At 40.6% G+C, this 1153433-nt stretch overlaps 7 protein-coding genes, 1 long non-coding RNA gene, 4 other non-coding genes and 1 pseudogene across 23 annotated transcripts; 5 read left to right on the top strand and 8 right to left on the bottom strand.

Moving 5' to 3' along the window:
- The first annotated feature begins 86157 nt into the window (after positions 1-86157).
- Positions 86158-232930, top strand: HMGA2 (high mobility group AT-hook 2). The gene is made up of 5 exons (XM_019960872.2): positions 86158-87167; positions 89769-89855; positions 100205-100255; positions 219655-219687; positions 232783-232930. The coding sequence occupies exons 1-5, from the start codon at positions 87057-87059 to the stop codon at positions 232828-232830; spliced, it is 330 nt and encodes a 109-aa protein (XP_019816431.1). The 5' UTR covers positions 86158-87056; the 3' UTR covers positions 232831-232930.
- A 20877-nt stretch (positions 232931-253807) lies between these two features.
- Positions 253808-254573, top strand: LOC109558404 (large ribosomal subunit protein uL30 pseudogene; annotated as a pseudogene).
- Positions 254574-289763: 35190 nt separating this feature from the next.
- Positions 289764-289836, bottom strand: TRNAS-GGA (transfer RNA serine (anticodon GGA)). Its single transcript has one exon. It is a non-coding gene; the product is annotated as a tRNA-Ser (tRNA).
- An 89662-nt stretch (positions 289837-379498) lies between these two features.
- LLPH (LLP homolog, long-term synaptic facilitation factor) lies at positions 379499-385279 on the bottom strand. Its single transcript, XM_019960871.2, has 3 exons — positions 385136-385279; positions 383059-383270; positions 379499-379860 (listed from the first exon to the last, which is right to left on the bottom strand). Exons 2-3 carry the CDS (start codon positions 383261-383263, stop codon positions 379682-379684), a joined length of 384 nt encoding a protein of 127 aa, XP_019816430.2. The 5' UTR covers positions 383264-383270; positions 385136-385279; the 3' UTR covers positions 379499-379681.
- A 6976-nt stretch (positions 385280-392255) lies between these two features.
- TMBIM4 (transmembrane BAX inhibitor motif containing 4) lies at positions 392256-407153 on the bottom strand. The gene is made up of 7 exons (XM_019960870.2): positions 406965-407153; positions 400633-400741; positions 399566-399671; positions 397322-397355; positions 395290-395407; positions 393042-393087; positions 392256-392523 (listed from the first exon to the last, which is right to left on the bottom strand). The coding sequence occupies exons 1-7, from the start codon at positions 407059-407061 to the stop codon at positions 392317-392319; spliced, it is 717 nt and encodes a 238-aa protein (XP_019816429.1). The 5' UTR covers positions 407062-407153; the 3' UTR covers positions 392256-392316.
- A 7561-nt stretch (positions 407154-414714) lies between these two features.
- LOC109559259 (uncharacterized) lies at positions 414715-426466 on the bottom strand. Its single transcript, XR_002180741.2, has 2 exons — positions 426007-426466; positions 414715-417476 (listed from the first exon to the last, which is right to left on the bottom strand). It is a non-coding gene; the product is annotated as an uncharacterized lncRNA (long non-coding RNA).
- Positions 426467-427560: 1094 nt separating this feature from the next.
- IRAK3 (interleukin 1 receptor associated kinase 3) lies at positions 427561-494083 on the top strand. The gene is made up of 12 exons (XM_070789356.1): positions 427561-427849; positions 445162-445344; positions 455102-455166; positions 455938-455992; positions 457447-457598; positions 460923-460987; positions 467061-467175; positions 467997-468115; positions 482859-483057; positions 484376-484438; positions 484533-484697; positions 487103-494083. Exons 1-12 carry the CDS (start codon positions 427699-427701, stop codon positions 487616-487618), a joined length of 1848 nt encoding a protein of 615 aa, XP_070645457.1. The 5' UTR covers positions 427561-427698; the 3' UTR covers positions 487619-494083.
- Positions 471682-471754, top strand: TRNAK-CUU (transfer RNA lysine (anticodon CUU)). Its single transcript has one exon. It is a non-coding gene; the product is annotated as a tRNA-Lys (tRNA).
- A 39831-nt stretch (positions 494084-533914) lies between the features above and the next one.
- On the top strand, positions 533915-577843 carry HELB (DNA helicase B). 3 transcript variants are annotated; one of them, XM_070789353.1, is made up of 14 exons: positions 534160-534284; positions 536202-536284; positions 536787-537194; positions 538218-538387; positions 540481-541359; positions 544165-544342; positions 545740-545881; positions 549895-550049; positions 557052-557133; positions 557610-557669; positions 559189-559417; positions 560236-560379; positions 563338-563832; positions 571066-577843. In XM_070789353.1, the coding sequence occupies exons 3-14, from the start codon at positions 536942-536944 to the stop codon at positions 571168-571170; spliced, it is 2892 nt and encodes a 963-aa protein (XP_070645454.1). In that variant the 5' UTR covers positions 534160-534284; positions 536202-536284; positions 536787-536941; the 3' UTR covers positions 571171-577843. The 3 variants fall into 3 exon arrangements, with proteins under 3 accessions (XP_019816425.2, XP_070645454.1, XP_070645455.1); XM_019960866.2 differs by lacking the exon at positions 536202-536284 and having other exon boundaries at positions 533915-534284; XM_070789354.1 differs by lacking the exons at positions 534160-534284; positions 536202-536284 and adding an exon at positions 534291-534516.
- On the bottom strand, positions 548278-548767 carry LOC109559255 (ubiquitin-like FUBI-ribosomal protein eS30 fusion protein). The gene has a single exon (XM_070789355.1). It carries the CDS (start codon positions 548712-548714, stop codon positions 548322-548324), a length of 393 nt encoding a protein of 130 aa, XP_070645456.1. The 5' UTR covers positions 548715-548767; the 3' UTR covers positions 548278-548321.
- A 321-nt stretch (positions 577844-578164) lies between the features above and the next one.
- GRIP1 (glutamate receptor interacting protein 1) lies at positions 578165-1080281 on the bottom strand. 10 transcript variants are annotated; one of them, XM_070789346.1, is made up of 25 exons: positions 1035942-1080281; positions 793962-794042; positions 748263-748398; positions 745092-745237; positions 737510-737593; positions 730232-730307; positions 727742-727887; positions 696063-696210; positions 694089-694258; positions 685300-685455; positions 684449-684604; positions 675937-676123; positions 675117-675262; positions 662667-662747; positions 650278-650347; positions 648513-648658; positions 633195-633339; positions 630636-630775; positions 630276-630467; positions 610439-610595; positions 608780-608891; positions 608622-608666; positions 603942-604175; positions 581483-581629; positions 578165-579423 (listed from the first exon to the last, which is right to left on the bottom strand). In XM_070789346.1, exons 1-25 carry the CDS (start codon positions 1036072-1036074, stop codon positions 579196-579198), a joined length of 3462 nt encoding a protein of 1153 aa, XP_070645447.1. In that variant the 5' UTR covers positions 1036075-1080281; the 3' UTR covers positions 578165-579195. The 10 variants fall into 10 exon arrangements, with proteins under 10 accessions (XP_070645447.1, XP_070645446.1, XP_070645450.1 ...); XM_070789345.1 differs by having other exon boundaries at positions 608780-608894; positions 1035942-1080280; XM_070789349.1 differs by lacking the exon at positions 685300-685455 and having other exon boundaries at positions 1035942-1080280.
- LOC139183377 (U1 spliceosomal RNA) lies at positions 678656-678820 on the bottom strand. The gene has a single exon (XR_011566969.1). It is a non-coding gene; the product is annotated as a U1 spliceosomal RNA (small nuclear RNA).
- On the bottom strand, positions 847220-847291 carry TRNAC-GCA (transfer RNA cysteine (anticodon GCA)). Its single transcript has one exon. It is a non-coding gene; the product is annotated as a tRNA-Cys (tRNA).
- Positions 1080282-1153433: the final 73152 nt, after the last annotated feature.

Raw genomic sequence — 1153433 nt, 5'->3', positions numbered from 1 at the left:
CCATTTGGTTTATTTATTTAGCAGGGAGTATTGTTTAACATGTCAGTCCCGAGAAACAGAAACAGCCATGAAGAGGCTTAACATTACTAATAAAACAATCAGTATCAAAATATTTTGTGTAACAATTTGTCCGTGTTCATATAATAATCTGTCAACCCTATGATTTGCTGATTATGTGAATTAACTCCGTAATCGCTCTGAGATTGGATTCAGTGACACCGTTTAACAGCTCCCGACTCGGGGGCTTTTACTCAATATTTTTAGGGAAGGAGCTGTCAGGCTAATCTGAGGATATTTGGAGAAAGCCAATAAACTGTCACAAACTCGTAACCATTTATATTTTTCGTGGTTTGGTAGAGATTTTAACACTTCTCCCCTCCTACCCTCCACTTTCACTCCAGCCCCTCCTTCTTGGAAACGCTTTAAAAAATTAAAAAAATAACAATAATTTTAAATCCTTGTGCTGGCTCAAAACTTGTCCCTAATTGGTGAAAGTCAAAGCGCCCTGCACCGGGATGTGGCTGAACAGAACACGGGGACCAGACGCCACCGAGGAGGCAGAAATGGAAAACCCCTCTTTCCTCCTCGGTCGTGGGCACTTGCTCGCCGCAGACCCGGGAGCCGCCGCCACCACCGCAGAGACCCCTAGGTGGGCGCCCAGGGCGCATCTCTGGGGAGCAGCCGCCCCTGTGCTCGACTCTAGTCCCCCTGCGGGCAGAGGAGGTGTCTGCGGGTTTCCCGCGCCGCCCTCGGTTTGGAAATCTGATTGCTCCCCAGCGCAACTTTCGTGCCCCAGGCAGCGGGGTTCCCGGCGGGTCTGTGGGCCAGAGGTACCCCGAAGCCGGCAGTGGCCGAGACCTCGCAGGCGGAGGGGCGCGGGCGGCGCGTCCCGAACCCTGGCGGCAGCGAGCGCGCGAGGGGCGGCCGGGTGGCCCAGGGGAGAGCGGGCTCGGCTTTCCCGGCAGCGCAGCAGCCTGGCCAGCTACCCAGAGGAGTGGGTTGGGGGCGGCGGGTAGCCGCTGCAAACCGCTACTGAGTGCGAGGGCGGTGGGTGAAGGGCGAGGGGAATGCCACCCCAAAGCTATTTGAAGTACAAAAGCCAAGCCATGGGTCATTCAGGACACCTAAGGAACAGTAATGAACCACAGCCTCCACCCACCCACAAACATAATATTATGCATATGTGCTTGCCCCACGTTGGCTTGTCAGATTTTCCTTTATTAATTCATCCCTCTGCCCTCCTTCACTGGCAAGAATTCAGCCACTAGATTTTCTTTTTCTTTCCTCATCCACCACACCCACCCCACCCCCACCTTCGGACTAGAAGTTGGCTAACATCTCTTTATAGCAGATTTCTATTTAGTATTTTTTTTTTAAAAATCATGTTTGGTAGGAAACTCACAAATACATACTCATACAAATTCGTTTTTCAGCAGCATCTTCTAGGAAAGTATTCCAAAGTCTGTCAGATGACATCACAGGAGACAAATAAGCCTAATAATTTTGGAAAATGAAATTAATGATCAGGATAATTTGGGGAAGGAATAGAAAGGACCAACTGAGACTCATTTCCACTTACTTATCAGAAACCTTATGATTGACCATCACTGGAGAGCAAAGCAATGCCAGGAATGTCACATGCTTCTTAGATCTTGGTATCCTGTCTGGGCAAAGATCCAGTGTTCAACACTACAGAGAGAGGGACAAACCTGTGCAGCCAGAAGTGAGTAACACAGGCAGAGCAACCTTTGAAAGGACATTATTTCACTCAATGAACAGTTGGACAAACCTCTTCTGGTAGGATGAGTTAAGAAAGAATTGGGAAAAGGATAAAATAGGAATAAATGTGGGCTCTTATCCTCACAGATCATTCAGTCTAGTGACAGGAAGAAAGTTTAGATGGTAACAAGGGGTAGAAAGTGTAAAGACCTCTAAGATTGGCTCTAATTAAGTACTAGGGAATTCAGTGGAGGCAGGATTACTCCCAGCTAAAAGATGGTCTTTTATTAAACTGAGTCCGGCCAAACTTCATCTCGTCTTGGGCTCCAAGTAAATGAAGGAATTCACTAAATGTAATTTCCCTGTAAGAATGTCTCTGATAATGGATACAGGATTGCCTCTTCTAGAACCTTCACTGTGTTTCCTTCTACCAGCTTTAAGCCATCACCTTCATCCCTTTCTCTGTTTCTTAAGCATTCATTTTGAGGGTCAGTTCCTATAAATTGAGGCTGAGCTGAGGTGACACAATCAAGGGGGTTAAAAATTTATGAGCTAAGTATGTTTTACTTATTCTTTCTTTCCAAAAAGAATCTGGGTGGTCTACAACTCAAAACACCACATTTCAAATAAATTGGTAAAATCAAAATAGAAAACCAGAAAAGAAAAAACTGGAAACTTGAAATAAGGCAACCCTCAGAGTGAACGTAGGGTTGCCTTGATTTTAGTAATCAAGTTTCAGATTTGGTTGAGCTTCTTAGCAGCCAAGGTAAAGAGAGAAAAACCTGGATAGCGATCTTGCTTAAAAGTGCAAAAAATGCCTATTTTCAAATAAAACTAAATTTTAAAAGAAATTTATTCTGCAGAGTATCATAAAAGGCACCAAGGGATGTAACAGGCAGTGGCCTAACAGCACTTTTATAGGAAAGAAAAGAGGCTATCACAAGCCCTTTTGCTTGTAATAATCTTCCACAAAAATCAAGACATGAATGAAGCGGAGTCTTTGCAGACTAAGCTAGTATATTAAGACTTCAGTACTGGGGGTTCACTTTAAATCACTAAATAACATACCCCTTGGGCAGCCTTCCCCATGTATCACTTTTCTCAGCGGAGCCAAACAGCTTAAAATTAGGATTCTTCTCTTTGGTCAGAGCCCAGAGTGTTGGTATTATTAATACTTCGGGATCATAGAGTACAGATTCACAGGATTTGGAAAACAATTGAACAAATGCTACATTTGTCATCCTTCTACTAACGCTACAGAAGCAAATCAGTGTGTTCACACAAAGACCACCCCAGGTTTCCTCAGAGGTAGACTGCAGGGGCATCTCAAGGGTGAGCCAACATTTTCCTTAGGAAGTTGCTTTGAATGTGCTCCAGCACTTGAACAAATGTTTAATTGAGTCCCTGGAGCTCCATACTGTTTTGGCATGGAAAAAATGTCAAAGCTGGTGTTTCCTAATCACCCACAGTGGCTGGAGGAAAACATCAGTACCTATGAGTGAATGACAAGGCTTTCTGATGGGACTCCAGTATGAGTTCATTGCAAAATGAAATTGAATGAGTCGAGAATAGCTCCCACAAACCAGGATTTTAATTTTATTATAGTTGGTTAGGCCATTATTTTCAATGGGTGTTATATACAACAGCTACTTTTTTCTTTTTTTTTGGTGAGGCCATTTTTGGTTCATGGTAATAAAACAATGTCATCAGACATGAGGAAAATGTTCCTCTTCCAACTTACTATGACAGGGAAACTTTTAAACAAGGGAGATCACCCTGTTTCATACCCTCAAAGGATTGGTCTCTGATCTGTCAGGAGACTGTTCCTTCTTGTCTTAAGTTTTATAGGGGATGAAGAAATGAGAGTTTTCTGAATTTTTTAAATTGTGGTAAAATATATATACTATCAAATTTATCATTTAACCATTTTTAAGTTTCCAGTTCAGTGTTGTGCAACCGTTACCACTATCCATTGTCAGAAGTTTTCCGTCTTCTGCACCTGAGATTCTGTTTCATTAAACTCTGACTTCCCATTCCTCTCTTCCCCAGTCCCTGGTAATCACCATTTTACTTTCTGACTCTATGAATTTGACTGTTCTGTTCCTCATATAAGTGGAATCACATAGTATCTGTACTTTTGTGACTGATTTATGTCATGTAATATAATGTTTTTAAGAACTTTTTAAAAAGACTGTGAATAATCAATGTTTAAATCATGCCTTTTGACTGATAACCAGTTCTTATCCACAAAATGAAGAGTCAGTGAAACCTGCAAACCATCTTACATTGTCCTAAGAATCTAGGCAACTTTCTCACCAAGGAGTTAGGCAATGTATCATTGAACATTAAGGAAGAGTGGTTGCATTGGTAACCTACTGGTTCGTTAGGTAAATTGTCAGCCTGAGAGCTTCAGAAATATAGAAAACTGGAAAAAATTGGGGGGGAATTATGCAAAAATGCAGTTGTATTTATAACTAGTAAGATAAAGAGAGTTGCTGATGGATCATTATAAGTGTAAACAGGATCCTCCCAGAGGAGTTGTCTGAAATACTCTGGTAAAGACTAGCACACATCAGTCAGAACAGTCTGATCCTGTTTCAGCTGTTGTTACTGTGAACAAATAAACCCCAAACACAATAGCTTAGAACTGCCATTTTATTTTGCTCACTATTTTGTGGATCAGGAATTTGGGGATGGCTCAGTTGGCCCTGGGGTTTCTCCTGTTCTTGCACTGACATGTCAGCTGGAACATCCAACATGGGTGGGCAGATGTTAGCTCTTGACTAAAAGCTTGACTGGGGCTACCAATCGAGTGATTACATGTGGCTTCTCCAGCACAACACTCTCAGATATTCAGACTTCTTACATAGTAACTGGCTTCACCTACAGCAAATCTGGGAGAGCCAGAGGGACACTCCATGGCCTTCTATGATCTAGCTTTGGAAGTTACAGAGCATCACTTCTGCCATACTCTATTGGCCAAAATAAGGTTGCCCAGATTTGCATTAAGTGGGCATGCACCTCACTTCCCAATGAGAAGAGTAGCAAAGTATCTAAAGCAACTTTTTAAATAAACACTTCTCCAGGGGATCTTCCCGACCCAGGGATCAAACCCCGATCTCCTACATTGGAGGCAGATGCTTTAACCTCTGAGCCACCAGGGAAGCCAAATAAACACTACACATAGCAAAATGTTCTAACTCAATTATAATCAATATTAATCAGCTGAGCTTTGGCAAGAGGCGCATGAAGAACCTAGCCCAAGAGGCATCAAGAATCTATAATACTTTGGAACAAAATTGGAATAAAAATGTAAAAGGAATCACTGATGGGTGTGAAGCTACCACACTAGCCTTTGACTGCTTTAGCAAGAGAAAAAACTTCTGTCATGATTTGGCTAATGCTATTTCTAGTCTCTGACATTAGCAGCTGAAGATAATTCCTAAATGCTACACTTTCTAAATTCTCTAACTAGACAATTAAGTTATGGCTCTAAAGAGACTTAGGAGCAACGAAGCTGAAGATTAGGCTGCTAAAGAAATTGTAATTTCTAATGTGATATTCATCCATCTCAAGTATAGTGTAAATCAAAACTGGACTCTTAAGTATCTAAAATATTCAATAGTCATTGATTGAATACTTACTGTGTGGATGAAAAACAAGTACATAAATAATTGCAACATGGAGCCATAACGCAAAAACAGAGACAGTGTAAAGTATTTTGGAGTCAGACGCGCTACCGTTGCGCCACGAGGTCCTAGTGTAAAGTATTTTGGTTGGACAGCTAATGAAATGATTCATTCAGATTGACGGATCAGTGAAGTTTAAGAGGTAGTGACTTCTGGCCTGGGTCTTAAAAGATGAGTAGGAGCTTACAAGGTGAATAAGGAAGAAAAGAAAGAACATTGTTGGTAGATGGATTAGCATATTCCAAAGCACAGAGGTGTGAAATAGCCCATTGTGTTTTAAGCCCAGAGTCCCTTGTGTTTCTGGAATAAAGAAGCAGGAAAATATAGCTTTGAAGAGTTTGGATGCTTGAAGTCAGTCACGGCCAGATTTGATTTGTTGCTATTGTTTTTGTTCCCCCACCCATGGCATGTGGGATCTTACTTCCCCAAGGGATGAAATTTGCTTCCCCTGCATTGGGAGCCCAGAGTCTTAACCACTGGACCACCAGGGAGGTCCTAGATTTGAATCGCAGCTCTGCCACTTGACAGCTGGGTGGCCTTGTGCGACAGTTATGCGATTCATGCTAAGGAGATTGGATCTCATGGTGTAGATGGAGGGTGCCCCTGAAAGGACAGACGCAGATTTGGATTTGCAGACCACTCTGATGGCAGCTCAGAGGATGAATGAAACAAAGAAGTCAGAGAGACAAGCTAGAATTGTTATTGGAAAAACATTCACTGAGTCCTTACTATGTCCACACACAGAGGCACTGGGCAAACAAACAAAATTACCACCCACCTTTGGGGGAGTTTATATTTTACCAGGGAAAACAAACAAAAAAGCACGGAAATATATAATGTAAATGCAAAGACCACTACCCTGACCTGCAGCTTTCTAAGGCCAAAGATTTCAGCTCTGAATTGGCCATAGAAAGCAGAGATCTCTAGGAATCCCTATTGAGATTGAAGAATACAGATGCTATTTTTTAAGTGTCTATTATCTATTTTGTATTCTCCCTCGTTCTCGCGTTCCCACGTTCCATCTTTTTGGTTTCGCTGGTCAAATTTTTTTCTGTGCAGTATTTCCATCTCAAAAGCTTTCCTTAACCACTAAATGTTAGGAATTCCAAACGCCCTCGCAACCCAAAGTTCTACCTTGCACGTTGAGACTACAGTATTTAAAAATAAGAATGGGGGAGAGTGGGGATTTGAACTGGTTGTTATTTAAGACCTCTTCACATCCTCCCATTGTGTTCATTTTGGCGGGTGGGTGGGGTGCCCCTTCCAACAGTACATTTGCACACATACACACACCCTCTCTGATGTAACTCTCACTCTAGTTCAACAAATATTTTAATAGGACCCTTTGAACAGATGTGACCTGTGGATTTATCCGATGACCCCCATCGGAAATAATCTGAAGTCGGGGGAGAAGACTGCCTTCCTCTCCAGGAGAGCTTTTATTGTGTACTCTAGTTAATGAACCTCTTTTCAGCCTCAAACTGGGCGCGTCATTATCCATGTCGGCAAGGCAGGAGGAAGAGGTAAGAAACAAGTCTCTCGGGCCCCCGGGGCCATCAGCCCTAGTTTCCTCTTGGCCCGAAGGCAGACCGACAAAAATCCAACCGGTTTTTCTCGGGTTCCCAGCCGGACCATAGAGCGGAGAAAAGTAATCGATTTTGTCTGGGGCTGCGGCGCGCCTAACACTTCCTGCGGTGATTTGCAGCCGGGGCTGGAGGTCGAGAGCTTCCCATTGGCTCGCGGGCCGACGCCGAGCAGTCTGGGTGGGCGGGGCCGGGGCGAAGGGGCGTGGCCGAGGGCGTGGCCAGGAGCACTCGGAAACTTAACTCCACAGAGCGGAGCAGGGCGGGACAGAGCTGGGTGGAGGGGGGGTGGGGCGGCCACGCCCCCAGCGCTCCCTCCTAGGGGTCCCTTGGCTCGCGGAGTTTTTTCTTTTAAGAATGAGCGGATGCCAGTGACAAGTTAATAGCTCTCCCAGCGCTCCTAGGTTAAACGGAACCTCATTCCTGCTCGAGTCTCCTTCCACCGACCTGCCCCTGGCCGCCGGGGCGAGGGCAGGGGCAGGGAAGGCGTTTGCCACCCAGCCGAGGGGCCTTGTGCTCACAGTCCTTCGCTGCCTCCCAGTAGGGCTTCGGCCCCGCCCACGGTCCCGGTTGATGACCCGGAGCCCCAGGCCCCGCGTTCACCAGGCCTCCTACTCCTCACACTCTCACCCCCGCCTCCTCTCCCCCGGCAGGTCCCGCCCGCACACGTGTGTGCACTCACTCCGCGTCCCACACTAGAACCAACCCGCACCCGGCATCTGCCCCTCACACTGGCCGATCGATCGTGGGAATCGAGCAGAGGCCCTCCCCCCGTGTCTGTCCCCCCCATGTCATCCATCTCCCGTCCCGTCAGCCACCAAGGCTTCAAAGGCGACCTGGCCGCTGGAGGTCCTTCTCCGAGCGATGCAGATCGCGGGCGGCCCGGGCGCGGGGGCTCAGCCAGGCCGCAGCCGCTAGAGCCCCGCGGCGGGAGCCTGCTTCCTCCGCGGGTGGGAACTTTCCGACGAAGGCGGATGCTTGGTGCCTGACCCTGTCTCTTGAGAGAGTCTCCCTCGGAGCTTAAGCCCTATTTCCTTCCTTCTTTCCTCTCTCCAATTCGGTCACCCCTCATTGATAGGCTCTAATCCTCTGATCTGAACTGCTTCTGCCTGGAAGATTTGGCCGCCTTTTCCTTTGCTCCCTGCGTTCGCGAAAAGCCGATTCGTTCTGAGCGGCATTGATGGCAGGGGATGGGGGGAGGAGGGCTGCTTCCAACTCTGGCACCACCTGGGTGGTCGCCGCGACCGAGTGATTCCCTTTACAGCCATTCTTCTCCTCGACTCTATAAAGGCCGTTTTGCACAGAAGACCCTGAAGTAGTCTTATTTTGACATTGATCTTGCAGGGATACAGTGACTAGTTTATATTGATCTGTATTCAACTAGACTATGAGATTTTTTTTTAGGGTAAAGTGTGTTACTCAGTTGGATCACTTCAGACCCTAGTACAGGGCCTAGTAAATAAATAGTAGCTGTGCCTTCAGTCATGCTGAAGGAACCATCTTTTTAACTGAGGCTTACCTAACACTTTATCAGATACACTTAAAATGTTATATACAGCTTTCCAAGAAGAGAAAGAAGTCAAGAACGAAAAGGAGGAGGGGGTGCAGAATCCCAGAATAATTTCAGATCCATTAAAAAAACAGGTTAGATTTGCATCTTCAGAGCTAAACCAAATAGATCCTGCACATCTAAATGATATCACAGAAGCGCTCAAACCATCATTAAACACCTCAAGTTCGTATTGTTTTCCAGGCTAACAGTGCCAACCTTCCTTAATATGTAACGTTCTCCAACTTTGCATTGTGTTATTTTTTCTGACCCACATTCAAGCTCTATATAAATGCTGAGTTGAGAACACAAGACTTAGCTGGATAGAGATTGTTCAAATCTGGAAAATGGCAACCTATTTTTTTTTTTCCAGTGAGAGAGCTTTTATGCTATTTAAAGAAAAGTCAAGGGTTCACATAACAAGATTATTAATAGCTTTTTAGAAAACATGGTGGCTGTATAGAGGCAGTATGCAGGATATGCCAGGGAATTAATAAACACAGTATACCCTCCTCTATATTGTTTACAACATAGACAAAACTGTTCAATCAACAGTAAGTTTTTGAGATATATTCATTTTGAGACACATAGATCTTTAACTATTGCATAGTTTTCTACTAAATGAATATTCTAGAATTTACTTATCCATTCTCACGAAATGGATATTTAGGATCCCTTTTTTCCTTTTTTTGCTGTTAGAAAGAATGCTACAGTGATGTCTTCATACTGGGTGGTCTGCTTGTTTGCTCATGAGAATGCTTCTCTCACTTCTATCCCTAAAAATTAAATTGCTGGGTTGTAGGGTTACATAGCTTCATCTTTACTGCTGCTGCTGCTAAGTCGCTTCAGTCGTGTCCGACTCTGTGCGACCCCATAGACAGCAGCCCACCAGGCTCCTCCGTCCATGGGTTTCTCCAGGCAAGAGTACTGGAGTGGGGTGCCATTGCCTTAGATAGTGCCAAATTGTTCTTCAAAGTTCTCATAACCGTCTGCTGGCTTGTTAACAGTGTGTCAGACCCCCACTTTCTGACATCCCTAACAACACTTAGCATTATCAAACTTTCCATTTTCCCCCAATCTCATGATATATAATGTCATTTGAATTTACATTTCCCTGATTCCTCATCGAAGACTTGTAAAACTTTTAACCAGCATTGTTGAATAGAACTTTCTGTGATGATGGCAATGTTCTCCCTTTCATGGATTTCTCTTCACTTTATTTGTGGTGTGTGTGTGTGTGTGTGTGTGTGTGTGTGCATGCATGCACATGCATGCTCAGTCATGTCTGACTCTTTGCAATCCCATGGATTGTTGCCTGCCAGGCTCCTCTGATAATCTAAACTGTCCAGCTTATTCTGAAAATTTACTGAGCATTCAAAGTGTGCAAAGAAGTGGGAAAATGTGACTTATAGTCAAAGTAAACAAGCAATCAATAGAAATAGATACTGAGATTCCTCATACGATGGAATTAGGTGACAAGGACTTTAAAGCAGTGATAATAAGTATGTCCAAGAACTTAGGAAATGATATGTCTAAAAGAGCAAATAGATCAGAATTATTAGTAGAGACTTGATAACAAAAAGAAGAAATAAACAGAAATTCTAGAACTGAAAAGTATTAATACAATATCTATTATGAAGTACTCATTGAATGGGCTTAACAGCACATTGGAGTCTGCAGAAAAAAGGCCAGTAAACCTAAGTACAGATCAATAGAAATTATTTAATCCACAGAACAAAGAGGAAAACACTTTTAAGTGGTAGCAAAACATCAAGCAGCCTAATGTATGTGTTGAGTCTCAGAAAAAGGAGAGAAAGAATGGAGCAGACAAAAAATATTTGAGGAAGTATTTCCCAAATTTGGTTTTAAAAAGCCATATAAACAAACAAAAAATTGACCTCCAAATCCAAGAAGCTCTGCAAACCCCAAATAAGATAAATACAAGGAAAACCACATTCCAGCACATCTTAGTCAAACTGCTGAAAACCAAAAACAAAGGGAAAAACAGCCAGAGAAATAAAGAAAACAAATCATATTCAGAGGAATGATGACAAAAAAGAAGGCTGACCTCTCACTAGAAACAATGGAGAGATGCAATGAGTATATGAATATTACTTTTATAATATTGAGGGGAGAGGAGGAGACCAATGAGGAAGAGGAAGAAAAGAATAACAGTGCGGCAGCCAAACAGAAGAAATTGCTTGATGCTAGAAGCGGACTTGAAGGTGCCTTGTTGAAGCAGCTGGACCGCACTACCTAATCTAGAAAATATTAAGGAAGTAACATGCATGAAACCTACCCTCAAGGACCTAACAGTGTCGCTGACAGTGTTTGATTAGCTGTAATAAGATCAAAGGAGAGACAGAAGTGATCTAGCGTGGCTGTGGAAGCTGGGAAGGGACAGGTGGGAGGAGAGATTAAACAGTGCTTGAAGAATGCAGTCCGATTTGGATAAAGATGGAACTCAGCATACAGGACCAGCGCTTGAGTACATGTGGAGGACTGGGAGAGCTGCCCTCAGGAGTCTCACCTAGATGGAAGTGGGTGGAGAGAGTGAACATGTAGGGATGATCATGCTTTATATTTTTTCATACCTTTGTTGGTTGTCTGTACAGGGCTACAGGTAGAGTATATGCACACTCAGTCATGTCCAACTCTTTGCGGCCCCATGGACTGTAGCCCACCAAGCTCTTCTGTCCATGGGATTTTTCCAGGCAAGAATTCTGGAGTGGATTTTGCCATTTTCTACTCTGGGGAATCTTTATGACCCAGGGATCAAACCCATGTCTCCGGTGTCTCCTGCACTGGCAGGCAGATTCTTTACCGCTGTGCCATCTGGGAAGCCACAGGTAGTATAGGCTAGGGATGAAATGTTGAGGGTCTAAAGTCAGACTGCCTGGGTTCAAATCATTTCTTTGACACTAATAAACCAGCTACCAAAGCAAGTTACTTAACCCCTTGGATTTTTCTATTTCTTCACCTGTAAATGGATAATAAAACTATACAATAGGGATGTCACAAGGATTGAAGGCAAATATATATAAAGCTCTTAGAGCAATGCCTGGAATATAGTAAATGTTCAGTAATGTTTACTGGTCTTATTAAATTGGGTTCCCAATATATATATTTGTTAGAGGAATTGGTGGTATTAACAGAAGCAAAAGTATATTTAAGTCAGCTGGGATATAAGCAATGTAAGAAGTCAACCACAAAAATGGAAGCTATATCTAAAGTGACCTTGTTACGTGTAAGTCACGAGCTGCTTTGGGTGGTGTGAATGAGGCACTCCGCAAAGCAATGGCATCTCACTGAAGATGGAGAAGGAGAGGTGGAAGACTTTGATCTCAGGAGAGAAAATCTTTAAAGACAGGACACCTTAAACTTGGCTTGAGTCAAGTTATATAATTTTTAAACATCACTTGAAGAACACCTAATAAACCTAGATTTATTGCCTACCAAGTCACCTCTAAGCAAGAAAGTAAAGTCTTATCACCTTCGCAAATAAAAATTATAAAGCAAAAATTGACCAATTACTACAGTCAGATTGACCAATTACTATAAAAAGTTGCTTGTTCACCACAGAGGTATGACCAATACAGAGAAAACTGGCCATTTTCACTTCATACTCATTTGTGGAAGATGACAAGTATCCCCCTTGAATGAATACTTTCTAACCTGAAACTGCATGTGAGAGTCCTAGTGGAAACCTTGGAAATATTTTCAAGTTCCACATTGTTGGTAGTACTGTTTCCAAAGAAGCTGTCTTAAGGCTATTGTGTGTCTTTAGCAAAGAGCCCTAGCTCATGGCATCCACCATCCAAAGGCCAACAGAGAGGGCTTACTTTGCAGATTCCCACCACAATATAGGATTAGCTTGTACTTTGAGCTGCCATATGTCTAGCCAACTGCTATCCATCTAGCCATAAGAGACTTTATCTATTTTTCAAATATATTTCATTCCATATAGCAATTACCCATTGGATGATATCAGAATTTGTGGTAGTTTCTATAAGTGCCACAATTGACTTAAGATGAAATGTGAATTAAAATGTGAGGTTCTGGGACTCCATGGAGTCTGGAGTGAATATAAAACCATGAGTCTAAAGATTTAACTCTCATCCTGTTAGCTGAATGAGCATTTAAGTCATTCCAAGGCTTTGAGAACTGATTTTATGTTTAGGCCCCAAGTAAGTGGTCAGTTTTATACTGAATCATAAATTCAACTTATTTGTGGAAATGTTTAGAGACAAAAGGAATAAATATACAAAAATCAAACCATTAATTTCTACAAGACTTTGAAGATAGACAAGGTACCTTTTGCAGATTAAAAAACTAGTCCTGTCTAAGGGAAACCTATTACCATTGACTCTCAAGCCTCTTCCACCAGAACCATGTGGCAATGTGAAATTCTTTAAGATATAGGAGAGAGATAGCAACCAACATACATGCTCTTGCAATAGATGCAATGACTTTGGTCAGGACTACTTTCCTTAGCTTGCTTTATGTAGCTTCCCAAAGCTACATAGATTGAATAATTCTGTCCAAAAGCATCCACATGATCTAGAAAAAAACTAGCAAGATTCTGGTGAAACACACTACAAGAGAAATTCCATGTTATCATGAGTTGAACAGAGAAAGACAAATATATGATATCACTTGTATGTAGATTCCAAAAAGATGACAGAAATGAACTTATTTACAAAACAAATAGATACATAGGTCTAGAAAACGTGGTTGTTGTTGTTCGCTAAGTCGCGTCCGACTCTTCACAACCGCATGGACTGCAGCAAACCTGGCTCCTGTGTCTTCCACTATCTTCTGGAGTTTGCTCAAATTCATGTCCATTGAGTTGGTGATGCTATCTAATCATCTCATCCTCTGCCGCCTCCTTCTCCTTTTGCCTTCAATCTTTCCCAGCATCAGGGTCTTTTCCAATGACTTGGCTCTTTGTATTAGGTGGCCAAAATATTGGAGCTTCAGCATCAGTCCTTCCAACTGAATCACTTTGCTGTCCACCTGAAACACTGTGAATCAACTATACTTCAATTTTAAAAAAAGAGCTGAACGTATTCTTGTCTTGGATTGTAAAGTGAAATTTTCTGAAACTGAAGCTTGTTACTGTCTTGGCAAACATGAGTTCTCCTCTATTCCTGAGGCATCCTCTGGGACCAGCTGGTCCCCAAAGCCTTTGAGATCATACCCCCCGGAGAGCACCACTGAAAAGAACAAGTCTTGGCACTGTACCATTTCCCAAATCTCTTCCATCCCCTACTTTCTCTTGCACTTAGGAGACTTGGCAGTGTTACATCCTCTATAGTGTCCACACAGAAGCCTCTTACAACGGTGCCGTTCCAGGTATTCTGTTATGATTCTTGCAGTCACCAATGCCACAGAACCCATCATCAGTGAGAAGGACATTTAGGGCCACTGTTACTGAGAAACAAAACAACCTCTAGCAGTCCATCCCACTAACATATGAGACATCAATATCGTGCTTGCCTTTGAACATTGGAAGACATGTAACTTCTATTTTGCTGCAAAATTTGGTGCTCATGGACATCTAAACTGCTTATTTTGGAGAGGGGGAGCAATGTCACAGTCTCTGTGCCCTAGATATGGAAAGTTTTGTTTCTTTCTGAACTCTTCATGCTTTTTTGTATTGATAATTCCTTGACTCTGATCAATAGTCAGATTTCCAGAAATGAACCAAAGCAACGGCCCTTCTTCTCTCCTACTACATGTACAACCTTTTCTTTATTGAGGAGCCTCATCTCCACCTTCTTACACAGGCACAATTCTCACTTCCAGTGCTCGTGGAAAACACAGGGTATTTAGGGTATTTGTCTTTACGTAAAATGATGTCAGGCATCCAAGCCTCCAGTGGATTTTGAGACTCTGGATCCTTGGAGGTGGGGGGGAGGCGGGGGTTTGCAGAGGTGGGGGTTAGGCTGTGAAATCATGTTTTGAATCCTAGAGGTAAGAATTTTAATGAGAAACAACTGTTGAAGAAGTCTCATTTTCTGCATGTGTACCACAATTTTATTTTGAAAAATGAGTTTTTGGTAAAACTGGCCAGTTTAATCAGAGTCGGGGAGAGAGGGGCTGTTTCAAGCGGCTGAGCAGAACTGAAAAATAAGTGAACACTCTTAAAGAGAAAGGACATGCTCTCTGTGGTGAAGAAACAGGAGAACTTTCAGTCGTCCCACTAGGCCCGTGTTTTCCCGGCTCTGCAGCACTCTTGTAAATTTGTAAATTTGCCACAGCTCACTTGTAAATTTGCCAGGGTGGCAGGGACACATGACTCTTAGCTGGGAGGCCTGCCAGCCATCAGAAGCCCCCAACTCTTAGGAGGGAGTCGGGGGCGGGTGCCCAGAGACCACCCTGGGTTATATTTATTTGGGGGGATACTTGCTGGTTCTGATAGCAAATCTCCCTAGACAGATGCAGCCCACATTGGAATGTCTCGGACAGAATTCCACCAACTCCCCAGTATCAGACCTAGCACCTTATAAAATAAATCTTTACACTATACCAAAGGTAAGGACAGACGTCCCTATGTAGCCCGAGATGTCACCTGATCTTTCAGGTTCTTCTGCGCCTGAGTCCATCTCAGCAGAAACCCCTTGTGTATTCTCCATAGGCAGAAACCCGTAATTCTTACTCGTTTTATCGATTCTCCCTCTGTTCACAAACCTCCCTTTATTCCTCCTCGTTCCTGGTTACCTCATTGTCCCTTGGCCTCCAAAGAATCATCTCACACCCGCAAGCCAGACAGATTAATGTCTCTATTTCCCAAGGTGTGTGTTTGGTCTGACTCCAGCTGACCACTGGGATTCTGAAGCCACGATCCTACCCTGAGGGGAAGCGCCTTCCCTTTTCATACCAAATGTATGCATATTCCTGATTCTCAGTTTCAGCCTGAAAAAAAAAAATGTAACTTCTCAAACATTTCTGAGAGGAAACTTAACACTCTCTTATCATACACAAACCTCCCTTGAACCTTTGAACCCTGAAAGAAAGACAGGCCCTCTTAGCAGTCTGGAATGATTCACATTATGGTCTAATTTTGAATCAGTATCTCTCAACTTGGGCGATTTAACCAGGGGGGGTTGCTGAACTCAGGCACTGATGAGATGAGCTGGCCTGCTCATCCCCGCTGAACTCACCACCTAGGATCTGCCCTTACAGGAACTCAGAAGCATGCCCTTCGCATCGATGCCTGGAAGACGGGCCTAGGGACGCAGGGACCTCAAGAAGTGCTACGTCCTCTTGAAGAAAGGAGGGGAGAAAGAGAAAACCTTCTAGAACAGTCTACTAGCACAACTTTTACTTTAGAGATGCCGCTCCAACTATCATAGTTTTATTGGCTTATTTCGCCACAGTTTTTGAAGAAGCAGAGTTATGTGCTTCTTGCTTACAAAAAAATTACTTTTGGTCATTATAGTTTTTAAGAATTCAGTATAGTTTTCAGAGAGAAAGTTGAATGAACATATTCTATGTTAGTTTTGTTGACTTTTGTGCTGCAGAATTGCATTCGTGTCATGATAATCACACATTTGTGACTTTTACTCAGAGAAATACCAGAAATGAACAGCAGCAATATGTCCATGTAGGGAGAGTTCAGTGCTAAGAAACACAGAGCAGTGCCCCGCTTCCATGTCCCCTTGTTCTCCACTCCTCTGCTTTCTCCTTTCCTTACCACACTCAACACATGGTCATTTATCTAAAAGCCTCGAAATGTAAAATTAAAAAAAAAAAAAAAAGGCATTTAGTCCCTGATAGATCCTTTCAAAGCTTTGTAACTATTGTCCATTTATATTCATACATCTACATATGCGGGTTCCCTGATGGCTCAGCAGTAAAGAATCCTGCCTGCAGTGCAGGAAACGCAGGAGATGTGGGCTCAATCCCTGGATCAGGAAGATCCCCTGGAGGAGGAAATGGCAACCCATTCCAGTATTCTTGCCTGGAAAATCCCATGGACAAAGGAGCCTGGTGGGCTACAGTCCACGGGGTCACAAAAAGTCGGCAACGATTGATCAGAGCAGAGCAGAGACAGCATGCACATATATATACATTGCAAGGAGCCCAGTCGTTCAAAGCTGTGATGCCCTTCAAAACAGTGTTTAGATGCTTTAATTAGATGGTAAGTTCTTGGTTTGGTTTGCTTTTCATATTTTGTTGGCTGGGTAGTTTAGGGTGTGGCACTGAAAGCAATGCAATGACTAGAAATTCTACTCCTAATGGTAGAAAGGAGCTTTAGGGGACCAGAAGAAGTAGAAAAAAACCAGTCTGAATTTTCTTTTCTGGCATCCCCTGTGCTAACTGACACAAGAAATTGTGGCCTGCTTGCTCTGCTAAGGATGAGTACAAACCACCAGCCTATGCCCAACAATCTCCACACACGGAAGAAGAAGAGGTCTTCTCCAAGACTAGTGTTCAGGGACTTCCCTGGTGGTCCACGGGTTAAGAACCCACCTTCCAAAGCGGGGACTGCAGGTTCAATCCCTAGTTGGGAAACTAAGATCCCACATGCCTCGCAGAAACTAAGTCTGCACCACAACTAGAGAGCCCAAGTACAGCAATGAAGACACAGCACAGCTAAAAAAAAAAAAAGTTATTCTTCAAAAAAAGAAAAAGACTATTATTGACAGTGATGATGTCATCTAATGTAATCATGTAGTCACCTTGAACTGTTCATCAAATTGATGGCTGAACGTAGCTTTACTCAAATTCAGACACCTACCTTGACTGTCTTTGTATCTGCTTAATAAAGTAGCCATGTCATCTTAAAAAAACCTATAGATTTTTGAAACCCTGCATTCAAAGGTAATGTCAAAGTAAAGAAGCAAAGAATGAAGCATATGCAATTTTTCCTAACATACTGGAGGATGCAAAAAATCAAACTGAGCAGGTTTCAGGTCTTCTTGTTTCCAAATGACTCATTTATTTCCTGGCAGGCTGTACTTCCCAAGATGGTGGATCTTGGTGGATCAGTAAGATCTCCCATTACACGTGGGCTCCTTACAACCTGAGCTGGACATTTCTCTGACAGAGGAGTAGAGTTTGTGTCCACTCCTCTCAAATAGGAGAGGCCTGTGACTATGGCAGAGGTGACACTATGTGACTTCTAAAGGCTATGCCATAAAAGTGGATCCAGTTTCTATCTAGTTCTCTTGATCCACTTGCTCTTGGAACCCTGCCACAGCGCTGTGAAGAAGCCAGGCAGCAGCAGAGACAGGCCACATGTATGTGTTCTGGCTGACAACTCAGTTGGGGTCCCACCTGTCAGCTGTGTGTGAACAAGTCTTCAGATGACTCCGGCCCCCAGAAGCCAACCCCAGAATTTGAGCCACCCCAGCTCACGCTTCGTGGAGCTGTCCTTGAAGAGTCCTGCTCAAATTGCAGGTCTGTGAGCAGATAAAGGGGCTTCCCAGGTGGCACTAGTGGTAAAGAACCTGCCTACCAATGCAGGAGACCTAAGAGATATGGGTTCGAACCCTGAGTCAGGAAGACCCCCTGGAGGAGGGCATGGCAATCCACTCCAGTATCCCTGTCTGGAGAATCCCATGAGCAGAGGAACCTGGAGGGCTACAGTCCATAGGCTCAAAAAGAGTTGGACACAACTGAAGTGACTTAGCACAGGCAAATAAAAAAGACTTGTTTTAAGCCACTAAGTTAGGCGTTTTTCTTATGAACCAATAGGTAACTCCAACCCTGAACTTTCCCCTCCTTCTGGGAGTTTGTTGTTGGTCCTATAAATATCACAACATATAAATATCCACATGTAACGAAGTCATGTAACCCAGGATCTTAAGTTCCTAAGACTTAACCCAAGGAAAAAGTGAAAGCTCTATGCAAAATGAGTTACCATGGTTTAAGAAAAAGAAGTTTAAGAGTCAATGCAGCCATCACTAAGAATGCAGTAATGATGACCATTCCTGGGCACCTAGGATTCATCATCCATTATATTGCAGCAGAGATGAACTGAGAAATGCTTCTTGAAAGAGATGGTTGGTTTCAAAAGATCAGAAAAAGAGGAATCTGAAGAAAGGATGGACAGGCTAGCAGAAGGGAACATGAGTTAAGCATGTACTTGGGATGAATCTGATCTTTGTATCACAGAATTTCAAAATCTCAAGATTACTTGAGGCTAACTCGACTTGGTCTAATTCATTACTCTTGTCAAATCTCTGAGTCCAATCTGTAATATACTGAAAAGTTATCATCTAGTTTCTGATTAAATATCTTTGATGCCAGAAAGAGCTCTCTTAACTTCCTAAAGAAGTTAGCTATTAGAGACCTTTTCCTTTGGCTAAACTAAAATCATCTTGCTGAAGTTTTTAACTTGTGGTTCTGTTGTGAAGTTGCATATTTTTCGGGGAGTTTGGTTTTAAAGTAAACACATGGCAACAATTGCATATAGCTAAACTCGGTCTTGAACGTTCCTCTGGAAAGTACCCCAATAGTCATCAGTCTGAGTCCTCAGCCACAATTTCCTCCAGTGTTGGAACTGATTCCTGGTTTTTTCTTTTTATACATTTATTTGCTGTGGCGGGTCTTAGTTGTGGCACTTGGGATCTTTTAGTTGAGGCTTATGGGATCTAGCTTCCTGACAAGGATTGAACCTGGGCTCCCTGCATTAGGAGCACAGAGTCTTAGCCACTGAACCACCAGGGAAGTCCTGATCACTCTTTCATTGAGAACCAAGGAAAGTATATAGTTGATTTGCATATAGGACATATATGGATTTTAAAAAAATGTATCAATACCTTTCAAGGCTAGAGGTACACTCTGGGGAGATGTTCATGCTCTGAGAAGCAAAATGGTCCTGAGATGGGGGGTTCACACCTTTTGTCTCCTGCACACATGCACTCATTAAGTGGATAGCTGGAGGAGCCTGCCACACTGCTTAGACTGTGTTATTCCCTTTAAAATATGATTATTTTTGCAGAGCCATGTAATTGAATTTGCATCCTTTAAACAATACACGGGGCTTCCCTGGTGGCTCAGATGGTAAAGAATCCACCTACAATTCGAGGAGACCTGGGTTTGATCCCTGGGTAGGGAAGATCCCCTGGAGGAGGGCATGGCAACCCACTCCAATATTCTTGCCTGGAGAATCCCATGGACGGAGGAGCCTGGTGGGCCGTGGGCCATGGGGTCAAAAAGAGTCAGACACGACTGAGCAACTAAGCACAGCACAAACACATACATGACATATTACTGTAGCCTTTTAAAGCTACATGAAGTGAAGTGAAGTGAAAGTCACTCAGTGGGGTCCGACTCTTTGCGACCCCATGGACTACACAGCCCATGGAATTCTCCAGGCCAGAATACTGGAGTGGGTAGCCTTTCTTTTCTCCAGAGGATCTTCCCAACCCAGGGATCAAACCCAATTCTCTCACATTGCAGGTGGATTCTTTACCAGCTGAGCCACAAGGGAAGCCCATATCTGTTTAATGAAAGCCTTTGAAGACAGTTATTAGGACTCTTTAAACTGCTCCACATGAAACATCATCTTCCTTTAAATGTTTCTCATAGAACATGGTTTTGAGCCCCTCATTCTTTTGTATTTCTCCTCTGAACAGATCTGAGCATGTGTTCTTTTAAGTATAAGCCCCTAGTATCGATTAGGTTGTCCACGTGTAATCAGGTCAGCATAGAATAGAAGAGACAGACACAATTTACTGTTTTCAATATGGACTTTTGTTACTCTAGCTGAAAATTGCATTTGAGTTTTTGGCAATTATGTCCAATTGTTGAATTATAGTTACCAGAGTCCTGTGTTTTTTAAAATCATGAAATATTGAAAGATGTAGAAAATAAAACAGATACCCACAAAGTCATCACCAAGATCAACAGATGTTCAGTTCAGTTCAGTTCAGTCGCTCAGTCATGTCCGACTCTTTGCAACCCCACGAATCACAGCACACCAGGCCTCCTTGTCCATCACCAACTCCTGGAGTTCACTCAGAGTCACATCCATCAAGTCAGTGATGCCATCCAGCCATCTCATCCTCTGTCGTCCCCTTCTCCTCCTGCCTCCAATCCCTCCCAGCATCAGAGGCTTTGCCAATGAGTCAACTCTTCACATGAGGTGGCCAAAGCACTGGAGTTTCAGCTTTAGCATCAGTCATTCCAAAGAAATCCCAGGGCTGATCTCCTTCAGAATGGACTGGTTGGATCTCCTTGCAGTTCAAGGAACTCTCAAGAGTCTTCTCCAACACCACAGTTCAAAAGCATCAATTCTTCTGCAGTCAGCTTTCTTCACAGTCCAACTCTCACATCCATACATGATGTTGCTGCTAAGTCGCTTCAGTCGTGTCTGACTCTGTGCGATCCCAGAGATGGCAGCCCACCAGGCTCCCCCGTCCCTGGGATTCTGCAGGCAAGAACACTGGAGTGGGTTGCCATTTCCTTCTCCAATATACATGATGTTAGTTTGCGTTATTTATCTTTTTCTTTCTGTGTGTTTATTTTAATATTTATTTATTTGTGTATTTGGCTGTGCTAGGTCTTAGTAGCAGCATGCTATATCTTTGATCTTTATTGCTGCGTGCAAGATATTTAGTTGTGGCACGTGAACTCTTAGTTGCAGCATGTGGGATTTAGTTCCCTGACCAAGGATTGAACCCAGGCCCCCTGCGCTGGGAGTATCAAGTCTTAACCACTGGGCCACCAGTAAAGTCCCTATGTCTGTTGTATTTATCTTCATCTCCCACATACTCTAGCTCTGCAGCCACATTAACCACACCATCAAAAATTACTGTTTCACAATTATTTATTAAATCCCTACTGTGTCATTTTGGGGGTATTAATACTCGAATACACACATGCTATTCGAGTGTATTATATATTATCTCAGCTTCACATTATTCACAAATTTGATTGGGGGTGCTTCATATGCATTTATTACAATACTAAATGGGATAGGGTTGATGACAGAGACCTGGGACCCACACTAGGGACAATCCTCTAGAATGGCTGAAGCATTATTGTGTTTCTATGACTGCATGCCTTTGTTTATACTGTTCCTCCTGCCTGGAATTGCTTCTTCCTTCCTTCTTCCATCTGACTAACTTATATAATTGACCCTTTAAGACCCAGTGTCCCCTACTCTAGAAACTTCGCATCATTACTGCTAAGTTAGGTGCCCCACCTTTGCACATTTCTCTACTAGAACACCTTGCTCCACTGCAATCATTGGCAATTTGTCCATCTTCCCTCTCATTTATTATTTTTTTTTTTGGCCACATTGCTGGTTTGTGGGATCTTTGCCCCCTGACTAGGGGTTGAACCTGGACCACGGCAGTAAAAACACCAAGTCCTAACCACTGGACCAGCATGGAACTCCCTATTTTCCCCATGCCCCTCATCTTTTAAGTCTTTCAATGGCAAAATGTTCTCATATCTATCTTTGCATTCTTAGTCTTTATCAGTGTGCCAGAACTTAAAAACTGCTAGTTCACATTAGGTGCTCAAAAGTGCTAGTTAAATAAAGATGTAAGAATAAAACAATTCAGTCAAATCTTCCTTCCTTTCATTACAGAAACACTTTCCACAACACCTCTAATAGATCATCACTTCTAACCACAGAGATTTGCTACCCCACAGGACAACCCATTACTTATATGAATGGTTCTGGATTTTGAAAGACTTTTCTCATATTAAGCCCCAAGTCAGTTTCCTGTACCAACACTATAAGTTCTCATTATGAATAAATCGAGTCTCTTCTCTGCATGTCAAGGATTCTTTTATGGCACTCACTTGGGTAACTAAACAGTTATTAGTGAATATGTTATACATGCAGCTAGCAGAGCTGAAGAAATTATTTCAGTGCTCAGAATTGAGGCACTTTCTGAGGCATCCCATTAAGGATTTCTACCCTGAATTCTTTCCAGAAGCTAATTGGGTCTGTGAAGACCACAGAGCACAGGTGTTCCATGTTCTATACAGCTCACATTCCTATGTAAACACGCTGCCACTTTCTTGAGCATTGCAAGCTCCTGGGTGGTCTTCTGGCCGCCTTCAAAGGGAAACAAGTTGGATTTTCTCTCCTTGCTAATCATTTGAGGACCTGGTTAGCACAGAGCTAGACTGTATTCTGGAATCTATTTCTTGAGTCCCTACATTCACACCTAAGGAGAAACCTCAGTGATTCAATCTGGCCCCAAACTTGTCTGAATAACCAAAGAGTGACAGGGAAAATACAACTGGAAGAAACCGGTAACTTCCGAGCAAAGTTCAATGCCTTTCTATCAGTTCTGGATCATAATTGTCACTTAGTATGGTTGGAGCAATTGACATTTGCCCCTGAAAAATATGAAAGAAAAACATTTCCTTAAAATTTAGGCTTTCATCCTGCCAGTGGTAGATATTTTCAAAATGGTGATCAGTTGGCAATATTTCATAACAGCTCATTCTTTATTCTCTCAGTATAAAATAAAGTTCTTCTTGTGAGTCAGGCAATGTGCTAGGAATGTCACAGACCTTACCTGATGGAAGCCTTGTGACTAGACTGAAAAATAAATACTATTATCCCCATTTTATAGATGAGGCGGCTGCTGCTGCTGCTGCTAATTGCTTCATTTGTGTCTGACTCTGTGCGACCCCATAGACGGCAGCCCACCAGGCTCCCCCATCCCTGGGATTCTCCAGGCAAGAACACTGGAGTGGGTTGCCATTTCCTTCTCCAATACATGAAAGTGAAAAGTGAAAGTGAAGTTGCTCAGTCGTGTCCGACTCTTAGCGACCCCATGGACTGTAGCCCACCAGGCTCCTCCGTCCATGGGATTTTCCAGGCAAGAGTACTGGAGTGGGGTGCCATTGCCTTCTCCATAGATGAGGCACTGGAGGCTTAAAAATTATGAAGTATGTCCAGTGGTAATGTCTTAAGGTCCAGAATTACTAAGTTGCAGAAACAATTCAAATCCAGATGGTTCTGACTCAAAAGCCCATAGGCTTTATATCAGGCCATGCAGGCTTTCATTTTGAATAAGCTTCCCTGCACAATCTTCCATTGGCAGTTGAGCTGTGCTCACTTCCTGATCCAGTGTTCCTGAATCAACCCTTTCATCTGCATGTGGGTGCACCCCATCAAAGTGATAACATCCTTGGATTAACAACCAGAGTATATCTAATTTTGTTTTTAAATAATGTTACTCTTAAGAATATCCAGGCTATATGAAGGTGACTTCGTGAATGTCTGCTGGCTTCTCTCATCTACCTCAACTCTGAGCTGGCAAGATGGAAGGGGTAGAAGGAGGTGATCCTTACTCAAGAGGGCCCAATAGAAGTATTTAGTAAGAAGATCAATTTCTTTTAAAAGTTTTGAGTCATCTGGACTGCGAATTCAGGGGAGAGCTTTTGTTAGTATTCATCATGGATATTTTATTCATGTTATTTAGGCTTTTTTTTTTTTTCATCCATCGCCATGCTCCATGCTTCACAGCAAATTATTTAGATGAGGGCCTGACCAAATCTGACCCACTGCCTGTTTTGTAAATAGAGTTTTAATGGAATACAGCCACGCTCACTCGCTTACATATTGTCTGTGGCTGTTTTTGCACTACAAAGGCAGAGGGAAGTGGTTGCAGCAGAGACTGCGTGGCCCACAAAACCGAAAATATTTACTTTCTGGCCCTTTACAGAAACAATTTGCCTACCCCTGCTTTAGGCAGAACAAAAATGTATGGATGTTGCAGTCCAGTAAGGAATCTCGGTGTCTAGACTAGAATGTGGAGGAATTTGGACTTGGATGGCTGGACTACAGCATCTTTAAAGGCTCTTCCAAACCTGCACTTTGAGGCTTTAAAAATTCAGCCATATATACATGTGTATCTATAAAATATTTTCTCACAAAGTATATAAAGTAGGACCAAGATAGCAGATGTAGACTTGGAGGACAATAAGTATGTTAAAAACAGGCATTTCAATTTTGCTAATTCTTACCATGCTGATACTCCAGCAAACTATGTATCCAGCACATTAGTTAAACCTTGAAGAGTCTCTAAAGACAGTTAAGGCTGAAGTGAGCCATGTCTGATTACACTGACATCAAGTATCTGGGAGAAAGCCATCTACATAATTGTACCATTTTGCTTGTCGGTATTTGTAAAATGTTATTTGTATCTTCGATGAAAACTCCCTCCAGTCATGGAAGCTTGTAATTATGAGGATGTTTTATTAGTTTATTTATTGACCAGGAACCTTATATATACTGCTACATGAAACAACAGAGGAAATGCAGCCTCTGCCCTGGGACAGACAGCACTGCTCAATCCTTGGACTCTCTTCTCATGCCTTAGGACCTGTTATAATGTTTTGGTTATTTTTTAAGATAGTGCCAAATAAGACGCATGTCTGAAAAATTATGTATAATGTCAGAGGCCCAAATCCTTGGGACCTAATGCGACTAGATGTCTTTTTGCATCCCTGGGAACTTTGGGTGTATTTTCATCAGAAAACCCATCTTTTGAAATTACAGGTTTTTTTAAGGCTCCTGTATTCTCTGTAGCTCATCATTTGACTCACTAGTTAGTCACCTGGTCCTTTAAGCTGTGCCAAACTTTCTCTGCCTGTGAGAAGGATGTCAAAAGTAGATTTTTACAGACACCTGATCACTGATGTGCAGCTTCAAATCATTATGCACAACTATCTTAAAAAAATATTATCTTGGTCTATTTTCAAGAGTCTATACTTGGAAATATAAAGACTGAAGTCAATTTCTTTCCATTGAATTTAAAATCAAGACAGATTTATGTGAGTAAAACAGCAGACAATGTGAAAATACCTATTGAGTTTCGAATGATTTGCATGGGGAAAAAATATCTTAGGATTTGAAAATTGGAAAGAGGTCCTATCTTGGGTGGAAAAAAGATATCCTGCCAGAGGAAAGACGATTTCTTTTCAAGTGTGGACATTGGGGATTGTGGGCATGACCCAGCAACAGGTCAGAGCTGTCTTCACATTACTCTTGTACAGTGCCATTGTGAACTCGTTGATAGGATATTTTGTAATTGTTCTCAAGTCAGCCAATATATGAAGCTTTTGTCTTCTGAGTCAGTAAGGAACAGCATTTTCATCACCTATTTCTTTAGTATTTCCTCTCTTTTCTTCACCTGTAAGTGTCTAATAAAATATTCTATGTTAGGTACTTAAAAAGTATTTATTGATGAATGTCTTCACTGTTTCAATCAGCTCATCGGCATATCTACTGAGAATCAAAAAAACTGCACAAACTTAGGCTCAAAAGCCAAAAAAATTCTGGAGAGAAAATTTATAGCTTCTAGAAATGTTTAAAAGAGAATTTCTATAATGTGCTACATGAATCATTAACATTTCTTTCACATAATAACAATTTGTCAAAAAATCAGTTGGTCCCAGTAATCAATCTGTCCACTTAATGATTCATAATTTTTTAACAAGTAATAAAGCAACAGGGGTGTGTGTTTCCGTCAGGCTGCTCAATATACAGCTTACTTTAGGAAGAGACAATTTCTCAGGTCTTTAAAAATTCTGGTATCAGGCAAGATGCTGTCAGCAATCTCAATGATACCTCAAAATTGTATGGTGAGTTTTTAACCTTCCAATATATTTTCAACCGATTCTATTGCTTTTCCTACTCATCATAACTTACAGATTTTCTTTCTTGACTGAGAGAGGAAGGAGTTGAATGACAAGCAATTCACTGGGAATGTTTTTATACATGGATGGGGAGGGATCCTTGGGTGTATGTGATCGCAGGTGTATGCACTGATATAAGGCAAGTGGGAAGACACCAGTGTGAAGATACCCAACGGTTAAGTTTGGAATTTTTTCAAGCAATTATGCTAATAACTCTAAAGCAACACATTCTTGATGAGTCAATAACATTGAAAAAATGGTCTTTTGGCGAACTAGTTCTTTGATGGATTGATAGTCAATGACTTACTTATTTGATTGATTTTCTGCACACTGGTCTACTTCTTATAAAATCATCTCTCTCCCAAGAGAGACCCACTTGTGCGGATTGCCAAAAACAGTCTCATCTAGAAGCGGGTGGAGGAAGCTTCTGCCATATTTTCCAGCCATATAGCTTTAGAAAAATAAATCACTGCACTCCAGGTAAAGGAAACATTCTCATCAAGTGTCTTTAGTTATTGAACATTTCAATGTGATAGCATTAGAAATAAGATTGCCTTTTAATCATAAAAATGGCTTTGTCACAACTTCCAGTGGAGGTATGGGCTAGGAAGTGAAAGAGAGGAAAACTTGGATACACATAACAAGAAGGGATAGAGAAGTAGACTATTTGTAGAAAAAAGAGTAACAATGCTTAAGGCTGTCAGGAACAGAGGAAATATGCCTGAGGAAACAAAATGGTACACAGCCATCAGACTTTGGTGGGTGCTTCCATACATAGGTGTTGAGTCCTAGTATGAGACAAAGAAGGTTATATGTATTGAAGATAGAAGATTCATCCTCCCCCAAATAGTCAACCTTCCCAAAACACTCGGCAACAAACAGTTGGTAACAGATGTAAGCAATTTCCAGGCTTGCTTTGTGGGCTTCATGTTGTCCATATACCTTAGCAACTGAAATGGGGATCCAAGGACTATGAAACAGTACGTGGATTCTGACCATTGGACAAACCACTCCACTGATGTTTCCAGTGGTGACAGCCAGAGACTGATGGCGAAAAGGTACTAGAATTGACTGCTTGAATAATGAAAGGTACTAGGTGTCATTGTTGAAAGACTGATCTACATTCTTTTCTCTGTTATTCGGATACTGGCATCCATGGGAAAAAAGGTCTGCAGAAAAGAACTCAAATATTACATTACCAAGTTTCCCATTGCATCATGTGTGAGGTGTCTAGGATTTTTAATACAGATCTCTATTCTTTACATATAAAAGTGTTAGCTTTCTTATTTCGGATATCAGTGCAGAATCCGGATTTCTCACCAACCTGTCTTCCCATACAAAGAAACTAAACTTGAGATCCCTGGAAATTCTTGGTATGAGTCTTTGTCTTTCCATTTCTTTTTTTCTTTTGCCTCCTCTTGCTTTCACTGGATGGAATTTATGTCTTTCTTCACTGAAAAAGGAGCTGCATCGAGCATAGGGGATCAGGAAGAGGTTTTTTTCATCTCCATGATTTAGGTAGCAATGCAGACATCTGGCAGCAAGGAGTTACAGAAAACTTCTCTCTCCTTTTTTTTCTTCTTTTTAAGGGAGCCATTACTTCAGGTAGAGGATATCAGCTAACATATTTCTGCAGGCATTGGCTCTTTCAAGACCTCTATTGGTGATCAAACCAAATATTTAAAAGGACATTTGTGTAAACAAAAGCACGGTCTGCATTCACAAACCATTTTCAATAAGATCTCTTTTCAGTCAAGACTCGGACCATCTGCTTGCCATCTTATATTTTTTAATATTATTCTGTCAAATATATGCTCTGTCAACGCAGGTAAAGGAATACTTGAAAAATCTGAACGTACACAAATCAGGGAGTCCAGATGACATGAATACTGAAGTCTGGAGGGAATTAGCTAATGTAGCCTTGCAAATAAGTACCCCCAAACAGAGCAGCTTCACAGTAATACTTTATCATACCGCCCTCCCTCAGGAAGTACACAGGTAGTAACATAAATACAATCAACTTTGCCTTAGACTCCCCTGGCATAAATTGCTACCTTGGACAAGTTACCATTTACAAGGCCACACATATGAGCTTACTTGATCACTAGAAGGAAAAATAAAAAAGGAGCATGTCACCAAGAAAGAATGAAAAACAAAAAGAATGGTATTTTTCTAAAGATTATAGAAATTAAAATGAATCAATTTATATTAAAAAATAAAGATTATAGAGGAAATCTGCAGTTTATTATCTCCTAAGGGTGGCTTTTTAAGATCTAGAAAAGGATAAATCATATATGAGATGTAGCTGGGGTCCTAACCAGGACTGGAAACCAGAATGACCCTGATTCTGATGAGATTGATCATGTGGCTGTGTAACCTCAGCCATGAACCTCAGATGGGCCAAAGGTAGGGATCTGACTATCTCATTGTTGAATACTGTGGTAAATTAAAAAGTGACTTCAAATTCTTTGACATCCCTCTCACTGGATGTTGGGGTTTATTTCCCCTCCTTTTGGGTCTGGCTGGCCTATAACTGCCCTGACCAACAGAGTCTGGCAGAACACTATATATACCAGTTCAAGCCTAGCCCTTAAGGTTTCCATCTTGGCTTCTTGACAGCCTTGACAAGTTGAATTGCTCTAAGGCTGCCCATGTTGTATGGAAGCCCAAGCTCCTGACCCACAGAACCATGAGCTTAAGAGAAGGGTTGTTACTTCACATCACCCACTAAGGATGCTTTGTGACATAGCAAGAGACAGAACTAGCAGCTCCCCCTTTCTACTTCAGGAAGCTTTACTCTTTTCCCTTTCTATGTTTCTTCCTTTTTGCTCTTTCCTTTTTTCTCCCCCTATTCCTCACTGTTTTCTTACAGCCCACTACATGAAGATAATTAGAGACATTTTTATGTTTGTTTGCTTGTAAATGAACTCCGATTTTGGTACTGTTTTTCCTCCTTGTTCATTATTTTAGAAGAAGGTGAGCTATACGTAAAACTCTCTCAAAAAACAAGGTGATTATTATTTCAATGTAGGCATCAATGAATTCTTTCCAGTGGCCCAGAACCTTTAAAAAAAAAAGTTAATTGTAGGTATTTCTCTGCAGTCCAGTGGCTGGGACTGCACAGTCCCGATGTGGAGGGCCCAGGTTCCATCTCTGGTCAGGAAGCTGGATCCCGCATGCAGCAACTGAAAGTTTGCATGCTGCAGCTAGGACCCAGCACAGCCAAATAAATAAATAAGCATTTTAAAAAAATATATAATTATATAGTAACATATTACTAAAAAATCTTGTTAATTATAAATATGAACAATTGGAAAGAACTCAAATGTCTAACAAAATGGTTAAATACTATGCAACTAACTTAAAAAAATGCTCTTCTGATTATATCAGAATTTCCAGGGCTATCTTTGCCTCATTTCTGAATACTCTTATCTTGCTGACCCTGATCTAATTACCAAGGCCCTGATACTGTTCCTCAAAATTATCATGTACGCTCACACATCAGAGCTTTTGCATGTGCTATTCCTTCTTCCTAGAAAATTTCAAAAAATGCCCACAACACGCGCTCTCTCTTATTTCAAGCTCCGCTTATCAATGTAACCTTACCTGACTATTATATGTATAACATAGGACTCTTTCCTTCTTGACACTCCCTATCCCCCTCATCCAGCTATATTTTTCTCCTTAATATTTATCTCCATCTGATCTATTGTGTTCTTACTTTGACTACTGTCAGACGACTGACAACACACACATCATCAAGAGAAAAGAACGGGTCATGAAATGGTATGGGGAGTTTATACACATGCTTTCAAAAGGTGTAATAGCCTCAACTCAATGCATAATAACTAGGAGAGATGAAGGGTCTCATTTTGCCAGTCAGATGTAAAATTCGAGGAAGGCTTGGTGCTCCAACCTGGGTGAACGAACAGCACAGGAGGTACCAAGAGAATGGAAGGATGATTCAGGAAAGGCACAGGAGGCAGAACATGGGGTGAGCCAGAACTGAAGAAAGCACTAGCCTGCCCACGCAGCACTTACAGCTTCCCCTTCCTTACCAACAAAACCTTGATTTTTTAAATTAATTAATAAATTACATTTTAATTGGAGTATAATTGCTTTACAATGTTCTGTTAGTTTGTCTCAGAATCAGCTATCAGTATACATATATCCCCTCTCTCTTAGCCGTCCTCCCACCCTCCCCTCAGCCAACCCCTCTAGGTCATCACAGAACATCAAGCTGAGCTTCCTGTGTTATACAGCAGCTTCCCACTGCTGCTGCTGCTGCTGCTAAGTCGCTTCAGTCGTGTCCGACTCTGTGCGACCCCATAGATGGCAGCCCACCAGGCTCCCCTGTCCCTGGGATTCTCCAGGCAAGAACACTGGAGTGGGTTGCCATTTCCTTCTCCGCAGCTTTATTTTACACATGGTAGGGTACATATGTCAACGCTACTCTCTCAATTCATTCCACCCTCTCCTTCCCTGCCCTGTGTCCACAAATCCATTCTATACCTCTGCATCCCTATTCCTGCCCCACAAATAGGTACAATCTGTACGATTCTTCTAGATTCCATATATATATGTCAATATACAATATTTGTTTTTCTCTTTCTGTCTTACTTCACTCTATATGACAGACTCTAGGTAATCCACATCATTACAAATGACCCAATTTCATTCCTTTTTATGGCTGAGAAATATTCCATTATAGATATGAACTACAAGTTCTTTGTCTATTCATCTGTCAGTGGACATCTAGGTTGCTTCCATGTCCTGGCTATCGTAAATAGTGCTGCAATAAACACTGCAGTACATGTGTCTTTTTGAATTATGATTTTCTCAGGGTATATGCATGGTAGCTGGATGGCTGGGTCATATGGTAGTTCATTTGGGGAAACCTTGGGACCAACCTAAAATACTCACTGTCTTGAATTTCCCTGCAGTTAGGAGACTACTACATGAAATGTACTGCCCAATGAGAACTGAACTGAGAATTTCTAAAAAGCTTTTATTTTTCTTATATAGGTAGTGACCTTTCTTGCTTTCCCTTCTCTTTGCCTCAGAAGGATATGAGACTTAGAGCCACAGCAGCCATCTTGTAGCCATGAGGTACCAGATATGAGGCAAACACTTTTATGATAAGCATGGTGAAATAGAAGGGCAGAAAGAGTCTGATTCCTAAAGGAATCTGGTAGCTGTGGTTCTATCTCAAAAGTGCTTTCTCTGGACTTCTAATTTTTGCAGCCAAATGTGATTTAGAATTTTTAGGAGTTTTATACTTTTTTTATTGAAACATAGTTAATTTACAAAGTTGTGCCAATCTCCGCTGTACAAAGTGACTCAATTATACGCATATATACATTCTTTTTTAATATTCTTTTCCATTTTGGTTTATCCCATAAGGGAAAATTGGAGATTGGATATAGTTCCCTGTGCTATACAGCAGGACCTTGGTGTTTACTTATTCTATATATAACAGTTTGCATCTACCAATCCCAAATTCCCAGTGCATTCTTCTCCCACCCCCTTGGTAACCACAAGTCTGATTTCTAAGCAGTTTTTACTTTCTTCTTTCAATTTACCATTTTTTTACAATAAACATATGCTATTTATATAATTAGAAAAAAGCAATATGTATATGTATGTGTGTGTATATACTTGAGAATGGCTATGGAGAAAATATGTACTCTAAACGTGAAACAGAAATTGCTTTTTGTTCCCTGGTCCACTTACCCAACGAAGAAGAACCAGATCCTGAATTCCTGCACCTTCCTTTATGTCACCTTGTAGCACACACAGAGGCAGCTCCAAATATTTGGTCAGCAGTTAGTGCTGCAATCTCAGGGGGACCTTGGACCCAAACGGGGGCCAGTCTGAAAGTCCCCTGCCCCGCTTATGCCTGAGCAAAACGCTGAGCCTCACTGCTGCTTGTCTTAAGGGAGGTCCTCAGACAGAATTCATCCCTCCAAAACAGAAGAGTTTCTGACAACAGCATAGTCTGCATAGCTCTCTGCTCCTCCCACTGATATTTCTCTTGCCAGCATCGCAGCTCGGAGAAGACAATGGCACCCAACTCCAGTACTCTTGCCTGGAAAATCCCATGGACGGAGGAGCCTGGTGGGCCGTGGTCCATGGGGTCAAAAAGAGTCAGACATGACTGAGTGACTTCCCTTTCACTTTTCACTTCCATGCATTGGAGAGGGAAATGGCAACCCACTCCAGTGTTGTTGCCTGGAGAATCCCAGGGACAGGGGAGCCTGGTGGGTTGCCGTCTATGGGGTCACAGAGTCGGACACGACTGAAGTGACTTAGCAGCAGCAGCAGCAGCATCACAGCTCAGTTGTGTGGCTCCAAATTCTTCTGCTTGTGGTCCTTAAGCTATTACATCTCCTGGGCCCCCCTTCCTCTTCATATTCACCTGGTTGAAATTTAAGGGGGTCTAAGGAACAATAGATCTGCTTTCTTTCTCTCACTTGAATTCCGGACCAAGTCAGAAACAAGTCAAAAGAGCAAGGCAGAAAAGAATACAAAATGTACTTTTACAGATAAAGCTGGTGTTGGTGAATGTTTCCTCTATCAGCAAGTTAGCTTCCAGAATGAGACAGATTTGCCAACCCAGTCACGGTTTGCATCTGGCAATCCTAACTCCTCCCTCAAGAGGGGCCCTGCTCTTGTAAAACTATAACATGAAAAAGTAAAGCTGTATTCTCATAGATAGGTGGCTCCCAAAAATAAAACGAAGAGGAAAGGCTGGCCAAGGCATGCTCAGCTTCTCTTTCCAAACTCATCAAGGAGACCAAGGTCCTCTTTCTCCTGTTCAAGGAGCTTGCTTAGCTCACTCCTTCTCTCTCACACTCCACCAAGGGCAAGGTCAGTGTGCTCCCTTCTTCCCCCACCTCATCAATAGACAACGTCACCCCCACACGTCTAGCTCCTGCTCCCTACAGGAAGTTCACCCAAAAGTGGTGTCTGGTTAGGGTGTCAGATACTCTAACTCTCCTTCCCACTCTTCCTTGGGCAGAGGTTTAATCTCTTCCAGCTTTACCCATTCATCTATATACTCTTTGCATCATTTGGGTCTCCATCTGAAGATCTGACTCTGGAGAAATACTCTCTGGATTAGGAACATATGAAAACACATATGGAGTCCCTTCAGCCAGCTCTGACTTTCAGAATCACAGAGGAAAAAAATCAGTCTTGTTCTATCGTTTTGGAAACAGAAATTTACTTTCAGCTTTGGGGAAACACCAGAGTTTTCAATCTGGTTTTGCCATTTTCTTGCTCTGAGACCTCAACTCTTTAGCGTAACCTAAGACCTGGTTTCTTTGTCTGTAAGATTGGAGTGTTAGTCATAGCATGGCTACCTTGTGTGCAAGTGCGCTAAGTCACTTCAGTCACATCTGACTCTGCAACTCCATGGACTGTAGCATGCCAGCCTCCTCTGTCCATGGGATTCTCCAGGCAAGAATACTAGAATGGGTTACCATGCCCTCCTCCAGGAGGTCTTCCTGACCCAGGAATCAAACCCTTGTCTCTTACATTTCCTGCATTGGCAGGTGGGTCCTTTACCACCAGCATCACTTGGAAGCCCCAGCATAGCTGCCTTACAGAATACTTTTTGTAAATTTTTTCAGGAATGATATACCAAACACATAGGAGGTAATCAAGAAGTAATGGTTTCTTTGTACACCTGAAACTAATAAAATATCATACAACAATATAAAAAACTATACTTCAACTACAAAAGAGAAATAATGGTTGTCATTTCCTGTCTCTAATGTAAGGGAAGTTTCTCTCAGAGAGCTTTATGGTAGTCTTTTGGTCCATCTAGCTTTTGGATAAATCTTTCCTTTCCTCTCTAAAGAAATCACACATCCTAAGTTTAAAAAAAGAAAAAGCTATTCCTTGTTTTCCCTTCACAGAGCACTACTGAAGCTAGTGAGTGAAAGTTGCTCAGTCGTGTCTGACTCTGTAATCCCAGCCTATGGGATTTCCCAGGCAAGGATCCTGGAGTGGGTTCCCACTTCCCTTCTCCAGGGGATCTTCCCAACTCAGGGATCAAACTCAGGTCTCCCACATTGTGAGCGCATTCTTCACCAGCTGAGCCACAAGGGAAGCCCGCATAACCCAAAGACCAAAACTGTCTCAAAGCCAATAGTCAATATGGCTGCTGTAGAAGACAATGGAAGTCCTTAGGGGCGATGATTGTTATTCCAAGCCCCATCTGCTGACCTTGATATAACCTGGTGGGAACTAGTGGACCATACATCAATTCACTCTGTTCTCAAAGAACAAGAAGCAGCTTATGCCGTAACTTCTCTCTGTAAAGCTAAACCATTATGAGTACTTGTCTGTGAATGGACAACATGCAGGTACCTCTATGGCTTATTCTTTAAAGGAATAGCAGCTAGCCTAGGGCAGGGAGCAGTGGTCTTTAAGTAATTGTGGCTCAGTGGTAAAGAATCTGCCTGCAAGGCAGGAGACTTGTAGGAGACATGGGGTCAATCCCTAGGTCGGGAAGATCCCCTGGAGAAGGAAATGGCCATGCACTCCAGTATTCTTGCCTTGAAAATCTCATGAATGGAGGGGCCTGGCACAGTTCATGGGGTTGCAAAGAGTCAGTTATGACTGAACGACTAAACAACAAACAAAAACATTCAGTGAACGAATGATCCAGGACCAAACATTTCATTCAAAGGGCTCCTATATAAAATGCATCAGTGAAAACACAGTGTCATTATTGTGATCATTCTCTGCAAGTCCATTTCATTTTAAGTAATAATTCCCCCAATACAACATAGGGAGAACTCTCTTTGTACAACACTTCTGTGTGTCATAGACCTTTGTTATTTGCCGGACTCCAAGGATATCTAATCAATCCTATTACAATGAATGCCCTAATCACAGGGATTTGCCAATTGGATTCGTGTCCTTAAAATAGCATTTTTCCTTTGGTTTGCATTATAATCTCAGGGAGAATTTACTTTTATTATAATGATGTGGCTTTAGTTTTAATATATGTGTCATTCTCTTAAGAAGATACATTTAGACTCTTTTTGTAATGCAAATTCTCAACCCCTAATTTATATGTTGTCAAGTTGGGGTTCTAGTATACTGTACTTGAATTTCTTAAAGCATGGCACACCTGAATTAGCTTTGGGGATAAAAGGAATACAGAGAAAATTGTAAGCAAAACATCTGATACAGTTTTACTTGCAAAGTTTAAATTTTCTGAATGGGATCAAGATGGCAAGGCTTGAAATGTGGCTGAAGGGAATAAAAGAACTATGGTAAATGTCTACATATCTGAGAGTGGTAGTGGCGAAGGTCTTATACCGTATTTCCTGGTGTATTTCTCCTTAGATATATCCACATACGTACACACACATTGGAGAGACCTAGTGGAGAATTTCCCTGTCTCTTCCCTAGAATCATTACTGTCCCATACATTCTTCTGTTATGTGATAATGGCCACTCTTGCCAGCATTCCCTTTTTAAAGTAGATTTTGCTTTAACTTTACCAAACAAGAAAAAGGATTGAATTTAAAAAGCAGTGTAAGTCTGCTGGCTACTGGGAGAGGGCCTGTCCTCAAATCTCACCCCTTTGGTCCTACAGAGGCCTCTCATTCCACCATTCAGGTTTGCTTTGTCTTCTGGCCCACAGAGCAAACCTTTATCCAGCACCCACAAGAGGCTGGGGTAGGGGGTACTGTGGCCAGTCTGAGTGGGGGAGGGGGATGCTGTCCCTGCCCTCACTGAGCTTACAGTCCAAGGAATGTTTGATTAAATGAACCACTCAGATAATAGAGCCCATGACAGGATCCAGGTCAGAGGCTTTGGACTCCTCTGTCTTTGGACTCCAGACCCACCAGGCTCCTCTGTCCATGAGATTCCCCTATCCTTGTCCATGGCAAGAATACTGGAGTCGGTTGTCATTTCCTCCTTCAGAGGATCTTCCCAACCCAAGGATCGAACTCATGCCTTCTGCATTAGCAGGCATAATCTTTACCCACTGAACCATTGGGGAAGCCTCAATTTGTCCTATATTTTATCCATATTTGTCTTCCTAGAGTTTTCTTTGTTAAAGCCACACCAAATAAGGCTTAAGCCTCTTCTGCAAGAAGTTGCAGGTTTTTTAAAAACAGCCACCTTCTCCTTCTGAGTGATCTCTCCTTTAGGCTAAACAGACTCAGCTCTTTCAACCCCCTGACATGAATATGAATTCCCCAAGCCTTTGTACTATAAGGCGATGGTACAAATGACTAAGAACCTAACCAATAATGGTTTAGACAAGATGTATGGTTTTCTGTCTAAAATTTCAGGGAGGTGAGCTATGACTAGTATGGCCCTGTACAACACCACAGATTTCCATCTTGTTCTTTTTGTACATGGCTTACATCTCAAGGTCTGAGTGTTAGCATCCAAGTTCTAAGCAACAGGACAGGGGAGGGGCAGAAAGATCTGAGTGTGCCTATGTGCTGTCCCTTAGCAAGGACATCCAGAAATTGCCAATCTTGACTATACTTCGTTGATTCAAATTTAGTTGCATGCCTGCACATCTAAGGAAGAGAGGCTGGGAAATGCAATGTTTTCTAGGGAGCCATATGCCCTGCTAAACCTTGGAGGTACTGCTGCTTTAGGAAAGGGGGTAATGGGTACTGGGGATAACCAGTTGTATTTAGCATACCATCTCTTTGTTTCCTGTTATTCATGAAGTACAAAGCTGGCAGAGTCAAGCATTTCTGCCTTTATTATCCAAGCATATTCTTTGATTTCCTCACTTCTGGATCAGGCCAGCATCATATCCCTACCAGGGGCGTTCAGGAAAATAATATTTGCCTTGTTTGGTGGGCTTGTGGTAGAAGGAAATTGAGGCATCAATTTTTGTTGCTGATGTTCTGTTGTTGTCTTGCTTTTGTAGCCTTGTTGTCATTTTTCAGTCACCCAGTCATGTCTAACTCTTTGCTATCCCATGGACTGCAGCACACGAGGCCTCCCTGTCCCTTACCAGCTCCCGAAGTTTGCCCAAGTTCATGTTCTTCTTCAATGAACATAGTCTTGATGAACCCAGGCACAAAATACGAACGCAGTCTTAGATCATCGGGACCATTTTCATAATCACATTGAACTACTAACCAGTATCAGGAATTGAGATTCTCTGCTAGTAGCAGATATCCAAGTGGCACGATAACTAATTAAGGGTTTATTCTTTCACATAAAGGGAGTTGAGAGGTCATATACTTCAGAGCTGACATAAAGGTTCCAAAATGCCATCAGGAACTCAGTGCTACCTTGTTGTTTTTCTCTGAAACTCTTACTTGTGTCCATCATCAATGACACAATGTGGCTGCTAGAGCTCCAGCCATTATATCTATATTCTAGGCAGGAGGAAAGGGAAGAGCACGAGGCAAAAAAGATATCCATCCTACATGAATCAATACCTTTAAATAGCTATCTTAAAAAACATTTGCAAAGATTCCCATTTATATCTCATTGGACAAAACTTTTTTTAGGGGGCAGGCTGGAAAATAAGTCCTAGCTAGGTACTGTGTTGCTCCAAATAAAATTAAAGTTTTATTATTAAGGAAGAGGAGAAAATAGAAATGGGTAATCAACACATAGTCTCTGCATGTTACTGCTAACTCATGTATCTGTTCTGTCTCATACCTACAGTTAGATATTTGGACCCAAGCAGAGGACCCTAAACCTTATCTTACTAAAAAGTGCTCGTTTCAGCCTATGAAAATCTTTAGATCCAATATACTCATTATTCTTCAAAACTAAATCATCTTTAAAGAAAGTTAAGTGAGCCAGCTGTTGAAATGTTCTTTCTGACTTTATACCAGTTGGTGAAATGATGAAGAGATGGTAATAATCTATCTCCCAAAATTTTTCTCTGATGCCTCAGCTTCAAAGACTTCCATCTCTATTCCAGAACTCTGAGATCTTTTTGAACAATTTTGCTTTTTCTTTTTGCAGAAACTTTTTATTGCTAGGGAGATGTAATTATTATTTCAAAGAAAACTTTTTTTAGTTCATCTTTCCCTTCTTTCATTTTACCAAATGTAGATCGCTACGTTATTAAAGTGTTACCAGCATCGACCTCAGTACTGCTCTGTTCTTACCACTCCACCACCCCACCTTTTCAGAAAACTTTTAAACTAAAGCAAGAACTATTTTTGCAGCATAAACTTTGCCTGGTCAATGATCAAGTTTCTGCTCCTTTTTGAGAGCTTTGGCATAATCTAAATGAGTATATCTTTTTTTTTTTTTTAATTAGAAATTTTAGTTCAGTAAATAATCCTCTGGGTAGAAAGTTGTTTCTTTTTTATTTTTTCCCTTTTTAAATGAGAGTTAATAATTATGTAATTGATCTTGTTTCATATTTTGAGGCTTTTCTAAGAAATAGAAATAATGACACTGTAACAACAACAAAACCAAATGGATTATTTTGAACCTTATAAACAGCACCAAACAGTAGGAAAAACACTGCAATCACTAATTCCAGACCCTCTCTCTTGAGTCCTTATTTCCAAAATATTCTTTCAGCTCCTTTCCTCTCACAATAGGAACTGATGGCCCTTTGCAACCTTTGAAAATCTGTGTACTCTCTGTTGAGGGTAAAGGGGCCCAGCCTTCTCCCTGAGGGGAGGGGAAATTCTTTGCATTCCTTCCTGATGAATCACACACACACACACACACACACACACACACACACAGCATGGTTTCTCAGTGGCCCTTTGGTGGGATACCCTGTTACAGGCTGAGACCTCCAGTCACGAACTCTGCCACTTATTCACTGTGTCACTGGGGCGCACAGGAAAACATTCTGGGCTTTAGTTTCCTTGCCTGTTCAATGGGGATGGCGATACCTACTGAGCAGGGTTCTTGTGGTTAATGAGATAACACAGGAAGCCTCTAAAATAAAATAATAAAAGATGAGCTAGTCCTCTTTTTTTTTTTTTTTTTTCCTTTCCATGTTCCATTGTCAGTGCACCAGGTTGAACACTGTAGTCTGCAACACACTGCTTTTTACCTATTAGAACATGAGAAATACAGAGTTGACATGGTGTACCTGCCTGTGCTGCGCATGCACTGGCCAGAGGCAGAAAGAGCAGCAGACAGCTTTCACTGAATGAGCTTCATCTCAAACACTGTCTAGACAGTTAACTTCTCTCAACAATATAAGAGTGGTTGTCACTGTCATTTAGTCGCTAAGTTGCATCCGACACTTTTGCGACACCATGGACCATAGCCCACCAGGCTCCTCTGTCCACGGGATTCTTCAGGCAAGAATACTGGAACAGGTTGCCATTTCCTTCTCCAGGGGATCTTCCACGTCTCCTGCTTGGCACACAGATTCTTTACCACTGAGCCACCAAGGCTGTATATTGTCACCCTGCTTATTTAACTTATATGCAGAGTACATCATGAGAAACACTGGGCTGGAAGAAGCACAAGCTGGAATCAAGATTGCCAGGAGAAATATCAATAACCTCAGATATGCAGATGACACCACCCTTATGGCAGAGAGTGAAGAAGAACTAAAAAGCCTCTTGATGAAAGTGAAAGAGGAGAGTGAAAAAGTTGGCTTAAAGCTCAACATTCAGAAAATGAAGATCGTGGCATCTGGTCCCATCACTTCATGGCAAATAGATGGGGAAACAGTGGAAACAGTGTCAGACTTTATTTTTGGGGGCTCCAAAATCACTGCAGATGGTGACTGCAGCCATGAAATTAAAAGACGCTTACTCCTTGGAAGGAAAGTTATGACCAACCTAGATAGAATATTCAAAAGCAGAGACATTACTTTGCCAACAAAGGTCCGTCTAGTCAATGTTATGGTTTTTCCAGTGGTCGTGTATGGATGCGAGAGTTGGACTGTGAAGAAAGCTGAGCACGAAGAAGTGATGCTTTTGAACTGTGGTGTTGGAGAAGACTCTTGAGAGTCCCTTGGACTGCAAGGAGATTCAACCAGTCCATTCTAAAGGAGATCGGTCCTGGGTGTTCCTTGGAAGGACTGATGCTAAAGCTGAAACTCCAGAACTTTGGCCACCTCATGCGAAGAGTTGACTCATTGGAAAAGACTCTGATGCTGGGAGGGATTGGGGGCAAGAGGAGAAGGGGATGACAGAGGATGAGATGGCTGGATGGCATCACCGACTTGATGGATGTGAGTTCGAGTGAATTCCGGGAGATGGTGATGGACAGGGAGGCCTGGTGTGCTGTGATTCATGGGGTCGCAAAGAGTTGGACATGATGAGCGACTCAACTGAACTGAACTGAGCCACCAAGAAAGCCCAATCGATGAGTTAGCATTGCCCTAATTTTGAGGAACAAGAGACTCTGAGAACTTAAGTCACAAAGTTGGTTAGTACAGAGTTGACAGTAAATGTCCTCTTTGTGTGTCAGAGACTCATGCCTTGTGTTAGGCAGATTTCTAAGAAGGCCCCAAATTTCACTCCTCTGTCATCCATATTTCATATAATCCCCTCCCCTAGAGTCTGGGTGGGACTGTGAGTCAGAGGGGAGAGTCGATGCTGTGATTACAACTATAGCCTTTAAGACTCCATCTTGGCAGAAGTCAGGAAGATTCTCCTGATGACTTTGAAGAAGTAGGCAGCCATGTCATGAGGGGGCAGTAGGTTAAGACCTGACGGCAATCTTCAGGAGCATTTTTAGCTGGCTCCCTTCTCCTTGCCAACATCTACCAAGAAAAGGAATTTCAGTCCTACAACCTGCGTTACTGAGTTTTGCCAACAATCTGAACAAGCTTGGAAGAGGGTCCAGATGAGAAGTGCAGTGCTGACAACACCTTGACTCCCACCTGTGAGACAGACACACCAAGTAGGGAAGCCAGACCTTCCACATCAGCACTTCTGACGTACAGAAACCAAGTGAACCCAAGTTCATGGGACTCTGTTACACGGCAACAGAAGATGAACACACACTCTTTCTACTAGGCTCGGCCAGACCCACAGTCAGGAGATAGAAGTTTTAGATTCTACCTGCACCTTCTTTGCCTACCAGCCCAGAGAGCTAGGAGCTTCCCAGATGGCATTAGTGGTAAAGAACTCACCTGCCAACACAGGAGACATAAGAGATGCAGATTGATAGCAGAGACTGTTCTTTCTGCCTGGGGTCTCCTCCCTGCCTCTCAGCTTCCCTGCTTCACTTCTCTTATCCTTTTAAAATTCAGCCCAAGGGACACCTCCTACATCCTAGATGCCAAAAAATGTTTATTGACTGTGATATGGTAAAAATTCATTGCATTACAAATCAGAAGGTCTTAGAGTAAAACTCTTTCCTCAAAATCCCCCTCAAATTTTTTTTTCTGTATCTCTCACGTTTTATTTTGATGTATCTACTCTTTCTTTCTTATTATCATGTAAGAGCTCCCCATGGCTCAAATTCTATGTGATTTATATTTGTATTCAACTATATATGATTTAATAATAAATAATAAGTACATTAATTTTAAAAAGAGAGAGAGAGAGATACAGATTCGATCCCTGGGTTGGGAAGATCCCCTGTTGAAGGAAATGGCAACCCACTTGCCATTTCAAGTATTCTTGACTGGAAAATCCCAAGGACAGAGGAACTTGGTGGGTTACAGTCCATGGGGTCACAAAGAATTGGACATGACTGAAGAAACTTAACACTTAGCACCAGATAGCTAGGTCATTTCATTTTTTAAAGAGGAGCCCAATCATACTTGTCTTTTCTCCTTGATAGAGTGGCTGTGAAGCTTATCTAAAAAGGTGGACTTTAATGTTCTTGGGGGGATATAGAGGGCTACCTTAAGTGATATTTGAAATGTTTAACAACCAGTCAGAAAGGATGCTGGCCGGAAGCAATAGACTCACACTTGTACATGCTGGGAAACATATCTCAGAGGGCAGGTGGGAAAGGTATCTCCAGGTTCAGATATTGATGTGTGGGAGCCCAGGACAATGTCACCAGGAGGGAATTTGAGCTCATAAAGGAGAGATCTAGGACTTCCCTGGTGGTCCAGTGATTAAGACTCCGCACTTTCATTACAGGGGGCACAGGTTCCATCCCTGGTCAGGGAACTAAGATCCCACAAGCCACAGGAGTGAGTCAAAATCACTCGTGTCCAACTTTTTGTAACCCTGTGGATTGTAGCCCACCAGGCTCCTCTGTCCATGGAAGTCTCCAGGCAAGAATACTGGAGTGGGTTGCCATTCCCTTCTCCAGGGGATCTTCCTGAAGCAGGGACTGAACCCAGGTCTCCTGAATTGTGGGCATATTCTTTACCGTGTGAGCCACAAGGAAGCCATGGGGCACAGCCAAAAAAATAGAGAGACAGAGAGGGAGAGACCTCCATTCAGAAACTCTCTGTTCTGGGTGTCTCATAGTTTGGCTTTCCCATTATTTTCTTTAAAGTTTCTCATATTTTCAACAACTATCATGTCAACATATTCTTTCTAAAATAGACTCCGCTATTAGAGAATGAGCATCCTTCATCCTCTCCATACTTCTGAGAAACAGTGGTGTCATTAGCTCTTCCCTGAGTCTGCTCAAGCAGAACAAAATGGAAAGATTATTTAATGCTCAGATGTATACTATTGAATGAGAAATGAGAGGTTGCTTCTTTACAGTGTCATTCACATTTATTCAATTTGACTGTGTTGATGCAAATTTTGATCTCTAAGTTCCACCTTTTCCCTGTAGATACTTTGCTTTTTTTCCTGCAGGTATTTTTGTCTTCTTTCCTAGGCTCAAGATTCCCAAAGTATCTCAGTTGTTTTAGTGGCCTAATTGTGCAGTGGCATATTTAAAAGTCATTATTTTCATCATCTATTAAATGCAGCCCAGAACAGTTTAAAAAATTGGGTGAGGCATTTTTGCAAAAGCATTTATGATGTGGGCTGCCAAGGAATGTGCAGCTGCAGGAGCTTCTTTCTCTAATCTCAGACTTTTACTTGAAAATGTATTAAGGGTGGATACCTGTGAAGAGGAACCAATTTGATCTCCCAAGAGCTAAAAGCACTGGCGAGAAAGACACACTTTGCCTGAACATGCTGAATCTACTGATCCTAGGAAGTGTTAGCACTTAAAAAGCAGTCTTTTTATATAGAAATGAGCTGCCTTAACTAGGACTGCACCTGCTATCTTACCAGTTACCCCCACTAAGAATGGTAATGGGCATCTGAGTTAAATTCACCCATTCCAGTCCATTTTAGTTCACTGATTCCTAAAATGTCAATGTTCACTCTTGCCATCTCCTGTTTGACCACTTCCAATTCACCTTGATTCACGGACCTAACATTCCAGGTTCCTGTGCAATATTGTTCTTTACAGCATCAGACTTTACTTTCATCACCAGTCACATCCACAACGGGGTGTTGTTTTTGCTTTGGCTCCGTCTCTGCATTCTTTCTGGAGTTATTTCTCCACTGATCTCCAGTAGCATATTGGGCACCTACCGTCCTGGGGAGTTCATCTTTCAGTGTCCCATCTTTTTGCCTTTTCATACTGTTCATGGGGTTCTCAAGGCAAGAATACTGAAGTGGTCGGCCATTCCCTTCTCCAGTGGACCACATTTTGTCAGAACTCTCCACTATGACCCATGGTCTTGAGTGGCCCTACAATGCATGGCTCATAGTTTCATTGAGTTAGACCAAGTTGTGATGCATGTGATCAGTTTGATCAGTTTTCAGTGATTGTGGCTTTCATTCTGTCTGCTCTCTGATGGATAAAGATAAGAGGCTTATGGAAGCTTTCTGATGGGAGAGATTGACTGAGGGGGAAACTGGGTCTTGTTCTGATGCTGCAGGGCCACGCTCAGCATATCTTTAATCCAATTTTCTGTTGATGGGTGGGACTGTGTTCCCTCCCTGTTGTTTGACCTGAGGCCAAACTATGGTAGAGGAAGTGAAGATAATGGCGACCTCCTTCAAAAGCTCCTGTGCACACACTGCCACATTCAGTGCCCCTGACCCTATAGCAGGCAAGCTATGACCAACCTAGACAGCATATTAAAAAGCAGAGACATTACTTTGCAAACAAAGGTCCGTCTAGTCAAAGCGATGGTTTTTCCAGTACTCATGTATGGATGTGAGAGTTGGACTATAAAGAAATCTGAGTGCCAAAGAATTGATGCTTTTGAGCTGTGGTGTTGGAGGAGACTCTTGAGAGTTCCTTGGACTGCAAGGAGATCCAACCAGTCCATCCTAAAGGAAATCAGTCATGAATATCCATTGGAAGGACTGATGCTGACACTGAAGCTCCGATACTCTGGCCACCTGATAAGAAGAACTGACTCACTGGAAAACACATTGATGCTGGGAAAGATTGAAGGCAGGAGAAGGGGACGATGGAGGGTGAGATGGTTGGATGGCATCACCAACTCAATGGACATGGGTTTGAGTAAGCTCCAGGAGTTGGTCATGGACAGGGAAGCTTGGTGTGCTGCAGTCCAGAGGGTCACAAAGAGCTGGACACAACTGAGCGAATGAACTGAACTGAAGTGAAGAACGGTAAGGCTATGGTGGTGGACACACTGCTGTGTCTGGTCACAGAATAAGGAGGGCTGCAATGGGACAAACTTCAAATGATGCTGGCAAATAGTGAGTGTCTCCTGGAGCTCAGATGTGGACCATGTAAAAGGGAGCCAACCTGGAACTGCCTTAGAAGGGGTCCTCCCCAGATAGGTAAGAGGAGTGGAAGAACAAAGCTAGTTTAGTTTCTCCTTATAACCTATATATGTGACATCAGTCTGTCAACCAATTACAGCTATATTTTTGAAGATTTTTAAAAATATGTTAATGTGATACTATAAACAATTGCTACTTAACAGAATGACAAGTTAAGTCACATTTGTTGGTATGGAGCCTTTTTGAGAACAGAAAATAAAAAAAGTTGAGTAACTTTTGAAATTAAACACTGAAGTAATTCACAAAAATGGGTGTTTATCATCCTCAATTCTAATTGGTAAATCATAATCCCAAAAGGATAATAGGAAAAGATAAACTGCATTATAAAAATTGGAGTACATATAATTTTCCATAAATTGTCTAAACACTACAAAGAGTTAAAAAGTGAAAATAAAAATTATTTTCCATTACAGAACACTAAATAACTAATTCCTTCTGAATTGCCTAGATTACAATTTCTTTGGGAATGTACAGAATACACAGCCAGAAAATTCTTGCTAAAAGGAATTTCAACGTTTATTTACTCAACCTCATGAATGTAAATGTCATTTTAGGATAAAAGAGTTATTTGGGGGGGATGGGCTGGGAGCAAACATATAAGCTCCCAGGTTCCATGAAACAGTCTTATGTCTGTTCCACTCACCAGCAGGAATTATATTTGCAACAATGACTAAACCCAGAAACTTCTGTGAGGTTACTGGGCACAGAGGCCACACACATGATCTTCCCAGGAGAGATGTGTTCCCAGGTGAAAGCTTTCATTCAGGCCCTGCTGTCTAAAGAAGGAAGCAGGTTGGTAGTAACAATTGAATAGTGACAGAAGACAAAAGTGGAAGGAGAAAAAGTGATAATAACAACACTCTAAGGTCCCTTTCAATTTGCAAATTGATGGGTCCGCAAACTGAAATGCCTACAGGGACTAGGAACATTAAGAGAAAGAAAAGCAAGCAGCTCTGAGAAAAGACAACAGGACAAATGCTGCAGAAAATGGCAACTGACACTCTGCTTCAGGAGCAAGGGCAGGAAGGAGCAGAGACAAGTGTTGGGAACTGGAGACTCCACGGCAGGGGGACACGTGGTGACTGAGCCTTCGGAGAAAGTGGATCCAACAGCCAAGACACTCAATGCCCCTGACTGCAATGCCCTGAATTTTTTCAATATTACCAATCAGTTTTTTTAAAGTTGAAAATACTGTTGAGCAGATAAAAAAGGGATGTTCTATGATCCATGGTATGTGATCAAAATATTTTTTTGAAAATAATAATTTGGTGTTATTCAGATTCTAGTAGAGTGCTTACTAGTGCCTAGAACTGTGCTTCACACACATTAATCTTTTTCATTCAAATTAATATATAGCACCACACAAGTAACAAAAGTGTCAAATGTAAATGTCATGGTTTTGTTTTTCATATGCAAAAATAATTGACGCATAAATAATTCTAAATAACTGCTCTTGATTATTGCTAATCATATCCTTAACCATGTGAGGAGGCACCTGGAATGGAGAGTAGGTCAAACAGTGCATGGTCTACCCTGATAAGATGAATTTAGAGAACTGGAGAACATTTATGAAAATATTGCAGAAATCAGACCTATTTATTAGCTGTCAGAACCGTGTGCCTTTCATCACCTTCTACCAAACACTATATTTGTTGTAGGAAGCACATAGGGATAGAAGAAAGATACAATCTGTAATTTCTGAGAATCTTTTTAAATGCAGTATTGCTATCTTGGTATGTGAAACAAAAACTCTAAGGAACCAAGTTTACTCTTGTAGAAAAGATCTATGGAGGCTACTTCACTGAAATATCAAAAATCTGTATCCAGTGATGACTGAATTGTCCTAGAAAGTCATTTTTCCTTAAATTGTGCCCATTTAAAAGACTGGTTCCAAAAAGGTACGTCAAGGCTGTATATTGTCACCCTGCTTATTTAACTTATATGCAGAGTTCATCATAAGAAACGCAAATCTGGAAGAAGCACAAGCTGGAATCAAGATTGCCAGGAGAAATATCAATAACCTCAGATATGCAGATGACACCACCCTTATGGCACAAAGTGAAGAGGAACTAAAAAGCCTCTTGATGAAAGTGAAAGAGGAGAGTGAAAGAGTTGGCTTAAAGCTCAACATTCAGAAAATGAAGATCATGGCATCTGGTCCCATCATTTCATGGCAAATAGATGGGGAAACAATGGAAACAGTGTCAGACTTTATTTTTGGGGCTCCAAAATCACTGCAGATGGTGATTGCAGCCATGAAATTAAAAGGCGCCTATTCCTTGGAAGGAAAGTTATGACCAACCTAGATAGCATATTCAAAAGCAGAGACATTACTTTGCCAACAAAGGTCTGTCTAGTCAAGGCTATGGTTTTTTCAGTGGTCATGTATGGATGCGAGAGTTGAACTGTGAAGAAAGCTGAGCGCCAAAGAATTGGTGCTTTTGAACTGTGGTGTTGGAGAAGACTCTTGAGAGTCCCTTGGACTGCAAGTAAGTCCAATCAGTCCATCCTAAAGGAGATCAGTCCTGGGTGTTCTTTGTAAGGACTGATGCTGAAGCTGAAACTCCAATACTTTGGCCACCTCATGCGAAGAGTTGACTCATTGGAAAAGACCCTGATGCTGGGAGCGATTGGGGGCAGGAGGAGAAGGGGAAGACAAAGGATGAGATGGCTGGATGGCATCACTGACTCGATGGACATGAGTTTGAGTAGACTCTCGGAGTTGGTGATGGACAGGGAGGCCTGGCGTGCTGTGATTCATGGGGTTGCAAAGAGCTGGACATGACTGAGCAACTGAACTGAACTGAAAACTTTTTAAATAATAACAATGAAAAAAAGTAAATTTTCTTTGAAAGAGTATATCAAATGCTGAATATTATACTATGGTCTCAGTTTTTTTAATTCTCTGAGATATTTAAAACATTCACATAAAGTTAGTGAAAGCAAGTTATTCTGAGAAAAGGAAAAGGCTGAAGAAGTGAAGAAGAGAAAGAGAAGGGTGAAGATCGAAAATACGTATTTTACTATTTCTGGAAAGTCAACCTTAAGGTTTCATATTTTAGGAACTGAGGTTATTATGGGTCAAAAAATGAATAAACACACATAAAGATATAATGAAAATAGTTTTCTTTTTTTTTAATGAAAAGCTTTAGGGACCTCCCTCCTGGTCCAGTGGCTAAGACTCTATGTTCCCAATGCAGGGGGCCTGGGTTTTATCCTTGATCAGGGAACTAGATCCCACATGCCCCAACTAAAGAATCTGCATGCAGCTGCTGCTGCTGCTAAGTTGGTCAGTCGTGTCTGACTCTGTGCGACCCCATAGATGGCAGCCCACCAGGCTCCCCCATCCCTGGAATTCTCCAGGCAAGAACACTGGAGTGGGTTGCCATTTCCTTCTCCAATGCATGCAAGTGAAAAGTGAAAGTGAAGTCGCTCAGTCATGTCCGACTCTTCGTGATCCCATGGACTGCAGCCTATCAGGCTCCTCTGTCCATGGGATTTTCCAGGCAAGAATATTGGAGTTGGGGTGCCATCGCCTTCTCTGAGACTTGATGCAGCCAAATAAATAAGTTTTTTTTTTTTAAAAAAGCTTTTGTTTCCCAGCAAACAATTTTAGAACTCTTTAACTGAATGTGCTTTTTAAGGGTACCTACAGAGACAGCACATAGAGGCAAGATTTCATTTTAAAAGTTTCTGTAGATTTTCCAAATCATTTAGTTATAATGGAATTGGGTTATAATGGCTAAAGTGAAATCATCACTAGAAATAACTGTTTTCAATTTCAAGGCTTTGGAGATGAATTAGACTCGATATCCAATTCCTGAAGTGAGATAGCTGGGAAGTGTATTGATCTCAGTAGGAAACATACAGTGAATTCAAACATTCTTGCCCTCTCTAATTTCTGTCATTTCTCCAGGATGCAATATTGCTTTTGATTTACTGTTTTGGCTGGGGAGAGGGGCACTTTCAGAGACTTCTACTTGGCCTTTCTCTGGATTTTGATAGCTCTGACCACACCAGCCAACGCAGAAATTAGTCAGCTATCAAGTTATCTAGTTCAGCTATATTTGGGGACCAGGAAATGACCACTGGAAGGGTCCACAGTCCCAGTGGGCTCACCGCTGAGTGGCCAGGACTCCATCTATTACCTGGCCCCTCTGTGACCACATGCTAACAGTAAGCTAAGGTACGCTTTGGTCCCAGGGTATCAGTGTTCCTTTTCCCTAGTAATCGGTCACAGATTTCTTTAGGGAGGGATGGGGGAATCATTACTGTGTTCATTTCCTATAGTATTGTAGGGTTCTTCTTCCTAGGGACCCAGCCTCTTTAACTACTGGGTTCCAGGTTCGAAAACTGGCTCAGGTTCAGAAACCTTTTATTGGGATGACTGCCCTTAGCTTCCTGATCATCCCCGCTTGAGTGCTTTTGACTTCATGGATTGAGTAGTATCCTCCTTTAAAAATTTTTTTTTAAGTAATTAACTTTTTTATTTATTTTTGACTGCTCTGGGTCTTCATTGCTGTGAGCGGGCTTTCTTTAGCTGCAGCAAGCGGGGGCTCCTCTCTAGTTGTGGTACACAGGCTTCTCATTGCAGTGGCTTCTCTTGAGTGGAACACAGCCTCAGTAATTAAGGGTGGAGGGCTCACAGGCTTAATTGCTGCTCGGCATGTGGGATCTTCTTGGACCAGGGATCTACCTCGTGTCCCTTGCATTGGCAAGTGGATTCTTAACCACTGGACCACCAGGGAAGTCTGAGTAGCATCTTCCTTGGCTGCCCATCTATTTTGCCCTTAGAGATACTGTATTCTAATAGTGTACATAATACACTGAGCATAGACCATTCTGTCTGCCTTTATGACTTTGCCTCTCATTAGGGTAACTGTGTTTATTTAGGGGTTCTATCACCCCCACTGCTACCAGAAATGGCCTCTCCTGCCATCCCGCCCAGCATTCAGGCGACAAGCACCACTGAACTTCTTAGCAGGGTTGGTGAATGGCCCCTCTCACCATCATATCCCTGTTGCTTGGCAAATGATGCTCCTCCCTTGTTGCTGTAGAAGAAAGGCTTGTCGTGGCTTCCTGGTCTTATACCACACACCCACTGCAGGAGAAAGAGTTTCTCCTCCCATCACAACAATTCTGGCGCAACTACCTCACTTATTGTGATGCACTGCCTTTTCCAGGAGGCATCTTGGTACTGTGCTTGTACGGGGGCCTGCATCCTAGATCCTGGATAAACACTCTCTTATTCAACTTTCCACTACCCTTCATCAAGCGCTCACAGCATCCAGACACGCCCACCTGCTTCGGCCCCTGCCTATCCATCTGCCTTGGGAGATCTAGTTCCTTCTCTCCCTCATCAGGTCCGATATGTCCTTGGCTGGGTTACGTTGGGACTGAATTCTAGTTACTGACCTTGTTAGCAAGCCAGGGGAAGGGCTACTCTTAAAGAAGGGTGGGCCCTTGTGCAGGCAGGCTCAGTGGGTTCAGGGGGAATCTGGGAATTCATGATTCTCATGAACACCAATCCAGATGTCCTGTCCATGTGCCAAGGTCACTCCCCTCCTTCCTCCTCCATCCAGGACTCTGACCTTGGCATAACAGATCTGTCTTGTTTGGGAGCAAAACCTCCTTTTGAGCTCTGCTACTGTCATGATTAAGTCCTCTGGTCCTCAGCTTTCTCTGCTCTCCCTCCAAAAGATGAGAGCCTCTTTATGTAGCCAAGGAGGCGGTCTCTGGCTTTCAGTCTTAGCTTTTAAATTTAAAGAATTGGTGTTTTTGTCCTAATTGTATTTTTGAGAGTGCCCAGTGAGTTTGGGTATAGCCAACCAATTCCACCATCCTCATAGTTAACCCCTTCTCACACATTTCTCAAATTCCTGCAGCACCACACCAATTAGTGATTTTTGTCCCACGGGTCACCAGCATATGAACCCAGTTCACCACTGTCAAAGGTGTTAACAACTGCACTGCTGCCTTGACCAGCGGTTACCTGGGCAACCCCACTCATGGAATTCAAATTGCCGGCCAAGAGTTCCAAAATTCCATCCCAGCATCTGCTTTCTCAACCATTCCCGGTACTCCTAGTGGGGTTCCCCAGGAGGCAGACTCTGAGGTGGAGATTAGAGCTGGAGAGTTTTATAGTATTACGGAGCCTCATGGGATCACTTCCCACAGAAAAGGAGAGATGAAAGCAGGCCTGAGCAGAGACATAAGTCAAGCTGTGTTGCAGTTTCAACCAAGTCTGCAACCGACTCTATAGGGCTCTCTAAGGCTAGGATGCCCTTTCTATGTTGTCTTGAGTTGGGGAAAAGGCCAGCCTTTATACCCAACACTGATCAGTCATTGCATGCAGGCATCCCAAAAGGGTCATGACCCTGGGTGAGGCAGCTGTCTTCAGCCCATGCAATCCCCACAGAGGGCTGACCATGGAGGGCTCCCTGCTGGAGGAACTCCCAGTATCTGGGAGAGTTAAGTCCTTCATCCCTGAAAGGGGTTCTGGGTGGTGCATCCAAGTGTCCACCACACCCCATATTTGAGTCTATCTTAGACAGATATTCCTGGCTCAGTGGATCACTCTTTGCAAAGGTGGCTATTCATTTTAAACATCTGCAGAGAGAAGCCAAATAACACTGTGGCTCTGAATTTTACTTTCCAGGTAACTGCCATTCACTTCACAGCTTCATGTACCAGAATCCTCTATCATCCATGTGCTCTTAATTCACACCAGCATTCTCTAAACCCACAATTCCGGGTCAGAACTCCATGCCTTTGGGGACACTAGGTACTAAGGCTGAAACTGTCTTTCTTCTTTCTCCATCTGTTTACTCTTTAAGACCTAGTTCAAATGTTACCTCCATGGTGACACTTTCCTCTAGTCCCCTACACTAGAGCCATTTGCAATCTTCTTTTCTTCTCTACAAGTGCGTGGTAGTATAGTACTTAGCAGGCCATATTCATAATCCAAAGAGCTAAACTTGACCTAAGTCCTAGCTCTGATATTTAATAGCTGTGTAACACTGAGTAAGTTATTTACCTTTCCCTGTCTCAGTTTTCTCATCTGTAAAAGAGGGCTCTACCTGATAGGGTTGGGCTTTCCAGGTGGCTCTAGTGGTAAAGAACCTACCTGTCAGTGCACGAGATGTAAGAGACTCAAGTTCAATCCCTGGGTCTTGGAGATCCCCTGGAGGAGGACGTGGCAGTCCACTCCAGTGCTCTTGCCTGGAGAATCTCACAGACAGAGAAGCCTGGCGGGCTACAGCCCATAGGGTCGCAGAGTTAGACATGACTGAAGTGACTTAGCCATACTCATGCACCCGATAGGGTTATTGTGGAGTTGAATGAGGTATATGCCCAAAGCACATAGGACTTTGCAAGGCACATAATTAATTCTTTATGTCTCTGCTATTACCTCATTGTAACTATTCTAGATTGTGCTTCATTTATTGGCTCATCGGGGCTCACTACCATTTATTTGCCCTTTAGTAGCCAATAGAAGCAGAAGATATTAAGAAGAGGTGGCAAGAATACACAGGAGAACTGTACAAAAAAGACCTTCATGACCAAGATAATCACGATGGTGTGATCACTCACCTAGAGCCAGACATCCTGGAATGTGAAGTCAAGTGGGCCTTAGAAAGCCTCACTACGAACAAAGCTAGTGGAGATGATGGGATTCCAGTTGAACTATTTCAAATCCTAAAAGATGATGCTGTGCAAGTGCTGCACTCAATATGCCAACAAATTTGGAAAACTCAGCAGTGGCCACAGGACTGGAAAAGGTCTGTTTTCATTCCAATCCCAAAGAAAGGCAATGCCAAAGAATGCTCAAACTACTGCACAATTGCACTCATCTCACACGCTAGTAAAGTAATGCTCAAAATTCTCCAAGCCAGGCTTCAGCAATACGTAAACCATGAAATTCCAGATGTTCAAGCTGGTTTTAGAAAAGGAAGAGGAACCAGAGATCAAATTGCCAACATCCGCTGGATCGTTGAAAAAGCAAGAGAGTTCCGGAAAAACGTCTATTTTTGCTTTATTGACTATGCCAAAGCCTTTGACTGTGTGGATCACAATAAACTGTGGAAAATTCCGAAAGAGATGGGAATACCAGACCACTTGACCTGCCTCTTGAGAAACCTATATGCAAGTCAGGAAGCAACAGTTAGAATTGGACATGGAACAACAGACTGCTTCCAAATAGGAAAAGGAGTACGTCAAGGCTGTATATTATCACTCTGCTTATTTAACTTATACACTGAGTACATCATGAGAAATGGTGGGCTGGAAGAAGCACAAGCTGGAATCAAGATTGCCGGGAGAAATATCAATAACCTCAGATATGCAGATGACACTACTCTTACTCTTGTTGAAAGTGAAAGAGGAGAGTGAAAAAGTTGACTTAAAGCTCAACATTCAGAAAATGAAGATCATGGCATCCGGTCCCATCACTTCATGGGAAATAGATGGGGAAACAGTGGAAACAGTGTCAGACTTTATTTTTTTGGGCTCCAAAATCACTGCAGATGGTGACTGAAGCCATGAAATTAAAAGACGCTTACTCCTTGGAAGGAAAGTCATGACCAACCTAGACAGCATATTAAAAAGCAGAGACATTACTTTGTCAACAAAGGTCTGTCTAGTCAAGGCTGTGGTTTTTCCAGTGGTCATGTATGGATGTGAGAGTTGGACTGTGAAGAAAGCTGAGCACCAAAGAATGGATGCCTTTGAACTGTGGTGTTGGAGAAGACTCTTGAGAGTTCCTTGGACTGCAAGGAGATCCAACCAGTCCATTCTAAAGGAGATCAGTCCTAGGTGTTCATTGGAAGGACTGATGCTAAAGCTGAAACTCCAATACTTTGGCCACCTCATGCGAAGAGTTGACTCATTGGAAAAGACCCTGATGCTGGGAGAGATTGGGGGCAGGAAGAGAAGGGGAGGACAGAGGATGAGATGGCTGGATGGCATCACCGAGTCGATGGACATGAGTCTGAGTAGACTCTGGGAGTTGGTGATGGACAGGGAGGCCTGGCGTGCTGTGGTTCATGGGGTTTCAAAGAGTCGGACACGACTGAGCGACTGAACTGAACTGAACTGAGCCAACTATTAGATAGTGCCTGGCACATGCAGAAGATAGCAATAAACACTTGCTGACTACAGCTATTACTGTAACGCCTAGAAATCTGTATCTAGCACCAGGATGATAATGAATTCCCATTATGAAAAGCTAACAATACCATACGTTGCAATCTTAAAGAAATATATACATTCTCCCTTGTGATGGCAGTATTAAAGCAGTGTTTCCTAAAGTGTCTTTAATGAAACACCAGTCCTGCAAAATAATTTACAAAAAATGAATCCCAGAGCAAATAAGCTTGGGAAATGGTACACACACAGTTGGATTTACATCAGAGTATTAAAGACTCTGAAAAGTTCTATAGAGATGTGGAGTTTAATAGCTAGGCACAAGTTCTTTGGTACCTCTCCTTTTAAGAATTAGGGTTTAGTTCCCTTCATGCTGCATGAAGATTGAACTGAGTGACCAAATTCTAATGAGCAGATTACAGAAGTGACCTAGGCCTAAGATGTGGTCATAAAAGGTTTTGCCATCTCCTCCTTGTTTTCTCTCTTGGGTCAGTTACTCTGGGAGAAGCCAGTGGCTGTGTGTCAAAGAAAAGCCCATGCAGCAAGGAAGGAATGCCTCTCTCCACAGCCACATGAGTGAGCCTTATTGAAGTGAGTTTTCCAGCCCCAGTCAATCCTTCAGATGACTGCAGCCCCGGGCTGCATCTGGACTACAATCTGTGAGATACTCTGAGCCAGAACCACCCAGTAAAGCTGCTAAATTTGGTGGAAGTTTGTTATGCAGCAATAGAAAACTAAAGGATAATAAAACTTGTTTCACTGTATACAATCCAGTGTTTGACCCTGGACTCTGTTCCATGCAGTACTCATCAACACTGCAGCCCATACTCTTATTAGAATGTGAAAAATCGCTTTACAATTATATACTGTCAAGTTTCTCTGAAGCTGGTTTTAAATCTTTTAGAAATAAACTTTCTTTCCCTTTTTCAATTATCCTACAATTGATAACTTTTAAAAACTCCACTGTCAGGACTTCCCTGCTTGTCCCGAGGTTAAGAATCTACCTGCTAATGCAGAGGACAAGGATTCGATCTCTAGTTTGGGAAGATGCCACATGCTGCAGGGCAACTAAGCCTGTGCACCACAACCATTGAGGCGGAGCTCTAGAGCCCACATGCCACAGTGGCTGAAGCCCATGCACCCTAGAGTCCATGCTCCGCAACAAGAGGCACCAACGCAGTGCCAAGCCCACGACACGACAACTAGGGAGCAGTCCCCACTCACCACAGCTAGAGAAAGCCCGTGCACAGCAACAAAGACCCAGTGCAGCCAAAAATAAATACATCAATTTTAAAAATCCATACTCACGCTATTCTCTCTGGGTTTTTTAAAGGTCAGTCTTAACATCTTTGCTTTGCTAACATGCCACCTTTTCCTTATAAGAATAGTCTATTTTCATTAACCATAAATTCATGTGTGGCTTTAAAAATACATTGCAAGTTTTATTACTGAAGTGTGTATTGAAGTTTGAATGTGCCTTACTTAAATTATTTTAATGTGTCTTACTTAAATTATTTTCTACCAGATTCAAATTAAGTATTAACTATTTTATCTAAAGAAAAGAATCCAAGCATTTCCTAGAAGTGTTGCTGCTGTTGTTTAGTCACCAAGTCATGTCCGACTCTTTGGACCCCATGAACTGTAGCCTGCCAGGCTCCTCTGTCCATGGGATTCTCCAGGCAAGAATATTGGAATGGCTTGCCATTTCCTTCTCCAAGGGATCTTCCATACCCAGGGATTGAACCCGTGTCTCCTGCATTGGCAGGTGGATTCTCTACCACTGAGTCATCCTAGGAGTAATTCCTTCTCAAAAACAAACCAAAAAATCTTTCCAGTTTAATGTTGTTACTATATCAGCTTTTTAGATGTTCACATAAAAAAGAATTAATACCTCTAAATAAATAATACAATTAACAGTGCAGGTTTCCTTTCAGTATATTCAGATCTATGTCTCATAAATATTCAAAGGACCCTGAGGTTAATCAGTATTGTCCTTGGGTGGTTTATCAAAGTTTTAGGTTCTCCATATAAACTTGCTTTCAAGTTCAATGAAGTCAGTGTGGCATTTGCTTAATTATAGCTTTTTAGACATTTCAATTTCCTCTACTTACTTTGCATGAAGAGAAGCCCTTGAAGCTCAAATACTTAGCCACCTCCCTACTTTACAAAAAAATTTTGAAAAAGCACAGATTGTCACCCATTAAGGGAAAGCAGACATTTTCTGCCATTGCAGTAAGGGAATAGCTGGATAGAGAGGCTGAGTAGGGAGACCAAGCATCTTTCTCTGTGCCTGAACCACGTCTCAATTCATCTTCATTGTTTTCTTTGAAGTGAATCTCTAGAACACCAGACGCATTGGTTTTCAAATGTAATAACCAAACACATTCCAAAGCTAAATGTAAACACTTTTTAGTTTTACTACCTAATCTCTGATCTTGTTTTATATTAACTTAATCTCTGATCTTCCCAAATAGTCTGAATACTTGAGAGGATCCAAAGGTGGCGCTGGTGGAAAAGAACTCTCCTGCCAGTGCGAGACATTAGAGACGTGGGTTCAGTCCCTGGGTTGAGAAGATCCCCTGGCGAAGGAAATGGCAACCCACTCCAGCATTCCTGTCTGGAAAATACCATGGACAGAGGAGCCTGGAGGACTATGGCCCATAGAGTCGCAAAGAGTTGGACACGACTGAAGTGACTTCAGATCAGATCAGATCAGTCGCTCAGTCGTGTCCGACTCTTTGCGACCCCATGAATCACAGCACGCCAGGCCTCCCTGTCCATCACCAACTCCTGGAGTTCACTCAAACTCATGTCCATCGAGTCAGTGATGCCATCCAGCCATCTCATCCTCTGTCATCCCCTTCTCCTCTTGCCCCCAATCCCTCCCAGCATCAGAGTCTTTTCCAATGAGTCAACTCTTCGCATGAGGTGGCCAAAGTACTGGAGTTTCAGCTTTAGCATCATTCCTTCCAAAGAAACCCCAGGGCTGATCTCCTTCAGAATGGACTGGTTGGATCTCCTTGCAGTCCAAGGGACTCTCAAGAGTCTTCTCCAACACCACAGTTCAAAAGCATCAAGTGACTTAGCATGCGTGTAAATGACAGTTAAAGGGTACAATTTCTTCATAGTTGGTTAACTATATTGAGCTACTCTTCTTCAGTTCCACGGTGAAACTAATGACAATATGTATTTCTATTATCTATGGCCATGGGCTTTAGAATTGTATGGATTCTCAGTGGGGAGAGATAAACTGGGAACTGGGGATTAATGGATACACACTATATATAAAATGGCTTCTGAGATGGAGCTAGCGTTAAAAGAACCACCTGCTAATGCAGGAGACATAAGAGACACGGGTTCGATCCATGGGTTGGGAAGGTCCTCTGGAGGAGGGCATGGCAACCCACTCCAGTATTCTTGCCTGGAAAATCCCCATGGACAGAGGAGCCTGGCAGTCTATGTCCATAAGGTCACAAAGAGTCGGACACAACTGAAGCAACTTAGCACACATGCACTTATATAAAATAGATAAACAACAGACACCTACTGTATAGCACAGGGAGCTATAATATCTTATAGCATCACTGACTCAATGGACATGAATTTGAGCAAACTCCGGAAGATAGAGGACAGGGAAGCCTGGCATGCTGCAGTCCATGAGGTCACACAGAGCTGGACACGACTTAGTGACTAAACAACAAGAATAACCTATAATGGAAAAGAATCTGAAAAAGAATATAAGTACATAACCGAATCACTTTGCGGTACATCTGAAACACTGTAAATCAACGATTTGCTCAGTTGCCTACTTGTATCTGATTCTTTGTGATCCCATGGACTATAGCTCACCAGGCTATGGAATTTTCCAGGCTAGAATACTGGAATGGGTTGCCATTTCATACTCCAAGGGATCTTCCCAACCCAGGGATGGAATCCACGTCTCTTGCATCTCTTGCAGTGGAAGGTGGATTCTTTACCGCTGTACCACCTGGTAAGCCTGTGAGATGTTGGGCAAGTTATAATATATGTGATTTTATCATCTGCAAAGTGGGGGAAATAGCAGCGCTGATCCTACAGAATTACGGTGAGAATTACATTAGTTAATATACACAAAGCAAATGAGCTAATAAATGTAAAGCATTTAGAACAGTCCTTGCACAAGTCACATGTCTCTGTAAGTTTTGACTCTTACTGTTCATATTAGTACGATTATTGAGGAATAAGGAAAATGGAATGATAGTGGAGTCAATGTAAGAATCAAATATTTCAATTAAAAAAATAAACTGGGAGACTGGGATTGGCATATACACACTGTTATATATATTTTTTATATCTGGTATAAATAAGAACATTACTGTGTAGCACAGAATGGTGCTATTAATAAACGGCAATGAGGGACTTCCCTGTTTGTCCAGTGGCTAAGACTTCAAGCTCCCAATGCCGGGGGCCGGAGTTCAATCCCTGATCAGGGAACTAGATCCCACATGCCTCAACTAAAAGGAAAAAAAAAAAGTTCCATATGGCACAGCTAAGACCTGGCTCAGCCAAATAAATATTTTAAAAAACAGAAAGCAGTGAGTTAAGCACTGTGTTAGACCATTTACATATATCATGTCTTTATCCTCATTACAGTCCTAGGAAATGAGAGATATTTCTAGTTCTGTTTTACAGGAAAAAACAGGCTCAGAGAAGTAGACTGCATCACAGCTTATAGTTAAAAATAGGTTTATCTTGACATCGAAATCACAAATAACTATAGGAACTATTATTTTAACTTTGTTACAATAATTCTTGTCCCTTAAATTTAAAAAGAATCTGTTTATAGGATATCTTTTAATCCAACTGTTACCTATAATCACAGACTCCAATATAAAGGCAGAAGGTGCAGTTGGCATTAAAGATTGTATCTGTTTTCCCGTTATACCCTTAAGCATGTCAGGTATATCAGTTCTACAATCAACTGTGATAACTAGAGAAACAACAAATGTCCCAGAGGGAGCATTTTCTAGTGATTATATCATAGATACATAATAATATCTTTATAAGCTAAGCAGGAAAACATTCTCAGAAGCATATTGTTCAGGTCAGTGATTTTAAAAGAATTCCATAGGATGAATAGCCCCTCTGTCAGAATAAAAGTTGTGGAGCAAATTCCATTATAATTCTCTTTTCTCAGTCACTTGGAACTTTCTCAAAAAGTCTCTTTCCAAGTGAAACTGTCCCTGGTGGCTGCCTCCCAAATGTGATTTTTTTTTTTTTTTAAGTTAAAGGAAAATTTGTTTCTCCATCCAAGAAGGAAATAGTTATTCAACCACTTTTTTCAAAGGTTTTTAAGTATAAATACCTCAAAACTCAAACTTTTAAATACTTAAGATTTTCTGTAAAATTAGGTAGCACTCAATTATTCTTTTTGGTATTAATAAACACATGAAAAATTAGGGACAAAATTCACTGAGAATTTTACAAAGTTTGATGTTATTTGCTATATCAAATCTGGAGTAAAAGCAGGACTGGTTTTAAAGAGCTACAGTTGGATTGAAGTTGACTAAACATTTGACTGAAATTTCATTCACAGTGTTTTATCTATACAAAGTCATGGAGCCAAGATAATGCTTCACAGCCTGTGTGTGTGTGTTAGTTGTTCAGTCGTGTCTGACTCTTCGCCACCCCACGGACTGTAGCCTGCCAGGCTTCTCTGTCCATGGAATTCTCCAGTGTCCATGGGATTCTCCAGGCAAGAATACTGGAATGGGTTGCCATTCCCTTCTCCAGAAGATCTTCCCAACCCAGGGACCGAACCCTGGTCTCCTGTGTTGCAGGCAGATTCTTTACCGTTTGAGCTACAGGGAAGTCCTGTTCAAATGCCATTAAGGCCTGTGACAAGGCTGGCAAAGCTACTTCTGTAGTATTTCCTTCTGCCTTTGGCGATTTGCCTCTATTGAGTAAGAAGAGTCTTTTAAAGGTGAGTTCAGCAGCTGCCTAGGAACTCAGATGTCAAGGTCTCCTTCGGGTCTTCTGCTTCACCAGTGAAACCCACCTACCTAACCAGGGAGTGCAGAACACTAGGCCTCTACATGTGAATTAATTCCCAAATAGCATTTCAGAAAACTCTGTAAGGTAAGTGCACACATGCAGTTATTTCAAAAAGCATGTCACCTGCAAATTCTGTTGAACTGTACATTGTCAGCTATTATTCAGAACAAAGTTAAAAAAAACCAAACAACTCACTTTGTAATATGTAAAATAAAAGAGGTGTTAACCAGCCAGCAAATTTGCAAATAATCAGAACTCAGCAAAGTCCTGATCACCTGAGCTGTTTGTTGGTGCCTGCTATCAGAACTCTAAAACTAAGCTGAGCTGCCATTGTTGTGACATCTTATAAGCAGTAAATAACAAATGGGACTGTGAATGGTATGTTATTTTAGATAGATTGGTTTAGCAGCAAGTTACCCTCCAAATAGGAAAAGGAGTACGTCAAGGCTGTATATTGTCACCCTGCTTATTTAACTTATATGCAGAGTACATCATGAGAAACACTGGGCTGGAGGAAGCACAAGCTGGAATCAAGATTGCCAGGAGAAATATCAATAACCTCAGATATGCAGATGACACCACCCTTATGGCAGAAAATGAAGAAGAACAAAAGAGCCTCTTGAGGAAAGTGAAAAAGGAGAGTGAAAAAGTTGGCTTAAAGCTCAACACTCAGAAAACGAAGATCATGGCATCTGGTCCCATCATTTCATGGGAAATAGATGGGGAAACAGTGTCAGACTTTATTTTTTTGGGGCTCCAAAATCACTGCAGATGGTGATTGCAGCCATGAAATTAAAAGACACCTACTCCTTGGAAGGAAAGTTATGACCAACCTAGACAGCATATTCAAAAGCAGAGACATTACTTTGCCAACAAAGGTCCGTCTAGTCAGGGCTATTGTTTTTCCAGTGGTCATGTATGGATGTGAGAGTTGGACTGTGAAGAAAGCTGAGTGCCGAAGAATTGATGCTTTTGAACTGTGGTATTGGAGAAGACTCGAGAGTCCCTTGGACTGCAAGGAGGGATCCAACCAGTCCATCCTAAGGGAGATCAGTCCTGGGTGTTCAGTGGAAGGACTGATATTGAAGCTAAAGCTCCAATACTTTGGCCACCTGATGCAAAGAGCTGACTCATTTGAAAAGACCCTGATGCTGGGAAAGATTGAGGGCAGGAGGAGAAGGGGAAGACAGAGGAGGAGATGGTTGGATGGCATCACTGGCTCAATGGGTTTGGGTGGACTCCGGGAGCTGGTGATGGACAGGGAGGCCTGGAATGCTGCGGTTCCGCAAGGAGTCGGACACGACTGAGTGACTGAACTAAACTGAACCCTCCAAAAGTGGATTAAACAAGGTAGAAATATTTCTCTGTGGTTAAAAAGTCTCAAGACAACTGATCTTGGTTGGAATGGCATTCCCCAGTGACAGGGACTCCTTCCGGGTGGTTGCCTGGTTATGTGAAGCTTCCATTCCAAGATTAGTTCATGTTCAAAGATGGTGGCTGAAGCTTCAGACATCATATCTCCATTTCAGTCTACGGAAGAAAGAATGAGGAAGGTACATGCACTGTCTCCTTTCTTCCACTTAAAACACACAGGCTAGAATTCACATGGTCTCGCCTGATTGCAAGGGAAGCTAAGAAATGTAGCTCTTATTCTAGAAAGATACGTGTCCAACTAAGACTCAGGACTTCCCTTTGTGAGAAGAAGGGAAGCATGCGTATTTGAAGTAAAACTGTGATTAATTGATAAAAGAGTAAGTTATTTTGCTGTTTTCCAGTCACTAAGCTGTGCCCAACTCTTTGCGATCCCATGGACTGCAGCATGCCAGGCTTCCCTGTCCTCCAGTCTCCCAGAGTTTGCTCAAATGTGTGTCCATTGAGTCATAGTGATTACAAAAAATGAGAAGGAGCGGTGGACTGAGATATTCAAATTGCATTAAGTCAGAACACAAAAAAACCTATGATTGTGGGCTATTTCCTTTTATCTGTTTCTTTTTCAAGGTCTTAGAGGTTGAATTGTCTTGAAAGTTAAGATCTAACTTAAAGATCTGCACGTTCCAAAGCAAAGTGGATATTTGTCAATTAATGAGAAATTCAGATTACGTAGTTTGCAATCTCAGGGTTTGGAAAATTCCATATTAAATCAAGAATTGTCCTGGTTGCTACTCTATGGTATGTTTATGCTTAAAGATTTATGATCTCTCAGAAAGATCTTATTGCTAAGAAAGTATGTCATGTCATTCTCACTATTTAGTACCTGGCTTCAGTGTACATTGTTCAGATATTTTAAGAAACTAATATTCTCACTTCGCATTCAAACTGGAGAGAAAGTCATTTTGTTCAATGAAATATAAAAAATAGAGTACATATTATTTAAGAATGCAAGTGATCTCCTTGGGAAATGCATAGTGAATAACTTGAATCATCTTTAGATGGCTATGAATAAGAGTGCAGATTCTTCCACTTACTAAAGATGTGATGTTGGGTAAGCTAACTTCTCTGAGTCTCAGGCTTGTTTGTTTGAAATGTAGAAGATAACTATTTCAAAGGATTTTCATGAGGATTAATGAGCTTATGTATGTATACTTGGCATACACCAAGAAGTCAATAAAATTTAAGGATATATTACACACTGGTGTTGTCTGTTTCAATCCAGCTACTTACAATTTTATGCCCATGCTCCATTTTTCCTTTCAAAAATTTCCAAGAAGTTGATTTATTAAGAGTTTCCCAACTAGGCTTATCTTTTTAAATTTGTTTAATATTTATGAAATATTACATAGATAATTACATATAAAAGCATACATTCACATACTCTAGTGTCAAAGTAAACAAGTAGAAGTTAGAGATATGTGATTATGTGAAGTGAGCTCTATCATTCCCAAAATCATTAAAACACAAAAAGTCAAATCAATATTCCTTTTTCTTCTAACAAGAACTGAACTTTTTAGAATTATGCTTTTTTTTTTTTTAATTTATAATTTTCTCTTTGCTGAGAAGGATGTTCTCTTCAAAGATATTTTAGTAGTTAGGGCACTGAAATTTACATCCATGTATTTTAAAGGTTTTTGTCACTTGTATGGAAATTATGTCTTTTAATAACTTATCAGTGGTCCAAGACCTACCAAAAGAGCCTTGTTCAAGATATAATAAACACATGTACCAAAATTGCTTTAGCTTCCAGTTCCTAAGCCCAAGCTGTACCACATTTGCTATAATGGAGCAATATATTATCTTGAAATGAACTGTGGAAGCACTTTTTTTTTGTTGCACTAACATAAAATTTTAGAGAATAAATATATCACAGTGAAAAACTGGAAAATGTGAAACATTGCATCATTTGTTTGCATTTTATATAAACATCAATATTGCTTTTTCCAAAGAAAATATGGAAGAATATTAATTCTGATAAAAAATAAGTATTGCTAATGAGCCAAGCACATGAGATATTTGTCTTACAGTTTTATTAAATAAAAACCCCTACTAATAGAAGAATATCATGTTACCTTTGGTTCCTATTCTACAGATTTTTACATAGGCAAAACCTCCTCTGCTTTCCTGGGAACATGTTTCAATTAAGCACGATGAGCATATTTCAATTAAGGTTTATATTTCATACATATTTTTACAGGTGTTAATGCCTACCACCATAAATATACTCAAGAGTCACACAACTGTAAAAGAGGGTCCCATTCTTTGTTTCTGATGGTGCGTATATGTAACCCCAAATGTCTACAGAGCCAGCAGTTACAATGGACAAGTATTTCTTGTTGAAGTCATGTCAAGATAATGCCAAACTACTATATGTTCTTGTCAAACTGCTGCCAAGTTCTCCAGTCCAAAAATCTAATAATCTGCCTCAACTTAAAAGTCACCTTTACATAAGAATTGACATTAAAAATCCATTCCTGGGCATATATCCAGAGAAAACTATAATCTGAAAAGATACATGCACCCCAATATTCACAGTAGCACCATTTACAATAGCCAAGACACGGAAACAATCAAAACGTCCCTCAACAGAGGAATGGATAAAGAAGATGTGGTACGTATATACAATACAATACTACTCAGGCATAAAAAAGAATGAAATGCCACTTGCAACAACACGGATGGACTAAGTGAACCAAATCCGAAAGACAAATATCATATGATGTCACTTATATGTGGAGTCTCAAATGTGATACAAATGAACTTATTTACAAAACAGAACCAGACTTACAGATTAGAAAACAAACATGGTTACCGAAGGGAAAGTGGAGGAGCAATAAACAAGGACCTACAATAAAGCACGGGGAACTATATTCAGTAACTTGTAATAGCCTATAATGAAAAACTATACGAAAAAAAGTTCATATGTGTGTGTGTGTGTGTGTGTGTGTGTGCTTGGTCGCTTAGTCGTGTCTGACTCTTTGTGACCCATGGGCTGTAACCTGCAAAGCTCCTCTATCCATGGGATTGTCCAGGCAAGAATACTGGAATGGGTTGCCATTTCCTTCTACAGGGGATCTTCCCGACCCAGGGATCAAACCTGGGTCTCCTGCATTGCAGGCAGACATTTACCATCTGAGCTGCCATGGAAGCCCCATATATACTTATATATATGTATATGTATATGTATATGTATATATATATATATATATATATATATATATATATATATATATATATATAACGGGATCACTTTGCTGTATACCAGAAATTAACATAACACTATAAAGCAACTACATGGCAATTTAAAAAAGAACTAACACTATAGCATCGATTTAACCATTTTCTGGTTAATAACTGCAGGTCGAAATGCTCCTAGAACTAAATGCAGAGAGAGAGAAAATCAGCTCTTAATGACCCACTTTGTTGGAGAGACACAGAGGTATGGGCTGTCCCAAACGACAGAGAGTGGGAAAACCACTTCCCCCGTAGCAGGATTTGTTGTTGTCATATTTGAATATGGACTCTAAGAATTAAATTCCAAGTTAAGGTTCTAATAATACTACTTGGCCCAGGAACTTGAGTTAGTTGCCCAAAGTCCCCAAGTTTTAGTCTTCTGTTCACTCAATCAAATTCCTTAAGTATTTGCTTTTCAAAGGACTTCTTTGCATGCAAAGTCAATAGATGACAAAAATACTGGGAGGTAGGTGTGAGTTTTCACTTGAAAGTAGCACATGTGTTTCACTGGGTGAGTGAACAGAAATGTCAACACAACAGAGAAGTATGCAAAGACAGAGTTATCCAGTCAGAAGAGGGTGCTGGCTGGTCTGTCCACAGAAATGTTTAATCTACTAGTGCTACTGGATTATTTTTTTTTTCTTACTCTAAGGCAGGGGGATTGCATGATCATAATATTAGAAGCATGAAAAACTTATGGTAGCAAAGGATTGACTAAAACCTACCATGTGAATTTATTTTAGGATTAAAACAATAAAGTTGACAGGGTTGTTTTGTTTTTTTTTATTCAAATTGACCATCTGACTTTTGTGTATTAAAACAGCTAAATTGATGTAATCAGTAATATTCTTGACTTTCCTCTGAATGGTGTCTCCTGAGAGATCAAGCCTCAGCTAATGGAACACAGTTCTTAACCCCAAGATAATCTTTAGTGAAGCCACCCACATGGTTTCTCTCCTTGCCGTCATTTTTAATTTTATTTTTTTAGTAAAACTTTTGGAAGTGACACAGCAACCTTGTTTTCTTTTATTTGGTTTCTGAAATGATTGTAAACTTGACATCAGTGTTTAGGGAGAACACCCTTTACAAAACTCAGTGGAAATCCTCCTAGACAAAAAAATTTTTCTTTTGTTCAGTAACGAGTCTCAGATTAATCCTGAAGCTCAAAGATCCTTTTCTACTGACTTAAATGTTGATTTGGTTTGTGGTATCTTTGATATTTTTGTTTTAAGGTACCAGTGTGTTCTTAAAGAGATGGGAATACCAGACCACCTGACCTGCCTCCTGAGAAATCTGTATGCATGTCAGGAAGCAACAGTTAGAACTGGACATGGAACAACAGACTGCTTCCAAATCAGGAAAGGAGTACGTCAAGGCTGTATACTGTCACCCTGCTTATTTAACTTATATGCAGAGAACATCGTGAGAAATGCTGGGCTGCATGAAGCACAAGCTGGAATCAAGATTGCCAGGAGAAATATCAATAACCTCAGATATGCAGATGACAACACCCTTATGGCAGAAAGCAAAGAAGAACTAAAGAGACTCTTGATGAAAGCTAAAGAGGAGAGTAAAAAAGTTGGCTTAAAGCTCAACATTCAGAAAATTAAGATCATGGCATCTGGTCCGATCACTTTATGGCAAATAAATGGGGAAGCAATGGAAACAGTAACAGGCTTTATTTTGGGAGGCTCTAAAATCACTGCATGGTGATGAAATGCATGGTTGCAGATGGTGACCGCAGCCATGAAATTAAAGATGCTTGCTCCTTGGAAGAAAAGTTATGACCAACCTAGACAGCATATTAAAAAGCAGAAACATTACTTTGCGAACAAAGGTCCGTCTAGTTAAGGCTATTGTTTTTCCAGTAGTCATGTATGGATGTGAGAGTTGAACTATAAAGAAAGCTGAGTGCGGAAGAATTGATGCTTTTGAACTGTGGTGTTGGAGAAGACTCTTGAGAGTCCCTTGGACAACAAAGAGATACAACCAGTCCATCCTAAAGGAAATCAGTCTTTTATTATTTCCTTGATTTCCATTCAAATGAATGACTATTCATTCGAAGGATTGATGCTGAAGCTGAAACTCCAATACTTTGGCCACCTGATGAAAAGAACTGACTCACTGGAAAAGACCCTGATGCTGGGAAAGATTGAGGACGGGAGAAAGGGATGACAGAAGATGAGATGGTTGGATGGCATCACCCATCAACTCAATGGACAAGAGTCTGAGTAAACTCCGGGAGTTGGTGTTGGACAGGGAGGCCTGGCGTGCTGCAGTCCATAGGGTCGCAAAGAGTCGGACACAACTGAGCGACTGAACTGAACTGAACCAGTTCACTGTGGGGGCTTCCACAGTGGCTCAGTGGTAAAGAATCAGGCTGTAATGCAGGAGGTGCAGGAGATGCTGGTTCAATCCCTGGGTTGGGAAGATACCCTGGAGAAAGGCATGGCATCCCACTCCAGTATTGTTGCCTGGAGAATCCCTTGGACAGAGGAGTTTGGTGGGCTACAGTCACAGGGTTGCAAAGAGTCAGACACAACCTAGCACACACACACCAGTGTGTAGTGGGTTGAATGTCCCCAAAACGATAGTTCCGGGGACTTCCCTGGCAGTCCAATGGTTAAGAATCCACCTTCCAATGCAGGGTACATGGGTTTGATTCCTGGTTGGTGAACTGAGATCCCACATGCGACAGAGCAACTAAGCCTGCAAGTGGCAACTACTGAAGACTGTGTGCCTTGATCTGTGCTCAGTCTACAGCAAGAGAAGCCACGGCAGTGAGAAGCCCACCCAACGAAATGAAGGGTAACCTCCATTCACAGCAACTAGATAAAAGCCTGGGTGCAGATACAAAGATCCAGTGCAAACAAAAAAAAAACACTTTTTTTAAAAATCACATTGCCTTGAATATGTTGTTAAACCAAACCTCTGCTGTCTTCTTAGTTGACTGCAGAATGAATTGGTACAGTTGGCCAATGCAAGATACAAAAGCCCCTAAGACAGCATTGGCGAGGGAGGCCGGCAGCCCAGCCTCTTAAAAGCAGCAGCAAGTCATCCCAGGCTTTAACTCAGACTCAGTCCTGGGTAGCAAGGCAGGTGGGCCCCTTCCATCAGCACATTAGGCTGAGATTTAGTGCCATCACAAAGTGCTTAAACGTGCTGCTGAAATTCACGCAGTCTATATTTCTCATTGTATAGAAGTGAACTAGTGCCAGCGACTACACTGAAAGCTTCTGGCTAATCTGAAATTGTCTTTGTAGTGGTATTTACACTAACATATTTTTCTTTTATTTTTGGATGAGGTCTTTAGTAAAACAGAACTTCCTCTGCCTTTTTCCTCCTTTCCCTCCACGCCGCCCCCTTCCCTCTTAATCTCATGAGTGGGGGAAGGGTAAGCACAGGACAGGATATCTGGCTTTATGCCACTGTGTCCTGCAATTGAACAGTCAGCAGATGAGTCCAGTGGTGGTATTTAAGAACAAACAAAAGGAAAATATAAATCCTTTAGGCAGCAGATATGTGTAATTTACTCTAGTTTTCTGTTTCAACTTTTTAAAGAATGCAAGATCTTAGACAATAGCGACTCAGAAATAGGCCAGTTACAGCACTAAATCTCCCTCAATTAGGGTCATAACAAAAACACTATTTATAAACATATGGTGCAACTTGATAGGATTAAAAGAATGGTGGATCCAATTTGTCATCTCCATCCACAATGTCCCAGGAGTGGTGAAAACCCTGTTCCTTATAGAGCGAGCCATTGAAGCATTTTCAGAAAAATGTTTAGAATCCCTGGTTCCACAGAGGGTCTAAATTTGTGGCTATTAACCTGGGCTTCAGGCTCCCTCTCCTCGTTCTCTGTCAGCCCCAAAATTTACATAAGCAAGAATGTAAGGTAGTGGCGCACCAACATTGGTGAAAACTGTAGGTTAGCTAAGGAAAATGAAATATCTGACACAACGTCATCAATTATAGTGCCTCTGATTTGTAAGCATTTGTGTTCCATTCTGAACAGATCTGCAAGATGAACCCCCCCCCCAAATTAACCCCCCCCCCCAAGACTGGATCCTTTGAGTCTCCACACGTAACCTTAGGCTTTTGTCAACCATTAAATGCTCAGGTGTGGTCCAGTCTAGGTCTCTGCCCTCACCTGCCACCGCTCCTTTTCGGAGAGCCTTCTAGATGAAGAATGCAGATCAAACATAGGCACCATGCTTCCCCACATTCCCCTTTGATGAACCATTCCTTATTTGGCCTAGGCATCTTCTCTCTCCCTGCCCCATGTTGAGTCTCTTTCTATTATTTTTTTAGAGTTATTTGTACGTTGGATCTGCTCCTAATCAACTGAAAGCCCTTGAGTGGAGGGAACTTACTCACTTTTGTTCCCTTCTTACATCCTGATCAGCCCCTGGTACACTGCTTGCACATAGCAGACACTCCACAGTTAATTTTTGACTGCATAGACGAGCAAATAAATGATGAGTAGATTAAAAGTCAGAAGCCAAATATTAAATAATTGAAATAATGATCTGGAAAAATGAACAGGGAAAAATAAATTCGAATCATAAGTAGTTAGTTCTTCATGAGAAAAATACTTGTCCTGTGAATCATTCTATATCTTTATCCTGCATTAAAATTTAAACTGGAATGTTCCCACTTAAAATGTCTGTGTACATTACATGTTCCAAGAGAAGTCAAATTCATAATCATGACTGTACTGTATTCATAAAAGGATGTTTTGCCATATCAGTATTAATGTCATTTTTTTGGTCTTTCTTGGAGAAATGTACATTTTAAGGCTAAGACTTCGCCACAAAAGAAATTCTATCCTAAACTTCTGATGCCAAGCCACTAAAAATTCAGTTGTCTATACTGTGAAGCCATCCAAACACCTCAATGAATTTTTTATCCCCTTGTACTACATGGCTGCTCATCTGAACAAAGAGGAAGACTTACACATTATAAATACTTGATGGGAAGATTGATCGGAAACAGAAGATACAGAATAAAGTGTAAAATAGTGTAATATAGAGTCCTTGGTAAATGACTGGATTAAGAGAATGAGTGAACAGGACTTCCCTGGCGGTCCAGTGGTTATGACTCTGGGCTTTCACTGCAGGGACTGTGGGTTTGGTCCCTGGCCGAGGAACTAAGATCCCACATGCCATGCAGCATGGCCAAAAAGTAAAATAATAATAATAATTCAAGTTAAAAAAATTTTTTTTAATAAAAGGAAAAGTGATCTGCCTTTCTACTAGATGTCTTTTCAGGGAGTATGGGAGCCCTTGCATGCTTTCCCAGATAGTGTGGTAAAACATGAAGTTAACTTTTGATGCTTCTTTGTTTATTAAAAACAAAGGCTTTGGAGTATCATGATTCTAGGTACCAAGAGGGAAGAGGGATAAATTAACTTGAGTACAAGACAAAGAGATCCAGCTTAAACAAGCACAGAAAGCATTCTCATCACCTTCCAGAGTTTCTCTCTCTGATTCTAAACTCTGCATCCCCAAACCACTTCATGTTTTGAGAAGGGAGAGAAGATGAGAAAGACAAAATGATGAGGGGGAGGACAGGAAAATGGGAACAAAGTGGAGGTGAGGAAGTAGTGGGACTACTAAAGAGCATTTAGAGTTACACAGAAATGGGGAATGGAATAAAAGCTGCAGTGAGCCCAGAGACAAACAAGATAAACTGAAGATTTCTGAATCATGCACGACAGACTATGCCTAATAATTCTGCAACCATAATCTAGTGGATGCCATGTACAGGCATGATCCTAAGCATTTTACCTATACTAAATCAGGGGTCCCCAGCCCCCAGGCCATGGACCAGCACTGGTCTGTGGCCTGTTAGGAATCGGGCTGCACAGTAGGAGGTGAGTGGTGGGTGAGTGAGCAAAGTTTCACTTGTATTTACAGCCGCTCCCCATCGCTTGCATTATTGCCTGAGCTCCGCCTCCTGTCAGATCTGTGGTGGAATATAAGTACTATACCCTCGAATCATCCTGAAATCCCCACCCCACACCTTGTCTGTGGAAAAACTGTCTTCCATGAAACCAGTCCCTGGTGGCAAAAATGCTAGGAACCACTGTATTAAATCATTTAAGCTCATGACAGACCTACAGGGTGAAAAGCATAGAAAGCCTGACCTAAACCATCTCAAACAAAACAGGAAATATATTGGGTTGTACAAATGAACATTCAGCTGTTATCCAAGGCTCAAAAAATGTGTTCCTCTCTCCATTTCTTCACTCTGTTGCCATTTTATTGACCTCAGGTCCTAGCAGGCTGTCCCTTTCTAATCCTCAAAAAGCTGCCTATAGCTGTGAGTTGAGGTACTTATTTCTTGCTCAATTCAGGGTGGGGGAAATACAGTTGGAACAAAAGTCCCAGACAAAAGTTCCAGAATTTGTTGTCCTGATTTGCCAGGTTTTGTCTTGTGATTATCCCATGAACCAAACTCAGTTCTGAGGAATTTGCTGACTGTTTTAAGCCAAGTATAGATTAACCCTGAAACTTAGGTGGGGGGTGCAATTCCACCCAAACTAGATTGATGAGAAACTCAAGGAACCATTAGAAAGGGGGCAAGAATGAAATCTTTATAAAGGTAGACTGCAGAGATGGTAAAAATGAACATAAAAATAAATAAGTAGCTATTAAATAAAGCAAAGACTCCAAATGTAAAATATTTTTATGATTCAATTTTTGTTAAAAGCTTCCCTGGTGGCTCAGAGGGTAAAGAATCTGCCTGCAGTGCAGGGGACCCGGGTTCAATCTCTGGGTCAGGAAGATCCCCAGGAGGGGGGCCATGGCGACCCACTCCAGTATTCTTGCCTGGAGAATTCCATGGACAGAGGAGCCTGGTGAGCTATAGTCCACTCGGTTAGTCACTGAGTGACTAACACTTTACATGTATTTTAACATATGTATATATGCATGTGCCTGTATCTATCTGTACTGAATTGCAGCAAGAGAAGCCATTCCAGGATGATTCAGGCGGAAAGGAAAAATATTTTAAAAAGGTTTTTACTGGTTTGGAATCTCCAGGAAGTTGGCTATCTTGTGTCAGACTGCTAAAAAGAGGACCCTGAAAGATTTGTACACTAGTGACTTATTAAATGATGCCGGGAGATGCCTGCTAGGCAGTGGGGGAAGCAGGACTGGGAAGAGGAGAAAGCCCAGCAAAGGTGCGGTCTCCAGTGATGGTCCCCAGGGTAGCTACAGCCTGATTCCACAAACACCGTAGCAGAAGTTACACCTCAGTATGGCCCCAACCCAAGGTCTAGGGGCTGGCCTTTCCAACTCTGCACCTCCAAGTAACTGGATAAGGGCTGTTACCCAGGAAGGCAACTTCGGAGGACTTCTAGCTTTCTGTGCCCCTTGGCAAAAGCTAATCCAGGAGCCATGTGGGATGTAGGTGTTGCTTTCAGAATGAAAGCACCTTAAGATGCTGGGAAAATGAAGCACACGAAACAGTAAAAGGGGATCTGGTGAGATCTGGGCAAGGCACAAACACGATGCACTCATTTAGCAGAACCAGCTTTGAACTACGGGGCCCAGTTAAACACAGTGACCACACTGTGCAGCTGCCCTGGGAAATCCTGAGTGGGGCTGGTGTCCATGAACTCAGTGCCACTTCCCACTGCTGACTGTGGCCACCACCACTGCCCTCATCAGCGGGGATTCCTTGTGGTTCTTGCTCTTTGAGTCCCTAATTTCTAAAGTCTAGAAACTGGGCTTTCCTGGTGACTCAGATGGGAAAGGATCCTCCTGCAATGCGGGAGACCCGGGTTCACTCCCTGGGTTGGGAAGATCCCCTGGAGGAGAGCATGGCAACCCACTCCAATATTCTTGTCTGGAGAATCCCCATGGATAGAGAAGCCTGGCATGCTACATCCAGGGGTTCAAGGACACGACTGAGTGACTAAGTACAGCACAGCCCACAGGGGACTAGGTGATGGAGGTGAGAATGTGTGTTTATACTTCTGCTGTAAGAGATGCCAGAAAAAAAGAATATCTGGCATTTTTAGCTTCTATATTAAGAGGCAAGCTGTGCATCATTAAGTATTAAGTGGGGATTCCCAAAGCACTGGGAGAGGATGCTCACCTTGTGTGGCCAAGAAGGGCAAGAGATGTTCTTGACACATACTCACAAATACATAAAACATTTAAGAATTATCCAGACACTACTAACAGACATTACCTCTGGAGAGTGGAATTTTATATCTTTCTGTAGTATTTGAGAATTTTATAAGGGGCTTATTTTTTTTAATGTTGAAGAACTGGTTTACTTCTTAAAAGATCTGTGCCTTTATTAAGAACAGCTTTTAGGAGGTCAGAATGTTTTAATTAAATTATGTACTTTCTCCTTTCAGATTTGGTGGTGATCAAGCATTTTTTTCATTCATTTATTGAACATGTATTGAATCTTGTGCAAGGGCCACACAATGTAAAAAGACACAGCTTCCGCTCTCAATGAGGTTATGACAAGGATTGGGAATAAGATGCTTTTGAATTTGTGGGTTTTACTTTATTTTGCTTTCTCAAATACCAGCCAGACTTTAGCTTCAGAGAGTAAGTGCCTCAACTAGGCAGCTTTAACTAGCTCTCCTTTTCTTCCCTATAAAATGGAATTGAAGACTGTAAGTTGTAGATCTTCCTGATGATTTCCAAGCTAAATGACGTTGGTGTATTTGAAAGGAAGTTGCTATGAAAGTATTGTATGCTCTTGAATTTCATTTTTTAAAGATTTCATTAGAATTAGGTAACATTACCTCGTGTTTTGTGTCGGACTGCAAAAGACTTATTGCTATCCAGATGTATTCCTTTAGCTGATGGTAATATAAGCATTCTCAAAGCTCATATTTCTAAGCCTGGGATTTAACACAAAACCATAGGTAATAAAGATGTATAAAATCTAGCGTCTGAATCATCCCATCTTCCTGACATCTCATTTTGATTTATGAAACATTTAATGATATGGTCAAGCCAAGTTGTAGCTTGAAAGGAGTTACTTTATTCTACCACTCACCCTCAACTCCCCAAAGGTCCATATAGTCAAAGCTATGGTTTTTCCAGTAGTCATGTATGGACGTGAGAGTTGGACCATAAAGAAGGCTGTACACTGAAGAATTGATGCTTTTGAACTTTGGTGTTGGAGACGACTCTTGAGGGTCCATTGGACTTCACGGAGATCAAACCAGTCAATCCTAAAGGAAATCAGTCCTGAATATTCATTAGAAGGACTGATGTTGAAGCTGAAGCTCCAATATTTTGGCCACCTGATGCAAAGAGCAGACTCATTAGAAAAGACACTGATGCTGGGACAGATTGAAGGCAGGAAGAGAAGGGGACGACAGAGAACGGGATGGTTGGATGGCATCAACTCACTCAATGGACATGGGTTTGAGCAAGCTCTGGGAGACAGTGAAGGACAGGGGAGCCTGTGTGCTGCCGTCCATGGGGTTGCAGAGTTGGACACAACTGAGTGACTGAACAATACCCTCAGCTCCCCAAAGCCACCCTAGGGAAGCAGCTTGCAATGTGAATTCAGCAGCAGGAGCCAGCTACTTTTACCAACCAGCATATCTCCCCCAAGTCTCTCCTCTCTAGAAACTCTGAAACTCCACTGCTTTTAAAAGTCATCCTGGTTGACAATGGTCCAGTTGGCTGACATAAAATCATACACTACTCTTATAGGTAGCTAACACTCTTTTGATTTGGAATTAACTCATTATAAAAAGAATCACATTTGAAATCCACCCTTACATTCTGAAATATTATATTTCAACTCAGTAGACCAAAGTAACTGTTTGCAATCTGTTGTCTGTGGAACCCTAGGGTTCCATGAAGGTGCCTTCGGGCAGAGAAAGTCAGAGACTGAGAGTGAGGCTGAGGGGTGAAAGATTCAGAGTGCTGCTTTCCTGCCCAAGATCAACCCATTCTCTCTCCTAACTTTCTACATACTGGGCTTCCATGTAAAGGCTTATTTGGAAAAAAAGTTTCTGTTAATTTTTTTCAAAGTGACTTGAAATTTAAAATGTGTATTCTCTTCAACTCAGAAATGTAACTTAAAAAAAAAATTACACTGCAGAAAAAAAAATTGAACTCATAATCAAGATTTATATATCAAGAACTCTGTTATCATTACTTTGTAACAGCAGTACATTGGGAACAACCTAACACTAACAACCTAACACTTTCCAATAGGGGAATAGATAATCAAGCTAGGGTATAGTCATTCTATATAGAAAAATACTATACAGCTGATCAAAATGCATGGAAAGATCTTTAGGACACATTTAAGTTTTTTAAAAGAAAATTTCAGTAAAATGTGCTTAGTATGGTCCTATTTATGAAAAAATAAGGCTATACACTTGCCTACTGCTGTTTTTGTTTAATCGTTAAATCAAGTCTGACACTTTGTGACCTCATGGACTGTAGCCCACCAAGCTGCTCTGTCCATGGGATTATCCAGGCAAGAACACTGGAATGGCCTGCCATTTCCTTTTCCAGGGGATCACCCAGCCCAGGGATCAAACCTGTGTCTCCTGCATTGGGAGGCAGATTTGTTAGCACTGAGTCACTAGGGAAGTGCATACTTACCTATATATTTAATAAATGCTTAGAACAAGGGACTAGAAAGGTATAGTATATCAACTGTTTCTAGGGCTTACCTCTAGGAGGAGAGCATGTAAGGTTGGTAGGCTGGTAAAGAAGGACTGTCACACTTTCACATTTTCTTCCAAATCTTCCTGAGTTGTTTGAATGTTCTACACTCAGATTTTATCCAATTATAGCTTATGCACATTATTATAGAAAATATTTTTTACAGAGCTTGAGATCATGATGGTGCTAATGAAACCATGAATATCTGCTTTTTCCCTACATTATCAAGTTAGTGCCACAGATGGAGTATCTCTGTTTTTCTGGAAAAGACTGAACCTACTAATCCCAGACCAGTCTTCTCAACCACAGATACCACTGTTACAGTCAGATCAGGTGAGAGAGTGTCACTGGTTTGTGGTTTTCAGCTCAGCATGCGTCTTATTGGCAGGTTTGTGGCTCTGCTCTTTGTTCTTTGTTTTAAACCATATTATACAATTCATCCATTAACAGTACCCAATTCAGCACTATTTAGTATGTTCAGAGTCGCAAAACCATCATCACAGTTGATTTTAGAGTATTTTTATCACTCCCAGAAGATAGCCCTTACCCATTAGCAGTCATTCCTCATGCTCCTCCCCATCCTCTACAATCCACAGATCTATTTTCCGTCTCAATAGATTTACCTATTCTGGAAGTTTAATATAAATGAACTTATACAACATGTGACCTTTTGGCTCTAGCTTCTTTCAGTGAACAAAATTTTTTCAAGGATACCATTGCATGTATCAGTATGTCATTCATTTTTATTGCTAAGTAATATTCCTTTAGATGGATATACCACATTTTATTTATCCATTTATTAGCTGATGGACATTTGTGCTGTTTCTGCTTTTTGGTTTGTGAATAATGTTGCTCTCCACATTTGCACATAAGTTTTCGTATGTACCTACGTTTTCCTTTCTCCTGGTAATATATCTAGGAGTGGAATTACTAGGTCATATGATAATACTACTTTTTAACATTTTGAGGAATTGCCAGGCTTTTCCAATGAGGTTCTACCTATTTACATCCCAAGCAATGTATGAGTGCCTATATCCTTGCCAAAACTCGTTTTGTCTGTCTTTTTGATCATGGTCTTAGGAAAGAAGCAGCAGTTCCCATTATGTTCTTGTGTATTTGAGAATGACTACATGTATTAGTTAGGCTTCTACTACAATAGCATCACATAATAAAAACAACCTCAAACTTCTGTGGCTTTAACTACAAGCATCTATTTCTCCCTTTAACATGTGTGCATTGACTGTGGCTCCGTTGGGCTTGGCTGGGCATTGGTTCTGATCCATTTCATGTGTCCTTATCCTAGGACCAGGGAATTCTCTTCTCATAAGGGAGCTCAGAATCTCAAGCAGCAAACAGAAATACCCTGTGACCTAAAACAGGCACAAGTCACTTCTCTCAAACCATTATCAAAAAAATTCATGTCTCCAAACCCAACTTTAGTGGAGCTGGTGAGTAAACTTGCTTGCAATGGCAAAAGGTACAAGTGTCTAAGTTTACTAAGTATAGAAGTAAAAAGCTGGGAACAATAATCCAGTCTACCCTACCACTCAATTCTCTATCTCCAGTTCTATCCTCTTTCTTGTTTTCTAACATGGCTTAGCTATTACGTGTAATATGTTGCTGTCATTAAATTTTACTATGTCTCAAATCGAAGAAACCCTTTTTGTTAACCAAATAACTGCTCCTCCCAACCTCTCCATCTAGACAACAACACCCAAATAGGAATTACCAGAAGCTCAAATAATTACGAATTAGAGCGTCCATCTGCCATCATGCTTTCTTCTCTTTTGTATCAAATGCTGCTAGCTTCCACCCAATATTTCTTCTTAGAAAAGGAAAAAAAAACTGATTTGATTCAGAGTAGCAATGTGCTTTTTCCCCAGCCTCTCTCATTTTGTAGCTGAGGTTCACCCTGGGATAAAAGTCTACTGTGAATTTCTGGAAAACTTTGGTTTCTTTGTCATTTTCTTCTCATTGCTGTTACCTAGGACAAGGATGTGAGACTAGAGGTGAAATGGCTATATTTTAACCATGTATAGATGAAAGCCACTTGCTGAGACTCGGGGCGCAGAATGGAGGGAGGAACATGGAACACTGATACCATCATGAAGTTTGGCCCCACCTGGCCTGCCCGCTTCTGGAATATTATGTCACCCTCTGATAATCAGGCATCAGTGTCCACATGGACTGCCAAATAATTTAGAAATTTTTTAATGTGGTAATTGAAAGTGAAAGTGAAGTCTCTCAATCGTGTCCGATTCTTTGTGACCCCATGGACTGTAGCCTACCAGGCTCCTCCGTCCGTCCATGGGATTTTCCAGGCAAGAGTACTGGAGTGGGTTGCCATTTCCTTCTCCAGGGGGATCTTCCTGATCCAGGGATCGAACCGGGTCTCCCGCATTGTAGGCAGATGCTTTTACCGTCTGAGCCAATGTGGTAATGAAGATATCCTAAATTTGGGGGGGGCTCCAAAATCACTGCAGATGGTGATTGCAGCCATGAAATTAAAAGACGCTTACTCCTTGGAAGGAAAGTTATGACCAACCTAAACAGCATATTCAAAAGCAGAGACACTACTTTGCCAACAAAGGTCCGTTTAGTCAAGGCTATGGTTTTTCCAGTAGTCATGTATGGATGTGAGTGTTGGAATGTGAAGAAAGCTGAGTGCCGAAAAATTGATGCTTTTGAACTGTGGTGTTGGAGAAGACTCTTGAGAGTCCCTTGGACTGCAAGGAGATCTAACCAGTCCATTCTAAAGGAGATCAGTCCTGGGTGTTCTTTGGAAGGAATGATGCTAAAGCTGAAACTCCAGCACTTTGGCCACCTCATGTGAAGAACTGATTCATTGGAAAAGACTGATGCTGGGAGGGAATGGGGGCAGGAGGAAAAGGGGACGACAGAGGATGAGATGGCTGGCTGGCATCACCGACTCAACGGACTTGAGTTTCAGTAGACTCCGGGAGTTGGTGATGGACAGGGAGGCCTGGCATGCTGCAATTCACGGGGTCCCAAAGAACTGGACACGACTGAGCGACTGAACTGAACTGAAATGCTCTATAAACTTCTAATCTTTCATCTCAGTTTCATCTCATCTCAACTACCTATGCACCCAGTTTCCATTCTTTGTCCTTCTCAGCTGTTTGTGTCCCACCTACCTGGAAGCTGATGTTGGTGACTTGTCATCCCGGGTCCCTTGCTTGTTGGCTTTTTGTTGAGTTTGGCCATGGAGGCACTGGCATAAGCAGAGCAGAAGGAAAAAGAAGTCAGGGTATTTCTTCCTGTCCACTCTCTGCTTTAGTGCTTCTTCTCTGGCAGTGGTCACAAGCTTCCCAACCTCAGCTCCCATGGGATAGCCTTCTCCCAGGGCTCCAGCTCTCTGTAGGGTCTTTAATGCTACTTCCTCGGGTGATAATGGCTCCCGAACATTGTTGGTGTCTGGCAGCCTCAGCATTCCTTGTCTGCTCCTATAACTCTGCCCAGTCTCTATATGTGGCCCCTGCAGTCCAGTGCCTTCAAATAAACCATCTGCAATGAATTGTTTCCAGCTGGCCCCTGACTAATGCAGTAAAACCTCTCTTGGTATACATGCTTCAGGTTTGCATTTCAGTTACATTTCTCATAATCTTCCCTTTGCTTGAAATCCCTTTCCTCCCACTTCTGTGTCTAGCTGTCCTTCCAAGCCCTCTCAAACACCCCTGCTTCTAAGTAGCCTCCCTTAATTCCCACACCATGGAAATCTCGTCTTCCCTGAAACTTACTCAGCACATACTTGAGAGTTATTATCTTTATTTTGCTTTAAATTATAGTGACTTACGTACATGTAACTCTGGCCAGTTTGTAAATTCTTTGAAGTCTGAATGTACACCTACGTCTGATTTGTTTTTCTCTCTCTCCTTAATATTCCTCCTTGAACTCTACCTCCCTCCCCAAAGCACCTGAAATAAAGCTTGGTGCCAAATGGGTGTTCTATCCCTCATTTTTGTTACCATTTATTACTACTGATTACTATTATAACAGACACCAGTTACTAATTTAATTGTACACTTTATAAAAATTTATGAAAGTGATGGCATAGACTAAAATTTCCCTTTGGTGATAACATGGTTGTTACATTTAAAATATGCAAATTCGTCTATATAATATGCATGTATGATAAATGCATATGAAAATATGCAATTCATATATGATACATATATAATAGGGGACTTTGTTTTTATTTAAAAGTTTTCTGATGGTTAAGTCTTGTTTTCTCCCAATACTTTTTCTTGGGTATCAAAGACACAAATCCTGCATGGGCAAATATTCATTTGTAACAGGTTTTTTAACATTATGAGTTGGAATAGAAGTGACAGTTATCTTCTAAGCCAGTATTTTAAAGCTGTGTCCTGGGGAGTGCTATCCAGTCTTGCCAGGAATGGGGATATACTGAAAAGCCCTCAGTAGGCTTTTACTTGAAGAAGGGTTCTGATCTTCAGAAGGCGTAAAAACAATTTCTCTAATCTCACCTCCTACTCCAAACACCATTACAGTGTCTCTGCTTAGCTGCTAAGTCTCTTGCCTAAATATCTCCATATCTGGAAATTCACTGACTATGCAATAAGATTAAACAATGTGTTTTTAAACTCTAAGTTTACAAAGTTCTATATTATATTTGGCTGAAACCTGATGACCCATCTTTCTTCCGCTTGAAGTAGTAAGGAATATATCTAAAGTTACTTCCTGAAAATGGTTGATTTTTTTCCTCCTTTTGAAACTAATTCCCCCGTATGAATACTTCATATTCATTGTCTTAAATCATAGTATGGCTTTTTGCGTTGGTTTTCTATCTTAATTTGGGCATTAACAGGATTAACTATTCCTTCTACCTTTAATGTATCTGAAAATTTGTGTATTATGCCAGAATGCTCATAGAAGAGACCACCTTTGAAGTTGATGTCAGCACAAAAGAATGCACAACATTCAAGCCACATTTCTCCATCTTTTCACAAAGATGTCATAAAAATTTTTTATTAATCGCTTATTTAATTCCAAGTGTTCTAATTCCACTGTATTTCCATGGTATGCTGCTGCTACTGCTACTAAGTCGCTCAGTTGTGTCCGACTCTCTGCGACCCCATAGACAGCAGCCCACCAGGCTCCCCCGTCCCTGGGATTCTCCAGGCAAGAACACTGGAGTGGGTTGCCATTTCCTTCTCTAATGCATGAAAGTGAAAAGTGGAAGTGAAGTCTCTCAGTCGTGTCCGACTCTTCGTGACCCCATGGACTGTAGCCCACCAGGCTCCTCCGTCCATGGGATTTGCCAGGCAAGAGTACTGGAGTGGGGTGCCATTGCCTTCTCCATGTCCTATATATACTGTTGTTCTACAAGACCATGTAGGACATCCTATTGACATGAAAAAAATATTCATATTATTTACATAAAAATAGGTTATGAAACAGAATGTGCAGTATGAACCTATAGTAGTTCATTTAAAGTTCATTTAAGGTCTAGAAGGCTTCAGATGTTACAGGGTTATCTGTGAGTGATGGGACAATTGGTAAATTTTTTTCTTTGCTTTTCTGTCCCAGGCATTTTCTACAATGCATTTTCTAGTGTAATAAATATAACTGATCCCAAAAAGGAACAAATTCTTCTGGAAGCATTGTAGAGAAAGGATTTTCAAAATGTAAGGTAGAACTGGACAGACTTGGTGATCACTTGATGTGGGAAGAGGAGGGATTAGAGTGATCCCCAACTAAAGAGTGATTTCTAGCTAAGAAAATCACTCATTTGAGCTTATTAATTGGTTAACTAAAAAAATCAGCTTTGGAGGAAAATATGATGGGCTACTTTCTATGGTTACGTAACCAACCACCTCAAAATTTAGTGGCTTAAAAATAAAAACATTTTTCTTATACTCATAAAAGTGCATCTGGGGCAGTGCTCAGCAGAGGTCTCTCCTCTCTGATTTGCTCTCATTAGTTTGGGGAGTTTTAGGGCCGGGCTTGCAGGGATCAGGTATTATATGAATGTATGACCTCTCCCCATGTCTCACCAGTACGGTGGCTTCAGGAATTCCAAGGTACTGAGACTGAGGTGGGGGCAGGGGAGGCAGAGAGAGGGCAAGAAGAAAGGATGGCAAGCAGCACAGATCATGTGGTTCCATGCTAGCCCTTGCTTCACTACAAGCCCAAAGACGTACAGCATGTGGTTGGGTGGCTTGGTAGGTGTGTTGCAACTACTTGGGTTGTGGTCTCCAGACAACTGTATGAGTAATTGTGTGTTTTTTGAAGCAATCCATGGGATGGAGGAAGGAAAGGGACGTTTACCTGACCTGATCCCTCCTATATTGGTTTTCTGTTACTGCACAATAATTCACCACGAACTTAATGATCATTAAAATACCCACTTATTTGCTCATAGTTTTATAGGTCAGAAAGCAGGTAGAGCTAGGTTATCTGCTGGGGGGCGGGTATCACAAGGATGGAACCAAGGTGACCCCTGAGTTTTCACTGAAGGCTCTGGAGAAGATTCACTTCCAAGCTCATTCTTGCTGGCAGAATTCAGCTCCTAGTGGTTTTACAAAGGAGGTCTCCGTTTCTTGGCTGGCTGTTAGCTTGAGGCTGCCCTCAGCTCTTAGAGATCCCCTGCTTGTCTTGTGATGTGTCCTCTCCATATGTGAACAGGTAATGGACAGTCAAATCATTCTTGAGCTCTAAATCTCTAACTTCCTTTCCTAAAATTAGCTAGAGAACATGCTCTGCTTTGAAAGTACACATACAATAAGGTCATGCTCATTAGGATAATTTATATATTTTTTTAAATTGCAGGACAATTGCTTTACAATATTGTTAGTTTCTGTCATCTATCAACATGAATCAGCCATAGGAATACATGTATCCTCTCCCTCTTTAATCTCCCTCCCATTTTACACCATATCCCACCCTTCTATCTAAGCTGTCACTGAGCACTAGATTTGAACTCCCTGCCTCATACAGCAAATTCCCACTGGTCAACTGTACCATCTAACAAAATCTAATCTTGGGAGTAAAAGCCATCAAATTATACATCAATTATACACAGCACATTTACCAGGGTCCAACTCTTTGTGACCCTATGGACTGTAACCCACCAGGCTCCTCTATGCATGTGATCTTCCCAGCAAGAATCCTGGAATGGGTTGCCATTTCCTCCTCCGGTGGATTTTCCCAACCCAGCGACTGAAGCCGCATCTCCTGCACCTCCAGCATTGCAGACAGATTCTTTATGGCTAAGCCACTGGGAAAGCCCACCCCAGGGTGGTAAACATTCCTATATCTGATTTAAGAGCTGCTGGATAGTATACCAAGACCAAGACTGGGGCTGACGCTATAATGTTAACAGATGAGCCATGGAAATGAAACTATGCCACCTCTGTTCCACTTCTATGACTTTTGACAAAAAGAATGCTCTGAGAATCCTCACACTTTTAGGTATTCAATAAATGTTTGTTGAAGGACCTATGTATTGGACAGAAGAGAATAAGTATTTATAACAGTAAATGAGAGACTCACCAACAGGTAAATAGATTTTAAATGAGCACCTAGCTGTTTTCAAAGTGTCTCTCCAGTTCTGAATGAATTACATTCCTGGGTCCTGAGAGAATAAGAGGTAAGATTACTGCCAAACCAATTCAACATATATTTGTTAAGTGAACGAGGAAACAAGTTAATTTTGTTCGGTGATCCTCTGTCTACAGGACTTGAAAGCCTATCCAAACCACCACCTCACCCACCCCATCAAAATGCTAACTTAGTAGTGTATATTCTTTCTTGGTGATACTGTAGGAAAACTCTTAGAGATTATCATTCTTACATTTCATTAAATACTAAACATCTTTTAAAAGGCACCATCACTAAAATTCAAACTGTGAGTTTGAGCAGTGCAAATAAGTTCATGTTAAAACACTGGGAGTGTTTTTCAGAAATATGTGTTTGTGGAGAAGGAAATGGCAAGCCACTCCAGTATTCTTGCCTGGAAAAGTCCATGGACAGAGGAGCCTGGCGGGCTGCAGCCCATGGGGTTACATGACTGAGCATGTGTGCATGAGCTAAAAAAAAAGAAAGAAAGAAATATGTGTTTGCCCTGTGCTATACTGATCTTCTATATACTGAACATATGTATATGTGTGTGTATATATATGTGTGTGCATGTATGTGTGTGAATATATGCTATACATCATATTCAATAAATATTAATTACAATTTTTTCTGTGACCCTAAATAGATTTACTTCCAAAGTATCTTGCTTTAATAAATCTCTGGTTAATTATGTACAAAATACACACAGGATTAATTCAATCAGTTATAATCTGAGAAAATCCTTTAATCATTCTTTAACTTATGAATATGTTAAAGGATAAATATTTGATAAAGTACAATGTGAGAACTTCAATACCTTCATCACAGATGCACTTTCTTTTAATCAGAATAATTTTGAAGATATTTTAATATATGCAATGCTTTTCTCATTCTGTGGTACATTTGTAAAACAGTAAATTAGTATGTCTATTATAAACAAAAGTCTATTATGAACTAAATACTACCTACATACAAATGGTGGAAAAAACAGGTGTTAGACATACCACCAATCCCCATGAAATTTACTTCCAATTTACAGACAAGACACAATTAAAGAACAAGATATGATGCATTTAAAAAGTCTATTAGAGTTGGAAGAACCCTCAGAGATTTTATCCTAAAATCTCAGATTTATCCTAAAATCTTCTCAGTTGAGAATTGAGTACAGAAAACATATAGAAACTGGAAAAAAGATAAGTATAGCTTCCAGGAATGAAAATATATAAAACGGCTACATGCAATATTTGTTTCCTATCCTTCTGATTATAAATTCAAAAAGGGTCAAACAATCTGATAGTAAAGCGACAATGATCCAAAAATAAGTGGTTCTCACCCCCATTTTTTTTCTGTGCTGTTCTTAGAGTCAAGGATTAATGCAAAAATAAAATTCTGGAATCCCTTCCTTGCCCGCTCTGTTTATTTATTTATTTTTTAATTCAAGAATATGATGTACCCAACTTTATACCTGGCTGGCTCAAATCTTCGGTGATTTCTCCTACATTCATCCTCAGAATTTTCTCTCTAGTGCAAGCAAAAAAACCCCAGAAGCCCATTTTGTATGAGTATGTAAACTGCACACCACTGTGTAAATGTGATCACATTAAAATACGTGCAAACTTGGCAGTTAGGAAATGTCACTGCAATCGTTAGGACGTGAAATTTCAATCTCTTTGATGAAGATACCATCTTTCAGCCAAGCCCTGGCAGAAAATCTTAGGTTCCTGTTAGACCCCTCCCTCCCCAGTCAGCTGCCGGGCTCCATCCGGAGGGATGGGGGCTCTCCTTTTCCATCACAGTTAAGCGTTCCCAGACTCAGGAGAAACCTTGGGTTTCTGCAGGGCACTCAATATGCAGCTAAGTGTCCCAGCTCTGTAAAGGGCAGCTGGAAATGGATTTAAAATGGCAACGCGGACCAATCAGCGCCGCCGCGCCAGAAGCAGACATTTACACGCGCCTCCTCCACAGGCACAGAGGAACCTGGCGGTGCCTAACTCCCTACTTAGGGCTGTAAAGTAGGCGTTTTTTAATTCCACGGTGGTCTGTATTTGAGGGAAAGAAAAAAATCTTCCTTGAGTAAAAGTTTTTATTTTGGAATTGGCCCAAAATAATTTTGGGTGTGATGTGTGAAAATCTGAACCTAATTTTTTCAGAGTTTTTGTTATTCAAGGATGAAAAGAGGTACATTTTAAAATGTACTCCACCTTTTTCAAAACGGACTGGGGTCATTATGGTGTTCACATAACTCAGAAACAGCCCAGGCTATAAAATTAGGACTTGGCAGAAAGGGAGTTCCTAGGGAGAAGGTTAAATCGAGGTAAACTGAAGGGAGAGTTGGACAGTTGGCGCAATTGTGGAGTTAGGAAGCATGAGGTCCCCTCGTTAGGCAACTCTTCTACCCTGCGAGCGCTGGAAGCCGGATGCATAGAGCCAGTCGAAGGGAGGTTTCGCTCGCCTTTAGCCCTACCCGGAGAAAAACGCTCAGTGAAGGCTGGTGCGCTCGTGTGCCTGTGTGCACATTGTTTGCAAGTGTGCATGTGTGCGAATGTGCATGTGTTTCTGCGTGCATGTGTGCATACAAGTGCGCGCCTGTTTGTTTACATGTGTTTATGCCTGCATGTGTCTGTGGGAGTGTGCACGTGTATCTAAGTGCACGTGTGTGGATTTGCGAGCAAGTCTGTGTGTGTGTGTGTGTGTGTGTGTGTGTGTGTGTGTGTGTGTACGCGCGCGCGTTCTCGATGGGTCGTGCAATCTGCCAGGAGGGTATTCCGACACAGAGCAGGACTGTGGGGGCTTGTTCCTACTCCCCTTCATTTGATCCCACTCCCAGGAAACTAGAACTCTGCCGCGCGTGCAGCCAGACGCTTCCTGCAGAGTGTTGGCTCCGCATCGTAGAGGTGCAGGTAAAGGCCAAGCCCCTAAACGCGGCTCCGGGGCAGCCACATTCCCGCGCCTTTCTAGGACAGCCGCCCAGGAGCGACCTCGGGCGGCGGGCGGGGCTAGGCCGGCGGCAAGCCGGCCCGGGATTCCCGGCCTGTCCCTTTAACCCCGCCGTGAGGCGGGAGCACGTGAGCGGGGCTCCGGGTGGCACCCGGGCGCCGCCGCCGCGGAGGCAGTTGTATTTCGAACACTGCCTCTGGCCCGCGGCCAGGCGCCTTGGCTCGGCGGTCTGCCTGGCCTCCCTCCTCCTCATACTTTTCCTCCAGCGCAGCCCCCTCCCCTTTATCCGCCCACGATTAGAGGTGGGCACTCCCCCCATCTCGCCGCCCCCTCCCCAAGCACACACACACTCAACGCGCTCGAATTCTGGGGTAGAAACTCAGAAAACTTCCAGCCTGGGCAGCGCGCGCTTGGTGCAGGACGCAGGAGTAATCAGCCCGTCCCCCTCCAACTCTCCGGTGCCGCTGCCGCCCGCTCCCGCCACCCGAGAAGGAACGGTGCCACCCACCGCTCCGTCCCCTGCCTGCGCCCAGTGCCCGACCGGATCCCCGCAGAATCTCCCCATCCTCCCTTCGCTTTCCGACTGCCCAAGGCGTTATTTGTTTTCTCTCTCTTTCTCTTTCTTGCTCTGCGAGCGCGGAGCGGGGGGGAAGAGGAGGAGGAATTCTTTCCCCGCCTAACATTTCAAGGGACACAATTCACTCCAAGTCTCTTCCCTTTCCAAGCCGCTTCCGAAGTGCTCCCGGTGACCGCAACTTCTGATCCCAAACTGAGAGGGGAGCCTCCCAACTTCAGTTCCTCTTTTCCTTCTCCTTCGCTTTCCTCCTCCTCTCACTACCTCCACCTCCACCGCCACCTCCACCTCCGGCACCCACCCACCGCTGCCGCCGCCACCAGCAGCGCCTCCTTCTCTCCTCCTCCTCCTCCCCTCTTCTCTCTTTTTGGCAGCCGCTGGACGTCCGGTGTTGATGGTGGCAGCGGCGGCAGCCTAAGCAGCAGCAGCCCTCGCCGCACGCCAGCTCTCGCCCACCCCGCCTCATTCTCCAGCCCTACCTCGCAATCTCCCGAAAGGTGCCGGGCTGATTCCGGGCGGCAGAGGCGAAGCGGCTGCAGCGGCGGTAGGAGCGGCGGCGGCAGCGGTAGCGGCGGCGGGAGGCAGGATGAGCGCACGCGGTGAAGGCGCCGGGCAGCCGTCCACTTCAGCCCAGGGACAACCTGCCGCCCCGGCGCCTCAGAAGAGAGGACGCGGCCGACCCAGGAAGCAGCAGCAAGTCAGTACGCGGGCGGGGTGGGGGCAGTAGCCCACCTCCGCCACCTCCGCGAGGGCCCCGAGACGCGCGGCCACCCTAGCGCGGGAGTCCAGGCGCCGCGGCCGCCGCACGCCGCCGCGGGGGCGGGCTGCGGAGTCCGCGGCGCGAGTGCGCGGCTGAGCCCCGCTCCGCTCCAGGCCGGGAGGTGGGAGCAGCGGCGGCCGGCCGGGTGCGAGCAGGAGGTGGGGTCGGGCGAAGCGTCCTCGGACTTTCGCTATTGTGCCCGGCCCGAGTGGCGCGTTGTCTCCTGGTGACGGGAAACGGCCGGGTCCGACAAACCGGGACTCGACAAGCACTTTCCTAGTCGCTTCACAGTGGCCCAGGAGGCAGGGGTCCTCTGGCGGTTCAGGGTTGGAGGGGCTGAAGTCTTGGGGACCCGGAGGCTCTTTCTCCCGCCAACCCGGGCTGCTCGCTGGCCGGGAACTGGCGCGCCGCAGCCGCCCCCTTGGCGCCCTCCCCAAGTTCTCGGTGGCCTGAGACTCGCGCCCTCCCGACAAAGAACTCGTGGGCCCGCCCGGTTCTGTTAGGGCTCTTTAAATGCGGCGCGGCGTCCGATTTGCGGCCGCCGCTGCTGAGGGTGTCCCAGGAAAGGGGCTGCAGGAGATCCTGCGTCCCCACGGGACAAGATTAACTAGTTTGGCTAAGGGCGCAGTGGAAAGTAGTGTCCAAGAGGGTGCACGGTAGCTAGGGTCACTTCCTCGCCAGGCGCCCAGTCCCCCTTTTGCCTCCGGATCCCGCGCCTCAGCGCTACAGACATTAAATGTACCCTTCCAGAACGAGTGGCTGGGGTCTGGGAGGGGACGATCGAGGGGCGCCCGGGACCCCGCCGAGTGGAGGGTTTTGTCTGCGGATGCAACCAATTAAGCGTGCAGCAGGCGCTTGCAGAGCTGCGCGCAGCGCCCAGGGCGGAGGGGTTTTGTTCGCGGCAATTTCCAAGCCTTCGCGGGTAGGGCTCGAGCGGGACTTGTCTATTGAGAACATTTAAACTCCGCTTCCGCGGGCTTTAAAACTACTTCTGCGTTCTTTAGCTTTAAAGCGCTTCTTTCAGGGCAAATAGGCCGAGTAGAAAATAATCCTGGAGTCCCAAAGCTACCTAGAGCAAGGTGGGGAAACCGAACAATGTTTGCTTGCCATTGCGTTTGTTGTACCTTTTTGAAATCATCAAAGGAAACAAGCCAATCTGGAGGCCCCAGAGTTTTCCCGCTCTGCCCGAGCGACACTTTACACCGCGTTAGGATCCTGTTTTACACCTCCCAGGAAGTCACTGCCCTTCCCCCCGCCCTTGTTTCCCACCCGCCACCCAGCTTTCTCAAACTCTGCTAATTGCCCCCCACCTCCGAAAAATAATCCAAATAAAATTGCAGCGGGGTCTGGAGGTGATTGAAGGTTTTACCTTTGAGTTAAGGCAGAGTTCACAAAGAAAGAAAAATGTGTCTCCGATGTTTCTCCGGATGTGCCCACTGGCGCTAGTGGTCCCACAGAAGCTTGCAGGAAACCTTTCCCAGATTGTCTAAATAGAATGCGAATTTTCATTGAAGACTTTAATGCATTTTAAGCTAATTAGTCTCATTTAATCACTGAATCTGAATGAAATGTAAATTGATGATTCACTGGATAAATATTTAGGATCTGGAATATTAATCATCGCATTCTCTTAACCACTTGAGTATTTACTACTTGGCATAGAAGCCATTTAAAGTTTTGCTAAACCTATTGATAGTTTCAATTTCTCCATCCCAGACTCTTGCATTCCTTCTCACTACCACCCGCCCCACCTCTACCCCTTTTAGTTTCCTTCGGTCCACCCCCATAAGGGTTTTCCCAAAAGAAAGTTTTGGAAAAAGTGCTTATTTTTATCAAAAGATATTTAAATGTAGACTGGAGACCATGCCTGCATCTCCAAAGGGAAGTGAAGAATTGAAGCAATTATCTAGATAATTCAAGCAAAGCCTTCCAAAACGGAGTTACCCTAATTATTTGGAAATTTTAGGAAGAATGGAGTTATTTTAAGTTGAAGAAGTTGGATAATTGTTCCAATATTTTACTCAATGTGTTGATTGAGTCATAATTGACTTACAATGCAGATATACAGAATGATCAAAAGCCACCTTTTCAATATGGGAGATTGTTGAAATATTTATGATGTTAGCTTCATATTTCTGTTGTTTAAAATGGTAGTACAGTGGAGAGTAGTATTTGTGTACAATGCTTATTATTTCTCTCAGTTGCCAAATACACAACCTTGCATATTTTGCACTTTAAGGATATACAACTTTCTTTCTGGAACATGCAACCTTGTCAGCCTTTGTTACCTTTCTCTGGTTGAAATAGAATCTAGTTTTCATATGCAAAATAGAATTTCCTCTTTTAATCCCTGGATTAAAAGTCTAGTTATTTCCCCTTTCTGTAAACTCTGTACCAGCATCATCCATTTGTGCTTGAACTGAATGTGTTCCAACGGTTCTGTTGAGCAGCACAGGCAGAAAATGTATCTATAGAGTCAGGGTCAATTTCTTTCAGACATTCTTGCCACAACAGAATTTTTTTTTCCCTCGAAACTAGGAGCCAACCGGTGAGCCCTCTCCTAAGAGACCAAGGGGAAGACCCAAAGGCAGCAAAAACAAGAGTCCCTCCAAAGCAGCTCAAAAGGTGAGAGATTTCTTAAGTCTTCCCAACTTTCTCAACACCCACAGGAACCTCCCTGTAATTTTCCCATTCTAGATCCACACCTAAGGATTTCTCCCAAGTGGGCAACCCAAGACTCATTTCCTACATTTACTATTGGTGAGATTTCCAAGCATATACTTAGAATAAAAAGTTCATGAAGCTGCTTGGGGTTGTTTTCAAACAATCACCAAATAATAAGAAACTTAAAGCAGAGATGGGGATTGGGGGGAGGTAAGCGAGTAGAGAATAAACAAATAAGATTTGCACCAAAAAAAAAAAAAGATTTGCACCAGTTGTGAAATAGTTAAAAAAAAAAAAAAAAAAAAGAATAGATTTTGTTTGGCAGTGAAGTTTTTGCAGTTTCCTTAAAAAATAATAAAGATTAATTTACTTTGTGCTTATTTACATGATTACTGGAAAACCAAATCCCACTCTTCAAGTTAAGGACTTTGCCAAATAGGTGATAATTAGAAGTAAATTCAATTATAGGATTCTGGGGGAAAAAATTCACGAATTTTACAGCTTTAAATGTGCTGATAAAGTATTTTGCTTGTTTGCCATCAACCTGCAATATAATACATCATCGTCTCTCAAAAGCCTTTCCATCTCAGGTGATACAGAAATGTTCTGAATAGGACAATGAGAAAGTTTTAAAACAAATGTTTGACTCATTTATTGTACATTTTGGGGCAGAATAGAACCCAACCAAGTGTAACTTCCAGTGTTTTTCTTTATAAATTTTAAATTGCAGTTTAAAAACTTCATGTTTGATGGTATTTGAACTCGCAAAGAAGAAATATCTCAGGATCAGTGCATACACAGAGAAGTGAAGGTGAAGACAAAAATCACAGTTTTTAAGCTTTACAAATAAATCAGAAAAACGTTTCTGTATTTTATTTGTAGGTTTGTATACTCGTTAAAAACAAAGGTTCAAAATTCAGAAGTCAAGTTTGATGTATCTTTACAGTAGATTTGAGTATACTATGTACAGTGTTTGTTAAGAATAACTATATGCTCATCTTTGGGGAATTAATGTTTTGTGTGGTTTTCTCTATGACTGTGAGCACTAACCATATTATATTTGATAGTTTTCAGTGTTGTAAACTACCATAGCAACCAGGGATACATATAAAGTTATTTAGGGAGCAACTATGAGTTCTTGTCTGTTTTAAGTCTTGAACAGAGCTGAAAGAGCAGATTTCTAATATACTTAAATGTAATTGCTTCTCAGAGTGAAGATTTAATCATACTTATATTTAATCAATACACTTTGAAGTAGTTCTAAATTATCTTGTCATTTAAAAATGACAATATGTAATCTGGTATTACTAACATGAATACCTTTTTTTTTTAACCTGCTTTATTAAATTAAATAAAAAGGGCTAATTTACCAAAGAAGTTTTTTTGTTGTTGTTGCGGAAGTTAATTTTATCTTAATTTGACTCTAATGAAATGCCAAAGGAATATCTTGGTAGCTAGCTGACAGACATTTAAACTATGATGTAATTGCCCTGAAAAATGCATCATTATAACATTTGCCAGGAAAAAAAATCTGTAAATCTCATCATAAATTATTTAAAATTTAATACAAAAGAGGGAAAATTATCTCTCAGATTTAACTGTATTACATTTTCTGAATGAGTTCAAGATATGCTTCTATCACCTTTTCTTCATTTTGAAAAGTTTGCCACTAACAAAATCTTATGTTGACAAAAGGAAAGATGAGACTTGTACCTAATTTACCACTTAAAGCAAAATAACAGAAAGTTGGTCTCTTCCCAAGTAAGGTGTAACTTATTTTTAGTTACTTTGGTGATAGGTGTTTATAAATGACCCTTAGGCTACTCATCTTTCTGATAATTCTTCATGTGTGTGCACATAACATTACAACTTCCAAACGAGAAGTAGGCTTTCTTTTTCCCAAGCAAAGTTTTCTCTGAAATCTTCCATTCTTCCAGACAAAATTATTTCACACACTTCTGTTATAAAAGTTCCCTTTCTAATAAAACTGGATAAATATTTTTGCTCAGAACATGACTGTTATAGTTCTTCAGTTTTATAAATTACGCTTCATTTGGAAAAGATAATACTTCACAAAATAATGAATGACATTGATGAATTATTCATGGCATGAGTAAACTTAAGGTATTTTCAGTTTCAGATCAGTATTTATTGAGTTTGCTTTTACCTTATATAAACATGATTATCAAACATATTTTTTGTCAAACATATATTGTATTCTAACAAAGCATATTTTTGTTAGGACTTTGAAAAGCAATTTTTTTGGAAAAAGTTACATTGTTCATATCATGTAAGATAAACATACCCTGCTAGACTGACCAGGGTAGGGATGAGAAGTCTTCTGTGATTAATAAATTGGGAATTCTCCTGCAAACCAAAGCTCATCATAATGGAAAATATATAACAAAAACTGGTAAGTATATAAGAGAACAGAGCTCTAAAATTAGAGAAGATGCAATGTACATGGGATCCTGATGATGCTGTATGTTTAAATTTTCTTGCTGCTCAAAATTTCTTTACTTACAAAGAAAAGTAAGTGTTTGGACTCAGTAACTGGCCTTGGGGCATTTGAAAACAAAACTGCTTGTTGGAAAATTAGCAATGTGAAACTTGACAATGCGTGTGGAAAGTTGAAAGACCAAATGGAGGACTACTAAATTAGCTATCACTTTAATTTCAGGCCACATTCAATATAAAATTGATTTGTGTAATACAAAAAACAAACATTTATGAAAACACAATTTGTTATGCTTGGAACTTTTGGAAGAGAATGTAACTATTCTTGACTTTGCTTCTAGTCCATTATGACAAGTTCTCATGGATAACCATTATGTAGAAATTCTAGTTATTCCCAAGAGCACCAGTCTGAGTGCTCAAAATTCATCCCTGAACCAGAGTCATATTGTTATCTTAATAAAAGATCAGAAGTTAATGTTTTCCTGAATAAATAATTTATTCATGTTGAGTATGCATATGTGTGTGTCTTGACCTTTTTATTTATGTGTTAGTTTGAGATATACCTGTGACCAGTTGCCTCTTAATTTCCTTTTTGTTTTATTTTGTTTTCCTCTCCTGTTTGTGCTGGATGAAAATATTTTGTATTTTCATATTTCTCATGTTTGGAAAGTAGAAAGATATAATCTTTAGGGTTTTTGTTGTGGCTTTTTAATCATAAAAGAACACTGGCAGGGTTTCTTAGAAGTCAAAGTCATCTGTAAGTCTCAAGCCAATTGTCTTTCAGGTACTTTTAGGAAAAAAAAAATTCTGGGATTGAATTAAATTTAATTGAAAGAACTGCACATAAAATAGATCTCAGGTGTGAGATAGCCTTCCTTCATATCATAGACGTTCCTAAACTTCCTTTGGACTTTAGGTGTAGTAAAGAGAAAAGGCACAAAATAAAAATAGGGTTTAGGTAAAGTGTACTTCAAATAATGTATTCAGACAAACACTTGATTTATATTTTCCATTTGCCTATACAAAGAAAACCTGATATGAATTGGATACTGTAAAGAAATAAAGAAATTGTTCCTTTTCTAATCATGTTCCTTCCTCGAAAAGTGGTTGATTTTTCACAAATGATTAATAACACTATGCACAGATATTTTAGGAGGAAAGAATGGGGTTTCCTCATCATTTCAGACAAATGTTCAAGCACAGATGCTGAGTGAGGGCATGATTTTTTTGCAGGATATAGTAGGTCCAACTGAAGACAGGAACCAAAAGCATCATTATAGGTAAGTCAGGGAAAGATTGTATTGGAAGTTGTGGTACAATTCCAGCTTATAGCTTCTATGTTACTAATATGACTTAGTTTGAACTCCTTTGTGTTTTTATAGGCAAGCAATTTCCACTGGGACTCAGGGCTCAAGGATACAGATGAGTCCAGTCAGGTGGAGTTACATAAAGCCCAGTTGTTTCTCCATTATCTTGGTATTTTAGGCTGTTCTACCTAAACAGTTGCCTCCTTTTTTTTTCACTTCTCTTTGCCAGAGAGGACGGAGCCTTAATGTATCAGTAAATTCTCTTTCACAATGCCTTTGAGTCATCGTAGATTATGATCCAAATATGGAAGATTGAAATGCATTTGAGTTATTTTCTGAAGTCCCTTTACTTTAGGGGACCCAGAAATCTCTTTCTTTGGCAGTTATCATTCTGAACTTTTTCATCGAAAGCCTCTCATTACTTTGACTGACCTCCAACTCTGGCTCATTTTTATCTCAAGGTCTCAACAGATCATTTTGCTCAAGAGAACACTCCAGATTGGTATTCTGTTTCCTTTTCAGTTCTTTTTAAAGACTAGATGGGTGCTGAAGAACATTTTATGTTAGTTAAATCATTCAGACCTATCTTATCTTGTTACCTGAATTTCTGCAGTTTCCAGAACTCACTTGGGAACCATATAGTTTGGCACAAGGGTAGAACAATGAATTTTACTATCCTTAATTCTGAAATTTTCAGCTCTTGAGTTTTTGTTCTGCCAACCAGGAGAAAAAGGTAAATGGAGAACAGATTCCATTTTAGGCTGCTGCTTTATTATTCGATATTGCTTTAATCTACTGAACATTGCTGAATGGCATCTTCTAATTGATTCAGCAAGGAGCAGTCACAGCCATTTTTTTTTCTCCAGGATAACGTAGGGAACAGTTTGCTTGGAAGGTCACCCCTGTGAACTCTCATATCGTTGCTATTGATTTCTCTGATTACAAAAGAGAAAGAAAGAACCATTTAAAGAGGAGAATCCTAAACTTTGAAAATAGCTTTTCCTGTCATTTTGGCCTTGGCTTTAATTTTGTATTTGTATAAGTGAAGACAGGCATGTGTAAATAATGACATGGGAGTTGACAACAAGGACTTCCTTGGGGAAAATGAGCATGAACTACAATGGATGATAGAATTCACTTTTATTTCCTCTTCGAAAATATGTCCTGATGGAAAGATTGTAATTTTTTTTAAAGACTGAAAATGGTTGCACGTACAGTTTGGAAACTCATCGAACTAGATTAGCATAAAAGTTAAGTGAGAATTACTTATCATTTAGTGTGACAGTCAGTTCAGTGGATTTTGATTACCAAGCACATTGATTTACACTGTGTTTTTGAAAGAACTACGAAAAGAAATAAATGTGACTTTCTATACTTCTTTAGGTGGCTCCATTTGCTCTTAAGTCTGTAGGTCTTAGTCATATATACATATATTTGTAAAAATACATGAAAACAAAGCAGGGTACCACTAAGCTGATCGTTTCTCTGGCTCTTTTGTGTGTTTGTGTATAGACTCGCTGACTGATTTAGAGTAGGGGCATTTTGACTTCCATGCATTTATCACAGTATGCTGTGAGCATTTAGAATAACAAAAAGATTAATAGCTATCTAAATTTGACCCAGAAGTCAGAAGTAGATATTGCTCTTGGTTCCCAGTCTCAGCTTTTGCCTATGTCTTTATAGGAAACTCAGAAATATTTTAGTCTTAACTACTCATTTGATTTTCACCCTGGACGTTTGTTTTTTTTTTTAATACAATTTCCCCCAGGGATCAAACCTGGGTCCTCCTGCATTGCAGACAGATTCTTTACCATCTGAGCCACCAGGAAAGCCCTACATTTCCCCATGGCTACTTTATATGGGACTGTCTCCCAGAAGAACAGACCTTTTATTGCCTTAAAATCAGATGAGGTCTCAATTCCACCACTTAAACACATGGATAGATTGCTTAATCGCCAGGTTGGGGGGTTAGTAATAGCTGCCCTACATAAGTAAGACAATGCTCAGAAAATCACTCATTTCTTTGAAAACTTACAGAATTGGGAGGGTGGTTTTGTTGTTGTTGTTGTTTTCTACTTTTTGGCCTTTCATTTGGGTGTGTGAGATCTTGATCTTAGTTCCTCACCAAAAATTGAACCTGTGCTCCCTGCAGTTGGAGCACAGGGTCTTAAAACTGGACCCCCAGGGAGGTATTTTTTTTAAGAGTAACATTTTAAAATATGGAGGGAATTAAGAAATTACACTGGTTTACCTACTCTAGTATTCTTGCCTGGAGAATCCCATGATAGAGGAGCCTGGCAGCTACAGTCCACAGGGTCGCAGCGTTGGACACGACTGAGCAACTCACACTTTTCTACCTAGTGCTTTAACTTTTATCAGCCTTATCTTACATGTACCTTAGCTCTGTTAATCTTCTGATGGTAGGCTTTGTGGTCTTCATTCCACAAATGAGAAAACTGATTCAGAGACGTGGACTGTGACATGTCTAACGTTCAGCTGTCCTAAATGGGAGCATCTGGATTTGAGTTCAAATCCAGTTCTTAAAACTTAGGATCGTTCCATATTATGTGCTGTCAAATACCTTGTGAAATATTTGCTACAAGGTAGATTATGTTTTCTCCAATAACCAGAAAGAGAGGTTGGAAGTTAGGTTTTGAGAAACCTTTGCTGGGCAGTTCTATACAAGCTTATAAAGGGATTGGAAGTGTGGGCCCACTGCAACCCATCCTCACAAATTTCTGGCCCCCAAGTAAACCAGAAGGCTGTACCTTTGAAGATCATGGCACAGCCAGAAGTTTTTTTATTTGTTAAATGAAGGGGCTGGATGAAATGTCTTCTAAAGCCCTCCCAAGCTGTAGATTCTGATGGCAAGAGGGAAACGACACACAGGTGATATAAATACCAGAGTGATTTTCCGTCCTTCCTTCATGCAATAAATATGGAGTGAGCACATCTTATGCACCAAACACTAATGCTATAACCCTTTCCAAGTTCAAGAGTTCTATTTGCTAGATGAGTTTCCTTTCTTAATTAATTTTTTAGTGCTAATACATTTAAGAGCCTGGAGTACCAGAACTTCTTAGGGGCAGAAATAATTACATTTCCTACTTAAAATTCTTCCCAACCCTCATGAATCTACAGTTCTGAATCTGAACTTCTTTAAAAAGGCAAAAATATGAATGAAGACAAGTCAAGACCGAATAACGTTTCTAAAATAATGACAGTTGCAAATGTTAATGTAACGGTGCTGATAATAGTCTGAAATTCAGTTCTTACAAATGCAGAATTCCCACCGTCTCTCCCTACTCACCCACCCTGAGATAAGCAGTTAAGTATTTAGAGTAAGTTATTGTCTGAATTATACATGGGTTTGTAGCGTGGAACCAAATTCCAGTCTGGCAAAGGAAAACCAAATATACGCTTCCACAGTATTGCATATGTTGTTATATTAAAAACAAAACAGGCCTCCGAAATGTTTTGTTTGTTTTCTATTGAAAAATAATATCCTGAAGAGCATTAAACACAGGAAAAAAAATGTTAAAGCCAGTGTTTTCCAATATGTAAAATTCCTGGATCTATGCTGGTTTACAAATGAAAATCCTAACTGGTTTTACAGGCTTTGTGAAGTTTGATCAGAATGATTAAATAATGTGGGTTTTAAGGAACAATGAAAACCTCCCAGATCGCCGCCACACAGCACAGCTAATGTGCTTCTTCTAGATGTCGTCTCAGAAGAGGGTTTCAGCTTACATGTAATACTGGCCCCAAGACCAAGGAGCAAGTTCACTTTTAACAAGTTCAAGTGATAATCAGGATACTTTGCCCTTCAGTTAATGGTGCAAATTTTATTTTTGAAGAGACTTTTTGTAAATGGGAAGCTCGGTTTAAAGTCTTCTCCTTTGCTGGGCTTTCTCGCTCTATGAGAGATTTGCTTTCTCTAACTCTGAAATGTAGTGAAACAACCCTCTTTTAGAAAACAGCCCTCTTCAACAGATTTTAGGTACTCCCGATCACATCATGGATCTGGGAGCATAACCACCATACAGAAAAGCCTAGCATAGACGTGCCATTAGCCTTTAAGATCTCAAGCAGACTCCTGTTCTCAACCACACCTACCATCCCCAGGCCCATTAAAAAGGATTTCTATCTTCCATGTTTGTATAATTTACTACTGAGTAAACTGTGCAATCTTACAGTCACTCCTAAAGATTAAATCAGACACTGCTTCTGTATTAGGGAATTTTGTACTCCTATAACTCACAATGTACCAACCAGAGGGTTTCTTAAAAGCTTCATTCTTAAGGTGACAGATGGGTGTAATGGAATATTTGCGTTGACTGAACCTTCTATGAGATTGGACTAACTTGAAGGGAAACTTTCCCTTTAAGAGTTCGATTGCATTAGAAGTGAAAGAACATTTATTGAACACCTCCTTTATGGCGGCCACATCACTTCTCACTGGAGGCATTATCTCCATTTCACACCTGAACCCAAATTAAGGTTTTCAGGGACCTGCCCAAAGTCGTAAAGCCAACATGGCAGAGCAGAGATTTGAGCCTTAGCTTTCCAGAGTGTGGTCTGTGTTCCTCTCTCTCTCTTGGAGACAACACTCAGAAAGAAGATGTGATTTGCTGGGCACTTCTAGTTTTCACTTAACTCATGCCCTTCTGACTGAAGGTTAAGACAAGGCTACCAATCCCTGAGAAGAAATGATTCCTTTGTGGAACCATTCAAAGTAGTAACCCCTACTACTGTGATTCAGAGTGCCCAAATCTGATGCTTAGCTGGAGCTGAATCAGTGATAATTTCAGTTAACTAAGATGTCTTTTTATAGTAGCAAATATATGAATGCTAAAGGAAGGTAGCATTGTTAGGAGAATAAGAGTCTGGACTTTAGAGTCCAGCAGAACTGGGTTCAAATCTGCTTCGTGTGCAAACTGGATTATTCACCTTGTCTATTTAAGACTTAATTGCTTATTGCAAAATAAGAAAAATAACAATAGCTGCCTACACAGCTGTTGTAAAGATTAAAGTAACACATGCGAATGACTTGGCCCAGTGCCTAGGGTACTTAAAATACTTGATAAATATGCACTAGGATTATAATCAGACGAAGTTTCGGATAATTCACGGAACCTGTTAGATTAATGCCAGGTCAAGACGATTTGGTGAAAAATCTTGTGATGTAGAAGTCTTACTTTGCCTATGTATCTGTGGATCTTTGTATCTATCATCTACCTCCATCTGTTTTTACCAGGCTGATTGAGGAGAGAGTCATCCGACAGTGTAGACAGATACTATACAATAGGAAATTGTAGTATCATTGTACCAAATACACTGTCTGCTGACGCAGGTGACAGAAGTAAAATGTAAAACAAGTTATCCTGGCTCAGGTTCCCTGTATTTTGGTGTTTATAGAGCCTTGAGAAGATTCTCATACACAGAAGAGTATGTACTAAGTTTTTTTTGCTCTGGAAATGAAAATTGTAAACGTATTTTTATAGGAGTGTATGATGGTGTGTGTTGGTGAATTTGGGGATTACAGTAGGGGGTGATAAACAGAGAAATTACTTTATGGTATTAAAATCTTACTCAAAGGGAAGAAATAGCTGTGATACCAGAAAAATCTTCTGTGAAGCAAAGCAATGAAACAAACTCTCAAGGGAGTTAGAAATATATTCATGTCAGGTCTATGTTGAGTATGAAATTGTTAATAATATACATTCTTTATTAATTATTATTTTTAGCATCCCTAGTTTCTATCTCAGAGATAAACATTGATGATTTCTGCCAGCTTATTTTGCTTTCTCGGCTTTGGGTGAACTGATAGGTGATTGTTTGAGGCAAAGAATAGGAAATGAACTATGTAGAGGTGTGCTAATATTTGTTTCTTTGATTTGGAAGCCTATATATTTTCACTCACATTTAGATTTGCTTCTGATTAACAGTGCACTTTGTAAATTGTGCAGTAATATATAGTGCTAATTTTCATAATTTTAGTTTGGCTATGGAAAGAAAATCATTTAAGAAACATTTTTTAAAAATCTTACTTTACATAATTATGGATATATGGGAATTCCTGTTTTTATTACAGTCAGAAATAAGGATAAAATGGCTTTCTTTGGGGGGGGGGGGGGGGCGGGGCCTGCACCATGCAACTTATGGGATCTCTGTCTTGTTCCATCCTTGTTCTCTTGATCTTTTGTTGTGTCTTACCAGGGATTGAACCCAGGCCCAGGCAGTGAAAGCCTGGAGTCCCAACCACTAGACCACCAGGAAACTACTGCAAAATGGCCTTTTAAAAGCATTTTCATGCATTTCAGAGATCATTCCAGGAGTCTATTAGGGTGAGGGTTGCCTAGATCTCTCTTTGCATCATGGAATGAAAAATGAAGAAGATGAGCCTTCAGGAAGACTGAGATTGTTAAAGCAATGTCAATTCCTCGTCTGCAAACCAGAACATTCTTACTTGGAATGGGTCCTTGGTGCAGCACTTACAAGAAATGTCAGGTAGGAAATGATATGACTTCCTTTTTCATTTTGCAGAAAGCAGAAGCCACTGGAGAAAAACGGCCAAGAGGCAGACCTAGGAAATGGGTGAGTAATAAGATAAAATTCGTGTCCTTTTTTTGTAATGAAAAATTTCTGGGTTTTTGTTGTTGTTGTTGTTGTTAATTTATTTATTTTCAATTGGAGAATAATTGCTTTATAATATTGTGTTGATTTCTACCATAACATGAATCAACCTTATCTATATACATGTTCCCTCCCTCCTGAAGCTCCCTCCCACCTCCCACCCCATCCCACCCCTCTAGGTTATCACAGAGCACCAGATTTGAGCTCCCTGCATTGTACAGTAAATTTTATTTTATCAATTACATTAATTTCTAACTTCTGGTTTGATGAATCTTTGAAAGGGTTAAGGCAGATTACCACCATTCCTTACCCTCAGGCTCCAGGAGTTTACTCAAAACACTTTTCTTTCCTGGGAGTGTCTCCTTTTTCTACCTCTTATCAACATGAAAAGAGTCTCCACTCTTCCTTCAAATGCGGTAACAATGAGATGACTTGTTCCGTGGGTTGAGTAACTAAGGTTAAAGGGTTTTATGAAATGTTGGAAGTTGATTACAAATGGTGATAAAATTCAGATGAAATGTGTGTCTGAGATAACTTTTTACCTCTTTCTTTTCATTTCTTATTGTTACTATTTCCTGGATGACTTGGCTTTGGACATATCTCATTTTCTAGGTGGTTTGTGTTTTCCTTTTCACATTGCCTTTGTTAGGAAACCAGGTTTTAATCTCCAGATTTTCTTGCTTCCCTTAGTGGTCATTTTTACATACTGACAGTGGCTTCCATGCAAGCTTACTTGACTGCATAGGCACACAGATCCTGACTCTTTCTGAAGTCAGAAATTCACTGGTTGCTGAAAGTGCATGCTCAGTCGCTAAGCTGTGTTCAATGCTTTGCGACTCCATGGACTATAACTCGCCAGGCTCCTCTGTTCATGGGATTTTAGATAGAACCCAGGTCTCCTGCATTCTTTACTGTTGAGCCACCAGGGAAGCCCTCGTTTGGAGTGATGTCATTCTAAATGACAACTCTGTTCTTGACCCAGGGGTTGAAATCGTGTCTCCTGCATTAGCAGGCAGATTCTTTACTGGTTAAGCCACATGGGATGGCTTTGCTAATTTTACCACTTGAAACTTGTTGTTTATACTGCTACATTACCATGCTCTTCTGGTCTGTCTTTCCCAGTGACAGAGGAGACAAGTCTCAAAATGAATAAAACCATTTCTCAAGAAAGATGAAGGCATCTTCCCTACCCAGGATCATCTATGATGGGATCTTTAGCCTTCCTTTTCTCTCTTCTGTGGTTCCGTCTTCATGCTTCATCTTTTTCCAAAGTTCCTTTGCTGCTCTGCTGGATTGCATTTTCCTATTAGTTTGCCATTCCTCTCCCATCAAGAATTCTGCATCCCTTTCTATTTATACTTTGGTATTGCCTTTCATTCAGTTTATTCATCTTCTTGTATTTTTTTCCCCTCTGCTCAACATGTATTAGGATTAGATTTCTTAGCACAAGGAAATGGGGATGATCTTTAGATTAAAAACATCTCAGTGTTGCAGGGTAGACTTAAAGTAAGAGCATTTCATTCAAAACCTTCTGGTCCAGATATGAATTCTCTCCAAACCAACCCACCAGGTGGTGATCATCTAGACTCTGCTTGATTACTTTTTATGTTAAGAAACTCATGTCCTCTTAAGGCTGCCTCTTCTTTCCTGGAAAGCTCTGGACATTAGAAAATACTTCCATCTGACTCCCTGTAACTTCCATTCACTCTTGCTAGGCCTCCCTCCTAGGAATATACAGAGTAATTGTTGTTACTTTTACTTGTGATTGCTCCTCAGATAGTTGAAGGCAATTAACATATATACTCTTTGTTCTCTTTCCTGGTTTGAATATCTCTAAACCTTTTAGCTCTTCCCCATAAAGAAACATTCTTATTCTCCTCTGAGTGTGCTTGTTTTCTTTGTCTCTTGTAATATGTCACCCAGAACTTAGTATCATATTCCAGGTGTGGGCTCCATAACCAGTGGGTTTATTACCTCTCTTGTTAGACATATGGTTCCAGTTACCTATTACTGTTTCATCAACCACCCCAAAACTTAATAATGTAGAAAGGAAAAAAAACAAAACTCTCATGGATTCTTTGTGTCAGGAATATGGATAGGGCACAACAGAAACAGAAAGGCTTGTTTCTAATTCAGGATGTCTGGGGCTTCAGCTGGGAGGATTCAAGAGACTCTGGATGTGTGTGTGGGGCAGGCGGGGGTACCTTTCATGCTTGGGGCAGAATCTGGAAGTATCTTCACTCACAGGGCTGGTGCTTTTGCAGGATTGGCTTAAAGTCTGGATGCGTCTGAGAGTGTCCTCTGGAGCATCCACACACATAGCCTTTGCACCTTGGTGGTCTCAGGGTAGGTAGTCAATCTTCTAGCATGCACTCTGGCCTTCCATGTTCTCCCCAGTGAGGAGAAAGCTGCAAGCAAGGCCTCTTTTTTCCTTTTAAGATTTTTTTTTTTTTTTTTGGATATGGACCATTTTTAGAGTCTTACTGAATTTGTAACAATATTGCTTCTGTTTTTAAGTTTTGGTTTTTTGGCCACAAGGCATGTGGGATCTTAGTTTCCCATCTAGGGATCGAACCCACACCCCCTGCATTGGAAGGCAAAGTCTTTACCACCAGACCACCCAGGAAATCCCAAGCCTTTTTTTACCTAGATGTCAAAAAGTGCTATTCCATTACACTAGTGAGCACACTATTGAGTAAGCTGGTGTTGGCATACACACCAAATATAGATCTGCTGTTTTATTTTTTATTTTTTCTTTCATTCAACAAGTATTCACTGACTTTCTTCCAGGGGATGCAATGGTAAGAACAACAGACTCTGTCCCTGATGGAGGAAGATGTGATTAGTTGAAAAGTTATGCACACAACTGTAACTTTCCCATCTGTGTTCAGTGCTGGGAAGGAGCAAGAAGGGTGCTCTCAGGGCTTGCAGTGACGATGTGATCGCTATCAGGGAGACCAGTAAACACTTTTCTGAGGTGATCCTTGGCTGTGGTCTTGGGGATCTGTAGTGACTAACCAGCTGAAATATACCTTAGACAAAAGAAGTAATACTTGCAAAGGCCCTGTGGCTGGAGGGAATACATTGAATAGGGATGAAAAGCCAGTGTGACTGGGTCAGAGGGATCAAAGGGTGCAGGTGGGAGATGAGACTGGACAGGTAGATGGAAACTTTGCTCACCAAGTTAAGGAAGGGTTTAAAAAATCATATACATTTTATTTATTTGCTTGAATGATTTTGCTCATGGAGGTGAAATGACCAGATTGTGTTTCAAAAAGATGCCTTGGCTATAGCAAGGAGAATATAGGTTTCTCCTTTTTCTAAGCATCAGAACTAAAATGGCATCAATGGAATATATCCGATTGAACTCATCAGTAAGGAAAACCTGTATAAACTTTCTTATAGGCAACAAGATAGGAAATAGATAAGTTGTTTGAAATAATGAGATTAATGTTGCTAAAATGAAATGAAATGCCGCTGCTGCTAAGTCACTTCAGTCGTGTATGACTCTGTGCGACCCCATAGGCGGCAGCCCACCAGGCTCCTCCGTCCATGGGACTTTCCAGGCAAGAGCACTGGAGTGGGTTGCCATTGCCTTCTCCCGAAATGAAATGCATTGTAAGCAAATACAACAAGCTTCTATCTAAATAAAGCCCTAACCCAGCTTTATTTAGATATAATTGATGCTTTCAAACTGTGGTGCTGGAAAAGACTCTTGAGAATCCTATGGACAGAAAGGAGATCAAACCAGTCAATCCTAAGTGAAATCAACCCTGAATATTTATTGGAAGGACTGGTGCTAAAGCTGAATCTCCAATACTTTGGCCACCTGATGCAAAGAGGTAACTCATTAGAAAAGACCCTGATGCTGGGAGAGATTGAAGGCAGGAGGAAATGGGGACCACAGAGGATTATGAGATATTTGGATGGCATCACAGACTCAATGGACATGAGTTTGAGCAGACTCCAAGAGATATATAAAATATGGTACAGGAATAAACAAAACATATTTTATGGAATAAAATATGTACAGGACAGGGAAGCAAGCCTGGTGTGCTGCTGTTTATGGGGTAGCAAAGAGTCAGACAAGACTGAGCAACTGAACAACAACAATTGACACTTGACCTTTTGTAAGTTTAAGGAATACAGCATGTTAATTTGACTTATCTTTTGCAAAATAATTACCCCAGTGGCATTAGTTAACACCTCCATCCTCTTACATAATTACCATTTCTTTTTTTGTGGTAAGAACGTCTAAGATCTATTCTCTTAGCAACTTTCAAGTATATAATACTATATTGTCATTGTTGTTATTTAGTTGCTCAGTCTTATCTGACTCTTTTCTCACCTCATGGACAGTAGCCCTCCAGGCTCCTCTGTCCATGGGGATTCTCCAGGCAAGAATACTGGAGTGGGTTGCCATTTCCTTCTCCAGGGGATCTTCCCAACCCAGGGGTCGAACCAGCATCTCCTGCATTAGCAGGTGGGTTCTTTCTCATTGAGCCACCAGGGAAGCCCATAATACTGTACTGTGAACTCTAATCACAACGCTAAATCTCCTGAACTTATTACTGGATGTTTGCACCCTTTGACCAATATTTCCTCATTACCCCTGTACCTTCTCCCAGCCCCTGGCAACCACTGTTCTGCTGCCTTTGATAAATTTAGCATTTTTGGATTCCACACAAACAATATCAGACTTTCTTCACTTAGCATTAATGTATTCAAGGTCCATCCATACAGATAGCAGGACTTCTTTCTCTGGCTGAATAATATTCCATTGTCTGTGTCTACCACGTCTCCTTCAGGCACTCATCTGTCGATGGACTCTTAAGTTCCATATCCTGCCTCTTGAGTGGCCTTCCTACCTTTTCTACCTTCGGCTCTCCTGTGTTTTCCAGTTAACCTGCATAGGGTATACTCACATCACTGATCTTCATGGAAACTCCCCCTGGATCCAGAGCTGGCCACTGAACTGATTACAACCTTCCCTAGCTCTTTGAAGTCCCCACAGTCTATACCCACCTCCCTTTATGCCTTTATTTCCCACTACTCATTCTCACACAGCCAGTGTTTCAGCCAAGCTGGAATAAAATATGTAATAATTAAAGGACCTACATGTTTTTATTTTCTCAATGGATTCTTGCTTATTTGAGGGAGATCTGGATTCCAGGCACCTGATATTCAGGCTGGATAAGGACCCCATGTGAAGTGCCCACCACAAAAGCCCCTGCCTTTCTGGGAATAATTGGGCCATCCTCATTGACCCTTCCTGGTTTCTGATTTTTACTGGCTGTGAGAATGGAAAATATTGTGTAGTGAATTGTTACAAGACCCTGATTTGTTCCCCAAAGAAGAGTTGTTCTACTTAGAAAAGGAAATAGAAGGAAATTGTGTATTTTTTTTTCTTGACAGCGTGTTTCCTCTTTGCTCATATATATTCTGTTGGGTAGAGTGTGCATGGCCGGTCACAGCAAGGCATTGAGTTCAAGGGCATTCTTTACTGGAGAGCTTGTACTAAAGAAATAAATTATTGCATTTTCCATAGGAAATAAGCCTTGTACTTTATAGTAAGCTCAATTTTTTCCAACAGTGTCATTCACTGATTTCCCTGTATTAGAGCTATGTTTTTGAACTGACAGGATTTACTAGGTACAGGACCTAAAAGACAAATTGCTCCCCTTTTATTCTCCTCATTTGTTTTGTTTTAAAAGTTCTTTTGCTTTTAAAAAGAAATCTTGTACATTTTATAGTGTCCTGTAACAGGCCTGGAAGAAGATATGTACAGTGTAACCCTCTCATCCAATATGATTGGAATCAGTACTTGGTAGGTTACTCCAAAGTCGATTAACCGAAAGTACGTGGCTGTAGAAGCAGAATTTGTGCCAGTCTTGGCTCTTTAGGGGATGGAGTGTTGACTAATCCAGTGACAACTAGCTAGACTTTGTTTAAGCTCACTTATTCTGTTTATTTTATTCCCCTTTGCCTTCTTTTTTTTTTTTGTAAGTTTGAATCAGATTTCAGATCCATTATTCTGATGAGCTGTTTCGGACTTTCACATCTTTTGGGTATGGAGGAAGTGAGAGGTAAAGGAAGGAGAGAGAAGTGGGACCTGACTTTTCTACTGGTCTCTTGAGCCAGGAGCTCAGGATTTGGATTCAGGTGGCTTGGGTTCAAATTCTGGTCCATCACTTGATTCACTGGAATTTGGAGCAAATTACATGACCTTTTAAAAAACACTTTAAAGATTATTTTAAATATGTGATTAACTAATCTTCTAATTTAAAAGATTATTTAATTTTAGGTCATTGTTTCAGGTATATAACATGCTGATTCACAATTTTTAAAGATTATATTTCACTTACAGTTATCATAAAATATTGGCTGTATTCCCTATGTTGTACTGTCTATCTCTGTAGGTTGTTTTAGTCACAGTATTTTGTACCTCTTAATCACCTACCTTTCTTTTGCCCCTCCCGCATACCTTCTCCCCACTAGGAGCCCCTATTCTCTATGTGTATTGGTCTAATTCTTTTTTGTTACAAGCACTAGTTTTATTTTTTAGATTCCACGTGTAAGTGATATCATACAGTGTTTGTCTTTTGTCTCTTTCCCTATTCCACTTAATGCAATAACCTGCAAAATTTTCTTTCTATTTTAGGGCTGAGTAATATTCCATCATTTTATATATATCACACATCTTAATCCATTTGTCTGTTGATGGGCACTTAGGTTGCTTCCATATCTTGACTATTATAAATAATGCTGCTGTGAACATTGGGGTACATGTATCTTTTTGAATTAGTGTTTTCATTTATTTTTTATATTTTTGAAAAATACCCAGGAGTGGGATTGCTGGGTCATATAGTAGTTCTGTTTTCAGTTTGAAAGGTCCAGTTTCCTCCTCTTTAAAAAGATTGCAAGAGTGGTACATTTCTTATAGAGTTGTGTGAGGATTAAATAGGGTCTTGATGTAAAGGGCTTAATAGAAGGTCTGGCATATAGTAAGTACTCAATAAATGTTCAACATTATAATTAATTCCACTCTACACTTTCATGTAGATATTACAGACAGCCTAAACCCTAATTACTTATAGCTGCCTATAGTTACACATGGACTGAGGTGACAATTATGTATCAAACTCACCAGGGACCCTTTGTGGTGTCTTTAATATAGCTGCTGAATATCATCAAGTTTAAGAATAGCTTATAAATAATACTAAATTACATTTTAAATCTACTTATAGTTAGGGAAAATAATTTAAATTGCAGCTTATAAGCCTGCTAATCTAGAGGTTTGATGTCATATGTTGTTCATCAATTCAGAAAGTAGAATTTCTGCTGTTTGCCTCAATAGGCACATGCAGAGCTGTTCTGGCTTCTTAGAACCTATTTAGGTATCTGTTAGTCAATCCTTTTGCCAGGTGAAACTAGGCATTTCGTGTTTATTTGTATTTCTTCATTTTGGCCTTAGAAAGGAGCCCATCACACAATTGATTTACTGATGGAAAATATTCGGCAAAAGTTTTAGAGAGTGGAGCTAAGGCTCAAGAATACATGGCAATAATAAAGATGTTAACCTTGTGTATGAAATGCTCCATCCAGATGTTGCTTTGTGAAGCAGCTAGTGCTTCTGGAGGAAAAGAAGCAAGGACAAGATAATAAAGAATAAATCAGTGGGAACCAGGGATGTTTTTAGGTGTTTTGTTTTCAGAGTATCTTTATGAGAAAGGAAATTAACAACGGGAGGGAAATACTCCCCAATATGAATTAATGGTTTGTAAAGGGAAAAAAAAAATCATTCTGGAGATACTGAAATTGACCTAGAAATTGACCCAAGTACCAGATGCTGAAGCTTAACTTCAATTGGTCACTAGAAAGTTACTAACAAACCCCAGCTGTTTTCTCAGATTGCTGATTCTCTTCTTTTGGTAATGGGGTGTGCGGTATGTTGATTTAAAAATATGCATTTCCATTCCATCTCTTTTGAGAGACAGTTGTCTTTCTTTTATAAAAGAACTTGTAATCACGAGAAAGTGATGTAATTTCATTTGTTAGTCAAACATTCTAGATAGGTGGCAAGAGCTTTTGTTTTTCTGAGTTTGTAGAAATCTAGAAACTTAAATTATGATTTTAAAATCAAGTGGGAGGAACTAAATCAGAGTAAAACCTATTACAACTAGACTGATTGAAACTCTTTGGGTTTCTTCTAAATATTCCAAGCATTGATGTATTGAAGAACCTGGAAATCTACTGTTGAAAACATTGGGTTTTCATTTCCATTATTTTTTCCCTCCAGATGTTTCTTACTTTTTTTTAAACTTTTAGCCACTTGTAATTTAATACTTGCTTGTTTAAACTGAAAATATTTCTTCTATGATTAGAAAGAAATATCCAATAATGCATATTGCAAATAATTGTAACATTTTACTGAGGGAAAGAAATGACTTTGATAGAACATCAAAAACCATCTATTAATGGAGTACGTGAAGATAAAACCATTTTTCATTTGAACATGTAAAAACAACATGCTTTAAAAACCTAGAGATGCTTCCTCTAAAACACATGAGTTTTTGACATATGCTCAATAATTATAATACAAATTTTCTGATGCTTATAAGGTGTTCAGTATTGGTAAACTATATTTTCTGAAACTACCTTCTTTGCAGTATTTTGTAATAAAATTGGAGTTTAGTTTTTTTTGGCAAACCATAACAGAACTCTGTGGGGCAAAGTGATTTAAATTAACTTTCTTTTTTTGTTTGTTTGTTTTTTTTTTTTTTTTCTAATTTTATTTTATTTTTAAACTTTACATAATTGTATTAGTTTTGCCAAATATCAAAATGAATCCGCCACAGGTATACATGTGTTCCCCATCCCGAACCGTCCTCCCTCCTCCCTCCCCATACCATCCCTCTGGGCCGTCCCAGTGCACCAGCCCCAAGCATCCAGCATCGTGCATCGAACCTGGACTGGCAACTCGTTTCCTACATGATATTTTACATGTTTCATTGCCATTCTCCCAAATCTTCCTACCCTCTCCCTCTCCCACAGAGTCCATAAGACCGTTCTATACATCAGTGTCTCCCTTGCTGTCTCGTACACCGGGTTATTGTTACCATCTTTCTAAATTCCATATATATGCGTTAGTATACTGTATTTATGTTTTTCCTTCTGGCTTACTTCACTCTGTATAATAGGCTCCAGTTTCATCCACCTCATTAGAACTGATTCAAATGTATTCTTTTTAATGGCTGAGTAATACTCCATTGTGTATATAACTTTCTTTTTAAATAACTTATTGCAAAATTCCCTAAAATGCTTATTTTAAATTACAAGATTAAATAATGAAAACACTAATAAATAAATCATGCTCAGAATGGAAGAATTGGATTTGATCATTAGTATTCTGATCCAGTCTCTTTTTTGCTTGTTTCAGTATTGAAGTCCTGTTCTTAATTTTTCAGTTAATGATATTTTTAACAAAGAGATTGATAACTAGCTCTTCTTGGTCATCCAGTTCATTTTGGCATGACTGGCTTCTACCAGATGCTGACCATTCAGGATTATTCAGACATTGACCTTCGGGTCCACTGCTCAAATGATTCTACCACAGTGGCCATGTGGTTTTTTATGAATGAAGTCGCTCAGTCGTGTCCGACTCTTTGCGACCCCATGGACGGTAGCCTACCAGGCTCTTCTGTCCATGGGATTTTCCAGGCAATGGTACTGGAGTGGATTGCCATTTCCTTCTCCAGAAATAATGAAAACACTAATAAATAAATCATGCTCAGAATGGAAGAATTGGATTTGATCATTAGTATTCTGATCCAGTCTCTTTTTTGCTTGTTTCAGTACTGAAGTCCTGTTCTTAATTTTTCAGTTAATGATATTTTTAACAAAGAGATTGATAACTAGCTCTTCTTGGTCATCCAGTTCATTTTGGCATGACTGGCTTCTACCAGCTGCTGACCATTCAGGATTATTCAGACATTGACCTTTGGGTCCACTGCTCAAATGATTCTACCACAGCGGTCATGCGGTTTTATTAAACTATGATCCAGGAAGAATATGTTATCCACTTGTGGCTGAGTGGCAGATTATAGACAGGAGGCAGTTAAAATAAATGTCCCATTTCTCCACCCAAATAATCAGATCAGTGAAATCTTGGCCAAGGTAGTTATCTCAGTTTCACTCTAATTAAATGGCAGGTGCTATGAAATTCAGTGATCATTTTATATGACAGTAAATGTATTAAAGACTTTATCTCTACTATCATACACTTATTTACTTATGTTTCCCCAAATCTGAGTTTTTATGGATGGCAGTAAATATTTCTAAAACACTGGAAACCCTCCTGTCATGTATAAATGACACTAACATGCCATATATATATTTTCAACAAGGTAAGATATAGGTAAAAATATTACTCCATATGTCAAGAGAATGTTTTTGTTCTCTGTTAAAGAGTGGAATCTGTTTTTCAGGGTTGGTTTTTTTTTTTTTTTAACCAAGGAGTTCTTGATTCTAAACTCTTCCATACTTGACACAAATATTTCACTATTTTTGGCAAAATGTCAGTCTAGTGGTATTTAATCAAACCTACTGTTTCTTTTCTGGACATAGGTAAAGATGGTTTTCATGAGCTATGTACCTTTGGGCAGGTTGCTCAATGTACTCAATCCTTTTTCTCCCATTTAACTAGGAATGGTCTATCCATAATTAATGACTGTCAAGCATTTTGAGTTGCAAAATATAAAAACCTTTATTACTACTACCAGCACTATTATCCAGGGACTGATTGTTGATTTTGTAGAAGGTTCAGCCTCCTGTTCCCTTTTTTGGGGTGTTTTTTCCTGCTCCCCTCTGCTGCCTGCCCTTTGGCCATTTCACTGCTCATTAGCGCCTCCACCAGATGCAGGGCAGGCCTGGGAACAGGGTTCAACTCTGGTAAAAGGCTTGGAGGGAAGGAGGCTGGGAGTAATGACAGACATAGGGTTTTCAGATTACCTGTCGATTTGATACATCCAAGCCACCCCCAAACCCTGTCCTCAGGGGTAAATTCAGTGCAGCTATGACATTGAAATTTATTTTTTATTCATTATTCATTCTTATAATACATTTATAAAACTTTGTAATTTTCGTTCTTATAATTTTCGAAGTAAAATATCTTTTTCAGAATGCTGTTGGAAGTGAAGTCTCTTTTTTTGTTTTTCCTTAGTACTGATGAGTGGCTGCAGATCAGGCTTGGTTTAGCAAGGCTTTGTCCCTGTTCAAAGACAGAGGAATTGCACTGTCTACTCTTGGATTTTGCGACCATATGGACTGAATCCCGCCAGGCTCCTCTCTCCATGGGGTTTCTCAGACAAGAATACTGGAGCGGGTTGCCATTTCCTTCTCCAGGGGATCTTCCCGACTCAGGAATCGAACCTGTGTCTGTTACGTCTCTTGCATTGGCAGGCAGGTTCTTTACCACTAGCACCACCTGCTGAGTGCAGTCTTGGATTAGAGGCAGGTTGGGAAATGACAGTTGTTTAAATTCTGGCAAATGGAGACTGCCTTATGAAGCAGCAGGCACCCTGTTGGGGTGTTAGAAGATCATAGAGCTCACCCTACCTCTATGACCAGGGGAAGCCATGTCGTCACATTGTGCTGTGGTTTCACTGTATTAAGCAAAAAAATGCACTTCGAGTGTCTCTTTGAACATAATATTGTGCAGAAGGCTCAGCATGTAAGACAAACAGTGTGAATAGAGAAGAAACTTAAGCACTTTGGTTCACTTGTTTGTTTGCTTTTGTCTTTCTTGGCTTGACCATTTAAACTCTAGGGCTTCAGTTCTGAGACCTGTTGACTTTATGACTTTCCATTTGTCTAACAAAGTCTTCTGGCAATATTATGGATCAGGGCTTGTGCTAGGTCCTGGGAATGTAGAGGCTAACAAAATCGGTGGAGGCTGCCTTTGGGGTGCTCGCAACCAAATAGGAAACCTGATGCCAGCTCATTAGATCACTGCTCTGTGCTTCAGATGTCGTGCGGGTAAATGAAAGCCCAGGTTTCAAATATTTTGAGCTCTTTCGAATTAAAGAGACCTTCCATAGAAGTGATTATGTTGCTTTGAATTTAACTATATATATATATATATATAATTTGTGAATTAGTTGTACTGGTGGGCTCAGAGTTATATTCTCATTATCACCACAGCACATATCCAGGCTAATGTCAGATGTATGATTTATTAAAATAGTTCAATTATACTTAGTTACATGTGTGCTCAGTCATGTCTGACTGTTTACGACCCCTTGGACTGTAGTCTCCAGGCTCCTCTGTCCATGGGATTTTCCAGAAAAGAATACTGGAGTGGGATTAGCTGAGAAGCTAATAGCTGAGAAGCCTATATGTAGTTAAGTTAGACTTAAAATAATTAGGTGGGCTTCCCTGGTGGCTCAGTGGTAAAGAATTCACGTGCTATTGCAAGGAGACTCGGGTTCAGTCTGTGGGTTGGGAGGATTCCCTGGAAAAGAAAATGACAGCCCACTTCAGTATTCTTGCCTGGGAAATCCCATGGACAGAGGAGCCTGGCAGGCTTCAGTCCATGGGGTCGCAAAAAAGTCAGACACGACTTACAAACTAAACAACAACAATAAAAAGATAGGTATTAAATAGTCAGATACAGGCTCCGAAAAGAAAAGGAGAAAGGGAAACAGAAAGACCAGAGTAATCCTCTTGAGCTGCCATTCTAGCATACATTCATCTAGTTTTCTCTCTTTGTTCTTGCAAAAAGAATTTAATTTATATTTATCAAATAATTTAAAGATCACTAGGTGGTAAAAGACTTGATTATATATTTTAATGTTTCAGAATCGTGCTACCATTTGTATTTAAAAATTAGCTCTGGGAGGGTAGCGAGCACATTGTAGTTATCTTTTTACCCTCAGCACCTAGGACATAGGAAGGAATTCAGCAAAGTGATTAAGAGCTCAGACTGCCTGGTTCCCTTATCAGCTTATCAAGGCAAGTTGCTCATTGTCACCAGCCCAGTCTCCCTGGGTGCAAAACAGAGGTTAATAATAGTTCTCATCCCTTAGGATTGTTTCGTAAGAATTAAATGAGAAGCCTTCAAAAATTTGTATTCGTCAAGAGACAAGCACTCAATAGATCATAAGCATAGATGTTAGTATAGTTTCAGGTCCATAGCAAGACTGAATAAATGTCTGGTGAACAGAATGATAGTATTTCATTAGTGTGCATAAAGCATGGCCTTTCAGTTTTTGTTTCCAGTAATAAGTGTGGATCTGAATTGAGTTCCTTCTTTAATCAGAGGATTTGTATTTTTGGAGAGCCCACACAAGGGTTAAAAGTACAACCTGTAGGCATCAAAGCAGTGTTTATCATGATTTTGAATTCCAGCCTATGCCTTTCCACTTAAGAAGTACGCTGTGAGCCACTATCAGCCAGGCCCAATGCAGACTTTGAACGCCTTGCTCTATATTAATGTTTCCATTCGCTCACCCCTGGAAATAGCATTCTGCTTTCCAAAATAGACTCTGGCACTCTACCTTAAAAGAATTTTTTGTCACAGCTTTGGATCATCAGAAAAACAGAAAAGAGCTTTATTGGCAAAACGTCACAAGATAATTTTCAAAGATAGTTTCGGATTTTTTTTCTACATGAACTCATTTTCATTGTCTGTCTCCCATTTCCTTCCCTCCTGATTTTTAGTAGTAACCTGCAAATAAAGATGAGGAGAATCAGTTGATAACTGTTTCTTTGAATTCTTTTAAGGCTGTTTTGAAGCACTTAAAGTGACACATATAGCAGTGGTGTTTATAGCTAGGGATTCACTGGGGGGAAATCTAATGCCCTAGGTTTACATCACCGTGGGCATAAGGACTTCACAGTTGGAATAACATAGGTAGCAATATCACATAACTTAGAAGTTTAAGCATTAACATTACCAATAAAGGAAGTGCAGGTCGGCCAAGTTTCTAGACAATCCAAATATTTTCAGTCTTGAGGGAGCACCCTATTGCAGGAAGCACCAACACCCAGGGAGGTATGGAGGAGCAGGGAATTGTAAAGATTATAGCTGATACTATTCTATATCAAATACCATTTGTTTTGCAGTCTTTTATCATTCTCTGTTTCAAATGATTCTGACATCAGAGAAGACGTATATCCCCCAGTGTGTGTCTGAAGTTGATCCCAGAATCTAATTTCTTCATTACAGAATCTCAGTAAGAAAATACATTTTCTTTCCTGCCATTGTCCTCTCAGATGGCCCAACTTTAATGGTCTTTAAATTCCCTAATGGACTTCCCAGGTGGCATAGTAGTAAAGAATCCACCCACCAATACAGGGGACAGAAGAAACTTAGGTTCCATCCCTGGGTCGGGAAGATACCCTGGAGTAGAAAATGGTAACCCACTCCACTATCTTGCCTAGGAAATCCCATGGAAAGAGGAGCCTGGTGAGCTACAGTCTGCAGGGTTGCAAAGAATCAGACACAGCTGAGCACACACACACAAATTCCCTAATGCATTTTGATGAAGCATAATTTGCAGACCTGGCTCACTCTCAGTTGGTAGATCTGGGGTGGAACTGCAAGTACAAATGACCATCTCTGTGGCCCCCCCATTCTCTTGAGAGACTGGCATTTGGTGAGTAGTGCTTCTCATACCACTGGACTCTTCGTACCACTTATGAAATCCCATAACATTTCATTCTCCTGCGCTCTTACTCAACTTTCCGTTTCTCTTCTAGGAGTAGGTTATGTTTAATTTTTACATCCTTCCATGTCCTTTCTTATCTTTGGACCATATATTTCCCATATGGATTGGATGAAAATGAACTCATTCCCTACCCTAATTCACATCCCTATAATTCTTTTCAGAGAAGTGGTATAGAGTTTACTGACTTTCCATTTGGATTTGCCATTTAGAGTGCTCATTTCCAGGCTATCAAACCAAAACAATGATTTATTAAGTCTGTATTTTTATTTGGTCATGCTCTTCCTCCAGTGGTAATCTACTTCTTTTGTAGGCATTAAAATTGACCAATGAATCAGCCAGGCTTAGGATTTTGTGTATTGTTTGCATGATATTCAGGCAGCTGATGAGCTACACAGAATTGTTTGAACTCTATAATATTATAAGCAGAAAAATGGCAACTTTGTCTAATGCATAACCAGTCTGCTTTGCTGTTAAATCCCTAATCTCAGTGTTGATCAATTGGGACCCTTTTTAGAAATTATAGAAACAAAATATCTCTGTTACCTTACTTGCATTGTCAAAACCTCTCAAGGATTCCTTAGTATTCACAGAGAACTCATTCATATCATACTCTTTGGCAACACATGGTTTCCTATTAATTGCATACATCATATTAATATATAGATTGTATAGTGTGAGAGAACTTGGCCATACATGGTCACAGTATGAAGAATTCCCTTGTGACTGACAGTTTTTTTTTTTTAATGAATAAAGAATTTTCTGCCTGAGATTATTAAAATATGGTGTGTATTCAGCACTATTTGCTATTGTTTTAAGTAATATGTTATGATAAGATTTTAGACCCCCATGTGAGAAGCTGACGTTTTATATCCATAAGGCAAACACAGCTTTTTGAATCTGCGTGAAAATTTAGGTGTCCTATTTTATGGTTTTATCTTCTCATGAATTTTTTGAGAAAATGTTTAGACTGATTTCCTTACAGTCATGAAAGTCTCTTTGGGAGAACTTACGTATGTGAAAAAGCCATCTAGAAAGGAGATTTCTTGAGGACCCTTGGTAATGGCGTGCAAGTTTAATCACTCCGCCTGTGACAGGAAGGTCTTAAGACGTTCAACCTAAATTTCTCCTTATACGGTTTTCAGTTCATTTCCTCTTGTCTTGTTCCTAATGGTGATAGAGAACATCTGGTATGTCCTTTTTCAAAATAAACCTTCCTACTTGGAGTAGCAGAAAGTGTGCACACGTTGGGTCCTAACAGATTTGGGTTTGAGTCTGGGTCTTATCTCTTACTAACCTTAGGCCGTTGTTACCTCTCTGATCCTGAATTTCTTCTTTTGTAAAGTGAGGCTGATCATCCTTCTCTTGCAGTTTTAGCTAACATGTCCGATTCCTGGTAAAGCCTCAAAATGTGGTATCTTGTATTGTTATTGTTAAAATCTATAAAATTTTATTGTCAGCTTTTTCATTTTGCGTAATAACATTCCCGGGTCTTTCTGACAGTGTTCTTTTTTCCAACCCATTGATCATGGTTCTGGTGATCAGGTGGCTTGGTGGTAAAGAATCTGCCTGCCAATGCAAGAGACACAGGAGTGGGGGCTTTGATGCCTTGTTGGGAAGATGCTCTGGAGGAGGTAATGGCAACCCCTCCAGTATTTCTTGCCTGAAAAATTCCATGGACAGAGAAGCCTGGCAGGCTGTAGACCTTGGGGTCACAAAGAGATAGACATGGGCAGACATGACTAAGCATGCACACACACAACCATGGTTCTAAACAAGACTTCAGATGGTATGGTAGTAGAGCAAGGTCTGCAATGAAAAGCCTCTCAGACTTCTTTTCCAACTTAATGAATTTCTAGCTGTATGACCTTGGACAAGTCACTTAACATCCTTGAGTCCATTTGCCCATATGTAAGATGGGGATGATAATTCTATCTTCTCTACCTTCCTCACTGGATTGGAGTGAGGATTAAAAAAGTCATTTATGAGTCACCAAGCACCACACAATCATAAAATGATAGCCGTAAGTGTAATCAGCAAGTGAGAAATTTAATACTTTACAATAGGGTGAAAGAAATTGGTCTTGTTACTTATGTAACTTTTAAAACATAGGTCTCTGAACTCAGCCTCACCCTTATCCTGCAGAGCAATTACAGGACATTTACTCTTTTTCTGTTTCCACTTTCATCAGCTCTTAGGGTTGGAAGGCTAAAACTGACAACTTTCAAAGATGTATGACAGACACATATTAAAACAGTTCCAACATTACAGGGCTTGAGTTTGTGTACAGAGAGGCTGAATCAATAAGCAGAGTTAGGTGCATAAAGACAGGGCCAGGTGTAATAAAGAGATGACATGACCCAGGAGGGGGGAAATGAGCAGCAGAGATCTCTGCAGCGATGGACAATTATGGAGAGGATTCTGAGACTTAAGATAGCCACTTCGAAGCTCCGAATGGAAGAACAGTGTGGTCAAACACATCTGAGTAAGAAGAGAACTTTAGGACTTCTGGGACTGCTCAGAATCTAAGTGACCTTGGAAGTTAGAGGGAACCTGGGCAGTAGAGGAGATAGCCACATTTAAGTAAATATTTACATGTTTTGTTGGTTTCATTGTTTAAATCTATCGAATATACAGTTAAGAGTTTGTAGTTAATCAAAAGCTTTTCCCCAGATTTGTATTTGGATTCATCTTTTTGTTTTGTTACCTCAATTCAATTTGGTGTCAGGTTTAATTATGGAACGGAATGTGCTTAAGTTTGGGTACTAGAGAGTGGAATTTGGTTAAATATCCCTGTTGATTACTTAAATGACTCGAGAGTCTAAGAAAACTAGCCACAGTGATCCAGCTGTCCTTTTCGGATTTGTACATGCTGCCTTCCTGGAGTCCTTTCTCCCATGGCTGTCTGTGACCTTAGCCATTGAATCATGTAATCGTTTCTGGCCTCCAAAGTCAGAGATTCTGAGTGGGCAGAGTGGTGGTGTGATGTCATGTCTGGGGCATGAGCCTGTACCCTCACCACACACAGGTCCCACCCTTCCTGGTCTCGGCAGCTCAATACACAGTGCTTGGCACATCGTGAGCGCTCAATAAATTTAGCTACTTTTCCTGTCTCTCCCTGGTTCTCAAATAGGAATATCCAAATTTGAGAACACCACCATAGCATCTGACTCCCCAGTTAAAATCCATGGAGAAAGCTGAGGCAGTCGTGAGGGAATGTAAGTCTAAGAAGATGGCTGCACTGGTTTACAGCACGGCTTCTCATGAATCATAAAAAGACCTCTTACGGGATTAATGAGTTTTAGCTTAATGCAAAATTGATAAACTATGTATAATATTGTGACATTTGAAAGCATTCAGAATGAAAAATAGCTGATGGGGGTACATGTTTTGAGACTCTTGGTGTTCCACATTTTACTGACCTCACTCTGTGCCCCCCAAAAAAAGATCAGAAGGAAGGCCCCCCTCATTTGCTTCCAAATTTCTAAATAGGGAAAATATCAAACTGGAAAGGAAGCTTTTGACAGCTTTACACATTTACAGATATTTTTAAAATAAAAAATTTCTTTCTTGCTCTTTCTCTGGGTAGAAAAATTAGACCCCTTTTCTTCTTTTTTTCCTCCTTAACCTTAAATTTTAGAAAATATATTCTTATTTTTCTTTTTAACTTTTTAATTTCAGATTCACATGCAGTTACAAGAAATTATACAGAAAAATTCCTTTCTCAGGTTGTCGCATTTCCCCCTCAACAGTGGCATTTTGTGAAACTGTAGTACAATGTCCCAGCTAGGATATTGTATGAGTACATTCCCCCCAGATTCCTCCAGCTCTGTGTGAACACAGTTGTGTGTGTATGTGTGTGTTTTCAGCTTTGTACAGTTTTACCACCTGTGCGGATTCCTGTATCCACCACCAGAGGTATTCTTTCTGAAGACTGTCAGTTGCTTGAGAGTTTTCAGCACATCCGGTGATGACAGACATGGAGATGTGTCTTCTCTCCTAAACACACAGGAACTCTGTGTGACTGTAGGGAGGTGGAGAGTGGAAATCTGGCCCGTGGCTCCTGTCTGTGGCTGTGTAGTTACTCTTTCACATTCCCTCATTAGAAAGGGCTGGCTGGCCCAGACAGAATCATAGGTGGGCTTGGCACACAGCTAACTACTTGCCTGGAGTAACTTACGCTTTTGTACTGTATTAAGAGTTCTGCCAATTTCAGAGGCCAGGAAGCAAAGAGTTGGCCTAGGAGTGTAACACACCTGCTTTTCCCCAGGCCACAAACAACAGGCTGACGTGAGTACCTGTTTGCCCTAGTAAGTTATACTGAAACATGTCTCCAGAGACCTGAGGTTGTGGATAAATACTTCCCCCCACCCACCCCCAGAACCTTGCTTCACACAGATATTCACTGGGGGAGATGTCCTGTTAATTGCACTTTGCCTATCTGGCCCAGTCTCCACAATGAACTATAGTAGAATCCCATTATCGTGAGACCTGTAGGAATATATACACTTGAGAATGCCACAATAAGGTGTGTATGTGTGTGTGCGCTTGTGTGCTCAGTCATGTCCAACTGCTTGTGACCCCACGGATAGCCCACCAGGCTCCTCTGTCCATGGAATTCTCCAAGCAAGAATACTGGAGTGGGTAGCTCTTTCCTTCTCCAGGGGATCTTCCCAACCCAGGGATCGAACCCGGGTCTTTTGCATTGCAGGCAGATTCTTTACCACTGTGCCCACCTAAGAAGCCTCACAATAGCATTACATTCCCTAATTCTAAAACAGATTGGACCTGTCACACACACACACACAGAGCAAAGCTAAACTGAGATGCAAACAGTAGGCAGATGGACAGGATGCCTCACCAGCTAAGTATCCTATACTCCAATCTGAGAAAAACTGGATTTGTAAATAGCTCCAACTGTAAATATGAAAATTTCTGAATGATGAAGGTCTGTTATGTTACACTAGTCACTCCTGGAATCTGAGTGTTTGATTAGATGACCAGAATTTATGGTGATGATGCTGATGTTTGGACATGAAAACCAATGAGCAAAAAGCTGTAAATCTGATCACTATGGCAACCATTTAGAGAACACATGTACTATATTTATTGCCACTGTCCTATTGGATCCTAAATCCCAACTAAGTCACAGCATATAAAGTGCTTGTTTTCTTCTCTGGATGAGTACTTTTCCTATTGGCAAAGTGAAATTAAAAAATCATGGTTTGCAAGTGACATCCTTTATTTTGGGTGGTAACAATCATCTTGTCTAAACACAGGCTTACTTTTGAATCAGATGGAGACATTTTGAAAATCTTGGACAGGCAGAAAAACTATGTATTAAAAAGAAAGTGCTATAAAAGAGTATCAGGACAGGCTACTATTACCTCCATAGCAAAGTTCTTTGGACCTGACTTGAACCAAATAAATGTGGTAGAAACCGCTGGTGTGACCATGGAAGTGGCAAACGAGAGCCAGCGGTCCTGTGTCCTGTTGTCTGTCACTGAGACCTTGTCAAAGCAATGCCCGAAGAGTGATTTTTGTAAGTATGAAAATGTTGGTCTGTCTGCTGCTTTATCTGCGCGTCAGTAACCCTAGACTTCGAGATTAAATAATTGAATTCTCTCATGTTCTGCAGGTGACAGTATGAAAGCTGAGAACAATTAAGTGTCCAGCTCAGGGTCACACAACCTCGTTAGCTGGGACGAGAACCAGGTTTCCTGATTCCTAGTCCATTGCTTTTTCACTGCAGGGAGCAGCTTCCTGTCACCCCACCAGTCTTGTCTTGGTTTTCCATTTGTAGTGTTGACAGTCCTGTGGCGCCACCTCTTCCTTCAGGTCCTGTGTTCGTTTCCTAGGGCTGCCGTGACAAAGGAGCGTGAACCTCGGTGCCTTAACACAACACAGATTTATTCTCTAATGGTTCTGGCAACCAAACGTCCAAAAAAAGTAGAGCCATGCTCTATCTGAAGGCTCTAGGAGACACTGTGTTCCATGCCATTTCCTTGGCTTCTGGTGCTACTGGGAACTCTTGATGTTCTTGACTTCTAGCTGCATCGCTCCAGTCTCTCCTTCTGTTGTCTTCCTGTGTGTTCTCATGTCTCTTCTCTTGAAGGAACACCAGTCATCTTTGATTGTGTTGTGTTTAAGTTGCTTCAGCCATGTCCAACTCTTTGCAGCCCTAGGGACTGTAGCCCGCCAGACTCCTCTGTCCATGGGATTCTCCGGGCAAGAATACTGAAGTGGGTTGCCATACCCTCCTCCAGGGAATCTTCCCAACCCAGGGATCGAACCCAAGTCTGTTAGGTCTCCTGCATTGGCAGGTGGTTTCTTTACCACTACAAATGAAAAGGCGCCACTGGGGGAGCCCCATCTTTGATTACGGCCCACCCTAATGACCCCAGCTTAACTTGATCACATATACAAAGACCCTGTTTCCCCATAGATGCACAAAGAGTTAGAACTTCAGCATCTTTGAAGGGGATCACAGTTCAATCCATAATAGGTCTACTTAGCTTCCAAACCATATTTAGAACTAGGCGGGCTTTGTAACACACCATGAGAACTGTAGTGAGTTTCATTAAGTGTAAAGCATCATATCCAATATTTGTAGTTTGTTACAATAACACATTAAAAAGATTTATAGACTGTTTTGGGTGTGATCATTGGATTAATTCCCCACTTTGAAACCATTTGTTGGGTCCTGTTTATTTAAAGGAGGGAATGAATAGACCTGAAAACACCTAATTTTCAGTTTAGCCTGGAAGCCAATAAAAGTTTTTTGTAAAGAATTGAAAACTGTGTCACAGAACATTAGCACTGTATTTGTGTAGTACTTTAGTCTTACCTTCAGTTGTTAGATGCTTGTTTGCATGTGCTAAAGCCTCTAGCTAAGATTTAAAAAAATAAAAACAAAAAACAAATTTTTCAAAAATTATTTTGTGGTAATAAATCTAGAACAGAATGTATGCTCAAAATATTTCATGGTGTGTGTACAATTTTTAAGTAGAAATTAAAAAGAAAGAAATCCTACCTGCAGTCAGCACTCTCCACTGTTTGCATTCCCCTGAACTTCCCTTGTTGAATACAGTCATTTGTGTTCATAAACATTCTTCCTGACCTCATTCTCTAGCACTATTTGATCGATCTTGGAGGAAATGTCCATATAACCTTAATTTGTACATTTTTTTTAAAAGTCTTTTTTAAAGCAAGTAATGGGAATGTATGCTGTTTTTTATGCTGTGTCTTTTATTAACTTTTATATATGTGATTCCAAATCTCTCTTTAAATTAATGTCTTTTAGCTTCAAATTGACTTCTTCCCATAAGGCTAGTCCCCATTTCCTATAATCTTACAGACCTAGGAGAACAACATTTTCCCTTCTGTCGTTTTGATAATTACGTCCTCTGTGCTCAGTGGTGGCCTATTAACTAACATGAATACCATGGGCTTGCAAAATAGCCTCAAATTTCCATATATTAGAACTGTGAGAATTTTCTATAATGGTGCTTTAGCAATAATGATGGAGGTGCAGGCATTTCCTGAGGATTAATGACCAGCTGGGAGGAACCAGTGGCCCTTGGCTCTGCCTCCCAGCCAGCCATTAATTCCGAGGAAATGTCTTTTGCTGAGGTCGTTACTGCTATTACAAGCTTAAAATGGAAAAACATAATAGGCGTATGAGTTACTTTTATGGGTTGATGCAGTTTCCAATGGTATGTACTAATTCGAGAAAATGACTGTGTATACATACAATTGTAAGTCAGACTGTTTGAATCATCCTTTAGTATTCCATATGTTTTATAACTGGAGTTACACAGTTCTCTACCTTTCCTGCTCAAAAAAAAAAAATTGACTCATTAATTTCTACGTTGGTTCAAGCCTTCAAAGTATTGTGTTCCACTGACATATTTGAAAACATCAGTTTCTGTTATCAACCTCGAATAATATTCAGGTTTCACACATGGGCTGAAAGGAAAAAAAAATAAGAGTTCATTTTCCATTTTTGTGATAATACTTTTTCTTTTAGAATGAAACACTGAAAGAAAACATTTTAAGCCCTGTAATAAATTGCTGTGCTGCTTTGGTTTTTTTTTTTTTTTTACTGTCATTTGTATAAGAGACAGGCTTATATTTATACTTTTCCATAGTGAATCCATGAGACAACAATGCACAACTTAGTTTTTCAGCACTGCAGGGTTTTTAAAAAATCTATATTAAATATTGCAACTATGGGAAACCCTTTAATACAAAAAACACACAAAAAACTCTTAAAAATGAAGCCAAAGTGTCGCCGCTTTCCATGCTCCTTTCTCTTTTTAAAAAGTAGCCTTTTTTTGTATTTTTCCTTCTGATCTTAATCATCTGGCACTGTTTTTCATCTCAGTTATTAGCAGAGCCAACCTAGAAACATTCTTAAAAGTTATAAAAGGGAGAACCTGAACAATCCTGGAATATTGCCATCCTTGCCCTGATGGAGAAATGTGGTCAGCATCATGCAGGCGTGAGCCTGTGGGCCGTTTTTACCTGTCTCACCTGTTAGTGACTCTCTGTGTTTGTCAAACCTCCGATGTAGGCCAGACTCAGTGGGGAATTTGAAATATTGCAGGACACAGATGTGCACTAAAAGCAATAGGAATCAAGCTAAGAAGTCCTGTCCTATTTGGCCCACAATTTCCTGTCCCACTTCTTCAAATTTGCTTGTAGCCTACAAGTCATTGTTCATGTTGGTAGACTCATTTGTGCTCAGATTTTCTTGAGCCTACTTTGTCAGAGGTCTTTACATCTCCCCATTCTGCTTCTCTCTCCATCTCCTCAACTTTTGCCATCTACAGAAAGCATAGATGCCGCTTTGCCTCTTTGACTATTCCTTTGCTTTCTTTCACTTTTGTTGAAGGTGCTAGGATTCTCCCAGTTCTTCTGGAGCAGCAATGCCAAATAGAATATTCTGCGTTGATGGAACTGTTAATGTTCTGTATCTGTGCCATCCAATATGGAAGTCACTAGCCACATGTGGCTGCTTGAACAATTGAAATGTAGCTGGTGCATTTGAAGAACTAAATATTTGGTTTTATTTCATTTTAACTAATTGAAGTTTAGATAGCTTCACATGGCTAGTGACTACTGTATTGGTCAGTGCAGTCATCTTGGATCCATTATATCTTTGCCTTGCCTCCATTATCTGTCCTTTTTACCTTTAGTGCAGTTTAGTTCAGTTGCTCAGTCATGTCCAACTTTTTGCGACTCCATGGACTGCAGCACACCAGGCTTCCCTGTCCATCACCAACTCCCAGAGCTTACTCAAACTCATGCTCATTGAGTTGGTGATGCCATCCAACCATCTCATCCTCTGTCATCCCCTTCTCCTCCCACCTTCAGTCTTTCGCAGCATCAGGGTCTTTTCCAATGAGTCAGTTCTTTACATCAGATGGCCAGAGTATTGGAGCTTTAGCTTCAGTATCTGTCCTTCCAATGAATATTCGGGATTGATTTCCTTTAGGATGGACTGGTTGGATCTCCTTGCAGTCTGAGGGACTCTCAAGAGTCTTCTCCAACACCTCAGTTCAAAAGCATCAATTCGTCAGCACTCAGCTTTCTTTGTAGTCCAACTCTCACATCCATATGTGACTACTGGAAAAACCATAGCTTTGACTAGACAGACCTTTGTTGGCAAAGTAATGTCTCTACTTTTTAATATGCTGTCTAGGTTGGTCATAACATTTCTTCCAAGGAAGAAGCATCTTTTAATTTCATGGCTGCAGTTACCATCTACAGTGATTTTGGAGCCCCCCAAAATAAAATCTGTCACTGTTTCCATTGTTTCCCCATCTGTTTGCCATGAAGTCATGGGATCAGATGCCATGATCTTAGTTTTCTGAATGTTGAGCTTCAAGCCAACTTTTTCACTCTTCTCTTTCACTTTCATCAAGAGACTCTTTAGTTCATCTTCACTTTCTGCCATAAGGGTGGTGTCATCTGCATATCTGAGGTTATTGGTATTTCTCCCAGCAATCTTGATTCCAGCTTGTGCTTCATCCAGTCCATCGTTTCTCATGATGTACTCTGCATATCAATTCTGTTGTGTCTTTTTCCCCTGGAGGGGACCTTAATGCCCTCCAACCTCAACTTTGCCATATTCTGCCTTTGGTCTCTTGCCTAGTTCGATATGACAAAATCGAGAGGCCTCTGTGCATAGACCTGGAGAAAGTATAGAGACCAAGAAAGCGTAGTCCTGGGACTTCCTTGATTGTACAGTGGCTGAGACACTACTCTTCCACTATAAGCGGTGCTGGTTCAATCCCTGGTTGAAGAACTAAGATCCCACATGCCTTGTGGTGCAGCCAAACATTTTTTAAAAAAAGAGAACAGTCCATTTCATCTCCTCTAAGGGCTTACAGAGTAGAAAGAACCAGAGTTTTCTGTGTTATAGGGAACAGACCGCTCACGATCCAGCATTAACCAGGAGTAAGCCATTTACGGATTTTCCTGAAGGACTTTATGGCTTTGAGATGGGAGGTATTACAAAAGAGTGTGATTTTATTTAGAAAAGGGTTGGAAACTTTCAAACTGTTTTAAATGGGGTAGTTTATAAGGTATAACACCATTACCTCTTAAAATACCACACTAGTGCCTCAGAATTAAGGTGATTGTATGTCATGGTTTTTTTCAGTACAGTTTCAGTTTATGCTGCCTGTTCCAGTGTAACTACCAGTAGGACCCCTGCCAGTCTCCAAGGTGTCCAGCTTGGGAGGGTAAATCCTATAATCCCCTTGCCTACAGTCTGCCTAAATTTTATACACACACACACACACACACACACACACACGCAGTTTGTGCCTCTCCTAATCTTGTTGCATTTGTGCTCTTCAGTTACTTCCAGATTTTTCTTTCATGTCACTTCTCTATCGGGTCATTCCTCTGTTTGGGAACTGCCAATAGCTCCTGAATCAATTATAAATTTTTCAAGTCTCATAAATAGAACTATTGAGCTCTGTTTTTTTCCTCACATACATGTAGCCAAGTGAATAAGCTTCCTATTCCACGAACAAGGCAGACACTTTCTCACCTTCACTTTGACTGGAATCTCTTTCTCGCATGTCCAGCTGCTGAAAATCTTCTCCAGCCTTCCACGTCCAGTCTAGACACGACTCTTTTATGAAGTAACCCCTGACTCTCCTGGTCAAAAGTGGGCTGTCTCACCCCTGAATATGAACATACATTGTTAGTGCCTTGCTTAAAGCATGATCCATTTTCCTTTGTACTGAGACTTTTTGAATAGTTCCCATCTCTGTTTAGCAGTTTTATACTCTTTGAGAAGAGCTACCACGTGTTTTGCATTTTCTTTAAAACCCAGGACAGGGGTATACAGTAGTTGCTTAATACATATTTGTTGAATAAAATTTAAAATGCCTATGGCTGGGCAACTTAGGTCATTCCCCAAAGATGATTTCTTAAAACTGTGTAATTGGAAGCTTTTTTTTCCCAAGTATTTCCACAGTTTATGCCATTAATTATAGTACTCAGAGGAATTACCGCTGCTATTAATCTCTTGGATCCAATACTTAGAGACATAAATATAAGTGACATTAGCTCCACCACTACATTCAGTGAGATTACAAAATAGAGAGTAGACTTAGAAGCAGATGTCAGAAAAATACCTGCAAAGATAACAAAATGTAGAAAATCTTGCTAAGTTTATAAGTTTAGTTCAGGGACACAGTCTAAGATGAAACTGCCAAACAAGATTGATAACATGGTAGCCTACTCTTCTGCACTTCTGGAGAGAGCTGTGTCTGTTTGGGGGAATTTTCCTCCAAATAAAAACCCAAAAAAATGTGTTTGAGTGACTTTTAAAAGATCATTTAAAGAAGTAACACTTGTTGATTGGGATGGACAAAAGAAAGTTGCATGTGGCAAAATTTATATGTGAATATACTTATTGTTTTTAATCCTTTTTCTGTGTATATATGGTACACTGAATTTAGAAAATAAATTAGTTTTCTTTTTAAAAATTATATTCTAATTTTAAAAGGTACAACTGACATATAACATTATATTAGTTTCAGGTGTATTGCATAATGATTCAGTGTTGGTGTATATTGCAAAAGGATCACCATAATAAATCTAGTTAACATCTATCATTAACTATAATTGCTATGCTGTAAGTACATGCTCATGACTTATCACTGGAAGTTTGTACCTTTTGACTGTCTTCTAGATTTCTGTATATTTGATTTAAGCATCTTATATGTCCATGGTAAACAAAATGGTAAAATCTTAAGAGTAAATTCAGTAAAGAAATATTGCAACTATTTTCTGAATAGACAATTCTTTAAAATTTAATTAATTGACATTTAAAAATTTTGCATGGGCATGTTCCTCACTGCACAATGAGACTTTAGATTGTAAAGGGTGGTAACAAAAGAATAAGCATTGGATATGTTTACTTTTTCTCAGACTCTTGCAAGAAACTTACCAAAACACATATGCACACCCTATACAACTTCAAACAACAGAAAATAGCTTTTTCTCTACCCACTTCTCTCCCTGCTTCCCACAATCCCTATCATGACCATGTGGTATCCAAGTTGGTCATGTCCAACTCTTTACAACCCCATGGTCTGTAGCCTGCCAGGCTCCTCTGTCCATGGAATTTTCCAGGCAAGATTACTGGGGCAGGTTGCCATTTCCTACTCCAGGGGATCTTCCTGACTCAGGGATTGAACTTGCATCTCTTGCATTGGCAGGCAAATTCTTTACCACTGGGCCACCTGGGGAGCCCACCACCACCATGACTACCAATAGGCTTAAGTATTTGAAGTACTTTCACATTTTTATGTTACATAAGAAGTGAAGAAAAACTATTCCTGAAAGTGCATTTAAAATACTGTTTTCAAATAGTTAATCTTCTGGTTGTACAAAACAGAAGCCGGTTGTTAGAAATCTCATGTGCTTCAAACATTTAGAAGGCGGTAAGTGTAAAGGACTAGAAGCATGAGTCTAGTGCTTCTTGGAGGGTGGCCATATGCCCATAGCTAAGAGACAAAAAACCCAGGAAGGAGAAGAGTGGGTTTAGATAAGTTCCAAGTAGAGATGAAATAATCATATCCTTGTCATGTATGGATGACGTTTGAGAAAGGAAGCTGAGCCACAGATAAAGATACGAGGGCTATTTGTGGTAGTAAGTGAAGCCATGGCTGTGGATAAAGATCACTAGAAAACGTGGAAAAAGAAAAGTGATGGAAAAAAAGGAGGTGGTGCAGAAAGTGGAGAAGAAAGGGAATATGGGAGCATTACACACAAAGGAGATGAAATAGGCTGCTAGGGATGGTTTATGGCCCAGTGGTTGCACCATGAACAGGACGTCTGTATGACTCCCTGGCCCCTTCCTCACCCAAGCTCAGCTCATGGTCTTTAAGTTCTCCACAGACTCACTGAAATAAGCACACCGCAGACAGCAGTGAGCCCTGCATCCTGGTGATACCATCAGCACTCAAAGACAGCAAGGGAATGAGACCAAGGAGAATCCTTTTGGAGGCCAGATCATTAACTCCTATCTATGACATCCCTTTTTCCATCTGGAAAAGTTAAATTCTCTTGTGCAATTAGCTTTGCAGAATGGAGCAGTTTTGTTGGTTTACTGATACTGGTGAGCAAAATGGGCACAAGTGCAAGTCCTGGCGCCAGCAGTTGATTGCACCTTCCTTTCTGAGGCAGATGTGAATGTAAAGAAGAGAGAAATGTCCCTGGGGTGTTGTTGATTAAACTGACAGCCTTAGCTTTCAGGATCATTAGATTTCAAAGACAAAAAAAAAAAGGGCCCGCCAAGATGATATCCTTTGCACGGATCAGATGATGAGGAACTGAGTTGTAATTTGGGACTCATTCACAAGAAAAGGTCTGAAGGGTTTTCACATGAATAGGATCATAAGGGTCAGAATGCCAGGATCTGTGCCCACCACAGTCTCTCTGACCTGTAGTAGACTTCGCATCTAAGACTGGCTGAACAGTTTCAGTAATGCAACAGAAAGGCTCTATTCTGTAGAGCTAATTGCAAAACAAAACTCACTTCTCCAGATGGAAAATGGGATACTCAAATCCACTGAAGGAAAGAAACACGGTTTCCCCCACCACAGCTCTGCAGTCTTAGTTCCATGGGTCTTATGTATGCGCAGTAAACATTTATGACCATATTTAGGTCCAGGCAGCATGTGGGATTTTGTGCTAGTGGTTGCTGATGAATACCTCCAATAGGAATCCTTTATGTCTGAGGTATCCATGGTAACTAAGTCGAGCCCATTTCCATTGTGCTGTTAGCTGGCCATACTTTGACTCTTTGGGCTCCAGGATTCCTAATTCTTATAACAACCCAGAGAGGTAGGTAAGTGCTTTTCAGAAAAGCAACCTTAAGCAAGGGATTTGAGATTTGAAGAATACCACATAGCTACCAAGATGATAATTTTTGACTCACGGGTTAATTTAATTGAGGAGTGCTCCAAAGTCAACAATTCCATAGCTAGCAACAGAATTATGATTATTAGGAAAATAATAGCTTTTTCTCTCACCTCTGAAATTTTCTGCGATGTTATGGACTTCATCGTTGGTTGTATATTTTGTAGGTAGCTCGTGTTCACCCTGCACTTGGCAGAGATCGCTAGATTTGTTACCTTAATAGCAATGTTCATTTTTTTAAGTACAGGGAAATATTTGACATACTGGAAAAATGCTTTAAAATAATGACATTAATATTATAATGTTGTATATCCTTTTTTTCCCCTAGGATACCCTGCAAATGTTCTATGGTGTCTGCATTTAACACACGTAGTAGATGTGCTTTTGTTCGCATGTGCACTGGCCACTTGAGCCCCAGCATACAATTGCCAGTGGCCTTTATTTCCTAGCTCATTTAACTGGGATCAGAAATAGTGGGATGTATTTTACTCACTTCAGTTTTTTTGAACATTAGTGTATTTTTGCTTGATTTTCTGATGGTGAACTTTTTTTTTTTTTTCATGGAAAGGCATTTTATTTTAAATATAGCAGTGTGTACATGTCAATTTATTTCATACTAAACATTTATAAGTAGAAATGAAAGCACTGTATATAAATGAAGTGTGAATGCACTGAAAATATTATAGCTGCTGTTTTAAAATAGTTATATTAAATTTAAATCTAAGTTAGTCCTCAGACTTTCTAAAGTTTTCCTATTTGAATGGAAATACAATGTGGAATGCACCAGAGTGACATTTTTCCCTTTCCCCATTGCCAAGATGGGAAGACACTTGCACTAAGCATCTGAATCCACATCTTTTTCACTAATATTCAAACTGTCATTATGGCTAAGATGATGGAGCATCAAATGTGTGAATTCTAGGGAATCACATCAGATTTACTTATAATTGATTTGTGTGCAAGGAGGGCAGGCCTCTATGTTGGAGAGAAAAAAAGTTCTGAAATGTGTAAGAAAGAATGGAAACCAAGAATCATCCCTAAGGAGAGCTATTTGCTCATTCAGCTCACCTTTCTCCTATCAGTGCTAATCCTGGGCACCGACCAGATATTGAGGATACACTGGTGAGCACTTCAAGGCCCCTGCTCTCATGGATCTTACATTCTAAAGAGGGACTATGAACAGCGGCCTAGTTACTCAAGAATAAAGATGATCATTTCTTGCCGTGATGAGAGCTGTGGATAGAGGTGAACCATGTTCATGTAATAGAGGAGTCGGGGAGGCTGCTTTAGATAGGGCAATCTGGGTGGGCATCGTGGAGGAGGTGCCATGTGAACTGAGAGCCCCGAGTGAGACTAAGCCAGCCTCATAGCTGGTAGATCTGGTGGTCTGGCTGACATTAACAGCAGATGGGGACGAGGGGTGGGGGGTTAGAAGGGGCTTGCTGAGCATTCAGCTTTATTTTTCTTATCCCTTGGATTATGAAGAATGCAATAGTCAGAATACCCAAGGATTTGTTGGAGATATTATAAGAGGCAGGAAAAAGGTGACAGGATTCACTCTGTCTATTCTTGTGATACCTATGTGAGTGTTTGTAAGCTTTAAAATATAATAAAGGTTACCTCTCCCACCTTAGCCCACCTTTTATTTTTCAGCACAGATTTAAGAAAGTGATCAAAGCAGTCATTATTAAAAATAGTCATTCTTCTTAGCAGTGCTAACTCAGAAAATAAAATCACTGGCACTTAGCTGAGATGTAGACCACATGTATCAGCACTGCTTGGCCTTGTGCCCCTTAAACCCATCTGAGTCAGATTGTTCTTTCTGCTGCTGTTTTTCCTGTAGAAATGAGAGAGACAGAAAGTATGTGTGTAGGGATGGGAAAGGAGAACTCACTTCTGGTTTTCCGGTTTCTACGCACTGCAAAAGTGCATAGTAGAGGGGGAAACAGAATATGTGAAGAAAGAGGTAGAATGCGGTGCAGCAGATTCCTTAGTTGTGGGTTGAATTACCAGCTCATATAACAACAACAAAATGTGGACACTGTGGATTAGGACCTGCTGTTGTTCTTAGCTGGTGCTCATGAGGTAGTGGATGGCATGAACTGTGAAGAAGTGACTTGTCCTGTTTTGATGATAAACAGAGGTCTAGCCCCCAAGGCACTGAATTCTTTTCCAACTTCTTCCTCTGAGATCTTCCTTTGACATCTTCTGTGATGTTATGGACTTCATCGTTGGTTGTATATTTTGTAGGTTGAGAACATGTTCCTCTGTTGGGAAACAAAGGTAGCATGAAAACCTTGAGATCTTCTCAGGAAGAGGAACCTCTAGGAACTTATTCTTCTGGGGAGAGCCAGGACTCAGAACACTTGGAATGGTATCTGAGCAGGAGGAGTTGGAATTGGCTGGCCAGTGAGTGTTTATTATGCTTAAGCTACAGAGCTAATTACTGTGAGCAGACACAAAGGAAAGAGAAGACCAAAACCCTATCCTCGTGATACTGACAAATCAGTTGGCCTGAGCACACAGGAATTAACCAAAGAACACTTCTGCCAAGTTCCAGTTGTGTAAAAGGGGAGGATATGAGTCTTGTAGGGAACACAGAGTTGAGGCATGAGTAATTGGTCAGTAAGGCTGCCTGCAGGAGAATTTGGGGCGGAGTTTTGGAGGAAGTGAGGACAAGACTGGAGTTAACATACGTAAAACTTGTCACCTGAAGAAGACTGGAACCACCTGGAGGTTGAGAATGCAGTATCTCTTTCTTATATGTTCCCTGAGGTCCCTTGTTACTCTATAGCAGTGTTTACCAAGAGCTGGAATGAGGGACTTGGGCGCCATGTTGCTACATCCATGAAAGACTGGCCTTCTACTCTGCCACCGGCCACAGCTCAAAATGGAAACAAGTGTCACAGGTACCTGTAGTCCTGTCCCTTTTGTCTTCCTATGTCCACTCGCTTTCGAGCTCTTTCTCCGTCCAACATTGCTCACAAAGGAATCTCTGAGTCTGAGAAAGAACAAATATCCAGTAACCTTCTGCCGCTGGCCTCACTGAAAGGGGAGAGAATTCTGTTGAATGCCATTGGAAATGTAAGGATCTCTTGTGACAGTCAAGTCTCAGGAGGAAACTAGTGGTTAAATTGCTAAGTTCTTTGAGGCACTTGCAGTGCAGATAAGTGCCTGACCTCTCAGTATCATGTTTCTGACTTCTTTGCTCTGGCTTCGTTTTTTTTTTTTTTCAAAATGCCATTTTCATTTGTTCTTAGAGTGAAGAACACGTCAAAGAGCCTTTCTAGCAGTAGGTGGTTTTACAGAGCACATGAAGAATGAAAACTAAATTATCATCCTGGAAGCAGTCCACTAGCATCAGGGAGGTGTCAGATTACGTTCCAGGCTTGGCTGTGTCAGAATGTGAAACAGGAAAGGGAGGACGGAGGCAATGTTGCATCAATTGGGCCCAAAGCCCCCTTTACCTTGAATATGGAGAAAAATCGAGGCAAGAATTTTTTTTTTTAACTATTTTCTCCATGGTTCTTATCTAATTCAGTACATCTTAAATGATAGTTTATAGAATGCTGATACATCAGGAAAAAACCCCAGGTTGTACTGGTCTTGCATGTTCTCACCTAGCTCTTTTACCTGAATCCTCATTACAATCTATGGGAATGTTAGCATCATTCCCATAGATTAGTTTTAATTAATCTATATTAGTCTTAATGCTATCAGCTAGGTGATTCGTGGGTTTTATTGGTTATTCTTTTTTTTTAATTTGACCGCACCATGAGGCATGTGGGCTCTTAGTTCCCCACTCCTGCATTGGAAGCACAGAGTCTTAACCACTGGACCGCCAGGGAAGTCCCCCTTTTTTGGTTATTCTTGATAAACTAATGGAATCGTGGCATTTGGAAATTAAAAATTAACTCAAGAATTTGTGCCAAAACTCAAATTACAGATACTATTGTATTTTAAGTGCCAGTGCTGTCCCAAACCACCAACACATTGTGTACCAGTTAGTCTAATAGATTACCATTGATTTCCTGTTCCATATATTTTAAGAGATTGACGTTAGTAAGCTGCTTTATTGTTGTTGTTGTTTAGTTGCTAAGTCGTATCCGACTTTTGTGACCCTGTGGACTGTAGTCCACCAGGTTCCTCTGTACATGGGATTTCCCAGGCAAGAGTACCTGAGTGGGTTGCCATTTCCTTCTCCAGGGGATTTTCCCGACCCAGGGATCGAACCCTCATCTCCTGCACTGGCAGGTGGATTCTTTACCACTGAACCACCAGGGAAGCCCAGTAAGCTGCTACACTTCCTTAATCAAAGAGGCAGGAACCTTTGCAAAACACTCAGCTGATGAAATGGCTCACTAAAATGAGTCTAGAAAACTGTTAACTGTTTTCTAACACTCCTGCTGAACTCAACTCACTACCAAGTAGACTTTGATTCATTTGTGTATAGAGTTCCCTAGGCCAGGTTAGCTTGGCTATATATATATATTTATCAGTTGAAATAGGGTACTGCTGCTATTGTCATCATGTATCTATACATAAATCAGAGCAAGGCCAGAGGAGGAACATGGTAGATCACAGAGCAACTGAGAAAGATGACAGCAGTGACTAGAAAATAAAACATAATGGTTGTATTTCAGGGACCCTACCCAACAGATGGTAGTTATCATAGCTTTTGAAGTTTCATCTGATTACTTTGCCAACAAAGGTCCATCTAGTCAAGGCTATGGTGTTTCCAGTGGTCATGTATGGATGTGAGAGTTGGACTATAAAGAAAGCTGAGCACAGAAGAATTGATGCTTTTGAACTGTGGTGTTGGAGAAGATTCTTGAGAGTCCCTTGAACTGCAAGGAGATCCAACCAGTCCATCCTAAAGGAGATCAGTCCTGGGTGTTCATTAGAAGGACTGATGTTGAAGCTGAACCTCCAATACCTTGGCCACCTGATGCGAAGAGCTGACTCATTTGAAAAGACCCTGATGCTGGGAAAGATTGAGGGCAGGAGGAGAAGGGGATGACAGAGGATGAGATGGTTGGATGGCATCACCGACTCAATGGACATGGGTTTGGGTGGACTCTGGGAGTTGGTGATGGACAGGGAGGCCTGGCGTGCTGCAGTTCAAAGAGTTGGACATGACTGAGTGACTGAACTGAACTGAACTGATAGGTTGATTGATCCTCAAGTCTAACCTGACATTGTAGTCCACACTCCTCTCTTGCTATCTGCTGACATAATTGGGGAGAAGTTGAAGTTACCTTCTGTCAATGGGGTAACTCCTCAGCAAACATAGTAAACTACCCTCCATTGTACCACTCCTCCCTATAAAATGGGCTAGAGATTCCTGTTCCATTTCTGTATTTAAGAAAGAATGATCAAACTCTTTTATTTCGAAAGGATACACATACCCCCAATGTTTATAGCAGCACTACTTACAATAACCAAGACATGGAAGCAACCTAAATGTTCATTTACAGACAAATGGATAAAGAAGATGTGGTGTGTATATACAATGGGATGTTAGCCATTCAGCCATGAAAAAAAATGAAATGATGCCATCTGTAGCAATATGGATGGACCTAGAGATTATCATGGGCTTCCCTGGTGGCTCAGACGGTAAAGAGTCTGCCCACAATGCGGTAGACCTGGGTTTGATCCCTGGGTTGGGAAGATTCCCTGGAGAAGAGAAAGGCTATCCACGTCAGTATTCTTGCCTGGATAATCCCATGGACAAAGGAGCCTGGCAGGCTACAAGTCCATGGGGGTCACGAGGAGTCGGATACAATCGAGCAATTTTCACTAGAGAATATCATATGAAGTGAAGTAAGTCAGAGAAGGAAAGACAAATACCATATGATATCACTTATATGCGGAATCTAAAATATGATACAAATGAACTTGTTTACAAAATAGGAACAGACTCATAGACATAACAACATACTTATGGTTACTAAAGGGGAAAGGGGTCAGAGTGGGATAAATTAGGTGTTTGGGATTAGCAGATACAAGCTACTATATAGAAAACAGATAAACAACAAGGCCCTACTGTATAGCACAGGGAACTATATTCAGTGTCCTGTAATACACCATAATGGAAAAGAACATGGAAATGAATTTTCATATATATGAATATATATGAAATACATTTATTATTTTATATATGCATATACATCGTATATTATATATATATATATATATATATAATTCTGCTGTACACCAGAAACTAACAACTTCGTGAATCAACTATAATTCAATTTAAAAACAAGAATGGTCAAGAAATACAGTGCACATTTCATTCTGGTATATACTATTTGAGCGTCTTTTCTCAATGTAAGTAATGTAAATGGGGCATCTAAACATAGTCCCACTTAATATTCATAATCAATACTTATTAAGTGACTCCCAAATATCAGGGTATATTCTAGAAGCCTCAGAATAAACCTTTAAAGGGTACCTTATTGACATAATTTTATAAATGAAACTGAGTTTCGGAAAACTGAAGTAATTTGTACAAATACACAGTTCAGTTCTGTCGCTCAGTCGTGTCCAACTCTTTGCAACCCATGGACTGCAGCACGCCAGGCCTTCCCTGTCCATCACCAATTCCCGGAGCTTGCTCAAACTCATGTCCATTGAGTCAGTGATGCCATCCAACCATCTCATCCTCTGTTGTCCCCTTCTCCTCCTGCCCTCAATCTTTCCCAGCATCAGGGTCTTTTCTAAGGAGTCAGCTCTTCACGTCAGGTGGCCGAAGTATTGGAGTTTTAGCTTCAGCATCAGTCCTTCCAATGAACATTCAGACTGATCTCCTTTAGGATGGACTGACTGGATCTCCTGGCAGTCCAAGGGACACTCAAGAGTCTTCTCCAACATCACAGTTCAAAAGCATCTATTCTTCGGCTCTCAGCTTTCTTTAAGGTCCAACTCTCACATCCATACATGACTACTAGAAAAACCATAGCTTTAACTAGACAGACCTTTGTCAGCAAAGTAATGTGTTTGCTTTTTAATATAAAGAGAAGGTTGGAGAAGGAAATGGCAACCCACTCCAGTACTCTTGCCTGGAAAGCCCATGGACAGAGAAGCCTAGTAGGCTACAGTCCATGGGGTTACAAAGAGTTGGACACAACTGAGTGACTTCACTTTATTTACTTTACTTTTTAGGTTGGTCATAGCTTTTCTTCTAAGGAGCAAGCATCTTTGAATTTCATGGCTGCAGTCACCATCTGCAGTGATTTTGGAGCCCAGGAAAATAAAGTCTGTCACTGTTTCTATCGTTTCCCCATCTGTTTGCCATGAAGTGATGGTACCGGAGGCCATGATCTTGGTTTTTTGAATGTTGAGTTTTTAAGCCAGCTTTTTCACTTTCCTCTTTTAGGTTCATCAAGAGGCTCTTTAGTTCCTCTTCACTTTCTGCCACAAGGGTGGTGTCATCTGCATATCTGAGGTTATTGATATTTCTCCCAGCAATCTTGATTTCACCTTGTGCTTCATCCAACCTGACATTTTGCATGATGTACTCTGCATATAATGGAGAAGGAAATGGCAACCCACTTCAGTATCCTTGCCTGGAGAATTCCATGGACAGAGGAGCCTGGTGGGCTACAATCCATGGGGTCGCAAAGAGTTGGACAACACTGACTAACACTACACTCTGCATATAAATTACATAAGCAGGGTGACGATATATAGTCTTGATGTACTCCTTTCCGGATTTGGAACCAGTCCATTGTTCCATGTCCTATTCTAAGTGTTGCTTCTTGACCTGCATATAGGTTTCTCAGGAGGCAGGTAAGGTGGTCTGGTATTCCCGTCTCTTTAAGAATTTCCCACAGTTTGTTGTGATCCACACAGTCAAAGGCTTTGGCATAGTCAATAAAGCAGAAGTAGATAGTTTTCTGGAATTCTCTTGCTTTTTCTGTGATCCAATGAATGTTGGCAAAAGTTAGGGAGTAACAAAATAAGTCTAGAGTCCAGATCTATCATACTCACAAACCCATGATTTTTCAATACTATGTGGCCAATCCAATTAGAAAAATCTGAAAATCTTATACTTTTCAGTCTTTCTTGTACTTGGCTTTCAGATTAAAAGTATTGGTTATACTTTGCAAAAATGTGGTGCTCAATATTCCAATTAGATTTAATAAACATTTATTGAGCACTTAATAGGTTCGTAAGTAAATAAAATATGGTTCTTAGCATTAAGAACTTAAAATCTAAGGGTAGATATGCATACACTTGAAACTTCTATTTGGAACTCCAGTTATGAGCCAGGAGCTATGCTAGGTGCATTGCAAACATTATCTTGCTTTACTATTATATCTTTCTAAGAGTCTTATAAAGTAGGTATTTTATAAATATTTTTGCCAAGATGTAAATCGTAAACAAAGATCAATTAGGCCAGTATTCCAACTAGGTAAAATAAGGAAAGTTTTATCAAGAAGATAAATGGCACTTCAAGCTGAGCCCTAAAGAGTATCTGGGATTTAAATAGGATGGCTGGAAGATGAAGTTCCTGGAGAAAGCCTTCCATGCTATGTGAAAAGAAGGAACAAATCAATGAGGGCAAGGAAGTGTAGGGCGTGTTCAAGTGAGAACAGATAGTTTGTATGGGATAGTATAAATTAGGCCCATAGTGTGGGAAGGAAGTGATAATATAGGTCATGAAGACCATGCCCTGCATGCTCACAGAGATCAGGCATCATAGGAAATGGGAAGCTATTAAAGACTTTGTCATAACAGAATGATACATCTGATTTGATTCAGAAAAAAAGTCAGTCAGAAGCCTATATCAATAACCATAGATTGTCTCATGACCAATGCATTAGAATTATTTGCTATAATCATTTCCTTTAAAACATCATTTTTAAAAAGAAGTATTTAAAATACAGGTAATTAACATTTTATAAGGGCTTCCCTGGTGGATCAGATGGTAAAGAATCCACCTGCAATGCAGGAGACCTGGGTTTGATCCCTGAGTTGGGAAGATCCCTTGGAGGAGGGCATGGCAACCCACTCCAGTATTCTTGCCTGGAGAATCCCCATGGACAGAGGAGCCTGGCAGGCTATAGTCCATGGGGTCGCAAAGAGTTGGACACGACTGAACGACTAAGCACACACACAGCATTTTATAAGATGATTTGTATAGTTTTCTAATGCCAAGAGCTGGTAATCACATGCTTTGACTATCTTGAAAGGATTTTCCTCCTTCTAGCCGTCTGGTCTAAGTATTAGCAATGAGTCCTCTCCCTTTACTTCTTGTAAACTTGATAGAATTTATTGTATCACTGTTTTGATACATGAGTCTATTGTCACCAATAGATGTAGACTTTGGAGGATTTGGACTGCGGTTTTTGCTTTCTTTAATATCTCCCAAGCTCTGCATAAACCATTATTACTTCATGAATACTTGGTGGATGGATGAAGAATTGAATGGAGAGCCCCTAGCTTCACTGTAATTTGCACTCAGCATCAAGGTGAATGCTTAACCCAGGGCCACAATGAGAAAGCCTTTGGGACTTCTGAAAACCAGGTTTCTGTAAATTGTCAAATAGATAAATTCCATGGTATCTACAGATCAGTGGGTTCCACACACATAAATTTGAATTCACTAAATCTAGGCTGATGGAAGAGGTTGACCTGGATGAGGGTTTTCTAGCACAGGAGTCAACAGTGAATCACGGTCCAGATCCAGCCCATTGCCTGTTTTTGCATGACCTGCAGTCTAAGACTGGTTTAAGACTCCCCTGGTGGTCCAGTTGCTAAGTTCCCAAGCTCCCAGTGCAGGGGGCCCAGGTTCGATCCCTAGTCTGGAAACTAGACCCCACACACAGCACCTAAGACCCATTTTCTCAGTCTCTCAGTCGTGTCCGACTCTTTGCAACACCATGGAGTATAGCCCACCAGTCTTCTCTATCCATGGCATTTCCCAGGCAATAATACTGGAGCAGGTTGTCATTTCCATCCCCAGGGGAGCTTCCCAACCCAAAGATTGAACCCATGTCTCTTGCGTCTCCTGCACTGACAGTCAGATTCTATACCACAAGTGCCACCTGGGAAGCCCTAAGACCCGGTGTGGTCAAATTAATTTTTTTTAAAGAATGGTTTATATATTTTTAAATAATTGAAAAAAGGAATAATAGTAATATGTTGAGATGTGAAAATCAAGTAAGATGCAGAAACCAAGTTTCATTATGCAGAAACCAAGTTTTACTGGGATACAGTTACTCTTACTTGTTCACATCCTGTGTCCTGTCTGACTACTTTCTCACTACGGTGGCAGAGTTCAACAGTTGTTGCAGAGACCACCTGGCCTACAAAGTCTAAAATATTTATTCTCTGGCCCTTCACGAAAAAGTTTGCTCACCCTGGCTGGACTGTGTCTTTCTGGCCTTCTTAATCCATTTATATGGCTTTCTTCCTTTTCTGTGCAAATGGAAAATGAGTTTAACTTCATTAGAAGCAAGAAACTTGTAGCTTTGCCTTCAGGTTTTTTTCCCCCTCCTTCTCTTGAGAATCTTGAATGTTCTATATATATCTAGATTTGCAAAGCTAAAGAATAATGAGGTAGAATATGTTTTATCCATTAGTATATCCCTTTTCTATGGGGATCCTGCAAGTATGGTTTTCTCTTTAGGTTAAAGAGCCGCATTCCTTTTCTAATCATATCCCATTTTTAGTTCACACTCAGGCTGTCAGTTCCACAGAACAATGTCAAATGAGCTTAGGATCTCTTTGTTTTTAATTTTTATTTTTTGGCTCTACTGGGTCTTTGTTGCTGCACGAGCTTTTCTCTAGTTGCAGGAAGCGGGGGCTACTCTCTAGTAACGGTGTGCTGGCTTCTCACTGCGGTGGCCTCTTTGGTTGTAGAGCATAGGCTCTAGGGCACACAGGCTTCAGTAGTTAGAGCACATGGACTTAGTAGTCGCGGCTTGCGGGCTCTCGAGCACAGGCTCAATAGTTGTGACACACGGGCTTAGTCGCTCCGCAGCATGTGGGATCTTCCCAGATCAGGGATCAAACCCATGTCTCCTGCGTGGGCAGGCAAATTCTTTACCACTGAACCACTGGGGAAGCCCTTTAGGATCTCTTGAAAACCTCTTCCAGCAGCCTCTGCCAGTGTCTTACCCGGGGAGTTTTCTTCAAAAAGGCTCAGGGATAGTGGAATAACCTTGGATGATGATCAGTATATTTCACCTTCCTGTTTGGTGTGTTAATGCCATCTGTGCACTGAGGGTTTGTTTGCACTTCTCAGCATCATCACTTTCGGAGCTTTCAGGGCCTAAAGCTGCAGCCATTCTGAAATATCAAGGAGGCAACAGGACCCAAAGTGAAAAATATTCCCACCTCGTCAGGTTTGTGATTCACCCCTGAGGCAAATGTGATCTGGCTTCCATCCCCTTCATCCCACGGAAAGCACTCGACTTCATCAGGAACTTGCTGGCTGCCAAATCCTAGGGACGCGTCTCGGTCCTCATCCTGATGTCTTTTTTGAAGAATTATTCAAACAGGAAACCATTCTTCCCTGTTTCACTCTCTCTCTCTCCTTGGTTCCCAGAACAAAATCTAGTCCTGACATTTGCTCTCTTTTTTCCCGAAAGCTCCTCGGAGCTGCTAGGTGCTTCTCTTTTCACCTGCCCTTCCCACATATCTTGTCTCCAGGGAGACAAGTGGAACCCACTATGTTTCACTAGATGTGTCCGTTCTGAGTAGACTCCTGACATCTGTGTTTCGGCTGTTATCTCCATTTCGAGCACTGTACCCATAGCTATCGTGAGTGTGCCGTCACTCATCCGATCACCCTGAACTCCCTTCTTTCCGCATTTTCAACACGCACAGAGTCCTGTCATTTATTTACTGTACCGTATGTTTTGAGTTTTCTTTTCCTCCGTTCTCACTGCTGCTTCCTTTGTTCAGGCCCTCATCATCCCTCCCTTGAACTCTTTGCACTGGTCTCCTGCTAGTTTCCCCCGCTGACTCTAGTCCTCTGTCTCCAACCACCCTCAATACTCCTGCAAGCGCGGTCTCCAAGACCAAATGCCTCCAATGGCTTCCATTCACCCAAGGGCAGAAGTCTACATTTCTTATGTCGCTTCTGGCATTAGGCTTAGTTTCGCATCTTGCCTCTTATCGTCTTCTGGTTGTAATCTTCGCTCCATTAGCACGGAAAGCCTAGTCTTTCTGAAACCTCTATTGGTTATTTCACGCCTCCGCTCTGATTGTTGTATTCTTGACCTTCGTCTCCATCTGGACAAATCTCGCACACCTCCCAAACCCCAGTTCAAATATGGGTCTCCGTCTCCCGAAATGACCACCCCCTCCTCTTTGCCATCATTGGAGTTTTGCACACTCCCTGAGGAGAACACAGTTCACAGTGTACTATAATTGTTTGTTTACCCTTTTTCACACAGAGGACTCTGTCTCCTCCCTCACTGTATTTTCAGTTCATAGCACACAGTCTATCTCAGGAAAAGCATCCAAGAAACGAATGTGTCCAACCTGCATGTCAGTATCTACACCATGTCCTCTGGGTGCAGTTATGTTGCCAGGCATGTTAGAAATGAATGGCGCTAGGAAATCCAAGTAGGCCAGTTATCAGCAGAAAAGGTTTATTTCCTTCTCTTAATATTTAATTTGTGTTGAATCTAGGCTGAGTGTATGTGTCTATATATAGTCACTCTAGAAGTCAGGTGTGGGAAGATTGGTATTTATTTTAATAGACCAGAGTGAAAGAGAAAAAGAGAGACTTCTAATGTAGTTATTAGTGAGTCACATACATTAAAGTTTAATTTCTCGTACTGATAAAGAGAGAGCTTGGTAGAAAGCTTAGTGTCTAATTAGTCATATAAAGTATGTGAATATGTGTAATATTAAATATATGTATATGTACATATATATTTAAATGTCAGCTTTAAAACATTACTAAGTTGATGGTAAAGCATCTGTCTACAGTGTGGGAGACCCAGGTTCTATCCCTGGGTGGGGAAGATCTCCTGGAGAAGGAAATGGCAACCCACTCCAGTATTCTTGCCTGGAAAAATCTCATGGACAGAAGAGCCTGGTGGGCTACAGTCCATGGGGTTGCAAAGAGTCGGACATGACTGAGCAACTTCACATAAGTTATAATTTATTATCGTCATCCTCAGGAAATTATCATTGTAAGCCCCATAATAAACACAGGGGACTTTAGGGGCTTCCCTAGTGGTCCAGTGGTTAAGATTCTGAGCTCTCAGTGTAGGGAGGACGGGTTCAATCCCTGGTCAGGGGACTAAGATCCCACATGCCAAGCAGGGCAGCCAAAAACAGGAACAAAAAAAAGACAAGGGACTTCATGGGGTTAACCTGTGGGGTTAAATATATCGTCCCTGCTTTATAGAACTCAAAAATCATATACATAAAAAGATAAGTAATAAAGCTGTTTAAAGTAAGCCAATTAATGGCAAATAATAAATGAGATTCCATTTTGTATCCTGGAGGAGGAAATGCCAACCCACTCCAGTATTCTTGCCTGGGGAAATTCCATGGCCAGAGGAGCCTGACAAGCTATAGTCCATGGGTTCTCAACAGAGCCACACACAACTTAGTGACTAAACACCAATAACACCTTACTATAGCTCTGTGCACACAGTGGGTGTTTAATAAGTATTTGCTTAGTGAATGAAGTGACAATGGGACAGACCAAATTTGTAATAATTTTTCAATTGTCCTTCCTTCACTTTTTGCATTTACCTGGAGTTGGGTCTTGCTCTATTTTTGACACTAGCTAATTGTGCATAAGAGTAAGAATTTATCCTTAATACTTTTCATAGATCTCAGATAAAGCTTATTTTTGTTTTACAAGTTAGAAATCAAAATTAATAAATATATAATGTGAATAGTAAGTGTATACATAAAGCATAAAAGTAACAAATATATAAAAATATATATAATTTAAAGCTCTGTAAAGTCTGCTGCTTCACTGAAGGCTTTGTCAGTTTTGCTGAGACACTTTGGGTGAACGTGTAAAGTCTTTAATGACCTGAGGCAAATATTCAGGAAATTTTAACTGTTGTCTTTTCAATGGGAGCAAATTGTTTCAGACAACAAATTGTAGGTTTCCAATAGGAAGGAAACCAACTAAACATATGGTTCCTTCTAGAAGTTGTTTTAGTCTTTTTCAGAAAGAGGTTTGGGGTGATTCCAGGTGCCTCACCAGCTTCATTGGAGTGGAATACAGGTAACCTGTGTACACTCGATCTTTGCCAATTTGTGAAACCTACCAGGCAGCCCAGATTTACCCATGGAACCTCCTTATGGCTTAGCAAAGTATCTTAAAAAAAAAGAATGGATGGTCATGTTCTAATTCATCTATTTTTCTGTATCTGTATAGAAAGGTTAATATTTTCATGTGCATGCATGCTAAGTCCCCTCAGTCATTTCGGACTCTTTGCAACCCCGTAGTCTATAGACCACCAGGCTCCTCTGTCCATGGGATTCTCCAGGCAAGAACTGTGGAGTGGATTGCCATTTCCTCCAACAGGGGATCTTCTCAACCCAGGGATTGAACCCCAGTCCTTACATCTCCTGCATTGGCAGGCAGGTTCATTACTACTGATGCCACCTGGGAAGCCCCTAATATTTTCACAAGTATGCTTAACTATTAGGGATTTCAAATGGTCATCCCCAAGGCCCTCTTCTTCGCCGTTTCCAGTTTGGAACTCCATCTTATGGAAATAGCCACGTTTTGAAGCAGGTGTAGCTCTTCCTGCAAGTTTCTCCAGTGCAAGCAAATTGGAATCTCACAGGTCTGCATGTACTCCTGTCTTCTCTTCCCTCTTTACTCAACCAGAAAGAAGATTTTCCCCAGTAATAGTCTTGTAGAAGTACCATCTTGGAGCTTGATGCTATTGCCATAGTGAATTTCACTTTTCAAAACTATACATGTGTAAAAATAAAAAGGAACAGTTATATCTTATTAGGGTTCATGCAGCAGGTAATTATTCCAAAGTAGCTCCAAACTGAATTTTCACTTCTCCATTCTCATCTTGGAAGACACATTGACAGTGGCTCAGCCCATGCTTTCTTTGGTTATCTTATTGACAGTAATATCAGATGGACCTTATTTAATTGAGTACCTGTATGTTCTTAAATAAGTAAATAGTATTATTCCAAGTTGACCTATTGACATAATCTCGAAGACCATGTCATTTATAACACCTCAGTTTATTATTTCAACCATCACACTGGCTTGCAGAGAATTCCTTATTTAAATCACTGTACATTTTATTTTTTTTTTTAATTCCAAGGCTTATTTCAGTCACAAGTCCATTCTCTATGAGGTGGAACTACCAATGTGATAGCAGTGACTTTCCTTTTTTAAATTTGCTTTTCGTTTGAATTATCTTCACTGTCTTAAGAAACGAGCAAGGTTAGTCAGTAGAGAAAGAGCTCATCGCCACTCCAGCTATTTTTAAAGACTTTGATTTTTTAAAAATGGTTAGATGGAAACAATAGAACTATGATTCAACTAGGCTGCCCCTGGCCTCTGTTTATTCTTTTATTGTTGCTTCATGTTTTTCAATAACACTGTTTCTTTAGAAAATCTTTCTTTTTTCCCTAAACTACTTGCTATATAAGAATGTAGCAACTAGAGATCATTTTAATACATGTTTATAAATAATTACCTTAGCTGAGCTGGTCTGTTGATTAAGTATGTATTAAAGACACTTTTTCCCCCTATAAAACAGCAGTTCTGTATAATGTTTTTCATAGAATGAATTCTAATTTCCTCAAAATTCATAAAATATTGCATTTCAATATTTTCAGGAGATGTGCCTTGCTGTGCTTAGTCGCTCAGCTGTGTCCAATTCTTTTCGACCCATGGGCTGTAGCCCGCCAGCCTCCTCTTTCCATGGGGATTCTCTAGGCAAAATAGTGGAGTGGATCGCCATGCCCTCCTCCAGGGGATATTCCCAACCCAGGGATTGAACCCAGGTCTCCCACTGCATTACAGGCAGATTCTTTACAGTCTGAGCCACCAGGGAAGCCCATTATTACACTCACTCCCAAATCATGGTGTCAAATATAAATCAGATATGTTTAAAAAGTGATGGAAAATATCTTCTTTGATAATTCTTTATTTGCCAATAAGTTACTTTGCAGAAGGCAATGTAAAATAGTCCCATTCGTCTCCTAATTTTGACCTGTATACAACTATACATCTAGTTTTTCTTTCAAGAAAGCCACATCCTAGGAACCCAGAAAAGGATTCTATCTGGGTAATTCTCAATTTCTCTTTGTATCATTTACAAAGCAGGCAAAACCACTCCTGACATTTGATTTTTGAAAACCATAAAATCATTTCACCACCAAAGCCCAAACTTTCTAAATCAAATTTTGACTGAAGAACAAATACTTTTGTCATTTATAAACCTTTGAAGTTGGGGGTTCACGTCGAACTTTCCAGACAGCCATCAACAAAGCCATATCAACCCATGTCTCTGAAGCACATTAAATTATACAGTGCTCCCCATGTACGAGCTGTGTTGGCCACTGAAGGAAAAGAACTTAACTCTTGCGTAGGCCAGTTTGTTGGTGTGGGGGTGACAGGTGTGCTCCAGCGAGGCCACTGGGAGAGGTGGAGTGTGGGGTGCCTGTTGGAGGGTGCAGGGAGTTGGCCCTTTGCACTCCACTTGCAAGGCTCGTTCTTTGTAGCTCTGGTTTGTGATGTGATTTATGGGAGCTGCAGCTCACGGGCCATACATCACCTTCCTGGTCGGCTTTGTTGACACCTTGTCACATTCTTGTGGGCTTGAGGAATTCATTGTTCTTGTTTGAACCGATAAGAACCCAAAAAAAAAGAAAATGAATAAAAAAAATTTTCTCACTGAGACCTTGGGAAAGGCCGAGGGGGTGGAACGTTGACGTGGAGCAGCGAGGCTGTACTTTCCCAAGCAGAGCAGCTTCGCCACCTTCTCCTGCCCCAGGAAGCCTCACCCTGAGGTGTGCAGCTCTGGGTGCACCCCGGAAGTCGTTTTCTGGTTGTGAGGTGTCTCTTTTTTGCTGAGATGGGACGGGAGAGGGGCTTCAGGAGGAGTAAAGAAGAGGAGGGAGTTTTCCTTCCAGAAATGGGAGCTAGACTGGCTAAGAAGAGCTGCCAGTGGAAGGTAAAATGACCCTGGGCACTGGGGAATGTAAAGCACGCGGTGACTTTTGATGTGAGCCGGTCTGTTCGAAGTTCATCCTTTGTAGAGCGTGCTCTTCGGGCATGCTGCCATGCTGACCTCTCCCCTTTGATGTGTAGCGCCCCATGCCTCACTTAGTATTTTGGCAGCCTACACAGGCTGCCATCTGAGGCCAGCACTTGAAGAGAGTAGAACTTTTCAGAATAGCAACTCATAGAGCCACTGATGTATACAGAGGATATTACCTCCTGTTTCCACAGAGCAAATGCATGATCTGCCTGCTGCTTTTTTTATTTTTTTTAAAGATCTTTGCAGAATAATCTCTCTGATAACTTTGCTTCAGAAAACAGAATGGATTAAACTTCTTTTTATCCAAGAAAAGTAACAGGTCAGATCATATAAACCACCTCATGGGATCCTTAGTGCTCATACTTCCTGTGTGAAAACAAGAGGTTTTCTTTGAGAGCAGCTTAGCACAAACACAGTCCATTCACTAATATTCTCTGTCATCAGCTTTTGTTGATTGGAAGGAGAAGAACCGATTCGCACCCCAGCCAAGGGCTGGTGTCCAGGGAGTTTAGCATTTTTGTGTTGTACTGTTAACAAGTTCATGTGTCCTGTCGTAAATCCCTTCACCTGGAAGCATCATTCACACATCCCCGCTAGGAACCTCATGTTGAACTGGAGCCACAGCTTCTTAAAACGGCTCTTGCAACCACGTTTCCTGTAGAATGCATGTGTACAAACTCCTTCTGGCACTTGATTTGCCAAGCAGTTACTGTGCTGCGAACAAGGAATGCTGGAAGAACTGCCAAGGTAGGTGGTCGGAGAATAAGACTGAAGAGTTGACATTGTGATAATATTGAATGCAAATGAAAGTGACCTAATATATGTATGATAATACAGTGATTGCATGATTAAAGTGAGAGACTAGTTTTGGAAGGCATATACTTTGTGTGTGGGTCATCTGTCTTGCTCTGAACTGCTGTTTTTTGACTAATATTTAAATGTCTAAATATATGCAATGCTGTCCGCATCGGCATCAAACCTCTAACACACATCCAGCTTTGAAAATCTACAAGCCCAGATCCTCCCATTCCTTACAATGCTGATGAGCCTGCCAGTTCTGCTTCTGCCTTTTCTCTTAGCTCAGAAGCTACTCTGGCTTCCAGAATTAAGTTTATTGACAGTGTTTCACTGCTCTCTGCTGGAGAAGCCCAAAGCTAGGCCTGGCTTCCAGGGCTCAAATCGTTTGCAAGGAATGCAGGTAAGATGGCTCAGCTGATAAACTCCCCACCTCTGAAATTCACCTTAACACAAGACTTACCCGTCCTTGTCATAGATCACAGTTGAAAAGCTGTGGTGTGCAGACTAGGAACGGGTTTCTCAGAGAAGAAGATGGGTAAGATGAAAATAGATCGCTGCCCAACCTCCAATTTGTTACCTCCAAAGTTGTCCCATATAAAGCTAATCCATGTGGTGGTACAGAGAAATGTGCACCACTCTCAAGTTAACTCCCATCCTTCCATTTTGACACACAGATATATACCTTATTCTGCTACATACGTCTGAGATGATCATCCCCCAGCCCCTCAAAAAAGAAAAGAAAGCTCTCTTGGCCAAGCTATTTCTTCTAAACTCTTTCTTTAGTATGTGTGTGTCTGGAGAAAAGACATCAAAAGTATTTAATCAAATAAACCAAGAGTGTGTTAGGGACATTTTTTCCTAAAATATTTTCTAGGCAGGAATAAATATTAATTTCCACCTTCATTTTCATGAACACAAATCCATACCTTCACTGAAATGTTACACTTCTCAAGCATGAAACAAAAGTACAAGTGCAGAAAGAAAAACAGCCAACGCTTTTGATGAATATTGTTTTTCATATCCATTTTGAGTATGTGTATACACATCAATTTATGCATGTGTGCATGTGTGATTATCGCGTATATTGTACATATGTATGTTTTGAAGGGATAAGCCTAGTACATCTCCAGAGTGGACTATGCTCTTTTAGGCTCTTTTCAGTCTGGCATCTTTTAACTTAAAAACAGCTTGATGAATAGAAATCATAAAAAGCCATGTTAGAACAGCATTAAAGTGCTCTTCTATTCTACAGCATTCCAAGTGAATTATTGCTGTGCTGTCAAAGAAAACAAAAACATTTGGGAAGGACTGTTTATTTTACAGTGGTTGACCAAAAGTATGCAAGTGGTTATAAAAAAATGTAGACAGCTAACGATGGGAGGTGCCACTTGCACATTCTGAAATCCATTCACAAACCTTTGACACTGACTCCCGATCACGATCACGGGAGATAATATTAGAGGCAAACACATTTTCCATGGGGAAGATACTAGCGCTTTCAGAGCCTTGCTCATTCAGAGTAAACAAATAAAACAACTATCTTCTATCCTGTATCACTGGCATCTTATCACAGAGCCTGCTGGCATGATATGTTTTTCTTCCAAGAAGAGCAAGGAAATTTTTGCAAAAATATTTCTCTAGGAGGTTATGGCAACATGGTCTATTTTTGTGCTGTGCAGCCTTTGTATTTAAAGGTTAAAATAAAAACTGCCGTTGACAGTGTTAATAGTCTTTCATTAAACAAATACATGATTTTTAAGCTAGATAAGAAATTAAAAATCCTTAACACAGTCCCTTTGTATTAAAGATAATAAAATGTATAATCAGAGAAGATAAATTACTTGTTTTAAAGTTGCATTGGGTAGGCAGTGTGGAGGGATGAGAGTTAGAAATAGGAGGTTGCTGTTTCTGAGATGGCTCAGTGGTGAAGAATCCTCCTGCCAATGCAAGAGACGCAGCAGATGTGGATTGATCCTTGGGTCAGAAAGACCCACTGGAGTAGGAAATGGTAACCCACTCCAGGATTCTTCCCTGGAAAATGCCATGGTCAGTGGAGCCTGGTGGGCTTCAGTCCATGGAGGTCACAAAAAATCTAATGTGACTGAGCATGCTCGCACACACAGACTATACAGAGTGAAGACCTCATTAATACTTCCTGGGAAATGCTTATTTTAATGTTTAAGGATTTCTCATTAGTGAAGGGACCAAGGAATCTAGGTCCCAGGGTTTAAGTTTCTTTTAAAAAAATTCACTGATAAATCAGCATCCACTTAACCTTCTGGTAGATTGATCACCAGATATATTTTTGAGAAATGAGAATGGTCATAACCAGCTCTAATTATCTTTATCACAGGGTGAAAGATAAGATATGAAAAGCTCTTTGATAGTTCCTAGCATGATTCTTTCACATCAAGCCACTCCATAAACATTAATTGAAAGAATTCCTTCCTGTCTACGCCATTGCAGCTTGTTTTCTGGGTGGTGTGCGTTGTAGGAAGACCCCACGTCATAAGAGTATCCTTGTGAAAAACGGACAGACAGCTTACCACCATTCACACGTATTAGACGCTTTGGGCATCCAGCTTTCCTAACACTGTGCCCCCAGAGTGGAGAGAGTGAAAGAAAAAGAGAGGAATTGGAATCAGAATCACGTGCATCTGAGCCCCTACCTCAGCAGCTCCTTCTGGTCCCTGAGGGTCTCCAGGCTCGGAGAGTTTTGTGTAGTGTTGGCCCGAGAGACGGTTGTCCTTTGGACAGCTCAGCTGTGTCTGTCTCCTCACCGAAACAGCATCCGATTTTATTCAGATGTAGCATTTGCCTTCCCTCCGTGACATCCTTGGGTTAATCACGTGCTTGCTGGCCAGGATATGTAAATAAAACTTGGCTACAAAACACTTAAAGGATTATGAAGCAATCTTGCTTAATAGTAGTGAAACAAAACAAAACACCACTCCAGCAAATCCTCGTGTGTGCTACTAAGTCATGGAAAGATCCAGTTATGACTGGAACTGTCCTGGCCTGAGTATTGTCCTAGACTCAGAAAGAGAGAGAGAGAGGGAGAGAGAGTGGGGGAGGATGACAGGGAGAGGAGAAACTGTGCTGCAGACAGCCCCAGCATGCGATCCCTGCAGGCAATTGCTAATGAGGACGCGGAGCCGGTGGAGGGAGCCTGCTAATTCGGGGAACCCGCCTTTCCCACCCATACTGGAATGACTGAGTCACCGCCGCTTACACATCCTTGAACTGCACACCTTTTCCTGTGTGCTCAGAGGTGGCCTGGACCCAGGGAGGACCTCCCCAGGAGGTTGCAGTCTGCAGAAAGAGAGATTCAGATGTGTGTGCCTGTGGCAGGGGGGTGTTCCTGTGTGGCTTTGCAGTTAAAGCTGTCCATCTCCTGTCCCTGGCCGGTTGCTAGCACGGGACCACGAAGCATCCCCCTCCAAGTTGTCTATCAGCAGAGCTGTCTACTCTGACCGGAGGGAAACGAGCGTGGAAACCCCAGGTGGCTCTGCGTGCCAAGAGCAACCTTAGTCAATGAGAAAGCTCAGCAGATGGCGGGGTCCTGCGTGCCGACCTTTCTGCTGCTCGTAGGAGAATCATGTGCTGCTATTTCTGTGGCTTCTGCCAGTTGGCCCCTGCCCACCTTTTCTGTTCATACTAAAGCGGCCAGGAACTGAGCGAAAGAGGAAGCCTCCTCGGCTGTGCTCCGGGCTGCTCTGCCAGGAGTGCGTCTGTAGTAGGTCCAGCAGCAAAAACAAAACAGGGCAGAGCCGGGGGAGGCCCCGGCCAGAGCAGCTGAGCGTGGAAACAAAGAAGCCCGCCAGCAGCAGCAGCAGGCTGTGGAATGTCAGGCTAAAAGGGAACTTTCAGAGTGGCCACATCGTCTCCAAGAAGGGAAACTGAGGCCAGAGAGAAAGTAGCAATATCTGGGCAGTGGCTGAACCAGGTCTGCTGAGGACCTATCCACACTGCTGTTGGATTTTAATAGCTCTGGGGTTGACAGTGCAGCCCTGGACAACTTAGTCTTCCGGACCTCAGTCATCTCATCTATAAAATGGGGATCAGACTAGATCCTCCCTCCTCCTCCGAGTTGCTCTGAAAATTAAATGAGGAAGTGTAAGCAAAAGCACTTGGTGGCGTGCCTGGCCGTTAGGAAGTGCTCGGTACACGTTGGCTGGTATCCTATGATCAGGGACTTGAGATGCCACTGAAGCAAGAAAGAGAGATAGGGAATTGTTCCTACATATCTGATCTGTGAAACGTTTTCTAATTTTGAAGGCCTTTCCCAAGGAGAGGTAAGCACATTTGATTAAGACCAGGCTGATTTTGTGATTTTGCTCAGTGTTGATGTGATTGGAATGTTTAATCAAGCAGCAGACTCCCCCTTCCAGGAAGAGCCCAACTGTAATAACGAGGAGGAAGCCGGTAATGTGAGAGCCCTGGAATTGTTGCCGGTCAGACTTCCTGAATGCAGGGTTTATCCCCTTTGTGAAAGCCAATTCTGAACCTTCCTGACTGAGAGTTTAGAATAGTCGGCTTCGAAGTTACATTCTGACTGAAAAATGCTTCCTACAAGCTGAGGAATTGCTCTAGGGGTAAAAGAAGGGAGGAAGTGGTGAATAATACTGCATTTTGCAGAAAAGGCTAATGATAGATGATTTTGCCCTCTTAGGCCCAGGTGTAAGGAAGGAATTAGGAACCAGCTTCCCTTCACTTCACTTCTAACACTTAATTCCCAAAGTGCTTTACATCAAGTTCTGACACCAGCTGGTTGGGAATCAGTTAGAGATCACAATACAAGAACAGTGACCATGTACTGAGCCCTCATTGGAGTCTCAGGTATTGTGCAAAAGCACAGTGTATTTGTAATCCCACTTCATTTCTACAACAGCCCCATGAAATATTTCCCTGTTTTGCGATGAGAAAAGTGAAGCTTGAAGAAGTTAAATAACTCACCCAAGATCATGCAGCTAGTAGACACTCCTGTGCTCTTACCTTAGCCAGTGTGCCATGCCCTGCTTTCCTCTTAATGGTAACCTTTCTTCTAACCTGAATCTCTGTGGCCCGCCCTTTTTTTTTTTCCCCTGTAAATTTAAGACTGCGCTACATTCTTGCCAAGGCTACTTTTTTCAAAATTCTAAATGTTTCCAGAAAGAGGTACAGTTTATAATAAGGAATCTTACTTTCCAAATAAATTCTACCCTATTAAAATCAAAGGACCAGTTGCCTTTCTTTTTTTTCCCTCTTTTTTGGTATGTATGTGTCATTCAAGTTACAGAATTCAGAAAGGGATTAAAAACTGGGAAAAACCATCATGTGGTATTTTGATATATGTGCAAGCCCAATGACTCTAATGAAAAAGGAACATTTTTACTAAATTACGCCTGCCCAGTTGATCCTAATAAGTTTAATTGTTTAATCCTGATAAGTATATGAATGCACAGGTGTATCTCCTTTTGTTGTCAGAAGCAAACAGTAAACTTTATTTGTGCTGGCCTTTATTTCAAGAAAGACTGTGTGTTCATGCATATTATAATAATTTATATCCCCAAGGTAAGCCATCTAGATATCTCAGCATTATTACTTTACTAAGGGAAATTTCTCTATCAAAAATTTTTATGTTCTAGTGGAATTATGCCTCTAAGTTCTCAATATTTATCAGTGTCTTTGAAATTTTGTTAGTTAGCCAATGGCACCCCACTCTACTACTGTTGCCTGGAAAATCCCATGGGCGGAGGAGCCTGGAGGGCTGCAGTCCATGGGGTCGCTAAGAGTCAGACATGACTGAGCGACTTCCCTTTCACTTTTCACTTTCATGCCTTGGAGAAGGAAATGGCAACCCACTCCAGTGTTCTTGCCTGGAGAATCCCAGGGACGGGGGAGCCTGGTGGGCTTCCGTCTATGGGGTCGCACAGAGTCGGACACGACTGAAGCGACTTAGCAGCAGCAGCAGCATCCTCATCAAGATTACTGTGTGCTAATAATCACTAGCTGTGTGGCCTTGGACAATTTTCTTAAGCTCTCTGAGCCTTAGTTACTTCAGCCACAAAATGGGATTTATAATGGGATCATCATATTATTATAAAGGATTGTTAAGAGCATTAAATGAGTTAATTTTGTAAAGTGCTCCAGATTGTTCCTGACACACAGTATTAACTAATATTTTTAATCACTGATGGTTTTCAAACAAATTTGCTAAGAATTGTATCCATTAAGTTTTCAGTCATAATGAGCCTTCAGCTTATTCTGTTTTTATTGGTATTCAGCGTTATAAAGTTTGCTTTTTTCATTTCTCACTGATGTCTATAAATTGCATTTACTTAGGCTCTTAAGAAACTTTCATATTTCTTTTACTTCATCATTTCTTTTACTTTAGTAAGTGGTGACTTACTGTTTATTTTATCCTTCGAATTTTATCTAGAGCAGCTTTTGACTTTAAACTGTGACATATAATGCATCAAATTACACTCATTGAATTGATTTACTCTGAACTGCAGATTATTGTAGGTAGAATTTGCCCTCATTTTTTTTCTTGGTGTCCAAGTTTCAAAGAAACATGTTTTTGGTCCTACTCATGGTAAATAGTGGGTTTTTAAATGACATCTTGAGATACATATTTCTCAGATACAAAAGTTTGTTGTTATGTTCTTTTGGCCAGAAAAGACTCCTCTTCCTGGGAAATGTAGCCACAGAATGCTGGGTTTGAGTTTTATTAATATCCTTGTAGATTGAAAACAAAATGTTTTCCCTCCCCGTTTTTGTTCTTTTCCATTTGGCAAACCCGGTGATTTGCCACATGAGCCAATGTGTGTCTCATTTGCTTATTTTCTTGTGCACTAGCAGCCCTGGTGATGTCATCTGGAATGTGCACAGTCCCTGGGAATAAATAACATGTTGGAACAAAGTTTTCTTTGAGGCAGCAGAAGCATTCATGCACCTTACAGTACACTCTGGGCTTCCCAGGTGGCTCAGTGGTAGAGAATCCTCCTGCCAGCAGAGGAGATGTAGGTTCAATCCCTGAGTCCGGAAGGTCCCCTGAAGGAGGAAATGGCAACCCACTCCAGTATTCTTGCCTGGAAAGATCCTATGGACAGAGGAGCCTGATGGGCTACAGTCCATGGAGTCACAAAGAGTCAGACACGACTGAGCATGCACGTACACAGGTGCGCACGCGAGCACACACACACACACACACACACACACACACACACAGTACACTTTAAATAACCCAATTTCCTTGTTAAAAAGTAATGTCAAGGCCACCGCCTCTCCATATTTCTTGCTTCAAATAATAATAATCACGACAATGATATGTAAAGATTTTTATTATAACTATTGATTATAAACTGAGAGCCACATTTTCAAAATTATCTTAAAATTTGACCTGATGATATCAAGTATCTATACTATGAAAATGTCTTGTAAAAAAAACGAATTACTAGGTTAAAAGATCAGACAACTTAAACTTGGCTTATGTAAATATCTTTGTTACTCTGTTGTTACCATTCTTAAAAATGATTCATTGACTAGAACGAGTGCCGTTTTTTATGAGTTACAGTGCTGCAAGGAATTCAAACTGTTTTCAAGCTGATGGTTCACTGAAGGTTAAAGATTCTCTGGCATCCTTAGTCCCTGTTTCCTCCTCCTGATGGGGGGTTACGTTTGAGTCATCATTCTTGCAGGGAATTACTGAGAAGTTCGTTGGCTAGAAGACAACACAGAGGTATTTGGGGAAGGAGGCAGATATCCAACCAGGGCATACCATTGAATTCTAGTGATATTTCCAGACAAAGCTTCTCAGTTTGCCAACCAAAAGCCAACTGGCAGTGGTCACTTTCACTCTCTGCCTTATCTGGAGCACACTCTCGCTTTTTGAAGGCACAGTCCATTGAATTCCTCATTTCCTGTTTCATGCACTGCCTTCCTCTTGTACCCCTTAATAAGTAAGCAAAGACTCTCTTGACCAAAAGGTTAGATTATGCAATTCTTGTGATTTTTAATGACTTTGAGCTCATTTAGAAAGTAATGCCTGTTTCTCATGGCCCAGAATTATAGAAGGCCAATTACCTCACGCTATTTATTTGGCGATTTAAGTGATGCCTTTTCTATAAAGAGCTCATTACACAAATGGTCCCTATGCAATCAGTGTTATTTTAGTGGGGAGTTCCAAAGACGGAAGTTTGATCTTCTAAGGCCAGCTCGATGAAAGCAATGAAAATTTTAACTTTTCTTTTTAAAGGTGGCATTCCAGTGAATCACCCTATGGAAGAATATTAAGAAAGGTATTTTATACTTGGACTCTGTTCAGTTCTAAAAGTTTTAAAGAACCATAGTCAGATCTTAACTTTTATAATTAAAATAATTGAACAGTGAAGATTTCCTGGAGTTTAATCCCTAGGACCTCTATGGTAAGATATCTGTACACAGTACAACCTGACACAGATAAGCTTTAAAAAAAATTTTTTTTAATTTATTATTTTAATTGTGCCTTCTTTGCATTTGACCCCCACAAGGCATTTTTTGACTTTTGGATGGCTGCTTCTTGATCTCTCCCACTTACACAGACACATGCACACACCCCTTCACAAAGACTGCTAGAAACAGTAGTTGTTTTTTCTGAGGTCATTAATAACCTTTTCCGTAGTGGTTTAGGGGCATAAGATGTCATGTGTGAGTAAGGGAGGCACAGATTATTTTCATCAAAAGAAAACACTGAATAATATGTTGTTTACATCTTTCACTTACTGATTCCTTCGCTAGTATATATACAGTGTCTCAGAGCACTAGACATTTTGATCAAATTATCTTGCACAATTTTTAGCAAAGATGACTCAAGGAACCACGGACCAACATCCCTTTAGAGCTGCACTCAGCCCAGCTTATCTGACTTCAGAGTCTGTGTTCTTTCTACCAGTGGTGAGCTGCCCTCCACGTGCAAGGACAACACACCTGATATCTTGTTTTATTATACTACTGAATTCTATGGGCACCCTACTCTAGTCTACACCAAAATAGCAAAGTATTAAACATTTCTTAAAAAAAATATTAAATGTGCCCATTTTAATCTCCTGAACTTTTATTATTCTTGTTATATAAACTCCAGGATCTCAATTAGATATTTAAGGCTTCTTTAATTTGGATTTTGGTAAGATTTATTGTTGTAATTAATACAGTATCACCATTGTTTTTTTCTTTTCCCCCTCAAGTTCCAAGAAAGAAAAAGGGCTTTTCTTTCAACAGATCAAACAATCCTCAGTGTACTACAAGCTGCCTTGTTAACTGGCATTTTTTTCCTTCTCTTTCCCAACACAATAATCTTAGATGCACTATAGATGGTCAGACAACCTGATCTATACCTATTGGGTTGGCCAAAAAGTTTGTTTGGGTTTTTTCATAAGCTGTAACTTTTCACCAACCCAAAACATGAGTAGTAAATAACTATCAATACACACAGATAAAAAGAGATGAATACTATAAAGAGTTTCCATTCCAAGAACGCTACCTTAAAACCCAGTACACAAAGCCAAAAAAGTGTAGGACAGGATATTTTAGCTTTGCAGAATGGTAGGACTTTAAATAGGTAGATAGGTAGGTGATTGTGTGTGTGTGTGCTTAGTCACTCAGGCATGTCTGACTTTGCAACCCCATGGACTATATAGCCTGCCAGACTCCTTTGTTCATGGGATTCTACTGGAGTGGGTAGCCTCTCCCTTCTCCAAGGGATCTTCCCGACCTAGGATCAAACCTGTGTCTCCTGCATTGCAAGCAGATACTTTACCCTATGAACCACCATCTGTTCAGATAATAGTACAATTCAATGAAGTGGTACTCTTATCATCCCCTTTTTGCTGATGAAGAAATCAAGGCACAGATTGGTAAAGTAACCTACTGGAGAATTCAACAGTTGAATAAGTGATAGAGCCAGGCAAAACAGGATGGCTTCAGAGCTGTCCTATTTGATCACCTATTTTCTTCTATCACTCTGAAAAATTCTTCTGTCTTCTCCACTGGAGAAAATCCAGGCTCTTTCTCCCCAATTCTTACTCATTTTATTTCTTCCACAATTACTATGAAAGTGGATCCATACAACAACATTACCAACTCATAGAGTAATTAGCACAAAATCATACAAATTCCTCTAGGTTAATTTTATCGGCAAAAACACTAAGCAAGGTGAGAGTCGGCCAGATCTTGGAAATTATCATGCTGTGAAGTTAGTAGTTCCTAAGTACAGGCCTCTGTTGAAGTGTAGCACTTAACACATTGTATTATTCCACTCTGTTCAACTCCAGTAGGACAGAGAGCATGTTTATTTTATCTTTGTATGTCCAGGCCTTAACACAATGCCTGAGACATAATATCTACATAATTAATTAATAGTAAATAAGGAATGGACTGATTAATAGGTCTTGGTTTGGAGTCCTTTAAAATTCCTACTTAATCTTTCATTAATAGATTCTTGGAATTTGGCCAGTGCCACAAAGAGTAAGACTGTCACCTGGCATTATTCTAAATATTATATTTCTTAAGATGAAAATCTTTCTTTAACAGCCTTATTATACTACCTACTCAAGCTAGCTAGCTAGTTGGGCCACTCCCACTGTTCTTTCGGGTAGACCGTAACTCCAGGGAGGGCTGTCCCTTCTTGGATTAGGATGAGATTGAAAGGACCACTTTCTGCTTCTCCTGTAGACTCTTGGATGTGAATTGGGCCTTTCTCTCCTTCCTCTGCTGCTTCTTCCATGTCTTCCTCTTCCCAGCCATTGGGACAAATTTGTCTTTAATGCAAAGCATAGAAACTTCTTCCAACCCTGTTTTGTTTCGTTTAGTAGTTAGTTTTCAATGTTGTCAGTTTCTGCTGTACAGTGAAGCCAATCAGCCATATATATATATATATATATATATATACCCCCTCACTCCTGGACCTTCCACTCAACCCCCAATCCCACCCATCTAGGTCATCACAGCACTGAGCTGCTCACCCTTACACCTAATAGCCTATTTAGAAGCCCTGTTACAGCAGGGAGTTTCCTGGTTTCACAATCTGTTTCTGCCTCTTAGAGGCCAAGCCTTGCTGGGTTCGTGGGAGATTTAGCCAGAAAACTGGCAAGGCAATTAATCTGTAGTTAACCACAACAATGAATGAACACAAAGAAATGCAGATGTAAGTAGGGGATAAACTTTAGGTGGTTCCATCAGTAGTGATTCATGATGTTGAACTATAATAATGTTTTTCTCCATGTTCTCTCCCAGTTCCCTCTGTGACCCTAGAACAGAATTTGGAGATGACTGTTGGGCTTGAGGGGGTGGTGGTTCTGTGGCCATAGCTGTGAAGGTTGGTTCAGTGGATGTTAATCTGGCTGATGCATACTTTAATAAACATGGGGTTGAAAGTGGCACTGTGTTTATTTAGGGAACAGTGGTAGACTACAGTCTATGGGGTCACAAAGAGTCGGACACAACTGAGCAACTAACACTATAGAAACTAGGGACTGTATAGTTAAGAGAGTGGCTTAAACATTAAAAAGCCCAAGACGACAGAAGAGTAGTTTCTGGCTCCTCCACGTTTGGGCTGCAGAATCAGAGTAGAGAGGGAAGACCGCTAGGCTGGGCTCCAGCCTAAGCATGACCTTCCTTGGCTATGAAACCCTGGAAGCCACTTCTCTGATCCCCGTGGGTCTCTTGCTTCCTCACCCCTGATAACGGGCAGTCCTATCTCAGGAGTATTCCTTGAGAGCGTGAATTTAAAGTGCCCAGCCCCACACCTGGCACAGAGGCTGTACTCTTGAGGCATCCGTTCTCTCCAGCTTCTTCGCTTTGTGTCCCTTTGCTGACTTTTGTACCCTCCTGCCCACTCGTTCCATTCAGCAATCCCGAGTTGTACAAGAATGTGCCTCCTTGTGTCCTGGTTGCAGAGTAGAGTGCCCTGGCTCTCCATCGGCTCTCGCCCTGATGCTCTTGGCCGGGAGACAGGGGCTGCTGGCAGGAGCCTGAGAGGGAACGCACCGTGGTAGCAGCAGGAAAGAATTTGGCAAGGAGGTGCTCGCCACATGATTGTGATTCATACTGTACTCGCGAAGTGTGGCAAGAGGGCTAGGAGAGGCTTTTAATGCCAGCGTACAGAGAGCAGAGACACTCATTTTCAAACATCGCATTCTTTTTATAGTACAGGCATGCCTCATAGGGAAAATATTGAACTTGGCCTGCCAGCACCACGAGAGTCGTCCCAACTGTGATTTTATTACTTGAGTCACTCCCTGAATCAGATACTGGCTGCAGGGAGGAAGTCTTCTATTAAGGATGCTTTGAAATTGTGTTTTTAATTAATTAACACCAACTCCGGGCTGGTTTTTAATTTACTTCTAGCTCTCTCTTTTTTTTTTTCCCCCTCTTTTTCTTGCCGGAAACTTTTTTTTTTTTTTTAAGACATTTCCTGAAGGTCTCCGCTGGATCATTTCTGAGTATGTTGGTGAAAGAGTCATCTGTGTCAGCTGAACAATGGGAGGGAACTCTTCAAAGTAGAGTTCATCATCTCTGAATGAATCTGATACATGGGAACAGCGTAGTCAGGGCAGGGGGGTTGTGGTGGGGAAGGGTCTTTAAGGAAAAAAAAAGGTCTGGCATAATGCTTTTTGATCCCTTCAGCTGTCCTCAATTCATTCATCCTGTTGTTAAAACTTAAAACTGGAGCTGGCCAGCTGTTGGGAAAAGTCCTCCGTTTTATTTCAACCAAATGCTGCTGCCTCCTGGGGCTGGAAGGGGGCTGACTCCAAGCACAATTATAAATGTGTAGCTTTTTCAGGCGGCGGAAACCTACAAAATGGCCTTGATTCACAGGGCCCCTTTGGCTCAAAGGCTTTCTGCTTCCCGTGTGCCATAAATCTGTATCTGCATCAAAAAGTGTGAAGGCTGCAGTGTATGGAAGTCCCTCTTCCTCTGCGAGTGTGTCTATGACAGATTTATACTGATGGCTACCCCGCTGTAGTCACAGATCCCTATTATAGTCATGCCCCACTAACTTGGCCCCCATTTCCTGGAGACAGAGAGACAAGGTCCAATGTGAAGGAAGGAGGGCTGAAATTACAGCTTCACTTTCTAATTGCTGTTAGTACAGGAGGACCTTTAAGGGCTGCATTCTCTTCATAGCCCCATCCACCATCTCTTCCCGCCCTGTGTGGTTAAGCCTGAGAGCCCAGGCATTTACTCTCACCATGAGATCTGCCAGGACAGGGCACTTCAGAACCTCACGTTGTCTGAGGACTGGCCAGACGTACCTTTGCAAAGAAGAAATAACCTCTTCTGTTATCATTTTTTAATATCTCCGACGTGACGTTTTCTTCCAGAGAGCACGTGTTAAGTGTGAAAGAAAAAGAGGAGGATTGAGTCCACTTAGGTTCTGTATATTAGTATTTACAAACAGATACAGAACAGAATTTGTTTTTGCAACTACCTCCTTCTCTGAGCTGTTTGTCCTTTGAACATTGTAGATCTCAGAGCAACGGCTTGTTAGAACCCGCTTCTGTTCTATCTGCACCTTCATGGTTTACAGCTTAACGACAGTCCCTGCTGACAAAGAACTGAACCAGAGCTATGATTTCAAGTGTTAAGCAACTAAGTGGCAGACAGTTTAATTGGTTGGATTTCGGTGGGGGGACTGGGATCAATAGGGAAAGATGTTAGAACGGTTTGAGCCTTCTAAGCAAGAAATCTAAAAAGCAAGACTGATTGATGTCTGTCTTTCTGACTCCATTTAGAGTCTAGAGTGCCCTTCCTCAGCATTGTGTTATTGTTTTTGCCCAGAGTACTCAAATACACCACTCGCTGAAGTTGAAAGTTGCTACAGATATTTTTATTTTACTTTTTAAAAATTTTATTTATGTTTTACCGTGCTGGGTCTTCGTTGCTCTAGTTGCGGTACTCCGGCTTCGTACTGCACTGGCTCCTCTTGTTGTGGAACATGGGCTCTGGGCATGTGGGCTCAGTAGCTGTGGTGCATGACAAGCCTAATTGCTCCCGGCATGTGGGATCTTCCTGGATCAGGGATCGAACCTGTGTCTCCTGCATTGGCAGGCGGATTCTGTACCACTGAGCCACCAGGGAAGTCCTTTAATTCACTTTTTTAAAAAATTGTAATACCATAAAGAAATGATATAGAAGAGTATAAAGTTACAGAGCCAACAATTGTGATGTTTTTGAACTTCCAGATCTTATTCATTTTGCTTCTTTGCCTTTGGCCAACTTAACGTGAGCATAGTTATGTGCTCCTGGTGTTTGTATTATATCCACTGCATTTTTTTTTAACATACTGAAGATTATGGTTTAAATAGAAAGTCAGATTGCCTTTTGAAAAACTGAGTTTTAGCACTCCACCATCTGCTAGATTTGTGAAAGAGGATCTGGTAAATGAAAATTGTGTGTGTATGTGTGTGGTTTATTTTATAGGCACTGCATACTTCTTTGATGATCTATTTTCCAAGCTCATTCTTATCTTTTAGAAGATGTTTCCAGGATTTATGCATTTGGCAAGATTTCAGAGAACTCTACGATGGTGCAGAGGTACACCGCATTTATAGGGAATCCTGAATCAGGGTCGTTGAGAGAGTTTATCTGGTTCTGTGCTTAAATTTATTTCTGCTCTGGATATTTCTTCAAATGGATCTTTTTTTTTCTTTATTGGCGAGATGAAGCATTGTATTCATAAGAACTCTAATAATAGAGCTTTTTCAGTCCAGACGTAGGAGGAAATTTGCAAAATGTATCAGGAGAGTATGCCAGTTGTTTTTCAAGCTATCATGTACATTGAGAAATTATTGTATTCATTAGTGCTTGCAAAACTATATATTTAATGATGCAAAAGTAAAATTGACCTCTCCCCTTTGGTGCACAGATGTATAAACTTTATGGGAGTACACCCTAAGGTAGAGACTTTTTGGAGTAACTCTTAGAAAGCACAGAGTTGGTCATAAACAGTGATGCAATAATCCTACAATTATGTATGCTCAATTATTTGGAGGGGAAGTCTGGGGAAAGTGTTTTATATGGTTACATAGACAAACAGAAGTGAGGATGGAAAACCACAATCCAAAGGCTCGGATTTGTTGTGTCTACACCAAATAGCATCCTGATACAAGCTTTATAATGCAAATCCACTGGTACCAGTAAAATGGCATTTAAAACAAATAATAAAATGAATAACATTTGCAAAGCAATAAAGATACCACCTTTGCAACCACTTTACTACAGTTTTGAAAAATGTTAGTAAATGGCTCTCTAAAGATGCAAATAAATAATATTTTATTAGATCTCAGCCCAGGAGAAAGGGGAGGAAAACCTTCAACTAGAATTACATGATTATTACTTTGCTCCTCCCTCAACCCAGAAAATGTTAAAATGGAGCATAAAATAAGTCCATAACAAGATTTATGAGGAAAGGTATTACACTTAGGGGCACATTGTGCAGAAAAGTCATTAAAATTGTTTGGGCCTGAAGAAGCAGAGGAAAAACCGTCTTAGAAAAATGAGAAATTCAGCTGCACCAAATGCCTGCCTGATGCCTACCTCAAGTGTACCTAAGGTTCAGGTCCATTTTCTGTTAGGCCAGCTTCCTTGCACCAAACAAAACCCTAAGATTCTGTTTTCCTCAGGAAAATTTGCTCAGAGAAGTATTGTTGGCTTTGCGTTCCTTCTGTCCGCTCTGGTAGATCCAGGCTATTGAAGAGTAGCAACAACGTAAGGCTGTAATTTTTGTATCCTTTAGTTCATTAGGAGGTTTTCAGTAAAATGTTGCCGCTGTGTACAGAGTAAAGGAGAATTACTGATGTCCGGGTACTCGTGCCTTGGTGTCCCTTCTTCATCCTGTTTAGCCTTCCTGGTGGATTTTCTTTCTGGTTGGTTGTCCGCATGTTTTGATAATCGTGATAACTCAGCATTATCCTGTATGTTTTGCTGCGGTCTGAGTTTGGTTAATACCCTTGATTCAGTATTCTGTGTTCTCCTCTTTCCTTGCCCAGTGCTTTTATGTTATGCTAAATCTCAGTGGATTCTGTCAGTCAATTTGAGGGGGAGTGAGGGAATGTGTGTGTTTTCTTATCTGTCAAGTTTTAACTCGGACTTACTGTTTAACCAGGAAACTCAGCAGGACAAAGGAGATCTAACGAAAACACTATTCCTGTTGAGAATCTCCAAGGTTATGCAATCCTATAAAATGGTGGTTTGGGAAGAAGTTCTGTAGTTCATCTTTATCAGAGTGATAGTTTGAGGGTGTTTTTTTTTTAAAGGAATGTTTCAAGGAGGTCTTTGAAAAACATTTTCTTCAAATGTTCATTGCATCTAAGGTCCCATTTTTGTCCTTTTATTTGCTCCAGAATACCGCCAGACTGCCAACAAAGGAAGGCCTGTACTCCCAGGAATTTTCTGCATTCCTCCCTGGAGTAGGCATTTTTCTCAGCTACAAAGGCCCTTTGGCGAATTCCCTCTAATCATTGGATTTACCCTGGGCTCTGATAGGTGCCATTCATGGACTTGATCTGCTGTTTGATGGGGCTGAGGCATTAATGGGATCTTTTCATGATAAACAAAACTGGGTAACATTACCAGAGGGGTCACAAAGCCGCTCTTGTCGGAGGTGTACTGCTTTCTCCCTCGTTCTCTTTCTATTTTTTTCCTCCTTCCTCTCGGTCTTTTCCTTTCCTTTCTTTTTATGAATGTACATTTCTGTCTGTGTGCAGCAGGGCCATTTCCAGAAGCAGATCTTCTGACCTTCGCCGTTGCTCACCAGTCAGTGGCCAGCTACAGGTCTTTGTTGGATGTAAGATGGTTCTATAAACTGATCTGCAGTAGCCCCGCAGCCTGCGGGGAGGTCTGTGTTTTCCTAATTGATAAAACATTGGAGGAACACTGCATGAAGAATATGGTTTAGAGATCTTTCTTACGTGCTGGCATTTAAGTCCTGGGATTTGTGATGAATGAGGCTATGGGAACCAACACTTAGAGTGAGAATCTGACTCCATGTGGCTGCTCTGCCTGATACACGTTATACCTCTAACCTGTTGTCAGTGTCATGCTTTTTAGGGCAGTTCCTGTTTGCTTCTGAGAGGAATGTAGAACTGGTTTGCCGAAACCTGATCCTTGCAATAGTACAGAAGTGAAAAGCGCGGATCAGATTTGTTTTAGGTGACACGACACTGGTTTTTGATGAAAAGAGACTGACATCATGAGCTAGAGAACGTGCAGTGATGTTATCTACATCATTTTATAAGCTTTCGGGAAAAAAAAAACTGTCTTATTTTGAATGGGAATCTTTGTGATATAACTCAGGAATAAGTAGAATTTTAGGCATCCTAATAGAGATATCTTGTTTATTTTCAACACATTGTCTTATATTCTGGCTTCATACTGGGGCCCAGGAAAAAGGACCAAAAAAGAATAAGAAGTGCATTGAACAGTGTTTTAAAATTCAGAAGGAGAGATGTAGTCCACTAGTTATGACTCTGCACTACCCCTGCAGGGGGCCTGGGTTCAATCCCTGGTCGGGGAACTAAGATTCTCCATGCCATGTGATAAGGCCAAAAAAATAAAATTAAAAAGGGAAGTTAGGACCTGGTTTGGTAGGTAAGGAACGATGCTTACCACTTCTCCTAAAGAAATAAGAAAGTTAAATGATTCATCCATAGAAAAGAACAGCACAGTGGTTACATGTTTCCACAAGCCATTTGTGTCAATTCTTTAATTTTGATGTGTCCTGGTTAACTGGGTGTTCCATTATGAACCTCAGTTCCTACTAGGAAACAAACATATTAGGCTGCTTTCTAACTAAGATATGGTCATGCTGTTTCATAGCCCCCAAAGATCCCTCCCTTAGTAAGCTTTTTAATATACAGGTGCTGTAGTTCATAGAGAAGGCAATGGCACCCTACTCCAGTACCCTTGCCTAGAAAATCCCATGGACGGAGGAGCCTGGTGTGCTGCCGTCTATGGGGTCGTGAAGAGTCAGACACGACTGAAGTGACTTAGCAGCAGCAGCAGCTGTAGTTCAAGTGGGGAAAGTTTGCTAGCCTGCACAACAGGATGGAGAATCATTATCTGTGGTAGATCAGTGTTTTATTCATTTTCTTTCAGGTTTTGTTTTTTAAGTACCGCTATTTGGGCTTCTCAAGTGGCGTAGTGTTAAAGGATCCACCTGCCAATGCAGGCCAGGAGACACAGGTTTGATCCCTGGGTTGGGAAGATCTCCTGCAGAAGGATATGGCAGCCCACTCCAGTATTCTTGCCTGGAGAATCCCGTGGACAGAGGAGTCTGGCGGGCTGCAGTCCATGGGGTTGCAAAGAGTCGGACACAACTGAGCATGCATGTATTTGTTACAATCAGTTCAATATAATCTATGGAAATCATAAACCAGTGTTCAAATCTGTTTTCAATGACTTTTGCAACTGTTCCAAAGTGGAGCTTCCAAGTTTCAATAGAAACCTACAGTGGCTGGTGTTGCCTGCTGAGCCCCATCACACCAGTTCCCAAAAGGCTAACTTGGAGTTTTCATTTTTTTCCATAAGGAAAGCTTCATGAGAGGCTTCTTTCACAGTCCAGTAGTTAAGACTGCGCACTTCCACTGCATGGGGCACAGGTTCAATCCCTGGTCGAGGAACTAAGATCCAGCATGCCATATGGTATAGCCAAAAAGTTGTTGTTTTGTTTTGTTTTTAAAAGGACTTCCCTGGTGGCTCAGATAAAGCATCTGTCTACAATGCAGGAGACCTGGGTTCTATCCCTGGGTCGGGAAGATTCCCTGGAGAAGGAAATGGCAACCCACTCTAGTACTCTTGCCTAGAAAATCCCATGGACGGAGGAGCCTGGTGCAGGCTACTGTCCATGGGGTTGCAAAGAGTCGGACACGACTGAATGACTTCACTTTCACTTTTTTATCTTATTTAATATTCTGTGGTTTTACATATATGGTTATTGAATATATTCAATGTACTTTAAGGGCATAAATTTCATTTATATCTACTAGGGTCCCAGCCATAATGGCTATATTTTGAGCACCAACTGTGTCAAGCACTTGCTTCACATTATCCTTAATCCTCTGAGTCCCACTTTACAGGTGAGGAACCTGAGGCTGAGTGTGGCAACAGTGTTAGAGGGTAATGGAGCCAGATTCCAACTACCTCAGGCAAACTGCAGTGGCTATATTCTTCCCCGTCTGCCCTCTTGTCCATTCATTTATAACTCATGCTTCCAAACAGATGAAAACCTAACAATTTGGTCAAATATCCAAATGTTTCCAAATATCTGTGTTTCATAGATTTTAGTTTATGACACGTTGGGGAGCAAGTCCTTTTCAATGTTTATTTATTCTCTATAGCACCTACATTTAACTGTCCCCTCCCCCAACTAATGGCTCATATCCTTTTTTCCCCTGCTTCAGAATTCACCCCATTACTTCATTGGCTTTCTTCCTTATCATCACAAGACATGCACACTTGGGAAAATCTGCCTTATGATGTGATAATCGCAAGATATTTTCTGAATTGCAAAAGGTTTAAGTAGAGGGGGGTGAGGGCTTGAATCAACTTTATCTCTGGATGAGAAGAATTCTGGTCTGGGGAATTAAATGAAAGCGTTCTGGCCAAGTTTTGAATGCTTATTGAGGAAAAGCCTAATTCACTATCTATAGCAAATTCTCTACATTCTAGACATTTTACCACGGTCTGTAGCCTTTAGGATTCTGTAATTCTGGGGAGGAAAGTGATTATTTCCCAGATCGTGTTATTTTTATGATGAGAATTGGAGACTTTTTAATCTCTGGATAGTTTTCATTGTAATTTATAAACACCTCACTGAATCTTAGGAAAGCTGGCATTTCTAGTTCCATCATGAATGATCACATCTCCCTTCAACATTTCTGCCATCAAAGTAGCTCATTTCCTGATACTTGGGTTTTTCAGCTTCTCACAAAGTCAGACATTGAGGCAGCTATGTGGGGACTTCAATAAAATGATAAATATATAAGATTACAATCCAAGGAAAGGGGAAAACGTTTGTCTCAGTCATCTGGCTATTTTGAGTTTTTCAAAACTCCAACTTACAAAATAATTATTTCACCATTGTAGATTTTGTTGTATATGCAATTTAGATTATTTTACTAATTCCTGGTAGCAAATCAGGTCATACTTGCTCTATTGACAATGAAAATAATTTGAATTGAATTCCCTTTGGATTATTTCAGTCATTGCTACCTCTGAATATGATAGGAAGAACGGTAAATGTCAGTCTCTACATTCTTTAGTAGAGCTTTACTGTATTCCACATTTTATATAGTGAGATTTTGCTGTGAAAATACTAGATCTTCGGATGTGAAATGGCTTAGCATTTCTCACACTGCGATTCCAGGGATTCATTTCTGTGCCCAAGATAGGCTCCAGTTCTTCTCCTCAAGATTCCTTCTCAGGGTGTTATCAAACTGGATAGAATCTGTTCCTTATTCAGAGCATAGCCAAGCACTGGAAATCAGAGCTTATCAGACAAGAATCTCATGCAGGGTTCAGGTAGGAACCAGATGCATGGCATTAACGCTACCGCAGTGAAATCACATCAGCTGCCAGTCAAGGGCCAGCAGGTCAAAGGAGACTGACGACTCTGTGAACTGTAGTGAGTGCCCAGAGCAGGCCATAGAGAACATGGCCACGATTTTGTGGCTTTCAAAATCCGCCCCATTTTTGTATCAGAAGCTCCAGTCATTTCTGGAGACTCACTAAATTCCACGGGCTCACAGATAAAGCTGGATAAATCCACACACTAGCCAGAGCAATTAAGGGAGATTTTGTGATGTGCTCAGTTGAACCAGATTATTAAATTATCGGGAATTTTGTGAGCTGGTTGTTACACACAACAGTTATTAAAAAGTTAAGGTATGCACACATATAATGAAATATATTAAAAAGAAAGTTAATACACAAAGATCATTATTTCCAAGTTTTTACTGGACTTTACTATTATTTATGCGCTTGAGGTTATTTATGTTTATTGTGTTCATCAGGAGAAAACAGTATGTAACGCATGCTTTTCTTCCAGCCCTACATTAAGTGATGACACAGTGTGGTAGCTTGAAACTGACCACAGTGGGAACATTTATGTTACAGAAACTGAAAAATGCTACAAATAGAGCTTGACATATTGTTTTGATGATTGTCCAGATTTCAGATATGATCACTGACAACGTTTTAACAGTTCAGGTTAAATTTAAGCATGCTGTGTCTGTAGTCTTCATTGTAAATAGAGAAAAAAAAAATGAGGAAATGTTCTTCAACTCTTCAGAAACTATTATGTAATTCAGCAAAGAAATTACTCACATTATTGATGACTGAGCGAAGTTCATTATTTCACTTTGGTCTTACTTGTTAGTATAAATGAAAATATCAACCTATATTTGTATTGGAACTGCATTTGTTAACAGCATGGCGCTTTCTTCGCTAAATTGAATAGGAATCAAGCATGCCTTTGTAGCCTGATTTTGTGACACTATATTTGGTGATAGAATTATTAAAAGTGATTATGAATTTTGTAAGAAATAGCAAGTCAAACCACAGTTACAGATGTTTAGAATTAACAAATAGAGTATTATATGTCTCATTATTATTATTTGAGATTGTTTGCCATACATTTTTCATATCACAAAATTTACAGTCAACTTGTGTAAATGTAAAAGTGCACAGTTTTTTCACCTGGAGGGCCTGGTGTTAACCATTTACTAGATAATGGAAGACAATAGAAGCTTTATGACGCGAATCCATAAATCCTCCACAAATTTCTCTTGAGTCCTATTTTTAGGTCCTTGTCATTTCGAGGACGCCTGTGGAACTTTCAAATGGAATGAAAAGTCACATACGCACACACACACATACACTCACGCACACTTGCACCTTGGAATAAAGCTATTACCATGAACCTATTTAATCTTTGAAAATCTAATCAATACTTATATCTGAAATGCACTTAACTATTTCAGAAAACTAAGTCTTTTATGTTAGGCCCATAGAAGAGTGTTTCAAGAATAGTAAAAATTAATGATTATATGAACTTTTTTTTAAATTTCAGTTTCTTTTTTGAGAATCAATTAAGTGCCAGACTCTGTCCACGGAGACTTGGTCCTTGTTCTCTAGGTCAGGCTCAAATGTGTGTTCACAATACGGATCATCCCACTTGAAAGATATTTCTTCCATTCCAAATACATAGGAAAATTAAAAAACCAGTCTCAGTGTCTTAAGGAGAATTGATGTGAATTTGTGAAGGCTGATGTTCATCTGAATTTGTTTTCCATAGACTGGTAACACTAAGTCAACACTATTGACCATTGGTTTTGTGTGGTATTCTGTAGCAGGCACATTCCTCAAAACTAATATTTTAATAAATTCTATGATCTAGGTTTTGATATCTCCATTTTACACCAAAATGAGACATTTTACACAAGCGTCTGCCTGCAATGCGGGAGACCTGGGTTTGATCCCTGGGTTGGGAAGATCCCCTGGAGAAGGAAATGGCAACCCACTCCAGTACTCTTGCCTGGAAAATTCCATGGACAGAGGAGCCTTGTAGGCTACAGGGTCGCAAAGAGTCAGACACAACTGAGCGACTTCACTTCGCTTTTGCTGGAGATGGGATTTGAGTTCGGGTCTTCCTGATACAAAAATTCTCTATCTTTTCTGAAAAGGTTTTTACCCTGAGGCCCTCAGAAATAACACAAAACAAATACAAAATATATTCTTTCTTACACCATTCCTGAACACCCACAGAGCCTGGGGAAATGCTTTTCGACAAGTGAGAGGATAAAACCAAGTGACTTCTGGATGACCAGATCCATTTTCTGCCTTAGATAGCACAGCATGAGAAAACAGCCTCCCAGGAATGAGAGCATGGAACAGGAGACAGAGTCTGGAGATCTCTTTTTGGTGGAGAGGAAAGTGGGGAACCATATTTTGATCTTGCTGTTTATTGCTGATAACAACCAAGTGTTTGCCCCACTGATGCCACAGGATACAGTCACTCCCCTCACAGTATGGTCTAATGCAGTTTCTCCTCCGCTCACTCTCCATCAATGTGCTACTTACCAAGCATTAACCCAGTATTTTATATCTCAGTTGTTTAAAGTAAAATGATCAGATAAACCAGGTTGTGTAGTTAGAAAATACACCACACTGAGGTGTGATATAAAAGAATAGAGAATATGTTATTTATAAATACCGATTCAAGATATATATATATATATTTTTTTTTTTTTTTTTAAAGAAATAAACATCAGGACATGCGATGTCACTGGAAATACTGTCTCCCTGTAGTTGCTTTATATCTCCCTGTATATTGGTCTGGATTTTTTTCTTTATATCTTTTCCACAAAACACACAATTTGGAACCGTGGCTTTGCTGATGAGAAAGGCTGAAACTTGGGACACTTCACTAAAGAAATGCCTGGGAAACTGTTGAATGTAGAAATAGTGTACCCTAGGAAATGAAACAGTAGGATTGTTGGTCTTTTAAATTATGATTATTAATTGATTTAAGTCATCAGTTGGAGGTGATATAAATTACAGTCTATTCAGAAACTTTGGAGAAATACTGAAGAACACAGAAAAGTAATCTGTATGGGTGGGAAAGGATTCTTTCTGGTGAAAGTTGGAAAGCCTGCGGTCACAGGAGCAGATTGAGACATGGGGTGGGGGTGGGGGGGGTCGGAGCAGTCCCTGTAAAAAGGAGCGAATAGAACAGGTTCGAAGTGTCACAGTGAATATTTATATAGGTCAAATGTTAGCAAAATGTTTCTGACAGCCCTGTCAAACACTGCATTGGTGGGCCAAGAGAGGCTGTTTGTGTTCCGAGCACAGTGCTTCTTCACCTTGAAAATGACTAGGGATTAAATCACAGAATTTTCTGAACCCAAAGTTCAGCCACATCCTCTGGCTGCTAGATTGGTGCGATGCGGACTTCTGTGCATAATTAGCAGAAAACAGATAACATTCATTTCTATGGCTGGAGTGAGACAAAACGCACGCTGACAAACTGACATTCACAATAACTGCTTGATTTCCTGGTAGAAGAAAAGGGAACATGTTTCACTTGAGGGAGGTGGTGTTAGATTTGCCAGGAAGAGTAAATAACAAAACCAAACATATCCCATTGTGATTATCATGAGTAGTAATTATAATATCTTGAATGTGTCGGGTAATTTGCAAAGCACTGCTTAATCCAACAGATAAATCACTCGTTTCATGTTATAGGGAACTCTGGGCTGGGGAGGTTGGGGAGATTTTTTCCAAGGTCACTGTCTGGGACTAGAATCTGGATTTACTGCTTCCACGCATTACTGTCCTTTGGCTGAGTGATCAAAGCTTTGGAATCACTATATCTGCTTCTAGATTATAAACTTACCTAACAGTTGCAAGCTGCAGAGCAATTCATTTTAAAACTGCTTCTGATATCAAGCATGGTACAATTATCAGGTAATCTCTTTCAAATAATTGTGGCATATCCTATTTTTCCACAGTAGAAAGCATCCCAAATTAAGATGACAGTGCAAGCCACTCCTGACCCTCAGTTCCTTAACAATAGTTCCTTCACTGCATTTTTTGTTGCGGTCTTGCAGGTAAAGTTTTGCTATTTTGTAAATGAATAAAGCAAGGTGCACAGAGAATGATCCCTATATGCCCAAGAATCATTGGTTTGTCTGATGATTCAGAATAATATTGGTTATTAATCAGTTCAAACAATTGTTTGGATATTTGGGGGATTACATTGCCTGCTAGTTTGACTACTTACTTTAAAACTCTTAAGCATGTACTGTATGTATAATTCTATAGCTTAGTGAGTTTTTGATTAGGCAAACTGAGGAGTGAGACAGCATTTTTTACAAAAATTAAAATTTGCAGTTAAATAGAAAATCATTTACATCAGATTCTACAGCGCATGTCCTCTTTTTCTTCTTAGAGTTTTGGCTTTCTGATTAGTTGGGGAGGTTCTAACAAATTGACTTTATCTCTTAAATACATACGTGTGTTTTTATGACTGGGGAATAAGGATAAATACTAAAAGAGTATTTATTATTATGTAGGATTAGTGATGTTGATATTTTCAGTTAAGCCAAATGAAACTGATGTTTTCATAAGACAAAAATGGTTGGATATTTTCTGTTTCTTCAGCTTCAGCCCACTGATTCTTTATCAGGCTTTTTATCAAGCTTATTCTGTGTCCTTTCACTAGCTTTTGAAACTAATTCCTTTTCAGTGGAAAAGAAAAAGAAAAATCTTACCACTCGTCTATCACTTTGCTTGTTCATCATTACTTTTTTCTAGGTTGAGGAATAGAAGAAAAATTAACAAAAAAAGTAAATAAAATACTTCATATCAAAACTTGTCCTGCACCTGGATGCTGCTGTTATCACAGTCGGATGAGTCCTCAACTGCACTTGCTCTGAAAATAGCCACACAAAGCAATAATGTGCATGTAAATGCTTGTCTCTGTACATGTCACTGTTTTTTGCATGTTTCTTCTTACATAAGGAATATTTTTCTTTAAACATGTATTTTGAACACATATATTCTTTTTTCTGTTTAAAGTAGCATTTTTTTAAGAAATTTTGGATAATTCATAAAAGTACAAGAAATCAAATAAAAATTGCCCTTAATCTTAACTCTCCAGAGGCAGTCAGCATTAATATTTTGGTATAATTCTTCCAGAGACAAAGGAAAGAATTGTTTTTTAAAAACCAAATGTAATATGGAGACAATCTCACTTAGAAAATTTGGATAATACTTTACCTATAATTTGTATTCAGCTTTTTACACTTCACAGTATACTGTGAGCATTTCCCACGTCATTAAATACTCTTCAGAGTAACCAGAGTAGATCAGCAATAGTTCATGTAAAACAAGTGAGCAGGCTGCATTAAGAGCCAGCCAGAGCCTTACTAAAGAGCTGATGCTATGAATACCAATCATAGCTTAGTTGCTGTTCCATATGTTAATTTAATTTGACAGAGTAAGAGTCTTTGAAGTCCTAATTCTCTTTTGCATCCAATAAACCAGTTTTTATAGTGCCTGAACTTTTAGACATCAGCCTACAGCTAAACTCTTGTCGGGAAGTTGCCACGAGGTCACATGGAACAATGGCCGGAGGGGGAGGTTCTCTGGAAGTCTTGTGAGAGAGGTGAGGGGGACTGGGAGGGGTCACTGGGGGGGGGGTCAGTGCCTGTGCGCCAGCATCTTGTAGGCATACAGATGTGTTGCCATTTTACACGAGAGCCCTTGAAGGGTGATATCTACAGAAATGGATTCAGTAGCCCAGCAATATTCATTAATAAGTGTTTAAGTACATCTTTGTGTTTCTCTGTGGGCTCCATGGCTTTAAGAGGGAAAAGCTAAGCAGAAGCCTCAGTGGTACGTGGTTTTTGCTTCCCCTCAGATCAGATCAGATTAGTCGCTCAGTTGTGTCCAACTCTTTGCGACCCCATGAATCACAGCACGCCAGGCTTCCCTGTCACTCACCAACTCCCAGAGTTCACTCAGACTCAGGTCCATCGAGTCAGTGATGCCATCCAGCCATCTCTGTCGTCCTCTGTCGTCCCCTTCTCCTCCTGCCCCCAATCCCTCCCAGCATCAGAGGCTTTTCCAATGAGTCAACTCTTCATATGAGGTGGCCAAAGTACTGGAGTTTCAGCTTTAGCATCATTCCTTCCAAAGAAATCCCAGGGCTGATCTCCTTCAGAATGGACTGGTTGGATCTCCTTGCAGTCCAAGGGACTCTCAAGAGTCTTTTCCAACACCACAGTTCAAAAGCATCAATTCTTCGGCACTCAGCCTTCTTCACAGTCCAACTCTCACATCCATACATGACCACAGGAAAAACCATAGCCTTGACTAGACGGACCTTTGTTGGCAAAGTAATGTCTCTGCTTTTGAATATGCTATCTAGGTTGGTCATAACTTTCCTTCCAAGGAGTAAGTGTCTTTTAATTTCATGGCTGCAGTCACCATCTGCAGTGATTTTGGAGCCCACAAAAATAAAGTTTGACACTGTTTCCACTGTTTCCCATCTATTTCCCATGAAGTGGTGGGACTGGATGCCATGATCTTCGTTTTCTGAATGTTGAGCTTTAAGCCAACTTTTTCACTCTCCACTTTCACTTTCATCAAGAGGCTTTTGAGTTCCTCTTCACTTTCTGCCATAAGGGTGGTGTCATCTGCATATCTGAGGTTATTGATATTTCTCCCAGCAATCTTGATTCCAGCTTGTGTTTCTTCCAGTCCAGCGTTTCTCATGATGTACTCTGCATAGAAGTTAAATAAGCAGGGTGACAATATACAGCCTTGACGAACTCCTTTTCCTATTTGGAACCAGTCTGTTGTTCCATGTCCAGTTCTAACTGTTGCTTCCTGACCCACATACAAATTTCTCAAGAGGCAGGTCAGGTGGTCTGGTATTCCCATCTCTTTCAGAATTTTCCACAGTTTATTGTGATCCACACATTCAAAGGCTTTGGCATAGTCAATAAAGCAGAAATAGATGTTTTTCTGGAACTCTCTTGCTTTTTCCATGATCCAGTGGATGTTGGCAATTTGATCTCTGGTTCCTCTGCCTTTTTTAAAACCAGCTTGAACATTAGGAAGTTCACAGTTCACATATTGCTGAAGCCTGGCTTGGAGAATTTTGGGCATTACTTTACTAGCATGTGAGATGAGTGCAATTGTGCAGTAGTTTGAGCATTCTTTGGTATTGCCTTTCTTTGGGATTGGAATGAAAACTGACCTTTTCCAGTCCTGTGGCCACTGCTGAGTTTTCCAAATTTGCTGGCATATTTTGTGCAGCACTTTGACAGCATCATCTTTCAGGATTTCGAATAGCTCAAAAAGGAGATTCTGGAGTCTTCCCCACCCTCAACATTTAGAATTCAAACTGTCGCAGAATGTTGGGGGCGGGGATATCTTTGTTTTCACGCTGATCAGAATTGGTGGTACTGGTCAGAGCGGTGGAGGCCATTAAAGAGGAGGATCCAAATGAAAGAGGTTAAGAATAAATGATGCTGAACACTAAGTCCTATGGGGGAAGGATTTTGAGTTTTCTTTTGTTATTCTTTAGATTGTAAGTTCTTTGAGGGCAGAATAGCATGCCTATAAGGTTTTATATGCTTAGGAGCTGCTGTGAGAGTCTTAGTAGTCATTCTAGTCATGCTCGTTCTCAGTTGCTAAATCATCTCCAACTCTTTTTGCCCCCATGGACTGTAGCCCACCAGACTCCTCGGCCCATGGGATTTCCCAGGCAAGAACACTGGAGTGGGTTGCCATTTCCTTCTCCAGTGGATCTTCCTGACCCAAGGGTCAAACATGGGTCTCTTGCATTGCTGGCGAATTCTTTACCACTGAGAGCCACCGGGAAGCCCTAGTCATACTAGAGGCTCACCATTAAATATAGTGATATAATTGCTACAAGCATTAAAGATCAGTACCTTTTTAAGCTGGGTTTCATTCACAATTACTGCTCATCTACAACGTGCCACACCCATGCCACGTAAGCAACTTGTTCCCGTATTGAATGGGCAGTCTCTGAGGCTGAAGACGATGGAAACCAAGCATGTGAACTGTTCACTTCAATGAAGTCCTCTGGTGGAGTCTTGTGCTGAGTGTTCTGGGCCTCTCAGCATTTGTGTAATGTTAGATCACTCAACGATTAACGAGCAGGAGGGAAAATGATGGAGAGATTCAAAGAGGAGTCTGTGCCCCTCTTTGGAAGCACCTGGAAGGCCTGTCCTTTGGGGAGTTCTTGGTTAATGACAGCAGTTTGGGAATAGGGAGCTGAAAGATAGAGTGGCCCCTGGGGAGATACACAAGCCAACATTTAGGGAAATTGGTCATTAACGGGAAATTATTGGACAAGCGCTTAATTTTTCCAGTAGGGATGTTTCTAGGTAACAATCCTGTTGTGGCTAAGTGGTTCTGGGACGTGGTAGACATGGGATTAGGCAGCTGCACTGGAGAGCCATGATGTCATTGGGTTTCCGACATCATTTCCAGCCCTCCTACTGCGCCTGAGTGGTATGGACTACCGCTGTGACCTAAGTTCCATTTTGGCATTCCCTTGCAGCTTCTACCACGGCTTGTCAGTCTTTACAAATGTAGCTTGACTGCCTCTTGACACTAAATTTCTCAGTTTTTACTCCTTTAAATTAAATGGACACTGTGTCTGTCTTAATCCTGTTTGTACTGATACGACACAGTCCCACAGACTGGGTCGATTATAAACATCAGACATTTCTTTCTCACAGATCCAGAGGTTGGAAGTCTCAGATCAGGGTGCCAGTGTGGTTGGGTGAGAGCCCTCTGTGTATTCCCGTGGTGGAAGAGGCAAGCCAAATCTGGGGCCTCTTTTATTTTTTATTGATTTACATTTTAAATTTATTTGACTGTGTCACATCTTAGTTGCAGCACACAGAATCTTCGGTGCAGTGCACCAACTCTCTAGTTGCAGCTCCCAGGTTCTCTACTTGTGGTGCTCAGGCTTAGTTGCTTCATAGCCAATCGGATCTTAGTTCCCCAATCAGGGATTGAACCCACATCCTGCATTTCAAGGTGGATTCTTAACCACTGGACCACCAGGCAAGTCCCTGGGGCCTCTAAGCACTAATTCCTGAGGGCTCTGCTCGTGACCTACTCACCTCACAAAGGCCTCCCTCCTAAAACCATTACTCTGAGGGTTAGGATTTCAGTATATGTATTTGGGGACACACATTCAGACCATAGCGATAACTATATAGTCTTAAGATTAAGCATTTAGAAGAAACTACATTCTCTCCTTGTGGAGGAGAAAGGTCAATTAGACAATCAAGTTGACCAAGAATTTGACTAAGACTTGGTATAAATACATTGTGAGATCTTACCTGATTTTTATGATGAATTATGGTCCGGTATAAAAGGCACTCTGACTTGCTCATGCCTGACTTTGAAACAGTCTTTGCATACCAATGACAGCTATATATGACCTGGCCTTCCTCACCCTGCTCAAGAACAGGCCCAGAAAACTGTTGGCCTGGGCTATGAACTCATCCTCTCAACTTGGGTTATCTCACACATCATTGTAGTATTGTTCTTAAGTCTGTTCTATTCTGTGTAACTTCTTGCTCATATATTCCTATACTTATCTTGTTAAAGTCTTATTCTCTTGGCTTCTACATATTTCCCTACTCCACATCTCTTCTTTCCTGTCCATTGTCCTCTACTCTTTCCCTCTTTGCATTTGCACTGTGAGGTGACTCTGATCTCCATTGTTTCTGGGAAGTGGCATTAGATGGTCTTCTCTTGGCTCATCCACAGCTTTTCCTACAGCTCAGGGTCACTACATGCAGTTGTTTGATTATGCATCTGTCTCTGCCTTGAAGAGACTTTCATCTTTAGCAGTTCCCTTGGCATCTTATGGGAACTTAATAAATGCTCCCGTTTTTACCCACCATAATTTCAGTAAGAAAGTTTATTCTGCTTTCCAGATAGTCGATTTACAAACAGACTTTTGAAACTCAACTGTTGTGTAGGTTGAGGACTTCCTGCATTGTGGTCAAACTACAGCAAAAGGCTTTTTGTTACAGAACTGTAATCTTGATGTACTTTGGCCCCACCTGAATTCCACTGTAATTGCCTTTACAACATATATCCTGCCATCATCTTAAAAAGGTTTAGTTCTGAACACATCCGCTGGCAGAGGATTTGTTTTGCTTTTCTTTTCTAGGAAACTGTAGCTTAGCAAACTATTAGACTGTCTGACTTTAATTTTTCTTACTTTTAACCATTGATTAATTTTTTTTAAATGTGAATAGATTAGCTTTGTTTGTGTATTGTAGTCAATAATTACATGTTAGCAGTTTAATAATTTTAATAGCAGAGAGTACATCTAAGTCTCCTAGTATTTGTTTGCATGTAAACCCTGTACCTAAGAGCTGCACTACTTTCAAAAGAGCACATCAAAGTAATTGTTTTGCCTGGCGCCTGTACAAATTTCTGCTGGGACCTGTCCCATTTAATATAAATTATATTACCTGTGGAATTTAAGAGGATGTAAGGTGTAACATGCCCAGCAGGCAAGAAATTTAAACTATGGATTGCCTTAAAAAAAAAACAAAAACTTTTGTTTGTTCCTGTAATATGGGATACTTAGCATCCCTAATTTCTGTTTAATCTTTTTATAAGTATATCTTGAATTTTACATTCATGTGGAAAACAAGTTCAAAAATCCTTTTATTTTCTCAGGTTAACTTGAAAATGATAACTGTCTAAAGCGCTCGCACTGAAGCTGTGCCTGACTTGGTGATCTAGGGAAGAGATGCCGTTATCTGAATACGCCTATTTAGAAACAGCCCCTGCCCTACCAAAAAAATGAATAATGATGAAATTAGGAGCCCTAGACCTAACTTAACCAAATCACCATGCTTCAAGCCTGATGTCATGTCTCTATTTTGCCTACATAGACATGAATTTAGGAGTAGAACATCCATGGGCAGGGTTATGGAAACATAAACCCCATATTCATAAATCCATTGCATATAATTTTATACTCTGCTTACAGGACCAAGATGTTAGACTACACCACGTGGCAGGAACATGTACCCACCCAGATATGCCAGTAGAGCGCTCTGCCCTTCCTGTTACATTCACATCTTCAGTGACTCCCTGACTGGCCTCTCTGGTGTCCTGTGGTCAGCCCTGTGGGACCATTTGGTCCTAATATGTGAGGCTGTGTGCATGTGTGCTAAGTCACTTCAGTCCTGTCCTAATCTCTGCAACTGCATGGACTGTAGCTTACCAGATTTCTCTGTCTATGGGATTTTTAAGGCAAGAATACTGGAGTGGACTGCCATTTTCCTCCTTCAGGGGATCTTCCCAACCCAGAGATCGAACCCATGTCTCTTATGCCCCCTGCGTTGGCAGGTGGGTTCTTTACCACGAGCACGACCTGGGAAGCCCAGGATGTGAGATTGCTGTATGCATATTGTCTTGGATGTTGAATATGTAGAAGAAACACTTTCACTAGAACAAAAAAAGAAGAGATGGGTTAAAGTTAATAGTACAAAAGAGGATATACCGAGAAGATGTAGAGAGGCAGAAAGGAGAGAGAAAAACAGAGAAAGAAGGAGGAAGAGAAGATTAGAGAAGCTAAGAGCAAAGCTCTAAAGATTGGCTCCTAGCGCCCCAGATGGTTCTTACATTCAGTCATACTCAGCTCACAGTCTGGCCTTGAGCACTTATCCGTGGGATACCACAGCTGAAAAAATGCTCCTTTCCTGCCCCCAGGGGGAGGAGGGGGCTCTGTGTAATCTCTTACTTCAGTCATTGTCTTACCATTCACATAAAACGGATCTCCATTACTAGGAAGAGCTACTTTCTTCCAATCTTTTTCTTTTTTGTCCAGTAATCCACGTATTCTTTCTAGATGTCAGATATTACAATTATGAACAATAGTTACCACTTACTTAAGTACTGTGTAAAATCTTTTATATCTTACTTAACAATCTTGATATCTTACTCAGTCTTTACTCCTGTAAAATAGATACTGTCATTGCAACTTAAATGATTACTCAGTAAGATAGGCATGGATATAAACACGTGTATTGATAATTCTACATAAAGCCTGTTGTTTTTCCTTTGTAGCTATATGCTTCTCTCTCTGCCCCTCTTCTGCAGACACTGATTTTCCATGGCTGTCTTCAGATAGGAACATGGGGTGCTGGATCCTGGGACACTTTTTTACAGTTCCCTCCTTTTTTCCTTTTTACAGTAGTTCCTTATGAGTTCTCAGAACACTTTCCAACTCAAACAGAAATGCACACCTCCATTTCTTTTGATTTTCTTACATGCTTCCCCTTTCCTTAACAAAAAAAAACTAAGTGCCCTTTGTTCCATGAGTTGACTGAATTCAGAAGGCAAAATCAATTCAAGTTTTGAACTGTATAGACTTGAACAACTAGCAATTAGTAGTCACTGAACGTCACTGGTTAAGAGATCTGATTTTCCGTCTTTTGTTTATCCCACTGAAGTTTATTCCGTACGATCCCCCCGCCAGACTCTGCAACCATGGATCCTTATGAATAATAACCTTATAAATAATAGCATCAAGAAACAAGGCTTCAGAAGTATGCAGATATTGTGTACTTAGTCACTCAGTTGTGTCGGACTCTTTGCAACCCCATGGACTGTAGCCCGCCAGGCTCCTCTGTCCATGGGTTTCTCCAGGCAAGAATACTGGAGCGGGTTGTCATGCCCTCCTCCAGGGGATCATCTCCAACCAGGGATCAAACCCAGGTCTCCCACATTGCAGACAGATTCTTCACCATCTGAGCCACCAGGGAATGACACCAATTACAGACATTGGCTGGTCCTAAAAGCTGATGTATATCTAATAGAAACTCAACTCTTTATTTCAACATAAGACTCTACGATCTTGGAAGACTCCAGACCACTTGGAATACTATGATAAGTTATATTAACAAGTTTAAGGCATGAGCAAGTTTAGAAAATGCCTCTGTGCTCAAATGTTGAGTCTGGGAAAGAGCTGGGTTTTGTTGTTCGAAAAACGGATATTCAAAGCTTGGAATAGCAGACACACTATCACTTGACTCTAAAGTCAGTTTTAGATGAAAGGAGAGCTTAATAATGGGGCTGGCTGTTGGGAGGATCAGGCTTCTGAAAACTTTAATATGCTTTCAGCCTTTCCCGGAAGCAGGTGACTGAGTAGTTACTGTCCACATCGTCTGCTCCGCAGAGCAGCTTCTCTATTGGCACACTGCTTGGCAGAGCTCCAAGGAAAGCTGTGTGATGACAGTGAGATTAGGACGCAGGAAGCAGGGCTGGGTGAGAGGCTCTAAGTTGTCTCTTTCTCTGTAGCATGGTCAGTTCCACCAGCACATCTTATGCCTAATGCTGAACCTCCTAATGAGCACTGGGTCATTTGAATTTTCATGATATCAGACGGTTTCACTTGAGACCTTTTCCGTCTGTCATACTTGTAGTATGTGGATCCCTTATGCTGTAGCTTCTCCGTCTTCCTTAAAACCCAGGGCATCTTTATAGAAATAACACCGTACATGGTGAAGGCTCCGTCTTGCTAAATATCCAAGACATGGGATCACATTGAGCTCTTTATTTATCAGTGATTTCATGCTTGAAATTGTTTTACAAGCATGTCCCAATGGGAATGAGGCTATATTATGGTAGCATCTCTATGCCAAATTCTGTTCTCTGTGGATCTGGGTATATTTCCAGTAATAGATACTATGTTATATGAAGTATCTAGTATAAATCAGGGCTTCAGACCATGCTTCCTGACTTAGAAACCATAGCTCTCTTCAAATTCATTATCTATAACTATATTTTCTTCCCATTAGCTTTCCTGTTTATCTTCTCTTTATAATCTCAAAACAATAATTGCAATTCTTATTAGCACATTTCCCAAAATAATTCTTAAATAATAAATATTTTTAAATTTCTTTAAATTTCTCCATATTATTTTGGTAACTAAACAATGAAAACCTTTCTAAATGTTAACGTGAACTTGACGTATTTTTTATATTTTGTTATTTACTTCTCCAGAGAACATACTATGAAATTTTTCAGAGCTGCGATAAAACAAAAATGATGACCTCCTCTGTTTTAATTTTGAATAAATGGGTGAATAAACACATGGAAAGAATGTTCTCTGGGTTCCAACTTCAGGTTGGACTTCCAACAACATAGAGAACAAAAGCTTAGGGACTACCTTGGCAGTCCAGTAGATAAGACTCCGAGCTTCCAGTGTCGGGGCACAGGTTGGATCCTTGGTTGTGGAACTAGGATCCCACATACCACGCAGTGTATGGTGGGATTCCTTTCTCCTTTTCAAAGGAAAAAAAAGAGAAGAACAAAACCTTAATGCTTCCCTTTCTCTAGAACCATGAGGAATCTGGTTTCCTCAACATGTCTGTAGAAGGACGTGGGTATCCAAGACACATGAGTCCTTTTTATTGTTCTCTGAATTTGACACTTAAAACACTTTGCAGCAATTCTCCTGCCACCCTTGCAAGCAATCTCTAGAGTTTACAAGTGATTTCCATCAAAGTTAAGGGAACAGCCTGAGGTGGTATAGTTGACAGCCAGCCCTCAGAATGTGGTTGAAAATGCAGGTTAAGATTCTGGAAAGAATCCCGGATCGGGGGTTCATTCAGAGACTTTAAGTCGAGTCTTAGCTCTGTCGGTTATAAACTAGATAAGTCCCTTAACCCTCTGGGCCACAGTTTTCACAACTCTAAAAATAAAAATTGTCATAGAATGATAAAGCCTAATAGACTTGAATTTGAAAAGTAAGTGGAGCATTCTATTTTCTAAAATGAGATTACTATTGCGTGTGTGCTAAGTCCCTTCTGCTGCTGCTGCTGCTAAGTCGCTTCAGTCCTGTCCGACTCTGTGCGACCCCATAGACCGTAGCTCACCAGGCTCCCCAGGCCCTGGGATTCTCCAGGCAAGAACACTGGAGTGGGTTGCCATTTCCTTCTCCAATGCATGAAAGTAAAAAGTGAAAGTGAAGTCGCTCAGTCGTGTCCAACTCTTAGCGACCCCATGGACTGCAGCCTACCAGGCTCCTCCGTCCATGGGATTTTCCAGGCAAGAGTACTGAAGCGGGGTGCCATTGCCAGTCCCTTCAGTTGTGTCCAACTCTGTGCAACCCTATGGACTGTAGCCCTCCAGGCTCTTCTGTCCATGGGATTCTCCAGGCAAGAATACTAGAGTGGGTTGCTATTTCCTCCTCCAGGGGATCTTCGCAACCCTGAAATCGAAACCTTGTCTTTTACATCTCTTACATTGGCAGGGGGGTTCTTTACCACTAGCACCGCCACTGAGTGAGTGAAGTCGCTCAGTCGTGTCCAACTCTTTGTGACCCCATGGACTGTAGCCTGCCAGGCTCCTCCATCCATGGGATTCTCCAGACAAGAATACTGGAGTGGGTTGCCATTTCCTTCTCCAGGAGATCTTCCCGACCCAGGGATTGAACCGGGATCTCCCGCGTTGTAGGCAGATGTTTTACCATCTGAGCCACCAGGTAAGTCCCATTAGATCCATATAAATATAAGGTTAAAAAAAAAAAAAAAGAATAAGCTGCTTTGAGGATTGCCAAAGCCCCTAATGTGGTCATTTAGCACTTATGTATTTCTACTCTGAGGCAGGACCACACTTAAATTCTTCCATTCACATTAAAACCTATATTGCTTGAAACACTTTCAGAGAAGGGGAGGCTATAGGACATGGTTCCACAAAGACCTTATTGAAACTAAAGTGTTTTCACTATTTGTCAGCATGATTGTTTTGTTTTCTGTTTGTTCTACATCCAACATTTCTTCCTCCATTCCTTCTACCATTTTGTGCTGTTTTGTAGCATGCTAAAGTTGGCTTAAAGCTCAACATTCAGAAAACTAAGATCATGGCATCTGGTCCCATCATTTCATGGGAAATAGATGGGGAAACAGGGAAACAGTGTCAGACTTTATTTTTGGGGGGCTCCAAAATCACTGCAGATGGTGATTGCAGCCATGAAATTAAAAGACGCTTACTCCTTGGAAGGAAAGTTATGACCAACCTAGATAGCATATTCAAAAGCAGAGACATTACTTTGCCAACAAAGGTCCATCTAGTCAAGGCTATGGTTTTTCCAATGGTCATGTATGGATGTGAGAGTTGGACTGTGAAGAAGGCTGAGCGCCAAAGAATTGATGCTTTTGAACTGTGGTGTTGGAGAAGACTCTTGAGACTCCCTTGGACTGCAAGGAGATCCAACCAGTCCATCCTAAAAGAGATCAGTTCTGGGTGTTCATTGGAAGGACTGATGCTAAAGCTGAAACTCCAGTACTTTGGCCACCTCATGAGAAGAGTTGACTGACTCATTGGAAAAGACCCTGATGCTGGGAGGGATTGGGGGCAGGAGGAGAAGGGGACGACAGAGGATAAGATGGCTGGATGGCATCACTGGCTCGATGGACATGAGTTTGAGTGAACTCTGGGAGTTGGTGATGGACAGGGAGGCCTGGCGTGCTGTGATTCATGGGGTCGCAAAGAGTCGGACACGACTTAGCAACTGAACTGAACTGAACTGATTCAGTGGCAGCTTTTCTTCTCTTCCTTCTCCCTGGTGAGTTCCTTCAATGGTTTCCTTTATTTTAAGCAAACCTCACTTTTCATCTTCTCCCTGGAGTCAGTCATCTTGACTTCTGCACAGGAAGAAGATTCCACAGTGTTCCTTAGCCACTAAACTCCATTACATGCAACCATCTGAGAAGGAAACTTTCCTTTGTGTTGCAGTGGAAGCCCATTTCCTATTCTTATTTCTTCAGAGTAAGTTTCAAAGGAGCTGACTACCATCCTTTAGGTCCACCCTTCCTAGACGTTACTTCAGTAAAGTGATCTCACTTTTCAGTGTTTTTTGTCAAGCATGAGTTCTAGAGCTTCCTTTCACTTTTTCTCATCAGGTATATTGTTCAGCCTTTTAGTAAGTATCATGGTGTGATTGAAAGAATATGGGCTTTGGGGCTTCCCTGGTGGTCCAGAGGTTAAGAGTCTTGCCTTGCAATGCAGGAGATGTGGGCTCCGTCCCTGGTCAGGGACCTCAGATCCTACATGCCACAGGGCAACTAAGCCCACGTGCCACAACTAAGACCCAATGCAGCCAAATAAATGTTTAAAAAGAAGAGAAAGAATATGGGCTTTGTAGTTAGACCTGGGTTTGAATCTGGGCCGTGTGACTTGGAGCGCCTACCTTGTCTGAACTGCAGTTTTCTCATTTATCAAGAGGGTTAACGGGCCTGTGTTACACAATGCCTGTCAGAATTGATGATGCAAATAATGTTTCTAGTGTATAATCAGTCCTCTGATAAATATGAGTTCCCTTTCCCTGTGACTCTCCTCTATATCAGTACACTTATTTCCTGCTACTTTGGAGCCTGGGATTAAATAGAATTCGAAATAATTCTACTTATTCATCCCCCACGACATTCATTTTCCTCCCATTATACTGTTTCATCACTAGATTTCCTCCGAGGTATTCATGCCATTTCCATATGCCCTTTGATACTGTGTCCACATGGACAATTACATCCAAGAATCAGCTCTGAAAAGAGAACATCCCAAGGAAACAATACCCTCAAAAGTGACTGAATTGGCATTTTTGTCATTCAGTTGCTCAGTCGTGTCCAACTCTGCGACCTCATGGATTGCAGCACGCCAGGCTTCCCTGTCCTTCGCCATCTCCCGGAGCTTGCACAAACTTACCTCCATTGAGTCGGTGATGCCATCCAACCTTCCTGTCCTCTGTCATCCCCTTCTCCTCCTGCCTTTAATCTGTTGGAGGAGTCTAGGATAGCTCTTGACTTCATTTCACCTTGAAGAGTTTCCCAGGTTGGCTCTATGTGGCTTCTTGGCAGCCCTCTCCAACACAGGGCCTGTCAGATGTCCTTCAGCTCGTTTCAGAACTGAGTTACTCATTCCTGGGTTTCCACCTGAGGTCTGGATGAATCCCAGGATGCAGTTTCACGGCTGATCCGTGTGGTCCTTGTGCAGATTATGAAAAGGCATCCGTTCTCAGCAGGTGCAACAACGCCATGCCTGGAAGCATGGCCTGAGGGGTGGAGGGCGGACTGAACTTTGGGCACACTAGTACAGATTTAACCTTTTTGTCGAAACCAGAGTGCTGGCTCTCGTGTGGCTTAGTGTCAGAGGGCAGATGCTCACGACATACTGGCTTTGTCTCTTTGACGTCATCCAACATTAACCTTCCTTTCTCATTCCATTGGCCTTCCTCTTTTCCTATAGCTATTATTCTTGATAAAGTGTATAATAACATTTCATTCCCTGCTTCATATTTGCCCCAGTTACTTCTACTGGTTCTAGCTGCTTCTTTACATGCACTTTTGAATACCTGCGCGGCCTTTACTTCATGTGGAGTTACTCTTTGTGTTTAAATCATAGGCAGTTTGGGATTAAGCCAAATAGATGTTCCTAACATTTTCAACACTCTATTCATCAGTTCAGTTCAGTTCAGTTGCTCAGTCGTGTCCGACTCTTTGCGACCCCATGAATCGCAGCACGCCAGGCCTCCCTGTCCATCACCAACTCCCAGAGTTCACTCAGACTCACGTCCATTGAGTCAGTGATGCCATCCAGCCATCTCATCCTCTGTCGTCCCCTTCTCCTCCTGCCCCCAATCCCTCCCAGCATCAGGGTCTTTTCCAATGAGTCAACTCTTCGCATGATTCTTTTTAAAAGCAAATTGGTGAAATCAATATAGTTCATTCCTTTCAGTGTTGCTTCTGCCTCTTCTCCATTCCTCTTCTGGAGAGGACTGTTATGAGCATCTAAAATGGCCTAAACCAAATTAATGGGAAGGCAAAGAGGAGGGCTCACCAAGAGACTTCATAATCCACACACTGGTAACTTTCACAGGAATGGGAGTTCAGAGGTTCTGAGAGGAGTCCTCTGTTCTCTCCCTTAGCAGGAAAGAAGATCCTTTTCCGTCAAGTTTACACCTTTGTGTAAGTGCTGCATAGAACAGTAAGGAGATGCAGTAAACGATTAAATTTTCCAAAGTTTACTCAAACCAGTTCTGGTGAAGTTATAAGTCTCAGCCAGCTTGTTCTCATATCCAGTAACTATTGGTTCTTTTTAAATTCATCTCAAGAAGGTAGAAGAAAACTTTAGTTTTCTTCAAAAAGGGGGGGATCAAATTAAGAAATGAGAAACCAGAGACACACTTTCCTGACAGCTTGATGTACTGTACTGCAGATAAGTCCTGTGATGGATATGCTGGGGAATGCCATTATTAAATTTGCCTTGCCTTCATCTTTCTTCATTTATTTCTAACATGCCTGTTTGGCCAGTGCTTGCCTGGGAACATAACAATAAAACCACCATTAAGTTAAGTAAATAGAAAAATCTAATAGATATTTATATACCTTCAGCTGGAAGCATTTCTGTCATGCTCTGTAAATCACCAGAAAACATGGGATAGAAACCATTCCTGATCTGTTTTAGGCTGTACAGAGTACCCTGAGAAGTTTGCCTGTTTATTACTTCTCCAAGTGTGTTAATACATACATATTTTTACTTTGAGATAGTTAAGGTCTGGAATAGTTCTTTGGTGGGGAAAATGGTGAGAGATGGGATCTGAGGAAATACTACAGAAAAAGAGTTAGTAGCACTCAGTAGAAGACTTGAGGGAAGAGAGCTGGGCAGAGGAGACCATGAATGCAGAGCAGGCTGGTGGAAGACAGATCTGAGGAGCTGGGGACACCACTGCTTTTCTTGCTGATGGGAAGGTGGCCAGCAGCCAGGCTTTGGGAAAAGAGATCATGCAGTCTGGTTTTTACATGTTGGCTTTAGATAGCCATGAACTATCTAGTCTGTGTATTTTGTATTCATTGGGAAATAAGGGACTAAAGAGAAAGTGAAAGGTGAGGGCCAGAGATGGAGATCTGGGGCTCCTCTGAGTATAGGTCCTAATTGCAGCCATGTGGGTGCTCAAGGGAGTGAGCAGAGAAGAAAGAGAAGACCCAGGAACCCTGGGGCTGAACTCTGGGGGCACTAAGTAATTCTGGGTAGAGGGAGGAGGTGGGAGTCAGGGAAGAAAGAAGAAGCAAGTGGAGATATTTGAGAGTCCCATGGCCTGGATCCTATGCTGCTGACTCCACGAGGAGGTTGGGAAGTCTACTCTGGAAGTTGACTAGTTGACTGGACCCCTAGAACTGGGACACTGGTAAGAAGCTCAGTCAAGTGCCTCGGTGTTTGATGGCTCATAAATGGGATGAACAAAAGCTCAGACTGCTGGAAGAGGCAAACTTGGGGCAGAATCTGAGTCTGATCATCTTGAGTGAATAAGGGAGTGAGTGAACAAATGAATCAGTCAAAGAAACAGATACAAGTAATCATGGGTTTTTCCCCATAAAAGAAGATAATAGCATAGTACTCAACAGTGCCTATAAAGTCACTGACAGGCCTAACACATAGACAGGCAGAAGGGAGGAGAGGAGTTGAGAAAAGAGAGGTATCACCGAGGAGAAGAGAAGACATGGGTGGTGAGCAGAGACGACCAGGGGATTCCTGGAGTGTGAAGTTGGAGAGGTCAACAACTTAAATGTAGGGATTTGGCCTTTAATTTTTATCTCTAGCTGTTTCCCAAACATTCATCTTGTCCCTCGGATGGAAATTTAAGCCTCTTGGCAGAGATAGAAACTTCTTTTGTCTATCTGTCTGGTACCTAATACAGTATATTTATTCTACACTTAATGACGGATTGAAAGAAAGGCACATTTTCAGTCATTCCTACAAGTGTGTAATTATTGAGAAATTTAATCAAGGGAAACCCTTTTTTGAAGTATAGTTGATTTACAATGTTGTGTTTCAGGTGTACAGCAAAGTGATTTAGTTTTATGTATGTGTGTGTATATATATATTGGAGAAGGCAATGGCACCCCACTCCAGCACTCTTGCCTGGAAAATCCCACGGATGGAGGAGCCTGGTGGGCCACAGTCCATGGGGTCACTAAGAGTCAGACACGACTGAGCTTTTTTTTTTTTTTTCTCTCTCTCTCTTTTTCACATTCTTTTCCTTTGTGTTAAGTCACTTCAGTCATGTCTGACTCTTTGTGACTCTATAAACCATAGCTGGCCAGGTTCTTCTGTCCATGGGATTCTCCAGGCAAGAATACTGGAGTGGGTTGCTGTGCCTCCTTCAGGGGATCTTCCCGACCCAGAGATTGAACTCACGTCTCTTATGTCTCTTGCATTGGTGGACAGGTTCTTTACCACTAATGCCACCTGGGAAGCCCCTTTTCCCTTGTAGGTTATGATGAAATATTGAGTATAGTTGTCTGTGCTATACACTAGGTCTTTGTCTGTTATCTATTTTACACATGAAACCTCCAATTCTGATAAACTAAAACGCCCCTTCTCCATTCACAGTTGACTTTTTAACTTGGATTTTCTAAACCATTTACTCCAACTTCTTCCTCTAAAAGAATGTACATTGCTTGTGAAATGACCTTCCGAGCCCACCATACAAGCTTCCTTCTGAATCTTAGAAAAATGGGGACACACCTGCCTAAAGGATTTGAAATATGCTTCTCTCCTCCCTCATTCCAGTTTTTGTTCTGTTTCCATAAGAATAACTCTAAGCATTTGCAGATGAATTTTAAAGACTGTGTTGTTCTGGAGGGAAATGAAGTGTCCATGTAAGTCTGTGATAGGAAGACTTACAAAGAGAGCTCAGGCATGTTGAGGTGGAGTGTACACGTGGGAAACATAAGCAGGGGCTGGTGAGAAAATTCGGTGGAGGTGGTTAATTAATTTTGAACCTGGGAAATGCCTCCGTAGTTAGTCGACAAGATCTCCTTTAAAGAATCCCAACACCTGGAAAACATCAGCTTTTTAATTTTCTACCAATTTGTGTGCAGCAAGGATCTGAATGAGAAAGTGGGTTTGAAAGCATCAAAAATGTGGTTTTCTTGTCATTCAAAAATATCTGCATATATTTTTCTCAAACTTAAAAAAAAAAAGAAATAAAATTTGCCTTTTGGTGGAGATCAAGATGAAAGTGTTGACAAATATCAGAAGGCTGGAGAGTCTAGAAATAGTCTTGGGAATGGCATCTGTATGTAACTTGAGAGTGCTGTATCACCAGTGCTCCTATAAGGCCAAAGAAGAGACTGTTGAAAAATGCTCTGATGTTACATTTTTTATTAAATCTGTAAGGGTTGTTGGCACTTATTTCCTGGAAGTCATTCTGGCTTTTTGGGGTGATGTCGGTGATACTGTGGAGCAAGAAATACCAGTGGGTCAACCGTAACAAAGTGCCTCTAGATGTAAAAAAGGGGAGAACTACTGTATGACCCAGCAATTCCACTTCTGAGGATATATCTGGAAAAAATGAAAACACTGCTTTGAAAAGATACATGCACCCCAGTGTTCATAGGAGCACTTACAATAGCCAAAATATGGAAGCAATCCGAGTGCCTATCAACAGAGGAATGGATAAAGAAGATGTGATGTATATATAGAGATACACACACACACACACACACACACACACACACACACAGTGGAATACTATTCAACCATTAAAAAGAATGAAAATTTGTCATTTGAAGCAACGTAGATGGACATGGAGGGTATTATGCTAAGTGAAATAAATCAGACAGACAAAGACACATGGTATCACTTACATGTGGAATCTAAAAAATACAACAAGCTAGTGAATAAAACAAAAAAGAGTTAAACTCAAAGATATGGAGAAGAAACTGATGGTTACCAGTGAAGACGGGAGAGGAGAGATGCAAGGTAGGGGTAGGGGTTTTTTTAAAGGGTTATTATGGGATTGTATGAAATCATGTGTGAAACTTTTGAAAATTATGAGTACCTCAGAATTTAAAGAATCTTTCACTTTAAAAAAATGTGTCTGTAGCAGGGAAGGGGTACTGCTCTGGTAAATCTCTCAGGCTAAGAAAGAAAAAGGAGGTCTAGACAGTCTTGGTTCATCTGATAGAACGTTCCCACAGAAAATGGATGAATATCAGATAAGAACGTTTATCAAACCTCATGAATTTTACAGTCCACGTCTCTGTGGGAACAGCATGCAGTGCAGACTTGCTAAATCCCAAACATGGAAGACAGACAGCACTATAAAAATATAGACTGGTGCCCTGAGAAGAACAATAGCCAGTCTTCGTTAGTCACAAAGATATGAACACTCGGGGTTGTGGTATGCTTGTTAAGTGACACGTAAGACAGTATGACTAATGAAAGTACAGTAGTAGCCCGTGGACTCCTCGCCCCAAAGGAAGTTCAGGTAAATTAGGCTAGATATCAGATAAGAAGATGGTAGTGGTCCACATATTGGAAAGCCAAATATGTGCCGATCCGATTTTCTATTTCCACTTTTGTCAGACTTTCTTAAGACTGTGGAGGAGTCTTGAGCTGCACTGCAAGAGACAGGTGCCTATAGTCAGTTAATTCCCAGCTTTGGAAGCAAGAGGAAGTTGACAGCTCTGGAGGTGCTTTCATGGATAAGGGCAGGCATCTTGAGTGCAGAACTTTGCAGGTGAAATAAAATGTACAAAACAGAAACTAAACATGATATCAAAAGCTAATGCAATAATTCTTCCACATTTATGTGAATTCGCTGTTTTCCCAATCCTGGAAAGACAGAGACCAATGTGGAAAGGTGTGACATGTTTTACTACTTTACATTAAATTGATGAGAATTAAAATGTCTGAGACTTCATCAACACCAGTGAAAGACATGCCGTAAAATCAAATAAGTGCTGGAATATGTATATAAATGACAACATAGGACCAAACATTTTCATCAGGTGGTGTTCAGATCTGCTCTGTTTATCTTATTTAACATGACCCTGTTTTACTTCAATCAGCTGTAAAAGGAACACGATGGACCTCAGACAACCTGAGTTTTCTGTGACCAGAGATGGTCTGTGAGATCCATGATTCTGAGTGGTTTGCCATTTTTCTTAGGCACAGAGTTAAAGTCTGGCTCCTGGAAGCTGGTGTTTGGGAGAAAACCACTCAGTTTATGGATGAAGGGAGCCAATACATCGCCAACAGCTCCATGGCAATGCAACCTGGTTATTCCCTAATTGGGGTTTATGTAGTCATTCTCTTTTAAAGTGTTAGTTGTTCAGTCACGTTCAGCTCTTTGTGACTCCGTGGACTGTGGCCCGCCAGGCTTCTCTGTCCATGGAATTCTCCAGACAAGAATACTGGAATGGGTTGCCATTCCCTTCTCCTAGGGATCTTCTTGACTCTGGGATCGAACCCAGGTCTCCTGCATTGTAGGCATATTCATTACCATCTGAGCCACAAAGGAAGCCTGGTCATTCTCTTTAGGAAGACTAAGAAACTGTTTGTTTCTTTGAGAAAATAACCATCATGTGAGGGATTACTCCTGGGTAAAAGTTAGAAAGGGAGTTCACCTCTCCCACAGGAAAGGCTTGCCTCTCAATAGGAATCCAGATTTAGGAGCAATCTCCAAACCTGAACACAATATTTCCTGGATTCCCAAATTTAGAGACTGAATTTGGGGGTTTGCCAAATCCTCAAAAACATCAAGGGTCTACTAAAATATAATAGGAAATGATAGAGAAAAGGGAAAAACACAAGCAAAATGTAAAAGATTTTGCAAAATGTGTATTTTAGATCCAGTGCCCCTCTTGCTAACCACGTGGGCTTGGGAAAGGTCTGACCATAGCTATAGATCAAAAGGAAACTGCTCCTCCTCAGTAACTGGTGTGCCCTGAAGAAGGGTGGCTTGCTCCTCTGGCTGACTTAATTATAAATCTGGATCCAGTAAAAAAGAAGGAAAAATTCCCTACAGCCATATTTATAGGAAAGCTCGGGGAATAAGAGGACAAGATTCTGGGTGCTTTCTCCACAACCAGAGCGCCTCTGTCCTTATCATTTATACAGACTGATGTTCCAAGACTGTGTGTGGGACGAAGGATTCTTTGATAAAGGAAAACTTGTCACCCACAATGGGCTTCCCTGTATTAGACAGGTCACCCTCAGTTCCTTGCTTTCAAGGAATAAGCTGGCACCATGGTGGGCTCCCGGTGCCCGCTCCTAGCCCTGTACTAGGCAAACAAGATGTGTTACCATACTGAAGACTGTGTGACTTATCACTAGTGAATAACTTAAGCTCCGTAGGTTCCCAGAGCCAGGGAGAACTGAGAATAAGTGTGTTACGACACCAATAGAAGTGCCGTTTTATGGCATCAAATGGGAGCTCTGGAGGCTGTCTGATCAAAGATGCCAAACTTTCACACCCCTAAGAAATCTTTCCCGCGTGGCAACCTCAGCCTGCCTGGGAACGTACTACTCGATAGTAACTAAAATTTCTCCTGTTTCTTTTGTCATGGTTTATTTGGGGAAAAGCTTTGCCTACTTCCTACTCTCCTGAGTGTTACTGAAGCGAGGCTTTAGATCCTTCACTTCAAATCAAATAAAATTATTTTCATACTTCATCTAACCTGATTCTGAACTCATTGTTCTCTTTGTTGTCTCTGAAGATACTCTCCAACTTCTCCAACATGTTAATTTCTGGGCTGTAGATTGGATGTAAGGCAGGGACTCAAATTTTGTAAATGGCTTGTGGTTACAGATCCCAGTTGTTCTCTGTCTTGGTTCAGCCTCCCAAAACACACACACACACACACACACACACACACACACACACACACACACGTACCCCTTGAAGGTCACTCGAAGTAACAATATCTGTGAGGTCTCCTGAAGAGGACTTTGCTGTGCACTGGAATAATGTGGGGTTCAGAGGTTCTTCACATCTCAAGATAATGTCCTCATATATATTTTTTCATGCACACAAGTAATCAATTTACTTTCCCTTTTCTTCTCTCTTCCACCTCTTCCAAGTTCTTTCAAAGGATGCCTTCCCACTTTCTCCCGTGTCTCTTCTACCATTTTGTCATATGGCTAGAGTGGCCCAGGCAATACATGTATCAAAGAAGAAAGAGAGAGCAACCATATGTTTTGAGGTAAAATTTAATAGAATAAAGAAAGAATGCCATTAATCTCCAACCCTTGAAAATGCCTAGAAGCTCCCATTCAGACCCTCCTCAAAAGTTTCCATCCACTGTCTTTTATTAAAGTCTGGTATTCCTCGAATGTCAGGTTCCAAGACGAATTTCAGAATTCTTTCTTAGGAACTGTTGCTTAACTCTTTCAATTAATTATGAATAGCTCAAACGTATTTCTTTCTATCATTTCTATTACAAATCTGCTACATGCTAGGTTGTAGACTTCTGTTGCCCAAGTGATAGCCTGAGAGTCTTACCACCACTTAATACCTTTTTTCACTGAAGGGGAAACATCTTCCAAATATGAAAAAAATTTGACATGCAACTCAGCTGTTGGACTGCTTCTATCCTAATGAGGATTTGATTGGCTCAAATGAGCAGGAAGAAATAGTCCTCTAGCTTATGAAGTACAGGTAAGGAAAACATCGCAGGTAGAGCAAGGAAATTTCATTTCTGAGACCTTGGAAAGTAGTCCGACTCACAATTAGGGGTGTGATTAGGATGGAGAATCAGCTTTCTGGATGCCGGAGTTCTGTTCCTTGGGCCGTCTTTATCTCTAGGGAACTGTATGGCTTGCAGCTCATCTTATTTCCTGGCCTTTGAGTCCCGCACAAGGCTTCATAGTTGAGCACTTAGTAATTGCTCCTTGAACTGAATTTCATCCGAAGCTGATAAACGGTTCTTCACCATCAGATTTGGAGCAAAAAAGTGAAATTAAATCAAAAGCATTTGAAAGTTCTCAGGTTAAATCACCTCAAATAATGATTTAAATTTTCAGTGAGTGGGAGGATGCAGATCTTGGGGGCATTCTCGGTGGCATGTTCAGGGATGAAAGTGTATTATATCCACCCATGCATCCTTACATAGCAGAAGGAAGGAAGTTGTGAAAGGGGAGAAAATAGAGCTATTGACTGAAGAGCCATAAAGCTGTTTTTAGAATGACTGCTTCTGTTGTATTGGGGAACGCTTCCTTGAGAAGCGGTTATATTATGCATCCTCTTTCCATTAAGTCTATTTTGGGAAGAAATTACAGAGGATAATATATTACCAGCTCCCAGGGTTCTCTTATCAACACTGCCTCTCTTCTCATTACACACCTGCTTAGAGCAAAATAAATGAAAGCGTCTGCTCTCAGGGACACAGACCCAAGACAATCAGAATTTCCACCACATCACTGTATTTATTAGGGATGCCACTGATTTTTGAAAAAGTGTGAACTCCACCCCTAAAAGCCATGTGTGAAAACAAGCACAGTGGTGCCTGTGGTGGTTTGAGCCTTCAGTCAGTTTCAACAGTGACAAAAGGAGGAATTGTTCTCTAAACAGTCAGTGTGGGGCTTCTACTCCGGGTGAAGATATATCTGTATCTGGCAACTACTCTCAGTTACTGAGCAATCAGAAGTGTACTTCTCAATAGTTTTACAAATTATGTGTTGAACTTTGTCTCTGTGGAATTAATTCCTGGGAGGAGGAGGGGTGGAGCAGAGGGTTTCAAGGCCGGTTTACAAAGTTGAGTTTTTAAAGTAATATTTTCCCCCTGAGCACAGCAGTGCAGTGAAGTTCTATTTCAGCCTGAACGCCGTGTACATCAACATGTATGTTGATTTAAACATGAAAATAAAACAACTTCGGTGTTCAGCAATTTTCTTTTAAAATCCTGTGTTCTTTCACTTTTTTTTTTTTTCGATCATTAGACAACTACCATTTTCTTTTGCCCTTTAAACCTGCATTCAATCAGTTCAGAAGCCAGTTTACAGTCTCGTTAACTGCTGAGATCATGAAGGCAAGGTTAGCAGGATCACCAGCAGCAGCAGGAAGCTCTGAAATGCCCCCCTTGTCCCACGAAACATTCAGTAAGAGGCTCCCCTTCAGCTGTTTCCCAACACACATGCAGCTCCCAGGGAGCTGTGTGGCAAGAAAAATACAGCCTCCAATTCTAGAAATCCCTGTGTTCATTCAACAAAAGAAAAAAAAGAGTGTTCTTATATTTAATCTTCTTCCTGGCTCTGTGGATCATGGTTAACTGTGAGTTACACAGGGTTCTTCTTGCTGCTGAAGTGTCTAAGGGGAGAGTGTGCTATGGCATCCTTCTAGGCAAAGGCCTAGTTTTCCTTCTCCTTCTTTTTTGGTAAAGGGAAGAGTTACAGTGTTTTGTAGCCTTCTTTCAACACATGGGAGTTTTATCACTCATTTTAAAGGCACAACTTAACACCATTTTCAAACTAGCCTGAGTTTCAGCCCTGCATGCTTTGCTCAAAATGGCCCCTTTCTTTCTCCAAGCAGGATGGTCACAGGTGCCTATTAATCGCTTTACTTGTAGGAACTGAGTGTTTTCCCTTTGTGATAGGCAAACCAAGAGCGTTTTCTGAAATGTAATTCTCTGAGCTGCAATCCGCAATCACGCCGGGCTCTAAGAAGAAATCACAACTTTCTGAAAAGATGAATTGCTCCTTCACCAGAAACCATCTGCCTTTTGACTTCTCATTCTACCTCTGTTGGGGGTTCCTTTTTGCTGCCAAATGTATTAACCACGCTGGAAAAGACATTCCTTCACTTTTAAGTGCCGGGGTTATAGACCAACATGGTCATTATTTCAGCTTCAAAGAAGGCAAAGACACGAGCAGTTCTTTGTTTTATAGAATTGTGACATTTGGCATTTAAGATGGAGACAGTGGAAATCTAGGACGTTCAAGAGACTGATCCAAGATCTTATAGCCAGTTAGAAGTTAGAAGCCAGTATTTCCTGGTTTGCGCTCACGGAAGAGAGAGACTTATTTGTCCCTATCCTGTGTACGCATCCCCAAGACAACATCCTCATCCCCTTCGAACTAAACAATCCAGTTTTCTTTTTTTCATTTCCTTTGAGAGTTCCATTTTATATATAACCTTTTCACCATTTTATCACAGTCTGTGCACAACAGACTCTCAGATTCAGAACTAAAATATTCAAGGAATTGACCAAGGTTTTGTATAGGTGTTTGGATATTGTATCTATGTTCATGTAAGTGAATTCTGCCTTTCTCTGCTCTCAAAACCACTTCTTAGATAAAGACTAGGTATCCTTTCAGCCAGTGTGTTGAACCATTTCTCTCAACAGCAAAACATTCTTATATTGCAGCTTTGTATCTTTAACACATGTGATTTTTTGAGCTGTATGCATTGTGACCACACAATTTAAATAATTTCATTTCTGAAGATCAAAGGAAGCTCTTGCTAATTTTAAAGACCTCTATAAGCTCACCTTTGCTTTAAAAGTTTAAAAAAACTTAACAACTTGATCTTTTCTGAAGATATACATATTTAAGTAGTTAATTTTCACAGGTAGACAACCCAATAAACCTTACATCAGTTCTTCAAGTACCATACATCAGTAACTTCAAAGAATACCCCTTTACTCAATTTTAACTAAATTCAACTGAAAATAATTGTACTTTAAAGAGGATAGTAAACTCAGTGGGGAAAAACAATTGATCAAGCCAGTTTCTTGCCCTTGCCCAGATCCAATCACTGATGATCCATTTAACAAATTTGTCTAATGCATCAAGATACAGTTTTCTTTAACTACCATAAACATAAGTATGGGGTATACGGCAGGGAATAGCAGGATTTTGTAAATGATGATAAGAACCATATAGGGAGGGAAGCCGTAAAAGATACAAAAGAATGAGAAGGAAGAGGAAAGAAATGATAACCTCAAGAAAAGCTGAAAAGTTATGAAGTACTTTCAGAGTAAAATATATTGGACACCTCAATATATTTGAATGCTTTTAAGTGGAGATGCTTTTGAGACTTCCCTGGCGGTCCAGTGGTTAGGACTCGGTGCTTCCAGTGCAGGGGACGAAGGTTCGATCCCTGGTCGGGGAACTAGGTTCCTATATGCCTCACAGTGTGACCAATAAATTAAGGGGAGATACTTTCTGCAGTGTCTTTGTTCTGTAATGCATATCATGTACCTAAGCAAAATGCTTTTTCTCTCTGAGCTGGACAGTAGGAAGTAATCTATCTTCAACCTTGTTTGGCTTGTAAATAACACGGTAGAAAAGGTCTGTTGCACTTTGAAAAGACCTTCTCCATGTGCTCCCTCTCACTCTCAGAGGCCATTTAAAGGGCACAGCCATGACCACCACCTTATTCCTTCAAGAATTGTTTACAGAAGACTGAAAAATGTGCCCAGGGCCCATCCCCTCCCCCTCTGCAGAACTAGCCTCATTCAAGTGGGCTGGCAAAGCAAGCCTGGCTTTAATAGAAACAGAAGAGAGAGTTTGGGTGGGCCTGACATCTTTCAACACATGCTTTTTGCTTTCGCCTACTGAATTTTTAATTTCCATAGAGAGTCAGTGGGAAAAGGGACACTGGACTTGTTCCTTTTTGTCTGCCGCTTTGCAGGGATGGGAGACTGTGCTTTGGGAGACCATGAACCGCCTGGGAGACCATGAAGTAGGTTGTCATTTCCTCCCCTAAATAATACATTACAAAGTGGAAATGCAAATTTCCTATGGAAGCTCTAAGTAGCAGGTGGTATTTCCTTAATATATTGTTTTTGACCTTCAGGGAAATTGGTATTATGTGCTGACTTTGGAAAATTAAAATAGCATCGAAGTCCTCCATTTTAAATAAAACAGCATCTTAGTTAATTTGAAAACATGAGACTGGAATAATTCACCAGGAAAAGGCATAACGTGTTTCACTTTTATGGGTTATTTTAAGGTTTGAATTCATGGAGGACAAGAGAAGGGCTATGGCAGAGCTGAATTTACTAACTCATTGAGATTTTTTTTTTAAGAAGGGAAAATATGTGCTTTTAAGTTTTGCTTTAAACCTTTGCTGTTAACTAACGCTGTGATACATTTAGTCAGTACAAAGAGTTAGGCGTGGAACTGTTCCGATGACGAATCTGAGTTGAACTGAAGGTAAAGACATCTGTATTTTTCATTCATTTGCTCAGCAGCACTAAATTTCAAGCTTGTGTTTTGTTCAGCATCAAAGACAAAGTTGTTTTATGGTTATTGGATTTTTTTTAACTCACATATTTCATGAAAGGGATTCAAGTCACTAGATCTTTATATTCCTTTTAGTTATTTTGCTGCCCAGCAGCCCTTCTGTGTCCCATCTTGTAGAATAAGGAAAACTTAATTTTATTTTTTTTTCTTTGCCTTTGAAGAAAAAAATTTAAGAGGTTTAAATACCATTCACATTTTGGAATTTCCTTCTTTACTCCCTCCTGAAACCATCATCTTACAACCACGTAAAGCGATCCAATGTTGAAAGACTTAAGAGGTTCTCGCTCCTATAAATATCCTTTATATGGTTATAACTTCTTTGTTTATCAAGCACAAAAGAATGAAATCCAGGAGCTAACAAAGTTTATAGATACATGTATGTATGTGCACACATGTGTGTAGGCAGACTGATACATATACAAAGCTTTGTGTGTCCAAATATGCACGGTAGTTTCCGCATATATATTGCTGATCAGGCATTTGTATTCTTTTCCTCCTAAAAATTCTGAATGGTGGACCTGTTGGTGACTAGAGGCCAAATCACTGCAACCAATGGAGGACTGGGATATTTATCAAGTCCAAGACATTGGAGTTGTTTGAATAGCTTAAACTAATAAATTTAGCTGGCTTAAGTAGTTATCTCTGTCCTTCAGTTTGTGGCACAGTTTGGCTTCATGGTCCAGGTTTTTGACTGCCAGAAATCTCTGTTTTCTTCCTAAGAAGTGTGAAGCAAGAGACTTATTAAATTTCATTGACGGTTCACATTCATTGTTACTGCCCGACTGTTTCCCAGAAGAAAGAAGTGAGAGCTACAGTCAGAACCAGAGACAATAAAAGTTCAGCTAATCTTTGGACTCTCAGAAAGTGTTAATTCTCCAGACAGTTGAATATTAACACCTTTAAATTTTTAACTTGAAATTTTGATAATGTCGTGTATGAAAATCTGGCTATTGGATATGGTGTATGTGTCTCTGGCTACATGTATAAATGCAGTGGATGAAATTCCAGGTGTTTCTTGATGCCATTAAGTTATTGTCATAAGCATCACTAGACTTGTTAAGTGGCAAAGATCATGTTCTTTCATCCTTTCTTCCTTTCTCATTTCTTGAGTATGAAACAAACTCTGTGCCACCCTAGTCCTAGAAGGCACTCAGTGAATGTGTGTTGAAGGAACGAAAAGAAAGGATGAGTAAACAAGCTCAGTAGGTAGTTAGAAGGGTAGATTCAGTTCAGCAAACATCACTGTGGGTGTAGGACCAACACAGTGTTCGCTGAGACTGGGGATAGTTATATGACGGTAGAGAAGAGTGGGATGCAGGAGTGGTTGTGTTCCCCACCAGACTGATGGCGCCCTGTTCCATGTTTGCAAAGTACTCCGAACATGAAAGCAACCACTTTCTCATGAAATCGGAAGAAATCTGTGCATCCACCAGACTCTGAGCACTGTGACAAGGCTACTGACTGTAGAATCCTCAAGTTTCTACAACTCCTCCAACGGTTTCCTCACTTCTTAAAAAACAGTTGTTGTAACAGCTACAGTCAATAATGAACTTTTCTTTGCCACCGCCCTTCAAAACATCTGGGGTTTTGGCATCCTCAGCACACATCTCAGACACCAACATGCCGGGTTATTCCCTGTGCTTCTGTCCCCTGTGGGCTAAGTCTGCTCTCGGGATGTGACAGAGGAACATTCCTCACCACTTTGAGAATTGGGGCCAGGATATTTTGGGAAATGAATTCTATTTGTACAAATACTTTGTCATCATTACACTCCTACACTATATAACCTGGAGGCAAAGTGTGCCTTTTGGAACAGAATAGCATAGATTTCAGTGTCTGTTTCATCCATTATTAGCTGCGTGGGTTACCTTGGGGACCCAAGGTCCACTGGTCAGTCCTCATAAACATAGTGATATATAGGAAACATCTTTGCAGAGCTCCACAGAATCTCGTTCCTTTATTATTATCACCTGTATCAGAAGATGATAAACACCTGACCAGACACAATACCGGGCTAGACATCTTTTTTAAAGTTTCCTTAATGTTTGTCCTTTAAGCATAATTAGTACTGTAGAATTCCGCTTTCATTTACCCCTGTCCCCACAGCTAGAAGTGGAGGCTTGACTGCTGGCTAGTAGCAGGGACCTCTCAAGAGTGTGCACAGCTTAGCATCCTGAAGATACTGTAGTTGTTGAGTCTTTGAGGGGAAAAATGTTAGGAAAATTAGATTGTGCACATGGCCACACTTTCACATCAGCTCTGCATTCTGTTGATGTCAAACAGTGGGTTGGAAACTTATCTTGATTTTAATATTATATTTATACAGGGAATATTATCAATTATTAGAACCGTTAAAAGCATTGCTGAGGAGTCAACATGTAGTCGAACGTCATCTTTTGGATCCTTGCTTAACAGTTGTTTGAGAATAGTCTGGTAGTCATCATAGCCCAAAGTAGAAAGTGAAAGTCGCTCAGTCATGTCTCTTTGCATCCCCATGGACTATACAGTTCATGGAATTCTCCAGGCCAGAACACTGGAGTGGTTGGCCTTTCCTTTCTCCAGGGGATCTTCCCAACCCAGCGATCGAACCCAGGTTTCCCACATTATAGGCAGATTTTTTACCAGCTGAGCCACAAGGGAAGCCCAAGAATACTGGAGTGGGTAGCCTTTCCCTTCTCCTGGGGATCTTCCTGACCCAGGAATAGCTTAGCTCAAAGTAAGCTACTTGAAATTTTGTTGAATAAAGGAAATCTCTTTCATAGAAATAACTGCATAACAGCAATGTGAGATACATGATCATTATAGCCTAAGGGCATCTGATTGATTTGGGTTTTTTTCTGACTGCAACACTCATGCAGACATAATGTGAATAAATGCTGTTGTATCTTAAAGAGAAGTCTGTCTCCTGACTCTTTAACAGCCTAAGCATTCTAGATGGAGGTTGCAAGCAACATGTAACTTTGAAAAAGGAGAATTAAGCTTGCTTTTATTGAAATTCTAACTTCATAACTTGCTGAAAGTTATTATTAGAGGGAGGTAATTTTTGAAGAAAATACTTTTTTTTTTTTTTTTAATCCTGCAGCCTAATTGGTTCAGTTCAGTTCAGTTCAGTTTAGTCACTCAGTCATGTCCAACTCTTTGCAATCCCATGGACTGCAGCACACCAGGCCTCCCAGTCCATCACCAACTCCTGGAGTTCACCCAAATTTATGTCCATTCAGTCGGTGATATCATCCAACCATCTCATCCTCTGTTGTCCCTTTCTCCTCCTGCCCTCAGTCTTTCCCAGCATCAGGTCTTTTCAAATAAGTCAGCTCTTCTCATCAGGTGGCCAAAGTATTGGAGTTTCAGCTTCAACATCAGTCCTTCCAATGAACACCCAGGACTGATCTCCTTTAGGATGGACTGATTGGATCTCCTTGCAGTCCAAGGGACTCTCAAGAGTCTTCTCCAACACCACAGTTCAAAAGCATCAATTCGTCGGCACTCAGCTTTTTTTATAGTCCAACTCTCACATCCATACATGACTACTGGAAAAACCATAGCCTTGACTAGACGGACCTTTGTTGGCAAAGTAATGTCTCTGCTTTTTAATATGCTGTCTAGGTTGGTCATAACTTTCCTTCCAAGGAGTAAGCGTCTTTTAATTTCATCACTGTAATCACCATCTGCAGGGATTTTGGACCCCAAAAAATATAAAGTCTGCCACTATTTCCACTGTTTCCCCATCTATTTCCCATGAAGTGATGGGACCAGATGCCATGATCTTAGTTTTCTGAATGTTGAGCTTTAAGCCAACTTTTTCACTCTCCTCTTTTACTTTCATCAAGAGGCTCTTTAGTTCTTCTTCACTTTCTGCCATAAGGTTGGTGTCATCTGCATATCTGAGGTTATTGATATTTCTCCTGGCTATCTTGATTCCAGCTTGTGCTTCTTCCACCCCAGCGTGTCTCATGATGTACTCTGCATAGAAGTTAAATAAGCAGGGTGACAATATACAGCCTTGACGTACTCCTTTTCTTATTTGGAACCAGTCTGTTGTTCCATGTCCAGTTCTAACTGTTACTTCCTGACGTGCATACAGATTTCTCAGGAGGCAGGTCAGGTGGTCTGGTATTCCCATCTCTTTCAGAATTTTCCACAGTTTGTTGTGATCCACACAGTCAAAGGCTTTGGCATAGTCAATAAAGCAGAAATAGATGTTTTTCTGGAACTCTCTTGCTTTTTTGATGATCCAATTGATGTTGGCAGTTTGATCTCTGGTTCCTCTGCCTTTTCTAAAACCAGCTGAACATCTGGAAGTTCACGGTTCATGTATTGCTGAAGCCTGGCTTGGAGAATTTTGAGCGTTACTTTACTAGCATGTGAGATGAGTACAATTGTGCAGTAGTTTAAGCATTCTTTGGCATTGGAATGAAAACTGACCTTTTCTAGTTCCGTGACCACTGCTGAGTTTTCCAAATTTGGTGGCATATTGAGTGCAGCACTTTCACAGCAACATCTTTTAGGATTTGAAATAACTCAACTGGAATTCCATCACCTCCACTAGCTTTGTTCGTAGAGATGCTTCCTAAGGCCCACCTGACTTCACATTCCAGGATGTCTGTCTCTAGGTGAGTGATTACATCATCATGATTATCTGGGTCGTGAAGATCTTTTTTGTACAGTTCTTCTGTGTATTCTTGCCACCTCTTCTTAGTATCTTCTGCTTCTGTTAGGTCCATACCATTTCTGTCCTTTATCGAGCCCATCTTTGCATGAAATGTTCCTTGCTATCTCTAATTTTCTTGAAGAGATCTCTAGTCTTTCCCATTCTATTATTTTCCTCTGTTTCTTTGCACTGATCGCTGAGGAAGGCTTTCTTATCTCTCCTTGCTATTCTTTGGAACTCTGCATTCAAATGGGTATATCTTTCCTTTTCTCCTTTGCTTTTCATTTTATTTTCACAGCTATTGGTAAGGCCTCCTCAGACAGCCATTTTGCTTTTTTGCATTTCTCTTTCTTGGGGAAATGCTTCCTGTCTCCTGTACAATGTCATGAACCTCTATCCGTAATTCTTCAGGCACTCTATCAGATCTAGTCCCTTAAATCTGTTTCTCACTTCTGCTGTATAATCATAAGGGATTTTATTTAGGTCATACCTGAATGTTCTAGTGGTCTTTCCCCACTTTCTCCAAGTTTGAATTTGTCAGTAAGGAGTTCATGATCTGAGCCATAGCCAGCTCCCAGTCTTGTTTTTGCTACCTGTTTAGAACTTCTCCGTCTTTGGCTGCAAAGAAAAAGAATATAATCAATCTGATTTCAGCGTTGGCCATCTGGTGATATCCATGTGTAGAGTCTTCTCTTGTGTTGTTGGAAGAGGGTGTTTGCTTTCACCAGTGCGTTCTCATGGCAAAACTGTATTAGCTTTTGCCCTGCTTCATTGGTAGTCATTAATCAAATTTAATAAAATATAGGTTCCTCTCAAAAGAAATCTCTGACAATAGTACATTTTAAAGCCTAGCTCTCTTTCCCAGCAGCCCAGGGTGTTTTGAAGACAGGCAAACAAGGGAAGTACTTTAAGCTGTGACATCTTGCAGGGGTGCAGTTAAGTGCTTTAGGCACTGCATTCTTGATGCAGCGTCATATTACAGTAATATTATGAAAAAAAAGCTACAGGGAATTCTCATACATGCCTAACACATGTAGCTTTAATGTCCATATAGCTGGATCCATTCAACAAACGGGATCTGGGGATCAGATGCAACTTGCAAGCCACTATTATTAAGCTGTTTTACCATTAAGTAATGGTTACTAGTTAATATTGTGACTACATGTGTTCTTTGCTGCTCTCTGTAAATCTTTTGTTCCATTCTTTTTTTTTTTTTGGCTTTATAAGAATGTCGGGGGAGGACATCTCTATCCACAAATCAAGTGCTTTAAATAGCCAGGAGAGAGCTGAACGAAGGAAATCGGGCTAGATAACATCTTTGTAAAATGTATGCCAATGAACTTTGCATCACACAATACAAAGGAAATTGCCATTGTCCTGTGCAAGTTCGGTGAACAAAGCACATAAAAAATCCTATTCTGGTTGCCATGCATACTCCTGTGCCGCTGAAACCGGAATCTTGAAGGCCACAGAAGTGACACATTGGCAAATCAGAGATGAGGGGTTTTAAATTTATATCGCAGAGAATCCGGTAATCATTCACCAGAGTGAAACCCAGTTCTTTGATGTTGAACAATTCGAAACACAGCCAGGAGGGCTGCTACTGCTGCTGCCTTTGCTGTTACTACTACTCCACCCTTACCGGCCTAGTGCTATTAAATAATGTTTATGAAGTTTTTACAGCCAGCAATTGTGCCATGCATTTTAGAGACGTTAATCAGTTTTAATCACCGCAGCAACCCAGTGGAGGTATCCACATTAGACAAATTAGGAAATTGAGGTTTAAATTGCTACCAAGTCACAGGGGTTGTGCATGACTGGTCTAGACCTGATTTCAAAGGTCTTTGTGGTGCTAAATTTTCTTCTCCACCACTGCCTTAAACTTCCTTTGCATGCATGTGTCTGTGAGTGAGTGTGTGTGTGTGTGTGTGTGTGTGTGTGTATAGGGACTAAAACTCTGTAGGGTACCAAGACGTCACCTCCAAACCTTGACAAAGTAAATAGAGTTCCCTGGGGGAGAATTTCTCAAGGCCAAAGAGCTGCCTCTGGAGTATTCCAAAGCAGCTTCCACATCCTGAAAACAGCAACTACAATCAAAGATAGCACCTTACGAACATACTTCCTTTATTTAAAAAAAAAAAAAGCTACTACCACCAACAGTCCCTCCTAAGATCAGAGATACACACACGGATCTGGCAATAAGCCCAGACGTATCAAAACATGTATTGTCTAGAGCCAAGACCTGAATCCCACTGTCCGACAGAGAGAGAAGCATTTATAGAGACAACTCATTCCCCGAATAGGTACACTCCCCTGCTGAAGTGACAGGGAGCTGGAAGAGCAGCATACAACAAAGAGTAGTTACAGGCAGGCAGCCGAAGGCCCCCAGCACACCCACCAGAGCACCAGCCCATGTCCTGCTCCCTTCAGTTCAGCCGGGCAGTACTCCGGTTGACTCTCGTTAAAAGTCCACATTTAGTCAGCTTCCAGAATATGGGCAGAAGCTCCTGTGAGTTATTTCCTCCCCATCTCTGGAATCCCTTTTGGACATGACCAATGAGTTGCAGCTGGTTTTTAGGCAGCGCGGCATACTCATTAATTGGCCGTCAGGAACAGCTTACACCCTTCGATCCACAATGAAATGAACTCAGATCTGGATTCGCCAAACACAAATTCCAAACAGGCTGGGAAAGCAAAAACCACCTATGACCGTCTTTATAATAATCGTAAAACTGCAATGTGTACAGTCTACAAAGAGGCCTGTTCTTCTATCTCCTGTGAAAAGGCTTGACAAAGACAAAAGCTTTTTATGCACTAGAGTAGGACAAACAGGGCAAAGAAAACTCTTGTGCAACTGATTTCGGAGTTAAGAGGGCACTTCTTGCCAGCGCTCAGAGACAGAGCAAAAAGCACGGGGAAGAGTAAAATACTCAAAGCCAACTGATTGCTGTTATAGATCCAGTCCCTCTTTTCCTTTGTTCACAGTGACCCTTTCCTTGCTCAGGGGTAAGTCTGATTTGTCAGAGCTTGTGGGCAATTCCATTCCTCTGGCAGGAGGAGAGAAGAGCAGTCTGCTTGGGACCATAGGAAAGAGACTGTCTCTCCTCCTGGAGACATTGACTTTCCTGCAAGTGCCACCAGGAGCAGTCATACTGGTCTTGTAACTCTGGGGGAGATACACTGAGAACAAACATAAGGTGGCAGAGCAGAAGGTTAGAAAGAACCTGATGGCCCAAGGATTTTACCAACTGAATTTAACCTGCTAAATTAACCAGTTCTGAAGAGGCATCATCTCCAGGCTTTCTGTTCATCATCATAACATCCTTGGGACTTCCCTGGTGGTCCAGCGGTTAAGACTTCACCTTCCAATGCAGGGGACACGGGTTCAATCCCTGATCAGGGAGCTAGGATCCCCCAAGCCTCAGGGCCAAGATAGCAAAGTGTAAAAGCAGAAGAAATATTGCAACAAATTTAATAAAGACTTTAAAACTGGTGCTCCTCAAAAATTTTTTTTAATCCTTAAAAAGACAGTTGAGTTAATTCAGCAGGTTAATCCCCTATTGTATTCTAAAGCATGTCCCTCTCCTCCTTTTCCTTGGATCCGTGAAAAAAAAACCTCTCTCATGTCAACTACCTTGTAGGAGCCTTGTTGGAGGGAAGCATTGTAGTTTAACCATTGTTTTCCTATGATGATATTTCTCAGAGTACCAGCCAGAGGACCATGTTGCTTATTTACGAAACAGGTTACTGAATCTGTCCTGAATCTAGGAGTGGAGTCAGGAATCTGCATTTCTCTAGCATTCTTTTATGAGATCTATGAAAGGTTATTACCACCACCTGAGGAAGAGAAGCTAGAAGAGGAGGAGGACCTCCTCCAGGCAAAGAGAAGGCGTAGAAGTCAGTCGAAAACCTTTGTTGAAGGTTTACTCCATGCAGAAGACAGGAAGTATGCTAGGAGCTGAGTCAGGTGGGTGGGCAATTTCCCTGGGAATTTTCCATTGGTGGCGTGATCTGCTTAGCGTTTGCGGATACACATCTCAGGTTGGAGCATGGATGGTCACCATAGCTTTGACTAGTAATTGTGCCTTAATGTAAATATATATAAATATTATACATTTATATGCGGCTTTAAATGGAGTGTTTTAAATGACTCCTTCTGTATGGCAATGTGTATTTACATATATCATGGGTAAAAAATTCATGCCACGGGTGGTCACATTCCAAAGAAATGAACACATGCACAAAATCACCCACCAGTGAATGCAGAGACCATACAGGACAGGGGATTAAAGGGAGATTTCTTGAGCAGAAAGCCACAGGGAGGAGGTTCAAGAGAGAAGAGACATACATATACCTATGGCTGATTCATGTTGCTGTATGGCAGAAACACAATATTGAAAGCAATTATACTCCAATTAAATAAATGTAAATATTAAAAAGAGAAAGAAGGCCACAAGGAATGAGGAGAGCTGTCTGATGATATAGATGAGAAGCTGGATGGAAGGACCTAGCATCTGATGAGAACCAGGCATCTTTATTCTTCCTCACATTTTGCTCACAGACAATAATACATGAAGTTGTTAACACCATAGAGACAGGAACTGTGTCTATTATTTCCTATATCGTAGACACCATGGAATTTATAGCTAATGTTTTTAACACCATCACATAATAGAGCATGTGATAAATGGGGTAAAAAAGCAATTTATTAGCATTTATCACAGGAATCTTAGCTTTCACAGTTCTGCCTGAAATTTTTTTCCATAAACTTTTCAAAGAGAATAAAGGAAATAAAAGGGTAAAGGAAAGTGTGTGTATATATACATATATAGGTATATATATTTATGTACACACACACACACACACATATATATATATATATAGCAGGGCAGGATTTCAACTTTTATAGAAATCTAGTGAAAAACAAGCTGCTATTTATATTTCTAAAACATATTGAGACTTTTAACAAAACTTTTCAGAACTGAAAGTAGTTTTCTGATACTGACTTCTCCTTTAAGAACATTAGAAGCCTTCTTTTGAACTAAGATCTTTTAATATTGTTACATTAAAATTCAGTTTTTCCTCTTGTTTGACCATTTTTCTTCTCAGTGAAGTCATAGCCCCAGAAAGCTAGGTCTTTATGATCTTTTTAAATGTGTGCTCTTTTTATGGATGATGGTTGCTTATAGCACTAATTTTTAATAAGAAAAGAAGCACAGAATAAGCAGATTGCTGCAGCAGTGTGGGATGATAGAAAGAGCAAAAGATCTGGAACCACGTGACCTGCCTTACAGTTGTGGCTTCGTTATGTACTGGCTTTGTAATCCTTTGTAAGTCACTGAGTGTCTTTAGGGTTCTACTTCCTCATGTATAAATCTGAACAGGGGCACTTTTCCGCAGATGGCTGTTGTGGAGTACATCAGAAAGTACACATTAAATCACTTTGTAAAATGTATTATTTTTGTTATTGTTCCTCTGTGATCAACCAAAATAGAAAGTGCAGCATCAAATCACCTTACCCTGAATTGTAATGAAAGAAAGTTTGATTCAGTGGGTATGATCATGAAGTAAAGTTCGGAGAGACATTTCTGGAATGGTCAAAACAAATACATAGTTTTTAGAATGAATATACCGATGCTAGGGTCATCCGTTGTAGAGCAGTTGGGCTGAGTTAGGTAGTTTAGGGGGTCGGTTGCCTGAAACTCCCTTAAGTTTCAAATAGAGACTTTGGAGACAAGCCCAATGAAATGTGAGGTTTTTCTGAAGAAGGAAGGGAGACATTTTAATTTACAGATTCTGAAGAAAGGAACATTAATCCAGAGAAAACCTCCAGGGAGGATCCAGGAAGAAGGTATTCTCTGGAAAGACGGGTGTGCTGGGTACACTCTGGAAGTGTGAGAATGTGAAAGAAAGAGAGCTCACTTCTACAACTGTTTAAAACGTTAAAGGATTTAAGCTAATGTTCGGGAATAGTTAACATTTCTCGGACTGAATATGAAACTTCCTCCAAGGAAAACAACTCAACTGCTAAAGTCAGCCCCAGGCTAATGCCAAGAAAATACTGCTAAATTAGGGTTCTAGGAGAGATATGACTCAGTTAAGTATCGTAGAGCTCTCAACCCATAAACTATCCCTTTGTAGTCCTTGAGAGCATAAGAGATTACAAATAAATTTACTGACTCTTTCCTTAAAGAAAGGAAATGCCTAAAATCATGATTCAGCTTTTTAAATTCGGTTTCCATGTGTAAGTAGTATAGCTGCTGGGAAATGCTGGCTCCTCAAATCATTTTGTAAAACCATTTAAAAAAAATTTTATTGGAGTGTGGTTGATTTACAATGTTGTGTCAGTTTCTGCTGTACAGCAAAGTGAATCAGTTATGCATAGACATATATCCAGTGTTTTGTAGATTCTTTTCCCATATAGGTCATCACAGAATATTGAGAAGAGTTCCCTGTGCCACATAGTAGGTCCTTATTAGTTACCTATTTTATGTATAGTAGTGGTAAACCATTTTTAAATGTTTTATCCTACAATCCCAACAGATGTTCTCAGTATCAAAGAAGGTTTCTGAGTATTGATTCTAAATCTCGCTCATTAAAATAAAAGTAATTAGAACTACTTAAAAGTCACATGATTTCTATCCTATGCTGCTGCTGCTGCTGCTGCGTCACATCTGTCGTGTCCGACTCCGTGCGACCCCACAGACAGCAGCCCACCAGGCTCCTCTGTCCCTGGGATTCTCCAGGCGAGAATACTGGAGTGGGTTGCCATTTCCTTCTCCATTCTGTCCTGTGCACATGGACAAACACACAAGAAAAGGTATTACATGTGATATGAAAAATTGTGTCTCTAGTTCATCAAGTCCAAATCCAATTTCATGTAATCAGACTGAATAATCTGTCAAATGTTAAGAAGACGTTGTGTCTTAAGTAGACTTTCAAGTATGTCTCCAACAGATTGGGAGTATTGATTATTGATCATCTCCTCGCGAGGAGTCAGACATGACTGAGCAACTAACACAAACACACAATAGAATCCTATAGTATACAGTTTAATTTCCATTATCTCATAGATGTCTACGTTATCCATTATTGAACATTAGTCTTGAACTGTCAGGATAAAGTTGACATTAACTAAAGTTTGAATTTAGTCCATAGCATCTACGCACATGTGTTTGATTTGTCAAAACCCAACAGCATAATGTTTCACATATTTATTCATTCTCCTTTGTTGCTGTTAGCCATGTGTGCATTTGCAAAATGAACTAGCTTTGTGAATGGTTATAGAGAGAAAACAAGAAATATGTAAAGAGAATAAATAAATAATTTGCATCTTTAAAAAATACGTAGTTAGTGTTTCTGTCTAAAAATATTGTGTGATGAAGAAATAGATCCGAAACAAGAGTAATTCTTTTCCCATGAAGCAACACTAACCTTGCAATTTTTACTCAGCTCCTTTGCGTAAGGATGAATTCTTCCCCCCAAATCTTGGAGAATTGTAAAAATGGAAATGAAAAGTTGACTCTTGAGACGATGTATTCCTTTACCCCACCTGTGTGTAACTGTCTACTTCAGAATGCTTTATATCCCCAAAGTGCAGCCATCTTCTCTAAGATAACAGTGCTTGTTAAATGCTGCAACTTAGGAGCATACCAAAGTATCATTTAAAAATTAGTCATAATTTTAACAACACTCCTGCCATTGCTGCATTTTGTTTTGTTTTCTGATTTTTTAAAACTTAATTCTAATCTTTACCTTTCCAAACTGAAAGCAAAGAAAATTTACTTCTATCTGTATTTTTTTGTGATAGAGATGAATGATATTTTAACTCTACATCAAGTCTTCAAATTTCTTGTGTTTTCTTTTCTTCAGTGAACTTACCTCTGCTTTCTCATGTTCCCCATTAGAAGGGAAAATAGCTCTTCTTTCTTATAATTATCCTTTTTTGTAATGTGATGAACATGCTTCTCTATGTTTGATTGCATTGAACATAGGAGAAAATTAACCTAAAATGCACATTATACTCTTAATATCTATTTCCTCATTTGTCTCCCAGTTAGACTCTAGGATTCTTGAGACTAGGAAACATTTCTTATTTATTTTGTACACCCAGTCCCCATCTGATGTATACTTTATCATATATCAATTCAAATTTGATAGCCAGTGAATAACTTCATCAGGTCAAATTGTAAAAGGTTGGCTTTTACAACTAATCAGGACACTGAGGTTTTTAAAGAATTCCTCATTGATCTTTCTCCTCCATTCTGAGGGTACCAGAAAGGTACCAGAAGTCAGAAAGGTACCAAAAACTCCACAGTATTAGCTCCCAAATCTGTTTTCATGAGAACTGCAGTGGCTCATTGCCATACACACACAGGCTGATGTTAATAAACACTAACTAGAGCAGATTGTGACTGTTCTCATCCTTGAACAGATTAAACAAGGCCAGCTGCAGTGAGGGCACTTTGCTATAATAATCCAATAAATACTTTTGAAATGATGCTTACTTTTGTCTTTTGCATTAAGTCCAAGAGTAAAGCCAAGTAGAGTGGAAAATAAAGAACACCTCCCCTTCCCCCCAATACCAAGCAAAAATTCCAGAGATTTTGCCAAAACTCCCCATAGATTTATCACTTGTTAGGAGACTTTGTACAGAGAACTACAAAATCTCCTTTACGTTCTAAGGGCCAGATGTTACTGTCAAATTGTAACCATTCGGGGCTACATGTGTATACACGTTGCACCGTCATCTCTGAGTGCACATGGGAGGAACAGGACATAGAAGTTGTGATCCAACCTAGGCTTTTTCTGAGCTGAAGAAAAATTGACATTAACTACTGAATTATGGTGGATATTTTCTCCTTTACAAAGGCCTCCCACCACTAGGAGGCAGGATCCTTCTCAGCTTGAAGAAGCTGTTAATACAGAAAGACTCTCAGCCTAATAAGAGTGGTATATGCAATAGGCAGGACTTCCCCGGAGGTTCAGATGGTAAAGAACCTACCTGCAATGCAGGTAGACCAAGGTTCAATCCCTGGGTCGGGAAGATCCATCCCCTGGAGAAGGGAATGGCAACGCACTCTAGTATTCTTACCTGGAGAATTCCATGAACAGAGGAGCCTAGTAGGCTCCATTGGGTCACAAAGGCTTGGACACAACCGAGCGGCTAACACATTCATTAGGTGAGGGATTTGCATAGCCACAGCTGAGTTTCATCCTCACATTGTTGAACCAACATTTGATCTGAAATTCTTCAAACTTCAGACACATCATCCTATCTAATTAACAGAAACATTCCTTGAGTGCTTAGTCTCTCTGCCGTGTTTGACTCTTTGTGACCCCGTGGACTGTAGCCCGCCAGGCTCCTCTGTCCATGGGGATTCTCCAGGCAAGAATACAGGAATGGGTTGCCATGTCCTCCTCCAGGGGATCTTCCCAACCCAGGGATCAAACCCAGGTCTCCCACATTGCAGGCAGATTCTTTACCGTTTGAGCCACCAGGGAAGCCCAAGGTGATTCCTTAGGTAAATCAAATAACTTTTTGACCACTTGGTGTTAGAGAATACTCTGAACTCAACTTCCCTATAGAGATGTCACTGAGAGTTGACTATTCATTTTTAAATTTGTTTTTATTTACTTATTTATTTTTGGCCATGCCATTCAGAATATTAGTTCCCCAACCAGAGATTGAGCTCATGCCCCCTACCATGAAAGTGCAGAGTCTTAACCATTGGACCGCCAGGGAAGTCCTGACCACCTGTGGCGGATTCATTTTGATATTTGGCAAAACTAATACAATTTGTAAAGTTTAAAAATAAAATAAAAATTAGAAAATAAATAAATAAATAAAAATAAATTGAACTAGAAGCCACCATGGGCTTCCCCGGCAGCTCATTGGTAAAGAAAATAACCTGCCAATGCAGAAGACACGGGTTTGATCTTTGGGTCGTAAAGACCCCCTGGAGAAGGAAATGGCAATTCACTCCAGTATTTTTGCCTGGGAAATCCCATGGACAGAAGAGCTGGGCAGGGGGTGGGGGGTTGGGGTGGAGGTTACAGTCCTTGGGGCTCAAAAGAATTGGACTTCTTAGTGATGAAAAACAACAATAAGAAGTCACCTCAGGCAGAAAATGAATCTGATTGCACTTGTGTGGTTACAAACATAATCATAAGCTCCTCTGTTTCAATTAAGCCATAAAGGACTCTTTGGGAAGTTTAAAAACAAATGTCTTTTTTAGCGGGATACCATATTTAATTAAAAATTTTAAATAACTGAGCTTATCCTGTGAGCTGTTATTTTGTGAGATGTGAAAGGCCCCTAAAATGTAACTTTCATTTAGAAATGAAAAATGAGAGTTAATATTTTAGGGGCCTTTCATGTCTCACAAAAGAAATGAGGGTTTTAAAATTCTTTTTTAGTACACAGCTAGGGGATGCATCTGTCTTGCCCTGTACTGCTATGAGAATGAAAGAAGGGTCAACTTGGAAAAAAAAAAAAAAGTATGTGCTAGGGAACAGAAGTACCTCTTAACTGAACAATGGTCTTATGATTTTAAAAGCCAGTGGGCAAAACCATCTATTGCTAGCTGGCAATAAAACAAAGAATATAATCAGATTAAAAGTTTGCTACTTACATAAAACCAAAAGACCCATCTGCATGGAGATCCAGTAAAGGACTGTTTTCTTCCAAGGGTCAACTTAAAACCCTTTGCATAAAGATCATCCTTACTTTACTAAACATTGTACCTCATTTTTTAAAACATCAAGATGTTAAGCCCAGTTCAAGCTTCTTTTCATTTAATGTTTAGGTTAGTATTGAGATGAACTACTAATGTTCAGGTTCTTTATTATGAAGGATTTTCTTTCAATACCTACTAGAAGGGGTGGCCTTAGCAGCCTAGGCATCAGCTTTAAAATACCTAGACTCCCTGGAACCATAGGCTGGATTCACAGGAGGACCTGGGAGCCCCTTAATTATGCTGAAATAAATTTCCTATACCAGTGTCTTTTAACAAAATGTTAAAAGCCAAAATACTCTATGGACATTAAGAATTCAATCATTTTTCCCCTTTCATTTGGAGAAATACTGGTTTGCTGTATGATCTCAGAAATCCAAAAATAGGTTCTTTCCTTTTTCACATTCTTTGCACAATCTAGTTTAGCATGCTGTCTCCTAAGCTATTTACAGACTTTAACAATACTATTTATTTGCTTAAAGGTTGTACTTTCAATTTGGCTGCGCTAGTCAGATTTAAGGTTTAATCTGCAGAAAACTGCATATTGACGTACCAGTGGTTAGAGAGGGCCTTGCTTAATCTTTTTATGATTCATTCAGTCGATGGGTTTTTTAATTGTCTTCACAGTTTTATTTAACATTAACTTAATTCAAAGCATTTCTTCAAAGTCCTTTGTTGTTGATATTCTTTTGTTCTGGGAGGAAGCTCTCTTCCACCAATTGTATTTCAGAAGTTAAAATGCCACTGTGGAATGAGAGAGTTTCATTACTAGCCATTTGAAAGGTGTAACCATCTTATAAGGAACTCAGAATCTCAGTGCAAGGCGCGGTTGACATGCCAGGTCTGCAGAGCGCCTAAACCATGTAAACTTCCCCCCATGGACAGACTTAACTAGAAGTGGAACCATCAGAACTGTCTAAATCAGCAACTTGGAGGGCTTTGCTATCTGTTCAATAGCACACGCCTATAAGAGAGAAGTCCTCAGACCCTCCACAGTAGGTAATGATGGAAGAATCTCCAAGTGGGGAGGGGGAGCAGCTGGACCTTGTGGGACTGAGTCTTCCCCAGGGTTCACTCTCCATCAGTAGCCTAGGAGAGTCAGAGCTGGCCCTGCTGACAAAACCAGGGGCCTTCCCAGCTGTGGTGGCGTGTGGAATCCCGAGAGATCCCAAAGAGCAGAGTGAATCTGGAGGTGGGAACCAAAGTCGTCAAATAATAGCTTCTCCTCCAGGGTTGAATCAGATTTGACTTTTCTTTTTTTAAAGAAAAGGTTGAGAACAAGTTTCCTCAGAGCATTATATAGGGGATTAAGAGAATTAGGAAACCCCGGTTGTTGTAGCTTTAGAAGATGATCTCAGGGGAGTTAATTAAATTCCCTCTGCCTTAGTTTCCCTCTAAGCAAATGAAAATAACAAGTCCTGGGACCTTCCAGTCACAATGATGCTGATGTTTAAAACAGGATTTTAGTTGCTATACAGGAAATGCACGTGCAAAATATTACTCACTTATTAAGGTGCAGGGAAATATACTGCCAACCACACTCCAGGTCCGTGTGCTCAGTTGATATTAGTCAGTTTTTATTAAAATATAGTGGTCGACTGTGGTTTCAATGACAAGAACCCTAAGGGGCAACTGGTTTCTAGGTATTTAAGCTAGTAGGAAGATAAGAGATTTGCAGTTTGTTTGGTGTCCCCGAAGATTTCCAGACAGCAGTTTGTTTCCTCTCACTTTTTATGAATGGCCGTAGTATTGTGCTTCCGTCTGCATTTTCTACCAAAGCCATTCATAAAAATAAAAAACAAAACAAAATAACAACAACGGAAAACGTCGTCGGCGCAGTCTGGAGCCACTGGGTGCCAGAGGCTGGGCAGACATCCCGGCAGCCATAGCCCCAACCACCATTGAAAGTCCTCAAGGGTCTGTTTGTTTGGTGGTCTGAAAAGTATGAAGTGCTGTGTGGAAGGGCAGCTGGAAGAAGTTCTGTGACACAGACTAGGCCGGGAGCCAGGGCTGGCAGGGTTTCAGACATTGTCTTTCCCCTCATTGAAGTGTCAGGACCTAATTCATGGAAAATTGGGCGAGCTGGCAGCCCTTTCAGAGGATTTCATTGAGCCCCACAGTGTGCAGGAGTCACATGAATGCGGGCTCCTCAGCCAAAAAGGGAGGGGGACTTCTGAGCAGGAGGAACCAGTCAGCCTGGAAGAATGTGTGGGGATTTGAAACGATTTGGGAGTAAACATGTGTACAGGTGTAATCGGCAGGGAAAAAAAAGGGGGAGGAAGAAAAGTGGTCTGTTCTTACAAATGACTCTTTTGAAATGAATACTCTCTGAGCGCTCAGAGTATTCTTGAATCCTAAGAGGCAAAGAAGTCCTAATCATTCTCAGTTGGATTCCACCTGGAGAAAACATCATCTCAGAGCCTGGGCCTTTATGATGTCATCTCTACTGTGATTTAAAGTCAGAGGGAAGAACTTTTGGTGGGTTTTTTTTCGGTTTTTTTTTCAGTAAACAAAAGTATTTTGCCTTTCTTTTGTTTTTATCTTGTTCATCTACAAAAATAAAAGCTCTGATTTTTTTTTTTAATAAAACATGTCTACTACAGCAGCAGTAAGACATCACACCATCACTGAAGGGAAGGAGAATGAATAGAAGTTCTACCCCTTCACGATAAGAGTGAATTTACCTTAACTTCTGTTATCTGGGAGAACTGTAGCAAGTTTCTTTCTTTCATTTGTACCACAAAAGCATGTCATTGCCCACATCAGGGTGGTGGTTCAGTTGTATTTGCAAATCTCAATGATGTGTGTGTGTGCATGCCAAGTCGCTTCAGTCATGTCCTACTCTTTGAGACCCTGTGGACTGAAGCCTGCCAGGCTCCTCTGTCCATGGGATTCTCCAAGCAAGAATACTGGAGTGGGTTGCCATGCCCTCCTCCAGGGGATCTTCCTGACCTAGGGATGGAACCCACATCTCTTATGTCTTCTACAATGGCAGGCGAGTTCTTTACCACTAGCACCACCTGGGAAGTCTAGATAAAATAAATAAATAAGGCTTATATTCAAACATGAGAGTGAGTACTGGAAGTAATTCATTAAAAATTTGCGGCTTTATGGGACTTCCCTGGTGTTGCAGTGGTTCAGACTCCATGTTCTCAATGCAGGGGGCACAGGTTCAATCCCTGGTCAGAGAACTAAGATCCTGCATGCTCCAAGGTGCACCCCACAAGAAAACTGGGCTTCAGATCCACCTTTTATAGCAACAAAGAATAGCTTAATTGTTTTTCTAATATGCTAAATATTGGACAGCTAACTCAGGCTGGACAGAAAACAGTTTGCTCAGATAGTTCACTCAAAAAGGGGGACTTTGCATTATATCCAGAATTAAATAGAGATGATAGAGATATGCAGATACAGATATGACAAAATATTCTGCAAATGGTACCATCAAGAAAGCGAATGAACCCACAGAATGGGAAAAAAAAATTGCACATCAGATTCTGATAAGGAATTTGCATCCAGAACATATAAAGAACTCTTATAACTCAATAATGAATAGACAAATACAGTTTTTAAAGATTCGAATAGCCACCCCATGGACTGCAGCCCACCAGGCTCCTCCATCCATGGGATTTCCCAGGCAAGAGTACTGGAGTGGGGTGCCATTGCCTTCTCCGAAAGAAGATATACAAATGGCCAAAAGGTACATGAAAAGATGGTCAACATTATCAGCCATTTGGAATATTCAAATCAGAACCACAATGACATTCGCCTTCACACCAGCAGGATGTAAAAAGACAGTAGCAAGTGTGGGCATGTTGGGGAGCAATTGGAATCCTCCTACATTGCTGGTGAGACTATAAAATAATGAGGCCGCTTTGGAAAACTATCTGACAGCTCTTTAAAAAGTTTAACAGTTAACCTCTATGACCCAGAAATGCCACTCCTAGCTGTATACCTAAGCAAAATTTCGTGTACACACGAAAACTCATACATGAATGTTCATAGTAGCATCATTCATGATAGCCAAAAGTTGGAAACAACCCAGATGTCCATGAAATGATGGATGTGTAAACAAAATATATCCATACAAGGGAATATTATTTGTCAATAAAAAGAAATGAATTACTGGGGCTTCCCTGGTGGACCAGTGGTTAAGACTCCGTGATTCTAATGCAGGGGGCACAGGTTCACTCCCTGGTCAGGGAACTAAGATCCCACATGCTACACCACCAAAAGATAGGTAAATAAATAAAATTATTTAAAAGGAATGCATTACTGATACATGCTATAGCATGAATAATCCTAGAAAACATTTTAAATGAAAGAAGACCATATATTGTATGATTACAAAAGATACAAAAGACTGTATATTTACGTGACATGTCCAGAATAGGCAAAGTTACAGGTGGCACTAATGATAAAGAATCCGCCTGCCAGTGCAGAGATGCAGGTTCCTTCCCTGGGTCAGGAAGATGTCCTGGAGAAGGAAATGGCAACCTACTCCTGTATTCTTGCCTGGGAAATCCCATGGACAGAAGAGCCTGGTGGGCTACAGTCCATAGGGTTGCAGCAAGAGTCAGACGTGACTGAACACAACACACATGTAGAGACAGAAAGTAGATTAGTAATTGATTGGGGACTGGAGGTTGGCTAAAGAGGGAAGAGGGGATGGGAGTGGGTGATAATGGACAGGTTTCTTTCCCAAGAGGTGAAATCTTCTAAAATTGGATAGTGGTGATATTTATACTACCTTCAGACTATACTGAAAAGCTTAGATGTATACACTTCATATGGGTGACTTTTATGGTATATAAATTATATCTCAATAAAGCTGAGTTTTTTTAAACAAAATTGTAACAAATTAAGCCCTTTCACTTCCTAAGTTTTGTGATACGCTAGTTAAAACAAAGTGAATAGAATAGCAAGTTTATTTAGATGTAACTGCTATGGATTACAGACCTTAGTTGGGAATTGTTTTAAACATCCTTTAACCTGAAAGAAACCATTTGAACTTTGAAGAAACTTTCGTCTTCGCAAACAAGTATCAATATTTAAAACATGTATACTTAATTATTCTCATTGTGTGTGTTTCTTTTTAAATTATAACAATTTTTTTTTTTTTCTTTCTCAGCCACAACAAGTTGTTCAGAAGAAGCCTGCTCAGGTAAGAGACAGTCATTGTGATTTTTTCTCCCAATTAATGTAAAAAGTAAGACAAAAAAATTATGACCCCAAATAACCTTTATTTAGTCTTTCTCTAGTTTTGATTATGTCAGCATTGTAGTGTTCTTGAAAACTGGTTGTATCCTTCAGACATAGTCAAGAATAAATAGTCTGAGGTTTTCAAAAATTCTGAAAGACGTCAAGACCTAAAGTATACAAAGCAAATAAAAATACTTCTAAAAATAAACCCTTTTAGTGCCTCATATAAAACAAATGCTTAATCTTCTGAGGTGTTTCGCCCATACTTAAACATCAAATTTTGTCATTTCCTTCTAACGATCCACATCCCATTGACTCAATACAGGACTTAATAGCTGCAAAGTATATCATGATCCATGACTAGAAACATATTTGTTCATTGACTTATTCCCCCCAAAGAAGAATTGGAAATTGAAAACTTTTTATACTAATTTTGCTATTGATGAACCCTCCGATCTTAGCTGAATGAGTCTCTGAAGTCTTTGGCAACATCAAAATTAGGAACCGTCTTTATGGTTCCTCTTGTTCCAATTATAATCTGTACTTAGAAGCATAAGAATCATGTTTATTGAGAAAGTATGTCTTGAATAATAAAATATAAAAATGTCTTGCTGTTCTCCCTTTTGGGGTTGAAAGAGATGCACAGGAGACCTAGGTGTATCATGCAAAACCTACCGAAGTAAATTATTAAGCAGTATCACAGGTTACCAAGTTCTTTGTTGATCTTTCATATAATTTATCTGTAGGATCTTTTCCCTAGAGTTCTCTAAAACTGTACCTCTCACCCTGTTCTCTTGAGACAGTGTTGGTTTGCACGGGAAAGACAATCTCCTGTATCTACTATTCTTTGCAAATGCAGCTTGAAAGAGAATTGAAGCTTCTAATCAAACATAAACATACAGGAAAAATGTATCTGAATAATTACACACGTGCTTTAAAATAAAAACAGAGTTTCCGTGAAAAAAAAATCGTAATCATAGCTCTTCCCTTTCCTAAAAGCCAAGAGTGGTAGGGGACACTAAAAATAAGCACACGATGTTTCTAAGCAATATTAAACAGAGCAAAATATAAACAAAAACTTGACATTTTTAAGTAGGAGATCCCAAATATATTATCCTCTCATCCTTCATTAGTAGGGAAATCAAGAGAAAATGAATTTATAATTCTGTGCATTGGGGTCAAAGTATATTGCAGTGTTCACTGTTACATCATGGGCTGTGAATGACAGGTTCATCATCTTAGGTGGTCTGTTAAAGCTTTGATTCAGTCTCTATTCTTGGGGTTGTAGGGAAGATAAGGCAAACAAAAACACAGTCACTGCATATGAGAAATGTGTAATCTAGTTCAGAGGTTCTTAGCCTTGGCTGCATATTGGAATCAACTGCAGATACTATTAATATAATTATGTATATCCAGTTGTATATATTAATATATACAGTTGACCCTTGAACAACATGGGTTTTAACTGTGATGGTCAACTTAAATGGGGATTTTTTTTTCACTAACTACTACAGTACCACAGGATCCATAGTTGGTTTAATTGGTGGATGCAAAATCACAGATCTGGAGTGAGGACCAACTATAGGACTTGAGTATCTAAGGCAAATCCTGGAATCAGCCCACCTCGGATACTGAAAAACAGACAACTATAAATGTGTGTACATCCTGAACCCTACCCAGTGCTGTATGCTGGAGCCAGCCCTTGTGAGGCAGTTGTATCTCTTCCAGACTCTATATTTAGTGATGTCAAGTAGGTGACTTGAAATCCATTTTGGTGGGAGTAGTTACACCATGAAAATTGATATATACTACAAGTCAGGACTTTATTTTATGGGAGAGGCAAGTTGTTGAACTTTTACCTGCATACCACTGGCCCCCACCCTTCAGTGATACTGATTATTTGGTCTGGAAACACACGCATTAGTATTTTATGAACTCCTCAAGTGAGTAACGTAGAGCCATGGATGAAGATACCCAGTGAACACATTTGAGAAGACATTTGAATATTTGTTGAGCAAATGAATGTGCAATGAGAGTCTATATGAGGCACAGCGTGATACAGATGAATGAGTGGGATGCCCTGTGTCGCCTAAGGGGGATGATCCTCGGAAGAATTTTGATCTTGTTATTGTTGAGTTGCAGAAGGGAAAATGAAGACATAGATTATTCTTTAGGGAAAGAATAGAAGATGTTTTAGATGAGATGAATGGCATATTCAAAAGTAAAGAGGCAGAGACAGGTAAATCACTGGTGGAGGTTATCCACATGGCTGAAACTGATTACAAATTGGGCAATAATACACCAAGAAATGATGTAAGTGACATCAGACATTTTTGTCCCAAGAGAATCAGGAATATCAAAGAAATCACAGATGGATTGGGTTGGTCCTCACTGATCAGTCTTGCTGTCTTACAGACCATGTTCCAGATTTGCCCTTGAAAAGAGAGTTTAGACTCAGAAAAAAAGAACATGGGCTCACTGGGCTTCCTAATCTGTATTGTCTTAAGGACACAGTGATGAATTATATAAACATGGGGACTACACAGAAGTTTGTGGAGGATAATGTAAATTTTACAGCACATTCAAAAGAATCTCTTTCTTTTCCATCTGTTTCTGTCAAAATACCCTCCTGGATGGCTTTAACATGTGGCAGTCTGGATTAACTCAGGCTTGTATCCTTTCTATCCACACTACTTTGAGGGGTTACATTCAGATCCTGTTTTGAGGTCACAAAAATTTTAGGACAATTAAATATTTTACATCCAAGAAAAGAACTCAGCAGTGTATAAGGTGGCCTAGGTTTTGCTTTCTGGCCCTGTCAATGGATGAATTAATCTCTCTAGTCCCTATATATCCATCTATGAACTGGGAAAATAACAGTGCATCTTCATGTACTCCAAAAGACATTTTAAGAGTTGTATAAATTCCAGGGAATATTATTACATTCTGACTTATTTTTGGATGCTTGGCTTTTCATTTCTAGAGATTTGTATTCTCAAAAATATCCAAGGTCTAATTAGTTCAAAACTACTATCTTTTTTTACCTTAAGTGTTTTCACTGCATCTTTTTAAAATAAAGGATTTTTTTAACAAAGGGAAAATTTTATGGTGATTTCTACATATTATCATTAGGACTAAAGCACTTGCCTTGAATGTAATTCCATGTGTATGGAGTTACAAAGACTGTCATCTATAGTATCTAATGCCATCAAATGCTTGTTGTCATTGTTCAGTCACTAAGTCATGTCCAAGTCTTTGCGACCCCATGGACTGCAGCACGGCAGGCTTCCCTGTCCTTCACTATCTCCTGGAGTTTGCTCAAACTCAAGTGCATTGAGTTGGTGATGCCATCCAACCATCTCATCTGCTGTCACCCCCTTCTCCTCCTGCCCTCACTTTTTCCCAACATCAGGGTCCTTTCCAATGAGTCAGCCCTTCACATTAGGTAGCCAAAGCATTGGAGCTTCAGCTTCAGTCCTTCCAATGAATATTCGGGGTTGATTTCTTTTAGGATTGAGTGGTTTGATCTTCTTTCAGTCTAAGGGACTCTCAAGAGTCTTCTCAAGCCACAGTTCAAAAGCATCAATTCTTCGGCGCTCAGCCTTCCTCATGGTCTGACTCTCACATACGTGCGTGACTAGTGGAAAAACCATGGCTTTGACTAGAGGGACCTTTGGTGGAAAAATGATGTCTCTGTTTTTTAATATGCTGACTAGGTTTGTCATAGCTTTTCTTCCAAAGAGCAAACGTCTTTTAATTTCCTGGCTGCAATTACCATCCGCAGTGAGTTTGGAGCCCAAGAAACAAATGTCACTGTTTCTACTTTTTCCTATCTATTTGCCATGAAGTGATGGGACCAGATGCCATGACTTAGTTTTTTTCATGTTGAGTTTTAAGCTTTTTCACTCTCCTCTTTCACTGTCATCAAGACGCTCTTTAGTTCGTCTTCGCTTTCTACCATTAGAGTAGTATTATCTGCATATCTGAGATTGTTGATTTTTTTCCTGGCAATCTTGATTCTAGCTTGTTATTCATCGAGCCCGGCATTTCACATGATGTACTCTGTGTTTCAAGTTAAATAAACAGGCTGACAATATACAGCCTTGTCGTACTCCTTCCCAATTTTGAACCAGTCCGTTGTTTGTGTCCGATTCTAACTGTTGCTTCTTCTTAAATTTCCTCAGAACTTTGGGGATGCAACTTTTTGAAAATGGATTAAAGAAAGTCATAATTCATTCCAAGAAGCCAAATTCAGAATTAGGCTAAATCTCAGAATTTAGATGTGCATATGTGTATATAAGTACATACATCAAGAGAGGAATAAAAATTTAAGGAAAACCATTCTGCAGAGGTGTGCTTGGGAAGTCCACCAGGTGCCATCAGCTGCAAACCTCAATGTGTGTCACGTAACCCTGATGGGAAAGTTAATAACCTTAAAAATCTAAAGGGGAAAATCTCTAATATTTAACATTAAATTTATAAGTTCCAAAACCAGTGAAAACTAAGCTTACTAGAGAATTCTATATTTTCATTTAAAGTGATAAAGTAAGAAGTTAGCTAATTTCCTAGTTTTTTAGCCATTGATTGCTAAAAAAGCAGTTGATTTCTCAGCCACACAGATTACATTCTCAATTTGAGTAGGAAATTGGTACATTTTGTTGCTGCTGTTGTTCTTTTTATAAAAGAAACCTTATAAGATATAGGGTTATTATTATTGATAGAGGGGGCTTTGCTTCTCAAGTGTTAATTTTCATAAGAAGAAAAATCTCACTCCATCTCAGAGTTCTAAAAAGATTTTGTTGATTTATTAGCTATCTTATTGTTTCTTGATTTCCGCCTTTTAAAATTTTAAACTGAAATTAGAAGTGAGTCCTTATATATAATTCAGATTTTTTTTTTTCTCACGTGAGCCCTACTCAGAAGGTAAAAACAGCTTTAAACAATCCTAAGTTCTCCTTCCTTTCAACCCAGTTTCCTCATTGTTGTAGCGCCCTGGCAAGCTACACCTCTAGCAATTAAGACAGGTAGAAACCTGCTCCTTTTCAGCTTCCCGGTGAGAGAACTGGAAAGTTTTCAGTTTCTAAGAGACTGGAAACAAAGCTTTCTGTTTCGAAACAGAGCTTTTACCTGCAAGTAACATCATTTGTGGGTGGTGTGTGTTGGGGCAAAGAAATCTAAGCCTTGGTTATCATGGGATTTTCCCCCCCTTAAAAAAAAAAAAAGAAGTTGAATGCTTTTACAGAGACTTCAAGGGCAGTTTTAAGGATGTTTATATTTCAGACAACCTAAACATTGTTTGGAGCAAAATGAGAGATTTCACTTTGGGACAAGCAGGTTGATGAATTGCAGTCAGCATCTTGTTCTCAAAGAAGGCATTTTTACTGGGGGCTTTTAGTCTAGACATACAAAGGAGGAAGGAGGAAAAAGGGAGAGTTCTCTAACACTCATCTTTTACGTGGTATCTTGGCCAGTGCAGTAAATAGTTCATCATAAATCAGACTTGCAAAAAAGAGTCACTCTCTACTCACTCAGGGAGAATAGTGATTTATGCTGCTTAAGTCATAAAGAGTACTGATTTATTTGTTTTCCAACTTATGCTCTTTCAAGCTGGTGAAACAGTTTGTGGGCCAGTAAATGTTTGGTACAGACTGGCAAAACATAAAGAATTATATCAAAGCCCACCTCGAGTGGGACTGTTTTGTGTATAGGAAATACATTTTTTATTTAACCTCTGACCTCTGACATTGCAAAGGTCAAGGAAAAAGAAGAGATCCAAGTAGAAGGCAGCATTTAACTCTTATAATAAAGTAGCTCAAGGAGATACAGCACATGGGTAGGGCAGAGGAAGCATATCAAAATGATCATCAACTGTAAACATATGAAGTCATTAGCTTAGTTTTAATAAAGGAATATTGGCGAGATGAAGTCAGCTGTTTCTTGGCATGGGATGTCTTACAGAGATGACATAAACATCTAACAGAAGTGAAAGAACATTACTCAGTTTGGGGCACAACATAAAACTCCAAAAGGCAAAATATAGTGTTTCTGAACTTGACAGATTTCCTATAAGAGTTTTTTTGTTTTTTTTTTTAATATGATTGCCTTTAACTGTGTGGTAAAGCCTGTGGATTAGGCTAAAATTAAATGGCCATGTCTGTCTGCTTTCCTTTGCATATTGCAGTGCTTTTCCTATGCATTTTGATGTGAGTCATATAAAAAGCTATTATTTATTCAATATGTAAGATTTCTTCTTACTATCCAAACCCAAATTAATATGAATAAATAATGACTGGCTTTAAAACACTGTCTTTCTAAGAAAATCCTTAATGTTTGAATAGAAGTATGTTGGTTTGTCCAAGAAACTTTTTTAACTTTGAGGGAATGTTTGCTGGACACGGAAATGTTTCTATTGAAGAATTATTTAACTTACTGTTATTATTGATATTTTAATAATCATCTTCAAAAGTCCTTGTCTCAGGATAATAAACAATGTTTGGTGCAATAATGATTAAAACTCAGAAATGTTGTTTCCTGGCAACAAATACAAATTATGAACAATTTTATATACATAGAAAACAAAGAGAAAATGTTTCTGCTAATCTGAGCCATCAATAAACACATCCTGAATAAAACCATTAAGCAGCCTTTAATCTATCCATTTTAAAACTACTTTGTAAAAAGAAGAACATTCCTCAATAGTTTTGGAAATGTTGAAATGAATTTCCTTTTCCTGAGTGGTTCCTTCATATAAAAATCTTTTTGCTGCATCTTTAACTATTTTTTAAACATGATATTCCTTCAGTAAGAATTAGAAACTGCCGGACACAGGAGCCTGGAAGGCTGCAGTCCGTAGGGGCGCAAAGAGCCAGGCACAACTGAAGCAACTTGGGAGGTATGCGTGGAAAACTGATGAAGTTTGTGATCCTCAGAAATCATGACTTGCAGGATCCTGAAATCTGCAGTTAATGAGTGTGAAAGTCGCTCAGTCGTATCCGACTCTTGCAATTCCATGGACTATACAGTCCGTGGAATTCTCTAGGCCAGAATACTGGAGTGGGTAGCCTTTCCCTTCTCCAGGGGATCTTCCCGACCCAGGACTCAAACCGGGGTCTCCTCCATTGCAGGCAGATTTTTACCAGCTGAGCCACAAAGGAAGCCCCCCAAATTTGCATTTAGTTTATATATAAAATGAATTGTCTATCTGAAAAATGTGATTCCCTTCTGAAGATATTTTTAAATAGTCTTCCATCCCAGAAAAGAATTTGTAGTATCCCAGAGATGAATGTTACCTCTCTTTGCAGTATTTTCAGGGATGAAACTCTGATCAGAGGCATGCCCAAGACAAACAGCAGTGTGTTAAAATCTAAGATGTCATATTTTGTTTTCTTCGGGAGGCATTCTTTAGTAACAGGGTTTTTTCCCTTTCTTTCACAGCTATCTATCATTGAACTACAGATAAAGAAATAAACACAAAATGAGTGGCTATAATGACTCATCATAGCTCCACACTGTAGTCTTACAGAATTTTTACTCTTTTTTCAAAGTTTTCCCATTTCGTTGTCACATTTTTTTCTCACACCCTGCTGATGGGTATTATCATTATTGTGTGACACAGTGAGAACCAGGCACAAGTTATACACACATTAATGCTAGGGCTGGTGCCCGTGTTCATTGATCTCTAGGATCAACCTTCTTTACCTCAAACATCCTCCAGTAAGACCTTAAAAGGCTCCCCTGGTGGCTCAGTGGTAAAGAATCCACCTGCAATGCAGGAGACGGGTCAATCCGTGAGTCAGGAAGATTCCCTGGAGAAGGAAATGACAACCCACTCCAGTATCTTGCCTGAGAAACCCAATGGACAGAGGAGCCTGGGGGGCTACAGTCCATAGTGTTGAAAAGAGGCAGACACGACTGAGCACCTGAACACACAATAAGATCTTAAAACTGACTTTTATTAAGTTGATGGTAACACATGCAAGGTAGACGCTTGTATATTTTTACATACATAAGACTAAAATTAATAAAAAGATAAGGTACCATAAATATCCCAACTTCTAAAGCATCCTTTTGAAAAACATTTCCACCAGAATGCCTTGCACTTGCCAGATCATAGGGTTTATATAGGTTCCATTGAACATGTTTTTTAAAAATGTGATATAAAGTTTTCCTAGTTGAAGGAAAGAATCACTTTCCATGAAGTTAAACAGCCCCAATCCATTTTAAATTAAAATATCTGACCAAGAGATAGAAAATGTCCGATTTGTGGTCTCATGGGTCACTTAGCTGCAGATGGAACTTGAAAACTTGGTTTCTGGTCTCTGCTGCAGAGGAGGGGAACCCATAATTTTTGTTCTAGCAGGACTGGCTTGAGATATTCACGAACATGAAAAACTCTTGAGTGTGTCATTCCAAGTCCTTAAGGAACTGAACATACTAAGATGACAAAAAGAATGTCACTAAACCATAACTACTCTCTCTAGAAGACTAGGTATTGTTTGGTTTACTAGCAACATAGCTTAAATTACAGATGCATTTGTAGCCTGTAGCGCTTTCTAATGAGAGAGTCACAGAATTCTTTGCAACCATGGGGAAAACAAATAAGGGTTTATTAGGCGACATGGACTTCTGTGACTAGCCCTCCTTACTACACACAAAGAGGGGCATGATGATGACAGCACCCCTATAATTTGCAGGGAGAGTATTTCCATTTCTCAGTTCCATTGAAAATTCGCTGGCCTCCTTTCCACTGCAGATCTTCTGTTTAGTCTGCATCTGAAAATTAAACCCAGAGCTTCGGCTCTTGCCTTAAACCTTCCTCCAGTGCACACCCTCACCCTTGCCTGTGGTGGTAAGACCTATGGTTAAACGCCTAAGACATTGAAAAATTCCATCCAGCATGAGGGGATCAGGATGTATATTGGGATGTCTTCTTCCTCCTTTTGAATCAGTGAGCAAAAGTGCATCCAAGGGTATATGCCAAATGCATCATGCTGAACAAAATCAAAAGAATGGGGAGAGGTGAGAACTGTCTTTCTAGGTTTTAGTGGGTTTTTTCCCCCAAGTGTAATGAAAGCAATGAAAGAGTTACACTTATTAAATTCCTTTCGGGGGGAACAAAAGAAAAACTTTAGGCAAAATGAGTGCAATTTTTCCAGCAGTCATAATAAAAATATAGTTCTCCAACTCTGCCTACTTTCTTCTCCCTCTCTTCGGTTTTCTGCCAAAAAAAATCCACGTGTTTCACCCCGTGTGGTGCAGCCTCAGTGGTCTTTGTAAGGTAACTGAGTGGATGGCTGGGGGCTGTTCAGTGTTTAGAGGCCTTAGTGGCTGGTGCTCATAAAAATGTCACTGTGCACTTTCACTTTGAAAAGTCCTTTTATCCTACATTCCTGAAGCGCCATTCCAACAGTAAGCCTCCTTGACCAGACTGCGGCTGCCTGGCTTTCCCACCTCGCCAACTAGCCCCTAATGAGATGTGGAGAGTGCTTGGCGACAGTCTTTCAACGACTCAGTATTGCCTCAGAGCTGCCGTTGGGGGGCTACCCAAGCTCAAAGATCCTTTGGCCATATGTAGCGAACATAATACCTCAAGTTCCAATCTATTGCCTACAGCAAATGACAGTGTCTTTTAAGTTACTTAGGATTGAATCTCAGGGGTTCCTACCAGCTACTCTGCTGTGAAAATAAGATTCCTGGGGGATGTCAGGACCAGATGCATCTTCCTTTCATCACTGGTTCCTGTCTGTCCACTCTTTGCACCACAGAAGGGCCCTGTGTTAAGTCTGGTCAGCAGCTGAACATGGATTTTCTGACCCCATCCTTTTTTTTTTGGCTATACTGGGTGTCCATTGCTTAGCTCAGGCTTTCTCTACTTGTGGCAAGCATGGGCTCCTCTAGTTGCAGTGTGAGGGCTTCTCATTGTGGCAGCTTCTCTTGTTGCAGAACACTGGCTCTGAGACACACAGGCTTCAGTAGTTATGACACACAGGCTCAGGAGTTGTGAGTCTAGAGCTTGGGCTCAGTAGTTGCTCCGAAGCATGTGGAATCTCCCTGGACTAGGGATTGAACCCATGTACCCTGTATTGGCAGGCGGATTCTTATCCACTGTGCCACCGGGGAAGTCTTCTGACTCTATCATCATGCATCCACGACCCAGATGGTTCTTGAGAAGGAAAGCAAGAACTCTTCTCTCCCAGCCTTACTTTGCAATCTGCTATTGAATCACCTGCCCCAATTCAGTCAATGAACTGTGGAACCAAAAAGAAAAAAAAAATTGAAGATTTTTCTTCTCTTAATTACACACATACTTTCTGTCACAGCAAAAGGCCAGGTTACTGGAAGGGTGAGAACTGGGGTTTGCAGAAGTGAGAGCTGCCACCTTTCACGTGCACCTCCAACATGATCCCCTTGACAGCCGTGTCATCCTTTAGAGGTTGGCCAGTCAGGGCTATGCCAAGAAGAGAGAACTCTCCACAGACCAAACACTTGTGAAAACCTTCATCCTGAGCATGTGAGAGCTACATGACCTCCCAAGGTTTGACCCAGTGAGGCTCCCGCCCTCTGGCATCCTGGTTAGAAAGCCAGTACTAGCAGAGGCATTTCAGTGTCCATGGAAATAAAACAACTCTCCATCTTGTGTTAAGAACCATTAAGTAAAGGAAACAATATGAGGATGAGGGACTGTCATTTTCGGCTGAATTGTGTCTAAGGGATCTAAATAAACCACTTCCATATCAGGAGCTACAAGAGCTCAAATCAAGCAACATTTCTGGGAATGTTTTGAAAAGCTGATCACATCCCATCTACTGCAAGATCTTTGTAAGTTCATGGCCTAAAAATTCAATGTCCTTCTGGATTTGGAAGACCTTTTTCCAGATAGTCTAGAAAAATTGAGCAGTTAGGAATGGAATAATTACAGGTTGATCTGGGGCCCCAGGGGCCTTCCAACTTGACAGCCTTCTGTTAATTTGTTAACCAGGGGAAGAAGCAATCAAATCTATCTGCCAGCTTGTATGCCGTAGTCTGTTTCAGGGTAGTCACCTAAGTCCATACCTCCTGTCCTAATGAGAAATGAGTCCTTTGGGGATGGTTGAAGAGTGTATCTGCCGAACAACTTAAGTGACTTTCTGGAATTTAAATATTAAATGTAAAGACAAGGTCAAAGGGCGGCTGAACATTGGCTCAACTCTTGCGTCCGTCCCCTCCCATCCTCCTTTGTGGCCAGGACTCCATACATGGAGAATCTCAGGATCCTGGCCTGTTGCCTATCAAGAGGTATAAACCTACTGCTTAAATATGTGAAGCCCAGTTTGGGCGTTGGGAGCAGAGGGGAGGTGGCTGCGAACGTTCCACGTTTCCTATATAACCCAAAGCAGACTAAACAAAACCAGTGTGAAATCTCATGACTTGATGCTGCAGTGGTTATATTTTTTAAGCTGTAATCCATTCATTTGTATGTGTGTTTATTCGCAGGATTTACAGCTCCCTCAGTCTTGGGTAGAGGGAAGAGAATGTTTGAAACCTTTGGCAAAGGGTTTGCAATAAGCAGTGGCCTATTAAAGCTCAGGATACAGTGTGTGAGTGCGTGTGCATTCATGTGAGCCTGTGAGTGCCCGTTCATGTGGGCTTTTTTTTCCCCCTCCCTTTTGCTGCTTTTACGCAAAAGCGTCACACATGGTAGCATTTAGGAGTTCCTTCACAGCTGAAGTGCTTCAAACACTAATGAATGGAAGTTTGGTCATATAATGCAGACAAGCTTTAAGGCATGCGTTACTGAATGGTGTACTGTAGTGACCTGGGAAAGGAAGAGAGGTATAAATTGTGTCAGTTAGCCACCCAGACAAAATGAAGCCATGTGGAAAATCAAATCTATTAAAGTATGAAGACTGTTATAAGCTGTTTGAAGCTGGCCGTTCCTAAAGTTTGCTGCAGGAGTAAATGTTTGCTTCTTCTCCCAGATCTTTTTCACATGCCGTCTTATGAGACAGTGTACAGCATTTGATAAAAATCATCCTGTCACTAAGGACGCTTTTATCAGAAATGTTTATTGTCTCCGCTTTACCACCCATGTCCTGAAAGGTACTGCACATTTGTTAAATAAGCAAAAGGAAAGAGAACTTTACAGCTCAAGCCGGCTTGCAGAAACTCCAACAAATTCCAGAGCCATAAGGAATCAAAAAAGGGAAAGAGAAGGGAGAATTAGATTTATGAAGAGAAGGCCCTGCAAAAACATATATATTAGATTTTCTCTGTTTGGTCAGCCCACCATTAAATGTTTGGTTGGTGTGGATTTAGTACTGAGATTGAGCTGTTAATGGCAGACTGTGGTCATTGTCTTACAATGTGCTTTAATAAATACAAGGAGGAAATCCATTTGGAAAGGAAGTGAGTCCTCAGCTCTTGCAGCCCTTTCTCAGGCTCTGCCTTCATGCTGCCTCCCTCATGGTGGTGGTGGCATCTTGGTCACACAGGAGTGCCAACACCCATCTGACTCTGCCCAAAGCCTGGCTGTCCTGGCCCTGCAGCTTTGGGTATATGAGTTCTTGTGCCTTGATTTTCTCACCTGTAGAATGGGAATAATACCAGCCAGTCCCTAAAAGCATCAAGTAAGCACCCTAAGAGCATCAGCTATGATTTCCAATATCTGCAGGACATGTTTCCTTTGTGCCCCAGGAATGGATCCCCTCCACTTGATTTGCTAGTTTTTAAAACTGATGACTGGTGAGCCATCGGGAAAAAATTTATCCATGTCTTTTTTCCCTCTCGTTGGTGAGTAAGCTCACACGGGCCTGACATTCTCTGGATGGCAGACAATTGAATCTGCTGAGCAGCCGCCATGATGTCAAGCCTTAAGTCAACAGTGGCTAATGACGGCTCTGGGAAAAAACAACACCTTGATTCCTCAATTATGGTTTAAGAAGCCCTGGGAACGAGGGGCTTGCCAGTCATCCGCATCCTCTTTTGAAGCCAGCATAATGTGCTGTAGAAACAGGTCACTTCTGAACCATTTGTCAGAGCAGCCACACAATGTAACGGTTGCGCCCTTTGTGTGTTCCAGGAGGAGACTGAAGAGACATCCTCACAAGAGTCTGCGGAAGAGGATTAGGGGGCACCAACATTCAATTTCTACCTCAGCAGCAGTTGAATCTTTTGAAGGGAGAAGACACTGCAGTGACCACTTACTCTCTATCGCCATGGTCTTTCCACTTTCATCTGGGGTCGGGGGTGAGGGGGTGGGGCGGGGGCGGGGCGGGGGTGGGGGCGGGAGAAGTCACGTAACCTTAAAAAGGACTATATTAATCACCTTCTTTGTAATCCCTTCACAGTCCCAGGTTTAGTGAGAAACTGCTGTAAACACAGGGGACACAGTTTTAACAATGCAACTTTTAATTACTGTTTTCTTTTTCCTTAACCTACTAATAGTTTGTGGATCTGATAAGCAGGAGTGGGTGGATGAGAAAAAAACCTCTGAATCGGGTTTAGTCAATCACTGCACTGCATCCAAACCAGAAACGTGTCACCCACGTGACACTGGGCATTCCTCCAGGCCAGGCGTGGTGGGAAACACTGGCCACCTCAGACGCCACCCAGCCCGCTCAGTAGTGAAGCTTCTGTGTAGAACACCAAAGATAGGACTAGCTACTACTTCTCTCTTTTTCATATAACCTTGTAGACACTTACTTGATGATTTTTTTTTTAATTTTTACTTTTATTTCTAAATGAGACGAAATGCTGATGTATCCGTTCATCGAGCTTAACAAACCAGAAAAGGTGATGTTCACTTTTCAAAAAGGGAAGTACGCAAACTCTGATTGCCAACTCCTTTATTTATGGATGCCACCGCATATCTGCAGGAGTAATAAATTTACTCACAGCCCTTGTTTTTTTATTTTCAGGAACCCTCATCCGGGTAGAATCTACTTCCTACAGAGCCAAATGCCATTTAGCAATAAATCACACTTGTCAGCCTCAAAGCATTTTTAAGGAACCTAGACAAGTAAAATTATCCTCTTTGTAATTTAATGAAAAGGTACAACAGAATAATGCATGAAGAATTTAACCTGGATTATGAGGTGGGAGGAGCGAAATCCAAATTTCTTTTGCTATAGTTTATACTACAATTTAAAGGACAGAAAAAAAAAGCAGGCTCTCTCTCTCCTCTTTCTCTCTCTTCATTGTTTATCAGTTTCCGTGAAAGACCTAAATACCACTTACCTCAAATGAAGCTTATGTGTTACGTCAAGTAATACGTTTTGACATAGGATGGTTGGATGAGGTGCTTGACCTCAGCTCACCATCTCTTCATTCAAACTGCACTTTTAGCCAGAGATGCAATACAAACCCACTGCTCAATACTACCTCTGAATGTTACAATTAATTTACAGTTTAGTACTTATTACATGCTGCTATACACAAGCAATGCAAGAAAAGAAAACGCCATGGGTAGATGATACAAATCATCTACGGTTCTTTTTTGTCCACTTATTTACAGTTAAAGAAGCAGTCTCCTTACTGTGTTTCAGCATGGCTATGTATTTTTCTATGGGATTTTTTTTTTATTAAAATTTTACAAATACTTGTTTCAGCTTCTCTGCTAGATTTTCTACAGTAACTTGAATTTTTGTTTTTAACCAAGTCGCTCCTAGGTTCTTAAGGATAATTTTCCTCCATCACACTACACATCACACAAAATTTGACTGTAATGTTTAAATATTACCTTCCAAGTTTGTACCTCACATGAATTGTTTAAGGAAATGGACTAATTGACTTGCAAAGACCTACCTCCAGACTTCAAAAGGAATGAACTTGTTACTTGCAGCCTTCATTTTTGTCAATGTTTGAAATATTTCAGACTGCAGCTAACCCTCATCAAAACTATTTTTGTAAAAGGCTTTTTTGATAGAAAGAAACACGTTTTTACATACTTTTTGCAAATAAAATAAAGCCAACCTTCAAAGAAACTTGAAGCTTTGTAGGTGAGATGCAACAAGCTCAGCTTTTGCATGATGCAATCAAAAATATGTTTTGAAGATTAGTTGACTATGAAAAAATGCTTGACAGATATTTTCATGTATTTTACACAAATGTGATTTTTGTAATATGTCTCAACCAGATTTATTTTAAACGCTTCTTATGTAGAGTTTGTATTCCTTTCTCTCCTAGTGAGTGTGCTGACTTTTTAACATGGTATTATCAACTGGGCCAAGAGGTAGCTTCTCATGACGGCTTGTGTCAGTCTGGCTTTTAGCACTGATGCCAAATGAAATTCAAAACCATCTCTCTTCCAGCCGCTTCAGGGAGGTCGTTTCAAAGACCACGTACCTCTCTGAGACGGGCTCACTGTTGTGAATCACCAAAGGAGCTGTGGAGAGAATTAAAACCCAACAGTACTGTTAACTATGCATTTAATAAGCAAATAAACAGTGGCTCATAAAAATGAAAGTCCCACTCCTTATCTTGGGTTGGGTCTTTTGAAACCTCACTGGCCAGCAACTGAAGCAGTTGCTCATGTTGGCCAAACTCAGAACACACAGCAATTTCCATCTCTGATGAAGTTACTCTCTTATTTCCTATACGTTGTACAATCAAAACACACTACTACCTCTTAAGCCCCAGTATACCTCATTTTTCATACTGAAAAAAAGCTTGTGGCCAATGGAACAGTAAGAACATCATAAAATTTTTATATATATAGTTTATTTTTGTGGGAGATAAATTTTATAGGACTGTTCTTTGCTGTTGTTGGTCTCAGGCTAAATAAGACTGGACATTTAACTTTTCTACCATTTCTGAAGTTAGGTATGTTTCCAGGAGAAAAGTATCAAGACGTTGAACTGCAGTTGACTTTCTTCCTGTTTCTATGAGTGTCTTCTAACTTTGTTCTTCATGTAGAGTTGCTGTCTATGATTGTACTTTGAATCGCTTGCTTGTTGAAAATATTTCTCTAGTGGATTATCACTGTCTGTTCTGCACAATAAACATAACAGCCTCTGTGATCCCCCTGTGTTTTGATTCCTCCTCTTTGTCATGACTCCATTAAATGAGTAATAAAGTTTGGTCAAAACAGGTGAAGGAGAGAGACAGTCACAAGTCATTTTGTTGCACCTCCTACACACTGTGCACCCACACCTCTGCACACACCAGTGTAAAGTTTTCAAGCACAGCTCTCCGAGGGTTCCCAATCACAGATTCAACCAACCACGGATTCCCTAGAGCCGACTGCATAAAGTGATTTTGTATAAGGAACTTGAGCATTCTTGGATTTTGGTATTGGGGCTTTCTTGGTAACTCAGCTGGTAAAGAATCTTGCAATGCAAGAGACCCAGTTTCAAGTCCTGGGTCGGGAAGATCCCTTGGAGAAGGGATAGGCTACCCACTCCAGTGTTCATGGGCTTTCCTGGTGGCTCAGATGGTACAGAATCTGCCTGCAGTGCAAGAGACCTGGATTCAATCCCCGGATTGAGAAAATCCCCTGGAGGAGGGCATGGCAGCCCACTCCAGTATTCTGGCCTGGAGAATCCCCATGGACAGAGGAGCCTGGCAGGCTACAGTCCATGGGGTTGCAAAGAGTCAGACATGACTGAGCCACTAAGCACAGCACAGGGATCAAACCCGTGCCCCCAGGATTCTGAGGGAAGGCTATGTCAAACTTCTTGAATCAGTTGTCCTAAATTTACATTTCATAATCTGACATTTAACTCCACAAAGACAATCTTCAAAGAAATGTAAAGGAAGAATAATCATAGTTTAAAACCAGAGGGTTTTCACTGAAGGCTTGCGTCTGCAAAGTTTGTAACTGATCTGTCAGTTCTCTTTGAATTGGTATCTGTAGAGGTCCAACAGTTTGGTGAAAAGAATAAAAAATTGCAAGTCACAGAGTGTCTGCTGAACAGGAATCTTTTTATTCTGTAACACCCATAAGCAGTGAACACCCATGAACTTATTCCACCAAGTTCATCTTTACACCTCTGTTGCCTTTTAGAAGTAAATCCAACAGTTTTTTAAAAGCTAAGTCCTCTGGGTTGTGCTGCCCCCGTTGTCACTACAGCCCTCTTTGCTTAGCTTTTTAGGAAGCGCTTGCTCAGTTTAAGAAACCTATCAGGAAATGTATTGTCAAACTTACTACTTCATTCCTTCATTTATTTATTTTCACAGCCTATATTTTGTGAGTGCCTATTTTGTGCTTAAATCCCAGACCAAGAGGCCTTTCAAAATATTATTTCCTTGGAAAAAAAAATTATGCAGGTGCAGAAATGACAGGCAGCATGCAAAAAGACCCAAGTAAATTGCTTAGGCAACAAGTTGCAAGAATTTAGAGGAGGGAAAGCTGTTTCCTGCTGGAGTGGATCATTAATTAAACCTAATAATAGGACAAATGTATTTAATGAACCCATATTTAGTCTCGTTTTTATTAATATAGAAAAGCAGATAAGAAAAAATTAATTCTTGAAAACAAAAATAAGCCAAGAGAGAATCTTTGACTTTAAAAAGGAAGACTAAAAAAGGACATATCATGTCCAGAATAGGATAAGTAGAAAAACGAGATAAAAAAATTTCCCGTATTTTAGAGATGATGTTCGTTAATGATCTCTTATTTAGATTTCTTGCTAGAAAAGTTTAAAGTATTGCATTTACAAAATAAGTTAAAAAAAAAATAAGTTGTACTCCTGTGAAAGCTCATAAGTTTAAATAGAAGTTCAAGGAGGGTATCCAAAAATATCAACGTATTCAAACATCAGAGGAGCATCTAGTATGTGAAAGTGTTTGTCACACAAGCGTGTCCGACTCTCTGCGACCTATGGGCTGTAGCCTGCCAGGCTCCTCTGACTATGGGATTCTCCAGGCAAGAATACTCGAGTGGGTGGCCATTTCCTTCTCCAGGAGATCTTCCAAGAATCGAATCCGTGTTTCCTGCACTGGCAGGCAGATTCTTTACCACTGAGCCACCTGGGAAGCCCCATTCCTGCCTACAAAGAGTCAAAACTTCTCATGAGGGGGCTAGACTCAGGGAGAGCTGTGTAAATAGAACCTTACTAAGTTACCCTGAAAGTGGCTGGAAGCATCTTGAACTTGCTGCCAATGTTAGGGACAAATCGTAGGTCCTCCCACAAAAGGGCTGTAGCGCCACCATTAGAGACGGATCCCGGGACTTCACGGACAGTGAGTCTCAGCTGGGGTAGCATTTCATAAACAGGGGGAGGGGAATGTTCTAACAGGTCTGGGTGTGCTCCACTCTGGTGATTTCGGGGATGGTAAGTGGTTTAGGTTTTCTTTTTTTTAAGAAAAATATAGTTGCTCAGTCGTGTCTGACACTTTGCGACCCCATGGACTGGAGCTCACCAGGCTCCTCTGCCCATGAAATTCTCCAGGCAAGGATACTGGAGTGGGTTGCTATTCCCTTCTCCAGGGGATCTTCCTGACTCAGAGATCCTGGGTCTCTTGCACTGCAGACAGATTCTTTACTGTCTGAGCTGCCTGGGAAGCAATAAAAACAGTACTACAGAATAAGTAACAATCTGGTCAGTGGGATGTGATGCAAGCTGAGACTATAGGTTAGTGAATGAAGCTTCAGAAAAGGGAAGCCCAAGAGAGGAGACCAGGGCAGCATGAATGTGCTCCTTATCAAGTTTTATTTATGTATGATTAATTTTTTTCTTGAACAGGAGTAATTCTTAAAGTTAGTCAAGGTCATCCGTGAGCAGTTACTCTCAGATTTAAGAGATCTGGTCTAAAAGGGGAAGAGAAATTGAAAAATCAAAACTACTTGTGAAATAGGAAACACACATGGCCAACGACCACAATCAAAAGGCAACAACAGAGGTAGTTTCGCTATCTATAATACTTTGCTCTCTGCTCTCTTCCTCAAGGAGGTGGGAAATGGCTGAGGTAAAATCCCCTGTCCCCACACCCTTCATTCTGTACATTCGGGACTCCATTCACACTAAGGCAGCCAAGTCCCAGTAGAGCCTATGGAAAAACCCCCATGTCAGTAAACAGCATCTCCGGTTTACAATAGGTGATTCGTGTCCTCTGCCTCCAGGCCTGAGTCACAACCTTAATAACCGCCTCCACCCCAGTCATCCAGGAGTCGTCCCTGCCTCACTCCTGCAAGCCTCCCAGCACCCCAATCCTCCCACTGTACTTGAACCAACCCCTTGTGATCTGTTAATCCCATCTTTCCTTCTCTCATCTGATTAATTATTTTCTCACTTTTGGATTCCACCTGTATTGTGGCTGCCCCAACCCTAGATTAGGCATATATTCTGAGAAACATGGAGCAACGACATTTGAAAATGCTTCCATGTCAGAACCTGGCTGCGGGGAGAGGCGGGTAAATACATACAAAGAGACTTTCTATAGGAGGAAAAATAGTAGATGCAGATCTAGCCCTAGAGGTCTGCTTCCTCTGAGAATCTGGAGAGATAGAGCAAAGAAGAGCCCTGTGACACAGCCACAACGTCTCCCTGAATATTCCAAATCCCGGAAGCTCCAGTGACCTCCCGAGCCATGGCACTGACTGGCATTTGCTGGTCTGCAGGCCATGTCAGCTATGTCATAGAGGAATCTAGGGAAGGGAGTTGCCATTTAGACAGCACCACTCCAAAAGAGGGCTTCCCTGGTGGCTCAGACTGTAAGGATTCTGCCCGAAGTGCAGGAGACCCAGGTTCGATCCTTGGGTCAGGAAGATCCCCTAGAGAAGGGAATGGCAACCCACTCCAGTATTCTTGCCTGGAGAATTCCATGGACAAAGGAGCCTGGTGGGCTAGAATCCATGGGGTCACAAAGAGTCAGACACAACTGAGCGACTAACACTTTAACTCCAAAAGATGCAGGTAGTTCAACCCACTTGCAAAGGTGGTGCTGACCAGGGACACAGGACAAGACATCCCGTTGCCCCATATGAGGCAAGAGCTGCAGACTCTGGAGCTAGACTGCCTGGGTTTGAATCCTGTCTCTGTCACTAATTTGCAAGTCACATAACTATTTGGGGATCAATTTTTTCATTTTTAAACAGAAATAGTAACAGCATACATCTAAAAACATTTGTTGGGGAAGTTCCCTGATGCCCTGGTTAGGACTTGGTGCTTTCATTGCCGTGGCCTGGGTTCAGTCCCTGATTGGGGAACAGAGATCTCACAAGCTATGCAGCATGGTCAAAAAAAAAAAAAAAAAAAGAGGCATCATTGTAAGGATTAAATAAGCCAATACAGGTGAAATGCTGAACAGCACTCAGCACATAAAAGATGCTATACAGGATTGGTTCTTATTTCTGTTACCCAGCCTCTGGCTGCAGGGTGGGCATAATACTAGCATGTTTTCCTCCAGAACTTAGAGGAAAACAAACAGGATATCTTGTCATCCTGTGTCCCTGGTCATCACCACCTTTGCAAGGGGGCTATTTGATCTTTGCACACAAGAATATCCACAGACATTGTCCAAAATATATCAAAGTCTTCAACCCCATTTTGGTTGTATATTCCATGCATAGAAATCATTAATATAACTACAGACTCCTTTTTCCCCATTGCAATTTGCATTGTATTTGATCTCAATGGATTTGGTTACTTAAAGGAATCATCCCCTGAAAAATCAGCAAGATGCAAATTGGCTGCATTACAGCAATGGTCTTAGGGCTACCCTTGTGGATCAGCTGGTAAAGAATACACCTGCAATGCAAGAGACCTGGGTTTGATTCCTGGCTTGGGAAGATGCCCTGGAGAAGGGAATGGCTACTCACTCCAGTATTCTGGCCTAGAGAATCCCATGGACTGTATAGTCCACGGGGTCACAAAGAATCGGACACAAATGAGCAACTTTCACTTTCACTTTAGGGGTCCCTGATGCCCTGCAGCTTCATTGGCTCATGGGGTTACTCACTTTCTGCCATTCAGTCCAGCCCTCAGGCCTGGCTGCTCCAGACTCCTGACATTGTTCTTGGTTGGAAGGATCACAGTGTTGGAGGAGGTACTTTTGTGGGGGTCTTCCTCCTTCAAGATCTTAGCACCCAACTCCAGTTATTCCTCCAGATCCCAGCCTCCAGCTGTAGCTCCCTGCTTAATGTTGTTCAGCCGCTCAGTCATGTCTGACGCTGCAACGCCATGGACTGCAGCATGCCAGGCTTCCCTGTCCTTCACTATCTCCCAGGGTTTGCTCAAACTCACGTTCAGTGAGTTGGTGATGCCATCCAACCATCTCACCCTCTGTCGTTCCCTTCTCCTCTTGCCCTCAGTCTCTCACAAAATCAGGGTCTTTTCCAGTGAGCTGGCTCTTCCCATCAGGTGGCCAAAATATTGGAGCTTCAGCTTCTTCATCAGTCCTGCTGCTGCTGCTGCTAAGTTGCTTCAGTCGTGTCTGACTGTGCGACCCCAGAGACAGCAACCCACCAGGCTCCCCCATCCCTGGGATTCTCCAGGCAAGAACACTGGAGTGGGTTGCCATTTCCTTCTCCAGTGCATGAAAGGGAAAAGTGAAAGTGAAGTCGCTCAGTCATGTCTGACTCCTAGCAACCCCAGGGACTGCAGCCTACCAGGCTCCTCCGTCCATGGGATTTTCCAGGCAAGAGTACTGGAGTGGGGTGCCATTGCCTTCTCCAGCATCAGTCCTTCCAGTGAATTTTCAGGATGGATTTCCTTTAGGACTGCCTACTTAATGAGACTACACTAAATGCACTTCTGCAGCCGGTCTTTGCCCCTTGCCTGCTCATCTGCATTCTTCGGGCCACCTCACTGTGTTCCTCTGCCCAGTCCTCTTCCACAGACCTCTGTCTCCACTTAGATTCCCCTTTGCCTGAGGATACTATTCTCCTTGTCCAGTTGAGAATAACTGACGGCTTAGTGGAATACTAGAAGAGAGAAAGAGGAAACAAGGAGATTTCCCTTGTTTGCAATTTTCCCTGATGACTGAACTGTAGGTGGTAGTGAGAAGAGCCAGCCCCATGTGAAATATGAAATTTGTGATGGCCCAAAGAAAAGTCCAAATGAACTTCCAGAAGGGAAAACAGATCCAGGAGAGGGGAAAACAGCAGCTGCTTGTTTCCGTGGTACAGCCAGCAGTGCTCACTGAAAAACCAGAAAGTGAGGTGAGGTCAATGTGAGTAAAGGTCTCTGAAGTCTCATACTTTATTATCAGCATGAATGGAAGAGAGATACCCTTAGAGTTGCCAGTCAGGCGGTGGGTTTTGCCAGAAGGAACAAGAAAGAAAACTTGTTTCAAGGCACTGAGATATTGCTATTTCTGATCACGCCTTAGTTTGACCTACCTTGTGGCTCAACTGGTAAAGAATCCGCCTGCAATGCAGCAGACCTGGGTTCAATCCCTGGGTTGGGAAGATCCTCTGAAGGAGGGCATAGCAGCCCACTCCAGGATTCTTGCCTGGAGAATCCCGATGGACAAAAGAGCTTGGCAGGCTACAGTCCATGTGGTCACAAAGAATTGGACATGACTGAGCATTGAAGATTATCTGAACTTAACTATTCATCCCATCCATCAATCCAAGAATATAGTTCTGGGGTCTATGTATATGAACTCTAACAGATTTCAAGGATTTTCTAAACTGTAGTAAGCAAGCTGGCTGTGAGACCCAGGACATTCTGTGGGGCCACCAGAGTTTAAAGTCCCATTCCTTTATCTTTGGTCACCAAATCTGTAGACTCAAAGAATTTTCCTGTGGCCTTGTACTCTTAAATCAGGCAGTTGGCAGGCTGATGTATAGTCATTATTTATTACAATGGGATACATTTGGCCATAAAACAATTATATTCAGCCCAATCCCCAGCCAATTTAATACTGTCATGGAAAATAAAACCTGCAATTCAACCAGCTAATGAAAATCTAAAACTTTCACAAATCCACAGGTATATTGCACTGCCTGTCCAACAACTGCTGAAGAAACCTTGCTAGTACAAAAAAATTCAAATACCTCTTTTGTTTTTTGACGATGACTTGTGGCTTGAGGGATCTTAATTCCTACCAGGGATTGAACCCAGGCCTTCACAGTGAAAGTGCAGAATTGTCACTGCAGTCATGTTTGACTCTGTGACCCTGTGACTGCAGCCCAGCAGGCTCCTCTGTCCATGGGGATTCCCTAGGCAAGAATACTGGAGTGGGTTTCCACGTCCTCCTCCAGGGGATCTTCCTGACTTCTGCATTGTAGGCAGGTTCTTTACCGCTGAGACACGAGGGAAGAAGCCCCTTACCACTAGACCACCAGGGAAGTCCCTCAAATACATCTTAAATGTGTCTGCTTTCTCTCCATCTCTGTTGCCACTTCTACTGTCCAAGCCCTGAACCCCTTTTTATGCTCTGTGTAGTCTCACTGCCTGCCTCAATTCTTTTCCATCCTCAGTAAGTGTGATCTTTCTAAAAACACAAATCTCGTCACAAATCTAATGCTTGCAGCTAAAATTCAAAGTCTCTCTCCAATGGACAGAATCAAGTGACATGGTCTGGCTCCTGCTTCCTTCCCCAGCCTGAGCTCTCACCAGCTTTCCCCACCTAGTGCCCCCATCCCCACTCCACCAGCCTTCCTAGGAGGCTTGGGATGCACCATTCTCTTTTCTATCACTTTGAGACCCCTCTCACAGGCTCCGGTATCCTCTGCCTGGAATTCTTTTCTCCTGGACCCTCTTCCACCCTGACGAACCTCCTCCTTGTTCTTCAAGTCTCAGTTTATTGATTTATTTTTATTTTTTGGAGTATAGTTCCTTTACAATGTTATGGTAGTTTCTGCTATATAGCAAAGTGAATTAGCCCAAGTCTCAGTTGAAATATTATTCTAGCGGCCTTTCTCCCTGCCCACATTCTCTACTCAGTCAGGTCTTCTGTATATTCTCTTGGAACACTCTGGACTTCTCCCCGGTAGCAATTCCTGCAACTGTCAGTAAGCTTTGTGTAACTTGCCCCAGGCGGAGGGTGAGGGAAGGTCTGTCTCAGCATATTTGCATGCTAGCCCCTGGCACAGCAGCCCCTCCCACTGATTTGCATGATGAATCAGCCACAGGGTGTCTCCACTGGGCATCTGTTCCGTGAGTAGAACTGACTCTGAGCAGACAACTCAGTAGAGACCCACAGCTCCCTCAGAGCCTTTCCCGGCTCTCTCCTGTCCTCTGGGCCACTGCTGACCTTCATTCAGACCTCATTTTCCTCCCCTACCCAGGGTTCTGCACCCCATGCCCCTCCCCTGTGGTCTCCCCATCTCTTCCTCAACACATCCAATATAGTCTTTCCTCCACTCCATTTCTGTCAGCTCAACTTTGGGCCAGTGTGTTCATTTTGAAAACACCAACTGGTAAGCAAGTGAATTAACAACGGCTGCTTCCCAAACACCAAACACCATGTCTCAGACACAGGACGAACTTGAAGCAGACAGGGGTTGCTTAAACTACTCAGTCTCTATTTTACTTTCCTCTGGCAACAAGACTCTATTTTTTATTTATTTTTAAATTTGAGGGGAGGAAATTCCTCTCTTTCACTCTCAGCCTCTGAGATTCCCCTGGTGGCAGGGGAGAGCATGTGACTTAGGCTAGGCCAGTTGATATATTTTGACCCTCTGATTGGTGCAGACACATGATCCAAGGCAAACCCATGAGATTTCATGTCAACACTTTTCTGAGACTAACTAGTAAAATGAGTCTCTTTCTCTGGTGGGATTAAAGCTGGTAGGATGCATGCCTGTAACTTCTAAGGACAGGGTGGGGAGCAGGAAGGCATGTTGCCGCAGCATGGGATGGGCTTGTCTGAGGATGAAACCCATGCAGAGGACACCAGAGGCCAGATCTGGAGGAAGTTCAAGTGTGGAAGACATCATTTGAGCCTAGTTGTGCCTAAAGGCTAATAAAGTTTCTTCTTTACTTGAAGAATATCAGATTTGGTTTTTTCTCACTTTTACCCAGGAGAATCCTGACTATGACATAAACTAAAGAGTAAAGAAATGGTAAAGCAATTATACTACAATAATGTGTGTGTGTGTATATATATATGTATATAATTAAAAAATGAAGAAATGAATGAACACAGTGAAAGTCAGCAGACATGACCTGCAGAAGGCCTTGATTCTTGTGGTTCTACCACCCTCAGAGTGTGAAACCTTGGACGAAATTCTGAATTTCAGTTTCTTTATCTACAGACTGAAGAAGCTGGTTGGACTAGATCTTTAATATTCTTTCTAAGTTTAAAATTCTAGGATTCTGTGATAGCAAGATGTCCATAGAATCTAAACGCAAAATAATTAGTTCCAAGTGCTGAGAATTGGGAATAAGAGCCCGTAAAGAGAACAGTGCGGGATCAGGACAGACTCTTCCTGGTCCTCCCGCGGTTCATGTGTGCACGGCTTCCTGCTATGCTTCCAGGTTAGAGAAACAAGGAACTTCCTGTACTGATAACAGAACCTACTAGAGTCTGAAGCCAATAAATAGGAAAATAGCAACCTCATAGCGGTGGAGAGTCGTGAGATAGCTTCTTTATTTCACAGTCACTGCAGGTGTGTGTGTATGTATAACATACATACATAAATAATATACATAAATATACATTTAAGTTAAACATTGTGGGAGATATGTCCTTCCTTAAATTTAAGATAATATAAAAATAAAGTCATTCATAATTAAACATAAATAATAATAATAATATACAATTCCTATTAGGGTCTAGTAAACAAAATAGAAGGCCTTCCCTGATAGCTCAGCTGGTAAAGAATCTGCTTGCCATCCAGGAGACCCTGGTTCGATTCCTGGATTGGGAAGATCCTCCGGAGAAGGGGTAGGCTACCCACTCCAGTATCCTGGCCTGGAGAATTCCATGGACTGTACAGTCCATGGGGTTATAGTCCATGGGGTCGCAAAGAGTCGGACACAACTGAGCAGCTTTCACTTCATTTCAAACAAAGTAGAGCGAGCAAAGAAAGTAAATGAAACATCACTTATTATCACCCAGAGATGAATGAAAGATAATGTGGCTATTATTCTGATTATAGATTTGGAAAAAATTGTGTTTTAACTTGTAACTAAATATGTCTCTGGAACACCATTCAAGTCAAAGATATACTCTGTTTAACAAAAGCACTTTTCTTACAAAAGAAACAATTGCTATGTGAAAAGAGAAACTGAGCCAGAGGCTAATCTCATATAAATCAATGAAAATTCTCCCATAAGTATTATTAATAGTATCTTAATTTATCATTTCCCCTCAGAGTTACATAAACTGAAAATCTAGCATCGCAGATAAAACACATAAGCCATCAAAGTAGAAAAATTTTGGTCTTCTGTTTTTCTCTTTGATTTGATATTTCTTTACCCATCACATACTGGAACTAAAAAATGAAATCTTGTCTAATTTCTCAATAGATAATGATCTTAAACAATTATCTTTCAAATAGCCTTAGATTAAAATTTTAGAACCACCTTTAAAGTTCCTTTCAACTTTTTCCTGTCATTTGAAAGGGCATTCCACACATATTAGGTCTGGTCCAGTAAAGAGCCATAGAAAAGGCATGATGTAACTATGATGCCTCTAGAGGATCTTAAGCTCAGATGAGGAGATGAGAGAATATGAGTGGGATGGGACTGTATTGAAGACATTTTCACGTCAAATAATTCAGAAACAGGTCTCATGAGTGATAAGGTAAGTTCAATTTTCAATGTGATCTTTGTTAACTATTATTCAAAGCCTCTGAAGAAACAGGAAAAAAGAACAACCGTCTCTCATCTATTTGTCAAGCCATAAATAAGAGGCTAGGTTATAGCGTGTAGCACAAACCATTTTGAAAGTTTTTTACTTTTTTTTCTTTCATGGGGCTATAAAATTATATAGTGCATTCTCAACTTCGGAACTTGCTAGAGGAAAAGAGCTTAGGAAATATTCATTTCCTACAGAACACAGGAAATATGCACAGGCTTCTCGCTATCTCTTGTTCCCTTAACTTCTGGATTTGGGCCAAGATTATTTAACTCGTTAGCCTTTGACTCAGTAATTGTTAAGCCCAGCTGTGTAGTTGTTTTGGTTATTATTTTTCATACATAAACAGTATGTGCAAACTAAAGTGGAACTGTACGCAGTGACAGTGGCTTTCATCCCTTCATTTACTCTTACATTCATCAAGCGGTTATTGAGCACCTTCTGTGTACCAGGGCACTGCACCGTGTGGCGGGGCTGGCAAGACAGAGTTCAGTCTCTGTGTCTAGGGACCTGAGGGCCACCAGTGGAGACTGAAAGTAAATGACAGCAACAATGCAATCTATGAAGTCAAAGTCAGAGGGATCCTCCAGGATCCACGGGAGGTATAGGATCCCCATTGGGTGGGGTCACTATTGAGACAGGCTTCTCCAGGGGCACCACTCAAATGAAGCCTGAGAGGTGGAAGGGAGTTTAGCCAAGCAAAAAAGGGAAAGGGTGGGAGGGGGCTGCTCCCACAAGATCCAGGAGCCACCAAGGAAGCCCTCAAAAGATCCAGAGCACAGTCTAAACACCAGAAACAGCCAAATGACAGCACCGTGCTAAAATAGTCTTTGTTAAACAACTACCAAAGTTTCGATTTCACATCTGGAATGATGAAGCATGATTTGCAGAGGTGACGGCTCTGTGTGTTCCTGAGCTAGTGATGGATGGCATCACAGCAGAATATCGGGCACAGATGGGAGGAAGCAGATCGCAGCTGAGGCCCAGAAATGACTCTGTCAGAAGCCATTTCATGTTGCGAAAATCTCATAAATTTCCTGAAACAAAGCTCACTTACATTTCAGATGAACAGACTGAAAGAGAAATGAGGAATGGAAAGAAGGGTGGAGGGAAAGCCAGCAGATAATACAGACAGATGTCTCTAAAAGAGCTTATGCACAATTTTTCTTTCAATTTCTACAGTTCCTGTTGACAGGTGCTTTTTTAGTTCTACAAGGATTTCCTACTAAATAAAAACTTTTAAAAATTATTGCATGATGCTTTTTTCTTGCATTTTAAAGACATGAGGCATATCAAATTCATGTCTTTGTTATGAAGATTGAGAAGCAGAATTTATTCGATTGAGATTAGGTTACTAAATATTTATATTTGGGAACTGAGGGGTTTTTTTTCTATTTTTATGTTGAATCCAGATGTTTTCAGTTTGCATAAAATGACAACAGATATGTGTAATGCCTTCTTCAATAATTCATATAAATCTCTGCACAATGCCTAGCATATAATAAGCGCTCAATAAATGTAGCTATTATTAGTGTTGATATATGTTTACAGTAAATAAATAAAAAAATATTTCCTAAGATATATACACTCTTTTAAAAAACAAACAGTACAGACACATGGTGAGAAAAGCAAATAATTTTCAAAAACTTGTAATGAAGATCAACAAAGATTTGCCTCTTCTCCTTCTTGCTCTCCCATCCTTTCTTCAGATGCAGTTGAGTGCCTTTAATTCTTTTAGTTACTGCTTCAGATGGCTGTCTCATATTAGTAAATTATAGGCTTACCTATCATTTTATTGTGAAACCAGTTTGAGGCGTTATTAACTAACTTCTTTCCACAAGGAGGACTTAAATCGAGTTGGTGATGTGTCCAGGCCTGGTGTGCTGCAATACATGGGGTCGCAAAGAGTCAGACACGACTCTGAACTGATCCTCTTATTCATTCACTCAAGAAATAATTATTGAAAAAAAGAAAAAGAAAGAAAGAATTATTGAATACTGACTGTATGCCAAACACTGAGTAGGCACGTGCCGAGGGTGCCACTGTGAACAAAACATCTTCCCTGTGGGTAGCTTACATTCTAAGAGAAGAGACACTGAACAAACAATTAAATATATTGTATGCCAGGTGGTTAAAAATTCAAAGGAGAATAGTTAAGTAAGGTAGGGCTAAGTGGAGGGGCTACAGTTTTAAACAGTTGGTCCAGGAATGCCTCACTGAAGAACTGTGTATGCACAGGCATGCGTTCTCAGTCACTCAGTCGTGTCCAACTTTTCTGAGACTCAATGGACTGTGTAGCTCGCCAGGCTTCTCTGTCCATGGGATTCTCCAGCCAATAATACTGGCGCAGGTTGCCATTTCCTCCTCCAGGGGATTTTTCCTGACCCAGGGATCGAACCTGCCTCTCTAGCACAGATCCTTTACCACTAGCACCACTTGGGAAGCCCAAGAAGTTGATTATTTGACTCTAATCCTTGGAAAATTTTCTTATATTGTTGACACGCTCTTCACCTTTGTTTTCTCTATTCTTTACTTTTGGATGCCCTATTGATCACATGTTGGTCCTACAGGTTTAATTCTGTACACTGCTTGGATATTTTAAATGTATTTTTTAAAGGTTTTGTTTTCTGGGAGATTTTCTTGATTTTATCTTTTTAACTCTTCATACTGCAGATATATGGTATATATATATATATATCTTTTTTTGAGACTCCTGAGGTCTCCTGGGAAGTCATCTCTGACTTCCAGCCTCAGTATAGAAACTAAATTGCTGACATTTTATGCCCAAACAAGTGGATGACAGTCCACTGACCCACACAATCACCCTGTTTTCAGCCCTAAGCCTAAATACCACCCACTGCTCTACTGGGAATTCGAGAATCCTAAGTCTTTCTGGATTCCTCTGAGCAAATCTGATTTTTCTTGTCTATATGGCCCTCTGTGTTCAGTGAGAGGCTGCTTCTTCTGTTCTGTTAAATTTGCTAAATCTGTATTCCAGAAATGTGTGGAAACCTAATTTTTTACTGACTCCAATCATTCTTTTTGTCCTCATGGATGTATAGGTTTCACATGCTTTTACTATGATTCTGGTGGAATCTAGGGAAGAAGATAATATTAATGTATTGTCTAACCTGTTGTCTATAATTGGATATCCATGTACTATTTTTAAAAGTATTTATTGATTGCTAATTTACATCATATACATGCATACATTTATGTACAGTTTCCATAAATTTATCCCAAATATACATTATATATGGCTGTGTATACACAAATGTATGTACATATGTGTGTATATATGTACGTGTATTTGTGTGTGTTAATCTTTTTTCCATCATTCCAGTGTTTCAGAGTTGAGATACATAAACTTAAGAAATATCTTCTATCTCAAAGACGTAAAATCCTATACATTATGTTTCAAGGTGAATAGCATAGCATATTTGAGGACCTGCAAGAATGGCTAGAGTGTATGTTTATTTTCAGAAGAGGGAAATGATCACAGAAGACTCTGGAGAGAATTTTTTTTAAAATAGAGCCAGAAGAGCCATGTAAGCAAAGTTAAGAAGTCTGAAGTTTATTCTGTGACTGATAGAGAACCACTGAATGAGCAGAGCATGATGTAATCAGATTTATACTTTAGAAAAATTACTGGCTATAGCAGAAATAATTGAGTAGGGGGCAAAATGGAGATGAAGATCAGCTTACAGGTGGTTGCAATGATTGAGTGATAAAGGCTTGAACAAAGTCAGTGGCAGCAGAGACAGAAAGAATTTGACCAATTTGAGAGATACTTCGAAAGGAGAGTTGATGACTCTTGGTGTTGGTTAGAAATAAGAGTGGAAACGGGAAGAGGAGTCAGGGATAATTGCCAGTTCTGACCAAGGCAGAGGATGCTGGTGCCATTTGCTAAGATCGGAAGCACAGATGGAGCAGCAGGTGAAGAAGAAGGTGATGTGGGAAGAGAGAAGAGAGTAGGATCCAGAAGCCAGCTCTATCCACTGAGGCAGACCACAGCCAACCACATGGAGAGGGAGACTCAGTCTACCCTAAATACAGACTGAAGCACTAACTGATATCTCCTGCTGGTCACTGATCAGAGACGGTGATCTGGGGACCAGAGCAAGAACAGGACTGTCTATTACGTCACAGTTCACTGAAAAGACACCACCATTTCCACAATTTATCTCCAGGGACAGAGAAAGTTACTCCTACCATAAACCTTTAAAATTGTATCTTTGTTACAGGCCTCACATGGCAGATTCAACATGCTAATTACAGCTACATGCAACTGTACTCCCCAAATTGAAGATACACATTCTAGTCAAGCACACGTACAACACTTATCCAAATCAATCCCACACTAGTCACAAAAGACAGCACAGAATTTTTCAAAAATGTGATGCCTTAGAGATTACATTTTAACCACATCATTACTAAATTAGACAATGACAATAATCATATAGAAAAGGAGAAATATTACATTGTGATTGGAAGCACCTCCAAACAATTCATGAATTGAAATGGAAATGATGATGGAAATTACAAAATATTTAGACATGAACAACCATCAAAGTATCAGAATATATGGTGGTTCTTAGATATCAATTTATAGCTTCAAATATTTCTTTAAAAGTATTGAAATGAATAAGCATTTCCTTCAAGGAAGTGCATAAAATCACTCAAAAAAATTAGGCACCAAAGTAAGATCTCATCTTTCTTTAATACAAAACATTATTAGGTATATTTTACTAGAATAAAAAGTGGGGTGGGGGACAGAGGAACATTATTGGGTAAATAAACAAACACTTATTTTCCCAAGTAAAATTTTTATCAACCAAGTAATAAAAATGCTAATTTCATTCAATCTGCCCTCTTTGCTTTTTTATATCTATACTGATCAAAAACATCAATGGGTTAGTATTAACAGATATTCAGCTTTGTCATAAAAATTATGTGTATATAATATCTATATGTATATGCAATATGATTGTATGTATATATCACAGTCTAATTTGACATTTTGCCTCTAAATAGAAAACAGCTCTGAGAGAAGCAGGATGAAGGAATGAATACAGACATGGTCCCAGGGTCAGACAGCATTGAATTCTGTCTCCACTTTAACCTTGTATTACCTGAGCGACTTTGGCAAATTTCTGAAAACTTCAATTTCCTTCTCTGTAGACTAGAATTACTGTGACGCTGGTGCCAGCCACAAATGACAGCTACAAGTTACTGAACACACAGTGCTGGCATTGGGTAGAGACACTCGTCTTTGTTTCGTCATTCTAATAGTGACATTGAGTTTTACCAAGAGACTGCTATAGACTGAAGGTTGTATGAGTTCCTTCTGAAGGCTTAGGGAAAAATCTGTTCCCTTGGGTTTTTTCTGGTTTCTTGAGGCTGCCCATGTTCCTTGGTGTGTGACCTGTGAGAAATAAATTGCTGTTTACAAGCTAGGCGTTATTGGTAAAGAGCCTGCCTGCCAATGCAGGAGACATAAGAGACACGGATTTGATCCCTGGGTCAGGAAGATCCTCTGGAGGAGGGCATGGCACCCCACTCCAGTATTCTTGCCTGGGGAATCCCATGGACAGAGAAGCCTGGTGGGTTACAGTCCATAGGTTTGCAAAGAGCTGGACAAGACTGAAGTTACTTAGCATAGCACTGTCCGTGGTATTAAGTTATAATGGACCGTGAACCAAGACAGAGATGTTATTTATGATAAAAACTCAAGCATTCCTTATCCAGACAAACAGCTGTTCCAGTGGACAAAGGAAGTATAAACAAATCCCTAATCAATAACTTGGCTATTTTTTTCTTTCTTATCCAACTGAGTGTATTGCTGAAATATAGTTATGACACAGACAGACACACAAGTAAATCTCACACTTTTGTTATTTTTCCCCTTTTGGACTATCATGGAAGAGTTTCTTCTAGGACTTGAGGAATGGTGTGTACTTTTTCACACTTTTCCAAAGAGGAATAAGCAGACTTGTAAGGTTTAATAGACAGAATAATAACTCCCAAAGAAGCCCATGTCATAATCTACTGGACCTGTGGATAAGTTACAATATGTCAGGTTTCACTGCAATGGGGATTTAATGTAAATGGAATTAAAGTTGCTGATCAGCAAGTCCTGAGATGGGGACAGTATCCTTGATTATCCCAGTAAGCCCACTGTAATCATAAAACATCTCTAGAAATAAATGTGAGAGAGAGAAGACTCAGTGTCAGAGTGATGCAGCCTGAGAAAATCTCCACCTACCATTTGCTGGCTTTGAAGAAGGAAGCAGGTTACACACCAAGGAATGTGGGCAACCTCGAGAAACCAGAAAAAAAAAAGGGAACAGATTTTCTCCTAAGCCTTCAGAAGGAACTCAAGTCTTGCCACTGCCCTCATTTTAGTGAGACCAATTATAGACTTCTGACCTCCAGAAACTTAAGCAAATAAGTTTGTATTGTTTTAAGCCACTGAGTTTGAGATAATTGGTTGCAACGGTAGTAGGAAATGAGTACATAAGAGTTCCTTACAAGGAAAGAAAGAGACGGTGGCCACTCACTAGATACATTTCTGAAAGGCCTTTCTCCCCTTTCATCCACAAAATCCTGACTACGTTTGTGATCCCTGCGTTGGTGACAGTTTCTCAGGATTCAGCCTTGGGACATCTCATTCCTGTGTGTTCTGACTCTATAACTTCATCCACATTCGTGGCTTTCGATGCTGTTTTTATACAGGGCTGATCCACAAGGTTGTGTCTCTCACTCAGCCCTCCTTGCAGAGCTCCAGGCCAGAATATCTCTGTTTGGGATCTCACAAGGATCTCAAGCTTCGTGGGTCCAACACTGAGTTTTTTCTTTTTCTATTCTCCACTCCCCATCCTCACATCCCCAGCCCACTTTTCCCTAGATTTCCCCAATTGCTCATGATAGAAACTCATCAAAAAACATTTGACACCTTTTCTCAACCTTGCAAAGAATCAGACACAACTGAGCACGCACGCACACACACTCAGCCTCTGATTACCACGTCTCATCAAGCCTGTCTTCAAATACGTCTCTAATTCATCCAATTCTTGCCACTGTTTGTCACCACCCTAGTCCAAGCTATCATCATATCTTCCCTGAACTACTGTATCAGCCTCCTAAAACCCCTGCTTCCCTCTTCCCTCAGAGAATTCTCCATACGGCAGCCCAAAGTGACTTTTTTTTTTTTCTGCACTGCACAGCTTGAGCCGCTTGTGGGATCTTATTTCCCCATCCAGGGATCAAACCCAGGTCCTCAGCAGTGAAAGCTCAGAGTCCTAACCACTGGACTGCCAGGGAACTCCCCAGAGTGATCTTCTAAAATATGAATGAGACAATCCATGCCTCTGCTTAAGATCTTTTTATGGCTCATGCAAGAGTATCAAAACATGTTCTTTTCTGGCTGGAATCATGGAGAAAAAGGAGAGAAGAAAAAGAAGGTTCCTGCTATACTAGAAACCCATAAGAAAAAGCAAAGGAAATTCACAGAACTGAAGACCAAGAGCCTGGGAAAGAAGTTTGTGCAAAACATGCTTTGAAAAGCAAGTAGAAAATTTATCAATGATAAAGCTAAGCACTATTACAAGGCGTATAGGCAGATGTACAGAAGTAAAATTTTTAGGATGGCAGGAAAGGCTGGTGACTTCTACATTCCTATGTGCCAATCCAAATTGGCACTTGTCATTAGGATCAAAGGTAGCAGTGGTGTGAGCTCAAAGGTCCGAAGAAACTGCAGCTTCTTCACCTCCTCCCGATCTTCATTGGCACTTTTGTGAAGTTCAGGGAGGCTTTAGTCAACATGCTGAGGACTGTGGAACCCAGAATGCACGGGGGTACCCAAGCCTGAAGTCAGCAAATGAACTGATCTACCAGCTTGCCTATGGCAAAATCAACAGAAAGTGAATTGCCCTGACGGGTAACACGTGGATCACTCAATTTCTTGGTAAATGTGGCATCGTCTGCATGGAGGATCTGATTCATGAGATCTATTCTGTTGAAAAATATTTCAAAGAAGCAAACAACTTCCCATGACCCTTCAAATTATCTTCTCCACAAGGTGGAATGAAGAAAAAGACCACCCATTCTCTTGAAGATGGAGATGCTTGCACAAGATCAATAGGCTTATTGAAATTAGTTTGTAATCTGGCCTGTTAATAAACAGATACTTCTTGCAAACTGAAAGACAAAGGAAAATCCAAACCCTGAGCATGGCTTAAAAGGCCCTACGTGATCTTCCCCCATTTTTCAAAATTTATCTTATGCCACTACCCCATGGAGCCACACTGACCTTCTTCTAATTCCTTGAATCTTCCAACCCCGCCACCCACCTCCAACCTCAGGGCCTTCATACAAGCTGTTCCTTCTGTCTGGAGCATGTCTCCCAACCTTCCACATGACTCTTCAGCCTTCAGGTTGCATCTTATCAGAGAGATCTCCTCCTACTTGAAGAAGTTCTCATAACATCTGTTATTTTCTTCCATTGTTCTGAGCAAAATCATTAATTATACATACACTTAACTATTTAATTCCGGTAACCCCTACTGGTCTAGACGTTCCCCAGATCATGTCTACTGTGCTCATCTCTGCCTGACTCACCCCAGGCACAGTGTCTCACACATAGTAAGTGCTCAGTTCAGTTCAGTTCACTCGCTCAGTCGTGTTCAACTCTTTGCAACCCCATGGACTGCAGCACACCAGGTTTCCCTGTCCATTACCAGCTCCCCGAGCCTGCTCAAACGAATGTCCATCGCATTGGTGATGCCATCCAACCACCACATCCTCTGTCGTCCCCGTCTCCTCCTGCCTTCAATCTTTTCCAGCATCAGGGTCTTTTCCAATGAGTTGGTTCTTCGCATCAAATGGCCAAAGTATTGGAGTTTCAGCTTCAGCATCAGTCCTTCCAATGAATATTCAGGACTGATTTCCTTTAGGATTGACTGGTTGGATCTCCTTGCACAGTAATGTTTGATAAAAGAATAAATGAATGAATGAAGGATGAACTTGGATGAAGTTGACAGAGTTTTTAAACTCTCGTATCCTGGTACTTCCTTAGTGGTCCAGTGGTTAAGAATCTGCCTTGCGATGCAAGGGACGCGGGTTCAATGCCTGGTTGGGGAATTAAGATCCCACATACTGTAGAACAAGGAAGCTCCTGCGTCACAACTGCTGAGCCTGCGCACCACAGCGAAGTCCCAGTGCAGCCAAAAGGAAAAAAGAAAAAAACCTCTTCTGTCATCTTCTAGAAATTATTTCTTCCTCTGTCCCCCATTAGATTCTCTTTGCCACTTCCTCCTCCCTTCCCTAGCCAGTGCTCCTAAATCTTCCTGCAGCATCAAAATACGTCTATCCTGTCACATTCCCACAGGGACTCTGCCCTCTTCTGGCCAATATGGGAACTGACTCCATTTCAATGGCGCTTGAGGATTTATTTTCCTTCTCAGGTATTTTTATCTTAATCAGCAACCTCTGGAACACCAAGAGCTTGACGCAAAATAAAGACCCCAAATCCATTTCTATTTAATAATGGGTATAAATTCAAGTCTGTTATCAAATTCGTGAATGATGAATTCCTAAATATAACCATAGCAAATGTCATCTATCAGTTCAACACTTATTTATTAACTATCTACACTGGCTGTGAAACTTAGAACTCTTCAAGGAGCCTCGGACCCAACAGTGGAGAAAGATACTGTAAGTAAATTAATGAAACTGTCCCTTCTGTAGATCATCCCCATCTCATTTCCTCCAGGGGAGGAGGATGAGCCTGGGTTAAAATTTTCATCAGCTCCTATACACTACGGCACGTGTATGTGTGATGTTAGTTGCTCAGTCATGTCCAACTCTCTGCGACCCCATGGACTGTAGCCAGCCAGGCTCCTCTGTCCATGGAATTTTCCAGGCAAGAATACTGGAGAGGGTAGCCATTTCCTTCTCCAGGGGATCTTCCTGATCCAGGGATCGAAACTGTCTCCTACATTACTGGCAGGAGCCACATTGGCATGGGCTTCCCCAATAGTAAAGAATCCACCTTCAATGCAAGAAACCCAGGTTTGATCCTCGAGTCGGGAAGATCTCCTGGAGAAGGGAATGGCAACCCACTCCAGTATTCCTGCCTGGAGAATTCCATGGACAGAAGAGTCTGACAGGCTACAGTCCAAAGTCAGACATGACTAAGCACCCAGGCACATACCCATTACGGCACATAAAAGACCTTTTCATATTTCCATCACGCCTGAAAGAGGGGCATTTCTAATAAAGATTAGAGGTAGGATCAAGAAAAAGAGCTAAGAGTACTCTACGTTTTCAGGGAAATGTTTTAAAAACCATATCTATCTTGGAGGCCTAGATGACACTACCTTTGAGAATCGTCAGTGCTTGTACATGTGTGATTGACAGTTAATCGTGAGGCCAAAGGAAACACTTGCTGGACAGAGTATCTACCACTCACCCTAACAGGGAGACCTGAAAAGTAGTCAGGGTTTGGAACACTCGCATCTACCCTGGGCTACTCTGAGGCACTCAGAATGCCAGAGGCCACTCGCGTTGACCTGCTTAGGCCACCTCTTCCCACCACCATTCCTCATTCCACTCTCACTCCTGCGTATTTTAAGAGGCTGAAAAACTCAGACTTGGGGAAATGTAATGCTAGGGAAGAGGGATGGACCCAGGAATAAAACCGAATCCTGTGCCATATTTTCTCATTTTCCTTGTCATGGCTTCTTTAGATACACCTATCCTTTAAAAGTGGATATTTAATTTCAAATACATGGGGTTTTGAAAGTATCTTGGATATTACTTTCTCATTTCGATATTAATTTCTCATTTAAATGCTTTCTTCTCTGCAATCACCGTTTGTGTTTTTTCAGTCTTCTAACTTGACTGAAGCTTTCAATGCCTAAGTCATAGATCTCTCTTGGTAAATGTCATATTGCACTTGAAAATATGTGGGCTACTTTCAAATATCTCTTGATAGTGATTTCTGACATAATTCCATGGTGATAAGAGAGCAGACTCTGTAGGATTTCAATACCTTTAGACCATGAAATTCTTGCACCTTGTTTTTATGCCCCTGGATATGTTCCAATATCTCCTAGTTTACACTCTATGGGAACTTGAATAGAATTTGTATCCTATTATTGTGTGAAAATTGTATAAATCTTAATTATGTTGAATTGGTTCATGGTGTTTTTCAGGTCTACTATATCCTTCTACTTTTCTGTATATCCATTCTATTAATTTTTGAGAGTCTGATATTGAAACTCCAATTAAAAATCTTAGCTTATCTACTTAAAAAATAATTGTAATATATAGTATAACCATATGTAATTTTGTTCTGTGTTTTCTAAGTCTCCTGTAAATGTGTAATCATATTTCTATAATTTAAAAAATAAAAAAGAATGAGAAAAAAATTTTTTTAATCCTGTGTGTAAGGGTAAGATTTCCCAAAAGGTAGATGGAGTTTCTTTCGTGGGAGTTTAAAAAGAAGAGGCATTTTCTAGGAGAAAGGATATGGAACATTCATAAGGAAACACCCTGTAAATTGTTCAACTTCTTGGATTATTTTCTCTTAGACTGTTGGAAATGCTGTATTTAGTGTACAACATTTAGATAATTTACTTTTATATTATATACTATTATTATGTTATAGACTATTTATTATTATGCTATATCATTACTATATAACTGGTATGTTATATTAACATAATAATATTAATACGCTATATAATATTAGTACTATAACCCTCCATATGGTAATTCTTCTTAGATACACCAAACCTCCAATAAAATCTGATGTACCCATAAATCATTGTATGAGAATGTTAAGGTAAATATAGATGTAATGCAGTATAATTATATTCATCAGAATCTTTTGGTGGCTGCAGATCCAATTGGCTCAAGTGAAAAGATGAACTCATTGGATTATTGAACTGAAAATCCAGGTGCTCAAACTAAACATTCAAGAAACTCTCTTTCCTTCTTGTAAGTGCAATTTCTTCTGTGTTGTCTTTTTATTTTCAAGCAGGTGCTCCCATCGATGGGTGAAATGGCTACTAGAAGCTTCAACTTAACAAATCCGACAGAATCAGAGCTTCTATCTCCAAAATGTTTCGTAAACAGTATTAAGCAGATACCTTTTGCTCCTCTTGTAAAATCTCAAACCAGTCATTGTGGATGCGAATGGACAAACCTGGGTAAAATGCCCATCTCCAGAGGGAGGAAAGTCAGGTCCTCGGACCACATAAACCAAATCTGAAATGACAAATCTGGATGAAAGACACATAGCATTTAAAAATAGATATGTACTGATAAGTCCTCTAAATAAAACCTTATATTTTAAATTTATTTTCTAAGTAAATATATAGCAAAGTGAAAGAATAGAGGAGTGATCCAGCAATCTCCCTCCTGGGCCTATATCCAGATAAAACTCTAATTCACAAAGATACATGCACCCCGTGTTCATAACAGCACTATTCACAATAGCCAAGACATGGAAACAACCTAAATGTTTGCTGAGAGATGAATGGTTAAAGAAGATGTGGTGCATATACACAATGGAATACTACTCAGGCATAAAAAGGAACAAAATACTGCCATTTGTAGCAACATGGATACAACTAGAGATTATCATACCAAGTTATGTGAGTCAGAAAGACAAATACTACATATATGCTGGCACTTACATGTATGTCACATACATACATACAAATCCTACATATATGCTGGCACTTATATGTGGAATCTAAACTATGACATAAATGGATCTATAGACAAAACAGAAGCACAGATGTACAGGACAGGCAAGTGGTTGCCAAGGTAAGGAAGGTTGGGGAGGGATGAACTGGGAAGCTGGGCTTAGCAGATGCGGTCACTTATATAGAGAATGGATAAATAACACGGTCCTACTGTATAGCGCAGAGGACCATCCTCGATATCTTATGATAAACCATAATAGAAAAGAATAAAAAAGTGTGTATATATGTATAATTGAATTGCTTTGCTGTATACCAGTAATTAACCCAACATTGTAAATCAGCTATACTTCAAGTTTTTAACAAATCACTGAAGCATAAAAATAGAGGAAGAAAAAGTTTGCTTCTTAGAAAGGGTCAGCAGGGAGTGAGGTCAGGGCTAGTAGTTGACTCTGGCGTAGAGGGTTCCAGGTGTGGGCAAAGAGAAGGGCAAAAGCTGCAAGGGGTGACAAGTGCTGGGAGGATCTGACAGACAGGGAAGGGCCCCTGTGGCTGGAATACAGCAAGCAAGGAGTGAATGGTAGGCACTGAAGGAAGAGAGGTAGAGAGGAAGCAAATGGAGACTGCCTTGTAGATCACGACAAAGACCATAGCCTTTACTCTAAATACAATAGGAAGGCATTGAAGTAATTTGAGCCCAGGATCACCATGCTGTTACTTTCACTTTAAGAGGATGACTGCCTATTGTTACAGACTTTAGGAGGAATCAGGGGAGGGGAGAGAGGAACCAGATGAGCGAGGAGGCACAAAGCGTCAACACAAGATGAAAGATAACAGCGACTTGTGTTACAATGGTGGTGGTAGAAGTTGCATACATGGTCATATTCAAGAACTATCTTTGAAGTCAATGCCAATAGTATTAGGAGATGGATTTGATAGAGGATGTGCGAGAAAGAAAGGGATCCAGGATGAATTCAAAGTTTCTTGCTGGAGAAAGCAAGAGTTCCATGGAGGTAACAATATGTAAAGAATACTGGCAGCATGTCCCAACATCACACACACACACACACACACACACGTTTTATTGAAGAGCTAATGAACTCTGTTACTTACAATCTGGCATTCAATGCCTGCACATGTCTGGCAATCCCAAACACTGCTCTCAAGGCTAACATACTTCAGGCCCACAGGGAAACACCTCTTGCCTCCTATACTTGAACTACAAGCATATGACTGTCCTGATGTGTACAGGTTATGCTATTACCAATGCTTGGGGTAAAAATACTGCTGTGAGTGAGAAGAGGATTGGAACAGTGCAAGTTCTCAGGTAAGAGAGACAAAAGACATTGTCACATCTTTCCTCTTACATAAATAGCATCATTTCCCAGCAGTCCTGAACATCAATTTTCTTGCTTCTCTTGATATTCCAACTTGGGAGATACCTATCAACTATCTTTATTTGAAACCGTTGCATATAATTTCTGGAAAAGAAAATATGCAACATTTTAAAAATTAATATTACTCTTAAATTTACATGTATAGACCTAGAGATAACTAATGCATGAACTATAATACTGGTTGTTTATACTAGTAATTAGATGAACATTAAAGCTTAGATTTGCAAATGATTTTACTTTTATGAAAATAATGAAATTTAACTTTTTAAAAAATTTAAATATATGTAAATTAGGCACAGGGTCTTGCGGAGGTAAGCCATGAACTTCAGCTCTGTAAAGTGATCAGCTGTATTTCTTTATCCACAGTCAACCTGCCATGGATATCCCAGCACCAATCCATTGGTATGAGCATTTTTTGAAAATGGACTAAGTTTGATTTAAAATTTTGATATGCACTGTTAATAATTATCCCATGTATTTTTCCCTTCAAATCTTGCAGACAATTTCAACTGTTTAGAAGAAATAACTTTCTTGAAAACACAGAAATGAAGGATATCTACAAACTCTTGGTTCTCACACCAACCCTTTGACATAGATGGAGATACTGAAGCATAACAGCATGAAATAACCTGCCCTGATATAGCTAATAAGCAATAGATCTGATGTTCAAATCTAGGTCTGCCTGGATCTAGAGAGAGCTAGAAGGTGTCCTTTACATATATACATACACACATATACACACGGAACACTATTTATTTTGGGATTTAAAATAATCCAAAGAACTATGCGTGTGTGTTCAGTCACTTCAGTTGCGTCTAACTCTTTGCGACTCCATGAACTATAGCCCACTAGGTTCCTCTGTCAATGGGATTCTCTAGAAAAGAATACTGGAGTGGGTTGCCATGCCCTTCTCCAGGGGATCTTGCTGACCCAGGGATTGAACCCGCAGCGCCTGTGTCTCTTGCATTGCAGGCAGAGTCTTTAACCACTGAGCCACCTGGGAAAGAACTGTGATCAACCTCAAAATGTGCCTCCTTGTGGTTTTTTCTCTCCTGGCAATTTTACAGGATTTGGACAATGGCCACATCTGTATAACGAACAGATGGAATCTGGACTCTTTCCATTTGGCCCATCTCTAAAACACACTCATCTCAATGGATTGGTGCTGGGGTTTCTGTGGTGAGTTAAGGGACTCTTCAGCCAATAGGGAAACACAGTTGCTCAACTGACAGAGCTAAGAGATAAGGGTTTCCTTCTGTAGAGTTCTTAAGTCTTGTTAGTGTGAGTCTATTTGCCCCACCAAGAAATCAGTTGAGAGACAGAATTTTTTTTTCCCCCAAATTAGAAGCATTTGCTTCTATTAAAAGTGTTTGGCTCAAAATGGATTAAAGACCTAAATGTAAGATCAGAAACTATAAAACTCTTAGAGGAAAACATAGGCAGAACACTCGATGACATAAATCAAAGCAAGATCTCCTATAACCCATCTCCTAGAGTAATGGAAATAAAAACAAAAGTAAACAAGTGGGACCTGATTAAACTTTAAAGCTTTTGCACAGCAAAGGAAACTATAAGCAAGGTGAAAAGACAACCCTCAGAATGGGAAAAAATAATAGCAAATGAAACAATTGACAAAGGATTAATTTCCAAAATATACAAGAAGCTCATACAACTCAATACCAGAAAAACAAACAACCCAATGAAAAAGTGGGAAAAAGACCTAAACAGACATTTCTCCAAAGAAGACATACAGATGGCTAACAAACACATGAAAAGATGCTCAACATCACTCATTATTAGAGAAATGCAAATCAAAACTTCAATGAGATATCACCTTACACCAGTCAGAATGGCCATCATCAAAAAGTCTACACACGATAAATGCTGGAGAGGGTATGGAGAAAAGGGAACGCTCTTGTACTGTTGGTGGGAATGTAAATTGATACAGCCACTATGGAAGACGGTATGGAGATTCCTTAAAAAACTATAAATAAAACCACCGTATGACCCAGCAATCCCACTCCTAGGCATATACACTGAGGAAACCAAAATTGAAAAAGACACATGCATCCCATTGTTCATTGCAGCACAATTTACAATAGCTAGAACATGGAAGCAACCTAGATGTCCATTAACAGATAAATGGATAAAGAAGTTGTGGTACATATACACAATGAAATATTACTCAGCCATAAAAAGGAATGCCTTTGAGTCAGTTCTAATGAGGTGGATGAACCTAGAACCTATTATACAGAGTGAAGTAAGTCAGAAAGAGAAAGATAAATATCATATTCTAATGCATATATATGGAATCTAGAAAAATGGTACTGAAGAATTTACTTACAGGGCAGCAATGGAGAAACAAACATAGAGAATAGATTTTTGGACATGGTGAGAGGGGAGGTAGTGTGAGATGTATGGAGAGAGTAACATGGAAACTTACATTACCATATGTAAAATAGATCAGATCAGATCAGATCAGGTCGCTCAGTCGTGTCCGACTCTTTGCGACCCCATGAATAACAGCACGCCAGGCCTCCCTGTCCATCACCAACTCCCTGTCCATCACAACTCACAACTTCACTCAGACTCACATCCATAGAGTCAGTGATGCCATCCAGCCATCTCATCCTCTGTCGTCCCCTTCTCCTCTTGCCCCCAATCCCTCCCAGCATCAGAGTCTTTTCCAATGAGTCAACTCTTCGCGTGAGGTGGCCAAAGTACTGGAGTTTCAGCTTCAGCATCATTCCTTCCAAAGAAATCCCAGGGCTGATCTCCTTCAGAATGGACTGGTTGGATCTCCTTGCAGTCCAAGGGACTCTCAAGAGTCTTCTCCAACACCACAGTTCAAAAGCATCAATTCTTCGGCGCTCAGCCTTCTTCACAGTCCAACTCTCACATTCATACATGACCACAGGAAAAATCATAGCCTTGACTAGATGAACCTTTGTTGGCAAAGTAATGTCTTTGCTTTTGAATATACTATCTAGGTTGGTCATAACTTTCCTTCCAAGGAGTAAGCATCTTTTAATTTCATGGCTGCAGTCACCATCTTCAGTGATTTTGGAGCCCAGAAAAATAAAGTCTGACACTGTTTCCACTGTTTCCCCATCTATTTCCCATGAAGTGGTGGGACCGGATGCCATGATCTTTGTTTTCTGAATGTTGAGCTTTAAGCCAACTTTTTCACTCTCCACTTTCACTTTCATCAAGAGGCTTTTGAGTTCCTCTTCACTTTCTGCCATAAGGGTGGTGTCATCTGCATATCTGAGGTGATTGATATTTCTCCCGGCAATCTTGATTCCAGCTTGTGTTTCTTCCAGTCCAGCGTTTCTCATGATGTACTCTGCATAGAAGTTAAATAAGCAGGGTGACAATATACAGCCTTGACGTACTCCTTTTCCTATTTGGAACCAGTCTGTTGTTCCATGTCGTTCTAACTGTTGCTTCCTGACCTGCATACAAATTTCTCAAGAGGCAGATCAGGTGGTCTGGTATTCCCATCTCTTTCAGGATTTTCCACAGTTTATTGTGATCCACACAGTCAAAGGCTTTGGCATAGTCAATAAAGCAGAAATAGATGCTTTTCTGGAACTCTCTTGCTTTTTCCATGATCCAGTGGATGTTGGCAATTTGATCTCTGGTTCCTCTGCCTTTTCTAAAACCAGCTTGAACATCAGGAAGTTCACGGTTCACATAGATAGCCAACGGGAATTTGCTGTATGGCTAAGGAAACTCAAACAGGGGCTCTGTATCAACCTAGAGAGGTGGGAGGGAGATGGGAGAGAAGTTCAAAAGGGAGGGGATGTATGTATACCTATGGCTGATTCATGCTGAGGTTTGACAGAAAACAACAAAATCCTGTAAAGCAATTATCCTTCAATAAAAAAATTAATTAATTAAAAAATGTGTTTGGAAGAATGTAAATATTCAGAGAAGGGAAAGAATCACTTCCCAGCCTACAAAAACTTAATAAAGAGATTTCTCCACTGATGATTCTTAGTCACTGAGCACCGGAAGATGATGAGAGAGTTTGCTGAGGAAAGTTGAAGGAGCTAGGCCACCATGCATAGCTGTCCAGGTTGTTCATTGCAAAAGTACACAGCTGAGGTGGCAAGTGAGACTAAAATCAAGCGAGCACTCTGCCTGCCAAATCATGCACAGTGGTACCGGATTGTGTCTGCTCAGAAGAAAGGGAAATTTACTTGCATCTACAGAGTCGGACACGACTGAAGTGACTTAGCAGCAGCAGCAGCATATATATTCTCTAAATGTACTTGTGGTAGTCCTGCCCTAGGCTCCCCCAACTTTAAGGATGCTAGTGGTGACGTTGGATGTTCACCTGCACTCTTCTGAGCTCTCCTACAATCCAGAGCATTTGAGAGGCAGGTGAGTATCCCAGCATTCCAAAGAACAGGCAGAAGTGGGTGCCAGATTGAGCTGCAGAAAGACCTGGCAAAGGACCTTACCTTTGAGCATCATCATCATTTTTCGGAAATCCTGCCTTTGTTTCCAAGAAGCCTGCTAACAGTAAGGCACCATTCTTGCCACGATGTCTGGTGCCACCTGCCCACATCATACTCCAACGATGAGGTGCTCAGACCAAGATGCAGACCAACTCCCTCCCCCAGGGTCTTCTTCGGCGCTTATTCATAGGTATGTGTTTCCATCAGCACTACTCTTCTTACCATCAACAGACTGCTCTTTCAGGAAAATAGAAAGGAACAAGCGAAGCTTGCCCAGCTCATCCACAACCACAGCACTCTCTGCTCGGCTCACATTCAGCTTTTACTCAGGCAGGTGAAAGTAGGAGGAAACATTCATATTTTCCATTTTTGAAAAGGCCTCCAAAAGTTTTCTGTCTTGGTCTAGACATGCTTCCTGGTGTGTACATTTACAATGTTTTTATTCATAAATTAGAAAACTAGGACAGATGTGTTCCCGTGAATGCTCAGCTTCTGAACAAGACTGTCTGTCTGCTCCCTCCACGTTTCTGCAGAGTTAACACCCAATATCCAGGAGTGGGAACAAGTGGGAACTTGAGTCAGTTACCTGTGTCACACACATCACTTTTCTCTCAGTCACAGCCTCAGATGCCTCAAGTAGTTTGTTCAGTTCACTGTCCCTTCCAGGCTTGTCCCTGGAAAGCCACAACTGCAGAGTTTCCCACAATAAAGATCTGTACTCAAAATGAACTGATAAAGAGGATAGCAATTTTTTTTTTAAGTCAGTATCTGCTGACTGGATCTACACTCAGACAGCCAGGTGACATTCTAAGTTCTAAAATTTTCTAATCCAAATAAGAGAGAATTGTGTGAAACTGTGTATTTTGAGGGGGACAAGTGGCTTCAGATAAAAGACAGGTAGCATATATAATTTATTTTAAGAAATCTGGACTCAATTGACCCCCTCAATCTTTGAGGGTTCTGGAATTATCTAATACAGGGGCCTAGTCAAAAGGGTTCTGCCTGTTCCTCCATCTGTCTCTCCCTTCATTTTCCCAATCTGTTTCTCCTATACTGTCAAATAAAAATATTTTATTTGGGGGTTCTGATAAAACAGAGTGGCACGGCCTTAAGCCATAGGTTGTTTTCCCCTCAGAAACTGTTTAATGAATGTTTAACAGGTCCGAGACACTGTCCAGAAATCAAAGGATATACAAAGATGCAGGAACCTTGAATGTGTCCTCACGGAGTTTCAGCCAAGAGTAGGAACTTAGAAGGGTATTAATCATTGAACAAATATTTATTAAGTGCTTACTAGATGCCAAGTAAGTCCTCAGTGTCGGGAAAACCGGAGGGAACAAAGTAAAGACATTGCTATCATGCTTATATTCTGGAGGAGGGAGATGGACAAGGAAGAAAGAACTCTTCAATGCGTCTGTTATTATGGTACCAAGGATACTATTTCTCAGATATTGTTGGTTGTCTGCCTGCTGTGCGCACTGTGACAACAAACTTGCCTTCCCTTTTTGGACTGAGGTGTGGTCATATGACTTGGGGCTTCCCCGGTGGCTTGGTGGTAAAGAATCTGCCTGCCAACTCAGGAGATGAGTGTTCGATTCCTGGGTCGGGAAGATCGCCTACAGAAGCGAATGGCAATCCACTCCATTATTCTCGCCCGGGAAATCCCAAGGACAGAGGAGCCTGGCGGGCTACACTCTGCAAAGAGTCGGACACGACTGAAGCAACTAAACACAACAACAATATGACTTGTTACTGCCAGCAGTGACACAGGAGCAGTAATTATTTGTGTCACTTGCCGGCAGAAGCTTCAGGAGTCCAGGCACAAACACAGCACATTCCCTTACCACTGCTGCGGTCATTGTGGTAGCAACACGGTATACGAAGCCTCATCTTTCTGACACCCTGCGTGATTGGCACAAGTGGAGCCCCCTGCTGGTCTGCAGTGAACATGTTGCCTGAGTCAGATGCGTGTTTAGACGATTACGTTTGGGAATGTTCATTACCAGAGAATAATCAGAAATTTTCAGGGAAAAGGAAGTGGCTAAGTATTCTGTGGAAAAATCAAGCACAATTAAGAGTATTTTTAAAATTATATGGGAGGAAATGGTTTCTCTTTTAGATCGAGTCATACAGGAGTCTTTTCTGATCGATTGATATTTGGTCAGACACCTGAAAGAAATCAGAGTGCCAGCCATGAGAATATCTGGGTGCAGAGCATTACAGGCAGGCAGAACAGGTACGTGCAAAGTCCTGAGACAGGAGCATGCTTGGAGTGTCTGCTGTGGCCGGTGTGGCCGAAGCACAGTGAGCAAGGGGAGAGTGGTAGGAAGTGAGCTTAGAAAGTTTACTGGAGGTTGCAGGTGAGGAAGACTTTGTGGTCCACGTGGATTATACGTAAACGTTAGGTGCAAAGGAAGATGACAGCAGATGGATGAATGGCACTTGATCCAGTCATCTTTGACTCTTATCTCCACCTCACTTCGTATCTAACTCATGATCAACTCAATTGCATCTTGGATCTGTTCTCCATGCCCAACACTAACCCCACAGTCGACACTGTGGTTCCAGCTTTCTTAGCCTTGACGTGAACCACTGCAGCAGCTTTCTAACCAGCTAAGTCTTTTCATTGTTATAGCCAAAATGAATATTCTATGCTTCAGCCTCCAGAAATTTATTCTTGAAAAACTCAAAAAAGATGAAGTCACACAGGCTGGTTAAAACACATCAGAGGCAACTCCTCAGCATGGATTTGAAGCCCTCCATCGTTATGCCAGCCCATAGGTCCTCCTTTCCAGTCTTGATGCTTACCCTCGCCCTCTCTTCCTCCCCTCCAGAATGACCTCACTCCTTAGGGCTCTCCACGCACCGTGCTGTTTCAAACCTCAGTGTCTTTACACAGCCATTCTCATGCCTTCCCCACATCCTTATTGTCAAAATCCTAACAAAACCCCAAAATCCTGCTTAAACATTACCTCCTCTGCAAAACTCTCTACGACACTGCACCTACCATGGACCAATGAGGGTCCTTTCTATTTTAACATCTGGGAGATTATATCCACAATGCCCCTAGAATGTTGGGTAGGTTTATCTGTTTATGTGACTGTCTCTTCTTCTGGGATGGTTCCTTCTTTGAGGATGAATCTTGGGATTCACTCCTCTGATTAGGGCTGGACCATGTACAGCTCTGTCCGCACCAAGGGGTCTCCTTCCTGGAATTTTTGCAGGCTTCGTTTCCTATACCTTTTCTGGACCCAGCCGCTCATTCTGCTTCCAACTCTTGGTTTTATTCTTTGTGATCTGCTTTGGGCTTAATGGTTTATTGTAATTCACATTGCCAGCTCCAGACTTTGCTTTGAACACCAAAAACTTACAGCCTTAGGCCTGCTTGGGTCAATCCTGGTGCTTGGATAACCACTAAATCCAGGGTCCTACCCCTAGTTCAGCCAGCAAGTGGGCATCGCTTACCTCTCTACACAACAGCAGTTCCATGCAGGGTGGCTGAATGAGCTGACCTCTCCTTGCAGAAGGGGATACACCTCCCTTCTTCTTCACTGTGTACCCCTTACCCCAGCCAACCTCTACCTCAATAGGAGCAAAATTTCAAAAGATTAGTGAGGTGAGTGGCAGCAGCTTCCCTCAATAGTTTGGGTGGCCCCGCTGGAGCCCACCGGCTTTATCTAACCCACTCCCCCTTCTTTCTTGTCTCCTTTCTCTCTCAAGTTGCTGGAAATGCCTCCGGAGCCATCACTAAGCAATAGCGTTAGTAGAATTTGTCCAAGCCTGTCTGAGATGGGGGTACAAAAACCACAAGAATGAAGTTGTGTGCTTTTTTTATTGAATACTTGGCAATTCTTCTTAAACATGCATCCCGATTTGAGTGAGGGGTCGGAATGAGTTACACTCCTTGTCAGACTTTGTTATATTAGCGTGAATCTCCTCCTGGGGCCATTTTGCCTCAGAGAGTGTGTTTTGAATCTTCTCTGTCTTGGAAAAACCCACAGGAGCTATGAGTAAGGATGGCGGCACGCAGAGCCCTGGGTGTGGGCTGGGTCGGCTCTGGCCTGCCAGCTCCAGAGTTTCTGGGAAAGCGTAATTGTGGTAGGAAGAATTTCTAGGCAATACTGATTTCAGGGAATAAAGGTGGAAGTGAAGAGAAAACAAAGTTGAGAAATGAGAATGAAGGATCAAGGGATGCTCCTTTTCAATGGCCCGATTAAGGCTATTACTTACCGTTTGTTGCGAAGAAGATCCAGTGTAGGGCTTTTGAGCTGTGCTGTCCATGGTGGCTTCATACCTAGATGGTAAAAGGAGCTCTCGGGTCCCCGGATGGAAGGAAGGGCACCTAAGCAGATCAGAGATGGCACGTCTAGGTCTAAATCTCACAGAAGGAAGGGGAGGCCTGGCTGTGTCCACGCAGGTCTCTTCAATTAGATGCCTGACGGTGGCCGAAAAAAAATCAACAAAGAGCCTTCAAACGTCAATGACCTAGCACCTGACATCCTCTTTACTTCCTCATTTTGGCATGGATTAATGGCTCATGATATTGTTTGACAGGGCTTTATTAAAACCAGAACAAGTTTCCCTTGAATTTTTGCTATGGGTGAGGCTTATTCAGACACCACTGGGAAGATTCAGTTGGAAAGGTGGACAAGCTTGTGTTCACATAGAGCCCTGTTGCTCTCAGTGTTTGAAATAAGGTCCTAACCTCACAGGAAGGGTAATTTCCAGGTCACCCCAGTAAGCACTGGGGAAGCAGGAGAAACCCAGGGGACAATCCCTCTGAGAACTGGTCGGAAGGCTAGGCCTGTGTTTCTCAACGCACTGAGATAATTTGGATGTTTTTAAGTTCCCAGAGAAGGAAGATAAGTCCAAGAAATGCTAAATGGAAAACTAGAGTACAATTGTCAGAGTAGCTGCAGTACAGTTGCTGCCTCAACCTTGAGATAAAAGGGAAAGATCAAACATCAAGCCTTACTCTACATTCATTTAATATAAGAAATACAGTCCATTAATAACTGCATATTAGTATATCACTATTAACATTTTGTTTTAATAATTATGCTAAATCATTATTTGCATTAATTGCTATAATATAATCTTTATATTAAGTATGTATTAATTTAATAATTATTAACATTAAATTTACCAAACATATGTTTAATATATATTAAAGTATTGGTTCAGATATCACCAAACTTTCTTAGATCATATAACAACAGCTCTAAAAGATGAAAAAAAGGATAAGCGCCCCAATTTCTTTTAAGAAACTGGCAAAAATTTGATATTAAAATGCCACATGGACAATATACAATGAGGCAAATTGTATGCTAAACATAGCTATGAACATAGTTGTACAAGCATTTGGTAAAATTGAACATTTTCTCATTAACTTTTTTTACAAGGAAAAGTAAGGAAGAGAAGGAGAGAGAGGAGGAAGAGAAAAAAAGAGAGAAGGGAGGGAAAGAAAAAAGACAAAAAATGATTATAAATGTGAACTAAAAAGAAATGTTCTTAACCTGATACAGTTACCTGCCAATCATCTAAAGCAAATATCAAACTAAATTGGAAACATTAGAGGCATGTTTCAATTTTTTTTTAATTGAGATGCAATTGACATGTAACATTGTAAAAGTTTCAAGTGTACAACATCACAGGAACATTATCTTTAAAGTCAGGGACAGGGGAAGGATGCTCACCATTACCATTTGTATTCAGGATGGAATCCAGAACAGAAAAAGAGAGAGAGAAAGAGGAACTGGAAAAGTGAAACAGGATGGTCCATGTGAGCCAATGATATGAAACTGAAGATAATCCATAATTGGTTTAATAAAATCAGTAAGAGTTCATCAGTTGCTAGATCGAGAAGCAATATATAAAACTAGTAACTTCATTATACCTAATAAACCACCATTTAGAAAATGTAACTAAGAATCCCATTCACAGTGACAGCAAAAAAAGACATAAGGCAGACAATGAATTTAACCAAAGATGCACATTTCTTAATGGAAATAGTAAAATGTACTTAAGGACCAATTATAAAACCAATAAATGGAGATGTACAGACTGTCAGTAGATGGAAAGACTCATGTTGTAAGAATGTTTAGTTCAGTTCAGTCGCTCAGTCATGTCTGATTCTTTTTGACCCCATGGATTGCAGCACACCAGGCTTCCCTGTCCATCACCAATTCCCGGAGCTTGCTCAAACTCATGTCCATTGAGTCGGTGATGCCATCCAACCACCTCATCCTCTGTCATCCCCTTCTCCTCTCACCTTCAATCTTTCCCAGGGTCTTTTCCAGTGAGTCAGTTCTTCACATCAAGTGGCCAAAGTATTGGAGTTTCAGCTTCAGCATGAGTCCTTTCAATGAATATTCAGGACTGATCTCCTTTAAGATGGACTGGTTGAATCTCCTTGCAGTCCAAGGGACTCTCAACAGTCTTCTCTAACACCACAGTTCAAAAGCATCAATTCTTCGACGCTCAGCTTTCTTTATAGTCTAACTCTCACATCTATACATTTTCCCCAAATTAATTTATAAATTTATTGCCATTCTAATCTCACTCTTAACAGGGTTTTGGACTAAATTTGACAAGCTAATCCTAAAATACATATGGAAGAATAAAGTACCAAAAGTAATCAAGAAGATTTTGAAAAATAAAAATAAGGAGGGGGACATCTTGTCTTTCCAAATATCAAGATTTCTTATAGAGCTTGGGTCCTTAAAACAGTGTGATATTAGCTGGAGGACAAATAGACTAATACAATAGGATAGAAAATCACAAAACAGACACTCACATGTTGGGAACTCAGTATATTTATTTCTGGGGTCAGGGGGCCCCTGAAAGTGACACAATAAATAGTGGGGAAAGAATGGGCTATCTAATAAATGAAGCTGAGAAAATTGACTCTCTATGTTTAAAAGTTTATTCCACATATAAAAATGAATTCAAGGCTTATTAAAAGTCTCACTATGAAATGCAAAACTTTAAAATCATGAGAAGATAATGTGGAGAGTATCAATATATATAGAAATATCTTTATGACCTTGTAATATGCAAGAGAAATTTTCTTAAATAAAACACAAAATTTGCCTCATGAAAGCAACTGAAATTTCTGTATGACAAAGATCATCTAAAATACAAAGACATGCTACTGTAGGAAGATGTTGATGATACAATCAAGAAAATACTAATATACAGAATGTACATTTTAAAAATCTCTAAATTAATAAGGAAAAAATCATCAAATATAATGGTGGGTAAACTATCTCAAAAAGCAGTGTACAATAAAAGGAAACCAACTGGCAAATAATTGCACAGAAAGATTTTCAACTTCCTTGGTAATTAGGAAAATGCAAATTAAAAGAAAGTAGAAAGAGTTAAACCTAAGAGTTCTCATCACAAAGAAAAATATTTATTTTCTTTTTCTTTCATTTGTATCTATGTGAGACAATGGATGTTCACTAAACTTATTGTGATAATACATTTAATGATATATATAAATCAAATCATTATGCTGTACATTTTACAGCTTACACAATGCTGTACATAACCTATATCTCAATAAAACTAGAAAAAAAAGAAAGTGAGATAGCACTTTATGCTAAGTAATTTGGCAAAAATTAAGAAGTCCGACAACACATGTCATATAAGCTCTGATCAGGCATGAGTTGTAATGTTGTCATGAGCTCAACGTTGGTGATTCACTATCACCAATATACCTTAAATAAGATGTGTTTAAACAGAAACAAATAAGACAGGTTATGTGTTGATCAGTTGATAGAAATGTTGTGACCAGAGGCTCACAAGAACTTAACCCTATATTTCTTCTAGGAGTAATGGTTCAATATTCACTATCAGTGTTTCCAGGAATTTTATAGAGCATGTGAAAAGTGAAAGTGTTTGTCGCATGACTCTTTGTGACCCCATGGACTGTAGCTTGCAAGGTTCCTCTGTCCATGGAATTCTCCAGGCAAGAATACTTGAGTGGGTTGCCATTCCCTTCTCCAGGGGATCTTCCCGGCCTAAGGATTGAACCCGGCTCTCCTGCAATGCAGGCAAATTCTTTACCATTTGAACCACCAGGGAAGCCCAGGAACTTTATAGAGCATAACTACCGTGAACAATGAGAACTAACTGTGTATTTTAAATCTGAGTTATGGGTATGTGAACATACTTTTAAAACAGTTTATGAAAAGCACATGACTTTCTCTGTGTGTTAGAAATAGTTCACAGTTGTAAAGCATTAAAAAAAAAATGTCAGTGAGGCTCAAACAGTGAATTACAGAGAGGCTGAAGGAGGCAGGCGGGAGTGTGGTTATAAAGGAGCTTGAGTCAAAAGAAATTTGTTTGAATTTCACTGAGAACTAGAATAAGTAACTAGTACTAGCAAAAGATTTTGCAAGGTCATTTGTTCTTTTTTCTTCATCCTTTCTTCATCCTGTTTCTTGCAACTTTCCCACCCAGCTCTCAAGAGGTCCAAACAGCTGAAATATCATCTTCAATAGGACTTCCCAAAGATATCTTATTTTAATAAGGATTCTGACTCCATTTTTCAGCTTAACTGCTGACAGCTTGTAAGCTTCACATCTCTCTTTCCCTTTGCCTCACGTCTGGACAAGATGATAAAATCTGGGTGTTTGCTGCGTTAGCACTGGTGGGAGTTCAAGACACACAAGTCTCCACTCATAGGCAAGAACCCTCAGCCTGGACTCTCCCTTAAGCACCATTAAAACCCCAGGTCTGTCTCCTTTCCTTGCTCTCTCAAGCCATTTTCAGACCTGCTTAGGGTTTCTGCCCTGACTTCTCTGGAAAATCCTCAGTTTGGTAAATAATAAACCTTTTCATACCCTCTTGGTGTGTTTCTATATTGGAACCAAATTGTGGTTGGGTGGGGGGCCATCTTATTTTTCAGAATGGCTATGGCACTTTCAATTTAGAAAAATTATTTCAGGATTAAAAAGGAATTAATATGATTGATGGGCCTTGGGGAAATAAATATGTTGAGAAACTAACAAGACTAAGCATAAGTTTTAGAATAACTAAAGCATGTTGCTGTTGTTCAGTTGCTAACTCATGTCTGACTCTTTGCAACCCCATGACTGTAGCAGTCCAGGCTTCCCTGAACTTCACTATCTCCCAGAGTTTGCTCAACTAAAGCATCAGTGATGTGCAAACAAAAAGACTCATTTGTATTTTGGTATAATTAAATGCATTGCACTTTAACCTGAGCAATGTCTCATTCTTCTGCGGTGGCTAAAGAGAAATGGGAGCTTAAACTATTTCTTGTTTGGTGCTATAACTTTCCTTGCTCATTGCAGAGTTCCACAGTTGTGGATGGAAAGACAAACACCAATCCGTGAAGAGTTCTCTTACTTCCTTGCGCTTCCTAGGCTTTCCATACTCCACAGCAAGGGCTCATGTCAATCAGACAGGAATATAGGACCTTCCTCTCTAATGGATAAGTGGATAAGTGTTAGTCGCTCAGCGTGTCTGACTCTTTGCGACCCCATGAACTGTAACCCTCCAGGTTTCTCTGTCTATGGAATTCTCCAAGGAAGAATACTGAAGTATCTGCCATTCCCTTCTCCAGAGGATCTTCCTGAACCAGGGATTGAACTAGGGTCTCCTGCATTGCAGGCAGATTTTTTACCGTTTGAGCTACAGGGAAGTCCTTATCCTCTCTAATGGGAGAGGCTGAAATTGACATTTCTGCCATATAACCCTGTCTTTTGCTACCACAGAAGAGGTGGTCAGCTAAAGGCCTGTCACTCTGCGTTTAAGCTAGAAAATACTTGTCTATCTTCCCTCAAAATGGAAAATGCAGCTGTAATAAAGGACTTATCATTAGAAAAAGCCATTAGCTAAATGTGTTATAACAATTTACTTGTGGGTTAACAACAGCTACCATATTCTGAGCATCTACCAAGTCCAGAATCACTTCCTCTATCCTCCTTAGGTGGCATTATCCATGCCCTCTTCCTCAGCTACAATAACGAAATGAATTCCAAAGAATATGATTTCACAAGGGACAGAGATAAATATAAAATGTTTAATATTTACAAAATATTATTCATTTTGTACTTTCCAAAATTCAAAGAGCCAGAACAGATATATCTGACTGCAAAGCTTGTCCTTCTTTACAACTTATAGACTCTACCAGGCACAGTTAGTCACCCATTTAACAGCTAGTCCTCACATTTTTATTTGCTAGTAATAGAATCCTGATTTTGCTCAGCTATCAGGTGGCCATCTGCTTCAGAAGAATTTGTCCCCTTCCCAGACCAAAGGTGAATCTTGATGTTATATCAAACACAGTAGTCCCATTCTTTTTCTAGCAACTAATTGAGCAATAGGCATGTGATCCAATCCTGTTAAATAAGACATATAGTGACATTGCTCAGCCGTATCCGACTCTTTGCAACCCCATGGACTGTAGCCTGCCAGGCTTCTCCATCCATGGGATTTTTCAGGCAACAGTACTGGAGTGGGATGCCATTTCCTTCTCCAGGGGATCTTCCCAACCCAGGGATCAAACCCAGGTTTCCTGCATTGTAAGCAGATGCTTTACCCTCTGAGCCACCAGGGAAGCCCAAATAAGACATATAGGAAGTCTTAATGGGAATCTTCCTGGGATAATTTTCTTTCTCTGAACAACTAATAATACAAAAAGGCTATTGATTTTATGTATAGTTTTATGTAGTTTTTTTTTTTTTCTTCTTTGGTAACTTTGGTGACCATCTTGGGACACTGGAGGAAGTTACCCTAAAAGGACACAGCAGTATCCTGAGAATAGCAGAGGAGAAAAGAGAAAGACCCTAGAACCCTAATAAAATTATTGACCTGACTTAACTAAACCTTTTATCTCAGTTTTTCTCTTCAAATGAGATAATAAATACTTTCTGGTTTCAATATTTGAAGTTGGATTTTCTGTTACTGATACTTGAGGTTCAAGATGACCTGATTGACATTTGGCCAATAATATGAGATTTGCCCATAGATGGTTTGAACACCAAGAAATGAACTCTTTAATAAGTCAATAAACAGGGTTTCAGGTTTCACTATGGGGTATGGGAAACAGGAAAGAACATCACCCCACACTCACAACCCCCCCAAAAAGCTAGATAACTTAGGAAATTACAACTTTTCTTGACTCTGTCACAGAGATAGGGTCACAGGTTAAACAACAGAACTTAAGAACAACAGATGCCTCCAAGAAGAGCACTTAGCTGCAGCAAACACCAAATGTTATATGCACTGGTAAGAAAAAAATTGACTTAAATATTTAACAAATCCTTAAAAGACAAGTGTAGAGTATAGGGTATAGAGTTTAGAGTGAGCATTTAGAATTACTGAGAGTCACAGGTGTAGAAGAATTCACACCTGTTTACAACAGAGACCTCACTGAGTGTGCCTAAGAAAACTGGAGACAGAATAAGAGTCTAGAGAAGCATCCTTTATGGTGAAGACCTGGGGAAAGGAAGAGAAACCACTGAGGTGAAGGTATGAAGATCTGCCCATTCCTTCTCTTCTATATTTCCTACAGAACAAAAGCCTTATCCCACTGGAGAAAAGACATTAAACCTTGTCACCCTCAGAGTACAGATGAAGATATATTGCAGGTGGGTGCAGGAACAGAAATATCCTCTGACAAAGGTCAGGAATACTTCCAAGACCCAGAATATAAGAGATCTCCTATTGCTGAGCAAGCAGAAGAACCACTGAGAAGGCTCCACCTGTAAGACCTGGGGTTGAAGCACCTATTTAAGACTGGGACTGAAGCAGAACAATGGAAAACACCTCCATTCCACTCCCCAACATCAGGCTAGCAAACTCAAAAAACAAGCAACAGCAGTCTTTAAAAGAATGGAGAGGACTTTCATGATGGCCCAGTGGATTGAATCCAGCTGCCAATGCAGAAGACATGGGTTTGATCCCTGATCCAGGAAGATTCCACATGCCACGGGGCAACTAAAGCCCCTGGGCCACAACTACTGAAGCCCATGCACCTAGAGCCTGCGCTCTGCAACAAGAAAAGCCACCAAATAAGAAGGCCAAGCACCTCAACAAAGAGTAGCCCCCACTTGCTGCACAGCAATGAAGAGCCAGCACAACCAAAAATAAATAATAAATAAATAAATAAATAAATTTTTAAAAATTTTATTTTATTTTTAAACTTTACAATATTGTATTAGTTTTGCCAAATATCGAAATGAATCCGCCACAGGTATACCCGTGTTCCCCATCCTGAACCCTCCTCCCTCCTCCCTCCCCATACCCTCCCTCTGGGGAGATTCCTTAAAAAACTGGAAATAGAACTGCCTTATGATCCAGCAATCCCACTGCTGGGCATACACACTGAGGAAACCAGAAGGGAAAGAGACACATGTACCCCAATGTTCATCGCAGCACCGTTTATAATAGCCAGGACATGGAAGCAACCTAGATGCCCATCAGCAGATGAATGGATAAGAAAGCTGTGGTACATATACACAATGGAGTATTACTCAGCCATTAAAAAGAATACATTTGAATCAGTTCTAATGAGATGGATGAAACTGGAACCTATTATACAGAGTGAAGTAAGCCAGAAAGAAAAACACCAATACAGTATACTAATGCATATATATGGAGTTTAGAAAGATGGTAACAATAACCCTGTACGAGACAGCAAAAGAGACACTGATGTATAGATCAGTCTTATGGACTCTGTGGGAGAGGGAGGGGGTGGGGAGATTTGGGAGAATGGCATTGAAACATGTATAATATCATATAGGAAACGAGTCGCCAGTCCAGGTTCGATGCACGATACTGGATAATAATTATTTTTTTAAAAGTATGGCGAGATAAGTTTCTGAAGTGTAGGCAAAAAAGGGAAGACCTAAACCTGAGAGTGAAGTAGACATTGAGGAAAACCTTCTAGCAGACCATTCCCGACCCTAAACACAAGGTAATGCTAGAAGCTGGAACTCTGTGCTACAATGAAGGCGATCACAGCAAGAAAATAACCCAACCCAGCCCCACCCTTTAGGATGACAACCCCAGACACTAGCAAAAGTAGGAGACATGCCCATTATCAAGAATAAATAGTTACCTTGGTCTATATTGCTGTACATAAGATGTCCAGGGCAAGACATACCAAGCAGTAAATTAAATTAGTACATTATTTTAAAAGACAAAACAATCAACAGAATCACAAATAATAGAGAGATATTGGGACTATTAGACAGGGACTTTAAGCTCCCTCAGGAAGACATAGGTAACCTGACTAGTCCCATATGTTTTTAAAAAAATTTAATTTCTAATTTAAAATCTTCTTAAAAAAATAAAGGAAAAGAAAAGAAAATTCCAGGCCCAGAGGACTTCAAGACAAATTCTACTAACTATTTAAGAAAGAAGTAATAACAACACTGTACAAACTCTTTCAAAATATAAAAGAGATGACAAAAATTCCCAGCTCATTTTTCTGATACCAAAACCAAAGATGTTGTGAGTAAAGTACAGACCAATACGCCTCTGAAAGTAAAGATGAAAAGAAATATCCTCAACAAAAATAGAAAACTATGAATAACAAGGAACATCTACAATCTGACACAGGATATTTATCAAAAACTTAACAGCTTATAGCATAACTAACGGTAAGAAATTGGATCCGTTTGGAAGATTTCCCCATAAGATCGGAAACAAGGCGATCTTATTTAACACCATAAGAAATTCTTTGGGCTTCCCTGATAGCTCAGTTGGTAAAGAATCCACCTGCAATGCAGGAGACCCTAGGTTGGGAAGATCCTCTGGAGAAGGCATAGGCTACCCACTCCAGTATTCTTGGGCTTCCCTTGTAGCTCAGCTGGTAAAGAATCTGCTTGGATTGCGGGATACTTGGGTTGATCCCTGGGTTGGGAAGATCCCCTGGATAAAGGAAAGGCTACCCACTCCAGTATTCTGGCCTGGAGATTTCCACGGACTGTATATAGTCCATTGGGTTGCAAAGAGTCAGACACGACTGAGCAACTTTCAGTTTCACTTAGAAATCCTAGCCAATGCAATAAGGCAAAAATAGAGAGAGAGAGAGAGAGATGAAATGGATTGGAAAGGAAGAAATAAACTGGTTGAGAGACATATAAAGGGTTTGAAATTTTATGCTACTTGCAAAATAACAAGTTAGCCTGCCCCCGTTCATAGATGCTGGCAGAGGCACAAGATTCCTGGGTCAGAGAAAAGGACTTAATTACTTACAACAATAGCAGTCACCAAAATATCAATATTTTCTTGTGCTAGTACCTCTAACCCCAGTTCTCACAGGGCAGCCTGATGAGGGCTGGAGGATATCTGTAAATGGTTAGGAAACCTAAATATTTTATACTGGTTGTCACTGATTTCCAGAAACTGAGGTTGAAGGGAGAATTTGATTTCAAGGAGGCACAGAAAATTTTCTGGTGTGGTGGAAATGTTCTATGTTTTGAAGAATTGTGAGAGTCACTTGGACTGCAAGGAGATCAAATCAATCGATCCTAAAGGAAATCAACCCTGAATATTCATTGTAAGAACTGTTGCTGAAGCTGAAACTTCAATACTTTGGCTACCTGATGCAAAGAGCTGACCCATTTCCTGATGCTAGGAATGAGTGAAGGCAAAAGAAGAAGGAGGAGGCAGAGGATGAGATGGTTAGATAGCATCACCAACTCAGTGGACATAAATTTCAGCAAATTTCAGGAAATAGTGGAGGACAGAGGAGCTGGTGTGCTACAGTCCTTGGGTTCACAAAGAGCTGGACACTACTTAGTAACTGAACAACAACAGCAATTATATCGCTGATACAACTCATAGATCTTTACACTAAAAAAAAGTAAATTTGGTCCTATCTAAACTACACTAACTTTTTTAATGAAAGAATTACGAAGAGCGACATAGATAAAAATGTTATCTAAAAAAGTAAAGATCCCATTTCCAGAAGTTGTTCAATTTTTCACCAAACTGCCAGGCTAGAGGAGAAATCAGGAGTTGGAGTAAGATTACAAGGCTAGGTATACAAAGATGAAAAATCTGAGACAAGGCAGACACAGCCAACAGGAAGCAAGGAAGGCCAACAGCTTTGGGAGTTTAACCAGGCTTTCAAGCCATGGAGGGAACACACTAGAGGTCAAAGGGGACACCCAGAGAAAATTCAATCCTTTAGACTTTCTAGCTGAGAAAGGATGGGGTCAAGGAGGCCAAATGCCAGGTGAGGAGAGAGCCTGAGGCTGAAAACCCAGTTTAACTTGGGGTATCTCATGCCCTTTCTGGTCCAGGTTCACAGATTAACTCTTTTGTGCTTACTTTACACACCATGTCCTCCCACCCCGAAAGATCCAGAACTGATTAGTCAGCTCAGCCTCACAGTTGATTTTGTGGAATTAGAAAGCCAAATCTGTTGATTGAATTGATGATACCAGCAACTGAAAAGGTGTTTTGGTGTCTTTTGGACAGGGCCTATACATGGGTAACATTGTTGGTATTTCAGAGTAATCTTATGCTACAGTGACATGGTTAAAGAGTGGGGAAAATGATCAAAATTTAAACTGTCTCTATAAAATGTGCATTCACTACTATTTCCAGTTTGCTGGAGAAAATGCCAATGTGGTCAGACTTTATTTTTTTCAAGATAAACTGAAATCTGAGTCTTTACCTGAAAGTATTAATAAGTGAATTTTCCAAATAAAATTCCTTAGCAGTACTGGTTCTGTCCAGGAGATGTCATTTTGCAACTCCCGTGGAGCTTTAGGAGACCCCATTTATATTTAATTTTTTTAAACTTTTAATTTTGTATTGGAGTATAGCCAATTATCAAACCATGTTGTGATCGTTTCATGTGAACAGCAAGGGACTTAGCCACACATATACATGGATCCATTCTCCCCCAAATTCCCTTCCCATCCAGGCTGCCACATAACATTGAGTGAAGTTCCCTGTGTTATACAGTAGGACCTTATTGGTTACCCATTTTAAATACAGCAATGTGTATGTACGTGTCCATCCCAAACTCCCTAACCATCCTTTCCACCCACCATCCCTTGCCTCCCACCCTTCATCCCCTGCCAAGAACTATAAGTTCCTTCTCTAAATCTGTGAGTCTCTGTTCTGAAAGTTACGTTCATTCGTATCATTTCTTTCTAGATTCCACATATAAGGGATGTCATATAATATTTCTGGGTTTTCCTGTTGGCTCAGCGGTAAAAAATCTGCCAGCCAACACAGAAGAAGCGAGTTCAGTCCCTGAGTTGGGCAGATTCCCTTGGAGGAGGAACTGGTAACACACTCTAGCAGTATTCTTGCCTGGGAAATCCCATGGACAGAGGAGCCTGGTGGGCTACAGTCCATGGGGTCGCAAACAGTCTGACAGGACTTAGTGACTAAACAATGGCAACAACACGGTATTTCTAGGAGACTCCATTTTTAAAAAGCAGTAGCAGAAATAATCTTTAACCCTCTCTCACTTCTATACTGAAGATACTTTGAGAAATGCCAAAGATTGCTAACTTTGTTAGTATGTTTTTTTCTGACTCAACAGTTGTTATCCCACATCTAAGAGTGTAGAGCTCAGCTGGTAGATCCCAAAACTAATCGAGAAGCTATAGCAAGGCTGGAGTAAGGAGGGATTACAGAGAATAGGGGACTTTCACCTTCTGGGCTTCTGGCCTGTTTCACTAGAGCACCACCACAGGCAGGTACTGGTGGCAGAGGCAGCTTTTGCATTCTCCCGGCGTGGCTGCAGCGAGAACGCACATCTGTGAAGCGTTTGCCAGCATGTCAAGAGTAACAGGACTCTTGAAGCTGTTTCAAACGTCATGCCAATCCTTGTGCATAACATGTTTAAAAAGATTGTTGCTTTAGAGATCTTAATATTTAAAAAAAAATGAAATGCAATACTTTTAGCCACTTAAAAGTGGAGTTCCTTTTCACTAAGCAAAGTTGAACTTTTTAAACTTCTTTTTTACCAAACAAGTCCCCTCCCCCCCTTTTTTTTCCCGCTAGGGAGCAAATAAGTTAGCATGAGGGTCCTAAGTGCTCTTAAAATCATTTTGCTATAGATCTGTGCACTGTTTATAATTCTTGAATAAAGCTAAAAGTAAAGAAAGGCTTTCTCTGAAGGTTTATGAGCATTTTTCCATGAAGCAGAAGTCAAACAGATCAAAGAGATCTAACAAAATGCTTCAAACCTGGGATAGGGTGGGCTGAAGGCCCGTGAATCGAAACCAACCTCTCCAGATAGTTTGGGAGATATCTCTTGTTATTTCAAAATAAAAGCAAAACTAAAACATGATAGTTTGACTGTATCAAACTGACATTTTTGAACAGAGTTGTTAAAAGCATCAGTCTTTGATATTTTACCCACAGCATTAAAGACATTTTAAAAGAGGTTAGATAACTGTTTTACCAAGTGGCAAAAATGAACACAATCAGGTGAATTTCCTAACTCTCTTTTCCTAATAGCCATTCTTCTCTGGGCTTCTCTGAGTCTTCCTACAAAAGGCAGAGTTTTCTAGGTTCACGAAGAATTAATATACAGGCTTAAATTATCTCAAGCAGTAAAATGTATTCTGTGTATTTTGAATGCTCATTAATTGAAGCTTTCGCTTTTGATACACTACCAATTTAAATGCCTACTAACCATTTACTTTAAAATAGAAAAATAAAAACAAAAGAAATCAAATGAATATATTTGCTGGAAAGGCATGAATCTGTCTAGCCATGATTAAACCCTCAATAAATCTGCTTCTAATCATCCATTGGTATTTAAATATATAATAACTACTCTATTAAACTTAATTCTCTCTATTTAATGACAGTTATTCTAAATTTAATGACAGTTATTTGAAATATATACCCACAGATTATTAACAACATTTTAACAAGATTTTTAAACCAAGGAACGTGAGTATGAATCCATCAAATGTCAATAAATCAATTACTAGTTAATGTAGAATGCCTGAATTGTTAAATGGAAGCATACCCAAGTGAGAACGCTTTGAAAACATTTCAATGAAAAATAATTTGCCGGGGGGGAAAAATCCATCTGTGAACTGCTGGTACTATTTCAGCATAAAATTAAGGCTATATAACTTTAAAATATATTTATTTTGTATGAAAATATGCATTTGGTGAAGTGCATTAAATTTTCTTGATTGGGAGTTGACTTTAACCAGAGTACCATTTTAACATTATAAGTCAAGTGGTTTTAATTTTTCTGTTGCCAATTAAATATGTGCTAAAAATACTACATACTATTTTATTCTGGGGATTCACAACCAGGTTCGTACAAAAATTCCTTTATATAGAATATGAGAAAAAGCTTTTTGCAAGTTATGGTGCCCACCAAGTCACCATCCCTCAAACAAAATGAAGCCCTTAATTCAAATAATTCTGTTTCTTCCTTGCTGGCAGGGTGTGCTTCCAGAAGGACTCTGGCTGCCATATCTTTCTGATGAGTATGCCCTGACTGCATGGCCGCGCCCTTCCAGCCATCCTCTTCCACAGCCTGGGACGTTTATTGGGATCAGAAACATAGACTGGCAAGTTTGTGTGATGTAAGAATCCCAACCTATAAAGCACATCAGTAGACACTTTGTAGCATGTGCCGTTTATTAGGGTTTCCATTAAAAGTATTATGTTTCTATACTTTACAACCATAAAAGAGTAAATAATTTCAAAGGATTGCTTGATAGAAGACTTCTGTTTTAAATGGAACTTGGAAATATCTGGGAAATCACTGGAATAAATGAACTTAATAGACCCAATGCTGTGAAGTTCTTTTTAACTGTTTTCTTAAGCACATAAAAAGATATACCATTTCCTCCAACATTTTTTGAAATAGGTTTTGGTTTGGGGTTTTTCTCTGTACATTTGACTTATAAATATTTCTTACAATGCTTCCATTGTTCCCTTTCTTTCTTTCAGTCTTTCTTTCTTCTTTCTTTCTTCTAGTGCTGAGGCTGACTTCTTAACACCAGCCGATTCCACCCCCACTCACTGTTCTAACCTATAGGATAAATCAGAACTTTAAACCAGAAAGTAACATTACATGCCACTCAAGAAAACCTGCTGCACCACTTGATAAGTTGGAAAATGTATAACAAATGCCCCTATTGAGATATTCCCTTTTTTTTAAGAGGAAACAAATTCCATTCATGGGACTAAGCAAATATTTCATCAATCTGGTTCATGTGGGAAACCAATACACCATTCACTGCCTGGAAAAGATTAGATCAGGTCGGTTTCAGAATACAGACATTTAAAAAAAATATTGATCATATCAAACATTTAAAGAAAAGTTAGTCATTCAGTTGTGTCCAACTCTTTGTGACCCGTGGACTGTAGCCTGCCAGGCTCCTCTGTCCATGAAATTCTCTAGGCAAGTAATACTGGAGTGGGTAGCCATTCCCTTCTCCAGGGGATCTTCCCATCCTAGGGATTGAACCTGGGTCTCCCACATTTTGGGCAGATCTTTTTTATTGTCTGAGCCACCAGGGAAGTCCAAAGAAAAGTGAAGTTGTCTATAAAATATTAACATGTTATAATTCAAGTGGAATAATCCAGTTTGTCTCCACAGTCTTGTTCTCTGGAAATTACATGAACTCCTGCTGGGTTTTGTCTGTGTAGACAGTGCATTAGATGGAACACCTCCTTTTTTCAGGGTTGTTATTTAAAGGATGAAGTGAAACATTTCTGAGCACCAGCAATACTAACCGTCAGAGGTGAGCTGATGAACATATAACCCCGAGGGTGAAAGTCATTTGACTATCTAACTGTACAAAGGAGGTCTCAAAAAAGTGGAGACCAACTTTTTTAAACCTCAACATGTACACCTTCTAAAACAACCCTGGGAACTAAGAAAGAGAGGGAGCATAGCATTCTCGGGTGTGTTCCCTAGACTTGGTAAAGAGGGCACTAGTCATTGAGAGTGGCAACTCCCAGACTGGCATGCCAGCCTCTACACTGAATTTTTGGCCCATATTACCTCTTTTAATTCTTATCACCCTTTCTCATCTTCATTTGACAGATAAGAAAACTGAGGCTCAGAGAGGTTGAGTAACTTGCCTAAGCTCACAGAGTTAGTCATGTAGCTGGGATTTTAATCCAAGTCTGACCAAATCCAAAGTTTATGGCCTTTATTGCCATGCCTAATTTTTCTCCTGCTTCCGAGTTAGGTATGGCCAGAGGACAGAAAGCAGAGCCCTATCTAGAGAGACGCCTGACTCTTAGGAGGTAAGAATGCCCCAGAGTCAAGATGGAAATCACTCCATAGTCGTTCACAGGGACAAGGCCTCCTGCTGTAGAGCAGGTCTGCTTGGCAGGGAAGAATAAATGGGTGATGGATTCATGAACAGCCCCTTGAATCCCCTCACAGGACTTAATTTCTGCAGTTGATCACATGGAAGATGAATCAAAGCTACCAACCTCCTCTGGCACTGAGCCTGGGGGGTGGAGGGCTGGTGGATTGATTGAGCGAGGGGAGGCCAGTGAAGAGGAATGAAGTCTGGGAATGACAACCCAGGGCAGTCTTAATATGACCAGGGCCTTGTCTTTCCCATCAAAGCTATGCAGCCTTACTGGCGAGGCTGGGAAAGGGAATAGCAGAAGAGGAATCCAAGGCAATTAATCACCTTGCTTGCTGAGGAGGGGCAACTCAGAAACCAAAGGGAAAAACAGGGCTCACTTCCACACAGCACTCAATCTCCTGAAAGAAACAGCATAAATAGAGTCATATTTGCCAATGAAGGTTTCTAAATGTTTAAACTAGCCAGTAATGCCACCCAGATGGAGAAACTAACGCTTGCGGAAGTTCCATGATTTGTACCATAGTCCCTCAGTGAGTTGGAGATACAGCAGATGTGAACCCCCAATCTCTTGATTCCCAGATTTGCACATAAACCATCAAAAATACAAACCTTCTAGCCCTGAAATCTACATAGCCCTTTGTCTGCTGTGTGGTCCTCTGTCAAGAGCCAGCATTGCACTACGCAGAAGGGGTTTCTTTCCCCTTACACAATCTGTAAGTCTTAGTGAGCTGGGCCTTCAAGTTTTTCTTTTATCCTTTCATTCATCTGACAAATATTTACTGAGTGCTTACTGTGATTCAGGCAATGTTCTAGATGGAGGAATGCAGTCGTGAACAAGACAAAGAGCTTGTTTCCCGGAATGCAGATCTTAGGAGGGGCAGGCAACAAACAAAATATCAAGAGTGAACGTGCCACACAGAAAATAAAGTTGCACGATGGGATGAAAAGTGACAGAGGGAAACACCTTAGACTGGGGATTCAGGGAAGGCCTCCTAGATGAGAAGACTTTGGCGCCAAGACATGAATGATAGGAAAAAGCCACCCATGTGAAAACAGGAGGAAAGCATAATTTTCAACCCCAAATTTCTCCTAGAGAACCCCCAAGTTATGCTTTTCTTTAGCTTACTTGTTTCTTCTACCCAAAATAACTTATCAAATTGCAAGTAGGAACTCCCTGGTGATCCAGTGGTTAGGACTCTGTCCTTCCAATTCAGGGACACGAGTTCAATCCCTGGTCAGGGAACTAAGATCCCACAAATTGTGCAGTGTGGCCAAAAAAAATTTTTTTTTAAATCAAAACAAAAAAACAAAACTCTCCTCTTGAAAAAAAATGCAAGTAATTGCAAGTGTCATCCTACTAAGAATAAAGCAAAATATTTTATTTTGAATTTTTAAGTTTCATTAGCAAGCTTTGATATTTTGACTATTAATGTTCATTTTGATGAGCATGGAATTCCCTACATGTTTACAACAGATTAAGCCACAGCAGTATTTTGTATCAAAGAGACTGATGCACAAAAGAATTGAGAGGTTCACAGAAGAGTTCAGTGGAAGGACAAATGTCATAGTGAGTGAGTGAAGTCACTCAGTCGTGTCTGACTCTTTGCAACCCCATGGACTGTAGCCTACCAGGCTCCTCCATCCTTGGGAGTGGGTTGCCATTTCCTTCTCCAGGAGATCTTCCTGAGCCAGGGATTGAACCCAGGTCTCCCGCATTGTAGGCAGATGCTATACTGTCTGAGCCACTAGGGAAGTCCTTTGTCATAGTCATATTATTCTCAAATTCACCTGCACAGTAGATCCTACACCTGGTTCTCCACTCACCATCTCTCATCATTTTATGTGGCAGCCTTCTAACTGAACTCCCAGCTTCTCAGCCACCAAGGTGATCCTCTCAAAAAGAAAATCTAATCACATTCCTCCACTCCTCACCTCATTCTGACAACTTTCTGTGATTGTTACGGACTGAATTGTGTCCCACCCAAATTCATATGTGGGCTTCCCTGGTGGCTCAGTGGTGAAGAATCTGCCTGCCAATGCAGGAAACACGGTTAGATCCCTGGGTCAGAAAGATCACTTGGAGAAGGAAATGGCAACCCACTCCAGCATTCTTGCCTGGGAAATCCCTTGGACAGAGAAGCCTGGAGGGCTACAGTCAGTGGGGTCGCAAAGAGTCAGACACGACTTAGCAACCAGACAACAAATTCGTATATTGAAGCCCTAATCCCCAGTGTGACTGCAGTTGGCAATAGATCCTTTAAGGAGATAATTAAGGTTAAATGAGGTTATAGGTTAAAGTACAAAAGACACTATATCTTCAGATTTGAGAGTGAAAATCACTAAGCTGTGTCTGACTCTTTGCAACCTCATGGACTGCAGTCATTCTAGTCGTGCTCATGCCCCGTTGATAAATCGTCTCCGGCTTTTTTTGCCTCCATGGACTGTAGTCCACCAGGCTTCTCTGTCCATGGAATTCTCCAAGCAAGAATACTGGAGTGGGTAGCCATTCCCTTCTCCAGGGGATCTTCTTGACCCAGGGATCAAACCCAGGTCTCCTGCATTGCAGACAGATTCTTTACTACCTGGGAACTACCTGTCTGAACTACCAGGGAAGCCCATGTTTCGGGCTAAGAAAACTCAGTATCTTATGTGATTAGAGAGGAAAACATTACCACAATATGTAGTAATAGCAGTCCACAAGTCATACAAGACACACAAAGTACATCTACCAAAAACTTTGTTCTAAAACAACTTTTTAAGTGAAAAAATTTACCTAAAATTTATGGGTTTTTTTCCAGTTTTATTGAGTGAACTATTTTTTAATGCAATAGAAAAGATTACTGAGTTTAACATAAAGAAAAGAAGATTAGGGAAGAGCTTTGGCTAAAACAAAAACTCTACCTGCAAATAACCATCCCTTAATTAATCCTTGAGACTGGGGAAGATTTCTTTTGGTGACTTATTTTGTTGTCATTGTCATCTTATGCAGGTGATTTTTTAATTGAGATAAACATATAACATTGTATTAGTTTTAGACGCACAATGTAATAACCTGAGATAGATAGATAGATATATAAGAATTGATGTTTTTGAACTGTGGTATTGGAGAAGACTCTTGAGAGTCCCTTGGACTGCAGGGAGATCCAACAGTCCATCCTAACAGAAATCAGTCCTGAATGTTCATTGGAAGGACTGATGCTGAAGCTGAAACTCCAATACTTTGGCCACCTGATGCAAAGAGCTGACTCATTTGAAAAGACCCTGACACTGGGAAAGATTGAAGGCAGGAGGAGAAGGGGATGACAGAGGATGAGATGGTTGGATGACATCACCGACACAATGGACATGAGTTTGAGTAAAATCCAGGAGTTGGTGATGGACAGGGAGATCTGGCGTGCTGCAGTCCATAGGGTCGCAAAGAGTCAGACATGACTGACTGAACTGAACTGAACCGATACTGCAAATTGATCACCACAACAAGTTAACTTAACAGCCATCACCATAATAGCTATAAATGTGTGTGTGTGTAATGAGAACTTTTAAGATCTACTTTCTTAGCAATCAAATGTAAAATACAGTACTGTTACCTGAAACTAACACATTATAAATCAATTATTATTTTATTTTGAATTTTATTATTAAATTATTTTAAACTTCAATTTAAAATAACTGCCAGGAGCAAAAAGAAAAAAGTAAAAATCAGCTTAATGTAAATAATAATAATAGAATATAATTGTTAACTCTGGCCATCAAGCTGTACGTCATATCCCTGGGACTTCTTTATAACTGGAAGTTTGTACCCTTTGACAACCTTCACCCATTTTGCCCATCCCCCACCTCTGACAACCTCTAATCTTTTTCCTGTACCTATGAGTCAGTTTGGGTTTGTTTACAATTCCACATATAGTTTTTTTAAGACTACACAGTTTTGCCTTTCTTATCTGACATATTTCATTAAGTATAAGGCCCTCAAAGTCCCTGCAATTGTCACAAATGATATCTTTCCATTGTATGGCTGAGTAATTGTCCATTCCACATTTTATTTATCCATTCATCCATTGATAGATAGTTAGCTGTTTCTCTTGTCTTGGTTTTCATAAATAATGCTGCAATGAATATGGGAGTGCAGCTATCTTTTCACGTTAGTAATTACTTTTCCTTCAGATATATACCCAGAAGTGGAGTTGCTAGATCATATGGTAGTTCTATTTGAATTTTTTGAGGAGCCTTCTTAGTGGTTTCCATAGTAGCTGCATCAATTTACATCCTAACAGTGTACAAATATTTCCTTTTCTCCACATCCTTACCCACACTTGTTATTTTTTGCCTCTTTGATAAGTGAAAGTGAAAGTGAAGTTGCTCAGTCCTGTCTGACTCTTTGCAACCCCATGGACTGTAGCCTACCAGGCTCCTCCCTCCATGCAATTCTCCAGGCAAGAATACTGGAGTGGGTTGCCATTTCCTTCTCCAGGGGATCTTCCCTGACCCAGGGATCGAACCCAGGTCTCCTGCATTCCAAGCAGACGCTTTAACCTCTGAGCCACCAGGGAGCCCCAACTGCCATTCTAATAGATGTGAAATACACCTTAAGTGATTTTCTTTAGAGTAGAGACTTTAACATTGGAGTTGGCTTTGTGGGATACATCATAGTCAGCTTGCCGGTAATTGCTCATCTGTTGGTTTAGGGGTTTCCATTCTCTCCACACCTATCTGCAAACCCTATGCATTGCCAACTTCGAGTATGTTCCTGAGTGTCTCACTGGAGAGTGATGCAACAGGTCACCACAAGTCCAGGTAAGTAAAAAGTATAGAGACTGGCAGTCAAAAATGCTGACCAGAAATTTCGTGCTCTGATATTTTTCTGTGGATTACCATGAGCCTGGAACCCTAACCCATTGAGCTGGATAATTGAGTCATATTATTATACACATCTTTGCAGAAGGTAGAGTGTTTTCTCAGTATATCTAGTAGAATTATATGACAAATATAACAATTTTATATTTTTTTACTTTGGGAGTTTGAAGGTTTAGATAGTAATATGTTTCTTGTTTTGTTCATGGTTTAAGCAAAATCAACAAACTGATTTTGTCGATTAGGTATTGGACTTTTTATTTGCTCCAGAAGCATTTACTCAGTGATCTGTTAATATTGTTGTTGTTGTTCGGTAACTAAGTCATGTCCAACTCTTTGTGACATCATGAACTGCAGCACACCAGTCTTCTCTGTCCTTCACTATCTCCCTGAGTTTTCTCAAACTCACCTCCATTGAGTCAGTGATGCCATCCAATCATCTCATCCTCTGTTGCCCCCTTCTCCTCTTGCCCTCAATCTTTCCTGGCATCAGGATCTTTTTCAATGAGTCAACTCTTTGTATCAGGTGAACAAAGTATTGGAGCTTCAGCTTCAGGATCAGTCCTTCCAGTGAATATTCAGGGTTCATTTCCTTTAGGATTGACTGGTTGATCTCCTTGTAGTTCAAGGGACTCTCAAGTCTTCCCCAGCACCACATTTCCAAAGTGTCAATTCTTTAGCACTCAACCTTCTTCATAGTCCCACTCTCACATCCATACATGACTACTGGAAGACACAGTTTTGACTATATGGACTTTTGTCAGCAAAGTGATGTCTCTGCTTTTTAATACACTGTCTAGGTTTGTCCCAGCTATTTTTCTAAGAAGCAAGTGTCTTTTAATTTCGTGGCTGCAGTCACCATCCACATAGATTTTGGAGCCTAAGAGAATGAAATCGGACACTCTTCCCGCATTTTCCCCATCTATTTGACATGAAGTGATAGGACCAAATGCCATGGTCTTGGTTTTTTGAATGTTGAGTTTTAAGCCAGCTTTTTCACTTTTTCATTTTTGTAATGTTAATATTAAAACATTATAAAACCAAAATAACAATATATAAACACTCCACCTTGAGACATTACTTTCAAGTAATAGGAAAAGCCAACTTCCACACTTAAAAGCAGAGAAATGAAGAAAAGAAGTAACAGAAAAATGAGCATGGATGGAGGCCACTTGAGGGCACCTATACATTTTATGCTAGAGAAGTGGTGGAAGTTAAAAAGCTGGCCTGTCTCTGAAGACCAGAAAACCATATGAATAGAGGAGGCATCTTATATATCTGTCAGAGTTCATTCTGGAATTTTTTTTACATCCTTCTGATAACAGTTTAGAAAGAGATCAAAGTTAAAACTAAGTAAGTAATTAAGCCAAGAAGTTATAAAATATCAGATCCAAATTATTAAAAATCGAAATACAGAGCTTAAAAAGAAAAGAGATACAATATACAATGAGATTATATGAATCTTCAGATCCCCCATGTCTGCAAATAGCTTCCCAAATATTCATAAATCTAAGTAACTTCCTAGCAGGACATCTCCCAAACAAAGTATGACTGAAAACAGAAAGCTGAAATACATAAAAAAAAGAAAAACAGGCTTTGGGTATTTGCTTTGTCTGGAATTTATTAAGAGGCGGAAATGCCACCAAAATGGAAATTGCACACAGGGAAAAAATCCCACCATGTTTTTATCCAGATAGGTTGGAAGTGATGTAATAAAGGCACCGTAATTTATGTATGTAAATGTGTGGGCAACTCATTCAGGGAGTGACAAATGGTGAATTCTAGTGGGAAAAAAAACAGTGGACATCAAAGAAATTTGATTGGCTGCCAACAATCATTAATCTCTTCAAGACCCTTTTAATACAAAGATGCCAAATAGAGCTTGTCATTTTATTCCATCCTCAAAGCAATACATTCTTATTTAAGAAGTTATGAGCGAGTATAACATTATATCTCATTTGATACACCCACAAAAGGTATGGTAACCTTGAGAAGATTTCATTCTTAAAAATGAGGACATTGATAAATCGACAGCCATACACCTCAAGGATAATGATTTAAGTCTGACCATAGTCCTCAGCTTGATGTGACTGTGATCTTCATTCATCTTGCCATGGCCAGCAAACCACATCACAGAAACCACTATATATGATAACATGTCACCAACAGCCAGCTCGCTAACCAGGAGAGACTTCAAATAAAGATAGAACTGAATTGTTTCAGATGCAGAGGCGTGAGAAAAACCTTAAGAATTATGATAGAAGAAGCTAAATATCACACTAAAAGGAAACATTTGTGCAGCTGTCTAGAAAACCTAGGGGTCGTTGGCTGCAGCTATCGCAGAATTACAGCATTCCGTGTGCTAACACTGTTCAGTGACAAACCTCACCAATGACGTGGCTTTACCAGAAATCACTTAGTACTCTTCAAACTCAGAGCTTGATACATTTCCATGGACAGCCTCCCTTAAAGACCCTTCCTTCTTTAGATTTCTATAATTCTATGTCTTACACACCTCAGCAGTAAAACACAATGTGTTGCTTATTACTTCTTCTGAAATGAGTACCCAATGTTTCCACCTTGAAACTTTACTTCAACAAAGTCTACACCAAATTATTTCTGCTTCTCTGGACATAAATGGAAGAGGTCTCAAAAAAAAATAATTTAATATTCACTCAAGTAATGGGATAGCTATATTACTCTTCCTCCGACTGCAACCTCAATAAATAATTAGAAGAAGTGTGTATGGGTAGATGTGTGTGAGAAAGAAAACAGAGAGAGACAGAGAGACAGGCAAAATCAAGATTTTGCCCACTAGGGGAAGTTCTGTTGAGTTCTTTGATCAAGGTCCCTAGATGTTGACTTATAAATGCTAATACAATAAAATAGTAAAAAACTACCTACCTGAAAGAGTTCACAATGCAACGAAAATATATTACTCCCCAGCACCTGCCAGAGGGCCTTCCACAAAATAAAGACTCGATAAAAAACAGGAATGGATTTATAATTATTTTTCCTATTCTCTAAGTTGTCTTTTCACATTCTTGTTAATGTCCCTTGGATACACAGAAGTTTTTCACTTTTATGAAGTCCAGTGTATCTTATTTTTCTTCTGTTGCTTGTGCTTTTGGTATCAAATATAAGAATCTACTACCAAATCCAAGGTCATGAAGATTTATCTCTATGTTTGCATCTAATAATTTGAATAGCTTTAGGTCTTATATTTAAGACCATTTTGAGTTAATTTCTTTTTTTAGTATTTATGTATTTGGCTGCACAGAGTCTCGGTTGAGGCACAAGGGATCTTCCCTGTGGCCCACCAGCTTCTCTAGTTGTGGGCTTAGGTGCCCCACACTATGTGGGAACTTAATTCACTGACCAGGGATCGAGCCTCAGTCCCCTGAGTTGGAACCACTAGACGGACCACCAGAGAGGTCTCTTGAGTTAATATTCATACATGAAGTAAGGGAGGAGATCCAACTTCATTCCTTAGCGTGGTGTTATTCAGTTGTCCCAGTCCCATTTGTTGAAGAGACAGTTCTTTATCCATTGAATGGTTTTAGAATTCTTGTTGAAAATGAGCTGGAATCCCTGTTGAAAATCCTTGTCAAAACCTTAGGTGTTTCAGTTTATTTTTGGCCTCTCAAATAAGTGGATTGTACAGCTTCACTAGTAAAGGATTATTTAGGTTTCCCATTTTTGCCATTATGATTTTTCAGTAAATGACCATGTGCCATTTTGCACAATGTATCTCATTTGTTTTATTTTTTGTTTTATTTTTTCTCATTTACTATTTTTATTTAAATTTATTTATTTTTAACTTAGTAGCTTCATTTGTTTTATTTTTTTCTCATTTACTATTTTTATTTAAATTTATTTATTTTTAATTGGAGGATAATTGCTTTATAATAGTGTATTTGTTTTTTGCCAGTTTCATTTGTTTTATAAGTAAATCTTTAAATCTCTGATTCTTTTGGTGCTATTATTGATTTTTTTGTTGTTGTTACTTTTTAAAATATCAAGTTTATACTGAGTCTTACTGAGGTGGCGCTAGTAGTAAAGAATCTGCCTGTAATGAGATTCTCCAGGAGACACAGGAGATGCAGATTTGATTCCTGGTTTGGGAAGATCCCCCAGAGAAGGAAATGGCAACCCACTCTGGTATTCCTGCCTGAAGAATCCCATGGACAGAGGTGCCTGGTGGGCTATAGTCCATAGGGTTGCAAAGAGTCGGACATGACTGAAGTGATTTAGCACACAAAGAACGGGGTATAAATTATAAGCAGTAAAAATGAACCCTTTTGAGTAATACTGTTTGGTGTCATAATACCAAGTTTTTCACATTGTCCCGTTTGAGGCAGTCCCCTCTCGTCTCCCTCTAGTAAGGGTTTAACATCCAGAACACATAACATACTCATACAACTCAACAACAAAACACAGATAACCCAATTTTTAAAAGGGCAATGGACTTGAATAGACATCTTTCCCAAGAAGATACAGAAGTGGCCAATAAGTACATGAAGAGATAACCAACACCATTTGTTGTTAAGGGAATACAAATCAAAACCACAGTGAGATACCACTTCACATCCACTTTACATCCACAGGCCATTTTAAGGCAATGGCCTTAAAAAAGAAGAAAGAAAAAACGTGTTAGAGGGGATATGGAGAAATAACAATGTTGTTGGTGGGAGTGTAAAATGGTACAGTCAGTGCAGAAAACAATTTGGCAGTTCCTTAAGAAGTTAAACAGAATTATCACATGATGCAGCCATTCTACTCCTAGGTCTAGACCCAAAGAACCAAAAACCAGTATTCAAACAAATACTTGTTCACAGATGTTCATAACAGCAATATTCCCTATAGCTGAAAGGTGGAACTAATCCAAATGTCCATCAACAAATGAAGAGATGAACAAACTGTGGTAAATCCATATAATGGATTATCATTCAGCCATAAAAAGCACCGAAGTACTGATACCTTTTATAACTTGGATGAACCTTGAAAACATTATGCTAAACAAAAGAAGAAAGACACAAAGGCCACATTCTATGTAATTCCTTGTATATGAAACATCTGAAATAGGCAAACCCGTAGAGACAAGACAGATTAGTGATTGCCAAGGGATGGGAGGAGGAGGAATAGGGAGATTTTTAAATGGTATGTATGGGTGTTCTGGACAGATGAAAAAAATTTAGAGGTAGTGGTTGCACATTGTGAATGCACTAAATGTCACTGGATTGTACAGTTTAAAATGATAAACTGTATGTTATATGATTTTCATCTAATAAAAAGAAAAAAATGCATTGGTCTATGCAATGACATATCTATTCATAAAAAAGAATGAAGCCATTGTGTATTGATATAAGAAGATTACAAAAGTAAGTTTTTAAGTTAAAAAAAAGCTGTAGAGTATATACAGTAGGGGAGAATTGATAAATATGTGCTTATTTACTTGGATTTACGTAATACAAGTGAAACTGGTAGGATTAGTTGCCTTTGCAGAGCAAAATGTGAATCCTTGGGTGGCTAGGGATAGAGGAGGAAGCTATTTTCAATATAAGCAGTTGTATCTTTTGAATTTTGAACCATTTAAATGTACTAATACTCAAAAAATTAAAAGAGAAAACTTAAAGTTAGTATGGAAAAGCAAAAAAGAAAACCAAAACTTTATGAATGAGCTTCCCTAGTGGCTCAGTGGTAAAGAATCAGCCTGCCAATGCAGGAGACATGGGTTTGATCCCTGGTCCAAGAAGATTCCACATGCCCGGCAGCAACTAGGCCCATGTGCCAAAACTATTGAGCCTGTGCTCTGGAGCCCGGGAGCCACAGCTACCGAACCCACATACTACAAGTACTGAAGCCCGTGTGCTGTAGAGTCTGTGCTCTGCAAAAGGGAAGCCACTGCATGAGAAGCCCTCATACCGCAACCAGAGAGTAGCCCCCGCTCACCGCAGCTAGAGAAAAGCCCATGCAGCAGCGAAGACCCAGCACAACCAAAAGTAAATAAGAAAATAAATAAAGTTTTTAAAAAAGACCTGGCTCACATTAAAAAAATAACTTTATGAACCGACTGGTCCATGCTCTTAATCTAGCAACCTCTCTTCCTTCAACTACTATCCTCTGATTATGGAAAAGCTTTTCATCATCTGGAAACTTCACAGATTGAGCAGAGCAAGGTCTTGTGTGCTGACATCAGCCTGCTTATAGCAAACACCCCTGCTGGCCTTGAAAAACTAATTTCCCCGCAAAAGGGTTCCCAAACGATGTTACTTAATACCTTGTAAGAAAGTTACAAAGACAAATAATGAGCCCTATTCTTTGTGTTTTCATTTTGGAAAACAGACTAGGGTGTAGAATCAGCTTGATTCCAAGCCTCCTAAAACACCCTAATATTGGGTCTGCAGGGAAGAGGACTCACAGTCATCCTTCTGGTTCAGCTAGGCTGGAGCCTCAATAGACTCTCAGTGGTCACTTTGTAGGTGTGTATTTTCCAGTATGCAAGAGGAAAACGAAGCCAACAAAACCAGGGTTGCCTACCAATTACTCAGGACTAGTCCTTGCTTACAGACTTCCCTGTAGCTCAAATGGTAAAGAATCTGCCTGTAAGGCAGGAGACCAGGGTTCAATCCCTGGGTTGGAAAGTTCCTCTGCAAAAGGGAATGGCAATCCACTCCAGTATTCCTGCCTGGAGAATTCCATGGACACAGAAGCCTGGCAGGCTACAGTCTGTGGGGTCGCAAAGAGTTGGACATGACTGAGTGACTAACACAGTCCTTGCTCTTTTTCTCGTATTTAGTGGCTATTTTTGACCGTTCCTAAAACCAAAGCAGTCAATGTCATCACTGGGGATATAAGATAAAAACTGACAATCCAAAAGCAGCCAGATGGATGGACCTAGAGATTATCATACTAAGAGAAGTAAGTCAGAAAGAGACAAATACCATATGATATTACTTACTTGTGGAATCCAAAATATGACACAAAAGAACATATCTATGAAACAGAATCAGACTCATAGACATAGAGAACAGACTTGTGGCTGCCAAGGAGGGGAGGAGTGAAAGTTTGGGATCAGCAGAAGCAAACTAGTATATACAGGCTGGGTAAACAGCGAGGCCCTGCTATGTACAGGGAACTATATTCAATAGAGTTGAATGGAATGGAAAAGAATAATATATATATTAATATATTTTATGTAATATATATATATATATATTCCAGGTTATATATGTGTATATATATACACATATAACTAAGTCACTTGGCTGTATAGCACAAATTAACATTGTCAATAACTATACTTCAATAAAATTAAAAATAAAAAAATATTCATTACACACAAAAAAGCAATCAGCTGGAGACTATATATTAGCAAGCACAAAGGACAGAAGACAGAAACCCAGAATGGGCCAATAGATGGCAAATCATGCCCTGGGGTCAAAAATGGATCTAAGCACATGGGCTGAGAGAATGATGGTCTTCTCTTGGAGACATCCTCTCTCAGAACACAGGGTCCCTCAGATTCTCATATGTGTTTTGACAAAACTGGATGATTCCTGCCATTGAGAGCACTGGAAGGGTCCCCTGTGGGAGCCATACACCTTACAATGGGCAGATTTTAAGTGGTTTCAGCACTCTGAGGTATCCAAAGTGCAGTCAACAGTTGCCCCCCAAATCTTGGTGCACCTGGACCCACAAAGGCCCCCACCCAAGTTAGGACACTGTCCTCACTTCTAATTCAGCCTTCGGACAGCCGGCTCGCCTCACTGGCCACAACAAAGACAGTCGGTGTCAATTTGTTGTCTTTAAGTGGATTTTAGTTCCATGTTTAAGTTATATATTTATGTGAACTCTCTTAATGCTCACCACCCAAAATTTACTTACTCAGTAATTTCTTTAGACCCGAGACTTAGAGACCGTTGAATTCACATGGTTCAATTACTGAGTAATTCTTAAAATCTTATTACTAGAGTGTGATATATATATAAAATTAAATCTACAAAGGAAAAAAAAAAGATGTAGCGGTAATAAACTACTATTGAAATGGAATCGTAAAGCTGAATGTCAAACACTAGGGTATTGTAAATGATACCCTCCCAAAAAGGTTCTCTGATAGCCACAGCTAAGGAAAACATATGATAACAATAAATATGATTTCCACAACGCCGCAGTCCTTTCACCACTTGGTCCATGTGGGGATGATAAGCAATAGTTCTGCTCTGCATTTTTTGTTAAAAAAGAAATTCTTCTTCGCAAATAATAAATTTATAGCAAGAGAATGTCTTTGCGACTCAAGCTTCCATTTCTTTAATTTACTGCTTTTATAGACGTAAATTCTATTAGCCTACGCGTGGAAAGTTCGTTAGGGCAACTTGGGATCGGTGGGAATTGTTAAGTTTCTTACAGTTTAAGAGGAAAACACACAATTCACTTTAGAGTCTTTTCAGCTTTCACAATATTCCTGGCCATTTCAACCCAATCTGTGAATTAACACTACTTCAGTCAACACTGGATTAGGCAATGGTTCACAGTAATTCACTATATTTGGGTAAAGAAAGATCAATTTAAAAAAATGGCATACATGAATGTGTATATTTTATCAGCTCTATATGTAGTTCAGAATACTATGCCCTTATTTACATTTCAGAAACTGTTTCATTCTTAAAACAATTTCAGTGTTAAAACAGATTCATTCTTCCAGTGTTTGAATAAACTGGATCCATATGATACCAGTGATATTCCATGTATATAGTTTATTTTACTTAAGCAAATACCTCAGTGATTTTTATAAATCAACAGTGCTCAGGCAATAAAATGTTTTCTTTTGAAAGAAAAGAATACATAATTACACAGTGAGACTAAATTATTTGAAAAATACCAGAATCATTCCCTGCCTATATTTCAAGGGTATGTTAATGACTCTGAACTAAAACAACCTAAGCCGTTACCCATTTACTTTTCTACCTCTGCATAGAGAACAGCTAGACTGGTGCTACCTCCGAGACAGACAGTATTGGCCCCTGAGCTGATTGTCATCACACTATGAGTGAAGCACAGAAATCAAGAGGAAGCATTTAGATATTAGTACTTCTAGAGTTGGAGAAGGAAATCGCAACCCACTCCAGCATTCTTGCCTGGAGAATCGCATGGACAGAAGAGCCTGGTGGGCTATAGTCTATAGTGTCACAAAGAGCCAGACACGACTGAAGCGACTTAGCACGCATGCACACACTCTAGAGTAGTTGCACAGGTAATTTTTTTTACCTATTAAATCTGACACAGACATTAGAGGCTTGCATTTCGCTGTCTTTTGGAATATTTTTTAATTCAGTTTTTCTTGTAATTCATTTTTGCTATATTTTACAAAAATATCAGTCATGACTGGCTGGAAATTCTCAAACTGGATCTTTGCCACAGGTAGTTGGAAAAGCATTGGTTTAAACTACAAAGTGATCTGCATAGTCAGGTAACTGCCTTATGAGTTAAATGTACAGTTTTCATATAGTATATGCATATACATATATGTTTAAATGTGTATATACACAGGTTTTATCTACATGACAGAACAATCAACTCAGCAAAAACAAAGCTCAAAACTCTGTGAACTCATTTCCTCAGTCTTTCCAGATGTGCCACAGCTGAGTACATTGTTCAGAAATAGGATGGTTTGACTAGATGATGAAAACAACTAGATTTGTGATGCCTTGATTCTTTTTCTTTCTTCCTTCCTCCCTCCTTCCCTCCCTTCTTTCTTTTCTACGTAGGGTCAGTATCATCATGGTCTCTCTCTTTAAAGAGTGAAATCAAGAGCCTGTGTTCCTATACGTCAATAAAGTACGTCAATAACGTATGTCAATAACATTCACTGAGGTGGGAGAAGGAGGAAAAGACTGACTGTAGGGACATACGAAGAAACAGAACTACGTGTGGGAAACACGGGTACGTTAGGATCTAGAGAAAAGCATATACAACAAACAAAAGAAGCATTCCTCCATGAATCCCCCAGAGACTTTTCTTTTCTGAATTAAGTCACTTTTTACTAATATGTTTTAATGGTCTAGAAAAGAGATTTTCAATCTGAATTTTTTAAGAACTCTTCTTGGGCGTTCACCCGTGAAAATCCAAAGAAATCTCTTTTAAGTCATTAAGAGCCATTCCTTTAGACTTTCTTGGGAAGAGAACTGGGGAAGCCATTCCCTCTGCAGCTCTCGCACCCCCACTCTGCACCCTAGCTGAACTGCTGCAGACCACAGAATTTTTATTGGACCTGTGTCATTTCTCCTAGTTTCTGAGATATTGATGGTTAAAAACAGGACACCAAAACAACCACACTTCCTCCCATCACACTGCCCCTTTCTATGTACTCAAGACAATGCAGATTTATTCTGCCTCACCTGTGTCTAATGTTAGACACATGCACAAGAATCTCCGACAACTTTTGTGTTTCATTTCACAGTCAAGGAAATGTACCGGCCAGGCTCATGAGAGAACACAGAGAAATGAATCTAGATCCCTTAAGCTTTGCAATTCATTTTTCTTCTTTGCCTGTTCTGAAAACTGAATTCCCTGGGTTGGAGTTTTATACTACAGTTTTGTCTTCTGCCCTTTTCTCTATTTTCCCCCGCCACCCCCAACATGGGGTCTTTGGCTCCAAATCAAAACAGCTTTCAAGTGGCCAGAACCAAGTTCCAAAGCTCCTATGTTTCCTAGAGATTTTCCTTCTTTCCCAGATTTTCCTCAGCCCCAGTCTTTGTAGGAGGGCATAACTCCAGGTGGGGCTCTGACTGTAAGTATTGTGCCTGGGCCCCCACCCTGACTGCAGAAGTTTATTTGAAGTATGTTCTCTTTGCCTGCTTCTTAACTTGAGGCCTGATAGTCTTACAATGTCATTTTTTTCCCCTCTACTGTAATTCAAGAGACAGCTGTCTTTGGAATAAATTCCAAATAGTTGGTCTGGAAATGAACTTCGCCGTGGGTCCCTCCTCCATTCTGGCTGACATTTCCCCATTAATTTCTTTTTCTCTTTCATCCATTCATTGGCTGATGAGTCTATAAATACACCTCATCTGCTTTTACTTTGCTTTTTTAGAATAAACTGATACCAAACACACTGTCTTAATTACATCCACAGGCAAAAGCATAACAAGTTTAAATGTTGTCACAGTATAGTTTAAAAACTTGACATTGTTAATTATGCCAGCTGTGATATAACTGGCAAATGAAAATTCTCATTGGAATGTGTAAATGAGTAATTCATCTGAAAAGGCATTTGTGACATTCATAAATGAAAATACCCAGAAACCTACTAAGCAAAAGAAGAGAACTGAACAGGAAACGGTAAATGGATGGGTAAGGAAGCAGAAAAACATGGCCCCCATGTCTCTGGGTCACCACACTTCTGAAATTAGGCAAATCAGTCCTCCCAAATTCAAGTCAGACCTGAGAAAACATGGTCTCTGTTCCTTTAAGTGTCCACATTATAAGGTGGCTCCTCATTCCTGAGTATCTGAATTCTAGCAGCACATCAGGAAGGCAGGCCCAGGACAGATCTGATTCATCCCTAGGAGACAGTACATTTTGAGATGCAGACAAAATTAAAAAAAAAAAAAAAAAAAAAAAGATAAGATGAAAATCTTGGGAAGGTATTCCCAGAGGATCTGCCCTTTACCCAAGCCAGTGTCCCAAGACATCTCCTTTGTGTGGTTATATTTCTTTCCTTTTCTTTGTTGTTTGTTCAATTGCCTTCTATAAATTCACCTATGAAATTAGTATCTCTTTTTCTCTTCACCAGATGCAGAAAGGGGAGAAGGTCTCACCACCAGTCCAGAAGGAAAACTACTAATCTTTGATCTGGTTAAATAATTGTGGCTTATTGTATGAATTAACTATTTTTCACTCAAGTCAAATACCTTTCAAATTATTGAACTCATCAGAATTTACTTCTTTTTAAAGTGTTCTGATATAAATAATGATCATAATAGCAAGAATCACTCATGTGTTGTTGATAGAAAATACCGGTTATGCTGGTATGGCTGATAATTTTCAGATAACAGTAGCTCACTGCAAGAAATCTTTGTTTTCCTGATGTATTCTCACATAATATACATTCTTATTTTTGATAAAGAGTTTTGAGGAAATAAACATCCATTTTTGAATGGGAAATTTAAGTCCACGGAAAATTTCTCAGATATGAAATTATTATAATGCACCATTTTTCACACACAAAAAGACACAAGAAAATGGCAGTTAATATCCTTTCAGTCACATGTGAAAACTAGCAGACATATCATAAAAGTTTTAAGTGAACCTAAAGAAGAAAAGACCTACAAATGGCCGAATGGCCTTGACATTGATGCAGAAGTACAGGAAGAGTGATCATCAGATGTTACACTCTCCCTGAGGACAATTTAAAATGAATATGAGGAAACTGTAGAAAAATCAAGTTTGGAAAAATCAACCTATAAGATATTTCAGAGTAGCTGGAACCCATTCATCACAATCTCTAAAAAAGATTGTGAGAGAATCTATTTTCTTTGAAATGAATATGTCCCTTCCTTAGGAGGAGGGGCGCAGTGGAAAAAGATATCTGAACTGGTAGTTCTCAAACTTCATTGCATCAGAATTACCTAGAAGTATTTGTAAAAACACAGGTTGTCGGCCCCACCCCAACTTTATGAGTCAGTAGGTCTGAAGCGAAATCCAGTATTTCTGCCAATTTCCAAGGTGATGCCAGTGATGCTGGTCTGGGTTCCTTACTGTGAGAAACACAGTCAGTGCTAACTTGGTGCCATATGCTGTCACTTAACTCTCTCCCAAACTCTTTGCAACTACTCCAAAGTAGATGTAACTCTGAGAGGTAGACATACAGATATTCCACAATGTTCATAGATTCAGCTCTCATATGTCATGCACAAATGGTTATAAACTACCAACTATATACCCAAACCACCCTCTTGTACATCAGTTGATAAACAAACTTTTTGAGAGACGCCCTGCCTGCTATAATTCAGTTTGGTTTAGCAATGCTGCCAGGCAGAAACACTGTGATGGGTTCACCAAACCATTCTGCTTCTCTCCTGGGCAAAGCGGGAAATGACATCTCTCATTCCTGTTGCATCTAGATAGGATCTCATGACAATTTATGGCCAATGGGATATGAGCAGATGTGATGTACATACTTACAGCCCTTAAAAAGACCCTTGAGATGCTCCTTATTCTTACTCTTTGCTTATCAGTTGGCTGAATAGAACGGATTCAGCAGAGGCCTCCCAAGGAGGCCCTAATGGGTAACAGAGCCACCTAGGGAAGATGCCAGGACCTTTGAGTCCCATCTTAGAGAAGAATTGCTCAAGCAAGATCAACCCCATTCGATTCTATGTAAGTAAAAAAAAAAAAAAAGAACCAAGCCACGAGATTTGGAAGTTCTTTGTAGCAACAGTTAACAGTAACCAACTATCCCAACAAGTAACTTCTGTGGATGGAGCAGTCCATAATTCAATATTTTTGCAGTTATTTGAATGGTTTTTTTTCAATTTATCATTATTTTCTATTAAGATGGTGAAAAAATAGAAAAATAAATATAATACTAGTATAGATACTAGATACTAGTAACTAATAGGAATATCACAAACTCAATACAATACAGAAAAGGATGAAAAATTACTCAGCATGTTAAAAAGGATCACTTTCCAACCTCAGCCAGATTCTCACTTAAACAGATGAACGACTTGTGCAGTTGCAAAGTAAAACAGAATCAAAGAATCTAGGTGAGATGTGATGTGAGAATTTAAATCATTAAAATATTGTGTGTAAGAAGTAAAACTTATGTGGAAACAGGATCCCTCTATATTAAATCCATTGTTTCACTATCTTACCATCAACTTGCATTCATGTTTTGAGAATCAAAAGTACAAAAGCACCTATTTCCTCATTTTTTAATATGAGAAAATTAAAAATCAGAGAGCTTGAAAAATTCCTTCAAAGTCATGTTAATAAGTAATAAAACTAAAATCCATTCCAATATTTGGATCAGCCTACAGCCTAACTTTTTTCATTATACCTTGCTGCCTCTCATCTCTGTAAAAATTTGGATGTCTGCCTATCTTTGAAGAAAATACATAAAATGACCTTACAGTGCCTCCTTTGAGCATTTTGATTCTATGATAAAGATATTCCCATAACTTCCTAATCTTGCTAATGTAAGAACTCTGTGAAAATGTCCCTCTGCTACTCAGGTGGATAAGTGCCCAGAGATATGGCTCTGGTTGGCTATGCCAGACTGTCTCTATAAAACAACATTATTTCTATGAAGTGTTTATGCTCATTTGAAGTGGAAAACAAAGTTATGACAACATCAATGGGTATCCTACAGTTTCATGCTCTACACTGCTGGCAGAAAACTTGGCTTCTGTCCCAGTATTCTGCCTCAACCACATCTCAGGAGGAAAGAATTCCTCCCATCACTCCTCAGCAGCCCCTTCTGCTTAACTCAGACCCCTACAGATGGCTGGTCAGGAAGACAAAAGGCTTACAAAGACAGAACTGGCAAACAAAAAGCTTGGAGACACCTTAGCTCTTGAAAAGAAGAAAATTAATTATTTATTATTATCATAATGGTGCTTTAAAGAATGTCATAAAAAGTGTCTTTTGTCACCAGTGCCATATCAAAGCAAATGTGAATGAAATACCTTAGCTGAAAAAAATCATTTTTATTGACCATTCAACAACTTTGATTCACATAATATTTTGAGAGCCCACTTTTACAATAAATCAGTTCCACAGTGTCTTGGACACAATAAAATGTGTACATACTGGTTAGACTTTTGCTTGTGAGTGGTACTGATGCAAAAATAAGCTTTAATAAAGTTACTAGCATCCATGTACCTTTGTATCCATAACTGCTTCCATACCTCTAGCTCTGCCAAGATTCTTGCTTCAGAGATATTTCCTGTAGGGTTCCCCTGCCCTCCCATGCACAGCACTTCCCTATGACCTGCCCAGGGGCGAAAACAGGCACTGGGAGAACTTATTAGTTAGGTGGCCCTACAGAGTCACTCAGAAGTTGGGGCCATATATTGTTCAAGGAATGAATGCCACAGGTAAGCCCAATGCCGCCCCTCACCCGACTTCTCACAAGCCCCCTGGCCCACCTTGTTCACATCTTTGAGATGAGTCCAAGAGTGGAAAATGAAGCATGATGGTGGATAGGAATAAGGGAGAGTTCTTGGAGTGAGAATTTATATCAACACAATGGAAATCGACAGGCAAAAATCTTGCTGCTCAAATAACTCCTGATGAGCAAGTTGGATGCACCAAGAAGTGTGCTGGAGCTTTCAGCCACAGAAATCACAGGCACTATCAGGAAGTGTGTACCCAACAGGAAGTGGTGTCAATGTAGACCAGTATTTCCCAAACTTTAACGTGCATCAAGTCACCTGGGATCATACTAAAATGCAGGTTCTGACTCAGCGGGTCTGGGGTGAGACCCAAGATGCTACCTTTCTACCAGACCTGAAGGTGATGATGCTTTGAGCAGCAAGGCTACAACAAGTGAGAACACAAAGTCCAATTTCAGAACATATTAGCTATGAAACCTTGGGCTTCAGTCTTCTTATGTGTGAAAGGGAGATTATTGTGAGCATTAAATGACATGATATCATCTACCTGGCATATATGAGGACTCAGTGCATTGACTACCATCAATATTTTATTTTTACTCCTCTGAGTATTGGGACAACTTCCAAGAAATGATGTTCATGTCAACTTGTTTTTTTAATGGTGAGACCAAAACGTGCAGGGTGAGATGAAATGTATACGTGTAGGGAGACTGGGTTGGTAGGTGGAGAAGGTGGGCTAAAAAGAAACCCTAGAGAGGAATAAAATGAGATATTTTATTCCTGCATTTTATTTCTGTACCTGCATTCATGCTTAGATAGAAACTAACCCAGTAACAGGGGCTGCCCAGGTGGCACTATTGGTAAAGAACCTGCCTGCCTATGCAAGAGACATAAGAGACTCGGGTTTGATCCCTGGGTCAGGAAGATCTCCTAGAAGAGGGCACAGCAACCCACTCCATGTCCTGGAAAATTCCATGGACAGAGGAGCCTAGCAGGCTACAGTCCACAGGGTTGCAAAGAGTTGGTTGGACATGACTGAAGTGACTGAGCATGATTTGCCAGTAGCAAATGCATCTCTATGAAATTACTTTAGGAGATGTATTCTTGGAGAAGATGAGGAAGAAGCTTTGTGGTTTGTGTTTTTTATCCTAAAAGTAAAGGCTATGAAGTAAGACTACAGCTACCAAAATGCAAAATTGCTTTAATCTTCATATTTGTGTTTCTCACAGAACATTTCCACCATAAGGGTAGCATAGCCTTCTCAATTGAATGAAACAAAGTAAGCCAAATTATTTTGATGCACAATCACCTGGAGGAGGGAACAGCAACCCACTCCAGTATTGTTGCCATAAAAATCCCATGGACAGGGGATGCTGCAGGGATGCTGCAGCCTTCCCGGCTCCTCCGTCCATGGGAGTTTCCAGGCAAGAGTACTGGAGTGGGGTGCCATTGCCTTCTCTGAGTATGAGCTCATCTGTAGAAAAAAAAAATATATCAAAATGACCTCCAATTTAATTAGTATTTGGGAAGTGCTTCTTATGCCAGACTATGCACTAATCACTTGAAATATAAAAATAAATAAGACATGGTTCTTTCCCATAAACAGTTTTAATCTAGCTGCACATACATATATCAACAAAAGACATATACATATATATATATACACATACACACATATACATATCAACAAAAAAATTATAATACATTTTAGTAAGGATTATGAGAGCACAAGTGAAGGATATATAATATTGTAGTTGTATTCTGGTGGTCCAAATCCAAATATAGCCCATGAGTATAATATATTGAGGCTTTTCAGCTTTGGTTGAGTTTGATTAGTTGACTACATTAAAATAAAGGAAAGGTTGTACTCAATTTCCTCCCAACAAAAATCAGCCAAGCTGAGTAATAGATGTTCCTTTTAGATGAAACATACATTCTTGAGTTAATCACTACCCCCACTGTTTCCTACAATCATACACAGGCTTCCCTCACTTCCCTAATCAATCTGGCTCATATAGTGTGTTGAGTTTGACATATGAAGGGTTGGTAAAGAAGTATAGGGTTTCTTCCTAGAAGGATGGATAGGTGTGAAAAAGATGAAAATGAGGCAAGAAAATACCTTTTAAAAAATATTTACCCACATATTTATCATTTGGATCGCTCTTTACCTTTCTCTGCAGATCCAAATTCCCATCTGGTATCATTTTCTTCTGCTCAAAGAAAAAGGGCATGTTTTAACATTTCTTATAGCGAAAGTCTCTTACCTTTTATTGACCTGAAAAGATTTTTATTTTGCCTTCGTTTAAAAAAAAGTCTTTGCTGGGTATAGAATTCTAGGTTGGCAGTTTATTCTTCCAGCACTTAAAAAAATAACAGTCCATTGCCTTTATGCCTGCATGGTTTATGATGAGAAGTCTGCTATGGTTATTATTTTTATTCCTCTCTACATAACATGTCTTTTTTCCAGCTAGTTGCTATTTAGATGTTCTCTTTAGCGTTGGTTTCAGAAATTTAATTATGATGTGCTTGAGTGTGGCTTTCTTTATGCTCCTTCTGTTTGGAGTTTGTTGAGGCTCTTGAATCTGTGGGTTTATATTTTTCATAAAATTTGGATAATTTTCAGCCATCACTTCTTTTTTAAACCTTTTTATTTTATATTGGAATTGTTGTTCAGTCACCAAATCGTGTCTGACTCTTTGCTACCCCATGAACTGCAGCACACCAGGCTCTTCTGTCCTCCCCTCTCTCTCAGTGTTTTGTCAGATTCCTGTCCATTGAGTCCGTGAAGTGATCTAAACATCTCATCCTCTAGTTGATTAACAATGTTGTCTTAGTTTCAGATGTGCAGCAAAGTGATTCAGTTATACATGTACATGTATCCATTCTTTATCAGATTCAGCCATTATTTCTTCATATAGTGTTTCCATTACCCCAACTGCCTCCAAGTAGTAAGCTGTGGCAATTGTCAGGTTCACCTTAGTTTTCTCCTTTGTAAAACAAGACCTTTTAAACCAGTTCTTAACCATTTTTAAGGCAAAGTTTTCATAACTGAGTTTAGTGGAGGTGGAGGACAGTTCAGGCCAAACTCTTTAAAGAATATAGACTATTAACAAATTGTGTTTATTGATCACCTACCACATGCCAAGATTTCTGCTCAGAGTTTTAAATACATTATCTTTAATCCTTGCAACAATTCCATCTCACAGATGAAAAAAAAGAAAAAAAAAAAAAAGAGGTTAATAGCTTGTCAAATGTTATATACCTAAAACTGGTGGAGACAATCTGAACCCAAGTTTGGATAACTACATTTTGTTGGACCAAAGGTCTTTGAAGTTTTGCCTTTAAAGCTCCTTGGGTGATTGTAATGTGCATCCAGGGCCAAGAGCCATCTATTAGCACAGTTAAAAGCAGGTTTGAGATATCTACCTTAATAACAAGTAGCACCTTCCATTATGTTTCCCCTCCTCTGTTACACCAATTCAGACCCACTGTGATTTTCCTTATACTACACCCAACCCTGTAAGGGGATAGGAGGTAGGCAGAAGAGTAAAGCTTTAATTTTTTGGAAGAGGATGCATTCAAGTGGCAACATCTTCATGGATCCTCATAGTCCAGTAAATGGTCAATTGTAGTATATAGTCTTCTTGGTGTTTTTTGAAACAACACAGATTGACTGAAAATATATTATTTATTAATGTTGGAGTAAATTGACTTCACATTTTATGCAATTTAATTTTGGAGCATACTGATGGCATAAGGCAAGATTTTTACTATATTCATAGCAAACAACTGAAACCTTCTTAGGAAGGAACCTAAGAAACCTTCTTAGGTTCTAGGAACCATGCTAAGCACCTCACTTGCATTACCTTGGTTAATTCTCACAATAATCTCATGAGGTAGGTACAGTGATCATTCCCACTTTACAGGAAACTGAGGCTCATAGTTAAACAGTGGATTACTCAGAAATAAGGCCAAGCACTCTGGCTCCAGAGGGACATATCTCAGACCTGCATCAGGCTACTTCTTTCCTCACAATGGTGACCAGTGGGAGATGTTCCTTATTTCTTTTTCAGCTGTAAATAGCGAAAGTGTTTAAAAAAAAAAACACTTTCCTACTGTCCTTTTAAAATGGGGACTAGAACAGAAAAGGAAACTGTTGATACCCTGAGCCCAGACTCTTACGTTCTTCCATCTATTGTAGGTAAAACCTCATTTTTGGCACATGGGTCACCGCTCAAAAGCAATGTGCGCCTTTATCTTTTTGATCTGTGTGTGGTCTTGGTAGTGTACGTGTGTTATGGGCCGTGCCACAAATCTGGCTCTCTCTGCATTGGCAAGGATTTTACTACACAGACCACGTTAACAAAGAAAACTTGAAACAAAGAGGAACTTTCACTAGCAGCATTGTGTTCACAACTAAATGGGCGACATGATGTATCACCCATTGACAAGAAAACCATTATAAAACATTTTCTTTCAGTATGGGAATCACCAGCATCTACCTCAGAGATGAGTGCTTAAAAGATCTAGGGAGGCAGGAAGCTGATAAGCACAAGTATGTGTCCAAATGAAGTTCTTCAATATGAAGCAAAATGTTTTCTGTAAAGCAGTTTTATCTGAGACACTCTTGATTATCCAGCAGGGCACAGGCTTCTGTGAACTTCCCCAAAGGACAAATAGGCATTTTTCCACCAGCATGTGAAATGACTTTCCATACTTCTAGAAGAAAAAAATAGGGGAAGGAGCTGCTTTCCTACTAATCATAGCTTTCCCCTCTCCCCCAGCATGATTGGCAGTGAAAACATTAAGCATAAGAAAAATGAATAGATGACAGTGTTATTTAATTTAGGTATAGTTCAACTTCCCTCCGGAGAAGGCAATGGCAACCCACTCCAGTACTTTTGTTTGGAAAATCCCATGGACGGAGGAGCCTGGTAGGCTGAAGTCCATGGGGTCTCGAAGAGTCGGACATGACTAAGCGACTTCACTTCCACTTTTCACTTTCATGCACTGGAGAAGGAAATGGCAACCCACTCCAGTGTTCTTGCCTGGAGAATCCCAGGGACGGTGGAGCCTGGTGGCTGCCATCTATGGGGTCGCACAGAGTCGGACACGACTGAAGTGACTTAGCAGCAGCAGCAGCAACTTCCCTCAAACAAACAGAACTCTTTGATCAAGCTTATTTCAAAATAGAAAAATCCACGTATTGTTCAACATGTACCCCAGCACCATCTGGAGGAGCTAACAAAACCAGAAGAAAGGGAACCCAGATCCAGCATAAGACCAAATCAGATATTAACCAAGAATAGTAGATGATCAGCCTAATATTTCTCTCATTTTTTTATTTAAGGAGGCTTCAACCCAGTGTAAAGATTTTTTAGTCTCTCAAACCCCAAAAGTAGTTCCTGCTCTGTCCCTGAGCATATTCAGTGTCAGGATTATAGAAGGGATTTCCCCATTGGGCAGGAGAGTGGACTCAGTGATGCCAGATATTGAACAGCATATGTTGAATTTGCTGATAATAAGACCCATCCAAGGACAGAGGGAAGCCTGGAGAGAGAGCTGCTGAAATACCTTGACACAGTCTCCCTGTGGCCACTGGAGATAGGCTAGTTCCTTCTGAAGTACAAATATCCTGCAGCCCCAGGGTACATGCCACTGAACATGTGCTACATGGAAGAGCTGGCGGGGATGGGGTTTAAATACCCCAGAGACTGTAGTGCAGCTTCTTTTATTGCTCTCTGTGGTCTGCTGGCAAAGGCCAAGTTCCTGGACTCCACTGATGCAACAACCCCTCCAGTAACACAGACCTCTAAGTCCTGGTTTCCCACTCAACAACTGGGAGGTCTTTTCTGGGTCTCTGTTCTATGGAGTCTGAGGCAAAGCAGTGTCCGCCTCCAGGAGAACACCGTGATGCTGCAGGCCCCAGAGAAGATGTCTCCACAGATGCTAGGCAGGACCCTACCTGCCTGCACCATTTTAACATCAGGGATATCCATGGCACTGTTTCCCACTTCCGACTGGAGATCAGGGCTTCCCCTGGTGGCTCAGTGGTAAAGAATCTGTCTGCTAATGCAGGAGATGTGGGTTTGATCCCTGGTGTGGGAAGATCCCCTGGAGAAGGAAATGGCAACCCACTCCAGTATTCTTTCCTGGAGAATTCCATGGACAGAGGAGCCTGGTGGGCTACAGTCTGTGGGGTCGCAAAGAGTCGGATCCAACTTTGCAAATGAGCATGAGCATAACTGGAGATCTGAGGAGACTGCTATCAGGATCAAATCAATTCAGCTTTCCCAGTTTAAAATTTGCCAACCCCTTAATACAGTCATGCAAATATTTTCTTTTGGCCCTAAGTTTTTATAAACTCAAAATCATTACTAAAAGTAAAAGCCTAATAAGTGCTCTATTCCTCTAAACTGGAAGCTTGAGTTTTACAATTCACTCTATTATGAATGCAGGCTCTCCAAATCCTACCTGATCTCTAACTCTGATCTGCAGAGAGCCTAGGACTTTGCTGCCACCAGAGCACGGCTGGCAGCTGCAAGTACAAGAGGACACAATTTATTCTCCTTTCCCTGTGCAGACAACATGCAGGACTGCAAGAAAAAGCAGTATGTGTCCAAGCCGATGATGAGAGCTTTCCTGTGCGTTTCATCAAAACTGAAGCCAAGTCCAAAGGGTTATGTCAAGGAAATCACTTTAGACAGTGCCCTTTCAACATCTAAATGCCTGCGCCTTTAAAACACTGAATAGAATTGATGATTTTTCCCCCCCGAAGCTATTTGTTCTAAATTCATAAGGAACACCAGAAAAACCATCTCTTTCCTCTTGTTTGTAAGAGGCGTTGGATGCAAAGGAAAGGCAAGAATCAGTAGAGGGAACGCACTGCTAGCAGACCAAATTGAGACAGCACAAAACTAAATATGTTATGCTACTCTTTATTTCTGGCTGTCAGTGGTAGCAATTGGAAATAATAAAAATAAAATAAATACAGTTGGTGGTGGTGAGAGTGGCTGGGGGCGGAGTGTGGAAGGAATTCTCTTTCGGATACTTTTTGATTGCTGAACAGAAACTGCTCAGAACACTGCTTCTGCCTGTCCTGGCCACCTCCTCTCTTATAGAGGCAGGAGAGCGAGATGGCTAAGGGAAAAGTCACTTCAGGCTTCAGAGAGACCTGAGTTCTAGGCTCGGCTCTGCTATCAGAGCTATTCATAGTTGTGCTTAAAACCTTGGACAGTAATAAAAATGTTAATACAAAACATTTCGGGAGGCTTCCCTGGTGGCTCAGTGGTAAAGAGTACACCTGTCAATGGAGGAGACACAGGTTCGATCCCTGGTCCAGGAAGATCCTACATGCAGCAGAGCAACTGGGCCCATGTGCCATGAGTACTGAGCCTGTGCTCTAGATCCCAGGAACTGCAACTACTGAGCCCTTGCACTGCAACTACTGAAGCCTGAGCAACCTAGAGCCTGTGCTGCAAACAAGAGAAGCCACCGAAGTGAGAAGCTCTCGCACCACAAGAAAGGGTAGCCCCCTGCTCTCCGCAACTAGAGAAAAGCCTACACAGCAATGAAGACCCAGCACAGGCAAATATAAATACATAAAATTCTTAAAAAAAAAAAAAAAAAACCTTTAGGGAATTCCCTGGTGGTCCAGTGGTTAGGACTCCACATTCCCACTTCAGGGGTCACAGGTTTGATCGCTAGTCGGGGAATTAAGATCCCATGTGCTGCACAGTGCCGCAAAAAATAAATAAAATAAGATTTAAAAATAAATTTAAAGTGTTTTTTAAAATGTAGACCATAAACTTCTACATGGATGGCGTTAGTTAAATGAGATATTGTAAATACTAATTTACGTAAGGAATCACCTCGGGCTTCCTTAGTGGCTCAGATGGTAAAGAATCCGCCTGCAGTGCAGGAGACCTGGGTTCGATCCCTGGGTTGGGAAGATCCCCTGAAGGAAAGCATGGCAACCCACTCCAGTATTCTTGCCTGGAGAATCCCCATGGACAGAGGAGCCTGGCAGGCTACAGTCCATGGGGTTGCAAAGATCTGGACGTGACTGAGTGACTGAGCACATAGCACAACCACAGGCCTATGTTATAATAAGCAATCAAAAATGCCAGTTTTTATTTTTTGCTTTTCTTTTCTTCTTTTATCCCAGAGCCAAGAAGGTGGGACCAACAGAGAGGACTTCAAGACATCATGTGAGTTTCTAGAAAAGAAACTCTCCATCCAGGGAGTCCTGTGTCTATTTACTATTGTGCTACCTTAACCAGTACTCACAGGCATAATAATGAGGTCATTGGGTACAACGAACATGTGGGATATTACATAAAACCCATCCTTCTACAAAACCTGCTTGCTTCCAAACCTGTTCATTCTCTCCTGAGCGGGTTTAAGATTACTAGCAATATATCCATTGCAAACCCTTTTAGTCAACAGGTTCTGCTGCTGTGTCTTTAGGGTTTCGTCTCTGCAAGAGTACAAGACTCTTTTATTTCAGCTACAAGGGTGTTTGGGTAGCAGCCAGAGTTTGTAATATTTGGGGTCTTTAAGCCTTTGTGCTCTGTTGTTTGGACATCACAACTGACTGCATTGACTTGGTTGAAATTACAACTCAATTTACACCCTATATTTTCCCTTTACTTATTCCACATCATACTAGTCTTGAGATTTAACAGTATTTTCTTGCCTTTCTGGCCTTCTCTCAAGACTTTATTTAATTTCTACAAGCCATATAACGGGGTCCTCGGCAGCCAAAAATAAGTCTTCAGTTGGACACTGTAACCAGGTTCTTTTCCTTGGCAAGAAGCTCTAGCAGCCTCCTCTTCTGTCCTGCAGGTAAAGAGAGACAGCTCCATTTTTAGAGTGAGGCAAAGGTGAGCTCAACAGGTGAAAGAAAGTCTACTTTCATCAAAGTGGGAACGGCAGTCCCTGCAAGAGAAAACTACTCCTGTAGGAACTTGATTCCTTAGGAAGCAATTAAGGCCAAGGTAATTGGCATCGAGTGTAGTTCCTGATGCTCACTTGTCACTTGATTTAAGGCAAGCCTGTTTGGGACTCAGTTTTCACATCTGTAGAATAATATTCTCTGACATCCTTACCACAGAGCTTAAAGCAGTTTACCATATGTTACGTCTTTACTTCTCCTGTAGTCAGGCACAGAAACTCTGCTTCAGGACCTGAGAGGAAACAGAGGAGCAAAACCCTGTGGGGATCTGCCCACATGGGATGGAGCTGGGACAGGAATTCACATTGTTTGTCTTAATGCTTAAGTGCTATTGTTTCTAGAAATGACTTTGCCACAAAATGGAATTCTTAACATAGAAATAAATCACCCTGCTTGAAAGTCACTTGAATTGAGGATTTAAATAAACTTAGGGGATTTGAAAACTCAATTTAATAGAAAACACTAACGCTCAGCCAGGAAAAAAAAAAAAAAAAAGTCCAACAGAGTTTCACACTGTAGAAATATTTCAATACTTGGGTCTACCACCTTGAAACACTGACTACTTAATCCTCACAGTTACCTTGTGAAATACATTATTAGTCATTATTAGTTCCATTTTACAGCTGGAGGAACTAAGGAAGAGTGTTCAAATGGCTTCTCTGGGGCCTCAGAGGAAGTCAGTCCTGTCCAGGAGATATTCTTGTATTCGCTCTTTCTCTCTCTTTCTCGTCCTCACGCAAATAGAGAAAACAGGCTGTCTGGAGAAGTCCTCACAGCTCAAATTGTTCCTTCAAACTAGAGGCACATTCACATCACACCAGCTTTTGGGTTACAGTAGCAGCTATAGGATTTCACAAACAGAAAAAAGAAATAAACATAAGCTCCATATTGGGAAAGCATCCCTGAAGCTGTTCCTTTAATTGGAGTCACTGGGCTGCCAAATACAGCCAGGAATTTGGGGGTATCCTCAGTCATTCGCAAACTAAGACACTTAGTCTCTTATTCATGAATTAACTATGTATTTGTTAATTCAATTAAAAGCAGATACCTTCTTATGAGTTTCTTAACCCAAAATATTGCCAGACTTCCCATCAGTTTTTAAGATGTGGGGTATTTATGTGTGGCGGTGAAGAGTGTGTGTGTGTGTGTGTGTGTGTGTGTGTGTGTGTGTGTGTGTATGAGAGAGAGCATGTCAAGAAAAGTGTCTACTTGTTGGAAGATAGAAATAAAAATATTCCCTGAGGAATTCAAATTTTAGGTAAGGAAACAAAACACAATAAAGTAGGCTCTGATAAAACTTGAAGTTTAAATACCCATTATTTTTAATTTTCGGAGAAGGCAATGGCACCCCACTCCAGTACTCTTCCCTGGAAAATCCCATGGACGGAGGAGCCTGGTGGGCTACAGTCCTTGGGGTCGCATAGAGTCGGACATGACTGAATGACTTCACTTTCACTTTTCACTTTCATGCATTGGAGAAGGAAATGGCAACCCACTCCAGTGTTCTTGCCTGGAGAATCCCAGGGACGGGGGAGCCTGGTGGGCTGCCATCTATGGGGTCGCACAGATTTGGACACTACTGAAGCGACTTAGCAGCAGCAGCATTTTTAATTTTGCTGAACCCCACATTTCAACTTTTTGAATCCCAAGAAAACTTTTTTCAAGAAGCGCCTCATAATGACCCTCTATGTCATTCTTTCACATTTGAAAATTAATTTTTTAATCTTCCAATCAGCGTTCAGCTTTAGAATTTCCTACAGGGTTATTCATTGTACTTGAGCTCTCCTATAAAGCAATGATATTAAAATGCAAATACAAATGGCTTTGTTTACATTTGTATTCCATTATTTTAAGGTACAATTTAGGGGCTTTCAATGTGCCAGGCACTATGCTGTGCATTGAACATAAAGGAATCCAACACAAGCTAGACTTGAGAGTACAGTGGGACAGAGGTAGGTAAACCGCTGATCACAGCTATAGTGAGGTGGATGTTGGTTGACAACACACAATATACGACCGCGCCTGGAGATCAGCCACACTGCCACGTGGGGTGCGTTGGGGCATGCTGGGGGAAGGGGGGCTTTATGGAGGAAGTGATGTGTGAGCAGCAAGTCCTCTAGAGGAGGATGAGGACTTTTCCAGGCAAAAGGAGAAGCATACGCAAAGGCGAAATGGCATGATTTGGGAGTCTCCTGGGGGTCTACTGATCAAGAGAAAACCTCCTGAGAAGGTTGAGAAGTGGGGCAGCATCTGTAGGGGGCTTTGCACAGCGAGCTGTCAGACACCAGACTGCTGCAGCTAACGACATCTGCTGCCAGCATCTTCGCCTCCCCGCCGAACTTCACAGCTCGCAGTCTCCCAGACACCCCTAACTGCTCTCCTGTCTCCCCTTCTTTTCCTGTCAAATAATGTTAGTGTCTGCTTCTAAATTCTCAGGCACGTGATGGAAGACCTGAGCAACACCAGTGGGAAGACCAGATAAACAGCCGTAAGTTGGGTCCCCATCTTTGTCAGTCTCACAGCAAAGAGCTTCCTCACACAACCATTTATAGTTTAAATCCCAAAGCCTAGTTGCTTAATGGGTATAAGCCGTATTTTCATTAATTCTTCCTCTGTTGTCTACCATTTGGCTATTCTCACTGTTTGCTCACATTTATGCCCACAATGGGTTGTGTGTGATTCCACTCTTTCAGCTACTGTTACTTCTTTTTTTATCCATTAGTGAATTTATAAGATCCCAACAGCATAGCTTCAAAATGTATTATGTAAAAACCAATAAAACTACAGGGAGAAACTGACAAACATACAATCATAGTAGAAAACACTAATACATTCTTTTAGGACTAATAATTAACGGGTTAATAAGACTAAAAACGTTATGACAAGTAACAAGTCTAACATAAAACTCTAACCTTCATACAAAGAATGTTCAGTATTTTGACCCAAAAGAATGCCTCAACAAATACTTTTTTTTTAATAAAGTCATTTACTTTTAAATATATATGTATTTACTTACTTATATTGGCCATGCTGGGTCTCAGTTGTGGCACACAGGGTCTTTAGCTGCAGCTTGTAAACTCTTAGCTGTGGCATGTGGGATCTAGTTCCCTGACCAGGAACTGAACCCAGACCCCCTGCATTGGGAGTGCAGAGTACACCACTGGACCACCAGGAACTCCCTCAGCAAATTCTGAGACAATCATACTATACAAATAATTTTCATGGACCACAATGCAATAAAATAAGAAGTCAATCCAAAAAAAAAAAACTGGCCAAACCTTCCATTTTGTCTCCTCATAGTACTGAAGATTTACTTTATAAATACTTATATAACACTACATGCCATCAGCTTCTGTTACTTCTTAGGGTGATAAAGTTCCAATGGAGCACTGCAATAAAATTAGAAAATAATCTATGGACTTTCTGGTTTTGGTTTGGTTTATTTCACAGAAAATCAAGACACTTGTTTTATTTTTATGAAAAAAAATATAACCATCAAAATGCTCTTTTTGGTGAACAATACTTTTAGCTAGTCTCCAAAATTGTTGGACAACTATAATCCTGCTGAATTTCTTGAGCACTTAGGGCAAGTCCCTATAGCAAGCATAGGGTTTTGAGTTTATTAGCAAGGGAGAGCACTGTCTAAAGATAATTATGTTGTGACTAAAGACTTATCTTAGGCTAAAATCTTTAAACAAATAAGAGTCATAAGTATCTTTGTTAGAAGTTTTGTGGTGAAATAATCATTGGAAACTTATGTAGCTATGCCTTGATTGATACCTGTCTTAAAAATATTTTTAAAAGGCTAGGCATTTGCTAGATAATGCAAAGTACATCTTAAAAATTCCATATTGGCTAAGGTTATATATATTCACTCAGCAAATGTTTGCTGAATTGTTTCATTTGTACAGACACTGTCAGCTATACACGCTTGACAAGTCACTTTTTTAAAAAGTAATGGTTTTAATTATTCAGGCAGAACTTACAGTGACTACCGTGGGCAAGGACAAAATCATAATATTATATTACTACGTTCTGAGCGTTCCTGGTAGCTCAGCTGGTAAAGAATCCGCCTGCAATGCAGGAGACCCCAGTTCGATTCCTGGGTCGAGAAGTTCCCCTGGAGAAGGGATAGGCTACCCAGTCCAGTTTTCTTGGGCTTCTCCGGTGGCTCAGACAGTAAAGATCCACCTGCAATGTGGGAGACCTGGGTTCAATGCCTGGGTTGGAAAGATTCCCTGGAGGAAGGGCATGGTAACCCACTCCAGTACTCCTGCCTGGAGAAGCATAGCACATGTACTGAGCAATTACTAAGTGCCAGGCACTATACTAAGTGTTCAATGGAAATATCACATTTAATCCTCTTGGTAACCCTTTGGGGTAAGATTATTATCACCCCTTTTACAGGGAGAAATCTGAGGGAGAGATCAAGAAAATTTGTCAATGTTTATTAGAGCTGACAACACACAGAGCCAAGTTTTGAACCCAGGGATGTCTAAATTCAAACACTGGTCTCTTAACCACCATCTCCCCATTGCCTTAGGTAATAAACATGCTAACTGGAGAGCTACTTATAGCAGATACTCATCCTGTTTGGTAATATGGTAACATATCAGCTTACAGTTTGTTTTTACATATGTTAGAATTTGTAATCTAACAACAACATTTGAGGTAGGCGTTATCAATTACTCTTTTTAAGAGCTGAGTACACTGAGGCAATGGCATCCCACTCCAGTACTCTTGCCTGGAAAATCCCATGGACGGAGGAGCCTGGTAGGCTGCAGTCCATGGGGTCGCTAGGAGTTGGACATGACTGAGCGACTTCACTTTCACTTTTCACTTCCACGCATTGGAGAAGGAAATGGCAACTCACTCCAGTGTTCTTGCCTGGAGAATCCCAGGGACGGGGGAGCCTGGTGGGCTGCCGTCTATGGGGTCGCACAGAGTCGGACATGACTGAAGCGACTTAGCAGCAGCAGCAGCAGCACACTGAGGCTCAAATAATTAAGGGACTTGCCTAAAGTCATTTAACCACTAAAAGGAAGAATGAAGACTGAAAAGCAGGTCTTCCTTTTGGTTTTAAATCCTATTATGCTCTGCTATAATAGGTAGGGAGAAGGCAATGGCACCCCACTCCAGTACTCTTGCCTGGAAAATCCCATGGATGAAGGAGCTTGGTGGGCTGCAGTCCATGGAGTCTCAAAGAGTCAGACACGATTGAGCGACTTCACTTTCACTTTTCACTTTCATGCATTGGAGAAGGAAATGGCAACCCACTCCAGTGTTCTTGCCTGGAGAATCCCAGGGACGGGGGAGCCTGGTGGGCTGCCGTCTATGGGCTCGCACGGAGTCGGACACAACTGAAGTGACTTAGCAGCATAATAGAGAAGTGATGGAAATTTTGCTCTACACAGAGATATGTGCACATACACTCAACAGATGAGGTATTACTATATCTTTTTGCACTGCTAAAATGGTCACTTGAATTAAAACTCATCAATTTTAATTTTTTTACAAAAACAGTAGCAATTGAAACTGTTGTTGTGTGTGTGTCACTAAGTTGTGTCCAACCCTTTGCGGCTCCGTGGACTGTAGCCCGCCAGACTCCTTTGCCCACGGAATTTTCCAGGCAAGAATACTGGAGTGAGATGCCGTTTCCTACTCCGGGGGAATCTTCTTGACCCAGGAATCCAAACCCGTGTCTCCAATGTCTCCTGCATTGGCAGAAAGATTCTTTACTACCAGTGCCACCTTATATCTTATTGTGCTGCTAAAATGATCAAAACACATCATTGTTTTTTTTTTTTACAGAGACTTAGTAAGTTGAAACTTTTAACAAGCCTAATAATAAAGGCCAAAAGCATCAAGTATTTATCAATTCTAATGAAAAGTTAAGCTTTCACTGATTATACGATGGACTTTTCTTAGTTTGTTTATCTAATAACCTTTTGAAAACCAGAGACTTCTTTAAATTATAGATAATGATTTTAAATCTTCTTAATTGCAGGCAAAAAGCAACACCAACAAAAAAGGAGGAACTCTATCTACTTGTTTTAATCAGAAAGTGTGTGTGTTGGGGGAGGATTTCTTCTAAAATGAATTGCTAATGAAAACTCCAAACAGATAATGAGCCAGGAGACCTTTAGTTAGTTCTTGAAGTTGAAATTTTTATACTTAAAATGGAGAAGAAAGAGTAAAAATTTAGTCCTCCAAAGGATGCTTAGAGGATAATATCATTCAAAAAGTTGGTGCCAACAACAATTTATACACAGCATGAAGAGCAACAAATTCTGCTTCTGTGGTTTATATCTGGAGAGCAAAACAAGTCAAAAGGAAAAATTCCAAAGAAGGTTCAAATTTATTCTCCAACCTCAGAGCCTAGTTCAGGTTTGCCTGTGTGGTTTTATTGCTTAGTTCACACACACAAATTAGCACTGGAGATCCTAAAAGCCAGCTTAAAAAAAAAAAAAAGAAAGAAAATCTTTGGCTTCTGGTGTTGATGAAAGAAAACACTCTTTCTTAAAAATGTGATTATTTGGTTCCTCACAGTTCAAAATGTGTGAAAAGAGAGAGGGGAGTTTCTTTAAAAGAACTTCCTTATACCACATCTTAAAGTGTTGCTCTTTCCTCAGTGATGGGCAATCAGGAGCTTCTAAAAGCAAAGAAACATAATGGTATCTTTCAAATTAGTCAATAGGGAGCCTAGTGTCAAATTATGTATATAACCAAAATACTGTGAGGTTGCTTTCTGTAGTTACCTTTTTATAGGAGAAAAAATAATACAATAATTTACAATTTAAATCATTGGAATTTGAGTGACCTTTACTACAGTAAAATCTCATTGAAAAAAAATCTTGCTACAACATTCCCTCAAGAATAAATTTTTATAGTTACAGCCAGATAAAATATGATTTGCTTGTAAGATGAAAGCTACTACTATGCCCTACCACCTGCATTATATATTACTGTGAGCTTATATTGAACTTCTATTGCAATAAGTATCAGAATAAGATCCATTGTCTAACCAAAGAAAACATTGACACATCTAACGGTTTAAAAAAGGATATGAGAAATATGTTACAAAATGTGTATTTTGCTAAAGTCATATAACACACTGATCAGGGACGGGTGTGCAAATTGCCTACAAGTCTAGGAGCTCAGTGTTCTGTGTTCAGCTCTGAGATGGGCAGAGTCTTTCTGTTCTGGCATAAGCATGTGGTCACTTGTGAACACACCAAGTGTATTAGTGTTTGAACTTTATCTAATACCTTTCAACACTTCAGAGGCCACTGCCAATCAAGCTAGTTGTTAAAAATACTTATTGACTCTTTTTTCTCAGTCAGCTTGGTAAAGATCTTTTGTTGCTGCTGTTTTGGCTTGGCTAATTTTGCACTTGGGGACATCCATGATGTTGCCTGAGTTTGAGACAGAAAATTTTAGAACTCATTTGTTTACTCCTTAAAAGAGTTGTTCAGTTCTTACTGTTTTATCTTAGCCTCCTTTTACATTTTGTAGATGAAAATTTTCCTCTTGACTTAACATTGTCAAATGATAGAACTTCTGTTATATATGAGGATTTTGAAGCTGTCTCCTAAATTTTAAAGTATGATTTACATCCCTAAGAATGTACATTCTGAGCGTTTTTTTAAAAATTAAAAAGCTAAAAAAAAAAAAAAAAAAACAACCCCGCAAGATGCACCAATATGCCCATTTGAAGTCTTTTGAATAAATCCACTTTTTAGATGATTAAAATACCAAATCAAGTCCCTCTGGCTGAACCTTGTATGACCACCTACTCTGGGTAGATGTAATGAACTTGAGGTATTGGGGTACGACATCTGGCAAGGACTTGTGAATTACAATTTTCTTTTACAACTGAAAACCATATCCTGGTCAGGTCTCAGTGGGGTTTAATGCTTGTGTCAGAGCATGCAAGGTTTGTTTTGATCTGTTATGGGGTAACACACATAGCTTTCAGTTCACACTAATAACATCCCCGTGTCTGGTATACACCGATCCAGAGGCTACTAATTAAAGGCTGGAATTAACCAAGCACAGTTTCACTACAAAACATGTGAAACTGATTAAAACTTAAAAGTGACTGCTGATTCTCAATACAGGCAGAACTAAAGAATGTGGGGGTCTTGTGAGGTTACTTCAGCAAAAATTTTAAAGCACATTCAAGATGCTTTGGGTCTGCGTATTCAGCACACAGTGTGTTAACACAATAGAAAAATGTGCTAAACGTTGAAATTACTGAAACCAAGGCATGAAAAGGATTCAGCAGGGAAACAGACTGTTTCCCTCACCAGGGTGAACCCCTACTCTGAGTCTTTGGTCTAACAAACAATTCTATATGCAGTTGTTGGAATAATTACCTTACCATTTTCTCATCAAAGAACTGTTTGCTGATTTGGAAATGAAAGGGGGAGGAGGAACCAGAGGATGGTGACAGAGAGGAGGCGAGTAGCTAAGCTACATAAATCAGTATTAAAGACAGCAGCTTTATTTTGTTAAATATGGCTAATATACATACAGGAAAGTGCATATTTCGTGAGTGTACACTTTCTGAGTTTTCACACACTGGATTTATCCACATAGCAAGTACTCAGGTCAAGAAACCGAACATTCTCGGCACCCATACAGAGGGTTTTAAACTGAGCAATGCACCTTCACCCACAGCGGCACTTAAGTCTTTCTCTTTATCATGATTTGAAAGAACAGTGAATCCCTGAAGCTGGAAAGCAATAGGGAATGACAGTAGCCAGTGCTGAGTTCCCTCTGCTTGTGGTTTTAACAGGGTTCCTGGGTCCCACCATGGGATGTGTGATACTAATTGCTCAAGCTGGATCCAACGAAGGCATGGAAGAGGAGGGAGACACTTCAGTTAAAGCTCTTTCTTTACGCATGCGCGTGTGCTCGGTTACTCAGTCACGTCCGGTTCTCTGTGACCTCCTGGACTGTAGCCTGCCAGGTTTCTCTGTCCATGGGATTCTTCAGGCAAGAATACTGGAGTGGGTTGCCATTGCCTTCGCCACGGGATCTTCCCAACCCAGGAATCAAACTGATGTCACCTGCATTGGCCGGCGGATTCTTCACCACTCAACCATCTGGGAAGCACCTTTTCTTATGAAGCGCTCTCAGAACTGAGGTTTATAAAAGCTGGGAAAGCACTGTGGTTTAGGAGCTGAGGTCCCAGATTCTGAAATCAGAGATACCATCTCAGCTTACTTGAAGAAAGACCCAGTCCAAGTTATTTAATCTCTCTAAACCTCAGGGGCCTGATCAATAAAACAAAAATGTGCCTATGGCACTGAGTTTTTTTTTGTTTTTTACTTTTTGGCTGCATTCCAAGGCAAGTGGGATCTTAGTTGTCCGACCAGGGATGGAACCTGCACCCCCTGCATTAGAAGCTCGGAGTCTTAACCACTGAACCGCCAGGGAAGTCCCACTCTGAGTTATTGAGAGGACCAATTGAGAATCTCTACAGTTGCATGTGGACAGGCCTGAATGCAAAGAAGTAATCAAAAGATGGCACTCATCATTCTTATTATTACAATGCCTGAAAAACTGATCTATCCATTGGAGAAGAGACGTCCTGACTTTCCCCTCTGTTGGGGATCAGTTCACCCTCTGCATGTGGCTTTTGTTATCTCTTAGCCTGTTAGAACCAAATTCAAGACTAAAGAGTGAGTGACCCCTATTGGTAAAAGAACCAGTGTATTTCATTCCATCCTTTCCTGTCTGGACTTGCTAAATCTTTAAACAAATACCTCTTATACTGGGTTTTCAAATTCTGGTATGCATAAACGTCACTGGATTTCTGGGACACCATACCTAAATATTCTCTTTCAGTGGATCTGGGCAGGGCCCAGGAATCTGCATGTTAATCAGTATCCAGGCAATTCTGACATAGGTGGTCTCTGGGCCACCCTTTCAGAAACACAGCCCCTCTGAGTCTCAGGACCCCAGAGATTATAAAGAGCATCTGTTGAAGCAGAGGAACTTTCACTGATTCTATTTTCTACGCTGAGTAGACAGTATCCACAGTTGACACTCTCCAAACATTAAAGGAATTTTCCAAGGAATAAAAAGAAAATCTCCAAGTATGTGGGTTTCTGGCTTTCATTTCAGATAGATCATTTGCATATCATTAAAAGTTCTAAGCAGAAATGGGATGCTAATGCAATTTGTTGAGTCAAATCAATACAACTTTTAAAATTCATGGAAGCAAAAATAAGATTCCTGCTAATGTATAAATGTAACATTTTTCTCATTAAGTTTTTTTTTTATTCTTGAGCATATTTCTTGGCATCTGACAGTCTATTTTTTGGCATCTTCAATTCCTCTTCTTTTTTCTAAAAATAAGTCTATCGGCACCATAGCTTGAGACATTTTTATTAAAAATTTCATTTTTACCTATACACTTGAATAGTGAAGTTGCTCAGTCGTGTCCCACTCTTTGCGACCCTGTGGACTGTAGCCTACCAGGCTTCTCCGTCCATGGGATTCTCCAGGCAAGAATACTGGAGTGGGTTATCATTTCCTTCTCCAGGGGATCTTCCCGACCGAGGGATCGAACCCGGGTCTCCTGCATTGGAGGCAGACGCTTTAACCTCTGAGCCACCAGGGAAGCCCACATGATTTAATGTACACTGGATGAAGTGATGATGATGGTATACATCTCTCTCTTTCTCTCTCTCACACATATACACTTAGAGATGAAAACAATTTGATATTCTTAAGTCAGATTGCAGTCCAGATTAGAAATTTTGTTTTCTTTAGTTGCATTCAATAAGCATTTATATAGAACCTACCATGTGCCCAGTTCTATTAGGCAGGTTTGGTTATTTTCACAAGTTGATAGGGGAATGAAAAACCCATCATGGCAGAGTACAAGTTGGAATAAGGACAAGGTACCACTTTTCTCCACCAAAGAAGCCCTGGAGCACAGATCCTTCGACCCCAAAACATTTGACTTTGCTTTTATGGATCAGATCATTTTCATTTCCCTTCCTCCACACTCCACCCACAAATTCCTGCCCAGAGAGCACAGTTGTTGGAAAGTCTTCCCTCATACAGTTCTAGTCTACCCAACCCTGGCCCAGGTTGTCTAACACTGTCAAATTTGCCTGCCTTTCTAAGAGGATCTGAGCCAATTCATTTCTAATGAAGCATCTGGTGATGTGAAAAATGAAAGATGTGGGGCTAGATGAAAATATACCGACACCAGTACTTGTCCTCAGGAGAAGCAAGGATCATTCAGAGTGCCTTTTTGTGTGTGTGTGTGTTATCCCAATTTTCCAGAATCAAGGTACTATTTTCATAATTGGAAAAAGGAACTTAGAAATAGAATAAGGAAAGTGTATCTTAAACTGGGCTGTCCCACCATCAGAAAGTAGCATGGAGAGCTATTGTTACTGATGCTATTATGAGATATGCTCATCTGTATTTTAGATTCAAATACATATTTAGTTCAAAATGTAGTCACTTTGAAAAAGGACCCTCAACAGCATACACAATTGGCCTTTTTCTTGGATGTCAAGATTTCGGGCATGGGGAAGATTGAAGATGGTTTTGCTTTCTTCTTATTCCCCTCAAGTTCTGTAAAATAAGCATGAATGACTTTTGTAATTAGAAACATACCAATAAATGTTATTATTTTGAAAGACGATTTTAGATTTGCTGAAGCCCATGGATATTTGCATGCATGCTAAGTCGCTTCAGTCATGTCCAACTCTTTGCAACTCTATGGATTGGAGCTTGCCAGGCTCCTCTGCCCATGGGATTCTCCAGGCAAGAATACTGGAGTGGGTTACCATGCCCTCCTCTAGAGGCTCTTTCCAACCCAGGGATCGAACCCTCATCTCTTGAGTCTCCTGCGTTGGTAAGTGGGTTCTTTACCACTAGCGCCACCTGGTGTATTTAGGCTTTGACCAAATTTATTTCTACATGGGGGGAATTTGCTTAACTGCTTCCAGTGTGGTGGACAATTACTTAACATTCAATGAATTCATTTGCTTTAATGATTTTATAATCAGATATCTTATAAATATTGTTAATTGTTCTGCTGTGGGTATGAATTGAATCTAGGAAACTCCATAATTAAACAAAATTCAATCTCCTTTCAATATGGCCTTTTAAATAGGGAAGCATCAGATTTACAATGTGGGACTTGTGAAAATGTCTCATTACCTGGGATTATCATAATCCTGGAAATGACAAATTTTAAAATTTGTAGATTCATTTTAAGACCACAGAGAAGGCTGAAAGAAGGAGCCTATATTTATTGTGACCAGGTGTTCCTGGCCCTCTATCTTTAATAGCCGAGACCACATTGCTCTCTCCCCAGAGCACTGTTCAGGAAGGCATAAAAGATATGAACGTTGAAGAGGGCCTGGTAAACTCTTCACCCTAACTGCTCAAAGTGTACCTCGTTCTTGGGGTAGAACTTAGCAGCTTCCAACTAAAGGTGAGAAGTGCTGAGATTTCTGAAAACAGATGTTGCAGTCAGTAAACTCAGTGTATGTCTAAAACATCATCCCACTGGACCAGACAGGAGTATAAGAAATTGAATTCATTTGAACAAACAAATACGAGAAGGCAAACACAGAAGACAAATGACGGAATTGGCTTCTCCTACCCTCAGTCTGAGTGGACTCATCGTGGAAATCGTTTTTATTCTCATGTTTCCTCTTAGAGGCAATATTTAATATTGAAAAACAAGATTTAAGACATCTAATACTTTAAAATAAAACCAATCAGAGAAAGGAGAAAGATGCACACATCTGTCTGGTTTCATTTACAGGGTCCATGTTCGAAAGCCAAAAAAAGAGATTATATGCTTTAAATACAACCAAGGATGATTTTCTTCAGTGGAGCCATCACTGAAAAGAAAGCTTTCCTATTATTTTATCCTGGAAGCAACTTTTTTTTTTTTCCCATAAAGATTGAACTGATCTTTGGAAGTAATTATTTTAAGCATCAAAGCAATGAAATGTCCTCTAGTGAACAGCACATGGGCAGACCGTTCTCCAGCACTGAAACCCAGAGACCACAGTTGCCTTGCAAGGGTCTCCCATAAGTTGCACAGTCCTTTGAGCTAGGTAGGCCCTCTCTATGGTTCGGTTTGCACAGACTAGTACTTGAGTAGAAGTGGAACGTAGTAGTTAAGGGTTGGCATCACTGTGGAGCCAGATACTTGGGCTCTGATCCCAGCTCCCCTATTTACTCTCTCATGACCTTGGGTGGTTTATTTCAATTCTTTCTGCCTCTGATTCCCTGTCTGTAGATAAGGATAATAATATTACTCTATCATAATACTATTGTAAGGTGTCAATAAAGTTATTCCCCAGAAAGTTCTTAGAGCAATGCCTGCTGCTGCTGCTAAGTTGCTTCAGTCGTGTCCGACTCTGTGCGACCGCATAGACGGCCACCTAGCAGGCTCCCCTGTCCCTGGGATTCTCCAGGCAAGAACACTGGAGTGGGTTGCCATTTCCTTCTCCAATGCATGAAAGTGAAAAGTGAAAGTGAAGTCGCTCAGTCGCTCAGTCGTGTCCAACTCTTAGCGACCTCATGGACTGCAGCCCACCAGGTTCCTCTGTCCATGGGATTTTCCAGGCAAGAGTACTGGAGTGGGGTGCCATTAACACACTGAATTGGAAGTATTAACTGGATTCCCAAATACAGTCAGTGTGAAACTACTCTATAAGAGAGAAGTCAAGAAGGGAGAAAGAAGAATTGCCAAATAGTATTGTCAGCATTGTTTTTGAAAAATTAGAAACTATATGCAAGTGCTTTCATGGTTCTGAGTTATGCTACAGTTGGGTGTTTCTTTTCTCTTACGTCTGGGTGAAAGTCTCCAGGAAATATGAGGGGAGACTACTATATTATCATCTAAACTTTGCCATAAACAAAAACCAGTCTCCCACAAGACTGAGATTGAGTTTTTAACGAAACGGCAGTCACTTGTGAAACATTTTCACCTATAAAAGTAATGGTCCAAACCTGTTCTCAGTTTCACTTAGAACCCATTGTGTTAAGAAGTGAATCTCTTGGGGGAGCAAACATCAATTGCATGCTTGTAGAACAAGCATTTTTTAATCACACACAGCCAGTGGAAAATGGTACAGAAGAATGAGGAAGTTATCTAATGAACGGGAAGCACAATGACGAATCCAATTCAACAGATTTCTCAAAGGCCTTTCCAGCAGCTCTCACAGCAGCCAAATGAAGGGGAAGGTAACAGTGGATTATTACCTTTCACTCAACACTTCTCTCTCTGCCAAGAATTTTTTAAATGTCACAGGAATATAATTCACATGCTTCACAGATTGTGAACAATTTTCTCTAAACCTCCACCATGTATGTATCCAGCAGCACCCAAACTCCACATCATCTGAGCATGACAGCAAATGGCCAGCACACCAACAGTCTCACCATTCAAATGCACTGGGGGTCTGGAGGAGAGGGCTCCAGGTGGCTCTTGCCCACAGAGGAAGTAAACCCAACACTGCTGGGGATGAGGCACGGCGAGCATAAAGGCAGCTCTGCAAAAATATTTGAAAAGCTGGGAGCCATAACAGAGAGACTCCCACTGATGCTCATTTTACCAGCTTCACTGGTTGTAGATAAGGAATGGTACTCTCAGGCATCACAGTGCCCATCATTCACAAGCTATGAACTCGTGAGAGTCAGGACCACCTCTTTTTAATCTTAAAACCCTGGATGGCCAGAGTTGAGTTTGACATGGCTCCTGACACATCAAAATAAAGAAGATCCCTAACGTGGCTACAAATATTCATGAAGCAGCTATTGTATGTCAGGCCTGGAAGCATCAACAAAGACTTCACTGTCAGGGTTTTAAACTGAGATCTGAATAGAAACTATGGAATATGAATGGAAATTTCCCTGGAGATGGGGATTGGAGAGGTAATAGGTAAAAATGTTCCCAGCCACGGAACAGCACTTGACAGCAAGCGTAAATGCCATGAGGCAGGAAGGAGCTGGATATGGTAGGGGTATTTGTTTTAATTATTAAATAATCAAGACATCATGGGTTGGCAACAGAGGAGTATCTTTCTAGAAACTGCCATATACATTGAGCGCTAGAAAATGGGATACTGCAAGACAGATCAAGAAAAGTATTCAAACCCTAAACCATCACACCACTCACCATGGTGTAGGCAATTCTTTGAAACTATTTGGTCTGGGAGCACCTCCTGCAGAATTTGTGAGTCTACCAAGAACAGCCTATTGCTTCTCTCAGGCACTGCCCCATCTCCCACCACACAGAATGAAAGAGAGAGTCCTACAGAAGAGCGTCTTCCAAAACCTTCATCTGATGCTCATTCAGGTCTCCCAGCAAAGCAAAGCAGGGTGGCAGCCGGCCCCACCGCATTTCCATTTTCTTCCCCCACACACTTCCTTCCCTAACTGCCTCCACCCACATCTCACTTAGACTTATGCAACTGCCAAAGCAAACAGAGATGCCTTAGAGAGAAAAAAAAAAAAAAAAAAAAGAAGAGGAAGAATAAGAAGGGGGAAAATAAATCCCTTCAGGATTTTTTGCACTTTGGGATTCACACAGCAAAACTATCTGAATGCCAACCTGACTCCTGTAGCTTTTCAAAGCACACAACAACCCGGTCACCCAGCTTAAGTGGTATAAAAAGTAGACCCACCAACTGATTGCATTCACAGTGTGTGGTCCAGAAAACCAATCCATTTGGAGGACAAAGCCCACACCTCTTCTCTGCAAGTTCATTAGGTTTCCTCACTTATTGTTTTCTCCAGGTAATGCCTGCAACCTAAGTAGGATCAGTAAAGTAAGTAGCCCCTGATAAAGTACAGGAAACATGGATGGGAGGGAGAAGATGGAGAGAGATGGGGTGGCAGGGAACTGGGGGAGGGGGAACCTCCTTGATCCTAGGACCCAAGGGAAAGTGTGATCAGAGCCTTCAGATGCGAGTCCTCTCAATGGTATGGATAGCAGAGAGCCAAAAGTGACCAAATTGTTACACATAAATTAATAGAAAACTCAATCTCAGGTTACTCAACACTCTTCATTTTGAACCCATAGAGGCTTCCGACTAAAACACTCCCAATCTAATATGGAAATAGGGTAAGTGCCACCCAGCACACATGGGTTTTCCAATAATCTCAAATCTATTTCTAGAGGCTGGGCGGGTATTTCATCTTGCCCACTTCTCTGCACAGAATCACTCAGTGTTTATGACTGGCTTTTAAAGGGAAATTCAGAACAAGCTATGCACTGTTTAAGCTTAGCCTTAGTTCTGTTTTGAGTTTCAAAGCAATCTCATTGTTCTTACCAAACAAAAAAGTTTTGACTTGAGCAAAATAAATAAGGGTTACCTGAAAGGAAAAATAGATACCAGCTACAGAGCAAATTTTCTTCAGAAGATGTCCTTTCTGTCCATAGTTCTTTTTTTATTATTATTATTTATTTGACTGCACAGGGTCTTAGTTGCAGCATGTGGGCTCTAGTTCCCTGTCCAGGGATCCAACCCAGGCCCCCTGCAGTGAGAGCTCAGAATCTTAACCACTGGACAACAAGGGAAGTCCCTGTGTGTAGTTGTTAAAGGAGGAAAAGGCAAAGCCTGTTGGGTAACGGTTCCTTTTTGTTTCATCCTCTCCTGAGTTTCCACAAGAGATAGAGCCAAGTTGCTGGGTTGTCCAACTTCAGAGCACCTAGTTTTTGTAAACCGCAGTGTGGATGGCACAATGTGGAAGAGCTGTCCCAAAGGTCTATCAAGGCGAGGGGTTGCAGAACATTCTAGAACATTAGCTGGATATGCCTAGGCTTCCACACTTAACCAGTGCTTCTCCTCACCCCTCTCCAAAATCATTTTTTCTGTTACCGTTCCACGTGGGGAAGATCCTCTGGAGAAGGAAATGGCAACCCACTCCAGTATTCTTGCCTGGGAAATCCCATGGACAGAAGAGCCTGGTGAGCGACAGTCCATGGGGTAGCAAAGAGCCAGACACGACTGAGCAACTAAACAAGGTAAACAAGGTATGTGGGGGAGGAAAATGGGGGACTAGGAGAAGCAGGGCCAAGTGAAAAATGGGTTCATTAGAAACACACATTCAGCTAACCTGCTGAGCCACGATGGCCCTGGAGAAGCCTAAAATCCATTCCTTCTTTGCCTCTCCTTCAAATGAAGAATTTCCCTCGGAGTGCCATTTCAGCCACCCTCCCTGTGAACATTCCGTAAAGATTCACATGACCCTCAGAGCAGGTAGCTTGTTTCACAGTTGAGACCTTGAGTTTCTAGTGTCAACGGGTTGGCCAAAAACTTCATTTGGGTTTCTCCAAAAGGCGTTATGGAATAGTTTCCTATCTCTCCTAAGTTTTTGCTCTTCAAAGAGGGACATCTCTAGGCAGCAGCTCAACTTCTACTGATAAGGTTAACCTGACCTTAGTAATACAGGGGAAAAGTGAAAGTGAAGTCCTTCAGTCGTGTCCGACTCTTTGCAACCCCATGGACTGTAGCCCACCAGGCTCCTCCATCCATGGAATTTTCCAGGCAAGAGTACTGGAGTGGGTTGCCATTTCCTTCTCCAGAGGATCTTCCTGACCCAGGGATCGAACCCTGGTCTCCCCAAATTGCAGGCAGATGCTTTACCATCTGAGCCACCAGGGAAGTCTGATATAGGGGGAATTGAACTTAAAGAGTTCAAACTAAACAGGATAAGGTAAGGTGCTTGGAAAGCTAATGGCTTGGCTTTTGGATGTTTAGTTCTCAGGCTATCCTCCCAGGAGTATCAGACTTCCAGGACACTTAATATGCTAGTGAAGGCCCACTGCCTTGGCAATGGGCTGTTTACTGTACAGGGAACCAGAGAAAAACAATTTTCCCCGGAAGCATCGAAGGATGCAAAGATGCATTTAATAATGATATTCGATGGAGGTGGAGAAAGAGCTTTTTTTTTTTTTTTTTTTCCCTAGGAGAACTTTCTTCAGCACTACAAAATTAAAGGATTTTCTAACCCTGTCTTCTTTTCGTCTTTCCCAGAGGAGGAAATTGTAAAGGCTGGCCCTTAAAAATAATATAGTAAAATCTAACTTTATTCCCCTAATCTCTTAATAATGCTGCAGCTGGCCATGATCTATTTAGCATAACACAAAAATAATGTATTTGTACCAAGCAATTTTGAAATGCTTTAAAACAGTGAAAGCTATTTGTTTGATTGATTAAGTTAAAGTGTTTACATAAAAGTGTCATATAGATATTTTGACATCAGTCATACAACACCACATCTGGTACTCCTAATTAAATTGTGTGAGAAAAGACGATATTTTTTATTCAGTCACAACAATATGGCTAACGGGAAGTACAACTGTATTCGTCATGCCCAGAGTCTGGGATCTGCAGTATGGCATGTGGCTGCGAAAAGCCCCAGATTTGGATTTTGCAAAGCTTTCCTAGCCTCCAACACATGTTTTGCCTGAACAAAGACTAAGAAACTGGGCCCCACCTCTGTGAGTCAACGGTTATTATTTTTTCTCCTTTGATTTAAACCTCTCCAGGCACCATCAGTGAACTAAAATGTAATGAGAATTAGAATAAAGTTATCTTAAGGAATTGGTGCTCAGAGCCCAGGTAAGGCGCTTTGTTTTGTTAAGCTTTATTCCTGCTGATTAGGAAATAAACCCAAGAAACTTTAATGGGGGGACAGGGGAGCGAAACCCTATTATTCATTTAGAGCAGGAGTTCATTTGTATCTATGCTGAAGGGTGGAACCTGTACCTACCTTAAAAATGGTCTGCGCCTTACTGAAGCACTTGATTTAAACCACTGATATTTTTCTTCCTTCCAAAATTAAGATGAAATATTTTAAATATAACAAATAAAAGACAAAATGGCTTGGCTTGTTAAAGCATGCTTACTTTACTTTTAATATACAAATAATACTTCAAATCCTCTTCTTATTTTTTTAAGTTAAATTATGTCCACCCCATGTGCAGATTCAATTTACTGACTAAGTATACAACCAAATCTAGCCTCCCTGGGAACCATCCATTTGCTTAAGAAGGTAGAGGAGACACTGCTGTATTTTCTTAAAGAGATTCCTGGCATTTTTTTCCTCCTTCGTTTCGCCTTAAAGACTACCTTGAGAAATGTTGCCCAGCAGTAAAAGGAAAATGAGTTCAAGCTTCAAAATCAGGAAATTTGGGTAGTAAAAATGTAAGTTATAAAGTCAACATTGATCGGAAAATAAATCGAGCTCTTTTAAATAAGTTAAGTGTCAGCCCTAAGAAGTAAGCCCATCCGACTTCCTATAGAATTATTCATCCTTCCTCAGGCAAACGCCGCCTCCAAAAGGCTCTTAAGCTGCAAAAGGAGACATTGGGCCAAGATGGTAAAGTATTTGAATACGCATATGGGATATGCACTTATTTACCATGTACCATGTTCAATTAAAAAAAAATAAACGTGAAGGCAGGAGCCATGAACAAATAGAAGGCACGGTTTCCTGTAATTGCAAGGAGGCTTAGGTAATGCTCTATGCGGTGTTTGATTTAAAATGTTAAAATATTAACAGAAGTTTTCTATAGCAGAGTGTTCCTATCACAGTGAAATGACTCATAAGAATGCTAAATTCAAACCAGATGGGCACAAACATTAACTAAAAAAAAAAAAAAAAAAAAAACTCAGATTTTTTTAGGGGTCAGCATGGGTCTTCATAAAAATGAAGACCTTGTCTGGGTTAGTGAAAAATGAACTTTCAGTGATAAAAAAGAAAACAAGGGAAAATATTAGTGACTTTATTTTAATTAAACAAGCCACCGTCAATTAGAAGAACTAACATTTACAAAACTTTACATTGCCATTTTAATTTGAAAAAGATGACTATGGTTAATCATGAGACTTCAGATAAACAGGGACTTTAATGTCTCCTGTAGAGCCCAAGTCAGGGACACATGAGTTCAGCTGTGTGCCATGCTAATACCGGACAAAAATCTCTCTGCTTCCCACCAAGAAGTCACCCTCATTGAAGATTTGTGTGGTATAGAAACCTCCAACCGTCTGCCCACGGCATGATGCCAACCTGTGCTCTTCTTTCAGCAGACCACAAAGGAAAATTCTCATTGCCGGGTCAGACACCCCACCAAACCTCTTCTGCTCTCTTGTTGAAAAATATGTTCCCTTGCATTTCTTCCTTTTTGTTTTTTTCCTCCAGAGCTTTTTACCATTTGCAGATTGTCTGCAACATGTGCTATGTTTAAATGTGTACATACCCTACAAGAAGAAAAATATGTGGGCTCAGAATTAATATTGTTTTTGACTTATAGGGAAATTCCAGTTGTGTTTAACTTGGACTGTGGGATCCAGGAACTTTACTGAGAGGAGAAACGAATGTGTTTTGAGCAAAAAAATGTGTATGGGGAGTTCCCTACTGTTTTGTTGCTGGAATCTTGGACAACACAGGGAAAAATGACAAGCACATAATTTAGTCTGGCAGCCATACCACTTTGTGCTGGGAGCCTGTCAGTTCTTACTAGCTGAGTAAGGGCTGGGCTGCTTTGGTGCAAGGATGAGAGACCTCCCAGGAACAAGTAGGTACTTCAGGAAATGGTGTTTCTCATTCAGTAGGTGGCCTTTCCTCTCCGGGTCTGTGTGAATCGATGCCCCGCGTGGTGTTGGGGGCACTGTGCTACACTGAGCTGTTTACCCTTTGGATGAAACCTAAAACCACAGACCTAACCATTTGTGGTCACCAGAGATCTTATGGCAGACTTTCTAAGAGCAGTTGTGTTAACTCTGGAATCCTGGCTGCAGTCCAACTAAAGTAATTACATTCTGCCTCCCGAAAATTCCCCCTGCAGTTTCAATTGAATATGATAGTCTCAACCCTCCACCTCCACGGCGTGGCTGGGCATGGTGGTTAGCATTCTGGGGAGGTGCAGCCTGTAATTCCCTGCTGGAAGAAGTGATTCCCAGGTCCTCACCAAGGTGTGATGACGCTTAATGAATTAGCGCTCATAAAAGCATGTGGAGAACCTAGTGTAAAAGTGATTCTAATACGCAAAGGGGCAGGAATGGTCACGTGCCCATTTGTCTGTAAGAGCTAGCGGTCAGTGCGCTATTAGACTCCTTTAATGGACATGGTTTGGGTGGACTCCGGGAGTTGGTGATGGACAGGGAGGCCTGGCGTGCTGCGCTTCATGGGGTTGCAAAGAGTCGGACATGACTGAGCGACTGAACTGAACTGAATGGAAGTACAAATTCAGGACAGGAGCGACAGAGTCCCCCTGCCCTCTGACCTAAAAATATCATAACTGGGCCAGTATATTCAACTCTGGAGATGCATATAAGAGAGGCACCTTATCTAAGTGTAGCAAGTCTTCAGAGGCCACCAGAATGAAGGGTCTAGAAATGATATTGCAATGTACCTAAAAGAATAGGAGATGTTTAACCAAACCAAAAAAAAAAAAAAAAGAGGGAGAATGGAAGGGAGAGAGGAAGGAACGGAGGGATAAAGGTAGAATTGATATTCAAAGTGCAAAAGGCACTTCCCTGGTAGCTTGCGCAGTAAAGAATCTGCCTTTGATGCAGGAGGCCGGGGTTCCATTCCTGGGTCAGGAAGATCCCCTGGAGAAGGGAATGGCAATCCACTCCAGTATTCTTGCCTGGAGAATCCCATGGACGGAGAAGCATGGTGGGCTACAGTCCAGGCAGTCGCAAAGAGTTGGACACGACTGAATGACTAACACATACACATGGCCCCACAGAACAGAACCAGGGCCAGTGGCTTCTCACAGAGAAGCGGAAAAAAGCCTTTCCTCCCAGCCCGAGCCTAGAATATCTTTTCCCACTACCTGTGGGCATCAATTCATCTCTTACTCATTCAACAACACTAAATATATAGATCTGTTGCCAGATGAAATTCATTCCACCAAAAATTCATCGAACACCAAATTCACTCAGTACTTAGAATCTGTAGTACTAATTTGGCCCTTATCATGGGCTTTCAATGGATGTCTTATTCATTCTAACTATCTTTCCTCATCAGTGTGTCTCTTATTCATTCTAACTATCTTTCCTCATCATTGTGTCTCTTATTCATTCTAACTATCTTTCCTCATCAGTGTGTCTCTAAGATTAATCACAGCAAGAAGCTTGGGGTCAGTATATTTCTCCAATCTATAGCAGTGGTAAACGAAGTACATTCAGCCTAGTTCTTCACAATAGCTACTTATTATGAGACTATGACATGTGTACTAGGTATATATACAGGGATGAATAAGCAAACCAACCATCAAGGGTGAACTCCAACTGTATGACATAAATGATTTTTTAAATAAAGAAAGAAAAGAAAGAAAAAACATCGACTGGAAGGTTCAGGAAAGGTTTTCAGGACGAGGTGGACTTTGATATAGCCCTTGACAAAAAGATGCCTTTTTAATAGGCCAAAGTGTCAGAGGGAAGTTTGTCAGACATTTTAACAGGGAAACTACCTTAAAAGCAAGGACCAGAAGTGAGAAAACATGGGTTGGTTTCCTGGAACTAAGATGTTTCTTGAAACAGGATGTGAGTGAAGGGAGAAGCAGGAAACAAAAGGAAAGGCTAGTTGGAAGCATATTTTGGATCCATCCATCCAGTGCTCAGTCGTGTCCAACTTTTGCAACCTCATGGGCTGTAACTCAGCAGGCTTCTCTGTCCATGGGATTTTTCAGGCAAGAACAACCCTCCTCCAAAGAATCTTCCTAATCCAGGGATTGAACCTGTGTCTCCTGCATTGCAGGTGGATTCTTTACCACTTGAGCCATCAGGGAAGCCTCTGTATTTTGGAACACCATAAGAAATTATTCAGCTCAGTAAATAACATTGGGCTATTGAGGATTTTAACTTTGTTTTCATGGGGGAAATATTAAGATGAGACTTATGCTTTAAGGTATTGATATGATAGAGCTGTGTGAGATGGATTTCAGGGCTGAAGGCTGAAGTCTAAGCCAAGGTAATTACAGACCTAAGTGGGCTATGGTGTAGAAGGTGTGGGGTAGGGGAGGAGCAAAGGAGATGAAGAAGATTGATTTCACAGAACTTTAACAAGCTTGCTATGCAGATATGAAAGGAGATCTCTAGGTTTGAAATTAGATGTTTGCTTTTTACAACAGAAATAAAGAAATCAGAAGGACCTGATTTGCATAGGGAAATGATTAGTTTTCCACATATTAAGTTCAAGAACCTATACTGAATTCAGGTGAAGATTCCTAGCATGTAGTTGAAAAGGCAATACTAAGCCCAAAGGAAAATGGCACAGTGAGACAGATAGACAGACAAACAGAAATAAAGATATGGCCTCTATCCACATGCAGGAGTGGCCAAGTCACAGACTTACAGAAAAGAAGAATCCTCAAAAATGAGAGATGATCAGCCAGGTCAATACTGAGGTCAGATATGAAAACATGGCATATGACTTGATGATTAGAAGGTCACCAGTGACCTTTAAGAGTAGATTTCAGAGATAAGTGAAAGTGCAACATTTCAGGAGAAAGTAGAAATGTCTTTGGGGCTTATATGGGGAGTTGTCTTCCCTGGTGGCTCAGACAGTAAAGAATCCACCTGCAATGCAGGAAACCTGGGTTCGATCCCTGGGTCAGGAAGAACCCCTCGAGGAAGGCATGGCAATGCACTCCAGTATGCTTGCCTGGAGAATCCCATGGACAGAGGAGCCTGGTGGGCTCCAGTCCAAAGGGTTGAAAAGAGTGGGACACGACTGAAGTGGCATAGCATGCATGCACCATAAAGCATATGATAAAAGTGATCAACAAGAGATGGATTTTAAAATCCTGAGCATAGTGAGTGGCCTTTGGAAGTTATCCAAAAGACACTGGACCTACCAAAAACAAAACAAAACACAAATGTAAAACACTGGCTAATGGTTTTCTTAGCAGTGCACTTCATCCTGTTAGTTCACTGAGAAGACAAGTAAGGGTTGATCTAGGTGTGGATCTGGTTATCTGGGAACCAAGAAGTACTGGTTGATAGCAGGTGCAATGTGAAATTAACTCCCAAGGATGGAATCTAACGAGGCTGGTGGTGAGTCTGGTCACATGATCAAGTTAAGTAGCATTAAGAAGAGGAAATCAGCAGACACATTCTCAGACATCTGCCCAGCACCCTGGGAACCAGTAGGGGTACAGACATGGAGATGCATATATCTCTGAGGGAGTGTTCCAAGTGGAAGAGCGGCAAACACTTGCACTGAGGATTATGTACAAGAACGATGATCAAACTCAGACTCCACCACTTATTAGCCATGTCATCCTTAGTGAGTAACTCAACTTACTAGTTATATTATTCTAAACAAGTAGCTTAACTTCTAAGCCTCAGTTTCCTAATCTGTAAAATGGGAGTGGCAACTTACCTCACAGGGTTGTTATGAGAATATCCATGTGCTTGGCTTAGAGTAAGTACCAAATGAAATTAATTTCATCAACTTGCCATGTTCTTTTTAACTTGCTCCAGTTTCAGCACCCTTCTGATCTATCCCTTCCCCTCGGTTCTAGGTGACTCCATGGTGACTTACCAACCTCACCCTCTGTGAAGTCCACTCCCATCTCTAACAAGCTAATGGTGTGATGCATCCTGGGGAATACATTAAGGATTATGAACCTCAGACCTACCAATTCTTGTTGAATTTCCCAGCCCTTTATCTCTGTCCCTCCAACCCCAGCAGAAGCTCAGATTAACAGCTGAGGGACCATACCTAAACTGGGATGGGGGAAGTGGATTTTCTCTCTAGTCGCTGGGCTTGGCTCCAAGATTTCTCTTTCCTCAGTGGAACACCTTAGGTATGAATCATTGCTCAGGACCATTTCCTCAGGGAAGTTGGTGAGGAAAGAACATGAGTAGCAAGCCCCTTAGAGCTGGCTACTGCCTAAGAATGGGAGAGGAGGAAGAGATCCATGTGTGGCAAGGGATCTGGGTCCCTCCACTTTATGCTTCTCCTGGGCTCAGAGACTTTTCCTTTGCAAACAGTGCCATCTACACATCGGGAGGGTAAGAATTTAGCTCACTACTTTATTTGAGGAGACCACGGTGTATTTTGCCTTAAGGATAAGTTCCCTATTTTGTCAACTTCACAATCTCTGCTTCACTTTCAATGCCAGTTTTTTTCATTATCAAATGAAAAAAATTTTTTTAATTGAATGAAATCAAACTTTTCTATTTTTTAGCATCAATCATAACTTGTCCCAATGATTTGGCAAATTATTCTCTCTAAATTCTAGGAAATTGTCTTTTTTTCTGGAGATTATAGATAGCCCAAAGATACAACAATGTTTTATCAAGAGAAGACAGGGTGGTTGATGTAGAATAAAGGTCCTTCAAAGACGGTTCAAGGCCAGGAAGAAAGATAACCCAAAGTTGCATTCTTTCTTATACCTATGCTTAAACAAGGCCAGCAGTAAACTTCCTCTTAGAGAGACGTGGGCAGGCTGGAAGGTCCCCTTATACTAACACCTTCACTTCACAGGCGAGAAGCATTAAAACTGAAATAAATTTTCTTAAGCTTCTTTATTAAAAATAGATATGTAGGGAAAGATTAGATATAAGACAACTTGTGTCATCCTAAGGGTTTACTTCATTGAACCTGTGTTTTGTTGATCTACTAACTACAAATACAAACACAAGAAGGACCAGTATACACTGAGTCCTTGAACATGCAAAAGTATTTAATGACAATGAAAGGAGGATCTATCGCAAACTCGTTTCATGTGTCATATCTCATTTCAGCCTCTTAGTATCCCTCTGAGAACAGTATGATCATTTATTTGCCTACAGTCATAAACTTAAAATGTTAAGTGAAATATATCTGGCTTCTAACTAAGCCCAATGTTTGTTTGTTTGTTGCTTTCCCATCAGTCCTGGCTTTACATGTTAAAATTCCATTTATAATTTCATTTTAGGAATAGCTCACACCTTGAACCATGTAAGGGTATTCACATGGCTTATCGTCAAAGAGCCATTACTTTTAACTTTTCTCATCTCTTCCCATCTGGGTACCACCAAATCATTCCCCAAAGGGATCTACAAATCAGATCCAGGAGTGAGGAAAAGTGGACAGAGGGGAACTCCCTCAATCTCACATTCCCCTACCAGACCAGGGTTCTACCTTTACCTAGTTGGCCAAGGCAAAGATCATTTATCCTACTCCAAAAGAAGGTGAAACTTTTCATTCAAAAACCAGCTAAGTGTATCTTCTGGTATCTTTGAAAAAGAAGCTCAACCCAGAAATTGTCTAAGGTTTTCAGCTTCATTGGAGGCTGTCTTTTTAGTTGAGAGCACAAAAGCAATGACAAAGAATGTCTTCTTCAAGGTGGCACAAATTGTTTTTAATGAAAATATACATCACAATATCCTCTGTAATTAGTACTTACTCATTCTTCAACAAATACTTCTTGAGTACTGTTTATGGATTAGACCCTATCAAACTTGCAATTTTGTCTCATAATTGAGATCTGAAATAAGCCACGATGTAAGAATTCATCCCTCTCTAACTAGAAATGTAATCCTAGCATTAAGGTGTATGTTTTCATCCAGTATAGCAAATCGTTAGTCAGCCTTTTCATAAAAAAAGAAAAAAGGGATAAATTTTATTGTGGAAGTTGCTGCTGCTGCTAAGTCGCTTCAGTCGTGTCCGACTCTGTGCGACCCCATAGATGGCAGCCCACCAGGCTCCCCCATCCCTGGGATTCTCCAGGCAAGAACACTGGAGTGGGTTGCCATTTCCTTCTCCAATGCATGAAAGTGAAAATTGAAAGTGAAGTCGCTCAGTTGTGTCCAACTCCTAGCTACATGTGTTGATACTAGTTGAAGGAAGAGCATAAACTTCTAACGAGATAACAATGTTCCAAGCATTTCTTGCTTCCCACATAAACATATATCTGGCCTCAAATATACAAACATGATCCTCCCACAGATTTCTGGCTTTTCAGAGAAGGAAGCATGAAACAAGAAGGTCTCACCTCATGGTCTCTTTGTTTCCCAGCTAACATTCGGTAATGGGATCCTTTCTGATTTATTTTATTGGAAGCCCAATCAACTGCCCTCTAATGACGTATATCTTTAAAACATAAAATACAAAAAATATTTTCATATTACTGCCTTAGATATAAAGAGCATCTTTCTTAGAAAAAGTAAGGGGTTTCTGACAGAGAAAGTGAAACTCCAACTATTAATTATTAATTAATTCACCCAATAGGACAGATGGTTTCTAAAAGACAAAAGTAAAAATCAGACACTGTTGTTGGAACTGTTACAACTATTTTGAAAGTGAAAGTGTTAGTCGCTCAGTTGTGTCTGACTCTGCAACCCCATGGACTGTTGAAGCCCACCAGGCTTCTCTGTTCATGGAATTCTCAAGGCAAGAATACTGGAGTGGGTTGCCATTCCCTTCTCTGGGACGACTATTTTGGTTCACAGCAATTGTGATCATACAAATGTGCAAAGTACAAATACCAGAATGTTCATTGGTGTTAGAGATAAGCTAGAAATGAGAAACTGTCTGAGTGCGTTTTCACAGGGAAGTGGTTAAATAAATTAGGATACATCTACAAAGTGGAAAATCAAGAGTTGCTTTAAAAAGAATGATTTAGGTCAAGGTGGGCTGATATGGAATGACCGACCATAATACATAAGCTCCTTCCATTACAAGTTTAGTGTGCAGTATACCAGGCTGCCCATGTCAGTAAGGGTTTGACTTCAGGAAAGCAGAAGCCATGCTACGTATTTTAAGAGAAAGGGCTTTCATAGAGTGAAATGGAGGCTTACACAACTGTTGGAGGGGCTAGGGCATGGGTCAGGGAGGCTATCACTGAAGATCTCAGTGTGCAGCATTATTGGTGACCTCAGCCAGCACTAAAGCAAATGCTTTTCCAAAAGCCACTCCAACTGCATCAACGCTTAGAGTCCCAAAGCACACAATACGCAGGGGCTCACCTCGGAGCCGCTGTGAACCATTCATGTGTCCTCTGCGCCCAGGTTTGCCTGAAACTACCTGTGGAGAGTAATGGCCTTTCCCGCCTGTCTCCCTTCCAGACCTCACCCGTGGGGCTCACACTGACAGACTCAAGTCTAGAACAAATGGAGAAAGGAGTTCTGGAAAATGTGTACAGAGCAGACCAGGGAGGAGACGGCAAAGATGTGGGTTTGACTGTAGACAGCCCTTCATTCCGCCTTTTACAATAGGAGCTGGCATACAAATCCTTTGACTAGTGGTCACAGGCATAACTGAAATACAATGTTACAACAAAAAAAGTTAATTTATATACAGTTTCTCTGAAACAATATCTTTAGGACATGTACCCAGTTTTCTCATGAAGGGAGATGTCACATCTCATAGTCAGAATTGAGAAGTCCAGAAAAACTTCTGAGTTTCAAAAACTTTCATAACCTTTTCCAGAGTCCTAACAGTAGATAGAAGAATCTATAGAAAAGTCAAACTTGCTGTATAGATATGGAAATAAAACCTGTCCATTGCTCATTTGGGCAAGAATCTGCCTGCAAAGCAGAAGACCCGGGTTCAGTCTCTGGGCTGGGAAGATCCCCTGGAGAAGGGAATGGCAACCCACTCCAGTATTCTTGCCTGAAGAATTCCATGGACAGAGGAGCTTGGCTACAGTCCATGGGGTCGCAAAGAGTCGGACACGACTGGATGACTAACATTTCACTTCACTTTACGAACGATGTTTTCCTGCCATCGTCTAGTCCGTAAGGTAAGTGGTATTAGCCTCATTTCACAGACGGGGAAAATCAAGGGTGAGAACTTCCTCTACATCACACTACAGCTATTTTACAGAGCCTAGAACTGAACTCTGACACATCCTGAAATCCATGCTCTAAACCATTCTTTCTGAAGGGGAAAAATAATGTAAATCAAAAACTCTAAAAATTATGTTTTTTATGAAACGATTTAGGGAGCTGGGGCAGAGGGAGAAAAATGCCTCTTACTTGAGTTGAGGCACATATTTAATAATTCCTGGGTTTAAAGTAAAATATTTTATGCTTTTAAAAGTTTTCTAAGATATCTGAGCTATTGTTATTTAGGTGTCTATATTGCCATGAAGGAGATAAGCCCTGGGATTTCTTTGGAAGGAATGATGCTAAAGCTGAAACTCCAGTACTTTGGCCACCTCATGCGAAGAGTTGACTCATTGGAAAAGACTCTGATGCTGGGAGGGTTTGGGGGCAGGAGGAGAAGGGGACGACAGAGGATGAGATGGCTGGATGGCATCACTGACTCGATGGACGTGAGTTTGAGTGAACTCCGGGAGTTGGTGATGGATAGGGAGGCCTGGCGTGCTGCGATTCATGGGGTCGCAAAGAGTCGGACACGAATGAGCAACTGAACTGAACTGAACTGATTACCAGTGGCAGCTAGTCACCCCATAAAAGACAGACAGAATTCATAGTGCAGAAGAATTAAACTAATTTTTTCCTTAGCAACAAAGAAACAGAACTTCTCTAAATGCTTAAGCAATTATAAATAACAATTATAAATGTGGGCTCTGAAATTTCAAAAACAATCACAAACATGGACATTAAAGTCACTCAATTAAATATGATCATGCTGATAAGATTAAATTGTATAACAGAATAGTCCCTAGATGAGAAAAGGCTTTCACTTACTGTACAGATTTGACTTACCCATTGAAACAATGACTTTATCTCTGCCCTGAGACAGTAAATTTATACTCAGTGGGGGACTTGCCTGGCCATCCAGTGGTTAAGACTCTGCACTTCCATTACAGGAAACACCAGTTTGATCCCTGGTCAGGGAACTAAGATCCCACAAGCCGTAGGCATAGCAAAAAAAGAAAAAGTTGGGTAAAATCTTTAAATTAAAAAAAAATACTGACTTAAAAAATAGTAATAATAATAAAAACCCAGTGGAATGAACAAGAAGGAAGAGAAGAGAAGCCCTTGGGAAGAGAGAGGTAGAGGGGCTTCTAAGCAGAGTATAACCGTGTAAATTATTAAGGAAAAAAAATAGATGAGGATGAGATGGTTGGATGACATCACTGACTCACGTCAATGGACATGAGTTTGAGTAAAAGCCGGGAGTTGGTGATGGACAGGGAGACCTGGCATGCTGCGGTCCATGGGGTTGCAAAGCGTTGGACACGACTAAGTGACTGAACTGAACTGAGCATCTTTTTGCCCATCACCGTCCCTGAGAGAGAAATCTGTATTACATCTCTTAGTCACCTGACCTTATAATACTGACTCCCCAACACCACTACCACTAGCCTTCACTCCGACTGGGGAGTAGGTAGGAGTTTCTATAGATAATTCACACTGAAGATTAAACTGGGTAGCTCTCGGGGTGAACCTGATGGAGCTGAGACCTTAGGGGAGTCGGAATTTCTCTGAGACTGTAGAAGAGATGCAGGACAAAGTGACAGAGGCAATAGCTTCCCTTTATATAGAAGGATGGCTATGAGATGCTGAGTCTGTGGTTCGGGGGTAGGGGGGATTACTGGCAGAAGTAAGTAATGCTGTAAGCCTGGCCAGAGCATCATGGTTGAAGAGAGAGAAGGCAAAGCCTAGAACAAGACACCTGCATTGGACAACAGAGTGACAGTAAAGATGAAGTGCTCCCAGACTGCTTCCTGTTCTCATTTTTTGTTATTGCTTAAAACCAGGGTTCTGGCCTAATAATACAGCATGAAGGAAGAGACCTCCTAAATGAGCACAAATTTATGGCCAGTCAAACTCGTTATGGGTTGAAGCAGAATAAATTTCTTAAAAAAAAAAAAAGGCAAAAAATTCATTTATTTGGCTGCTTCAGATCTTAGTTGTGGCACTCAAGCTTAGTTGTTCCACAGCATATAGGATCCTAGTTCCCTGATCAGGGATGGAACCTGCGTCCCCTGCATTGCAAGGTGGACTTTCAACTCCCAGGACTTCCCTGGGAACCACCAGGAAAGTCCCCAGAATAAGTTTCATATAGAAAATAAAGTAGGCTTCTGGTTAAAGATATTGTTGTTCAGTCACTAAGTCGTGTCAAACTCTGCCGCCCCATGGACTGCAGATGGCAGTCCTTCACTATCCTTCACTATCTCCCAGAGTTTGCTCAAATTCATGTCCACAGAGTCCGTGATTGTATCTAACCATCTCAGTCTCTGCTGCCTTCTTCTCCTATTGCTTTCAATCTGGTTACAGAGAGCTTCTGGTTAAGATAGCAATGGCCATCTAAGGTCCAAGATGGTGGGGTAGGGAGACCCTGAACCCACCTCCTCCCATGGACACACCAAGTCTACAGCTACATAAGGATCGTTTCCCTTTGAAAAAGATCTGAAAACTAGGTGAACTGCTTCTTTACAACAAAGGATAGAAGGACCACAGTGAGATGGGTAGGAAAAGCAGAGACTCAGTCTCAGCGAATATTGCATTCCCAGCATGGCATGGCAATATGCATAGGGAGGGAATCATATCAGTCTGGTGCTTCTCCCAAAAAACAGAAGAGCTAGTGCCCCATCAGGGACCCCAGTCCCTGGGATCTGCACTAGAGAGACAAGCCCCCAAAATGTGTGGCTTAGAAAGCCACCAGGACTGATGTCCAGGGACCCAAGATGACACAAGAAACTGAGATTCCCTTCCTACGGGGCTCATGAACACTCTCACTTGTCCCAAGACCCAGTTAAAAAAAAAAAAAGCAGAAGTTTGAAAAGTGTCCAGAGACTACTATGTGAAGGAAATTGACTTGCTAATCTAAAAGCATATGCTGGAGGAGCAGAGGACAGGAGAAACTCTTCCTGGAGATGGAGTTATTGCTGGACAATACTACTGCACTTCCCCGCTGCCCTGCTAGCACCAAAGTGCATGTGGAGAAGCTCTTTAGAGCTTTGTCCCCTTACCATCAGTAACGGCTTTAAGAAAACTTAGAAATAAGTTCATTGAATTTTAGTACTTGAAAGTACGGCTTTGTATCACCAAATCTGTACCCAATACTCATAAATTTGTAATCACCACTACCTCATAGCATCTGGCAGTTAATTGAAATATTTATTTATGCAGATTAGATTATTTTTCAAATGTCTCCCCACTCCATTGGACACATGACTGCTTCGGTCAGTGGAATGTGGGCTGCATGACAAGGCAACAGTTCCCAGCATAGGCTTTATAAGGCATCTCTAGTTTCCACACCCCCCACCCCCTGCCCCGACAGGAGCATCTGACTTCTGCCATGGGAAGAACATGTCTCCAATAGTAGACAAACACAAGGAACCATCTGTATCAGATGCAAGACAGACTGTGGTACTACCTTCTTCCAGGTGAATATCTTTCTTCAGCAATAATTCTTGGAACCAAGATAATTTATTTCATTCTTCTATTACTAATATACTATTACTGGTACACAGCTAGGGCCAATGAGAAAAAACTGCCTATGCAGAACAGGGAATGTTCTCTGTTGAGTAGCAGAACTTTACATTACTTTTGTTTGAATTCCTCTCTCTGTCTCAACTAATTAATTATTTCTGTTGCCTAGAGTAGAAAGCCCAGTCCATACCACTGGCCTATTCTGGTTGGAGGCAGTGGTTGGCAAAGGTTGAACCCCCAATTTAAGAAGTTCCATCATAGGATGGGGCTTCCCTGGTGGCTCAGACAGTAAAGAACCTGCCTGAAATTCAGGAGACCCAGGTTTGATCCCTGGAGAAGGGAATGGCTACCCACTCCAGTACTCTTGTCTGGAGTTTTCCATGGACAGAGGAGCCTGGTGGGCTGCAGTCCAAGGGGTTGCAAAGAGTCAGACACAACTGAGCAACTAACACTTTCACTTTCTATCAAAGGATGTTGAGCCAAAGTCTCTGCTAACAACCTGAAGTCTATAAAGTATTTTATTTTAGAATGTAGCAGAAGTGGGTCTAGAAGAAATTTAGAAAGAATAACAATGAAAACACACAAGGGAAATCCAACAGTACATCTTTCCTTTCTTTCTATTTAAAATAATAACAACTATCTTTACTGTGCTTTTGCTGAGGCAAGAATAAGCTCTGTGTTCAGCAGACTTTGCAAATTAGCTTTTGCACATTGCCTTTCTCAGTCTTTAGGGGAAAGAGGTTCTCCCCCATGACACAAAATTCTGAACTCATACCTAGGCCATAAATAATTATGGAAAAATGTAAACCGATGAGTTATACTTAGAATATAGTAGGTATTCAATAAATATCTATTAATATGAATGATAGTATTTCTAGATTCATTACTAACATACTTTTATTTAATCTTTGCAGTAGATATGACTGGTGAACTAATAAGGCTCAGAGAAATTAAGCAGCTTCTTGAAAATCACACACTATTTGTTGCAGCATCAACTCAAAGCCAGATCTGATGCCAAAGCTAGCACTACACAATGATACTTCTTTGTTGAATGAACTGAATAAACTCCCAGACTCTCCAACACCTCCAGCTCCCCTGTGAAGTTGGAGAGAATCACTTAGTTTGTTTTAGCCATTTAGAAGCAATTAAGTACATTTTCTCTCTGCACTTTCTCCCCTTAAAAGTCTTAAACATTCCTGTGGACACTACAACAATATTGCTCTCATGATTAACTGTTTGCTAGAACAATAGCCTGGTCCCTTTTTGTGTGTTTCAGGCCATTCCTCGATGGTCTTCATATTACTTTTTATGGTTTACCATTTGAAATATCTTGGAAGACTGAAAATAAAACTGCTATTCCCACAGACTAGTTTCTGTTTCCACTTGGTAAACTCTAACACTCCTTTCTCTTCATATTTTGAATTCAAGTGAAGTTAACATGACTTTGCTTTGGGCCTCTATTTTCATTCTATGCATCAAGATCAATGAGCTTCTGAAAACCTGCCCGCCTCCGGGAAGAGTGATACAAAGACTCCTAAAGCCAACTATGCTTGAATCTGTTTCAAATGCCACATGCAAAATTATTTCCCCCCAACAGGTCCTGGTGACACTTGAGACCTCTGTCACTGCAAACATCAGGTCTGGGGCATAATGCCTTTGACTAGGATTTCTCCTCTCCTGCAGTTCCTACCTGTCTTTCTCTCCACTCAACTTTCTGACGTATTAGTTGCTCAGTTGCATCCAACTCTTGCAAATCCATGGACTGTAGACAACCAATCTCCTCTATCCATGGAATTCTCCAGGCAAGAATACTGGAGTGGGTATCCATTCCCTTCTCCAAGGGCTGTTCCCAACCCAGGGATCAAATCTGAGTCTCCTGTATTACAGGCAGACTCTTTACTGTCTGAATCATCAACTTCCAGAAGGCTTTCCCCAAACCACCTTGCAAACCAAATGATAGAACTTCTTGTAGAAACCCAACACCAGCTCACCCTCTAGGACATCCCCAGGACTCCTCCTCCCCTTCTATCCAGGGTGCCTCCAAGAATCATTAATTTTTGCAAGATACAACTCTGTGTCAATGCTAGAAGTTAAGTAGGCTCTAAAATAATGATTGAACTCAATATTTGTGATTAAGAAGTCAATGTCTATCAGATACTGTATGCAAAAGAAGAAAAAAAGTGTCATTTAAGAAGAGCAAAGAGGCATCCTTGAAGGCAGATCTTGCATCTTCAGTTCAGTTCAGTTCAGTTTAGTCGCTCAGTCGTGTCCGACTCTTTGCGACCCCATGAATCGCAGCACACCAGGCCTCCCTGTCCATCACCAACTCCCAGAGTTCACTCAAACTCACATCCATCAAGTCGGTGATGCCATCCAGCCATCTCATCCTCTGTCGTCCCCTTTTCCTCCTGCCCCCAAACCCTCCCTGCATCAGAGTCTTTTCCAATGAGTCAACTCTTCTCATGAGGTGGCCAAAGTACTGGAGTTTCAGCCTTAGCATCATTCCTTCCAAAGAACACCCAGGACCAATCTCCTTTAGAATGGACTGGTTGGATCTCCTTGCAGTCCATGGGACTCTCAAGAGTCTTCTCCAACACCACAGTTTAAAAGCATCAATTCTTCCACACTCAGCTTTCTTCACAGTCCAACTGTCACATCCATACATGACTACTGGAAAAACCATAGCCTTGACTAGACGGACCTTTGTTGGCAAAGTAATGTCTCTGCTTTTGAATATGCTACCTAGGTTGGTCATAACTTTCCTTCCAAGGAGTAAGCATCTTTTAATTTCATGGCTGCAGTCACCATCTGCAGTGATTTTGGAGCCCAGAAAAATAAAGTCTGACACTGTTTCCACTCTTTCCCATCTATTTCCCATGAAGTGGTGGGACCAGATGCCATGATCTTTGTTTTCTGAATGTTGAGCTTTAAGCCAACTTTTTCACTCTCCTCTTTCGCTTTCATCAAGAGGCTTTTTAGTTCCTCTTCACTTTCTGCCATAAGGGTGGTGTCATCTGCATATCTGAAGTTATTGATATTTCTCCCGGCAATCTTGATTCCAGCTTGTGCTTCTTCCAGCCCAGCGTTTCTCATGATGTACTCTGCATAGAAGTTAAATAAGCAGGGTGACAATATACAGCCTTGACGTACTCCTTTTCCTATTTGGAACCAGTCTGTTGTTCCATGTCCAGTTCTAACTGTTGCTTCCTGACCTGCATATAGGTTTCTCAAGAGGCAGGTCAGGTAGTCTGGTATGCCCATCTCTTTCAGAATTTTCCAGTTTATTGTGATTCACACAGTCAAAGGCTTTGGCATAGTCAATAAAGCATCTTCAAATAGAACAAAATTACAAGCAGGCAATATTGATCCCAGAAGCTAATCCTGTAATCCTGCTCACAAGTTCTAGTCACCACGTGTGCACCTTTCACCTTGAGTATTGAATATTCCCTGTTACTCTTTTGACATGTGCCTCTCGAACTTTGGTGTCTCTTATAAATACCCTTCTGATCATTGACCCCAACTTTGCTTCTGTTCCAAATACAGTTTGGGCATTTGACTTCAATCTGCCCTATAGTCTTTGTCTGTCTCCATGCTTTGTCTGAGTGCTTACCAACAAGGAGAATACCTGAGAAGAGAGAGTTGAAGGTTTTGTTCAGACTTCTGCTCAAGGCAATGGTTTGTTTAGTTAAGGCATAATGTCTCTTCCAAATGTGATGCCTACAACTAAATTCTAAGAATCATCTCCTACTCTGAAACCTTCAGGTTTGGGGGTGGAATGGAGTCTGAGATGTACATGACATTCTGATTCTAAACCATATCCATCTATTTCTTTTTAAAATTTTTTATTGAAGTATAGTTGATTTACAATGTTGTGCCAATCTCTGATGTACAGCAAAGTGACTCAGTTATACACATACAGACATTCTTTTATTTCTTAATTTTGATCAAGTCATATATGTTTTTGTGCATATCTTTATTATAGGTGCATTCATTGGAATACAAACATTTACTTATGTCACTTAAAAAAACACTATGTGTCACACTGCATTTCTATGAATGAGTTTCTTTTACAAAGATATTAAATCACGAAAAATATTCTCCTGAGTTTTACTGAGCAAAAGTATGACACATAACCACTAAACCTCATACTAAGAAAAAGTTAGCTTAAATAAGAAATTGAAAAATCTGCCTGCAAATAATACTGTAAAAGTTTACAGTCCATCCTAACCATCAAGGATACTTTCCATAACTTTAGGGTTTGATAGTAAAATATATACACACACATACGTATGTTTCTAATAACAAAGCACTAAAGTAAAATAAACCTGCTTGTCCAAATACGGTTGCGTTTCAGTCAAAGTTTTGCTTAATATTTTGAGAAGAGCTTTCAGAAGGTAAATATTCTCAGCCTTGGATCTGATAGCAGATGTTCATGGTGCCATCTACCGGCCATTTGACTGAGAGACCTGGATTTGGCAAGTAGCAGTTTCCATAGCATAAAACAACCTTCTTATATGCACAGCACCAACATGGTAGCCCGATTTTACTTAAAATGCCCAGCTGTGCGGATTTCCTTTTTCACAAAAAAGACACCCAAATTGTTGAGTGTCACCAGAATGGTTAGGTAGCTCATTTTTGAATAGCAGTGTTTCTAGCAAAACAAAGTTTAAGCTGACTTCTGCACTGGAACCATAGATGACCGTCTATGCCTTGCGCGGCCTGAGCACCGTCATAAGGAAGGGGAGTTGACCTAGCCAAGTGTGTCTTCATGGAAACACCCTCTCAGGAACACAGAATGTTCCCAGTAGAGTGAAGCTGATGAGAAAAGTGGAAGTAGTGGGTGTAAGTGCTAAAATGATCATCTCTCTGTAAAGAGAGAGCAGCGGACAGACCTTGGTCCTCCCTTCAGAGGTCATGAGATTACCGCAGGCAGCAGGGGATGACTCATCTTTGCCAGTGACTTTCTGAGCAAATTCACTCTTGAGGGCCAGTCCTGGAGGGCAGGTCCAACGTTTTCTTCCTTTGTCATCTCCCCCACTGCGTGCCTGCTCTTCTCGTGGCCTCTCTCTACTTTATACTCTTCAGAAGCTAAGTTTGTCCTCCTCTTTCATGTTTTCTGTGTCTCAGCTGCAGAAGGCCTTGGTGGATGATCCACACATCACTAATGAGCCCAATTATCATCCTGCCTGGCCCCCAGTGGAGCTGCTCTGAGTTTGAAGCTCCCAGAGGCCTGGATGCTATCGAATGTAAGCCCATGGCAGCCACAGCAGGCAGGCTTCAGAGCCTTCCCAGCTGTTCAGTAAGCCTGGGACTGAGCAGCCATGGTCCTTTCACACAAATCAGGAAGTATCCTGTAGGTCTCTGCACGGAGACCACCTAATCAGACTCCTGAAGTCTTTTTTTTTTTGTTAAAGAATCTATGAAGAAAGTGCTTTCCAGAAATTAAATTAAATTCCAAACCTGATGTATATTTTGAGGCTAGAATTCAAGATTCTGAGAGGAGGATAGGGTCCCTCTTGAGCCAAATGTCAACTTGCCCCCTTTTAAACGCTATGCTTCCCAGGTGGCGCTAGTGGTAAAGAACCTGCCTGCCAATGCAGGAGACAGAAGAGCCGCGGGTTTGATCCCTGGGTTGGGAAGATGCCCTGGAGGAGGGCATGGCAACCCACCCTCATAGTCTTTCCTGGAGAATCCCATGGACAGAGGAGCCTGGTGGTCTACAATCCACAGAGTTGAAAAGAGTTGTACGTGACTAAAGCAACTTAGCACAAATGCTATGGCTATCTGAGGTCTCTAAACGAGACGATGTGGAAAGTTTGGTAGAAATTAGGAATCAAAGACAATTTCTTCATCCTTTCACATCAAACACAGGTCTACCTGCTTGTCCTAAAAATACTGAAAAGAGTTAACACAATAATATTGGATGCATATTGATGATTTTAGCAATCACCTCCTCCTGAGAAACAAAAATGGAAACTTGAATGGATCTAAGTGTTTATAAGAGCACAAAGTATTAAATCCCAGACTACGACAAGAGTTTAAAACAACAGGTTCTACAAGCATGAGTGACTTTTAAAATAAAGTTTGTACCCAAACATTGTTTTATTTTCAAAGGCTAGTCTCACTTCATCTGGCACACTAAAGGAGCTTGGAAATAAAATGGTTGTTTTTGAAAGAAAATCTAAAGACATTCTTCTACAATCCAACTGATACTCAGAAGATAAATGTAATGTTCAGGAGATAAATGGAAGATTTATTACTGGAAAGAAAACAGTCATTTTTCTACCTACGATATCTGGGTTATACATACAAGAAATCTTTTGGAAAGGGATAAGTCTTCAATAATTTAACTAGAAATGGTGGGATACTTCCCTGGCAGTCCAGTGGTTAGGACTCTGCACTTTCATTGCAGTGGGCAAGGGCTCAGTTCTTGGTTGGGGAACTAAGATCCTGCATGCTGCATGGCATGGCCAAAAAAAAATTTTTTTTTAATGGAAGTATACAAAATAGATTTGTGGTGCACAGAGAAAGAAAACAAGATAAAATAGTGACATCATTGACACTGTCCATTTGTTAGGGAAGCACACCGAAACTGCCCTCCCTGGCCAGGCACCATAGTAGCTATTGGCATGAGGTGTTTAACACAGGAGGTCCTAGTAAGGGAAATGGAACGAATAAGCCACCACCAACCAGAAGAGTTCAGGAAAGATCAAAAGGAGACACCACTGTGTCTGACCACATCCCAGAATCCCTCTCACTGGGATCCATCTTGGCTGAGCACTGTGCGCACCACCAAGAAGGACACTTGAGTCAGAATGACTGGCCAAAGGCTATCTGGAAATTAATCCCATCACCAGAAAACCCAAGACTGCGAGCCATGCTGCAGAGCAGTTCTGGGCTCCCGTACCCTACTGCTCTCTACCCGGGCACCCTTTCCCAATAAAAGCTCTTGCTTTGTCAGCTCATTGTCTCCTCAGACAATTCACTTCCAAGTGCTAGACAAGAGCCCACTTTCAGGCCCTGGAAGGGGTCCCCTTCCTGCAACACATTCAGAGCCCAAATCCAGCTGATATAATTTGCAAGTTTTCAATTTGATTTATTTGCAGAGAGATGATCTCTGGGTTTTTTGAGGATCAGTCTCTTGTTTCAAGTTTTCTAAATAAAACTACCAACTTGAAAGTGCTATTTTTACTATAGAAAGGAACCTGGATTATTCTAGAAGAGCACCCAAAACATAGTACACCCAAGAAAAACAGTCTCTGTTGAATTAGAATCTCAATCATACTTGCAAAGACAATGGTGAGATTATCTAGCACCACAGAGAAACTGAGGTCATGTATTTTCAGCACATAAACTCCTAACTATCCCAAGGATTGTGCCTCTCTTTTTTGAAAGAAATGTACCACGCATTTTGAATTTCCTTTGATCAATCCTGTTATTTTCCAAGGATCTACCCATATTTCAACAGATACAAACATGGTGTGTTGAATTCAAAGGAAGAAAGAAAAAGAAGGGTGAGGAAGAGAGGGAGAGAAGAGAACATTCAGAGAAAAGAGAGAGGGAGAAGGAGAAAGAGAGAGAGATCAGAGGGGCCAGAGGAGGAGGCAGAGGATAAGACAGTCATGGGGCAGAGATACGAAATCCAAAGAGGGAGGAGGGAAAGGTGGGGGAAGCAGGAAGGACAGAGTACAGCACAAGAAAGGTGAGAAACGTAAAAGAAAAAAAAAGAAAGGGTAGAAAAAGAGACAGGGAGAAAAAATTACCCTGGAATAGAGGGGAATGAGGGATTCCCTGGTGGCTCAGAGACCAACTGCCAATGCAGGAGACACAGGAGAAGGAGACGAGAGTTTGATCCCTGGGTTGGAAAGATTCCCTGGAGAAGAGAATGGCAACCCACTCCAATATTCTTGCCTGGAGAATTCCATGAACAGAGGAGCCTGGTGGGCTACAGTCTGAGGACTTGGACACGACTGAAAACACGAGCACATACACACACACATACACACACTCTCTCTCTCTCTTTGAATGAGAGAGTCAAAGAAAGGTAGTAACGGATGGATCCCTGGAGAGGCTGAGGAACAAAGGTAATGACCTGGTTACCCAGCTGTTTAGAATCTCAGCAGGTCCGAAATGGAAGGAATATTATAGAACATCTCGTCCAACCCTTCAGAGTACACATTCTGAAATAGAGCGCAGGGGAAGTTAAATTACTAAACGTAAGTCACATACCTAGATATCATTGTTGAAAATAAGTCACAGAAACAAAACAAACAGGCACCGCAGCTTTTGGATCATCATATATAAGCGCTTGAGCAGCCTCCTTGAGCTTCAGACGGCTGTTGGATTAGTCTGAGATATGGGACCGAGCACCCGCATCGGAGGGTGGTCCGCGAGCCGAGAGGATGCAGAGGCAATCGTGATCCAGCCTCCTCTGAGGTCATCACTCGGCTCGAAGTGAATTCCCAGCGCAACCGACAGCTCCATAATCAAATAGAAGTATCAGAAACCAAGAGCAATAATAACAAAACTCTAATCCCTCTGGTATTTAGAGGAGGATAGGAGCTTGAACTCTAAGGTCAGACTGCCTCCGTGTGAATCCTCACTGAGCCGCTGTCCTGTGACCTTAGCGAACATTTTCTTTACCTCAGTTCCCTAGCCGGAAAATTGAGGTAATCACAGTATTGCCAGCTCAGTGCTGCTGTGAGGATTAATTAAAACAATCCGTGGACCGTGTTGACGACAATTGACGACAATACCTGGCGCACCAAACACAAATGGTTTGGGATTCTTGTTGGACCGTTTCAGCTTCAGCGCCACCCAGCTGTATTTAAAGTATGGAACTGACTACTTCATTTTTGTAAAATACCTGATTATGAAAACGCCTTTGGCATTTATTTTGAATGAATGAGGAGGGCGAGTACTAAGCTGGCATCAAGCCACTTTAAACCTCTTTCTTAGAAGACCTCTGAGGTGAGATTTTCCAAGCACTAGTTACCTAGTTTTGAGACTTCAATGTCCAATGTTATTAGTTATGAAGGATAAACCTAATTCGGCATTTGACTTGATTGGCTGCAGACCTGCTGAAGGTGATTTGCTTTGAAAGGAAAATGGAAACAAAGCCAAGACTTCTTAATTTACAAACATTAATGTTGATCTGTTGCTTTTACTATTAAAATAGCCTTCTATCCATTTCAGCTGAGGTGCTGATCCCTTGGTGACCACCTCCACATCTTTAATGTCACTTCTGAGTGCTCTTTTATTACAGGAAGTGGGGCAAATCAGTGGGGAGGCTGATTAGAATCCCCTTTAGAGGCAAGTGGATAAAAATGAGATTAGGGAATGTGAGCGCATCTCTAAATCACTGCACTTGCCCAAACCAATTACATTTAAATGTGCCTTCTCCTCCAGTCCAAAGAGTGAGCAGTGATTCAGGAAAGAAGAGACCCAAACTCTGAGGTAAGCTATTGTCAGTCACTTCACACACACACACACACACACACACACAGTATGCGTGACTTTCCTCAGATGAAGTGGTATTTTCCCTTTGCAACTTCTTCAGATGTTCTAGCTTTCCAATAACAATACTTCCTATTTATGGTGCACAGTTTCGGGTACTGGGCTGAGGTTTAAATGTGTAATTTCATTTAAGCATCATAACAAACCTGTGATACGGATAGTGTTGCCCCTTTAAAGATGAGGAAACGAAAGCTCCGAGGATAAAAATATTAATAATAATAGTTACTTTTTAAAACACTAACATGTGCTAGATGGTTTTACACACACTGCTTCATCTAATCTTTAATGATTTTGTGAGATAGATTTTTGTCCCTGTTTTAAAGGTGAGGAGAATGTAGCTTATGATTATTTATAATAGTTACGATTTATTACATACTAATTATGTACTGTATGTACTGTGATAATCACTGTATCACATTTTATATATATATATTATCTTTTTAAAATTTATTTATTTATTATTTTGGCTGCACTGGGTCTTCACTGCTGCTTGTGAGATTTCTCTAGTTGTCGTGAGTGGGGGCTACTCTTCTTGTTGCGGTGTCTTCTCTGGCTGTGGAGAATAGACTCTAGAGCTTGAGGCCCCAGTAGCTGTGGCGCACAGGCTTAGTTGCCCCAAGGCATGTGGGATCTTTCCGGACCCGAAATGGAACCTGTGTCCCCTGCATTGGCAGGCAGATTCTTAACCACTGGACCACCACCAGGGAAGTTCCCACAGTATCTTTTTAATTCTTACAACCTAGTAATGTAAATCTTATCATCAGTTCAGTTCAGTTGCTCAGTCATGTCCAACTCTTTGCAACCCCATGGACTGCAGCATGCTAGACTAAATGACGGTACAGCAAGAAGATGATTTGCTCAATATCGTTCAACTAAGACAAGCTGAAGCCAGGATTTTAACCAAGATTTAGGTAATTCCAAAGCCTAAATTCCATACTTAACCTGTACCATGCACTATCCCTATTTCATTGCTTTTCTAACTTTGCGCTTATTTTTCCCCTTATTTCCATTTAATGTAATGTAAATGGCATTATAAAAGAAACTTCAGATCTGGAAAACATGAATTCAAAACCAGTTTGAAGGGGCTCCCACTGTCTAAATCTGGGACAATTTGAGCATCAAAATAAAAAATGACTGTAATGGATTATGATCCTTTTGATAAGAATTCATGAGTCCACGCTGATATGAATAAATGAAGAGGAAGTTCTTCCTCAAAGTAGAAAAACTGTCAATAAATACAGAAAGAATGATGTAATTAGAAAACCACCATAGTGGCAATCACCACAGTAATAATTAACTCTCGTGAGAAACATCGGTGGATGTCAAAACTAGTGGGTGGAAGTGGAGTGAGGAATATAGTCTCAAAGTATCTCCCCACAAAGCATTTATTAATACAAGAGGGAAAATACTTTTACAATAGAGACACAAGGCAGACACCATAGTCTTAATCAAGAGGTCAAAGCTAATACCGCCAGTCACAGGACAGACACCACATGCCTCTCAATAAAATACAATAAAGAGAATACAGCATCCATGATATCATAGCCAAAAATGCATCCTGGGGCCTAATCATGAGAAAACATCAGAAAAACACAAATAGAGGGACAGTTTACAAAATGACAAATGTATAATTTTTTAAAATGTCAAGATCATGGAAAGATTGATGACGTGTTCCAGAACAAAGAGACTGAAAACACAACTGAGTATAACATGTGGCCCTGGATTAGAGTCTTTGTTATTCAAGGCATCACTGGGAAAACTGGCAACATTTAAATGGGGTTTTAGGTGAAGAATATACATTTCTTTTTACCTTTCTTGCAAATTTTCTCTAAGTTTGAAATCTGTCAAATAAAAGGTATTCTTTAAAAAATTCAGCCACTCTCCATGTGACCTTGGGCAAGTCAATGAACTTCCCTGAGTTTGTTTTTTGTTCTGTAAAAGTGGGAAATAATTCAATAGTTTCATTGAGGCCACAAGTGAGATGGTATATGAAAAATATTGGGCATTTATCAAAGGAATCTATAAACACTTGTTCCCTTTTTTGGCCTGTTTACCTAATACTTTGAACTTGACCTTTTAGGGGTGAGGGTTGAGAAGAAGAGCATGACTTATGCTTTGTTTTACAAGGTGAACAAGTCACAGCATTAGACACATTCCAGAAGTTCCAAGTCTGATGCTCTACCTTGGGTGACCTTGTCTGCTTGGAAACTATCATTCCATTGGGCAGTGCTTCCAAAATTGGGGTCCTTATTTTATTCTTTTTTTATCCTTTTATTCCTTTTTATTCTGGGAGACCCAGAGAGTTTTTTGGAGTAAATTTTGTGTTTTCATTTAAATTAATGTAAACTAATTAATTAAAATTAATGTAATCTTATCAGCATGAGCTGATCATAGTTAATTAAGTGACTTTCAGTGCCCACGTTTGCAATTGTCTTTCAAACTCCAAGCCCACATTTACAACAGTGCTTACAACTGTTTAGAAACCAAAGAGTCCCACTTTTGTTATCACAGGCTAGTGAGAAAAAGAAGTGGATTCTATCGGCAATTTATGAATTCACACCAAGTGAAGGCTGCTGCTAGCAAATACAAAGCACTGTGTGACTACCAAAGAGATGTTCCTTCCTTAAGACATCTTATTTCCATCTATCCAACAAACTGTTCTCCTATAAACAATAAACATAACAAATTAGTAGATATGCTGCTAGAAAGTGATGTGTTATCGAAAAAGAAAAAATAGAGCAAACTGAAGAGCATCAGAAATACTGGCTCAGGATCAGGAAGCAGTACCAGGTTCAGTATTACATTTATTGGCCTGGTACTTCCCCGGTGGTCCAGTGGCTAAGACTCCACACTTCCAGTGCAGGAGGCCTAGGTTCAATCCCTGGTCAAGGAACTAGATCCCACATGCCACAACTAAGACCAAACAAAACCAAATAACCCTGGGGTCATCAAAAGAGACCCTAAGAGAGGTAAGAAGTGGCAAGATTCTGGGTTTCTTTAGAAGGTAGAACCAACTGAATTTGCTTAGAGATTGGAAAGGGATGTGAGAGAAAGATAAGACTTATTGATGACTCCGAGGTTATCAACCTGAAAGATAGATTTTCCAATCACTGAAAAAGACAAGGCTGAGAGTAGAGCAGTTTTAGAAAGGCATACTGAGTTTCAGATGTCTGTTAGTTATCCCAAGGGATATATGAATATGGAGCTCAGGACTGGCCAGCAATGAAAGTGGGCTGCCTTGGTATAGAGAGCCCTAAGTCTACAAAGTGATGAAAAGGGAATATAAACAAATAAAGAATACAAAAGAATGAGCCTGGGAATCTACTGTTGAGTGCTGGGGAGAGAAGGATCTACAAAAGAAACTTAGAAGGAATACTCAGGGCCGTGCCATGCTCAGTCGCTCAGTTGTTCAACTCTTTTGCAACGCCAGGGACTGTAGCCCACCAGGCTCCTCTGTCCAAGGAATTTTCAGTCAAGAATACTGGAGTTGGCTGTCATTTCCTACTCCAGGAGATCTTCCTGACCCAGGGATTGAACCCGCGTCTCTTGCGTCTTCTTCACTGGCAGGCAGATTCTTTACCATTGTGCTACCTAGGAAGGCCAATATGCAGTGAGGCAAGCAAATAATCATAAGATGTCTTGGAAGGCAGATGAAGACAAAGATTATTGATCCGGTTCTTCACTCACCTGTAAGAGGACTATACCCCCATACCATTTGCCATGTAGCTTTATAATGCCTGCCCACTGCAGGTGAGGGTACTTCCCACCTCCACTGGGCCTGGGTACATGACTCATTTCCAGTGGGTGTGAATGAAGCAGAGGCTTGAAGTGCACTTGCATGATTTGCTCTATGTCTTGCATTCCTGGCATTTCCCATGAGATGAACATGTTCTAGGTGGCTGCTGGTTGAACGAAAATGAAAGACTGGTGGAGCACACTTGAACCCAACCTGTACCCCAGATCTGCTCTATCTAACTTGCAGGCCTGTGAGCACAGGAAATAAATGTACTCTTGCAAGCCACTGACTTTGTGATACATCACTGAAGTGATCACTGACTATCATAACCACAGAGAAGTCCCCAGGAACACTTATACAAGCCAAAGAGATTAGTATGATTTAGATAAATGATGTGACGTTTCTTGCACCTGCATGATATGGTGTAAATTCACTCCTGCCAGTGTGTGTGATTGCGTGTGTGTGTGTGTGTTCTAATATTTCTCAGTTGATGTTCATGGCCAGGCCCAGGAACTGCTACACTAGGTAACCTCCAAGGTGTTTTCCAAATTCTCAAACTTCATGATTCAACACGATCCAGCTTGTGCCATTTATTCACTGTGTTACATGTAGCCCCTCCATTCTGACAGCTTCTGCTTTAAGTCAGGCAGAGGTCACCGTGTGCCCCTATGCTTTGGTGCCATTACTTCTGAGATCCTTGGCAATCAGCAAATTCAAGAGGCCCCCAACTTTTTAGAGGCTTATGCACAGACTTTAGGTGATGGGGAAGGAGGTGCATACAAAGATGGAAGCGGGTGTGGCATGAGTTACCGCAGGATTCAGGGAGGAGCAGAGAAGATGGTTCGGAGAAGGCAATGGCACCCCACTCCAGTACTCTTGCCTGGAAAATCCCATGGACGGAGGAGCCTGGTAGGCTCCAGTCCACGGGGTCGCTAAGACTCGGGCACAACTGAGCGACTTCACTCACTTTTCACTTTCAGGCATTGGAGAGGGAAACGGCAACCCACTCCAGTATTCTTGCCTGGAGAATCCCAGGGACAGAGGAGCCTAGTGGGCTGCCGTCTATGGGGTCGCACAGAGTCGGACATGACTGAAGCGACTTAGCAGCAGCAGCAGCAGCAGAGAAGATGGTTGGCACTGCACAATCCTGGGTTTCCAGGTCAAATGACTGCTTGTAATAAATTGGGAAGGGGGAAATAGGTCAAATTTTGATTAATAGTACCAACGTGGAAAATAAAAGTTCCATACTGGGAATATTGGATAGACATTAGGGACTCCCCTGGCTGTCCAGAGATTAGGACTCCGTGCTTCCAGTGCAGGAGACATGGGTTCAATTCATGGTCAGGGAACTAAGATCCTGCGTGCTGAGTGGCGTGGCCAAAAATAAGTGCCGTCCCAAAGGTCATACAGTGGTCTGTACTCTGCATTGTGGATAGATATGATCACTTAAGAGATACTTGGTTGATTTGTCACTTGAATAGAAGACCTAAGATAGAGGAAAAATGAAACTAGGTGGAATATTTGAAAGTCTCACCATCACAGATATTCCATTGATGTACTGGAAATTCCTAGACAGGGCCTGACCTTAAATGTAGATAGATATTGGGAAAATAACTGCTGTGATATCTGTCTCTTTCTTTTGAAACAAGCTCCCTGTAACTTTTGGAGAGCAGATGAAGTTAGTGGGAGATAAATTCCACCTTTTGGGAAACTCTTAAGCACTTTTAAAGTTGCAGTTCATCTTAATAAGGCATCAATATAGAAAGGCAACCAGTACTCACATGAGCCTGGAAAGAATTCTTCCTATCTAAAGAGACTGAAGTTAGATTGTATTAGAAAGGCATTTCCCTCTTTATCTTTAGAGATTTTTTAGAATTCCTTCTTTTATTATTATTTCCTTCTCTTTCTCTCCTGGAAGGCTCATCTCTTCCTACTTTTTTACTGATCCATCTCAGCCTACTCCAAAGCAAGACAGCTTAGGTTTAGATAGATCACAGACTGAATTTCATTGTTCAACGACTGTAAGACAGGCATAAGGATCCTAGAAGCACTCTAACTTTTCTTAAACATTTTAGTATCTTTCTTAGGTAACCTTTAATTGTAATTCAGGTGGTATCTGGGTGTGCATGTGTGTGTGTGTGCATGTGTGTAGGTACATGTGGAACTAAAAATATTACATGTATATATTCATTTTTATTTTTTGGCTGAACTGTAAGGCTTGTGGGATCTTAGTTCCCTGACCAGGGATTGAACTTGAGCCCCCCTGCAGTGGAAACTCAGAGTCTTAACCACTGGACCACCAGGGAAGTCCCAGTGACAACATATTTTTAAAACATAAAACAACTTTCTTCAAAAATATACCTGCTATTAAGTGACCCTAGGAGGCCATATGAGTATTTCAGCTTTGAGGTATTTGTTCATCAAAATATTTCTAAAGGCTGGTTACACTGACAGGAATATAGTCATTTGACAATATAATCTCTGTTGGGTTCATCAATCTCAGTTAAATAAACCAATTTAAGCTAAATAAAATTACGGTGCAAACATACAATGGAAAGTATTCCTGACTCAGCCGCTGTTAAAAAGAATTATTTAGCTCACCTCCAGGATACATTAATAAGTGAAAAAAGACAGATGCAACAGTGTGCAGTGTGCTACCATTTATATGAGAGGAAAAAAGAATATATATGTATATGTTTATAAAAGCACAAAATATTTCTGAAAGAACACATAGGAAACTTTGACTGTGGTGGGTAGAGAGAGTGTGGCCGGGGGAGGAGGAATGGAAGGATAGAAACCTAAGCGTGCCTGTCTTTGAATTTATCATGCATATGACATCCACTCCACAAAAAAGCAAAATAATCAGAAAGAAGTCTCCTGGGTCCCCTTTTGAGTTGTCATGTGGTAGAGTGCTCCATGGGTGGCTCTAGTGGTAAAGAATCCACCTGCCAATGCAGGAGATACAGGTTCAATCCCAGGGTAGGGAAGTTCCCTTGGAGAAGGAATGGCAACTCCAGTCTTCTTGCCTGGAGAATCCCATGGACAGAGGAGCCTGGCGGGCTACAGCCCATGGGGGTACAAGGAGTTGGACATGACTGAGCAACTGAGCACCATGGGAGCACAAAGGGCTCTGCTGACACAAGGTCACACTTTGGGGTGAACCAGGTTAAGGTTTGAATCCACATGTTAACTGAGAGGCTTTCTGTGGGTCCCTTAACTTCCCTGAAGCTCTCTCCTCTGTGAAATGGCGGAAATGATAACTACTGTAGGGAAGGAATGGAAAAACACAGCAGGCACTCAGAAAACCCTAACTCCGATTCCCTCCTAGCATGTAGGAAGGGACTTGCTTTGGTTATATGATGTCCTTAATAATTTTTAAAGAGTTAATTGATTGCAGGCTGTCCCTTTTCATCTCTGCCTCATTCAAAGGTTGTAAAATAGTCTTTAATGAGGAATGCCTCCCTATGCCACAGGGAACAGACCTTGGTGCCTCAAAATCAAGATCCCAATTGAGACATTACCATGAGAGAAAAGGTGGGTTTGAAGGCAAAAGAGGGAAAGAAACTTTTACTACTTGTCTTGGTACATGAAATTTCACCATTAAACTTCTCTTTTATATCCCAGTGGCTAGTAAATCCCTAGCAGCCTTGGTATAGATGATACTTAAACCTCATCTGCTAACACTTTGTAGGGAATTAGTTTAAGCAATTAAAATCTTTCCCTTCCCCAAACACCACCACCCATAAAACAGAGGACCAGTGAAAGGGGTGGCCAAGAAGCCCCTAGCCCAGCACCAACTGCAAGTTAATTTTAAAAGTACCTTGCCTCAAGACCCTTTACTGCCATCTGCTGGAAAACTGTAGGTATGAACTATCCAGGTTCATTGGAGACAATGGCCCTCTGGGAATTGGGAGCCACAAAGCCTGCACAAATGGAAGCTCAAATAGTAAAGAATCTGCCTGCGAGGCAGGAAACCAGGGTTCGATCCCTGGGTTGGAAAGTTCCTCTGGAGAAGGGAATGGCAATCCACTTCAGTATTCTTGCCTGGAGAATTCTATGGACAGAGAAGCCTGGCGGGCTACAGTCCAGTCCGTGGGGGTCACAAAGAGTCAGACACGACTGAGAGACTAACAACAGTCCACAAACCTGCACGACTGTGAGCAACACCTCAAAACAAGCTTCACAGTTTTGCCAAGGCACAACTCTTGCAGCATACACAATTGATGAGTGGCTGTCACCTTTAGGTATGGGTCTTGCATGAATTCTTTGCAAGGACTCTCCTTGTGCACTGATGGTACTGGATTAAACACTGCTCCCTTTTCCCAGAACCTTTAGACTGAGAATATCATTTTAAAGAGCCTTCATCAGTCCATGACCTTCCCAGGTGAAAAAGTTTTTAAGGAGTGTGAATTCATCTTTCCATCATTGTTTGAGGCAGCACCATAAATTGTGACAGTCAAGCGAAGGCCAATGGAATGCAAGCTCTGTGGATGGGAAACAGATCTGTCTAGGTGCCATCAAAGCATGGAACTGGCCATTAGTAACTCTGCTGAGGTCTCGGGTGCTGGGGAGCAGGAGGAGGAGAAGAGGGGGAAGAAGTCCTATGGGGCTCACATAGCCAGCCAGCTCCTCATCTCAAAGACAGAAATGAGGTTTGGCTTCATTTCAGCCCACTGATTGCTTTATTTCAAATTACCCTAACTACTTAGCATGGTAAATTAAGTTGAAACCCCCAAAAGTTTGCAGAGGATGTCATCTAATCTGATTAAAAGGAATATTCCCGTCACAAGCGAGGGAGGAAATGGAAATTACGCTGAGTGCACTGCTATTAAATAATTTGCATAGACTTGCATATGCTATACATCAGAAAAGCATATGCTCTTTAGATTTAATGAAATAATTTTTCTTCTCTAAAGACTGTTATAGTCTCTGTCCTTCCCTATCTGTCTTTTTCTTTTCTCATCTGTCTCTTCTTGAATGTTAAAATTATTTCATGGGAAGAGTACATGGTTATGCACAAATTACATGAAATATGCTAATAACCTTCCTGCTGGCAGGGCTGGGAGGTCTTGAAACTCCACTCTCAAACTTCCCATGTACCCTCCCCATTTCCCCAACTCCATCCTATCCCCTCATATAATTAAAGGCTCCCTTTACAGCCCTTAAAAGGTTGACTTAATTCATTTGGGGCTTCCATTGATGGGGGAGGGTGGTCAAAACCAAACCTTTGACTCTACTCCAAACCTTTGACTCTACTTTTCAAGTCATGTTTTCCTAACCCTTAAGGAACAGCACCTAAATCAAAATGAAAAGGAAAGGAAAAATCTCCAACATGCTCATGTCATCTCTATCTGTTGAGTCTATGACGCTGCCATTGTGGTTGTAAGTGTACAATAATCAGCCTTGAAAGATTCTGTACCTGCTCCGCTTTTCCAGGTTCAAAGCCCTTGAACGCTGGCTGCTGTTAAAGGGTCACCCCCATTTTTATCAGTGGAGACAAGGAAGCCCAGATAGGTGAACACGATGCCTTAGTGGTGGTGGGGGGTGGGGGACAGGGGATGAAATCTATCTATTTTTGTATTCTCCGTGGATAGTCACTAGTTTGGGGTAATATTTTAGCAGATCTCATGTTCAGTTGTAATGTAGCCAACAGAGGAATTCTAGTGAATTCCCCAACAAAATTACATTAGGATCAAATGTGATCATTATAAACACTATCCAGATGTTGAGGATGGACTGGATATAACTCTTTAAGCCCCAAATTACAGTATAATAAATGCAAGCATGGGGATCTGCCAATACATCTGAATTTCGTGTCGGAAACCAGGTCTGACCTTAATTTAACTCTATAAGGAACTAAGAGTTTCCCCACTTGGATAGTCAGGATGAATCCAAAGATCTCCAAGTGCTATATTGTCACAAGTTTTATCACTTACTTGAAGAATGACTGTATCAGATTCTGGAGTCAAGCCAATCTTAGTGCAAGCGTTTTATTAACACATTTAGAAAGGAAACAGAATTGCAAATATAGAAATAACCATTGAGGTTATGAAGCAAACCTGTGAAATGAAATACAATGTAATATTAAAAATACATTTGTCCTTGGTAAATCTCACAGAGTTAAGATACTATAATAAGCACTAAAATATTTTATTATATAAACCAGGGTTGCAAACTAGCAGGGCTCACAGAGAAAGATAAAATTTAGCAAGGAAAAACTTCATCCTTTGTCCCTGAATTTTTTTTCCTTATATTCAGGGCTGATATAAATGGATAACTTTGTATTGTAGCTCAACATCAGCACTGAATGTATCCTAATTAGAATGTTGGTGGTTATAATGGAAGGTGACTATTTTAAATATTCTAATGTTGATATTTTTTAAAAGCAGGCACTCTGGAAAGCTAGAATTCATAGACTAACCAAGCTGTTAAGCAGTAAACTATAGCATACTTACTAGCTGCATAATGTTGTGCTGATGTTGCTGAAAGAAATAGAAAGTATTGGGCTGGCCAAAAAGTTCATTCATGGTTTTCCCTTAAGCTGTAACAAAATACCCAAGTGAACTTTTTGGCAAACCCATTTAAAAAACAAAAATGATTTAGGGAGTGCCAAGTATGCATCAAGTTCTTAAAGAAATGTTTTTTGTCTGGATATATCAAACCATAGAATGGTCTCCTCCCTGCAGAAACTTAAAATATAGTGCCAAAGACATGAGATTTGCAGCCCCCTAAATTCAGAAGTCAAATCCCAAACAAAATACTAGATGAGACAAGTAGAGTACAGCACTGAGGGGCACTGGGTGGCTCCTACCACCAGCTTGCCAAACAACAACACGAAAGCTATTTGTAGCAGTCAAAACGTATTGATAAACACATGAAATCAGCTACCAAAAAAAAACATGTGAAACCTGCATTATAATTGTTAAACATAAGAGTATTTTTTTAAATCACATATTTGTTTGCAAAAAGAAATTAAAGATCTGTGGTAAAGAATCTGCCTGCAGTGTGGGAGACCTGGGTTCTATCCCTGGGTTGGGAAGATCCCCTGGAGAAGGGAACAGCAACCCACTCCAGTATTCTGGCCTGGAGAATCCCATGGACAGAGGAGCCTGGTAAGCTACAGTCCATGGGGTTGAAGAGAGTTGGACATGACTGAGTGACTTTAACTTTCACCATCATATTTATATGGTCCATGACCTCCCCCTCTGCTCCTTCTCAACCTTTGTCCTCAACAATTTTCTCACTCAGTATATGACTCTGAGGCAGACAAAGTGTACAAAGGCATTTCAAGAATGGAAGGGTGTCTGAGAAAGAAGGACTTGGATGGGCCAGCACCATGGGCTTCAAAATATTCTCAACAGAACCATCTAAGTGTCCATAGATAGATGAATAGATAAACAATTTGTGGTATATCCATACAATAGAATATTATTCAGCCCTTAAAATCAAAGTCTGACACATGCCACAACCTGGAAAACATTATGCTAAGTGAAAGAAGCCAGTCACGGAAGAATGAACACTGTATAATTCCATGTGTATGGGGTATACTTAGAACAAGCAAATTCGTAGAGACAGAAAGTCAAATAATGGTTACTGGAGGCTGAGAGGAGGGTGGAATGGGGAGTTTTTGTTTATGGGGACAGAGTTGCTGTTTCGGATGGTGGAAAAGCTTCTGGAAATGGATTGTGGTAATGGTAGCACCACATCTTGAATGTACTTAAGACCAACTGAACTGTACACTAAAAAATGGATTAATTGGTAAATTTTATATTATGTATATTCACCATTAAAGAAAAGATAGTCTCAGGGAAAAGACAATGGAAGCCAAGGTGCCTGGCAGAGGTGTCTGGAGTACACAAGGGAAAGATGAGTGAGTGCTGGTAGAACAGGATTGCAGAAAATAGACTTCCTCCCAGGGTCAGGTAACTGTAGAAAATGGGAGGGCGGAGGGAATTTACAAGTGTCTGACCCGCCTAAAGGCAATATTCAATTAAAAAGCAAAGCAAACACTGCACAAAGCATCTTCTGGGCAAGGATACCAGTTTTTCAGTCCTGTCATCAGCCATCAATGTGATGTTAGAACTAAAATAAATATTTACTGTGGGGTTTCTATTTCTAAGCATATGCTACCAGAAACTGGAGCTAGAACTTGGGGAGTAAAGGAGAGAGAAGAGGAGATATGTAACAACGAAACAACTACCACCATTTATAGTAAACTTACTGCGTCCTACATAGGCACTGGAAGTGTTTTACATGTATTTTCTTATTTAATCCTCTCAAGCACCTGTGAGGTAGGAATTATATTTATCCCCATGTTACAGATGCAGAAACAGAGGTATAAAGAGGTTAGGTCTCTGGCAGGTAGACAAGTGGAAGAGCCAGCTGGCCATCTGGTTCCAATTTAGGGTCTCTGCTCTCAAGGCATAAAAAAGGGTAGACCAGTAATCCTCAAACTGGAACTCTTTTTCAAACATACAGGGTTAAGAGAGACATAAAGCTGTGAAAGTAAACGAGGATACGGTAAAAAAAACCTCATCTTATATGCATATTTGAGTGGAAAATGAAGGAAGAGCATGCAATGGGGCCTGAGGATTTGTTAGAGATGAAGGAAAATACCAAGAGTGTGAATGGCACCAAGTCAAAGGAAAAGAAGGTTTCAAGAATTTCAGTAACATCAAAGGCTACAGAGAAAGATGGAACAAGATTAGGCTCCTACCACTAGTGAGAGTGCTGTCGCAATCCACACCAAACCTCAGGCTTTAGAAAACAAAGCTTTGCTCAAGATACATGGCCCTCACTGGGTGGCTGGAATTCCTCTCCACACTGATGTTCTTTCTCCAGGACCTGGTAGTCACCATCTGAAGCACTGCCCTTTGCATGGGAGAGAGAATAGGAGGGTGGCTGACTAAGGCCTAGCTCATAAAAGATTTCACATATAAATGCACATGTTACTTCTGCTCATATCTCACTGCCGGAAGCCAGCCATGTGGCCAAATCCAAATGCAGGGGATGGGGAAGTGAAATTTTACCATGAGCCTAAAAGAGATCAGAAATATTTGGTGGACAGCTCTGCTAACTACCCATGAGGAGTCTCAATTACAATACACCCCCAAATGTTTACATTGCTCTCCAGATTAAAAACTTACCTCCATTATCTCACAGATCAGATCAGTCGCTCAGTTGTGTCCAACTCTTTGTGACCCCATGAATCGCAGCACGCCAGGCCTCCCTGTCCATCACCAACTCCCGGAGTTCACTCAGACTCACGTCCATCGAGTCAGTGATGCCATCCAGCCATCTCATCCTCTGTCGTCCCCTTCTCCTCTTGCCCCCAATCCCTCCCAGCATCAGAGTCTTTTCCAATGAGTCAACTCTTTGCATGAGGTGGCTTTGCATGAGGTGGCCAAAGTACTGGAGTTTCAGCTTTAGCATCATTCCTTCCAAAGAAATCCCAGGACTGATCCCCTTCAGAATGGACTGGTTGGATCTCCTTGCAGTCCAAGGGACTCTCAAGAGTCTTCTCCAACACCACAGTTCAAAAGCATCAATTCTTCGGCGCTCAGCCTTCTTCACAGTCCAACTCTCACATCCATACATGACCACAAGAAAAACCATAGCCTTGACTAGACGGACCTTTGTTGGCAAAGTAATGTCTCTGCTTTTGAACATGCTATCTAGGTTGGTCATAACTTTCCTTCCAAGGAGTAAGCGTCTTTTAATTTCATGGCTGCAGTCACCATCTCACAGGAGACCCACAAATCAAGGTATGTTTTATTATTTCCATTTTAAAGCCAAGGAAACAAGCTTAAAGAAATTAAGTTACTTAATTGCCAATGTCACATACTACTAAGTGGCTCCTCTGTCCTTGGGATTCTCCAGGCAAGCATACTGGAGTGGGTTGCCATTTCCTCCTCAGGGGATCTTCCTGACCCAGGGATCGAAACTGAGTCTTCTGCATCTCCTGCACTGGCAGGCAAATTCTTTATCACTGTGCCACCTGGAAAGCCCTTACGACCGAGTAGCAAGGCTTGGAATTGAACTCTAGTTTCCTGACACTTGGTCCAGTCTAGGGCTATTTCCTGGATGCCTCCAGGCACATGGATGAGGGCAGATGTCAGATTCTGGTGGTTGAGAAATTAGTTGGAAGTAAAGAAATGGAAGCATGTACACACTAAGATGCTTAGATTTGATTTTGCAGCCATGGGAAGTTTCCTAGCTGGAGAGTGACATATTGAAAGGAATGTTTTAAAAGCTTAATTTACAGCCCTTCCAGTATAACCCAGACAGGCAGTCACACGCTCCAGGAAGGATTATTAATTGTTTCAGACTTTCAGGAAAGTGAGTTGGCAATATAGATCAGGAATCTTTTTAAGAAAAGTTCATTCTCTTCTAAAACTCTTCTATAAGAATATATCAGATAAGGATTAGTAAGTCCATTATTATTACAGATAAGTATTTTAATCACACACACACAAAAATATTTCGGAAAAAATTTAAACACCCAAACATAGGCAAGTAAGAAAATGTAGTTAACCCACAAGATAGAATATGAGGCTACCTTTGAAAACATTGTTTGGTGTAGGGAAAATCCCCATGATGTAAAGTTAAAAAAACAGAATATAAAACTGTACAGTGTTGAGACAGTTATGAAGATATAGACACATATATTCTTTGGGTAGTTGGATTATGGATGACTATATTTCATGTAGACCTTACTGGGTTTTCTAATTTTCTACAATACTTGAGTTACTTTTATGAGAAAAAAATAAGAAATTGATAACTACACAGGGTGATTAGAAGAGAGTAGAAACAGCAAAAAATCTAGCCTTTTATGGGGGCACAGGGCAAGAGGAGAAGTTTGTTATTGTGCTGTTTTAACTGAAAGATGTAACACTGCCTATGAGGCCAAGAGGCACCACTGGAAAGCCTAGTTATTAACCACAGCAGGAACAGAGCTGCAGGAAAGACAACTTAATTACATACCATGGCTTCATCTAGCTGCCCCTCTTCTTTTAACTTTTTACTTTATGTTGGAGTATAACTAATTAACAATGTTGTGACAGTTTTGGGTGGACAGCAAAGGGACTCAGCCATACATATACATGGATCTGTTTTCCCCAAAACTTTCCTCCACCCATGCTTTAGCAGTCCCTCTTTTTATACAGAGGAAAAGAATATTATTAATCTTGACCTTAGTCAGAATGCTACATTTGTGTGGCCAGTTGTCACTCCCCTACAGTTTAGAAAAAGATTGTTTTGAGAAGAGACCTGGGCTCTGAACTGAGTCATGAACTCCTAATACCTAGGGATCTCAAAGGTTTCCTCATTTGTTAACAAGTGCAGGGTTAAAACAGACGATTTTTAAAACATTTTTCAGCTTTAAGTCTTAAGACTATTTTAGTCCATATTAATTCATGTTAGTGAAATCAACCTATAAGAATATTTGTGTGAAACATTTTCAGATAGACCATCCACCAAATAAAACTGAAATGCTTTTTTATATGTGCCAGTATTCTAGGTGCCATATTAAATTTAAGAGTAATTTCTCCATCATCTAACATTTCCAAAAATGGTTCATAAACTTAAAAGTTAGCTGTGAGACTTTTGAAAAGCTTTACAATGGAATTATCCTCTGTTTCCCTCCAAGATAAAGTGTGAAGTGAAAGTCATTCAGTCATGTCTGACTCTTTGAGTCCCCCTGGACTATACAGTCCATGGACTTCTCCAGACCAGAATACTGGAGTGGGTAGCATTTCCCTTCTCCAGTGTATCTTCCCAACCCAGGAATCGAATTGGGAAAAGAGCCCAACTAGAGGTGAAAGATGTGGAAGACTTCTTAACACACAGACAAGAACAGACCATAAAGGATATTTTTGGTATTACCTACTTTGCTTTGATAGACAGTTAGCTTGTATTTTTCTTTTAGACACCAATACCATTAACTGAGAAATTTGGGGGAAATTTGAAAACATAAAACACAACTCAATTTCACTAAGGAGGGAGACATAAGGGCTTCCCTGGTGGCTCAGATGGTAAAGAATCCACCTGCAATGCTGGAGACCTGGGTTCGATCCCTGGATTGGGAAGATCCCCTGGAGGGCATGGCAACCCACTCCAGTATTCTTGCCTGGAGAATCCCATGGACAGAGGAGAATGGTGGGCTACAGTTCATGGGGTAACAAAGAGTTGGACATGACTGAGTGATTAACACAGCATAGCACAGGGAGACACAAAATAGACCCAACTCATCTTAATTTCCAGAAAAAGACATAAGCCTTCATTTAGTAAGTACAGAAAATATTTTAAAGCAAGATTCAGCAAACTTTTTCTTAAAAGGCCAGATAGTAAATAATTTGGGATTTTCAGGTTAGAGACGGGTCTCATTCATAAATATTCAATTCTGCCTCTTACAAAAGCTTCCACAGAAAATAATGTACATGAATGAGTGGGTGTGGCTATGTTCCAGTAAAACTTAATTTGTAAAAACAGATGGCCAGCCAATTGGCTTGACCCTGCTGTAAAGCACATCTTCTCTTTATGCATCCAGTTAAGCTTAAAAGATGAGGGTAAAAAGGAAGAGGAAGAAAAATATAGTAAGCAGAAAAACTGAGATGAAAAGGGAAGAGCCAAGTGGAGAGGCAGAGAGAGAATGCAAGATGAGTAGTGATTTGAGCCTAAGGAGGAAATTAAAATAATATCCATACAGAAAAAGAGGTCAGTGTAGAAAACAACAACAACAACAAAACATTTTTAAGAGGAAAAAGGAAGAGAGAAAGACAAAGTGAAAAAGATAAGAAAAACAGCACAGAAGTAGGAAATCTATTTCAACTATTGTCAGTGGACAAATTTTCCACAAAGAAAAAATGCCAGGAGTCATTTATAAACAAAAACACAACTAAACTTGATGGGATTTTTTTCCCATAAGAAGTAAAGAATGTTTCACTCAGAGCTTTAAGTTTTTATTAATAAAAAAAATGTTTTTACATTATATGCAAGAAAACCAGACTGAAGGAATACAGAGAAAAGGGAGATGCAAAAGTGTATCAAATGAGGACAGGACAGGGTGGTGACAGTCAGGAAAAAAAAAAAGTGTAAACTTTCCCTGTCCTCTCAGTCTCTGCTCTCTGTAATTTAAAGTGCCAAATTTGATCTGCAACCCTCTGATCTTGCTGGAGATTTCCTGGAAAAAAAATCTTGCTGGCACATGCCCAGCACAGCCCCTTCACTCATCCTAAACCCAAGCGGTTCCAGCCTACCACCCACTTGCCTTTCCAGAAACAGCTCAATGTCAAATTCCTTCCTGGCACTATGAACTCAGAGTGTACACTGGTCTTTAATGACAAGGGTGGAAAATCAACCCTGGGTTAATTTCCTCATCCACTGGTCACACCTTAGCATTTCCTTTCAGTTAAGAATCACACCAAAATGACCTCCAGACCTAGGGGTCCTCTGGCTCTTTAGTTCTAATGACTAGAGTATACGCTTCAAGTCTGACCTTTCAAACTTCAAAACCTGAGAGGTATGTGTGAGAAAAGAGAATAAAGAACTCATAACCACTGGGCAGAATTACACTTAAACCATCTTGATTAAGTGAGGGGCCTCCCACTCTCATACTCCCACTCTTCGCCCCCTTCTATTCCTTTCTCTAGCCTGGTGGGCTGCAGTCCATGGGGTCGCTAAGAGTCGGACACGACCGAGCGACTTCACCTTCACTTTTCACTTTCATGCATTGGAGAAGGAAATGGCAACCCACTCCACTGTTCTTGCCTGGAGAATCCCAGGGACGGGGGAGCCTGGTGGGCTGCCGTCTATGGGGTCGCACAGAGTCAGACACGACTGGAGCGACCTAGCAGCAGCAGCAGCAGCAGCACTCTCTTTCTCTCTCCTCAAGAGAGACAATTCAACAGCCTCTTCTCAATCCAAACCTGGCTTTAAATAACACTCACATTCAGGAAGTTCTTCTTTACATTTAACCCAAATTCCTTCTGCTACAGTTAAAACCCATTTCGTCAGTGGAGATTCAGAACAGCTGGTTCCCATTCTCTTTACGGTGATTCTTCTTAAAGATTCATAGGCTTATAAAGGACGACCATACCAATTTCACCCAAGGCGTACAGCTTCCCTGAGTATTTTCCATGAATATTTCATTATATTTATCAATAACCAATTGCCCAGACGTGGAGAGGTTACTCACTGAGCAAATTTCTGCAGATGAATAAACACAACAGCCCCTATCCAATTACTCAAGGGACTCCTGCATTAGTAAGTATCTACGCTTTTGTGAAGACGATACTAGTTTGAAGACAGACGGAACAAAGAGTAAACCCAGAGTGAGTGCTTATGTCTGCACAGGGAAGCATATAGGAATGACCAATCTTTGGCCAATTGCCTACCGCTCTGCTCAAGAATATCACCTCTTTGTGTGAGCAAGATGAAGTATTTAAGAATTTTGAAAAATAGTACCCAATGTTGGTCTCCCACTGTAATTTTATCTCCCTGCCTCTCATCACATAGTATAGTTTCTTCTCTAAAGGATTAAAAAACAAAAAAATTAAAAAATAAAAACAAACATAAAAATAAAACCCTGGAGCAATACAAAAGATCTTCAGCTGACTTTTAGGAGCAAACGACATATGTTCTTGAACATCTGTGTTCTTCCTAAGCTATTTTTTTTCCCATTATTGTCAAGAGAAAAGAAGTTTAGTGGAATGTTTCTCCACAGAGGCACAAGTCTGTAATACTCCCTGTTGATTACATATAAAAGACACAAAATATTAGTTTATTAAAAGCAGCTTCAACCATTGCTGTACAAAGCAGTTCTCTGATGGAACAGATTTATGAAGTAACAGCTGAAAGGTATGCAGATCACAAGATACATGACAAATGTACTTTATTACACGGATCAGAAATACCATATGTACTAGCCGTTACTGTACAGTGATACACAACACCCAACTAAGACTATTTAAAGGTTTTGCTGATATTGAGAACTATAAAGACACAATGTGAGAGTGAGAAAGTGTTTCATAAGATAGCATAATGCCAAGACAAGTCATCGCTTTAGGAAATTAAATATATACTCTGCATATTATAAACTTAATGTATTATAAAACAAGGCCATTCTTTAAATTAAAATGCGAAGGACTTCACCCTATTCATTGTTTAAAGCAGATGTTTATAACGTTTTTCCATACTTTAAAGCGGAACTTGGAATGAATACCAGACTTAACGACATTAACAAATTTAAGATTTCAGATTTTGTTATTTCCGCCAAAAAGATACTTAAGTCTGCAATCATGGGGCGCCAAAAAACTAAAAAAAGGCTAAATAAGTACAGCACATTTCAAAGTGAACAACTTCCTGCAAGGCACTCCTTGGCTGGAAGACTTACCCAGCTTTCCACTGAAATTCCAAGTACAATATTTGGGTCCATTCTGCCACATTCCAACCACGTGGCTATCCAGCATTACCTCGATAGAACAGTCCTCCCAAGGCTACTTGTTTAATTTCCCAACAAACATCTTAGTTAGAAGGCTCTTCCTTAAGACTGAATAGAAACCAGTCTCTGAAGCATACCATCAGAGACATCCATTCTACACACCAGAGAGCCTTGACCACAGTTTAATAGTTGCATAGCTTTGGGCAAGTTTACTTACCTCTCCAAAGTTGGTTCCTGCTCTGCAAACAGGGATTATAAGAGCATTGATCTCACAGTATTGTCTTAGGGATTAAGTGAAATAGTATATATAGGTAAAGAATTTAACACATTAAGTGAAAGTGAAGTCACTCAGTCGTGTCTGACTCTTTGCGACCCCATGGACTGTAGCCTACCAGGCTCCTCTGTCCATGGGATTTTCCAGGCAATAGTACTGGAGGGGATTGCCATTTCCTTCTCCAGGGGATCTTCCCGACCCAGGGATCGAACCTGGGTCTCCTGCATTGTAGACAGACACGTTACTGTCTGAGCCACCAGGGAAGTCCATTAAGCAATCTCTAAATGTTGGCTGTTATTACTAATATCCTAGGAAATTAGGCTTCCCAGGTGGTTCATGGGTAAGAATCTTCCTGCCAATGTAGGAGATGCCCGTTTGATCCCTGGGTCAGGAAGATGCCTAGGAGGAGGCAATGGCAACCCACTCCAGTGGGAAATCCCATGGACAGAGGAGCCTGGTGGGCTACAGTCCATGGGGTTGCAGAGTCGGACACAACTAAGCACACACGCACCTTTTTTTCCTGCTCTAAAATGTGCAGGAGACTCCTGGCATTCAACTGTGTAAACTTTAGGGGGCTTTGTAAGCAGGCACAAAGCTGGCCTTGGCCTTCCTGCTACCTGATGGGACCCCACGAACAACAGAGTGGCCTTAAACTGGCACGAGGATTTAACAGTTCCCTAATACCCCTCATGGACAGAAGAGTTTGGCAGGTTCCAGTCCATGGGGTCTCAAAAGAATCAGACATAATTTAGTGACTAAACAACAATCCCCCTAAACATTTTCTTGTTAAACTGGTATGCACCTAACGCAATGGAGTTTTTATATTCTGGCAAATACAGAGGATACAAATACAAAGCATGATATTTTGTGTCTGGCATGAATGTGAATGTGAATTACTCTGCCAAGTGGCATCAGAAGTCAGTCTCTCAGCTCGTAAGCTTAGTCAACAACCCACCATCTGCATCCCAGTTTAGTATTTAAATATGTGGGAATTCCCTAAAGTCTCTTTAGATTCCTCCTATTTGTTCTATTTGTGGCTACCACTTCACTTCACTACTCCTACACACTACCCTTCACCATCAACACACTCCAGATATTTAACACACATTTCAGATATTTAAAACAAGTCATTTATAGCCCATTACTGCTTTCTCTAACTCCTAAAAATCATATCCCAGATATATTGAGCCAAATTTTGAAAATATCCAATCTCCTCATAAGCAAATATATTCTGCTACCTATTTATTCTAGGCAGCATGTGAACTATTAACAGGAAATTTATATAAAATGACACTAGAGGAAGAGATGTAGTCAAAACCACTTGATTCTTAGAGCTTCAACTGCAGTTTACATTTCTTCTCTGATTAGCAGCTTGAGTACCAATGAATGTGTGCTATACCATTAGGATGGGGTCAACCCATTCTAAGGGTGTGCTACTAAAGGAATGCCAGTCTGGTTTAGGCCTGGAGATTTGAGATTTGAGAAGAGGTCTATACATCATTTCTCTATTGAAATCTGCTCTTTATCTGATCTTGAGTATCCCAAATGGACTGAACCAAAAGTATTCTATCCTAAAACTACTTTTTTTCTTAGCAAGTTTGCACACCCTTAACAGGCAGAATGGCATTATAAGAGGATAGGCTCTGGTGCTTAACTGTCTGAATTTGAGTCCCAGCTATATGGCCTGTCTGCTTCAGTTTCCACTGGTGTATATAGAGATAATAGGATTGCTCTTATCATTGTTACTATTATTGCTCATAGGATTGCTGAGAAGATTAAATGAGTTAATACTTGAAAGATTTTTAGGACTAAATGACTAAGGCCTGATATGCAATCGATAAATGAAAGCAATTTTTATTGTCCTTAGATAATATTTTAATTTTAAACTTCATTTTTTAAAAAACAAAAATAAAATGTCACATTAAATCCCTAATGTGATTTAGCCCACTCAATCTCATTCCAAAAAAAGGTTTGGTGCTTAGCTTGAGCTCCATCTGGTGGTTTTACAGAATTCTCTAAAGACATCAGTCAGAGATGACAAAAAGCTAGGCTAAATCATTTAAGGGATTAGAGGACTTTGCTATACTTCCTAATTTACAACCGTCAGGAAAAAGGCAATAAAGAAGTGATCATACGCTGTACTTATTTCTGAATGCTACAGTTCCCACCAAAATTAGGTAGCAAAAATCCTGCAGACCACACAGTTCAGGAACTCAGTGACCTTAGAGGCACCCATCACAAACTCTGCCAGTTTTTGATAGCCAACTTGTCAGAGGACATAGGACTCTTGAAAACATATTTCTCAAATACATCTTTATACTATTTTGATTCTGTTAACCTTTATGTTAAATCCTGACTGTATAAACTTCATGAGTAGACAAACGTTAAGTGAATAGCCTAACATCACTCAAAGGCCCTGGATGGAAAAAAAGCTACTCCTTTGGGAGTCAAACTGGAGATTATCAGTCTCAAAATACATTAACAAATACTTAGCACTGGCCTCTAACCTCCAACTTAAAGAAAATCTGGCAGTAACACCTGACAATGCTGCTGAATTTTAAATAAACACCAAGTGTGTAACATCCCTGACGTAGACAATTCCTATGATGGTGAAGAGTAAACAACTTAGCTGGTATATTTATGCTGGTATTGTCATGGCTTAAATAGACAATATTAGCGACTTTTTATTTCATGAATTAACATTTATGTATTTCCTGTTACTCACAAACTCTATTGTTCAAAATTACACCAAAAGGCAAAAAAAGGCCATGAACTTTTTTGAACTTTTCAACTCACATCTTCTATTAGCTTAAGTATTTAAAAATAATCCACTTTTTGGTGAACTAACCACTAAGTAGATTGAGAAGTTTATTATATAAAATAATTCTAAGACTTTACTAGCATTAAATTTCAGCTTCACATCTCCTGAAAGATTTGGGTTGTCCTTTTTATTTCTATATTGTGTCCCAGCCTAGCAACATGCCCAGTACCACATTTGTGTCCTTATGATTAAGTGACTATTCTAATAGGTCTCACTTTTAACTTGGTTTTCCTGAGAAGCTAACAGCCTCTTCTGAGTTCACCCATGAGGGTGAACACCTTGCCTTGTTCCCTGGGTCCCTAACACCTGGAAGTCTGCTAGATTTCTACACTACCACATAGGCAGACCTCATTTTATTGTGCTCTGCATAGAACTTTTTTTTTTTTTTAACAAACTGAAGGTTTGTGGCAACCCTCTGTCAAATAAGCCTATCAGTGCCATTTTCCCAACAGCATTATTTTTTTAAGTTATAGACATATATTTTAACATAAAAGGCTGCTGCAAAATAGTATAAACATAATTTTTATATGCACTAGCAAACCGAACAACTCCTGTGGTTCCCTTTATTGTGGTGGTTTGGAACACTGTGCAGCATCTCCAAGATATGCTGTCCTAAGCTAATATTTTCTTTGAATCTTCAAGAATGTAGCACTTCCGAAACTGATGTGACCATGTAATGTATTTTTTTCACAACACATCCAGAAAATCTGAGAACTATACTCTGAGAATAATATAAAAACTGAAGAACATTAACCTAGTTCCCAGGATTTTAAATCTTCTGAAAAGATAGAACACATTAACTTGTACATGTTAATATTCTACCTAAAAGTTTAAGATTTTTTAAAAATTGAAGAATCTGGTCTTCTCTACTACTAGGAAACCTTAAGGATATATGAAAGAACAGTTCTTTAGGATCTAGATGTATCTTTTATTCTGAATTATACAAAATCAAAACTCCAAATAAGTATATTTTTCAAGTGAGACAACAATTTACTTTAAATCTGAGTTATCTCAAATTTGTCAGTATGATGTCATATTTTACTTTTTCTAAAACTGAACGATTACAACTGCATTAACACTTGAGAGAATTCTGATGTCTGATAATCCCCACATACAGGACAACATTCAGTGGAAATATCAGTGTACTTTCACTCATCAAATAAAATATTTTATTCAAGTTACCAAGTTTGAGGAGTTATATTGGGCTTGAAGAAAAAGGCCAAGTTAAAAAATGGAAATAAACTTTTCATTTGGTGGAAGCTGAAATCCATGTATACATTCTAATCAAAGATTTGTCTCATGTTGCATTTTTCAAGTTTTTAGAGTCTACCAGGTCAAACCCTTTGCTGCCTTCATGGCTTTTACTTTGCTTTTTCCCTTCTTTCTCTCTCGCTTTGCTTTCAGCCTTTTCCTTTGCCTCTGGTTCATCCATATGGGGTACTGCCCATGCTGGTCTAGAAGAGTCTTTTTGTTTCTCTTAATATCAGTCTCCATTTTCATGTCATCTGAATAAAAAATGGAAAAACTATTAATACTCACAAAGGAAGAAACAGCCCCATGATAAAGCACATTAATGTAATGAGGACGGTAAATTTAAAAGTGGCATGCAACTACAAAAGCAAAAAAAAATACACATCCTTTATTTGTGCGATGCTCTTTGACTAATAATCAAAACACTCCTTATAGCACATTCAGGAGAATCACACACATGCCATGTGTTCCTACAACCATGAAAGATATAGAAACTATCTCTGAGAAACTAGAAACATCATCTATTTAATCACTAAGAAACTTTCTAAAGAAGGTTGGTATGCAATCCAATCAAAAAAAAGGCAAAGTCTGAAAGGGACATTTTTCCAAAGAAATACACATGGCCAATAAGCACATGAAAAGGTGTTCACATCGCTAATTATTAGAGAAATGCAGATCAAAACTACAGTGAGGTACCACCTCACAGTGGTCAGAATGGTCATCATTAAAAAGTCTACAAATAACAATGCTGGAGGGAGTGTGGAGAAAAGGGAGCCCTCCTACACTGGTGGTAGGAATTGGAGCAGCCACTGTGGAAAACAGTATGGAGGTTCCTCAGAAAACTAAAAATAGAATTACCATATAATCCAGCAATCCACTCCTGGGCATGTGTCCAGACAAAACTATTAATTGAAAAAGATACAAGCACCTCTATGTTTGCAGCAGCACTATTTACAATAGCAAAGACATGGAAAGAACCTAAATGTCCATCAACAGATGAATGGATAAAGAAGATGTGGTACATATATACAATTGAAAACTATTCAGCCATAAAAAAAGAATGAAATAATGCCATTTGCAGCAATATGGATAAAACCAGAGATTATCATACTAAGTGAAGTAAGTCAGATGGAGAAAGACATATAACATGATATCACTCAGGAGTGAACTCTAAAATAAGACAAAAATGAATCTATCTATAAAACTGAAACAGAATCAGGGCTATTGAGAAGAAACTGGTGGTTGCCAAGGGGGAAGGCAATGGGAGAGGGCTAGATTGGGAGTTTGGGATTAGCAGATACAAACACATATATATATAGAATGGATAACCAACAAGGTCCTACTGTATAGCATAGGGAATTATAGTCAACATCCTGTGATAAACCACAAAAGAAAAGAATATGAATAAGAATGTGTGTGTATATATATATATATATATATATATAAAACACTTTTGCTATATAGCAGTAATTAACATAACATTGTAATTAAACTATACTTCAACTATACTTCAATAAAATATAAATTAAAAAAAGAGAACACTTACGATTGTCCTTACGATAGTAACAGTTAAATAGGAAACATTTAGGAAATACGGATTTGAATTACTGCATTAGGGGTTACGTATATGGTTCTGAAAATGTGAGTTAAAAGAACACTTCTCAGATTAGTTGCTTTCTTGAGCTAACTAAAATAGTTGCATCAGTAAGAAGTACACTCACCCTTCTAACAGACAGGCCTTAAGAAGAAAATAAACTATTAGGAATGACTGGTCACTTTCAATGAGGCGTACCTGGAAGAGGTACAGCAGCAAGCAGCAAGCTTTTGATGACAGAGCAGACCTGATACCCTGGGGCTGCCACACTTCTTTATCCAGGTCACACTCAAGGTATCCAGCTCTTCTAACAGGAAGATCAGCACAGCAATGCTGTGGTCCATCTATCACCAACCTTATCTATTGTGGAGGACATGTCCAGAATGTCCTCCTCTGGGAACTCACCAGAGTTCTGTGAACTCTGCTACCTGACATTACATTAGTTCATTTGTCTGGTTTACTGTCTGTCTCCTCCAATGTGATGTGAATCCCATTAGGATGGAGACCATTTCTGTTATTCATCATTGTTGCCTCAGGACCTAGAACAGTGCCTGATATACATAAGCCATTCAATAACTGGTCAGTGAATGTTTATTCTGGGTGCTGTTCTAGGTTCTAGGGATACAATGGTCCAAATAAGCTTTGCCCTCATGGACTTCTCAATGGTCTGTTGAGGGGAGAATAACAAAGCCTGTGGTTAGAGCCTTTTCAAAGAGAAGTATTGAAATGAGATTAACTAGGACCAGGCAGGCTGTGGTAAACACATGGAAAGATAATGAGGTGATTTAAGCATGGGAGTGACATAATTGATTTATATCCTGAAAAGATCATACTGGGTGATGTGACAAAAATGAATCAGAAATGAGAAAAAGCTGAGACAGAAGTAAAATGGCTACTACTGTGGTTCAGGCAAGAGATAACTGTCATTAAAGTAAAAGCGTGAAAGCAGAAGAAAAATGGATAGATTCCTAATGTATTTTGGAGATAGTCAAGATGTGCTGATGGCTTACAGGTGGGTGATAAAGGAAAGAGAGACCAGGGATAATGACTACTATATAGAGACATTATATACACATATCATACATAATATACATATAATACATATATAATATATATATTACGTATAAGACATATACATATTATATAATGACACATATACAGCCTCCAACTTCAGACTATATTAAAACACAGAGCACCCAGAATCTGTCAAAATCTAATACAGGGCAACAGATCCTTAAGGTAGTAAGGACAGAGGACTCTCAGAATGGAAGCTAGATCATGCAAAGGGTAAAATGAGGAGACCTCCTTCTATCCTGCCTAGTTCTTGATGCCTGTGTACCCTTCCAACAAGCGTGTGTCTAGGTTTGTCTATTCCCATAGTACTGTCTATTTCTGAGACGCTCAGGCTATTGTAATGGCTTCCCTAGTGGCTCAGACAGTAAAGCGTCTGCCCACAATGCGGGTAGACCTGGGTTCGATACCTGGGTTAGATTCCTGGGTTGGGAAGATCCCCTGAAGAAGGAAATGGCAACCCATTCCAGTACCTTGGCCTGGAAAATCCCATGGACGGGAGAGCCATGGGGTCACAAAGAGTCGGACCTGACTAAGCGACTTCACTTCACCTAGGCTGTTGTATAAGCACCAAAGGCTCTGAATAATCCAAAACATGCTTATTCACATGAACTGGCTTTAAAATAGCTTAGCATAGAATCTCCAGTAGCACCTACAAAGAATTATGTGGTATGGCAGGTTTGTAGAGAAGCAAGTGTGAGAAAGAATGGAAGATAGTTGAAAAGGAAAAAGTCACAAAGGGAAGTTTGATATAATTAAAAAAAATTTTTTTTAAACATAATCTCACCTGTTTCATCCTTCACCACACACTGCGTTTTCTCTTGACAATGTTTGGGTTCCACCACAGTTGCTATCTCTTGAACGTCTTTCATTAAAACATCACCATCTATTTTAAGAATACTTTTAAGTCTGCTGAGCTCCTTTGGGGCATTCTTTTTTCTCTTTTCAGCACGCATCTTCCTTTTCCACTTACTCCGTAAACTTTTAGCCATATTTTACCTGGAAAGTTCACAAAACAACATTTTCAAAAGCAACTATTTACTAAAAAAAAAGGCAAATCTTTGGAAAACCAAGTCAAAAGGTATCTCTGCAACACATGAACAATTGGAAAGTAAACTCTTCACTTTGTTCATGGATTATGATGGCATAATGTGCAAATTACGTGAGGATCAATTAGGCATATACAGCCACTAAATAACAATTAAAAACACCAAATCTGACAGCCACTAAATAACACAAATACCAAACCAAACTCCCTGTGGCCACTGGCACACTGTACTGTATGTCAGCCAATTCTGAAAGCTCCTATAGCTTCCATACGAGATGCAGAAATATAACCATATATGATGTAGAAATTTAATTTCCTCCAAAACACGAAGAGCACTGTCTCCTTACATTCATGTAACAACTTATATTTTATAAATCTTTTAACTGCATCTTGATTTCTCCCAAACCTACAAGTGATCTTACCCACCCCAATTTTCCTCATTATCCACCCTTTTAAGTCAATCTAGGTATTTCAAGGGCTTCCCTTGTATCTCAGCTGATAAAGAGTCTGCCTGCAATGCAGGAGACACGGGTTTGATCCCTGGGTCAGGAAGATCCCCTGAGAAGGAAATGGCAACCCATAATATTCTTGCCTGGAGAATCCCAAGGACAGAGGAGCCTGGCAGTCTACAGTCCATGGGGTCGCAAGAGTAGGACATGACTTAGTGACTAAACCAGCAGGTATTTCAAACTTGTATGTTTCTATTCTTGATTTCTCTCCACCCTTTAGTCCCAGCCTGTCCCCCACAGAGTAGTCAATGTGAGTTTTTAAAAACTTGAAGGGTATATACAGTCTTTCTTGAAATTAACAATTTTCCACCTCACATATTCAAGATCTACAAGGTTACTTATGATCTGGCTCCTGCCTCCTTCAACTCCTATCTTCTATGCTCCACCCCTCCACAATTTCATCTGAGAATAGCCCAATCAAAGACAACCAAGGGACAGTGTGGGAATGTGATGAGGGCTGGGAAGAGATTGCAGGGATTATTGAGTTTAGAGGGAAACTTGTAGGTATGACTTATAACCTCATCTTAATTGTGCCTTGTGTGTATATATATTTCAAAATATTCTATACACTTTAAATATGTGCAGTTTGTTGTGCTAATTACACATCAATAAAGCAGTTAAATAAATGACATTTTGGGGGGAAAAAAAAGAGAAATGTCCAAATGACGTTGAGTTCAGTATCTTTACATTTGCCCTTCTTTTGCCTAGGAACTAATCCTTCAGTACCTCGGAAAGGGTTTTTCTGACCTCTGTAAGCTCGCCTCCTTTTATTCTCTGTATCATTCTTTTCTTTCCTTCTTAACACGTTTTACAATCTAAAATTAAGTTTATTTTCTGTCATTCCCGGTGGTCTGTGGGCTCCACGAAGGCAGTGGATAAATAGATCTTGTTCACTGCTGGATCCCCCAGTGCCTAGCGCTGTGCACACAGTATAGCTTAAGTAAACACTCGTTGAACGGATGACTGGCGGAGTTATCATTTCTGGACGCCAGCAATCACAAACTAACTCTGTCTTCTTATGTACAACTCAAGCCCTGCGAGGGGTAGGAAGAAAAAGGTTACGGAACACAACTCTGAGGGCCGCGGTTAACCCGAGCTGGGCTGAAGAAGGAATCCACTTCCCACAGAGCACTGGGAAGCCCGACCAGAGCCGCCAAGACGACGCGAGACCCTAGGAGAGGCCTGCTTTTCTGGACAGGGCTCAAGCTTGCCCAGAGAGGGACAAGGTTTGAGAGGAACGCTCCATTAGCGGCGGAATCAAGTACCACGGCACACCCGTCACTGAAGCCATGCGATAAAGAACCCACCTGCGAAAACCCAGGAATTCAAATAACGCACGATGCTCAAGCCGCGTGAATTCTCTGCACTTCCGCCTTCCGGCCAACCCGCTCCTCTGGCCCGCCCCTCCCGGGTGGCGCGCTGCTTGCCGGAAGCCAAAATGTCCCGGATGTCGTAGAGAGGTGGGGTCCTCTGGAGTCCCAAGCTGACGCACTTCCTGATTTTTGGATAAGTTGCGTACCTGGAGCTGGGCTCCTCCCAGATAGATTCTGAAGTTGGTTGTGGAGAGTGCAACGGAGTGCCCGAGTCAAGGGTTCTTGACACGAGCTAGGCCTGCGTCCTGAGCATGAGCGGGATAGCCCTGACACTAACCCACGGAGGGATAACCGCCAGACGACTTTGCCCGTCAGTTAGAGAGCTCAGAGCTGACCTTTAGGTTTCCTGTCACGCCTCCCCGTTCGCAGGACCTTCACCACTGTCACCTGTTCTTCTAGATGCCAAATTAAGATCATCTTTATTTGCAGCCTTAAACTTCCCCATCCCAGCTGATGGCTTCATCGTTGTACACATGTCAAAACTTGTCAAACTATATCTTTAAATACGAGCAATTCATTGTATGTCAGTTATACTTCAAAGCTGTTACCAAAAACCCCCTTTTCATCCCAAATAAAAGTTCAAAGGGTAAAATGATCAAACTAATTCAGTTCAACTCACTTTTACCTGACTCATCACTTACCGTATACCAGACACAGTGCTTAGCCTAGGACACTTGGCATAGGTGGTGGTCACATTGATCACAACCACTTTTTTATGATTGCTTTACATGTGTTTCTGATAGTATTGGCTTTGGAACCGTACAGGTTTGTGGTATTTATGGTTCTAACACTTTTTGTGAATGACATGAGTATCTCAGAGCCTGGACTTCCTTATCTATAGAATGAAGCTAATACAACCTAATAATCCAAGGTAGGGGATATAAGAGTTCAGCAAATGGCCACTCTTATCATTTTTACATAATAAATTCAAACATGCACAGGACTATTTGCAAACAGTATTTTCTAGAGATTTACAACATATACCTAAAACTAGGAAATAAATTCTATAATCATAGCCTAGTAAACTCCTGTCAGGTTACTTGTAAGAGTTCTAAGAATTTATGGGTACCTTTTTTCTTTAAATTTGCACCCTTGAAGAAACTGTGCATCATATGGAAGTTACTAAACTCCATATGAATACAGCAAGCTTTTTTTTTTTTTTTTAATGGAACAGAAGCTGGAAAAAGCTCATGACATGGTATTAAAAAAAAAAAAAAAACCTTGAAAAACTTGATTTCTTTAGAGATTAAATTCCTTTACAGCAACTGAATTTCTATTATAAAGTTAACTATATATTAGATCTTAGCCACCTCTCCCAAAAATAATGTTCACATTGCATTTTAAATTAGAGCTCACTTTCAGACAGTCCAAATTGACACCACCTTGCTTAACATACCTGGCCAAGACTTTTGAATAGATACTTGGCACAAAAAAGATTTTTTAAAAACCCTATCTTATGAAAATGTCATGGTGTTAAATATATGCCATAATTCTGCACAATTGGTTCTTTAAAAGGTTGAATCCTAGATTGCATTGGGCTTCCCTGGTGGCTCAGCTGGTAAAGAATCCGCCTGCAATGTGAGAGACCTGGGTTTAATCCCTGGGTTGGGAAGATTCACTGGAAAAGGGAATGGCTACCGGCTTCAGTATTCTGGTCTTGAAAATTCCATGGATTATCCACGGGGTCACAGAGTCCGACACGACTGAACGACTTTCACTTTCACTTGACTGCATTATTGAGGGCAAAAAAATTTTTTAACATGTTCCTCATCAGTTCATATAAAAGCAGTTCCAACAGAAGAGTTAAATGGCCTTGGTATACTTAAAAATCCTTAATTCATTCCCTCATTCAGACATTTGAGTATGCATTCTGTGACAGGCACTGTGCTGGCTATATGAAGATGCTGCTGCTGCTGCTAAGTCTCTTCAGTTGTGTCCGACTCTGTGCGACCCCATAGATGGCAGCCCACTAGGCTCCTCTGTCCCTGGGATTCTCCAGGCAAGAACACTGGAGTGGGTTGCCATTTCCTTCTCCAATGCATGAAAGTGAAAAGTGAAAGTGAAGTCGCTCTAGCAACCCCATGGACTGCAGCCCACCAGGCTCCTCTATGGAATTTTCCAGACAAGAGTACTGGAGTGGGTTGCCATTGCCTTCTCTGATACAATGACGGGAACCAAACTACTGTCTTTAGGAAACTTTAACCTCTGATGTGATAATGCTTAAGGATCAAACTGGACATTGCTTCAGCTCCATTACAGAGCCAGAAGGAGCCTATGGGATGGATGGGAGGCACTTGAATACCTGGCAAGCAAAATGGTTTCCCATCTTAAAGCCATGCTACACCACCAGCTAATGGTGCCTCTACAGTCAGACATTACCCACGGAACTCCTGCTCTGGCTGTCATACCTGGATAAAAGCCAGGTGTGAGATCTGCAGAAATGAAATGAACGTGGGCAAAAGGGCCTATTGCACTTTTTCCCCCCAAATTATACGCAATAAAAAGTTCTCAGATACTGCTCTTTCCTATTTTCCTCCTACTTCCCCGCTGTACTTTGTACATTCAGGTACTTGTCACTTGGTCAAAGTCCTGCTAATTCGATTTTCTTATTCTTTGTGCAGTCTGCATATTTTCACCTTTATTACACTAATAAACTGAGGTTGCATATGCCCTTTTATCCAACAATTCTACTGCTAGGTATATTCCCTACCTAGGCAAACTCTCATATCTATGTACATTGGGGGAAATACAGGGATGTACATGGCAATACTGATTGTGATAGTAAAAACGGAGGAGCCATATAAAGTTCATTGATGCAATAAATGATAGAGTGCCTGATGAACTATGAATGGAGGTATGTGACACTGTACAGGAGACAGGAATCAAGACCATCCTCAAGAAAAAGAAATGGAAAAAAGCAAACTGGCTGGCTGAGGAGGCCTTACAAGTAGCTGTGAAAAGAAGGGAAGCGAAAAGCAAAGGAGAAAAGGAAAGATATACCCATTTGAATGCAGAGTTCCAAAGAATAGCAAGGAGAGATAATAAAGCCTTCCTCAGCGATCAATGCACAGAAATAGAGGAAAACAATAGAATGGGAAAGACTAGAGATCACATCAAGAAAACTAGAGACACCAAGGGAACATTTCATGCAAAGATGAGCTCGATAAAGGACAGAAAGGGTATGGACCTAACAGAAGCAGAAGATATTAAGAAGAGGTGGCAAAAATACACAGAACTGTACAAAAAAGATCTTCACGACCCAGATAATCACGATGGTGTGATCACTAACCTAGAGCCAGACATCCTGGAATGTGAAGTCAAGTGGGCCTTAGAAAGCATCACTACGAACAAAGCTAGTGGAGATGATGGAATTCCAGATGAGCTATTTCAAATCCTGAAAGATGACCCTGTGAAAGTGCTGCAATATGCCAGCAAATTTGTAAAACTCAGCAGTGGCCACAGGACTGGAAAAGGTCAGTTTTTATTCCAATCCCAAAGAATGCTCAAACTACCACACAGTTGCACTCATCTCACACGCTAGAAGGCGATGGCACCCCACTCCAGGACTCTTACCTGAAAAATCCCATGGACAGAGGAGCCTGCTAGGCTACAGTGCATGGGGCTGCTAAGAGTCGGACACAACTGAGTGACTTCACTTTCACTTTCATGCATTGGAGAAGGAAATGGCAACCCACTCCAGTGTTCTTGCCTGGAGAATCCCAGGGACAGAGTAGCCTGGTTGGCTTCCGTCTATGGGGTCACATAGAGTCGGACACGACTGACACGACTTAGCAGCAGCAGCACACGCTAATAAAGTAATGCTTAAAATTCTCCAAGCCAAGCTTCAGCAATACGTGAACCGTGAAATTCCAAACGTTCAAGCTGGTTTTAGAAAAGGCAGAGGAACCAGAGATCAAATTGCCAACATCCACTGGATCATGGAAAAAGTGAAGAGTTCCAGAAACTCTATTTCTGCTTTATTGACTATGCCAAAGTCTTTTGACTGTGTGGATCACAATAAACTGTGGAAAATTCTGAAAGAGATGGGCATACCAGACCACCTGACCTGCCTCTTGAGAAACCTGTATGCAGGTCAGGAAGCAACAGTTAGAACTGGACATGGAACAGACTGGTTCCAAATAGGAAAAGGAGTACGTCAGGGCTGTATATTGTCACCCTGCTTATTTAACTTCTATGCAGAGTACATCATGAGAAACGCTGGACTGGAAGAAGCACAAGCTGGAATCAAGAATGCCGGGAGTAATATCAGTAACCTCAGATATGCAGATGACACCACCCTTAATGCAGAAAGTGAAGAACTAAAGAGCCTCTTGCTGAAAGTGAAAGAGGAGAGTGAAAAACTTGGCTTAAAACTCATCATTCAGAAAACTAAGATCATGGCATCTGGTCCCATCACTTCATGGCATATAGATGGGGAAACAGTGGAAACAGTGGCTGACTTTATTTTTCTGGGCTCCAAAATCACTGCAGATGTTAATTCCAGCCATGAAATTAAAAGATGCTTACTCCTTGGAAGGAAAGTTACGACCAACCTGGATAGCATATTAAAAAGCAGAGACATTACTTTGTCAACAAAGGTCCATCTAGTCAAGGCTATGGTTTTTCCAGTGGTCATGTGTGGATGTGAGAGTTGGACTGTGAAGAAAGCTGAGCACCGAAGAATTGATGCTTTTGAACTGTGGTGTTGGAGTAGACTCTTGAGAGTCCCTTGGACTGCAAGGAGATCCAACCAGTCCATCCTAAAGGAGGTCAGTCCTGGGTGTTCATTGGAAGGACTGATGTTGAAGCTGAAACTCCAATAAGAGCTGAATCATTTGAAAAGACCCTAATGCTGGGAAGGATTGAGGGCAGGAGGAGAAGGGGACAACAGAGGATGAGATGGCTGGATGGCATCACTGACTCGATGGACATGGGTTTGGGTGGACTCCAGGAGTTGGTGATGGACAGGAAGGCCTGATGTGCTGCAGTTCATGGGGTCGAAAAGAGTTGGACACGACTGAGCGACTGAACTGAATGGATGGTTGTTTTTACAAAATATAAAACTACACCAGTGGTTAAAAACTATATTTCCCAAACCAAACAATGATTTGCTGGGTAAAAAGAAAAAAAAAATGACCTTGTTACAGAGTGAAGTAAGTCAGAAAGAGAAAAACAAGTATCATATTTTAATACATATATATGCAATCTATACGGTTCTATAGTACTGCTGAACCTATCTGCAGGGCAGGAACAGAGATGCAGACATGGAGAATGGACTTGTGAAAACAATGGGGAAAGAGAGGGTGGGATGAATTGAGAGTAGTGCTGACATACACACTACCACGTGTAAAAGAGATAGCTAGTAGGAAGCTGCTGTGTAACACGGAGAGCTCAGCTCAGTGCTCTGTGATGAGCTACAGGGGTGGGAAGGAGGCCAAGAGGGAGGGGAGAGATATATATAGTTATAGAAACCAACACAAATTGTAAAACAATTATCCTCCGATTAAAAATAAATTTAAAAAAACGGTATTGTTTTACATTTTTTAAATGTCGTTTTTATCTGCATTTGCTTATTTATTATCTTTAGTCACAATTCAGTACATTCTCCCTTTTGACCAACAATAATAACATTAATAACAGCAGCTGACATTAATAAACACTTAGTTTATATGATATACTCATCTCACTTAATCCTTATAACAATCAGTAAAGAAGGTGGTGTTATTCCTATTATAAAGATGAGGTAAAAGACCTAAGGAAGGAAGGATAAGTAACGTGCCAAAGGTCAAATCACCAGTTGGTTACACAGCAAGGATTCCAATTTAGATTCTCTTACCTACGATGCTATGTTAACGTGAGTATAGCATTATGCAACTGGATATTCAATAATTAATTGATAGTGATGGGGTCAAATTTACATCTAAAACTCACCAAAGGCTGTATCTATATACTACTAATTTATTTCAGTTTAATAGCTGGGAAACAATGCTTAGTGAGTGTTACAGGCTGAGTTGTACCCCCTGAAAATTCATATAATGAAGTCTGTCTTAATCTATTTGGGCAGCCAAAACAACACACTATAGAGACTGGGTGGTTTATAAACAACAAAAATTTACTTCTCACAGTTCTAGAGGCTGGGAAGTCCAAGATCAAGGTGCAGGCATATTCAGTGTCTAGTTTAAAGGTCCTCTTCCTGGTTCATAGACTGTCTTTTCATCATCAGCTCATGTGGCAGAAAGGGTAAGCGGTGTCTGTGGGCTCTCTTTTAAAAAAAGAGCACTAATCCCACTCGTGAGAACTCCATCCTCATGACCTAAGCACATCCCCAAAGCCCTACCTCCTCATAGCATCACAGGGGGCATTAGGTATCAACAAATTATTTAGTGAATGCAAACATTAGGACCAGTGCAAAGTCCCAATTCCTGGTACCTCAGAATGTGACTGTATTTGGAGACAGAATCTTTATAAAGAAGTAATTAGAGTAAAATGAAGTCATCAGGGTGGGCCCTAGTCCAATATGACTGGTATCCTTATAAGAGGAAATTTGAATACAGACAAGTACAGAGAGAAGTCCACGTGAAGACACAGGGAAATGACCATCATTCAGGCAAGAGAGGGAACTCAGAAGAAATCAACCCTACCTTGACCTCACACTTCCAATCTCCAGAACTTTAGAAAAGAAAGTAAATTTCTGTTTAAGCCATGCGATCGGTGGTACTTTGTTATGGCACCTTAGCAAATGAATGCTGTCAGGAATTTGCTAAAGTTTTATTGGTCACTGGTATACTGCTATAATTTTTAAATGAAACTTGTACTTTAAAAACTAAGAATGTTAACTTCTATGTCAAAATAACTGACTTAAGCACACTTTTAATTTTTAATGCATCATAATGTAATGAAATGTCATTAACATTTTAATATAATTTTATTGTAATACTGAATAATTCCCTGTAATTTATCTTTAATACTTTTTCCTTTCTAAATAAGATTAAAATCTAGTCAAAGGAGATTTATACTTTATAATACACAGCATACAAATAAGATCTTAAAAGTATTTAACAATTATATCTCAAACTTTATTACTTAAGGAATCAGTTTCTATATACTGCTTTCAATCACTTTTTATTAGCTGCTTCCAAAACCCGTAACAGGTGCAAGAAGAGATTGATGATATCCAAGTAGAGGTTGATGGCAGCTAATACATACTCTTCAGGTGACAGCCTGTGCATCAGTGAGTGTGTGTCATAGATGATGAATCCGCAGAAAAGAAGGGCTCCCCCAGCAGCCAAGACCAACTCCACTGTCTCACTGTAAAAAAACAACTAAAGGCAAGAGATTATTGTAATAGTTTTATATTTAAGAACAGCATTAAGAATACTTAAGTTACTTATACTCTACATACATATTTAATAATTCTGTACAACTTTGAATACAAATGTTAAAAGTAGAAAAAGGCAGGGCAGGTCCACTTGTGTTGGATGAATGGGTGAAGGGAGGAACCAATGAATATTCTCCTTTCTATTAAATTACCCACCTGACTTTGAACAGTAACATTCCAAACATAAATTATTTAAAATCTATTTCTTACTCAGAATTACATGTGCCACTTGAAGATTAGCAATTGCAAGTGAGGACCTCTTTCTATTTCATTTAACTCATTTGTTCATCTTTCTTTCAACCAATATTATTAACATAAGACCTTGATTTTTAAAATATCATTTTAAAATCATTCTACATACAAATGTTCCAGATAATTATAACCAAGTGTCCTACAGTAACATGTCTCTTACAGCTTTTTGAGATTATTTGTATTTCAAGTTATCATTCTAAAACAACTTACCCTCAAGATTCCTGACAAACACAAAATCCACAAACCAGCAAACAGTCTATAAAAACAAAAATTTTAATAATTTAGAATATTGTTCCTAACCAAAAACCTTTGTAAACTCATTCAGCATTTTCTGAATAAATAAATCCATCCTGATATTTGGCAAAGAATCACTGAAATGTAAGAATTCTTAAACCTACAATGAATATTACAGAATACCCAGAAATTGAAAGAACAGCTATCTATTCAACATTTGTTTTTATGGTGTATAAGACTAATTAAGAGTATAATTTTTAAAGTTTCAATTGGAATATAAAGAAAATACTGACATAAGCAAAATATCATTAGAAATATCATTTAATTCAGAGAGCTATAAAACTTCTTAAAAATATATAAATTTACCAATGAAGCATAATTTCATTTTTAACCAAATAACAAATGATTCTGTGAACACGCATATCCATTAGAGTTCCCAATGTACACTCTGTTTTATTCTGATGTATTAAAGAACTTAATTTATGCACATAAATTTGCCACTGCTATAATTTTATGAGTTATCATTCATTATATATAAAATAAAATTATATATTATATATGTAAGATATAATTATATGACAAGGACATCTAGGAAGTCAGTCCTATTATCTTATGAGACTTGGAAGCCTGAATATACATCTGCTGCCTCAGGCCACAAGTACACTGACCAAATTTATGCTCCCTCCTTAAATAAAAATGAGACAAAATATACGAAACAACAGTTTTCAAACAATAAGCAGCACAGGACAATGAGTCCTGAGATAAGGGAAACAAAGAAGGTGAGCTCTACAAATGACCCAGCTAGAGTTCCCAGGCCACAGTGCAGGGACAGGAATCCATATGCAGCTTTGTGGTTTCCTTGAGTTGAAGAGACGAGAATTCAGAGGTTAGAGAAGCTAAAGTGGTAGACTTTGAAGATCCAAGTTCTAGAGAAAAAAAGGGTTATACAGAGATTTCTGGTGGCATGCAGAGGGTTCTCCTCCAGTCTTTAGCTAAGTACTTATCAATGCATATTTGTGAGGAAGTACCAAAGTCTGGAGAAACCACCACCAGAGAGAACCAGGCAGAAAAATCCTCAGACGCAATAAAGCCAGAAATAGTTTTGATTCACACCAGCTAGAGTGAAAAGACCTGAGACATGGGGCTTTGAGTAATCCTCAGAAGGATACTATCTCAAGAGTGGGGCCAAATTAGCCCTGAACTAAAAGCTGTTCTGGATCCAGCTAACAGAGCTTAAAAACAAGCCTCAAAAGATTCAGACCATTTCCAAAGAACTTAATTGCTTCCTAGAAGAACAGAACCTAACACATATGCAAAACAGGAAGCAAAAAAAAAAATTATATATATATATATAGCTTCTCCTTAAATCATACTCCATTCTAATACAACTGTTTATGCATCCTGCACAATTGTCAGTGTTGGCTGACCAATTAATATTTTATCCCAGTAGAGACTTCTGATAATCTGGTTGTTGTTCAGTTGCTAAGTTGTGTCCAACTCCTTGTGACCCCATGGACTGCAGCACACCAGACTTCCCAGTCCCTTCACTATCTCCACTATCTGGAGTACCAGGAAAAAAGGGGGAGGAAAGAAAGTTTTGCAAGACTAGACTACTTGTAAATTTTTAGTGCTTTAACAGGAAAAAAGAGCAGAAAACGTTTGGGTGATTATGTGCCAAAAGAAAGCCATTGTGAGCTTAGGAAAGATTCTATGCATTCTTACCAAGGTGAGGGCAACACAGTACCATTATCCTAATATAAAAAGGATCATTCCTTATATTAGTTTGAAGAAGGATACAGGTTACTTAAGATGGATCAAAAAATTTAAAGTTCACGCAGACTTCCTTAGCACCTGGGTCACAATTACCTTGCTTTTGCCACAAAGATGTGGATGGTAACATTTCCCACAGTTAATGTTAAGATCTAAATAATTCAGGTAAATTTCATACCATTTATAAAGCATGCAAGCCTATAGCCTCTCTAGAAAGCTTAAATTTCAGGGCATTCACTTCCCTTTCAATATAGAGGTGAAGCAAAAAACTCAAAGCTACTTTCCATCTCCTATCATGTATGCTCCAGGAGAGTAGGGCCCTAGTACCCAAAGGGATGACTTCTCATTACCTCCATTTTTAAAGTATCCAATGCTAACAGTACAGCACCTCTCTCAAAACGAGGTAGTAGTGAAGATATCTATCTATCATAGCCATGATAAATATATCACTTACCCTGCTCCAAATTTGCTGAAATCTCTCTTAGACTGTAAAGTATATACAGTCAAACCAAGAAATACTGCACAAGTCAGTATGAAAGCTTGCAGGACAACATACACATCATAGAAAGTAACTGTAAAATTACAAAACATTGATTAAAAATACATATAAACCATATAAAAGCTTTTTTTCTGTCATATAATAGAAATGCCTTATTTTGTCCTATACTACTTGCCAATAAAAACAATTATGAAAAGATTCCTTATTCAGTCTTCAACTCTTGTATGGTAAAACCACACCCATAGTGCAATAAGCAGGCTCCAAAATATACAACATAAGGAGATCACATCATTATGAAGTTAAAGAAATGGCTAGAAGATAATACACAGCCAGCTGGTTTAGGAGTTTAGGGAATATGGTGAAATGATTTTCACCCATTTCTATCCCAGCTGCAGTTCATCACCATTTGTGGTGACTATCAACTATGGCTTAAACCATCAATAGTGATGGTTCTGGGTCCTGTGGCTGGCTGGGAATTCCTAGGCAAGAAAAATATTGGGGCTGTCTGGGGTTGTCTGCCATTTACCAGCACTGTAGGCAATAGAAACCAACCACGAATTGCTTTATATCCAAGTCTGCATTATCCTGGAGAACATTATTGGGGTTTACTGGATATATATCGAATTTACTCCAGAAATTTTAGAATGACCATCTAGACTGACTATAGCAATTGTAATAAAACTGCTCAACATTTTACAGAATACTGAATTATAACCTCTTTAAAGGTAATTGAGTGTTTTGAACTCAAATCCATTTAAGTAATTTTTAATCTGAGAGGGATAAATTATCCAAGTTCCTTCTGTTTCTAAGTAGTTGACTTTATTTATCCCACACAGGGTTAAGAAGATGAATATGCAGAAAAGATAAAACATGAAATCACTTTTGCTTCTTCTCAGAAATTTCAGTAAGTTCGGGTGGATTCCATCTCTCTCCAACATCCCTTACAAATGGTGGATGCCAGAGGACAGAGATAGACTTAATAACATAGTAGTAAGTAATAGATAATAACACTGATAATAAGTTAAGTATTAATAATACTTCCTTTCCATGTTGAGAAATTTCAACCCTATTTAGTTTGGTGGTTATTATTTATTTATATTCTGATTCTTTTATAAAAAGAAGAGATGAATTACCAAAAAACATAGAGACAAAACCTAGCATGAAAAAGTTAAAAACAGTAATGACAAAATAAGAAGAGAAAAATACATTAACAATATGGATCCACAATTTATTGCTATTGACAGTAACAGTACATTCTGATCTTTTTTGGTATCCCAGATAAATAATTTTGAAACAATCAGAATTTTTATTGTTAATCACAAAATTTTTTACTTGAGATATTATTATATAGGGTACATCAAATAATTATAACAGATACTTCCTTTTAAATATTATATATATTTAACACAAAATACAAGACAGAAATGACTATTGTTTCTTGTAGTGCCCTCTGATGAAATATGAGGATGTAATAAGGTACAGTTCAGTGCAGGCAATTTGAGATACTGAGCTCATGTGATGAAAGAGCATGGTTCCAAACATGTTATTAGTTCTTTTAAGATCCCTTTAAACAAGAAAAAAGATTAGCTATAGTTGTCTTTTTTTTATTTTTGGCTGCGCTATGCAGCATGTGAGATTTTTAGTTCCCTGACCAGGGATTGAACCCATATCCTCTGCAGTGGAAGGGCGGAGTGATTAACCACTGGATTGCCAGGGAAGTATCTGATGTTGTCTTGTTGGATAAACAAAATGAATATTGTTCTCTGTTCCTATTGTTTTCCTAATTCTTTTCGACTTCCTCTAAACTCAGCTAAAACAATATAAACATTTATTTTTTGCTTATATTTTAGGAATTCTTCATTCTATGCCACATTTTTTAATATGACATTACATGATGTTAAGCTTTAGCCCCAAACACTTTTTTACCCAAAAGATTTATCCACTTTAAAAAGTTACTGTAATATACAGAAGCACAATTATGGCTTACCAACGAAGGCCACGGTCAGAGATTCCAACAGTGTCTAAGAAAAAGAGACTGAAATTACATAGATGCATGTAAAATTTATACTGTTAAGTACATGTTCTGATTTCCAGGAATTCAAGGTGATTTCATACCCATGATCTCATTTTAGTTTCAGAGCAGCCTTTTGAAGTATATGGGACATATAATAAGCCCACCATAATAAAAATGAGACCTCAATGTATTAAATGAAAATATTTAGATTCTTTTCTTTTTTTGACTGTGCTGCACAGTTTGTGGTATCTTAGTTCCCCAACCACAGCAGTAAAAGCAATGAGTCCCAACCACAGGACAACCAGGGTATTTCCATGAGAACAGATTCCAATTGTTATACCATTATTCCTTAAACTCAACTAGATTTTTCATATCTGCAACAGGGAGATTCTAGAAGTAATATAGAAAATTCTATTTTTCTCACTCTTTATGATGTAAATAAAGTTGAAACTGCAAATCACATGCACATTTAAAAAACCTCACTACCTCACACAAACAAACACGGAAAGAATATAATATTTAGATAGTACTTTGGTGTGGCAGGACTGGTCTCCTTTAGGATGGACTGATTGGATCTCCTTGCAGTCCAAGGGACTCTCAAGAGTCTTCTCCAACACCACACTTCAAAAGCATCAATTCTTCGGTGCTCAGCTTTCTTCACAGTCCAACTCTCACATCCATACATGACCACAGGAAAAACCACAGCCTTGACTAGACAGACCTTTGTTGGCAAAGTAATGTCTCTGCTTTTCAATATGGTGTCTAGGTTGGTCATAACTTTCCTTCCAAGGAGTAAGCGTCTGTTAATTTCATGGCTGCAGTCACCATCTGCAGTGATTTTGGAGCCCAGAAAAATAAAGTCTGACACTGTTTCCACTGTTTCCCCATCTATTTCCCATAAAGTGATGGGACCAGATGCCATGATCTTCTTTTTCTGAATGTTGAGCTTTAAGCCAACCTTTTCACTCTCCTCTTTCACTTTCATCAAGAGGCTTTTTAGTTCCTCTTCACTTTCTGCCATAAGGGTGGTGTCATCTGCATATCTGAGGTTATTGATATTTCTCCCGGCAATCTTGATTCCAGCTTGTGCTTCTTCCAGCCCAGCATTTCTCATGATGTACTCTGCATCTAAGTTAAACAAGTAGGGTGACAATATACAGCCTTGATGTACTCCTTTTCCTATTTGGAACCAGTCTGTTGTTCCATGTCCAGTTCTACCAGTCCTGGGTGTTCACTGGAAGGACTGATGCTGAGGCTGAAACTCCAGTACTTTGGCCACCTCATGCGAAGAGCTGACTCATTGGAAAACACCCTGATGCTGGGAAGGATTGGGGCAGGAGGAGAAGGGGACGACAGAGGATGAGATGGCTGGATGGCATCACCAACTCAATGGACATGAGTTTGAGTAAACTCTGGGAGTTGGTGATGGACAGGGAGGCCTGGCATGCTGCGATTCATGGGATCGCAAAGAGTTGGACATGACTGAGTGACTGAACTGAACTTGGTGTGGCAGAGTATTGAAACTGTCCCCCAATATTCTTTTTTTCTTTCTTGGTAACAGAATTTTGCCTAAACATATACCCATTCAGATTAAGCATTATGTTTTCAGCTTCCCTGGCAGCTAGATCTGCAAGAATCTAGATCTAAAAGCTAGAATATAGTGTGACTATATTCTAGTCAATAGAATGTGAATAGAGAGACATACAACCCCGAGGAGCAAAGAGGTTTGCTCTCTCCTTTCTCTTTTCATTTTTTAAATAGATAGAATGCAGGTATGGTAGTAAGCTATCTTATTCGATGCAACTTTATTTATTTATTTTATTTTATTTTTTCCAATGCAACTTTAGAAATGTCTAAACTATAGCAGTGTCTGGGCCCCTGACAACTTCACTAAACAGTCATTCAGATTTTTATATGAAAGAGACATAAGCTATCTTGTTTAAGCCATGTCAAAAGTAGCTGAACTCATATCCTAAATAAGAACTAGGGATACTGAGCTTCATCCTCAAGCTTCTTTCCCCTTAATTATATCTTTGTTTTAATTGTTTATTCTAGTTAGATTTTATCTGATAGACAATTATCATAAAGGAAATGCCTTGATTTTTTAAAAAACTCATTAATTTGGTTCTGCTACTGTTACATATATATATGCATTCAAATAAATAAATTTGAAATTCAGGAATAAATGTTAAGGAAACACATTGTCAAAGTACTTACAAATCCAAAAAGCAGGTATAGGTTAAGGGGATGCTTATGTCTGTTTACAGTCAAGGCTAAAATCAAACCCAAGGATCCAAGGGCCAACACCAAAATTAAGGCAGGACTGAAAGACAAAAAATTAAAAGCATTCTCAACTTAAAAAAATACCATAAATAACATCCAATTTAATAATAAAATTTCTCTATGTGTTCATGAAAGTACAGGAAAAAAAAATTTGGAAGGATCTAAACCAAACTGACCAAAGAAATTATTTTTCCATGGGGAAAATTTGAGACTGTGAGATGGGAAGGAGCAGGAAGACAAAGAATCTTTCCCACTACGAATGTGGAAAATGTAACCCTTTTACGTCATGAATTTCTATTATATTGAATAATTTTTTCAATTAGCATACTGCCTTTTTTAAAAACTAAAACTCAATAAAGAAAAACTATTAAATAATAAGCAAATTTTATACCTAACTACTTTTTTAGGGCATTTACTATATAGCTGTAACTTAAAGAACTTACTCCAAATAGCAAACTAATAGTTCAAGATTCCCCTTTTGTAAAGGAAGGATAGAAATTATCTACTTTTAAGAAAATATTCATTCTTTACTTTTCTTTAATATAAAGTCTATATTACTCTTACCCATGGAAATAATTATTTTGGAGGTCAAATCTTAAACAAATTAGGGAAGAACCATATGGAACTCCTCTGAAAGGATTTCAGTGAAATTTTCCTAGCTGTGAACTGACACTAAGGTAAATTTAACTTTTCAAGCACTGTCTTGGGCTTTGGGGACAGGGCATAAGTCTAATAAAGACACACTCAAAAAATTACATTCAATAAAAATTCTTAATGGAGATGAGGGGTTAACTCTATGAAACCAAGCTAAAAATGTTGGCGGTAAATACCATATTGTAGATTATTTTTCTTGCAAAAATTTATTCACAAGAGTTAATCAATCCTTTTTACATTCTAACCTCAAAAGTTAATAGAAAAAAACCCCACTACCTTGCTCATCTTATGCCCTTTGAGTCACATGCAGTGGCTGAAAATGATTCTGAATCATGTCATTACCTTACCTTTCATGTACAAATGTCCGTATAGAATCAAAGTATAAAAAAAATGCCAATGTCACTGTAGTTAAGAGAACTTGGAGAGAAAGGATGCTGTAGACTTTTCTTAGAAAGGCTGAAAAGAGAAAAAAGTTACACATGACTATTTTCTTAAGCATTTATCAGAGTACAGCAAGATCAGGTTTCTTCTTAGACACATTAAATTACTATGTAAATTCTTTCTTAAATCTTAATCCAAATATCACAACTGTAACTAAAACTTAAAAAAAAAAAGCCTCCCAGAAAATAAAAAATTTTGTTAACTATACTCCAGGAAGCATGAGCTTAAAAAATTAAGTTAATGGGCCAGAATACAAATGTTTCCATCAAAATAAAACGAAACCATCAAATCCATATTTGTGCAACATACAACAAAGCAAAGGATTAAAACCAGAACATGTTTTAAATAACGAAGTTATCTTGCAAGTGAAAAGCAGGAATAAAAAGCATATGGTTAGATATAAAATTTAAAAAGAAATCTTAATTTCCAAGCGGTGCAAATGTTTCCCTAAAATGAAGCTTCTCCATAAAAGGCAAATAATATATAAACTTACTTTCACTCACCTATTTTTATTTCTCACTTCTAGTACCTTTGCTTCTAGTTTCTATATAAGAAATTCTGACTTTCAAAATACGTTATTACCAACATCCTTATTACCAACATCCATAAATCAACTCCAAAGCGCAATGATCTAAAAATATTTATAAAAGTCTTCTGATACATAGAAGACTTCCCAGGTGGCGCTAGTGTAAAGAACACACCTGCTAATGCAGAAGATAAAAGAGACATGGGTTCGATCCCTGAGTCAGGAAGATCTCCTGCAGAAGGGCACTGCAATCACTCCAGTATTCTTGCCTTCAGAATCCCAGAGAGAGGAGGCTGGTGGGCTACAGTCCACAGGGTCACAAAGAGTTCCTCGTATTCCTGAAGGACCCTAAACAGACTTCTAAATGCTTTATTTTATAGTGATGTCTACTTGTCTTTCACTATTAGACTATGAAGACTAAAGAGCTCCCTAATAATAGGATATTAATATTCATTTTAAGTTTCCCATTTTAGGACACGACTCAGCATGAGTTCCTACCACTCTGCCAGGGATGGCACAGAATATTGTTTAATCGTTAACTCTGGTCCAACTCTCTGTGACCCTGTGGACTACAGCCCGCCAGGCCCCTCTGTCTGTGGGATTTTCCAAGCAAGAATACTGGAGTGGGTTGCCATTTCCTTCTCTAGGGGATTGTCCCAACCCAGGGATCGAACTCACATCTCATGCATCTCCTGCATTGGCAGGTAGATTCTTTTCCTCTGAGCCATCTGGGAAGCCCTTGGCACAGAATAAATACTCCTTAAATTTTATTTGCTTTTAAATAAACTTATATTGAATTAATGAAAAGTAAATTTTGCCAGAGAAAAGGTGTTATTCTGACACAATAATGGAGCCACATAATTTCTTAGGCAAGAACAACACTGTGGAATGATTTTTACCCAACAAAAGATATGGTACTGTCTCTTGACTCTCATGACAATATGCATGCGATAAATGTTCTCTTTGAAAAAAATTCCTACTAAAGACCTCATTCCTCAAGGAATGATGAAGTGCTTTGATGGCATGTCTGCCAAATATCAAGCAGTAAAATAAATATAAGAATAAGAGAATGTTCATAAATAATAAAGATTTAATCCTTAAAGGCCCTCCCATTACATCTTTTTTAAAATATAAGAGTATTTATTTATTTTTTGATTGTGCTGGGTGTACACTGCTGCAAGGGCTTTTCTCTGTTTGCAGTGAGTGGGGGCTACTCTAGTTGCATGGGCTTCTCACTGCGGTGGCTACTCTCTAGGGCACACGGGCTTCAGTAGCTGCGGCCCCTGGGCTCTAGAACACAGGCTCAATAGTTGTGGCGCACAGGCTTTAGTTGCTCCTTGGCATGTGGAATCTTCCCGGATCAGGATCAAACTGGTGTCCCCTGCATTTCAACATGGACTTTGAACCACTGGATGCCCAGGGAAGTCCTCTATACTCTTTTAAAAATAGAACTTAAATCAAATCCCACAAAAAGTAACATTTGACACCCATTTTGAATAACTAATATAAAAAGTGGCAAAAGATATACATACACACCCAGAGAAAAAAATAAAAGATCTGATAAGAAAACAAGTCAAACTGCAATCTTTCAGTTGTGGTTTTTTTTTTTTTTTTTGAGTCCTATTTCTGCCTTTCTACTTTTCGGCTTTCTACTTCCACTTCTTCCCTTTCTACTCAAACTTGACAGGCTGAAACATGAACTTTTCATTTCTACCCAATCTGTAACCAGCACCAACCTCCCCCAAGCCGAAAATGTAGGAGTCACCTCTGATTTCCCTCTTTTCCCAATCCATCAACAACTACTGTAGCTTCTACTTGCAAAGTGAAAGTCATCCACCTCTTTGGTCTCCTTTGCTACATTTCCAGTCAGTCTTATGATCTCGCACCTGCACGGTTATAGTAGCCTTCTATTTGGTCTGCATGCTTTCACTGGTCCCACCTATAGTCCCACAGCTGTTGACAGCTATCTTTTTGTAGAGTAATCTGTATCATGTGACTGCCTGCTTAAGTACTTGTAATGCTTTCCCTTCTGCTTACAATAAAATGTTAAAGTTTTTATGGGGCCTAAGAGTCGGACACGACTTCTTTCACTTTTCACTTTCATGCACTGGAGAAGAAAATGGTAGCCCACTCCAGTGTTCTTGCCTGGAGAATCCCAGGGACGGGGGAGCCTGGTGAGCTGCCGTCTATGGGGTTGCACAGTCGGACACAACTGAAGCGACTTAGCAGCAGCAGCAACAAGCCCTACATGACATATGCATGCATGCTCAGTCTTGTCCGCCTCTTTGTGACCCCATAGACTGCAGCCCACCAGGTTCCTCTGTCTGTTGGCTTTCTCAGAACAGAATTCTGGAGTGGGTTGCCATTTCCTTCTCCAGAGGATCCTTTGGACCCAGGGCTTGAACCTGTACCTCCTGTATCTCCTGCATTGGCAGAGGGATTCTTTACCACTGAGCCAACTGGGAAGCCCGTGATTATCATAACTAGGTCATAAAAGACACGGTAGCTTCCTTAATGGTCTCTCCTGGGTTGCATGCTCTTGACAAGTCAGCTACCACGCCATGATGCTCAAGCAGCCAATGGAGAAGGTCACATGGCAAGGAATTAACACCTTGTATCAACATCTGCATGAGTGGGGTTTCCAGGAAGCAGATCTTCAACCCAGTGAAGTCTTCAGATGACTGCAGTCTCAGCCCACATCTTGAGTGGACTCTCCTAAGACACCCTGAGCCAGAACCACCTAGCTACGCCTATCCCATATTTCTGATTCTCAGAAACTGTGTTAAGTAATAACTGTTGTTTTAAGCTTCTAAAATTTGGAATAAATTTTAATAAAGCAATAGATAACAAATACAACCTAGCTAGCTTCTTCTCAACAACACAACTGCCATCTCCTTTAAAAGTTCTTTCCCTGACCATTCCTTAACTAAAATAGCTACTAAGCTACTATTCTAGGCTCTAGTGTCTATTTCATCACTGTTTCTTTTCTTTAGAGAGTTTAACACTGCTAGTAGTCTATTTATTTGCTTAACTCTTTAGGGCCTATCTCCCTTACTACTCCACACAAATAATAAATCTAGAGGACTCAAATATTATCTGGTTACTGCTATATCCTTAATATCAGCAGGGAGCCCAATAAAGTTGTATAAACAAAAGAAAAATGCTCACCTTCACTCACCTGGCTAAAAAAATGTAGATTAAAACAAGATTACATTTTTTTTTACCCACAACAAGAGGCAGTAAACTATGGCTAAGGGCCAAACCCAGCACATCACCTGATTTTATAAGAAAGTTTTCCTGGGCACTGCTGCTGCTAAGTCACTTCAGTCGTGTCCGACTCTGTGCGACCCCATGGACTGCAGCCCACCAGGCTCCCCCATCCCTGGGATTCTCCAGGCAAGAACACTGGAGTGGGTTGCCATTTCCTTCTCCAATGTGTGAAAGTGAAAAGTGAAAGTGAAGTCGCTCAGTCCTGTCCGACTTCTAGCAACCCCATGGACTGCAGCCTACCAGGCTCCTCCATCCATGGGATTTTCCAGGCAAGAGTACTGGAGTGGGGTGCCATTGCCTTCTCTGTTCCTGGGCACAATCACAGCCATTTCTGTGTCCTCTATAGCTTCTTTTTTTGCCTGGATAATTCCATGGACAGAGGGGCCTGGCAAGCTACAATCCATGGGGTTGCAGAGTCAGACACAACTGAGTGACTAATTGTAATTGTATAGCTTCTTTTGCATGACAATGGCAGTATTTTGTAACTGTGCCACAGAGTCCTTTATTATGACTCCACAAAGCTGAAAATATTTACTATCTGGCCCTTTGGAGAAAATGTTTGCTAATCCCTGATCTACCAGATTGCCAGATACTAAGAAGTTTGATGATCTCAGTGCTGGTGAGAGTGCAGTAGAAAGTACCCTCATGTATTGTTTGCTGGAGAGTCAACAGGTGCAATCTCTTTGGGTAGTTGACGACATCAAATTTTAAATGCACATATTCTTTGGACCTATAATTTCACTGCTAAAAATTTATAGAACAATAATTGGAGAAATTCACAACCATATGGAAGAATGGCCCCTAAAGCTCTATTTGAAGGAATAAAAAGAATGAAAAGTAACAATCTAAATACCCATCAAGAAAGGATGATTAAATAAATTATGGAACATACATATTATAGATGATCACCATAGTTAAAAATATGATAAAGCTATAAATATATGTACTGCTATTTTTCAATATGATAACATTAAATAAAAATACAAAGTTGCAGAAATGTAAGAATCATAACATTGTGCTTCTTAGTATAAAACAGTATGTCTTAGTGTTTCAAAAATACAAATATAGTAGACTGCTAAAACAGATTAGTTTAATAGACTATGTATATTACATATGTAACAACTAATTATATAAACTTAACTTAATGGTACTATAAAAGTGCTCAAGGTAGAGATTGTACTCAGCTTTCATTCTCACATCATTTTTCTGTAGCTTCATAATTTGTTGTTTTCTACCAATAAGCCTTGGCTATTTAAATATATAATATTCCAAAAGTATTTTCCAGAAGATGTACGTATTACATTTTCAAAACAACCCCATTTTCCTTCATGTAAAGGTAGTGAGGAAAGAAGTTTTGAAGTCACAGTTGCTCACCTTAAGACACTAGTTAGATCAGCCAGATTAATTTGCTTAAAAAATAGAGGGAGGCATTTCTGTTTTACCTTTAAATTCATAAAAAATTTTGACAGACCAGATACCATTTTAAACTACAGATGCAGTCAGCTTAGTCACAGGTCCAATGACCATGACACAGGGTTCCTTACTGGTAATTTCCTGATAGGAGTGAGATCACACTGGGTGAATTCCTGGATGAGAGCTGTTACCAAGAAAGGAGCCATGATTATCATTTTCTAAACATATGTCTAAAGCTTAGAATTTTCAGCCCCACACCCGTTTCTCCTGAGAAGAGAGAAGGGCTGAAAATGGAGGTAATTAATCATGCTTTCGTGAGGAAGCCACCATTAAACCCCAATAGTACGGGGTATGCAGGGCTTCCAGATGGGTGAACACAGCCTCATACCAGGACATAGAAACTGCAAAGACAGACGAGGACACAGAATCAGCCCTTATATCAAAAACATAGCCTGCAATGCAGGAGACCTGGGTTCGATCCCTGGGTCAGGAAAATCCCCTGGAGAAGGAAATGGCAACCCACTCCAGTACTCTTGCCTGGAAAATCCCATGGTCAGAGAAGCCTGGTAGACTACAGTCCATGGGATCGCAGAGTCGGACACGACTGAGCGACTTCACTTTCATTTTCCATTCAGATATACGTCACAATGATCATATAATAAACTTACTTTCACGGAAAAAAATAACCCAAGTTTCTCTTAACTGAAAGATGCCAAATTCAAGCTAGTGAGGTTTTCAACCCCTTTTCCACCGAAGATGATAGGATGGACTCAGTTTCAGGTCTCTGGGCGTACAGCTGGGGAGCCACCTCACCTCTCCCTCTCAGCCCCTGCGGAGGGAGAAAACCCTTCTTCCCAGCCAGGGGACCGGAAGGAGGAGGGAAGGCTGTCCTCTGAACCCAAGAGATCGGCGGTATCCCCAGGGCCTGGTCGCGGAGGATGCTCGCCTCAGAAGCCGGAAACCAGCCCCCAGAGGCCGGCGACGCCAGGGGACCGACAAGGCGCGGCCGGGAGGGACCCGGCGACGTACCCATTCGGATGTGCACGCTGGCGGAGGCCACGCAGCTGCCATAGTTGAAGTCGTCCTCGATAGAAGAGCAGGGGTAGCGGGGGTCAAAGTCCGCCATGTCCGCACAGCACCCCCCCCCAACCCCAGGGCCCCCGCGGAGCTAAATTGACGACGCCACCACAACGGCCTCAGGCCTTCCACTTCCTGAGGAAGCGATCCAGCCCCAACTAGCCGAGAGGCCGCGCCCGAGCCAAGCCCCAACCAATCGATGAGGTAGCCTCGAACATTCAGTTAGTTCAGTTCCCTTCAGTCGCTCAGTCGTGTCCGACTCTTTGCGACCCCATGGACTGCAGCACGCCAGGCCTCCCTGTCCATCACCAACTCCCGGAGTTTATCCAAACCCATATCCATTGAGCCTCCTGCCCTCAATTTTCCCCAGCATCAGGGTCTTTTCCAACGAATCAGTTCTTTGCATCAGGTGGCCAAAGTATTGGAGTTTCAGCTTCAACATCAGGCCTTCAATGAATATTCAGGACTGATTTCCTTTAGGATGGACTGGTTGGATCTCCTTGCAGTCCAAAGGACTCTCAAGAGTCCAACACCACAGTTCGAAAGCATCAATTCTTCAGAGCTCGGCTTTCTTTGTAGTCCAACTCTTACATCCATACATGACCACTGGAAAAACCATAGCCTTGACTAGACGGACCTTTGTTGGCAAAGTAATGTCTCTGCTTTTTAAAATGCTTCAGTTAGGCTGGAAAAAGGAGTTTGCTTCATGTTAGGGCGGGAGAGAAAATGAGTTACATTTTCAGTGTCATCTGAAGTGAAGGTTTTCTCAGATTTTCCTCCACAAGTTTCTTAAATCCTCTGACCAAGAGAAGTTGCTAAAAGTGATAAAAATGAAGTCCCCTTTCATCCTTCCGTTCAACAAATACCCATTCTCATTCTTTCTTGTTGTTGTTTAGTTGCTCTTCGCGACCCCATGGACTGTAGCCCGCCAGGCTCCTCTGTCCATGGGATTTCCCAGGCAAGAATACCGGAGTGGGGTGCCATTTCCTTCTCCAGGGGATCTTCCCGACCCAGGAATGGCTCAAACCCGTGTCTCCTGCATAGGCAGGTTGTTTCTTTACCATTGAACCACCAGGGAAGCCCCCATCTCATTCATTTACTGCCGCAATAATCACACTGAGGAGATACTTTTCATTAAATTATTATTTAAAAAAAATATTTATTTATTTGGCAGCACCGGGTCCTAGTTGCGGCATGTGAACTTGTGGTTTCAGCATGTGAGAGCTAGTTCCCTAACCAGGGATCAAACCTAAGCCCTCTGCATTGAAGTTCAGAATCTTAACCACTGGACCACCAGGTAAGTCCCTACGTTATTTTTATTGAAGTACAGTTGGTTTTAATTATACTACTTTCAATGATGGGCTTCCCTTGTGGCTCAGCTGGTAAAGAATCTGCCTGCAATATGGGACACCTGGGTTCAATCCCTGGGTTGGGAAGATCCCCTGGAGAAGGGAAAGGCTACCCACTCCGGTATTAGGACCTGGAGAATGCCTATGGACTATACAGTCACAAAGAGTTGGATACGACTGAGTGACCTTCACTTCACTTTCAATAATAATCCCTAAAATTATTGATCACTTTCTAAAAACCCAGCTTTCTGAATGAGATAATGCTTAATGCTGGCAGACATGAGCAGAGCCAACCAGAGAAGAGTGGAGTAATATAGGTAGGTTCTCAAGGGGCCAACATCTGCAAAGCAGTAAGGGCACAAGGGGCAAAGCTCAGGTGGAGTAAGGGCACAGATTGCAAAGAATGAGGCACAATAAAGGCCAGATCACTATATGCCAAATGTAGACTTTTGGAGAGAGTCATGACCACAGGCAGGGAAGAGGATGTTGCGCTCTACTAATGAAAGAAATGATGGTGGCAAACACGATGGATCAAAGTGAATATTCATGGTATTGCTGTTATTCCACTACAAAGACAACCTGTAGATATACTCAGAGTAATATCTCAGGGTCCCCTGGATTTTTTTTTAACAAATTTACTTTGATCCCACGGACAGAGGAGCCTGGCGAGCTATAGTCCATGGGGTTGCAAAAGAGTCGGACACGACTGAGCGACTAACACTTTACTTTGATCCACCTACATTTGCCATCCTCACTTTAACCATAACACTCAAAAGACTTAGCAAGTAGAACTCAGAATAGTTGTGGAATTGTCTATTCTGAAATTAAATTCTTAAATTTGACTTTATTGGAAGCTTTTGTCTAAAGAACTAACCTCTTTTTCATAATGACAAGCAAAAAACTTATCTTTTTATGATTTTACAAACATTTCAAAAACACATTACTCATTTTACTATCAAGTCATAATAGGATTTAGTATATAGAACTAACCAGATTGGACTGGGAACCCACTGTCTTATTGACTAAAAGTAGCATTAGCCAAGTTTGATCTCCTACCTCGTACCAATTACAAAAAAAGGAAATTTCAGATGGATCTGGGACATAAATGTGAAAGACAAAACAATAAAGCTTTGAGAAGATGATATATAGGAGAATATCTTTATGATCTGAGTAAAGAAAAGATTTCTGAAACCATGTATAAACTAGCTGATGCTGCTAAGTCACGTCAGTCGTGTCCGACTCTGTGCGACCCCGTAGATGGCAGCCCACCAGGCTCTGCCGTCCCTGGGATTCTCCAGGTAAGAACACTGGAGTGGGTTGCCATTTCCTTCTCCAATGAATGAAAGTGAAAAGTGAAAGTGAAAGTGAAGTCGTATCAGACTCTTAGCGACCCCATGGACTGCAGCCTACCAGGCTCCTCTGTCCATGGGATTCTCCAGGCAAGAGTACTGGAGTGGGGTGCCATCGCCTTCTCCAGTATAAACTAGCAGTTAACCCCAAAGGAGAAGATTGACAAACTATATTAAAATGAAGAACTTTATAGTAAAGTACACAATAAGAGAATAAAAAGGAAGTCATAGAATGGGAGAAGATATTTACTACCCATGGAATGTACATAATGCTCCTTTCCAGAATATAAAAACAATTGTTACAAATCAAGAAATAAAAGAGAGACAGGCAGTCAATAGAAAAATAGACACACACACACACACACAATGACTAATAAACGTATAAAGATGCTTATCCTCACAACCATAATTTTTTTTCCTTTCAGTCCATCCTTATCCATAAGCAGAAGGTAGAGAGTGAAATACATAAGCATGTTCAGTTCAGTTCAGTCGCTCAGTCGTGTCCAACTCTTTGTGACCCCATGAACACGCCAGGCCTCCCTGTCCATCACCAACTCCCGGAGTCTACCCAAACCCATGTCCATCGAGTCAGTGATGCCATCCAACCATCTCATCCTCTGTCGACCCCTTCTCCTCTTGCCCTCAGTCTTTCCCAGCATTGGGGTCTTTTCAAATGAGTCAGTTCTTCGCATCAGGTGGCCAAAGTATTTCAGCTTCAACATCAGTCCTTCCAATGAACACCCAGGACTGATCTCCTTTAGGATGGACTGGTTGGATCTCCTTGCAGTCCAAGGGATTCTCAAGAGTCTTCTCCAATACCACAGTTCAAAAGCATCAATTCTTCGGTACTCAGCTTGCTTTATAGTCCAACTCTAACATCTATACATGACTACTGGAAAAACCATAGCCTTGACTAGATGGACCTTTGTTGGCAAAGTAATGTCTCTGCTTTTGAATATGCTATCTAGGTTGGTCATAACTTTTCTTCCAAGGAGTAAGCGTCTTTTAATTTCATGGCTGCAATCACCATCTGCAGTGATTTTGGAGCCCAGAAAGACAAAGTCAGTTATTGTTTCCACTGGTTCCCCATCTATTTGCCATGAAGTGATGGGACCAGATGCCACGATCTTAGTTTTCTGAATGTTGAGCTTTAAGCCAACTTTTTCATTCTCCTCTTTAACTTTCATCAAGAGGCTCTTTAGTTCTTCTTCACTTTCTGCCATAAGGATGGTGTCATCTGCATGTTCAAGCTATGAAATACAAATTATGTAATTTAGGTCATTTCTTACATCAGTTTGCATTTAAAACTGGCATTGCACAATATAAAAATTAGTGGTAGGGACTTCCCTGGTGGTCCAGTGGTTAAGAACCTGCCTGCCAATGTAGGAGACACAGGTTCAAGAGGCAAGTAAGCCCCTGTGTGCCACAACAGCTGAAGCCCATACCCTATATCCCTTGTTTGGCAACAAGAGAAGCCACTGCAACGAGAGGCCCAAGCTCCCACACAGCAACTAGAGAGTAGCCCCTGCTCACCAAAACGGAAAAAGCCTGCTCACAGCCACGAAGACCTCATGCAGCCAAAAATAAATAAATAATCATCATAAAATTTCTTTTAAAAAAATGATCAAATGTAAAATTTATGCTAATAACTTTAAATGATATCTTTACTTAAAATGGCATTAAATAGCAAGTTAAAAAATCATGGCAAGTCAAGAAACTGCAAAAGAAATGAAAAAGCTTTGTGTTTTAGCACTTTTAATGGGACTTCTCCCTGCATTTGAAACAAGGGGCCCCACATGTTTATTCTGCACTGGGCCCCGCATATTATGTCGCTGGCTTTGCGAGTGCCACTGTAACAGAGAAACCACTTTGGAAAACTGCCAGTGTTTACCAAAGCTGAACATACACAACAAGGTCTATGACTCAGCACTTAGAAGGACTTCTGGAATTCTGATAATATTCTACTTTCTGGCTGATTACACATGTTTTCTTGTGATAATAGCAAGCTGCTTATACTAAGGGTTTGTGTACTGCTCTGTGTAATATACTAAAATTTTAAGTTGTATTTTAAAAAGTGGAAAAAAGTTATTTGCTACCTCTCAGTCTAAATAAGATAATATTCTACTTTCTGGCTGATTACACTTGTTTTCTTGTGATAATAGCAAGCTGCTTATACTAAGGGTTTGTATACTGCTCTGTGTATTATACTAGATAAGATAGTTATGATAATAAAGCATTTACTTACAGATACGAAATCCAATAACTCAGGATCCTTTATTTCTTTAAAGCTGCAATTTTAAGAGAAGTACTTTGTAATAAAGTCACTAAAGAAGTTTCAGTGGTTTTATTCAGAATTGAAAGAGACACGTGTACCCCAATGTTCATTGCAGCACTGTTTATAACAGCCAGGACATGGAAGCAACCTAGATGTCCATCGGCAGACGAATGGATAAGAAAGCTGTGGTACATATACACAATGGAATACTACTCAGCTATTAAAAAGAATGCATTTGAATCAGTTCTAATGAGGTGGATGAAACTGGAGCCTATTATATAGAGTGAAGTAAGTCAGAAAGACAAACACCAATACAGTATATTAATGCATATATATGGAATTTAGAAAGATGGTAACAATGACCCTATATGTGAGACAGCAAAAGAGACACAGATGTAAAGAACAGACTTTTGGACTCTGTGGGAGAAGGCGAGGGTAGGATGATTTGAGAGAATAGCATTGAATCATGTATATTATCATATGTGAAACAGATCGCCAGTCCAAGTTCGATGCATGAGACAGGGTGCTGAGGGTCGGTACACTGGGATGACCCTGAGGGATGGGATGGGGAGGGAGGTGGGAGGGGGGTTCAGGATGAGGAACACATGTACACCCATGGCTGATTCATGTCAATGTGTGGCAAAAACCACTACAATATTGTAAAGTAATTAGCCTCCAATTAAATAAATTTTAAAAAGTAAACAAATAATAAAATTTAAAAAAAAGAAATTTCAGTGGTTTTAAAGACCTATCTGCATCTCTCCTCTTCTCGCATCTTTGCTCTTCTTTCTATTCATTTTTCTCCCCTCCTTTTCATCTCTTTGTTCTATCAACTCCAAGCTAAAATCTCTTCTAGATTATTCCCTGTAATAATTCTATCGTTATTCCTAGATTGAGAACATTTTTTTCTTTTTTTGGTTTCTAAATAATCTTTGGCAATTGGCATTGAAGGAAGTAGGGACTTATACTACTACTATCTTCAATTTTTTTTTTTTTATAGAGTTTTATCTTTGACTCAAGTTTAGGGGCCAGAACAGTAGAGGTTCACAAATTTCAGGAATTACAGAAAAAGAGCATGGGCTTTTAGAGCTAAATAAATTTGAGTCTGAATCCTAGCTCACTCACTCACTAACTTTCAAGCAACCCAAACTTACATCTCCAGGCACAGAGTTTTTCTGCCATTAAGCTAAGAATTAGAACACTTAAACTGTGTTGCTGGAGTATTAACATATGTCAAGTTGGAGACAACATAGAGAAAGCATTCAGCTCTGTGATAGCAGGTGCTCTACTGCCCCTCCCTCACTGAAGCGAAATAGGTAGGATCTGATAACTACTGAGGAATGGGGAGAATGTCAGGAGGCAGGAACAGCAAGCACTAAGAATGGCCCGAGGTAAAAATAAACACAACCACCCTGAAACAGACTTTAAGAAGCTTTAAGTCACTAAGGAAGTAATGTGATGAAATCTCTGTTTAAGGGAGATTAATTTGGAAATAAACTGGATTGGGAGAAAGCTGGGCTAGAGGCAGCACAGCTTTGAGGTTAAGTCTCAGATTCCTCATCTGTAAGGTGCAGATGGCATTGATACCTACTTTAAGGAGTCTTTGTCTGAATACTTATTGTGCTAGTGCTTAGTCACTCAGTCCTGTCCTATTCTTTGTGACCTCATGGACTGGACCCAGTCAGGCTCCTCTGTCAATGGGATTGTCCAGGCAAGAACACTGGAGTGGGTTGCCATTTTCCTCCTCCAGAGGATCTTCCTGACCCAGGAATTGAACCCTCAACATCTCATGTGTCTCCCGCACTGCAGGCAGATTCTTTACCAGCCCATATATGTGTGTGTAGTATAATAAAAAATGCATTTTGTTTTTGTTAACGGTTCTTGGCACAGAGTTTCAAGAAACCTTGGAATTTCTGATCAGAGTATCTGTTGTTATTCACAGATACCCCATTTCCTCCATATCTGAATGTATGCTAATTCACAAGGTGGCTTACAATGGGCCTTGAGATAGTTACAAGGAAGGGGCTGGCCATTCCGGAAAGACCTAGCATGTGATTAGAGACTTGGAACTTTCAGCCACACCCTCATAGATCTTGAATTCAACCAAGTGGTTGATGATTTAACCAATCATGCTTATGTGACAAAACCCTAGATATAAACTCTGAAGCAGTGAGGCTCTGGGAGCTTGCTGGTTGATGAAAGGACCCATGTAGCTGGGAGGATGGTACACCTGGAGGCAGCAAGGAAGATCTTGTCATGCTATTCACCTCTTGATCTTACTATTCATTTGCTCCCTTTATAATAAAATGGTCATCATAAGGATAGTACTTTCCTGACTTCTGTGAGTCATTCTAGTGAATTATCAAATTGGGACAAAGCGTGGATTCTGGGAATCCTCAAGTACATAGCAAAATAGGCAGAAGAACAGGCAGCTTGGGGATACCTGAGACTTGCAACTGGCATCTGAAGTCATGCAGGACTGAGCCCTTAACTTAAAGGACCTATATTAACTCTGGGTAATTAGTGTCAGAAATGAAGGCCTTTGACCTTAACTTGTGGGGTCCACGCTAACTCTAGCAGTGAGTGTTAGAATTAGACTGAACAGTAAGACACTCAGTTGGGATAAGCATGTTGTAGTTGGAACACCGATGTAAATTACTGACATGGTGCCCAATACAGGCTATTGGTGCCCAATAAATGATAGCGGTAATTATTGGCAAGAGGCAAGGTCACTTTTTTAATTCATTAGGCATTTATTAAGCAGTATGCAAAGTGTAAAGTACCCAGGATGACTAGAACTGCCCCACTACACCCCAACCCTCAAGAAGCCCACAGGGAAATAACAACAACAAAAAAACATGATGATGGAAATAAGTGCTGAGTGTTATGGAACCAAAAAAGAACTGATTAACTTTAGGGAGATTATAAATGGCTTCACAGAGTATCTTAGTTTGCTAGGGCTGCTGTAACAAATTACCACAAACTGGGGCTTAAAACAGTAGAAGTTTCTTTTCTCACAGTTCTGGAGGTCAATCAAGGTGTGCTCAGGGTTAGTTCCTCTAGAGCAGGGGTCCCCAACCCCTGGGGCTATGGACCAGTACTGGTTCATGGTCTGTTAGGAACGGGGCCACACAGCAGGAAGTGAATGGTGGGCAGGCAAGTGAGTGAAGTTTCATCTGTATTTACAGCTGCTCCCCATCACTCGCAGCACCAGATTCTCATAGGATCACGGACCCTACTGTGAACTGTGCGTGTGAGTGAGTGAGATTGCAAGCTCCTTATGAGAATCATTTTGACACCACCCCCTGCCACCCTAGTCCGTGGAAAAAATTGTTTTTCATGAAACTGGTCCCTGGTACCAAAAAGACTGGGGATCACTGCTCTAGAGGTTCTTAAAGAGAAATCTGTTCTGTGCCTCTTCATTGGTCCCTGGTATGTACCAACAACCTTTGGATTTTCTTGGCTTGTGGCTGTATCATTTCAGTCTCTGCCTTCATTGTCACTAGGGCCTCTACTTTCTGTATCTCCATGTCTAAATCTCCCTCTTTTGATAAGACACCAATCACTGGATTAAGGCCCACCCTCATCTGGTAGGACCCTGTCTTGACTGCATCTGCAAAGACTTTATTTCCAATTACAGTCACATTTAGAGGTATCAAGGTTTAAGATTTAAACACATATTTTGGGGTTACACAAGTCAATTCACAACACAGAAGTGGTGACTTTTCAGTTGGTCTTATTGGATAAGTAGGGGTTCACCTGGCAGGAGATACTAAAAAACTAAAAACATACAAGCACGAAATAACTGGTAAAGACAAACTGAAAACAACACAGACACTTATGGGTGACATTATAGAAGCATAAGATTTGAATATAGGCACAAAGCACGATGTCTGACACAGTAGATGCTGAGAAAATTTTTCTGAATAAATCAATCTAAATTATTAAGAGTTCTGTTGGCCTATTTCACCAGAAACAAGGAAATTGATTTTTCAGGAAGTGATCAGTTTGGGACACGCTGATTTGAGATGAAAGCCAAAAAAAAAAAAAAAACTGAAATGAAATAAACACTGGAGACAGGAGTGAGAAAGGAGTCTGCACGGTGGACTAGGACTGAAGACATAAATATGAGTGTTGTCCACAAAGAGATAATAGATGAAAATGAGATTATATGAAATCTCTAAGACCTGGAACAAAAAGATCCAAGAATTCAGCCGGTGGGTGCATATTACAGGCTAGAGAAGTGTCAGTTAGGAAAACAGAAGAAACCATCAGGAATATACAAAGAAAATACCAAGCATCATCATAGAGGGGAAAAAAGGCCAAAATTCAAGAAAGATGCTCTGATAAGGGACTGATGCTATGAAACTGTCAGAATAAGCACAGAAGCCATTTTATCTGGAAAATTACATATGACCCAAATATGCTGGGTATTTTCATATACAGACTTGTTATTGCTTTCATTATCAAGGCACCAGATTAAAATCCAAGCTTTTATTTTTCTTTCAGAAGTTCAGAACAATAAAATAAAGTCATAACAAAAGGAACTATGACCACTATGAAAGGCTAGGTGATGTGGATAACTAATTAACGAAGTGTTGTTAGGGTGTGTACTCTGGAACCTGGATGACATGATGTCATTTCTTACGTGAATTTATGTACAGAGAGTTTATTATGAACTGAAGTCTGTGTCATTCCCCCTACCCCAATTTATATGTTGAAGACCAAACCCCCAGTTTGGCTGAGTTCAGAGAAGGAGTTTCTAAGGAAGTAATTAAGCTTAAATGAGGTCTTAGGTGTGTTGGAGAATGGAGGAGATGAAAAGTATCCACTGAGCTGAGAAGGCATCTTGAGACTGAAAAGTGAGTCAGGCAGCATCATATAGTCGATGGATGTTTATTACAGGGTAACTCACCCACAGGGTGGGATCAGTTGGACAACAATCTGAAAGTATTCAAAGCTGCACTCCACACAGCTGAGACGCCATTGAGACAGTTTTATAGGGCATGGGGGTAGATGCTTGGAAACAGCACGTGAACTCATAAATCAAGATTTATAAACAGGTAACTAGCCTTGTGGGCACAGAAAATAAGTCAGCAACAGTCCTCATCATTGTTTGGAGACCAGCAGAACATAGAGGCCTTCTGGACCTAATGATCACTAAACAATATCTATTAACTACAAAACTCTTGATGGCAGAAAAGAGATTCACTACACAGTACAGCCCTAGGTAGGGTCAGTGGAAGGACAGGAGGAACTGAACAGGCCCAAGATGGCCCAGTTATACTAACAGTCATATAGGGTGGGCCCTGATCAGATAGATTAGTGTCTTTCTAAGAAGTGACACCAGAATGTCATCTCTTTCTCTTTTCCTCTTCCTCTCTGTGTATAAGCAAGAGGCCAGCAAAGGCTATCTATAAGCCAGGAGGAGCTCTCTTACCAGAAACTGAATCTCTCGGACACCTCGATCTTGAACTTGTAGCCTGTGTAGCTGTGAGAAAATAAAATTTCTGTTATTTAAGTGACACAGTCTGTGGTACTAAATGCCAGCTCAAACAGACTTCATAAAGGGATTCACTGAGGGGACAGTGAGGAAAAGGGAGCCAACTCCTAGAATGGGAAAAATAAACAAGACTTATGCTGTAACTTGACAAGGAAATTTTGGAAATCTTGAATGAGGCTGGGGAGGAGGGCAGGGATTTTTTCAACAAATAGCCTCCAGGGTTCTTACACCCAGCAGCTGTTGTGCCATCTGCAAAGTGCAGGACTTGGGTTAGGATTTCTAAGCCCTTTTCCAGTCTCAAATTGCAAACAATCTGAGCAGATATTTTACTGCAAGTGAAAAAATTTTGCCATGACCTCAGATTTATTTCACGCTTGAGGTTCTTCTAAGGATAAATAAATGTTTCAGAAACAGAACAGTCAATCTAATCACACTAGGACCACAGCCTTGTCTAACTCAATGAAACTAAGCCATGCCCGTGGGGCAACCCAAGACGGGCGTGTCATGGGGGAGAGATTTGACAGAATGTGGTCCACTGGAGAAGGGAATGGCAAACCACTTCAGTATTCTTGCCTTGAGAACCCCATGAACAGTATGAAAAGGCAAAATGATAGGATACTGAAAGAGAAACTCCTCAGGTCAATAGGTGCCCAATATGCTACTGGAGATCAGTGGAGAAATAACTCCAGAAAGAATGAAGGGATGGAGCCAAAGCAAAAAGAATACCCAGCTGTGGATGTGACTGGTGATAGAAGCAAGGTCCGATGCTGTAAAGAGCAATATTGCATAGGAACCTGGAATGTCAGGTCCATGAATCAAGGCAAATTGGAAGTGGTCAAACAAGAGATGGCAAGAGTGAATGTCGACATTCTAGGAATCAGCGAACTCAAATGGACTGGAATGGGTGAATTTAACTCAGATGACCATTATATCTACTACTGCGGGCAGGAATCCCTCAGAAGAAATGGAGTGGCCATCGTGGTCAACAAAAGAGTGCGAAATGCAGTACTTGGATGCAATCTCAAAAACGACAGAATGATCTCTGTTCGTTTCCAAGGCAAACCATTCAATATCACAGTAATCCAAGTTTATGCCCCCACCAGTAACGCTGAAGAAGCTGAAGTTGAACGGTTCTATGAAGACCTACAAGACCTTTTAGAACTAACACCCCCAAAAAATGTCCTTTTCATTATAGGGAACTGGAATGCAAAAGTAGGAAGTCAAGAAACACCTGGAGTAACAGGCAAATTTGGCCTTGGAATACGGAATGAAGCAGGGCAAAGGCTGATAGAGTTTTGCCAAGAAAATGCACTGGTCATAACAAACACCCTCTTCCAACAACACAAGAGAAGACTCTATACATGGACATCACCAGATGGTCAACACCGAAATCAGATTGATTATATTCTTTACAGCCAAAGATGGAGAAGCTCTATACAGTCAGCAAAAACAAGACCAGGAGCTGACTGTGGCTCAGACCATGAACTCCTTATTGCCAAATTCAGACTTAAATTGAAGAAAGTAGGGAAAACCACTAGACCATTTAGGTATGACCTAAATCAAATCCCTTATGATTATACAGTGGAAGTGAGAAATAGATTTAAGGGCCTAGATCTGATAGATGGAGTGCCTGATGAACTATGGAATGAGGTTTGTGACACTGTACAGGAGACAGGGATCAAGATCATTCCCATAGAAAAGAAATGCAAAAAAGCAAAATGGCTGTCTGGGGAGGCCTTACAAATAGCTGTGAAAAGAAGAGAAGCGAAAAGCAAAGGAGAAAAGGAAAGATATAAACATCTGAATGCAGAGTTCCAAAGAATAGCAAGAAGAGATAAGAAAGCCTTCTTCAGCGATCAATGCAAAGAAATAGAGGAAAACAACAGGATGGGAAAGACTAGAGATCTCTTCACGAAAATCAGAGATATCAAAGGAACATTTCATGCAAAGATGAGCTCGATAAAGGACAGAAATGGTATGGACCTAACAGAAGCAGAAGATATTAAAAAGAGATGGCAAGAATACACAGAAGAATTTTACAAAAAAGATCTTCACGACCCAGATAATCACGATGGTGTGATCACTGACCTAGAGCCAGACATCCTGGAATGTGAAGTCAAGTGGGCCTTAGAAAGCATCACTACGAACAAAGCTAGTGGAGGTGATGGAATTCCAGTTGAGCTATTCCAAATCCTGAAAGATGATGTTGTGAAGTGCTGCACTCAATACGCCAGCAAATTTGGAAAACTCAGCAGTGGCCACAGGACTGGAAAAGGTCAGTTTTCATTCCAATCCCAAAGAAAGGCAATGCCAAAGGATGCTCAAACTACCGCACAATTGTACTCATCTCACACGCTAGTAAAGTAATGCTCAAAATTCTCCAAGCCAGGCTTCAGCAATACGTGAACGGTGAACTTTCTGATGTTCAAGCTGGTTTTAGAAAAGGCAGAGGAACCAGAGATCAAATTGCCAACATCCACTGGATCATAGAAAATGCAAGAGAGTTCCAGAAAAACATCTATTTCTGCTTTATTGACTATGCCAAAGCCTTTGACTGTGTGGATCACAATAAAGTGTGGAAAATTCTGAAAGAGATGGGAATACCAGACCACCTGACCTGCCTCTTGAGAAATTTGTATGCAGGTCAGGAAGCAACAGTTAGAACTGGATATGGAACAACAGACTGGTTCCAAATAGGAAAAGGAGTTCGTCAAGGCTGTATATTGTCACCCTGTTTACTTAACTTATATGCAGAGTACATCATGAGAAACGCTGGACTGGAAGAAACACAAGCTGGAATCAAGATTGCCGGGTGAAATATCAATCACCTCAGATATGCAGATGTCACCACCCTTATGGCAGAAAGTGAAGAGGAACTAAAAAGCCTCTTGATGAAAGTGAAAGTGGAGAGTGAAAAAGTCGGCATAAAGCTCAACATTCAGAAAACAAAGATCATGGCATCCGGTCCCATCACTTCATGGGAAATAGATGGGGAAACAGTGGAAACAGTGTCAGACTTTATTTTTCTGGGCTCCAAAATCACTGCAGATGGTGACTGCAGCCATAAAATTAAAAGACGCTTACTCCTTGGAAGGAAAGTTATGACCAACCTAGATAGCATGTTCAAAAGCAGAGACATTACTTTGCCAACAAAGGTCCGTCTAGTCAAGGCTATGGTTTTTCCTGTGGTCATGTATGGGTGTGAGAGTTGGACTATAAAAAAGGCTGAGTGCGGAAGAATTGATGCTTTTGAACTGTGGTGTTGGAGAAGACTCTTGAGAGTCCCTTGGACTTCAAGGAGATCCAACCAGTCCATTCTGAAGATCAGCCCTGGGATTTCTTTGGAAGGAGTGATGCTAAAGCTGAAACTCCAGTACTTTGGCCACCTCTTGCAAAGAGTTGACTTGTTGGAAAAGACTCTGATGCTGGGAGGGATTGGGGGCAGGAGGAGAAGGGGACGACAGAGGATGAGATGGCTGGATGGCATCACTGACTCGATGGACGTGAGTCTGAGTGAACTCCGGGAGTCGGTGATGGACAGGGAGGCCTGGCGTGCTGCAATTCATGGGATCGCAAAGAGTCGGACACGACTGAGCGACTGATGTGATCTGAATATTGAAATTACCATTAAAATCCCTTGACTAAAAACTATTCAATTATAAAAATCAGACTTTTAGAAGTCAGTGGTGACTAGGCAAAAGTTATTACAGAAATATATTCTGGGATGAAAACTACTATGAAAGTGATTTTAAAATCAAATAGTCAAATAGGATGAATCATAAAAGTATTGGAAGAGGGACTTCCCTCCGTGGGTTCAGTGGCTAAGACTCTGTACTTCCAATGCAGGTGGTCTGGCTTTGGTCCCTGGTCAGGGAACTAAATCCCATATGCTGCAACTAAAGATTACTCATACCACAACTAAGACCCAGTGCAGCCAAATAAATAAACAAATAAATATTTTTTTAAGTGCTGGAAGAAATTATTTTCTATAGTTGAGGGTCTTCTAATCACAGAAATAATACCTGTCAACTTTAGTAAGTCTGGAAAACACAATGTAAGAGAATAAAATCCCCCAAATCCTATCAACCCTAAAAAGGATAATTGTTAAAATTTTAGTGTATATCATGTTGTGAAATAATAGATTTATAGAAAAATGTTTTGATACTTTTTGAAAAGGCTGAGTTACATGACAATGTAAGCCTAATGTTCTTTAAAAATAGAGAGAGAGAAAAAGAAAGCTGGGGGAATAATTATTGCATGTTATTTTCACAAGGTCATTTTGATGAAAGCCCAAGAAACCACTGAACTTTCACTTTTTAAAATTATCAAGTTAATGTGCACTACAAACATTTCCACCCCATTACTGATCTTTACCCTATTCCTGAACCCTGGGGCACCTATGACCCTCTAGGATAAGGCTCAGGGATGGGATGCAGCTCAAACGTGGGACAGATTAGTGATCTTTGTCTTAAAGTTCTGAAACCAGAAAATCCCCCATAACCCACAAGCCTGGGTGTCCTTTGAACATTCAGCCCTACAGACACTGAGCAAATAGCTGTCGCCAAGGTAGTTGTCTCACACATATGAAGCGCTACTATCTGCCTCACTTACTTTCTCTCTCACCTGTTTTTAGATTTCTGAGGTTTTGATGCCTGTGCTCACCTGGGGCTTCACCACTGATAACACCATGTATCTGTGCCACTGTCACTCTGGCCTTCAGGGTTTCCCTAGCTTCTCTGTCTGTTCATCTTTGCAGTTCATTACTCTCTTACCTCCAGCTGCAGTGTAAACACTTTCTTCTAATGTCCAAAACTTGAGGGAGAGGGTGGAGTTGGAGAGCATTCTATGGCGAAGGGCTAGGTCACAGTGTGAAGCAGTTCAGAGGTTTCACCACAGCCCTCTCTTCACTAGAAAGCATGTATGCTGGTGGTGGGTCTGGGTCTGCCTGGACGTCACATGCACGTCTAGGACTTCACATTACTTCCACCCCCACTGCCAGAATCATTCTTCATTCTCCACTAACATTCACTTTCTCTCAGGGGCTCAGTTGTCTCTCTCTGCAATCCAGTTTCATGCTCGTCTCACATTCCACAGATACAGCTGCATATGTCCATTTGAGCTCCAGTTTTGCATAGAGGTTAGAGGTTTTACAGGCCTTCAGCAAAATCAGGGAGCATTACCAAATGTCTGTTCAGTGAATCAATTAGGATACATTTAGTTGCAAATGACAAGGTCCTTGGTGTAAAAAGTGATCTAATAAGGGAATTTATGTCATATAAGTCCATGAGCAGGACATTCTCCAGGCATAGAACAAATGAGCTGGTTAATGACCTTATTAAGGTCATTCTCTCACCAGACCATCCCTAGGACTGACGTCACTCTCTCTCTGTGTGGTTGCAAAATGGTTCCAGAGACAGCCAGAGCTGTCACTTGTTCTTATTTCAGATCGAGAGAAGTCGAGAGAGAGATATCTGAATGAGATTTCGGTCCCCCAAGCCATAAATTGTTGCCAGTTCCAGTCACATGCCAGCCTAAATCTGAGTACAAGGACCAAAGTAATTTTAAATATGGAGGTCAGGGTAGACCAGAAGAATATGGGAAGAGTATACCAGGCAAGAGAATAGAAAGTACAAAGGGCTCTAATGTGGGGTTCTGCCTGCTGTGTTCAAGGACCAGCCAAGAATCAGTGTGGCTATGTAGAATGAACAAGGACACATGATCACAGGGTAAGAGGGTTGAGGGGGAGTGGGAGAGAGAATGTAGCTCATAGGAAGAATCTGACTTTTCTTCTCACTGAAATTAGAAGCCATTGTTGGCTTCTGAACAGAGGAGAGACATAATCAGATTTGATTTAAAAGGATCAGGCTGGCTGCAGTGTTGAGGAAAGCCTGCAGGAAGCGATAGTGAAAACTACTTTTAGGAGACAACTACAGTGATCTGGACAAGACATCATGATGGCTCAAACCAGGGTGGTAGTTGAGAAAGTGGAAAAAATATATATTCTGAATTGAGTGGATCAGGATTTGCTGGTGGACTGAACATGGGCTGTGAAGAAACAGAGGAGCCAAGGATGACACTATAGTTTTTGGTTTAAGCAACTGGAAGGATGGTGTAATCTAGATGAGGAACAGTATCGAAAGGTAGGTTCAGAAGGCATGATCGAGGGTTCAGTTTTGGACCTGAGTCTGAAGTTCAAGAGAGAGGTCTAGGCTAAACAAGTACATTTGGCAGACCTGGGTAGACAGTTGGTATTTAAAGCCTCCAAACTGGCTGAGCTCACCAAGGGAGTGGGTGTCAATACAGAGAACTATGGACTGAGCCCTGGGTGCTCTGACATTAAGAGTTAAGAGAACATGGAAGCAACCAAGATGTCCATCAACAGATGAATCGATAAAGAATTGGTACATAATATATACAATGGATAAAGAAGTTGTGGTACATATAAACAATGGATAGGTCTTCCCTGGTAGCTCAGCTGGTAAAGAATATGCCTGCAATGCAGGAGATCCTGTTTTAATTCCTGGGTCAGGAAGATCCCCTGAAGAAGGGATAGGCTACCCACTCCAGTATTCTTGGGCTTCCCTGGTGGCTCAGAAGGTAAAGGATCCACCTGCAATGCAGGAGATCTGGGTTTGATTCCTGGGTTGGAAAGATCCTCTGAAGGAGGGCATGGCAAGCCACTCCAGGACTCTTGCCTGGAGAATCCCCATGGACAGAGGAGCTTGGCAGGCGTCAGTCTATAGGGTTGCACAGAGTTGGACATGACTGAGCAACTAAGCACAAGCACAGAGCTGATCCAGTAAACAGTGAGAAATTGCTGATTTTGTAGATCATGAGAACAGCTGTCTTTAATGCCTAGGAGTACAGGAGAGGAGATAGGATCTATTGCCCAAGTGAAGGGATTAGATTTAGGAGCCTAGATAATTAATCCATGAAAAAGGTTGGGGAGAGGGGAGTGTATATTGCTACAGATGCTGGTAGGTAGGTAGGTATGTGGTAATGAGATTCTGCTTCTGTGGAAGTTTTCTCCTGATGCATCAGTGCTCTCAAGCTCATTAGATGAGCATGAGGATGGGAGAGAAGGTGATGGGATTGAGAAGAGAGATGGCATAAACCAGTTGCCAAGGAGTTCATAAGAGTAAAATAAAAGCACAGATGTGACTGCCTGGCAGCATAAAGAACCCACATGAGGGCCAAGTCTTTGATTTTAAATTGTGTCCAACTAATAGAACTCATGCGAAGAGTTGACTCATTGGAAAAGACTCTGATGCTCGGAGGGATTGGGGGCAGGAGGAAAAGGGGACGACAGAGGATGAGATGGCTGGATGGCATCACTGACTTGATGGACGTGAGTTTGAGTAAACTCTGGGAGTTGGTGATGGACAGGGAGGCCTGGCATGCTGCGATTCATGGGGTCGCAAAGAGTCAGACACGACTGAGTGATTGAACTGAACTGAATAGGGTTTTTATTGCCCCTCCCCCTTCCAGCTACATTCAGGTGTATGCTGCTGCTGCTGCTAAGTCGCTTCAGTTGTGTCCGACTCTCGGCAACCCCATAGATGGCAGCCCACCAGGCTCCCCTATCCCTGGGATTCTCCGGGCAAGAACACTGGAGTGGGTTGCCATTTCCTTCTCCAATGCAGGAAAGTGAAAAGTGAAAGTGAAGTTGCTCAGTTGTGTCTGACTCTTAGCGACCCCATGGACTGCAGCCTACCAGGCTCCTCCGTCCGTGGGATTTTCCAGCCAAGAGTGCTGGAGTGGGGTGCCATTGTCTTTTCCATCAGGTGTATGGGTAGAGCCCCAAATTGGAAAATTGGGAGTCAATCGGGATGCTAGATTTGCCAAGGGAGTTCAACAAAGTGACAGGGGAGCAAGAGTAGAGAGAGCATGTGCAAGGGAGGGACTATAATAATTGAACGTGAACTTTATGGATAAAGAGAAAGGTGAGAACATCAAGAGGGTTGTGCCAGAGAAGAGGTGGCAAGATTTTGGATTTGGTATTCTGGTGAGGGTAGGGATTGTTGGGGTCAGAGTACTACAGGATAGGAGATGTGATCAGAGAACAGATTCTTGAAGTAGAATTTACAGACACAGTGCAGTTATTGATAACAACAAGTTCTGGGGATGAGTAAGTGGCTGAAAAAGCGTGAAGGAGAAAATTACTGATGGAGAAGACATATCAAGGAACTGAGAGTCCAGGGTACTAGAGATTATCATCTATTCTACATATATTTTAAATCACCAAGGATTAAGCAGAAATTAGCATTGGAAAAAAACTACAGTAAGCAGGAGCTATCTAGTTGAAAAAAGAGGAGGAGAAATTGAGGAGGGGGAGAGCCGTGGATGATAGCAACAGCGAAGAGTAGTAGTCATACAACCTGATGAAATAAAATTCAAAAGTCAAAGGCAGTTTTAAGGAATAGGGAAGGAGCATGGTCTGATACTAACTGCCAATACTGAAAATAAAAGACATTTCACATAATCTATATCGATTTCCCATAATCCCGCTTTCACGTACAATTCTTGATTTTCTGTAAATCAGACGCTCTGGCAAAGCAGGCCTCGCAGACTGCTTCACTGAGCCACAGCAAATTCCTGGCTCCTTGGCGTATTTAAATTTGGCTCTTCGGTTCCAGCAATTCAAGAACTACTAGATACTTGACCGCCTCTACTAGCCACTGTTGCTAAGCTTATTCAGGTAGTCCCTTCGAGGAATATAGGGCTTCTTAAATGTGTGCAGATTGACAGGAAAACTTTAGCCATTTGAACACTGGAAAAAGGGGTACAGAAACCCTTGCCCAAACGATAATATATATAACCAATTTTCAAGTATATTTTGTGGAATACTTTAGCTGAGAACGACTTTGAAATTGAGGCAGCTACCAAACGATGGTGCATTATCACTGTTGACCCCTAGAGGGCGTCATTCCCAAAGAGACCAAATCAGAAAGGTTGCAAACAGATGCTGATCTTTTTCAATGGCGGCTTCCGTGGAGGTTCAGTGGTAAAGAAATTCTTGGCCAGTGCAGGGAAGATCGCCTGAAGAAGGACATTGCGACCCACTCCAGTATTCTTGCCTGGGAAATCCAATGGACAGAGGAGACTGGCGGGCTACAGTTCATCGGGTCGCAGAGAATCGGACACGACTTAGCGACTAAACAACAAGAACAAAATTTTCAATGGCCATCGTCCACTCTTCAGTCCTTCAGGCTGGGATTTTTCTCACCATGTTCCAATGTTCCATGCTCTTTTTTTTTTTTTTGGCAGTAGCATTCGTATCAAGTCCATAGGGTCGCAAAGAGTGGGACACGACTGAGCGACTAAGCACAGCATTCATATCATGCCTGCGGTGGGATATTATAACAAAAATGGTAGAAGACTTCATGCGATTTTACTTAAACTCCTTGTTGAAAGCTAGAGGAAAATTCTGCGAAGCATTTTGAGGAAGGAAAAAGTGGTCGAACAATATTTCATCAGGAAAATCCATGGACAAAAGACTGTAGTAAAACCAAATAGTTTGGAGAATGGACAACTTCATGAAGAAGACGGCCACAATTTTATCCCACTTCGTTCTGTCTTTTGTTTTTCTGTTGTCTTTATCCAGGTTCGTCTTTTCCAATAATCATTTCAGACATGCCCATTTATCTAACTTTGGTAAAAGGTCGGAGGAAAATGTGCCAAGCGTTTAGAGTGGTTGGTTGTCCTCAGCTGAGTGGGCCTATGAGTGATTATTTTCCTCTTTCAATTTTTCCGGGTTTTTCCAAGTGTTTCCTCAAATAAGAGGATCAAAAGATATAACTTGGTAAAAAGTCAGTACAGATCATCTCCCATCCATCCAGGCCAGGTCGAGGGGATGGCGGACTCTCCATCAGTTCTGCGCTTCTGGTCTTTCTCACCCCTCCCTTTTTTCTTGGCCTCTTCAGTCTCGTCTCAAAGCCGGAGGAACCGAAAGCCAACCAGCAAGGGAGAAGCCGGGACCTGGTGAGCCGCTCACCAGACCGGGGCGGCCGCTGGGGCCTCTCCGGGGAGCCGCGCTGTGCGTCACGGGGGGCCCGCCCTCGGCGCGGCCCGGGCTCCGGGCGGGCGGCCTCCTTGGCCGTCGTCGTGCTAGCAGGATTTCCGCGGTTGTGTAACGGCACCGCGCGGCCGCGGAGAGCCCTGGGCTCCGCATCCCTCCCAGGCGCGGTCCCTGGTCCCCCGCAGCGCAGCCATGGCCTGGACGGCGGGGGCGGCGCGGAGCGGTGGGACCCGCAGGGCGCTCTCGTCTCACACTCTCCTCTTCGACCTGCCGCCCGCGCTGCTGGGCGAGTTCTGCGCGGTCCTGGACAGCTGCGACGGCGCCCTCGGCTGGCGCGGCCTCGGTGAGCGCGGCGGGGGCGACGGGGCGGCGGCGCGGCGGGGCGGCGGGGCGGCGAGGCGGCGGGGCGGCGGGGCGGCGAGGCGGCGGGGCGGCGAGGCGGCGGCGCGCGCGCTCGGTCAGACGTGCTGCCCGCGCAGCGGGCAGGCCCTGGGTGCTTGGGGACCGCGAGGCCTCCCAGGCTCTGTTACGGACTTGCCCTTTACTCATTCGCCCTGGGAGGGACGCAGATACTCCCGAGACCCACCCCAGAGCTCCCCCTTCGTCACAAAAACTTGGGGTGAGATTAAATGAGCGGAGCCCGTGGGGGAAACCAGCCACCCGCGTGAAACCATCTAATGATTCGCCACGATTCCTGCCTTGCCTCGTTCGGAATATTTTAAAAAAGAAACGCCTGTGAAATGTCTCTTGTCATGTAAAGTGACCCCCAGGGTATAATTTTCGTATGAAGATGTGCTTATACCTTTAAAATGTTTATCAAGTGTTGTTTTCAGTGCACTCCCCTTAATTACATTTCAGGTGAAATGCTAGAGTAAAAAATTATTTGTAATTAACGTGGCTTCCAGTATTCTTCATTAAATGTACCTTTATTATTTACTTAATCTGGTGGAATGAAGGTTTAGGTTAGAGAATGGTTCTTGACTTTAGTAAGTTGCCTCCAAGACTCCATTTTATGCAGACTTTGGAAAGTTAAGCCATGGCCTATTGGAAGTGTTGAGTGTGATCAACAGAAATAATTCAGACAAAAATCTGTAAACACCTACGTTTATGGTTCTTTTTGATATTGCATGATGTCACATTTAATATTAGTTGAAAATACACACAAATATGTCAAACCAGTATAGCCTTAATTCTCTGAAATAGCTATTATTCTTACCCAAAATAGCAGAACACAAAAGAGGAAAAAAGTTTAATTTGTTGTTGATGAATAATATGGTCACACTTTATGAAATGTGGCATTATTGAGTTTCTAGTTGTATAAAGATTTTCTAGGTATTATAAGCTCTATAATTTTATATTATAGCCCTGCAGTAAAAAATCAGAAAACTCTGGTTTCTGGAGACCATGGACATTTCCAGTATGCATTTGAGAGTTAAGATCCCTCCCACACCATATCTTTTTGACATGGATGATGGCATGGCAGTTTTTGCATCCCTTTGTTTCCTAGAGTTACCAAATTTGGAAGAGAAAAATGTCATTAGTTCAGTCCATGGTTAAAGAATGTTAGGGCTGAGCAGGTATCATAAATGAGGGAAGTGGGTTGGTGTAGACCCACTTGAAACCCAAGGGAAGAACATGTCTCATCTAAAAGGGGCAGTTAGTACTCAGCCCCAGGCCACCGCTCATTTTCAGGAAGTTCAGCTCAATGTTGCTGAATCTTGTCTCTCCCACTCCCCTCTCTCTTTCTCTCCCTCCCCATGAAATTCAGATATTCATTCATTATCTGGGTTGTCTCATAAACTCTTCCAATATCCTTGTCAGGCAGGTGCTATCATCATCAGTGTTTGAACAACTGAGGAAACTGGTGCAAGTTGGTTAAGTAACTGGTCCAAGCCAATAAAGTAAAAAGTCCAAAGCCGGAAAGTGCAAACAAGAATTTGAAGCAGAGTTAACAGAAAGGATCGGAGAAGGCAATGGCACCCCACTCCAGTACTCTTGCTTGGAAAATCCCATGGACAGAGGAGCCTGTTAGGCTGCGGTCCATGGGGTCGCTAAGAGTCGGACACGACTGAGCAACTTCACTTTCACTTTTCACTTTCATGCATTGGAGAAGGAAATGGCAGCCCACTCCAGTGTTCTTGCCTAGAGAATCCCAGGGACGGGGGAGCCTGGTGGGCTGCCGTCTATGGGGTTGCACAGAGTCGGACACGACTGAAGTGACTTAGCATAGCATAGCATAGCATACAGAAAGGATAAAGTGTATGAGGACTCTTTATACTCTCTTCTGAATTTTTCTGTAAATTTAAAACTGTTTTAAACAATAAGGTCTATTTGAAATTAAAAAGAAAAAAGACATGTAGACCTTGGAGTTTGATAGCCTACAACTTCCCTCTATGACTTCCTCAGGGTCACAAATATTGCTGTGTTCTTTCAGCTGCATCTCACAGCCTCCCTAAAGTACAGCCACTTCTGCCATGAAAGAACCATTCAGTGAGCCATTTCAAACACATAGCCCTATTTTCCTAGTAGTGGAAATCAATGAAGACCACCCAAATGAGAACAAGCAAAGGCTATTTATTCAAAGCAAGGGAGTCAGCCCCCATCGCTTGCATTTGACCGAGAGGCAAAGGCAAGCAGAGAAGTGGAAGTACTATAGCTCAAAAAGAGAAGGCTTCAGGTATGCCCCGAATGGAGGCTGTTGGCACGGGGAAGCTGCACACAGGCCACTAGAAGTGGGACATTGTGTGTGATAAGGGCTTCCCTGGTGGCTCAGACGGTAAAGCGTATACCTACAATGCGGGAGCCCCAGGTTCGATCCCTGGGTCAGGAAGGTCCCCTGGAGAAGGAAACGGCAACCCACTCCAGTATTCATGCCTGGAAAATCCCATGGACTGAAGAGCCTGGTGGGCTATAATCCATGGGGTCGCAAAGAGTCGGACACGACTGAGCGACTTCTGTGTGTGTATGTGTGATAAGGGTACCTATTTGGCTTTCTCCAGTTGACTGTAACTTGGAATTAGGGGCAAAAATTAGGAAAGCTGTCAGCTATTAATGAAGCCTTGGCCATTTGGGGTCAATTGCTGTAAGGGTTATTGTTTGGTTTCCTGGACTAGTTGCTACCGATAGTAGTTTGACCTCTCAGACTGGTTACTCTAGATAGAACATTAGCTTCCTGGGCTAGCTGATGCACGTTGTGGGTCAGGGTTCTGTTTTATAGGTAGCCTAACCATTGTTCCTTTGTAAATTTCTTCTCTCATAGGGGGAGACTGTAAGCTGTTTACTCCTTCATACTCTAGCTATAATTCACTGTGCAGGGGGTTGTGCCCCTGACTGCTTGGACCATATTCTGAAATGAGACCAGGCATGGACCGGCTACTTCATGAATTGTTGGCTCAGCAGAAAAGGAAGGCTGGATTGGTTCCTGGCTGTTGAGGGAAACTGCCTGTGTTAAGTAGACCAAGTTTCCCCACTGGCACAGTGAAAGTAAGAAGGAAGGAAAGAGGTGCAGGGAGGGGAAACTTGACTTTAGAGGGCAGAGGGGAGAATGTTGGAGGACTGAATCAAGGAGATAGTTTCTTTTATATATATGTCATTTTATTTTTTTTATTTATTTTTGGCTATGCAGAATCTTCGTTGCTGCACAGGCTTTTCTCTAGTTGCGGCAAGCGGGAGGCTACTCTCTAGTTGGGGTGTGCTGGTTTCTCTTGTTGCAGATGACAGGCTCAACAAATCATGGGCTTCAGTAGGTGCTGTGCATAGCTCAGTAGTTGTCGCGCATAGCTCAGTAGTTGTGGCTCCCACGCTCCTGGATAAGGGATTGAACCCGTGTCTCCTGCATTGGCAGGCAGATTCTCTACCACCAAGCCTCCAGGGAAGCCCCGAGGAGATAGTATATTTTATGCTCAGGACAGCTGAAAGCCTGAGGATGCAGAGGGTCCAAAATTCCATATAGAAAACAACTGTAATGGGAGTTGGTGGTGGACAGGGAGGCCTGGTGTGCTGTGATTCATGGGGTCGCAAAGAGTCGGACATGACTGAGCGACTGAACTGAACTGAAGAGAAGAGAAAAGCAAAAGGGAAGATTAACTGAACTAAGTGTTGGTTCTCACTTGAACTGATCATGTTTGTTGATGATGGTGAATATCAAGCTGTGTTTACAAAGGCAGTTCTGACAAAGGCAGATCTTATGGTGGCCTATATGATGTGATCAGTGTATACTGATAAGGTAGACTGGACATTGACAAATGGGAATCACCTGCAAAGTCTTTTAAAGCTGCAGGTGCCCAGGTTCCACCCCTGCATAGGTACAGCTTCTTTCTGTTTTCTGCCAAGCCCCAGGGTGAATCTGATGCACAGTCTGGTTTGGGAGGCATGTGCTTAGGCCAAATTCTCTTCTTTAATAGTATCTTAATATAGCAGTTATTTTACTGTAGTCTTTCACTACTCCACTTAATTCTTTCCATTTTTAAACACATCCTACACATTAATCTTTAAATCACTTTTACTTCATTGTTATTAAAATAGTGTATTCACAAGATAATTTATTCTCTGGTTGATGTTGATGATGTTATGGCTTTGTAATGAAAGTAGGAACCCAATTTAGAAAATGCAAAAAAAAAATCCATTTATCTTATACTACTCAAAGACATAATAACATATATGCAGAGCCTCTGGTGACAACTGATTTCATTACATTACATGGAACTAGTGTTTAAATTGTTTGGAGGAGCTTACTTTGTAAAACCTCTCAACACTTATGGTACAATGAGAGAAACCCTTCTTACAGATACTATGTGATAGGTTATATCTGACTTTCTTCCTCTCAAAAAAGGAAAGAAAATTCCCATAGAAATGATTATTAATCTGTTTAAAACAAATTAGATGAAAAATCACATTAAATGTGCATTTGAATATTTAGTAAAGATTTAAAGCAATAATAATGATACTAATAGTTGCCACCATCTACTGAGTGCTTGTGCATGCGTACTGAGTCACTCAGTCATGTTCGACTCTTTGTGACCCCGTGGACTATAGCCCGCCAGGCTCCTCTGTCCATGGGACTTTTCCAGGCAAGAATACTAAGAGTGGGTTGCCATTTCCTACTCTAGAGGCACTTCCTGACTCAGGTATTCTTTTCCGCTGAGCCACCTGGGAAGCCCCTGTTGAGTGCTTACTATTTGCCAGAGATTCTGTGCTAAGCACTTTACCTGATTATTTCATTATTTATCACAAAAGCTCTCAGGTACTCGTATCTGAGAGGTATCACCCAGGTACTTGTCCTATTTCCATTTTATAGATAGGAAAACTGACTCAGAGAATTTAGGTAATTTACCTCAAATCAGGGATTTCCCATGTGGCACTAGTGGTTAAAAAAAAAAAAAACAACCCTCCTGCCAATGCAAAAGATGTAAGAGACGCGAATTCAGTCCCTGGGTTCGAAAGATCCCCTGGAGAGGGAAACGGCAACCCACTCCAGTATTCTTGCCTGGAAAATCTCGTGGACAGAGGGCCCTGGTGGGCAATAGTCCATGCGGTCCGCAAAGAGTCAGACATCTCTGAAACGACTTAGCATGTACCTCAAATCATAGTTTAATAAGTTGCAGACTAGGATTCTAACCAGATGGTCAGATTCCAGAGTTTATGTTGTTGTTTTTATTTAATTTTAAATAGACTTTATTGCTTAGAACAATTCTGAGTTTACAGAAAAGTTTAGAAGATAGGACAAAGAGTCCTCATATACTCCGTCTTTCCCGTATACTCTGCACTCAGTTTCCCCTGTTATTAGCACCTGACGTTAGTAAGGTACGTTTGTTCCACTATTGATACACTATTATTCAATTGCATTCATACTTTTTTCATATTTCCTTCGTTTTTACCTAAAGTCTCTTCTGTTTTCCAGAATCCCACCCAGTATATCACATTTCATTTGGTTATCGTGTATCCTTTGGAGGCTTTTGGCAGTGATAATTTTTCATACTTTTCTAGTTTTTGATGACCTTGACAGTTTTGAGGAGTACTGGTCACTACTGATCAGGGCTGGTCTACTGTTTTGAAGAGTGTCCCTCAACTAAGATTTGTCTGATATTGTTCTCATGACTAGACTGAGATTGTGGATTTCGGGGGAGAGCAGACCACAAGAGGCAGAGTGCCATTTTTATTACATCATATCAGGGGAACACACTGTTTACAGGACTGATCACTGTGGATGTTAACCATGGCTGGAGTAGAGTCTGTCAGGTTTCGACACTGTGAAATCACCCTGCCGCACCCCCTTTCCATGTTATGCTCTTGGGAAGGAAGTCACTGTGTGGCCCAACTTAAGACATAGAGTTAAGCTTCCCCTCCCTGAAGGTGGAGTAGAACCCATGTTCTTTGTCCATTATATCATTTCTCACATCTTACAGGGTTCTGTCTAAATCCGACTTTTAAGTTGCCACCTCTTTCTCTGTTCGCCTTTATGGTAAAATTCCTCAAAAGGGCTCTTTATACTCCAGTTTCTCCATCCTCCTTTAAACCTGTTCCAATCAGGTCTTCACCGCCCTACCCTACTGCTGCATTGACATTTCCCTTGTCCAAGGTCACTGTGGCTAAATCCAACGGTCAGTTCTCATTCTTCATCTTACTTGACACATTTGATCATTCCTTGCTTCTGAAAGCTTTACTTTACTTCTAGAACACTACACTCTCTTCCTTCTCTTCTTACCTCGTATGCTCTGTCCTGATCTCTTAGAATACCACTGGGATCAGTCCATGGGCCTCTTCTCTGCTGTTTATCTATCCTACCCACTGTCTTTGTCAGTACCATCTATGTGCTGATAGCTCCCAGATCTCTCGCCGGGGTCTCTATCTTGAACTCAGCACCATCCATCCATTTGGCTACTTGACAGTCTTCTCCACCATAACAGTCCAGAAGTGTTCCACTCCTTCAGAGTTTCTCCCCATCTCAATGGCAACCCCATCCTTCTTTGTTCTGGCCAAAAGTTTAGTCTCCTGTGACTTCTTGCTTTCTCTCACAAACCACTTCCTGTCTCTCAGTAAATGCCATTGACTGTGCCTTCAGGATCTATCTAATAATCTGACCGCTTCTTATTATCTCTGCCACCACAGCCATCCTGGGGCAAACCACCATCAGATCTCACCTGGATAATTCAGCAGTTTCCTAGTTGGGCTCCTAGTCAGTCACCCTGCCTCACCTCGAGTTTCTTTCTTTGTTTCTTTTAAAAAATCAACTAATTATTTACTTATTTTTGGCTGTGCTACGTTTCTAGAGTTGCGGCAAGTGGGAACTGCTCTTTGCTGTGGTGCGCTGGCTTCTCATTGTGGTAGCCTCTTTTGTTGCGGAGTACAGGTTCTGCCTGGGCTTCAGTCATTGCAGCTTGCGAGCTCAGTAGTCGCAGCTCAGCTCATGGACTGTGGAACACAGGCTTCAATAGTTGTGGCATGTGGGCTTAGCTGCTCCAAGGTATGTGGAATCTTTCCAGATCAGGGATCAAACCCAAGTCCCCTGCATTGGCAGGTGGATTCTTATCCACTGTGCCACCAGGGAAGCCCCTTGAGTTTCTTTTCAACATGGCAGCCAGTAAGCCTGTTAAAAGTGTGAACTGTCTTATGTGTGTGTGTGTGTGTGTATGTGTGCGCGCGCGCTAAGTCACTTCAGTCATGACTGACTTTTTATGACCCTATGGACTGTAGCCCACCAGGCTCCTCTGTCCATGGGGATTCTCCAGGCAAGAATACTGGAGTGGGTTGCCATGCCCTCCTCCAGGGAATCTTCCTGACCCAGGGATGGAACCTGCATATCCTATGGCTCCTGCACTGCAGGTGGATTCTTTACCGCTGAGCCACCAGGGAAGCCCAAAGTGTCTTATACCATTATCTTATTAAGAACCCTCCAGTAGCTTCCCATCTCATGCTAGGCTTGCCTTAGCATGCATGCATGCTAAGTTGCTTTAGTGGTGTCCAACTCTGTGCGACCCTATGGACTGTAGCCTGCTAGGCTTCCCTGTCCATGGGATTTTCCAGGCAAGAATACTGGAGTGGGTTGCCATGCCCTCCTCCAAGGGTTCTTCCCAACCCAGGGACTGAATCCACATCTCGAATGTCTCCTCCATTGGCAGGCAAGTTCTTTACCACTAGTGCCACCTGGGAAGTCCCATCTCACAGTAAACACCAAAGCCCTACATTGCTTTTCTCATTTCCTTCTTCTTAATCGCTCAACTCCAGATTAATTGGCCTCCATGGACATTCAAGAATTTTTTTCCTATAGGTAGCCTTGAGTCTTCCTTCTTCACATCCTTCATGGATTTTGATGACTTATTATGTACCCTGACTATGCTTTTAAAATTCATACATGCTCCCTTATGCTCCTTTACTGCTCTGTTTTTCTCTATATCACTTATCATTCCTTGTATACTTTATATATATGCATATACATACATACATTTCTTTGTTTACTGTCCATCTAGAAATAAGCTTTATGAGGGCAGGGATTTTTTGTTTGCTTTGTTTCCTGCTTACTTCTGGAGCATCTAATATTGTACCTGGTATAGAGAAGACATTTCAGTAAATACCTGTTGATTGAATGAATTAAAGAATGTCTGTTAAACATCCAAAACCTTGTTGGGCAGAATCTTAAAAAAAGCATTATACTAGATACAATGCCATGGTCCCTGCTTGTAAGGATTTTCAAATTTAACATAGACAACAGACCAACATAGATCTATAAATTTTAACAAGAAGGAAGTATAGAAAAATTGTACTGATCATTACCTGAGTGTGGAAGGACACAGCTTCTGAGTTCCAGACAGAAACACTGCTGTTGAAGGTGAAATGTTCTTCAGTTATCTCCCTGAAGTCACTAATGTTAGATCCTTCCCTGGGTCAGGGATTGAGAGATCAAGACAGATGGAAGGCTCCCTCATGCATAGGCCTTCCCATTTATGAAATATGAGTCCTACTCAGGTAGGGAATAAAAAGTACACATAAGCTTAAGTATGGACAAGTATTGTTTCTTGTAAAATGTATGAGTTAGTGGGTGTTAATGCTATGGTCTGGTAAGGGGAATCGAGCTCACTTAACGCTTTTGAGTTTTGTTTTGCTTTTTGGGGGAATTAAAAATATTTCAATCTTAAAGGTTTTTTTTTTTTTTTGCCTAATTTGTTTGTGTGCTAGTGGGAAAAAAACAAAAAAGACATCTTTTCCTTTTCCCATTTTGTTATCTCAAAACAAACTTTGCAAGAATGTAGATAATTTCCTAGGGGTTTTGGCATGTGGTTATATGCAAATACAAAGATTCCAAATAGGGTATGTTGCGTTATTCTAAAAAACCCCTTCAGAGACAAATTTGCATGTGGAGAGTGATTTCTGCAGCTGAATTCCCCAGCGGTTAGCACTCCTAGATAGTTCTGCCCTCTCAAAACAGAGCCCCGGCGACCTTTGAGCACTGAATAATTAAGCTATCAGTATTTTCAGATTAATTTCTTTCTGGACTTCTCAGGTACTTTTTGGCTTATATTATGCCAAGATGACTTTCAACCAAAAAAAAAAAAATGCCTTCCAAAAAATGATTTAAAACAGTGTTTAACTACAGCATATTTTTCCAAATATATCTTTTCATTTAGAATGCTTTTCACTGTCACAACACTATGGTCATTGAGAAACTCACTCTTTGTTTAGGACTGTTTAAATAAATAAATTTCTATGTTCTGGAACAAGTAAGGAAGGACTAGAGAAGACTTTGCATATTGAAGAACATAATAGGAATCAAGAATTTGTATTCTTGGGTACATGTATATGTATGTCTGAGTCCCTTCGCTTTTTACCTGAAACTATTACAACATCATTAATAGGCTATGAAAAAGTGTAGTTGTTTAGTTGTCCGACTCTTTGAGACCCCATGGACTGTAGCCTGACAGGCTCCTCTGTCCATGAAATTCTCGAGCCAAGAATACCAGAGTGGGTTGCCATTCCCTTCTCCAGGTAATCTTCCCCACCCACAGATTGAATTTAGGTTGCCTGCATTGCAGGCAGATTCTTTGCCACCTCAGCCACCATGGAGTCAGTCCCCTATACAAAATAAAAAGGTTTTTAAAAAATTAATTAATTAAAAAAAAGAATTTGTATTCCTGTCACATCAAATTAATGTTGTCTTGCAGAATTTGATTTAAATGAATTATGCATTTTATGGACGCTAATAATATTCTTTTAGTAGTGTTTCTATTCCCAATGTGTCATCACTGGAGAAAAGCTATTAAGGTCATGCCATGAATCACCAGTTACAGAAAGAGAATACATTTCATTTCCAGTCCTGGAAGCTACACATGCTTTCAGGATCCATTTTCACTGAGCTGAGTCAGTTTCAACACTGTCAACTATTTACTGTTAGAAAAACACCTTTAGCTTTCCCTAGACTTAATGCAAACTCAGAAACCTTTGCCCCAGGTCAGGGTTAGGGAACTGTAAGAACCTCAGCACATTTGGCATCTGTTCATTCACCCTCCAGCTAAATCTCAAGGGAATCATGGCCTCTTGGACTTTTAAAAAGTAAATTCAGAAATTAACAGAAAGAAAAATGGATAATAGAATTATGTGGGAAAGCTGACATGCCCTGGAACTTGAAAAGTTAACTCCAGATTTCCTTAATAGTTATAAACTGTTGCTTTCCTACTGTGAGAATTGTGAGCTATAAAAAGTTTATACCTTTTTATGTGCAAATACTGTCTATGACACCATATGGGCTTCCCTGGTGGCTCAGACAGTAAAGCGTCTGCCCGCAGTGCAGGAGACCCGGGTTCGATCCCTGGGTTGGGAAGACCCCCTGGAGAAGGAAATGGCAACCCACTCCAGGATTCTTGCCTGGAAAATTCCATGGACTGAGGAGCCTGGTAGGCTACAGCCCATGGGGTCACGAAGAGTTGGACATGACTGAGCAACTTCACTTTCACTGTCTATAAGACTCCTGCTGCTATTGCTACCAGATGGGTCTTCTGAAAACTAAAGGTTTCATCTCCTCATCACCTCCTCAGGAATCTTAGATTTGTCCCATTTACTTTCAGGATAAAGTTTTAAGTTAGGCTGACACTCAGGGCCTCTGTCTGTCATTCAGCAAATATGCCCTGGATGTGGACTATGTGCTAACCACATTCCTACGAAGGTAACATGGACTTCATTGAGCTTGCTCACCCTCTCTTTAACGTGAATCCTCTCCTGCAAGCATACTGGTCTCCTCTTGGCCCCTCACGTCCTTTTCTTCATTTCTGGAACAGTTCTCCATCTGAGAGGCCTTAACCCCCCAACTGTTGCAAAGTGAGCTGATGTCCCATGGCCTCTTGCTTCCTTCCCTGGCTGTGGCAACCAACACGGGCATCTTCTTTCTTCACCCTTGAGAAGTTATGTGTGGGTCTTATCTCACACAGTTGAAGTGGAAAGAGAACTGTTTTATTAAGGAAAAATAAAGTCCTGCTGTATGGTATATAAATATTGTTAATTTTTATGGTACCTTAGAGGCTTCCCTGGTGGCTCAGTCAGTAAGGAGACTGCCTACAATGCAGCAGACCTGGGCTCGATCCCTGGGTCAGGAAGATCTCCTGGAAAAGAAAATGGCAACCCATTCCAGTATTCTTGCCTGGAGAGTCCCGTGGACAGAGGAGCCTGGTGGACTGCAGTCCATGGGGGTCATAAGAGTCAGATAGTGACAGAGACTAAACCACACTTGGTGCATTATGCCTAATTCCTATGAATGTTAGCTGGTTGATTTACTAATAGACAAAGTGGAAATCTAAACTTTCCTTTTGCTGAAATTTGATATTTAGCATTCCCTTTTTGGAATGTTAATTTTGAGACTGGGAAATGTTTTAAAGACTGAAAGTGTTTTAAAGTCCGTACTTATATAAGGCAGGCCAGGGACTTCCCTGGTGGTCCAGAGGCTAAGTTACCATGCTCCCAAAGCAGAGGACCTGGGTTTGATCCCTGGCCAGGGAACTAGATCCCCTGTGCCACAACTAAGAGTTTGCATCCCACATGCAGCGAAGACTGAAGATCCTGCTACAGTTAAGATTACGTGTAGCTAAATGAATACATAAAAATAATTTTTAAAAATCAGCAGGCCAGTGAAGGGCAACCAAATGTGGTATCTGTTTTTGGGAGGGACTGTTTGTCAAAGGATATTAACTGATGAGAAATTTGAGATTGCTCAATGAGACTGTGACTTGTCTGGAGTTGAACTGTAGGTTGGTGGCAGATCCGTCACTAAACCCACGTGTTCCTACATATATTCACTGGGCCACAATGATGTCTGGACTGGTGACTTTTCTCGTGAAAAGAGGGTATAGACCATGGGGCTCAGAGATCATTCTTTTGTCTTGTTTTCAAATTGGAACTTGAGTGATTTTTTTTTTTTTTTCTCTCCAGAGTAGTATACTCTATCCAGTTATTCCTTAGGAATTGGCGTCTCTTTAGAAACACTCAAAGTTTTGATTTTGACTCAGGCTCTGGAAAGCACTCCTCAAGGGAGCCCACGATGCCCCATCTTTAGTTAGGGACCTGTCTTCACGCTCCACTCACACTTGCTATGTGCAGTTACTGCATTGCTAACAGTCAGTAGATGCTCATCAGATGTTTGAATGACACTGATTTGTGGTATTACTTCTAGGAACTTTTAGAAAGAGTTGGAGTGTTCATGTGATGAGTGAGTTGTGAGATGTGAGAGTTGGACCATAAAGAAGGCTGAGCACCAAAGAATCAATGCTTTCTAATTGTGATACTGGAGAAGACTGTTGAGAGTCCCTTGGACAGTGAGGAGATCAAACCAGTCAGTCCTATATGAAATCAACCTGAATATTCACTGGAAAGACTGATGCTGAAGCTCCAGTACTTTGGCCACCTGATGAACTGACTCATTGGAAAAGACCCTAATGCTGGAAGGATTGAGGGCAAGAAGAGAGGGGGCTACAGAGGATGAGATGGCTGGTTGGCATCACTGACTCAATGGACATGAGTTTGAGCAAACTCCAGGAGACAGTGAAGCACAGGGAAGCCTGGTGTGCTGCAGTCCATGGGGTTACAGTTGGACATGACTTAGTGACTGAACCACAAATGTTCATAAAATTGTGTCTCAATCAAATAGACAAATGACATCATCTAAAAATACATTAAAATAGAATTAGCATATCTTACCAAATATTTTGCTTTGAAGGTACCTTTCTATTTTTTTTTTTAGTGATATTTTGTCTCAAACATATATTGGCATTTGGTTAGTCCTTGCTTCTTCATGAGACATCATCTGTTCAAAGAGACGTGAAATGAAGATGTTACTGCCAGAACCTAAAATATGGAAGAAGGGCAAGACGTTCTAACTAAATGAATGATGTTAGATATTTTGTAGTAACTCTTCCCCTCCCACCCCACCACTTAAGCCAAAGCATGCATGCATTCAGATTGAATGTTTCAACGTTATCTTCCCTTGTTTGATGTACTCACTTCCTGTACTCACTTCCTTTCACTAATTTCGGGTATAAGATGTAACTGAAATAAAACATTCAAGATAAGAACTTTGTATGTATTAGTTGGGTTAGTCTAAATTATACTGCAGTTAAAAAAAAAAAAAGCACAGCAGCTAAATCTCAGTGGTTAACCTAACCTTAGAGAAACTTCCTGTTTGCTTGTGGGAGGAGCACTGAGAGTCCAGGACAGCCAGTGTCCATTGTGGTGGTGCGGCATCTCTGGGCACTCCTTTCTTGACATGTGCTTCTACTGTTGCTGTGGCAGGGATGGGAGCCTGGAGAATTGCACCCTGGCTCATCGGTGTTTCTGGCTGGAAGAGACACATAGGCATAACCACCAACCTACAGCAGGAAAATCTTACCCTCTGATGAGATTGAAGCTGGAAGTACTGGTGGGTACTAGGACTATCTACCAAATCTGCTTTGTTTTCTCAGGAAGAGGGATAGCAGTGGTATCATTTAGGGCTTCCCACGTGGCACTAGTGGTAACAAACCCGCCTGCCAGCGCAGGAGGCATAAGAGACGCTGGGTCAGGAGGATCCCCTGGAGGAGCAGGTGGCAACCCACTCTAGTATTCTTGCCTGGAGAATCTCGTGGACAGAAAAGCCTGGTGGGCTACAGTCCATGGGGTCCCAAGGAGTCAGACACAACTGAAGTGACTTAGCACAGCACAGTGGTATCATATTGTGATCTCTTTCAACTTTCAGGATTTACTTATAATCTCAGCAGAAACATAAAACTGAAGGAAATTAATAGTCCTGCAAACCCGTGTCAGACTGAAAACATGGGGGGAGGGATGCCATAGTAAACAGAAGATATTTACCTTTCTGATGTCTTGATTCAAATACTGTAACTGGTGCTCAGTCGGTTCATTTCAGTCGCTCAGTCGTGTCCAACTCTTTGCGACCCCATAGTTCCTTAAGAAAATGTTAAAACCTGTGGAGTCTGAAGCAGACTGAACAAAAAGATAGTCACCTTAGGCTTATTGCTCTGGTCAGAGCTGAGAGCCTGTTCACCTTTTAAAAGGACATTAGCCTTTGGAGAACGTCTTTGGTGGCTAAGTGAGTCCTTAAGTGAGGTTGCCTCTGTTACTACTGGAGGGCAGCTTCCAAATTTGTGTGTGTCAGAGGGAGAGGGGGCTGATTCCCACAGCCAGTCATGGTGAGGTGTTGGGGTTCCCCATGACGACTTTCAGGTGGCAGCTGGATTTTGACCTATAGACCTGTATCTGACTTCCTGGAGTTTTAAGACTCTCTGGAGGATAAAGGTATGAAGGGTTGCTGCTATTACCATCACTGGCCCTAAAACACATCATTCATTTTAGTACTCAAGATGGTTGGACTAACCTGTGAGTACCGTCCCAGGGATGAGAAAGCTACCTTTCCATCTGTAATTTGCTTGATTTCCCCACTCCTTTGCCTTAAAATACACTTTAAAATTTGGAATTTATGTGGAAAGGTTGTATAATTTTTTACTCAAAGAATCCTCTTATCTCACAGTGCCATAAAAAGTCATACTAAATCAACTATACTCTAATAAAACTTTTTTTTTTAAATCATATACTTTCATTTAAGATATTTATAGGGGACCCTAAAAAAGTCATAGAGACTGTTTTAGAGTAATTTAAATCCTATTATCCAGCAGAACATATTTCCCTGACCCTACTCAGACCCTACCCAGATAACTTTTAATTGTTCAAACATGTTCAGCAAGACAATCTAGAATAAAAATTTAAAACAGCATTTCATAAAAGTTTCAACAAATGAACCGAACTAGTAATATATTATCAGTGACCACACTGAAGAAAATGAGAAAGAAAAGAACTAACCTAAGTAACCTTGGAAAACAAGCTCTTCCCAGAATACTCAGGCTGAGGACAAAAACAAGTGTACACAAATGCTGTAATTTGGTTAGCTAGTCTGTTCCTCACAGGGATTTGGGTTAGCCATTCTGAAAGTACTTCATATACATGGTAGAAGGAAACAAACAGTAAATATATTGTAGATAATGAGAGCAGTTTCTCACTGTGTGAGAATGAAACTATACATGAGACAGGACTAAAATGTGCCATATGGTACTGAGTTGGATCAAGGGAATCAGTAGAAAATCGTGGCTTTTCATACGTGTACCTATAGAAAAATACAGATGTATGGGTGAGAGAACCTACATGTATGTGTTTCCCAGCTCTGTCTGCTTGGAGGACCTCAGTTCAGTTCAGTTCAGTCACTCAGTCGTGTCTGACTCTTTGCGACCCCATGAACTGCGGCATGCCAGGCCTCCCTGTCCATCACCAACTCCTGGATTCCACCCAAACCCATGTCCATTGAGTCGGTGATGCCATCCAGCCATCTTATCCTCTGTCGTCCCCTTTCTCCTCCTGCCCTCAATCTTTCCCAGCATCAGGGTCTTTTCCAATGAGTCAGCTCTTTGCATCAGGTGGCCAAAGTATTGGAGTTTCAGCTTCAACATCAGTCCTTCCAATGAACACCCAGGACTGATCTCCTTTAGGATGGACTGGTTGGATCCCCTTGCAGTCCAAAGGACTCTCAAGAGTCTTCTCCAACACCACAGTTCAAAACCATCAATTCTTCGGCACTCAACTTTCTTTAGAGTCCAACTCTCACATCCATACATGACCACTGGAAAAACCATAGCCCTGACTAGACGGACCTTTGTTGACAAAGTAATGTCTCTGCTTTTTAATATGCTGTCTAGGTTGGTCATAACTTTCCTAGCAACAGGGAATACCTCTAGCATCTAGTTCTTGCTTTCTAAGCACCATTATTCAAGAAAAGGAACCGGGACTCTTGGGAAAAGTAATTATATTGAAGACGAGGAGAAAAAATGCAGAATGAACCTGGAGCAACTTGTATAGCCAGAAAATAAGGAACTGTTCCAAAAATGACAGGGCTTGTCAGAAGAATACAGAAGCCAAACTGAATGGACAAAGCTGGAGCAATTGTAGCAGCAAAATAAATAATGATAGTATTGGATTTTAACTTGTAGAATAAAATAAATATTCATGAGGCCACATTGATAAATTAATTACCTAAACAAATGGAGAAGAAGAAACAACACTGTCTTACAGAATTACCAGTTAATGAACATAGATGGAAAAGAGTGAAATAGAAGAAGACCATTAAGCAAATCCTGCAGTAATGATTATGATTAATAAGAACCACTGTAGTTGCAAATATTTGTAGGCAAAATCTGAGAAGCAAGATATTTCCATAGTCTCCAGTATCTCCCCCAACATAGTTATTAGTTTAAAATAATTAATAATAATTTTATAGTGGAGAAACCTGCAGACACTACCTTAGCCAGGGGATCAAGATTAATATAGGCAGTAATAAGACATGGGCATCACGAACCTCTTGATATTATGCACAGAGAAGGATACAAGGATTTCACTGTCTGAAAAACAAGGAAAGATTGAGGAACATCAGATTAGTGGAAGTTAAGGAGAAGTGAAGTGAAGTGAAGTCACTCAGTCATGTCCGACTCTTTGTGACCCCATGGACTGTAGCCTACCAGGCTCCTCCGTCCATGGGATTCTCCAGGCAAGAGTACTGGAGTGGGTTACCATTTCCTTCCCCCGGGGATCTTCCCTACCCAGGGATCAAACCCGGGTCTCCCCCATTGGAGGCAGACGCTTTAACCTCTGAGCCACCAGGGAAGCCAGGGAGAAATAACGAGTAATTGAAATGTGAGAAACTGGATAGGATCTTAGAACAGAAAAAACACATCAATAAAAAAATGGGTGAAAATAGAATGAGGTTTGCAGCTTAGGCTTCCCTTGTGGCTCAGCTGGTAAAGAATCTGCTGCAATGCACAAGACCTGGGATCGATCCCTGGGTTGGGACGATCCCCTGGAGAAGGGAAAGGCTACCCACTCCAGTATTCTGGCCTGGAGAATTCCATGGACTGTATAGTCCATGGGGTCGCAAAGAACTGGACATGATTGAGTGACTTTTCACTTGCACTTGCAGCTTAGTAACCACTGGGTCTGACTGTGGTTATGTAAGGTCTTAACATTAGGGGAAGTTAAAGGAGTACGTGCTAAAATTAGTTCAAAACATAAATGTAAATAAAAGGTAATAAAACATACCAATGAAAGTAAATTATTCTTTGGTTCTTCCTATTACAATTTCCACAGCGGAGCGGCTTTCAAGCAGCTGGCTGGATGTTCGTCACATTGAAAAATATGTAGACCAAGGTAAAAGTGGAACAAGAGAATTGCTTTGGTCCTGGGCTCAGAAAAACAAGACCATCGGTGACCTTTTACAGATCCTCCAGGAGATGGGGCATCATCGAGCTATCCATTTAATTGCAAATTATGGTAAGCATTTATTCAAATGATATTGCTCTTGATTCATTTTATATAAATCGTAACTTGTAAATATTGTATTTTATCCAAGACATTGACTAGTCATGTTGTATGTCAGTGATTACTTACCTACGGCTTTTACCTGAAGGGGAGTTTGCAGCTTCATATTTTTGTGACACTTTCTTTTCTTATTGCCTAACTTATACAACAGATTCCTTTCCACCACTTTATAGTTGCTTTTTAAAATTTATTTACAAGTTATACTTCTTAAAATGTTCTTACTTAGTTAAGAGAATCAGCTCTCTTTCCAAGAATCTGGAACTGAGTCATAAACATGATCAGAACCACAATATGAGTAAAATGAAAATAATGCTGTAATTTATTTTACCCTATAATAACAAATTAAAAATAATTGAATTTCCCCTGTGTATTTTAGGGCTTTCTTGGTGGCTCAGTGATAAAGAATTCTCCTGCCAATGCAGGACACATGGGTTTGATCCCTGGGTCGGGAAGCTTTCCTGGAGGAGGAAATGGCAACCCACTCTAGTAGTCTTGCCTGGAGAATCCCATGGGCAGAGGAGCCTGGTGGGCTACAGTCCATGGGGTCGCAAAAAGTTGGACATGACTTAGCAGCTAAACAACAGCAACCATCTGTGTATTTTGGTGCAAATGATAACCTCCAGAATAACCCTGGAATTTCTCTGTTATCGTCACTGTTGAGTTTATGCCATGGCTTCTAACTTTGCTTTACCTGTTTACATCTATTTCACCATGTCCTGCTTCTTCCCTCTCTTTGTCTTCTGTTTCTGACGCTGTGTCATTCCTTACATTTAGAGTTACCTGGAAAGTAAAGCATGTACAGTCTTTGTAAATAAAATAATCTCCTAATGTACCTTGTTCTGTTTATTCCACTTTGGATTCATTGATATTGACAAGAATGATCTTGAGTTATCTTAGGTCTTAGGTTATGGACGCAGGACTCTTAGGTGGGAAAGTCCTTTAGATCAGCAGCCTTATTCTTTGAATCTTTCATCTAGGCATATTTGTAGTTCTGTGTATTTGCACACATGCTGTTTGATAATATATTTAGTCCAGGCAAGCCACTGTCTCATCACTTAAAGAAGCTTTACACACATGAGAAGAAATCCTGAGAGATTTGTACCAGAAAACTGTAGCTTCAGAGTGACTTTTATTTTGTAGGGTTTTCACATGAACTAGGTATTAGACTGGAGAAGGCAGTGGCACCCCACTCCAGTACTCTTGCCTGGAAAATCCCATGAACGGAGGAGCCTGATAGGCTGCAGTCCATGGGGTCACTAGGAGTCGGACACGACTGAGTGACTTCACTTTCACTTTTCACTTTCGTGCATTGGAGAAGGAAATGGCAGCCCACTCCAGTGTTCTTGCCTGGAGAATCCCAGGGACGGGGTAGCCTGGTGGGCTGCAGTCTATGGGGTCACCCAGAGTCGGACATGACTGAAGCGACTTAGCAGCAGCAGCAGCAGGTATTAGACAGTTCCCATAGGTTTCTAGCATGATATTATCCTATTAGTGATATATATATAACTTGGCTAATACATTGTGTCTGTTGCACACTATTTCTTCACTGAGTTTTATACAGCAGAATGCTTCACTATGCCACTGACTGATCTAGTAAAGTGCCATTGAGTCTCTGGGAGCTGTAAAGTAATGCTTTTTCATTATTTGAGCCTTGTCCAGCCACCTTCACCACCCATGCAACTGGTTGTTCACAGTATAGACTCACACCAATATATTTTATACTTCAGTATATTTTATACTTCGGTTTTCTGGAATTGATTGCAGAGCATCTTGTCACGCTCCATGTTGTTTGTTTATGCAATGGGGAATTATGTGGACAAAAATTCCACATCTTTGGTTTGACTCCAAGGCTGTGGCACATGCAAAATTTCATTTTTTTTTTCCTGAGTATTTTTTTGATTCCTCCCTTCCTTTTGTTTATTTAGTTTTGGCTGTGCTGGATCTCTGTTGCTGTATTCGGGCTGTCTCTAGTTGCAGTGAACAGGGGCTGCTCTCTGGTTTTGGCTCACGGGCTTCTCGTTTTGGTGGCTTCTTTTGTACGGCCTCTTGCACAGGCTCTAAGTGCACAAGCGTCAGGAGTTGCAGCATGTGGACTCAGTAGTTGTGACTTGTGGGCGCTAGAGCATGGGCTCAGTGCTTGTGGTGCATGGGCCCGGTTTCTCCAAGGCATGTGGGATCCCCCCAGACCAGGGGTCAGACCTGTGTTCCCTGCACTGGCGGGTGGACTCCCATCCACTGTGCCACCAGGGAAATCCCTTCGTTTTTTAAAATGTGGGATTAGTTGATTGGTGGAAAGACAATATACTGCCCTAATACCAGAAGATAGATAAATTTGACGTGAAAAGGAGTGTTTTGTTCTGAATCCTTTGCTAGGGAAAATAGCATTATTTAGTTGGAATTTATTGAGTAAATGCTTTGAATTTTAATCTTATAAACATTAATTATATAGCTTATTAAAAGCAGCCAGGTGATGACTCCTTGGAAACATTTATTTTTGGCCATATCAGGTCTTGGTCGAGGCATGTGGACTCTGTAATTGCAACACGTGGGCTTAGTTACCCCCTGGGCATATGGGGTCTCAGTGCCTTGACCAGGGATTGAATCCAAGTCTCCTGCACTGGAAAGTGGATTTGTAACTACTGGATTACCAGGAAAGTCCCACATTGGAAACATTTCAGTGTAATTTGCTACACTTGTGTTTCCTATGACATCAACTCACTGAGTCAGGAGTTGGAGCTCCTAACTGAAAGACTAAAAAGTTAGTCTTTCTTTCTTGTTACCATGAACAGAGTTATCAATTATCCAAATAATCTATTTTTGTCTACTTTTCCTTAAAATTGTTTCATTTGGGGGAGTGATTTTCATGTTAGAGGGTTTTGTGGCATGTCATATTCCAATCTCCAGAGATCACTTTCTAGATTTGGAAGTTCTTTTGAGTAGTAAATCCCCTACATACCAAAGAGTTTCTTCCATTCCCAGAGTGCATTTGTAAATCCAATTTGTTTGTAAGTCCAATAAAGTTGGCCTAGGTACCCAACTCACACTATCAGCTAAAAAGTATTGTACTTAATAGGTTTATAATACTTTTCACACAAATAAAACATAAAAAGCAAACAAACACAAAAAATAAAGTATGTTTAATCTTATAGTACAGGACCTTGAAAGGTACAGTGGTCTAGTACAGCAGCTGGCATTCAGGGCCTGGCAGTGAGTGAACAGGCAAGAAGAGTCACTGACTGGAAGAGAGAGAGGAGGTAGGAGATGGTAGAGCTGAAGGATTGTTAGCAACAGGAAATGGACGGCAAGCTGCAATTAACACCTGACATTGAGGGAACACGTTTGCATCTTTGAAAGTTCTCAGTTTGAAGGCTCATATGTAGAGGACTTGACTGTGTTACAGAGAAAGGCCTTGTATTTCTTCCCAGGCATTTTTCCTGCAATTCAGGTGGCTGCCCCTAGGTGGTGTCTTCACATCCAGGAAACATGCCCTCAGATCTCAGGGCATAACCAAGTTGTTCAAGAAACTAGAATTTTTACTTGCTGTCATTATATTTCTGGCATGCATATCCTTACATAGGCTTCCCCTGTGGCTCAGCGGTAAAGAATCCACTGCAGTGCGGGAGACACAAGAGATGTGTGTTCGATCCCTGGGTCAGGAAGATTCCCTGGAGGAGGACATGACGAACCACTCTAGTATTCTTACCTGGAGAATCCCATGGACAGAGGAGCCTGGCGGGCTACAGTCCATAGGGTCCCAAAGAGTCAGACATGACTGAAGTGACTTAGCATGCATGCATATGTCCTTACATATCACATTGTGCATGTAAATCTCAATGGTCAGTGGTTGTCTTTTAATTTTCCTTTTTATAATTCTGTTTATTTTTTTATGGTTGTGCTGGGTCTTGGTTGCTATGCGGGCTTTTCTCTAGTTGAGCGGGGGCTACTCTAGTTGCTGTGCACAGGCTTCTCACTGCAATGGCTTCCCCTGTTGTGGAGCATGGACTCTAGGCACGTGGGTTTCAGCACATAGGACTAGTGATTGTGGTACACAGGCTTAGTGGGATCTTTCTGGACCAGAGATGGAACCAGTATCCCCTGCATTGGCAGGCGGACTCTACCTCTGAGCCACCAGCGAAGCCCGGTCTTTTAGTTTGGACATGAAATCCGCAGCTTTCTGCTGGCTTCTTAGGAGAGCCATTTTGAATCTTCCATTTTATCCAACAATGAAGCCTTGTCTATTTATATGCAACAACAGGATAATAGCTTTTAGTCTCCTTGCAACCTGAAAACTTCAAATTTTATTCTATACAGCAATACCTTTCTCAGAATGTTTGTTGTTTATTTTTCTTGCCTAATTGTCCTGCCAGAAGCCTTTAGTATAACATTGAATAAAAGTGGTAAGACTAGACCTTCTTTCTTGTTCCTGATCTAAGGGAAAAACATTTTCTTTCACTATTATGTATGATGTTCACTGCAGGTTTTTCACAGATGCCCATTATCAAATTAAGGAATTTTTTTTCTCCCTAGAGTTTTATCATGATAGCTTATTGAATTTTATGAATTTTGTTCATTTTACTAATGTGTGTTACATTGATTGGTTTTCAAATATTAAGCTAACCCTGGATTCCTGGGATGAATCCCACTTGGTCATAGTATCTCATCTTTCTTGTTTCTGGATTTAATTTGCTAATATTTTGGTGAGCACTTTTGCATCTACATTTATAAGGGTTATTGGTCTATAGTTTTCTTGTGCTGTTTTGTGTGGCATTGATATAAGAATAATATTAGCCTCAAAGAGATTTGGGAATTGTTTCCTCCTCTTCTGTTTTGGAAAAATTGGTGAAGAACTGGTCTTAAGTCTTCTTTAAATGCTTGGTAGAGTTCACTTGTGAAGCCATTTGGACCTGGGCTTTTCCTTATGAGAAGTGTTAAAATATTAGTTAAATTTCTTCCCTTGTTACAGATCCATTCAGATTGCTTATTTCTTTTTGACTTAGTTTTGGTAGTCTGTGTCTTTCTAGGAATCTGTCCATATCATTTATCTAGTTTTTGGACAAATAGTTGTTTACAGTATTCCCTTATAATTCATTTTATTTCTGTAAGGTCAGTAGTTATGTCTTTTGTTCTTAATTATGATAATTTGAGTCTTCTTTTTTTCTCTTTTGGTCAGTCTAACTAAGGGATTGTCAACTGTGTTTATATTTTCAAAGAACCAACTTTGATTTCATTGATTTTTCTCTTTTGTTTTTCTATTCTGTTCTTCTGTTTCATTTATTTCCACTCCAATCTTAATTCTTCCTTCTTTTTGCTTCCTTTGGTTTAGTTTTCTCTTCTTTTTTATTCCCCAATGCAAAAGTTTAGGCTATTTATTTGGTATCTTTCCTCTTTTTAAAGGAGAGCATTAACAGCAAAAAAATTTCCCTTTAAGCACTGCTTTTGCTGCATGCCATAAATCTTGGCATGTTGTGTTTTTGTTTTCATTTATCATAAAGTTTTTTCTAGTTTCCCTTGTGACTTCTTGACTCATTCATTATTTATGAATTTGGTGTTTAACGTTCATGTGTTAGTCAATTTCAAAAACTTCCTTTTGTTATTGATTTCTACTTTAATTCCAGGTGGTCAGAGAATATACTTTGTATGATTTCATCCTTCCAAGTTTATTAAGGCTCATTTTACTGCCTAACACATGATCTGTTCTGAAGAATGTTCAGTGTACAATTGCAAAGTATGAGTATATTGTGTTTTGGATGGGATGTTCTATAAAAGTCTGTTTGATCTAATTGGTTTGTAGTTTTGTTCAAGGTTTGTTATTGTGTTTGTTGCTAGTCTTCTAAGCAAAACAATCTAAGAAACACTAGAATACAATCTAAAACTAGAAAATGAAATAAAACTTTTCTAAAGTCTGAATCAAAACATCAGAAGTAACTGCAAAGTAACTGCAGCTTAAATTTTTTGTAGGAAGCCACCACAGACTTCCTTAGTTCAGGCAGAACCATAACAGACAGAAGTAATAGTCCAGCTGGGGAGAGTGTGGGCGTTTGTGGTTGGTCTCTCTCTCACACACACATACCCACACACACACCCCTCTAATACCTTATGGTGCAAGATAGGATAACAAGTAAACTAAGCCAGAGGGATATAATCCCATAATTGTAAAAGTTTTAAATATATGTGCAGAAAACTGATAACAGTGTTGCTTTCTTCTTGTCAATTCTCACCTTCATACTTTAGTATTTTTGATGTTATCTAAGAATAGTTTTAGTTTGCTGATTCCTAGAATGTCGACGTTCACTCTTGCCATCTCTTGTTTGACCACTTCCAGTTTGCCTTGACTCATGGACCTGACATTCCAGGTTCCTATGCAATATTGCTGTTTACAGCATTGGACCTTGCTTCTATCACCAGCAAGGTGATGGGTGAATTTAACTCAGATGAACATTATATCTACTACTGCAGGCAGGAATCCCTCAGAAGAAATGGAGTAGCCATCATGGTCAACAAAAGAGTCCGAAATGCAGTACTTAGATGCAATCTCAAAAACGAAAGAATGATCTCTGTTCATTTCCAAGGCACACCATTCAGTATCACAGTAATCCAAGTCTATGCCCCAACCAGTAAGGCTAAAGAAACTGAGGTTGAATGGTTTTATGAAGACCTATGAGACCTTTTAGAACTAACACCCCCAAAAGATGTCCTTTTCATTATAGGGGACTGGAATGCAAAAGTAGGAAGCCAAGAAACGCATGGAGTAACAGGCAAATTTGGCCTTGGAATATGGAATGAAGCAGGACAAAGACTAATAGAGTTTTGCCAAGAGAACACTCTGGTCATAGCAAACACCCTCTTCCAACAACACAAGAGAAGACTCTACACATGGACGTCACCATATGGTCAACACCAAAATCAGACTGATTATGTTCTTTGCAGTCAAAGATGGAGAAGCTCTATACAGTCAACAAAAACAACACCAGGAGCTGACTGTGGCTCAGATCATGAACTCCTTATTGAGAAATTCAGACTTAAATTGAAGAAAGTAGGAAAAACCACTAGACCATTCAGGTATGACCTAAATCAAATCCCTTATGATTATACAGTAAGAATATAGTGAGAAATATAGTGAGAAATAGATTTAAGGGACTAGATCTGATAGAGTGCCTGATGAACTATGGACTGAGGTGCGTGACATTGTACAGGAGACAGGGATCAAGACCATCCCCATGGAAAAGAAATGCAAAAAAGCAAAATGGCTGTCTGGGGAGGCCTTACAAATAGGTGTGAAAATAAGAGAAATGAAAAGCAAAGGAGAAAAGGAAAGATATAAGCATCTGAATGCAGAATTCCAAAGAATAGCAAGAAGAGATAGGAAAGCCTTCCTCAGCAATCAATGCAAAGAAATAGAGGAAAACAACAGAATTGGAAAGACTAGAGATCTCTTCAAGAAAATTAGAGATACCAAGGGAACATTTCATGCAAAGATGGGCTCAGTAAAGGACAGAAAGGGTATGGACCTAACAGAAGCAGAAGATATTAAGAAGAGGTGGCAAGAATACACAGAAGAACTGTACAAAAAAGATCTTCACGACCAAGATAATCACAATGGTGTGATCACTCACCTAAAGCCAGACATCCTGGAATGTGAAGTCAAGTGGGCCTTAGAAAGCATCACTACGAGCAAAGCTAGTGGAGGTGACGGATTTCCAGTTGAGCTATTTGAAATCCTGAAAGATGATGCTGTGAAAGTGCTGCACTCAATACGCCAGCAAATTTGGAAAACTCAGCAGTGGCCACAGAACTGGAAAAGGTCAGTTTTCATTCCAATCCCAAAGAAAGGCAATGCCAAAGGATGCTCAAACTACTGCAGAATTGCACTCATCTCTGAGCGACTTCACTTTCACTTTTCACTTTCATGCATTGGAGAAGGAAATGGCAAGCCACTCCAGTGTTCTTGCCTGGAGAATCCCAGGGATGGGGGAGCCTGGTGGGCTGCCGTCTCTGGGGTCGCACAGAGTCGGACACGACTGAAGCAACTTAGCAGCAGCAGCAGCAGCACACGCTAGTAAAGTAATGCTCAAGATTCTCCAAGCCAGGCTTCAGCAATACGTGAACTGTGAACTTCCAGATGTTCAAGCTGGTTTTAGAAAAGGCAGAGGAACCAGAGATCAAATTGCCAACATCTGCTGGATCATGGAAGAAGCAAGACAGTTCCAGAAAAACATCTATTTCTGCTTTATTGACTATGCCAAAGCCTTTGACTGTGTGGATCACAATAAACTGTGGAAAATTCTGAAAGAGATGGGAATACCAGACCACCTGACCTGCCTCTTGAGAAACCTGTATGCAGGTCAGGAAGCAACAGTTAGAACTGGACATGAAACAACAGACTGGTTCCAAATAGGAAAAGGAGTACGTCAAGGCTGTATATTGTCACCCTGCTTATTTAACTTCTATGCAGAGTACGTCATGAGAAACGCTGGACTGGAAGAAACACAAGCTGGAATCAAGATTGCCAGGAGAAATATCAATAACCTCAGATATGCAGATGACACCATGCTTATGGCAGAAAGTGAAGAGGAACTGAAAAGCCTCTTGATGAAAGTGAAAGTGGAGAGTGAAAAAGTTGGCTTAAAGCTCAACATTCAGAAAACGAAGATCATGGCATCCAGTCCCATCACTTCATGGCAAATAGATGGGGAAACAGTGGAAACCGTGGCTGACTTTATTTTTCTGGGCTCCAAAATCACTGCAGATGGTGACTGCAGCCATGAAATTAAAATATGCTTAGTCCTTGGAAGGAAAGTTATGACCAACCTAGATAGCATGTTCAAAATCAGAGACATTACTTTGCCAACAAAGGTCCGTCTAGTCAAGGCTATGGTTTTTCCAGTGGTCATGTATGGATGTGAGAGTTGGACTGTGAAGAAAGCTGAACTCTCTTCTGAGCTTTTGAACTTTGAACTTTTGAACTGTGGTGTTGGAGAAGACTTTTGAGAGTCCCATGGACTGCAAGGAGATCCAACCAGTCCATTCTGAAGGAGATCAGCCCTGGGATTTCTTTGGAAGGAATGATGCTAAAGCTGAAACTCCAATACTTTGGCCACCTGATGCGAAGAGTTGACTCATTGGAAAAGACTCTGATGCTGGGAGGGATTGGGGGCAGGAGGAGAAGGGGACGACAGAGGATGAGATGGCTGGATAGCATCACTGACTCGATGGACATGAGTCTGAGTGAACTCCGGGAGTTGGTGATGGACAGGGAGGCCTTGCATGCTGTGATTCATGTGGTCACAAAGAGTCAGACACAAGTGAGCAACTGAACTGAACTGAAGAATAATTTAAGATAGGTGCTGATGGACTTCCCTGGCAGTCCAGTGTTGAGACTCCACACTTCTATTGCAAGGGGGCATGGGTTCCATCCCTGGTCAGGGAACTAAGATCCTGCATGCCACATGTTTTTTGTTAAAAAAAATAAAAAATACAAACAAAAAGATAGGTGCTTATGTTCTAAGTGAACAAAAGTATGTTTTTATATTTGATCATTAGAAAGCTCTTTCACGTATGGACATTTGTAACCATTCAATGGGAATGAAACTGAGCTTTAGAAATGAACCTTACTAGCAAGGTATTTATTTCACAATGTAATAAAGAAAAAAGAAGTGTTTGTTAAGAACGTAACAGTTATTATACCTAACTTCCCTCATTTCTCTTTCAGGAGCAACCTTGAATCCTATAGAGCAGAGTCATCGGGAGAAAGAATTTCCAAACATGTTACAAAAGGTAGAATGTGTGTGCGTAGATAATGACCCTTGAACTCTGTTGCATCTATAATCGAGTGTAAGGAGTGAAGTTATGAGGCAGAAAAATGCTGTTATTTGCAGCTACTTTTTTAAAGCCAGGAAAGCTTTCGTTCTCATTCTTCTTCACTTATTTGGGAATTCAGGAGATTGTGTGTTAGTCACCCAGTCATGTCTGACTCTTTGCAACCCCAGGGACTGTAGCCCGCCCGACTCCTCTGTCCATGGGATTCTCCAGAATACTGGAGTGGATTGCCATTTTTTGGTAACTGTTTGAAGAGTTGAGGGCTTTCTCCTCTCAGTGATCTGTCAGAGATGAGTCATAGAACATTTAAGAGTACTGTGAGTTATGTATTTGTCTTAACTCAATTTTTAGTTTTCCTGTTCTAGTTGACATTTTGCATGTTATTGTTAGTTTTTATTAAAGCAAATTAGAGATAATCAGTTTTATAGGACTAGAAGTCATTTAAAATTGACTATAACTGACTGTGACATTGATACTTGATTTTTTAGCATTAGTGTGGAGTCCTGCATTGGTGTGGAAGCCTGCGTTGGTGTGGAAGCCTTAAATATATATGGCAGTGAATACTGTTGAATAAAATAAAATAACTGTGCATTCTACTAGCTTTCTTCTAAATTATATTCCACTTTCTTGCACTGTATAGTCCCAGGGGTAGCTTTGGATTTCTGTTGAGGTTCTGTTCTTTCTAGACTTATGAAATTGAATTACTTTAATATGTATTTCTTCTTTTAGGAAACAGCCAATGTCACAGTGGATAATGTTCTTATTCCTGAACGTAATGAAAAAGGTAAAAAAAACAAACAAACCAACTTTCCTTTAAATCATGCTTTCCTTTAAGTGAATTCATGAATTCCTTTAAGTGACATTTAGACATATCCAATAAACATGGTAACCATTAATATGCAGGTTCAGGATAAATTTTTCATAGATATCAAAATAGTCTCAATTTTGACTAATCCATTGTTCTGATGGATGATATGTTGCTATTATTTTACAAGTTCATTGTCCAATAAAGAGCATAATTGTGGTCTCACTTATAATTTCATGACATTTGCTATTTTTATGTGTCATAGGAAGACATTTAAAAATTATGTTGAGTTTTGTATACTTTCAGAAATTTTCATTGCACTTGTAGAGAAATATTTAGCAGTTATTGTAAAGCGGTGCTGGTGGTCACTATGAAAAACAATTATTTGCCACATCAACTTTCGTATTCTATCAGCTGAGAGAATAGTTTCCTTCTATCTGGAAATCAGCCTGATAAACTTTAGTGGCTGTTTAAGGCTGCTTTGCCTAATCTTCGCCACCAGATCTGATGCTTCTTTGGTTCAAAAGAGAATTTAAAAAGTTAGATAAGGTTATGGTCTTTTGAAAGTGAAAGTGTTAGTTGCTCAGTTGTATCCAACTACTTGCCACCCCATGGTCCAGTAGCCTGTTAGGGTCCTCTGTTGGTGGAATTTTCCAGGCAGGAATATGGGAGTGAGATGACATTCCCTTCTCCAGGGGCTCCCCCAGGGGTCAAACCTGGGTCTCCTGCATTGCAGGCAGATTCATCTGAACCACCCATGGTCTTTTAAGATTTTGCAAAAAGGTCCAAATGAAACAGGAAATGTGTTAAGTATAGCCAGAATTGGTCTCTGCAGGATTTATTTAGGCTTTTCCCTTTGAATTTGCATTTGGTTACCTCTGAAATGTTTCCTCCCATTCTCTGCTTGAGATGATTTTCTTAAAGAGCTGAAGCATCTTCCCAATTTACTCTGGGGAAGTAAGTTGGATTTGGCTCATGAGAAATATTTCTACCAGTCATGCTTAGCGAATATTATTTAGTCATAGTAAGATTTCAACTTCAATATATATATATATATATTTTTTTTTTTTTTTACTAGTTTGGGGTTCATCATGGGTCACCAGTAATCTGTTGATCTAATGACAAGGAAATAACCTTAGGAAAATTACCCCAACTAAGTTGTCTGGCTAATCTCTTTGGAAAGGTGATAGAATCACAGTGTTATTGTTTGAGTATCTAAGAAGCTATTTGCTCTGTGGGATGGTGGGAGCCAGACCCAAATGAGAGTCAAGAAAGCTCACGATAGGCTTTGGTGTTGGCTCCTGGGATGTCTCTACTGACTTTTCACTGGACTCTGATTTGTTTCTAATAGGGAGGTCTTGTTTCTTTATAATGATGGCTGATTCTTAAAAAGCAGAAAGATAACTTATCTTCTCCCTACTTTCCTTCCTAAGGAATATTGCTAAAATCCTCCATCAGCTTTCACAGCATCGTAGAAGGAACCAAAAATTTCCACCAAGACTTTTTAATCGGAGAAGGGGAAATTTTTGAGGTATACAGAGTGGAAATCCAAAACCGAACATATGCCATTAAATTATTTAAACAGGTATGGAAAGAATTACTATCACAGGATATCGATTCCATTTATTTGCTCATATTTCATATTAAAATGTGTCATTTTTCATCAGCATTGAAAGGAGGTGTACTGGAGAATAAAATTTCATAAATGGAAATAAGATATATGACCTCAGGTGACTGGAGAAATGACTAAGAAATGAATGCCTGTCTTGCAGGAATGTGGGAGTTAAATCCTTCCCCTCCCCAGGTGTATGGCCTGAGAAAGACTTTTCTGAGAAGCCTTTTAGGGCCACTGGGAGTTTGCTTAAGATGGTCAGATTGTGTCGGTCTGCTCCAGTTTTTCCTGCCCTCTCCAGGCTGCTTCACAGGTTAAACCATAGGCTGGTATTTGGTGCTACTAAATTGTCTTCAGTTACAGTCCAGGAGAGCAGGAAAGAGGAGGCTTCAAGGGCAGCAAGGCAACCATCAGAGCAGGAGGTTGGAACACAGCCGAGAACAGCCAGGAAAGCATAGTTGTATCCTCTAGGAGTTCGCGGTCTTGTGGGGGAAACAGGTGAAGAAAAGATTAAGTTGTAGCGTGACAAGTACCTGAGCAGAGATTTGCCCTAAAGGTCATGGGAGCACATAGAAGACAGCCAGAGGAGAGGCTGGTGCCTCCAGCACCCGAAGAGTGCCCGGCACAGAGTAACTACTCAATAAATGTGTCTGCAGTAATCAAATGGAAAAATGGATACAAGAAAGTGACCTCTCAGCTTGATTTTGAAAGACAAAGAGACTTTTGCCAGGCAGGGAGGGAAGATGGAAGATATAGCAGGTGCCAAGATCTACGGGGGCATGCATGGGAGCATATGTCTTTTCACAAATACCAGACTGGTAGAGCAGAATTTAGTGTGGGAGCGTTTAGTGTGAACGTAGTGGCAGCAGGTGATACTGGAAAGAGGTCAAGTCCATAGGTGCTTTCTAAGTAGGAGAGTGAAAGGACTAGATTTGTGTTTTGAAATATCACTTTGATTACAGGTTGGATGATGAACTGGAAATTGGAGGAAAGACAGCAGGAATTAGACTAGAGGTGGAAAGACCTGGCAGAGGGTATTTCAGACGTGTAAACTGAAGTGGATAGGGCTGAAACCTGTATTCTCCAGTCTAATGTTAGAATCACCAGGAAGGTTTTTTGTTTTTTAAAAAGGAATATAATTGCTTTACAATGTTGTGTTAGTTTCTGCTATACAACGGAGTGAATCAGCTGTATGTATATCAGCTGTGTGTGTGCTAAGTCACTTCCGTCGTGTCTGACTCTTTGTGACCCCATGTACTGTAGCCCGCCAGGCTTCCCTGTCCATGGGGTTCTCCAGGCAAGAATGCTGGAGTGGGTTGCCATGCCCTCCTGCAGGGAATCTTCTTGACCCCGGGATCAAACCTGCGACTCCTGCATTGCAGGCAGATTCTTTACCACTGAGCCACTGGGGAAGCCCCTCCTTGTAGCCACAGCAAAATAGCACTATCTCTTAGTATCATCTTCTTTATCTGCCTTTCCCAGCGGACTGGATGGTTTTCTTTAGAGAGCTCTTATGTATGTTTGTATCTCAGTGCCTTATTACAGGGCCTGGCCTATAGTAGTTGTTCAATAAATGTTTGTTAGGGGAATTGAAAGAAGCACATATGCTGTCTTTATGAATTTAGTTGCAATTCACTATTAGTAAAAAGATAGAAGGTAGCAAAGTTACCCAAGATCTAGAAGTTGAGCAAAGTCCTATACACACATCAGGAAAAAAAATGAGATAATTTCATGAAGCTTTAGTCACAGAGCCTTTTTTTTTTTTTTAATAAGAAATGGAGTTTTGTAACAGTTGGGACCTTAACTTCAGTAACCTTTCTTAGAGGGCCTGAGGCTGGGCGATGTACTAGATGTGTTAGATTCATCCAAATCACCTGGGATCTTACAGCACAGATTGTGATTCAGTGGGTTCATGTAGTGACCTGAGACTCAGCATTTCCCACCAGCTCCCGGAGAAGCTGGTGTTCCTCCTGCACAGGACACACTTTGAAGCAGCAAGACTGGTAGGGTAGCATGAACACAAAAGCTGACCCTTCACATTTTCAGGCTAAGAAAACGCGGACCCCAGGGAGGTTCAGTGACAATAAGTCACAAATAGTGAGTGTTAGAGGTGGGCCTGTGGAGAAGGCAATGGCACCCCACTCCAGTACTCTTGCCTGGAAAATCCCATGGATGGAGGAGCCTGGTAGGCTGCAGTCCATGGGGTCGATAAGAATCGGACACGACTGAGCGACTTCATTTTCACTTTTCACTTTCCTGCATTGGAGAAGGAAATGGCAACCCACTCCAGCGTTCTTGCCTGGAGAATCCCAGGGACGGCGGAGCCTGGGGGGCTGCTGTCTACGGGGTCACACAGAGTCAGACACGACTGAAGTGACTTAGCATAGCATAGCATAGCATAGAGGTGGGCCTGAGACCCAGTCCACTTGGTTCTCAGTACCGTGGTTTTTTTTAAATATAAATTCCCATAATGTGGTCCTTGAAAATGATTTGTTGGCTGAGTTTATTGCTTCTGACTTCTTGGGTTAACTTAGAAAATAGCTTCCAGGATTCCTGTTGGCTTTCTCTCCCTTTGTTCCTAAGCACAGAGAACTCTAAAAACTCTGCCCTTTCTAGCAATTTACATATGGTAACTGGAACACACTTTAACCCTTTCATGGGAGAAGTTAGGCATTTGAGATTCAGAGACATGCAACGCTGTAAGATGTAGGAAGCCATCAAAGACAGTACCAGGTACAGAAGAAGTCCTCCAGATAATATTATTGAATTCATTAATTTGTCCATATGTCAGGCACTGGGCTAGCTTCTGAAGCTTTTTTGAAGTAAAGAGTTAAGTTTTTCATTTTCCTAGTGCACCTATTTTTTTCAAAATTAATACAAAGGTAAACTTAAACCAACAGCCAAGTGACCCAAGTCATGAATGCCCAATTATTGAAATCACTTCTAAGTAGGATCACAATCTGGATTCTTTGAGATCAAGTGGGGAGTTTCTGTCATGAGATTTTCTTCGACTACATAAAATATTTTCGAATTTATGTAAGTGTATACAAAATACAGTGAAAAGGTTTAAATATAAAATGCAGCAATCTGATACATTTCATGAAAAACTTTTAATTCAGAAGCAGCGGTTCTAAATCTGTTTTGGCTTTAATGGGTTTTTGAAAGCTAAGGATTTTCTCCCCAGAAAAACGTTCATATGCATTTATACCAAAAAGTGTCTGATTTCATAGACCCTAGGTTAAGAGTACCAGAAATAGATCCTTTCCTTATTTTTTTTCCTTGTTTTTCTGTATTTAGGGGGGAAAGATGCAATGTAAGAAACAATGGAAGAGGTTTTTGTCTGAGCTTGAAGTTTTGCTACTGTGAGTATATTGCTTGAAATTTCTCCCCTTGTGCCTGGTTTTCATCTCTGTTCATCTTTGATTCTACAGCACAGAGCTTGGCATGGTTGGCATTTAATAAATGTGGGTTGGAGGTTAGAACACTGGGTAAATTTTTGACATCTGCTTTGGTATATTCTTTGGAATACATTTAAAAATATACTATTTACATAATTCACTTGAGCCTATTTTAACAAGAAACTGTCACAAGGAAGTGGATTAAATCATGTGTGGCTAACATGACTGAATGTAAAATGATTCTTAGAACATTAGAATTGTATATATTTTACCATTGCTCCTCTTTCTTAAGAGACATTCCAGTCAAGAAACTGTTTCATCAATATAAACCTCTTCTGGAAGAGAGTTTAGACAAAGAAATCAAGTGCTTTTGATGTGCATATTATTTTCTGGGAATTCATTCATGAGCCTGAAAGTCCTTGGAGACAAACTAAAATGACTTCATTTTCATATATATTCATATCTGCAGCTGTGCAGCCTGCTTCATCGAAGGCCCCTAACCCTATAGAGTTCAGTCATCACCCTTTACAAATAGAAAATGTTCTTTTCAGATGTTTCCTAAACCAATATGTGAATTCGGGGGAGGGAGGTATTATCCTAAATCGTTCTCCTTTTATACCCAAGATCAGAAATCAAAATGTTAGAGGCTAAGCATAAAAACTTAATACATCATTTAGTCAACAAAAAAACTAAAACCAAAATTGTAATAAGAAAGTTTTTATATTTAAGCTTTATTTTTTTGCTTATGAATAAATAATAAATTCAGACACTCCAGAATTCCAAAAGGGCAGAAGAGTAAGCCAAGAAGAGATTTTCTTCCATGTTCTCATCCAGCCACCCAGCCACTTTTCCCAAAGGCAACAGTGTTATCAGTTTCCTATATGTCTTTCCAGAAATATTTTATTTGTAAGCATATGTGTATTTTGTTTTCTTACTTTCCTCTTCGCACACAAGAGACAGCATACACACATTGTTCACTTTGCTTATTTTAGTATTCCATTGTGTGCTGTGGCTTCCCTGATAGCTCAGTTGGTAAAAAATCCGCCTGCAATGCTGGAGACTCCAGTTTAACTCCTGGGTTGGGAAGATCCCCCGGAGAAGGGATAGGCTACCCACTCCAGTATTTTGGGGCTTCCCTTGTGGCTCATCTGGTAAAGAATCCGCCTGCAATACGGGAGACCTAGGTTTGATCCCTGGGTTGGGAAGATCCCCTGGAGAAGGAAAAGGCTACCCACTCCAGTATTCTGTCCTGGAGAATTCCATGGACTGTTTAGTCCGTGGGGTCGCAAAAACTCAGACATGACTGAGCGACTTTCACGTACACTTTTGTGTGCCTGTGTTATAATGTAATTTACCATTTTCCCATCAATGGATTTTTAGATTTTCCTAATCTTTTACATGAAATTAAAAGATGCTTACTCCTTGGAAGAAAAGTTATGACCAACCTAGATAGCATGTTCAAAAGCAGAGACATTACTTTGCCAACAAAGGTCCATCTAGTCAAGGCTATGGTTTTTCCAGTGTTCATGTATGGATGTGAGAGTTGGACTGTGAAGAAAGCTGAGCGCCGAAGAATTGATGCTTTTGAAGTGTGATGTTGGAGAAGACTCTTGAGAGTCCCTTGGACTGCAAGGAGATCCAACCAGTCCATTCTGAAGGAGAACAGCCCTGGGATTTCTTTGGAAGGAATGATGCTAAAGCTGAAACTCCAGTACTTTGGCCACCTCATGCGAAGGGTTGACTCATTGGAAAAGACTCTGATGCTGGGAGGGATTGGGGGCAGGAGGAAGAGGGGACGACAGAGGATGAGATGGCTGGATGGCGTTACTGACTCGATGGACGTGAGTTTGAGTGAACTCTGGGAGTTGGTGATGGACAGGTAGGCCTGGCGTGCTGCGATTCACAGGGTCGCAAAGAGTCGGATATGACTGAGCGACTGAATTGAACTGAACTCAATTGAATCTTTTACTTAAAATAGTGCTACAATGAGAAAACTTTATATATTGTTATTTTGTAACTCCAGAAGTTGGTGATGGACAGGGAGGCCTGGCGTGCTGCGATTCATGGGGTAGCAAAGAGTCAGACACGACTGATCGACTGATCTGATCTGATCTGATGTGTTAAAGTATATCTAAGAAAACTTCATATAAATAAATTTATAGGGTCATGTTCCATGCCACCAAATTGTCCTTCAGTAGAAACTATACTAGTTTACACTTAACACCAGTCATATATAAGAGTGCCTGGTTCCCCATATTCTTGCCAATATAGCATTTATTCTTTTATCAGTTTTTTCTGATCTGCTAAGTGGATATGGTTTTTCAGTGTAGTTTAAATTTCTTTTTCTATGATGAATGAATCTTTTTACATATAAAGAGATTTATTTCCTTTTCTGTGAAATATCTGTTAATGTTCTTTGCCCATTTTTTATTAGACTGTTGGATCTTTTCTGTTTTTGATTGGAGGATAATTGCTTTACAATATTGTGTTGGTTTCTGCCATACATCAACATTAATCAGCCATGCATATACATATGTCCCTTCCCTCTTGAACTTCCCTCCCACCTCCCACCCCATCTGACCCCTCTAGGTTGTAACTAGAGGGAGGTCGAGCTCCCCGCGCCATACAGCAAATTCCCGCTGGCTATCTATTTTAATATGGTAACGTGTATGTCTCCCTGCTGCTCTCTCAGTTTACCCCATCCTCTCCTTCCCCCACTGTGCCCACAGTCTGTTCTCTATGTCTGCATCTCTATTACTGCCCTACACATAGGTTCATCAGTACCATTTTTCTAGACACCCTTCACTTTCATATATGTGTTAATATACGATATTTGTGTTTATCTTTCTGACTTACTTCACTCTGTATAACAGGCTCTAGGTTCATCCACCTCACTGCAACCGACTCGAGTTCATTCCATTTTATGGCTGGGTAATATTCCATTGTATATATGTACCACAACTTCTTCTTTGTTTTTTTTGGTACCACAACTTCTTTATTCATTCATCTAGATTGCTTCCATGTCCTGGCTATTGTAAATAGTGCTGCAGTGAATATTGGAGTACATGTGTCTTTTAGAATTGGGGTTTGCTCAGGGTATATGCCCATTAGTGGGACTGCTGGGTCATATGGTAGTTTTATTCCTAGTTTTTAAATAAATCTCCATATTGTTCTCCATAGAAACTGTATCAATTTATATTCCCACTAACCAGACTGTTGGGTATTTTTCTTAATAGTTTGTCAGAGCATTTCATATAGTAGAGAAAATTAGCCTTATTTTTATGTTTTAAGATACAAATAATTATTTTTACCCCATTTTCATTTGTCATTGCTTATTCTAGTTTTGTACCATTTGGAGATGGTTCTCATGTAGTTGAATTTAATCTATATTTTCTTTTATGGATTCTAGGTTTTATGTTATAGTTTACAGATCTCTCCAACTGAGAGGTTTTAAAATAATTTTGCCATTTTTTTCAAGTACCTTTATATTTTCACTTATATACCTGATCCATTTGGATTTATTCTTCTGAGGCATTTACATATTACTTTAGAATTAACAACATTATGGCATTGGATGTTTCTGGTATGCCATCGTTATCATTTATGTTGCTAATATTTCTTTAGCTTTAACGCTATTCCAAGTGCTTCATGTGTATTCATTCTTTAATCCTCACAACAGGCCTGAGCTGGTCCTGTGACTATCCTCATTTTGTAGATGAGGAAGCTGAGGTAGATGCTACTTTTTTTTTTTTTGTGCAAGATCCAACCTATTTCCTAAGTCATACTCACCCTTTCTCTTCTTAGACTTTTACTGGTGAATAAGTCAGAGGCATTAGAACATACTGTCTGGAGTGGAATTAGGAGAGAACTGCACAAACAACAGATAGTTTCAGTAAGTTAAATAATAAGCAGGTGCAGAGTGCTGAGGACTTCCCTGGTGGCTCAGTGGTAGAAAAATCTGCCTGCAATGCAGGAGACATAGACTCAATCCCTGTTAGGGATTGGGAAAATCCCCTGGAGAAGGAAGTGGCAACCTAATCCAGTATTCTTGCCTGGGAAATGCCATGGACAGAGGAGCCTGGTGGGCTATAGTTAGTGGGATCACAACAGAGCTGGACATGACCGAACATGCTCACACATACACAGAGTGCTGAGGGAAGAGGAAATGCTAATTTGCGGGAGGGGTGGGTGGCAGAGTAGACATCTTGGAAAAAGTAAAATCTAAGCTGAGACCTGAGCATGAGTTTTTTTTTGGTTATAAAATTAAGGGAACTACTTAATGTATTGCGTATGTGTTTATGTACACACACACACACACACACACACACGTACACACATACATACACCCACACTCCCTTTCTTGACGTAGGAACAGAGGGACTCAGAAGGGATGTATGTGTGCTTAGTCGCTCAGTCATGTGGCACCCCACTCCAGTACTCTTGCCTGGAAAATCCCATGGACGGCGGAGCCTGGTAGGCTGCAGTCCATGGGGTCGCTAAGAGTCAGACACGACTGAGTGACTTCACTTTCACTTTTCACTTTCATGCATTGGAGAAGGAAATGGCAACCCACTCCAGTATTCTTGCCTGGAGAATCCCAGGGATGGGGGAGCCTTGTGGGCGGCCGTCTATGGGGTCGGAATTCTCCAGGCAAGGATACTGGAGTGGGTTGCTATGCCCTCCTTCAGGGGATCTTCCCAACCCAGGGATCAAACCCAGGTCGCCTGCATTGCAGGCAGATTCTTTACTGTCTGAGTCACCAGGAAAGCCCAAGAATATATATGTATGTATTATATAGATGTGTGTGTATACACATACGTTTCATAGGTAAGCTTTACAACTGAAGAAATGAGTAATAGGACTTTATATATAGCACCATTTTTTTTTTTTGTAAAAAATAGCTTTATTTGTTTTAATATCCCCAAATGTGCCTTGAAGAGCCTGGTGGACTACAGTTCATGGGGTTGCAAAAGAGTCAGACACAACTTAGCAACTAAACAACAACAATTAAGCTTGCCTAAGACATAAAAGGTGTTCAGTAAATAATTGTTGAACTGAGTTCACAGTATGTGTGACTTTCACATGCTTTGTATTTCATAGCTGTTACAAGGGTTACATTGGATTTCACTGCGATGACACATGCCCTCAAGAAATAGTTTAAAAAGGAACCTGAAAAATGTATACAATACGGACATAGAATTCTGTGATTTAAAAATCAGTGGTGTGTTTTTCAACATCAGATTTTACTAGTCACATGGATCTTAGGTAACGATACAAACTTCATGAAGCCATTGGATGTCTCTTAATTGTGTGACTTGGTGCCTAGTACTTTAGTCCCCGACACAGTAGCATTCAGTAAATGGATAAATGAAAACAGTCTTCTGTACTCTTCTCTTTTGGTGATTTTACTTGCACATGTATATCAAAAGCAATGAAATGGATCATTTCAGTTGCATTATATTTATTTATGTAAAAAATAAGTTATATTGGGTTTTATGTTGATAAAAAATAAGGTAATATTGAATATTGTTTTCTATATTATAAAGCTCCCAACACCCCACATCTTAAGAACTCTCATTTCTGAACATTTCTGTCCTATTTGGATATTAGCTGGTATTTGTTAGAATGTGTGCATGTGTGTGTGGTGTCACTTCAGTCGTATCCAACTCTTTGCACTCAATAGACTGTAGCCCACCAGGCTACTCCGTCCATGGGATTCTCCAGGCAAGAGTACTGGAGTGGGCTGCTGTGCCCTCCTTCAGGGGATCTCCCTGAACCCATGTCTCTTCTGTCTCCTGTACTGGCAAATGGGTTCTTAACCACTAGCACCACCTGGGAAGCCCATTTGTTAGAATACTTTAAGCCAATTTGGAAGGAAAACTGTCACGTGTCCAGTGAAATTCCCTCTCCCTTGACCAGATTTATATTCCGCTTTATGCCTGTTCCACAGCCCACCTAACCACCCCGCAAACAGGGTGTTGTTCATTTCCTGTTTGAATAACCAGTTTGATAGATTTAAAAAATCTTTTGTTTCAAGGTTCCGTCATCCGAACATACTGGAGTTGGCTGCATATTTTACAGAGAGTGAAAAGTTTTGCCTGGTTTATCCATATATGAGAAATGGATCACTCTTTGACAGATTACAGTGTGTAGTAAGTCATATCCATCACTCTGCCTGATATTCTGACCCTCTAAGCCCTGAGGGAGCTGCTGAAACCTTCTGAGAGAACCAGGAGGCCAACATGTGTTCATGTGAAGGGATGCCAACAGTGGGTTTCCCAAGAAAGTAGAGGACTTCCCCATGAATTAATTTCTTACTCTTAGAAGGTTGCATAAATACCCGAGTTGTTGTGTGTTGTGCAAAATGGTGGCCAAAAGAGTTGCTGGGTCCTCACTCCTCATTGGTACCATGTCTCAAATGAGTTTATGTCAACTACCATTATTGAGCAGGTAATTTTTATTTGCATAACTTTATGCAAAGTACCATTCAATATGGAGGGTAGACATAAAAGTGATACCTATATCACTTAAAAAGAAGGAGGCTGAATAAATGCCATGGTTTCTCTTGTGATGTTTTTGAAAGATAAGTTAAAAAATAGATTCCAAATTTGTAAAATTGCAGTTAAGATGAGAATAAAAACAGATTATTCTCAATTACCCACACTGTTGTGCCACAAATAATCTAAAAATCTTATACAGTGAAATTTTAAGCATAGTTATCTTATTAGCCATATTTCAATGTATGCGACATTAAAATTATTGGGTATTTTCATTGCCTATAAAGGGACCCAGAACCAGCATGGGTAGTAGAGGAAAACCCATCTTGAATTAAAAATAGGTTATGGTTAACTAAAATATTGATTCACCCACCTCTTTATCATTAGAGTTTATTCTAGCATACACCGAGGTAGTGAATACAAACATGGTTTTTACTCAGAAAATACAACGAAACCAACCACTGTTGTCTTTTCAGGGTGACACAGCCCCACTGTCTTGGCACATTCGAATCGGTGTATTAATAGGAACATCTAAAGCCATCCAGTACTTGCACAACACGGAACTCTGCTCCGTCATCTGTGGCAGTATATCCAGGTAAATTATCCCAGGGCTCTAGGTTACACTGAAGGCTCCTTTCATCATCACTGGTAAGTCAGACTTCACCCTATTTTCTATCTGCAGTTTCCCTGGTATATATCTCTATGTGTTAAGAATTCTCATGAACGTACTTAAAATCTTAGCTTTTTAATGAAAACATGTCTATCGAATTTTAAAAGCTACATTTGTATTGCCAATGGAAGAGTTTATATTATTTTTAGGAATTATTGATGAGCAGTGTAGGATAGACAGTTTTGTGTGTTTTATTAACTACTTTGCATAGCAAACTGTGAAACAATCTTCTGTATTCATTGCACTTAAAAAACAAACAAACTGAAGTCTAAGAAAAGATTAAGCAGCTTATACAGGGATTCTTCACAGATTAACAGTAGTCATCGGCAATTTAAGTTCTTTGTCCTTGAGTCTCCAGTGTCTTGCGTTGCCACTGCTGCCTCCTAGCTGTACATATTCCCCGTGAGAAGCCGAGCAGCACTCCCAGTGTTCCTTCTTGATCCATGAGAAGATGAGAAACAACATCTTCCATCTTTTTCCCTCGTCAGCAGACATGAATCTTTCAGACAGAGAGTAGATACCCTCCAAACCTCCACCCACTGTGAATTTTTCCTGTGTGCCCTTCATGATGGACTTGTCCCAAAATGAATATACCTTTGCTGAATGGCAGGGAAGACTGGATTTAAAAGGCTCTGCCTCTTCTGAGCCATCATCTAGTGTCTTTGAAAAAGCTTTTAGTGTGCTTTTGAGCAGAAGAGGAACTGATTGCTTACTTTGTTTTGCTGGTGAAGTGAACTTCATATAAAAAGCCTCTAGATTTTACTTCATCCTGGGGGAGTGGCAGGGGTGGGGTGGGGCACAACCACTAGGTTCTCCTGTTGGGAAGATGAAACTGTTAGTCATCAGTCGTGTCCCACTCTTTGCAGACCCAAGGATGTAGCCCGGCAGGCTCCTCTGTCCATGGGATTTTCCAGGCAAGAATACTGGAGTGGGTAGCCATTGCCTTCTCCAGGGGATCTTCCTGGCCCAGGGATTGGACCTGGGTCTCCCACATTGCAGGCAGATTCTTTTATCATCTGAGCCACAAGGGAATCCCCACTTTCCCCTGCTGCTGCTGCTGCTGCTAAGTCGCTTCAGTCGTGTCCGACTCTGTGCGACCCCATAGCAATTCATCAACTGCCAGTGACCTTATAGAATCACCTTAAAATTGGTGTAGCCTCAGGGGACCTGGGACACAGATGGATGGTGAAAGTCTCAGAGGTCAGTGGAATCAACCACTGAGGTTGGTTCTGGAGGGCTAAGGTGGCCACCTGCAGCCTAAAACAATCCCTCTTCTACCCAGCTCGTAGCCCACTGAGCACTATAATATATGTTCTCAAATATATGTTCAAACTGAGTTGCTGTTGTTCAGTCACTAAGTTGTGCCCAGCTCTTTGTGACCCCATGGACTGCAGCATGCCAGGCTTCTCTGACCTTCTTCAGTTCAGTTCAGTTTGGTTGCTCAGTCGTGTCTGACTCTTTGTGACCCCATGAATTGCAGCATGCCATGCCTCCCTGTCCATCACGAACTCCCGGAGTTCACACAAACTCATGTGCATTGAGTCGGTGATGCCATCCAGCCATCTCATCCTCTGTCGTCCCCTCTTCCTCCTGCCCCCAATCCCTCCCAGCATCAGAGTCTTTTCCAATGAGTCAACTCTTTGCATAAGGTGGCCAAAATACTGGAGTTTCAGCTTTAGCATCAGTCCTTCCAAAGAACATCCAGGACTGATCTCCTTTAGAATGAACTGGTTGGATCTCCTTGCAGTCCAAGGGACTCTCAAGAATCTTCTCCAACACCACAGTTGAGAAGCATCAATTCTTCGGTGCTCAGCTTTCTTCATAGTCCAACTCTCACATCCATACATGACCACTGGAAAAACCATAGCCTTGACTAGACGGACCTTTGTTGGCAAAGTAATGTCTCTGCTTTTCAATATGCTGTCTAGGTTGGTCCTAACTTTCCTTCCAAGGAGTAAGCGTCTTTTAATTTCATGGCTGCAATCACCATCTGCAGTGATTTTGGAGCCCAAAAAAAATAAAGTCTGACACTGTTTCTACTGTTTCCCATCTATTTGCCATGAAGTGATGGGACAAGATGCCATGATCTTCGTTTTCTGAATGTTGAGCTTTAAGCCAACTTTTTCACTCTCCTCTTTCGCTTTCATCAAGAGGCTTTTTAATTCCTCTTCACTTTCTGCCGTAAGGGTGGTGTCATCTGCATATCTGAGGTTATTGATATTTCTCCCGGCAATCTTGATTCCAGCTTGTGCTTCTTCCAGCCCACCGTTTCTCATGATGTACTCTGCATAGAAGTTAAATAAGCAGGGTGACAGTATACAGCCTTGACGAACTCCTTTTCCTATTTGGAACCAGTCTGTTGTTCCATGTCCAGTTCTAACTGTTGCTTCCTGACCTGCATATAGGTTTCTCTTACTGGGTAGATAAATAAATAAGTGGAATTTCTTCTTTTGTTTTAATTTCTTCATTTGGTGCTTGATGGGAGAAGGGGATAGGGAAGTCCACCGATCAGAGCCCAAGGGAACATTAGGGTGAAGGACCCAGATTCGAGCTCTGCCTGAGTCACAGGGCTTCCCCAGGGACACTGGGCCGGAAGATGTGCATGCACTCTTCCAGCATCCCTCTAAGCACATCCGTCTAAGCACAGGCTGTGACCCCGACTGCTGCTTTCTCAGGATTGGCTAGTGTCTTTACGCAATTCCCAGGAAATAGGTGCAGTGGTAGAGATGTGCATGCAGGGGAATTTTTTAAGTGCTCTCAGGAATAATAAAAGTAAGAGAAGAAGACAGAATTGGAGAGTTGGAGATGCTGAGCTGGGGTATTATATTTCTAGAAGAGGCCAGGAAGATCCCCTGGAGGAGGGCATGGCATCCGACTTCAGTATTTTTGCCTGGGAAATCCCCTGGATAGAGGAGCCTGGCGGGCTACAGTCCATGGGGTTGCAAAAGTCAGACACGACTGAGTGACTAAACCACCACCACCACCAGAGGCCTTGGCCGATGCCGTGGGGACTGCTGAATCTGGGGTGGCCCTTCAAAGCTGTCCCTAGATGAGGCAAGGCACAGATTTTTGCACCCCTGTACCCTACCAGCCATGAGTGGGGCTGTACAGGGGATGAGGCAACTCCCTTCTGCCACTGGTGGTTCCCAGGTGGGGGCTTAGCTGGGAGCCATCAGCAGCCACCCCTCCCTCACAGCAAGTGTGTGCCTTCCTGGATCCTCAGGGAGGGTTGGGCCCATGGCCCTGCAGCCACTACAGTTCGGAAGAGCTGGCTGGATGATGTTTTGCAAAACATCTCTAAATGATTTTCTTTTGCATGTACTTTCCTCCCACTTCTTCCCATCCTTTCCTCTTTGTTCAGTATCCACCATTGTTTAAATCAGACAGATCTGTTTTAAGAAGCCGACTTTTCACATAAAAATGTGATTCTGACCCAGTTGCTTGCCTCTTTTAAGCCTCAGCTTGCTTCCTCTGCAAATGCTAATGAAAGAGCCTGGCTGACTCAGTTGGTAGAGCATGAGACTCTTAATCTCAGGGTTGTGGGTTCGAGCCCCACATTGGATGATCTCTTTTCTTGGGCTTCCCTGCTAGCTCAGTGGTAAAGATTCCTCCAATGCAAGAGACTTAAGAGATCCAGGTTTGATCCCTGAGTTGGGACGATCCCCTGGAGGTGGGTATGGCAACTCACTCCAGTGTTCTTGCCAGGAGAATTCCACGGACAGAGGAGCCTGGTGGGCTACAGTCCAGAGGGTCGCAAAGAGTCGAACATGACTGAGCACAGCAGCTTCCAACTCTTAAGGTTAAATGGCATAAAGTATACATGATACTTAGCAAAGAGGATGTACTCACTAAATGCTGGCTGGCTCCTGTTAACAGTAGCAGGAAGTGGTAGGAGAAGCAGAGGCTGAGACGCGTCGGCCAGCTAGCTTTTTTACTTATCACTCGTTTACTTATTGTCTGAGTCCATTTGGACTGCTCTGACAGAAATGCTGTAAACTGAGCGGCTTGTAAGCGTTACCTGTTTATTTCTCACAGCTCCAGAGGCTGGGAAGTCCAAGACCATGGTATTGGCCAGTTCTCTCTCCCAGGCAAGCTCCCTTTCTGGTTCACAGGTGGCTATCTTTTCTCTGGTGGAAGGTGTGAGGACTCTGGAGTCTCTTTTATGAGAGCACTAATCCCATCCATTAGGATCCTTATGACCTAATTAACTTCCAAAGGCCCAACATCCTAACCCTATCACAATGGGGGTTAGGATTTCAATATATGAATTTAGGGGGACACAAGCTGAAATCAAGATTGCTGGGAGAAATATCAACAACCTCAGATATGCAGATGATACCACTCCAATGGCAGAAAGCAAAGAGGAATTAAAGAGCCTCTTGATGAGGGTGAAAGAGGAGGGTGAAAAAGCTGGCTTAAAACTCAACATTTAGAAAACTAAGATCATGGCATCCAGTCCCATCACTTCACAGCAAATAGATGAGGAAACAATGGAAACAGTGAGAGACTTTATTTTCTTGGGGCCCAAAATCACTGCAGATGGTGGCTGTAGTCATGAAATTAAAAGATGCTTACTTCTTGGAAGGAAAGCTATGACAAACCTAGACAGTGTAATGAAAAGCAAAGATATCACTTTGCTGACGAAAGTCCATACAGTCAAAGCTATGGTCTTTCCAGTGGTCATGTATAGATGTGAGAGTTTGACCTTAAAGAAGGCTGAGCACCGAAGAATTGATGCTTTTGAACTGTGGTGTTGGAGAAAACTCTTGAGAGTCCCTTGGACTACAAGGAGATCCAACTAGTCAATCCTAAAGGACATTGACCCTGAATATTCATTGGAAGGACTGATGCTGAAGCTGATGCGTCAGCACTTTGACCACCTGATGCAAAGAGCCGACTCAGAAAAGACTCTGATGCTGGGGAAGATTGAAGGCAAAAGAAGAGGGCAACAGAGGATGAAATGGTTGGATGGCATCACCGATTCAGTGGACACAAACTTGGGCAAACTCCAGTTGATGGTGAGGGACAGGGAGGCCTGGCATTCTGCAGTTCATGGGGCTGCAAAGAGTTGGACATGACTTGACGACTGAACAACAACAAGCATTCAGCCCATAGCACTTACCTCTATCATCAATTTATTGTGTTTGAAAAGTGGACCCACAAACTAGCTCTATTTTAGTAAAAATCATTTCTGTATTAGCATATGTTTATTGAACATTTTGAAAATCACTTTTCTTTTAGTTCACAAATATTTATGGAACATCTGCCATGTACAAAGCATTGACTTGCACCACAGTGGGGGAAAACATTGGTAATCATAGTCTTGAATTGAAAGCTTCAACTTGGTGATCAGATAAGATAATAAAAACACAGAGAATATAATACATGGTATGACACTAAATATTCCCAATGTGTGTTTGGTCTGAGAAGGCTAATGCTAATTAGATAGTTCTAAGCCAACTGTTTGAGGAGATGGGTTATGACAGTGGGTTGGTTGAAAGAAGCGACAAGAATATTCCTGGTGGAAGGCAGTAATTTGTTCAGGGAAATGGAGTGAAGAATTGCAGGGTGTATAATGAAAGCAAGAAGGGTTGGTTGGACAAGAGAGGAAGAGATTGGAGAATAAGGAAAGAAGAGTGGATAAAAATAAGGCAGTGATGGGATGAGGATTGGATAATACTTTGAATACTTAATAGGTGGACGACCTGGGTTTGATAAGCTAAGCTCTTACAATGGACTCTGAGGCTTCTTCTCTCTGGGGTCTAAATGGGAACAGAAAATTTCTGAAGTTTCTTAGGTGGTATCACAGTTTAAAAGGAGGCTATTTCTTCCAGAACAGTATCTCAAGTATTTGTCTAGACGTACCAAGCTATGTGCGTGCGTGTGTGTGTGTGCGCACGCACGCTCAGTCATTTCAGTCATGTCTGACTCTTTATGACCCCATGGGCAGTAACCCACCCAACTCTTCTGTCCATGGGATTTTTCCCTGCAAGAATACTGGAATGAGTTGCCATGCCCTCCTCCAGGGCTTCTTCCCCACCCAGAGACCAAACCCATATCTCCTCCATTGCTGGCAGATACTTTACCACTGAACCACCAGGGAAGCCGTGCCAAGCTATAATATCACTTAAATAACACTGTTAGACAGAGTGCCTACCAGGTAATGTAGATATGAGTACCAAAAGAGATCTGATCAGAGAAAGAGCGAATTTCATGGATGGAGCAGGATTTGAACTGAAAGTGCAGCTAGCAGTGTATTTTATTTTATTTTTTTGTTGGTAAAGGAGCTGCTGCTGATTGTCTCCTTTCTGGGTTTTCCAAAGGGGTCGAGGACTCAAATGTAACCATCTTTAGATCACACCCACCCAGGCATGTGTCAGGGTGTGGGGTGCGAAGGCTGTGGGCACTGATGTGAGAACGGTGGTTTCACAAGGGCTCATCAGAGTGTCCCTCTCTGCTCCAGGGCCAGTCAGCCCCCTCCACAGCCTCTGAACTCTTGGCCTTTCTGCCGAGCCTGCCAGGGAAGATGTTAATGAGTGCCAACTATAACAGTTGACTTTCCCTCTTTTCTTTGGTGATGTACACACCTGTTCTTTAGAAACTGGAATGAGACCAACTCATTTCATTCAGGGCACTGAACATCTGTCAGATGGTAATGCATTCAGTTCCCAGCAGCCTTGGCCAAACGTGAATTGGCTGAGCTGGATGACCCTCCTGAATCTCTTAAATGAATCCTTCACTTGGCTCTAACCTCGAGCCTCCCTGATTTTCAGTCCCTCTGTGTATAGCCATGTGCTTTCAGGAAGGTCTGAAATCCCTGCCTTTCTGACTTCATCATATTCATTTTCTCACTCTTTGCAAGGAAAGGCAGCTTCTAGGACAGATGTCATTTTATTGTACAGCCTGATAACTGGCTCAGAAAAGGACATCTCGAACTGTGTTAAACAGTGACCTTTTCTGTGGGTAAGTCGGGGCTCTGTTTTTGTTGAAGTGAGACATGAAAAATACTGTTACCTTTGTTTTCTTTTCTGTATTTGGGCCTCAGACCAATGAGTCACAGAAGAGTTACCATACATTACTTGACATTTTAAGCATTGCTTTTAATTGTATAAAGTAACATACAGTATACATAAAGTGACAGTAAGTGAAAAAAGACACATTGAAATAGTAAACAATATACAGTTATAACTTTGTAAAATTACAAATTCAGGAATGAAAAGATTAAAAGTGAAACAGACCAAAATATAAATAAAACTTTCATTAGATGGAGAGACCGTGGCTTTTCATTTAATGGCTTAGTTTTTTTTTTTTTTACTTCTGCTAAGTCACTTCAGTCGTGTCCGACTCTGTGTGATCCCATACATGGTAGCCCACCAGGCTCCCCCGTCCCTGGGATTCTCTAGGCAAGAACACTGGAGTAGGTTGCCATTTCCTTCTCCAATGCATGAAAGTCAAAAGTGAAAGTGAAGTCGCTCAGTCGTGTCTGACTCTTAGCGACCCCATGGACTGCAGCCCACCAGGCTCCTCCGTCCATGGGATTTTCCAGGCAAGAGTACTGGAGTGGGGTGCCATTTTTACTTCTACTTGATGTTAAATTCTTATTTAAGGATTATATCTTCTTTTATAATAAAAATGAAATTTATTAGGGAAAAAAATAACATCAGATCTTTCTATCTCGAACTGGGGAATGAGAAATTTCAAGGAGTCTTTAGTTAGTGGATAATACCCCAAAGTTTCATTTTAGTCACTCGATCTACAGAGAAGCTTGATAATCTCATACCTTGGTAGTTTTAAAAATAGTTTGAAAAACGAAGATTGTAAGGAAGATCATCCTTCAGCAGCCTGGTGCCCAAAGTGTGAGCAGCACATTTTGTCTGAGCAAAATGAAATGCCGTCATGGGGGATGACCTGGGAAGAGCACCAGAAATCCGTGTTCCCGCCCAGGTCCTGCCTCCCTCTCTTAGACCACGGTTTCCTCACTTGTGCAGCAGAGCCAGCCGAGATCATCTCAAGTTGGACCTCTTCTTGATTTCAAATTCTGTACAGCTACACCTGCTTGTTTTTGTCCCATGCTCTAAGGCTCACATATCTAGGGGTTATGGCAGGAGAAGGACATGACCCCATGTTTTTTTAAATCTTGACCAAGCCTTACTTACCCAGGCCAACTTGGAGCGAGGATGAGCTCAGACAGGTTTCAGGAGGCACCTTCTGACAGCTGCTCATCCTGGAGCAGGTCAGGCAAAGTCCTGACACGCCCATTCTCCAGAAACACCCCCAGTCCTGCCCCTGCCCTGCCCCTGTCCTGCTCCTGTCCTGCCCCTGCCCTGCCCCCATCCTGCCCCCTCTCCAGCAGCCACCCCAGTGACTTCATTGCTGCTCCAGTCTCTTGTCACTGGTTGAGGGTGTGGCCTTCGGGTTCTCCCAGATCTGAGTACAAAGGCCAGCGTTACCACTTTCCAGCAGTGTGATCTTGGGTAAATCACTCAGTTCCTTGGGGCACAGTCTCCTTATCTGGAACTGGAACCTCTGCTCTTCTTCCCAGGGCTGTGAGAATGAAATGAGCTCATTTCTGTGAAGCACAGCCCAGGAGTTGGCAGTAAATATTGTTCCTCTCACCTGATGGGGACTCAGGTATCTCATCTGACCTGTCCTTGGACCCTGGCACAGCACCTTGTTAGAGCTCTATTTGGGTGCAGCTCTGATTGTTAGAACTTCCTCTGTATTGAGCTAAAATCTGTCTTCCAATGACTCACCCATTTGCCATTGTTTTGGCACTAGAATTACCTACCTACAACTCAAGGGAAGAAGAGAAAATTCACTTCATTTCTGCCTTATAATCAACAGTTTCTTAATCTTTTATGAATAGCTGAATAAAAAGATGTTTCTTTCGGTTAACTACAAGCTGAAAGTGCACTGAACAGAGATGTAGGAGTGCTAGGCTTTAGCATAAGCTATTTTGCATAGAATGAGTGATTTCAACCAGCTGGGCCTCATTTGCCTCATCTGAAAAAAAAAGCAATTGTGCTTATAGAAGCGATGACAAATCAGTTTCGTCTCACATTCCATCTTGGATTGGTTGGTAATGAGTTCCCATGGGCAGAGTTGAAAGGGAATCTGGGGTGGGTACTCTCTGAAGTCAATTAGTGATGTCTGCCAAGAATGTGGGAGGATGTCTTGGCAGCGTTTGGGTCACATATTTGCCATATGCCGAGTGGTCCAAGGGTACGTATGGTTTCAGATTCTTTTCATTTACAAACTGATTATATCATCAGATGTTTATTTAGTATCTTCTATAGATTCAGCATTATGCTTATGCAAACAGAAGCTGGCCTCTCTGGGAGTGCCACGTGAAAGAGTACAGGCTGTACAGTAGGAACTTGGGAGAAAAGAGGGCCACTGGAATTCAGATTAGTGAAAACTTTCTGGAGGGAATTAATCAAGCTGCATAGAGGAATTGGATAACAGTAAGTGGGAGGGGAGTACTTTCCAGGTAAGGGGAACACAAAGAAAGCCCCCAGTATAGCAGTAACCACAGTCTATCTGGGGCTTCCAAGGAGGTGCTAGAGGTCAAGAACCTGCCTGCCAGTGCAGGAGACCCTGGTTCGATTCCTGGGTTGGGAAGTTCCCCTGGAGAAGGGATAGCCTACCCACCCTAGTATTCTTGGGCTTCCCTGCTGGTGACTCAGACGTAAAGAATCTGTCAGCAATGCAGGAGACCTGGGTTCGATTCCTGGGTTGGGAATATCCCCTGGAGAAGGGCATGGCAACCCACTCAAGTATTCTTGCCTGGAGAATCCCCATGGACAGGAGGCTGGGGGACTACAGTCCACAGGGTCGCACAGAGTCAGACATGACTGAAGCAACTTAGCAAGCACACACACATCCTGACCGCATTGATGAGTGTTAGTAGATTCCTTGTGACTGATAGGCTGCAGAGACGTATTAGGGAACTCAGTGAAAGCCAGTGGACTGAGTTTACATATCATTGGTGTTATCATTGGTTTGACAGAGAAGAAAGCTGAGATTTACAGAGGTTAGTAACCTGCCTTGGTCACATGCCGATAGATGGAGGAGAGGAGATGGGGTTCCATGCTTGTGTGGGTCGAACAGCATGCTCATATTAGGTCACTAAGCCGAGACTCCTGGGAGCATGTTGGTTTCAACAGCAGAGACAGGGAAATGGGGCAGAAGAGGAGAACGTAATTAGTATGTGCAAATTTGGAAACGTGGACGTTGGGCTTCTAGTGAGAACTGCTGCAGGCAGCAGACTTTGCGGGGGGTGGGGAGGTAGGGCCTGGTGGTCTGCATTTGGAATCTTCACCTTGTGCAACCAGAGAGTGAATAGCCTTCGAAGGAATACGCTATCAGGGACACAGCCGCAGAACACCCAAGGAGGAAGCCAAGCCCACATTTCAAAGCTATTTTCAAGAAGTCTGCTGGTTTAGTTAGCCCAAAAATGTCTTAGTAATTCGAACTCTTCAAAGAGCGTGTTATAAAAACAAAATTCATTTCCAGATGGTGGAATTTGAGGAGGAAAAGGATTTAAAGAAAAGAATCTTGAAGAGTTGAAGTCTTTATTCTTGGCAAAAGACGCTCACATTTTTATTGGGGGAAACAAAGATGTTTTTGAATTACGGGATCACATAAAAGCATCTGAAAGCAGTAAACCTTCTTATTTCCATCGTATCCCTCAGCGAGCTTAATTGTTTTCACATTTATGAACGATTCTAAATTGAAATGCGTTTTATCCCTGGCATTTTTCATCCCAGACATTCATTCTTGTTCATGTTGCCAAAGCGAGGAGATAATCTCGGGGAACATTTCTAATGTTTCCTACAAGATCATTTTGTCTTATGCTATGGCCTTGGGTCTCCTGCCAAGTGAAACAAATTCTCTTACTAGGGAGGTGGTCTCAGAAAAAAAGGAAGGAAGTGGCCATTTGCTTAAAAATGAATTTTTTTTTTAAATGGAAATTGATCAGAGATGTATGGGCGTAGTAAGTGCATGGGGAATTTCCTTTGTGAGGGACCAGAAAGACTGAGTGGTTGGGAAGGGGCTGGGGTACCGCAGAGGGACTCCTTCCTGTGAACATGTCACCCTTGCTGGAGGACCCAAGCTACTGCCTTCACTCCCAAGACCTGATGTGTGTGGTGAGGCTGCTGGGCTCCAGCTCAGTGTTTAGCAGGGATAGAAAGCCTGCAGGGAATGCAAATGTTTATTTGACTGGTGGTTTAATTAACCATCAGTCTCCTCCCTCTCCATTTTCCCCTACCCTGCAAGAAAACTACTTTTGTTTTTAAAAAACATTTTAGATACAGCAATTCTTTTCCTTAGATTTTTTTCTATTTTCCTTCTAGTGCCTGCCTTCTTCTAAAAATCCATATATGTTCATTTTTTCCTAAGGGATGCCAAAACAAATGTTACGTAAATTAAAGTTCCCCCTAGTAATTTTATTTACCGCTACTGTCTCTAAGCTCTAGTGTATACTTATATACATGGATACATACATGCCTGCATACACACATACCAAACAATATGTATATGTTTATCCCCATGGTCTTAAAATATCTGAGAATATTAGTTTAGTCAGGTTCTTCCAACACTTCTCTAGAACTATTTTGAAATACAGATGATACATTGAAACTGATTAACCCAAGGATGTTCAGAGCTCCAGGTTTATCCTGCAGCCCCTTTGTTACATCAAATTGGTGTCCTTAAACTTCTAGAGTTACCCGGCCAGGTCCAGGGGGGTTTTCAGGTAAAGAGACAAGTATAGGATGGACAGTGGGCAGCCTATATCCTCAGAACAAATTTCAAGGCTCTCCCTGTGCATCAGACACTCTGCTTAGGTTTTCTCATTTAACCCTCACAACAACCCTGTGAGGTCTGCATTATCAGATCTTTTTACCTACAAGAAAATCAAGGCTTAGGGAAGTTGCGCTAGTTTGATCAGAGATGAAATTTCACATTGAAAGGTTTACCCCTTCTTGACTAAGCCTTTACTCAAGAGAGCCTAGGACTCATTAGGTACCAATAAAACAAAAACAAGCCATAATACTAAGTGCTGTCTAGGTCAATAAGAAAGATCGAGAAGGCTGTTTATGCCAAAAGGGAGTAAGGGTTTCAGTTTTGTATCATTTATGCTGGATATACTGCATACTGATGTTGGCGGTGGGAGGATGTGTATGCTTTTTCCCAGTAATCTGCAGGTTCATACAGAAACTGTGTCTTGTTACATCTGGTGAGGGAAGGTAAGATATCTGGTGAGGGGTGTCTTAGTGCTTCAAACAGCAGTGACACAGACAGCAAGCCATCCTATTGCCTCAGGCTGTCATTTAGAACCCAGTGGGGTGCTCTTTATCTCTGAACCCAATTAAGTGAAGTCTGGACTTTTCTGGAGTATTGCAAAGTACTCAGGGACTGGGCTACTAAGCACTAATAACTCTTCCTAAAATTAAAAATATATATCTTTATAAACCAATCATGCGCTTACATGTCAAACATAAAATTTGCACTTAGATTCAGATCCTGCATTATAATCTAGGTGTATCATCTTGCTTTATATTTAAGGCCCAAGAACTTCAACTTTAAATTAGGAGACAAATGTAAGCAAAGAAAGCAATTCTCATAACTTTGGAAGGGCTTAGGTACCCAAAAAGAATTGTTCTAGAGACCCCTAGCTACATAGAGATGAACTAACATCCCCAGATTCAGAATACAAACTCACCACTTTGTGTGAGACTTTTCCCATCACCTTACTGAACCATGACTAGTCCTTCTGCCAGAAGAGTTGTCTAGAGAGCTGATGGTCTCTCTGCTACAGAAAGTAGCTTGTGGGAAAGACTAGAAGAAATAGGTTGTAGAAACACTAAATCGAAGGTGTGGGCCATTGGGTGTTTCTTACCTATTCCCTGGTGGCTCAGATGGTAAAGAATCCACCAGCAATGCCAGAGATCTGGGTTTGATTCCTGGGTTGGGAAGATCGCCTGGAGGAGGGCATGACAACCCATTTCAGTATTCTTGCCTGGAGAATCCCCAGGGACAGAGGAGCCTGGCAGGCTACAGTCCATGGGGTTGCAAAGAGTTGGACATGACTGCGTGCTGTGATTCATGGGGTTGCAAAGAGTCGGACACGACTGAGCGACTGAACTGAACTGAACTGAGTGACTAAGCATAGCTTGCGCAGCACCTGTTTGTTGCAGTATATTGTTACATGATTTTAGTTACTTTATGTTGTCTTTATTTTGTTAGTCTGTTTTTACTCCCATAGAAAGAATGTATTCAGTTGACCTGCAAGGTAGCTGAAGGCACTTTATGTCTGAATATTCTATCTGAGGTTGAAGCAGGAGAAAGAGTTTGAGTAGAATTGATTGTTGAAGGGCCTTTTGGAATTCCCACTTTCCTAAAACAGAACATCCTTCTTCCTCAGCTGCCATTAACCTTTATTTAGAACAGAGTAACTGAACTTAAAATTTATGTTATACACTAAAGTCTGCTGGTAAACAACTTTCTTTTCACCAAATACCATTATTCAAAGTGTGAATGCAGTGCCCTGGAACAATTTCGCATTCTTATTGATGGCCTTTCACTGACCCAAAGTCATCTGTGGGTTTTATTGTGTAACATGCTGTGGTTACTCAGCTCCCCTCTGCCTAACTCTTAACAGAAGTATGAGTCACCAGCTGCTGCAAACTTCCCCAGTTTTTCTGAGGATCAAATAAATGGATTAGATTATGAGTGTTGTTGCTGCTTCTTTCCCCTTTTGTACTTGGAAAAGACCTGTTCTTTAGGGATTCTAAGTGTTTCACAAATTCAGCTTTTTGCATTCTCTTTTAAGTTATGGTTTAAGTTTAGGTTCTTTAAAGCTGGGTTGGAAGAAGAAGGGAGGATGAGATGCTTGACATTGAAAATCTGGCACTCAGATCTTTGCATTCCTCCTCTTATTGCTGAAATAAAGTGGGGGGCAGTGGTAGGGCAGGGGTGCAGAAGAGAACCAGACTCTCAGAGTGGCAGAAGCTGGAGGGATAGAAGCTTGGGTCCTGATAATGCGGGTTAATGAACCTCTCTGCCCACCTCACCTCCTGGCACATGTGGCAGACTCCTGCATTAGGTACCCAATGATCAGGGCATCTCCAGAAGCCCCAGCTTTGATCTGAATAAGTGAAGTGTACATCTGGGGAAGAAGTCATTAAGAACTACATGTCTGTCCTAATCTAGAGCTAGAGCAAAGGCAGGATCTGGCTCTAATGTATTGGCTGAGTGGTTCTAAGGCAAGCATTCCACAGCACAGCCCTGTGCATATCAGATACTTAATTACTATCTGATTAAAACTCATTTAATGTTCTTATTACATGTAAGTAGAACACAAGGAAAGCTGCTTTGGTTAACTTTAGTTTCTCCTATTGACAAAGCATCAACTTCATCCACCAACTCCATATATAGGCCTGTAAATTTGAAATGCCTGCTGTTCCTATGTCAGGTTTTTGTTTTAGGTTTTATATAATGCTTGGATTTATACTTTGAGAAAATCTCCTCTAAAAAGTTCATGGAAAGTAATGTATGACTTTATTTGGAATTGACCAAATATGAAAGCGAGCTTGTCCTGTTGTTTTCCACCGGAATACCATTATGATGTTTTTGTCTTGTTTGCCCATGATCACAATTCCAGTGCAAACATACTTCTGGATGATCAGTTTCAACCCAAACTAACTGATTTTGCCATGGCACACTTCCGACCTCACCTAGAACCTCAAAGCTCTGCCATAAGCATGACCAGCAGCAGCAGTAAGCATGTGTGGTACATGCCAGAAGAGTATATCAGACAAGGCAAACTTTCCATTAAAACAGACATCTACAGCTTTGGAATTGTAAGTACCAACTACCAGTTAATGAAGGAGAAGAGTTTATCACCAAGAATGCTCTAAATTCTAAGAACTGTTTTAAAGACTTTAACTTTTAGACCTATTGATTTCCTGTTACTCATTGTCTTATATCAATACATTAATTTTATGTAATCAAACAGTAAAACATAAAGTGATTAATTAGAATGAACTATACTCAGTATTGAGGTTAACTGAAAAAAGACACATGTACCCAGTGTTCAACAGCACTATTTACAGTAGCTAGGACATGTAAGCAACCTAGGTGTCCGTTGACAAATGAATGGCTAAAGATGTGGTATGTATGGAATGTTAGTGTAAGGGAATATTACTCAGCAATAAAGAAGAATATATTTGAGTCAGTTCTAATGAGGTGGATGAACCTAGAGCCTATTATACAGAGTGAAGTAAGTCAGAAAGAGAAAAACAAACATATATTAATGCATATATATGAAATCTAGAAAGATGGTTCTGATGAACCTATTTGCAGGGCAGCGAAGGTGACACATAGAGAACAGACTTTTGGACACAGTAGGGGAAGGAAGGATGATATGATTTAAGAGAATAACATTGAAACGTACACATTACCATATGTAAAATAGGTGTGTGTGTGTGTGTGTGTGTGTGTGTTAGTCACTCAGTCATGTCCAACTCTTTATGACCACATGGACTGTAGCCTGCCAGGCTCCTCTGTCCATAGAATTCTCCAGGCAAGAATACTGGAGTGGGTTGCCATTCCCTTCTTCAGGATGCAAAATAGCCAGTGGGAATTTGCTGTATGACTCAGGGAACACAAATCCGATGCTCTGTGACAACCTATAGGGGTGGGATGGGATGGGAGGTAGGAGGGGGGTTCAAGAGGGAGAGGACTTATGTGTATGACTTATGTGTATGGCTGATACACATACTTATGTGTATAACTTATGTACTTATGGCTGATTCATATTGATATATGGCAGAAACCAACACAATATTGTAGTTATGCCTCAATTAAAATTTTTTCAAAAGAGCCACAACTAACTATGAGTATGGCTCAGATGGTAAAGCATCTGCCTACAATGTGGGAGACCTGGGTTCAATCCTTGGGTCGGGAAGATCTGGAGAAGGAGATGGCAACCCACTCCAGTATTCTTGCCTGGAAAATCCCATGGATGGAGGAGCCTATAGGCTACAGCCCATGGGGTCGCAAAGAGTTGGACACGACTGAGTAATTTCACTTTCACTTTTAAAAATATTTATAATAATATAATAATTATTGTGTATATTATTAATATTATGTAGCTAACTTTCTATATATTCCTTGTAGGTAATAATGGAAGTTCTGACAGGTTGTAAAGTGGTGTTAGATGAGCCAAAGCATATCCAGCTGGTAAGAGTTGTCTCCACCTCTGCCCCTATCTCTTGGTCACTTTTCTGATCGTTTCTGAGTTCTAAATGATGAGCTTGTCTTCTTTTCTTCCTAGCGGGATCTTCTTATAGAATTGATGGAGAAAAGAGGCCTCGATTCATGTATCTCCTTTCTAGATAAGAAAGTACCTCCCTGTCCACAGAATTTTTCTGCCAAGCTGTTCTCTTTGGCAGGCCGGTGTGCTGCAACACGGGCGAAATTAAGACCATCGATGGATGAAGTGCGTATACATGTGATTTTGTTAAAAACAGTCTGTTGAACCATGGAAAATCTAAACTGGATAAATTGTGTATCTAAGTGAATATCAGTGTGACAAATGCAGTCCCCAACAGTCTTCTCACCTAACAGATAGCTTTTCTAAATCAGAAAGTTTGGTACTCTGAAAAAGGGCATCATTGGATAGAACCAGGGCAACCAAAAAAAAATTGATGAAAAGACATAAGTGAATAATTTGGAGAGAATATTTTATTCAACATTCCTTAAGAGATCTGGCCCAATAAAATGGGAATTCCCTGGTGGTTCAATGGTTAGGATTCAGGCACATTCACTGCCAGGGCCTGGGTTCAGTCCCTGGTTGGGGAACTAAGATCCTACATGCCACATGGTGTGGCCAAATTTTTTTTAAAATGCAGCATGTATTTCTCTTGCTGATTTTTAAGCTTATTCATCTGCCCATAAATTTAATCATCTAGGTATTTGTTTATAATAAACAAATATTTATTTAGTACCTGCTTTTGTGTGCCAGACTTTGGACTAGATGCTGGTGCTGCAACAGTGATCAGGATACTGAATTGCTGCTCTCAGCTCACAGTCCAAACGGAGAGTCAGACGGATAAACATGGAATTTCGATGCAAGAAGATAAGCATCATGATAGATGAGAACACAGGCCAGTATGGGAGCATAGAGTCAGAATATGTCCCAGCAAAGAAGTTTCTTGATGGAGGTGATAACTGAGCTATAATCTGAAGAATAGGTTGGATTTAGGTGGCCTTAGGATGGAGGGATATTCCAGGCAGAGAGACTGTATGCCTGCAAAGGCTCAGAGGTGCAGTGGATTCCCTGGCACCAAGACTGCAGATAATCCTGCATCATGGAAGTACGAGGACAGAGAGGGAAATGCTGGACTGTTTTAAAATAATAGGAGGTTCCAGGTGATCGAGGGGCATGAATTCCATTCTAGGAATTTGGATTCCATCCTGAATCTGTTGTCAGCCATGGAAAAGTTTTTAAACAAGGAGTTGACATAATCAGAATATGAAGACCATTGGCCTGGGAATCAGGAGAGCTGTGTTCTAGACCTGACACTGCCAGTGAGAGCTATGTAACTAGCAGTTTTGAGCTCTGAATACATAGTGGAGAGAACATGAAATTGGGAGCCAGGAGACATGGGGTTAAGCCGCAGGTCTGCTCCTTCTGGCTTATGATAGTGATTTCCTTTTCTGAAAGGGACTCAACCTTATCATCTATAAAGTGAGGCTAATAATGTTTGTGCAGATTAAATGAGGTCATATGTGGGAAAACACTTTGTAAATTATAAAGCTCTTTGTATGTATTTTTAAAATTACATGTATATGTGAAGGTATGTTATTTTATATCAGGTTAATGGTTCTCAATTTAGCTGCATATCCAAATCAACTGGGAAGCTTTAAAAATACAGATTCCTGGGCTCCTATCTCCATATTTTTTTGAATGAGCATCTTTAGGTCAGTCTAAGGGATCTGTAAGAGAGACTTTTTAAGGTATTTTAAGAGAGCTTCCCTAGGTAGTTCTAGTATTTGAGAACTATGGATTGGGTTCACTATTCCCTGACCCCTTCCAATCTTTCACATACTAAGGTTGAAATAAAAAATAATCAGAGATTTGTCCAAGGTCACAAAGTAGTTAGTGGCAAATCTTGGCCTAAAGTCAGTTCTCTTCTTTTTAAAAAAAATTTTTATTTATTTACTTGTTTATCATTTTTGGCTGCACTGGGTCTTCATTTCTGCCCTTGGGCTTTCTCTAGTTTCAGCAAGCAGGGGCTACTCTCTAGTCGCGGTGCTCAGGTTTCTCACTGTGGTGGCTTCTCTTGTTGCAGAGCATAGGCTCTAGAGTGTGCAGGCTTCAATAGTTGTGGTACACAGGCTTAGTTGCCCCGCAGCATGTTATGTCTTCTTGGACCAGGGATCAAACCCGTTTCCCCCTCATTGGCCGGCAGACTCCTAACCACTGGACCAGCAAGACACTCCAGATCTCTTGATGTTGAATTCAGTTCAGTGGCTTTTCTACTTTGCTTTAAGTCACTTAATTTAGTTATTAACATGAAGAATTTTAGCTAATCTTTAATTCCTTCTCATTTCAAATTCTATAAAGACAATGTGTTAGTTGCTAAGTTGTGTCCGACTCTTTGCAACCCCATGGACTGTAGACCCTATCTATGCGATTCTCCAGGCAAGAATACTGGAGTGGGTTGCCATTCCCTTCTCCAGGGGATCTTCCCAACTTAGGGATAAAATCCAGGTCTCCCACATTAGTTAAACTTATTTCATGAAAAAAGAGAATATTCCTTAATAGGTAGACAGAAAAAAAGGTTAAAGGAGAGGTTATTGAGACTTCATTCAGTGTGTGTTTGTTTCTTGGTTATTCAGGTCCTAAATATTCTTGAAAGTACTCAAGCCAGCTTGTATTTTGCGGAAGATCCTCCCACATCCCTCAAGTCCTTCAGGAGTCCTTCTCCTCTGTTCTTCGATAATGTTCCGAGCATTCCAGTGGAAGATGACGAAAACCAGAATAATCCATCGCCGCCTCATGATCAAAGTTTGAGAAAAGATAGAATGACTCAGAAGACTCCCTTTGAATGCAGCCAGTCTGAGGTCACATTCCTGGGCTTTGACAAAAAGACGGGTAGTAGGGGGAATGAGGACTCTTCCAGTAGGTCCGGGTCTCCTTGTGAGGAAAGCTGGTCTCCAAAGTGTGCAACTCCATCCCTGGACTTGAGGGCCCCCAGTGTGCATACGGACACTTCTGCAGAAGCTCCAGGCCATTCCTATAGGAGCAGGCCAGTGGAGACTAGCTGTTCCTCCATATTTTCATGGAATGAATGCAAACTGTACAAAAAGGCATCGGTTTCTGATGAGGATAAAGAAGAAAGCAAGAATTGCTGAGGCACTGAGTAAGGTCTCATCTGGGGAAGCCACTGTCTTCATCAGTAGTGCTGGAGGATAAGGGATGATACATTTGGCTGATGCCCATCAACAGTGTGACCAATCCCATTCCATTCCTTCCCTTCCAACTTGTAGAACAGAGTGGCTTAAAAGTTTGTTTTAGTAGGATCATTGCCTCATGATCCAGCCTGGGCTAAATTAAAACCATTCAGAATTGTTTAAGATTGTGGACTCTGACTTCAGACAGAGCAGTCAAAACCTACTAGAAAGGATCTGGATTACAGTGTCTTCTCTGTCACATCCATGTGAGTCCTTAGAGCCTCCAATCTGCTTCCAAGTATGTTCAGTTCAGTTGGGTTCCATTGTTTTGGTTTAGCCTGCCTGCAGAGGTTGCAGGAAATGTCTGATTTGTAAATGTTAATAGAAATCTTTTTAAAGAATTGCCTTTTTGCTTATTTCGATTGACTCTTAGTATGTTTCTTTTATCCCTGTCAAGTCTGCATATGTGAAAATGAGCCAGTTTCACCCTTGGTCATTACATGCCCAAGATCTGTATTTCTGTATTTAAATCTTAGATTATTTCATATAATATAGTTGTTATATGACTAGTATTATAATTTTTTACATACTTAGAGACTATTATATCCTGAGTAGATGATGAAATTTTAATCAAATAATTCTTGTTCCTAAGAAACTGGCTGGTCATAAAGGCCTCGGTCAGCTTTTTGTTTGATTCCAACTCTATGCCTTTACTCCTAGTGTTTACCAGATCTCTCCCTTTTGAAATTCTAGCCAGTCTTTCAGGGCCCACCATAATTGCCTCCTCCAGGAAGCTTTCCTAATCTTTCCAGCCAATATTACTTACTTTATCAGCATTTCCATAGCAATTTCTCTTTTTTTTTTCCCATTTGTAAAGTTTTTTTTATTGAAGTATTGTTGATTTACAGTGTTAGCTTCTGATGTACAGCAAAATGATTCAGTTATACGTGTGTATATGTATACATATACCTGTATATATATACACATATTCTTTTTTATATTCTTTCCCATTGTGGTTTACTACAAGATACCGAATATGGTTCCCTGTGCCATACAGTAGGTGCTTGTGTGCTAAGTTGCTTCAGTCCTGTCTGACTCTTTGCGACCCCATGGACCACAGCCTGCCATGGTCCTCCGTCCATGGGATTCTCCAGGCAAGAATACTGGAGTGGGTTGTCATGCCCTCCTCCAGGGCTATATAGTAGGACCTTATTGTTTATGTTTTATATATCATGGTTTGTATCTACTAATCCCAAACTCCTAAACCTCCTTTCCTGTTTAATAAGTTTGTTTTCTGTGTCTGCGAGTCTGTTTATATCTTGTAAATAAGTTTATTTGTATCATCTGTAACAGTTTCTTTGCATTTCTCGTTTATACCTGTCACTTTCTGAATCATATCCAAGTTACCTATGATATCTTTTATCTCTTACTAGATGATAAACTCCCTGTATTAGTTTCCTACTGCTATCACAACAGTAGGTTAGTGGGTTAAAGCAACATAAATTAATTATTATACAGCTCTGGAGGTCAGAAGTCCTTGGCATTCCTTCTGGAGGATCTAGGGGAGAGTTCGTTCCTTTGCCTTTTCTAGCTTCAAAATGCTATTTGCATTCTTTGGTTCATGCCTTCTTCTTCCATCCTCAAAGCCAGTATCTGTCACATCTTTAAATCTAGATCTCTCTTTCTGTCTCTCTGAGCTCTTCTTCATCACCTCTTCCTCTTCCTTTGGCTCTCCAAAAGATCCTTGTGATGGCATTGGGCCCACTCAGGTAATCCAGGAAAATCTCTGTATCTTAAGATCCTTTGTTTAATCACAGCCACAGTGTCCCATTTCTCCTATAAAGTCGTGTATTCAGGATTAGGACATGGACATCTTTGGGACCATTACTCTGTTTATCATACTCCCTGACTGTGTAGGGTCCATCTCTTCTAGGCCTAGCATGTTATCCTATACAGAGCAGGTGTTTCCTTATAAGTTAAATTGAGTGACATTATCTCTGTGAACCCACATAATAAAAAAGTCAGCTATAGTAAACATTCCTGAGTAAGTTAACCAAGTAGGGATAATGACTGTCTTTATGATGATAGACAGAAACACTCATGAAAACCATTTCCAGAGGATTTACAGAATCTCCCTCTCCAGGATGTTTACTATATAAGGGCAGACCTCTAGTTTTCTCTGTATCAAAGGAATAGGCCCATTTTTTGGTAAGTTTTTATTTTATTCTTTTGGTGAATCTGTACAGTTGAGTTAATGATCGTCAGATTGGAGTCCAGATTCAAGAGCAATTATTCAAAGAAGGAAATCATCAGAAATCAGGGTCAGGTTAACAGACCAAGGTCTAAAACATGGAGCTATGGTTCTGAGAAAAAGGATCTTACGGCAGGAAGTGAGATTCAAAACACAGTAAGCTGTAGCCTGATTGACAAGTCAAATAAAAGCCCCAGGCAAGCAGCTGGGAGAGGCCATCTCCGAGGGCTGGTCTGACACATTCTGACTGCCCATTGCTGTCTTCCCCATCTGAGCATGAAGCATGTTCACAATGCTCCCAAACTGCCCCTATGTTGAGACTGTCGGGGGAAGGGGTTGCACTAGACTTCATTGATCTTGCTTCTTGTGATGACCTGGCCTAGTTTGAAAACTCTTTTGATTATACCCAACTCTTGATTCCTTGTTAATCACAGGAAGCTGTGAAAGTCTTTGACATTTGGCTTTATAAATAGCTAGCCATTCTGAGGTCGATTTAGCTTGTTTCATGTAGGCTGAATGTATTTTGGCTGAATCGGGCAAATAAGCTTGGAATCGGATGAAGTTGCCACTAATAATTCAAATGAGGTAATCAAGATAATAAAGAACTGACTCTTTGTTAAACTGCTTTTCACTTTGAATCTGAATCTCGCAGTACCTTCAAAGGGAAATCATTAGGAAGTTCTCATTGACACCAGGCCCACACCATTATTCAGCACATGTGTAATCTGTTGGTATGATGTTGATTGGAATTTGCTTAATTGACTTGAAGCAGCGTTTGTCAAACTTTAGCATGCAACAAAATGACATGGAAGGCTTGTTAAAAACACAGATTGCTAGCTCCCAAACTATTGCATAGGAGTTTGCTTAGCATTGAGTAGAAGGTCTAGAAATACTATTCATCAATGAGTTTTTTTTAACTAGATCACCTTGCTTGGGTGTGACTATTTTGGACATCTTAAAAACCAAGTCAGATTAACTGGCAATAACCTAATTAACGATATGGTAAGCAGATACTACTGTGGTTAGAAATAACCAGAATTTACTATTGAGTGACCCAGTACTCCTTACCAGATTTGCCTTCTAGTGGGTTTGTTGATAAGTGTTAACTGATAGGAATTAAATCTCCCATCCTGCTATAGGCAGTAAGAGGATACTTTAGTGGCCTCATGATATAAAGACTAAGACACATGAAGAAACCAAGAGGCCCCAAGTGTTTCCTATGATCAGTAAAGATAAATTAGTAAAGAATTTCATTCACCTTCATCTTTGTAATGTACCGTGGGCTATCCTCCAGGTAGATCCTATTTACTTGATAGATTTTTGTCCCATTTTATAGCCCCCAAAACATGAAGAAAGTGTTTTGTTGTTTTGGAAGTCAGCTATGGGATTTCTAGCATAGTCAATTTTATTGGCTTCTGGAGAATTGTAATGATCTGTGACCCACTGCGTCATTGTGGAGTTTCATGGGATGATAGAACAGCTTGTGTAAAACAGCTTTTATGACCTGAGATAGAGTGAGTCTAGGAAGTGAAAGTTACATGAGAAGCATTTGTGAGGCATCTGCCAGAATCAAGGTACTATGTTAGCTACTAGAGTACCAGGTAAGAAGCAAACATTTTATTAAGGATGAAAAGGCATCTGCCCAAGTTAACTGTTCTATTACAACATCTGTTATTTGAGCCACAAACTTTTGGAACCGAAAGTAAGGGCTGAAAGAGTAAGGAGGAGGCAAAGATTACTAGGACTGATGCCATCTTCAGCAGGCTTCCAGTAAGGAATCTGAAGCGTCTACACATGCCTCACCACACCATCACCCCACACTGGAACTGCCTGTTGACTTCTCTCTCCTCATAAAACTGAAACTTCCCTGGGGGTAGAGGCTATATCCTGCTCTTTTTGGTATCCTTAATGGCTAGCACAGTACCTGACACATAATATGGCCCACCAAGTGAATGACTGAATCGGATAATCCTTCAAACCTCTTCAGAATCATTGGTATCTAGTATCTCAACACTGTCATTTAGTTTGCTCCCAAGTCTGTCTTTCTAATATCTAGACTGTCATCAATCATTTGTTTAAATAGTTCCACTTCATCATTCTTGGTTGAAAGTCTAATTTCAAATATTAATATCTGAGGCATTGTTGAAAAGAATTAAAAATTGTGTACACGGCTTATAAATTTGCCTCATGGTGAAAAACATTCCCAAATCATGTGTAGGCAATGATAAGCCAACATTTTGAATTTTGACAGAGAAGCTGATGTTTCTTGTATTTTGCGTCCATCTTTATGTCCCAAGTTATTTAGGTATATTAATGGTCCACTGGATTGCAAGTATTTTCTTGGGAAGCACTTTTATTCTGAAGATGCCTCCCAAACCTTCATTGCTCACCAAACTTTCACTTAAGAACCTTCTTATTGATGTCATCTGCCTTACTGCAATTTTTTATGGTCATCTCTATAAATATAATCATTTGAACATCTCCATTGTTTTTCAGTGACTCCTTAATTTTGAAATTTTCTTACAGACTAATGTAAATTGGGATGGAATATAAGAAGGTAGGAAGAGTGTACTTGAAGGAGGGTCAGACTCAGTTAATATTTGGGTGTTCGAGCTGCAGTCACACATCATCTAAACTACTGATCTGTGTTCTGTTACCATAAGATCAAGGGAAATGAGGTTCAAAGAAGTTGACTCTCATCCTAAGTAACACTGATGATGGACTGGGGATACAAAGTGAAAATTATTTAAGCCCAGGACATATCTGCTCTGAAGAGGAATAACTTATATTCAGTTCAGTTCAGTTCAGTTCAGTTGTTCAGTCATGTCCGACTCTGCGACCCCGTGAATTGCAGCACACCAGGCCTCCCTGTCCGTCACCAACTCCCGGAGTTCACTCAAACTCATGTCCACCGAGTCGGTGATGCCATCCAGCCATCTCATCCTCTGTCGTCCCCTTCTCCTCCTGCCCGCAATCCCTCCCAGCATCAAAGTCTTTTCCAATGAGTCAACTCTTCGCATGAGGTGGCCAAAGTACTGGAGTTTCAGCTTCAGCGTCAGTCCTTCCAAAGAACACCCAAGGCTGATCTCCTTCAGAATGGACTGATTGGATCTCCTTGCAGTCCAAGGGACTCTCAAGAGTCTTCTCCAACACCACAGTTCAAAAGCATCAATTCTTCTGAGCTCAGCTTTCTTCACAGCCCAACTCTCACATCCATACATGACCACTGGAAAAACCATGGCCTTGACCAGACGGACCTTTGTTGGCAAAGTAATGTCTCTGCTTTTCAATATGCTATCTAGGTTGGTCATAACTTTTCTTCCAAGGAGTAAGCGTCTTTTTAATTTCATGCAGAGAAATGCAAATCAAAACTACAATGATATACCACCTCATACCAGTCAGAATGACTATCATCAAAAAATCCACAGACAACAAATGCTGGAGAGGGTATGGAGGAAAAGGAACCCTCCTACACTGTTCATGCAAGTGGAAATTGGTACAGCTTGCCCACTCCAGTGTTCTTGCCTGGAGAATCCCATGGACAGAGGAGCCTGGTGGGCCACAGTCCACAGGGTCACAAAGAGTCGGACACGATGGAGCGACTACACACACTTCTAGAAGGCAGTATGTATCAAAACTTTAAATGGTTCTGTTTACCCATTGCTTTTACCCAGAAATTTGTTTAGGAATTCATCGTAATGAATAAAAACTTCACAAGTGTGTACACATGAGGGCAAATAGGTACTTTTTAATGTTTATGATATTAAAATACTGGAAACAGCGTACATATCCTTCAATAGAAGACAGGTTAAATAAATTATAGCACAAGTCTATAATTGAGTTATACACATCTGCCTAATTTAAAATTGTTTAGATCTATGTTTACTGCTATGGAAAATTTGTCCTTGAAATGTTAGTGAATGAAAAAGCAGACCACAGAATAGCGTGTTTAATATGAGCCCATTTATAATACTGGATATTTTTAAATAATATATGTTTCATAGAGAAATCTTTGCTAAAAAGTTAGTAATGGTTTCTTTCTGGGCTGTGGTATTTGGGTGATCATTACTTTTGTTAGACTTTTATGTATTTGAAATTTTTATAATGAGCATGTATCACTTTTATTATCAGAAAATAATAAAGCTATTTTTATTTTGGAGAAAATATTCTCTACATTTCTACCTTGGTCTGATTCTTTGCTCAGCTGTGTCCTTGATAGCACCTGGCAACTTGTAATCTTGCTTTTATTCCAATGCCCTTTATTTTTTTTGTCTTCCAACCTCCATGAAATGGACACTTCCATACAGATTTGTCTGGTATCCTTGGAGTAACAAGTTTTTAGAGGCAAAAGGCAGCCCAAGAAGCAAAAACCAGATGAGCAGAAGTACAGAAGAATGGAGAAGAGATCACAGTACACAACTGAGAATATCTGTAATCAAATTTTAGTTGATTTTGGTAAAATCTTTAAAAGTTACTTTTAACATCTATGCTTACTTCAAGAAACAACCTACAGTTAAAGATCTTTGGGGAGGTAAATTTTTCACCCTAAGGTATCCATATCCTAGTCTGGTGCCCCACTATCCATGCTGAACTTAGTAGACTCTAATTGTAGTTACCAACTGAAAATAAAACTTGCAAGTGTGCAGAGAAAGAATGACTGAACACAGAGCTTTGCTCCAGCAGGTAGACATGGAGGTTATGAAACAAGTCTAATGGGATCCACAGTAATGTGTTCATCATAAAGGGAGAAAGCAAAATATACTCCAGGGTAAAATACCAACTCTAATGATTTCTGTTTGGGATAGTTGTGGACATAAGGAAGTTACAGAGTATAGGAATATGATAAAAACACTTCCTTAGTAAATCTAGCTATAAGATAAATGAGTGTTGACTTCTTAAGAGCATAACACAGCCACAAATTTTGGTCTTTTATACCAAATTAATGTGTTGGTGCTATTCTTGTGTTTCCTAGGAGAGAAATGCCAGGTCACATCAATGGTGCCATCACTACAAAAATTTCAACAAAGAAAAGGAAACCAATACCTAAATACAATGTAAAATGGAATCATTCTGAACAGCACAGTAGAGTGAGGTATAAATTTCTGGCGGTCTTCTTAGTCCCATTATTTACTGATGATAATTTCATGTCCTTCTGAAAGTGTACAGGTGAATTATAATGTACTTGCAGGACCATTAAACACTGGATCTTGTGGGGTTTTTGAATGTTTATATCATATGACTTTTAAAAAGGCTGCAGTGACTTCAGCCAAGGGCACATATTAATCAATGACCTTTTATTGTTTGTATTTTATATACCTGGAGAAAAATGCGTGCTTATTTTCCAGTATGCTGACAAACCCAGATACGCATGTTTATGTTAACTCACTGCCTGCAGCTCTGAGGCTCTTGCTTGCTGTGGTAGGCAGAGCAATCTCTGACATTTTCATTATGCATTTGTCTGGCAGTTTGAAGAAGGAGTGATAATTCATGTGATTATCAGTATCCTGTTTTGGCCATTAAAATGTATTTCCTTAATAAAAAATTATCACCATATTTTAGGAGGCATGGTCTGACATGTGTTCATCTTTCTTCCCATTTCGTATCCTGGCATTTTTTGCTCTTGATTTCTATGGTCATGTGAGTGAACGAGGCAGCATTGCTGCATCACAGTTAAAAGAGCTCATGGATTAGACTGAAGCCACACTTAAACTCCCCTTCAGCCACTATTCCCAAGGCCACACGCTGGACCCTATAACCCCCTGAAGCTGCCAGGCACCAGAGAATCAGAGTATGTTGTCCTTGAGCTCATAGACTTTATCTGATCTCTCCATGTTGCCCTACCTGTCCGTGACCATCTCTTCCTCTTCCAATTGACTCCATGTTTTTTCTTTGCATAGGCTGGGCCATGGGTTCATCTGTAATCAGTGACTGTGCTTATGGAAAAATAGAATCTCTACTTTTTACCCACCACACTGAGCGTATTACATTTAACTGTTTATACATTTTCCTTTTTTTTCTCTTTCATCTGTAAGAGTGAGAATGGCTTCCCGTAGTATTACTCGCCTACTAGCTATTTCAAACAGATGGAATTTAATATTGGGAATTGGCGATCAAAGGGTTGGAAAGGCTAGAAGTGCAGAGAAAAATGCAAAGTTATCCAGAGAGTAATACTACAGGAAGCCATTCTCACTCTTACAGATGAAAGAGAAAAAAAAAGGAAAATGTGTAATTAAGAGCTCATGACCACTGACCTCTGAGGCTGCTGAGAACTTGCTACTAATGCTTCTGGAATAGTGTTGCCAAGGAGAGAAGCAGGAACTTGGACACGACCCTTGGCTATTGCCACTGCCAGGGGCCTGGTAAGAAGCAGGGAAGGAAAAAGTTTCTCCATTTCTTCCACATCCCGTAATGAGAAGTTAGCTGCCAAGGGCATCTAGGATGTACAGTTTCGTCTGAACTATAGTGGAAAGCACAGAAGGACAAGCATGGAGCTGAAAGCCAACAGACAAATCCTATTCTTCAGTCATTCAGCATTTTATCCTCACCTTCGTACCCTATGTTTAACTTCGCAGGGACAATGACAGTATCATACAAATAACACTTAAATAATTCAAGATGCTGTTGTTCTGCCCAAAGAGGAGACCCAAGTTCTCATCAGTCATCATTTCTGTCTCTGCTGCTGCTGCTGCTAAGTCGCTTCAGTCGTGTCTGACTCTGTGCGACCCCATAGACGGCAGCCCACCAGGCTCCCCTGTCCCTGGGATTCTCCAGGCAAGAACACTGGAGTGGGTTGCCTTTTCCTTCTCCAATGCATGAAAGTGAAAAGTGAAAGTGAAGTCGCTCAGTCGTATCCGACTCTTTGCGACCCCATGGTCTGCAGCCTTCCAGGCTCCTCCGTCCATGGGATTTTCCAGGCAAGAGTACTGGAGTGGGGTGCCATTGCCTTCTCCGTTTCTGTCTCTAGGTGATCTTAATGTTTCTTCCACCTGGATTTTCTAACTATACAGGCAATCATCCCCAACATTTCTTATATAGGAGAAAAGAGAGGAAAAATAAAAATTGGTAAATAATACACAGATAAATACAAAACCAAGGAAATATGCTTGGCTGCTATGGTTTTTGTTTCTATTATTTGTCACAAGTCTGCAATTTGCGTGTATAATATGCTTTTTTTCTAAGTCTCCTTCCAGGCTCCCTTTGCCCTCAGCCGGCACCCTGGTGATCTGGGTTTCCTTCCTTGAGGGTGTGCAGTAAACCTTCATTGCTGGAACGTGTGTCTCCGCTGGCCCTGCCTTTATTAGTGTGTGACGACTGCACGTGTACTTTTACTCCTGGATGGGGGTACACACACAGCTTCCTGGATTCCCAACTCAGACCTCCCTGCCCTTGCTGTGCTCACCAATCTGATTCCCCTTGATAACTGCAATCAATACGCAGAAACAGTATAATAATCTACTTCTTTCTTCTTGGTTCAGTGGAAGAAAGAGCCCCAAAAGCCAGTCCCTCAAATTCCAATTCAGTGAAACCATGGTTGTGTCCACATGGGATCATTTCTCACTTGAGATCTAGGACCTTTAAATTAGCAGAGCTCAGAGTCTTGGAAGAATGGATGGAAAGCCAAAAACATATGTGAGTGGGTATTTTTATTTTTCACAGCATCCTGGTCCTGGAAAAAAATGTAATCGTCAATAACTCATAAAATGTATCATCAAGTTAAATGTAATACTTTCAATGTGGTGGGTAAAAAGAATATTAGTTTATTCTGTCATTTAATTTGGGTATGCACTGTTCATTTTGTCTAACGTTGTGCTGTTGTTGTTTAGTCAATAAGTCATGTCTAATTCTCTTGCAACCCCATGTGAAAAACACCTCACGGCCGCGGTAGATCCACAAGCTCAGTAAGAGCCGTATAAAATGAATTTGAGACACACACACGCGCCCCACAAACAAGCACATACACGTGCATATGTGCATGCATTTACTCACACTTAACACAACTTTCAGTGGTAAAGACTCCACTTGCCAGGCCTCTCTGTCCATGGGATTTCCCAGGCAAGAATACTGAAGTGGGTTGCCATTTCCTTCTCCAGGGGATCTTCCTGATCCAGGGACCAAACCTGCCTCTCCTGTATTGGCAGGCAGATTCTTTACCACTGAAAGCTGTGTTAAGCGTAGGTAAATGCGTGCACATACACATCTGTATATGTGCTTGTTGCTGGAGAATGTGTGTGTGTGTGTGTCTCAAATTCATCATTTTATACTAGCTCTCACTGAGCTTGTGGATCTATGAAGGCCTTGACGTGTTTTTCACATAAACTGCTGACAGCACACCTCTCCTTCATCCTTTCCCTGTGTAATTGATTTCTATGAAATAAAACCCAGAGTGTATTACATTTGTATTTTATAACACTCTCCAACCATTTTTAAATGACTTCATAGCGTCGTGCTTCAGTGCCATCTTGCTTGTTTTGATTTATTGATTTCACCTTTTGAAGAAGCTCCTGACTAACCTTCCATTTCTTCCCACTCAGTTCTCATCACGCCCCCTTTCAGCATCGACTCCAGCCTTTCTAGCCTTTTTGCGCGCAAGGCTCATTCCCCTGCAGGACTTTTACCCTAGTAGTTCCCGCCTGGAACTCTCGCCCCAGAATTCCTCCCTCTGTAATTACTTTCTACTACCTTTTATGTTGTGTCTGTTTTCTTCATTTGTCAGTGCATGACACTGTATTATATATTTATTTGTTTATCATCAGGTTTCTCTAGAGTATAAAATCCAGAAAGTCAAGGACTTTCACTTGTTCACACCTAGATTCCTACCAACTTAGAAAATTTCCTATAACATTGCAGATGCTCCATAAACATTTTTTAAATACAAGAACTAGTCTTTAAAGAAATTGATTGATTTACAATATTGTGTTTCAGGTATACAGCAAAGGGACTCAGTTTAATAATATATGTGTATATATATATACACACACACACAGATTCTTTTCCATTATAGTTTATGTCAAGATATTGACTATAGTTTCTAGTGCTATACAGCAGGACCTTGTTGTTTATGCTATATATAGTAATCTGTATTTGCTAATCCCAAACCACTAATTTGTTCCTACCTCCATTGGTAGCCACAGGTTTGTTTTTTTATGTCTGTGAGTCTGCTTTTATTTTGTAAATAAAATCATTTGTATTATTTCTTCAGTTCAATTCAGTTCAGTTGCTCAGTCGTGTCCTACTCTTTGCAACCCCATGAACTGCAGCATGCCAGGCCTCCCTGTCCATCACCAACTCCCAGAGTCCACCAAAGCCATGTCCATTGTGTCGGTGATGCCATCCAGCCATCTGATCCTCTGTTGTCCCCTTCTCCTCCTGCCCTCAATCTTTCCCAGCATCACCGTCTTTTCAAATGAGTCAGCTGTCTGCATCAGGTAGCCAAAATATTGGAGTTTCAGCTTCAACATCAGTCCCTCCAATGAACACCCAGGACTGATCTCCTTTAGGATGGACTGGTTGGATCTCCTTGCAGTCCAAGGGACTCTCAAGAGTCTTCTCCAACACCACAGTTCAAAAGCATCAATTCTTCGGCACTCAGCTTTCTTTATAGTCCAACTCTCACATCCATACATGACCATTGGAAAAACCATAGCCTTAACTAGATGGACCTTTGTTGGCAAAATAATGTCTCTGCTTTTCAATATGCTATCTAGGTTGGTCATAACTTTCCTTCCAAGGAGTAAGCATCTTTTCATTTCATGGCTGCAATCACCATCCACAGTGATTTTGGAGCTCAGAAAAATAAAGTCAGCCATGGTTTCCACTGTTTCCCCATCTATTTCCCATGAAGTGATGGGACAAGATGCCATGATCTTAGTTCTCTGAATGTTGAGCTGTAAGCCAACTATTTTACTCTCCTCTTTCACTTTCATCAAGAGGCTCTTTAGTTCTTCTTCACTTTCTGCCATAAGTGTGGTGTCATCTGCATATCTGAGGTTATTGATACTTCTCCCAGCAATCTTGATTCCAGGTGGTGCTTCTTCCAGCTCTGCGTTTCTCATGATGTACTCTGCATATAAGTTAAATAAGCAGGGTGACAATATACAGCCTTGACGTACTCCTTTTCCTATTTGGAACCAGTCTGTTGTTCCCTATCCAGTTCTAACTGTTGCTTCCTGACCTGCATACAGGTTTCTCAAGAGGCAGGTCAGGTGGTCTGGTATTCCCATCTCTTTCAGAATTTTCCACAGTTTATTGTGATCCACACAGTCAAAGGCTTTGGCATAGTCAATAAAGCAGAAATAGATGTTTTTCTGGAACTCTCTTGCTTTTTCCATGAACCAAGGGATGTTGGAAATTTGATCTCTGGTTCCTCTGCCTTTTCTAAAACCAGCTTGAACATCTGGAAGTTCACGGTTCACGTATTGCTGAGCCTGGCTTGAAGAATTTTGAGCATTACTTTACTAGCGTGTGAGATGAGTGCAATTGTGTGGTAGTTTGAGAATTCTTTGGCATTGCCTTTCTTTGGGATTGGAATGAAAACTGACCTTTTCCAGTCCTGTGGCCACTGCTGAGTTTTCCAAATTTGCTGACATATTGAGTGCAGCACTTTCACAGCATCATCTTTTAGAATTTGAAATAGCTCAACTGGAATTCCATCACCTCCACTAGCATTGTTCATAGTGATGCTTGCTAAGGCCCACTGGACTTCACATTCCAGGATGTCTGGCTCTAGATGAGTGGGAATGATCACATCTTCGTGATTATCTGGACCGTGAAGATCTTTTTTGTACAGTTCTTCTGTGTATTCTTGCCACCTCTTCTTAATATCTTCTGCTTCTGTTAGGTCCATACCATTTCTGTCCTTTATTGAGCCCATCTTTGCATGAAATGTTCCCTTGGTATCTCTGATTTTCTTGAAGAGATTTCTAGTCTTTCCCATTGTATTGTTTTCCTCTATTTCTTTGTATTGATCACTGAGGAAGATTCCACATGATAGTTGTCTTATAATTTTTAGTTTGATTATCCAACCTTTAAGTTCCTTTCTGACCTGTATCATTGGCCAGTTTGATGAGATTGCTTTCTCTTTTCAAAAATTGTTGATAAAAAGTGCTCTACAGGATAAGGCCAATTTCAGGACCATGTGGCACTCCACCAAGTACTTTCTTTGAGGTTAATGGCTTAAAACTCAACATCCAAAAAAATCATGGCATCTGGTCCCATCACTTCATGGCAAATAGATGGGGAAACAATGCAAACAGTGACAGACTTCATTTTCTTGGGCTCCAAAATCACTGCAGATGGTTACTGAAGCCATGAAATTAAAAGATACTTGCTCATTGGAAGAAAAGCTATGACAAACCTAGTGTGTTAGTCACTTAGTCGTGTCTGACTCTTTGTGACCCCATGGACTATAGCCTGCCAGGCTCCTCTGTCCATGGAATTCTCCAGACAAGAATACTGGAGTGGGTTGCCATTCCCTTCCCCAGGTGATATTCCCAACCCCAGAATCGAACTGGTGTCTCTTGCATTGGCTGGCAAATTCTTCATCACTTAGCTACCTGGGGAGTGTCTCCTTCATTGCTGGCAGATTCTTTACTGTCTGAACCACCAAATCTAGACAGTGTATTAAAAAGCAGTGACATTACTTTGCTGACAAAGGTCTGTAGAGTCAAAGCTATGGTTTTTCCAGTAGTCGTGTACGGATGTGAGAGTTGGACCATAAAGAAGGCTGAGTGCCGAAGAATTGATGCTTTTTAACAGTGGTCTTTGAGAAGACTGTTTAGAGTCACTTGGACTACAAGGAGATCAAACCAGTCAATCCTAAAGGAAATCAACCCTAAATAGTCATTGGAGGGACTGATGTGGAAGCTGAAGCTCCAATTCTTTGGCCACCTGATGCCAAGAGTTGACTCATTAAAAAGATCATGATGCTGGGAAAAGATTGAGGGCAGGAGGAGAAGGGAATGACAGAGCATGAGATGGCTGGATGGCATCACTGACTCGATGGACGTGAGTTTGAGCAAGCTCTGGGAGATGGTGAAGGACAGGGAAGCCTAGGGTGCTGAGACTCAGACACGACTGAACAACAACAAATGTCTTTCCAGTATTTTTTTTGGCCACACCACATGGCAAGCAGAACTTCTCTGACCTGAGATCAAATCCATGCTCCATGCAGTGGAAGCATGGGGTCTTAAACACTGGACCACCAGGGAAGTCCATCTGTCCATAATTTTTAAAAATTAGGAATAAAGTCAACCAACTCTGATTTCATGTCATATTTAAAAATATACTTCTCCATCTTGAATGCAAGATATGATCCAAAGTTCTTCAAATAGAACAAGAGGAACTTACAAACTTGTCCCAAACTGTTTTTCCATCATTTATATTTCATCACTACCTGCTTCCTGTCACCTTTATATAGACTCTGTATCTTTTGTTCTGCTGCTGCTGCTGCTAAGTCACTTCAGTCGTATCCGACTCTGTGCGACCCCATAGACGGCAGCCCCCTGGCTCCCCTGTCCCTGGGATTCTCCAGGCAAGAACACTGGAGTGGGTTGCCATTTCCTTCTTCAATGCATGAAAGTGAAAAGTGGAAGTGAAGTCGCTCAGTCGTGTCCGACTCTTAGCAACCCCATGGACTGCAGCCCACCAGGCTCCTCCGTCCATGGGATTTTCCAGGCAAGAGTACTGGAGTGGGGTGCCGTTGCCTTCTCCATCTTGTTCTAGTCCCAGTAAATTTGTTATGATTCCTGAAGCATACCACATCCCTTCTCATCTCCATGTCTGAGCACATGCATTCCAGCTATCTGGAAGGCCCTCCTCTCTCCACCCCACCTCCAGGTTGGTGCATCTTTATATACCATTCATAACCTCCCTAAATCACTTTCCCATGAATTGTTCTCAAACTGTCCTGAGTGATTACTCACCTACTCCTCTGCTCTCCTTCAGTAATTTAGATTTTTCCACTTTCATCTTTTGTTTATTGTTTGTAATCATAGCCATGTTATTTATGTCTCTTTCAGTGTTAAGATGGTGACCTCCTCCAGGTATGAAGTTAGATGCTCATTGCTGTTTACTGAATAAATTTAAAACATAATGAAATATTTAGCTCAGTATTTGTTGCAGTTTAAAGAAAGCAGGTCACCCTCAAAAGGACTGACTTCATCAAGGTTGGCACTGACCATGGTGTTTTTGGGGATTTATCTTAGCCTTGACGTCTCAGAGACCTGAATTCATCAATCTCTTTGGAGTGGGCTTACTCTCAGTGGCAGAACTGCATTGACCAGGTTCATGGAGGTTTATAGAAATCAGCATAATCCTTCTCTACTTTCTAATGAAAAAATATAACTGTACAGAGAACTGAAATTCTCAAGGCAGCCTATTAGTGCATTGTCCCCCTGCAGGCGAATTATATTTGCAGCAATATGATATGGCCCAGGGGAATTTGTTGATCTAAGCAAGCTTGAGACTGTCTCATGCACTAGAGAAATAGTCTCGCCAATGAAACTTCATGCTTAACCAAGACTGCTACCCCCTGGGCAGGACCTGGGTGACCCCCTTCAACTTGTCTGCTAACTCTTATTTCCTGTGCAGCTGTGGTCAACCAACATTTCTTGGCCCAGACAGGTCTTAAAGAAATTTCATTAAATGTCTGATGATAAGGTTCTGTTTGTATTTGAGTTCCCATTCTTCCCATTTATATAATCATCGGTGCTTTCTTGGTTTGTTCCTGTTCATATTTATTGTATACAGAATTAACTGATCTAACTCTAAGGACAACTATATTTTCACCTCATTGGCAACCCTGTTTAATGACAGCAAGACCTAAAAAGGCTGAGTGACTAATAAAGGTCTCAGAACTTGTCAGTGGATGAGGCAGACATTCATCCCTGGTCTTGTGGCTCTAATCTTTATGCTTTCTATTATTCTTTTCATGTGGAAATTCCCAGTAACTATGCAAGCAGGCCCTTTTTTACCTGATTAAACATACAGTTTTTTGAAAGGCTTAAAAACTCTGACACATGATTGACACTTCTGTGATTTCTCTGGAAATCATATCCCATGGAGGTGCAAGAATTATAGCTAGAAGGATGTTCATTGCCACGTGGTTTACAATAGTAAGTAGCTGTAAAGAACCTAAATGTTCAATGACAGGAAATTTGTGAAATAAATTATAAAAGACCCTGATGCTGGAAAAAATTGAAGGCAGGCAGAGAAGGGGACGACAGAGGATGAGATGGTTGGATGGCATCACCAACTCAATGGAGGTGAGTTTGAGCCAGCTCCGGGAGATGATGATGGACAGGGAGGCCTGGGGTTCTGCAGTTCATGGGGTCGCAAAGAGTCAGACGTGACTGAGCAACTGAGCAACAATAGTTATTAACATTTTTATAAAGAATGTTCATTTTACAATGTTAAGTGGGAAAAGGCAGATTACTCAATACTATGTAAAACAGGATCCTACTTTTTTTTTTTTTTTTTTTTGTAAATGTTTTGACTGTGCCCTGCAGCATGTGGGCTCTTAGGGATTGAACCCATACCCCCTGCACTGGAAGCATGGACTCCTAACCACTGGACTGTCAGGGAAGTCTCAGGATCCTATTTTTTGCAAAAAGAAACTATATGGATACATAATGGGAGAAAAAGGACTAGAAGAAAACTAACAAAAGTACTAAAAGAACGTGGGTAGGGTTATAATGATGGCTCTCCTTTTTAAAATTTTTTCTACAATGCATATGTATTACTTTTTCAAATGATTGCCGTTATTAAGTAGTTGAAAATTAATTTTTATAATCTTATTTGATGGGATTTGAACAGAAAAGAAAACCATACACAACAATATATCAATATTTTTATTGTGTAGCTTTCTGTGTAAGAAAGCTGTTTTTATCTTTCTACTTCACATGTTGTTAATTTCCTGTAGTGATATTCCACTGGAGGAGCTCTTTAAACTTATTAATTGCCTGTATTTCTATCTGTATAAATGCAGACAAGTCTTTTGTTGTTGTTGTTCTCTAGGAGAAACTATTAAAAGATAGTGAGGATAATGACCCCCAGGCAAATAGTCAAGGGACTCAGCTGAATTTGTTACAATACTACAGTGATGTGATAACAATTTTGTTTCTAATGTGGAGATAGTAGATTGTCTATGAAAGCTGCAGAATGTTCTTCTTCCTAGACCATCCCCCGCAAATATTGCTTGATTGGAAGGGAGCCCACAGGAGAACACAGGATAGACCAGCATGAAATATCCTCCCACTGATCCATCAGTCATGCTCTGTTTGTAGGTGAAGTGCAGCAGCAGTTGGATCAAGGAATGTTAATATTTTATCATAATTCAATTAAAATTTAATTCAATTTCTGAATTCAGAGGATTTAAAACCAGCATAATTAAAAGTAATAAAATGTAAAGTCCTCTGATTCTGTTCTCTCTCATCCTCCTATACTCATCTTCCCTCCAGGGTTTCTTTGCTCACTGCCCACCTCCCTTCCAGACAGCCCCACTTCTTTCTGATGGAATGTTCATTTGCTTGCAAAGAAACATCTTTTTATTCTCAGCCTGCTCAAGATATTGTCACCCTTCCCATTATCTTCACAAAACCTGGCTCTCACAATGAATACTGCTATGCTTCTTTTACAGTTAGGTCCAGGGAAGGGTGCTCGTTCTTCCATGAACCTGAGAGTTCCAGGGCTGGGAGGAGGAGGTCCTGTCCTTCCAGCTGCTCACTGCAGCTCCCAGCCCAAGAAGTCTTCATAGCTTTGTGTGCAATATGATCAGACTGGGCCCCTGTGCACAGGAATGTCCCAGGCTTGGGGGTTAATGCGCTGCAGCAGTCATCTTGAAATTCTTCACAATTGTTACGAGTGAATTATACTTCCCTCCAATTTATATTTTGAAATCCTAATCCTTAGTATCTCAACAATGTGCCTGTGTTTGAAAATAGGACCCTTTAATGAGGTCATTGGGGTAGGCCCTAATCCAGTATGATTGGCAAGAAAAGGAGATTCCTAATCTTATAAGATTCATTATAAGAAGACGAGATAAGGACACAGACACAAAGACTTCATAAAGACACAGGGAGAAAATGGCCATCTCCAAGCCAAGAAGAGGGGCCTCAAGATAAACTAAACCTACCCGTATCTTGATCTCAAACATCTAGCCCCCAGAAACATAATATGTCAGTTGTTCAAGCCATTCAGTCTATAATTCACCGTTATAGCAACCTTAGCAAACTAACATAACAGTTTCACCTTTTAATTTGTATTTTGTAAGTGAGGTCTGATGGAACAGGGGAGCCTATATCAGGGGCTCGGAACCTTGGCTCACATGGGGTTTCACCTTCCACTGCCTCTACACCTTCCCTGGTTAGCTTCTTGCCTCCCAGTCTCCCCTTCCGTGACTCCCAGCACCCGGGATCCACCTTCCCCTTTCTGTCCTCTCCCCAGGACAGTGACCGGGTCATGTCAGCAGAACAAACCCACCTGTGCCCCGCTGCTGCCCTCTGCCCATGGTGAGGGACAGGATGCAGGCGCAGGCAGGGTGGGGCTGGGGGAACATTGCCTTGTGCTATCTTCAAGGAGGATGGAAACACACCTCCTCTCTAGACTGGCGGGGCCACAGTGTGTGTTTGAATCTCTTGCCCATACAAACCCAGGCACCAAGGTGGGGTGGTGGGCTGAGGGAAAGTGAAAGTGTTAGTCCCTCAATCGTGTCCCACTCTTTGTAGCTCCATGGACTGTAGCCCACCGCAGTCAAGAAGATCCCCTGGAGAAGGAAATGGCTAACGGCACTTGTTAGAAGCTTTTTCTCCAAGCTCCCCTCCAGTATCTTGCCTGGAGAATCCCGTGGACAGGGGGCTGAGGGAAGGGGAGACCGATTTTTTTGGCCTCCAGCTGGAATGCAGCATCTCAAGTGGAATTCCAAAGCTAGTGGACCATGCCCTGAGTCATGGGACAGAGCAGCCACTGGGCATCTGTGAGGGTCTGCACCCACTCTGCAGGCATTCCCTGTGGCCAAGGGAGCAAGGCATGAAATAGTAAATAAAAGCAACATGACAGGTCAAGAGAGAGCGACTACAGAAAGAAGGAGAGAGTTTTTAATATTTCTGTACTCTTAACATCACTGTATTTGAACAAAAGCTCCTACATTTTCATTTTGTACTGGCCCCTACAAATTACATAGCCCTGCTGAGCTGCATACAAAATGATCAGCACTTTTAGGGCTCGTACAGTCTGCTATTTCACCCTTTCTCTTCAATACTCTGGCTTTTATTCACACAATTTGCTTCCTTGTCTAGCTTCTTTATCCCCACTCCTAGCCATCATGGTGTGGCAATCCATTACTAATGTGTGGACCCATCTACATGCCTAAGTCCGGTCTAGGAGAGGGATTTGCTCCTGCAGTCCATCCTCCTTTGTATTATCCAACTGCTCCCCGTCTCAACCTTGGGGTCCTGATTTAATCCATAAACTCTGGGGCAGATCAATCAGCTGCATGACATTGAACAAGTTAGCTGCTGTATTTGAGCCCCAGGGGCCCCACCTGTAAAATAAGGAGAGTGCTATTAATTTCATAGTTTTGCTGTAAGGTTAAATTAAAATAACATACAAGATGCACTATGCATGGTGCCTGGGACATGGGTGTTCACATGGAATGGCTAGCACCTTCCTCTGGGATCACACCTTCCTATCCTTCTGGCTCTCATCCATCAAACTGGCCTCCAACACTAAGAATTCCTGACTCTCAACTTCTCCCTTTTCTGTCAAGTTTCTTATGATACCTGCGCTCATCCCCAGGCTTCACTTCCCTTAAACATCTTGGCAGCATTTCATTCTTTTCTGCCATACTTGATCTGCAAAGTGTCTGGTCTGTGACACGCTGCCCAGCTCCTCAGCAGTTCCCTGTGATGGGCTTTCTCCGCACCTGTACCCAGGTGAGCAGGGGAAGGTCCAGGGCAGCACCGCGCAGGCGTGGGCTTGCGCGCACGCCGCCTCCGCTCCCCGCTCCTTGCTGTACCTCCGCCCGGTTTCGGAGTCTCAGGTCGGCCTAACAGCACTTGTTAGAAGGCTTTTCTCCAAGCTCCCTTTCCTTTCTATCCTCTGACTCCGAGCTACTGTCCTCAGTTCCTGCTTCAGAAGGAAAAAGCCGACAGTGGGCTACCTCGGCCTCCGTCTGACGGACAGCCCGCGTACCCTCTGCTCTTCATGGATCTTCTTGGCCTTTTCTTTGTGTGCCCTAGACCTCCTGTCTCTCCTGCATTTGGTCAGCTAGTCTTCGGACTTTACCATGAGGCTCTTATTTCCCATGTCTGCTTCTCCTCAACATAGAAACATGATTATGTAGATTTCCCCCTTGTTTAGGAGGGAAACCCCTTCTTTATCATGTCTTATCTAACTTCCTACTTTTCTCAGCCAGGCTCTTTAATAAAGCAGATAGCACTGGCTCACTCCCTTCCTTTACTTCCTGTTTGTTGCTCAGATCCTTGAAGAAAGGGTTTGCCCTCCATTCCATGAAAATTTCTCTGAGACAGTTACCTTCTAAGGGCAATCAACAGTTGGTCTTCACCACACCTCTGATTCCTCTGCAGCGTCTGACATTGCAAAATTCTACTTCCTTCTAGTAGGGCTCACTCTCTCACTTCTCTCTCTGTCTCTCTCCCCTTCTCTCCTGGTTATATTTCTACCATTTTGACTCATCCCTCTCTTTCCTTTCTTCTTCTCTTTCCCCTTCCTCCCTACTTCAGAAGGAAAAATAAAAAGACACCCTCCTTTCCCTCAGGTTTCCCATTCTCTGGGCTTCCACCTCCACCCTTCTTTTCTCCTGTCACAGCCTCCCTTGATGAATTCACTTGCTCTCCTGGCTGTAACCACTCTCCATTTTCTGATGAGCCCACAGTGCCAGGCTCCAGGCCCACTGCACCGAAGTAGCACAGCAAATTCAACATTGATCAGCCACTCCTCGGACCAGCTGAATGGACTGGGAGCAAATTGGTTAACCTCTGTAAGTCTCAGCTTCCTCATTTGTATGATAAGGTGAGTAATAGATTTCTTTAAGGGCTTATTGTGAGGATTCAAATAATGCAGAAACAGCACAGTTCCTGGCACATATAAATGACTCAATAAATGCCAGTGATGCTGCTGTTGTTAATGGTGATGCTATTTAAGGGTAACTGTTATTCAAGCCTTGCTGGGTGTTTGTAAGATTCACCCACACCTGCTCTCTCCCATTGAAGAGACCGTGGACACTTTTTTTGCCCAATGGCACCTCTTTTTGTCCATAATCACAACATCTGGAGCTGCTGCCTGCTCTCTGCTTCTTCTCATGTCTAACCCACAAAGAGAGGGGTGCTCTATCTTGACTTCCTGACTTGAATAATCTTCTGTCTGACTTGGTCTTTCTTTGGGCTGCAAAGTTTAAAAAGCCTGTCTTCAAAACCCCGTAGTCTCCCATACTATGTAAGGCCTAGTTAATACTGATATTCTTGATGTTTTTGGTACGTTATTTGTTACTGCTCTGTTTGTACCCATCAAGCACAGTGTGGGGGACCCTATCCAACAGGATAAAGGCCTGGTCCTGGCCTACTTTTCTACTTTATCCACTCTGCTATAAGAGCTCATGCTTCACCAAATGGAACCACTGACAGTTTCCAGAAGCTACCATACTGCTCCAGCTTCTCCATTCAAGTAGCCTGTCTCCATTTCTGCACTCCTCTACGACCACCCCTGACTCTCTGCCCAGCCCCTTGCCAAATTAGCTGTTTCCACTTTGTCTATCTGGACGCAGCTCTGGTTGGTTCTAGAAATGTCGCCTCTCTCAGCCACGCTGAACTTCACTTTCAGTCATGTTTTTTCCCTGGAGCCTAGCTTGATGCCCGGCACACAGCAGCATGGCATCTATGCTGTGTTATGCTTAGTTGCTCCGTCGTGTCTGACCCTTTGTGACCCCATGGACTGTAGCTTGCCAGGCTCTTCTGTCCATGGGGATTCTCCAGGCAAGAATACTGGAGTGGATTGCCCTGCCCTCCTCCAGGGGATCTTCCCAATCCAGGGATTGAACTCAGGTCTCCCCCATTGCAGATGGATTCTTTACCGTCTGAGTATACAGAGATCAAAGAGATCCATGAAAAACATTGGAGAAATGCTTCCTCAGAATCCCACTAGAGGTCACTTTCTGTACGTTTTAGGAAGAAACGGGGCAGGCACTTACTAAATCAATTCTCTATGAAAAATTCAGCGTTGTGTTTAAATTTTAAAAGTCATTTGTTGTTTATTTAATGGAAACTGAAACTCTGCCATGTACAAGCCTTGAAGCACTGTAAGAAGGCCAGCTCTTTCTGGTTGTATGGATAATGTCAATATTCATGTTTGTATAAAAAACAAAATTGAACGTGGCATTTAATTTTGCATATTAAAAATTCAGATCACTGAATTTACATGAGAGTTTCTTCCATATTTTTAGGTTCATATCCTTGGATAAGGTTAATATTTAGATAGTTCATTTCAAATATGTTTTTTTATAGATTATCTCAAAGCCTGTTCTTCTAAACCTTTATTTCTTTACCAGACTTATTCTCATCTGATCTCAGTTGCAAAATTAATGGCATACTCCTACTGATTATCTTGGTCTGCTTCATACCACAGAGATTTTAATAAGGGAAACAAAAGAGGGAGAAACTGATTTTACTAGCAGTTAAGAGCCACTTAAGTACAGTGCAAATACACTTATCATAGATGTAATGCTTTAATATTTTAGTTACTCTCAAATATATTAATATTATACTTGACTGGCCTCCAAAAGAGCCCTGGTATCAAGATTTTGTTCTTAAGGGAAAATATTGTTCTTAGCAACTCTGCAAATGTAATATCACAGCTCTTGGAACATTGAATTTATATTGACTGTCAACCTTCTAGTACACAGAAGCATCAACAAATGATTACCATGAGGTGCTTGTATTGACCACAAGCACTGATGGATCACAGGGGAGGAATTAGCGGAAGGATGGTTGCTTGATATAATAGGAAGGACTGCAAGGAGTATTTCTGGTTAGCCTGGGGAAATTTCATGACATGTCTCCATCCGCTAACAGAAGTTTCCTTCTCTAATGACTACATATGGATGTGGGTTATTTCTCCATACTATGTCAGGGAACCTATCCACTCAATACATTAAGTAAACATAACATGTGTATAAGTACATTTCATAGGGTGTGCTTATTTCGGGAATGGTCATATCAATTTGTTTATATATATATATATACACACACACACATATATACACATACAGTTTCTTTCATTTATTTCTTTTTGGCTGTGTGCTGGGTCTTCGTTACTACGCAGGCTTTTCTCTAGTTGTGGCAAGCAGGGACTACTCTTGGTTGCAGTTCACAGACTTCTCATTGTGGTGGCTTCTCTTATTGTGGAGCACAGCCTCTAGGTGCCCGGACTTCAGTAGTTGCAGCACGTGGGCTCAGGAGTTGCATTTTCTGGGCTCTAGAGCACAGGTTCAGTAGTTGTGGTGCACGGGCTCCGCCGCTCCGCTGGCACGTGGGATCTTCCCAGACCCCATGTCTCCTGCATTGGCGGGCAGATTCCTTACTGCTGAACCACCAGGGAAGTCCAGTCATGAGCTGATTTTGGAAAGAATTCTTGTAGTACCCTGACCTGCATGAATGCTTCTGGCCAGCTCTACTCCAGTTCCCCAATGCATGTGTTTTCTGAAATAATGGGAAGACATTGCTGTGTCCTCTGCCTGGAACGCCCTACCTGCTCACAATGAAAAGAACTCTTCTTCTTCTGGACATTAACAGAAGGGTTGACCCCTTGGATTAGGTCCGACTTCTGTTTTCAAATGTTCTCTGTTAGCTCTAAATACTCTTTTGCAGTCCTTATCACTGTTGAAGTTTTGCATTACTTTCCTCATGTTCAAAGATAAACTGAGTCATATTAAACATTTTAAGAGTTTCCTCAAGGAAAAATTGGTTAGAATCAGGCAGCCATAAACTGGAAGTGGCTAGAAGAGCTCCACCTACAGGAGGTAGAGATTTTTAAAGAGGAAAGGTGGAAGCAAAGTATGGAAGTTATTGATTGGCTATAGCGTAAGGCCTAGTTGGCTATTTGTGTTGGTTTGTCATTATGTTTCAGTTTTGTAATACTGAGGCATTTCTAGCTTAGATTTTTGTTTTTGTAGTCTGCCATGGCTCCAGCACTCTTGCCTGGAAAATCCCATGGACGGAGGAGCCTGGTGGGCTGCCAGCCCATGGGGTTGCTAAGAGTTGGACAAGACTGAGCGACTTCACTTTCACTTTTCACTTTCACGCACTGGAGAAGGAAATGGCAACCCACTCCAGTGTTCTTGCCTGGAGAATCCCAGGGATGGGGGAGCCTGGTGGGCTGCCGTCTATGGGGTCACACAGAGTCGGACACGACTGAAGCGACTTAGCAGCAGCAGCATCGTGGCATGAGAATCCCCTTAATCTAATGTTTTCCTTGTTTAACTAAACACTGGTAATTATTTGATTGATCACTGACTTTCAGACTCAGCTGGAGCTCCAGGTATAACTTTACTCACCATTATCCAGCCATGTCTGGTGCAAAATAAGCATTCAATAAATATTTGTTGAGTAAACAAATGTACTTCATTTTAATTTGGCTACACAACCCCAGATTTCTATTTCTAAGACCCTATGAGCCTAGCACTGTTGTCTGCAACTTCCTTTATTAAGGACTGGAAGGATATAGAGCAGATTTACTCAGCAAAATAAAAGACTTTAGGTTCAGAAAACTAGACATTTCCTTCATACTGTTGGCCCTACTGGTGCACCTCCAAGGCCTTGCCAGCTGCCATATTGCTAACTGTGCTCTCACGTACAATGCATCTCCCATCTCTTCCCCATTCTTTAGGAACCCAATGCTTTGTTCCCAGCCCCTTTCCAAACCACTTATCCAAAGAAAGCCTCCAAGGATGATGCCCTTTTCCATTTGATCTACAGCAGTTTTATCTACTTATGTTTAATATTTCTCATTCTTGCTAAGCTTTGCTTAGCCAAGAATTTCCCCAAAGCTGTTCACTTTCCCAGATGAAGTCTGCTACACTTTTCAAACAGTAAAAAATTTCCTTCCTACTGTCTACATTCTATTCTGATGAGAAAACAGAAGCCTCCAAATCCTTAGTGAATTCAGAGTTGCATAGCTTGTCAGTGATAGATTTTAAATCAGATTTTTTTTCTTTTTTGAGACTTCTGACTTTGAATCCAGTACACTCTCTGTACAGATCTCTTTCATCTTCTAGCCTGGGAGTTCCTTGGGGGTGTGGAATTGTTACCTAGCTTAGCACACTACCTGGAATAAAGTAATATTGTGCTCCATGACTGTTTGCTGAATGAACAAGCTGATCCACTGTCCCTCAGCCTTCTTTTAGACCTAAGCCACTTGGCTTATCCCTCTGGTGCCAGTGACCAACTGTGACCATTAGAGGTACAAAAAGCACCCCAGAAGAGATGGTTGAAGTGTTGCAACCAAGTCAAAGTCAGAAACCTCAGAAACAGAAATGTTAAGGAGTACAAAGTGCAGGGTTGTTAGATTTAGCAAATAAAAATACAGGACCTCTGAGAATACTTATATTTTAAAACTATTCATTGTTCATGTGAAATTCAGTTTATCTGGGTGTTCTGCATTTCATCTGGCAACTCTGTTAAGTGCCATTGTATGTGAACTAAATTGATGCTCAAGAAATGACCTTGTTCCTTAGTAGGTATCTTTTGGGAGGAATTGGATGGGAAAAGTGTTGGTGAGCTTACCAAGATCAAATAGACATGCTCATCACATGGGGATTGGCTAATTCAAGGTCAGCCAATATTAAAAAAAGACTTTGTACCTGGAGTGATCAGGGTGACAGGCCTTTCCTCTGTCCCTGCCTGCTTTGTGATGGAAACAGATGGTAACAGTTGAAAGAGGATGTGCAACATCTTCATTTGTGGGCACAGACTGAGTAGTAATTGTTTAACCCCACACAGTGTGACCGTTGTAACTTGTATCCATTCGCCTTCCCTTTTTGACCTTGTGGTCTCTTACCTTGCATAACTATCCCATTCTCTTATATTTCAGAATCTGCCATTTTCCACATATTCTTTCCTATGACATTTCCTCTCCCTTAAGACTCATTTTCTTTTTTTGACCTCTCCTGAAATTTGACTTCTTAAGTGTATCTTTCTCTAATTAAAGTGGGGACATCCATTCTTAATCCAACTGTTAAAATGAAAACATTGAATAATTCAAGACATTCATTTCAATACACATTTATTGAGAGCTTACTGTGTAGGAAAAGGTTCATCATTAAGAACCTCATAATCTAGTTAATGAAATATAACATTAGAAACCAGAGGGGAAACCCTCACTCTGAGAAGTGATTGATCCAGGTTGCCAGAGAACAACTGGCCCCTTTGAAAATCACTGTTCCCATGTTCCTATGAATTTACTTTTGGAAGTGTAACCTCAGAGTAAGAGAATTCATGAGTATGTTACAAGTGATCCATGAAATTGGGCAAGTTAACAGTAGGGTCTTCTTTAAGTTCCTTCATTTCTCAGAGAGCACTTGTTTGCTGCTTCTTTTGATGTAGGAAGAACTGACAAAATCTAGCCTTAGTTATTATTCTGGATATAGAAGTGACATAATACATCCCCTGCCCCCCCCCCTGCCCCCCAACACACACACACTGCTGCATGGTTTCAGGAAGAATGGGCAATAGTGATAACCCGCTGGAGGAGGCAGCCTTTAAGAATCCTAGGATGTTAGTATTTCAAAGGGATCAATCATGTGATCCAACCTTCTTACTTACAAATATGGTACCCAAGGCCCAGAGTTTAAAGATTTGTATAAGATGGTACACTAAACTTGTGCCAGGGTTGGGATGTGAGTCCAAGTCTCCTGGGTATGTTTAAGATTAGGTTCTGAAGGACTAGATATGATGCTCTGAGATGTTTCACTAGTAACGACATTTTTCCTAGGAGACTCTTGTAGGTCTTGTCTTCTGTGACCATTTCCCCCCTAGACTGTCTCCTCCCTTTCCTGATGCTCCTCCTCTGCTGCTGCTAAGTCGCTTCAGTCGTGTCCGACTCTGTGTGACCCCATAGACGGCAGCCCACCAGGCTCCCCCATCCCTGGGATTTTCCAGGCAAGAACACTGGAGTGGGTGGCCATTTCCTTCTCCAGTGCGTGAAAGTAAAAAGTGAAAGTGAAGTCGCTCAGTAGTGTCTGACTCTTAGTGACCCCATGGACTGTAGCCCACCAGGCTCCTCCATCCATGGGATTTTCCAGGCAAGAGTACTGGAGTGGGGTGCCATTGCCTTCTCCAAAAAGGAATGTTCCTGAGAGTTCACTCCCTCACCTTCCCTCCCTGAACAGTCTATCAACTACCAGTGTTGTGGTTACCTTAAAAACCACGTCTTTGATTCACAAATATTTATCTTTAGTTCTGATCGTTTTCCTGGAATCTGTATTTTCAGCTGTTATCTGAGTATCTTTTCCCAGATGGTCTACAGATAATTAGTCCAAAACTGAAACCTCATCTCTTCCATCATTCCCCCACAAACTGGGTTCTCTCTTCCTGTGTTTCATGTCTTAGGTGGTGACATCATCATACTTACCAGTCTCCTGGTCCCTCTCCCCCTCACTAATTGGTCACCAAGCCCTCTCATATCTGCCCCCTGGACATTTCTTTACTCATCACATCCTCTCAGCCTTAGTCTAGACCAGGAGACATAGGTTAAAATGTCTCCAGGAGAGAAGCAGATGAGATAGGACACATGCCAGTCACAGGACAGTGAGGACTGGGATCAGGCCTGGAGACAACAGGCCTCATTTAAAGAGGACTACAGAATACTTAGTCTAAGCAGATTTTCACCACAAGGGAATACAGCCCCAGTGTTGACATATATTCCCAATTTAGGAGAGGTCAACACGTGTAAATGAAATATTCTGATTTTTTAATTGGAGCAAATAACTTAATTTTTTTAAAAAAACCCAAATATTGGATGGAAAACAAGCACACCGTGTCCCCCACCCTCATCCTCTATGCATGTAGCATGGTTCCTGACACACAGCAGGTGATCAGCTGTTACTTAAGTGAGTGAAAATGGACAGTGTGGTCGTAGTAAGCAAGGTATTACTGAGTGGTTTGCAGTTTAAATTTTTTCATTGTAATTACTGAATTGTTATGTGCCCATTTTATTGAATGAAAGAATGTGGAAATGTCTCAAGAAAAGGTCAGTTTTTTTCCTGCTCCATTCCTATATCCTTTAGGTAACTGATGTTAACAGCTTCATGTGTATTCAGCTACACTTTTCCCATGGTCTTAAAGCATTACTTAGATTTTTGTTTCTGTTTTTCAAAAACGTAGTAATTCTTTACATGTTACTCTGCAACATGCTGCTTTGGCTTAATTATGCAGCATTGCCATCCTTCAGCTTAGTAACAATGTATCTAACTTCTTTCTTTTTAATAGCTGCATAATGTTCTTTAATATGATTTACCATAATTAATTCAACCATTTTTCTATTGATGAGCAATTAGATTGCTCCAGCTGCTTTTTAGCCTATGAAAAATGGTGCAATAACTATCCTTATAAATGGATACTTACACAGTGGTGCTTCTGTGCTTTCTGTTTCAATGGGAGAGATTCTCCCAGTGGAATGGCTGTACTAAAGGATGCAGCTATAGATTTTAATAGACACTCTGCAGCTACTTTCAATTCACATTCCCATGAAAGGCCTCTGGCAGGGTGGACAGGGAAAGTCCCATTGAGAAGATGTTAAATGAGCAAAAACTTAAAGATGGTAAAGGAATTTGTCACACAGATCCCTGGGAAAGACAACTCCAGACAGAGAGAAGAGACAGTTCAAGGACTCTAAGGCTAAAACTCATTTGATGTGTTCAAGGAACAAGAAAGAGGTCAATGCAGCTGAAGCAGAATGATCAGAGGGGAGCCTAAGAGAAGAGAATGTTAGCAAGATTGATGGGCAGGGCATGGAGGAACTTAGAGGGTTTCACTCTCATCATGAGGGTGACGTGGAGCCATTGCAGGTTTTTAAGCAAAGGAGTGATACACCAAGACCTTTTATAAAAGGATCACTGTGGCTGCTGTGTTGAGAAAAGCCTACAGGGAGGAAAACTGGAAGCAGGAGACTAGTTAGAGGGGTTTGCAATAAGCTTGGACAGAAAACGAGGGCAGAGATGGGAGCAAGATGAAAGCTGTGGCGACGTGCTGGATTTTAGGTGTGTGTTGTAAGTGGAGCCAATGGGATTTGCTGATGGGTGGGGTGTGGGATGGAGACAGAGAGGAGTTGGAGATGAATCCAAAGAGTTTGGCTAGAGCAACCAAAAGATGCAGCTGCCAACAACCAAGGTGGGAAAGTCTGAAGGTGGAACAGATTCAAGCAGGGAGAAAGATCAGGAATTCACATTTGGCCATGTTAAGTTACAAATGTCCATTAGAGACTAAATGGAGGTGCTGAGATTTAATCACAGCATATAGATGATATTTAAAGACTTGGATGGAGTCTAAACAGAGAGAAGACCAAAGATCAAGTGGTCAGGGAGAATGGGGGAGACCAGCCAGGGAGACAACTCAAAAGCAGCAGCCACAACAGAGGGACACACTCAGGAGGTTGTGATGTCCCCAGAACCAAAGGACAAAAATTTATCAAGGCAGGAGAGATCAAGTGCATCTAATAGGTCAGGTGAAAAGGCAACTGAGAACTGAGCAGAAAAGCCCCTGATGCTGGGAAAGATTGAAGCCAGGAGGAGAAGGGGACAACAGAGGATGAGATGGATGGCATCACTGACTCAATGGACATGAGTTTGAGTAAACTCTGGGAGATAGTGGTGGACAAGGAAGCCTGGTGTGCTGCCGTCCATGGGGTCACACAGAGTCAGACACAACTTAGCAACTAAACAACAAGAAGACTGAGAAATAGCACCGTCACCACACCCCACCCCCACCTCCCTGTAAAGATATTCACATCCTAATCCCAGAACCCTGAATATGTTACCTTACATGGCACAAAAGACTTTGTTGATGTGATTTTGTTAAGGACCTTGAAATGGAAAGATGGGCTTAATGTAAGCATAGTGTCCTTATAAAAGGAGGCAAAGGGTCAGAAGTAGAGGCAGAGAAGCATACATGATGATGGAGACAAAGGTTGGAGTGATGTGTAAGAAATGAGCTGTCCCCTCGAGTCTCCCAAAGGAAATCAGTCCTGATCACCCATTTTGGACTTCAGTTCAGTTGCTCAGTTGTATTCGACTCTGTGACTCCATGGACTGCCCAAGCCAGGCTTCCCTGTCCATCACCGACTTCAGGAGCTTGCTCAAACTCATGTCCATTGAGTCGGTGATGCCATCCAACCATCTCATCCTCTGTTGTCCCCTTCTCCTCCTGCCTTCAATCTTTTCCAGCATCGGGGTCTTTTCCAATGAATCACTTTTTCACATCGGGTGGCCAGAGCATTGGAGCTTGAGCTGAAATGAGTGAGACTAAATTGTGCTGTTTTTAAGCCTCTAGTTTTGTGCTTACCCCCATCATTTCACAGTTGTATGGTTTAGCAAAGAAATAACAGGTGGAGATTTTTGAAGACCATTGTGCGAGATATAAGAAAGTCGTTTTTCTCAAAATGTGAGGTCATGGTCAACTATTATGGGGAAGGTGTCAGCCAACAATGATCTCTCCAAAACAAAGCTATCCAGGAAAGCAGTAAGGAGCATTTGTTTCTCCCACATGTACTATTAATCTTAGACCCCTGAGTATAGAGTTCTTACAGCTTAATCCAGTAGCTATGTGAAAAATAAGTAACCTCCATGCAGTTTGAATTATTTGTCACTTATCGATGACATCAGGCTGTAGGTATCTATTATAAAGTTTTAAATCTGTGAAATCTCAGAGAAGTATGTGTACATTTTACAAATCTCAAACAAACAAAAGAGAGGCAACAAATCAAGGAGTTTTATCCTGCTGCAGGGTGAGTCTGCATACAATCCCAGAGCATCCTGGGCACATGCGCAGAAGTTGAGAACCCAGAGCTGTGCCTGAATACGTAGCAGCAAAGAGCGTGAGCGCTAGAGTTCTTGGGTTCAATTCAATCCAACCTTGGCCACTTTTGACTTTAGTCAAGTCATTTCACCTCTCAGTAGCACTTTCCTCATAATTAATATGGGCATTTCATTTATTATTATTATTGAAATATTTGAGATTTTTAATGCAAGATTTTAAATCCTAATACAACTACAAAATGAAATGGACATTTTCATGTTACCACTTCATAGGGCTGTCGTGAAGAATAAATGAGTTAATTCACAAAGAGCACTTTGTGGTTGACACATCATAGACGCTCAGGATTAGCCATTATTATTATCATTAAAGAAAGATAAAATACATAAGTGTTTTTTAAGTTTGAAAGAATTTTCTTTACGTTCTCCACATTCTCTCTTTTTTTCCATCAAAAGTGGACTTTTGGAGATTTTATATCCTTTATGAAATCTGCCATTGAGAAAATGAGGTGGTATTACAATACTATGACTTGTTCTGTTTTCTAAAATTAATAATTTTTGGCTGCGCTGAGTCTTTATTGCCATGTGTAGGCTTTCTCTAGTTTCAGCGAGTGGGGACTACTCTTCGTTGCAGTGCTTGGGCTTCTCATTGTTGGTTTCTCTTTTTGCGGAGCATGAGCTCTATAGCACCCAGCCTTCAGTAGCCATGGTGCACAGGCTTAGTTGCCCCAGGGCATGGGGGATCTTAGTTCCTCAGCTGGGAATCAAACCAGTGTCTCTTGTATTGGCAGGCAGTTTATAACAACTGGACCACTAGGGAAGTCCCCATGACTTGTTCTTAAAGGAGAATTTGAAAATTCTTTTCTTTCCTGTTCTGCATCTGCTTCCTTCATCCTGAGTTTGGTCTGTCTAGTCAAAGTTATGGTTTTTCCAGTTGTCATGTATGGATGTGAGAGTTGGACTGTAAAGAAAGCTGAGTGCCAAAGAATTGATACTTTTGAACTGTGGTGTTGGAGAAGACTCTTGAGAGTCCCTGGGGCTGCAAGGAGATCAAACCAGTCAATCTTAAAGGAAATCTGTCCTGAATATTCATTGGAAGGACTGATGTTGAAGCTGAAACTCCAATACTTTGGCCACCTGATGTGAAGAACTGACTTATTGGAAAAGACCCTGGTGTTGGGAAAGATTGAAGGCAGGAGGAGAAGGGAAAGACAGAGGATGAGATGGTTAGATGGCATCACTGACTCGATGGACATGAGTTTGAGCAAGCTCTGGGAGTTGGTGATGGACAGGGAAGCCTAGCTTGCTGCAGTCCATGGGGTTGCAAAGTGTTGGACATGACTGAGCAACTGAACTGAATTCCCTTTCTGCATCTTACTCCTTGTCTGTCTTTCAGACATTCCTTCCTTTTTTGTGCCTTATCATTGCAACCTAGTTCTTTATATCTTACTTTTCTCTTGTGCTTTATAAGCTTATGGGTTTTCTGTCCTTGGGCAGAAGTACATGTTGTATGTGAATTCACCTCACAAATTGAGGAAATTTTCCAGCCATTTAAAATAAACCCAGGAAAATACACCTGCTAATCTGAAGGCAGCTTGATTTCTTAAACAAGGTGGCACCTATGGAATATTCAAATATATTTCTGTCCTGTGAAGTCAGTCTTCTATTGCTGATTATGAATTGCATGGGCATAGTGCTTTTTACTTGTTCCCTGATTTGCTTTCATTTTGTTCCATAATTCATCCCATAGCCAATATAACACTGTCTTATCAATGTCAATTTAATATTTCTGCCTCTTATTTCTGTCAATGCATGTCTGAAACAACAAGCCTCCACTCTAATATTTATTTATCTATTTGGCTGTGCTGGGCCTTAGATGTAGCATGTGGGACCTTCAGTTGCACCATATGGGATCTAGTTCCCAGACTAGGAATTGAACCCAGGCCTTCTGCATTGGGAGCATGTAGCCTTAGCCACCAGGGAAGCACCACTCTAGACATTCTCTATCCTCTTACTCTGATTTTGCTCCTAGTTCTCATCATCTCTTAATATTCATATTCACTTACTCTTGGACTATCTCCCCTCACTAGAATATACAGAGGCTTGGTCTGTTTTGTTCACTGTTCTTCTCTAGTACCCAGAACAGTGCATGTGTGCATGCTCAGTTGCATCTGACTCTTTGTCAGACCCCATGGACTGTAGCCCACCTGGCTCCTCTATCCATGAAATTCTCCAGGCAGGAATACTAGAATGGGTTGCCATGCCCTCCTCCAGGGGATCTTCCTGACCTAGCGATCGAACCTGCATCTCCGCATTGGCAGGTGGATTCTTTACACTGAATCACCTGGGGAGCCCACCCAGAACAATAACTGTCCTGAAATCTATATTTACTGAATAAATGACTTGTAATCTTTTTACAAATACTTCCCAAAATTTGCTTTTTATTTCACTTATTGTACAAGATTAGATCCATAATTTTCATAAAAAGGCTCACAAATGAAGACCAATATAGCTGGCTAGGGCTGGACTCCCAGCAGCATCTCCCTGTGGTAACAGAGCTGAACGCTTTTGCTTTGGTGTTTACCTTACTCAGTGTGTGTTTGTTTGGAAAGGAGCATCTAAGGAGGCAATAACTTTTAATCAACATTTTATCCTACAACTTAAAATCTCATATACTGAAACAGATATAGAAGGGCATAGATTTAGCCCTACAAATATTTTAGCTTCAGCAAAAGCTTATGTAATAATACAAACAAAATTGAATTGCAATTGGGGTGACTGGGGCCATTTCTTTGTAGAGCTTAGAGACAAGGGTTTAATGTCAAATTCAGTTAATTTCATCAGCATTTCTGCTGAAATGCCCATATGGCAAAGAAGAGGGTTTAGATGCCTTATGGGATCTTGAGGTACTATACAATCTGTCCCCCAAAAGGTGACATTACTCTTTAGTTTTATCTTTTACCTCAAAAATTGATGCCAAATTTTCATTCTATATAGGGCATCATTACTTTTTAAAAATATTAGAACAGTGTATCAGATAATATATTGTGAGACAACTGGACATGTCAAAAAGACTTTCTTCCCCCAGAGCTTTTTCTCTTGAGTCTTTTTGTCCATTTCTGGCATATCACCACTTACCTACCAGGAGTCTGGATTTCTGATTAGAGACCTATGGAACTAGATGTCAGCTCATTGTGAGTAAGTCTTTTTGTCTCTTGTTTATTAAAGTGTAGCTGATTTACAATGTTGTGGTTGTTTCAAGTGTACAGAAAAGTGATTCATACACACACACATGGGCTTCCTTGATGGCTCAGAGGGTAAAGAATCTACCTGCAAAGCAGGAGACACAGGTTCAATCCCTAGGTTGGGAAGATCCCCTGGAGGAGGAAAATGGAAACCCACTCCAGTATTCTTACCTGAAAAATCCTACAGAGGAGTCTGGTGGGCAGCAGTCTGTAGGGTTGCAAAGAATTGGACATGACTGAGTGACTAAGCATGCATGTGTGCACGCACACACACACACACTTTTTCATATTCTTTTCCCTTATAGGTTATTATAAAATATTGAGTATGATTTCCCTTTTTGCTTCTTTAAATCCATTTTGGGACTGCACAATACTATCACAATGCTTCAGCTTTCAAAACTCCTTTGAATCCGTCTCCCAAAATGGTGTTCCAGCTCTGTGTCCCATTAACTGCAAATCTGCATACCTGAATTAAATAATAGAAACTTTTGGTAAGGACCATTATTATTTTCTTATGACTCTTGCTGTACTCACCAAACACATCATCTAGTCTGTGATGGGTATCATGTCAGGAAGGATAGGCTAGGTTCTGCTGACTTAAGAAAGAGCTCCACTGTCTTAGTGGATTAACACAACAAAGATTTCTTCTCATTTATTCAGGCCCTACAGCAGGTCCATGGAACTGTCCAGAGTAGCTGTCCATTAGATAATGGCTCTTTGTTGCACTTCACACCCTCATGATCACCAAAGCAAGGAGAGTTGAGACCTAAAGTTAAATGCTTCCACCCTAAAGTGCTGCGTTGCTATCATTTTATTGGTCAAAGCAAGTTAGATGGTTTCAATCAACTCCAAATAGGTGAAGTACAGCCCTGCCGAGTGCCTGGAAAGAGAGGGGAATGAGGTATCAGTGGACAGTAATACTTCCTGCCACACAGATATATTTCTCGTTTTGTTTTGTTTTGGCTGCACCCAGAAGCTTGCAGGATCTTAGTTTCCCAAGCAGGGATTGAACCCACACCCTTGGCATTGAAAGTACAGAGTCCTAACCATTGGACCGCCAGGGAGTTCCCTGCATATCTCTTGACTGAATGAAATCTAGCGCATTTTAAATTAGGATTTCTGCTCTGTATATAATTGTCAATCTCTTTGGTAATCCTATTATTTAATTCATTTCTTAATTCTGCTCTTCCCCTTTGGGCCCCAGTTTAATAAACAAAACAGACAAAATGCTAATTTAAGCATTCACCTGGATAAATTAATTTGAAGTGCTTTCCCATAACTGCGAAACCATCGTTATCATGACTACACCTTAACCGCATGCTTTACCTCATCACGTTAATTAAACAGGTCACTAAACCTTATTCCCTCCCTACTCTCCTAGTAAAATGTTTAGGTTTTATTAATGACAACTTCACAGTGTGTTAGCTGCCTTAATACCATCCAGGCACACTAAAACAAATGGATTTCCAATGTAACCAGAAAACACATCCTGGATAAAGGAAAAAAGCCTTGCACGTGAGAAGCAATATGAATCAGATGCTGAAATCCTTTGCTTCATGATGCAGGTTAATTGATTTATATAACAAGTATTGCCTGGATTTCAAGGGGATATTGAAATGAGAGCTCGGTTTTTGTGAGACGAGTAGCCATGTTTTCAGAAGAAAATGGTTAAACTTCGCACTATGGCCTCCCAAAGTGCTGTAAGTCCTAGCTCCAGCCCAGCTCTCTCTGGCCTCATCTCCTACCCTCTCCCTCTACTCTTGACTTCAGCTACCAGCCCATGTTAATCCTGGATCCATCTAGCTCTTTCCTGCCCCCTTTCCACTGATTTTTTTGAAAATCCAGGTCAGTTGTCTTGTAAAATGTCCCAAATGCCAGATTGAGTGTGTGCATGTTATGGCCTATTGTTGTGCAGCCCTAGAGCTAAGAATAGTTTTTACATTTAAAAAGGGTTTTTAAAGAAGAAAATAAAAAAGGAAGGGGAGGGGATGAGAAGGAAGGAGGGGAAAAGAGGAACTATGTGATGGAGACGCTGTGTGCCTTTGAAAAGCTGATGCCTGACAGAATGAAAATCACAATCACAGAAAACTAACCAGTTTGATCATATGGATCACAGACTTGTCTAACTCAGTGAAGCTATGAGCCATACCATGTAGGGCCACCCAAGACAGACAGGTCATGGTGGAGAGTTCTGACAAAACATGGTCCACTGGAGAAGGGAACAGCAAACCACTTTAGTGTTCTTGCCTTGAGAACCCCATGAACAGTATAAAAAGGCAAAAAGATGAACAAAAAAGATAGGACACTGAAAGATGAACTCTCCAGGTCAGTGGGTGCCCAATATGCTACTGGAGAACAGTGGAGAAATAACTCCAGAAAGAATGAAGAGACGGAGCCAAAGCAAAAACAACACCCAGTTGTGGATGTGACTGGTGATGGAAGTAAAGTCTGATGCAATATTATAAAAAGCAATATTGCAAAGGAACCTGGAATGTTAGGTCCATGAATGAAGGCAAATTGGAAGTGGCCAAACAGGAGATGAAAAGAGTGAACGTTGACATTTTAGGAATCAGCAAACTAAAATGGACAGGAATGGGTGAATTTAACTCAGATGACCATTGTAGGCTGCAGTCCATGGGGTCTCTAAGAGTCGGACATGACTGAGCGACTTCAGTTTCGTTTTCACTTTCATGCACTGGAGAAGGCAATGGCAACCCACTCCAGTGTTCTTGCTTGGAGAATCCCAGGGACGGGGGAGCCTGGTGGGCTGCCGTCTTTGGGGTCACACAGAGTCGGACACGACTGAAGCGACTTAGCAGCAGCAGCAGTGGGCAAGAATCTCTTAGAAGAAATGGAATAGCCCTCATAGTCAACCAAAGAGTCCGAAACATAGTACTTGGATGCAACCTCAAAAATGACAGAATGATCTCTGTTTCCAAGGCAAGCCATTCAATATCACAGTAATCCAAGTCTATGCTCCAACCAGGAATGGTTCTATGAAGACCTCCTAGAACTATCACCCCAAAAAGATGTCCTTTTCATTATAGGAGAGTGGAATGCAAAAGTAGGAAGTCAAGAGATACCTGGAGTAATAGGCAAATTTGACCTTGTAGTACAAAATGAAGCAGGTCAAAGGCTAACAGAGTTTTGCCAAGAGAATGCTTTGGTCACAGCAAACACTGTCTTCTAACAACACAAGAGAAGATTCTACACATGGACATCACCAGATGGTCAATACTGAAATCAGATTGGTTATATTCTTTGCAGCCAAAGATGGAAAGGCTCTATACAGTCAGCAAAAACAAGACTGGGAGCTGACTGTGGCTCAGATCATGAATTCCTTATTGCCAAATTCAGACTTAAATTGAAGAAAGTAGGGAAAGCCACTAGACCATTCAGGTATGACCTAAATCAAATCCCTTATGATTATTCAGGGGAAGTGAGAACTAGATTCAAGGGATTAGTTCTGATAGAGGGCCCAATGAACTATGGACGGAGTTTCATAACATTGTACAGAAGGCCGTGATCAAGACCATCCCAAAGAAAATGAAATGTCAAAAGGCAAAATGGCTGTCTGAGGAGGCCTTACAAACAGCTATGAAAATAAGAAGCTAAAGGCAAAGGAGAAAATGAAAGATATACCCATTTGAATGCAGAGTTCCAAAGACTAGCAAGGAGAGATAAGAAAGCCTTCCTCAGTGATCAATGCAAAGAAATAGAGGAAAAGAATATAATGAGAAAGACTAGAGATCTCTTCAAGAAAATTAGAGATACCAAGGAAACATTTCATGCAAAGATGGGCACAATAAAGGACAAAAATGGTATGGACCTAATGGAAGCAGAAGATATTAAGAGGTGGCAAGAATACACAAAAGAGCTATACAAAAAAGATCTTCATGATCCAGATAATCATGATGGTGTGATCACTCACCTAGAGATAGACATCCTGGAATGTGAAGTCAAGTGGGCCTTAGGAAGCATCACTATGAACAAAGCTACTGGAGGCAATGGAATTCCAGTTGAGCTATTTCAAATCCTGAAAGATGATGCTGTGAAAGTGCTGCACTCAATATGCCAGCAAATTTGGAAAACTCAGCAGTGGCCACAGGACTGGAAAAGGTCAGTTTTTATTCCAGTCCCAAAGAAAGGCAATGCCAAAGAATGCTCAAACTACTGCACAATTGCACTCATCTCACATGGTAGCAAAGTAGTGCTAAAAATTCTCCAAGCCAGACTTCAACAGTACATGAAGTGTGAACTTCCAAATGTTCAAGCTGGATTTAGAAAAGGCAGAGGAACGAGAGATCAAATTGCCAACATATGTTGGATCATTGAAAAAGCAAGAGAGTTCCAGAAAAACATCTGCTTTATTGACTATGCCAAAGCCTTTGACTGTGTGGGTCACAACAAACTGTGGAAAATTCTGAAAGAGATGGGAATACCAGACCACCTGACCTGTCTCCTGAGAAATCTGTATGCAGGTCAAGAAGCAACAATTAGAACTGGACATGGAACAACAGACTGGTTCCAAATTGGGAAAAGAGTATGTCAAGGCTGTATATTGTCACCCTGCTTATTTAACTTATATGCAGAGTACATCATGAGAAATGCTGGACTGGATGAAGCACCACCTGGAATCAAGATTGCCGGGAGAAATATCAATAACCTCAGATATGCAGATAACACCACAGTTATGGCAGAAAGCTAAGAAGAACTAAAGAGCCTCTTGATGAAATTGAAAGAGGAATGTGAAAAAGTTGACTTAAAAGTCAACATTCAGAAAACTAACCTCATGGCATGTGGTCCCATCACCTCATGGGAAATAGATGGGGAAACAATGGAAACAGTAACAGACTTTATTTTGGGGGGCTCCAAAATCACTGCAGATGGTGACTGCAGGCATGAAATTAAAAGATGCTTGCTCCTTGGAAAAAAAGTTATGACCAACCCAGACAGCATATTAAAAAGTAGAGACATTACTTTGCCAACAAAGGTGCATCTAGTCTAAGCTATGGTTTTTCCAGTGGACATGTATGGATGTCAGAGTTGGACTATAAAGAAAGCTGAGCGCCAAAGAATCAATGCTTCTCAACTGTGGTGTTGGAGAAGACTCTTGAGAGTTCCTTGGACTGCAAGGAGATCCAACCAGTCCATCTAAAGGAAATCAGTCCTGAATATTCATTGTAAGGACTGATGCTGAAGCTGAAAGTCCAATACTTTGGCCACCTGATGGGAAGAACTGACTCACTGGAAAAGACCCTGATGCTGGGGAAGATTGAAGGCAGGAGGAGAAGGGGATGACAGAGGATGATGGTTGGATGGTGTCACCTACTCAATGGACATGAGTTTGAGTAAACCCTGGGAGTGGGTGATGGATGGGGAGGCCAGGCGTGCTGCAGTCCATCGGGTCACAAAGAATCGGACACAACTGAGTGACTGAACTGAACTGAACTAAGAGGTATTTACTTTCTCGCCTTTGTTCTAGAACTTCTTGTTTCCACCTGGTATTATTCATTTTGTACCTCAGTTCCTTGGATTTAGGGTAAATGGAAAATTATGTCTTGAACTGTGCTGTCCAGTATGACAGTTGCCATCCACATGTGGCTGTTGAGCACTTGAAATGTGGCTCTGTTAAACTGAGGTGTGCTCTAAGGGTAAAATACATGTCACATTTCAAGGATTTGTGATAAACAATGTGAAATATTTCATTAATGATTTTTATGTTGATTGCCACATTGAAATAATAATATTCCAGGTATATTGGATTAGATACAATGCATCAGTAAAATTAATATCACCTATTTCTTTTTTTAATGTGGCCACCGAAAACTCTTACATTGCCTATGTGCTTCGCGTTATATTTCCATTGGAGAGTGCTGGTCTAGAAACTTGATTAAAGTAAGGTTAAGTATTTTTGACAACTTACAGCTGATCTTACGTACATCATATTGCATCACAGCATGAGACACACACAGTTTGTCCCAGTATTATTGACACTAAGTTTGATAACTTGATTAAGGGGTGACTGACAAGTATCTCCACTGTAAAGGTCCATTTTCCCCTTCACAATTTGTAATTTCTTACAGCTATTGGGCGATCAGTTTCCTAGTGGATTTGCACATAGTGGTTTTAGTATCCTTGGGTGATCTTTGCTTGAGTTAGTTATTACAGTAAAGATTGCAACATCATGTTTTGTATTTTTGGAATTTCATCTTACATTTATTTTTTATTACTTTTTCAAAAAGATTTTTTACTGAAGTATGGTTGTCTTAGTTTCTGGTGTACAGCAGAGTGATTCATATATATATGTGTATATATATATATTCTTTTTCAAAGTCTTTTCTATTATAGGTTATTATAAGATATTGAATATTCTTCCCTGTGCCATACAGTACATCCTTCTTGTTTATTTTTTTTATTTTATATATAATAGTGTGTATCTGTTTCCGAACTCCTAGTTTATCCCTCCCCCTCCCCTTTCCCCTTTGGAAACCATAAGTTTGTTTTCTATGTCTATAAGTATATTTCTATTTTTTAAAAAGTTCCTTTGTATCATTTTTAAAAGGTTCTATATATAAATGATATCATACGGTATTTGTTTTTCTCTATCTGACTTACTTCACTTAGAATGCTAATGTCTAGGTTCATCATGTTGCTGCAAATGTCATTATTTCATTCTTTTTCATGGTGGAGTAATATTCCATCCATATGGAGAAGATGTCCATATATATGGCTATATATATCTGTGTATATATATACACACACACACACATCGCATCTTCTCTGTCCATTCATCTGTTGATGGACATTTAGGTTGGCTACTGTAAATAGTGCTCCTCTGAACTGTGGGGTGCATGTATCTTTTCAAATTATAGTTTTGTCTGGTTTTATACCCAGAAGTGGGGTTGCTGGATCATATGGTAACTCTATTTTTAGTTTTTTAAGGACTCTCCGTACTGTTCCTTATTTAATGTCAGTTAAATTTCTTAACTGACATTCTTTCCTTTATTCCCTTAAAAGAATTATCTTTTAGTGAGTATCACAATGGGCACATCAGTTTTCATTTACTCAGTGTGTTGCAATCAAGTGCAGGCATTATTCTGTTTGATATTCAGATCTCTCTAAAGTTGGCTAGTGGAATGCCCTTCAAGCTGGCTCCTGAATCCTCTCATCACAACCAGGTTAGTTTTTGAGTGCTTCCTTGCCTTCTGGTGCAGGAAATACTAGGGCCACCTTGTACTTCCCTGTCTCAGAGGTGGAATCTGTCACTTCTCAAGAAGCCTTCACTTCTTTTAATAGGAAATGGTATTCCAAAATCAAGATGAAGGTGGTAGATGTGATCAGAGTCACTGAGGTGACATTACTTTCAGACCCTTTCAGAAGACAGAGCTAGGAAATACATGTGAAGAATCACAAGGTCATATTGATATTTCCAGTTCAGGTATAATGCTGTAGTTTTCTTAACTATTTTTATTCTATGTTTCTACTTTTCATGTACGCTAAAAACCTTCATTTGATAACACACGAAGACATTTACTTGTTTGCTTTATCGTACAATGCATACTGTATATTAAAAACAATATTAAAATTAACTACAGTGTGTGGTTAAGTTTTATGTTACTTTGCAGGTCTTTTGCCCTCAGAACATAACCTACTATGGGAATATAGTCATGATAACTTAAAGTATTTATTCCAAGTATTCAAAAGTATATATTCTTGAAGTAACTTTTTCGCTGAGAGGTTATGTTTACAATTGATAGTTTCCTTTGTTTCTGTTTGTGCTCAGTTTTTTTAATTCAAAAAATGAACAATTGATTTTGTTTATTTTTGAATATGTGAGACATTTACATGATTCAGAAGTCAAAACCATTATAAAAAGTTAGAGATCTTGTTCCCATCTTTTTCTCCTTTACCCTGTTTCCACTCTATCTATGGGTAACTATTTTCATTAAATTCTGGCTTATGTTTCCTGTCTTTGTTTGCTTGTTTTTGCAAAAACAAGTCTATGCAAATACAGAAAACTATTTACCTTGTTTTATGTCTTGTTTTTTTCTTACTGAACATAATATCCTGGGAAATCTCCCTATCAGTTCAAAAAGGTATTCCTCATTCTTTTGTGATATTCCTCATTTCTTTTGTGATATTACTAAAGAATACTCCATTGTGTGGATGTACCATAGTTTATTCATAGGTCTCTTACTGATGCACATTTCTGCTGTTTCCTGTCCTTTGCTGCTACAGAAGTTATAAAGTGAATAACCTTATGCCTATATTGTCTTATATTTGGGGAAATGTAGCTTCATGGTATATTCAGGAGTCATTATTGTAGAAACATCCCAAGTGATTCTGATACACAGACAGGTTTAAGTATTGTTACTTACTGTATACTGTAAAAATGGTATCCAGGAGTCTAGAATTGTTAACAGTTTAAAAATGAGGAATCAACAGGTAAAGAAGTCTTGACTTTAAAAAAAAAAAAAAAGCACAACATGAGAGTAGCAAGTTTAGTTTTATTTGGGGCAAAATGAGGACTGCAGCCCAGGAGACAGCACCTCAAATAGCTCTGAGAAACTGCTCCAAAGAGGCAGGGGAGAAGGTCAGTATATGTGTGATTATGGTGAAGGGGGAGTATATGCAAACAAGCACATATTTTTCCAGAAGGTTTCTCTTAGTCTTGTGAAGCTTTCTGCTAGTCACGATGAATAGTTGTCACCATGAAGGATTTAGTACTTTCCTAGATATGAGGAGATACAAGAATTGGGCTCATAAAATCAGCTCCTGATAATATCTAACCAGCTGAAGACTTGGCTGCCAGTTTTCCCCTGAACCCACGTCTCCTGCACTGGTAAGAGGATTCTTTAATGAATGAGCCGTCAGGGAAGCCCACTTAAGACCTGTTTTGCCAGTTTTTCCCTGAGCACAGAGTGCCTCATTTTTGCTCTAACTCCTTTCATGGGGAGTTGAAAATCAGCAGCTGCAGATTGTAGCTTGTAGAGGTAGATGCTGCTGCTGCTGCTGCTAAGTCCCTTCAGTCGTGTCCGACTCTGTGCAACCGCATAGATGGCAGCCCACCAGGCTCCCCTGTCCCTGGGATTCTCAAGGCAAGAACACTGGAGTGGGTTGCCATTTCCTTCTCCAGTGCATGAAAGTGAAAAGTGAAAGTGAAGTGACTCAGTTGTGTCTGACCCTCAGCGACCCCATGGACTGCAGCCTTCCAAGCTCCTCCATCCATGGGATTTTCCAGGCAAGACTATTGGAAGGGGTGCCATTGCCTTCTCCCTACACTGCCTAATAGAATGCAATTGAGTTATAGAAACAGAAGTTTAGTATCTGGAGTCTTGTGCCCAAATCATTGTGTTGGTAAAAAGGTTATCTTATGAATACACACATATGTGACCCACATTTGGGCAGTGGATACCTTTCAGTTTGGATACCTGAGTCAGAGGAGCTAAGGGGCATCCAATCCTGGCATCTAATAGGCAGTTGTTTGCACAGGTTTGAAGATTAGACTAGGGGTTATTAGCATGTAGGTGACAGAGGAGGTGAAATATGACTGAGGGAAGGATTACAGAGTGAGAAGGTGCTTAGGATGGAACCCTGGGGAACACAGTTACTTTAGAAGCCAGTAGAGGAACCCAAAGAAGCTATAAATGGCCAGAGAGATAGGAAAACCTGAGAAAATGAGTTACAAAAGCCTAGGAAGCAAAGTGTTACAAGAAGAAAATAGTTAAAAAGAAAAATTATCTATGTTAAATACTGTTGAGAAATGGGGAAAGACAAAGGCAGAACTGTATCCACTGGATTTAGTAACAAAGAGATGAGTGGTAAAATATTAGTCAGGACAGATTCCACGTTGTGGTGTAGCTATCCTGAGTGTTAAGGCATTTAGCCTCATACAGACATCCTTGGAAACATTGATGCAACAGAGTGTGTTTCTAAAAGCAACAAAAGTTGACATTTGTACCCAAAGGAAAAGAAAATCAATTCTAGCATTTTTTCCATAAGGTTTTTTTAAAGAACAAAGTAACTTTATTGAAGTATAAAGTATATTTGATTTACAAAGCTGTGTTAGTTTCATGTGTATGGTCCTATAAATTAAAAACTTTGGTGGGGGCTGTTATTTATATTAGAATCTATACAATAAGATGCTTTTGGATTTAGCAAATACTGTATGCTTATTTTAGGTTTCAGTTGAGTTCAGTCGCTCAGTTGTGTCCGACTCTTTGCAACCCCATGAATTGCAGCACCCTAGGCCTCTTCCATCACCAACTCCTGGAGTTCACTCAAACTCATGTCCATCAAGTCAGTGATGCCATCCAGCCATCTCATCCTCTGTCGTCCCCTTCTCCTCCTGCCCCCAATCCCTCCCAGCATCAGGGTCTTTTCCAATGAGTCAACTCTTCTCATGAGGTGGCCAAAGTACTAGAGTTTCAGCTTCAGCATCATTCCTTCCAAAGAAATCCCAGGGCTGATCTCCGTCAGAATGGACTGGTTGGATCTCCTTGCAGTCCAAGGGACTCTCGGGAGTCTTCTCCAACACCACAGTTCAAAAGCATCAATTCTTCGGCGCTTAGCTTTCTTCACAGTCCAACTGTCACATCCATACATGACCACTGGAAAAACCATATTATTGAGTAATTTCATAATAGTATCAAAATAGTAATGTCATATATTTTATGCTGTTCCTCAAAAAGTACCATGACTTTCAAACATATTGGAGCCATGGCTCCAGAATAACTTTTAAATCACTTCTTTCTCTTCTGCTTGCCTTCCCCCATTCTTGTCTATACTCTGGGCTATAACTAGACTTCTTTTGCCCCACTGTGGGGCTTCCCTGGTGGCTCAGCGGTAAAGAATCCGCCTGCAATGCAGGTTCGATTCTTGGGTCAGGAAGATCCCCTGGAGGCGGGCATGGCAGTCCACTCCAGTATTCTTGCCTGGAGTACAGTCCTTAGGGTCGCACAGAGTCGACACCACTGAAGCCACTTAGCACGCACTAGCAGATGGCAGTTCAGCCTAAAGTTTGGGCGGCCAGGGTATACTCACAGAGGAAATGAGGAGCATTGTGAAAGTTATTGAATGCACTGCTTTCCAAATCTGGCTGAGCATCAAAACGAACGTGCATTAAAAAGAATCCTGGGTCCCAGCCCTAGATCCCGATACAATTTGTATGGAATGAGGCCTACAGATCTGTTCCTTGAATAAAGTGCCTTTGATCTTACAAATTCAACTTCTGAATAAAAAACAAGAGGCCCAAAGCAGTCACGCCTAGGCGGGTCTCCTGGCTAGAGATTCGCGGCTTTGAGCTTTGGGTGTTGGAGGAAGGGTATTTGGATTTTTGTTTTGGAGTCGTTGGGAGGGCTTGCTTTTCCTAGCTCTTTAGGTTCAGTATATTGACCTTCCCTCGAGTTTCTCTCTAGGTGGAGACGCGGTGGGTTAGCAGCTCTGCAGGTGCTATTTATGCCGCGGCCCAGCCAGCTAGTTTCCTCCCAGCCCCTGGAGAAGCCTGGAGTTTGTGCAGCGTGGGCAGGAGTGCGCCCCGCCCCTGCCCCGCCCCACCCCCCGAATCTCTGCGTTCCATCCTATCCCGGCCCTCCGCTGGGAACTTGAGGCGGAGCTCCGCGCAAACTAGCTTCCGGGGGAGGAGGTAAGTTTGTGAAAGTGGATGGCCTTTACCTTTTAAAACAAGTTTCTGGCGTACAGCCTTATAGCTCAATGTCTGTGTATACTAAAGCATGAGCATCACCACAAGTTTAGTTGCCATCCGTCTCCATACGGTTAACTCAAGTCACACATTTCGCCCACCCCCTGGAAGCCGAAGGTCCTACAGTCGCGGAGCTGATTGGCTGTTCATGGGCGTCTACGCAGCCCGGGGTTTTCCGGAATTGGGGTTGAGCTCGGGACAATGGACTATGGCCTCGTCGAGTCAGCCCTTGCTGCAGCTGCAGGGACCTCTACTCCCACCCAAGGACCTGGTGGAGGAGGAAGACGAGTATTTAAGGGAGGATGCGGAGGAGGACGAAGACACGGTGTTTCTTGACGCAGAGGAGCTTTGCAGTGGGGGCGTAAATGCTGGTAGCCTCCCTGGGCTGCTCCGTGGTGAGGAAATGACTCGCCCTTCGGGGGTGGGATCGGCGGATTACTGAATTGTTTCTATTATGGCCTCCTCCAAAGTACGGCGTTCCATCGCTGCTAACAGACTTCCTTTGGAATCGCCTAAGTGCTTCGTCCTGTTTAGAATAAAATAACAATAATACCAGAGACTTGAGCAAATACTGTATGTTAAGCTTGGGCTTCACGTGTATCTCATTAATGTTCACAACTTTTTGAGGTAATTTTATAAACAAGGAAACAGTGGGTGTCCAGCCAGTATTAACACCCCGAATCAGGGCTTTTAACTATTTCCCTGTCTGTCCTGGAGTCGAATATGTGGTTGCTGTTCAGCTACTTAAACACACGTACACGTGAAACACCACAAGCACTGTTGACTCATTAACCCGTTAATCTTGTGATCTGTATTTATCTTGTCTAGTTTCCTGTCCTAAGAATTAGACCTATTGTGTGTTCTGGTGACTGATGTTTAAGAATGTTTGAATGTTCAGACCAGTTGCTGTCCAGTAGAATTTTCTGTGACGATGGCATTGCTGTATGTGTTCACTGTCCTGTATAATAGCTACTAGCCATGTGTGGTTACTGAGAACTTCAAATGCAGCTAGTGTACCAGAGGAGCTGAATCTAAAGTTTTCATTTTAATTAAATTTAAATAGTCACAGGTGAGTAGGCAGCACAAGTTTAGACAGAAAATGTTTAAGTATTTGTGGAGGGTTTAGTTTTTTATCCTACAAGTGTTAGCGACTGGCTACTGTGTTCCAAGCAAGATATGTTTGTTGCTGGGATACCCTGGAGAGACTAGATGATGAGGTTGCTCTCTTAATGGAGCTTCCCCCCTACATGCCTTAAACAGACAGTCTACAAATAATCACAGGTGTTTGCGCTATGTATGCTAAGTCGCTTCAGTCATGTCCTACTCTTTGCAACCCTATGGATTATAGCCCACCAGGTTCCTCTGTCCATGGGATTCTCCAGGCAAGAATACTGGAGTGGGTTGCCACGCCGTCCCCCAGGGGATCTTCCCCACGATCCAGGGATCGAACCATCGTCTCTTGTCTCTTGTGTCTCTTGCTTCGGCAGGCAGGTTCTTTACCACTCGCGCCACCTGGGATGTAACTGTACTATCAGTGCTTACTAGAAATAGTATGAAGTGCCATGAGGTTATATTTATGAGATTCAGGGAAGGTTTTCTCAGGAAGTGACAGTTAATCTGAGTTTGGTAGTGAATAGGGTAAACAGTAAGGAAGAAAATATTTAAGGCAGGTGTGTGGTAAGAGGGACCTTGACTTTTTTTTAAATTAAAGGATAATTGCTGTACAGTTTTTGTGGTTTTCTGTCATACATCAACAAGAATCAGCCATAGGTACACCCATATCTCCTCCCTCCCAAACCTCCCTCTCATCTCCCTCTGGATCTCACCCTTTTAGATTGTCACAGAGCTGCCGTTTGAGGCACACAGCAAATTCCCACTGGCTGTCTATTTTACATATGGTATTGTAAGTTTCCATGTTACTCTCTCCGTACATCTCACCCTCTTCCTCCTCCCCTCCCCCCATGTCCATAGGTCTGTTCTCTATGTCTGGTTCTCCATTGCTGCCCTGAAAATAAATTTATGAGTACCATCTTTTTAGATTCCACATATACGCATCAGTATATGATATTTATTTTTCTCTTTCTGACTTCACCCTGGAAAATAGGCTCTAACTTCGTCCATCTCATTAGAACTGACTCAAATGTGTTCCTTTTTATGGCTGAGTAGTATTCCATTTATATATGTACCACAGCTTCGTTATCCATTCATCTGTTGATGGACATCTAGGTTGCTTCCATGTTCTAGCTATTGTAAATAATGCTGCAGTGAACATTGGGGTACATGTGTCTTTTTGACCCTGACATTTTTTTTAGATACTCCTTGGAGGTCAGTATTGGCTGAGATCAGAGTAGCAGAGAGGGAACTGCTTTTAGGAGAGGAACAGCAGACTTGCCAGGTACTATGCCTCCCTCCTGGAATACAAAGACAAATAAGACATCATCTTATTCTAGAAAGCTTACAATGTAGTAGCTGCTGCTGCTAAGTCGCTTCAGTTGTGTCTGACTCTGTGGGACCCCACAGACGGCAGCCCACAAGGCTCCTCCATCCCTGGGATTCTCCAGGCAAGAACACTGGAGTGGGTTGCCATTTCCTTCTCCAATGCATGCATGCTAAGTAGCTTCAGTCGAGTCCAACTCTGTGCGACCCCATGAACAACAGCCCATTAGGCTCCTCTGTTCACAGGATTCTCTAGGCAAGAATCCTGGAGTGGGTTGCCATGTCCTCCGACAGTGTAGTAGAGGGAGACAGATAAACAGGTAAGTGGAATATAGACACTGCGATAGACATCTGTGCAGGGCACTGTCCCGGGATTAAAGAGAGTAGTGGAGTTGACAAAACATTGGGAAAGATTTTAAATTATCCTAAATTAACATTTCCTTTTTTTTTTTTTTTTTAAGTTTCTGTGTTTGATGAAAACACTCAGCAGAAATGTGACGTGCTTGGACGTTTTCCATTAACTGATGCTTGGTGGCGAGTGAAGGTACAGGTAAAGCCTGTAGGATCAGGGAGCTATCAGGTTCAAGGATTTCCATCTTACTTTTTACAGTCAGATATGTCACCACCAAATCAAATCCACATCTGTTCCCTCTTTCTTAAAGAGTGTAGTGTCTCCAGTGAGCAAAGAATTAAGTTTTTTACATGGTTAAATAATAAATCAAGGTATAAAGACCTCAATTTTGAAAATCTTATGGAAAATTTAAGAACTTGGCAAGAGGAAATTGAAGGGAATAGTCAAAAACAGTCTATGCAGAAAACACAAGAGTCACCACCAGATCGTGAGATGCCGCTTCCTCTGGAATTCACGTGTAAGTGATTTTCTCATGGAGTTTTAGTGTAATTGAGGTACTGGATGACTAGTGTGTTTAAAATATCACCACTACAGTATCTTAGTATAGTATTCTTTTTTAAGATCGGGTTTGATAAAAATGTGTTTGTATTGCTTTTGGAGTATGTCATTAACATTGTGGGTTTCTCATCTATAATGTGAAGATTTGGGGTGAGATGGGAGAAGGAAATGGCAACCCACTCTAGTATTCTTGCCTGGAGAATTCATGGGCAGAGGATCCTGGTGGGCTACAGTCCATGGGATCACAAAAAGTTGGACACGACTGAGTGACTAACTTGGGGTTAGATGATCTTTAAATACCTTTCAGTTCCTGACCTGCTCTAAAAGTATGATTCTAGGTCTCTCTCTAACTTTTGTATCCATAGGATTACCTTGAGTTGTTAAGAAGAAGTTCGGTTGTCAATTATTCTGTTTAAGAAGGCAGAGAAGAAAAGCAGGAAAAGAACAATACATTTTGGAAAGATTTCAGTTCAAAATGATTTAAAATAACTTTTAAATATGGTTTGTTATCTGGACATTCACATATATGGAATGTTTTATTTCTTAATTCTATCAAATGAATTTGGCAGTAAGTAGTAAGTACATCATTGAATGACTTCCATGATGAAAGAATCATGACTATAATAAGAAAAAAGATTATAAAGTTTAATATGTAAATGGTTTTTAATGCTTAGCTTTGAATGTATATATCATTTAGTCGGAAATTTTATTCTGTTGCAAGTAGGAGGAAACAAAAGTCTAAGAGGTAGTTATCTAAGCATTTGAAGAACATAAATTTTGATGTTAAACACAATGAAAGCCGTCTTGGTACAAAAACAATTGTTATAATACAATCAGTTTTCTCCTGCTTAAAGTAAATGTGTTACTCTCTCTTTGATTGGAATTTCTTTAACTAGTTGTGCTAAATGAGAAAGTCCATCAAATCAGTTGTTTTATGAGCTCATTTGTTAGCTTGGATTTGTTCTTTTCTGATATCCTGTAGTTCCATTTATAACGGTGATGAGAGCTTTGCAGTTTCCAAAAATAATGGAATTCCTTCCAGTTCTTCTGCCCCGACACTTCAAACAGCTCATAACCTCAAATTCTATAGAGGTGTTGGAAGAGATAGAAGAGATTTTAGGTACACAGCCATGGAAACTTGGATTTCATAAAGTAAGTAAGACCTTTGCTTAGCTTTTTGTAATCTTATACAAGGCAGGATATCTCAAAATTTACAATTTTGCATCTTTTTCAAAGGAAAGAAATTTGTATGACCTCAATGTTGATTTATTCTCCTTTCAGTGTTACAACTAAATATAAACTTCTAATACCTATCCTCTTATACAATAAATTTACAAAGGAAAACAAAATAACAAAATAAATGATATTCATATCATCAGTACTTTAGTTACATAATTTAATTTCATGACTTTTTTTGTAACTAAATTGCTGTTGCACCTTGAGTATAGATCTCACTGAAGACACAAGTTCTTAAGAGTTTGGCAAGTCCATTCTGCTATGTAGCACAATTCCTCACTTTCTTATTTGAACTTTCAAAAGCCTTCATTATTCATACGGTACATCGTGATGTCATTTGATTTTTTTTCTTTGGCACAATAATGTCATTTTCAATTTCTTTGGCACTTCTGTTTTTGTTATTAGATGCCAGGAGTAGTAAAGCGATACTGTGAGGCTCCAGAGGTGTTGAAAACCAAATGTGGCACTTAAATCAGTACTTGGTTATAAGTGGTTTTCCAAATGAAAATACAGTTTAAAGATTCTGATATATTTCGTGGGTTCCCCAAGAATGTTTACAGATTCCCTCCCTCTTGAGAAATACTGGAATAATGAATTTATTCCCTCTGTAAAAGGACTATGATTTCAATATGCTCGGGAAAAAAAAAAAAGACTCTGGAGCACTATTATCTATATTTATTCAGTAGGACAGAGAGGCAGAGCAGTGAACCTTCTGGGATTCAAGTGGGAAAAGGAGGCTTGGAGTCCCCTGTTCAGCATGTAAACCACCACCCAGAGTAAAGATTTTTATTGAGGTTTTATGTTCGTTTGCTAGGACTGCTGTAACAAATAGCATAGACTGGGTGGTGTAAACCACAGAACTTTTATTTTCTCACAGTTCTTGAGTCTATAAATCCAAATCCAATCAAGATGTTAGCAGGGTTGGTTTCTTCTGAGGCCTCTTTCCTTAGCTTATGAGGAGCTGTCTTCCTGTGTCTTCACACCATCTTCCCTCTGTGCTTGTCTGGGTCCTAAAGTCTTCTTATAAAGACACCTGTCATCTTGGATTAGGGCCTATCCCACATCTCATTTTAACTTAATTATCTTTTTAAAGACCCTGTCTCCAAATATGGTCACATTCAGGGTTCTGGGTGTTAGAATTTCAGCATATGAATTTTGTGGGGTACACATTTCAGCTCATAAGTTGTATAGAGGGTTCCAGGGGTGATGTCTCCATGGAAAAAAAAAAAATGGAGCTAGTAGGTGACCTACTGAGTGGGTCATGATGAAGGAAGTTCTATACCTTTTCAGTAGAGTTTGGGCAGAATTGTTGACAGGCACGTGGAGAACTAAACAAGTCAAGAAAACGAGTCAGTCATTAACTCCACAGTACACACAAGAGTTCAATACAAAATTTATGTAATCACAGCATATTATGTCACTCAATTGTGGATCCCATTTATACTGATTTAACCAAAATCAATTTTCAAAATGGTACTGTAACTTTTTCAAAGATGGGAGACGTATGTCTTTAGGTGATAGTATAAAAGAGAGCAAGTTCCATGAAGAAAGTCTTTCCAAAGTAAGGAGTTAACACTAATTATCTAATTTTTTTTTTTAATTAAAGAATAGTATAAACAATACTTAGAAATGTGGAGATAAATTCTGGAAGAAATAGCTAAAAGTGTTGGAGGTGTTGCCTTTAGAAATCATGGAAAGGGTAAGTCAGGGATTCATATATTTTGTGATAAGGCTCTTAGTGTTACTTGACTTTTAAAACTGCGTATGTATTGCTTTGAGAAAATATAATTTTAATTAGAGCATTATGTAGATCTCTAATCACAGTAAAATTAATTAAAAAAATAGTGATGTTTTAGGTACATAGTTTTTCTCCTCCAAATTTCATTGAAACACATGTGTTCTGGAACTTAAAAATTATTAATAAATGCCATAGTTTTCACTGCAATTCTCGTAATAGTTATCAGTCTTTATCACTCTTATAAAACAACATGAACTTTATTTTCTTAAAGATAACCTACAGAGAACTGAAGCTTTTGCGATGTGAAGCAAGTTGGACGTCATTTCGTCAATGCAAGTCTCTTTTCCAGTTGATGACAGATTTGGAAAAGAATGCATTAATAATATATTCTCAACTGAAGCAGATATGTAGAGAGCAGGGGCACACATGTGTTGAAGAAGCTGACTTAACTTTTCAACTGTCAGACCTCATGTCTTTTCACGACGCTTGGCAGTCTTTGAAGTTCTTGAAGGATATTGGCGTGGTGACGTATGAGAAGGGCTGTGTCTTTCTTTATGACCTTTACCAGGCTGAGAGAGGCATTGCCTCTTCAGTCTGTGACTTGATGACCAGGCCTCCATGGCAACTACAGGTTGATGTCAAAAAGGTGCTTGCGTCTATTTGCACCACAAGACCTGAGAATTCAGGAAGTGGTGATACACTGAATAAAAGTAAACCTGATGAAATAAGATTAGAAGATCTTGTGGATATTTTGGACACGCAAGACAGCAGTGACCATATTTGGGATGATGGTGAAAAGGAAGTGAATGCAGAAATGAGTGAGGGTCAACTGGATCAGGACCAGATGACTGCTCTGGACATGATTTGCTCCAATGCTGTGACAGTCATAAGTGGGAAAGGTGGTTGTGGGAAGACCACAATTGTTAGCCAGCTTTTTAAGCACATAGAGTTGTTGGAAGAAAAAGAAGTGAAAAAAGCTTGTGAAGATTTTGAACAAGACTGGAATGTACCAGAAGAATGGATCACCTTCGCCGAGCAAAGTCAGCAGAAACTGGACAAGGCTATAGAAGTTTTACTTACGGCACCTACAGGGAAAGCAGCTGGCTTACTGAGACAGAAAACTGGTTTTAATGCTTATACACTTTGTCAGGTAAAACCTCTTACATTTTTTCTCTGTGTAAAACAGTTAAAGATGGACTTAATGATTTTATTTTTCATTTCTTCCTGACAACAATTAGTGGGCATTTATTGAATGTTTTCTAGACCCTTGCCTTGTGGTAGCTAATCATTTAGATCAGAGATTCCCCAGCTTCCAGGCCATGGACTGGTGCCTCCTATCTGATCAGCCGCAGCATTCGATTAGAAATAAAGTGTGCGGTAAATGTAATGCCCTTGAATCTTGAATCATCTTGAAACCATCACACCCTCCTCCTGCCCCCATCTGTCCATGAAAAAATTGTCTTCCACGAAAACAGTCCCTGGTGCCAAAAAGGGTGGAGACAGCTGATTTAATTCAATGCGACTCAAAACAGCCAGTCTATAAACTGTTACTGTTTACAGGGAAATAGGTGCTCATGCTATCACTGTGCTGCTTCCTTCTTTAAGACAGTCTTATTATGATAAAAAAAAGTCAACTAAAGTGTATGCTTAATGCTGTAGTTCGGAGAAGGCAATGGCACCGCACTCCAGTACTCTTGCCTGGAAAATCCCATGGACCGAGGAGCCTGGTGGGCTGAAGTCCATGGGGTCGCTAGAGTCGGACACGACTGAGCGACTTCACTTTCACTTTTCACTTTCATGCAGTGGAGAAGCAAATGGCAACCCGCTCCAGCGTTCTTGCCTGGAGAATCCCAGGGATGGGGGAGCCTGGTGGGCTGCCATCTATGGGGTCACACAGAGTCGGACACGACTGAAGCGACTTAGCAGCAGCAGCAATGCTGTAGTTTTGATTCTGGCATATGGCCCTGTTCTCATTGCGACTGGTTACAAACATGTCAGAGTCCACATTCTGTGGAATGAAAGCTCCGTGAAAGTGAAAACTTGGGTCATCTGGTTTAGTGCTTTATCTTCTCTGCCTACAACAGTGCCTGGCAAATAGTGGTTGCATAATAAGCATTTCAAATGAATTAAGATGCTTAAAAAAAATAGCTGTGGCTGTAGTTGAGAGTTATGAAGTTTCGAACTTATAAAAGAGTTGGAGAGTTTCCTTTAGCTCTGACCTGCCATTTTATAGATCAAGGAACTTAGTCCTTGAAAGATTTCTGAAGGAAAAAATAATTGGAGTCTAATGGATGGTGAAGCTCAGGTAAAAGAATGTTTTATTTAAGGGAAAGGCCTTCCCAGAGGCATTGAGGAAAATCTTCAAGAGGGTGTAGAGATTTTGAGGGGACTTTGTTGAATGGAATGAAGTGTGTGTAAAATAATGGAGATTGCACTTGGTTTAGACTGGGAATTTGAGCTTTAAAGTTTGCATTTTCCTGTTTCATAAAGTCGTTGACAGAGGAGTGAAGTGGGAAAATTATGTTATCTGCATTTTACAGAAGAGCCAGTAGAAATTTGAGGGTGTTAAATAGTTGGCCCCAAACTTAACCAAGGGCAGAGCTTGCCCTGGGCTTCATGTTTGTAACCTCCCAGCTTGCTGCTCTTTCCACCGTGCCACGATTCCCTTATTTACTACAGACTTTGAACACCTAACAAACAAGCCTGGACTTGATTACTGGGGAGTCATTTAGGTTCCCAGGCAAAAGAGTGAAATGGAGAAAGCAGCTCTGAGGAAGGCTGCCTAGAATCATGGGATTCCCTGGTGGCTCAGGTGGTAAAGAATCCACCTGCAATGCAGGAGACCCAGTTTTGATCCCTGGGTCGAGAAGATCCCTTCATAGACCCACGAGCCATCTCAGAAATTACTTTTGCGTTACATTTATCACACGAGTGAGCATAGTGCTAGAGAAGTTCAATGTAGCTCATTGGTGGGGGAATCTTCTTATCAGTGTATGATTTTGTCCATTATGCCTTCATGTCTGGTTAGTCTGAAGGACTGAATTAGAAGAGGAGAGGCCAGCGAAGGATCATTACTGATTTTCATCTTATGTTCCAACTCTGATCAATTAGTAGTATCTTAATATTGGGTTGGAATGCTGGGAGGACATTTCTGAAGCTATGTTTAGGCTCAGGAGAGCCCTGAGGTGGTTGTTATATCATTTATTTATCATTCTTGGGCTAGGGATACCAGCAGATAATGCAGATAATTTTTTAGTGACAATGAGCATACACACACACACACACACACACACACTGCACATATATATATAAACAACATAGAAACATTTTTTGAATGATATACACCAAAAATATTTAACATTGTCTGGTTGTAAATTTAATAGTAAATATTTTTACCTCTGTAATAGGGTTTTTTTTTTTTTTTTAGTTGTCTTGTTGGTTGTAGTGGTGGTAGTTTTTCAGTGTTGGGGAAGTACTTGAAGAAAAAATAATATTTTTATAGTTAGTTCAGGCAGGCAGCCCTTTATTTCCAGAATGGAGTATTCTAGTTGCGAGAAGAGTGAGGCTTAAGTGTTTGGGCTATCTCAGAAGGCCAAGAGAAGGTTTAATTGCAGTTGGAAAGAACAGGGAGCTCACTCTGCTTACCACTCAGGAGTGGTAAGCAAACGGTTAGGATTCTGGTGGTGGAAGAGTGTTGTTTGTTGAATTAAACACATTAAGTACTCACTAGGAAGCAATTTTTTGAACTATTTCCTCTATTTTTCCATTCTATAACTTTTGTGTTCTCTATTTCTTTCATCTTTTCCCCCATGTTATTGTACCTATATCCTCCCCGTCCCTTCCCCATTTAAGAGTTTTATTTTAAAAGAACATGTTGTTAAATTTTTTTGATTTTTTTTTTTTTTTTTTGGTGAATTTTTAACCTGAATTTAGAAATGTCATACTTTGCTTGTAGGTCAATTATAGTTTCTATTTATGGAAGGAAAAAAAAAAGACCAAGAACAGGCCATGGAAATTTTCTTCGGTTAGAGTTCTGGTTGTGGATGAAGGGAGTTTGGTATCTGTAGCAATCTTCAAGTCGGTTTTAAATTTATTGTGTGAGCACTCCAAACTTTCTAAACTTATTATCCTTGGTAAGTTAAAATATTATTGGAATCCTAATTGTTTGGTTCAAATCACTGTGATTAGTAGGTTGTTTTGGGGTTTTCCAGGTGGTTCATTGGTAAAGAATCCACCTGCCAGTGCAGGAGTCTCACCAGAGACATGGGTTCAATCCCTTGGTTGGGAAGATCCCCGGGAGAAGGAAATGGCAACCCACTCTGGTATTCTTGCCTGGAAAATCCCATAGACAGAGGAGTCTGGCAGGCTACTGTCCATAGGGTCTCAAAGAGTCAGACATGACTGAGCACGCATACACACACCCACACACACACACACACTAGCTTGTTTATACCATTTCAGTGTTTTAATATCCATATCCTACAGGCGAGAAAGCATTTCTCAGAGCCCACACTAAAGCACACTGAGTTCAATTTGACCACCTGTATCAGCTCAGTGGCTTTTTGTTTTGGTTAATTATTAGCAAGCTAGGTTGTGAATGAAATAGGCTTGTGAGGGGTTACAGTAATTACCTAAATGATGACTATTAAAATAGGAGAATTGTCACAGACTCAGAGTAAATCAGGATGTAGATCATTTGGAAATAATAAAAAGTCTGAACGATAGACCACTTAAAAGTAGTTTTATGATTTTAAGCTAATAGTGCACATGAAACCTCACTAGCTTAAGTCCGTTCCAATTTTGGTGAGATTTAGTTAGATTCTATTGGGTAGTACTGACGTGTAGACTATATGATTTAATGGAGGAGAAAATAAAATTGCAATGAGAGAATCAATATATTTATAAATTATTGTTTTAGGTATTTGAGAATATTGTATAAGCAGTTGATTCTTTTAATAGTTAAGCATTCTCTCAGTTTCCCAGAAAATAGTTTCTCTTTTCTCTAGGATTTGCTTGTTTGTTTAAAGTAAAAAGATGTGTAATAGAGCAGAACATTATCATTACATTACTGAAATTTATCTGTTATTAAATGCACTGGATTTATTTCACATTTTAATGTTAATTTTATTTATTTGAGGCCATAGATTTTTCCATGTTTAGTAAGACATTGAGCAGGATTGAATAAATGACTAAATTACCTAAGACCTATTTTTGTCTTTACATGTTGGTGAAAATATATGCCCCAACACATATCTGTAAACATATGAAAAAAGTTCAATTCACATTTTACCTTACCATGTTATCACTGTTTTTATACTTTATATTGTTTAATTGGAATGCTTTTGTTGTTGAATATTTTTGAAGACTTAATGTTCTTAAATAATTTTAAACAAAGATTTTTTTTTCTTTCTTTCTCAGAGTAAGTCTTTATAATTATAGCATTTATCAGAAGGGAGAAATAAAAATAATTTCTCAATTTTAAGATCCTAGTTACTTAAAACCTACTGTATCTGCTTTTCCCGCTTTTCAGGTGATGTTAGACAGTTACCTAGCATTGAGCCTGGTAACTTGCTGAAAGATCTTTTTGAAACTCTTAAATCAAGAAATTGTGCTATTGAACTAAAGACAAACCATAGAGCAGAATCTGAACTAATTGTGGACAATGCTACAAGGTATATTATGACTAAAATTCTGTGTTTTCTTTCTGTTGTATTGGAAATAAAGGGAAAATACAGGCTTTTGAATTAAGGTGATTCAGTGCAGTGTGCTTACTATACTCTTTTAGCAAAACTTTTCTGTCCTTCAGTATATGTATATTTTTTGTCCCATAGTTAGAAAAGAAAAGTTAATATTTTTCATTATTGGCCCAACATAAATTGTTGTTGACACCACCCTTATGGCAGAAAGTGAAGAGGAACTAAAAAGCCTCTTGATGAAAGTCAAAGAGGAGAGTGAAAAAGTTGGCTTAAAGCTCAACATTCAGAAAACGAAGATCATGGCATCTGTTCCCATCACTTCATGGGAAATAGATGGGGAAACAGTGGAACAGTGTCAGACTGTATTTTTTGGGGGTCCAAAATCACTGCAGATGGTGACTGCAGCCATGAAATTAAAAGACACTTACTCCTTGGAAGGAAAGTTATGACCAACCTAGATAGCATATTGAAAAGCAGAGACATTATTTTGCCAACAAAGGTCCGTTTAGTCAAGGTTATGGTTTTTCCTGTGGTCATGTATGGATGTGAGAGTTGGACTGTGAAGAAAGCTGAGTGCCGAAGAATTGATGCTTTTGAACTGTGGTTTCGGAGAAGACTCTTGAGATTGGATTGCAAGGAGATCCAACCAGTCCATTCTGAAGGAGATCAGCCCTGGGTTCTCTTTGGAGAAGACTCTTGAGAGTCCCTTGGATTGCAAGGAGATCCAACCAGTCCATTCTGAAGGAGATCAGCCCTGGGTTTTCTTTGGAAGGAATGATGCTAAAGCTGAAACTTCAGTACTTTGGCCACCTCATACGAAGAGTTGACTCATTGGAAAAGACTCTGATGCTGGGAGGGATTGGGGGCAGGAGGAAAAGGGGACGACAGAGGATGAGATGGCTGGATGGCATCACTGACTCAATGGACGTGAGTTTGAGTGAACTCCAGGAGCTGGTGATGGACAGGGAGGCCTGGCATGCTGTGATTCATGGGGTCGCAAAGAGTCGAACACGACTGAGTGACTGAACTGAACTGAAATTGTTGAAGTTTAAGAATAAATATGTTTTCTACATTTTAAAAGTATATTTGTGAAATAAAGTTGCATCAAGCTTAGACACCAGAATAAACCCAAGGGGAACAGAGAATTGGAAATGAGTTCATTAGAATTCAAGGGCCAAGTGGGGAATACGTTCCCTGTAATTTTTATAAGGGGAGAACCCAAAGCATAAAAAGATGTTTTACTCCTCGATGAATCCTGGTGGTACCTGTGGCATATGACTTTAAGAGTAGGAAAGAATCCTTCTGTTCCCGTAATCTTTGCATAAGCCTTTAGAGTAATCCTCTGTAATAGATATAATGGGGCTACAGAATATTAAGAAACTGTTTTATTCTGTGGACCACAATTTATCTTTGTTTCCAACTCTTACAAGTTGCTATTTTTTTCTATTTTTTTTTTTTTCTGGTTTCATTTTCCTTTTATTGGCTGTAGTGCGTCCTTTATTTCTGTATCTGCATGGCATTATTTTTGGTTCATTGGCTGTAGTGCATCGTTTATTTCTGTATCTGCATGGCATTACTTTTGGTTCTACTTTATCACTAGCCGTTGCTTAGGGAATTCTTGGGATCATGGGGCAATCAACTGAATGGCAGAGGATTATAGTTGATTGGCGTAAAAATACAATAGGGGTCCTGAACTGTTGCTATGATCACAAATTTAGCATGAAACTTCATTTCATGCTAGAAGTCACCAAAGAAATCTTAGGTCTTCTTTGCACAACATTTTTTGTACCTCTGTCCTGCCATTGGACCTGGTATGTATCCATCTGGGGCTTAGAATCTGGAACTAGATTTTTGACTGTACTTGAGGACCAAAAATGACTTACTAATTAATGTCAAATTAAATTGAAAGGTAGATTTTGCTCAAAGAAGTACTTTTTTTTTTTAAGAGTACTTTCTTTATGATGATTTGTTTTCTGTCAGAAGAGTTCCTATTTCTTTAATGATAGATGGGAAACTTGATAGCTTATATGGAGGTCTTTGCAGTAGCTATCTGGTTCAGATATTCAGCAGGACAGGATATTGCATTAGACCACAAGATGCTGTTTTTGTTGTCTAAACATTTTCTTGTTTGGATGTCAGCAAAAACTATCTCCCTGTCCCTGTCTACCCTGGAGAGAACAGAGAGGTAGAGAAAGAATGGATAGGAATAGTGTAGATGATACAGATTCATATTGAGACAGTAAGAAAAATAATGTAGTTGATGTGTAATATTCTTCACCTGTAACTCTTCTGCCCCTACATAAAGGCAACCTCGGTTTTGGAATATTGGTAGATGATTGGTCATTTTATTTATTTATTTATTTTTTTATGACTGGGTTGAGTGGCTTTATTAGAGAAAGCCAAGATTACAGAGGACTTAGGAGTTAGCATTAGGGCCCTTCTTCTTGCCAAAGGTGGGCACAACATTGACAAAGCGCCGGTTGTACTGCATACGCCTCTTGGCCCTGCCCGTCTTCTTCTCTTGCTTGGCCACCTTGGGAGTCTGACCTCTCACTTTCCCAGCACGGGCCAGAGAACCATGGACTTTACCTCTAAGCATGCGGCCGGCTACTTCCACAGTGCTCAGAGCCTCCACCCCACACTGGCCCAGAGTAGCCTCATCCTCTAGGGGCGTGCCAGCCAGGAGCAGGACTTGATCTTCTGGAGCGATGCCCTCCAACGAAGCTACATGAGCCTTGATTTGGGCGACCGTCTCCTGGCCGGTCACCTCGAGAGTGTGTAGCACCTGGGTGCGGACAAAAAGCTGCATGTTGGCGACTAGATCGCGGACACCGCTGCCACTACCGCGAAGATGGAGTCGAGAAAGAGTGATTGGTCATTTTAAAGTCTAGAAATCTTTGGAAGAATATGAAGCACATTAGATGTCTTAGAACTCAATTTTCTCTGAAACTTAGGAATTCCTTTTAGTAACTTTTTCAGTATCTTTTGAGCTGTGCTCCTTTCATCATTTCTTCTTGGTCATCATCACCAAGTGATTAATGACAGATGAGTCCCAGTGATACCATGAACAGAGATAGAAGTGTTACATGTCCTGGGTCAGAAGCAGAACAGGAAATCCATGGTGATTCTCAGCACCCCAAGTTAAACCTGGGATAGTTCAGCAGGGCCAGCCTTCTCCTCTCTCCTTCCTTCTCTTCCCACCATTTTGGGAAGGGTTGAAGATGACACACAGGAGGGTTAGACCTTTGATAGCTAGGCTGAGGTTGGTCTTTATGGGGAGTCAGTTTTCTAACAAATAGCCAAGGAGGGACTCTAGTGTGATCATGCCACTGGCCCTTACTATGTTTTCTGTTACGGCTTGCTAATCTTGGGGTGTACAAGAATAAAAAATGATTGAGAAGGGGATAGAAGCAAAGAGAAGATGCTAATACTTGGTTCAGTTGAGAAGATGAGCCCATAGATATGATATATAATAGAAGAAAGGAGAAAAGAAAGAGTGTAATGTATATGTATGGAAAAGCCCCCAGAGAGTCTAAATTAATTTAAATAGAAAGAAATATGGAGCCCATTGGGTCCAAATTTCCATCCGAGCTCTTCTGCTTTCCACCTCTGTGATCTTGGACATCCCCACTGTAGTTAACTAAGCATCATGCTGCTTCATCTATGAAATGAGGATAATACCTACCTTGTGTGGTTCTTTTGTGGTTTGGAGAAAAGTAGATCAAGTTCTCAGAATGTTGCTTGGTAAATTTTTTCTAATACTTTAAATGTGCTAGGAGTAGGGGACTGATGGATAAATGTAGCATTGTGGTCTTGGCTAAGTCTGTTTTGAAACTCATTTAGTATTTATAATGCATGTATGGGTGGCCTTTTCACCCTGTTTATAACCTATTCACAGATACTGTTATAATGACATTATCTCTGCTCGAATGTGAAGACATATTTTTGGATGCTAATGTTCTTGGTGTATTATTTTATCCTTGTTTAAGAATCTCAAGACGCCAGTTTCCAACATTTGATGCAGAGTTGAATATCTCTGATAATCTGACATTCCCTGTCTCAGTACAAGATAAATCATTTATTTTTGTCAGACTCCCAGAAGAAGATGCCAGTTCTCAGTCCTCAAAAAGTGATCATCAGTCTTGTAAGTATAAACTTTTATGTTATATAGGGTTAAATATTTCAGTTTTATAATTCAGTTATTAAATAACTACTTGTAATTTTATTCGACAGTAATATAAATATTGCTAGTAAAACATTAGGCACTGAAAATAAATTAATGTATTAATTTAATAAATTTATTAATCATCAAAAGCAGATTACTTTCAAATTTTGTAAAGAAGTAAGCTCATGCATACTAAAGGACTTAGTAAATATTTGTTGAGTAAATAAGTGGATGTAGATGATTAGATTGCTGTGCTGTGCTCAGTTGCTCAGTTATGTCTGACTCTTTGTGACCCCCATGGACTGTAGCCTGCCAGGCTTCCTCTGCCCATGGGATTCTCTAGGCAAGAATACTGGAGTGGGTTGCCATTTCCTCCTCCAGGGGATCTTCCTGACCCCAGGGCCGAAGATGATTAGTTTACAATAAAGCAAAAGCCCCAGTAATCCCAAGTTTATTCTTAGTGAATGAAGCTTTTTTTTTTTTTACAGCAATTGGAAACATTTGTTGTTTTGAGGACATTTGTGAAACAAAAGTAATGGCTGTCAAACTGTTGCTAAGCTGAGTTCCTAACAGTTCAGTTTCTAATAAAATGGACAAACATCACTTCTAATTAGTATTAGGGTAACAGTGTGATAGGATTGAGAAAATGCATGGGACAAGGGACTCTTCTCCCTGTGTGTATGACTCGTGTCTCATCACTCCACCATTGGTAAAATGGGGGTCACAGCGACAGCATGGAACAGTTGTGAAGGTTGAGGGAATTTGTCAGTTTTGGGGAGCTATGTAAATGTTATTTTTTTTTGTAAATCAGTTCAGTCCGACTCTTTGTATCTGACTCTTGTTGACCCCATGGACTGCAGCACGCCAGGCCTCCCTGTCCATCACCAACTCCCGGAGTTTACTCAAACTCATGTCCATTGAGTCGGTGATGCCATCCAACCTTCTTATCCTCTGTCGTCCCCTTCTTCTCCTGCCCTCAATCTTTCCCAGCATCAGGGTCTTTTCAAACGAGTCAGCTCTTCACATCAGGTGGCCAATGTATTGGAGTTTCAGCTTCAACATCAGTCCTTCCAATGAAGACCCAGGACTGATCTCCTTTAGAATGGACTGGTTGAGTCATGTAAATGTTATTTTTTTGTAAATAATAGATATTAAATTATTACTCCAAATGAATTTATTTAAATAGATTATACCTTTGAATCTTTATATTATAAACTTGCTTAGCAAGCTTTTAAAAATAGTGTAGTGGTTTAGTCAAAATTGAATTGGCGAAGATTTAAATGGTTATTATTGAGAATTTATTGTAGTTGCCACAGTTCTTCAAATTATGTGCTTATTACTTGGCAGCTTTCACTCGGCTTGTGACATTCATTGACATCCAACTTTATCTGTAAGCCTTTCCTCCTCTGTGTGTGTCCCATCTCAGTTCCCTTGGGTTAGTGTTCATTCACACGTTACAATATTCTTTTTTTAAATGAGATCGTGTAATAATCGGATTCTATAAATGTGTTCTTGGTGGTGTTTTTTTTTTAATTATAGAAATCATTTATATTCCTTAACAGAAGTCAAATGGTACAGAAGCGTTTGAAATAAAAATTAATATTTCCTTTAATCATTCCCACTCCTCTTCCCCTGAGTCAACTCCCATAAAAGTTACATCCTTAGGAAGAACTTGGTGTTTATCTTTATAAAACTTAATTAGATCCATGTGTATATGCTAAGTCACTTCAGTCGTGTCCGACTCTGTGCAACCCTATGGACTGTAGCCTGCCAGGCTGCCCTGTCCGTGGGATTCTCCTGGCAAGAATAGTGGAGTGGGTTGCCATGCATACACAGACCAATTTAATTTTATATAAATTGGATTATAAGCTGTGTATTGTTTTTTGGCTTGTTTTTTATTCCACATTTTGTGAATAATTTAGATAATGTTTATCCTCACCACAGCTTAGTTCATATTAGATATCAGTACAATTGAAGAAAATGAGACAGCTATGGTTAAGAAACTTTCTTTCTCTGCTATTCCATTTAGATCTACTTGAAATAAGTTTAGTTTTATTTCTGGCACTCATTCTTTACATTAATGAGAATGTTCTTTAAAAAAAAGTTTCAGAATGGTAGCAGAGCTTAGCTGATGCTGTTTCTCTATCTTAATTATAAACTTCAGCTGGAAAATGAATCTCTTTAAGAGAATTGAATAAATACTCATTAGAGAGGCATATAGTACTTTTTCATGAATAATTAAGTATTATTACTTAACACTTAAGTAATAAGTATTTCTTAATAAATTACCCAGTTATTCCTATTATTGCAAGATACAAAGCCCTGAGACAGGCTTCGTAGCTGGGCTGGAATTCCAGTGATGTTAAAATGTGAGAAAAAATGCATATCTTAGAATCAAGGAAATACAGTGTGTATATTGATCTGGAAGATGTAGGGAGAGTGAACAAATCAAGGAGCAGAACAGCATGATCCTGTATGTGTGAAAGAAAACAGGGCTCTGGGAGACCTTTGCAAGCAGGGCTTGGCTGGAGGTAAGCTGAGTGTTGGCCATGTTTTACTGATAACCCTTTCTTCATCTGAAAAATGAAGGGCTCCATGAGCAATTAATTCAGTCTTCCTAGAGCAAGGCTTACAAGTACTGGGCTTTTTCATTCCCTTTTGATTTATCTATGAGGGAAAGACCTAAAAGCCCCAAATATTTTTTCCCCAATTTTTATATCTTCTTTCTTGAGAAATGTTCCCTGATTTGTAACATTGCTAAGAGAGATGAGAGGAAGCCAGCTTCTCAGGCTGTGAGGAAGGACAAGTTGTAAGTGGACATTATCACTGTCAGTGATCTGAGCGCTATAAGAGGGAGGCTGGCCACCCTACCCTGCTGGAAAACTTCTTTTACTTCCAAGGGCCTCAGTTTCACTTTCGTAGCAAGGATGTAGTCAGTGGTGAGAGTTAAACTATTTAATAGCTGGCAGAGTCTGGTCACTATTGGAATAGATGCCCTTCCTGTGTCAGGGTTAACCTATTAGCTGTTGAATCATGGGGAGATCTAGGGATTCTGGAGGAGGGAACCACATGGTTGGGGTGTGAGGGAGGGTTTTGTGGTGTTTGGGGAGTAGCTATTCTCTAGTCTAGATACTATAGAAATATCTCCCTATTTTATACAGGTCTGTATCAGCTAAATGTCAGCTCTGGGTATAATAATACGTGCATTATATGCATATTGTGATGATTGAATTAAAGATCAAATCACAGATGCAAAGCGTATAAGATTCTCAAACTATAACTGGTGACCACTAGTGCCACCAGAGCTTAAAACAGAAGTCATACATTAATAATTCGGTTACATATTTTGTCCTCTTGCTCATACTTTAAATTTAGCATTCACAAACCATCGATAAATATTCAGTGATAATACTACAAATTAGGAGCTGTCTGGGCTAGTGGTTAAGAAAGAATGTCTGGAACACTGCCTTCATTCTGTTTTCTTTTGTTCTGGCTGATGAAGCAAATAAGGTTGATGCTCCCATGGTGAACCTGTATCCCGTTTGATGAGACCCCTCAGCAGGAATTCTGAATGAGTTTGCCCTCAGTCTCTCCCATCAGGAAGCTTCCACAAGCCTGTTATTCGTATCCACCAGAGGGCAGACAGAATGAAAACCACAATCGTAGAAAACTAATCAAACTGATCACATGGACCACAGCCTTGTCTAACTCACTGAAACTGTGAGCCATGCCATGTGGGGCAGCCCAAGACGGACAAGGGTGGAGAGTTCTGACAAAAAGTGGTCCACTGGAGAAGGGAATGGCAAACCACTTCAGTATTCTTGCCTGGAGAACCCATTGAAGAGTATGAAAAGTCAAAAAGATAGGACACTGACAGATGAACTCCCCAGGTCAGTAGGTGCCCAATATGCTACTGGAGATCAGTGGAGAAATAACTCCAGAAAGAATGAAAGGATGGAACCAAAGCAAAAACACCTAGTTGTGGATGTGACTGCTGATAGAAGTAAAGTCCAGTGCTGTAAAGAGCAATATTGCATAGGACTCTGGAATGTTAGGTTCATGAATCAAAGCAAATTGGAAGTGATTAAACAGGATATGGCAAAAGTGAACATTCACATTTTAGAAATCAGCGAACTAAAATAGACTGGGATGTGAATTTAAGTCAGATGACCATTATATCTACTGCTGTAGGCAGGAATCCCTTAGAAGAAATGGAATAGCCCTCATAGTCAACCAAAGAGTCTGAAATATAGTACTTGGACGCAGTCTCAAAAACGACAGAATGATCTCTGTTCATTTCCAAGGCAAGCCATTCAATATCAAAGTAATCCAAGTCTATGCTCCAACCAGGAATTGTTCTATGAAGACCTCCTAGAACTAACACCCAAAAAAGATGTCCTTTTCATTATAGGAGAGTGGAATGCAAAAGTAGGAAGTCAAGAGATACCTGGAGTAACAGGCAAATTTGACCTTGTAGTGCAAAATGAAGCAGGTCAAAGGCAAACAGAGTTTTGCCTAGAGAACACTCTGGTCATAGCAAACACCATCTTCCAACAACACAAGTGAAGATTCTACACATAGACATCACCAGATGGTCAATAGTGAAATCAGATTGGTTATCTACTTTGCAGCCAAAGATGGAGAAGCTCTATACAGTCAGCAAAAACAAGACTGGGAGCTAACTGTGGCTCAGATCATGAATTCCTTATTGCCAAATTCAGACTTAAACCACTAGACGGTTCAGGTATGACCTAAATCAAATCCCTTACAATTATACAGTGGAAGTGAGAACTAGATTCAAGGGATTAGATCTGATAGAGTGCCTGAAGAACTACAGACAGAGGTTTGTGACATTGTACAGGAGGCAGTGATCAAAACCATCCCCAAGAAAAAGAAATGCCAAAAGGCAAAATGGTTGTCTGAGAGGGCCTTACAAATAGCTGAGAAAAGAAGAGAAGCAAAAGGCAAAGGAGAAAAGGAAAGATATACCCATTTGAATGCAGCATTCCAAAGAATTGCAAAGAGAGATAAGAAAGCCTTCCTCAGTGATCAGTGCAAAGAAATAGAGGAAAACAATAGAATGGGAAAGACTAGAGATCTCTTCAAGAAAATTAGAGATACCAAGGGAACATTTCATGCAAAGATGGGCACAATAAAGGACTGAAATGGTATGGACCTAACAGAAGCAGAAGATATTAACAAGAGGTGGAAAGAACACACAGAAGAACTGTACAAAAAAGATCTTCATGACCCAGATAACCATGATGGTGTGATCACTCACCTAGAGCCAGACATCCTGGAATGTGAAGTCAAGTGGGCCTTAGGAAGGGTCACTACTAACAAAGCTAGTGGAGGCAATGGAATTCCAGTTGAGCTGTTTCAAATCCTAAAACATGATGCTGTGAAAGTGCTGCACTCAATATGCCAGCAAATTTGGAAAACTCAGCAGTGGCCACAAGACTGAAAAAGGTCAGTTTTCATTCCAGTCCCAAAGAAGGACAATGCCAAAAAATGTTCAAACTACTGCACAATTGCACTCATCTCACACACTAGCAAAGCAATGCTCAAAATTCTCCAAGCTAGCTTCAACAGTATGTGAACTGTGAATTTCCAGATGTTTAAGCTGGATTTAGTAAAGGCAGAGGAACCAGAGATCAAATTGCCAACATCCACTGGATCATCAAAAAGCAAGAGAGTTCCAGAAAAACATCTACTTCTGCTTTATTGACTATGCCAAAGCTCTTGACTGTGTTCAGTTCAGTTCAGTCACTCAGTCGTGTCCGACTCTTTGTGACCCCATGAATCGCAGCATGCCAGGGCTCCCTGTCCATCACCAACTCCCAGAGTTCACCCAAACCCATGTCCATTGAGTCAGTGATGCCATCCAACCTGACAACAAATTATGGAAGATTTTTAAAGAGATGGGAATACCAGACCACCTAACCTGCCTCCTGAGAAATCTGTATGCAGGTCAAGAAATAAAGGTTAGAAATGGACATGGAACAACAGGATGGTTCCAAATAGGAAAAGGAGTACATCAAGGCTATATATTGTCACCTTGTTTATTTAACTTATATGCAGAGTACATCATTCGAAATGTGGGCTGGATGAAGCACAAGCTAGAATCAAGATTCCCAGGAGAAATATCAATAACCTCATATATGCAGATGACACTACCCTTATGGCAGAAAGCAAAGAAGAGCTAAAGAGCCTCTTGATGAAAGTGAAAGAGGAGAGAGAGAAAGTTGGATTAAAACTCAACATTCAGAAAACTAAGATCATGGCATCTGGTCCCATCACTTCATGGCAAATAGATGGGGAAACACTGGAAACAGTGAGATTTTATTTTCTTGGGCTCCAAAATCACTGCAGATGGTGACTGCAGTCATGAAATTCTTGGAAGAAACTCCTTGGAAGAAACGTTATGACCAACCTAGACAGCATATTAAAAAGCAGAGACTTTACTTTGCCAACAAAGGTCCGTCTAGTCAAGGCTATGGTTTTTCCAGTGGTCATGTATGGATGTGAGAATTGGACTATAAAGAAAGCTGAGTGATGAAGAATTGATGCTTTTGAACTGTGGTGTTGGAGAAGACTGTTGAGAGTCCCTTGGACTGCAAGGAGATCCAACCAGTCCATCTAAAGGAAATCAGTCCTGAATATTCATTGTAAGGACTGATGCTGAAGCTGAAACTCCAGTACTTTGGCCACCTGATGGGAAGAACTGACTCATTGGAAAAGACCCTTATGCTGGGAAAGATTGAAGGTGGGAGGAGAAGCGGACGACAGAGGATAAGATGGTTGGATTGTATTACTGACTCAATGGACATGAGTTTGAGTAAGCTCCAGGAGTTGGTGATGGACAGGGAAGCCTGATGTGCTGCAGTCCATGGGGTCACAGAGAGTCAGACTGAACTGATTGATTGAAACAATGTTATAATTCAGTGCTTTTCTGTGTTAACCTTTTTCTCGAATTATCAGATTTATATTCTGCAGTTAGTACTTTACTCAAAGAAAAGGACCTAGAAGACGTGAAAACATCACAATTTATTGCATTTAGAAGGTAAAGCCTTTACAATATTTTATTGTTTTTAAAAGTGCAGCTTTTAAATTTCATACCTTGTTAATCTAGATGCTATTGAAATGGGAGACTCTAGTAGTTCATTACTGTGAATCCTCTCTTATTTTGAGGTATTCACATGTTCATTCATTTATTGGTCACGCTGCACAATTTGCGGGATATTAAATCCCTGACTAGGGATAGAACCAGGCCCATGGCAGTGAGAGTACTGAGTCCCAACCACTGGACCACCAGAGAATTCCTGAGAGAGGGCTCTTTCTACCAAATATTATATTTGGTAACTAATAGAAAATCTGAATGGAAGAAATACTTACATTTAAATCAAAATTACTAAATACCTTTTCCTGAGGAAAGTTCTGGAAACTTTTGATAGAACCCATATATCATAATTGTTGGTAGTAGAAATCTATGCAAAAGAGATTCCATTAAAGTGACCCTTGCATTTTCCTGTGTTGCAGGCAGGACTGTGACGTGATCAACGCCTGCTGTTGCAAGCACTACACAGGACATCTAATCAAGTGAGGACAGTGCTTCCTGAATTCATTGTACTTTCGTTTGTTTATCATTGTAGTTTATCATTGACATTTTTCATTGTAGTTGCATATTTAAAAATCTTTTTTCTCCATTGTGAAGTCAGCTGATCTCTTCAATTAAGTATGATATAGAGCCTTAGGAATTTTTGGTAATCAGTGTAATGAGAAAAATAAGGAATAAAATTGTCCTTGTGGCTTCCTACCTCTAGCCTCTGCAGATTGAGCTTTGAGAATTTATGGCAGTTTTTCAAATTAGATATGTGTGAAATGTATTCAAGAACCTTAGCAACAGGATGCCTGCAGAGAGCACCTTAGGTGAACATCTGTCGGGGAAATAAATGAATAGAAAAGCCATGCTGTTCACACATAGGACAGGCTACATAACTTCTCTTGCATTTATCAATAGGGCTTCCCTTGTGGCTCAGCTGGTAGAGAATCCACCTGCAATTCAGGAGACCCCAGTTTGATTCCTGGGTTGGGAAGATCCCCTGGAGAAGGGAAAGGCTACCCACTCCAGTATTCTGGCCTCGAGAATTCCATGGATTGTATTAGTCCTGCTGCTGCTGCTAAGTTGCTTCAGTCGTGTCTGACTCTTTGCGACCCCATAGACGGCAGCTCACTAGGTTCCCCTGTCCCTGGGATTCTCCAGGCAAGAACAGTGGAGTGGGTTGCTATTTCCTTCTCCAGTGTGTGAAAGTGAAAAGTAAAAGTGAAGTTGCTTAGTCGTGTCCGACACGTAGCGACCCCATGGGATCACAAAGAGTTGGATACAACTGAGTGACTTTCACTTAATAATAATAATACCATTTATTAAGTGCAGAGATCCCGGAAATGTTTAAGTTACTAGAGGATCTCCTTGTCTATTGAGGAAAGACACAAAAAACCATGATAGGTACCCCCAATAAAGGGTTAAAAAGCACATGATTGGGGCCATCAAGTCCGGGTCTCAGTCTTGAGCAGGTAATTTCACCTTTCCATGTAAGTAAGAGAGCATACTTACTCAGAATCTCCCTCGTAAAGTTGTAGTAAAGGTGAAATGAAATAACATACCTAAAGCACTTACAATTTGCTGCTATTCTGATACAGTGTCATAATTATTATAATAGAAATATGTACAAATGTGTGAAACGTGAATTGGAGTAGTGATAACAGAGATTGGAGAGGAGAGGATGAATTTAAAAGGAAGAGTCAATAAGAGTTTTGGTAACTTTTGGAATGTGAAGGGAAAGTCAGACATCAGCCTTTATGCCAAAATTTCTGGCTTGGGAAAAAGTCAGCTGGGAAATGTCATTGAGTTTGAGGTGCTTCAGTGAGTGTAGGTAATCAGACCACAACTGTGGGAGCCTCCTGATTTCTTGGTGACCTTTGGAGACCAAAAGTGATGTAAAGAGTCTGTGGAAATTATTTTGAGAACTGGATCAGATCTGAGTGGGAGTCAGTGCATAAAGAAAATGAAATTAAGGTTTTCCAAACTCTCATACTGTATTCTTATTTTCTATCCCAGAAACCATCAGAATAGACTTGAATTTGGAGTTGGTGATAAAATTTGTTGTACCAAGAATGCATATCTCTCAGAGTTACTCCCTGAAAATACCTTCAACAGTCCACGAAATAATGAATTAAAAGCTGGTGGTAAAGACTTTAATGGTGGTACTCCTGGTTTTGCTAAAAATAAGCATGACTTTGAAAGTGGTACTCGACTCTGCAACGGAGAAATATTTTTTATAACAGCGGTAGGTGATAACAAAAAAATAGTACCTTTTTACCTCAGGGATAGATTTGGTTTTCTTTTTATTGCCTGAGGATTGATTCAGAATCTAATCATATGAGAGCTGACAGTTTGCTTCCATAATTTTTTGTTAAGAATTTTTGGCTTTGTATCCATGAGGAATCTTGATTTGTAGTTTGCCAGTGACATCTTTTCTGATTTTATGAGGCCAATTAATGCTGGCCTCATAAAATTAGTTGGGAAATGTTCCTTTCTCTTACATTTTCTGGGAGACTTTATGAAAAAACAAATTTTTAATAAGTTTGAAGTGCTCAAGTAACAAAACCAAGGGACAAGTGACATTATATTATGTTTTACAAAGCAACATTTCCGTGGTTGCTGCTTAAATATAGAAGCTGTAGAAGTGGTCTCCTTGAATTTGCCCTCATTGTATAAACACCTTTGTAAAGTTAAAGTTTATTCTTTAAAATTTGTAAAGAAAAGTGAACTCTTTGCCAAAAATATATGCAGACTTATACAATCACTGCAAGAAGTAAAATGCATAGTCTTCAGAGTAAGAACAGCAACACAGACTGTTCTCCGAAGAGTCAAATTAAGGTTAAATTTCAATGACCAAAAACTTTCACTTATGTTTATTAAAGTATTTGGGTGTGTCTGTATTCAATTGGTGCTCAAGCGTAGATTTTAAGCTTTTTGAAATTCTTAACAATGATTCATGCTATTTTATTCATAAGGTGCTTGCATTTTATGTTCAATCCCAAATAGACCTTTGCAGAGTATGTATTAGAAAACATAAAGAGCAGTTATTTGTTTTGGTGACAGGATAAAACTGATGTAACTGTTGGAAAGAAAAGATTTTTGACCATTAATAATATGGCTGGCCTGGAAGTAACTGTGGATTTTGGGAAACTAATGCAATATTGTCACATAAAACATGCATGGGCAAGAACGATTCATACTTTTCAGGTAAGAGAGGACTTTTATAAAATGATTTAAATAGCTTGCCAAGATGGAGTACATTGCATTATTTTCTTCCTAATTTTTATTGCTTTTATTATTTTTTTAAATTAGTAAACAAAATACACAATAGCACAGAAACTACTGTACAGACACTAACGTTTTGCTCGTTCTGCTTCAGAGCTCTCTATATTTTCCAGATCTAAGACACTGTAGTTAAAGCCTCATTCTGCAGGTCGTCTTCCTCTGTCTCCCGGGAGAGGGATCAGGACCAGGAGGACTAAATTTCCCTCTTGCTCTGTCTCCAGTGTCACTTGGCATGGCACTTTTACTTCAGTTCAGTTCAGTTCAGTCGCTCAGTCGTGTCCAACTCTTTGCGACCCTGTGAATCGAGCACACTAGGCCTCCCTGTCCATCACCAACTCCTGGAGTTCACTCAAACTCATGTCCATCAAGTCGGTGATGCCATCCAGCCATCTCATCCTTTGTCGTCCCCTTTTCCTCCTGTCCCCAATCCTTCCCAGCATCAGGGTCTTTTCCAGTGAGTCAACTCTTCGTATGAGGTGGCCAAAGTATTGGAGTTTCAGCTTCAGCATCAGTCCTTCCAATGAACACCCAGGACTGATCTCCTTTAAAATGGTCTGGTTGGATCTCCTTGCAGTCCAAGGGACTCTCAAGAGTCTTCTCCAACACCACAGTTCAAAAGCATCGATTCTTTGGCGCTCAGCTTTCTTCACAGTCCAACTCTCACATCCATACATGACCACTGGAAAAACCATAGCCTTGACTAGACGGACCTTTGTTGCCAAAGTAATGTCTCTGCTTTTTAATATGCTGTCTAGGTTGGTCATAACTTGCCTTCCAAGGAGTAAGCGTCTTTTAATTTCATGGCTACAGTCACCATCTGCAGTGATTTTGGAGCCTAGAAAAACAGTCATATACTGTTTCCACTGTTTCCCCATCTATCTGCCATGAAGTGATGGGACCGGATGCCATGATCTTAGTTTTCTGAATGTTGAGCTTTAAGCCAACTTTTCACTCTCCTCTTTCACTTTCATCAAGAGGCTCTTTAGTTCTTCTTCACTTTTCTGCCATAAGGGTGGTGTCATCTGCATATCTGAGGTTATTGATATTTCTCCCGGCAATCTTGATTCCAGCTGGTGCTTCTTCCAGCCCAGCGTTTCTCATGAAGTTAAATAAGCAGGGTGACAATATACAGCCTTGACGTATTCCTTTTCCTATTTGGAACCAATCTGTTGTTCCATGTCCAGTTCTAACTGTTGCTTCCTGACCTGCATACAGGTTTCTCAAGAGGCAGGTCAGGTGGTCTGGTATTCCCATCTCTTTCAGAATTTTCCACAGTTTATTGTGATCCACACAGTCAAAGGCTTTGGCATAGTCATTAAAGCAGAAATAGATGTTTATCTGGAACTCTCTTGCTTTTTCGATGATCCATCGGATGTTGGCAATTTGATCTGTGGTTCCTCTGCCTTTTCTAAAACCAGCTTGAACATCTGGAAGTTCTGTAGGAGCCATATAAAGGAGTTAGGACTTCTTTGAGAGCCCAGGGAGCCATTAATGGGTTTTAAGCAAAATCTGATGTGGCTGGATTTGCATTTAACAGATGTGGCTGCTTGGAGGACAGTGTATTGCAGTAATGTGGGTACGGGGAGACTGATTACGAAGCTGTTAAATTTTTCTCAGTGAGACTTATAGGATACTTAAGAACTCAGCTAAGTTTAGGTAGACATTTACCTGTTTAGGAAAACACAATATAAAGTACAAGGGCAGGGTGTTGGTGCTGTATGTCTGGCAAATGTATTTAGCTTTTGTAGAAATAAGTGTCATTTAAATTCATTTCTGAGATTCAGCAGCATTAGAAGGAAATGTTTATCAAACTTTTATGATCTGAAGTGTTGATTCAAACTCTCTATGTCCAGGAAGGTGGAAGTGTTTGGTGTGTATGGGGTTTGTTTTTAAGTGCAAATCTGTATTTTCTACATGCTTCATCTTGTTCTTTGTCTCTCCACAATTCCCCTTTCAGCAGAGGAATGTGGGAGCATTGGGAGAGAGAATGGTTCTAACCCTTTCTTAGTCTACATTGGCACTGAAAACATAGGTGTTAAGGATAGCCACAGTTTGATATTGTTTTCTTGAAATTGTTTTCTCACAGTTACTTGGTGACATTGGGCATTTTTCTGGCCTATACAGTACTTGGTTGGCTAAACTCCAAAATCAAAGGTTTATCGTTCCATTTTTTTATCTTGATAAACGTATCAATAATAAATGGTTCAACATTGGAAAAATGTGGAAAGTGGAAGAAAAAAAATCATCCATAGGTTTAACAGACTGGTTAAATTTTTGGTAGAATTTCCTTCCTGTTTTATTTATCTTGTTTTTGTTACATATTTATGTTCACTTTGTATTTTTTAGATCAGAATAATTTTATTTTGTGTTACATGGTTGTGATCATTTTTATACATATGTCTCCAGTTTTTAAAAATTTTGTTATATTGTAAAGCATCTTTGATATTGCAACATATATAGATACTTGATGTAGAAAAATAAATATGTTCACCTGTATTTGTCTATCTGTTGTCCTGTTCCTGGATATTTCAGGTGTGTGCTTTTGTTATATAAGTAACATACATAAAGCCCATACAGCCATTTCAAATCCTTTTATTAGGGAAGCTTTAGCACTGCATGCACTTTGAAGTCTATTGCTGGGTTTCTATAAACCAGTTGTGGGTCTCTGACACCTAAACTTAGCAGCATAGTTAGAAAGTGGGAATTCTGGGATAATTAATAAAATGGAACACCTCAGGGGGATTCATCTGAGTACTCTGGCCGGGTTGAATGCGCTTGAGAGCACTTGGAGGACTTGTCTCCTTTCTACCTTTGTAGACTGTCCGGGAAGTGAACCCCTTACGCGGTAGTAAGACTGCCCCATGCATTCTTTCCTCTCAGGGGTCGGAGGAGAAGACAGTCGTGTACGTGGTGGGGAAGGCGGGCCGCCAGCACTGGCAGCACGTGTACACCGCCGTGACCCGGGGCCGCTGCCGGGTGTACGTCATCGCAGAAGAGTCTCAGCTTCGGAGTGCCATCACGAGAAAGAGCGTTCCTAGGAAAACGCGTTTAAAACATTTTCTGCAAAACAAACTTTCCAGGAGCTGTACATCTCCAGCAGAGTTTGCTTCCTCATCAAAGAACCTTGAAGACAGCAGGAGACCCGGCACACAGCCGTCAGCATCTCCACTCTCTACGGTCACAGCTGACACGGTGACAAATGACAGCCCCAGAAGCGGGGACTCTGTGGCCGATGACATGCTGCTTGCCTTTGCTGAAGGATGGGAGTTATCTTCACATGATGAAGTGGATGCAACTGAGGATCCGTCACAACTGAGAGGCTCCAAAAGAACATGTGGCTCGAATGATGCTGAAAGTCCAAGCAAAATTCTTATGGTAGGACCGATATTCAGGTTTTATTTAAATATTGCTGGCCTCAGTGTGCTTATAAATGACTGTGTATTTTTATTACGGCTACATAGTGCTGCAGGACTTAAAAAACAACTGTTCCTCTCACGCCTGTCAGATTTCCATTCTACTTCTATATCCGGTTGAATCTTGGTTTGATCTTGGTTGGATGATTCTCCCTCTGCTTGAGGCTGGCACTCTGGATCGTGTTGATGGATTGATGAGTGGGGCTGGCATGCCAGGAGGCTCTTCCTAACCTTCCATCACCTTCTTTGCTCATCTTCCTCATCACCTTCCCCCCCCTTCCATAGGTGTGATCTCACTTTGTTCCTCACAGCTCCATTGAAGTGGCTGGTCCCAGTCATCTTCTTGCCAACTTCAGAGGTCTTTTCTTAGGTCTCATTCTGGACTTTTCCCCCTGACAGTCAATATTTTTAACTGCAATTGCTATTTCCATGTTTCCTTCTCTTGGTTTCAGTGTTCTCTGATTTAATACTTCCCCTCTGTCTCTGGCTCATCTTCCCTTCATTTCTTCACTCCATTTCTTCTTCTTCTTGGACCAGAGACATCTTTCCAAGGTTCAGTTCTTTTTTCCCTTGAGAACTGATCTTGTTCTCAATTTTAGCTGTAATCTTTGCGTTAGTGATTTGTTCAGCAAATAGTTTTCAGCTGTCAACTACATTCCAGGTACTGGGAATTCATGCCTAGGTGGCCTGTGGTGGAGATGGACAGGCTGTGTAAGAAATTTGGTATTTCAGTAAATGTTTCACCAAGCTGAGTGTTTCACTGAATACTGTTAATGCTGAAGAGGAGGTAATGAACCACCCTCCTAAACCCTGCCCCCCGACCCCAAATCTATGTATTTGTTCCTGGAGATTGACTTTCTGGAGCCACAGCCCAGTCTCTTACTCTCTTTTCTAATTTCTCCATTTAAAACATTTATCCGTTTTCCCAGTTGAAATCTTGGAGTCTGTTTAGATTTGCATTGTTTTCACCCTTTACCTCCAGATAGTTGCTGGGTTTATTGCAAAATATGTCTCTTGGGGATTTCTTCCATCTCATTAAGTCTGCGCTGTTTTAGATCTTGACCTTTAGATTGCTGACCTGGCTGCCTTCCCGTCTCTTGTTCCCATTCTGCTGATGTACCCTATACCCTGTTACCAGATTCACCGCCTAAGTGCTGAGCTCATCGCTTTGTTCAGAAGCCTTCAGTGGCTCCTTAGGACCTGCTGCGTAAATTCCAGGTGTTGTAGCTCAGCATTTGAGGCTTTTCTCTGTGTGATTCCATCTTTCCCAACATCATTTCTTTCCCCACTATTCCCTTTTTTTTTGTTTGTTTTTTTGCTTTTGTCTTTGTCACTCTAATCTCCACCACATTTAACCAAACGTATTCATGTCTCTTCCTTTTGGTTTTTGTTCTGCAACTTGGCTTGGAAGCCTCCTTCTCTCTGCATCCCCTCATTCAGCATTTAGAAAAAAAAAAAAGGTAGCTCTTCTGTTGGTCACTGATCTAAGTGGTCTAGAGGGAAAAAAACAGGTTCCTGGCTTCATGGCCATTGCGTTGTACCATTTGTTCAAAGGCAACCCATACCAGAGAAAATAAAATTCCCAGATTAAGAAAGGTCCTATAAAGAAAATACAGGTGATGAGGTAGGCAGTGGTCAGTAGGGGTTAAAGGGGCAGGAGGTGGTCCTGGGCCATGAAGGTCTGCTAAGTCCTCTCTGAGGAGGTGATGTTTGAGCTGAGCACTAAAGGACGCAAATAAGCCAGCCAGGTGGGGCTCCGAGGAAGAGTGTCCTAGGCAGAGGGTGTAGAAGATGCAAGGCCTGAAAAGGAATGACTTCATTAGAAGAGGAAGAGAGACTTGTGTGCCTAGTGAGTGAGAAAGAGAGAATATGTGATGTTAAAGAGATAGGTAGAACCACGGAAGGCAGCTAGGATTTTATTCTACTTGCAGTGGGAATCCATTGCTGGGCTTTTAGCAAAGGTATAATACCATCTAATGTATGCTTGACAACCATCCCTCCAGCTGCTGTGGAGAGTGACCTGGGGAAAGGAAGGTGGAAGGAAGACCAGTGATCCCAGGGAGAGCAGTGAAAGAGCAGGGAAGGGGATGGAAAGTGGTTGGATTCTTTTTTTCCTTTAATTTGGCTGCACCGTACAGTATGTGGGATCTCAGCTCCCACAGGGAGCAGGGAACAGACCCGTGGTCCCTGCATTGGAAGTGCTGAGTCTTAACCACTGGACTGCTCGGGAAGTCCCCAGTGGTTGGAGTCTTGATACCCATTGAAGATGGGGTCTGTCTGACTTGTTGATTGGGTGTGAGGGGGTAAAACAAACAGTAACCCTGGATTTCTGCGTGAAGCAACTTGGTGAATTGTATTGCCGTTTCTTGAGATAGTAGACATGAGGAGAACTGGGTTTGGGGAAATGAAGAGATCTCTTTTGACATGTTGTGTTCAGGTTATCAATTAGATGTATATGTGGATTTATTGAGAAAGGCAGTGGTTGGTAGAGAAGTTTAGAGCCTCAGGGTAGGTTAGGAAGTTGTTCAGTCATTAAGTCATGTCTGACTCTTTTGCAACTCCATAGACTGTAGCCCGCCAGGCTCCTCTGTCCATGGGATTTCCCAGGCAAGAATGCTGGAGTGGGTTGCTGTTTCCTTCTCCAGGCAACCTTTCTGACCCAGGGCTCGAACCCATGTCTCCTGCATTGGCAGGTGGATTCTTGACCACTGAGCCACCAGGAAGGCCCAAAATGTCCAGTTAGGAGTCATTAGCATATAATGGTGGACTAGTTTGAGGAGACACCACAGGTAGAAGAGGAGACCTTAAGACTTTTTTTGGTTGGATACTCCGAACTTTCAGAGATCTGGCAGAGAAGGAGGAACTGGCAAAGGAGACTGAAAAGAAGTATGAGTGAGAGAGAAGGGAGACTGAAGTGGTGGGGAGGGGACGAAAGCCTGCCTAGAGTGGCTTGGTCAGGGACTAGGAGGTGAGGGAGTAACGGGAAAAGTAGAGCCAGGGCTCTAGAAGAAGGTTTCTATGAAAAGAAGCAGAGAGAGTTATATGTGGATGGAGGACTCATGGTCAAGGAAAGCTTTATTGGTTTAATTATTTTTGGAGGATCCTGGAATATTAATGGAATGGTTCAATGGAAAACAAGAAATTCATGATTGAGAGAGAGGGGATCATTGCAGGAATGGAGTCCTGAAGTGGGTGAGATGCGGACAGTCCAGAGCGTGAGCAGATAGGATTGGGAACAGGGGCTCCTTCTTCCACTGCACTTGAAGGGAAGGAGTGCAGTGTGTTGTTGGGCTGTGTGGAGGGAAGATGAAGCAGTTCTTGTCGGGTTGCCTTCTCCCGTCCTTTCTCTTTCCCTCGCAGAGTCCAGCTCAGTTTCTGGTTTGTTCCTAAAGTGGTTGGGCGGCACAGTACGCCCCCTGTGCTGCACTTGGAGCCGCTGTCTGCTTGACTCTTGAGGACAGCGTTTGTATCACATGACTGCTCATCACATGATAACACTTTAAAAATGCACAGCGATTAAAATGTAAACTGAGTATGGCAGGGAAGCCTCTTTTAAAAAAAAGAAATCAGACCTCCAGCGTATTCTTTTAGGTTCATGCTCAAAGTCCTACTTGTTCTTGTAGTGCTCCCTCCTTGCTTTAAGAATTCCTTTGAGAATCACTTTTAGAGACAGTAAAAGATCCTTTTGAATGTTTATAAGGGAAGCAAACTTCTACTGAGACCTCTTTTGGTTTTTAGAAATAATCCAAAATCATTTGTTTCCTAGTTTTAGAAGTTAGACGATCCAAGTCAGTGATGCTGTTTTGTGTAAAAAAGATGGGATTGTAAAGTACCTCCAAATGTAGTTCTTACACAAGCTTAAGAATTGCTTTATGTGCCAGCAGCAGACTTGTTAAGGGGAGTCTTTAGGCTTCCAACATGGTGACAAGAAGGGGCTGCTGTGGGAACTCAGAGGAGAAAGTGTTAATGTAACCTGCCTTTACCAGGCTGAGCTCTAAAGGAAACTTCTCTACTTCTGAGCCTGCATGGATGTGAGATCTTCAAAAATTCTCGAACAGGGTGCCCCACAAAAGGCTCTCTAAGGCATATTAGAGAACAACAGGTATGGAATAGCGTGGGTGGAACACGGCATACAAATGAGAAGTTGAGCTGAGGACACTTGGGAAAGAGACCAAGGCTCTTCTAAAGAGATTGTATATTCTACTGATTGCAGTGGAGAGCACTGGAAGCATTTTAAAAGCTCTGTCAATTGAAATTTATGAAGCTGACTTTGCAGTTCAGTGGATATGGTTAGGGAGAGACTAGGGACTGAGTTCCCAGCAAAAAGATCATTTCAATAGGTTGGGCAAAATGACTAGGTTCTAAAGAGGTAGCAGAGATGCTAAGGGATAGAGTCAGTGGGCATAATGGACAGTTGTAGGTAAGGTTGAACCCGAGGATGATTCCTAGGCTTCTGCCTTGGACATCCGGGTGGCTCCAAATAACATTAACCAGAATTGGGAAAAGAGGTGGTTCCAAGTAACGTTAACCAGAATTGGGAAAAGAGGCCAAAGGACAGGTTTTATGTGGAAAGTGATGAAAGTGGACATGGCAGAAAAAAGATTTTTTTTTTCTTCTTCAAAGCAGTAAGATCACTGCTGATATGGTTTCATTCGGTGTGCATGCTCAGTCGCTAAGTTGTGTCCAACTCTTCGCGACCCCATGGACTGTATCCTGCCAGGCTCCTGTGTCCTTGGGATTTTCCAGGCAAGAATACTGGAGTGGGTTGCCATTTCCTTTTCCAGGGAGTCTTCCTGACCCAGGGATCAAACCCAAGTCTCCTGGATCTCCTGCTTTGGCAGGTGGATTCATTACCACTGAGCCACCTGGGAAGCCTCTGTTTCATTCTGTACTGGAGATCGACTGGCTGAGATTGAATTTTCATCTCAGCTAAAAATACTTAAAAAAAAAAAAAAATTAACTGTGTTACCTCTTACAGAGACCCTGGGATAAATAAAGCTTTTGACCTGGAGCAGAAAACAGGCAATTCCTAGGAAAGAAAGAATCTTTTTCTAAAAGTTTCTGCTTTTTCTTTCTTAGCACCAATGTTGGAGGGAGGAATCACGGTTTGTATGATGGTGCAGAGAGAAATTGGCAGCACTGTTTATCTTCAGTTTTGAGCTTGCCAAGGCTGTTAAGCTGAGGGGGAGGCTAGCGTCACAAAAGGTGTGTGAGCACAAAGAGTAACGGCAGGGGCTGCCAGCACTGGCTGTTAGCGCTGCATGGTGGCCGCAGCACCAGCAAAGCTGTCTGCCTGAAAAGGATCCGTGTCTCACATGCCTTGCCAGAAGTATGTGGCATTTGCAAGAATCCCTAGAAACAAGGAAACTAGAATTCAAGCATCAGGACTGATAAGTTAAGGACTTCTCATGTTTTGTAATAATACACTTCCAGGTGCATCGAGATGTGTCATTTGTAAAAGATCAAATTCAATGACAAGGGCTGCCCGCATTCTCCTCCTTCATATTCACATTGCTGCCTGAGAGCCAAGTCTTTAAATTCGACACATACCAATGACTGAAATGCCCAAGCCTGTCCCTCCTAGATGAAAACTTTTGCTTTTTCATCAATTCATAGCTCTGAGTTTTTAAAAGAATCTTCAAAGAAAATGTTGACCTGTTTTTTTCTTCTTCTTCTTTTGCCTAGCCTCCCACCAGGGAACAAAAAAAGCGGGGGTGGGGGGGAGGGGACAAAAACAAACCTTAAAATAAAAACATATATGTAAAATACTGCTAAATTTTATCTATTTAAAGCATTGATTTCCAGAATTTTTTGAAAGCAAGTGACACTTTCACTTAAAAGTTAGGAAAGATGTCATATAGTCCCTGAATAAAGATAGTCCTTGTATTACCCAGCATTCCTTAGAGACACAGAACCAATAGGGTGTGTGTCTGTATCTGTCTATCTAATCTGTCTAATCTATCTTTTGGGATTTATTTTAAGGAGTTGGCTCATGCCATTGTGAGGGCTGGTGATGGTAGAGTCCAAAATGTGCAGGTAGGCTGGCCGAGAGGTCACTCAGAGAAGAGTTCATTTCATGGTGCTCTACTGCAGAAATCCTTCTTCCTTGGGGGAGATCAATTTTTTCTGTTTAGGCTTTGATTGGATAAAGCCCACCTATGTACACTTCGGAGGGTAACCCATTTTACTTAGTCTACTCATTTAACTGTTAGTCTCAAGTAAAAAATACTTCCCCAGAAACATGTAGAACAGTATTTGGCCAAATATTAGGGTACTGTGGCTTAGCCACATTGACGCATAAAATTAACTATCACAGTTGTCTAAACTGAACAGATTTAGCAAGATGAATGATGAATTGAATTTTATTCTTCTCTGTCTCTGTGGTGGTGAATCTTTTCCGTGACTGTACTGGTCCACTGACTAGTGCTTGGGAATACTAATAGTACCAAGAGTGCACTTACGTAGTTGCAGTGTTTCAGCTTAACCACACCTATGGCTGGCATCATGGACGGGCATCCTGGGCAGTCGGTCAGACAGGGCTTCCTGCTTAGAAGGAACCCTATGCTTGCAATGTTCTCTGCTTGTCATCTTGAAATTCCTAATTTTTGGACAAGGGACCCACATTTCAATTTTTTTTGATTATGTATTTATTAGGCCGTGTCAGGTCTTTGCTGCTGTGTGCGCGCTCTCTCTGGTTGTGGCGAGCGGGCGCTACTCCGTGTTGCCGTGCTTGGGCTTCTCGTGTTCTCTTGTTGCAGACCGCAGGCTCTAGGCACGTGGGCTTCCGCAGTTGTGGCTCACAGGCGTAGTTGCCCTGTGGCATCTTCCCAGACCATAGATTGAACCCGTGTCCTCTGCACTGGCAGGTGGATTCCCACCCACTATACTACCAGGGAAGTCCGCCCACATTCTTTTACTTCTGCACTGCCAAAGTATGTGGTGGACCCTGTCCACACTTTTCGAAGTTAGACACATGTACTTATTCAGCAAATAGTCACTTCTGCATGCCAGTCCTGGAGGTGGGGACTGGTGTTTTCACAATAAGCCTAAGCAGAATGACAACTGATTGTTCTGGTGTGCTCAAGAAGTGAGAAAATGTATGAAGTTCCTGAGAAGCAGTCAGAGGGAATAGAAGTACATAGGGTAGACCAACTACATTTCTATAAAACTAACGTTATTTTTATTGTTCCAACAGGTGGAAGAATCATCTCCACAAGTGTCTTCTAAGCTTCAGAATCTGAGACTAAATAGTTTAACCCCCAAGCAACTTTTCAAATCCACAAATAATCAAGAAACTTAGTTTTATTTCAGATTGCTCAAAATAATTGTCTGTTTTTTCCATGCAATACAAAATGAAATCATGGCTCAAAGGATTAAGACAAAAGAGGACATCTGTTAACGAGTTCTATTTTAAGGTATTTGTAGTAGCAACTGTTTTCAATTTATTCGTCAAAGAAAATCTTAATGATATTGACATCTGTCATCAGGAGAACTGGTAGCACTGGTCATATATGATGGAAAAATATGTTATATATGTATTTTTAAAAACTCTGTACTTTTCATGTTCAGTTGCTCAGTTGTGTCTGACTCTTTGCGGCCCCATGGACTGTATATCCTGCTAGGCTCTTCTGCCCATGGAATTTTAAAAGTGTTTTAAAATTGTTTTATTTTTAGAATAATGCCTTATTAACTTCCATCATCATTGTGGGTGATCTTTGCTAATGGGTTGAAGCAATGGTAAAGATAAACTAATTATATCTCTTAAATTATTAACACAGATTCTAGGGTATTTTTATGTACTTTAAACTGGTCACGTCACAAGGTTGCCATTTGCTCCATCACTGCTGCCTGGGTCTTCTAGGTACACTTTCCTAGAAATTCCTTCTGAGCAGGAATTTCATTGGTTTTTGTATAATTTAAGATATAATGTGCATCGTGTTGGTTTAATACTTCTATATTGCAATATTACCACTGTAGCATTAACATATCTATCATGTCACACTATTATCATTTCTTATTGTTTTAAAAATATTACACTTTGAAGATATTTTTTCTCTCAGAGTGATTCGATTTTTTTTTTTTTTGAGAGTTTTCTATATTTCCCTTCTCCAATGGAATCATACAATATATGGTCCCTTGTTACTGACTTCTTTGACTTAGAATAATGTTTTCATACTTCATCCACATTGTAACATGTAACAGTGATTCATCTCTCTCTCAAGATTAAAAAAAATGATGTGCAAAGAACTAGCATTATTTCTTTTATTGGCTATATATGTCTTGAATAATTCATTTAAGAAGTATCACTCCATCCAACTTGATGAAGCCTATATCCCTGACCATGCTGGTTTGAGCTGATGTTGTGAGATCAGGAACCATGGCTGAATTTTTGCAAGTGGCTCTAGGAGAGCTGCTAATAACCCTTCTTGCTTTCAGTAGTGCGTGAGGCAAATCCCTTCATTTCTTTCTATTACCAAATATTCCATTGTTTGGATGTGGTACATTGAATTTATCCATTCATTAGTGGTTGTTTCCTCTATTTGGCTATCATAAATAACGCTGTGTACAAGGTTTCGTACAGGTATATATGCTCATTTCTTTTAAGTATATACCTTGATGTGGAATTGCTGGGTCATATGGTAACTCTGTTTAGCTTTGAGGAACTGCTAGACTTTTCAAGGCAGCTGTCCCATTTTATGTTGACACCAGCAGGGTGTGAGGGCTCCAGTTTCTTCATTCTCTCTAACATTCATTATTACCTGACTTTTTAACTGGAGCCGTCCTAGTGGATATGAAGTGACATATCACTATGGCTTTGATTTGCATTTCCCTGTGACTAATGATGTTGATCATCTTTTCATGTGCTCACTGGCCATGTGTATGTCTTCTTTAGGGATGTGTCTGTTCAGATCCTTTGTCCACTTACAAATTGGGTTATTTTTCATTATCTAGTATGAGTTCTTTATATAGTCTGTATACCAGTCTTACTAGAAACATTATTTGCAAAAAATTCCCCATTTTGTAGATCTTATTTTCACTTTATGGTATCCTCTGAAACACAAGTTTCTAACTGTGATAATGTCCAATGTATGTATTTTTGTTATTATTATTGTACTTTTGGTGCTATATCTGAGAAACCATTGCTTATCCATTATGAAGACTTCTGTTTTTTCTTCTAAGAGTTAAATAGTTCTAGGTCTTCCATTTAACTCTGATTCATTTTGAGTTAATTTTTTTATATGGTGGAGTAAGAGCCCACCATAAGAAAAATGTGTCTCTTGTAAAAGTCTTTTTTAAAAGTCTGTTTTGTCTGATACAAGTGTTGCTACTCTGACTTTTTCTTCCTTTTTCCATTTGCATGGCATGTCTTTTTCCACCCTCTCACTTCTAGTCTCTCTCTGACTCTTGATCTAAAGTGAGTCTCTTGTAGGCATCATATATACAGGTCTTATTTTTGTAACCATTCAGGCAGTCTGTGTCTTCTGATGGAGCATTTAGTCCCATTACACTTAAGATAAGCATTGATGTGTATGTTTTGTTGCTGTTTTGTTAGTTGGTTCAGAAGGTCTGTTTCTCCTCCTTTTGTTTTCTTATGATTTAATGACTATTTTTAGTGTTCTTTTGGACTGCTTTTTTTTGCATGTATATCTAGTATCGAGTTTTGGTTTGCTGTTACCCTAAGATTTTCATATAGCAGTCTGTATATAAATGTGATTGTTTTAAGTGGCTGATCTCTTCATTTCAAATGCATTTTAAATACTCCTCCTTGCATTTGTACTCTCCTCCCCTCATGATTACTGTTTTTGATACCATATTTTACATCTAATTGTTTTTTGTGTCCTTTAACTGCTTATTATTGATTCAGGTGATATTACTGTTTTTATCTTTTAATATCTCTACTAGCTTTGTATGTGGATAATCTCCTACCTTTACTGTGTATTTATTTGCCTTTACTGGTAGATTGTTTCCCTCCATAATTTTCTTGTTTCTGGTTCTGGCCTTTTCTTTCTTGCCTAGAGAAGTTCCATTAACATTTGTAGTGAAGCTAGTTTTGTTGGTGCTGAATTCTTTTATCTTTTGCTTGTCTGTGAAGTTTTTGATTTGTCCATCAAATCTCGATGAGAACCTTGCTGGGTAGGATATTCTTGGTTGTAGATTCTTTTATCACTTTCCATATATTCTACTACTCCCTTCCAGCCTGTAGTTTCTGCTGAAAAATCAGCATACAGGCTTATGGGAATTCCCCTGTATATTATTTGTTGCTTTTCCCTTGCTGCTTTTAGTATTCACTCTTTAATTTTTGGCATTTTGAGTACAGTGTGTCTTGGTGGGTTTGGTTCTCTTTGGGTTAATCCTGTATGAAGCTTTGTGTTCCCTGGATATGGGTTGACTGTTTCCTTCCCCAGGTTAGGAACGTTTTCAGCTTTTCTCTCTTCAAATATTTTCTTCAAGTCCTTTCTCTCTTCTCCTTCTGGCACCCCTATAATGTGAATATTATTGTGTTTAATGTTGTCCCAGAGCTGTCTTAAACTGTCCTTGCTTTTTTTCTTTCTTTTTTCTGATCAGCAGCAGTTACTACTGTCTTCCAGCTCTCTGAAACACTCTTCTGTATCATTTAGCCTATTATTGATTCTTTCTAGTGTGTTTTTCATGTTAGTTGTTATATTCATCTCTGGTTGTTCATTATATTTTCTAATTCTTAGTTAAAAAGTAACTTCTTGCTCTGTGCATCCATTCTTCTCCCAAGTTCTTCAATCATCTTTACACAATTGTTACTCTTCACTGTTTCTTGAGTAGATCACCTATCTCCACCTAGCTCTTATTCTGGAGTTTTATCTTGTTACTTTGTCTTGAACATAGTCCTCTGAGGCCTTGTTTTGTCTGTTGCTATTTATATTTTTATGCACGTGGTAGGTTCTTGGAGAAGTGGCATGTGTAGATGTCCTGTGTGTCCCAGCAGTGCACTCCCTTGTCACTGAAGCTGTATTCTCTTGGGGCTCCTTTAGAGGGTTGCATGAATCTTTCTTTTGTGGCTGGCTACGTGGGTGGTATGGTAGGCTTGGTTGGCTCCTAGTCTGGTTGTTTGCCTGGCCTTGCCTTGTGTGTATGCTGCTGGCTGCTCTTTAGCTGGGCTTGGTCACAGAGTGGCTGGTCTCGGAACCCTAGGGGGCCCCGAGGCTAGTGCTGGCTCACTGGTGGGCTGAGTCAGGATCCCAAAGACTCTGGGGCTATAGATGCCCACTGACAGGTGAAGCCAGATCCTGGGAGTAGTGCCAAGCTATTAGCAGTTAAGGGATGTTTTCTGGAGTTTGGCTGCAGGGCCCAGAGATCCTAGAATGCATTTTAGATTGTTGTTGGCGGGCCCATTCCTGACTGTTGATCATGGGGTCCAGACTGTCTGGAAGGTTGCATTTGCCTGCTAGTGAGCAGGACGAGGGCCCAGCTAGTCCCAGGGTGGAGTCTGGCCTGTGTTGCAGGATCATAGTTGTCTTCTTTCTGGTGTCTGCACCCTGGTGGGTGAGGCTGGTCTAGAGCACCAGTTTGTGGCCTATTAGGAATCGGGCCACACAGCAGGAGGTGAGTGGTGGGTGAGCGAGCAAAGCTTCCCCTGTATTTATAGCTGCTCCCCATCAGTTGAATTACTGCCTGGGCTCCACTTCCAGTCAGATCAGCAGCAGCATAATAAATGTAATGTGCGTGAGTCATCTCAAACCCGCCCCCGTCTGTGAAAAAATTGTCTTCCGTGAAACCTGTCCCTGGTGAGAGAAAGACTGGGGAGCGCTGGTCTAGAGGCTTGTGTGGGCTTCCTGTCAGGAAGGGCTGATGCCTGCCCACTGGTGTATGGAGGCCACTACTGGCCCTTGGTGTGCAGGGCCATGTCTAGGTATATGTCTGGAGGTGGAGTCAGGGTGTCTTTAGGCAGACTGTGCTGTGTCCCTGCCCAGCTAGTTTCTTGGCCCGAGGTGTCCCCAGCACTAGAGCCTGTAGTCTGTTGGGTAGGGCCAAGTCTTGGTGCTGATGATCCAGCACATCAGCTCCCAGGAGTGTTCATGCAGTTCAATGTTCCCCAATGTCTGGCACCAGTGTCTGTGTCCACAGCTCACCTCTTCAGGAGTCTACAGAACCAGCAGTAGGTCTGGCTCAGGCTCCTATCAGATTACTGCTTTCACCCTAGATCCTGGTGTGTGTGAGATTTTGTGTGTGCCCTTTGAGAGTGAAGTCTCTATTTCCCAGTCCTGTGAGGCTTCTGCGGTTCCAGCCTTGTTGTTTAGTCGCTAAGTCGTGTCTGACTCTTTCGACCCCATGGACTGTAGCCTGCCAGGCTGTTCTGTTCATGGGATTTACAAGGCAAGAATACTGGAGTGGGTTGCCATTTCCTTCTCCAGGGGATCTTTCTGACCCGGGGATTGAAACCGTGTCTCTTGAATAGGCAGGCGGATTCTTTACCTCTGAGCCACCAGGGAAGCCCTCAGTACCACTCTGCTGGCCTTCAAAGCCAAATGCTCTGTGGGCTTGTCTTCGCAGTGCTGGACGCCTGGGCTGGGGAGCCTTATGTGGGGGATAAGAACTTTCATTCTTGTGGGAGAACCTCTGCATTATAATTATTCTCCAGTTCACGGGTCACTGGATTTGATTATTTTGCAGATCCTCTCCTCCTTTCTTGTGATGGTTCCTTCCATTATAATTATTCTCCAGTTCACGGGTCACTGGATTTGATTATACTGCAGATCCTCTCCTCCTTTCTTGTGATGGTTCCTTCTGATCTCTTCTGGTAGGTTCTAGGCTTTTTCCGTCAATGGTTGTTCTGCAGATAGTTGTAACTTTGGTGCTTGTGAGACAAGGTGAGTGCAGGGTCTTTACTCTGCCGTCTTCCACACCTACTCTGTACTTTCATTAAATGTATTCCTAAGTATTTTATTTTTGATCCTTTGAGAATATAATTATTTTATTTTTGTTCATTAATACTGTATGGAAATTCAGTTGATTTTTATATATTGATCTTGTATCTTGCAACCTTGCTAAAACTCATTTATTTGAATAGGTTTTTTAGCAGATTCCTTAGATTTTGGTATATACAAGATTGTATCATCTGCAAGTAGAGTTTGTTTTACTTCTTTCCAATTTAGTTGCCTTTTATTTCGTTTCCTGGTGATGCTGCCCTGGCTAGAACCTCTGGTACCCTGTTAAGTAGACGTGGCAAGAATGCACATCCTGCCTTGTGCCCGTGAATTTACAAAGCCTGCTAGGCAACTTGCAAAAATGAAAACACTGGGACTATAAGGTGTAGTTTTCTTTTTTTTTATATATAAATTTTAATCATGCTAGTAGTTTTTGAAAATATATTTTATGGAGTACATACAGTGTTCTCAGGGGGTAGATATGATCCTTAAGTTAGACTCAAGATCAAGCTTTGTCACCTAATATCAGTGTATCATTAGTCTTAGAGGTGTTCCTGTTTGCCAGCTGTTCCAGCATTTTTACATATGTGTCACACCTCTCTTCATGGAAGTATTGGAATGTAGATATGACCTTCAGTATCACAGGTGGGAAGACTGACTCAAGAAAGTAAATTTCATACCCCCAGTGAGTATCAGAGCTGGAATTCAAGCCCAGATCAAATATCAAAACCATTGCTCTTCTCTTCCATGGTGCTTTTCAAGTTTATGGCAAAACCTTCCTCCTTTAGAAAATTATGCAACCATTAGTGTTGTGTAGGGCTCAGTATAGAACACTAAAATATATCCAAAGCACCAAAAAAGGTCATTTTTTTTTTTTTTTGGCTTTTTAAAATCACTGTTTATTCCATTTGGTAGAGGGTTTTTTTATTCCCATACAAATATTTGCAACAATTTTGAATTCCCCAAAACCATACATAGACGATAAATACCATGCTATTAAAGTATTAAATTTGTACAAAAATACTTTACAGTTTAATACTTGTTTGTTACAAATAAAAATACATATTTAAGTGACTCATGATCTTTTTCTTAACATGATTCTGCTTTATACTTTCTTGCCCTGGCGGTTCTGAAATATGATTGAAATAATATATTTCTTTGCACAGAAACAAAAGGTGAACTTTTTCCTTAAACAAAGGACACAGTGTTCAGATGCTTTGCTTAAGCAGTTGTTTTAATTATTGACCAAAATAAAAATGTTTGGAAAATAATTTTTCAGTATGGAGATTCTACAATCAATATACAGATCTATTATTTTTTAATATTCACCAAATAACAGTTATTAGTGTAACTATTCAAAATATCTGAACAAATGAAAACAGTTGCTGACAGACATTAAAAGCAACCGTCACAGTTTATTGCTTTGGGGGATGGTAATAATTGGCAATGCATTTCGTGAAAATGTATTTACAATTTCAGTCAGTGGCATGGCTCAGAACAAAAGACAGTCCAGAGTCATTTACGTACATGTGCTGTACACCCCTCAGTATAACCAGTTTTCAAAACATGTCAAGCAATATGAGTTTCATTTGCCTATCCTTAAGATAAACCTCATTTTAATAGACTCTTCATTCTCTCTTAAATTCTTAGTCTTGAATTTTAAAAATAAGATAATTTAACTAATTCTCAGTGTTACTAAACACCCTAATTCATTACCAGAGAATTTTCAGCTATTAAAAAAATGTGTCCTTAAAAAAAAAAAACCAAAAAAACAGGTCACAAGACATATCCTGTTTGATCATTTGTTGCATAGGGAATAGCATACATCTTAGTTAAAATCATTCCTATACTTGGGCAAAACATTTACCACCACCTATTATGGTCTCCTGCGTGCACCGTTGCTGAAACGTAAGATAATTTATACCTGTACCCCTCCCATAGCAGCAGTCCCAGCAGTTCACTAGGCTAGTTCTAGCAGAGCCAGCTTTATGAAAAGCCTTGTCAGTTAAATTCTTAACATGAATAACTTTGTAGTAAGAAACTGATTTCAAAGTGAATTAAGGAAATTATTTTAGAGAATATTTTCAAACAGACATTTCTCTTTTTAAAAAGGAACAGGGAGATGGACTTGTGAAAAAAATGTCCTCTGATGTTAACTGTAGAGAGGGGTGGCCTGTTTTTCTTTTTCTCTACCATTGGATTTGGCAGGGGATTGCCTGTCATATACCATAGTGATCACTAACAAAGAAGCCTCTTCAACTTGAAAAGGGAAGTGAACATGAGCCATGAGAGATTTAAAAGACCCCTGTGCTTGCGGTTAATGCCACGCGATTATCTGTGCTTCAGATGTCACAGAAATCTTAAAGGGATTTGTTTTTTAGCACCATGTAGATACTGTCTTTTGTCCCGCTTTATAAGAAGCGTTGCTATAGTGTATTAGTGGGTTCTCGTATCTCCAAATTACCACCGTGGCTCGGCTGTTGGAAAAAAGCACTGTTCTGTTCACTCCATTCTCCTCCTGGTAGAGTGTGTTCTAAGGACTTCTGTGAAGCCAGGGGGTTTCTACTAATAACCAGGTCCAGCTTATTACCAGATTCCGCTATGAGGGGTACGACGAGGCAGCAGTCAAAGTCTCTCGTTCGGACATGATTAACCTGAAATGGCAAGAAGCACCACGGTAAATTATTGTTACAGATAGAATTCCCAGAACCCAGAGTAACATTTCAGATATAACAGGTTGATAAGAGTCTCGAAAGTGCTTAAATGAGCACTCTGTACAGAGAGTCTATCCCAGCCCTGAGCACACTATAAGAGGGGTATAAGCTTACTTATTCTCTGCTACTAAACTGTAAGGCCCTTGATGGCAGGCAGCAGGGACACATCTAACATCCCCAAGCTGAGCAAATAGCCTTACTCATGGCAGGTGCTCCAAAGTGCTGTCATCCCCAATTTACGGATGAGGAAAGTGAGGCACATAATGGTTAGGAGAAGTGCCCAAGACCAGCAGTTGGTAAGTGGTCCAGAGAGGATGTTGGTGAGTGATCCAGCAAAGATGTGATCTCAGGCAGTCTGGCTGATTCCGAAGTTTGTGCTGTGTTTTGTTTTTTGTTTTCTTTCTTTAAAAAAATTTTTGGCTGCACCCTGCAGGATGTGGGATCTTAGCTCCCAGACCAGGCATTGAACCCATGCTCCCTGCCTTGGAAGGCAGAGTCTTAACCAGTAGACTGCTGGGGAAGTCCCCCACAACTCGTGCTCTTGATGATACTGAACTACCTCTCTCAGTAGTTCTCATGATCCCGCCCCCTTCTGAGCTTGTACGTGTGCTCATCTTCTTTCATGTTTCCTTATTCTTCCCACCCCCACCCCAAGTGTAAAAATCATCTCCATGCTGCTTCCTTCCATTCCTTGACTTTTCATTCTCTCTCCCATTTTCTCAGTTTGGGACCTGACCATTATATTGTACTGTTGTTTAGTTGCTAAGTCATGTCTGACTACCGTTAGTTCTCTTTCTTACTAGAAATCCACCCTAGGCAACTTTATCCAAATCCATGTGTTCAGTATCCCAAATCTTTAGTTTTGTCTCTAACGTCTCTCTTTAGCAACAAATGCAAACTGTAGGCTGCGTTACAGACTGTCCACCAGGATGCACAGAGGCATTAAAGGCTCAGGTCTGGCACAAGTGTCTTACCCTTACCTCCTGGTCTCCTTTCCTGTGATCCTCCCCTTCTTCACCCTACAGCAGTCCACCTATGACATAATTGTATTGTCTTTCTGAATTATGAAATATATCATTCTGCTTAAGAAATTAATATACCTCCAGAATAAAGTCTTAAAAGCTTGGCATTCAATGCCCTTCACAATTCTGAGTCCAGTCTGCTTTTATAGCCTCATCTTCCACAAAAGTAGGTATATCTCTAATTTACAGAGGTCAAATAATTTGTCCATCGTTATTTACTCAACAAATACTGGAGTATCTATGGAAAACGAAACTGTTCCATATTCTTAGGATAAGTCTAATTGTTATATTGCCATGGTAAAAAGATCATCAGAATTGGTTTTAAAACTGTCTAATGAATCAGTGTAAACTTGCTTTGGTGAACATGTGTGTAAAAGCCAGCCAGCAGAGCAGCCTCATGCTTTGAAAGTCAGCTATTTAGGGACAAACTCATTCTATTTGAATACACGTTCAAGACTGATGGCAACCCTTCTCCTGTTCCTGCAAAATGCTCTTCCTGAAAACTGGACATAAGATCCAGGAATTTGCTTTCCTCAGTAAAACCAAACCTGATCATGATATTACTCCATTAAGTAAAAACGGTTCAGCTTTTGGATTTTAGATACTGTGTGAGATGAGATATCAAACACTGCAAAATGGGAAATGGGAGGATAAGGTGCTAGCATGGCAGTCCACCCCAGTTTTCTTGCCTGGAGGATCCCATGGACAGAGGAGCCTGGTGCGCTGTAGTCCACAGGGTTGCAAAGAGACTGACATGAAGCAACAGCACGCACACATGCCTATTCTCAAGTTAGAATCTGCCGGGGAATGTATTCAGGGAAACACGCTGTTTCAGTAACTGGTAAATTCTACTAAGGGAAAAAGTGTCTATGCTCTCTAGGAGGGCCTCTGATCTGGTCTTGAGGCAAAGGAGGATGTGTGAGCACTGGTCAAATAAGACTTTAAAGAGTTAGATAAAATTTCATCTGAGGTCTTACCTGTAAGAGCCTATCGTAGGGCTTTAGCCCACCAAGATCTCCTGGCCCAGCTGGGCGAATATTTTTGACATAGACTCCTTTCTCCAGCAAGCCATCTGCTACACTGAATCCGAAGTCCTCCATGTCAGAGCCCTTGTACAGGGTCACCTGGAAGGTGAGAGAATGTGAGACGGGGGCGGCGGGGGGCGGTATTTAGGTAGGTTGAGGACGAAGCATCTTTTCAAACTAATTTCAGTAACATAATAGATTAGGCAGCTCCCCCCACCCCCCAGTCTTGGCACTAGTGGTAAAGAATCCACCTGCCAATGCAGGAGACTTGGGTTCAATCCCTGAGTCAGGAAGGTCCTCAGAGGAGGAAATGGCAACCCACTCTATTGCCTGGAAAACCACATGGACAGAGGAGCCTGGCAGGGTACAGTCCATGGGGTCGCAAAGCAGCAGCCATGACTGAGCATAGCACACACACACACACACACACACACCCCCAATTGTGAAGATTTTTCTATTCTTCAAGAACATCCTTGGAATTTCCAAAGTCCCACTCAGAACTGGAAAAGGAGGAGACATGCTGGAGAGATTTTTTTTTTAAAACTTGGAATCATCAGGTGTATACAGGTGAGAATTTCTCAGGGGCATGTTCTTGTCTCTGTTCTGGAGCAACCCCAGGTGTTGGGAGAAGCCAGAGTTAGCCCTTTGCAGCTGGATATTAGGACTAAGCCAAAGACCTTTCCTTCCTGCTCACCATGCCTGGCGCTGTGCTGGGTACAGCGCTCAGCATATCCTCTGCCTCTAAGCAAGAGCCAGGAAGCCCATCATTGTATCTTCTCTGGTATTCTAATCAGTGCTTCAGTACTGTAGGCAAAAAATATTGTGAAAGGGAGAGAGGCCAAGATAGCAGAGTAGAAAGACCCTGAGCTCACTTCCTCTCACGAGCACACCAAAATCACACCTATCTGGGGAACAACCATCGACGAACTAGAACATACCAGGAAATACCTACAACTAAAGGCAAAGGAACCACAATGAGATGAGGGCTTGGCGGGTAGGGTGGACTGGTGATATAATCAAATCCCATCCCCCCTGGGTGGGCAACCCACAAACTGGAGAATAATTATACTGCAGAGGTTCTACCGGAGTGAGCATTCTGAGCCCCACAGTCTGGCTCCCCAGCCCAAGGTCCAGCATCAGAAGGATAAGCCCCCAGAACATTTGGCTTTGAAACCCAGTGGGGCTTAACTGCAGGAGCCCCACAGGATTGGGGGGAACATAGACTTCACTCTGATGCACACAAAAATCTCATGCACACCAAGGGTGCACACAAAATCCCATGCATACCAAGACCCAGAACAAAAGCATCCATTTGACAGAAGGCTAAGCCAGACCTGCCTGCTGGTCTTGAAAAGTTTCCTGGAGAGGCGGGAGCTTGGCTTACCCTGGGTACATGGACATGGATGGCAGACATACTGAGGAATATTCAGCCACGTGAACACTCCTGGTGGCTGCTGTACTGAATCATTAGCACCAAGACCTGGCCTCACCCACAGACTATAGGCTCCAGGGCTGGGGCAAGTGCATGCTTGGCCACTCAGTCATGTCCAATTCTTTGCAACTGGATGGACTGTAGCCTCCAGGTTCCTCTCTCCATGGGATTTTCCAGGCAAGAACACTGAAGTGGGTTGCCATTTCCTCCTCCAGATCTTCCCGATCCAGGGATCAAACCCATGTCTCCTGTGTCTTGTGTTGGCAGGTGGATTCTTTACCACTAGTGCCACCTGGGAAGCCCCCAGACTGGGATGCTTCAGGGCGAACAATGACCTGGGCAGGGACACAGCCCTGCCCATTAGCAGGCAGGCTGCCTAACTTCTTAAGGCCCAAAGCCACCTCTGGACTCACCCCAAGACAGGGGCCTTGCCACTGGAGAGCCAAGACCCAGGTCCACTCACCAGTGGACAGGCTTAGGCTTTCTCTTCAGGAAGCCTGCACAGGCCTCCAGATGAGCCTCACCCACCAGGGGACAGACACCAGAAGCCCGAAAACTATGATCCCACAACGCAAGCTGGACCCTACCCCGGTGCCAGCTGAGCCCTGGCCCTGCCCACTAGCAGGCCAATGCACCCTTCTGGATACCACGAACTTCATAGCTGTATTGGGAAACTCCCCACCCTCCTTCTGACCCCCTAAATCACTGATCTGAAATGAGCTCTGAGGCCCCTGGGCCCTCCGGCCAGACTCTAGGAACCAGCTCTGCCTACTAGTAGTCCAGCACTAACCCCAGGACCTGACTTCACCTGTCAGTAGGTGGGCAACAGCCCAAGTCTTTGGGACCCTGTATCTGCCCACCAGTGAGCCAGCACCACCTCCAAGGCCTCCCAGGGTTGCACAATCAACCAACTGGTAACCTGGCCCAACTAAACAGTACGAGCAGCATCTGCATAGGGCAGGGCATGTCAACCAACCAAGCCTACTAGACTGCCTGCATGATCAGCCCACCACAAAGAAGGACCCTTGGAGCCCTCTTAGGGGGAACCCCTAGAGCATTTAGCTTCAGTGATGAAAGGGGAGTACACGGCTGGGACGCATAGGACGTCTCCTACAGAGGGCCACTTGTCTAAGGTTGAGAAATATAACTAATCTGCAATAGACATAAAAATACAAACAGCAACTGAGACAAAATGAGGTGGCAGAAGATTGTGTTTTAGATCAAGGAATAAAATTCCAGGAGAAGAACTAAATGAAGTGGAGAAAGATGATCTATCTGAGAAAGAGTTCAGAGTAATGATCTTAAAGATGATCAAAGAACTTGGGAGCAGAATAGATGCACAGAGTGAGAAGTTAGAAGTTTTCAATAAACAACTAGAAAATACAAAGAACAACCCAGCAGATGAAGTATACATGTATGAATGAAAAATACACTAGAAGGAATTAATAACAGACATTTGAAGAATAGTTAACACCTATTCTTCTGAAACTATTCCAAAAAATTACAGAGGAAGAAACAATTCCAAACACATTCTGTGAGGCCACCATCACCCTGATACCAAAACCAGACAAAGATATCACAAAAAAAGAAAAATACAGGCAGATATCACTGGTGAACATAGATGCAAAAAATTATCAACAAAATATTGGCAAACTCAATACACTAAAAGGATCATACACCATGATCAAGTGGGATTTATCCCAGGGATGGAAGGATTTTTCAGTATCCACAAATCAATCAGTGTGACATTACATTAACAAAGGATAAAAAGCATATGATCATCTCAGCAGGCACAGAAACACTTTTGATAAAAATTTTTATAAAAATTGATAAAAATTCAACATTCAAAGAAAAAAACTTACAAAACTTTAAAAAGAAATAAAATTCAACATCCATTTATGATTTTTAAAGTCTTCAAAAATGGGCATAGATGGACCCTACCTCAACATAATAAAAGCAATATATGACAAACCCATGGCTAACATCATATTCAATGGTGAAAAGCTAACAGCATTCCCTCTGAGAACGGGAACAAAACAAGGATGCCTACTCTTGCCACTTTTATTCAACATAGTTTTGGAAGTCCTAGCAGTCAGAGAAGAAAAACAAAGGGAATCCCAATTGGAAAGGAAAAAGTAAAACTCACTGTTTGCATGTGATATACATAGAAAAATCCTAAAAATGACATTAGAAAAGTACAAGAGCTCATCAATGACTTTGATAAAATTGTAGGATTCAAAATTAACATTCGGAAATCTGTTTTATTTTTGTATACTAACAATGAACTATCAGAAAGAGATATTAAGGAAACAATCCCATTTACCATCACATCAAAAAGGAATAAAATACCTAAGAATAAACTTACCCATGGAGGCAAAAAACCTGTACTCTGAAAACTACAAGACACTGATCAAAGAAACTGAGGAGGACACAAATAGATGAAAAGATATACCATGTTCTTGGCTTGGAGGAATCAATATTGTGAAAATGACCACAGTACCCAAGGCAATCTACCAATTTAATATGATTCTTATCACATTACCAATGGCATTTTTTCACAGAACTAGAAGAAAAAATTTTTAATTTGTATGGAAACACAAAAGACCAAAAATAGTTAAAACAAGCTTGGGAAGAAAACATAGGCAAAACACTCTCTAACATAAATCACAGCAGGATCCTCTATGACCCACCTCCCAGAGTAATGGAAATAAAAGCAAAAATAAATGGGACTTAATTAAACTTAAAAGCTTTTGCACAATGAAGGAAACTATAAGCAAGGTGAAAAGACAGCCTTCAGAATGGGAGAAAATAATGGCAAATGAAGCAACTGACAAAGAATTAATCTCAAAAATATACAAGCAGCTCATGCAGCTCAATTCCAGAAAAATAAATGACCCAATCAAAAAATGGGTCAAAGAACTAAACAGACATTTCTCCAAAGAAGACATACAGATGGCTAGCAAACACATGAAAAGATGCTCAACATCACTCATTATCAGAGAAATGCAAATCAAAACCACAATGAGGTACTATCTCATGCCAGTCAGAATGGCTGCGATCCAAAAGTCTACAAACCATAAATGCTAGAGAGGGTGCAGAGAAAAAGGAACCCTCTTACACTGTTGGTGGGAATGCAAACTAGTACAGCCACTATGGAGAACAGTGTGGAGATTCCTTAAAAAACTGAAAACTAGAACTGCCATATGACCCAGCAATCCCACTGCTGGGCATACACACCGAGGAAACCAGAATTGAAAGAGACACGTGTACCCCAATGTTCATCGCAGCACTGTTTACAATAGCCAGGACAGGGAAGCAACCTAGATGTCCATCAGCAGATGAATGGATAAGAAAGCTGTGGTACATATACACAATGGAGTATTCCTCAGCCATTAAAAAGAATACATTTGAATCAGTTCTAATGAGGTGGATGAAACTGGAGCCTATTATACAGAGTGAAGTAAGTCAGAAAAACACCAGTACAATATCAAATCAGATCAGATCAGTTGCTCAGTCGTGTCCGACTCTTTGCGACCCCATGAATCACAGCACGCCAGGCCTCCCTGTCCATCACCAACTCCCGGAGTTCACTGAGACTCAGTGAATGATGAGTGATGCCATCCAGCCATCTCATCCTCTGTCGTCCCCTTCTCCTCTTGCCCCCAATTCCTCCTAGCATCAGAGTCTTTTCCAATGAGTCAACTCTTTGCATGAGGTGGCCAAAGTACTGGAGTTTCAGCTTCAGCATCAGTCCTTCCAAAGAACACCCAGGGCTGATCTCCTTCAGAATGGACTAGTTGGATCTCCTTGCAGTCCAAGGGACTTTCAAGAGTCTTCTCCAACACCACATTCAAAAGCATCAATTCTTCGGCGCTCGGCCTTCTTCACAGTCCAACTCTCACATCCATACATGACCACAGGAAAAACCATAGCCTTGACTAGACGAACCTTTGTTGGCAAAGTACTGTCTCTGCTTTTGAATATGCTATCTAGGTTGGTCATAACTTTGCTTCCAAGGAGTAAGCATCTTTTAATTTCATGACTGCAGTCACCATCTGCAGTGATTTTGGAGCCCAGAAAAATAGAGTCTGACACTGTTTCCACTGTTTCCCCATCTATTTCCCATGAAGTGATGGGACCGGATGCCATGAGCTTCGTTTTCTGAATGTTGAGCTTTAAGAAGTCTTAGAAGACCTAGAAGTACTCCTTTAAGGAACACCCTCCCCTGGGGCCCGGCTTGAGTAGCTCCCTCATTCCTTCCTTGGGTCTGGTTTCGCAATTCCAGCCGTTCACCCTTCTCAGCTCTGGGCCTCAGCCTGTTCCCCCTGCATTAAGGCCAGTGCCACCAGCTAAAGCTTTCCCCACCCCCCAGGCCTCCTTCTGACCACCCACAAGAGATAGTCTGAGGGTCACAAGTTCATCAAATGTGTACTGAGTCTTTCCATGTTCTGAGCACAGTTCCAAGTGCTGAGAAACAGCAGTGAGAGGGGGGCAGAGAGAGAAGAGGTTGCCTTCCAGAGGGAAACACATTCATGTGTCATGTCCACTGAGACCCACTGTGCTGGACACCAGCCAATGTGCTCAGCAAGTCACACTCATTTAACAATGTGATGGCTTTTTTTAGTAAGGTTTGCTGCACACCCTCTGCAACAACCAATGCACATATCAAGCAATGATTGGGGTTTGCTTTTTAACTCTTGATTATTTTAAAATGCCCTGGAAGAGGAAATGGCAACCCACCGCAGGATTCTCGTCTGAAAAATTTCATGAACAGAACAGTCAGGTGGGCTACAGTCTATGGGAATGCAAAGAATTTGGCACGCCTGAGCGACTGAGCACATTTTAAAATGTATATTTCTTTTAACACACATCATACCCGAAATACATTCTTGCAAAGGAGTAAAACAATTTAGAACTATATAGGGCAAAATGTGAAGATTAGTACTCTCCAAGCAGGAGAGTATTCTTCTTCTATACCCAGTTATTTCACTTCAGAGAGGTATGGAATGTTGAAGGAAATGCAAAGTGGTCATTTGTGGATTTTTATGTCACTGGGCAGAGAACTAAAATATCATGCTGGCTGGGTCAAGTCTAATCACCAGGCAGTCTCGGTGGTTTCTGCCATATTGGAGGTGAGGAAATTCAAGCTCGCCCACAGTCACAGAGGTACTGAATAGTGGGGGCACGTCTGTCTGACTCCAGCCACTCAACTGTTATATTCTAATGCCACTCAAGTGCCTTATTTCATAGATTCTAAGATGTACTGGTTGTTTTTTTTTCCTTCATGTTTTCAGTTCTCTGAAATTAGGCCATGTTTTATAGGCAGGGGTATCTTAGGTCCTATGAAATAGGGTATACCAACATCTCACCCCACCTGCCTATTTCCCACAATACACTAGAAGGAAAGGGGCCAGAATTTTGTTACATCTTTGCTTTATGAGAAAGAAAAACAGCCCTGTCTTGCCAGTTAAAGGGTGGTTGGTCCTGAACAGATGCATCGCCATCTCTCAGAATGGTGTGAAAATGCAGTCTTGAACCCCACTCTGAACTGCTGTCTGCCAAGTTCTAAGCACACTGAAATTTGCTCTCCGTGGTACTTCACACACCAGAGGGGCTAGTACATGTTCTGAAAAGGAAATGAGGGGACTAATACCACTTCATTTAAAATTGTGTTTCTTACCCATCTTGCAGGATTGTTAGGGTCAAGTCAGATATCATCACTGGATGGTAGACTCATGATGGGTGTGCTTTATTGCTATATCTTTTTTTCACTGCTATATCCTCAGCCCTTCAAATAGTACCCAGCACAATGTAGGTTCACCTGGACTTTACGATGTGCTAGATGGGTAAGAAACACAATTTTAACTGAAGTAGTGTATGTGAAGTTTTAAGACCTGATATTAGTGGAAGGATCACTTTTGTGGCACTCACTTATACAATGAGAAAATCCTACCTGACTATAAAGAGGTGCGTGTATTAGCAAAGTCCAGTCCCCACATTTGACACGTACCTTAATGATGCATGCGTGCTCAGTTGCCAAGTCGTGTCCTGACTCTTGTGACCCCAAGGACTGTAGTCCACGAGGCTCCTCTGTCTGTGCCATTACCCAGGCAAGAATACAGGAGTGGGTCAGATGATCCATGGGGAGAGAATGATCCATGAATGAGAGAACATCCCCTCACCCAAAGCCAAAGTCATCAGGAGGGGAGGTTATGTTTTTGTTGGTAACCTGGACTCAGATAAAGGCCTGAGGGGAGATGTGGGAGATGTTCACCCTGCAAGTTCCTTGAGGGGGGCAAGGATCCTTGTTTTGTTTACTGATATATCCCAAACTCCTTAAATGGTACCTGCTACATTGTAGAGCTAGTATTTTGTTGAATAGATGAAGTGACTGGTTCTGACACACCATGTGGTTGAGTTTGGAAACTAGTCAGAACTGGCCATGATGTGCTGTGTGTGTGAATGGAGAGGAATTTAATTCTGAGGGTCAGGCCACGCCCTGCCTCCATGGCCCCAGGGCCATGCTGGAAATGAGCAAGGCACAAAGCTGCAGGGTGGCTGGGACTGGGCAGGACAAAGCTCCACAGTGACATCATGTGGTCATGAGAGGGAGAGCACCTATGACATTGGAGCCAGGTCTGTCTGCCGTCCCTTTGAGATGAGGAAGCCCCAGTCTTGTACAGGGAGTAGGGTGGGATGTGTGTGCTAAATCGCTTCAGTCGTGTCTGACTCTTTGCACCCTCATGGACCGTAGCCCACCAGGCTCCTCTGACCACGGGATTCTCCAGGCAAGAATACTGGAGTGGGTTGCCATGCCCTCCTCCAGTGGATCTTCCCCATTCAGGGATTGAACCTGCGTCTCTTATGTCTCCTGCATTGGTAGGCGGGTTCTTTATTATGAGCACCATCTGGGAAGCTCCAGGGTGGAATGTAGGGTTCTCCAACTTGAGATGCAGGACTTCTTGCTAATAAGGCTGTGGGACTTGTGTGAGTAGATTAAAAAGCAAACTGGATGCTACTTTTTCTACCAAGTTTGTGGAGTAGATCATACAGTTTGTACAAGAAAGGCAAAATGAATGCCAGTTCTTTCCTTTCATTTTTAAAATAGGGAATTAGTGGACTAAATATTTCCAGTGGTGTCCCAAGGAGGTTTTTTCCAGTGGGGAGGGGAATGACCTTTTAAAAGTACATTATCAGTATGAATCTATGCTATGCTATGCTATGCTAAGTCACTTCAGTCGTGTCTGACTCTGTGCGACCCCATAGATGGTAGCCTACCAGGCTCCCCTGTCCCTGGGATTCTCCAGGCAAGAACACTGGAGTGGGTTGCCGTTTCCTTCTCCAATGCATGAAACTGAAAAGTGAAAGTGAAGTCGCTCAGTTGTGTCCGACTCTTAGCGACCCCATGGATTGCAGCCTACCAGGCTCCTCCGTCCATGGGATTTTCCAGGCAAGAGTACTGGAGTGGGGTGCCATTGCCTTCTCCGATATGAATCTATGGGTCCTTTTATATATAATGTGTTACAAACAGCAACATTCTTTTGCAAGCTCAAGTTTCCTCATTTTTGGCCAAGTGGAGTCCTTCATGTTGATGTCATGTTGATATCATTATATGACCCACTTGCTCTGATAACTTCTCTGCTTTTTGGCACAAGATATCACAGACTAATAGAAGCAACAGTTAGAACACCAGGCATGGAACAACAGGCTGGTTCCAAATTGAGAAAGAGTACGTCAAGGCTGTATATTGTCACCCTGCTTATTTAACTTATATGCAGAGTACATCATGCAAAATGCTGGCTGGCTGAAGCACAAGCTGGTATCGATTGCCACGAGAAATATCAACAACCTCAGATATGCAGATGACACCACCCTTATGGCAGAAAGCAAAGAAGAACTAAAGAGTCGCTCGATGAAGGTGAAAGAGAATGAAAAAGCTGGCTTAAAACTCAACATTCAAAAAATGAAGATCATGGCATCCAATCCCATCACTTCATGACAAATAGATGGAGAAACAATGGAAACAGTGACAGACTTTATTTTGGGGGGCTCCAAAATCACTGCAGATGGTGACTGCAGCCATGAAATTAAAAGACACTCCTTGGAAGAAAAGCTATGACAAACCTAGACAGATATTTAAAAGCAGAGACATTATTTTGTTGACAAAGGTTTGTATAGTCCAATCTATGGTTTTTTTCTGAGTAATCATGTATGGATGTGAGAGTTGGACCATAAAGAAAGCTGAGTGTCAAAGAATTGATGCTTTTGAACTGTGGTGTTGGAGAAGACTCTTGAGAGTCCCTTGGACTGCAAGGAGGTCAAACCAGTCAATCCTAAAAGAAATAAGTCCTGAATATTCATTGGAAGAACTGATGCTGAAGCTGAAACTCCACTACTTTGGCCACGTTTTGTGAAGAACTGACTCACTGGAAAAGACCCCGATGCTGGGAAAGATTGAGACCATGAGGAGAAGGGGACGACAGAGGATGAGATGGTTGGATGGCATCACTGACTCAGTGGACATGAGGTCCATTGAGTTTGAGCAAACTCAAACAATGGAGTTTGAGCAAGCTCCAGGAGTTGGTGATGGACAGGGAAGCCTGGCGTGCTGCAGTCTATGGGGTCACAAAGAGTCGGCCACGACCGCAACTGAACTGAACTGATCATAGACTCGAGCTTCCTGGTGGCTCAGCAATAGACAATCCACCTACAATGCAGGAGATGGGGGTTCAATCCCTTTGTAGGGAAGATCCCCTGGAGGAGGGCATGGCAACCCACTCCAGTATTCCTTCCTGGAGAATCCCATGGACAGAAGAGCCTGGTAGGCTACAGTCCATGGGATCGCCCAGAGTCCGACACAACTGAAGCCACTGAGCACACAGGCACCTCATGGACTCACCATGGATACTTCCTGCCTCGACTGGAGGAAACACTCAGGTTTATTTCTAGGCCCTTTCGTCCTCATGTTCTTTCATTGAAGGTAGGAAGGGGAGGAATCGGGGGAGATGGGTGCAAAGGAGGAGGGGGCGGAGGTGACAAACAGCTAACATGCTTGGTGACAGTCTGTTACTCTTGGGACTCTGTTTACTAGTGTATGAAATGTCTCTACCCCAGGTCCCAGCTTTTGCACCCCTCTTTGGCTCTGTCTGTGGGATTTCTCGCCCTTCTTCTCCCTTTCCACTTTTGTTCCGAGTCATGTTCTCTCCCCGGACAAGCAGCACACCTACGGGGGATGGTGGCACATCTTAGTTATCTCTGTTGCATTAGTAATTAAGCATAGGCTTGGACAGCAGTCCTGTGGACCCTCTGGCTGGTTGCTACGTGGGCTGGCGTTTTCTCTGCAAGCCTCGCCACACTCTTCAGTCATATCTGAATATGAGTCACAAAGCCTATGTTTGCAGTGGACATTAGGAAGCCCACTTCTGTCTTAGCTCTGAGACATGTTTCTCAACACAGTGAACTGGAATCCCTGCAAGGGGGAACATTTGTTGCAGACCTAGAATAATAGTAAAGTTCTTCATTGCTCACCTGGCCTGTGAGTCTTGGGTGTTTACCCCACAGTTATTGAACCCAGAAGGGGTAAAAGGGTAAGTGTCACGAAACACTGCCAACACCAGGCAGTGGGGATACACTAACCACAACGGTAGAAATGGATGCCGACTAGTGCCAGGTTAGCAGATTAGCTCATTAACTGTAAAGCCACAGTTGCTGGCTAAGAGGCTTGGCTCTCCGGAACCTTAGACTTGATGTATCTCTATGGCAAACTCCTCAGGATGAGAGACTAATATATGGTTTAAATCTGAAAGTAATCTGTTTCTCTAGAAAGATTTCCTAAGGTTAGAGGAGACTGAATTTTAATAGCCAGTTCTATGATTCTCTTAGAAGTAGCAAAACAACAAAATGAAGCTTTAAAATGATACAGAGGTAAGACTCCAGGAATCAATAATTTTCACACAAATAGGACACACTGCTGGCTGGTCTCAAAATCAGCTGCAATAAATTGTGCCATGTGGCTGCTGCTCTCCTGCTTAGCTGCAGACGGGTAGTGCTTACCTCTGATGTATTTCCTGTTCAAAAATAATTCTAAGAATTCCAAGGTTTGAGTTGCATTTCCCGCCCCCCACAGATAAACCCCTTAACCAGGCACTTTCCGGTATATGATTGCTTTGATCTCCCAGCAACTCTGTGTGGCAGAAGCATGCCTTTCCCACTAACGAGGACACTGACCTTTGAACTTGACGAATGGACTTGTCCAGGTGGAATACAGTAAGCCTGAGGATTTCAGTATTAGAGTATCTGACCTCATCTGCTGTGTTCCTTCCACTGAATCATGATTTTTTTTTTTCCTTACTCTCCTAGCTGGTCAGGCAGTTTTTATCCATTTCCAACGGCCCAACAAACTAAAGATGAATAGTTTATCACATCTGCTGTATTTCTTTTCATCAGAGCTCTTCTGTGTTTTCCCCCAGCATCTGTGCAAACTGCTCCCAGCTGCTCCAGCTCTTTCCGCTCCAGCTCTTCGTGCTCCACCCTCACCCAAGAAAATCAAGATTTTTCTTGTAAGGTCTCTATTCTGTGCCAGGCTACCTTGGGGGAATCTGGATTATGAATACAAAGCTAGATTTTTCTGTTCCAAAAGGGCCAAGGAGCCTCTTGAAACAACACTCTGGGTAAGGATACAGTTCTACAAAACTCACTGCAATTGTAACCACTTGTTAACACATGCTGCAACTGCCTCTATCCCTCCTGAGAACAGAAGCCTTAAAAGGAGGTGCAGGACTTCACCATAATTCAAGTTGAGCTTTCATTGGTATTTCTAAGCAAGTTCATCCACAGGTCTGAATAATGTCCTTGAGGCAAAGAAACGTAGTCCTTGTGTTTTCCGTTTTGAGTCCCGTGAAAAGCCTTAGCAGCAGAGCCAGGTCTCTGCACTTGGATTTTAAGGGCAAGTGTGTCTAGTGTCTTGACCATGTCATGGTGAGTGATAGCCACCCCAGAAGCAGTCCCTATGCCCTGGCAGCCAGCCTCCCTGTGGTCAGCCCTTTGCTTGATGGCCCTTAAGGACCAAACCAATACCTGCTTATCAGAGACGGTTCCAGTTTGCCCACACACCACCGGGTACTTGAGTTTATTCTTCCAGACACCACTGGGGTAGCCCTGTTCCTTTAAACTTGACAATTCAAGGCATGAATCGACTTTGAGGACAATCCTATACTACCAGTGGGGCTGGAAGAAAATAATCAAGTATGGATTTTCCAGCTGGTTACCATCAGCTCTGCGCCTGGGCCTTCCCACTTGCCCAGCCAGCACCAAGTCAGCCAAGCTTGACCAAAGACCGTTCCAGCCTGTCAACTCAGGATGGTCTGCTGGCCCTCCCCACAGCCGCCCCTGCTCTCTGGCTCCTAGGTGCACTCTGGCTTGGCTCCCCTCCAGCTCTCAACTCAAGTTCCCAGTTCCACCAGCAGCTCACCAACCTCCATAACCTACAGACCCATGTGGGCAAAATGTCTCTGTGTATGTTGAGGGTAGGGGGTTCCCCACACCACCAAACAACTCTGCAACATTAGATGGGTGTCCTCCAGTTCAACTTAATTCTGAAATTATCCACATGGAGGCCATGTCAGATCCCACAGGTTAAGGGTTCCATCCTACAACATTACCCGACCCCTACCCCACCATTTCAGACAATGGTCTTCAGACCCAGGTCGTCCCTCATACCTTTGCCCAACCGGCTGTATCTCAGAGGTTCCAGCAGCCTCCTCCTTGGGTTTGAGTAATTTACCAGAGTGGCTCACAAAACTTACCAGATCACCAGTTTATTATAAAATGGTATAATTCAGGAACGCCAGATGGAAGAGATACTTTGGGGAAGGTTTTGTGGAAAGGTTGCGAAACCTCTATGTTCCCTTCAGGCTCTGATCGCAACCCTCCCCAACCCCGTCCCCACATCCCATGTGGTTACCAACCTGGAAGCTCCTGGAGACCCATCCTTTTGGGGGCTTTACAGAAGCTTCACTACAGAGGAATGACTGTTTAAGCCACTGGCCATTGGTGATTGATTTCACCTGCAAACCCTCCCTGGAGGTCGGTGGTGGGACTGAAACCGCCAAACTTCTAATCACAGGGCTGGCTCCACTGGCAATCAACCCCCATCCTTAAGTGCATCTAAAAAGCAACTCATTCAGTTCAGCTCAGTCGCTCAGTCGTGTCCCACTGTTTGAGACCCCATGGACTGCAGCACACCAGGCTTCCCTGTCTGTCACCAACTCCCAGAGTCTACTCAAACTTATGTCCATTGAGTTGGTAATGCCATCCAACCATCTCATCCTCTGTCATGCCCTTCTTCTCCTGCCTTCAATCTTTCCCAGCATCTGGGTCTTTTCCAATGAGTCAGCTCTTCGCATCAGGTGGCCAAAGTATTGGAGTTTCAGCTTCAGCATCAGTGCTTCCAGTGAATATTCAGGACTGATTTCCCTTAGGATGGACTGGTTGGATATCCTTGCAGTCCAAGGGACCCTCAAGAGTATTCTCCAACACCATGGTTCAAAAGCATCAATTCTTCAGCACTCAGCTTTCTTTATAGTCCAACTCTCAGCAGTGGCCACAGGACTGGAAAAGGTCAGTTTTCACTCCAATCCCAAAGAAAGTCAATGCCAAAGAATGCTCAAACTACTGCACAGTTGCACTCATCTCACACGCTAGTAAAGTAATGCTCAAAATTCTCCAAGCCAGGCTTCAGCAATATGTGAACCATGAACTTCCAGATGTTCAAGCTGGTTTTAGAAAAGGCAGAGGAACCAGAGATCAAATTGCCAACATCCGCTGGATCATAGAAAAAGCAAGAGAATTCCAGAAAAACATCTATTTCTGCTTTATTGACTATGCCAAAGCCTTTGACTGTGTGGATCACAATAAACTGTGGAAAATTCTTCAAGAGATGGGAATGCCAGTTACCTGACCTGCCTCTTGAGAAACCTGTATGTAGGTCAGGAAGGAACGGTTAGAACTGGACATGGAACAACAGACTGGTTCCAAATAGGAAAAGGAGTACGTCAAGGCTGTGTATTGTCACCCTGCTTATTTAACTTATATGCTGAGTACATCATGAGAAACGCTGGGCTGGAAGAAGCACAGGCTGGAATCAAGATTGCCAGGAGAAATCTCAATAACCTCAGATATGCAGATGACACCACCCTTATGGCAGAAAGTGAAGAAGAACTTAAGAGCCTCTTGATGAAGGTGAAAGAGGAGAGTGAAAAAGTTGGCTTAAAACTCAACATTCAGAAAACAAAGATCATGGCATCCGGTCCCATCACTTCATGGGAAATAGATGGGGAAACAGTGACAGACTTTATTTTTTGGGGTTCCAAAATCACTGCAGATGGTGACTGCAGCCATGAAATTAAAAGACGCTTACTCCTTGGAAGGAAAATTATGACCAACCTAGACAGCATGTTAAAAAGCAGAGACATTACTTTGTTGGCAAAGACCCATCTAGTCAAGGCTATGGTTTTTCCAGTAGTCATGTATGGATGTGAGAGTTGGACTATAAAGAAAGCTGAGCGCCGAAGAATTGATGCTTTTGAACCGTGGTGTTGGGGAAGACTCTTGAGAGTCCCTTGGACTGCAAGGAGATCCAACCAGTCCATTCTAAAGGAGATCAGTCCTGGGTATACATTGGAAGGACTGATGTTGAAGCTGAAACTCCAATACTTTGGCCACCTCATGCGAAGAGCTGACTCATTTGAAAAGACCCTGATGCTGGGAAAGATTGAGGGCAGGAGGAGAAGGGGACGACAGAGGATGAGATGGCTGGATGGCATCACCGACTTGGTGGACATGAGTTTGGGTAAACTCTGGAAGTTGGTGATGGACAGGAAGGCCTGGCGTTCTGCGGTTCAGGGGGTCGCAAAGAGTCGGACACTACTGAGCGACTGAACTGAACTGAACTCACATCCATACATGACTCCTGGAAAAACCATAGCTTTGAGTAGATGGACCTTTGTTGGCCAAGTTACAACCTACCAAACTTTCCCTGCACTGAGCACTAACAGTGCTGGTGTGAGTTCCTTATTCAGAGGAAGGCTGTGGTTCGGCACTACAAAGGTCCTCGAAAAAGAACGAACTTTGTGCTTCATCTACGGGGAAGAAAGAGAGCAGCTCTAGGCTAAACCACTATCGTGTGATCCTCACTGCAGCCCTGCCAGACCTCAATAGACATGCAATGGAGCAGAAGGATGTTGGACGGAGAGCTTCAGCAGGCTTCTTTCCAAGGACCTGGAGAGAAACACAGTGACCCTCAGGGAGTCTCCTCATTTGTAAGTGAACATTCCGTAGATAACAGAATACAATCTATTAATAAACGCATTTGATCACCACAGAGACAAGCAAAGCCATCGGAAGAGGAAGAATGATCCCCAGGCCAGGGCTAGACTTAAGGGAAGTTATTAGCATTTCTGAAGAGGGATGGTGGTGGGTCCTTGACAGAAATGAGGGATCAAAGACTGGGAAATCAGGCACACTGGAACACTGCCTAACAAGCCCGCCTAAGGGTCATCTGAGTCTAAGGTACCGCACCTCTGTTTAACTTAGCATTTCTATGGCTCAGAGCTCAGCCTCTGTAAAAGAGGACGGCAACTTGATGAGAAGAGATAGGATGCAAATAGAGCTCTGTCCCTTAGAGGAGATAAGCTCAAAGGCTTTGCTTGTATTTCACTGTAAGTCATTGAGCAGCTTTCATTTTAACTAGGAAATCTTATTCTGACATTCTTTTTCTCCCCCTCCTTGGACTGATACATATATATTATTTTCTTTATCTTCCCTTTGCACAAATGTTTTTATCCCACTGTTTTATCCTGAGCTAAAAAACTTTTTTTTTTTTCCACACGAGCCAATCATTTGTATATAATTTTGTTTTTTACATTTTTGAGAAATATGTCTTAGAATTACAGACAAAGGAAGCTGATGGAAAAAATCCATTTTAAGGGCTGTCAGGGCTGGATGTCATTGCTCACATAAAATGTACAACCTAAATTCCAACCCTTATTCTACAATTCCACATTGATTGTTAGCTGCCCCTGGTTTTACAGGGAGAGAATATGCTTGTCACACTGACGTGATACACATCCATTTCTCTTTGTAAAGAGGGTGTTATTCCAGTGTACAACTCCATCTGTGGAGACTCTAAAACGGCTGCCTGAATCATCCTTAAGGCTAGGATTCTGAGGAGCTCCCATTTCCTGGGTTTCTGTCACTGCAGACCTGAGATAAGATTGAAGGTGACTTCACCTGGGAAATGCTATTTGTGAACTCTCTCGCGATAATGAGAGATCCAGCCCCTTTCTTGGTAAGTGAGCAAACTGAGGTTCAGAAAAGTGACGTGACTCATGACTGGCAGGTTGTGGCCAAACCTTGGCCTGACAGTTCATTTAATCTTGAGGACCAACTGCAAATATTTGGTGAAGAGTCACATTGAAAATAAGATATGTATTTCCATTTCATATTTCCTCCTAGGGTTCAGCCTGACTTGAGAATATTGAAAAAGACGTGGGCACTAAACACCCAAAATGACACTACTTCCAAGAAGTAAAACAACTTTATCATACAAAGACGAACAAAAGTACACTCTCAACACATTCCAATATATTGAAATTGCAAAGTGAACTTGGCTGAGAGAAAAGCTGATGGCAGCAAATGTAGCTATAAGAATAAAGGGGTTCCTTGTGAGTGACTCAAATGTTCAAGAGTCGAGCCATCCGCAGCTATAAATAGCAGAAGATTCTGGAAAATAATTTTAAAAAATTTTCTGTAAAAAACAAAACAGTTGCATACAATAAAGGAATACAATCTTATTGAAAAACACAAATGACAGGACAAAAGGAAATGATTTTTTTTAAGTCCAAATGCTCTGAATGTGAATCTACAGAAAAAAGATTTTTTCCTTAAAATATGCAAAGAGAAGTGAAACTAGAATTTATCTCAGAAATATATTAAGCAGACACTAAAGAATATTTAAGCTTCAGAAGGAAAAGAGGGGTTATCAATGAAATGCAGCTAAGATCACAAGCTCCTTATCTGCAAAGAGAAAAAAATCTATGATAAGCTAAAATAGTGATACAAAGCAGAATTAATTTTAAAGATAAAATTTAGAAGCTCCAGGGTTAACAATGCAAACTCATTTCCTGTTTGCTCAGCCACTCAGCTGTTGCCTTCGATCTCCCTGACACAAAATAACCACCTCCTGCTAGCAAAACCTACAGGAGTGATTCCCAATCTTCAGGTGCAAAAGATTCCACTAAGGGGTTGTTAAAATGTTGTTTTTTTGCCTCAACTCCCAGAAAATGCTGACCAGGTAAGTCTGGGTTGGGCTTAGGAACCCACATTTTAACAGGCACCCCATGTGATGATGGTAAATGTCATCAGAGGTTCACATGCCAAATTTTTCTCTAAGGCTATAGTCTCTAATATAAGTCTTGAAATCAGCTTAATATGACAGCATTTGAAAAGAAACAAAACAAGTCAATTTTTGGATTCATTTATTCAATACGTATTAGGGTGACCAAAAAGTTTGTTGAATTTTTACATCAGATCTTACAGAAAAACCCAAATGAACTTTTTGGCCAACCCAATATATAAGTGTGAGTGTATGTGTGTACTGAGTTGTGAGGTAAGGTGTATTTTGGATAACGTCTTAGCCAAAAACGTCTGAGACACACCAGCATCACTTCCCCGTGACGCCCTCACTGTCCCTCCCCCCCAGTCTAAGTATCACATCATCACTCCAGCTCCAACGTCCTCCTCCAACCACAGGGCCGAAAGGGGAAGTGAGGCTGTGTTCTGTGTTTACTCTCAAGTGTCAGGAAGGATAACTAGTCTTTGGGCTTCAGGAATGAAGGACAGAAGACTTGTTAGGAGATGGCAGACCCTTGGACACAGTAGATGGTGTGAAATTAAAAAAAAAAATGTAGCCTCTCACCTGAGCTCAGCATTTTCGGAAGGTCTGAAGGAAGACAAGGGATTGGCAAGGAGGACTGGGTGGAAAATGAGGGGCAGATGATAAAGAGTCTGTTGAAACTCAAGAAATTGGAAGATTAAGCCCACACTTTATTCTTTTTGTATGAGGATGATGCTAGTAACCCATCATCAGGAGATGGTGTGGCCTTTGTGTTCTCCTGTTCTCCCCAGGAATGGGGATGGATACTGGCCCATTCATTCCTATCCTCTTGATGCAGCTTCTAGTGACAGTAAGAGTTTGAAGGTACTGGCTTGGACAGACAGATCCACAACTTGTTCTCATGGAGACAGCTTTCACCAAGAGGCACACAGCCCCGAGAAAGATGGCAACTGGAAAATAACACCACGTGTTTTCAGAATGGGGTGCTATTGACCCTACCCAGCCTCTTTACTCTGGTCTCTGCAGCCCCTTAGAAATTTCTCCACTAGGTCAGTGGAGAAAAGTCCACCCAAGGGGCTCAATGAGAATCAGCCTTCATTCCGCTCGGCAAGCCATGCATGCAGTCTGACTTCGGGTTATTTTCAACTTGAGGAAGGGATGTTTTTCTCTTTCTCTGGCCCCATCTCCATACCACCCCCCAAAGAGTACCTTTTCCTACTTCTATGAAGGTTTAGTCCAGGCTAATAGCACCCTGGGCTTCCCTGGTGGCTCAGAGGTAAAGAATCTGCCTGTCAATGTAGGAGATGCAGGTTCGATTCCTGGGTCGGGAAGATCCCCTGGAGAAGGAAATGGCAATGGACTCCAGTATTCTTGCCTGGGGAAATCCCATGGACAGAGGAGCCTGGCGGGCTACAGTCCAAGCACCCCAACGGGAAGATAATTCAATTCAATCAACAAGGCACTTGCTTTTTCATGGTGTCAGGTAATCTTTGTTCAAAGGGTGCCCACAATCAAGACACAAATACAATTACCAGTCTCTGCTCTGAGTAAAGTGACTCTTCTAATCACCATTTCTCCTTTTAAGTGTTTCGAAACTGGAGTGTGGGTTTAGCAGCAAACGTTGAATGGACTATCAGGGTCACTGAATTCACACACACAAAGGTGCCTGAGATGGGAGCATCCACCATTCCCACAATTCCATACCGTCAGGCTGCAGGCTCCTCTGCCACATTTTCACGTCACAAGCTCATTTTGGGTGTTTTATAATGCCCAGGACACCATCTAGTTCTGAGCACCTTATTTTGTTTGGCACCAATTTGGAAGAAGAGTGAAGCCACATGGGAAATGCGCTTAGTGCCACTATAGAGGGAAATGAGTAAAGTGAAGGAGAAAAGAAGCAGCCCGTTTGCTAGGTCAAGCGGGTCTAGCATAGTCTGTGATCTGCGGTCTCTCCGTTCACACACTGCCACACAAATGTTCCAACCAGCCCAGCCACTGCCACTCACGGTGCTAAGTGCATGATGCCTTTAAAGAGAGATCTATTTTCAGCACACTTTTAAAAACGTCAGCTATAACAACTTGCATAGCCAATTTACCGTCATGATCTTTGCTGACTGCTTTCAGTATAGGAGGGATGGGGAGACAAGCCTTTTGCATTGCTGGGCTGCCAAGGAATCTTCCTTTGAAGAGACTGCTTCACTCCAGAAGGAAAAACGACTCTCTTCTACACTTGCTATTTCTCTATCCTGTTGTTTAATCACTCAGCCATGTCTGACTCTTTTGCAGCCCCATAGACTGTAGCCTGCCAGGGCCCTTTATTCATGGGGATTCTCCAGGCAAGAATTCTAGACTGGATTGTCATTTCCTCCTCCAGGGGATCTTCCTGACCCAGGGATTGAATCTTCTTCATTGGCAGGAGGGTTCTTTACCACTGAGCCACCTAGGAAGCCCTTCCCTATCCTGTAGATGGGGAAAAATAAATGCTAAGACATGCTATTGTGTGAGGGGCTAAAAAAGAGCAAAAATACAACACATAGCAGGCATTCATTGTTACCCTTTCCCTTTGGTGTTGAAGGAAGGTGAGTTACCCAGAACACTTGTTTTCCTGGGCAGCAGACTTTTAGAGAAGACGGGAAGGCAGTGTTCCTAAATAACTGAGAGAATCAGGAGGGGCCAGCCCTCCTCACGGTGCAGCAGAATTAGCAGTGACTATGCAGCGTCTGCAATTTAATCACCAAGGGAGTCCTTACAGCCTCCTAATGGTGTTTGTCAATTAGCCAATTAGGATATGTGACAGGTGGTGAAGCCTGATGTTTACCAGACAGACACATCAATTCAGGGTAACTGGATAAACTAACTTGTGGCAATAGGCTAAAGCTGGGTCCCCACCCTAAAATATCAGAAATGTCTTGACTTTTCTGTAAAGTCTGTAATGTCTCTTAATATGCTGGCATATTTGCACTCTCTCAGTACACTGCAATCTTCGACATCCTTCTGTATATGTTTCTTTCTGTGCTTTGGAATGCTTTCCCATCTTCCACCTTCCTGCAGAGTCAACACCTACATCTAGGAAGCATTTCCCATTCCTCTGTAGTGGGTTAGTGTCAGTCACTCAGTTGTGTCTGACTCTGCGACCCCAAGGACTGTAACCCATACGGTTCCCCCGTCTGTGGAATTCTCCAGGCAAGACTACTGGAGTGGGCTGCCATTTCCTTCTTCAGGGGATCTTCCCAACCCAGGAATCGAATCTGGGTCTCTTGCACTGCAGGCAGATTCTGTACTGTTTGAGCCACCAGAGAAGCCCTAAGTGGGTTAGGGTGCCCCCATCTCCAAAGACAGTCTAGTCTTGTGTCTGTCATTGTGCTAATCCCATTATCTTCCCACTGTTTCCTGGACTGTCTTCCCAGTAGACAATGTGCTCCTTGGAGACTTACAATACATTCTTTAAGTAAATAAATGCACAATCTACATACTGAATGAATGAATCAATGAGTAATGAAAGAATGAACGTAGGATTGGAACAGGAATTCAGAATCCAACCTCCCACACAATCCTTTCTTTCACCATATCCTTTGTCAGCAGCAAAATAGCTACTTTTAATAGGTGGGTAAGGAGATGAGTTGGTGGTGGACAGGGAGGCCTGGCATGCTGCAATTCATGGGGTTGCAAAGAGTTGGACACGACTGAGCGCCTAAACTGAACTGAGGGAGACTAAAGTCTTTAGAGGAAAAGGAGAGTAGTTGGCCTGTTACCCCTTCTTAACCTGACATTTATTTGCTCTTCTGGGTAAGACAAATAACTTATCTCTAGTTAACAGATTACTAACTACAGATCTTCTCTGTAAGAAGAATGGAGTGAGACAGTTACTAACTATACCTCCGTATGTATTAACTGCAACAAAAAGCAAGTTCTACAAAAGAAAACCAGAGAAACCTCCCTTCCATTGATTTCGTTGGCCCTGGGCTCCACAGGTACTGTCACCTACCCCTGCCTTGTTTAAACTCTGCCAGCAACTTGAACTCAGCTTTGTTTGCAACTGTGAGTTTTCATCCATGAAGCAAAGTGAGGCAACCGCCTTAGCAGAGATGAAACATAGCCAGGCCTTATCTTGTCCTGACCAAGGACATCTAAATTATGTCTCAAGAGAAGTTTACACTCCGTGAATAACATAACCATCTACTGAGAAATCTGTAATTGATGATTAATCCTTCCAACATCAGTGTAGCTAGGAGTATACAGCATTTAGAAAATGTTTTCCCCTTCCAATCAAGTTGAAATAACAGATCAACTCATCGAAGCTCCACTTGACACTAGAACCTCAAGCTTCTGCAGGAAGATTTTGGCCATAAATACATCTGTGATCAATTCACTACTTGAAAGCCAATGTTCTCTGTTTTATGAGATCACCTCTCAAAGATCATATTTTGAGAACCATCGGTCTCTGATGATCTGCCCTTAAGCTCTGGCTTTTTTCCTCGGCTGATCCCACAGTGGAGTGTCATGATCATGCTCAAATCAGGGCACTCATGCTGAGCAGAATGGCTATGAAACATGACCCCCAAGGGAAGAGAAGAGAGTTTCCTGACCTTGTGCAGCTCCACAGGAGTTGGGGACATGATCTCCTTTATTTCCTGCTTCATTTTTCTCAGGGTGACAGATTTTCTGCCCACATCTGAGGGCAGAGTGTTGCTGCGAGTGGTCTGGCTATAGTGTGGCCGGGAGCTGCTCCGTTCCTGGAAGCTGGCCTGTCGCCCCAGCTGACTGCGAGATGAAGGGGCCTCGTGATTCAAACTCATCGTGCTCCCCGACATGATCGTTGCCTGCGGCAGTGACAATTTTCAGAAACAATTAAGCCATCGAGTAAGAGGAAGGTTTGGCTGCTCAACATGAAGCACATTTCTCCTTCTGCTCAGTCAAAATACAGTCTCTTCAGGGCATAGCCAAAGGCTGGAGAATGGAGGTACTGACTGCACCATGAAAGTCTGGGAAAATGCTTCGCAAGTGACATTTACAATGCACATAACAAATCCAATTTAAGTACTTAAGCCATTGAGTTTATTTAAGCAAATACCACCCCTGGCAGTTTGGAGGCACACTGAAGAGCTCTAACATCTGCTTACTGCAAACTACATTTTTAAGCAGAAACTTTCCACTGAATAGGGCTCTAAAGATGGGACTTATCAGGCAACCTTCAATATATCTTACAGAAATGAACTAAGAACTTCTTATTGGAGATCAGGCAGCCCCTATTGGCAATGGCACCTCCAGCCCCACCCGTAGGTAACAACAGGCTGAAATGAGGCTACTGATACAGAAGCGAGGGCTCCTACTCAATGTTGCCTGCCTAGCTTTGGTGTACTGTCTTCTCTTTGGCCACGTGGCCACCCCGAGAAGTCAGTAGATGAGTTAGGTCTCCACATTACTTGGTGTAGGTCATTGTTTCTTAGAAATGACCCATGTGTAAGATCCTCAAAGAGACGTGCTACTGGAATCAACCCTTTGCTCAAAAGCAAAGGGACTTGAATTTTACCAGTGAATTGAAAAGTGTTCAGTTTCAAATATATTGTCCTATATAATACACAACAAATGGCAAGATTAGCTCTCAAAAATGACTGAGTCTCAGAAGTGGAACAAAAAAAAAGCATTTGAAACCAATATCATGTTGGGAATGTTCATTTCTCATGGTTGGATGCTAAAATTCTGCAAATATGCCTGTAGCCAGCTCTGTATTCTTCCATATAATAGTTACATAATGGTATACCAGCATCAGCGAATCTGCCCGAAAAAAATTCCACATGCCATATGACTGGCTACAACATGATCTAGTGGTTTATATTGATACTGATGCTAAAGGTAACAGAAGTGTAATGTGAGTCCTTTGAATGTATGCACACATTTAACAACTTTATGAGTTAAGTGCTGTTATTCCTCCTAATTTATAGGAGAGGAATCTAAGGCACAAAGAGACTGACCTACCCAAGGTCCCATAGGTAGTAAATGAGCCAAGCACACCATCTAAAATTACTGCTCAGGAGGGAACACTGCAAAGTGAGTAGAGTTTTTATTTGTTACCTCACTAGGATTTTATAATTCCAAGCTTCACCTGGTGTTCAGCTATATACATGCCACTAACAAGATTTCTAAATGACAGCCAAGTATTGGCACACAGGTATGTAGAAAAGAAACAAAATAAGTGAACTTACGAATACCTTGACTACATCAGTTATCTTAATGATAATTTTGAAAAAAAGAAGTTAGAAAAAAAAAAAGAAAAAAAGAAGTTAGAGTGTTAATATGTGCTAAGTACCATATATGTGTGTGTATATGTAGAATACCATTAAATACTTATAATAACTCTATATGATAAAGTATTATACTTATTATACCTCCTCATTTCACTTAGGAAGGGGATGCCTGGATCAATGAAGCAACTTGCCCAAGAGTCTGGGATTGCAACCCTAGCAATGTCTCCAAAACCTTTATTCTTGCCTACTAGGCTATATTGATTCTCAGTCGAGTATGAAGTTGAAACATTTAAAATTGGCTTTTTTAGTAAATAAAAAAAACCTTATTATTTATCCAGTGTGAATTATCCATATCATGGTTTATTTCAGATAAATTTCCTCTAATTGAAACCTTTTTATTACTAGCTTGTTGGTAACATGGGACATCCTTTTATTTTATGGTACTTAACTCACATATATCATTCCTTGTTTAATGTGCTGTTCCTGAAACCATTAGACGATTATTTTCTTGCTGTGGTGAGCATCCACCTATTGTTTTTACCTACTTAGACTAGTTATTTGCTTTGTTAACATTTATTTTTCATACTCATTTTTCATTAGACTGGCAGGAAGCACATTGGAAATCAAATGATCACTACAGCGGGAGACAACTGTTCTACTTTGATAAGCCTTAGCCATAACAGAAGTTATAATCTGATCTAGAAATGGTTCTGATGGAAGCAATGACATAGTATCAAAAGGTCTTCAGATCACATTTTCAAAGGATGAATTGATGGCTTTGTTTAAAGTGAATATCAACTGAATTAGTGACATCCCTGCAGGAATATTAAAATTAAAACACAAATATAAAACTAAAAAGAAAGTAATTATTTAAAGTTTCTTAAGACTTGTTTTTGCTTCACGAGTATGTACCACTGATTTTCATTTTGCACAATTTGTAATTTATACATTTTCAAAATCATCAGTGAGATAACCGATGTGCATACAGCTTAGAAGGAGTATGTCCAAAAGTTCTCTATTTGACATTTAGTTAAACCTTCTTCTTATGTTATACTAAGGAAAAAATAGTTAAGACAGTATTCATTACTCAAAGAAGTAGCAAAAAAAAAAACTTCTCTGAGCATTCATTAAGTGCCATGTTCTGTGTTGTGTCATAGAAGCATTAGTCATTATAATCCCTGTATTTTAAAGAAGAAATAACTGATAAAAGAGATTAAGTAACTTGTCTAAAATCTTAGTTTGAATTTCTCTCTTGTTAAAACTGTACGTTTTTCAGCCCTAAAGCTGAACCTAAATTATTGCTAGCAATGGGGAAAATGACTAGTATAATTTTCATTTTCATTTCAATTGTAATCATTTTTTATCTTAGCTAATCTTCTACATTTGTTACATTTATAGTGTGCTTTAACTTTTAATGCTAGATATAAATTTCATATGCAGGAACCTAGCTCCAATAATATTTTTGGCATAGTAGCACTTGAAATCAAGGGATCAGAGTTCATTCAAACTAATAAGTGAATATTCCTTGTGCTAAAAGTGTGAATAAGACTCTAATTTATGGGTTTGTCAATCATTCTTTCTAGTTGAAAATTTTATTTCTTTTTGACTATTAAATTCAACCCATTCTTTTTTTTTCCTGAATGTATAATTTCAAGGGCCACACCTGCCTGAAGTGAGGTTAGAAAAAATCTATTGGCTGTTGCAACATAAATTCTATACTGAAGGATGTTGTTTTCATCAGGAAACTCAATTTCTGGGTGAAAACACAACCTGACTGTATTACTTTTTACATCATCTTCACTTTGTTAATACCTAATGTAGAAGAAGCTATGAGAAGAAAAATGGGTTCTTCAAATGAGATTTCAAAATGAAAAATGCAAAAGGCATATAAGCCAAAACATGCTTTTAAAAGCCGTACTATGTTAAAAAAATGTGAACTGAGATCTTTATTCAATTTGGTACAATGCTGATCATTCTCCATACAGGAAGTGGTAAAAGTTTAAATAAGCTACCTGATACTTAAGCATTCTATATTTTTTGAAAGTTGCATGAAAACGAATCAGTTGCTAACATCTTAATTTATTTACATTTTGTAGGAGTATCCATCTCCAGGTCCTTTAACTGTGCTCTGAAGTTGAAATTCATGCCAGGTAATACCATGATGTTTACAAATTCAAACTAATATTTTTCTTTATAATTCTCTTTGCAGATTCACAAACATTGGAGTCACATAAAATATCCACACATGCAACTGAGAAGCAAAATAATATAAAGATGAGTCATCATTTTAGAACTGCAAGAGTTCCGCCCAGTTAGGCCATTCACATTCCTTATGGTGACTTGGGGACCTCATACGACATCAAAATAAAAACGAGACTTTTGCCACTTTCTTTTTTACAGCTCAGAAAATTTAAAAGAACATAAAAGGAAACAGTCCAGGACTTCCCAGACCAAAGTGTGAACACTGTCAGCAAATTTACGGCTTTGATTAAAGAACTCCCCAGGAGTTCTGCTATTATACTCCATCTCTCTGCAAGTCCTTGAATTCACACTAAGTTAGCACAGAAGCAGGATTTGCAATTAACAGCAATGTACTCTGTAATATTTTGGCTGCTGATCAAACAGACTGGCCTTTTTTCTACCAGCCGCATTGTCATCTACTTTAAGGGCAAAATGAAGTAAAATCAAATTTCCTCTTATGTTCCTCTTCACGATCAAATTAACGTCTCTACCAGGTACAAATGAAAACATGCCAAAGAAACCTTTCTAAAGCAAATCAGAGAATGAGAGACGCCACTGCTGAGACTGAGCTCGCCTGAGCGATCCGGTGGCAAACAGGGGCGGTCAGGGTTAGCAAGGAGCAATGGCAGAGAAGCCACAGGTCAGTAAGCTCAGGGTGGGGGCAGAAAGGGGAAAGAAATACTTTTAACTGCATTGGATAAAATCAAATCACTGTCCGAAAGGCAAGGGGGCAGGGAAGGCAGCTTCACAAGCAAAAATATAAACAGAAAGGGTAGCTACCAAGAGATTCATGTTTCTCAAAGACACACGCCTGTCAGCTTTCTCCTGTGGAAAGGGGTTAAAGCTTTTAAATGAACTGGTGTGACCAATGCCAACTCAAAAGGACCAAAAAAAATGAATGTAGAAACAATGAGAGTAAGTGGCAGGACCGAGGCTACCTCGAGTTCTCTCAGAATCCCGGATTGTCCACAGGTTTCCAGATCCTCCAGCGCTTGGGACCAGAAGTTCTCCTCTTGCTCGGCCTCGGTACTGTCGGGAGCCCCTGTGAAACTGCTGTCCAAAAGCACAGTCTTGGTTAAGACCTTGCCAGATATATATGTATATATCCATTTATATACATGTGTGTGTGTGTGTTCAGTCACTCAGTCATATCCAACTCTTTGCAATCCTATGGACTGTAGCCCTCCTTGTCCATGGGATTCTCCAGCCAAGAATACTGGAGTGGGTTGCCATTTTCTTTTCTAGGGGATCTTCCCAACCACAGGAATTGAACCTGAATCTCCTGCGGGCAGATTCTTTGCACCATTTGGGAAGCCCAAATACATACGTGTGTGTGTGTGTGTGTGTGTGTTTGTGTGTGCGCACATGTGTGTCATGCTGTGCTAAACTGCTTCAGTTGTGTCCAATTCTTTGTGACCCTATGGGCTGTAGACTGCCAGGCTCCTCTGTCCATGGGATTCTCTAGGCACAAATACCAGAGTGGGTGGCCATACCCTCCCCCAGGTGATCTTCCTGACCCAGGGATTGAACCCTCATCTCTTATGTCTTCTGCATTGGCAGGTGGGTTCTTTACCACTAGCACCACCTGGGAAGCCTATATATATACCCATGTATTTGGATCCAGAATCTCCCTCCCCTTCATCTCACACACAAAATAGAGATTCATCTTGGATCTGGCTTTCTTTCAGTTGTGGCCTCCAAGTCAGGCCAGTTCTAACAGAAAGACACTGTAGGGCATTAAAAATGTCTCAAAGACTGGAAAGACCATGGTCTTACTAACTGAGTTCACGGATATTGCTGAGTGAGTTGCATCAACATGGCACTGCTGGGGATATCTTTCAGCTACCCTATCTGAAGGGAAGAAGAAATCAAACTGTTCCTTGAGAGAGAAAAACGTTTTCCCCATACATCAGTATAGATCAGTTAAATGCTATCAGATTTATGAGTTTCCTTAAAATCTTTTGGTAAGGAACACACTGCTAAAATAGAGTCTCAGTTAAAAATATCAAATCCTCAGTTAAAAAAAATTTTTTTTTCATGTAATTTTATGTGAATCTGGGCTTCTGTGGTGGCTCAGATGGTAAAGAATCCACGTGCAATGCCTGAGATCTGAGTTTGATCCCTCAGTCGGGAAGATCCCCTGGAGAAGGAAATGGCAACCCACTCCAGTATTCTTGCCTGGAGAATCCCATGGACAGAAGAGCCTGGTAGGCTACAGTCCCTGGGGTCACAAAGAGTCGGATACAACTGAGCGACTAACACACACACACATACACACACACACAGAGTGTGAAACCACCTTCTAAGTGAAAGGAGAGGGAACCAGTCACAGAGTGAGGGCATGGTTTATAGAAGGAGATTTTCCTCATGTACTACTGTTGTTCTCATTTGGGGAAACGTGTGTGTGGTAGAGCCCAGATTCCTGCTGGGCAGGCTCAAGTCTTTGAATCAGCCATGGGGCCAGCATGGACGGTGACAGTGGCTTCATGAACCCTTCCAACATGAGCAGGAGGTGCCACAGGAAGTACAGAAGTCCACATCCAGCCCAAATGACCCGGAAGCAGTTGGGGCAGGGCAGCACTTGGTGAAAACCTTACCCACTGACGGTGGACCGGTCCCACTCTTCATTACTTAGTCCCACATCTGGGTAAGTCTGGCTTCGAGGCTTAGTGACTGGGGACAAACTGCCTCTTGGTTTGGGACTTCTCCAGTCATAGGTGTTGAAGTTGTAGCCTGAGGCCTGAAAGCCAGTGCCTGCAACGAAAACAAGGCATTCATTATCTAGTAACTTGTCTTTTTTCTGTAGTTTCCATTTGTTTATTCAAGGGGTCTGACTTTAACTGAATTTGGGATCATTAAGGCCATCAAGACAACACTTAATTCTTACATTAAAGACACACTCATGTCTAATCCCAATTGATTATATACAGGGCTCCTGCCCTCCCCTGTCCAGCTGAGAAATCTGTTAGGAGGGGGGATATATCAAAACCTGTATCCAGCCCTTTCTAGAGCAAGCTCCAGGAGGTCAAAACCCTGACTTGCCTGCCCAGATACCCTGTGTCCACCTGCAGGGTGCAAGAGGGCTTCTTACCCAAGTCTGTCTTTCTGGGAGTGGAATCTGCCACCAGAGGTGGGTTCTAGGTCCAAGGAGTCACCAAGGGGTGCTGGTTGCAGGGTGTGGACCGAGCACAGAAAAACTGGCTGGGGCCCACAGATGTTAGGCATGGGGCTGAGGATTACTTCATCTGCACTATTAGTAGAGGGGTAGATTAACTACAGCAACAGCAATGATACTAAACCCAGAGCAGGCGTTAACTATGCATCCAGAGCTTCATTAAGTCCTTTACTTGGGGCTTCCCTGGTGGCTCAGTGGTAAAGAATCCGCCTGCCAATGCAGGAGACATGGGTTCGATCCCCGATCTGGGAAGATCCCACATGCCATGGCGCAACTGATCTCATGCGCAGTAACTATTGCGCTTTGCCCCAGAGCCCGTGCTCTGCAATAAGAGAAGCTACCACAATGAGAAGCCTGTGCACTGCAGCTGGAGTGTAGCCCCTATTTTGCCATAACTAGAGAAAAGCCTGTGCAGCAATGAAAACCCAGCACAGCCAAAAATAAATAAATAAATAAAATGATTAAAAGTCCTTCATTTGTATCACCTTATTGATTCTGCATAATTATCTTTGAAGGTAGGTATTTGTTATTTTCATTTGAGGACCTAGTTGGTACTTGCAAACCTTCCCGGGGGTTCCAGTCCTAATTTTAGGAGAATCAGATCCTCCCATTCCACAGGCAGGTCTTCCTAAAACGACCTCACTGAGAAAGCTCTGGGGGGAGAGGGGGATGTCTAAGATCAGTCAAGGCTCCCTTCTTACTTCCCAATTCACAATTGTTTTCCTGCCCCTTTACAAATGAGAGGCATATTTCTCATCCATATCAAATCTTTGAACGAGCTTGACCGTGGGATATAAAAGCTCCCAGCCATCAGTCGAGAGATAGATAATTAGGGAAAGGCTTGGTCCTGAGGGAAGGTCTTGGAGCGGAGCCTTATTTCAACCAGGCACCAACTCAGTGCAAAGCTTTTAACCCCTCTCATCCATCTATCTCCCTGCATCTCAGAATTAGAATTCAGGACAGTTGTCAGGGTAAGGAGGTGCACATTCTGATGTTTATTTGACCTGCAAAACAAAGACTGACTTCCTTTCTGAAGGGACTTAAGTCTGATTAGCTTGATGAGAAAGTGAGGAATGGTTTTGACAATCAGGTTATATAATAGACAATTTCCTACAAATATGAGCTAAATCTGTGGCTTCATATTTTGACAAGAATATATTTAAAGCATATTTACCACAGACTAGAAATCACGTTTTTTTTGGTATGTATCATAATTTGGGGAGGGAAAAGTTAGGATGACAACCTTTAAGTGTGAGGTAGGGTCTGCTGTAACCACCGTACGTGACTTCTGCTTACGTGTGTGTGTGCTCTGTGTTCAGTCGCTAAGTCATGTCTGACTTTTTGTGACCCCATGGACTGTAGCCTGCCAGGCTCCTCTGTCCATGGGATTTTCCAGAAAAGAATCCTGGAGTGGGTTGCCGTTTCCTCCTCCAGGGGATCTTCCTGACCCAGGGATTGAACTTGCGTCTCCTGTGTTTCCTGCACTGGCAGGTGGATTCTTTACCACTGAGCCACCTGGGAAGCCCACATGTGTGTACCGGGTTGCAATATAACACTTATTTCTTACTGTGCTTAAAACACATCATCTAGCAAACAGGCCTAGAGCCACAAGTTCACGTTCATTTAAATGACCCAACAACATGAGATGACTATCTGCATGCCATTCCTTTGCTTCGTCTCCCCCCTTCACTTTCCCTCTACTGGTTTAGTACCATAATGCCATCCTTACTATTAGTTAGAGCCCAGAGAAAGCAGGATGTCCAAGGATAATGCTGTTTGATCAAGAGGATTTAACCTCCACCATACAGGAAAGCCCACAGCCGCATCATGGAAATACCCGATGCATTTCCTGTTTTAGGAAACCAAGCATCAGAAGTCCTCAGCGCAGAGGCAATATTTACAGTTCCATATCTCATTTTCTTTCCTGGGTAACTGCAAGTGTGGCTAGACATTTGGGGAGAAGTTTTGCATGACGAATGTTCAGTTTTCTATCCAAAGTGTTGAATTACAGGAACCCTTGAGTCTCTTCTTAAAGGGGAGTGATGGGGCAACACTACATTTCACCTGCTCCCTCTGCCAGGCTATCCATCTTCTGAAGCAAATAAGTGAAAGAAAGAAAGTGAAGTCGCTCAGTCGTGTCCGACTCTTTGCGACCCTGTGGACTGTAGCCTACCAAGCTCCTCTGTCCATGGGATTCTCCAGGTAAGAATACTGGAGTGGGTTGCCACTTCCTTCTCCAGGGGATCTTCCCAACCCAGGGATGGAACCCGGGTCTCCTGCATTGGAGGCAGACACTTTAACCTCTGAGCCACCAGGGAAGCAAATAAACTGATGCCCAAATATGTGACATCTCTTAAAAAGAGTTAGGGGAAGTAAGTCCACACCTCACTTCCCCTAAAGGCTTTAAATTTGCTAAGAGCAAAATGCTAAATGGTGATGTCCTCCCAGGGGCATCCTTTTCTGACAGGCATTAACCCGTATGACGATTCAGTTCCCAAGGGAAATTCCAACATGTTTTAAACTGAGCAGATTAACTTTATGATTTTTCTTCCAATTGATGTTAAGTAGTTCTTGGTGATTTGAGCAAGATTGTAAGGATGGGCTTGAGCAGATATGAAGCATCATTACTAGGAAAATGCCCCTCCCTACAAAAAGGCATGTCTGTGTATATCAAAGAAGACTTGTCTTTGGACAAGTCTTCTTTGATTATCTAAAGGATTATCATGTTACAACAAAGCAGGGCATGAAAAGGGGATATACAATTCAAATATTTGGGGCTTAGGTATAAACTTAGAAGACCTGGTCTTGTCCATGCTATGCTAGCACAGAGAATGAAGTAAGAAAAACCCAGGTTTAAATCCCAGCTTTTCCACTTGCTTGCTCTGCAGTCTTGGCCAATTTGCCTCCATTTAAAACATGGATAGTGACACATGCTTCACCAGGTTGATATGAAAAATGAGGAGAATAATACACATAAACACTCATGGACATGCCTGGAACACAATGATGTTTTAATGAAACCTCATTTAATGTCTATTACTTTTATTATTTACTAAGCAACTCAATTTGTCAAGATCTCAGTCTCATTATAAAACAGGGAAAGAAGGAAATCAGCATTTCTGACTTAGTAAATGTTCCAGGGGCTTCCCAGGTATCTCTAGGGGTAAAGAACTCGCCTGCTAATGCAGGAGACATAAGAGACGTGGGTTTGATCCCTGGGTCAGGAAGATGCCCTGGAGGCGGACATGGCAACCCACTCCAGTATTCTTGCCTGGAGAATCCCATGGACAGGGGAGCTTGGTGGGCTACAGTCCATGGGGTTGCAAAGAGTTGGACACGACTGGAGTGACTTAGCCAGCGTGCATGCACCAGCACCTCTAAGGCTTTCAGCAGGAGGAGCTGAAATGCAAAGATAATAAAACCAGGTTCTTGTCTTCAAAAAAATGAACAGTTTAGTATAGCTTTGGGAGAAAGAGGAAGAGAAACAGGCAGAGATAGGAAGTGAGAGTTCTATACGCATGTGAGAATTGTTACCCTTTCCATCTGAACACACTGATAGAAAAGAATAGAGATCTGTCTGGGGATCAGAAAGCAGGTCATGAAGGGTGCCAATGGAATGGCAACATAGGAGCTGGGACTTAGGCTAAGTGCGCATTCACCAGTGGAAGCACAGGGGAAGCTGAGCAGGAGAAGCGGAGCAGGAGGACTGAAGAGGTGCCCTCACAGTAGACCTTGCTGCCTAGGCTTATGGTCCGCCAGAGGGTGCCTGCTTCACTCTCAAGGCGTGAGCAGTAGTCCAGGGATCTTCTGGTCCCTCTAACCATCTGTACTTATTCCTCCCCAGAGGATGAGCATTGATTTACCCAATTGGTCCAGCTCTGGAAAAGAGCCCTGGGAATGTAACCCTGGGCCCTTTCCGGCTCTCCTCGGACTCATTCTCTCCCACTGCTGTAGCACCATGAAGTAAGCCAACCTGAGTTCCACTCCTGAGGCTCATTGAGCTCAAAGGTGGCAGGAGGCCAAGACTGCAGCTATGGCTGTGGCAGACTACTAGTTGCCTATCAAACATCCACTCTTCTTTTCATCTTTTTACCAGTTTTGAGGGTGCATATTTTGAGGGTGCTCAGGGAAAGACTTATTTCCTAGCCTCTCTTAAAAGTTAAGTGTAATTTAACTATGTAAAAAGTTCTGGCCAATGACATGTAAATGAAACTTCTGGAAGGACTCCTTACAACCCTCTTTTCTGCTGCCCGGAATGTAGATGGAATGTAGAAGAAACAGCTGCAGCCCCAACAACTATCTTGGGCCATGGAGTGAACCCAAGGATGGAAACCAAGTGCTAGGCATATTAGAGAAGAAATACTTAAGAGCATGGGTCCTTCATGACACTGTGGAGTTATATACTACCTCTGAAATGCCTATTTCTTTATGATTTAAGTCACTATGATATCAGGGTTTTTAGTTCTATTCAACTAAGTCAAATCCAACTGACAAGCTGGGGTTACAGTTTGCTTCGTATATCTGAAAAGTGAAAGTGTTAGTCAATCAGTTGTGTCCAACTCTTTGTGACCCCTCTTGTCCATGGGATTTCCCAGGCAAAAATATAGGAGTGGGTCATCATTCCTGTTTCAAGGGGATCTTCCCGACCAAGGGATTGAACCCGGGTCTCCTGCATTGCAAGCAGATTCTTTACTGTCTGAGTCACCAGGGAAGCCTTCATAGATCTGATTTCCCACTTATTAAAGTCCCAACATCAGACCTGGGGTGGGGTAGAGAAATAAGAATCCTGAGTCTGGCTGTACATTCAATTCAGCTTTTCTAAAAACTCCCAAGTCTGCCAAAAAATAAAAAGTAAAAAGTTGATATTTTAATCCACTGCTGACTCCAGTTTCTATTTCCCAACAGATTTAGAACTGATTAAGGCAGGGATTGTTTAACATTGAAACATCTAGTGCTGTCAAGTACTAAAAACCAAAGCTTGCTTAGAGAAGAGTGAAAAATTCAAGATGCAGAGTACAAGATACTGCAAGGGACTATCAGGAGATGAAATCCATAAAACAGTTGGGGACTAGAATGAAAATAACTCGGTGTTTTAAACTAAGGATTTTTGGCATCATCTAAAACAGGGAATCATCAAAAGAGGTTTTTTGTTTTGTTTTGTTTTGTTTCTTTGCTTTTAGAGAGTGGCATTGTTTGAGAAGTGGCTGTGCAGGCACAGGAGGGCTGAAAGGAGATACTCCACGTTCAAGGTCAGGAGGGGTGGCGGTGAGGAGATACCCCTCGTCCAAGGCAAAGAGCAGCGGCTGCGCTTTGCTGGAGCAGCTGTGAAGAGATACCCCACGTCCAAGGTAAGAGAATCCCAAGTAAGATGGTAGGTGTTGCGAGAGGGCATCAGAGGGCAGACACACTGAAACCATAATCACAGAAAACTAGTCAATCAAATCACATGGACCACAGCCTTGTCTAACTCAACGAAACTAAGCCATGCCGTGTGGGGCCACCCAAGACGGGCAGGTCATGGTGGAGAGGTCTGACAGAATGTGGTCCACTGGAGAAGGGAATGGCAAACCACTTCAGTATTCTTGCCTGGAGAACCCCATGAACAGCATGAAAAGGCAAAATGATAGGATACTGAAAGAGGAACTCCACAGGTCAGTAGGTGCCCAATATGCTACTGGAGATCAGTGGAGAAATAACCAGAAAGAATGAAGGCATGGAGCCAAAGCAAAAAGAATACCCAGCTGTGGATGTGACTGGTGATAGAAACAAGGTCCGATGCTGTAAAGAGCAATATTGCATAGGAACCTGGAATGTTATGTTCATAAATCAAGGCAAATTGGAAGTGGTCAGACAGGAGATGGCAAGAGTGAACGTTGACATTCTAGGAATCAGTGAACTAAATGGACTGGAATGGGTGAATTTAACTCAGATGACCATTATAGCTACCACTGTGGGCAGGAATCCCTTAGAAGAAATGGAGTAGCCATCATGGTCAACAAAAGAGTCCGAAATGCAGTACTTGGATGCAATCTCAAAAACGACAGAATGATCTCTGTTCGTTTCCAAGGCAAACCATTCAATATCACAGTAATGCAAGTCTATGCCCCAACCAGTAATGCTGAAGAAGCTGAAGTTGAACGGTTCTATGAAGACCTAACAAGACCTTTTAGAACTACCACCCAAAAAAGATGTCCTTTTCATTATAGGGGACTGGAATGCAAAAGTAGGATGTCAAGAAACACCTGGAGTAACAGGCAAATTTGGCCTTGGAATATGCAATGAAGCAGGGCAAAGGCTAATAGAGTTTTGCCAAGAGAACGCTCTGGTCATAGCAAACACCCTCTTCTAACAACACAAGAGAAGACTCTACACGTGGACATCACCAGATGGTCAATACCAAAATCAGATTGATTATATTCTTTGCAGCCAAAGATGGGGAAGCTCTATACAGTCAGCAAAAACAAGACCAGGAGCTGACTGTGGCTCAGATCATGAACTCCTTATTGCCAAATTCAGACTTAAATTGAAGAAAGTAGGGAAAATCACTAGACCATTCAGGTATGACCTAAATCAAATCTGTTATGATTATACAGTGTAAGTGGCAAATAGATTTAAGGGACTAGATCTGATAGACAGAGTGCCTGATGAACTATGGACGGAGGTTCATGACATCATACAGGAGACAGGGATCAAGACCATCCCCATGGAAAAGAAATGCAAAAAAGCAAAATGGCTGTCTGGGGAGGCCTTACAAATAGCTGTGAAAAGAAGAGAAGTGAAAAGCAATGGAGAAAAGGAAAGATATATCCATTTGAATGCAGAATTCCAAAGAATAGCAAGGAGAGATAAGAAAGCCTTCTTCAGCGGTCAATGCAAAGAAATAGAGGACAACAACAGAATGGGAAAGACTAGAGATCTCTTCAAGAAAATTAGAGATACCAAGGGAACATTTCACGCAAAGATGGGCTCGATAAAGGGCAGAAATGGTATGGACCTAACAGAAGCAGAAGATATTAAGAAGAGGTGGCAAGAATACACAGAAGAACTGTACAAAAAAGATCTTCACGACGCAGATAATCACGATGGTGTGATCACTGACCTAGAGCCAGACATCCTGGAATGTGAAGGCAAGTGGGCCTTAGAAAGCATCACTACGAACAAAGCTAGTGGAGGGGATGGAATTCCAGTTGAGCTCTTTCAAATCCTGAAAGATGATGCTGTGAAAGTGCTGCACTCAATATGCCAGCAAATTTGGAAAACTCAGCAGTGGCCACAGGACTGGAAAAGGTCAGTTTTCATTCCAATTCCAAAGAAAGGCAATGCCAAAGAATGCTCAAACTACCGCACAATTACACTCATCTCACACGCTAGTAAAGTAATGCTCAAAATTCTCCAAGCCAGGCTTTAGCAATACATGAACCGTGAACTTCCAGATGTTCAAGCTGGTTTTAGAAAAGGCAGAGGAACCAGAGATCAAATTGCCAACATCCGCTGATGAAAAAAGCAAGAGAGTTCCAGAAAAACATCTATTTCTGCTTTATTGACTATGCCAAAGCCTTTGACTGTGTGGATCACAATAAAATATGGAAAATTCTGAAAGAGATGGGAATACCACATCACCTGACCTGCCTCTTGAGAAACCTATATGCAGGTCAGGAAGCAACAGTTAGAACTGGACATGGAACAACAGACTGGTTCCAAATAGGAAAAGGAGTAAGTCAAGGCTGTATATTGTCACCCTGCTTATTTAACTTATATGCAAAGTACATCATGAGAAATGCTGGGCTGGAAGAAGCACACGCTGGAATCAAGATTGCTGGGAGAAATATCAATAACCTCAGATATGCAGATGACACCACCCTTATGGCAGAAAGTGAAGAGGAACTAAAAAGCCTCTTGATGAAAGTGAAAGAGGAGAGTGAAAAAGTTGGCTTACAGCTCAACATTCAGAAAACGAAGATCATGGCATCCGGTCCCATCACTTCATGGGAAATAGATGGGGAAACAGTGGAAACAGTGTCAGACTTTTATTTTGGGGGGCTCCAAAATCACAGTATATGGTGATTGCAGCCATGAAATTAAGACGCTTACTCCTTGGAAGGAAAGTTATGACCAACCTAGATAGCATACTCAAAACATTACTTTGCCAACAAAGGTCCGTCTAGTCAAGGCTATGGTTTTTCCAGTGGTCACGTATGGATGTGAAAATTGGACTGTGAAGAAAGCTGAGTGCCGAAGAATTGATGATTTGAACTGTGGTGTTGGAGATGACTCTTGAGAGTCCCTTGGACTGCAAGGAGATCCAACCAGTCCATTCTGAAGGAGATCAGCCCTGGGATTTCTTTGGAAGGAATAGTGCTAAAGCTGAAACTCCAGTACTTTGGCCACCTCATGCAAAGAGTTGACTCATTGGAAAAGACTCTGATGCTGGGAGGGATTGGGGGCAAGAGGAGAAGGGGACGACAGAGGATGAGATGGCTGGATGGCATCACTGACTCGATGGATGTAAGTTTGAGTGAACTCTGGGAGTTGGTGATGGACAGGGAGGCCTGGTTTGCTGCAATTCATGGGGTCGCAAAGAGTCGGACACGACTGAGCAACTGAACTAATTTAACTGATTGTTTTAGTTTCTCTAAAGCTCACTGATAGTAATACAGAATGGTAAGATGCTCAAAGTAAGATGATCGAGGAAATAACTGTTTCAAGCCTGATGAAGGCTTTATAACAAAGGCAATGGCGGTGAATGGAGAGATGAACGAAGCAGAGCAGCACCCTATGGTTCTTGGCACATCCCTCCCCGCCACCCCCATGTCCTCTGCCTGTCTTTTGTCTGTGGAAAACTGTAGTCAAAGAATAAGTTTAATCAGAGAAATGAGAACATGCAGAAACAAAGGAAAACAGTAAAAAGAGACCAAACAATAATAATGTAGTCATTAAGCATCAATCCTTTGGCCCTCATTCTGCTTTATGGTCCAACTCTCATATCCGTACATGATTACTGGATTTGAACTGTGGTGCTGGAGAGGACTCTTGAGAGTCTCTTGGACACCGAGGAGATCAAATTAGTCAATACTAAAGGAACTCTGATGCTGGGAGGGATTGGGGGCAGGAGGAGAAGGGGATGACAGAGGATGAGATGGCTGGATGGCATCACTGACTCGATGGACGTGAGTCTGAGTGAACTCCGGGAGTTGGTGATGGACAGGGAGGCCTGGCATGCTGCGATTCATGGGGTCGCAAAGAGTAGGACACGACTGAGCGACTGATCTGATCTGAAAGGATATCAACCCTGAATATTCCTTGGAAGGACTGCTGCTGTAGTTGAAGCTCCAATACTTTGGCCACCTGACACAAAGCCAACTCACTGGAAAAGACCCTGATGCTGGGAAAGATTGAAGGCAAGACAAGAAGGGGACAGCAGAGGAGGAGATGGTTGGATGGCTGACTCAACAGACATGAGCTTGAGCAAACTCCAGGAGACAGTGAAGGATAGGAAAGCCTGGAATGTTGCAGTCCACAGGGTCACACGGAGTCAGATGTGACTAAGTGACTGAACAACAACATTAAGCATAGTCAAGGACCTTTAGTTCCTTCTCAAGGGCTATAGATAATAACCTGAGCCATGTCCTGTGAGCTGTCTTATAGATACTGACACCCCCATCAGATGGAAAAAGTTAACTACATGATGACCAGACTATACCCATGACATAAGCTGCCACAATTCTGAGAATTGGCCTCAAAGAAATGGAAACAATCTGACCCTGGAACTGAAGACTAACTACCTAAAACAACCAAGATGACACTGGTCAGATGGCCGATGACCAATCTGAAGATGACAGTCAGAGCTGACTGTGCCGCTTCTGCATGTAGCACCCTCCCTCTGCCTAAAAGTTCTGGTCCCAGTGGTTGTTAGTGGAGGGGAGTTGGCCTTTGGACAGATATCCAACCTCACCCCCTCCAGTTGCCAGCATCTGACATAAAGCAAACTTTCCTTTCCACCAACCTGGCCTGTTTATTGGCTTTGAAGTGGCAAGCAGCCGGACCCCACATTTTTGATAACAGTAAGAGATGTTAAGATAGTAGAAAGCAGGAAGATGCCCGGGTCCTGATAACACTGTGGAGCTACCTGTCTTCCCACACTGTTTCCAACAATGGGAGAAAAATAACCCACTATCTTGTTTAAACACTGTCCTTGTATTTTCTTTTCTATGTAAGTGAGTCTACTCCTTAACTGATGCAGGTAGATGATGACAGCATAATTTAAAATAGAGAATATCTCGGGGAAATCGGGTTTGGGTAAAGGCAGGCTGGTTACCATAGCTGAGAAGATGTTAATAGGCTCTGAGGAATATACCTTTACACTAGACACCAAACTTAAAAGCCACGACAAGAATAAAATAAATGAGGCAGCCCAGGTATCAGAAAAATCAATTGCCAGAAGTATAATTAGACTTTGTTTTTATTGAGTGATGATGTAAGCACATAAAATTAACAGGTATGATACTGCAAACTAGTTTTAAAATGCAAAATCGCTTAAAAATTGAAATATAGAAGTAATTAAGAATGTATTTCCTAAGTAATTATTCTTTTTATTTAGAACTGGAAACCGTTTTCATTTTTCTTTTTTTCCCCTCCTTTCCCTTTTGCCCTTCCTTCTTTCTTTCACATCCAGGTTTCAGTATCTGGTCTTATACTTTGTATCATAATACGAAGGATGTTATGGACTGAATTGTGTCCCCCCAACTCATAAGTTGATCCCCTCAGTTCAGTTCAGTTCAGTCACTCAGTCGTGTCCAACTCTTTGCGACCATGAATCGCAGCACGCCAGGCCTCCCTGTCCATCACCAGCTCCTGGAGTTCACTCAGACTCACGTCCATCGAGTCAGTGATGCCATCCAGCCATCTCATCCTCTGTCGTCCCCTTCTCCTCCTGCCCCCAATCCCTCCCAGTATCAGAGTCTTCCAATGAGTCAACTCTTCGCATGAGGTGGCCGAAGTACTAGAGTTTCAGCTTCAGCATCATTCCCTCCAAAGAAATCCCAGGACGGATCTCCTTTAGAATGGACTGGTTGGATCTCCTTGCAGTCCAAGGGACTCTCAAGAGTCTTCTCCAACACCACAGTTCAAAAGCATCAATTCTTTGGCGCTCAGCTTTCTTCACAGTCCAACTCTCACATCGATACATGACCACTGGAAAAACCATAGCCTTGACTAGACAGACCTTGCTCTAATGGGACTTTATTTGGAAATTGGGCCTTTAAAGTGGTAAGTAAGGTTAAATGAGATCCTGAGGGTGGGACCATGGTCCCATGGGATGAGTGTCCTTATGAGGAGGACATGTGGACACACACAGGAATGCACATACACAGAGGAAAGGCCATGTGAGGACTCATTGAGAAGGTGGCCATCTGCAGACCAAGGACAGAGGGGCCCCAGGAGAGAGCAAACCTGCCAACACCTGATCAAGGACTTCTAGCCTCCCAGACAATAAAAAAATGAATTTCTGTTGCTTAAGCCACCAGTATGTGGTGCTTTGTTACAGCAGCCCAAGCAAACTAACACAAAGTATACAATTCAGCTTGGCAGCAGTCCCCAATCTTTTTGGAACCAAGGACCAGTTTCCTGGAAGACAGCTTTTCCATGGATGGGGTTGGGGGGGCAGGGATGCTTTCCTGATGATTCAAGCACATTATATTTAGTGTGCACTTTATTTCTATTATTATTATATTAGCTGCACCTCAGATCATTAGGCATTAGATCCTGGGGGTCAGGGACCCCTGACGGTTTAGCAGAAAGGCTCCATGCTTTCACTACAGAGGGCACGGGTTTGATCCTTGGTCAGGGAACCAAGATCTTGCATGCCTTGAGGTGTGGCCAAAAGAAAAAAAAATCAGTCTAGATTTTTTTTCATTAAGAGTTTAATTTTAGGTGTTTAATTTTAGTGTTTTAAGAGTTTAATTTTATTCACTTGCATGATGAAAAATAGGTCTTCACAAATGTAGGTACTTTTGAATGTTGATTGAATTTTGGTATAATAGTTTTTATTTTTAGTGCAACTACACCTCAGAGAAATTTGTAAAGTTTGGATACTCCAATATTACACAACTTGGTTTTTAATACCACAATACTGTGCAGATAAATATCTTCCATTTGCTATTAATTCACATTCCTATTAATTTAGAAAAGTGAACTAAGCAATGTTGGTTCTTATTCATAAAGTTTAAAATCAGAAAATAGTTTTGAGGATCAATCTTCAACTCTACAATTTTGTGATTGTAGCTCCTGCCATTAATTTGATTTTTGGAAGCCAATTTTAGCATAGGAGAGTGAGCCAGATAATTTCCTGCCAAATTTATTTCCTACAGCCCCAATTTTGTTAAAAATGAGAAAATCAAATCATACATTTGTGTAATTATTTGCAATTGCACTTGCCAAGAAATGTTCAAAGTGTTTAGATGGAACTGGAGTGAACTCTGGCTCACTTTCCAATGCTAGAAAGGCAGAGCAAAAATAGTTCTACCTTCTCTTAGAAATCACCTCAAAACAAAAATGGATGGCAAATAACAGAATGCAAACTCTATCTTCAGCAAACCTAGAATACTGAACCATAATGCATAGGGAAACTTAACTAAGTTCAGTGAAAGGCAAATGAGCGGTGGTGTTAGGAAGCCAAGAGGAGATATCTCTGACCAGAAAATTTTTTTTGGCCACACTACACACAGCATGTGGGATCTTACTTCTCAGACCAGGGACTGAACCCACAGTCCCTGCAGTGGAAGCATGGAGTCCTAACCACTATGCTGCCAGGGAAGTCCCTGTCCAGAGATGTTGGAGAAAGTCCAGTCCTCCAAAGCAGGGGCCCCGGCGTGAGGCAAAACAATGTTTTGTTTGGAACACTAGAATGGTTGCAATGACTGGTGGGCAGAAAGTGCCCTACAGCCCATTTGGCACCAAGCCAGCAAGGTGGGCTGAGAGTACCTCCAGATGAGCCACAGACTGGAAGAGACAATCTCTTAGTGAGGCAGGGTGGCAGAAATTCTGTATTGTGGTTGGCCTGAAGGTGCTGCCCTCTGCTGGCAGAGAAAGAATGCACTCATCACAGGAACTGTGAACTGTGGGTAAATTTTGCACCCTTCCAATTCATGAAGAAGACCTTTATGCAGGAGACCTGGGTTCGATCCCTGGGTTGGGAAGATCCCCTGGAGAAGGGAAAGGCTACCACTCCAGTATTACGGTCTGGAGAATTCCATGGACTGTACAGTCCATGGGCTTGCAAAGAGTCAGACACGAGTGAATGACTTTCACTTTCACTTTTCACTTTCAATTCATGAAGAAGTCACTGCATTTAAAGATACGCAATAATTTAAAGGGAACTACTATAAGACGGTAAAGCGTCTGTCTATAATGCAGGAGACCCGGATTTGATCCCTGGGTGGGGAATATCCGCTGGAGAAGGAAATGGCAATCCACTCCAGTACTATTGCCTGGAAAATTCCATGGACAGAGGAGCCTGGTAGGCTACAGTCCATGGGGTTGCCAAGAGTCGGACAGGACTGAGCGCGACTTCACTTACTTACTATAAGACATATCTTAAGTTAATATTACAAAAAGAGAGAGGGAATAGAAAAACAAAGAAATAACAGATGAAGGATACTCATGAGAAAAAGGCTGTTATGGAGCAAATGATAAATATGACCAAATATTTTATCACAAAATTAAAAAAAATACATGTCTCTATAAAACAAGAGATGATAGACACGAGAGCTCAAGAAAAACTGGGCAAGGCAGGATCACTGAAGGAGATGAAACATGAGTTCATAGAGATAAGGAAACAAATGGAAAAGAAAGATGCCCCTGCTCTTTCCCCAATGGAGAAAATCCTGCTGAGTTTCCTGCTCTGTGCTACTCTTTGTACCATTTTGTGTTCCCTAACTACATTCAAGGAAAGTCGGACTGTCTGTACATGTTGGTGATTTTTTCTGACAAATCACCATCATCTTTGATGAAAACTATAAGACAGTATGGAGACAGACGAATCATAAGCAGAACAAAATCTAAGAAGAACAGAAAAAAGTTAATCAAATTAAAAGCAAAGACTTATTTTTTAAAAAATCAGAGTGAAATTAAATAAATGCAAGAGCAAGTTCCTTGTACAAAAGAAAAGCTAAATAAAAATAAACCACTACCAATATAATCATGGGGAAAAAGAATAAAAGGACAAATACACTGGATACAGAACCATATTGGGAATATAATTATAGAAACCAAGAAAAAATGACAAGACCCAAATGAGATTATGTAATTATAAGCAAATACATTTGAAAAACTGGATGAAATGGAGTTGCTTTATTTTTTCTGAGGGAATACAAATGATCAAAATGACCTCAAAAAGGATCCAGCAATCCCACTTCTGGGTATTTATCAGAAGGAAATAGAATCTGTATAGAAGAGATGGCTTTACTCCTATGTCATTGGATTCTTATTCACAATAGCCAAGATATGGAAACAACCAAAGTGCCTGCCAATGAAGGAATGGATAAAATGTGGGATATATGTATACATACAAGGGAAACTCCTTAGCCATGACAAAGAAGAAAATTCTGCCATTTGCGACAACATGGATGAACCTGGAGGAAATTATGCTAGTGAAATAAGCCAGAGAGAAAAATACAAATACTATATGAGTTCACTTATCTGTGAAATCTAAAAGTAAAGCCAAACTCATAGAAACAGAGAGTAGAATGTGGTTGCCAGGGGTTGGAGGGTGGAAGAAATGGAGAGATATGGGTCTAAGGATGCAAACTTTCATTTATAAGATGGATAATTTCTGGGGATCAGAACTGGCATAGTGCTATATTGTATACGTGATGCAAAGAAAGTAAACCTTAAGCCTTCTCACCAAACACACACACACACACACACATACACACACACACGGTAACTATGTGAGATGATAGATGTGGTAATCAACTTGGTGGTAATCATTTCACTATATACATGGATATCAAGTCATTATATTGCATACCTTAAATACATATAATTTTGTCAATTACACCTCATTAAAACTAAAAAAAAAATGAACTCAAAGGAGAGAACTATCTAAAGAATATGTACAACAGGATAAGACTGCCTGACTTAAGAGTCAAGAAATACAGACATCACGAGTCTCACTATCTAGGAGTATGACAGAGCCCAGGTACCACCTTTTTGTCAGTCTCCTCTTGTATTGATTGACCTTTGCAAATTCTAAGGAAAGCAATTATAGGCTTTTCTTAGAGTTTGAAGGAAGAATAAAGGGCTATAAGGGTCCTATAAACATAAGCTCTTGATAAGGCAGAAGGACATGAATATAAGGGTCAAGAGAATGGGGTGTGAAAGAAGCTGGTCCCCAGAGGCAGGTTAGACGCAGTCTGCATCAATAGAATTGAGAGTCATCCCACTGTGAGACTTCTTTAAACTCACTCCTCCTTTCTCCACAAGCTTTGACTACACCATCCTTTTTCCCTTTTCTTTAACTAAGTAAAAATTCACACTGTTGGTACTTGTTAACCGTCTGGTCCTTCAGCTGGGTGACCTCTTCCACAAGAATCAGGAAGCTGTCTCTTTGTGCAATCTTGTATACCCATCATGTGCTGGCCTTCTATTATGCCAGTCATTACATATTTGCTGAATGAATGCATGCAGCAAGCTTGACATTTTTGGACTAGATGCAGAGACCAATAAGAAAGGTGCCCACAGAGAAAAGAATTCCTGGCCTGTGGAGGAAGATGTGTGTGATGGAGGTACAATATCCTATTGGTAATGGGACAACTATTATAGACTTGAAGGTAAAAGTGTTCCTGAGATATAGTCTGCTGAGAGGCTGCGCAGACAGGATGGAGAGAGAATATCTCACAATATGATATATCACGGGGGGAAAAGGTGATACCTTCTATACCTTCCTTTAAAAAGTAGTTTCACAAGCACTATCTGGAGAGATCAGGTTGAAGCTCAACATCACAAGGAAAGGGGAAAAAGACAGACTTTAGATCTTGGTAAACAACAAGCTCAAGATGAGCAACAGACAGGGGACTTCCCTGGTGGTCCAGTGGTTAAGACTCTGCACTCCCAATGCAGGGGGCACAGCTTTGATCCCTGGGCAGGGAACTAAGATCCCACATGCTACAAGGGGTGGCCAAAAAAAAATGAGTGACAGGAAGTGATCACCAGAATTCTTATGCTGAGGTAGACTGCGCTGATGGGTTCTACAGTCTCCAGGGATGAAGGTGACAGACGAGTGACTTGCGTGGCTCTGGCCTGCCAGACCGTAGTATGACTTTCCTTTCTGAGCGCTACACTTGTACAGAGTTAAACTTGAACATCGTCAGAAGAGAGGCTCCCAGGATGATAAAGATGTTCAAAAGTAAGTCATGTGAGGAACCGGGAAAGGAACCGGGGCTATTTTGCTCAGAGAAGGAAAAGTTCAAAAGAGGCATGAGGGCTGTCTTTGAGCAGTTGAGGGGCTGTCAAGTGGAGGAGGCTTTAGTTCGGATGACCTTGAGGGCAGAACTAGAACTAATAGGCCGAAGCTACATGCTGACACATTTCAGCTCAATACAAGTGAGAATGCAAGCCGTCAGCTCTTGCTACGGGGAGCTGGGAGAGCTGCCTTAGCAGTTAGGGAGCAACCTGTCGCTGCAGGCACTGCAGCCCATGTCGTGTGACGGTGGGCAGCCAGGCTGGACAGGCCATCAAGGGCTGTACCGGGTGTGAGACCAGCTGACTTCAAAATCGCTCCCAACATCGAAATCCTGTGGTTTCAGCTTCCATGTTCCTTATGAGAATCACTTGAAATGAGTTACGTAAAAGTGCTTTATAAACTCTAAAGTGTTTTACAAATACAAGGTATTATTATTAATTTTTCATCATCTTGTAAGATGTCAGTTCTACTCCAACTGCCATTTTCTCTATATCTCTGTTCTCTCTCCTCAAACCTGTAATGATTTTTAATTTATAAATGCCAAATTTCTTATTATGATGACTACTATTCCCCATCTAGGATTTCAAATTTCCAAAATCCCTCATAAATAATAAATGGTTCTTCTTCTTTTATAAATGAGGGAAAGGCCTTACATTCCACATGCTAAACCTGGGCCTGATCTTATTGTGTATAAGTATAGAGTAGCTAAGTTCTCACACATCACTCAGGGGCAGAGCTCCTTATAATCAATAGCTCACTGAAATTTGTGCAATAAAAAGTTTCCACATTAGTAAATAAACAATAAACAAACACATTAATAAATAAACTTCAGTCTACATTGACAGAATTTGAGTTGGGCCCTTTATCCAGAGTGCTCTCTGGGATCTCATGAACTCACTGGGAATAATAATATCTGTTATTTGGTGGCATAGCTAACTTTCACAAGGTATTTGGACTTGGATAGATTACTTGCCAGATAAATGAAAGTCCCAATCCTCTTTGGGGTCTTCAAAATACTTTTTCCACCAAACTCCAATATCATCTCTAACAAGTAATGACTTGACAACTTTGAAATATCATTTCTTTTCTTTCTTCTCCACCCTTCAAAGGATTTAATAGAAAGTGTCATAAGCAGAAGTGGGCTGAGAGGAAAAAACTAGAACCAGGAAGAGAGCAAACTGGATACAGATTCTTCTCAAAAGCAGTTACCGAATTTACAAAGCAACTCTCTCATCCACACATGTGTTCTCCAAGCCATTTATCTATTTGATTCTTTGACTTAAACCTAGAGCAGAAAAGGGATTCGTAGGCTGGAATTTACACAGAGCATTAGAGAGACGGTAAGGTCACAAAGAGTCGGACAGAACTGAATGATTAGTACAACACACACACAAAGCTTAGATGAGAATAAATACAGAGAGTTTCTGACTCACTTATCTTTGGATGCTAAGCATCACTGAGAAGGAAGCATATTTTTAAAAGAAGCCTTTAGGGACTTCCCTGGTGGTCCAGCGGCTAAGGCTCCGTGCTCCCAACGCAAGTAGCGAGGGTTCAACCCCTGGTGAGGTAACTAGATCCCATATGCCGCAACCACAGATCCTGTGTGCCATAACGAAGACCCGGAACAGCCAAATAGATAAATAAATATTAAAAAAATAAATTAAATAAGTGTTTATATTCTGTCTTCTGTCTAACACTTTTTGGTACTCAGAATCTGTTACCAAGGTTTAACTTTTCATACAGGTTACACTTCATCACATGAAGATGAGGTTTGTGAAGAAAAACTACTATATACTTTTGCATACTATGACTAGGGCTTCCCTCGTGGCTCAGTTGGTAAAGAATCTGCCTGCAATGCAGGAGACCTGGGTTAATTCCCTGGGTTGGGAAGATTCCCCTTGAGAAGGAAATGGCTACCCACTCCAGTATTCTGGCCTGGAGAATCCCATGGACTGTATAGCCCATGGGGTTGCAAAGAGTTGGACACGACTGAGCAACTTTCACTTTTCATACTATGATTAACAGTATAGAAAACTCTAAGGATGAGTATTGGAGGAAACCCCTACAAGTTGCTATGAAAAGTCAGGAAGAGGCAGGAATAAATGGGGTCACAAATCTTTGGCTCATCTCCTTGCATGCCTCCAGCATTCTCTATTCCACCTTTGTGCAGAGGTTGCTGAAAAAGTAAGACAATGCAGCTGGTCTTCATTGACCCAACGTATCATGTGGTTTGCCTCATATTAATCTATGCTTGAAGAACAAGCCCTGGATCGAACACTTGGACAGCAGTAGATCTAACGGGGGTCTCCTAGTATTGAATAGATGTTCATAACTGTTAAATGTTCATAGCATTAAAGAGGAGGAAATTCAAGGCCACAATATTCAATGTGTTTGCTATGTTTGCATTCATGTAGACACAGGGAGAAGGCAATGGTACCCCACTCCAGTACTGTTGCCTGGAAAATCCCATGGATGGAGGAGCCTGGTGGGCCGCAGTCCATGGGGTCGCGAAGAGTCGGACATGACTGAGCGACTTCACTTTCACTGTCCACTTTCATGCATTGGAGAAGGAAATGGCAACCCACTCCAGTGTTCTTTCCTGGAGAATCCCAGGGACGGGGGAGCCTGGTGGGCTGCCGTCCATGGGGTCGCATAGAGTCGGACACGACTGAAGCGACTTAGCAGCAGCAGCAGCAGCAAACACAAGTAAAATATTCTTCTCATGGAACAAAAGGTGGATCTTTGAGAAACATGAGCTTCACCAATGATAAATCTCCGGTTCCCCGAAGCTAGAACATACCTTGATTCCCATAGCTGCTTTCTATTCCAGAGCCATCCCATGAATCCACAGCACTGTCCACGCTGGGCACAGTGGAGGGGTATGTGTCGCTGAGTTTGCTTGGCTTCTGTGCTGGAGATGGGTCCTCCACATCTCCCAGGTCACTCAAGTGGCTGGCAACAGGGAATTTCTTGGGACTTGATGCTGATTGGGCTTTAAGGAAAAGAGCTTAAGTATCAGAGTAAATATAAATACAAAGATATGCCAACACCCCCTGGCTGAAGAGTCATTTCCCCAGAAATATACACGTAGATATTTGCACATGCTTTTAGGGAAGGAAATGCACTGGAAATCCTTAATTGTGGCTCTTGATCCACTCACCATCTGTCTGCTTCTTAATTTTCAAGGTGACAGTCTCTCCTGCCATCTGTAACAAATGGATGGCTTCACTCAGAGGTTTCCCTTTTAAGCTGCTGCTGTTGATGGCTAGGATTCGGTCTCCTATGTGGATCGCACCAGTTCTGAAACACAAATAATAATAGGAAAGGTAGAAATAATCCCTGAATGTAAATTCCCTGACATACTTCATATATTCACAACAATAAAGACTAGGCAAGGGTCTCTCGAAGTCACTCCTTGCTGTCTCCTGGGCAATGTTATAAGATGACTGCCTTCCCTTGTGAATTACTTTTCAGTTTCAAATAAAATAAAAAAAAGTTTTAATTAGTTTTTAAAAAGGACGTGTGTGCTTTTTAAATTCCAAGAAAGTGGAGTTAGCTGATAACACTCTGCAAAATCCCAAGGAAACAAACAATATTGGTCAATCAACATAGTGATGTTTAGCACAGAGCAGTCCTTCTTTCTACAGACTTAGAAATGATTGAACACAATCAGTATCCCAGCTTACTGGAAGCAAGGCTTAGACAAAAGACTGTGGTGGTGATTCCAAGGATTGAAAAGGTTGAACTCAGGAATCAATACATTTTTTTCTTTTTGTGGCCACGTCACGTGGCTTGCAGGATCTTAGATCCCAGGTTGCAGGGATCGAAACTGTGCTCCCAGTAGTGGAAGTGCAGAGTCCTAACCACTGAACTGCCATAGAGGTCCCAGGAATCAATCTGTTTGATGCCAACTCTGTCACCTACCAGCCGTGTGACTTGGGCACTTAATTTTTACCTGTCTAGGTGTCAGTTTCCTCATCACTACAATGGAGAAAATCATCTCACAGGGAATCTCTGAGGACTAAATTGGAAAACACATGTAAAGGGATTAACGTTCTGCTTGAAATGTGGAAAAATAAAATTAATTTACTGATCAGAGAAACCTTTAATGTTTTCCCTTCTCTTCCCATCCTCACCCAATTCTGAACTAGCAGACTGGAAGTTATAATTCTGATGTTCACCATATCTATCTTTGTTTGGAAGCACAGATAGGGAAGGAACAGACTCACAGCAGTCAAACTTAGGAAAGGTTTAATTTTATTTTTTGGCCACCATGCGGCATGTGGGATCCTAGTTCCCCAATCAGGGATCAAACCCACGTCCCTTGCAGGTGGAGCTTGAAGTCTTAACCACTGGACTACCAGGAAAGTCCCCCTAGGAAAGGTTTAAAGATCTCTCGACCTGGGCTGAAGGACATAGAGTGGGAATCCCATGTGCTAGCCTCTGTGGTGCTGGTTCATTTTAAACACATGAGTGAAGGAAGCCAACTCACAGGCTGCTCGTGCCTGAGTGATCTGACCCCAGCCTGCTCTGGGGGTGGTGGGCATCGTTGGTGACACTGGGTCACACAGATTATAAGGGGCTGCCTAACGAGTGTATTGATGCATCTACTCTTGAGAAATATTTTTTTTCCTGAAAAAAAAAAAAAAATTCAATTCATTCTTTCATAGTCTCCAGGGAGTTCCCTGGCAGTCCAATGGTAGGACTCACGCTTCCATTGCTGTGGGCTGGGTTCAATTCCTGGTTGGCAACTAAAAAAAATCTCCAGTTTATGGAAGAGCCATACTGTGAACCATAGAACACTTGACTAGGAGGTTGCTGAACCAGATCAATATTAATCATTCCCTCTTGGCTCTCTTAACGGATGAAACCTAGCCCGGGGGGATGGCTGGAGGGTACCATGTCATAGGTGTCTCTGTCAACATCAGAATGCAAACTTTCATCAGACCACCCTTTTGGAGCTGCCTCAGTGCCCTCACCTACCAGATGAGGATGCCGGATGAGCTGATTTTCTAAGGTGCCTTGCAGCTCCAAAATTCTGTGATGCTGCATCTCTATTTTGCAAACCATTGTCTTCAAGTGTCAGCATGAGCAACGTATGTGTGCACCTGAGCTAGGTTACTGGAGGATAGATCTGGTTATGGGGTTTGAAATATGTCCCACAACATTGTCCTGGGAAGCAATAAGTGTGATAGGTGGTGGTGGGATGCATGCAAACAGAAACAAACTGCCAAAGGGACAAATGTGCATTCCGAATTTCAAGATGTTATTAGGTCCCTACACTGTGGTCTGAAATCTTTGAAGACCAAGCTTATGTCAGTCATTCTCTCCGCAGCTAAGCCAAGTCCCTGTCAGGTAACAGAGGCTCTGAAAACATTTGCTGAATTGAATCAGACAAGCCTTTTAACCTCCTTGCACTTTAGTCTCCTCCTCTCAAAATGGACACAGGATAAATTTACCTCTAGTCGATTGTGGTCAGTTTATATGTTTCTGGAGACTAATATCAAGGCTAAGCCCAGGACACTTTTTACTGCTTATAAGATGCCCTTCAAGTCAGAGCTCTGCCTGAGAGTTCTCAAGCTCTAAAATCAATCCTTTGTGCCGATTTTAAAAAGTCAACAGATAAACAAGCAGGAGAGGGAAGCATGTTTTTACGCGGCTGTGAGGAAGGAAACCCATTTCAGACACAGGTACTTGTAGCAGTTGATTCAAGCGGTACCTTTCAGCTAATCCCCCTTTAGTGAGGCTTGAAATGATTATAGGATCAAACGGCTCTTCAGTTCCTGAAATTGTGATGCCAAGAGGCCCCCCGTAGCGCTTCAGCTCCACGGTATAAATAATTGCTCCGGAACTTTCTTGTTCATCTGCAATAAATGCCAATGAATCATAATTGGTTTCTTTGGAAGAAGCAGAGTAAAAAGACACATATCTTCATACATGAAATAAGAAATTCAAAACATCATCATTAAAGCATTATGTCTCAGAAAATAATTATTTTGGGAAGTAGCATTTCCTTAGTTGGCTGTAACATTCTAAAATAGGGGTGTTGCTGTCACGTATCAAGGAAGGGGTTCTCTGCCTAATGACTTATGTTTTAAACCTGTGAGGGAGCTACCCAGCTGGCACTGCAGGCCTTTTAATATGGTGTTCCTGCCTTGCACAGTGCTTGCCTAGTGTTTTGTGAGTGTGTCATAAATATCTGGGGGCTGAACACATGGTTAAGGAGGCAATAAGGGTGGAAAGAATCATGCAGTAAACAAAGAGATTGGGCCATGCAATTCCTGTTTTCAGGCTTTACAAGCAAGCTAACTCTCAATAGAGAAAAGTTGATTTTACTCATGGTTACAGCAAAGTTGAATATATGCATGGTTAAGTGGGGCTTGGAAATCTGCAGCCCCTTATCTATCGTTTCATTGATTGTGTCTTAAAATGTGAATCTTATTCACAAATACACAGATATTCAGAGGGTTTTTAAAAAATTGTTTGTTGTAGCTGATTTGCAATGTTGTGTTTGTCTCAGTTGTACAGCAGTGATTCAGTTAAACATATATCCACTCTTTTTTAGATTCTTTTCCCAAAACACAGGTTTGAATGATTTTTCTCCCCTCTGTTCCTGAGACTAGGAGTCATGTAAATAACATTTCAGTAGTATATACCATGTTGCCACACTGTAGTGACCTAATTTTTACCATTTAATGTTAGTATGAAGGAAAATATTTGTGAGTATGGTCTGCTTAAAGCCTTGGCTTGAAAGATATCATGGGACACCTTCAACATGGTTGGGTATTTTGACAATGTCAAGGTTGCAAATACGAAGTCTCAAAATTCAGAGGGTTTTATTTGCTGATGACATGCTGAAACAAGACATTCTGGGTATATCTTGTTTTATTCCTTGGGCCTGGGAGCTGTGAATGGTTAAGGAGTTGTTCATTGCTGTACCAAAGGATACAGTGAAATGGTTCAGTAGATACTTTAACAAAATAGTCAGCTTTTATAGTCAGGCTGTATCCCAGTGAAGCATTAACACAGTCACATTTCTGCAATGAGCAGCTGTTCATTTATGATATGAGGCCCTAAAATTGGAGGAATAGAAAAGCTTGAATTAACAATTCAATTATCTGTGTGTGCAGTGAAGAATTACAATGAATATAAAATAGAAAGGTCTGTAGAGAAATGTAGGAAGCGATGTATACTCTCCAGCCAGCACTTTCTTCACCTCTGGCGTTTAGGAGTTTGGGGATGTACCCATCACCTCTACTTCCTCACTGCTCCATCTACTCAGAAGAAGCTCTATACATAGAGAATAAAAACCATCTCCCACACTGCAATGCTTACACCAACATCTAGGGTATAAACATCTTCAACATTAGACTCAAATTTATACTGGCAGCTGAGAATCCTCCACATCAAGCCTTCAACAGCTCTATTTGGTGGTTTACCAGGGTTCTATTTTACTTGTGGTCAGTAGGCTTGGTGCTGGCCTGCCAAGCAGCTGCTGAGAGAAATACCAGGATACAGAGTAACCAAAAACAGAGGCAGAGTCACAAGTCTAACTTTTTCTACACTGTGACATATCATTCCCATCAGAGCTGGGTTTTACATAAACGATTAGGGTACTACTGGAAGAGTACACGTACTTTGCAGTCTCTGCCAACAACTATATTCGGCATTGATTAGTAAACCTTGGTACAGTAAATGTTAGTTACCGAGGAGGCACTCTGATGTGCCTGCCAGTGGGAAGACCTGGCCGTTTTATTGCCCTTCTTCCTTATAGGGCAATCATGAACACTGGCATGTCAATGGGCACCAAGCATTCTGGATCTGGCCATCAGCTCTTTACGGGAGTTGTGGGAAATGCCGGTTACCAAGTACATGGAACCCAGCTGCCCAGAGCCCAGAAAACTGTGGGAAGTTTCCACTGAAACTTCAGTCCGGATGAAACCAACCGCTGGCCTGTAGGAAGCTGAGCTGGGTGCAGTCCCACTCTCTAGGAGAGTGGGGAGAAACCAACTCCAGTTAACTTGTTCTTCAGGTAACCCAGTTATCTGAACGCGCATAACAGCCAGTGCCCTGTGTTATTTCCGGACAGTTTTGCAACTTGTATCACTAAGATGACAAAATAACACCAGGAAAGGAGTAAACGTGTTTAGGACAGTTTCAGGCCACTTTCTGTAGGGGGACACTTTTAATCAGGCAGCTGAGGTGTTTCAATAACAAAAGGCACTTGTTAGGGTACTCAATGAGTTTAAATAGTGATGAGATGAAAGTCAAAAAAATGGCAGTATATTAATGAAGATGTGATGCTATATTTAGACAATGTCAAGAATGTAGCTGATTTCTGATTTATTCAACAAATAAATTCTTCGAAACAAAAACTTGAAAGGAAAGATTTAAGAAACATTACAACCAAAAGCAATAAATACATCTTTTTGGATTCTAATTCAGAGCAACTGTTTTTAGAAAAACTTATCTATCCATGTATATGAAAACCAGGGAGACAGGAACATTGAGTAAAGACTGGCTCCAAATCGGGAAAGGAGTACATATATTGTCACCCTGCTTATTTAATGTATATGCAGAGTACACCATACGAAATGCTGGGCTGGATGATACCACACTCACAGCAGAAAGCGAAGAACTCAAGAGCCTTTTGATGAAGCCTCTTGATGAAGGTGAAAGAGGAGAGTGAAAAAGCTGGCTTAAAACTCAATGTTAAAAAAACTAAGATCATGGCATCCAGTCCCATCACTTCATGGCAAATAGATGGGGAAACAATGGAAACAGTGAGAGACTTTTATTTTGGGGGGCTCCACAATCACTGCAGATGGTGACTGCAGCCATGAAATTCAAAGATGCTTGCTCCTTGGAAGAAAAGCTGTGATCAACTTAGACAGCATATTAAAAAGCTAACACATTCCTTTGCTGACAAAGGTCTGGCTAGTCAAATCTATGGTTTTTCCAGTAGTCATGTATGGACGTGAGAGTTGAACTATAAAGAAAGCTGAGCACCGAAGAATTGATGCTTTTGAACTGTGGTGTTGGAGAAGACTCTTGAGGGTCCCTTGGACTAAATGGAGATCCAACCCAGTCAATCCTAAAGGAAATCAGTCCTGAATATTCTTTGGAAGGACTGATGTTGAAGCCGAAACTCCAATACTTTGGCCACCTGATGTGAAGAATTGACTCATTGGAAAAGACCTCGATGCTGGGAAAGATTGAAGGCAGGAGGAGAAGGGGACGACAGAGGATGAGATGGTTGGGTGGCATCACTGATGCAATAGACATGAGTTTGAGTAAACTCCGGGAGTTGGTGATGGACAGGGAAGCCTGGCATGCTGCAGTCCATGGGGTCACAAAGAGTGGGACATGACTGAGCGACTAAACTGAAAAATTATTGCTATTGTGATGATATTTAGTTTTGAATTTTAGAAGTCTTTTATAAGAGTATTGTTTAGGGATACATTAATGATATTTGCAACATTCATTGATATGATGTCTAAAATTTCTTCAAAATAATTCAGTGTATGGGTGGGATGAGGAAATTAGGGTGGGAGTAGATCTAAAGCAAGATTGATTCTAAGTTAATAGCTATTAATGCTAGGTGATGTAGATGGTTCATTACACAGTCTTTATTTTTAAAATATATTTTCATATTAATTTTTAATTTATTTTTAAAATTTTATTTTATATTGAATTATAGCTGATTAACAATGTTGTGATAGTTTCAGATGGACAACAAATTGGACTCAGCCATACATATACATGTATCCATTCTCCCCGAAACTCCCCTCCCATCCAGGCCCATCCAGTTAAGGTTTTGGTGGCACAACGGTAAAGAATCTGCCTGCCAATGTAGGAGACACTTGTTCGATCCCTGGGTAAGGAAGATCTCCTGGAGAAGGAAATGACAAAACTCCAGTATTCTTGCCTGGAAAATCCTGTGGACAGAGGAACCTGGTGGACTACAGTCCCTAGGGTCACAAAGAGTCAGACACAACCTAGTAACTAAACAACAACCAGACCCTATGAGCCAGCTGCCCACCAAGCAGGGAGCCACGTGCTCTTGAGGAGGCCCCATCTCAGCTCTGCCCAGTTGCTGCCGGCAATGGTTTCTCCCTAAATTCTTTTCCTACTCTTTGTCCTTCTCTGCCACATCTATTTCACCAGCCCTGTCAACACTGAATTCTTTCTTTTTCCTTCTCAGGATATTCTGAAAGCAATAAATCTAAACATGTGGCTCTCTTCCTTAAAGCTTTCCATTAGTTCCCCGATTACTGAAGAATAAAATGCAACCTCTTGGCATGAACAGGGCTGAAGCCTCTATGTCTTCTGCCATCCTTTCCCATTCCAATCCAATCTAATTCTCTCCCCAATGGTCCCTTTGAAAAGCACCTGTCTTGCATCTTTAACCTTGCACCTGTTACTCCCTGGGCACAAACATCTTCCTTCCTCTGGAGAACTTTATTCTCACTTTCTAAAAATTTTTAGGCTTTTTATTTTGTATTGGGGTATAGCTGATAACAATGTTATGACAGTTTCAGGCGAACAACAAAGGGACTCAACCATACATATACATGTATCTGCTACTGCTGCTGCTGCTGCTGCTAAGTCACTTCAGTCATGTCTGACTCTGTGCGACCCCAATAGATGGCAGCCCACCAGGCTCCATCCCTGGGATTCTCCAGGCAAGAACACTGGAGTGGGTTGCCATTTCCTTCTCCAATGCATGAAAGTGAAAAGTGAAAGTGAAGTCGCTCAGTCGTGTCTGACTCTTAGCAACCCCATGGACTGCAGCCTACCAGGGTCCTCCATCCATGGGATTTTCCAGGCAAGAGTACTGGAGTGGGGTGCCATTGCCTTCTCCGATACATGTATCTATTCTCCCCCAAATTTCCCTCCCATCCAGGCAGCCACAAACATTGAACAGAGTTCCATGTGCTATACAGTAGGTCCTTGTTGGCTATCCATTTTAAACATAGCAGTGTGTACATGTCCATTCCAAACTCCTCAATTTTCCTTTCTTTCCACCCCCCCAACCCCCAGCAACCATAAGTTAGTTCTCTTAAGTCCGTGAGTCTCTTTGTTTTGTAAGTTCATTTGTATCATCTCTTTTTAGATTGCACATATAAGCGGTGTCATATGATATTTTTCCTTTCCTGACTCACTTCACTCAGTATGACTATCTCTAGGTCCATCCCGTGTTGCTGCAAATGGCATTATAACATGGCTTAGCTGTCTTATCTTTCTGCAAACCTTCCAGGCTCCTTAGCTGAGACTAGAGACCTTTTCCATGAGATCCTACAGCTCTTAAGTATTCTTGCAGTGTTCCCATACTTCTTTATAAAATTCTTTTGCCTCCTCTCTTCCCACTGAGAAGAAAAATTGAATTTAAATTCTTCCTAATTAACGAAATTAAACAGAAAGGAATAAGGTTTGGTCAGGTTGAGCTTTGGAGGCTCACACACCATTGTAATGTAATATTTAAGATTCTTTGCTCCCTGAAAACCAATTTTTTAAAAATCGAGTATAGCTCATTTACAATGTTATGTTAGTTTCAGGTGTATAGCAAAGTGATTCAGTTATACATACATATATATCTTTTTTGTTCAGATTCTTTTCCTTTCTACATGAGAACCAATTTTTGCCCCCATTGGGAATTCATGGTCTAGTATATGCTTTCCACTCTGTATTTTAATTCTCTCTCTACATGTCTCCTTTATCAGAATAGGATCACCTTGAAAATTCATGTTTTCTTTTTTTTACTGGAATACAATTGTTTTACAATGTTGTTAGTTTCTGCTGTACAATGAAGTGGATCAGCTATATGTACACATGTAGCCCCTCTCTCTTGTGCTTCCCTCCCACCCTCACCTCCCCACCCGTCTAGGTCCTCACAGAGCACTGAGCTGAGCTATCTGTGCTGTACAGCAGGTTCCCACTAGCCATCTATTTTACACATGGTAGTGTAATAGCACGCTCCAGTACTCTTGCCTGGAAACTCCCATGGATGGAGGAGCCTGGTAGGCTGCAGTCCATGGGGTCGCTAAGAGTCAGACACGACTGAGCGACTTCACTTTCACTTTTTACTTTCATGCATTGGAGAAGGAAATGGCAACCCACTCCAGTGTTCTTGCCTGGAGAATCCCAGGGACGGCAGAGCCTGGTGGGCTGCCGTCTATGGGGTGGCCCAGAGCCGGACACGACTGAAGCCACTTAGCAGCAGCAGCAGCAGCAGCAGCAGCAGCAGCAGTGTAATAGCAAGGACATGGAAGCAACCTAAATGTTCACTGACAGTCGAATGGATAAAGAAGATATGGTACATATATGTGATGGAATATTACTTAGCCATAAAAAGGAAAGAAATTGGGTCACTTGTAGAGACGTGGATGGACCCAGAGTCTGTCATACAGAGTGAAGGAAAGCTGAAAGAGAAGAATAAGTATCATATGTTAACATATACATGCTGGATCTAGAGAACTACTACAGATGGACTCACATGCAGGACAGGAATAACGACACAGATGTAGAGAACAGACATATGGACACAGCAGGGGAAAGAAGGATGGGCTGAGTTGGGAGATTAGGACTGACATATACACTAGCATGTGGAAAGTATTTTTCGTCTTCACATGCCCACAGCCTAGAACTATGCTTAGCATCACAGAGACTTCAGTAAGTGCCTGAACAAATGAGCAAAAGGACAAATACCTGTTAGCAGGCAGTTACAGGTTCCTAGCCTTGTGAGTCACCCTTCTGGCTGCTCTAAGGTCTAGTTTCCTTCTCCAAGGTGATGCAAACGCAATCAAGCTCATTCAAAGAGTGAGAATAAAGCCTGAGCTTCTGGAGTTAGCTGCAGGCTGCACTTCCAAATCCATCTGCCTTCTCGGGCAGCAGCCCAACTGGCAGCTGTACAGCCCTGCAGCTTGCGAAGAGGGTGATAACTGCCATTTACGCTCAGACCATTTTGGAGGTGGAAACCCTCCAAGATACTCTCTCCTTGAGGCTGTTCCAGCTAAGAAAGGAGCAACTGGAGTGTTGAACCAGAACAGAAACTTTCTGAGAAGGAAGAATGTGGATCACCAGGAAGTTGCCAAGAGAGCCTAAACAGATGTTAATGATATTATAAACAGCTTCTATATCACAACAGAAGGTTTACCACTATTAATGAAAGACATGAAAGGGGGCCAGCCAACTTGTTTGTTCTGCTCAGCTCCCTAGTTAAGGAAATTAATGGGACCATGGAACAGATGCAAAATTGCAGCATTACTTATCTGCAATGTTATTCCCGGGCTTCTTGAGTGCCGTCTGTTTAACAAAACGAGCACTATCTAGCTTGAATTCATCATGGCATCTGCTTAAGTGGCCAAATAGGAGTCTTGGATTTGGGAGAGGGCCTTTGGAATGCATAAATATACAGGTCAGTCAAAGTTCACTTCAACTAAAAATGATGGAATTCATGTCATCGAGTATGGCTATATTTCTTGGAGGGGGACAGACCTGAGAAAATGAAGCATTTAAAAAATATCCTCTACAGCTGCCTGTACTGGTTTTTCCAGTAGTCGTTTATGGATGGGAGAGCTGGACCATTAAGAAGGCTGAGTGCTGAAGAATTGATGCTTTTGAATTTGGTGCTTGAGAAGAATGTGGAGAGTCCTTTGGATAGTAAGGAGATCAAACCAGCAAATCCTAAAGGAAATCAACTCTGAACATTCATTGGAAGGACTGATGCGGAAGCTGAAGCTCCAATCCTTTGGCTGGTTGATACAAAGAGCCGATTCATTAGAAAAGACCCCAGTGCTGGGGAAGATTGAGGGCAGGAGGAGAAGAGGATGACAGAGGATGAGATGGTTGGACGGCATCACCAACTCAATGGACATGAGTTTGAGCAAGCTCCAGGAGATGGTGATGGACAGGGAAGCCTGGTGTGCTGCAGTCCATGGTGCTGCAAAGAGCTGGACATGACTGAGCGACTGAACAACAACAATCATGGAATTAAATGACGAAATCCAAAAAAGATTCATTTGTGAAACAACTGATTATGACAAGATTGCCATTGAATGCAATGAGAAAAAGTCAATCTTTTCCATAAATAATGCTGATTAACTTAGATATTCACATGAAAAAATAAACATTGTTCCAGGATAGGGAAACCTGGTGTCCATGAGGTCACAAAAAGTCGGATACAACTTAGCCACTGGACAACAGCTGCCTGACTGTTGTGTAGTCATGTGACCTGGCTTTATCAAAATAATGTTCCAAGGAATTGTTGAGTGTTTAGGAGAATTTTAATTTCTTTGTTTGTTTGTTTGGCTGCGACTGGTCTTAGCTGTGGCGTGTGAGCTCTAGAGCACGTGGGCTCAGGAGTTAGGGTACATGAGCTTAGCTGCTTCGCGGCACGTGGGATCTTAGTTCCCCAACCAGGGATTGAACCTGCATCCCCTGCAAGGCATGGCATATTCTTAGCCACTGGACTATGAGGGCAGTCTGCTAAATTTCTTTATGTAAGCGATCATTTATAAGTCTCCAAATTAGGTTGTCTCATGACAGTGCTTCTCAAAGTATAGTTTTGGGACCAGTAATTTCAGCATTATTTGAGAATTTGTTAGCAATACCAATTCTCAGCTTTATCCCAGACCTGTAGGAATCTGAAACTCTGAGAGAGTGGGACCCAGTCACCGGTATTTTAGCAAGTCCTCTGGGTGATTGTGATGTTGATTTCAGTTTGAAAGCCATTACTGCTTTGCGATAAAGCAGAAACAAGGGAAGAGTATTAAAAAAAAAAAAATCTATCAGAAGTTTTTTTCCTGCAGCCAGCCTCTTGCCCTACCACTGTTCCTTGCACAGCCAGGATCATTCTTGGTTGCTCGTGACGGGGCATTCTGTTATTTCAATCTGTTATTGAATTCTGTTATTTCAGATTTGATGGGGAAAAAGCTGCTGAAAATTACTTAGCTGGCTTAACACTGATGAACTGAAAAAGTAAAAAATGAAAGGCCAAATCTTTGAAAGGTAGATTTAACTGGTACTAAGGCTATATTTGCATAAGACTCTATTTGGAAATGTGAAAAAGTCATTTGCTTTGGATAGGACAAGTTGTAGCCTGGAAATGTTTCTCTATGCAGATTAGAGCTGGTGAAGGGAAAATACTGAATTTATGGTCTCAAGAAACATGCTGTATGTTAGAAGTGAGGTGCTTTACATCAAGAGAGATATTAGTAGCAGCTATGAGTTTGACTGGCACAAAGGCAGTGACACAAAGCGGACCCTTATAAATTATCTGGGAGGGATTTGGAAGCCCCCATCTATTTCTTGCCACAATTTCCCCCAAATTCTCTACTATTTTGCTCTCAGAGCTCTAAACTCTCCCCTCTTCATACACATTTTGATCTAGATGCAGACAAGGCTATAGGTTTTCTTTCAAGGGGGTTATTGCATCTTTGAAGTCTTGGTAATTAGGTAACAGCCGTTGTTTTAATGCTCAGACCCAGAAAAGCACCCACTGGCTCTGTGTGTGTTCCATCGCTCAGTTGTGTCTGCCTCTTTGTGACCTCATTGACTATATCTTGCCAGGCTCCTCTGTCCATAAGATTTTCTAGGCAAGAATACTGGAGTGGGTTGCCATTTCCTATTTCTGGGGGTCTTCCCGACTCAGGGATAGAACTCAGGTATCTCTTGGGTCTCCTGTATTGGCAGGCAGATTCTTTACCACTCCACCACCTGGGAAGCCCACCCATCATCGACTCTACTTGATTTATTCTCTGTAGTAGTGAAAGATGACAAATGCAAAAGCTCCTCTAGGCAGAGCAGCCACAGAATATAGGGAGGGGAACCACTATACTCCCAAGTGTTTCAAAAAGTTTGGCTATAGTAAAATAAAGCTAAAATTAATTTTTAAAACATCCTAATAATGGCTGTTGGTAGTCAGCATTCACTGGGCCTTACTTAGTGCCATACATTATTGAGTGCTTAAATATATCGCCTCCTTTGATCCCTAAAACAGTCTTGTGTAGGAGACATTCAATAGATGTTATGGATGAGGACACTAATACTCAGAGAAATTAATTTTCCCAAGTTCGCCAGCTTGTCACTTGTGAAGTCAGTCTAGTGTTCTTAGTCATTATGTTCTACTGCTTCCCCCAGCCTGGGCTAGAAACAGAGTTAATTCGGACTCTCTTAAATGCATCTTTAATGCTTCAGTAAGTGATTGCAAGCACTGGTCACTGACAAAATACTATGGCCTCATTCCTCTGCTCTTTTATCTTTTAATGGCTTCCCATTGGCTTCTGGGGTAAAATTCAAATTCCTTTTTCTAAAAAAATTAATCTTAATAATTAACCCAATGTAGCAAAGTACTACTTCAACATATAATCTATCTAAATAAATTATTACTGAGATATTCTATATTTTTTGTACTAAGTCTTGAAAAATTCAGTATGGAATTCTCCAGGCAAGAATACTGGAGTGAGTTTCCATTTCCTCTTTCAGGGGATCTTCCTGATCCAGGTATTGAATCCACAACTCCTGTGTTGGCAGGTGGACTCTTTACCAGTGAGCCACCTGGGAAGCCCATTTTATATTTATAGTGTCTCAATTTGGATCCTAAATTTTCCACACTTAAGAGGTGAAATGTAGTCCAATGAAAAAAAATTGTGTTTAATGGAATAACATTTTATCTTGCTTTTGTTTTAAAATTTAAACAGTAGGTTAGAAGGACCATAATGATCTGGTTTCAGTGTATCTATCTCCTCACCTACTACTGAGTCCTTACACAAACTTTCTACTTTAAGTGTATGTGCTACTAGGATGTATCATGCTCTCTGACTTCCTTTGGTTCCTCTTGTTAATTTTTAATAACACATCCCAAATACTTTCGAGATCAGGATTGCTAGAAGCATTTACTTGAGTTCCCCAGTCTCAAATGGGTGCCTTCATATTCTCTTAACATTTTGTACACACACCTAGAACATTCATCATACTGCTAATTATTTTCTTCTGTTTCTCTATAAGGTGGTAACTGATTTAGGGCAGAGATTGTGTCCTTTTTAGTCTAAGGACTGCCAGTCCCTAGTACCTTACAGACACTAAATAAATGCCAATGGCATGACTGAATGAGAAATAAACACTTCAACAATATTTGAAAATAGCTCTGCCATCTCCATGGGTAAAGTGCAAGGCAGAGCCATGAAACTGGTGCAGCTGGAAGAAGCAACATCTGTTAAACTCAAGTGCAGTATTACTAGTTTAGGAAACCAAGTTATATCAAGTACGATGATAAATTTTCTGTAACTGATGACAGAACCAAGGATGGAGAGGAGCAGACAGTTAAGGAAAGAACTGGGGACCTCCTTGGTGTACAGTGGATAGAAATCTGCCTGCCAATGCAGGGGAAATGGGTTCGATCCCTGGTCTGGGAAGATTTCGCATGTCGCGGGCAACTAAAGCCTGTATACCACAACTACTGGAGCCCTTGAGCTCTAGGGCCCCCGAGAGCCACAACTAATGAGCCCCTGTGCCACAACTACTGAAGTCCATGCCCCTAGAGCCTGTGCTTCGCAGCACGAGAAGCCACTACCGTGCGAAGCTTGTGCTCTACAACCAAGAGTAGCCCCTGATCATTGCAACTGAGAAAGCCCACATGCAGCATAAGATCCCGCTCAACCAAATAAAACAAGGTAAATAAATAAATAAAAAGAGAACTGGAAGACTCCTGAAGTCTACTGGTATAGAAAGTTCAATATTCGTGTAAGTAATATTTTAGAGAGTGAAGAATATATACTGCATATTACCATTCTGATTACAATTCAAATATTGAGACAAAGGATTGAGACAAATATTGAGACAATTTAAATCACCAGCTTAATTTCAGATTAAGCACAGTGTCAGACTTTCAAAATCAGTGACTATTGTCATGAATAGTGCTTATTTTCCACTCACTTATATCTTGACCTAGCATCAGAACTAATGTGGGGAAAAGCATTTCAGAATATAATAATAATAATCAAATAGTCCCAAGTTATTGAATACTGACTGTGCCAGTAACTCTCTCAACAAGCCACAGCAGCACCCCGAGGAGGGTATTATTTTGCACATATTACTGAAAGTACAACCGAATCTCAGGCAGGTTAAGTAACTTGCCCAGACGCATTCAGCTCAAATGTAGTAGAACTGAACTTTAAACACAGGTCTGATTTAAAAGTGTGCTCTTTATGACTATGTAGTCGGCCTTGAACTAGTCGAAGTCCAAGTTTTGCACTGAATAATCCCCTCCTTGCTTTGCTGTGAATAAAAAAGAACTTGGTTACTCAAATTATACTTGTATTCTCACAGTGGAAAAGGATATGGAAACACTCAAATTGTTCCAAATCAATGATCAGATGATAATGTTCAGTTAGTGGTCTGTTATAAAAATGTGTCTGAGTATAGGTTTCAGTATGCTGACTTGAGAAAATCTGGTTTGGGTAAATATCTCTTAACACCTATATTTACAGTCTTATTTTGGTTAGTTGAATGGTTTTCAATGGGAGATTTTAAGATTTAAAAAATTGAAAACACTTATAAATTTTTAAAAAGTACCTAACAAGCATGATCCTTACCATAGTATTAGGCATAGGGATTGTAGGGGGAAAGAACTAAAAGGGGGAAAAAATGAGCCAAAGGGAAGAAGCAACTGAAGTAAGACGTGGCTCTCCAAGTGCTCAGTTGTTTCTGAAACTTCTCAGCGTGTGTGTGCACTGCCTGGTTTTGGAACTGGGAACACTGCCAGCCACAAACATCATACATATTCATCTCTGGCTTGGCTTCTGCACTCTGCAAGGAAGGTAGCTAAGATCTGCTTAGCTTGGCAAATCATGCGAAATGGGTTTCTCCACAGGGCTTTGCCTCTTCACTAGGACAGAACCCAGCCTGATGCTGGAGGCTTTATCCTTCTTTTAAAACAAATCCTCCCCCAAAAAGTACCATTGAGGTATGCTTGTTAGGAGAGAAATGCAAATGTTGGTGAGGAAAATCAGTTGCTTGTGAAATAACTAGAAGAAATCTGTGCATATTTTTAAAGGTTCATTATAAAGTATATTTGGATATAATTATCCTTACCAGTGGTACTGATGGATGTAACTACCAACTTGTTTTGGCTCTGAATAGTACTCACAAACACATGGCCTGATGTGACCGTGAACTCTGGATCTAGAGGATTAGATTCCAGGAGATTGCAGGACATTGAGAACTACTCGTTATTGGTTGGGATGAAATTATTCAGTAGAAACTCTTTTAACCATCTCCCTGTAACCAATTTACTGGATTTATTGTGACTCTCCATCCTCTTTGTAAAATATACCGACCAATGCCATTGAATGATTCAGAATAATGTTTCCCTTTGTATCAATAGCACCCTATGTACCTCTGTTTCTGCTACCAATTGAGTCAAAGTGAAGTGAAGTAAAGTTGCTCAGTCGTGTCTGACTCTTTGCGACCCCATGGACTGCAGCCTACCAGGCTCCTCCCATGGGATTTTCCACGCAAGAGTACTGGAGTGGGTTGCCATTTCCTTCTCCAGAGGATCTTCCCCACCCGGGGATTGAACCTGGGTCTCCGGCATTGTAGGCAGACACTGTATCATCTAAGCCATATATGTATACAATTGAGTCAAAAGCTTAACATTTAGAGTCAATTAGGTTTATTTCCAAGCCTGTTTCTGCCGGTTTCACTTGTTATTTTAACTGTATAATTTGATGAATCTTATATAACCTATGAAATATGAGTATATTGGAACTATGAAAAAGTAAAATGCTTTGGAAAGATTCAATAAGGGGGATTATTGGGCAAAAATCAATGAATAATTAAATAGAGGGAAAACTTGAAAACATTAGGGAGATAAAAATCTAGTTGGAGTAAGCATTCAGATTGCTTTAAGTTCTTTAAAATCTCACTGTATTAAAGCAAAACAACATCCTCCCCCAAACCTAGAAATCTTAAACTGTGTATTATGGGTATGACTTAGGCAAACAAGTTGAAAGATTTATAACTATAGTCAGCAGAAAGTATTGGCTTCACGCATAAGATCGGTACATTTTTAAATAAAATGTTTATGTTATAGATATATGTCACTTTTTAGAAATCCCGATGTTAGTTGACTCTTGTTTTGATTAGCTTGAGTTCTTATCCAAATCAGATAAAAGGGGATCTGCAGGCGACTACTCAGATTACTGAGTCTTGGCCACAGCAGCATCAAAATGAAGTTTGCTAGAAATGATAGTCTCAGTCCCCACCTGGGGTTAGCGCTCAGGGACTGTGTTTTAACAAGGTCTTCAGGTGGTCTGAGGCCTTCTCAAGTCTGAGAAGCACTGCACCCCTGTATTCACACATTACTAGAAGCACTGAAGATGGATATAGCCCTTTAAGAAAGCAACATGGCACAAGACTCATCAGGAATCATAAAAAGTCCCTTTTTATTTTGACTCAGCCATTCTATTATTTAGGAATATTTCCTAAAGAAATAATTCAAAAGAAGAAAAGTTGAATAAAGATATCTACACATGAAAATATCCATTATTGTGCCACCTACAGAATGAAACAAATGGGAGCAATCTAAGACAGAAGAAAAGAAAGGTGAATAAACTATGGGCAGTAAATTAAAATAGCTGTTAAGGATTTGTAAAGTGGTACCATGTATATATAGCTACATAAAAAATAGAACATGCACTGAAGTTATTATTATGTAATATAACATCAACTAGCAAATGATTATTTCTATTCTGTTAGGGTGGTATCGGGTGATGATTTACTTTTCATCTTTAAAAATTATTTTAATACAGCTGTAACATTTATATAATGTAAATATCTTAATTACATCATTAAAAAACCCTATTATTTAAAATTCAAACTACACTCTTAACACACGATTTAAAGACCCTCTTAACTATAGAAAACACTGCTGCAATGTCACTAGCCAGCTGTTGTATGTAAAAAATCAAGATCTAGTATCTTTGGTGACAGATGGGCAGTTAGAGAAATCAGTCTTAACTGCGGAGGTGATCAATACCTGAATTATCTTCATCTTTGCGGATTTTGAGCTTCACCAGGTCTTCACACTGCTGGAGGATCTGCACTGCATCTTCCATGGAGCAGTTGTCCAGCCGGATGTTATCTATGGCTAGTAACTTGTCCCCAAGTTCCAAGGTTCCTGTTCTGTTAGTAAAGGCATAGCAAATGCATGCTTAATGATGAACACTTAACTAGGTTAAAGGCATTCAGCATAAAGTAGCATTATGGTAGTCTTTAGGGGAAATATGATTCTTCAACTTTGAAAAACTGCGTTTTATTGATATATCCCCTTTCTCCAGTCTTATTGTGGATGGCTGCTGTGACATTCAATTGCAGATTATTAAGAAACATTTTTATTCTACTTTCTTTAATTAGATCAGGACAACCATTTACGTGTCGCTCAGGAGTTCTGAGGTTCCCAGGAAGGTGTGTAACGAGCCTGGGTTTACACGGCCCTGGCATCCTTATGCTTCTTTGCGTTGTTGCACCTGTGGTCCTTGGCAGTCCAGATATAGGGGAGGGTAGAGGGAGTGAGGGGAGTCAGGTGGGATGGGCTTGGGGGAGGTCAGGGTTTTGGTGTCTCTGCATCTCCACCTGCACCAGGGAGCTCACTGTGGCTGCAGTGGGGAGAAAAGGTGAACTGGAAAATGGCCACTGAGGGTCTCATACTGGTTATGGACTGCTGCAGGTCTTGAAAGTTTTTAAGGTCTATCATGAGATGGGAAAAACAATGAGAATGTATATTTGCTTATAGGTGCTTCTATATGTATATGCACACGTATTTGTAAGGAAGGTTACGTTTTGCTAAGAACCATCCTTTATGCATTATATCTATGAATCTGATTGCTAACTGCTTCCTAGTCTCCACTCTCCCTTTCCTTCTTCTGGGTCATCCCCTAAAGACGCACATGCCAGACTCTCTGGGCACCACCCCTGATCCCCTCTAGGGTTGGAAAATCACAACAATCGGAGCCAGCCGGAAAGGACAGGTAGATGTGCTTCTCCAGCCCTGTGTTGCCTGCCTACCTGCCAACTGCTGTATGAGAAACTAACTACTTATGAGTTTCCTTATCACAGGATCTGAACCTATACCTACATACCTAAACTAATGCCCTTCCTACTTTTTGAGTATTAAAATGTTCCTCTAATGAAATGACTGTAACAATAGATGAGATTTGTAAAATCCTTAACTGAAAAAGAAAAAGAAAGTTAACAGTCTTACATCAATATTCCTAATCAATTAAAAATATTTTGATCTGTGAAATTAAAAGTTTGAGAGTCCTTGGATCAAAGGTTCAAGGTCAATGGATCAAATAGGAGACATACACATTGTTTGAGGCTCAAGGGAGGATGTTGGCTTGACTAGGGAGGACGTTCTAGCATCTAGTAAAACTCTCCCCAAATCTATTATTTGCATGTGAGGTGACTCTCATAACTGGGGCCACTTTCAGTTTTTTAGCTGGAAAAGTGAAGGGTGGAAGATGATCAGTGTAGGAAAGGCTATGTTGGACTCATGAAAGACCCTAAAAAGCATCTTTAGGTGATGGTTATCTGCACTAGGTGCAAAAATAAAGTGACACTGAGGAAAAGCTCTACATGCCATTAGCATTAGGGATGTCAAATATGATCAATTAATTGTGGCTGCCTGGAAAATACTGAGAATACCATGGCCCATTAACAAGGTTGTCTCATGTGTGGAAGAAGTCATTCCTGCTGTAATTAAGAAATACCTTGGGATGAACCAGTAAATCCATCTTTCTTACCTGTGTGCCACACTGCCTTTCTTGATATCTGATATAACCAGGGGGTCTCCTGGTTTTCTACTGGAAGGTGCTGTAATAATGAGGATAGAACAGTCACACCTTTATATTCATGATTCACCCATTACTGTACAAGTCTCATTTTATAGCAACTGTTAGTACAAGCTCAATTTGTATGCAAAGCAAAGAGAATCAGTAAATGAATTTAAAAATGTGCACATTATCCCTTCTTGATACAAAAATATGTTTGTGTTAAAGTACTTAGAAACTTAAAAATGCAAGCAAAGTTATTTTAAATTTGCAACTGGAGAAAGCAAGTGAAAGCTGTCCATCAGGATTAAATCTGTTTCAATCTGTGATTCTCAGCAGAGTGAAGTGAAGGACGAAGAGTCCAACAGTACAGTATTAAAAGCAATTAGGGGCTCCCCATGGACGGAGGAGCCTGGTAGGCTGCAGTCCATGGGGGTCGCTAAGAGTCAGACGCGACTGAGCGACTTCCCTTTCCCTTTTCACTTTCATGCATTGGAGAAGGAAATGGCAACCCACTCCAGTGTTCTTGCCTGGAGAATCCCAGGGATGGGGGAGCCTGGTGGGCTGCCGTCCATGGGGTCATACAGAGTCGGACATGACTGAAGTGACTTAGCAGCAGCAGCAGCTTGATGATACTTACATGTAATCCCTTCTCCCACCCCTTCTTTCACTCCTTACCAGCGAGGAGGTGCCACTCTTTTATGGGGCCCTGTCATACTACTCAAGTGTACTGTGTGGAAAGTGGGTGAGAATCACTGATGTAATTTTTTTTTCCCCCAGAAGGAAATCTTCTGCTAGATAGACTATAAATCCTAAAGTTTTGTTCACAAATTCATACCTAGAGTGCTCCGAAAATGTTCAGAAATGTGAACTGATTCTATGTATTTTTATATACATTTATATTCTAAACATGTACACGTAACTTTTACTGAGTTTAAAACTATTATTCTGAACAGGGGTCAGTTATGGGCTTATAGCTTTTCTTATGAATATTTCTATTTGGTGATAATGAAATAATAATAATGAAAAGTAATTAGGAATTAGTCTTATAATTAATCCTCAAAATGAATTATAGTACATGTAAGAACAAAAGTATCATCTTGACCTAGAAAATTTACATTTAGTTTAGGAATTTGATGATTAAAATGAACCATACCAACATTTGTAAACAACAATATGCCTCCAAGAGGAGATGTTTTGCCAACATTGAAGCCTGGAGTGATTTCCTTTTAAGGATCATTAAAAGGCCCCTAAAGTAAGATTTTATTATAAACAGTCGATCACCCCATAATAATCATAGAACCATATCATATCCCATAATCCCATATGAATCCCAGGAAAATGTTTATGCACAAGAACAGATGGTTTAATATCTCAACACATCATTGAAAGAAAAAGCAAACACATATACCAATACCTTACCCACTGAGTTAGTCCACAGTAAATGTTAATGGGACTTCATCCAATCATTATTCTTAGCTTCTAGCAAAGAATGCAAAACATTCTGTTCACTATAATTAATTCATGATTTAAACCTCTACTCAACGATTTGCTATAATTTCACCAGAGAAATATAAACACTCAGCAGTTTTACTCATGTTATATTTCAGAACAGCAAATTGTTCTGGGCATAGAGCACAAAAACAAAAACTTTGACCAGTAAATACAGCTTTCCTACCATCTGCCAATGAATTTATACAGTATTTTCCCAAGCTTTAGTGACCGTCAAAGAGCATTTGATATTTCCTTTGGTTTTTAAAAAAATTCATGGTCCACTGAAATGGGCTAAAACAAAATAATAGTACAGGCAACAAAAATACATCAAATTCATCTCTGTCATCCTTCTAACAGAGGAAAATAACACTGACCTCTGGACAAACCCACACAGCTTGGCAGAGAGGTTTGAAACTTCAAATGATCTACAAACATGTATTGGAGAAGGCAATGGCAAATCCAGTACTCTTGCCTGGCAAATCCCATGGACGGAGGAGCCTGGTAGGCTGCAGTCCATGGGGTCTCTAAGAGTCGGACATGACTAAGCGACTTCACTTTCACTTTTCACTTTCATGCATTGGAGAAGGAAATGGCAACCCACTCCAGTGTTCTTGCCTGGAGAATCCCAGGGACAGGGGAACCAGGGGGCTGCCGTCTATGGGGTCGCACAGAGTCAGACACGACTGAAGCGACTTAGCAGCAGCAGCAGCAGACATGTATGGAGGCCATTTCATGTTTACTACCTTCTTCTGTTTCTCTTTTAATCAAGTTCCAACTTGAGGTTTGAAAGGTTCATCAGGGTGGATGTCCACTGGAGTGACGAAACTGAACCCAGAAGCGGGCCCAAATCTGTAAGAGCCCCTGACATGGTCACTACCATGCTTACCATGCATGTTTAAAGGTGGCCAGGGATTTGGGGCTTTGAGGGCTCAGTCATGGTTTGTACACCCTAGCACCATGCTTTTTCTTTTTAAAAAATGTTATTGAAGTATAGTTGATTTACAATGTTGTATTAATTTCTGCTATATAGCAAAGTGATTCAGTTATACATATATGCACATTTTTTCTTAATATTCTTTTCCATTATGGCTTATCACAGGATGTTGAATATTGTTCCCTGGGCTATACAGCAGGACCTAGTTTATTCATCCTATATATGAAAGCTTACATCTGCTAACCCCAACCTCCCATTCCATCCCTTCCCCAGCCCTTTCCCCACTCGGCAATGACCAGTCTGTTCTCTATGTCCATGTCTGTTTCCATTTCATAATAGGTTCATTGTATCATAGTTTAGATTCTATATATAAAGTGATATTGGGCTTTCCAGGTGGCACTAGTGTTAAAGAACCTGCCTGCTAAAGCGGGTTAGGCTTAAGACACGCTGGCTTGATCCCTGGGTTGGGAAGGTTCCCTGGAGAAGGGAATGGCAATCAATTCCAGTATTCTGCCTGGAGAATCCCATGGACAGAGGATCCTGGCGGGGTACAGTTCATAGGGTCACACAGAGTCGGACATGACTGAAGCGACTTAGCACGGCACATAAAGTGATATCATATCAGTGCAGTTCAGTCCCTCAGTTGTGTCCGACTCTGTGATCCCATGGACTGCAGCATGCCAAGCTTCCCTGTCCATCATCAACTCCCAGAACTTGCTCAAACTCATGTCCATTGAGTCAGTGACGCCATCCAACAATCTCATCTGTCTTTCTTGGCCCATGAAAGCCAACCAAAATCTAAGCTTTTACAAGGTTATAAATCAAAATACTAAGGACAACCAGTCACAAGTAGCCAAGTAGGGTTTATAGCCAATCAAATCATTTCCTTTCTTTGCCTCCAATCTTCCTGTATATGTCTATCTCCAGACTCCTGTTCGGAGAGCATTCCTAACTACTTCTGGTTTGACACTGTAAGATATGAATCAAGTTTTTGCTCAAATAGACTCTTAAAATTTTTAATATGCCTTATTTTATCTTTTAACACTTCCCTCTTGCATCCTTGAAGCCCTTGCCTCCTGAATCCAATTCTCCCTCCTGACTTTACACTTTCAGTGACTGGGACACAGAGGAGCCCAGAGGGCTACAGTCTACGGGGTCACAGAACAGTCAGACATGGCTTAGGGACTAAACAACAACACATTCTCTAATAGCTTCCTCAGGAGGAGCGCTTGGGAGGAGAGTATTTTGAATCCTTCATAGTTGTCTTTGTTTTACTTTCAAATTTGCTAGATGGTGAATTCTAGGCTAGAAATTCCTTTTCTGCAGAACTTTGAAGGCACTCTTCCATTGGTTTCTAGATTCCAGAATTGCTATGGGTTGAGAGGCCTGATGTCATTTTGATTGTTGTTGTTGTTCAGCCGACTCTTTGTAACCCATGGACTGAAGCACGCCAGGCTGGACAATAAAAAAGGCTGAGCACCAGGCTTTCCTGTCCTTCACTATCTCCCAGAGTTTGCTCAAATATTGTCCAGCTCTCATGTCCCTACATAACTACTGGAAAAACCATCAGTTCAGTTCAGTTGCTCAGTCGTGTCTGACTCTTTGCGACCCCGTGAACTGCAGCACGCCAGGCCTCCCTGTCCATCACCAACTCCTGGAGTTCACTTAGACCCATGTCCATTGAGTTGGTGATGCCATCCAGCCATCTCATCCTCTGTCGTCCCCTTCTCCTCCTGCCCTCAATCTTTCCCAGCATCAGGGTCTTTTCAAATGAGTCAGCTCTTCGCATCAGGTGGCCAAAGTATTGGAGTTTCAGCTTCAGCATCAGTCCTTCCAAAGAATATTCAGGACTGATTTCCTTTAGGATGGACTGGTTGGATCTCCTTGCAGTCCAAGGGACTCTCAAGAGTCTTCTCCAACACCACAGTTCAAAAGCATCGATTCTTCGGTGCTCAATTTTCTTTATAGTCCAACTCTCACATCCATACATGACCACTGGAAAAACCATAGCCTTGACCAGAGGGACCTTTGTTGACAAAGTAATGTCTCTGCTTTTCAATATGCTGTCTAGGTTGGTCATAACTTTCCTTCCAAGGAGTAAGTGTCTTTTAATTTCATGGCTGCAATCACCATCTGCAGTGATTTTAGAGCCCAGAAAAATAAAGTCAGCCACTGTTTCCACTGTTTCCCCATCTATTTGCCATGAAATCATGGGGCTGGATGCCATGATCTTAGTTTTCTAAATGTTGAGCTTTAAGCCAACTTTTTCACTCTCCTCTTTCACTTTGATCAAGAAGCTCTTTAGTTCTTCTTCACTTTCTGCCATAAGGGTGGTGTCATCTGCATATCTGAGGTTATTGATATTTCTCCTGGCAATCTTGATTCCAGTTTGTGCTTCATCCAGCCTGGCATTTTGCATGATGTACTCTGCATATAAGTTAAATAAGCTGGGTGACAATATACAGCTTTGATGTACTCCTTTCCCAATTTGGAACCAGTCCATTGTTCCATGTCCAGTTCTAACTGTTGCTTCTTGACCTACATACAGGTTTCCCAGGAGGCAGGTAAAGTGGTCTGGTATTCCCATCTCTATTTATTGTGTTCTGATACACTGTGTGAAAACATCCCCCACCCCCCACAACCCCCGACCCCAGAAGCCTGTAGGATTGTCTTTTTCTCCCAGTGTTTTCAAATCTCATGATGACATGCCTTGGTGTGGGTCTGTTTTCATCCATCCTTTAGGAAACTTATAGCCATCAATTCTAGAAAACTTATGATAATATTTCCTTTTTTTTCCCTTCAATTTTTGGCCACATCACTAGGTATATGGGATCTTAGCTCCCTGATCAGGGATCAAACCTACACTCCCTATAGTGGAAGTGCAGAATCTGAACCAGTAGACCACCAGGGTAGTCTCTGAAAGTAATCCTTATACTTTTGTCTCCTTTTCTTTTTGTAATGCCCATTATTTGGATATTGTGTTATTTGGGCTCATCTTGTATAATTTTCCTGTCTCTAGTCTTCATTATTTGTTGTTTTGTCCTAATTTCTAGAAATCTTCAACATTATTATGCAATATTTCTGTTGAACTTTTTTATCTCTGCCATATTCTTACTTTTCAAGAGCTGTTTGTTCCCTGTCTAGTGGCTACTGACTAACAGTACTCAGTGCCCCCCATCCATGGATACAGATGATGTTAATGAGTGTTTTTTTGTTTTCTTTTTTAAAGTTTTCTTCTTCTTGCATGTGCTGTTTCTGTGTTTCCTCTTTGTTTCTGCTGATAGTCTTGCATCTTAGATTCTTTCTTCCAAGTGTTTGTGTTTTTCTTAGCTGTCTGTTCACATTACAGATGGCCCTGCACAGTAGCTGTTTGAAAGCTTGGTGCTCCAAAGTGGGGCTCCTGGAGTAATGGTAGTCACTGTAGAGTTCTGGCCAGGTTGTCTCTTTGGGTCAGATGGCCTTGATTCCTCCTTCTGCTCAGAGGGGATTAAGCCTGGCTACCTGGCTTCTTAGAGCTTCAGGGAGAACAGCAGCCTCCGCATTCAGTATTTCACTGGATCTCTGCTTTCAGAGCAGGACTGGGACACTCAGCTATGCCTCCTCGGCCAGAGACCCTCCCTTTCATGTTTTCAAGAGGATAAAACTGGGCTTGCCAGGAATGGGAGGGATGGTTTGTGGTTCTGAGTGGGGGAAGGCATCTAAGGGACTCATTCATTCTTTTCATTTTTTAAGACTTTTTATTTATTTATTTTTGATGTGGACCATTTAAAAAGTCTTTATTGAATTTGTTACCATACTGTTTCTGTTTTATGTTTTGGTTTTTTGGCTACAAGGCATGTGGAATCTTAGCTCCCTGACGAGGGACTCGACCTGCACCCTTTGCTCTGGAAGGAGAAGTCTTAACCACTGGACCACAAGGGAAGTCCTGGGACTCATTGATTCTTAACAGAGGTTCAGCCAGTCCCCTTGTCTTCTTAGCTCTCTCATCCTGATTCCACCACTCAGACTTGTCGGGAGTTCGGAACTCAAATCAAGTTCATTGTCAGTTTTTCCTTCTGCTTCTTTAATCTTTTTCCATCTTCTTTGCCACTTCAAAATTTGGTTGTTGTTATCTATTTTTCATTTCCTCTTCTCCTTATGGGTTTTTGCCTCTTGAAAAAGCTTATAGTACCATTTTAAAATGAAGATATGGGGTAGGAACACAGCTAAATGCCTGTGGTCAAGCTCTCATCTATTGACTCCTCACGTTTTAAAATCACTGGTTGTCTGTCCCTGTCAGAAACCGGTTTTTACAGTGAATGTGGCTTCTTTTCTTCTCAAACAGTTGTTGGAAGAGGTAGAAATGATAGTTCCTATCTTTTGTTTAAAATACTTTTTCTATATCTGAAGATAGGTGAAATCTCTTGAAGTCTGAAGCTAATTAAATGTGAATCATTCCAAGAGCATTCTATAATGTCTAGTCATTCATGGGACTTCCTCTGCTCGTCAAAGGACTTTGCTCAAAGGGCCTGATAAACTGCCCAGACTACATTGGAGATGTAATCACACACACACACACACTCACACAATCATTCAGTTTTACTTTCATTATAATCATATATACATATACATTAAAATATATACTACCTAACAAGTAAAACTAGTTATTTGATTTGAGATGGAGCAGTGAGGAGAGTTTTTAGCAAAATTGGCCAAAAAAACATGAAACTTTCTCTTCTAAAAACATTTGAGATTTAAGGCAAAAATGACAGATTTACTGTGCTTGTTAGAAAGGCTGCTTTATGATTTTACAAAAAAATAAAGCAAGCCTTTGCTCCTACAAACAGTCCAGTCAACTGAAAAGGAAAGTTGACAAATTAACTGTGCTCCCCAAATGCTGTCTTTTGCTTTTGTGATTTAGGATCCAGGAAGATTCATCAATCAGAGGGTGACAGGGATGAGTGGTAGTCTGACAGCACAGCCAACGTGAAGTCAAACAGAAAGGGTTTAAATCCCTGTTTGGCCTTTTATTAGCTCTGGGTCTTTGGGCAGGTTATCCAGCTGAGTCTTACTTTCCTCTTTGTAAAATGGGCACAGATGTTATAAGGCCACTTTCAGGATGAAATGAGAAAACACACAAACTATTTACTGCCATGCACGGTACAAAGCAGATAAAACTCTTATGTAATAAAACCTCAAAAGAAAACATCCATACCAAAAGGTCTTTACTGACAACTAGAGAAGGCAGTGGCACCCCACTCCAGTACTCTCACCTGGAAAATCCCATGGATGGAGGAGCCTGGTGGGCTACAGTCCATGGGGTCGCGAAGAGTCGGACACGACTGAGCGACTTCACTTTCATTTTTCACTTTCATGCATTGGAGAAGGAAATGGCAACCCACTCCAGTGTTCTTGCCTGGAGAATCCCAGGGACGGCGGAGCCTGGTGGGCTGCCGTCTATGGGGTCGCACAGAGTCGGACACGACTGAAGCCACTTAGCAGCAGCAGCAGCAGCAGACATGGCAGAGACAACCAGAGATCTCTGACTGGAAGGGCAGGTGAGCTGTGTTGAAAGGTATGGGCTCTGGTTTCTGATTGGCTGAGGTGTCAGAGCTTCAGGATGCTGCTTTGGGTCCCAAACTGCACCCTTCTGCTAGGCTGTTCTGCTTTATTTGCCATTATAAATGACTCCATATTATAGCAATAACATCAATAAAAGTAATGCCTGATGCTAATGTGCTATGAATGTCTCATCAGGAACTTAAGAAAATTAGTCTAAAACTGCTCACCATATCCAGACTCAGAGGGACTCATTTCTCAGTCAATTAGGTATGAAGAGTGAGCCTTAAGCCAAGTGAGAAGGGTCTGAAGGCATGTCTCCCAGGAAGGAGGCCTGCTTCCCACTACTCAGAGCTTTCACAAGATGCAGATACAGAAAGAGGACTTTGTATAAAGATAGTGAGAAACACCCATGAACCCCTGTAGTGCCTTGGCTTTCCTACCATCCCTATGTATCTGTATGACAGGAGGGTCCTTTGATTTCCTACTCAGATAGGATAATTATGATTGGCACTAAATTTTGTGAGGTAGTGATTTGTTTAAAATATTTCATGAGGTTCTATGAGGAAAAGAAATATCGATTATTATAATAAGTAACATTCATTACGGTTCACAATGTATTCTGGGCACCTTACACGTAGCAACTTATTTAATCTTCACAATAATGCTACAGAGAATGTACCAAGTACTCCCTGTTATAGACAAAGAAACTCAGTACAGAGAGATCAAGAGGGTTGGAAAGTGGGGCACTTGGGGCTCTGAGTCCTTGCTAGTCATGATTTTCTACATTCTCGCTTCTTTAGGTCATGCAGTAGCCTTTGCGTATACATCTGTATCCCTCATCTCCCTCAGAGGCTCATATCCTGGAGTGCACACGGGTTAGAACAACACTCTGTACAGACAGACTCCTCATTCACCCCCTCAACAAAGAGGAGTTAAACAAGCACCTCATGTGTGCCAGGAACTTCGCCAGACCTTAGGAATCTGCTATTCCATAACAAGGAAACGGATTCCGTTTTTTCCTTTAGCAAATTCTACTTTCTCAACTGGCAAAATCTGAGTATTTTCTACAGGAAGACACAAACTCAGGATGGTGATGATTAGTTGTGTAAACGGAGCTGGAGCTCTGGAAGAGCTGATAGGCATGTGTGACAAACTTACGTATCATTTCTTCACCCAGGAACAGCACAGACTTTAGCTTCCATGAGTAGCTTTAGTTCACCACTGTTAACCATGAATAGCTTTAGCTCACAGCTGCTAAAATTCAGAAAGTTCTTGTGTGGGTTTTGCGTTTTTTTTCATGATTGGTATTAAAATCAGTTTTAGAAGAAGTAATACTTAGAACATATATAACATCATCATAAAGTATAATTGTATATGGTTCTCTATATGAATAAAATATTTTGTCGTTGTGTGTACATGGCTACACCTGAAACAAACTGAACATGAAAAATACTGACTTAAAAAAAAGAATTTATCACAGGATTAGTTTTTAAAGGGATACTCTCCTTTATAGTTAAATTATATTTTTATGTATATTAATTTTTAAGAATAAATCTATTATAGGTTGCCACATGATCTTGCAATCCTACTCCTGGGCATGTATCTGGACAAAACTCTACTTTGAAAAGATATACCCCTATGTTCATAGCAGCACTATTTACAATAACCAAGACATGGAAACAACGTCAATGTTCACTGATGGATGAATGGATAAAGAGGATGTGGTGCATATACACAGTGGAATACTGCGGCTGCTGCTGCTAAGTTGCTTCAGTCGTGTCCAACTCTGTGTGACCCCACAGACAGCAGCCCACCAGGCTCCCCCGTCCCTGGGATTCTTCAGGCAAGAACAATGGAGTGGGTTGCCATTTCCTTCTCCAATGCATGAAAGTGAAAACTTAAAGTGAAGTCGCTCAGTCATGTCCGACTCTTCGCGACCCCATGGACTGCAGCCTACCAGGGTCCTCTGCCCATGAATACTGCTGCTGCTGCTAAGTTGCTTCAGTCGTGTCCAACTCTGTGTGACCCCAAAGACAGCAGCCCACCAGGCTCCCCTGTCCCTGGGATTCTTCAGGCAAGAACACTGGAGTGGGTTGCCATTTCTGTCTCCAATTCATGAAAATGAAAAGTGAAAGTGAAGCCGCTCAGTCGTGTCCGACTCTTAGCGACCCCATGGACTGCAGCCCACCAGGCTCCTCCGTCCATGGGATTTTCCAGGCAAGAGTACTGGAGTGGGATGCCATTGCCTTCTCTGGCCCATGAATACTACTCAACCATAAATAAGAATAAAATAATGCCATTTACAGCTACATGGATGGACCTAGACATTATCATATTAAGTTCAGCAAGTCAGAAAGAGAAAGCAAATACCACATGATATCTCTCATACGTGGAATCTAAAATACGACACAAACGAACTTATTGATGAAACAGACTCAAAGATGTGGAGAACACACTTGTGCTTGCCAAGGGGAATGGGGGCTGGGCGAGGGACGGATGGGGAGTTTGGGATTAGCAGGTGCAAGCTATTACATACAGAATGGATAAACAACAAGGTGCTACTATATAGCACGGACACTATATTCAATATCCCGTGATAAACCTTGATGGAAAAGAAAAATAAATAAAGTTGCTCTTCAGAAAAAGAATAAATCTATTGCATTAAAAAAGACCATTCTCTTAAGTAAAATTTGAGAGTAAAATTGAGAGTAAAATAACAGTGTGTCAAAACATGTGGTAACAGAAGCTTCCGAGGAATAGGTGTCTTCTGTATGTGCACCAGTAGTGAGCACTTCTAAGACTCAAAACAGCCTGGGCCTCAGCACTGAGTGTCTTTGCTGAATGAAGGCAGGGGAGGAAAGAACGTGGTGAAGGCAGGGCCTCAGCATGCAGCCAGCAAACTATGCGCTGCCCAACTCCCAGGAGTTCCACGTTCATGGCTAATTAGATGGACTGAATGAATGGAATAGAATAAACACAATAAATGAGAGCAAGGTTAAAGTTACATGGGGGTCACGGAAGCCACCCAGAGCCCCAAGGATTTTCCGAGTAGTAAGTTCTGATGAACTCTCTCTCAATCTCAGCAAGCAGAGCTGTTGACAGAACAACAGCATACCATCTTTGCTTCGTAATGAATAAACTGAGGGGTTAGCGACCCAGGGAAAAGCACAAATGACTTTAGCGGCGCCTAGAACAAGTCTGGAGTCTCCAAAATCCTATTTCATCTTTCTGCTTACGCTACAGAGACACATCACATACATCAGTCCTACTTTTCTCTCCATTTAAGGGGACTGGGGGAGATACAGGCCCTCGTATATAAGGCTTATTGTTCTTAACACTGATTCTGTATTATAGTAGCACTATTTTTGGTGCTGCATTAGGTATGTGTGGTTTATCAGTTATTAAGAAGACTTCCTTTTCAGTATTGAATTTATACTGTTAGCGTTGACTTGGACAGATCCCATCTCATACGACCATTTGAGAACTCTCTATTTTCGCCTTAGCCACTGATGTAATGCTATCTGACAGAGCACAGTGAGGCACTTTATTCAGCCTCCTCACCGTCTCCGGTACGGACACCCCTCGGTCACAGATGTTGCTTCTAAGTCTCCTTTGGTCTTCATGAATTAATCATTTCCTTCATTTTCTTGGAGCATTTATGGATGAACTTAGCTTATGGATAGTAAAAGCACAGAAACCTCAATTTCCATTCTATAGAATTCCAGTGGGGCTGAAATTTTCAAAGTTGTTTTAACCACAGCAGTTATAAATCTAGAGTCTGAGAAAAGAGGGAATTAAACACATTTATATGCTCTGCTTTTCTTTTTGGCTTGGTTACCCAAGCACCTTGTGCCATGGAGGAATTCAGGAAGTTACTGAAGAAAAAGACATGATTTTATTCTTGCAAGTGGATTACAGATGCATAGTGGACAGATGGGAAGATAGTCTCAATAGATTACTGTGAAAACAATCTGCGATATACTGAAATATAGAGAGCCTCTATGCCTTCATACGCTCATGTAATTATTCACGTGGGGTGTGTGAGTCACATATTATTGGGTACTTACTGTTTGCCAGGGGCTATACTAGGCATATAAATATGTTATTTTATTTAATACTTTGAATAATTTACAAAATGAGGATATTTTGCAGATATCCTTATTTCCATTCAACAGGGGAAGAAACCTAAGACTGAAGAAACCTAGTAACTTGCCCCATTCACAGGGCTATTAAGTGTCGGCAAGTGAGTGAGTGGCTCCACGCTTTTGTATCTTTAGGTGAAACTTGGCAATGACACTTAAGACGCTGGCCACACCTGTAAACCATTTGACAAGACAACTTGCTAATGTCTCCTTAAAATTCTAAATTAAAAAAAAAAGTCACTTCTACTTACAACTTATGGTTATTCCAAGTTCCACATTGTGTTTCTTAGGGAGCTTTACGTGAAATGTTCCACTACTGGGGATGACAGACTCTGTAATTTCAAAACAAGAAAGAAGGTGTTTATAGAAGATGAGGAAGAATGGAGCCCCAGTCAATGACAAGGCATCAGGAATACTTGTATTGTCATCATCTGTAGTTAAAGCTGTGAGAACTGATGTAAAATCCTGATAAACTAAGCTTCTGGTAAAGAACAGACATCCTACCCACAGGCAACAGTGTGTAATTCACAGTAACAATCGAGTTCAGTATCTCTTAAGTGTGATTCAGATAGCATCTCATCAAATTTACCTAGGATGCAAGTTAAAATATAGATTTCTGAAATATCCCACATCTATGGGATCAGAATTGCTGAAGATAAAGACTAGAAATCTACATTTCAGACATATTCGCCAGGTAATTCTTAGGTATAGTAAAGTTGAAGGACCAACAGTAGTTACGCTCTTTTTTCCCCAGCTTTATTTTTTCCAGAGTTTATTATTCAGCAGATTTTATTTCCTTGGGCTCCAAAATCACTGCAGATGGTGATGGCAGCCATGAAATTAAGGCATGCTTGCTCCTTGGAAGAAAAGCCATGATAAACCCAGACAGCATATTACAAAGCAGAGATATCATTTTGCCGACAAAGGTCACTATAGTCAAAACTGGGTTTTCCAGTAGTTCACGTACGGATGTGAGAGTTGGACCATAAAAAAGGTGGAGTGCCAAAGAATTGATGTTTTCGAATTGTGGTGTTGGAGAAGACTATTGAGTGTCCCTTGGACAGCAAGGAGATCAGACCAGTCAATCAGTCCTAAAGGAAATCAACCCTGAATATTCACTGGTGCTAAAGCTGAAGCTCCAATACTTAGGTTGCCTGATGCGAACAGCCAACTTGTTGGAAAAGACCTTGATCCTGGGAAAGATTGAGGGCAAGAGGAGAAGGGGGCAACAGAAGATGAGATAATTGTATAGCATCACTGACTCAATGGACATGAGTCTGAGCAAACTCTGAGAGATAGTGAAGGACACGGAAGCCTGATGTGTTGCAGTTCATGGGGTCGCAAAGAGTTGGACATGACTTAGTGACTGAACAACAACAATTATTCAGCAGGTTTTTCGTTTGTTTTTCCATTCATGGCTGGTAGTAATGGATTTCAGGAAAGACTTCAGTTAGCTGTGATGGCCGTTGACATGGAGGAGGCAGGAGGTACCTTAATTTGTAAGGTCAATGGGTAAAAAGAACACTTAAAGGCGCAGTAGTAGGATTGATATTCAAAATATCTCACAACCAGAATGGTCTTGACCACAACCAACTGCACTGAATGCTGAGCACAGAGTTGAAACAGGGGGACCCAAAAGGTCCCAGCTGCACCAAAGATGACTCTACTTTCTGGATCATGTGGTGGATTCAGAGAAGAGGAGAATAGGGAGTGCCGGGACAGAGCAAAGGTGGGTTCAGATGTTGGCCAAGCAACAGAGAAGTAAGCTAGCCTAGCAGTAGAGAGGGAAGCACTGTGTCCTATTTGACTCTCAGCCCTGTATAGAGCTACTGCGAGTTGACCAGGAATGACTAATTTTTGAAAAGCAAAGAATTGCTACATATTCTTAAATATATTCTTAAAATTCCTTCAACAGTCTGGGAAGCCTTCAATTAGAGATGCGGTTAAAATGGAAATAGCCTCTGAAGAGATAATATCTATTCATACTAAGTAGCTAACGACTATGATCCTTTCTGGAAGTTTTAGAAAAAGGTGGGAAGGGCTAGCCAGGAGCAAAGGAAACATAAGCATAAGGGGAAGTTTGTGGGATGGCTCAGTGAAGTCACTTTTTTCTGCTTGATTCTGCCCCAAGGTGGCTCCCCAGCCTGCACACACAGAATTAACTACAGCAGCTGTGATGTGGGTAGAACTACAAGGTCCCAAGGCCCGAGTCCAATTTGTTAATCACATATTTAACACATTTTGAGTCTCTGTAGAGCTGAAAGTTGGGATGGCCCCATAGAAACACAGTGATTCCTTCCTGGTTCTGCCTTAACTTGATCTTTCTGGTCTTCTCTACTTTCCCATGAGGAATCTGGGCAGAAAACCTTTTAGAAGAACCTGATCTTCTAACTCAGAATAATCACCATAGACAAACTGGAGAAGACAGTAAAATTTTTATTTCTCTGGGCGCTCTGGGCGTCTAAAAATTCATGTGTGAAGGTTTCCCAAATAGTTTCAGCTGGGGCCACTTGATAAAGGCAAGTCTGCCCTTTCTGGGCCCTTCCTCTCCTCCCAGCTCTTTCCTCACTTCCCAGGCAGCACCTGAGGGAATCTGTTGCCTTCCCCCACTTCCTCCCTCTCTTCTTAATGCTCCTGGTGGGTCATCTGTGGCTCGGTCAGTGTCATAGACCCTGAGCTCCTATCTTCAGCCTTGCCGTCGTCCTCAATGAAGACTCAACTAAGAGATGCCAGGAAGAACAACATACATTTATTTGCTTATTTATTCAAGAGGAATTTGTATCCTTCCCATTTCCCATCTGAGGTAGATAAAATGATTTAGTTGTGTCCAACTCTTTGTGACCCCATGGACTGTACAGTCCATGGAATTCTACAGGCCAGAGCACTGGAGTGGGTAGCCGTTCCATTCTCCAGGGGATCTTCCCAAACCAGGGACTGAACCCAGGTCTCCTGCACTGCAGGTGGATTCTTTACCGCCTGAGCCACCAGGGAAGCCTGTAGACTTCAAGATGACTGGCCAATTTGAATATACTGGGGCAGAAAAAGAGAAATGCAGTTAAGTATCGATAGCAACCATCAAGGTGTGCTTTACTCTCTTACTTTGGGTGCTACAAGAATCACCAATATTTATTTCTAAAAGATTTCTCAATCTTTTCCTTTCATCACTTTCCTGAGTCTCTGTGAAGGCTAATTGTTATCTTCTTCCCACCACCAAAGGAGAAAGTTTAAGAATCTGGAATTAGCATGCAGATTGGGGGCAGAGAGGGCATTTGGAAGAAGCTCATTTAGACCAAATGCCCCAATAGCTAGGCTGCTATTGGAAGAAGAAGAAAGAAACAAATGTACTTAAGGAGATGTGCAAGGTCTTGGACAGGGCCAGTGGTTGGCCTTGACAGCTCCTGGTTCTAGCCCTCTCTGGGACTGCCTACATTCCTTGTCCCCAAAGGCTGTGAAACACCTGTATGCTCCTAGGAAACACCTTTTCCCGTCTAAATTAGCTTGTGTGCATTTTCTGTGGCTTGCAACTGAAAGATCTCTTATGAACACGTTAATCCAGTAGAGGAAATAGGATGGGAGCCAAACAGACAGCCCCCACCTAAGTGTTCATGAGTGTAACTGCTGCTGCTGCTGCTGCTAAGTCGCTTCAGTCGTGTCCGACTCTGTGCGACCCCATAGAAGGCAGCCCACCAGGCTCCCCCGTCCCTGGGATTCTCCAGGCAAGAACACTGGAGTGGGTTGCCATTTCCTTCTCCAATGCATGAAAGTGAAAAGTGAAAGTGAAGTCGCTGAGTCTTGTCCGACTCTTCGAGACCCCATGGACTGCAGCCCACCAGGCTCCTCCGTCCATGGGATTTTCCAGGCAAGAGTACTGGAGTAGGGTGCCATTGCCTTCTCCGTGATGAGTGTAACAGGAATAGATTATTCTATTACTTGGATAAAGTATCCCAAATGGTTCATAAGTAAATGTCCTAGAAGCTTTAGAGGAACAAAAAGCTTCACTATTTATAAAACTCATTTCATGTATGTTTGTTTTAGTGTTGCTGGTTTTATGAAAACATTCTCCGTGAAAGGGGTTGTTGTTCAGTCGCTAAGTAGTATCTGACTCCTTGCAACCCCAGGGACTGCAGCACACTGGGCTTCCTGTCCTTCACTATCTCCCAGAGTTTGTTCAAATTCATGTCCACTGAGTTAGTGAAGCTATCTAACCATCTCATCCTCTGCCCCCACTTCTCCTTTTGCCCTCAATCTTTCCCAGCACCAGGGTCTTTTCCAGTGAGTTGGCTCTTTGCATCAGGTGACCAAAGTATTAGAGCTTCATCTTCAGCATCAATCCTTCCAATGAATATTCAGGGTTGATTTCCTTTAGGATTGTCTGGTTTGATTTCCTTGCAGTCCAAGGGACTCTCAAGAGTCTTCTCCGACAGTTCAAAAGCATCAATTCTTTGCCACTCAGCCTTCTTTACGGTCCAACTCTCATGTACATCCATACATGACTACTGGAAAAACCACAGCTTTGACCGTATGGAGCTTTGTTGGCAAAGTGATGTCTCTGTTCTGTGAAAGGGGTGGGGAATGTATTGTTTGTATATATGTGTCCATGTATGTCTATGACATCTTGCCCAAGATGCTATACAGTGAGTCGTTAATTCATAAGGGCGGAAAACACAGATCTAAATTAGTTACTATAGCAAAATTTTGCTTTACATTTTTAATGCAGGGAATCTTGACCAAGATTAATATTGTTAATGACACAGGAGGAGACATTATCACTTCCTGGAAAACAGTAATAGATTACTTTTGACTACATAAGATTTGAAATATTTATAATGATGAACAAATATCAACAAATGAATCTCTTTGATCAAGCTGTGGCTTCATTTGAATCTTTAAACATCAACATGATTTATTTTCTATTTGGTAATTTTTTCCCCCATACAATTATTTGTCTGTTAAAGTGAAGGCACATTTAATTTGGGGTTTCTTAAGGAAACGCTAATAAAGAAGAAAAAGAGCCAATATTTGGAGAAACAATAGGTTTAGAAGAGTAAACAAGATGTTTATTTTCTTAGACTCCCATGTGGTTATTTTGTGCTTCCCTGGTTTTGCTTTATCTTTGTTAATACTATAATTAAAAACACATTTGGGTAAACAAAGGCCTCCTTCTTTCCAAATGGTCTGCTCTTTCAGCCTGAAGCATTCATTGTTGGCACAGTAAGATAACCACCACATAATAATTCATCAATCGGGACACCTTGTGAGATTCAAAAAAATAAAGGGACTATAAGGTGGGTAAATGTGAATGTTTAAGTCCCACTCACTCAGAGAAAAACACTGGGGACTCTAGTAATAATGGCAAACATCATTTGAGAGAATTTTTCGTTGAGGCTTCTCTCAAAGACAAAGCTGTATTTTTTCCAACAAAATAATTTCAGCATTAAAGTAGAAACTTTAAGAATTCATGATATTGCACACTGGTATTTAAAAGATAGTACTGAAAAAGGCAAACTGTAAATTGTGCATATGATTATAGCTTTACAAAATTATATGTATGGTAAAGGACTTTCGTAAAGATATATAAAAAGTTTCTGTTTATTAGAGTGATGGGATTATAAGCAACTTTAGCATAAGAAAAATTCCTTTAATGCTACTACAATTTTTTTGGGTGGTGGTGCCCATGTAAAGAGATCAGTTTAGTTCAATTCAGTCACTCAGTCGTGTCTGACTCAGGCAAAGTGTACTCACAATCAAGCTTTTTAACCACTGTCTGCGTCACTTAGGATGTTTATAAAACAGACATAGGTAATCTCTGAGATCTAGCAGTTTGGGAATTAGTATCTGGGTATATATCTGAGGAAGAACTGGAAATGGATGGTGGTTCACATCCAGACAATCAGAAGTGAATCGAAAAGGGCAGGGCAGTCTTGAAATAGCTCATATTTCATGCAGTGATATCTTACAAATATTCACGTTCTCAACTGGCTAAAAAAGATTATCTGGATTCCAGCAGTTTCAATATATACCAGTAGATTGGTAATGACTAATTAGAGTGTTTTATTGAGGTTCTGATGCTGTGTCTAGGCTCAGCAGAAATCAACTAGTGATGTCTGCCATGAGCAATGGAGGAAGAGAATGACAGGATGGAAAAATATTTTTCCTGGCCCTATTTTATATCATTTCTATTCATTTGAAATGGGTTGATTTCTGGGACAATGGAAGACAGGGGAGATGGCTTTAGGTCCATTTTTCCAGTCCCTATATAGCAAGTTGGAATTAAGCAAAGTGGGTTTAATAGTTGTTCAGTCACTGTCAGACTCTTTGCCACTCCAAGGATTGAGCACATTAGGCTCCTCTGTCCTCCATTGTCTCCTGGAGTTTGCTCAAATTCATGTCCACTGAGTTGGTGATGCCATCCAACCATCTCATCTTCTGCCACTCCCTTCTCCTTTTGCCTTCAATCTTTCCCAGCATCAGGGTCTTTTCTAATGAGTTAGCTCTTTGCCCCAGGCGGCCAAAGTACTGGAGCTTCAGCTTCAGCATCTGTCCTTCCAATGAATATTCATAGTTCCTGTTTTTTAGGAGTTTAAACCTAAGCTAAAACCTAAAAACCTAACCTTTAATTAACATATATATACTTATATTTGTATATACATTATATATATAATGGATTAGACAAATATATATAATGGATTACATAAATAATGAACAAATATTGAGGATACACATAAAATAAAGACACATGTATAGCACAAGTAAATACTTAGTGGATATTGCTATGGAGAAAGTCAGCTGTGCTGGCCATTCCATTACTGGAATGTAGTGAGTAGATGCTGCTCAACATCCCACAGTGCACAGGATAAGCATCTCCATTCAACAAACAATGTCAGTAGGGCAGAAGCTCAGAAATCCTGCTCTTTCATGCTAGGAACCTTAATATCTCTGGAAAGAGGCAGTGTAATACAATATAGATAAAGACAGGTGCAAGTCAACAGACCCAGGATTTATGTAACATTCACTTTGCTCTATGACTGAGTTTCTGCCCTTGAATCTCAATTTCCCCTTCTCAAATAAATGAAGGTATTGGATTACAATAGTTTTCCCATCATAAATGTTCTACAATTATAGTAAATACATTTTGGGGCCACTGGACAGACTTATTTGCAAACTAGACCCTCAATGTATCTGACTGATCCTTACAAGGTCTTTTACTGACTGTTGGCCACTGTGGACAAGAAAGGGAAGATGCTACACCTAGCCTGTGCCAATAGATGCTCTCTTTTGGGAATTAGAAATTAAAACTGGCTGGTCCTGGCTGGGCACATTAGCAAGGATGAAGCAATTATATACAATCAGAAAAAACTTGAGAAAATCAGAGAAAACTTGTACAAAGGGAGTAGACATGAAGAAACAGAGAGCGCAGGAACCTCAGAGATGCAATTAGTATAAAATCAATTCTTGGTGCAAATTGAAGTTTCTGATCCTAGTCCCTCAGGAGAGCCAACTGTATTTCATTCATTCATCGACCAAATATTGGCCGAGAGCTTCCTAAATTCCAAGCACTATTTTACGTGCTGTGGTATATTCTTGAACAAAAGGCACAAAGTCTCAGACATCACAGATATTTCTACTGGAGAAAACAAGAGAATAATAATACTTGTATACAACATAACAATAAGTGTGTTATGTATATGACATAACATCAGGGTATGAGAAGGGCCAAGAAGAGCTATAAATCTGGGCAAGGGGACTGAGTGTGATAAATGTTGTGGAAGGCTTCTTTGAGCAATTGATGTTTCAGCAAAGATCTAAGTGAAGTGAGGAGAAGGCAATGGCACCCCACTCCAGTACTCTTGCCTGGAAAATCCCATGGACGGAGGAGCCTGGTGCGCTGCAGTCCATGGGGTCGCTAAGAGTCGGACACGACTGAGCGACTTCACTTTCATGCGTTGGAAAAGGAAATGGCAATCCACTCCAGTATTCTTGCCTGGAGAATCCCAGGGACGGGGCAGCCTGGTGGGCTGCCGTCCATGGGGTCGCACAGAGTTGGACACAACTGAAGCGACTTAGCAGCAAGTGAAGTGAACAAACACCCAAATATGCTGGGGAAGAGCTGCCCAGGCAGAGGAACAGCAACTACAGAGATTCTTTGATAGGATTGTGCTTGGGTGTCAGGGGCAGCCAGTTCACATGCCTTCCTCACCCCGAGTCCTGCACCCCTTCTGAGAGATTTCACCAAGTAGTGCTCCTCCCATCACACTGTGTGCCCAACACTCAGACCTCTGGGTTGAATAACTGCCTCCATTCTGCTTTGCTTTAGCAACTCACTACCCTGGAACTTTGCTTTATGTCTGACATCCTAAACTCTAATATGCCATTTGACCTCAGTCTCCCAGCTGTTAGCTCTCAAATCCCCTTTCTCTCACTCCCCTACTTTCTTCTCCCTGAAGACTCCTAATTCCTTAACTGCTCCCTTTCTGTCTGGTCTTTCATGCTGATCCTATATTGATTTCTGTGCCTCTCTAACCTATTACACATTCTCTCAAGCACAAGCAGTATACGTAGTGCTTACAACATGGCCTTTGGAGCCTCACTGCCTGTGTTAAAATCCCAGCCCCACCATTAACGTGAGCCTCTGTTACTGGGGATATAGGAATATTCATGTGGCCAAAAAGTTCATTCAGATTTTTTTTCTATAAGATGGAACAAAAACTCGAACACTTTTTTTGGCCAACCCAATAGTAACCTTCTCCATTGCTGTTTTAAAGACTATGAGCTAATGCACACACAGGAAAGTAACAAGCCATAGAGTAAGCATTTGATAAATATCATGATAAATTTTCATGTGATTACCATAATTATCTCTGCTCTTCCTGTGATGATTTGAACCTCCGTGACTTACGTGCTCCTTCTTTGAAACTTCCCTGGAAACAGTCTCTGGATCAATATAACCATCTACTATCTCTGTTTTTATTCTTGAGCAGCGGAGGTCTCCTGACAAAAAACTTGACCACAAAGACTGATGTTGCTATAGACTGAGAGCTTCTGGATTCTGCTTGGTCTACCACCCAGCTTGAAAATCCCTTTACATGAATCTGGTTGGTTATCTCATTCATTTCCCCATTAGCTATTCTGAACCTTCATCGTTCTTTTCAGCTCCCCAAGGTGCTGACCCTTTCACTCTTGCTTGACAGTTCTCACACGATCTTCCTAAGCACAGCTAAAATGTAATTATATTCTCACATCCTTCTCTTCACACTCCTAGGCGAAGGTCTTCTACTTTCTGCCTTAGACAAATTACCTACCTATGCTCTGGATAACTTCCCTTCTCATCCCTTTGGAAACTCCTAGCTACCAATTACATCTTTTTTCTCTCAAATATTTTGGGCCCCAAACATGCTCAAATCTCTCCAATCTTAACAAAACAAAATAACACCCATCTGAACCTGGAATCCCCTCTATCTCCTTTCATCTACAGCTAAATGTCTTCATTTTCTTTTTTTAATTTATTTTTTACTTTTTGGCTGCACTGCATGGCATGTGGGATCTCAGGCCCCTGACCAGGACTGAACCCATGCCCTCTGCAATGGAAGTGTAGATTCTTAACCACTGGACTGACAGGGAAGTAGTGAAGCGAAAGTCGCTCAGTTGTGTTTGACTCTTTGCGACCCCATGGACTATACAAGTCTCCATGCCAGAATACTGGAGTGGGTAGCCTTTCCCTTCTCCAGGGGATCTTCCCAACCCAGGGATCAAACACAGCTCTCCTGCATTTCAGGCAGATCCTTTACCAGCTGAACCACAAGGGAAGCCCAGTCCCTACAGCTAAATCCCTTGATGTTGCCAAATGTCCCCTGGGGCAAAACAGATCTTGATTGAGAACCACTGATTAGAAGATAAGACAGTATAAACTAGAGCACAAAGTATGTAACTAAATGCTGTAGAAGTTCTCAAAGATGAGCCCCCAATGGCCTCCTGTCCTTTTCATCTATTCACTGCATTTGTCCTGCCAATCCATCTCCCAAAACCCACTTTCTCGGCAGACAACAAGCACAGCTTGTCTATACTTCCCTACCCTTTCTTTCCTCAGCCCTCAGCTCCCTGCAATCTGACTTCTGTCCCCTGATTCCTTGAAACTTCTCCGCCATGACTTTCTTCCTAATTGCCGAACCCAGTGGACATTTTCTTTCTTGCCTCTATTGCGTGAATCCTCCATAGCCTTTTCATGCTATCAACCATGACTTTTGCCTTGAAACTCTTGCTTTGGTTTCCAAAATGCCAGCATTTTTGGTTCTCCTCTTACTTCTCCTATATCATTTTCATCACCTCCTTTACTAGCATCCTTTCCCTTTAAATCTCAGTATTCCTCAGACGGAATTCCCACCTCAGTCCCCTTCTTATCACTACTCTTTCCTTAGTGGTGTCCTTTATTCCAATGACTTTAACCATCACCACTGTGTTGGTCACTCCTCTGTTCTGCTCTTTAGCACAGACCCCAGTGCTAGGCTCTGGGAGGTATAGCCTGCAGTCTCTGGGCACTTCCTTCTGCATCCCAGTGGCGAATCACTTCTAGCAAGTCTGTTCTTATCTTTCTGCAGTTCTTTCTCATGTCTAACTGGCTACAAGGTCCTTGAATATGTCGAGCCTTTCAATTATTTCTTTCAATGATCTGAACGTAGCACAGTGCCTAGAACTTAGTAACTGGTTTATGGTAACTGTCTTTTGAGTAAGTAATGGATGTGCTTGTTCTCTTTTCCCCTCTAGGATGAGTAGGATTTGTCTACTCATGTTTAAAATAGAACTCTCTTTGTAATCCCCAAACTTGTATGCTTCAAGTCTTCTCAGTTTAAAAAAATCATTATCTACTCAACCGTTCACACCCTCATAACGCAGAATCACTAGGATCTTCCCTTTTCCTCATCGTCCATATCTGATCCATAAGGAAGTTATGCAAGCTCTGCTTCAAGCCACGTCCTAAATTCCACTTTCTATCACCATATCTGGCACTATCACTTTGGATGCTGTGCAAGCCATCATCATTCCTTACCTGTTCCATGGCTAAACCTTTTGTTTGTTCTGATTTTGCTACTGTCCCCCCTGCACTTCATAAAGATCTTTCCAAAACATCCATCAGGTTATCTCACTCTCCTCCATAAAATGCTCCATGACTTTATTACACTTGGACTATAATCTAAAAATTTACCAAGGCACTACATCATTACTTGGCCCCTTCCAACCTCTCCTACCCCAACTCCAAAGCCAAATCTGATTCCTATCCCCAACTCCTTTATATGCTCCAGCATGAGCATTTTTTTTATTTTATTTTGCTGTTGCTCCTATCCACCAAGGTTATTATTCTGGCTCAGGTTTTTACACTGGCTGCTCCTTCTGCCTGCAATGTTCTTGTTGCTCCTTCTCAACCTTCAAATCTCTGCTCAAATGTCTCTTCCTTAGAGAGTCACCCTATGAAAATAAACCCCCTACAGACATTCTCTAACTCCCATTCTGCTTTATTTCCCTCAAAGTATGACTGCCAACTAAATTTATATTAAAAAAATTAACTTCTGTCCTGCTATTTGCCTCTCCTGTCTGCTGCTGTATCTCTGTTGTATAGTAGAATAACTGGCCTATGATAACTATTCAGCAAATATTTGTTGGCATAATGCGATCCCTATGCCCAAAGGCATATCTTTATTGATTGCTAATGATTATTTGGAGAAGGTAATGGCACCCCACTCCAGCACTCTTGCCTGGAAAATCCCATGGACGGAGGAGCCTGGTGGGCTGCAGTCCATGGGGTCACTAAGAGTCGGACAAGACTCAGCGACTTCACTTTCACTTTTCACTTTCATGCATTGGAGAAGGAAATGGCAACCCACTCCAGTGTTCTTGCCTGGAGAATCCCAGGGATGGCGGAGCCTGGTGGGCTGCCGTCTATGGGGTCGCACAGAGTCGGACACGACTGAAGTGACTTAGCAGCAATGGTTATTAGGTCTGTGAGATGGTAGTAACACTTCACTAAGAGAAGACAACTTTATTAAATGAGAACTAGCGCCTACCTCTAAAACCTGTATACCTATTAGCTACTGACAAACACCTCCTCCATGACTAAACATAAACACCCTTGCTGTTTTTGATGTTAAGTTCACCCTCTCTTTCCTATGGCAAGTTTTGATGACTATGGAAATAGTCTTGAATAAAGTCTTCTTTGTCATTTTTAACAAGTGTCTGGTGGCAACTTCTCTTTAACACCAGAGACCAAATACTTACCTACTTGGCCTACATAAATTCATCTAATGAATTTTCATTGTTCCCTACAGAACCTTCAATTTTTTTTTTTTTTTTTTGCAGTAGGAAGAGTCAAAGAGAGGCATTGCCTGTCCTCATGACTGAATACTATGGTTTCTCAAGCATATACGGGAAAAGTCAGGAAGAATACAGGCTAACATGATTTTTTTATCACCTTTACAAAAGCTATTACTTATTCATTTTTTCACATTTATTTTCAATTGTTCTTGTGGTGACATTTTAATGAATAATACAAAAGCAATGCACAATTCAAAATGACACCCCAAACCTCCCAAACAAAAACACATTCAGTATATAAAAAATGATCATCCCTCCCACATTCTCTGCCATATAGTCCACTTAATTCACATGCAGTCCACTCCCAACTATGCAGCTGACTTGAGATTATATGATCATACCTGCAACATCAAACTCAATTTCCAGCGTGACCTTGCTTGTGATTGAAGAGTCTCGGAGGAGCTGATTGGCTTCCTCAAAGGTGCTGTCTTCAGTTGGAATTCCATTAATGGCCAGCACTCTGTCTCCAATTTGAAGCACCCCACATCTAAATTTAGAACCAGACATTACAGGTTGTAGACAGAGTAAATGATTTTCAAGTTGACATTGCCAAGATCCTTTCAATATAGCATTTGTTCTTGTTTATTCATTGCTGTGGGGCATCCTATTAGGTCAACTGCTATGTCTTACATTCTTTTTTTCTATATAAAAGTATAGCTGATTTATTATACTGTGTTACTTTCAGGTATACAGCAAAGTGATTCAGTTATATGCAAGTCCAACATTCTTCTATTTCATGGCTACCAATGTGAACAAAGGAATCTTGAAATATCCCAGAGAAGTAATGCATAATTTAGCACCATGATATTATTATAATCTGACGTGAACCAATATACAGTAATGATGAATGTGCATTCCCCATGGCAGAGAAATTATCATGAAGTTTTGACTTCAGAGATTTTTTTTTTTTGTAATGGATTTTTTCTTTTTAATTAATTTAGCCTCTAGTCCCCGATGGACAAAAATCTGCTAAAGGCACCACCCAGGCTCACTATTTTTCTCAAACCTGATCAAGAACATAAAATTTTATTGTCAGAACAGAGAGTTCATCTCATCTTGCATTTCCTGCATTGAGCACTGTTCCATAATTTATTAGCCAGTCGAAGATAGCCAGCAAGAAATGCAGGGCAGAAAATGATGCTGTGAAAGAAAGGATCTCACCTCTCGGCTGGGCTGTCAGCTTCAATATAGGAAATCAGAGGTGGAGAGGAGAGGGTCTCTGTAGCAAACACACTGCCCTGCAGTTGAATCCCAAATCCTGTGACAGGATCCGCGGTCAGCACAACCTCTGTGGTTTCTGTGTGAACGACCTGCCCAGCCAAGCCCACGGTGCTAGAGGCTAATGACACTAGAGGAACAAACACACACAGCAGAAATGACTTTAAACTGGAACAGGCACCAGGAAGGCCAGTGTTTCTGAAACAGATCATGTCTCTGGAAAAAAAAAAAAGCCCACTGTTAATGGTGGGACATGAGGTTTTGGTCTTTAAGCAAAAGTTTAACTAGAGCTGAATGGGGTAAATGAATCGCCCAATATCTGTCACATCTAAGTCATAGCATCAGTGTAGCCCCTCGTCACACCCACCTCTCATATCAAGGACAGCTGTGGCAACTGTAGGAAGAGCATGGTCTTGGGGTCAGGGTACCTGGGATCTAGTCGTGGCTCAACCACTAAGAAACCAGCTGGGTGACCTTGGGACTAAGTCATTAATCTCTTTCCTATCTAGGAGAAAGGGGGTTGGGCTAACTGATCTAACTTTTCCCCCCTACTTTAGACATTTGTTCCTAAGTTTCTAGCTTTTTACAAAAAACTTGACCTTCAGGTTTGAAGAAACAATTGATCTAAGTCTGGCTCCTGAGGTGGTAAGGATGTAACTGGTCATCAACCTTCATCTATCATTGGCTTGGCATGATGGAGTCATTTAAATGACTTTTATACATTTCTACTTTTCTAATACATGGTCCTATTTCAGCATTTATCAGTTTTTTATTTTCCTTCTTGTCTCGTCACTAGACTCTTGAGTTCCTTAAAAATCGGAACCAGATCTTTTCCCCTCTGAAATTCCAGTGCCTGGAATTTCCATGGCTAAAGCCATGTGGGATGAATCCGGTTCTATAACATCAATATTTTCCTTTTTGGAATCAGCCCTTGGTCTGCTGAGTTACGGAACGAGACTGGTCCTTCAGGACTCCAATTCTTCTGCCATGTGGATCGTTCCAGCATTCAGGCTGACACTGCAGAGGATGGTGAGGTGTATCCTTTTCCCATGAGGAGTAAGGAAAATCTACTTCTTCTTAAGAGGCACTGTCACTGTTCTTTCCCAGCAGGGTTAATGTCACTGAGGTTAAAGTGGCCTGCTTTAGGAGGTGAAAGTAGCCTCCAACCCTCATCTTTCTATAGACAGTGGCTTATAATCCCAAGATCGGACACATAATCAAATGTCAATTCAGATTGGGTTTTCTAGTGTGGCTTTGTTAATATCACAACTGTATTCTGAATGCTCTCCAGATCACACATTTTGTTATTGGTGGCACAAAACCAGTAGAAGGTACCATTTCATGTCAGCAAAAATCTGGAGGGTTGCATTTCTTTCCAGTTAGTACTCATAGCAGGTGGGAATATAATATTAGAACATCACCCTTAGGCAGATGGCACTCTGTCTTCTGAGTGAAGATTTTTGGACTTCAACAAGTATATTTTACTTTATATGGAACTTTCTATAGGTCCACATTAATATTTTTTCCATTTACCATCCCAATTTGGCATAGATTTTTGGACTACTCAACTGGAGTTAAAAGTCTGAATTGTTAAGTCAGCTGATTACCATTTCCACTAAGAAAGAATCAAGAAGGAATAGGTCACTTTAATAGTAATGGGGGGATTAGTTTAGATTTAGCAAAGACTTTCTGAGGGAAAGACGTGCTATATTTTTCTGAAACAGAAGACAGTTGAGGAATTTCATTTTCTAGAAGGTTTTGAAAATAGAAATAAGTATTAATTCATATGGGTATCATTAAATCTATAACCTCTACCTGGAGGCAAGCTGAGATGGTAGAAATTATGAGGACATTTAATTTAGAATTAAAAATGTATTAAACACTGGTTTTATAATTTTATGAAGAGTACAGGATTATATTAAATACCTTAGGATTTTACCATTAACTCTGAAAGTCCTCTGACGTACTAGAATCTGTTCTTTGAAATAGTACAATTTCATTGGAAATTGCTTGTACTGATTACTCACACATATTAAAGTCTTGAAAATGACCAATAGAGATAAAGAAGATAAACTACAGATTTAAAGATGATAGGCCAAAAAAAAAAAAAAACCAAACTAATATTACTTGGAGGAGAAAAAGATGAGTTTGATTATCCTGCTTCATTAATGTGGTCAAAAAGCAGGAGAAAATAAAAGTTATTTATGAATTATAACCGGGTAGTTTAAACTTCTGTATAATGCATTCTCTCCCTCCAGCAGCAAAGCAGCAAATACTCCTGCCAGGTATTGGCTCTGGTCTATGGTGTGCCCACTTCTACTTACAAGTGAAGATGGAAATGACCACACTGCTGACGTGCTGTGTTTGAACACTGCTAACGCGTGTGTGCCAAGGTTGTGTTCGGGATTTACATCTGCTCTGTCCTCTTCTCACTCCTTTCTGGAGGGTTCTGCAGGAGTTCACCCTGTGTTTTTGTCAATCCTTGTGTTTCCTACTGTAAGGAAAGGCCAAGTAATGGGAGGCCAAAGATGACTTCTTAGCTCTGAGGTTTAAAAATCTGCCAAATGTTTTCTTAATTTAGACAGCTGTGAAATTTATTGTCAGATATAAAAAGCATCTGAAAAGTATATAGAGAAATGGACCTCAAAGATTCTCTTTTTAAAAAGGGAAAGCACAAACACAGTCCCCCTACTATCACAAATTCTGTAGTAGAATTTCCCTCATTTGGGGAAATTGTAGGGGTCAGTGTATGTGGACTACAATGGAGAAGCCCCACCCTGGGAAGACCACCTACACGATCATGGTATCTCCCCTGCCAGGTAATTATCAAAGATTTATTCATATACTGTGCTTACAATTATTGGATTCTGTAACTGAAGACCTATATCTCACTAAGTGTTCCACATTAGAGTCCACATTGTACATCACATGATCCAGTTCAGGAGACAGTCGGAGTGGTCAACAGCTCCCTCCTCCAAATAGGGGTAGGGCAGCTCTTAAGCTGACCCCTTCGAGAGCTCTGTGCATGGTCATTTTAAAAGCTTACCATGAGCTGCCTTTGAATTCCGGTTGTTTTTCAGGGGCTGGTGGCAGGCACAAAAATTGTTAGGTTGTTTCATTCTCTTCCTTTCAGCTCTTTCCAGTGGTGCCCTCCCTAGCAGTAAGCGATGACCACAGAAGAGGCAAGGATCATTCTGAGAACGTGTTGTAAGGTCTACCCTTTGCTGCAATTCAGGCAGACTGCAAACAGGAAAGCGTCTACACTGGCCCTGTGTACCGGAGCAGGAAGCTGGGCGGAATAGCCAGATCCACTGCTCAGTCATGCCCCGCCATCACAGGGGATGATGGGCTTCTGGGAGGGGCCTTGATCCTCTATGGCAGAAAAAGGGGCAGCTCATGCTGTGGGGGAAAGGTCAGTAAGAATACGGAAGAGGTGATAAGTGGGTTCCCTCTGTGACATGGCTCTGCCACGTCCCAGGGCTTTGTGACACTCCTGGAAACCGATGCTGGGGGTACTTAACATTTTCCCTGGGACACAAACATGACTTTCCTCTTTTAATCCTTGTAACATGCTGTAACAGGCTTCCTGTATTTTCCTCCTTGGTCAATAACAGAGAATGTTTTAATATTTATGTGAGAAAATTTCATTCTTTTCTGGCCATGTCCTTCCTTTGTATTAGAAACATAAGTAAGAATTTTTTTTTCTTTCTGTTTTGCTCTGGCCTCAACTGATCACCAATACAGCTAAGAGATTTTTATTATATTTGTTGTGACTTTACCATGATTCACCATCCATACAAATGGCCTGGTTGCTATAGGAACGTAAGTATTAGAAAAGGGGCAGTAAATGGTGGCACCAAATAAAGACATAAATAAAGTGGTGGAAATAAACCATAATATAGTGAGAGTGGCAATAAAAGTTTTATTATCTGTTATTTGGGAAAACCTTTACCTCTAACGTGACCATACCAAGTTCAAGCAAAAAATAAAAAGAGAGATAAAACTGAAAAACTAAATCCTCAGTTTTCTTCTGATTTTGGAAAATTAACATTAGTTTCTTAGGTCTTTCTGAAGTGGGAATAAAAGTTTATAGCTTTCTGAATCTTCTTGTTTGATTAAAATATAAAATGTATAATTTCCTGAGATACACATAAATCCTGGCAGATATATGGTCAGTGGTGCTCTAGTGGCTAATGTCTACAGAGAATGCTAAGAGCAGATTTCTAGAACCAGGTTTCTGCTTATACTTCTATTATGTTGGAGAATAACGTGCTGTTTTAAGAGAGAATTTATCACTAGGTTATGGGTATTGGTGACAGTGTGGCCTTGGCCTTGTTTCCTACTACAAAATTCAAGATGTATAAATATCAACCTGCAATAGCCAAACAGATTATCATTTATTTGTCATGACTAATGTCCTTAATCAACCTAGCAGTCTTACCTAACACAAACAAATGTTTAGCGATTAAAGCAGAAGCGCAAGCATGAATGCATTTGTTTTAATTGCTCTTCCCTGATGAGGGCTGTTAGCCTGCTTTCTCAGTAAGTGGTGCTGCACATGAAGCCATTTTATGTAAAAATTTCATCTACAAATATCCACTACAAATCCTGATTCACTATATGGGAATATTCAACTTCTATATTATGCCTAAATGGAAATGTGGTGAAATATGCCTAAGTCTTGGAGCAGTGTTAATATTTCAAATTTAGGCACCTTAATAGCAAACACGTAAACTATTCAAAATAGCTAACAATTAAATAGTGCTTACTATTTACTATGTATTATTGCAGCATATATATACATCATATTATATATTGCATATATATAATTATAATACTTATTTCATTGGGTAATTGTGAATATTATATTAGAATATATAATTATTCATGCATACATATGAACATATCATATATATATGAATATATAGTCTAGAACTTATAGATGTTCAAGCTGGTTTTAGAAAAGGCAGAGGAACCAGAGATCATATTGCCAACATCTGCTGGATCATCGAAAAAGCAAGAGAGTTCCAGAAAAACATCTATTTCTGCTTTATTGACTATGCCAATGTCTTTGACTGTGTGGATCACAATAAACTGTGGAAAATTCTGAAAGAGATGGGAATACCAGATTACCTGACCTGCCTCTTGATAAATCTGTATGCAGGCTCAGGAAGCAACAGTTAGAACTGGACAGGGAAAAACAGACTGGTTCCAAATAGGAAAAGGAGTTCGTCAAGATTGTATACTTTCACCCTGCTTATTTAACTTATATGCAGAGTACATCATGAGAAACGCTGGGCTTGATGAAGCACAAGCTGGAATCAAGATGGCTGGGAGAAATATCAATAACCTCAGATATGCAGATGACACCACCCTTATGGCAGAAAGTGAAGAAGAACTAAAGAGCGTCTTGATGAAAGTGAAAGAGGAGAGTGAAAAACTTGGCTTAAAGCTCAACATTCAGAAAACTAAGATCATGGCATCTGTTCCCATCACTTCATGGGAAATAGATGGGGAAACAGTGGAAACAGTGTCAGACTTTATTTTTTTGGGCTCCAAAATCACTGCAGATGGTGACTGCAGCCATGAAATTAAAAGACCGTTGCTCCTTGGAAGGAAAGTTGTGACCAATCTAGATAGCATATGAAAAAGCAGAGACATTACTTTGCCAACAAAGGTCTGTCTAGTCAAGGCTATAGTTTTTCCAGTAGTCATATATGGATGTGAGAGTTGGACTATAAAGAAAACTGAGAGCCGAAGAATTGATGCTTTTGACCAGTGGTGTTGGAGAAGACTCTTGAGAGTCCCTTGGACTACAAGGAGATCCAACCAGTTCATCCTAAAGGAGATCAGTCCTGGGTGTTCATTGGAAGGCCTGATGTTGAAGCTGAAACTCCATACTTTGGCCACCTAATGTGAAGAGCGGACTCATTTGAAAAGACCCTGATGCTGGGAAAGATTGAGGGCAGGAGGAGAGGGGGATAACAGAGGATGAGATGGTTGGATGGCATCACTGACTCAATGGACATGAGTTTGGTTGGACTCCGGGAGTTGGTGATGGACAGGGAGCCCTGGTGTGCTGTAGTCCATGGGTACAAAGAGTCGGACATGACCGAGTGACTGAACTGACTGGCAATAATATATATATATATATATATATATATGCATTTTCATATAATCTTCACAATTACCCAATGGGGTAAGTACTATAATTAGCCTCACTTTGTTGCTAAGAAAGCCAAGATATAGAAAGCTTAAAAATCTTGCTCAAGGTCTTACTGCTACAAAGTAATGACTTTGGGATGAGAAGAATCTGGGCTCATCACCAGTTCACTATGCTGCCTTCAACTTGTTTCTTTCAAGAGTAAATAATTTACCCTCTAGTGTTAGCTAAGAAATATCTAGAAGCTCCTTGTTCGCATTTTGACTAAACTCAATCTTCCTTCCATTTACCTATATTAAAGATGACAAATCTTATATTTGAAGGGATATGCACATCAAAACCAGGAATACACCACAGCAGTGGTTAGCCATGGTTTCCTTTGTAAGCAAACCTTCGCGTTCCTATAACATGAAGAGACCATTTCCCAGTATGGGTGATGGCCAGTCTCCCACACTGCTGGTGGTGCTGGGAGGCCTGGCCACAGACCCACTTCTGAAGATGACTCTCTGGCAAACAAGCTGAAGAGCCAATAGATCCAACCACCTCTCTTCACAAGAATGTTTTCTCTTTAACACCAGTCTTGAAGTACTTGGGTTTAGCTATCTTTAGGTAGCTTAAGTGGAGAAGGCAATGGCACCCCAGTCCAGTACTCTTGCCTGGAAAATCCCATGGACAGGAGAGCCTAGTAGGCTGCAGTTCATGAGGTCGCCAAGAGTCGGACACGACTGAGCGACTTCACTTTCACTTTTCACTTTCATGCATTGGAGAAGGAAATGGCAACCCACTCCAGTGTTCTTGCCTGGAGAATCCCGGGGATGGGGGAGTCTGGTGGGCTGCTGTCTATGGGGTCGCACTGAGTCGGACAGGACTGAAGCGACTTAGCAGCAGCAGCAGCAGCAGGTAGCTTAAGAGTGTTCCTTACTTTATCTCCATAGTAAACACAAGAAGAGATCCCATCTTCTTTGAGTTGTTTTTATGGGAAACACAATCATGGCCACCAGAAAAAAAAAAAATACAAGAAACACTTACCTCTCTCTACACTGGTTAGATCTGGCTGGAAAACTAGGTGTTCTCTTTCTTTAAAACTTACATGATTATGATGAGAGATTATGCTCTGCCCTCCCACTCCCACAAAAGAAAAATTCAGGAGTGATGTGTTTCTTCCCTTTTTCCCTAAGGCATTTGATCACCCTTTCTTCTTTACATGGACAAGCAGCTATCCAGAAGCAGGCCGCCAACCACATCTTCCTAGTTTTTCCTAGTCTGTAACATGCTTGCCTGTCCCAGAAGATCATAGTTCTAAGAGTCGTAGTTGAAATTCCTAGTCTTTAGGATACCTGTTGTAAAGATAAGGATCCTTTCAATCTTCCTGACACTTAAGTGGGTAACATATATGTTAGGGCAGTGCTTGTCAGTGGAGCAGGTTCCCTGTGAAAGTATTAGAATCTTGAGGTATGAAATACAGATTGAAAAGGCACATTTAAGGGGAATAAGCTATAGTTTGAAAGGCATGTTTAAACTTATTATCGTCTTTTTTTGCAGGGATGGTTCATGAAATATGAAATTTATAATGCTGCTGCTGCTGCTAAGTCATTTCAGTCGTGTCCAACTCTGTGCGACCCCATGGACTGCAGCCTACCAGGCTTCTCCGTCCATGGGATTCTCTAGGCAAGAACACTGGAGTGGGTTGCCATTTCCTCCTCCAATGCATGAAAGTGAAAAGTGAAAGTGAAGTCGCTCAGTCATGTCTGACTCTTAGTGACCCCATGGATTGCAGCCTACCAGGCTCCTCCGTCCATGGGATTTTCCAGGCTAGAGTACTGGAGAGGGGTGCCATTGCCTTCTCCGGAAATTTATAATAATACTACACAAATACATGGGACTCATATTTACCAAAAGGGGATACAGTTTTCAGAGTGAGTAGGTGGACCCATCTTTAGTCAATAAGAAACAAAGAACAATGGTTTTATGTTCAAAGGTACCCAGAATATAAGGAAGGAGTCTTAAAGAAAAAAATTACATCTTTGATTTTATCAGATCAAAAGAGCAAGAAAAAAAATTCAAATAAAACGTTGTAGGCAAAGGTAGTACGAACTAACCCAGTCTGAAATTGTATGTGGTGCAACTGTTATGTCGATAAGGGATATCATTTCAATGGTCTTTGGCACAAGGTAGTGAGCTACTTATCTTCTTCCTGCAAAACACTCTTCCTATAGGTTTCCTTACATTCAAGATGCCAATGGACCCACAGGTTTTTTCAGGCCAAAAGACATCGGTTAACATTTCACTTACGTGAGCTTTTGAAGTCTTTCTTTTTCAGTCGCCTCCTCATCATGGTTCCACGTGGGCTAGTGGAGTAGAGGCTTCGAGGCAAAGTCCCCATGTTCAGGGAACTCAGGCTGTATGCACTCATGGAGGTGGGAGAGAAGGATGAAGACACCAAAGCTGCTGTAAGAGAGTGAAGACTTGGCACAGAGCATTCTCAGGGGGCGTGTAAGCCTGCCACACCTGTCAACCAGCAACAATCCAGAAAACACACAAGATGCACAGCAATGGCTAGTAGGTGGCTCCAACCAATCAGAGACCTGGCTAGTAGGTGGCTCCAACCAATCAGAGACCAAGTCTCAGGAGCCATGGAGACAGTGCTTTAGAATCTGTGTTATAAGAGCCCAGAAATGCCTAAGGAGCAGCATCGATCTCCGTAAGTACAATGCAACACAGAGAGGCTCTACGAGTTTTGCTTTAGACAAAAAAAGAAAACATTAAAGCAAGTTTCTCCATAAACAACAACTCAATGCTTCAGATACATAATCTCATTTTCATAGACAGCTTCTGGCATGAATTTCACAAGTGGTTCCATATACACAAATAAGGTCTGAGAACATTATCTTCTATATACTATTCTTCATTGCTATTTCCTGACCACACATAAATCATTCTGAACATTTACATCCTCTCTTAACAACAAATGCTTTCTAATGGAAAAGACAGACTTAAGAGATGACAGAAATGAGAAGTTGCTACTACAAAAAAAAAAAAGACACCACACCTATGAAACCAAATATGGTATGAATCAGATGAAGAAGGCATGAGAAGAATATAATTTAAGTAAAAGACCAGGAGGAGAAAGCCTGGAACATTACGAGGGCTGTTTGGAGGAGGCGCTTTCATGACTGTCAGGGCCGGCGCTCTGCAATGGTCAGGGTGGAACGAGTTATAGTGATGGTAGGTGTGAAGGCTGCAGTGGTTGCTGGCCCAGAAGTCCCAGGGAAGTGGCCTGTCGCTCCTCTGAATTTTCACTGCCCACATGAAGTGATGATGAGAAATAAGAAAAAACAAAGAACCAAAAAAGAGGAAAAAGTAACTGAACTGCACAAATAAAAAGTAACAACAACAACAAAAAAATGAAGCCTGCTTGCACAAAAAAAGGAAAAAAACTGGCTTTGCCCTTTTCTCAGTGGTCAGCAAAACCTATGATTAACACCAGAGATGGTAACTTTTCATCTTCCCAACAATAATGCATGTCTTTCCCCAGCCCATTTTTTTCTCCTTTTAAGATGACTACTGAATCAATTTCTAATCTCCCCCTGTGCTTCACAGCAGAGATTAAAACATTTTTTTCTTTAACTTAAAAGTCAACCCTGCAAGATCTATGGCACAAGATTAGTAATTAGAGATTTGCAAATCTTGGCCAGTTAGTAGCTCTTGTTTTGAGAAAAAGAAAAGAATGAATGATAAATCATACTGGCTCCTGATTCAAAGGATGTACTAGTCACATATCACAATTTACTGCTCTGACATTTTAATTACACTACTATTCATCACTTGAACCACAATAAACTATTCTATCAGGATCTTATCCATACCCTAATAAGAAGATGCAAGTGTCAACATACTTTACAATTTGGGGGGTATTTTTAAAAGCTGTATTTATATTTGAAAGAAGGCATTTAATTATTAAAACTATTTCAAATACTCTTGTATTTTTTAAGATGCCACAAAATTTTAATAAAGCTAATTTCAAAATGCTGGTGTCCACTTTATGTTTTAAAAAATGTGTATCATACTTCCATTCTAATTTCAATATTGTTTAGATTTGATTTTCTACTCAGTGGTCTGAAAGTATGAGCGCTTTTATGTTTGTTACTATATTGATTGGAAAATTTTCACTTAACTGTCTTAAAGAATGAAAAACTATGGACTTTTATCTCTATTGTCATGATTCTAAGACTAGGTGCCTTACATATGAATGAATTTGCAGTATTTATTCATGGAGTGAGGTCAGATACTCTAAGTATTTAAAGGAGAGTTCTTTGGGTAAGAGTTTAAATTACACCATCAGTGACATCAGCCTCATTGACACATCTCAGCCTTTCTGGAATGAGACAGATCATGGAACAAAAGCATGAACAGATCACCACGGGCTGAGGCCACCTGTATTTCCGTTCCAGTTCCAACCCATCTTCTCTATCTGACCTTGACCAGTTACTCAACCTGTCTAAGCCACAGTTCCCTCATTATGTCAAGTAGAGATCACAAAAGCATCTATCCCAGAGGCCAACTGTTGAGAATATGCACCAAGGTGCTTAGCATGGTGCTGGCACATAGAATAAAAACTAGTGACTCTTTATTTAATAGCATTGATACCATATACTTTCTATCTACTTGCCAATGAATACTTTTTCTTTTTTTTTTTTTAAAGGAAACAGGTATATCTCTCACTCTACAAATTTCATTCACTGGACACAAGTTGAGAGACTGAGAAATCTGCAGTACACTTTCATGGCCACCATCATTTTGTAGTCCTGAACATATGGTCTTTTGCTTCTATATACTTCAGTTTCTAGTTTTGGGATTTATCTCCCTCTCCACTAGTCTACTTTCAAGCTACCAAGCTACCACCTCCTTCACCTCGACCACTGCCAAATCTTCAGACTTGGCTCCCTGGTTCATCTCTTACCTACCAACCTTCCAGGATCCATAGTACAGAATATTTTAAATACATAAATTAGATGATGCAATGCCCATTTAAGGTATTTCAATGGGTTACAGTAACAAAGAGAATCAAATGTGAGCCCTACTTATCTCTCTAGCTTCACCCCTTCGCACACTTCCTACTTCTAATATTCTCCTACCTGTTTACAAGGCTGGCTCAGGTGCCAAGTCATTCTGACCTCCCTGGATGAAGAAGTTGTCTCTCCTATGTTATTCCATTGCTTTTTTATTAATATATTCTTCATAGTTGAAAGGGCTTTATTGATTTAATATACTTTTAATGCTTGTCTCTCTAGACTGGAATGTAAATCCCATGAGAATAGGAATCTACTTTGCTTGCCTTGCTCACTAGATGCACTGTGGCAACTAGAACAGAGCCTGGCATATAATGGCTGATGAACGAGTGAATGAGTGAAGGAACACATGCGTGAATGAATAAGAATATCAGCCAGAGGGTCCATGTACACACTGTAGCAGCATTTTCCTTGTGATAAAGAGCATTTCGAGGCAAGTCTCTTTCGCCATCCTCACTTTACTTTTGGGTGTACCAGAAGACTTTTTATCAAGAGGCAGTCAGTGTTGGGTCTGGCTAATCTACACCCATAGCCACTTATTGAGCTCTATAAAATATCATGTGTTTCAAATGATGTACAGTGAGTAATGGTTAGATAGCATCACTGATTCAATGGACATGAATCTGAGAAAACTCAGAGACAGAGTGGAGAACAGAGGAGTCTTGCATGCTACAGTCCATGGGTTTGTGAACAGTCTGACGTGAGTTAGCAACTGAACAACACAGTGTGTGAACTTCAGAATTCTCCACTCATTTTTTAACCCAGTTCTTTATGGAGTGCTGTTAAAATTACTGGGCAGTTTTGAGTGCTGTCAAACCAAATTGATAACTCAGTAAGGAAGATTCTGACCACCTATGTATGTCTGGCTCTGTGACATCTGTGGCAGGTTAAATGTAAGTCATTTAATTCAAGGGATTAGATCTGAAAGACAGAGTGCCTGAAGAACTATGGACGGAGGTTCATGACATTGTACAGGAGGCAATGATCAAGACCATCCCCAAGAAAAAGAATTGCAAAAAGGCGAAATGGTTGTCTACAAATAGCTGAGCAAAGAAGAGAAGCTAAAGGCAAAGGAGAAAAGGAACGATATACCTATTTGAATGCAGAGTTCCAAAGAATAGCAAGGAGAGATAAAAAAGCCTTCCTTGGTGATGAGAAAGCCTTCCTCAGTGATGAGAAAGCCTTCCTCAGTGATCAGTGCAAAGAAATAGAGGAAAACAATAGAATGGGAATGACTAGAGATCTCTTCAAGAAAATTAGAGATTCCAAGGGAATATTTCATACGAAGATGGACTCAATAAAGGGCAGAAATGGTATGGATCTAACAAAAGCAGAAGATATTAAGAAGAGGTGGCAAGAATACACAGAAGAACTGTACAAAAAAAGATCTTCATGACCCAGATAATCATGATCGTGTGATCAATGACCTAGAGCCAGACATCCTGGAATGTGAAGTCAAGTGGGCCTTAGAAAGCATCACTATGAACAAAGCTAGTGCAGGTGATGGAATTCCAGTTGAGCTATTTCAAATCCTGAAAGATGATGCTGTGAAAGTGCTGCACTCAATATGCCAGCAAATTTGGAAAGCTCAGCAGTGGCCACAGGACTGGAAAAGGTCAGTTTTCATTCCAAGCCCAAAGAAAGGCAATGCCAAAGAATGCTCAAACTACCACACAGTTGCACTCATCTCACGTGCCAGCAAAGTAATGCTCAAAATCCTCCAAATCATGTGTCAACAGTATATGAACTGTGAACTTCCCGATGTTCAAGCTGGATTTAGAAAAGGCAGAGGAACCAGAGATCAAACTGCCAACATCCACTGGATCATCAAAAAAGCAAGAGAGTTCCAGAAAAATATCTACTTTTGCTTTATTGATTATGCCAAAGCCTTTGACTGTGTGAATCACAACAAACTGGAAAATTCTGAAAAAGATGGGAATACCAGATCACCTGACCTGCCTCTTGATAAATCTGTATGCAGATCAGGAAACAACACTTAGAACTGGACATGGAACAACATACTGGTTCCAAGTCAGAACACAAGTACAGCAAGTTGTCACCTTGCTTGTTTAATTTAAATGCAGAGTACATCATGCTAAATGCCAGGCTGGATGAAGCACAAACTGGAATCAAGATTGTTGGGAGAAATATCAATAACCTCAGATACGCAGCTATTTGTAAGCCTTCCCCAGACAGCCATTTTGCTTTTTTGCATTTCTTTTCCATGGGGATGGTCTTGATCCCTGTCTCCTGTACAATGTCACGAACCTCATTCCATAGCTCATCAGGCACTCTATCTATCAGATCTAGGCCCTTAAATCTATTTCTCACTTCCACTGTATAATCATAAGGGATTTGATTTAGGTCATACCTGAATGGTCTAGTGGTTTTCCCTACTTTCTTCAATTTCAGTCTGAATTTGGCAATAAGGACTTCATGATCTGAGCCACAGTCAGCTCCTGGTCTTGTTTTTGCTGACTGTGTAGAGCTTCTCCATCTATAGCAGAGACATTACTTTGCCAACAAAGGTTCATCTAGTCAAGGCTATGGTTTTTCCTGTGGTCATGTATGGATGTGAGAGTTGGACTGTGAAGAAGGCTGAGCACCGAAGAATTGATGCCTTTGAACTGTGGTGTTGGAGAAGACTGTTGAGAGTCCCTTGGACTGCAAGGAGATCTAACCAGTCCATTCTGAAGGAGATCAGCCCTGGGATTTCTTTGGAGGGAATGATGCTAAAGCTGAAACTCCAGTACTTTGGCCACCTCATGCGAAGAGTTGACTCATTGGAAAAGGCTCTGATGCTGGGAGGGATTGGGGGCAAGAGGAGAAGGGGACGACAGAGGATGAGATGGCTGGATGGCATCAGTGACTCGATGGACGTGAGTATGGGTGAACGCCGGGAGTTGGTGATGGACAGGGAGGCCTGGTATGCTGCGATTCATGGGGTTGCAAAGAGTCAGACGCGACTGAGCGACTGATCTGATCTGATCTGATCTGATCAGATACACAGATGACACCACCCTTATGGCAGAAAGTGAAGAGGAACTAAAGAGCCTCTTGATGAAAGTGAAAGAGGAGGCTGAAAAAGTTGGCTTAAAGCTCAACTTTCAGAAAACTAAGATCATGGCATCCAGCCCCATTACTTCGTGGCAAACAGATGGGGAAACAATGAAAACAGTGAGAGACTTTATATTTTTTGGCTTCAAAATCACTACAGATGGTGACTGAAGCCATGAAGTTAAAAGATGCTTGCTCTTTGGAAGGAAAGCTATGACCAACCTAGACAGCATATTAAAAAGCAGAAGCAATACTTTGCCAACCAAGGTCCATCTAGTGAAAACTATGGTTTTTCCAGTGGTTATGTATGGATGTGAGAGTTGGACTACAATGAAAGCTGAGTGCCAAAGAATTAATGTTTTTGACCTGTGGTGTTGGAGAAGACTATAGAGAGTCCCTTGGACAGAAAGGAGATCCAACCTGTCCACCCTAAAGGAAATCAGTCCTGAATATTCCTTGGCAGGACTGATGCGGAAGCTGAAACTCCAATACTTTGGCTACCTGATGTGAAGAATTGACTCATTTGAAAAGACCCTGATGCTGGGAAAGATTGAAGGCAGGAGAAGGGGATGATAGAAGATGAGATGGTTGGATGGCATCACTGACTTGATGGACATCAGTTTGAATGAGCTCCGGGTGTTGGTAATGGACAGGAAAGCCTGGCATGCTGCAGTCCGTGGGGTTGCAAAGAGTCATACACGAATGAGTGACTGAACTGACCTGAACTGAAATGTAGGTCATAATACTTACTTTGACTTGAACTGGGGACTAAATCTTCATATACATAAAATAATTAAGAGACAAAAATTATATAATTAATGCACAAAACTGCCTGCCATGTATAATTAATTTAAAAGGCATTCAGCAAACAATGTAGCCCAGAGAAGACAGCTGTAGCCTATTTTGAACATGCACTCTAAATCTATTCTGTTTTATGGTGATGGATTTTATACTCATATGTTAGACAAGGATTTCAGTTTAAAAATAAGATGTCACATTTTTGACATACTCTTTCATTTTGAAAAAAATTCATTTACATTCTCCCACTTAATGGTCCCCATAATATTAATAACAGTCAACTTTCACTGAGTCCTCACTATATACCAGGCCCTAAGTGCTAAGTGATTATACATGGACTATCTCAGATAATACTCATAATACATCTATGAGGTATATAGTATAATAACACCCATTTTACAGATGAAGAAACTGAGGCATAGAAAAGTTGAGTAACTTGCTAAGTTCCCAAGTGGTGGAGCCAGAATTACAGTTCTGAGAGCCTGACTCTGAGTCCCTGCCCTCAGCCACCACACTATACTTGCCTCTTCCTATGCATGTTCCTAAGTCCTTTGTTACAGATAAACAAATGGTAAGGAAAATATAATGTTTTTTCTATCATTCCATGGTGACATTGCTGTTGAAATCTTGAGGTATCTGACATGGGAGGTAGTTTTGTTCTCTTCTCTAACTGTACCCTCTTATCTAGTCCAGGAGTTCAAAGGTATAGGCAATAGGTACGCTGTTGGTTGCTCAGAAATGGTAGTTCTCCTGGTACTGAATCATAGAACCTCAAGACCCTGCTCACACTTTCTTTCCAAAGTCTTTTCCAAAGTTTCCTCCAAGCAAGACCGTCTCCCAAAGACCCTCAGGGGCACAATTTCTGACCTTAAAAACTCATTCTTATGGCTTTTTGAATGCTGCTATTTCCCAGCAAAAGGCATAGCAAATCTGTTCCTGGTTGATGTGTCCATTTCTGTATTTCCCTAAAAATACTATTGTGAATGCTTTCTTGCTCAGCAAAATCTGTGAAATGTTTTATCTCCATCTACCCATGAGATGAGAGGCATGCTGTTTAAGCATCAGAAATCTTGAAAAAAAACAAAACAAAACAACTAGAACTTTCTTATGGAAAAAGGTAAAACTAACAATTCTACTACATCTCAAAACAGAAGTTTGAGAATCATAAACATTATAACAATTTTGGGGTATATTTTCTCTTCTTAATTGGGATTTAATTATGTTTAAGACCCATTATTTATTTCCTTTTGGAAATACAAGTCTGATTTTAATATAAAATGTAGGGAGATACTTGCATGTTAGATAAAGAAGATGGTGAACAATTTTCAACAATAGTGGATGACAGGGTCAGAAGCGGGAGTTAGAATTACTAAAATTACCAGCCCTTCACCCCGCTGCAAAATCACAAATGACATCAGCTTTTCCACAGTGAAGAAAAAAAAGTTAGTTCTTGGTCTCCATCCCCTTTATATATAAATTCATCTTCTCAGACTGTCTTGGCAGATAAAAACATTTAATATTTCATGAGTGGAAACTATTTGAACTATGATTTGTTTACATGGCGAATAAGAGGCAGGGAAGATGAGGTTGCTAAAGACAATGACATTTTTATAGGGTCTGTTCACATTTCTGATTCTGATCCTAGAATTTACCAAGCAGAATCTCCTGCTGAAAAAGCACTAGGCAGTGTGTACTGTTATGCCTGGTGGGCTCCAAATCCAGTGGCACCTTCAGATTAATTTAGAAGAAACGTAACAGCTTTAGAAATCTCCCTTCTCAGTCAGTGAGCAGGAAAGACCCGCACATCCTCCTGACACGAATGGAACAGTCCCATGAATCGTACCCCCTTATCATTTCTATTTAAACGAGGCAGAATTTCTGTTCATAACCTGCCTCAGCTGCCTCATTTCTCCAACTCCAATGTGTAAAATTAAAATCTGATAAAGGGAATGCTGTACTGGAGATTTTCATTAGCTCCAGAGCTGTCTAAGCTCCATTTAATTAAAAGGGTTGCATCCAGCTGACTCATTCAATATGAAAATTATTTCGTGCTGCTTTTTTTTCAAACTGTGGGAAAGTGCAGCATGTTTTAGAAGGTTGGAGACATAGGAAACAAACAACCTCCTCAGAAGCAAAATTTTGGTTCCAGAGAAAATTCTTCTCTCTCTCTAAACATAAAGAAATGTGTTCCTCACCTCTAGGGAGCCTGATAAGTACTAGTGGGGATCAGAAGTTGGTTTCAAGGAATAAAAAAGGAGAGTGCTTGATTTAAGGAAGAGGAGCAAGGGAGCGGTTAGAACAAAGACCCCACCGGAGAGTTGTTCTTCATTTGATTTTGGGCTCAAAGTCCTTTTTCTTGCACTGGGTTTTATTTAAGGATGCCTAGGTGGGACAGGGTATAAACACTCAGCAAAAGATCTGTAAGCTTCAAGACAGTGAAAATCCAGATTCCCTCAGGTGGAACTTGTTACTGCATAATCCTAGTCAAATGTTCTGACACTCCTAGGAGAAATATTTGGTCAGAAGTTTGTTCTCCAACCTAAGGAAAACAACTAGTCTGAAAAACAGACAAAATCTCTCATGAAACTGTTTTCCCCCTGAAATATTTGAAGGATCTGGCATGAATGCCCACTTCATAACTGTTTTTAAACAGTGGGAGTTTTAGTATTTGCCTTTAAGGAAGTTCAATGCAAATCACAGGAAGTCAAATTATTTCCTTTCTTCCCACACTCAATTTGTACCAAAGGCTTAAAAAAAAACCAAACAGTACAAATATGAAAATTCTATTTCAAACAGTGTTTCCTCAATTTGGGGGTTTCAGGTGAAACACCCGGGGCTTGGTCAAAGGAATTGGGAAGATGAAGAGAGTAAACGAAGATCGCCTGTTGTCTGAGAAGAAACGATGGAGGCAGAATTGAACTTGGCCTCTCTCTGCTTTCTAACTCTGCTGGAGAAGCAATCATTGCAAGGGGAAGACAACAGAGGTTTATGTGGGTGGATCCTCTCACCATGGTCAGGTCCCTTCAGGGCCAGGCGGGTCTGATGATGGGGAAGAATCTCAAGCTTGACCTGGTCGGTGGTGTTGGCTAGGAACTGGGTTGCTTCTGCGAGCGTGCAGTACTCCATGCTGGTGCCGTCGATGGACAGGATGTGATCGCCCACGTGCAGAGCACCACACCTATGAGGAGGAGAAGATGATGGCGCGCCTTCCTCTTTGGGTTATGACTTTCACGTCCTCATACTTAAAACTTCACACAGTTTTCATTTTCTTAAGGGGAAAAGGAAACGCTTGAATGTCATAGGAAACACTACCTGTCAAATATTAACTATCTTGGGTATGAAAAGAAATGTAAAACCTTGTAGAAAAATACAGAAAAACTCAAGGAAAGGTTTTTCCTTGTCCTTTATAAAAAATATATTATTTTGGGGGTGGCAGGGCTGAAAGTTGAGGGGAAGTGAGCAAGCAAGGAGGGAAGAATAGGAAAATGTTTTCCTTTGACTTTTTTTCTGTGATTTTTTTCCCCCTGAGTTTTTATATCTATAAATACGAGTTGGTAAATATTCAGAATGTAAAGATGGGACTCGCAGAATGGGAATTGGGTCATTTACGATTTTCTTGGGAGGATAACTTGGGAGAAAGATTCAGCTAGTGCTTGCTCGGAATCATCTCACACATGCTCCCAGATCACCAGTTCTTGATTATTTTGTTATTCTGGAGATAAACATTTATTAGTGCAAAAGCTCTCAAAGATGATGGAAATGAGGCAGGCGTCAAAGAGTAATCAAAGGACGCCTCTGTGGTGAGTGAGGGGGAAGCTGGGGAGCAGGAGGGGCGGGCTGCTACGCCTTGCTGAACTCAAGAGGCTGAGTGAGTTGGGAAAAGCACACACAGCAGTCAGCATCTCAAGGTGCCAGTCAAGTGGACAGCTGCTTAAACTGCCTACCCTCTGCAACAGGACAGAAACAGAGGGAGAACGTGAAAGCATCCTGCACCACTGAACGGGAGGGCATCCCTGAATCCATCACTCTTAAATGCCTGAACGGAGCTAAGAGCACAGTAGAGCTACAGACTGACCACTACAGGGGTAGCCGCAGAGCATCAGAGTCAGAAGTTCACCAGGAAGGGCAGAAGAGGGATGGAGACATGCAGGGAGACTGGGCATTGGGGTAGATCTAAACACTTGCACGATGACCACAGTCTACTTCTCAGGACAAAAATGTTTCAAGTCATCCCTCCCATCTAAAAATAAAATGCCACTTGGGTGCACCTGGAGTGCTTCAGCTATGGGAGGTGGGGGTTTTCTTACCAGGAGTGGTTAAATAATTTATTAGGTGGTAAGGTAGTCTTCCTCCCCCACCCCCACCCCTGCAATTTGTAAATCTATCAGAAGAAGAATTCGGGATAAAAGACTGGCATTTTTATGTCATGAGAATGAACGATGTTTTGGGGGACCCTTGAATATAGTGAAACTCTAAGATTAACATACGTCAGTGGAGGGCCTTTCTTTAAAGACTATCATTTTTAAAATGTTGTTTTACTTCCTGAAGAAAAAAGGAATAAGATTGTATGGTGGCAGGATTTAATTGTTCACAATTCAAGAAACCACAGGACTTCTCTGCATGGAGCATCATAAAGATCTGCTTAGCTACCCTCAACCAAAAATGGGCTATTACTCTAGGACACAGTAGGTGAATGTACATAGTTGCTTGACTTTTTCTCATTTCTAAAGGCCACACCAAACATTCGGGTGAAGCAACATTACTTCACGCGGTAGCTGATAAGGAAGGTGAACTTTTAAGCTCTAGAATACTAACTTGTTTTGTATATGAAGCTTGTATAAACTGGCAGAAGAGCTGTTTTGTTTTACCTGTGTGTGCATGTGTGTAGGTATTACATATGTGTGTATACATATATGAATATATCTCTACATAGTTTAACACGCGTGCAATTTGGAAAAGTAGGCACTTTCTATGACACTCACCTGTCTGCAATACTTGCAGATTTGATTTTGTCTATGACAATGACCTGTTTGTTACAGCACATTGAGGTAGTTAGGGCCACCCCAAGGCTGGCACCCGGAGTTTTGGCAACTTCAACTAGTAGTGGTCCGGATGCTGTTGCCACAGAATCTATGGAAGAAAATTTCAGAAAACAGAACACAATAAATAAGCAAACACAGAAAAAAGGTGGAGAAGGTTCAGCCTGGTGTTGATCTGTTAATGTTATTAAAACTTCAGATTTCCCTCCATTTAACATCTCCACGTCCAGTGAGTGGTAACTTCTTAGGGCATCTTTTAGGATGCCTGTTCTATCCAGCTAGTAGTACAGTAATATGTGCATGGGTTTACCTCTTCAATTAAAATTTAAGCTTCACATCAGTTGGGATAATGTCTTATGTTTCTTTATGCCCTCTATATTACTTGATATTGTGTACATGCTAAATTGCTTGATACAGTGCCTGACAAATACTGGGTCTCTGAAGAAAGGTTTTAAAAATTAATTAACTCAGTAAACATCTTAGCACCTTCTATGGATGGATGGATAGATGGATGGATGGATGGGTGGGAAGGAAGGGTGAATAGACAATGTCTCTAAGTAGGCAAGTGGTAGGAAGGCATACGCTTCCCAAGTGGTGCAGTGTTAAAGAGTCCGCCTGTCAATGCAGGAGACACAGAGATGCAGATTTGACCCCTGGGTGGGAAGATCTCCTGGAGTAGGAAATGGCAAACTGCTCCAGCATTCTTGTCTGGAAAATTTCAGACAAGAGGAGCTTGGCGGCCTATAGTCCATAGAGCTGCAAAGAGTCGGACACAACTGAGTGACTGAGCACACACACAAAGGAAGGCATAACCAAGTTAAACTGGTGAATCCTCTAGGTTTTCCTTATTCTGGATCTGATATACGGTCATCTCTCCCTCGGGTGCATGCTTTATTTTTAGCTTGGAATGCTCTTCATTCCTTCAACTGGTACTCACCCTTGGGGGTATAAACTTCAATTCCTCTGGGAAGCCTCTCCTGACTTATGATCTGGTGAGAACCTTTTGTCCTGCTATTTTCCTGCTTTGTTGCACAAATGCCATTCCTCTGATTTCTGCCGAACAGCAAGCTTGCGGTAAGGACAGAGCCTGTGTTCTGTCCATCACAGCATCCTCAGTGCCTGGCATAGAGACTTGTGCATATATAGTTGTTGAATGAATGTATGGATAAATGAGACAATGCATGATGCTATTTAAAGCTCAGAAGAGGAAGAGATCATATGGGAAAGAGCCTTGGATGTGGATATAATACCTGTACTTCTTCTTTTCACAATATTTTGGTCATGGTAACACAGACCAGTTATAAAAACTAAGTCTGCTTGCTTACCTAGAAAGTGTTATCTTTACCTCAGCATTTACTACAATGGGAATCAATGTATAGTTAAAGCATTTTACAAAGTGCTGTACACATAGAATATTATTGCATATTATGACCGCAAACCTTTGAATCATCTCATTTTTTAAGACTGTATATTTTCAATAGTATTTTTATGACTTTCTACTACTCTGGTGTTTGGTACTAATACAAGTTTGTTTTCCTGAAAGTATATCTTCATATCAACAAGCCAGCACTCAGATATGGTGAACTAGAAAGTGTATTCCTATAGTGAAGCTCAGACAGTATGTGCTGACTCTGGAAGCTGAAAGACCCCTGGGACAGAGTCATCTTCAGTCGCAGATGAAACAAGATATTTGTTAAATAAGGTAAAGATGAGAACAGTCATGCCAACCACATTCATACTCCAGGCCTAAGGATTCTTGCATGTACTGTGTTTCTTAAATATCTAGTCCTAGAAAAAGTTAAGAGACCATTAGGGGCTATATTTCTTCCTGTCAATTCCAGGGGAGAGTCTCACTAATAATAGCTGGGAGGACCCAAGGGTCTTAGTCCACTAAGAAGACTTTGTGATTCTGAAGTGTGCTGGCTATAATTTTCCCATGAATCTAACTCTATGGTGGTGGCTACTCTCAGGTTCTGCTCACCCTGCTGTGTTAACAGCCTGACCTTGGGCCATTGACAAGATCTGGCTTCTCTTCTCCTTGTTTCCCAGTTTGCTTCTCTCCAGTGCTTCTGTTGGTCATATGCTCCCCAGGGTCCTGCCTTACTCTCACCTTGGAGTTTATAGACAGCAGTCCCCAGAGCTATCTGAAACAGTGGTTTGCACCTCTCCTGCCTCACTGGGACCTCCTAGTAAACAATTCTGGTCAGTCCTTGTCACCCACATTTGAGTTATCCTTCCATCATGAATATAGGTGATTCTTCCTACTTCTCAGCTCTAATAGTCAAAGTGCTACTGCTACAGCAAATGCACATAATCTGATGCCCATAGCTCCACTCCCAGGTCTATTGTCCTTCTCTTCTTGGAGTTTGCTCCCTTGCAATGTCTCTTCCTGTTCAGGTTGAACCTCACATGAGCTCTGGCCTAGTGGAGTCTTTTCTGAGATTATCTTTACAGAGGAGGATTAATCTTTAGGAGGACTAATTTTAGAAGGACAGATATCCCAAAGACTTGATGGATTTTAACAGATAGTTTTGTAAGGAGACAATCACTTATATTCTTCCACATGCTTTTCTATCTAAATATAAATTCATGGGGCTTCCCAGATGGAAGTAATACACTTTTCTGTTACTTATAACCTAATCTCTAAGACATGACAGAAACTGAGAACTGTTTCTTGGTATCCCATTTTTCCTTCTTTCTTAGTAATAAGCTTTCTAAGTTTTAGCTGACTGGATGGCTGCCCAGCTAAGGACAACACTTCCCAGCCTCCTTTCTGGTGAGATGCAGCCATGTGACAAAGTTCCAGCCAACAGGAAGTGAGCAGAAGTGAGACATGATACATTCTTAGAAAGAATGGTGGTGCCCTCCTCTGTCTCATTTTCCCCTTCTTGACGTTGCATTGTGGGCCCAGAACTGGTGACCATCTTCCACCATCAGACATGGGCATGGTGCCACCAGAGAGAGGACCTTTGATTCCTGAAATCATATCTCCAGAGACTGTTTACTCTCCCAAGAAATAAACTATCACATTTAAGCTAGTAGGGTAAGTGTGAATTTTTGTTGCCAGCTGAATCTTTATTCTGACAGGCCTTTTCACTTGAGTCTATCCCCCTCAAAATACCTTTCTTGAATTTTTATTCTAAGAAGCTACTATTAATAGCTATTTTCAGACATAAATTTTATAAAGCCACAATCAATCATGACCCAGTACACACACTAGGTTTTCATGTTTCTTAAAAGTATTACATCAGGATTAAAGATTAGTTTGTAAAGAGGTTATCAGCAGAGGTAAAGCTATTTAAATATAAACTCTTACAGTGCTATTCTTTTTTCCTGGCCTATATATTTGTCAAGGTGTTAAAAATTTTGTTTTTGTAAGGTTCTAATGTTCCAGTTACAGTGAAGAGTTAATATTAATTTTTTTCTCATAGGAAGAAATGATAGGAATGAGAACATTAAGAAACATAGAAAAAGGGTATCATATTTTCTGCCATCACTAATTTAGAGGGGGAGAGAGACTGTACTCACAGCTGTTCTGGTGCACCTCTGGAATGGAAACTATTAATAGAAATAACAGTCTCTCTTTAAGTAGTACTTGCCCCATTAAGGCTTTGAAGGAACAACAAATGAAATATTTCCATTTAGGGCAGCCTAATGTGCAAGGAATGTTTTTTTTTTTTTTTTTTTTTAATTTAAAATGGAAAGCTTCAGAACTCTGAACAGAGAACCATAAACTCATGGTTAAAGGAAGAAGCAGTGTGATCCTAAGCTGGGCTCAGGTCTGGAGGCCTGGAGGTATGGTCCTAGTTACGCCACCAACTTACCATGTGGCCTGAGCCATCATCTCCCCTGTACCTCATTTTCTTCTGTAAAATTAGGGGACTTCAGTAAAAGCTCCCTAATCCTGATCATCTATGTCTCTTCAGAGAAATAGCAATGTTAGGTAAGGAAGAGCCTACTGGGCATCAAAAATGAGAGAAACTTGGTAAACTTTATGAAAATATGCAATAGCTGAATTTAAATTCCAGTATCTTGCTAATGAGACTTCCCAGGTGGTGCTGGTGGTAATGAACCTGTCTGCCAACGTAGGAGATGCAGGTGACACGGGTTTGCTCTCTGCTTCAGGAAGATCCCCTGGAGGAGGGCATGGCAATTCACTCCAGTATTCTTGCCTGGAGAATCCCATGGACAGAGAAGCCTGGCAGGCTACAGTCCATAGGGTCACTAAGAGTCGGACAGGACAGAAGAGACTTAGCACAGCACATCCTACTAATGGGGAGAAGAGGGGAGCTACAAGATATGAAAGTGAGTCTAGATAATTATTGTTTATCAAGATGGGATGCAAAATCTCAGACCCTTAAATATTTTGATGACAATGATAACATCCTTTAAAGACCGAGTTTGAGGGATTGTCCCTCATTGCATAGTATGAAGGACTTCTTAGGGCACAACTTTTAACTTTCTATCGAAACTGTGTCATATTGAGTTCTTAACTTATGAAGAAAAAAAATGATGAGGGAAAGAAGGTGCTTATCTTATGTAAAGATGACCATAGAGTGTTGATAACTGTTTAAGGAATATGAGCTCAGCCCTCTGGTCTCTCTCTTTAGCAGCCTAGAATTTTACTTCACCATGATCACTCTCATTCATATGTCCAGCACACATTCAGAGTTCCTTTGTGGCTCAGCTGGTAAAGAATCCTCCTGCAATGAGGGAGACCTGGGTTTGATCCTTGGGTTGGGAAGATCCCCTGCAGAAGGGAAAGGCTACCCACTCCAGCATTCTGGCCTGGAGAACTGCATGGACTGTATAGAGTCGGACACGACTGAACAACTTTCATTCACTAGTACACATCCTTCACTGATACCTTGAACAATTCCTGAGTGTCTCATAAGCCCATCAGACACAACATACCCAAACGGACTGGCAAGTCCACCCCACTCCACTGGTTCTTCTCCAGGTCTCCTCCTAGTGAATGGCTCGTATTTTAATCCATTATGGAAACCAGAAATTCAGGAGTCGTCCCCAACTCCATCTTCTCCTCACTCTCACAGATCCCTCTTGATTCTAATTCCTAAACAGATTTCCATTTCATTCTTTCTTTCCATCTCCACAATCACCATTTCCATCCAAGTACCATTGTCTGATATATCCCAATCCTCCCATGGATCCCACCTTCCCCAATCCAGATCCAATTTTTAAAAAAGTGCAGATCTCATCATGCTAGCCTATGCTTTAAAACCCTTCAACAGCCATTTTTATAACAGGGTAAAATATATTATCATAATCTTCAAGGACCTACAGGACCTGGCTCCTGCTTACCTCACCTGTTTTCTTTACCACCGTGCTGTTCTTGTTCTCCAGCTTCCTACTCCTCTTTCAATTCTTCAAAAACATTGCATACTTTCCTGCCTCTGGTCCCTTATATATACTATTCCATCTGGAATTCTCCAGCTCCTGGTCCCTGCATCACCTGCTTCTTTACCACTGCTCTGCTCAAACGTCACTTCTGCAGGAAGCCTGCCCTGCCCTGCAAACCACATCAACCTGCCTGCCATATGCTTTAATAGCATCGCTATGCTTTCCCTTCACTGCACATCTAATAAATGTGACTCAACAATTAGTTGTTCAATTACCTCTTTGCTCTTTGATGAATAATGTAAGCTCCATGCTGTAGGGGTTGTGTATGTCTTCCTTATGACTGCGACTCTCTACAGTATCTATACAGCTTCTATGTAAACAGTAGGTGCTCAATGTGATCTGTTGATGGAATGAGTGAAAGAATGAAGGCCTAGTATTTTATTCAAGATGCAATGCTAGCAATAGTCATGATGCAGACATTTAAGTCACATTCTTGTGCTTGAGAGTTCTTAGTGTGGTTGAAATCATGTTAACCCCATTATTAAATCCTTTGAATGGCTGTTCTTGTAACAGAGTGCCTACGCATAGCCGGATGATGTTGATGAGGAGGGATATTTTTCCTTTGTCTAAATTCTAACCTGCATAATGATCTGTAGGTTAGATCATTATGAGGCACTGAATATTATGAGGCATTGAATGCCTCATAATATTGGACTGAGAAGTGTTTGAATTTATCTGATAGAAAAAGAATTAGAGAACAGCCTACTGGAAGAAAGTCAACCCACCTTCTTCCAGATGGAACTTGAACTTACTGGTCATTTCCCATCTATAAGTGTGTATAGCACACTCTGGGAGTTGGTGATGGATAGGGAAGCCTGGAGTGCTGCAGTCCATGGGGTCGAAAAGAGTTGGACATGACTGAGCGACTGAACAACAAAAACACAGCAGCTAGAAATGGCCAAGTAAATGAGCTACCCCTAGGATTATGAGCTCTTAAAAGAGACTGGCATTACTCAGGGACAAATGGTTCTGGAGCTTCAAAGGAGGATATCCTTATTTGTACATATCTCTACTCAACTTCCTTCCACAAAGGTCTAGAGGCTGCTTGCTTTAAACAAACAAAGAAACAAATGTAATATAAAGGAGCAATCAGGAAGAGTAAAAAGACCTAAGAACACCTTGCCCACAAGGGTTAATAGAGATGCTTTGACTGAATTACAAAAATGACTTTAAATTTCAGGGAAATCCACAGAGATAGAAAGTAGATTGGTAGCTGCCAGGGATTGGGGGCAGAGGGGACTAGAGAGTGACTGTTCAGAACCAGGCAGATAACCATTTTAGAACCAGGCAGAGCTGATGGTAGCATGACACTGTGAATGTAGTAAACGCTACTGAATTTTAGACTTTAAGTGGTTAATTATACGTTATGTGAATTTTGTTACAATTAAAAAATACGACTAAACTTCCTGGAAACCACGGTCAATCCTGCACTGTTGGAAAAGAGGAGGTCTTCTAGTCCCTACAGTGGAAATAAAGATTCTACAAGACTCTTGTAGCAGGGAGCTCTAAAAGATATCTTTTCCGTGGAATTGTGTAAGTGTCAGTTGCTCAGTCATTTCCGATTCTTTGAGACCCCATGGACTGTAGCTCACCAGCATCCTCTGTAGATGGAATTCTCCAGGCAAGAATACTGAAGTGGCCATTCCCTTCTCCAGGGGATCCTCCCCACCCAAGGACTGAACCTGGATCTCCTGCATTGCAGGCTGATTCTTTGCCACAGAGCCACCAGGGAAGCCCATATATATTAATAGATAGTGCTGATATAATGGGGTGATGTCCTCAATGTATTTTCATAATGGCTGTTTCTTGAGGCATATGATTAAAAAGCAAATCAGTGATGCTGTCTCTATAATGAGACAAGATAATGTGATGGTCCACTTAATCAAAAGACAGACCCCAAGGCAGATAGATTGGCTCTCTCTCTAGGGATCTACCTAAATAGCAATCTTTTACCTTACTTCAGATTTCCAGCAAAAGCTGGATACTAGATAATTCAAATGGTCCTCTGTGAGGAGACCCTGGTATGCTGGCTTTCATATACATGACTTAGACCAGATCCAAATGCTCTGGCCATCGCATGAGTCAGAGGAAGGATTCATGTAGTCTCAGGGGGCTGGGGAAACCTAATTAGACTCTTGCCAAGATAGAAGATCACCCACTTCATATTCTCACACAACTGGGCTTTCTAAGTCTGCAGGTTACATCATCATTCCTGCAACAACATGAATTTTAAAATACATTTATTGACTATATTTATATATTCCAGGAACCTCAGAAGGCACTGGGGACTCAAACATGAAAATATATTATCCCTTCCTTCACATAACCCCTTGGGGCCCATGCCAATAAGACAGAGGAGTGGGATAGAACTTTTGGATTCCACTCCAGTACTCTTGCCTGGAAAATCCCATGGATGGAGGAGCCTGGTAGGTTGCAGTCCATGGGGTCGCTAAGAGTCGGACACGACTGAGTGACTTCACTTTAACTTTTTACTTTCATGCACTGGAGAAGGAAATGGCGACCCACTCCAGTGTTCTTGCCTGCAGAATCCCAGGGACGGGGAGCCTGGTGGGCTGCCGTCTATGGGGTCGCACAGAGTCGGACACAACTGAAGCGACTTAGCAGCAGCAGCATGCCTACAAAAGTCTGTCTAGCCAAGGCTATGGTTTTTCCAGTAGTCATGTATGGATGTGAGAGTTGGACTGTGAAGAAAGCTGAGCACCGAAGAATTGATGCTTTTGAACTGTGGTGTTGGAGAAGACTCTTGAGAGTCCCTTGGACTGCAAGGAGATCCAACCAGTCCATTCTAAAGGAGATCAGCCCTGGGTGTTCTTTGGAAGGAATGATGCTAAAGCTGAAACTCCAGTACTTTGGACACCTCATGCGAAGAGTTGACTCATTGGAAAGGACTCTGAGGCTGGGAGGGATTAGGGGCAGGAGGAGAAGGGGACGACAGAGGATGAGATGGCTGGATGGCATCACCGACTTGATGGATGTGAGTCTGAGTGAACTCTGGGAGTTGGTGACGAACAGGGAGGCCTGGTGTTATGCGATTCATGGGGTCGCAGAGTCGGACACAACTGAGCGACTGAACTGAACTGAACTGAACTGATGGAAATTTATTCTGATGAACCTCATGAGGTTTCTACTTTTTCTTAAACTACAGGACACATAATGTTAGCAATCCTCCCAAACCCTATGAAAACTTTAATACAGTAAGAGTCAAAATGCTTATAAAATACTGGGTTATCTAATAGGATATGGTTTCCAGCTTTCTAGGAAGATTTACTCAAGTATGTCAACAAGTATATCAGGTATGACACCACCCACAGAAGGTGATTGAAGCTCCCTGTCCATAGGACTGTCCAGAGAAAGGCAATTATTACCAAGTATCTATGGTATAGGGCTTCCCTGGTGGCTCAGATAATAAAAAATCTGCCTGCTGTGTGGGAGACCTGGGTTCAATCCCTGTGTTGGGAAGATAACGTGGAGAAAGAATTGGCAAGCCACCCAGTATTATTGCCTAGAGAATCCCATGGACAGAAGAACCTGGTGGGCAAGAGTCCATGGGGTTGAAAAGAGTTGGACATGACCGAGTCTCTCTCACACACACACACACACACACATACGGTACAAGTCAAAGGAATGGCGATGATATGAGACCTATGGGGGTCTGAGGAGACTGAGCATGGTGAGCTGGAATGCTCAAGATGAGCTTCTTAGTTGAGAAGCTGAATGCTTCTCAGCTGCCTTTATCTTAATGGGCTCTAGGAAAACAAAACTATTTTAAGTGAGTACTGCTTTCCAGAATTACCCATGTGGCAGTTACTCTCCGCATCACAGAAGAGGATCTACAAATGCTCACGTTTAATTGATCATTAGCCTTTTCTAGCAATTGTTTTCCATAATACATGTTTCCACACAGCAACATCAGGAAGCCCATACCGCCTTGTGGTATTAAGCCGAGTTCCCTCGCTGCCATCCAGCTCCATCCACAGAGGGTCTGATGAGAAGCCAGAGTCCAAAAGCCCTGGCTTTATTCCAAGATGTCTAATAAGATGCATAGGAAGAATAAAAGCGAGCAGACAGGGTAGATGAATGGGGCCCCCTTATTAAAGAAAGTGCAAGAGAAAAAAATGGACTGTGTCAAAATGAGAAAAACTAACAGAAGAAAAATCAGGAAGAAATAATCAAGAGCCCATCCCCTGACAGAAGATTAGTTTATTCTGCTGAAGTGAAGCATGGCTGAGAAAAATGGATCATGTAGATATAAATTATTCATGGTTAAAGACGTCTCAGTCATTAAGATATTTACACCCTGAGTGAAGCCTTGCACGCTGTGTTGATTTATGGGCTACATAATTACATAAGATACGCTGATGACTGTTTGCATGGGAAACACTTTGGATTTTTTATTTTGTTAATCAGTTTTCCCACTTTGAGCCCAGCATTTCAATCAGAGCTCCAGGCTTGATTAGAACCTCCCAGGGGTGGTAAAAAGACTGCTTGGTAACAGTAGTTTTGTTGGCTGTACATTCCTTCAGATAAAAAGTACCTTTGGGGGGCTTTTCAAATTACCCATTAGTTAAAAGTATTTTTATCAGTGATATCTTCTTCAAATAATGCTACTAATAATTTCAACCCTTTTCAGATGAGCAAAACTCTAATAAATATTTCTTAACTTAAAAAATTGCTGGTTTGGTTTTGTCAATTGAAATTCACTACTCAGAAAATACACCCATACAACAAAAAGTATACCTTCTGTATTCAAATGAGCTTTATCTGAAATCCTGTTTTTCTTGGGAAGTTAAAGGGACCATCTTGAATGCAGTTATTGTACTGAAAGAAGAGTCCAAACAATGCAAGTAGAATTCAATAATACACCCATGTTAACTTGAGTTTGGCTAAAGCATGGTTGATGATTACTTTCATTCTCTGCAGCAGCCTCACCCTGGTAATTTTATTTGGAATATCTTGACACTGCCCCTTCCATTTTATGGGACTCATCTTTCTTTCGAACCTGGATTATTGGCCTATACTGCTTTAAAATTTTTTACTAAGTATAATAAACATAGGGCTTCCCAGGTGGCACTGTGGTAAAGAATCTGCCTGCCAATGCAGGAGATGCAAGAGAAGCGGGTTTGATCCCCGGGTTGGGAAGATTCCCTAGAGTAGAAAATGGCAACCTGCTCCAGTATTCTTGCCTTGGAAATTTCATGGAAAGAGAAGCCAGGTGGACTAGAGGCCATAGGGTTGCAGAGAGTCAGACACGACTGAGGGACTGAACAAAGCACACGTGACAAACATGTGGAGAATGCATAAATCTTAAGTTTGAAGCCTGAGAGATTTCCATAAACTGTGTTTATTTTCATAAACAGACCTGTGTAACCAGACCTAGAAATAGAACAATACCAGCATCAAAGAATCCCTGCATCACATGTTCCTTTAAATCACCTCCCTGACCCACAGGTAACCGCCATCTTGACATCTAGCAGCATAGGTTAGTGTGTATATGTGTTAGTCGCTCAGTTGTGTCCGATTCTTTGCGACGCCGAGGACCCTGCCAGGCTCCTCTGTCCATGGGATTCTCCAGGCAAGAATACTGGAGTGGGTTGCCATGCTCTCCTCCAGGGGGTCTTCCCAACCCGGGGATCGAACCCACAGCTCTTAATGGCTCCTGCATCGGCTGGTGGATTCCTTACCACTAGCGCCACCTAGGAAGCCTTCTTTTACAAATTGCACAAATCTCTCTGTTTCCAACTTTCTATTAGGTTGTCTGGCTTATTGGTTTGCGGGAATTAAAACAAACAAACATAATCTGATATGAGTCTTTTTTTGGATATTTGTTGTACAAATATATCTTCCCTCTCTATAACTTACCATTTCAGATTCTTAATGGAGTCTTTTTATGAAGGGAAGTTCTTATTCTTTTTTTTCCTTATGGTTAGTACTTTGTGTTCTCTTTAAGAAATCTTTGCTTGCTGTAAAGTCATGATGATGTTCTCCTAGACTTTTTTTTTTTTTGCCAGATTTACTATTTAATTTTCACATTTAGATCAGCAATCTATCTGGAATTGATTTCTGTGTATGGTGTGGGATAAGGAGAGTCACCATATATTTTCTCCACCTGAGTATAGCTTACCCATCATCATTTTTTGAAAAGATCGCTTTTCTTCAGTGTGTTACAAAGTCACTTGTGTCATAAATTAGATGACTACGTACCTACAGTTCTGTTTCTGCTCTGTTTCATTGATCAATCTGTCTGTCCTTACGGCAGGATGATGCCGTCTTAATTACTTCAGCTTGTTAATAGATCTTGGTACCTTGTAGTATGAGTTCTCTGGTTATTTTTCTTTAAGACGGTCTTGGCTTTTCCTGGTCTTTTATAGAGTAATGTATTATTATGTATTTAGTTCAAGGGAAACTAGAACACATTTGTTAAATAAGTGAGAGAGTTAAGGCTCCTGGCTAAGTGAGTAATAACATATGAAATAATCATGTTAGAATTTACATGGTGGGTTTCAGTATTAAAATTGATAGTCTGACTTAGTTTTTATAGATATTTAACCTTTTTTTTTAAGAATACTAACAAAATCTTCCAATTTAAATTTCTAGGGCTCAGTACTTCCCTGGTGGTCCAGTGGCGAAGATTCCACGTTCCCAATGCAGAGGGCCCAGGTCTGATCCCTGGTCAGGGAACTAGATCCCACATGCTGCAACTAAGACACCCAGTGCAGCCAAATAAATAACTATTTTTAAAAACTTCCTAGGGCTCTAATTTTATCCTACAGAGAAAAATGATAAAGAGTTTTTATACTTTTAAAAGAGAGGGTGAGAAAAATCAGGTCACAAATTCCTTACAGAGGTTTTTGGGCTTAGGCCCAGTGACCTGGGCACTCCTTGTAAACAAGGTTGTGCCCCTTTCCTGCACAAGCTCTGGAAGCTTGCATTTCCATTGTCAGTACCAATGTGAGGACTTTTTTTTTCTTTTTTTTAAGGGCATAATTCTGTGTACCAGGAGCAAGCTTTCAGCAAACTCAGAAGGTTTACATCCTACTTGCTGTAAAAAGCATAAAGAGCCAGGCGAAGCTGGCATTTAAGTGACTGATACCAATAGGAAAATAGAAACATCAGGCACAGAGTGAAAAATCCTTTGGCCTGGTTATTTAAGTGATGTGGCATATATACATGGCCATTGCACAGTCATCATATTCCATAGCATCGTTTTCCAGAAAGCCTGATTCCTCCTCCATCTAAAAACAGTCAGTGTCAGGTTTTTCTGAGTTGGATGAGTGAACCCCACAGGAAATGGGATGAGCCTCCACTAGGTTGTGCTGAGGCAGAGAAACTACTTAAGTAGGAGTGAGTGCCTGCAAGATAGATAAAGAATTCTTACCACTAAGGGTTCTTAATCTCCCAGGACTGGGAGGGAACTGTCAGTCAGAAGAGTTAATGGCTTAATGACAAGACTCAGGCTCTCCTTGGCCTCCTGTGCTAGGTCAGGTTTTATGGTTACATTTGAAAAAAGCATTCTAGTTCTCTAGGAACAGATCTAAAATAGACAAATGAATACAAACTATGCAGATATCCTAAAAGCCAGTTTACTTGTAAGGTGTCAAAAATAATGGACTATATGGTCCATGGAATTCTCCAGGCCAGAATACTGGAGTGGGTAACCTTTCCCTTCTCCAGGGGATCTTCCCAACCCAGGGATCAAACCCAGGTCTCCCTCATTACAGGTGGATTCTCCAGCTGAGCCAAAAGGAAGCCCAGAAATATTTAAAGCATCTGTATTTCTTGACTGACCTTGAGCTTGACAGGAAAGAAATGCAATATTAAAAAAAAAAAAAAAAACCCAACATGGGGCAAATGTACAGGTCTAAAGAAATGGTTAGATTTAAAAAATGAAAAATTTGATTACTATGTATTAAAATGACCAATGCCATGTCAATGAAGAAGCAAAGAAAGCCTGATCAGGGCATCAACAGAGCAGAGGCACTAAGAGGGTCCCCAGCTTGGGTCAACGTGACCACTGGATGGAAATACTAGTCTCACTGGCCAGTGTCTTGAATCCTGTAGGCCCTCAATAATACTCATTTATTAGTCATAAAGTAAATGAAATTTTAAATAGAAAATGTGACATATGGTTGGAAGGGATACAAAATAAGTAGGATGTCACAATCAGGATCTAAAAAAGTTTAGACAGGTTGGAATGATGGGTGGATATTTAGAAATTATTTTTAACAGGTGTACGATGATGTGCCTTATGTTTTTACTGTAAGTTATAGTTTACAAGGTGATTTCACGTATTTCACCTTGTTTTGTTTGTCACAACAGCTCTCTGGTACAGGCCCGGGCATTTGAAACACTCTGCAAGTGATTCCATCATGCAGCGAGGGTGCAGGGCTCTTGTTTGGGGATATAGGCTTGATGGGCAGGAAGATATTGGTTATCAGAGGTGTTCAAGTAGAGCTTGGCAAGAAAAGTCCTGAAGAAATTCTAGCATTAGATAGGGGTTCAAACAAATGATGCTGAGATTCAGTTACTGTGGGGTTGTCAACTTTAAAGAACAGTGTCTCCTGGGAGCCTTATATGCCTTCAGAAGCATGTTTTGAACATTATCTTTTTGCCTTTTGGGTTACATAGTATTTTCTGTAGGCATGCATTTCTTGACAAGGGAGGGCATTTGAAAGTGATAAATAGCACTTCACACTACTATAAGACATACTCTTATTAACAGAAATTGAAACAACTCCTGAAATATTTTGAAATATGAGAGTAGGAAACTTCCCTAAACCAGTACAAACAGCAGGAAGTGGAGCTCACTCTTTTTGCAAGAAATTAAGGATTTAATGGAGGGCAAGTAGTTTCTGGACGCATCTATGGAATCAGGGAAGGTTGAGAGTTTTTGCCAAAGGCAAGAGCTAACAGACTGCTGCTCCATTTTAAACCTTTCATCATGGAACCCCAACTTTGATGATGGTGCCACATCGTTCACGGTATCTTTATTATATTAAAAAGTGAACACAGATCCTGCTTTGGGAGGACACTTGTGGCCTTCTCCTGGACTATCTATTCCTCCTCTCACTTGGGAGACAAGCTACAGCCTAACACTTCTGCTTCTCTACAGAAATCTGGGAGGCTGATGTAGCACCCAGGATCTCTGATGATGTCTGTCCATATATTCAAGATATTAAGACAGTAAAGAAAAAAGATGTAGGAGTGGACTGTAAAAAAAAATGGAACAAATGAACTTACTTACAAAACAGAAACAGAGTCACTGATGTAGAAAACAAATCTATGGTTACCAGGGGAAGAATCGGGGGAAGGATAAATTGGAAGATTGAGACTGACATATACACACTATTGTATATGAAATAGAGAACTAATAAGAACCTACTGTATAGCACAGGGAATTCTTTTCAATACTCTGTAATGACCTAAATGGGAAAAGAATATTTAAAAATATGTATAACTGATTCACTTTTTTGTACACCTGAAACTAACACAAAATTGTAAATAAACTATATTCCAATAAAAAAACAAAAATAAGAAAATAAACGCTGTGTTTCAAATGAAAAAAGTAGGAGCATTTCTGAAATATTATGTCTCACTTCTTTAGTCTGAGTAACTTTACCTGAATTCAAATCAATAAAAATGCCTGAATGATTAAATACCAGTAGATAATTAATTCAGTGTCTCACTTTCTTCTTTCATATTCAGAACTCTCTTAGGTACCTACTGTTAAATATTTGATGTTCTGGGATTTTTAGTGGAGGGGGTTCAATTATGAATTTGGGCCTAAAACAATTTATAATTTAAATGGTAAGATTTCATCTTTAAAGTATTCCCTGTGAAACTTTTATTTTTGAAAGAATATTCACTGAGTCTTACATTTCAATTTCAGAATCTTAACTTTAGAATAAAACAAAGACATGTTCCACTAGTTTTTCTGCTGCTTTCAGAACTTGCATCCATTCTTGAAACATTTATTGCTTCATAGATTGGCTATGATTAACCTCAATCCTCTGTGGGTGCACTATCAGACTTAAGATCCTAGATTCGGGATGGATGGACATGTTTGCTTAGTCATGTTGACTCTTTGCGACCCCATGAACCACAGCCCGCCAGGCTCCTCTGTCCATGGGATTTTCCAGTCGAGAATACTGGAGTGGGTTGCCATGCCCTCCTCCAGGGGATCTTCTTCACCCAGGGATTGAACCCAAGTATCCCACAACGCAGGCAGACTTTTTAACGTCTGATCCATCCTAGGTTTAACATGATATTATCTGTGTTATTTGGAGCAACTACTGTAATCTCTTCGAGACATTACTCCATTTATGAAAAACAAGGATAATAGTGTACATGTCACAGAGTTGCTATGACAGAGTTAATAAAATGTACAAAGTACCTCGTACAACTTTTGGCAGAAACTAACCACATAAATTGTTAGTTCTCTCCTCCTCTACAATTTCTTGGGTTAAATCCAGGACATGCTGATGTCATTAGTATCTATGCTGACTAATTAATTTCCTGGTAGATGTTGAGAAAATTACTTTTTTTACTTGACCAGAAAAACCTAGACAAAAGACTCTAATATCAAAAAAATTAAATGATGATTTACATGCCTCCAAAACGTTTAGTGTTTGCATTTATGTAAGATACAATGATGTCATCAAGAGAATGTTCTAACAGAAAGAGAAAGGAGGACAGGATGAGGGAGCTAGACAGCTGTGTAGTGTATCCCTAGTTAGATTTTCATGTGTTGTTCCACTTACTTAGCTTTAAGTGCTGTAAATGATTTCAATATTAACTCTCTCTGCAATTTCAGATTATCCACACTACACTACTTATGGATTGAGTTTTATAATCTATAACTAATGAATCTATATCTTGGACAAGGTACTAAAAAAACTATACATGGAGGCTTTCAACGACAGCAATTATAAAAATTAAATGAATTTTCATTTTTTTCACAGGTGGCATATTTAATATTTCTGCCAAATGATATCTTCAACTTGGTTGACCAGCCTCAAACCTATCTTAGACCCCACCCCCACCACCATATGTCTTCCCAAGTGTGAGAATTCTGCTGGGAAGTCTGCCAAGCTTTTACTATAATTCTGTTTGGATAATAAGGCTTAAGGGAAGCCGATTCCACAGGTGAATGTACCACTCAGCACAAAACTGTCTTTTAAGGATCTCAAAAGATGTGTTCAAGTTATGGAAATCACCTCTGAGAAGGAGGAGGTCCTAGGGTCACCCACTGCAAGTGTCCACAGGGTGAGACATTTTAAATAATCTGTCTGCAGTAGATCCTCAGAGGGTCCTAAGAAGTAGGCAACCAACAGCAATGAACCAAATCATATAAGGCAAAAAGTCTGGTGGGACTTTACATGGGTGCAGCTGAAATATCACTTGAGTTCTTGTGAATTAATGATAACCACTCCTTCCCACTCTCTGAGAGAATGTGTGTGTGGCTTAGTAGGCTTTTTTTTTTTTTTACCTCTTGAGAGGCACAAACTTAAGCCAGAATGAAAGTCTCCAGTGAGTCAGGTCTTAATACTCTGCTGGTTCAAACATACGATGCTTATGTTTATCTGAAACCATGCCCTCGTGTCGAAGAGAATTTTCCTTGTACCAGTGCTTACAAGGATGAGACCTCTGTGAATGGTCTGGGAATGACAGGGTTTGGACAATGAGTCTGGATGATATAATTGACTTACACTCCCAATTAGGAACAACAGTTGTAACTAAAGAGAAGCTTCAGGTCCTCAAATGAGCTACAAAACACCAAGCTTTCAACCAATCACCATACCATAGCAGGGCAGCTTTCAAAATCCATATATTAGGGACTTTAGTCATGAAGACTCATATTTGCTGCTTGGTGAAAACAAGGGTTTTCTAAAATAGAGAAGAGCTGGGCACATGGTGATAAAGGCCACTTTGTGCTCTGATCCCAGTATTTCCTAATCTTCAGAGACCTGGAGAGAAATAATTTGTTTCTTGTACACCAGTGCACCTTCTTTGGGGGAGTCTGGTAAATTCCCTAACAGTCTGGATCTCCAGACTAATGCTTACTGTTAGACTCTGCAGTTATGGTATTCTGGAATCACTGAAAATGGCTAATGAAACTCTGGGCAAGAAAATTAACTGTGGCTACGGGCCAGTGAGTCACAGAAAGCCCTTCCATGTAGCTCTGTGGGACTCAGACACCCTGATGCTTTTACTGATAACTGGAGGAAATACTTCTTGAAGGGAAGGGAAAGGAAGGGAACAGGGTGGTGAGGGGAGGGGAGAGGAGAGAAAAGAGAAGCGGAGGAAAGAATAAATAAGATGAACAGAATAGCACTGCAAATTGGTTACTTAAGGCTTTATTGCATCTTTTACTACTACTTTTGGAGTTCTTCAGAGCAGAGTAAATATTTACTGTCAACTTAGTGAACTAAGTGGACATACCAGTTTTAAGCTGTCTGCCTTTCATTCCATCAACAAATATTTAATGTGTACTTTTCTGTGCCTCTGATGCTGAAGCTGAAACTCCAATGCTTTGGCCACCTGATGCGAAGAACTGACTCATTTGAAAACACCCTGATGCTGGGAAAGATTGAAGGCGGGAGGAGAAGGGGACAACAGAGGATGAGATGGTTGGATGGCATCACTGACTCAATGGACATGAGTTTAGGTGAACTCCAGGAGTTGGTGATGGACAGAGAGGCCTGGCGTGCTGCAGTGCATGGGGTTGCAAAGAGTCGGACACGACTGAGCAACTGAACTGAACTGAACTTTCTGTGCCTCAGGCATATATGGTGCATACAGTGGTTAAAATATATATATTATCTCCCTATCCCTGCCGCCCTTATAGTGCTTACAGTTTAGTGAAGGAGATATCGGATTAGCTCACCAACAAATTAGCATTTTAATGGTGATAACTACTGTGAAAGAAAAGTAAGAGTTCCCTGGGTAAGTGAAACAGGGAGACCTAATTTAGAGAGAGTGTCAGAGAGGTTTTCTCTGAGGTAGTGACATTAAAGGATATGTACAAAATAGCTGGGTAAAGAATGTGTGTTTGTTCATGTGTTGGGGTTGGAGAATCACTTCTGAGGCAGAGGGAACAGAACTTGAAAAGTCCCAGAGGGCAGGAGCCTGGTAGGTGGGAGGAGCTAGGAAAGAAAAAAAAAGAGTCTTGGGAATAAGAGAAGGGCGCTCCTAAGAACCCATGGAGAATGGAGATGGGGGAGGCAGCTCTGGAAACAGCAGGCAGGGCTTCATGGGCACTGTATAGAGTTTAATTTTATCTGAGATTTAGTGGATGACATTGGATGAGAGTGATATGATTCCATGAGTGCCATGTAAAGGTCTCTTGGGCTTCTATGCGAGCGTGGAGAAGGGAATGGGAGTGAGGGGTGGAGCCAGGCACATGCTGAGAGGTGGCTGGGAGAGAGGGCGGCTTCTGGGTGTGAGACGTGAGGACAAGTGCAGAGAAAGTAAAAATGCAGACAAGGAGGGTGGCTGGAAAGAGGAGAGGTGCACTCTGCAGAAGAGCTAGGTATAAGCGGGGTGAGGAAAAACAAAGGATGGCCTAGTCTCTTGATTTGAGAGCTGCTCCAATGGAGGCACTAATGCCTGAGATGAGGAAGATGGGAGGGGAATAGGCTGAGGGGAGAAGTCAAAGTCAGCTCTAAACATTTAGCTTTAAGAATTATCATATAAATGTTGCATTAGGACTGCTCTGATGGAACAGACTTGTGGTTGCCAAGGGCGAGGCAGGGAGGGAAAGACTGGGAGTTTGGAATTAGTAGATGCAAACTATGATGTATAGAAAGGATAAACAACAGGTCCTACTGTATAGCATAGATAATTATATTCAATATCCTATGATAAACCATAATGGAAAAGAATATAAAAAGAATATATATAATATAATATATATATATATCTTTTTTAAAAAATTTTTATTTTTAAACTTTACATAATTGTATTAGTTTTGCCAAATATCAAAATGAATCTGCCACAGGTATACATGTGTTCCCCATCCTGAACCCTCCTCCCTCCTCCCTCCCCATACCATCCCTCTGGGTCGTCCCAGTGCACTAGCCCCAAGCATCCGGTATCGTGTATCGAACCTGGACTGGCAACTCGTTTCTTACATGATATTTTACATGTTTCAATATCATTCTCTTAATCACTGCCGTACAGCAGAAATCAACACAACACTATAAATCAACTATTGTTTTTGTTTAGTCACTAAGTTTTGTCTGACTCTTTGCAACCCTCTGGACTGTAGTCCACCAGGCTCCTCTGTCCATGGGATTTTCCAGGCAAGAATACTAGAGTGAGTTGCCATTTCCTTCTTCAGGGATTCTTCCTGAACCAGGGATCAAACTTGTGTCTCCTGCATTGGCAGTCAGAAATTTTACCACTGAGCCAACAGGGATACTTCAATTGAAGGAAAAAGAAAAAGAAAAAGCTGTTCTGGTTCAGTTGCTTTAAGCAAAGGTTCTAGGATCATTCATAACAGTTTGAATTCTGGCTCTGTTCTTTTCTACCTGGGCAAGTTCTTTTATTTTCTGGTTTCTGAAATAGGGATACCTATGCCTATCTTTTACAGTAAGAATACAATGAGATAATGTTTATAAAGTTGCCTTGCACATAATAGGTACTTAGACAATGGCAGTTACTATTATTCAGTTCAGTTCAGTCGCTCAGTCATGTCCGACTCTTTGCGACCCCATGAATCGCAGCACGCCAGGCCTCCCTGTCCATCACCAACTCCTGGAGTTCACTCAGACTCACGTCCATCGAGTCAGTGATGCCATCCAGCCATCTCATCCTCTGTCGTCCCCTTCTCCTCCTGCCCCCAATCCCTCCCAGCATCAGAGTCTTTTCCAATGACTTTACTCTTCACATGAGGTGGCCAAAGTACTGGAGTTTTAGCTTTAGCATCAGTCCAAAGAAATCCCAGGGCTGATCTCCTTCAGAATGGACTGGTTGGATCTCCTTGCAGTCCAAGGGACTCTCAAGAGTCTTCTCCAACACCACAGTTCAAAAGCATCAATTCTTCGGCGCTCAGCCTTCTTCACAGTCCAACTCTCACACCCATACATGACCACAGGAAAAACCATAGCCTTGACTAGATGGACCTTTGTTGGCAAAGTGATGTCTCTGCTTTTGAATATGCTATCTAGGTTGGACATAACTTTCCTTCCAAGGAGTAAGCGCCTTTTGATTTCATGGCTGCAGTCACCATCTGCAGTGATTTTGGAGCCCAGAAAAATAAAGTCTGACACTGTTTCCACTGTTTCCCCATCTATTTCCCATGAAGTGATGGGACCAGATGGCATGAGCTTTGTTTTCTGAATGTTGAGCTTTAAGCCAACTTTTCACTCTCCACTTTCACTTTCATCAAGAGGCTTTTTAGTTCCTCTTCACTTTCTGCCATAAGGGTGGTGTCATCTGCATATCTGAGGTGATTGATATTTCTCCCGGCAATCTTGATTCCAGCTTGTGTTTCTTCCAGTCCAGCGTTTCTCATGATGTACTCTGCATATAAGTTAAATAAGCAGGGTGACAATATACAGCCTTGACGTACTCCTTTTCCTATTTGGAACCAGTCTGTTGTTCCATGTCCAGTTCTAACTGTTGCTTCTTGACCTGCATATAGGTTTCTCAAGAGGCAGGTCAGGTGGTCTGGTATTCCCATCTCTTGAAGAATTTTCCACAGTTTATTGTGATCCACACAGTCAAAGGCTTTGGCATAGTCAATAAAGCAGAAATAGATGTTTTTCTGGAACTCTCTTGCTTTTTCCATCATCCAGCGGATGTTGGCAATTTGATCTCTGGTTCCTCTGCCTTTTCTAAAACCAGCTTAAACATCAGGAAGTTCACAGTTCACATATTGCTGAAGCCTGGCTTGGAGAATTTTGAGCATTACTTGACTAGCATGTGAGATGAGTGCAATTGTGCGGTAGTTTGAGCATTCTTTGGCAATGCCTTTCTTTGGGATTGGAATGAAAACTGACCTTTTCCAGTCCTGTGGCCACTGCTGAGTTTTCCAAATTTGCTTGCATATTGAGTGCAGCACTTTCACAGCATCATCTTTCAGGATTTGAAATAGCTCAACTGGAATTCCATCACCTCCACTAGCTTTGTTTGTAGTGATGCTTTCTAAGGCCCACTTGACTTCACATTCCAGGATGTCTGGCTCTAGGGCAGTGATCACACCATCGTGATTATCTGGGTCGTGAAGATCTTTTTTGTACAGTTCTTCTGTGTATTCTTGCCACCTCTTCTTGATATCTTCTGCTTCTGTTATGTCCATACAATTTATGTCCTTTATCGAGCCCATCTTTGCATGAACTGTTCCCTTGGTATCTCTAATTTTCTTGAAGAGATTTCTTTCCCATTCTGTTTTTTTCCTCTATTTCTTTGCACTGATCGCTGAAGAAGGCTTTCTTATCTCTCCTTGCTATTTTTTGGAACTCTGCATTCAGATGCTTATATGTTTCCTTTTCTCCTTTGCTTTTCGCTTCTCTTCTTTTCACAGCTATTTGTAAGGCCTCCCCAGACAGCCATTTTGCTTTTTTTGCATTTCTTTCCCATGGGGATGGTCTTGATCCCTGTCTCCTGTACAATGTCACGAACCTCATTCCATAGTTCATCAGGCACTCTATCTATCAGATCCAGGCCCTTAAATCTATTTCTCACTTCCACTGTATACTCATAAGGGATTTGATTTAGGTCATACCTGAATGGTCTAGTGGTTTTCCCTACTTTCTTCAATTTCAGTCTGAATTTGGTAATAAGGAGTTCATGATCTGAGCCACAGTCAGCTCCTGGTCTTGTTTTTGCTGGACTGTATAGAGCTTCTCCATCTTTGGCTGCAATCTGGTGATGTCCATGTGTAGAGTCTTCCCTTGTGTTGTTGGAAGAGGGCGTTTGCTATGACCACTGCATTTTCTTGGCAAAACTCTGTTAGTCTTTGCCCTGCTTCCATATTCCAAGGCCAAATTTGCCTGTTACTCCAGGTGTTTCTTGACTTCCTACTTTTGCATTCCAGTCCCCTATAATGAAAAGGACATATTTTTTGGGTGTTAGTTCTAAAAGGTCTTGTAGGTCTTCATAGAACCGTTCAACTTCAGCTTCTTCAGCGTTACTGGTTGGGGCATAGACTTGGATTACTGTGATATTGAATGGTTTGCCTTGGAAACGAACAGAGATCATTCTGTCGTTTTTGAGATTGCATCCAAGTACTGCATTTCGGACTCTATTGTTGACCATGATGGCTACTCCATTTCTTCTGAGGGATTCCTGCCCGCAGTAGTAGATATAATGGTCCATTGACAGAATGTGGTCCACTGGAGAAGGGAATGGCAAACCACTTCAGTATTCTTCCCTTGAGAACCCCATGAACAGTATGAAAAGGCAAAATGATAGGATACTGAAAGAGAAACTCCCTGGGTCAGTAGGTGCCCAATATGCTACCGATCAGTGGATAAATAACTCCAGAAAGAATGAAGGGATGGAGCCAAAGCAAAAACAATACCCAGCTGTGGATGTGACTGGTGATAGAAGCGAGGTCCGATGCTGTAAAGAGCAATGTTGCATAGGAACCTGGAATGTCAGGTCCATGAATCAAGGCAAATTGGAAGTGGTCAAACAAGAGATGGCAAGAGTGAATGTAGACATTCTAGGAATCAGCGAACTCAAATGGACTGGAATGGGTGAATTTAACTCAGATGACCATTATATCTACTATTTTGCATATAGTAGTGTGTATATGTGAATCCCAAATAAACCCCAAAAGAATCTGAGCATATATATATATATATAGGCTTCCCAAATAGCACTAGTGGTAAAGAACTCATCTGCCAATGTGGGAGACATAAGAGATGTGGGTTTGATCCCTCGTTCAGGAAGATTCCCTGGAGGAGGGCATGGCAACCCACTCCAGTATTCTTGCCTGTAGAATCCCATGACCAGAGGAGCCTGGCAGGCTACAGTCCATAAGGTTGCAGAGAGTTGGACAAGACTGAAGCAACTTAATTCTCACACATAAATACATACATATGTGTGTGTGTATGTATATGTGTATATAACAGAATATACAGTTATATATATATATTCAAGATTACTTTTCTCTGTGGTTGGATACTAATTGTATATTCCTCTTTGTAAAATGAACTTAAACAACCTTTTGTTAAAGGAAATTTTATTGAAATATGGTTGATTTACAGCGTCGTACAACAACCATATTTCAATAAAATTTCTTTTAAAAAAAAGGTTGTTTAAGTTCATTTTACAAAGAGGAATATCCAATTAGTATTCAACCACAGAGAAAAGTAATCTTGACTAGTACTTTGGTAGTACTCTAAAAAGATGGCCTAGAACCGCCCTTACAGTCAGTTAAGTGCTTGTCTGCTACTCTTCTGAAAAGGAAATGCAATTCTAGTCTACCTAATACATGTACATGACTTCAGAGAAGCTTACCATGTGATGAGAGATTTCCCCTGATGGGGTTCAGTCAGTTTTTCATCTTTTAATATACACTAAATTAAAGGGCTAATTTTCCCCCTTCAGGGATGTGTTTAATTTTAAAAGTACAATATGCAATCTGAAAGTGAGGGAATTTTAACCAAATTTTCATTAATTTATTAAATGTCTCCGAATGCCAGTATCAAGATCCTTGCAGATAATGACTTCATAGCAGCATGTTGGCCTTACGCCTACTCTGGGAATGATGGAAAATAATCTCTGGGAAATCTGTAACTGTCAGTAGGACTGCTGTGTTTGACATGATTAACAAAGGAAATGACCAACTTTCCTTTTAGAATAGTGGTTGAAATTGTAATCACTTTGTGTGTTAAGGTGCTTCAGTTGGGTCCGACTCTTTGTGACCCTATGGACCACAGTCCACCAGGCTCCTCTGTCCATGAGATTCTCTGAGAATTCTCCAGGCAAGGATACTGGAGTGGGTTGCCATTCTCCGGGAGATCTTCCCAACCCAGGGATTGAACCTACGTCTCCTGCATTGGCAGGTGGGTTCTTTATCACTTAGCGCCACCTGTGAAGTGAAGTGAAGTGAAGTGGCTCAGTCATGTCCGACTCTTTGCGACCCCATGGACTGTGGCCTACTGGGTTCCTCCGTACATGGAATTTTCCAGACAAGAATACTGGAGTGCATTGCCATTTCCTTCTCCAGGTTATCTTCCCAACCCAGGGATTGACCCTGGGTCTCCTGCATTGCAGGCAGATGCTATATTGTCTGAGCCACCAGGGAAGCCAATTTAATTCAGTTTAAACAAGAGTTAAATGTCATTTTAAACTATTTTTATTTATAATATTTTATTTTGATTACATCAATTAAAAAAGGTTAACTTCTGAAATCTTTTAAGAGACACTAGTAAATTCAGAGTCATAGGATATTGGAGCTGGAAAGACCTTTGAAATGATGTAGTCTAAGTTCCCTCGTTTTACAAATGGCCCAAAAGACTGAAAAGACCCTTCTGATTCTATCACACGGATATCACCTAAAATATTGTTAAATGGGCCCTTAAGGAAAAGATAAATATTAACTTACTATTCCATGTCACTCCCACTCTGATACTACTATTCATCCTCTTCATACCAAATGTAATACCAAACTTCTAGAAGTAGCCCCTGAAAGATATTCCAAAGTACTCTATTCTTACATTAGTGTTACTCAGGTATTGCCAATGAGTACCTCTTACATTCAAATCAAATTATCTAAATTGCTTCAAAAGAAGCCTAATACCCAAGAAATGTACCATATGATTCCTGTTACAGATAGTTCAAGAATTAGGAGAATACATTTAAGGCTTAGGAAGTCAAGACAGGAGTCAAACTGGTAGCAAAGATGTGGTAGCAATTGAGAGGAGGCACAGTGTGGATTCTGGTGATAATGGTTGCTGTTTTCTCTTTCTTGACCTGGCTAGAAAATACATAAGTGGAAATTCAGCAAGCTGTACAAGTAAAATCTTAGCACTTTTCTATTTGTATATTACTATACTATGAAAGTAAATTAAAAACAAATCTATTCATTTAAAATAAAAAATCTAGTTTTTAAAGCTTAGGGTAACTTTCTCCTTACCTACTTCTTCTATTTCCCAAATAGGACAAGTGGCTCTGAATTCAAATATGGAGAAGTGAGTGAGATGATTAGGAATAAGAGGATTCTTCAAAAATTCATTTTGTAGATACAAATGGAGAAAGTATAACAAAATCTATTTTTAATCATAGAAAAGTAACATTCTTAATAAACTGCTGCTGCCATTTAAAAGTTAGACTTCTTTTATACAGGAAACTCCCTGGGCTTCTGTTTATGATATTTTCTATGAATAGGAGAAGGTTTCTGTGAATAGGTTCTGGGGACTCACAAGGAAGCACGTGGATCATAAATACTTTTAAGGCCCTTGAAAAATCCAGTTTCTAGTAAATTGAGATCATCTGGAAGAAACTGATTTGCCCTTAGAAAATACAAATAGTGGTCAATTTACTCTTGGTACTTATGACTGAGAAGTGACTACTGGAAGTTATATATTTTGATCTTCATATTCTAGAAAAATGAAATGCAAAGAACAGCCAAGATTCAGTGTGGTAACACCAATAAACCTATATAATTTTTTGGTTGCAACAAAAGTAATCATCTCTTCTGAAGACTCATAACATCCTCAATCCATCCCTGATGAAACAATCACTTGAAAATCATTAATATTATTTCATGTTTGCTTAGGAAGGAATGTAAGTAAGGATTAGCCATACAGCTGGGCAAAGATGTAATAAGTTGGGTATGTCTAAGAAAAGAGTAACATTTTTCTCAGTATTCTTGATTTTGCATGCTGATTTAGTCCAAGGAAATAGAAGGAAAAATTTGAAGCCAAGCAGAGAAATAATTGAGAGTCATGACTTACAGGAACTCAGAAAAACACCACAGGTAGGTTAAGAGGTTTTGTGACTTAAAGATTCATAATGTCATTTGGTAAGGTAAGATGATACCATGAAGTAACTTCATTTTAAACCTACAAGATAAACATTGATATTTTGCTTTATTCTATACACACCCACTTAATGATGATTAGTTGTAAGAACAGATAAACTAAACTCTTACTTCCTCCTAGACCTGTCTTACCAGTATTATTGCAATAAATTTTTTGGAAAATTTTATCACCAACTAAATTCAACTTTAGTTGATAAAATTGATAGTTTCAACAGCTTTCCCAAATATACTACTGAATATGCTAAAATTTTTGAGCTGAGATTTACTAAAAAATATATCTGATTAATATCAATGAGTCAGAGGGATAATCAATATCTCTGCACACACACACATGCATGCGTTTCCTGCAAAATAATTTGTGTATTTTTAGTAGCATATAAATAAATACAATCAATATTTATATTTATGATTATAGACATACACCTGCTTCCTGAGTTATAATGTGACATCATTTTAATATTATATAAATAAATGAAAGTGTTAAAAGTAAAATTAAAGCATCAAGAATGTTCTAAGTGGCAAATGAAAGGGTGCTTCATTCATGATTTATCCGGGAAACATACATTCAGTTTACCATGGGATCCCACTGCATACCCATCAGAATAGTTACCATAAAGCAGACTGAGAATACCATGTGTTGGTGAGGATGTGAAATTAATGAAAATTTTCATACGTCGTTAGTGGGAATAAAATATTTAACATTTGATTGTGTCTTTGAATGGGCATCTATTACTTTCATCAACTCAACATTATCTGCTTTGGGGAAGTGCCATTTTTTGACTCATTCTGTTCAACATACGTTCCATCCTCCCCTACCAAAGAGCAGTTCAGTTGCTCAGTCATGTCCGACTCTTTGAGACCCCATGGACTGCAGCACACCAGGCCTCCCAATTTTTTTTCAAGTATCCTAAAAATACTAGAATTTTTTTCTCAAAAACAAAAAACGAGAGTGGTAAACTATTTTTAATGGTACTTTGACTTTCAGGTAGTTTAAAAGAAATACCAATTGGACCTCTCAAAGTAAGTAGCAGGCTATGCTGTATAAGCTGCTCATTTCACTCTTTTTAAGGAGAAAGAATGACAAAAGCTGCAAAAACAAACAACAGCAACAAAAAAACATGTTGCAAAAACAGGGGAAATTCTTTGTTTTTATAAAAGGAAAGGTTGGTTAGTATTTGATGAACAGCCATTCTAACTGAAAGTATCTCATATTCTGATTTTCTAAAGGGCCATTTTTACTTCTTTCCACAAATTGTCATTCTTAATTATCTGACCATATCTATGCCTAATGCCATCTTAACATAATTAGTAAAACAGAAATAGAAAAAGAAAGAAAAAACAGAGAAAAAGGAGAAAAACAGAAAAGAAATATCAGAAAAAATCTAAGTAAGACAATTAGAATAGTGAAAAGTATTGACATGTGAAAAACAGAGTAGAATGCAAAAAAAGAAAGGGGAGAAAGGGAAGGAGGAAGAAAGGGAGAAAGAGAATGAGGAACAGAATGAGAGAGAAAGGATGGAGGAGAGAAAGTCAGCAGGTGCAAGAGAGGTGAACAAAGACAAAAAGGAATTTAAAAAGAAATAAAAAATCAAAATCAAAGTTTGCTCACCTGCTATATAAACTTAGCAGAACTTAGAAGAATAATACAATAAATGTACTATATGGATAAATAATTTTATCCTCAAAAATGTCTTTTTAGGACAATAAGAACTCTTATGCTAAGACTTTCAATTCAAAAGTCCTATGCTGAAATCTGGTCTGAAACTAGATATAATCAGACTGGCTAGCCCAGATGTGGAGTCCAGTTATATTTAACAACTTAGGGTATGATTCTAAAAATTAGTGGACATGTGATGGAATCTTTATTAAATAATTCAGGGATATTAGGTAACTTTAGAAAAAATGAATATTTAAATTCTAAGAAAAACACTAGATCTAAGTTTAAAAAAAAGAAACTTACATATGTCAGAAAGGGCATATAAACAACTAAAAATAATTTTTACAAAACACTGATAAGAACCAGTATCCTTAATATATACATAGCTACACAAAACAATTAAAAAAAAAAAGCTCCAATAGGAAAATAAAACTAAGAATGCCTCCAATAGAAAAAAGGAATACAGAACATAAGCAGACAATGCAAAACAAAAATGGCTAGTGTTCATGTGAAAAAACATTTACTTGCACTAGAAAATTGTTTTAAAGTAAATTAAAATATAAATGCAATGTTTTACTTAAATTAAAAAATTAAAAACATATTATTCAAAGTTGTATCTGGTGCTCTGATGAGACAGGTACATTTAAAACATTGCTGGCAGTAATATAAAATAGTATAATCTTTATAGAAGACAACCAGAATTATGTATCAAATATTTTAAAAAGAAATATGCCCTTTGACTTAATGAAGTCAGAAATACAAAGATTTGGGTAAAATAATATTAATTCCAGTTATTTATAATAGCATTCTATTGGGAAATGGTTATGTAAATAAAGGCTTTATTTTTGGGTATGGTATAAAGTAAGAAATTAATTGAATTTTTTCCCATGCGGCTAACTAATTGACCCAGTATCATTGACTGACTAGCTCAGTCGTTCCCCACTAACGTAAGGCTATACTTCTGCAGTGGTCTGTGGCATTGGACTCTCTTCCACTGGTTTATTTATTACCCCATGTAAATATTACACAGACTTAATGGCACAATTTTAGAATGAGTCTTGATGTTGGATGCAACAAGTTTCTCTACTTTCATATTGTTTCAAAAACATTTTGGCTGTTTTCCCCATCTCCACTTTTTTTAATCCATATACATTTTAGAAATAGCTCTTAAAAGTCCTCTGAAGATCCTTCTGAGATTTTGAACAGAATTTATGGATGCATTTGAGAGAAATGATATATTTTTAGATATTAAAACTTCCCACTCAAGATTATGACACAGGTCCTTATTAAGTATTGTTTTACATATATGAATATCTGTAATGTTTATATTTAATGGGAACATTCACCTTTTGCTGTGTTTATTTATATGCTAAGTCACCTCAATTGTGTTCGACTCTTTGCAACCATGTGAACTGCAGCCTGCCAGGCTCCTCTGTCCACAGGATTTGCCAGGCAAGAATACTGGAGTGGGTTGCCATGCCCACCTCCAGGGGATCTTCCTGACCCAGGGACTGGACTCGTACTTCTTGTGTCTCCTGCCTTGGCAGACAGGTTCTTTACCACTAGTGCCACCTGGGAAGTGAGGTGTATGAATCTAAAATCTGTCATACAGAACAAAGTAAGTCAGAAAGAAAAAAACACATTTATATGGAATCTAGAAAATGGTACTGATCAACCTATTTGCATGGCAGGAATAAAGACACAGATGTACAGAAAGGACTTGTGAACACAACAGGGGAAGGAGAAGGTGGGGCAAATTGAGAGAATAGCACTGAAACATATACAGGACCAAATGTAAAACAGATAGCTAGTGGTAAACGGAAGTATACACAGGAGCTCAGCTTGGTTCTCTGTGACGACCTAGAAGGGGTGGGATGGGAGTACGGTGGGAGGAAGGCTCGAGAGGGAGGGGATATATGTACAGTTACAGCTTTATCACACTGTTGTACAGCAGAAAACAACACAACATTGTAAAGCAATTATCCTCCAGTTGAAAATAAAATTTAAAAACAGGAGGATAATTGCTTTACAATATTGTGTTAGTTTCTGCTGTGATCACACTTTCTGAGTGTTTGTTTGGCCTGTACCTGTTTACTATCTCTCCTTCTTGTCAATTTCAAGCTTCATAAAGGCAGAGACCATGTCTGTTTTATTTCTATAGTCTTTGTACTTTCACTGAGCTTAAATATTAAAAAAAGAAATATTTGTAGACTGAATGAGTTAAACATGTCAAACTTTTGCTTCAATTTTTAACAATAACACACTGGATCATCACTTAAAGTATATCTTATTTGTATAATTTTATCTTCTTAACTGCCTTTCAAAATAGGCATTCCTAGTCTCCATTTGACAAAGAAGGTAACTTAAGGCACAGGGAGATAAGTTCACACGGTTAAACTAATAGCTAGAAATCAGTAGAATTGAAAACAGAACCCAAATTGTCTAACTCAAAAGACATATAAAATAAAAAGAGGAAGAAAAGAGGAAGAAAGAGAAAACAAGGGAAAGGAAGAAGAGAGGGAGGAGAGCTCATTTATCCCTGACCTTTCCATCTCAAGAGCATACCACACCACTTACTCTAAGAACTCTGTAATTCTCAAACTTTACATCTTTTAGGAAGCCTCATACCTCATACATTTCAGGCCAGTAGACGGATTGAGAACACTTTCAAGCAACATTCTTCTACAGGAATCATACAGAGTGGGAAATAAAGGAGTTTGCAGTTACAGAGTAAGTCTTTTGCTCAGCTACATTTTACCAACATAGAACTTGATAGTTAAGTCAGGCACACAATCAAGTCTGAAAATTTTAAGAAGTATTTAGAGCATGATTTAAGTTTCAATTTCAGGTTTCAATTCATTATCTCATAATTTCTCTGCCTTAGTCAACATTACACAAAACTTTGACACTCTATTCCCATTGAAAAGGCATGTGAGAATACCTTTCTAGTTTTACTATAGTTGAGAAGGTAGAAATAGAATTACTTTTTATTGGAATCATTATTTCAGGAAAGGATACTGTATTCAACTTCTCATTTTAGTCAAGGATGCGATATGTCCCCTTTCCTTTCTTTGTCCCTAAGTCTGATGATAAAATGGTAATTTCTATTAATTCTGATTAGCTGGCTTCACATTGTGAAGTTACAAGAAGGAAAGGAACATCCTACTGTTTCCAGTCTCCCTGTAGTAAAAGAAAAAGTACCAACCCCTAAGTTAGTAATACTGTTTTTATGAATTGGAGGGAGAAAATACTTTCCTGCCAAAGGGTAATCTACGCATAAGAGCTGATTGCTAGGTGAAACATGCTGACAGAATGAGATGCTTTTATAGATTCTATCGACATGAGAACTCTAAATTGCTGAGAAGTGATCCTCACCTTTTCCTGAACTCAGAGGACTAACATAGCATTGATGAAATTCTGTCTGCTACAGGAGGACATAACAGTTCATTCTTAATCCAAAGTGGCTTATCAGAAATGGACAGTGACATGATGTAGACTTCGAGATCCCAACCTTAGTATCTGACATACCCATGACCGAGACATCATATTCGATCAGGAGCGTTGCTTCTTGCCCACACTGTTTGAGAATACTCATGGCCTCAGCATGCGTGGTTCCAAGAAGTCGAATTCCATCCACACTGAGCAACCTATCACCAGGTTTGATTGTACCCTCTCTGAAGGGAGAATAAAGAAACAGTCATTAATTTAGCATCGTGGGGCTCAACATTAATAGTCACTTAGCCAAAGTGGCTCTTTCACACAGTCTACCATCCACTCCCTTTGCATTTTCTTCTAAGCGTCAAGTGTGACATTAACAGAAGGAACCCTGAACAGAAAATTGCTGCAATATGAAAATCAGTAATAAGAAAATAACAACACAATAGCAAATAACCAAGTTACCCACAATGAACTCCTGGGGTGCAAGAGTAATAAAGGCACATTTTCTCTTTTCTAGGTTTTTTTTTTTTTTGCCAAAATGTCTAAAATTGATTTATTAAAGCCAAGGAAATAGCACTCACCTATTTTCCCAAAGCTTGGTGAGCAGAAAAGCCTGCTGATTCCATTTCATTTATCACCAGTGAACCCAAGCTGGAGAAAGAACGCTGGTGAAAAATTTCCCTAGTCTCTGCATTTTCCTACTGATTTATAAGGCCATTTGGTGATCATTAAATTGATTCAGTCTCATATTCCCTGGAAAAGGCAGGCAAATACTATTCTCCCTTCTGTAGACACAGACACTCAAGGCAGTGGGAGAAGATGCCTCAGCACAATACTGACACCACTGAAGTGCAGCCAGAGAGGATTCCAGATTATAACCCTCCGGTGCAGGAGAGTCAACAAAGAAGAGAAAACCAAATGTGGGGATTACAAGTTTAGGCTTTGGGAAGAATAAAAATGATGTCTTAAACATCTTTCACCCAGGCAACTCTCCACGTAATTTAAATCTAAAATTTTATCTTAAAATTTTTGGTTCCCTTTGTGTGTGTTAGTTGCTCGACCAAGTCCGACTCTATACGACTCCACCATGGACAGTAGCCTGCCAGGCTCCTCCGTCCATGGAGTTCTCCAGGCAAGAACACTGGAGTGGGCTACCATTTCCTTCTCCAGGGGATCTTTCCAACCCAGGGACCAAACTTGGGTCTCCTACATTGCAGGCAGACCGTTTGAGCCACCAGGGTTTCCTTTAGTTTTACATTAATTTGGTAAAATGTTCACAAACTAGTAGCCTGCTCTTGACATTTCTGCCAACTCCAACTCACAATGTTAATAACAAATGAAAATATTCTTATTTGCTCCAGGAAGAATAATTCACAAGAAAAGCATGAGAAGAAGAAGAAAAACAACAACAACAACAAAATACTTTGTATTATCCTCCACAAAGGCAAATAACTTTAGCAGAGGGGAGAACCTAAGTGTCTTCATATTTTCTTATTGTATATTAATTAAACTTCAAGTTTTTTAAAAAACTGAGCTAAGAGTATGAGCTTTGAAGGAAAATAAATCTAAATTCCTATCCTAGCTGGCAAGTCATTTAAGCATATAGTTCCTCAGTTTAGTCATCTGTAAATGTGGATAAAAATACCTCATTTAGTGAATGGTTGTGAGGATAAAATAAGATTATGTCTGCTAAGTACTCAGCACAGTTCTTGGCCCATGGTAATCACTCAACAAGCAGTATTTACTATTATTATTGCTATATCTAGTGCTTATGAAAGGTTTTTAAAAAGCCATTCTAGGCTGAAACATTTTGTGCAGAGTTGGGGGTAATCAGTGCATTTTCCTCTTCTCCTCTCCTATCCAGTGGCAGGAGTTGTGTTCCCTACCATTATGGAGCAGACTTTTGTTGTGGGAAGTAATACAAAGATAAGTGTCTCTTGAGACATCTAAGCTGTGTGTTCATTTGGGACTTCTCCATCCAAAAGGTTTATGTAGGAAATCTTCAAATTAGCAAGGAAGAAACACTAACACCAACAATATTCCTTCCCTTTTACTAAAAATCACTTCGACTTTGATATTCATAGTCATCATCAAGGTATAATAATCATGACAAGGATGTTGGAAGTAGTAGGAGTCAGAACCCCATCATCTATCTTTCCAGGTTAGGAGATTAGCAATTGGCAAGGATACATCTCAAGGACCTGCTGTAAAAGGGCCAGATACTTTTTATTAAATGCCTCCAGTATGACAGGCCCCCTGCAATGCACCATAAATCTCTAATCCTTAACAAAATGAAAAACCTTGAAAAGTAGGCATTATCCTCTACATTTTACATTTGGAGGGAAGTGAGCGGAGAACTGTTAAGTCACACGTCAAACACATAGGGTGGTAAGTGCTGAATCTGGGGTCAAACTTAACTTTCTTCTGATTCTTCAGCCTGAACGCTCTTGTTTTCACATTCCGACATATTTATTTAATATCTATCTGTTACTATGAAATTTTTAATTCATCAACTTCTCTGCCAAAGTCCCCAGCTTCATTTAGTCCACTTGGATAGTGACACAGAAAGAGGAAGTTTACCTGTCAGCAGGCCCTCCTGGACGAACACAAGTTATTACAACTGGACGAGATTTATTTCTATCGTCATGTGCTCCCCCTAGCAAAGAAAAGGAAAACAGCTTTAAAAAACACTCTTTCTATACATCAGTGTCTCTTTTGCTGTCTCGTACACAGGGTTATTGTTACCATCTTTCTAAATTCCATATATATGCGTTAGAATACTGTATTGGTGTTTTTCTTTCTGGTGGATTCATTTCGATATTTGGCAAAACTAATACAATTTTGTAAAGTTTAAAAATAAAATTAAAAAAAAATAAAAAAAACACTCTTTATTGCTGCCATTAAAAAATTCACTTACAAAATGCCAGTGGAGAAACTGAAATACATTTTATTGTTGTGTGAAGGAACATAATAAAATCTTATTCATTTTATATAGAATATACTGTTGATGTCAACATTTTCCCACTTCTAAATAAATATGTGGCTGTAATCACGGGTCAGCTATAAAATGCTTAACTTGCTAGTATGATAAGAGCATCAAGTAATTACAAATACTAGTCCAGTTAGAGCAGCCGTTGGTTATGAACAAAGTGTAGGTGGGTATACCTGGTGCCAACCAACCTGGGCTATAATATAGGTGAGTCTACAATGTGAAATGAAGCAAAAACTAAAGGAAAATAAAAAAAATCGAAATATTAAAAAAATTCAAGCGGCCAAGTGGCCTCCGTTAAAAATGGGGTGTTCAAAATAAGTATTAGTGCATTCTACAAGTACTACCTTTTTAGCACCTCCTGCATTTTATGTGTGTTGATGTAACATTTTATCTTTTTATTTTGTGTATCCTTTAACTACTCTTTGTAGTTATAGCTAATTTTACTATTTCTGTCTTTTAACCTTCACATTCACTTTATAAGTGATTGACCCACTACCTTTACCATATATTTGACTTTACCAGTGAGATTTTTTTCTTTCATATATTTTCTTATGTAGGGCCTTTATATTCATATATTTATGGCCTTTTTCTAATTAGCTTACAGATGTCCCTTTAACATTTCTTGTAGGGCCAGTTTAGTGGTAATGAACTACTTTTGCTTGTCTGGGAAACTGTCTCTCCTTCAATTCTGACAGTTAACCTTGCCAGGTAAGAGTATTCTTGGATGTTTTTGCCTTTTAGCACTTTGAATATGTGCTTCCTTCAGGCCTGCACATTTTCTGCTGAAAAATCAACTAATAGTCTTATGGGAGTTCCTTGTATGTAATGAGTGGTCTTTCTCTTTCTGTTGTTAAGATACTCTCTTTAACTTTTGACAGTTTAATTACAATGATCTTGGTGTGAATCTCTTTGGGTTCATCTTGTTTGAGATTCTCTATGCTTCCTGGACCTGGATGTCTGTTACCTTCCCCCAGTTAGAAAAATTTTTAGTGACCCTTTTCTTCAAATAACTTTTTTGTCCCTTTCTCTTTCTCTCTTCTCTTTCTGGACCCCTATAATGTCAATGCTAGTATGCTTTATGTTGTTCTACAAGTTCCTTAAATTATCCTCATTTTTAAAAATTTCTTTTTCTATTCTGTTTGAATGACTTCTACTGCCTTGCCGTCCAAGTCACCTGCCTGTTCTTCTGTTTCATCTAGTTTGCTGTTCAACCTCTCCAGATTTTCTAGGCAAGAGTACTGGAGTGGCTTGCCATTGCCTTCTCCAAGTGTATTTTCAGTTCAGTTATTGTATTCTTCAACTCTATGAGTGCTACTTGGTTCCTTATTATGTGTTCTTTCTCTTTGTTGAAGTTCTCTCTGTGTTCTTCATTCTTCTCCTGAGTTTGGTGAGCATCCTTATGACCATTACGTTGAACTCTTTATCAGGTGTATTACTTCTCTCTACTTCATTAGGGTTTTTTTTTTTTTTTTCCTTTCTGAAGTTTTACCTTGTTCCTTCATTTAGAACATTTTCTTCTATTTCCTCATTTTGCTTGACTCTGTTTCTATTAGTATGCAAAACAGCTATCTCCTCAGTCCTGAAGGACAGTCTCTGTCTTGACATGGCCCTCTTATCCTTTTGGGGGAAGCAGGAATTCAGCTACTTCTCCAGTTCTTCTCAGAGTAAACTGTTTTATATGTAACTGTATATTTGTTGTATTTGTGGGAGGAAGTGAGTCCAGGATCTTCTAACCCTGCCATCTTAAACCATCTTCTATCCATTTCCACTTTTTTCACTATTGTTTGTTTGACTTGATTTCCTCATACATCACCTTCCTGGCCACCCATCTGGATGGTCTCTAGTTTGCCAGTATTTGATGAATATTAATGTTACCATTAAGAACTTCTTCTTTAATATTTGCCTGGTTGAACAGACTGACATTTCCCATATTTGGTACAGGTAGAGAGGCTGACTTAAAGAACCTAGCCTAAGAGAGAAATCAAAAGGCATTCATGGTTCCTGATGAAAGCAAATGTTTCCTTTATGTTCATTTCTGTTACAAGTGATTTATTCAGTCTGATTGATTGGTAAAATCTCCATTTCAGTATTTTTTTTAATTCAGTTTGATGGCTTCTTTGAGCCCCCTTATTTAAAATAGGAAATTTACGACTTTCTCGGAAGAAAATTTTTAATGAAAATTATGACAACAAGTTACAGCACATGCTTAACCATATTTATATAAATACCATCATGTAACTTCTTTTTTGCAAGGTAATTATAAAAAGATAGGTTTACTTTCCTTTGAAGGGTTTTGAGTCAGAAAAAGATAAAGGCTGAAGGCAGCAAGAAACTTTTCCACTATTTTGATTCGAAGGTCCAAATGCAAGTATGTTAACAGTGGATACATGTCAAAATGTGAGAGAGGTAACTCTAAATTACTTGATACGTGACATTTTATCATTATTTGAAATAATGAGCCAAGTTTAGTTTGTGATTCACTTACGTGCTAGATGTTTGGAGCTATAAAGCAAAATAAAGACCATTCAGAGCCCACTGGTATTTTAGATCTTGGCTGCTCATTAACATCAACCACCTGGCATGCGTTATTAAAAACATCAATGCCAGGGACACAATGTAGACCAAATCTGAATTTGGGCTCCATATGTTAAATGAGTACACATAGCTACAGTTTTTACAGTTGAAAATGACTAGAGAAACTGCCTCATCCAAAGTGAAAAGCAAATTAGTAGTAGAGTGATTTTTCCTGTTTTTTAAATTTATCACAAAATGTTATCTATTTTTAAAAATTTTTATTGGACTAGAATTGATTTGCAAAGTTGTGTTAGTTTTTGCTGTACATCAAAGTGAATCAATTATACATATACATATATCCCATCTTTTTTAATATACTTTTCCAATATAGGTCATTTCAGAGTACTAAGTAGAGGTTCCTGTGCTGGACAGTGAAAGTGAAAGTGTTTGTCACTCAATTTTCAACTCTTTGTGACCCCATGGACTGTAGCCCAAGAGGTTCCTCTGTCCATGGAATTAAAGAATTCCGTGGCAAGAATACTGGAGTAGGTTGCCATTTCCTTCTCCAGGGGATCCTCCCAATCCAGGGATTCTCCTGACCCAGGGATCAAACCCGGGTCTCCTGCACTGCAGGCAGATTCTTTAATTTCTAAGCCACCAGGAAAGCCCTACTGTGCAATACAGTAAGTCCTTATTAGTTATCTATTTTACATATAGGTAACTAATACTTTGACATATAGGTAACAATACTTTGGCCACCTGATGCCCAGAGCCAACTCATTGGAAAAGACCCTGATGTTGGGAAAGATTGAAAGCAGGAGGAGAAGGGGACAACAGATGATGAGATAGTTGGATGGCATCAACAATTCAATGGACATCAGTTTAAGCAAGCTCTGGGAGATGATGAAGGATAGGGAAGCCTGGTGTGCTGCAGTCCATGGGGTTGCAAAGAGTCAGACGCGACTGAGCAACTGAACAACATTTTCCATATACTAGTGTGTATATATCAATCCCAATCTCCCAACTTCTCTCTCCTCCTTCCTTATGCTCTTGTAACCATAAGTTTGTTTTCTACATCTGTGACTCTATTTCTGTTTTGTAAATAAATTCATTGATTTTCTTCCTGTTAATCTAAACCATCTTCTGCTTGGTGGCAAAGGAATTAACAGAAATTTAACTCTCCATGATTTAGGCTGGAACAACATTTTTTATTTTATGGGTGCAAGGTTCTATTGTTTATGCAGTCAAGGTTTTTGAATTGTGACATACAGCATGAGAAAGGTAATTCAATTCATCAGCTAAAGGCCTGGCTTACTGTTAAAAGACCCATCCTAGGTGAGTAAGAAGAAATTCTCTAGCACTAAATGAACATGCTTCATCTGCAATATCTTCCTGTCCTTCCTTCTTGAAATGTCCTGGTATTCCCCATTGATCTAAGTTAAGCTCATATCCCTCCTATGTCGTAATGTTTTATCTGCCATGATAGCATTTATCCACAGTACTTTTTCATTCTGCAACTTTGTGATTAACCAATAACTCTTAAGGGATGGGTACTGGCCACCTTTTGAGCATGGAAGACCCTCCAGATGGGCCTCAAATTGGTTTCAAATATAAGTTCTTTATTTATGCTCATTAAAAATTTTGCAAGCCTGGTAGGCTGCAGTCCATGGGGTCGCTAAGAGTCGGACACGACTGAGCGACTTCACTTTCACTTTTCACTTTCATGCACTGGAGAAGGAAACGGCAACCCACTCCAGTGTTCTTGTCTTGAGAATCCCAGGGACGGGGGAGCCTGGTGGGCTGTCATCTCTGGGATCGCACAGAGTTGGACATGACTGAAGCGACTTAGCAGCAGCAGTACTAACTTAAACGGATCTTGAATTTGTACCCACTATTTTAGTCCTTGTGGACTGCTGTAATAAAAAAAATAAAATGAAAGAAATAAAAACTACCACAGACTGAATAGCTTAGAAACAACAGAAGTTTGCTCTCACAGTTCTGGAGGCAGGGAAGTTCAGGATCAACTTCCAACATAGTCACATTCTATTAAAGGTTCCTTTTTGTGTTTAAAAAAAAAAAAAAATTTGCAAAATTTGACAAATTTTTGTGTTCAACCAACGTACTAAGGGAGTTATTAAAACCTACAAAAATCTGGTACTCATAAACTAAAAGGCTTCCCTAGTGGCTCAGACAGTAAAGAATCTGCCTGCAATGCAGGAGAACCTGGGTTTGATACCTGTGTCGGGAAGATCCCTGGAGAAGAGAATGGCTATGCACTCCAGTATTCTTGCCTGGAGAATTCCCATGGACAGAGGAGCCTGGTGGGCTACAGTCCATGGGGCCACAAAGAGTTGGACATGACTAAGTGACATAAACTAAAATTGGCTCATTATTTCTAAGGTTTTATAACCAGTACAATACCAAAAAGTCTGATGTCCACACAAATCTAGGCATCATTCATCCATACTTTCATTTATTAAATGCCTATGATGTACTAGGTAGGTGTTTAGGTTCATATTATAAAAACTCTTATGAAGCATGAACACACAGATATTTGAAATTCCTGCAAACGGTGGGAAGGGCATCTGTTACCATCATACCATCAGTTGTCTTGAGGTGACTGCAGATTGAAATTGCTTCTATTCTTTTTAGTTCTTAAACGATAAATTACTGTTGGTTTAGCTCTTTCATTAGCAATTTGATTTGTTATTGATTAACCAGACAGCAACTAGTGATGAATATCTGCACCAGCAGTATTTTTTACTGCAGCATTTCAATAATTAGACTGGTAAGCACGTGATTCAAGTGTACCTCTCTTTCATATTTATGTTGAAAAACTAGATTTGAATATACCACCCTCCAAGCTAAAATTACTTGTATACTGACTTTTCATTACATTCATCTAATTTTTTACAGAAATTTGAAAATGGTTAAGGTAAATGATCTTGGGGTTTGTGGCTCCACCTAAATGTAGGACTGGGTCAGTAAAGTATAATAACTAGTGGTCTAAATCACTGAATGGGGTCATAGTTGCCTGTTTTCTCTAACACTCATTTGGGCATTATATCAACTTATGTCTTAAAATTCACTGGACTGTAATTGCCTGTGGATCAGGGTTCTGTCTCATGACTTCACAGGACTCTGCCCTATGCTGACATGTTGGCATGTCCTTAATGAATATTTGATTGATTGATTTGCTACATGACTGACATAGAATTGAACCTATGCCTAAAACTTGGTCATCTAAGGCAAGTTTGTATAATGAATACATCTCTTTCATTCCTTGAGGCATGTCTATTTCTTAAGATGGTTAGTTAATTTTAATTAATGTCAAAAATGTTGATAGAGTTTTGCTGCTGGTGAAGTACAAAATGTAATAGGTAAAAACAACAACAACAAAAAAACCATACGGAAATGTTAAAAAAAATTCCTGATGCTTACCTAGTTTCCTATTGAACCTCAGTGTCATACTAGAAATTGTGAGTTGTTAATGCATGCATAGACTTTAAGGATGAAATTGCTAATAATAAAATAAAACATTAAAAGCCAGCATTGTAGCTCAGAATTAATGGTCCTGTAGACAGACTGTGGACAAAATTTCACCTGAAATATTTATTATTAATATCATTCAAAAATAAGATGGACTGATGTACCGAGGTGCTCAAGGGATTAGATTATCTGCAATTCCTTTTTAGGAAGCTACAATAACAAAGTGCATTTTAGGAAAAAATAATTTAAACAAAGTTGCTGAACCCTAGTGTATTCAATCAAATCAAGCAATATTCACCAACATTTTTGACTCAATGATAAATGATATAGAAAAATATATAAGGGAAGCAAAAGACATGTTGACAAAAGCAGGATGACTATGTATTGACAAGGTTTACAAACAATGACTTCTTACTGTGTATTAATGAACTGAAATAAATTAGCTAGATCATTTGGACTCCATTTTGATTCCCAATTATGGCTTTATTTCTTTAAAGAAAAATGGATGCAAAATTATGAGGTAACATTGTGTGTGTGTATTAGTTGCTCAGTCGTGTCTGAATCTTTGTGACTCCATGGACTGTAGCCCACCAGGCTCCTCTATCCATGGAATTCTCCAGGCAAGAATACTGGAGTGGGTTGCCATCTCCTTCTCCAAGGGATCTCCCTGACCCAGGGATCAAACCTGGTCTCCTGCACTGCAGGCAGAGTCTTTGCCTTCTGAGCCACCAGAGAAGACATAAGGTGACTTCAGGCACTGAAAACATCAGTTTTTTTGAAATGACTTTCTAGTTTACTCCCAACAGTTCAACGACAAATTCTCCAAGAGTATCTGATGGTTCTATTTTCTAACTGCCACCTACCTCGTATTACAAAACCGAAGGTATTTCCTTCTTTGTGTAACGTGACTTCCACCGTTCGGAAAATAACACTCGATCCTTGAACAGCTAAAAACAGGAAAAAGAGAGGGAAATAAGTCTTATTTCATAATAACATTTCTAGTTTTTTTTTTTTTGATGGGAATAAAACAGTAGAGATTTCTTGTTGCAAATAATTCTTATTGAGTAATTAAACAGTTAAAAAATCTGTTTTTAAAGAAAATATTAGAAAAAAAATGGAATGACATACAAATATCATAAAATAGTTGTCTGTATAAATGACTTATATAATTAAGGTCCAGGTAGAATCAAAACCAGAGATACTTCCTTTCCTCCTGTGTAGCCAGTTTTTAGAGCATAATATTCACATTGTTAAAACTCTATATAACAAGAGAGACAATCTTTATGTGATAAATAGAATTGTTTTCCCTTTGTATTATGCAAAAGTTATACACAATTTTTGTAAAACTTACAAAATAATTGTTTTATTTTATTTTTTCCTTTTTATTACTTACAAAGTTTTATAGAAAGAACACATCTGAGTATCATTCTAATTGGTGATGACAACTGGATAACACTCATAAAACATAACTGTTCTTGAGTAACTAATAATTATCTTTTTTGCAGCTAGCACAAGAAGAAAAGTATTACTCTCAGATTGCCATTAATAGGTTAAGCTGATGCAAATTGATTTTCTGACATGATGCATAGCAATTAAACAAAGACATCAACAACCCAAATGAAACTTGGAGAGTAAAAGAAATTTGAAGTACATTCAAAATATTACTACTAACTATAAAATAAAGATCTACTTAATTTTACTTGATACCATCATGCTCAGGTTATGTTTGCCTGGTTATTGCTCTCATTTCACCAAATGAAATTGCATTGCCAAGTTGCTATCTCTAATTACATTATACACAGTATGAGGAGATAAGTTATATTATGAGCTTCCCTGGTGGCTCAGAAGATAAACAGTCCATCTGCAATGCAGGAGAACTCAGTTTGATCCCTGGGTCAGGAATAACCTCTGGAGAAGGGAATGGCTCCCCACTCCACTATCGACAAGAAACTTATAGACAAAAGTTAAAGGCATCTTTGAAAAGAACATTTCTTTCCACTCATAGGAGTAAAAAATAATTTTAATGAAGCATTAATTATAATTACTTGTTAATTATCATAAATTATGAATCCTTAAAGGAGTGGACACCATTATGAACAGCACACAGGTAAATTCACAAAACTGGACACATGCAGCTGGAACAAAGTACAATAAGAACTTGGATTTGCTCAAAAGCAATATAAATCTACAGCTGAACAAAATGTTTTGGTATACTGCTGATTTAATTAAATGTCATATTCTTGCTATCAGGGGGATTTCAGTTTATTCTAATCAGCTAGGAGCAGTGCATACAAATATTCAAAAGAATTGAGATACAGTTTTAATTAAATGAAAAAAAAAAAAAAAAAAACCTGAGTTCAAACCGAATGGTTTCTTATTTCCATGACCTAACAAGCCACTTGAAGAAATTGGTTAAGAACATGATCTTTCTGTTCCTATTAAGGAAAAGATACAGGGAGAAATAATTAATGAGCATCTATGGAATGTTTTCTGTGTGCCAGAAACTCTGAAAGTGGTTTACAAATTGTATTTAATTTAATCATTAAATCAACTTTCAATTATATACAACCAAATTCTAATTCTGGGCCACCTGTCCTTGTTGGCTGAATGTCTGTTCTGGGGAAGCAAAACACTGTAATTTTAATTTTGCTTGAACTAAATCTTACTGACCACAAAATCTTACAATCAAATCTAAAGTCAATATAAAGACTTTAGGGATTATCTACAGCTTTAGATTATCCACACTATTGCTCTTCATCATGGGCAAAGAAAAATGGGACTCCTCACTACATTTTAATATACTTAATGAAATAGATTTGGTCTTTATAATTTATATTTGTGTGACTGGCTCTTTGTGACTGAGGTTTCATATTCAGCACCAGACATCCGGTTTGGCCATGTGAATTCTACTCACAGCTTCACGTGTGTGTATGGACGCAGAGATCCAATCAAGGGGCTTACCCAAAGAATCAAACTGAGCACATAAAAGGCCGAGGTAGAACCAATTTTATAATGCAACAACACTACTCCTCAGTATTTTAGTTGTTCTGATGCCCCTTGTTTCTATATGTGCATATGTATATATTTCTATATCATAAAGTGACACTCTATTTTATTATGGTAGGTTTGGTTTTTCTAAATTATATACTACTCCTCCGCCTCCCCAACACCTATACCTATAGGAGAACAGGAGTTGTGTACCTTCCTACCTCATTACGTTGGTTATGCATAGCTAACTTGCTTTGGCCTATGGGGTGTTAGGAGATGTGAGCAGAATCTGCAAATGTGCTCCTGTGGTTAGGCTTGTCTTGTTTTCCTTCTGCAACTGGCACAGGAAGAGCTTCCCTCGGGTAGCTGATATTCCCTCAGACTACATCCCCTAACGAACCATGTGGAGAAGACCTGGGATGACCCCCTGTCCCCCCAACCATATCATCATCATCACCATTTTCATCATCATCTATAGTCTTTCTATCTCTCTTAGAATTAGACATGAGAAGTAATCAGGCTGTCACAGGGACATACCTTAACACATTTACTTGAATTATGGAAAAACTTCTTCTGATAAAAAGCTAGCCTGATTTAGCTAATGGTTTAGCAGCGAGGACTGCCTTTGACAATAAAATTCCATGGCAGACATTTTTCATAAAACAAATGAGGTAAATCTGTAGCTTTAAGATTTGAATGGAAATGGTATTTAAAGATGTATAAAATAAACCTCACGCCAAAATTATATGCTGTCTAACTACTAAGTGAGTGAAATAAACCTCATGCCAAAATTATATGCTGTCTAACTACTAAAGCTTATCATAAAGAATTTTAGGTGTTAACTAAAAAGTGGATGAGAATTAGGTAATATTTCAAAATTCTTTAAGGGTTATGGGAACAAAAAATTTGAAGGCACTCCTTTAGACCAACTTTGAACATACAAATGCCCAAGATACAGTCTGGTAACATGCTCTCTAAATACAGTCTCGAAATACCACATAATTCTAGAGTCGAAAAGAATGCTAAGCTCACGGAGGTCGACTATTTCATTGTCATTAAGAAACTGAGTATCAGAAAAGGGGAGTTGCTTACCCAGGGTCACAGTTCCATTTTCCTTCTATCTGCTCTCTGTCTCTCTGCACCACTTTCTGTCTTTCTCCCTCTCTCTCATACACACACACACACACACACACACACACACACACACTCTCTCATACAGATCTTTCTCCAATTCCTGCTGGACTATGGGGCTGGCTAAGTCTCAGATTGCTGTGATTCTTGAGAGAGTTACAGTCTTGGCCTTGGGTGGCCTATCTTTCAGCAGGCAGCTCTCTCCCTGGGGTCTGGCTTGTGCCTGCTCTAACTGTCTGAGCTCAGTGAAAGGGAGGCTTATTAATCCCTTCGATCTCCCTGAACGCAAAGATCTTATTAATTTATCTAAACATAATAGAAAGAGACAGAGATAATCCTTGGCGAATAGACCTCTGCTATCTGATTTCTACTAAAAACTTCACACTTTTGTGTTTAAAAATATTTTCTATTTTTCCATCAGCTTTATTGTGTGAGGGAGAAAAGGCAGGTATAATCACCAAGTCAGGAGAAGTTTTAACCCCTGGATATCTCTGATGTCCACCCTCTCCTCTTTAACTCTATTAATGCTATATTTATTCAGAGTATTACCTCTCTTTTGGAAAACTGTAACAGCCTGGGGGCTTATAGCTTCCATTTGATCTCTTAAAATAAGCCTAAAAACTCTGATCTGGGGGGCTTCCCTGGTGGTCCAGTGGTTAAGGCTCCATGCTTCCACCGCTGGGGGCATGGGTTTGATACCTGGTTGGGAAACTAAGATCCCACGTGCTGTGTGGCATAGCCAAAACATAAGAATAAACCAAAACCAAAACTCTGATCTGAGGATGCTGCCCCTTGGCCTTAAAAACCTTTAAAAAAAAAGGCTCCTGATTGCCCACCATTCACGGCTTACAAGGCCCTCCTTCACTTTGTTTACCTCACTGACATGTTTACCTCACTGACCTCGTCCCTCTGAGGCCCTCTCTTTCCTTTTGTGTTCCAGTAATTCCAAACTGGAGATTCAACCTGTGAACTGCACTATCTTCATACTTCCTTGTCATACCCTATGCCTGGAATGTTAGTCTTCCTCCTGGACCTGCATAAATGCCTTCTAATCTACTGTGAAGTCCCTAGCTCTGGACAACCCAAAATGCTCAACAAATCTCCACAACTGCCTTACCCTGAGAGCAATACTAAGAGTTCCTCTTAGGAACAGGTTGTGTTTTATTGAATATGTATGTACACAGTGGAATAAAAATGCTTAATCAAAGAGCATTAACTCTAGATATTTGACTCCTCTTAACTCCCAGGCAGTGGTGTAAGATAGTGATTTCAAAAAAACTGACTTTAAGTTCAAGAAACATAGTACTTTCAGTGTAATAACAATAACAACAACAATAATAATAGTAATATGGCTAAGATACACTATGGCTTACGGAGTCTGTGCTTATGATCTAAATACATGGTTACAGCCTTGAAATCTTACAAAAATTCTACATCCATTACAGTCATTTTGTAGCTGAGAAACCTAAAGCTCAGCGAACTTATTAATAATTTCCCCAAAGTCACAAAGCTAGAAAGGGACAAAACTGACACTTAGCTAGTGACACAGTGCTAGCTCTCAACACTCTATTTTACTGCCGGCTCTTACTGAAAATAAAAACACTGTAGCAAAGTTTTAGAACTCAGATTCCAATTGATTTTGTTATAAAATCACCATGAGATTTTCGGTGTTAGATTTTATGTTAAGAATAAGAACTCATGATTGGTATGTATTATACATTCACTCTCTGAGTGCTATCTCCTAATCCCAAAGTCTCAAACATCATCTCTAGTCCCATTACTCTTAAATTTACTTTTCAACTCTAGATCTTTCTCACAAATGCCAAACTGTATCTTCAACATTTTCTTGACATTTTCTCTTAGCATGTCAAATAGGCACCTCAACTGTAGTATTTTAAACAATGAACTTCTTTAAAAAAAATTTTTTTTAAATTTTATTTATTTAATTTGGCCACGCTGCACAGCTTGTGCAATCTGAGTTTCCCCAGTCAGGTATCGAACCTGGACATCCTGCATTGGAAGCACAGATGCCTAATCGCTGGACCACAAGGCAATTTCCTCCAGCAATAAACTTCTGATCTTCTCACAAGTCAGCTCTGCCCACATTCTTATCCACCCCCATTAATGGCAACTCCATCCTTCCAGTTGCTCAGGCTTAAAACCTTCTGATGGTCCTTGACTTTTCTCTTTCTGCAGGTGCTCAGTCATGTCTGACTCTTTGTGACCCCATGGACTGTAGCCCACCAGGCTTCTCTGTCCATGGGGATTCTCCAGGCAAGAATACAGGGGATCTTCCCAGCCTAGGGGTTGAACCAGGGTCTCCTGCATTGCAGGCAGATTCTTTACCAGCTGAGCTACCAGAGAAGCCCCCTCTTTCTGCATAACCCACATTAAATTCATCAGGAAATCCTGTTGGTTCTGTCTTCAAAATAGCTGGGGAATATGAGTGCTTTTCACCATTTCTTCCATCACCTTCACCTGGATCACTGCAATAGTCCTCCAAATGGTCTCCCAAGCTTCTACCTTTGACTCGCAGCCTATTCTCAACACAGCAGCCAGAGGAGCCTTTGAAAACGTTAATCAGATCATGTCACTCCTCTGCCCAAACCATACAATGCTTTCCTTCATCATTCAGAGCAACACTTAAGGTCCCTCCGTTGGCCTACATGGATGCGCTATCCTTTACACTTCTTACCACCTCCCCCACTTCTCTTCATGCTTACTCTGTTCCAGCCATACTGTCCTTCTTTATGTTTCTAGAACTAGGCCAGATTATTGGCCAGATTATTATTCTAATCTGGCCAAACAAAAGGCCAGATTATTCCTGTCTTTTGATTTCAGCACTGGCATTTTCTTCTTTCTGGAACTCTTTTAACTCAGAAAATCATATAGGTAATTTCCTCACCTCCTTCAAGTCACCGATTAATATCACTTTCTCAATGAAACTGTTCCTAACCACTCTACTTCACATTGCCAATGACACTCCCCGCCCACACTCCCAACCCTTCTCCTTGCTTTATTTTTTTCCCCCGACAGCATTCATGACCCATAACATTCATGCTACATACAGCTGATCCTTGAACAACATGGTTTGAACAGTGTGGGTCCATGTACCTGTGGATTTTTTCAATAGTAAATCCTATAGTACTGCACTATACCTGGTTGGTTGAATCTAGGATATGGAAGAACCTTGGTTTTGGAGGAATCATATATATGGAGGCTCAAATACAAGTTGTGCATTGATTTTCAACTGCAAGGAGGACTGGCACTTCTAACCCCTCATTGTTCAAGGATCAGTTGTAATTAACTTATTTATTGTGGTTTTATTTTATTTTCTGTCTTCCTCTAGTAGTAGTAGTAGTGCTAGTCTCTTCAGTCGTTTTTGACTCTTCGCGATCCCATGGACTGGGGCTTGCCAGACTCCTCTGTCCATGGAATTCTCCAGGCAAGAATACTGGAGTTAGCTGCCATTTCCTCCTCCAGAGGATCTTCCCAACCCAGGGATGGAACCTCGGTCTCCTGCACTGAGGCAGATTCTTTACCATCTGCAGCACCAGGGAAGTCCCTCCTAGAGTGTAAATTCTACCGACATTCATTGGGGGACAGGCTGGAGCACGGTAATGCTCAATAAGTCATCACTAAACAAATAAATTATCACCAGTTATGAAGAATAATCAATCTCAGTTCTCAGTAGTACAGAAGAGCAAAGCTCTGACTTCGGTGCCTACTAATTTGGGAAAACGTACTTAACTTAAGCATCTGTAAAATGAGAATAATAATGATAATAATGCCTACCTTATAGTTTTGATTGATTTGTATATGTATTATTTACCAAACATTTTTATATTGCCAGGTACTGTCCTGAATGCTTTACAAACGCTAACTCATTTAATCCTCATAACAGATCCATGAGATCTGTTATGTAGTAACCATGAGTAGTATCATAGGTTACTAATATCATCCCCATTTTTCAGATGTGCAAAGTGAAACAAAAGAAGCTTAAGTAACTTTCTCAAAGGCATGCAGCTAGTAAAAACTGGAGCTAGGAATTGACTGTCTATTTGAACTAAAGTTCAGCTCTGATGTTCACAGACGGCTTTAATGAAACACGAGTCCTAGATAATTTCATCATCATTTATGCTCTTTTACATTCTTCCAGAGTAGGCAATAGAAATTCAGATAATTTTTTAAATATTAAGAAAATATGCTCTGCTGTTCCTGTAATAAGACAACGATGGCAAAAGAGGGGGAAAAAAAAAAAGGAGAACCAAGAGTTTGAGGCAAAAACATGGTGCAGCTGTTCTGCCTCTGGCCGTGATGACTTACAGACTGGTGGCAGCTCATACTCCACCTCCAGAACTACTCTTTCCCCGACGTTCTTCAGCAAGCTGATGATCTCATCGTGGCGGAATTTGGCCAGGTTGATGCCATTCACTGCTTTGATGTAGTCACCCACATCCAACTGATCACTTCTGCAAAACAAAGAGTCACTTAGTAGAGCTCTCATCCCCATGGGCCAGTCTGATCGTATTTCCCACTTTGCTATCATGGATAAACATGCAAGCCCAGAAGGCCGACACAGCAGGGTCCCTGCCTCCTAGGATGCGGCTGGTTCCTAAGGGCAGGAGTGCAGCTGAGGGTGGATGAGACGCTCAGGGATCCCTCTCACTCACGCTGACTATATGCTTTCCAAGTCCTCTACTGCATCTGCTGCTATCTCTGATTTTTTTCCCCAAGCCTTTACCTCTTTTATTTTTAAAGAGCATCAAAAAGTGAAATAAAGAGAAAACTACCTGTAGTTGCTCTGCCCCTAAACAGTTGGTTCTCCTGGGGCAGATTATCTGTATCCTGGACACACTAGAAGTTTTCCGTTCTTATTCCCTTTCAATGTTGCTGCTTGCCTTTTGGACATTTCACCACTTTCGGTATCTTCACTAGAAGTATGTCCAGGGCCATATAGAAGGTCATTTTATTTTGCTATTTATTACGTATAGCAGGACTGATTTCAAAAAGTATCAGTGAAGAAGAAATTACAACGAAGGCACGGGAATTCAGTAACAGACTCCTCTCTCCTCACCATCATAATAGAACTGTGGCTACTTTGGGGCGTTTAGTCAAACTCTACTTCTAAACCAAGAGCAGGCAGCAAGACCAATGATAGGACTTAATTCAATAATATGTTCTCCCAAATAAAAAGAATGAATTCACTTGTTTTACATTAGCCCAGCTCCAGTCATTCTCTCTTCAGAACCTCCATAATCCTCTCTAGAGTACACATGGTCACTCTTAACCCAGGTTTACTGACTGACACTTATTTGGCAACTTAATTGTCTCATGCACTGTGACAGCTCTTATGTTGTTGCTTTTTACTATTACACAATGTGATTATTGCTTCCAAACTTTTCATGTTTTTTTTTAATACCCTATTTCCCTTAATAGATTATAAACCCCCTAAGGGCAGGTATCTTATCTTGACTTATTTTGGTTTACTACCTGTGAAATGGTAGTGGCTTAAACAATAAATATTTGGTGATCAATAATACTCACTCTAACTGGCAGAGTGTTACTTTTAATTATAAGATCAATACATGTGTGAACGATATTCTCACCCCCTCCCATGCCAGTCATGCTTGCTTTAGGGGTTACATACAAAGAAACCTTGGAGACACACGAAGTTCCAGCATCACGAATTGGCTATGACTGTTAAAAATTAAAGGAGGCTATGGTGGAAAGAAATCTCTTAAAAACCATATTGGAAAATAATATAAAAATAATACATATATATGTGTGCGTGTATGTGTGTGTGTGTGCTCAGTCACGTCTGACTCCTTGTGACCCCATGGACTGTAGCCCACCAAGTTCCTCTGTCCATGAAAATTTCCAGGTAAGTATACTGGAGCAGGTTGCCATTTCCTTCTCTAGGGGATCTTCCCGATTCAGGGATTGAACCCATATCTCTTGTGACTCCTGCATTGGCAGGCAGATTCTTTACTACTGAGCCACCCGGGAAGCCCTGTATATATATTAATATGTATAACTGAATCAGTTTGATGTACAGCAGAAATTAACACATTTTAAATTAACTATACTTCAACTTTTTAAAAAATGCAAAAAAACCCCCCACAAACCCTGAAGGAAGGAGATTAAGTTGCTTGTGTTGATATCAACTTGGTTTTACAAACAGTACTGCAGATCATGGAGCAATCAATTGGCTTGAGCTTATAAATTGTACAAATAGGCTGATCATTGAAAATAACCACTATTTCAGGTGGCACTTAATAAGGTAAGAACTCTAAAACTTAATTTGGGATTCTGTGGACACGAGTTCTGGTGTCCAGGATTTAAGGGACAGTGGCAACCCAGTCCAGTACTCTTGCCTGGAAAATCCCATGGACGGAGGAGCCTGGTGGGCGGCAATCCATGGGGTCGAGAAGGGTCAGACATGACTGAGTGACTTCACTTTCACTTTTCACTTTCCTGCATTGGAGAAGGAAATGGCAACCCACTCCAGTGTTCTTGCCCGGAGAATCCCAGGGACAGGGGAGCCTGGTGGGCTGCCGTCTATGGGGTCGCACAGAGTCGGACACGACTGAAGTGACTTAGCAGCAGCAGCAGCAGCAACCTCACTTTGAATGAAACCTCACCATTCCACCCTTTCTTTCCGAGGTAGATTTCGATTTTGGCTACAGAGCAAACCCACTCCTGGCCAGCACTCAGGATGCTCTGTCATCAGCAAGAACTAGTGCCGTCTGCAGTCTAATAAGAACAAGGACAAAACCAGTCCTTCTCAGCTAAGCCTTCTGCCCTTTTGGAAATCATCTCTTTGTCCCGATGAAAGGAAAATCTCACAAGTAGAAAAGCTGAGAATATGTAGGACAAGTAAAACTGTTACTGAGACGCTTGGAGCTGGGCCTCCCTCGCTGTCTGGGCTCCTCATGTGGCAGTTTCCCCTGTTCACAGAAGATGGGTCACCCACTCCCCGTTAGATGATTGGACAGTCTCACTCCCACTGCAGTAGGGGCACATTTGAGGACTAAATCCATACGGGCGGCTGGTTTTTTTTAAAGATTTTTTTTGATGTGGTCCATTTAAAAAATCTTTATTGAATTTATTACAATATTGTTTTTGTGTTATGCTTTGGTTTTCTGGCCACGAGGCATGTGGGATCTTAGCTCCTCGACCAGGGATCAAACCTGCACCCTTTGCATTGGAAGGTGAAGTCTTCACCACTGCCAGAGAAGTCCAGACACAAGCATTTTAAAATTAATATCTTAGGAGGACTTGACTGCTCTTGAGATGACACAAGAGCTCCCTGGTGACTTTGGCATGGGCCAGAAAAGCCATCCTTCTGAAATCTGCCTCCTCCCCACCCCCTGGGCTTCCACCTGGCAGATGGCAGTGTCATTTATCTATTAGTGACCTTTTCTGATGGAGCTTTAAGTTCTGAATTAATTACACCTTCACTCCTTTTTCTACGTTTCCCTGCGATGCAGTTACCTAGCAGCGATTCCTCCTTGCCGCAGATTAGATACTCTGGGTTTGCCATCCTTGTCAATTCCGCCCGAGACCGTCAGCCCAAGGGTAGTGCCTTCCTTCTTCATCAGTTCAACCACAGTGGAGCCCTTGAATTCCTCTGTTAAAAGAAAATAATCTGCTTTAGTTAATGACAGCAGGAGCACAAAGGGTTGTCTTTGTGGGTGGTGAGGTGATTCCTCCCCATAAACGCTCTGCATTTTTTCTTTTGTGGGAAAAGTTCTGCGGCCTCTTTTCCACTGCCATTTGCAGAGCGTCTTGTAAAGAGGAGCATGCAGATAAGGCGGAGCAGCGATTCCACTAAAGGTTATTAAAATGGGTACCAGTGGGGTACTTCGTGCTAGATTCACAATAAATAGTCTGACATGGCTTATGTACAGGATAATATTCGCCCTTTGTTTCCTGTCATTCTGAAGTGACTTTCTCTCATGTTTCTCCTTGTAACTCTAAAGGGAGCAATTGAGAGTCATAAGGTAAAGGGGCTGTAATGGAATTTTAAATAATAATACAGTGCAGCAGCAGACTCCAAGTCTGCGATACCTTTTAGCTGAGGAAGACGAATGACATAAGAGAAGAGCTTTCTACAAGTTCAAGAAAAATATTATTGACTCTAGTTTTTTTCTTTTTGGTCTTTCAGAAAACAAAGTACAATAGCGTCATGTTACAACTTACATCATTTCTTACAAAATGTGTCACACTATATTAAGGCAGGGTTGGTCCTCAGAATCCCCAGGGAATTCTGTTAATTCTCATTCTCTCCTGAAATTTTTAAATCGTACCAATCGTGTGGGGGTCATATCTACACACCAAGTATGCGTGCATGCTCAGTTGGTCCGACTCTTTGTGACCCTAGGGACTGCAGCCCCACCAGGCTCCTTTGTCCATGAGATTTCCTAGGTTAAGAATACTGGAGTGGGTTGCAATTTCCTACTCCAGGGGATCTTCCTGACCCAAGGATTGAACCTGCATCTCTTGCATCTCCTGCACTGGCAGGTGGGTTCTTTACCACTGTGCCACAAGGGAAGCCCCACACACCAAGAGAGAACCCAAATCTTTTGATTGAAGGCACCACAGAAAGAAAACTTGACTCTCCTTGCTTTCAGAAATAGAAATGCCTCAACATTTACCTATCCAGAGATTAACTATGACAAGCATTGTTTCAAAATTCTGTTTGTTATCCCCAACTCTGCATATACTCTCTGGGTAGGAATGGGGAAACTCAACAGTTTTCCAACTCTTCCTGAATCAGGTTATGAATTTCAGGGATTATGAACTCCTAGGACATCAGAGATTCTCATGTTAAAATGCAAGAATAGACTTTCCTTTTCAAAGTCAAAAGAGCGAAAAGATTATTTGCACACTTCTGCCCTTTTCTTAACTACATATGGCAGTGTTAATTATCATTTCAAAATTTTATGAATGCATATCATAAAGGTTTTTGAATTATTGCTGCTGGTCTCCCATCCAATTAGCCAATAAAAAAGTCAAATTGTGTTAGAGAAAGAAATAATTTCTCATCTTGTCTAGTGAGGAGAACAGAGTACCTGGAGAAGGAAGACAGGAACAGGCCACTGATTTCGATGTATTAATGTCAGTCTAGGCTTGGGATTGCCAGCCTTGCATTCTTCTCTTTTCATGGCAGTTTCAGGACAGTGCATACCTGAGTTGTTGTTGATTTAAAACAGAACCCACGGAAGAGGCTATGAGTGTGAGTGATGTCAGCTTCATTTACTACATTTTGAATGAGAGATCAAATAATGATCGAAATTCAAGAAGTAAAATTCTCTGAGTGTTGAAGAACTGATGCTTTTGAACTGTGGTGCTGGAGAAGATTCTTGAGAGTTTCTTGGATAGCAAGGAAATCACACCAGTCAATCCTAAAGGAAATCAACCCTGAATATTCATTGGAAGGACTGATGCTAAAGCTGAAGCTGAAGCTCCAATACTTTGGCAACTTGATGTAAAGAGCAGACTTGCTGGAAAAGACCCTGACGCTGAGGAGGGCAAGAGGAGAAGGGAGTGACAGAGGATGCAGTGGTTGGAATGCATCACCAATGCAATGGACATGAGTTTGAGCAAACTCTGGGAGATGGTGAAGGAGAGGGAAGCCTGGCGTGCTGCAGTTCATGGAATGACAGAGAGTTGGACACGACTTAGTGACTGAACAAGAAGTAAAATTCTTGTCGAATATATAAAAGCACAGGGCTTTTTACATCATTGACCAGGTGCATTTGTAACAAAAGTCCGTGACAGTGTGCAGTTCATATGCCCCCTCAACATAGAACAAAGCAACCCTCTCTACACTCCATAAAGAAATACACAGGCACAGCTGATACCTGAAGAGGTCACTTAACAAGCAACCCCTTTAAGTCCTCCTTGGCAAAAGGCTAGGTAAAAATAAGGTTAACAATAAAGGAACGAAAATTACAAAATAGATGATGGCTATTCACATTACAGAGACATAATGTGTTCAACAACTCTGCCCAACGAAAGAATTGTTTGCATTTTCTTTAACTATGTAGATTGATTCCCTTTGGTTAAGCAGTTCATTACAGAGCTGTACTTGAGGAGTTGGGAGCCTTGATTTTTAAGGGTATGTCTTAAAGGTCAATTAGAAATACACAGAGAAGCAACTCTAAAACAGTAACAAGCAAGGGAGAATTAAGTTTCAATTAATAAGAACTTCACTCCTACTCAGGTTTTCAAGAGAGTACTTTCTGAATAACATGGGATATAGGACATGAAAAGAAAGTGAAAGTTGCTCAGTCGTGTCTGACTCTTTTCAACTCCATGGACCTTCTCCAAGGGATCTTCTCAACCCAGAAATTGAACTGGGGTTTCCTGCATTGCAGGCGGATTCTTTACCAACTGAGCTACCAGGGAAGCCCCATAGATTCAGCCTTATAAGATAAGGACAGTGCAATTTTCTCCAGAAAGTATCTAGGTCCTTCCCAGACCTCTGGCTGAATCTGAGAATCTAGAAAAGCTAAATTCAATGAGTTTAATTTGATCTCTGTTAAAATACAAATCCATCTGGGTTACTTTTAAAAGTAGTAATAGTCAATTACCCTCTTGTTTAAAAAGATTTCAAACCTTTCCCCAATAGTTAGTTCTAATAACACGAAAGAAAACATTAATGTACTGTACCACTTAACTGAGTAATTTGTGTATTCATTGATTCTAGCATTTACTGAGTGCTTACTATGAACCAGATGATGAAACTCAAAGATGGAAAAAGTCAGAGGTACTTAAAGCACAGCCACAGAGGCAGATGAATCAGAGAGCACCACGCCACAGTGTGGGTTGTGGGCGAGGTGGCCACAGAGGAGGTGGTCTTGGCAACAATGTGAAATGAAGACTTGCTGTTCCAAATAGAACATCAATTTCACAATTTTGTCTTCTGTCTAATCCGTCTGTATTTATCGATCAGGATTAGCAGAGTAGAACAGACCAAAGGGGGAATCTAAATTAGGCAAAACTCAGGAGTAAGGATAGAATATTGTCGCAAGAAAATGTGCTGAATCACAAGAATGTTAACTGCCAATAAATATCTCCAGACACTGCTTCTGCTGCTAAGTCACTTCAGTCGTGTCCCACTCTGTGCGACCCCACAGACAGCAGCCCAGCAGGCTCTGCCGTCCCTGGGATTCTCCAGGCAAGAACACTGAAGTGGATGGACTGACTAAATCATTTATGGGTGTTTCCGAATGGGAGAGGAGAAAAGCAGCAATGTGGGGAGGGAGGAACAGGCTTCTTGAGTTGGCTTTCTGCTAACCTGCGCGCTCCACTACACTAATCAATCATTTTATGTCTTTTTTGGTGCTTAATGTTTGCATAATGACCTAATGGCGAGGAGAAATGAAGACAGATGCGTTCATTTGCATGAGTTCCCTTGTATAGCAAGGTTTACTGAACAAAGCTCGCAGTGAAACACGTCAGTATATACTGACAATTTCTTTCTTTGTGATTTAAATTGCAAATGTCCCTCCCCAAATTAAGAGGACTCTGTAGTAAAGACGGCAGTCTCTCCATATCAGCAAGCAGCTCAGGGAACAGATGATGCTTAACTGGCAATGACTGAGCCGGTCGTGGATTTGACATTTTCCTTAATCATCATGTTTAATTATCTTAGAAAAGAAATTGCAGGTTCACATGTGTACCAGTACATGCACAACCAATAAGAATCTCACTGCTAGAATGAAATTTAGTTGCTTGCTGTTCTTCTCTGGGCTTGTAATTCAATCCTCTTAAAACTCTGGAAAGTTTTAAGAGAAGTACCTGGCAAAAGCAAGAGAAGTATGAAAAATTCTTGCAAATGAATAAAAAAATTCAATAACATAGGTGGTTAAAAATTAATATGCAGAAACCATAGCCTTTTATAAACAAATACCAACTAGTTAATGTTCTTGTAAAAGAAAAAACTCCATTTACAATAGTCAAAAAACTAAAATCCCTAAGAAAAAAAATTAATGAAAAATATACACAATCTCTGTGAAGAAAACTTTAACACACTTCTGAGGGAATACAAGCCCAGAACAAAAGAAAAGCTATCCCATTCATTCATTCATTCATTCAGTAAAAACTGAGCACTTACTATGTACCAGGTACTGTTCTAGCCTTTGGAGATACAGAACTCAACCAAACAGAGAAAATCCCAGATATTAAGGAACTGATATTCTATAATCCAACATAAAAATATGGCAATGCTCCTTAAATTATAAAGTTCACAATATCAAAAAAAATGCCAATAGGATTTGTGAGACACAAAGTATATTTTACATTATTGCAAAAATGGAACATGCTTCCATGCAAAGTTTCTGTGAAAAATGATATTCCTAAAGTCTGCCAGCTGGCTGATTAATGTTGCTATGAAAGAACAGAAAGAGCCTTTGCAGGAAGGCAGGCTACTGAAAGAGATGCTGGGTTATGACTGGATGTTACGCCACCAAAAGTATCACCCCTGAGAGAGATTAAAGAAGAAAGAAGGCAAAGACGTGTCATAGGCATAGGGCCTATAGAACCCAGATCAGACCATCTTAGTGCTTTGTAGTATGAAGATTGTAATGTTTTGCATAGAATAAACATACAGCATAATCATCTTGTTCTGTTCTGTGAAACTCTTGGTGTCCAGAAACTCTTGCCTCATCGATTATTTAAAAAGTACAATTAGGCTTAACAGCAGGAAAAGAGAGTTACTTGTAATTTTTAGAAGGTCCCTAAAATTCAGGGGCTAAATGATCAGGCAATTGCAAGGTGAACAATTGTAATCACACTTGCTGAAATCAGGGAGATGGACAAAAAATGACAATTACAGCAAAGAGTGATGACAAGAGTAAGTGCAGGGTCACCATGGTGCAGCCTGGGAGGATCCATCACCAGACTGGATAAGTCGTGCTCTGGACAGTTCCTCAGAGGAGTTATTTTGAGCCAGGTCTTGAAGGCAGCCTCATCTCAGCAAATGGAAGGGCAATGTTAAAGGCAGAGGAACAAGAAATGGTAGATGATGACCTAGGTTTTGGGATGTACACTTTTTCAATTCTGGATGCATGTTAGAAGCACCTGGGGGGCTTGGAAATAACAGCATGTGCACCCACCCCAGACCAAATCAATCTGAACACCACCTCCTGGTGCTGGTTCAGTGGCTCAGTCATGTCGGACTCTTTGTGACCCCACGGACTGTAGCCTGCCAGGCTCCTCTGTCCATAGGGTTTCCCAGGCAAGAATACTGGAGTGGGCTGCCATTCTCTTCTCCAGGGATCTTCCCAATCCAGGGATTGAAGCCGAACGTTTTAACTGTGAGATATTTAATTGAATCTTTTAAATAAATATGTATTTATTTATTAACTTATTTATGTGGTTTCATCAGGTCTTAGCTGCGGCGTGCAGGATCTTTTTTGCATCCTTTGAGATCTTTTTCATTGTGACACACAGGTTCCAGAGCACGTGGCACTTGGGTAGCTGTGGCACTTGGGTTTACTTGCAGCATGTGGAATACTAGTCCCTGACCAGGGGTCAAACCCACATCCCCTGTACTGTTAAGGTGGATTCTTAACCACTGGACCAGCAGGGAAATTTTTTAAGTGAATCTTAATTGTAAGAGTCATATGCAGTTACAAGAAATAATGCAGAGAAGCCCCTGATCCTCTTTACCTTGTTTTCCCCTAATGGTAACATCTTGTAGAACTATAATACTTATATATAAGTAGGATACTTATTTTGATGAAGTCAAGATACAGGCATTTCCATCACCACAAGGGTCCCACATATTATCCTTTATAGATCACCCACTACTCTCTTACTTCAACGCTTTTTTAAACCTCCTTGCAGCCATGAAATTAAAAGACGCTTACTCCTTGGAAGGAAAGTTATGACCAACCTAGATAGCATATTCAAAAGCAGAGACATTACTTTGCCAACAAAGGTCAGTCTAGTCAAGGCTATGGTTTTTCCAGTGGTCATGTATGGATGTGAGAGTTGGACTGTGAAGAAAGCTGAGCATGGAAGAATTGATGCTTTTAAACTGTGGTGTTGGAGAAGACTCTTGAGAGTCCCTTGGACTGCAAGGAGATCCAACCAGTCTATTCTGAAGATCAGCCCTGGGATTTCTTTGGAAGGAATGATGCTGAAGCTGAAACTCCAGTACTTTGGCCACCTCATGCGAAGAGTTGACTCATTGGAAAAGACTCTGCTGCTGGGAGGGATTGGGGGCAGGAGGAGAAGGGGACGACAGAAGATGAGATGGCTGGATGGCATCACTGACTCGATGGACGTGAGTCTGAGTGAACTCCGGGAGTTGGTGATGGACAGGGAGGCCTGGCGTGCTGCAATTCATGAGGTTGCAAAGAGTCGGACACAACTGAGCGACTGAACTGACTGAACTGACCCTATTCTCTGTGTTTATAACTTTGCCATTTTAAGAATGTTAAATAAATGCAGTCACACAGTGTGAAAACTTTGTGGTTGACTTTTTACACTCAGGATAATTTTCTGGTGAGTTATCCAAGTTGTGCGTAGTAAGAGTTCCTTTTTCTTGTTAAGTAGTGTCCCATGGTACAAACATACAAAGTTGGTATCACCATCAACCTGTTGAAGGACATTTTGGTTGTTTTCAGTTTGGGGCTACTATGAATAAAGCTGCTACAAACATTCATATGTGAGTTTCTGTGTGGACATAATTACTCATTTATCAGGGATAAATGCCCAGGAGTACAAGTGCTAAGCCATACAATAGTTGCATATTTAGTTTTCTAACGAGCTGTCAAATTGTTTTCCGAGATAGCAGTACCATTTTGCATTCCCACCAGCAGCGTGTGAATGATCCACTGGCATTCTCGCCAGAACTTGATTGTTACTGTTTTTATTTTAGCCACACTGATATGTGTGAGACACTTAATTGAATCTTTAAAATAAATATGTATTTACTTAAATAAATACATGGCTGTTAGTGATATCTAACTACAGTTTTAATTCTTGGCTAAGTTGAGCCATTTCTCTAATGGGAAATGTGAAATTTGTGTGTGTGTACTTATTTGCCATCTGCATATCCTCTTTGGTGAAATGTCTTTTCAGGTCTTTTGCCCATTTTCTAATTAGATTGTTTGCTTTTTTTACGGTTGAGTTTTGAGTTTCTTATATACTTTAGATACTAGTCCCCAGTTGAATATGTGGTTTGCAAATATATTCTTTCAGTCTGGAGATTTTATTTCATTCTCCTAACATGGTCTTCTGCAGAGCCAACAGTTTTTATTTTGATGAAGTCTAATTGATGAGTTTTCTCTTTTTATGGGTCATGCTGTTGTCAAGTTTTAAGAATTCTTTGATCCTGGAAATTTCTCTTGTTTCTTCTACAGTTTCCAAAAGTTCTTCTAAGTTCTATAATATTATGTAATAACCACAATATTTACATTTAAGTCTGTTATCCATTTTAAGTTAATTTTTACATAAGGTATGAGATTTAGTCATGGTTCATATAACTTGGGGGGCGGGGTGTGGGATGGGTGTTTAATTACTCCAGCACCATTTGTTGAATAGGCTATCTTATCCACCAAATTGCTTTTGAACCTTGTGAAAAATCAGTCTGTCACTGATTCAGTGGACATGAGTTTGAGCAAACTCCAGGATATAGTAAAGGAGGGAAGCCTGGTGTGCTGCAGTCCATGGGGTCAAAAAGAGTTGGACACGACTGAGCAACTGAACAACAAACACAGTCCCTTCACAGATGCCATGCAGCCTTCATTACTATATCTATATAGTAAGTCTTGAAACTGTGGAGGCTGATTGCTTCTATTTTATTGTTTATAAAAACTACTTCAGTTCTTCTAGTTTCTTTGCCTTTCCATATAAATATTAGACTAATCTTGTCTATATCTATAGGAACTTTTGCTGGTATTTTGATAGGATTTGGATTAAAGCTGTATATCAATTTGGAAAGAATAGACATCTTTACTATGTTGAGTCTTTTGATCCATAAACACAATATGTCTTTTTAACTATATAGAAACTTCTATGATTTTTTTATCAGCATTTTGTAGTTTTCAGCATACAAGCCCTATACATGTTTTGTTAGTTTTACAACAAAGTATTTTATTTTGGGTGTAAAATTGAAAATGGTATTGCATTATTAATTTTGATGTACATATGTCCATAGCTAGTATACAGATATGCAATTGATTTTTATATAGCTACCGCATACATTGTGGCCTTGTTGAACTCACTTAAAAGTTCTAGGATTTTTTTTTGTAGATTAGAGTTTTCTATGTAGACAATCATGTCATCTGCAAGAAAGGATAGTTTTTATTTGTTTCCAATCTATATGCCTTTTATTTCCCTTCCTTGCCTAAAGCATAGGCTAGAACTTCCAGTACTCTGTTGAATAAGAGTAATGAAAATAGATATTCTTGCCTTGTTCCTTATCTTAAGGGAAAAGAATTCGGTATTCCATCAAGTATTATATTACCTGTAGGTTTTCTGTAGATTTTCAAGTTGAGGAAATTCCCTTCTATTCCTTTTTTTTAACCCACAGAGTTTTTATCCTGAGCTTAAATTTTGCCACATTCTTTTTGCACTGATATGATGATGTGATTTTTCTTCTTTAGTCTGAAAATATCCTGAATTACATTGATAGATTTTCTAATATTGATCCAATCTTGCATTCTTGAAATACACTCCATTTGCTCACAGTGTATAATTCTTTTTTTTTAAATATTGCTGAATTTCATTTGCCAATATTTTGCTAAGGACTTTTTCTGCACCTATGAAAGTGGAGGTTGCTCAATTGTGTCTGACTCTTTGCAACCCCATGGGATTCTCCAGGCCAGAATACTGAAGGGGGAATCTTCCCAACCCAGGGATCAAACCCAGGTCTCCCGCATTGCAGGCAGGTTCTTTACCAACTGAGCTATGAGGGAAGCATCTATATTCATGACAAATACCATCTGTAGTTTCTTTTTTTTCCCCCTTTGGTTTCGGTATCAGTGTAATAATACTAGCTTCATAAAATGAATTGAGAAATGCATCCTTTCCTCTTCTGTTTTTCTGGAAGAGATTGTGTAGGATTGCTGTTTATTCTTTTTTAAGACATTTAGTATAATTTTCAATGAAGCCATCTGTGTCTGGAGTTTTTAAAGTACAAATTCATTTCCCTTAATAGTTAAAGGGCTGTTCAAATGATCTATTTGAGATTCGGTGAGTTGGGGTAGTTTGTACTCGTCAAGGAATTAGTCCGTTTCAATTAGATGAAGATCCTTACAGGTGGGGAACTGGGCACTGGGATCTTTTTTAAAACCTCCACAGGTAATTCTAACATGCAGTCAAGATTGAGAAACACTTATTTAGGTTTAGCCTGTTATTAGGGTAAAGCAGTAGATTTTGTGATGACAACATGAACTTGGGAAAAAGACATTAGATTTGGGTCAAGGAGAACCATTAGGTCACTGCAGTACTCTAAGATATTAATAACTTAGGCTAGGCTGTGTCAGGGCTGCCCAGGTAGCGCTGGTGGTAAAGAACCCGCCTGCCAATGCAGGAGACATAAGAGACCTGGGTTTGATCCCTGGGTCAGGAAGAATGCCTGGAGAAGGGCATGGCAACCCATTCCAGTATTCTTGTCTGGAGAATCCCCAGGGACAGAGGAGCCTGGTGGGCTACAGTCCATAGGGTCGCACAGAGTCGAACACAACTGAAGTGATTTAACACTCAGGTTGTGCCAACAAATGCAAAAATGAGTAATGGTCCAACCACAAAAGAAGCTTATTTCACTCACACGGAAGCCTGAGCGGGTGGGTCTTCCCAATCAGCAGCCTTCTCTGCTTATTTCACTCACACGGAAGCCTGAGCGGGTGGGTCTTCCCAATCAGCAGCCTTCTCTGCTTCACATGGAGATGCGGGGAGCTGTGTTTTCTTCCATTTTGTGCCTCTGTCATCCCCCAGGGCTCTGGTTCTCAAACTGTGCACAAGGCGCCCCACGGTTCCAAAGTGAACTCACAGAACTACGGTGAACTATCTTTAAAATGCGAGGGAATTACAGCCATACTTGGTATCAGTTGGATACAATACCACCTACTAGATACAGACAGTTTTGCTCAACATTAGAACACAGCCCTGCTTTTTTTGATAGCCTGTCTTTCCAAAGCTTTTTTCTTTTTTAGGTGGTGGTTTCTGTGACAAGAAAGGAAGGTCCATGTGGCACGATGTGGAACAGGAAATGAACTTGTCAATGTTTCATTTGACTTGAAGGTTTGAGAAACGGCAATGCCCAACAAACATATCATTACTAAGTACTTAAGCGCCGAAGAACTGATGATTTTGAACTGTGGTGTTGGAGAAGACTCTTAAGAGTCCCTTGGACTGCAGGGAGATCCAACCAGTCCATTCTGAAGGAGATCAGCCCTGGGATTTCCTTGGAAAGAATGATGCTAAAGCTGAAACTCCAGTACTTTGGCCACCTCATGCGAAGAGTTGACTCATTGGAAAAGTCTCTGATGCTGGGAGGGATTGGGGGCCGGAGGAGAAGGGGACAACAAAGGATGAGATGGCTGGATGGCATCACTGACTCGATGAACGTGAGTCTGAGTGAACTCTGGGAGTTGGTGATGGACAGGGAGGCCTGGTGTGCTGCAATTCATGGGGTTGCAAAGAGTCGGACACGACTGAGCAACTGAACTGAACTCTGGTTCTTTAAATTTATCCATGGTAATGGTTAGGAGATAATATGGATTATATTGCTTGGACCTAGATACTAATAAGTGGGGCTACTGATATTTCATTTGACCTAGAAGTACAATGCAAAAACTACTGAGATGTCAAGGGCTCTGTGAACAAAGGGAGTTTGGAAACTTTTGCCTTAGGACAGTATCTTGTCTGCATTTCCCTGGGGGAAGGAGATAAATAACTCTCTTAACAGCCACCACTGGCCTGCTTCTGTTCACATCCCAAGGGCAAGAACTGATTCCATATCTACATCTAATTGTAAGGGAAGCTAAGAACTGGAGTGTGGACAGATGCTAAGGCAAAAAGGGAGGCATGGACTTGAGGGGACAGGTGGGTAAAACGTGAGAAACTGCAATCCATCAGTAGCTGTGTGGATGGCACTAACTCCAGATACACCGGGATGAATTTCCCTGAGTTAGACATGCATTAGTGTGTGGGGAGCAAGGAACTGGGAGGGATGATGGATCTCAAGGTTTCCACCTTGTTTGATTTAGGGCTGTTGACACCAGTCACTAAAAGGGAATTAAGGAAAGAGAGAAAGTTTGTATTGCTGAGACTGATTGGAGAAGGTGAAGTCACATGACTTCACAGAGAACTGAGATGAAATTTAAGTGCCAGAGAAAACCTATTCTTTGAATGGTTTTTGTCACATCCCAAACAAAGGGTTTGTAAGACCCTCACCTTGGAGTCATATCACAAAAAGAGAAAAGGCATTTTAAAAGCAATCACTGGGGCTTCCCTGGTGGGCCAGTGGCTAAGACTTTATGCTCCTCATGTAGGGGGCCCGAGTGCGATCCCTGGGTGAGGGAACTAAATCCTGAATGCTGCAACTGAAGATCAATTAAAGATCCCACATGCCACAACTAAGATCTGACACAGCCAAAATAAATAAACAAATAAAAATGTTTAAAAACTTAAAAAAAAAAGCAACCATCATGGGCACATTCAGCAAAGTATGCCCTGGTGGAGCTCTTTGTTAGTCAGCCAGTCGTGTCTGACTCTCTGAAATCCCAGGGACTGTAGTGTGCCAGGAGCCACTCCCTTCTCCAGAGGATTCTCCCGACCCAGGGATTGAACCCGGGTATCCTGCACTTTAGGCAGATTCTTTACCATCTGAGACACCAGGGAGCTCTTTACTTATTGAACTTCCATTCACTAGCAGATTTTAAAAATTATATCATAAACAGTAAGATAGAAATGCTATTGATGAAAACTTAATACACAAAGTCACAAACTTTCAGATGCTAGTGACAGAGATGTTTTCTTCCCAGCAGTGTGTCCAGTGCCTAGAATGGCACTGTGGTAGGTGCTTCCTGGGAGCTGCTGAATGAATGGGTACATCAGTCCCAACACAGGGAATTACGACCTGGAGATGAGCATCAGCTTGTGGCAAACAGCTCTTGCTGGGTGGTGCCAAGGCAGAATGATAAAGCAGGATCACACAGTTATTTCCCTGAGCTTCTTTGGTTGATTATTTTTTTACCATTGCCTTCATAAGGGGGATTGAAGCTCACACCAGAATACTATTGGAGAGAATATTATTGCTCACAATACAGTTTTGTCTGTATATTACTTTTAGAGGTGCCACTGGGAAGTTTATCCCCCTCAGGAAATAAACAGATGCTTTTTCCAATACTCATTTCAAGTTCCTCCTAACATCCCCTGGTTCAGCAAAGCTGCTGGGCTCAAAGCTGGGTTTCTGTGATAAATGGCTGCATTTTCTGTCTCAGTTCTTGCCACCTAGACTAGTAGGGAAGGTCTTCTGGCACTTTGCACCTTTGTTTAGTGACATGAGGGATGTACCAGAATTTTTCTCATCCCCTGGGAATCTGAACATAAGTTAGATTCATGGCAGGGATGTACCGCACATAAATACTACCTTTCACAAATATTCATGTGAAATAAAATTATGATCTGTATTTATCTCCCACGGTGACGGGGTGGGCTAGATTAATATCTGCGTGTTTCTCAGGTCACCTCTAGAGAAAGAGGATACACAAATATGCAGGACCAGCCACAAAAATCTGAGATCCCGGAAAGTACATGATGCATAACCAGCATTTTTTAAAAATAGATAAAGCAGACATGTGGATTCTTGGTGTAAATGATTTAAATATGTCTCTTGAAGCATTTAGAAAAAACATCACTGCTTTTAAATTACTGCAATACTAGGATTCTTTCAGCGTTCTGTTTTTCCAAAATCGATGATTTAACTGTCAAAATTTGCTACTAAGTTTCCCAGTGTCACAATTTATAAGTCATTTAATTGTTTTGGGGGGAGCGGGTCTTAGCTTCCGTATCTGAAACAAGGATAATAAAAGTATCTACCTTTAGGTGAAGAAAAAGGAACCCTTCTACACTATTGGTGGGAATGTAAATTGGTGCAGCTACTAGGCAGAACAGTATGGAGGTTCCTTAAAAAAATAAAAATACAACTACCATATGATCCTGCTGTCACACTTGTGGGCATGTACCCAGAGTAAACTAATTCAAAAAGATACATGCACCCCAATGTTCAACTGTAGGACTGTTTACAGTAGCCAAGACATGGCAACAATATAAATGTCCATTGGTGGATGAATGGATAAAGAAGATGTGGTATACATATTTTATACACACATTTTATATACACACACACACACACACACACACACAGATGTATGCATATAAGGGCTTCCCTGGTGACTCAGATGGTAAGAATCTGCTTGCAATGCGGGAGATCTGGGTTAGATCCCTGGGTTGGGAAGATCCCCTGGAGGAGGGCATGGCAACCCACTCCAGTATTCTTGCCTGAAGAATCCCCATGGACAGAGGAGCCTGGTGGGCTACAGTTCATGGGGTCGCAAAGAGTCAGACGTGACTGAGAGACTAAGCACAGCACAGCATATGCATATAAAATAGTATTATTACCCAGCTATAAAAAGAATGCACTAATGAAATTTGCAGAAATATGGACTGACTTAGAGATTATGTATTAAGTGAAGTACGCCAAAAACAAATATATAATAACATTTATATATGGAATCTAAAAAATGATACAAATGAACTTATTTATAAAATAGAAATAGACTCACAGACATAGAAAACAAACTTATGGTTACCAAAGGGGAATATGTGGGGAGGGGTAAATTAGGAGGATGGGATTAACATATACACACTACTGTAGATGAAATAGATAACCAATAATGTTTTGTAATAACCTGTAAGGGAAAAATCTGGAAAATATGAATCACTTTGCTGTACACCTGAAACTAACACAACATTGCAAATCAATTATACTTGATTTAAATTAAAATATGTGTATATTTACCTTCAAACAAAGTTGTATAATTTTTGCTATAAAACATTTACCGCTTCTCATATACCATTCTCTGTTCTTGCTTTTAGATGAAGCATAAGAATTTGTTTTCAGAATATGAGTCAAGGGCATGGTTTCCAGAGAACTGTGAGGTGGTGTCCAGGATCACTGAGACATGTACATTCCTGTGCACACGAGTGCCCAGGCACACACGTGTGCACAGGGCACACACACACACCACACCACCACATTCGTGAGAAGTAGGCCCTGGAAGCAAGAAAACGCTCTAAACTAACTATAATTTTTTTAAAAAATGACCTACTCTTAGGGTGTTGTGAAGATTCAGTAATAAAATTCTCATTAGGAACTGACTATAGTACCTGCCACATAGTGTTCAATATATATGCTAGTTATGGTATTACTGTTATCATTATTATTATTTGGACATAGGAAAAATTTCAGGTATGCAGGTTGCTAATCTTCTTCTGTATTTTGATTGTTATGAAGAGAAGACAAAACCATTAGCAGCAGTACTTAACCACTTGTTGAAACATAGATTCCTTTGAGAATCTAATGAAAGCCATGGGTTCTATTCTCAGAAAAAATTGTGGCTACCATTTCAGGGGAATTCAGGGATACCCTAAACTCCATCCATGTACTCTACTTAAGAAATCCCGAAGATCTGAAGTCAGATTAGATTTGAGCAAGGTGAAAATCAAAGAACACCCTCTGCTGGCTGACATTTTATAATCTGTGTGCATTTCAGGTAGGGGTCATGAAACAGCAAATAATGTCAAACCTATCAGTGATATGTTCCTATGGAGTCATCTAAAAATCAAGATGACACCATATTCAATTTTTCAGAAACAGGAGTGACTTGTCTCGGTGAAACTCCCCTTGTTTCTGAGTGGGATGGCCTGAGAGGTAGACATTTATATCTGAGAATCCATAAGGACGAGCAAAAGGCACTGGCCAGGAGATCCAATAACTGCACTTATCTCAAGAGCCCCAGGCAACTTTTCTCCGGGAAAACTTCCCCATCTGTGACTTTTTACTTGCAGGTGGTTGTACTCAAATTTTTAAAGTGTTGACACGATTGAAACTGAGATTCTACAAGTGAAACTAAGCAACTGGCATGGCTAAATTTGAAATCACTCTGATCTTCAATGTTTTCCTAGAGAAGCTAACTTCATTTCCACAGCTACTTGTGGATCATTTTGGTCCAAAAACATTTTGTGAGGATCTGTTATTTTCAGACTCTGCCAGGGGCTAGCATTTCCAAGACCCCATAATCACAGCCTCTACCTTTCTGTAGCTTACATTCTAAACGTCTAAGAGACAAATGTCTATACTAATAATTTCAGTGAAATGTGGCTGGTGCACAGCATGGCCTAGGAGCCTGAAGAATAACAAACAGTTCAACCTTTGGTCCAGGGCAAACTCCCTGCAGGCTATGAATGTGTATTTGGAGACTTAATGTCTTTCTTTAGGTGAAAATAACTTTCAAATATTACTAGCATTTAGGTCTAATAATTGGAGACATGGAGGTATCAGAATTTGCTTAGTACATTAATGAGATATCGTTGGGGGAAGAGTCTTTTATTTTTGTATGTCTTTTAGAATATCCTTTTGGGTAGTATCTTACATTGAATAACTATTTAGATATGAAAAACCAGAGCTCCCATGCTAGGATTAGAGTGATCAGATGGTCTGGTCTGAGAGTTCTACTGAACAACAAGGGATGAGAAGTATGTCTTATCTAGCTGTGTGAGTGAGAAGAAACACTTGCAAGCAAAGGAAAACCATGAAATTAAAAAAGATACATGCACCCCTATGTTCATAGCAGCACTATTTACAATAGCCAAGATAGGGAGCCAATCTAAGTGTCCATAGACAGATGAATGGATAAAAAAGATATGATACATATTAAGATATGTACCATATCTTAATATGGTATGAATGGATAAAGAAGATATGGTACATATGGTACAGGTATCTACAAAGGAATATTACTCAGCCATTAAAAAGAACGAAATAATGCCATCTGCAGCAACATGGGTGGCCCAAGAGATTATCGCACTAAGCAAAATAAGTCAGGCAGAGAAAGACAAATACTGTATGATATCACTTATATGTGGAATCTAAAACATGATACAAATCAACATACCTACAAAACAAAAACAGATTCACAGACATAGAGAACAGTCATGTTGTTGCCAAGGTGGCAGAAGGCGGTAGGGAAGGGAAGGAATGGGAGTTTGGGATTAGCAGAGGCAAACTCTTATATATAGGATGGATAAACAAGGTCCTACAGTATAGCACAGGGAACTATGTTCAAGACCCCGAGACAAACCATAATGGGAAAAGATATGAAAAAGAATGTAGATACATGTGTAACTGAGTCACTTTGTTGTACAGAGGAAATTAACACAGCATTATAAATACTTCAATAAAATTTAAAAACAAAAGGACCAACAGAGGGAAACCCTGAGAAGACAGACATCAGGTGAGGCTGCCCTGGCAGCTAGTGAGAGCGAGTCGTCAGGGAGTCAGGGGCTTAGTGCCTAACACTGGGAGCTAAATGTGGCTTAGAGGCACTGCTTCTCCTAAGACAATTGAAAGAACCATGACTGTGGGGGGCACTCTACCTGAAAAACAAATGAAGGGAGGATAAATTTCAACAGGAAATCAGACTTCTTAAATACTCAGGACAAAATGGGACTTAGAGCTACATTTACTTGGCTTCCTTTTCCCACAGAGATGTCCCCATGCGTCTTCCAGGAGTGAGAGCAGAATTGAAGAGAAAACGTAAAATGAAGAAATCTCTGACACCATTTAAGATTATCTTTCCTTTTAAAGCAGTTAGTACTTTTCAAAATGGTTCACATCTGTCTTCTAATTTAGCCTTCAGGATAACCTTGTAAACAGGACAACACTTTCATTTTATAGATTAAGAAACTTGAGGCTTGAAGATTGGTTTAAGAAGAAGTTTCCATCCGTTTTAGGTGCAGGAGATTGCCTTCTCATAAAACTGATCGCTATACATGTTCAGACAGTCATAAAATAATTGCTACACTAATGGACACAAGAATGTGTAGATGAAGCACCACTGAGAAAAGACCTGAAAAATAAGGCCAGCCTCTGCTGACTCCAAGCCACCAGGGCAACAGTAAATCAGTAAATCTGTCCCTCTCATTTTTTACAGATGTCAGGGGCATTTACATGACTTTCTCTTGTTTTATGAGATTTGATCCATTTCAAATAAAGGAACAGATGGAAAACTAATAGAGCAGTCACTGCAGATAACCAAGAGGCAAGGCATCAAGGGAGCCCTGTGGACCCTCCATGGAGAAGCCAGGCAACCTGCTGCAGTCAGTTTCCGTTATGAGAGCCTCACTGGGGCCCCACCGGACCAGAACTGGAGGAGGCTGTGCTGCCCACATCAAGGACACCTCCCTCGTCCTACACCCACATCCTCCCTTTCAGCTTCCTTTACCCTGACAAGCAGGGTATCTCTCTTGGTCCAGCTCTTTTCCTTCCTGCCTCCTTGAGAAACAACCATATTCTTGTCCCAGTGGACGGGCTCTCTATTAGGGTGAGCAGAAAGGTAATGAGCAGACAAACCAGAGTCATTATTTCCTTCTCTCAGTGCCTACTTGTATCAGTACATCAACTGCCATATATAACGCCACCTTATCCAAGTATCTTGTAGCCTCAATCTGAGTATGAAATGTTTTAGTTCTTTCTACCCCGCCATCTATCCCTCCCCTCATCCCTCCCTTTCTCCGTTCATCCATTCGTCTACCCCTTTCTCCATTTACCCTTCCCTTCATTCACCCAACCACCCCTCCACTGGAAAATCTATTGATGATTTGCTACTGGCATCTTGCCACCAAGCAGTAAACAAGACAGACTTAATCCTTGCCCTCAAGGAATTTATATTTTAGTAGGAAATACAGATCCTAAGCATTTCAAAATCATAACAAATATGATTAGTGAAACAAAGAGTGAGGGTTCTAGTCTGAGGCTAACTAGGGAACAACTGCTTGAAAAATACTTGCAACTAGTTCATTATGTCCTGGAAAAGCCAGCCATATTGCCCTGGGCACACTGCATTTAGTTTAATTTTAAAGAGAGAATTAAACTAAACGGTTTTAGAAGGACCATATTTCACTGACTTCACTGCCATCACTTTTAAGGAACATTGCTGTTTTATTCACCACTAAGAAATGCTGCCAATTAAATTACAACATAATGCTTTCTTTTCACTAAGTTAAAAAAATTTTTTATAATTACAAAGGAACTCAAAGTACATACATAAGAAGGAAAATGTACATTAAATAAGTTAGTTAAGGGACTCCTACATCTTCTTCACATTCACTCCTAAACTAGTGTCACAGAAGCCCTTATTTGCCATATGACATTGTCCTCTGGACATCAACACACTGATAATGCGGATATCCGAGAGAGGGCTCTGCTATTGTCTCTTGGTTTTTCCTCCAAGCTGCTGAGACCCATCTGACAAGTTACGATGCTTAGGCTTCCTTGATCTTTCCCCAAAGTGTCAACAGAATGGTTTAGACAACAATGCAAGTTCCTACCTCAAATGGTCCTTAAATGACTTATTTCCTGAAACTTCAATGGGCTGCATTTATCCAATCATATTATCAGGAATTACAACCAAGTAAGAGCATGCACAGGCAACAGTGACTGCAGGTTCGAGCACAACTGTAAGGTACATCCTGGTTTCACAGTAGTTAAAATGAGGGAAGGCATCCTTCAAATAAATGAAATACACTGTTTCTCTAAATTCACTTTCAGCTAAAGCTCTTAGGTACCCACTGAGGAGGAGAACACACAGACACAGTAATAACTAAATCCCTTGTCCTAACGTCAGCTCCTCTTTTCTGTTTTCTTTTCTGTTCCTCCAAGTAAAATTTTGTTTCCAAAGAGGTTTCTTTACCGGGAGAAAAACAGGTGTGAAGACCCATCCTATGGCATGGCCACTCCCAGCTCTGGCATTCTGTAAGGCTGTAATAATAACACACAAGTAAAGCTACTCACTCGTAAGTTTCCAGGACATTCACTACCACAGGCTTCTTTCCAAGCCTTGGGAGAGGCCCTAGTGAGGTGTTCACATGGTCACACGGTCTTGTAAAATTTTTAAAATATACTTTTGTATTTTTCTCCTTAAAGAGCTGCCTTCCCTCAAATGGTATAAGCTTTGGGTACCAGAAAACCTAGATTTTCTTTGATCACAGCACTTTACATCTGTATACCACTTGAAGAGGTGCCTAGTAAAGTCACATATTTTCTCACTTGATTCTTACAGAAATTCAGGATCTCAAAGATTAAAACACTGAAGCTTTTTGAGGTTAGATGATTTGCCTAAGGACACCCTATCAGGCAAACCATTTTGTTAGAACTTAAAACCAGGTGCTCTCACTATGAATGCAGTCTTCTTTTTCATACACCACCTTGGTTAACAAGGGTTGCCTTGGCTTGGCAAGTTGCCAAAGTGAGTCTGGCCAAAATAAAGTTCCAAATTCTAACAAAAATTCCTGTTTTTTTTCTTCTCGAATATATGTATGAAACATAAAACTACTTGAGGTTCAAGCAGATTGTGAATTCACTTTTAAACAACGGGAAAAGAATATTTTCTGATTTGTATTGAGTCAGTGACCTGCCAGACCCTCATTTGGAAGGCCACACCAGTCCCAGAAAATAACATCTTTGTGTTGAAGCTCATGAGAAATACACCCAGCTGAATATTGAAAGAAAAAGCTTACTCTTCTTTTGTTGCTGTTTTGTTTAATCTTTGTTCCACTCAGTGATATACACACACACACAGGAAAATATTTTTCTCATATCTGAAATCTGGATATATAATTCCTGAAAAAATATTACTCCTGTCTTTTATTCCTCCACCGCATATTCCTCTTTAACAGATTCATCATGTGGTCTGAATACAATACACATACACGTTATCAAGTATGAACACAGCAGAGGACAGTTTCCTTTTAAAAGCACACTGCCCTACCAATGCCTTTAAAATCTATTAAAGAATATCTTGCCAAGCCCAGGAGAACATTACAATAATTAGTTCTCTTACCCAGGTGAAAAAGAACATATCTGTCAACTAAAGAAGTGCAAAAGCAATTAACACCTCAATGCTCTCCCAGGAAATTGCTTAAATTAAAGAAATAACAGGGATATATCATGGTTATTGTATTTCTAATATTTAGTTACTCACGTGGCTGTAGAGTGCCTCAGTCACTCCCCTCCCCGCTCCCCAGCACAACAGGGCCAGGTGCTGGTGTCATGTGGCTAGGGGCGTCCTTGGGTGCTTGCACGTGTAGCATATGTGGGTCTTTGGTCATATTTCTCAGAGGCTGATGCAGAAATTGGGCTGATGCAATTCACATGCAAGGCTATGTATGTCTTAAATCAATAAGTTCTCAAGCATAAAAAACAGGTTTCTGGGTTCTGTGCTGCCCCAGTGGAACTGACTTATTTGTCCTCTTCCACAGCTGGGCTACTAAATAGAAAGTTTATATTGGAAGGAAAGTTATGACCAACCTAGACAGCATATTACAAAGCAGAAACATTACTTTGCCAACAAAGGTCTGTCTAGGCAAGGCTATGGTTTTTCCAGTGGTCATGTATGGATGTGAGAGTTGGACTGTGAAGAAAGCTGAGTGTGGAAGAATTGATGCTTTTGCACTGTGGTGTTGGAGAAGACTTTTGAGAGTCCCTTGGACTGCAAGGAGATCCAACCAGTCCATTCTGAAGGAGATCAGCCCTGGGTGTTCTTTGGAAGGAATGATGCTGAAGCTGAAACTCCAATACTTTGGCTACCTCACGCGAAGAGTTGACTCATTGGAAAAAACCCTGATGCTGGGAGGGATTAGGGGCAGGAGGAGAAGGGCACGACAGAGGATGAGATGGCTGGATGGCATCACTGACTCGATGGACGTGAGTCTGGGTGAACTCCGGGAGTTGGTGATGGACAGGGAGGCCTGGCGTGCTGCGATTCATGGGGTCACAAAGAGTTGGACACAACTGAGCGACTGAACTGACTAACTGCCTGACGTGGCAAACAGCAGAGGCTGAGCTGGGGAGTGAATCAGATGGATGAAAACCCTTGTTTGTCAGCAGCAAGATCCACAGACAGCCTAGAAGTTCAGTCCATCATCTCTCCCTCTTCTCAGTAATGTCACTCTGCCTTTATTGAGTGCAGTCTAGGTACACAAACCTGATGAGGGTTTTGAGAGACCCAGATGCTGAGAGCAGGGCCTGTACCTCTGCAAATCTTAGTCAAGGTAAAATGCATTTCTTTCCTTCCTCTCCACCCCACCCCTAAAGCTTGGCTCTCGTAAGAAGGACCAAAGTTAACTCTCAGATCTCAGAGAAAATCAAACAGGATGTTCCAGTTCCCGTTTACAAAGGGGAAGTCAGGTAAACATGTAAAAGACACCAAGGAAAACACTTATCCTTCTGAAACTACTCCCCAAAATTGCAGAGGAAGGAACACTGTTAAACTCATTCTATGAGGCCACCATTGCCCTGATACCAAAAACCAGACAAAGATACCACAGAAAAGAAAATTACAGGCCAATATCATTGATGAACATAGACAGAAAAATCCTCAAGAAAATACTAGCCAGTTGAATCCAACATGTGGTGTTATGATTAAAAGGATCATATGTCACAATCAAGTGGGATTTATCCCAGGGATGCAAGGATTTTTCAATATCTGTAAATCAGTGGGTATATGACATCATTAAATTAAAGAATAAAACCCATATGATAATCTCAACAGATGAAGAAAATGCTTTTGATAAAATCAACATCCATTTATGGTAAGACAGCATGCAAGGAGAAGAGCAGCAACAAACCCAGGAAGATGCTGAAGGAGTCTCTGAAGGAGGAGAGCAGTTAGTTCACTGTGTCTGGGACCTGAATCAGATGGTAGATGATATTAAAGGTCATCTGGTTTAAGACCTACCTCATTTGATTTTCTTTACAGCCACCATCCAGTCTGGAGTAGCCCCAGTGTGAGAAACTAATCCTCTCAGAAAGGGCCTATGTCTTCTTCAGGCAGTTTGAATGAATACTAACTACATATATTAGGCACCTCATTGGTACCAAGCCTGACTTAGTTTGCTGTGTCAGACAGACGCTAAGGTAGTCATTCATGATGCCTGACTTATTTATTTCTTTTTAAGAAACCAGTTTGCTTTTATTTAAAAAAATGTTTAAATATTTTATTAAAAATTATTTATTTATTTAGCTATTCTTAGCTGGTTTTAGCTGTGCTAGGTCTTTGGTGCTATGCGTGGGTGCTATGTGCAGGCTTTCTCTGTTGCCACAAATGGGTTTCTCACTGCAGCAGCTTCTCTTGTTGCAGAGCACTGTCTCCTGGGCACTTGGGCTTCACCAGTTGCTGCAGGTGGGCTCAGCAGTTGCAGTGTACAGGTTTAGTTGCCCTGCACCTTGTGGGATCTTCTCGGACCAGGGATGGAACCTGGCTTCCCTGCATTGGCAGGTGGATTCTTAACCACTAGAACACAAAGGAAGTCCATGATACATAACTTCTGACCATGAGACCTTGTATATCCCCCTTTTTTGAGAGTGGGTGTGACCTGTGCCTTGTATCTAACCAGTAGAATATGGCAAAGGTGCTGGGATGTATGTGATTACATGTATGTGATTATGCACACAGGTGGAGAAGGCAATGTCAACCCACTCCAGTACTCTTGCCTGGAAAATCCCAAGGATGGAGGAGCCTGGTGGGCTGCAGTCCATGGGGTCGCTAAGAGTCAGACACGACTGAGCGACTTCACTCTCACTTTTCACTTTCATGCATTGGAGAAGGAAATGGCAATCCACTCCAGTGTTCTTGCCTGGAGAATCCCAGGGATGACGGAGCCTGGTGGGCTGCCGTCTATGGGGTTGCACAGAGTCGGACATGACTGAAGCGACTTAGCATTCACACAGGATGTAGCAACCATCTTGCTGGAGACTTTCCTGCCTTGTGCGTTTTGGAAAAGCAGGCAGCTGTGTTAGGGTTGAAGGTCTTTGGCTGAGAGCCAGCAAGAAACTAAAGCCCTGAACTGAATTCTGCCAACACTCTGTGTGAGCTTGAAAGCAGACCCTTCCCCAGTCAAGTCTCAGATGAGGCTGCAGCCCTGGCTGACAGCCTGGTTGAGCTCTGTGAGCCCCTAAAAAGGAGAACCAGAGAAGCTGTGCCTTGATTACTGACCCACAGAGACTATGAGATCATGAACGGTATTGTTTTCAAGCTGTGAAATCTGCAATAGTATTGTCACACAGCAGTAGATAACTAATATAGATGCTTTATAGGTATTAACTAATTTAGTCCTCATTACTGTCTCATTTCACACAATGGGAAAACTGATACATGAAGCATGAAACATAAGCAGCCAGTCAAAGTTTACAGAGCAGGGCCAGAAGTGGCCCTGAACAGTTCTGGCAGGGCCAGAACTCAAATAACTAAATACCGAAGTAGCTATATTACTCACCAATAAGGTATGCTGCCTTTCTGTACTTCTTAGAAACTTCTATTTCAAGTTGCTTCCAAATATGATTTCTATAAATTATCTTTATAGCATGAGTGAAAAATCCAAATGCAATGACAAACCAGATACACTAAATGAATTACCAGGTTGTATGTAACCTGATCACTAGGGTGTGACATGAAACAGACTGCAGATCAACAGATGCTACCTCATGGTATTCACTGGCCAAGTGCATCTAGGCTGCCTTCAACCAGTGGGAGGGTGTTAGCTGGTGACCTCAGACATATGAGTTCTTATTATGCTTCTGAGTTCTGAGAACACATGGACCCCTTTTCCACCAGTTCAGTTCAGTCATTCAGTTGTGTCCCACTCTTTGTGACCCCATGGATGGCAGCATGCCAGGCTTCCCTGTCCATCACCAACTCCTGAAACTTGCTCAAACTCATGTCCATTGAGTTGGTGATGCCATCCATCCAGCCATTCATCTTCTGTCATCCCCTTCTCCTTCTGCCTTCAATCTTTCCCATTATCAGGGTCTTTTCCAATGAGTCAGTTCTTTGTGTTAAGTGGCCAAAGTATTGGAGTTTCAGCTTCAGCAACAGTTCTTCCAAGGAATATTCAGGACTTATTTCCTTTAGGATGGACTGGCTGGATCTCCTTGCAGTCCAAGGGACTCTTAAGAGTCTTCTCCAACACTACAGTTCAAAATCATTAATTCTTTGGTGCTCAGCTTTCTTTATGGCTTCAAATATTAGAAAGAAGGGATGATTCCTGTTTCCAATCTTCTATTTTCTCTTTTAAATGAACAGCAATACCCTCACATCTTTGTTCTCTCTTGCAGATGGTCTTCTTGACACAAGGATGAATATGTACAAGTGTGTGGACTCTGTGTAGAATCAGCTGAAAACTCCTACTGTTTCTCTCCTTTATTCCTTGTGCACAGAGAGCAGAAGAGTCCTTGTCACCATAATTACTATCACTTTCATCTGGCCTCCTGGAAAGAACAGCTCTTGAATATGCTTTACTAGAACATGGACAACTTTTATCATGCAAGAACTATAGTGAACAGGAGATGGTAAGGTCAGCTGGAAGAATTTTTCCAAGTTCTCTAGGCCATCACAAGAAGAAGCTGGGGAAGAAGTCTACTTCTAGTAGAAACTGGTGTAAAGTTACTTTTAGCATGGTGAGATGCTGAGCTACCCAATTTCAATGATGCATCTCTGGTAGCTTCTAAGTAGAATAGTCTAACTAGAAAGGATAGAATTTAATGTAAGAGGAAACTTATGCTAAATCTAAGTAAAGTTATATTAAAATAATCCCTTAGGTGTTTAAAATATATTTGAGTTTCTAGAGTCCAGTAAATTACCTCTCAGAGAATTAAAAAGTATGCAGGCATAATAATGAAACAAAGATAAAAATGAAAGATATGCCAAAATGCTGGGAACAGGTGAGCATCTAGATTTCTACAATGAAGGGCTTGGAAATTCTAGATCTCTGGGATTGATGGCACGTCCTGGCAAAATTTTAGAAAGGATTATTATACCACTGAAGAAAAAGGCATGCAAACTAACATTATACAGGCATACCTCATTTTATTGTGCTTTGCTTTATTAAGATTTTACAAACTGAAGGTTAGTGGTAAACCTATATCAAGATTTTTAGCACAATTTCCCCAACAGCATTTGCTCATTTCATGCCTCTGTATCACATTTTGGTAATTCTTGAAATATTTTAAACTTTTTCATCATTACTATGGTTGTTGTGATGATCTGTGATCAGTGATCTTTGACGCTACTATTGCCATTGTTTTGGGGTGCCAAGAACTGTGCCCATATAAGATGGTGAGCTTAATAAATACTGTGTGTTCTGACTGCTCCACTTACTATCCCTCTCTCTCCCTCTCTTTTGGTCTCTGTATTCCCTAAAACATACAATAATATTGAAATAAGTCCAATTAATAGAATTACAATAGCCTCCAAGTGTTCAAGTGAAAGGATTCACATGTCTATTGCTTTAAATCAAAAGACGGTTATGGCTGATTTGCATTGTTGTATGGAAGAAATCAACAACACAACATTGTAATTATCCTCTAATTAATAGAAAATACTCTGACAAAAAAGAAATCAAAAGATAGACATGATTGGAGACTTTCCTGGTGGTTCAGGGGCTAAGACTCCCTGCTCCTAATGCACAAGGGGCTGGGTTTCATCCCTTGTTAAGGAACTAGATCCTACATGCCACAGTTAAGAGTTCGCATACTGCAACTAAGACCCGGTTCAGCCAAAAAAAGAAAAAGAAAGAAAGAAAGTTAAAGGAAATATAGACAGGACTGGGCCTCCCCGGTGGCTCAGAGGTAAAGAATCAGCCTGCAATGCAGGAGTTGCAGGAGACGCAGGTTTGATGCCTGGCCGGGAAGATCCTGGAGATCTTGTCTTCAGAATTCTATGGACAGAGGAGCCTGGCAAGCTACAATCCATAGTGTCGCGAAGAGTTGAAAACAACCGAAGTGACTTAGCATGCTTGCATATACACAGACATGATCAAGCTTAGTGAGGAAGGCATGTCAAAAGCGGAGACAGGCCAAACCCTAGGCCTCTTGTGCCAAACAGGAATGTAGAGGAAAAGTTCTTGAAGGAAATTAAAGGTGCTACTCCAGTGAGCACATAAATAATAAGGAAACCAAACAGCCTTCGAGTTGATCTGGAGAAAGTTGTAGTGGTCTGTACAGAAGATCAAATCAGACACAACATTCCCTTAAGCCAAAGCCTAACCTGGAGCAAGGCCCTAACTCTCTTCAATTTTATGAAGGCTGAGAGAGGTGAGAAAGCTGCAGAAGAAAAGTTTACAGCTGGAAGAGGTTGGTTTATGAGGTTTAAGGAAAGAAGCATCTCCAAAACATAAAAGTTCAAGGTGAAGCAGCAAGGGCTAACACAGAAGCAGCAGGAAGTTATCCAGAGGATCTAAGATAATTAATAAAGGTGGCTACACTAAACAACAGATTTGCAGTATAGATGAAACAGCCTTCTATTGGAAGAAGACTTCCTGCCATCTAGGACTTCCATAGCCAGAGAGGAGAAGTCAAGGCCTGGCTTCAAAGCTTCAAAGGGCAGGCTGATTCTCTTGTTAGGGGTTAATTCAGCTGATGACTTTAAGTTGAAGCCAATTTTCACTTACCATTCCCCAAATCCTAGGGCCTTCATAATGGAACAAAGCCTAGATGGCAGCAAATTTGTTGACAACATGGTTTACTGAGTGTTTTAAGCCCACTGTGGAGAGGTACTACTCAGAAAAAAAGATTCCTTTCAAAATATGACTGCTCAATGACAATGCATCTGGTCACTAAAAAGCTCTGACAGAGATGTACGATGAGATTCATGTTGTTTCCATGCCTGCTAACACAACATCCATTCTGCAGCCCACAGATCAAGTAGTAACTTTTACTTTTGAGTCTTATTATTTAAGAAATACATTTTGTAATGCTATAGCTGTGGAAGAGAGTGATTTCTTTGATGGATCTGGGCAAAGTAACTTGAAAACCTTTTGGAAAGAATTCACCATTCTAGATGCCGTAAATAATGTTCTTGACCCATGAGAAGAGGTCAAAATATCAACACTACCAAGTTTGGAAGAAGTTGATTCCAACCCTCATGGATGACTTTGAGGGGTTCAAGACTTTAGTGGAAGAAGTAACTACAGATGTGGTGCAAACAGCAAGAAAAACAGAATTAGATGTGGAGACTGAAGATGTCATTGAATTGCTATAATCTTTGATAAAACTGTCATGAATGAGGAGTTGTTTCTTATGGCTGAGCAAAGAAAGTGGCTTCTTGAGATGGAATCTAGTCAGGGTGAAGATGCTATGAAGATTGCTGAAATGACAACAAAGCATTTAGAATATTATATAAACTTAGTTGATGAAGCAGAGGCAGAGTATGAGAGAGGATTAACTCCAGTTCTGAAAGTTCTACTGTGGGTAGCATGCTATCAAACAGCACTGCACGTTACAAAGAAGTCATTTACGGAAGGAAAAGTCAGTTGATGTGGCAAATGTCACTGTGTTGTTGAAGAAACTGCCACAACCACCTCAGCCTGCAACAGCCACCATCCCGATCAGTTAGCAGGCATCAACACGGACGCAAGATCCTCCACCAGCAGAAAGATTACAACTTGCTGGAGACTCAGATGATGGCTAGTATTTTTCAGCAGTATAGTATTTCTAAATTAAGATAGGTACCTCATTTTAAAAAGACGTAATGCTATGGCGCACTTAACAGACCACAGTAAAGTACAGACATAGCTTTTATATTCGATGGGAAACAAAACGGTCATATGATTCACTTTATTGTGATATTCACTTTACTGCAGTGGTCTGGAATAGAACCTGTACTGTCTCCAAGAGATACCAACATATAAACGCAATATAATGTAAATACATATTTGAGTAGTTCAAGTGAGCTTTGAAAAAGAACTCGTGGTATCTTGCAGACAGTACAGAGTTCTGTGAACTAAAAGTCTGTGGCTTTGAAGCTCACGGAGGATGATATCCACAGTGATATCCTGAAAATCACTGTTGATGGAGGAGTGTCAAGGCTTCTGGCCTGGGTGCTGTGGAGCTCTGTCCTTGATACTGCTATGCTCAAAATTCTTAACAGTGTTAGATGCTTGTAAAATGTATGGCCAATTCACTGCTAAGAAGAGTGGTAAATATAGGTGAGGTGCAGGAATAGAAACGATTTCCACTATGTTGGAAAGATGAGCTGAATCATTTGAGAGCTGGCTACAAGAGCTGAAAGATGAGGGGCTTTGGATTAAAGTAATGTAAACTCAGATATTAGCTTGGTTGTTGGATAAACTTGGGCAAGTTACATGAGCCTCATGAGCCTTCAGTTCTTCCTCCATAAAATTGGTAACATTAAATATCTCTTTTGAACAAATAAGACTGGTACACAATAGATGCTCAACAACTGTTAGTATCCCTCCTCTGTTCCTCTTCTCAAAGCTTCCTCAGTTCAGTTCAGTTCAGTCGCTCAGTTGTGTCCGACTCTTTGAGACCCCATGAATCGCAGCACACCAGGCCTCCCTGTCCATCACCATCTCCTGGAGTTCACTCAGACTCATGTCCATCAAGTCGGTGATGCCATCCAGCCATCTCATCCTCTGTCGTCCCCTTCTCCTCTTGCCCCCAATCCCTCCTAGCATCAGAGTCTTTTCCAATGAGTCAACTCTTTGCATGAGGTGGCCAAAGTACTGGAGTTTCAACTTTAGCATCATTCCTTCCAAAGAAATCCCAGGACTGATCTCCTTCAGAATGGACTGGTTAGATCTCCTTGCAGTCCAAGGGACTCTCAAGAGTCTTCTCCAACATCACAGTTCAAAAGCATCAATTCTTCGGCACTCAGCCTTCTTCACAGTCCAACTCTCACATCCATACATGACCACAGGAAAAACCATAACCTTGACTAGATGGAACTTTGTTGGCAAAGTAATGTCTGCTTTTGAATATGCTATCTAGGTTGGTCATAACTTTCCTTCCAAGGACTAAGCACCTTTTAATTTCATGGCTGCAGTCACCATCTGTAGTGATTTTGGAGCCCAGAAAAATAAAGTTTGATACTGTTTCCACTGTTTCCCCATCTATTTCCCATGAAGTGATGGGACCAGATGCCATGATCTTCATTTTCTGAATGTTGAGCTTTAAGCCAACTTTTTCACTCTCCACTTTCACTTTCATCAAGAGGCTTTTGAGTTCCTCTTCACTTTCTGCCATAAGGGTGGTATCATCTGCATATCTGAGGTTATTGAGATTTCTCCCAGCAATCTTGATTCCAGTTTGTGCTTCTTCCAGCCCAGCCTTTCTCATGATGTACTCAGCATATAAGTTAAATAAGCAGGGTGACAATATACAGCCTTGACTTACTCCTTTTCCTATTTGGAACCAGTCTGTTGTTCCATGTCCAGTTCTAACTGTTGCTTCCTGACCTGCATACAGGTTTCTCAAGAGGCAGGTCAGGTGGTCTGGTATTCCCATCTCTTTCAGAGTTTTCCACAGTTTATTGTGATCCACACAGTCAAAGACTTTGGCATAGTCAATAAAGCAGAAATAGATGTTTTTCTGGAACTCTCTTGCTTTTTCCATGATCCAATGGATGTTGGCAATTTGATCTCTGGTTCCTCTGCCTTTTCTAAAACCAGCTTGAACATCAGGAAGTTCACGGTTCACGTATTGCTGAAGCCTGGCTTGGAGAATTTTGAGCATTACTTTACTAGCATGTGAGATGAGTGCAATTGTGCGGTAGTTTGAGCATTCTTTGGCATTGCCTTTCTTTGGGATTGGAATGAAAACTGACCTTTTCCAGTCCTGTGGCCACTGCTGAGTTTTCCAAATTTGCTTGCATATTGAGTGCAGCACTTTCACAGCATCATCTTTCAGGATTTGAAATAGCTCAACTGGAATTCCATCACCTCCACTAGCTTCGTTTGTAGTGATGCTTTCTAAGGCCCACTTGACTTCACATTCCAGGATGTCTGGCTCTATGTCAGTGATCACACCATCATGATTATCTGGGTCATGAAAATCTTTTTTGTACAGTTCTTCTGTGTATTCTTGCCACCTCTTCTTCATATCTTCTGCTTCTGTTATGTCCATACCAATTATGTCCTTTATCAAGCCCATCTTTGCATGAACTGTTCCCTTGGTATCTCTGATTTTCTTGAAGAGATCTCTAGTCTTTCCCATTCTATTGTTTTCCTCTATTTCTTCGCCTTGATCACTGAGGAAGGCTTTCTTATCTCTCCTTGCTATTCTTTGGAACTCTGCATTCAGATGCTTATATCTTTCCTTTTCTCCTTTGCTTTTCGCTTCTCTTCTTTTCACAGCTATTTGTAAGGCCTCCCCAGACAGCCATTTTGCTTTTTTGCATTTCTTTATCAGGGGGATGGTCTTGATCCTTGTCTCTTGTACAATGTCACGAACCTCTGTCCATAGTTCATCAGGCACTCTATCTATCAGATCTAGTCCCTAAAATCTATTTCTCACTTCCACTGTATAATCATAAGGGATTTGATTTAGGTCATACCTGAATGGTCTAGTGGTTTTCCCTACTTTCTTCAATTTCAGTCTGAATTTGGTAATAAGGAGTTCATGGTCTGAGCCACAGTCAGCTCCTGGTCTTGTTTTTGTTGACTGTATAGAGCTTCTCCATCTTTGGCTGCAAAGAATATAATCAATCTGATTTCGGTGTTGACCATCTGGTGATGTCCATGTATAGAGTTTTCCCTTGTGTTGTTGGAAGAGGGTGTTTGTTATGACCATTGCATTTTCTTGGCAAAACTCTATTAGTCTTTGCCCTGCTTCATTCCGTATTCCAAGGCCAAATTTGCCTGTTTCTCCAGGTGTTTCTTGACTTCCTACTTTTGCATTCCAGTCCCCTATAATGAAAAGGACATCTTTTTTTTGTGTTAGTTCTAAAAGGTCTTATAGGTCTTCGTAGAACCGTTCAACTTCAGCTTCTTCAGCATTACTGGTCAGGGCATAGGTTTGGATTACTGTGATATTGAATGGTTTGCCTTGGAAACGAACAGAGATCATTCTGTCGTTTTTGAGATTGCATCCAAGTACTGCATTTCGGACTCCTGTTGACCATGATGGCTACTCCATTTCTTTTGAGGGATTCCTGCCTGCAGTAGTAGATATAATGGTCCTAGCTGAATATAATCGAAATACATGTATAGACAACTGAACAAAGGGTACCGTGCTGCCCAGTGTGACATGAAGTTCTATGTTGAAGGGAGGAAGCCTAGCTCCTGAGAGAAGTACATGAGAACAAGGACTATTAAGTGCAAGTGCAATGTAAACAAACATCATTTGTTCATTAAAAAATACAATCTTAATTGTCATTAGTTGAGTAGAATACCCAGATTGGGCAAGGTTCTGGTCTTCCTGTACTCTGTGCTCTTCAAGTGGAAGAAGAATTCAGTTTTCGCTGCCACATGCTAGAGAGCCTCCCAGGGTGTGAAAAATACTACACAAAAGGCCAGGTTGAAGGGAGGAATGTGGTTTACCTGGTTAAGTAACAATGATGATTCAAGGAAGAACTGATAGCTACATTCAAGTGTTTGAAAGACTTTTGGAGAAGCTCAGAAGAATTAGAAGAGCCACTGGGTAGAGGTATAAGGTAAAATGTTGGCATAAGGCATATTTCCTAAGAGGTAGAGATTTTAACACATTATTGACCAGAGACATATCAATACTGTCGGCCTTAGTTTCCATAAAAATCCCCCAGTCAATAATGTGTTAAAAAGCGGGGGCTACCTTTAATAGATGGTAAATATTCTGTCACTAAAATAATAAAGCAGGAGGAGTTAGATGTGAAGTTTCCTATATTGAAAGAGGGAAATAAAAGGAAAGATGTGCGTGAACGTGTGAGGACTGTGCTAGGTTTTGGTGTTTGGAACAGAAACAGCATGATGCCTCATCATTCTATCTTAGTATTTTGTAAGGTTTGATGCATAACAGTGATCAGATCCTAAAGGAGGTAATTAAGACGTCTTTATATAACAATCATGGACCACACCCAGTTATGAACCCTGCTGGGTGGGAGAATTTTTAATAAAGAGACATTTCTTGACTATAAGGAACTTTAACATTAATTCCAGGTGGTACAGTGGCAAAGAATCTCCTGCCAATGCAGGAGATGCAGGTGTGATCCCTGGTCAGGAAGATCCCCTGAGAAGGAAATGGTGACCCACTCCGGTATTCTTGCCCAGAAAATCACTTGGACACAGGAGACTGATGGGCTACAGTCCATGGGGTCACAAAGAGTAGGACCCAACTGAGCGACTGAGCATGCATTCACACAACCTTAAATTAGAGATAAGTTTAGAACATACGAAAATAATTGCAGAGCACCTTGAAGCAGGATGAGCTAACCTGCCAAAAGGTTTAATAAAAACACATAATACTCCAGGTGTTCATAAAAAGAAATGCTTATGCAAGGCCATAGGGGAGATGGAATATGATATGTGGGGATGACATGGGGTATCAGCATCAGATGTGTGAGTTCATTTTATCCCTTTTTGATTTGAAGAAGTCAGGGTTTTAAGAGAGAAGAGGTTTCTATTTAGTTAGGGATCTACAGGGCTGCAGGGTAATCCTGGATGTCGCCTATGGCAATCCACTTTTCAGTCTTTGAAATGACACCTCCTCCTCCTCTACAAGCCTGTATCATCTCCTTCCTCTCGGTGATGACCTCACCTATTATTTCAAGAAGAGAACAGAGCCATCAGAAGAGGATTTATGTGTCTTCTTAGCAGGAATCTACCATAATCCTCCTACCTTTGTGCCCCTGGACTCATCTGCCATTCCTCCTACTGACACCTCTGCTGCGTGCTGGGCAGCCCCACCTTGAACCTCTTCAAAGATGATGCTTTGGCTTTCATCCCACCACTGAACTTTACTCTGAGTTCCCCATTCCCTGTTTCCACTGATCCATTTCTTCCTCAGTGGGTCGTCGTCTTAGTAAATGGCATCACTAATTACCCAATTAAGAGCAAAAACCATGGATTCATCCCAGACTTCTCTTTTCCTCTCATATTTCACAACTAATTTGTCAGAAAGGTCTTTGGACTCTTTCTTCAAAATATGACGATTTTTTCTACCTCTACTTCCATCAAGCTAGTTGGAGTCACCCTTATTTCTTGAATGAAATACTGCAATGGCAACTGACCTCCCTGTCTCCATTCCTGCCTCCTTAAAGTCTATTTTTCCACATAGAAGCTAGAGAGACTTTAAAAACGCATCAGTACCTCAACTGCTCAATCCCTGCAATCGTTTCCGGTCACACTCAGAATAAAACTCAAGCTCTTACCTTGGCTACAAGTCCTACAGAACCTACTTTTGTCTCTCTCTCCAACCTCATCTCTCACCACTCTCAGCATTGCTTCTCCCTTTCTGGCCATGCTGGCTTTCTCTCAGTTTCTTGAACAAGAAAAGCTTGTTCTGACCTCAGGGCCTTTGTACTTGCTGGTCTTTTTGGCGTAGAATCCCCTTCCTCCAGACCATTATGGGTTCATCCTTCATTTTAGACTCACACAATTGTTACTGCCTGCTGCTAAGTCACTTCAGCCGTGTCCGACTCTGTGCGACCCCATAGACAGCAGCCCACCAGGCTCCCCCGTCCCTGGGATTCTCCAGGCAAGAACACTGGAGTGGGTTGCCATTTCCTTCTCCAATGAATGAAAGTGAAAAGTGAAAGTGAAGTTGCTCAGTCATGTCCGACCCTCAGCGACCCCATGGACTGCAGCCTTCCAGGCTCCTCCGTCCATGGGATTCTCCAGGCAAGAGTACTGCCTAACTGAGGCTATATAACAACTAATTGAGGCTATCCAAGACTTTCTTTTCAAACACATGTCTTTCTGTCCAGCACTCTCTTCCTTATACAGTAAAGTGAAAATGAAAGTGAGAGTTGCTCAGTTATTTCCAACTCTTTGCGATCCCCTCCAGGCCAGAATACTGGAGTGGGTAGCTTTTCCCTTCTCCAGGGGATCTTTCCAACCCAGGTCTCCTGCATTGCAGGAGGATTCTTCACCAGCTGAGCCACCAGGGAAGCCCAAGAGTACTAAAGTGGGTAGCCTAGCCCTTCTCCAGGGCATCTTCCTGACCCAGGAATTGAACTGGGGTCTCTTGCATTGCAAGCAGATTCTTTACCAGCTGAGCTACCAGGGAAGCCCCCTTACACAGTAAGTCCCCTACATATGAATCTTCAAGTTTCAAACTTTCAAAGATGTGAATGTGTGTTCCATTGGTGTCAGGCATGAGTGATGTTGCAGCTTGCTCTCCGTCTCCTGTTGTTGACAGTCCTTCAGCTCTGTCATCTCCCACCTCCAGTCAGTAATTCTTCTTGCCTATTCGTCAATACCAGCTCCTGTATGCCAGCTGTTGTACAGTATTACTGTACTTTTCAAGGCACTGAACTGAAAGATTAAAAATGTTTTTTATTATGTTTTGTGCATGCTTGTTTTCTATATATTATTTGTATGAAAGATATTATAAACTTATTATGTACAGTACTATATCGTTGTTAGTTGGATACTTAGGTTAGCTCTGTTGGATTTACGAACAAATGGGACTTTCAAATGGAACCTGTGAGTATGTGGGGGATTTATTGCACTAGTTTATTTCACGTTATTGCACCTAGCACAGCCTGATCTTATGTTAGGCAGTGAATGTTTGTTGAGTGTCTGTCTCCCCTGCTAGCATGCCAACTCCAGAAGGACAGAAGCATGTAGGATATTGAGAGCTTCTGGAACACTACCAGACACATACAAAAAAATAAGAGAAGATCATTTAGTTAAAATGGACTTAGGGAGCAAGCAAAAGATTGGCTGAAGGGGAAATAGACAAGGGTGAAATGCGTGGAATCAAAGCGTAAGCAGTTTACATTCTATGTAGAAGGCAGCAAAGCACCGGGGCGCAATCAAACTTCTAAAGAGAAAAGGATCTGCCAGCTGCTATCAAGTATTCCTCCCCCTCCCAATTTCAAAGCAGAAATCTTCACAATATCAGTTTACCACCTAGCTCAGTAAGAGTCCTTAGAAATGTGCAAGGATGTTTAATAATAAAAGAATTGAAAATATACATATTGAGCCCATGGCTCAGAGTCGTTCTTAACTCACTGAATCAGATAATGGGAGATATATATGATCTGATTTTAGAAATCTCTTCACAAGATGAAATGCTCTGCCGCAGAACAAAGTGACTCATTTCATCCATTTAGTGCTGTCTTAAAACTCTGTGTTATCCTAAGGTTTTAGAAGGGAAACATGAAGCAGAGAGTCATGGTGCTACTAGCTTAAAAACAATTATTTAAAAACCTGCTTGGCCAATTTCAATTTTTTTCCTTGAAAGTCACAAATGTATAGAATAAATTACAGCACAGCCTACAGTATAGTATCAGTTTGCCTCCTCAGTTTCTGCTAGCCCTCAGTTACTTAGAGAAACAATGGCATGACCTTTGCCTCTACTTACTGGCCCACCTGTAATCACGGGGCTATCAGTGATGACTGAGATGGATTCTGCGACTCGGACAGACAGAGCCCACTCCTACCCAAGTTCCTGCTCACCTGACACTTTCTTATGTTACTTGAGAGCAGAGGCTCAACTGGCCACTAGGAGTCAAAGTCTTTTCACCTCATTTTCATTAAGAATTCTCATCACCTTCTCTTTTCACTCACTGCTCAGGACTCTGGTGGAAATTCATTTCTATCTAAATGAATTTTGGATAAGATTTTATTTGATCCGCTACTTTCTAGCCCTGTGACCTTGGCCATGTTAGTTTAGCTCTCTGAACTTGCTCCCTCATCTATTAAGAGGGAAATGAAGAAAACTTCATTCCTGGAGATGTTGTGGAAGAAAGGTAACATTATTTATCAAAATGATTAGGTCGATACCTGGAACATGGCATGAAATGAATGATAACAAGTATTTTTCTAATTATCTATGGTTTCCTTCATTCTCTCTTTCTAGATTCGGTTACTCTTGTGATCACTGCATTTGTGTTATTCCCTAGGCTTTGGGTTAATATTGTTCAATCTCCTCTCTATCAGTATTTCTTGTCATTTTATAGCAAAAGCCCCATATGCCTTGCACTCCCGGCCAAATGCCCTGTTGCTGCACTATAAATCAACAACCACTCATCAATATACTGACAAACTGGGGTTCTCAATGTCATTTCTTTGGAGAAGAATCTCACTCCAAGCCAGAGTTTCCTGAAGGATATGGTATATAAACATTCATGGATGTATTTGAGGGAACAAACAAACCTTTAAAAAAAAACAAGTGCAGAGACGTGCATGGACCTAGAGTGTGTCATCACAGTGAAGTATGTCAGAAAGAGGAAAACAAATATTTTATGTTAATGCATATATGTGGAATCTAGAAAAATGATACTGATGAACCTATTTGCAAAGCAGAAATAGAGACAGAGACACAGAGAACAAAGCTCTGGATCCCAAGCAGGGAAAGGAGGGAAGTAGGAGGAATTGCGAGATTGGGACTGACACATATACACTATTGATACTACATATAGAATAGAGAATTCATGAGAACCTACTGTATAGCACACAGAACTCTATTCAATGCTCTGTGGTGACCTACACAGGAAGGAAATCCAAAAAAGAGGGGACATATGTATACGCACAGCTGATTCACTTTGCTGCACAGTACAAACTAAAGCAACTAACCTCCAATGAAAATTAATTTAAAATTTATACTAGAAAAATATAATTAGCATATCACATTCAACATAATAAAGCTAAGGAGTCAATTTACATTCTCCGAAAATCATATTAATTATAGTCAAGGCAGAACACAGATACATAACAAACATGAAGACGACATGGGAGTGATTGAATCTGGGAAGTTGTTCTCAGTCATGTCAGCCTGATGGATGAGAAAGAGGTATTAACAGGCCTGAATGCTTTCTGTTCTATAGTAAACTATGTAAGATGGTCCTTCTATTTCCCTAGTGCAGGGACTTCCCTGGTAGTCCAGTGGTTAAGATTCCACACTCCCCCTGCAGGGAGCATGAGGCGACCCCTGCTCTTTTAGGGAACTGAGATTCCCTAAAAAGTGCACAGTGTGGCCGGCTGCTGCTGCTAAGTCACTTCAGTCGTGTCCGACTCTGTGCGACCCCACAGACGGCAGCTCATCAGGCTCCCCCGTCCCTGGGATTCTCCAGGCAAGAACACTGGAGTGGGTTGCCATTTCCTTCTCCAGTGCATGGAAGTGAAAAGTGAAAGTGAGGTCGCTCAGTCGCGTCCAACTCTTTGCGACCCCATGGACTGCAGCCCACCAGGCTCCTCCGCCCATGGGATTTTCCAGGCAAGAGTACTGGAGTGGGATGACACTGCCTTCTCCGTGTGGCTGGCGGGTGGAGGCGGGGGGCGGGAGTATATATGATTTCTTTCCCTAGTGTCAATCAATCCACACAACTTTCTTTTCTCTCTCTCTCTCAGTTGATTTAATGTTGTGTTACAACACAGGTGATTCAGTTATACATATACTTATATTCATTCTATTTCAGATTGTTTACACATATAGATTATTACAGAAGGTCCGTCTAGTCAAGGCTATGGTTTTTCCAGTGGTCATGTATGGATGTGAGAGTTGGACTGTGAAGAAAGCTGAGCATGGAAGAATTGATGCTTTTGAACTGTGGTGTTGGAGAAGACTCTTGAGAGTCCCTTGGACTGCAAGGAGATCCAACCAGTCCATTCTGAAGGAGATCAGCCCTGGGATTTCTTTGGAAGGAATGATGCTAAAGCTGAAACTCCAGTACTTTGGCCACCTCATGTGAAGAGTTGACTCATTGGAAAAGACTCTGATGCTGGGAGGGATTGGGGGCAGGAGGAGAAGGGGACGACAGAGGATGAGATGGCTGGATGGCATCACTGACTCGATGGACGTGAGTCTGAGTGAACTCCGGGAGTTGGTGATGGACAGGGAGGCCTGGCGCGCTGCAATTCATGGGGTCACAAAGAGTCGGACACGAATGAGCGACTGAACTGAACTGAGTAGCATTCCCTGTGCTATATAGTAGGTCTTTGCTGGTTATCTATTTTATCCTTACAACTTTCACCCAGTCTAACTCTCTCAAGCAACTTAACTAAAAAACCCCGAATTGACGGTCTCCCTAACTTGCAGAGCAGGAGAATTCATTTTTCCTCAGTGCCTAGGAGACAAAAAAGACTCTCTCCTTGTATATATCTCCTTGAGCCTCCTTGTAAAATGTTTTCAGACACTGGAGGTTGTGCTGGCTCGTCAGAGTCACTCTGATCACTGTGTGTACCCAGAGCACGACATCGACCAACAGCTACCACTTCTGTATCACAGGGGGACTCGGGGAAGATCCAAGCACAGGACTAATTCATTACACATCATTTACCGTAAATTGCATGCTGGAAGAATGATTGTTTAAAAATCATTTGCTGCTGATGTACCACTTCATTATATTTCACCCGTGTTTACTAAGGCGGGAGAGAGGTTCGAACATAATAGACTGTCATTTCTCTGAATTGCTAATGAAAGCCGCAGTGCTGAACACACAAATCAAGCTGCTCATTTTTTGCCCAGCGCAATTTGAAAACTCAGTATGTACCACCAGCCACAGAGCAAAGTGGATCAGCTCTCTGGGGGAAAATCCTTCATGTGTACCTGCCATAAGAAGTAATAAGTTCTGCTTTGCATCACTCTATTTATAGACTTCAGTTATTTTCACATATTTTTTGGCCTTTTTTTCTATAGCAGCATGCATTCTCAAATGAATCAGTTTCATCTTGTCAATTTTACTGTTAAATCGGGCTTAAATATTCTCTTTAGGTGTTAGAGGATTGCAGGGACATTTTCTGTTCAAACGGGAACAAATGAGACTGAGGCGAGATCTTTGGTCTCTAAAATTCTCTAGCTTCTAACTGACCTATATTTCATTCATTAGTCTTAGGCAGCAGATGATTTCCTTAGAAATGCCATATTTGGTGCAGCCCCAAGGCCTGGGTGAATAGCTGTTTCATGGCGTACGATGAATCAGAAAATGCATGGTAAACGGAGACTACGTTGAATTTTCTTTTTTTGGTAGCAAAGTATATTAGTCATGAGGTGACCAACTCAGCACAAGAAAAACCGTCCTGCTGATCTTTGCCTGCTCATCAATTCCACAAGTATTGACTGGATCCTTACTATTTGCTAAGCACTGCTCTATGCGCTGGAGACAACAGCAGTAAACAGGACATATAAAGAACCTGACCTAGGGTATCTTACATTTTAGTGTGAGAATGAGAAAAAAATAAATGTATCACTCAGTTTCAGACAGTGATAAGTACTATGGAAAACTAAATAAACGGAGGCATGAGCAGAATCTCCGACATATTTGTAATGCTGCCAAGAGTCTTGATTTTATGATCTTAGAAACTTGTCTCTAAAGAAGTGATATACCTTTGACAATTTCTTAAATATTCAGTAATTACAACACTTGTATCACTGTTTTGAGTTCTTGATGCTGACTGTTGGTCTTGATGCTGCTCTGGCAGGAGACTCCCTATACTGTGGTCCCCACAGTCCTCACCTGGGCCCACTGGGATGTCTTGGAGGATGTGGGGACAGCCCGACTGAGCAGCTGAGAAGCTTGCCTCTTGGCATATTCCCATATGGGTGATCCCCTCACTAAGAGCAGAGTTTGATTCAGCATCTTTGGGCAACATCTGCAGCACCCTAGCACCATATTTTTTAAAAGAATTTATTTATTATTAATTTTCTTTTTTGGTTATGCTGTGTGGCATGCAGGATCTTATTAATAGTTCCCCAATCAGGGATCAAACTCATGCCCCCATAGTGAAAGTACAGAGTCTTAACTACTGGATAGCCAGGGAAGTCCCTCATGCCTTTTTTTCCTTTAAGTTTTAATTTTTGAAATGATTTTAAAATTGTCTGAGAGCTACAGGAACACTATAAAGCACTCACTCCTTGATATCCTTCATACACACACACACACACACACACACACACACACACACAGAGACATCTCTCTCTTTTTTTTGCATTATTTGAGTGTACATTGCAAATATAATGGCCCTTTACCTCCATTGCCCTGGTTTTATTGAGATGTAACTGACAAAGCCATAAACCATTTAAAGTGTACAATGTGACGACTTGATGGGCATATGTACTGTGCAGCACCATGCTTTGTATGACATGACGCACTTGCTTGAGTCAACTGACTGGTTTCCCATTAGTGAGACATGCTCTATTTCTTGGAGTGGCTCAGTGGTGGAACCAGGCAGAGAACTAGGCCTGAAAATCAGAGGAAATGCCCTTCACCCACCTGAACAGTATTAGAGCTATAAAATCCTAGTGTAAATGTCACTCTATATATCTGCTGTAATAATGAAAATTTAGACCAATGAAGCGTCAAATTGTATGTTAACAAAGAGGAAAATGCTGAACAGAGAGGGCAGAACTTTAAAAATTCCTGTCCTTCCCTCTTAATTCAAGGTTGCCAGCTTCTCTGTGGGGCCAAGGGCACTGTATTATTTTCTACACTTTGATTTTTCAGTAGGTGTTGATGCTTCCTCAGAGAAGGCAATGGCACCCCACTCCAGTACTCTTGCCTGGAGAATCCCATGCACGGAGGAGCCTGGTAGGCTGCAGTCCATGGGGTTGCGAAGAGTTGGATACGACTGAGCGACTTCAGTTTCACTTTTCACTTTCATGTATTGGAGAAGGAAATGGCAACCCACTCCAGTGTTCTTGCCTGGAGAATCCCAGGGACGGGGAAGCCTGGTGGGCTGCCGTCTATGGGGTCGCACAGAGTCGGACCGAAGTGACGCAGCAGCAGCAGCAGCAGCAGCAGCAGCAGCGATACTTCCTGGATGTATTTGAAACAGTGTATGTGTACACATCTTGGCTGATTAACATTTCAGACTCTCAATCTGTACATCCTCTGCAAACACCCAAATGTGAGATACAAGAAAGATATATCATCTTTATCCTATTACGACCAAATTGATAAATGTCTTTTCTCATACTCTAGGAGAAAAAAAATTCTTACACAAAATTTTGAGGTCTCATTTTGGCTACAGAGTTAAGATAATTTTCCTGGGGCACCAAGAGTTTGGAAGTGCAATAGATATGAACACTTGACTTCTTCCTGCTTTTGTGAATTGCCCCAAAGTCTTTGCCATGACAAAAATAAGCAAAGAAAGCCATACTACCTGGAAAAAGGAGGTAAATCAAATAAATAATACATTAACTAGGTTTTCAGGTCTAGTGTGGTATCCTGTCTTTTCATGAACATTAGATAGACATGATTAAATAAGCCACAAATTATTATAAAATGTGTTAAAACAAGAGTCTGCAATAATTTGGACAAACCCTCCCATGTGGTCAAACTTTGATTCACCAGTAATCTTTCAAACAAAGGAAGATTAGACTGACAGATTTTTTTAAATAACCATAGATGTGGAGTAGAATCTGCTAGTTCAAAATACTTGGAATTCATCTTCTCTTTGAAAAAGAATATGAGTAGAAATAAGGTTAAAATTTTTTTAACAGAATGTTAAATTTTTAATCTAAATTTAAACTTTAGTGTCATAGAGACAGTAATGTCATTTCTTTTCCACTATTATCATTACTAAAAATTTTATAAAACGTTATGAAAGACCAAAAAATCTTTTTTTACTCATGATGCCATAAGAGACATGATTAAAATGACAAGTTCCCAAATAACATGAAAAATGCATTTCCCCTTTATCCAAAGCAAATGCATTTTGCTCCTAAGAGATGTTTAATTTATTCTCTTTTTTGAGAAGAGATAGCAGAGGGATGAAAGGATTTACAGTTAGAATTGTCATTTAATGAAAGACACATATTTGACTTGTGATTATAAAATAATTGCTGTAACAATTTCAAGTTTAGACAGCAGTAGTGAATTTTGATATGAATGAAAAACAAATTATATTTCTGTTAACATTCAAGGTTACTTCTCTGGGTCAGAATTATTAAAAGTTACCCTTTATTATGCCATGGGAATAGTGGAACCAATGTTAAGAAATCTTCTCTATGTTTATGTGTATGTTTACAAATATTTATTCCAGGAAGCATTAGGTTTCTATAGAATTAGTTTAAAAGAACAGCTTAATCTTTCATAAAAACTTTTATAAAGAACTTTAATATGCTTTCTACTACCTTATACTCTTCCTCCAGTCCCTCCATCAGAGAGAGTGCTCACATGAATGGTTAAATTCAATCACCATCATTGGCTCACTGGGAAGAAATGTGAGGAAAAGCCACAGTTCCTTTATAGTTTCAGCTTCTGAGTGTTTGCTTACTCCCTAGCAAATGGGGCACCAAAATGGCCCCAGGACTGCACTTGCCCTGAGAAATGCCTTTTACTGAGAAGATCCAGGGGCTAGTAGAGGGTCCAAGCCTTTTTAAAGGTCTCTTTCAGTTCGCTGGTTCATTTTTCGCCTAGACACATCTTTCCTTGCCACTAGGGTGGTAATGATACTCTTGAGGGAAGTAAGGTTGGGAGGTGAGCACAGAAGAACAAAGGCTGTGAACTTGCACTTTGCTCTGTTAGCTGTCTGGTGTTGACCTTAATTTATCAGGAGGACACCTGGGGATTTTTTCAGCAAACAATAAAGAGGGTGCATTTTCCAGGTCTCTGTGCATTTCTCTCTTTTGCAGTCTCTCTCTCTCTCACCAGCACAAGAATTAACAAGTATTTTTAAGTAAGACAGTAGAAGTTTAGAACTCCAATTGTCAGAACTCAGTCAAGAAGCAGTTTCCAAAAAGTTCCTAAATTTTTTCCTTAAGATGTAACAGGAAGTCATAATCACCTATTAACCACTTTGGTTTCTTAGCCTTCTGGCTGGTGAACTCCTTTTTCTCTTGAACTGTTCTAAATAATTAAGAGGATTTTGAAGACGTCCAACCCTTTTGGCTGATACCTTTTAAGAAAGAACAAAAGTGTGTTTGTTCATGTTCAAACTCCAGGAAAATAATCTCTGATGCTATTAAAAAGAAAAGGTTCCTTGATTTCAGTAACTTTAAATTGATATAAGGGACTTCCCTAGGGGGTCCAATGGCTTAGACTCTGCTTCCAATGCAGAAGGTGCAGGTTCCATCCCAGGTTGGGGAACTAAGATCCCATGTGCTGTGTGGCACAGCCAGAAAACAAAAACAAAAACAAAAAACCTACCAATTAAAAAAAAAAGTGACATAAGGAAGAACAAAAGGAAACATTCTTTTACGAAGAATCACTGTGTGTCACGAACTAAGGATTGTAATTAACAACTTCTGTGTACCTAACATGTAACTTTAAAAACTACTTACTGATTTTAAGGTAAACCCTAGCCCATAAACCTGTGTTGTAATTTAGTATGTAACACTGGAAAACCCATGAAAGGAAAATATGAGACTAGTTCAGGGCTTCTCTTGTGGCTCAGATGGTAAAGAATCCACCTGCAATGCAGGAGAGCCTGGTTTGATCCCTGTCTCTGGAAGACCCCCTGGAGAAGGGAATGGCTACCCACTCCAGCATTCTAGCCTAGAGAATCCCATGAACAGATAAGCCTGATGGGCTACAGTCCATGGGATCACAAAGATTCAGACAAAACTGAATGACCAAGCACGCATACACACAGTCAGTGCTTTTGTTTAGTACCATATAAAGTGGAAAGGACAATGGGAAGTCTCTTTACCCCTCCCAGCAGAGGATTACTGAGTACCAGCTAATTAGAGAAGCTGAAAAGGAATTGATAGATAACTGGCATTCTTGAATTTCAAACTTTCAGGACTTCCTTATTGCTGACAAGGAGAAAGCAGAGAAGATGGCCCATAGCTGATTGCAGTAGTTTTTCTAAACATGACCAGCACTAAGAATGAAATTTTATAGGTTGGAATAGAAGAAATCTCAGCACTGGGTGAAGCCATATAATTAGAGGTTTCAAATTACTTTAGAATCTTCAAAGCACACAAACAAGGATATGGATCATTCACAATATGCCTCTTTATAAGCCATGTACTTTCATAATAAATCAAAGTCTTCATAATAAGAAGAAATAACCACAGGTAGTTCTTATAAGTAATAATCATGAACAGGGCAGAAACTGGACTTGTCTTGCTCTTTGCTCAAGTGGAAAATTCTCCCTTTACTGACAGATTTGCCAAAGCATCCAATTTAATGTTCGAAACACTGCTTTGTTTTATCTTGAGTTGTCAAACTACTGCACTCTAAAATCCTGCCACTAAACTTTAGCTGTACTCAGTTTACTTGTATTTAATACAGACAGGCATTATTTTTGATACTAAGTGTACTATACTTTTGATACTCAATGTACTTATGCTTTTAACACTTCTCTTAAGGACAGTTGCTACCATAAGAGGTTTTCCATGAATCACCTAATTCAGATAAAGATTGAATAATATTTTCAATTTCCTTCCTACATTTATTTTAGAATGTGTGTCATTCACAAATTCAAAATTTCCAACTATGGAAGTTTGGAGGTAAAGACATTAGAAGATATTTCTTCAAAATATTCTGTGGAGGAAAAAAGGTATTACATACTGTATTACAAGAAACCTCATCACAGCTTCCTAAAGAAACAAAGTCCCAGAATTTTACAAGAATTGCTCAGTGGAAGTAAATCCAAGTTCAAAGAGACAAGAAGAAAGGAGTAATTTGTTATTCAGCATATATATGATCTGCCACAGCAATTTTGAACCACTTTGTTTGGCTGGGTTTGCCTTAGTAAAGGGATAGATGCTGCTGTGAGAATCATTTCCTGAAAACAGAGGTGAAAGTAAGTCAATGAGCGAGAGCTGATATAAATTCAAGTCATTTTACAAAGGATTTGCACACAAGATGAATTTCACAAGTTGGCAAGCTTTTCCAGAATCTTGCTTTCATGAATGTTTTTTGAACAAGTTGTATAGAAGGCAGTCTCCATTCTATGAGATAGCATTGCCTTTTTTTTTTTTTAAACCAAGTTGGAACTATTCAGGTCACCAAATAACAGGGATCAAAAGTAAAACAGCTGAAAAATCCAACAGTCTGGTCTAACCTGGGATGCTCTGTCTCCTCACAGCCAATGCTCCATCAGGCGGCTTTGTCTGGCTGGCGGATTTAGTGTAGGGACTCTCATCTGCAAAGGTACAATGAAGGCTTTGGTTAATTTCCATCCAGTTTCTACTGTAGTGAAGGTCTTTCAATGGATTGCAATCCTTCTGCCAGAGACAGGTGGTATGGTATGGTAGAAAGAGTCTGTAGACCTGGGTCCTAACCTGGGTTTAGCCATGGGACTTGGTCAAGTCATTTAAATATGCTCTGAACATCAGTTTCCTCTCCTATGAAAGAGGGATATGCGTTCGCACCCATCTCTGAGGATTGTCAGGATCAAGCTATAATGCACACGAAGGCATAGAATGGTAAGAAGTGTGTAAAAACAGTGTACAGATGATTTGCCTGTCACCTATATTCATTGATAAATAAATATCCATGAATATCAGTAACAGGAAGACAAGGAAGGAATAAAAGGGCTCAATGGGCACTAAGAATAAGCTAGTAGAAGAACAAAGGAAAGGAAAAGAAATATTATATTTCAGAGAAACAGATGACAGTATTAGTATTGCAGGGGAATAAAGACACACAGAATTAGTGGGTTCCTACTGAAAGTATGAATGGGCATCCAGTGGAAAATAAAGGGAAAGGGACATTCGGAATAAGACCACAGAAGTTAGGTTAAGAATAGAGAAGGAAAGATGGTTTGGGAAAAGAAGACACATATTGCAATGAGCTGATTCGCCCTCTTAGAAAGAGATGGAAATAACTTGGAGAACCAGAGAAAGATCAGCGGAAGAGACAGAAGAACTAAAGCTCAGTGCATCTGTGACAGTTAGTCAAGAAGCTGAATGAGCAAAACATTAGGTGAAAAAAACCATACAAGTGATGGATCCATCAAATTCTAAGTAAAATGATTTTTTTTAATCTAGGAAAGGATTTAGTCTGACTTGGAATATAGGAGTAATGATCCAGGATGGCAAATATTAGAGTGAAATGGAAAGGAAATATTCTTTTTAGTCAGCATAGGACATTTGTATAGAGTAAAAGAGATGTCTGAGTGACATTAAACATTTTCAAGCATAGGATGTATACAGCCTGAGTAGATACAATGTACAATAATTACCTAGTAGATCTACTCAAGCTAGATGACCCAAAGGTTACTTCTGGTCATACTCTCAGGTTGCTTTGTTGTTGTAACAAGAAATCATTAAAGGATTAAAAACAGCATTATATTATATATGCAAACTATTAAATATAACAAGGATTTAATTCAGCAACAAGCTTTTGTCATCTGAAAACATTAACTCTCCCAAATAAGTAGTTCATGTTGCAAAATTGAGGAACTCAATTCCTCTTTAGGATATACTTCTGGTTGAAATGATTCATGATTTCTTCATAAAACTAACAAGGTCTTTGTAAGCAATGACAAAAAGGAAAGATTAACACTACTGTAAGCTACAATTAACTTAAAAAACGGCAGTCATGCTGTTTCATGTTTATATTCCATTTGTCACACAATACTTTATATTCTTTCAACCATAAGGACAAACCACCAACGTTCAGATATCAGTACAATCAACAGTATCACTTTTGCTTATGAAGCAATAGCCTAGATCTCTGACTCTTCTCTTTGTAAATGCGATTTTGAGGATAAACACAAACCACAAAACAAAATGCCTGCCTTATATTACATAAGTCTTTGCCATTCCATGCCCACCTGCGTATCTGAACTCTTTTCTCACAATACTGACTTACTAACCAGGCCATATGCTTAACCAAACTTACTATATGCTAAAATCTGGGTTCTTTATAAAACCAATTTAAAAATGTATTTCTTTTCATTATCTAAAGCTTTGAAACCATGTATTTGATTACAGAGCACTGAGTCAGGAGATACAGATCACAACAATCAGTTTCAGGGACAGCATCTTGGAAGCCTAAAGTCTTTCTCAAGTTTTCAATTTGTCTAGACTCTAGCCAATTAAAGTCTTGAGTTGAATCCAGTGTTGGATTTTCTTACAGGGCAGTAAGAGATCTGACCAGGAGACTCTGGGGTGCTTTGCATTTGATGCTCTATTTTAAGGAGCTATGTCTTTAGAAAGTTACCTAGTTTGCATTATAGAAGTAGTCAACCCTGGCAAAACTGTTTTCTTACTTATATTGGAGAACCATTTCCTTGATTTAGAGCTGAAATAGTCTAGTTATGCACATCCTTAAAAGGTTGAAACTGAATTATAGATGGCCACCTGGCCAGCCTCTGCTTATCCATTGCCCAGCCCCTGACCGCACTCCAGTGTTAAGACCATCCTTATCGAGCACAGATGAAAGTAAACAATTACCTAGAAGCCAAAATTTGCATTGGTTGAAGGATCAGACCAAAATAAGTTCGATATTATCTAAGAATAGGTTTCTGAAGTCAGTCAGGATGAAGGCAATAATTCCTAATGCAAATGAGGCAGAATCTTGGCAACCTTCATCAGGAGAGTTAAGGTGAGCACAGCAACAGAGCAGCATGGCACCTTTTAACATTTATTTTTAAAGAAACTTTTCCCAGGAACATCTGTTTAATTTAAACCCCTAGGAGGTATCATAGGTCTTTTATAAAAACCTACCCATCAGAGAATGGGCATCAGTTCTCTTGATGTGATTTATTCCAAGTCAAATCTTGACTCAAACTTTGAAAATAGAAATGGAGGGAAGACACTGAATGAATCAGTGGCTGATACCTCTGTAATATTAGGTTGGTACCAATGTAATTGTGGCTTCAGACTGTGAATTTTAAATCATTAGTACTAGGCTCAAACACATATTTATTCATCAAAATAGGAACCATTACAATCAAAACATTTTTGCCGAAGAGAAATAAGTTTGCCTATTCTTGTAGTGTAAAAATTGGTGTCCTGGGATTCCAGAACTCTTGGAAAGCATTTTCTGCCTCTTGCTGGCTGTGGAAGCATTTTCCCTGCAAAATGCTATCAAGATGCTAGAAGAAGTGGTAGTCAGTTGCCAAGAGGTCAGGTGAATATAGTCAAATAGGCGAACCATTGTAGACTAATTTGTTCAACTTTTGAAGCGTTGCTTGCGTGATGTGCAGTTGGGCACTGTAGTGGAGAAGAATTGGGCCCATTCTGTTGACCAATTCCAGCTGCGGGCATTGCAGTTTTTGGTGCATCTCATTGATTTGCTGAGCATACTTCTCAGATGTAATGGTTCTGCCGGGATTCAGAATGCTGCAGTGGATCAGATCAGCAGCAGATCACTGAATAGTGACCATGACCTTTTTTTTGGTGCATGTTTGGCTTTCAGAAGTGCTTCTTCTTGGTTCATCCATTGAGCTAATCATTGCCAGTTGTCCTGTAAAATCCACTTTTCACCGCATGTCACAATTCAATCAAGAAATGGTTTGTTGTTGTTGCACAGAATAAGAGAAAAAATATTTTTTTGTCTAACATCATTTCCATAGTTTAATAAGTCATTAGTACAAAAACATAAAGCAAGAAATGCACATTAAAATGATGTATAATATAACCACATTTAATAATGGATTGTAATATCAAATGGCAAAGTTCAACAATGCAAAACCGCAATTACTTTTGCACGAATCAAATACAATGGAATATTACTCAGCCATAAAAAGAAAAGAAATAGTGCCATTTGCAGAGATGAGGATGGACCTGGAAATTTTCATACAGAGTGAAGTCAAACAAAGATAAATATAATCTGATATCACCTTTGTGGAATCTAAGATAGGACACAAATGAGTCTATCTACAAAACAGAAATAGACTCACAGACTTGTGGTTGCCAATGCGGGGGATGGAGAGATGGACTGGGAGTCTGGGGTTAGTAGATGCACACTGTTACATTTAGAATGGATAAACAATAGGAGCTTACTGTATAGCACAGAGAACTATATCCAGTCTCCTGGGATAAACCATAATGGAAAAGAATATAAAATAAGAATGTTCATATGTTTATAAATGAGTCACTTGGCTGTACAACAGAAATTAGAGCAACACTGTAAATCAACTATGTTTCAATTTAAAATGTAAAAAATAAAATAAATGCCAATACAATTAATTCACTGTTGCTTAGTAAAGGGCTCAAAAGTTTCAGTGAATTACAAGATCTATGTTAATACTTTTCGTTTATCAGGAAGACACTAAATAGGCTTTCAAGTTCCAACTAATTCCATAAGTGAATTAAAAAATAGGTGAAATAACAAAAAAGGAGTCAATCTATAGATAGTTCTAGGACAGTGCCCATCCCCTAGTATGCATTCATTAAACATTTGCTGATAGACAATTAAATTGTATTTAACTTTTCAAATTAGAGCATTTATTGTAAACAAGCAACCTGAAGAAAGTCAAATACTTGTTATTAACTAACCTCCCTCCTCCCTCTGATTTCTTTTTCTAGGTTTACACCTATTCGTTTTAAAGCCATATCACCATCTACTAGTTATTAAGTATTGCCTTATTGCATGTTCAAAATTTGTGACTATTTATAAAAATATATTGAAATATATTTCCTTTAATTTCCATTCAGACTACAGAAGGTTTATTGAGTAACCTTTAACATAATGCCTTTAAACAAAAGAATTCCAATTTTTATACCAGACTTCCCACCTTGACTTTATGATTATTAGCAAGGGATCCTTATGGAAAGTTGCTACAGGACAAAGAAGGCATTCAGCAAGTGAGTCAACGTGGCAAGTAATCATCAAGGGCATCACAGGGTATTGGCCTTTTAAAGAACTGTTGGCCTTTTAAAATGGCATCATAGCAGCTAGATAATCACTGTCACATATGATGGCTGCCCACTGCCACTGGTCATAACAAGAAAGAGCATGGGTCCCCTTTATGGTGACACCCCTAAGAGGCTAGGGAAAATGCCCTCCATTAAATGGAGAATGGACACTGTGACAGAGACAGAAAGGGCTTAGTCAAGCATATACTTAAAACAGAAGTTGAACAATGGGGGGACCATCTGTCCCTCCCATTCCTCCTAATTTGACCAGTCTCCTTATGTACTAAACACAGGAGGGGCAAACACAGATCATTTGTTTTGATTACATGTTCCAAGTGAAGCTGGTATTTACAAACTTGGCAAGCAAACAGCAGGCACCCAAGAAGCAGGGCTTCATTCTGCATCATGACCAAAGCTCAGGTTGGAGCTGGGAGAATCCCATCTTGAGGAATGGACTCATGTCCCCTCATGTTCTTGTAACCTTGAAGGTTACAAGAACCCGTGTGTTCTTGTATCAAATACCACCCGTGTGTCATCAGGCTAGTCCTTGTCTCCATCTTCTACTTCTCCCATTCTGAGTCTGGGCTTTTTCCCAGAGGAACCAGATATGACTATAGTTTTAAGAATCTCTAGCTGTGTTCAGGGCTTTGTTGAAAAAAAAATTAATTTCCTTTGGCTGAGACTAATCAGCCTATGCTAAACAATTTCTAACAACTAATTATGCACAATCGAGGCACCTGCTAAGCCAGCAGATCCCTCAACTTCTTGATTAGGAAAAAAAAAGAGGCATTTTGTGCAATTACATATTATGACCATTTCCTAGCAGCAGGGAGACAGCCAGCTCATGCCACAACGCTCATGTACATCGTTAAGAGCAGGGGAGAAAACTGTTTTTCGTGATTGAACAAAATGACTTCCACTATGAAGGAAGTAATGTGTCCATAGAATTTGATTGCATTTCACAAATTTTAGTGCCTACTATGTGCGAGGGCTTCCCGGGTAGCTCGGCAGATAAAGAATCTTCCTGCAATGCAGGAGACCTCGGTTTGATTCCTGGGTCGGGAAGTTCCCCTGGAATAGGGGATAGGGTACCCACTGCAGTGTTCTTGGGCTTCCTTGGTAGCTCAGACAGTAAAAAATCTGCCTGCAATGTGGGAGACCTGGGTTTGATCCCTGGGTTGAGAATATTCCTTGGAAAAGGGCATGGCAATCCACTCCAGTATTCTTGCCTGGAGAATCCCTATGGACAGAGGAGCCTGGCGGGCTACAGTCCATGGGGTCTCAAAGAGTTGAATACAACTAAGCACAGCACATGTGCAAACTAAGAAAGTGGATATATGACAATGAGACTTTAAGTGGAATGGTGATGGAAGAATCCTTATTACTTCCTAGGATTGAGACTGGAGCATATACTTCATTAGCTGAGGAGAGAAATAGGCAAGAGCTTACGGTACCGGTGGAGGTGGGAACAGGAGGAGAAAGGAAGCTACATCGCGATGAATTAATACAGAATTTTGCAATCAGAAAAATCAAGAAACAAGCGATGTTAATTGCCAGTTAACCTGGAAGTTTTGTGTGGTGTGGAACCATAATCTTTTCAGTATTTGGGTTCTGTGAACATCTTACTCCAGCCCAGCAGGAATATATTATAGGTTGGCTGTTTCTCTCTTTCTCTTTTTTAAAGTTTAATCAACATGGTCTTGATAGAAAAGACAAAATAGTATAAGGAAGAAAAATCACAGCACTGTGCATCTAAAACAGGACAAGCAAAATAAAAAACTAACAAAATATATTTTAAAAATTTGCCTGGTGCCTCAGATAGCAAAGAATCTGCCTGCTAATGCAGGAGACACAAGTTCGATCCCTGGATTGGGAAGATCCCCTGGAGAAGGGAATGGCAACCCACTCCAGTATTCTTGCCTGGAAAATCCCATGGATAAAGGAGACTGGTGGGCTACAGTCCAGGGGATCACAAAAAGTCAGATATGTCTGAGTGACTAACACACACACACACACACACAGACACAAATCTATAAAAAAATTTTTTTAAAGAAATAATTCATCACATTCAGTTGGGTTATATTGAATAGGCATACATTGTTAACATTGTTAACATGTGAAAATCAGTTACTGCAATTCAGAAAATTTCACAGAATGAAGGAGATAAAGAGAACTACTATCACAAAAGATTCAGAAAAAGCATTTGATAAAATTCAACATATATTCATGATATAAAACTCAGACAAAGAAGCATCTTTACTCTTGAAAACAGTTGATAAACTGTGGCCCTAAGACAGTGCAGCTCATCCTTGTTACGAAATGGGAGCACATTGCACAGTGCTACAGACATTCATTTGCATTTCATCTCCGGTTGTTTCTTGGCTCCATTGTCACTTTGTAGTAGAAACCGAGATTGACAATGGAGCCAAAAAGCAGCCAGAGATAATATGTTTCTCTCTTTTTGACATCAGACCTCTAGTTCAGTTTCTGCCTTGCTGGTTTGATGGCTTACTCTAAAATTTAAGCAAGATTCCCTGAGGGCTGGCTGGCACAAGGTTTTGATCACAGACCTTAATCCTGTCTTTCTCCACTTATCAAAACAAGATATAACTACAAGCATAGGGTCCTGCATAATTTAAAGAAATGCAAACAGAATCATATGGCCAAATATCCTTCTGCAATCTGAAACAGTTCTTAATTCCTGATTAAAATGACCCTGTTTTTCTAGGGCAAATGAAATGTACACCCTTAATCTTCCCTAGAGTCAGAGGATTCTGGGTGCTACATAGGCTTTAGCGCTATTGCTTTGGCATGAATTCTTGAGAATGAATTGACTTCATTTCCTTCCCTAATGGGATAAAGTGATCCACACAACTAGGTTTAAAGCAGAAGGGAGCAAGAATGATCTGAGCTTGAAGGTAGGAGGCAGAAGGTAGCGTGTTTTTCCATTACAGTCTCTTTCCTATTAGGAGATGATTTCCTCTCTCCAACCTTCTATTTCCTCCTCTCTTTGGTCATTTGTTTTGTCTGCACGGCTCCATTGTCTATCCTTGACTCAGCAGGTTTCCTTACACCTAGGTACTTTATATTCTTAAAGGGGATCAGGTCTTTTGATTTTGAACATTAAAAAAAACAGTCATTCAACAGAACAAATTCATTTTAAAAACGAATGTCTGGTGGTTTCTTCACAATGACAGACTGTCCTCTAAAATTATATTAATCACAGTCACATCACCATCTCAGGAATTCAATATTACAGCTAAAAAGAATACCAACCATACACCTGTATTGCTACTGGCCTGTCTTATAAGACCATCTGTCTCCTTCACAGCTCCATTATCCAACACCTTGTTACTCAAAATGAGGTTCACAGATGAGGGCATTGGCATTACCTAGGAGCTTATCAGAAGGCAATGGCACCCCACTCCAGTACTCTTGCCTGGAAAATCCCATGGACAGAGGAGCCTGGTAGGCTGCAGTCCATGGGGTCGCTGAGAGTCGGACACGACTGAGTGACTTCACTTTCACTTTTCACTTTCATGCATTGGAGAAGGAAATGGCAACCTACTCCAGTGTTCTTGCCTGGAGAATCCCAGGGATGGCGGAGCCTGGTGGGCTGCCGTCTGTGGGGTTGCACAGAGTCGGACACGACTGCAGCGACTTAGCAGCAGCAGCAGCAGGAGCTTATCAGAAATGGAGAATCTCAGACCTCATTCAGACCTATGCAATCAGAGCCTGCATTTAATGAAATCTCCAGATGATCTCTACACACGTTAAAGTTTGGTATTCTGTGCTAAGTCGCTTCAGTCCTGTCCGACTCTGTGACCCTATGGACTGTAGCCCGCAAGGCTCCACAGTCCTTGAAATTCTTCAGGCAAGAATACTGAAATGGGTTGCCATTTCCTTCTCCATGGGATCTTCCTGACCAGGGATTGAACCTGCGTCTCTTAAGTCTCCTACATTGGCAGGAGGGTTCTTTACCACTAGCAGAAGTTTGGAAAGATCGCTTCTAATTGATTTGAAAAACAGCAAAGGCACAGGTAGTGAGGATCCATCTGTGCTGTTACCTGACGGCGTCACTGGCAGCCCACAAAGAAGCTGGCAAAATGGCTTCAATATTATCCCTAGACCTCAAATACCAGAATTATCAAACTGCCTATGGAATGAATTCCTCAAATGAAAATGAAAACTTCTCCAAGGCTATGGTTTTGAGTGAATTTCATCTTCTCCAGATCCACTTTAAACTCTTTAACAGTCCTAACATGGCTGATTTACAGGGGTATCTGGATACATCTAAGGTCAGATTATCTGGAGAAGTTGATTGATTGTAATAATAATAATGATTAGTTAATTTACACCTTAAAATGGAGACAGAAAATAGCATTGAGTTCCTACCCCCAAACTAGTAAAGAACAGCTGAAAATGAAAACTCATATTCCACCTTGAAGCAGGGACATGGAAGAAGAACCTTCTATGGTGGTGGTTGTTTAGTCACTAAGTCGTGTCCAACTCTTTGTGACCCTACGACCTGTAGCCCATCAGGTTCCTCTTTACATGGGATTTCCCAGGCAAGAATACTGGAATGGGTTGCCATTTCCTTCTCCAGGGGATCTTCCTGACCCAGGGATCGAAACTGCTTGGCTGGTGGATTCTTTACTGCTGAGCCACCGGGGGAGCTCCATTTTCCAAGGCACTATCTCCTTAAACTCTTTTTACTTCAGACACAAAGTCACTTCCTTACGTCTGCAAAGAAGGCCTCCAGCACAGAACCTGACCTATGATCTTCACTTGGGAGTAAATAGGATCACAGTGGCCCCCCAGCATCTGGTTAACCTTGTGGAGTGGTCTGTGCTAACTGCTGTTCCATGATGCCTGCGGGGTTTTTGGAAGAGTCATATCTGGAGCCAGGTTAATTTGCAAATCCTCTCTGAAATTAACGAGCATGAAATTGCACATTTCCTGCCTCTGGCATTCCTATTGCTCATGAGTCTGAATCACAAATGATAATTCCTATGCTTCTTCCTAGTATTGTTTCCAGCAAGGACAGATGAACAAGAGTCACAGATTGGCCTCATCACTATAAATTTCTAGAGGAATGGACTCTATGCCAAAAAAGTCATTTTCGTTACCATATCAGATCCCAGTTTAAAACTTAAAAATTTTAAATTTAGTACAGCTTCTATATTTTCTATATATAAAGAAGCGTATCTGCTTTAAATCTTTGGCTTGACCATCATATTATGCCAGCTGACATTCTTCATACCTCAACATTATGAAATACACATAGTTCAGAAAGTTCAGGCTTATTCCCTGGTGGCTCAGAGGTTAAAGCGTCTGCCTGCAATGCAGGAGACATGGGTTCGATCCCTGGGTCGGGAAGATCCCCTGGAGAAGGAAATGGCAACCCACTCCAGTATTCTTGCCTGGAGAATCCCATGGATGGAGGAGCCTGGTGGGCTACAGTCCACGGGGTCGCAAAGAGTCGGACACGACTTAGCGACTTCACTTCATTCAGTAAATTCTAAGCATTAGAATAATAATCTGGATGTGTGTTTGTGTGTGTGTGTTAGTCTCTCAGTCATGTCTGATTCTTTGTGATGCCATGGACTGTAGCCTGCCAGTCTCCTCTGTCTATGGAATTTCCCAGGTAAGGATACTGGAGTGAGTTGCCATGTCCTTCTCCAGGGGATCTTCCCGACACAGGGATTGAATCTTGGTCTCCTTCACCTCTATTTTGCCCCTTCGCTAGGCCTTTTTTTGCATTTCTAATATAAACTACAGACAAAAAGATGGAGCTTTTTGTAAAATCAGGTCTCTCCAAGAATTTTTTTTTTACATGATATAACTGCAAATGTTTTTAGATTTAGAAATTTTCAGTATAGTGGTTTCTGGAATAGGGTCAAGATTGATGGGAAAATGAGAGGAAGCAAAACGCAATCTGAATGACTTTATTCTAAGAGATCTGAATTTGTGCCAGTGTGTGGCTAAATGCTGGGTGTCATTGGAAGACTAAGAATGAGTCACATTTGTCTGTGGAGTGGAGCATTCTTGTCTAGGTTTGATTATCATGAAAATAGCCTTTCAAGCCTTCACCTGCTGCCCTGACAATCAGGAACATGACAACATTTTAACTAAGGTAACTTTCCAATCTGGTTCAGTGGCTCAGTATTTTTCTTTCTTTCTCTTCTTTTCTTTTCCATTAACCAAACACTGTGTAAATGGAAAAAAATGTCAACTGCTGGAAAATTACATTATACAAATAAATGATCAGATACTGCTACTACTGCTGACAAATTCCTAATGAAACTAGAAAAATAAATATTGTCACCACTGTCCAGACTCAGTTTCCAATACAGGAGCTGAAAATCTGTCTCTTTATCTAGCATGCTAGAGCAATAGTTTGGAGCTTGGAGCACGGACTCTTTCCCCAGGGTCATTGATCTGACTGCAGAACGAGGACCATGCATGTGTCAAAACCCCGTGTGACCACCAACTCCTTCCTTCACGGACTGACGTGTGCAGTGGTCTTAGAATGAATACTCCAAAGAATGTTCCAATATGCTGAGGGAAAGTAACATTTTTTACTGAGATTCTACTTTCATTAATAATCAAAACACCAAGAGACAAGACTTTGTGGTAATGGAGAAAATGGATTAAGCCAGAAGCTATCAGAGCACAAAGTAGAGGGAAGGAAAAGTAAACCTCAGATTGAAGCCCTGGGTTGTACATGAGGGACACAAATAACATGAAGAAAAAAGCAAACTGAGTCAACCAGAAGTTTCTGTCAATAATACTGATACTCCTACACACAATGATGGCAAATACTTACTGAGGATTCCCTGTGTGACAGCACGAACCTAAGTCCTTTATATGTGTATCTATCTTTTTTCATCTCAACCACTCAGTAATATTTAAAATTGCAACAAAAAAAAAAGATAAATTCATTTTACAAAAGCAGTCCTGGTTTTAAGGAAGAACTGGCCAGGCTAATGGTAGATTCCATGGTGAATTCTAAATGGCACAGCTATTATATCACTGCTGAACAACGTGGCCATACATATACATGCCTAGCACTGTGCTTAGTACTTCATTTACATTGTCAGTACTTATGACAATGTAACTGCACAGGTATAGGTAGAATTAATGCTTCTGAAAATTTGAGGATACAGAGGTTTAGGGAGACGAAATAAGGTGCCTAAATGTTCCCAGGAAGCAAAGGGTAGAAGTAAAGCTTTAACTTACATGCTCTTTACCACAAATTCATCCAAACTCGATTCACATCTTTTTTTTTACAGTGTTCGTTTGTGTGTGTGTAAAGAAAGGCACATTTTCATATAGTGGTCACTACTGGATGTACTCTGGGTGACTCTATACCACTGATACAGGGTAGGGACTTGGAACTATATTTGAAGAGTCCCTAAAGTTTCAGTTGAGAAAACAACGTATCATTTCTAGAAGTTTTAAAATCTACTTCCTTCTCATGAATTCTTGGCTTACTTTATAAGATTCAGTTTTCTTTTCCAGAACATAAACAAATCACTTGAAAGAATGCCTTTTAGCCAAGAAGTTCTAAGCATTTTAGGAGATGAAATTTGGCTGAATTTATCTCTCAAACTCCTTCTCTATGCCCACCATGCTCACTGAGAGAGTATTTACTATGAACTGGCTCCTTCAAGTGGCTTATCACCTCAAAATGAATCAGTAGTGGGACCGTTATTTTCTCCTTGTATTCCAGACAACATGTTCAGAGCCTGCTGCTTACAGTATTTCAAGCCTTTCATTAGTGTTCATGCAGCTAGAGGGGTAACACAGATCTTAGACCAGGTGACATGGAGCAATGCAATGAAGAAAATGGTGGGATAACTTGTGTGGTTGGCAATGGAGATGATTGAATCTGTCTTTTTTCTCCCTCTGGCTCTTACAGCCCACCTCTACAAATAGCTGGGCTCCAGAGTAGGAGGCTGCAACCTCTGTTCTCAGACTCTGGAGAGGCTCTGTGCATCAAGGTCATTGGGCAGATAGGCGCAGACTCTTTCCTAAACTAAATTTCACAGAGAACTTTTGGAAACCAGAGGAGCACCCATCGGCCATTCTTTCCAAGACTGTCATCTCTTTTGGTTTTGGCTCATTTCAGGACCTATCTCTGGGCTCCCTTTTTGATAGGTTTTTAGTTTTGAAAATTCCAAGATTTAAGTCAAGTTTCTAGGTGTGAGCTAGTGTTGCTATATACTATTTTAGAGCCAACACCTTTTTCCACCCGGGCTTTGGAGTGAGAATCACATTTAGATGCCTTGAGAGTAACATATTTCACACATATGCCTTGAGTTGTCACGTATTTTGCTTTATTAATTCATTGCTAGGTCAAGCAATAGCAGATGACTGCTTATCAAACAGATGACATGTTTTTAATGCATGATTAAAGCAGGATTTATCATGCCTGTCAGAAGCCAAGAAGCCTGTGATGTTCATTATTTAAAGCTGTACTTTAGAGACTCTCTGGTTTTACCTTGAGAGGTGGTGATTAGACAGACAAAACCTTACCAGGGTGTTAGACAAGATATAGCTTTTGCATGGAAAACACAAAACTTATTTTTAATACACTAGAATTTTACTATAAAGCAATTTTCGTAGTTCATACTGCACTGCCACTTATTAGTTATGTTGTCTTGGACAAGTCCCTTCTCTCTGAGCTTCAGTTTCCTCACCTATCGAATGGAAATAGTACCTATTTCATAGAATTGCTGTGAGGACTGAATACAATTATGTAAACAAAGCACCAGGACTAGCTGATTTTCAAGAGGGGGTGGTTACATCACTTTTATCTATCTGGTGAATGAAGAAGCAGAGTGACAGACCAGGCTTAACAAGGATCCCACAGCAACAGTTCTTTATCGTTTGAGCCACCAGGGAAGCCCTGGTGAATTGATGCTTTTAAACTGTGGTGCTGGAGAAGACTCTTGAGAGTCCCTGGACTGCAAGGAGATCAAACCAGTCAATACTAAAGAAAATCAACCTTGAATATTCATTGGAAGGACTGATGCAGAAGTTGAAGCTCCAATACAGTGGCCACCTGATGCAAAGAGCTGACTGATTGGAAAAGACCCTGATGCTGGGAAAGACTGAGGGTGGGAGGAGAAGAGGGTGACAGAGGATGAGATGGTTGGATAACATCACTGACTCAATGGACATGAGTTTGAGCAAATTCCGGGCAATAGTGAAGGACAGGGAAGCCTGGTGTGCTGCAGTCCATGGGATCACAAAGAGTTGGATATGACTGAGTGATTGGACAACAGTTCAGTTCAGTCGCTCAGTCGTGTCTGACTCTTTGCGACCCCATGGACTTCAGCACGCCAGGCCTCCCTGTCCATTACCAACTCCTAGAGCTTACTCAAACTCATGTCCATTAAATCGGTGATGCCATCTAACCATCTCATCCTCTGTTGTCCCCTTCTCCTTCCACCTTCAATCCTTCCCAGCATCAGGGTCTTTTCAAATGAGTCAGTTCTTTGCATTAGGTGGCCAAAGTACTGGAGTTTCAGCTTCAGCATCAGTCCTTCCAATGAATATTCAGGACTGATTTCCTTTAGGATGGCCTGGTTGGATCTCCTTGCTGTCCAAGCGACTCTCAAGAGTCTTCTCTAACACCACAGTTCAAAAGCATCAATTCAACACAGAACAACAACACAGCAACAAATACATGTTCCCATGACATTACTTACTGCACCATCTTGCAATAATCAATCTGCTTATCTCCAAGGTATGAACTCCTTTAGGTGGGAATTTTCTTCCATAGTCACAGATATTATTATCCCCATTTTTACAGATGAGAAAACTGAATCTCAGGGAAGTTAAAAATCTCAGGCTAAACAGCTAATAAGTGGCACAGACATGATTCTACCTGACAGGAAAGACCATTCTTTTCCCATTAGTGTCCCACTGCCTCAATAAAAAGAGTCTCCATGACAAACAGACCTTAGTGGAGAGGAAAGTCTGTAATTGGGCCACAACAAACTAATCTGAGTGTTGCCCAAACCTGTCCTTCCACCTTCTATCATAATAAAGATGTGAACATTTGACATATCTTTTTTCCAAGGCCTTGGGCTACTATTTGCTGAATTTCTGGTTGGAGAAATTCACTGATATTAAGTGGTCTATTATGACTCAATTTGTCAGTGGCAAAATAAAAATTAAAACCTAGGTACCTAGATTTAATAGCCCAAAGATTATCAAATTATCTTCATTTGTTTCTGAGACCAATTATTCAGACATACAATTTCCTCATGAATTACTTGCTTGTCTAACTCTCCTTGGGTTACGTCTACTTCATCAACTTCATGACTTTTCCCCATAAATCTTGCCTGAGCAAAGATTCAGCTTTCATAGTTAATTAGGACAAACAAGGAAAATGCAATTCAACTCTACAAAATGTGAATGTTTAATTTTCAACTGATTTTGTAGCATTATACTCAGTAGGACTCTTCCAATTTTCCAATTAAAGAGTTACTGACATGTACAAACATCTAGAATAAAAGAAACCTTTCCTTCCATCACTGTTTGTCAGCTTCATTATTGAATTTTGGGTCTGCTTTGGGACACTCCAATCATGAAAGTAATCATGTAAAACTATATTGGATTCTATTAGCAATAAGACCTTAGAGGAGGTTCATTTATGAAAACTGAAACTTTCTCTGACTCACTCTCATCTATCATGTAATTCACCTTAAGGTATTTTAAAATCACACTGTCAAAGCTTTAGAAGAGTACTCCTAAGCATTTAACTCTGAGCCACAGTATATTTTGAAACAGAGATGTTTTATGAAATTGAATGCTGACAGGCAAATCACTCAGCATTTTTCAATGTAAATGTTGTTTACATTTTCCAGATCAGTGTACATCAATGCTACATGAGAAAAGCACAAAGATCTACAAACACGTGCATATACATACATACACATACATACTTCATAGATATATTCATCTGTATATATGTATCTATTTAGGAGCACTACTAGGAATAAGAACACATAATAACAAGAGATCTGAAAGGACCCTCAACCTAAGGACATCCCTCCTTTCCTGTTCTGCAGGGCAAAATATTCAATACATTCGGGAGAAGTTGGAGACCACCATCTTTATCCCAGTGACTTATTTAGCCTTGCAGTAGAATGACAAGAAGCTTAGAGTTAATGGCAAGGCCCAAGATGGAAAAGCTTTTGTAATATTCCAGAAACTTAAATCTTCAGAAAATATATGCAAACTTTTGCTATAGTTTATGTAATTCATGGACTATGAAATTCTATTTTTAGGATTGCCACATTCTAGCCAAAGATGCTTTCAGAGAAACTGTCATTTCTCTTGGAGACAGCCTACAAGTACATAAGGTGCACAGCATGTAGAAGAACAGAAGAGCTATGTGAGAAATGAGTTGATCTCAGTGGTCACAAGTGAGTAATTCAAGCACAGCATAGCAGGCATTGTAGAGGTGGGAGTGGTTACCAATGGACAAGCACTATCCACATAGTTATTGCATAAAGAAGTAGCTTAGAAAGGTTATGCATGTGTGTGTAGATCTATTGCACAATTTGGGTACTGATTTCAAGCACAGCCTGCCTTCACATTTCTTTACTGTACAACAGCAGCTTTTATTGGCTTCTAGTTTGCTCAAGACAAGCTTAACAGAACATCTGATATTTATTGTGATAGAAAGTGTAAACAACACGTAATGGCTATTCTGGGCACCATAAAGCTCAGATATTTGCTTCTTTGACAATTAGGGATGTATTGCAAGCATTTGTGCATTATCTGAAAAACACTCCATTTATGCAAACAGATATAATAAAACTGAAATACGTAAGCAGTGCTGGTGCTTACTCCTGGCAGCATCTTTTCTGTAGGAAACAATTTCAAGGGACACTTTAAGAAATCCCAAGTATTAGAAATTTTAGCTAAAAATCTATTTGGTCAGAAAAATTCTTTGTTAAACCAAGTAGAAAGCTTTTCCACCTTTCTTAAATATCTACAAACTTAATTGAAAGAAAAAAGACTAGTTGGAGAAGTACCAGAAAGCTTCAAGCAATTTGCATAATTAAAACATCTTTTTCTCGTTTCCTTTATCTTTTATTCTTCTGACCTCAGAATTTCCTTTCTGTATTGCATATTTTTGCATAATTGAGACGAAATATAAAGCAAAGGCTGAACTCTTATCCTATAAGCCCTCAGAATCATTTGAGGGCTAGCTGTGCTGTGAGTAACTCTACCAAACTTCAGGACTGAATACACATTGTCTAAATGAGGATACACATCCTCCTCTTATCACGACTGTGAATCACAAGTCTATTACTAATTTTATAAATAGAAAGAAGACATCATTGACCACATTTGCTTTTCCTGCCATAAGCAAAGATAAGCCAATTGGAAATAGGTGAGAGAGGCAATTCTCTATTTTTCATCTAAGGCTTTTCTTCTTAAAGTTTATAGTGGGGGTGGGGGGTACCATGATTTCATTCCATGCATGCAAGGCCTAATGTTTCTTGGCTAACAGAACTGCAAACAACTCGAACAGAGGAACGGGAATTCTTTTGTAGAGAGGAGAGTTAAGGTGGCTCAGCAGTAAAGAACCAGTCTGCCCACGCAGGAGACACAAGAGACGTGGGTTCTATCCCTGGGTCAGGAAGATCCCCTGGAGAAGGGCATGGCGACCCACTCCAGTATTCTTGCTGGGAAAATCCCATGGACAGAGGAGCCTGGTAGGGTTGCAAAGAGTTGGACACAACTGAAGAGACTGACCATAACATACAACATGGCGAAGTAGAAAGCACTACAGACATTCAGTTCAGTGCAGTCGCTCAGTAATGTCCGACGCTTTGCAACCCCATGAACCGCAGCATGCCAGGCCTCCCTGTCCATCACCAACTCCCCAGGCATTTGTTTGGTTTCTGTATTTACTTTGGGTAAGTTACAGAAGCCTTGATTTTATCGTCCCTTAAACCGGGATAACAATATCTATTTTTCAAACTTATGAGAATTAATTGGGAGAATATGCATGTGTAAAGACCTTGGTATATATCTCATGCTCAATAAAATCAGTTTCTCATACCATTGGCCTGGTATGTTTTCATAGACCTCTTGGGCATTCAATACATGTTACTTGATCTTACTTGGTAGGAATCAAAATAATGGAAATAGAGTTTTTAAAAACCTAAAATTTTTTTCATATGTTTTTATTTTTTGATGTGGAAAAGACAGAACCCAATAACAGAATACAAAACCACTGCTGTTCACACATAATTGAATTAATTAGAGATGAGCTCTGAGAGCACTAAAAATGGCTCCTTAAAAGCTTAGCTAAATAATCCGAAAAATACATAAGAAACCTATTAAGTATAAAACATGTCTTTATAATGTTATAGGGTAAATCCTCCCAGAAGCATAACTCAGTCCCCTAAACCAGACACATCAGGTGGGCAAATGCCAATTCTTTTATGGTACTAAGATACCATTTATTAAATTACCACTTTCAGAGCCCTCTGGTGGCTTGGAACTAATGCTCCTTGTAAAGGTTTTAGTTAGAATGAGGGAGATGATTTGTTCATCTGATCTTTTATGCATAATTATCACAAACTGCACAAATCGGGTTTGTATTTGTTGCATCAAAGTACCTCCAATGACAGTGCTTTGCACACAGCCCAATGCTGAGATGCACACTCTGTCTACATATGGGAAGTTTCCAACTTGTTACAATTCAGTTCAAAATTTTTAGGAAGTAGATGAGAAACAGTCCAATAGCAAAGAATCCACAGCTTTTAAAGAATGAATATACACTAGACTCCTTGCTTCACATGATAAATAAAGACAAAGGACAGGGTGAAATTCCTATGCAATTTGGCAACAACTGTGGGAAAAAAAAGAACTTTTAAATTTCTTTCTATAAAACTTTATTTTCAAAAGTGAAATATGGCAAAAAGCTAGTACTCTTGGGTATTATAAATCATCTCTCTCCCAGCTAGGAAAAGAGATCGGCTGGAAGGCTGCCCAGGGCACACAGATATGTTCTTTTCCTTGAATCACTATTAGGGACAATTACTTTTCATTGGCTTTAGGTTTACTTTGCACAAGCATTTAAAAAATGCTTCTGCATCCTGGAGTTTAAAACTATAGAATTATTACACACTTAAAATGGGTACAGGTAGCATTCACTTCTAGTCGGAAGGTTCTCCAGAAATCATGTCTTACGACATATTAGCATTGCTATTATTTTTAAAATCTTCCCTGATCTCTTTATTCCTGACATTTTGGCAGTATTACTGGAGTCACTCTGTCTTCTTGGCTCTGGATGTTGCAGTTGGTCTTGGTTTTCCCCTACCTCAGTGACCACACCTTCTCAGCCTCTATTGGTGCCTCCCTCTCTTTTATTCTTCCTTATTTCAGACCTTGAAATATGGATATGACCCTCTTTGACTTATCTCCACCCCTCTCTCCTTAACTCATCCATTTCTAAAATGCTAATGACTCCCACATTTATATCTGCAGCCGTGACCTCCCCCTGAGCTCCAGACTCATAATACACAACTGTCTATCTGGCATCTCTGCTTGAATATCAAAAAGGCATTTTAATTTTAACTTGTCCAAAACAGAATGATTGATCCCCCTCACTCCAACCCCATAACATCCCTGTTCAACCAGGTACTCAGGCCAGAAACCTCTGAATTATCTTGGATTTCCTCTTGCCCTTCCATTCTACCTTGAATCTCTAAGAAAATGCTTCTGGTTCATTTTTCGACTGTTTCCCCAATTCATTTAGTTCTTATCACCTACACTGCTACCACTCTGGTCTAAGCCACCATCACCTCTCTGCACTATGCAAACAGACCCTGTAACTTGCCTTTCTACCATCCACATGGCTGCCAGAATTTTTAACCTCCTCCCCACCAATATCACATTACTCTTTGGCTTTAAAGTTATCCAGAGGCTTCCCACTATACTTAGGGAACTATCCAGACACGTGAGCATGGTGTCAGCTATAATCTTCCCTCAGCCATCTTTCTCACCTTGTCTTGCATATTTCTTCTGTCCACTCTGGCCACGTGGGCACTCCTCCTGCTCCTCAACCATACCAAGGTCATTCTCACCTAGAGCTTTTCCTTTTGCTATTCCTTCTAAATGTAACATGATATCCACCAGGTCTTTGAACAACTAGTCCCTTCTTCTTCTGATCTTGCTAAAATGTCATCTCTTCATTCCCGAGCATCCTTTCCCAAGTCCTCTCTTCTCAAGTCACTCTCTATCCATTAACTTATTCTTATTTTCCTCTCAACACCTAAAATTATCTGAAATGTCCATTTATTTGCTTTTCTAATACCTGTTTCCTCCACTAGAATATAAACTCCATAAGAGCCAGGGGTCTTGCATATACTGCCTATATGTCTTGGCACATAGTGGATATGCAATAAATTAGTGGTGAATGAATATTCTGAATGCATTCCTGACCATCACATATATCTAATGTAGTAGAGATATACCATATATTAGATTCAAACATAACAACTAAAATTCTTTATAATAATTTAAAATAATAAAATCATGCTCCTGGGTCAGAGAGGTCAAGAACTAGGAAGGGTCTTAGAAATTATAATAAACCCTCTAATTTTACAATGTCATGAGGCTTAGAAAGGGGCAGTCAGGCAAAAACAATTCACAAAGTGAAAGAGAGGCAGAGTCAGGCCTGGTCAGGTTCGCCTACAGCATCAAATACAGCTGGTTGCCCTTATTATATAGCACACTTGGGTGATTTTATAGACTCAATGACTATACAAAGAAGCCCAAATCCAGCACCAAAGTGCGATTCATTATGCACAGCAAGTAAAAATATTATTTTGAATCATAAGTTTGGTTTATCTTAAATGAATATGTTAGTATTCATAATAAATGGCAATCTTTTAATTAATAGTATGCTTGCATTAAAATAGCCAGAACATGGAAACAACTTATATGTCCAATGACAGATAAATGGATAAAGAACATGCAGTACATATATACAAAGATATATTACTTGGTCATAAAAAGGAACAAAACTGGGTCATTTTAGAGATGTGGATGAGTCTAACATCTGTCATACAGAGGGAAGTAAGTCAGAAAGAGAAAAATAATACTGATATTAATGCATATATGCAGAATCTAGAAACAGGATACAGATGAACTTATTTCAAGGGGAGGAACAGAGATGCAGACAGAGAGAATGGATATGTGGACAAAGGAGGGAGAGAGGGTGGGATGAATTAGGAGATTAGGATTTGCATATATACACTATGTGAGTTAGTCACAGTCGTGTAGGACTCTCTGCAACCCCATGGACTGTAGCCTGCAAAGTTCCTCTGTCCCTGGAATTCTCTAGGCAAGAATACTGCAGTGGGTTGCCATGCCCTCCTCCAGGGGATGTTCCCAACCCAGGGATTCCAGGTCTCCTGCATTGCAGGTGGATTCTGTACCATCTGAGCCACCAGGGGAGCCCATGACCATGTGTAAATTAGCTAGTGGGAAGCTGCTGTGTAGCAAGGGAGCTCATCTCAGTGATCTGTGATGACCAAGAAGGGTGTGATGGAGCTGGGGTGGGACAAAAGTTCAAGAGGGAGGGGATATATGTATACATATAGCTGATTCACTCCATTGTACGGTAGAAACTAACATACTGTAAAGCAATTGTACTCCAATAGAAAAGAATTTAGAAAGTTTTTCAGGGACAACTGAATGGCACATATCTCTTAAAAATATAACCAGTAAAGTTTTAACTAACTTTTATAGTTTTTCTCCAAAGCTGTCCATAAACAGCACTTTCAAAATCTGCATAACTGCATTTCATTAACTATGTCTCTAATATATATATAATATGCCCCTACTGCATGCCCAGGGACCCCTGGAAGTTGAGAGAGGCCTGGACCACTTTAAATATTTGAGACAATAGGTATTTTTTTCAGTAAAGAAATATTTAGATGAAGCTACCAAAATTATGGAATATTTTAAATAATTACATTATACATATTAACATATTAAACCCCCAAAGAGTGCCTAAACATTATAGAATTTTAAAAATAATTCCTATTCTTCATGTACTGGAGGCTCCATGATTTACTGTAGGGAAACACATTTTTACACTTTAAGGGAACACCTACTTCTTGCAATGCTGTCTGTGACTCTCTGCTGCTGCTCCTGCTAAGTCGCTTCAGTCTTGTCCGACTCTGTGCGACCCCATAGACGGCAGCCCACCAGGCTCCCCCGTCCCTGGGATTCTCCAGGCAAGAACACTGGAGTGGGTTGCCATTTCCTTCTCCAATGCATGAAAGTGAAAAGTGAAAGTGAAGTCGCTCAGTCGCGTCTGACTCTTAGCGACCCCATGGACTGCAGCCCACCAGGCTCCTCTGTCCATGGGATTTTCCAGGCAAGAGTACTGGAGTGGGGTGCCATTGCCTTCTCCGCTGTGACTCTCTAGGACGTATTTATTCAAATAACGGTAAAATTCCAAGATTACAGTTGTTTATGGTGGTGAAATCTGGGCCAAGTGATCCTCTTAACACCCAGGGTGGATTTTGTGTATCTGATTTCCTTTGCTTTCTGCCTTCATGCTAACTGTAAGCAAGTGGTGTGAGGATGTGACAGGCCTGGGTCCTGGGACCCTTTGCCGCAATGCTGCAATGTTGCACCTGGACACACCTCTCCTTGAGCAAAAAAGTACAAAGAAACTATATGGGGCTAAAAATAACCATCTGTCCATCCGTCTGTCTTTCTGGGGAAGATGGAGAGATGTATAGCCTAAAGTCTGATTCAACGTCAGAAAACCAGCTCTATGGGGGGCTAGGATAACTCAGCTCTAAGGATCCAAAAAGACCCCATCTCAGGTCTGGCTCTCTCTTCCACATAGCCAAAGGGAAAAAAGATGCTGGTAAATTACTGTGTTGGTGGTTCTATTCATCTTTTTCTAGTGACATTACCATCGAATAAGCTTTAGTTCTTAATTGTTTTTACAAGAATGATGTTTAATCGAAGCTAATGATGTCAGGGTACTTGAATCACCATATGAATTAATTTAGCAGTATGAATGCTTCATCACATCCTCTCTTTATTTCTCTCAGTATTAATTAGAATCATTTCCCAAAGAAAGTGAAAATCTCAGGGATGACCTATATATTCCACTTTTCAACCCACGGTGGGCATATTACAAAAGTCTGATAGATCACAGAAAGACTGGTTTGAGTTAGAAAACAGTTTCCAAGATTTGCCCCAATCTGAGATATTATACATACTTGATTTTAACACACAATAGTGAAAATCCTTTCGAAAAATGGGCCTGTGATATCAAGAATTCATACACAAAAAAGGAAATACAAATGGCTCTTAAAAGTAAGAAAAGGGATAAAAAGGAAGAAAAGATGTTCAATCTTACTCATAAGAGATGCAAATTAAGGCCACACAAAGTGTCATTTTTTTTTTCATTTCTAAGATTAGCAAAATTCTACAAGTTGGATGACATACATATTGGTGAGGTTCTGGGGAAACAGGTACCGTCATACATTATAGGGAGGAATATGAACCAGGATAACCTTTAAAGAGGACAATCTGGCAATATGGATCAACAATACAAATGCATACAGTGTTTGACCCAGATTTCCATTATTGTGATTTATCTTACAAATATGGGACTTCCTCGGTGGCTCAGACGGTAAAGCGTCTGCCTACAATGTGGGAGACCTGGGTTCAATCCTTGGGTTAGGACGATCTCATGGAGAAGGAAATGGCAACCCACTCCAGTATTCTTGCCTGGAAAATCCCATAGACGGAGAAGCCTGGTAGACTACAATCCATGGGGTCTCAAAGAGTCAGACACGACTGAGCAACTTCTTTTTCACTTCACTATCTTACAAATATACGTACACATGTATGAAACAATACATGAAAAGTGATATCCATTATAGCAATTTCATAGGAGCAAAATATTGGAAACAACTCAAAAGTTCATAAAGACTAGAAACAACTCACATATTCACAAATGAGGGATTGGTTAAATAAATTAGAATCTCTTCCTACAACAGAACATCATGCAGCTATAAACAAAGAATGACGAACCACCTTTGTGCCAACATGGAAAGATGCTCAAGATTTATTTTTTCAGTGGAAAAAAAAGCAACATATAGAAGAATGTGCATAGAATGCTACATTTTGTTTTAAAAAGGAAAGTTATGAATATGAATTTATATTTGCATAAAGAACATCTGGAGGAATTCTAAGGAGTGGATAAATGTGGTTTTCATTTTGTGTACACAGTGGTGAGAACTGGCTGGCTGGGGTTGTGGAAGAGAATGAATCTTTTCATTTTATATATTTTTATATGTTCTGTGTATTGAACCATCTGGTTGTACCAGAATCCAGCTTATCTGAATCTACCTCTTCAAAAAATAAAGTAAAATAAAGCATTATTGATTAGGATGTCACAATTTCTGGATTTTCCAAAACCACAGTGCATATATATTCCTGAACATACTGAAATTTTTTTCTGGCAGCTTTCTTTTCCAAGGAAGTCTAATAAATATTAAAATATAAACATTGAAAGATTACATGAATGCATGTGCATGATGAAACACTTTTAAAGATCCATTAATGCATGTAGTGAATTAAATTTCTTGAGAATTAGCATTGATTAAATGTCCTACTTATGAAATAATTACGAACTGAAGCTTATCAGATGGAAAATGCTGGAAAAAGACAAGCACTACTATCACCTCTAAGCATAAGACAAAGAATGAAACAGTGGCTTTTGCTTTCACATATTATCTTAGTTAGACAAATAAAGGATCTGTCTATTTTTACAGGTTTCTAATATGAGGAAGTTACCCTATTGCTTAAAATACCTCTTACCCTGCTGCTGCTGCTGTTAACTCACTTCAGTTATATCCGACTCTGTGCGACCCCATAGACGGCAGCCCACCAGGCTCCTCTGTCCCTGGGATTCTCCAGACAAGAATACTGGAGTGGGTTGCCATTTCCTATTACTCTTTTTTTTTTTTAATTTTATTTTATTTTTAAACTTTACATAATTGTATTAGTTTTGCCAAATATCAAAATGAATCTGCCACAGGTATACATGTGTTCCCCATCCTGAACCCTCCTCCCTCCTCCCTCCCCATACCATCCCTCTGGGTCGTCCCAGTGCACTAGCCCCAAGCATCCAGTATCGTGCATCGAACCTGGACTGGCAACTCCTATTACTCTTAAAAATGATGTTCAGGTATATGTGAACCAAGGGTATTTAAAATACTCAGATAAAAGTATAAATGGCATTTCCTCCAAGTTTGTTGTTGCAGCTACTTAAAATCTTGCCTGGATAATTAAAATTAAAGAAATCTAGGTATCAAAATTAAGACATAAGACAAAATAAGATAAACTAATCTGTACACATTAAATTCAAAGGAAACATTATGATTAGAGAAACAGTTCAGGAGCCATAGGGCACATAATATATATAGTATTACAATATAGAAGCCATATTTTTCTTTTAAAAGAGAATACAACACAGGAAGCTCCTCTCAGTGCTCTGTGATGACCTAGAAGGGTGGCATGAGGGGGCAGAAGGGAGGCTCAGGCAGGAGGGGATATATGAATACATACAGCTGATTCACTTTGTTGTACAGCAGAAAGTAACACAATATTGTAAAGCAATTATACTCCAATAATAACATAAAATATTGCTTCATTACTTGTGACAAAGATACCACACTAAAGACGTTAACAACAGGAAAAGGTGTGGGGTATACACAGACTCTCTGTACCATCGTTATAATTTTTCCATAAATTTAAAACTACTCTAAAACTAAAGTTTTATTTCAAAATAAAATTCTCATGTTAAAAAAAAAAAGCAACCAAAAAGTCACATAAGGTGTTTTCAGATGGGCACATATGTTCACAGCTTTAAAATGACACATTGAGAACTGGGTACTAGACCACTGGGCCTACTGGGCTAGTGAAGAGGAGGAAGTGGATATCGGCAGTGGCAGTCATTAAGAGGCGAAATCACGGTGCATATCACGTGACTTTTGCTTTCTTCCTGGGGGCATCCAGCTCCCAGTATTTGTACCCAAGGTGCTTGCCATGCTTTGGGCAAAATAAAGAATAATAAATGAACAATGAAGGTGAAATCAATGAAGATGATAAAATGGCCAAATACACAATTTTTTCATGTTTATCTGCCTATATAAGAAAATCAAAAAGAGAAAGAAAATGAGATTTGAGGGTAAGTATGTAGGAATAACCTTCTCAAAATGGTTACAAAAAGTAGATGACTGGATACTGTCCACCTGATTTTTATTCTCCAGTGAGAGCACAAATTCAAAGAGAATGCTACATGTACACAGGATTAAAAAAGAATGAGATTTAAGAAATACTGGCTTAGTATTACACGGTTTTGATTATCAAAGAAGAGTAATTTATTGTTTGTGGCAAAAATTACTGTCTCTTACAAACCTCTAACAGAAACAATTCTTATTTAGAAGGCATTTACAATTTCAGTGTAATTTTACGTTGATTTTTTTCATTTGATGAACTGATATTATCACCCCTTAGTACAGATAATATATAGTGACATATGCTCAGAAGCATTAAACTACCCGCTTGAGGCAGCACAGGTAGAACACAGTGGAGCAGAGATTCAAACCCCGATCACAACTTGAATTCTGTGCTCTGTGCTCCATAGACCCTCAAGAGTAAGTGCAAATAATCCTTAAAAAATAAAGCATTCATTTTCCCTCTAGAGTAATCAGCCAGGGACTAAAGGTACTGATGTTTTTGACGGTCTTCGCTAATGGTTTGCTGAGAGAGTTCTCAAAAATCGGTTCAATGATAGTTACAAGATACACTGATACACCACCTGCACCTAGGACCCTCAATTCCCTGTACGCAAAAGGTCAATTTGATTTTGAGCCATGAGTTGAGCCAGAAATTGATCTTCCTTTGATTCAAATTCCCAAGTAGTGGCCCTGAAATCCTGGCAAAGCTTTGCTCTTACCTTCTGGACATCCCATTTCAATATCGGACAGGTGTTAACAATTAGACATGTTTAAAGAACAATAAACAATTAAGGAGTCTGCATCTTTGATTTTATACTCCAGTAATAGCTCTCTGGGGATACTATGCCTTTCATGAGAGCGAGAACATAAATAAGATATTCAGGAAGCTGTGGGCCAGAGCTTTTAAAAACATTGGTTTTCCCTGACCTGTCCCACTCTCTACCCCTGCCAAAAGCATCTTTGAGTCTATGGTTGGGAAGAGTGGCATAAGGGGCTTCTTCTTCATCCCAAATTAAGAGGCAGGATGTAGAAACTCTTTTGAAGTCTGGAAGGTGGAGCTTGAGATTACTCACTAAAGAGCACAAACCTCTTCCTGCCCCAAACTCTCTAACTGGCTCAAAGATACACACTCCCAAAATCCCAAGGTTAGCAAGCAAATAATGAGTTGAATTAAAGTTCCAAAGAGATTGTTGTATAAAGAAAAGTTTTAGGTTATCTTTGGAAAAATATTTTATAAACTGCAGGGCATAGTGACTGCATTAAAATCCTTTTCTGTATTGTAGTAAAAGACAAATAATGTAAAATTTATCATCTTAACCATTTTTAAGTGGACAGTTTAGTGATATCAAACACATTCATAATGTTGTACAACCATTACCACCATCTGTCTTCATGAATTTTTCCATCTTATAAACTGAAACTTTACACTCATTAAATAATACCTTCCATTCCATTCTCCCTTCAGAATCTGGTAACTTCTATGTTCTTTCTCCATGGACTTGACTCTTAGGTACCTGAGATAAGTGGAGATATACAGTATTTCATATTTGTCCCCTTGCGCCTGGCTTATTTCACTTAGCATAATGTCTTCAAGCTTCACCCATGTTGTAGAATATAGTTACAATTTCATTCCTTTCCATGGGTGAGTAATATGTCATTGCAAGCATTCACCACATTTTGTTTACCCATTCATCTGTTGATGAACATTTGGATTGTGCTCACCTTCTGGTTTTTGTGAATAATGCTACTATGAACACTGGTGTACAAGTATCTGTTTGAATCCTTGCTTTCTTTCGGTTCTTTCGGGTAAACATGTAGGAGTGTGAATTGCTAGATCATATGGCAAATCTATCTTTAATTTTATGAGGAACTCTCAAAGTATATTCCACAGTGGTTGCATCATTGTATATTCCTACTAATAATGCACAGAAGTTCCAATTTTTCCACATCCTTGCCAATATTTGATACTTATTATTTTCCATTGTTTTGTGTTTGCTTTTGAATAATAGCCATCCTAATGGGTATGAAGTGATTCAGTTCAGTCGCTCAGTCGTGTCCAACTCTTTGCGACCCCATGGGCTACAGCATGCCAGGCTTTCCTGTCCATCACCAACTCCTGGACCTTGCTCAAACTTATGTCCATTGAGTCTATGATGCCATCCAACCATCTTATTCTCTGTTGTCCCCTTCTCCTCATGGTCTCAATCTTTCCCAGCATCAGGGTCTTTTCAAATGAGTCAGCTCTTCACATCAGGTGGCCAAAGCACTGGAATTTCAGCTTCAGCATCAGTCCTTCCAATGAATATTCAGGACTGATTTCCTTTAGGATGGACTGGTTGGATCTCCTTGCAGTCCAAGGGACTCTCAAGAGTCTTGTCCAACACCACAGTTCAAAAGCATCAATTCTTCGGTGCTCAGCTTCCCTTATAGTCCAACTCTCACATCCATACATGGGCCACTGGAAAAAACCATAGCTTTGACTAGACGGACTTTGTCAGCAAAGTAATGTCTCTGCTTTTCAATATGCTGTCTAGGTTGGTCACAGCTTTTCTTCCAAGGAGCAACTGTCTTTTAATTTCATGGCTGCAGTCACTGTCTGCAGTGATTTTGAGCCCAAGAAAATAAAGTCAGCCACTATTTCCCCATCTATTTGCCATGAGGACTGGATGCCATGATCTTAGTTTTTTTGAATGTGAAGTGAAATGTCTCTATAATTTCTCTCCCTGATGACTAATGATGTTGAGTATCTTTTATCTTCTGTTGTGCATATCTGCCTTTTCTATGTTGTCTTTGGAAAAATTTTATTTACGCTCTTTGTCCATTTTTGAATTGGGTTGTTTTTATTGTTGTTGAGTTGTAGTAGATCTTATATATTTTGGGATATATTCTTTATCAGATATATGATTTGCAAAATATTTTCTCCCACTCTGTGGGTTGCCTTATCACTCTGTCTATAATGTCCTACAAATTTTTAAATTTTGATGAAATCCAATTTATCTATTTTTCTCTTTTGATGCCTGGCTTTTGATGTCCTATTCAAGAAATCATTGTAGTGATTCCAGTTGACTAACCTCAAATATCATCTTTAGGTAGCATTCTTGGGTTACTCTATAAATCACTTACAACAAATTGATTGATTCCCAAATAAATTCCAATTATGTTGTGATGGGTTAAAAAGCAATAGATGCATGGGTGACTTTATATTGGTTTCCAATCACCCTTAAGATTCAAACTCTGTGACATGAGTCTTCCTTTAGGACTTGATCCCTACCTTACTTCTTTAGTCTCATCCTCCCTTGTCATCTAACTTCAGTAATCTGGAATTTCCTGTCTCTGGAATATCCCATACATGCCTGGTGTCCTACTTTACTGGTGTCTTGTGTCTTGAAGGATACCTTTTGTCATCCTTCAAGTCTTAAGTCAGTCAGCACTTTTAGGAAGTTTCACAATCTGCCTCTATTTCCAACCAATATTCATCTGGCAAGAAGGTTAATATGCTAGTTTTGAGATCCTACAATATCCTATATGATATCTTTTACAGAATTATTATTTATTTAGCTGTCTCACATTCTCAATCCACAAGGACAGCAACTCTATCTATGATTTATTATTATCACTATATCCTTAGTATTTAGAATGATTCCTGGCACATTTTATGCTCTGTAAATATCTGATGAATTAATGAATAAAGCAGACTAATAGCTTTTCCAACCCAGTGTTCTATTTCTAGCAGTAGTTAAATGCTCTCATGGGAAGGTATATAATTTAGAGATACATCCTAAATTTCCCAGATTTCTATTTTTGAAAAGTTTATTTAACAGACCATTAATCAAGGTACTATTCTAAGCACTTTATAAATATTAATTCATCTAATCTTCATAACAGCCTGATGAGGTAGGTCCATTATTATCTGTAGTTTTCAGGGAATGACACAAGAGCACAGAAATGTTAAGTAACCTGCCCATAGTCACACAGCTACTAACTGGGCTTGAGCCCAATCAGAATTGGTCAGCTTGTAGAACTGGTGAGCTTGTACCATCTCTTGACTGTGATGAGTTCCACCTAATGTGAAACAGTATATATCTGAACATTCCAGCCTTACAAGGAAGGTCAAGTTCATAATATTTATGATGTTCTAAACTTTGCTCACACTCCTCTCAGATTTAGGGTCGATTTACCTCTGGGGAGTCCCACGTTTCCTAACTGGGGCTCACAAACCTTTCATCCCTTAAATCTTTGAACTTCCTTTCTCAGAACCTGAGCTCACTTCCTCATTCCCTCCAGAGGCTCAGCTGATGGAAGCGCTGAGCATTTCAAGTACAGATAGACCATACTCGTTCTCAGAATTAAAAATAAAACTTTCCACTTGGTTTCTGATACTTCTTTACTTTAAATTTGACTAATGTATTTAAATAACGATCTAAAATGACCCTTAGATCCTTTTCTCAATTTTAGCTGGTAGAAGGTCAGCTTATTACCCTAAGGAATATTAGAACTATTTTCTTTTATTGTTTTTCAGTTGCCTTCAATGAAAGTAATCCAGCCACATTATTATTAATATTATATAGCAAGGTATCTCTTCAAACACAGTTCCTTCCTTTTTCCCTTCTTTCCCTCACTCATTCATTCATTCAGTACTGTCAAGGTGCCAGGCGCTATGCTAGATGAAGGAAACAGAACTTTTTCCCTCAGTATTGTCCCATTTAAAAAGGTTTGTCTGTCTGGCTTACTTCACTCTGTACAGTATGCTAATGCATATATATGGAATTTAGAAAGATGGTAACAATAACCCTGTATACGAGACAGCAAAAGAGACACTGATGTATAGAAAAGTCTTTTGGACTCTGTGGGAGAGGGAGAGGGTGGGATGATTTGGGAGAATGGCATTGAAACATGTATAATATCATGTATGAAACGAGTCGCCAGTCCAGGTTCGATGCACGATACTGGATGCTTGGGGCTGGTGCACTGGGACGACCCAGAGGGATGGTATGCGAAGGGAGGAGGGAGGAGGGTTCAGGATGGGGAACACGTGTATACCTGTGGCAGATTCATGTTGATATATGGCAAAACCAATACAATATTGTAAAGTTAAAAAAAAAATAAAATAAAAATTAAAAAAAAGATTTTTACATTTAACTTAAAAAAACAAATAAATAAATAAAAAGGTTTGTCTGGACTTCCCTGGCGATCTAGTGATTAAGACTCGGCATTGCCTATGCAGTGTGTGCGGGTTTGAGATCTGGTCAGGGAAGTGAGTTCCCACATGCCTAGCTGTGGGGTCAAAAGATCAAACAAACAAGGAGAAAAAAAAATACCCTCCATTAAAAAATATTAAAAGGTGTGTTCAATATCAAGGAAATTAAGCCATTATATGATTTGAGATACTAGAAAAAAATTATAAGAAAATGATTTCAATTGGATCCTCTTTTTCCATACTCATATTTGCCCTTTGAAAAGGCTAGAATACAGTGACATAGAAGTCAATCTCATTATCTTAGTTTGAATAATGAAACAAAACACTTCGTTTCAGAAAGTACAAAAATATATAACAAAATGATTTAAGTCAAAGTTTATATTAGGTACCATAGTCGTGAATTAATCCCCTAAAAGAGAGAAAAAAATTAGAAGTATAGTAACATTTTAAGGCAAGATGGATGCATTAGAGATTTACCATTAGATAAATTGCAAAATATCTCTTGCATCTGAATAATAAATATAATTTATTGATTCTCTCTGAATGTATTAGAGAAATAAAGCCTGTAAAATAATCATTTATACTAAGGACATACAGTAAAGAATCAAAATCATTCTCTGCAGCAAGCGCTAGGCTGGTAGTTAATAGCACATACATTCATTTTCATACCTCTTGCCCTTTTAAATATATCTCTAAGGAAAGACAGTCGTTATTATTTAGTTTTCCTCATGTGAAATTTCTCATATTATGCAGTGAATCTTTAAAAGTTATATGAAAAGTACATTTTTCTTTCAGGAATTCTCATTCATGGTTAAGAATGCTAGTGGGTATCTTTCATTTAGCATGGACAACATTACCAGTTTAACTTGCTCCAGAGAATGTAACATTTGCAGCTAATTTCCAACATAACATTTAGAAGTAGCTCAAAGTGAAAACACATTACTGTTTTTTTTTTTGCCATGTTTAAAAGCCAAATGCAAATAAAAACCAAGACAAGGCTATATTTTACTTTTAGAGCATGTATTTCAGTTCCTATTTCAGAAAAATAGGTTTGTTGTAGGTGGTAAGCTTGTAATGTTATTCTTTGTTTAAAACACATGGCAGGAAGGTCTCAGGGAGGAGAAGACACATGTTCACATCTGTCATGACCCTGTACTTATAAATCTGCCATTTGAAGACAGGTCTTCAAAGGGCCAGATGGTGGCCATGTTCTCCAAGTCACATATGTTATAGTAGCTTCATTTTTTGTTAACCAATACAGCTCAGAAGTTGTTTTTTATGTATCTTATAATCCTTTCATTGTGGATGGCTTACTATATATTTTACCCAAAACTAAACTAACCCCCTGATCTGGCTCATGCATCAGATTTGCAAATGGACAGATTTTCAGAGATATACTTTGCCATATGAATTGATGACCAGAAAGATTGAGGGCAAGTGTAGAAGGGGGCGACAGAGGGTGAGATGTTTGGATGGCAACACCAACTCAATGGACATGAGTTTGAGCAAAGTCTGGGAGATACTGAAGGACAGGAAGCCTTGTGTGCTGTACTTCATGGGGTCACAAACAGTCAGACACAACTTAGTGACTGAACAACAACAAGGTCTTATAACATTCTTTTATGAATAATTATAATATTATAAATTACTACAGTAATTTTCAAAGGGACTCAACAAAGTGATAAAATATTTATAAATTTAGACTGAAATATAGTCATACGTACTGTTACATAAGGAAAAACATAATTGATATTAGTCATTTTTTTAATATAATTACCCTCTGACTATCTGCATAAAATGAAGAAACTCAGAATGATGGAATTAATCTTAAAGCTTGAGTCTATGTAAGCAATTCTCTAAATGTTAGAGTCTGATGGAAAATGTTACTGAGATAGAAACATTTTGCAAGCATAAATTTTAAATGAGCTTCTAGAAAGGAATAATTTTAAGATAACCTATCGAATTATAGAAAAATTTTGCAAGCATAAATTTTAAATGGAGCTTCTAGAAAGGAATAATTTTAAGATAACCTATCGAATTTGAGGAGTCAGGGATTATTTAGATAAGAATTCTGCCAAAAATATACATAGCATAAAGAGTATATAGAGACATTTACAAGTTTATCTTCCAAATACAAATATCTGTTTCATGCCTACTAAGAATCTCAGATACTGAGAGTTCTTGGGTAAGAGCGAGCAAATGCTGTGACTCAAAGAAGGAAAAGGAGCAGCCCCATCTCTGGGATGTTTGGTTCCAGGCAGAGGCCAGAGCAAGCACATTAGACTCAAATATTTAAGAAAACTATACTTATGTTTAAACTACATGCTAAAAGAGTCAAACAAAAGTTCAATTACAAATTAATATAAGTAAGGTGCATATACTGTGTTCTAACAACATACATGTGTGTGGGGGGGCACAGTTGTATTCAACTCTTTTGCGACCCCATGATCTCACCAGGCTTCTCTGTCCATGGAATTTTCCAGGCAAGAATACTGAAGCGCATTGCCACTTCCTACTTCAGGGGATCTTCCTGACTCAGGACTTGAACCCATGTCTCTTGTGTCTCCTACATGGGAGGCGAATTCTTTACCACTAGCACCGCCTGGGAAGCCCACAACATACATGTACAAACATGTGTATACATATGTAAATACACACACATATACATGGATATCCAGAGAAGGCAATGGCAACCCACTCCAGCACTCTTGCCTGGAAAATCCCATGGACGGAGGGGCCTGGTAGGCTGCAGTCCATGGGGTCGCTAAGAGTCAGGCACGACTGAACGACTTGACTTTCACTTTTCACTTTCATGCACTGGAGAGGGAAATGGCAACACACTCCAGAATTCTTGCTTGGAGAATCCCAGGGACGGAGGAGCCTGGTGGGCTGCCGTCTATGGGGTCGCACAGAGTTGGACACGTCTGAAGTGACTTAGCAGTATACATGTATATACTGAATGGAGGTACATAATAGTATTTCTATTAAGAAAATTGAGGCTATATTTCTTCAATGTTTTGCATATAAGCCAGTAGAAGCTAGGTGTAGCTGGATAACCCATCTCTTAAAAACATTTGCTTATGGTTTGCCCTAATTTATTGGCCTTGCCCTTACTTCTCTTGGCCTCTCTCTCTGCCACTGGCTTACATTCTGTCCTTTCCTCCTGGGAGCTAGAGAAGGTGAGAACGTATTCCTGTCTCAATTCAAAGCAGGTATAGCCAGCATCACAACACCACATTTCACTGTTGAGAAATGAGCCTAGAATCCTGATGAGCGAGAGATGTACTTCTTTCTAGAGGTGACTCTGCAGGTGGAGAAAAGAAAGGACACTGAGTGGGGACTCCCTGGGGCTTGGCACGGATGCTGTTTTGCCAGAAGTCGTGCTCCTATGCTCTCTGACCGTCTCCGCTTGATCCAAGTAATTCATTTGCATGGATATTAAGCTTCAAATGTCACTGCACACCATGCCTTTCTATTTTCTGATCACAGATCAGGCCCTTGCTCAATCTGCCACTGGCTGTTGAGCCATTATCTGTCCTACAGAGCAGGAGGACAGCTGTACTTTTTCCTTCAATGAAGAACACCTAGATGTTCTTCCTCATCTCTCAAGGCAGCTCAACGCCCGCCTTAGGAAGACTCTAATACTATCGGCTCTTTATCAGACGGTTTCTTCATGGCAGAAACCTAATGCTCTAAGCTAGGAAGGAGACTGCAACCCTGAAATTCAACACAATGACCAAAGTTTGCCAAATCTGTGTCTTGGACCACCAGGCTCCTAACTGGTTTTCCTGGATCTTCTTCAATCATCAGAATTCTGCATGTAAAACAAAAGGAAAATACCAGGCCATTTGCTTATTCACTCATTAATTCAACAAAAATTCATAATATTTACTGAACAGCTCCCAGGTGTCTTATAAGAGTTAATGTGACACAGCAGGGTTCACGGTGTTGTCAGGAAGGGGTGACTCAGATAGGTGGCGGTAGTGAACCAGTGATGCTTCTGTCTAATTAGCAACCATTTCTCCCTTTGTTGGCTCAGACGGTAAAGCGTCTGCCTGCAATACAGGAGACTTGGGTTCGATCCCTGGGTTGGGAATATCCCCTAGAAGAGGAAACGACAACCCACTCTAGTACTCCTGCCTGGAAAATCCCAAGGATGGAGGAGCCTGGTGGGCTACAGTCCATGGGGTTGCAAAGAATCCGACATGACTGAGCGACTTCACTTCACTTCTCCCTTTTTTAGCACCTCTTTATATAGAACCAGCCTTCTCAGGTAGCTCAGACAGTAAAGAATCTGTCTGCAATGTGGGAGACCTGGGTTCGATCCCTGGGTGGGGAAGATCCCATGGAGAAGGGAATGGATCCACTCCAGTATTCTTGCCTGAAGAAGTCCATGGACAGAGGAGCCCGATGGGGTGCAGTCCATGGGGTCACAAAGTGTCGGACATGACTGGACTAACACACAAACACATGGATAGATTTGAATGTATAGATGTATAAATAGATATGGATATCTACATCTATCTATTTCTCTATCTAATTAGGTGCTAATTCCAACATTTGAGTGTTTAGACCTCTTTGTGCCCCAGAGTTCTAAAGGCAATGATAGACTCTCCGACAAACCACAGCAAGAGTGTCAGGTGGTAAGAAAGCAACCCTGAAGCAGCTGGGGAAGTGCACATCCACCTGGAACCTCCCTCTTCTTCACTGTTCTTCAATGTCTCTTCACCTTCAAAGGTCACCTCTTCAGGGAAGGCTTTCCTTCTCAGAAGGATTACCCGGTACCTTTACTTTGTTCTTAACAGATCGTGAGCTCAGACACTAGAGAACGTGGCTTGGTCATATTTGTATCTTTTAGTGCACAGCAGATTAGCGCACAGTTAGATTGGATAAACAGTATACCTTCAGTGAAAATTCCTTGAATGCCTCTATATTCCCAGTCCTACATTGAAGGCAGGTGGGGTTCAAATAAGAGTGGAAGGCTGGCCCTGCTCTTGGGGAATCTGCCAGGATAACAATCACATTCAGAGAACCAGCCTTCAGAAAGAAACCTAATATGTATATTTATATTTTTTGCTCATTTTCCCCTTCCCCTCCCCATTACCCTTTTCCCTTCCCCAGCATTTTAGCTTAGCTATAACCTCCTGTTAGAGCTTCACATAAACATTCTCCTGTCAGTTATCAGAAAGCATGGCCAATTTGGGTCCAGTTTCTCTGTTATATATTCTTAAAACACCTGGCATTTCTCTTTTATAGAAATCAGTGCTTCTCAACCAGGGGTGAGTGACTCTGCTCCCCCTTCCCCAGGATGTGTGATGACATCTGGGGATATTTTTGATTGTGAGAGGTGGCTTGTGGCATGTAGTGGGTAAGGACAGGGATGCTGTAACAGAGGACCACTCCCCATGACAAAGAATTGTCTGGCCCAAATATCAGTAGTGCTGAGTTTGAGAAATTCTTATATAAATCTCCACAGTTTAGAACTATTGATCTATTTTTGTCATTATTTGATGAATGTATTTTTCTCAGTTGCACCGTAAGTTCCAAGAAGCAGGGTCTAAGTCTGTTGTGCACCATTATATTCCCAAAGACTCACAAGTAGTAGAGGCTCAGCAATCAATTATTGAATGTTGTCTTTAAAGAAATGTCAACTCTACTCTCTGAAACAGAATACAATAATCAAGCGATTTCTCCTTTCCTGCAAGGAAAGACAAATGCAATTCTCTGTTCATTGAGTAATTCTCTGTACTCAATGATCATTTTCTAGGAAAAAAGTTGTCGACTGCATGGTTGTATTTTAGTTTACCTGAGGAGGTTCTGTTCCAAAATGAAAATATTCCATATGAAAATATTAGTTTTAATGTATTAGGAAATTCTTGGGAAGTTGACAAGATCTATAGAATGTTTGACTCCAGCTACGTAATAATCCCTCATACTTTGTAATACACAGAACTGACAAGCCTTCATGGCACAACTGGTGGGAAACCTAATGTGTGATGGCTAGCATGTGTAGAGTTAGCACAGTGAGATCATCAAAAAACCCTGAAGTAGGGCAGAAATAGAGAGGCAGATGTAGAAACTGGACGTGTAGACACAAGGTAGGGGAAAGATGGGGGCGGTGGGATGAATTGGGAGATTTGAATTGATATATACCTATATATGCGAAGAGTTGACTCACTGGAAAAGACTCTGATGCTGGGAGGGATTGGGGGCAGGAGGAGAAGGAGACGACAGAGGATGAGATGGCTGGATGGCATCACTGACTCGATGGACGTGAGTCTGAGTGAACTCCGGGAGTTGGTGATGGACAGAGAGGCCTGGCGTGCTGCGATTCATGGGGTCGCAAAGAGTCAGACACGACTGAGTGACTGAACTGAACTGAACTGATACATATATACTACCAGTTATAAAATAGATAGCTAGTGGGAACCTGTAGTATAGCAAAAGAGCTCAGCTTGGTGCTCTGGGGTGACCTAGATGGATGGGATCAGGGGTGAGAGGGAGGCTCAAGAGGGAAGGGATATATATATACATGTAGCCAACTCACTCTGTTGTACAGCAGAAACCAACACTGTAAAGCAACTATACCTCATGACTAGATAAATAAACATTTATATTTGCTAATATACAGGAGCTCATTATACATATGCTCTTTTGTGTCTTTACTTTAAAAATACTTGCAGAAAAAATCATCTTGCCTCTTTCAATCTGTTGCATAGTATTTCATAACATAGTATTTAGTAGTATTTCATAATATGTATTACAATATTTTATTTAACCAATCCTCTCTTAATAAACACATAAATTATTATTTTTGTCCTTATTAAAAAATATCACTGAAGTAAATGCTAATACAGCCTCCTATACTTCCCATCTCCTACCTAAGAACAGTAAGCTTGCATTCTACTGAATTGAATCTGCAGTGCCTGGAAGTTCTAAAGCCTTTCATTATAATACTGAGTCATAATATTTGCCTTGCAGCTTTACCTCAAGTGAACATTAAAATGTGACTTTTATATAGAAGTCAATTTCTGGAAGAACTACAATGTAAAAACATTGGAGAAAGGAGCCAGTTAATTATTAAAACAAATCTAAAACAATATACCAAGATACACTATTTTTATAAAAATAAAAAGTAACTAGTTTATAGACCTGTGAAGTGAAGTGAAAGTCACTCAGTCGTGTTTGACTCTTTGCGAACCCATGGACTATAGAGTCCATAGAATTCTCCAGGCCAGAATACTGGAGTGGGCAGCCTTTCCTTTTCTCCAGGGGATCTTCCTAATCCAGGGATCGAACCCAGGTTTTCCACATTGCAGGAGGATTCTTTACCAGCTGAGCTATCAGGGAATCCCAATATATATCAGTGAATATATATGTATATGTATGCTGCTGCTAAGTCGCTTCAGTCATGTCCGACTCTGTGCGACCCCATAGACGGCAGCCCACCAGGCTCCCCCATCCCTGGGATTCTCCAGGCAAGAACACTGGAGTGGGTGGCCATTTCCTTCTCCAATGCATGAAAGTGAAAAGTGAAAGTGAAGTCGCTGAGTCGTGTCCGACTCTTTGGGACCCCATGGACTGCAGCCTGCCAGGCTCCTCCATCTATGGGATTTTCCAGTCGAGAGTACTGGAGTGGGGTGCCATTGCTTTCTCCATGTATGTGTGTGTGTGTGTGTGTATATATATACTTTTTTTTTTTTTTTAGGGAATGTATCAGGGAATCCTAGTTTATAGACCTAGACCATCCTTAAAAACGTGCCACAAAGGCACTCTGGGATTATTTTCATTCAGAGATGTTTACCTTCTCCATGAGGCAGTGAATTCTTTAAATAAACACAGAAGCTGCATTTGAAAGCATGCATTCATCTGTTAGATTCTCCTGTTGAAATTTTTCCATGAAAAAAGTTCAAGATTTTGTTTAAAATGATACAAGTTTAATTTGACTTTAAAAAAGTTTTTCCTCTTGAAAATTCTTGTGTATCTGGTTCTCACTCTACCAAATATAAAAACTTGGGAAACTTTAAGCACCTTTTCTTTTGGTTTTTGTATCCAGCAACTCCAACATACAAGGCCCTTTTCGGCTAGGTACTCAAGATGTAAAAAATTCAGAATTCTTGTCATCAAATCCCAATCATCAAATCAAATCCTAGAATCTCTCCTATTTTTCCTTTGCTCTTGCTCTCAAGGAGCTTATTAAACTCTCGTGGGACAGAACATGGACTTTTGAACTCAATTTGTGCAAAAATAATGTTTTTGAGTGAAAGAACAGATCTCCTTTGACCAGTAAGAAAACTAAGGCTTATAGAGGTTAGTTTAAAAAGCATCTTAAAATAAAGGATATCTTTCTGGGTCTTTTAAGGGAATACACTGAAAACTGAGTCAGTCTATCATTACAAGTCTGCATAGTCCAAGGGAGTCAAGACCTTGGAATGGTTTGGTTACTATCTCATGAATCACAGAGCAGGACCTGCTTTTGCCTCTCATTGTACTTTTGTACGTTGTATTCGTTGTACCCAGGAATCAAACTGGGGTCTCCTGCATTGTAGGCGGATTCTTTACCAACTTAGCTATCAAGGAAGTCCCATTGTACTTTCAGATGTGATAAAAGACGTTCTCCAACAGATGGAAGTCACTATGGGAGGAGAAATGTCTGTTCTTAGCATTTTATTAGGATTGCCATACAGAAAAGAAAAAGCCAAAAAACATTCCTGCAAAACCAAATTTCCATGTCAGTTCAGTTCAATCGCTCAGTCATGTCTGACTCTGTGACCCCATGGACTGCAGCACGCCAGGCCTCCCTGTCCATCACCAACTCCTGGAGTTTACCCAAACTCTTGTCCATTGAGTCAGTGATGCCATCCAACCATCTCATCCTCTGTTGTCCCCTTCTCCTCCTGCCTTCAATCTTTCCCAGCATCAGGGTCTTTTCAAATGAGTCAGCTCTTCACATCAGGTGGCCAAAGTATTGGAGTTTCAGCTTCAACATCAGTCCTTCCAATGAACACTCAGGACTGATCTCCTCTAGGATGGACTGGTTGGATCTCCCTGCAGTCCAAGGGACTTTCAAGAGTCTTCTCCAACACCACAGTTCAAAAGCATCAATTCTTTGGCGCTCAGCTTTCTTTATAGTCCAACTCTCACATCCATACATGACTACTGGAAAAACCATAGTCTTAACTAGATGGACCTTTGTTGGCAAAGTAATGTCTCTGCTTTTCAATATGCTGTCTAGGTTGGTCATAGCTTTCCTTCCAAGGAGCAAGCGTCTTTTAATTTCATGGCTGCAGTCACCATCTGCAGTGATTTTGGAGCCCCCCCAAAATAAAGTCTGCCACTGTTTCCACTGTTTCCCCATCTATTTGCCATGAAGTGATGGGACTGGATGCCATGATCTAAATTTCCATACTCATTGGCTGAATTTACTGGGATAACTTTGAAAGTAGTAGACAAAGAAAGTGAAACTTCGTATTACAGTAAAGATAGTAAGATGGGTGGCAAAGCTAGTGTTTCCTTGGGCGTGGGCTGGATTGGAAAATCATTGCATCTGGGACTACTTTTTAATTTATTTTTGTTCCCCACAAAATATCTTATCCTTTTTAGGTGCCTAATAAGTATTTGTTCATTGACTTTTGCTTACTGCTTGGATAAAAGAGATATTATAGGTAATATTCAAACATAACATGGAAATTTAATAATGAGAAAAAGAAACAGTACCTATACACAACCTGACTACGATAGCAATACTAAAGATGGGCTTCCCTGGTGGCTCAGATGGTAAAGAATCCGCCTGCAATGCGGGAGACCTGGGTTTGATCCCTGGTTAGGAATATCCCCGGGAGAAGGAAATAGCAACCCATTTCAGTATTCTTGCCTGGAGAATCCCCACGGACAGAGGAGCCTGGCGGGCTACAGTCCACGGGGTCACAGAGTTTCGACATGACTGACTGAGAACACACGTATAGCGTAGCTCTGTTTTTTGTTGTTGTTTTCCTTCATTCACTAAGCATTAGAAAGAGGCGAAATTTCTCTCTCTTAATACAAAGCCATCGGTTGTGGCCACCTGCCTTTCTACAAGGACAAATGACACTATTCCTGTCACTATGAGACTGGTGACACATCGTAGCTTGGCGGTTCCACCATGTGAACTGGCTGAATCAGAAATCTCCTTCCAAGCAGAGGATTGTCACTGGTGTGTTTTAAGGTGACAGAACTAGAGGAAAAGTGGAATGAACAGGGATTAACATGGAAGATGGGCCAATGCCTGGTTAGTATTTTACATGTATCATTTTTATCTCATTCTTGTATAATCTTATGAGGTAGGTCGTCTTTCCTGGAGAAAGTCAACATGGAAAATGACATGAAGTATTGCACAGGGGCAGTAAGTCTCCTGTCTCCTATGAGGCCCTCTGAGGTAGCATTCAACTCCTTGGCAATTTAACCCTGGTTCTCCTTCAGCCCCTCTGTCTTGAAGGTCTAGAAACTTGCTTTGTTAGCTCACCCAGCATGGCCCCATTTCTCAGCAGTGAGTTTCTAAACTGAGAAGACTGGTATATATTGAGATGGATGTATATATAATGAGAAAGCTGTCATGAGTGTAAGAATATTCACTGTAAGCCAAACTGCATGGGAAACAAAATATATACAGAAGGTTGCTTGGTAAGGGGGGAATGAAACAAAAGGAGCTATATCTAAACGATAGCAACGCTGTTGAAGTAGGAGCCCTTGCAACAGGAACAGCTTGACAACACTCCTCTATGTTAGGAATGATCTAAGTATTGGAGTTGGACCTCTCGAAACAATTATCTAAGATTTCCTCTCCTCCCTGAAACTGAAAGTCACTCTGTTGTGTCCGAGTCTTTGCAACTCCATGGATAGTCCATGGAATTCTCCAGGCCAGAATACTGGAGTGGGTAGCCTTTCCCTTCTCCAGGGGATCTTCCCAACCCAGGGATGGAACCCAGCTCTCCCACATTGCAGGCAGGTTCTTTACCAGCTGAGCCACAAGGGAAACCCAAGAATACTGAAGTGGGTAGCCTATCTCTTCTCCAGAAGATCTTCCTGACCCAGGAATCGAACTGGGGTCTCCTGCATTACAGGCGGATTCTTTACCAACTGAGCTATCAGGGAAGACCATCTCCTCCCCGGATGGTGCCTATATTTTCTTCTGTGATCCTCCTTTCTGGTCTGCTTCCAGTGAGAACCAAATCTTGTTCTTATGAATACTTTCCTTATAGATATATATTAATATATCTTTATAGATATATATTATTACATTTGAGCAGGTTGCAGTAAAGTCTTGCTTTTTAAGTAGTTATTTGGTCTCATGTTGAGGAAGTGGTTTTTAAGCTTTTTGAATCATAAACTCCTTTAGAATGTTTTGAAAGATAAAGAGTTTCTTTCCAGAAAAAGCCATGTTCACAAATATAAACATACATTATTTCCAGAATTCTAGAAACTCATGCTTCAATTCAAGGTTTAAAATCATTGCTTAAGATAAATTTGCACAGTGCTCTGATCCATTACATATTGACATCGGGTGTAACACTCAGAGTTCCTGGGATCTATGATCCTTATGAATTGGTATCAATTTCACTTCATAAATAAGAAAACTGAAGCTCAAAGAGGTGCAATGACTTGCTCTAGGGCCAGTAAAGGGCAGATTAAGGAATTTATCAATGTCTACAGTAGGTATAAGACTACCTTTTTAAGATTACTCTTTATAAGTGAAAATCGCATCTCAAATTCAAAAAACCAAAAAGGAGGGAGTGGAGAAAGAGGGAAATGGGAAATTTTATAAATTTTGAGCATCTAAAGAGGGTCACATGTTGTTTCTTTTAATCAGTAAAGACTAGATTAAGTTATGATTAGCCCCATTTTATTGAAGAGTAGAAATGACCTGAAGTTAATAACTTGCTCACATTTTCTTAGCTATAAGAAATGGATGGAACTAGAATTTGAACAGGAAGCTGCGTTTCAGAGGCTGTGCTATTATCTGCCCTGTGTTATGTCTGGTCACAGCCTGAGCATTACTGGCTTCATCCGTCTCTACTGGGCATCTCAGAGTGAAGTTGCCAGCAGAGTTGAGGATTACCATCTTGAAGGAATTCTGAACCTTCAAGTTCAAGAGAGTCTGAGTCCAGGGTGACCCTCAAATGATGGGATGTAGGAGATGCATATGCTTTCATTCAGTATTTCAAAAAGATGTGAAATGGTTTATATTTTACTTCAGAAATGGTCCATCTCTGCATTTTCCTTTTGGATTGTGTTACATATTTGATTCAGCAACAAAGACTTCTATTCCTCTAGTAATGAGTAGTGATTAATCACAATCACCTGTCACACTTAATTTAGCATTCAATTCCATGAAAAGATTGTGCACACGCTCCAAGGTGAAATTTACATTTTAATGTTCATAGATAAAGAAGTATAGCAGTATGTGTTACATTTTTTTTCCTACTATGAAAATAATTTTCAGGAATTTAGACTGTTAAATAATCATTCCTTTTGTGAGACTAGCTCTAAAGATACATATAAATTTTGAAATCTATAGTATTACTTAGCAATTTTAGTGCTTTACTTTTTGCAGCCAATCATGGAAGACTTGCTTTTATAGCTTTCTCTGCAGAGTCATCTTAATTATAGGGAAATTCTTTTACAAATGGCTATCCATTTACAGTGCTTCAGCTGGAATCTAACATTGGTTTTATTGGAAATGATGAAAAATTACTCTTCCTGGGACACAGAGTTAAGAATTACGATTGGAAGTGAACTGTGTTCTTTTAGCTTTAGGAAAATTTAAAATATCCTATTATTTCCTTCTAAACAGTTTATCCCAAGAAGGTGTAGTAAAGCATAAACCTTAAAGATTCTAGAAAAGCTTTCAAGGGGAAAGGTATCATACCTTATGTGATTCAATCAACACATTTAACTAATTCATGAGTTTCACCCAACTCACAGCAATAGGGAGCAAGCCTGGATTAGAAGTCCATCTATGGGCTGCCATGGTACCCTTTCAGTCTCACTCTGCTTTAAATATTATTTTCTTCTTCTTCTGTTATCCAAATAGCTCACAGGGCTGGGAGAGTGCTCTAGCCCTAAGAACAGGAACTTCTTTGAGTCTCTGTTCATATTAATAGCATTCATGACACCCTGGCACCACGTTACATATTCACTTGACTATTGTCTTTCTCCTAGAAAGAATAGAAGTTCCATGAGGGTAAAGAATCTGTGGGCTGTAACAGCGTCTGGTACATAGTGCATGTAGGCATGCTAAGTCGCTTCAGTCATGTCCAGCTTTTTTGACTCCAAGGACTATAACTCACCAGGCTTCTTTGTCCAAGGGCTTCTCCAGGCAAGAATACTAGAGTGGATTGCCATACCTTCCTCCAGGAGATCTTCCCGATCCAGAGATCAAACCCTTATCTCCCGTGGCTCCTGCACTGTAGGCAGAGTCTTTATTGCTGAGTCACCAAGGAAGCCCGTGGTATATATAGTAGGATTCAATAAATATCTGATAAAGGAAGTTTTGAATTTAACTTAAATTTCTCACATAGCTCATATTTTATTCTCTAAGATACCATGTTTACTTTACCTAGAATTAAAAAACTAAATCTCTTAATATCTTCTAGGTATAAGATTTCTTAAATAAGAAGTCATAGAAGAAAAAAAAAAGATAAATTCTTCTACACTTAAGTTGTGTTTTGATGACAAATGGAATACTAACTAATGGAATATTCTTCAGCCTTTAAAAAGAAGGAGATTTTGACACATGCTACAACATAGATGAACCTTGAAGATACTGTGCTAAGTGAAAATAGGTCAAGCACAACAAGACAAATATTGTATGGTTTTACTGTATGAGGTACATAGTCAAACCCATAGAGATAGAAAGTAGAATGACTTTTGCCAGAGGCCGGTAGAAGTGGAGGATAGAAAGTAATTGTTTAATAGATATGGAGTTACAGTTTGAGAAGATGAAAAACATTCTGGAAATGAATTGCAATAACAGTTGAACAACAGCTCCCTAGTGGCTCAGTGGTAAAGAACCCGCCTGTCAATGCAGGAGACACAGGTTTGATCCCTGCATGGGGAGGATCCCCTGGAGAAGGTAATGGCAACCCACTCCAGTATTCATATCTTAAACTGATGTGCAATTTCCCAGAGCAAGTGTCTATCATATGATATATATCAATGATATCTTTCAGAGGAGTATAGGGGCTTCACCCAATTCCCAGTATTGTATATTTTAAGCTGGGTGGTGGGCATGTGGATGTCTTATTATTCTTTAAAACATAAATATTTACTCTGCATACTTGTACTTCACACAGACTATTTATTAACAATTAAATAAATGAAATTAATGACAATATGCAGTACCCAAAGCATAGAGCTTAACTATCTTTCATCCATTTTGGTCCAAAAATTTTGTTAAAAATTTTATGTCTCTCTCCTTGCTAGGTTCTTATGCTTTCTTTTTTTTTTTCAATTTACAAAAAAACATACAGAGCTTAAAAAAGTAATTTTATTCAACTTAAAGATCTCAACTTTTATTTTGTCCATTAAAAAAACTGAGCCCCCTGGAAGCCAATCTGCCATGAAGAGAATGAAATCCTCCACTGATTTTAAATTGTTATACAATTTCCCCACGTAAGTGTCTATCATATGATAACACAAGAGAGAGAGAAATGGAAGATCATAAATAAATAGAGTATAAAGCTTCAAGTTTCAGGGCATTACTGGGACAGATAACTAAGCAAGCATAACTCTGATATAATAAATTACTTGAACTGCTTAAGAGAGTGGGCTACATAAATCTTCATTTTACTAGAGGAGCTGCAGAATCCAAATGTACCATAAAGAGTAAAAAATCTCTTTTGAGTGCTAACTGAAACTCCACATCAGATCTGAAAAGCCGAGGGCCATTTAGATATATGCCATAAGCTTACATACACAACACCAAGAGCAACCTCTTCCTCTTGGTGTACGAATGTAGCTGTCCATGTGAAAGTAGAGTTATTTGTGTTATGGCTGGATGTGGGAGTGATGGTAAGATGTTAGCAAGAGTGAGAGCCAAGAGTTAAAAAAAAAACATGAAAACTACCAAGAAATGCCCTGTTTAACACTTTATTCTACCAGGGTAAACAAATTATTCTGGGTACACTGACAATGTGACACGTAACTATTTAGTTCATATTCATCATTGTATTTAATACCCAAATAACATCCTTGATAGGTATTACTTTTCCTATTTTATATATGGAGGGAAGGAGGGAAAGAGAGCGAAAGAAACTTCCCAGAGAGACAGTGCAGGTAAATGGGCCTGTTGGAATGCAAACCTAGTTCATCTCACTCAAAGTCCAGTACCTTGGCCATTATACTCTTTATGACTGCCTTAAAATATAGTTTCTAAAAAAGACAGAAAAAATAATTAGTAAGACAAGAATCAATCAGCCAGGTTATTAGCTTTTCCCTCCACTTTAAAGGTTTTTCCTATCTTTTGGGCCATATTTCCACTCATCTACAAGTTCTTTCTAAGATGAACCAAGGAAATAAAATATGAAACCAATCTGTCAATTTATATTTAAGATGTCTTAGGATCCCTCCCCTCCTCTCTTTTGTCTGTCTTTCTCTTCTTTCCTTCCTCCCTTCTTCCTTTCCTTCCTTCTTTTCTTTCTGTCTCAACTGTATTCCTATATCTTTATTTACAACACACATAAAGTGCAGGTGGTATACTGCTGGTCCAGAGTGGGAGCCCTGGGGTAAGAATATCTGGGGACAAATCCAGGGGCAATACTTACAGCTTTGTGCCTTTGGCATTTTACATAACTTCTCTGTGCCTTAATTTCTTTGTAAAATGGGGATAATATCTCATAGTGTGTGACTGTGAGGATTAAATAATATAATGTATCTAAAGCTCTGAGTAGTTTCTGGCACATAATAGGAGCTTAACGTTAGGTATTACTATTAGTAGTAAACGAACATATACACACATACGTATGTATTGCATCAGTTCAGTTCAGTTCAGTTGCTCAGTTTTGTCCAACTCTCTGTGGCCCCATGGACTGCAGCACTCCAGGCTTCCCTGTCCATCACCAACTCCTGAAGCTTGCTCAAACTCATGGCCATTGAGTAGGTGATGCCATCCAATTGCATAGATACTAATAAATGTTAGCTATGACTATGACTGATATACTAATGATATACACAACTATTTATATTATTATAATCATTAATTAAATGTTATATATACAATAACAATTATTGTATGCAATATGGTTATGTCACTAGTATATTAGTTACAGTCATACTGCTGCTGCTGCTAAGTCGCTGCAGTCGTGTCCGACTCTGTGTAACCCCATAGACGGCAGCCCACTAGGCTCCTCTGTCCCTGGGATTCTCCAGGCAAGAATACTGGAGTGGGTTGCCATTTCCTTCTCCAATGCATGAAAGTGAAAAGTGAAAGTGAAGTTGCTCAGTCATGCCCGACTCTTAGTGACCCCATGGACTGCAGCCTACCAGGCTTCTCCGTCCATGGGATTTTCCAGGCAAGAGTACTGGAGTGGGGTGCCATTGCCTTCTCCAAGTTACCATCATAGCTAGCATTTATTATCATTCATATTACTTGTTAGTACTTCAGTTCATTTCAGTTCAGTCGCTCAGTTGTGTCCGACTCTTTGCAACCCCATGAATCGAGCACGCCAGGCCTCTCTGTCCATCACCAACTCCTGGAGTTCACACAAACTCATGTCCATTGAGTCGGTGATGCCATCCAGCCATCTCATCCTCTGTGGTACCATTTTCCTCCTGCCCCCAATCCCTCCCAGCATCAGAGTCTTTCCCAAAGAGTCAACTCTTAGCATGAGGTGGCCCAAGTACTGGAGTTTCAGCTTTAGCATCAGTCCTTCCAATGAACACCCAGGACTGATCTCCTTTAGGATGGACTGGTTGGATCTCCTTACAGTCCAAGGGACTCTCAAGAATCTTCTCCAACACCACAGTTCAAAAGCATAGTATTTATTAGTACTTATACTCTTATGAAAATATACTAACAGTTGAGGATACCACCATCAGTGTACTCAGGCCTTGGAGGAGAAGGCAGGAGCACAGAGACAAGGTCTCTGGGCTGAAAAGGATTAGGAAGACTTTCTGGACGAGGCTTGAACTGGGTATCGAAGTGTGAGTGGGAGTCAGATACACAAAGAAGGCATGTGTGTTGGGGAGTGAGGGTATTTCAGGCAAGAGAGAACGGCATTAGTGAAATTGCACAGCACAAAACAGCAAACTGTACAGGGTGGTCTGAGGGCAGGATATCCGTGTCATGGGGCCAATTACAGTGCAGCAGTCGAAGTGGAGATCAAATTGAGGTGAGTCCACAGGGATGGGGTAGCAAGGAGAAAATGACTCTTTCAAGTAGGCAGGCTGTGAAGAGATTAAGTACTCGTTCTAGGAGTTAGAACCATAGAAAAGACTGAGTCATCATCCAGTATAAAATGTCCACTTGAACTGCGATCCAATTCTTAATTTTTTTTAAATATGTTCCTGATGTTATTTCTGTATAATAGTGGCAATTAGCATTAAAGAAATATTTTTCCAAACAATAATAAATTGTGATAATAATATAAAAGATGATATAGAACTATATGTACATATTCTAGTTATGAAAGTCTATAGCTTCAAAGACAAAAGTTGTAGAAAACATCTGCACCAATTATCCATGCTGCCCTTTTTCTATTAAAAATCACTACACATGAGAATGAGCAAAATCTGTTTCCTCATGACACAAGGAAGCGGGTGGATTTTGTACAAGCATAGTTATATCAGTAATAATTAAAGTAGAAGTTGGGACAAACTCTAAGGAAACAGAATTAAAGAGCATCATCCCTCTTTCTGTCAATCCTGAACTACCAGTAACCTCTTGAATATGCGATGTGCCTTTCCACACACCCATGGGCCTCTCTCTAGAATGTTAGCCCTTCACTCTTTTTGGCCTGATATCTTCTATTTGGCCTTCAAAATTCAGTTGAAAGGTCATTTTCTCTGAGAGGCTTCTCCAATCTTCCAATCTGCTTTTGCTGCATATTCTTTTGGCCTCAGACATAATGCATTCTTTTATCTTAGTACTAGCCACACTGAAGTACAATTATTCTTGAGTTACCAATAAACTATAAAGTTCTTGAAGGCAGGCATTATGGTTCTTTAGATCAGAGACCCCTAATTCCAACTATATTACTTACAGCATATTTGACACCAAATAAATTCTAATAGTTTGTAGATTCACCATCAGACAAGCATAGTTTGAAAAATAAATTTATCACTCTTAGAATAACAAGAGACTTTAAAAAACAGATTCCTTGTTTTTCCACCTCAAAATTATAAATAGATTATGTGGCAAAATGCTCTGAGACACCCAAGATAGGACAGAAATTCCAGACAATATTTCTCAAAGTTGCTGTGGGGAGTATTAAGAATTTTTCCTTTCTTCTGTCCACTGAAGCTCTACTTTGGCTTTCCAATCAGACTACCTTCCATCAATAGTTATGATTTTTCATTATTGTGAAAGGACAACTCTCTCATCCACGAAATAGTCTGTTACAAGCACTGCTGGATTATTTTCTCCACATATGAGCATTAAAAACTAAAAGAGGACTATTCAAGGGATAAATGATTCAAGTGAAAAAAGCCATGGAAAGCTTTGCCATTAATCTTTCAAGAGAACCTCTCTCTGCTTCTCCCAAAGCACATTTTCCATGCTAAGGGAAAAAAATTACTTGAATTTCAAGGCAAAAACAGACAAAATATTGCCAGGAAATAGTTGCAAATCCCACTGGGAGGAAAAGGTCCTTTTATTGAATTGACCAAAAGGTTCATTTGAGATTTTCCGTAACATCTTATGGAAAAATCTGAACAAACTTTTTGGCCAACCCAATACTATAAGAACAGAAGACCACTACAGTGAATTGTGCAATGAAAAAAGCCAGTGCAAAGAGAGGAAATAACTTTTTTAGAGGATCATCCACATTTCTGTACTGTACCTAAGATGTGCTAGAATAGGCTGAGTACATCTAGCAGATGCAGTCTCATCTTCCCACTCCTTTTAGACAAACACAGCTTTATCTGTCACATTAAGGTAGGAATCCTTTAGGGTTGTTTGTCAGTTTTGTTCAGTTCACTTAACTCTGCCAGGTTCTGTGAAACAGTAATAACTGAGACAGTGTTGATGCCTCAGAGAACGAACTCAGAAACAGACACTGCAGTCAGACGTGTGAGTTCAAAGATCTGCACAGGTCCTACCACCAGCTGGTGGGGGCTCTGAGAAAACTGCAAAATATATGAGGTGAGTCTTACATGTGAAACATGTGAAGTGAGTTAACATAGAAGCAACTCTTACACGGTAACATGTGAGGTGAGCCTTACATGATGAGCCGAAATGAGTCCCACTGACTGAAGAGGTGGTGGGCATGGGTCTCTGAGAGGTTGCCCCAAAGACATCATCAGTTGAGAACTTTGTAAGACCTAAAAGGATTCCCAGGGGTTTCCCAGGTGGCGCTAGTGGTAAAGAACAAGCCTACCAATGCAGGAGACGTAAGAAATGCGGGTTCGATCCTGGGTCAGGAAGATCCCCTGGAGGAGGGCATGGCAACCCACTCCAGTATTCTTGCCTAGAGAATTCCATGGACAGAGAAGCCTGGTGGGCCACAGTCCACAGGGTTGCGGAGTCAGACAGAACTGAAGCAACTTAGCACACAGGCAAGCAAAAGGATTCTCAAAGGTGTTGATGAGATGAGCCATCTCTCTTCCTCATTTCAGACGTACCTTAGAAGGTTCTCAGTGTCCTCAAGCCCTGGCAATATGTAGATCATGTTCAGGTTGATCTGATGAAGAGGAAGTAAATAGTACCACTTTCTAGTCTGAGTAAGAAAATCACAAACTAGATTAATGACAACAACAAAGATGCAGGGGAGGGCAGCAGTTTCTGTAGGGGCCATGCTGTAGAGAGGACAGGTACAGCCTAGAACTGGAAGGAAAAAAATCATGGAGTCATAGTGACACACGATATAACCAGAGCAGCAGTACTTCATCCGCTGCTTCATTCTTCAACAAGAGGTGACTCTGCGCCCTCAGTGCGAGCTTACAAGGGGGGCTGACAAGGTAGACAAGACATCAAGCCAGTCCAGTAGCGGGGAGACCAGGCAGTGAACAGGGTCTAATAAAGCAGAGTACATGCTGCCCTGGGTAATCCTGCAGGTGCTAAGAGAAGACCCAAGACGAGCGACTAAACTGGACTTTAGGAGGAGAGAGAGAAAAGTGAGGTCAGAATGAAGAGTTTACCACAGAAGGGGAGGGGAAGGACGAGAGAACTCCAGAGAGAGGGAAGAGCAGGTGAAAGGTCCAAAGGCAAGAAGCGGCGAGTTAGTTCACAATGGGGCAAGGAGCGCCGCGTGCGGGCAAGTGTGCGTGTGAGTGTGATGCATGTGAGTGGTGTGCGTGTGTATGATGTGTGTGAGTGGTGTGTGTGTGTGGTGTGTGCATATGGTGTGGTGTGTGTATGATGTATATCATGTATATGTTTTGTGGGGTGTGTGGGGTGTGTGTATGTATGTGTGTGGTGGCAGCAGAGATGAAAGCTGAAGCTGGATCAGTAGCTCCTGCAGCACACACGCGACAGAGGCAGATTGTGCTTTAGAAGATGCTTCTAGCTGCAGGGTGGAGAACAGGCTGGAGGGGACCAGGCAAGGCCCCGGGCGCGGTTAGGAATTTAAGTAATCTGAAAACAAGCATTTAGAAATCATCAAGATTGATTCTGAAGTCCATCTGGAAGAATAAATGAAAGGGAACAAGCATGACTCCTTCTAAGCCCTCCACCCTCTATTCTAGTCAAGACACAAAGTCCATTGTAAAATAAAACTACTGTAATTAAAATAGACTGATAAAAGTGCTGAAGTGGTATAGACAGATGAATGGAATAAAAAGTCAAGAAATAGCCTAAGTATAAATGGGAATTAGGTTATTCTTAAGATGGCAAGTAGCATCCTTTTAAAAAATAATTAGAAAAAATAATAAAAATAATTAGGCTTTCACCATATCTAACAACAAAATAGATTCTAGGTAAAGATTTAAAAATAGGTACAGAATTAAAAAAGGTAAAAATAATTACTAAGCAATTCACAAAAGAAGAAAAGCAAACACTAAATAAACAAAGATACCAATTTTTACCTAGCAGATTGGCAGTGATTTAAAAAGCTCATAATATCCACAGACAGTGAGATTACAGTAGGGAAATAAAGATGCTTCTACTCCACTGGTGAGAATATACAAAATTGATATGTCCTTTCTGGAAGATGATTTAACAGTATAAAACAGATGCTTGAAAATATACCATTTTACCTAGACACTCTATTCCTAGGAATTTATCTGAAGGAAATAATTGAATAACCACACAAACGTGTATATAATGGTGGCAATTGCAACATTTTGAATAATAAAGATATGTTGCTGTTTAGTGTCTAAGTCATGTCTGACTCCTGCAACCCTATGGACTATAGCCCGCCAGGCTCCTCTGTCTGTAGGGTTCTCCAAGCAAGAATACTGAAGCGGATTGCCCTTCCCTTCTCCAGGGGAGCTTCCCAACCCAGGGATCGAACCCGTGTCTCCTGCATTGCAGGTGGATTATTTACCACTGAGCTATCAGGGAAGCCAGTAAAGATATTAATGACCACTAAAATGTGATGAGAGAGACAATGAATTCTGTAAAGGTTAAGAATTATTTTAATGACATGAAAAAAATGACATTCGTAATATATTGGCAATAAGCAAGGTTGTGGTACTGTGTGGATATTACAATTCTATTATATATTTGTACATAATATATACAGTCGTGTCTGACTCTTTGGGACCCCGTGGACTGTAGTCCACCAGGCTCCTCCGTCCATGGGATTCTCCAGGCAAGAATACCAGAGTGGGTTGCCATTTCCTTCTCCAGGGGATCTTCCCAAACCAGGGCTCGAACCCGGGTCATCTGCATTGCAGGCAGATGCTTTAACCGCTGAGCTACCAGGGAAGCCCCTATTATACATTTGTACATAGAAAGGAGAAATTTACATAGACTCACCAACAGTTGCTTTCTCTGGTTTTGGGATTATGGTTGGTTTCTGTTTTTGTCTTAGGTGTTTTATGAAATTTTCTTGCCAAGAGTATATATTACTTTTATTATCATGAAAAGTACAAACTCTATGTCCCTTTGCAAAGAAGTGTCAAGAACAGCGCTGAGAGTGGAGTCAATAACTCAAGAGGAGAGCAAGTGCCTGCATCACATTCCAAGCCATTGACAAGTGCCAGCTAGATGGTGCTTCCTCTCTGGATTCAAGGAGAAACACTGACACAGAACAACTCTTTCTACACCGAACCTCAAAAGAAGAATGAAAATCCTTGTCACGAAAACCAGCAGCGTTACTGAATAAATTACAACATATTTTGCACTTCAATTGCATAGATAATGTAGACACTCAAACCGCAGTTTCAGAAGCAATCCCCACATCGTGTCTGCCCATTTATCAAACCATGTCAAATACCATAGTCAGTACAACTTAGCTTTGAGGAACATGCTTTTTTCTGGTGTGGGACTACGTCCCATTCATAGGAATCCTCACATTACTCTGTCTTTTCACTTATGAAACAATAAGAAGCTGTTTCATGTACTCTAACTTTACATATCAAGCACTAATATGGTAGATATCTTTTTCATAATAATCTAAGACTGAAATCAATAAATACCACCTTACTTTTGTAACACAATATTCTTTTGTACACATAATCTAAAGCCTCCAACAAACCATGCTCAGTGGAGAAGCAGGCATTTTTACTATTATTATTATTTCTATATATATAGAAAAAACTTACTATAAGAGTTTATTTTCCCAAGGGTTTCTCAGTCAATCAGCCACAATTCAGCTTCACACCCAGTATTGCTTTCATAGTGGCATTTTTTTTTTTTTGGCTGTGCCCCATGGCATGTGAGATCTTAGCTCCCCAACCAGGGATTGAATCTATGCTGCCAGCAATAGAAGAGTGGAGTCTAAACCACTGGACTGCCAGGGAAGTCTGAGGTGTATAACTTTTTTCAGCTTCAAATACGAATGACTGTTTTACAATGAGAAATACTGGAGTTGACCAATTTTCTTTTTCTGCCTTCTATATAATATAGAATTGAATACTTATGGAGATGTCAAATTCAGTCTTCTCGTCATATTGACAAAGAAACTAAAGCCCAGGGAGACCAAGCAACTCTTCTCACATCTCAAGGGTCATTAGCAGGATGGGAGCCAGACCTCAGTCCCCCTTCTCTATTTTAAGTACTCACTGTGCTGCAGAGAGAGCCTGAGCACCCTACAGCCATCGCCACGTACAGACTGCGCCACACACACTGGGTCCCACAATAAGCCTGTGAGGAATGATGCTGATGCTGGTTAATATCATTCTCATTGCATAAAGGGGTAATTGTCACTTGGAGAATTCAAGTGACTGTGAAACACTTTTAGCCACAAAGCCCAAGGCTTTATACCAAGGCCAGAACTTTCTCCCTCTGAAATCAAGACTGGGATATGCTTTTTCTAGTTAACTCTCAATTTGAAGGAATCCACTGCTGAAAAAGTTTTGGAAACTTAAATTTATATAGCAATCTGATAAAAACACTCACACACTGTAAGACAGTTATTTCCCAAGGAAGAATATCTTTTAGATCATATATCTTCTCAAAGCATCAGCTTTCTACAGAGAAATTAAAAATTGAAGTCAGAGAATAATGAAAGCTTACCCCTGTTTAGTTTAGCAAGAAATTCAAGAGGGCTCTGATCCAGGTTAACCTTTGTATCATTAATTTCAGGAAGCTCACAGCTTAAATGGAAATCATCAATGTAAGCTTCTAGGGCTTCAGAGGCAGAAGAATATGGCTTTTCTTTGTATTGGATGGAACCATCAACATTAAAAGCGATGCTGTTGAGGACTAAAGATGCTGGAACAGAAGATTCAGAAGTGCTAAAGTGATGTTTCTTAACTGACTTTGCCATTGCTTTCTCAAATGGGCTGCAAGGTCCATTCATTTTCCAAAAATCTCTAGACATAAAAAAAGGTGTACATGATTTCAGTTAATACAGGAATGGGTGATAATACTCACAGGATCCTTGCTAATCTTTGTATCCTACATATTTGCTTTTTTACAAATGAAATTATTTTTTATTCCTCTTTATGTTTTATGAATAGTACACTCTCAAGCAATGTTTGTTGACTGACAGTTTCACTGCCATGGCCACAAGTGTGAACTGGACTTTATAAACATGAGGAACTAAGAATTGAAGCCTTGTTAGGTAAAGCACGAAACAGAGGGCTTGCCTTCCTGTGTTTTTAGTTTTCCTCAACTGTGTAAGTAGTTCTGGAATCTTGAGATAAATTTATTCACCACATGAAGACACGACAAGCCTTCAGAATCATGAGTCTTCATTCCATACACTTGTTCCCACCACACGGATGAGGCAGGGAAAGCACATGTGAAGAAAAGAAGACAACCACAGTGGGCCCTGGCGCAACAGTGATGGCAGAGACCAGGGGACAAGAGGACGTGAGTGCAGACAGGAGTAGGATTTAGTGTGGGCACTGGGCCCTGTGACCTTGTCACTCTGACCTCAGTGCAAGAGTTTAGCAGCTATGGACCTCTTTATTATCATCTTGCACGAACCACTTACTCTCTACAATAACTACTAAAAACAGGCATTGCAGTACCCTCATTTTCAAAATAAGATTAGAGTAACACATGCAGAATACGTATCTTGTTCAAAGCTAAAGGGAAACAACAGCCAAGGTTAATAACCAAGGTTGAACCTCAGCAGTCAGATTCCCAGGTCGAACTTAACCACTGCACTTGACTACCAGACCATTGCCCCACATGTGCCGAAACGGCCTGTGTAACCTGTAATGTAACTTGTAATCTCTAAATGTCAGCCACATCTAATGTGCCAGCAAGGACTACCAAGGTTGGGTGCCTAAATTCTGAGGTCTCTTATTTCTCTCAAATGCTTAGAGAGTAGTCACTGGTGTGTGCAAGGGGAAATGCCATGTATTTGATAATAATATATACATAAGTGTCAAAGAGAGAGTACTCACTTTTTGAGTCTTTGAAATTCAAGTGGATATGCTGAATTTTCAGAATGTTACATTATATGACATCATAGTACTTACAATTTTCACCTGTGGAATGTTTTTCTAGTTTCTTCTAATGTAATGGAGTTAAATAGAAGCCTTTGACAACCAGAATAAAACTATGGATCATCTTCCCACAAAAATGCACATTAATAAATACAAACACAATGGGTTCTAGGGTTCCAGAAGCTCAGGCATGCCCCCTGCCCCCATGAATTCTAAATTAAGAACTTCCATCTAAAGAAAGTGATTGGTGGGGAAAGAAACAGAGGGAAGGAAGGACAGCTAGGAAAAGAATGATCAGAAGATCCTTACCAGGACTGGAACAAACTAACCTGATACTACACATTCTTGGAGATACAATGATAAAAAATCTTTTGGCTTTAAAGGCCCAGCTTAAAATGCTCTGTCTTTGTAAACCACGGTCATGGTCATCTTCCTCCTTCACCTTCTCCTCTGGATTGAAACAAAGTGAAAATGTTAATCGTTCAGTCATGTCTGACTCTTTGTGACCCCATGGACTATAGCCCACGCGGCTCCTCTGTCCATGGGATTCTCCAGGCAAGAATACTGGAGTGTGTTGCCCTTCCCTTCTCCAGGGGATCTTCGCAACTCAAGAGATAAAACCGGTGTCTTCCACATCGCAGGCAGGTTCTTTACCATCTGAGCCATTAGGGAAGCCCCTCCCCTGGATTTGTCAGTATCAGGGGACTTTCTAGGTGGCGCTAGAGGTAAAGAACCCGCCTGAAATGCTAGACAGCATATTAAAAAGCAGAGACATTACTTTGCCAACAAAGGTCCATCTAGTCAAGGGTATGGTTTTTCCAGTAGTCATGTTTGGATGTGAGAGTTGGACTATAAAGAAAGCTGAGTGTTGAAGAATTGATGCTTCTGAACTGTGGTGTTGGAGAAGACTCTTGAGAGTCCCTTGGACTGCAAGGAGATACAACCAGTCCATCCTAAAGGAGAGCAGTCCTGAGTGTTCATTGGAAGGACTGATGTTGAAGCTGAAACTCCAATACTTTGGCCACCTGATGTGAAGAACTGACTCATTTGAAAAGACCTTGATGCTGGGAAAGATTGAAGGCAGGAGGAGAAGGGGACGACAGAGGGTAAGATGGCTGGATGGCATCACCGACTCAATGGACATGAGTTTGGGTAAACTCCAGGAGTTGGTGATGGACAGGGAGGTCTGGCGTGCTGTGGTCCATGGGGTTGCAAAGAGTTGGACACGACTGAACGACTGAACTGAACTGAAATGCAAGAGACTTTAGAGATGTGGGTTTGATCACTGGGTGGGAAACATCACCTGGAGAAGGAAATGGCAACCCACTCCAGTATCCTTACCTGGAGAATCCCATGGATAGAGAGAGGAGCCTAGTGGGCTACAATCCTTGGGGTTGCAAAAAGTTGGACACAACTGTAGTGACTTAGCACACAGCCCAATTATTTACCATTATAGACAATGGGCTTCAGAAGGAGATGAGGGCTAATCTCGGTTCTATCCTTTATGAGTTTATGCCTCCATCCTTTCCCTCGGATATCATTTTAAATTTTAAATTCTGCTTAATAACACTTAGCCCATGCGGTGGCTTTTTTTGATCTTCTGCTGTTTTGTACCAGGACGGCCACATCAGGGGTAACATGTTGAAATAATTTCAAAACAACTGGAAAAAGTTGCTGCCCTTCACTTGCATCCATACCCCTCAGTGTGCCTTCTTGCTACTCCAGCTCTAACCCTCTACTCCAAGAAGCCCTCAGACCTTTCCATGATCCAGCAACTGAAGGGGTACTGCCTCGCCCTCCAGGACTCTGCTCCAGGCTATGGTTCATGCCCAATCTATTTGGTTAGTGTCTGGACATAACAGAGTGCTACATGTTTTGAATTTGACCTCTGAGAAGCTGTTTTTCCTTTCCTCATCCTTGGTGCTTGGCCTCTCCACTCTCATATGCATTGTGGTTTGACTTACATGATAGCTGGGTGTCTTCTTCCTTCTCTAAGGTTAAGCAAAATAAGGAATGGGTGGTAACCCCGGTTTTCCAGCCCGTGGCAGTTGCTCGATAGGTGATTGTTGAACTTAATTTCAGTCAAAATGTTCCTTTCACTATAAAGCATTCCTGTGTGATTACTGCAGTTGTGAAAATGCTCTGAAAGATGGAGTCCTTTGGTTTATTAGTAGCTACTGAGATGCAACAAAACAGGTGAATAGAATAATATATTTAAATCAAGGATTTAATGAGAGAAGGTCTAAAATGCACCAAAAGCAAGAACTTAATGAGAGAGTTGGTGAGATTGTTACCCATGCTGGGGTCACTTATGGCAGCTCCTTCGCACCAGACTGTTCAATATGTACTAACAGTTCAAAATCCAGTTCCAACTAGACATTTAAAGCCTTTTTTTGTATCATGTAATTTCATGAATAACACTGTAAAGGAAAGTTGATAACTAAGTATTTCTAAAATAAGATAAGGAAAACTCAATGTATAAAATATGTTAATGACCCTAATAACTGAACACTATAAATATGAGTTTATTTTGTGACTTTGCTTTTACAATATACATGGCAATGCACAAATTCATTCTCTTAGTTTCTCATCATTATAGACTCATAGAAGTTAAGCAAAGAAAGGGATGATCATTCTTGTTTAAAAAGCAAGAATACCATATGCAATAATTAAGAAAAAAGAATCAATACATTTCCTAACCATAAATCAAAGAAAATGCAGATTGTTCAGATATTTCACATGGCAATGTCATGTTTGAATTTGGCCTGTCTTGATTCTCTGATAGTATTTTAAAATGTATTCAATCCATAAAATCCTCAGAGTGCATCCATCTACCACCAGGCAACTGATTCTAAAAAATAGAGAAGATTACGCATAAGAGGAGTAAAAAAAGTCATCAGCTCTGTCTCCCTTATCATTTTAGGTTAGATTAGACAATGGCACCCCACTCCAGCACTCTTGCCTGGAAAATCTCACGGACAGAGGAGCCTGGTGGGCTGCCGTCTATGGGGTCGCACAGAGTCGGACACGACTGAAGCGACTTAGCAGCAGCAGACTCAGTCAAAGCAGTGAATCCCTGAAGCCAGAGCAGAGAGAAAGGACCAGAGATTTGCATAAAGTTCAGTTTCCCTCTCTCATTAGCTCAATTAAACACACCATTATTGATCGCCAATGTGCAAGGGGACACACTTAGCACTGGATAGGGATGCAGTGATGGGCTAGATGTTCTCTCCCTCACAAGGAGCTTGAAGTCCAGCAGGAAGGATAAAAGCAGCATATAAATGAGTATCACCCAAGGAAGGGCACGTTCAATGCCATCAAGTGCCCACAAGGGCAGCTGGAACACAGAGAAGAGAGAAATGACTTCTGTCTGGTGGAACAGGGGTAAGTTTCCTTTCAGACACAGTAGTTAAAACTAGGACTTACAAAAGAGGTAGGTTTCAGGCCCATGGAAATGAGGAAAAATGGATATGTTAAGAAGAAAGAATAACAAAGTCAAAAGACATCGAAATAGAAAAACCACATACATAACTTAGATGGAGAGGTAGATCCAAATTTCTTGTGTTGTCAGATGGTGACAGAAAAGGCTGGAGATACTGTATCCCACACTGTATGGAGCAAAGTGGTGAGTTTTAGGGTTAGGTATTACATTAATTTTAAAGAAAAGGAACATTGAGCCTTAGAAAGCTTTTGGAGAGCTCTCAGGGAATACTTCTGATACATCTTCATTTGGGCTTCCCTTGTGGCTCAGCTGGTAAAGAATCTGCCTGCAATTCGGGAGACCTGGCTTTGATCCCTGGCTTGGGAAGATCCCCTGGAGAAGGGAAAGGTTACCCACTCCAGTATTCTGGCCTGGAGAATTCCATGGGCTGTATAGACCATGGGGTCACAAAGAGTCGGACACGACTGAGTGACTTTCACTTCACTTTCACAGGGAATACATGTAGTGAGTGAGAGATCTGAGACTGAAAGCTTCAGAGCTCATATTCTTTCTATCACATCCCAGCATTTCCTCATCGAATGTTTTTCCCCCAACATCTGAGTGAAACCAGTATAGACTCTCCTGGCCACTCCTTTCCTGCACCCCATCGTGCTCAGCTTCACATCCAAGTGAGAGTACCCCATCCCACCTGTGCAGCACCCAGAAACTGGTACCCCAGTTTATGTCATTCACAGACTGATGCTTTTACAGGTCTGCTTGGGTCCTCTAGCCAATGAGATATCTCAATGGTCAGAGTCCACCTATTGATCTCAGGATGATGAGGGAGAAAAGAAGCAACAGGGCAGAAATATGCCTTAATTTTGTGGGGTTCCTCCAGGAAACTAAGTAATCCAAAAGCACATTTTACGAGAGATATTATCATATCAGTTGTCAGTCTTCTTCAGAGGAAATTTTGAGCTCTCAAAGAGCAAGCCATGAACACGCTATGTTTTGGAATATGAATTTTAGCAAAAGATTGAGTGATGCAACTTCAGTTTTCTCAGTAGAAGGAAGCTAATGGAGATACCTCAAACATTATTTTAATTGCCAGGCAGTATGACAATATCCTTCACTGAAGGATAGTTTACACAAACTGTCACTTAGATCATAGGCTGATCTTAACCACTGAGAAAGAATTCAAGAAGAAACCAATGTTTGAAACACATAGGGCATTACATATTAAAGATACTCTCTTTAACATTTGTCTGCTAGCAACTTGGTGCACAGTATATAATGGATACCAACATATACTGGTGTGCCCGCTGGGTCTTGCAGTTTTGGGTATGTAATATTTTACAGTAACATATTTTTAAAAAATCTTTCATTTATTAATTTTTCTGGCCTTGCTACATGACACTTGGGATCTTAGTTCCCTGACCAGGGATGGAAACTTGTGCCCTGTGTAGTGGAAGCTCAGAGTCTTAAGCACTACACAGCCAGGAAGTCCCAGAGTAATGGCTTATCACAGTACTGTATAAAACTCTTCTACAAACCCAACTGGCAATCCCCTATGCACCTGAGGATTAAATGCCTCCCTCAAATGCCGCCTCCTCCTCCTCATTTATTCAACAAACATCTAATGTAAATATAGGAAAGTGATACAGAGCAGAGGTCAGGAGTCAGGCTTGGGTACCACATGGACTAGTTTCAAAATCAGCTGCATAACTTTGAACAAAATACTTAACTTCTCTGTCCCTACACTTCCTCATCTCTAAAATATGGTCGTAATACCTGACTCACAGCACTGTTACAGTGATTACAGGGGACAGTATGGGTGATGCTTAGAACAATGCCTAATTCCATGGAAAGTGCTCAGGAAACATACTTAGCAATTTTTACTTTTATCGCTGCCTAGTGTATGTTCGCATATATTACCTACATGTGTTAGATCCTCCGGCCACTCCTGCTAGAACATTCATTTCCCATTGGGATGCATATTTTGTGGTTTTGTTGGATTCCACCTTTCCAGACAGAGTGGTGTAGCAACTCTGGAGTATTAAGCACCATAAAAAGAAACATAGAATTTCACTCAATATATCCATTAATCTCCTTAAATTCACAGCCCATAAATGAAAGGATTATCCTAAAGCAGGATTGATACTTAACTCATTTCACATTCTAGAATCTTCTGTAGAGCCCAGGAAAGTCAGAGGCTGGAGGAGAGGTATCAGCAAAATTTAAATTATTTCCTAAATCTAAAGCTTTAAGCACTATTGTGTTCTGCTCTAGGGACTGTTTTTCTTCCTACGTCATTTAGCTCCCTCCACCAAACATTTTCCATTTCTATTTCCAAATCAGAATGCTCACAATTATTGTTCTTTTTAAAAAGCATGGATATGAGCTCTTCAGCAAAAATAGCTGCCACAAGACTTTAAAAGATGTTATTCACTTTAATACACCATGACTAATTGGGGGAAAAACAGCAAACAAGCATTAGGATTGTGTCCGTAGGCCTGTAACCATTCCCTGGCTCTCCGAGTTAAGCAGAATTCTATAATACTGGGTAATGAACAAAAAAATTCCTTTGCTTGGTAGAAACCTCTATGGACACAATTTTAAGGAGGAGGAAGGAAAGCTTTTACTCACTCTTTCTAAAGTAAATAATATCATCCATCACTTCTGAATACTATGTTTTTTAAAGAAAAAGTATTAGAATCAGGACAGAAGCACATGGAGCTACCCAGATCCATTTCCCACTACAATGTGCATTGTATTTTAAGAGTTTTATAGCAAAGGTTGTGGTATCTGGAACTGACTGTGGTAAAAATTAAAATACTAAGAAGCAAAAGGAGTTTTTGGTAGCATGTTCAAACTGAATGGAAGAGAAGTATTTCATTTGTGGGGAAAGGTGAAAATTTTTATTAATGAAAAGTCAAATGATATGAAGCAAGTCTTTATTTCACTACTCAAATATGCAAGTCCTGAAGTAGGGGCTCTGGAGGAAATCAGGGAAACACAGGAGAGAGTTCTTTGCCTTCTTGAATATCATGAAGCAGATATTCATAGCAGAAGAGAGAAAACACGAGTTTGAAAATTAACTGACATTGGGCAGGTAGTGTTGGGTTGTCAATGAGTAAAGTCAACAGTAAGTGGAGACTTTGCACAGCTGGGCTTCCCAAGGTGGTGTAGTGGTTAAGAATTCACCTGCCAATGCAGGAGACATGGGATTGATCCCTGGGTAGGGAAGATCCCCTGGAGAGGGAAAAAGCAACCCACTCCAGTATACATGCCTGGAAAATTCCATGAAGAAAGAAGCCTGGTGGACTACGGTCCATGGGGTCACAGAGTTGGAAACGACTGAGCGACTAATACTTTACTTTGCACAGTGGATGCTGGGAAAGCGTCTCACCTATGAGCTGGGGTCCATGTCCGCATGCTCTCCGGGTGCTCTCCCTCTCTGGGACCAGAGCTGATTTGACTCACCGGAAGTCTTACTTTTCTTCTTAGAATGTGATGGAAGATTTCCACTCCACTGACACTTTTTAATTAATTTTTTAATTGGAGTATAGTTGCTTTACAATGTTGTGTTGGTTTCTGCTGTATAGCAAAGTGAATCAGTTATATGTATACCTATATCCTCTCTTTTTTTGGGTTTCTTTCCCATTTAGGTCACCACACAGCATTAAGTAGAGTTCCCTGTGCTATCCAGTAGGTTCTCACTAGTTAATATGTAGCAGTGTATATATACATCAATCCCAATCTCCCAATTCATCCCACTCCACTTCCAGCCCAACCCCAGCCCCCAGCATCCATACATCTATTCTCTTTGTCTGTGAGGGGGAGATACGCTTTATAAATCGAGACGGTGATACCTAAGTGCCAAGAAGAGAAGCTGAATTTGCTTTGGGAACATGGCAGCACAACAATGATGTGATGCACAAAAAGTCAACTGTGTTACACAGGATGGAGAAGAGGGGGAGTGTGGCGGTCGCCGGGCATTTGGCAGGTGACGAGAGTGGTAGATGATGATGTGTGTGCCGTAATGATGCAATGAAAATGGAAAGAGACTCATAAAATATTATTTTATATTGGCATATACTTGATTAACAATGTTGTGTTAGTTTCAGGTATACAGCAAATCGATTCAGTTATACATACATATGTACATATTCTTTTTCAAATTCTTTTCCCATTTAGGTTATTACAGAATACTGAGCAGAATTCCCTGTGCTGTACAGTAGGGCCTTATTGATTATCTATTTTACATATAGCAGTGTGTACATGTCAATTATAAACTCCCATTCTATCCCTCCCCCCTTGCACCTTAACCATAGGTTCATTCAGAAAGAGATGTTTTGAAGGCAGATTTTGAAAGTAATGGACTGGATTAGTCCCCAGGTATAAACAAGAGGGAAAACTTAAATATTTTAAGTCTGGGAGGCTAGTGCCACTAAAGCAATGGTGAAAATTAGAAAAAGCATTCTCTCAGGAATAAAGGAAAAAATCTAATTTAATCATGTTGTTTTTTTACATCCTTACCTTATTTCATATCAATTTAAAGTATTGTAAGCAGGATGATGGAGAAAACATGGGATGCTTAAGTCTCCCATCATCAGGATTTAACAAATGCTTACATGTTGTCAAACTTGCATCAGATATTTTTAAATAAAGTGTTGCAAATACAGCTACAGTCCCACATCTCCATCTCATTTTCCTCCCTTCTCCCCGAGAGGCAACCACTGCCCTCAGTGAGTGTTGTTATCCTTTGGCTTTGGAGGTTTTTATGCTTTTCCTATAATTGTATGTTTCTATAATATATAGTATTGCTTTGTGTGCCTAAAATATCACATAAAATCATTCTGCATATTTCTTTGCAACTTGAATTTTTTCTCACTATTATGCCTTGAACATGTATTCCTGCTGATACAATTAGTCTTGGTTTACTGATATATCATAGTGGAAGGAAAATAAATACACTGTAGGTCAGGTGAGACACTGGACTTGTAAGCGTTGATTCAAAGCCTATAATACTACAGGCAATAATTGAATGATGAATATGGATTTGTTTTCCAGGCTAGGGGGAGGCATCCACTAGATTTAGTCCTTTGGTGCAATGGTCCCATACTTCATTTATCTTTGAAAGCCCCATAACACTAATCATGATGTAACACTCAACAAATGTTTGTTAAATGAATAAATGGATGAATAAACATCTTTTTTTTGCTACAGGACATGTAATGCTTAGCTTGGAAACTAGCAACCACATGCAAAATCTGAACTTTAAGTGAATTGTATTTGCCAACACAGTATTTTTTAAACAGAAGCAACATTTTATCCTTTGGAGGGTGGACAGAATGAAAAGCACAATCACAGAAAGTTAACCAAACTGATCAGGGACCACAGCCTTGTCAAACTCAATGAAACTAAGAGCCATAATGTGTAGGACCACCCAAGATGGATGGGTCATGGTGGGGAGTTCTGACAAAATGTAGTCCACTGGAGAAAGGAATGGCAATCTACTTCACTATTCTTGCCTTGAGAACCCTACGAACAGTATGAAAAGGCAAAAAGATAGGACACTGAAAGATGAACTCCCCAGCTCAGTAGGTGCCCAATATGCCAGAAGAGAAGAGTGGAGAAATAACTCAAGAAAGAATGAAGAGACAGAGCCAAAGCAAAAACAACACCCAGCTGTGGATGTGACTGGTGATGGAAGTAAAGTTTGATGCTATAAAGAGCAATATTGCACAGGAACCTGGAATGTTAGGTCCATGAATCAAGGCAAATTGGAAGTGGTCGAACAGGAGATGGCAAGAGTGAACAATGACATTTTAGGAATCAGCGAACTAAAATGTACTGGAAAGGGTGAATTTAATTCAGATGACCATTATATCTACTACTGTGGGCAAGAATCCCTTAGAAGAAATGGAGTAGCCCTCAGTGTCAACAAGAGAGTCTGAAATGTAGTACTTGGGTGCAATCTCAAAAATGACAGAATGATCTGTTTGTTTTCAAGGCAAACCATTCAATATCACAGTAATCCAAGTCTATGCCCCAACCAGTAATGCTGAAGAAGCTGAAGTTGAACGGTTCTATGAAGACCTATAAGACCTTCTAAAACTAACACCCCAAAATATGTCCTTTTCATCATAGAGGACTTGAATACAAAAGTAGGAAGTCAAGAGATACCTGGAGTAACGGGCAAATTTGGCCTTGGAGTACAAAATGAAGCAAGGCAAAGCCTAACAAAGTTTTGCCAAGACAACGTGCTGGTCATAGCAAACACCCAATTCCAACAACACAAGAGACGACTCTACACATGGATATCACCAGATGGTCAACACCGAAATCAGACTGATTATATTCTTTGCAGCCAAAGATGGAGAAACTCTCTACAGTCAGCAAAAACAAGACCGGGAGCTGACTGTGGCTCAGACCATGAACTCCTTATTGCCAAATTCAGATTTAAATTGAAGAAAGTAGAGAAAACCACTAGACCATTCAGGTATGACCTAAATCAAATCCCTTATGATTAAACAGTGGAAGTGACAAATAGAGTCAAGGGATTAGATCTGATAGACAGAGTGCCTGAAGAACTATGGACGAAGGTTCGTGACATTGTACAGGAGGCAGGGATCAAGACCATCCCCAAGAAAAAGAAATGCAAAAAGGCAAAATAGTTGTCTGAAGAGGCCTTACAAATAGCTGAGGAAAGAAGAGAAGCAAAAGGCAAAGGAAAGATATACCTATCTGAATACGAAGTTCCAAAGAATAGCAGGGAGAGATAAGAAAGCCTTCCTCAGTGATCAATGCAACGAAATAGAGGAAAACAATAGAATGGAAAAGACTAGAGATGTCTTCAAGAAAATTAGAGACACCAAGGGAAGATTTCATGCAAAGATGGACACAATAAAGGACAGAAATTGTATGGACCTAAAAGAAGCAGAAGATACTAAGAAGAGGTGGCAACAATACACAGAAGAACTATACAAAAAAGATGTTAATAAACCAAATAACCATGATGGTGTGATCATTCACCTAGAGCCTGACATCCTGGAATGTGAAGTCAAGTGGGCCTTAGAAAGCATCACTACAAAGCTAGTGGAGGTGATGGAATTCCACTTAAGCTATTTCAAATCCTAAAAGATGATGCTGTTAAAGTTCTGCACTGAATATGCCAGCAAATTTTGAAAACTCATCAGTGGCCACAGCACTGGAAAAGGTCAGTTTTCATTCCAATCCCAAAGAAGGGCAATGCCAAAGAATGTTCAACTACTGCACAATTGCACTCATCTCACATGCTTAGCAAAATAATGCTCAAAATTTTCCAAGCCAGGCTTCAACAGTACATGAACCGTGAACTTCCAGATGTTCAAGCTGGATTTAGAAAACACAGAGGAACCAGAGATCAAATTGCCAACACCCGCTGGATCATCAAAAAAGCAAGAGAATTCCAGAAAAACATCTATTTCTATTTTGTTGATTACACCAAAGCCTTTGACTCTGTAGATCACAACAAATTGGAAAATTCTTAAAGAGGTGGGAATACCAGACTCACCTGACCTGCCTCCTGAGAAATCTGTATGCAGGTTAAGAAGCAACAGTAGGAACTGGACATGGAACAACAGACTGGTTCCAAATTGGGAAAGGAGTATGTCAAGGCTATATATTGTCACCCTGGTTATTTAACTTATACATCATGCGAAATGCTGGGCTGGATGAAGCACAAGCTGGAGTCAAGATTGCCGGGAGAAATATCAATAACCTCAGATATGCAGATGATATCATCTTTAAGGAAGAAAGTGAAGAGTAACTGAAGAGCCTCTTGATGAAAGAGGAGAGTGATAAAGCTGGCTTAAAACTCAATATTCAAAAAATGAAGATCATGGCATTGGTCCCATCACTTCATGGCAAATAGATGGGGAAACAATGGAAACAGTGACAGACTTTATTTTCTTAGGCTCTAAAATCACTGCAGATGGTGACTGCAGCCATGAAATTCAAAGACACTTGCTCCTTGGAAGAAAAGCTATGACAAACCTAGATAGCATATTAAAAAGCAGAGACATTACTTTACCAACAAAGTTCCATCTAGTTAAGGCTATGGTTTTTCCAGTAGTCATGTATGGATGTGAGAGTTGGACTATAAAGAAAGCTGAATGCCGAAGAATTGATGCTGTTGAACCATGGTGTTGGAGAAGACTCTTGAGAGTCCCTTGGACTGCAAGGAGATCCAACCAGTCCATCCTAAAGGAAATCAGTCCTGAACATTCATTGGAAGGACTGATGTTGAAGCTGAAACGCCAATATTTTGGCCACCTGACGTGAAGAACTGACTTATTTGAAAAGACCCTGATGCTGGGAAAGACTGAAGGCAGGAGGAGAAGGGGACGACAGAGAATGAGATAGTTGGATGGCATCATGGACTTGATGGACATGAGTTTGATCAAGCTCTGGGAGTTGGTGATGGACAGGGAATTCTGGCATGCTGCAGTCCATGGGGTTGCAAATAGATATAACTGAGCGACTGAAGTGAACTGAACATTTTTAAATTGGGAGGTTTCCTATTAAAAACCAGATTCCTTGATTTTATCACAAAATCTAAATATCTGTCAATACCAGGCTTGTGCTCCTGCCTGGCAACGATCAAGGTGAGGAGCTACAACCACCCTTTAAACAGACCATATATTTCCGAAGTAACACCACAACTTCCTTCCAACTGTTGTGACACCAAGGCCAACTGTCAGCTCCCCACAGATTATTGCCTGCACTGTTGCTTCCCTTTCTTTTGGAAATTTTTCATTGTATCCTAGCCTCCAAGAAAGAGAGAAAAATACAGATGGACTAGAGGCCACAGTGATTCATACAAAATTGGAGAAAACATACTTCCTTGAAAAGACTGTGTCCTTAGGTGTTTAACATCTAAGCAGTGGGTCCAGGTCAGTCAAGGTCTTTGGGGATGGCACTTACTTATTTATTAAATAGATATGAGATTCCTGGCTCTTGTTGTCATTTCAGTCGCAGTTCTCTTTACTCAGATTCTTTTAGTATGCAGTATTTATGTAAGAAACTTTGTTTAGCTTTTTAGTATTTAGTCTCAAGAAGTTTTTATCCCAAACAGAAACTCCTAATAATTTGAAAATCCTCCTAATCTCTATTTTCTCTACTAGAATAATCCAATAGGTCATTGACCTATTAGGTCACTGGGTCAATGACCCAATAGTCATGACTCTGGCAGAACTTAAGAGCACATCTAATATTTCTAAAAATTGAAATTGTAGTTTGATTTAAAATGAGAAAATATGGGAGTGGGTCACTTTATCTCTAGCCTAGCATTGCCAGTGGTAGGGAATTAATCGAAAGGTTAGATTTGCTTTATCAAGCTGTCACCTTTAAACGACGTAAGACAACTCTCTAATGAAAATTTCTCCAACAAAGATGCATCACCAGCAAGGGTCCTGACAGAAGACAGATAATGGGCTGTAAGCATGTGGTGTGATCCCTCAGAGAAGGCCGTCTAAGACTTCAAGAGGACCCCTAGGCAAAGAGAAACATTTCTGTCTTTTGGAGTCGCTTTCCCATGGACAGAGGAGCCTGATAGGCTACAGTCCATGGGGTCACAAAGAGTCGGACACGACTTCACTTTCACTTTCACTTTGGGGCCCAATCCTAATAGCTGGACAGAAAACAGCATTAGACAAGGTGATGAGGACATGTAGGCTGTGATTTTAAGGGGGTATCCTTGTGGTCGAAAATCCAAGCTTTAATCTTCTGCTCAAATGAAATAAGTCCTTTTAGGTTCTTCATAGCAATAGAAGATTATTTTTATTGAGCTATTGGTCTTTGATTAGAAGGTTTTTTCCCCCAGGCTTAAAACCAAAGGACTTCTAACTGTTTGGAGAAGTAGATTCTAAAAGCTATGCCTGTGTGCTTCAGTTGTGTCTGACTCTTTGTGACCTCTGAGTGTAGCCTGCCAGGCTCCTCTGTTCATGGGATTTTTCAGGCAAGAATGCTGGAGTGTGGGTTGCCATGACTTCCTCCAGGGAGTCTTCCGGATCCAGGTATGGAACCTTCGTCTCTTAAGTCTCTTGCATTGGCAGAGTGGGTTCTTTACCACTAGTGCCGCCTAGGAAGCCCCTATACGTTGGCAGGCAAGTTCTTTACCACTAGGGCCCCAGGGAAGTCCCTCTAAAAGCTGCACCATTCCTCATTCTCTGCTAGATGGGTTTGACCAGGTTTATTACCAGCTAAGGCAGGTTTCTTTTTCATTGCATTTAAAGATTCCCCCTCCCCCACACACATATGTACCAAACTGCCAAGGCAATTAATAAAATCTTCTTAGATGGATAAGAGAAAGACAATACACAAAGCATGATAGCTACAGTCTTCCAGGTAATAGGAGGGACTCTATTTTATATGATTTTAAAGTTTAGTCTTCATTATTTGAAAAAGCTATTTGTTTGGGGGATTTAACTTAACAGAAGCAAAGACACTTGAAATTTCATAATAGTTTACAGTCTTCTCTCACCCTTAGAAGGTAATTCCTTCCTGATAAGCCTGTAGGAAGGCAAATTCTCAAGTTTAAAGCGCACTTATTAGTGAAATTAATGGTATACAATGATTTCAATAATTAACAAACAATATGCGTGATTAAGAATGTTGATTGACATGTTAATGCAAAAAAAAAAAAAAACCCTCAGAGAGGTAGAGACAAAATGAATCAATAAGAACAATGAAAACAATGCACAAGATTACTGCTACCATTAATGAGCAAATTACCTTGAGAACTAAATACAATCTATGCTGACTGTAGATCTGAAAGAGGGCTCCCTTAGCAGCTTGGAACCATCCTCATAAACATGAAAAAATGCCTAGAAAGTAAAGTATGGTACTAAATAAGCTTGAAGTCTTATATTCTTGTAATCTGTACTTTTACAGATCCTCAGGGGAGCAACTGCATATGGAGATGATAAACAATCAACTTAAAATCCCTATTTAAAAAGTAGTTCCTCAACTCTTTGCTTGGTTTCCCTCTGCTCTAATGATATTGGCCCCTTGATGAGCTTTATGTACCAAGCACATTACCTCAGGGCTTTTGCATTTACTGTTCTTTCTGTGTAGAACACTTCTTCCTCCAGACACTCACATGGCTTTCAGGTCTCAGCTCAGATGTCATCTCATCAGAGACCATCCCTGATGAGGTGATATCCCCACCTCAAATAGTGCCGTCCCCCTTTAACTTCTGCATAACACTGAGAATCTACATTTATTAGTGTATTTGTTTATTATCTGACTTTACCATTAAGAGTTAGGCTCCATAGTTTAAGAGAGACACTTGTTTTGCTCATTGTGGTGTGAACCTCTACCACTCAGCTTTATCTGACATTTGAATGCTCAATAAATACTTGTGAAGGAATGAATGAAGCTGTCACTGCACATTCCTTTTTGAAAACAACTTTGTTCTATTTCCTTCAAAATGGAACATTTAAAAGCTACACTTCCACATGCATGTAATACAGTGTCACACAATTCTTGAGGATGTGAATATTAAGGTACTATTTCCATTTTTCATTTACCAGACTCAGAATCGACTTTGATTTAACACAAACTGTATATATATACACTGAATTCAATCTAAGAGAACAATTCTTTTTCCTTTCAAATGGTTGTTCACTCTGGCAGTGTATCTAGTATGTCCTCTAAACATGGACATTTAAAAGATATATTTCTTGAACGACCCAGTTTTGTACCATGTACCCACTAGAGATTCAATAATATTAACTCCTAGTGAATTGTTGCCATGTAATTCTCCTGTAAACTCTTTCCAGTGGAAAAGAAAAAGGAGTTATACCTGGATTTTAGAGCATAAAAATGGTCGTTTACAACACAAACTCCCCAAATATATCTCAAGTTAACACACTGGTTCTATACACAAAATAAACAAAGGATTGTTTTTCTGTTAAAAGATTCTGTTTGCTGAACAAAGATAGCCATCAAAATAAATTGATGTTCTTGCTTCTTTAGAGAGAAAAACTAAACTATCTACAGTTTTCTAAGCTTCTCACATTGGTGACTACACTGCATACAATTCAACAGCCTCAGCCCAACTCTCCTCTGGTGAACTGTTGGCCCTCGATAAGGATAAGGAATCAATAATGTATCCTCATTAGAATTTTCCTCATGTATCTTGAAACCTTAGAGATAAACAACAAGAACTACTGTATAGCACAGGGAACTATATTCAATATCCCGTAACAAACTAATGGAAAAGAATATGGAAAAGTATACACACACACACACACACATATATATGTATAACAGAATCATGTTGCCATACAACAAAAGCTAACATGACTTGTAAATCAACTATACTTCAATTAAAAGTAAACCAAAAAATATTTCTAGCATTCATACCCTACAATAAGAGCTAAATATTAAATATTGAAATCAATATCATAACAGACTACCCATTAAAATGATGTGCCTACACAGTTAAATAATTGCTAGCATACTAATATTAAAAAAACTATCAAGTTGTTTCTGTGTTACAGAAAAACATTTAATGTTGTCTGAGGCAAGGAAGAAAAATAATTACATCCATGAGTTATCCTCTTATTGATATTTTAAGTCAAGGACCTATTCCTCAGCTAATGACCTAGTTTCAATTGATTATCATTAATCCAGGGTCTATTACTAAAACTATGTACATTGTACAATTACTCCAAATGCTAATATTTCATAAGAACATGACACTAGACCATATTTGTATAAAATTTTACATAGCACTTTCACATACAATTTTCATAAGTCATTTTCACTCTACTATTTCATACTAACACATTTCTGTTTTAGAGGGAGACAGGTAAACAGAGACTAAGTTACTAATTTAATATCAATTAAATCTCATGTATTTATATATTTATAGATTGCCTGATATGTCCCAGGCATTTTTCCAAGTGCTGAGGATACCAAGAGGAGTAAGATATGGGCTGTGCCCATTACAATAGTGACTGCTTAAGTATGGGGAAAAAAATGTATTTTTGCACAGCATCAAATAAATTTGTGTGCACATATTTGTATATGTATATATGTGTATTCAAGTATATGTATTATATATATAAATTATACATATCCATTACATATAAACAAATATTTCAGATTACACAAACATATATCTTCTGATCTAAGTCATTAGTTATACTCTGAATACACGTTAAGTACACAAGTTGGAATGAATGTTATAACTTTCAGGAAGATAAAGGTTTAAATATGCAGATATATGGTGGCTTTACTAGAAGCCCAGAAATATGCTTAAGTGTCCAGTTGTGATGAAAGATCTATGACCTTATAGAAACTGATGAATATTTGAAGAAAAATGGCTTCTATAGAGTAATCAGGAAGCAGGATTATCTCTTAAGAATAGAGAGCAATCTATGCAGCGGATTTAACTTCCTGTGTTAAATGTCAGTCCACCAGAGAGGTCAAAGTTCTGCCCCTAGAGATCTGAGTCTTAAGCAGATTTTGCTCATCTAGACTTTCCAATGAAAAAGGTCAAATGCGGGAGTGGTGAAACCACTGAAGTCCCTAGAAGTTAGTATCTCAAAGCAGAGACTACTTCTCTTCTAAACAAACAAATACTAGCCCTGAAAGTGAAGTTCTGTAAAAATGAAACCCTGGTGAGATTCTGGAAAATAGGGGAAATGGCAAAGAAACCCAAACCAACCATTCCCACTACAATTTTTCAGTTTGATTTGGGGACAGCCCAGTCCAGACAATTCATCATAGTGTTCATTATAATCTCAGATGGACTTCATTTGAATATCAGACACTATATAACATATATTTTTCACTCAGCATTGTCTAAAATTTCACCAAGTGATGGAAAAGACAATTGCAACATTTTCTTTTCCCTGCACTAATATTTTTCTGAGTCCTCATTTAAGTTTAAGCATCATATAAAGCACTCTCTCAAGGCTTTACAATGACCAGCTTCCTATTTATACAATTACCCATCCATTGCTTCTATCGCTCTGCTCTTAAAGATATTTTAAGGAAAATGATTAATTTATCCTCAAATGAATATTTAGTACTTCATACAACTATTCTAAGATTTCACCATATGTATCAGTTGAACAGTGAAATTTATAACATGTAAGGTTCAGATGAAGCAAAATCTTTTCTTTCTCATCAGTAACAATGCAGCCTTTCCCACTCTGGGCTCAGTGAGAGAAGTAAGCCCTAATATTTTAAGGTATTCATACCCCTGCACATGTAGAATGACACTAATTGTGTATCATCCTTTTAAGGATTAAGAAATAAATATTCAAAATATATTCTGTCTTCTGTGTTTCAGATGAGGAGCTAGGCTGAGAAAGATCCAGATTCACTCCATTCAAAATATTTTTCTGGAGAGGGTTCCCTTCTAATCACAGCTGACCAATATCTACTCATCTTGATGGCCCCTTTGTTATTTTTCAGTTCACTGTCTGCTGAAGTCAGGAAACTTCCTTCCTTCCTCTCCCTCTTCTTTACCAGCTTCCCTGCCCATTTCCCCACTCTGCTCTCCCGTCAAAAGTTTGGACAGGTTAAACAAAGTTTGGAGGGTATCATGCATAAACTGTTTAACTTTTAGATAGTTGGGTGAATTATTTCATGATGATTTCCCCACATTTTATAGTGGACAGGCCTGTCTCTTCCTAAAATTTGGTTAAAACAAACCAAAACATATTTTCCTTATGTATTTATTATTGAGGGAACACTGGTTTATAACACAAATAAGTTTTATGTGTATAGTATTTTGACTTCAGTGTGCTCATACCAAACATTAGTTTCCATCTATTACCATACTATTGATCCTCTTTATGCATTTCACCCTCTTCCTTCCCTCTGATAACTACTATTCTGTTCCCTGGATCTACGTGTTTGTTTTTGCTGGGTTTGTTGTTTGTTTTGTATACATCACATAAGTGAAATAATATAGTATCTTTCTCCATTGGACTTATTTCACTTAGCATAATACTTTTTAGGTCTATTCAAGTTGTTGTAAATGGCAGATTTCATCTTTTTATAACTGAGTAATATTAAAACTCAACATTCAAAAAACGAATATCATGGCATCCGGTCCCATCATTTCAATGCATACAGATGGGGAAACAATGGAAACAGTGACAGACTTTATTTTCTTGGGCTCCAAAATCACTGCAGATGGAGACCACAGCCATGAAATTCAAAGACACTTGCTCTTTGGAAGAAAAGCTATGACTAACCTAGACAGCATATTAAAAAGCAGAGACATTACTTTGCCAACAAAGGTCCGTACAGTCAAAGCTATGGTTTTTCCAGTAGTCATGTATGGATGTGAGAGCTGGACTATAAAGAAGTCTGAATGCTAAAGAATTGATGCTTTTAAACTGTGGTGTTGGAGGAGACTCTTGAGAGTCCCTTGGACTGCAAAGAGATGAAACCAGTCAATCCTAAAAGAAATCAATCCTGAATATACATTCGAAGGACTGATGCTGAAGCTGAAACTCCAACACTTTGGCCGCCTGATGGCGAAGAGCTGACTCACTGGAAAAAGACCTTGATGCTGAGAAAGACTGAAGGCGGGAGGAGAAAGGGACGACAGAGGACGAGATGGTTGGATAACATCACTGACTCAATGGACATGAGTTTGAGCAAGCTCCAGGTGATGGTGCAGGACAGTGAAGCCTGACATGCTACAGTCCATGGGGTCTGAACAGCAACAAATATCCCATTGTGTGTGTGTGTATATGTGTATGTGTGTGTCTGTGACCTAAGTCACTCAGTCATGTATGACTCTTTGCAACCCCATGGACTATAACCCACCAGGCTTCTCTGTCCCTGGGATTCTCCAGGTAATACTGGAGTGGGTAGCCATTCCCTTCTTCAGGGGATCTTCCCGACTTAGGGATCAAACCCAAGTCTTCTTACACTACAGGCAGATTCTTTACCGTCTGAGCCACCAAGGAAACCATACACACACACACACACACACACACACACACACACACACACACACCCCACATCTTTATGCTTTCATCCATTGATGGCCGCTTGGGTTGTTACTGAATCTTGACTGTTATAAATAATGCTGCAATGAACATAGGAGCACATATATCTTTCTGAATTAGTGATTTTGTTTTCTTTTGACAAATGCCCAGTAATGGGATTGCTGGATCATATGGCAGCTCTATTTTTGATTTGAGGAACCTCCATACTGTTTTCTATAGTGGCTGCACCAATTTACATTCCCACCAAGAGTACATGAAGGTTTTCTTCACTTCCTCTCCAACACCTGTCATTTCTTGCCTCAAAAACCTCTTTAAAATTATTCCATCATTTCCCTCATGTTGAAAAGGATCTCAGGATAATATCTTTTTCTCCAAGAATTATTATGATTCTGTCCCATGCGTCTGTGTCTTTTCTATCCGGCCATTTGCTGTATGGCTTTCTTGGCACGCTAATTCCTTCCCTGTGGGCTCTCCTTTCAAAGTGGGAAACCACCTTATATTTCATTCACAGTGCAAAACTATGACTCATTTTCTTCACAAAAACAAAGAAAAATAGTAAGTCTGGGTCCCTCAACCTACTACCTTGCACTAGAGAGTCAGTTTTTCATTGTTGATTACTGCTCTCCCCTTGCTCTCTCACACTGAGACGAGGTAAGACTTTTTGTCGTGTTCATTGATCTTTTTTGCCTTTGATTCTGTACACAGGAACTATCTATGAGTCAAGCTGTACACTCTTGGACTACAGCCCACGCTATTCACACTTTTTCAAAGGGTATACTATAACACCACTGTTAGAATCAGTGTGGAAAAGAATGCATGTCTGATAGATCAAATTCTAATTCTAAATAGTGTAGCAACCCCCTTCCTGTTAACCTTAATCAAGGTAACTTGATAATGTCTTGAGCTCAATTAGAATTATGCCCATAGGTTCTCTGAACTAAAAGTTGATCATATGCCACTGTTTCATTATCAAAATATATTTATTGATTTTTACTATAAAGAATTTAGCATAAGATATAATAATATGTATTATATTATTTGGCAGATATTCTCTCCTATATAAATGAAAAACCGAATCTCCACCCCAAAGTTCGCTCATTCAGCATTCTGAGGAAGGGCATACTTTGTACAGAACTCAGTTTGCCAGATTCCTCAGGAAGTTGCTGCTGTTGATGTTTAGTCACTAAGTTGTGTCCGATTCTTTTGCTGCCCCATGGCCTGCAGTCTGCCAGGTTGCCACTTCCTTCTCCAGGGTGATCTTCCCGAGCCAAGGGTTGAACGCGTGTTTCCTGCATTGGCAGGCAGATTCTTTACCATTGAGCCACCAGGGGAGCCCAGAGGAAGTATTTACAGTCAAAAGTAGACAATGTCTGAAGGTCTTCTGCCTCTTTCATTGTCTGGGTGGGCCAGTTTATAATAGTGCCTTTTAAATGCTATGGATTAAATCATTTATTTAGTGCTCATGACACAGATCCTATATTGACTTGAAATGATTTGACAGATTCAAACCACAGACAGCTCTGCACTTTGGAGGGGGAAGAGATGGGGAGGGAGTCTCATCCTTTAGCTACAGACATTCCTGCATTTTATTTCCCCGTGAAAGTGGGAGGAATATGTTTAGGAAAGAATTCGTCAGACTCCTAAGTTTTGGTAACAGGACACAAACTGTTTTCTACACTTCTAAAGCCTGTATCATATTGGTCTAACTTTATAAATGAAGCTGGAGAATACTGGCACCTGAAGCAACTCTGATGGGCTTCAGAAAATTCATCTTCCAGTACCTGCCAACAGGGTATCTGAAACAACTAGTTTTGAAAGCTGCTGTCACGGGTGCTTGTTTGCTTGCTGTCTTCCAACCTTTACCGAGAAAACGAAAGTTTTCCAAACTCTGCTATCTGTAGTGTTAGTGTTTGTTGAGGAAGTGTTAGTTGCTCAGCTGTGTCCGCCTCTTTGAAACCCCATGGACTGTAGTGCGCCACACTCCTCTGTCCATGGGATTCTCCAGGCAAGAATACTGAAATGGGTAGCCATTTCCTTCTCCTGGGGATATTTCCCATCCAGGGATCAAACCCAGGTCTCCCGCATTGCAGACAGATTCTTTACCATCTGAGCCACCAGGGAAGCCCCAACTTGAGGGAAGGTCTCATCATTAAATAAATTGGGGGAAAACTGGGTTAAACAAAATTATTTAGCTCTATTTTCTATCAAACTTCTAAGTCTCTTTAATAGGCTAGTATAATTTTGAATCTATGAAAGAACAGAGTTACAGTTTATTGCATTTTCCAAGACAATTTACCTTGAACTTATTTTTTATCAAATAACTATTAACATCGAGTATAATTATTTTTCTGAAGAACAAAGATTGGGAAACTCTCCAGAAATCAATATGTCTTGACACTACTAACCGCATTTCCTGAAGAAATTACTTCCCTGCATTATGATATAATATGATGCCCTTGCCTTTTATAGTCAGTAAGAGAAAGAGTTTTTAAAATAAGCTTTCTTTTTGCCATAACATAATTACAGCATCTATCACAACTTAGATAAACATTGATAGTGTTCATTCCTTCCAGAATTTGTTGCCAGCTACTGATTATACCTACAGGTTTTTTAATGGGCAATGAGACTAATAAACAATAAGAGCTTTCCCCACCTTTGAATGCTAGGAAGCTCAAACTCAAATAAATGCACCTAACCGTATAACATATTCTAGGTTGCTGAAAATTTTTCTTTTTAAATAATGTTTAATGTCTTTGTATTGTAATTGGGTATCCTGATGCTTGGCTTATACAATTATAACTGGGTTAATAAATTCCACCCTAATAAATGCAGTGCAGAATATCAAGTGTGAAGATTTAATTCAGATAAATTGTACAGAATATCTTGTTCAGTATCTCAATCATGGTAAACACGGTAGCCATGATTATTATCTATGTTAATATCACTTTTGCCTTTCTCTTGTTAATGTTAATGGTAGAGAAGAGTAAAACATAAAAAGTAAAAGTTACCTTTCTTATTATTTCTCATCCTCACTCCCAAACCTCAATAGGAAACGTTTTTTTTTATTGTTTCAGTTTCCAAATTTCTGAAACTACCAAAATAAATGTTACCATTTCTTCATTTATCATTTTTAAACAGTGTTTGTTAATGTTGTCTATAAAAGAGGGAAATTTGCATATTGGTAGTTCTTGTATTAGCTATATTTATGAAGTAGAAATAGTGTATTCTTCATCTTTGGCTTTTTAAAATAAACATTTTATTGTACACATACGAAGTGCAAGATGAAAAAGGGAACAGCTATGTGAGTTTTCACAAAGTAAACACACCCATGTAACCACTGCCCAGATTAAGACACAGATCGGCACCAGTGTCCCGTAAATTTCCTTCTTGTCTCCACCATCTTGATTTCTATCCTCATTGCTTGATTTTGAGTACTTTTAAACTTTTTAATAAATCAATCATTTTTTGTGTGTGTTTAGTCTCTTTCACTCAAAATTACGCTAGTGAAATTCATCCACTTTATTGAATATATTAATAGCAGTAGTGCTGTATTTTTTATTATGTACAGAATGCCATTAAATATCATATTTATCCATCAAGTGTTAAGGGATATCTGGGCCATTTCCAGCTCTATACTAATGTAATTACAGCTACAATAACCATTCTTGTGCAAATCTTTTGAATCATATGTATTATGCATTTTTGCTGGGTATTAAACTAGGAGTGGAATTGCTGGGTTAGATGATGTATAAAAGTTATACCTCAGTAGACATTGCCAGTTTTCCAAAAGTGGTTGTGCCAACTTATACTTCCTTGAGAACTGCATGAAAGTTTCAATTGCCTCATGCAGGCCAACATTTGATAGTTCCAGTCTTTTTAATTGTGGGCTTTCCCCCCTTAATATGTCAACTTCACATAATACCTTAAAATATATTCCACATAAACTGAGGAAATTAGCAGCCCTACACTTCCATTTTTCTTTCTTACACAAACCTCCAAGCCTATTAAGTATATAATTATCTTTATATTATAAAAGTTTAATTTACATTCTCTTCTCTAACTATAACTTTATTTGTGCTTTCTTGTACAGCTAGACTATAAAAATTAAAAACCCAATAAATGACAATTACAAAATTATGATTATATAAATATTATTCACTAGCCAAATGAAATAATGTGATGAAATCCCTACAGCAGGGAATGCAGTTCTATGTTACTAAATCTGTGCTACTCAATGAATGGAGAATCTTCCAAGTATAAAAGTCAAGGTTATTCTTCAACAACTGTTGAAAATATGACACATTTTACTTTGTTTCATATTTGGGTTCTTAGTTTATTTGTCCAGCTTTTGTACTGTTCAGGGTTTCTAACTGCCTTTTATTTTCTTGCTGACAAAAGAAAAAGATGTGTGTGTTTGTGGGTGTGCATGCTCAGTTGCTGTCTTCGACTCTTTGCGACCCCATGGACTGCAGCCCACCAGGGTCTTCCGTCCATGGGATTCGCCAGGCAAGAACACTGGAGTGGGTTGCCATTTCCTTCTCCGTATATACATACGTACACACACACACACACACATATATATACACACACACACATATATATACATACCTATATATACTTCATCATTAATTTTATCCAATTTATGCATTAATAATTGTAAGAAATCCATTCTTTGGAAGATGTTATTCTTCAGGACCTCTGATTCTGGTGATACGTCCTAATTTGAATTGACTGCTCTCCACTACATAACTGCCATTCTAGGAAATGTTTCTACTGTACTCTTAAATTAGATGCACTGCTTTTCCACTTTTCCACTTTCCTCTTTCCTAGGTGTCCTCTCTCTGTCTCTCCATGTGTATATGTGAAGTCACTTAGTCGTGTCTGACTCTTTGAGATCCCTCAAAGACTGTAGTCTGCCAGGTTTCTCCATCCATGGGATTTTCCAAGCAAGAGTACTGGAGTGGGTTGCCATCTCCTTCTCCAGGTAATCTTCTCGACCCAGGGATCAAACCCAGGTCTCCCACATTGCAGGCAGACTCTTTACCATCTGAGCCACAAGGGAAGCTTGAGCCACAAGGGAAGCTTGAGTACCATGTGTATATGTGTGTGTGTGTGTGTGTATATATATACACATATATTTATATACACACACATATATATATACACACATATATTTATATATACACTCATAAATATATGTACATATTTTTTCTTTGCTTAACTATCTCAGCATGTTTTTTCTAAAAGGGCTCAGTAACTTTTTTCTAAAAGTACATGTAGGATATAAACCATCTGAGTCATTGTATGTCTAAATATGTCTTTATTTTATGCTCACCCTTGATTGACAGTTCTGGGCTTAAAAGCATACCTTTTCAGAACTTTGAAAACATTGAAAAAAATTTCTAGAATCTAGTGTTGATAAAAAGTCTGATACCAAGTTAATTCTCATTCCTTGAGAAACTTTTACGATTTTTTCTTTTTCATAATGTCCTAGAATTTCAAGAGGATTTATTTATCCTGCTTAGAATTCCATGGATCCTTTCAATCTGAAAACATTCTTTTGTCTCAGGAATTTACATCAACCACATACGTTGTAGTTTCTTTCTCTCTTTGCTTTCCCAATGCCTTCTGCTGTGTCTTTTCAATTCATTTCTGGGTACCTACTTTTTTCAAACATCTGCCTTTACTTTGTCAATTTTTTCTATTAGTGAATATTTATTTTGGTGTCATATTTTTATATTCTAACAGTTCTGCATATTTTTGGCATCTGTATCATTACAGCTGGTCTTGTTTTATGTATGTAATATCTTCTTGAGTATTTCTGAGGTTAATGATTAGAATGTTTAATAATGTATCCTTTGTTCTTGAATTACCTCTTCTTTCTTCCAGTTAGTTATCCCTCAAACATCAGTTGTTATTAGCTTACATTTCTTAATAGAGAACTAAGTTGAGAATACAAGTAGCTAGTGTGGAGAAGGCAATGGCACCCTACTCCAGTACTCTTGCCTCGAAAATCCCATGTACAGAGGAGCCTGGTGGGCTGCAGTCCATGGGGTCGCAAAGAGTCGGACACGATTCAGCGACTTCACTTTCACTTTTCCCTTTCATGCATTGGAGAAGGAAATGGCAACCCACTCCAGTTTTCTTGCCTGGAGAATCCCAGGGACGGGGGAGCCTGGTGGGCTGCCATCTCTGGGGTCGCACAGAGTCGGACACGACTGAAGCGACTTAGCAGCAGCAGCAGCAGTGTGAGTTATATAGTTACACTTCTTCAGTCAACCTTTCCTTCCTCAGAATGACAGGATGTGAAAACCGGCAGGGTTTACCCAAAGGCCTTGGGCCAGGAACAGACAAAGAGGTAGTTAGGCATGCTATACCTGCATATTTCTCACTAAGTTAATGCCGAAATGGGGAGGCTTTTACACTGAGGGTCATCATCACTAAAGATTCATGAACATCTCAAAAGATTGGTTTTATAGTTTTAGATTTGGGAATGATATTAAATGGAGAGTGATTAAAGGGTAGCAGGGTTAATTAACCTTCCCAGGTGCTTCATCCTTCAACAAAAAGATCACATTATTTTCTATCCCCTTCTTCTTGATCTCCCAAATCAACACTAATCTGGAGCATATCTGTGCCTCCACTACCAGGAAGCATACCTTCTCTTCCATTTTTCTTGTATTGGTTCTGGATTATAATTTCTGCTTTGGTTTATCTACTTTCCATCTTTCAGAAACTTCTGAGAATCTCTGGCCCCTTGATATCCATTGCGTCCATTTTTAGAACCGTCCTTTTGCTTTCATGTTGACATTTGGGATACAGCTGAGGGAAAGCTTTTGGTTGGTGTGATTTGAGTCTCCAATCCTTATACAGAGTTTAACATTTTGGAGGCATATATCTAAAACAAATAAATATCATCAACATAAAAATATCATTAGGAATTAATACTCTTGAAAACTGTCTTGATTCTGAGACTTTATAACTGAGTCTTCAACAGTTTATGGACCAAATTTACCAACAAAGTATTTAAATACAAAGGCAATAAATGAGCTCACTTTTGATCTGTATGAGGTCACCTTGCTTTATAGAATAGGAAAGATTCAATTCAATCAGAAACTCTGTGGGGTCCTAGATATTCCCCAGACTGAATTCGGTTGGGTTTTCTGTCATGCAGAATTTAACAACAGTTTGTCCTTCAGCCTCCAGCTTCCAGGTGCTGTTCCTGGCATCCTGCCAGAAACTTCCTCCAGCTTGCTGGGAGTAGGCTTCCAGAGGAGGAGGGGAAGGAGGAGGGTGCGGAACACCCCTCTGGTTAGGAGGGAAACTGGAAAATCAGCAGGTGTTAGAGGATGCTGAAAGCTCCTTGGAGTGGTCCTATGGCTTACTTCTTCATGTGATATGAAAACTTGAAAAAATATTTTCAAAAATCAAAGAAGGGGAAAGAATTATCTGAAACATGCCAAGTCCAAAATGAACATGTGAGATTGGTTAATCCCAGATACCTTTAGAAATTAACACTATGCCTTCAACAGGGCATTTTATTTGCACCAAATACTCTGTACTTGCTGGGGATATAATGACAAGTAAAGTATATATACTAATTTCAAGGAATTCACAGTCTGATGGTTGTATTCACAGATAATCACAATCCCATTTGCAAAGTATAAGGAAAGATATTTATAGATGTTTTATGAATACATAGAGTAGAGGTTCCTATCAGTTGTGTGTTGGTAAATGTTAAACAACTGGATTTCTGGGGCTTATGGGGAAGCTCTGATTTATTGCATTTGCCAATTTTCATGGTGTAAACACACCATAGCAAATTTTAAGCTATTAATGTGACAAAGGATGAGATGGTTGGACTCAATGGACATGAGTTTGAGCAAGCTCTGGGAGATGGTGAAGGACAGGAAAGCCTGGCATGCTGCAGTCCACAGGGTCACAAAGAGTCAGATATGACTGAGTGACTCAACAACCATGTGATGTCACTGACTATGGAATTGGGGAGAAATGTGCATACCATTATATAGCATTTCCACCATATTGATACACTAGAGCTTAAGAGTACAGATAATAAAATGCTATAAAATAATAATTAGAAGTGATGAAATTTGAACTTTTTTTGTTTTGAATATATTTTAACTGTAAATTTTCATAAGATAATGTTTAATAATAGATGTGCTTAACAACTGGCTTGCAAAACTTGAAAATTTAATCAGTACAGTACAGTACTGGCTGTTTAGAGTCAGTACAAGCTGGCTTCATATGCAACTACCCCTAATTGGGGGCTGGGGCAACAGACTTCGGACAGAACACAAATGAGGGTGGAATTCTTTACCATTAGTGTGTCTATGCCAGAATCTAAAGGAGAAAGGTAACAGAGGGGAAGAAGGAGTAATGGGAAGAGCTGATGATGCCCAGAGACAGTCTGCTCCACAGAGTTAAAGCAGCACAGCTTTAAAACCCTGATTTTTAACCATGCTCTTGTTAAATAATCACCTTCTGCTTAGTGGGGAGGGGAGGATAGCGGAGGGGAGGGGAGGAATTAGCTCCCTATCTGGACATCCCTTCTAATAGCTTATGCTAATGTGGACCACCGAGACAGCGGGGGCGGGGGGTGCACGTGACCAGTGGTCCACTAAACAAAATGATTCAGTGGAAATCCTAAATTGGCAGTGGTGCTCAGCTTGGAGCTAGCGGACCAAGACCTATTGAGGCTGTATGGTGTTCTGGGGAATGTGACTGATACAGGAGGCTACAAGTAGTTGAGTCAATTGTCATTTTTAAACTGTATCTTAAAAGCTCTTAACAAACTGTGTACACTCAACTGTTCTCACCCATATATCAGGCTTCTTTTGATTCCAAGTGACTGAAAAAAAACCTGGCTGTAATTAGCTCAGGTATTGGGGGAAATTATTGGTTAGTATAATGTAAGAAGGGGCTTCCCTGGTGGCTCAGTGGTAAAGAATATGCCTGCCAATGTAGGAGACGCAGGGTGGATCTCTGGGTCAGGAAGATCCTCTGGAGAAGGAAATGGCAATCCACTCCAGTATTCTGGCCTGGAAAAACTCCATGGACAGAAGAGCCTGGCGGGCTGCAGTCCATAGGGTCACAACTTAGTGACTAAACAACAATGTAAGGGAAGAAGTCTAGGGTAGAGCTCAGACCTTACTTAAGGCAGTTCTTGAGTAGAGAGGCTCAGGTGATGACGCTGGGACCTGGTATCTCTTTCTTTTTGGCTCCACTTCCATTTCAGATAGGCTCTGCCTTCAAAATCACAGGAATGGGAATCTGCTCAGTATCTCCCTCCCAGCAGCTGAACAAAACCCCAGGTTTGTCTTTGGTGAAAGCATGTTTGATTCCTGAGGACCAGCATGATGTCCCTATGGAGCTGCCTAAATGGTTAGGCTGGTGGCTCCCAAATCACCTGCACAGTAGGGTCACCTGGGGAATCTTGAAAAATTCCTAAGCAGAGACCACATCTCCAGTCAATTAAATCACACGCTTTGGGGTTGATGCAGGTGTCATTATTTTTTAAGCTCCCAGGTGATTCCAAGGCAGAGACAAATTCAGAAACCCCTGAACTGGGAGCTCATAAGAACATTAATTTTTCAAATCCCCTTCTAATTTATTAAGAAAGTCGAGTTAGGTTAATTTCCTTAGTGTCTACCTCAAAAGCTTTCTTCCCGTGCTGCACCATCTCTATGACAGAGGCATTCATTCCTCTCGCTGGCCCAGTCTGGGGCCTCCATCTGTATCCTCCACCTGCGTGTGGCTCTCACTCCCTCCTCTCAACTTGCCTTGCCTTGCTCTGGAATCCTCTCTCCTCTGATCTGCATCTTCAAGTTTCACCTCTCTCCTGGCTCTTTCCTTTAAAATAAAAAAAAAATGTTCACATCTCTATCTCATCATACCCTTCTGTATTCCCTATGGCCTCAGCTTCCACTACCAGAGGCTGCTGCCCAGCTGCAGCCTAGCTTTCACTGTGCCCCTTTGAAGAGTGGCGGGTACTCACAGTCTTTGAGGGTGCCTGAAACCCTTATAATCCAGTGTGGACTTCATTACTCTGCTGAAATTGTTCGCTCAAAGGTCAGCAACCACCCACTTACAAAGCTGAATGGCTGTTCATCTGTTACTCTCTTTCTCAACAAACGCTGCTCTCTCTCCCCCTGTTTGAAATATTATCCTTGCTTTGCTTTTTGGATGTTATGGCACATAAATGCTGCTTTCCTCACTGTTTCACTTTCTGTCTTTGAGAACATATATGGGGGATGTATTCCAAACACATTTCTGCCACCTTTGTTAGCTTTAAAATGCCTTTGAGAACAAATGTGGGGTATATGGATCCTAAACAGTTTCTCAGGAGATATGTGTCAGGAGATTTTAAAGTGAAAATATACTAAGGCAACAATTTAGAATACAAGAGAAATTCTTTTTTTTCCCCGCCATCTCTAATTCCTCTTTCATTTTTTAATTGAAGTATAGCTGATTTACAAAGTTGTGTTAGTTTCAAGCGTACAGCAAAGTGATTCAGTTATACATAAATAAACATCTTTTTTCCAGATTCTTTTTCCTTATAGGTTTTTATGAAATATTGTGTATAGTTCCCTGTGCTATATAGTAGGTCCTTGTTGGTTATCTATTTTACATATAATGCTATGTATATGTTATTATTCAATTCCTAACATATTCCTCCCTCCTCTTCCCCTTTGGTAACCATAAGTTTATTTCCTATGTCTGTGGGTCTATTTTTGTTTTGTATATAATTTCATTTGTGTCATTTGATTTGACATTCACACTTCTAGGCATACATTTAGTGAAAAATATAATTCAAAAAGATACATGCACCCTAATGTACACTGCAGTGCTTCCCTGGTGGCTCAGAGGTTAAAGCGTCTGCCTGCAAGGCGGGAGATCCGGGTTCAATCCCTGGGTTGGGAAGATCCCCTGGAGAAGGAAATGGCAACCCACTCCAGTATGCTTGCCTGGAGAATCCCATGGACGGAGGAGCCTGGTAGGTTACAGTCCACGGGGTCGCAAAGAGTCAGACACGACTGAGCGACTTCAAGACAAGGAAGCCACCTAAATATCCATCAACAGATGAATGGATAAGGAAGATGTGGTATATTCATTGTATACAATGGACTATTAGCCATAAAAAAATGAAATAATGTCATTTGCAACAGCACAGATAGATTAAGAGATTATCATACTAAGTGAGGTAAGCCAGACAGAGAAAGACAAATATATATCATTTATATGTGGAATCTAAAAAATTGGAAAAATGGTACAAAAACATTCTTTAAAGATACCTATTACCATCGTTCGTTAGAGTGAGTCAATAATATTTTCTTATGGAAATGGTGTGCTAATATGCACAAGTGGGTAGAATATTCAGAAGTAAATGTTGGCAAAAATATGTGTTCATAGACAGTATATCTTAAACTCTTATTAAAAAGCACATAGAACAGAATAAATTATAAATTAACTTGCCATGCACCCCCCTATTATAACACTGGCAACATATTTTAAGTGACAATATTAGGTTTTACTTTTCCTCCTAATTCATCTTCGCTTTGAAAATTAGGTAGAAAATTTACTCCATATGAATTTCAGTTACTGTGCTTTCCTTCATATGTTCAGCTATTAGTAACCTAGTTTGAATTATTAATAAGAATTAATAATAGTAATTAATATAACAAATCTTTCTCATTTTCTAATAGCCAGAGAAGCTTTGTCTGAATTTAGGTGGTCACCATTGACTTGAGAAATATGAGACCATTCTGTTTCAACTGCTTTTGTAATGGCAAGGTCAAAGTTTCTCTGCGTTTGGAAAGTGAAGTAACATCCTTCAAGAAGCTAAATGTGCATGGCTTTTTTTGAGATATATGAGGTATTGAAACTTTAATAAAGTAATTGCCAAAGAAATTTTGCAACCATGTATTTTCTTCTGTAGGTTTAATAAGGCAAAGATGATTAATTTTTAGGTGAACATATAATTCTCGTGTATATGAGCAGAATAATGCCAAGAAACTAAATAAAAGAGACGAAAAGAAGAATCTAAACATTGACTTCTCCCTTATATTCCTAGAAATTTTCAGAATACATATTTGCCTTTTCTCAAATAAACTAAATTATGTTTTCTGCAAGAAAAAAGTGAATTTACTAAGACAAAATTTCAAAATCAATTAGCAGTAGAAAATTAAACAATTTTCTTATGGCTAACATATGACTTTTAATTTATAGATGAGGAAACAGATTCACTGAGGAGGTTCAGTTCTTTTTTTTTTTTTTTCCTGCCACACAGACAAAAAATAGAAGAGCTGGATCAGGGTCACAGGTCTTCCCACTTCCAAGTCAACTCTATTGTCCCTATATTGAATGTTGAGGGATTAGTGGTGTGTTACCTTGGTTGATTTTCTGTTAATATTTTAGGTGACTAGGTATATGGCTCCCATCTCCTCCTACATTAGAAAAAGAGGGGCAAAGAAAAAATATTGGGTCTCATTTTCTCAAAGTGAGAATGTCTATTCTAAATTGGACTTCCTTTCCCCAGTAATGAACCAATTTTTCCTTCCTGAACACACATGATCATATCAGAAGGGTCTGGACTTCTTCTTCTTCACAGGAGGTTATATGATGACCAGTTACTCCATCATAAGGATGGGTGACTCCTGGAAGGAGAAAAAGAATTTCTAGTATGCAATTTTCATCCAGAAAGTGGGAAAGAAATAAACCTGCAACTATGATAAGTCTAGCCAGTTTTACAAAAGAAAAGATTCAGAGCATGAGGAATAAGACGATCCAAGCGGCTGTTCCATGTAAACTCCCTCAGAGCACTGGTGGAAGAATTGTCCTATTCAACTGGGGTCTCCCCACTTGTGAGAGAAATATGCCCTGTGCCCTAGCAACAGATGACAATTCAACAAAATGAGGCAATCTGATTTTGTGCAACAACTTTGAAGGGCATGGAACTTTTAAAAATGTATAGGCTGGAATGATGAATGAGCAAACCAGCTTTGATGGTATGAAATTAAGAGATAGAGACCAAGGAGAAAAGATACATTTTCAGGTGAGATGTGAAAAGGGATGGAAAGTTAATGAGGTAGAGAGAGAGAGACAGTCAAGCTGTTCCAGATGGCAGGATCTGACAGAGGAGGCCAGTGCGGGTTAGCAGGAGAAATGAGGATGGGGAGATGGGAGAAATAAGGTTCAGGAGAGAGAGCATTCTTAACCCAGATGATAATCAATTCTGAATCATATCATAGAGTGGATAAGGAGCCATCAGAGGAGAATGCTGGAGGAGCTGGGAGATGAGACACAGACAGATGGCAAAGTGCAGAGGGACCTGAGCAGAAAATTTGAAGACATCAAAAGAAGAGCAATCACACTCAGAACAATGACACTGAAGTCAATGGCTGATACAGAATCTTTAGATTAAAAGAATATTGCAGAAGGGAGCACAGGAAATATTTTTCCTCTTCCATTAAAACCAAAAATAATTCGATGTATTGTTGAAGTTGATGGAGATTACACATAGAAGATGAATTTCTGAACAGAGAAAGTTTTAAACACTGGATGAGTGTCGAAGAGTTTAAAAAGACTCAGAGGTCACATGAATAGTCCTCTGAAAGATTACCAGACAGGGTGAGATTGTTCATCTTGGAGAGAATTAAGAAGATTGCTGGCTGTCTAAGATGGTTTCACTTCCCTCATGAGACAAGTCCTAGATGAATGTCTGACCTTCCCTTTCAAGCACGATGATTCCATGACTGGAGGAAGTATAAGGAGCAAAGACTGAGAGGAAGAGCCTTTAAATTCTGTTTGGTGCCAGTGGATCAAGTCAGGCCCAGGAGCGCTCAGGCAGGAGAAGAGATGAAAGGCTACTGGGTTGGGGCAGAAATCAAGAAGGAGAGAGAAAGTGTGCACAGCAGGGGGCAGTGGGGTGCCAGCCACAAGCTCAGACACCCCACTGGGACTCAGGCCAATGGAGCTGCCTGGAGCAAGCTGATGGGAAAGGGACAGGGAAAGTTCACTTTATTCTAGGCCATATGCATGTCTGGGACGAGAGAGGAAGAGGAGGCAAGTAGAACATAAAATGACACTCAGGCCAGCTATGGTGAATGATCTCGACATCTACACTAAAGGGAAGGCAGAGATTTTGGGACATGAGACCTGAGCCAGGAGAGAGAAGATGAGGACATAAAGTGAATGGAGACCGAAAACTAAAGGTGACCAGAGCCAGATGTTCCCTGTGGAGCATCAGTAAACATGTGTTGGCTGATGTTGACTTTAGCAGACAGAAAAAAACGTGTGAAGAAAAATGCCATTGCCTGTGGAGCACTGAAGCTCTGATGTCCGAACTAAAAACAGTGGCACCTCAGAAAGAAACAGGGTCACAGCAGTCATCGCTACAGAAAATGGTTCTTTGCCTAAAGAAAGTGAAAAAGTGACAGTGTTAGTCACTCAGTCATGTCTGACTCTTTGTGAGCCCATGGACTGTAGCCCAGCCAGGCTCCTCTGTCCATGGGATTCTCTAGGCAAGAACCCTGGGGTGGGTAGTCATTCCCTTCTCCAGGGGATCCTCCTGACCCAGGGGTTGAACCTGGGTTGCCTGCATTGCAGGCAGATTCTTTACCATCTGAGCCACCAGGGAAGCCCTAGGAGGCCAACCCATTTCAAGGAAAAGGAAAGGATACAGTCATGACCTGAGAAAAAGAATAAAGGTTGCAGAAGCTGTGCAAATATATTCCCTTCTCCAAGAACACGTTCACTTCTCTTAAGGTACTGTATGTAGCCCCTGGCAAAGAAAGCAGGAGTCACAAAGGTAAGCAGTTGTGAAGATAGGTGCCAAGAAGCCTGGATCTACTTGCCTGAGAAAAGTCCTTTGTCAGATGTGGCTGGAAAGCTGAGAAAATGTTATTTTTGGATTTGGCTCCAAGGCTGAGTAATCAGTAGGCAGTCTCAGTGTGGAGGGAAAACAGAGGCAGAAGACAACATCTCTTCTCTAGATTTCAATATTAGACATAAAAGAACACTTTGGACAGTTTTAGTCTCTTCATGATCCAAAGTTCCTATCTTAATGGCAGGGGCAGGCTTTTGAAAAAAGATTATTTTCTTGTTCTTTTATTTTTATTATTTTTTTAAATGTTCCTGCTCTTGAGCTACCTTAGGAGGAGGCCCATAAGGCAAACAAAGCAAAACAGTCACCTGAAGTCTTAATAAGAAAACAGACTCAATTCCCAAGTCTGAAAAGTACTAAGTTCACCTAAAGTAAGTTGTGCCATAAACCTGTGGGTCATGCTTCTATGCAGGATGATCAAAGGATTTGCCTGTAAATGTATATTTTATAGAAAATCATTTCACAGAAAAGAACAATTTATTTATTGTTAAAAATATATTGATTTAAAAATGCTTTCTACCCTTATAAAGTGGCCCAGCCCAGGATTTTAGTGCCCAAAATGGCAGTGCCTGGCACACACGGTAGATACTCAATAGATACTTGTTTAATGGATAATAGATGGATGCCTGAAGAAATCTAGAACACAAGTAAAATATTAAGAATGTATGCATGTGTAGAAAATAGTGCCTTTAATTGCATCCTTTTTTCTTCAAGAAAATTTAAAAGATACTATAATTACCACATTGTTTTTTCTAGTGTGTGGCATCAACCACAAATTGCAAGGTAGTTTCAGAAACACAGAGCAAATCTTCACTGACCCACCTAGGAGCTGGGTGAGGTTCTAGTCACAAGGGGTTCAATAAAGAACTGAAAGCATTTGCCAAAAATTCACAGAAAATTTGAAAATCCTACCACTGTGAACTAGGCGAATCTGATTCCTTTTAACAGACAAGTTGCAAGGCAAAGGGTAAATATCTGGAGGAGGTGGACTAGGTGCAACCTTCAGTGGGTATAAAGAAATATGTGTGTTTGGGGGTTGAGGGTGAGGGTGTGGGAGCTGTGTGGGGAGACAAGGCAGGAAAGAAACATCATTCAATATATATCCACACGCTACTCCTGCCTCCACCCCCAAAAAACAAAGAAGGGTCATTTAAGATTATAATTACATATAGTTCTTGGTTGCATTACTACAGCCTAAGAAAAATAGCAGGATAGGTAGGGACGGGTTGCTGGAACTCAATGCATCCGTTTGGAACAACAGGTATCCCTGATGGACTTGAACTTTGACAGGATGATAAGGAGATGATGAGGTAGGTGGTATGTTACTTGAACATCCAGGTAAATGCCCAAAGGATACAAATAACAGCAAATTGACTCCACATAGAGATTTTGTTTCACTCGTCAATTGGCAGTGTTCAGCCAAATGCCAAAAAGAAAACAGCAGACACAAAGATTTGGGGGGAAAAAAGGGAAATAGCAACTGCAAAGAAGTATCAATCCTTGCCTCATTTATCTAGATTTCTAGCAACTCTCTTAGTAAACATTTAAATCTCCTTTCATGAATGGAGATCAATGCTTCTGTAAGACATAGGAAACTGGACAAAGTTTAAAAATATTTGTAAGCACTAAAAATTGCTTAGGTTCATCCTGGTATATAGGATTTGTAAAAGAATCTCCAATATACATGAATAGAAAATACCAATTGTTTCATGATTATAATGTAATGAAGGCATCAACTTCTCAACATCAAGATGAGTAAATGCTGAAATCAGCCAAGAAAAGAACTTTTTAGAATAAGAGAGCTTATTTTAGAATAAGAGAGCTTGGTCCTAGCCCAAACCATCATATAAAAGATAGTCTTTTAAGTTTTTCATAAACAGAAATGGCACATTTGTACCAAGTGCCTAAAGTCAGAACAGAATTTACTACCCCATGCTAACAGCCTAATTTAAAATGGATAGTCTTTCCTATATTTTCCCCAAAGTACCTTTTAAAGGACTTGCTCTGCTATCCAAACAACTTGCAAATGAATCCAGTAGTATTCATTCTCTTTCCTGGTATTGACTCAAGACCTATTTCTCACTATTTGCTTTGTGCTCATTCTTCTGCCAAATAAAATATTAATTGCATTTTTAGCTGCACTGCTGGTGATCAAAGAACTCTGATATGTCAAGCTAAACTGATAGAAATAGCATCCATTAACATATTTATAGGTTCAGAGTTCCTAGAGCATAATTACATCCATTAATTACTTGACAGTACTCTTATGTTACATGCTGAAAAAGAAAGGCATTTGCAGATACACACTTTTAATCAGTGAAGTTTTTTCAAATAATAAATTCTCTCTAAAGAAGATTCTATCTAAAGGAAATAAGGCAAAAAGGCTCACATCTCTATCTGTACCTAAGGCAAGATTTTTAAAATCAACATTCACTAAGTTTGCAAAAGAATTCACACAAAGTAAATGAGCTGACACAGAGAGAGTGATTTCAAAGAAAAGCATATTTAAAATATTACGGAGAGATGTAATTAATATTTTAGAGTTCTAAGAAAGACAATCACAAGCCAGGAATTCTTGAAGAGAGGATACAAAGCAATGGTTTTTTACTTTCAAATAAACTTCTTCAAATAGCACATAGGATCAAAGTATTTTAAATTACCTACATTTCTGAACATGAAATTCTAAAAAAAAATAATAATAATAAAGCTGTCCTGGGAAAAGGCTCATGATATGTTGGAAATTAACAGAATAAACAATGATTCTGTGAATTCGCCAGCTGTGCGGGTCCTGAAGCTGCCAGCTGCATTTAGCACATGTGTCATGGAAAGGACAGTAACACACACGTGAATTCTCATGCCCAGTTAATCAGCATGCAAAATGACAGGTTCCCATGATAACTTCAGCACCGGACACAAACACATTTTCTTTTCAGCAATGAATGAAGTCACTATGAAAAAAACCCATATACACACACACGTACATACACCAGTTGGGTTCATGATTTCAGCATGAACACAATCAGGATCTAAGAACAGAAAGCAAAGCCCAGTCTACCTGTCCATGTCTGTCTATCTGTACATATTTCAGAGTTCTTTGTTGCCTGACAATCAATTGTAAAGGCAGTTATATTTGAAAGTAAAAATAAAAACAAAACCCATTAACCTGAGTTTATAAGCTACTGCAACGGACTTGAGGAGTGAATAGCAAGGAAATCACAGTACCTTTAGTAAGTCGCCTCAGAATTTGACAACGGCATTTAAAAGAGACAGCTATCATTCTTGCTCACTGCTTGCCGTGGAAAAGAGTACTCAGGGCTGTGCTCTGGTGGCTGCAGCAGCAGCATATGAATTCCTTGCGCACATACCAGGAGAAAGGTAGTCCCAGCGGGGAGTGACAAAGCTTAATTCCTCTTGGCTGATGCAGAGGTCCCCTACATGTCATCTGGCAAAGCTGTGTCATTCACAACTCCGAGCACCCCTGCCCGCCACAGCCTCCTCCCTCCTTGCACCATCACAATGGCTTAGAAAGTGAGGCTGTTTCGATAGCAACAAAGCACCAAATTGTAGAAAGCAGGGACGACGCGGGGAGAGGAGCCATGCCATAAATCTAATACTCAACACTGAGCAATGCCTACAGTTTTAGGCAAAGGGCTCTGTTTTCCAGCCAGTTCATCCCCCAACTCCCTTCCCTTTCCGGCTCAGCATCAAGTCAGTGTGCTTAGGGGGTGTCATGTAACTGGAAAGGCAAGTAAAATGCTTGCACTCTTACTTTAGGGTGAAACGTATGTTTCATATACTATGTTCTTTTAACAACAAAAAAGAAACGCAAAGGAAGGAGGCAGTCCATCTCTGGGATGCAGTAGAGAGTAGTATTTCTGCCTACAGAAGAGCAGCAGCCCTGTGACAGAGTCAGAAAGAAAGAACTATGTGGCACTTTACTAATCTATGAGGGTCAAGCCAGCTTAGATGGAGAGAGAAAATGCAAGAAGGGCTCATACAAGGCAATCGCCAGGCAGATGGAGTTCCAGCCCCGTTAATCACGCTTTCCAAAAAAGGACTTGGCTGGAGAGCAACGCAGTCAAGATAGTTTCTAAAGATACCAAGAACAAAAGGAAACAAGGCCAAGTATTTCTATTTTTAAAGTACCTTATTATCCCATTTGCCAAACAACCCTCCCCCAAGCCCATTCTTCTCGTTATGCAAATAAAACAGTCTAGTGACAGAGAAGATATTGGGGAGTATCTGCTTCAGTGGAGTGCAGAGCAAATGAACAGACCCATTCACAAAATGACAAGAAGGCGGAGCACAGTTCTTCCTCTGCCAGCACCAGCCTACTCACTATACAGTCAATACAAACTAACATTTGGTATGGAATTTTAATTCAAGAACCTCGATGAACATTCAGAAAATAAAGGGAAAAAAATCATAGCTGGCCAGGAACTCAGTCAATTAGTCAAAACAAAAAGATATATCACTGCCCAAACTATTTGATTAGTATTTCTAAAACTATATAAATTATTCATGCAGTCTTATTCTCTACTCTAGAGCTGCTTAAAAAAAAAAAAAAAAAAAAAACCACTTTCAAGCTGGTTTCTAAAATAACTCCCAATAATCCAAATTGAAAGACAGAGCTTTTTCCTCTCCATTCATAAATGCCATAATAAGTCAGTTTCAACCAACTGAAACTGAAATGTGTATGCTTCCTACTGGGCATCCAGTAGACTAGTTTAATGTTATAAGCACCTACTTTAAAGGTCTTTGAAAGTCTTTTACCAAGGATGGTCTAGCTAGAGCAGTCAGCCACCACTAATCAATAGGAAAGTACATTAAATGGATTGTATTGCAGAATCAAATTTTTATAACTGTTCCAATGAGCATAAATCTGTTTTTGAACTTCAACCCATCTCATTTTTGCCTCTATTAGGTCATTCCCTAGTAATAGTTTAGCCTCTTTGATTATTTTTTCTTTAAATAGAGATGTACCTTAGTGGTAGAGAACTGGGTTATTAGTGAAAATGAGATAAACATTTATAGTTAGCTCTTTAAAAAGATCCCTCCCCAAATTTGTCTCTTCAAAGCCAGGCACTCAGAATATGCAGCCGTCAAATAACATGAGTAAAACCTTGGCAGTGGAACATCACCACTCCAGCCCATTTTATTAATGTCTATTCAAATAAAACTCAGAAATCTCTTGCCCCCTGCTATTATGCCTACTCAGATCTAATTTGCTTTTTCCTTCAGGCTAAAATAATCAAATATTTCCTCTTTTACTAGAATGTTCAATTTTTTTTTTTTTAAGGCTCTGGGCTCTGGCCCTAGAAAGATCTTTGGAACTGCTAAAACATTGTTTTCTGGCAGGAGAAATAACCCATCCTAGAGCCATAAACGGCTTCCTAGGTGGCGCTAGTGGTAAAGAATGTGCTGGCCAATACCAACGCAGGAGATGTAAGAGGCACAGGTTCGATTCCTGGGTCTGGAAGATTCCCTGGAGAAGGAAATGGTAATCCACTCTAGTATTCTTGCCTGGAAAATTCTATGCACAGAGAAGCCTGTCAGGCTACCGTCCACAGAGTCACAAAGAGTCAGACACAGACTGAGCGACTAGCATACACAGGGCTCAAATTAGGGTTTGTTTTTTTTTTTTCTCTTTGTATATCGTGCTTGCTAATCCTGCTGAGCTCATGCTCAAAGCTCTAGGAGTCTTACAGAAATACAGCCATCCTGGAGGAAGGCTTTGTCAGGGAATGAAGGGATCTGCCATGTGTTTTCTTCCATGGGTGGCGTCTCTAGTCCTCAGAGATTTCCCTGGGAGCCATTCCCAGCTCAGTCTACTTGCCCTAAGTCCCTCCTTCACCTGTCAGCTACTTTGAATCCAGCCTCAGATCCTGAACAAATGCTGGCAAAATGCCTCCCATTAGTGTGAATTTTTAATTTTTTTTTCAGTCTCTAAATTTACTGACCTGCATGCAAAGGTCCCAAGAGGTTCAAGGCAGCTGGTAGAACTAGATCATAGCCTCCTGCCACAAGCCACCACTGGGGTGGAGAAACCTCCCTTTCTCAGTCACAGACTAATGTCAGCAGGTGTCTCTGGAGCCCCTTAATCAATCGCAGTCCTTATGGTGACTTTTAGAGGGTCAACATGCTCTTAGAGGGTCAACAAGTGAGGACTATGGAAATATAAAATCAGGAAAAATTATACAAAATATATCTCTGATTAAGTTCCAAGGTGATCTGCCGAAGAGTTGCTTCATGACGTTTACTCCTTTTTTTTTTTTTTTTTTTTGGAAAAAAAACTCAATATATGAAAATACGAGCTTGCTGGATTCAGGGTTGATTATTATCTTAGAATGATAATTCTTATATATATAAAAAACAGATTACTAAGTACACCTACACATAATGTATCATTACAGCAACTCTGTTACAGGTTTTTGTTCCAGATAAGGAACCTAGTTCTCAGAGAAAGCATTTTTCATCACAGTCACTCAGCTAGCAAGTGGTAAAGAAAAGGAAGGAATCCAAGACTTTTCAATCTGGATGAATCTGCCTTCTACTCTTTGCTTTTTCACTGTGTCCCTTTTGCATTGATAGAAAATGTGATCCCTATTACAGGGGTTACAATTCAATTAATAGAGAACTTTTAAGTGCAATTACAACAAAAGCAGAGACATTACTTTGCCAACAAAGGTTCGTCTAGTCAAGGCTATGATTTTTCCAGTGGTCATATATGGGTGCAAGAGTTGGACTGTGAAGAAAGCTGAGCGCCGAAGAATTGATGCTTTTGAACTGTGGTGTTGGAGAAGACTCTTGAGAGTCTCTTGGACTGCAAGGAGATCCAACCAGTCCATTCTGAAGGAGATCAGCCCTGGGATTTCTTTGGAAGGACTGATGCTGAAGCTGACGCTCCAGTACTTTGTCCACCTCATGCGAAGAGTTGACTCATTGGAAAAGACTCTGCTGCTGGGAGGGATTGGGGGCAGGAGGAGAAGGGGACGACAGAGGATGAGATGGCTGGATGGCATCACTGACTCAATGAACGTGAGTCTGAGTGAACTCCAGGAGTTGATGATGGACAGGGAGGCCTGGGGTCGCAAAGAGTCAGACACGACTGAGTGACTGAACTGACCTGAACTGAAGTGCAATTACATTTTACACTAGAAGGCTAATCTAAAGTCCATCACTTCTTCCACCTCCCCTTCTCCCCCACCTGTGCCCACACCCCTCTGAAGCACAGGTGATGTGTCCAGAGCCACAGAGACTAGAAGGAACCAGAAACCAGAGGCAGTTAAGACAAGTACTTCCCGGGATTCACACCAAGCCTTTACCACAGGAGTCCCTTGTGACTGGACAGTCTGTCCATCTAGACTGGTTGCTGTCTTTGTCATGCTCGTTTTTAAATATCATGAATATCACTGCCAATGACAGTGTGATATCAATTTTATCCTAGGATAGGGGAGGGAAGTGAGGACAAAGTAACCTTTCACACTGGCTCAAGCATTCCAAGATCTTCTCAAAACCATTCCACAGCACCATTGGTAGGTGGGAACAACTCGCCATTCACACACACACACACAAATCTTATTCTGCTAATTTTTTCATCTCTTTAATTTTTCTCCATTAAATTCATTCTTCTATATAGTATCTCCACTCCAAGAATAAACACTGCTGTTTGCAGATTCTGATTCTTAGCAAGAAAGAATCATCATAAAACATAAATTTCCTGCCATATATCTACACCTGGGGAACTCATTTAAAAAATAAAGAACATAACAATGGGGTTAACTCCACAAATAAATACCACACTATTTTACTTCATTAGAGTCAATTTGACTAAAGTACTGAAATAATTTGTACCTTCTTCGTTTCAATTTATTTCGTAACACACTCTGTTACAAAACACACTTGATAGATTTCATTTGATTATTTCACTTCAAAATGGTAAGCATGTTTAGGTCATTATTTAAACAGCACAGGACATCCTGAATTGGCTAGTACTGAATACACTGATTGGAGAAGGCAATGGCATCCCACTCCTGTACTTTTGCCTGGAAAATCCCATGGACGGAGGAGCCTGGTGGGCTGCAGTCCATGGGGTCGCTAGAGTCGGACACGACTGAGCGACTTCACTTTCACTTTTCACTTTCATGCATTGGAGAAGGAAATGGCAACCCACTCCAGTGTTCTTGCCTGGAGAATCCCAGGGACGGGGAAGCCTGGTGGGCTGCCGTCTCTGGGGTCGCACAGAGTCGGACATGACTGGAGCGACTTAGCAGCAGCAGCAGAATACACTGATTTTTTTCCATCACAGTTAATAACTATTAGGCATTTCCAAGTGTTCAGGGTATCTTAGAGCACAGTTTTCATGGAGGTCTTAAAATGTGGCCACAACTCCCTTTTTAGCTTCTTATGGTCAATCTCACTGACTAATTATAATCTGCTGCCATAGATAACTAATGAGAACCTATTGTATAGCACAGAGGGGGGAAAAGGTACAACATGTTTGTAGGACATATACTAAGTTAATCTTAAAAATGCATTCCAACATATATTGGGTACAGACAAATACTTTGATTTGTTTGATTCCACTTACACGAGGTACCTAGAATAGTCAAATTCATAGAGTCAGAAAGTACACTGGTAGATGCCAGGGGCTGGGGGTGGGGTAGGGAAGGATAAGAGAGAATTCAGGTTTAATGAGAACAGAGTTTCAATTTGGGAAGGTGAAACATTTGGGAGAGCTGTACAACAATGTGAATGTACTTAGTGCCACTAAACTGGACAGTTAAATACGGTTAAAATAGTATGTTTTATATTATATGACTTTTACCACAATAAATTAAAAAAAAAAATCAACGATGAGCCTCAAACATGTTAGAAGCCTGTGACCACTGCTTGCCACTTAATTCATGGAGTGTGTCAACATAAACCCAAATAATAGGACCTGGATGCACACAGAAGGTGCCACCGCCCTGCTGCAGCTAAGGGCTACTGTGAGAAGAAGGAAGAATGAGACCTAATTTGCTGACAGCAGTGCAGAGGGTGTAATTGCCCAAGACAGGATTTATTAGGCATTTTTAACAAATATTTTATGAGAAAACATTTTTATAGAAGTAATGATGCCCTTTAGGAAGTGTCATTAGGACATACTCTTGCAAATCTGAGGTGATTAAAAAGCACTTAGTGGCTCTGAGCCTCTGGAGTGTTGTGATACTAAAGAGAGTGTATAATCCACACTCCATGCTTCCGTCGTCCAGGCTCTAATGCCCTTCCTGGTGCCAGGGGAAGAAGGTCGCTTCCACTTAACATGAGAAGGCCAGGAAAGCTCCCACTAGGGTAAGGACCTTTGACATTCGTCAGCTAAAAGCATCTGGTGGAAAATGTTAAAGCACGGAATATACAGAAAATGAGAAATGCCATACAAGAGGAAACCTGCCAGAAAGCATCCTCCTTAGCCCAGGTTAAACCCAACTATTTACTGGGGCATTATGTACAGAGAGCTTCCCTGGTGATTCGGTGGTAAAGAGTCAGCCTGCAATGCAGTAGCCACAGGAGGTATGGGTTCGATCCCTGGGTTGGAAAGATCCTCTGGGGGAGGGCAGGGCGACTCACTCCAGTATTCTTCTCTGGAGAATCCCCATGGACAGAGGAGCCTGGCAGGCTACAGTCCATAGGGTTGCAAAGAGCTGGACACGACTGAAGTGACTTAGCACGCATGCACATATGTAGAGAGAAGGCAGTATAGTGGCCAAAAGCCCAGGCTTTAGAATCAAATTGCCTGACTGTGAATCCTGCTTTTACCACTAAGTGGCTGTATGACCTTGAGCAAATTTCTTTCCCTTTCTGTCCTTCATTTGTAAAGTGGTGAAAATCACTTCTAGGTTGTTTTAATGATTGTGTTATTTATATAAAGTGACTTGAACACAGAAAGTAAAAGGTTTTATAAGTCACTAGGAATTTGGTAGAGAATACCATCTTGTAATCTGGTAGTTGGTTACAGAGCCCAGTTTCTCTAGATGGGCTGGGGATTCACAGCTAAAACAATCCATTTTCCACAAAGTCTTCCAAGATCACAATGCCACAAAGTGATCTTTTCCCCTCAACTCTCACAGCCTTTTCTTGCTCTCATGCCCCCACATTCTGTCAGAGCATTTTGGTCTTCTTCTTCAGCATTTTGCCTACTCCCAGGACTCTAGTAATCACCTCTAACTTTTAACACCAAATCTCCATCTTGAGCCCCAAGTTGCTCCCTTATTTCAAAACCAACTTCCCTGATCCTTGACTCCAAGATCTATGGACACCCTTTATCACTATCTCAAACTAGACTTGAACCAGATCTAGCTCCTTAGTTTTATCCCTAACAAGGGGTTTGCTCCTTCTCCATGAAGTCCTGGCATCACCACCTTCTTCCTCAGCGGTCCACTCCTTTCAAGGCCACCTTTAAAATCCCTCCTGACACATTCCTATTTTGATTGACTGGCATCTTAGTCCAAATCTGGATGGTCACTGTATGCAGGAGTTTTCTCTCACAGACATTTATCGATAGTTTTGTTCTGGGCACTAGGGCACTGGGCCCCATGTGGGAATACTTCCTAACTTATCCCAGAATCAGTGGCCAATATTTGTTTTCATTTTTATTAATAACTGAATAGTTCTTTAGGGGCTTCCCTGGAGGTTCAGACTATGGAGAATCTGCTTGCAATTCAGGAGACCCAGGTTCAATCCCTGGTCTGGAGAAGGGAATGGCTACCCACTCCAGTATGTTTGCTTGTAGAATTCCATGGACAGAGGAGCCTGGCGGGCTACAGTCCATGAGGTCACAAAGAGTCGGACACGACTGAGTGACTAACATTTTCAGTTCAATAGTTCTTTGGGGGCAGGATTTCTCTTCAAGTTTTGTAGTCCCAGTCAAATTTTGTTCTTTTTAGGTTTAAATTAAAGGGGATTTTCATATAAATAATCTCATGATTAGGATAACATGCAACCCATGTTATGTCAAATATTGGTAGCTAGCAATTTACATGTGTACGACTAATGATTGTGAAATGAGGTGGAAAATTTAACTGAAGAGAAACCATTAATTTGAATGAACACAGAATCAGACAGTTTTTGGCTTTAGAGATGATCTTACCTAACATAGCATTGTGTTTAAGAGGTCAGGCTGATTTTGGTCTACTTTCTTTAAGTATAAAATGAGGATAATCACCTGGAAGATAGGTATTAATATATTATTTGAAGAATAAAGAAAAGAAAAGTGGGAAATCCAATAGGGAGAAGTTCTTTACTTTTTTAATTGGAGTGTAATTGCTTTACCATGTTGTGTTAGTTTCTGCTGTACAATGAATGAATCAGCTATATGTATACACATATCCCCTCCCTTTTGAGTCTCCCTGCCACCCCCTTCATCCCACGCATCTAGGTCATCACAGAGCACTGAGTGGAGCTCCCTGTGCTACACAGTAGCCTCCCACTAGCTGTCTATTTTACACACGGCAGTGTATATGTGCCAGTGCTATTCTCCCAATTTGTCCTAGTTATTAAAGTAAAAAGACTAACTGTAGGAGCACAGACTAAAGTGATTTAAAGGAATGTTCATATCCCACATCCCCAGGATGTGTTCATAAGTTTATGTGTTACTGACAAGGCAAGAAACACAACTAATCCAAACGTCTACTGGTAAGGAGTGGTACATACACAGAAACCAACTTAGAATAAGAGAAGAAATGAAATTGTTGCGGGACAAAGTGGTTATTCTCAGTATACCCTCTACACCCAATCTATTGCTTTATTTTTTCCCAAATCCAAGCACCATCTAACACATTATTTTAATTATTTATTAATCTGCCTTTCTGTACCTGGAGATACATTTTCTTCTTGTTTTTTTTTTTTAATGAGGGTGGGGTTTTTTTGGGTCTGTTTTTTTGTATTACCTAGAAGTGTGAATAGCACATGGCCAATGTTAAATAAATTTTGTGTTAAATAACTAAATTCCGGGAGATTTCTCCTCTAGTGGACTTCTTTTATCAGCAATTCTATTTCTAAAGCTCTTCTACAAAAAGATGAAGTTAACAAATCACTTTTTAAAAAAAGTCTCAGGTTGAACTTTTGTTAAGTTCACATTCTTTCAAACATGTTTCCTGAAGACTACTTGTTTGCAGATGAAAAAAAAAGAGACGCACCATGTACCCTCCTTTTCAGAACACATCTCAGATTTATTGCTGGTGCTTCTGACAAGATGATTCATAAAGACCGTGTCCTTTTCCAAATATGAAGAAACACACAACCAAGCTAGTTTTTCACTGAAGTCAGAGGCAGCAAGAGTAACACAGGAAAAAGCAAAGTAAAAGATGCTGAAATGTAAAAGAATTCTCTCTTTGGCTTGACTCTGTGAGTAAAGAAAGTAGTAAATATATACTCATCCTGATAGTAGATTCTGGGGTAACAAGCATAATTATCGCCTGTCAAGGATATAATGCATCTCTAAAGTAACAGGATGCATCTGTTTAAAAGTTTCTATATGCAGTGACAGATGGCAAGAAAACTTTGAAATTCCATCTTCAACAGAGCTTTGTACTCTAACAATTAACCTCCAGACTGACCTTGTTGTTGTTTCGGCTGCTATTTTAACGTCCTTCCTTCACTGAAATGTGGCTGATTTGCAATGCTGTGTTAGTTTCATGTGCACAGCAAAGTGACTCCGTTTTCTGTGCAAATGTATTTTTTCAGATTACTTTCCACTATAAGTTACTATAAGATATTAAATATAATTCCCTGTGGAAAAAAAAAATCCTTTTTGTTCTCTATTTTGTTATAGTAGTTTGTGTGTTCACAGCAGCACTATTTACACAGCCAAACATGAAAACAACCTAAGTGTCCATCAAAGGGTTATTGGTTTAAGAATATGTGGGTGTGTGCACAAGTGTGTGTGTGTGTGTGTGTGTGTGTGTGTGTGTGTGTGTGTGTGAGGGGGCGACTTCCCAGGTGGCTCAATGGGTAAAGAATCATCTGAAATGCAGGAGATGTGGGTTTGACCCCTAGGTGGAGAAGATCCCATGGAAGAGAGCATGGGAACCTACTCCTGTATTCTTGCCTGGAGAATGGACAGAAGAGCCTGGTGAGCTACAGTCCACAGGGTTGCAAAGAGTCAGACGTGACTGAAGTGACTGAGCACACACATACTCTTCAGTTACTTCAGTCATGTCCAACTCTGTGCGATCCTATGGACTATGGCCCAACGAGCTCCTCTGTCCATGGGGTTCCCCAGGCAAGAATACCAGAGAGGGTTGCCATTCTCTTCTCCAGGGGATCTTCCCAACTCAGGCATTGAACCCGAGTCTCTAATGTCTCCTGCATTGGCAGGTGGGTTCATGTGTGTGTGTGTGTATGATGGAGTATTAACCATAAAAAAGCATGAAATGTTGCCATTTACAGCAACTGAATGGACTAAAAGAATATAAGAAGTGAAGTAAGTCAGACAGAGAAACATAAATGTCATATCACTCATATGTGGAATATAAAAAATTATACAAATGAATCTACATAAAAAACAGGAGCAGGCTCAAAGACATAGACAGTAAACTTGTGGTTACCAAAGGAGAAAGGGAAAGGATAAATTTGGGGTATGGAATTATTTTGATGGCTTTCAATTTGTGGATATTGGAGTTAAAGTTTCAATAGTGAGAATGGATTACTTTGAAAACAAACTACAGCAAAAGGCCCCTCAATTCTAAGACACTTGACTTATCAAATAAAATTGAGAATATTTTAAGACATCCTATAGCTACATAAAAATCTAAATAATTTTAATGAAATAAGGGAAAAGTAAGCCTGGATATAAATGCCATATCTAATATGATAAAATGAACAAATGTTTCACTCCTTCAAACAATGAGTACTGTGTGTCCTTAAAACATATACTATCGGATAACAAAGGTCACTACCCATTAGAATACTTTAATTAAATAACATGGAATGATGGCAGAAGTATAAAAAAAAAACACAGGAAACAGGATGGCAGAATCAGGAGGCACCCTAAGGAGTCAGAAGTCTCAGGTTGAAGTTCTGAGGCAGATCTGACTGGCCATTTCTTGGATAAAAGGTGATCCTAAACACCTCTTTCATACTGACCACCATGATGAGCCCTGCGAGTGCAGAGGTGAAACAGACATAGCATCTTTGCCACAAACCTACATTCGTGGTGATAAATTCCAACTTGGAATACACAGTCCAGAATTTCAACGAACAGACCCTGTAAGCACTTTACACAAAATGTCACATAGCCTTATAAACTGCTCTGGCCTATGCAGCATCAAGAGCCCCTTCCCCTTTTAAAGAACAGTAATACTCCGAATTTCTTTTGAGGACCCACTCTCAGGCCATGTGATGGGAGTGCGCCATGCACTCCCTCCAACAGTCCCCTCAGGGCTGACCACATAAACTGGTCCAAAAATAGGCAGTCATACAAACCAAGTTGATGAAATGCAATCCTAGGATTTTTGCTAAAACTGTAAAAAAAGAAGATACTCTCATTTAACCAAGAATGGTAGGTTATGTGCCCAGAGCTGCCGTCTCATCATAACTTTGGGAGAAGCTCTTGTTGAACCATGCCAGCCATGACAGAGGAAAAAAGAATCAAGAGACGGAGAGTAACAGATCCCTGTAGATTTTGTTGGAACAGCTGGAGCCATCCTCTCTTGAAACCATAAACCCTGAACTTTTTGGTGAGATGTGTCAATATCGTTCACCTTTTGCTAATTTAGCTTGACTTGGGTTACTGTCACTTGGGATCAAAAATGTCTTGACTAACTAAACGTCTTTCTGAGCTTCAGATACTTGACCTGTAAAACAAGGAGGCTGTCTCTGTAAAATACCTTACAATTTTGCTGCTCCTATTACAACACTGCATCACCTATCTTACAGGGTTACCGAGGTGATCAAATGAAATAGTGAATAGGAAAGTATGTTGTCAGTTAAAAGAGTACGAGGGTTTTTGAAAATAATAATATTCATGTGTGTGTGTTTGTGTGTTGGAAAAACGTTAGGCTCTGGAATCTATCCATCTATAACACAATTATGTAAGGAGCACAGGGGTTCCCTGGTGGCTCAGCGGTAAAGAACCTGCCAATGTAGGAGACATGGGTTTGATCCCTGGGTCAGGAAGATCCCCTGGAGAAGGAAATGGCAACCCACTCCAGTATTCTTGCCTGGGAAATCCAATAGACAAACAATCCATGGGGTTGCAAAGAGTTAGACACAATTTAGAGACTAAATGACAATAACAATAAGGAGTACAGACTCAGAAAACAAAGGCGAGACAGGTCTTGCTCTCCAAGGAAATGATGTTTTATTAAATACAAAGGTTTATACTAACCACATCCTGTCTTCCTAAGTTCATTTCCACACTTCTTGTTTAAAAAAATAGTGTCCATCATTTTTCACATTTTTCCCTTTTAAAAATAACATTAAAGGGCTCCTTGGGGATGTTTTGCAAACACTTTCAATCACTGATCATTGACCCAGGAGAAAAAAAAGTCAAGGTGTTTCTTTAGGAGGAAACAGCCTTCTAATAATTCCTGAGAGGACAAACTGCTCCTGCTAAGTCACTTCAGTCGTATCTGACTCTGTGCGACCCCAAAGACGGCCTCCTACCAGGCTCCTCAGTCCCTGGGATTCTCCAGGCAAGAACACTGGAGTGGGTTGCCATTTCCTTCTCCAATGCATGAAAGTGAAAAGTAAAAGTGAAGTCGCTCAGTCGTGTCCGACTCCTAGCGACCTCATGGACTGCAGCCTACCAGGCTCCTCCGTCCATGGGATTTTCCAGGCAAAAGTACTGGAGTGGGGTGGAAGTGGGCTTCCCTAGTGACTCAGATGGTAAACAATCTCCTTGCAATGCAGGAGGCCGGGGTTCGATCCTTGGGTCAGGAAGATCTCCCAGAGAAAGGAATCGTAACCCACTCCAGTATTCTTGTCTGGAGAATCCCATGGACAGAGGAGCCTGGTAGGCTACAGTCCTTGGGGTCACAAAGAGTCAGACATGACTGAGTGACTAATACTCTTACTTTTCAAAGATGGAAGGAATACAGAAATGAACAAAAATAGAAAAGAAGTCTATTAGAGGGTCCTTCTAAATTTGGTCTCTTCTCTCATCAGGCATCCTAATATTCATTAGGATGAATGAGAAAGTAATAAAATTAACATAAAATTAGAAAAATTAAAAGATCCAGTTTTGTGAGTCCCCTGCAGAGGAGGATCAACTTGTGTCTGGATGCTCTGTGGGGCAAGGATCTACTGGAAGGCAGCAATGGATCAGAAAGGGGTGTGCAGGGTTTAGTCAAGCCGGTTGGAACTGAACAGTTGACCAAATAGGCCGGCAGCCTAGAGAAGACCTTGGCCCAGCCCATCATAAGATAGGGAGGATTAACTCGCAGGGGCCCCTCAAAGTTCTCTATGGCTCACGACAAAGCCTGTGTCAATAGTAATGCAAGGATACTGCCTAAGCATCCAGTGATAGGAGTATAAGTGAAGAGTCACCAAGAAACCAGGGATGTAGGGACAAGCCATGGGGGAGCCAAAGTCAAGAAGAGTGGGGAGGGGGCTAGGGGAACCTGAGTCTGGCTTATAATTCAGGGAACCCGTTACGTCAACTGGTCATGACAACTGCTGTCCTCTTCTTCATCATCATTGTCATTATCAGCGGCAGCGGCAGCATGGCAAGCACTTCCATGCAACTCCATACATGCTGGCTATGGCCCAAGCCTAGACTTACATGTCCTTACTGAACCCTCATAAAAAGTCAATGCAGGGGGGACTACGATAATCCTCTCTGGCAGTTGAGGGAGTTTCTTCTCTATTTACCCACTGTACTTTGGAGCAATGATGGTGAATTGGTCTGGCCAACTCTCCAGGGTACTGAAAGCTTCTGGAGGACAGAGGCAGGCTTTTCATTTTTGAGGATTACAAGGTCTAGCACTTGAAGAACAGTAAATTCTTTTTTTAAAAACTTTTTATTTATTTTTTTGGCCAACCCTCTGCAAGGCATGTGGAATCTTAGTTCCCTGACCAGGGATCAAACATGTACCCCCTGTATTACAAGTGTGGAGTCTTAACTGCTGGATCACCAGGGAAGTTACCACAGAACAACAAATTCTTGATAATTTTTTTTTTTGAATGAAAGAATAAATGAATGAAGGTGGACATGTGAGGAAAGAACCAGGAGAACCAGAATGTTCTATTTTGAAGTGCATGGTCAATAGACATTGGGATCTAAGAGGCTGAGGACTAACCAGAAGAGTGGCAGCTCTATTTGTGTGCTCAGAGAGCAGCTCTAATGGGGGCCCCTCACTCCAGGGAGTGGGGTTTCATCAGAAGATTTTATTTTCCTAGCTAGCTCTGGACACTTTCTTTCTTTGGGCCCTTCTTGTAATAGAGAAGCCGAATAAACAGACATTTCAGGGAACATCATAGTAACCAAGAGCTGGGGGCAGGCACTGCGAGTATCTGACACTCCAAATGGGCTGGGGCTTTCTGGTGTCAGGTCACCTGAAGGGTCAGATGCTTCTGGAGCATCTCTTGGCTAAGAAGGCTCTGGAAAGCTGGGTCAAGGCAAGGGCCTCTCTCCCCATTTCTCAGTCTTTGTGTTCTCAAAGGCTTCCTATATCTCTGCCTCCCCTCTAAGCAAACTTTTCCGGTGTACCAACTCCCAGTCTCTTGGGAGTTTTCTTAGAAAGTTTTAGAAACATACCCTGACTTCAGAATACACAGCAGAAGGACTTTAGGGGCCAGGAGATTCCAAACATACCCAGTCCATTCTGGCCTCAGCTCTTAAAATTATCCTGAGGGACCACAGAAAAACAGCCTCACATATGAGGCACATGCCAGGGGTTCTAAGGTGTTGCTCCCAAACCCTCATGCCCTAAGCTTTTCAAAACGTCTATTATCTACTGATTTTCAAGGTAGTGCCATTTAATATAAATTTAATGCAAGCTTGAAATGCAAGATCACTTATAATTTCTTCCTTTCCAGTAGCCACAGTAAGAAAAGATAAACAGATGAAATAAATTCATAAAACATGAATTAATATTTTATTTAACCTAATCTATCTCAATACTATTGTTTATCATGTAATCAATATAAAAAATTATCCATGAGAGTTTTACATTTTTCCACATATTTAGATTTTGAAATCTGGTGTGTATATCACACAACACATCTCAACTTGGAGAAGCTCTATTTCAAGTATCTACTAGCCAGGTGTGACTATCACATTGAATACCATATGCCAAATGCACACTATTATAACAATTATGAAAATAATTTTCATGACGATACATTTTGTTGTGTGACAAATCCTGTTTCTTGTCCTCTCCTGCATCTCTTATCCTGGTAAATGACACATCATCTCCAGACTCCTCGATGCCATCCTGGACTTCTTCAGGCCCACATCCTGTGGCCCACCAATTGCTTCACATGCTATGGCTACTGCCTCCCTTTACAACCACGTCATGTCTTGCTCTAAACTCTGCATTAGTCCTAGTGTTAACTGTGTATTAGACTTCTGTATTCTCATCTCACTCTCCCTTGACCCACCTTTCTGATTTTGCTTTTTAAAAAAGCCTGATTATCCCTCTCCTAATTCTTTGCAGTCCCTGTAGCATTGCTAAGGATCTTCGTGAAATGATCTGCAGCCTGCTTCTCCAGCCCTGTCTCACCACTCCTGTTTGTAAAGCTCCAGCCATATGGAACAACAAGGAGAACCAGAACACCCCAGTCTGCCCTGAAATCCATGCCTTTGCTCCCTGTACCACTCTTGCCTGGGATGCTGTGAATTGTTATTAGTTTACCTGTTCATCTCTTCTACTGGACTGAGAACTCCTTAAGGAAGAGATGGGTCTTGCTGGTCTTTGACTCTGGAGCACTGAACAAGTAACTAAACACTGAAGGCACATGATGAATGAATGGATGAATGAAAAGCTAAATTCAAGAAACTTTAGTCTGAGATGTGACCTCATCATTTTCTAGTTACATAACCACAGACAAGTGACTTAACCTCTCCAAACATCAGATTCCTCACCTATAAAATCTGAATTATAATGTTTGTCCTACTAACTGCACATGCCTATAAAATTGCTATATAAATTATCATATATAAATCTATATAGTTTGTAAAAATACTTATAATATATAATTTATATGTACTTATGTATAAAATGAATATATACATATGTGTGCATGCATGAGTGCATGTTCAGTCGCTTCAGTCATGTCCAACTCTTTGCAACCCCATGGACTGTGGCCTGCCAAGGCTCCTCTGTGCATGGGATTCTCCAGGCAAGAATACTGGAGTGGGCTGCCATGCCCTCCTCCAAGGGATCTTCCTGACTCAGAGACTGAATCTTTTGTCTCCTGCGTCTCCTGCTTTGCAGGCAGGTTCTTTACTGCTGAGCCACCAGGGAAGACACATCTATCTATCTATCTATAGGTTTCCTAGGTGGTACGTCTGAAACATATATATATATATGAATATATGTGTATATATATCTATAGATAAAGATATAAAGAGTGGCCTGGCAAATCTCTAAAGCCATTCCCTTCCTCCCTCCTTTTCCAAAAAAGGCTGAGATTTTGTCCAAAAAAGTTAATCAACACCAGTTATAAAAGCATTAACCATCTGGAACACTTATCTGTTACAGACAATTTTCTTCAGGTCAAGAGATTTCTCAATATAATTCTCAGCTGTAAACTGTGAATTAAGTCAATAAGAAGTGTTCAGATACAGAATGCAGTCTACATGAAAAATACTAATTGAAGAAAGAGATGGGGATAGCTTTAAATACATGTCCCAAACTAAAGATGTTTAGTATCGAGTATAATAAAAACATCCATTGAATGATACACGTTGTCTTGTGATAAGCATGTTGATATAAAAGATATAAAACAGACAAAAGACAGGGGTATCTGCCTTGAAGATTTAAGGTCATGATCCAAATAAATGCATCAGGAAATAGTTCTCAACAGTATATATCTACTTACCCAGAGTGAAGAAAATATAACTGGGGTTTTGAGTCTTTTAGGCAAGCTTCATGGAAGAAGCAAGCTTTGGAAGACAGCATGCAACTTGCATTTGTAGTTAGAAAAAATAAATCACTACATGCTGGATCAAAAATGCAATAGACACAAAAGTTAATTGAAAATGGATTAAAGACTTGAATGTACTACCTGAGAGGTAGTGACCTCACCAACATTGGTTTTAGTGATGTTTTGTGGATCTCGATCCCAGACAAGGGAAACAAAAGCAAAAATAAACAGTTGTGACCACATGAAACAAAAAGGAAAGGAAACCTTTGCACAGTGAAGGAAACCATTTTTCAGAAAGAAAAAGCAACCTACTGAGTGGGAGAAGTTATTTGCAAAGGATATATTCAAACAGGCATTAATACCAAAAATATATAAAGAACTCATGTAACTTAACAACAACAGCCCACTTAAAAAATGAGCAGAAGATCTGAATAGACATTTTTCCAAAGAAGATACACAGATAGTCGAAAGGCACGTGAAAGCATGCTCAACATCACAATTATCAGGGAAATTCAAATCAAAACCACAATGAGATACCACCTCACACCTGTTAAAACAGATACTATTGAAAAGACAGGAAATAAATATTGGAGAGGGTGCAGAAAAGGAAATTCTTGTGTACTGTTGATAAGGATGTAAATTGGTAGAGCCACTATGGAAAAAAGACTATGGGGACTCTCCAAAAAATTAAGAAGATAACTATTATATGGTCCAGTGATTCCACTTCTGCATATTTGTCTAAAAAACATGAAAACACTAATTCAAAATATACACATCCTATGCACCCCTATGCTCACTGCAGTATTATTTACAACAGCCAAGATACGAAAACAACCTAAGTGCCCACTGATGAATGAAAGGATAAAGAGGATGTAGAATATATACAAAACAGAATACTACTCAGCCATAAAAAAGAATGAAATCCTGCCATTTGCTACAACATGGATGGATCTTGAAGATACTAAGTCGGTGAAATAAGTGAAATAAGTCAGATGAAGAAGGACAAATATCATATGATTTCACAAAACAAATGAACAACACATAAAGTAAAACAAAATAAATCCATAGATACAGAGATGAGATTAGTGGTTACCAGAGGGAAAAGGGATTAGCGGGGCAAGCAAAATGGTTGAAGGGAGTCAACTGTATGGTGACGCATGGGAACTAGACTTGTGCTGGTTATCACTTTGGAGTGTATACAGATTTCCAGTTATAATTCTGTACATTTGAAACTTTTATAATTAAAACATGCAATACAGTGGAGTCAATTTACATTATAAATTTAACTAACATCATTACAGCAACTTTGAGTTCTCACCCTCTCCCTCCCTCCCTCTCTCTCTCATTCTACAAGAGTTCTCAGTTCTTGCTTGATTCTTATCAGTTGAACACTTTATCATATTGAAGATGATTCTGTATTTGATTATAATCCAGCCCCTACGTTTTGGCTGGCTATTTTATCTGGGAAGCCCAGGAAATAAAAAGATCGGTCAGGGGAAATTTTGAGTTTATGAGATTTTTGCCTCACCTTCTAAGTTTATTTTTTTTTAATTTAAAAAAAGTTTTTGCCTTATAAGGAAAAGAGTCTATTTTACTTAGTGGGATTTGACCATTTTCTTTCTTTTTGGAGTACAATTGATTTACAATCTTGTTTCGTTTCTGCTGTATAGCAGAGTGAACCAGTCATATCCACTCTTTTTTAGATTCTATTCTGATATAGGTCATTACAGAGTATTGAGTAGAGTTCCCTGTGCTACACAGTAGGTCCATATTAGTTACCTATTATATATAGTAGTATGTATATGCCAAGCCCTATTTCCCATTTTATCTCTCCCCTGCCCCACCCTCCACTTTCCCCCTTGGTAACATTTTAGAACTAATTTCACATGCTCAACTCCAGGGCTGCTGCTACTAAAACTGCACTTTCTAAAGCAATTCTGATAATGTCATTTCTGACCAGAAGGGTTTTCTTTAAGCAACAGGCATTCAGTTGCTTGCATCTGTGGTCCTGGCTAAATAAGGACACAAACTAGTAGAAACATTAGGTTTGTGAAAATCCCGTAATGTGTGTTTAGGCCCAATAGGAGAAAGTATCAAATGGACACACTAGATTTTTCTTTCATAAAAAAGGCAAAAAAATTCTAAATATTTAATCAAAAATAAAATAGGAAAAGTTTACTTTCAAGTCCTTACAAGATTTAAGAGAATATATACACTTTTCAAAGGGTACTTAGATCCATCAATTTCTGCCTTCCCAATGTGTAGATTTCTGAATGGTTTTTAATGGTTGGCTGTAAAATCAAGCCTGGAATTCTACAATGCCCCCAGAATGCCCTTGCTCACTCACTCTTTCATATTTTTGGTTGTGAGTTCCAACAGTCAATAAAAGTTCTCTTTACTGGCATCTTTTAAATTCCAAATTTACCCTCCTCTTGGCTTCATATCTCAGAAGTGATATGAAGTTAAAGTGAAATAAAATATAGTTTTACTTCAGAAGTAACAGTAAAGCTAGTCCCCAGTAAGAAAAGGTCTTCTGCAGACCTGCTCTCTGAACTTGTCTGGAGAGGGAATTACAGGAGCTTAATTGACCAAAAGGGAGCCACAGGAGGAGGAAATATTTCGCAGAAGCATAAGCTAATGGATGTGCACCAACTAAGTCCTACTGCTTACGGGAAGCATCATGAGCTGATGGAAATGCAAAGTTGTAAAGCAGTAGGCAAATCTAAGGGACATCTTCTAGGCAGGAAATTAGAGACTCATTGATATAATTCACGGCATATGACAGCTTTGGAGTAAATTCACACCCTGTCCTTTCCCTCTCTCCCTCCCTCTGCTTTCCATTATCAGTCTCTCAGCAGGGTTTGGATTTCAACTTTGGCACCAGTAGACAGAACTGGAAATGAGTGTGCATTGCAAATCAGCATATGCCCTCATGTCATAATCTCATCCTTGTACATCAGACACGGATTCCACGTGTACTGCTGCACTTAAAGTCAATTCTCTATCATTACAGCTGTAATTTCTCACCTATTTCAGGAGTTTATTTTGTGTAAACTTTCAGAAAGCCTCACTTGTTTGAGGAGGTTCAGATGAAACAAAAATCTGAGTAGAGAGCTAAGTGGGTGCTTTCTTCTCTGGCACTGCAATCTCACTCTCATTCCACCCCTTCCACCGCTCAGATGATGTCAGTCAGGGCTAAACTTGTTGAGAGACAAAACGCAAGGCCATCTATCACCATTACTTAGAAATCTCATCTAGCAAAGGATTTACGATCTGCTCATTTCAGAGGAGATTAAAAATACTCCAAAGATTGAATAAAGCACGTCTGGTGATGCATAAAAATGAGATGGATTTCAAAAAAGACCCAGGGCTGACAGCACTTGGTCAGAAATGCCACATTGCCATGCCAACATGGACAGGGTTTTTCTGGGACAGCTAGGCACCACAGCTGAGAGGTATTTGAAGAGTGGCCAGTTCCCAGAGCACTGCAGAGGCAGTCAGAACAGCATAGCGGTTAAGAGTTGCAGGCTTTGGAGACAGACTGCCAGGGTTGGAATAAGGGTATGACTGGGACCATGTATTAAGTAGCCCCAGTATGCCTAGTTATTCATAGTATTATTATAAGGATTAAATGACCTAAGGCTTATACCTAGAAGTCCCTAGAACAGTATCTGACATGTAGTAAAGCTATACGTGTGTGCTGTATGAAGTCGCTTCGGTCATGTCCGACTCTTTGCAACCCGATAGTAGCCCTCCCAGGTACCTCCGTCCATGGGGATCCTCCAGTCAAGAATGCTGGAGTGGGTTGCCATGGCCCCCTCCAGGGATTTTTCTGACCCAAAAATCGAACCCGTGCCTCCTGTGGCTCCTGCACTGCACGCGGATTCTTTACCACTGAGCCACGGGGGAAGTCATAAATATCTGCAAAACCAGTAGTAGCCTAACTCACAAGACTTCAGAAATGGTAAAAGGAGTTACTGTGAACCAAGTCTTCAGAGTAGTGCTTAGTATATGTACATGCCAAGAGCCTTTGCTATTATTCTTTAAAAACATATTTTATTGAAGTACAGCTGGTTTACAATGCTGTGCTAATGTTGTGTTGATGTTTTCTGCCACACACTGAAGTGGTTTGGTTATATATGTACATGTAATATACATATATTTTTTCATATTCTTTTCCATTATGGTTTATCCCAGGATATTGAATATAGTTTCCTGTGCTATTCCGTAGGACCTTGTTGCTTATCCACCCTCCTCCTTGGCAACCACTAATCTGTTCTCTATGTCTGTGAGTCTGTTTCTGTTTTGTAGATAAGTTCATTTGTGAAATAGTTTAGGTTCCACATATAAATGATATCACCTGGTATTTGTCTTTCTGACTTTCTTCACTTAGTAGATAATCTCTAAGACCATCCATGTTGCTGCAAATTAGTCATTGCTATCACAGATGTTGCTGTTGGAATCATAACAATAATCGGTAGTAGTACGAGCATTCCCTAATGTGCTATGTCTCCCATCCCAAGAGTCATGTCTTCAGCTTATCAGTCACAGGCTGACATCTCATCTCAGGTTGAGACAAACTGGCAACTCGAGGGTCACACGCGACATGTAGGTACATCCGTTTTGCCTCAACTTTGTAGAACTCTGAATGAGTTCCACACTTTTGAAGTTTCTGCAGTTCAATTAAAATTATGGGTTTGTGCAGAACATTTTAAACCAACTAATATTCCATTAAAAATTTAAAAAAATATAAAGTGGCAAATTGAGAACTTATTAGATTAAAAAATCGTTCATTGTTCTATGCAAATAGATTCTTCCCTAGTTTAAAAATGTCTGGAAATGTTTTACTTTTTTCAAAAAGAATAAAAGTTTTTCTTGCCCCCGCCAAAAAAACAAAAAAGGATTTGTGGCTCCTCTTGGAAGAGCAAGAGGTCATCCTACACTGGGTCTGCACTCCTGCTGACTCTCAGCTGGGGCTGAGCAAGAGTGGCCTCCTCAGATGTTTGGTGCATAAATGACGCAGCTTACCCCAGTCCACTCCACAACCAGGTTGCCTTCATTCAGTGTTATCTGGCTGGCTCTGTGCGTACTTGTGTTTGCTGCCCCTGCCACCCTCCAATCTCTTCTAGGACTCCTTGAGTACCATGCTCTCATAAAGAATGTTTCTTATGATCTTTACTCCATCTGAGAATCTAGTTAAAGTTAGGGAAACTTTCCCCAGTAAAATACACACAAATTCATATGCTCACACCACATGATAATTCCAGAGGGATCATGGACCGCCTAAAAGTTTTCCCCCTACTCATGGGAAAACTTCCAGTTCTAAGGGTTTACTCATGGACAGGAAAATTCTACCAATCCTCACTCTTCCTTAGACAACTACTGTGTGCTCCAGGGGGTTGGGTGGTAATGTGTTTAAAATAAGGTAAGCTATGCAGATACATAAACTGAAGGACTATGCTTAGGAAAGGAGAAGGCGAAAAATCCCATGGACGGAGGAGCCTGGTGGGCTGCAGTCCCTGGGGTCGCGAAGAGTCAGACATGACTGAGCGACTTCACTTTCACGCATTGGAAACGCACTCCAGTGTTCTTGCCTGAAGAATCCCAGGGACAGGAGGCTGGTAGGCTGCTGTCTATGGGGCCGCACGGAGCTGGACACGACTGAAGTGACTTAGCAGCAGCAGCATGCTTAGGAAAATTAAATGCTTTGAATTGATGGTGAGTTTAGTGGTTGATTCGATTTCAGTCAAATCTGACATCTTTAAAATAAAATCAGTATTTGAGTTTGCTATCTCATTTTACCTCCTAAACACGTCTCAACTCCATCCCCTTTTCTCCATGTCTTCTCTTCTCACTGCCAGGGTCACTGCTAGCCCAAAGGGTAGCACTGAGTGCATTACAAAACCACATCTCTTCTTCAAGACATTTTACTGCCATCTGCTGGGGGAAAGTGCCATACTAACTATGTACTATTCACCACGTATAATAGGAGAATGGCACTACCTGAACAAGGGCTCCTGAGGTTCTGTAAAGCTGCACGAGAGTTTCCAGCATGATCTGCGTTGTCAGCCTCCCTGACTTGTGTTGGTTATTATTACCCCAAGGCTGTTTGTTACCCTAGTGGAGCAGCAAAGAGCAGTGCTGATGAGCTGTGTTGTTCTAAGATTTTTTTTAAACATTATTTTGAACTACTTTTGGACTCCATGAAAAGCTGCAGAAATAAAACAGAGTTTTCATGAGTCCCAGACTCCCCTGAAAGAGTTTTGGTTTTATAGCCATACAAAGCAGGGTGTCAATCATGGTTCCGACAAGATTTTGGCAGATGAGCACAGGTCACAGTCAATGCCCAGTGTGCGCGTATGTTGTTATCATGTGGTAGCACTGGTTTCCTTAAATATTAATAAGGATAGTATAAAATCTAGTATAGGAGGAAGTTGCTAAGTCGTGTCTGACTCTTTGCAACCCCATGGGCTAAACAGTCCATGGAATTCTCCAGGCAAGAATACTGGAGTGGGTAGCCGTTCCCTTCTGCAGGGCATCTTCCCAACCCAGGGATCTCCCCCATTGCAGGCATATTCTTTACCAGCTGAGACACAAGGGAATCCCAGTATAAAGATTATATTAAATTTCATAGAAAGTATTCAGCATACTGCTTGACATACAGAAACATTTATTGTTGATACTGGTGGTGACATAACCTATTGTTACTATTTCTGTGGTCTAATGTTCTCCCCTAACCCACAGTTCTCTAGCATACTGTGATTCCAGTTTTCTAGGTATAAAACCACAAGTAATCATTACTATGGAGAAGGAAATGGCAACCCACTCCAGTTTCTTGTTTGGAAAATCCCATGGAGAGAGGAGCCTGGTGGGCTACAGTACATGGGGTCGCAAAGAGTCTGACATGACTGAGCAACTAACACACACACACAATCATTACTAATGAGATGTTTTCAAACCCCAGCAGGTAGATGACATGACATGTGACCAATTTTTGGATGATTGTACTTAGCGTGCCAATGACCAGCACATACCCAGAAGCTAAAGGCAGAACCAGCTCCAGGCTGGGGGTATGACTAATAGGGACCTTCTACTTTTCGATCTCATCTGAGAGTTGACATCCCTCTGGAGCTCTGAAGTCTTATTGGCTATTACTGTTGCTGTTTTCGGAGAAGGCAATGGTATCCCACTCCAGTACTCTTGCCTGGAAAATCCCATGGATGGAGGAGCCTGGTAGGCTGCAGTCCATGGGGTCGCTAGGAGTCGGACACGACTAAGTGACTTCACTTACATTTTTCACTTTCATGCATTGGGGAAGGAAATGGCAACCCACTCCAGTGTTCTTGCCTGGAGAATCCCAGGGACGGGGGAGCCTGGTGGGCTGCCGCCTCTGGGGTCGCACAGAGTCGGACACGACTGAAGCGACTTAGCAGCAGTAGCAGTTGCTGTTTTAATTTCATAAAAAAACAAGTCAACTCTTGCTAGAATAAGAGAGAAAGGCACCTCCCAGTCTTCCATCCCTACCCAAGCCATAAAGTTCCAGTGCAGTGAGGGGTGTTAGACTCAATAGGAGGAATGAGCAACATAAAAGACCTTGGTTCCAGGAAAAGGCTCTGATCCCTGGAAGTGGGGGTGGGGACAGGACACCGGTGAAGAGGAGCCTTGCTCTTAGAAGGGAAGACACTCCTTAAGCATTCCCAAACCGCTGACATGGCATGTGATCTAAGCTTTTCCTTTAGAGCATCTGTTTACACAAATTCTGACCAGGTGGCCAACTCTTTCCCTCTGCTCTCAGCAATAGTATGTAGGACAGAGAACACCTGTTCTGGAAATGGACTGATTAACCGGAGGTTGGCACACACAGCATGGGCTAGGGGCCACACATGTAGAAGAGATCCTGCCGCCTTGTCAGCATTTGGCTGCAACTCCTCCTCTTGGCTCTAGCTCACATTCACCGCTGATGGGGATTGATCAGTGAGCATAAATCTGAATGACCTTGCTAGGCATGTGAGAGGTTATTCCATCCCAAACTGCTACTGTGTGCTCCTACTAGTCTAAAAGCAAATGTTTCAAATGCTGGAGAGCCTACTGGAGGTACAAAATGAGCATGATGATCCTTGTTTGTAGGGAGTTTCTTAGGGGGTTACTGAAAATGATAAAAAGCAATACAAGCACTTTTAATGAACACCTTTTCTGCAATGTAATTTACATTTGCAGGATCACTTGAAACAAGCAGCACTAATTCAACAGGATACATGTTACACTGGTACCACCAGTAGAAAGTTGTAGAAGCAAACAGGAGGAAAGAAATTAGGGACACGAGTGGAAACTGGGAACGTTTCCCAGAGGATGTGGAATTGGAGCTGGATCTTCAAGGCTAAGGGATTCTCCGGTGGCTCAGATGGTAGAGTATGCCTGCACTGTGGGAGACCTGGGTTTGATCCCTGCATTGGGAAGATCTCCTGGAGATCCACTTAGCTTCAAGGCTAAGTAGAAGTTGGTCCATGAAGGAGAAGGAGGCAAATACTTCAGGTAGAAGAAACAGCACGCAACCTGGGGCAGATAAAAATTAAAGAACTCAGTGAAGGGTTCGAAACTGTAATTTAGCTAATAAATTTTGGAGAAGTAAGGATAAGCAAACACACAAAGCCCCATTTTATTAAGAAGACAATGCACCACAATAGCTCCCATCTGTGGGACTCTTTACAAATTCAGGTTACTTCTATGTCTCAGGAATGGTTCCTTGACTCGGTGAACGTATAGAAATAGAAGTCTACCCCATTCAGTTTCCTAAACCTACAGAAAATTGCATGCTCCTTGTCATTTAAAAATTTTGTGCTCAGTAAGAAGTTAGCCTAAAGTAGAATACTAATCTAAATATTATTATGGCAGGAGTAACTAAAAAAAAAAGAAATTCTGCAAGTTCTTTATTCCCAATAGTCATAAAGCTCAGATACCAAAGGAACATAAAAAGAAAAAAATAAATAAAAGGATAATGACAGAAATTTAGATCTAAGAGGGATCAGTTCAGTTCAGTTGCTCAGTTGTGTCTGACTCTTTGCGACCCCATGAATCGCATATTGAACCTTTAAACAAACCATTTTTTATGACATCTCCAATATCTTCATCTAGAACAGGTAATGAGCTATGTGTCAGTAGAGAAAGCTGTTAACAAAACACACCCACCTGGTCTTCAGCCTTGGACTCACCAGGGCTCACTTTTGGTAGCAGGCATGCGTGCTAGGTCGCTTCAGTCGTGTACAGCTCTTTGCAACCCTAAGGACTGTAGTCCACCAGTCTCCTCTGTCCACGGGATGCTCCAGGCAAGAATACTGGAGTGGGTTGCCATTCTCTTCTCCAGGGGACCTTCCCAGCGCAGGGATGGAATCCCCATCTCTTATGTCTCCTGCATTGGCAGGTGGCTTCTTTACCACTAGCGCCACCTGAGATCCCGGCCTCACTTGTGGTAGGGGCAATCATAAATTAAAGGCCTTACTTTAGGTTGTGTGGTGAATGGCTGGGAAGTGTGCAATCCGTCTGCGCTGAACGAAGTGGAAGTGAGGATGAAAGGAATGCATCTTTCTTTGTCTACTGAAAGCCCTGATTTTGAGCTAACTTCCTGGAGAGAGGGTGTAAGTGAAGGAGGAAAGGAACAAGCTGAGCTGACTCCATCTTGAAAAAGAAGGAAGCTCCATCTTACATTCCCAGTGAACTCTGGACTATACGCCTGCTTGCATTTTCAGTGAACTTCGGACTATGTGCCTGGTAGCCATGGAGATAACATACCTACAACTGAACATGCCTCCTGGACTGATAAACACCAGATTCCATACCAAGATTTCCCATCTCCACATAGAATGTAATAATCCCCTATGCACTTAATCGCCCTTGCAACCTTTATGGCATCCCTTGGTGTAGGCTACAATGCTTAACCAGCTGACCCTTCTGATTATGAATCATGGTTGTAACCTAATTGTATTTCCCTTTAACATTTTCCAGGCTAGGTTTAAGGAATTTGGGGATGGGGGCTTGAGCGTGTACACTTAAAGTATATAAGGTTTTCACAAAAGTCGGTCGGGGTCCCTGGCTAAAGAGGAAACTCTGCCTCGGGCCCACTGGTGTAATAAACTGCACTCCACTGTCCACACTGTCCTTCTGAGTGATTTTGCTTCCTGGAGCATTTGGCTATAACATAAGGAATATGAAAAGCAATGGGTTTGCAGGTATTTTAAGTGACTTATTCTCTTTATAAGAAAAGTATTGACCCTTTTCAAACTACATTTCATGTTGACAGTGCAGACAAATTAATCAGCAGGCAAATCAAGATCCCTCAGTAAAAGGAGGTGGAATAAAAATAAAAGCTTATTGACGCACACACAAGGTGAGAAATCTGAACAATCTAATTGAGAATACAGTAAAAATGTGAGTCCTCCCCCAGGTCCTTTCTCCAGAAGCAACTACCTTTGAATACAGCTCTTTGGTACCTTTCGTGTTTCCCTATTTCTGTTCCCCTCTAATTCTGAGAGAACCTAATTATAGGAATAAGATCTCTAGGCAATTTAAAGTAACTTCTGATTTATGCTCTCCTAAATGCACGCCATGCATTGGCTAAATCCGCTCCTTTCCTAGATAAAAAGAAGAAAGAATGAAGAATTAAGTAGTTAAAGAATGACTACCCCCAGCAGCCCCCTAGGCATCCTGCAGGCAGATCATGCAGACAAGATAACATCTGCAGATAGAGTCAGCCAGTCTGCACACAATGAAGGATGCAGACCCAACCTCCTTTCTCAGTGATGCACAGAGATTCTCCCCTCTGCCCCTTCAACCCTTTTCTCTTTATTAACTGTCTTGGCTGAGCAAAATCTTTGGAGTTGATCTCAGGACACGAGTTTACCTGATCCCCAGATTGCCAGCTTTTCTGATTAAAGCGACTTTCCTTTCTACTGACACTTGCCTCTTGAATTATTGGCTTTTGAGCGGTGAGCAACTGACCCTGGGTTCTGTAACAGTTATCAGTTTATGGACTACTCCTGGAAAGACATACAGGATGTACATAAACATAAATAGATACAGGAGCTTTGCGCTGCCCATAAGAATGTTGTTTCTTCATCTCCTTCCTGCCTTCACTGCTTTCTTCTTCATCTGGATCCCTCCTATTATCCATAAAGCAGTACCCCACAGTTAAGTACACAATTCACCTCAAATTGTTAAATATTAGCCTTGTCTCCTTGAGGGCAATGGCTTTTACACTTACATCAGAGTGTCAGACACACAGTAGGTGTTCAATAAATACCTGCTGATTAATTACACCTCCGTAAATTAACCTCATGCTAGCTTAAATGGTGCATCTCCTGTAAACCTTTAATAGAACCCATTCACATAGCTGTTACATGGTTACTTTTGCAATAGCTATCTACTTAATTGGTCATCAATCTCTCTTTAGAACTCCCTTGCTACTAGTACTTGAAAAATTATTACTATGGATGTTGGTATTACAGTGAATGCAATCATTCAAAAATCTAAATCTCCAGACATTCAAGTGTCACAATGGTCCTGCAACACAAATTCCAACTCCATTTGGAGAAGTCTGGGTTGTAAATAGACGGGGAAGAGGGAGTACAGATTCCGCCAGCAGTACCCCAACAAGGGTATTACTTTTGCCATTTCTACCTATTTACACCAGGCTGTATACTCAGTCAGATTAAATTTTAAATGCTGGCAGTATTACATTCATGATATTCCATTAAAAGGAGACCACCAGGCTCATTTAATTTACTCTTCAAGGGAATGATCTGGTAGAGTGCCTGAAGAACTATAGATGGAAGATCGTGACAATGTACAGGAGGAAGGGATCAGGACCATCCCCAAGAAAAAGAAATGCAAAAAGTCAAAATGTCTGAGGAGGCCTTACAAATAGCAGTGAAAAGAAGAGAAGTGAAAGGCAAAGGAGAACAGGAAAGATATAAGCATCTGAATGCAGAGTTCCAAGGAATAGCAAGGAGAGATAAGAAAGCCTTCCTCAGGGATCAAAGAAATAGAGGAAAACAATAGAATGGGAAAGACTAGAGATCTCTTCAAGAAAATTAAAGATACCAGGGGAACATTTCATGCAAAGATGGGCACAGTAAAGGACAGAAATGGTATGGACCTAACAGAAGCAGAAGATATTAAGAGGTGGCAAGAATACACAGAAGAACTGTACAAAAAAAGATCATCATGACCCAGATAATCACAATGGTGTGACCACTCACCTACAGCCAGACATCCAGGAATGTAAAGTCAAGTGGGCCTTAGGAAACATCACTATGAGCAAAGCTAGTGGAGGTGATGGAATTCCAGTTGAGCTATTTCAAATCCTGAAAGATGATGCTGTGAAAGGGCTGAACTCAATATGCCAGCAAATTTGGAAAACTTAGCAGTGGCCACAGGACTGGAAAAGGTCAGTTTTCATTCTAATCCCAAAGAAAGGCAATGCCAAAGAATGCTCAAACTACCACACAACTGAACTCATCTCATACGCTAGTAAAGTAATGCTCAAAATTCTCCAAGCCAGGCTTCAACAGTACGTGAACTGAGAACTTCCAGATATTCAAGCTGGTTTTAGAAAAGGCAGAGGAACCAGAGATCAAATTGCCAACATCTACTGATCATCAAAAAAGCAACAAAGTCCCAGAAAAACGGCTATTTCTGCATTATTGACTATGCCAAAGCCTTTGTGTGAATCACAACAAACTGTGGAAGATTCTTCAAGAGATGAGAATACCAGACCACCTGACCTGCCTCTTGAGAAATCTGTATGCACGTCAGGAAGCAACAGTTAGAACTGGACATGGAACTACAGACTGGTTCCAAATAGGAAAAGGAGTACGTCAAGGCTGTACATTGTCACCCTGCTTATTTAACTTATATGCAGAGTACATCATGAGAAATGCTGGGCTGGAAGAAGCACAAGCTGGAATCAAGATTGCCAGGAGAAATATCAATAAACTCAGATATGCAGATGACACCACCCTTATGGCAGAAAGTGAAGAAGAACTAAAGAGCCTCTTGATGAAGGTGAAAGAGGAGAGTGAAAAAGTCCGTTTAAAACTCAACATTCAGAAAACTAAGTTCATGGCATTTGGTCCCATCACTTCATGGCAAATAGATGGGGAGACAATGGAAACAGTGTCAGACTTTATTTTGGGGGGCTCCAAAATCACTGCAGATGGTGACTTCAGCCATGAAATTCTAAGACAGTTGCTCCTTGGAAAAGTTATGACCAACATGGATAGCATATTAAAAAGTAGAGACATTACTTTGCCAACAAAGGTCCATCTAGTGAAAGCTATGGTTTTTCCAGTGGTCATGTATGGATGTGACAGTTGAACTATAAAGAAAGCTGAGCGTCAAAGAATTGATGCTTCTGAACTGTGGTGTTGGAGGAGACTCTTGAGAATCTCTTGTACTGCAAGGAGATCCAACCATTCCATCCTAAAGGAAATCAGTCCAGAATATTCATTGGAAGGACTGATGCTGAAGCTGAAATTCCAATACTTTGGCCACCTGATGTGAAGAACTGACTCATTTGAAAAGACCCTGATGCTGGGAAAGACTGAAGCTGGGAGGAGAAGGGGATGACAGAGGATGAGATGATTGGATGGCATCACCGACTCAATGGACATGAGTTTGAGTAAACTCCGGGAGTTGGTGATGGACAAGGCCTGGTGTGCCGCAGTCCATGGGATCGTAAAGAGTTGGACATGACTGAGGAACTGAACTGAACTAAATTAGGCTCATTTAATTTACTGTTCAAGGAAATGAATCTCAGATACTCTGCCCAGAAAAGACTAAATGTCTCTCTTCACTGTGATTCAATATTTTCATCTTAATAATGCTCTAGAGTTATGCTTTGCTCTCCTAACTTGGGATCTCTTGTGCTAAATTCACTTCTTTTGTTCTCTTGACAGCTTCCAATCACAGTTTAAATATCCAGAGTTCTGCTTTCAGGGTAGCAATTTTTGATTCTATTTTTAATGACAACAAAAGTTCTATGAAAGGGTTTATGTATATGGCTTGCTCTGTGCATTTTACAAGCCTAAAGAAAATTACATTTCAGAGAAGGTACATATCCAATTACTTGGAAATGAGTTACAACAAAGTGCCCTTAAGAGGCAGTGTAATAAAGACAACCTCAATTAAAAGTCACCATAACAAAGCAAAAAAAGACACATAAAACAATGCACATTAATAGCTTATTCAAAAGCTAAATACAGAGTGGGTGGTGGAAAATGGAAGTTTCTTTCATGTAGAAGTTAATGAATCATTCTATTTAACAAGAGGTGGACTGGGAAAGGGTAAGGGTCTCTTCTGTGATCAATAGGAAGTGGCAGTTAGAATTCAAGGAAGAAAACAACTTCCAGTTACCTTGTGAAAAATTATTTCAGACAAATCTTGTTAACCTCAATCAGTTTTAAAGAAACACTGAGATGAATGAAGTGAGCCCATGCATACACTTATACCCTCATTCTGGTTACATAAATATTTATTGTGCCACAAACTAAGCTCCTGAGAGACTGAGATCCTACCAGAAACCTTAGGGGAGTGGACACAATTACACACCAATGTGATGACTTCCAGGATAGAGGATGTAGCAGAGCTTGAAACTCAGGGGCAGGATGCCTCATAGTCTGGAGGTGGTGGTGGGGATGGAGAGGGAAGGAGGGAGGAAGAAAGAAAGGAACAGGCCAGGTTTCCAGACTTGAGCAAAGATATGGAACCTTGACAGAGGTTGGCCTTCCTGGATCGTGAATGCAATTCAGTTAGGCTTAAGCTTGCTGGCTCGGTGTGTGTGTGTGTGTGTGTGTGTGTGTGTGTGTGTGTGTGTGTGTGCATTCGTGCACACACACACATGCTTGCAGTGGGGAGAGCAGAGTCCTTTATTAGAGTGGATTTCTCAGGCCTTGACAAAGAATCTGAGCTTGCTCTTCAAAGTCATAAACTTCAGGAAGATTTTTAAGCCACAGCAGTGGCATGATCACACTTGCATTAAAAAGACAATCAGGTGGCACCAGTGTGGAAGATCGAGGGGTGGAGGCATGGGAGGAGAAGGTGAGGCAGTGATCCCTATGGCAGGTAATGAGGACCTGAATAGGACTAGGGCCTGGGTGAGGGAGAAACAAAGTGGAGGTTCAAGGAATATCAGTGATAGAGGATCAAAGGGATACTGATAGTTATGAGGAGAGAAGAAGAAAGAAGTGCCTAGGATGACACCCAGAGTTTTGGCATGAGTGACTGCTGGAGGGTGGAGCCACTCACGGGATAGGCAATAAACCTGGAGAAGCAACTCAAACAACAGGACACATATGTAAATGAGGAGTATCAATTTCAAAGAGAAGCCACGGGCTGGGTGATATTCGGCCTGTTAGACATTAATATGCTACAATCTATGATCAAATCATGTTGCAGGAGAAGGGAATGAGTAGTTATTGTTGAATAAGTACAGAATTTATGTTTAGAGTGATGAAAAACTTCTTAAAATGGAAGGTAACAGTGGTTGTACAACTCTGTGAACGCGTGTAATGCCAGTGAATGGTACACTTAAACTGGTTAAAAAAACAAACAAAAACTAAACCACGTGACAGAGGTATGAGAAGTACATGTGTGTCAATGAAAGGAAATAGGTCTAAAGCAGATCCCAATTCAGCAGGCAGTAGATGACAACCAGACATCAGTACCAAAGAAACAGGGGGTAAAATTGGCTAACTCCTCTAAAATAGTCAATTTAAATACATTGCACAAACATCAAAATAAACTCCTGCTTAATAAGCATAACATATAAAACAAAGAACATAAACTATCTAGAAAAACACTTGGGTGAGTATTTCAATCTGTGGATAGGGAAAAATTTTCAAAGCATAAAAGCAATGGAAGAAATTAAAAAGAAAAATCAATAAATGCTCATATTTAAAAATATTACTGTTAAAAGAAATAAAAGGTAAATCAGAATGGTAAAGAATTTAACATTAATGTGAAAAAAAGGTTACTCTTACTCCATAAGAATTCACGAGGATCAATAAAAAAGTCATGCCAGTCACCCAAGAGACTCCTTAGCCAAGTCCTTATTGAGTGAATTCATGAATGAATGAATGTATCATTGCTGAGAAACAGAATTACAACTGTTAGGTAGTTAGAGTAGGAAAAAGGAGTCCAGAATGGTGGTGGCTAAAAGACAAGGAAGGGAAAAGCCCGCAAAAATAGAACAAAGGAAGCTCTGAGGACCAGAGTAAGGACCTCAGATAGAACTAACAGCACTCTTGGCTACTCCAATTTACTTAGCGCAGGCCCAGGGGGAGGAAAAGACATAAAAAGACGAGGCAAAGGGCCGGGGGTCTCTCTCCCGCGTGCGCGTGCACTCTCTCTCTCTTCTCTTCACACCTTTTGGGTTGAAATGCCCTCACGCCTCGAGGATGTATTTTCCTTTATTTTCTAAATAAAACTGATCAGTCCAAGAACTATAACACGGACTGTCCAAGAGCTGTGACCTGCCGAGAGCTTAATGTCTGTCACTTCAAATTTTTGTTGAGACAAGACAGAACCGAGGAGATAACACTCCCCTGACACAACCATGCTTACTTTTCTTTTTTCCCCTAAGATCCGAAGTTGCTCTTACATGACTTTTCCATTCAGAATACCTACAATAAAAGCTATAAAATAACAGCATCCTTCCATACAATTAGCCTACTGCACTGAAAATTAATGCTATAAATAAACTGTGAGATACTACAGAGGATTTAAAACTAATGAAAACATCTGTTTCAGATTCATATTTAACTTTTCAATTGGAGAAAAATGAAAACACACTGAACTACCACTTGAAAGCTGGTTCCCATGCATGGGACTGTTCGTGCTCGGACAACTCTGGAACCTTCCCTCGGTCCCAAAGTCCACACATTCTTAGAGACGGCCAACTTCAGAGCCTGCTTGCTGCGGTTTCTAAGTTGTAGCTGCTGCTCTGAGCACGTCCCAGATTTAGCCATCTCAGGAATTATTTATTACTTCTGCAAATTTACACACTTATTTTGATGAGTTAAAACATACCATGTAAATAAGCAATGTGGATAAAACAACTTATACTTTACAATGTCTTTTTAAAAGAGTAAACACGATCATTTTTCTCTGAGAAGCAGCAACCTATGATTTTATGGCCAAGTTCATGACTGATTTTTTTAAAAGTGTGCAAATTTGTTCTGGCCTATTTAGAGCAATTGACATTGTCTTTAATAACCCTCTTGGGCACTTCAAATACTATTTATTTTAAAAAGAGGTAGGCTTTTTTGACGAAATTCCTTTTTACTCATTTCTCCTTCACAAAGTTGTATAATGGTGAATATACCCATAATTCAACCACTCCTAAAATTTCTTTCACTGCCCTGTACTGAATGCTATGCATTGAAAATTCCTGCATTTTTGCTAAAAGTCTTCCATCAGTTTTAATGTGGTTCCACCTCAATTTATACTATAGTGTTATCTTTCTAGGTCTGGCTTATTCACTTAGTGTAATGCCCTCCAAGTTCATCCATGATGTTACAAATGGCAGCATTTCCTTCTTTCTCATGGCTGAATAATATTCCATATATAAGATGCACATGTTCTTCTATTTATCTATTCTATATACTGAACAACAAAATATACGCATGTGCTGCATGCTTAGTCGCTCAGTCATGTCCAACTCTGGGACCCTTGGACTGCAGCTCTCCAGGCCATTCGTCCACTGACGGACATTTGTTTCCACACCTAGGCTCTTGCAAATAATGCTGCAATCAATACAGGAATACAGGTATCTCTTTTAGATAACGTTTTTGCTTCCTTTGGATATGTACCCAGAAGTGGGATTGCTGGACCATGGGCCAGTTTTAATTTCTTGAGGAAACTTTATACTGTTCTCCATACTCACTGGACCGGTTTCCATTCTCACCAACAGGGTCCAGCACTGCATGCTGCACTTATATGTGGAGTCTTAGAGAAAAAGTCAAACTTCTAGAAATAGGGAGTAGAAAGGTGATTGCCAGGGATTGGAATGAAGGAAACAGGGAGAGGTTGGTAAAAGGGTACCAACTTTCAGTTTTAAGATAATGTCTGAGGATCTAAGGTTTAATACGGTGAGAGTAGAATTTAAACGTTTTTATCCCAAAAGGGGGAGGGTATAAATATTCCAGGTGATAGAAATGTTAATTAATTCAATGGAGGGATCTCTTCACAATACACTGGATGTCAAATCGTCATGTTGTATAGCTGAAATATCTTACAGCTTTATTTGTTGGTTACACCTAAATATAACTGAAAAGAGAAAAGAAACAGAGAGAAGCAATGGCTATTGGTATAACAGTCCACATTCTAAGAAAGTTGCTAACAGTTTAAAGGGCATGTTTTCAGAATCCCTGTTACTGCTTTTTAAAGCATATTCTTCCCTATCCATGCAGCAAATTAAAACAAACTAATCTGAAAGAGGCCTACGCTGTAACAAGGAACAGGTACACGGGCAGCAGCAGAGGGCAGTGAGAAGACAGCACAGAACGGCCAGCTTTTCTCACTGATACAGAAGTAGTGCCGACTGTGGTGATTACACACAGTAGGACCAGTGAACAGTTTTTAAGGAAAACCAACAATAACATACTTTTCCACCTTAAGACATTGTAACAGTTTTTAAAGTTCCTTTGATAATGATTGATGCTTTTGAACTGTGGGGTTGGAGAAGGCTCTTGAGAGTCCCTTGGACTGCAAGATCAAACCAGTCAATCCTAAAGGAAATCAGTCCTGAACATTTATTGGAAGGACTGATACTGAAACTAAGGCTCCAATACTTTGGCCACCTGATGCAAAGAACTGAATCATTGGAAAAGACCCTGACACTGGGAAAGATTGAGGGCAGGAGGAGAAGGGGATGACAGAGACTGAGATGGCTAGATGGTACCACTGACTCAATGGACATGAGTTTGAGCAAGCTCCAGGAGTTGGTGATGGAGAAGCCTGGTATGCTGCAGTCCATGGGATCACAAACAGTTGGACATGACTGAGTGACTGAACTGAATTTGGTAACGATAGTCACAGGTACAAAGATATGATTTGATACCATTATACTTCAGGGCAATAATATTACCGTGTGTGTGTGTGTGTGTGTGTGTGTGCATGCACACGCTCAGTCATGTCTGACTCTTTGCAACCTCATGGACTGTAGCCAGGCAAGCACACTGAAGTGGGTTGCCATTTCCTACTCTGGGAGATATTCCTGATCCAGGGATCAAACTCACATGTCTTGCATCTCTTGCATTGGCAGGTGGATTCTTTAACACTGCACCACCTGGAAAGCCCATAATATTATCACTTCTTTGAAATATTAAGAGAGATTAGATTTTACACAGCCCTCAAACATAAACACATGTTTTATATGTTCATTTAACATTCTTATCCTTTTAATATTTTGTATTAAAAGAATGTTAGGCAGAACAGAAGAATAGATGAATATGCTAATGGATATAAAAAGATAAACTTGTAGCCTGGCCACAATGAAAATATATGAAGTTAGGTTATGTTTATGCTTATATTACATGTGTATACTTAAAAATTTATATGACTATATATCTTAAAATTTCACAAATTAAAGTCTATACTCTTTCACTCTGAATGTGGTAAACTACATTTAGTTGTAGTTGACTCCCTCTACTGGCTGATAATGATATTTTTGATGAAAACACATCTGTCAAGATTCTGACAGATAAAATAATTATAATTTGTAAAATATGACAAATGAATAACATTACCATGAAACATGAATTTAATAGCTAGAGGGAAATTAAAAGATAATATAACATCAAGAATTAGAACACACACACACACAAATAATAAAAAATCTCCTAGGGGCATTAACTATACAGTAAATAAAAGGATATATTCGAAATAAAGTATTGTCAAACAACTTTTAGAGTCTAACTGAGTATTTGGTAATTATATTCAAGGACAAATAACTTCTTTAAAAACTGAAGTAGAGTTGATTTACAATGTCACGTTAGTTTCAGGTGTACAGCACAGTGATTTAGTTGTACATATATATCTGTAAATATATGTGTATATATGTACACATACACAGATACATATATATCTTCTTTTCCAGATTCTTTTCCTTATAGGTTATTAAAAATATAGTTCCCTGTGCTATATAGTAAGCTCTTGTTGGTTATCTATTTTTATATATGATAATACATGCATGATTAGTTGCTCAGTCGTGTCCAACTCTTTGTGACCCCATGGACTGCAGCCCACCAGGCTCCTCTGTCCATGGGATTCTCCAGGGAAGAATACTGGAGTGGGTTGTCATGCCCTCCTCCAGGGGATCTTCCCAACCCATGGATTGAACCCAGGTCTCCCACATTGCAGGCAAATTCTTTACTGTCTGAGCCACTAGGGAAGCCCAAGAATACTGGAGTGGGTAGCCTATCCCTTCTCCAGGGGAGCTTCCTGACCCAGGAATTGAACCAGGCTCTCCTACATTGAGGGTGGATTCTTTACCAACTGAGCTACCAGGGAAGCCCATACATGATAGTATGTATACATTAATCCTGCCTCCTAATTTATTCCTCTCCACCTTCCCCTTTGGCAATCATGAGTTTGTTTTCTATGTTTCTGGGTCTATCCTGTTAAGGGCAAATTGCTTTTTTAAGCAAATGAAAAATGAATGTCTCAAGATCTGGTCAGACCTACAAGAAAAAAAAAGTTTCTCCTCACTTTGTTTTTATCATAGTGACTTGAAAATATTTTAAAGTATATTTATAAAATTGTTGATGATTCAGAAGGAAGGAACATTCATGTACTGTTGATGACTGACTCTGGACCAAAGTGATCTTCAAAGGTGGCCCATGGATTGACTGAAGTTAATCTCTTGTCTACAGATCCTAAACCAAGAACATCAAAAACTAAACATTGTTTTTAACCCTTTTGGTGGCAAAATTTGACTTGAGCTAATAAGATTCAATGTAAATCTTTATTAGTCCCTATTCAAGGGACTAAGTGTGAATATCCACATTTCTCACTGCAAAAGTATTAGCATACTTGATTGGGAAAGGAGTACGTCAAGGCTGTATATTGTCACCCTGCTTATTTAACTTCTATGCAGAGTACATCATGAGAAACACTGGGCTGGATGAAGCACAGCTGGAATCAAGATTGCAGGAGAAATATCAATAACCTCAGATATGCAGATGACACCACCCTTATGACAGAAAGCAAAGAGAAAATCAAGAGTCTCTTGATGAAGGTGAAGTCGAGAGTGAAAAAACTGGCTTAAAACTCAACATTCAAAAAACTAAGATTATGGTATCCAGTCCTATCATTTCATGGCAAATAGATGGGGAGACAATGGAAACAGTGACAGATTTTAATTTCTTGGGCTTCAAAATCACTGCAGATGGTGACTGCAGACCAAAAAACTCCACAGCACAACTGCAGAAAAGAGACTGAGTGTAATAAGGAACATAATACAACATATAATTTCCTTAATAAAAAGAAGTCAGTTTATAGTGAGTTGCTATTTTTTTTAAATGTCTGCTATTTGCCCAACCTTTTACTACTCATTTTATATAAATTATCTCTTACTTTACAAAACTATGCAAAGTAAAATTTTTACTCTCATTTTACAGATGGGAATACTGAGGCTTAACGTGGTCAAATAATGGATGCAAAGATCATAGTTATTAGGTGGCAAAACCAGCATCTAACCTCAGTTCATCCTGACTTTCATGATTGCACTTTTACAACTACAGCACCATCAAAAAAGGATTAAAAAGGGACTTGAGTCTAGATCCTGTTGAGAATACTTAAAGGAACTGATCACACTTAAGGAGTGAGGAGTATATGTTCCACCTCAGTAAAGTGTTTTTAAAAATGGAAGAGGGTCAAATTATGTCTTAAGAAAGAAGAGGAAAAGCTCAATAAAGTAAATAAAATACCCTCACTCTTTGGGTGATTGTAAACTAGCCCTGGGAGCTCTTAGAATAATAAATAGTCTTTTAAAGAAATAAGTAGAGCCTCTATGTCCAAGACATTTCTAGCTGAGAGGTGTACTATGGTTTTCCTTTTCACTGGAAACAAGCAGGTCAAACATGATGCTTTTTTCGTCTTTTCTAAGTCTGTCTTATTCTTATAGGAAGTTAATATTTATTTGCTGAAACACATGAATGTGGTAGATGGGTATTTCCAAGCCTAAGCAGTTTGTTTCCAAACCTTTACGAGAACTTTTGCACTTCTATAAATAAAATGCAGAAAAACCAATGCACTTACCTTGAGAATTTATTGTTGCTATAATCCCTGAGTTAATGACCCCAAATACAAAAAAGCAATTCACCCCACTCTCCCTATCATACACTTTTCAAGTCCTTATGATTAAAGAGAATTTTAACATAAATAATGCATGATCAATAACATAGTACACCAAATTACATTTTAAATATTCATGCAATTCTTTTAAAAAATAAAACCACAAGTTGCAATTCAAACTAAGGCTTCTGAAGAGGAAGGGATACAATATATGAACAAGTCTAAACAGTTTTAAAGTGAATTTACAGAAGAATCTACCATAGCTTTCTGTCCTTTTAGGTTGCTTCAGCATAGTTTACGACAGTAGTACAAAGGACATAAGTTTCTGAAAATCCTAGATAATATGGTGTGTTTGGCTCAGATATGGTAGATTTGTCTCTAAAAGCAATCTGTTGTGACTTTATAGAGGATATCTTTTTCTTCATTCTTCAAACATAGTGATATCATTTACTAGACCAGTATAGAAACAGCTTTGGGTATTGATTTAGAGCTCAGATGGATAACCTCCTCTGGAGCTTGTTTGCTCTGATTTCTGCTTTAAGAACATGTCTTTTCAAAATGTTTGGTTAAACGTGTATTTAGCAGGAAAGGAAGAATATAGGCTCTTAATGAAGGGTATTCCTAAAAGCTTCCATTTAAAAGTAAAAAGCAAACTCCCTAAAGATGGATTCAAAATTGATGCATCTCAGTTATTAGTAAATGAATGTCCTTGAGAAACAAAATTTTATAAATGTCTATGTAAAAGTCTAGAGATTTCTAAGAATTTATAAGCATAATTAAATGATCAAGAAAGTTTTCTGAGCAGGGTAAATTTTATCTCATCATAGATCAACAAAAGGTTTTGACATCAAGAAAATTAAATTTTGGCTAAGCCTTGAAATACATCAATAAAACAAAATTCACTGTGCTCTTAAGATACTAAAAGCCTAAAATATGATAGATAAAAACACATATTTATATTCAATGTTGGGGTTTTTTCTTACAATAATTGAGCTTACACTGCTGCAAACCTTGGTAAATTTATAAGTCTTATAAATTGAATGACTGTAAATCCAAGGGCATTACACAAGTAATGGATAAAATAAAAATCCACCTACGAAAAATGCCCTTTTGGAACTAGAACTGGCCTATTTGAGTCTGCTTCAATCGGTTATACCTGAGAAAGTATAACAAATAACATCCTGGTTTATGGACTGAGTTTGAGAAAACTCAAAATTATTTGTCAACCTACACAGCAAGAGTCAAAGATCCTTAATGGGTAAATCAAAGCTGGACCATTAGCTGGTATGAACAGAAAAAAATCTCACGTGGTTTAGGACTAGCATCATTTTATTTATTTTTTTTTTTAGCATCATTTTATAAAATAAATATTCATGTAAAAATGGGGGCTTCCCAGGTGGCACAGTGGTAAAGAACCCACCTGCCAATGAAGAGGTCTCAGGAGATGCTGGTTTGATCCCTGGGTTGGGAAGATCCCCTGAAGGAGGGCATGGCAACCCACTCTGGTATTTTTGCCTGGAAAATTCGAAGGACATAGGAGCCTGGAGGGCTATATAGTCTATGGGATCACAAAGTGCTGGACACGACTGAGCAAGCATGCACATGTAAAAATATCACATTAGTGAAAAATCAACTGAATTGAGTTATCCAAGAACTGTAGTTTATTTTTTATCTTAGTGTCAGGTTTTCTTTTTAAAAAGTAATGATTTTGTAAAATATGGGTGCTTTCAAACTTTGAAATTTAGTACAATCCTATCCATCTCTTACTTCACACTCAATGAAATGTACTGTGTCCAAGCAGTCTGATTTCTGACCACAATTGTCACTTTTTCATTTTAAGTTAACTTTGGAACTTACTAACTGGGAAAATATTTTATATTAATAAAATTGTCATGCAGAAAATGGTACTTTGGGTAAAAGAAAATGGACATTATTCATGGCTAAAACCTACTAACATTATTAAGAGCCCATAAGAGTTGGACAAGTGGCAAAACCTAAATTTTCAGGATAATGCACATTTGGACTTTGAATACAAAGGCACTAAAAGAATGATTGAGGTCAGATAGCACACTGAGCATATTGATATGACAGAGATTCTGTTTCCTCTAGGATATCTTTCCATTTCGAACTTGAATTTTGAGGAAACATGTTATTGATATGGCTCAATTATATTTCCTGGTTATTTGGGCATGAACAGATAAAACCAACACAAACAAAAGGAGGGTATAGTGAGGGAGAAATGCAATGAGTAATAGAAACATGTTTTTACAGACGCTGAATTCAGATTATAGTTTCAGCCCTTGCTACCATATTATGTGAACTGGGGTGAATCACTTTACTCCTAAGACACAGTTTCATCATCTGAAAAATATTTATCCTAATAAGGTTCTTAGAGTAAATGAGAGAATAGCATATAGAAGTCCTTTACTCTGGCACTTACTCTGTAGTCCTTAGCATATGTCACTGTGTTGAGTAATTGAGTTTTGCTTGTTTGTCTTCATCTCTAGGTTGACTGCTTGCTGAGGGCAGTCTTTTTCATCTCTATATTCCTAGGACTTTATCAGTAGATGATTAAATTAAAAAAAAATGGTGGCTGGTGTGTGCTGAGAGAACACTACATAGTCAAAAAGTTGAAAGTACTTTCATAGACCACTTTTCTTATCTTTATTTTAAGCCTTTGAAGCAGAAAAGACAGAAAATAAACCAGCAGCCTAATTTTTCTTCCACTAAAATAACCTAATACTGTTCTACTAAAAATTTCCTTCCCTAATTGTTGTCTTTATGACAGTCAATCCTCTCACTTTCTCAAAGGGGAATGAGACAATAGTCACTACTCACCTATTCACAGTCGAAACAGAAAGTAGCTAAAAAATTGAGTAGGAATTATTTCTTATGATCAAATGTTTAGCAACTGGTCTTGTTCCTCAAGATACATTTGTTGATCACCTACTCTGTGTCAGATGGTGTTAGGTACTATGGATTCAGTGATAAGTATGGCGATCGAGGCTCAAGTAATTTAAAATCTAAGGATGCACTTAGGTAGACTATAGTCTGCCTATAAGAATCACCTGGGGTACTTGTCAAAAATGCAGATTCTTGGGTTCTTTCTCAGAACAATGGAATCAGAAGTTAGCAAGCTTGTCTCCTGAACTCCCCACTCAGTGCCGTTGCCCAAATCCCCCTCCCCTCCCCCTGTGCTGCAGGGCTTGTCCAAAATATCTACCACTTTTATTACCTTCCTACTCACTCTTCATTGGCTCAGAGGTTAAAGCGTCTGCCTGCAATGTGGGAGACCTGGGTTCGATCCCTGGGTTGGGAAGACCCCCTGGAGAAAGGAATGGCAACCCACTCCAGTATTCTTGCCTGGAGAATCCCATGGACGGATTCTGGAGCCTGGTGGGCTGCAGTCCACAGGATCACAAAGAGTCAGACACACTGAGCGAGCGACTTAACTTACTCTTCATTGTTCCACTCCAAGGCTACCTCCTCCAGGAATCTTTCCTGATTGTTCCTGTCCCCCAAGAATTAATTATAGAGTTAATTTCTTCTCTTTCTGACTCTTTGTTTACTTTGAAACCATTCTATCAATTACAAGCTGACCATGCTGATGTGTAATTTATTATTCTACTCCTCTGCTTCCTTTAGTGGACCACAGGTTCTGTCAACAAAACTAAGTCCCATTCATCTCTTCTTCTCAGGACCTAGCACAGTAACTGTATGCAATGGATGGTCAGAGAACACTTCAGATCAGATCAGATCAGATCAGTCGCTCAGTCGTGTCCGACTCTTTGTGACCCCAGAACACTTAGTGAATTATAAAATGGAACAATTGAAAAAGCTCCCTGATAGATATGTCTGGGAATGTCCTTCATCAGAGACTGCCAGGCATTAAAAAATTCACTGAAATTCATCCTGTTGCCAGCTCAGTGACCCTAGACAGTCAAATTCCCCCAACTATAGGGTTGTTTTGACAAGACCTAGAATTGTATTGTTATTTTAGAATTCCCTACAAGATGTCTTCAGTAGTAATTTCTAAGTTCAGGACTCAGTATTCTAAACCAATGTGAAAATATATCTTTGTTTCTTTCTCTAAATCTACCCAATGGATCAGTTTGGTCTGATTTAAATCTAATGATGACTTGTTTAGAAAAGAAAATTAGTAACTTAAGGATTTGTGTTTTTAGGATGTGAAGTGCTTGAAGTAAACATTTTGTATTCACACTGTATTTGTTTAAAATGATAATTTGACTCTCTGAAATACTATGAGCACAAGAGGCTAGAAGAATTAAGGGAAACACATAAGGAGAGAAATCAGTAAAGAATATCAACTGGCTTAATTATCAATCTGACTACCACATGTGTCCTTCAAATCTTTCATTTTCTATTCTGTTACTATAAAATTTATGTCAGACTCTAACCTAAATATATCACATAATCTTAATTTGTTTGTAATTGTACCAAATAACGTCTTCAAAGGAGATGAGCATAAAATGTTTACTTCTTTTATAGTTATGGTAATTATTAAACAGTCACTGCATTTTTCATGCATGGTTTACAATGAGCATTATCTTATTCAGTATACTATGAGAAAATTGTACATCAAGTTTTATTTGATGAGCAGTTATTTATATGACTTCTTCAAGTGTCTCTTCTTCTATATTCACTTGGTAAAGTGTTATCAATCTTCCAGATGATTAAGTAAGAAAACAGAGAGTGAGCCTAGATTCTTCCCTTACCATCCATCCATCCATGCATACCACCAACCTCACCCATCAGTTAAACGGAGGTTCCATATTTCACAACCCACAAGTATCTCACCTAACTCCCAGCTCTCTCCTATGCCTACTTCTGTTGCTCCAGTGCAGGCCTTCCTGTCTCTAGCTCCTCCCTCCTCAGCTGCGGCCACTGATCTTTCTAATTTCCCAGCTAAAAAGTCTTCAATTCTTTTCAATTGACAAGGGTATGAAAATCCGAACTCTTCAGCGAGGTACACAGAATCTTTTATGATCTGCCTCCCAGGCAAAATTTATACTTGGCTCTGGTCCCTCAGACAGCGCTCATTATACTTGCACTTTCTGGAACTTGTCACTTGGTCTCACTCCTCCTTAGCAGAGCACACGATCCCTGTCTCTAGAACCTTCTCGCTTATTGGACTGACAAACTCCTATTTTATCCATCAGATCTAAGCTTCAGCATAAGTCCACCACAGCAATCTTATGACTGTAGTTTTTGCTTTTGTGTCTCTCTCTCCTCTAGATTAAACACCTTATGGCTATGAGTATTTCTTTTCATCTTTGTTGCCCTTATGTCAAGAGGAGTGCCTGGCATAAGGAAGAAAACCAGTAAACACAGGTTGAATAAATGAACAGCAGTTTACTTCACCCATACCTAAAACTGGTCCTGCTCACAGTTGTGCCAGAAACTATGAAAACACGAAAACATGTAGTAAGTGGGAATACAGGCAGAGTTATAAAGAGCTTAATTTACCCATCTCTAATCATCTCTCTCCTCCTTGCCTGTCCTCACTGATTCTGCTGTGGGAGCTTTGATGAAGACACTGTAGATCTTAGAGGCTTCAGAAGGGAAGAAACTGACCATTTGGAATGACTTAACAGGCTTTTCCCACAGAAGAACACTCAATAGGCCCAGTCAGTCTCTGGGTATCCCTGTGACCAAAAGGTACATTGTTCAGCTGGTCTGAAGATCCCACTCTCTCATCTATAATTCCTATCATTGATGATGATTTTGAGAAGGATTTATTTTTATTTTGTGGTAAGAAAGATTTGCTATTGCTGATATACAAGGCAAGTTTCCTTATCTAAAAAATGATGATAATCTCCTTTTTTTCCCTTCTGCTATAAAGTTCTAATATGATGAAGTGAAACTACTTTGAGAAGAATTAAAAATATCAAATATACTTTATTATTTTTACCCCCAGCTTATGTGAGTTTATTTAATTTGTATTTTTTTCCCCTTTGTTGAGTTTAACTGATTTGAGGAAAACAGGATTTTTGATCAGTAGGGAAGCGACTTAGATGTTTTGATTATTGGTTTTGTGACCTGGATGTTTAATACAGGCTCCTGGAGACATAGAGATGCCCAGGTCACTTCTGATCTTGGAAATCGGGCTCTGAAAGAAGCTCGGGAATCTGCAGGTTTATACAAGCTCTGGGGGACTCCCATAACCTACGAGGTGGAAAATCTGTTTCGGGATCACATCTTTGAGAAGGCTCACCTCTAAGTGGACGCATATATGATGAACACAGACGTTTGGATCCCAGACAGGTAAGATCTGGGAGGCTAACCATGCCTGCCCCACTCTTCATGACTGCAATCCTGGGAGTTCGACTGGGAGGGATGCTGGGGATGAGGTGGGGCACTTAGAAGTGGAGGAAAGTTGACAGCCTCATAAACTCTACAGTCCCAGCTCAGGAAAGGAAACGCAGGCTTGTCTGAGGTATTCTATTTCAGCTACTTTAACAGTCTTTCCTCCTAACCCTTCTCATAGCCAAACGCACAGCCGAAGCAAGAAATCAATAAACTTCCTGAGAGCCCATTTACTATTTATATAGCTCTGTTTTTAAGACAGAATCAGAATACGTTCCAAGTTCCAAAATCCTTAGTCACAGTGAGCTTTATAGAAACAGAACTTATCCTTACATCTGAAATGGTCTTTGTTACCCTATAAATACAAGTCCAGCAAGTTACAGAACACATGTACTTGGAACAGCCTGTTCTTTCTAGACAATTTAGGGCAGAATTTTATTTTTCTTGAATTTTTGTAGGCAGAGGGCAGCATGCACAAGCCAACTGTACAAGCAAAACCCTGTGTGTCAATTTTACAGAAAACACTCTAAGACGTCTTTGCAAAATGGTCCTTTTAAACCTCTAAATATTGTTTAGTTGTTTACTAATACAATGGGCTATATGACCCAGGGATGTGTTCATTTCTTTGGTTCATAAAATGTATGCATATAATGTCACTCTGGCCTTGGAAAGGGAATACACACAGATGTGATGACAAGCACCATGCCAGAAAAACCAGTAGCTAAAAATGATAACTAATCTTGCCGTACTCTGTCATTATGCAAATCCAAGAAATGTATTGCCAGAGTGATTTATGTCAGTGCAGTTGAAAGACAATTAAAAATGTAATCTTCAGCACATCATTTTAAAATTGACGCTCTATGGCTGCCTCTGCCTTGTAAGGGTGATGCATATTAAACAGTAATTGTGTTGGTCTTTTCTTTAATTATAAATGACGTTGCACTTAAATCCAATGTACCCAATTGACAAAATTAAATTAGTGGACTTTAAAAGGTATTGATTTTAAAACCAAATAAGACGTTTTAGATGTCTATTTCCCACTTTTGTTTTGCTTAACAGTTATTCTTGGACTAGACAATAACAAATCCATGGTTCTCTATTATAGGAGATGACTAGAAGGTGGTACCCTGTGTCCTGGGGAAGAAGGGTTCCTGGAGATAATAGCACTGATGGAATCAGTGCTGATGGGGCCATAACAACATGGTTTCTGTGGAGCTCTGCCTCTGACGTCAAAGTTGGGTAACTGCTCTTCAATTTTCTTCAAATCCCCTGACTAGTTTCCAGTTATCATTCACACAATGGTTAATCCACCAGGCTACAATGATGCTCTTCATTAATGTCAAAGGATTGCCACCATCCCAATGTCCCACTGATGCTGAGTTACCATGAGTCACCAACACTGGAGAAATACGATGAGGGAGGTCCTTCTCTGATGGTTGCCAAGGTTTTTCTAATTTGTTGAGCTTCAGAGCCCACTGTAATTCCCTCCTTCTACAGACAGAAAACAAAGAACTAGTGTGGTTAATATTCTGGGGAAAATTGTCTAAGAATTTGGAAAAGAATCTTAAAATAATTGGAATTAAAATTCAAGATTCACCTAAGCTCTTGTTCTAAAGGAGAAAATTTTAAATTGTTTTCTTGGAGCAATAGGTATTTCCATGATGATTTTTAAAGTTTGAAAAACAGTTAGATAAACAAAATAAAACAGATCTCCTTCCTCCAGAAATTCTCATCAATGTTCTTTGTGAATCTATAGAAAGGGTGATGGCATATGCAAATGATTCCTAAATATTTTTTCCTCTTTCCTCATACAGAACTCTTGAGATCTAGAAGCCTGCAGAATAAATTTGGTAGACAGTATTACAGAGACATGGAGTGACTATACACTTTATTGCTTTATTAGGAAATTTTTGAGGTTGAAAAGAAATGCCATTAATGTTTATGCTAAGAAAATAGCATAAATTGAGACTATCCTGAATGGGATATATGGTTCCAGCAGCATAAAATAAAACACTTGGAGGGCTAAATATAACAGGAAGGCAATCATAAGACTGTTTCCCAAATTGAAGGCTATAATATTTAAGAAACATGAGTATTACTTTGTTTTGCTCTAGAAGACAACGATAATAACAACAAAAACAGTAGCAGTAATAATGACAACAGCAACAGTAACAATAGGAGTTGGGGGAAATTAGATGGAGAAAGATTTTTACACAATGTAAAAAGGAAATTTCTAGACATTTGTTGCTGTTCAGTCACTCAGTAATGTCCGACTCTTTGCGACCTCATAGACTGTAGCATGCTAGGCCTCCCTGTCCATCACCAACTCCCAGAGTTTACTCAAACTCATGTCCATTGAGTCGGTGATGCCATCCAACCATCTCATCCTCAGTTGTCCCCTTCTCCTCCTGCCTTCAATCTTTCCCAGCATCAGGGTCTTTTCCAATGAATCAGTTCTTCACATCAGGTGGCCAAAGTATTGGAGTTTCAGCTTCAGCATCAGTCCTTCCAATGAATATTCTGGACTGATTTCCTTTAGATTGGACTGGTTGGATCTCCTTGCTGTCCAAGGGACTCTCAAGAGTCTCCTCCAACCCCACAGTTCAAAAGCATCAATTCTTCAGCTCTCAGCTTTCTTTATAGTCCAACTCTCACATCCATACATGACTATTGGAAAAACCATAGCTTTGACTAGATGGACCTTTGTTGGCAAAGTAATGTCTCTGCTTTTTAATATGCTATCTAGATTGGCCATAACTTTTCTTCCAAGGAGTAAGCACAAGGCTTTGGTTCTTGACATTGGATTCATCCAAAAGGGGAATAAATTCTGTTGGGAAGATGTGCCTCTGCCTTCTCTCCCAAAAGGTGTCCCAACAGACTGGATGTTGATGAATGATGGATACTATTTGAGCATGAAACATATACATTCTAAGAACCAACTAATTTTTATAATTCTATGATTTCACTAATAGGAACTTATTGCAAAGTCCTGAGACATCCCCACAATTCAATCTAAGTAAACATGATTGTTTCAAGGGAGGACTCAAATGTACCATAATCCACCTTTTTCTACTGAACCATTTTCCCAAAGGCATATAAAGAAACCAGTACTAAAGAAAAGAAACATCTGCAAACTTGAGTAACTGAGTTTCACACAAGTTAAATCACACTGACACTTTGCCATGAGGTTTTGGGTTTTGAAGAAACCTCTGGATTTATGTAAAAATGAAGACTCTGAAAATTCCTAGAGGCAGAGACGTTAAAATTAAAGAATTTGGAGGTTCAGACTTAGGTGCAATTTATAGATAAATAAAAGGTAAAGCAGGAGGAAATTTGCAGGTCACTCTAATTCAGTTTGTTCATTTCTTCATAAGGAGACACACCTAGAGATACATAAAATGTCTTGTCCAATATCACACAGTAACTTAGGAGCATAATTGAAATCATAATCTAGCTATGGATCTGTAGGACATATACAGAAAGTTAAAGTTATTTTACCTATTCTCACATTAGAAAACAGCACATTAACCAATTAAGATGAACTTTCAGGCACTGCAAGGTGCTGAATTCTCTCATTTTGTCAAAATAGGTAGTGATTTATATGGTTTCTACAATAAATCTCTATCCTTCTAGTTTCTAGAAAAGGAAATTCAATATAAAGATATAATACAGAAGTAATTAATCACTTCAATTTTAATACTCTTTACTAATGATAAATTATAGGATCAAAATCTCTCATTTTACAGGTGGAAAGGTAAATGATAGGATTCAGGTCAAACAGCTAAAATGGGAAGAACTGGAGTTCTAACCCGTCATGTCACTTGAAGACGAGTACAGTAGTATTTCCATTTTGTCTGCCTGTTCCCACAATAATTTTTGTTTTTTTTGCCAATACTAACTTTGACATTTCATTGTTTTGAAGTACTTTCATTGAATCAATAAGGAAAAACAAAACAGAAAACCCTATATCTTTAAGATCCATTTGGGTGTTCTTTGGAAGGAATGATGCTAAAGCTGAAACTCCAGTACTTTGGCCACCTCATTCGAAGTGTTGACTCATTGGAAAAGACTCTGATGCTGGGAGGGATTGGGGGGCAGGAGGAGAAGGGGATGATAGAGGATGAGATGGCTGGATGGCATCACTGACTCGATGGACGTGAGTCTGGGTGAACTCTGGGAATTGGTGATGGACAGGGAGGCCTGGCGTGCTGCGATTCACGGGGTCGCAAAGAGTCGGACACATCTGAGCGACTGAACTGAACTGAATTGTCCTTAGGCAAATTGACCCTCAATCAAGTCTGGGGAGCCACAGGTCCTAGAGCAACACAGCTTTTGGAAAACAAATAAATGAAAGAACATAATTAAATTTTCACACATGGGAATGCCCCACCAAATAAGAGTTTCTCACTTTTTTTCTGGTTTGAGAATGCACACAAGAGTTCTGTACACACACCCTCTTTACCATGGAGGTTTTTTTGAGGCTCTAAAAAGTCACACAATAGCAATGGATCTATGGGCAAAACAATCAGAGATCTTTTATACCAAGAAGAAGGAGAAACAGAATGAGCAATTTTCTGGGGCAGCTTCAGCACTAAGAATTGAGCACAGCTACCCACTTTGGGGGTCATTTTGCAAACACACATCTGATGAATAAAATACAGTGGTTTCACAAAGTGAGCATTTATTTTCTGAGGTCAGTGGGCCATAGATTAAGCTGTGATGTGGCAGGGAGAAGATGGGTTAGGAAACAGAAACAAGATGAAACAGGGAAGTGGTGCTTTATAGAAATGATAGGGGCAGGAGAGCATCAAGCCCGTGTGTCAGAACACCGTGACACTCCTCCAGTCCAAAATCAGTCTGGGAGTCGAGCTAGTACACAGTTACTTTCAGGAGGCTCTGGGAATTCACACTTGAGTAGTGAGAGAAGACGGCTGTGCAGAGCTCTGCTAGGTTGGAAATCGCTTTTTGGAAAGCTTCTTCTGGATCTCCCACAGTGAGAGTTTTTGGACACACCTGAATAGGGAGGGTGCTGGCAGTCCTCTCTTAACACAAATTAGCACTTTTCAGCAAACTGCCCCCATGATGGTTTCATGAAAGTAGGAGCAGATTGTGCCTCTGATACCCAGGGGAACAGAACACTAGGGTGACCTTTCCTCAGTCAGCTCCTGGGCAGGCAGCTCACAGGTGCTGAGCTGCACTGATGTTATACTGAGTGTTTCAGGCAACAGAGGCAGAGAGAAATTCGCTGCATCTCAGCTCCTTCTTTCTTCCTTGTCCTACGTCATGCTTGTCAGTTAAGCAGAAAACATTTCAGTGAAAAGTTAGCTGGTGGCCTTCAGCTGTTTACCTTAAAACTGATCTCTCAATCACTCATTCAGGGGGCTTTGGTCATCTGATGTCCAAAATGGAGACAAGACTAACAGTAGCTTCACTGTCTGAGGCTGGTGACCATGTGGTGCTCTGTACCCTACAACTTTTCCTTTAGAAGTGATTTCCTCTTCCGACGTCCATTAGCAATAGATAAGTAAAGCTACCGCCACTCTGGGTTTCCCACATCACCATTTGCTGCTCCCAAAAAAAATTCTGGGGAGTTCAGAGAATCTTGGCCTCTAGAAGTGGAAGGGACCATGTCAAAGCAGAGTCCTTCCATGACCCTGTGTCACCCACTGGGAGGACAGCAGGCATTTCCAGCTCCTGACTGCAAGTCACTCTTCCCATACGTGTGTGTGGGCTCAGTCACTTCAGTCGTGTCCAACTCTTTGTGATCCTATGGGGTATAGCCCGCCAGGCTCCTCTGTCCATGGATTCTCCAGGCAGGAATACTGGAATGGGTTGCCATTTCCTTCTCCAGGGGATCTCTCCAACCCATGGATTGACCCTGCATCTCCCTCAACTCCTGCAATACAGGCAGATTCCTTACCGCTGAGCCACTGGGGAAGCCCCACACTTCCCCATACCATGCACCTATTTCTCTCTGCTTTATCACTCAATGGAAGTCCACCAATTAGGGATTCCTTTCAGAACAAGAAAATCTTTTAGAAGTACATTTAAAAAAGAAGTAATACGTGAGTATTATATAATGTAAAGGCAAAGAAACTAATAAGTTTTAAAATATCAGCTGGAGCTAATCTTGGTGTTAACTTTGCAGTTTTTTCTCTATTATCAGTTCAGTTCAGTCACTCGGTTGTGTCTGCCTCCTTGCGACTTCATGGACTGCAGCATGTCAGGCTTCCCTGTCCATCACCAATTCCCAGAGCCTGCTCAAACTCATGCCCATTGACCGGTGATGCCATCCAAACATCTCATCCTCTGTCATCCTCTCCACCTGCCTTCAATTTTTGCCAGCATCAGGGTCTTTTCTGAGTCAGTTCTTTGCATCAGGTGGCCAAAGTATTGGAGCTTCAGCTTCAGCATCAGTCCTTCTAATGAATATTCACAACCGATTTCCTTTAGGATTGATTGTTTTTTTTCTGTTATACATATACATATATTTTTACTATACGTACACACACACACTCACACAAAATGTATATGTACTGCTTTTACGGAAGGAAAATTTTTTCACTTAGTATATTACGAATATCTTTTAAAACTACTAAATTGTGTATGTGCATATGTATGTGTGTAAAAATTCACAGAATCAAAGAATGTTAGAGATGGAAAAGATGTAAGAGATCATCTATTCAAACCATGACTGTATATTTGTGTGACTTTGTGAATCCATGGACTAGCCCGCCTGACTCCTCTGTCCATGGAATTGTCCAGGGAAGAATATTGGAGTGCTTTGCTATTCTCCTCTCCAGGGGATCTTCCTGATCCAGGGATTGAACCTGCATCTCCTGCATTGCAGGGAGATTCTTTACCATCTGAGCCACCAGGGAAACTCTCCCTATACATTCTAGTAATTTAGCTGGATCCAGCAATCCTCGGTATTTACCCAAAGGAGTTGAAAACTTATGGGCACATAAAAATCTGCACTCAGATGTTAGAGCAGCTTTATTCATAACTGCCAAAACGTGGAAGCAAATAAGATGTCTTCTGTAGGTAAATGGATAAACTGTGGTCCATTCAAACAAACGAAAAAGAAATGTGCTATCAAGCCATGAAGAGACATGGAGGAACCTTAAATGCATATTGCTAAGTGATAAAGCCAGCCTGAAAAGGCTGCCTACTACATGATTACAACTATAACATCCTAGAAGAACTATGGAGATATTTAGCTAAAACAGTAAAAAGTTGTTAGGGGTTGTGTGCAGGAGGAATGAAAAGGAGGAGCACAGAGGATTTTAGGGCTGTGAAAGTACTCTACAGGGTATTATAATAATGAATACACGGAATTACACATATGTCCAAACCCATAAAACGGATACAACCAAGAGTGAACCCTAAAGTAAACTATGGACTTTGGATGATTATGATGTGGTCAGTGTGGGTTCATCAGTTTTAACAAATGCTCCACTCTAGAGGGCGCTGCTGGTAACGGGGGAGGCTATGGACGTGTGGGGGAAGAGAGAATATGAGAACTCTTCTGTACCTTTCTCTTAATGTTGCTGTGAACCTAAAACTGCTCTAAAAAATAGTCCTTTAAAAATGCTAGGAGATATCTTCTGTAGATGTATAACTCATTACTTTTTTGGGACTCAGTTTGAAAAAAAACAAAATGCTCATCTAATTAAACCCCTTCTTTTAAGGAGGAGAAAACTTAGGCTCACAAATTGTGTTTTTCTAAGATCACAGAGTGAATAACTGGCATCATTAGGACCAGATCTCCTTGTTCCCATTTTGCACCACCTCTGCATCTCCCAGATACTGTGAATCACTAACCATCCTAGACAGAGATGTCTATGTGTGGGTGTTGTGTGTGCATGTGGTGAGGGTGATAATGGGGGAGCACACAGCACCCCAAAATATACAGAAAAATGATCAACATTTTCCATACGAAAAACAAAAACTAAAGCTAACTTAATATTTATGACTAAATTTTCTCACACAGTTTTATCATTTTCTAAGCTGGCAGGTCCAATAAATTTCTACAAATGAATAAAGATCAAGCTATTACAGATACAAGTCAGTAGTTGGGATAACTATTACCACCATACTGTAGAAAACATCAGATTATCACTCAGTGGGTTGGCAAAATATATTGACTTTATGAACTTCAGCCACTTTATCTGTAAAATGGAAATAACGGCCCTAAACACCGGAAAGAATGCAAGCCGTAATCCAACATCCGTTATTCCTTGTCTGCCAGTCCTATAGCAGCTTGAGTGAGCACCCGAAGTGACTGTACTCCCCACGGTCAGCCCATGACCCAGGCTGCGGCAATCGTGTGGTATGAACCATCTCCACACGTGGCTTTCAAGTCAATACAACAGGAGAAAATGAGCAAGAGGGTGGCACGTTGGTTCTTAGCATCGCCCAGCACATCACAACGATTACCTACTCCCAGATCACTGTCTGGATCCAGTAACCGGCCCGACCCAACTGCTAGGGAGCCAGAAAATGTGAGGGTACCCAAGGACATGCACAGAGCAGTAAAGTTCTCTCCTCTCCTGGCGAATGATGCCAAAACTGTTAGAAACCAACTAACTACACCGAACCACTATAATTTTTAGAAACCAACTAACTATATTGAGCGATACTATAACTGTTAGAAACCAACTAAGTATATCGAGCTATTTTTGTGCATATTCCTCAGCTTCACAAGTATAAATCTGTAGTATCCAACATATCATCATGATTGGTGTTTCTATTTTTCAAACTATGATCTGGGGGCATGAACGATAAATTTTTAAAAGCTTAAGCACCTATTTATAATTGGCCTGACCTCTAACAACCAATGAAGCAGACTATCATGGAGCTATAATATTTTATGTCCACAGAGCCACCAAAGTATATTGCAATCATATAGAGAAACTATACTCTGTTAAGCAGAGTATTTTTAGCATGGTTCTCAAAGCATCACTGAGCTGGAAGAATCTGAGGCAGTAAAGTTAGCCACTAGCTTCATTTTGTCCATTAAGTAAAATCAGCTGGATCCTAAAATGAAGTGACACCAGTTATCAGAAGCAAAAGCAAATTTCCTCAAGAGACCCAACATGCCCTTCAGGATACTGGCTGATAGCTTTGGCCTTTAGAATCTGTTAAAAATATACCACATGTAGTTTGGTTAACTGACCAACTCATTTATATTTTAATACTAACTTATGATTTATTACTAAATATAAAATGTAAAATCTCTCTCCCTAAAGACTGTAAAAATAAAGAGTTCTCTAAAATACAGCTCATACCTTCCAAAGTACATCTATTCCTTTTTGGATTTCTCTCCATCTAGATCTCTTTTTTGAATTGGAGTATGATTGCTTTACAAAGTTGTGTTAGTTTCTGCTGTACAACCAAGTGAATCAGCTGTATGTGTACATATATCCCCTCCCTCTTGAGCCTCCCACAACCATCCCACCCCTCTAGGTCATCACAGAGCACCGAGCTAAGCTCCCTGTGCTATACAACTGCTTCCCACTAGCTATTTATTTCACACATGGCAGTGTATATATGTCAAGCACTAGTTACAATCACCAGGACACGGAAGCAACCTAAATGTCCAAGGATAGATGAATGGATAGAGAAGATGTGGTACGTATATACAATGGAATATTACTCCATCTAGAGCTTAAAGTCAGAATTAGATGTTTCTGTGCTTGTGTGTGTGTGTGTGTGTGTGTGTGTGTATCAAGGGAAAGCATACATTCACTCACAATGGTAGAATAAAGTATTGCCTCAAAATTTCAGTTTTCTGTAATAGGATTATAGATCTAAACCTTCACTGCTAACTGCAATGCATCTCAGTGGAAGAGGCGGGATAGACACCCCAGCCTCACTGACTTTGCCCAGTGGAATGTCAGAAGTCATAGGATGACAGTTCAGAGGTGAGTCCATAAGAGGCTCAATCCTCTTGCTCTTTCCCGCAGTGGAAGAATATGACCCGGGTAGCTGCCAGTTGCAGAATGAGAGCCACATGAAGCAGATCTGGCCCAATCTGCATCAGAAGTAGAGCTCCCCACCACACCATAGATCCAGGAGACAGAAATATAAATGGAGGTTGTTGTAAGCACTGAAATGTTGGGATTGTCTAATATGCTGTGTTAGTGGAGAAAAACCTAACTGGTATAAATGAGGAAAACACAGAAATAGAATCTTTAAAAAATCTGTTTCCAAAACTACTTCTACAAATTCTCCACTCTTTAAACATATTAGACTCTTGAAAGAAGGTAGAAAAATAATAGAAATACCAGGGAAATTAAGAATGGTTATCTTGTGAGGATCTATAAGATCAAATATAGAAACTGAAACAGAGAAAACGGGTATAGAGATTGTATATAAACTCTGAGGAGCTGCTGATATACTCAAAGAAACCCAGGGAAATTCTATATAAACAGAAGGCCAAGAAAAATGTTAACTTTTTAAGCAGTGCTGTTTAAACGAACAGAGATGCTCTTGACCCAAAAGTCCACACATGCAAACAGGTTGACTAATACTTACAGATGTTAGGACTTTGTAGAAGAGTCGTGGAACCTGTAACACGAAAACACCACAAGAGACATACTGCCAAGACAAAAGATCCACCTTGAGGGCCGACTTGTTACAAAAATGAAATGGAGGAAGAGAATTCAGGTTTTAATACAGCTCATATTCTACAATATATAAAAATTTCTCCATGTCACTTTTAGTTTCTAGGATTAAGTTTGGTTATGAGGGACAGATAATCTAAATTAATGGTGGCGTGAACACAGCAGGATTTCTTCTGTCTTACAAAAAGTTTCAGAGCCAGTAAATGCAGGGCTAGATTGTCTCATCACAGTGCTCCAGGCCCAGGGTCTTTTTCATTTTGCCCCAGAATTCTCAGCACATAAATCTTCCTTTCAGCTCTAAAATGGCTTCCTGCTCTCCAGCCATCGCATCCATAGTAAGGAAGCAGAAGAGAGGAAGAGATAGAGAAGATAATACCGTTTCTTTGCAGGGCTCTTCCAAGACATGTCATGCTACATTTTAGTTTATGTCATATTAACTGGCATTTTAGCTTATGTCATATTATGTCAAAAAACGAAGATCAAGGCATCCAGTCCCATCATTTCACGGCAAATAGATGGGGAAACAATGGCAACAGTGACAGACTTTATTTTCTTGGGCTCCAAAATCACTGCTGATGGTGACTGCAGCCATTAAATTAAAAGATGTTTGTTCCTTGGAAGAAAAATTATTACCATCCTAGACAGCATATTAAAAAGCAGAGACATTTTTTGCTGGCAAAGTTCCGTACAGTCAAAGTTATGGTTTTTCCAGTAGTCACATATGGTTGTGAGAGTTGCTCAGAAAGCTGAGTGCGGAAGAATTGATGCTTTTGAACTGTGGTGCTGTGGTGCTGGAGATGCTTTTGAACTCTTGAGAGTCCCCTGAACTGCAAGGATACCAAACCAGTCCAAACTAAAGGAAATCGGTGCTGAATATTCATTGGAAGGACTGATGCTGAAAGCTTCAGCTCCAATAGTTTGGCCACCTGATTCGAAGAACTGACTCATTGGAAAAGACCCTGATGCTGGGAAAGTTTGAAGCCAGGAGGAGAAGGGGACGACAGAAGATGAGATGGTTGGATGGCATTGCTGACTCGAGCATGAGTTTGAGAAAGTTCTGGGAGTTGGTGATGGACTGGGAAGCCTGGCGTGCTGCAGTCCATGGGGTCGCAAAGAGTAGGACATGACTGAGCAACTGAACTGAACTGAACATATTAACTGGAGCTTAGATTCACAGGTAGCTTTAAAGAAATGCACCCAGGTTAAAAACAAACAAACAGATGACAGTGGGGAGATCTGCTATTAAAGAAGATGGGAAGAAGGGATTTAGGGAAGCAGTAGCCTCTTCTACAATTTTTGTTTTGTCAAGTTTACAACATACAGACAAGAAACATGCAGGACTTCAATAGTCTGCCCTAAGTCACTAGGCAAGCCAAGGACAGAAATTTCCGGAAATAACACAACAGGATTTAATTTCAAGAACTAAACGAAACACTACAACACTAGCTCACAGTATCCCAGCATACATAAAACTAAGGTGATAGCTATAAACTTTCTTCCCTCCCTCCTCCCTTCCTTCCTTCCTTCCTTGCCTCCCTCCCTTCCTTTCTTTCTTAATGCAGATTAACATCCAAAATCCAGTAATCTTTAACATTATCCAAAACATTTTACCAGTCAGATCAAAAAGGGTTGGTGAATTAACTGGATTAAGTAAAAGCTTTCTTAATAAGGATCAAATGTAAAACATGGTGACTATAATTGATAACACTGTATTGTATAACTGAAATTTACTGAGATAGAACTTAAATGTTTCCAGCACACACACAGATGGTGATAGACTTGTTAATTAACTTGACTGGAAGAATACTTTCACAATATACGTACAGGAACTTTCTTTCACGTACACTTTAAGTATCTTATAATTTTATATGTCAATTACACCTCGTTAAGATGGCGGGGAAAAGGAAAGAAAGCTTTCTTCAGACAAAACATGTTCATCTTAATCACCAGCATTAATGACCTAAATTTGATGAAAATGAGGCACATAATATCGTTTGTCTTCTGATATCATTTATCTGGAAGGGTCTTGGTTAACATTAAGATAAGCCATATTAACATTAATCTTTTTCTGCATATAGAATGCTTATTTTGAATGTGCAGAATAATTTATATATGTTATACTCAGCTTTTTCCTATATAGCCTGTGGCTTTTCTGTAATGACAATACAAAAGTAAACAGTGAGCATGCTGTGGATATTTGATACGTGCCAGGTACCATGTTCTGAGTCTGACATTACTTATTTCACTTTATTTCCTTATAAAAAATAAACCTAGAAGGAGAGACTACTGTATTTGCCTAATTACGGAACAGAAATTTGAAATGGGCAATTAGCTTATGGTCACACACCACTAAATGATGAAGGTGAAACCAGAATGCACATTTAAGTGACTCTGATTGTTAGACACAAGCTTCACCACTGCTCAACTGCAGCACATATCTTAACAAAAACGGTATACGTTTTACAGATAACTAGATAATTGCATATTTGCCTTTATTTTTATATTTTCTTTTTGTCTTACCATCTCACTAAATGAATATTCAGAAAAATTTGTCTCTAATTCATCACAAAGCCAGCATCCAGGAAAGTAACTCATATATAATAGCCACAGGATAGTTGTGGGATGATTGAATGAAATGTGAAATTATGGCTCAGATGGTAAAGAGTCTGTCTGCAATGCAGGAGATCCGGGTACAAACCCTGAAGTCAGGAAGATCCCCTGGAGGAGGAAGTGGCAGCCCACTCCAGTATGCTTGCCTGAAGACTTTCGAGGACAGAGGAGCCTGGCAGGTTACAGTCCATGGGGTCGCAAAGAAGCTGACACAACTGAGCGACTAACTTTCAGACTTTCACTTTCATCCACTTTCTAATACATATTTACCATACTAATGCTTTTTGTTATTAAATAACACTTGACATCACATTTTCCACACTATATCTAACTTCACCACTCAGAATTTTTATTATAAAATATCATCTATCACTAATGGTTAGTGGTGGTGGTAGAATTTCATAAGTAGCTGTAATTATAAACGCCTTAATATTTGAGCTATCTGTACATAGTTTGCTGAAACATTTTAGAAGAATGAATGATTGGTAATGCATTATTTATTGTTTATGATTATATTTGAAAAAAGTGAAACTGAAAGTGTTACTCACTCAGTCATGTCTGACTCTATGTGACCCTATGGACTATAGCTCGCCAGGCTCCTCTGTCCATGGAATTCTCCAGGTCGGAATATTGGAGTGTGTAGCCATTCTCTTCTCCATGGGATCATCCTAACCCAGGGATCGAACCTGGGTCTCCCACACTGCAGGCAGATTCTTTACTGTCTGAGCCATCAGGGAAGTCCATGATTATATTGACATTTCCTGTTATTAAAGATCAGCAGCAATCTCCAGATATTACAATATTTATAATTATTTGTGCTAAAAAAGATGATTACTTTCAAAAATACATGTAAGTTACACATCTTTTTTCCAAAAGTAGGTTACTCAAAGAAGATACAAATTGCTAACCTAGAATATGCTTGTTCTTAACAAGGCTCAGACCTTAACTGGATGCTAGTCTAAGAATAAGATGCCATAAGGGTCATCAAGAAAGAAGACACATATGTATGATTTCCTGTGCTCATTTCCCATGCAAAGAGCACAGCAGAGAAAGTGGCTGATATGCAGAGAAACTGGCTTCTTATTCCAAATTTGCAAAGAACTTATATATAACTTCTGTTTCTTTATGTGTCTTGAGTTGCCAGACCTATACAGAAAATTTGGAAAATCAATGTCAAAATATAATATTCTGTACTCTTGAGAAGAAAAGGCACCAAATAAATGTGGAAAGCATGATTAACAATGTTAAAATTCATCATTTTTATCCTTGCTTAAATAACAACAGGAGATTATAAGCCTACTCTTCCAGCTCTGGGGTCATAAAGAGCCCATGAGATATTCTATACACATATTTTTCCCCTTAGGGAAAGTTCACTAGATATTTTCTCTGCTGATGGATTTCATTATTTTAAGGAGAACCCACTGGATCACAGAAAAAACAAGAGAATTCCAGAAAAACATCTACTCCTGCTTTATTGACTATGCCAAAGCCTTTGACTATATGGATCACAAAAAACTCTGCAAAATTCTTACAGAAATGAGAATATCAGACCACCTCACCTGCCTCCTGAGAAATCTGTATGCAGGTCAAGGAGCAACAAACAGTTAGAACTGCACATAGAAAAATGGACTGGTTCCAAACTGGGAAAGGACTATGTGAAGGCTGTATACTGTCACCCTGCTTATTTAACTTATATGCAGAGTACATCGTGTGAAATGCGGGGCTGGATGAAGCACAAGCTGGAATCAAGATTGCCGGGAGAAATATCAATAACCTCAGATATGCAGATGACACCCCTCTTACTGCAGAAAGCAAAGAGGAACTGAAGAGCCTCTTGATGAAAATAAAAGAGGAGAGTGAAAAAGCGGGCTTAAAACTCAACATTCAAAAACTAAGATCATGGCATCTGGTCCCATCACTCCATGGCAAATAGATGGGGCAACAATGGAAACAGTGACAGACTTTATTTTCTGTCAAAATCACTGCAGATGGTTTTGCTCCTTGGAAGAAAAGCTATGACCAACCTAGACAGCATATTAAAAAGAAGAGATATTACTTTGCCTACAAAGATCCATCTAGTCAAAGCTACGGTTTTTCCAGTAGTCATGTATGGATGTGAGAGTTGGACCATAAAGAAAGCTGAGTGCTAAAGAATTGATGCTTTTGAACTGTGGTGTTGGAGAAGACTTGTGAGAGTCCCTTGAACTGCAAGGAGATCAAACCAATCAATCCTAAAGGAAATCAGTCCTAAATATTCATTGGAAGGACTGATGCTGAAGCTGAAACTCCAATACTTTGGCCACTTGATGCGAAGAGCTGACTCATTGGAAAAGTCCCTGATGCTGGGAAAAATTGCAGACAGGAGAAGAAGGGGACAACAGAGGATGAGATGGTTGGACGGCATCACTGACTTGATGGACATGAGTTTGAGCAAGCTCCGGGAGTTGGTGATGGACAGGAAGGCCTGGTGTGCTGCAGTCCATGGGATCGCAAAGAGTCGGACATGACTGAGCAACTGAAATGATTGGATTGCTAAAGAAAAAAAGGATAGATTCTAAAAGAATAGATAGCTAAAAGCAAGACAGAATGAAATAGAATATAAGATAAAGAGGTCTTTGTTATAATGACCATTAAAAAGATTAAAATAAGAAACATTTCTGGACTATCATTGAGTGTTGTAAGATATGAGACTCAGAAAACACTTTATTCTCGTCATAATGATGATCTTAGTCATTTGGAGTTTGACAAGTCTTAAATTCAGTTTTATAGATCATGGGATGAAGATGCTGTAGCTGCATAAAATTACCTGTGCACAGTTTTGGATAAAAAATTTACTCTTATGGAGTATATTGTCCATTTAGACCCATTTGTGGTCATTTGTAAAGTATTCGCCTTATTTAATCACTGGAATCCCTAATAAATAGGGTGGGAACATGTTACCTAAAAATTTATGAACAATTGATACAGCATTTCTTTGTGCAATAAACTACAGCAGACAGGAAAATAATCAGGTCATAATAGAGAAAGAAAAACACAAAATGGACTGCCATGAGCTAATAACAGCAATAGGACTTATTCGTATTAGTGCATGAACTGTGTTAAGGAACTTTTAATTTTTTAAACATATATGCAGGTGATTTCAGCTTTATAAGAATCCTGTCTTAATTCAAAGGATTAAGAAATGTATTGTGGAAGAGAATGAAACATTCTTTTTAGCTGGTCCCACTCCAGTACTCTTGCCTGGAAAATCCCATGGATGGGGGAGCCTGGTTGGCTGTGGTCCATGGGGTCGCGAAGAGTCGGACATGACTCAGCGACTTCACTTTGACTTTTCACTTTCATGCATTGGAGAAGGAAATGGCAACCCACTCCAGTGTTCTTGCCTGGACAATCCCAGGGACGGGGGAGCCTGGTTGGCTGCCGTCTATGGAGTCACACAGAGTTGGACACGACTGAAGTGACTTAGCAGCAAAGTGTCATACCCAAACATCCCACTTTCAAATAATTTAAAACACTAAAATACCATAAAAATTGTACTTCTTTAAGTATTCAATGATTCTAAAGTTATTAAGCATTGTGCTAGGGCTAAACTTTATCATGATGAAGAGTCATTTTCCTATCAACAGAAAAGAATTACAGCTTATCTGCTTATTTATATGCTGAATAAATGTCTGCTGTGGAAAACACAACATGAAGAGAGAGGAATCCACTGTCTCTATTTGTTTTCATACATTGCTAATCATTGCTAACGGCCCAACCACTACCACTTCTCTCCTTCCTTAACGTAGAACACTGATTTTTCTGGAGAAATGGTATATTCAGGTGACAAGCTGTATGTTTTCTATGTGACTAAGCTCTGGCTAGTAAGATGTGAGTGAAGTTTCTCAATGGGACTTCTGGTGAAAACTCCTTAAAAAGAGGGCTGATTTAGCTAGGATGTGACCCTTTCGTTTAACGTTCTTTCCTCCCTGGGACTTGGATGAGATGGATGTAGCTCTGACAGCTGTTTTGGGGCCCCAGGGAACCACCACATGATAAAGATGTCTAAGATGAAAAAGCAGAAGGCAATGGCACCCCACTCCAGCACTCTTGCCTGGAAAATCCCATGGACGGAGGAGACTGGTAGGCTGCAGTCCATGGGGTCGCTAAGAGTCGGACATGACTGAGTGACTTCACTTTTACTTTACACTTTCCTGCATTGGAGAAGGAAATGGCAACCCACTCCAGTGTTCTTGCCTGGAGAATCTCAGGGACGGGGGAGCCTGGTGGGCTGCCATCTATGGAGTCACACAGAGTCGGACATGACTGGAGCGACTTAGCCGCAGCAGCAAGCTGAAAAAATGAAAGCTGTCTGGATTCCACTGTAGGCTATGGTATCTTCATACATGAATAGCCAACTTCTAAAACAGTTTTCCTCTCATCATGGGAGAATAAGAATTCTCCCAATTAACTTTTTTAAGTTAACTTTTTTAATTAACTTTTTTAACTCTTTGGGGCTTTATAACCAGCTGCTGTGCTGTGTTCGGTTGTGTCTGACTCTGTGACCCTATGGACTGTAGCCCACCAGGCTCCTCTGTCCAGGAGATGTTCTAGGCAAGAATACTGGAGTGAGTTGCCATTTCCTCCTCCAGGGGATCTTCCCAACCCAGGGATTGAACCCACATCTCTTATGTCTCCTGCATTGGCCGGTTGGATTCTTTACCACTGTGCCACCTGGGGAGCCTTTTAACTAGCAGCTATAAAATTTCTAACTAATTTATTAGGTAAAGTATGAATAAAATCGATACAACATCCCATGGAAAGAAGAGAACCCTCTTCAAATTGTAACCAAAATAGCCTGTCAGGTTTTGATCTCACAGAACAATAGGTAAACATTTTATTCTAGAGGAAATCAAAGGAGAAAGAAGTAGCTTCTGTGCCATTTCAGGGTTTAGTGTGTTGAAAGCCAAGGCACTGTCACCGCCGGGCATCATTCTGAGCACAGATGCTTGTTGCTATTTGCCAGGTTTTCTACATAAGCTGCAACTGGGAGAGGCACACAAGCAACGTGTGGCCCATGCAGCAAAACAGCAAGAATCCAAGTTGCTTGCTTCGTAAATCCTGAGATCGGAAATGGTATATACACTAAGCTCTCAGAGGCCTAGGATAATAAAATTCCTATTTTAATTACAGCAGCATACTTAAAGTACCGTCATTAAGGTTGTGTCAGCAATTACTTTTTTACAACCTTATTTTCCAGAGAATAATAAAAACATGTGAGGGACTGATAGCTTGGCCTGAGAGGAGGATTCCACTCTCCACCTCCATGTCTCTTCTTGCTTCTGACAAATTGGAAGAGAGCCTGAGCCATGCTTCCTTGAAACTGTGAAAGAGAAATTTCAAAATGAATGGACCTTCAAATTACTTTCCTTTGATTGTCTGAAACTCAGGTCCGTGAACTGTCAGGGGTGATCACTGCTGTCATGCTTAGGATGACAACTGTGGTTTCTACAGTAACAGACGCTCAAAATGATTAGTGCTTAGGAATTAAACCCACCTCTCTGAACTGTACTTTAAAGAGGGAAACCAGAGTTATGATATAGAAGTGCTAATTTTCTTGGTCCACAGATCTACGATGCAATGATTTTTGAGAAAAACAAAATAAGTGAGAGATTTAAGAAGGAATCAATTCAGATCAATTGTGAGAAGAAAATGACTTCAGAAATGGAACTTCCCCTAGATGGGTGGGAATTAACATCTGAGTTTTGTGAAGGCTGGAAAGAGAGTTATAAATACACAGCAAAAAGGCAGTATTAGCAGATTCTCTACTAGGAAGAAATATCAGTAGGAGAACTGAGGATTAAAGAAGAGTGAAATCTTTCTAAGATTGATTGTATGTAAAGGCTGCCTTAGGAAGCATCACTACGAACAAAGCTAGTGGAGGTTATGGAATTCCAGTTGAGCTATTTCAAATCCTAAAAGATGATGCTGTGAAAGGGCTGCACTCAATATGTCAGCAAATTTGGAAAACTCAGCAGTGGCCACAGGACTGGAAAAGGTCAGTTTTCATTCCAATCCCAAAGAAAGGCAATGCCAAAGAATGCTCAAACTACCACATAATTGCACTCATCTCACATGCTAGTAAAGTAATGCTCAAAATTCTCTAAGCCAGGCTTCAGCAATACGTGAACCGTGAACTTCCAGATGTTCAAGCTGGTTTTAGAAAAGGCAGAGGAATCAGAGATCAAATTGCCAACCTCCGCTGGATCATGGAAAAAGCAAGAGAGTTCCAGAAAAACATATTTCTGCTTTATTGACTATGCCAAAGCCTTTGACTGTGTGGATCACAATAAACCGTGGAAAATTCTGAAAGAGATGGGAATACCAGACCACCTGACCTGCCTCTTGAGAAACCTGTATGCAGGTCAGGTAGCAAAAATTAGAACTGGACATGGTACAGACTAGTTCCAAATAGGTAAAGGAGTACATCAAGACTGTATATCGTCACCCTGCTTATTTAACTTATATGCAGAGTACATCATGAGAAACACTGGGCTGGAAGAAGCACAAGCTGGAATCAAGATTGCCGGGAGAAATATCAATAACTTCAGATATGCAGATGACACCACCCTTATGGCAGAAAATGAAGAAGAACTAAAGAGCCTCTTGATAAAAGTGAAAAAGGAGTGTGAAAAAGTTGGCTTGAAGCTCAACATTCAGAAAACAAAGATCATGGCATCTGGTCCCATCACTTCATGGGAAATAGATGGGGAAACAGTGGAAACAGTGGCTGACTTTATTTTTCTGGGCTCCAAAATCACTGCAGATGGTGATTGAAGCCATGAAATTAAAAGACGCTTACTCCTTGGACGGAAAGTTATGACCAACCTAGATAGCATATTCAAAAGCAGAGACATTACTTTGTCAACAAAAGTCCATTTAGTCAAGGTCATGGTTTTTCCAGTGGTCATGTATGGATATGAGAGTTGGGCTATAAAGAAAGCTGAGCACCGAAGAATTGATGCTTTTGAACTGTGGTGTTGGAGAAGACTCTTGAGAGTCCCTTGGACAGCAAGGAGATCGAACCAGTTCATCCTAAAGGAAATCAGTTCTGGGTGTTCATTGGAAGGGCTGGTGCTGAAGCTGAAACTCCAATACTTTGGCCACTTGATGCGAAGAGCTGACTCATTTGAAAAGACCCTGATGCTGGGAAAGATTGAGGGCAGGAAGAGGGGACGACAGAGGATGAGATGGTTGGATGGCATCACCGACTCAATGGACATGGGTTTGGGTGGACTCCGGGAGTTGGTGATGGACAGGGAGGCCTGGCGTGCTGTGGATCATGGGGTTGCAAAGGGTTGGACACGACTGAATGACTGAACTGAATTGAACTGAAAGGCTGCATATTATGTCAAGTTTCAATATTTAATAAGTTTAAGTATAATAACTAAAATTTATGAGCATTAGCTGTGAACAGGTCTTTTGATAGCATTTTTACAGTATAAACTCATTTAACACTAGTGACAATCCTAGGAGGTAAGTACTTTAATTATTCCCATTTCACAGGTATGGAAACTAGAGTGAAGAAATGCTCAAATACTTGTCTTTGGAGAAGTGACAGGCAGGAAGAGGTGAGCCCTTCTGCATTCTTCCTGATTCTATTTAAGAACACAGAAGATAATTTCCCTGGATTGTGTACAACTCTACTAATAGTAAGCTTTACTATACCAGACTTCCATGGTTTTATAAAAGAAAGATAAGCAGATTTTCAGATACTCATACAGATATTAAAAGCCATGCATTCACAATGTTGAAATGATAATACGAATTCTCTGAGGCACAGAAAAGGGACTGGGAAGGAGGAAGAATTCTAGCCTAAAGTTAAAGGAACAAAATCATTTGAAGAGACTGTGGAGTCAATACTAAAAACTCTCAGTAGCCCAGTGGCCGTGGTGACAGGGGACCCTAGCAGGATAATAAGCCCAGAGTCCAGATATAAATTTCTGACTTGCTCCATACTGCCTGGAGTCTTTCTAAGAATCCTTTATGACAGAGGGGAAAACCTGATGAAACTTGGTAGGAAGATAAAAAGTTTAAGTGGCAGCGGGAGGGGAAAAAAAGATAGAATAGAGGTGACAAGAGAGGAGAAAGCCCGAGAACAAAGGTGGCAGGAAGGTGGAAAGTAAGGTGTCAGGGGAAAGAAACCATCAAAGGTGTCTGAGAAAACAGGCCACGTAGGCAAGGCTCCAGGAAGACAGAGGCAATCCATCATAAGTGGCGGGCCTTCCAGAAACAAAGGCTGCCATTAGCAAGACAAATCTTCTCATAATCCCATTTCTTATCAATTTCGGCATGAATCCATCCCCCAGGGAATAGGCTTCAGCATTAAACAGTAACTCCAGGCTCTCCCCTCCCCTCTTGCCAGGAAGCAAAGCTGATCCTTAGGATATGACACAGTTAAGAAGAGGGCTCTTGAGACAGACCTGCACACGGCACCCAGGAAAAGGACAGCGAAGGTGAACTTCATTCTAAGTATTTGAATTGCTACTCGCTGCTGCTGAAAATCCCCAGCAAGAAAAAGTTACGTGAAAAATGTAAGGAGATACTGGGAAAGATACTCACCTCTCTTTCACACACTCGCACCTCATAAAATCACCTCATTACTCCTTATCTCTCTAGTCTTTCCAGCATAACTTCTATCTCCCGCTTCCTCTCCCTTCAACCTAGTATCCCTTTGAGATTATTATTAAAAGCGAACAATATTGTCACATCTCTTTGCTCTGACTTGGACTTTTTTCTTTACTCTTGTCCCTCCTTAGCTCCAAAATCACTGCAGACGGTGACTGCAGTCATGAAATTAAAAGACTCGCTCCTTGGAAGGAGAGCTATGACAAACCTAGACAGTGTATTAAAAAGCAGAGATACCACATTGCCGACAAAGGTCTGTATAGTGAAAGCTATGGTTTTTCCAGTAGTCATGTACAGATATGAGAGTTGGATCACAAAGGCGGCTGAGTGCTGAAGAACTGATGCTTTTGAACTGTGGTGCTGGAGAAGACTCTTTGAGAGTCCCTTGAACTACAAGGAGGTCCAACCAGTCGATCCTAAAGAAAATCAATCAACCCTGAATATTCACTGGAAGGACTACTGCTAAAGCTGAAGCTCCAATACTTTGGCTACCTGATTCGAAGAGCTGACTCATAGGAAAAGACCCTGATGCTGAGAAAGATTGAAGGTGAGAGGAGAAGGGGATGACAGAGGATGAGATGATTAGATAGCATCACCAACTCAATGACCATGAATTTGAGCAAACTCCAGGAGATAGTGGAGGACTGAGGAGCCTGGTATGCAGCAGTCCACAGAGTCACAAAGAGTTGGACACAACTTAGCAACTGAACAACAACAACAAATATTTAATAGTAATGCACCATGTGCCAAGTAACATGTTAGGCATTCAGGATATCACAAGAAATAAGGCTGACTTATTTTATGTCCTCATAAAATCTAAACTTTATATTTGAAAATTTAATTTTAAATGTGTAAATCTAGTTGAGAAGGCAGACACCAAATAGGTGATTATTTCACAAAGTTGTGATGACATACTGCAAAGGAGAAAGGTGGAGTGCGAAGAGAGTACCTAAAACCAGTTCAAAGAAACCAAGGAAAGTTTTACTTGAGAAGAAGGACAGGACAGAAAAGAGGCAGATCCATTTCTGGACCCCAGGGCCCCTTGGCTGGAAGGTCTCAAGACAGCAAGAAGCACAAATGTTTGAGGACTGGAAAGAAATGCAGAGAGGGACCTGGAGGAGAGGGAACAGAACAAGAGAAGAATTGGTGAGGCAGGCAGGGGATGGAGCATGACAGCCTTGTAAGTTAAAGACCTGATGTGTTTTATTGCAAGAGAGGGCTTCCCTGATAGCTCAGTTGGTAAAGAACATGCCTGCAATGCAGGAGATGCCAGTTCGATTCCTGGGTCAGGAAGATCCCCTGGAGAAGGGATAGGCTACCCACTCCAGTATTCTTGGGCTTCCCTTGTGATTCAGCTAGTAAAGAATCCGCCTGTAATGTGGGAGACCTGAGTTCAATCCCTGGGTTGGGAAGACCCCCTGGAGAAGGGAAAGGCTATCCACTCCAGTGTTCTGGTCTGGAGAATTCCATGGGGTTGCAGAGTCAGACACGACTGAGCGACTTTCACTTCACTATTCTAAGAGCAATGTGAAGCCACTGGAGGATTTTAAGCAGGAAGGAGAGGCAAGGTCCAATGTATGTTTTGAGAGAGAGCATTTTTGTGACATGGAGAAGATGGACCAAGCAAAGCAAGAACGGACACAGGAGACTGGGCATGCTAGGAGATCACAGAGGCACTCCAGGCAAGAGACGAGGGTGCCAGCAGTGGGAATGAATAGAAATCTCAATTATGGAAAAAAACAGGCAACTAATAAATGTCCTTGATGTTTCTCCTACTGCAATAACATGAAGCCGTTAAACTCATACGGATGGAAGTTTAGTTTCCTACACTGTCTCTCATGCTACTAAAAATCCATACTGCCAATTCCTCCTGTACATATTCAGTATTCTTCTGTCTTTTCTTTTGCTCAAATGTTCCTCAAGAACTTTAATCCTTGACAAGGAGAGACTTAAATGTTTCTTCACAGATTGGCATGAGTAGTCAGTGTATTTCCAATGATTACAAACACTTTGCTTGGGTCACGATAAAAGTCTGGCCTAAAGGGATCGTTCTATTGAAGTCATCAAAGAAGTACACTGCCTACTGTAATACCTGTCAATGGGAAAACTAAGATTAGAAAGTAGATAATACAAATTATTATTAATATTTACTGAGCTCTTAAAAACATGCCAGGTATTCTAGGTAGATAATCTAATTTAAGCTTCACAGAACTCCTATAAAGTGGGTCCTATAGTTAACCTCCATTTTACAGATGACTAGACTGAGGAGAAGGCAATGGCAACCCATTCCAGTACTCTTGCCTGGAAAATCCCATGGACAGAGGAGCCTGGTAGGCTGCAGTCCATGGGGTCGCTAAGAGTCAGACTTAGCGACTTCACATTCACTTTTCACTTTCATGCATTGGAGAAGGAAATGGCAACCCACTCTAGTGTTCTTGCCTTGGGAATCCCAGGGACGTGGGAGCCTGGTGGGCTGCCGTCTATGGGGTCGCACAGGGTCGGACACGACTGAAGCGATTTAGCAGCAGTAGCAGTTAGCAGACTGAGGCTTATAAAGTAAAAGAATTTGCACAAAGGCACAGAGAATGATGGAGCCAGTAATTCAATTCTGCAACTCATTTATCTATCTGCTAAGGTACTACACATCTTATAAGAAGAGGCTATTTCTTCTAAAGCAATCTATGGCTCCAAGTCCCATCGACCAGTTAAAAAGGTATTACTGGGATTTCCCATAATCTTGGAGATACTCACATTTGTCAAACCAACTATTAAGATTATCAGAACTTGACTACTTCTTTGGATGAGTTCTCTTCCAGGAGAGGGAGTAATTTAATAGTCCCCTACTCAGTCCTCTCCCCAACCCCCACTTTCTTGTCTGTAAACTCAACCTCATGTCAGTTTCTTAAACTCAGGCAAGAAAGATTTAAGGAACAATATTGGATCAACTTTGGAAAAATCAACATCAAGCGAATCTTGCAACAAGCCTGTTGAGGCTCAGTCCTCTGAGCTTGTTGAGGCTCAGTCCTCTGAGCTAGTTTCTTCCTGTTATCGGGCTCTCATTTCTCCATACACAAGTTCTAGTAAACAGATTCCTTCCTGAGTTTCTTTCCCAGCAGCAGGTCCTGTATTCTTAGGATGGTGATCCTGTCTCTTCCAGTTCCCCTCTGCAGCACTGAGTCTGGCATTTTTATCTGGGCTCTTCTAGTAGACAACCCTGATGTGAATAAAAAGATCTTCAAATATTTCCAGTGTCCAGAAGCCCAGTGACTGGGTGTGGTCTGGTAAAGAGAGGTCCTTGTTACAATGCCTCATATGTCGGACCGCGAATGATGAATATAAATCTGTTTGTTGCCATAACCTCTGATTTGTGTTCTGCCTGGCCTTCTGGTCCCTACCTCCACCCTATCGTGGGAAAGATCTAATCTCAGGACACGTTCCTCTCTGTTTTCTCTAAGGCATCTAAGTTTAACTGGGTCATCCCCAGCCCTGTCAGGGCCTGTGAGGTGAAAGTGATAATGAATGAAGGGCAGTGTCAGCATCCATGTAAGGTCCTGACTTCAGCCCAGGGATGTTAGGCCTACAGTCATCCTAGTATCTCTCCCAGAATCTGAACTGTAGCCAGTAACAATTTCTGGCTGCTGGCCCAAGGCATACAAGGGTTGAAACTTGAGTTCTAATGCCAAAAGTGCTTTTAACTCATTAAGGTTGTTGGAAAAATCACTTAGCCTTCTGTTGATTCATCCCATTTGAAGATTTCAGGGCCAAAACATGGGGAGGTAAATGAAGATGGTGTTTTCATAAAGTTATAAAACCTGTTAATATTTATTAAGCACTTATGTGCCAGATACTGTGCTAAATACTTTGAATAATTATCTCATTTAATTCTCACAACAATCCACTGAGTAGTTATTATAATTACCTTGATGTTAACATTTGAGGTAAATTAGACTTGGAAAGAGAACTTGTCTAAGATCACAGAGCTAGGACAGGAGTTAGGAGCCAGCCAAAGTCCTCATTCTCAATTCTGGGTGGAAGGGTTCATAGTTTCTCTCAGCATGTTTGCAGGTACTGAAGATATGGATATGGACACATATGTTTTAAATGTATGTAAATTTGAATTTCAAATTTAAAAATGTAATTGAAGAATAAAAAACCAATTTGACTAAGTCTTCTGGAATCTATAAGAAAGAAAGATGAATGATGAATGGTAAAGAAGGATGCTCAGAAAAACAGCCCCACTCTTCAACAAATCATTCACAGCTCTCTTTTTCAAGAAAGATGCAACATCTACTTTTACTAATAGGGATAAAAGAGAAAATTCTAAAATCAATTTATTCTCCTAGGTGCTTTTGTGTGGTGTATCTATCAATAATGAAAATCTGATAGGATTTTTTTTTTACTTAAGAAGTACTTTAAAATCCCTTATTTCAGAGGATTGTCTCCAGGGCTTGTCCATAAAAATGTTTCTCCAATTATGCTGTTCATTCTCTTTACCCATATCCATCTCCTATTTGAAAAATAAGATTTCCAAAACAAAAAAACAACCTCTTTCTTATTTGCAAAGGAGAAATAGAGGCACAGATGTAGAGAACAAATATATGGATACCGAGGGGTAAGGGTGGCTTGGGATGAACTAAGAGACTGGGAATGACACATGCACACTACTGACACTATGGACGGCTTCCCAGGTGGTTTCCCGGGATAAAGAATCTGTCTGCCAACGCAGGAGACATGGGTTCGATCCCTTGGTCGGGAAGATCCCCTAGAGAAGGAAATGGCAACCCACTCCAGTATTCTTGCCTGGGAAACGCCATGGACAGAGGAACAGGGTGGGTTATGGTCCATGGAGTCACAGAAGAGTCAGACAGGACTTAATGAGTAAACGACAACAATAAAATAGATAACTAATGAGAACAGACTGCACAGCACAGGGAGCTCTACTTCATGCGCTGTGGTGACCCGAATGGGAAGGAAGTCCAAAAGGGAAGGGATGGATGTATATTTATGGCTGATTCATTTTACTGTATAAAGAAACACATTATAAAGCATCTATACTCCAATAAAAATTAATTTCAAAAAGAACCATAAAAAAAAAAAACGAACTCATGCCCAGGACAAATGTGAGGAGAAAGCAAAATTCATCACACAAGAAAGTTAACTTTAGTTAAAATATCAGATATACAAGATAGTCATATTAACATGCTATAGGACTAGACCAGTCCTATCCAATAGAAATATGATATGAATTACATGTGTAAATTTTCTGTAGCCATATTTAATAATTAAAAAAACTAGGAGAAGGAAATGGCGACCCCACTCCAGTGTTCTTGCCTGGAGAATCCCAGGGACGGGGGAGCCTGGTTGGCTGCCGTCTATGGGGTCGCACAGAGTCGGACATGACTGAAGCGACTTAGCAGCAGCAGTGAGTCTAATTTTAATGACATTTTATTTAACCCAATGTATCACAAGTTATCACTTAAATATGTAATCAATCTAAAACTTACAAAGAATATAACTCATATTAAAGATTATATATATACACACATATATATGTGTATATGATGCTAAGACTTGGAATCTGGTATGCATTTTCTACCAAGAGCACATTTCAATTTGCATTAACCACATTTTATGTATTCTGTAGTCACAAGTGGTGAGTAACCATGGTACTGGATAGCACAAGAGCTGAACTGTGACAAATCTGAATATTTGAATTTCAGAGCATCATAGTTTCCAAACTTCAAAAAACAGCTAGTTCCCTCCTCATCTTTTTCTTTCCTGGCACTTTTCCTTTCACCGTCCCCCATCATCTCTACCAATTCTGTACTCAGTTCATACTGGAGAAAACAATTTCCTGTCAACAGACCACAACACATAAATGTAAAATTATACAATATATATTGTACCTTTTCTTCCCTCTGTTTTATACAATACCTAGGTTATTCCCCTCAGAGAAGGCAATGGCACCCCACTCCAGTACTTTTGCCTAGAAAATCCCATGGATGGAGGAGCCTGCTAGGCTGCAGTCCGTGGGGTCGCTAGGAGTCGGACATGACTGAGCGACTTCACTTTCACTTTTCACTTTCATGCAATGGAGAAGAAAGTGGCAACCCACTCCAGTGTTCTTGCCTGGAGAATCCCAGGGATGGGGGAGCCTAGTGGGCTGCCGTCTATGGGGTCGCACAGAGTCGGACACGACTGAAGTGATGCAGCAGCAGCAGGTTATTCCCCTACACTTGTATTATTTTACTTTCATCTATCTTGCATTTGATTTCTAAGGGTTGCCACTGCCAGTTTTTCAGTGGTTTTTCAGCTGAAAACTCCATGAAGAGTTTCCTCTATGAGAGTCTGATCTTACTTTCTGATGGTAACTTCCTGTTCTCTATTGGCATTTTTACCGCAAGCCTCCTCAACTCATCTTTTCTTTCAGAAAAGGTGGGATATTTGTTCCAAGTGCAATATTAATAAAATGGTTTCCTTAGGAAAAAGTGAGAAGGGGGAGAAGAGCGAGACAAAGAAAGAACAGAATCCAAGTGAAAACAGACACCAGACAGGAATGTGTGGTTGAGATTATCAAATAACTGGCATGAAGCTGCCTAAAGCAGATATCCTGCCCAGAAGGGCGTCCTGACAAACTCCCCAAACCCTCCAGAAGTAAAACATACATTACAGGAAGAGAATTAGGAAGTCAAGAGAAAAATCACCACAGCAGTTCCAAGATCATCTTGAAGGATGGTGAATGGAACATGAGGTGAGAAACGGGTTAAAACTATTTAGATGAATGCATCTGTGGGCGTGTCTGGTGTGTCATGCCATTCACTTTTTACCCAGAAAAATACTAAAACATTGCACTGTAAAATTGCTTCGAGTGAAAAATGGAACAGGAAAAAGAAATAATAACATGTAAGGAACTGGCTGCATTTCCCCCAGATGATAATATAAGACTGAAAGCTGTGAGAAGAAAAGAGCAAATGAAACATGAGGAAGCAATAAAACATAAAGAGAGAATGTCAGTCCGATTTATAACTTGTATTTTGACAATTAAAAATAATGGTTAATTCAAGGCAGTCAGTGACTAGCACAATCCCTAAAATAACTTAAGAATCAACTTCATATCTAAAAAAAGAGCAGGATACACCTCTCTGTGAACAGACCAATTAACGTCTAGCTGACAAAGAACCTTTTCAACCTACCATGGTGCCAGCAGCTTTTCCAGACTGGAATGTGCAAATAAACAGGCCAGTAAGAGATGTCTACTTCTCAAGGCAAACAAACAGCCCCTGAAAACCCACTGACAGTAGACACGAAAGAGACCGGGTCTGAAGCTAGAATGCAGAGTCTGCATTTTATTCACTATTCACCCCAGGGCTTACTGTAATGCTGGGCACACAGCAGGTACTCATTAAATATTTGCTGAAAATATTCCTGGGCAATGGCTATAGCTGCAGGTTACTAGTGGGTACAGTTCTATTCCCAAATATGGTGAGGTGGAAAAAATTGTTGAGAATTGCTGGGTCAGTGGCAACTTCTCCCAAAGTGGAAGGGCCAAGACTGAATAGCAACAGGGGACCTGCTATTATCTGAGGTGGTTGAAAGATCCAAAGGAACTTTACTATGGATGCCAATGAGGATAGGATCCCAATGAGAAGACAAAGAAGCCTGGCGTGATACAGTCCATGGGGTCACAAAGAGTCGGACACAACTTAGCCACTGAGCAACAACAAATGAGAATAGGGGTTGTGAGGAAGAACTCTACTGGGAAGCCAAGGTCTAACTGATTCATTCCATGAATCAGGAGCCAGAGACCTGGAAGATACAAATAAATCCATCAGCTGGTACAGACCAGGGACCACTCTCTCCATGGAGCAAGTTGAGTACACAGTATCCACAATACATGCAGATATTTTTTGTAATCAGGCACTTGACCTTTAGCAGGACTTAGACGTGTCTAGGATGTTGCTATGGGAAACAAAGAGGGGAAGAAAAGTTAACATTCTATAAAATTATGAGGGTGGTAAGGTTAGCATGGCAACAAGTTAACCTATCTTCTATTCAAAGCCACCAGTTCCCCATGGACTACCATAGGGCTGCAGGCACAGAAAGACTGAAATCTTTGGAGGACCTTTTCTTCATGTGCATGCTTATGGGGAGGGAGGCAAATTCTCATGACCAGTAGCCTCCGTACCTTCCAGTCACCAATACAGACATTTGAGCTGTGCAGACCTCCTTGCTGGGACTGATGATAATAGTTATCTCTGTCTCAGAAGGTGCCTTCAGTGTTTTTCCATTGCTTCCTATGTTGGAATTAAAGTATTATCTTCATTCCATGGGCATATTCCCTAGAGATCTACCTGGCTTTTATTCTTCCAGACGGTGGTAGTGGAAAGTTACTGAAGTAAGCAGCGCAGTCAACTAATACACAAAGGAATACACAAAAACATTAAAAATGAGATTAAACTCTGCTTAACACTAATCTTACTTCAGATCCCCCTTTCTCCTTCATTCTTCACCAATGCATTTATCAAGATGGTCCTCTATTCCTGAGGAAAAAATGGTCCATTCCTGTAAGAGAAGCCTTCTTGTTCACTCCTTCTCTAGTCGCTCCATTCCTGGGGCACTGGTGCCTGGGAGATTATAAAGCATGGTGCCCATCCCTCCTGGACAGTTTTTGCTGAGTTTCTGGTTGCTCTTGCTTCTAGACTGCTGAGGACGATCCCTGAGGGATCCTCAGGAGGATGTCTTGTCTGTCTTAGGTCTGGCAGACTTCAATACTGACCATGTGTCCCCAGACCCTCCGGAGGCCTGGCCCCCCACCCTCTGTCTCTCCTGTCTGCACCCCTGCCCAGCCCCCGGTGTCTCGGTCTGAGACATTCTGCTTAGACAACCCAGCACCACCCAGGCTCTGACACAATCTAAAGGTGATTTTCCTTCATCCTTTGAGTAACTCATTCATCACAATTTAGTTCCATATACAGAAAGCCTACCCGATTATGATACAAACAGTTCTATTAGCACTGTAAACATTGACAAAACTTGGAGTACTGTGCGGCTATGTTATCTACCGCCAGCAGCAGATTAACGAATCAGGCTACCAGTTCTAACAAAGTCACTTTGGAAATAAAAGGCAAACGTAGGAAGTAGTGCATTGCAGGGCCCACCTGAACGGCAGGAACAAAGCATTTCGTGAATCACCCGACGACTGTAACTGAAGCACTGGCCCATCACATGAGGTCCATAGCTGGTGAGTAACGTCAAAGCTTCTACTGCTCCCAGGTGGCAAAGCTGCCAAATTACCCCTACAGGAGGCCTGACTATATAGACTAGTCAATAGAAAGGACTGCAGCTTTATAGACTCAGCATTCAAGTAGTCAGTAAAGCCCAGCAGAAAATAAACAAATGACTTATGGATAATTTATATCATTGGTTTGGCTACTGCCAAGTCGCTTCAGTTGTGTCCGACTCTGTGCGACCCCATGGACTGCAGCCTACCAGGCTTCTCCGTCCATGGGATTCTCCAGGCAAGAACACTGGAGTCGGGTGCCGTTTCCTCCTCCAATGCATGAAAGTGGAAAGTGAAAGTGAAGTCGCTCAGTCGTATCTGACTCTTAGCGACCCCATGGACTGCAGCCTACCAGGCTTCTCCATCCATGGGATTTTCCGGGCAACAGTACTGGAGTGGGGTGCCATTGCCTTCTCCCTGGTTTGGCTAAGACTGTAGATAAACCAAAGCTGAGAAAAGGCAAGTTTTGTGAGGTAAATGATAAAGGGGGAATCAGACAGAGTAAATGGTAAGAAAAAAGAGGCTGATCCACAAATGTATTCTGCTTATCAAAATAAGTAATTCAGACAGAGAAAGACCAATATCATAGGATATCATTTATATGTAGCATCTAAAAAAAATGATAAAAAAGAACTTATATACAAAACAGAATTAGACCCACAGAACAGAAAACAATTTAGAGTTACCAAAGGGAAAAGGAGGTAGGAGGGGTAAATAAGGAGACGGGGATTAGATAACTAATAAGGATCTACTTGGAACTACACTCAATATTTTTAGTGACCTATAAAGTAAATGAACCTGAAAAAGAATACACACACACACACACACACACACACACACACACACACACGTGTGTCACTTTGCTGTATACCTGAAAGTAACACAACATTGTAAATCAACTATACTTCAATAAAAATATCAACACATTAAAAATAATAGATGTATTCATTCATTTAACATTTATTCTGTGCCCAGCAGGCCCTAGGTATATTGCAGGCAGATTCTTTATCAGTTAAGCTACCAGGGAAGCCCAGGTATTACACTAGGAGTTACAGAAATAAAAAAATGAATAAGATGATACTTTTGCTCTTGAGAACCTCACATTCTAGTGCTAAGACAAACACATAAATAAAACATTGCAGTAGCTGGTAATTGCTCTAGTAGAATTATGCAAATCCCTTTACAGAGCAGACAGATGTAATCAACTGCATGGAGCAGGTAGGAATAACCTTTGAATCCTGTCTTAAAAGGGAGTAAGACTTGACATGCAGAGAGAGATACAGGGACATTTCAGAGTATAAGAAAAGGTTGGAGACATCCAAGGGGCTCAAGACAGCAAAATGCCCTGAAAAGGACCATTTAGGAGCAGAACACAGAGGTGTCCCAGAAGACAGGAGAGGGCAGATGTTCAGTGACACAACAGTAGGGCCAGAGGCGGCAAAGCTGGTGAGTGCTGGTGGCCTCCAGCTCTCAACCACACCCAGACACGGGGAGCTTTGGCTGCTGTCGAGTATATGGAAAGCCCACAATTTAAGAAGAAAATCACTGCAGATGGTGACTGCAGCCATGAAATTAAAAGACGCTTACTCCTTGGAAGGAAAGTTATGACCAACCTAGAGAGCATATTCAAAAGCAGAGACATTACTTTGCCAACAAAGGTTCGTCTAGTCAAGGCTATGGTTTTTCCTGTGGTCATGTGTGGATGTGAGAGTTGGACTGTGAAGAAGGCTGAGTGCCGAAGAATTGATGCTTTTGAACTGTGGTGTTGGAGAAGACTCTTGTGAGTCTCTTGGACTGCAGGAGATCCAATTGGTCCATTCTGAAGGAGATCAGCCCTGGGATTTCTTTGGAAGGAATGATGCTAAAGCTGAAACTCCAGTACTTTGGCCACCTCACGTGAAGAGTTGACTCATTGGAAAAGCCTCTGATGCTGGGAGGGATTGGGGGCAGGAGGAGAAGGGACGACAGAGGATGAGATGGCTGGATGGCATCACTGACTCGATGGACGTGAGTCTGAGTGAACTCCGGGAGTTGGTGATGGACAGGGAGGCCTGGTGTGCTGCGATTCATGGGGTCGCAAAGAGTTGGACACGACTGAGCAACTGAACTGAACTGATGGATCAAATACTGTTACAATAAATTAAACCATACTTTTCTGAGTTATGGAAATAATGGTGATGATAGCTAAGCAGACTGGCTAAGACTAAATTACATACTATGACAAAATAAGACAGCTTGTGTACATAGAACAGTAAACTGGGTTTAGGATTAGAGAAAATGAAAGAATATGTTTAGGTAGGAGTGAAAAGAAGGGAACTGAGAAGGAAATTAACAGATTATATACTCAATCAAAAAAATCAAATTTAAGATGTTATCTAGAAAAAAATATAAGGGATAAGAAAGGCTAAGGAAATAGAAGTTATGTCCAGATTGGCCATATAAATTATTTTAAAAATTGAAACTAGAAAAAGGGGGTTATCAAATGGTGGCACTTCTAATTTGAATAATAATCACAGCAGTACTGCCTACACAATCCAAGAGGCAATTGTGTACAGGGAAAGAACAAACTTCAGTAGATGCTCCTAAAATCAGGCAAGCTCTATGTTCTTGACAGGGGTCCAACACTTAAATTATTTAAAATAAATGTGAAGCAAGAGAAGCATTTCTTTCTGTACCTTCTCATTGGGTGACTAAACAGGTAGGTAAGGCTCAAGAGGAAAATAAAATTATTTCAAAAGGAACTTAATTTTGGACAATAGAAAACAGAATATTGTTCAGCATCACAAACAAAATAAGAAAAGCTCTGCAGGTACAATTCTGACTTGATGTGAGCAGAAGCTATACACAGCAAGAGCCAAGTTACTCAAACTTTCTGAGACGTGATTTCTTAATTTGAAAACTGACTTTAACCATGCCTACTTTTTTTTATGGTTGTCTCCCGGACTTCATGAAAAGTGTAGGTTGTTTTGCCCAGAAACAGTCAATAAATGTTTGATCTTTTCATCCCACAGAGAATGAAATTGAGTTACAATAATATTTTGAGGATAATAAGCTGTAATTCATATTCAATAAAAGTTCAAAAATTGTCAAGAAGAGAGGAAGAGAAATTTATACATATTAGCATTTATGTATAAGCATGTATATGTATAGAGCTTCCCAGGTGGCGCTAGCGGTAAAGAACCTGTCTGTCAATGCAGGAAGATATAAGAGATATGGGTTTGATCCTGGGTTGGGAAGATCCCCTGGAGGAGGGCATGGCAACTCACTCCGGTATTCTTGCCTGGACAATCCCACGGACAGAGGAACCTGGCGGACTACAGTCTATAGGGTCACAAAGAGCTGGACACCAATGAGTAGACTTAACACGCATGCACACATGCATGTATATGTATATATCTGCTTCTTTGCTATATATATATATTTTTTTTCCTTTTTATCTTGCATGCTTATTCTACAACTTCTCCAATACACTAAGCCATCATTATAAATTACTTGTACCAAGGCTATACGCAACAGAGCCAAATTGCCTGGGTACAAATCCTAGCATCACCATTTTTAAATGTAGGATCTTAGAAGATATATTTAACACTATGTGCTCAGTTTCCTCATCTGTGAAATAAAGCTAAGCACAATCCCTGTATCTTACATATTTCCTGTGGTATTTGTTCTTGCTTGGTTGTCTTGTTACCCTCCCTACTCAATTAGCAGCAGTACATTCCTTTACCTCCCAGTTGCTGATGGTATGTACCCCAAAGTATCATCAGTAATCAGCCAAAAGTTATGTCAAGAATACTGTGTGTGTAGCAACCTTATGATCCACAAAGACTTAAAGTCCAGTTCCATCTTTGTTGTGTAGAAAATTTTAATTTCGTTGCCTCCAATGACGAGCCCTGAGTCCACAAATAGTCTGCTGTTTCTTGGGTGTATGGACTTCTCCTGTGTTTTTTCCTAGCCAGATTTTCCTGGGTATTTTGTAGTCTATTTGATAGCTCCGATTTGTTTGCTACTATTTAATACCATTTTAAAACCTGATGGCTCAGCAGGTAAAGAATCTGTCTGCAATGCAGGAGACATAGGAGACATGGGTTTGATCCCTAGGTCGGGAAGATCCCCTGGAAGAAAAATGGCAACCCACTCCAGTATTCTTGCCTGAAAAATCCCATGAACAGAGGAGCCTGGCTGGCTATAGCCCAAAGGGTTGCAAAGAGTCAGATGTGACTGAAGTACACACACACACACACACACACACACTCATCATTTAAAATAATTTTTAAATTATATGGATAAATATATATTCTGTAAAATGCTTATCCCCTATAGAAGTATATCTATCAGCAGAGGTGATGACTCTTGTAGACTTAAGAGTGTGTATAAACTCCAGACTTTGCACTGTGCATATAAAATAGAGAATAGGATAATAGACAGATACAAAGATAGATAAATCACTACTGGAGCTCTACCACCTACAGCAGAGCTAACACATAGCAGACAATTAATAAATATCTGCTGGATAAACTAATTACTATACCAACTGTCTCAGAGACTGCTAGTTGCTCATCAGTACCCCTTCTTTCCATTCTTCCTTCTTATACAGGACCTCTGACTTTATCTGGGTATATCCATCATAATATTTTAATTACATGCTTATCTCTCTCATTATAATATAAGCTATTCAAGAACAAAAACAACGTCTCCTTCAATCTCAATGTCATAATTCCTACACAGTACCTGGCACCTACATGGCATAGAGCAAATGTTGAATGAACGACCCCATTTTTGGTCCACTTGTTTTCCCAGATTGTGTAGTCAGCACACATCATGAAAGAAACAAGTTCACTTCTCCATGGTCCTTAGCTTGTCATTCACCCCAGATTACTGGCTTTTTCCCAGCCACATATTAGGCAATGGCTCACCTATGAGAAAACTGATGGGGCTCTCCCTGTTCCCTAACTGAATTTTCCATAAGCCATTTGCTCATTGTGTGTGGTGTTTCACTGGCTCTTCCTAGATGCCAATTTTGTAAGATTATAATCCTTTTTTACTGACTAGTATATGGTACAGTCAGATTTCCTGTGGAGGTAAATTCGGCAGTGTTGCCACCTGAGGTCAGTGGGAATGACTCCATTATCCATCTGCTCCTCTCTAGCAGAATCCATGCATGCATCTTCTAACCTTCCCTCTCTGCCTCTCTCACCCTTCCTGTTGGCTGAAATGCAGATACAGTGGTGGTGTGATATCCTGGATAAAGATAATGCCCTGGGATGAGAGGGCAGCAAGGTAGAAGGATCCTGGGTCCCTGTTGCCATAGACTGCTTCTGCCTAGAAGGGTACATGAGAGAGAAATAAATTTGTACCTTAGTTAATGTCCTAACTAATAGAAAAGCAGATGATCTCATTGGGTTACCCCTCTATACTCCCCTCACTTCTCAGACAGACAATCAAGTACCAGTAGAGGTATTCTTTATGGATTCCACCACTGCCACAGTCAGTCCCAACAAAGCAGGGGTGATGCGTGACAATTTATATGTCCATTGGCTATTCCACAGGGACTCTTCATGCCTTTTTCTCCCTAATGGGCAGAGATTATATCAGCTTACTTTCTTTTGTCCAGTGCTGATGATGAGTCCCATTTGTCAAGCACCAAGATTTGGGGAGAATTATCCAACGCCACGTGGCATGAGTTAAAGAATAGGCTTTATTAGGAAAATTAATGTAAGCCAAGGGTCTATGCTTTCATCATCCCACAAAGAAGCATGCTGCTGGAGGTGGGTGGTGGTGGTGTTGCTGTTTCCACAGTGTGAGTCTGAGTTCCGGTGGAGGAATCTCGCTCCCCTGCAAGCCTCCACTGCTTAGGACAAGCATGAGAAGCGGCCGCTTCAGTGCTCAGGGCTCACTGTCAGGCAGCTCCAATGTAGGGTGTCAGCTGCTTACATGAAGGGCCAGAGAAAGCCAAGCATCTGGGTGCTGCGGTGGAGCTATCTGGGGGAGGAAGAGTCAGGTCCAGCAGGAAGCTGAGCTTGGTATAACCTCACTCACCAGGAGAAGGAGGCGGCCCTTTCTCCTCCACCTTGTCCCAGCTGCCTTACTGTCCAGGAAACCCAGAATCAACAGGGTCAAGCCAGGGCTGCCACTCCCTGTACATTTCTAAAGTCACAGAGTTGCTTTTGAATAACGACTTTGAAAAAAATCTGTTAGATCAGATCAGAGTACCAAAATACCTACAGAGAGTAAAGGGAATACAAATCTAAAATCACTCTTAAATGACACATACTAAGAGCAATAGAGTTCCAAAAAATCAGCAGAAGACTTGTGAAACTGGGGTTAAGTCACCAAACTATAGATACCAGAGAATCTAAATTCTTTACATGTGATTGTTAAAACAGCGTAGGTAATGAGCTGCAATGTGTCTCCTAAAGTAATAGGCAGACTGAATTAAACTAATAAAGACTAAAATATTCTAAGGTTGCTATAACTTCATTCTCTGTCACCTTCACATGTTTATTATGATAGTTTGCTTTGTGGGGGTGTAGTACTGATTTTAAGAAAGGTTTTAGGTTTAAAGATAAATACTCTTTCAGTGAGAAAGGGAGAAAAATTATAGGTACAGCTTGTGGAACCCAGAGGTCTTATGATTAGACTTTAAGGTGGGGATGCTGGAATGGCTGTCAACAGTATTCCATTGTGGAACAAGTTTTGCCTCTATGACTTCTAGCTGCAATGGAGAAGGAAAAACAGAAAAGAAAAAAAAAAGGTTAAGAAAACTGAAGCACATAGAAGAATTGGGGAGCAGGGAATCTAGGAGAGATGTGCCTGTTGATGTATGCATGAAAGTAGGGACAGAAGAGAAGTGAATAGCAAAGTGGGAAACTATTCTCTCCCCCCTTATTTTGTATTCCATAGCTCCTAGAACCCCCACCCTAGTCCACACACTTTGGAAATTAAAGGCAAAGGAATATTCAGGATTGTCTCTTCCAGAAGGCCAGGGTGGAGCCCATAGAAGAACTACTGAGTGCTTGGTTTGGTGTTTTGCAATTCTGTGCGTATGCTCAGTCACTCAGACGTGTCTGACTCCTTGCAACCCCATGGACTGCAGGCCACCAGGTTCCTCTGTCCATGATGTTTTCCGGGTAATAATTCTGGAGTGGCTTGCCATTTTTTCCTCCAGGGTATCTTCCTGACCCAGGGATCAACCCCACTCTCCCTTGCATCTCCGGCAATGTCAGGCGGGTTCTTTGCCACTGAGTCATGTGGCTCAAAAGTCACCTCCTCCTTGAGGCCCTTTCTCCCCACTGGGTTCGCTAAAGGGCAGGACGCAGAGGACTTCTCTGCGATTCACAACTGGCTCTCAGGCAGACGATCCCTGAAGGAGTACTGAATTAAATAAGAAGATACATTTAGTGTAGTGTTTTCATTAACCCCAATGAGAAACAATTCACAGTTTGTTTAGTTAAAATGGATAGATTTAGATTTTGTACCAAATCTGCCTCACTCATAAACTTGGCAAATTTGCTTTTAAGTTTCCCATGTAATCTGCGAGTGTTGACAACATGTGTCACCGACTTAAAGTCTCCATTAGGCTCTGAAGGTGAGAAGTGAAATCTAAAGTGACTTAAATTACCCCGCTGCAATTTCAAATAAAAGCAAAGCACAGAGCCATCAGAAGGAATGATCAGTAAGCAATGTCACAAGTCCAAGAGGCCAGAGCAGTAGGTGCAGAGAGACCATCATTCTCACAGTCAGGCCCTCAACTTCTCAACAAGTTACTAGCGAGAATGCTTCTAGTATAGAGGAAATATTTATCCATATAACGAAGTCTGACATAACAATTTATTATGGTTAGACGCTTCCATTTAAGTAACAATTGAGGCTATCGTTTTAACAGCCTTGGCACGGAGTGAACAGTGGACTGGTTGGAGTAGCGAGCACTTTTATAAACACCTGCATAATCCTCTAACTAACAGCCACATTAATCTACTATTTTCACTCTGACTGAGTTCATACGTCTATTTTACATGTTTTCTAGTTTGAAATAAAATATTTAGTTTTATAGTAAATTAGACCCATGTTCTGATGGAGGACTAAATACTCTCAAAAATATCATAAAGATTTCCCAAGGATGATATACATTTTTGTTAATTAGAAATCTTAAATACCTAGAGAATAAGAATAGTTTTCATGATTCTGTCCCAACTTAAAGCCTTGGACACTCGGGCAACTGACATGTTTGATCTCACGATTCAATACAGATGCCCCTTTGATGCTAGTCCATCTGAACTGAATTATTTAGAAACCGTACCATGGGCCAGTGACAGTCCTTTCTGATATTTAAATAAAAGCCATTTCTGTGATGGTATTATCAAGCTGTCAGGTAATTAATTAAACATTGAGTACTTTTTTACCTCAGTGGCCTGGAAAACTATTGGGAAATATACAGAGTATGAATGTGGCCCTTAATTTCAAGATTATAATCCTATTGTAAAAACAACGCTTGTTTAAAAATGAAAATATAATGCCTCCAATCTGAAGCAAAAAAGTCTACTTCAAAAAAAATTTCAACCCAGAAAATCAGTCAATTAATACTTATTTACAATGTTAAAACAACAGCCATTCCCTTCTCCAGGGGATCTTCCCAATCCAGGAATTGAACCAGGGTGGATTTTTACCATCTGAGCCACCAGGGAAGTCAAAACAACAATGAAGAGCTATAGTTCTAAGATGAGTGGAAAATTCTCAGTAAGATTTTTATAATCCAGCCCCAAACTACCTTCCTAGTATTGTTTCTCATTGACCCCCCCACCTGCCTACTAGACTGTGCCCAGAGCCAAAATAGAACATTCCCTCCTTCCCAAACTCAGATTGCAAGTGTGTTTCTCATGCGCTTCTCTCCTGTTTATATTCCTATTCAACATCACTTTTTTTCCCCAGGTTTTACATTGAAGTATAGTTGATTTGCAAATGTGTTAGTTTCAAGAATACAGCAAAGAAATTCATTTATATATTATATATAATATATACACACACACACACACATCAGATCAGATCAGATTAGTCGCTCAGTCGTGTCAGACTCTTTGCCACCCCATGAATCGCAGCACGCCAGGCCTCCCTGTCCCGGAGTTCACCCAGACTCAGGTCCATCGAGTCAGTGATGCCATCCAGCCATCTCATCCTCTGTCGTCCCCTTCTCCTCCTGCCCCCAATCCCTCCCAGCATCAGGGTCTTTTCCAGTGAATCAACTCTTCACATGAGGTGGCCAAAGTACTGGAGTTTCAGCTTTAGCATCAGTCCTTCCAAAGAAATCCCAGGGCTGATCTCCTTCAGAATGGACAGGTTGGATCTCCTTGCAGTCCAAAGGACTCTCAAGAGTCTTCTCCAACACCACAGTTCAAAAGCATCAATTCTTCAGCGCTCAGCCTTCTTCACAGTCCAACTCTTACATCCATACATGACCACAGGAAAAACCATAGCCTTGACTAGACGAACCTTTGTTGGCAAAGTAATGTCTCTGCTTTTGAATATGCTATCTAGGTTGGTCATAACTTTCCTTCCAAGGAGTAAGCGTCTTTTAATTTCATGGCTGCAGTCACCATTTGTAGTGATTTTGGAGCCCAGAAAAATAAAGTCTGACACTGTTTCCACTGTTTCCCCATCTATTTCCCATGAAGTGGTGGGACCGGATGCCATGATCTTCATTTTCTGAATGTTGAGCTTTAAGCCAACTTTTTCACTCTCCACTTTCACTTTCATTAAGAGGCTTTTTAGTTCCTCTTCACTTTCTGCCATAAGGGTGGTATCGTCTGCATATCTGAGGTTATTGATATTTCTCCTGGCAATCTTGATTCCAGCTTGTGTTTCTTCCAGTCCAGCATTTCTCATGATGTACTCTGCATATAAGTTAAATAAACAGGGTGACAATATACAGCCTTGACGAACTCCTTTTCCTATTTGGAACATATAAAGTAGATACACAGCAAGGACCTCCTGCATAGCACAGAGAACTGTGTTCAGTATCTTGTAATAACCTGTGATGGAAAAGAATCAGAAAAAGTTTATATATATATACATACACACACACACACACACACACACATATAAACTTTTTCTGATTCTTTTCCACACACACACACACACACACATATATAAACTTTTTCTGATTCTTTTCCATCACAGGTTATTACAAGATACCGAACACAGTTCTCTGTGCTATGCAGGAGGTCCTTGCTGTGTATCTACTTTATATGTAGTACTGCATATCTCCATCCTTACTCACTGTAGTCAGATTACTAGCATTGATTAGTATCTGTGTTCTCTTCTCTTTGGGCATCTGGCTGAAATACATTTTCCGTCTCCCTTGCACTTGGATGCGGCCGTTAAGTCTGAGTCTCAGAAAACAAAATGTGAATGGAAGTGATGGGGACACTTTCTTGGTCTGCCCGATAAGAACTTCTGTCTGTAGACCTCTGATTCTAAGGATCTGCAAAAAAATAAAGCAACCCGTAGAAAGGATCCAGGGTCCCCAAATCACTGTGTAAAGCAGAGACACCTTTCGTCTCTGCTTTGGCTTGTTGGCCTATGATGTGAGTGAGAAATAATCTCCTATTGTGTTAGGATGTGGGAGTTTAACAGTAGCCAGCATTATTCACCTTAACAAATACACCTACTTATCTTTCAGTCACAGATGAAAGATTCCTCCTCTGTGAAGTCTTGTCCATCCCCTCAGGTGGAATTAATTACCTTCTTCCTTGTGTTCCCAGAGCATTTATTATGTATATTTATTATTTATTGGTGTCTAATTCATCAGCTAGCTTGTGAGCTCCCTGAGGGTAGACCCTGTTTTATTCGTCTGGGAATCCTTAACACCTCGTTCAAAGTAGTCAAAAAATGTTTATTGAAAGTTCTTGAACAATGGATGATATCGGAGAGCGTTGTATTAATTTACTAGAATGTTTATTCATGAATTTGATTTAAAACACAAAAGAAAACACTTCTCTTTTATAGTTGGTGAGAAAATACAACTGTTGGATCCAACAGTGTATTCAACCTGCACTTGAATGCCATGCTTAAACAGTAACGTTTCTTTGGATAAACATGCTTCATTTATTCGTCTCCTTTACCAGGGGTAGCAATTCAACCACCAAATAAAGCTATCAAAATGTGCTTCCTCTTACTCTAACTCTTAATTGCACCCTAGGGTTTAAGGGACAACAGGCCGGTAAATAATAATGATCTGTTGCAATTTTTAGAGTAGTTTTACTTTTCTCTTTGACAAACAAAAAGAGATCATTGGAAGGATACCTTTGGTACTCCTTCAAAAATAATCTAGCCAGAAATCATTTACAAGGGCCTGCAAAATGAACGTTAATGTAAAACTGAAAATATGTAAAGGCTCAATTTGTAGTCTAGAAAGTCAAAATTAAAACAAAACCCATCCATTTCCAAGTTCGTAAGTATTACATGTCTGCCTCTCTCCCCAGGCTGCATTCCCGTACTACGGGATTTCTTGGAGATATAAATGGGATGGAGCAAAAGCTCACACATATGCACACAGACAATATGACTAGATTCAATCCCTGGTTTAATTAATGAAAGAGACCAAATACTATATCTCAGTGCAGATTCTATTGGCCCTCAGGACCCTGAGCACAGGCAGACAGTCCACTCAGGGTAGGGTCTCACAGGATCCAAGGCCATAATTCTTCCTAAACCACTGCCCTTGAAAACTCAGGTATCTACCATTATCCCAGAAAAAGTAAGCCTAACATGGAGTTCTCTTGACTCTCCAACTCTCAGGCTGAGGACAGTCGCATCTGAGGATGCAAGTGAAGGGCAAAAAGCAGTAAATGGAGGAAAGCCCAGACAGTCCTCTAAATAACTCTATACTCCAGCATCTTAGGAAGTCCATTTCCAGAGTCTGTCTCATTGCAAAATCTTTTTATCTACTTGGTTGTCATATGAGTTTGGTCTGAGGGTTATGATCAAAACTTCACTTCCCTACACACAAAACTATGCCACCATTATCAAGAGGTAAATAAGCATGATTTTCACATTTTCTAACTGTGATTTTTTTTTTAAAATGTGTAAGTATTGAATACTTACACATTTTTTAAATGCAACTATATTTAATTTTTTTCTAGGAAATATTGACTGATTTGTCTTCCCATAGTGATGATTCTAGTAAAGAAAACTGGACCAAAAGAAAACATAAGGGAACCTGTGATGTTTATTAGGAAATTTTCCTATGAGAAAATGCCCAGAGCAAGAATTCAGAGCACAACTGCTAATGATGTTTGCTAGTATTTAGAATATTAAAAAGGCCATGAAAAATCAAGACTTTCATATTTTTCAAAAAAATACAAAATACCTTAAAATTGCTTCCTCTTTCATTGCATTATGTGACAAATAAGGAACTAGGATAAGTAATCAGGGCTCACTTTATTTTCAAAGGGAAAGAGGGCAAAGAACAAGAGGAACAATCATGTTCTGCATCCAGCCAAGTAATAATGATATATTGGTTTCTAATGCAAGGCATACAGACTCACAGCAGTGCTTTTATGTTATTAAAAAAAAAATTAAAGAAATGCAGAGTGCAGAAACCATTATTTCATTAACACAAAAAGGGAGACCGCCGCCATCTTCAGACTCCCTTGGTCATGCTCCCTGCTTCCTGGGGCTCAGTGTACATCAGCAGCATCACTTGTCCTGGGAGTGTCGGATGTTCCCGTGGCTGCTGCTGGGCAGCTGGCCCCATCAGTCACCCACCTGGAGCTTCTGCCTTCTCCTTCTCCTTCTCCTTACAGATATGGGGGCTGGCATCCCACATCACAGCTGAAGAAGCCCAGTGTAACCTGCAAATGTGGGGGACTTAACTCCCCAAGAGGCAAACTCTGACCTAAGGGTGATAGGAGGGAAGGTAACCGTCCTGTTTTCCTTTTCAAACTGTGGTAACAAGCATGGCATAAAATTTACCATCTTAGCCGTACGTACACCTACAGTTCAGTAACATCAAGTATATTCACACTGCAACTTTTATTCATTCTAGAAATTTCTAGAGTGAATTCACCCAAGTATATTCACTCTAGAACCTTTTCATCTTGCAAAACTGAAAGTGTGTACCCATTTAGCAACTCCCCGTTTCTCCTCCCCCATCCCCTGGCAACCTCCTTTCCTTCTGCTTCTACGTTTGACAGCTTTCCATAGTTCACCTGTCTTTTCGTGACTCCCTTCCCTGCTTCTTTACCTCACTGGCCTGGATTTGTATATCCCAAATGAATCACTAATACTTCAATCCTTGCTTCAGGTGAGTCTCTAGAAAATTCTGGCTAGAACATAGTGTTCTGCACACCTGAGAATTAAGTCATTGGAGCAATAAACCTATCTCTTGGAGATAAATCCATCACTTGGATATTAGGACTAGTCTAGAAAATTATATCATATATAACATAATATTTCATAAGTACTCTTTTGTAGTAAGTACCTTTTTGTTTTTTTAAAAAATACCTTATTTATTTGGCTGTGCTAAATCTTAGTTGTAGCACATGGGGTTTTTGGTCTGTCGTGGCACATGAATTCTTATGGCATGTGGGATCTACTTCCCTGACCAGGGATCAAACTCAGGCTCCCTGCATTGGGAGCATGGAATCTCAACCACTGGAGCACCAGCTAAGTCCCTAAAGTACCTGGTTTTTAATCTTAACTTTTTATTGTAGATATTAAACCAGCCACAAAAGCCCCAGTAATGGTGGTAGGAGGGCTACAGAGGCGAGGCAGATGGCAGCAATGTGATTAGTGTAGAGACAATTAACCGTTACTGAGCTGCTTGGGCCAGATGCTCTGTATCATCTCATTTAATCCCACCTGTGGTGAGGTAAGTCTTGCTGTCACCACAGGACAGATGCACAACTGAGGTTATCAAGACGAACAGAGAACTCGGCTTGGGCCACAGAGCTAAGAAGTGGCAGAACTGGGGTTTGAAATGAAGCCTTTCTGCCCTAAGAGCCTGGCTCTTAACCATGTGTGGTATCTATCAATCTGAGATAAATAAATCAATCTGAGTCCTCCTATGTGCCAGGAACTTTGCTAACACTTTATGTTTATCTTCTTGTTGTTAAAGTCCCCAAAACGATTCTATGAAATGAAAAAGCCTCAAAGATGCATAAAATTCTATCATTTTCCCAAACAAATCTAGAAAGAAAATAAACCTTTCTTGTATACTTTATTATAGGAATAAAGACAGAAAATTTATGAAATTGTGAAGAATAATACATATTTACAAAATGTAGTTAGTTTAGAAAAACAAAAAGTAAGAAGTACTTCTAGAAATGGGAGTATTGTGAAATTAATTTGGGATAAATATCCACACACAATGAAGATTATGCACTACCAATATTTTGTCCATCCTTAATTTGATCTGGAACTCTTTTCAATGTTAGGGCCTCATCCTGTTAGTGAGTATCCTTTATTGTTTTCCCCAAATAGTCTGGGGACCCTTCGTCTGTTACCATGATTCTGGCAGGATGTCAGATAGGTAGCATAATTCAATGAAAGGTCTGAGCTCTACTGCTGCTGCTAAGTCACTTCAGTCGTGTCCGACTCTGTGCGACCCCATAGACGGCAGCCCACTAGGCTCCCCCATCCCCGGGATTCTCCAGGCAAGAACACTGGAGTGGGTTGCCATTTCCTTCTCCAATGCATGAAAGTGAAAAGTGACAGTGAAGTCGCTCAATCGTGTCCGACTCTTCCTGACCCTGTGGACTGCAGCCCACCAGGCTCCTCTGTCCATGGGATTTTCCAGGCAAGAGTACTGGAGTGGGGCCAGGCAAGAGTACTGGAGTGGGGTGCCATCACCTTCTCCGTCATTAAATATCAGTAAGTTTTTAATGGAAAAAGGAGTTTTAAGACATCAATCTCAACGGTTTGGGGTATTTGTAAGCTGAATTTTAAAGAAATCCTAGGGCTAGAAGCGGAGAAGGCGATGGCACCCCACTCCAGTACTCTTGCCTGGAAAATCCCATGGACGGAGGAGCCTGGTGGGCTGCAGTCCATGGGGTCGCAAAGGGTCGGACATGACTGAGCGACTTCACTTCCACTTTTCACTTTGCTGAATTGGAGAAGGAAATGGCAACCCACTCCAGTGTTCTTGCCTGGAGAATCCGAGGGATGGGGGAGCCTGGTGGGCTGCCGTCTATGGGGTCGCACAGAGTCCGACACGACTGAAGCGACTTAGCAGCAGCAGCAAGGCTAGAAGAGTCAAACCTCAGCTGCCTTGAGTCTTTGTGTTTCATTAAACAGCTGAACAAAAGTGAAGCAACCCAGCTCAGCTGGAAAGAGCACAGATTTCTGTAGCTACACAGCCTGAGGGTGAGTCTCAGCTCTGCTACTTACTCGCCATGAAGTGACATTGAACAGGTTTATTTCTTTAGTCTTTATTTTCCACTGCCTCAGTTTCCTCATCTGTAATATAAGGGTAATTACAGTGCCTACCCTAGAGGGTTATTAAGAAAAATAAATGAGTTAATATTTGTATAGCAGCACTCAGCTCTGTGCCTATACAGAATAAATTAAAATAATATTAAAACCGGGTGAAGCAAAGTTACACTGCTTGAAATAGCCTGGAGTTAAAACTCCCCTCCAGATCCTCCCCACCATTCTACGCAAAACAAAGAACTCTCTCACTGGAAGAAAAAAACGGACATTAAGGTTGATTACACCCAGCTCCCAGCTGGTCCCAGCCTCTGGCCGATCTCAGAATTCCTTGCCCCAGCCATTTAAGAGATAACTAACCCGAACAACCTTGGAGAAGAACAGGCCCCCTTAAGACAGTAGATTTACACATATATGCCTATATATACTTGCTCTTTTCTTGGGTTAGTGCAGCAGCTCACTAATCTGACTGCTGCCCCTTCTCGCCTCATTAAAGGTGACCTGTTCCTGTAAAGTGTTGGTCTTCTTTTTCTGAACCTCGCCTTCTCTAACTCCCTTACCCTACACTGGTCTCCATGCTTTTTGTTTTTTCTGTGATAGTCACCTTCTAAATATTTTGAGAGCATGGTTTTGTGAACTTGGACAAGACTTCTCAGCCCTTTATAGTGACTTAGTATGAGCTTTCAGTTCAGTCAGTTCAGTTGCTCAGTTGTGTCTGACTCTGTGACCCCATGGACTGCAGTATGAGCTTTACGTTACATTAAATGTCAAAGTATAATTGTCAACAAGGAGATTCCAGGCTGTAGGCAATTCACCTGGCCTGGAGGAAGCTTTCTGCTAAACAACTGTGTCGACAGTTTTATTTCCGCCTGATCAGAACAGGCTGTAGGGCACCCCCATCCCTGGCCAAAGTTGCTGACAGTGAGGAAAGGGGGCTGGGGGCTGGAAGCGTGTCTTCTGTCTTCCGTTCTAGTCTCATTTTCCTATTACTTGTTGTTAATACCCTTCCTAGTTTCCCCTTGTTTTTATTTCACAACGTGTGCTGTGCAACTGAAGGTCTGTAAGTAAACATCTGCTTAAATTTTTCAGCAGATAGATGCAATAGTTGGCTCAACATTTGGTTCCATTCAATTCCCCAAACACCACCAGCCAACATTTTGTGCTGGGCACTATGCCGCGGAATCCAACAGAAATGAGGCCACATTCTCTTTCTGAGAGAGACTGACATGGAAACACACAACTCTAAGGTAAATGTGTTGAGTGTCTCAACAAGAGATTAGACAATGTGCAGTGGTTACACAGATTGAGTCTGCCCTGGGGATTGGCTTTATTAAAACAGACTCACAGAGAATGAACTTATGGTTACCAGGGAGGGGAAGTGTGAGGGGAAGGGAGAGTTAGGGAGTTTGGGACTGACATGTACACACTACTGTATTTAGAATGGGTGACTAACAAGGACTTACTATGTAGCACAAGGAACTCTTCTCAAAGTTATGTGGCACCCCGGACGAGAGGGGAGTTTGGGGAGAATGGGTGTGTGTGTGTATATGTGTATATATATATATATGGCTCGATGGCTTTACTGTGCACCTGAAACCATCACAAATTGTTAATTGGCTGTGTGTGTGTTATTAGTCACTCAGTCATGTCCGACTCTGTGACCCCATGGACTGTAGCCCACCAGACTCCTCTGTCCATGGAATTCTCCAGGCAAGAATACTGGAGTGGGTTGCTGTTTTCTTCTCCAGGGTTGTACTGGAGAAGTACTGGTTGTACTGTTTTCTTCTCCAGTAACTGGTTGTACTCCAATATAAAATAAAATATTTAAATAAAGAATATAACAGACAATGCTGGTCAATTTCATTTCATCATTCCTTGTATTTCATGTGTTTTTGTCTATGAGGCTGTTACCAGGGGCTCTTGAGCTGACGTACAGAGAATAGTCACCGATCATCATATTCTTGAAAACTGTGTTTACAGACGCCATGCTCACACTGTTCGGTTACTCCAAATGCAAATAAAAGTCATATGAGATACCTTTTGAAAAACTGTAGCTTTAAAATTGGTGTAGTACTACACCAATCCTTGCTGTCCTTGAAACAGGATTGGCTACCTTTCTTCCCTGTGGTGTGTCCATCACCAGATTCAGAAGTTGACCCCTGAACTACATAAAGGCCACTGATTGTAACTGGGTGGTTGCTCCAGATCAGTCAGCCTGGCGATCCACTCTTCTGCAACAAGCTTCCCTCAAATCAGCTCGCTGTCTGCAGGCTTAGAGTGACGTCCCATCTCACCTCCCCCCTGTGCAGGCTATCTAGTCTTTAGAAACGAGCTCCACCTCAGAAACGTGTTCTGATATAAAATTACAAACAACTGTCAGGCTGACCACAGTCAAGGATAACTCCCCAGGACTCAGGTTGACAAGGTAAAAGAATGGAATGGAAGAAAACTAGATGCCTGCCAGCATGACTGTTAAATGTCAGCTATTTTGGAGTTTATCCCCACATGAGATATTTCTTTTGTGCTGTGAGGACGATCGCTGAGAAAACATGACAACATAATAAAGCCACAGAAGACAACCCCGTCATTACTGCTGCAGGAAATAAAACACAGATTAATGTCACCAAAGCCCATGTCAGGAGGGATAATGATGATGTATACAAATGAATCTTCTCATCCTGGACAAAGGGCTGAAGTGCCACCTAAAGCTGAGTAATAATTATATACAGATCACCCATGACAGTGCTATCTGCTAAGCGTGTATTATGTTCTCACATTTTCCAAAAGTTTGTTTTATATTTTTCTCTGAAAATTCTCTAAGTCTTTCCACTTGTATTCAAGTGACATAAATTACAAAGTAGCACAGCAAAGCACTTATGTTGCCTAACAAGGCAAATGCAGCCTGCCACAGGCAGCTATGGGACATCAAGCCTCTCCATTCTATTCCATGTGCCAAGAGGACTGTGCAGCTGTGAACGAGAAAGGCAAGAGTGATGTGGACCACGCAGAGAGGCCACCTGGCTGTCCAAATGAAAATGGCTTATAAACAATCGTTGGGAAAATAGATTCCATTTGTGCTCCTGGCCACAGAAAAATTGGGTGGAGAGTGAAAACTAAATGGGAAAGAATCAGAGACCACTAATACAAGGAATGGAAGATCTAGTGTAAACATTAAAGATGAAAGGAGCTGCAATTCCCTGATCCTGGCTCTAGGCTACAGCCATTTCACTATTAATTAGTAGACCATATAGCTTGGCTAGAGCACCTCCATACTGACATTAGCCTACTGCAACCTCAATGGATGCCTCAGGAAAACTTCAGAGATGACAAAACAATTTTGTTAATAGTTACAGCTTAAATTATACTGAGACCTTTGACCAAAATTTAATGTAAGCTAAACTTTTCAGGGATGTGCTTTATTTTATAATAAGAATTTCACCTACAGCTCACAGCAAATGAATGGGTTATAATTACCGAAATGCCATCTAGTCATGAATAAATTTTAGAAGTCTTATACACTTATTAAAACCAATTATTAGCAGTTCTTTGAAAGAATGAAGGGTGGGAAAGAAAATTTTGTTTTCTTTCTCCTTTCTTTGTATTCTTCCTTGTTGCAGTAAAATGTAATCAGACACAAAGAAAGTCACTTGAATTTGAGCAAAGCCCTCTATCTCTTGTCTGCCCTATAGAGTCACTACTGTATTCACCTACCTATTAGAAGGAGAGCAACTTACATAGACTGCCGAACATAACAATATGACTGATGGCAGCTGATGCTTAAGTGCTTCCTGTGTTCTAGACACTGTTCTAAGATCTTTACATGAATTAACTCATGTAATCTTTATAACACAGTATGAAGTAGGCTGTATTAAGATCCTTATTTGACAGAGAAGGAAACAAATATATGTATTAATTTTTTTCTCATAAGTTACTTTCTTGAAATATCAATTCAGTATATGACTAGAAAAAAGATGGAGTTCTTTATCTCACTAAATATACATTCATCACTGAAGCACATTGGTCTTAACTGGCTGATGGGCTAGGCCCTTGGTCACAGCCTATTCATCTGATCTGATGATGATACTTCATAGACTCAAACACTCTTAAAATTGAAAAAGATGCTGGAGTCATTTAGGGCAATATCCAATCCACTGCAAAACCATCCATTTGGAATGGCTTTCAAGCTCTCCTCTGAGCACCTCTAGTCCATCTTGTGGATGAAGTGTTCTGGATGTCACACTTCTGTTGATTCACACCCCTGACACTCTTTGAAATGGCTTTTCTTAGTCAATCAAGAACTTCGTCCTTTGTAGTGTTACTCTATGCAAGTGAAATAGTCAAGAGCAATGTCATAACTAGTTTTCCTTTCATTTTAGTGTTTGTTTTATTTTAGGTAATAATTGCAAGATAATATCAGGTGCTCTAAAGGGCTACTTTAAATGAAAGGTTAAAGGAATGGTTAAACATATACAAAATAATACCCTACTAAAAATACATGATGAATGATGCAGGATAAATCAATTCTTCCTTTTAAAGTCTCTCTATCCCTAGAGGAGTTTCTAAATATACTACTATATTCCTCAGACTACCTCCTATTGTTTTAAAGATGTTATATGTAATCCTCATGTTTTTTTTAAATATTCATAACTTGTTCTTAAAAATAGAACATAGCTAAAGTCAAGAGTTTGATATCACAGAATTACATATAATGTAATGAAGGCGGCTGGTCTCCATTTGTGAGTTGGGAGACTGATCCTCTTTCCTGGTGGTCATATTCTCCTTGCTTCCTCTGGCTTCTCCATTGGGGACTGTGCTAAGACTCCTTCACATTGCCTTAGTGAAAACACAGTAAGAATTACATTGAGCAGGAAGCCCTTGATAAAGTGAAGTCGAAGCAATTTTTCTTTTATAAATGGTGTGAAAACTCACTACTCTATTCTATTTGAGTGAAATAATTATACACTGGGTTTGAAGGAAGAGGCAGATGGAGAAGATAGGGGAGGTAGAAGGAAGTAGTGGGGGGAAACAGGAAGAGGAGATGACTGCAGGAATAGGACCTCTTTAAGGAAAGGTGTGAAGGCATAGTTATCTTCAGAACTTCCAGACCACACAAGTATACTCACTCTTCTGGGGATACTAGCCAGCTTTCTGAGCCCCTTTAGCCATCCTTCTCTAGAATTCACTGCATTGTGGCTCTGGTTTTTTCCCTTACACTCTGAAAACATGCTCAAAAAAAAAAAAAAAAAAAAAAAACCAAACCCCTCAAGATCATCCATTGTTGTTCGGTCCCTAAGTTGTGCCCAACTCTTTGCGACCCCATGGACTGCAGCACGCCAGGCTTCCCTGTCCTTCACTATCACCTGGAGTTTGCTCATCCACACTAAGCCATAATTGATTGGTGACAACTGAAGTATTAGTACCATCAAAAGAACACTTTCAGTAGGAATTAAAACCTTATGTTAGAGAGCTGAAGTGCCGATCCTGAACTTAGTGTATCCATGAGCAAGTGGAAAAGATATTTTGGATGTCAGTGGTCCTTTCCGTCAATTCCTGAAGCTCCCCTTGTATTCTGTATAAAAGCTCATCTAAGTTTCTCAGCTCTCTGTACATAGAATCTCTTTTCAGAAGGTGGCTGGCATTCTAGGCAGAACTGTCACTTGTTTTTTTAGCACTTTTACTAGCACACAGCACACATACCTCCATGAAATTATCTACCCTATCATACTCTGAGTTCATATGTCTGTCTGCCCCACACCAGACTGTTAGCCCCTTAAGGGCAGAGACTGTGTTGGTCAACTTCAGATTCCCAGCACTTTGTATCAGACCTGCCTGATCATCCATCCTTCCTATATGGCTGACTTGTGAGGAATGAAATATGAGAGAAACAGCCTTGCATGGGCAGTCTCACATTTCAGTTCAGTTCAGTTCAGTCACTCAGGCATGTCTGTCTTACATTTAAGGAGATGCAGTAACAGTACAGGAAGTTCTGACAATACCTTGCTGGATATGGACAAAACCTTGACTTAAAGATCAACAATCAAGGCCAAGATTGGTTAATCTTTTCATTAAAATATAAATTTGCTAATGGCATACTTGTGAATTTTATTTAATGGAGTTCCAACATACTCTTTCTAATACAGAGTTCATGCAAGCATATTCTCATCAACTGAAGTTTTGAGTAATACCTACTAAAGAACCTACCTGCCATCAAGCAAGCACCGACTATGAATAAGAGAATGAACATGTGGATAAGGAAATCACTCTGGTTTCCCCTTTCTACTGCAATTTGTTACCCATTAAAAATACATTGGGCTTAATCATCTTTAAGTTACAGGAGATGCAAAATTCTGTGGTTCAAGGATTTAGTTTTAAGGCATTTAAATAAAAATTTGAAATGACTTAAAAATAAACAGGACACCATTAACTAAAGGAAGATAAGCCTGATGACTGAGCAGTAGATCAGGTGACCTAATTGCTTTGATAACTACTCAAAAAATGACCAGAAGCACAAATACTAAAGACTCAAAGTCAATTTGGCATGCCTTGGCTTAAGTAACAACCGACAGTGGGGAAGTGGAATATCTTTTTAATATTAGTCTCTAATTTGACAAAAATACAATCAGTCATTTTAAATGAAAATCATTCCTGAAATCCATATGTTTGACTAATAAAAAGAACTGCAAAAAGATTTTTATAATTAATCAGAGGTACAATACACTAATCGCAATAAACACATTTCCCATATCAAAAGGGATGGTGGTTTTTAATTGAATTTCATTATGAAAAGTGCATGTATAAAAGCAAAATTAGTAAGTGAGTCTTAAAACTCTTACGTTCCTCAAGGACTAAAGGTACTCTCAAAACCTAACCCAAAAGTCACTGGCTCAAAGGCAGGTCATAACACATCTTTGCCTCAGTTTCTTCATCCATGAGACAGGAAACACTTGACAAAATTTGAAGTGATGTAGAATTTAGCAAGCAACTGCCTGAGGTGTGCTTGCATTACACACCCTTCACTAAACCTTTTGTGTGTGCGTTTCTAGGTAACAGGCATTAAAGCAGAGGTTTAAAGAACGGTCCACAATTTTTTGTGATTAATTTCTTTAATCCTGCTACCAATCTAATCATCTTCAAATCTCAGAAAAGCCTTTGTACAGCTTTTGAATATAAATGGTTTAATTTGATTTGCTTTAAAAAATCAGTTTAAGCTAGTCTTATTGTTACAAAGAGACACCTTTAAATTCCAGATTTAAAAGTACTTTACATTAACAAGGTATCTCCAGACACACTCCAAATCAGAAGAATTCAACCATCTCTGGGGGATAAGGAGGAGGGGAGATGGGAGGGAGGGAAGAAATTCCCAGAAGATGCATCTAAGGATAAGGGACTTGGAAAACAAACAAACAAACAAACAAACAAAATGACTTTCATTATTCACAGCATCTGGGCTTAGATGTTTAAAGAGTTATTTCAATGCAAAGGTCTGAACAGGATTAAAGACACTAGACTTTTCTGATAGATCTAATTAAACAGTAGAAGCTGAAGAAGAACGCTGTACATCACCGCTTTTGCCTTCCCAGTAAGTGGTGGTCTCTATGTTAAAAAAATAGCTTTAATCAGTATAACTGACCTTTGACAGGATTAATAGCCTACCAGGCATGATTTCTCACAGTAGGCTGAAAAATTGCAACTAGCATGAGAGAAAACTACATAATCACTGAAGCAGAAGACAAGCAAATAATTTATACATGAGTCAATTGAGATGGAGCAGCCCTGCCAGGATGTCAGATTGCCTCTCCTCAGCTTTATCCACCAGAGACGTAACATGCGTACATGTTTTGGTGCCATGTGAGGTAATGTCTTAGAACAAGATAATAGCCTTGGATTGTTCCCTTTGGAACAACATTGAGGTCCAATGACTCATTTGTGCTGTGCCTTGTTAAAACAACCACAGACCTCATAACAGGAAGAACACAGGGTTAAGAATCAACACAATTCCTGTCACACGCTTATATCCTGCAGGCTTATAAAAGGTAGAATCAATCCGCTCCAGCAATGAGTAATAACTTCTATGTCCTTGAAGAAGCACTTTGAGAAATGCTGGAGTCACAGAGCTATACATTCAGTGACACTGATTAAATGCTCTATTTGCTATATATTGTATTGAAGATGGAGGTGGGGCAGCACATTAATACTGCGTGCCCAGGCTTAGAGGAGAAAACCAGGTAAGGGGGTCTTCCATCATGGAACGCCATTTGCAAACTGCCGGCACTTTCTAATGAACTTCACTGAAATTAGCATTTTATATAACCTTGGTTTAGCAGGCATCCTCTTCCCCAAAAGACATTTTTTTTACTATCACCATCACTGACGTATTCGTCTACAAATGCACACTCATGTATAGTCACATGCAGCTGGGGATGCTACTGATTTGGTTGGTTTGGACTTGCAACCTTGCCAACTGCTTCTATGGTAATAAAGATGAGACTCTGCCAGCACAGGGGATGCTGCACCTGCGGGAATTGAGAAGTCGGTGATGCAAGAGTTTATGTGGCCTGGTGGACTGGCGAGCAGGCTGAGGGCGTGAAGGCAGGAACACTGAGTTCTTATTTCATCCTGGAGAAAGTTTTGTGCCTTTTCCATGCTCAGTATAAGGGTATATTATGGAAAACAAACAAGTCAGCTAGACATTGTTTATATATAATGAAGTTTATCCTTTTCTTGATACATGGGCATTTTATTGTGACCACAGACAAAGGCACTTCCATTACAGAGTTTTCACATTACAGAGTGAGAAAAAAAACTTGCAACCAGAGCTGTAGGACAGTGGTTCTCAAACTTTGTTATACATTAGAGCAGCCTGGGGACCTTTGGAAACATACCGATATCCAGCCTTCATCCCAGACCGACTCAATCAGAATCTCTGGCAATGTGACCCCGTTTCTAAACCTCCCCAGGTGATTCCAATGTGCAGCTGCATCTGAGAACCAATGGTGCAGGACTCTACAACAGCTCTTGGCTTGCCTGCAGCCAGCAGCTCTTGCTCAGAATCCCCTGGAGTCGTTGTTAAAACACAGATTGCTGGGCCCTACTCCCAGACGTTTTGGCTTAGGAGGTCTGAGCTGGCTTTCCTAACAAGTTCCCAGGTGATGCTGGGCTGTTCGGGGACCACACTTTGAGGATTACCGCCTCAATGAAATAGATTCTCTGGCTGGAAATGTGCTTTTACATCACCCTTTCTGTGAGTGTAGTCCTCAGACCACTGTCATCGAATTCCCCTTGTGTGCCCATTGAGAATGCAGACTCTCAGGTCCTGTTCCAGATATGCTAGGTCAGAATCACTCTGGATGAGACCCCAGAAACTTCACTGTACTACCTGCTCTTGTGATTGTGCTCAGTGAAGTCGAGAACCACGTCTTTACTCCCTCTTCCTGTATGTATATGAAATGCTGTGCTTAGTCACTCAGTCGTGTCTGACTTTTTGTGACCCCATGGATTACAGCCCACCAGGCTCCTCTGTCCATGGGGATTCTCCAGGCAATAACACTGGATTGGGTTGCCATGCCCTCCTCCAGGGGAGCTTCTCAACTCAGGGATCCAACTCAGGTCTCCCGCATTGCAGGCGGATTCTTTACCATCTGAGCCACCAGGGAAATCCAAAGAATGAATCCCCTGAGATGTGATTTCTTCACTGCATAATTCACAGGTGTCATTTTCAGAACACAGCATCTGAGAAATTGACTCTGTCATAGAGAAAAGTCTCCAGCATGCTGAGCATCTCTTCATTATCTTTTTCTAAAATTATTATTTTGTATTGGCACAGAGTTGATTAACATGGCTATGTTAGCTTCAGGTGTATAGCAAAGTGACTCAGTTGTACACATACATGTATCTATTATTTTTCAACAGAATCATTCATTATTTTTCTGACTGCCACAAACCCTTTGAATCTAAGAAGAAAATCCTCCTTTCCACCAAGTTCATCATAATAACCAATAATTTTTTGCAGTATTACTTTACATCTTCTTGGCTGCATGTATTGCTTTCTCTGTGTCCATTCCTGAGCTCACAAAAAATAATAGAGTATTAGGAAAGGAGATATTTTCTTCCTGAACTCACCATGCTGACACTCTTGAGTTTAATTAATGAGGACTAAGAGGGCTGGATAATAGAACAGCTTCATTGTTTATAATTTAAAACTGCTCTGGTAACTTGGTTGAAGACTGGGTGTTAGAGCCATTCAAATGTGATACACACACACACACAGGAATATTCCTCAGCCATAAAAAAGAATGAAAAATGCAATTTGCAGCAACATGAATGGATTTAGAGATTATCATACTAAGTGAAGTCAAATACAGAAAGACAAAATATGATATCATTTATGTGTAAAATCTAAAAAAAAGATACAAATGAATTTATTTCCAAAACAATTTGGGTTTAACAAATACACACTCTTATAATAGGGTATAATGTAATACATACAATAAACAAGGTCCTACTGTATAGCACAGGGAATTATATTCAATATCTTACAATAACCTAAAATGGAAAAGAATCTGAAAAATATATATAAACATGTAATATATATAGCACAGCACCTAACACATAAGTGTTCCATAAATGTGAGCTTCTGTTTTTACTATGACACACTAGATGCTCAACAGATGTTTAACAAAAGGATGGAATAAATGAATAAACACATGACTAACCAAATAAACAACAGGAAAGGTAGTCTTTAGGTCGATCAAACTTCAAATTCAGACTAAGTTATTGCTCAGGGGATCTAAAATTTAAGAGTGCTTGGATGGAGAGTTTGACTCAGTATGAAGTACATTCACAGATGTGGTATGACATTTATTTTTATAGCTGGGTCCCCAGGTCCAAGTTTTTTCTGTGGAAGTGGTCTTGCATTCCATGGGGCAAAGAGTTAACCAGGACAGAACAGCAAACAGCAGAGTGGGAATTGATGTCCTGAGGCTGACCCATTGGTTCAGCCCAGGGGGAAGCTGAGGCAGGGCAACTGGAAGAGGGCCATCAGATGGCCAGAGAGAAGCAGGCAACCGAGGAATAAACAAATGAACAACGAAGCTTGCAAAGATGAACTGGATGCACCAGGGGTCTGCTTTCACTTCACTATGTATTTGGGATTTCTTCCTTTATGTTAATAAACATAACAAGCTGTACTCTCTATCTCATGGTACCAGCATCCCTAATTTATCAGTCTATCCCCCAACACAAAACTCAGCAGCTGGCCTGTGTGTTCTGGTTTACTACTCAGACATGTCGAAGATGCAACACCACAGGCCAGTTCAGCATTTAGAGTCCTAACCTCCCACTTACATTCAGAAAATGCTTAAAGAAAATTCATTTTAATAATGATACTTTTATTCTCATTATGACATTTTTCCAACTGATACTCAAATCTAATATAGCAACACAATGCACCATTAAGTTTCAACTGTATTAAAATATACATATTGGGCCATAAGCATACAGACCTTGCACACACACACATAACTCACATAGATGCAGCCACTCCTATCCAAGCAAACAATCAAACCACAGAGTACATCATAAAATAAGTCCCTCTCACTGTCTGTTGTTTTGTATTTGTAGAGTAGATATTAAGGCTGAATTAAATGTGGGACTCATTTTGGTCTAAAGAGCTTCAGATACAATCTGCTTTTAGCCACTCCAGGCCAGAGTTCCTTCCAAAGAACAGGTGAATTCTAAGACTCACTCAAATTTACTTAGAGGGTTTCACAACTTTGAAGACCTGGCTCTTGGAGGGACTCTTGTGAACAAGGGTCATCTCTAGGCTAAATGGTTTTGGAAAAAAGTAACTCCTTTAAGCCTGAAGTAAACAAGAAAAGTTATCTCACGAGCTCTGAATAGAACCCAAGTCTTTTCTATTCAGGCCACATACAGCCAAAACTAGGATCTACCACAGAGGGTAAGACCATGAAGGAACATTGCATGTGTCAAAACTGGTAGAAGGATCTTCAGCTTATTCAGACAGGACCTACACATATAAATGACATGTAAAAATGCTTGAATGGCATAATAGAAATGATAATAATACTGGAGATAACCAAATTTGTTGTTGTTGTTTAGTTGCTAAGTCGTGTTTGACTCTGTGATCCTATGGACTGCAGCCTGTCAGGCTCTTCTGTCTGTGGGATTTCCCAAGCAAGAATACTGGGGTGGGTTGCCCTTTCCTTCTCCAGAGGATCTTTCTGACCTGGCTGCTGCATTGGCAGGCAGATTCTTTACCACTGAGCCACCAGGAAAGCCCAATAACCGAACAGCCGAGACTTATTAAGAGCTTAATATATTCTACATACTGTGCAGGCATTATAAAGGATTATCGCACTTGATGCTCCAATAAACCCATGATATGGGTACTATGTCATCATCCCCATGTTATGGTTTCGGGAACTGGGCTTAGTAATACTGAGTGAGTTGCCCCAAGTCATGTGCAAAGCTAGAATGTCACCCTGGGCCTGGGAAGTCCAGAGTTGGAACCCTCAGCCCCACCCTAGTTTGCCTCAGTGGAGAGCACCTGAGCAGGGAACTCCTCCGTGGCTCTTGATCTTAAATGGTAAATCATGCAGCATGGAAGAACTGGCACATAATCAAGAAAGAATATTAAAGTGAGGTCCCAAAGGCCAGTGTAGGGAGCTAGAAGCCCAAAGAAGCCAGACCTTTTGGCATATTATTGAAAATGACACAAAAGGACATGTTATTGATGGGATTCAAGATTGAGAACATACATCTGCAAGCACAGCTGCAAGCCACAGCTGAGCAGTCTGAAGGGCTAATGGGGTTACATCTTTAACAGAGGAATGAGAAACCACCAAGGGAATAATATATCCTAAGAGAGAAGCCTGCTGCCATGCAAAGGCTTAGTCTAAAAGGCTAATAGTGTCAGGTTAGAGAGACACCTGATTCTGAGTCATTAGTATGTTACTCTCAGTCCCTAGGCTTGTGTCAGAACTCTGGAGACTGGAGACAGAACACCACTGCTTCTTTAAAGCCCCTTAGACTTTGAAGAGCGGTCTGCTCTAACATCCAAGTTACAGAGCATAGCACAAGTGGGAGGAAAAGAACTTTGCCCATTTGGGTGGATCCTTGAAGCCGACTAGAGATGCGAATGGGGACTGAACACAGAGAGACGGCCATGCTTCCAAGCTTCAGGAGTGGGAGGAGACCCACAAAGCTGTAAGATAGGCTCCGAATCACATGGCTGCTGGGAAAACAGAACTTCCTAGACCAAATGAACAAAAGACTTCCAAAACAAATTGGAGAGTTGGTATGTGGAGGAGATTTAAGGGGAGAAGGAATTCTTGCAATTCTGTTGGTGGTGGCAGATGCAAAATGAAATCATGACAGAAAGCCAGCCTAGAAATGACAATTTAATAGTTACTGAGGCCCTCATATACCGTCAGGTTTCTGGCACCTGGGAAAGCTCAGGTTGATTATATTAATATAAGGTCTGGCCTTGGAAAGAACAAAGAAAGGGACCAACTCATTGTTCACCACTGTTCTTGCTTTTGTACAATGCTAAAAAAGTATCAAAATAAAAAATTAGTGCTGACCACCTTTTTTGCATTCATAGTATGTTCAAGTTTTCCACAGCTCTGCAGAGATTAACCACAGTAGTTCCTGAATCCAAGAACTACTGTGGTTAACTCTGCAGTCATGGTAAACTTACATGGTGTTAGAAAATGGGAGCTTAAAATATATATACATTCAAAAACTAGACAACAGTATATCTGAGTTATCCGTGAGATAACTAAATGCTTAGAGTATGGTTCAGAGTCATCAATTATTCATAACCTTCTTGCCTCTACTTTGCCACCCATAAAGACAAAGATCAATATGATCATTAGCTTCATCCTCACAGTTTAAGGGATGTTCAACTGAACTATGTTTTCTCGTGAAAATGCTCTGAAAACTGAAGCTCTTGAAGCTTCCATGGCCCACATTTCTATCCACAGTTTGTATAAAGGTACAGAAATGAAGCTAACCCAACATGAAAGTGACACAACTGAGTTAAAGCGAGTGTGTCCAATGGTGATAAAATGAAGATTCACAAAGCACTCCACTTGCACGAGCAAAACCAAGAGGGAATGGAACGAGGATGTATTTTTCATCAACATAAAATATTTTAAATGCACAGGTACAAGAAAGTGGGGGATGGTACAGCTTTAACCTTGGAGCATTTGATGCAGGAAAAACCTTGGCAGTTTCATCTTACCATGAGCTGCATACGAGTCACCAGTAAGATCTGGATGCTACAAGGAAATGGAACCAAAAGCTGCCCTAATGGTCTGTGAATCCTATAGAAGAGAGTAGGAATGTTCCTTCTCTTCAACTGGAAATCAATTTGTACCAATGCAGCTTCCATGAAGTGTTTGTAACTTGATTTAGACACACTAGGGTTTAATGCGGAGAAGGTGATGGCACCCCACTCCAGTACTCTTGCCTGGAAAATCCCATGGATGGAGGAGCCTGGTAGGCTGCAGTCCATGGGGTCGCTAAGAGTCAGACATGACTGAGCGACTTCACTTTCACTTTTCACTTTCATGCATTGGTTGCAATGGCAACCCACTCCAGTGTTCTTGCCTGGAGAATCCCAGGGACGGGGGAGCCTGGGGGGCTGCTGTCTATGGGGTCGCATAGAGTCGGACACGACTGAAGCAACTTAGCAGCAGCAGCAGCAGCAGCAGCAGCAGCAGGGTTTAATGGGTTTTTAAGGACTGGTATAGATTCATAATAATCATGAGCAACACTTTCCAGTAAGAGGGAAAAAAGTGCTCGAAGTCCAAAACAGCCAATTTACAAATACACTATGAAACACAACTGATTCACAAAGCAGGGTAGGGTGGGAGAATGCAAGTACTTGGGGCTATGTCTCAGACCCACAGCCACCCCTCCGGGGGGGGAGCCTCTCATTTCACAGGAGGCGCTTGCTCTCTCTCAAAAATGATTTGAAAAGATGGAAGTAAATTAACATATTGATTTCCCAGCACTCAAAAGGCCAGAAGCAGCACGCACTCAGTCATGTTTCAAATGATGGAATGTGAAATTAAATTAAAGGCTGCATCTGTGCTCAGTCCTAATTGCCAGTCTAGTGAATGTTTTTAAGGAGCACAGAGAGGAGACAGAGAAATGAGAAGAGGAAGAAGCAAGCTGAGTGCATTAGACAGCCTGAAAAACACGAGCTATAACACAAGGAGGGGAGGCCCATTTAAGAATTTCCATACACAAATTAAAGTTCTCAGTCTCTTCTGTTCAGTCGTTCAGTCATATCCAACTCTTTGTGACCCCATGGACTGCAGCACACAAGTCCCTGTCCATCACCAACTCCTGGAACTTGCTCAAACTCAAGTCCATCGAGTCGGTGATGCCATCCAACCATCTCATCCTCTGTTGTCCCCTTCTCCTCCCGCCTTCAATCTTTCCCAGCATTGGGGTCTTTTCCAATGAGTCAGCTCTTCGCATCAGGTGGCCAAAGTACTGGAGTTTCAGCTTCAGCATCAGTCCTTCCAAAGAACATTCAGGAGTTATTTCCTTTATGATTGACTGGTTTGATCTCCTTGCAGTCTGTTAAATCTCTATAATTTAAAATACAAGCAAAACTGGTCATCAGTTGGCCTCTTTGACAATACAGGCAGAAGTTAGCCTTCCTCTGACATCATTTCAGGTATCTGAAGATCTTTAGATCTTTTATTCTTAGGAGAAATTAATATCTAGGTTTATTTTTTTTAATTATCACTTTCTTCATTACCCATTTTCAGGCTTATACCTGTTCCTAAACAACTCTCAGGTTAACTTTAATGTTTCTAATTAGTCTTAGGATGTAGTCTACTTATAAAATAGATTGCTAAATTAACGTTCAATTCCTCTGTGGCCTATTCCTGGTGTCAACAGCTGCAAACAAGTCCATACTAGATGGCTACTCTTCATTTGATGAATATATGCTCTGAACTGAAAATAGGTATATTTAGTGATAAATATGATAAATTTCTATAATTATTTCCATTGGTACAAAATGTAAGCAAACTCCAGGAGACAGAGAAGGACAGGGAAGTCTAGTGTGTTGCAGTCCATGAGGTCACAAAGAGTCAGACATAACTTAGTGACTGAACAACAGCAACAATAAAAATGGAAAAAAAAAAACCCAACAAAATGATTTCTCGTGTTTTTCTCCAACTCTGTTCTGTGGAATACTGATATCCTGATAGGTGTTACTAGGAAAAAGATAATTTCCAGTTGTCAAATCAATTTGAGAAACACTGGGATAAACAGTTTTCTTTACCGTGTGGGTTCTCAGAACCCTTCATATGATTCTGTGTGTGGAGGAGAGAGATTCAGTATAACATTTCCAAAATAGAACATTTGTTACTCTCTCCAGGGACCCCAGTATACAGGGGAACCCAGCCCAGCAAACATGGCTCATCTCCCTCAGCCCACACAATCCTCTGCCCAAATCCATTTTCAAATCACATCTTTAAGAGTCTCAAAACTAAGTGGCAGTACAGCCAGTGGCCTCATGACCTCAGCAGCCAGATGCCCAAGGCTACAAACCGAAAATGCTGCTCAGTTTCAAGATAGCAAGCTAGACAGAAGCAGACGAAACTACAGAAATCTGACTGAATGTATATATTGTCATCTACATACGGATCCAACTCAGTCCCACTCAGTTTTTTGTATATTTAAAGAAATGCTTACTCTGGGGATTAGAAATAAGATAGTGCATTGACTATTTCCATCCTGAACACTACAGGATGGAATACATAATTTTTCTCAGCTAGCAGTCAGAAACATGCAATCCAATAAACCAAAATGTTTCAGTGACAGCTACTGCTATCATTTTAATTACCAAATTCATAACATAAGTGTAAGTTATACAGTATAATTCAAACACATATCATTCACTTATTAATCAATAAAGATATAATAACTGCTCCTTGTGAATTAAGTAAAGTTCTATGCATGGGGGGAGGGTATAAAACAATAAGATGTTAGTCTGTCTCTTGAGAAGCTTATGATTAAGAGCTAGGATGCAGGGACATAACCAATTAAAATACAAAGCAATACATGCTATGAAGAGATGTAAGTGCAAAGTAGTTGGGAGCCATGAGAAATGGAAGAGGAGCAGAATACAATCCACATTATTATATGATTTAGAGTGGAGGAGGAGTCATCCCCAAATCATGCCAGTAAGGGAACACTTTTACTCACAGAATTGGCAAAAAATAAAATTGTTGACTAATGGATATAGTGGTAATAAGAAAACAGCACTCCCCTATACCATGGATGGCAATAAAAATTTGTACAAGCTCTTCAGACAGCAAATTAGCACTATGTAGGAAAGTTAAAAATAAGCATCTCCTCAGCAAGTTATTTCATTACTAGGAATTTATTCTACATGAAAGTTCACGTGTGAGAAAAAACATATAGGTTCAAAGACATATGCTATGTCACTGTTTAGAATATCAAACAGATCAGAAACAAGCTAAGCGTCCCTCTCAACAGGAGACTGGCATATGGCACCTCCAAATGTGGGGCTGCTTTGTGGCTGTCAGTAAGAACCTGGTGAACTTCCTTACCCTCAAAGTAAGATTTCTAGGGGTTATAGGAGCCTGCCAAGCAAACAAGATCCACTGCCCTCAATAATCACTTCACTCCACTCCCCTGGCCTTCTCAGTGTTCCTCAGGAAAAGGCACATGAACCCCAATGTTCACTGCAGCGTTATTTACAGTAGCCAAGACATGGAAGTAACCTACATGTCCATCAACAGATGAATGGCTAAAGAAGATGTGGTACATGTATACAGTGGAATACTATGCAGCCATAAAGAGAATGAAATAATGCCATTTGCAACAGCAAGGATGGACCTAGAGACTATCATACTAAGTGAAGTAAGTCAGACAAAGACAGATATCAAATGATAACACTTATATGTGGAGAAGGAGCACGTCAAGGCTGTACATTGTCACCCTGCTTATTTAACTTCTATGCAGAGTACATCATGAGAAACGCTGGACTGGAAGAAACACAAGCTGGAATCAAGATTGCCGGGAGAAATACCAATAACCTCAGATATGCAGATGACACCACCCTTATGGCAGAAAGTGAAGAGGAACTCAAAAGCCTCTTGATGAAAGTGAAAGTGGAGAGTGAAAAAGTTGGCTTAAAGCTTTTTCATTCATTCAGAAAACGAAGATCATGGCATCTGGTCCCATCACTTCATGGGAAATAGGTGGGGAAACAGTGGAAACAGTGTCAGGCTTTATTTTTCTGGGCTCCAAAATCACTGCAGATGGTGACTGAAGCCATGAAATTAAAAGACGCTTACTCCTTGGCAGGAAAGTTATGACCAACCTAGATAGCATATTCAAAAGCAGAGACATTACTTTGCCAACAAAGGTTCGTCTAGTCAAGGCTATGGTTTTTCCTGTGGTCATGTATGGATGTGAGAGCTGGACTGTGAAGAAGGCTGAGCGCCAAAGAATTAATGCTTTTGAACTGTGGTGTTGGAGAAGACTCTTGAGAGTCCCTTTGACTCAAGGAGATCCAACCAGTCCATTCTGAAGGAGATCAGCCCTGGGATTTCTTTGGAAGGAATGATGCTAAAGCTGAAACTCCAATACTTTGGCCACCTCATGCGAAGAGTTGACTCATTGGAAAAGACTCTGATGCTGGGAGGGATTGGGGGCAAGAGGAGAAGGGGACGACAGAGGATGAGACGGCTGGATGGCATCACTGACTCCATGGATGTGAGTCTCACTGAACTCTGGGAGCTGGTGATGGACAGGCAGGCCTGGTGTGCTGTGATTCATGGGGTTGCAAAGAGTTGGACACGACTGAGCAACTGATCTGATCTGATCTGATATGTGGAATCTTAAAAAAATGATACACATGAATTTATTTACAAAACAGAAATAAACATACAAACTTACAGAACAAACTTACAGATATCAAAAGGGAAAAGTGTGGGGATAAATTAGGAAATTAGGACTGACATATACACTCAGTATAAAATAGATAACCATCAGGGTCCTACTTTATAGCACAGAGAATTATATTCAATATTTCAACCCATATTGGAAAAGAATCTGAAAAAAGAATATATATATATACATTATATATATAATATCTATATACATAACTGAATCACTTTGCTATACGTCTGAAACTAACACAATATGGTAATTTAACCGTACTTCAATGAAAACAATTAAAAATAAAAAACATGCCAGGAACCCTCCCATTCTGTACCTTTGCACTGCCCTCCCTCTTCTTGGAACACCATCCCCCTAGATTTACCCACAGATTATTCCTCACCTCCTTCAAGACACTGAGCAAATCTCACCTTCTCAATGAGGTTCTCCTTAGCACCCCATTTGAAATGGAAATTCCTGCTCCCCCAACTTTTCCTTTTCCTTTTTTCCCATAGTATTTATTCAGTTCTGTTCAATTGCTCAGTCGTGTCTGATTCTTTGTAACCCCATGGAATGAAGCACACCAGGCCTCCCTGTCCATCACCAACTCTGAGTTTACTCAAACTCACGTCCACTGAGTTGGTGATGCCATCCAACCATCTCACCCTCTGTCATCCCCTTCTCCTCCTGCCTTCAATCTTTCCCAGCATCAGGATCTTTTCCAAAAAGTCAAGTCTTCACATCAGGTGGCCAAAGTACTGGAGCTTCAGCTTCAACATCAGTCCTTCCAATGAATATTCAGGGCTGATTTCCTTTAGAATGGACTGGTTGGATCTCCTTGCAGTCCAAGGGACCCTCAAGAGTCTTCTCTAACACCACAGTTCTAAAGCATCAATTCTGTGCTGCTCAGCTTTCTTTATAGTCCAACTCTCACATCCATACATGACTACTGGAAAAACCATAGCTTTGACTAGACGGACTTTTGTTGGCAAACTAATGTCTCTGCTTTTGAATATGCTATCTAGGTTGGTCATAACTTTCCTTCTAAGGAGTAAGCATCTTTTAATTTCATGGCTGCAATCACCATCTGCAGTGATTTTGGAGCCCAGAAAAATAAAGTCTGACACTGTTTCCATTGTCTCCCCATCTATTTGTCATGAAGTGATGGGACCAGATGCCATGATCTTAGTTTTCTGAATGCTGAGCTTTAAGCCAGTTTTTCACTCTCCTCTTTCACTTTCATCAAGAGGATCTTTAGTTCCTCTTCACTTCCTGCCATAAGGGTGGTGTCATCTGCATATCTGAGTTTATCAATATTTCTCCCGGCAATCTTGATTCCAGCTTATGCTTCATCCAGCCCAGACTTTCTCATGATGTACTCTGCATATTAAATAAGCAGGGTGACAATATACAGCCTTGATGTACTCCTTTCCCTTTTTGGAACCAGTCTGTTATTCCATGTCCAGTTCTAACTGTTGCTACCTGACCTGCATACAGATTTCTCAAGAAGTAGGTAAGGTGGTCTGGTATTCCCATCTCTTCATGAATTTTCCAGAGTTTGCTGTGGTCCACACAGTCAAAGGCTTTGACATAGTCAACAAAGCAGAAATAGATGTTTTTCTGGAACTCTCTTGCTTTTTCAATGATCCAATGGACGTTGGCAATTTGATTTCTGTATTTCTTACTCTGTATTATAATATACTGAGTTCACTAAATTAAGTGTTTATTGTTTATCTCTTTCTTCTAAAACATAACATACAGAGGCAGAAGTGTCCATCAGTTTTGTTCACGGATAGAACCCAAGTGCCTTGCACATGTTGCACATAGTAGCTCCTCAATAAATATTTGTTGAATTTAAATGAAAACACACAGACACCCACAAGCATACTGGCACACATACATAAACATACACACACACTTATACTATTAAAGAATAACCTCCAAATTATGGTGTTAAGTGTAAAGCAAAATATAAAAGTGTATATATGTATGAAAGTCACTCAGTTGTATCCAACTCTTTGCAATCCCATGGACTACACAGTCCGTGGAAGTCTCCAGGCCAGAATACTGGAGTGGGTAGCATTTTCCTTTTCCAACAAAAGTGTATACAGTGTACTTTTGTGTCCAAAAAAAATGAGGAAAAATATATCTGGTGTTCAGAATAACTCTGAAAAGTACATAAAAAGTTCTGTTTGCTTTTTAGGAGAAAGATGGAAGAACTGAGGTTTAGAAAGGCAGGAAGTCTTATTTTGTACCTCACAACCTTTAATATGTTGCTTTCACCCTTCCTTCCTTCCTCTGTGCAATACAACGAGACAACCACAAGCCATTCACAGCTAATGAGCACCGAAAGTGTGGCTAGTCCACGTTGAAACATGCTCTAAGTGCAAAACACGTGCCAAAGTTTGAAGAACTGTACAAAGAAAAAAAAACAGAATGTAACATAGTTCATTAACAATTTTTATATTGATTGCATGTTGAAATGATACTAATTTGGATACACTGGTTTAATAAAATATATCATTGAATTTAACTTCACCTGTTTCTTCCAACTTTTAAAAATATGGCTGTGAAAGTGAAAAGTGAACATGAAAGTCACTCAGCCATGTCCGACTCTTTGTGACCCCATGGACTATACAGTCCATGGAATTCTCTAGGCCAGAATACTGAAGTGGGTAGCCTTTCCCTTCTCCAGAGATCTTCCCAACCCAGGTCTGCCACACAGCAGATGGATTCTTTACCAGCTGAACCACAAAGGAAGCCTTTTAAAAATATGGCTATACTAAAATATAAAATCATGTATCTGACTTGCATTTGTGGATCATATTCTATTTCTGTTGAACAGTACTGCTCTCTCTCCAAAAACAAGTAATATAGATATCCACATAACACACACACACACACACACACACACTAAGAAGAGCGGTAAAGAGACTTTTAATTAGTTGTGTGTGTGTGTGTGTGCTCAGTCATGTCTGACTCTTTGCAACCCCATGGACTGTAGACCACCAGGCTTCTCTGTCAATGGAATTTTCCGGGCAAGAATACTAGATGGGCTGTTGTTTCCTACTTCAAGGGATCTTCCGACCCAGGGATCAAATCCACGGCTCTTGCATCTCCTGCACTGGCAGGCAGGTTCTTTACCACTGCACCACGTGGGAAGCTCTCGAGTGAGTCAGATCCGTAAAGAAAATCAGTTTTGCTCTTCTACTTAACTTCCCTGAGTCTTAGTTTTCTTCTGCATTGGCAGGCAGATTCTTTATCACTGAGCCACCAGGGAAGTCTTTGAGCCTTAGTTTTCTTTGAGGATATGATCCCTTGCTCTGCAGGATTATGGTAGAAGTTAAGAAATAAGTGTATAGAAAGTACTTGGTATAGTGCTCAGATTTGTGTATCCAGAGGAAAAGTTCATAAGGGTCGTATGAAACCACGAGCCCTACCATCAAGCAGTGGGCCAGTTACCATGTTTCTGCATTGTTGTACAGACTGCATTTCCTTGGGGAAAGGAAAATTAAAGACACAATAAAGATTTGCATCTTACACAGAAAAATACAAGCAGGAAATGAATGAAGGAATGAAGGGCTGAATTTTCAGTACAGGATTAGTGCCATATTTCTATATGCAAATAATTGCATAATATTCAGGAGGTGCCAAATCGCTCAACAGTGAAAATTACAATGATAGGAAAGGGGAATTAGAATTGATGGACAGACAAGGAGCATATACCTTCATCCCAAACATGAGGGCAGGGTCTGACCTGGCCTCACCTCCAAGCAAGAGTTGATTTGAAAACAAGAGGAAGTGCTCTATAAAAGCTTGAGAGATTTGGGGCAGGGGACACATCAGCTGATTGAATCCTTTTGAAAGCCTATCTCCCCAAAACATAGGAATTCATAGAGGACCAGAGGGAGAAACCGGAACACCCATTCAAGAGAAATGAAGAGCTATATTTGAAGATGCCTTGTTTAACATTTTTTTAAAAAGTGATAATCAGATTTCAGGTGCCCAAGGATAGTTTGTCTTTTCTAGTCCAGGTCAATATGGCAGGTTTTCAAATTAAGCTGGACTTCACTATCTGCCAGATCAGAGGGCATGGAGGAGAATAATAAGCATCTCTTGAAATAAAAAGCTTGTGTAATGTAGTGTAGCATTTATGTTAGTGGCTGGATTTAAAGGCTTTAGGAATGATTTTAGTTCTGTATTCAAAGAAACATTAAGAGGTCACTTACATTTTTTAGTTATACTTTACTGCATTTTATGGAGGACACTTTATAATATTTATGTGTTTGTGGAAATAAGAAGGCCCCAGGACATATTCCCTATGAATGTCACAGGTTAACAGTGTCAGAGACTATTAGAGATGGGAAAGCTATTCAGTAAACTGAGGTCCTCAAGACAAAGCAGCTTAGAGATCATAAAGACAGCTATCGTAGAATCAGGGAATCTGGATTCAACATTCATTAGTATGGCCTGAGCACAGGCAGTGGAAGGGACATAAAGTCCCGATACACTGAAATGTACAAGGTAAGACATTTGCATTTCCTTCTCATTGCAGTGGGATGTTATTGGACACTTTCAAGTAGCACTGGCACAATCTGATTCACATTTTTAAAAGATCACTTTGGGTGAATTCTGATAAAATGATGGTAGCAGTGGCAGCACAATTTTGGATCCCCCTAGATCCCCACATAAAAAGAGAGTAACTAGACAGCCAAGTCTAAACCCTTGAGTCTGTCATACAGAGTGAAGTAACTCAGAAAGAGGAAAAAAATACATCATATATTAACACATATATGTGGAACCTAGAAGAATGCTACCATGAAAGTTAGTCACTCAGTCATGTCCAACTCTTTGCGAGCCCATGGACTGCGGCCCACCAGGCTCCTCTATCCATGTGATTCTCCAGGCGAGAATACTGTAGTGGGTTGCTTTTCCTTCTCCAATGCATGAAAGTGAAAAGTGAAAGTGATGTCACTCAGTCGTGTCCAACTCTTTGCGAGCCCATGGACTGCGGCCTACCAGGCTCCTCTTCTCCATGTGATTCTCCAGGCACGAATACTGGAGTGGGTTGCCTTTTCCTTCTCCAGCAGATCTTCACCACCCAGGGATCAAACCGTATCTCCTGCATTGAAGGCAGATTCTTTATTGTCTGAGCCACCAAGGAAGCCCAAAGAATAAGCAGCAGGTGGTAATGAAAGGGAAATTCGCTCAATCGTGTCCGACTCTTTGCGACCCCTACAGTCTTTGGACTGTAGCCTGCCAGGCTCCTCTGTCCATTGAATTCTCTAGGCCTGAATACTGGAGTGGGTACCCTATCCCTTCTCCAGGGGATCTTCCTGACCTGAGGAATCAAACCAGGGTCTCCTGCATTGCAAGCAGATTCTTTACCAGCTGAGCTACCAGGCAACAGAAGAATAGTACAGATGAACCTATTTCAGGTCAGGAATAGAGATGCAGATATAGAGAACAGATGTATGAAACAGGATGGGGGTAGGGGGTACAAATTGGGAGATTGGAATTTACATATATACACTACCATGTGTAAAATAGATGGCTATTGGGAACCTGCTGTATAGCACAAGGAGCTCACCTCAGTGCTCTGTGATGACCTAGAGGGGTAGGATGGTGGTAAGGCTGGAAGGGAGGCTCCAGAGGGAGGTGTATATGTATATATATAGTTGATTTACATCATTGTATAGCAGAAACTAACACAATATGATAAAGCAACTATGTGCATGCATGTGTGCTAAGTCACTTCCGTCATGTCCAACTCTGTGCAACCCTATGGACTATAGCCTGCCAGGCTCCTCTGTCCATGGGATTCTCCAGGCAAGAATACTGGAGTGGGCTGACATGCCCTCACCAGGGGATCTTCCCCACCCAGGGATCGAATTCGCGTCTCTTAGGTCTCCTGCATTGGCAGGCAAGTTCTTTACCACTAGCGCCACTGGGGAAAGCCCAAACCCCTAATGACAACACTTATACAAAACTAGAAGACTATGTAGTTGACAGACTTCCAAATTCCAACCTGGTGAGGACAGACTACCAGGAGACACAATGTCAGCATCTGTGCAGGAGAAAGCAGAGAAGCAGCGAGGCCTCTGGTGATCTGACAACAGGAGACCCCTAAAGAGCCAACAGGTTCACTAGAGAGTGCTGCAGACCAATTCAATCATAGTGGCTGAAACTTTGCAGTCCAAGAGCCAATGACGGCAAGGCCTGATCTGATGCAGACTAGCCCCTGTGACCTTCTAAATCTGATCCATCCAGGGATCCCATCCAGGACAGGATCCCAGACTCAGGAGAAACTACTGGGCGTGGAATCAAACCTGAGCAGGATAGAAACAGTGGTGAAGGAAAGAGAAGATCCAGGTAAGTGGAAGGCATATTTATGCACCCCACAAAACTCCCATTCTACATGCTCTTATTACATGGTGACCTTGACACCCCTCCCATCAAATGATTGGGTCTATGTCCCTTCCCCTGGAATCTGGGCAGAATTTTGTGACAAACAATAAAGTAGACTCCACCTGGCTTCCAAGGCAAGACCATAACAATGCCATGCACTTTTACCTTGCCCTTTGGGGATGCTCCTGCTTGGAATCCAGCTGCCATTTTGTGGGGAAGCCCAAACAAAGTCACGTGTAGAGTCTGGCTGACAACTGAGCTGATGGCCCAGCCAATAACAGGCTTGGGTCTTAGAAAGTATAGAGTGGCCGGGCCACCCCTCTTGTGCTCTATCTGAATTCCTGGCCTGAAGAATCCAAAAGCATGGTGAAATGGTTATTTTCACTCTTGAGTTTTAGGGTGGTAAGTTACCTAGAAATTGTAACAGAGCATAGTTTAAATTAAAAAGTTTGATCTCATAGCCAAAATTCAAGGCATCTATATTTTTAAAAAGTTTTATTTAATTTTGGTAAATTTATGAAATAAGCTCAATGCCAGCGGAAGGGTTACCCTTTCAAAAAATAGCTTAATGGGTTAGTGCAGCATAATCAATTTTCCTTTGCTTTGGATGGCATCTCATTAACAAATGCTTATAAAACCATGCCAGGAAGGTTTGTTTTTTCCAAAAGAAGCAGCCAGACATGTTAAATTTTATTTCTTTTTTTCTTTATCTTTCTGTTGAAAGTGGTATAAATGGGGTCAAGCAGAATGACCACATAATTTATCATCCAAACTAGACAAATTTCTCAAAATAGCTTTCAGTTCAGTTCAGTTCAGTCACTCAGTCATGTCCGACTCTTTGCGACCCCATGAATTGCAGCACGCCAGGCCTCCCTGTCCATCACCAACTCCCAGAGTTCACTCAAACTCACGTCCATCGAGTCAGTGATGCCATCTAGCCATCTCGTCCTCTGTCATCCCCTTCTCCTCCTGCCCTCAATCCCTCCCAGCATCAGAGTCTTTTCCAATGAGTCAACTCTTTGAGTGAGGTGGCCAAAGTACTGGAGTTTCAGCTTCAGCATCATTCCTTCTAAAGAACACCCAGGACTGATATCCTTTAGAATGGACAGATTGGATCTCCTTGCAGTCCAAGGGACTTTCAAGAGTCTTCTCCAACACCACAGTTCGAAAGCATAGTGAGATATTATTTCACACACCAAAAAATGTGCCCATATAAAATACAATTCAATGTTTTTTAGAATTACAGTCACAGGGTTCTGCAACCATTTGTTGCTGTTGTTCACTTACTAAGTCATGTCTGACTGTTTGGACCCCATGGACTGCAGCATGCCAGGCTTCCTTGTCTTTCACTAGCTTCTGGCGTTTTCTCAAACTCATCTCCACTGAGTCAGTGATGCCATCCAGTCGTCTCATCTTCTATTTTCCCTTCTCTTCCTGCCCTCAATCCTACCCAGCATCAGGGTCTTTTCCATTGAGTAGGCTCTTCACATCAGGTGGTGAAAGTATTGGAACTTCAGCTTCAGCATCAGTCTTTCCAATGAATATTCAGGTTGATTTCTTTTAGGATTGACTAGTATGATCTCCTTGCTGTCTAAAGGACTCTCAAGAGTATTCTCCAGCACCACAGTTAGAAAGCATCAACTCTTCGGTGCTCAGCCTTTTTATGGTCCAACTCTCACATCCATACATGACTACTGGAAAAACCATAGCTTTGACTAGACAGAGCTCCATCAGTAAAGTGATGACTCTGCTTTTTAATACACTGTCTAGGTTGGTCACAGTTTTTCTTCCAAGGAGCAAGCGTCTTTTAATTTCATGGCTGCAGTCATTAATTACTAAAATCTAATTTTAAAACATTTTCACCCCCTCAACCTAAGACAATTTAAAAGTGAAGGGAGCACCATTAAAAATTATACAAGGACAATAGGTATAAACTTGGTCTATCCAGGGTCTGTCCAGGGCAAGTCAGAGTATATTATCACCTGAAGTGGAGGGTATAAGTGTTAGGAAGAAATCCATATAACCTAATTCAAAACAGTAGCTTGCTTTAAGAAACATGATTTTAAAACAGATAAATAATTAGAAATGGAATTCTCTTCCCTTGTAGCTCAGCTGGTAAAGAATCCTCCTGCAATGTGGGAGACTTGGGTTCAATATCTGTGTTGGAAAGATCCTCTGAAGAAGGGAAAGGCTACCCACTCCAGTACTCTGGCCTAAAGAATTCCATGGACTGTATAGTTCATGGGGTCACAGAGCATCAGACACAACTGAGTGACTTTTACTTCACTTCCTTTCTGAGGCTAGGCATGGGGTGGAGAGAGTATAAAAACTATGGAACCATTTTGGAAAACTCTTCGGCAGGATCTATTAAAGTTGCATGTATGCATATACTATGAGTGAAGAAATGACTACTTGCTATATGATTTCATTTACATAAACTTTAGAAACATGCAAAAGTAATCTACAATAGCACAGATCAGGACAGCAGTTAACTATGGACAGGAGTTAGTGATGCAAGGGGGCCTGAGGGAAATTCTGAGGTGCTAAGAATGTTCTGTTTCTTGATTTGGGTCCTAATTACATGAATGTGTTCACTTCGCCAAGTGATCTCCAAATGGCTCAGATGGTAAAGAATCCACCTTTGATGCGGGAGACCTGGGTTCAATACCTGGGTCGGGAAGATCCCCTGGAGAAGGGCATGGCAACCCACTCCAGTATTCTTGCCTGGAGAATCCCCATGGACAGAGGAGCCTGGTGGGCTACAGTCTACGAGGTCGCAAAGAGTCAGACACAACTGAGTGACTAGGCACAGCACAGTTCACGTCGCCAAGATTCCACAAGTTGAATGTTTATGATTTGTGTACTTTTCTATACGAATGCAGACTTCAATAAAAAGCTTACCCAAGGGACTTCCCTGGCAATCCAGTGGTTAAAACTTTACCTTTCAATGTTAGGTGGATGGGCTCAATCCCTGGTTAGGGAACTAAGATCTACCAAAATCCCAACATAAAACAGAAACAATATTGTGAGAAATTAAATAAAGACTTAAAAAATGGTCCACATTTAAAAAAATCTTATTAAAAAAGCTTACTCAGAAATGGATAGATGTATGTTTGACAAAGAAATATTAAGAATATGCACTGAAACAGAATTTCCAAGCTCATTAATTGATAGCCACCTTCAAGAGAGCAGTGGAGACATTTAGAGTTCAGGCAGCAATAACAAGGTGTTAATTTTCTCCTTAACACCTTTTCCTTGAACTAGAGGCACTGAAACTCCTAGGGAAACAGAGGTGGGAAAAGCAAAGGGTCTTCCCCTCACATAAAGGAATGTTTAAGTAAAAACTGAAATAATTAACTACCACTTAGGAATAATGGAAGCTTTTTGCTTTAGAGGTTTTAAATGCTTCTGCTAACAAGGATATACTTTAGAGTTGGAAGCAATATTTAAGGTCATTCAATCAATTTATTTCGCTCTACAGTTAAGGGAACTGTACAGTTAAGGTCCAGAGAATTGACAGTTCAGTTCAGTCGCTCAGTCGTGTCTGACTCTGCGACTCCATGAATTGCAGCACGCCAGGCCTCCCTGTCCATCACCAACTCCTGGAGTCCACCCAAACCCATGTCCATCGATTCGGTGATGCCATCCAACCATCTCATCCTCTGTCATCTCCTTTTCCTCCTGTCCTCAATCTTTCCCAGCATCAGGGTCTTTTCCAATGAGTCAGTTCTTCACATCAGGTGGCCAAAGTACTGGAGTTTCAGCTTCAACATCAGTCCTTCCAATGAACACCCAGGACTGATCTCCTTTAGCATGGACTGGTTGGATCTCCTTGCAGTCCAAGGGACCCTCAAGATTCTTCTCCAACACTACAGTTCAAAAGCATCAATTCTTCTGCGCTCAGCTTTCTTTATAGTCCAACTCTCACATCCATACATGACCACTGGAAAAACCATAGCCTTGACTAGACGGACCTTTGTTGGCAAAGTAATGTCTCTGCTTTTTAATATGCTGTCTAGGTTGGTCTTAACTTTCCTTCCAAGGAGTAAGAGTCTTTTAATTTCAAGGCTGCAACCACCAGGATTTGCCCTAAACTGAGCAACTAGTTAGTGATAAAGCTGGGTTCATGACTCTGAGTTCTTGACTCATAAACTACTACTCCTACTAGTAATGCTTATTACTCTATGGCTTACCAGGTAGCAAACTCCTTTGGATCTAACATAATCTCCACAAGAGGCAACAAGTATCATGGTTTCCCTCTTTTACAGAGGAGAAAACTGGAGATGCTTAGAAAAGTTCGTATATCTTGACAAGGTTAAAAATTAATAAAACAGAGGAGACAGGATTTAAATTCATTCTAGCACCTGAGATTTAACCAAGGGACAATACTGGTTCCTTGAATTAACAATACATTACCATATTTCTGAGCTGGAGAGTAAATGAGTAAATAGGTGTATTGTTCCTTAATCATTATGTCTTGGGGAAAAAAAAAACCAAGTAAGTAGGTAATTTATTTCCATGTTAAAATCTAGCTTTTCTCATTCATTCATATCTGAGGAAGACACATCCATTGGATCAAGGCTGTCCTAAGTAGGCACTCACATTTTCCTCTTTTGATAGTCATTTCCAGATGAAGTGGCTATGTTTGGGGTTCTAGAAGTTATCCAATATCTGAAGAGATGACCATGCATCACCTCTTTTAATGACACATCTTTATGTCCTTAGCCACATTCTTGACAATATACAACAGGCAGTGTTAAAGATTCACAGCCAACATATCAATTTTACAGTTTTCTTCTTAAGTAACTGTGGATGCTTAAGATAAGGTACTCCAAGTGGAGTTTAATTAACTATTCATATCCTCAAGTGCTGAAAATATACTATTTTGAGTTCAATACAAGTAAAAGTATAGTCAGATAAGATGCGTTTGATTTGGCAAAAGATAGTGTGCTTTCAGGTTTGATTTCCCTCACATGCTCTCCAAATAGATAATGTGTAGTAGGACTAACACATTTGAGAAGTACAGGCTCATTCATTATGCATTGTAAAGTGTATTTCCTTTCAATTCATTCATGTGGCAAGACTAGCAAGGCTAACAGAACAGTAAGAACAAAAATTGTATTTTCCTTCCATATAACTGTCATAATTTCAAACCTATGAAATACAAATGATACGGAGGGAAAGACAGGAAATATGCATGGGAGAAGGTCCCTAATTTAAGTCAATGATCCTTCTAATTTATTTTTTAAGATGTAAGTAGATAACTATGTAACATAAAAATAAAATATGACTGAGTATAAATGATCATTTCATTCTAACTATACCCCAAAGATGATAAATACATGGGGCACTTTCTTTCACTCCCATGGCAGACATCACTGATCAGGGCTTGCCTTCTCATATAACATGCTCTCATAATCTTCCCTTTTTTGACCTCACAAACTTTTTCAATGCTACCATGTATTACTTATCATGTATAAGGTGCTATACTAACTGCTTTACATGTATCATCTCTTTTTAACAGCCTCACAATATACCTAGTGATTTTCCCTGTAGCTCAGACGGTAAAGAATCTGCCTGCAATGCAGGAGACCCGGGTTCAATTCCTGGGTTGGGAAGATCCTCTGGAGAAGGGAATGGCAATCCACTCCAGTATTCTTGCCTAAAGAATCCCATGGACAGAGGAGCCTTGCCGGCCACAGTCCATGGGGTTGCAGAGAGTCGGATATGACTGAGCGACTAACACTACCACTACTACTACTAATATACCTAGTGAGACAGGTATTCCCCTTCTCGACACGTGGACACTGAGAGTCTGATGCTAAGTCACACAAGTGGAAGGTGCTGAGCTGTCATTCAAAGCCAAGTTCATTATACTTCTATGTTCCATTACAGCCAGCTTCCACCAACTGAGTGGAGTTAGCACATTATATGTAAGTTAGATGTCACCCTGGTTCTCCATGGCTACCTTCTCCCATAGCACTGCTAACAGTAGTCATAGAAAAGATGCTGCTTTGCTTTCTGAACGAAGACCCTTTCCTCAAAGCTACACTGGCTTTAGCCTTGTTTTTAAAGACCACATACAGCAAATGCTGGAGTTTCACTTGCAGCAATACTGTGCCTCCAACCTCCTCTGTGGTCTTTTTCTGCAACGTCTCCTCTTGACTAAGGTAAACACCTTCTGTTCTTCCAGCTTGTCCGTATGTGCCATTCCTGTCTAGTCATTCTTCTAGTCATTCTTCTCTGGCACTGCTTCCATTTGCCCACATCTCCCTGAAGCCCAAAGACTGTTTCTAGTGAGATCTGATCAGCCAAAGTGCAGCAGGGCCTTCCCTCCCTTCCAGACTCTGGCTCTCGTGATCATACCCGAGGACTGATTTTTAAACCAACTGCATAGTTCTGTGGACTTAGGCTATTTCATATTCTGCTAAGTCAGCATAGTCCTCAACTGTCAACGAAGCTGGATAGGAGAAAAGGAAAGTAGAGAAAAGCTAAGTACTGGTTGAAGGAAGCAGGGTGTGGAGATGGAACTGCTTCCAGAAGAGGCTGAAGATTCTTATATCAAGGTGTCCTGATTGTTATTGTTCAGTCATGTTCGACTCTTTGACACCCCATGGACTGCAACACGCCAGGTTTCTCTGTCCTTCACCATCTCCCAGAGTCTGCTCAAACTCACATCCATTGAGTTGGTGATGCCATCCAACCAACTCATCTGTTGTCCCCTTCTCCTCTTGCCTTCAACCCTTCCCAATATCAGGGTCTTTTCCTGATATTGACAGCTTCTGATATTGACAGTGGGCTCTTCACATCACATGGCCAAAGTATTGGATCTTCAGAGTCCTGGAGTTTCAGCATTAGTCCTTCTAACGAATATTCAGGGTAGATTTCCTTTAGGATTGACTGGTTTGATCTCCTTGCTGACCAAGAGACTCTCAAGAGTGTTCTTCAGCACCACAATTTGAAAACATCAATTCTTCAGCACTCAGCCTTTTTTATTGTCATGCTCTCACATCCATACATGACTACTGGAAAAACCATAGTTTTGGCCATATGGACTTTTGCAGGCAAAGTGATGTCTCTGCTTTTTTAATATGTTGTCTAGGTTTGTCATGGAAAAGGCAATGGCACCCCACTCCAATACTCTTGCCTGGAAAATCCCATGGATGGAGGAGCCTGGTAGGCTGCAGTCCATGGGGTCACGAAGAGTCGGATATGACTGAGCGACTTCACTTTCACGTTTCACTTTCCTGCATTGGAGAAGGAAATGGTAACCCACTCCAGTGTTCTTGCCTGGAGAATCCCAGGGACGGGGAGCCTGGTGGGCTGCCGTCTATGGGGTCGCACAGAGTCGGACACGACTGAAGCGACTTAGCAGCAGCAGCAGCAGCAGCAGCAGGTTTGTCATTGCTTTTCTTCCAAGGAGAAAAGTGTCTTTTAATTTCATGGCTGCAGTCACCATCCACAGTGATTTTGGAGCCCAAGAAAATAAAGTCTCTCACTGTTTCCATTGTTTCCCCATCTACTTGCCATGAAGTGATGGGACCAGTTGCCATGATCTTAGTTTTTTGAATGTTGAGCTTTAAGCCAGCTTTTTCACTCTCCTCTTTCACCTTCATCAAGAGGCTCTTTAGTTCCTCTTCGCTTTCTACCATAAGGGTGGTGTCATCTGCATATCTGAGGTTATTTGGCATTTCTCCAAATCTAGTGAAAGCAATAGAGTCCTAACACTCTCTCCTACTTTGCCTGAAGTCCAATCAGCTGAAGATTTATTGACTTTAATAAGCAAACTAAACAAAGACAAAAGCAAAAGGCCTTCCCTGGTGGTCCACTGGTTAAGAATCCACCCTGCCATGCTGGGGACGCAGGTTCACTCCCCAGCTGGGGAAATAAGATCCCACGTGGTGCAGGGCAACTAAGCCTGCACGCTACAACGAAAGATCCCATGGGACATAACAAAGACCAGAGGCAGCCAAATAAATAATTTTTTCTTTAATCCTGACATTTAAAGTCTAAAAAATATTTTTAAAAAAAGCCTAACATGAAGCTTATTCACAATCCCGTGGGTTACCAGACAATCATACACGTTGGGAGTTTTAAAAAGAAAGCAATTTGATTTAGCGAAGGACAGTACCCTGTGGTGCTGAGATGATAACTTTTTGGCTGGGATAAGCGGTAGGGAGAAGGTGAAGGTACTGCAGATTTGGGAATGGTTGGTTGGAGTTGTGTGGAGAAAACCAGAGTCTTCTCTGAAGGATGACGTTGTTTTGCAAAATAAAAGTCAGTACTGGTAGATAAACAGAGGGCAGAGGACTTTTGAAGTGGCACAGGAGACAAATGCCTGAGACACACACAGGCCATAAGTACTTTGTTGGTGGGCAGACCTGGAAAGAATATCATGAGGATGCCAAGCAGCAAGCAGGGGACAGCAGGAGTTCTGTGAACGTGGTTTCAGGAAGCAAGTTCACCTTCACGGCCATTTACCCCAGGGCCAGTTAAGAAGCCGCTTTCTTCTCTCATGAACCCCAGTGCAGATGCTTTGCGTTTCTTATCACCCATGGACAAGGGCCATGTCCTGTTTTTCTCAGCATCCCCACTGCCTCACCCAATAAGCACTCAAGAATGAATGTTTCTGGACAGTCTCCCCACCAAATGTCCAGCCTTTGAGGTGCTACTGCTTGAAGCAGAGGTGTGAGAACCTTCGTTGGCTGGCTCTCCAGGACATGCTGACTCCCAAGGGGTCCTCACAAGACTAGCAAGAGGAGGAACCCACAGCTTATGCCAAGCAAGGTCCCATTTAAATGGATACACACGGTTCCAAGGTCCAAATATGACCACTGGTTTTGCTATCAAATTTACGCACAGTTTAACCGAATTACAATGGCAGTCTAATAACTCCACTTTCTTTCTGAAAAAGAGCACAGCTGACACCTCAGTTCTGATCTTTTAGATACGTAAAAGAAAGTAGGATGGGGAGGAAACCCAAACAAAACAACAAGCTGTTATAAACCATGGGTACAGCTAATTAGGTTTAATTTTACACATCAGCGACCTTGGATACCTAGTATTTGACCCCCCCAATGGCCCTAGCTGACCCCAATTAATATCTGGGCACACACACACCTGTGATTTCTGTGAGTCAGCATATTAATAAGGCTTTACATGCATGCTAAACTCCAGACAGAAGGACTGGATTCAGTCCCAGGGAGGTGCTCTGTTAATGATTAAAGGTGACACAAAGAAGTTTAAGAAACATTTTGATTCCAGAAGGAACACACTGCAAAAACTATGGATTGCCTTTTGTTGTTAGTTTTACACAATTATTGAGCATGAACTCTTTTGTTCAAGAGCGTAGATCTTATCCCTGCCACCAAAGTAAGATGTGCCATGCTGTACATCTTTATGCCCTCCACAGGCACAGTAAATTGCATAAATGAGAATGAGCATGGGCATAACGGGGATGGATGAGTTGCACATAGTGTTTTGCTTGCCCATAAGCCACAGTGTTTATCACGGGAAGGGCGCCTCAGTTTTTCTTTGCCCAACTTTCAGTGCACACAAGTTGGACTTCTGTGCCTGTCACTCTTCCCCAGGTTCCCGGGGTGGTAGATAACCCAGGACTGGTCGGTTGGGGAGTTCCCTTCCTGATGGCCACAGGGATGAGCATGCAGCACAAGACAGGTCAATGGAATCCCTTCAGGACTATTTAAGAAAGCAGAGTTGAGTGCTGGGACAACAGAATCCTGCGGTACCTGGAGTCAGGGCAACCTCGTGACGATTTTATTCAGTAAACAGACTGATTTTAGAGGTGTGGGTCTAAAGCCAGTTTGAGATGGGTTTCTTAACTTTTTCCTTAAAATGTCTGAACAAGGTGAAGGTCACTCTACTGGAATTTTATGTCTTCTGATTTAATCTGTTTGAACAAGAGCATTTCATACAAATGGACTACACAGCCTTAAGATGCCTCCATTAATTCATACTGTACTATTCAGAATCTGGTGCAATCCCATCCTCTTTAATGTGGGCTGACCTTGTGACTCTCTTCTAATGAATAGAAGGAGGAGTAATGGGTTGTTAGTTCCAAGATTAAGTTACAGAGACTGTAGCTTTTGTCCAGCATGCCTTTTCATGCTCTCTCTCGGCTCACTTGCTCTAAGGGAAAGCAGCTGCCATTTTGAGCTACCTAATAGATGGCCCCCTTGGGAAAAACCTGATGTCTCCAGTCAACAGCCAGCAGGGACCTAAGACTACAGGCACAAGAATGAGCTTGGAAGAGGATCCTCGGCCAGCCCAGTCTACGCCTCGATTACAGCTCCATGAGACACAGTGAGCCCGAGGACGCAGCTAGCTTACACAAGATTTCCAACCTACTGGAATTTTAATAACATAAGTGTGTGTTGTTTTAAGCTGCTATGTCTGGGGATAATCTGTCAAGCAGCCATAGATAAGTAATAGAATACAATTAACCCAAAATAGATTAAAAATAAAATACTCATCCTTTGCCTCTTTATGTTTCCCATGACAATTCTCAACTTATAAAAAGTACTTCATTCAGAGGACCTTAAAAATGCAGTTTCAATGGTTTCAAGTGTGCAGCATAATTCTATTAGATAGATAAAATACCATATTTGAGCAGTAAGATTCTTTAAAAGACTGACAGTTGAAATTGCATTCTGGCATAATCTGTTCAACAAATACATTTTGTGTATCTGTTATGTTGCAGGCACATTCATATAAATAAGACAGAGTAGCCTGTTTCCATAGAGCTCAGAGTTCGTTCAGAAAAGAAGAAAAGTCCAGAAGAATCAAGAGGAGTGCCATTACTCGTTAACTGTGTGACACTGGACAGCCATTTAATTTTCCAGCTAATTTATCAACCCATAAAATTTCTAGAAGGATGACAAAGTAAAATGTACATAAAAGTATCACAAAATTCTAAAATAAAATAAAAGTATAATTACTGTAGTGCTTATTATCAAAACTGCAATATTCAGACTTCACTATAGAAATAGATTAGAATGATTCATAATTAATTTGTTGTTTATTAGCATGTGAAATTTCTTTTCTATTAACAACTTAAATATATCCTTAAATTTGTAATTTGCACTCTAAAGATGGCTTAGTCTTGATCATTCTTTCCAAAACCATGCAATGTGAATTATCTCTCCTGAATTTAAACTTCTCAGATTTTTCTTTAAATTTATTCTCTGTGAGAAAATACTTACTGTAATTGTTTTAAAAACCTGAGTGAGAATGACAAGGAACTTGAAAATTCTAATCATTTTGGTTAACTAATGATTTTTGTAAGCAAAAAAGTTTCTGTCCTATAAAAAAAAGAGACAAAATTTTCTTTGATGTTAAATTTAAACAATGTTTAGAGCTACTACTTAGAACCAATTAAATGTTCTCATTATTTCTATTGCCTTTCTTCACCAAACCTCCTCTGACATGCTCTGTGATTTATTAGATCAACATTTTGAGGTCACTAGAAAACACTTTATTTTTCAAATTTTCAATATACCCCTACACTTCGATTCATTATTCCAGTTCAAATAGCCAGTGCGTTAATAAAAATGCATTGGCAAGAATAATTGATTCCATTTTAGGGGAAAGATATCAACAATAAACTCTTTGGGCTGAGGCAATCAATGGTTATTGAATTCTAGACTCCAAGCTAATATTTCCAGCTACACGGGTCCTTGAGACTCAAGTTGGACACTTTACTTGTAATGAACAAGGTCAAAATCGTGAACCGAAATACTATGACATATCAAAAACATTACCTCAGAAAAATTTTAGCCTCAGGGCATCATAAACTGCCAAGTATCTTTCCAGCAGGCCTAAATACTAATATACACATCAAAGTTGAAAATAGATAAGTCCTTGGGAATCCACTATTCTAGTTGTCTACATTTTGGTATGAAGTAAAATAAAATTAAACATTTATTAAGCTCTATCTGTGGGCTAGCCCAGGTGAAGAGGGAATACAAAGAGGAAATTTGTCAGTTGCTTCATTTGCTATTATTTTCTCCCATTCTGAAGGCTGTCTTTTCACCTTGCTTATAATTTCCTTTGTTGTGCAGAAGCTTTTAAGTTTAATTAGGTCCCATTTGTTTATTTTTGCTTTTATTTCCAATATTCTGGGAGGTGGGTCATAAGAGGATCCTGCTGTGATGTATGTCGGAGAGTGTTTTGCCTATGTTCTCCTCTAGGAGTTTTATAGTTTCTGGTCTTATGTTTAGTTCTTTAATCCATTTTGAGTTTATTTTTGTGTATGGTGTTAGAAAGTGTTCTAGTTTCATTCTTTTACAAGTGGTTGACCAGTTTTCCCAGCACCACTTGTTAAAGAGATTGTCTTTAATCCATTGTATATTCTTGTCTCCTTAGTCAAAGATAAGGTGTCCATATGTGCATGGACTTATCTCTGGGCTTTCTATTTTGTTCCATTGATCTATATTTCTGTCTTTGTGCCAGTAATAGCAAATGAAGCAATTGACAAACAACTAATCTCAAAAATATACAAGCAACTCCTACAGCTCAACTCCAGAAAAATAAATGACCCAATCAAAAAATGGGCCAAAGAACTGAATAGACATTTCTCCAAAGAAGACATACAGATGGCTAACAAACACATGAAAGATGCTGAACATTACTCATTATCAGAGAAATGCAAATCAAAACCACTATGAAAAAAAAAAAATCACTATGAGGTATCATTTCACGCCAGTCAGAATGGCTGTGATCCAAAAGTCTACAAGCAATAAATGCTGGAGAGGGTGTGGAGAAAAGGGAACCCTCTTACACTGTTGGTGGGAATGCAAACTAGTACAGCCACTATGGAGAACAGTGTGGAGATTCCTTAAAAAACTGGAACTAGAACTGCCTTATGATCCAGCAATCCCACTGCTGGGCATACACCCTGAGGAAACCAGAAGGGAAAGAGACACGTGTACCCCAATGTTCATCGCAGCACTGTTTATAATAGCCAGGATATGGAAGCAACCTAGATGTCCATCAGCAGATGAATGGATAAGAAAGCTGTGGTACATATACACAATGGAGTATTACTCAGCCATTAAAAAGAATACATTTGAATCAGTTCTAATGAGGTGGATGAAACTGGAGCCTATTATACAGAGTGAAGTAAGCCAGAAAGAAAAACACCAATACAGTATACTAACGCATATATATGGAATTTAGAAAGATGGTAACAATAACCCTGTATACGAGACAGCAAAAGAGTCACTGATGTACAGAACAGTCTTTTGGACTCTGTGGGAGAGGGAGAGGGTGGGATGATTTGCGAGAATGGCATTGAAACGTGTATAATATCATATATGAAATGAGTCACCAGTCCAGGTTCGATGCATGATACTGGATGCTTGGGGCTGGTGCACTGGGACGACCCAGAGGGATGGTATGGGGAGGGAGGAGGGAGGAGGGTTCAGGATGGGGAACACATGTATACGTGTGGCAGATTCATTTTGATATATGGCAAAATTAATACAATATTGTAAAGTTAAAAAATAAAATTAAATTAAAAAAAACAAAGAGGAAATTTGATGTAGATAAAATATAATTGAAAAAAGTAGAAAAGGTAAGGTGAGGAATGATTTTGAGCTTCTTATTCTGGATAAGATTTTAGAAGACTATGCCTTAAAAGAGAGAAGGAAGGTGGAACAAACATGTGGGTGGACGATAAGGTACTGAGTACAGTTTAGGAAATGCTGAAATCTGAGGCGATGGAGTAGCCAGATGACAGATGGCAATATGGATCTCATGTGTGACATCTCAACTACACAGAAGAGAAGGCAGAGATGCCCAGGAAGAGTTTATAAGAAGGGATTAAGCAAAAGAGCCAGGAAAGCAGGGAGCAGAAGTAGGTGATCAGAAAAGAGGAGAACCAGGAAAAAGATGGAACCATAGAAGCCAAAAGAGGAAACACTCAAAATATATAATGATGACCAACTGTCAAACGCCACAGAAAGATCAACAATGTTAAGAAGTTTTAAAAGCTGCTAACTGTACATTCACCGATACAATGAACGTGAACTTGGGCAAACTCCAGGAGATGCTGAGGGACAGGGAGGCCTGGCGTGCCGCAGTCCATTGGGTCACAAAGAGTCGGACGTGACTGGGCAACTGAACAACAGTAATAAGTATACATTCAGGAGATCACCAGTTACCTTTGCTGGATCACTTTCAGAGAAGTGGCAGATGTGGAAGCCAGAGGACCTGGAGGCACCGATCAGTCTACTATTACCTGAGCACCTTCTCCGTGCTTTAGGGATGACAACGTCCAAGGTGTATATATGGAATTCTTCTTTTTGGTAAAAGATATTTGGGAGGTTGGGGGGAAGTGCGGAAGAGTTTAAGAGAACTGAGAGATGGTCCACGTCTTTGGTTGAGAGTGTGTTTTGGGAGGAAAAGAGCAGGTTGGGACTTCAGAAGAGAGGTACAACAGCAGAATAATTGCTTGGGGAAAGGGTAAGAGAGTGGCTAGAGATAAAGACAAAGACTGATGACTAGCGGAGAAAGCCCAGCTGAGGCTGGAACTCATCACTTTGTAATGCAGCCAACCTCCATGGCTGTACAGTCTTTTTCTTCCAATAAAGTCAGTAACCTGGGAACAGGAGTAAAGACCACGGATGGTTTGGTGGCACTAAGGCCATGCACTGGCAGGCATGTGAGGCTGTGGTCCAGAGGAGACAGGTACTCAAGGCGGCTGGTGATTGCACAGGCAACTGGACCCTTAATGAAGGAATAAGAACTCAGCAACATTCTGACACGTGGATTCTTCAGGAATTTAACAAGACTTCTGAAAAAGAAAAGGATCTAAAAATAGAAAACTCTGATACTATTAAAAGTTATCCAGTGTCTGAATTCAAAATAACTGATTCAACACCTTAAAAATGATACACTTCCCTATAACTTTTATCTTTAAATTTTATCCTTTGCTTTTGACACTATAGAAATCTAGGTAAATAGGTAATTTCTGAGGTTTGCTGTTATATTTCAAAGTAAGGCATCCCTGTCAGGTTAAAGTATTGTGATTTCTGATTACTTGGGAAACTTGCATTTAAAGGAAAAAAATTTAAGTATAAAACAGAAAACTTCCAAATCAAAAAAGAACAAACAGCTAAATATTTGAGACATTTGCAAAACCATAAGGAAGATACTTCAATAAAGTCAAGCTCAAACTGGAAAATATAAATGACATAACCTGACACTGAGAGTTCCTTGATCACGGTTGTCAAGTATTAGAATATTATCCACTCTTAAAATTCATACATTATAGTAAATAACTTCACTCTCCTTGATAAGTATTTCCCATCAGCAAACTTGACAAGTGAGCATTTTATATAGGACAGATATGATTCATGTGTGACTTAGTAATAGACAAAATAAATAAAGAAGACTAGTTCCTATATAATTTCTAACTCTCATGAATTCTAGGATTTATTTGCAACCCCTAAGAGAACTCTTTGTTTTTATGATAGATTTATATTCATATTCACATAGACGCTTTGGTTTTGGACAGTTCAACTTTTAATAATCTGCATTTTGGGTAGCATAGACACCACACACATCCATGTTCAGATGACCAGATGTGTCCTAGCCCTTCTGCTCTCACTCCCGTGTTCTCATGGGATCATGAACAAGGCTGAGTCAAGGACCCAACCCTACATTACATCTGCTTGCTAACCTTGGTAATCATAAGTTCTAATCCAAACATGCAGTGAATTATATACATCGTTTCCTAATTAAAGATTCAGTGGGAAAGAATACACACACGCATACACCACAAAGTTACACTAGAATGTAATACAGCAAATTGTCCTGTTCAAAAGCACAACTGATTTCAAAATAATTGAATGAACAGGATTGAGAAGAAAATTTATCTTGTTACAAAAATAGTCATAACAGCAGTTGTTTCTGATGTCTTTATAGCCTAGGAGACTTGGAATTCTGCCCAACATAACCCAGGAGGTCATCGACCTGTCATGAGGGTAGAGGCTCCTATCACACGAGCATCCCCGAACAGAAACATGGCGGGGGAAGCACACAGCAGGGGAGTTGGGAGATATGACGCACCACTCTCAGCACATAGTAAATGGTTAATGAATATCAATGCAAAGGAATAGAGGAAAACAACAGAATGGGAAAGACTAGAGATCTCTTCAAGAAAATTAGAGATACCAAGGGAATATTTCATGCAAACATGGGTTTGATAAAGGACAGAAATGGTATGGACCTAAGGGAAGAGAAGATATTAAGAAGATGTGGCAAGAACACACAGAACTGTACAAAAAAGATCTTCACGACCAAGATAATCACAATGATGTGATCACTCACCTAGAGCCAGACATCCTGACATGTAAAGTCAAGTTGGCCTTAGAAAGCATCACTATGAACAAAGCTAGTGGAGGTGATGGAATTCCATTTGAGCTATTTCAAATCCTGAAAAGATGATGCTGTGAAAGTGATCCACTCAATATGACAGCAAATTTGGAAAACTCAGCAGTGGCCACAGGACTGGAAAAGGTCAGTTTTCATTCCAATCCCAAAGAATGGTCAAACTACCGCACAACTGCACTCATCTCACACGCTAGCAAAGTAATGCTCAAAATTCTCCAAGCCAGGCTTCAGCAGTATGTGAACCGTGAACTTCCAGATGTTCAAGCTGGTTTTAGAAAAGGCAGAGGAACCAGAGATAAAATTGCCAACATCCACTTGATCATCGAAAAAGCAAGAGAATTCCAGAAAAACATCTATTTCTGCTTTATTGACTATGCCAAAGCCTTTGAATGTGTGGATCACAAGAAACTGTGGAAAATTCTGAAAGAGATGGTAATACCAGACCACCTGACCTGCCTCTTGAGAAACCTATAATGCAGGTCAGGAAGCAACAGTTAGAACTGGACATGGAACAACAGACTGGTTCCAAATAGGAAAAGGAGTACATCAAGGCTGTATATTGTCATCCTGCTTATTTAACTTATATGCAGAGTACATCATGAGAAACGCTGGACTGGAAGAAGCACAAGCTGGAATCAAGATTGCTGGGAGAAATATCAATAACCTCAGATATGCAGATGACACCACCCTTATGGCAGAAAGTGAAGAGGAACTAAAAAGCCTCTTGATGAAAGTGAAAGAGGAGAGTGAAACAGTTGGCTTAAAGCTCAACATTCAGAAAACGAAGATCATGGCATCTGGTCTCATCACTTCATGGGAAATAGATGGGGAAACAGTGGAAACAGTGTCAGACTTTATTTTGGGGGGCCCCAAAATCACTGCAGATGGTGATTGCAGCCATGAAATTAAAAGACGCTTATTCCTTGGAACGAAAGTTATGACCAACCCAGACGGCATATTCAAAAGCAGAGACATTACTTTGCCAACAAAGGTCCATTTAGTCAAGGCTATGGTTTTTCCAGTGGTCATGTACGGATGTGAGAGTTGAACTGTGAGAAAGCTGAGCGCCAAAGAATTGATGCTTTTGAACTGTGGTGTTGGAGAAGACTCTTGAGAGTCCCTTGGACTGCAAGGAGATCCAACCTGTCCATCCTAAAGGAGATCAGTCCTGGGTGTTCATTAGAAGGACTGATGCTGAAGCTGAAACTCCAATACTTTGGCCACCTCTTGTGAAGAACTGACTCATTGGAAAAGACCCTGATGCTAGGAGGGATTGGGGGCAGGAGGAGAAGGGGACAACAGAGGATGAGATGGCTGGATGGCATCACTAACTCGATGGACATGAGTTTGGGTGAACTCCGGGGGTTGGTGATGGACAGGGAGGCCTGGCGTGCTGCGATTCATGGGGTCACAAAGAGTCGGACACGACTGACCACTGAACTGAACTGAACTAAATGAATATTTGCTAATAACATCTAACAGCTCAGAGAATTAAGCTTGTTTCATCTAGTTCTATGGAAAACAAGGATGATATTATCCATCTCACAGAGCTGCGAGAAGTGTGTAAGATAAAGATAACTCATGCAAAGTGCTTAGCACACAGCCCAGCATGCACTAATCTCAGAAGACCAAGCCTCAAGAAGTGTGTAACAAATATGTGTTGAAAAAAGAAGGTAGGTCTATAAAATATTTTAAGGTACAAACATTTCATTTCCCCTTTTATTTTCTTTGTATTCAGTTTCTCTTAAAAATCAGTTGTAAGAGCTGTGTTCTTTTATGCTACATGGAGAAATAGGAGAAGGGCAGTATTGGAATTATGGATAGGACGAACGCAATCTTTTCCCACCAAAGAGTACTTTTTCTAAACTTCCTCATCATTTTGGATATGCAAATAAGTGACTATAAAGTGGTAAGAGGAGTACCTGTGGGTGGCTCATGGGAATCAGTCTCCACAGACACTCAAGCAAGGCCCAGCATGAGCCAGGCAGCCAGGCACTGTCCTAGGTGCTGGAATATAAGGCCTGGTACTCACAGGAAAGATATATAGGTAATTACAAAATGACAGACTAAGTGAGGCATCATTTGTATGTGTCCCAGATCTAACCTTTCAGATTGGGGTGCAGTGGAAATTCACTTGAAGATAGTATTTGAAGCAACAGGAAATGTTTAGAGGGAAGACAAGATTAAAAATATACCAAGTTCAGAGACTTAAACACTTATGTCAGTTCTGTTCTTAGCTATGTGCCCCCTCTCCTAAAGAGTGTTATTTCCTCTCTTTAAACCTTAAAAAACAATTACTGAGCTAACTCCTATGTTGTTAAGGATATTCATCATATGTAATATTAGAGGGCTGGACTAGAAGATCCCAGTAATTTTTCTTAGCTCTAGAGTTCCTTTTATGCCTGATCATCTTCCAAATGGTCCAGAATACACCATTACACAAAAACTTTGCGATTTTTAAGAATGAAAGAGGTGCCTGTCCTTGTAAATTATGAAAACTTGATATTGGTAGATAAAACCAGCCATAAACAGCAGTTCTTAAGTGCTGGGAATTCCCCCACTCTATTCCAATAATGAAAGGCCACTATAAATCCATAAGTGGAAATTTATAACCAGCAACCGAGCACCTATATGTCTCACCCTAAATTTTGACAGCTGCTCCCTGAAAAGTGATCATGATTCAGGAAGGATGAAAGTCACTGAGCAATGTAAGTTCTTGTTCATACCTTCAAATACTTGCAGAAATTATTTTTTCTACATGTTAATTTTTTTTGCCAATCACGGTTTATAAAAACAAGTGTTAACCACAACAGCACCTGTTTATAAAACTCTCCACTGTGGCTATTTGTTAACCTACTTCTCATTTTTAGAATCAGCAAGATGCCACTGTTGACTTCACATTCTATATCAGTTACATTTTACATGTAACCAGGGCATATGACACGTGCCTAGCTTTATCTTAAAAATGGGGCTTCATAAATCAAATATTTTCCATACCTTCAAATTCATGAATCACATACTACTGCCAGCAGAAGAGCAACATGAAAACATAAGGCCAGCTCAGCAGTAATCAGAAGCACCTATTTTCACAATACTGAAATCAGGTATAATTTTTTGTTTGTTGGATAGACACATCTCCAGAAAAGCAATTCAGATGATCACCAGGAAACAAAGATTTTTAAAATTTTATACTGAATTTATTTCTAATTATAACAAATCGTCACTGATCTAAAAAAATATACTATTCCAACAAACAATATAAAATTCCCTGGTTATCTATTGCTAGTAAAATAATAAATAACAGAAATGTAAAGGGTGCAATTCTCCATAAAGTACAGAGACTGGCAATGCTATGGGCTATAACCCAAAGAACCTGTATGACTGCTCACTCTCCAGAAAAATTTTCTTTGACATATAATCTTTTCTATAAAATGCACAAGCCATTAAGAGTCTCTATACTATGGTGATTTTCAAAGATTTGGGAGAAGTGGGATATATTTTTGTCTTGCAGGGAAAAAAAAAGCAAGAAACTAAAAAACAAGCATACATTTTAGTATCCTCTGATTATATGAGAAGTACACTTTTACCTTAAGAAACGTGCTCTATGTATGTTTAGAACAGCTGACACTAATCCGAAACCCCACTGCCATTCTTGATGCCCTAACTTGATCGTCTAGTAGAAGACTCTGATATATATCTCACACACACACACATGAAAGGCAACTGCAGCCCTACTTGTTTTCAGCAAAATTAACGTTTTCTCCAGTAACTAAGCCTCATTTGGCCATAGCTATATTTTACCTGTTAGTGAAATATTGAAAAAGCCTTTATGGTCAGGCCTGTCTTGAGATCCAGGGGAAAATGCATCCGCAATTCTAAACAACTGATTTTACAAACGAAGACAAAGGAAACAGCTTATTCAGAAGATGTCAATGTAAGTGCTGTATGGAGATGAATAAATACATTTCTAACTCTGGTAGGTTTCATGCCCTGACTCTGATGCAGATTATTCATGGTGGCTCTGTCGTTTCTTTCAGAGTCAGCACAAACATCTAGTTCTCAAAGAAAGATCACCTGAGCTAAAACACTCACCCCCTTTTTACCACCGCTAACACTCTATCCCATTAAGCTTTGATTTTCTCCATTGTACTGGACACGATTTTTCATTTAGATTGTTAGATTCCTGGTTTCAGGAAAGCAACAACCCTCTTTCTTCTGTATCACTCAATCTCTAGCACCTGGAATGCCACCTGACACATGAGGAGTATCGTCAAGTAAATTTGGTGAATGAATAAAAATGGTGGGGCTTACCACCAACTATCTTCCTATTCTTGGCAGGAGAGGGAAGTAAAGGAGAAAATTCAAGCATTACACTGGAGCTTATATATGAAATATTACTTAATCTAAGTAAATACATATAAAATTACTTAATTATGATAATCTGTTTAGCCATAATATTTTGGATGCAATTCAAGCAGTTTCTAGAATAGAGATCTTCAAAGGTATATTAATATATTAAGTAATACACTTCAAAGATATATTAGTAAGTTAACTGAAGTTCAATTCAATTTCCACATAACTATAGATTTAAGTGCTGATATTGCTTCAAATCCACAGATCCAAAGAGCTCAGTTCTATCGTTCAATGTTTCAGAAATGCTTCTTGGCTTTAAGCTTATGTAATAGTTAATGAGAAACCAGAGTAGAATTCTAACACTTCAAATATAAAGGCATATAATCAATTCTATTATATATTCTAAAATACCACTGGGAATGTCTCCCTCTTGCACCAAGGTGAATCATTCTGTATTCCATATTTTACTTGACTTTTTTTTCTGAGTTGGTACTTAATAAACACTTCGTAGCTGAACTGGTGCCTAGGACATTCCACAGTGCAAAATAAGCTCTCATTACTTATTTTGGGAGCTGCTAAAACAATACCAAAAACTTTATGTATATTCATTAGCACACTTATTCCTCTGTCCTTTAAAAAAATAATTTCATAATTTTCAAGCAATTTACAGAATTATGCAACCATTATCACAGTCTAATTTTAAAACATTTCTATATAAGATGATGGATATTCACTAAACTTACTGGGATAATCATTTCATGGCGTAAGTCAAATCATTATGATGTACACCTTAAACTTACATAGTGCTGCATGTCAACTGGGCTTCCCTAGTGGCTCAGTTGGTAAAGAATCCACCTGCAATGCGGGAGACCTGCATTCGATCCTTGGGTTGGAAATATCCCTGGAGGGTGGCATGGCAACCCACTCCAGTGTTCTTGCCTGGAGAATCCCTACGGACAGAGGAGCTTGGCGGGCTATAGTCCATGGGGTTGCAAAAAGTCAGACATGACTGAGCGACTAAGCACAGCTTGGCAGTTATATCTCAATAAAATTGGAAGAAAAAGTATTTTAATAAAGTTAAAAAAACGTTTTATCCTCCCATAAGGATATGCAGATTCCACGTGCCCATCTGCATCAGTACATGGTATTTCAAGTCTAGCTTTTTCATTTAGCATATTTTGCAGTTCCTCCATATTGTAGCATATACTAGTCCCCTCTCTTTCTAAAGTTATTTAGAAGTTGCTTTCTCTCCAGGACATCACAACCAAATGTACAGCACTAACAAAACACCCAGTGTTTGAATCCTAACACCTATTTTGAGTTGCATTTCCCTTTGCATAATCAACTTGCATTTAATGCTTTTACATCTGCATTGTAAGAAATTAATCAAATGGGCAATCTATTCAGTACCCATTGTGAATTCCCTTATTAAGGTATCCACAGAACTGATTCCTCTATCTGTTGACCCTCTCTCTTACATGATGAGAATTGTATGTTTAATCGGTGTTCCTGGTTTAGCTCCAAGAATATTCAGCATAAGACAACTGAAAGACTGCTTTCTTACTAAGTTCATCTTGTCCCATGATTAACCACCAAATCTATATACCCTTTTCTTCCAAATCTCTTGAATCCTTTCCATAACTCCAGCTTCCACATTTCAAGCTGCTTCCTTACAGTTCTCCTTGGACATCTTGGCAATGCAAATTCAGTGTGTTGAATATATTTTTTTCTGTTCACACCTATATTTTCCTACAACTGCCATATCTACCCTTTTCTTTATGTCTCCACTTCTAATCCCTTTTATACACTAATACCACACTAATCTCCCTAAAGTACATCTCTGTGCTGCTAAGTCACTTCAGTAGTGTCCGACTCTGTACGACGCTATGGACTATATAGCCTGCCAGGCTCCTCTGTCAAAGGGATTCTCCAGGCAAGAATACTGGAGTGGGTTGCCATGCCCTCCTCCAGGGGATCTTCCTGACCCAGGGATCATATCTGTGTCTCTTATGTCTCCTGCACTGGCAGTCAGGTTCTTTACCACTAGTGCCGCCTGGGAAGCTCTACCTCTACCCCTAGCACAGTGCCCCAGTGCCTGCATAATGCATGTAAGCTTCTTAGTCTGCTATTCATAACTATCCGATGTGCTTTACTTAGAAACTGAGGCACAGGCAGATTTACTTGCCAAGTTCATTCCTCAGTGAAGAGAGAACACCAGAATTCCAACTCAGGTAGTCTCACCCAGGTCCCACATCCTTAACCAGCAGGACACAGCTGCCTGGAGAAACAGGTATGGCCTCAGAGTAAGGAAAGGGTGTTATTCTTTGTCTCACATATACCTATATAAGTCCGGGGTCGGGGCAGTGGTGGGCAGTGGATACATACACACAAGAGCATATGCACGTCCTTTTGGAGGGCTAATTGTCCTGTACTTGGTATTCTAAAGCACCTAATTCTAGGACATATACTGATGAAAAAGAACTGCCTTGTGTACGTCCAAGCCCTCTTTTATGCCACTGTAGATAGTGCTGGCAGAACCCTGGTGACATGTGGATGGGGAAGTCATGTGGCCCCCTCTCAAATGAGATTTAACTCTAAACAGGAAGTGAGGACAGAGAATGTTAAATGGACAGCAGTTTGTCTGCTAATTGAAATCATGTCTTCTGCTCAAATCTGTCTACAGCTGTCTTCCTCCGGCTGCCTTGGCTGTGTGAGGCCCTAAGAGACACAGCTCTAAGTACTGCATCTAGACCTTTCAATGGTTCATCTTTGAGGGTCTCTGGCTCTTTGCACTGGGATGGAGGCCTTCATTTTACAAATAAGAAACCGAAGAATCATAGAGATCTAAGAAATATTTCTAAAGTCAGAGTTCCTTAGTCTCATTAAGAGAATTACTATTTTGGAGGGTGAGTAAAAATCACTCAGTCGTATCCAACTCTTTATGATTCCATGGACATACAGTCCATGAACTCTCCAGGCCAGAATACTGGAGTAAGTAGCCTTTCCCTTGTTCAGGGAATCTTCCCAACCCAGGAATCGAACCAGGGTCTCCTGCATTGCAGGTGGATTCTTTACCGGCTGAGCTACCAGGGAAGTCTGTTTTTGGAGGGTAGGAACTTTAATTGAAAGATTCTAGTTTTTCTACCTCTGGCATCTATTTCTATTAAATGAAAATACCAAACAATATTTTCCAACTTAAAAAAAAATAAAAATTACCCACACTCTGAAACTAGAAATGAGCTGATCTGAGTTCCAGTGTTATTTTGGTCCTTTCGAGCTATGTGAACTTCAATGTGGGCAGCCCTAGAGACTCCACGGTCTGGACTCGTGACTGTAAAACTCTGAGAGGTCTCTTAATCTTTCATTCTCATCCTTGTACAGGTTGACTTGCTTCTCTCCTATTCCAGACTGTTTCTTCCCATGTGGTCGAGGGCACTGAGTTGAATTTACAAACTCCCAGAGGAGTGCTCTCATTGACCCAGCTTGGTTTATGTGTCCACTATCAGACCAATCACCCATAACCATTGTTATTCCATAACAATGGAATAATATAACTATGGCAGTTTTCATTAATCAAGGCTGACCAAACTGCAGTGGAAACAGGGATATTTTAAATATGAGAACTGCTCCTCTCAGGGGAGAATAAAAGAGTTTCAAGGCAGACAAACAGATGTCTAACTACATCATGGAGACACATAGCACAGGATGTATTTTTCATTAAATAAATGGGAGATTTGATGACCTCCAAGAAAAATTTTTAAAAAGAAGGAAAAAGAAAAAATTACCAAATGGATGTAGGTCCAATGCAAAACTCTTCTGGGTTTGTACAGTTAAAACAAAAATAGCATTGAAGGAATTACTCACCTCCACATACCATATGTTACATCAGCAAAAGAATAATGTGAAGAGAAGGAAGGAGTGAAATCTTATTGCATATTAAATCTAACAAGGTCTATGTTTATCTGGGTCAAGATAAAATTTTAAGCATATTAGTGTATTTGTTGGAATACTCAAACAACGTCACATAAAATTTACAGCTTGATTAAAAGAGACATAGGTGTATTCAATGACTTGCTTGATCTGGAAGTGAAAGTGTTCATACTGGAATGATTTAAATAGAAGCTCCAGGTTCACATAGCAGGGATGCTGAGAAAGGACTTCCTATATGAAATAACAGGCCTCCCTAACTAAGCTCTAAGGATCCTTCCAATTCTAATATTCCTGATAGACTTATGCCATTGTTAGTCTCCTGAGGGGATACTCATTAGCAGAAGTGACTGTATTTGCAAACCACAGAGAAAATGGGAGGTGATACAAAAAATATTGTTGGCTGATTTTTGAGTCAATGTCAATCACTGTTATTAGCATCATCTATAAACAAGATTGGAGAAGGAAATGGCAACCCACTCCAGTATTCTTGCCTGGAAAATCCCATGGACAGAGGAGCCTGGCAGGCTAAGGTCCATGGATAGCGAAAGAGTTGAACAGGACTCAGCAGTTAAACAACAACAATCAGTAAGACACGATGCTAATTTGACTTGCAGTATTATATTAGGAATTAGTTTTTGTTCAAGAGTTTAGTTTAAGATAAGACAACCCACTGTTCAAAAGAATAAAGATACCTACAAGGGAAATTAGGATTCTAGTTCATTTGTAGATGGATCTGAGCCCTTAAATATCAGAAGAGTCCTCAGAGATCTAAAAGAGTCTGGAATAAAGGATAGAGGACCACACTGTAAGAGGTCTGCCTTCTGTAAGGATCAGTGGAGGTGCGCATAAGTCACATACCTTGTTTGTATCCTACTTTATTCATTTAAAAAGACTCAGGTGGACAAATGAATTCTTATATTCAGTGCTAATATTCAGTGCTAATATTCCTTTAAACTATTCCATGTGGGAAAAAAATACAGTTTGAGATAATAGAGTTGATGATACAAAACATCCCAGACAAATGCAACATGGTGGCCAACCAATTTTCAACCAACAAATGTACTAGAGATGGAAAGCAATTTTTAGAAAAGAAAAATAAGCAGTGTAGTCCATAAACAAGCAAGTTTACCCTGTTTCTGAAATATAATCAATGTTTCTGGTTTGGGAGTTTGCGAATCAAACTAAGTACAGCTAAGGTTTGAATCATCCAGGATCTTACATCCAAGACCTGCCAGTTCAAAGATTACTGTTTTTAACATAGAAATAAATGGCTTTGATGCTTGGAAACCTTGGAGAAGTAAGGCTGACCAATGAAATGTGCTACCCTCTCTTCCCTCCCTTTTCCTCCCCCGCTCCCACCCCTACCCCCTATGATTGTGTGTTCAGCTTTTGCACACAGAAGAGCAGGGACAACCATCTGTCCCAAGTGTATGTGAAAGTTCTCACTCTATCCTTCTGGCACACTTATCAAGAGAGAGAATCCTAATCTGTCAATTCCAGGAAGCAGAGAGGACGTGGTTGCATGACTTTACAAAAACCAAACTTGTAGAGGAAACTAGTGAGAAGTTACTTGAACTAATTACACCAATTCCTAAAAAGTCTCACACTACAAATACCCACTACCAAAACTTTTTTTCTCCATAAAAACAATGCAGGACATTTTAAAATGAAATAAAAGAAAGTGAACAGCTCTCTTAAAATGCAGTTTGAACATCTCAGGCAATTTAAGGCCTTACTTGACTAATCCAGACTTCAGATGCAGACATTGTTTAATAAAGTGACTTTTATGGATGCACATCACAATTGTTGTTCAATATCTATTAGGATAGGCAAATAACAACAAAAGAACAAAAAAATTGTTAATGCAAATGAACTATTTTCAAAAGATCTAAACTACATTCCCGTTCCCCCTCTTTCTCTGATTTTCCTGAAAGGACCTCATCTGGAAAGGTGAATGGGTCACTGAGGACTGCCCTGAGCAGCTTCACTGCTCAGCGCTCACCTGCCCAGGTGAGTGAGGATGAAAGCAGAGCAGAGTGGTTACCTTGGAGGAACTCCATGACTAATTCAAAGGCATTACACGTGCAGAAAGGTGCCAGGGCCACAGGTGGAAGTGGCTCACATACTTTAATATTCAAAAGAGATAAACAAATTCTTCCTTTTAAAGTCATTCAATAACCCTGCCCTGCCTGGATTCTGGCACATCAGTATCTCTATCATGGATATGAATAGCACTTAGAGAATGCTTATAAAATGCACGTTATCTGTCTTAGAACTTGAAAATTATCCAGTGTGGCTAAGTAAAAATATACATAAAAATAGAGTCAGGATTTATATTTTGCATGATAATTAATCAAAATATGATCTATCAGAGTCTTTAAAAGGGCAATACTATAAAACCAAGTATTTGGTGGAAAACAAAAGCACCAAATATCATGAAATTGAATTTCAGGATCATTTTTTAGCTTTTTGTTGCATTAAGGTTTATAAATCAGTTCTGTAATCAGTGCCAGGTCTTCTTAAGTGAAAATACCAAATGAATCATCTATGTGAGAATTTCAGAATAAATAGTGGTTTTGGGTAGATAAGATTATATAAAAGATGAAGTCTGGGACTTACCAACATGGTCAGAATTTTGTAAGTTGATAAACACTCTACAAAACTCCTTGATATTCAGTAATAGGTTATTAACTTAGAGGAACAGGAATCTCCCTACTGACAATTCTTGCCAGAAAAACAATTTCCTCATGACATAGGTGAATTTTTTGGTTGAAATCCTTCACTAAGTACCTTTACCTGAATTATTTAAGAAAATAAAACAAAGTTTAAAACCACAGAGTTCTAGAACTTGAAAAATCTTAAGAAACTCATCTCCTATTAAATTTTATGAAACAAAACCCCATAAAAGTATGGTGATTTTCCCCAAACAATGTTTTAGTTTAAACTCTAACTTTAGAATTATGAAAAGTAGATGAGTGAAGAAATCAGATTTTAAAAAGCTAAGCAAAGTCATCCTATGCACAGAGATATTCACTAGGTCAACATAAAATCAGGGAAGATTTAAAATCAGTCTATCATCATGATCATTGCTAAAACTCAGTTTTGATGGAGTTACAGAAAACTTATCCATTGTTAGAACAACTTCTCTCTCACAGCATCAGACCCTACTGACATTTTAATTCAAGTTTTTGCATTTCATGAAATTATAAGCTGTGTTTTATCTAAGATGAAGGAAAGATGGTAAAATTTGAAACCAGAAACCCTACAGTAGAAGAGACATTATCTAGGATAAAGTTAAATTTCAGCAAAGACTTGAGAATGAACTAAAGGAAGGGCAGACTTATTGAGGAATTTTCTGGGAAGGTCTTTCTAGTTCAATTGTTCCTTATTCCTTGTGGTAGTCTGAACCACTGGATAAATTGACAAAACAGAGAGGTATGTTTCTTTCAAGAAACAAACATCACAGTGAGAAAAATAATAATGACACTTCTGGTTTACCAACAGCACCATTAACTAAGATGTGAATGTCATCAGTATATTTCACTAACTTGTAAATCTTAATATAAATAATTTTTCTAAGCCATCTAGGGAAATACAGGGCATAAAATTTTCAAATTGTGTCAAAGGCTAATTAGAATAGATATGCTGCAAATGTAATTGAATCCAACCATATTACCTACTTAAGGACTGGTTTTAAGACAATTGTCACTATCACTATTTTCCTATAACTGTAAAATACAAGGGGATGTCTCTCCTATCCCATTCAGAGAGGCCTTGAAATTGAAGCCAAGAGATGCAATGAGAGGTCATTATGTTATATGACAGGACTTCTTTAAAAGCCCTGGTTATTTGACATCTAATGAAATGTCAAATCCCAAGTGTCAGAGCCCATTGTGACACCTTCTATTTATTACACAGCAGTTTGAAGTTGGGGATTCAATGCACATCTAACTCCACAAAATTATATGGGTACTTTTTGAGAGAGCATCAGGGGAAACATGTCAGTTTTGCATCTAAGGCAAATGACTTTCGATGTTCAGTATTTTATTCTTAAAATTTGTCTTTGACAAATCAGATTCAGACATGATTCTCTTTAAGAAATTGCACTTAATGTATAATGACTACTGTCCTTGATATATCATTTTCCAAAGTCTAGTTTAGGGATATTTTTTAGATATCTCCATAAATATTTCTCCTTGAAGGTACATTTTGTAAACTTATAAAGTACTTTTGTTGTTTTTCAATTATCAAAACAAGCAGGCATTTGAGACTGTTTGATTCTATCTGCACAAACACATCATAATACAAACCCAAGAAGGTGTGAATTTGACTCGGTTGTGAGAATATGCACCATGAACACCAAAGTAACTAAAAGTTTCTAAATTCCCTTTTTTTCAGTCTCCAAGTTTTCAGAATTATGCATGAAAACTGACAGCACTTTTTGATATGACACAAATCTTAGTTAAATTCAATGGAAACTAAGTTCAGGAAACATGGATTGTCACTACAATAGAACAGACTATCCATGTTAAAAAAAAAAAAAAAAAGAAAGAAACATCTCTAAAACTCAGGAATTACTGTGGAAAAGCAACACAGCCATATTATTCAAGTAAATATCAAAGAATTATAATTTTGCATTATTATGCTTTTGCTATCACATGAATTTTCAAATCTCAACTTTCATCAGCCACAACAGGATTTCTGGCATTTAAAACTAACTCTCATGGATTTCAATATCACTGAAACAGAATCTAAATTATCAGTCAACACTCAAAAGTTGTGAATGGTATATATTCATGGTTAGACATCAAAAAGGTCAGGACAAATTAGAACTGAAATACAAGTTTATAAAGATTCTTATTCAAGAAGATAAAAATAACTTGCATTTTGTAAGTGTGGAGCATGCATAACTGCCAATGTCTCCCATTTAAGATACCTCATAAATCATGTAGCTGCTCTCTCTCTCTGCACCTTTAGGCATTTCTGGGCACTTAAAAACTATTGGACAAGTGCAAATCTCACGAGGAACTTAAAGCAGCAATAAGTATAAGACAAAATTCCAGTTCTCTGCTATTTAGAAGCTCATTTACAAATACCTTAATATGGATATATTCTGTTTTTCTTAAGGTATCATTGCTTCTAGTTGCCAGCAAGTAAGAGTCCCCTTAATAATAAAATTACAAACATGCATCAGAGAAAAGCATTTGAACTTCCTTCTACAAACAACGCTTTGGATTAATCATAGATAACTGTCTGGAAGTCTGCATGAGGAACAGTAATTATCAGCATCAATTTGAACAAGAACATTTATTTCTTGCAAATAAACTAGTCTCTTACTCAGAACAAAAAAAAACCAGTTATCTAAAAGCAACAATTACAACAGAACATATTCTAACCACCTACTACATTGACTTGCAAGATACTTTTTTGAATGACTCATTAAAATACTAACATTATCAATTAATTGCACTGAAAATATAACATCTTAGGGAAAAACCTGAATGAACCTTTTAGCCAACCCAATATTAATCTGTGTATAGATCTGGACCCTTTATCCTGTTTAGATGCTGATAGCTATCCTTGCAACAAATCAAGCAAAATGTAGCACTTGAGTACTTACAGAACAGCTCCTAGAGAACACCATCTGGAAAACCTTTTGCATTTAAGATTAAAGCTGAACGCAAGGTTTATTGTGAGCCCCAGCATGCGAGAAGGAACAGGAGGAGGGTGGAGGGTAAGCGCTTACTTCGAAAATGCTCTGAAGCGTAATAATACACATCCTCATAGCCCTCGTGGTAATCCTCTTCTGGTCGGTACTTTTTCCCCTTTCTTCTCCTGGATCTTCTTATCTGCTTGACAAATCCCAGGAAGCGGTCCATCTCTCGCTCCCCGCACCACCTGGCTCAGCCAGCACAGGAGTGGAGCAACAGCCCAGCTGCTTGGGATTCGGTGGAGCATGAATGCCCAACACCGAACCTGGGGCTGGGGGACGCGCTACCCTTCCATCTGCCTCGGAGCCACCAGCAAGGCAGAGATTTTTAGCCGGGGTGGGGAGGAAAAAATAACAACGGTATGAGTTTACCCTGACCAGATTTCTTACTTTGCTCAATACCCTTTCAAGTGTGTAATTTAGAAAGCATTTAAGAAAAAGAAAAAGAGAGAGAAAGTGAAATGATCATGAAAGACTACGAGAAAAAAATCAAGGGCAAAGCGTTGAATTTCAAATCGCTTTGTAACAAAACAAAATAAAGTTCAACCAGCGATTCCGCTGAGACTCGAGGAGTCCCAGCACTAGAATTTCACTATCCAATGTCTCCATCATCAGGAACGGGGGTGTAGGAGGAGAGAGGGGCGGGGAAACTTGTTAGTCAATGGACTGAACCAAAGCTGGAGACGGAACAGACTTTTTCTTACTGCTCATCCCTCCTCACCTACCCTAGAGTCCAGCACCCAAGCACGGGCTTGGGAAAAGTCTTGGCAAACTATTGTTTGCATGGGGCTGATGGATTAACCCTTAGTTCTCTCTTGCATATCATATTAATGAGCTGCAAAGTGGTTTCATCCATATGCACTGCCTCTTGCTGACAAAAGTGTGCAGTATGTGTTAATTGGAGCAGCAGGGAGAAGGCTCAGCAGCTGCTTTCAAATGACACATTTACCCACTGGGCATTAATGTATTCGAATCGCTGTTTGATCTAAATATTAAAATGCACTTCACAGAGAGGTTTCTCATAGGCTTAGTAACACCATACCATAATCAGCAAATAAAGGAAACTGCATGCTTTGGGGAAAGAAATACAAAAAATCCAACTCTGCTTACTCTGAACTCAAATATAAATCTGGCTGTGTTTTTACACCTTTTTAAAAAATATGAAAAGGAATGGGCTAAATAGCAAATAAAATTTACTCCTTCTTGGTGAAGATGTAAGGAGGGAAAGAAGTTTTGGAAAATGCTCATACCCTATTTGTCCTTTGTTTCTATAATCTCAGCCATTTTTTGCGTGTGTTTAAGTATGACAATCAGAAACACCTCAGACTAGCAGAAGAGGTACACTAAGGACTAGACAGGTCAGTGTTAATCAGGAATAATCTTTTTCTCTCCAGTTTCTTTTTCAGATCTTTCAATGAAGGCGAATTTTTAATACCAGGAAAAATTTGATTTGTTTACACTATAATGAATCAAATCATGTCAGCATATTACCTACTAAATTAATAATATTCTGTAGCTCCATATTCCCAGAAATGTAATTTTAAAAAAAGCTCCTTACTGTATAAAGATCGTTCAATATCTATGCAATATCAAGTCTGTAGGAACACCCCAGAGTGTCTTCCAGAAGAAAGTGACTGCACTTTGCATTATCTGTTCTTAGATTCACAAGCAATCTGTCTCACCTCTAGATTTTGACAGCTCTCTATTTTCAGATATTAATTACTAATGATGGAGTAGGGAGACATTTACTCAAAGAGGTAAAAATTAGTCAACCAAGAATATTTTGGCCCTAAGATGTGTAGTTAGATTTACAGTTAGACTCAGTGATTACATGAATCTCCCCTATTCCTAGAGATTTCCCTTTTTTATGCCCATGAAGAGAAACACAAACTTAATGATGCTGACATAAAGATACTATAAAAGGTTTTATGAACAACTTTAAACAAAAAAATCACCTGTCTGGTGGTTTCAAATCATTTATTATTCTGACACCCTCAACCAAAATAAACTAGAATGATTTAGAAATGGTGAGCTAACAATTTGAAGATCTGGAGTCAGGATCTTGAGTAGATCACTAAATAAATGATAATAATAACAATACATAACCTTTTCTTTCATTGAATCCTAACAACCTTTATAAGGAGGTGACACCTCTATGGATAAGGAAAGAAGGTTCAAAGGTGTTTTACTGGTTTATCCAAGATCACGCAGGTAACACTGCCAAGTATTATCTAGTACCAAGTATTTTATCATACAAATTCAGAGATTATCTTGCCCATTCAAGAAGTATTTTTCATTCAGTGATTCAGTTTTTCTTTCTGTGTACTTGTGATATTGAAATCGAGTTTGAAAACAGTTGCTGACTTTTCTTTTTAATTGAGCTAAACATATATCCAGGGTTATATGACTAATCAAATATACTTTCCCCCAGAGACTGTATCAGATCAGATCAGATCAGATCAGTTGCTCAGTCGTGTCCAACTCTTTGCGACCCCATGAATCGCAGCATGCCAGGCCTCCCTGTCCATCACCAACTCCCGGAGTTCACTCAGACTCACGTCCATCAAGTCGGTGATGCCATCCAGCCGGTGATGCCATCCAGCCATCTCATCCTCTGTCGTCCCCTTCTCCTCCTGCCTCCAATCCCTCCCAGCATCAGAGTCTTTTCCAATGAGTCAACTCTTCGCATGAGGTGGCCAAAGTACTGGAGTTTCAGCTTTAGCATCATTCCTTCCAAAGAAATCCCAGGGCTGATCTCCTTCAGAATTGACTGGTGAGACTGTATAGGCAACAAATTTTATACAACTACCTCTGACTTATTATAACTCCTAAATTTGTGGAGTCCACATTAAGCTTTATAGTTATTAGCTCCCAGTTCAGCCTGAAAGAACTGACAATACAGAATAGACGATACTTTATAAAAGAACCTCTTTGACACAGATGTATAGAACAGTCTTTTGGACTCTGTGGGAAGGGGAGGGGGGATGATTTGGGAGGATGGCATTGAAACATGTATAATATATAAGAAACGAATCGCCAGTCCAGGTTCGATGCAGGATACAGGATGCTTGGGGCTGGTGCACTGGGATGACCCAGAGGGATGGTATGGGGAGGGAGGTGGGAGGGGGGTTCAGGATGGGGAACACGTGTACACCCATAGTGGATTCATGTTGATGTATGGCAAAACCAATACAAAATTGTAAAGTAATTAGCCTCTAATTAAAATAAATAAATTTAAATTTAAAAAAATGTAATTATCAAAGACACAGTTGAATAAAAATGTTCAGCCCTCCCCCCGAAAAAAAAGAACCTCTTTGCAGAAATCAGTCTTAAAACACTCCACTATAGTTTACTGATTTTTAATTCTACTATTTAAAGAGACTAAGAGTTTCCCAAGCAATGATAAACAACCATTTTTTGAACAAGAACCAATGCAAAGTAAAATTGAGACTGTTCTTGTAAATACACAGATATCATGCTTAAGCACCTTTCTATTATTTTCCTAGATTTGTAGGATTTTGAGAGGTTAACATTCTGGTATGTGATTATAACAAGATTATTATAGAAGATGAGATTTGGTGGAGCTACAGAAGAGTTTCAAGTTCAGCCACAGATTTGGAAGAGAGTGGTAGAGGAGGTGACAGCCCCAGTAAAACAATCATAGATGCTTGGGAAGCAGAAATAGGGAATCCGCTTTATTTAGAGGAGGTCTACTTGGGTCACAGAAGATGAAGAAAGGTGGAAGTGAATGACATGAGGGAAAGGGAGCACTGCGTATGTGTCACGGTCCAAAAGACAGAAGGCGAGACACCTGCTACCCTGCCTGAGGTGGGGTGCATGAAGTCAGGATCCCTTAATCCATCTTCCTCCAGCCCAGACCTCTGGGCCCAGAATTCTTCCCTCATTCTATCCTAAATACTCCAAGCTTAGCAAACTAAAATCTAAAAGAACTGATGCTATGCAATAATGAACTAAGATTCCACAACAATTGGCAAATTAGTGAAGTTCAAATACATTCAGTTAAATACAGGACTGTTTCTGTAGAGGCGCTCTTTCACCCCAGACCACAAACACTGGTAAGTGGTGCTATTCCCCAGTGACTGCACTCTGCAGTCTGAACAGATGGGAAGGTTTCGAGGTTGCAAATGGCACTTCACAGAACAAGCAATTCCCACAAATGTGTTTGGTTTGGCTCACACTGAAGTTTTTTTTTTTTTTAATGGGCTAACATCTAAAAGTTAGGAATTTCACAAATAAAACATTCTTTTTTCCCTTGAAAAGTCAAAAGATCTGACAGCTCTGAATCCAGTTCCAACATAGCAACCATGGACTAAAACTGAGTGGCGGTTGCCACCGTAAAACATGTGCTTTCCACTGAGCCACAGTCCCTCCCCTGGGCCCAATTCACTCATCCAGTTACCATCTGCCCCCTGCAGGCATTTATACTTGTGAACCTTGGTTGAGGTAGTATGCTGCCAGTTCCAAAACACTAATTTAAGAGAAATTTCAGCTCCCTTATATTTTCATGTAAAGAAAGCGGATTATTATGACAAATTGGTTTTAGTTGAACTAAATGTTCACTAAATTGTAAAATTAAATGTCTTAGAAAAAAACTTGGGAAGATGGGAAAATAAAGCAGATTGAATTATTCAACAAAATGTGCTTCAACCGAGAATAGCAGATACATGTTAGCAAATATTTTTTTAAACGCTAATTCTTTTCTTTCTAGGAAGTAGGTAATAGTTGCCTGAATTCCATTTACATGGTTTCCCCACTCTTCTAAATTAGATTCGCCGTTGCCTTTTAGGGAAAGAGGAAGAGATCAAATTTTGAGATTAAGTCTTCAATTGACAGTGTTCCCTAGATCTCTGATTAGTTCGGGCCCTTCTGTGTTTATTTAGATTGAGCAGTGGTTAGAGTATTTTCTGAATAGTAATATGGAACATCCAATCTACTAGAGAAATCTTTGAGACATTAAGTCAATCTGGCTCTTTTCGATGCCACGGTGATTATGCATGATGCCAAACACTGTGGTAGACTCCCTGTTACCACAGGGAAGATGCTCAGACATAGTGAAGGGGAAACAGGGAAAACACACTGTTCCCTGGCAATAAACCTGTCAGACCCAACACCACTTTACTGCAGCATGTGATTTGTAATATACTCCAATTAGTCTAAATGAAATTCATAGATCATGTAACTCATAAACATATAACTTCAACATAAAATACCTTACCCAATAATCTACATTTAAATATCTATTATTAAATAGATTAATTTAATTATTAATCTATTTACTATCTATTAATTTAATAATAGATATTTAAATTAGTAAATTTGAGGACACCAGCAGATGGCGTTAGATCTTTGCACCTACTTCTAATAAACAACTTCAAACTTAAGAGATAATCAAAAGCCATTCCATACAATGTACATAAAATAAAAGGGTAGAGTCACAGGTAGACAGCACAGTAAAAATTAGTGTGTTCACTGTATATTAAAATGGTGAAAAATATCTCATGTCAAAAAAATGAAAAAACTAATCACAGACTGGGAGAAGATATCCGCACAAGGCACATCTCATAAGTGACTGTTATCCAAAATATACGAAGAACACTTAAAACTCAACAATAAGAAGACAAACTACCCAGTTGAAAAATGGGCTAAGACTCTAATAGACATGTCACCAAAGAAGATTTACAGCCGACACATACGCATATGAAAAGATGTTCCACATGACATGGCATCAAGGAATTGCAACCACAATCAATAAAGAGATACCCACTACACCTACTAGAATGGACAAACTCCGGAACATTGACGGCAAAATGCCCGAGGATGTGCAACAGGAACATCCAGTCACTGCCGGTGGAAATACAAAATGGCACAGCAACTTTGGATGACATTTTGGCAGTTTCTTACCAAACTAAAGATACTGTTAACATACAACTCACCAATCACACTCCTTGGTATTCACTCAAAGAAGTTGAAAACTTATGTCCACACACAAATCCGTATTCAGATGTTTATGACTGGCCCTTCAGTAGGTGAGTGAATAAATAAGCTTTGATACATCAGATAATGGAATATTATTTGGCATCAAACAGAAATGAGCTATCAAGCCAGGATGAAACATGGGGGAATTTTAAATTCATATTTAGATCCACAAATGTATATTTAGTCCACAAAGAGTTGGACTGACTGAATTGAAAGAGGTCAATATGAAAAGGCTGCATAACATGACGATTCCAGTCATATGATTTTCTGGAAAAGGCAAACTATGGAGACAGTAAAAAGATTAGTGGTTGCTAGAAGTTAGCAGGGAGGGAGGGATGAGAAGGCAGAACACACAGGGTTTCTGTTAAACTACTCTGAGGATACTACGGGCTTCCCAGGGGGCTTAGTGGTAAAGAACCCGCCTGCCAATGCAGGAGATGCACGTTTGATCCCTGGGTCTGGAAGATCCCCTGGAGAAGGAAATGGCAACCCATTCCAGTATTCTTGCCTGGGAAATCCCAGGGACAGAGGAGCCTGGCGGGCTACAGTTCATGGGGTCGCAAAGAGTCAGGTACCACTGAGTGAGCACACACACAGACACACACAGACACACACACACAGAACAACACGCATGCCTCTGTATATAGCAGCATTAGCTTCTAGGCTCAAATAATTACAAACAAGCCTTCATTTACAGGAATATTTGTTCATATAGATATTCAAATGTTGTAAAGATGCAGGATATTTGGAAGAGTTTCTCCTTTTATCAATAAGAATTACTGAACCCCAAGCCCCCATCCACAAAATGCTGGTCTCCCTCCCCTTTTCTCAAACCTAGCCCATCATTATGACAATCCAAAATGTCCTTATACATTTCCAATAGAGACATCTTGGGTCTTCTTTCTGACAACCATGGAGCTAAATTATAAATTAACCAAGGAAATGAAGCCCTACTCCTGGAATTCTTCCTGTGTGTGTGTAATACCTACCCCTACCCACACCCACAGTGGCCACAAGACTGGAAAAGGTCAGTTTTCATTCCAATCCCAAAGAAAGGCAATGCCAAAGAATGCTCAAACAACCGCACAATTGCACTCATCTCACACGCTAGCAAAGTAATGCTTAAAATTCTCCAAGCCAGGCTTCAGTAATATGTGAACCGTGAACTTCCTGATGTTCAAGCTGGTTTTAGGAAAGGGAGAGGAACCAGAGATCAAATTGCCAACATCCGCGGGATCATCAAAAAAGCAAGAGAGTTCCAGAAAAACATCTATTTCTGCTTTATTGACTATGCCAAAGCCTTTGAATGTGTGGATCACAAGAAACTGTGGAAAATTCTGAAAGAGATGGGAATACCAGACCACCTGAGTTGCCTCTTGAGAAACCTATATGCAGGTCAGGAAGCAACAGTTAGAACTGGACATGGAACAACAGACTGGTTCCAAATAGGAAAAGGAGTATGTCAAGGCTGTATATTGTCACCCTGCTGATTTAACTTATATACAGAGTACATCATGAGAAACGGTGGGCTGAAAGAAGCACAAGCTGGAATCAAGATTGCTGGGAGAAATCTCAATAACCTCAGATATGCAGATGACACCACCCTTATGGCAGAAAGTGAAGAGGAACTCAAAAGCCTCTTGATGAAAGTGAAAGAGGACAGTGAAAAAGTTGGCTTAAAGCTCACCATTCAGAAAACTAAGATCATGGCATCTGGTCCCACCACTTCATGGGAAATAGATGGGGAAACAGTGGAAACAGTGTCAGACTTTATGTTTTGGGGCTCCAAAATCACTGCAGATGGTGATTGCAGCCATGAAATTAAAAGATGCTTACTCCTTGGAAGGAAAGTTATGACCAACCTAGATAGCATATTGAAAAGCAGAGACATTACTTTGTCAACAAAGGTCCATCTAGTCAAGGCTATGGTTTTTCCAGTAGTCATGTATGGATATGAGAGTTGGACTATAAAGAAAGCTGAGCACTGAAGAATTGATGCTTTTGAATTGTGGTGTTGGACAAGACTCTTGAGAGTCCCTTGGACTGCAAGGAGATCCAAGTACTCCATCCTAAAGGAGATCAGTCCTGGGTGTTCATTGGAAGGACTGATGCTGAGGCTGAAACTCCAATACTTTGGCCACCTCATGCGAAGAGTTGACTCATTGGAAAAGACCCTGATGCTGGGAGGGATTGGGGGCAGGAGGAGAAAGGGACAACAGAGGATAAGATGACTGAACTGAACTGAACCCCCACCCTACCTTTGTTCTCCTGTTTAAGATACTTTGAACTGTGAAGACTAATTTTATCACTCAACTATTTCAGCAGTTGATATTCAAAGACAGGTAATATCCTAAGAAATATGAACAGCATAATACTAATCCTTTGTGCTTTCTTGCTCTTTATGAATCTGTGCAAAATTTAAGAGAAACTAAGTTCCAAAAGGAATGCTTCAAATTAAAAACAAGTCCTTCACAGCATATCCAAGGAATTTAAATTATTATTTTGCCAGTAACAGCAGTCAGATTTACTAGAAGGAAAACACTGTTGGTATACTAGAATGAAGCCATTCTAGATAAAATCACCAAAGCCCTGCAATCTACCAGTGCTCTAGTTTGTACATTTATCTCAGTAATGAAAACACTTGTTTTCACTGTTAAAAAAATAAATGACAAAACAATAGCTCATGGTTAAAGCAGCACCAGAGCCTGAAGTAAAATGCTTTCAGTGTACAAGTAAATGTTTTCTAAACTCTCCTCAGGCGTAATATCTGTGGGTAGAGATACATCCACACAGAGACAGGCACTCACTGAGCAGATGCTCAATAAATCCTTTTTTCTTTTTGTAGTAATGATAGTAATGTGAAGATACCTTACTTAACAAAAGATAGGTAATCTAATTACATATATTTTTTAAGAATTTAGATTCACAAAATTTTGGACGACCCAGAGGGATGGTATGGGGAGGGAGGAGGGAGGAGGGTTCAGGATGGGGAACATATGTATACCTGTGGTGGATTCATTTTGATATATGGCAAAACCAATACAATATTGTAAAGTTAAAAAATAAAAGATAAATAAATAAAAAGGAAAAAAAAGAATTTAGATTCACAAAATTTTGATGTTTGAAAATATTTCAGACATCACTCCCAGCTTCTCTATTCCCCACGAACATTCAAACCTGAGGTTCCCATCAGATTCTCCAGAAATTGTACAAGGCCCATTCTTAGACTTATGTCTTTTTTCTTTCTCTCTTTTTTTTTTTGCCATGTCATGCAGCATGTAGGATTTTTAGTTCCCTGATCAGGGACAGAACCCATGACCTCTGCATTAGGAGTGCAGAGTCAACCACTGGACTGCCAGAGAAGTCCATGGACCTATGTCTTCTGGTGCACCTCTGACCCTACTTTGGAGCAGAATAAACGATGTTTCCTCTACATTCTGACTACTCTCTGCTTCTGTCTCTCTTAACATAACTCTTGCCTCCTCACAATCTCCCTCGACTCAACAGTCTAGTTAGTTAATGCGTGGTATGTAAAATGGCATTCATATTTTTCCTTATCTGCTATCATTGTTATATTTCAGGGAGAATTATAAATATATGTTTCATTTACTTATCACCTTTACCTCCCTTTGCTCTTGCTTCCTATAAGGTTGTTTTCAATTAACCCTTAATAATAATAATAATGAAGGAAAAGGAAGCCTAGTGTGCTGCAGTCCATGGGGTCGCAAAGAGTTGGACATGACTGAGCGACTGAACAACAACAATATGGCAAAAACAGGTTTAAGTATCTATTGCACTGAGCCAGTCTCCAAGAGCTTCATGAACTCATTTAATCCTCCCGACAATTTTATGAAGTTAGTACTGTAATTTGTCCTTATTTGTAGATGAGAAAAGGAGACACAGAATAGTTAAGTAACTTGCTCTCTGCTGCACAGCTGATGGTGGCATATTTACTAGTTTTAAATGAAATCCATAGATCATGTAACCATTACATACCATAGATCATATAACCATTAAATAGATGATTTAATATATACAGTTCAGTTCAGTTGCTCAGTCATGTCTCTTTGCGACCCCATGGTCCACAGCACACCAGGCCTCCTTGTCCACCACCAACTCTCAGAGTTTACTCAAACTCATGTCCATTGAGTTGGTGATGCTATCCAACCATCTCATCCTCTGTCTTCCCCTTCTCCTCCTGCCTTCAATCTTTCCCAGGATCAGGGTCTTTTCAAATGAGTGAGTTCTTCGCATTAGGTGGCCAAAGTATTGAAGTTTCCGCTTCGGTGTCAGTCCTTCCAATGGATACCCAGGACTGATCTCCTTTAGGATGGACTGGTTGCATCTCCTTGTTGTCCAAGGGACTCTCAAGAGTCTTCTCCAACACCACAGTTCAAAAGCATCAATTCTTCGGCACTCAGCTTTTTTTATAGTCTAACTCTCACATCCATACATGACTCCTGGAAAAACTATAGCTTTGACTAGACAGACCTTTGTTGGCAAAGCAATGTCTCTGCTTTTTAATAATATATATAACTTCCTAATAGTAAACCAGGCAGTTTAGAGTTTATGCTTTTTTAACTATCATGCTATGCTGTCTCTCAAGAGTTATACTACTTGAACAGTATCTTTAAATGACAATTATAATAAATTGCTATAGCTAGTTGAATGTTGCTGTCGCTCTAAACACTCAAATGAATTATCTTAAAGATTTATTTAAATTTTACAGTGTGCTGGAAATTATCTATTTTGCAAATATATAAATGATGAAAAGTATGGTAAAAAACTTTAGATGCGAAGTGAAGTTAAATATCTGCAAGCGGAATGCATTTGCTTTTCAAATTCCCTTAGTGCAAAAGTTTGACGCCCCTGCCTGAATGTAATGGTGTTTTTTTTGCCTTTGTGTTCTCATTTGGGAGATCGTGTTATATGCTCAATGTCTGATGACTGGATGAAAGATGGAATGAAGAGTGAATAAATGGATGAATGAATAATTGATGAAGAATGGCTGAAGAGACAAGATTTGCCTAACCTTGCTCACCGAGAGTGGGAGAGCTGTTACATAGTGGAAATATAGCCACGTCCACATCCACTAGGCTAACAGAGCATGGAGAAGACAGAGGTGTGAGTGGAGGCGTGAAAAACAAATTTCGACTTGCTGTCTTGACTTCCCTGTGATGTTCCAAGAAAATACAGCCAGTAAGTCACTACATCTTAAAGGGGAGACAGACCTGAATGGAGACATGGAGCAGACCTACGCCCACCACTGAAGCTCTGCAGCCTGAAGCAGAGCTGCCAGACTAGAAAGTGAAAGGACACGCTCAGTTGTGTCCAACTCTTTGTGACCCCATGACTATACCTTCCATGGAATACTCCAGAGCAGAATATTGGATTGGGTAGCCTTTCCCCTCTCCAGGGGATCTTCCCAACCCAGGAATCTAACTCCCGCATTGCAGACAGATTCTTTACCAGCTGAGTCAAGAGGGAAGCCCAGGCTGGGCCCAGACTTAATTAACCCAACTGCAAACTCCCTGCATACCTGTGAGCAGAAGAATAGAAATGACATTTGTTGTAAACCACTGGATTTGAGTGGGGCTCATAATGAGGACCGGGGAAGGCAATGGCACCCCACTCCAGTACTCTTGCCTGGAAAATCCACAGATGGAGGAGCCTGGTAGGCTGCAGTCCATGGGGTCACTAAGAGTCGGACATGACTGTGCAACTTCACTTTCAGTTTTTACTTTCATGCATTGGAGAAGGAAATGGCAACCCACTCCAGTGATCTTGCCTGAAGATTCCCAGGGACTGGGAAGCCTGGTGAGCTGCCGTCTATGGGGTCGCACAGTGTCGGACATGACTGAAGTGACTTAGCAGCAGCAGCAGCATAATGAGGATATATTAGAGTAGGTTGACTAGGGTACCATTGCCGACTTACCTAGTACAGTTCATGCTGCGTTGCAAAGGCCTCATTTTAAAACACTTTTTTTCTAGACTGGTAGGACATAAAACAAGAGTCATATCTTACTAACTTAAGATCTTACTAAGTTTAGATCTTTGGTCTCTGGAAGAGCACTGGTCACAGAGTAGATGTTCAATACATGTTTAAAGATGAAATGAATGGATGGAAGGATGAGTCTTATATAATTTATCAAATTTATTTCAGTTCTGATTGAAACCACTTGAGCACCCACCCCCAGGCACTGAGTTGGCCCAAATAAATATTGGGGGAGCTTTAGAAATAGAACAGTGACCACCTAGGAAATGTCAAGGAATTTGTCCCAGATGATGACTGGCACTGATTATTGTTTCTGTTGCCCCAAGAAGGTTTATCTTGACACAATGCACCGATGAAGAGAATCCTATCTGGGTCCTACAGAAATTAAGGTCAGGTTATGAAAGATTCTTTCCAGTTTGAGAATTAGTAATGGCTATCTGTTAGAAAAACTAAATTAGGCTTGATCTTAACTCTTAAGAAAAAAACATCAACCATTCCTTATGTTCTTCGGACACTGAAAAAAACCCATTTCTGCCTTTCTCTATTTTTAACCCCCAGTAGATGTTTTTGGAATTGGATGTTTCTGGAGTTCTGGATTATGAGAGAATAATTTCATAATCCATGTAACTCAAAGGCCAATCCAAGGAAAGAATTTCTGGTCTACCTATGAAAGTTTCACCTATTCTAATTATTTCATGGCAGGAAATTTAGCCTTATGGCAAAAACAAAATGTAAAATCTTGTCAGGAAAGGTTGGAATCTGTTTTTGTACAAAAATACATATATTTGAAAAAATAATGTAAATTCTTTTCTATTGGATTATTTTTTCAAAAGAATTGTATGGAATATAGAGTTTGTTTCTAACTCTTTCAAAATAACCAAATTAGTTTTGCAAGTGTGCATACTATCTAGTATATGTCTAAATTAATTTTTTTCTGCACTGATTTTACCAACTGGTTATACAGTGCACCAAACAGGTATGTAGTATATTATGCTTTTTAAGTATTTCAAATGAAGTCAGCAAAGCTATATAAACACAAAAGTATCTTGGTGCAATTTATAATTGGTCCTATAGCATTAAATAAAAGGAGAAGGCTGCTGTGTTTATATTCTCCATGTACTATGATCCCTCAAGCTCCAGATTCACTTAACCATATCCAACTTCCTACTAAGATGCATAATAGACATCTCCAAGATAACAAGGTCAGAAACTCTAAAGACAGTCCTCAACCCTGCATCTCTCATCCTAGCTCTCATCTTACTAGCCAGTGTTACTCTTCTAGTTGTTCAGGCCGGAAACCAGAGTCATCCCTGATCTCTCCTTTAGACCTCCCATATCCAATTTATCAGCTATACCTTCAAAATATATCCCAAACTGATTAGCAGTGGCAAATGATTACATATAGGATGGACAAACACCAAGGCCCTATCATATAGCATGCTGCTGCTGCTGCTGTGTCACTTCAGTCATGTCCGACTCTGTGCGACCCCACAGACAGCAGCCCACCAGGCTCCCCGTCCCTGGGATTCTCCAGGCAAGAACAATGGAGTGGGTTGCCATTTCCTTCTCTAATGCAGGAAAGTGAAAAGTGAAAGTGAATTCGCTGTTGTGTCTGACTCGTAGCGACCCCATGGACTGCAGCCCACCAGGCTCCTCAGTCCATGGGACTTTCCAGGCGAGAGTACTGGAGTGGGGTGCCATTGCCATCTCCACGATATAGCATAGGTCACCCCAGATGCCCGCACTGTGATACAGTCTACTGTCACTTCTGCCTGTCAGAAATTACTTTGTTTCATAATGTGCTTACTTATATGTGATCTGTTTTTTTCTCTTCTAGAATATGATCTCTGTGAGAGGAAGGACCTTTACCCTCATGTGTGTGCATGCGTGCTCAGTCACTTCAGTCGCGTCTGACTCTTTGCAACCCTACAGACTGTAGCCTGCCAGGCTCCTCTGTCTATGAGGATTCTCCAGGCAAGAATACTGGAGTGGGTTGCTACTTCCTTCTCCCGGAGATCTTCCCGACCCAGGGATCAAACGTGAGTCTTCTATGTCTCCTGCATTGGCAGGTGGGTTCTTTACCACTAGCGCCATCTAGGAAGCCTCTTACCCTCATGTATGCTGCTCTACTTCCCAGCTGTGAACATTGCCTGGCAATGCAGATGAACCATAAGCATTTGTTCAATGAATGAATCAGATTTAGTGTGACTGTTAATGGAAACATACTATTTAAATTACACAAGGATCTTTAAAGTGTTCTTCCTGAAAGTGTATTAAACACCAAAATATGCCACCAAGAATATGAAATAGAGCCAGTTCTAAAGATTGGTCAGAGCTGGCATGCATTAAGTAGCTAACATGACACAGATGCTAAATATACTTTATAGAGTGAATAAATCAATCTTTAAAGCTATGGATGCTCCAAAAGCCCATTTTAGCTAATGGTTTCAAGCTCTTCATTAACCTTATAACTAAAGCTAACATCAACTAGGGACTTCCCTTGTGGCTCAGCTGGTAAAGGATCTGCCTGCAATGGGGGAGACCTGGGTTCAAACCCTGGGTTGGGGAGATACCCTGGAGAAGGGAAAGGCTACCCACTCCAGTATTCTGGCCTGGAGAATTCCATGAAGTATATAGTCCATGGGGTTTCAAAGATTCGGACACTACTGAGCGACTTTCACTTCACATCAATATCAAGTAGAACGATGGCTTTGAGTTTCCCTCTCTCCTGTTGCACACCCACTACTTAAATATTAAGTTTGTAATACGTATGTGGGAAATAATTGAGTGAATAAATACACAAACAGGCTTCACTAGTGGCTCAGCAGTAAAGAATCCACCTACAATGCAGGAGACATGGGTTCGATCCCTGGGTCGGGAAGATCCCCTGGAGAAGGAAATGGCAGCCCACTCCAGAATTCTTGCAAGGAAATCCCATGGACAGAGGTGTCTGTCAGGCTACAATCCATGAAGTCACAAAAGAATCAGACATGACTTAGCAACTAAACAACCACAAAATGCAAAAGGGAAGGAAACAGCCAAAGGTTCAATAATAAAAGTAAAGAAGAGAGGTAAGAACAAGGTTAATCCAAGTTGGATAAACAATTCCTTAAAAATAAATAACCTGTAAGTACTTTGATCCATCCATCTGTCTTGGGTGGCCCTACAGGGCATGCTCATAGTTTCACTGAGTTAGAAAAGGCTGTGGTCCATGTGATCAGATTGGTTAGTTTTCTGTGGTTGTGGTTTCCATTCTGTCTGCCCTCTGATGGAGAATGATAAGAGGCTTATAGAAGCTTCCTGATGGGAGAGACTGACTGAGGGGGAAACTGGGTCTTGTTCTGATGAATGGGGCCATGCTCAGCAAATCTTTAACCCAATTTTCTGTTGATGGGCGGGACTGTGTTCCCTCCCAGTTGTTTACCTGGGGCCAAACTATGGTGGAGGTAACAAAGATAATGGCAACCTCCTTCAAAAGGTCCCATGCACACACTGCTACACTCAGCGCCCCCAACTCTGCATCAGGCCACCTCTGACACATGCCTCTGCCAGAGACTCCTGAACACTCACAGGCAAGTCTGGATCAGTCTCTTGGGGGTCACTGCTCGTTTCTCCTGGGTCCTGGAGCGCACAAAGTTCTGTCTGTGCCCTCCAAGAGTCTATTTCCCAGTCCTGTGTAAGATGGGCGGGTCATGGTGGAGAGTTCTGACAAAATGTGGTCCACTGGAGAAGGGAATGGCAAACCACTTCAGTATTCTTGCCTGGAGAACCCCATGAACAGTATGAAAAGGCAAAAAGATAGGACACTGAAAGATGAACTCCCCAGGTCGGTACGTGCTCATTATGCTACTGGAGATCAGTGCAGAAATAACTCCAAAAAAGAATGAGGAGACGGAGCCAAAACAAAAACAACAACCAGTTGTGGATGTGACTGGTGATGGAAGTAAAGTCTGATGCTATAAAAAACAATATTGTATAGGAACCTGGAATGTTAGGTTCATGAATCGAGGTAAATTAGAAGTGATCAAACAGGAGATGGCAAGAGTGAACAATGACATTTTAGAAATCAGTGAACTAAAATGGACTGGAATGGGTGAATTTAAACTCAGATGACCATTATATATCTACTACTGTGGGCAAGCACCCCTTCGAAGAAATAGGGTACCCCTTATAGTCAACAAAAGAGTCCAAAATGCAGTACTTGGATGCAATCTAAAAAATGACAGAATGTTCGTTTTCAAGACAAATCATTCAATATCACAGTAATCCAAGTCTATGTCCCAACCAGTACTGCTGAAGAAGCTGAAGTTGAACACTTCTATGAAGACCTACAAGACCTTCTAGAACTAACACCCAAAAAAGATGTCCTCTTCATCACAGGGCAATGAAATGTAAAAGTAGGAAGTCAAGAGATACCTGGAGTAACAGGCAAATTTGGCCTTGGAGTACAAAATGAAGCAGGTCAAAGGCTAACAGAGTTTTGCCAAGAGAACGCACTGATCATAGCAAATACCCTCTTCCAACAACACAAGAGAAGGCTCTACACATGGACATCAACAGATGGTCAATACTGAAATTAGATTGATTATATTCTTTGCAGCCAAAGATGGAGAATCTCTCTACAGTCAGCAAAAACAAGACCGGGAGCTGACTGTGGCTCAGATCATGAACTCCTTATTGCCAAATTCAGACTTAAATTGAAGAAAGTAGGGAAACCCACTAAACCATTTAGGTATGACCTAAATCAAATCGCTTATGATTACACAATGGAAGTGACAAATAGATTCAAGGGATTAGATTTGAAGACAGAGTGCCTGAAGAACTATGGACAGAGGTTTCTGACATTGTATAGGAGGCAGGGATCAAGATCATCCTCAAGAAAAAGAAGTGCAAAAAGGCAAAATGGTTGTCTGAGGAGGCCTTACAAATAGCTGTGAAAAGTAGAGAAGCTAAAGGCAAAGGAGAAAAGGAAAGATATATCCATTTGAATGCAGAGTTCCAAAGAAAAGCAAGGAGAGATAAGAAAGCCTCCCTTAGTAATCAATACAAAGAAATAGAGGAAAACAATAGAACGGGAAAGACTAGAGATCTCTTCAAGAAAATTAGAGACACCAAAGGAGCATTTCATGCAAAGATGGGCACAATAAGGAACAGAAATGGTTTGGACCTAACAGAAGCAGAAGATATTAAGAAGAGGTGCAATACACAGAAGAACTGTACAAAAAAGTTCTTCATGACCCAGATAATCACAATAAGTGATGGTGTGATCATTCACCTAGAGCCATATATCCTGGAATGCGAAGTCATTGGGCCTTAGGAAGCATCACTACGAATAAAGCTAGTGGAGGTGATGGAATTCCAGTTGAACTCTTTCAAATCCTGAAAGATGATGCTGTGTAAGTGCTGCACTCAATATGCCAGCAAATTTGGAAAACTCAGCAGTAGCCACAGGACTGGAAAAGGTCAGTTTTCATTCCAATCACAAAGAAAGGAAATGCCCAAGAACGCTCAAACTACCACACAATCGCACTCATCTCACACGCTAGTAAAGTAATGCTCAAAATTCCCCAAACCAGTCTTCAACAGTACATGGACCATGAACTTCCAGATGTTCACGCTGGATTTAGAAAACACAGAGGAACCAGAGATCAAATTGCCAACATCCGCTGGATCATCGAAAAAGCAAGAGAGTTCCAGAAAAACATCTACTTCTGCTTTATTGACTACATCAAAGCCTTTGACTGTGTGGATCACAACAAACTGTGGAAAATTCTTAAAGAGATGAGAATACCAGACCACCTTACCTGCCTCCTGAGAAATGTGTATGCAGATGAAGAAGCAACAGTTAGAATTGGACATGGAACAACAGACTGGTTCCAAATAGGGAAAGGACCTGCTTATTTAACTTTATATATAGAGTACATCATGAGAAACCCTGGGCTGGATGAAGCACAAGCTGGAGTCAAGATTGCTGGGAGAAATATCAACAACCTCAGATACGCAGATAACACCACCTTTATAGCAGAAAGCCTATTAGAACTAAACAGCCTGTTGATGAAAGTGAAAGAGGAGAGTGAAAAAGTTGGCTTAAAACTCAACATTCAGAAAACTAAGATTATAGCATCTGGTCCCATCAGGGCAAATAGATGGGGAAACAATGGGAACACTGACAGACTTTATTTTTCTGGGCTCCAAAATCACTGCAGATGGTGACTGCAGCCATGAAATTAGAAGACAATTGCTCCTTGGAAGAAAAGTTATGACCGACCTAGACAGCATATTCAAAAGCAGAGACATTACTTTGCCAACAAAGGTCTGTCTAATCAAAGCTGTAGTTTTTCCAGTAGTCATGTATGGATGTAAGAGTTGGACAATAAAGAAAGCTGAGAGCCAAAGAACTGATGCTTTTGAACTTTGGTATTGAAGAAGACTCTTGAGAGTCTCTTGGACTGCAAGGAGATCCAACCAGTCTATCCTAAAGGAAATCAGTCCTGAATATTCATTGGAAGGACTGGTGTTGAAGCTGAAACTCCAATACTTTAGCCACCTAATGCAAAGAACTGACTCATTGGAAAAGACCCTGATCCTGGGAAAGATTGAAGGTGGGATAAGAAGGGGACAACAGAGGATGAGATGGTTGGATGGCATCATCGACTCGATGGACATGAGTTTGAGTAAACTGAGTGTTGGTGATGGACAGGGAGGCCTGGAGTGCTGCCGTCCATGGGATCACAAATAAGCAGACACAACTGAGTGACTGAACTGAACTGAACTGAACTGAAGTATTTTGATAGCAAATCAGGCAAGCATGCTTGTAAATGACAGCTTGAATTAGGGGTCTAGGAAATGGCTTTAAGAGGAGAAGGTCAAGAAGCTAAGATGAATCATATGGCAAAGCACTTATAGGAAGGAAAAGAAGAGAAATTTAAATCAGATTAGTCATCACCATTCAAAAGAGAAGTGAGACTACAGGAAACTATTTTAAATACCAAGAAAATGTTTCTGTAGCCAAATGAATTGATGAAGGAAAAAAAAAAGCAACAACCCTAAGCTTTTTGAAATGCAGTGCTCTGGTAGAATGAATCAACCAACCATGAAACATAACTAAACAAATAAATGTGTGCCATTTAAAAATAGACTTTCCTTGCTTTTAGTGGCCTGTAGCCTGGAAGGAAGAGAGAGAGAAAGAGAGAGAGGAGAAGGAAGACAAGGAAGAGGAGGGGAAATAGGAGGAGATGGGAAGACAGAAGGAAGTATGAATGAACTCCCAGGCAACAGAATCCATTGGTAATATATTGTTCAGAACCATCAATATAAAGCGTAAATAGATGACACACATTCTCACATTACCTAAGAGGATTTCATAATCAGCACTATTTTTTCTTGATCACTTGAAAGTACCTACTTATATAAAAATTATAACATTTTCCAGCTAGAAGAGATTCCTAGTCTAAATCCAACAACAATACATCTTCAGGGAAAATATGAATTCTGATACTCTGCAAATTTTTGAAAGTCCTATAACATTTGGATGGCACATGAAGGATTTTGAATTTGTCAATTATTTTAAATTTTTAACTAACACTTATTCCACACATAGTTATTGACTGAATATATTAATTAATTTTATGTGGTAGAAAAAACAGAAAAAAGATCTTTAAAACCTTAAAGAATAAACTCAATTTTCCAAGCCTTTTGAATCCTAATATACTTGGAACCTCAGAATGACTGCTTGACATTTCATTTTGCAAGAAGTCTAAACAACCACAATAAATTTACAAATGCAGACATGCCACAGTTAAATTTCATTTCACGCTCAGTAAGCAAACATTATCAAACTGTAAGCACTGTCCTCCACTGTCTTTTTAACTTAAAATCTTCTAGCCAATGGATGGTCGACCTTGAAATATTTCACAGATGGATGAATTGGCTTAGTTTATTCATCAATTTGCAGACTAGCTAACTGAGGCTATATGTATTACTGTTCAGGCAGGTGGCTCTATGCTTTATTTAATAAACAACACAAATAATTAGTGATTTGACAGAATCAAATTAGAGACCTAATTAGGAATTATTCGAGAAAAGCCTTCTAAAGATAAAGAATATTTTTTGTGTGTGTGTTCCAAGATTTTATAAACTTGCTTCCGCTTTCTACTATTAATGGCAAATTTCTTTAAACAGTTTGCATTGATTCCAATGAAAGCAAGAAAATACCTTCATTGAAGAAATCATCAGATTATACAGGAGTCAGAGATATCAAATGAGGGCTGAGTGCTAGAGTTCTCGGTAACTACTGAATTTATTAGTGCTTTCCTTCATTTTTAGATTATGTGTAAAAAGGAAGCTTTACTTAAACATATTTGGTTTCATAATACTGTCATTTCATTTGTCATCTGCATTTATCAGCTACTCAGTAAAGGTAACAAAGATACAACATGAAAACACATGAAAAACCCACTCATAACATACTTTCTAATTTCAATGCCAAAATCCCACTTAGTATGTGAAAACCTTGTGTTGAGTTTTTATTTATTAAATTTTAAAATTGTTACTCCGTAGCAATTTTCAGTGACACATTATCAAAAGGCAAATTATTCATGCAGATTTTACATCCTAGAAAAAATTCTCCTTTGACTAATCAAACATTGAATTTTACAGATACGAACTAAGGAAATTTTCTTTTCAGTTGCAATACACACTGTTCCCCAGTATGGAAGCTTTATCCTGTAGGGTTCAAGTGGTTAGTTTTAGTCATGATTTGCATCTGATCCTTGTGGACACTACAAGTCAATTATTCATACCCATCTTGACTTTTCTTTCCTATCACTGGTACATCACTGAGTAAAATCCTATTCAAACTCTCAAGAATTGATATAGCTACTTTAGTGATACAACTACAATTGAACTGTTCAAAGCCCAGCTACAGACGAACATATATAAGTGCTCTTTCAGTAATGCATTATTAAAGAAATGAAAAGAAGTGAAAAGTGTTAGTCACTCAGTCGTGGCCGACTCTTTGTAACCCCATGGACTGTAGCCTGCCAGGCTTCTCTGTTCATGGGGATTCTCCAGGCAAGAATACTGGAATGGGTTGCCACTCCCTTCTCCAGAGGATCTTCCCAACCTAGGGATCGAACCTGGGTCTCCCACATTGGAGGCAGAGTCTTTACCATCTGAGCCACCAAGGAAATAAGATTCAATTAATTTGTATAGTAACGACTGTTAAAGTTTAAATGACAGACTATCTTCATCGATACTACCATATGCCCTTTACACAAACTTGTAATCATCTGCTTGCTTAACTATGAGTTCAGGGCAAAACTGCCCTTTTTATTGCTGTGAGCTGAATGTCTAAGCATATATTATTCTCCTTGAAAGTGAAAGTGTTAGTCACCAAGTCGTGTCTGACTCTTTGCAACTCCTTGGACTGTAGGATGGGGATCCCTCAAGGATCCTCTGTCCATGGTATTCTCTGTGTATTCTCCAAGCAAGAATACTGGCGTGGGTTGCCATTCTGTTCTCCAGAGGATCTTCCTGGCCCAGAGATCAAACCTGGGTCTTCCACGTTGCAGGTGGATTCTCTACCATCTGAGCCATCTTTGTTCATTGGTTCCTTCAACAAAGAATTTACTGAATGTTAATGGTGTGAGAGTGGTGTTGAGTACTACTAATATCATAAAAAATAAAAATAGACAATGCACATATCTAATGAAACAATGAAGTGTACATGGGGAAGGGAGGGATAACAAGTTTTTATAAAAAGTAAATGAAGAAAATTGGTAAGAAGGTCCTACACTGGTTATTTATATTCTTTATTTATATGTATACAGTAAGTGCTCCATATACAATTGTTTAAAGAATGAAGCAATTACTATTTAATTTGAACTCCATGATTCCATGGTATCATAATACAGAAAAGTCAAATTTCATTATAAGGTATCATATCAGTGATTCCCCGATAGCTCAGCGGGTAAAGAATCCACCTGCAATGCGGGAGATGCAGGAGACACGGGTTTGATCCCTGAGTTGGGAAGATCCCCTGGAGAAGGAGATGGCAACCCACTCCAGTATTCTTACCTAGGAAATCCCATGGACAGAGGAGCCTGGTGGGCTACAGTCCAAAGGATCACAAAGAATCAGAGAGGACTGAGCTACTGAATGAACACCATGCATATCACTAATTCTCATGAGTGTGGGTTTCATAAGAAGGGGAACTTATAATCACCTGGAAAGGAGTTTTTTCCAACTCTCAAAGACCCATCAAAACCCAGGTCAATGACCCCTTCCTCCAGGAAGGCTTGTCCTAGGCTCACCTATCCCCATCTTTTCCAAGGGATCTAGGTCTGGGAGTTAGTGTCCTAAAGACCTTTTACTCTACTAGTTGGGACCCTAACAAGTTGGTAAGAGTGCTTAAACACAATGGAGGGTTTTGTTTTGTTTTGCTTTTTCATTTTAGAGTTTGAGCTGGTGGATAGTGGCTGGGGGTTAGGACATTGTAGGTGGCAGGTAGCATTGTTATATAAAGTCACCCAGAGACCTGGGTTCTTTCTATCTGAAATGTTATAGCTTGGCGTGCTCTCTTTACGGCCAAGAGTTTGGCTAACCATTGCCATGGCCAAGTCTCAGTCCAAAGGAGTAGAAAAATGGTAAAGTTTCCTTTGAAGAGCAGAACCAGTAAATTGCACATACTACTTCTGCCTGCTGCCAGCAGTATATGGCCATAGCTTATTGAACTCATGTAACAGAAAGCTGGTTTCTCCAGCTGAAATGGGTGGTTTCTCCCATTACCCTTGTTCTTGTGCTAAGAACAGGGGTAATGGGAGTTCACCAAGGAATGGATAAATTGGTATTGGAGGATATCTGATCATCACCCCTCACTTTAGTATATCATTATTATTCTCTGCTGTAACTGAGAACTTGTTTGGTCTTTGCGGGTGCTGATTTCAAAAAGTCTGTTCAGCAAAGAACCTGTATTCTACTCATCTTTGTTACCCTGGTATCAAGCATGGGGCCAGGCCTCTAAGGAGCATTCAATTGCTGTGCATTAGCTGTAGTATAGGCTCTAATGAAATTTCATTTTCTTCTTACAATAACCAGTCAGCAAGGAAAAATAAGTCCGTTGTATAGGTGCTGATATTTATAAACAAGCCCATGTAAAGACTCAATACATAGTGGGTTCAGTACTTGAAACCAAGCTTGTGTGACTCTTCAAATCCCTAGTTGTTACGGTGAAGCATGCTGGCATGTTTTAAGTCAACACCAGAACTTTAGGCCATTATTTTAAAATCTAGCCTCAAAATCTTTCACTAGCAATGTCAGAATTTTCAAGTGATTATTCTAATATCAACAGTCTTATTTTTATCCCACACCAATGCAAATTTTCTGAAGGACAAGTAACAAGAATTCTGTTGGTTAAAGACTTTTGAATTTATTATATAATCTTGAAAACATTTGAAATTTTAAAAAACGAGATCCTTAGTCACTTAAGTCATTACATATTGCTCTTACTTATGATTAAGCTTGTCACCCTTTAATTCTGTTCTAGAGAACTGTGGGGTTTATAATAATTTAAAAAATTTTTATTTTACTGTGGTAAAAACATTTAATATGTGGTCTATCCTCTTAACAGGTTTTTATTTTATTTGACCTATTTATTGGCCACGCCACACAGCAAGCAGGATCTTAAGCTCCTAGACCAGGGATTGAACTAGAGTCCCCCGCACTGGATGCACAGAGTCTTAACTACTGGAAGGAAGTACCCTCTTAACAGGTTTTTAAATGCACAATGTAGTATTAGTAACTATGCACACAATGCTGTATAGCAGAGCTCTACAACTGATTCATCTTACATAACCGAGCTTGTTGGCGGGAATGCCAAACAGTGCTGCTGCATGGAAAACAAAACGGAGGGCCTCCAGAAAATTAAAGATAAAACTGCCATACGATCCAGCAATCTGACTTTTGGATCTTTACTCAAAAAACTGAAATCAGGATCTCAAAGAGATAATTGCTCTCCCGTGTCCACTGCAACACTATTCACAATAGCCAAGTTGTGGAAATAACCCAGATTGATGGGTGAGAAAGAAAATTTACTATATACATACAGTGGAATGTTATTCAGCCTTTAAAAGAAATGAAATCCTACAATAATATCCTCTTAATTTAAGCTAGGCACTAGATCTTTGAAGCGAGATGTGAATGAAGCAATATTTGTAAATATTGTTCCTCACAAACACTTCTTCAGAAAACAAATAGGATTTTATTCAAGGAGTTTGAGAACTGCCAAGTGAAACAAAATTAAACATGTTTTTCAACCGAAGGACTTCAAGCTTCTATGCCACTGTGCATTGTGACTCTCAGGTATGAAGTAAACATTTCATCACACTGTATTTTTTTTTTTCATGGACTACCTTACTTTATGTGGTTCTTAAACTATCTAGGGAGAAGGCAATGCCACCCCACTCCAGTACTCTTGCCTGGAAAATCCCATGGACGGAGGAGCCTGGTAGGCTGCAGTCCATGGGGTCGCTAAGAGTCGGACACGACTGAGCGACTCCACTTTCACTTTTCACTTTCATGCATTGGAGAAGGAAATGGCAACCCACTCCAGTGTTCTTGCCTGGAGAATCCCAGGGACGGGAGCCTGGCGGGCTGCCATCTATGGGGTCCCACAGAGTCAGACACAACTGAAGCGACTTAGCAGCAGCAGCAAACTATCTAGTCTCAAGAATTCTTTACTGTCTTAACTATTATTGAGGACATCAAAGGGTATATAAGTTATATCTATTGATATTTACCATAATAAAGTAAAATTGAGAATTTGAAAGCATATTTATTAGTAATTTATTTTAAAATGACTTTTAATATAAGTAATATATTTTATAAAAATATCTACATTTCTCAAAATAAAAAAAATCAGCAAGACTATTGGCACTGTTTTATACTTTTATAAATCAAATATGTAGCTTAATAAGAAATAGCTGCATTTTCATGTCAGGTTCGGCATTTAATCTGTTGCAATATGTCATCTGATCAAAGCATACAAAGAAAATCCAACTTCATATGGACATTCAGTTGGAAAGGGAATTAGTATTTTAATAGCCTTTTCAGATAATTTTTGATATTTTGAATATTTTTGAATAAATATTGAATATTTTTGATACTACACCAGAAATCAAGAAGGGGTAGTTTCTTAAAAATTAGCTGCAATGTGGAATCTGAAACTTTGTCAATGAACTTTTTTGTACTCTGTTACATTAAAATTTATCAATCTAGGTGACATGTGAATGGACTTCACTTACACATGATTCTATAGCACCATGTTTTGGTCACTTAGAAAATAATGGTTCAATGAATTATGTAGTCTTGCAAATGTTGATGTATTTCATTATACCATATAAAACATCACAATAATTGTCACCACTCTTCCTAGAAAAGTCATTATTGGGAAATGACTAGCTCATGATGGTAGATACAAATGTCCCAAACTTCCAATTTTCACTTGAAAGCTCAAATTTTATCCTTGGCAACAAATACTATCTGTTGTTATATTTGAAGTGACAGGTTCATTTTGTTTATTTTCAAGAAAATACCTGCCAAATACCCAAGTCTGAATAACCATAGTTTGCTTGTCAGTTCTTTCAATAACATGTCATTTCATGGCAAAGTGGCTAGTTCAATTCACAACTCAGTCTGGCCACTGCTTTTTTCTCAAGACAGCCATAGTATTGATACTTTTGTATGCAACAGAAGTGTTCTAAAAGAACCTTCCATTTTGTGACTCAGAGTATAAAAACATGCTTATTGTTTTACCAAAGGCACTCATTTGTGAAACCCACTTTTTATTTTTAATTGCAAGTATACGATAGTGAAGAATAAATGACTGTTAGCACATTTTGAAGGGATTCCCTGGTGGCACAGATGCATTTTGATGCCACTGACTTGGTACTAAAGCTCCAGAGGTATTATCCACCATCAAGTAACAGCAAATAATGTAGACCCCCCAGGAGTCTATGGATTATACTTTGAGAACGCTGCTAAACAGAATCACTGTGAAGTAAAACAGAAAACAGCCTTGATTTTGTTATTTCCTCCAAGTTCTAACAAAAGGTTTTCCCCAAATTTTAGTGCAATGTAAAGCTTTAATCATTTCACAAGTATAAATGCCAACAACTTGTCTTTTACGTATACTTGATGTAGTACATGTGAAAGAAACAACTTTTAATTTAATATGTTTGTAACTGTTTCCACATGCATTGGTGGAAGAGGCCCTATGATTGCCCACCTCAGTTAATAGATCTGCCTCTATCCGATTTTCTTGGTAGGTAATACCCAAACTGTTGTGTATGTGTCAAAACCTTGTTCTTTTGGTGATTTTAAGGCTAGGGTTCCTAATTCAGTTTTTTTCAGTTCATGAGCTCAGCTGGTGAAAAGTTTTACAAAATTTAAAAATCAAATAGAGCAATGTATACCATAAAGTAGTAGCGATATCCATGGGGTCACAGAGAGTTGGACACGACTAAGCACACCCACCTCCAGCCAACACACATGGTAGATTGTGATAGAAACATCAGTGTTTAAAGATGTTAAGCAATCAACCTTTCAAATGTATTCTGTAAGTAATTACCCTATATTATTATTAGGTTGGGCTTCCCTGGTGGCTCAGAAAGGTAAAGAATCTGCCTGCCTATGCAGGAATTGCAGATCCGATTCCTGGGTCAGGAAAATCCCCTGGAGAAGGGAATGGCTACCCTAGTCCAGGATATTTTCCTGCAGAATCACATGGACAAAGGAGCCTGGTGGGTTACAGTCCATGGAGTCACAAAGAGTTTGGACACTACTGAGCAACTAACACACACACACATATCCATTTTTAGGTTACTTATGTCACAGGGCAATGATAGCAAAAACACATAAATTAAACCATTCGCTCAATAAATATTTACTGAATAGCTATTATGTACTAGGGACTGGGCTGGGCATGACAAAATACTTAATAAAGACATTTTAAAATAACACACCTTGCTATTTGAAACTATTAAGTTTGTTGTTGTTTTAGTCACTAAGTCTTGTTGGACTCTTTGCAACCCCATGGACTGCAGCCTGTGAGGCTCCTCTGTCGATGAGATTTCCCAGGCAAGAATACTGGGTTACCATTTCCTTCTCCAGCAGATCTTCCCGACCTAGGGATCGAACCCACATTTCCTCCATTGGCAGGCGGATTCTTTACTGCTGAGCCACCAGGGAAGCCCTGAAACTATTATATTTCTTATAATACCATTATAAGTTAATTTCTGAGATATATAGGTTCAAAATATCACACTAAACTGATAATTTTTAGTAGTCACTGTCAAAATTCAACCTAATCCTATTCAAGCATTTATAGTAAAATTATGAACTTGGTAGAAAAGAGTGAAATACAGTAAGAACTTTTACTTGACATTGTTTTAAAGATTTATCATCAGATAATAAGTACTATAAAAATGGTGCTAAAGACTGTGAATTTCAGCCAAACTATAGAGTTACAGGTGATTAAAGGTCAATGATTATTGGCTTTTTTTCTTCGCAACTGCCATGAGTATTCAATTTAGAAGCACCATGATACAAATAACTATGACTGTCTCCTAACATTTTGCTTTTTGCCATAAGGAATAAAGAAATACAAATATTGTGTTTTTTATAATTTTATAACTTGGATTGGGAAAAGTTTAAACAAGTATCAGCCTATAGAAATAAAAACATTATTCTTGTCAACATAATTTAGCCAGTGTTATATATTTTAATTTTTGGTACTGCTAACTAGTCTCCTAGTGAAATCAAGCTGATAGTAATTTAAAAATCTCTTTAATACACACTTATTCTTTTGTTTTTAGAAACAAATAAACCATTGAGATCATGAGTAACTCCACTCTCCTGAAAGTCTTGTGAAGTATGTGATCTCTTATGGAATGTGGGACTGATTATGGGATACGGAGCCCCCACTCCAATGAGGAGGGCATCTGTACACATCTTATCAAGCTTATCAAGTAAGTAACAATCAGTTCATGACCTGGGGGTAGGGGGTTGTGAGCATCACATCCCTGGACAACCACATTCATCCCAGGATGAACACCCAGGTGATGAGCATTTCTTACCGTGGACCAGAGGTAGAATAGGGGCTAAGTGATTGTATCGTGTGTGTGTGTGTGTGTGTGTGTGTGTGCATGTGCATGCATAGTATCCAAATAAATACGCCTTCTTGGGACCTCCCTGGCTTCCAAAGCAGGGGATGCAGGTTTGCTCCCTGGTTGGGGAGCTAAGATCCCATGTACCTCAGCCAAAAAACCAAAACATAAAACAGAAGCAGCACTGTAACAAATTCATAAAGGCTTTAAAAGTGGTCCAAATGAAAAAAAAAATCTTAAAAAAATGCTTTTTTTTTTCCTTTCAAAGAGTTGTTATTCAGAAAGCATCTTGAGGTTGGAATATGCAGATGGAAATGAATTAGACTGACCGTAAGTAACTTAAAAGCCTAGAAGCCATAAAGCAACATATGGAGAGGCAGAGTATGTGATAGAGGGTGGCTTCATCATTCTGTTTTCTTATTTTCACCTATAATGCTTTACAGCTAACAAAAGCTTACAGTTTCTCAGCATACCTATGAAAGGTTCCAAAGGTCAGTATGCCATTCCATTTACAAAGCCAAAGCTAGTGATGCAGAAATAGGTCTCTTACTGAAAATAGACCTGGTTACTACTTCCAGCAGAACCTGATGACTAACTGCACGACCTTGGGCAAATGACTTAACCTCTCTAGACTTGTTTTCTCATCTGTGAAATAAGAGGATCGAACAATACGACAGCTTATGTGACAGTTCTAAATCTGATTACATATCCTCAGATGTATAAATTTACACCTTGAATATTAAAACTTCCTAGGAAATTAAGGGAGTGTTGAAAAGAACTGTTTTTTACAATTATGTGCTATTTGGTACATGTTGGTAATGGTTCTCAAGTTGCTATCTTTGTATCTGTTTGGGGAGATTAAAATTCCTTGAGGATGGTGATCTCTAGATTTCTATGTGGTTAATTGCCCAATAATGTCTAGTAAAGTGTTTTGCACATTAACATTTTCAGGATAAAAAATGATGATCATTTAAAGCTTCTCTTGCTAAAGTATCAGTTTATAAGAAAATTGTACCTTCATTAAGATTCATCTTTCTTCTTCATCAGTATTTAGTACATGCTCTGGCATCTAACAACCACACGTATCAATCTCTATGGCAGACAAATTAGAATTCACTTCTTTGACTGAAAAAGTTGAGACATTTAATAGACGCAACACTGGAAATCAAGTATTTACTCAGTAAAAACCACCTGTGATACTTGGGGGCCTCCCTTGAGGCTCAGCTGGTAAAGAATCTGCCTGCAATGTGGGAGACCTGGGTTCAATCCCTGGGTTTGGAAGATCCCCTGGAGAAGGGAAAGGCTACCCACTCCAGTATTCTTGCCTGGAGAATCTCATGGACCGTATAGTTGGGTACAACTTAACGACTTTCACTTCAAAAAACTTGGGGCTTCCCTCATAGCTCAGTTGGTAAAGAATCTGCCTGCAATGTAGGAGACCCCAGTTTGATTCCTGGGTCAGGAAGATCCGCTGGAGAAAGCATAGGCTACCAACTCCAGTATTCTTGGGCTTCCCTGGTGGTTCAGCTGGTAAAGAATCCGCCTGCAACGCAGGAAACCCGGGTTCGATCATTTCTCTATACAATGCTTGCTAGACTTGAGGATCTTGATGCTAACTTAGAGCAACTGTGCAAGCTGGGACTCATAAGCCTTTACCCAGGACTCATGGGTAAAGAATTCTGAAAGAATTCAGAACTGGGGTAAGAGCACAAACCTCCCTCCCTTCCAGGCCCCAAACACCAACTTGTATCCACGTGCTTCTTATTGCCATGAGTGGACTACATTTCTTAACATGTAGGAAAGAAAATGCAATGCCATCCTCAGCTCTGAAATAGACAGCCTGGTAATTCCCAAGTGTAACCAGTTCTAATTGTGCTAATAGCTCTGTCCTTTCTAGAAGAGTACATACAAACGGGCTCCAGCTGTCCTGAGGACCTAATGTTTCATTCTTTGTACAAGCTTGACAAGTTTTCAATTGTTAATAGTATTAGCCATGATTGCCGTAATGTAACCATAGCAGAGGCGCCCTGAGTCTGCCAGGATTTTAAAAAGATGGGTGAGGCACATCCCTAAACACAGTTTCAAGGATGAGGCATTTTAATTGTCAACCAGAAAAATCTCATACATACACACAGAGAGGTGGGAAGTAGAGAAGCAAGAGCTACTGATTGAACCGGTACTCTCAGAGAGGGGCTGCTTTCAGGTAATGCTCCAAAGAGAAAAGAAAGGTGAAGAAAGACGCAGCAATGTGCAGCTGAGGTGAGGCCCCAGGCCCAGAAAAGACCTCTCCCCCAGGGCTGCCTCACAGGATCAGTCCCTCTTTGAATGGCACCGGGCAGTTACTGCTCGCCTCAAGACTCTGACTGGGGCTTTCTGATTTGACTGATTTGACATAACTCAGGGGATTTCATAGGACACTGACATTGCAAGTCTTTCACAGTTCAGCTTAAAAAAGGTCACCGCTGTAAGTTTTCAAGGGCTTTATTAATTTTTCTAAACGCCTCTCCTACTCCCTTGATACACAAATCATCTTCTTTGAAGTGCTTATATTACCACTATTTTTTGTCTATTTTTCATCTTCAGTTTTTAACTAGTTCAATTCTATGTTTAGGTTTGAGCAGTTTGTCCACATTTCCTTATCCATCTCATAAAACTCTGAAACTTTGATGAGATTTTCAATTTACACAGTTCTTCATTGTCATAAAGAGTAATCAGCAACAGCAGACACTTACAGATCTCTTAAAAAGGGAGAATGACTGAAAAAACTGGCAAAGCAAACATAGTGAATATAGGAGAGGTGGTTTCATAAGCACAAATTTCACAGGATTCCTAAGTAAATTTTTTTCATGCTATAACCATTTTTGCTTTGAAATTCATTTAACAGGAATTTTTAACAGCATTATTGTTATTACTTTTCTCTGTATGATTTTACACACACAGCATAAGTTAAATACTTATGCTTATTAGGAGTCTGCTTATTAGGCATGATAATATTATGTAGTACAAATGGAATTAACTGCCTTTTCTCCATGGGAAGATAGTTTAATATAAAAATGCCTCCATCCTTATTTTCAGGGATTAGTTCTAGAGTCAACTTGTTTGCCATCCTCCTCTGCCATCTGAGACTTTAGATCAGGACTTTGCCCTTATCCCACAGTTTCTTCATCTGTAAAATGGGCATAATGATATTCAGCATCTGTTTGATCAGGACTTTGCCCTTATCCCACAGTTTCTTCATCTGTAAAATGGGCATAATGATATTCAGCATCTGTTTGTAAAGATTCTTATAATAATCAGCACCTATAAATGTCAGCCGTTACTCTGCTGCTGCTGCTGTTGTAATAAAATGATGTGGATGCCCTTAGGATGACTAATAGCAAATTTCTTTTTTCCCTTTTTAAGGAATAAAACTACATTTAAAAACATTAAAAAGTATCCTTTGTCTCTGAAATTAAAATTTGGATTAAGAATTAAGGAACTAAACCTTTGGGACTTCCCTGGTGGTTCAGTGGCTAAGATTCTGTGCTCCCAATGCAGGGGGCCCATGTTTGATCCCTAGTGGGGGAATTATGATACCACATGCAGCAACTAAGCCTGGGTATTGCAACTATTGAGCCCCCGTGATCTAGAGCCCGTGTGCCACAACTAGAGAACTCCATGTGCTGCAATGAAGAGTCAGTGCAGCCAAAAGAAAAAAAAAGAATTATATCTGCTGCAGCCAGCACAGCAGGTAGGGATCGAAAGTAGTCGATGCCCAGTTTGGGAAAAAGAAACTAGAGACAGAATTGAAGTTTTAAAGATGGGACCAGGGAACTCAAGACCTCTTGGGTCAAGAGCCTTATTCCTCAGAACCACATCACTTTTATTTAGTGTCTTGGCAAGCAGAAAGTATCTGTTGTGCTACGATGAAGTCAGCCTCCTGTGTCCACGGTCACATCTCCCATTTTATTGATTACTTTAAACTATCTTTACTATTTTCTTGTACAAGGGCTATCCCCTAGCTGGAGGTCATGGACCCATATATGCCTTTGGAAAACATCTTAGTGTGTGCACAAGCAGCGATCTGAACCTGCGCTGACCCGGCGTTCTAAGGTCCACACTATGTTTTTCCTTAGCTTAGCAGGGCATGACAACCCCAACTGATCAACCCGATGTACTTTTATTTGGGTTATGCTGTATCGCTGTATTTTGCTTTTCTTCTTTTCCCATGGTGATTTTCTCCTGGCTTAGCCAGAGCAACAGGTGGCTGACTATTAACCCCTGCATATATCTTCCACTAATATTCAGTTTCTATAATTCCAAAGTACTTATAAAGAATTAGGCAAATTGAGAAGTTAGCAAAATGTTATTTTATGTTAATTGAGTCTAAGTCTTCAGTTCTATTCCTACTTCAAATGCTACTGGAGTTAGGTAAAGTGTCATCTAGAGAAATCTTTGTACTACATATATTAGATGAAAATGAAGCCACAGAAAAGAAAAAACAACACTGTATTACATTCTCTCCAAGGACAAAATAACTTAAAAGTAAAGAAACAATGATTTTCCTCTAAAGCTCAAAAATTTTAAACTCCACTGAACTACATACAAATTGGGATAAAGGGGAGAATAATTCTCAAAGTTTGAATGTATCATAAGCTCAATTCCTCTTTTCAAAATATTCACCTGGTTAGTCTGTGTTTGGCTTTGAAAATGCATAAAAGAGAATCTTTATCTGTGGAATTCTCCAGGGAAGAATGCTGGAGTGGGTAGCCATTCCCTTCTCCAGGGAATCTTCCCAACCCAAGGATTAAACCTGGGTCTCCTGCACTGCAGGCTAATTCTTTACCATTTGAGCCACCAGGGAAGCCAAAAGAGAGTCTAGGTAGAGCGAAATCAACATATAAACAACATACATCCTAAATATATTTTAGCATTTTCAAAATGATTAGCATCTTATTTAATACATATGGCTTGTGTTTCTCTCTTTGAGGTAAGCTTTTGCATATAAAGAGAAAAATCTGCCTTCATTGTATTACTATCTGCTGCATATCAAAACAAGAGTACCCAAGCACAGTGACTTAAAACAACACATACTCTGGGTCTGAGTCTGAGTGAGGTTTAGCTTGGTCCTCTCTTCTGGGTCTCACAGACCTCAATCAACATGTCAACTGGGCTGAGCTTTCATCTGAAACTCAACTGGGGAAGGGTCTACTTCCAAGCCTACTCAGTTGTTGGTGGAAGCTCCTTGAAGCTGTAAGACTGAGTTTCAGCCTCCTGCTGGAAGTCAGCTGGTGGCTGCCCTCTGCCTGTAGAAGCTGCTTGTAGATCTTGGCTACCCCAGGTTCCCCAATGTGCCTGCTTGCCCCCTCAAAATCAGGAAAGGAGAGAGAGGGGCCTCAGCATGACAGACACTGCAGTTTTACATCACATAATCACATACAAGTAATCACATATGCCCTGTCACTTTTCCCCTGTTCTATTGACTGGAAGCAAATCACTATCTACAGTCAAGGCTTCGATCACATAGTGCATAGGCACCCGCAGGCAAGAGCATGGAGAACCTTAAGAATCTGTCTGCAGGACTTCCCTGGTGATCCATCCAGTGGTCGAGAAACCGCCTGCCAATGCAGGAGACACAGGTTTGATGCTGGTCCAGAAAGAGCCCACACCCCACACAGCAATAAAGCATGTCTGTCACAACTATTGAGCCAGTGCTCTAGAGTCCGTGTTCCATAAAAAGAGAAGCCACTGCAATGAGAAGTTCACACACTGCAATGAAGAGTACCCCCACCTCGCTGCAACTAGAAAAAGTCCTCACACAGCAACAAAGACCCAGCACAGCCATCAATAAATACATAAACTTAATGCATTCTATTAAAAACAGAATCTGCACTCATGTATTTTAATACTTAGTAGATTCGTTTTTAGTGGAAGAGAAGGATGACAATATTGATTTCCTTAAGCCTAAAATGTCTACATTCCACATTTTCTCTTTTGTCCTCTCAATAATTGAGTAGTGGCCTTTTTGATGTATTATTTTGAAATGATGGTGAACACTAGCTATACATTTGCCTATAATTCAAATTTTAAAACAGATTCCTTTTCGTAAAAACGTATCTTTTTGGCCTAGCACAGAATAAGTGTGTCAGGTTCTAGAAAGGCTGGTGCTTAGACTTCTAGTTTTTTCAGCACTTGCTCAGTGGCTGGAGGCTGGCTGCTGAGAAGAGAGTATGACACAGTCTTTTCAAGGATCTTTCACTGGGAAATCCTTCAGCCTGTACTAGGAAGAAGAGACATCACTATCAAACACTGGGCTTACCGGGCATTCCTATGCCTCTGAATTCAAGATGGACCAGATATTTGTCCTAAGATGACATAATTTACCAGCAATATGGTGAGATGGTGACTTCATCTTAGTTCAACATTCATGCGACACCACTCTTTCTACAGGCTTAAACAAATTCAAGGTAGTCCTTGTGAATTGTAGATGACATGATCATGATTATGGATGATGCTCTATGTGACAGTAAAGGGTTAAAGAGATTGCCAAAGGCTATATGGAAAAGAACTTACAAGTAGGCATGATACCTGGAATTCTTGACATAATTGAGTTCACCTTTTAAAATGTGAGGCCATGCCATCCGTTTTCTAATCTATTGATATGCGGTACTCATATAATATGATGTGGAGATTACTGACATTATTAGTAACCAATACCTCACATCCCCATAGCTTTCACATTTTCAGAAGATATTTATAACTATTATTTCACTTTAGTTAAGTAAAAATGGAATCAAGGATGATTCATTTACCTCTATTGCTTTTTAGTCTGACTTTTATTATATGTAGTGAGTTTTATCTCTCTTTTACAATGGAAATTAAATTACCATCTTTTCTTTAAATATCAGCTCCAACTATTCTTCGCCTGAAGAAGCCTTCTGAGAGAGCCTTCTGGCCCCTGCTAGTACATTCTTCTACTTTTGTGTCTTTGCACAGAAGAGCTTTGCGTTACTCTGTCTCTTACTCTGAACATTCAGTTGTTTTCAAGGATATTTTATATTTCATTTGCTGGAAGGGAGGCTTCACCAAGGGAAGGGATTTCACTTGTTTTTAATTTTGGTCGGGGTTATGCTGTATGCCTCATAAATGTACTCCTGCTTATAGAAGCATTCGGCAAAGGGACCCATGATCTCACACTTGGTTGCTGATGAAAGGATCTTCAGAAAACATTTCCCCTACTTGTCCTTCTGTCTCTGTGGTAGGCTGAAAAAAGTGACCACCTTTTTCCCACCTTAGGTACTGATACTCATTTTACAAACTATTTGCAGTACTTTATTAATATTTTAAAGCATTATATAGTCCAGCATATTTTCTACTAATAAAAGGTGATTTTTAAACTTTTTTTAAAAATAACAGAATTTTTATCCAAAATTTTATATGGAAATCTCAATATATAAAAGAGATCAAAGCCATTTTGCTCTAATGAAAGGGGATGGTGGTGGATGGGGAACAGGTCTACCTTGCCTGCCACTCAGCCACCCCAGGACCTTCTCAGAGGCCTCAGGAAGCACCTGAAACTCTCTCTCTAAGGCAGCAATTGGGGCTTCTCTGGTGGCTGAGAAGGTAAAGACTCTGCCTGCAATGCAGAAGACCTAGGTTCAATCCCTGGTTCGGGAAGATCCCCTAGAGAAGACAATGGCTACCCACTCCAGTATTCTTGCCTGGGGAACTCTATGGACAAAGGAGCTGGGCAGGCTACAGTCCATGGGGTCACAAAGAGTCAGACACGACTGAGCAGTTAACACTTTCACACTTTTCACTTTCAAGGCAATAATAACTTCTGAGTCTCATTTCCAACAACTACTTGGGAGCTGGCCATGTAGCCAGGTTCAGATGTCCACAGCAAGTTGCTATCTTACCTGTACAAGGTGACACTTGGCTCTAATTTTCCAGGAAAGCTGATTAGTTCATGTTGATGTATTCACATTAGCATTATGTTAATATTATTGATATTGTCAAGGACTTTGAGATATCTTACATTAGCAATTTCCCTCAAGAATGACAAGAGAAAGAATGAACTGGCTGGGTCACCCCAAGTTTAAAGACAGGACTAATCAAGTTCTTTTCAAAATGTCATCTGTTGACCCAACCAACTTCATTGGACATCTTTCAAAGTCATAACAGCTAACAATGCTCACAAACAATGTTTCAAAGCAAATACTTCATCATTCATTTACAGTTTTTAAAACTGAGACTCAGAAGTTAGATAACTTTGCTGAGCTCATACAGCCTGAAAATGGCACTGCTGGAATCTGAACCCAGGTCAGTCTTGTTCCAAGGCATATGTTCTTTATAGATTTCTCCAAGGAGGTAGGCAAGGCCCCTTTGGAGGCACATGTTGTAAAACCCAGATTTACCTCTTAATTGCCAAGTTACTTAACCTCTGGAATGGCAAATCGATGGGGAAACAGTGGAAACAGTGTCAGACTTTAATTTTGGGGGCTCCAAAATCACTGCAGATAGTGACTGCAGCCATGAAATTAAAAGATGCTTACTCCTTGGAGGAAAGTTATAACCAACCTAGACAGCATATTAAAAAGCAGAGACATTACTTTGCTAACAAAGGTCCGTCTAGTCGAGGCTGTGGTTTTTCCTGTAGTCATGTATGGATGTGAGACTTGGACTATAAAGAAAGCTGAGTGCCGAAGAATTGATGCTTTTGAACTGAGGTGTTGGAGAAGACTGTTGAGAGTCCCTTGGACTGCAAGGAGATCCAACCAGTCCATTCTAAAGGAGATCAGTCCTGGGTGTTCATTGGAAGGACTGATGTTGAAGCTGAAATTCCAATACTTTGGCCACCTGATGTGAAGAGCTGACTCGTTTGAAAAGACTCTGATGCTGGGAAAGATTGAGGCAGGAGAAGAAGGGGACAACAGAGGATGAGATGGTTGGATGGCATCACCAACTCAATGGACATGAGTTTGGATAGACTCTGGGAGTTGCTGATGGACAGGGAGGCCTCACGTGCTGCAGTTCATGGGGTCGCAGAGTCAGACATGACTGAACGACTGAACTGAACTATCCTCTGGAAGCCTGTTTCCTTGCCTGTAAAATCAGGAAACCAAAAAACCTATCATATAGGCCACAGTGAAAACTAAATGAGTTAACATGTAAATGGTGATCGCAAAAGTCCCTGGAATAATCGTATAGTATATATTCTTAACCAGGGTTGTCATTTATTAATAAATTTAAGTTATGAAGGGCTTCACTGGTAGCTCAGCTGGTAAAGAATCTGCCTGCAATGCAGGAGACCCTGGTTCGATTCCTGGGTTGGGAAGATCAGCTGGAGAAGGGATAGGCTACCCACTCCAGTATTCTGGACTGGAGAATTCCATGGACTTGTATAGTCCATGGGGTTGCAAAGAAGTCAGGCAGGACTAGTGACTTTCACTTTCACTTGAGTTATGAGCCAGGCCTTCTACAGTAATTCTGTGCTTCTCTGTATTTTATCTAGAGTTGTGTTTGAAGAAATCCTGGCTTCTGCAAAAGATCAGGACAAGCTGTGAACTGAGACGAGTTACCTCTGAGACTTGCTTTGTGTACACTTACGACCTGTACATTCCTACCAAATTAGTTTCATGCTTAGAAAATACCAAGAGGTCACTTAACTCATCTTCATGCTGTGGCTTGGTCTCTTCTGAAATTATCTACCTCAGTTGGAAATAGCTCCAGAGAAAGAGGTTTTATGGCTTCCTATGGTAACTGATTCAAATGTCAGATGTGGACAGACCCAAAGCCATGAGCACTGTGCTGTGGGCTTCATCTGGGGCATGAGGTCAGGAATACCTAAAATCTTCCTCTAGAGACCTGGGCCATTTTACAAAGGGGCTTCTTGAATTTCAGCTGGTATCCTTCCTTCTAAATCAATGCCTAGCCCATTCTTCCTTTCATCGGTTCTTGGAATTAATGAATATCTCTATTTAAAAACTGTATCATCTGTACAGGAAAAAAAGTTATGTTCCTTTCAGAACTGCAGAGCTCAGTAAGGAAGTGATTTACTGCAAACTGAGCTGTGTTAAGGGAGCAAACTCGGGTTGTGCTGGGCGAGGGTGAGGGGTGAGTACTGAACTGGTAACAGTGAGGTGTTAAGAAAACCTCTAGCCTGGGAATAAGAAGAAACAGATTCTGCAACACTGACTTTTTATCTGGCCTTAGGCAGATACAACGGAGAAGGCAATGGCACGCCACTCCAGTACTCTTGCCTGGAAAATCCTATGGACGGAGAAGCCTGGTAGGCTGCAGTCCATGGGGTCGCTAAGAGTCGGATATGACTGAGTGACTTCACTTTCACTTTTCACTTTCATGCATTGGAGAAGGAAATAGCAACCCACTCCAGTGTTCTTGCCTGGACCTATGGGGTCGCACAGAGTCAGACACGACTGAAGTGACTTAGCAGCAGTAGCAACAGGCAGATAAAAAGTGTGTAAGGCTTTATACACTGACTGTTTATCTGGCCTTAGGCAGTCCCATAAAAAGGGGATGATGATAACTATGCTGCTTATTTTAAAGGCGTGTTGTGACAATCAACTGAGATCATGTTAAGCAAAGCGTGTCAGTGACTATAAGATACTGTGTAACAGGTGGTTCTTGGCGGGGGTGGTGGGGGGAAGACTTGGACACCACCAGGCAAAGTCTCTGACCCACAATCCCAGCAGCATGACCACAGGTGCCTCAACTTTCTGAGCTCCTTCCACCTTTGCAGAAGAGGGTTTGCATCAAGAGGTGGTCCTCCTGCTGGCTCTCAAAGTGAGGACGTGGCTTACAGAGACAGGGAGATGGAACCTAGCCGATGGAACTAAGGATGGAACTAAGGGCCGAACTTGACTCAGGAATGCCCAATGCTGCTTAAACCTGGGGTCATCACTACACAGAGCAGCCAGCTTTCCTGGCTGCTGTAAGTGCTGGTATCAAGGACAGTGTTTGAGTGGGTCTAGGCTAGGACATGGAGAAGGCAATGGCACCCCACTCCAGTACTCTTGCCTGGAAAATCCCATGGATGGAGGAGCCTGGTGGGCTGCAGTCCATGGGGTCACGAAGAGTCGGACACGACTGCGCAACTTCACTTTCACTTTTCACTTTCATGCATTGGAGAAGGAAATGGCAACCCACTCCAGTGTTCTTGCCTGGAGAATCCCAGGGACGGGGGAGCCTGGTGGGCTGCCGTCTATGGGGTCGCACAGAGTCGGACACGACTGAAGCGACTTAGCAGCAGCAGCAGCAGCAGGCTAGGACAAGGCTGTCTATTTTACAGGTGCCCCGGGTCAGGGCTCCGAGGCAGGGTGTACACCCCATAGTGGTCCTTCTGAGTATTTGACCCTTGCCATCCTCCTCTTTATTCTGGCCTGAGAGCAGCACTGCTTTCCTTCTCTTCAGAAGCATCACCACTATGGTCAACCACTCTTTGCTGGGCTAGATGTGAGACCCTTAAAACCCCCATCTCCCCACCCCACCCCTGCTCCAGAGGGATCCAGGGTGTCCTCACATCACTCAGTGACTCTGCCATGCAGTGTCCCTTTCTGCTGGCGAAGCAGGTCTCTCTCCTGTGTCACTGAGCCCAAGCTTCCACCTCTTCTCTCCTCCTCCTCCTCCGTTCACATCCATCCTCCCTGCCTTCACCAGGAACCCGCATCCTCCCAAACCCTAGTGGGAACCCTCACCATCAACCTTAGACTTAGGATTCCTGTCATCATGATTACTGGCATTTGAAAATCACCCTGAAGTTGGATACTGTGTACAGCTATGCAAAACAAGTCACATTTTTACTTTCCTTTAAAAAAAAAAAAGTTCAAGAATTGAGAATAGAGAGAAAAGCCTTAATAGATAATGATAGACAAAGTGTATCAAAGGCTTACTATGTGCCCAGCATCAGATAACAGTTTAAAAGGATTATATCCTTTAATCCTCCATACAGACCAATGAGTTAGGCATTACTCTTATTAGCTCCACTTAACAAATGATTACACTGAGTCTTTAGGGATATTGTATCACTCTACTTTACACACTTAATAAGTGGTAGAATCAGGATTTAAATCATATATTTCACTGCCTTTGTGAAATAATTAAGCAATGGCTTTCTACTGCTAACTGACAGCTTAGTATATGTATGAGAAAACAGTAACTCTGAATTAATACAGATGTATGATAAAGCAAGATAAAGAGATAATAATCCTAAGGGGAAAATGAAATTAAAGATCTTCCTTAGGATCAAGGAAAACCAAGGTTTCATTAAACAGCAATTAATACTAGTCAAATTAGCAACCAGTATGTTAGCATTTCTTTGTATCTTGTTCTCCATTGCATTTGCTTCAAATAAGCTTCAAATATTTGAGGTTTGCTGGTGATTCCTATCTTTTTAGCAGGAGCATACAACTGGCTAGACCACGTGCTCAGTCTCTTCAGTTGTGTCCTCCTCTTTGCGACCCCACGGACTGTAGACCACCAGGCTCCTTTGTCCATGGGATTTTTCATGCAAGAATACTGGAGTGGGTTGCCATTTCCTCCTCCAGGGGATCTTTCCAACCCAGTGATCAAGCCTGCGTCTCCTGTGTTTCCTGCATTGGCAGGTGGATTCTTTACCGTTGAGTCACCTGGTACACATAGATAATAAAAAGAGCTCTTTTATCTAAGCCTGCTACTGCTATTGGTAAGGAGTTAAGGCTCCAAGAAAATAACAAACACAACATGATGGTTTCACCATCCCAGTGTGTCTAGGATCTCCGTGCCCATCCAAGATACAATGAGTAAGTATTCCTTATGGCTAACATCACACACTTCTAAATGTTTGAAAGAGCCCAGGCCTAGGAGCAAGACCTCATATCCTCCAGAAAATGCCTACCTCCCCCAAGCCTTCTCTGGCTTCCAGATCTGGGTCTTCACATGTGCCGCCCTATTATACAAGCCTGTCCCTAGATAATGGGAGCTTTCAGGCAGAAACGCAGTGGCAATTACATTAGCGTGCTCTTCAAAACATCTTTTAAAACAAGCCATAGCTCTTGGAGTAAAAACGTCTTCAGAAGGAGTCCCACACCACCTTCTCTGAAATTGATTTCACTAAATTTGGAGATAAATTACAACAAGTATACTTTTCCTAAATATTTATTTATATTTATTTATTTGACTGTGCTGAGTCTTTGTTACAGCATGCAGTTCCCGGATCAAGGATTGAACCCAGGCCCCCTGCATTGGGAGCTTTTTGTCTTGGCCACTAGACCACCAGGGAAGTCCCAACAAGTATACTATTTTTAAACACATGTACTTTTTACTTTTAACTGTAAATAATGAAATAATGAGAACTCCTTCATTAGGAAGATGAGACACAAGCATTGATAAAAACGCCTTCATTAATATCATGGATTAATGGCCAGCAGGAGTCCTTCTTTTGTGTTCACCCTTCCAGATTTGAAATAAGAAATATCATTAATAGGCCTCATTTGCAGGCTGGCAGTGGGTTGCTCCACTAAAAGAATGAGTGATGATTAGTTCATCTGAGGCGGAGAATGTTTATGGCTCAAGTTGGGAAGCTAGACTATTAAAGCAGTCCACTGCTCTTTCAAAGAAAGGAAGGGTACATTCATGATGTCCTTCTCTTCAAAGCCCATCCTTTAAATGAGGGTTATAGAGGAGGAAATGTATGCTTTTATCCAAATGATAACTGATGTCAAACAATCTAACATGGAATCAATTCCATTTGTACCAAATCATCAGATTCTGACACTTATGATTTATTTCCCTAAACTCATTATTCATGGCTTTTCCTTTTCCAAGAAAAAGTTAGTAATGACTTTATTCTCTCATCAAATTAAATTAATACATATGTACCTAGTCCCTACCATGAGCCATACTGTTAGGGGAAGCACACAGATTGAAACCGCCCACTCTAGCCAGGCACCATAGTAACCATCTGCATGAGTGGTTTTATGACAGGAGATCCTGATAAGGAATATGGAACTAATAAGCCACCACCAACCGGAAGAGTTCGGGAAAGGTCAAAAGGAGACACCGCATGTCCGTCCACTTCCCAGAATCCCTCTTGCTAGCATCGGTCTTGGCTGAGCGATGCCTGCGCCACCAGGAAAGACTCTGAATTAGAATGATTGGCCAAAGACCACCCAGAAACTAATCCCATCATCATAAAACCCGAGACTGCGAGCCACGGGGCAGAGCAGTTCTCCTGGGTTCCTTTACCCTACTGCTCTCCACCTGGTGCCCTTTCCCAATAAAATCTTTTGCTTTGTCAGCAGATGTGTCTCCTCGGACAATTCATTTCTGAGTGTTAGACAAAAGCCCAGTTTCAGGCCCTGGAAGGGGTCCCCCTTCCTGCAACAATACCACACCAGCAGGATACAAAGGTAAATAAGGCATTGTTCTAATCTTCAAAATCTCACCCTAGAATAAGAGGGAGATTTAGGGAAGAGCTGTATTAACAACGGTAGCTAAAACTGTACAAAGAAAGGACAAAGAAGCAACTGATTGATGCTGCTTGGATGAGTCAAGGAAGGTTTCAGAGCAAACAATGACTGAGCCAATCATTGATCAGTACTTTGTACTTTCCAAAAAGAAGGGCTTTCCTACAACAGGCACCAAGGTCCAGAGGCCCAGTATAATTAGTCCAGCGTGTTATGTCTGCAGGAAGAGTATAAATAGGAAGGAAAGTTTGGAAAGGTAAAGTAATAGAAGGACATATATCAGAGTTAATATCTGATCTTGCAAACAGTGAATAGTCACAAATCGATATGAGTTTTAGAAAAATCACTGATGAGCAGCGTGGAGAGTGAACTGCAGAAGGGTGGTAGGGAGCCCATAAGAAACCTACGGTAGTAGTCCAGACAGGCAGTAGTCCAGGCAGGCAGAGGGTAGGAACTAGGGCAGGAGTGGCAGGGTGGAGAAGAAAGGTCAAATGTTTTCTGAAGGAAGAATAAACAGGTGAGCATCCATTGATAAACCTGAGTTCTTCGAGAAAAGGATTACAGAATCTGCTACCAAATCCAAACTCATTCTGCTCGCTGCAAGATAGGTCAGTACACCGAGAGGTGACGTGTTGACACAAGGAATATGACTTTATTCAGACAGAGAATATGATACACTAGTGTCTCCAAAGAAAAAAAAAAACATCAGTGTCTGGATGCCAGCTTCTTTTATAGAATAGAGAAGGAGAGGAGGTGAGGATGTATGTAAAAAGGCCTTTTGTCTTGCAAAATAGGAAGAGATGTTAACTTCTTTTCCGTAGCCATTCACAAGTGGGCAGGGTCCCCTGAAGCAGGCCATTAGGTATGATTATAATACAAAAGGCTTTCCAGGTGGCTCTAGAGGTAAAGATGGAGAAGGAAATGGCAACCCATTCCAGTACTCTTGCCTGGAGAATCCCACGGATGTGACAGTCCCTGGGGTCGCAAAGAGTCCGACAGGACTGAGCGACTTCGCTTTTGCTTTCTAGTGGTAAAGAACCTGCCTGCCAATGCAAGAGACATAAGAGACACAGGTTCAGGTTCCATCCCTGGGTTGGGAAGACCCCCTGGAGGAGGGCATGGCAACCCACTCCAGCATTCTTGCCTGGAAAATCCCACGGACAGAGGAGCCTGGTGGGCTACAGTCCATGGGGTCCCAAAGAGTTGGACACGACTGGAGCAACTTAGCATGCACACACATAATTACAAAAGCAACCGAAAACCAAGGTGAAAGTCAAAGAAACAGATCCAACATGGAGTCAGAATTGGCTCTTCCTTGTTACAAATCCCACAGGAGAACAGTATTAGGAGTAAGGGAATGAGTTCATGCTTTCCAGAACAGCAATGCGTGAAGTAGAAGAAATACTCTTCATTCATTCATCTATCCCTGGGTACTACTTATGTTTCTATGTATTTTAGAGTACTAATTTTAAAACCTTTAAAAATACTCCAAGTGTTTCAAAGTGAGAAAGCTTGGTGGGTGATGGGTAAAATCGTTAGCAGATAGAGAGATGAGGTTAGACCATCAGAATTACATTAACGAGACAGGACTGCCTGCCCTGAGCAAAGGCAGGAGATGCCCTCTCCGATCAGACAAGACTCCTGCCAGGAGCAAAGGTGTGACATGCTCACTCATGCATGGAGACAAATCAACTTAGACATAATAAAGCCAAAGGATTTGATTAGGAATGTTTGGGATCAGTGACTAGGTTAAAATAACAGGAAAGGAAAGCACAAGGACAGAACATCACATGATAAGTGGGGGGGTGGGGGGGGGGGGGGGGGGGCGGGGCGGGGGGGAGGGGGAGGGTATACTTTGGTTTGGGTTGATAAAAATAGGTGAGAGAGTCAGGTGATTCTTCCTGGTTTGGTAATGGCTGTGATCCGGCAAATGAGAAAATAGAAGAGGTTAAAAAAAGAGAAGCCAAATGAATAAGAAAGGATGGCCGAAGAGGCATAAGGATAACGGAACTGTCAGAGTAAAATATTGGGGTCGTGGATAAGGGCAGCCTCCTATGTATAAAGGTCAATTTTAAACTTAGCAGTGAAAAAGACATTTTAAAGGGCAAGTCAGAGCACAGGCAGAAACAACGAGCTGCCTGGGTCACAAATACAACTAGAATTCTGGCACAGACTTCAGCGTTTTCTAGCCCAGGAATGAAATCAAGACACTAAGAGCTGGCCACTGCAGTAATGAGCATTACTTGTAATAGGATCATTGCTCTGAAAGAACATTAGACTAATTTGGATTTAACTCCCAACAGGCTCGTATTTAAGCTAAAAATACAAAAGGAAACAGAGAAAAATGGAAAAACGTGCATTTACTGAACAGAAAGACTCCTCCCCCTTCACTGCCGGTAATTAACAGACAAGTGGAATAATCTAGTAGGGAAATAGCCAAATCGGTGATTCTAGAATCTCTAGTGTACCTATTATAGAGAACACTGAGGGCAGGTAATTTAAGTATACAGGCCCAGTTGTCTTGCTCCTATGTTAACAGTTTATGAGGTCAAACTCTAACAGATACAATTCTAGAGGAAGCCCCAACTCTATGGGATAAGAATTTTCCAAAGGATTTAATCCTACAAGTTAATTATATATAATATTCACCTACGAGTTTAAATATGTCTTCGCATACACAAATGCCTCTGTCCATGCATATATGTATGAGACTATATGAAGACTCACAGTCATAGAAGAAACGCCTGAAAAATTCAACTCTGTCAATTCCGTTTCAGCAGCTGTGCAGTATGAGAAACAATGAAGAGATATATCCCCAAAGGGACAAGCTTGGGCTTCGAAAGTCAAAAAAGAAAATAAGAATTCACAGCACAGTGGATTTCTGAAACAGTATAGATTGTAGTCAGTTAAGTGACAGCTTACTTAAGAGAATGGCTATCCTACTTTCAAACTGGGAGGGGGACATAAAGTTCACCTCAACACGTGTTAATTTCACACTTGCTCTCTATGAGACTCAATGCCAAGTTCTTCAGATCCACAGAGGGTAAGAAGAATTCCCATTCATTGGCGCTCTGTACCAACCTCATCTCTTATCTCTACAGTATTACCACTTAGAGCTGACACTGTGTTCAACAGATATTCTAGCTAGCAAATACAACACATGAGGTTGCAAATTCAATACAATTTGATCCATGACCAAAACAGAAAATTCATTTAATTTGTTGTTATTGTTGTTCAGTCACAAAGTCATCTCTAATTCTTTGTGACCCCTTGGACTGTAGCATGCCAGGCTTCTCTGTCCATGGGGTTCTCCAGGCAAGAATACTGGAGTGGGATGTTGCCATTTCCTCTTGTAGAGACTATTTCCACCCCAGGGATTGAAATTGCTTCTCCTGCATTGGCAGGTGGATTCATACCACTGAGTCACCAGGGAAGCCCTCATTTAATTTAGATACTGGCATTTTCAGAACTAAAATGGACTGGAAAGGGTGAGTTTAACTCACATGACCATTATATCTACTATCTACTACTGTGGGCAAAAATCCTTTAGAAGAAATGAAGTAGCCATCATAGTCAACAAAAGAGTCCAAAATGCAGTACTTGGATGCAATCTCAAAAACAAAGAATGATCTCTGTTCGTTTCCAAGGCAAACCATTCAATATCAGAGTAATCCAAGTCTATGCCCCAACCAGTACTGCTGAAGAAGCTGAAGTTGAACAGCTCTATGAAGACCTACAAGACCTTCTAGAATTAACACCCAAAAAAGATGTCCTCTTCATCACAGGGGAATGAAATGCAAAAGTAGGAAGTCAAGAGATACCTGGAGTAACAGGCAAATTTGGCTTTGGAGTACAAAATGAAGCAGGTCAAAGGCTAACAGAGTTTTGCCAAGAGAATGCACTGATCATAGCAAACACTCTCTTCCAACAACACAGGAGAAGACTCTACACATGGACATCACCAGATGGTCAACACCGAAATCAGATTGATTATATTCTTTGCAGCCAAAGATGGAGAAGCTCTATACAGTCAGCAAAAACAAAACCAGGAGCTGACTGTTCCTCAGATCATGAACTCCTTATTGCCAAATTCAGACTTAAAATGAAGAAAGTAGGGAAAACCATTAAACCATTCAGGTATGATCTAAATCAAATCGCTTATGATTACACAGTGGAAGTGACAAGTAGATTCAAGGGATTAGATCTGATAGAGTGCCTGAAGAACAATAGATGGAGGTTCATGACATTGTACAGGAGGCAGGGATCCAGACCATCCCCCAAAAAAGAAATGCAAAAAAGCAAAATAGCTGTCTGAGGAAGCCTTACAAATAGCTGAGAAAAGAAGAGAGGAAAGGCCAAGGAGAAAAGAAAAGATATACCCATTTGAATGCAGATTTCCAAAGAATAGCAAGGAGAGATAAGAAAGCTTTCCTCAGGGATCCCTGCAAAGAAATAGAGGAAAACAATAGAATGGGAAAGACTAGAGATTTCTTCAAGAAAATTAGAGATACCAAGGGAACATTTCATGCAAAGATGGGCACAATAAAGGACAGAAATGGTATGGACCTAAGAGAAGAGAAGATATTAAGAAGAGGTGGCAAGAATACACAGAAGAACTATACAAAAAAGATCTTCACAACCCAGATAATCACGATGGTATGATCACTCACCTAGAGCCAGACATCCTGGTATGCAAAGTCAAGTGGGCCTTAGGAAACCTCACTATGTACAAAGCTAGTGGAGGTGATGGAATTCCAGTTGAGTTCTTGCAAATTCTAAAAGATGTTGCTATTGAAGTGCTGCACTCAATATACCAGCAAATTTGGAAAACTCAGCAGTGGCCACAGGACTGGAAAAGGTCAGTTTTCATTCCAATCCGAAAGAAAGAAAATGCCAAAGAATGGTCAAACTACTGCACAATTGCACTCATCTCACACACTAGCAAAGTAATGCTCAAAATTCCCCAAGCCAGACTTCAACAGTATGTGAACCGTGAACTTCCAGATGTTCAAGCTGGATTTAGAAAAGGCAGAGGAACCAGAGATCAAATTGCCAACATCCTCTGGATCATCAAAAAAGCAAGAGATTTCCAAATCTATTTCTGTTTTATTGACTACACCAAAGCCTTTGACTGCGTGGATCACAACAAACTGTGGAAAATTGTTAAAGAGGTGGGAATACCTGACCACCTTACCTGCCTCCTGAGAAATCTGTATGCAGGTCAAGAAGCAACAGTTAGAACTGGACATGGAACAACAGACTGGTTCCAAACCAGTAAAGAAGTACGTCAAGGCTGTATATTGTCACCCTGCCTATTTAACTTCTATGCAGAGTACATCATGTGAAATGCCAGGCTGGATGATACACAAGCTGGAATCCAGATTGGGAGAACTATCGATAACCTCAGATACACAGGTGAATCCACCCTTATGGCAGAAAGTGAAGAAGAACTAAAGAGCCTTTGATGAAAGTGAAAGAGGAGAGTGAAAAAGCTGGCTTAAAACTCACTATTCAGAATACTAACATCATGGAATCCAGTTCCCATCACTTCATGGCAAATAGATGGGGAAACAACGGAAACAGTGAGAGACCTTTTTTTTTGGCTCCAAAATCACTGCAGATGGTGACTGAAGCCACGAAATTAAAAGACACTTTCTCCTTGGAAGAAAAGCTATGACCAACCTAGACAGCATATTAAAAAGCAGAGACATTACTTTGCCGACAAATATCTATCTAGTCAAAGCTATGGTTTTTCCAGTACTCATGTCTGGATGTGAGAGTTGGACTATAAAGAAAGCTGAGCACAAGCTGCTCTGTAGATGAGGTGGAGGTAAAATTTTTCCTTACTGATTGACCAACATTTTTCTTGCCAGTGATGTTATCGTTCATCTTCTAAAGTGAAGTCATTTTACAACATCAGGGTATAGTATTAACTCTAAAAGAATCTTAAGGTTTTTCATGTCACTGAGAAATCTGTTTATATTGAAAGCTATTGAACTCCTACTATGTGTCAGACATAACAGGAGTTTCCAAGCCCTCTGATTGGTCCTTTGGGCTGCCTGAGGCGTGTTCAAGACCATGTCAACCTGTGGTTTTCCAGTGCCTGACTGACAACACTACACAGAAGCGTGTACAGACAAGCTCAATGAATCTTTTTTATTTTAATTGTCTGGTCATTTGTCCACTTTTTCTACCTAACTACCTAATATATATATACATATATATATATATGTGTATAACCATTCTTTTAAAATTTTAAAGAATTGTCAGGTAAAATACAGGTGTGCTATGTCACTTCAGTAGAGTCCATCTCTTTGGGACCCTATGGAACATCGCCCTCCAGGCTTCTCTGTCCATGGGATTCTCCAGGCAAGAATACTGAAGCGGGCTCCAGTGCCCTCCTCCAGAGGATGTTCCCGACTCAGGGATCAAACCTGCGGGACTCAGGGATCGAATTTTCTTATGTCTCCTGCATTTACAGGAGGTTTCTTTACCACTAGTGCCACCTATTTTAGAAAGCAATGAATAATTTTTTAATGTAAGTATATACCAAGCATTGCATGGGCTATACTTCCATTTGAAAAGCATGTGCTGCCTTTCGGAAATTCAAGTTTCAATGAGCATCCTATATTTTATTTGCAAAATCTGGTAGAGCTGAGAGCTTCAGTATATGAGAGAAATGTTCAGAGTCGGGGTGGGAGGCAAAAAGGAACCCAAACTGAAGACCTTTCTGAATGGCTGCATATTGTAGAGGCTTCCCCTGTGTTTCTTCCTCCTTCTCTTTCTCTTCTTTTCTTGCCCTTCTACTGGGCCTTGAAGAAATGCCAAGAAGTTTATGTCCCTGTCCTATGTGAGCATACTACTGCTAAAACAAATACAGTCATATAAGGAAATATGACATGTGCTGGGGCCAAAGAGGAGGATAAAAACCATAATTCAAAAAGATGCTGCACCCCAATGTTCACTGCAGTACTATTTACAATATCCAGAACATGCAAGCAACCTAAAAGTTCATCGATAGAGCAATGCATAAAGAAGATGTGGCATATATATTTACAATGGAATACTGCTGCTAAGTCACTTCAGTTGTGTCTGACTCTGTGCGACCCCACAGACGGCAGCCCACCAGGCTCCTCCATCCATGGGATTTTCCAGGCGAGAGTACTGGAGTGGGGTGCCATTGCCTTCTCCGACAATGGAATACTACTTGGCCATAAAAAAGGAACAAAATTGGGTCATTTGCAGTGACATGGATGGACCTAGAGTCTGTCATACAGAATGAAGTAAGTCAGAAGACGAAAAACAAATAATTGTATATTAAAGCACATATATGGAATCTAGAAAAAGGGTACAGATCAATGTATTTTCAGGGCAGGAATAGAAATGCAGACATAGACCATTCCACATTCTACATGTGGATACAGAGTGGGGAAGGAGAGGGTGAGATGAATTGAGAGAGTAACACTGACCCATATACCCACTGTGTGTAAAACAGATGGCTAGTGGGAAGCCACTGAATAACACAGGGAGCTCAGCTTGATGCTCTGTGATGCCCTAGATGGGTGGGATGAGGGGCATGAGGGGGAGATTTAAGAGGAAGGGGATTACACGTATACATATAGTTGATTCACTTTTTAGAAACTAACAAAACATTGTAAAGCAATTATACTCTAATAAAATAATAAAATTAAATTAAAAGAGAGAGAGAGAGGTCAAGTCTGGTTAAACATGCAACCTTATCTAGTAAGGGAACATTCCTTAAAATACTTCCAACACACAAAGATGTGAGATAAAGTAGGGCTCCACCTGGAGCACTGTCAGTATCCTTCACATCCCTCAACATATATTTTGAGGTTTACCCTCTATTCCCTAAATTATTTCCTACAGGTATCAGCTCAGTCTCATATCTTTGGACTCAGTTAAGCTGGGTTCAAATGTCAAATCTCAACTGGGATTTCATAAAGTAAGTCCATAAAGATGGCCATAGTTAACCAGGCCACAGAAACTGGGGAGCCATCCCAGCAGCCCAAGAACACCTTCATTACTTCTGGGGAACATCTTGGGGTGAACATTCTCTTTTCAAAGATACCAAGCACAAGGCTTATATTCCCCTATTCTGCAAATCACATTTGCAAAGGTTAAGTAGGCAAAATTATTAAACACACACGTTCAAAACACTATTTTTTAAATAGGTATAAAAGTTTTCTATAATCTGCATGAAAGTGAAGGTGTTAGTCGTTCAGTCGTGTTTGACTCTTTGCAACCTGTGGACTGTAGCCCACCAGGCTCCTCTGTCCATGGGATTTCCCAGGCAAGGATACTGGAGTGGGTTGCCACTCCTTTCTCCAGGGAATCTTCCCGATCCATGGATCGAACCTGGGTCTCCCACACTGAAGGCAAATTCTCTACCGCCTGAGCCACATAAGCCTAGTTATCTTTGCCAAAACAAGATCATCAGTGATTTTTCTACTTTTGCCCCTACACCACTCCCAACATAGAGATTAATTTCAAGTGATTTGTTATTAGTCCCCTCACTGAAAAGAGGCATATTTTAAAATTTTTTTCTAAAAATAAAAATATATGCCCACAATAGAAAAGTTTTTAAATGAATTATTTGGAAAAATAAACATCTAGAATGCTTGCTGATAACGTATTCCTTACTAGCTTATATATATATAACTTATACAATATATAATTACTTATAATCTTATCCTATATAAAATTTTGTACATGCACTACTGAATATGTGTTACACATATGATTTTATATTGAAAGACTATTTCATAATTCATCACTTGTCTATATTTTAGTAAGTGTTTCCAATCAAGACTTCCTAAGTTGGACCTTAATATCTCCAGTTAACCTTGTGTGGTCATTAGCATTCCCTGCCTTGGTTTCCTCTGGTTGTTGTGATGAGTCATAAATGCATTAATAATAAGTATAGCACTTATATACTACCTACCACATTATGAATTCTGAATGATATTAGCTATGAATATTTTTGTAATTATGATAAAATTATTTTGTATATCATTTGAAGGCAAGAAGCTAGAAAAATCAGAACAAAAGAGTGTAAATAAAATAGAAAAATTCCAGTAGGACTGATACCAATTTCTCTGATATTACCAGAAATGAAATTTTGTATAGATTTCCAACATTTGGCACATAATAGATACCCAATTTATGCTACTGAGTGAATTAATCAATGAATCATAGACCAATGGCTTTTGGCTTAGGGATACAGATCATATTTTCATTTGTTTCTATGTGTAAGATGTTTCTCTGGAAACTAAATATACATATATATATATATATATATATATATATATATATATATAAAGCCACCAACTTCTTATGTCTTTGAAATCAAAGAATCAGTCTGTAGAACTACTTGATATAATAAAACAAAGGTTGTTAAAGTGGTTGAAATATCATAAATTTGTATTTGGGAAGAGATTCTTTCATTGTCAAAAAAAATTCCTTATAAAACTCTTACAAAATACCAAGTAATAGTGGAGAGGGGGGAAAAATCCTAAACCAACTTCTGAAATTTGGGCTACTATTTCTGAATTGATAACAAAATGTTTAAATATGAAAAAGATTCTATTATAATAGTATCATATAGAATAAAGTACTTAAACATAATAAAGGAGGCAAAAGACTTGTACACTAACAATAAGAAACATTGTTGAAACAAATTAAAGACACAAACAAGTAGAAAAACTTCCCACTTAATGCATAAGAAGATTTAATATTATTTGCAGCCATGAAATTAAAAGACGCTTACTCCTTGGCAGGAAAGTTATGACCAACCTAGATAGCATATTCAAAAGCAGAGACATTACTTTGCCAACAAAGGTCCGTCTAGTCAAGTTTATGGTTTTTCCAGTGGTCATGTATGGATATGAGAGTTGGACTGTGAAGAAAGCGGAGCGCCGAAGAATTGATGCTTTTGAACTGTGGTGTTGGAGAAGGCTCTTGAGAGTCCCTTGGACTGCAAGGAGATCCAACCAGTCCATTCTGAAGGAGATCAGCCCTGGGATTTCTTTGGAGGGAATGATGCTGAAGCTGAAACTCCAGTACTTTGGCCACCTCATGTGAAGAGTTGACTCATTGGAAAAGACTCTGATGCTGGGAGGGATTGGGGGCAGGAGGAGAAGGGGACAACAGAGGATGAGATGGTTGGATGGCATGACCAACTCGATGGACATGAGTCTGAGTGAACTCCGGGAGTTGGTGATGGACAGGCAGGCCTGGCGTGCTGCGATTCATGGGGTCGCAAAGAGTCGGACACCACTGAGCGACTGAACTGAACTGAAGTGAACTGAAGACACTACTACTACCTGAAGTAATCTTCAGATTTAATGCAATCCCTCTCAATATCCCAGCAGTGTTTCTTTCAGAAATAGAACAGTCTATCTAAATATTTGTATGGAATTTCAAGTGATCCCCAAATAGTGAAAACAGTCTTGAAAAAGAACAATAAAATGAAAGGTCTCATGTTTTTCAATTTTAAAATGTATTACAAAACTGTAGTAACCAGAATACTTGTGATACAAGAGTAACAGCAAACAAGAAAAATAATGGAACAAAAACAGCCCAGAAAAAAACTCTTGCATATATTGTCATATGATTTTCAACAACGGTGTCATGCTCATTCAATGGGAGAAAGACTTATCAACAAGTGGTACTGGAAAAATTGGATATTCACATGCAAAAGAATGATGCTGAACTCTTACCTTCAAGTTGGATCAAAGACCTAAACATATGCGCTAAAACTATAAAATCCTTAGAAGAAAACATAGAGGAAAATCTTTATGACATTGGATTTGGAAATGGTTTCTTGGCTATGCCACCAAAAGTACAGGCAATAAATGACAAAACAAATAAACTGGACTAGTTCAAAATTTTAAACTCCTGTGCAGAAAGAATATAATCAACAGAATGAGGGGTAAATTATAAAACAGGAGATAATATTTGCAAAGCAAGTATCTGATAAAGGGTGAGTATACAGAATATATAAAGAACTCCTACCACTCAACAACAAAAAACAACCTGCTTTTAAAATGGGCAAAGGGCTTGAACAGACATTTCTACAAAGAAGGTATATGAATGGCCAATAAGCAAATGAAATTATATTCAATATCACTATTAATGAAGTGTGAATTAAAACCACAATGAAATGCCACCTCATGTCCATCAGGATGGCTACTATCAAACACTCCCCAAAATACCAAATGTTAAGGATCTAAAGAAACTGGAAGGAACCCTTATGTACTGTTGGAAATAAAAAATGGTATAGCCTCTATGGAAAACAGTATGGTGATTCCTCAAAAAATTAAATATAGAATTATCACACGATTCAGTAATTCAACTTCTGGGTATATGTCCAAAAGAATTAAAAGTTAGATCTTGAAGAGATACCTGTACATTCATGTTCATAGCAGCCATATTTACAATAACCAAAACATGGAAGTAACCTAAGTACCTATCAATAGATGAATGGATAAACAAAATGTGGTAAATACAGGAATGGAATATTACTGAGTCTTAAAAAAGGACAGAAATTTGACACAAACTAAAACATGGATGAACTCTGAGGAAATTATGTTAAATGAAATAAGCCAGTCATGAATTCCCTGGTGGTCTCGTGGTTAGGAATCTATGCTTCCACTCCTAGGGGCTTGCAAGCCATGTGGCATGATTAAAAATAAATAAATAAAAGAAAGAAAGAAGCCAGTCACAAAAGACAAATACCAAATACTATATGATTTCAATTATATGAACTACCTAGAGTGGTCAAATTCAGAGACAGAAAATAGAACGATGGTTGTTGAGGGCTGGAAAGGGAGAAGGGAATGGGGAGTTCTTGTTTAATTTAATTGTTTAGTTCTTCTAGATGAAAACAGTTATGGAGATTAGTTGCAAAAAATGTGAATGTACCTAACACTACTGAACCCTACATTAAAAAAGGATCAGATGACATGGAGTTTGGGATGGACACGTACACACTGCTATATTTAAAACGGATAACTAAGGACCTGCTGTATAGCATGGTTCCCTGGTGGCTCAGTGGTAAAGAATATGCCTGCAGTGTAGGAGACACATGTTCAATCCCTGGGTTGGGAAGATCCCCTGGAGAAAGAAATGGCAACCCACTCCAGTATTCTTGCCTGGGAAATCCCATGGACAGAGCAGCCTGGTGGGCTGCAGTCCATGGGGTCACAAAAAGAGTCAGACATGATTCAGTGACTAAACAGAGGCTGTAAAGCACAGGAAACTCTGCTCAAAGTTAGGTGGCAGCCTGGATGAGAGGGAAGTCTGGAGGAGAATGAATATATGTATATGCATGGCTGCATCCCTTCTCTATTCATCTGAAACTATCACAACATTGTTAATCTGGCTATACCCCAATACAAAACAAAAAGTTTTTTTTTTTAAAGTTCAGATGACAAACTTTATGTTATATTGTGGTATATTTTACCACAATTAAAAAGAAATACATGATAAAAATTTTTAAGAATAAACATAGAAATATTTCATGATAATTCTTTCTGGCTTTAAATTTTAGGCTTCACTTCTCTCTTAAATCATTGTGCAAGTATAAGTTCTGTTTTCCCAACTAAACCGTAATTTCTGTGGGATCATGGACTGGGTCCCCTGATTTGGGCCCACAGTAGATTTATAATAAATCTTTGGTAGTTGGCACTAACAAAATTAACATAATAATGTTTGGTTAATCTTCTGTTGAGCCTCAAACATTAATACCCTCTACACTTGTTGAGAGTCATCAGCAGGCAAAGGAGAATTTCCATTCTGCAGAACATCTATTTCAAAAGACAGAAAATCCTGGACAAGAGAAACTTCATTTAATTCTCTTAATGAAGTGCCCAGAGGACTGCTGGCACTTAATAAAGTCCTTACCTTTTAGGTTTTCAAGGAGGGAATGCTTTGGTATTGAGACACTCTATGCCTCCTCTATAGCAACTATCTGCTTTCATAAGCTGGACTATTCATTGCTGTCCAAATTTGCAACACACATTTTGCTTCTGAACCTTTGTTCACACTGTGCATTTCTCCTGCTTAGAGTCCTCTTGCCTCAACCCAGCAATGCTCACGTCTCATTCCCTGCAGGAAGTATTCCTTCTGATAAACAGTTTGGAGTCTGCTATCTTCGGTGATTGCTACCATCTATAATTCTCACTCGCTAGGATTTCTAAAAGTTTATTATTTATATAATCCTCTTGTCTCAGTAAGACCTAGTCACCAGTTCTGAACAGTCTATCTGACTGTCTTTTTGATATTTCCACTTGAGTATCTCAAAGTCACCTCCATATCAATATGCCCGCAAATTGAATTCAAGATTTTAATCCCACAACTAGGGCCTCTTCAGGTTTTCTTGGTCTTGATGAATGGCCCCATGATACAAGCCAGAAATCTACAAGTCATCTTCATCACCTACTTTTCTCTCATTCTCAAGATGGGCCTCTCCGGGAATAAAGTTATCTCCTACTTATCTCTGCATTTTCCAGCTACTTGCTATCTCCACCACCAACCTAGTCCAGCATGGTTTTAATAGGTTTTCTTATTATTTAGGTATGGTAAAGCCAACAGATGCCAAGATAACGGCCATTGAAAGACTGTTTCTTCTACTCAACAAATCCTAAGAGAGGAAGTACGTGTCACACCACGGGTCGGGGTGGGGCACCCAGGGAATCACAGGGGTCAGTCTTGAGGCAGAAGGAGAGGCAGGAACTGTGGCAAGAGCCTCTACTCTGGTTTCCATGGGAAGGAAAGGGTTAGGTAGGATCAGCTAGTTTATCATCAGCTCATTTGAATAAACTCAGCAAGCACTGGGGGTATCACGGCTGTGTCTGACACCTGGCCTTAGGGTGATGAAGGCCCAAGAAAGAAGGTGGTTGGCGGTGTGGACTTAATCAGCTGCTCCCAAAGGGGAACTGACCAGCTTCTAAGCCAAAGCCTTAAACAGGGTCAAGACTGCATTTAAACTTTATTACAAGTATATCTCCCTGGACCATTTCCTGTAACAGCCTCCTAAAGGTCTCCCATCCATCATTCTCTTCCATCTCTACAACTTCCCCACCCTCCCCTAAAATCCTTCAGAGGTTCCTACTTTCTCAGAATAAAGACAGAATTCTCTAACACGGTTTGCTGCTGCTGCTGCTAAGTCGCTTCAGTCGTGTCCGACTCTGTGCGACCCCATAGACGGCAGCCCACCAGGTTCCTCCGTCCCTGGGATTCTCCAGGCAAGAACACTGGAGTGGGTTACCATTTCCTTCTCCAATGCATGAAAATGAAGACTGAAAGTGAAGTCACTCAGTCGTGTCCAACTCTTAGCAACCCCATGGACTGCAGCCTACCAGGCTCCTCCGTCCATGGGATTTTCCAGGCAAGAGTACTGGAGTAGGTCGCCATTGCCTTCTCCGCTAACATGGTTTACGAACCCCTGAATACCCTGCAATTCTCCCCTTCCCAGGCACAGTTTCTCCCTGCTTCCTCTCACTGTATACTTAATTCTTACCTACCTGTTATCTACCTTGTCATTTGCTCCACAAAAAGGTACTTTCCTGCTGAGAAGACATCGGTTACAGGAAATTTAATGAACATCCTAAATCAATTCCAGTTCTATGACTTATTTTTACTTGCTAAATTAAATTATGTTATTTAACATTAATTAATCACATGCTGCTATCCTTTACACATACTTAGCTGCATCACTATATGAACCCTGAAGGTAAAATCGCTGGATTTATTTCCAGAGAGAGTAGGTTTCAGGTGTACATCTGAAATCCAATTACTGAATCTTGCAATGAAAATAGTCTGCTCAGAAAATCCTTGTTTCCAGGAACTTCCAAGCTAATAGAGGCAAAGTTTTGCTTGAGGATGTGTTTGACGACTCCACTAGACGGATAAACATCCTCAGGATCCAATCGTAGCATGTTAAAAACTCATTTCAAGATGAAATTTTTCCTACAACATTTAAATTGTGGAAAGCGGATATGAGAATGTGCTTTAATTTCTTTTTTATTGATGCATTATCATCATTTTAAATAAAACATTTATTGAAGAGGCAGCAAATCAGTTTATTTGATCCTTGGGTTTGTCATAATTTCTCTCACTAATTTGAACATTTTGATTCATTTTACCAGCAGACAAGACAGTCAATAAGTGATAAGATTTACTTTATATATGACTTCCCAAGTCCATGATGCCAAAAACATCACATTCAATCAGTATGAATGAATGGGCTTTGTGGAAAGACACAGGAAGCGTAGTTGAAAATCAAGTTCTTTTGTAAAAAAAAAAAAAAAAGTTCTTTTGTAATAACCCTAAATGAGTTTTCTTTATCTCTGAATCTTTGTTTCTCCTTTCTTTCTTTCTTACCCTTTTCTCTGTCTCTCTCCTGACTCCCTCACCTCCTGCTCTCTTGTCTCTCCTGTTTTTAGCTGATCTGTCACTCAGTTATCCAATAAGAATTTAATGATCATTTCCTCTCTGTGGACACAACACTAGGCCCTGCGGATAAAACAGTGAATAAGACAGAAAAGAGTCCTGTGGTTAGGAAGCTCGCAGTCCAAACAAGTGACCCACCATTGGACTATTACAGTCTAGCATGGGAGATGCTATGGCAGGAAAAGTGCAGGGCACTATGAAAGCACCTAGAAAGGAAAACAAACTGAGCCCAGGGGTCACAGAGGGCTTTCTCAAAGAAGAGACATCAAAGAATCAGCCAGAGGGCCATTCCAAGTAAATTTCCATTTAAATAGAAAGGATGCTGACCTAGAGTCTAATGGTAAGTATTCTGGAGTCCATTGGCTCTTTCTTGTCTTTGGTTTGCCTAGTTTCTCCCAACTTCCATCCAACCTGCAAACAGCTGCCAAATTCATCTTCCTAAGGCACCACTCGATGTCACATCTCACCTCCAGGATATTTGTGGTGCTCAAGACAGCAACTCATCTACCCTGTGTCAGCAGTCCCACCTCATCTCCTGGGATAAGCCTCCCACCTTTTACAGACGCCAGGGAATACCCAGCTGGGAACACTGATACCCGCTCCTTCCTACTAAGAAGCTCCGAACCGCTTCTTCTATCTGGTCATTTCTTATATGAACAGAAAGCTCATCGCTCATCTTCACCTTCTCAGTGAAGCCTTTACGGATCACTCCAGCCTGCGCTGACTCCCCTTTCTCTAAACATCTACTGTGCCCCTTATTTTGAAACCTCCTTTTTCTACCCAACACCACAGTTTGTGTTTTTTTCATGTCCCTAATGATATTACAAATGCTTTTAGATCTTAAAAATCCTTTTATTACCTCTCCTCCTCACCACCCTCTCTGTTAATACTGTTAAGCTCAGAACATCTCCTGAAGTGAATGCAAATGAAGACATATTTTTACCCAGTTCCCAAAAGGCACGTGTGTGGGCTTGCCCTAGAAACAAAATATCCCTATTTACAGTCCCAGTGCCAACATCTATCAGGTGGCCTTTGCCTTCCAAAGGTGGAGGATAGTGCCCTGGACTTATCCTCATAGCTGCCCAGTATCAGCCCTGCCCCAGCACGAATGGGCCTCTCTTATCACTCAACAGTGTCTGAGTCTCCCTGCTCGGGCACCCAGAAGTCCAGGCACTCACCCCTTCCTCATCCTGTTCGCTTCAGTTCCTCAGTATTCAGGGAGGGGGTCAATGCTGATAGCTTGAGGCCCTTGGGAAAAGATGAAAAATAGTCTTCAGCTAAGAAGTTCTAAATGTCTATTAAAGCTCCTGCCATTCTGACCACAAACAAAAACAATTGCTCTCTCTATTTTCAAGGATCAGCTACCTTTTGGCTAGCAGATGTGGTCTAGCAGAGAAAGAAATGAACTAGAAGCCCAGTTTTCCAAGCTCAATTCTGACGCTGCTAGTCTCCAGCTTAATAATTCTGGTCTAGTTTTCTAACATCTCTGTGTCACAATTTTCTCATCTACACGACAAAGGAGAGGGGTCCACATAATATTTCAAGTCCCTTTTCAGTCTCTACTTTATTGAGATACATTCTATCCCTCAGGGCATTTATAGATAAGCAGAGCAGTAACTGATTAAAGAGGGAAGCACCAGACAATGTAAGGGGAGACAAAGAAGAGATGAATTATATTACAAGCCCCACGGATGAGCATGAGTTTGGAAAACTATCGTGAGGGGAGGTTAACAGCTCATTCTGGGAACACGTTTTCTCTCTAGAAAGTTAGCTGATAACTCAAGCAGTTTGTAGTTCAATCATTCAGCCCTCTTTGTGAACACAGATCTGGGTTCTTGAGAGTTGACTGTACAATTTTCAAGATCTCAGAACAGTTAGGGATTCACAGTCAGGATAGCCCGCTGTCAGATGATGAAACTGTACCATAAGACTTAGTAAAATATCACCCTACTGGATTTGCAGGTAGCAAGGTTTTTATGTGGTTTTGTTGTTTGTTTTCTTTTTTACTGAGGTATAATGGTCACAAAAGACTCGGACACAACTTAGGGACTAAAAACAACACTGGATGTAACATTATACTAATTTTAGGTGTACAATGTAATGATCGCTATTTGCATATGTTGTGAAATGAGCACCATAATAAGTTAACATCCATCACCCTACATGTAGTTTTTGTTAAACACTTCATAAGAATGGATTTGAACTTTGTATCTTGAAATCTCAGATCTTGATGCAGTCTTAGCCTGAGATGGGAAAGGGATATACCAGAAATAAAATGTTTTCAGTGAAACCAAAGGGCATTCTCAGGAATATTTAGAGGTGCCTCTTGGATGCTTAGGACATCAGGAATATTCCTTCAAGTGTTACTGAATAGAGTTAGCAGACAAAGAAATTCAGAAAATGTTTTCTTAAAAGCACACCTGATATAAAAATATGTAAATATATTTATTTACTATTTTCAGATAGGAGCAGTCAGTAAATCATATTCCTTTCCTTCCTTCCTCCCTTCTTCCCTCCCTTCCTTTCTTCTGTTTTTAATTAATGAGAAAAGGAAAATCTGACCTCTCTGTGAGCAATGTCTCTCCTTCTGGACTTCCTAGCTTTATAATTTCTCTCCCTGACTTCTTTAATATCTCTGAGCCTTGATTTATTCAGCAACTAGCAATGTAGGTAAAGTATCTAGCATGATACCTGGGATCTTATATTGACTTATCTATTCATATTGACCTCATGCCAAAAGCAATTTGAGGAACTATTTGGCCAATAGTAAGTGCTAAAGAAATGTTAATTTCCTTCCTCTCCTCCCTGGAGATCCAACCAGTCCATCCTAAAGGAAATCAGTCCTGGGTGTTCATTGGAAGGACTGATGTTGAAGATGAACCTCCAATACTTCAGCCAACTGTTGGGAAGAGCTGACTCATAGAAAAAGACCCTGATGCTGGGAAAGATTGAGGGTAGGAGGAGAAGGGGACGACAGAGGATAAGATGGTTGGATGACATCACTAACTCAATGGACATGGGTTTGGGTAAACTCTGGGGTTGGTGATGAACAGGGAGGCCTGGCGTGCTGCAGTTCATGGGGTCGCAAAGAGTCAGACACGACTGAGCGACTGAACTGAACTCATTCCATTTAAATTACTCCTAACTTTGTTGAGAGGGAAAGATAAACTGAGAAGCAAGAAGAATTTGGGAATAAAGGGTATGGAGATCAACTATTAGTAAGTGATACAGCCTTTCCCCATCTGAGAGAATGACACCCTTTCACAAGACACAGCACATCTGCAGTGGAAACAGGAGGCTACACATCAAAGTGGGAACATTGGCAAGTGCCTCTGTCGCCAAGAAAAGAGGAAGTTTTGGTCAGGAGGATGTTTTCAAGGCTAGAACAGCTGTCCAGCCAAGAGCTCAGCTGCCCAAAGCCAAAATATAGAGTTTTATTATAATTACATTTGAAATTTATACAGCCTTTTAATACTTCAAACAGCTAACCAAATCATCATCATGCAGGGGCTCCCAGTCGTCCTGCAGATTTGACCAGCTGGGCCATTCTGGAAGTGACTATGATGCAACGGAAATCAGAAGCTGCAGATGAAGCGTGCTTCGGCACGCCAACTTCAACATCCTGGACTGTTTCTCTATACATAACATGGGCTAATTTAAGTTCCCTTTCAGCTCTAGAATCGCTGCCATGGAAATGGGGTAACATCACCAAGTACTCACTAGTACTTGGCTGAGCAGGATCTTGGATCCTTTTTCTTTGTTCTCTGAATTGTTGTCTTTTTATATAATTTCTCTTCCTCATGTTAAACAAGCAAACTGTGAAAAGACTAAGCAGTCTTCCTTTAATCCCAAAGTATTTGCATTTTTTAGGTTGAAAGTGTGTCTTCACAGAATCATATTTGTAAACTATACAGAAAACTAAACTATCTGCAGCCACTCTGGAAGAATGTTATGGATGTTGCTTTAAAAATTAAAAATAGGGCTACCATATGATCCTGCAATCTCACTCCTGGGCCTATATCTGGAAAAGATGAAAACCCTAATTAGAAAAGATACATGAACCCCAATGTTTATAGCAGCACTATTTATAATAGCCAAGACATGGAAACAACCTAAATGTCCATCAACAGACGAATGGATTAAGATGATGTGGTCCATATATACCGTGGAATACTGCTCAGCCATAAAAAAGAATGAAATAATGCCACTGCAGCAACATGGATGGGCCCAGAGATGATCATACTAAGTGAAGAGTCAGACACAGGAAGATAAATACCATATGCTATCACTTGTATGGAATTTAAAATGTGATAAAGTGAACTTATTTATAAAACAGACTCACAGAGATAGGAAACAAATTTATGGCTACCAAAGGGTAAGGTGGGGAGGGCATAAATTAGGATTTGGGGATTAACAGATACACATTATTATATATAAAATAAGTAACCAATAAGGACCTACTGTATAGGAGAAGGAAATGGCAACCCACTCCAGTATTCTTGCCTAGATAATCCTGTGGACAGAGGAGCCTGGTGGGCTGCTGTCCATAGGGTCACATAGAATCGGACACGACTGAAGCGACTTAGCAGCAGCAGCAGTATAGCACAAGAAGCTGTATTCAAATCCTACAATAAACATTAATGGAAATGCATATATATATATATATATATATATATATATATATATATAACTGAATCATTCTGCTGTATTCTAGAAGCTAAAAAACATTGTAAATCAAATATACTTCATCAAAAAAAAAAAACCTATCAGGACAGGTCACACCATTCACAATTCTGACTTCTTCACAACTAACATTCCTTTTCCTCATCACATCATCATGCATTAGAGTCATATCTCTAAACAGACGGGATACAATTTCAAATAAAAAAAATTCAATTGCAGTTTAGAGGTATTTAAAGACTTCCATAAATAGACCCAGTAACTTCAGTTGAGGAGGACTGGGTCCAGACTCTGGAAAGGTTTGTCTGTGGAAACACAAATTCATTCTTCCATTTTTGGACCTTCTTGTACCTACTTTAGTCATGAAAATGATCTCTCACATTAGCTGTGCCAGGGATTCTCAAAAGCAAGTTCGATGCCTTTCCAAAATTGCATTATGATTAGCTTTACATCAAGAAAGAGGCCAAGACTTACTTATCAAGCTAAGCTAGCAGTCTTTCCAGGAAGTGAAATTTGAGGTCAAAGAAAAAGAAAAATGTCATTTAGAATGAGACCACAGTCTAAAACCACCTCTTAATACCTTTTAAGGTTAGGCAGAATTTTTAATCACCCCAAATAATAATTAAATTAAAAACGCTTATGTACACAAACATAACACAGTATTGTATACGTTGAAATAAATTTAGATATTTTTCCAATCAGTGTAAATGTATATAAATTTTATAACTGTTTAGTTTGCTTAAATTTATTTTTCCAAATACCAATTAAATAGAGATATCAACTCTAATGATTTTGAAATATTTACTTGATACATTATTAATGGGAAATCTGGACCAATTCCCATGTATTTCAACTAATGACAAAAGATATAAAATGACTCCATTTATAATTCAAAGCCTGAAGTCACTGCAAGTAAAACAATTTGCTGTTAAATATTGCAAATCATTAGTGCTATCTGCATATATGTCTTTGGAGAATAGCTTCACGTCCTAAGACAAACCAACCTCCATTTATTGCAAACATGAGTAAGTAAAACACGCCATGCTGGCAGAATACATCTTACCCCTCCCATGCAACCACTCTTCTTGTTAAAGTTCCCCTTGATAAATAGGAAAAGTAACAGATGATTAAGATGCTATTGGCTCAGAGTTTGGATCTCATGGGTCAAATACGGGGGCGGGGGGGCTTTTTCTTCTGATTGGGAGCATTCTCAAGTAACCAAGAGAGAACTCTTTACATGAATAACAGGAGAAGGAAATTTCTCAATCTTTCCATTGCTGTGGAACTCATGTTCTTTGAAGCTGCTCAAATACTTCTGTAAATATCCCCACATCTTTCTTATATGGGGCAAGGTGTCTTTTTCCTTAAGACTTTATCATTACCTGTCAGCTGCCAGTGACACATTTGATACTTGGCTTCTTTCCTAAACTAAATGTGAAAGTCGTCCCTGCAATGAATTATAGAGTAACTGGCAGTGCAAACTGGATGACTGAACTCCATTTTTGAAATTTATCTTTCTTTTTCTCCTTACATAATCAAAAGCTCAAGTATCTGAGGGAGCCATTTTAACAACTCTGCTCTTAAGTAATAATTAAAGCTGCTGCTACACAGGAGTTTTATGTCTTTATAAATGTCAGCTCAGTTCTAACGAATCCCAGCTTCTCGGCATCACATCCATGAATATATAAAATTCTGAATATATAAAATTTTGAAATGTCTTTTTGCCATCTACACACTTATAAATCATGAGCCAAAGTTAAAACCCCAATCAAGTGTGCACCTTTCATAAATTCTTGAGCTAACAATTACTGGCATGCATTCTAACACCAGAATTCTTCTCCAATTATTGAGAATAATTGGAGAAGATAATTGATGCTGAGGATGCAGAATAAATATGATGCTGAAGATGCAGAAAGACTTCAACATCTGAAGTTCGACTGCACTTATTCTATAAGAACATAATTTGGGAATTCATGAATATGATTAGCTCCTCTCATTGGAGATTTAAAAATATACATTCAAACCTATCATTTCTAAATAGATATTAAAAATAGTAGGTTATTTTTCTGACTCATGTAATTACTAAAACACATCTGACTCTATTAGGATTAATAAATAATGATAAATCATTTCAAACTCTTTGGATTGACAGGGATAAGAAAGAAAATAAAGTGAGAAAATCCATAAAGCAAAGGCTTATTGAGTGCTTGCTGGATGCTAGATATTATACACTGGGGATATAAATACAAATAGGGTATATTTGGACCCTTGATTTGCAATGTTGTGAGAACAGACTGTAATAAAATGAAAATGTGCAATGAGATAGAAAGCACGGATGAATATTTTATATTAGTTACTCCAGGAGCAGTATGAAGGAGGGCTCTGTGAGAACTAGCCTTTACTAAGCATTGATTGGACACCAGGTTCTTTACATCCACTGTCTCATGGAATCTGCACAACAATCCTATATATCACTGCCTCCATTTCATGGCTAAGGAAAGGAGAAAAAGAAAAAATAAATGATTTGGCAAACTCACATCGTTAATAACTGGTAAGACTGGAATTTAAATCCTGCCTGGGTCACACTTCAGTTCAGTTCAGTTGCTCATTCATGTCCGACTCTTTGCGATCCCATGGATTGTAGCACACCAGGCCTCCCTGTCCATCACAACTCCCAGAGTTTACTTAAACTCATGTCCATCAAGTCGGTGATGCCATCCAACCATCTCATCCTCTGTCATCTACTTCTCCTCCCGCCTTCAATCTTTCCCTGCATCAGGGTCTTTTCAAATGAGTCTCTTCTTCGCATCAGGTGGCCAAAGTATTGGAGCTTCAGCTTCAGCATCAGTCCTTCCAATGAATATTCAGGACTGACTGGTTTGATCTCCTTGTGGTCCATGAGACTCTCAAGAGTCTTCCTCAGCACAGTTCAAAAACATCAGTTCTTTGGTGCTCAGCTTTCCTCGCAGTCCAACTCTCACATACATATACGACTACTGGAAAAACCATAGCTTTGACTAGATGGACCTTAGTTGTTAAAGTAATGTCTCTGCTTTTTAATATGCTTTCTAGGTTGGTCGTAGCTTTTCTTCCAAGGAGCAAGCGTCTTTTAATTTCATGGCTGTGGTCACCATCTGCAGTGATTTTGGAGCCCAAGAAAATAAAGTCTCTCACTGTTTCCATTGTTTCTCCAGCTATTTGCCATAGAGTGATGGGACCAGATGCCATGATCTTAGTTTTCTGAATGGTGAGTTTTAAGCCAGCTTTTTCACTCTCCTCTTTCACTTTCATCAAGAGGCTCTTTAGTTCTTCTTTACTTTCTGCGATAAGGGCGGTATCATCTGCATATCTGAGGTTATTGATATTTCTCCCGGCCATCTTGATTCCAGCTTGTGCTTCATCCAGCCCAGCATTTTGCATGATGTACTCTGCATAAAAGTTAAATAAGCAGGGTGAAAATATACATCCTTGACATACTCCTTTCCCAATTTGGAACCAGTCTGTTGTTCCATGTCCAGTTCTAACTGTTGCTTCTTGACCTGCATACAGATTTCTCAGGAGGCAGATAAGGTGGTCAGGTATTCCCATCTCTTTAAGAATTTTCCACAGTTTGTTGTGATCTACACAGTGAAAGGCTTTGGCATAATCAATAAAGCAGAAGTAGATGTTTTTCTGGAATTCCCTGGCTTTTTTGATGATCCCGTGCATGTTGGCAATTTGATCTCTGGTTCCTCTGCCTTTTCTAAATCCAGCTTGAACATCTGAAAGTTCACAGTTCAAATATTGTTGAAGCCTGGCTTGGAGACTTTTGAGCACTACTTTGCTGGTGGGTGAGATGAGTGCAATTGTATGGTAGTTTGAACATTCTTTGACATTGCCCTTCTTTGGGACTGGAATGAAAACTGACCTTTTCCAGTCTCCAGTCTTTCCAATGGCATGAACATGCTGTGCAAAATGCAAAATGAAATATAAGCAACTTATGTGCCACCTAAGTAAGCTTCATGATCAATACATGGGTGCTGCTACAAATTAAAAGTCATAGGGCTGATGCAAGAAAGAATCTGAGATGGGGCCAAAGACAGGAACATGACTACCCCACTACCCAGGGGGCAGGTAACATGGAGAAACTTCAACATGTTTTCTTATGGACTTCATTCCCACAGCACTTTGTGAAAAGAAATTACTTGTTCTTAAATTACAGTGGCTGTCTTTGTCAACATCGCCACTTTCTGAAGTGACGCTTTCAGGCTATTCTTCCTTTTTCATCTGCTTTTTTGGGGGGTGTGCTGTGAGGTTGGCAGGAAGGAAGAAGGCTGGGGAGAAATCACATTGTTTATCAAATGTCTGGACTTCCCTGGAGGCTCAGATGGTAAAAGTGTCTGCCTACAATGCAGGAGACCTGGGTTTGATCCCTGGGTCAGGAAGATTCCCTGGAGAAGGAAATGGCAACCCACTCCAGTACTCTTGCCTGGAAAATCCCATGGACGGAGGAGCCTGGTAGGCTACAGCCCATGGGATCACAAAGAGTTGGACACGACTCAGCAACTTCACTGAATGAATAAGTGAAGTTGCTCAGTCATGTCCGACTCTTTGCAACCCCATGGACTGTAGCCCACCAGGCTCCTCCATCCATGGGATTTTCTAGGCAAGAATACTGGAGTGGGTTGCCATTTCCTTCTCCAGGGGATCTTCCCGACCCAGGGATTGAACCTGGATACTACTATCAAATGTCTCAAACTATGTTTCAAAGTTATTAAGACTGAGTTGGAAATACTAAGCTTTACCAGCTGCTACTGTACAGAAGGCACATTATATAACTGGTCATATGCTGTTAGTCACTTTCATGGATATCCCTATCTTCTGGAAATGAAACTACTCTCTAAGCAAGTTGATTTAAAAAAAAGACAGCTTTACAACAGTTAAATCTGAAACCAAATGGAGCGAAAATACATCTTGGCATTGTTTGTTCTGTATGAGTCTGTATTCTCAAGTAAGAGATTCAATATTCCCACTTTATAGGTAAGAAAACTAAGGGCATGAAGAGAAATGACAAGCATGCTTTCACAGAGTTTGGGAATGTCAGATTTGGTTCTTGAATCCAAGCCTGTTGACACACATTACTTAATGCTTTATCTTCCTACTTTAGAAAGTTCTTTTTTATTTACTAGTATATTTTTGAAGGCTAAAGCATTTACAAATCAATGAGAAAAAGCCAGTATTTCATGATGTTTCTACAAGAATATCATAGATTATGTTATTTTAAGGTAGCAAAAGAAAAACCTGAGGTTCTTATCCTCTCCAGTGAAGCAAAGCGAAGTTGCTCAGTCGTGTCCGACTATTTGTGATCCCATGGACTGTAGCCTACCAGGCTTCTCAGTCCATGGAATGTTGCAGGCAAGAGTACTGGAGTGGGTTGCCATTTCCTTCTCCAATTATCTCCAGTACTGATTACTAAATATCAACACAGAGTAACACGGTGTGCTGACGACATGAACAGAACTAGCTGGAATCGGCTACAGCAGTGTTCTCCAAAATGGGTTCCATAAAATAACTCCCTTATTGTTCCAATATGTTTGTGAAACGTGAAATATCTTATTCTCATCATGCAGATTCCTAGTGCACTCTGGTATATAAAAGTTTGATAAGCCTTATAATGTAAAAGAACCTGTCTGACGTTATTTAATTCAGAGTGCTTCAAACAATGAAAGCAGAACAATAGAAGTGGTTGAATCTCAGTGATTGAAAGCCCAGAAAGTTTTATAACGTTTCTAGATTCAACTCCAAGCAATTAGTTAAATCAAAAGTCAAAGCAAACATGGATTTTACAAGATTTCCATTTACTATAATTTTTCACATAAAAACAGGGCCTACTCTGAGCCAGGTGTTCTCCAAGGCCAGGGTAGCAAGGCAGCTGAAACCAGGGTGTCGATCACAGTGAATCTGTAGTAAGTGGCTGACTAAGGCGTGGCGTTCAAAAATACCGTGCCTATTTCCAAGAGAAAAAGTACCATGATTAACTTGTAGTGTCTGCCACAGATACAGAATTAAAGAATGGAGGCACGTGGCCATATATTTTTCATTCATAAACTAGGGAGTGAAGATACATAAATGAACAAACTGGGACTTCCCTGGTGGTCCAGTGGCTAAGACTCCGTGCTCCCAGTACAGGAAGCCTGGGTTCAATCCCTGGCCAGGGAACTAGATCCCCCATGCTGCAACTAAAGATCCTGCATACTGTGACTAAGACCCAACACAGCCAAATAAATAAATATTTTAAAATAAATAAATGAATGAACTGTGGCTCCTGACTTCAAGAAGCTCATCTGGGGTAGGGAAGAAGAAGTACATCATCATCAAATTTCAACACAGATAAGAATAAGAATGAGTGAGGGCATGCTTAGTCCTGTCCAACTCTTTGCAACCCTAGGGACTGTAGCCCATGAGCATCCTCTGCCCCTCTGTCCATGGGATTTTCCCTGCAAGAATAACAGAATGGGTTGCCATTTCTTCCTCCAGGGGATTTTCCCAACCCAAGGATCAAATTGACACATCTCCTGTGTCTCCTGAGCTGCAGGCAGATTCTTTACCACTAAGCCACTGGGGTAGCTCCAGGAATAAGACCAGAAGACTATAATAGAAAAAGAAGAGAAGAAGTGATCAGCTGGCTTCAAAGATTAAGGGCTACCTGATCTGAATCTTGAAAGATAAGTGCAAATTCATCAAGTGTGCAGACAGGATGGAGTATCCAAGTTGACACTACAGTTTGAGGCAGTACTAACATGGAGAATGGGAGTGTGGAATCACAGCACACTAACGGGGCTCTTGGCCACTCATCGTAGCTGAAGCACGGGGATTATGGAGGGTACACTTTCCAGCTTTCCTTTGATCATATATTCTAGGGTAACCCTTGAAACAATTTTCATCATGTGTTTTCTGTTTGTTTTTTTTTTAAATATATTTTTTTCACTATCAGTACTGTGAAGTTATTCAGCCAGGTAAAGGAAAGAATGTTCTGTTTAATGAACCAACATGGTTAGTAGAGGATTACTACATATACAAGAGATATTTTTTATTCTACTTTTCAAAATGATCGGTATGCTGTTAACTACAACAAAGTTCCACATATTTCAGAATACATATGGTACCCCTTACTGTTTCTTTGTAATAATTTACTTTCATCACCATGGTAAGTTTTATGACTCTGATCTTTGTATGTTTAAGATGTTAGGATGAATATGAATTGATTTTATGTCATGTCTCAGAACCTCTATTAAAAATATAAATCATTCAGATTGACATTTTTTCCATGGCATTTTTGTCTCTTCTGCAGATTGTAACTGTTAGCAGCCTTCCCATGGATGAAATACTAGATAACAATGTCTACTTTTCTCCTTGGAAACATTTCATTTTCTTATAGAGAAAGGTGAACGTAAAACAGAATATAGCGAGACAGCAAGAGACACAGATGTAAAGAAGAGACTTTTGGATTCTGCGGGAGAAGGCGAGGGTGGGATGATTTGAGAGAATAGCATTGAAACATGTATATTATCATATGTGAAACAGATCGCCAGTCCAGGTTCGATACATGAGACAGGGTGCTCAGGGCTGGTGCACTGGGACGCCCCTGAGGGATGGGATGGGGACGGAGGTGGGAGGGGGGTTCAGGATGGGGAACACATGTACACCCATGGCTGATTCATGTCAATGTATGGCAAAAACCCCTCAATGTTGTAAAGTAATTAGCCTCCAATTAAAATAAATAAATTTATTTTAAAAAATGGTCAAGAGCCCACTTTTGAAAGGGTCTTGAGACAATCATCTGACACAGGTCACAGAAAGTTTCTTTCAGAGTTGCAAGTAAGGGCAGTCATCTCTTCATATTTAAAACAAAGTCCTTGACTCTAAGCAGACATGACTTGAAGCAAATTTAAACATGAAAAATGACCTCGTGGCATTTAGGGGTATACGAGGGAAGTACTGATTGAAATGGAGGAAAAGCTTGTCCCTGGAACAAATATCTAGGACTTTAGTGTTAATTCAATTATTGTTTTTGTTGCTGTTGGTTTCAGAGAGACTCAGTATATCAGATCTATTCCTTGAAAGAATGCGATAACAGAGCCCACTGACAAATTATCAGCATACCCATCATGAGTGACCATTTCTACCTCATTTTTCTATTACCCAATTCCTGTGACTTGTGCAGATATATAATTTCCCCTAACAATTTCTATTATACCCTGCACCACTTTGTTTGGGAATATGAGGCTTATTTGGAATAGGCATTCACCACTGTTATCAGATAAATAAGCCAGAAGCAGAACAACTTTTGACTCCAGGATATGAAATGCGACAAATTACCTGGAAATAACAAAATGAGGCTGTAAAGACTAGAATAAATATTCCCGGCATTTTCTGAAAAATGCCAGTGTTAGCCATCACAGATGGCCTACAGGCCAGTTAGTTCCTTTAGCCTTGTTGTAGGATCCATGGTTTCCTCTTAGGAGGCAAGTTTTATTGTTGCCAAATACATGTAAGTCTGTTCTAAACCATTATTCAAATTTAATTTTCATTTCTGCTTACAGGTATGTTCAATGCGTGAATTAATAAAAGATAATACAAGAAGAAAAAAGGCTCTGAATGAAACAATTTTCTCAGATTTAGCAACAATCCTTCTACATATAGTAACAAAAAATAGTAACAACAAAAAAATCCTTATCTTACTGAGCTATCTAATTCTGTTCTCTGTGGGAGACCCATCAACGCATTTAACAAAAACAACCAGAATCCTGTAAGTATTGGCAATTACAACTATATTAAGCCCTGAAAATGGTTTTCACAAGATCAGTGCCAATGTGGGCAACTTAAAACCAGAGCTCTGTGGGTGACGCAGGGCTCAGTCAATGACCTGAAAATGCTGATTTGCAAGTGGCACCTGGTTGGATTTGGGAGAGAATACTTGGGTCTTAGATCTCCTGAGCTCCACATTAATATAATCCCACTCAATCACAAACTGTCCATCTAAAGGTCCCCAGTCACCACCCATCTGTTGCCAGTTTTGACTTCCTCAAGATGGCAGGGCTGTGTTAGACATAGGAACTTTGATGACCCACATGCGCGGGCTGGGATCACCACCCTTCTTTGGGAAGTCACTCTTCAATGTTTAACTCACAAACTTTCCAAAAACTATGTTTTAATGTAAGGTCCTCATATCCTTAGTCTGGAAATCTATAACACAGGTTATAAGGACAGATAATTTATTGGAAGAGCCAGGGCTTCTAGGGTGCAGCTTGCTGAAAACCCTGGGCTTTGGAGCCTGCCAGAGCTGGGTTTATGCTTTTGTTCATCACTGGCGGGCTGTGTGAGTGACTCAGCATGGTCTCCTCTTCTGGGACAGTCATTCCTCTCTCAGAGCTGTCATAAAGATTAAACGTGAATCTCAGCCCAACTACCAAACACACGCTTGCCCTTAGCACATACCTCTCTTAGTACCCCCATGGCTGAATTGTTTCTTTGTTTAAATATGCTGTCCATCCCCTGATTCTGAGCTCCCTGCTTGCTGGTGTCCTGACTGGGCCATAGCTGAATGGCCAGGTGCATTGCTTGATTTATAGCAGGCTCAACGTATGCTTTACATGAAAGGAAGAGGAGGCAATTAACTGTCAGTGCTTCTCCAACTAGAATATGCATATGAGTTACCTGGGACTCTTGTTAAAAAGCATATTCTCGTGAATTACCAACTGGAAAGTGTGAAAGTGTCAGTCGCTCAGTCGTGCCAGACTCTTTGCAACCGCGTGGACAGTAGCCCACCAGGCTCCTCTATCCATGGGATTTCCCAGGCAAGAATACTGGAGTGGTTAGCTGTTCCCTTCTCCTGGGGATCTTCCCAAACCAGGGACTGAACCCAGGTCTTCCGCTTTGTAGGCAGATTATTTACTGTCTGAGTCACCAGGGAAGGTAAGCCTCAAAACACTGCATTTCTGACAAGCATCCAGAGAGATGCATGCTGCCAGGATCGCACTTTGAGTAACTAAGTGCTAGTTTCCTCTCCTGTCCTTTCTTTTTGGACCCCACAATATTCCGTGAAGTGGCAACAGGGAGTTATTTGTGAGCAGCTCTTTAATGACTGTTACCCTTAACCAAGGGTTTCCCAAGTGGCGCCAGTGGTAAAGAACCTGCCTGCCAATGCAGGAGACAAGGAAGACACAGGTTCAACCCCTGGGTCAAGAAGATCCCCTGGAGGAGGGTATGGCAGTCCACTCCACTATTCTTGTCTGGAGAATCCCAAGGACAGAGAGGCCCGGCAGGCTATGGTCCACAGGGTCACACAGAGTCGGACATGACTGAAGCGACTTAGCACACACCCTTAGCCCAACGGTATCCTTTGCCGGATGCAAACACAGAGGAGGGGGACACCCAGGATTATATTGTGTGGGGATTATCTGCTGATATATGGCTACTCTATTAGGACAGCTATTAAGTGAACTCCTGTTAATCGTCAGAAAATAAAAAGCTCCTTAAGGAACAATGAACAGGTTCATTATACTTCTAGAGGGCTACACTATATAATAATGTGCTAGTATAAAGCACAAATTTACAAATCTGTGACATTTAATACCTTGGACTTCAAACAGGTGTCATTCCCTCCACCACAGTTACATTAACAGAATGAGTATTTATAAATAATATAGGCCAGAAATGCACACAGCCATATTTGCAAAAGGAAGCTGTCATCCAGTTACCACATGGCGCCATCTGCTGGACAGATCCTGACGTGCAGGGGGAAATAATAAAGGCTGGGAATAATAAAGATTTCTGCAGCTTTTCAATAAGATTTATGCAAATCAAAGCAACTTCCTATTGTTTTGCACTATTTTATTTGGAGAGAATATTGTACAGCATCTATGTCCTTTTGCTTAGAAAAGTAGAACAGTTTTATAAAGATATTCATATTGATACAGGACTAACGATTGAATCCAGAAATCCTCATGTAGTCAGGGAGAAGAAAGAACTGCTTCCTTATTTCAAAGAAAATCTTGTTTTCTTGGAGCCACTGGAGTTCACATGACTCTTAATCAACAAAATACTAGTGCACATTATTTTGCAGCACCCCCAGCAAGAAATAGATATACCGATAGAAAATATAAATCCTATTCGAGTTCACCATGGACACAAGTTCCCCTTGAGCCTTCAGTTCAGTTCAGTTCAGTCGCTCAGTAGTGTCCGACTCTTTGTGACCCCGTGAATCACAGCACGCCAGGCCTCCCTGTCCATCACCAACTCCCGGAGTTCACTCAGACTCACGTCCATCGAGTCCGTGATGCCATCCAGCCGGTGATGCCATCCAGCCATCTCATCCTCTGTCATCCCCTTCTCCTCCTGCCCCCAATCCCTCCCAGCATCAGAGTCTTTTCCAATGAGTCAACTCTTCGCATGAGGTGGCCAAAGTACTGGAGTTTCAGCTTTAGCATCATTCCTTCCAAAGAAATCCCAGGGCTGATCTCCTTTAGAATGGACTGGTTGGATCTCCTTGCAGTCCAAGGGACTCTCAAGAGCCTTCTCCAACACCACAGTTCAAAAGCATCAATTCTTCGGCGCTCAGCTTTCTTCACAGTCCAACTCTCACATCCATACATGACTACTGGAAAAACCATAGCCTTAACTAGATGGACCTTTGTTGGCAAAGTAATGTCTCTGCTTTAACACTGGTCAAATTCTTTAGCACAAATGACAAGAAAGGAATGAATGGGAAAGATGGGAGGCTTAGACAAGACTTTCTTATTGACATCTTTCAAGGAAAATGCAACTTGCTGAATCAGAGTAGTAATATAATTTTGAAAGGATTTAACAACTTCCTGTCTGATATACACTCAGTCTAGTTGCGAGAGCTGATCACATAGGACTTAGGCAGTCTTCCATTGTAGAGAATTAAGCAGATGAGTTTAACTGGACATATGATTAGTGCTGTGAAATATCTACTTTGGAATGTTAGAGAAAATATATGTAACCAGGTCCTTTTAAGCAAATCTCTATAGAGGATCTCAAAGGGTATTACGGGCTTTCATTCAATGACCCTCAGAATGGCTCTACTGAGGTTTTCCAAAGATTCAGAAGTAGAAACTATGAATAAAATATGGATCAATAAAGTATCTTACAGGTCCTTTAGAGGAACATCAAGTGAATTGCCTGAGGTCACAAAGTGCTAACAGTGAGGGGAAAAAAAATCCCCGGGACTCAGATTCTAGCTGAAAACATCTAAAGCACTTCATCCTGTAGAATTCTTTTTGGGGGACAATCCCATAACTAATTTAAACAGCTTTCTGGAGTACATTAATTATGTATGCTATTTGTATGCCAGGCCTCTGCAAAAGGAGAAAATGGCTTCCTTACTACTCATAAATGGACTGCTTTCCTCTTAGTGAGACAAAAGCGCTCCAAAAGGCTCTTGGAAGGAAACAGCAGGGAGGCCAGGAGGGCTGGGAGCTCACGTGGGCACAGATTTTCCATGCAGCTGTCTTGTCTCATCTTGTGGGATTGCCTCAGTAGTCGGGAAAATTGACCTTTCTATCCAACTCTCGAGGCTCCCCCGCCTCCCCAACCTGGGCCTTCACCACCCTCAGTGGGTGGATTCCCAACTATACATTCTCATAAACTAAGCACTGCCGGAAGGCCCAGCTGCACTGGAAGGGAAGCCGCACCTACATTCCATCTCTCCAAATGGTTAAGACAGCAAACTCTTCCCTGTTTGCATCCATACGAATTTCCAATATGTGGCAGTTTCAAGAATGCTGAACCAGAGTTTTGTGAGCACACTCTCACAGGGTAAGATGATGGAACTTAGGATATGGAACGCTATGGCTCTAAAGACTGAAATTCCAAAACAAACACATTCCAAGCTTGTTAGGAAAAGTATTCCTGATGGAAACAGGGCCTCTGGTAAAGCTTAGAAAATTTAGAAGAATGTTTTTTTTAACTGCTTAAGTCTAGAACTCTACCCACTAGCACTGAAACGAGAGCTGACTAAAACTTTCTCCTCTCCTTCTAGCCAAATTAAATTATTTCCTGTCCCCAAGCGCACCTCTGTAGTTTCAAGCCCCACTGTAACTGTTCTTGCCATTTATTCTCTCACTCACTCATTCCAGCACGCATGCACTGAACAAATATTAATATTTAATATTAAGGCCACCTTTGAGTCAGGCACGGTTCCACGTGGTAAGACAAGAGCAGTGTCCAAGATAAATATGTCCCCGGACTCATGGAGTTGACATCTAGGAGGGTGGGACAGACAGTAAATAATAAACCAATCAATCTACCAGGGATGAATTACTTAGGTAAGAAAGATAAAGCAAGTAAGGAGACAGAATGATGAGACAGGTATGTCTAAGTCATCAGGGAAAGCCTTTCTGGTAAAATGACATCTAAACAGAGCTCTGGAGGAAGTGAAGGAGAGAAAGGTATAGTTACCTGGAGGAGGGGCATCCCAGGTAGGGGGAAATCGAAGCTGAGAACTGTTTGCTCAGCAAGTTCAAGCAACAGTTAGGAGGCTGCTGGTGCCCCCTGATAGAGGATGGACAATGAGGGGAAAAGGCGAAAGATGCAGCAGGTGGGTAGTAAAGGTAAGTGCTCCTCACACATTCTGTGGTAAAGGACATATTCTGTGCTTGTAACCCATGGCAGAGCAAGTATTTTATCAAGTACAGTTACAATGCCACAGCAACGTCTAGGGCTGTATAAGCTTCTGAGTCTGTCTCCTCACAGATCCACCGCTCTTCTCAGAAAAGCAATGATGGGGGCGGTGGGGGGCACACGGCACAGCAGTGGGAGGCCAGAGTCAGCGCTGTGAATTATATTCTGAGCAGCCGTACCACCACTAGAAGGTTGGTTTTCATTGGAATATTATTGCTTTACAATGTTGTGTTAGCTTCTGGGGTATAACAAAGTAACTCCGCCATATCTATACATGTATCCCTCCTCCTTGAGCCTCCTTCCCACAACCTCCATCACACTCATCTCCTAGGTCATCACAGAGCAACGAGCTGAGCTCTCTGTGCTATATAGCAGCTTCACACTAGCTATCTGTTTTATATATGGTAGTGTGTTTATGCTAATCCTAGTCTCCCAATTCATCCCCATCCTTCCCTTCCCCCACGGTGTTCACAAATCTCCTCCCTATGTCTGCGTGAATGGTCATCATTGAAAAATCCACTGGAAGGTTTCAATCAGAGAGCCCTCTGCTCCCTTCTGCATCCACAGTGCCATGTGGTAGGAGCTCACTCAGTAACAAGAACCATATTCACCACTTACAGAGAATAGCTTAAACCAGGAGCCCTGTGAGCACTTGACAGTCATGCATTAACCTCATCTTGTGTCTTCTCCTCCAACCCCAGCCAAAGCAATCACTTTCAATGAAAATTCCTCTCTTTTTCTTGGTCTACTCTTCATGGCACTCACCTGCACAATATTAGGATTTTTTGAGTACATGCCATATCTGTCCCTGTAGTCTGCAAGCTCTTAAATAGCAGAGACTGCTTCATAAATCTCATACTTATTATGTTAACCTGACACTCAATACATGTGCTCAAATTGAACTCTCAACTAGATCTATAAAGATCAGTCATCAATATGATATGACTATATGAAACAATCTTTTAAAGACCTGTTTACAGCATTTTGGAGAGGGCTGACATTTTTCAAGCTCCCTGTAACTCTGCAGATCAAATCCAGAAAATCAATACTGGTTCAAAACTTTTGTGTTCAATAGTTCTAATCTCTTGTTTATAGCATATTTCTTGAAATACATGAAATACATTGGTTGGAACTTGTTTCCATCTTAGTGTTATATAGATATCTTTTCTAATGAAACTGGTATAATGTAGTTTGACCTGCAGGGCTAAGAATTTAACTGCTCCCTTAAAAAATCAGCCACCAGGAAAGAGCATTGTTTTTATATGTCACAGACCTGTATCTACTTTCCAAATTAGAAGTAATGATCTGCTATGTTAAATGTGTAGGGAAATAATTAAACATCTGGATTAGGGATAAGACTAAAAACCCAGCAGCAAGTTGAAAATTCAGCTTTCACTATTTTAGCTCAAAGAAGCATAGCAGGATTATTTCTCTAAAACCCAATATGAAAAAGTATACGATGATTCTAACTTCATTTTTACTATACAGAAACAGAGTCATTTGTACATTCTTGAGCATTTGAGTCTTTGGACTGAATCACCATTTGCGATGAAATTCCTGATTCAAAAAAGAAAACACCATTCCCAATCAGAGAATGTTATTATTTTTCTCAAATTTATAACTTTCTCCCTTACAAAAGAGGACAATCTTTTAAAGAGGAAGAGGACAGTAAGGACTATCTAAACAGAGCAGCAGATCTTTATTTATTTTTTTTCAGGAACACATTAAAAAAAAAACACTTTTATTTTGTATTGAGGTATAGCCAATTAATAAACAGTATTGTGACAGCTGCAGGTGAACAGCAAAGGGACTCCGCTGCACATATACACGCTTCCATTCTCCCCCAAACCCCCCTCCCCCCCAGGCTAGAGCAGCAGGTCTTTGCTGTAGCTTCTCTGCATGGCAGAGATGTCTTCATTTCTAGCTGTAAAGGGCTCTCACTACCTCGGCACATAGAGTTTTAAAAGGTCTTAGTCCTTTCAGGCTGCTATGACAAAGTACCACAGGCTGGATGACTTATAAACAATACAAATGTTTTCCTCACTGTTGTGGAGGCTGCAAAGTCCAAGATCTGGCCCAGGCAGCTCTGGTGTCTAGTGAGAGCCTACTTCCTGGTTTACAGATGGCACCTGTATGCTCTGTCTTCACAAGGCAGAAGGGATGGAGGATCTCTTAGGCCTTATATATAAGAGTCCCAATCCCATTCACGAGGGTTCTACCTTCATTACCTAAATAACCTCCCAATGGTCCTATTTCTCAATACTGCCATCTTGGAGGTTAAGGATTTCAACACATGAATTTGCAGAAGATACAAACATTCAATCTACAGTAGTTAGCAACATAGTCTATACTGTATCTGTTCATCTACCCATCCATCCATCGATCCATACATCCACCCACCCATCCATCCATTTGCCCATCCATCCACTCACTCACATCTTTTTATCAATTGATCACTTGATTTCTCTTTTTGTATTCTTCAGAGTAAAAAAAATGAAGTTTTCTTCCCCAGATTCTAAGATTCAAAACAAAACACTAGGCATATCTTTATGCTTTTCTTTCTATATATTCCCGGATAATCATCTTTCTTTCTTCAGCAGTTTTCCTATTTCTGCCTTTCCCTATCTCAGTTTTCTCTTTAACCTAAATCCAATCTTTTTCTTCACTGTATAACTCCCCATTTCTTTCTGTCAGCTTGCAGAAGCAAATTTAAATGAACACCATAGCTTTTGCTTAGGGATCTTTGTAAAGCAAGAACAGAATAAGGACTCCAGGACTTCCTTTGCTGGGTCTTCTATCAGAAGCCCCTCTCCCCCTGGGGTGCTGACTTTATTTGCTGCCCCAAGGAGACTTCTAACTTGGTGGCTTTTCTGACAGCATTGTACTCAGAAAAAAAAAAAAAAAAACATATGAAATAACCTAAAGCCATATGAGGAGAAGGCAATGGCACCCCACTCCAGTACTCTTGCCTGGAAAAATCCCATGGACGGAGGAGCTTGGTAGGCTGCAGTCCATGGGGTTGCTAAGAGTCGGACATGACTGAGCAACTTCACTTTTACTTTTCACTTTCATGCATTGGAGAAGGCAATGGCAACCCACTCCAGCGTTCTTGCCTGGAGAATCCCAGGGTCGGGGGACCCTGGTGGGCTGCTGTCTACGGGGTTGCACAGAGTCGGACACGACTGAAGTGACTTAGCAGCAGCAGCAAAGCCATATGAAAAATATCTATAAGAAATGAGAGAAAAAACTGCTCCTCCTAAATCATTGGGAAAAGAAAAGGCAGTTACTTCACATTATGCATTAAAAACCCATGACCAGAATTTGACCTTCCAAGACAGATACTGCTGCCCCTTAACTGAAATGACCAAATATCAGAAAAGCTTCAAACACTGAATTAGCATCATTGCTTTCATTATAAATTTAACCATATAAAGTTTAAGCATTTAGAGGTTTTCTTTGGGAAGGGCTGGAGTAGGCAAAGGGCACACAGGAGCTTTTAAATACAGTTGTTGCTTGGAGAATCCCAGGGACGGGGGAGTCTGGTGGGCTTCCGTCTATAGGGTCGCACAGAGTTGGACACGACTGAAGCGACTTAGCAGCAGCAGCAGCAGCAGTTACATGAAAAGATCAACTGCTAATTATTAGAGAAATGCAAATCAAAACTACCATGACGTATCACCTCACACCAGTCAGAATGTCCATCGTCCAAAAGGTTACAAATAATAAATGCTGGAGAAAGTATGCACTACAGGGAGCCTTTTACACTGTTGGTGAGAATGTAAAGTGGTGCAGCCATTATGGACAACAACACGGAGTTCCATCGAAAAACCTAAAAACAGAGCTACCATATGACTCAGCAAACCTACTCCTGGGCATAGACTACAGAAAACCATAATTTGAAAAGATGAATGTACCCCAACGTTCACAGCAGCACTATTTACAATAGCCAAGACATGGAAGTAACCTAAATGTCCATCAGTAGATGAATGGATAAACAAGATGTGGTACATATACACAATGGAACACTGCTCAGCCATAGAGAATGAAATAATGCCATTTGTAGCAACATGGATGGACCTAGAGAGCATCATACTAAGTTAAGTGTTAGACACAGAAAAATAAATATCGAATGATATCCCTTATATGTGAATCCTTAAAAAAAATGATACAAATGAATTTATTTACAAAAGAAAATAGACTCAAAGATACAGAAAACACACTTATGGTTACCAAAAGGGAAAGGGTAGGGGGTAAGATAAATAAGGAGTATGGAAATAAAATATATGCACTACTATATATAAAATAGATAACCAACAAAGACCTAATGTATAGCACAGGGAATTATATTCAGTATCTTCTAATACCCTATAATGGGACAGAATATAAAAAAGAATATATTATATATACGAATATGAATCACTTTGTTATACATGTGAAACTATCACAACATTTAATCAACCATGTCTCAATAATTTTTTTAATTCACCTGTTTGTTTTCTTAAACTGGTGGCTTTTGTTATTTATACCTTACAAATAAGGTATTCTGTTTTTTATGCCATATATATATATAATTATCTTGTCTATGTTTAGTATATGGGGCTTCTATGGTGGATCAGCAGTAAACAATCCACCGGCCAATGCAGGTGATGTGGGTTTGATCCCTGGATTGAGAAAGTTCCCTGGAGAAGGAAATGGCAACACACTCCAGTATTCTTGCCTGGGAAATCCAATAGACAGAGGAGCCTGGCAGGCTATAGTCCATGGAGTCATATAAGAGTCAGACACAACTTGGTGACTAAACCACCACCACCATGTTCAATATACATTAAAAACAAAATTATTAAAGCCCATTCTTTGAAAATAATTGATACATATAGTGTTATCTCTTTAGAAAACTCTAAAGAACTTTATTCATGACAGAGATACTTCACAACATTTTGTAGAGTTGTTAGATAATTAATTTAAGGCACCTAGCACATTGCTTTGCAAACAGCAGGTACTCAATGAACCACGCTGATGTCAAAAAAGATTGATAAACAGGAAACAAAATTCCACTGTAGGAATACATGCAGAATTTCAACAGGTGAATTTGAGGAATCACAAGCATTCAGAGGAGAGCAATGGTAAAGTATGGAATTAGTTAACACTTTACATTAAACATAACTTTTCTAAAGACATGTGGGAAAATGTATGTTATTGATCAGAATGACCAGGAAGGGATGGGGAGGAAAATCTGTGCTGGTAAGTTGTAAAGGAACAGAAGCCACAGAAGCTGAGAGAGAGAAGGAGAGAGTTCCTTTTAGATATATTATCCAAGTGAGGAAGATAAACAGTTGGGGAGAAGACTCACTGAAGCATTTTTTGGCAAGCATTTTATATGTCATCTTAATGAATCTTCTCAAAACTATGAAAAGTAGATGTTATCATCCTGTCCATACAGATGAAGAAATCACTCTTCCGTGAATTTAGAGAAGTTATCCCCAGAGACACAAAATTATAGCAAGGATTTCAATGCAAATATATTTGACACCAAACCTTACAGGTTTAAGCCACGCCACCTCAAGTAGAGAAAAGTCAAGCGAATGTAACTGAGGTGGAGGGAAGAGAGGGCAATCATCTACCCCTGAAACGGTGAAACTAACACACACAGAAATTAAACAAAATTTCATTCGAGTCCTGTCTTTGGCAGTTATTATGGAGATCAGAAAGCTAAAATCATCTTTTAAAGCAGAGAGGTCAAATTAGTGTTCAGAATATGTGATGCTATGAGTCTATCTGACACCCTGGACATATGTAAATTACCAGGAGTGGTTGTAATATACCTTAAAGGGCTAAGGAATTTCAGGATGAAACACTGGGCCAAAAGGTACCACTTGTCATTTACAAAATTATCCTGAAGTGAGGAGTCTGGAAGGTTTCCAGTATGATTCTAACATGGAATATGGGATCCTGAGACCTAGATCAGTAACTTGAACTTTCATGTATGACCAGCAGGCATTGCACAAGTCTGATGCTTCAGACATACCATGGAGACTCTACTATATCTCTTGTATATGTACATCTATTTCTATAGCATATTACAGTTATTTATGTACATATCTTATCATCCTAACTAGGTTTTACACTGTTTAGCAAAGGCTATGTCTTATTCATGTTGTATGCCCTGACAGCCTGGCATACTGACCTGTACACAACAGATACTCAATATTTAATTGAATCAATTTCTTACCGTATTAGCAAGCACAACTGCTGAGTGGAAAGGCAACTGTGGTTTCTGTCAGGGGAAATGCCATTTCACTGATCTAGAATTCTTTAAAAGATTGACATCAGTTTGTGGCCAAGGAGAACCGTTGGACACACTTTTCCAACTGAATTGCATGGTAATTGATAAAATGTTTTGTCAAGGGAAGAAAACTGTTTCAAAACTACAAACAAGAAGGAAGGAAAAGTGTATAATTTCCCTAAATGAAAGGGAGTTAACCACAAATAGTCTGTTGCAGACTATTTTTTAAGATATAAATCATCTGGCTGATGAAGCCATAACATGTTTCAGATTAGAGATAAGAAGTCAAGCTGATGAACATAAATGGCAAAGAAAATGGCAGAGATGAGTGGAATGAGCAGTGACAGACACACACTGAAGACAAGTGCCAACTAAGGATTAAATACAGAAATAACATATAGGATGATTGACTTGGAGACTCAGAGCCATTGGTAACCATTCTGGAAAACAAGGAAGGCCCTAAACTCAGGCATTTTCTAAACATACAGACCAAAACCTTCCAAGTATTATCAAACAGTGTTTGGGAATGCAAGGGCTATTATTTTCCCTTTGCACTAAATCCAGATTCTGGGACTGTGCCTAAAGAGAGATAGACATACAGATCAGAAAGGATCCAAAGATAGACACCTCGGCAGGACACTCAACCTCCGCACTATTGATATTGTAGGTAAATAATTCTCTGTTGTTAGGATGTGGGTGCTTTTGAACTGTGCTTTTGAACTGTGGTGTTGGAGAAGACTCTTGAGAGACCCTTGGACTGCAAGGAGATCCAACCAGTCCATTCTAAAGGAGATCAGCCCTGGGTGTTCATTGGAAGGACTGATGTTGAAGCTGAAACTCCAGTACTTTGGCCACCTCATGTGAAGAGCTGACTCATTGGAAAAGACTCTGATGCTGGGAGGGATTGGGGGCAGGAGGAGAAGGGGACGACAGAGGATGAGATGGCTGGATGGCATCACCGACTTGATGGACATGAGACTGAGTGAACTCCGGGAGTTGGTGATGGACAGGGAGGCCTGGCGTGCTGCGATTCATGGGGTCACAAAGAGTCGGACACGACTGAGCCACTGAACTGAACTGAACTGAGGATATGGGTGCTGTCCATGGTACTGCACAATGTTTAGCACAATCCCTGACCTCTACCCTGCACTTCCCTGGTGGCTCAGACAGTTAAGAATCTGCCTGCAATGCAGGAAACTCAGGTTCGAACTCTGGGTCAGAAAGATCCCCTGGAGAAAGGAATGGCAACCCATTTTGCCTGGAGAATTCCTTGGACAAAGGAGCCTGGCAGGCTACAGTCCATGGGGTTGGACATAACTGAGCAACTAACACTTCACTTTTCACTGACCTCTACCCACAGGATGCCAGCAGCACACTCCCAGTTGTGACCACCAAAAGTATCTCTAGACAATGACAAATGTTCCCTGGGCAGCAAAGCTTAATATAAGAACCATTGCTCTAAAGTTCCTTGGAGTCCCCAGCTGGAGAAGAAATCTGGTAAGTATATGACAGAAATAAATATTGGATGAGAGAATGCAAATACGCACATGTTTGCTAAACTCCAGGACCCCAGGTGTAGCTGAAGGAAGGCACTTTTAAGTACCTTTTAACTCATAGAAGTATTACTATATAGGGTGCAAACTTGTAAATGTAATTTTACCTCAGGAAATGGACCGGATCTGACAAAAATAGGTTGGAGAAATGTTTGGCAAAATCAGGTATAGCAGATCCCAAAGTTTTATTTTTAATCTTAATCTTTTAGAGGGCAATGCCGTTCCTTCACAAATAATTTCTTGATGTAAAGACAGACAGAATACCAGCGTAGCTAATATAACTGTTACTCAGATATTAGCTGATTTCTTCAGTTTTGATATTGATGTGTTCTACTCATTCTTGGTCTCACCAAATGCATTTGATGAAACTACAGAAGTTATTTCTCATGTAAGGCTAGCCAAACTTGGGCATACGTACGCAGAGGAAAAAGAGACAGTGATTGGGTTCATGCTTCTCACAGCATCATTGACAAGTGCTGTCAGACTGGAAAGATGGGTACAAACTCTTCATAAATGTCAGGACTTATAGTCATGGCTTCATATGTTGCCATTTCATGAGGAGTCACTCCATTTCCAAAGACCACACTTCAATCTGGTGTCCTTGACATTATTGCTTTTTGACCTTGTTTAGCTGTGCTGAACTACTGCATTTCATTGAGATCCTTAACAGAAGAGTGTACCCAGCAGTGGAGAATGTAGGGTTTGTATTCAAAATCTTGTTTTTACCATTTATGGTTTGTGTGATCTTAACCACAACACTTAACCTTCTGAGACTCATTTTTTTTTTATGTGCAAAATGCAAGTATAATGACCATTCTCTCAGCACTGGTGTGATGATTAAACAAGGTGCAAGGTTAGAAAGCCAAAGCTCGAATGGTCATAGGTGGTGGAAGGATGGTTTGCTGGGCAGTAGGGTCTGGAAGGCAGACTGTTGAAGGATGAGACAATGTCATAACTCCATGCTTTTTTCTCTTTTTTCAAAAATGACCTCCTTATGAAAACCTGTGATAACTGTTTTAGAACACTTTCTGTTTTTCCTTGTAGCTAATATATAAACATTACATACTCTTGGCATCTATTTTGACAAGGGGCAAAAGCACAACCACGAAGATACCATGTAAAAGCCCTATTGATTAAGGTTTAAGAAAGCAGATCTAGAGTCAGACTGCCTGGGTCCACATGCCAGCACCACCACTTATTAACTACCTGGCCCCTCTGTGCCATCCAGGTTTTCAATCTGTAAAATCAGATAATAAAGTCACCTGCCTCACAGGTTGTTATAAGGTATTAAATGAATGAATAACTATAAGGTACTTAAAAGAGTTCCTGGCAAGTGGTAAGTACTCAATAAGCACTGGCACCATCATCATCATCATCATTTGTTCTCAGGATCACACTTCGTCAAGAGACAGATACTGATGGGCAGGGGACCCTGATCCCCATCCTTAAGTGTAAAGGCTAGAGTTAAGCTCATCTATTTCATTTCTTCATGTAATAGTTCTCCCTATTTCCACATTATGCCAGGTAGGGGTTTTGCTAAGAGAGACTTGAAATTAAAATAAGATTGAACGATGTTGTATTATAGCAAGGGATTTTTCTTGACCTACGTACACTGCTATAAAATTTAACACCCTAGCCTTCAGGTAGACCTGAACACTCATCAGCTGTTTCTAGTTTTGCTTTTTGGCACCATTAGAATGATGCAATCTTCTGAGCTGTGGGCAGCAAGACTTCTATTTGTCTTCTTCTAATGTATTCCATTTCATACATAACTATCATGATTTCAAGCTGACCAGCACCTTCCAAACACTCTCATTATGTTTGGGAAATCTGCAGCCTAATGGATTGATTTTATCATTTTATCCGAATCCAGTAAAGTCAAGTTCCCAGAGCTTCCTTGCAGCTAGGAAGAAGGTGCTTGGACAAGGTTTTGCCAGCCAGTCTGTGCTCCTGACTCTGGTTTGGAAACAAGCAACTTGAGGGGATGAGCTCTGGGAGGAGGCCATTGTGCTAGCTTTGATGGCAGCAGAGGCATCCACAATCAGGGGTAGCCAGCCCGGGGGATCCCCCTGGTTGTCAGGGGGCAGCAGAAGCAGCTGCAGTTTACTCATCAGGCATGGTTTTAGTATAGTTCCCATAAGCTCAAAGTCAACTCCTCTTATGGTTAGGCTCCAGCCTCCATCACAATTCTTTGAGTTATCTAATATTCTTATCATAAAATCCTTTTCTGGTTAACCAGCCCAAGTTGGTTTGTATTGTTTCTCCCTAAAAATCTTAACTGAAGTGTTGCATCTACCTTGAAAGGGAACACAGGCACCAACCTATATCAGGAATATATATAAACCACCTGGTGTTTTTAAATGGTGGGTGATATAATTATGCCTACTATAAATATGCAAATTTCTCCTCCAATGTTTTCAAAAAATTCTGCTTCTCCAGAGAGAAAAAAGCCTTTGCCCTGGTCTTTGCAGTTAATACTGCTTTGCATTATAATATTGAGTTTATCTTATCACTGATTTTTTTTTTCAGTAGATCCCTTCTTCCTTGATCATCTCCGCTGTCTGGGCTGATACGACTCAAAGACAAGGACCACTGTTTGGAGCATCTAGAGATGTCTTGGCTTCCTCACAAGGTGGTTGTCTCAGGGTAATCAGACTTGTTAGTTTTCAGCTCAAGTATCCAATAAATGAGGGGGAAGCTGTACTAATTTTTATGACCCATCTTGGAAACCACATAGTGTTAATTCTGGCATACCCTACTAGCCAAAGCACTGACAAGTCTGCCCAGATTACGAGGAGGGAAATTCAATTCACCTCCAGATAAGGAGGTGGCAATGAAAGGTGCTATTTATTGCATCATCTTTGGAAAAGAAAATGTGACACTAAATGCCTGAAAAATGGATTTAAAACCCAAATGTTAATTCCAAAGGTGTCTAGGAGTCAGAGTCAGACATTTAGACTGCTGGAGTACTTTGAGGCTTGATTGTATCATAATATTCTGTATCTGGTATAGGTCTCATAAGCTGACTTTCTCAATTTTACTTTCTATCTTTCATCCATCAGTACATAATTTGACTATGGAATATCCGTCTAGAAGAAATCTGGTGACTACTTACCTCCTGAACATTAAAATCTCTCCCTAATAGTCCAAATTAATATATAGTTTGTGTTTCTTCCAGCTTATCATAAGTCCCTGGTGCTATGATTTCTCTGCAAAATAAAGATCTCTTTAAAAATCTTGTGTTTGCTTTCAGAGCAATGTCATGAATATAAAATCCTTTTGATGGTAAAAGGATTTTTATGGTGCTCATGTATTTCCTCTAGTTTTATAAATGGAAGATGGTGTTGATAATGGCATGATAATTTATATCATACTGACTGTACAGATCATTGCAGCTGGGTTTTCCATTGAAATATTCAATTACATTTCTCTACATTCTAACACCACTGTCAAAAGATGCAGTGAAATCTTTCCTGACTCTCTTCTAGGCAAAAACAGATTCTGCAAGGAAAAGTCACTTATGATTCTTGAAGGACATTTCTTCTCATCAGCATGTGATCCAGGGGAGATATATGCTATTTCAAGATACATGTTCATCAGCTATTCTCTTAGAAAATTTTAAAGTTTTGATCATCTGATGGATGGCAAAGGTAAAAACTGAGAGCAATTACTCTTAAGGTACCAAGCCGGAAGAAAATATACCCAGTGTCTTTTTTAATAGAATGTACAATTGTTCCTCAAGGCCAGGGCTTGGGTCTTATCCACAAATACCCAGTTCATTTACATAGTGTTTTTTTTACCTAATGTCTGTTGACAAGAATTTTATGATTATACATTGCTTTCATGGATATACAGTTCATGCACCACAATGCTGGCTCTTTTATATTTGTCTAGGAATCTAAATTTTTAAACTTAAGATGACTGACATTCCATGAGCTGCTCATTATATTTACATTCTAAGAATATTTACACTTCTTGCATGTATACTTTGTCTGTACGCTAACATCAAAGTCAAAATTGATACTAAGACACAGAATTGGTACTAAGGTCCTGACACATGAGGTCAGGACCATGTACACCTTATATATTCCCTGCACTGAGCTGAGCAGTGCCTCACACAGAGCAGGGATTCAACAAAACATCTGTAAAATGATGCAATGATTGATTGAATAAATGAAAGAACAAGGCATCCTTGGGTCTGAGATCACCTTGTCTTATTCATTCATCATCTCATGAACCCATCTCACTCTCAAAATAAAGTTAGTAATATCCACATAGTTATAGAATGCAGCCTTCACTTCTTAAGAATTTAACTGGCTCATATCCTGGTTTGTCATTACCAGGAAGGACTGAATTTTCACAAGCAAAGTATGTAAATTGAGCTCAATTTCTAGGAATGATTCTGGATTAGACTGGACAATGGGAGGTGTGCAGGTATGTGCTCCTGTTAAGTGAACAGGAAGTGATAGGGAGGTAGTTAGCTGGCTGCAAAATCCCATTTCCACGTACACTCCTCCGTGAGTGCCAGGATTCACCCACTCCACAGGCTGCTTTACAAACATTACACATCCACAGTAAAAATAAAACGCTGGCATTGGTGCTACTTAGTCAGTAATCAAATTCCACACACATTCAGAATTTTGCTAGTATGTACATTTTAATAATGAAGTTGTCTTAAGGGCTGTTGAGGGGGAGTGGAAGACTTCATTGCTTTACCAAAGTCTGCCAATTATCCCTTAACTTTGCAGCTTTACTAGGGTCAATCATCCATCATACTGTGGTGTTTTAACCGGTTACAAATTAAACAGGAAAAGTAACAAGAAAAGAAAACTTAATTTTCCTAGACTACCCTAATCCTGCCAATCATAAAAATGAACTTAACTGAAAAAACTGCTGAGAGATTAACATATAAAATTTGTGTGCTACTAAAGAAACCATTATAGCAGCTAAGTTCTGGGAATACGGCCTCTGCAAAAGTGAAGGGAGACAGTGGGGAGATAAAATTTAGATATTTATTTTCTACCAATGTAAATAGGATTTTATTACTACAATTTCATTTAAAGTCACATATGCAAATCTCTACTGTGTCAGTGAAGGAAAGATTTCAAGGGCTAGGTAATTTAAATTATAGTATTAGCTAAAAGGAAAAGGATGAGCATTTAAAGAAATCTGTAAGAATGATAATAAGGATTGAAAAGAAATAAAAACCAGGCTAGGCAATCTTGCTGCTTAAATACAAAAAATGTTAGTTAAGTTAGGAAAAAAGTCAAGGATAAGGAATTTTTATCTCAAGTAAAATTCTTTTTCGTTTTCATTGTCATCACCATCATCATGGCCATCCTTTGCCAAATGTTTACTTGATAGCAAGCACTTGATACACACTTTCTGCGAATCCTCAGAACAACGCTATAGTCAGGTTCTATTATTACCTATGGTTTACTATTGAAGAAACTGAGGCTCAAACAATTTAACTAGCACAGATCACTTGCCCAAACATTGTAAGTGGCAGGTTAAAATTCTAGGCAGTCTAATTTCACATTTTCTCATAATTAAGATCTGTTTAGATATTTCTGACAATAGCTCTGATAGACACAGTAGCTACAAACTCAGCAAAGCTGTCAAGCAGCTCATGACCCTCATAAAATTTTACTAGATATGTGACCAGTCTCAGGTAAATGAAACTTTCTGGTTTTCAAAGTCCTGTAGAAGGTGGTAGAACTAGACTAGAGATTTGCATCTGCGTGGCATGAGCTGCTAGGGAGTGACTGCACATTTACAGTGGGGTGGGGTCACAATGACTGTGGACCACTCTTACAGGCTTGTGGCGGGGGCGGGCAGGGTCAGTCACAAGTTGTAAAGAGTGGAATAATTCCACTAGAGGAAAACTGTTCTGTGTTCTTCATGGTTTTCCAAATGTTCCACCAGACATTCGATAAATTCTTTGTATAACAATCTGAGCCTACACGGTAATTCCTTCTCCACATTTGTTTTGTGCTATTTTAATATACACTGATTTCTCTAGGAATGCAACAACAGTCTGTGTGGGTGACTTATATGGATGAGTGAAGGTGCTTCACTTTGAACATCTTTAAAATTATAGTTCACCATCTGGGAAAATCATACACTATGGTATTTGAGTTGCCAGTTCAACACACCTGTATCCAAAGGCATTCCTGGCTGTTGCACTCGCGATACACTCTATGTACAGGTACAATCATCTGACTACTTCATATGTTTCTAGAAGAGTCATGCTTAAGGAATTATATATTGATACTGATACATGTATATGTACTCGTAGAATTTTTATTATAAACATACTTTTATATATAAATTTCATATATATAATTTTATATGCATATATAAATATTTAATTTTATTAGATACATTTTTTATTTTCCTTGATATTTCAATCAGGCTGTTATATTGATTTTTTAAAATTTTTGTGTTGGTTATATTGTTGGTGATGTTTATTAAGCCTAAGCCAATAAGGCACTGTCACTAAATATTTGTCAAAAAAGGGTGCACTAGTTCTGAGAAGATGAAGAAATTCTGGACTAGGGATTTCTAAGGTCTCACTCAGCTTTAAGATTCTATTCTATTCTATTAAATAAAGCCATAGCCAGTGATTTTCTCTACAAAAGTGGCTATAGCCAAAATCAAAAGTAAATTACACACTCCCTCGTATTTTGCATTACTGTTCACAGAACACAGACTTATGTTTCTGGAAGTTCTCTAATTTGCACATTTTTATGATGGAAGTGCCTTTCCTAGTCTGTGAAGCAGAAAATGACATTCCACATACACCCCCACAGATTCATTCTTCCCTTTGAACCCACACATAAAACATATCTGACAGAAAGTCAGCTGAATTAGAAAATGAAGTGAGACTATGCTTACAAATTAATTTTAAATGAAAAAAATATAGTAAATTAAGTAAAAAGATAACAACAGGAACAATGGCTGACAAATGAGAGAAATGATGTGGAATTAAAGTAATTTGATTACTCTGCACTGTGGGCCAACATTATGAAAATATTCAGAGAATTACAGCAAAGTATCACCATCTTAACTAAAGAAGAGCTTAAAGTTTCCCAAGTGCTTTGTCATCTAGAATGTCACTTTGTCAAATAGTTATTAAATGAGAGCTCAGAACTTTTTTCAAAGGGGTATGATAGCCTTTCTAACGTCTCTTGTCTCACTCAGGTTCACTGACTAAACAAGATGAAGTGAGCCCCCACTGAGCAGATGGGCAGAGCACCATGCCGAGTACCATGAAGCGTGATGGGAATGCAGGGATTCCTGCTCTGCACATTCCTGCAAGACACACATAGCTAAATAAATCTGAAACGAGGAAGACCATGAAGCAAGTTGTAAGAGAGGAAGAAAGCACTGACCTGGCCTGGGAGAAGGAGAGATTCATTTCAACTGGGGAAATCTGAAAATGCTCCTTGGAGGAGGTAGGATTTGAACTAAGCCTGAAGGGAAGAGAAGCTCTGTTAGGCAGAAATGAGTAGGAGAAAGAGGTAGCCTAGACACAGGAAACAGCTTGAACCAAGGTCTGGGACAGGAGACGATGTAGAGCAAATTGGACTGATGGTGTTAGGGTGGGGAGTGACCCTGGAGAGGGTGGAAATAAGATAAATTTGAAATCCAAGTTGAAGAGTTGGGACCGTATTCTATATATTCAACATTCATTAAACAAACATTATAGAGCACCAACTATGTACAGACTCTGTTTTAGGCAGTAGGGAAACAGCAGAAAACAGGAAGAAAAAAATTCCTGACCTCACAGGGCTTACATAATTAGAGAAATATACAAAGTAATTGGAGAGATAAATAAGAACAAATACATAGTATGTCACTGAGTACAAAGTCTTTGGATTGGCACAGCCATTATGGAGAACGGTATGGAAGTTCCTTAAAAAACTAAAAGTAGAGCTATCATATGATCCAGCAATCCTACCAGGCATATAACTGGAGAAAACACGAATCTGAAAGGATAAGTACATGCCAGTGTTCATTGCAGTGCTATTTACAACATCAGGGACATGGAAGCAACCCTAAAGATCCAATGACAGAAGAATGGATAAAGAAGATGTGATGCATATATACAACAGAACATTGCTGCTGCTACGTCGCTTCAGTCGTGTCCGACTCTGTGCGACCCCATAGACGGCAGCCCACCAGGCTCCCCTGTCCCTGGGATTCTCCAGGCAAGTACGCTGGAGTGGGGTGCCATTGCCTTCTCTGACAATTGAACATTACTCAGTCATAAAAAAGAAATGGAATAATGCCATTTACAGTGACATAAATGGGCTCAGAGATTGGCATACTGAGTGAAGTAAATCAGACAAAGACAAATATCATATGATATCACTTATTTATAGAATCTTTAAAAAAAATCGTACAAATGAACCTATTCACAAAACAAAAACATAGTCACAGAGGCAGAAAACAAACTTATGGTTACCAAGAGGGAAAGAGGGGTGGGGAGGAATAAATTAGGAGATCAGGACTGACATATACACATTTGTAGTTCAGTTGCTAAGTTGTGTCTGACTCTTTGCCACCCCCTGGACTGTAGCCCACCAGGCTCCTCTATCCACGGGGTTTCCCAAGCAAGAATACTGGAGTGGGTTGTCATTTTCCTTCTCCAGGGGATCTTCCCAACCCAGGGGTCTCACCTGCATCTCCTGCATAGCAGGCAGATTCTTTACCAGTAAGCCACCAGGAAAGCCCTTCATACACACTACTACATAAAACAGACAACTAATAAGGATCTACTGGGAATTCTACTCTGTAATAATGTATCCTAGAGTAGGAAATGGAAACCCACTCCAGTATTCTTGCCTGGAGAATCCCATGGACAGAGGAGCCTTGCAGAACACACTTCGTGGGGTCACAAAGAGTCAGACATCACTGAGCGACTAAACAATGACGTATATGGGAAACGAGCCTTTAAAAAGTAGATACGTGTGTATGTATAACTCACTCACTTTGCTGTACACCGGAAATTAACACAACATTGTAAATCAACTATATTTCAATAAAAATTTTTAAGAAAAGAATAATGGAAAAGTATTGTGGAGAAAAAATGAAGACGGGAAGAGGAGTGGGATGTTGCCATTTTAGAATGTTCTGGGAAGGCTTCACTGAGAAGGTGGCATTTGAACAACAGCTTGTAGGAGATGAGAATATACGTAATAGGGATTTAAGAATAGATTGTGAGCACTATACGCCAATCAGAATGGCAAAAATTCAGCACACTGACAACACGAGGATGTGGAGCGACAGGAGGCTGCGTGCATGCGCGCATGCTCAGTCGTGTCTGATTCTTTGTGAATCCATGGCCTGGAGTCCGCCAGGCTGCTCTGTCCATGGAATTTTCCTAACAAGAATACTGGAGTGGGTCGCCACTTCCTTCTCCAGGGAATCTTTCCAACCCAGGGATAAAACCCGTGTCTCCTGCATTGGCAGGCAGATTCTTTACCACTGAACCACCTGGGAAGCCCCTCACATTGCTGAAGGGAATACAAAATAATACAGTCACTTTGGAAAACAGTTTGGTAGTTTCTTACAAAAACTAAACATATTCTTAACCATCTAAACCAGTAATTGCACTCCTCGGTATTTGACCAAATAAAAGTTATCGGTATCCACACAAAAATCCGCACATAGCAGTATTACTCATTGTTGCCCAAACCTGGAAGTGACCAAGATGTCCTTCAGGAGGTGGTTGGATAAATAACCCGTGATACATTAGAGAATGGCGTATTATTCAGCACTAAAAAGACATGAGCTATTACTCTAGGAAAAGACATGGGAAAACCTCAAATGGATATAATTAATTGAAAGAAGCCAGCTGGAAAAGGCTACATATTGCAGCCTCTGACTCCAACCATAGGACACTTGGAAAAGGTAAAACAATGGGGACAATAAGAAGATGAGTGGTTTCTTCTAGGGACAGGGAAAGAGAGATGAGTGGGCAGAGTCCAGAGGATTTTCCGGGCAGTGAAAATACTCCGTGTGATACTATAATGATGAATACATGCCATTATACATTTGTCTAAACCTACAGGATGTATGACAGCACAAGTGAACCCTAAGGTCAACTACGGACTTGGAGTGATTGTGATGTTCAATGTAGGTTCATCCTTGGTTAACATTTAAAAAAAGGACCAATTTGGTGACTAATGCTAATAATGGGGGAAGCTATGCATACTTGGGAATGGGGATATTTGGGAAATCTTTGTTGTAAATTCAAAGTTTTGTTGCAAATTCAAACTGTCCTGAAAACACAAAGTCTTAGAAAGAAGGGAAGGAAGGAAGGGAGGGAGGGAGGAAAGAAAGAAAAAGAAAGAAAGGTGAATGATTTACAGAAACCGATTTGTATCTGGGGATGATAACTCTAGAAATAATATGACTTACTGATTTGAGGGCTGCATTAGGAAAGGCAGGTAACTAAAGGTAGAGAGATAAGCTGGACAATGCACTGGACCCATGCTCTGTTCATTATTCCTAGCTACACAGTCGATGTGTAAAAACAAATGTACAAATGATAAACATCAAATTTCGTCAGCAGTTATCTTTGGGATGGAGGAAGAAAGAAGAAAAGGAAAGGAGAGAGGAAAAGTTGAAATAGGAAAGGGTTCTGAGGTGGCTTTTACAGATTTTGATGATTTCTTGCTCAAGCTGGTAGTGGGTGCATGGGTGTTTGTTACATCAATCTCTATTTCTACTTGCATATTTGAAATAGTTCACAAAAATAGAAAAAAATGCAAAAGTAGAAGCTAGAAATAATTAAAACAACTCATATATAATTACCATTTACTATGTCCTAAGCAGTAAGGGCTACACAGGAAACATCTCAATTAATTCACAGCCCAGCCTTATGAAATGAATGTTACTACTATCTTTCATTTATAGGTATGCTGTGCTGTGCTGTGCTAAGTTGCTTCAGTCGTGTCCAACTCTTCATGACCCTACAGACTGTAGACCGCCAGGCTCCTTTGTCCATGGGATTCTCCAGGCAAGAAGACTGGCGAGGGTTGCCATGCCCTCCTCCAGGGGTTCTTGCCAACCCAGGGATTGAACCTGGGTCTCTTACTTCTGCATTGGCAGACGGGTTTTTTACTACTAGCGCCACCTGGGAAGCCCCTTCATTTACAGGTAAATGAGGCACAGAGACTAGGAAATCTGGACACACAACTAGCAAACTAAGCCACATGGGCTCCAAAACAAGGTTGTGGAAAGACAATACGTGAAACCACTGAACCAAACCGCCTCCCCGAAAATAAATAAAAGACTGAGCTAAAGAAAATTGAACATGAAGAAGGGCTGACAAAGACAGCAATAAAGTTGAGTCACTCTCAAGACACAATGGATTGAATGGCAACTTGTTACAACATTCACTCATTAATTTCTTCTTTTCATTGTTCAACTTTGCACATTTCTTGATGTTTATGTATCAGGTACTACTCTAGACGCAGCAATATAAGACAAGATAAGATCGTTTACAGGCTATTGGAATATGGTGTGATCAGTGCTATGATCAAGATATGCCCAGAGATTTGGGAGCCTGTGGGAGGCATATATAAAACCCAGATCTCAGAGCTACATTCAGATGAGGAAGTGAAACGGATAAGCAAAGGTTGAGATGTCTGCTCACAGTAGGTGGAGGTGCATCCCCCAAGGTTTACTTGAAGAAATGCAGATGGTTCACACTACAGGGGAGACAAAAGGGAGTGTATTTGCAAAAGATGCAGCTGGAGCAGTAAACAAGGGCCAGGGGATGGTTAGCCAGGCCAAATTAGGAAGGAGTGAAGGATGGGGGGTAATTAAGAGCAAATGAGGGTGCCAGGGAGGGAGCAGATGAACCCTGAGAATCTCACATTTTCTAGAGTTGGGCTTGATGGGATCATCTGCTAAGAGGAAGGGAAGTGGGGGGCAGGTAAAAGCTTTGGCATAGAGAAGGTCAAAAACAGCCATGTTAATTAACCTGACAGGAAATTAACAGGTGATCCGAAATTAATGCACCATGACAAAGCTGAGGATGCAGTGAAGGTAAAGTGCCTTGACGCCAAGTTCACCGGTCAGTGCACACATTGATCAACACCACTGCTGGGAGATCCTGATCCATTCTCAACCACTTGGGAATGGGAACCAGAGAGGCTGCAGCAATAACCACAGATAAAGACAATCAGGGTGGGGCACGGTGGATTCCTGGACTAATTTTTAAATTTTTTATAAGGATTCAATGAGTCGTAGCAGTAAGGAACAGAGTCTATTGCTTCCGAGTTTATAATGTAATTGGAATAGAGCGAAAGCAACCAATTTATAGTAGCTGAAGATTAGCGAAACGAATCCCAAAAGAATGTTGCACTGTACCATTCCACAGGCAGACTTTTAACTGACCTGTACCATTCCATAGGTAGAGTTTTTAAAATTAAGCAGACTTTTGTTAATGCTTCTCAAGGTTCATTTATATGTGTTCCCTACAGATACAGTATCCAAGTAAGTGGTGAGATGAATGAAGAAATCTCTAGATTTTACCTGTGGCTCCACATTAGAAGACCGGTTTTCAAGCAGAATTTCTGTTATTCTTATGTTCTTTTCCTTTCCTGAAAATTACACGTGTTCGACTGAGTGGGAAAAGGAGGACCAAAGGGAGTTTTCACTTATTTTGCCTTCACTTATTAATTCCTGCAGGTATTGCTACAAATGGACTCTTTGATGAACAGTAAATAGAGTTAAAGAAAAAGGCCCTGTGGATTGAACAAGAAAGAAAGAGAAGAAGCAGCTTCTGGGTATAGTTACCCTCGGTAATCAGGGGGCAGCAGTGTAGAGATTCATTTTTTTCTGGACACTAACATCAGAGGGGAGTTTTAAGCCTTAGTCTGTGAAGATGTGATCTGGGGTTCACAGGGGAAGTAAAGGGTAAAAGACTTAAGGCACTGCTGAAGAAGCTGAAGCTGCTAATTGGCTCTAATGATCTGAATGCAAATTAATAAATCTCTGTGCTAAAAATTACACGCATCTATAACTGTGACTTTTATAACTTAAGAGCTCTATTTAACCCATTATTCACACTCTTTCCTTCACAGGACCTGATAGGGATGGAGAATGTTCAGTTTACTGCCTTTCCTGCCTTTCCTCATCACATGCACTGTTGAGCTTTACAGCTTCTGAAGGTCTTGTTAAAAGGATCTAAGGACTGCAGGCATGAAACCCACAGACAATTTCACAAAGGAAGGAGAAACAGTCAGGCACGAAGCTGTGGAAGGCTGAGCAGCTTGAAAATTCCCAGCCCAGTTGTCTCCTCAAGAACCCTGGGACCCAGCCAGAAGAAAACATTGACACTGCGGTGTGTGGCTGTGGGCTGTTAGAAATAAGATGGTCAGACTGTATTTTCTTCAATAAAGGGTAGAGTCGTCGCCAGGATGAATGGAGATAAGGCAAGGCCCGAGCATGCCTGGTACACAGCAGGCACTTAAAATTTTGTCCTTTCATTCATTCATCCACTGAGTCAGAGAGACAGCATCTAATTCCTAATTCAAGCTCCCATTATTTCACTTTTTCCTTGTCTTCCTCTCTGTAGTCTTCTCTTTCCTGTGTACTTATTCCTTTTCTTACCCGCCTCGTCCTTTCCTCCTCATCTTGCACCCCCCATCACATGCAGAGGCACCATTTCGCTCCTCTGGGGTCACATGGGAAGAACAGGTATTGAACCTCATCGTGAGACACCCACCAGAGACCTAAGCCTTGGACCCCATCCCCTGCACCCCCTGTGTAAGCAGTCTGCCTTCGCTTCAAGGACCACACCTTTATCAAAATAGACATTCAAGCACCTGAGTCAACACAAGACTAATATTAAGTGAGAATGTAAACTATATCTGGAATGCTGGCAGCCAGGGCAGGGCACATGGGCAGGACATCTCCAAGATCGCCAGAGGACAACGGGATCAATTGTACTTGGGATCTGATGAGGATGGTACAGGAGAAAAAGAAGTAAGAGGATCCAGTAGACCTGAACCAAAACCTATTTTAGGCCATTAAATGGGTGATGATTCACTTGATTCCTTGAATCACTGCCCAACTTCTCTGTGCCTCTGTCTTTGTAAAGCAAAGTCACTGTGAGAATGAAATTAGTCAATACATCTCAAACCTTGAGAACAGTGTCAGGAACGCGTGTGTGCTCAGTCGCTCAGTCATGTCTGACTCTTTGAGACCCCATGGACTGTAGCCTGCCAGGCTCCTCTGTCCATGGGATTCTCCAGGCAAGAATACTGGGCTCCTCTGTCCATGGAATGTATTAAGCGTCAAATAAAGTATTAACTGACTTCCCTGTGGCTCAGACCGTAAAGCATCTGCCTACAATGTCGGAGACCCGGGTTCAATCCCTGGGTCAGGAAGATCTCCTGTAGAAGGCGATGGCACCCCACTCCAGTACTCTTGCCTAGAAAATCCCACGGACGGAGGAGCCTGGTAGGCTACAGTCCATGGGGTCGCGAAGAGTCGGCCACGACTGAGTGGCTTCACTTTACTTTAAAGTATTAACTACCATGACCACCACCATCATCATTTTATTTTAAGATAAGTCTGGAATTGTGATCATTAATATTAATTATAATAATAGGATTCTGTTTACGTTTTGCTTCTTAGTTTCAGAAGCCCCTTCTTTATGCTCCTCTTCTGGCTCCCCAACAGCCCTGTGGGGTGGGAGGGTTATCATCTCTGCTCCACTGACAAGAAATCTGAGCTGCTTTACCTAATTGTCCTCCTCTGCCATTCTCTGCCAAGTTCATACCTAAAGAACTCCTGGATTCCGGCTCCAGAAATGAGGAAGACAAACACATAAGCGAGGTAAGAGACTAAAACTGGGAGGAAGGGTCTTTCCCTCTCCCCCACGCACGTTACGTGTACTCTACCCTCTTTGCCTTATTCATTGCTGTTCTCTCCACTCCATCCTCACGGCCACAGCCTCTATCATCTCTCACTGGGATGACTGAAACTGTAACTTGATGTTCATCCTGTCCCTCTGGTCTCTGCCCCTCCCAACCTTTCTCCACAGAAAACCCCATCGTGTCCCTCTCCTTCAGGGGTTCCCCTTATCTGCCCAGACAGACTCCTCCAGTCATGGTCCCAGTGAATCCATTCATCCCCCCTCCCCTCTCAGATCTCTGTTCACCCTGCTCTGTTTCATTGCTGGCTTTTTTTCCACACTAGGTTATAAATTCCTTGAGGGCATGGACCATGTCTTTTCATCTTCATTCTCCCACGACCCATCAAAATACCCAACCCATGGTAAATGCTCAGCAAATATCTGTTGAACAAACAAACGGAAACTCAAATCAAATAAAGGGGAATGGGGGTATAGCCCTGACTGCATTTACACAGTATGGCATCAGTGGACACATTCATGGAAAACTGCCTCCTTTGAGTAAAAACTGAATCTGATTAAATCCAGGGTTTCCAATCTTGGGGAAAGGACCCCAGAGTCTTCCTTTACTGTCTCAATGATTGAACGCTCCCAACCAAAAGGGCTTATAGTCAGGGTAAACTTACATCCTAGTCTGCACACAAAAGCTCTGATTTGTAACTTTCATCCAACTAAAAAGAGCAACTGTATCCCACTTTACTCTCAAAGATGTCCCCATACAAATGCTGTATTACAGGATGGGGAAAAGGGCAGACCTGGTTTGGGCTTGGTAGCTCAGATGCTAAAGAATCTGCCTGCAATGCGGGAGACCCGGGTTCAATCCTTGGGTCAAGAAGATTCCCTGGAGAAGGGAATGGCAACCCATTCCAGCAGTCTTGCCTGGAGAATTCCATGGACAGAGGAGCCTGGCAAGCTACAGTCCATGGGGTTACAAAGAGTCAGGCACGACTAAGTGACTAACACTTTCACTTTCACCTTCCAGATGCGTGACTTCGGTCAACTTCTCTAAATTTCTCTAAATTTCCATCTGCAAAATGGGTATTTATTTTATGGGACTGTGAAGATTAAACAAGATGATGCCTGCAAAGAAGTGAGTAACATAATGCCTGGCACCTGGCTCAAAGATGTTAAAGCCGTCTATTATTATCACCTGATTAGAGAAACTGATCACTCCAGTGTGCCTGCATGTATGAGCAGAAAAAATGCAGTTACCAAATGTTAGCTCTCCAACACATTCCAACAAATTGAGTCAGGTTAGAGCATGTATCGGAGAAGGCAATGGCACCCCACTCCAGCATTCTTGCCTGGAAAGTCCCATGGATGAAGGAGCCTGGTGGGCTGCAGTCCATGGGGTCGCTAAGAGTCGGACAAGACTCAGCGACTTCACCTTCACTTTTCACTTTCATGCATTGGAGAAGGAAATGGCAACCCACTCCAGTGTTCTTGCCTGGAGAATCCCAGGGATGGGGGAGCCTGGTTGGCTGCCATCTATGGGTTCGCACAGAGTCGGACACGACTGAAGCGACTTAGCAGCAACAGCAGCAGCAGAGCATGTATGAGTGCCTTTTGTGCAACATCACAATAGTGCTTTTAAGAGCAGAGAAATGGGGAAAGCAGGGCAAAAGTCTGCATGCTTGACCTGCGTATTTTGTTAATAATTTAAGTGAAACCACTTAGCACTTTTGCTTTCTACAAAGAGCGGGGACCTGTACTCCCACTGGTGTATTAGAACTCTCATCAGCCACAAGGGAACAGAGAGCTGTTTGAAAAACTGCATCTCTCCAGCCTCTAATAATTAAATAAAGCATATCATTGAGGATCTATAATTGGTAGAGACGGCTAAGACTAGAAAATGAGACTATTACCCTCTGGAATCATCTTATGATAAATGATACATTTATTTTAGAGAAATAAGAATCAAAACACATAGGAATAGGAAGGAAAGTTAATGCAGTTTAAAGTATTACTATTCAGCAGAGTTGACATCAATTGGAAATGAATAATCATGAAATGTAGAAGTTATAAGAAACGAAAGCTTTAAGAGACAAAAATTGTAAATGGATTATAAGAAGTCTCAGGTTTTATGAAGATAAAACTTAGTCTTGAATACAAGGGCTGTACAATGAATATCTGATGTACAAATTCTTGGACTGAAAAGCAGGGCATAAAGAAACTAAATGCAAAATAGAAAATAAAAGAATATTACTTTTTCAGGTAACAGAATAATATTTTGAAATATAATCCTAAATATGCATCATCCCTGGCAATTCTTATTACTTCAAAGTCCTTTACTCAGCGGAGGCATTCACTGCTTCAAGAAGAGAGCAGGCCCAGGCAGTAAGAAGAAGCCATTGCCATCTTAGATTTTAGGTAGCCTTATTTTAAAACAGGTCATGAAAACACTGATTTTTGCCTTTGTTACCTAAAGGAGGTACTTTTCCTGGACTCCAAAGATGTGCTTTAAATATCAAAGCTAGCTTGAAGGACTTGGAATAAAAATCCACAATGAGTCTGGTAGATTTTGCCCACTGAGATCAACACCCCAGGAGAATGGACAGGAACTCTAAAAAGACTCAGCATCCAAAAGCAGAGGATGGTCCCTGGTCAACTGAAACTCCCAGTGGTTCCAGGGCCAAATCAAGAAGGCTGCAACGGAGCAGAAATGCCAGATTCAGGCAGAGAGAACTAGCCACTCCCACTTCCCTCCATACCAGTCCCTGTGGGCACCAGCAAGGTGTGGAGGAGAGCTGAGAATTCCCATGGGCCCTTGAAAGGCTCATGGAGGGGCAGGAGGGGACGGGGTTAAGCAGTGGGCCAATATGCTATCCTATCCGGGTAGCCAGTGACAGAGAATTTGCAGCAACAGCTGTGCGTAGGCCAAAGCCAGGCTTTCAGGCAAGTATGGTGGAATCTCAGCGAGAAAACAGCATGAGGAGAAAGCCAAAGGGATGGCAAAGTCAGAGGAGAAGGAGCTTCAGGTACTGATTGTGCTAAGATCAGATCAGAGACACATCAGGAGCAGATGTATGGCAGGGGCTGATGCCCAAAGATCAGGCAGGATGAGCCATCTCAGAGGAGGCAGGGAGAACAGGGGCAGTTGGGGAGCCAGCTGCTGCCCCTCCACCAAGGTCTGGAGGCTGCAGAGTCCACACTGCACTCTGATACCCAGATGCCTGATAGAAAAGGAGAAGAAATCGGAAAGACTAAGATTTTCCATGAGAGAAGAATGCATTCACCTAAAAATGACCTTCTTACCTTGAATGGGCAAAATTATGAAGAAATGGAGACCAGTGCTACCATTAGAGGAAACTGAAGTTATGGTATGTGACCCTGTGACTGCAGCCATGAAATTAAAAGATGCTTACTCCTTAGAAGGAAAGTTATGACCAACCTAGATAGCATATTCAAAAGCAGAGACATTACTTTGCCAACAAAGGCTCATCTAGTCAAGGCTATGGTTTTTCCTGTGGTCATGTATGGATGTGAGAGTTGGACTGTGAAGAAGACTGAGTGCTGAAGAATTGATGCTTTTGAACTGTGGTATTGGAGAAGACTCTTGAGAGTCCCTTGGACTTCAAGGAGATCCAACCAGTCCATTCTGAAGGAGATCAGCCCTGGGATTTCTTTGGAAGGAATGATGCTAAAGCTGAAACTCCAATACTTTGGCCACCTCATGCGAAGAGCTGACTCATTGGGAAAGACTCTGATGCTGGGAGGGATTGGGGGCAAGAGGAGAAGGGGACAACAGAGGATGAGATGTCTGGATGGCATCACTGACTCGATGGACGTGAGTCTCAGTGAACTCCGGGAGTTGGTGATGGACAGGGAGGCCTGGCATGCTGTGATTCATGGGGTCACAAAGAGTAGGACACGACTGAGCGACTGATCTGATTTGATCTGATGTCCAACTTATGGAAAATTAAATTGATGGCCTCTTTGTGTTCAAAGTTAATGCTGAAAAGATCCAACAAAGAGCAAAAGTTAGTTCCTCCTGCCACCCTAGAAAAAACTCTCCATTTTAAAGTAAGGAATGGTAGGAAAAATTGTAGAAAAAGCACTGTGGGGTAGGGAGTGAGGAGCAGTGTAGTTAAAATGTACTGAAGACCTTCTACAACCTGGTATCACAATATACTCTGTACTCGATCCTCACAACCACCGCATGAGATGACACGGGCAACAGCATCCCTGTTTTATGGAAGAGTCCAAGGGTCACAGAAGTCAGTGAACTTGGACAAGGTCACACAGCTGATAAGAGGCAAAACTGGGATTCAAACCCAGCTGTTTCTAACTCCCCAAAGTCCAGACTTTCTTTTCCTTGAAAGCAGAATCAAACTTGATGTAAGCACCTGAAATCTAGAGGGGGGGAAAAAGGCTGAGGAATAGAATTCCAGTGTGTGCTTCACAATATGTGCTGTGAAGATGCCTACCACCAATTTAGATGGCATAATATCTAAAGAACTGAATTTCCTGAATCATAATGAAGCTGATATTGGAAAGGCGGTTACATTTTTTGCAGGGGTTACGGTTTGTCTGCTGCCTCCTCTAATCAGAGAACCTAAGTGCACCACAAGGTATTGTTAATACTTTAGTATGAATTCTTTCAAACTCAAATGAAAATACTCACTTAAAGTAGGTAAATGAGCTGAGAATTAACTCCATAACTAGGTAAAAGCCTTAATATAATATAGTTTTTATTTTTTTTATTTTTTTTTATAAGCAAATGTTCATAGCAGCTTTATTCATAATACATCAAACAGCAAACAACCCAAATATCTAATGATGAATGGAAAATAAATTGAGGTTTATCAATACAGAGAAACAATACTCAATAAGAAAAAGGAACAAACTACTGATACATATTGGATGAATCTCAAAAGCATCCTGTTAAAGAAACTAGACACAAAAAGTTAAGCATTATTTAATTCCATTCATATAAAACTCTTGGAAAGTCAAAATTATAGTAAGTATTGGTTGTCTGTAGCTGTAGTTGGGGAAAGAGATCAACTACAAAGTGGCATGAAGGAATTCTGTGGGGAAGACTGAAATGCTGTTTCTTGACTTTGATGGCAATTACACATCTAGATACATATGTTAAAACTCAAGCTGTACATTTTCAATGGATAGATTTTACTATATGTAAATTATGTTACTAAAGCTAATTTTTTTAAGTTATAGAAAAAAGGACTTTTTATTATTTATTATTTTTTTTATAGTTTTTAAAGAAAGGATTATCTTTAAGTCATATGTAACAGAGACTTTCAAGCTAAAGATGCTCATAACAAATAGAACAAAATGACTAGTTTTAAAAATGAAAAATTTTGCATTTGGAGGGATAAATTAACAATGATCTATATATCCTGGGTAGCTTCTACTCTTCAATTTCTGTTTCCTCCCTAAGCCTATTTATAATCTACCCCACCCCCCTCCATATCTTCTCCCTCTTCAGTCAAAAATATCTTTCTTGAAAGTAAATCTTAGAGATTTCCCAATTAAAACTACTTTCAGGTCCCAAAGTCTAAGCTCCCCGTATGATCTTAAAAGGTTAGACTCCTGAGCTTGGCTCAGGAGCACTCAATCATCCTACCCTCCATCTACTCTGGAAAGGTGGGACCATTTTTGGTTGGTGGTAAACATAAGCACAAATAAAGAGACAATAATAGCAACAAGGTAATAGTAATAATGACAAGGTAATAGTAATAGGAAAAACTAGTATCTATACTGGAGAAGGCAATGGCACCCCACTCCAGTACTCTTGCCTGGAAAATCCCACGGATGGAGGAGCCTGGTAGGATGCAGTCCATGGGGTCGCACAGAGTCGGACATGACTGAAGTGACTTAGCACCAGCAGCAGCAGTATCTATACACCATCATATAGCCAAAAGTGCTCTCCAACAGATATCTCATTTGATTGTGCCAACCATACTGTGAAGAGGCTCTGGCAACCGTTGCTGCTCTTGTTAATTACTGCTCTTACCAGTCCACTTCCTCTATTGGATAGAACAACAGGAGGTTTCAACAGGTTCAAAGGGTTTCTTTGCAAGATCACACCCCTAAGTGAGAGCTGGAATGAGACGTCTCTGTCTCCCTGGGTTCTTTCTCCCCAGTGCTCACGATCTCCAAGCATCACTCCTTAGATGTTAAATGAATTTCAAATTTTGAAAGTTGGGGAATTGAGAAGCAAAGCAATTAAAATTGTGATGTATGAACCACTTGATCTTACCCTTTGTTTCTGAGGCTTTGTTAACCATGTCGGCCTAGGAGATTCAACTGCTTTGAAGACTTTGCCTTCTGGCTTTGCCTTAGGAGCAAAACATACTTTAATAAAGGTTGGCATTTCAAATGCTAGCAGTACTTAGACATAATAAGGACTACTAAGGCACAGAAATTTTTGAGAAGGCTTAGAATTCAAATTGTAATTACTAATGACAATATTTAAGTAATTATAAATGTAAAGTTGCTCACTCTATCTCAATGTTCTCATGGGTAAAATGAGATGGTATCTGTCTCCTGGATTGCTGTGAGGACTGAATGAAATCCTGACCTAAAACACTCAGAATATTGTTTGGAATACCAGAAGCCCATTAATATTAGCTAGTGGCATTATTATTTCTAAAGGTAGAATAATAAACTATGGATATCTTCATCCAGGTCTTTGTTTTTTTGGGGTCAAGGAGATTTACTTCTAATATTTAGCTGCCTTTTACCTAGTTAGAAAATTCTATATATGTTGTTACAGACTGAATGTCTATATCCTTCCCCAAATCCGTACGTTGAAATCCTAATTCTAAAGGTGAAGGTATTAGAAGGTGGGCCTGTGGAAGGTGATTAGGTGATGAGGATGGAACCCTCATAAACGGTTCTAGTCTTTTATAAAAGAGAGTCCAGCAGCTCCCTTGCCCCTTTCACGGCAAAGAGAAGACAGCTACCTATGAGAAATGGTCATCATGAGACCCCAAATCTGCTGGCATCTTGGTCTTGGACTTACCAGCCTCTGGAGCTGCAAGAGAAATGTGTATTCTATATAAGCCATTCAGACTGGTTTTTTGGTTACAGCAATCCAAATGGACTAAGACATATGTTCTGAAAGTGTGTTTGGACTACCATGTTTTACATATTGTTATTCTAAGACAAAAAAAAATCTCTTAAGGAATTGACCAGTAAGATATGATTATGAAGATTTTAAAAGTTTCTTTATAAACTTTTTATAAATGAATTTTATACAAATTTTATAAACTTTTAAAAATAAATCTCAAATTTCATTTTACTAAAAGCAACAGAGCAGTGCATCCCATGTTAAAGTACCTCTCTTTAACCAAAGATTTTTTTTTACCAATCAAGAGTATGTGAAGATATTAATATTTATTCCCAGATGGCCCCCTATCAGAAGAAACAAAATGTTACTTTAATTAGAAGGAAATTTAATTTAGATAAGGATAGGCCTACATCAGCAGTTCTCTGTCCTCTGTGTGCATTTGAGTCATCTAGATTCTGGAGAGCTTTTAACAAAGTCCTGCTCATGATGATTCTAATCCAACTGATCAAAGGTGGGGCTCAAGAACTGAAACATTTTAAACCTATTCAACTTATAAGAATGGGCAGCCAGGGTTGAGAATCATGGACCAAAATTCAATATCCAAGGTCCTATTTTGCTAATAGGAACAAAAATTTTGAGTCTCTGATGTTTTACTACTGAAAAACAGATTAGCTCTCTTCAGACTTCAAAAGACACATTCAAATAAATGAAGCCACATTTTGACCTGAAGAATACAATGTCCTACGAAGTTTAAAGACATTTGAAAAAATAATGTGCTTCTCTATAACCACATGGAGAAGGAAATGGCAACCCACCCCAGTGTTCTTGCCTAGAGAATCCTGTGGACAGAGGAGCCTGGTGGGCTGCCGTCTATGGGGTCGCACAGAGTCGGACATGACTGAAGCGACTTAGCATGCACGCATAACCACAATGGGATGTTAATAAAGAAGTAATGCTAGAAAACACAGTTGATCTAGAGAAGTGAAACTCTAAGGTACATGATTTGTCCAAGGGAACAAAGCCAGCAGCAGACTCTGGTATCAGACCTTGCTTCCTACCCTGCCACAGTTCCTCCATTGTATTAGGTCTAGCTGTTTGTATGCACAAAGCATTCTTTTTTTTTTTTTTTTTTTTAGTTTCACAGATTTTTTAAAAACTATGATCCAATACTGAACATTATCTGCTATATATGTTCAATTTTTAATATGCTTATATGTGCATCTGAAACTACCACAACGTTGTTAAACGGCTACACTCTGAATAAAATACAAAGGTAAAAAACATGCTTATAAACTGTGCCAAATGGTCAGTGACAGAAGCTAAAACATATCCTTAGCTTCTGATCAGAACAGATATATTTAGTTGCCTTCCAAATTTTAATAAGAGTGAGAGTAGTCATGTATGGATGTGAGAGTTGGACTGTGAAGAAAGCTGAGCACTGAAGAATTGATGCTTTTGAACTGTGGTGTTGGAGAAGACTCTTGAGAGTCCCTTGGACTGCAAGGAGATGCAACCAATCCATTCTAAAGGAGATCAGTCCTGGGTGTTCTTTGGAAGGAATGATGCTAAAGCTGAAACTCCAGTACTTTGGCCACCTCAGGCAAAGAGTTGACTCATTGGGAAAGACTCTGATGCTGGGAGGGTTTGGGGGCAGGAGGAGAAGAGGACAACAGAGGATGAGATGGCTGGATGGCATCACGGACTCGATGGACGTGAGTCTCAGTGAACTCCGGGAGTTGGTGATGGACAGGGAGGCCTGGCGTGCTGCGATTCATGGGGTCGCAAAGAGTCGGACACGACTGAGCGACTGAACTGACTGAACTGAACTGAATGCTAATTTTCTTAAGTGTAATTTTATACTACTTGTATAATATTTAAAGCATTAATCTGTGACACCTTGGCTATATTCCTGAGTAGAGAATGTGTCATAACGTGTCAGCATGTGTCATAATGTGCTAACCTGTTATATTTCACATCACTGAGTTTGGGACTGCATTTATAATAATATAACAATACTATTATAGAAATGATCCTATGGACTGTAGCCCACCAGGATCTTCTGTCCATGGGATTTCCTGGGCAAGAATACCAGAGTGGATTGCCATGCCCTTCTCAGGGGATCATCACCACCCAGGGATCAAATCCATGTCTCTTATGTCTCCTGCATTAAAGGCAGATTCTTTACCACTAGCACCACCTGAGAAGACCACAGCAATGATAATAACTGTCATTTATCAAGTGCCTATTATATGCCATGCATGGTACTAAGGGTTTTACATATGCAGCCTTTAAATTTATTATATAAATTTCATAAATGGATAAACCAAGGCTCAGAAAATTTAAAGTGTTCACAAGCATAGCCATTTGGTTGCAAAACAAGGATTCCAATCCAGATCAGTTTATCTCAAAGGTAATTTTTTATCCATAAATTTATACTGCTGCAATAATTGATTTGAAAACATTCAAAGTTAAATTTTGTTGAATATAAAATTAGACCAAAAATTTTTGATGAAATTGAATTAAATATAATTTAGGTTGAGAAAACCCCAACTGTCTGAGAAAACACTGATGATGAAGATGAAGATTAACACTGATGAATCCTGAATGTAAGAGAGTTGAAGAAGCCCTTGTCCAAGTGACAGAAAAATGACACAGGGTTCAAAAGTGACACACCTGTAACGAAATATCACTCTCTGCTCTGTACCTGAGAGTGAGCACCAGGGAATATAAAATCAGAAAAACAGACAGAGAGAAAACATTTTTAAATGCAAATAATTCAGATGATTATAACTGGAATACAAATGAGTTTATTATACATGTTAATGGGTTAATCATCTTAAGACCCCCCAAAATAAATTATCTGACTAAAGATAAATCTTAGCAGGAGGGCAGGGAATGTAACAGGGTAACAGATGTGCTATGTCTAGAAAGAATTGCATCAATGCAGGAACTGAAACTACAGCTGTGGGTCTTGCTTCTTACAGGATTACCAGTGGTTGTTCAATGACTTTATGATGTGTTTCCTCGAGACTTAAATAACATCACAGAGAACATGCGGATTTCAAGGGAAGAGAGTCAACAAGTAAAGTGTTGCTATATTTTCATGTTGATCTAAAAATTATATAGTTGGTTTTCTTTTTTTTTATTTTATTTTTAAACTTCACAATATTGTATTGGTTTTGCCAAATATCGAAATGAATCCACCACAGGTATACACGTGTTCCCCATCCTGAACCCTCCTCCCTCCTCCCTCCCCATACCATCCCTCTGGCTCATCCCAGTGCACCAGCCCCAAGCATCCAGTATCGTGCATCGAACCTGGACTGGCGACTCGTTCCATATATGATATTATACGTATTTCAATGCCATTCTCCCAAATCATCCCACCCTCTCTCTCTCCCACAGAGTCCAAAAGACTGTTCTATACATCAGTGACTCTTTTGCTGTCTCATATACAGGGTTATTGTTACCATCTTTCTAAATTCCATATATATGCATTAGTATACTGTATTGGTGTTTTTCTTTCTGGCTTACTTCACTCTGTATAATAGGCTCGTTTCATCCACCTCATTAGAACTGATTCAAATGTGTTCTTTTTAATGGCTGAGTAATACTCCATTGTGTATATGTACCACAGCTTTCTTATCCATTCATCTGTTGATGGACATCTAGGTTGCTTCCATGTCCTGGCTATTATAAACAGTGCTGCGATGAACATTGGGGTACACGTGTCTCTTTCAATTCTGGTTTCCTCAGTATAGCTGGTTTTCTAGTAGCAGTTTTATAATCATTATAAGCTGCCTAGAAGTCTGTTTTAATGCAATAAAAAGAGAAGGACTTCAAAGCATGGTAAAGCTTTTATATTTCTCCATAAAGGTTGAGTCCTACATTTGGAAGCAATTGGCAAAAGTTCCAACCATTTTTTTGAGATAATGCCATATTGATTCAAAATTTATACAGGGATTCTCACAACCTTACTAAGAAATAGGCTGCAGTTATGACTCAATGGTCCAGAACCGCTCAAGGACTTAATGTAAATGTTATGTATCAAGGACCTGGCGGGGCTATCAGCCCTGGAAAAGTGTTCCTGTCTGAGTGATCACAAAGTCACATACGCTTCTAGGAGGATGGGATGGAGGAGGGCCTGGCAGTGGCCTGGAATCAATGAGGGGAGATTTATCTCCTACCAGAAGGATACACTGGAAGGGTGTGGGCCAGTGTGCTGAGGTTAGGATGCTGCCTGAAGGCAGCTGCGTCTTCCACATCCCAGGGCCTGGAACTCGGAATGACGTGACTTTGGTACTTCCCCAGAGGTCACAGAGCTAGCCATGCTCCTAAGAGAGGGTGAGACTACATACCAGTCCCCCACGGCTCAGCGCAAGAGAATCTGCCTGCGATGCAGGAGATGCAGGTTTGATCCCTGGGTTGGGAAGATTCCCTGGAGAAGGGCTTGGCAACCCACCCCAGTACTCTTGCCTGGGAAATCCCATGAATAGAGGAGCCTGAAGGGCTACAGTCCATAGGGTCGTAGAGTTGGACACGACTGAGAAACTAACCAAGAAACAACTGGATCAGCACGCAGGCAATGCTTTGATACAGAGATTTTCTTTCCTTATCTCAGATGAGAATGCGTCTTGAGAGAGAGCTAAGAAGTGAGGAGATCCCTTTGGGAAAGATGCCAAAGCAAACTCTTCCCCATTGGTGTAGAAAAGGAATTGGAAGCTTCCCAAGAGGATTCCGCCGCGTTCCCTGAGGAAATGGTCGTGGGGAGAGCAGAACGTGATACACCTCCAGTGGGAGACTGCGGGGAAGTCCAGTTCAAACCACACGGGGCACGTGCTGGTTGCCTTCCTCACTGGAAGGGCAGAGGAAATGCAGCTCAGAGAGTAGATGGCAGGGACCTGGGAAGGCGCGGGCGATTCTGGCACAAGGACGCAGCGGCAGTGACACCGGGGCAGCACGCCCACTGTGAAGCTCAAATGGCAGCTTCGATGGCAGAAAGCAGCATCAGGATAAGCAATGGGCAAGGGACTGGGTCCAGAGATGACAGGAGAGACAGGAGAGATGGTGACAGGGTGATGACAGCCTAGACATCTGGCACATCTGAAAGTCACTCTATTGTACAGCCCAGAAGGGACAGCTAGAGGCTCCCTTGCCTGGCCCCACCCTGGCCCCACCCTGGCCCCAGCCACCATCATCTCTCACCTGGATGGCACCGTAGTCTCCCATCTCATCCCTTCCCCCTTCAGTGTTGCCTCAGTGTAACTGCCAGGGAGGTCCTTTTTTAAACTGTATTAGGAAATAATTTTAGACTCACAAGAAAGTGTCAAAAATAATACAAAGAGATTCCGTGTCCCCTTCCCCCAATCTTCCCAGAGTATATTATTAAGCAAGGACACGGATGCAATATCATTAACTCAACTATAGACCTTATGAGGCTCTTCACCACATTTTTTCATGCATTCATTATTTTTTTTTTTACCGTTTGGTTCTGTGAAACATTGTAACACAAATAAGTTTGTGCAACCACATTATAATCAGGATACAGAACTCTCCCTTCACAATAAGAAAAAAAGCCTGTGCTGCTCCTTCACAATCACAACCTCCCCAATCCTCAGCCTCCCAACCATCGAACCATTCTCCGCCACTATCATTTTGCCATTTAGAACACGTTATATCAATGGAATCATAGGCTATAACACCTTTTGAGATCAGCTTTTTATCAGTCAGCATAAGGTGGCGCTAGTAGTAAAGAACCCACCTGCCAAAGGAGGTAGATGTAAGAGACAAGGGTTCGATCCCTGGGTAGGGAGGATCCCCTGGAGGAGGAAATGGCAATCCACTCCAGTATTCTTGCCTGGAGAATCCCATGGACAGAGGAGCCTGGTGGGCTACAGTCCATGGGGTCGTAAAGAGTCAGACATGACTGAAGCGACTTAGCGTAACAGCCTTAAGCTCCATCCAAGTTGTGTGTATTTAACAGTTCTTTCTTTTTACTCTTGAGTAGTATTTCATTATCTCTATGTACCAAAGCTTGTTTTTCCATTCACTCATTGAGCACTGAGGGACATTTGGGTTGTTTCCAGTTTGCTGCTATGAACATTTTCTGCTGTGAAAATTTAGCTGCTATGCAGCTGTACAGGTTTTTGTGCAAACCCAAGTTCCCATTTCCCTCGGATAAATACCCAGAAGTGTGATCGCAGGGTTAAATGGTAAGTGTATGTCAACCTTTACTGGGAACCACTAAGCTATTTTCACGATCATTTTAAATCAAACATCATGCTATGTCATTTCTTGTTCAAAACCCTCCAGGGGCTTTTCCAGTTAAAAGCCGAAGTCCATTCAGTCCTCTCAAACACCTTACAGAATCTGGTCCCTATTACCTCTCTCACCTCACTTCTTGTGGCTTGACTCTGCTCGGCCACATGAGCCTCCTTTCTATTCATCTCACCAGCAAAGCTCCTTCCAACTTGAGCCTTCTGCCTGGACCACTTGTCCCTCCGAAGTCCATGTGCCTTCCTCGCTCATTCTCAAGGCCAGGCCTTTATTTTATCCAGAAAGAACATGTTGCTTTCTTTAAAAAAAAAAAAAAATTGAGGCGCAGTTGATTTACAATGTTGTATTAGTTTCTGGTGTATGGCAAAGCAATTTCTTTTTTCCCAGATTCTTTTCCATTATAGACTATTACAAGGCACGAATATAGTTCCCTGTGCTATACACTAGGTCCTTATTGCTGATCTATTTACAATATTTTGTATCTGCCAATCCCAAACTCCTAATTTATCCCTCCCCTGCCCTCCCCTTTCTTTGGTAACCTGAGTTTGTTTCTATGTCTCTGAGGCCTTCTGTTTTATAAATAAATTCATTTATATCATTTGTTTAGAGTCCACACAGGAAGTATGTCATATGTGTCTTTCTCTGCCTAACTTACTTCACTTAGCATGACCATCTCTTTTCAGAAGGTCTGTTCAGAGAGAACACTTGAAAGTCTTTCTCCACTCTTTTCTATGAGTGTCTACTGAGGCTCATGGAGAAAAACCCTTAAGAGAGCGTGCACTCCCGCCACTGCCCCCCCTAAGGCCTCTGCATCCTCTCCCTCTTCCATAGTCTAATTACCGCCCAGCGCTGCGCTGTGTCTGCTGCAGGTCAGCCAGCATTTGCATCTTGTCTCTTTGGCAGCAACCTGTTTCCTTAGATGTGAGGTCAGCGGCAACCAACTCTCCAACGAGTTAGAAAAACATGAGCTTGAGGTTTGAAGTGCTTTTTATTTTTTTTTTTCACTGTGAAGACAGGAAGATGCTCTTTCCAGCTGACCACCAACCCAGGAGAGAGGCCACGTGCTTCGTACCCACAGTGTGCAGAGCAGGCCTCTGGGATCACTGGTCCTGGCCACATTCCCCTGCCTTTGCCTTCCCAAGTCCTCACAGGCCCAGCCCTGCCCTGGTTCCTGGGCTGATTCTGAAAATGGCAAGAGTTTGATCAGAAGACAGAGACTGCCATCCAGACCCAGACCTGAGAATTAAACTGTGCTCTCGATCAACCCCAACAGGGCACAAGCAGGAAGCATCCAAGGGGCCTCCCAGTGGCTATTTTCAAGGCATTGTGTTGTGATACCTTTTTATTTCTATAATCTTCCTGGATATACAGGCCATTAACCTAGGTTCCCTCTGGGACTTGGAACCCTAGTCACTGTGATTGCATCCCTCTACCCCTTCCCTTTTCTTCCAAGGAGTAAGCGTCTTTTAATTTCATGGCTGCAGTCACCATCTGCAGTGATTTTGGAGCCCAGAAAAATAAAGTCTGACACTGTTTCCACTGTTTCCCCATCTATTTCCCATGAAGTGATGGGACCAGATGCCATGATCTTCGTTTTCTGAATGTTGAGTTTTAAGCCAACTTTTTCACTCTCCTCTTTCACCTTCATCAAGAGGCTTTTGAGTTCCTCTTCACTTTCTGCCATAAGGGTGGTGTCATCTGCATATCTGAGGTTATTGATATTTCTCCCGGCAATCTTGATTCCAGCTTGTGCTTCTTCCAGCCCAGCATTTCTCATGATGTCCTCTGCATCTAAGTTAAATAAGCAGGATGACAATATACAGCCTTGACGTACTCCTTTTCCTATTTGGAACCAGTCTGTTGTTCCATGTCCAGTTCTAACTGTTGCTTCCTGACCTACAAAAAGCTTTCTCAAGAGGCAGGTCAGGTGGTCTGGTATTCCCATCTCTTTCAGAATTTTCCACAGTTTATTGTGATCCACACAGTCAAAGGCTTTGGTATAGTCAATAAAGCATCACTGCAGATGGTGACTGCAGCCATGAAATTAAAAGACACTTACTCCTTGGAAGAAAAGTTATGACCAACCTAGATAGCATATTCAAAAGCAGAGACATTACTTTGCCAACAAAGGTCCATCTAGTCAAGGCTATGGTTTTTTCAGTGGTCATGTATGGATGTGAGAGTTGGACTGTGAAGAAAGCTGAGTGCCGAAGAATTGATGCTTTTGAACTGTGGTGTTGGAGAAGACTCTTGAGAGTCCCTTGGACTGCAAGGAGATCCAACCAGTCCATTCTGAAGGAGATCAGCCCTGGGATTTCTTTGGAAGGGCTGATGCTAAAGCTGAAACTCCAGTACTTTGGCCACCTCATGCGAAGAGTTGACTCATTGGGAAAGACTCTGATGCTGGGAGGGATTGGGGGCAGGAGGAGAAGGGGACGACAGAGGATGAGATGTCTGGATGGCATCACTGACTCGATGGACGTGAGTCTGAGTGAACTCCGGGAGTTGGTGATGGACAGGGAGGCCTGGCGTGCTGCAATTCATGGGGTCGCAAAAAGTCGGACACGACTGAGCAACTGAACTGAACTAAACCCCTTCCCTTGGGCTTCTCAGGTGGCGTTAGTGGTAAAGAACCCACCTGCCAATACAGGAGACAATAAGAGACTTGGGTTCAGTCCCTGGGTCAGAAAGATCCTCTGGAGGAGGGCATGGCAAACCACTAATAGTCTTGCCTGGAGAAGCTTATGGACAGAGGAGCCCAGCAGGCTATAGTCCATAGGGTCACACAGAGTTGGACTCGACTGAAGCACTAAGCACAGCACAGCCCTTCCTTTGGGATCCTACTGTCATCCTCCAGCCAGTGGCTGGGATTCTGCTGGGAAGAAACAGGGTTTTCTGATGTGGCGCAGCTGTGCTGATTCTGCCCACCGAGAGGGCACTGCAGCCACAATGCACCCCATCTGCCAGACGATCTACCTGTGGGACCACTGACTGCTAAGCACACCCATTCTTTTTCTGAATGACCTTAGATGACTTAAAAAAAAAACTCTTTTATTGAGATACACTTGATGTACAAAAATACATAAGTTTCAGGTGTACAACACAGTGATTTACAATTTTTAAAGGTTATACTTCATTTACAGTTAGGATAAAATATTAGCTATATTTCCTGTGCTGTATAATATAAACAGTCTGTACCTCAATCTCCTACTACTATCTTGCTCCCTCCTCTTTCCCTCTCTCCACTGGAAACCACCAGTTTATTCTGTTTATCTGTGAGTCTGTTTCAGTTTTTCTGTAGTTACTATTTTTTTTTTTTTAGATTCCACATATTTCACTGTATGTGATAACATACAGCATTCATCTTCTCTGACTTATTTCACTAAGCATGATGCCCACCAGGTCCATCCACATTCAACACACCCATATTCTTCAGACACATCTTTGGGTTACTCAGGTGCCCTGACAGCATGGTCACAGCCTTATTGTATCTGAATTCTCTGTTTCTGCCTGAGCCCTGTATGCCTTAAGCTCACTGCAGGCTCCCCTGAGCACCACTGATAAGCAAAAATGAGCCTTGCTTACCAATCACTGCCATATTCAAGGATTTGCCCTCAAAGGTAAAGGTAGCCTAGACCTGCCACTACCTCCCACGGTTCATATCAGTGTGCCACTGGTTTAATTTCATATTAATGTTCATTTGTCAGAAAGAAAGGAGGTTATACACATCTTGTAGTACCCTGCTGTTCCTAGCGCCTTAATTCTAATGTTAATACAGATTTGTTACTAGTTTAGCCCAAAGATTGAATGTATTGAAATTCAAATTGACTGTAGCTACTTCTGGCATCTAACAGGAAAGCCAAAATTCATATCATTGAGGAAAAAAAGCATGTGCTATGCTCTGATCTTTTGCAGTTTCAGAACTTACGGAGAAGTGAGGGATGAGACAGATGAGACAGAGGTGAGGAGACATGACCGAGAAGGGAGAGGCAAGGCTGAAATTCCAAGCCGCTGCCAGTTCTGCTGCACTGGTAAAGGCGGATGGCCATTTTGCGTGGTGAGATAGTAATGAATCCTTAGACAGATAGAGGCAGGCATGGAGCCAAAGTGTGGGCTGTGCTACTGCACTGCATAAAAAGTGAGAGAAACTGAATTTGAAGTGTAGAGAGAACTGGAGTGGCATGTGGATGGGCAAGAGTGACTTGTGAGAATATTCTCTCCTACGGAGTGCATGAGGGACATTTAGGAAAAGGAAAGTCTAAATTCAATTCTAGGTTACTCAGCCATACAAAAGAATGAGGTAATGCTACTTGCAGCAACATGGATGGGCCTAGAGGTGATCACACTAAGTGAAGTACGTCAGACAGGGACAAATATCATAGGGTACCACTTACATGTGGAATCTTAAATAAAATAATACAAGTAAACTTATTTATGAAACAGAAATAGAGTCACAGATATAGAAAACAATCTTATGGTTACCAAAGGGGAAAAGTGGTGGGGGGAGGGGATAAATTAGGAGATTGGGATTAGCATACACACATTATCATATGTAAAACAGATAAACAACAAGGACTTACTGCATAGCACAGGGAAATCTACTCAATATTCTGTAATAACCTATATGGGATAAGAATCTGAAAAAGAATGAATATATGTGTATGTATAAATGAATCATTTTGCTGCATACTTGAAATTAACACAACATTGTACATCAAGTACACTCCAATATAAAACAAAAGTAAATATATAAAAATAAATTCAATTCCAGTTAATTTGCATTGTGATGGTGTAACTGCTCACTCTCCCCTGCTGCCTCAAGCTTGCAGTAGACTGTTAAACCTAAAAATGTCTTATCTGAGTAACTGGCAGGAAATCTAGAGGTGAAAAAGTCATATATAGGTCAATATGAAGCAGAGGGAAGAAAAGAGCAAAAAACCAACCAAGCCTTCCATGGGAACCAAAGCTCAAAGCTAGAATGACTATGAGAATTTATCCAAAAAAACAAA

Source organism: Bos indicus, chromosome 5 (genome assembly GCF_029378745.1).
Source record: "Bos indicus isolate NIAB-ARS_2022 breed Sahiwal x Tharparkar chromosome 5, NIAB-ARS_B.indTharparkar_mat_pri_1.0, whole genome shotgun sequence".
In the NCBI taxonomy this organism is placed as follows: Eukaryota; Metazoa; Chordata; class Mammalia; order Artiodactyla; family Bovidae; genus Bos; species Bos indicus.
This window is presented reverse-complemented; position numbering and strand designations above follow the sequence as displayed.

Excerpts from the sequence above, each read along its gene's own strand:
- LLPH (XM_019960871.2), bottom strand. The coding sequence starts at position 383,263 with ATGGCTAAAAGTTTACGGAGTAAGTGGAAAAGGAAGATGCGTGCTGAA. Across the intron at positions 379,861-383,058 it reads TGTGGTGAAGGATGAAACAG|ATGACATGAAAATGGAGACT; the intron begins GTGAGATTATGT and ends TTTTTTATTCAG.
- HMGA2 (XM_019960872.2), top strand. The coding sequence starts at position 87,057 with ATGAGCGCACGCGGTGAAGGCGCCGGGCAGCCGTCCACTTCAGCCCAG. Across the intron at positions 87,168-89,768 it reads GACCCAGGAAGCAGCAGCAA|GAGCCAACCGGTGAGCCCTC; the intron begins GTCAGTACGCGG and ends CCTCGAAACTAG. Across the intron at positions 89,856-100,204 it reads CCTCCAAAGCAGCTCAAAAG|AAAGCAGAAGCCACTGGAGA; the intron begins GTGAGAGATTTC and ends TTCATTTTGCAG.
- TMBIM4 (XM_019960870.2), bottom strand. The coding sequence starts at position 407,061 with ATGGCGGACTTTGACCCCCGCTACCCCTGCTCTTCTATCGAGGACGAC. Across the intron at positions 400,742-406,964 it reads CAGCGTGCACATCCGAATGG|CCTTTCTAAGAAAAGTCTAC; the intron begins GTACGTCGCCGG and ends TTCTCTTTTCAG. Across the intron at positions 397,356-399,565 it reads TATACCTGCTTTTTGGATTT|ACACTGTTGGAATCTCTGAC; the intron begins GTAAGTACTTTG and ends TCTTTTTCTTAG.
- IRAK3 (XM_070789356.1), top strand. The coding sequence starts at position 427,699 with ATGGCCTGGACGGCGGGGGCGGCGCGGAGCGGTGGGACCCGCAGGGCG. Across the intron at positions 460,988-467,060 it reads GAGCTTGAAGTTTTGCTACT|GTTCCGTCATCCGAACATAC; the intron begins GTGAGTATATTG and ends TTTTGTTTCAAG. Across the intron at positions 484,439-484,532 it reads AGCCAAAGCATATCCAGCTG|CGGGATCTTCTTATAGAATT; the intron begins GTAAGAGTTGTC and ends TTTTCTTCCTAG.
- HELB (XM_019960866.2), top strand. The coding sequence starts at position 533,921 with ATGAGCATCACCACAAGTTTAGTTGCCATCCGTCTCCATACGGTTAAC. Across the intron at positions 534,285-536,786 it reads CCTCCCTGGGCTGCTCCGTG|TTTCTGTGTTTGATGAAAAC; the intron begins GTGAGGAAATGA and ends TTTTTTTTTAAG. Across the intron at positions 538,388-540,480 it reads GGAAACTTGGATTTCATAAA|ATAACCTACAGAGAACTGAA; the intron begins GTAAGTAAGACC and ends ATTTTCTTAAAG.
- GRIP1 (XM_070789343.1), bottom strand. The coding sequence starts at position 849,350 with ATGTCTAGAGATTTTTGGAAAATGAATGGACCTTGCAGCCCATTTGAG. Across the intron at positions 745,238-748,262 it reads CAAGGAGGAATCGCTGCTAG|AAGTGATCAGTTGGATGTGG; the intron begins GTAACTGCATCG and ends TTTGTTTTGCAG. Across the intron at positions 581,630-603,941 it reads CTCCTGTGGAGCTGCACAAG|GTGACCCTGTACAAGGGCTC; the intron begins GTCAGGAAACTC and ends CTCACCTTCCAG.
- LOC109559255 (XM_070789355.1), bottom strand. The coding sequence starts at position 548,714 with ATGCAGCTTTTTGTCCGCACCCAGGTGCTACACACTCTCGAGGTGACC.